At 35.4% G+C, this 1,153,433-nt stretch overlaps 3 protein-coding genes across 3 annotated transcripts in view; 1 reads left to right on the forward strand and 2 right to left on the reverse strand.

Moving 5' to 3' along the window:
• The first annotated feature begins 21,551 nt into the window (after positions 1 to 21,551).
• On the forward strand, positions 21,552 to 484,413 carry Cbp80 (Nuclear cap-binding protein subunit 1). The gene is made up of 25 exons (XM_090406510.1): positions 21,552 to 21,690; positions 33,494 to 33,585; positions 47,606 to 47,709; positions 75,841 to 75,925; positions 112,759 to 112,830; positions 140,255 to 140,362; positions 157,100 to 157,147; positions 157,256 to 157,329; positions 208,811 to 208,880; positions 227,332 to 227,547; positions 237,367 to 237,464; positions 254,048 to 254,111; positions 299,150 to 299,260; positions 306,737 to 306,801; positions 315,374 to 315,511; positions 337,019 to 337,122; positions 348,721 to 348,837; positions 363,576 to 363,675; positions 374,185 to 374,278; positions 379,498 to 379,601; positions 398,139 to 398,241; positions 423,066 to 423,179; positions 430,061 to 430,174; positions 436,017 to 436,135; positions 484,013 to 484,413. Exons 1-24 carry the CDS (start codon positions 21,660 to 21,662, stop codon positions 436,128 to 436,130), a joined length of 2,340 nt encoding a protein of 779 aa, XP_090262636.1. The 5' UTR covers positions 21,552 to 21,659; the 3' UTR covers positions 436,131 to 436,135; positions 484,013 to 484,413.
• Positions 459,519 to 522,360, reverse strand: endos (endosulfine alpha). The gene is made up of 3 exons (XM_090406509.1): positions 522,164 to 522,360; positions 511,087 to 511,197; positions 459,519 to 460,780 (listed from the first exon to the last, which is right to left on the reverse strand). Exons 1-3 carry the CDS (start codon positions 522,227 to 522,229, stop codon positions 460,604 to 460,606), a joined length of 354 nt encoding a protein of 117 aa, XP_090262635.1. The 5' UTR covers positions 522,230 to 522,360; the 3' UTR covers positions 459,519 to 460,603.
• Positions 522,361 to 578,681: 56,321 nt separating this feature from the next.
• ATP8A (ATPase phospholipid transporting 8A1) overlaps positions 578,682 to 1,153,433 on the reverse strand; it is a 1,088,708-nt gene continuing 513,956 nt past the window's right edge. The window contains exons 20-41 of the mRNA XM_090406292.1: positions 1,148,790 to 1,148,874; positions 1,138,491 to 1,138,543; positions 1,114,414 to 1,114,500; positions 1,102,551 to 1,102,598; positions 1,067,610 to 1,067,700; positions 1,052,532 to 1,052,596; positions 1,024,654 to 1,024,743; positions 1,008,509 to 1,008,591; positions 997,369 to 997,474; positions 975,672 to 975,749; positions 956,362 to 956,472; positions 951,843 to 951,917; positions 915,292 to 915,414; positions 893,265 to 893,343; positions 844,380 to 844,441; positions 802,826 to 802,882; positions 778,707 to 778,814; positions 778,481 to 778,569; positions 745,978 to 746,079; positions 668,516 to 668,604; positions 630,873 to 630,916; positions 578,682 to 580,524 (exon numbers count right to left, since the gene is read on the reverse strand). Coding sequence (XP_090262418.1) covers positions 580,471 to 580,524; positions 630,873 to 630,916; positions 668,516 to 668,604; positions 745,978 to 746,079; positions 778,481 to 778,569; positions 778,707 to 778,814; positions 802,826 to 802,882; positions 844,380 to 844,441; positions 893,265 to 893,343; positions 915,292 to 915,414; positions 951,843 to 951,917; positions 956,362 to 956,472; positions 975,672 to 975,749; positions 997,369 to 997,474; positions 1,008,509 to 1,008,591; positions 1,024,654 to 1,024,743; positions 1,052,532 to 1,052,596; positions 1,067,610 to 1,067,700; positions 1,102,551 to 1,102,598; positions 1,114,414 to 1,114,500; positions 1,138,491 to 1,138,543; positions 1,148,790 to 1,148,874 — 1,779 coding nt within the window. The 3' untranslated portion in view covers positions 578,682 to 580,470. The remainder of the gene's footprint in view (positions 580,525 to 630,872; positions 630,917 to 668,515; positions 668,605 to 745,977; positions 746,080 to 778,480; positions 778,570 to 778,706; positions 778,815 to 802,825; positions 802,883 to 844,379; positions 844,442 to 893,264; positions 893,344 to 915,291; positions 915,415 to 951,842; positions 951,918 to 956,361; positions 956,473 to 975,671; positions 975,750 to 997,368; positions 997,475 to 1,008,508; positions 1,008,592 to 1,024,653; positions 1,024,744 to 1,052,531; positions 1,052,597 to 1,067,609; positions 1,067,701 to 1,102,550; positions 1,102,599 to 1,114,413; positions 1,114,501 to 1,138,490; positions 1,138,544 to 1,148,789; positions 1,148,875 to 1,153,433) is intronic.

Genomic DNA, 1,153,433 nt, shown 5'->3' on the forward strand with positions numbered 1-1,153,433 from the left:
CATTAAGGGTAAATATAAAGATTAGTGATCAGAGCTCATGCCACCTTTACCACGAGTTGCCTTGGTCTTGCACTACCTGTAGGATCAGCTAGACTTGCATCACTTGCAGGCGCAAACTTGACTTAATTGTCTGTTTGCTTACTTGGGAAATGGAGTAAAACCAGGTTTAAAAATTGCTTGGTATTCTTAACATTTATTAACCCAAAGTAAACGTCAAATGAGTTAAACGTGATATAATGCATATGCATATACAGGGTGTTCGGGATAAATTTGACATATTTATAATTAATTATATTTTTCCGTAAGTTACATGTATTAACACACACTTCTCTTCATTTAAAAGTTTGGACCCTTCTTCATTCATATACAAGATGTCAGAAAGGATGGATAGCTGGAACCCACCTGAATCATGGAAGAGAATAACTTGTATCATGATGATTCGTGCCCGCCATCAAAATAAGGATATTACGACTGCTGCCTAATGCTCCCTGAATACAGTAAAAACAATCAGGCATGAACTAGAGACTTGCAATGGTGACTACGAGGATGTAGCAAGAAGAAAGATCCCTAGCAGACGATCTGATTGCGTTCGTACAGCAGAATTCCTCGCAAATCTGCAGGAACAGGTGTTGAAGAACCCTGGCATTGGAATTCGGGCTTTGTTCGTGGAGTTGCTAACTGTAGTCAAGCCCTGGATAACAAGGGTAGCCAATGGTAGGCCGTATGTATGGCAGCAGGATTCGGCCCCTTGCCACACCTCTGGGAAAAGTCAAAAATGGTTGTCTGAAAATTTCTATGACTTCACCAGTCCAAATGTTTGGCCTCCAAACTCCCCAGACCTTAACCCCATGGATTATTTTGTATGGGGCGCAGTTGAAAAAGACACCAATCGCACTTCCAGTAATACAAAAGCCCAGTTAATGGATAAAATTAAAACAGTTTTTGCGGCCCTTCCCAGGGAGACTGTAGCATCAGCTTGTTCGAGGTTCCGAAGCAGAATTGAAGCTGTGATCGATGCTAATGGTGGTTATTTTGAGTAAATCTTGTTGATAGTATTGTAATTAACTCTGCCTGTAATGTTTTTTGTCAATTCATTAAATTTAATAGATACAAAGAAGATTTTCTTTTTCCTTACGAAACTGTTATATATATATATATATATATATATATCCCAATGGCTTTAACAGGCCTTTAAGGCCCACAACCTTCCAAGCATGCTTGGATTTCGTAACCGAAATACGAGGATAGAATGGTCACTCCTATGCCTCAAGGTATTCTTGGCTGTATCCCTGTGTGTTCAAGGGCCGGTTTGCCTGCTTGCGGGATGAAAAAACACCAGATAAACTGGCGGAAAAAAACCCTACTTCCCGCGCCCAAGACCGGCTAACTTGGCTATGGCTGAGGAAGATCCTTCAGCTCCTCACGTCTCTGACGGGAATCGAACCTAGGACACTCCTTCCCCAGGCATATGGTTGCGAAGCGCAAAGCCACTAGGCTAACCGCGCGGACATATATATATATATGCATATGCATTATATCACGTTTAACTCATTTGAAAGAGCAACGGATATTCCATTTAAACTACATCTGTTTTCTAACCGTTTTTTTTTTTTTTTTGTATAGGCGAGAAAAAATGAGAAAAAAAAATTGTGGTATAACAGTCGTTCTCATACTTTTATTTCCTTGGATCTCGTCCGCCCAAGGCGCACCGCTGTCAACCCTGAGAGGAGGTTAATAATAATAATGGCTACCACAAAATACTTTTCGTTAACGAAATGAGAATAACACCCTTTATGACAAAGAAAGTATCACCATATAAATATTTAGCAAACTGAATAAAGAATTACAAATAGCTGGTTCTTGTTAATTAAAATTTAATGTAAAAAGTCTTAAATAACTACCTAAGAAAGGGTCAAAAGGCTTCATTTCGGCGATGTAAAATTACATAGGCAAAGTGGATATTAGATTCAACATTATTTCAAAGCCGAATGCTCATAGAAAGTATGAAAGTTTCATAAGTTGACCTGAGAGCTTACAAGAATACAATCCCTGGTCACCCCAGATCACTCTTAACTCGTCCGCGCGGTTAGCCTAGTGGCTATGCGCTTCGCAACCATATGCCTGGGAAAGGAGTGTCCTGGTTTCGATTTCCGTCGCCGACGTGAGGAGCTTAAGGATCTTCCTCAGCCATAGCCAAGTTAGCCGGTCTTGGGCGTGGACAGGGTTTTTTTCCACAGTTTATCTGGGGGTTTTCATCCAGCAAGCAGGCAAATCGGCCCCATGAACACACGGATCTTCATCCATAAATACTTAACCCCCCATGAGGGGGATCAACTCTCCCCAATAGGAACGGGGGGGAAAAGGGAGGACACTCCATATGAATAAATAAATAAAAAAACTCTTAACTCAGCAGTGGCTCTGCCCCGTGACAAGCTCACCCTGCCACTGAGCAGAATCGCTCATATTCAAGGGAAAAGCATCCAATGACACGGCCCTGGATAGAGGCCTGCCGGAAAACACCAATCTCTAGATACTCAAACACTCTGAAGGAACTGTATAAGTAAAGGTTCTCTCTAAAAATTAAGCGATCCAGACCACTCTAAACGAGTGACCGAAGGATCGTCCAACTCAGTGGAGATTCTACTCAGTGACAGGTTCACCCAACTACTGAGCAGAACTGCTCATATTCCAGGGAAAAGTATTCTCCGACACGGCCACGATAGAGGCCACGCCAGAAAACACCTTACCACAGATGCTCAAAATGCTCTCCTAATGTGAAAGTAAAAAGCTTCTATATAAGAAGCTTTTTAGAAAGAAGCTCCTATGAAAATTAGGTGATTCTCCAAACCACTCCCTAAGTGACCGAAGGATCGTCTCTTGTTTAGAGCGGTCTTGAGGGTCGCCTAATTTTTAAAGACGCTCTTTACATTAAGACAGCCTTTTGAGTATCCGGGGGTTTGGTGTTTTCCTGCGTGGCATCTATCGGGACCGTGTCGGGGAATGCTTTTCTCTGGAATATCAGCGGTTCTGCTCAGTGGTAGGGGTGAGCATGTCGCTGAGTGGAACCAACGCTGAGTTGGACAATCCTTCAGTCAGGGAGTGGTCTGGGGGACGGTCGCCTAATTTTTATAGACGCTCTATACTTATACATTAAGAGGACATTTTGAGTATCCCGAGTTTTGGTGTTTTCCGGCGTGGCCTCTATTGTGGCCGTATTGGGGAATGTTTTTCTCTGGAATATGAGGGGTTCTGATCAGTTGTATATAGGGTGAGCCTGTCACTGAGTAGAATCACCGCTTAGTTGGACAATCCTTTGGTCACTCGTTTAGAGTGGTCCGGGAGATTCTCTAATTTTTAGAGCTGCAACTCGGGGACCCAGATCATTATATTCTCGTAAGGTCTGTCAACCTACGAAATTTTCATAATTTCTAAAGCATTAATGAATTTAGCGCTAAAGATCTGATAAGCTGTGTCTTGAATACCTTCATCGATTAAGACTCGTGGATCAATAAGATTATGGTGGTCGAATTTCAGTTGTAATGATTCTTGAAACAGGAGTAATTAGTGAATATTTATAGCATTTGGATTCAAGTCAGTACCAGAACTCTTGACAACGGAACCTGGTGTGTGTGTGTGTGTGTGTGTGTGTGTGTGTGTGTGTGTGTGTGTGTGTGTGTGTGTGTGTGTGTGTGTGTGTGTGTGTGTGTGTGTGTGTGTGTGTGTGTGTGTGCGTGCGTGCGTGCGTGCGTGCGTGCGTGCGTGTGTGAGAATGTAAGACACAAAAGTTGCCTTTCTGCAGTAATTTTATTGTGAATGGATATCAGGTTAGACAATCCAGAAACTCTTTTCTCTGTAGAGGGGCCTATACGGAACTTTTAAATCAGTTCAGGCCTCCTCTAACGAGCAGATTTTCGGGGAGCTACTACTACTACTACTACTACTACGCTGGGATGTAATCCTCTACCACTTAGCATTCACAAATATTTGTGGCATACTGGGACTCGAATGCACACTCTCTAAGTTTTTACAGTGGAGAGACGCTGCCATTGCCAAATATATAAACAATAAAGCAATACCTTGCATAGCGCGGGTTTACTATAGCATGGTTTGTATTGTTTTGCAATTTAAATATTTTTAACAGTAGTGCGGTACTGTACTATGCTGCAGCAAAGTCGTGGTCGCTCTATTAATTATTATTTTTTTTTTTTTTTGACATGCGAATACCCTTTTATACACATTTATAAATTGGAGGCGAGGAAATGTACCGAAGCTTGTGAGCATAACAAACGTAAATGTTTAACACTAGAAAACTCAAAATTATAAAGCGTAACGAAGGATCATCGTATGCTGAAAGAGCACGTGACAAAGGAATGAACGAGTCACCGGTAAGAACGCTAATCAAGAAGAAAGAACAAATGAAAAATCTTTGAATGGCCAAAGAATCTTATACGAGGGTGGTGTGAATGGTTCTCGGCCTCGACCATAGATGGCAAAACTATCGGCAAGATTTTTTTTCTAAGTTGGTACATCTGTCATAAGTATCCATGTGAAATTGCTAGTCAATCTATCAAGTAGTTTGTTTTATATAGCTGTCTGAAGCAAATATTGTCTGTATCCCTTGAAATGAATAAAATTGAGTATCGTACAGTTAAAAAATTCTTTGTAAAAGATGGCTTAACTCCAAAAGAAATTCATTCGAAGTTCATAAAAGTTTATGGGCACTGTTCTCCTTCATTTTCGACAATTAAGAAATGGGCTACCGAGTTTAAACGTGGCGGTACCAGCCTTGAAGATGATCCACGTGAAGGACGACCAAAAAGTGTACCAACACCAGAAATCATTGATGACCGGCGAGATAAAGTGCTTGAAATTGTTGAGTATATAAGCATTTCAAAAGAACGTGTAGGATATACATGAAGAATTGCAAATGAAAAAACGTTGCGTAAGATGGATGCCACACTTGCCCACAGTAGATCAAAAACGCACTCGCATGAAAATCTCTGAACAGTGCTTGGAGCGTTTTAACGAGAATAAAACTGATTTCTTGCGTCGATTTATTACTATGGATGAGACCTGGATTCACCATTACTCACCAGAATCCAAACAGCAGTCAACACAGTGGACAGAAGCCGGTTGTTCAGCACCAAAGAAGACAAAGTCGATTCTATCAGCTGGAAACGCCATGGCATCGGTGTTTCGGGATGCTAATTTTGTTTATTAATTATCTTGAAAAGTGTAAAACAATACTGGGGAATATTATTTCGATCTTTTAAGCAGACTAGACGAAAAAATTCGTGAGAAAATACCCGGTTCGTAGAAGAAAAAAATCATCTTTCATCAACTGCACCTGCCCAAAGGTGTTTTAAATGGCAATGGGAAAATTACGGGATCTGCACTATGAATTGTTGGAACATTCACCCTATTCCCTAGATTTGGCTCCCTCTGACTTCTGTCTCTTCCAAAAACTAAAACTCTTCCTCGCTAGTCAGCGTTTTTCTTCGAATCAAGAGGTGATTGCCGCAGGGGTATTTTGCAGATCTTACTGAGAACCACTATAGGTGGTTCTGAGTAAGATCTGCAATAGTAAGATCCACTATAGATAATGGCACTAGAGCACAGCTGGAATAAATGTATTAGTCTTAAAGGAAATCATGTTGAAAAATAAACATAATTAAAATAAAAAAAATTTGAAATAATAAATAAATATGGTTTTTTCACTGTTAGACTGAGAACTTTTCAGCCCACCCTCGTATGACAAAAGTGGTCGATAAAAAAAGAACGAAGCAAGTTCTGCATGGATTCCAAAATTCCATTCGATGTTACAAAGATATACATCTAGAGAAAATCAAGAATGAAGGAAAAAACTGTGCAAACTACATTGTTTAAATACCGTTTCCTTAGAAAAACTCGTATTCGCTTATTAACAATAAAAATGTTTATTATTTTTCGTTTTATTTTAATACTTTTTCTGTGCGCATTAATCAGTATATCTGACGAGCTTGCAGTAAACAAATGATGAGTAATTTTCTTCCCTCCCCCCCTCACAGAAACTGTAATAGTTTGTTTGGAATGGATTATACTAAATACTGTTTAAAACAGTGCAGTTTTGTCAGCACGGAACTTTTTCAGCACCTGTTAACCACGCTAGGCAAGGTATAGTATCATTGTATATACCGCATTTACATCAATTATTAACATAATTATTATACTTTGTAATTGCTGAGAAGAAAGATGCAGACATTCAGATTTCTCATCATCAACTACAAGTTGTTATTCTTGTATGATTCTGCCGTTTCTGATTATGCGAAAGAAACTTCGACTATAAAGCGAGATTGTCCATTTTGTAAAGTAAAAACCTGACCTTTCTGAATCAAAAAATTTCACATATCCATATGTGATTATCATTTGGAAAGTCTTTATACTAAATTTTGTGAAATACTGCTGAAGAAAGGATCCTCTCCCCATTAAGTCCTCAAAATAATAATAATAATAATAATAATAATAATAATAATAATAATAATAATAATAATAATAATAATAATAATATATATCTAAATATTTATTGATTGCTAAAATATTTATACTTACAATAAACATCTTGTGTGACATTGCATCTTATAATTTTACAGAGTTCAGCACTAAGTGCTGCAATTCCTACATTGGATTTCAATTAAAATTTTTTTAATAATACTTTTTTGCCTTTATATTATGTTTTTACAACACATGTTCTTCTAATATTAACATTGAAGATTATACAGAATTTTTTGTATAATTTTTTTATTTTTTTATTTTATTTTTATTTTATTTTATTATATTATTATTATTTTTTAAGTTTGAGAAAGAATGATTATAAATACAAATTTCTGCATTTTCTTATAAGGATTACTTGTAGATGAGTGAGGCAAGTTAATCGCACCTACTTCGTAGCTTTTATGAAGAGAGTGGGATTTAGCCTTCACTATTTGTGTTGTTGCTACTGTTTATGTATGGGATGTAGGCATTGGATGCTAGTGATTTGTGATGTGTATATTAGTGTTAATGGTTTCTTAACTTTGTTGGTATATTTTCCAGAGTTCGTTTTTTAATGTTCTGTAGTTATCTACGTGTTTTAACTTTCTTGGTAGATTGTTGAGTTTCGTGGGTATCTGATGACCGATCTCACAAAAGAACCGTATGAGTTGTTGAAGGGTGTGGGGATGTAGAAAGTTGTTGTGGGTCATGTTATACGATATGTGTCTCTGTTGTTTCGATAGATGATATTGAAGTAATTCCTTGTTAATGTTATGTAGTGTTTCAGGTTTTTAATGCTCAGAATTCTGTGTGTCGCCATGTGCTTGTCGGATATTGGTTGTTGCGTGTAAGGTGTCCAGATCACTGTTGACACGATTTTCCTGTGTAATGTTTCTAATTTTGTTAAGTGGCTGTTTGATGTATTTGTATAGCTGTTATTCCGTATCTGAGTAGGAATTCACAGATACCGTGATATAGAAGTTTTTTTATGTTGGGTGGAATAATGTCTTTAACTTGGAAGAGTTTTGCTGCGATGATCCGGAGTTTGGTGTGTAGGTATTCTATATGTTTTGTCCATTTCAGGTGGGAATCTATATACAGACCGAGGTATTTTGTGTGTTACAGGTTTGATTTCGGAACATTGGCAGGTATTTTTGTTGTTAATGCAGCGGTATGTATGACAATGTATCGATAGTGATGCAGGGCGTATGATTCTTGGGTTGTGTATTATCAGCATCTGTGTTTTGGTGCCGTTGATTAGAATTGCGTTTTGGGAAGTATGTTGTGATTTCGTTTAGGTCTTGTTGTGCTTTGCAAAGAGCTGTGTTAATGTCTGTGTGGATTGCTAGTAGTGCAGTGTCATCTGCGTATTGAAATATTTGACTTCTTATGGATATGTTATGAACATGGTTAATGTATATGTTGAATAGAGTGGGTGATAATATGGCACCTTGAGGTTCACCGTGTTTATATAATAATAATAATAATAATAATAATAATAATAACAATTTTTTATTTATTTATTTTTTTTTTATTTTTAGATACAACAATAGTTTTATTTACACGTATATATATATATATATACATAATATTTATAATACATTACAATTGTGAATAACAAATACTGGCGAGTTATTAATATTTTTAAATTATAATAATTTTTTTTTTTTAAATAAATAATATTTTTGTTCACTGCTAAAATATTTACACATACATATATACAATAGTTATCTTGAGTATAATAGTAATAATTTTTTTTTTTTTATGTCTCAGATGAATTGCATACATAGTTGCTGTAGTAATTATATATATATATAATATTTATAACGTTATATTTATAATAATAATAATAATAATAATAATAATAATAATAATAATATTTTTTATTTTCTTTCAAATATTTACATATGTACAATGATCATCTATTCAGTATATTATTTTACAAGGTTCAGCACTTCGTGCTACATATAATGAGATTTAAATAGTAATGATGATAACATTTTTTTATATAACAATCATAATAATTATTTACAATTATATTGTTCAGAGTTACATAAGTTGTATAATATTACATGTTGTAGTTTACTATTTTTTTTTTCAAGTTTGAAAAGGTGTGATTATACAACAGTATTTACACATATGCAATCTAAATATTATATTTCCTTATTCTCACAAACATACAGTGTAGACTCATGATTTACATTTAAAAGAATTTTTTTTTTTTACATTGCATACATTTGTTACAGTTATTATATACATTACATACATTTCTTTACATATGATACATTACTTACATTTGTTTACATGTGATATTTACATTACTTACATTTGTTTACATGTGATATTTACATTACGTACATTGGTTTTTACATATAATACATACATTGGTTTACATGTGATACGTACATTTCATCCATTTGGTTACATATGATACATCGTGGATGAGAACTAATTTCTCTGCTTTCATCCTCGAAGCTTATATGTAAGCTTATCTGAGGATGACACCAGTTGGTTATTATTTATTGTTTTTTTTTTTTTTTTGCTGTGTTGGGAAGCTACAAAATCTATGATTGAGAAATTCGCGAGCGCGCACTCACACGTACACGCACGCACGCACGCACGCACGCGCGCGCGCGCACACACACACACTTGGAATGTCTAGATGCATCACTAAACTAGAACCCTGAAAAACGAATATATTTTTCCTGGAAAACTTTTCCTGGAGACTCAAATTTCTCCCTTAAGGTAAAAACCTTAAGAGAGCGAAGTCATATTAACCCACCACCAGTTTCAACCCTTTTTGAGGTCTCATCAGTGAGTAGGTAGACCTGGAATATCAAGGTTTTAAGTGAACCGAACTTACATATATCTCTACTAACGAATTGCTAAAAGGGTGTACTTATATATTATTATTACTACTATAAGAAGCCAAAAGGCTATTTTACCGGCGACATAAGTTAAGTTTAAGGGAGATGGTAAATCCCCTATTATTGTACAGCCGGGTACGAAAGTCGGATCGAAATCGGTCGAATCCTACAGTTTCACGCCGAAAAAACTATCGGCGAGCCCAAGTGTAAGTAATCACTTGGGAAGTACAACACCAGGGCAACTCGCAGCAAAGGTGGAGCAAGCTCCGTCACTGTCCTTAATATTCTCCCATAATGTAAAACGCAGCTCCTAGGAGATGTATTACTGTTTTACATTATGAGAACAGGTCACTACCCAGATCGGTTTCAATCCTTTTTGAGGTCTAATCAGTGAGTAGTAGACCTGGAATATCAAGGTTGCAATTACTTACACTTGGGCTCGCCGATAGTTTTTTTGGCATGAAACTCTAGGATTCGATGGATTTCGATCCGAGTTTCCTACCTGGCTGTACAATAATATGGGATTTACCATTTCCCTTAAACTTAACTTATGTCGCCGGTAAAATAGCCTTTTGGCTTGTTATATGATTTTGTATTATTATGCATAATCTTCTGCATTTTGTCTTTTTTTCAGTATTTTTATTATTTTTTTATAGATTCTGTATTTAATGGAAATATTTTACTTCTCTACAAAAATCCAGTATGCAAGTTACTGAGTACTCTCTTTTTGATATACTGTATTTGTATATCTGTTTTTTCGTTTGGGTGGCATTTCTGCTTTCTTCCTCGAAGCTTCTGCAGAGCTTATCTGAGGATGATAAGATGGTGGTTTCATGGTTTTCTCTCAATACCTGTAGCAAGCCAGGTGTCAATCTAACTATTTATATTTATGTGCTTGGAAACTTATATACGAGGTGGTATCAAAAAGTTTCGAGACTAGTTTTGTAACATGCCAACAGATGACAGCACAAGGCTGCACACACAGTCACAGGGAGCACCGACCTTCATAAGGCAGTGTGCCAAAAGATATCATCCTGTATACATCGGGAGCTGTGCAACTATTCTGACCACGTGCGTTACCACGTCTGCGATTTCATCATGGACAGCAAGTTAGAACAAAGAGCGAATGGGAAATTCTGCATGAAACTGGGCAAATCTACCATAGAGATGTTTGACATGATTCGCCAAGTTTATGGCGATGCTGCAATGAGTCGTTTGAGGTGTTTTGAGTGGCAGCGCGCTTCAAGAGTAGATGAACATCACTGGAAGATGACGAGAGATCAGGAAGACCTTCAACGAGCTCAACCCCCGAAAATGTCGAAACCATTCAGTACGACCCTGAGACGAAGCAACAGTCTTCACAGTGGAAGAGCTCATCATCTCTATGAATTAAAAAGGCGAGGCAGGTCCGCAGCTCAACCAAGTGCATGCTCCTCGTCGTTTTCGACATTAGTGCATTGTGCATCGAGACTACATCCTCAGGGGAAAGACCATCAATAGCGAGTTCTACTGTCAGGTTTTAGGGCATCTGAAGGAGGACATTCGGTGAAAGAAGGTCACCTTTCTCCTTAAATTTCATCCACAATTGTATCTTTTTTGCAGCTCAAGCTTAATGGTGTTATTCATCCATTTAACTCCCACTTGATTCACTCTCTGGACTCCAGATATGCAGTCAGCCATTATCTCCCTCAGAATATGGCATGTTTGTGTCCTCATAATGGTGTTTGAGAGGGGCTTGTTTTAGCTCTCTGTAGCCATATAATTATTATACGTATGTGTTATGTAGTTTGTTGACTGTGGTCTTGTTTTCTGATATGTTGTTCTGGTTACTCTGTAGGTTGGACTGAAGCAGTGGTGGACCCAGTGGGAGGGTAAAGTGCCCTTCCCCCAAAAAAGAAAAAGGAAAAATACACTAGAAACTTTTCCAAAAGCTTTTCTTAATTAAATTCATTTTTTATTTATGTTGTGTCGTGTCTTTTATTTATATACTACTTATGAATTAGCAGTTGCATAAGGTGGGAATACCCTACATCTCTCGGGAATCACTGCCGCTGTGAACGCAAGGCGAACGAAGTAGTGCTCGGGTGGACCGATGCTACTCATTTGCCTAAGCCTACTTCTAGGCTTAGGCAAATGTAGCTTTTATGAAGAGAGTGGGATTTAGCCTTCACTATTTGTGTTGTTGCCACTCTTTATGTATGGGATGTAGGCATTGGATGCTAGTGATTTGTGATGTGTATATTAGTGTTAATGGTTTCTTAACTTTGTTGGTAAATTTTCCAGAGTTCGTTTTTTAATGTTCTGTAGTTATCTACGTGTTTTAACTTTCTTGGTAGGTTGTTGAATTGTGTGGTTATCTGATGCGATCTCACAAAAGAACCGTATGAGTTGTTGAAGGGTGTGGGGATGTAGAGAGTTGTTGTGGGTCATGTTATACGATATGTGTCTCTGGTGTTTCGATAGGTGATGTTGAAGTAATTCCTTGTTAATGCCATGTAGTGTTTCAGGTTTTTAATGCTCAGAATTCTGTGTGTCGCCATGTGCTTGTAGGATATTGGTTGTTGCGTGTAAGGTGTCCAGATCACTGTTGACACGATTTTCCTCTGTAGTGTTTCTAATTTTGTTAGGTAGCTGTTTGATGTATTTGTATAGCTGTTATTCCGTATCTGAGTAGGGATTCGCAGATACCGTGATATAGGAGTTCTTTTATGTTGGGTGGAATAATGTCTTTAACTTGGAAGAGTTTTGCTGCGATGATCCAGAGTTTGGTGTGTAGTTCTATATGTTTTGCCCATTTAAGGTGGGAATCTATGTAGAGATCGAGGTATTTTTTGTGTGTTACAGGTTTGATTTCGGAACATTGGCAGGTATTTTTGTTGTTAATGCAGCGGTATGTGTGACAATGTATCGATAGTGATTCAGGGTGTATGATTCTTGGGTTGTGTATTATCAGCATCTGTGTTTTGGTGCCGTTGATTAGAATTGCGTTTTGGTGGAAGTATGTTGTGATTTCGTTTAGGTCTTGTTGTGCTTTGCAGAGAGCTGTGTTAATGTCTGTGTGGATTGCTAGTAGTGCAGTGTTATCTGCGTATTGAAATATTTGACTTCTTATGGATATGTTGTGAACATCGTTAATGTATATGTTGAATAGAGTGGGGGATAATATGGCACCTTGAGGTACACCGTGTTTTACTTTTATACTCCGACTGTGACATGTACCTATTTTTGTTACTTGTGTTCTATTTGAGAGGTAGTTCTTGCACCATGTATGCAGTGTTCTTCTTATACCTAATGAGTATAGTTTGGTGAGTAGTATGTCATGTTCAAGTGTGTCAAATGCTTTGGTTAGGTCCAGCAGTATAAGGACGGCCTACTTGTTTTTGTTGAGAGCTTTGTTTATTGTGTCGGCGATGTCTTCTAATAAAGTAATGGTGCTTTTGTTTTCTGAAAGCCGTATTGGTTTTGTAAGATGATGTTGTACTTCTGTAAATAGTTCTGTAGTCTGGTGTGTGTTATTTTTTCTAGAATTTTTGAGATGACTGATAGTGTAGCTATTGGTCTGTAGTTCTGAGTATCGTTTCTTTTGCCGTGTTTGTATATTGGCGTAATTACTGCAGTTTTTAGTTGTTGTGGAAGAATGCCCGTGTCGAATATTATGTTCACGAGTTTCAAAAGTATTGGATTTATTTGTTCAAAGTGTGTTATAAGGCGTGTGAGTCTTATTTTGTCTATTCCTGGAGTGGTCTTTGGTTTTAGTTGTAGGATTGCTTCTTTCAGTTCCTGTTTTGTTATGGTTGGAAAATACATCGTTTATTGTTGACTTTGTGTCGGTAGTTTTTTGTTGATCGTTGGTAGTTTGTCTTTTTTGAGTTGTGTGATGTCGTTTGTGAAAGCATAGTTAAATGAGTCTGCTAGTTCCTCTTGGTTTGTGTCCTGACCGAAGTTTTTTTGCAATAAAATCTGGTGCTGAAGTTTTCTTTTTTCGGGTTATTAATTCGTTGAGTGTAGCCCATGTTTGCTTAATGTTGTCGTTATATTCCATGAATTTTTGGAAGTATTAGCGTCTTTTTGCCCTACGAATTTTTGTTGTTAGTTTATTTCTTGTGTTTTTGTATAAGGTTTGTAAATGTGTGTTACTGGGTGACTTTTTAAGTTTTTTCCATAGATTTTCTTTTACAGTAATAGTATTTAGTATGTCGTCATTTATCCACGAATTGTTTGTTTGTCGCCTCGTTTGTGTAGGTTTTGTTGCTTTTTTTGTATATTTCTGTGAACTTTAGTTGAAAATTCTCGTATAATGTTACAGGATCGTTTATTTTAAGTAGGGAATTCTAGTCTGTATTTTTTACTTGGTTATCGACAACGCTCTTTAGTATGGTCGAGTTTTGTCGACTTTTGTGGTGGTAGGAGGGGGGTGGGTAGGAAACGTAATAAAACGAAGTTGAGACAAAGTGGTGATCGGCAATTTTTACGTTAATTACTGACGATGTATATGTATGGATGGGAGCCCGTATGTTGATATGATCAATGCATGATGTGTTAGTGAGTTATTGAGTATTTCTTCTCTTGTTGGGGAGTTAATAGTAGGGTTTATGTTGTACTGACTTATATATCAAGATATGTGTTAGTGGTTGAAGAAGAGTGGTAAAGAGTATTTACGATAATGTCTCCTATTAGGATAAGCCTGTGTGTTGTACGCGGTTCGATGCCGCGTAGCCATGTTTCTAACTCGTAAAGAAAACTGAGTGGATTATTATCTGGGGGTCTGTATATTGTTTGTTTATTGTGTATTTGATACTATTGTGGCTATTTGTGATTTCCAAAATTAGTGCTTCCGCATGTTCGAAATGAGTATGTTTTTCTGCTACATTGTATTTTCTTTGATAAATGCCACAATGCCACCTCCTCTTTTGTTTGGTCTACATAAGTTGTGGGTTTGATAATTATTTATGTTGTATGCGCAAATTCTGTCGTTTATTGCAACTTCGGTCAGTATTAGCGCATCTATGTTTATCATGGTATAACTGAGCTGTGTTATCAATGTAAGCCAGTGCTTTTTTATACTTCTTATGTATAAAATTCTGATATTAATAATGATTAATATCTATTAATAATAATAATAGTAATAATAATAATAATAATCAACTGACGCGTTTTTATTCCCATATAGGGAGTAGGTCAGGCCGTTGAGCCCTATAAAAACAATAATAATAATATATAAAATAAAATAAATAAAGTAAAATAAGGCATATGTGACAATGTGGAAATGACGATTGCTTTCATAGCGATAAATTGCACAAAGAAGGGCCATTCTAAATTCAATTCTAGTCCCCAACTAAAAATTTTTTCTATGCCTTTCTTCAGCCGGTTCAGAGTTAATCAATCCTTTGTTTTGGCAAGACAGTCTTTTCTCCGGAATAGAATACTCGGGTATTTTCTCCCAGTGACTCAAGAAAATCGACGATGGAACCCACAGTATTTCAAATAGATACACACTGAGTTACGGACAATGGCAGTGCTTACTGCCTTTCTTCATTTGATGCTGTTTATAATTTGTGGTAGTCTGGGACCAGCTGTTTCTTATCAGCTACCAGTGGAGATTGAACTATCTCATGTCTCCAAAAGTTAGGACTAAAACGGCTTCTCACTTACTCTGAATAGGGAATAACACCCGTTGCTGGAGTTATTTAAAAATATAAAATACAAAATAAAAATAAAGATAAGGGAAATGAGTTGAGGAACCCGAATATCAAGGGATTTGATCACAATACAGCATTATAGTAACTTATATCATTCTACAGTATAGCATTATTCCTAACAGAACTTCACTTGCCTAAACTGCGTCTCGCATCTTGCACAGCTAAATCTTCCACAAGGTAGCACTTATACATTCATCAGAACAGATATCCTGTGTTAGAATGCTAAACATAGAATTAACCCCGCCCTTTGATCTTCTTTGTCTCAAAATTTGATTACCAAACCACTTCGCCTTTATTTGCTGTTTCCATCGCTTTCAATATTCTGATAACACTCTGATATTTTCGATTGCCTATTGCTGAGGCTCAATTTTGTGCAGCCAAAATATTAAGATAGCGAGGTTATCTTCATTGTGATTTCAACATCCACAACTCAAGCTGGAGTTTCTTCTTTGGTTCCAGTCAATAATCAGTCATGGTTGCGAGGTACTTGCCATCGACAATGGTCTAAAAAAAAAAAGTCAATCCTTCCTATCTGAATACCAAACAACCCTCATCATCTTACCAAAAAACTTTGACCTCTTATTTAACAAAGCCTACTTCCAGATACACTCCAAATATCATTTATCATCTTTTTAATACAACAAAATTATCAAACTTTCCTTCACCCAATAATTCTTAGTCTTGTGTGATATGAGACTCCAGGATCTGACTTCCGAATCCATTTTCCTAATCCGAAATCTTACTAAGACTGGACAATAGAAATAATCCTGACTAGATTGGATCAATCATCCTTCATTTCATCAAAAATTCTGACTCTCTAGATTTTGGTTATCAGAAAGTATGGCAACATGGTTGACACACTTTAAGATAACCAAAACACTTAAAAATGAATGAGTTATTAAATAAAAAAAAATTCAAAATACTGAAAGAGCGGAATTCCAGCATTGTACAGACATTGACTAGTTTGGGAGCTGATAACAACCAGGTTGCTACCAGCTTATACCAAACTAGATTTTGGTATATACTTTTGTATCCCTATTGTAATCGTGTTTCTTAGGGCTTTCTTAGGGAAGCCACTAGGCTGCCCTAAGAAAGACTTCTATATTCCTTTCTAGATGCTGACTAAACCTTTCATTCAACAGTTGCTGAGTTAGCCAATCTGTGGCATGGTAAAGAAGGGTTTATCCCCTCTGACACACTTAAGTTGCAGGATTTTAATCCAACAACTTAAAAAAAATCGACCATAGAACTCATGCTATTATTTCACACAATAACATGAGTGTTAGGATTAAAAGCTATTATTTCATGCCAATTGTTCTGCCATATGCTCATTCCAATTTGGCTCTATATCTGTAAATGCTTGAAAGATAGACACTAGCTGCTGAAGAATAAAAAAAGGTATTAGTGGATTTTTCATTTTTTAATTAGATTTCAAATGGGCTAAATACCATAAATTCACATTTTCAAATGAAAATTTGGATCTTTCACCAACTTGATTGCAACTTTTACTCATTCATGTCTTCACTGCTTTGCCCTCAACATGGTTCTATGCTATAATATAGTATAGTAACATCGTCCAAATACAAGGCTGTTCCACTGGCGTTACCCTTCTTATCTTCCATTACCCAACTTGAGAATGCTGAATTCGGCGTTTAAGACACTGGTTTATTGAAGTTCGTGAGGCTTGAATTTTTTAGTACTATAGAGTTTTTTGAAATGAAGAAGAAGAATAGAGAATACTGCATAAGTAAAGCTATGAGTAGAATTTTAAGAGTTGGAAGAAAAGATTGATACCAAAGATCTGTGTCATATTTGGGGGGGGGGTGTCACCATGGTACCATCAGGATGTTCTAATAAATAAAAATGAGAACTTCAACTTGGAATTTTGATAGATTTTGCCTACTACAATAACACATTGCATTGGATTAGGGACCATGAAATAGTGGCATTTATCGACTACCAGATGCTGTTTAAAATCATTGATAGTTGGCCTATCTCTAACTGGCTAAAGGGGGGTTGAGTGCACCTCAGTCTCCAAATGTAAGACAGGGTTAAAAATGGCCTCACCTACTCCTTTTTCAGATTAAAAGAAACTGTGTCTTTTTTGTTTGTTTTTATTATAAATAGGGTGTGTGAACTTGGTGCTTATATACTGCTAAATGGAGGCAATTTATTTTTCTTAAAATTGCTGAGTAGCAATCAATCGAAGTGCCTGGGCAGTAATGCAGAATTTATATTTATATCCATAGTGCTAGGCTGCCTGAAAAATAGCTATTGTAAGTTTGATTCTACTCTAGAGAAACTTTTTGTAAGTCTTTCTTCGACCAGCTTCCAGTTTAGGTGATCTTTAGAACGGACTTGTAGGGTTTTTTCTTCCGTTCCGAAAACTTTAAATTTTAACTCAGCATCTGAAGAAAAATTGATAGTATCACTCACACTGTTACAGACAGTAATGGTTGTTACGATTCATAATCATGAGGTAATGTCAGCTGTCTCATATCGCCCCTGCCGCTCTTTCTTTCTACTGAAAAGCTAAATTTATTAATATTTGAGCACTATCAGTGAAGTTTGTAGAATGTAAATGTACTTTCAAACACTCTTCCAGAAATAAGTTAGTACTAAAGGAGCTCTCCTTATCCCCTTCGTGGAATAAAATTATATTAGATTGTTTTCTTTTTGTTAATTTTCAGTATAGTAAAATAAATAAATAAAATATAATTCAGCTAACCCTTTTTATTATTTTATGAGTAGACGAGGCCTTTAAACCCTATCTAGCTTTTGGAGATTGAGTGGGTAGTTCGATCTCCATCGGAGAGATATAAGAGATAGCTGGCCCATGTATATCACTAATTATAGGCGACACCGATGAAGAGACCTGCAAACAAGTGTTGCCATCTTTGGTACCTAATCCTAACATGATATGTTACTGTTCTGAAATGTGTTTTATACGATCGATTTTCTTGAGTTCACGGGACGAAAAACCAGAGTTTCATAGAGAAAAAACTGGCTTTCCTATGCCAGAGATCGACTAACTTGGGAACTTGTAGAAGATAGGCTTAGAAAAAGTTTTTCCAGTCGGAGACAAAGGATGCAAGTGTCCCTTCCACTGAGATACCCAGGCCTACAATAAAATAATGATTTTTATACTATTGACGATTTTAACAATAACTATACTACAACATAACAACTTGTAAGGATTATTCAGAAGTAATCAGTAAGAAATTATTTCAATCACAAGTGAAGTAAAGACACGTAATTTACAATAAATGTGCAATTTATTGACATATAATAAAACTCGCATAAGTATTCTATAGTTGACAAGAAATTATATTCCTGTTTTAATCCTTTAAAATTCCTTTACCCAAGTATAAGCAAACAAAGTTTTCATGTGCAGTATCTGCACAACCCGTCTATTGGTATATATTGATATTACATCCATTGCCTCAGTATCCCATAATATGAGGCACACTTCATTTCAGAAGTGTATTGTACACCAGCACTTCGTAGAACCGACCTTGGCAATGTTCCAAGAATAGTCAATTCATGCTGAAGGGGAGAAAGAAATAAAGGATGTACGAATTTGTCACCAACACGCGAAATCACGTGCTTAATACGTAAAATTTCTGTTGTACAAGCAAAATAGTTATAATTTAAGGAACTAGAATTTTCATAAAAGAAAAGCTAACTTTCCAATGTATAATAATAAACAATCATCCAACGAAACGCATTGATTACCCTAATATCGGAATGGATTCTCCTTCTTTTGACATGCGCAGAAGTCTCGAAGGCTCTCGCATCTGTGGGCGTACAGTATATTGCTATGAATCATGGGAAGATTCATCAGTCGGTCTGGTTTCGTTAATTACTGTTATTCCATCAGTGGACATTCACTTTCCATCTCTTCAGTGGGCATCATCCGATACTGTATGACCACTTCTTACCTTGGTGTTGTACCACACCAGTCCTAGCTAGGTGGTCCTGTAGTATTTTCTTCTAGAGACTTTAGCTCTCTGAAGGTCAGTTACTCCAGACACACAATCCAATCACCTCACTGTGAGTCACTCCTCTTTTTTCAGGAATTTTACCTTCTATTACTATTTAGAGAAGTAGTCCCCTTTCGATCCTCCTATTGTGTGCAATGTATTTTAGATTTCATCTGTTGGTATCTATAAAGATACTTAAAATTATATCAATCCTTTCTAACATCCATCCATTTGTATGCATTGCAGTATATGATATCCTCAACAGCCTCAAAAGTAGCTATCCTTTTCCTATTAGAATGTATTTGCTATTCGTTCCAAGTCTGACCCATAAGTCGCTGTTGAAAAACGAGCTGCATCTACAATCCTCATGGTTAATACGGTACAACCTATATTAACCATTCCTAATCCTCTTCTGATGTATTTTGGAAAACAATTCTTCATATTAATAATGAATTTGGAGGTACTCGATTTTTTTGACTACCTTAATTCTTCCTCCATTAAGGTACTGTTTCTCTGAGCTGCCCCATCTATATTTTCTCTGAAAATCATAATCTTCATCCTATTAGGATTGAGTTGAACTCCTCTATTCATGATGATTTCATTAACTTTGTCAAGCATTGTCCTAGTTATTCCTTGTCATTTCAAAGGAGTACCATATCATCAATATCTCTGATTGCTGATCATTCTCTCATGTATCCTAATTTTTGTCATAAGCTCATCCAATGCCACTCTCATGAAGTTTTCATCATAGATACTAAACAGGTGGGAAGGCACATATCCATAGGGAGTCTAAATTCTTTATACTTTACAATGATCTGTTTATTGTAAAGTATAAAGGATCGTCCATGTATGACGATCCTCAATCCTATTTAGAATGATTTTTAAAAAACATCTTGCTTGCATTAGATATTAAACTAAATAGTTCTATAGTTCTTGCAATCCTTCATATCTCCCTTTTCGTGCAGTGTTATGAAAACCTTTTTATTCTATTCTCTAGGCCATGATTTTGTCTCCAACGTAATCAATTTATGGATTGCCCTTGATCATAATTAAAGCTGCTAGGAATCCATCTACATCTGGGACCTTATTGTTGTTAGGCTGTTTAATTTCTTTCTCAACCTAAGTGAATGAGTTTCCAAATTGAAATGTTCGCGATGAGAGGGCTCCTCCAAATTTCGTTATCATCTCTACTCTATAGTTCCTTACAGTACTCTTTCCATCTGTTTTGATTTCCAGTTCTTTCGCTAGTGCTGCTCAATTTCTATCTTTGATTATATTCAGTTTGTCTTTTATAAGTGTGCCTCCTGATCTGAAACTCTATCTCTTCACATTTTTCAGTATGAAAAATTTCATTATCCTGCCTTATGCATTATATTACTTCTCTATGTAGTCTTATGTAATTAAGTCCCTGTGTATCTTTGTTTCCTCAACTGCCTGCTTTTGATCTGATTCCATGTTGAATATAATATTCATGGACCTCTTGATCTAATCAGGAGTAGATATTTCTTGGCTGTATCTTGTGTCCTTGATTCTTTGGTATATCCTTGACCTTGACTCCTTCATAAAGCATTTACTGTGAGTTCACCTCATAGTTTCGAAAAGATCATCCAACCGAGTTGATGTTTCATCTGTGAATCCACTAAGCATTACTCTGATATCCAGTCTGATCAGACTTGCTTGACTTTGTAAGGTTTCGGAGTCTTAGTCTTACTTTGGCTCACACTAGCTTGTGGTCTATATCACATTCTGCTCCAGGACAAGTATCAAATCATAGATGCTTGTCTTCCGCCGTTGAAGAGGCTGGTGGCTTGACCTATAAGTGTTAGATGGACAAGTATAGGTCCGTCGTGGCTATTTCTCGAAGCAGGAATTAGTAGTAACTGATCTGTTAGCATGGGCAAATCTCAAACACCTTTTTCACGGGTTTTATGTGCCAGTCTTGAGAGTGACATGTTCCGTCTGGCACATAAGACCCGTCTAGTACGGGTGTTATGTGTCAGACGGAACATGTCACACTCAAGACTAACTGTCATTTTCCCTAAGAAAAGTAAATCTCTCCTTGGTAGGCAGTCCAACAGAGTGTGTATGTTTTCGTAGAATTTCTCCACCTCTTCATCAGGCCTATCTGTGTGGAGAGCATAAACTACGACGATTGACACTTTAGTAGGATGAGCCTTAGCTCTAATATAAAGTATACTGTCATTAACGAGATTATAACCAAGAGGATTTCTTGGTTGAACTTTCCTCATTACCACAGCTCCCAGGAATATACTAAAGTTGCATAACATCAACAGTTAAAGTCATCAGCCTCTATATCCATATAGACTAGATATTACTACAAAGTTTGTGCAAAGTTTATGTGCTTACACTTGGGTAAAAATCTAAAACAAGAATATGGCTTGATATTATTGGCTTTTTGTGTGCGATTTTTCACATTGATGACTTTCACTGCGATCGTTTTAGCCGGTACTGCTCATTGTTGTCAGTAGAGTGAGTTTCTGTGTTGCTAGTTAAAGATTTGTGATTGTTTTCACTTTGACTCGCTTTATTTCTACTTTTACGCCTTTTAAGCTGTGTTGATAATAAATTTTATAAATAAAATGAGTCGACGAAGAAATTATGAAGACGATGGTAAGTGCAACATTTGGATTCTGTGTTATCTTGATTGAGAATAAGCCAATGCCTAAAATGGTTATTTGAAACTGTGCAGAGTGTTTCCCTAGATTTACACGTTTTCAGCAAGTGTTCCTTTATTTGCAATTGGTTGCAAAATGTAAACGTAATGAATTACATAAGACAGTAACTGTACTTTTAAAGTGAGGGGTACCTCTTCAAAAACTCTCTGTGATCTACAAGGTCAATCTAAATTTCAGTGAGATTTAGTCAGTGACCCAAAATCAGTGAGCGACCCAAAAGGGTGCACGTGGGTTTTGATCCCGTTCTTTCACCTCATAGTTATGAATATTATTATTATTATTATTATTATAAAAACCTCCATGGAGTCAAAGACTCATCGTGGGAGGTCCACTGTTATACACACAGTTTATCATACTGTGCCTTAAATATATTCACTGTCTCTGCACACACCACACTCTCGGGCAAAGCATTCCAGTCACTCACCACTCTCCATGCAAAAAACCTGCTCCTCACTCCCTTGCTCACACCCTCCTTATACAGCTTCCAGGAATGACCTCTTGTTCTCCTGCTATCCTCACCCATTCTGTGCAAAACCTCCCCGATGTTAATCTGGTAATGACCACTCAACAGCTTATATGTCTCAATCATATTCCCCCCCCCTCCTCCTTCTATCCACCAATTTCTGCAAATTGCATTTTGTCAATCTGTCTTCATACTCTACATTCCAGAGACCAGAAACCACCTTAGTCAATCGCCTCTGAACTTTTTCCAATGCAATTTCATCTTTTTGAAAACCAGGTGACCAGATCTGTGCACAGTAATCCATATGTGGCCTGATCAAAGCCTTATACAAAGGAACCATAACATCCTTACTTCTACAAGTCAATGTCCTCCGCATCATTCCCATTATCCGCTGTGTTGTCTTCACTATTTTAGTAACATGTCCCCGAAATTTTAGGTCCTTGTCTACAATCACCCCCAGATCTCTCATTTCCTCTACCTCTTCCAAGATATTCGCACCGATTGTGTACTTTATATCCCATCTCTGCTTCCCAAATTTCAAAACCTTACACTTTGAGACATTGAATTGACATCCCACTTATTTACCCATTCAGACAGTGTATTCAAGTCCTCTTGCAAAGCTACAGCATCCACACTACTCCTGATAGCTCTGCCCAACTTTGCATCATCTGCAAACAACTGCACATCACCATTCAGACCTCTCCAGATATCATTTACATACAAATTAAACAGCAATGGACCCAAAACAGACCCTTGAGGTACACCACTAGTAACTTTCCTCTTCTGGGATATCGCTCCTCCATAGACAACTCGCTGATACCTATCAGACAACCAATCTCCAATCCAGTGAACCAATCTACTGTTCAGCCCCATCCGTTCCAATTTAATTACCAGCTTGTCATGTGGCAATTTATCAAACGCCTTTGCAAAATCTAAATATACTACTGTATATGCAATACCCTTATCCAACGCATTTGTCACTTTATTATAAAAAGATTAGTTGATTAACTTCGAAGAAAAAATGACAAATTTTCGTACACGTGCTGGGGTAATTATCTTAAGGCTTAATAAATAAGAAACCTTACTTTAAGCAGTTCTGCACTTGACGTTATTTATTATTATTACTATATACAATTGAACTTTCAAGGATTCTAAGACTTAGCCAACCTGGTTGGCTGAGTGGTTAGCATATCTGTTCTCTAGCCTTTTTGCGGGAGAGCGTATCCGGGGGTTTGAATCCCGCGATGGGCATGGATGTTTGTGAGTGTCTGTGAAAATACTAGTTGTGGTGGCGGGCAGTAGATGGCGTTGATATAGTTGGGAATTGAGTGGTGGAGACAGAGAGCTGTAGAGTAGGTGACCTCCCTTGATGAGTCTTTCTCCCTGGAGGTGTCACATAATAATAATAATCCACTCAGCATATATAGTACGCTCACAGATACGAGACTCTTTAACACTCTGACCACTCTGCGCATGTTAACAGAAGGAGAATCCATTCTAATAATAGGGTAATCAAACCTTATTGTGGGATGAGTTGTTATTATTACATGTCGGAAAATTAACTTCTCTTTTATGATCATTGTAGTGGTAACTATTTTGCTTGTATAGCAGTTGGAAAATTTTACCTATAAAGCATGTGATTTCGTGTGTTTGCAACCAGCTTGTACATCCTTCATTTCTTTCTCCCCTTCAGCATGAATCCATTATTCTTGGCACAAAGCCAACCGAAGCTCAAGCAAGTGTGGGCATACTATAACATTAATGTTCATCATATTTACACTTAAAATCTAAAACAACAAAAACAACTCTCAACATAATCAGTCACACTTACAAAATTACTTGTCATACAACTCTGTGAACTCATTCTCCAATGTTGCATCTATCACTTTTTCTGACAGCATAATCCATTTGCTTGTTTCTTGTGATGAGAAAAGTCATCTCTTCACTCTCCTGTCACACTCAGTCACACTCACAAAATTATTTGTCATACAACTCCATGAACTCATTCTCCGATGTTGCATATATCACTTTCTCTGACAGCATAATCCAATTACTTGTTTCTTGTGATGAGAAAAGTCAGCTCTTCACTCTCCTGTTCACTGAACTCTTGTCCATCTTCCATGTATGAGCTCTTGTTCTTTTCCTGCCTACCTTGTTTTGAAAAATTTCTCTTGTATCTGCCTTATAAAAATCCCTCACCAATTTCATATTACACTTCCTCTGCCTGTATGACAAATGCAACAACTGTCAGTTACTCAATCTGTTCTCATAGTCAGCATTCTACAGTCCTGAAATCATCTTACATATTTTCTTTTGAACTCTTTCAATGTCTTATATAATGGACTTTGTCACGACTTAATGTCATTTTCATTGTATGTAATTTTACGTGTCCTCTGAACTTCACTCCTCTATCCACAATTGTCTCCAAAACCCTTTCCTTCTTTACCACTTGCAATGCATTTCCACTAATATAGTATACTGCATTCCATCTCCTCTCCCTGAAATGCAAAACCTTAGCACTTGTCAGCATTGAAGATAAGTTCCTACTCTTCTGCCCACAGAACCTGCCCATTGAAATCCTTTTCATGTAAGCTAACAGAGTTATTTTTCATAACTCTTCCCAACATTGCATCATTGCAAAAACTGAATGTGTCCTTTGAAGCCTGATGCTGTGTCATCAGTGTATAAATTAAATAACAGTAACTCTAATGCAGAACCCTCTGGCACCTCACTTGTTACCCTTCATTTCTGGGATACCACCCCTAACATGCTGATATCACTTACTCAGTCTCTAATCCATGCCACCAGTCTTCTATTTGCCAATGTGTTTTCCCAATTTGAGTAAAACGAAACAAAAAAACTTTCGGTATTTAAGATTTTATTTAAATATAAAGCTCTGTATTGTGCCTTGCAGATTAAATATGTATATTGAATGGGGAAAAAAATGATGCATTTAAGTTTTGGAGCATTAGAGTGTTGGATCCTGTTATGGAATCAGAGGACCTGTTCATAACTAAGGCAGCTACATTGCCTCCATTTGGGGAAAGTGATCATGTGGTCATGACTTGGAAGGTAGCAAAATGTGGAAATTCCTCTTAAGAAGGGCTATATGTGGAACTACAAGGGAGATGATTATGATACACTTAGGAATCAGCTTGAAGAGTTCCATGGTATAAAGATCCGCAAAGGAAGGATGTTCACAGTGTAAGGGAAATAGTCAAGGGATGTCTGGAGTAAGCAGTATCACATTGTATAGTAATATCACCCAATTTCAGGAGGGTAAATTGACATGTTTGCCTATGTAGAGAGCACCTAGACTCTATGTCATAATGTTTAGTGAATTTGAAATAATTAAAATGTCAGGGGAAAAACATGGTTTAAGAAGGTCAAGGCTATCTGACCATGTCTGACCTTGCACTCCCTTGTATGTGGGAGTGATATATATTAAAAAATAATAAGAATTTTTAATAAAGGAAAGAGCTGTCCTTCGGTGGAGGGAGAGTTGGTGGGACTGGTTATGCTGTCAACTGTAGGATGCTGAGGCGGAAGGGTATTGGGTTTGTGAATTAGTCTCCTTATCCTCTTGCATATCCTGGAGTGTATAAGGTTCCATGTGCTTGCAACTTTGGACAGGTTAGTAGCTCTGTTAAGATCCCCTTGATGAACTTAATAAACTACATTTGTGCTCATTAAATGGCAAAATCAGAACTGGTAGATTGTACTGTGGGTATTCTTTCATACAGTATTAAATAGAAGACAGATGTGTTGCATAAAAGTCAGTTTTGATCGGAGAGACTGTTTTTAGAATTGGCATCAGCTATGAAATTCTCCCCTAACCTCTAAGTGTGGTGGCTACATTAATTTGCACCAGATCTGGTAGACTGTCATTCTAAGATTACATTTAGCTTGAAATCTCTGAATTGTTTGTTTTTATCTGGCCCCTAGAGGGTGTCTTGATAAGGCATTAGTCCCTTTTAAGTTACAATTAATATAAATATAAAATAATATAAATTGTTTCTGCTACAGTCCGAGTAGAGCATTTTAACGAGAGTTTTAATTTTTTGCGCTGAAGATGCTGGTTTGAAATCCAACAAAATATTACAGACTCTGTAAATTTCTTTCTTCATATGTCATCATCATCAGTTTCCAGATATATACCCCCAAGGAGTATTCAGGTTACTATGACAGCACTACGTGATTAAGTTTACATTATTATTAATCTCTCATCCACAATTTTCCTCCAAGTTTATTATTGCTTGTAAGCACTCTGATATTGTCATGTCTAACATTTCATTCTTCTAAGGCAGTTCTAACTGAATCAATCCAACTAGACCTTGGTCTTCCTCTGGGTCTCTTTCCTGCCATCTTGGCATCAAACAACCTGTTTTGCTAACCTTTCCTCACCGATTCTATTAAAGTGGCCAATACCACCTTAGATTAACTTTGCTCACACATTCTTGAATGCTAATAATGTCAAGTTCCTTTCTAATATCTTCAGTATTAATATGATTCTGCCGTTGATGCCATTGGTTCACTCTCCTAATTTTTCTAAGAACCCTCATATCTGTGGTCTCTAGTCTTTGATCAAGATGTTTCTTCAGATGTTTATACCATAAAACACTATTATGAATTAGAATTTTCACCTAGTATTGAGGCCATCTTCTGTGAACTGGGATCCAATTAAGTCATAGTGGAACATAGTGTGCTTAAATTTAAGTATAACAGTTAGGTACATGATATGATTCCTGTACTCTTTAATAGTTAACTATGTCTAACCTCCAGCAGGTTATTAATAGGTAAAATAGAAAATAATTAAGTAATGTTGGTTGTTTAAGAGAATCGCCTCAAAAAATTGGAAAATCCAAGACAGCCATTCCTATATTTCAATTTAGTTTGTAGAACTGAGGTTAACAGTCCTTTGTAAAATCATAAGTTATTTCCATACCAAAATGACTTATGGAGGGCTGTATTCTCTGTCTGACAAAGATAGCATGTTAAGTAAGACTGGACATTTCAAGTATATGATGCAGTTTTTCATGCAAAGAAATGCTGACCTTTCTGTTTGTTCTATGTAAGAGAAGATCACAAGAGCAAGATTCTTGGAAAACCAATATAAGACAGTGGATCCAGTTTACTTTAAGAGAAAGCAAGATGGAAGGTTGCTTACAAACTGGTTTAATGACTTGCAAGTTTTCAGAGTATACAAGTCATACTGCATTCTCTGAAGAATCTTAAACATAAGGAATAGCAATTCAAGACATCTTGTAGAGATAAATAATGTTTTCTATTATTTTTGCTATGAGATGGATGATCTAACCATTAGAACAAATTGCAGATTTAATAACATTGAATTCTTTTGGTAGAAGCACTTCTGTGGCACAGAGACTGTGAGCAGTGGATTAAGATTTTGAAGATATCAGACTTTTGGACAGAATGGTGATAAGACATTCAATCAGTCTGTCTTTCTGTAGACAGAGAACTGCCATCAGGTTGTCTAAATACAAGAAGTCAGGTTGCTTACAAACTGGTTTAATGACTTGCAAGTTTTCAGAGTATTCAAGTCATACTGCATTCTCTGAAGAATCTTAAACATAAGGAATAGCAATTCAAGACATCTTGTAGAGATAAATAATGTTTTCTATTATTTTTGCTATGAGATGGATGATCTAACCATTAGAACAAATTGCAGATTTAATAACATTGAATTCTTTTGGTAGAAGCACTTCTGTGGCACAGAGACTGTGAGCAGTGGATTAAGATTTTGAAGATATCAGACTTTTGGACAGAATGGTGATAAGACATTCAATCAGTCTGTCTTTCTGTAGACAGAGAACTGCCATCAGGTTGTCTAAATACAAGAAGTCTGAAAAGAAAAGTTAATTATGGATTCCATTTTTATCTTCTGGGAACTAATTCTGTGGTGAAGAGAGTTGATCTTATGCAGAAATATTTGAATTCATGATTGGAAGGAATTCCAGATGGCAAAAATATTGCTTCAACTTCTTTTACAACCTTCAAGTTCCTTTACATCCTTAATTGTATACAATGTTTTTGTCATGTAAAATTCCATATTTTTGTCATCTGGAATTCCATTCAGAACTTCAAGCATATATGTATATCAGCCTCCATCTAACATAGGGTGTAGTTTGTTAGAGTGAAATTCATAATTGTCTTCCCTTTCTAGATTACTTGTGCTTAGACAGCCTGATAGAAGTTTCTATCTACAGAAAGAAAACTGATACATGTAGAAAGAAAGATCAATTATAAGTTTTATAATTTATCTATTCTATTCTGAAGTTGATTACTGTGAAAATTTTAATTTGTTGTGCTTACACCCTTAGTTCCACAGAAGTGTTTTTGCAACAGGTGTTGAATTTGGCTAAATCCACATTTTGTTTTAATGGTTAGGATATTCATTTCATAATTTTTTATGAAAGATTTATTATTATTATTATTTTTTTTAAATAAGAAACTTTGGCACCATTCTCTGCTTCCTTGATTAGATATCTGTATGATTTTTGGTCCATATTTTCAAGGTGTCTTGAGAAGACAGACTTCTTTGCTTTCTAAACTTACTAATTTCTTTTTGCCCATTTTGCAGGTTATTTTCTGTCGTGCATTCTCTTAAGGACAAGTTGGGTCCATTCTCCTGTGTGGGTTTTACTAGGTTCTTATTCTCTTGGTCCTCTTATTTAACACACACACAAAAAAAAGTTAGCATTTACTCACATAGATGAAAACTGAAAGTTCATCAGATACCTAATCTGACAATGATTGGCTTAGGTTTTCTCAGCTATTCAAAGTAATTCTGTTAAACACCCAATCACTGTTTTATTTTATTATTATTTTTTTTTTCTGTGCAAGTCTCTCCCATTAATAAACTTTTAGTATATTAATACGATAGATGGGCAAAAGATTTATTCTTTATAGACACGCACGAACAGTGGCAAGTTTGTCGCCAATACACACCAAAAAAGAAGTATAGGGAAATAAATAAAAACTCTATGTTTATTTTAGTTTGTAAGTATAGTTGTTAAAAACTAATTACTGATTAAGTAATAAAATTATTAAGTTAACATAAATGAATCTTCGAAAAATAAAATTGTGTCTTGCTTGAAAAGTGTTGCCTGGGGCAGACCCCCCCCCCCACTAGCTACGTCACTGAGCATACACCAACCAAGACCTCAACATCTTTTCATTATTTGGCAGAGTTTGAAAAAGCCACTCACGTGTAAGTGTTCTGTTTCGTCCTTTGAATGACACACCCTCACGAATCGCTTCACCGAAATCAGAATCTAGATGTTAAACCACAGATGCAGTTTAACGTATCAGTAAGATCAGTGTGTCAATTTTACTTGGCCAAAGACCAACATCTTTTAAGTCAACAGCTGGAATTTTTTGTTCGTTATACTCCTTATTGCTTGTTGAAGTTGGAGAATCACTTGACTTTCATGATGGTTTGAATTTGGAAACTGCTTCACTACTGAAATGCTGAGGTATTTCAGTAGTGCACCTTCATTCTTTTTTAATTCTTTCTCCCTAGCCTTTTTCTTTTTTCTAAAGGCTGCACCACTTTCTTTTATTCGCTTTGTCATAAGTAAGAATGAAAGAATAATAAGAAAAAAGAAAGATGTTCATAATAACTCATAATTAATTACATAAGGAATAACAAGGATCCTAAAATTCTGTCGATGGCCTTAGTTATACTCAAAATTAGAAGAAAAAAAAACGTTTTCGCAAATGTGTAGTGAGTGTGCAGTGGCGCTGCTGAAATGCAGCTGCAGGCATAAGCAATAAAACAATGCTGTGCCATGCGTTTTATTGTTTTATTTTTAAGAATTTGAATTATAGTATGATAGGGAAATATAACAGTTTTGTTATATTTTATTTATTTTAGTTGTAAGTATAGTTGTTAAAAACTAATTATTAATTAAGTAATAAAAATTACTAAGTTAACATAAATAAAAGAATCGTCGAAAAATAAAATTGTGTCTCACGTGAAAACCCAAAAAAAGTGCTTCCCCGGGGATGGCCGCACTATGCTATGCTACTGACACACACACACATGCTGCTTGGAAAGAAGTCAGTGGACATCTTACATGCAGGGTGCATCATGCCATGTAATGAGTCATGGGTTTATTGCCAGTATAAATTGGAGAAATACGATAGTCCCAAGTCAGTACAATTGTGTCTGGGTGAAATGGCTGCAAGAAGGGAATTGATGGAGTTTGAAAGAGACATTGTGATAAGATGCCATGTTGCAGACCTATCTGCCAAATTGATGACAAATTGGGCCATCCCAGTTCATCAATCAGTGATACCATACTGAGATGGAAATGCAAGAAGTCAACTGTAAGTGCTACCCACAGTGGACGACCTATCATACTCGTTGAATATGATCATAAGGTGCTACAAAGGATGATATGTAAAAAACTGGTGTTTTTTCATCTGACATGTTGAATGTAGAGTTCCATGCATCCACTGGAATTACACAAAAAACATTCAAATCCAAGGCTCACAACATGAATTTCCATGGTAGGATCACAATATGCATGCCCACATTAGTTGAATCAGCCTGCAGTTTTGTCTTCAGTGGTGCAAAGAGCGTGTACACTGGTATGTGGAAGTTGTTGGAAAGCTGTGTTATGGAGTGATCACACACTATATCCTCTACCGAGCAGATAGATGGGTGTGGCAGATGCCAGCGAATGTCTCTTACCAGAATGTGTTATCCTGCCTATGAAATTCGCAGGTGGCGATGTGATGTATGGTCCTGTTTTTCCTGGTTTGGCCTTGGAGTTCTGTTTGTTGTGCCACGAACACTGAATTCGAGGGGTATCTGAACATTCTGAACAGTGCAATGCTTCTTTGTAGTGTTTTTAGGGAACTGACCATTGTCTCTTTCAGCAAGACAGTGCACCATGTTATAAGACTGTTACTGTAACTCCATGTTTTGTGGATGAATGTCACCACACTTGACTAGCCTCCACAGAGCTCTGATCTCAATCCTATTGAACATCTATGGGATGAAATGGAACGTCAGGTGAGATCGAGGTACATCTGCCCCAAAACAATCCAGAAGCTCATTACATGCTTACAGAAAGAACGATCCAAAATTCTCATCGATCACTATCTTACGTTTGTGGTAATTATGCCCCATAGGTTTGCTTCAGTCATTGCAGCAAAAGGAGGGTCCTACATTTTATTCAAGTGGGCTCCATGGCTGTTTGCTCCTCACACTATGGTGTCCATTGACTTGTTTTCAAGCAGTGAGTGTTTGTGTACACACACATACAGTCAAACTGTTGTAAGAGCATGGAAATAACAAGATCACATCTGTAATGATTTTAATTTATGCTTATTCCCATATAATTGCTCACTTTTATGACAGCATGCTACACAGATATACCATACAAATTTTGGTAACTAAACATTCTTAATTGCTTGGGTAGTTCTTGGAATAGACAAAAATGAAAGTAGTGATTTGGCTTTTATGAACATCAGATTACCGGCCAGTTTATAACCTAATCTTGTACTGGGACCATATCCCCCCCCCACTTTATCCAAACACTGTAATAAGTGTAAAATCATTAAAAAACAAATCCTTCTGTTGAAAAATGTCTACTAAAAGAAGGTGTACCTCAGTTTGTAAAAAAGTCAGAATTATTCGTGAGCTAGGACATGGTGTGAAAAATGTTGAAATGTGTAAAATGTTTTCTTTGTCCTTTTGAACAGTATTGACATTGTGGAAGAATAAAGATGCTTACATATCGGCACTGGAAAATAACATAACTGTGGAAAAAAAAAAAAAATTAGAAAGTGAGCTTACAAACGTTGTGAGGTATTGCTTCAGTGGTTCACTACATAATAAAGTGCTGGATTCTCAAATAGACAGTCCGATATTGAAGGCTCAAGAGGAAAAATGTACTAAACAATTTGAATGTACCAATTTTATACGTAATAATGGTTGCCTGGATTGATTTAAAAACTGAAATAATATCATTATGATGGTTTTTAAAAAGATCAACTGACATGTTTATTATTAATTTAATTTATTTTATTTTTTTATGTGGTTGTCACCAATGAAAGGTAATAAACTGTGGCACATTTGTGCCTTGAATGGACAAAGGATTTTTTTTTGTAATTTATTTATTTATTTTTATGTAGTTCGGAAGCCCTGCTCTAGAGATCAAACATTGAACTTTTTCAAGTCACTTCAGACCTCCAGTAAGTAGGGACGGTGGTCTTGTATCAAGCGATGAAATTTGTCTTCCACCTAAAGACAATCACAATCATCCTGGCAGGATTTGAACCCACAGTCTGTTGGTTGGAGAGTGGGTACACTACCCACTCAGTCAACCAGGCCACAAATTAGTATTGATTTTAATTACAGAGAAATAAAATGTTTTAGTATTAAGTCGGATTTTAAAATTATGGACAAATAAAGTGTTTAATATTAAGTGTATTGTAGTTTATATAAGCATATTCATACAAATAATATCTAGGTATGTAATTATGTTTTTTTTTTCTTTAATATTTTTGTTTTTTTTTTAAATTTTTTTATCAAGTCATTAAGAATTATAAAATAAATCTCAGTAAATAGATTTATAAAATAAATCTACCTCCTAAAATAATTTAGGAGTAGATTTCACTGATATAGTGAGTAATAGTTATAATGAAATATTGTTGGTCCTGTGTTGTTTGTTATAACGAAGTTCGACTGTATATATATATATATATAATATTATTTTTTATTTTATTATTTTTACATAATCCTGGAACTTCACTCTTGAGACTAAACATTGAGCTTTTACAAGCCACCTCAGGCATCCAATAATAATAATAATAATAAGAAGATAAGCAATGATCTCACACCAGGTGATGAAATTCATCTCTCACCAAAAATACAACCATAAACACCCATGCCTGTGAGGATTCTTTAGAGATTTTTTTTGAGGATTGCAGAGCAAGTGTACTAACCACTGGACCACCAAGGCCATCAGCTAATCTTTGAATAATCTACTGAATTCTGGTGGCATGTTCAACTTAACTCTGTCTATAATATTGTGTGTTTATGTCTTAGTATTATACTTCAATTTAAACATTCTATTCTGATCAATCTGTTTTTGACTTTCAGATATCGTAGTTGGTGAAAGAGTGAGAGTGGGGTGTACCAATGCACAGTGTCTTTAATATGAAATCCATTTCTGATGCATAATATTTACACATTTTAATGCATTTATATTAACACATTAAATTTATTTCCTTTATATAGATGGCCGAAGTAGGAAAAGAAGGCGAATGAGTGCAGAACCAAAAGAGATTGAAGATCGTCTGGAATCCTTGATTATGCGAGTGGGTGAAAAGGTAGGGCTTTATAAATATATGCAAGGAGAGTTTAAACATTAAAGCTTCATCATCATCATCAAATTCCTGCCATGTACCCCCAAGAGGTGTACAGGATATGATAGTACTACATGAAAAAAATTACATCATTAGTAACTTCCTATCTACAATTTTCCACCAAATCAGTCTGTTACTTGTCAAGACTCCAACGTTTTCAGATCTTATATTTCTATCGTCAAAGGCACTTTGTACCGTATCAATCCACCTATATCTTGGTCTTCCTTTGGGTTGTTTTGCTGCCAACCTGGCAGAGAACATTTATTTTGATAATCTTTCTTCGCCCATTCTGTTTAAGTGACCATACCACCTGAGATTAGCTCTGCTAACGCATTCCTGGATACTGACAATGTCAAGTTCTTTCCTAATATCCTTGTTTTTAATATGATATTGCCATTGATGCCATCTGTTCACACCTATAATCTTTCTCAGAACTCTCATATCTGCAATCTCTAGTCTTTGGTAAAGTGTTTTACTTCTGACCCAGCTCTCAGATCCACAAGTTAAAACTGGTTGAACACTGTCTTGGTCTTGTATACAGCTAATGTAGTGTTCCGACTAATTTCTCTCTTATTCCATATGAATTTATTCAATTGACTTCCCACCATACCAGCTTTGCTGATTCTGCTGTCTATTTCTATATTTAATTTACCATCTTCAGTAAAAATCGTGCCTAAGTAGCTGAAATGTTTTACTTGTTCCACAGGTTCTCCATTCACAACATAGTTGATATTTTCAAGTTATATTCCCATTCTCTTTCTCGACTATTTGTCGTAAAGTGAAGATCTGATCCTGACGGCCTCTATTTGGCCTGAGTCTAGCTTGTTCTTCACCAAGCTTTTCTTCCACAATTCTTCTCAACCGTTTCTCAAGTATACTTTCATATATCTTACCAGGAACACTCAGTAGGGAAATACCTCTGTAATTCTCACATTTAGTTTTATTTCCCTTTTTATATATGGGTACTATTGAGAGCTCTACTCCAATCATCGGGAATTCGTCCCTCCGTCCAGGCTTTCTGAACTATGCAGTGCATTCACTGTAAGACTCTTATACCACCATACTTCTGGATTTCTGGTCGACTATCATCTACTCTGCCTATCCACATTTCAAGCCTTTGATGGCTTTTTCTACTTCAAGTATGGATATGTATTCCTGACTGCATGCCTGGTCAGTGTTTTTTACCACTGTGCTGTCAACACTGCTTGTTTCATTTAGCAGTTTTTCAAAGTAATTACTCAATACTTCAAGGATATCTTTTTCTCCCGTTTTCATGTCACCTTTATCATCTCTAACTCCTTTTACACTCCTACCTCCATTTCTAAGCTTCTTCAACAACCTTCAGAATATTTTCCCACCTTCTTGATATTTATTTTCTATATCCTTGCCAAAGTCCTCCCATGATTTTTGTTTAGCTAGTTTTACACAGTGTTCTTGCATTTGTCTCTGTATTCTCTAAGAGCACAAGCTGACTTATTTGACAGGAACTTTTGATATGCTTCTTTTCCTTCACTGCCTCTTTAACTTCCTGTGTCCACCAGAGAGTTCTGACTTTTTTTATCCTTGCAGACAACCTTACCACATGCCTCTCTGGCAGAATCAATTAATGTTTTTTTCAGAGTTTGCCACTGAATCTCCAAGGTTTGATTCCTGTTCTCAAACTCTTTCATTTTTTCTTCAATAATCTTTGTGTGTATTTTAGTCTACAGTTCACATCTGAGAGCTGCTCAACTTTTATTCGCTTTAAAACTTTCTTACATGTTATTCTTTTCGATATGAAATCCAATTTTATCCTGCTCAAGACTAAATAATGATCAATTCCAATTTCAAATCATCTGTACACTCTGGTGTCCTGCACCAGGGAGAAAACATCACTATCAACAATAACATAGTCAATGAGACTTTTCTTATTCCTTGCCCCTTCTCTCCATTTGAATTTGTGCACATTTTTATGTTGGAACATGGTGTTAGTAATAACCAGTCCGTGTCTTGAGCAGAAATCCATCAGGCATTTGCCATTATTATTAGCTTTGCTCTTTTCTCCAAATTTTCCCAAAATATTTTTGTATGTCTCACAAGCATTTCTTACTTTGTTATTTAGATCACCAACAAGGACCAACTTTTCCTTTTTCGTTGTGTCAGTTGCTTTTTCTAAAGCCTCAAAAAATTTCTCCATTTCTACCTTAGTAGAACCTTCTATGGGACCATAGCCACAAATAAGTCTCATTGTCCAGTTTCCCATTCTTATATTTGCCCACATTACTCTACTTAAGACTGACTGCCATTCAAGGAGATTAGGCTCGTATTTTGTGTTGAATACTATGGCTACTCCTTTTCCTTGATTGTCATTGTCTGAATATAACATTTTGTATTTATTGCTCAGAAAGATCTCACCAGTTTTTGTCTTTTTTGTTGAGTTGGGGTTTGTTTTCAGATTTGTTCCAGTAGCTGACTTTTCGCTGTTCGCCCTGGTTCCCTGGCGAAAACAATGGGGCCTTGTTTAACTGGGCGACGCCCCCCAGCAGGCATGAAATTTTGTCATGTTGTACCACCATTTTTTATTTTGGTTTAACCAATAAGAATACAATTTGGTCGGCTAAATCCCAAATTGTCAGCCCAATCCTTGTTTGTTCAGTATCCAAGTAGATACTCAACAGGGTGCACACTAGAAGGTGAGGATTGGACATTAGGTCAGAATCCCTGGTTAGTCAGTTCTCCGCATTCCTTTAAAGGCTATGTGGAGGTCTTCTCTCAGTTTCAAGAGACATTAATTGGCATTCAAATGTGCTTCTAGATAGCTGAATTTTGTTTTTGCCAAAAATTTTTACTGGTAGTTTTTAAATCATTTCTGCTGATAAGATCATCGATATAAGAATATTCAAAAATCCTCAAATATATGGTCTCTAGTCTTTGATTACCTACTTTATTTGTAACCCACCTCTCAGATCTGTATGTTAAATTTTTTTTTTTGTATTGTTTATTCTATTATCTCGTTTCATATTTAGTTTATCGGCACTAAATATATCTGAATACATTAATCTCTCACTTATATGACCATAACAGGAAATCACTTTGCCTGTCAGGTAATTGGAGTATCTTGTCAGTTAACACACAAATTTATTCAAGAGTTGATTATAGTTAAAGGAATAGGTCTTTGAATGGAAGAAAATTTCAAGATCACTGTAGTTGAAATATTTTTTGTACTATTTTTTATTTTGCAGGTTTAAAATCAACAATACAGTTTGTGTTTTACTGCATTTTTCTAGTTTATCCGATTATTGATGATTTTTAGATCAAATTTGTTATAAATTATCCAGTTTGGTTAATGAGTCGAGGACTTGTAATGGATATGTTTAAGAGGATAACATATACATTAGATGATTATAGGGAGCCCCTAGAGACTAGACAAGATTTCGTATAGCACAATTTGTTGTAGTGAATTGAGGGGGGGGTGGCAGACTGATCCACCTACCTGACTCTTCAGCAAATGAAAGGAAATAGTAGAAAACAGAACACGGAGTGGTGGAAAATTTTACATTGGCAACAGAACACAAAAGATTTCAGAACCCATGCATGAAACATAAAACAACAGCAATGAAAAAGTGTAGTTTCAAACAATGTGTGACACATATAAGAAAGAAGAGAATTAAAAGAGTATTAAATGATAAAAATCCAGAATTAATATTCAAATTTAAAAATGTTATGTTAGCTGAAATTAATGATAGACATTGTCTGTCTAGTTAGAAAGCTGGATTGTTCTTGCCAGCTGTGCCAATCACCCCCCCCCTTTTTTTTTTCTTTCTTTCTTTTTTTTTTTTTAATCAGAGGTGACCAATTATTGACTGCCTAAGTTTTCAGGCTATTTTTGATTTAATGGTACTGGCAGCACGTAATTAGATAACAAAGATTTCTAGATTTTCCTTTTTAAAAATTTATTCGCTTCTAGTTCGCTTTTTTTCTGATTTTCTGCAGTTATACTTGTTCATGTTATCATTTTGTGTGATTTATGTATGATCTCTATCAATCCTTTGTGGCCTTAATCAGTGTAAGATTTTCCTCCAATTTCCTGTTTTTTTTTTTTCTTCTTCATTTTGTTTATAATAAATTTAGTTTAATCCTTTATCCAAGCATAAGCAAACAAAGTTTGCGCCTGAAGTATCTTCAGGACTGAGGCAACTCATGATAAAGGTGGACCAAGCTCTCATCACTCCTTGTCTTAGTATCTCCCATGATGCAAAGCACATCTCCTTGCAGACATGTATAATGCTATGCATTAAGGGAAGGGCCACTATCCAGACCGGTTTCGACCTTTATTGAATGTTCAAGTACAGGTAAAACTCCAAAAACTCGGCATTGTTCCCCTCAGTAAAGTATGCCCACCGTTTGTAGGTCTCTGCTTGGCATTTTGCCAAGAATAGTCGATTCATGCTGAAAGGGACAAAGAAATGAAGGATGTACGAATTGGTCGCCAACATGCGAAATCACGTGCTTTCTTGTCTGTCGCTTTTTTGCATTATTTTTTATTATTAATTTGTATGATGGATTCAGTACAGTCAACAAGTTCTGTTGTTAAACGTTTCAGTAGCTCTTGCAAAAGAATATTGAATAATGTGCTGACATTCTGTGAAAAAGAATCGTTAAAAGGCAGTCTCCTTGTTCTCCTTTCTCAAGTCATAAAACGTTCAAGTGCAATTGCAGGCGTATCGGGGTCGACTGTTAAAAGAATTCGTAGGGAATCAAAAGGTGAAGGTAAGCCAAAATTTAAATCTCCTAAAAAAAAGTGCCAGAGAAAGAAAAATCATCGAAACCGTAGCTTTGAATGATTTTGATGTAGTTTTGATGTTTGACTCTTTTCTCGACCACGAATTTTACGTGGTCGAGAAAAGAGTGCCAACTGTTCCGAAATTTATTCCTGTGCTTAAAGAAAAAATTAATTTTCCTTGCAAAAGAGAAACTTTAAGGAAAATACTTCATGAAATCGGATTTTGTTTTAATGCTATTGCTATATTAATGCTATTGAGTATGTTTGGGCAGAAGTGAAAAGTTTCATTCGCCATCACAACATAACTGGGGATATTGACATGTTGAAACTTTTTAAGCTTTCAGAACAGGCGATTGAAAGTATTACAGTTCAAAACTGGGGAAAATATTGCTCTCATGTCACATCATTGGAAAATATGTATTGGGACAGAGACGGAATTATCGAAGAATTATGTGAATAATTTGGTGATCAGTTTAAGTGATGCCGATTTGGACACCAATTCAGATGACTATGAAGATTAAAAGGATTTGATAATGGTATTTTTTCCAACATTTTTTTGCATGGGTTTGTTAAAAGAGTCACAACAAGTCATAAATAATTAATCGGTTTAGGACATTAAAGTGTCTCAGTTCTCTCAACTGTAAGTTTAGAATATCTAAGTTCATTTGAAAAAATTTCTGTTTTTCTGTATAATTATTTTTATTTTATAGAAAACTTTCTTAGAAATAAATTTCGTTAAATTTTTGTTTTGTGCTATACTTTTTCTTAATATTGTTAATACTCAACATACAATTTTTCAACTGTTATACAAACAAAATAGTTACACTTTAAAAACTACAATGTTCATAAAAGAAGAGCTAAATTTTCTGACCTGTAATCATAAACAAATTCATCCCAGAAGACGGATTGATTACCCTATTATCGGAATGGATTCTCCATTTTCTGACATGCGCAGAAGTGTCGAAAGATCTCAAATCGGTGGGCGAACTATAACAGGCTCACCCTGCAACTGAGAGCTCTCAGCGTTGGCTCTACCCCGTGTTAGGCTCATATTCCACCACTGAGCAGAGCCGCTCATTTGGTCATATGTCATCTGAGGGGTAACAGCAACAGCCGTGCCTCAGTAACTTTATGGGCAACAGTATTGCCATTCATAACCCCCCCCCCCACACACACCCAGGACCTGGGTGACAGCAACAGCCAAGCCTCAGCTCAGTTAAAACTTCATGGGCTACAGCATTGCCATTCATCACCCAAGCTTCCAACCAGTTTCGACCTTTACTGAGGTCTCGTCAGTGGGAGCCAGACCCAGAGGTGGTGATACTAAGGTGGAAGCAATGAGAAGTCATATTTCCCTATACGAGTTTGCCAAAAGGTGTCTCACCTTATTATTAAATTACTCTGGATTTAGAGAAAGATGTTGGAAGTTTTTTTCCCACTTGGTTAGACTATAATAAATTTCCTCTGACCTCTATACCAGTCAGAGGAAAGACCAAAACTTCTGTAGTATTTGGTGATTCCTATTACTACAGAAGCTAAGTCTTCCTAGGTGATTGATGAATTTCATTGCCATCTAGTGTAATACCACCAATTTGATTATTGGAAGCTTGTGGTTTCCAAAACCCATGTTTGGATATTAGAGCAAAGATGCAGTTTATTGTTTCCTCATATTTTATGGCATGCAATGTGAGTGATGTTTCAGAGTTATCTCAGACATGAAGAGACCCAACATTTCTTCTTATAAAGACTAGATAGTATTCTGCACCAAACCTAATGCCAGTGCGTTGGGATACTTATAGTTCAGCTAGTAAATATTCTTGCTGCAACTGTTCTGCTGCTGTGCCTGGAGAGAGAGTCCATTTATGGTATGTGGTATACACTATCAAGGCCAGAATTTGTAGAGATGTTTGAAATTCTGTAGTAGTTGATTCAGCAGATAATTCATTACTGTACATTCCATGTCTTATCCAATTTCATCTCAGCTGAAGGGTAGAAATGAAAAGTCAAGAAAAGAGAAATAGATGGAAAAAGACAAACCTCCAAAACCTTCCAGATTCACTTTGCAAGTGTGGTTCAATGATCATTTCCATCTCCAAACTGCCAAACCATATCAAATTTGCTTACTAGATAATTCAAATTTCATCTTCTTGAATCTCTTCTTAGCTCAGTGTTCCAAGTCACACGCTCTCTCATATGTGGCATTTGTGCATGTTTGCATGATATGCCATTTCAGAGACTTCCCACTTTTTTGGAAGGAAGTGGGAATTTTTTTCTCATCTTTTTGATCTAAATATTCACTTCATTCTATGAAATTTGTTTGTTGTCTCTAATGCACTTCTTATTCCATTAACCATTCTGAATTTTCATTTCCTTTCTTAAAATGGCGATTTTTTTCCACTTGCTACTTTTGCGACAGCATGGAGATTTTAATGTTCACAACTGCAACTGACTTTACTTTTACAGTTGCACTGATCCAGCAGGTAGAGAGAGATGGTGAGCTAAACCATTTGCTGTTACCACTTAACTCAGACAAATTGTTCATATGATTACTTGACAGCCTCTTTTACTATTTATACCACTCTTACTATTTATTACTACTGAGAAAGAATAGTCATTCTTCTTAATATAACATGGATGTTCTTCAGACTATTATCTATTATCAGACTATTATCACTCTTCACATATTGTTTGGCCTTCTTAAGAATGCTAAGTAGGAGAGTCTTCCTGTTTTTTATTCTGTGTTTCCTTGGTTTAATCACTGTTTTCAGTCTTCCATTTGATGACACCATAGTATAAGGAACAAATAGCCATGGCACCCACCTTAATAAGATGCAGGACCTTCTTTCCTTTCGCTGCGATGATTACAGCAATCCTATGGGGCGTGTATTCCACAAGCATAAAAGCGACAGTATGCACATATAAAATACAAAAGTTCCTCATCATCATCATCAAATTCCTGACATGTACCCTCAAGGGGTGTACAGGATATGATAGTACTACATGAAAAATTTACATCATTAATAACTTCCTATCTACAATTTTCCTCCAAATCAGTCTGTTACTTGTCAAGACTCCAATATTATTATTATTATCAGATCTTATATTTCAATCGTTTAAGGCACATTGTAGTATATCAATCCACCTATATCTTGGTCTTCCTCTGGGTTGTTTTCCTGCCAACCTGGCAGAGAACATTTGTTTTGCTAATCTTTCCTCTCCCATTCTGTTTAAGTGACCACACCACCTGAGATTAGCTAATGCATTCCTGGATGCTGACAATGTCAAGTTCTTTCCTAATATCCTCATTTTTAATATGATATTGCCATTGATGCCATCTGTTCACGCCTCTAATCTTTCTCAGGACTCTCATATCTGTGGTCTCTAGTCTTTGGTCAAGTGTTTTAGTTCTGACCCAGCTCTCAGATCCATAAGTTAAAACTGGTTTGAACACTGTCTTGTATACTGCTAATTTAGTGTTCCGACTAATTTCTCTCTCATTCCATATCAATTTATTCAATTGACTTCCTAGCATACCAGCTTTGTAGATTCTGTTGTCTATTTACATTTTTATTGGATTAAATTTTGATGTTGTTGAAGCTTAGCATGTTGTTCCCCTTATACACTGCTTCAAAAGAAGTTTTACCATCTTCAGTAAAAATCGTGCCTAAGTAGACTAAATGTTTTAATTGTTCCACAGGTTCCCCATTCACAACGCAATTGACATTTCAACAATTCTACCTATTTTCATTGTCTTTTTCTTTTTAATGCTGACCTTCATACCATATCTATTACAACAGTTATTCAATTTAGTCAGGGAATCTCGCAAACTTCTAGCGGATTTATTTAGAAGTATAACATCGTCCGCATGAAGCAAAGAGGTGACATTAACATCTCCAATTCTGATATCATGTTTAATACCACTTTCCTTCATAATGTGATCCATATAGATAATGAATAACAGAGGGGATAATGTACATCCTTGTCTCACACCAGATTTAACATTAAACCATCTTATTGTACTTCCTTCAATTCTAACTGCCGATTTACAACTCAAATACAGACTAAGTATTGCTTGATATAATGCCCCATTGATGCCATATAACTGTAATGTATTGAATAGCTTCTCTCTTGGCACCTTGTCATATGCCTTTTCCAGATCGACTAAACTTAAATACAGATCTTTGTTATATTCCCATGCTTTCTCAACTATTTGTCATAAAGTGAAGATTGGATCCTGACAGCCTCTATTTGGCCTTAATCCAGCTTGTTCTTCACCAAGATTTTCTTCCACAATTCTTCTCAACTGTTTCTGAAGTATGCTTCCATAGATCTTGCCAGGAACACTCAGTAGGGAAATAACTCTGTAATTCTCACAGTCAGTTTTATTTCCCTTTTTATATATGGGTACTATAAGAGCTCTACTCCAATCATCGGGAATTCGTCCCTCTCTCCAGGCTTTCTGAACTTTCTGTAAGGCTTTTATACCACCATACTTCAGCATTTCTGGTCGAATATCATCTACTCCTGCTGCCTTTCCACATTTCAAGCCTTTGAAGGCTTTTTCTACTTCAAATATGGATATGTATTCCTGACTGAATGCATGTATTTTCTATGTTCTTGCCCAAGTCCTTCCATGACTTTTGTTTAGCTAGTTTTACACAGTGTTTAGCTTTCCTACATTTGTCTCTGTATTCTCTAAGAGCACAAGCTGACTTATTTGCCAGGAACTTTTGATATGCTTTCTTCTTTTCCTTCACTGCCTCTTTAACTTCCTGTGTTCACCATGGAGTTCTGATTTTTCTATCCTTGCAGACAACCTCACCACATGCCTCTCTGGCTGAATCAATCGGGTTTTCTTCAAGGCTTGCTGCTGAATCTGCAAGGTTTGGTTCCTGTTCTCACACTCTTTCATTTTTTCTTCAATAATGTTTGTGTATTTTAGTCTACAGTTCACATCTGAGAGCTGCTCAACTTTTATTCGCTTTAAAACTTTCTTACATGTTATTCTTTTCAATACGAAATTCAATTTTACCCATCACTGCATCTGGCAATATGGCCAGCCCATCTTCACTTAACCTGTTTAATGTATTTTTTAATCAATATCCATGACACCTGTTTGAGATCTTATCCAGATATTTGTCTTCCTATCTCTTAATGTTATTTTTAGCATACTTCTTTCCATACGATGTTATGTTGTTCTCAGCTTTTTGTTTAGGGCTTCTGTTAAAGTCCATGTTTCTCCTCCATATGTTAGGACAGGAAGTATGCACTGTTCGAAAGCTTTCCTTTTTCAACTCATAGGGATGTCACTTCTGAATATGTCTCTCATTTTCCCATAAGCCATCCATCCAAGGTGAATTCTTCGTTCAATCTCTTTTCTTTGTTACTCCGCAAAGGATAACAATTGGCCCAAATATACATATGAAGTAACTTGTTCTATTTCATGGTTTTCAACTTTGATAGTTTTATGGTTTATGTATTTATTCATCGTTATTTTTGTGTTTTCTCTATTTATTTTTAATCCAATTTCTTTGGAGGCTTCGTTTAGTTGATTTAGCCTTTCGTCCAGATCTTCAAGATTATCTGCTATCAGGACAATATCATCTGCAAATTTCAGATGATGCAGCCTTTCTCCATTTATGTTTATTCCTTTTGTTTCCCAATCGCTTCTAAAGACTTCCTCTAGTGCAGCCATAAATAATTTGGGAGATATGGTGTCTCCTTGCCGGATGCCTTTTTTGTATTGGGAACTTTTCACTGTTTTTACATAATTTAATTACAGAAGTTGCATTATTGTAAATATGTTTTAGTGTTTCAATATATGGTTTCTCAGTTCCCTGGGTTTCAAGTGCTTTTAGTGTTGCAGACGTTTTAACTGAATCAAATGCTTTTTCATGGTTTATATAGGCCAGACATAAGGGTTTATTATATTCAATTGATTTTTCAATGAGCTGCCTTAATGTGTGAATATGGTCCAAAGTATTGTAATTCTTTCTAAATCCAGCTTGTTCACAGGATTGCATTCCCTCTAGTTTAGATTTTATTCTATTATTTATAATTTTTGTGAAAACTTTATATATGGTGGGGAGTAGGCACATAGGTCTGTAGTTTTTAATTCTTCCTTATTGCCCTTTTTAAAAATTAATATTAGAAGTGAATTGTTCCAATTTTTCAGAATTTTTCTCTGTTTTAGGCATTTATTAAAGAGTTTAGTCAGCTGTTTGATGACAGTTCTTCCTCCCAGTTTTAAGAAGTCTACCATAATTCCATCTTCTCCTGGGGCCTTTCCATTCTTCATTTCCACTTCACCTTGTAAGATCTCAGGGGCATCATGTTCTTCCTCACTTGAGTTATCCATAGATGATTTTTGGCTGTTCCAGTCTTTGTCTTCATAGAGTTCAGTATAAAATTCCTGAATTCTTTTGATTATTGCATCTCTATTTTTTATAAGTTCACCATTTTTTCCTCTTACAGCAACTATTTCCTTTGTTCTAACTAATAATGTTCGTCTTAGGACCTTCATATTACTATTGTTTTCTATTGTTTCTTTAATTTTCCTAATATTATACGATCTAAGTTCATGTTTCATCCTTTTACGTATAGTTTTAGAAATTTCTGCATATTCTATTTATTGGTGTCATTCAAATCTCTTTTTATATCTCTTTTCTTCATCAGATCTAAAGTTTCCTGTCTTAGTTTTTCCTCTCCTTGGTGCATTTTTACACCTCCTATTTCTAGTGCACAATTCAATATAGATTTTGTTAATATTTCATTAGCATCATCGATGGTAGTAGTTGTGTTTAACTTTTTTTAATTCATTTTTGAGTGATTCTCTATAACAGCTTTTATTGTGGTAGAGGTTTTGTAGCTCTACTCCAGTCATCTGTAATTCTTATCTCTGTCCATGCTTTCTGAACTATGCAGTGCAGCCACTGCAAGACTTTTTTACCTCTATACTTGAGCATTTCTGGTCAAATATCATCTACTCCAGCTGCCTTTCCACATTTCAGGATTTTGATGGCTTTTTCTACTTCAAGTATGGACATGTATTCCTGATTACATGCCTGTTGAGTGATTTTTTAATACCGTGCTGTTATCACTGCTTGTTTCATTTAGCAATTTTTTGAAGTAATTACTCCATACATCAAGGATATCTTTTTCACCAATTTTCATGTCACCTTTATCATCTCTGATTCCTTTTCCAGCACTTTTCTCCATTTCTGAGCTTTTTCAACAGCTTTCGGAATAGCTTGTCACCTTCTTGATATTATTTTCTGTGTTCTTACCATGACTTTTGTTTAGTTAGTTTTACAGTGTTTAGCTTTCTTACATTTGTCTCTGTATTCTCTAAGACCACAAGCTAACTTATTTGCTAGATATGCTTTCTTCTTTTCCTTCATTGCCTCTTTAACTTCCTGTGGTTCACCATGGAGTTCTGATTTTTCTATCCTTGCAGGCAACCTCATTGACAACATCATATTGATTGATTCAGCCTGTCTGGCTGAATCAATCAATGTTTTCTTCAGGATTTGCCACTGAATGTCCAAAGTTTGGTTTCTGTTCACAAACTCTTTAATATTTTCTTGAATAATGTTTGTGTATTTTAGTCGATAGTTCACATCTGCTTAACTTTTATCTGCTTTAAAACATTCCTATATGTTCTTCTTTTCAATATGAAATTCAATTTTATCGTGCTCAGGACTAAATGGTGATCACTTTTAATTTTAAATCCAGTGTACACTGAGCGTTCTGCACCAGTGAGAAAACATCACTATCAACAATAACATAGTCAATGAGACTTTTCTTATTCCTTGCCTCTTCTATCCATGTGAATTTGCGCACATTTTTATGTTGGAATATTGTGTTAGTAATAACCAGTCCGTGTCCTGAACAGAAACCCAACAGGTATTTGCCATTATTATTAGCTTTGCTTTTTTCTCCGAATTTTCCCAAAATATTTTTGTATGTCTGATAATCATTTGGACTGCTATTTAGATCTTCAACAAGGACCAACTTTTCCTTTTTCATTGTGTCAGTTGCTTTCTCTTAAGCCACAAAAAAATTCCTCCATTTCTACCTTAGTAGAACCTTCTGTGGGACCATAGGCACAAATAAGTCTCATTTTGCAGTTCCCCATTCTGACATTTGCCCATATCACTACTTGATATCGCCTACCATTCAAGGTTTATTCTTGCATTTAGTTTCATCTTTTTTGTTTCAGTCACCTGTATTACACTGATCTGGTACTTATTCAATTCATCTGCTGGTTCCATTTCTTTGCTATTGATGCTTCATATGTTGATAGTACTCATTTTGAACTCTTGTGAGGTTGAGTTGGGATGTGTTTCATGGAAATGCCAAGGGCGATCACATGAATTTCTCCAGACTTTGCAATAGCTTGTGCCTAAGAATAATTAAACTAGATTTGCTGTAGATTGAGTGTTATTATGTATGTTGGTAGCTGTTGAATGCTTGATTAACCTTATTTTTTTTATGAAGCAATTGATTGTTGTTGACCTTCTCTATTGTTTTTGAGATGGGATGATATTTTTATGGTTTACTTTCGAATGAGCTATATTATAAGTTTGTTTTTAGTTTCATGTAATTCTTTGTATGAAGAGCCCACGTAGCTCAGTCAGTATATAGACGAAGCTCTTTGGTCCAAAAGACCTGGGTTCAGTTCCCATCCGTAATGTGAGGAACTTTTATCTGGTCTCTTTCGACTACAGGTGAGTTAGCCGGTCTCATATGGAGATAGAGATTTTTCCCCTCCTGGAAACCTGGGTTTTTCGTCCTTCAGAACAGGCAAACGGCCAGTAGAACACATGCAATTTACAAACAAGAATACTTAGAGGCATAGGGGTAACTGCCTTATCCTTGCATTATGGTAAGGAAATCCAAGGATACTTGGAAGGCTGTGGATGCTTGAGTGCCTGTTAGAGCCACTGATGGATGGATGAATTCTTTGCATAAAGAGGGAATCACATGTATTGTCTGGAGTGGGTGGTAAGGTGGGCACTAACATTGAAGAATAATCAAGGTGAGAGGTTTGATAGGTATTGTATGTAGAATGGAGGAATCCCCTGCAATGAGTTTGACTCCATGTCATTATTAATATAATTCTAATAATAATAAAATAATAATTTTCTTTTATAATTTTAAATTTCTTTTAAAAAGATGTCTTTAGAAGTTTGAATCATATTGGATAATGTTTATTTTTAGAGCACATCCTCCCTTGAAAGTAACTTGGAAGGACTGGCATCAGTATTGGAAGCTGATCTTCACAGTAACAAAACAACAATTTTGAGGACACTATGTGATACTTGGTGATTATATGGTTTTTCATAATTAGTGATACTAGTTTCTGTATTAAGAATCAGTGGTAATTAGAAATAAATCTGTAATATTACAAAATACTTTTTATTCATGGCAGAAATAATTTTTATGGTTTTATTTCAACATGGCTATACTAACACAGCCCATCGGAAGTTCTGAATTTAAAAAACAAAACAAAACAAAAAAACCCCATTAAAACCAAAAATATATATTTTAAAAAAAAAGTATTAATAATCATATCCAGTATTGTATTATAATATCAATTTCACCAATTCAAAAATTAATATTTAATATAAAATATTGAAATATTTAATTTAAACAACACTTATTATTTTTGTATTATTATTATTATGCTTATAACTTAATATTCATTTTCAGAAAAACTGCATTTCTGTGATAGGAACTTGAGTCTCATTGAAATTGTAGAAAGAAAAGTTGTTTCAATTTGAGGTAGTTTTGCAAATGGAATTGAGAACAGTGTGGTTACATTATTTTTATGATCTGGAAATTTATAAGATCTGTGTGTAGCTTTGTGGACATGTTACATTATTCCATAATGCTAGGCAACCAGAAGAAAGTGTGTTACAGCGGCGGTGGCCAAATACTGGCTTGTGAGGCATATGCAGCTCATGAGGCTGTTTGCTGCAATCTCGTTTTATTGTATTTATCATAAAAGACGTGATACATGTATAATCATTTTATCAGGCATTTTTGATATTTAAAAAATTACAAAACTGATATTTACATCACATGAAAATCTTCCAAAAATTTGAGAGAGAGAGAGAAAGGGGGATGATCATTCTGATTCAGGTTAGGTCAGTGTAAAAGGAATGACAACTTTCTTTGAAAAGATGTTCACATTTAAAACTGCCTCTGTGTAGATGAGCTTCATCCCACAAGATACTGTATTTGGTATCAATACTGTGCCTATGCAGACTGGACTTTGGGTTTTGAGTATTCACGGTATTGATGTTATTTGGGTATTTCTGATCATTAATTCTTTTTTTCCACAGAATGGCCTGTTTATCTGAATTATGTTAAATTACATTTCACAAGGGATCTGATAAACACCAACTAAAGATAAAGGTGACAGTTTGTCTTTTGTGGATGGTAACAAATGAGCAAGTTTGTTAATAGGAAAATAAGTGGGATTAAGGTTAAACTTCAAAATTTTACCAGTAGGTTCAAAGATACCAGAAATATAAAGGATTGGAGATCTGTGGTCTAGCAAAGAAACCTTAGGTGTTGGAATGGAGGAGTTAATTATTTATTGGATGTGATGAGGATTGTAGCCATTTAATTCCATTAAAGATTTGAGAGTGAGAAGTTCTTGTTTTGCATTGCACGCCTCTTGTGGCGGAAGCCAATGGTTTCTGCCAGAAAGACATCAGTATGTTATCGTCTTTCTCATGGGATATCTGTTTCTAATCCTGATATCTCACCAGTTGTGTAAAGAGATGTGCTCAACTAATCCCTATTGTTTGTCATCTCTATGCTGTACTATGATCAGCTGGTGTCCACTCCACAGATTGGAAGCGAGACCACACACATTTGACTAAAAAAAAAAAAAAAACCTGAATTATAATGATATCAAGTTTCTTCTTAATATATTAATTTTTTTTATTCAAAACGTTATGGAAACAACTAATGCGTTATAGTAAAACCTTAGTTTAATATAAACCAAAATAATCACTTGACGTTTTCACCTTTATATCAAGGTCATCATCTGGATTATGCACTTATATACAAAGAAACAAGCTACATAACACAACTAGCCTGACCTCTGGCAGGCAAAAAAAAAAAAAAAAACCCTTACTACATCAAAGGTAGAGTCATGTTATTATTATTATCATCATCATCATGATGATCAAATTCCTGCCATGTACCCTCAAAGAGTGTACAGGATATGATAGTACTACATGAAAAATTTACATCATTACTAACTTCCTATCTACAATTTTCCTCCAAATCAGTCTGTTACTTGTCAAGACTCCAACATTACCAGATCTTATATTTCTATCGTCTAAGGCACTTTGTACCGTATCAATCCACCTATATCTTGGTCTTCCTCTGAGTCGTATTCCTGCCAACCTGTCAGAGAACACTTGTTTTGCTAATTTTTCCTCGCCCATTCTGTTTAAGTGACCATGCCACCTGAGATTAGCTCTGCTAATGCATTCCTGGATGCTGACAATGTCAAGTTCTTTCCTAATATTCTCGTTTTTAATATGATATAGCCATTGATGCCATCTGTTCATGCCTCTAATCTTTCTCAGGACTCTCATATCTGTGGTCTCTAGTCTTTGGTCAAGTGTTTTACATCTGACCCAGCTATCAGATCCATAAATTAAAACTGGTTTGAACACGTCTTGTATACAGCTAATTTAGTGTTCTGACTAATTTCTTTCTTATTCCATACGAATTTATTCAATTGACTTCCTACCATACCAGCTTTGTTGATTCTGTTGTCTATTTCCATATTTAATTTGTCATCTTCACTAAAAATCGTGCCTAAGTAGCTGAAATGTTTTACTTGTTCCACAGGTTCTCCATTCAAAACACAGTTGACATTTTCAATGATTCTGCCTATTTTCATTGTCTTTGTCTTTTTATTGCTGACCTTCATACCATATCTATTACAACAGTTATTCAATTTAGTCAGAGAATCTTGCAGACTTGTAGCAGATTTATTTTGAAGTATAACATCGTCCGAATAAAGCAAAGAACTGACATTAACATCTCCAATTTTGATATCATGTTTAATACCACTTTCCTTCATAATGTGATACATATAGATAATGAATAACAGAGGGGATAATGTACATCCTTGCCTCACACCAGATTTAAGATTAAACCATCTTCCTGTACTTCCTTCAATTCTAACTGCTGACTTACAACTCAAATAAAGACTAAGTATTGCTTGATATAATGCCCAGTTGACACCATATAACTGTAGCGTATTGAATAGCTTCTTTCTTGGCACCTTGTCATATGCCATTTCCAAATCGACAAAACTTAAATACAGATCTTTGTTATATTCCCATTATTTCTCCACTATTTGTCGTAAAGTGGAGATCTGATCCTGACAGCTCTATTTTACCTGAATCCAGCTTGTTCTTCACCAAGCTTTTCTTCTACAATTCTTCTCAATCATTTCTCAAGTATACTTGCATATATCTTACCAGGAACACTCAGTAAGGATATACCTCTGTAATTCTCACATTCAGTTTTATTTCCCTTTTTATATATGTGTACTATGAGAGCTCTACTCAAATCATCGGGAATTCGTCCCTCTGTCCATGCTTTCTGAACTATGCAGTGCATCCACTGTAAGACCACTATACTTCAGCATTTCTGGTCGAATATCATCTATTTTCTTGATCATAAATTAGTAAATAATAATATTTTTTGGTTTACCGATCAAGTGTTGATCAATTTTATTAACTGAACCAACTAGTTTCGCCACACTTATCTGTTGGCATCTTCAGGGCTTACATAGAGGTTTAAACAGGCTCACAATTATGCGTAACTGCAAACTGACAAGAATAACTGTAAAAAACTGACTAGAATAATTACAAATAAGATAGTATCGAACGTGAGTGAAACATGTATCATGTGTACAAGATCAGCTAGCTGTTGCTGAGGAACTTTCTGTAGTTTGTATTAAAACTAGTTGGTTCTGTTAATAAAATTGATCAACACTTGATTGGTAAACCAAAAAATATTATTATTTATCATCTACTCCTGCTGCCTTTCCACATTTCAAGCCTTTGATGGCTTTTTCTACTTCAAGTATGGATATGTATTCCTGACTGCATGCCTGGTCAGATTTTTATCACTGTGCTGTCTTCACTGCTTGTTTCATTTAGCAGTTTTTCAAAGTAATTACTCAATACTTCAAGGATATCTTTTTCTCCTGTTTTCATGTCACCTTTATCATCTCACTGCACTCTTTCCTCCATTCCTAAGCTTCTTCAATAACCTGCAGAATATCTTACCACCTTCTTGATATTTATTTTCTATATTCTTGCCAAAGTCCTCCCATGACTTTGTTTAGCTAGTTTTACCCACTGTTTAGCTTTTTTACATTTGTCTCTGTATTCTCTCAGAGCACAAGCTGACTTATTTGACAGGAACTTTTGATATGCTTTCTTCTTTTCCTTCACTGCCTCTTTAACTTCTTGTGTCCACCATGGAGTTCTAATTTTTCTATTCTTGCAGACAACTTCGCTACATGCCTCTCTAGCTGAATCAATCAGGGTTTTCTTCAAGGCTTGCCACTGAATCTCCAAGGTTTGGTTCCTGTTCTCAAACTCTTTAATTTTTCCTTCAATAATCTTTGTGTATTTTAGTCTACAGTTGACATCTGAGAGCTGCTCAACTTTTATTCGCTTTAAAACTTTTTTACATGTCATTCTTTTCAATAAGAAATTCAATTTTATCCTGCTCAAGACTAAATAGTGATCACTCCCAATTTCAAAACCTCTATACACTGGTGTCCTGCAGGGAGAAAACATCACTATCAACAATAACATAGTCAATGAGACTTTTCTTATTCCTAGCCTCTTCTCTCCATGTGAATTTGTGCACATTTTTATGTTGGAACATGGTGTTAGTAATAACCAGTCAATGTCCTGAGCAGAAATCCAACAGATATTTGCCATTATTATTAGCTTTGCTCTTTTTTCCAAATTTTCCCAAAACATTTTTGTTTGTCTGACAATCACTTCCTACTCTGCTATTTAGAACCCCAACAAGGACCAACTTTTCTTTCCAGTACATAAACCAGGTAAAGATCCACACCTGCCTGAAAGCTATCGACCCATCATCCTAATCTCAAACTTAAGCAAAATTGCCGAAAAAAGTATCCTCTCTAAACTCCAAGCCTCAGTAAATGAGTTGAATATCCTTCCCAAAGAACAATTTGGCTTTAGACAACATCACAGTACTACTCAACAAATTCATAGGATAATTGAGTACATCACCACTGGCTACAATTGGCACCAGCACACTGGAGCAGTCTTCCTTGACATAGCGAAAGCTTTTGACAAGATATGGCACTTGGGACTACTACACAAACTCATACCATCAAGAATCGTCCACCTAATTAAATCTTACCTCCATCACAGACGCATACAAGTCAAAATAAATGGTACAGTTTCAAGTCAGTGACAGATCTCTGCAGGAGTTCCCCAAGGTTCCCTACTGGCACCGATCTTATTCTCGATATATATGGCAGACATCCCACACAACCCAATGTCATCCATCTTAGCACTTTATGCGGATGGCACAGCTTTTCTTGCCAGATCTCTATGACCACATCTTGTCACTAAAAAACTGCAAGGAAACCTACTAAAACTAGAACAATAGTTCTCCAAATGGAGATTACAAGTGAATCCCCAAAAGAGTATAGCGATACTTTTCACCAGAAGATTGGCAACTCCCAAGGGGGAGCTTTATCTATTCAACACCAAAATTCCCTGGCAAACAGAAACAAAATATCTTGGGGCAATTCTAGACAAAAGATTAACGTTCAACGCACACATCAAAGCCTTATGCGTGAAAGCATCGAAAACCATTGCACAACTTTACCCTCTGATGAATAGAAAAAGCAAACTAAATACCAGAATCAAAGTACTCCTCTACCTGCTGACGATCCACCCCATAGTGACATATGCATCTCCAGCCTGGAGCCACACATCCAACACCAACATCCTCAGGCTACAGAGAGTGCAAAATAAGTGTTTCTGCATGCTATTGGATGCAACGTGGTTTGTAAGGAACGCCCAATTGCATAGAGATACAAACATCCCTTACATCTACTCCTTCCTACTAACTACAGCGGAAAAATTCTTCTCAAAGATCTCTGCACACCCCAACGATCTAGTTAAACAGGCAGCAAACTATGATGAAACTGACCTCTTCAAATTCAAGAGGCCAAAAGCCATCCTGAATACTTGCGACAATGACTAATCTCCGTGCCACCCCCCCCCCCCCCCCCCAGGGCGAGCTCACAGCTCATAAATCTTTCCTTCAATTCATCCTCCCTATCAGACAACGGGGAATAAAAGCATCTTGCTTCACCCTTCTGGCCAATGATGTTATGTTATGATATGTAACTTTTCCTTTTTCATTGTGTCAGTAGCTTTCTCTAGAGCCTCAAAAAATTCCGTCACATCTACCTTAGTAGAACCTTCTGTAGGACCATAGACACAAATAAGTCTCATTGTCCAGTTCTCCATTTTGATATTTGCCCAAATCACTCTACTTGACACTGCCTGCCATTCAAGAAGATTAGCCTCGTATGTTATGTGGAATACTATGGCTACTCCTTCTTTTCCTTGATTGTCATTGCCTGAATATAACATTTTGTATTTATTGCTCAGAACGATCTCACCAGTTTTTGTCTTTTTTGTTTCAGTCACCCCTATTATGTCGATCTGGTACTTATCTAATTCCTCAGCTAGCTCCATTTCTTTGCCATTCAGGCTTCCTATGTTGATAGTACCAATCTTTAACTCTGGTGATGTTGTGTTGAGGTGTGTTTTCAGATTCGTTCCAGTAGCTGACTTTTCGCTGTTCGCCCTGGTTCCCTGGCGAAAACAACGGGAGCCTTGTTTAACTGGGCGACATCTCAGCCATGAAGTTTTGTTATGTTGTACTATCATTTTGTATTTTGGTTTAACCAATAAGAATACAATTTGGTCAATTAACCTCGTTCATTCAGTATTCAGGTAGATACCCAACAGGGTGCACCACGAGAAGGTGAGGATTGGACATCAGGTCAGAAGCCCTGGTCGATTCTCCGCATTCCTTTAAAGGCTATGTGGAGGTCTCCTCTCAGTTTTACAGTTTTGACCCTTAAGCACCCCGTCATGTTATTATTTATTTGGTTACAAATCACTAAGAGATACAATAAGGTAGATGCAGTATGCTTTTACATAATTACTCACATAAATTAGAACAAAATAGTATAGATGATAGCCAATAGGAGCTGAAATTATTGCTTGGTGTCCTAAAATAAGGGTTTGCTGGAAAAGAACTTAAGTTGGCTGAATGTGTACCATCCAAATTCTTGGGATTTTTATGCCACCATTATTGTTAAGATTAGGATGGTTGAGCAAAATTTCACAGGCTTCTTTAAATTTTCATTCATACCAGGTTTTTGTATGAGGTAAGAAACAGGTACCTTTCCAATCAGTTTGGTGTAGGGTGTTATGAATGTGACCTACATGGCCTGCTTTACCAAAATTGTTAATTTAATTTGTTGTTTGTGTTATTTTTTACGGATTGGAACTGTGCATCCAGTTTCACCAATATAAGGTAAGTTACAGGTGCAATGGATTTGGTATACACCAGTGTGGGGGATCCTTGGAAAAGTTGTTGTTTTTTTTTAATTTTATAGGTGATTTAAAAGTAGCATTAAGATTGTAATGGTGTAGAATTCTATTTATCAGTTAAGCCTTTAATGTATGGGATAGCTATGGTTTCTGTAATCTGTGTTATTTGCATTTTTTGATGAAGTTTTATAAAGAAATTTTTGATGGTATTTTTGCTATAGCCATTGTTTATAAATGTATTGTTAATAATTTGTAATCCCAAAAAATAACAGTATTCAAAACATGGATGAATTTGGGATTTGTATATAGGTAGTTGGTTGGATGTAAAATAGGCTCTTGAATGAAAAAGAATGCAATGTTTCTTGGATGCTGAAGAGGCTATTGATGTGATGTGTTTTGCCAGGAAAGACTGGAGGTAATCTCAGTCTAAGCAGAGAGATCTGATCTCGTCTGGTGATTTATGCATTACTGAGAGTAAGAGTATGTGAATTGGGACTTCTTGCACAAGAAAAGGCATGACTGTTTTGGTGGCATTGAACATAAAAAGGTTATCCTCCCCTCATTGAAGGATAGTATGTAGATCTATGTTTATGTCACTAGTTGTAGATTATATTGTAGCCTGGGATGTCAGGCTACTGCATGGTTTGTCAGATGAGTAAGATGGGTGAAGAGTATTGTCATCTACAAAGCTGTGGATAGAATTAGTGGTTATTGTGAGAGTAGGTCATTTATATGCATGAGAAAGAGATTAGGTGATAGGACAGAGCCTTGAGACACTCCAGCATTGGTGGTGAAGCTCATAGAGATGAAGCTATTGTTACGTTGTTGTTTTCTCTCTATTTTCTAAACTTATATACCTCATTAATCTCTATTATCTTCTCTAATATATAGCCTAACTTGATTCTATCCAGAGATATTCCCTTTTCAGATACTGGCAAAATTGATATTATGCTGCGCCAGCCAGTATCCTATAACAGGAAATAATTCAAGCTCAGGGAAATATTCCTAGACTCATTGGCATACACTCTAATATACACTTCACATACAGTTATATAGATTTCAGTACTTTGCAGTCATGATCTATAATCTATTCTTAAATATATATACCCCAATTCTTCCCACTATGGTTCTAATTTCATAAGTGGTAATTTGATATCTCGAATTCAGGCATGACTCAGGCATATGCAATAAAACATGTTTATTGGAACTAAAAGACAAGTACAACTAAATTGAATCAAAATACTAAAACTTCTAAATCTCATGCTAAGATAGATAAACAATTCAAAATTAATCAAATTCACTTAGACATATCAAAATGTTAATCATACAAGATTAGAGTGGAAAGCAATGACTATATCACATTAATTTAAGATCCTCTCATGCATGCTATTCATATTGTACAACTTGTTGCTTTCTCAATTAAGGTTATCTACCAAATATAATACACTTATAATTTCAGTCATATTCAATTGGAGATTCGTTCCTGACAATTCCTTGTCCAACAGAACTAGCTGTTTCAAATATGAAATCTTATCAAAGTTCTCTAAAGGATTGTCCACGTTACTTAATCAAAACACAAAGATCTCTACATTACCCAGTTCTTTCTGAAGGTCTATTAACTACCATGTGTTGTTCTGGTCATCCTTTGATTGGCTATCTCAGCACCTGGCTTTGTGGCTATGTTGTCCTTTCTACTGCTGCTGGACACAAACTAGTTTCTCCCGCGACTAAAGGCTATCTCCGCTCCTTACAATGGGACATCCAGCTACTCTCACGATTCTGCATAGGCTGACGATTCCAGTATGGCTCCGCATGGAATCTTCTCCAGCATTATCAGGAAAACAGCCCGCTGTCCGACATTGTTGCATCCTGGCTTGTCTTTTCTCCGACCACCAGTCAAGAATCCTTGAGATGAAAATTCGGAAAAAAGTTTTGCAATATGGCGCTCATTGCCTTATATTCTGTGTTCGAGTGCCTTTTTTGCTCTTTTTTTGCTGTATCCTTTTCCGCACAACCCTTTACTTATAATGCCCATAAGTTGATCCTTTACTCTCCCTTTTGCTGTTAGGTGCTGTCTTTGAGGAAAGTGCACTTACGTCACTTTCTGCTTACGCAAAAAGTGCGTAATAATATACCTTTCCATGGTATATGTCCATTGGTGAGAAAAACTACAAGGTCAGCTGTTACGTTATTTTAGATAGCTTAATAGGACACAAATTTAAGCTAATATTTCTTTTACATAGAATCACTAATTTGACATAATTCTCTAATTTAGTCTTCCGTTTGGCAACAAATATTTCTAATACATTAACCATATTAATGCACATTTTCATATACAACAAACAAGGTCTTTCTTACTTACTGCTGGTGTGCAGGTATTATCTTAAATTAGTTAAATTAAATTAGTTAAATTACCATGTTGTTCTGAATGAACAACTTCTTAGAAAATCCTCCATTCAGGATCTAACACTATCTACTATGACTTCTAGAGAATAACCAGAGAGAAAGCTGGCTACCCAGTTACAGAGGATGGCAGGGAGACCAAAGGATGGCAATTTGTTTAGTAGGCCTTGATGCCACACATAGTCAAAGGCTTTGGAAATGTAAAGGGCGACAGCACAAGTTTCTCTGAACCTTTCCATGCTATATATCCATTGGTGAGAAAAGCTACAGGGTCAGCTGTTGATCTTGATGGCTATTGGTAGGTCTTTAAGTAGTGGAGAAGTTGGTTATTGATGACTTTCTCCATTCTTTTGGAGAGGTCAGAGATGATGGCAATTGGTCGGTAGTTTGATAGTTGACTTCTTTTGCCCTTTTTTTTGGAATAGGATGGATATTTGTCTTCCGTTACATCGGTCTTCAGAAAGACGATGTATCAAACTATTGACCAATTAGTATCTCAGGAGTGGTGGTGAAGATTTTAGAAAAATTAGTTAGGGCCGCATTCAGAAATGGGTTGACAGTGAATCTCTACTTTGCAATGAACAACATGGGTTTACCAAGGGAAGATTTTTAGCAACTTGCTCACATTCTATGACAATGTTACCATTGAACTAGACAAGGGGAATGGATACACCATGATACTTTTAGATTTTTCTAAGGCTTTTGACAGAATACAACATGACAGACTGCTGCATAAATTGGAGAAAATGGGTTTGGGTTATACATCAGTAAGCCATCCTCTTATCAATGCTAATGTTGAATAACCCAAACCCATTTTCTCCAATTTATGCAGCAGTCTGTCATGTTGTATTCTGTCAGAAGCCTTAGAAAAATCCAAAAGTATCATGGTGTATCCAGACTCAGATATCAAAAAGTGGTATATGGGGGGATCTTAGTCTGCAAGGTTTAAGGTAACAAGTGGTGTACCACAAGGATCAGTTCTTGGTCCACTGTTATTTAATCTGTACATTAATGATATTGGGAAGGATTTGACAAGCGACATACAGTTATTTGCTGATGATGCAAAGATAGGCAGGGTAATCATGAATGCTGCTGATATGCAGTCCTTGCAGAATGATTTGAATAAGCTGGAATTGTGGGCATGGGAAAATGGGTGTCAGTTCAATGTCAGTAAATGTAAAGTCATTCACTTCGGCATGATTACCTATCCAATGTCATATTATATTGGTGGGATTAGGCTAGAAGAAACTGATGAGGCTAGGGATCTTGGAGTGTTAATAGATAGGAAGTTGAAGTTCAGGGGCCATGTGGCAAAGATTGCAAATACAACTCAAAAGATAATTGCAATGCTCAAACAAACGTTCACATGTAAAGATAAGGATGTTATTTTGCCTCTTTACAAGGCCTTGATAAGACCTCACTTGGACTATTGCATGCAGATCTGGTCTCCTGGTTTCCGATGTGATTCTGATATATTGGAGAGAGTACAAAGGCGAGTGTTAAAAATGATATCAGGATTGTGGAATGCTGATTATGAAGACAGGTTGAGAATTTGTAGATTGCAGACACTAGCAAACAGGAGAAAGAGGGGGTGATATGATTGAGATGTACAAACTGCTGAAAGGGTCATACAGGATTTCGATTGATGGGATTTTTCAATTTATGGAGGGTGGGGAAAGGATGAGAGGGCATCCTTGGAAGCTGAGAATGAAAGCTGCCAAGAAAGGTGTAAGGGCTAGATTTTTCTCTCAGAGGGTGGTGCGTGATTGGAATGGATTGCCATTGGATGTTGTGAGTGCAAGCAGTGTGAATGAATTCAAGAATAAGTATGATAGCTGGTGTGTGTAGTATATGGCCTCCCTTGATGAGTCTCTGACTCCCTGGAGGTGTCTCTTAATATTAATAATAATAATGTGAGATTGCTTCCATGTATTGGGATAAGTACCAGATATGTATAATAAATTATAGAGACGATGCAGGAGGGATGTTAGTTCTGGAGCACAGTGTTTGAGAACATTTGGAGAGATGCTATCAGTAGTTTTAGTAGTAGTTTAGTAATAATATTTAGTAGTTTTCTAATGACTTTTTGTCAATAAATTATAGGGGCATACGGTTCTTGAATTCTGGTATGGTAAGAGATGATTTCCATTGGTTTTCTGTGCTGAAGTTTGAGGAAAAGAGTGATGCCAGGAGGTCAGCTTTATCTTTGGGTGAAGTAACAGTGGTGCCATCAGGATGAAAAAAGAGGTGGAAGTGCAACAGAGCAGAAGTTGCGTCCAACGCAACTCAAAGGCACTCCTATTTGGATTGGAGGCAAGTTTTCTGCTGTTACCCTTTATGAAACTGAATTTGGATTTGGTGATGATTGATTTGCATATGTTGCATGCTTAGTGTAGGCAGTGTATGAAGCTGGAGTTCTAGAATGCGAGCCACATGCAGTAAGCTGAATTTTTTTTCTTTGACTGCTTTGATGCATTTTTGGTTGTACCAGGGCTTGGAAAGCAGATGAGGATTATTGGTTGAGTTGGGGATGGCCTTCATACCAGTGGGAATAAGTTCTGTTAGAGTAATTTCTGTGACTCATTCACAGCAGATGCTAGGGGCAGGTTAGTGGAAGTTAGTGGAATAGTCAAACCAAGGAAAGGAGTAGTAGAAATTCTAGTGGTCATCCAGGTTGACTCCTTTATAGTATCAGAGAATGTGAGGTCAGGAATGGTTGAAGGAGGGTTATTCTGTGAGAGAGGAGAGAGATGTATGCAAGATTGTGGTCCGAGTTGATGCGAGGAGCAGTGACCTCTATGGTGTATCTGGAAGGAGCACCAGTCAAAAAGAGATCCCGAGTATTTGGAGAGTTAAGAAGGTTATCAGCAATTCAAGTGGTTAGATTTATGATTTGTGTTAAGTCATTGCCTATAGGAAAGTTTTTGCTTCTCATCCTGCTTGGTCATTGGTGTTGGAGTAGGGGAGTAGTTGGAATTGTGGATGCTGAGGTCACCTAGGAGGATGGCCTCACTATTTGAATAGCTAGATTGCAGGTGGTCGAGTTTCATGGAAAGAATGTCAAGAGATCTGAGTGGTTATCAGTGTTTGTAGACCAGTAAATGCAGGAAATGAATGTTCCTAAAAGGTGCAAGGAATCTCTGAGACAGAGAAGGCCAGAAGCAGGGATTCTAAATTAACAGTTCTCTGTTAGGCTATGTTAGATTTCACAAAAGCACAGATACCACCCTTTTGGAGAAAATAATTGTGAAGTGTGTAGTTTGGTACAGGAGGTGGACAGTAGTAGATGTAGCTGCGATCTGGGTTTCTGTTAGACAAATTTATGTTCTTGTATTATAGTGTCAGATGTTAGTAAGGTGGGTATCAAAGTGAGTTTTTAGTGAACAGACCTGAGCCACACCCTATCAAAATGTGGACACAGGTACAAGACAGTGACTATCAACATGATTTTATACTCCTTGCCCCCCCCCCCCCCCTCCCTGCATACAATAATGAATAAACAGGTATATAAAGGTTGAAGTAGCCCTTTAAAGTATCCTCCTAAACATATTGTAGTTTTGATGTGTATGTCTTGATATTAATGCAGATTTAGATAATTTGCAGAGTTCATACTGTTGACTCCTGCTTGATGGACAGAACTCCTGGCAGAAGAGCAATAATAATTTGCAAGTGAGGTATTATTGTTATTATTATATGGGCATCTCCATGGAGTCTGAAGACTCATTATGGGAGACCCAATCTATCATACTTTCCCTTGAACCCATTAACAGACAAAGCACTTACAACTGACTGGCAACCCATTCCACTCATTCCCAACTCTCCAAGCAAAAAATCTATTCCTCGCTCCCCTATTAACCACACATTTTATTCAACTTCCAAGGATGATCCCTTATTCTGGTCCCTGTAGCCAAGTGCTGAAACATTTCTTCTGCATCTATCCTATAAAAACCCTTTAAGCAACTTAAATGTTTCTATCATATCCCCTCTTTTTCTCCTATCAACCAACTACTGCAATCCACACATCTTCAATATGTCTTCATAAGGATCATTCCACAGGCCACTCGACTCTGAATCCTCTCCACCGCTTCCTCATCCCTAAGAAACCCAGGGGTCTAGATTTGAGCAAAGTAATTCAAATGTGGACATATTGAAGCCGTATAAAAAGGAATAACTTCCTTATCTCTACTTGTAGTCTTAGAACCTCCCTTATGCAAAGGAATAATTTTGCCCTCTTTCCACTCTCTTGGAACTCTACTAGAGTTGAGACTTAAATTAAACAGCTTAGTCAAAGACATTGCCAGTTCTCTTGCACATTCTTGCAAAACCCTAGCTGATATCCCATCTAATCCCACAGCTGTATTTATGTGGAGATTCTGCAGTATCATAACAACCTCCAATTCATCCAACTCTGTTCCCACATTAGTGTCTGTCACATAGGTTAAAGTAGTAACCTCACTAGAAGATATATGCTTGCAAAGTGATTACTCAGTAACTTAACTATTTTATCTGTTTCCAGCTCCTTGTGACCATCATCACTCATTTTGTTCTAAGATTCATTGCAAATTATAATTTGGACTGTAGTACTCCAAGATCTTAGCCTTAATATAACATACACTTATGTTAAATTATTGATTAGCCCACCACTATTGCTGTATTAAAGATATGAATTTTTTCTCTGACCATGTTATAAAAAAATCAGATATAACTTTGCAGGTTTCATTTTTTCTACTGGAGGCCAGACCAGTAGAATAATGGTTGATCAAATCATGTAGTGTGTGTGTGTGTATACTCCAGATGATGACCTTAATATGAAGGTCAAAACATCGAGAAATGAAAGTAATTATTCTTAACATGGTTATAGTCAGGGCCGGCGGAAGCGGGCATGCGGGCGCCGCTGGGGGGGAGGTGCGCCACTGCCAGGGAACAGTTCATAAGTTAATTTTTTAAGAAACAAAATTTTTATCATAAAAACAAAAAATTCTTAGAATGATCAATATTAAAATAAATAAGGCTGGATACACCGAATAAAAATTTAAAAAAAGTATATTGCCGCCTCTTTGATCAGCCAGCTGTTTACAATTTTGCAGCTGGAGCAGGCTAAATGCTTGCCTGCAGAATGTTGTATCTACTGCAATCTATCTAAAGTGAAACAGTGAACGGTTTTTATGTGCAGAAACGAATTTTTGTACAAAACATTTGTTTCTAGTTAACCAGTCATATGGTATGCATCTCAGTATGCTACTGACAGTAGTGCAGTGCCGACTATTATTTCGTCTCTGTGTCGTGTTGTGTAATAATTTCTTGTGGGTATAAAATAGAAATGGAATCAAAAATTTAAAAAAAAGTTATCCAATGCACAAAATCGTAAGCGTCATGCTGCGAAAGAAGCAGATATTAAGAAACAAATTGGGGCTCTTAATAAATTTGTTAAAATATTAAAATATTCTGATGCAGATTGTAACCAACTCAATGCATCAGAAATCAGAGTTGAAGAACCGTGCACATCATCCAGTTTGCATGAAAGTATTATTGCAACTATTGAACATGATTTAAGTGAAAAATAGTTAAGATTTAGTCAACTACAACAAGATTTAGTTGTAGTTGACCACGAAACTAACACATTGTTAGTGTCTGTAAATTTAGAAGATCCAGGTGAATGGGGAAATATTGATGAAAAATTACGAGTTGGTTTAATTGAAATGGGGCCTGTTCAAAATAAAAATATAATATATCCCAGAGATACATATGGTCGTAAATTTGGCGACACGTATTATAATAGAAAAATGGAAAACGGGTGCTCGTGTCAAGAACATGGCTCATTTATTCTGAAACTTTAAATTCTGTTTTTTGCTTTTGTTGCAAACTTGTCGCACATACTGAATCACCTACTGAGTCTTGTAGAAGATTATAACGATTGGAGAAATGTAAGTACAACTTTACATAGACATGAGACTAGTTTAACTCACATGAAAAATTTCTTAAAATGGAAGGAACTTGATAAAAATTTAAAAAAACAAAACTACTACTGATTTCCAGACTCAAAGCATGTATGAAATACAAAAGAAACAATGATCGAGTGTTTTAGAACGCTTGATTGAAATTATAAAATTCCTTGGTAGTCTAAATTTAGCTTTTCGCAGATCATCTGATAAATTATGTGAAAGGAATAACGGCAATTTTTTAAAATTAGTCGAACTGTTTGCTATGTTTGATCCCATTATGGAAAATCATGTTTAAAGGGCCCTACAAAGAAACAATAGGGTATACTATTTTAGTAAAGACAGTCAAAATGAAATATTGGAAACTTTAAGTAACACAATCAAGTGTACAATTTTATTATCAATTCGAAAGTGTAAATATTATTCCATAATTTTAGACTGGATACCTGATGCAAGTAAAACAGAAGAAATGACCATTATTATTCGTTTTGTTTCTTGTGACAATGGAATTGTCAATATCAGAGAAAACTTTTTAGGTTTTGCAGATATATCAGATTCCACAGGATGTGGTTTATGTGCAACAATAATGGAACAACTGGAAAAATGGAACATTCCCATTGAAGACATGTGAGGTCAAGGGTATGACAATGGGGCAAATATGAAAGGGAAAAAAATATGGGCTCCAAAATTTGCTTTTGAACAAAAATCCTCGAGCTTTTTACGTGTTATGCGCTGCTCATACTCGAAATTTAATCGTTAACGATGCAGCCAAAGTGAATACAGATACAATTAGTTTCTTTGCACTTATTCAAGAAATATAAAATTTCTTTTCATTCTCTTACAAACGTTGGGCAATCCTTGTAAAGTTCTTAAAAAAATTGAAACAGCTCAGAAACGCGACGGGAAAGTAAAATTAATGCAATCCGCCCTCTACGATATCAGTTAGGAGAAATTTATGATGCACTTTTTGAATAATGAATTTTAAATTTTAAATAATGAAAATTTTAATAAAGAAACCCAGCATGGAGCACAAACATTATGTGCTAAAATAAAGGACTACAAATTTATTTGCTCTCTTATAACTGGGCATGATTTACTTAACAGAATAAACCCTGTGAGTAAAATTCTTCAAGACAAAAATATGAACATTACACTTGCCTTAGAATCTATCGAAAAAAATATTCTTACAAGAGTATCGATCAGATACAAATTTTAAAGAAGTTCTAAAAATGGCAAAAGAACTGAGTGAAGAGATGGATGGAGAACAAGAATTTAAAACTGGTACGGAAGTTCGATGACGAAAGAAGACACGACAATTGGACTACGAGCATCATGACGAAATGCCACAATCGCCAGAAGATAAATTTAGAGTGAATGTGTTTTATACACTTCTAGACGTTGCAGTGTGTTCGTTAATAGAACATTTTGAACAACTAAAAACATATTATGATAATTTCAGTTTCTTGTATAGATTATTACAAATTAATAATGAAGATTTACGAAAAAATTGTGACGATTTAAAGATTCTCTTGAAGGACCACGACAATAAAGACGTAAATGCAATAGAACTATATGACGAGTTATGTGCTTTCCGGTATATTTTTTGGAAGGATAATTTAAATATTCAAAACCCTTTTGATATTCTTAATTTTATTGTGTCCAATAATTTATCTATCCCTAACTTTTCAATTGCTTTAAGAATACTATTAACCTCAACTGTTAATGTAACAAGCGGTGAACGTTCCCTTTCCAAGGAACAAGCATGTTACAAAAAAGGCTTGTTAGTTTGGCATTAATAGCTATTGAAAATGATATATGTGCAGAATTAGATGCCATTATTTCTAATTTTGTGAATATGAAATCAAAAACCTTAAAATTTTAATAAAAAAAATTTCCAGTATATTTATGTAATTTAATTTATTTTCTGTTATTCTGTAAAGATGTTATTTTTTGAATACTTATTAAATGTTCTAATTATTTCTGAATTTTTTTCTTATTTTTTCATCTATCTTGAGTTTCTTTTATTTTCCTAAAAGAGAGTTCCACTTATAAAAATTATTAAAAATTTTTACAAGTTACTAAGAATTTAGTAATTTGTAAAATGCAAGAATTGTTTAAACTTTAGTTCAAATAAATTTTACCTTTAATTAAAATTCATTTTAATTTTGTTAGCGATTTGGGTCGGTGAGAAGGCTATAATCCCTGCATCATTATATTCAATGATTAAAGTGAAGTGGCTTTATTAAAATTTGCTTTAACTTTTGAGAATTTTTTGAATACTCGGTTTTTTAACGATTATCCTGCTTAGTCAACACCACCGGTTCATTACATTTAGCGAACCAATGTGTGGCTGTTCTGTCAAAATTTATTTAAGAAATTTCAAATAATTTAAATTTTTATTATCGTAAAAGAACCACACACTCCCAGATCGTTACAGGGGGCCCTTAGATAGAAATTGCATGTGGGCAACAAAGACTGTAGCGCCGGCTCTGGTTATAGTCTCCATAATTTATAAAAACGAATGCTGATCACCTTGTAACATTAAAGGAAAGGATCGATTGAGAGAGTTTGCAGGGTTTTTATCTTGTTCAAAAAGTAAATTATACAAAATTATGACAAAATATAATTTTTGTCAAGTGTAACTTTCTGGCCACACAAAGAAACTTGTGAAAACAGTCTCATCCAATTTTAATGATATGATGATATCTCATTGCCTATGTTATTGTTGATAATGATGTTTTCTCCCTGGTGCTGGACACCAGAGTTTACTACAGGGGATTTGAAATTGGAAGCGATCACTGTTTAGTCTTGAGCAGGATAAAATTGAATTTCATATTGAAAAGAATGACATATAAGAAAGTTTTAAAGCTAATAAAAGTTGAGCAGTTCTCAGATGTTAACTGTAGACTAAAATACACAAAGATTATTGAAGAAAAAATGAAAGAGTTTGAGAACAAGAACCAAAAAACCTTGAAGAAAACCCTGATTGATTCAGCCAGAGAGACATGTGGTGATGGTGAGGTTGTCTGCAAGGATAGAAAAATCAGAACTCCATGGTGGACACAGGAAGTTAAAGAGGCAGTGAAGGAAAAGAAGAAAGCATATCAAAAGTTCCTGGCAAATAAGTCAGCTTCTGCTCTTATAGAATACAGAGACAAATTTAAGAAAGCTAAACACTGTGTAAAACTAGCTAAACAAAAGTCATGAGAGGACTTTGTCAAGAACATAGAAAATAAATATCAAGAAGGTGGTAAGATATTCTGGAGGTTGTTGAAGAAGCTATAGAAATAATAGAGGAAAGAGTGCTGTAAAAGGAGTTAGAGATGATAAAAGTGACATGAAAATGGAAGAAAAAATGTCCTTGAAGTATGGAGTAATTACTTCGAAGAATTGCTAAATGAAACAAGCAGTGATAGCACAGTGTAAAAAACACTCAACAGGCATACAGTCAGGAATACATACCCATATTGAAGTAGAAAAAGCCACCAAAGGCTTGACCTGTGGAAAGGCAGATGATATCAAGTAGATGATATTCGACCAGAACTGCTGAAGTATGGTAATATAAAAGTCTTACAGTGGCTGCACTGCATAGTTCAGAAAGCCTGGACAGAGGGACAAATTCCTGATGATTGGAGTAGAGCTCTAATAGTACCCATATATAAAAAGGGAAATAAAACTGAATGTGAGTATTACAAAGGTATTTCCCTACTGAGTGTTCTGTGCAAGATTTATGGCAGTATACTTGAGAAATGGTTGAGAAGAAAAGAAAAGCTTGCTGAAGAACAAGCTGGATTCAGATCAGATCTTCACTTTATGAAATTAGTTGAGAAAGCATGGGAATATAACAAAGATCTGTATTAAGTTTAGTCGATCTGGAAAAGGCATATGACAAGGTGCCAAGAGAGAAGCTATTCAATATGCTACAATTATATGGTGTCAATGGGGCATTATATCAAGCAATACTTAGTCTGTATTTGAGTTATAAATCGGCAGTTAGAATTGAAGGAAGTACAATAAGATGGTTTAATGTTAAATCTGGTGTGAGACAATATCCCGTCTGTTATTCATTATCTATATGGATCACATTATGAAGGAAAGTGGTATTAAAACACTTTCATACCACAAAGTAGTATGATATCAGAATTGGAGATGTTAATGTCAGCTCTTTGCTTTATGCGGACGATGTGATACTTCTAAATAAATCCGCTACAAGTTTGCGAGATTCGCTGACTAAATTGAATAACTGTTGTAATAGACATGGTATTGAAGGTCAGCAATAAAAAGACAAAGACAATGAAAATATGTAGAATTGTTGAAAATATCAACTGTGTTTTGAATGGGCAACCTGTGGAACAAGTAAAATATTTCGGCTTCTTAGGCATGATTTTTAGTGAAGATGGTAAATTAAATATGGAAATAGACAACAGAATCAACAAAAACTGGTATGGTAGGAAGTCAATTGAATAAATTCATATGGAATAAGAGAGAAATTAGTCGGAACACTAATTTATCTGTATACAAGGCAGTGTTCAAACAAGTTTTAACTTATGGATCTGATAGCTGGGTCAGATGTAAAACACTTGACCAAAGACCAGAGACCACAGATATGAGAGTCCTGAGAAAAATTAGAGGCATGAACAGATGGCATCAATGGCTATATCATATTAAAAACGAGAATATTAGGAAAGAACTTGACATTGTCTTCATCCAGGAATGCATTAGCAGAGCTAATCTCAGGTGGTATGGTCACTTGAACAGAATGGGCGAGGAAAGAGTAGCAAAACAAGTGTTCTCTACCAGGTTGGCAGGAAAACAACCCAGAGGAAGACCAAGATATAGGTGGATTGATACGCTACAAAGTGCTTTAGAAGATAGAAATATAAGATCTGATAATGTTGGAGTCTTGACAAGTAACAGACTGATTTGGAGGAAAATTGTAGATAGGAAGTTAGTAATGATGTAAATTTTTCATGTAGTACTATCATATCCTGTACACCCCTTGAGGGTACATGTCGGGAATTTGATGATGATATACGATTTTGCCACTTATGTATGGAAAACATTATCTTCTTTGATTTAGCACTTGGTATCTATGGGGGATAGCTCTTACTGAGGAAACTTCACTAGAGGTCTAAACTGGTCTGGGTAATGGCACTCCTCATAATGCATAGCAAATGTCTGAAGAAGGATTTGCTAAACGTTAAGTTACTGGGGCTGATATGAAGTCAACATCCTCAATATACAAGTAGCTATTTGTGATGATATTTCAAGTGCACACTTGTTTGTTTACACTTGACATAGAATAAACTCATTATAATTCTTGTAAAGTAGAATTGGCTGTTACTGTGTTTGTTCATGGCAATGCTAGCTCACATGCCGTAGTGATGTTCCAGATATGATGTGAACTCTACATTGTTCTTCATCCAGACCTGTTTTGTCAGACTATCTCTTGCTACTGTAAATCAAAAATGCTTGGATAAGTGATCATTTTGCCTTTCAATGATTGGCAAAATGATCAAAGGAGGTATTTCACATCTGGCTTGCCTCTACAACAAAATCCTATCCCCACAGGTAAAAGGAAAACATGAGCATAGTTAGTTGCAATCAAAATGAAACAGACAAACATGTTGAAAAACATTCCACTTATATTGTTTATAAATACTTTATAGATACTTGTTAATTGTGATCATATCACAATTAACAATTCACTTAATTTTACTGTATTATTTAATTCTTTATTACCATTATGATATGTATGTTTCTCAAATCAACAAACCTAAGGCATTTTTATTTTTTTAGAACTTAAATTGCATTCAATTTTCAGTTGAGGACGAGTGTATATGTGTTATATTCAGTTTCACATATTATACAGTTACTCTAACTTTTCTACCTCACTTCAATATGTAATTTATATTGAAAGTTTAGAATATAATAAATTTAGTTTAATCCTTTATCCAAGTGTGAGCAAACAAAGTTTGCGCCTGAAAGTATCTTCAGGACTGGGGTAAGCTAGTACAACACCGAGCAACTCGTTGCAAAGCTAGAGCAAGCTTACATCACTCCTATCTCAGTATCTCCCATAATGCAAAACACATCTCCTTGCGGATATGTATAATGTTATGCATTAAAGGAAGAGCCACTACCCAGACTAGTTTCGACTTTTATTGAGGTCTCTTCAGTGGGAGCCAGGCCCAGATGTGGAGATACCACACAGAAGCAATAGCACAGTCATCTCTACCTATAGGAGTTGCCAAAAGGTATGCCACCTTTTTTTATTAAATTACTATGGATTTAGAGAAAGATGTTGAAAGTTTATTTTTCACTTGGTTAGACTATAATAAATTTAGTTTAATCCTTTATCCAAGTGTAAGCAAACAAAATTTGAGCCTGAAATTATCTTCAGGACTGGAGTAAGATAGTACAACACTGGGCAACTCGTTGCAAAGCTAGAGCGAGCTTACATCACTCCTATCTCAGTATCTCCCATAATGCAAATCACATCTCCTTGCGGATATGTACAGGGTGTTCGGGATAAATTTGACAGTTTCGTAAGGAAAAAGAAAATCTTCTTTGTATCTATTAAATTTAATGAATTGACAAAAAAACATTACAGGCAGAGTTAATTACAATACTATCAACAAGATTTACTCAAAATAACCACCATTAGCATCGATCACAGCTTCAATTCTGCTTCGGAACCTCGAACAAGCTGATGCTACAGTCTCCCTGGGAAGGGCCGCAAAAACTGTTTTAATTTTATCCATTAACTGGGCTTTTGTATTACTGGAAGTGCGATTGGTGTCTTTTTCAACTGCGCCCCATACAAAATAATCCATGGGGTTAAGGTCTGGGGAGTTTGGAGGCCAAACATTTGGACTGGTGAAGTCGTAGAAATTTTCAGACAACCATTTTTGACTTTTCCCAGAGGTGTGGCAAGGGGCCGAATCCTGCTGCCATACATACGGCCTACCATTGGCTACCCTTGTTATCCAGGGCTTGACTACAGTTAGCAACTCCACGAACAAAGCCCGAATTCCAATGCCAGGGTTCTTCAACACCTGTTCCTGCAGATTTGCGAGGAATTCTGCTGTACGAACGCAATCAGATCGTCTGCTAGGGATCCTTCTTCTTGATACATCCTCGTAGTCACCATTGCAAGTCTCTAGTTCATGCCTGATTGTTTTTACTGTAATCAGGGAGCATTGGGCAGCAGTCGTAATATCCTTATTTTGATGGCGGGCACGAATCATCATGATACAAGTTATTCTCTTCCATGATTCAGGTGGGTTCCAGCTATCCATCCTTTCTGACATCTTGTATATGAATGAAGAAGGGTCCAAACTTTTAAATGAAGAGAAGTGTGTGTTAATACATGTAACTTATAGAAAAATATAATTAATTATAAATATGTCAAATTTATCCCGAACACCCTGTATAATGTTATGCATTAAAGGAAGAGCCACTACCCAGACTAGTTTCGACCTTTATTAAACAGTAAAATGCTGATGTGGCTTAACATGTTGACTGCTATTCGCCTAATGTATAAACTTGCCACTTGTTCCAATAGGTTGTCAGTATTTTCTCTACAGAAGTATATAATTATGATACATTTATCACTGTCACTGTAACTATAAACTTTTCTTTAGTGAAATACTTTTCAGAGCTTGTGTGATTGTATTACTGGTTGAAAGTTTCAAGTCCAGCATGAGGTGGAAGTGGCCAGTTCATTAGAGTGGTGTGCTAACATCTCCATGCAGCTACCATAAGACAGTTATCAGCTTGCTACCACTTCCAAAATATTCATTGCATTTTATTTTCTATAATATGCAATATATTTCTATAAAGGGAGGGGGGGGGTTTCTATAAAGAACCCCCCCTCCATTTTCCTTAGTAAAGGAACAGAAATCAAATTATCTCATATTTGGCTTATGGATAAATACTTCTTTTATATATGCCATCTAAGTGATATCTCACCCTGAGTTGTATGTCAGTCATCATCATCAATATCTTATCTTCCTATCTACAATTTCCCTCCAAATGAATCTGTTACCTGTCAAGACTTCAACATTATCAGATCTTACATTTCTATCTTCTAAGGCACTTTTTACTGTATCAATCCACCTATATCTTGTTCTTCCTCTGGCTCTTTTTCCTGCCGACCTGGCAAAGAACACTTGTTTTATTAATCTTTCCTCTCCCATTCTGTTTAAGTGACCATACCACCTGAGATTAGCTCTGTTAACACATTCCTGGATGCTAACAATATTAATTTCTTTCCCAATATACTCGTTTATAATATGACATTGCCACTGATGCCATCTGTTCACCCCTCTAATCTTTCTCAGGATTCTCATAACTAAGGTCTCTAGTCTTTGGTCAAGTGTTTCATTTCTAGTCCAGCTCTCAGGTCCATAAGTTAAAATTGTAGAAAGTAAAAATTACTTGGTTTCTTTAAGTTAAAATTGGTTTGAACACTGTCTTGTATACAGCTAATTTAGTGTTTTGACTAATTTCTCTCTTTTTCCTTAAAAATTTATTCAGTTGAATTCCTGCCATACCAGCTTTGTTGATTCTGTTGTCTATTTCCACATTTAATTTATCATCTTCATTAAAATTGATGCCGAAGCAGCTGAAATGTTTTACTTGTTCTATAGGTTTTCCATTCACAATGCAGTTGATATTTTCGATGCTTGTGCCTATTTGTATTGTCTTTGTCTTATTATTGCTGACCTTCATACCATATCTATTACAATAGTTATTCAATATAGTCAGGGAATCTTGCAGGCTTGTACTGGATTTATTTAGAAGTATAACATCATCTATATAAAGTAAAGAGCTGAGATTAACTTCTTCAATTTTGATATTGGGTTTAATACCACTTTTCTTCATAATGTGATCCATATAGATAATGAATAACAGAGGGGATACCGTACATCCTTGTCTGACACCAAATTTAATATAAAACCATCTTCCTGTACTTCCCTCAGTTCTAACTGCTGACTTACACTTCAAATAAAGACTAAGTATTGCTTCATATAATGCTCCATTGACACTATACAACTGTAGCACTTTGAACAGCTTCTCTCTCTCACTTGGCACCCTGTCATATGCCTTATTCTTTTCCAGATCTACAAAACTTAAATACAGATCTTTATTATATTTCCACGATTTCTCAGCTATTTGTTGTAACGTGAAAATTTTATCCTGACAGCCTCTATTTGGCCCGAATCCAGCTTGTTCTTCACCAAGCTTCCCTTCCACAATCCTTCTCAACCGTTTCTCAAGTATTCTTGAATAAATCATACCAGGAACACTCAGTAGGGAAATACTTCTGCCATTCTCACATACAGTTTTATTTCCCTTTTTATATATGGATATTATGAGAGAATTACTCCAATCATCTGGATTTCGTCCCTCTGTCCAGGCTTTCTGAACTATGCAGTGCACTGTAAGACTTTTATACCTCGATACTTGTCGAATATTGTCTACTCTCACTATCTTTCAACATTTCAGGCTTTATATGACTTTTTCTACTTCAAGTCTGGGTATGTATTCCTGATTGCATGTCTGTTGAGTGCTTTTTTAGTACTGTGCTGCCATCACTGCTTGTTTCATTTAGCAATTTTTCAAAGTACCGTATTTGCGGGCGTATGAGACACACCGGCCTATAAGACGCACCCCCTTTTTTTTGTACACATTTTTTAGGAAAAAAACTTTATCGCTGAATATAATAATGAATTTACAGTATTTCAAATATAAAGTAATAAGTAGGTCTACTTTCGGCTACTTAATCTAACTAGGAAAGAGTACTTACGTTTTAATCGTCAAAACCCAGAAATTCATCTCCAGAGCTAAATGAAGAGACATTTCAAACCTCTTCTAAATCAGAATCTGAGTCCTCATACAACAGACTGTCATCTGTACCATCCAGTGCATTACTAATGCCAAACTTCTTAAATGATTCAACCACTGTCCCAGTTTCACAGCATCCCATGAAGCTTTGATCCACTCATAAACTTGCAAAATGCCAGGCCTCTTCCTTCTTCATGATGGTGTAACCTCAAAATCTGAAGACTGCATCCAGCTGTTCCACTTCTCCATAAATCCCTTAAATGGTTTATTAACACATACATCTAAAGGTTGAAGCTAACTAGTTAGACTTCCTGGAATTACAGCTAACTGAGTTTTCAATTCCTTGAGTTTATTTTTAACATCTTCTGTTCTGTGAGAACGAAACTGATCCCATACTAGCAGGGCAGGCTTCTTCAACAGTCTGCCAGAGTGCCTAGTACAAATTTTATCCATCCATAACTTCATTCCTCCTCCATCCATCAAGCCTTTTGCGTGAACATGTACAAATACTCCTTTAAGTAGTTTTTCTTTGGGTAGCGTCTTCCTTTTAAAAATCAATAGTGGCGGTAATTTTGTCCAATCAGCACAGCAGAATAAACAGCTGTGTAGTGAGTTTTTTCATGCTCCAAAGTTTTAACAGTAACAACTTTTGTGCCCTTGGAATCTACAGTTTTGTTTGAGGGCACATCAAAAGTCAGCGGCACCTTGTCGATGTTTCCTATTTGCGCAAGTTCAAAATTTTCTCGTTTCCTTGCATTAATGACGAATCAATGAAATTCAATAATTTTTTCTTCATATTCAGCTGACATCTTTTGTGATATTTTTGTTTCAGTTCGCATACATGAATCTGGAACACCATGATGCTGATCCAGTAAAGTTGGCGATCCCGCTGTTAGTGGCTATCTCTTTTGCTTCATGAATAATCATTTTTGTAGATACTTAAAGTCCCACTTTTCTTGGTCAAAAATCCAAGTATTCAGTTCTGCTTCAAGTTCTGGCCATTTTGCAGTTCCATTTCATAGTTTATGTTTACTGTGAGTTGCTTTTTTTAGATCCTCTTCCTGATTCTGCCAAGATCTTATCATTTTTTCAGTTGGGGATGGCCCGAATTGCCTCTCTGCAGCCCTGTTTTCATTTTCTCTAGCATACGCAATCACACGTAGCTTGTATGCAGCATTGTAGCAATGCTGACATTTTTCAGCCATAATTTGCCAAGAAATTTAGAGAAAATTGAACGGCAGAAATTTATCACCATTCATAACAACCGCGACAACATGCGCATCCACTGAACTCTACATAACTGGGATGCTCTCACACACACTGCAAGGAAGCAAGAGAAATCGTGTAACTCAGAACAGAGAAAATTTCCAGAAATGAAAGTAATAAAAAAACTGAGTATCGGCGTATAAGACGCGCCCTGTTTTTCAGACCTATTTTCAAAGGAAAAAAGTGCGTCTTATACACCGGCAAATACGGTAATTACTCCATACATCAAGGATATCTTTTTCACCAGTTTTCATGTCACCTTTATCATCTCTAATTCCTTTTCCAGCACTCTTTCCTCCATTTCTGAGCTTTTTCAACAGCCTCCAGAATATTTTGCCAACTTTCTGATATTTATTTTCTATGTTCTTACCAAAGAGTTCCCATGACTTTTGTTTAGCTAGTTTTATACAGAGTTTAGTTTTCTTACATTTGTCTCTGTATTCTATAAGAGCACAAGCTGACTTATTTGCCAGGAACTTTTGATATGCTTTCTTCTTTTCCTTCACTGCCTCTTTAACTTCCTGTGTCCACCTGTGTTCAGATTTTTCTATCCTTGCACACAACCTCACCACATGCCTCTCTGGCTGAACCAATTCATTTTTTTCTTGAATAATGTTTGTGTATTTTAGTCTACAGTTTACATCTGCTCAACTTTTATTCGCTATAAAACTTTCTTACATGTTCTTGTTTTCAGTATGAAATTCAATTTTATCTTGCTCAAGACTTAATGATGATCACTTCCAATTTCTAATCCTGTGTACACTCAGTGTCTTGCACCTGGGAAAACATCACTATCAACAATAACATAGTCAATGAAACTTTTCTTATTCCTTGCCTCTGTCTGCTTCTAATAAAGCTGGATGCCTTCCTCCTTCCCACAGGTCTAGTAACTTTGAACCAGTAATATAAACACACATATTCCAAAATCATGTTAGTGCAACTCTGGTGTTGCAAATTTTGTATTTATTTTACAAACCTGTTGTGCGATTTCTGTCATTTATTTGCACGTAAAAAAAGTATTTAGTTTGATTTCACTATAGTTACTACATACACTAGTCTTTCCTTTTCTCCCCATTTGAAATACATCCATCAGCAACGAATTATCATGTAGTCTGCAACAATTTTTTTTGGCACAAAAAATTATACGAGACAACTGATATTTTTCATCCTGATATAGACAGCCAACTATGAGTTATCTTGTAAATTGGCTGTCATTTAACTTTAACTTTTAACTTATAAAAATTCTATTGCGTAACTTCCTGATTTATGTATGAGCTTCTTATTCACTTCAAATTTTTAAATTCAATTATATATATTTCAGTGTAAGAAAAATGCCTGAAAAAGTTACCATATACACTACCTTAGTTGGACTTCTAAATGCAAGGAACTACAATTTTATTGGAGAGGTAAGTTTTGTGTGTTGGTTTATATCACATGATTGAAAATAGTTAAATGTGATTGTAATTTACACAAGCCTTTAGAATTGACTGTGTGCATTCTGATATTATTTTAATATTATTTAAAAATAACCAAACTTATTTTGGATGAGATAGCCTAAATGCAAAACCTACTGTACTTTCATTTTTTTTGTACAACTGAGCCTAAAAATGAAAGAACCGAAAAATTGAGAACTTTCTAGTACTAGTATGTGTTGACAGTAAATAGAAATCTCTTAGATAAAATCTTCATCAAATTCCTGCTATGTACCCTCAGTGAATTGTTATCCCATGCATGAGAGGTTGATCAACTTTTAAGCATATCAGTGCCATGTTTGGGGTATTGAAAGAGGAAGAAACTTTTTGACATTTTTCTTGAAGAGTTTGTAGTTATTTGGAGTGCTTCATGAGGAGGGCTGTTCCAGATGACAGAGATAGGTGAAATAAAAGAGCAAGAGGAGAATCAGGTTCAGTGTGCAGTTGCACTGATTTAATACATTTAACAGGTGATGAAATTCTGGGGATCTTCCTACTTTGCACATTTATAGTGACAAAGGATTTGAGGTTTGGAGTGGTTGGAGGAAGGACAATTTGTGAGAGAGGAAATTTGTACAAGATTGTGATATGAGTTACTAAAAGGAGAGATGACTTCTCTGGAGTATTTGCAAGGCAAACCAGTTAAAAAGAGATAAAGAGGGTATCAGAAATTTGTGTATGATTGTGAACCAATTCACTGGAGCAGTGACTGGAACAGACATGCTGTAACATTGCATCTGTGAGGTAGAGGTTGAAGTGAGTCTGTAAGGGAGGGATCATCAGTGAGCCAAATTGTTCTCCTCTGAACAGCATCAACAAAATTTTAGGGAACTTTTAACTGCACCACACTAAATATGTGAGCAGTATACTAAAGATGGGGAGATTTGGAATTTATAGAGAGTTAGTATGGCTGTGTTGGTGAAAAATATCATCTTGAGCCAAAGAGAGCACCTAGTTTTATAGATGCTAAGGAAGCAATTGATGTGATGTGTTTATTCCAGGAGAGGCTGGAGGTAAATTTTAGCCCAAGCATCCTGTCTGGTGATTTGTGTTTTACTGAGGGTAAGGGTAGGTGAGCAGAGATTGGTGGCATTGAAGGCGACAGATTATCCTTGCTCCTGTTGAAGGATGCTATGGAAATCAGTGTTTACGGCACTGGTTAAAGATGATCTTGAAGCTTGGAATGACTAAGCATTGCATGCTTTGTCAAATGAATAGAATAAATGGAGAATACTATAATCAGAAAAGCCAGTGATTAGAATTAGTAGTTATTGTAATTATTGGAAACAAAGGTTGGGTGATGGATCAAAGCACTGAGGAACTCCTGCATTAGTGGTGAAGTTTGAAGAGAAGGCACCATTAATACAACCATAGAGTGCTGACTACTCAGTAACAGAAGGTGGCAATTTTTTTAGCAGGTCTCGATGCCAGGCATTATCAGAAGCATTGGAAATGTCAAGAGTGATAGCTCATGTTTCTCCAAACATCTCCATGGCACATGTCCAGTGGTAGGTGATGTAGGCTAAGAAGTTAGCTGTTCACCTTGAATAGTGTTGCTAATTAACTGATGGGCCTTTAGGTAGCAGAGAAGTTGACTGAATTTCTTCATTATATGAAGAGGGTTGAGGTGATGACAATTGGTCGGTAGATGACTTGAATCCCCCCCCCCTTTTTTTTTTTGTTGTTGAAAAGGTGAGAAAAGGCCACAATGGAATAAGTGCCTTTTAAGTATAGAAGATTGCAAAGATGATAGAGGACAGGTGTTAGCTCCAGAGCACAATGTTTAAGTACATCAGGATAGATGCCATTAGGAAGACTAAAAGACTTTTTAGTGTCTGAATCTTTTAGTATTCTTCTAATGTCTTTTGCTGAAAAACTACAGGAGGCATATTGTGCTCAGAGTCTGGTATGGTAGGAAGCAGTGTTCCTAGGTCATCTATGCAGGAGTTGATGCCAAGAAGTCAGCTTTATCTTGTGTGCTGTGACAGTATTACCATTTTGATGAGAAAGGTGAAAGTACAGATGAGATGAAGTTTTGTCTAATGTCTTTAGCAAGGAACCAGAAGATATGACTTCCATTTGAATAGGAGACAAGTTTCTGCTGTTGGCCTTTATGAAGTCGGATTTATATTTACTGATGATTGTTTTGCATTTGTTGTGTGCTTCAGCATAGGCTGAGGATTTCTGATGCAGGTCACCTATGGAAACTAACTTTATTCCCCTTTGACTGCTTTGTTATGCGCTTTTCTTTTAAATCAGGGCTTGGAAAGTGGATGAGAATTTTGGGTAAAATGCAGAATGCTTTCATGCCAGTGAAGATTATTTTTGTGGGTTGCTCAGAGCAGGTGCTTTGGTCAGTAAGTGTGGAAGTAATAGTCAGACCATGGAAGGAAGAGTAGAAATTCTAGAGATCTTCCTACTTTTCACATGGTTGGAGGAAGGACAATTTGTGAGAGAGGAAACTTGCACAAGATTGTGATATAAGTTACTAAAAGGAGAGATGACTTCTCTGGTGTATTTGCAAGGCAGACCAGATAAAAAAGATTTTGAGAGGATTGAGAGAGAGTAAAGAGGGTTATCAAGAATTTGTGTATGATTTGTGTTAGGTCATTACTTATAGCAAAGACTTCTGCATCTCGTTTTGCTGGTCTGTGGTGTTAAAAAGGGGAGCTAGTTGGATTTGTAGATGTTAAGGTTACCTAAGAATATGATCTAACTATTTATCATCATCATCAAATTCCTGACATGTACCCTCAAGGGGTGTACAGGATATGATAGTACTACATGAAAAATTTACATCATTATTAACTTCCTGTCTACAATTTTCCTCCAAATCAGTCTATTACTTGTCAACATTCCAACATTATCAGATCTTATATTTCTGTCGTCTAAGGCACTTTGTACCGTATCAATCCACCTATATCTTGGTCTTCCTCTGGGTTGTTTTCCTGCCAACCTGGCAGAGAACATTTGTTTTGCTAATCTTTCCTCTCCCATTCTGTTTACGTGACCACACCACCTGAGATTAGCTAATGCATTCCTGGATGCTGACAATGTCAAGTTCTTTCCTAATATCCTCATTTTTAATATGATATTGCCATTGATGCCATCTGTTCACGCCTCTAATCTTTCTCAGAACACTCATATCTGCAGACTCTACTCTTTGGTCAAGTGTTTTACTTCTGACCCAGCTCTCAATCCATAAGTTAAAACTAATTTGAACACTGTCTTGTATACAGCTAACTTAGTGTTCTGACTAATTTCTCTCTTATTCCATATGAATTTATTTATTTGACTTCCTACCATACCAGCTTTGTTGATTCTGTTGTCTATTTCCATATTTAATTTACCATCTTCACTAAAAATCGTGCCTAAGTAGCTGAAAAGTTTTACTTGTTCCACAGGTTCACTGTTCAACACACAGTTGACATTTTCAACGATTCTACCTATTTTCATTGTCTTTATCTTTTTATTGCTGACCATCATACCATATCTATTACAACGGGTATTATTAAGTTTAGTCAGGGAATCTTACAAACTTGTAGCGGATTTATTTAGAAGTACATGAAACCCTCGTATAACGCGGTACTTATACAACACGGTTTCGATATAACGCAGTCTAAAATTGAAGTAACCTTTGTTGAATGCGGTTTCAATATAACGCGGTCTAGAAATTGTAGTAGCCCTTTATCTTTTCATGTTTTTCACCGCGCGACTCAAAAATCAAATTTTATCTTCATTAAATTTGTGTCTGCCTATATCCCGCATGTAATTATAAGTAGTGAATTTATATTAGGGGAAATACCCTTTAGCACGCATATACCTCAATTGTTTACCGTATAAAACATTTATTATTGAAAATTGTCCTCGTTTCTGCCAGGAAAGTGCATTAGAAATCATAAGTGTGTGTTCATCTCAAGCTGAGCACTTTATTTTCTGGTGAGTTACAATACATAATGCTTGCTTTTTTGTGTAAAAAATTATTTTTATAGTAATGGCCACAAACTGCAACAAAAGGGAAAAAACAACATTGAAAACAAAATTAATCTCTCGAAGAAAAAAATTCAAAATCTTGGATCGGTTGAAAAATAGAGAAAAATCAGGAGTTTTTGCAGGAACTTTGTTCGAATTGTTGATTCATTTAAATTCAATCAAACAAAATGAACATACAATCCAAGAAAGTGTTTATTGCTGGGTCAACTATAAGTGCAAAGCGCGTTGCTCGTGTACACGATATTCTAATAGAAAAATGGAGAAATCTCTAATGATTTTGATAGAAGATTGCACCTCAAAAGAAAATTCCTATGGATGGAAATCTTATTAAAAAAAGCTCTGAAAGTTTATAAGCATTTATAGTGCAGACCTATAGTTCAATGTGGATTTGTAGTTCAATGCAGATGAATCCGGGTTATATTGAAAAAAAAAAAAGTAAAAACGCACCTATATTTCGAAAAATGAAAGATCAGTTCCTGGATGCAATAATTAAAGAGGCTTAATGCCTCTGTAATTATTGCATTCAATTTTTAACAAATATAGAATTACTCTACTGTTTTGTAGTAATGCATCAGGTGATTAAATGACAAAACCAATGTTTATTAACCAATCCTTAAATCCTCGTGCTATGAAATATTAAAATATGCACTATTTTATTTTGCCTAAAACATTTATGCATTATGTGCAATGAAGTTTAAGTACAATTTGTAATTTTTATAATTTTATACTATGTATTTGTTTCATAGTTTGTTTTCTTAACTTACACGAATTACCTGAATTAAATAAAAATATATTTTTGTTGGATATGTCATTGTTTATATAATTTAAAAAAAAAAAACGATTTCCGAACATAACCCTACTTTTTCTGTGATCTGAGGCTCGATTAACGCGATTTATATAACGCTGCAATTCTGCGGAACCTAACATCCGGTTAGAGGGTTACCTGTATAACAACGCATAAAGCAAAGAGCTGACATTAACATCTCCAATTCTGATATCATGTTTAATACCACTTTCCTTCATAATGTGATCCATATAGATAATGAATAACAGAGGGGATAATGTACATCCTTGTCTCACACCAGATTTAACATTAAACCATCTTCCTGTACTTCATTTCTAACTGCTGACTTACAACTCAAATAAAGACTAAGTATTGCTTGATATAATGCCCCATTGACACCATATAACTATAGCATATTGAATAGCTTCTCTCTTGGCACCTTGTCATATGCCTTTTCCACATAGCCAAAACTTAAATACAGATCTTTGTTATATTCCCATGCTTTCTCAACTATTTGTCGTAAAATGAAGATCTGATCCTCAGCCTCTATTTGGCCTGAATCCAGTTTGTTCTTCACCCACCTTTTCTTCCACAATTCTTCTCAACCGTTTCTCAAGTATACTTGCATAGATCTTGCCAGGAACACTCAGTAGGGAAATACCTCTAATTCTCACATGTAGCAACTTTGGTTGTACTCCAGTGTCTTTTCTATTAGCTGTCTTAAGGTTCACAGTTGATCAATTGTGCTTCACCCTGGTCTGAAACCTGCTTGTTCTTCTCCTAGTGCAAGTTCTATATATGGCTGAATTTGTTTTTGGAATACTTTCGTAAAAACCTTACTATGAATACTGAAGAGGCTTAATGCCTCTGTAATTATTGCATTCTATTTTATCTCCTTTTTTGTATGTAGGAATTATGACTGATTTGGTCCAATCGGTAGGCACTGCTTCATTTTTGTAGATTCTTTCAAATAATGTTTTTAATGATTCCAAAAGTTGTTCCTTTCCTGCTTTTAAGAATTCTGCATGTATTTGATCAATGCCAGGTGCTTTCCTAGTTTTGAGTTTTTCTATGCTGTGTGCTATTATTTCTTTGGTAAAGATATTTGTTTCCTCTTCTATTTCAGTGGCTGGAATCATAATATCCTGGGAGCTGTTGTTATTATATAAATCTTTGAAGTATTCTTCCCATCTGGCCATTCTTTTTGTTTTACTTTCAATTAGTTGTTCCTCTTTGTTTTTGATCATTATAAATTTTGTTGTCCGTGTCTTATTAATTTGGTCTGTTTGTTTATATAATCCATGCAGGTTATTTTCTTTTGATAGCTTTTCTGCCATTTTGCATTTTTCTTCTAATCAGTTATTCTTGTCTCTTTTAACTAGTTTTCCAATTTCTCTGGTTAATCTATTATATTCATTTCTGTTATAGTTCTGTTTTAGTTTCATGCTTTTCCTTTGATCGCTTAACCTTTTTACTTCATTCAAGATCCAATCCTTTTTACTTTCTCTTTCTGTTTAACCTATTGTTTTTTTCTGACGAATTTAATATTATTTCCTTTAATTTGCACCAATATTCTTCGATGTTTATATTTTGTTTTGGTAGTTCCTTCAGGTTTTTATCTAGTTCTAGTTGATGTTTTCTTAGAATATTGTTGTCTTGTAGTTTTTTTTTCATTGTCTCCTTTTGACTCTAAAAGTACGTCCAGATTTTAACTTTATTCTTAGTTTTGCTAATACTAGCTTATGGTCTGATCCACAATCTGCAGAGAAGGATCTACAATTTGGGATGCTTGATTTCCATCTTTGGTTTACAATAATGTCCATTTTCTTTGGGGTTTTTGGATGTTTAAAGAGAGTGTTGGTTATTGTTAATCTATTTATTGAGCAGAAGTTTAGCAGTCTTTCGCCACGTTCATTGCTTTCTCCATACCCGAACTTTCCGATTACTATCGGCCAGGTATCCCATACTTTGCCTAATTTTGCGTTTAAGTCCCCCATTGCAATTAGGAGATCTTGACTTGATGTCTGCTGTACTGCTTTTTGCAAATCTATATAGAACTCCTCAATGTCTTCTGATGATGTTGAAGTTGCTGAGTACACTTGAATAATAGTTAGTGATCCGATTGATGTTTTGAATCGTGCTTTAATTATCTAGGTGAGATAGGATTGTTCCATCGTCAGGCTAGTCACCTGACATGGAGAACATAATTCGACTAGTAAGCTGACAGAAAAAGATAATCGGATTGAATCTATAGGAAACAACCCTGGAATGGAAAAGGTAAAACAAAAATGGAAATGACAAAATATAATACACATAGCAAACTGGAATGTAAGAGGAATAGCATATAAAGAAATAGAATTTGACTAATTATTAAATGAAAGAAATTTTAAAATCAGCTACAAAACATATATAATAAAATAAATAGAAATGATTACATAATTTTAGCAGGAGACTTAAATGCAAGAATTGGAAACACGAAAATTATTAATAATATAAGAATACATGGAGAACATACTCTAAACAGGATTGGCAAAAAATTGATTGACTTTGTAGTTTATAATAACCTAAAAATAATGAATTCCTTCTATAAACATAAAGATATACATAAATATACTTGGGCAGCAAGAGGATGGAAAGTAATATTAGATTACTTTATGCTAAATGAAAAGACATCAAAATTTTCACTAGATGTTAGAGTTCACAGAGGATATGAAATAAGCAGTGACCACTTCCTTGTTAAAATAAAATTAAGATTACCACCTAAATGGCTACAAGTAACAAGAACAGAAAGAAAAATTGAAACATTTGCTTATAAAACTAGATTATTGAATGACACAAATGTACAATGGCTATATGAACATAGAATTAACCAATATCTAAACAAAATAAAACAAAATGATGAAATAGAAATAGAATGGCTTAATATAAAAACGATGCTAAATGCAGCAGCAAATAAAAGCTTAGGAAAGAACAAAAAATTCAATAAAAGGAAAAAACTGAAGATCTGGGATGATACAATGAAAGAAATAATCAAAAAGGAAAAAAAAGCCTATCACAAATGGTTAAGCAGTAAGAGATTAGAAGATGAAATAGAATATAAAAGAATAAAAGCCATAGCTAAAAGAGAAGTCAGAAAAAGACATAGAGAATCATGGAACAAATCTGTTTCTAATTTAGAACATGATTTATATAACATAAGACCCAATGTATATAAAATTTTGAAACACTTATATGCAGATACCAAAGAAAACAAAATTAAACACTGAATTGAAATTAGAAGAAATTCTAAATTACTACACAGAATTGTGGACAGACAAATATTTTAAAAAAGACAATTGGCAAACAATTAACGAAAATGAAAAGGAAATAACTAAAGAAGAATTAGAAATCAGCCTGAAAGAAACAAGAAATGGAAAATCACCTGGAGAAGATAAACTAGATTCGGAACTATATAAATATGCAGCAACTAGATTCAAAGAAAGACTCTTATTATTTTTAAATAAAATTTATTCAACTGGTATCCCCCCCCCCAATAGAATGGAGAAAAGCAATCATGATTCCTATCTTTAAAAAAAAGTAATAGAGACGACCCTAAAAACTATAGAGGTATCAGTATACTAAATTCCTGTTACAAAATATATAGCAGAATCTTAAATAGCAAACTAATGAAATATTCCGAAAACTTTATTTTAGAAGTACAGAATGGATTTAGAGAAGGACGATCATGTATAGACCCGGCCTTTTGCCTAAAATTAATAATAGAGAAAATAAGAGAATACAATTTAGAAACACATATTGCATTTATTGACTTTGAAAAAGCATTTGACAAAGTTAAAAGAAACATATTATTTAACATATTAAAAGAAAGACAAATACCAAGTAATATCCTAAAAGCTATCACAAGTATATATGAAAATAATCAAATACAAATAAGATTAAATCACGAGCTATCATATATGAGAGAGATAAACTAGGGGGTCCGACAGGGATGACCCCTCTCAGCAACTCTTTTTAATATCTACTTAAATGAAATAATAATAAAATGGAATAAAAATTTACATCAAGGAATTAAACTTTCTCCTACAGTAAACTTAAACACTCTCCTCTTTGCCAATCACCAAATAATAATTACAAATTCTGAAGATAAACTACAGAAAGCTATTTTAGATCTAAATGAGATATCCAGAAATTATGGTATGATAATATCAACAGAAAAATCAAAGACTATGGCCTTTAAAGGACAAGATCCAGCAAGAACAAAAATAGTAATAGATAACGATATCTTAGAACAGGTGAATTCATTTAATTACCTAGGATGGAATTACGTTTTACATTTATATCTTTTATTTAATAATTAATAATTATGTTTTTACGTTTATATCTTTTTCATTTTCAATTATGAAAATGAAAAAGATATAAACGTATAAATTGCAAAATATTTAAAAATAACAGGTGTAGTTAACTCTATATTTAAACCAAACCTAGTTCAAAAACAAACCAGACTAAAAGTATACAATACATTAGCCCTACTAGTCTTAATGTCTGGAACCAAAATCTGGACAATAAAACAAAAAGACAAACAAAGATTAACAACAGCAAAAATGAAGTTTATGAGAAAAACTGCAAAGTATACCATATTTGATTATGATGGATGGATGGAACACATTCAAAGAATGAAAACAGAAAGATTACCAAAACAAGCCTTAAAGTACAAGCCATTAAGGAAAAAGAAAACCAGGATGTCCACTTAAACGAAACACTTAAATGCCTTAGAAGTCAGCGATGACTTCTAAGGCTGGAACAGGCCATGCTAGGCCTAAATCCTTGATATGCGTGATGATGATGAGATAGGATTGTAGGACAGTAGAGAGTTTTGAGCATTTGGTTTTAATATAAGTGCTACTCCTTCTTGGTGTTTGTTGTCCTCCCTGTCTAAAGTTAAGATTTTGTACCGGTGGAGTTCTCCTTTTCCAGTCCATCTGGTTTCACAGAGTCCAATCACTTCTCATTAGTAGTTGTCTAATTCATGCAGTAGTATTTCCAATGCTCCTTCCTGGTGAAGAGTTCTTACATTCCATGTTCCTATGCTTGTTATGTTTTTCCTGTCTATTAGGTGATGTTTTGTTCTAATAGCATGTTTTTTGTCTTAACTGTCTTGGTTCCCTGATAGTGGGCACGACCCTTATTTGACCAGGTGACGGTCAAGCCGGCATGTATCTTTAGGTTGGTTAGAGTTCATTCGGTTTCAGTAGTTAAGTTTTTGTCAAGTGTCAACCACCACTCCTTGACCTGAATTCAGCTGGTTTTTTTAGTAGATACTGGAAACTACAGTTTGAGAGGAAAGAGTCACCCCCTTGCCTTCAAGTTTCTCTAATAGCATTCGGGGGGGAGGAAGAAATAAGAGAGAGGAGGGAAAGAAGAGTAGAAGACCAGTCTCCAGATATGATATACCAAGTGTATATTGTATGAAGTAAGATCAAGTCTAGCTTGGGTAACTCGGGTTTGTCATGCCTGTACTCACCAATGTGAGCCCCTGAGAATAAGCCAATTTTATCCTGCTCAAGACTAAATAGTGATCACTTCCAATTTCAAATCCTCTGTACACTCTGGTGTCCTGCACAAGGTAGAAAACATCACTATCAACAATAACATAGTCAATGAGATTTTTCTTATTCCTTGCCTCTTCTCTCCATGTGAATTTGTGCACATTTTTATGTTGAAACATGGTGTTAGTAATAACCAGTCCATGTCCTGAGCAGAAATCCAACAGGTATTTGCCATTATTATTAGCTTTGCTCTTTTCTACAAATTTTCCCAAAATATTTTTTTATGTCTGACAATCACTTCTTATTCTGCTATTTAGATCCCCAACAAGGACCAACTTTTCCTTTTTCATTGTGTCAGTAGCTTTCTCTAGAGCAGGCATGGGAAACCTTTCCTAGTTCGGGGGCCAAATTATCATTCTGTCTCTGAGTCAAGGGCCAGACCAAATTATGAAATAAAATAAATTAATATTAAATGAATTAAAACAAGTTGCTACTTCATATTTCATTTGAAGAAATATAAATAAAATTTATAAAAACGAAATAAAATTTATAAAAATCTGCCTGAAGCTCAATAAGTTCCATCTGTAAGTTTTCTGGCACATTATTTACATCAGCATCCATCGGACGAGCAAATATAGCCAATGTGGAGTCTTTGTTTTTGAAGTCGGCAAACCTTGTATCAAATTGCTCTGTTAGTGCCTTCAGTTCATCTCCATAACAATTATAAGGAATATTTTTATGAGTTGCTAGAGTAGGAAAATGATAAAAATTTTTAGCTCTTATCTGACTTTCCAACAATCTTAGTTTATTACAAAAAACTTTGACATGTCTATGCAGTTCATGAACCAATTGTCCTTGTTTTTGCAATTTAAGATTCAGTTCGTTTAGGTATCCGGTGATATCTACAAGGAATGCTAAATCACACACCCACCCATCATCTTTTACTTGGTTAATTGTGTTTCCTTTTATGTCCATAAAATCTGCAATGTCTTGTCTCAGATCATAAAATCATTTTAACATTTTACCTTTACTCAACCACCTCACTTCACAATAATAAGACACATCTTCATAATCCGAAAAATTTATTAAGTGCACGTGACTTAATAAAGTTAATACTGGCTTCTACAACTTCCATAACATTTGTGAATTTAATCGATTTTGCACACAGATTTTGTTGGTGGATAATGCAGTGAAAATTTGTTAAATTTTCTGGATGGATCTGTAGTTCTATTGCTCTTTCATGAACTATTCCAATAAATCCCTTCTGTGCACCAACCATTGCAGGGGTTCCATCAGTGCATATGCCAGATAGTGAACTGCATTTAAGCCCAAATCTCTCGAAGACCGTGTTGACTGTTTCAAATATATCTTCACCAGTAGTTGTTCCTTTTAACGGCTGAAGCGCCAATAATTCTTCTGTGATGTTGAAATCCACATCAACTCCTCGAATAAATATTGCTAGTTGTGCTGTATCGGAGGCATTGGTGCTGTCATCCAAAGCAATTGAAAATGCTTCCAATCTAGCAATCTTCTCTTTTAAACTTTTTTTTGATGTCATCAGCCATAATTTCTATCTGTTGGACAACAGTACGTCTCGACAAACGAATATTCTCGAAGTCTTTTTTCTTTTCAGGACATATACTTGCAACATCCAGCAGACATTCTTTGAGAAATTCTCCTTCACCAAATGGACTTAGAATGCTTAGCTATTTTTTCGCTTACCACAAAGCTGGCTTTGGCAATGCTGTGGTGCTGCGTTCTTTGCTTATTGAACATTTGCTGCTGGGTATCCAAGTTCTTCAACTTCTGTATTTCATCTTTTTGTAGTTGTTCATCAATTTTTGAGTGATCCGCATGTCTCGAAGTAAAGTGTTTCTTCAAGTTGTATTCTTTGTTGACGGATATGGATTCGTTGCACAGCAAACATACAGACAAACCTTTATTCAGATTAAAATAATAATCCTCCGTTCAGTTGTCTTGAAATTGACGATTCTCTGCATCTACTTTTCTTTTTTTTTTTGCAATAACCCCTGACATTGTCCCAAATTTATAAGCAATATTCAGAACTGTCAAACAAAACTGTCTTTTATATCACAGGCACTGAACAGAACACAACATCAACGCAAGCACCGAACAGAACATAACATCAGTGCAGGCACTGAACAAAGCACAACACCAACGTAAGTACTGAACTGACACTTTGTAACATGTTCACACACACTGCTAGTCAAAGTGAGAAAGAGACCTTGGTTGGAGAAAACATAGTGTGTTTTGCACAAGTCATATGACAGCGGCTTAATGTGAGTTAGTAGAACACACCATGTTTTCTCCCACCATAAATCAGACAAACTTCGCTGAAATAGATTAGGGCCGGATTCGGCCCGCGAGCTGGGGGTTACCCATATTTGCTCTAGAGCCTCAAAAAATTCCTCTACTTCTACCTTAGTAGAGCCTTCTGTGGGACCATAGGCACAAATAAGTTTCATTGTCCAGTTCCCAATTCTCATATTTGCCCACATCACTCTATTTGAGACTGCCTGCCATTCAAGATGATTAGCCTCGTATTTAGTGTTGAATACTATGGCTACTCCTTCTTTTCCTCAATTTTCATTGCCTGAATATAACATTTTGTATGTAATGCTCAGAAAGATCTCACCAGTTTTTGTCTTTTTTGTTTCAGTCACCCTTATTATGTCAATCTGGTACTTATCTAATTCCTCAGCTGGTTTCATTTCTTTTCCATTCAGGCTTTATGTTGATAGTACCGATCTTTAACTCTGGTGATTTTGAGTTGGGGTGTGATTTCAGATTCGTTCCAGTAGGTGACTTTTCGCTGTTCACCCTGGTTCCCTGGCGAAAACAACGGGGACCTTGTTTAACCGGGCGACACCTCAGCCTGTATGAAATTTTGTCATGTTGTATCATCATTTTTTATATTGGTTTAAGCCAATAAGAATACAATTTGGATAGACTAAATTCCAAATTGCCAGCCCATCCTCGTTCTTTCAGTATCCAGTTAGATACTCAACAGGGTGCACCACGAGAAGGTGAGGATTGGAGATTAGGTCAGAAGCCCTTCGGTTCTCTGCATTCCTTTAAAGGCTATGTGGAGGTCTCCTCTCAGTTATACAGCTTTGATCCTTAAGCACCCCTCTAACTATTTATATATCTGGCTTACAGATGGTTGAGCTTCATGGAGAGGAGGGTGAAGAGGTCAAAGTGTTTTTTGGAGTTAGGAGACCGGAAACTTCAGCAAATGAATATTATAACTGAAGCATAACAATAAAGGAATTAGAATTGGTTAAACAATTAAAAACTAAAAATATTAATATAGTCAAGATGACAGAAACAAAAAAGAAATTAAAGGGAACCAAAGATATAGATGGTTTTACTATGCTGTATAGTGGATTGGACCAACATATCAGAGTTTCTAGTGGTGTGGCCATTTTAATCGATAATAAATGGAAAAATAGAATATGAAAGTAGTTTTGTAAATGATCGAAGAAATATAACAGTTAAATTAAAAACAAATAGAAGCTACTTAAATATCATAGGAGTATATGCCCCTGAAGAAGGTAGGAAAGAGGATTCCGAACAATTTTATGAGGAACTACAAAAACAGTTAAATAAATGTAGTAAAAATGACTATATATTAATAGCAGGAGATCTTAATGCTAGATGCTTTCAGCTTAATGCTGAAATAATCCAATCCCAAACGTCTTAGGAAAGTATGGGAAAATTTGCATGAATAACAATGGTCAAGAACTATTAAACTTCTGTACTTTCAATGATTTTAGAATAACCAATACTTTTCTTTCAAAAAAATAATATAAATAAATATACTTGGAATGACAGAGGAACAAGATCTATAATTGATTATATCATTACTAATAAGAAACTAGATCCACATATGAGAGATGTACATGTTTATAGAGGAAGTGAAAATTTTTCAGATCATTATTTAGTAATATTTTTCGTAAATAGAAATACTATCTAAATGGAGAAAGGAGGTAAATAAGAAAAAACAAAAAATAGAGCAAGTATACAAAGTATATCTATTACAAGAAGAAGCATTACAATGCTATATCAATCACAATTAACAGATTACCTAAAACAATCCGAAATCAATGAAGATATAGAAAAAGAATGGGAAACTTGAATAAAGATAATCCATAAAGCAGCCTCTGAAATACTTGGGAAGAAAAATAAAAGATTTTTTGGACTAATTTATTAATAAAATAGAAGTCAGACAGGGATTAATGAAATTAAACAACAGAGAAAGAGATACAGTACAAATCAACATAATACAAGAGAAACAATGGATAGAACATTAAAGGAATTTATGATATGACCAAATTTAATAACAGAAAATAATAATGAAGAAATCAACACTGATATACAACCAATAAAATTAGAACTAAAAGAAGCAATAAAGGTATAAAATATATAAGATATAAAGAGATATAAAATGAAGCAATAAAGGTAAAGAAGCAAAAAAATAGAAAATCAACTAGATTAGATGGGATAAATACAGAGCATTGGAAATATGACAGAGAATATTTACATCACAGATTCTTAAAATTAATAAATAACTGTTGGAGGAAATGTGAGGTTCCATCAGATTTGAACCTCACATTACAGATTGGTTAAAAGCTAAAGTTGCATCTATATTTAAGAAAGGAGACAGAGATGATTGTGGAAATTATAGAGGAATAAGTTTATTAAATACAGGTTACAAAATTTACAGTAAAATTCTGAATAAGACTTAGAAATATTGCAAACAATTGACTATCATAAGAACAAAATGGTTTCAGACATGGAAGATCAGATATAGACAATATTTATGTGCTGAAACAAATTATTGAAGGACTGCTTAAAGATCAAAGCTGTATAGCTGGGAGGAGACCTCCACTTAGCCTTTTAAGGCATGTGGAGAACCGACCAGGGCTTCTGACCTAATGTCCAGTCCAAACCTACTTGTGGTGCACCTTGTTAGGTATCTACCTGCATACTAAACAAACAAAGATGGGCTGGCAATTTGGGATTTAGCCGACCAAATTGTATTCTTATTGGAATAAACCACAACATAAAATGATGGTACAACATGACAGAATTTCAAGCCAGCTGAGGCATCTCCTGGTTAAACAAGGTCCCTGTTGTTTTTGTCAGAGAACTAGAGTGAAAAGTCAGCTACTGGAACAAATCTTGAAACACACCCCATGTCAAGATCACCAGAGTTCAGGATCGGTACTATCAACATAAGAAGCCTGGATGGCAAAGAAATGGAGCTAGCTGACAAATTGGATAAGTACCAGATCGACATAATAGGGGTGACTGAAACAAAAAAGAAAAAACTGGTGATATTTTTCTGGGCAATAAATACAAAATGTTATTTACAAAGATAACAAGCCGAAAGGCTATTTTACTGGCAATGTATATACATCTCTTAGGAGCTTGGTTTTACATTATGAGAGAATATTAAAGTAAGTGACTGATCTTGCTCCACCTTTGCATGGAGTTGCCCTGGTGTTGTACTACCTAAGTGATCATTTACACTTGGTTCCACCGATAGTTTTTTTCGGCATTGAAACTCTATGGATGTTGATGGATTTCGACCCGAGTTTCGTACCCAGCTTTAAAATAAAACGGGATTTACCATCTCCCTTTCAATTAACAAATTCACCGGTAAAATAGCCTTTCGGCTTATTATCTTTGTAATTAACAATATTTAACAATATATAGTGCACCACTTTGGCAATTCGATAGTAGAGGTATGTAAGTTTTCAGTTCACTTAAAACCTTGATATTCCAGGTCTACCTACTCACTGATGAGACCTCAAAAAAGGTTGAAACCGGTCTGGGTAGTGACATCTTCTCATAATGTAAAACAGTAGATACATCTCTTAGGAGCTGGGTTTTACATTATGAGAGAATATTAAAGTTAGTGACAGAGCTTGCTCCACCTTTGCATGGAGTTGCCCTGGTGTTGTACTACCCAAGTGATCATTTACACTTGGTTCTGCCGATAGTTTTTTTCGGCATTGAAACTCTATGGATTTCGACATGAGTTTCGTACCCGGCTATAAAAGAAAATGGGATTTACCATTTTCCTTTCAATTTACAAAATGTTATATTCAGGCAATGACAATCAAGGAAAAGACTTATTTATGCCTATGGTCCCACAGAAGTTTCTCCTAAGGTAGAAATGGAGGAATTTTTTGAGGCATTAGAGAAAGTAACTGACACAATGAAAAATGAAAAGTTGGTCCTTGTTGAGAATCTAAATAGCAGACCACTAGGATCTAAATGGCAAAAACCGAGCAGAAATCCTGTTGGATTTCTGCTCAAATTATTACTAACACAATGTTCCAACATAAAAATGTGCACAAATTCACATGGAGAAAAGAGAACAAGGAATAGGAAAAGCCTCATTGACTATGTGATTGTTGATCGGGATGTTTTCTCACTGGTGCAGGACACTGGGGTGTACATAGGATTTGAAATTGGAAGTGATCACCATTTAATCTTGAGCAGAATAAAGTTCAATCTCATATTGAAAATAAGAATATGTAAGAAAGTTTTAAGGAGCCTGTGTAGCTCAGTGGATGTGGCGTTTGCCAACCACGGCGCTTGGCCGCACGAAGGAAGACTTGGTTTCGAGTCTAGTCGGCGACTAGAGGAAATTTTTCTAAACCTTTTTTCGACCGGTTCCCGAGTTAGTCGATCTCTGGCACGGGCAAGCAGGTTTTTCCTCCTGTAAACTCAAGAAAATCGACCGTAGAACCCACATTATTTCACACATTAAATATATTGTGTTAGGGTTAGAGACCACGAGATGGCGGCACATTTGAGCCATCTCTCTTCACTGAGTACCGCTTAATTAGTGATAGCCTTGGGCCATCTATCTCTGATTGGTACCAGTGGAGATTGAACTGCCCACTCAGTCTCCAAAAAGTTAGATAGGGCTAAATGGCCTCGCATACTCCCCGTATACGGGAATAAAAAGGCGTTAGCTGATTTTTTTTTTTTTTGAAGAAAGTTTTAAAGCAAATAAAAGTTGAGCAGCTTTCAGATGTGAACTGTAGACTAAAATACACAAACATTATTCAAGAAAAAATGAAAGAGTTTGAGATCGGGAACCAAACCTTGGAGTTTCAGTGGCAAATTTTGAAGAAAAAAATTCATTGATTGATTTATTCAGAGAGGCATGTGGTGAGGTTATCTGCAAGGATAGAAAAATAATAACTCCATGGTGGACACAGGAAGTTAAAGAGTCAGTGAAGGAAAAGGAGAAAGCATATCAAAAATTACTGGCAAATAAGTCAGCTTGTGTTTTTAGAGAATACAGAGACAAATGTAAGAAAGTTAAACACTGTGTAAAACTAGCTAAACAAAAGTCATGGGAGGTCTTTGGTAAGAACATAGAAAATAAATATCAGAAAGTTGGCAAAATATTGTGGATGTTGTTGAAAAAGCTCAGAAATCAATTAAAGAGTGCTGTAAAATTAATTAGAGATGATAAAGGTGACATGAAAACTGTAGAAAAAGTTATCTTTGGTGTATGGAATAATTACTTCAAAAAATTGCTAAATGAAATCATCACTAACTGCACAGTGATAGAAAAAATCTTCAACAGGTATGCAATCAGGAATACATATCCATACTTGAAGTAGAAAAAGCCATCAAAAGTCTGAAAAGTGGAAAGGCAGTCAGGGTAGATGATATTTGACCAGAAATGCTCAAGTATGAAGGTATAAAAGTCTTGAAGTAGCTGCAGTGCATAGTTCTGAAGGCCTGACAGAGGGACGGCTTGCAGATGATTGGAGCAGAGCTCTCATAGTACCAATATATAAAAAAGGAAATAAAACTGAATGTGAGAATTACATTTCCTTACTGAGTGTTCCTGGCAAGATTTATGCAAGTATACTTGAGAAACGGTCGAGAAGAATTGTGGAAGAAAAGCTTGGTGAAGAACGAAGCTGGAGTCGGGCCAAATAGAGGCTGTCAGGATCAGGTTTTCACTTTACAACAAATAGTTGAGAAATCATGGGTATATTACAAAGATTTGTATTTACGTTTTGTAGACCTGCAAAAGGCATATGACAAGTGCCAAAGGGAAAGCTATTCAAGCGCTGCAGTTATATGGCAATGGGTATTATATCAAGCAATACTTATTCTTTATTTGAGTTGTAAGTCAGTGTTTAGAATTGAAGGAAGTACAGGAAGGTGGTTTAATGTTAAATGTGGTGTGAGACAAGGATGTACATTGTCTGGTGTCAGACAATGTACATCCCCTCTGTTATTCATTATCTGTATGGATCACATTATGAAAGAAAGTGGTATTAAACCTGATATCAAATTTGGAGATTTTAATCTCTGCTCTTTACTGTATGCAGATGATGTTATACTTCTGAATAAATCCAATACAAGTCTGCAAGATTCCCTGCCTATATTGAATAACTGTTGTAATAGATATGGTATGGTCAGCAAGAACAAGACAAAGACACTGAAAATAGGCAAAAACTTTGAAATATCAACTGCATCGTGAATGGAAAACCTATAGAACAAGTAAAACATTTCAGCTACTTAGGTTTTGGTGGATGTAGGAATCTTGAGATTTTCTCCATAGGAAGGAAGGCTACTTTTATGTTGTGTTTGTTCATTAATTTGGCTAGCTTGTCTGTAACATTTTTGATATAAGGAAGCGAGATTGCATTTTTTTAATCCTGTTTAGCTAGCCAAATTAATGAACAAACACAACATAAAAGTAGCCTTCCTTCCTATGGAGAAAATCTCAAGATTACTACATCCACCAAAACCACCTCATCATCCTCTTAAAAAACCAGGAGTCTACAAAATCCATTGCTCTTGCGGGATTTGCTACGTAGGACAGACAGGAAGATCTGGAGAAATACGCATGGCTGAACACCAAAAAGACGTACAATACAAAAGAGAACAAAAAAACGGGTCTTGCTTTCCATACCACTTCCACTGGACACGATGTACTCTGGCAAAAAACGACGCTGTCATACATAGAAAACAACAGTTATATAAGAAAATTTAAAGAAGCTGCTAATATGCTAAAAAACCTAACCCAATGCAATAAAAATCAAGGTTTAATTCTCCATCAAGTGTGGTCAGCTCTAATAAAAAATCTACCTCAATCTGAGCTCGGACTGTATGAACGAGAACAAGCACACGTGACATCATCCAGTATTGTTCAACGTGAATAACATTATATATCTGCATTCTGTTATTTGAGTTTTATGAATAGCCAGACGGCTATGATTTGTATTTATTAATTCTCTTTTTTAAACTTTAAGTTATACTATTTACCCCCTGAAGATGTAAATCCTACGATTTATGAAACTTGTCGGGAACTATTATTTCAGTGTTTTATAGGACTGAATAATAAAAAAAATGTGGTGTAATCACCGAAATATGTCTTTTGAACCAATTAGCCACAGAAGTTTACGCCTGCAATTGTACCTTTCATCATGCCATTACCTCCCTCCGCCGTTAATCCCTTTACGGCTATTTAAAGCCATTCGTGGATTAACTGTTAGTACCTGACCAACAGTTTGTGTCACTTGTCTTTACACACACTGTTTTACTTGGAATTTTCTTTACTGTCCTAAAATATTTGACTTTTTTGCCTCTAAAATGATTTATTGTGTTTCTTCCCAAAAATTGAAATGAATTTCACATGTGCGAAAATAATCAATCTTGAAATGACCATCGATCAGCCTTTGCAATGAATCTATTTAGTAGTAGCAAATTTGCTGTATTATAAATTTATTTTTCAAATCACTGCAACGGAACAGTTGCACTGGTTGTTCCAATATAGAAACAACTTTTTTTGCGAATTTTCACATTTGCATTGAACATATTATGTCACATATTTATATTTTTAAATAATATTTATTGAAATAAATATGACCTTTTGCTTTCTTTCCTAGCAAAATACTGTTATACAGATTATCACATTTCAGTTCTAGAAACAATTTTTTTTTTTTTTTTTGTTTTATGAACAAACAATGTTATATTGCATAACTCGGTTTCCGATTGTGAATCGTTTTAGTATCGAAAATTTATATCCAGTGATGTTTTAGCAGGGATTCTTCGCCTTTTTTTTTTTTTTTTCTGTAGGATGCACATTTCTATAATATCCAGTGCATAACCACTGTAGATATGTTGAAAATATAATATGAAGGCTATCATATACAGAATAATTCAAAATTCATGCTCATTTTGAAGATTTGCTAATGCTTACCCCCCCCCCATCCTTATCCTCTCCTGGAATTCAATTACATAACCACTCTACCACTCTAAATTTCTACAGGTTCGAAAACGTTTCCAGACAGTATTCAAAATCTATTACTTAATTTTACCGTTTTGACAAAAGAAATAAGGCAATAATATTGTTGTAGCCTGAAGCTTCTAATTCTGTACTATTTCTTTGCAATCTAAAACCAGCTGTTCTACTGTCTGTTGAAATGATTTGAAATTTTAGAAATACTATGCTATATTTTCACCACATAAAACTGTTTATATGCATACCACACACAAAAAAAAGTTCAGTGGTATTATTTTAGTTTCTTTTTCTTAAAATAATCTAAATATTTTTACTTCTACTTATGCTTCTGGTTGCTATTTCTGAAGTAATCTACGTCTTAGAAATACTTGTAGTAATCCTCTTAGCTGGAGGGAAAGGTAAAGGCTTAGATTACTCTCAGTGCTATTGAGGAAGAAAATTGAGAACACTTAGCTAGAAGGGACACTAAAGTGCCTCAAGCTATAGTGCAAGATACATCAAGAATGTCGTGTTTCCTTTTCAATTGTTGATTAATAAACATCCTAACATAGAAAAAAATACAGACATTTCTTTTACAGGCTGATACAGTATTATGCTGAAATAAGTTCTTAATTTATAATGATCAGTTTCATTTTTATTATCGAAAAAATATAAATTATTTCATATAATTATCTTGAAAAAGAGGACTTGAATTATTTTTAAAAAAAAAGGAGCATATACTTCACATAATCTTATTTTTGGGGGAGGGAAGGAAGGTTATATTGAAGACTTATTCAATTTGCAGATATTTCAGAGAATTTATTTTATAAATCGTTCGCAAGACAACTGTTATGAACATAAATCACTTGGGGAACATGCCCATTCATTTTAGTGTAAATAGTAGCAAAGGTTTAGCTACTTCAATAATGCCACTAATCTAAACTAGAAGAAAATGTCGTTATATCTGCTGATGTTAGAACTCTTACATAAATAATTTTTCTGGCATGAATTCTCTATCAGCTATAATGTAATCAACCTACAGATTTTTGCCCTCTTGTATTCTACCATCTTATGCACAGTGATTTCTTCTTTGTACTACAAGAAAAAAATCAGATAACACAAGAAAAATATGGAGTATTTTCTTTTTCATGGGTGAATTTACAATGTTCTCTCTTTGTGTTTTGAAAAGAAAGTAATGATTTTTTTTTCTTACTATTTTTGCCATTATAACATCTGATACAATTACAAAAGTGGCATTTTATCGTTTTCCTCCCACACGAGAAAAAGAAATATGACAATAATATTGTTGATTCTGTCGAACTTTTGTAATGGAAATTTTTAATACAAAACTTTGTAATTTATTTTGTATTTTGCTTATATCATCGTCATCATCATCAAATTCCTGCCATGTACCCTCAAGGGGTGTACAGGATATGACAGTACTACATGAAAAAATTACATCATTACTAACTTCCTATCTACAATTTTCCTCCAAATCAGTCTGTTACTTGTCAAGACTCCAACATTATCAGATTTATATTTCTATCGTCTAAGGCACTTTTACCGTATCAATCCACCTATATCTTGGTCTTCCTCTGGGTCGTTTTCCTGCCAACCTGGCAGAGAACACTTGTTTTGCTAATCTTTCCTCTCCCATTCTATTTAAGTGACCATACCATCTGAGATTAGCTCTGCTAACGCATTCCTGGATGCTGACAATGTCAAGTTCTTTCCTAATATCCTCATTTTTAATATGATATTGCCATTGATGCCATCTGTTCACGCCTCTAATCTTTCTCAGGACTCTCATATCTGTGGTCTCTGGTCTTTGGTCGAGTGTTTTACTTCTGACCCAGTTCTCAGATCCATAAGTTAAAATTGGTTTGAACACAGTCTTGTATACAGCTAATTTAGTGTTCTGACTAATTTCTTTCTTATTCCATATGAATTTATTCAATTGACTTCCCACGATACCAGCTTTGCTGATTCTGTTGTTTATTTCTATATTTAGTTTACCATCTTCAGTAAAAATTGTGCCTAAGTAGCTGAAATGTTTTACTTGTTCCACAGGTTCTCCATTCACAACACAGTTGACATTTTCAATGATTCTGCCTATTTTCATTGTCTTTGTCTTTTTATTGCTGACCCTCATACCATATCTATTACAACAGCTATTCAATTTAGTCAGAGAATCTTGCAGACTTGTAGTGGATTTATTTAGAAGTATAACATCATCCGCATAAAGCAAAGAGCTGACATTAACATCTCCAATTTTGATATCAGGTTTAATACCACATTCCTTCATAATGTGATCCATATAGATAATGAATAACAGAGGGGTTAATGTACATCCTTGTCTCACACCAGATTTAACATTAAACCATCTTCCTGTACTTCCTTCAATTCTAACTGCTGACTCACAACTCAAAAAAAAGACTAAGTATTGCTTGATATAATGCCCCATTGACACCATATAACTGCAGCGTATTGATTAGCTTCTCTCTTGGCACCTTGTCATATGCCTTTTCCAAATCGACAAAACTTAAATACAGATCTTTGTTATATTCCCATGCTTTCTCGACTATTTGTCGTAAAGTGAAGATCTGATCCTGACAGCCTCTATTTGGCCTGAATCCAGCTTGTTCTTCACCAAGCTTTTCTTCCACAATTCTTCTCAACCGTTTCTCAAGTATACTTGCATAGATCTTGCCAGGAACACTCATTAGGGAAATACCTCTGTAAGTCTCACATTCAGTTTTATTTCCCTTTTTATATATGGGTACTATGAGAGCTCTACTCCAATCATCGGGAATTCGTCCCTCTGTCCAGGCTTTCTGAACTATGCAGTGCAGCCACTGTAAGACTTCTATACCACCATACTTCAGCATTTCTGGTCGAATATCATCTACCCCTGCTGCCTTTCCACATTTCAAGCCTTTGATGGCTTTTTCTACTTTAAGTATGGATATGTATTCCTGACTGCATGCCTGATCAGTGTTTTTTATCACTGTGCTGTCATCACTGCTTGTTTCATTTAGCAGTTTTTCAAAGTAATTACTCCATACTTCAAGGATATCTTTTTCTCCTGTTTTCATTTCACCTTTATCATCTCTAATTCCTTTTACAGCACTCTTTCCTCCATTCCTAAGCTTCTTCAACAACCTCCAGAATATTTTGCCACCTTCTTGATATTTATTTTCTATATTCTTGCCAAAGTCCTCCCATGACTTTTGTTTAGTTAGTTTTACACACTGTTTAGCTTTCTTACATTTGTCTCTGTATTCTGTAAGAGTAAAAGCTGACTTATTTGCCAATAACTTTTGATATGCTTTCTTCTTTTCCTTCACTGCCTCTTTAACTTCCTGTGTCCACCAGGGAGTTCTGATTTTTTTATCCTTGCACACAACCTCACCACATGCCTCTCTGGCAGAATCAATCAATGTTTCCTTCAGAGTTTGCCACTGAATCTCCAAGGTTTGATTCCTGTTCTCAAACTCTTTCATTTTCTTTTCAATAATATTTCTGTATTTTAGTCTACAGTTCACATCTGAGAGCTGCTCAACTTTTATTCGCTTTAAAACTTTCTTACATGTTATTCTTTTCAATATGAGATTCAATTTTATCCTGCTCAAAACTAAATAATGATCAGTTTCATTTTTATTATCGAAAAAATATAAATTATTTCATATAATTATCTTGAAAAAGAGGACTTGAATTATTTTTAAAAAAAAAGGAGCATATACTTCACATAATCTTATTTTTGGGGGAGGGAAGGAAGGTTATATTGAAGACTTATTCAATTTGCAGATATTTCAGAGAATTTATTTTATAAATCGTTCGCAAGACAACTGTTATGAACATAAATCACTTGGGGAACATGCCCATTCATTTTAGTGTAAATAGTAGCAAAGGTTTAGCTACTTCAATAATGCCACTAATCTAAACTAGAAGAAAATGTCGTTATATCTGCTGATGTTAGAACTCTTACATAAATAATTTTTCTGGCATGAATTCTCTATCAGCTATAATGTAATCAACCTACAGATTTTTGCCCTCTTGTATTCTACCATCTTATGCACAGTGATTTCTTCTTTGTACTACAAGAAAAAAATCAGATAACACAAGAAAAATATGGAGTATTTTCTTTTTCATGGGTGAATTTACAATGTTCTCTCTTTGTGTTTTGAAAAGAAAGTAATGATTTTTTTTTCTTACTATTTTTGCCATTATAACATCTGATACAATTACAAAAGTGGCATTTTATCGTTTTCCTCCCACACGAGTCATCATCATCAAATTCCTGCCATGTACCCTCAAGGGGTGTACAGGATATGACAGTACTACATGAAAAAATTACATCATTACTAACTTCCTATCTACAATTTTCCTCCAAATCAGTCTGTTACTTGTCAAGACTCCAACATTATCAGATTTATATTTCTATCGTCTAAGGCACTTTTACCGTATCAATCCACCTATATCTTGGTCTTCCTCTGGGTCGTTTTCCTGCCAACCTGGCAGAGAACACTTGTTTTGCTAATCTTTCCTCTCCCATTCTATTTAAGTGACCATACCATCTGAGATTAGCTCTGCTAACGCATTCCTGGATGCTGACAATGTCAAGTTCTTTCCTAATATCCTCATTTTTTAATATGATATTGCCATTGATGCCATCTGTTCATGCCTCTAATCTTTCTCAGGACTCTCATATCTGTGGTCTCTGGTCTTTGGTCAAGTGTTTTACTTCTGACCCAGCTCTCAGATCCATAAGTTAAAATTGGTTTGAACACAGTCTTGTATACAGCTAATTTAGTGTTCTGACTAATTTCTTTCTTATTCCATATGAATTTATTCAATTGACTTCCCACAATACCAGCTTTGCTGATTCTGTTGTCTATTTCTATATTTAGTTTACCATCTTCAGTAAAAATTGTGCCTAAGTAGCTGAAATGTTTTACTTGTTCCACAGGTTCTCCATTCACAACACAGTTGACATTTTCAATGATTCTGCCTATTTTCATTGTCTTTGTCTTTTTATTGCTGACCCTCATACCATATCTATTACAACAGCTATTCAATTTAGTCAGAGAATCTTGCAGACTTGTAGCGGATTTATTTAGAAGTATAACATCATCCGCATAAAGCAAAGAGCTGACATTAACATCTCCAATTTTGATATCAGGTTTAATACCACATTCCTTCATAATGTGATCCATATAGATAATGAATAACAGAGGGGTTAATGTACATCCTTGTCTCACACCAGATTTAACATTAAACCATCTTCCTGTACTTCCTTCAATTCTAACTGCTGACTTACAACTCAAATAAAGACTAAGTATTGCTTGATATAATGCCCCATTGACACCATATAACTGCAGCGTATTGATTAGCTTCTCTCTTGGCACCTTGTCATATGCCTTTTCCAAATCGACAAAACTTAAATACAGATCTTTGTTATATTCCCATGCTTTCTCGACTATTTGTCGTAAAGTGAAGATCTGATCCTGACAGCCTCTATTTGGCCTGAATCCAGCTTGTTCTTCACCAAGCTTTTCTTCCACAATTCTTCTCAACCGTTTCTCAAGTATACTTGCATAGATCTTGCCAGGAACACTCATTAGGGAAATACCTCTGTAAGTCTCACATTCAGTTTTATTTCCCTTTTTATATATGGGTACTATGAGAGCTCTACTCCAATCATCGGGAATTCGTCCCTCTGTCCAGGCTTTCTGAACTATGCAGTGCAGCCACTGTAAGACTTCTATACCACCATACTTCAGCATTTCTGGTCGAATATCATCTACTCCTGCTGCCTTTCCACATTTCAAGCCTTTGATGGCTTTTTCTACTTTAAGTATGGATATATATTCCTGACTGCATGCCTGATCAGTGTTTTTTATCACTGTGCTGTCATCACTGCTTGTTTCATTTAGCAGTTTTTCAAAGTAATTGAAAATATGTGAATTTATTGTTCTGAACAACGTTTGGATCATATTTGGTTTGCACGCAATTCTACCATAGCTCCTCAGTTCCATGGAAGGACAGCACAACCTCAGTAGCTGTGAATGTACTGGACAAATGGAGAATTTTCCCCATATCCTTTTACATCAGTTTATGTATCCCCTGTTTGTTCCTTGATTTTCTTTTTGCATCACCATTCCGTCTTTTGATGATGTCAATCATTGTTAACATCTGATAATTTAATTGTGCCGCAACTGAGCAAAATACTTGATGAGTGTTATGGAAGCTTAAATAAAACATGCCTCTTTTTACAATATTGCACTACAATCATTCAGCGTGCACCCTTGCACTTCATGTCTTTATTTCCCAAGTTGTTCCTCTCTGGAATGCAGTACTCCAGAAAAATAAATATCAGCTTAATTTTTCCAAAGTCGCCTTATCTTTGTTTATACCTGAAAGGTTCATATTTATCTTTGTGAACATTTCTATACTTTCAGTATGGAAATGTTCTCATAATTCATTTTGAAAACGTCCATGATATATATATATATAAAAAAAGCACACAATTTGAATTGTTTTTATCTGCACTTAAAGGATGCGAATTCGGTGAACAATAAAAAGAAATTTCTCAGTCAGGAGTCAATAAATTATTAGTTAAAATGTGATAAAAAAATTACAGTACGTAACTTACATCAAAAAATCCTCGAACTGAAGTGCCAATTATGAATACATGAGAAACGCGTTTATTGTCTTTAGGGCTTCCTTCTTCACACATGTCATAGTAATCCAGACTAATGACCCCTGCAGACCTCTCGTTGCCTTTACTATTCTGCGCGAAAGACAATGACAAATAATTTAAAAGCTGATTTAGCGAGCTTTAGTTATAAGAAATAAGATCTAAATTCTGAAACAAAAATCAGTTCTTCAAGAATAATCTCACTGTGAACATATATCTAATATCTTCGTAGTAAGATTGTTAGCATGTCCAGAATGTTAATATTCTAAAGATATTTATTGTTGAATTTTTCATTCAAAGTAAGAACTTTGTTCATTCAATTAAAGAAATTTTTTTTTTAATTTTTGGTAGTTCATTATTTTTCACATACTACATTTTATAACGAATATGTTCATCGTTAGCGGGGGGGGTGCTCTTATTTTTGTGGTGGTATTTTCTTCTTAGGCAGTCAGTATTAATGATGTCTTTTGATTGGAAGGAATTTGGGTCGAATCCGGTTCAGAAGACAAAGAACCGGTATAAGCACTTTCCAAGTGAAGTTCAGTTAGCCGATCTCAAGAGGAGGTGGGTTTTTTCTTCCCCAAATCTCTGATTTTTCATCCTCCAAAATAGGAAAACTGACCAGAAGAACACATGCAGCAGTTAACAGCCATACTATGCTGGCTTCATAGTTGTTTCGGTCATAAGCCGGCAGTAGGTATTAGATGTTACATCCACAGAACGAAGTGACTAACAGACTACTACTTGGTGTTTTCTATAAGTAATGGAAACCTGAAGGATCTATTTTATATGTATATATATGTAGAAAGTATTTTACCTTGGGTATAATAAATGTAATAAATAAATAAATATAATAAATTAAAATAGCTTGGTATCTTTAACATATATATATATATATATATATATACAGGGTGTTCGGGATAAATTTGACAGTTTCGTAAGGAAAAAGAAAATCTTTTTTGTATCTATTAAATTTAATGAATTGACAAAAAAACATTACAGGCAGAGTTAATTACAATACTATCAACAAGATTTACTTAAAATAACCACCATTAGCATCGATCACAGCTTCAATTCTGCTTCGGAACCTCGAACAAGCTGATGCTACAGTCTCCCTGGGAAGGGCCGCAAAAACTGTTTTAATTTTATCCATTAACTGGGCTTTTGTATTACTGGAAGTGCGATTGGTGTCTTTTTCAACTGCGCCCCATACAAAATAATCCATGGGGTTAAGGTCTGGGGAGTTTGGAGGCCAAACATTTGGACTGGTGAAGTCGTAGAAATTTTCAGACAACCATTTTTGACTTTTCCCAGAGGTGTGGCAAGGGGCCGAATCCTGCTGCCATACATACGGCCTACCATTGGCTACCCTTGTTATCCAGGGCTTGACTACAGTTAGCAACTCCACGAACAAAGCCCGAATTCCAATGCCAGGGTTCTTCAACACCTGTTCCTGCAGATTTGCGAGGAATTCTGCTGTACGAACGCAATCAGATCGTCTGCTAGGGATCTTTCTTCTTGCTACATCCTCGTAGTCACCATTGCAAGTCTCTAGTTCATGCCTGATTGTTTTTACTGTATTCAGGGAGCATTGGGCAGCAGTCGTAATATCCTTATTTTGATGGCGGGCACGAATCATCATGATACAAGTTATTCTCTTCCATGATTCAGGTGGGTTCCAGCTATCCATCCTTTCTGACATCTTGTATATGAATGAAGAAGGGTCCAAACTTTTAAATGAAGAGAAGTGTGTGTTAATACATGTAACTTACGGAAAAATATAATTAATTATAAATATGTCAAATTTATCCCGAACACCCTGTATATATATATATATATAAGCAAAAGTATTGCTTATTATAAAATTGGAGCATAATATCTGAACTAACAGAAAATATATACATATCAATTTAAATCATAACCGTTAATTTTATTTTGTAATGACCAATTCTACAGGGAAACCAAGAAGGTGAAAGCGCAAAGAACAGTAGATTACAATATAAAGAAAAAAATTTGGTGATATGTTCAAAGAATTTCATTATTCTCTATAAAGCAAAGTCGCTCAAGCAGGTCCTTCAGGAAATCTGTGAAGTATTCTTCGAATCATGATTTTGAACAAAAATATAACATAATCTCAAACGTCGGCAGCCGGTTTTTTAAAATAATATTTCAAATAATTATCGTGAATTAATTTCTTCGAGAACAAAGAAAATATTTTGTGGAGTAAGCGATTAGAAAAAATTAAAAATTAAATTGGTTCTGGAAGGTAACGCAATATTCAAGTGAAGAAATTAGGCAAGGATCTTTATTTTGTCCAGGCATTAAAATTGTATTGTACAATAAAAAGAGAAAATAAAAATAATTTCTATATTTTTAGTTTATCCAATATAACTAAAATTCAGTTACCCAGCATAGATCAAGGAACTGCATTTCTTGTTATGGGTAACTGAGTCACATCTATGAGCCTGAGATAATCTGATTAAGTGCTCTCTTCAGCATGAGGGATTATCACACCTTCTAATGGACATGCTGGCCGAATTGCACTTCTTATCCATGTTCTTTCAACAGATAGCATGCATCATATCCAGATTTTGCTGGACGTCTATAGACGTCCTAGCCGGTTGGGAGGTTCAACTATGGAAAACAACAATAAAACAAGGTATCCAGTTAACCAGAACTGTTATCAATACAATGCTGTATGCAGATGATCAGATTATATTACGAGACAATGAAGATGTTCATCTTTATTTTTAATATAATTGGTTTATGAAGTAAACTAAATAATACAATACAATTTAAAAATTTCACAAAAGAAAGCAAAAGTCATGGCATTAAAGGTCGGGATCACGTTAGATCAATAATAGTTTTATAAATAAAATAATAGAACATATGATGCAGTTTAATTATTTAGGCTGCATAATAGCATATGTAAAAAATAAAGATATAGTTAAAAAAAATAAAGAAATTTCAGAAAATCTGTTGAACATTTAAAAGGACATTGAATAAAAAAATAAGAAGCTGAACTAAAATTTTATAAAGTAATGGCCACTCCCACTCTGTTATATGGTTCAGAAACATGAACTGTTAAAAAGAAAAATGAAAGTAAAATACAAGCTGCAGAGATGAGATTTTTAAGAACAGTAAAATTGGACCATATAAGAAATGAAGACATCAGAAAAGAGCTAGATATTTATAATATAAATGATAAGATCAACAAATATAGAGAGAAATGAAAAGAAAAGGATGGAAAGATATCAAAAGATATCAGCTACCAAAAGAGGTGTGATAGATATAGACCAAAATGGAAAGAGAGAGAGGAAGACCAGCGAAGCTGGAACAGGCAAATGCCTAATCCTTGAAGAGAAGAAGAAGAACTGGGGCAAGGAAACCTTCAGTCAGAGGTCCAAAGCAGGCAATTCTAAATTAGCTATTCTCTGCCAAGCAGTGTGAGATCTCACAAAGACACATGATGCAAACGTATGACTAAAGGAATTGTAAAGTGTGCATGTTGTTTATTATTTTTACGGTATAATAGAACACAGAAACTAAGTAAATAATTAATTTATTAACTAGATGCTGATATTTCGCTGGTATTATAACCAGCATCTTCAGAGCACAAAAACACTGTTTGTCACAATACGTGAGACTAAAACAACATGGTGTACTTCAACAAAACTGTAGCAGCAACACAAAGACTAGAGTCCTGATTTTGGCGCCCTCTATCTGAAAAAAAAACAAAAAAAAAAACGCTATCATATATTACTAGAGTCCTAGAAAAGTGCTAGTTTTTTCTTAATATGACTGTCTCCCAGATCTTCGGCAAGTTAATACAGCCATATTTGTTGAGATTTGGAGTGTGTTTTAGGGCTTCTGTCGCCTCTAAGAACAATCTCTCTGATTTATATGGGTTTCTGTGTAGTACTTTTGCGTTTTTTCCAGTTGATCCTGTGTGCAGGGGTATCCAGAGCATGGTCTGCTAGGCCCGACTTCCCATAATGATATTTCCGGACGTATCATTTATGTTCGCTGATGCGGATATTCACAGTTCTTCCTGTTTGACCGTAGTAGGCTTGATTGCATGAGCAGGGTACTTGGTAGACTCCTGGATGTCATAAAGGAGGAATGCTGTCCTTGGGTGAGCGGATGAGGGTGGCTAATTTGCTACATGGTCTGAATGTAGTGCGTAGTTTATGTTTATTGAGAATTCTTGAGATCTTTTCTGATGTGCCTTTAATGTAAGGGATGGCGACTGTTTTGTTGTAGTTCTCTGTGGTGGATGGTGGCAGGATATTTCACATGGAAAGGGAAAATATACAAACAAATTGATGGGACAGCCATGGGCTTCCCCCTTTCTCCCCCCCTAGCCAACTTTTACATAGAACACCTGGAAAAACAAGCAATCAATACAGCCACTCTCAAACCAACACTTTGGCTACGCTATGTTGATGATGTGCTTGCTATTTGGCCACATGGCTCTGAGACATTGAAAACATTCTTAGCACATTTAAATAGCCAACATCCAAAAATCCACTTTACTATGGAACTGGAAGCCAACAATTGTCTGCCCTTCCTGGATACACTTATCACACGTCTCCCAGATGGTTCCTTATCATTTTCAGTTTTCAGAAAACCCACACATACAGGCAGATACTTACACAAACAATCACACCATCATCCTTCTCAACAATATGGCATATTAAAAACGCTAACCCATAGAGCGAGAGCAATCTGTTCAAATGACAAGGCTCTTATGGCTGAACTGACTCACTTACGCCACACCTTCTTGGCCAACGGCTACAATCCACAAAAAATAAACAAAATACTAAACACTCCTAAGAAACCCCTCCCACCATCCACCACAGAGAACTACAACAAAACAGTCACCATCCCTTACATTAAAGGCACATCCGAAAAGATCTCAAGAATTCTCAATAAACATAAACTACGCACTACATTCAGACCATGTAGCAAATTAGCCACCCTCATCCGCTCACCCAAGGACAGCATTCCTCCTTTATCACATCCAGGAGTCTACCAAGTACCCTGCTCATGCAGTCAAGCCTACTACGGTCAAACAGGAAGAACTGTGAATATCCGCATCAGCGAACATAAATGATACGTCCGGAAATATCATTATGGGAAGTCGGGCCTAGCAGACCATGCTCTGGATACCCCTGCACACAGGATCAACTGGAAAAACGCAAAAGTACTACACAGAAACCCATATAAATCAGAGAGATTGTTCTTAGAGGCGACAGAAGCCTAAAACACACTCCAAATCTCAACAAATATGGCTGTATTAACTTGCCGAAGATCTGGGAGACAGTCATATTAAGAAAAAACTAGCACTTTTCTAGGACTCTAGTAATATATGATAGCGTTTTTTTTTTTGTTTTTTTTTTCAGATAGAGGGCGCCAAAATCAGGACTCTAGTCTTTGTGTTGCTGCTACAGTTTTGTTGAAGTACACCATGTTGTTTTAGTCTCACGTATTGTGACAAACAGTGTTTTTGTGCTCTGAAGATGCTGGTTATAATACCAGCGAAATATCAGCATCTAGTTAATAAATTAATTATTTACTTAGTTTCTGTGTTCTATTATACAGTTAAAATAATAAACAACATGTTCGACGAACACATAAGTCTGTCCACACGTGTAAAGTGTGCAATTTGGGTGTAGCTGCAGTTTAGGTTTCTTTGAAGAGTACGAGATTCTGGGACATAATTTGTATAAATTAAAGATACCAAGAAATTATATTCTTGGTTTAATCCTTTATCCAAATGTAAGCAAAGTTTGCACCGGAACTATTTTCAGGACTGGGGCAACTCATATGAAGAAGCTAATGACTTCACATCCTTCCCATTATACATGTCTGCACGGAGATGCGTTTTGCATTATGGGATACTCAGGCAAGTGATGTGAAGTATTAGCTTCTTTATACGAGTTGTCCCAGTCCTGAAAATAGTTCAGGTGCAAACTTGTTTGCTTACACTTGGGTAAAGGATTAAACCAAGAATTTAATTTCTTGGTATCTTTAATTTATAGTATAAACAAGTCGAAAAACTTGCAACAACTATCTCTAATCCAGAGTATTTTAATAATTTGTATGTTTTACTTTATCAGTTTTTTGGAATTGGATTGGTTTTTAAGGGAGATTTGTCTTAGTCACACTGTCAATGTGTTTGTCTGTTTCATTATTGGTTCATTTAGGATTAGATGGAAGGATAAACTGTGGACATGCAGTGAGGGGAGAGGCTCTTGGGCATGATACCGATAGAGAGAGCAACTAGTCTCCATTCCACAACATGGCCTTGATAGTGCCTCCAACATACCACTGTTCATACTTCCTCTCCAGGCATGATCAGGTAGAATATATGACAGCGGGATTATGCATCAGCTAATTAGGAAACCTGCTGCCCTGTTACTGGTAGGTTTGGGCCTGTCAGCTATCTGGCAGATGGTCTAAAGCACCACCGTTTTTTTTTTTTTTTTTTTTTTAAGTTGATGTATTCTTGAAGTGGAGGTGATTCGGCTCTAAGTATATTTGGCATGCTTAGAGTATTATCTTAAATTGCAGGAAGAAGAAATGGGGGTAGGGAACTGAAACCCATGGATCAGAGTTTACAATATATTGTGATATGTTATTACATACTTAGTTAACATGCATAGAAAAATAGAATTTATTATAATTCCAGTATATTTCATCTAGTGTTGCATAGACTCAGAGAAAAGAGAATGTCAGTTAACTAACATTCAAAACATGAATCACAAGATATGAGTCACATTGCATGCCCTTGCTACCTAATGTCAGTTACATCTGAGTTGACAGCAGAATGCACGTTAGAATTCAAAGGAAGAAATTAAATAGTTTCTGTAACGATAAAGTAAATAACCTGATCAGTATTTAAAAAAAAAAAAAAAAAAAGTTAACAGTTAATGACAATCACTTCCTAGAACTTCAAGATTAACATACCAGACAATTAAGATTCTAACATTGCAATGTTTATCAAGTTTTAAGGAACATCCAGTAAAATTTAAATATTCTGGAATTTAGAATTGTGATTTGATTTCAAAGAACTCTGTAAAACATCAAGAACATATTAAATTTTTAGAATCTCACAAGTGTGGCCTTGCTTTCCATGCCATTAATACTAGACATAGAGTTATTTGGAACCAAGATACTTCATTCCAGTAGATTTAAATTTCATTGGCTCTTCCTTGAAACTTATGAAATCTTATAACAACTTGTAGCTTAACTGCTTTGATTGTATGCCAGTCTCAAAATTCTGGGATGTGATTGCCATTAACTGTTCATAATTAATTTCCTTTTATTATTGTTTAGGCTATTTCATTTTTAAACTATTAATTTTTATTTTTAGCTATAGAAAATATCCAATTTTTTCCTTTGAAATGTAATAGTGCATTCTCCTGTAAACTCATCTGCAAATGAGAACATGAGCTAGCAAGCACATGCAGTGCAACTCATATCTTGTGATGAAGTGATCTCTTCTCTCCTTGATGATGGCCATGTGACATTGGATGAAATGTATCTTAGTTTTAATAAATACTGTTTTTTGTGTATGCTAACTATCAAAATATATAATATATTCACTGTGCAGATTTCTTTAAAATGTCTGATATACTCTAATACTGCTATATGATTAATTTTACATTATTACTAACTTCCCATGAACAGCGTTCCTCCAAGTTCCTCCTTCAAATATCTCTGACAATACTAGAGACATTCGTCATGTTTCTAGTATTGTCAGATCTTAATGTAGATCATGTAAGGCTCTATTGAGTGCATCGATCCACTAAGATCTGGTCTTCCTCAAAACCTCTTTCCTGACATAAACACCTGCTTTCCTTCTCCTATTCTGTTTTGGTGACACTAGCTTAGATTAGTTTTGCTCACACATTTCTTGAATGTTGACATGTCAAATTTCTTCCTCTTATCTTCTGAATGGCAGAATATTAAAAATAATATTCTGCCTTTCATGCAAATATTCACTTCTGTAATTTTTCTCAGATCTCTTATATGTTCTCAAGGCATTGATCATCTGTTGTGTTTCTAACCTAATTCTCAGATCCATAAGTTAAAATCTTTAAACACTGTCATGTATGCTGCTAATTTAGTGTTTTGGCTAATTTCTCTCATAATTATTCCATATAAATTTATTCATCTACCTCCTCACAATACCAGCTTTGCTTATTCTGTTGTTTGTTCCCATATGGACTCGGTTTTATCTGATATATCCTCTTATGGCTTAAGTTGAAATTGGTGCCATAAGAGGACACTTCAGATGAAGTGATCAAGAATAATGGGGTTTCATATTTGCATTTTGATTAATTAACTACAAAATTTTAAGTGCTTGTGTGAGAGCTGCTGTAGAAGTTCTGTGCTTGTAGTATGTGTCTGTGTACATGTTTTGGTTTTGTTCAAAACTGTTTAAAATTAGATCAATGTATACTCATAAGTATCAAGCAAGATGACAGCTGCTTTGTGAGTTAGTTAATTGTACTTATTTGTATTTATAAAGTGGATGGAAGGAGAATATGTGTGATTTTGGTGAATGCAGAGGAGAGTAGTGCAAATGCAAGGAAAAGAAGTGCTCATCTGATAATGAAGAAAGATAAAGTGAAAGCACTGAGTGATAATGAAAAAGTGAGTATGATGAAGCAGATGAGTAATCTTGTACAGGGGTTGAACAATAGTGAATGACATAAGTCATTGGCTAAGCAAATTCATCATGATAGTGGTGAATGACACAGTAGAAACTTATAAGATAGAGGAGGAAGTTAAAGACGGGAGAACTGTGTAGGAACACTCCTGGTATGTCGGAACCTCTTGATTAATGCAATGATGATGCTATTTCTTGGAAATATGGCTTACACTATTTCTTGGAAACGCTGAACAAACTGCTCACAAACATATCATATTCTTGGACCATTTGCTCTATCAACTCTGTATGAATGAAAATAATGCTCAACAATAAAAATCTTTTCTTCCAACATCAACACCATTGCTACAACCAAATGTAATGCCGTAGACTCTACACATGCTTTTCTATTAATGTGCATACAGTTGAAGGCATATCTCATAGCACGTGTACTGAAGGGGATGTCGAAGATCAGCACTTTTTTTTTGCACCATACCATATATAGAATTGAAAGTTACCATTCTAGCTATTATAATCTTTGTTACGTTGAATTAACAGTAGGTTAATAAAAGGTTACTCTCTATTTCTTTTTATCTTCTCCCTTTTTACATCTGTATATTTTTGCTTCTGGTATGCTCAACTTGTTTTAAAATATGTAATATACGATAGTTGCAAAATATAAGATTTAGGAACGATGTTACTTTTTTTTTCTCATTAGAAATGTTCATTATTTCTTTTTTTTTATCGTTAATTGTTTTTTTTTAATGAAAAATGAATGTTTATTTTTTCAGTTTGTTGAATTGCTAACAAAAAATCTTAGAGATGCACTTAAACATTGCCAATTTGAGGAAGCTAGAGCAATGGTAAGTGGACTTTTAAATCACACTATATGTTTTTACCTTTTGTTTCTGTTAGTGCTAAATTATTATTATTTTTATTATCATCATCATAGATTTTCAAGAATCAAGGACTCATTGAGAGAGGCCATATATCACCCACACTAGATCACACACCACTTCTACATGCAAACTGTTTCACTCATTCTCTATTCTGTGAGAGAAAAATCTGACTCTCACCCCTTTCTTAACTGCATACAAACTTAACTTCCAGAGAGGTCCACTTGTCTTCTCCCCAACTTCTATATAACAAAAAATTTCATCAACTGATATTTTATGATGACACCCATTAAGAAGTTTATAGACCTGTCATATCACCTCTCTTTTTCTTGTTAACCTTCTGCTTCTTCTTTCGCTATGCCTTTATCCCTTGTTAAACGGGGTCGGCGTTCCCATCTTTAATCTTCTTCCTCCAGGTTCTCCGGTCCAGGGCATCTTCCCAACTCCATCCTTTCTCCCTAATCTTTTCCTCCTTCCCTCCACCTCCATGCACTCCACTCGCTTACCAACATACTCCTCCTCTCTACATGACCGAACCACCTCATCCTGCTTTCTTGTACCTTCTTACCGATTGGTCCCACTTGACCATCCCTCTGATGTAGTCATTCCTTATCCTGTCCTTCGTCACACCACTCATCCATCTCAACATCCGCATCTCCGCTACCTCCATCTTCCTCTCCTGTGCCTTTGTTATAGGCCACATCTCCTCTCCATGAAGCATCACCGGCCTCACCACCATCTTATACAGCTTTCCTTTCATCTCACAACTCGCTCTCTTGTTGCACAGGACCCCACTGATCTTCCTCCAGTTCATCCAGCCGCATGTTTCCTCCTCCAGGTCTCCATTCCTCTCGACGACCGACCCAAGGTACTTGAATTTCTTTCCTGAAGTTAACCTTTCACCCTGGAGTCGTATAACCATATCCTCAGCAGTCCCTGTTGACCTATATTCGGTCTTCAGCCAGTTAATTCTCATGCCTCTCTCCTCCAATACCTTTTTCCACTCTTCCAGGGTCTTTTCCAGCTTCTCTCAGGATGATTCGCAAAGAACAGTGTTGTCGGCAAACATCATGCTCCATGGTGCCTCATTCTTAATGTCTTCCACTAGTACATCCATGACCAGGTCAAAGAGGTAGGGGCTCAGAACTGATCCCCGGTGGAGCCTGACAACAATGGGGGAACCCCTCTGTCATGCTGACACTACACCTGACCTGAGTTTTCGCTCCCTCATACATCTCCTTCACCAGCCTCACATACTTCTCCGACACTCCCCTTCTTCCTGATACACCTCCATACTTCCTGCATATCCACTCTGTCGTACACCTTTTCCAGGTCTATAAACATCATATGCAGCTCCACCTGTATCTCCCTGTGTTTCTCCATCAGTTGCCTTAGTGCAAATATCGCATCCGTTGTCCCTCTTCCTGGCATAAATCCAAACTACTCCTTGCCAATTTTTTATTCATTCCCATATCTATAGTTGCCACAATCCTGAATATCTCCTTTTCCTTCGTAGATTGGGATGAGAATGCTTTTCCTCCATTCTTCTGGTATCTTTTCCTGTTGGGCTATTTTCCTCATCAGATCCCATAACATGTCTGTGCCCTTGCTGCCCAGACTTCTCCACACTTCCCCAGGTATCTGGTCCACCCCCACAGCCTTCCATTCTTCGTTTTTCTCAGTACCCAAAGCACTTCCTCTCTGCTGATGTCCTGCACCAATCCTTCGATCCTCACACCTCTCTCTCTTGTATTCTCCTCATTTAGCAGATTACGGAAATATTCTTTCCATCTTCCTCTGATTTTGTCCTCCTCTTGTAGTACTACTCCTGAGGCGCCCTTTATCTGCACCACTCATTTTTCTTGTTAACCAAAACCTGCAATCCACATACTTTCATTGTGTCCTCGTAATCTACATTCCATAATTCAGAGATCATCTTTGAAACTTTTCTTTGCACCTTTCTTCAGCTTCTTTATTCCTATAGGATCCAGAGATCAAATCTCTGCAAGGCAGTCCAGATATGGCCATAACAAGGCCTTGTAAAGAGATAAAATGACTTCCTTATCCTTCACTGTCAGTGTTTGTTTCAACATTATAATTATCTTCTGAGTTGTATTTGCACTTTTTTATTATGTGATCTTTGAAATTTAAGTTTGTATCTATCATAATTCCAAGATCCCTAGCCTCATCAGTTTCTCCAAGAATAATCTCACCTATATAAGTCGTTGGAAATCTCATCATTCTAGTGCTTTAGTTTACACTTACTTACATTTACTAACATTGAATTGACAGTTATCATTAGCCCACAGTTCCATCCTATTCCAATCATTCTGTAAGTACTGTTGTTTAGTAGCATGCCTGATTGATTGCCTTGCTTATGTTTACATTATCAGCAAACAGTTGAGCATATGGAGAAAAAGAAAAATGAACAGGAAAATAAGAAACAACAAAGCAAGGAAACAGGTAAGACAGAAAATAATGGAAATCAAGTAAGTGACTTTATTAGTAAAAAGAAAGAAGTTATTTGGTATGGTGACTCTATAATAAAACATGCTATAGACGAGCGAGTTATAACATTGAGTTTTCCTGAAGCGAAAATTAAAAATATAATGCAAGCAATTCAAAAACAGAAAAGAAAAGTAAACAAAATCGTAGTTGTAGTAGGTACAAACAATTTATGAGTGATAAGTTCAGTATGAGAGGAGACATGAAAGGGTTGTTGGAAGAGGCGAGAGTGAAAAAGTGAAAATCGTTAGTATTTTACCTCACTATGATAAAAATGAATTAAAAAGGACTATGATAGCAAATGATTTGATGCATAGGCTATGTAGAAGGAATCGATGCGAGTTTGACAGTAGATTGGATTTGTATAAGAAGGATGGCCTACACCTGAATACGTTTGGTATCAGGAGTTGAGAAAAACTAATAACTGGTATGAGACCTAACACTGAGAGTTCAGGGAAACTAAATTATAAAGGGAGGAATGTTGTGAATGTGAGTGTAAGAGCGACAATGTTATATAACTGTGTTAATGATGGGAATGGGCTTTGTCATGGAAATGTTGACGACGAGAGAATGATTTTGGGTTTGTGTTCGTCCAGTTCGGACCCATCATATAGGTGCAAAGATGTCTATATGTGTAAGGCATTAGAGAATTATGGAGATCTGCAAGTTGTCCAGCTGTCAGGCAGACTGCAGACAAGACAATACAAAAGAATAAACAGGTAGATTATTATGTCTGTACACGAATGCGAGGAGTATCAGAAACAAAGGGATAGAGTTTGTTGCCTTAGTCAATATGTTGTGACCTCAGATTGTAGGTATTAGTGAGACCTGGCTATTAGAATCAGACCTACTAACTGGTATCGATTGTCAAGGGTACAGTATTTTTAGGAAGGATAGAGAGGATAGGAGAGGAGGAGGCATACTGCTAATGATATCATCATCAAATTCCTGCCATGTACCCTCAAGGGGTGCACAGGATATACTTTCATGTAGTACACCCTGTGTACTACATGAAAAATTTACATCATTATTAACTTCCTATGTACAATTTTCCTCCAAATCAGTCTTTTACTTGTCAAGACTCCAACATTATCAGATCTTATATTTCTATCGTCTAAGTCACTTTGTACCGTATCAATCAACCTATATCTTGGTCTTCCTCTGGGTCGTTTTCCTGGCAACCTGGCAGAGAACACTTGTTTTGCTAATCTTCCCTTGCCCATTCTGTTTAAGTGACCATACCACCTGAGATTAGCTCTGCAAATGCATTCCTGGATGCCGACAATGCCAAGTTCTTGCCTAATATGCTCATTTTTAATAAGATATTGCCATTGATGCCATCTGTTCATGCCTCTAATCTTTCTCAGGACTCCCATATCTGCGGTCTCTAGTCTTTGCTCAAGTGTTTTACTTCTGACCCATCTCTCAGATCCATAAGTTAAAACTGGCTTGAACACTGTCTTGTATACAGCTAATTTAGTGTTCCGACTAATTTCTCTCTTATTCCATATTAATTTATTCAATTGCCTTCCTACCATACCAGCTTTGTTGATTCTGTTGTCTATTTCTATATTTAATTTACCATTTTCACATGCCTAAGTAGCTGAAATATTTTACTTGTTCCACAGATTCTCCATTCACAACACAGTTGACATTTTCAATGATTCTGCCTATTTCATTGTTTTTGTCTTTTTATTGCTGACATTCATACCATATCTGTTACAACAGTTATTCAATTTAGTTAGAAAATCTTATAGACTTGTAGCAGATTTATTTAGAAGTATAACATCGTCTGCATAAATCAAAGAGCTGACATTAACATCTCCAATTATGATATCATGTTTAATACCACTTTCCTTCATAATGTGATCCGTATAGATAATGAATAACAGAGAGGATAATGTACATCCTTCTCTCACACCAGATTTAACATGAAACCATCTTTCTGTGCTTCCTTCAATTCTAACTGCTGACTTACAACTCAAATAAAGACTAAGTATTGCTTGATATAATGCCCCATTGACACCATATAACTCTAGTGTATTTAATAGCTTCTCTCTTGGCACCTTGTCATATGCCTTTTCCAAATCGATAAAACTTAAATACAGATCTTTGTTATATTCCCATGATTTCTCGACTTTGTCGTAAAGTGAAGATCTGATCATGACAGCCTCTAGTTGACCTCAATCCAGCTTGTTCTTCACCAAGCTTTTCTTCTACAATTCTTCTCAACCGTTTCTCAAGTGTACTTGCATATATCTTACCAGGAACACTTAGTAGGGATATACCTCTGTGATTCTCACATTCAATTTTATTTCCCTTTTTATATATGGGTACTATGAGAGCTCTACTCCAATTATCGGGAATTCATCCGTCTGTCCAGGCATTCTGAACTATGCAGTGCAGCCACTGTAAGACTTCTATACCACCATACTTCAGCATTTCTGGTCGAATATCATCTACTCCTGCTGCCTTTCCACATTTCAAGCCTTTGATAGCTTTTTCTACTTCAAGTATGGATATGTATTCCTGACTGCATGCCTGGTCAGTGTTTTTTATCACTGTGCTGTCATCACTGCTTGTTTCATTTAGCAGTTTTTCAAAGTAATTACTCAATACTTCAGGGATATCTTTTTCTCCTGTTTTCATATCACCTTTATCATCTCTAACTCCTTTTACTGCACTCTTTCCTCCATTTCTAAGCTTCTTCAACAATCTCCCGAATATCTTACCTCCACCTTCTTGATATTTATTTTCTATGTTCTTGCCAAAGTCCTCCCATGGCTTTTGTTTTGCTAGTTTTACACAGTGTTTAGCATTCTTACATTTGTCTTTGCATTCTCTAAGAGCACAAGCTGACTTATTTGCCAGGAACTTTTGATATGCTTTCTTCTTTTCCTTCACTGCCTCTTTAACTTCCTGTGTCCACCATGGAGTTCTGATTTTTTTATCCTTGCAGACAACTTCGCCACAAGCCTCTCTAGCTGAATCAATCAGGGTTTTCTCCAAGGTTTGGTTCCTGTTCTCAAACTCTTTCATTTTTTTTTCAATAATCTTTGTGTATTTTAGTCTACAGTTCACATCTGAGAGCTGCTCAACTTTTATTCGCTTTAAAACTTTCTTACATGTTATTCTTTTCAATATGAAATTCAATTTTATCCTGTTCAAGACTAAATAGTGATCACTTCCAATTTCAAGTCCTCTGTACACTCTGGCATCCTGAATCAGAAAGAAAACATCACTATCAACAATTACATAGTCAATGATTCTTTTCTTATTGATGTTTCAACATTTTTATGTTGGAACATGGTGTTATTAATAACCAATCCATGTCCTGAGGAGAAATCCAACAGATATTTGTCATTATTATTAGCTTTGCTCTTTTCTCCAAATTTTCCCAAAATATTTTTGTTTGTCTGACAATTATATCCTACTATAGTATTTAGATCCCCAACAAGGACCAGTTTTCATTGTGTCAGTTGTTTTTTCTAAAGCCTCAAAAAATTCCTTCACTTCTACCGTAGTAGAACTTTCTGTGGGATCACAGGCACAAATAAGTTTCATTGTCCAATTCCCCATTCTGATATTAGCTCACATTACTTTACTTGAGACTGCCTGCCATTCAAGAAGATTAGCCTCGTATTTTGTGTTGAATACTATGGCTACTTCTTCTTTTCCTTGATTGTCATTGCCTGAATATAACATTTTGTATTTATTGCTCAGAAAGATCTCACCAGTCTTTGTCTTTTTTGTTTCAGTCACCCCTATTATGTCGATCTGGTACTTATCTAATTCCTCAGCTAGCTCCAGTTCTTTGCCATTCATGCTTCTTATGTTGATAGTACCGATCTTTAATGCTGGTGATGTTGAGTTGGGGTGTGTTTTCAGATTTGTTCCAGTAGCTGACTTTTCAATGTTCGCCCTGGTTCCCTGGCGAAAACAATGGTGGCTTTGTTTAACCAGGCGATGCCCCAGCCGGCATGAAATTTTGTCATGTTGTACCATTATTTTGTATTTTGGTTTAGCCAATAAGAACACAGTTTGGTCGGCTTAATCCCAAATTGTCAGCCCATCCTCATTCGTTCAGTATCCAGGTAGATACCCGACTGGGTGCACCATGAAAAGGTGAGGATTGGACATTAGGTCAGAAGCCCTGGTTGGTTCTTTGCATTCCTTTAATGGCTATGTGGAGGTCTCCTCTCAGTTATACAGCTTTGACCCTTATTTAAATCCAGTTAGAGTTGAGACCTATGATTGTAGTAATACTACTAACAGTATTTCATGTGGCAGTGAGTTTGAATCCATCTGGAGTGAGGTAGAATCTAACAAGACTAATTACATAGTGGGGTGTTGTTACAGACCTGGTGGATTGGTTGCTAATGATGAAGAAATGCATCACGAAATAGAAAAGTTGGGTGTGAAAAGATTAATCATAATGGGAGACTTTAATTATCCAAATATTTATTGAATAGCAGTAGAATCTCATGAGAAGAATGAAATGCATTTATTGAGCTGTTGCAGGACAACTTCCTCAAGCAGCATGTGACAGAAGGAACTGGAAGTGAAAGAGCGTTAGATTTGATTATAGTGTTGGAGGGCGTTTCAGTTAATGACTTAACTATTCTGCCTCCAGTTGGTGACAGTGATCATGCGGTACTTACTTGGGCAGTGACTAAGTTTATGAATGTTCCATTCAGAAAAGGTTACATGCTGATCTACAAAGCAGGAAATTATGACCAACTGAAGAGTATACTGAGTTCAGTGGAATGGGATTGGTTGCTGGATGGAAAGAATATCAGCAATGCATGTTAAGCATTTAAACAATACTTAAATGATGCACCATCAGAATGTGTCCTGAGAGTTCGAAGAATAAATAGAGTAGGAGTCAAATGGATATGTAATCTTATTGAGCAAGAGATTCGTAAGAAAATGATGATGTGGAAGGAATACCGTTTGCATAAGGACGATGCCTGTCATGAATGATATAAACAGCAGGCTAGAATAGTCACAACTGTTGTATGGAAAGCCATGTCTGAGTATGAAAAGAAACTGGCTCTTTGTGCTAAAGACAACCCACAAGAATTCTATCGATATGCTGCAAGTAAAAGAAAGAATCAATGAATAACTTCAAGGGCTCACTTTAGTGAGTACGGGCATGGCAAACCCGAGGTACCAGATGCTGGACCATGCCTTACTTCATGTAATATATATCTGTTATATTATTCTGTAGACTGGTCCCTCCTCTTCTTTCTTTGCTTCTTTCTCCTCTCCTTGCTCCTTCCCCCTGATGCTATTAGAGTATTCGAGGGCTAGGGGTGAGTCTTTCCTATCTTGCTAAGTCATTTCGTCTTATGCAGCCACCGAAGGAGGCAAGCTAGTCTCAATAGGTGCCGGTCCCAAGCCCGGATAAATGCAAGGGTTGATGTCAGGAAGGGCATCCGGTCGGAAAACTTCAATGCCAGCTCAAACTATGATATGAGTCAAAGAGAAAATGAATATGAAAGAATAACTCTTTTAAATCCAGATGGTGTGAGGATTACAGATGCAGAGGAGGTTGTTCAGTTAATGAGTGCCCATTTTGTTAAAGCTATCAACTGGTGAACGCAACATTGTGCTCACTGTTACCTTTTCGCTAGATGAAGAAATGCAGGTTTGTGAGTCTGAGCTATTAGAGCTGTTGAATAAGTTGAACAAATTGAATAAGAATTCAGCAGTAGGGAGTGATGGAATATCAGCATATGTGCTAAAAGAGTGTTCAGCTGAACTGGCCATTCCTTTGACCAGGATGTATAATATGAGTCTCAGAACAGGGAAGATTCCACAGTGTTAATTTAAAGTGAGATTTTTATATAGAAAGGATATTATCATAATATTAATCCTACCATAGAGATGATCTCTGTTTCTAACAATTATTTTTTTAATTCTGAGTGTACTTATATATTATTATATGCACAAGGGTTCACTCCAATTGGTGCAATGACCTATTTTTTACTATTTCTTTCAGAATCCAAATAAACCACTGACTCAAGACCAAAATAAACACATTTAATATAACAAAAACAATATATATACACTTCAAACAAATATTACATAACTACAAATTAATTGGATCCAAGGCCTTTTAAAAATAAACTTACACTTAAGACTAGACTAAACACTTTGTTTGCACAATGACAAAATGTTCATAGTCAGTTTCTCTCTCTCTGTGAAGGCATATGACTTTATTCTTCATTTTCACAGGATCCTTTTTTTATCACTCATGTAGCACACATTAAATCTTCCTGACTCAATTCTGTCTCTTTTTAATAGAAATAATAGTTAGATCCAGCGTCCTTAATACAGATGAAATTTCCTAATCAGAGTTTTCTCGAACATTCCTTTAGAACATAAATAGCAAATTCTTCTTTTATTCACTAAATGCCTATTGACAGTCTTAACTCTTCCAATTAAAAAAAAAATTAGTTCTACGATTCCCTTTTCGGAATCTCCTATAAATCTGCCAATTAGTGTTTCCTCCAATATTCCTTTTAAAACTCCTATAGCAATATTTCCCTTTTATTTATCAATACTTATTCCACTTTGAAACTTAATAGTTCCACGATTCCTTTTTCGGAATATACTATAAATTTTCCTCTGACTGTCACATAAAAAAAAACTCAAGTTCCTCTGAATCTAAATACAGTATTTGCCGGCCTGTGTTCTAAATTCCTTCTGAACGCTATCTTGTTTATAGCCGTTATTCAGATACCGAACGCTTTCCGTGTCAGCTATCAATCACACATCAAACATCTTGGCGAGCATGTGCACTCCTTGAAAATGGCAAGCGAGAAACTAGGTGTAATGGCTGGCACGTTGTCTCCGTTAGTGAGAAGAGAATGTCTTCATAAAACACAACTTTTGATAAATTTAAATTACAAAATTCTTGTAAGTAATACAAATATCAAATCCAGTAAGTACATCAATTTTTTAACTTTACATATGATTTTTGACAAAACAATTTCAATAATGGGCACATCATAAGTGCCGACAATTCGTGTTATGAAACAAAAACTAATAAACAAAATGACATAAACAATACGTAAAAATATTCAGAATTTTAAATTATGATTATTTTTACAACAGGAATGGAAGGAGTGTATGGTAATCCCATTACACAAGGGTGGTGCAAAGACCAATGTATCCAACTTTCAACCAATTTGTATCTCAGGAGTGGTGGTGAAGATTTTGAAAAAATTGGTTTGTGCCCACATTCAGAAATGGGTTGACAGTGAATCTCTATTTTGCAATGAACAACATGGGTTTACTAAGGGGAAGGTCATGTTTCAGCAAATTGCTCACATTCTATAACAATGTTACCATTGAATTAGACAAGGGGAATTGATACACCATGATACTTTTGGATTGTGCTAAGGCTTTTGACAGAATACAGCATGGTAGACTTGCATAAATTGGAGAAAATGGGTTTGAGTTATGCAATATTAGCATGGATAAGAGGATGGCTGACTGACAGGTATCAAAAAGTGGTATACAGGGAACCTAGTCCGCAAGGTTTAAGTTAATAAATGGTGTAGCACAAGGATCAGTGCTTGGTCCACTGTTATTCAGTTTGTACATTAATGATATTGGAAGGATTTGACAAGTGACATACAGCTATTTACTGATGATGCAAAGATAAGTAGGGTAATCAGGAATGCTGCTGATATGCAGTACTTGCAGAATGATTTGTGGAATTGTGGGCATGGGAAAATGGGTGTCAGTAAATGTAAAGTCATACACTTCAGCATGATTAGTTATCCAATGTTGTATTATATTGGTGGGATTAAGCTAGAAGAAACTAATGAGGCTAGGGATCTTGGAGTGTTAATAGATGGGAAGTTGAAGTTCAGGGGCCATGTGGCAAAGATTGCAAATACAGCTCAAAAGATAATTGCAATCTGAAACGAATGTTCACATGTAAATATAAGGATGTTATTTTGCCTAATTACAAGGCCTTGATAAGACCTCAGTTGGACTATTGTGTGCAGACCTGCACACAATAGTCCAATTGAGTCTCCTGGTGATAATCAGGATTGTGGAATACTGATTATGAAGACAGATTGAAATTTGCAGACACTAATGCTTGAGACTTACAAAGTTCTGAAAGGATCATACAGGATTTCAATTGATGGAATTTTTCAATTTATGGAAGGTGGGGAAAGGATGAGAGGTCGTCCTTGGAAGCTGAGAATGAAGGCCTCCAAGAAGGGTGCGAGGGCTAGATTTTTCTCTCAGAGGGTGGTGTGTGATTGGAATAGATTGCCTTTGGATGTTGTGAGTACAAGCAGTGTGAATGAATTCAAGAATAAGTATGATAGCTGGTGTGTGTGTAGTATTTGGCCTCTCTCGATGAGTCTCAGACTCCCTGGAGGTCTCTCTTAATAATAATAATAATGATAATATCTTGTCAGGTCCTTCCATTATCATTAATATATAGATTCAACAACAGTGGTCCCAGGATTGATCCCTGGCAAAACCCAACTGGTCACCTTAAATCCAGCATATTCATGCATCTCATATATATCACTTTCTGATACCTCTGATACCTTTCTGATAGTCAGCCAACTGCTCTTATCCAAGTCAGTAGGTTATATTCTATTTCCATATTCTCGACTTTATCCGTGACCTTTCACATAGTATCCTATCAAATGCCTTAGCAAAATCTAAATAAACTATGAGCCTATTATTCAATCATAACCTTCCTTTAGTAAATTCATGCTGTTCCACACAAAGTATAGCTTATCCTTCAACCCAGTTTTGTATGTTAGTTCTTACCAGTTTCTGTAAAATCTACAGAGATATTGATAGATCAGTAGTCAGACATATCAGTTTTTGCACCATCCTTACACAATTGAACTATCTTATGTTTTTTCCATTCCATTATGTGAGATCTTTTCTTAACTAAGACTCAAACAAACATGTCAAGGGCCTAGCCAACTCTTCTGAACACTACTTTAAAATTGTGCTAATATTCCATCAGTCCCTATTGCTGAATTCTTTCCCAAGTTATGCCACAGCTCTCATATCTCCTGATGCCTGTCTTCATCCAATGTAGGCCACTTTGTGCCATACAAAGTTATGTGCACTAGGTCAATAGATGTTAGCAAAGTGGCACTCATTCAAACGATTGCATCTGCTTCTGACATAAGGATACTGTTTGCATTCATTCAAATTATTCTTTCAGTTATTCTTTCTTTTACTTGTAGCAATAAAAATAAAATTCCTTTTGGTTGTCTTTAACTTGCATAGCCAATTTCTTTTCATGCTTTAACTTGCATAGCCAATTTCTTTTCATGCTTTAACTTAGCTTTTTGTACAATACTTGTAACCTTTCTGGTTTGCATTTTATATATTTCAAAGCTCCTCTCGTCATTATTCTCATGATATTCTTCCCACATCATCTTTTGAGAATCTCATGCTTAATAATCTTGTATATCCATTTCACTCCTGCTCTGTTCATTCGTTAAACTCCAAGGACACATTCAGATGCTGCATAATTTAAGTATCTTTTTAAAGCTTCCCATTCAGTAACTGACACCATCAGATTAAACATAGTATTCTCACGAGTATTTTATAATTTCCAGCTTTGTAATTCAGCAAGTAATAACTTTGACTAAATGGAATAAATGTATACTTTGCTACTTCCTGGTTAAGTATGGCATGATCACTGTCACTATCTGGTGGCAAAACTGTCACAGCATTAACTGACACTATGATCAAATCTAATATTCTTTGACTTCAAGTTCCTTATGTCACATGCAGCTTGAGGGAATTCTACTCATGAGATTTCACTGCTACCCATTCAATGTTTGGATAATTTAAGTCACCCATAATCAGGACTCCAGAAATTCCACTTAAATCTACTAGTCACAAAATATTTTTACTCATCTAGACTGTGAATTCTGGTAAATGGTGTGTGTATATGTTTATTTATACACACATACACCACACCACCATTTCAATTTCAGCAAGAAAGGGAATATCTTTAATAGAATTTAAAACCACATATTCAGATTAGGCACAATAATTTGTAAGATCAGGCATGTTGCTCTTTAATTTTGCTGCTAGATTTTTTTTCTTTTTTTTTTTTCCCCTTCTCAGCTTGGTGATTCACTTTCAAGTGCCTGCTGACCAATTACCATTGTTCGGGCAAGAAAATTTTGTACGTTTCATTCTTTGTTCTATCTAAGTACGCTGCAGCTTAGTTTTGGAGAGGAATCATGTTGATTTTTATCTGTTCATCTCATATAATGGATGGATTTTTTTTTTTTTTTTTTTTCATTTGAAATATCTATAGAAAAATCTAGAGAATGACTCGCTACTGGAGTCTTTGATTTCCTAAACTAATTTTTGTTTAATAACATCAGCAATAACTGAAACAAATGCTTTACTTTTCATGTCATTTTAGTGGTGTCTAAAACAGCCAAATACAAATTAGGTCAATAATTTTACTACTGAGAAGTTTGAAGTTTTTGATAGTTTCTAAATTGGTTTATTAAATTTAGCTTTATAATATGTTGTATTAAAAAGTCACTTTAGCCATTCAAACATTTTAGAATCCATCTTTCTTTGGAAGGCGTGTTGCCAGTGCTGAGTTATGGAAATTATAACAAAGGACTCGTGCATTGTCGAGCAAAAAAAAAAAAAAAAAAACCATATTTCACACAAAAACTTTTATTCATACAGCTTGTGTACAAATTCCAATCAAACAGTATGAGAAGATAATCAACCTCTAAAGGCTATCATTTTTAATAAGTTTCAAAAAAAAGGTATACCTTGAGAGTAGACATATCGATACAAAATTAATAACGCAAAAAACTCACGTACAAAGATTATTTAATAGTATAATTTTCGCCTGTGTGTCACAGGCATCTTCAGTACATTAAGCTCAAATTAAACAATAACTGACAATTCCAAAAAGCACTACCTAAGCAGCTGGTGTAAGATAACTAAAAAGGTCAATAAATTTTCTAAAAATAAAAAATCAATACAATAAAAAGTTAGGAAAGATTAGCTGATTTGTAAAGTACTATCTCCCATAAAGGGGATAGACGTAAGCCGTCTGATCTGTTTAAGTTAGGAGAATGAAGTAAAGTTTCACATGTTTCTTTATAAAGGCATTCCATGAGAAACTGACTTTTGTGAAGAACTCTTGTCTTTCTCCAGTGAACTCTGTGTCTAGTGAAGATGGCATGTTCTGCAAGTCCAGACTTTTCAGGTTTAAAGTATTCGATGTAAGATTGGTGTTCTTCTAGCCAAATAGAGGTAGATCTTCCCGTTTGTCTGAAATAAGATAATCCACAAGAGCATGGAATCTGGTAGACACCTGGATGATTAAGATGTGGAATCTTGTCCTTAGGAGAAGTGAGAAAGGTGGAAATTTTTCTAAACGGTCAAAAGGCAACAAAAATATTCAGTGGTTTTAAAACTTTTGCTATACATTCACTGATGCCTTTAATGTGCGTTATTTCTTCTGTGTTTGAAGGAGGAAGACATATTAAAACTACTCAAAGTTCTTTTAATGAAGAATTCTTATAACCATTAGATAGAAAGGAAGAAGTTATATATTGGTTCTTTCTGTAAAAGATTGTCTGAAGAACAAAAGGAGTGGGCCCGATGAACCAGTGTTTTAATAGTTCCTGCCTTTTGACTGGGATGGTGATGAGATTCTGCATAGATATAACGGCCTGTATGAGTCTTCTTTCTATAAACTGAGAAATGTAGGTTACATCTGGTTGGCAAAGAATTAGAAGATTTAAAAAGGCTAACTGCTTATTTGATTCCATTTCTAGTGTAAACTTGATCCTAGGATGAAATGCGTTTCATTTAGTGAGAATTGTTGAAGTTCATCCGAAGGGCCATTCCATACAGCAAAAATATCATCGACATATCTGAACCAATGAGTAGGTCTGGGAGAAATGTTGTCAAAGATACGTTGTTCAAAATGTTCCATAAAGAAATTGGAGATAGCAGGAGAAAGAAGATTGCCCATTGCTGTTCCTTTAATTTGTTGATACAACTTATTTTTAAAGGAAAAATAACCAGAATGTAATGTATTACAAAATCGAATATGTTTACAATGTCTGCAGGAAATTCCTGTTGTAGTAATTCAATGCTTTCAGAAAGAGGCACATTTGTAAATAAAGAAACAACATCTAAACTGATCATGATATCAGAAATGTCCAAATGAAGATCTGAAATTTTATTTTTAATCCAAAGTATTTTTTATATAAGTATCAGTTCTTCTATTTGAAGAGATGAGTAAATTTGATAAAAATTTTGAGATTTTGTAAGCGGGGCAACCTATAGAATCTATGACTGGTCTTAATGGAATGCCTGGTTTATGAACTTTTGGAAGACCATACAATCTAGGTGGACGACCGAAGAAGGTTTTAAGTTTTTTCTTTTGATCTTCATTCCATGTAGATACATTATCTATAAGAGAATTAAGTCTCTTCAATTGACTCCAGGAATATATATAATATATATATATATTATAGATAATGTATCTACATGGAATGAAGATCAAAAGAAAAAACTTAAAACCTTCTTCGGTCGTCCACTTAGATTGTATGGTCTTCCAAAAGTTCATAAACCAGGCATTCTGTTAAGACCAGTCGTAGATTGCATAGGTTGCCCCACTTACAAAATCTCAAAATTTTTATCAAATTTACTCTCCTCTTCAACTAGAAGAACTGATACTTATATAAAAAATACTTTGGATTAAAAATAAAATTTCAGATCTTCATTTGGACGTTTCTGATATCATGATCAGTTTAGATGTTGTTTCTTTATTTACAAATGTGCCTCTTTCTGAAAGCATTGAATTACTACAACAGGAATTTCCTGCAGACATTGTAAACGTATTCGATTTTGTAATACATTACATTCTGGTTATTTTTCCTTTAAAAATAAGTTGTATCAACAAATTAAAGGAACAGCAATGGGCAATCCTCTTTCTCCTGCTATCTCCAATTTCTTTTTGGAACATTTTGAACAACGTATCTTTGACAACATTTCTCCCAGACCTACTCATTGGTTCAGATATGTCGATGATATTTTCGCTGTATGGAATGGCTCTTCGGATGAACTTCAACAATTCTCACTAAATTAAACGCATTTCATCCTAGGATCAAGTTTACCCTAGAAGTGGAATCAAATAAGCAGTTAGCCTTTTTAAATCTTCTAATTCTTTGCCAACCAGATGGTAACCTACATTTCTCAGTTAATAGAAAGAAGACTCAAGGCCATTATATCCATGTGGAATCTCATCACCATCCCAGTCAAAAGGCAGGAACTATTAAAACACTGGTTCATCGGGCCCACTCCTTTTGTTCTTCAGACGATCTTTTACAGAAAGAACTACAATATATAACTTCTTACTTTCTGTCTAATGGTTATAAGAATTGCTTCATTAAAAGAACTTTGAGTAGTTTTAATATGTCTTCCTCTTCAAACACAGAAGAAATAATGTGCATTACTATCCCTTATGTACAAGGCATCAGTGAACGTATAGCAAAAGTTTTAAAACCACTGAATATTTTTGTTGCCTTTTGACCATTTAGAAAAATCTCCACCTTTCTCACTTCTAAGGACAAGCTTCCACATCTTAATCATCCAGGTGTCTACCAGATTCCGTGCTCTTGTGGATTATCTTATTTCAGACAAACGGGAAGATCTGCCTCTATTCGGGTAGAAGAACACCAATCTTATATTGAATACTTTAAATATGAAAAGTCTGAACTTGCAGAACATGCCATCTTTACTAGATACAGAGTTCATTGGAGAAAGACGAGTTCTTCACAAAAGTCAGTTTCTCATGGAACGCCTTTATAAAGAAACATGTGAAACTCTACCTCATTCTTCTATCTTAAACAGATCCGACGGCTTACGTCTATCTCCTTTATGGGAGATAGTACTTTACAAATCAGCTAATCTTTCCTAACTTTTTATTATATTGATTTTGTATTTATTTTTATTATTTATTTATTTTTTTTTTTTTAGGAAATTTATTGACTTTTTAGTTATCTTACACCAGCTACTTAGGTAGTGCTTTTTTTGGAATTGTCAGTTATTGTTTAATTTGAGCTTAATGTACTGAAGATGCCTGTGACACACAGGCGAAAATTACACTATTAAATAATCTTTGTACGTGAGTTTTTTGCGTTATTAATTTTGTATCGATATCATTTTTAAACAAATATTTCATTATCTACACATGAAATATTTGCACACAATCAACTTTGTTAATTTATCCTACACAAGAAAAACATTTTTTAACTATCTAAATATAATAAGAATGAAATCTTTTATAATCTTTTACAAAACATTTGATTGGCTACTGGTTTCACCATACAATTGTCTACGAGAAGGATAAAGATAGCACATGCGCTCATTTTGTTTTCAAACTTGGGCGCATTCGTTATAGAGGAGTTGGAACAATAATTCCAAATAATCTATACACTGCCGAATAGACTAATTTTTGTTAGGTTACCGTATGAGTTTGTCGCTTAATATGTTTAAAAAATAATTCTGTTTTTAAAAAAATAAAAAAGTAAACAAGAAGAACAAGGTTCTCGCAAATTTGAGAAAAATTTAACAAATGGCTCGTGCGAGCCCCTTATTGCTCACCACTATGCATTTCTCAGGTATTTCTGGCCATGTCTATATCACAGCATTTTTTTGTGAAAATTAAATGCCTCATGAACCCTAAATGTCTCCATTTTGAAAGAGCATAAAAAATTTTGTAGCAGTCTAGAATTTCTTACAGTCCCAGGATATTGTTTACTCATTATACATCATGTTCATAATGTGACCACTTGAATTCCTTGAGCCATTTGTCTTGGATCTTATCAATAACATGATCCATTTTCCAACTTGCCTTTATAAGATAACTGTGTTCCTTAAATAATAGTATTAAAAAGCTTGTTTGTCATGTAAAATGTTTAAGTATGTGATTATGCAAAGCCAATTCATGAAAATAAGCTTTCACTAATACTACATTACAACTACATACCTGCTTAAGGGTTAAAGAATAATATAAATTTGTCTTATTTTGTATTTCAGTTGGCAGTGAAACAAATGAAAATCAATTTTGTTAAATTATTATTATTATTTTTTTGTTGTTGTTGAATAGTATTTCTGATTTTTTATATTTTTATAAGAATGGTGATGACTTATATAAGTAAAAGTTATGTAAGTATGCAAGTTATGTAAAATAAAATATTGTTTTGAAAATTCTTGATTATTTATTTAAAAATTAATTTGCAAATGCATAGTAGGCTTCAGTTTATAACAGAGGGTGAGAGAAGTGCCACTTGTTGTCATAGATCGGAATTACTTCAACTTTTGGAAACAGCATTAAGGCATGTCTTTGAGAATACCTTCATGCAACCTAACTTTTGGCAGGGACAAACAGTCTATGAAGAAATTAACTTATTAATTACATTTGATACCTGTGATCAAATAAAAAACACATCCTTAACATGATAATGAACAAATAAAATGTTTTAAAATGAAGAAGAAAAATCCTAAATTATATAAAGAAAATAAGGCAGTATATTTTGAGCATTCAGAACAAGGCTGAAAATTCACTCGCCACTTGTCTCTGATAACTCACCTGTAGTGAGTGATTTTTGGAGTCCTGCCTCAAATGATTTCATCCTCTTAACCTCCATTTCACACCAGATAGTCTCAAAATGCAAAATAATATGCATTTTACCCTTGATTCAAGTTATATCTGACTCACTGAACCTGGTTTCACTAATGACATTCTTAGGCCACAGCCTATTCACGAAGGCAACAAACTCAACCCCTTTGTTCCTGATGCTCCAGGTATTTGTGTATAGACATAAGTTACCTTCTAGCTTTTTTGTTTATTTATATTCTTTGCTAGACTTACTTGGACAGATTTCTCTTCTCTCATCCATACAAAAAGTCTGAACCCAAAGTGTACAGGTCCACTTCTGCACCAGATTCATTGTTATGCTTACTGACATTCATATCATCATGTATTCATATATATGCATTCTCAACATTCCTACTGTGATGATCTAGTTTCCATGATTCTGTAAATTTTTCTCCAATAAATGAAATTCATCCTGTTTGCCTCCATTCACACTAGATAGCCTCGAACTCACTGCTACATGTAATGTTATTACTATTATTTTTAACTTGAGTTTCAGAAAATTGGTGTTTCTTCTAAAATGTTTCTTCTAAAAGGCAGTTTCACATCCAAGAAAATGTAGTTTTTTTGTAGGCTTTTTCACTGTTTTTCTGAATAACATCCTTAGGGTCTTGGTTACAAAGACATTCTTCAAGACTGTAAGAACATGAGCCACTGCAGTCACTTTCCATGTACTCTCTAGGTTTGTACCTGCTGAGCCAGTTCCTCTTAATCTCTCATTCTATATCTCTCTTTCTTCTTTGAAGCAGTTCCTTTGTTCTGTCTTCTCCATGTAAACACATCCTTTATTCTCTTAAATCTTTTGCCCACTCATGTACTATAGATTTTGCAACCTTTCCTGTGAGAATTTAATATAAAAATTAATAAGTGAATGAAAGAAATTATCAAGAAAGCATTAAAAAAAAAGGTATAAATCTGTTATGCCAAAAGGAATGTTTATAATTTATTAGTAAGTTATGATTTATTAATGAGTTTGATTAGTATAAACCATATAAAATAGTTATATGTGGTTTTTATTGTGGTATGTGAGAACACCCCCCCCCCTCTTCCAACGCACTGCTTTGTAACCGTTATATGCAGTGTGTAGTAATTGTGTCTATCTCAGATAAACATGTTTTATCCTTTATTCTTTAAAATGGGTTGCTTAAGGATCAAAGCCAAATAACCAGGAGGAAACTTCCACATCACATTTAAGGAATGCAAATAACCACCTGGGACTTCTGACCTGATGTCTAAATTTCATCTTCATGTGATGCACCCCATAAGTAGGTATTCGTGGTATGCTGACCAAATGAGTATGGGCTGGCAATTTGTGACTTAGCCAAATAGTACTCTCTATTGGCTTAAACCACAAATATATATTATGGATTTCATTCCAGCTGGAGTGTCACTTGGTTAAACAAGACTCCTCACCCCATCTGCATGCTGCTGTTTTTGCCAAAGAATCCAGGCGAACAGTGAAAAGTCAACTACTATAAAAATTCCAACTTAACATCCAGAATATGAAGAAACCCATCATCAGAAGAACTGAAGATAGGAACCATCAATATAAGGAGTATTAATAGAAAGGGAATGGAACTTGCAGAAGAACTGGAAGAGTATCACTTGGACACATTTGGCATTACTGAGACAAAGAAGACAAAAACAGATGAGATTTTGCTAAATAATAAGTATGGGATGTTATATTCAGGCAATAGCAATCAAGGAATTCAACACCAAACATGAAGATAAACTTCCTGATTGCGAGGCAGTTGCAGGGCAAACTTCAAAATGGGGGAAATGGACAAAGAAACTTATTTGTGCCTATGATCCCATAGAAGGTTCTCTTAAGAAAAAAGTGAAGGAATTATTTGAGTCATTAGAGCAGGTGGATGATGTAAAGCAAATGGAAAAAGTGATATTTGCTGGAGATCTAAATGGCAGAGTAGGAAATGATTCTCACTAGGCATATAGGACCATTTGGGGAAAATTGGAGAAAAGGGCAAAGGTAATAATGACAGTAAGTATATGCTGAATTTCTGCTCAGAAGATGGACAAGTCATTACTAATAACATGGTCCAACATAAAGATGTGCACAAGTTTATGTGGAGAGAAGACAAGAAATAAGAAACACCTCATTGACTATTTTATTGTTGATAGTGATATATTTCTGCTGGTTCAGGATATAAGAATGTGCAGAGGATTTGAATTTGGAAGTGACCATTATTTAGTTTTGACCAGGGTAAAACTGAATATCACATTGAAAAGAACAGTATGTAAAGTTTTTAAAAAGAATTAAAGTTGAGCAGTTTTTACAGGTAAACTGTAGACTGAACTGTACAAACATTATTCATAAGAGAATGAAACAGTTCGAAAATAAGAACCAAATCTCAGTGGCAAACTCTGAAGAAAACATTGATTGATTCAATTAGGGAAGCATATGGTAAAGCTGTCTGCAAGGATAGAAAAATAAGAATGCCATTGTGGACACGAACTTAAAGAAGCCGTCCTGGAAAAGGAAAACATGATACCAAAAGTTTCTAGCAAATAAGTCAGCAGATACCCTAAGAGAATACAGGGGAAATGTAAGAGAGCTAAGCTATATGTGAAATTAACTAAAGAAAAGTCATGAGAAGACTTGGGTAAGAAAATATAGAAATTAAATATCAGGAATGTGGCTATTGAAAAAGCTTATAAATGGAGGAATGAGTACTTTAAAAGTAATCAAAGATAATAAAGGTGACATGAAAACTGAAGATAAGGATATCCTAGAGGTCTGGAGTAATTGCTTTGAAAGACTGTAAAACAAGCAGCAACACAATAGCAGTAGAAAAATTTCAAGAGAAATGCAAACAGAAGTACATATCAATACTTGAGGTAGAAAAAACCATCAAAAACTTGAAGTATAGAAAGGCAGCCAGATTGATCAGAAATGCTCAAGGGTATAAATGTTTTGCAGTGGCTGCACTGCATAATTCTGAAAGTCTCATAATTCCTATCTGTTAAAAAAAAGGGAATAAAGCTGAATGTGAGAATTACAGAAGAATTTTACTACTAAGTGTTCAGGTAAGATTTATGCAAACATATTTGAAAAAAAGCTGTGAAGAAAAATTGTGGAAGAGAAACTTGGAGAAGAATAAGCTGGATTCAGGTCAAATAGATGTTATCAGGATCAGATTTTCACTGAACAATGAATAGTTGAGAAATCATGGGAATATGACAAGGATCTGTACTACTTAAGTTTTGTAGATATGGAAAAATCATTTGACAAGGTGCCCAGAGAAAAGCTTTTCAAAACACTACAATTATATGGAGTAAATGGGATATTGTACAGAGCAATACATAATATACCGTATTTTTCGGACGATAAGATGCACCCCAAATTTATGAGACGATTTTTAGAAAAAAATATTTTATTATATAAAGATATTTACAAATTCTTACTTAATTTTTATTTATTGTTACAATCATTTGTATTAGCAGTATTCAGTTCATCTTCACTCTCAGTACTATCACTCGTCTCGTTAATGTCACCATTCGTATTACTTTCATCTGAACTATTGTTGTCACTCCCTTCAAAAACTGCGTCATCTTCGGTACCATCCATCGCATTACTTATCCTGCATTTCTTAAATGACTTTATAATCGTCTCTTCTTTCACAGTTTCCCATGAATTTTTCACCCAGGTACATACTACTGAAATTGTTGGCCATTTCATAAGTCCTTTTGCTGTAACATCGTGATTTGGCTTTGCCATCCATTTGTTCCACTCTTCCCGCATAAAATTTTTGAAAATGGTTTATTAATAGCTCCATCCAAGGGTTGTAATTGACTTGTAAGGCCTCCAGGAATGACAGCTAATTCTGTATTCATTTCTTTTAGAAGCTTCTTGGTTGATTCTGTTTTATGCGCTCTGAATTGATCCCACACTAACATCGCAAGCTTTTTAAACAATGCACCTGGACATTTTGCCCATATCTTTTGTAATCATAATTTCATTCCTGTTTCGTCCATCCAGCCTCTAATTCTGGCCATTTTTCTTATTTGCAAACAGAATGTTTTCTTGTGTTTACATAGCAATTTTAATTGTTCCTCTTGTTTTCTCCACTTCCGAACATTTTTTCTGTTGGTGGTGGGCCAAAATGTCTTTCTGCTGCTCTGTTTCCATATTGTTTTGCATTATTTATCACATTTAATTTATAACTCAAGTTATATGAAAGTCTTTTTTGTTTTACACTTATTTTTTCTAATTTTAAGATAAAAATTTTAACGACTTATAAAAAATAATTCAAATGATTCAAATAATTCATTTATTTGAATCATTTGAATGATTCAAATAAATGAATAGCTCATATGTTTACACACTAATGACTATTGACGCTCTAAATCGGTGATTCATCCACATGCATCGAGGTAACTTAGGTATCTACCTTCAGTGGCATACTTACTCATTTTATTAACATATTGCGCCAGTAATCGAACTTTGCTAATAGCTTTGGTACAGTGTAAAGATTTGTATTTTAATGTTGCCTTCGGACCATAAGACTCACCCCAATTTTCAGTTGATTTTTCTATGTAAAAAGGTGTGTCTTATGGTCCGAAAAATATGGTATATTTAAGTTGTAAGTCAGCAGTTAGAATACTGAAGGAAATACAGGAAGATGGTTTGATGTGAAATCATGGGTAACACAAGTATGCACATTATCTCCATTCTTATTCATCATCTATATGGATCACATTATGAAAGAAAGTGGCATATGTCTGATATTAGAATTGGAGATGTCAAACTTAGCTATTTGCTTTATGCAGTTAATGATGTACTCCTAAATCTACTGCAAGTCCAGGATTCTCTAACTAAACTGTATAACAGCTGTAATAAATTTGGCATGAAAATCAGCAATTGAAAGACCAAAACTATGAAAATTGGCAGGAATATAGAAAACTTCAGCTGCATTCTGAATGGATAGTCTATAGAACAAGTAAAATATTTCAGCTATTTAGACACAGTTTTTAGTGAAGATGGCAAATTAAATCTAGAAATAGACAACCAAGTAAGCAAAGCTGTTATGGTGAAGAGCCAGCTATATACATTTATATTGAAGAAAAGAGAAATTATCCAAACTGAATAACTTTGACTGTCAAACACTAGCAGTGTTTGACAGTCAAACCAGTTTTAAGTTATGGATCTGAGAGTTGGGTTAGAAATAATGCACTTGATCAAAGATTAGAGACCACAGATATGAGAGTTCTTAGGAAAATTAGGGATCTGAACAGGTAGCATCAATGGCAGAATCATATTAAAAATGAAGACATTGGGAAGGAACTTGACATTGTTTGCGTTCAGGAATGTATGAGAAGGGCTAATCTATGGTGGTATGGTCCATTTAAATAAAATAGGAAAGGTTAAACAAATGGTTGATACCAAGATGACACATAAAAAAAAGACAGAGGAACACCAAGATCTAGGTGGATTCAGCCTTAGTAGACGGAAAAGTTAGATATGACAATATCGGAGTGCTTAAAGTAATTGACTAATTTGGAGAAGAATTGTTGATAGGAGGTTATTAATAATGTAAACTTAACCTCCCTACTGGCTGAGGTGGATTTTAATAGTGAGACCAAATTGCACTTCTTATCCATGTTATTCAATGGGTGTTACAGAATCATATCCAGATTTAGCTGGACATCTATAGACTTCATGGCTGGTTGGGGTGTTAATCATGTAATGCTCTCATAGTAGCTTGAACACTCCTTGAGGATATCTATCAGGAAATTGATGACAATGACGACATTTAACAGATATCATTTGTTATGTTACAATGATGACAATAGAACAACTGTTGGAGGTGAAGATATGATAGGTTAAGCTTTTGATGATTGTTCTTTTTTTTTTTTTTTGTGGTCTTTCATATAGAAAGAAAACCAAAGTTTTGTACCTAGGAGATAAAAGGATGACGGTTTATGTTTATGACGTATGGAGAAAGTTGGCAAGTAAAATTACAAGTATTTTTACGATTCTTTAAAAGTGAACACTGTAGTGTTCTAATTAAGGATTTCGCATCCAGAAGTTTCAGTTCCAACTCTCTGGAATAAAACTTCTTTAATAAATTTGTTGGCAGCCAGCCATGATCAATAACTTGACAGTGAATGAGATGGTGTTTCTTAAAAAAAAAATGAGATGATGTTTTTTTTTATACAAAAAAAACATTTTTGTTGTTTTGTCTACAGCAAGTGGATTGGAGATGAAACAGTGGAAATGAGTTTCGAGAAAAATTAGGAGAGATGTCATCAATTGCAGCAACATATTAACAGTGAAAGAATTGAAAGTTCTTGACATTGTAAGCAGAGCTAATCTAAGGTATTTATTGTCACTTAAACTGAATGTGGGAGGATGTAAGGTTAGTGAAGCAGATGTTTGCTGTTAGGAAGGAGGCCCAGAGAAAGACCAAATATAGGTCAGTTTTGATGCATTTAAAAGTGCATTACAAGACTGAAATATATGATTCGACAGTTGGAATTCTGATATATAATCTCATATTTGTCAGTCACATGATGAGTTTTTCCAAGGAGATAAAAGATCAGTTCACTCAGTTGTAAATACAGGTTTTGTGTACCTATGTTTTGCATCATTGTAACAAAAATAAATGGAAAATGGTGATTGGAATTATATGATCGTGTGACTTCAGATACGATCCTTTTTCAAAACAAACAGATGAATCTTGTGTGAATGGTGAATCTTGTATCCTGAGACCAAGATTAAGCATTCACAATGGGAAAACATCCAACTTACCTCAGCTGAAGAGCATGCTAATTTAAATCCAATGTTAAAGTCCTGTTGTTTGTCTGGAGGGGATTGTGCAGGTGAAGTTCATACCTAGAGACACTATAGTCAACTCTGAATTTTATAAAAGAGTTCTGGAACATTTGCAGAATGATAGGCAGCAAAAAAAAACTGCAGAAGTGGGTGATTGGTTTCATGAGCATCATGACATAGTTCTGTGCCACATATCTTCTATTCGACAGTTTTTGTCAGAGGAAAAAAAAAATTATTGTGTGCCCTCATCTGCCATATTTGTGCAATTTAGCAACCTGTCACTTCTGGTTCTTTCCAAAATTGAAATTGAAGATGAAAGAAAAACATTTTACATCAGTACAAGAAATAGAAGTGTACATGCCTAAAATAACCAAACATGACTTCTTGAATTGTTTTTAAAAGTGACTGGAATATTGGGACAAGTGTGTGGAAAACCAAGGAGACTACTTTGAAGGAGATATTTGTATTTGGGTTAATAAACTTTCTTGAATTCTAAAATTCACTCTACTTTTTGATCTCATCTTGTAAGCTGCAAAATAATGACCTGTAACTAAAACACTTAACCTTCTTTTTGAGTGAGAAATGGCTGAAAAACTTGTTAAATATTTAGCTAAAGGTATTTTTTTTGGAAGAAGACATGCAAAATTTTGAATTATTGCTCCACCTTACTATCATTCATGTCAAATATCCATTGTTATAAGAACTCATCAATCTGCCTAATCTCTTTGTTCCACAGACTTTATTGCAACAAGAAATAGATTTTTAATAACCATGATAACAGTGTTACTTTCATAGACAAATACATGGCTACTATTTTTTCAGCTATACAAGTAGAGATTAACCACGTGAATCTCTTTAGCTTACTTCATGGAGTTAGCAAGATTTCTCCCTCCTGGAAATCTGGGTTTTTCATCCTACATACAGACAAATCAGTCAGAGAACATACACAATTATAGACAACCAGTAGCTTTATATTGGTTTCATAAGATGGTGCCTTATCTATCCATATGGGCCTTCATGGCTGTGGTATCATCATATGCTATATAAATAAAGAATCTCTGAGCACAGAGAAGAAACAGCAGAGCTATTTTTCTTTTCTATGTAGGTACTACAACGGATAAATCTACTCTGTTGGCACTCTACTATGTATTAGACTACTTGCACCACCTTTACTTCGGCAAGAATCAGAGATCTGTAGCTGTTTCTTATGAAGAATATATGAGAAATGCTTAATACTGTAAATTAGAACAATTTAGAACACACACACACACACTTTGCAGAGCATGTGTGTGTGTGTGGTGGGGGGATCTCAAGTCCTACACAAGAAAATATTTTCTTTTGTAAGAAAAGATGTGAAACATACTACATCATCCTAATCTGAATAGATTCAATGGACTACATTTATCTCTTTTATGTGAAGTAGGGTATTGCTTAATGTTAATCGTTTTTTTTTTTTTTTTAAACAGTAAATCTTGTTAGAATTTTAGCTAAAATTGTGTTGCTCTACTATATCTTATGACCTATCTTGCTTGTTGTTCCTTCTGTCATGTAGGCTTGTGCTGCTATTCCACTTTTCAAATCATATTGAGGAAATTAAGATGCATATGACAGAAATTTTATAAATAAGGAAGGTTATTTTTATGAACGTAAATCCATATTTGTTATGTCAATTTTTGTCTCAATAAAAGCACATTTCTCTGTAATGACTGTTGTAATTGCCAGTTTGGTTGACTAAGTGGGTTCACTGTCTGCTCAGTGTACACATAATAGGCTAGGTTCAAATCCTACTTTGACAGATATTTGCGAATGTCTTTAGATGGTGGATGAATTTCATTACTAAGTGTGAGACCTACTCTTCTTATTTGTATACCTTGAAGTAGCTTGAAAAAATGCCATATTTGTTATTCAGAGCATGATTTCCAGATTTTTCTTTTCTTTATCCTACATATAGTATTAATGCACTGTTACATTTGCAAACTTCTGTGTGTAGGATTATCATTTAGGAAAAAACAAAAAAACTATAAAGCAGACATTGCATCTTCATAACTAATGCATTGCAATGCAAATTGTCTGAAATCAAGTTCGAAACACAAAAATTGTTTTAATATATGAAGACTCTTTAGTATTTAAAAATTCATCCCTCGCAAAATTTCAGTAATACAGTAAACACAGAACTACCAATGTGAAAATATTGCACAAATACAATGGGCAAAATTCATCAATTCCTTTTTCTTAGGAACACAAATTTAATCTGCCATTCAGGTTGGGCATTTTTATTTATTATGTAAGATTTTTTATGAATTTTATATGATGTATATTATATTGTGTATCAGATTTAATATTTATTGTAAATATTTAAATGCATGTTTAAGGTAAGGTTTCTGGCTGACCTTGTGAACTGCTATGTCATATCTGCAGGAAATCTAGTTAGCTTACTCCAGAACTTTGCTGAAGTAACATTGGAAGTCGGAATTCCACAGGTATGTTCAAATTCAAAGTTTATTTTATAGATATATTTGTCAGAGTAATGGATGCACAAAAAAACTGAAGCACATCTATCCTAATATTCATATCTCTAATTACAGAAAAATGGATATGAGTATGCAAGATTTGAATCTTGAATAACTTCATTTATTTACGATGAGTACACAGGAAGAGTAACTTTATTTATTCTCCCCCACCCCCTCAAAAAAAGTCAGATATCAGTGGGAAGGAATATCAAGCTGTATAACTGAGAGGAGACCTCCACATAGCCTTTAAAGGAATGCAGAGAACCGACCAGGGCTTCTGACCTAATGTCCAATCCTCACCTTCTCGTGGTGCGCCCTGTTGGGTATCTACTTTGATACTGAACGAACGAGGATGGGCTGGCAATTTGGCATTTAGCCGACCAAATTGTATTCTTATTGGTTAAACCAAAATAAAAAAAATGATGGTACAACATGACAAAATTTCATGCCGGCTGGGGCGTCGCCCGGTTAAACAAGGCCCCCGTTGTTTTCTCCAGGGAACCAGGGCGAACAGCGAAAAGTCAGCTACTGGAACAAATCTGAAAACACAACCCAACTCAACATCACCAGAGTTAAAGATCGGTACTATCAATATAAGAAGCCTGAATGGCAAAGAAATGGCGCTAGCTGAGGAATAGATAAGTACCATCGACATAATAGGGGTGACTGAAACAAAAAAGACCAAAACTGGTGAGATCTTTCTGAGCAATAAATACAAAATGTTATATTCAGGCAATGACAATCAAGGAAAAGAAGGAGTAGCCATAATATTCAACACAAAATACAAGGCTAATCTTCTTGAATGGCAGTCAGTCTCAAGTAGAGTAATGTGGGCAAATATGAGAATGGGGAACTGGACAATGAGACTTATTTGTGCCTATGGTCCCACAGAAGGTTCTACTTAGGTAGAAGTGGAGGAATTTTTTGAAAGTCGCTTTAGAAAAAGCAACTGACACAATGAAAAAGAAAAAGTTGGTCCTTGTTGGGGATCTAAATAGTAGAGTAGGAAATGATTGTGAGACATACAAAAATATTTTGGGAAAATTTGGAGAAAAGAGCAAAGCTATTAATAATGGCAAATATCTGTTGGATTTCTGCTCAGGACATGGACTGGTTATTACTAACACCATGTTCCAACATAAAAATGTGCACAAATTCACATGGAGAGAAGAGGCTAGGAATAAGAAAAGTCTCATTGACTATGTTATTGTTGATAGTGATGTTTTCTCCCTGGTGCAGGACACCAGAGTTTACAGAGGATTTGAAATTGGAAATGATCACTATTTAGTCTTAAGCAGGATAAAATTGAATTTCATATTGAAAAGAATAACATGTAAAAAAGTTTTAAAGCGAATAAAAGTTGAGCAGCTCTCAGATGTGAACTGTAGACTAAAATACACAAAGATTATTGAAGAAAAAATGAAACAGTTTGAGAACAGGAATCAAACCTTTGAGATTCAGTGGCAAACTCTGAAGAAAACATTGATTGATTCTGCCAGAGAGGCATGTGGTGAGGTTGTGTGCAAGGATAAAAAAATCAGAACTCCCTGGTGGACACAGGAAGTTAAAGAGGCAGTGAAGGAAAAGAAAAAAGCATATCAAAAGTTCCTGGCAAATAAGTCAGCTTTTACTCTTACAGAATACAGAAACAAATGTAAGAAAGCTAAACAGTGTGTAAAACTAGCTAAAAAAGTCATTTGAGGACTTTGGCAAGAATATAGAAAATAAATATCAAGAAGGTGACAAAATATTCTGGGGGTTGTTGAAGAAACTTAGGAATGGAGGAAAGAGTGCTGTAAAAGGAGTTAGTTATGATAAAGGTGACATGAAAACAGAAGAAAAAGATATCCTTGAAGTATGGAGTAATTACTTTGAAAAACTGAAACAAGCAGTGATGACAGCACAGTGATAAAAAACACTGACCAGGCATGCAGTCAGGAATACATATCCATACTTGAAGTAGTAAAAGCCATCAAAGGCTTGAAATGTGGAAAGGCCGCAGGAGTAGATGATATACGACCAGAAATGCTGAAGTATGATGGTATAGAAGTCTTACAGTGGCTGCACTGCATAATTCAGAAAGCCTGGACAGAGGGACGAATTCCCGATGATTGGAGTAGAGCTCTCATAGTACCCATATATAAAAAGGGAAATAAAACTGAATGTGAGAATTACAAAGGTATTTCCCTACTGAGTGTTCCTGGTAAGATCTATGCAAGTATACTTGAGAAACGGTTGAGAAGAATTGTGGAAGAAAAGCTTGGTGAAGAACAAGCTGGATTCAGGCCAAATAGAGGCTGTCAGGATCAGATCTTCACTTTACGACAAATAGTCGAGAAAGCATGGGAATATAACAAAGATCTGTATTTAAGTTTTGTCGATTTGGAAAAGGCATATGACAAGGTGCTAAGAGAGAAGCTATTCAATGCACTGCAGTTATATGGTGTCAATGGGGCATTATATCAAGCAATACTTAGTCTTTATTTGAGTTGTAAGTCAGCAGTTAGAATTGAAGGAAGTACAGGAAGATGGTTTAATGTTAAATCTGGTGTGAGACAAGGATGTACATTATCCCCTCTGTTATTCATTATCTATATGGATCACATTATGAAGGAAAGTGGTATTAAACCTGATATCAAAATTGGAGATGTTAATGTCAGCTCTTTGCTTTATGCAGATGATGTTATACTTCTAAATAAGTCCTCTACAAGTCTGCAAGATTCTCTGACTAAATTGAATAGCTGTTGTAATAGATATGGTATGAAGGTCAGCAATAAAAAGACAAAGACAATGAAAATAGGCAGAATCATTGAAAATGTCAACTGTGTTGTGAATGGAGAACCTGTGGAACAAGTAAAACATTTCAGCTACTTAGGCACCATTTTTACTGAAGATGGTAAATTAAATATAGAAATAGACAACAGAATCAGCAAAGCTGGTATGGTGGGAAGTCAACTGAATAAATTCATATGGAATAAGAGAGAAATTAGTCGGAACACTAAATTAGCTGTATACAAGACAGTGTTCAAACCAGTTTTAACTTATGGATCTGAGAGCTGGGTCAGAAGTAAAACACTTGACCAAAGACTAGAGACCGCAGATATGAGAGTCTAGAAAGATTAGAGGCGTGAACAGATGGCATCAATGGCAATATCATATTAAAAATGAGGATATTAGGAAAGAACTTGACATTGTCAGCATCCAGGAATGCATTAGCAGAGCTAATCTCAGGTGGTATGGTCACTTAAATAGAATGGGAGAGGAAAGATTAGCAAAACAAGTGTTCTCTGCCAGGTTGGCAGGAAAACGACCCAGAGGAAGACCAAGATATAGGTGGATTGATACGGTACAAAGTGCCTTAGACGATAGAAATATAAGATTTGATAATGTTGGAGTCTTGACAAGTAACAGCCTGATTTGGAGGAAAATTGTAGATAGGAAGTTAGTAATGATGTAATTTTTTTCATGTAGTACTGTCATATCCTGTACACCCCTTGAGGGTACATATTAGGAATTTGATGATGATGATGATGGTATATCAATATGATCTTTTGTGTAGCAGTGCATGTTGATTTGCACATCAGCCAACCTAGACATCTTTCCAGGTACATGTGTTTGGGTAAGAACAGCCTGAAGAAAGTTTTACCTGAGTTTGTTTTCCAAATGAAGTTTGGAGGTAGCAATAAAATAACTACGTGTAGTAGGTTGGTTGAACTGACGTATACTGGTCCTGAAGTAGTCCTCAGGTAAGTACTCTGATTTGTCATCCAGGTATTTATTCACAGTTGCCAATATAGGTTCTTATTTGTGTTTTCTAATCCTAGGTCAGATTTCCAATATTTTATATTCTGTCTAACCTCAACAGTTCATAGCACAGACCTATGTCCTATATCCCTTAGTCTTTGCAAATTCTTCTAACCATCACTATTCAGGCTCACTGTATATTTGTGTTCTTGTTTGAATTTACTGTATGTTTCAGCCTGGTTTGTTTGTAAGAAGAAAATCTTCCTCTTCATGAGACTGCTAGCTTGGTTTTGATTGAAAGTTCTTTTTATTTTATTTTCTTTCTTTCGTTCATTTTTTCCCCCTCATAGTTAATACTCACAGCATTCATTATGGTAAATTATGGAGTTATGGAGATAACTACCATGTTAGGGTAATAACTAACATAAACAAAGGTTTATGTTATTTTCTGTAGTTTTGACCTTATTATTAAGGTCATCATCTGGAGAGCACACGCGCGCGCGCGCACACACACACACACGACTGCAAAAGCCTATGTCTTCTATCCCTTAGTCTTTGCAGTCCTTGTGTGTATGTATGTGCACGCCAGATGATAGGAACTACTAGAGCTAGACAGAATATAAAATATTGGAAATCTGACCTAGGGTTAGAAAACACAAATAGAATCCTATATTGGGAACTGTGAATAAATACCTGGATGGTAAATTAGAGTAGTTACCTCAGGACTGCTTCAGGGCTATTATACTTCAGTTCAACCCCCCCCTCCCCCTCCCCCACACACAAAGAAATAAGCTACATTATCCACACAGTATGCCAAAGTTTCACTAATATTTGTCAGAGACATTAACACTAATGGCCCGACCTCTGGCGAGAAAAAAAAAATTGGATTCAGGTGTACCAGATCCAGTGCACCTGTGATTTGCTATATATAGGTGAAAAGAATGCATAATTTCATTCCAGAAAAAGAAACACAGATGACATATCAAGTTTAATAATTATGGAAAATCAGACTGACTGATTAGGAAGATATATTTTCCTTATGTTGTACCAACACTTGATATGAATGCAAATTTAAAGAAGCTTGGGAAATACTAATCAACCACCCTTATATCAGAAAAAAATATTATAAATGGCACACATTCAACTCATATAATTTCTGTCTCAAGTTTTTCAGGATTCTAGGTAATAATTGTAGATATTGATAATTTCAGCTCTTATTTTTCAGATATTGATTTAACCACCACTAATGTCATTTTTATGTTTTGATTTAATTATAGTGATAGTGATTTTTAGTCCATATAAATAACAGGACTCTGGCTTTGATGTATTTTTTTTCCCTCACCAGAGATCACTTTAACAGTTGACCAGATTAGTGATACTTGGGCATATTGTGTGGATTGTAATATAGCTTGTCACTTTTATGTATGTGTTTACTTCAGGTGGTGACCTTAATATGAAGGTCAAATTATCGAGCAATTTTCTTGGTTTATATTAAATTAGTTATTACTTTAGCATAGTAATGGGCTCTATAATTTACCATAACGAATCCTTTTATTCTGATATCACACATATCACTGATAACAACCAAATCCAAAACCTTTTGAACTCGAGGTTGCATGTTGTATCATCAATCTAACTGTGGATGCATCAGAGATGTGTACATAATGTAAATTACATCTCATGATCTAATTTAGGTTCTACATTATTTTGGATAATTATGTGCGTGTGTTGTGTTGTGTGGGAGGCCTGGTTCTGGCCCAAATACTTGCTAAAACAAAAACATTTCATGTTGTGTGTAAACACAGTTTGAATAATGTTGAAACGATGTGGTATATTGTTCTAATCTGAACCTACTCTGCAGAATTAGGGCATAGCTGAAATGGTCCTTATAACAAAATGGCCATCATTAACATTGTTGAGTTAAAGTCTTCCTCATTATTTCAATTAGGGAACCAGGACAGACAGTGATAATTCAGGTAGTGGAACAATTCTCAAAAGAATTGAAGATAGACACTATTCATATAAGAAACAGCAATGCAGAAGAATTATACAAATATGCTAACATAATTAATATTACTAAGAATAAGCAACTAAAACAGATGAGATCCTTTGAAGTATGACAATGCATTATTCAGACACTAAGGAGAGACAGAGAAAAAAAGAGAATTTCACTTATCGATATAGACCAATTTCAGAATGGGAAATTGAATAAAGAAACTTGTTTGAGGCTGTGGTCACACCTGAAAGTTATAGAGAAAAGTTTCATCTGTGGAGATGGGCACTAATAAAGGAAAAGCTTGTTCTTGTTGCACACCTGAGCTAAATAGGAAATGAATCCCAGGCATACAGAAATATTTTGGAAAAATTTGAAGAAACAGGAATAATATTGATGGCTAGACACTTTGCTATAAATATAAACTAGTTATTATTAATAACATATTCCATTATAAAAATATTGACCAGTGAGATTGATGAGCAGCTGCCCATGTTTATATATAATTCATAGACAAAGTGAGAAAATGGCAGCAGCCAGTTCAGCAGAGCAGCATTCATGGAATGCTGCTCTGCTCGAGGGGGATTCATGTATTAAACAGATAGCCCTCTTTTGGATACAAACATTCTGAATTTGGGTGGCAGCCATACTGAATGCAAGAACAGTATTTTAAGGTCGTTTGAATTTTGGATTTATGAAGATTTTCGGACTAATGTGCAGAACAGAAAAAAAGAGAACATTATGCCTTTAGGAATCCATTGTTAAAAAATTATGGAAACATTTTACCATGTTCTACTGAAGTAAAACTTCAATTTAATGTAAACTAAAGTAATCGCTCGATGTTTCGACCTTCACATCAAGGTCATCATCTGCATATATGTATATACGTATCATCTGTATATATACAACAAAACAAGCTACATTACAATCTACATGGTATGATAAAGTCACAGTAATTAGGTCAACCGTCAATACCACTGACATGACTTCTGGTGGGGAAAAAGAAAAAAAAAAATCCTAAAAACCTAAAACTTAAAAAAAAAAAAACTACACATCAAAACTAGTCATTATTATTATTATTATTATTATTATTATTATTATCTATTTGGTTACAAATCATAAAGAGATATATTAAGCTAGAGAGCAACATGTGCTCAAATAAATTAGAACAAAACAGTATAGATGGTGGCCAATAAAGGGCTGAAATTATTGCTTAGAGTCCTAAAGTACTTGAACTTAAGTGGGCTGATTGTGTGCCATCCAAATTCTTGTGATTTTTATTCCACCTTCATTGTTAAGATTAGGATGGTTGATTAAAATTTCACAGGCTTCTTTTCACCAGAGGTCAGGCCAGTAGTTTTAACAGGCAGCCAAATTACTATGAGTATTTACTAGCATACCATGTAGATTGTAATGCAGCATATTTCTTTGTATATATGTGTATACCTTGATATGAAAGTCAAAATGTCAAGAGATTATTTTGATTTATATTAAACTGAAGTTTTACTATAACATGGTCATTTCCATAATTTTTTAATAATGAATGCTTGATTGCCATGTAACTATGAAGGAACGAATGTCTTCAGGAAGTTGAAGAGGCCACATACTTGATGTGCTCGGAGCTAGGATAGGCTAGATGTTGATAATCAACCCAAGAGGAGAAAACTGAATTTGGTTGGCAATCAGAATCTTATCAGAATTAAGGAGTGAAGAGATATAAGACAGGATTAAATGTTCATACTATTCATATTCACAGATTATCTTCATTTTACTTGAGAATGGCAAAGAGGTCAGTGTTTAAGGCATTAGTTATAGATTTAGATCTTGATGCACTTGAACATAACAAGATTTCATTAACAAAGAAGAGAAGAGAAGTGTATTGCCATCAGCAGAACTCTAGATAAGATTTGGGGTTCATGAGAAAAAGTCATTGATATATAAATGGAGAAGAATGTGGATGAAAGCATTGAATCCTGGGGCATCCCAGCATTGATAGAAATATTTAATTAGAGGAAATCATCTGGCATGGCATGCAATGAAAATGAGCAGGTTGGCAATCCAGTGTCAAAGGGCAAAAGAAAGACCATAAAATGAAAGTTTGAGGCTTGATTATTCTCAGTTTTTGACTCAAAAACACCAACAGAAGATCTTCTGTTGGTGTTTTTGTAGATTTTTTAACTGGTTTTCTTTCATGATTGGTGTAATATTGGCAACAAATTTCAAAGTTTGTGACATAGATTAGTGCAGCATCAGTGACAAAATTACTTACAAGGTTTTAAAAAAAGATACAACTAAAAGAATATTTTTTAGCATAAGTCTCATTTTCAGAAACACTGTGCTCTGATAGTGTTTACATTAACAGCATTGATAAAGGAAATGTGCAGTTATCATGTTATACTATAAATTTTTGAGGCTGTTTATTCAAAATAACTATTTCACTTCCAGTGCATAAAAAAAATATGATGTACATTATTTTTGGTGTGAGTCTTGCAAGTCATTCAGAGTTGGTCTCTGTAAGGCACCAAAGATTTTGAAATGCTACTTTTAGTCCAGCAGAGCTAATCTCAAGTGGCATGGTCACTTAAACAGAATTGGCGAAGAAAGATTAGCGAAACAAGTGTTCTCTGCCAGGTTGGCAGGAAAACGACCCAGAGGAAGACCAAGATATAGGTGGATTGATACGGTACAAAAGTGCCTTAGACGATAGAAATATAAGATTTGATAATGTTGGAGTCTTGACAAGTAACAGCCTGATTTGGAGGAAAATTGTAGATAGGAAGTTAGTAATGATGTAATTTTTTTCATGTAGTACTATCATATCCTGTACACCCCTTGAGGGTGCATGGCAGGAATTTGATGATGATGATGAAATTCTTGAAAGCCTAAAATCAGTTAGAAATAGTATATATAAATATTTCTTCAGTTGTAAATGTAAGCTGGCTTGCTTGCTTAGTGAAAAATAAGAATATCGTATTCTATGAAATAGCACAGTAGTTAATGTCTTACTTGTCAAGAGGGAAGTTCAGTTTTATCAGGTCCATTCATGAACATATTTTCACCTTGTAATACTTCCTTGAGTATGCAAATCTCTTAAGGAATACATTGAAATATAAATGTGCTTTTATTGAAAACTAGCAATATTTTAACACAATTTAGATATATTAAAACATTCTTTTTGTTTATTTTGACTGTTAATATTTCGTCCTTTTATACTAAATATGAGACATTTTCTTTGGATTTTATTGGACCATGATTCTTTATAAATATATGTATATAATCGTCTACCAGTTTCACCAGCTTGAGTCTGTCTGGCTTCTTCAGGACGAGAATAGTTACACTAACATTAATGCTAAAACAGAAGAATGCAGTAACTACATTAAAATCAAATAAAAAATTGCAAAGAAGTGCGACATTAAGAGCATAGAGCGTGGAGACTTAGTCATTGTAAGTAGATCGTGTTTTATAGTTTTTCGCGAAATTGAGTTCTGCTAAACATAGTGAATTTATAAAACTTTTCCAAATGTCTTTTAATATCATGCCTTGATTTCTATTGAGATTGTCTCCTGTCCGGAGTACCACTGCAGCTTCTTTCAAGTTTCTACATCTGAAATCTTCTTCAATGTACGGCATGGAGCTGTTGTCCAAATTGATGGAATGGTTTGAAATCGAGAAATGGTGGTCTAATAGACAGACTCCTGAGGTGTCTGTTCTGTTGTTGTTGTTGACATCTTCTATATGTACTTTTTTTGGGTTTCTAGGCTTCGTGATGTTTGGCCTATATTGTTCAGTCCACAGGAACAATGAATGTTAGAAGGCGATACAGTCCTTAGGAGATCTTAACATGTGCTGTGTAGTTAAAATAGGTTTGAAGGCAACCCTGATGTTAAAAGACTTCATGCATTTTGCTATTTTCGTTGAGACTGAGCTGGCATAAGGCATGACAATGGACGATGTATACTGCATCATTTGAGGTTGTTGCTGTGAGCTGTTTCTATAGAGAATACTTTTGAATGATATTTTGTGGGTAACCATTTTTGGATAGAGTTTTTGATAAGAGTGACAACTCATCAAGCAGATCTTTTTCTTCCGTGATGATATTTGTTGTTCTGTTTTTGAGCATATGTATGATGCTAAGAAAGGATTAAAACAAATTTTCATACTTCCAATATTTCGTCTCTGTCACAGAGACATCTTCGGGGATTACAAACAGTTTTTGTAATCCCCGAAGAACACACACACACAAATACAATACAAAGTGAAACTTTTGTGTGTGTGTTGTTACAAAAAGTTTTTGAAATCTCCGAAGATGTCTCTGTGACGAAGACGAAATATTGGAAGTATTAAAATTAGTTTTAATCCTTTCTCAGTGTTGTTAATATTTCATTAAACCTCTAACATGAATTCTTCACAGCACTTAAGCCTCAACACACGTATTTAAAGTGAAGATAACGTCCAGTGTCTATAGGTTTGCAGTAGATTGTGAGCTTGATTTGTCCATTATCTTGTTTTTTTTAATAGCACGTCCAAAAAAGGTAATTGATGATTATTTTCCAACTCTAATGTGAACTTAATTTTTTGGTGGAAGGAATTTATTTTTTGAAGGAACTCGTGTAAGGCATTTTCCGTGTCTTTCCAAATGATGAAGATATCGTCCACATATCTCCACCAGACTGATGGTTTTGGATTTATTTTGGATAGGATGTCATTTTCTAATTTTTCCATGAACAGATCCGCACATTGTGGTGACAACGGACTGCCCATGGCTAAACCTTCATGTTGTTGATACAGTATGTTATTTACTTTAAAATAGTTTGATTTTAGACAATGGCGGAAAAGCTGAGAAATGTTGTTTGGAAAGAGATCTATGATCTTAATCACTTCTTTATTCATGAGCGTACTAGTTGAAGAAGTGATTAAGATCATAGAAAATCTCTTTCCAAACGACCTTTCTCAGCTTTTCTGCCATTGTCTAAAATCAAACTGTTTTAAAGTAAGTAATATACTGTATCAATAACTTGAAGGCTTAACCATGAGCAGTCCCTTGTCACCACCGTGTGCAGATCTGTTCATGGAAAAACTAGAAAATGACATCCTATCCAAAATAAATCCGAAACCATCAGTCTGGTGGAGATACGTGGACGATATCTTCATCATCTGGAAAGACACGGAAAATGCCTTACATGAGTTCCTTCAAAAAATAAATTCCTTCCACCAAAAAGTTAAGTTCACATTAGAGTTGGAAAATAACCATCAATTACCTCTTTTGTATGTGCTATTAAAAAAACAAGATAATGGACAAATCAAGCTCACAATCTACTGCAAACCTATAGACACTGGACGTTATCTTCACTTTAAATCTACTTATCACTACGCACAAAAACTTAGCATCATACATATGCTCAAAAACTGTATCCAAAAATGGTTACCCACAAAATATCGTTCAAAAGATTCTCTATAGAAACAGCCCACAGCGACAACCTCAAGTGATGCAATATACATTGTCCATCGTCATGCCTTATGCCAGCTCCGTCTCAACGAAAATAGCAAAAATCATGAAGTCTTTCAACATCAGGGTTGCCTTCAAACCTATTTTAACTACACGGCACATGTTAAGATCTCCTAAGGACTGTATCGCCTTCTACAAGTACGCAGGTGTATATAACATCCCATGTTCCTGTGGACTGAACTATATAGGCCAAACATCATGAAGCCTAGAAACCCGAAAAAAAAAACATACAGGAGATATATCGACAACAACAGAACAGACACCTCAGGATTAGCACACCATTTCTTGATTTTGAACCATTCCATCAATTTGGACAACAGCTCCATGCCATACTTTGAAGAAGATTTCAGATGTAGAAACTTTAAAGAAGCTGCAGTGGTACTCCAGACAGAAGACAATCTCAATAGAAATCAAGGCATGATATTAAAAAACATTTGGAAAAGTTTTGTAAATTCACAATGTTTAGCAGAACTCAAAAAAAAAAAAAAAAAAAAACCTATAAAACACGATCTACTCACAATGACTAAGTCTCCACACTCTATGCTCTTAATGTCACGTGTCTTTTCAATTTTTTTATTTGATTTTAATGTCGTTACTGCATTCTTCTGTTTTAGCATTTGATGTTAGTGTAACCATTCTCGTCCTGAAGTAGCCAGACAGACTCAAGCTGGCGAAACTGGTAGACGATTATATACATATACTAGGGGATTCCCCTGGAGTCTATGTCCCCCCCGTGTTCCAGACTGGTAAGCCAGTTCTCCTTGAATTTCGAAGACCCGAAAGGGGTTTCCACCTCCCCGGTGCCTATTGTGCCTAACCTCCCTAGTTCCTGACTGCTATTCTCCTTGAATTCTGATGACTCGAATTTTGAAAACTCAAAAGGGCGTTCCGCTCCCCCTCAGCACCTACGGTGCTTCCCCCCCCTGAATTCCAGACCGGTGGTGGGCCGGTTCTCCTTGAATTCTGATGACTCAAATTTTTAAAAGTCAAAAGCACCTCCCCCACCCACCCCGAGTTTTGGACCAATAGGCCGGTTTTCCTTGAATTCTGATGACTCGAAAGGGGTTCCCCGTCACCTGCGCCGTCCATCCCCCTAAGTTTTGGACTGGTAGGCCGGTTCTCCCCTGAGTTTCAAAACGTTTCAAATAACTTGAAAAAAACGTGACAGAAAAATGTTACACAAAAAGGCTTATCATTTTATATATATAGGGTAGATTTATGAAGAATCGTGGTCCAATAAGATCCAAAGAAAATGTCTCATATTTATTCTTTTTGTTTCTTAAAAGTATCACACATCACTAAGCTTCTTTAGTTCTTTCCCCTCTCTATATACAATTCTTCAGTAGTATGCTTCGAAATCCAAAGATCTTTAGTAGTATGATTACACCCTAGTCACCTGCATTTCTTCCAACACAATTTTCTTCACCTTGCCACACACACATACAGAGAGAGAGATTTGAAAGATCCCTTCATCTGTTTGTAGTGATGGGACCTTCCAGTGATGTACTGGTCCTTTTCATTCATCCACTTTATCTATACTTCCTGTATTGTTCTTTACTTTGTAACTTATGAGTTTTTTTCGCTCTCCTATATTCCAGATTGCATCACTGGAACCCAGTCCCTTGCTGCCATGTTTACCATAGAGTGCAACCCATGGATATATGGAAAAGGGATCTGGTAGAGTCTTACACTACTTTGTCTCCCTGCTCTGGCAAAATGGATAGTTCTGGATGGCCTGAATAGGATCAGCATTGTTGCAGTAGGTGTTCTACCCCAAGGTCTGGGGATAGTATCCAAAGCTTGCTCTGATGCTGGTATGGCATCCGGGGTAGCCCTGCTGTTATACTTTCAAGTACAGTTATTGCTTGCCAGAGAGTGGGAATCCATGTGTTGCTCTGTGGTGGGTAGAGAGCTATGGTGCTGAGCCAAGCATCCCTTGGTGAATAATTTTTCACCCTCATAATCGGAGCTTTCGCAAGCTCCAACTAAGTATAGATAAAGCATTTGGACATCAATGGAAAACAAGAAACAAAACATCAAAGATAACAACAAATATGCCAACATGCTTAATTATACATTAAACAGGCAAATGTCCACTTGAGAAAATATTTCTTTGCTTCATCCAGAAGGGTTTGGAAGGAATGGAAGGGTCTCCAAAATCTGTTTAAAAAAAAAAAAAAAAAAAAGAAAGAAAGAAAACTCAGTTTAGGAAACATGTTGAAACAGCAACACAATTAGAATAATTCCTTCATGCAACAGCCATTAGAGAAATATCAATCATGTTCTCTCTCTCTCTCTTTCTCCCTTTCCCCCAATATACACACAAAACCTTGAACTTTTTCTCAAGTAGTAATATTGGAGTGGACTATTATAGATGTTTGGTACAAGGATGTTCAGTTCGGAGCATCCCGAACTGAACTAAGAAGTGACAGCCATAAGGAGAAGAATCTTCACACATAAGGTTGGTCACCTGGTTCCAACCAGGAATATGATCTTTACATTCAACACACCAACTCCCCCCCCCCCCTCCCTCCCTTAAAAAAAAAAAAAAAAAACCATCAGTGAAAGCAAGGTGCTGGTCATGGCTCTACCATCTGTGCTCAGTGTGGCAGTTAGGAGCACAAGAACAAGACTGGATGCAAAACACTGAAATGCCCTAATTGAGAGAGAGAGAGATATTCCCCCAGATATTCCTGGCTTCCCTTATCAGGAGGCAAAGATGAAGTATACCATAAAAGTAACAACAACAACTAGTGGTAAATCCTCTTATATCAAGAAGGCAACTGTGAAGGTGTCACAGGGACTCTTAATCCTTATAACTCTCCTGCCCTCTCACAGCATCCCTGAATGGTATGATATGCTTGCTGTGTCTTTAGAGCAAGTCAAAGAGAAAACTCAATATGGATTCACTCCTAATAATACATCAAAAATGGTTTGACTACATGACATTCCATTAGCGGAAAAATGATGGAACATGCACCTCAGAGAATCAAGGACATCCCTTCAGGTCCATTAATAGATGGGATGGATACTTTTGTTACCCAAGTTCTGTAGAACTTGTGCCACTTCCAGTAACAGTCTCTGAGACTGTTCCTAGTTCACAAATTCCAGTTTGAATTGGAGAGACTTCCTGGAAGCAGCACAAACTCTACAAACCTAACTGTAACAGAACTGATGTATGATCTTGCACAGATTTTGGTGCAATGCCCTATCAACTGGCAGCAGTAATAACAGGAATCACCACAGAGAGTGCTACTGTCGCCCTCCATGCACATGACTGTCCTTTTATAAAGTCATTTCGTTTCTGCATCTTTACGGAATGTGTGCTGTTAAAGTTCTGATAATGCTTCAAGGATCAACAATGCTGATCCTTGAAGGAAGCCTGCTAGTCAAATGATCCTGTTCAGATAATGCTAGCAAAACATCAGCTTGTAAATTAAGTCATTAAATTATTTATTTGCATTCCAGTTCCTGTTGTTTTCTGTTCCAGAAACTTCAACATGAATCATAGCAACAGCTACAAAAATTTGAACATGGAAATAGTCACTTCAAATTTGAGAAACATTTTGAGTCCTATATATATCCAGTGACTTTTTTGTTTATTTTTATTTTGTCTTTATTTCTTTTTTGTAATATAACTCAGACATTTTTTTTATGTTTTCAAGATCATTTCAATCCCTGAGTTATACCAATACATCAACAGTTTTATCTTGCTGTTTTTTTTCCTTTTTTTTTCATGAAAATTATTATATATATGACATGTATATGCTATATAATGATGTTATTGTTTTTTTAAATAATGTTTTAAATATATGCATTGTACACCCTCTGTCCAAAAAGAAACTGAACTTTTCGAAAATAGAAGAAACTAGTGGCGCCACCTGTTGTATCTTTTTTGTTGTTGAAAGTGGCAACCTTCATTAATGTTGTGTCAACTGTTTATGATATTTGTTTCATTAGAAGCCAAGTTATAGTGCAAAGAGTGACAGTGTGTTTTGACGAATTTTTTCTCAAACAGAGCTGTGATTGACTTTTGTGTTAAACTTGGTAAAAGTTTTACCAAAACTCATCAAATGCTTCAAAAAGCATACGGTGATGAATGCCCCATACTCAAGTTTACGAGTTGTTCAAGCGATTTCAAAGTGGTCGTGAGACGCTTGAGGACGACGAAAAGCCAAGCCGTCCAAAAACTGGACTGAGCGAAGCATCCAAAGAGCACATGATTTCATCAAAGAAAACCCGAAATCGTCCGTGAGATTGATTGAAGATGAATTGGGATTCCAAAATCAACTGTGCACAACATTTTGACCGAGAGTTTGGGCCTTTGTAAATTGAATTTGCGATTTGTTCCCCACAAGTTGACTGACAACCAAAATTGTATCGAATTGAACACTGCAAGGACCTCATTAAAACCGCTCATAAGGACTCAAACTCCCTTGAAACAATTGTTACTGGTGACGAAACGTGGTGTTTTGAGTATGAGCCCGAAACAAAGTGCCATAGTGCTGAGTGGAGACCACCAAAAGTAAAAACAATGCTGATTTGTTTCTACGATTCCAAGGGCATAATCCACCAAGAATTCTTTCTGCCTGGCCAAATGGTCAATGGTGTGTTTTATCTCGAAGTTTAGAAGCGATTGATAGTGAGAATTCGTTGTGTACGGCATGAATATCTTGACAACTGATTCATCAAAACACACTGTCACTCTTGGCACTATAATTCAGCTTCTAATGAAACAAATGTCATAAACAAACAGTTGACACAACACTAATGAAGGTTGCCGCTTTCGACAACAAAAAGATGCAATAAGTGCCACCACTAGTTTCTTCTATTTTTGAAAAGTTTGGCTTCTTTTTGGACAGAGGGTGTAAACTCCAGATTGTTATTCTCAGTATAAGTTTCAAGGTCCTTGAAGAAATACTTGTAAAAGGATAGCATTGATTAGTAATATTGGGGAACAGCATTCAAACTGTGAACTTTTTTAAACTTGTAAAGATAAGAAATTGCTAGCCCCCCCCCCTCCTTTTTTTTTTTTTTTTTTTTATGTAACATGAATAATAAGAAATTGTGAGTTATCTCTGGAAGTCATTATCACCTAGAAGCCTCATGACATTTAGCAATAATGAGGCATTCAGCTTATGCTGAATGCCTCATTATTGCTAAATGTGTGTGTGTGTGTGTGTGTGTGTGTGTGTGTGTGTGTGTGTGTGTGTGTGTGTGTGTGTGTGTGTGTGTGTGTGTGTTGTCTCATTGTGGCAAGGTGTGGTGCCTATAAAGTCAGCATGGAAATTTACTAAAACACTTGTCAGTGAAAATAATAAGTTGAATTAGGAAGTGTAAACAGTGTTAAAATAAAGTTATTGATATCAAAGGATATATGAACATATAGTGAATGTGGTAAAATAATAGTCCAAAAGCAAGATGGTTTATTTTGTTTTATTGTTTTTTTTTTTTTTTTACATAGGTTCGTTCTGATTGGTATACATATACAGTGCTTTGTGTTTTGCCTTGGGTAAGTTCACAAGATAAATTTATGTTTTAAATATGTTTTAAATGTTTGAATTGATTAGGGAAAGGAAAACAAAAGAGAAAGCTTAATTGTATTTTAATGTGAAACTAGGTTGGAAGAGAATTGTATGAGAAAAAAGATCAAGAATTGGACCATTTGTTACGGACAATTGATGTGTACATAAGGTAATTGTGAATTTTGCCAAATATTGGTATCAGTAAATAAGATGACATCCCCCTCCCTCTTCATATAGCAACTCAAAGTTATTACTTCCTATGTTGTAATATTAGTATAGTAGCTCAAAAACATTTGGATGTGGTAGATATTTTGAATTTATGATGTTGTATACTAGAATAGAACTTCTTTTACATATGACTATTGCATTCTGATCTGTCAGACTCATGAGGTTCATTGTAAAAAAAAAAAAAAAAAAAGTGTTAATCTTTTGCTTTTTGTAAGTCTACTTCTTTATATTTTGTTTCCTTCATACCTGAAGAAGCTTTATTGACTAGGATGAAATTAATTGTTGATCATAATACACTTCGTTTTGTGTTTCCTCTTCTGGCTCCAGTCATATGAACATTTCTATGTGTGTGTGTGTGTGTGTGTGTGTATTAAATACCATCTCTTTGTACATAAAGAAGAGTGAAACTGTAAAATAGAATTCATTTATACACTAATATTGAGGGCTCTGAGGAATTTGATGGAGTTATTATCTGGACTGGCAGCATCATATTAAAAAATGAATATACTAGAAGCAATTTCATTAATAATCAAGAATTATGTCAGAAGTCCTTCGTTTTATTGAGTATTTAAATGGAATGGAATAGTGGATTATTTTCAAACTTCAGGAAGTAAATGGCAAAAGAAAAGGCACAGAAGCGTACATTTATTCATTCATTTGAGGCTGACTTAGAAAGCAGAGAAACTGAACTAATCAAATTGCAGACTACTTAGGTAAAATGCCAGCAATATAATCTTGACTTTATTATAATAATCAGAAACCTATTCCTCCTCTAAGGATGCATTCCAGGAAATATTTTTATAACCTTCATTTGAAACTAACATAGAAATATTGCAGAATTATTTTGAAGAATGCAAATGATATCCTTGTAATGACATCTTCTCTATGGGAAGGTAAAAAATCCTTTGTTTTGGTTTTACAATTCTGCACTTTCAGGGGCATTTAGTTTTTTTTTAATCTTTCACAAACAGAAAATACAAATTAGAATAATGGTTTGCATATCTGGGTGATTACATTTACTCCTTATTAAATAAATTATACTTGCTTAGAAGTTATATTCTTGTTTAATCATTTATCCAAGTGTAAGCAAACAAAGTTTGCACATGAAGCATCTTTATGACTGGGTTACTTGTATATGAAGACTATTGGCTTCAATTGCCTTATTATCCCTCCCATAATGCAAAGTATGCTTCATTTTGGATAGGTACGTTGCTATGTATTATGGGAAGAGTCACTACCCAGACTGGTTTTGACCTTTATTGAGGTCTCATCAGTGATATATAGTTTGAATTAATGCAGAATGAATGAATGAATGAAACAACAGGAAAAAGGCTAAAAGTTCATCATGCTTTTCCTCCAAGACTGTATGATCTTCTTAAATTGCTTAAAGAAAATGTTCCATTCAGACCTATTGCAAACTGTGAATGGGATGTCCAATGTATAAAGTCTCAAAATACCTGTGTTTACTGGAAATTCTGCTTCCTTCAGAAAAAATTCTATAGATTTTAAGAATAAAATTTCCTTACAACCCACAGATCTTTCTAGTAAATTTGATGTAATCTCATTCTTTATCACTCTGTGAAATACGATTCAATTACTTCATGACTTTCCTCCTGATGTTGTATTATTTGACTTTGTCATTAATGTAGGATACTTTAGATGCCAGAATAAATTGAATAAACAGATAGAGAGAACAGCTATGGGGTATCCCCTTTCCCCAACTTTAGCCAGTTACTTTATGGAACATTTTGTACAACATATTCTGGATGTTTCTTCACCTAAACCATCGATTTGGTACAGCTATGTTGATGATGTGTTTGCTGTATGGATAAGGAGGAATTCCATACAGCAAACACATCATCAACATAGCTGTATGTGTTTGCTGTATGTATGGAATTCCATACAGCAAACACATACAGCTATGTTGATGATGCGTTTGCTGTATGGAATTCCTCCTTATCTGATTTCCATGAATTTCTTGAAAAATTAATTCAATAAACTCAAATTTACCCTGGAAGTAGAAGATAACAAATGTTTTCTGGATGTTCTCATTCAGTGTCAGCCAAATGATAGTCTATAGTTCTAAGTGTGTATATATATATATATAAAAACAACTCATAGTGGTAAATACATTGATTCTAACTCACTTCATCACTCTTGTCAGAAATATGGTGTAATCAAATCTTTAGTTGACAAAGCTCATAATGTATGTTCCACAGTTTCTCTTCTAAACAAAGAATTGTTTATTATCAGAACTGTACCTTTATTTCTAATGGTTATAATGCAGAAACTATCGAAAAAAACAATAATTATGGCCATCGTCTTAACCTGTCTCAAGAAGGAATTACTAGAATTTGTATTCCATATATTAAAGGACTCAGAAAAAAGAGCAAGACTACTTTGACACAATCTTTTTGTCTGCTTTGCAAATTTAATACCTTCCTTATCTCACCCAAAGACAAACATCCTCCTGGAGCTTACAGAATTCCCTGCTCTTGTGGCTTATATTATTATGGAAAAATTTGTTGTTCTGCACAAATTTGTCTTGAAGAACACCAGAAGTAGATTTCACTTAAAGAATCCAACAAATCCAGTTTAGCATGCCACGCATTATCTACAAAACACAGGATTCATTAGAACAAAACCAAAGTGTTACACAAAAGTTATTTTCTTCTGGAAAGACCGTACAAGGAAGCTGTGAAGCACACATTTACAACCCAAACCTGAATAACAACAATTGCATAAAAATTTCTCGGTTTTGGGAGCTTATACTGACTAATACTCACATTCATATCCTTTATTTGTAATTAATTTTTTGTTTATATTTAAAAATAATTTATTAACTAAAGTAATTATTTGGACAATAGATCAAGTGTTAACTAATAAATATTTATTAAACCTACTAGTTTCACAAAACTTTATTTGTTGGCATCTTCAGGGTACAAGCACTTAGGTTAAAAAACATTACTCAAATATGAATAACTGTAAAATTCTGATGATTATAGTATTGCGTGTACATGATTAACTGGGTGTTGCTAAGGAACATTCTGTAGTTTGTATTGAAGTTCATTTTCTGTATGTTAAGAGATCTAATTAGGGTTTTCCATATCTCATGTACGTGCGATACATGTATCACTCACGTTCAATGCTATTTTAGTTTGTAACTATAATCGTTAGAATTTTACAGTTATTCATATTTGTGTAATGTTTTTTAACCTAAGTGCTTGTACCATGAAGATGCCAACAGCTAAAGTTTGGTGAAACTAGTAGGTTTAATAAATATTTATTAGTTAACACTTGATCTATTATCCAAATAATTACTTTAGTTAGATGATCAAGAAAATAAACATTCATTATGAATTTATTAACTAAATTATACTGTAACTTATTTTGGATATCTATTAATGCAGATGGAGCTATTCTCCTGCAGCAAATAGTGCACATAATATCATGCATTTTCAATTGAATTGTTCTTTTTTTTTGTGTTTTCCTATAATTGTATTGACAGTGGCTATGAAACTTAGCTGAAAATTTTTCAAATAAAGACATTTAAGTTAAATATAAGTGCTGCTAATAATATTTTATGATAAACATTGTGAATTTCAAAGAAAACATCAGCATTCTTTTGACTCGAGACTTCTGCAACGTTTTGCTGTCTTTGAGATGTCATCATTCCATGTTTTGCCTTTTTTTTTGGGGGGGGGGTCATATTGGAAGTATGATGATTCATCGCCATTCAGAATTTTTTCTAAAATGGTATGATCTTGGTCGACCATTCCAAAAACATTCACTCTGCTCAGGAGTCAAAGAATGTGGTTCAAATTGTGAACAAACCTTTTGTTATTATTATTATGGATACCTCCAAGACTCATCCGAGGGAGGGGACACTACTCTCCAACTCCAAATTTTTACCAGAAAAATTTCACACACTACATTCTTTCTGATATTCAATTTCTTTGCAGTCATTCTAGTGGTGATTCAATGATTGCTATTAATAAGTTCACAAACTTTTTCCACATATTCATTGGTCAAACTGACAGGCATTCCTTGTTTTGGATTGTCTTCTGTTGAATCCCCCACCATTTTGAAATCATGTGAACCACTCACACTATCATACCATTGGAAAGAGCACACTCTAGCATTCATTCAGATATATAAATAAGGTGGCTTGTATATTGAGCAATTTAAAAAAAAAAATTGGATAGAAATTGTGATAATTCAACTTATATTTCATTTCTCCTTTGTTCATAATATAACAGTTTCTGTGTTAATACTCCTGTCTCAAAATTTACTTTATTAATTTCACTTGTCTTCATCTCCACTTTGAGACATTAGAGAAGGCAGCTGACACAACAAAAAAGGAAAAGTTGGTCCTTGTTGGAGATCTAAACATCAAAGTAGGAAAATGATTACCAGACATATAAGAATGTTTTGGGAAAATTTGGAGAAAAGAGCAAACCTGCTAGATTTCTGCTCAGGACATGGACTAGTTATAACTACACCATTTTCCAACATAAAAATGTATTCAAATTCTCATGGTGAGAAGATGCAAGGAATAAGAAAAGTCTCATTGACTTTGTTATTGTCAACAGTGATGTTTTCCCACTGATTCAGGACAGAAGAGTATACAGAGGATTTGACATAGGAAGTGATCACCATTTAATGTCGAGCAAGATGAAATTGAACTTCATATTGAAAAGAAGGGTTTGTAAGAAAGTTTTGAAACGAATCAAAGTTGAACAGCTATCAGATGTGAACTGTAGACTCAAATACACAAATATTATTCAAAAACCAAACTTTGGAGATTTAGTGGCAAATCCTAAAGACTACTTTGACTGATTCAACCAGAAAGGCATCTGGTGAAGTAATCTGCAAGAATAGAAAAATCAGAACTCCATGGTGGACTCAGCAAGTTAAAGGAGCAGTCAAGGAAAAGAAGAAAGCATCTAGAAAGTTCCTGGCAAGTAAATCAGCTTGTGCTGCTCTTAGGAAGATATTTATTTTTTATGTTCTTACTTTGGTAAGAATATAGAAAATAAATATCAGGAAGGTGGTAAAATACTCTGGAGTCTATCGAAAAAGTTCAGAAATGGAGGAAAGAGTAATGTAAAAGGAATTAGAAATAATAAAGGGGACCTGAAAACTGAGGATAAAGATATTCTTGATGTATGGAGTAACTACTTTGAAAGCTTGCTAAATGAAACAAACTGCGACAGCATGGTAGAAGAAAACACTCAGCAGGAATGCCATCTGGAATATATATCAATACTTGAAGTAGAAAAAGCAATCACAAACTTGAAATGTGGAAAGACAGCTGGAGTAGATAATATTTGACCAGAAATGCTAAAATATGAAGGTATAGAAGTTTTGCAGTGGCTACACTGCATAATTCAAAAGGCCTGGTCAGACGGTCAAATTCCAGATGATTGGAGTAGAGTACCCATCTATTAAAAAAAGGGGATTAAAGCTGAATGTGAAAATTACAGCAGAATTTCTCTCTGAGTGTTCCTAGCAAGATTTATGCAAATATTCTTGAGAAACAGCTAATAAAAATTCTTGCACATAAGCTTGGAGAAGAATGAGCTGGGTGTAACTCAAATAGAGGTTGTCAGGGTGAGGTTTTCACTTTAAGACAAATAGTTAAGAAATTATGGGAATATAACAAGGATTTATATTAAGTTTTGTAGATCTAGAAAAGACATATGAAAGTGCCAAGAGGAAAACTGTTCAAAACACTCCAGGTTATATGGTATAAATGGCACATTATGTCAAGCAATACGAAGTCTCTACATGAGTTGAAAATTAGCAGTTAGAATTCAAGGAGATACAGGAAGATAGTTTACTGTTAAGTCAGGTATGCGACAAGAGTGTACATTATCTTCGCTGTTATTTGTCATCTATATGGATCACATTATGAAAGAAAGTAGTATTAAACCTGAAATCAAAATTGGAAATGTTAATGTCAGCTCTTTACTTTATGTATATGATGTTATACTCCTAAATAAATCCTGGACAAGTCTGCAGATTCCCTGATCAAATTGAATTACTGCTATAATAAATTTGGTATGAAAAATGATTTTCATAGACATTGAAAATAAGCAGAAACATTGAAAGCATCAACGGTATCCTGAATGGAGAACCTATAGAACAAGTAAAACATTTCAGCCATTTTGGCACACTTTTCAGTGAAGATGGCCAATTAAATTTAGGAAATAGACAGCAGAATTAGCAAAGCTGGTATGATAGGAAGTCAACTGAATAAATTTATATGGAAAAAGAGAGAGATTAGTCAAAACACTAAATAGCTGTATACAAGACAGTGTTCAAACCAATCTTAACTTATTGATCTGAGAGCTGGGTCAGAAGTAAAACACTTGACCAAAGATTGGAGACCATAGATATGAGAGTCCCAAGAAAGATTAGGGGACTGAACAGATGGCATCAGTGGCAGTATCATTAAAAATGAGGCTATTAGGAAAGAATTTGACATTGTTAGCATTCAGGAATGTGTTAGCGAGTTAATCTCAGGTGGTATGGCCACTTAAACAGAATGGGAGAGGAAAGATTAGCTAAACAAGTGTTCTTTGTCAGGATGGCAGGAAAAATACCCAGACCAAGATGTAGGTGGATTGACACAGTAAAAAGTGTCTCAATAGACAGAAATATTGGAATGTTGATCGGGAGTTTGTAATGATGTAGCTTTTCATGTAGTACTATCATAAGATCTTGTACATCCTCTAAGAGCATATGTCAGGAATTCAATGATGATGATGATCAATATTGTTATTATTAAGACAGTTTCTAACTTTAGTTAATGTTATAAAGTATCTAAATTTGGCAGCATTTTGTAATGGTGATGGAGACAATGCACAGATTTGACAGTTTTTCAAGTTCATTACATTTAGGCCAGCAAATATCAAGGAACTATCATTAGTTTACTTTAATAGACTGAATCTGTATAATAAATTTTTTTCTGACCTGAAGATTTATTTTACACATCATTTCGTCCTACCTGTTAGGAGAGTGCAGTGGACTTATACTAGCAGTTTTGAAGCTGGTGTGCACATGGGTAGATATTGAGGCATCATTGCAGCCAAGCAACAGCTGTTTGTTTCATTGCTTGTTGTGATTGAAATTAGAATTGGGGGGGGGGGGGGAGTTGTACTGTTTAGAGAAGAGAAAGAGTTATAAGAACAAAATTAGAGACCGATATATTTATCAGAAAGTAAATTTCTTCGAATGGTATACATCCACCAGAAGATAAAAATTTAGAAAAAGGCCTCAAATATTGTTTTTATTTTATTGTATTAAATTTTTTTTTTAAGGCTAAACAGTTGTTCAGGTTTGGAAAGAGCCATTTCCATTACGAATTTTGGTCTAGCGTTTGTTTGTTTGTTTGTTCCTGTCAACAGATGAAACTGAAGAAAGAACATTTGTTGCAAAACAGAAAGTTGTATTTTCTTCTAAATTGTGTTCTTCATGGTAGCATACATTATCAGAATAGTGAAGAAAAGAAAAAATAAATAAACTATTATTTAGACAAAGAAAGGAACTGAATTCATAATGAAGAATTGTTTAGAGAACTGTAAAGTCAACAGTTTATTCTGTTTTCTTTTCATGGATAACTTTCTGGAGCAGGGTAATTTTACTGATAATGTTGACTTTGAATTAGTGAGATGGTTTTCATATTGCAAATTGAATAAACGGATTATATTTGTAAGTTAAAGTTGTTAATCCTAAAGGAATTTTACAAAGAAATTTTTTTTTGCTGTTTTCTTTGTTAGAGAGTCTGCACAGTTAGCTGAGTGGCTATGTGCTTTGCAACCATGTGCCTGAGCAGCTTAGGATCTTTCTCAGACATAGCCACGTTAGCTGGTCTTGGGCGTAAACTGCAGGGTTTTTCCTCACACAAGCAGACAAGCAGCCTTGAAAACATAACGCTTCTACAGACATAGGATACATCAGGAAGCATAAGGCCAACCACCTTATTCTTGTTATAATGATTGTGGTTATAAGGAATAGAAACCCTCGATGCTGTAAAGGTAAAAGAAGGAAAGATAAAGAAAGAAAGAAAGTTTGTTAGAGAACTTTTTTTTTTAATTCCTGAAATAAAATTTAAATTTTCTGATATTAATACCAGAATCATGTTTAATATTTTTATTTGTAAACTTTTCGGTCATAACCATTGTCAATAAAGTTATAGGAAGACTCTAAAAGAACAACAATTTAATTGAAAGCCCGTGATATTATGTGCACTATAGGCTTCAGGAGAATAGCTCCATCTGCATTAATAGATATTCAAAATTAATTACAATTAAGGAACACATGAATGATGAGTATTAGTTAATATAACTTCTCAATATTGAGAAAATTTTTGGCAATCTCTTTTGTTCAGGTTCAGGTTGTGAATGTGTGCGTTACAGCTTTCTTTGTAGGATCTTTCCAGAAGGAAGTAACTTTTCTGTAACATTTTGGTTTTGTTGCACTGAATTGGTGTTTTCTACATAAACTTTCTGGAGCAGGGTAATTTTACTGATAATGTTGACTTTGAATTAGTAGGCTTGCTAAACCGGATTTGTTGGGTTCTTTAAGACATATGTATTCTTGATTTCTTCAAGACAAATTTGTGCAGATTGACCAGTTTGTCCATAAGAACATAAGCCACAAAAACAGAGCATTCTGTAAATTCTAGTATAAGATGGAGAAGGATATTTGTCTTTTGATGAAATAAAGAATATATTAAGTTTGTGAACTGGATACAAAGTGCCTTGTACGTTAATCTGTCAAAGTAATCTTACTATTTTTTCTGAAAGTCCCTTAACATATAGAATACAAATTCTGGTAATTTCTTCTTGAGGAAGGTTAGGACGACAGCCATAATTATTGATTTTTTTTTTTTGATAGTTTTTTTCATTTTGACCATTAACAATACAGGTAGTTCTGATAATAAGCAGTTCTTTGTTTAGAAGAGAATTTCCAGAACATATTTATGAGCTCTGTCAACTAAAGATTTGATTACACCATATTTCTGACAAAGGTGATGGTACGAATTAGAATCGATGTATTTACCAGTATAAGTTGGTTTTTTATATATTGAGAACTATAGACTACCATTTGGCTGACATAGAATGAGAACATCCAAAAAAGAAAGACATTTGCTGTCTTCTACTTCCAGGGTAAATTTGATTCTTGGGTTTATTGAATTAATATTTTGACGAAATTGATGGAGATCAGACAAGGAAGAGTTCCATACAGCAAACACATCCTCGGTGTATCTGTACCAAACCGATGATTTGAGTGAAAAAACATCAAGAATATGTTGTCCAAAATGTTCCATAAAGTAATGGCTAGAGTTGAAGAAAAGGGATACCCCATAGCTGTTCCCTCTATCTGTTTATTCAGTTTATTCTGGCATCTAAAGTATCCTACATTAATGACAGTCAAATAATTTTACAATATCAGGAAGAAAGTCTTTATAAAGCAATTCAATATCTGTCAGAGGGATATTTATAAAGAGTGAGATTACATCAAAACTTACTAGAAGATCTGTGGGTTGTAAAGATAATCATGACATTTTATTCTTAAAATATTGAATTATTTATGAAGAAAGCAGAATTTCCAGTAAATGTAAAAAGAAGATTAGATAAATATTTTGAGACTTTATTAAGGGATAACTATCTGAGACAGCATGTAATTGAAAATACTAGGGGTTTGAATGCAGATCACAACAGGTCTTAATGGCACATCTCCTAGATTATATAGCCTTCCTAAATTGCATAAAGAAGATGTGCCTTTTTTTTTGTGATGTTCTTCAAGACAAATTTGTGCAGATTTGACCAGCTTGTCCATAAGAACATAAGCCACAAGAGCAGAGCGTTCTGAAAGTCTTTTCAGAAAAAATAGCAAGATTACTTCGACAGATCAATGTACAAGGCACTTTTTGTCCAGTTCACAAACTTAATACATTTTTTATGTCATCAAAAGACAAATATCCTCCTCTTTCTTATACTGGAGTTTACAGAATCCCGTGCTCTTGTGATTTGTTCTTATGGACAAACTGGTCAATCTGCACAAATTCATCTTGAAGAACATCAAGAATACGTACCTCTTAAAGCAGTGCTTCCCAAACTTATGGATGTAAAGGCCACTTTGGAAAAATTAAAATATTTCATGGCTCCATCGAAAAAAAAAGTTGTAATACAGACATATTATTATTATAATATTTATTGTATTTATGGTCAATACAAAACATACACAATGAATATTGCAAAAATCAAATGCAAATATTACATTTTTAGCATCTTACATACACATTTGACATGGCATACTTTATCTTAAAACATTTTAAATTTGCTTTCATTATTTCGTGCCCCCTCAACAAAACTAACGAACTCTAAGGGGGCTGCAGCTCACAGTTTGGGAAGCACTGTCTTAAAGAACCCAACAAATCTGGTTTAGCAAGCCACACTTTTATCTACAAAATACACAATTCAGTGGAACAAAACCAAAATATGTTACACAAAAGTTACTTTCTTCTGGAAAGACTCCAAAGAAAGCTGTGAAACACATTCACAACCCGAACCTGTACAAAAGCAATTGCCTAACACTTCAGTTTTGGGAAGTTATATTAACTAATACTCACCATTCGCATGTCCCTTAATTGTAATTAAATTTTGCTTATATTTTAAAAATAATTAACTTAATTAATTTATTGTAATTTATTTTGAATATCTATTAATACAGATGAGCTATTCTCCTGCAGCCTATAAGTGCATATAATATCGTGTGCTTTCAGTTAAATTGTTGTTCTTTTTAGAGTTTTCTTATAACTGTATTGACAATGGCTATGAAACTTTGCCGAAAATTTTACAAATAAAAATATTAAATGTAAGTTATTCTGGTATTAATATTTTTTGATGAATTCTTCTGCTTGCATCTCGATTTTTAGACAAATTCTTATTTTATGAGACTGAGATAGCTGACTGTAATATGTTAGATTTTAAATGTTTGTGGAAACCAGAATTGTTTTAAAGTAAATAAATATATTGGAAAAGAATCAGAAATATTTAAATAATATTTATGGTACAAGCCTAACCTTTTTGTAGGTTCAGAGAAATGTACATTACACACTTAAGGAAATATGTAATAATTAAATGCACAAGATAATATATATTTCATTTATTCATTTAATTTTACCAGGTTAAAATGATGTACTATTTTTCCCAATTCTATTTATAGTTTGCCTGTTAAAAAATAAATAAATAAAAATAAAAAACAACTCTCATTATTTGATGGGCACACTATGTATATTGTCGTTAGCATATGGGGGTATTCGGTATAGCATTATTGGCATTTGAATCCGAGACGAGGTATTAGTCAAAAGTTGCTTCTTCCTAGCTCGAAGCCATTTCTGGTTACTATCATTCCCAAAAGTGTTCTCTATCTGTAGAGATCTGTGTGTTCAAGAGGCTGGTTTGCCTGTTTTGAGGAATAAAAACTATCTACATCCATATGAAACAAGTTAACTCATTTTTAGTCAAAAATGCCTGATAAAGGTTCCTCATATAGAATAGAAATGGAATCCAGCTCTTTCTGACCAAAGGGTTTTATCTATACTGACTAAGTTATGTAAGCTCTACTATTTATATGGAAAGTGAGAGAGTGATTATTAGTCATTTGTAAAGATTTGTTGTGTATTTTTAAATAAATAATTTGCTTTTTTCTTGATTTGAATAAATCAAGATTCTTTCATGTTTGTGCATTTGCTAAACCAGATGTGAACCTTATTATGATCATGGGAAAAATCTTCTCTTTTTAATATTGATAGTGAAGGTTATAGAGAAATAATTAACGGATATGAAAATTTGTACAATGCTGCCACTGGTTGCATAAACTCTACAGTTAATGCAGCCATTGATAGGAATGTACAAAATTTTATGCTGAAGCTTGAAATGATGAGGGGGGGGGGAATTACGAAACATAAAAAATTTTACTGAGTCAGCAAATGTCTAAGAGAAAAGAAAAGCCCTAAAATGGAAGGAAGAGAAGAGCATAAAAGGAGTTAAATAATAATGGTAATATCATAATAATATGGATTACATTCTGTTGGAACATTTTTTACCACTGTCAGTCATTACTTATCTCAGTTAATAATCCTAAGTAATCACTCGAATGAATATATTCTAATATCTGAGTAATTGCTTAGGATTATTAATTGAGGTAAGTAGTAACCACACACTGGTAAAAAATTTTCAAACAGAATGTAATCCAGCATACGCATCAGTACTTCAGGTAGAAAATGCCTTTAGAAACTAGATATATGAAAAAGTATTTGGAGTAGATAGTCAACTAGAAATGCTCAAAATATGGAGGTATAAAAGTTTTGCAGTTGCTGCATTGTATAATTTAGGTCAAATTCTGGATGTTTGGTGCATAGACTTCTTAAGTGTGTGCATATCTGTAAAAATGGGAAATAAAATAGTGTGAGAAGATTTGAGAAAAGAAACTTGGGATAGAACATGCTGAGTTCATACTAAACAAAGATTGTTAGGATCAGATTTTTACTTTAAAAAGACAAGTGAGAAATTATGGTAATATAACAAGGATTTGTAAGGATGGAAATATAATAAGGAAAGTTTTGTTGAGTTAAGGGGATAATAAATCCCTCATTATTTTAAAGCGGGATACAAAACTCGGAGATCGAAATCTAAGAGTTTCATGCCGAAGAACTATCAGCGAGTCCAAGCGTAAGTCAACACCTGAGTAGAGGGCAACTCGGAGCAAAGGTGGAGCAAGATCCATCACTATCCTTAATATTTTCTCATAACGTAAAATGCAGCTCCTAGGAGATGTATTACTGTTTTACATTATGAGCAGAGGTCACTACCCAGACCGGTTTTGACCTTTATTGAGGTCTCATCAGTGAGTAGGTGGAACTGGATAATACCAAGGTTTAAGTGAAACAAACCTACATACCCCTACTATACGAATTGCCAGAACAGTGTACCCATATATTATTACTACGATAAAGAGCCAAGAGGCTATTTTTTTTTCCAGCAGCGTAAATTAAGTTAAGGGGATAATAAATCCTTCATTATTTTAAAGCCGGATACGAAACTCTGAGATCAAAATCTAAGAGTTTCATGCCCAAGAACTATTGGCGAGTCCAAGCGTAAGTCAACACCTGGGTAGTACAATACTAGGGCAACTCGGAGCAAAGGCAGAGCAAGCTCCATCACTATCCTTAATATTTTCTCATAATGTAAAACACAGCTCCTAAAGGTCGAAACCAGTCTGGGTAGTGACCTCTCCTCATAATGTAAAACAGTAATACATCTCCTAGGAGCTGCGTTTTACATTATGAGAAAATATTAAGGATAGTGACAGAGCTTGCTCCACCTTTGCTCCGTGTCACCCTAGTGTTGTACTACCTAGGTGTCGACTTACACTTGGACTCGCCGATAGTTCTTCGGCATGAAACTCTTAGATTGCGATCTCCGAGTTTCGTATCCGGCTTTAAAATAATGAGGGATTTATTATCCCCTTAACTTAATTTATGCCACCGGGAAAAAATAGCCTCTTGGCTCTTTATCGAAAGTTTTGTTGGTTCAGAAAAGGTATATGACAGGATGCTAAGCAAAAGGCTTTTCCAAGTGTTCAAAGATAACTGTAGTAGGTCATTATACATTGCAATTACATAGTAGTTATATAAGTCATCAGTTAGAATTAAAGGAGGTATCAGAATATGGTTTGATATAAAATGTGGTGTAAGACAAGGGTACATGCTATTTCACAGATCACATTATGAAGGAATATGACATTAAACCTGATATTAAAATCAAAGATATTCAGCTCATTTTTACTTTATGCAGATAATATAATGATGATAATGATTTAACCCTTCAGTCATGTCCAACTCTTGGTAACTTTGTAGGCACATGTCCTTGCCACAGTATTTCTGGTGACATTTTTACAGGGTAGTTCAACATTGCTTCCCCTTTTCCCCCATTTTATCCAATCTTGGGATGGCATATAGCTGACGAATCAGGCCTAAGGCTGGGTCATAAGTATTCATAGCTGTAAGTCCGGCCCTATGTTTGTTCGTTCGCAGGGCCAGTTTACCTGTTCTGAGGGATGAAGAATCCGAGTTTTCAGGTGAAAAAAATCCTCTACCTTCGTATGAGACCAACTAACTCACCTTTAGTTGAAAGAGACCAGATAATGACCACATCATGGACATGAATCGGACCCAGGTCTTTCCAAAGATGATATAATACTTCTAAATAAATCCAGTAGAAGTCTTTGGAGTTTTTCCACTAAACTAAATAACTGCTGTAAAAAATTTGGCATTAAAATCAGCAATAAAAAGATATGGTGAAAAGCTAGTTGAATAAAATGTATGTAATAAGAGAGAGCTAAGTTTCTCTTCGACAACACTAATTTACAATATAAAAAACAATATTCATCCAAATGATGAATCTGAGAGTTGAGTAAGAAATAAATTAGCTGATCAAAGACTAGAGACCTCAGATATGAGGGCTTTTTTGAGAAAAAATTAGGGGATGTGGACCAAATGCATCACTGGCAGTATCATATAAAACAGGGCTGTCCAAAGCACTGGCTGCATGCAGCCCCTGGTGCGATTTTGTGCGGCCTGTCTGGGGGTTTTGATTTTCACGAGTGAAAAAATAAAATAACAATTTGAACCAAATGCGTATTAGATTACTGAAATAAGAGCCAACAGGCTTTACTTCAGCGAAGTAAAATTATTCAAAATTAAGTGGATATTGAATACCACATTATTTCTTAGCCGAATAAGAAACTCAAAGATAGGAAATCTAATCTAAGAGTTTCATCCTGAAATAGAAAACTATATAAAGATCAGCGAGTCCAAGCGTAAGTTCTATTTCGGCATGAAACTCTTAGATTAGATTCCTATCTTTGAGTTTCTTATTCAGCTAAGAAATAGTGCATATTAGATATTTTAATGCTATCACTAATCGATAATTTCGATGTTGGTAATTTTATTTGGTGTTTTTACATCACTATATATCCATGTGTTTTTCAAATATTTGATGTGTCAAAGAAGCATTCTTACACTGTTTTGTTCCAACGCATATGCTCCAGGAGCCTTTTTTTTTTTTTTTTTTTTTGTGAAAGTCATGAATTTGACAGATCTGTCATGAATAACATTGTGTGTGTGTGTGGTCATTGAATAATAATTTAGTAAGTGTGATTAAAAAAAAAAAAAAGTAACATTCCTGCCTCAGATACTTCGCAAGTTGATATACAAAATATTGATAGAAATCGTATCGTAATTTAAATAATAGCAGTGTATAAGTATAAAGTATAACACATAAGTATAAAATTCTTAAGTTATTTTCAAATTATATTAATAAAATATTAATTTGATATAATAAATAAGGAATGTTTTATCATTTTACAAAAATATGACTTCTATTCTAAATTACAGATAATAAATCAATTTTGCTTCTCCCAAATTTAAGGTACCTACTTAAATTATTAATATTATTGTTGTTGTTATTTTAAAACATGTACACAACCTTAGTTGAAGTTTTATGATTGAATTTTGTTTAACAGTAGTGTGAGATGAACCCATAACATTTGTTAACTCAGGGTTTTATATATATATATATGTGTGTGTGTGTATATGTATGTATGTAACCCAGTAATATATCACTCAGGGTTATTATATATATATATGTAGAAAGTTTTTTACTTTTGGTGTATTATATGTTAAAGTTACCAAGAAATTTTATACTTGGTTTTAATCCTTTTCCCAAGTAAGCAAAACAAAGTTATGCGAGTGAAATATATTCATGTCTGAGCTACTTGTATATAGAGGCTGATGACTTCATATCACTTGCCCCTTTCAGCCATGTATAATGCAATGCCTAATGGGAAGGGCCACTACCCAGACCAGTTTCGACCTTTGTATAAGTCCTTATATAAGGACTGGCTTAAAGGGGCAAAGCAAGAATGCTTTCCATATTCCCTGTTGTCTGTTGAGGACAGTCTAAGGATAAGGTGTTATTGAGCTATAAAGCTCTGATCATGGCAAGAGGGTAACAGCATTAGCTGAGCCTCAGTTAGAACTTCATTGGCCACAGCATTGCCATCCATTACCCTCCCTGGGTACCAATTTTAGTCGCCTTGTTAAACATGCATTAGCTGCATTGGTGCTATACTTATCCCAGCAACCACACGGGGATTTTGACCTTTATTGAGGTCTCTTCAGTTATATATATCTCATATACAAGTAGACAAAAGGTGCTTGACCTTCTTAATAAAAATCTCTGAATGAGAGCAAGATGTAGAAAGTTTTTTACCTTGAGTTTATTATACGTTAAAGATGCAAGAAATTTTATACTTGGTTTTAATCCTGTTCCCAAGTAAGCCAAACAAAGTTTTGCACGTGAAATATGTTCACACCTGAATTTCTTGGTATCTTTAACGTATAATACACCCAAGGTAAAAAACTTTCTACATCTTTCTCTCATCCAGAGATTTTTATTAAGAAGGTCAAGTACCTTTTGTCTACTTGTATTGTATATGAGATATATATATATATATATATATATAACTTCTGCATTACTTCAACCATGGTATTTCTCCCAGGTAGTGGCCCTTCCCATTATGCATTGCATTATACATGCCTGAAAGGGAGTGTGCTTTGCATTATGGGATACATACTGAGGCAAGTGATATGAAGTCAGCAGCCTGTATGCACAAGTAGCGTAGACGTGAATATATTTCACTCACTTAACTTTGTTTTGCTTACTTTGGAAAAGGATTTGGAAAAAGATGACACCTTTTGTATTATATATATATATATATATATATATATATATGACTTCTGCATTACTTCAACCTTGGTATTTCTCCCAGGTAGTGGCCCTTCCCATTATGCATTGCATTATACATGCCTGAAAGGGGAGTGTGCTTTGCATTATGGGATACATACTGAGGCAAGCAAGTGATATGAATTCATCAGCCTGTATGTACAAGTAGTCCAGACGTGAATATATTTCACTCACTTAACTTTGTTTTGCTTACTTTGGAAAAGGATTAAAACCAAACATAAAATTTCTTAGTATCTTTAACATATATATATATATATATATATATATATATATTACACCGTCTTGTTTAGACTTCTCACATCACCTTAATGATCTTATATTGTGAATGCCTCAGCCCATACTTATTACAGGTGACTTTAATGGACACAACACTGTGGGGTATGTCAAAATGAATGGCTGCATCATTGAGTATGCTTGAAAATAACCTCTCTCTAAATAATTAATGCAATACTTTCTTTCATATGCCTACCCATTTGTATTCTGCAATACATTTTATAATCTGCTCTCCTGCTGTTCTTCCAGTATATATATGTATATATATTGGAAAAATCATCACTTCCAATATATATTGGAATTGATGATTTTTCTGTGATTTGCACTATATTATCCTCACAGGAATCATGTTCTCCTACATGAGAAAAATCAATGAGAGTGACTGGGAATACTTTTTCCTATCTTGCAAAATTTAATGATGATATCAGTGAAGCTGTGGTGTATCATCTGCAGTTTCAAAATCATCTCAATTTCCAAAACCAATGTAGAACCCTGAGTGCCAAGCGGCCAAAAACAGTTAAGACAGAGCATGGAGTATATTTCGCAGATACATTACCACATCAAATCTCATCATCATCATCAAATTCCTGATATGTACCCTCAAGGGATGTTTAGGAAATGATAGTACGACATGAAAAATTTACATCATTACTAACTTCCTATCTATAATTTTCCTCCAAATCAATCTATTACCTATCAAGACTCCAACATTATCAGATCTTATATTTCTAATTTCTAAGGCACTTTTTATTGTATCAATCGACCTATATCTTGGTCTTCCTCTGGGTTTTTTACCTGCCAACCTGGCAGAGAACAGTTGTTTTGCTAATCTTTCCTTTCCTCCTACTGTTAAAGTGACCATACTACCTCAGATTAGCTTTGCTAACACATTCCTGATGCTAACAATGTTAAGTTCATTCCTAATTTTCTGATCCTCGTTTTTAATTTGATATTGTTACTCACTGATGCCTTATTTTCATGCCGCTAATCTTTCTCAGGACTCTCATACTTTTGTTCTCAATTCTTTGGTCAAATGTTTTATTTCTAATCCAGCTCTCAGATCCATAAGTTGAAATTGGTTTGAACACTGTCTTGTATGCAGCTAATTTAGTGTTCTGACTTTCTCTCTTATTTCATATAAATTTATTCAGTTGACTTCCTACCATACCAGCTTTATTGATTCTGTTGTCTATATCCATATTTAATTTACCATCTTCAATAAAAATTTGATATAATGCCCAAATAGCTGAAATGTTTTACTTGTTCTATAAGTTCTCCATTCACGATGCCATTGATATTTTCAGTGCTTCTGCCTATTTTTATTGTCTTTGTCTTGTTATTGCTGACCTTCATATCAAATCTATTACAACAGTTATTCAATTTAGTCAGGGAATCTGCATAAAGTAAAGAACTGAGATTAACATCTCCAATTTTGATATTAGGTTTAATACCACTTTCCTTCATAATGTGATCCATATAGATAATGAATAACAAGGGAATAACGTACATACTTGTCTGACACCAGATTTAACATTAAACCATCATCCTGTACTTTCTTCAATTCTAACTGCTGACTTGCAACTCAAATAAAGACTAAGTATTGCTTGATTTAATGCCCCATTGACACCATATAACTGTAGCGTTTTGAATTGCTTTTCTCTTGGCACCTTGTCATATACCTTTCCAGATCTACAAAACTTAAATGCAGATCTTTGTTATATTTCCATGATTTCTGAACTATTTGTCATAAAGTGAAAATCTGACCCTGACAGCCTCTATTTTACCTGAATCCAGCTTGTTCTTCACCAAGCTTCTCTTCCACAATCCTCAACTGTTTTTCAAGTATACTTGCATAAATCTTACCAGGAACACTCAATAGGGAAATATTTCTGTAATTCTCACATTTAGTTTTATTTCTCTTTTTATATATAGGTACTATGAGAGCACTACTCCAATCATCTGGAATTTGTCCCTCTGTCCAGGGTTTCTGAACTATGCACTGCGCCACTGCAAGACTTTTCTACCTCCATAATTGAGCATTTCTGGTTAAAATATCATCTAGCCTGTTCACATTTCAGGCTTTTTTATGGATTTTTCTACTTAAAATATGATTATGTATTCCTGATTGCATGCCTGTTTTTGTTTTTTTAGTACTGTGCTGTCATCGCTGCTTGTTTCATTTAGCAATTTTTCGAAATAATTACTAATACATCAAGGATATCTTTTTCACCATTTATCATGTTACCTTTATGATCTCTAATTCCTTTTACAGCACTCTTTCCTCAATTTCTGGGCTTTTTAAACAACCTTCATAACATCTTGCCACTGTCTTGATATTTATTTTTTATGTTCTTACCAAAGACTTCCCATGACTTTTGTTTAGCTAGTTTTAGATAGTGTTTAGCTTTCTTACATTTGTCTCTGTATTCTCTGAGCAAAAGCTGACTTATTTGCCAGGAACTTTTGATATGCTTTCTTCTTCTCTTCATTGTCTCTTTAACTTCCTATCCCCACCATAGATTTGTGATTTTTCTATCCTTGCAGACAACATCACCACATGCATCTCTGGCTCAGTCAATCAATGTTTTTTTTTTTTCAGGGCTCACCACTGAACCTCCAAGGTTTGGTTCCTGATCTCGAACAGTTCACATCTGAAAGCCGTTCAATTTTTATTCACTTTAAAACTTTCTTACATATTCTTATTTTCAGTATGAAATTCAACTTTGTTCTGCTCAAGATTAAATGGTGATCACTTCCAATTTAAAATCTTCTGTTCAACTCTAGTGTCCTGTAGAAGAAAGACAACGACAATGAGACTTTTCTTATTCCTTGTGCTTCTTTCATTCTTATCAACTGACACCATACAACTATAGCACTTTGAACACCTCTCTTGGCACCCTGTCATATGCCTTTTCAAGATCTACAAAACTTAAATACAGATATTTGTTATATTCCAACGATTTCTCAACTATTTGTCGTAACGTGAAAATTTGATCCTGACAGCCTCTATTTGGCTCAAATCCAGCTTGTCCTTCACCTATCTTCACTTCCACAATCCTTCTCAACCATTTCTCAAGTATACTTGAATAAATGAGCACTCAGTAGAGAAATGCCTCTGTAATTCTTGCATTCAGTTTACTTTCCCTTTTTATACATGGATACTATGAGAGTTCTACTCCAACCATCTGGAATTCGTCCCTCTGTCCAGGCCTTCTGAACTATGCATTGCAGCCACTGTAAGACTTTTCTACCTCCATACTTGAAAATTTCTGATCGAATATCATCTGGTACTGCTGCCTTTCCACATTTCATGCTTTTGATGTATTCTACTTCAAGTATGGGTATGTATTCCTGATTGCATGCCTGTTCAATGTTTTTTTAGTACTGTGCTGTCATCATTGCTAGTTTCGGTTAACAATTTTTCGAAGTAATTACTCCATACATGAAGTATATCTTTTTCACCAGTTTTCATGTATAATCTCTAATTCCTTTTACACCATTCTTCCTTCCATTTCTGAGCTTTTTCTCAACAGCCTTCAGAATATTTTGCCACCTTTTTGATTTTTGTTTTTACCAAAGTCTTCTGATGACTTTTTTTTTTTTTTTTTTTTTTTTTTTTTTTTTTGTTTAGCTAGGTTTTACACAGAGTTTAGCTTTCTCACATCTGTCTCTGTTTTCTCTAAAAGCACAAGCTGACTTATTTGCCAGGAACTTTTGATATGCTTTCTTCTTTTCCTTCACTGCCTCTTTAACTTCCTATGTCCACCATGGGGTTCTGATTTTTCTATCCTTGCAGACAACCTCACCACATGCCTCTCTGGCTGAATCAATCAATGTTTTCTCCAGGATTTACCCCTGACTCTCCAAGGTTTGGTTCCTGTTCTCAAACTGTTTCATTTTTTCTAGAATAATGTTTGTGTATTTTAGTCTACAGTTTGCATCTGAGAGCTGCTTAACTTTTATTCGCTTTAAAACTTTCTTACATGTTCTTCTTTTCAGTATGAAATTCAATTTTATCCTACTGAAGACTAAATGGTGATCACTTCCAATTTCACATCCTGTGTACACTCAGTGTCCTGCACCAGTGGGAAAACATCACTATCAACAATAACATAGTCAATGAGACTTTTCTTATTCCTTGACTCTTCTCTCCATGTGAATTTGTGCACATTTTTATGTTGGAACATGGTGTTAGTAATAACCAGTCCATGTCCTGAGCAGAAACCCAACAGGTATTTGCCATTATTATTAGCTTTGCTCTTTTATGTCTGACAATCATTTCGTACTCTGTTATTTAGATCTCCAACAAGCACCAACTTTTCCTTTTTCATTGTGTCAGTTGCCTTCTCTAAAGTCTCAAAAAATTCCTCCACTTCTACCTTAGTAGAACCTTCTGTGTGACCATAGGCACAAATAAGTCTCAATGTCCAATTCCCCATTCTGATATTTACCTACATCACTCTACTTGAGACTGCCTGCCATTCAAGAAGATTAGCCTCGTATTTTGTGTTCAATACCATAACTACTTCTTTTCCGTGATTGTCATTGCCTGAATATAACATTTTGTTTCTTAAATATAAAGTGCCAATCGGCTTCATTTCGGCGATATAAACATTATTTAAATTAAGGGGATATTAAATCCCACATTGTTTTAAAAGCGAATAAGAAACTCAAAGATTGGAATCAGAGCGTTTCATGTCGAATATAGTATAATAAACTATAAAATATCGGCGACTACTACCGTGAGCAAATGCATGTAGTCCTAGTACGTAGTACAAACTCTGGTAGCTCGTAGCAAAGGTGGCCAAGTTCTGATTGCTGTTCTTGGTATTTTCCATAATGTAAAAACACATTTCCTAGGAAATGTATGCTGTTATTACATTATGGTGGGAGGTCACTACCCAGACCAGTTTCAGCCTTTATTGAGGCTTCATCAGTGAGTAGCTAGACCAGATTAATACCAGAGGGTATAGCGAAAATAAACAATGTGGGATTTAATATCCCCTTAATTTAAATAATGTTTATGAAGCCAATTGACTCTTTATATTTAAGTAACTTAACGGGTGCACCTTTTTGACAACTCGTATAGCAGAGTATATAAGTTCTTTTCGCTATACCCTTTGGTATTAATTTGGTCTAGCTATTCATTGATGAAGCCTTAATAAAGGCTGAAACCGGTCTGGGTAGTGACCTCCCACTATAATGTAATAACAGCATATATTTCCTAGGAAATGTGTTTTTACATTATGGAAAATACCAAGAATTGCAATCAGAACTTGGTCACCTTTGCTACGAGCTGCCTGAGTTTGTACTACGTACTAGGACTACATGCATTTGCTCATGCTAGTAGTCACAATATTTTATAGTTTATTATACTATATTCGGCATGAAACTCTCTGATGCCAATCTTTGAATTTCTTATTCGGTTTTAAAACAATGTGGGATTTAATATCCCCTTAATTTAAATAATGTTTATATCGCCGAAATGAAGCTGATCGGCTCTTTATATTTAAGTAACTTAATGGGTGCGCCTTAATAAAGGCTGAAACCGGTCTGGGTAGTGACCTCCCACCATAATGTAATAACAGCATATATTTCCTAGGAAATGTGTTTTTACATTATGGAAAATACCAAGAATTGTAATCAGAACTTGGTCACCTTTGCTACGAGCTGCCTGAGTTTGTACTACGTACTAGGACTACATGCATTTGCTCATGCTAGTAGTCACAATATTTTATAGTTTATTATACTATATTCGGCATGAAACTCTCTGATGCCAATCTTTGAATTTCTTATTCGGTTTTAAAACAATGTGGGATTTAATATCCCCTTAATTTAAATAATGTTTATATCGCCGAAATGAAGCCGATCGGCTCTTTATATTTAAGTAACTTAATGGGTGCACCTTTTTGACAACTCGTATAGCAGAGTATATAAGTTCTTTTCGCTATCCCTTTGGTATTAATTTGTCTAGCTACTCACTGATGAAGCCTCAATAAAGGCTGAAACCGGTCTGGGTAGTGACCTCCCACCATAATGTAATAACAGCATACATTTCCTGGGAAATGTGTTTTTACATTATGGAAAATACCAAGAGTAGCGATCAGAACTAGCTGCCCGAGTTTGTACTAAGTACTAGGACTATGTGCATTTGCTCACGCTAGTAGTCGCCGATATTTTATAGTTTATTATACTATATTTGGCATGAAACTCGCTGATTCCAATCCTCGAGTTTCTTATTCGGTTTTAAAACAATGTGGGATTTAATATCCCCTTAATTTAAATAACATTTTGTTTCAGTCATCTCTGTTATGTCGATCTGGTACTTATCCAATTTCTCACCTAGCTCCATTTCAACATAAGATGCCTGAATTGCCATTCAGGCTTGTTATATTGATAGTATATATCTAAAACACTGGTGATGTTGAGTTGGGGTGTGTTTCAGGATTTGTTTCAGTAGCTGATTTTTTGCTGTTCACCCTGGTTCTCTGGTGAAAACAATGGGTGTCCTTGTTTAACTGGGCAATGCTCCAGCCAACATAAAATCCTCTCATGTTGTATCATCATTTTATATTCTGGTTTAAGCCAGTAAGAATACAATGAGGTGAACTAAATCCCAAATTGCCATTCCATCTTTCTTCATTCAGTATCCAGGTAGATACCTAACAGGGTGCATCATGAGAAGGTGAGGATTGGATTGGACATTAGATCAGAAGCCCTGTTTGTTTCTCTGCAATCCTTTAAAGGCTATATGGAAATTTCCTCCCAGTTACACAGTTCAACCATAGCTTTTAAATAATGTGCTTGGGCCAAAGCACATTATGTTAGACAGAGTCATTAACAGTCTTGGATCAAGTGTACATTATCTACCAATTATGCATCCAGTGTAAAAATTGTGTGCGGTAAGTCTGTAAAGATCTGTAAAATGAACAGTTGCTGGCACTTTAGAGGAAAACTTTGATAGAATCTATGCAACAGCTTTGTATCCTACTGAAATTTTGATATTGAAAGAACTAAGAGAAACAGTGGCTCAACTTTTCTTCTAAGAGACTGGAGCTGTATTATCAGTCATGGAGGAACTAAAAAGAGCAATTATATTCTCTCTCATGTCAGTACAGTTAGGGGCTGATGGCATCCATGTTGAGATGATTAAACATCTTCAGTCATCTTCACTGGAGCTTCTTCTCTTACTATACAACAGAATACTTAATGAAAAGGAGTTTCTGAATTGATGGATTTTGGAAACTCCTCATTGCCATCCCAAAATCAGGAAATGATCCAACAAGGAACCAGTTACCAACCTATTGCTCTGATCAGCTGTCTAAGGAAATATTAGTACCAGACTTCTTTTATATTTTTATAGGTAATAAACAGGTTTTAACTCATATACAATTGTTTATTTATACTAGATGTATGAGACTTCCTTTACATGTGTTGCTGTCTATATGACTAACAGCATCATTGGGATTTCTTAACATAAATAAAAAATGGTACAAAAATTTAAACTTTTTCCAACAGCAGTTAATATCTGTAGTTGAAAAGACTGGAATGATAGTGTAATCACGAGTATTATTACGCATGTTATATACAGTCTCATCATTGTTGTGTTAATCTGTATGTGATTTGGCATAGGACGGGTCTTTAATTTAGACATCTTAATTAATGACTTCCAGATGTCATGAAGGATCATGCTTTGATTTCTATTCAGTGTGCCTTTTGAGCAAATGACCTTCCAAGGAGTCCTCCAGGACTCATTGAACAAATTGGACTTACCTGTGTATGAGGGTGGTCTGAAAGGTTCTCAGCCTAACAATGAAAAAATGAATTTATCATCATCATCATCATCATCAAATTCCTGGCATATGTAATACTATCATATCCTGTACACCCTCAAGGGGTGTACAGGATATGATAGTATTGCATGAAAAATTTACATCATTACTAACTTCCTATCTACAATTTTCCTCCAAATCAGTCTGTTACTTGCTAATTTTTCCTTGGCCATTCTGTTTAAGTGACCATACCACCTGAGATTAGCTCAGCTAACGTATTCCTGGATGTTGACGATGTCAAATTCTTTACTAATATCCTCATTTTTAATATGCTATTGCCATTGACGCCATCTGTTCATGCCTCTAATCTTTCTCATGACTCTCATATCTGTGGTCTCTAGTCTTTAGTGAAGTGTTTTACTTCTGACTCAGATCTATAAGTTAAAACTGGCTTGAACACTGTCTTGTATACAGCTAATTTAGTGTTCTGACTAATTTCGCTCTTATTCCATATGAATTTATTCAATTGACTTCTTCCTACCATATCAGCTTTGTTGATTCTGTTGTCTATTTCCAAATTTAATTTACCATCTTCACTAAAAGTCGTGCCAAAGTAGCTGAAATGTTTTACTTGTTCCACAGGTTCCCCATTCACAACACAGTTGACATTTTCAATGATCCTGCCTATTTTCATTGTCTTTGTCTTTTTATTGCTGACCTTCATACCATATCTATTACAACAGTCATTCAATTTAGTCAGGGAATCTTGAAAACTTGTAGCGGATTTGTTTAGAAGTATAACATCATCCGCATAAAGCAAAGAACTGACATTAACATCTCCAATTCTGATATCATGTTTAACACCACTTTCCTTCATAATGTGATCCATATAGATAATGAATAACAGAGGGAATAATGTATATCCTTGTCTCACACCAGATTTAACATTAAACCATCTTCCTGTACTTCCTTCAATTTTAACTGCTGACTTACAACTCAAATAAAGACTAAGTACTGCTTGATATAATGCCCCATTGACACCATATAACTATAGTGTATTGAATAGCTTCTCTCTTGGCACCTTGTCATTCCAAATCGACAAAACTTAAATACAGATCTTTGTTATATTCCCATGCTTTCTCAACTATTTGCCGTAAAGTGAAGATCTGATTCTGACAGTCTCTATTTGACCTGAATCCAGCTTGTTCTTCACCAAGGTTTTCTTCCACAATTCTTCTCAACCGTTTCTCAAGTATACTTGCATATATCTTACCAGAAACACTCAGTAGGGAAATACCTCTGTAATTCTCACATTCAGTTTTATTTCCCTTTTTATATATGGGTACTATTAGAGCTCTACTCCAATCATCGGGAATTCATCCCTCTGTTCAGGCTTTCTGAACTATGCAGTGCAGCCACTGTAAGACTTTTATACCACCATACTTCAGCATTTCTGGTCGAATATCATCTACTCCTGCTGCCTTTCCACATTTCAAGCCTTTGATATCTTTTTCTACTTCAAGTATGGATATGTATTCCTGTTGAGTGTTTTTTAGTACTGTGCTATCACTGCTTGTTTCATTTAGCAATTTTTCGAAGTAATTACTCCATACTTCAAGTATATCTGTTTCTCCCGTTTTTATGTCACCTTTATCATCTCTAGCTCCTTTTACAGCACTCCTTCCTCCATTTCTAAGCTTCTTCAACAACCTCCAGAATATCTTGCCACCTTTGTGATATTTATTTTCCATGTTCTTACCAAAGTCCTCCCATGACTTTTGTTTTGCTATTTTTCACAGTGTTTCGCTTTCTTAAATTTGTCTCTGTATTCTCTAAGAGCAAAAGCTGACTTTTTTGCTAGGAACTTTAACGAATTTATAATTTCGAAATTATTTTTATTTTTCAAAATAATCTCCCTTAAGACTAATACATTTATTCCAGCTATGCTCCAGCACCATTATCCTGTTCCTGTAGTGGTTCTCAGTAAGATCTTCAAAATACCCCTCTACAGCCTGCAATCACCTCTTGATTCAAAGAAAAACACTGACCAGTGAGGAAGAGTTTTAGTTTTGTGCAGAGATAGAAGTCAGAGGCAGCCAAATCTGGGGAATAGGGTTGATAGTTCCAACAATTCATAGTGCAGATCCCTTAATTTTCCCATTGCCAAAGCACCTTTGTGGGCAGGTGCATTGTCCTTAGAAGATGATTTTTTTCTTCTGCACACTGGGTCTTTTCTTATGAATTTTTCATCTAGTCTGGTTAAAAGATCGGAATAATATTCCCTGTTATTGTTTTACCCTTTTCAAGATAATTAATAAAGAAAATGCCTTTAGCATCCCAAAACATCAATGCCATGACCTTTCCTGCTGATGGAACCGACTTTGTCTTCTTTGGCACTGAACAGCCAGCTTCTGTCCACTCTTTTGACTGCTGTTTGGATTCTGGTGTGTAATGGTGAATCCAAGTCTCATCCATAGTAATAAATCGACGCACAAAATCAGTTTTATTCTTGTTAAAACACTCCAAGCACCGTTCAGAGATTTTCATGCAAGTGCATTTTTGATCTACTGTGAGCAAGCAATAGCACCCATCTTGCGCAAAGCTTTTTCATTTGCAATTCTTCATGCAAAATATATCCTACATGTTCTTTTGAAATGCTTATAGTCTTAGCAATTTCATGGACTTTGACTTGCCAGTCATCCAATAACATATCGTGCACTTGATCAATGATTTCTGGTGGTGTTACACTTTTTGAATGTCCTTCACGTGGATCATCTTCAAGGCTGATACGACCATGTTTAAACTCAGCAGTCCATTTCTTAATTGTTGAAAACAAAGGAGAAGAGTGCCCATAAACCTTTATGAATTTCTAATATTCTAATTCTAATTTCTAATAAATTAAAAACGAGGATATTAGGAAAGAACTTGACATTGTCAGCATCCATGAATATGCTAGCAGAGCTAATCTCAGGTGGTATGGTCACCTAAACAGAATGGGCAAGGAAAGATTAGCAAAACAAGTGTTCTCTCGGCCAGGTTGACAGCAAAACGACCCAGAGGAAGACCAAGATATAGGTGGATTGATACAGTACAAAGTGCCTCAGACGATAGAAATATAAGATCTGATAATGTTGGAGTCTTGACAAGTAACAGACTGATTTGGAGGAAAATTGTAGATAGGAAGTTAGTAATGATATAATTTTTTCATGTAGTACTATCATATCCTGTACACCTCCTTGTGGGTACATGGCAGGAATTTGATGATGATGATGATGTTGACTATTTCTTTTGGTGTTAAACCTTCTTTTACAAAGAATTTTATAACTGCATGATGCTCAATTTTATCATTTCAAGACACTTTTGCTTCAGACAGCTGTATAAAACAAACTTCTTGATAGAATGACTTGGAATATCACATGGATGCTTGTGACAGATGTACCAACTTAGAGAGAAAAAAAAAATCATTCCGATGGTATTGCCATCTGTGGTCGAGGCCAATAACTTTTCAGACCACCTTCGTATATATTTTCACAAGATTATGGAATTTTAAATTTATATTTAAATTTTTTTCTGTCTTTTATTTATGTTAAGTAACCTCTCAATGATGCTGTTAGTCATGTAGACAGTGAAATACATACATACATACATACATACATCTTCAAGGCCCACTCTTCCTAATTGGGTTATGGGGGCAACAGCTGCAAGAGGAACTTTTAATGGTCACAATCCTCTGCCACCAAGCTCAGGTGTTCTGGTGGGATTCCCAAACGTTTCCACCCAAGGTTTTGGATATAATCTATCCAGCGAGCCCTTGGCCTTCCACGTGGCCTCCAACCCTCTGGCTTGGCAAAGAGGGCCTGCTGAGGGAGCCTCTCTTGTGGCATTCTGACCAGGTGCCCGTACCAACGTAACTGTGATCTCTCAACACGGAGAAGCAGCGGTTGAGTATTGAGGGTTTCCCAAATTGCAGAGCTTCTGACTCTGTCGAGTTTTGTCAGCCCCGCAACCCCTCGAAGGAACCTCATTTCAGCCGCTTGGATTCGTGTCCGCATTCTTTCGGTCATTACCCAACTTTCATGGCCATAGGTGAGGATGGGGACATAGACTGTATTGAAGACAGCCAGCTTTGCCTTCTGGCTTAACTCCCGCTTCAATACTACCGAATGGCCAAGCTTCCCCAATATTGAGCTTGCTAAGCCAATTCGAGTATCTAGCTCTACGTCCCATTTTCCATCATTCGTGAATATGGACCCAAGGTATTTAAACTTCTCCACCTGCCTCATTGGGACTCCACTTACATTTAGAGTGCACTGGGATGGTTGTCTTGAGACCACAAATGTTTCAGTTTTGGCCACACTGATCTTCATTCCGGCATCTGCACAAACAGCTACAAACCTATCCAGGGTCCGCTGGAGGTCATCTGTGGAAGAGCTAAGCAGAACTAGGTCATCTGTAAAAAGCAGACGTCCAATGCTACATTTTCCAATTCTGACACACTCACTGCCTCGGCTGTGCCTATCAATCCAATCCATAAATATTATGAAAAGGAGGAGTGACAGAACACACCCTTGGTGGAGGCCAACGGAGACGGTGAAAGGTTCAGACTTTGTGCTGTTTACCCTGACACAAAACTCTGGGCATTCATACAGGGACTTGATGGCAGCTAATAGTTGACCACCCACTCCATACTCCTGTACTACTTGCCAAAGCTTATCCTGAGGAACTCGGTCATATACCTTCTCCAAGTCCACAAAACGTGTAGACATTCTTGGCATATTCCCAAGATTTCTCAAAGACTTGCCTTAAAGTTAAGATTTGGTCAGTTGTGCTTCTACCAGGAGGAAAGCCACATTGTTCTTCCTGGAACTTTGACTCAACTATGCCCCTGCACCGTCTTTCCAAGCACTTAGCATACACTTTCCCAGGCAGGCTGAGCAGAGAGATGCCACGATAGTTACTGCAATCCTTCTGGTCTCCCTTCTTAAAGACTGGTATTATTATGCCTGTCTGCCATTGCTTTGGTGCTCGCCCAGATATCCAAGCAGCCTGACACGCTCAAGTCAGCCAGAGAACACCGTCTCGATTTAAGGCTTTTAGCATTTCGGGCTGAATTTCATCATTGCCCCAATCTGCACCTCTTGGATGTCCACAACTGCTGGGCCATCCGGGTTAAGAAGGCTCTCAAAGTATTCCCTCCATCTATGGAGGATATCCTTCTCCGTTGTTAAAAGTGCACCATCAGAGGCCTTAAATGCCCTTGCTGTGTACGATTTCCTCCCTCGAAGGCGGCAGATGGTCTGCCAGAATACTTTGCTTGCATTTGCATAGGATGAGTCTAATCTTTCTCCAAAGGATTCCCAAGCCTTTTGCTTTGCTGTCTTTACTACCCTAGCAGCAGCTTTTCGTACCTCAGCATACTGCAAACGCATCTCAGGTGAGACTCTAAGCCATGTTAGGTAGGACTCCTTTTTTGCCCGGACAGTTTTTCGGACTTCTTGGTTCCACCAAGGTGTCCTTTTCTCACTGCCCATTGCCACGCTGAGCCGCTTTCTGCCACACCATGAGAGTGCAGAGGCAGTGACAGCTGTTCTGAACAACTTCCATTCCTCCTCAACATCTGCAGTATGCTTGGGAATCTCTTTGAACCTGGAGGAAATGTCACCTGCAAAATTCTTCCTCACGGTCTCATTTTTCAATGTCTCCCATTTCACGCAGTATAGCTGCTTAGGCCTACCAGCGTTGATGGTAGCATCCGGTTTCTGAAGCCGTAGAGTGCACACAACAAGATGGTGGTCAGTTGACAGTTCTGCCCCTCTTCTCACACGAACATCCAACACTGAGGAAAATAGGTCTGCTGAGACTATAAAGAAGTCAATCAGAGACCTTTGTTCTAGTATCCCTGTACCAGGTATACTTATGGACTTCTCGGTGCTGGAAGAAGGTATTCATTATGGACAAGCTGTTAGTACAGCAGAAGTTCAATAATTTCAGCCCATTCACGTTAAGGTCAGGGGCACCTTTCCTCCCAACCACACCCCCTCCATGTCTGGTCATCTGTTCCAACACGTGCATTGAAGTCACCCATTAGCAGGACTGATTCCATGTCTGCCACCCTGTCAAAAGCACATCCACTTCCTCTAGGAAGGCAGAGTATTCTGACTCCAGATTAGGTGCATAGGCTTGCACCACAGCCAAATCATGGTTTTTCATCTGAAGCCTTAACACACATGCCCGTCCCCCCAATGGGATCCACTCAGCAACACAGTCTTACAGCGGGGGGCTTGTGAGTATCCCCACACCCGCCTGAGCAGACATTGTCAGGCTCACACCAGAGTAGTAGAGCTTCCACCCCTTATCCAGGTCGACAGTTCCAGAGCCTCTCCTCTTGGTTGAAGAAAGCCTGACTAAGTCTAGCCGCATGCACTTGGCTTCCTCAACCAGTTCCAACTCCTTTCCTGTCAGAGAGAAGATGTTCCAGTTGCCTAAAGCCATAGTCTGGTGCCGTTGTCATTGCCATTTCCGTCCTTTTGCAGAACCATTTCTTTGCGCTGCCCCTAAACACCTCCCCAAATGGGTAGCGGGCCCATTGATGAAGTTTCCAGCAGAGTGCTGAGGAGTGGTGTCTAAGGGCGACTGTAACATATTTTTCGAATGGGTCCCTCTGCCTAAAACCCGAACGCATCCCTTGGTAACCCACGCGACGGACGATGCGGTATGAACATTTTTTGATGGCCTGATCATGTTACAGTGTTTGATAATGTCCTGTTAGCACAAGACGAAATGACAGAAAAATAGGAAAGATTCCCCTTGAATACTCTAATAGCATTCGGGGGAAGGAGCAAGAAGAGAAGAAAGAAAGAAGCAAGGGAGGAAAAGGAGGGACCAGTCTACAGATAATATAACAGATCTATATTACATGAAGTAAGGCATGGTCCAGCATCAGGTACCTCGGGTTTGCCACACCCGTACTCACTAAAGTGAGCCTCTGAGAAATATGACAGTGAAATATGTAGAGGAAATACATCTAGTATTTTCTCTACAAATCCTCTAAGTTAAAAACCAGGTTATTATCAATCAAACAAATCTACATGTAGTGAATCTCAAAAATTCTCTTATATTTGGAAAGGAGTGATCCTTTCTCTAATGCACAATTTGGCTTTCTTATGCACTGTTTGACATTTCACCTTTTAATCTTTTTGGAAACATGTAGAAGAGATGCATTCCTAAAATGAGAACATCTGGTTTCAGTTTTCTTTGATGTGAATCACAGCCTGTAGATATAGCGTACTAAAAGACCTCTGTAATTTAGGTCTTAGGAAGCATGTTCCTGTTATTAAAAATGTTCTTTCCTGAGTAGTCTTTCCAGGGCTGTTTTAAGTGTGACACTCATTGCTGTCAAAGTAAACTCACTCACTGCACAACTTTTTTTCCACAGTAGGCAATGCTCTATATGTTGATGACTTCACAATTTACTGTCTTTTTTGTAACAGAAGTGTCATTGAAAGGTAACTTCACTAATCAATCAATTATATGTGTTCATTAGCACTTAGTAAGGGTTCATGTTTTCAACAGAAAAAGTGTCTTTGTGCACTTCTGCTAAAAATGCACTCTTCAACCAGACTCAGAGTTAAGTATTTACTTATCAACAGAAATGATTATCCCAGTAGCAACAGAAGCTTGGGTCTTATCACTTTTAAAGCTTACTTTCCTTATTTGTCAACTAAGAAAAGACATCATTTGTCGACTAACAGAAAAGTGCAAATAAGCATTGAATGTTCTTTGCTATCTTATATAGTTTGGAGTGCAGATCAATTTTCCTTGCTTAACCTTTATTGTGCTATTGTTTAATCCAAGCTTGATCGTTGATTTCCAAGTTTACTATTTTACAAGATTGGTTGAATCTCATCCATCATCTGGGAATACGAATAGCTGCTGCTGCTGCATTTTATATGCCACGTATTTTGAGTTTTCTGTTAAAACTAATGGATTTGATCTGTCATTTTGATGCATATAGTTGTCCCTTGATTATGCTATAAAAATAGTCTCTTCCTAAATATTGTATGTGGACTAGTTTTTTGCATTGGGAAGTTCAGTATTACACAAGTCAGACTGCTATTTGCCTGTTTGGTATGCAAGTGAAAGAACTTTATACACGTTATTGGTGTGAATGCTAACACCATTGCCTGCACTGCACATAATAGCATTCCTCCATAGTAGGTTTACAGTCATGCAGCTTCTTGAGAAGACTCATACTTCATCATTAATCTGCTTGAGTGTTTAATGCACATAGAACATTGAAAGCTCTGTTGGTTGTTATGTTTCCTGACCACATTATATCCAGTCAGATCCCACTTGAATACAGCAATTGTGCTACTGAGCCGCATGCCATTTAATTTAACTTGCACTTGTATATCTAGTCTAGCCATAAATACTTACAACTTAAACTGTGCATGAACCTTTAATCTATCAATGAATTATTTACAGCTTTCAACGCATACAAAACACATGTATAACATGCAGATATGAAGGCAGAAGGTGTACATGCATAATGTACACCTTCTGCCTTCATGCACACCCAAAGTCTGTGTGGCCACATATCGATGACAGGCACGCACAACATCCAACAGCAGTAGAAAGCAGGCTGCCTTTGAGCATGATAAATATTCAGATCTTCCCTTGTTGATGCATATAGTAATGGAATTACTAGACCTCTTACTGAGGAAAAGTTACTGAGTTACAGTGGATAACTATTATATGTGTCCTGAACTTGCTGATTTGCTTTAACAGCATCATACAGCCATTTTGCAAAAACCTTCCATAAATGCCAAAAAAACGCGAGCCATGCTCCAGATCTGTCATCATGAAAACTGTCGAAAGGATAAATCCGAGCTTCCATGGAGAAGCATGGCTTCAAGAAACACAAGTCTATTGCTGTATGTGCATACAACAACACTATGGGTGGAGTCTATGGGTATGATCAGTAACTATCATTTTATTCTGTAATGAGCAAACAACATAAAAAATAATAAACATATATTGGATTTTATTATTTGGAACAGTTTCCTCCTGTACAGGCAGAAATGTATGTTTACCATAGCATATCTAGATTACAGAGTAGAAATCATAAAAGCATTTGCTACAAGTTTATGCTCCTTCTTCAGCAAGTAGGAAAACAGGCAATCCTTCAAAACTTCTATGGTTGAGTGTTGCTAACTCTAACCATTTCCTGAAAGCTTTACCACCCACAGCTTGCATGGGTGTAGGTGGCACTGAAGTGTTATGTCTGCTCAAAAAAAATCAGAAAAGGGACAATCTGGTGTTCTGAAAGTAAAATTGCTTTGCGCATTCACTCTTGTTTTAGGATGTTCCATACATCAAGATAAATTTTGGACAGTATGAAAACAGTTCCCTTTCAGGGCCATCAAAACAGTCCTTTTCTGGATTACAGGTAATGATTGAGAGATGCTTGACTGTACTTATTCCATTTTCTCCTGAAGAGGAGTTTGTTTAAGCTATTTTTATAACACACACAGAATATATTGTTCCTCTCAAAGTGGTTAATAGTACCTTTTTTTGAGAGAGAATAAAATATAAACAAGGGAGGACCATTAGGACATATGCCCTCTAGGTGCAAACACTTTTTTTCCTTTTTTTAATACCCACAACTGCAAAAGTTTGGAAAGTGATAATATTTTAATGCTATATATAGAAAGAGATAAAACTAAACATGTTTTTTTAAGCCTCCAGTGAAGTGGGTGATTATTGCCTTGTACTATACTATTTACAGAACCAAATTCATCTACCACCTAAATATTTTCATAAGCATTCGTGCCAGTATTGAGGCTTCTAATCTGCAACCACTTAGTAAAAAAGCAGCCACCCTCGCCAGTTGGCTACCCAAACTTATTGTCTCAATCAGGAAAATGATTGAGTCAACTAAGGCTGTGAGTTGACTCAGTCTCAGATTGAGATTGAGTCAATTAAGACTCAATCTTAGTTGAGACTCAAATGACTTCCTGGTAGGGAAAAATCATCATCTCAGTGTAGTGTGAGACTATCTTATTTTTAGTTGAAAAGCGTTGATGGAGATTCTTACAGTACTACATAGCTTTCGAACTCAGGTTTTCTAACCGAAGAAAACTGTGGACTACATTTCTCATATCTGAATTGCATGTTCGCAGGCTGATTTGTTTCATATAGGGAAGAGCCCTAATGTCTAAAAAAGGAATGAAATCGGGATAATTTTTGTATTGTTTTAGAAACGGCATTTATATAAACAAAAATCTCATGGTCACAGTTCTTACAGAACAAGATTTTCTGGATGAGCTGTGAATTTGCATAACAGAGTTCCATCGGGTATTCTGTCAAATGGCATTGCAAAACTAGCAGTATCATCATCTAGAAATTCCCTTTATCCAACTCACCTGTAACTCTGTTATAAGAAGTTATTAAATGACTAGGGCATGACATCTTTAACAAAGCCATGCTGTCCCTTATTGTGTATATTTTTATCCACCTATTCCTGAATTCTCTCTTTGACCAACTTTTCCTGTTACGTTATTGCCACTTCTGAGATACTGATTGGTCTATAATTTGCTACTGCAGTCTTAGAATCTCCTTTATGGAAGTGAATTATTTTGCCCTCTTTCTACTCCCTTGGGTCTGCCATAGCTGAGACTTAAAGAGCCTACCCAGAGGAATTGTCAGTTCCCTATAGAATTAGATGGAATTCCATAGGAATGATCTAATTCCATATGTTGGAATTAGATGGAAACAAATTAGATGTCAGTTTCCCCATAGAATTAGATGGAATATGCCTGTAAAACATGGGCATATTCCATCTAATTTCATGGTGTATTTTCATTGAGATTCTGCAATATGGGTGTCATCACAAACACTCCCTGCATCATCCTAACTACTTTAGTTTTCCTGACTTTGCACTTCTGTACACTCTCTTTGTAGACACATAACTCCAAATTCATTTAAATGCAATCTATTGTTATATAAATCCTTCTGTCTGTCAAATTCAGACCATAGGTCTACAAACTACATCATTTCTTTGCTATCAGTGCCCTCCTCCTCCTCAGTTTGACTCTTCCAATAACTCCACATCCTTCTCCGTAGAATACTTCTCACCCCTAAGGACATTAATTATTATCCCCAAAACAATTTTTCACATTTTTTAGATCCTAACACCATCAATATTAGTGATGCCTAATAGCATCACTAATATTAATTTTTGCACCAAGGAATTGAGATTTTATCACACTTTCATTAAGTATATTCCTCTAATCACAGAATCTCTATGCAAAATTTTCTCCTTGCCTTGTTTCTCTCATTTATTGATATGATCGTTTCTTCCTTTGGACTCCTGCTTTTTAATCTCAGCTCTGCTAATCTCTTGACATTTCTGCAACTTTTCAGTTTCTTGCTTGAAATGCAATTATACCCTTATAATCCACTAAATATATAGAGAAAAAACACTGGTAAATGCACTAAAAGTCCTCAGTTACATCACAAATCTAATAATAAGAAAGGACATGTGCAAGAAAATTAATTTGCTGCAGTTAATGATATTAATGTAATAGTGGAGTGTGGCGCCTTAAAAGCAAATGATGATCATTATTATCGCTGTTGACTTGAATATAGTATATAACTCATGCATTAACCGGACCACGTCAGAGACATCAAATGAATTACATAATCATAACCATATCTGTTATATCTTATTTTGGCATACCATATGGATTGATTCAGTATTTACTTTGAACTCGACACTGAAAAAAATTAACCCTTCATATGGGTTCTTATTTGATTTCGGTAAAGTATTACACAGTTTTAACAAATAATGCTGACATTTTTGTCAGTGTATCAATTAGCATTTCCAAGTTTTCTGTTAATACTGTAATAGTAATTGTAGAAATATGAAGTAACTGTAAAGGTAATTGTAGAAATTGTAAAAAAAAGGCATGTTCCCGATAGTATTCCATTCTTGTATAATGACATCATGAACCTAGAGTAGTTTTTGGCAGTATGTGCTGCAGGCATACTTTTGATTTATTAATTTTGCTTTACTTAAATTGCTAAACAAATTTTAAGAGTGGTCATAAATCTTAAATTTCTTTAAACATCCATTAGGCAGGGGAAGACTTATCATTTTCATGGTGAAACAATCTTCAAACCAATATTTGAATGTAGGACAAAAAAATTACTGCAATGCAGCATATCCATATAATCAGATATAGCTGAGCTAGTAGATTTTTTAAATGTTTACAATATGGTAGAGTTTGAAAAGTCGATTTTTGATTGTTGATATTTTAAGTTTTTTTGAAAGAATTATCATGATGCCCAACGTGAATTTTTGTCCTTCAAAGAGAGCTTGAGTTTGTAAAAATGGTACTTCGTGTTTGAAGCATCCATTTTGGCTTATGCACTCTTTTTTTTTTTTATTATTATAAAAAAAAAGAAATATTTGCCACTAGCTATGGTGGTACAGTTAAAGCCAAAATTGAAATAATTAACCTAACAAACTTTAATTAGTCCTAAGTGGTGAATTTCGTCAAATTTCAACCATCTAGTTTGAATTATTATTCAGTTGAAATAATTTTTGTCATAAAAATGATTCAACTGAAACCAAAATTAAACTGCATAGACACTACTGTGTATATTGTAATTATGATTAAATCCCATCCAAACAGATTGGAGTTATTGCAGTTTGAAACATATTGCTTATGCAGTTGTCGTATTGAAACAAAAACTGGAAATACTTAATAAATTTTAGTACGAATTCCAAATACCAAATTTCACCCCCAGAAAGCAAGAATAACTTCTGTATGGATGATGGCTTTAAACAAATATAGATGCTTACACATCTTAGCATCTAAAAAAAAAAAAAAAAATTAAATATATGTATTGTCGGATTTTATCTCCAAGCAAAAGCATGAAACAATTACCAGGTAATTTTTTTACCTAAATAACAAACAAATGACTAGCAGAGAACAGGAAAGAATCTTATATACTGCAAATGGCTTCAAGTTGTGGGGAGAGGTATATGACACAAGAATGTGTTTTGCTAGCATATAAGCTGGAGAAACATATTCTCGAACAACTAGACAAACTGGAACAATAGTGACATCATTTCTGTGAAGCACTGAGCAAAAGAAAAAAGAACTGCTTATTTTCATAGCTTTTACAAAGTGTAGTTCAAATGTTTTGGGAATTTATAAACCATTTCATTCATATAACTGGAACTGTTCACTGACTCCTATCAAGGTATCATCTCATTGTTGAAAATGTGAATCCATTTTCTGGATTTCATTTTTTTTTTTTTATATGGTGCAAAGGCATTTTTTTTTTATATGATGCAAAGGTCATACTGCGCCAGGACACTGGTTGCAGCAGTACATATGATAAACATTTAGTAAGAAAATCAGAAACATCCATGCCCTTGTGGGATTCGAATCCGCATCCTCTTCGATGGAGAGTGGATATTCTAACCACTTGGCCAACCAGGCTGACCCATTTTTCTGGACACATAGAAGTCTGATTAAGAGATATCATTTGGTACTACCATTAATTCTTCTATCATTACAATGATCTCATTTAATTGTTTTCTGAAAAACAATTCAGGTGTGATAGAGTACACAAACAGTGGGGGTGGAGAGATTGTCACAGGTGAAAAAACTTTCAGTGCTGCTTTTCCATTTCTACAGTTTTAATATCTCATGTTCTCTGGCAGCTCTCAAAATCTCTAGCAAAAGTGTATTTATAAAATGTTGAGTTAACAGTTTGGCATTACAGCAAAAATTTCTTCAGAACAATTCTCTTTCACATTTGAAAAAAGATGAGCATGTTTTGAACTTTTTACATCATGAGCTTTCTTTGTTTTGGATAATGAGAGTTCTACCATATGCATCAATGTTTGTCAATAACACTAAGCCCAGAATTCACCAACAGCAATGAGAATTTTGACAAAATAGAACTTGTCACGTTCTGCCTTCTTGATTCATTCCTCTGCATCAGTTATGTTTGTAACTTGTTAACTATACAGTTCGTGACATGAATATGTTGTGAACAGAATTGATACACCTGAATGGATTGAAAAGTCAGAAAGTTGCAAGAACTCTAAAATCTTTTGAATTTGAAAACAGCTGATGACATGGCATTCATGATGACTGCTGCAAACTAGCTTGTCTTTTATAGCAATAAGAGTTGATACGATAGATTTAGAGTTCTGAAATACAAGTCTGTCAGGTGTTGCCGATGTAAAATATTGCTATTTAGTTTATAAATTTAGGAACATCCTGATAGGTGTTAGTGGGAGAGAACATGAGATTTTTTTTCACGAAACCTGCATAAGCAGCTATTGAAAAAATTTGTACATAAAGCAATTTTTAATTGAATGCAAATTTGACTTCATATTTTGAAGGGAATTCCCCCCCCCGATCATTGGCTTCATAATGACTTAAAGTTGTGATATGATCAATCTTATCTGCATAGGCTGCTGTGTCTCACTTGTATGTAATCTCCAGCCAATTTGCCCATTTTGTAGGAGGAAAAGATTCTTCATGTCCTACATGGGATTCAGACTCATGAATGTCTACCCATAGGTAATCTTCTTTAATAATTGAGTACAAGGACTCGGTTATAACTATTAATTATGCATTTCTGTTAATAAAGAAAATATGTGGCTGAAAATATTGACATAATAGTTTATTCATTTTCTGCCATAAAGGTTTCTTAACTCTGAACCTGTCACTTCTTTGATAATAACACTACAAAGAAAATTAGCATAATTGCTCTGAATGTCTGCTGTTCAGGTTTTATAATCTTGTATTTTTATTATTATTATTTCGTGACACCTCCAAGAAGTCAGAACACTCATCGAGGGAGGACACCCATTCTACAGCTTTTTGTCTTCACCACTATGCTGAACCTCTACTACCATCATCATCTACATCAACGTCATCTACTGCCCACCACCACTGGTACTTTTTGTCTGTAAATTGTGTGATCTGTATGCGGGATGAAATCCCTGCATACAGATACCTGCATATTTTGTTTCATTTAAGTAAACAATATTTCACTGAAGATAGCCAAGTAATACTGTATATATTGAACTGCCTCTCCCTGGTAGGAGGAGGAGTAGTAAATGGTATGATATTCACATGTTTATACTTAACCATCCATGTTGTTCCCAGAATAATATGATAAACTGAAGATCACAAAAATGCCATGGTGTCCTCAGGGGCTAATGTACATTTATTAAAGTCCGCATGGTTAGCCTAGTGGCGCTTCGCAACCATATGCCTGGGAAAGGAGTGTCCCAGGTTTGATTCCCGTTGCTGATGTGAGGAGCTTAAGGATCTTTCTCAGACATAACCAAGTTAGCCGGATGTGGACAGCAGGATTTTTCTCCCCAGTTTATCTGAGTTTTTTCCTCCTGCAAGCAGGCAAACTAGACCCTTGAACACACGAGATACAGCCATAGGATATACCGGGAGGCATAGGCTAGTCACCTTATCCTTGGGATGGGTACGACTTTGAAGAGCTCAAGTTAGCTCTGTAACAGACCAGTAGGCCTAATATGTAGTAGGAGAGAGATTTATTTTGAAAAGTGCACTGACTAACTCGCAATGTTTGCATTTTCAGTACACTTAACATGTTCTATGTCGCATGAGTCACCGATGACCCATAATGGACTTTCCATTCAGGACGTTTGTGATTTGCACTATTAAAAGAAATATCATGTGATATTGGGTCACCGATGATCCATGTGGCATGTTAGTTTGTTTCCACTTTGGCAGTGCTATCTGTTTTTGGTGTTCAACTATTTCTGAAGGTTCTTTTGTTCATACTTTGCATGTTGAGCCATTTGTTCGTTATATTGAGGCATCAACCTACCAGATATATCAATGCAGTATATGATTTATTGTCTATAAATTATTTATGGAAAGTGTCCTTGTAATAACAAATATGGCATTACAAGAAAAACATTTCGTAATTAGTGTTATATCTGATTAAATAGTTTTGCTATATAAAGTGAAATGTCATCTGATCTCACAGATCACGTCTGAAGAAGGATCTTGAAGCAGTACATCAAACGAAATATATGTATTCCCTCCTACTAAACAGTGTCAAATTTTATCCAGTTCTGAAGTGACAGTGAAGATGACAGAAACAATGACAGTAGTAATGATGGAAATATTGATTTTGAAAAAAAAATGAATGATCAGATCCAGTTGGATACCAGTCTTGTTTTCACAGGTACCTCTGGTTTCAAATTATTAGATGCTGATTATTTAAAAAAATTATTCAAATGGTTATCAACACACTTGATGGAGTAAATCTCTACCACTAAATGAGATCGAAACTTTTTAGCCTTATTGTATAGTTGGGATTAGTAAAGCTTCCTGCAGTACCTCTTTAGCAGTCCAAAGACATTATGTTCTGCACCTGGAATTTGTGCACAAACTTTTATGCACACTGTTATGTTTCAAAATTGTTTGAAATTATTTTGCTGGTTCTGCATTTTACAAGGAACTAAAAAGTTCGACCAGTCGTTTATATAAAATCAGAATTCTCATTTATGACATATTATGATCCAGTTGAGATTCTTTGCATTGATGACTCATCGATACCAGTTTGTATTCATGTCATCTTTAGACAATATATAAAACAAAAATTACTTAAATATGGGATCAAGCTATTCAAATTATGTTCTGCACCTAGAATTTGTGCAGCAAAGGACAGCCCAAACATTGTCATGTTGCTCTGTGAAAATGTATCAGGAAAAGGACACACACATTATGTATTGTTAATTGGTAAACGAGCTTGGATTTAGCAAGAAAGATAATTTGTGCACATAACTACCATATTTTCTGGTGTATAAGACTCGCCCAAGAAATTTAATACATTTCTGGAAAAAACCTAAACTTTAAAGTATGATTTTAAAAAAAATGGATAAAATAATAGGTAATTTTTAATAGTTAACTGACCTTTCAGAAACCTGCAAAACCCATGTCATTGTCATCTGACTCTTCTCTATCATCATTAATTTCTTCTTCCTCTTGTTCTTCATCATCATCATCATCTTCTTCATATAAGAAATGATCTTCACTTCCATCAAGGGCGTTGCTAATTCCACATTTCAAGAAAGATTTAACAATAGTTTGTTCATTCATTTTCGACCAAGATTTTCTTGCACCCATTTTTGAAATGGATGCATGAAAATACAAGACTCCGGTCTCTAGTTCTGCCCACTTCGCAATTTTTCCATGTTCCATGCACTTTTCATTACGTAAATTGTACAAAATCTCCTTCTGACCACGCCAAGTTCTAATCATTTTTTCTGTAGGCGGAGGTCCAAAATGTCTTTCAGCTTCCCTATTCCTGTGTTCTTCCGCATATTTTACAACCTGCAATTTGTAACTTGAAGTATATGAATGTCGCCTGTTTTTTTCCATCACTAAAATCTATGGGGAAATATCATACTGAACACAAAATATCTCAACATGTCAACTCAATACTGATAAACATCGGTAACTGATTACTCAGATAAGATATGATATTATGAAACTTGAATAGGGACTCCCTGTTCTTAGCCAATGACGTGCTAGAAGTCACATGAAGGTCACGCATCAATTTGATTGCACCATTAACCGCCTACAAAGATCTTGGAACATAAAAGGGAGTGCATATGACTTTGAAAAGAGGAAACAATCTTTACCTTCATTATATAAGACGTACCCCATTTTTAAGATGAATTTTTAAGGTAAAAGTGCATCTTATACATCGGAAAATATGGTATCTACTTGAACACTTCACAATAAGTCATCATGGAATTTCAAAAAGAAGTAGTTTCAAAAAAATTGAATTGAGGGAACTTTGTATAAAAAGATCAAGTTTATAAGTTTTGAAATGGAAATGTAATGTGTGAGGGCTTCTTGTTATCCACCAAACATTCAATTTTGAAATCGTTATTATTGTTACCAAAAAAAAAAAAAATCCTAATCCAAAAATCATTGTGTATTATCATGAAGATAAATCTTATGCTGCTATATCAGATCAAATGACAGCATACAGCAGTCTGGTCCAGTCCATTATGCTAAATCATCATTTGATACAAAAAACTAGGCATTTGAGCTTCCTGAATACATGTGATAAATACATGGATAATGTTTAACATTAAAAAAAGATATATTTCAGTTGTTGAATCTAAAAAGCTGCTGTGCAGTTTAATGCAATACCTAGATAAAGACTGTGAAGATATTGATTTATCTTTGAAAATTACGAAAAGGAAATCAACATGAACTGCAAAAGAAAGAAGGCAAACTATTGACCATAAGTGATATTGTCAGGTCTTATATACACACACACACACACACAGACATATATATATAAATTTAAAAATTTGGTACCTAAATTACATGAAACTTTACTATAAATAAGTAGCAACATTCTGCAAAGATTGGTCTTACAAACCTTATGTTTACTATGTTTTAATGCAATACAGCACAATATGTATTAATTACAAATTATTTAAATATAAGTATTCATTTTGTTGCATAACACATTTTGAATGTTATATCTACTTCTTGATACTAATATTTGCAATATTCATAAAAATATGATATACATTACAAATGTTTATAGTAACTTCTGCAGTTTTTCCACTTGGTTATACTATAATAAATTAAAGATGCCTAGAAATCATATTCTTGGTTTAATCCTTTATACAAGTATAAGCAAACAAAGTTTGTGCCTGAAGTAAGTTTAGGACTGAACAACTCGTATATAGAAGCTAATGACTTCACATCACTTGCCTTAGTATCCCATAATGTCACTACCCAAATGGGTAGTGACCCTTCCCATAATGCATAGCATTATACATGTCCTAAGGATATGTGCTTTGGAATATGAGATACTAAGGCAATTGATGTGAAGTCATTAGCCTCTATATACGAGTGGAGTCTGAAAAGTTCTCGGCCTAACAATGAAAAAACGAATTTATAATTTCAAAATTATTTTTATTTTTCAACATAATCTCCCTTAAGACTAATACATTTATTCCGGCTATGCCCCACCACCATTATTCTGTCCCTGTAGTGGTTCTCAATAAGATCTGCAAAATACCCCTCTACAGCCTGCAATCACCTTTTGATTCGAAGAACAACACTGACCAGCAAGGAAGAGTTTTAGTTTTGTGAAGAGATAGAAGTCAGAGGCAGCCAAATATGGGGAATACGATGGATGTTCCAACAATTCATAACACAGATCCCTTAATTTTCCTATTGCCCAAACACCTTTGTGGGCAGATGCATTGTCTTGATGAAAGATGATTTTTTTCTTCTGCACACTGGTTCTTTTCTCACGAATTTTTTTGTCTAGTCTGGTTAAAATATCAGAATAATATTCCCCAGTTATTGTTTTACTCTTTTCAAGATAATAAACAAATTGCCTTTAGCATCCCAAAATACCGATGGCATGACCTTTCCTACTGATGGAACCGACTTTGTCTTCTTTGGCACTGAACAACCGGCTTCTGACCACTGTTTTGTGATTGCTGTTTGGATTCTGGTGTGTAATGATGAACTCAAGTCTCATCCATAGTAATAAATTGACAGACAAAATCAGTTTTATTCTTGTTAAAACGCTTCAAACACTGTTCAGTTGTTCTTTTCATGCTAGTGCATTTTTGATCTGCTGTGAGCAAGTGCAGCACCCATCTTGCGCAAAGCTTTTTCATTTGCAATTCGTCATGCAAAATATATCCTACACATTCTTTTGAAATGCCTATAGTCTCAGCAATTTCATGCACTTTGACTCGCTGGTCATCCAGTACCATATCGCGCACTTGATCAATGATTTCTGGTGGTGTTACATCTTTTGGATATCTTTCACATGAATCATCTTCAAGGCTGGTAAGGCCGTTTAAACTCTGCAGCCCATTTTTGAATCGTTGAAAAAGAAGGAGAAGAGTGCTCATAAACTTTTATGAACTTCAAATGAATTATGGGATACTATTACTTTTAGTGTTAAACCTTCTTTTACAAAGAATTTTATAACCGCATGATACTCAATTTTATCCATTTCAAGGGATACAGACAACGCTTTTGCTTCAGACAGCTGTATAAAGCAAACTATTTGATAGAATGACTTGCAATTTCACATGGATGCTTATGACAGATGTACCAACTTAGGAAAAAAAAAATCTTGCCGATAGTGTTGCCATCTATGGTCGAGGCCAAGAACTTTTCAGACCACTCCTCGTACGAGTTGCCCAGTCCTGAACTTACTTCAGGTGCAAACTTTGTTTGCTTACACTTGGATAAAGAATTAAACCAAGAATATAGTTTCTTGCCATCTTTAATTGATAACTCTGTAGACTGGGTCATTTATGATAAACATGGAGTGAATGGACAGTGACCTGAAAATACTGCATCATGGAACTTGTTAAAAGTATAATGAATTTTATAACCCCTTTGACAGAAAAAAAAAAAAAAAAAAGAAAATATTTGTTATCAGGACAGGTATGATCATTATATTCTGGTTATGGAACGTGAAGATATAATGTTTTGTAGGTTATGTAATCAAGCAGGTCTGCTGCCTGTTTGGCCAAGTGGCTAACATAGTTGTACTCCATGCAGCAGGCTGCATATTTGAATCCCACTGTGGACATGGATGTTTGTGTATGTCTATAGAAAATGAAATTCATTCCCTGTAGTGTCTTGAAAAAGTTCCATGTTTTGTCTTTAGATTAGGGTTTTGGATTAAAAAAAAAATTAAATGTATAAAAATAAAAAAGTCTTTGCTCATCTAGTATACTCTAGGGACATAACATTTGTGGGTATGAGTCACAAAAATAAATAAATAAAATTTGATTTTTAAAAGATAGTTTGGCAACTGACTTGTTTGAAAGTGCTTTTCATAGTTTATAATGATGAAATATTTTCAAATTCTGTTAGAGAAGTTAGTTGAGCCACAATTAGGTGCTACATACACAGCTTGGAAAGAAGTTAACAGACACCATAGTGTGAAGAACAAACAGCCATCGCACCTTGGCGCCTACTTTAATAAGTTGCAGAACCTCCTTTTGCTGAGATGAATGCAGCAATCCTATGGGGCTTACTTTCCACAAGTGTATAATAGTGATCATGGGGAATTTTGGACCACTCTTTCTATAGACATATAATGAGGTCCTGGACTGTTGACCTTACCCGATGCTCCAGTTAATCCCACAGATATTCGCTATGGTTGAGATCAGGGCTCTGTAGAGTCCAAATAAGTTCATGTCCACAAGCCACAGAGTTATAGCAGCATCCTTATGACATGGTGCATTTCTTGCTGAAATAGACAATGGTCAGTTCAATAGAAATGCCACAAAGTAGGAAGCATTGCATTGCCCAGAATGTTCAGATACTCACAGTTGTGGTTTGGGTAATGTGTGTGTGTGGGGGGGGGGGACTTGCATATTGCAGTCCTACCATGGAAACTTATGTTGTGAACCTTGGTTCTGAATGTTTTTTGTGCAGATTCATGTTCCAGTCGATGCCTAGAACTCCGCATTCAACATGTCAGCTGATGAATGGCAGCTTTTACATATTTTCATTCGCAGCACCCTACAGTCACATTCGGTGAGTGTGGTGGGTTGTTTACTGCAGGTAGCACTTGCAGTTGACTCTATGCACTTCCATCTGAGTATAGTATCACTGGTTGCTGATATAGGATCATATTCTTCCAGTTTTTACCAGTTACAAACACGTGACTTGTTACATGGTACAAGTTATACGTTACCTTGCTCATGGGGTAGGGGGTGTCCGTTGACTTCTTTCCAAACAGTATATTTTCTCCCAGACAGCCAGATTGATCTCAATTATCCCTTCAGTCCTCATTCTTTAGCATGAGGACTGAGATGATCTTTGTCATTAGATTCCTGTTTGGCTTAAAGATGAATACTTTTGTTCTGCTATAAAATGGGATTTTTTTTTCTCTCAATCTTCCATGTTCCATAAATGGCAAATATTGGTTACAACATGTTATTAATTATTTTGTGCAGTTACACTTGCTGATTAATGTTTATAAAGAAAGAATATGCAAATGACAGTTCTGCTATATGGAGCAGAAACCTGGACAATATCAAAATATTGTGAAAATAAACTAAAAGCCTTTGAGATGTGGATCCTCAGAAGAATCCTTAGAAATATTAGAGATGATTGGAGAAGATAGGACTCTGTTGAAAACCATTACGAAAGGAAAACCATGGTCACATACTAAGGCATGGATCTCTACAAAAAACATTCCTTATATCATTTCTCCTAGAAAAATTCCAGGAGGAATGATATAAGGGAAAAGAAGAAGAAGACAAAGAACAGATTGAATGGGAAATATTAAGGACTGGACCTTTTTTGTCTTATGAAGAATGTAAAAGAGAAGCACAAAACTGTACATGGTGGAATAGTCAACCTCCTGGAAAAAGATGACATTTGACTAGACAAGATTGCAGAAATCAACATTGTTCTCAATTTCTTAATTGTTATGAATACAACACGTTAGGGGGGGGGAAAGAAGTATTTTATTGATAACTTCATTATTTCCACATAATCCTGAAGGAAAAGTGAGAAAAATGTTTTTATTTATTCTTCTTCTTCCTTTCCAGTAATAGGACTAGTTGCCTGTTAACGTCTCTTCCCATCTTTTCAAAGGCCATCCTCTATTCCTTCTCCCTTCAGGACAATATCTCTATATCTATCTGGGGGGGGGTCTTCCTTCACTCATTCTTTTTGTATGTTGTCTCCATCTCACTCTAGAAAGATTGATGTAGTCTAAAACAGAAATCACTCAAGTTCCTTTAAGATAGCTATTACTTTTGAAGTCTAGCTATTATATCCAGCTGTTTTGTGTATGAAGCTAATTTCAGAGCTTGTCAATCTTTTCCTATCTGTTCAAGTTATTGTTCAGGCTTCTGAACCATATGTTAGTATGGGTCTTGCTATTGAGTTATGGATTCTTATTCTTGTTTATTAAATTTAGATTGAATATATGATCAATAATTTTTGTTATTCTTATATAACTGTTTATTTTATGTTACATGTCTTTCTATTTTATAAGATAAGTGGTAGCCTAGTTATTTGAATGTATTAACCTGTTGTATAATATCATCATTGATGCAAATTTTGCTTCTAATTGGGTTTCAGCCTTTAAATGCCATGACTTTAGTTTTGGAAGTGGCGATTTCCATATTGTATATTTTTGTTATTTCATTTAATGAAAAGGCTGCTTGCTGTAGTGAATCTTTGTTATCTTCAATTAGAACCTGATCGTCTGCAAATAAAATTGTATTGATGTTATCATTTATATGAAATCCATTACTGGTTGTTTCCCTCAACTTGCTAATAATAATATTAATATAGCTATTAAAGAAGAGTGGCGATAGACTACATCTTTGTCGGACACCTGCATTTATGTTCTGTGATTCAGATTTTTATGTGGCTATCTTTATTGTAATTTGGTTATTGTTATATAAATATATATATTCACAGACATTGAAAATTGCTTTAATTAACTAGTTAGGAATGTTGTCATCTCTTAAAGTTTCCAGTAGCTTATTATGATTAACTTTATCAAAAGCCTTTTTATAATCGGTGAATAATATATAGTCTCTAGATTGAATTCTCTTCTCTATCAGGAGCTTGAAAAAGGCATCAGTGCAGGATCTGCCTTTACAGAAACTGTTTTGTTCCTCTTCAAAAATATTTTCATAATATTTGGTTAATTTAGTCTTTAAGAGACTTGAATATATTTTATATCCTGTACTCAAAAGGCTAATGCCTCTATAGTTTTGACATTCATTAATATTGCCTTTTTTGAAGATGGGGATGATCATAGCATTTTGCCAGTTTTCTGATGGTAATTGGCCATTTAGAATCTTATTCATGAATTCTAGTAGTTTGTATCTGAAATTGTCTCCAGAGAATTTGAAAATTTGAGAATTTATTTATTTTTTCTTTTGAGTTGTCATTTGTTTTAATGTTTTTTAATTATATGTTTACTCCATGTTGTGCTGCACTTTAGTATACATCTAGAGATAAGAAAAATAAAAAATTGTAAAATTCAAAAAGTTTATTGTAATAATGTTCAAGTTTGACTGTGAGCACTCATATTTTAGTATTGAGATTCACATATTCAGTATATATGATGGTTGCTGCTTCAGGAATGGTATATGGGGAAGCACTGTTAAGGGTAGGTTCAGGGTTATCTAAAGATGCCAAGCTAGTTTTTATTTAAACGTGACATCTCTTTTAACTATGCTTGAGTTAGGATAATGTTCTTGATCTTTAGTTGCTCTCCTGTTTTCTGTTTAAATACAGTTAGGAAAATTACATCACAAATTGTGATTGTTAACTTCATAGTCTTAATGAATAGTTAATTATTAATTTCATAGTCTTCGTTCTGTAAAGAAATTATGCTCCAAGAGATAATGCAAAATGAAATTAAAAAAGCTGGAAGTACTTTAACTATGTAGCCACATTCTCTTTTCCTCTGTCTAAATGTCAATGAAATTGATAATTCAGACTGTAATATATTATAATATTAATGGGTTTTATATCCTCCTGTTCCAGAATAATGTATTCTCTGGAAATTATGGATGTTCTAACATAATTGGTTCATGAATGCAATATTCTGGAACATAAAATCTCACTTTGTGCATGCTTATAAGTTTTGGGACTTGTGTGGGTGGGGAGTGATATCAAAAAGTTAATCAGTGAATCATAAGAAACAAAAATCAGATGCACTAAAAATAAAATGGTCTTAGTGGTAGATTGCTCAGTGAAAGCCAATGGTATTATGATAACTTTGATGATATGATATCTGTTTGGAGGGTTAAAACTATATCAGTATGTGCATTAAAAAAAAGCAAAAAAATTTTGTTTTCATTTATGAAATTGATATTTTATACTTCTCTGCTCTGAAGTCAATGTGCCATACATTATGGTTGATAAATAACATGTATTTTAAGTCATCTTTTTTTTTGAAGGATGTTACCATAATATGATTACATGTGATTACTCTTTTTGGAAAGAAAAATCAGATTTGCTATAGAAATACAAAATGTTATTCAATTAAAAATTAAATTAATATAATATTTCATATAAAAGGTCTAAATTAATTTAATGCTGATATTTTAGATCACCATTTTTATTGTGTGAATGATGTATGTTTAAAAACTTACTCTTTTTTTTTTTTTTTTAATATATGCATACTTCTCATGGAAACATAAATAAAAATATTTTAGGATTGAAGTGAGGAGATGTGCATCATCATCATTGTAAGAACCATCACTGAGAAACAAATGGAACACGAACAAGAATTATACCGTGTCAACATACTTGGTGTCACCAGCTTTAGTCTTATTACTTTCAGTAATAAGACTAAACTGGTGACATCTTTTTAAGTATGGAATGATTTATTCAGATACTGACTGGAAAAAGGAAGAGCAGCATTCAACGTGAAACCTGAGGACAAAATATTTGAATAGGAGTCACTTTCATTTACAGTGATATTAGCAAATATGAATATGGAAAAAGTGAACTGTTACCTATAATTCCACAGTAAAGAAGGAAATGAATATAAATATAAAATATTTCAGGAAATGGAGAAATGAACAAAGCTAATAATAATGAAAACAAATAGTGAAGTGAGAAACAAGATAAAAGAAAAATAAGAACTGATGAAATGGGACACCTAACAAATAACGGGTGAATTTGGAAGTTGCTGATAGACTATTAACGATGTTGAATTCTGAAATACAGTTGAAACTGACTATAGCAAAAATTATTATAATGAACTAGTTCACTATAACGAACTAGCGAAAAGTCCTAGCAAAAGCTCTAGAGGTGCAGTGCTGTAATAAAAGAAAAATAAATTATACTAAAAAGTGAAGTGATACAGTTATTATTTTAGAACAGCTGCAAATTGACTCTCACTATAGGAAACATATCTTTAACAAGCTTCTGTAAAATCTCAACCAGATCACAGCACTAAATGTAAGATGTAAGATCACAGCACTATATTAAAAGGAAATTCATTATAACAAACTGTACAGTCTACCATAGTAGCAGTACTAAATAGTCATGATTGTCATGCCTGATGGCATGATCCTCGCTAGTTTTGATTTTTCATTCTGACTTTCTGATATCTTATTACTTACTGTGGTGATTATTGTATAGAATATAACCCCCCCCCCCCCTTCCCTTCAGTTTGTGCATCAGTCCAAAGGCTTTTCAGTCTTTTCAGTGTTCACACCTCTAGAGCTAGAGTCTCTAGCTCTAGAAGTGTGAACACTGCATTATGGTCTTAGTTGTTTAAGATGATGTTGTGCTAGTGTATTTTTTATTTATATATATTTTTTTTAATTTCCAAAACTAAATTGTATCATTTGATCTGGGGATTCTAGTCCTTAAGTTGAAATTTTATATGAAAATTTTTCTTTCAGCAAGCGTACAAAAATCTATCATCCTGCTTTAAAAGTATGGCAGGCACCAGCCCCACATCTCCAAGAAGAGGTAATAGTGTATATATTTATATATTTGTTTTAATATGTATTCATTTATAAACAAGTACTTGAGACAGTAATTTTTGTGACTTGACTATTGATTAGGAACTAAAATTCCTTGACTATTACTGCAGCAGTTCCACTGATATTATATATTATTTCTGAAGTTTGCCATTTCACGTATCTGGTATGCTTGCTTGCTTTACTGGTTTACTTAGTCACTGCTCTACCTGGAGGTATACAGATAATTTTCAAAGAATTTTCAAGAGATTTTATTCATCCTGTTTTGGGTCATTCCCTTAGCCTGTTTCCAGTCCATTCCTCTTACTCATACTTTCTCCTTCCCATTGTCTAGCCATTTTATTCTGTTCATTCCCTGAGCCTGGTTCCTTTGCATCTTGCTTTCCATGCGTGATGTGATATGCTCCTTACATCCATTCTATTGAACTATCCATCTCACCCAAACTGAAATTTAGCATTGGTAGTTGATGTAGAAACATCAACTACCAATTGTTGATGTACCAATAGTTGATGTAGAAACAAAAGAGAGGAAGTGCTTCTTCCTTGCACCATTATACAAGAAAATTCATCTCATCAGACTTGAGCTAACCCAAGCACAATCTCTCTTATGGGATTCATTTTTAGTTCATCATCATCATCATCAAATTCCTGACATATATCCTTGGGGGGGGGGGGGGTACAGGATAATATTATATATTATCCTGTACACGCAACAATTTTCCTTTAGAATAGCCTGTTATCTGTCAATATTTCAATATTATTAGATATTATATTTTTGTCTTCTAAGGCACTTTTTAATGTATCAATCCACCTACATCTAGGTCTTCTTCTCTGTCTTTTTTTCTCCTGCCATCCAGGCAAATAACAATTATGTAGCTAATCTTTCCTCTCCCTGTCTGTTTAAGTGTGGCCATACCACCTAAGATCTGCTAGCACATTCTTGAATGCTAACAATGCCAAGTTCTTTCTTAATGTCCTCATTTTTAATATGATACTGCGACTGGTGCCATCTGTTCAGTCTGCTAATCTTTCTCAGGACTCTCATATTTGTGGTCTCCAGTCTTTGATCAAGAGTTTTATTTCTAACTCAGCTCTCAGATCTATAAGCCAAAATAGGTTTGAACACTGTCTTCTATACAGATATTTAGTGTTTTGGCTAATCTATCTCTTTTTTTCATACAAATTTATTCAGTTGACTTCCTACCATACCAGCTTTGCTAATTCTGTTGTCTATTTCCAAATTTTATTTTTGCTAAAATTTGTACCTAAATAGCTGAAATGTTTTGCTTGTTCTATAGGTCCTTCATTCAGGATGCAGTTTTTATGATGTTTTCAATGTTTCTGCCCATTTTCATTGTCTTTTTAATGCTGATTTTCATGCCAAATTTATTACAGCAGTTATTCAAATTAGTCAGGGAATCCTGCAGACTTGTCCTAGATTTATTTAGGAGTATAACATCATCTGCATAAAGTAAAGAGCTGAGACCAGTATCTCCAATCTTGATATCAGATTTAATATCACTTTCCTTCATAATGCGATCCATGTAGATAATGAATAACAGTCGAGATAATGTGCACCCTTGTTGCACACCAGATTTAACATTAAACCATCTTCCTGTACTTCCTTCAATTCTAAACACTGACTTACAACTCAAATAGAGACTATATATTGCTAACCACTTGGCTAGCCAGGCTGGCTGAGTTGTTAGCTTATCCGCTCTCCAGCCAAAAGACTGCGGGTTCGAATCCTGCTGTGGACATGGATGTTTGTGATTGTCTGTGGAAATACTAGTGGTGGTGGTGGTGGTGGTCTGCGGTAGATGGCATTGGTATGGTTGCAATCAGTTGGTGGATTGAGTGGTGGAGAGAGAGTTGTAGAGCAGGTGCCCTCCCTCGATGAGTCTTTGGGCTCCCTAGAGGTGTCAAATAATAATAATATTAATAATGTTCCAATTACACCTTAAACTGGAGTGTTTTGAACACCTTTGCTTTCGACACTTTGTCATTTGCCTTTTCCAGATCTATGAAACTTAAATACAGTTCCTTGTGATAGTCATTGTCAGTTTCCTACTTTATATTTTAACAAGGTTTGTTAAAATTTCTTGCAGCTTCTCATTAGACATTGTAACTTAATTTCAACAGCATTTATAGTTAGTCTTCCTGGTTGCTGATTAGATAGTATAACTTCTTTGCAAACAACAAACTGTTGGTCCAAATACTACAAATATCTGGCCATGGATGTTTGTGAATGTTGTTTAGTAAGTACATGAATTTCATCACTGAGTGTGACCACTGGACCTCTTTGATGAAGCCTGAAGTCGCTTGAAAAAATTTCACCTTTGATCCCTTGCCTAGAGTTTATGGAATATCTAACATTTAGTCCACATATTATACTGATGTGCTATAAGTTTAAACCTCTTGTGGATGTCTCGTCTTGTCAGATGTCATCTCCTTCCAGGAGGTTGACTACCATGAGCTTCCATCATGTACGGTTTTGTACTTCTCTTTTGCATTCTTCATAGGACAAAAAAGGTCCAGTCCTTAATATTTCCCATCCAATCTGTTCTTTGTCTTCCTCTTTTTCTTTTTCTTTGTATCATTCCTTCTAGAAGTGTTTTTTTTGTAGGGATTCATGCCTTAGTATGTGACTAAGGTAGGTGGTTTTCCTTTTCTTAATGGTTTTCAACAGATTCCTATCTTCTCCAATCATCTCTAATATTTCTAAATTAGTTTTTTTGACAGTTCATGGGACTCTAAGAATTCTTCTGAGGATCCATATTTTAAAGGCTTTTACTTTATTTTCACAATATTTTGATATTGTCCAGGTTTCTGCTCCATATAGCAGTTTGACCATACATAGCATTTGGACAGCCTAATCCTTATTTTTGTGTGAATTTCCCTTGAGGTCAGAATGTTTTTCATTCTAATGAAGGTTGATCTAGCAATTTCTATTCTTAATTATGATCTTTTTCTTGCCTACTAGTATTAATAAATTAAAGACTTAATTCTGTATGTTAGTCAAGTAAATATTAGTTTAATATCCAACATTTCACTGACTGATATCTGTCAGCATTTTCAAAGGAATACACTGGTAAGCAACAGAAAGTAACAAAAACTAGGAAACTAACCGACAATTCTAAAAATTATATAAAGTTATCACTGTGCATGATACAATGATATAATACGCGTGTTGCAAGCACAACGTTTTATTTGTTGAGATATTTAATGTAATTTTCATGAAAGTTCATTTCTTTTTGGTTAAATGATCTGATTAGAGTTTACCATATATCTGGTAAGATTAGGCCTTGATTCTTATTTAAGTTACCTGTTGAACGGGCGACTGTATCAGCTTCTTTAAATGTTCTGGAATGGTAGTTGTCCTCTATGTAGGGCATATGACTCATATCCTATTCAATATTATGGTTGGTAGAGGCAAAGTGTGACCTGATGTATCCTGTCTGTTATTCCTTACATAGCCTTTCTTTCTTTCTTGTATCAAAACTTCTAGATGTCTATCCGATGTAATTAATACCACAAGAACAAGGTATGCTATAAACTCCAGAGTATTTGTAGAAAGGATGGCTATTTTTCGGTGATCTTATAAACTTTTGAATGGTCTCAATAGGTTTGAAGGTTACTCTGATATTATCTGGTTTTAGAAGAAGAGCTAATTTTCTGGATATGGCACTAACAAATGGAATTGTTATAGAGCTGATATATTGGGTTTCATCTCGTCTTTGTGGTATGTCACTAAAAAGAATCTTGTTGATGATTCTTGTAGAGTAGCCATTTAGGGATAGATCTTTAGATATTTTCATTAATTCTTCTTGTAGGTCACCAGGGTCTGTGATATACTGTATAGCTCTTTTTTTGAGCATATGGATAATGCTGAGTTTCTACAGATCCTGGCGACCTACAAGAAGAATTAATGAAAATATCCAAAGATCTATCCCTAAATGGCTACCCTACAAGAATCATCAACAAGATTCTCTTTAGTGAATGATTGGGCTTAGTATTGTTTGTTATTTGTTTATATGTTACATTAGTTTTTTTGTAATCCCTGAAGATGTCTCATTTACTGAGACGAAATATATAGGAAGTATTAAATTCTGTTTTAATCCTTTCTGAGTGCTGTATACAATCCATTAAGCCTCCAATATGATGTCCTCACAGTACTTAAGCCTCTACACACAGGTAGACAATTAATATTCTCAACTTATTTTTGCCAGTTAGTTTAATATTGCCATTTCATTTGTAAATTTCCACTAGAAGAACAAAATGGTTTCCAAAAAGGCTGATCCCTGCATAGATCCAATTTTTACTTTAAAATTATTAATAGAAAAGAGAAGAGAATTTCAAAAAGAAACACGTGACCTTTATTAATTATGAAAAAGCCTTTGACAAAATTAGTAGACAAAAATTGTTTAAAATATTAACTGATTTAAACATTCCAAACCAACTTTTACAGTCCATTCAAGAAATATATACAGGAAATAAAATAGCAGTTAAATTAGATAACATCTCAAAATGGAAAGATATATCAAGAGGAGTACGACAAGGATGTAACCTCTCACCTCTGCTTTTCAGTATATATATATATATATAAATAAAATTATAACAATCTGGAAACAGTATAACCCATTTGGAATACAAATAACCCACAAATGAAGATAGATACATTACTATTTGCAGATGATCAAATAGTATTAGCTACATCAGAAGATGATTTACAACGATCATTAAAATCATTAAATGATATCTCAAAACCATATAATATGACAATATCTAAAGAAAAAACAAAAATAATGGCATTCAAAGGAGAAAACCCAATAAGAAGTAAAATAGTGATAGATAATAAAATATTAGAACAAGCAAATACTTTCAGATATTTGGGATGTGATTTATCATACGAAGAAGAAAAAGACATAGACACTAAAATATCAAGCTTTGTCAAAGTAAATGGCATGATAAATAATATATTTAAGCCATCTCCAGTATAAAAGCACACTAGAATCAGACTATATAATGTCTTGTCAAAACCAACCCTACTATATGGAACCGAAACATGGACCATATAAAGGAAAGATGAAAAACAAATGCAAACAACAGAAATGAAGTTTCTCAGAAAAACAGCTGGATATACCAAGTGGGACCATAAAATAAATGAAGAAATTTTACAATCCTTGAAAATAAAACCAATTAATTACTACATAAGACAGTATAAAAGAAAATGGCTAGAACATTTAAATCAAATGGACAACAGCAGACTACCAAAAATATTATACAGATACAAAATAAGTGGAAAAAGAAGAATCGGAAGACCAAGAAAGAGATGGTATTAGACCGGAACAGGCCACTTGGCCTAAAATCCATGTTAGGAAGAAGAAGAAGAAGAAGAAGAATTTTTTCTGTTTATGCTCATTCTAGATAAGGCATCCAACTCCTACTCTTGCCCTCTCTGAGGGAAAGATACTACTGTAGAGAAACATGTAAGTATGTTCTAGGATCTCACACCCTAACCTTTTTCTTCATTTTTATTAACTGTAGAAACTACAGTTTTGTCCTCTTTATCTCTTTTACAAGTTTCATTTACTTTCCTTTCTGATTTCTCATCTTATGGTCTGTAAATCCTTAATCTTCCAATATGAAGCCCCGAGATACGATATAGTTTTTCTTTTTTGACTTTGAGTCTGATTATTTTCAAGTATGCAGGAGATGATTAACCCACAGTTTTCTAGTGTTTGAGGAGGATTCTTCTTAAGGCTGCCATGCCAACTTCCACTGCTTCAACTCTGTGATGTTTTTGTACTTTGCTTATTGAGATATGGCCCTTTGCATTGAAGCAGACACCTCTTCCTTCCTTAGCTAGACTTAGAATTCATGTTAGTGGAATTATCTTATATGCAAATGTTTATATATATATATATATATATATATATATATATATATATATATATATATATATGAGGGGGGGGCTGAAAAGTTCTGATAAACACCAACAACAAAAATGATATTAAAGCAACTGATATAATCACAAGAAAGGAGATATCTTAAAACCCTTTAACCCCATGTTTCATCAAATTGTAATAATTTGTTCTTTTTCTTTTAAGATATATAAGAAGATATGTCAGAGGTTTGAAGAAATTCGATGACACAGAGGTGCAGGCCATCCTCAAGTTTTTCCGTTTTAAAAGAATAGTCCACAACTGAGATTGATCAAACTTTGTGTAAAGACTTTAGGGGATGTATCCCAGCATATCCAACAGTCGCCAGATGGGTGGCCAAGTTTTAAACTGCATCCTGAAAACAGGTACTCCCAGTCAGGAAGAACTTGAGGAGGAGGATTCTTAAAGAGAATTCTTCTAATTCTTACACAGTGATCACACCTGAAAACATGAATGCAGTGCATACCATGATCCTTGATGATAGATGAATACCAGCCAAAAACATTGCAAAGACTCTGAGGATATCAAGGGAATGAGTTGAGATCATTATCCACCGACATCTGGACATGCAGAAGCTCTCAGCAAAGTGGGTCCCCAAATGTTTGAATGCCAACCAAAAGAGAGAACATGTGATGTCATCTCAAGGGATTTTGTGTTGTTTTGAGAAATCAGATTCAAATTTTTTGGCTCATAGTGTGATTGTTGATGAAGCAGTGCTTCATCACTGTGACCTGGAGAACAGTCAGTGGAATGGAGATACAAAGGTTCTGCATGGCCAAAGAAGTTCTGAATCCAAAAGTCATTATGGAAGGCAAAAGACAATGGTTCATGCCATTGTCTTTTAGGATATTGATGGTGTCCTTACCATGTACCTCAAAAAAAGGCGAAATTGTTACAGCAGCAGTTTATTCAACAGCTCTGAAGGAAAAACACCATGGGAAACTGAGCAGAGGCATGTTGCTTTTACAAGACAACGCATCTGCTCATACTGCTCAAGAAACCATAAACAATACACAACTTGGGTTTTCAGTGTCTGCCTTACCCACCCTATTTGTCAGACCTGGCCCATCTGACTATTTCCTATTCCCAAATTTAAAGAAACACTTGAAAGGAACAAAATTTACCACAGGTGAAGTCATAGCTGCAGCTGAGGACTGGTTTGTGCAACAAGGAAAGACTTTTCTCAGAGGATTGCAAATGATGTAGCAGCATTGTAACAAGTGTATAGCACTTCACGGGAAATATGTCGAATAACTTCATTCATTTCTACTTCATTTCCTTCATGGTGATTATCATAACTTTTCATCACACCCTCATATATATAAACTCCATGCATCCTATTTCAATAAGAAAATTTAAACAGGATATTTTGCAAAAATAACTTTATTGCCATTTATAAAGGTATAATACACTATATTCACAAATCTCAAGCAATTAATACCATATCCTTCGGTTTCAGTTTGAACTTAAAGTATATAAAAAATGATTAGATTGTTTCAGCCAGGCAGATGTATCTATAAAGAGATCTATGCAAAAAGAAAGTCCAAAAAATTGCTTTGCTTAAAGCCAATAATTCTGCAGTGTTTTGATTAATTATTGTTTCTTTTAAGTTGTGATCCATTTAGTTAGTGATACTGAATACCATGAATGATGGTAAGGAATTTTTTTTAGAGAAAGATCTTTGTAAATTTACTCCAGTATACTTTAATTTGAAATCATTAATACTATTTGTCATATTCGGCAGCTATAAATTCAGCTTTGTTTATTAAGTCTCTTTTACTGAGTAAATACTTCAGGTATTATGAGAGTGCACTGATTGCATTATTTCAGAGTTCGCAGTGGTTGATATCTTGCTTGTCTTTATCACTAAAATAAAACCATTAATAAAGAAGTGTTTTATCTATGATTTAGTGGTTCATGCTATCTAATTTAGAGAAAGAGGTAGTTATAGTTTACATGGAAGAGGAATTGAAGGGTAGGGTGAAGCATAGGTAGAAATGATTGGTGGATGAGAGCTATATATTAATAAGTGAAATTACTGTTGGGGGAAAGTTGGTAAGGAGGACTACATCCCTTTGTTTTGTAATATTGCCAGATTTGGGACTAAAGCAACGGGCAGATTTGGACCATTCCCTGTAACCTTGAAAACAGATGGAGTGGGGTAGAGGGAAATGATGGTGGTTAGTGTTCTTGCTGTTTTGAACATTGGTGAACTGTTGTTTTTGGATTTAGCATTTTGTTGCTGGCTATGTAATTTCATGGTTAATTTGTCATGAAGATGTGCCCATAATAGGCTTATGCCTATTATTGTAACCACTTCAGTGTTTCAGTTTTTGATTTGGCGTGTGCCTAAGTTTGATTACCTCTCACATTGCACCCTTTCTTCTCATATACAATGCAGGTGATGGCCTTGTTGGGCATATTCAACACACTCATTAATAATTAGGATACATACCTTGATCCATACATACCAGGGGTGCTTAAGGGTCAAAGCTGTATAACTGAGAGGAGACCTCCACATAGCCTTTAAAGGAATGCGGAGAACCGACCAGGGCTTCTGACCTAATGTCCAATCCTCACCTTCTCGTGGTGCACCCTGTTGGGTATCTACTTTGATACTGAACGAACGAGGATGGGCTGGCAATTTGGGATTTAGCCGACCAAATTGTATTCTTATTGGTTAAACCAAAATAAAAAATGATGGTACAACATGACAAAATTTCATGCCGGCTGGGGCGTCGCCCGGTTAAACAAGGCCCCCGTTGTTTTCGCCAGGGAACCAGGGCGAACAGCGAAAAGTCAGCTACTGGAACAAATCTGAAAACAAACCCCAACTCAACATCACCAGAGTTAAAGATTGGTACTATCAACGTAAGAAGCCTGAATGGCAAAGAAATGGAGCTAGCTGAGGAATTAGATAAGTACCAGATCGACATAATAGGGGTGACTGAAACAAAAAAGACCAAAACTGGTGAGATCTTTCTGAGCAATAAATACAAAATGTTATATTCAGGCAATGACAATCAAGGAAAAGAAGGAGTAGCCATAGTATTCAACACAAAATACGAAGCTAATCTTCTTGAATGGCAGTCAGTCTCAAGTAGAGTAATGTGGGCAAATATGAGAATGGGGAACTGGACAATGAGACTTATTTGTGCCTATGGTCCCACAGAAGGTTCTACTAAGGTAGAAGTGGAGGAATTTTTTGAGGCTTTAGAAAAAGCAACTGACACAATGAAAAAGGAAAAGTTGGTCCTTGTTGGGGATCTAAATAGTAGAGTAGGAAATGATTGTGAGACATACAAAAATATTTTGGGAAAATTTGGAGAAAAGAGCAAAGCTAATAATAATGGCAAATATCTGTTGGATTTCTGCTCAGGACATGGACTGGTTATTACTAACACCATGTTCCAACATAAAAATGTGCACAAATTCACATGGAGAGAAGAGGCTAGGAATAAGAAAAGTCTCATTGACTATGTTATTGTTGATAGTGATGTTTTCTCCCTGGTGCAGGACACCAGAGTGTACAGAGGATTTGAAATTGGAAGTGATCACTATTTAGTCTTGAGCAGGATAAAATTGAATTTCATATTGAAAAGATTAACATGTAAGAAAGTTTTAAAGCGAATAAAAGTTGAGCAGCTCTCAGATGTGAACTGTAGACTAAAATACAGAAATATTATTGAAAAGAAAATGAAAGAGTTTGAGAACAGGAATCAAACCTTGGAGATTCAGTGGCAAACTCTGAAGGAAACATTGATTGATTCTGCCAGAGAGGCATGTGGTGAGGTTGTGTGCAAGGATAAAAAAATTAGAACTCCCTGGTGGACACAGGAAGTCAAAGAGGCAGTGAAGGAAAAGAAGAAAGCATATCAAAAGTTCCTGGCAAATAAGTCAGCTTTTACTCTTACAGAATACAGAGACAAATGTAAGAAAGCTAAACAGTGTGTAAAACTAGCTAAACAAAAGTCATGGGAGGACTTTGGCAAGAATATAGAAAATAAATATCAAGAAGGTGGCAAAATATTCTGGAGGTTGTTGAAGAAGTTTAGGAATGGAGGAAAGAGTGCTGTAAAAGGAATTAGAAATGATAAAGGTGAAATGAAAACAGGAGAAAAAGATATCCTTGAAGTATGGAGTAATTACTTTGAAAAACTGCTAAATGAAACAAGCAGTGATGACAGCACAGTGGTAAAAAACACTGACCAGGCATGCAGTCAGGAATACATATCCATACTTGAAGTAGAAAAAGCCATCAAAGGCTTGAAATGTGGAAAGGCAGCAGGAGTAGATGATATTCGACCAGAAATGCTGAAGTATGGTGGTATAAGAGTCTTACAGTGGCTGCACTGCATAGTTCAGAAAGCCTGGACAGAGGGACGAATTCCTGATGATTGGAGTAGAGCTCTCATAGTACCCATATATAAAAAGGGAAATAAAACTGAATGTGAGAATTACAGAGGTATTTCCCTACTGAGTGTTCCTGGCAAGATCTATGCAAGTATACTTGAGAAACGGTTGAGAAAAATTGTGGAAGAAAAGCTTGGTGAAGAACAAGCTGGATTCAGGCCAAATAGAGGCTGTCAGGATCAGATCTTCACTTTACGACAAATAGTCGAGAAAGCATGGGAATATAACAAAGATCTGTATTTAAGTTTTGTCGATTTAGAAAAGGCATATGACAAGGTGCCAAGAGAGAAGCTATTCAATACGCTGCAGTTATATGGTGTCAATGGGGCATTATATCAAGCAATACTTAGTCTTTATTTGAGTTGCAAGTCAGCAGTTAGAATTGAAGGAAGTACAGGAAGATGGTTAAATGTTAAATCTGGTGTGAGACAAGGATGTACATTATCCCCTCTGTTATTCATTATCTATATGGATCACATTATGAAGGAATGTGGTATTCAACCTGATATCAAAATTGGAGATGTTAATGTCAGCTCTTTGCTTTATGCGAATGATGTTATACTTCTAAATAAATCCGCTACAAGTCTGCAAGATTCTCTGACTAAATTGAATAGCTGTTGTAATAGATATGGTATGAAGGTCAGCAATAAAAAGACAAAGACAATGAAAATAGGCAGAATCATTGAAAATGTCAACTGTGTTGTGAATGGAGAACCTGTGGAACAAGTAAAACATTTCAGCTACTTAGGCACAATTTTTACTGAAGATGGTAAACTAAATATAGAAATAGACAACAGAATCAGCAAAGCTGGTATCGTGGGAAGTCAATTGAATAAATTCATATGGAATAAGAAAGAAATTAGTCGGAACACTAAATTAGCTGTATACAAGACTGTGTTCAAACCAATTTTAACTTATGGATCTGAGAGCTGGGTCAGAAGTAAAACACTTGACCAAAGACTAGAGACCGCAGATATGAGAGTCCTGAGAAAGATTAGAGGCATGAACAGATGGCATCAATGGCAATATCATATTAAAAATGAGGATATTAGGAAAGAACTTGACATTGTCAGCATCCAGGAATGCGTTAGCAGAGCTAATCTCAGATGGTATGGTCACTTAAATAGAATGGGAGAGGAAAGATTAGCAAAACAAGTGTTCTCTGCCAGGTTGGCAGGAAAACGACCCAGAGGAAGACCAAGATATAGGTGGATTGATACGGTACAAAGTGCCTTAGACGATAGAAATATAAGATCTGATAATGTTGGAGTCTTGACAAGTAACAGACTGATTTGGAGGAAAATTGTAGATAGGAAGTTAGTAATGATGTAATTTTTTTCATGTAGTACTGTCATATCCTGTACACCCCTTGAGGGTACATGACAGGAATTTGATGATGATGACCTTGATCCATGTTATATGAACTGAGACAAAGCCGTTGCTTAATTTCTCCTAACCTTTCCTACCTGAATTAATGCCACATGAATATTGTGTTACATACATTCCTGCTTTCTATAGGATTATTCTATAGGCATATTCAACACACTCATTAACAATTAGGATACATACCTTGATCCATGTTATATGAACTGAGACAAAGCTGTTGCTTAATTTCTCCTAACCTTTCCTACCTGAATTAATGCCACATGAATATTGTGTTACATACATTTCTGCTTTCTATAGGATTAATTAAATGGTTTCAAAGATCTGAGAATGGATGCAGTCCGGAGTAAGAAGTTCCTCCAAGAAGTCAAGAATCATGGAGGGTTGATGCTTCTATCTAACACAGTGCATAAATACTTGTCATATCTTTATGTCGAAATATTCACTGAAGATGCTCTCCCACCCACTACTGGCAGCTCATTCCACACACCATAAGAACATCAACTTTACATGACCACATCCTTACATAAGTTCAGTTTAATTACCATACTAGAGCCATGATGTGTTTACACATAAATAAATACATAGATGCAGTGGCCATTGATATTGAACTAACATTTAAATACTGTTGAAATGAATACGAAGTATGAATTTTTGATGTATTTTATCATTATGGTTATTTGGGTGGTTAATGGAATGAAAACAACATAATGAAAGAATTTAACACAAGTTTATTGGTTCCAATATTTTGTCTCCGTCACAAAAAAAGCAAAGTGGAAAATGTTAGGCTGGGAGCCTAAAGTATTAAGAGGAGTGCTTTCTATGGGCACTAGTAGGCAAGTTTCACACAACCTTATTTCTTAATTCTTAATATTTAACTTTTATAATTCGGCTGCTGGTTCAAAAAAAAAAAGAAAAAAAAGTCCTTCATGTTTGTATTTGTTGTAGTGAAGCATAGTATTTTTTTCTCCATTCGATTCTCTAAAAGGTAAGCACAGCATGGTCATCTAGACTGAGTGACCATAATTGTGGTGGCAGATATATTTCTTGTGTTCTTCAAGGATGTTGGAAGTTATAGTTCTAGATTATCTATAAAAATACAGGGCTGCAAGAACAAGGAAAAAACTTCATCTTACAACCTTACACCTGGAGCTCCCACACCTCTCAATTTCAGGTTTACACAAGGTTCCTTGAATACAGACTCATACTTAATTTCTAGGGATGATCCTAAGTTCTTCTCACCACTCCCCATATCTCGAGCTGTGAAATCTCACTAATGTCTATACTGTAAGATCCCTTTACCAACTTTCTGTCGTCTCCTCTCCCATAATTACCTTCAAATAATACACTGTCTCTAATATCCTCAGTTCTGTACATAAAAAATAAAACATTACAGGAAATGTTCATTCCTATCTGATTGCACAAGCAGCCTTGTGTGAAGATGTACATGCCATACAGTGGCTTCATAACCTTAGTTGCTTTGGGAGTAATCTCAGCCAATCCATCTGACCACATAGGTCTTCAGTTATTGGCACATTGCTGTTTTCGTGAGAACTATTATCTGTGACAAATTCATGTTATTCACAAAGAACTCTGTTGACTAGTAGTGTATGGTCCAACTTTCTTGTTTATATAATTCCTCCTTTTGAGCAGAAATATTATCTACATCTGGGTATTTGCAGTCAAACAACAGACTGTTTCATAAATAATAAGTTTATTTGCTGTTGGTTTCCGTTGCAAAATTGGAAAAATCTCAGTGTTACTGAATTCCTCTTCAAACTTTGCAAACCAAAAGAATGTCCATGGAATTCATTCACATCATATATTCTCATATGGTTATTGGTTAAATAAACTATCATCATCATCAAATTCCTGACATGTACCCTCAAGGAGTGTACAGGATATGATAGTACTACATGAAAAAATTACATCATTACTAACTTCCTATCTACAATTTTCCTCCAAATCAGTCTATTACTTGTCAAGACTCCAACATTATCAGATCATATATTTCTATCATCTAAGACACTTTGTACAATATCAATCCACCTATATCTTGGTCTTCCTCTGGGTCGTTTTGCTGCCAACCTGGCAGAGAACACTTGTTTTGCTAATCTTTCCTCGCCCATTCTGTTCAAGTGACCGTACCAAATGAGATTTAGCTCTGCTAACACATATTTGGATGCTGACAATGTCAAGTTCTTTCCTAATATCCTTGTTTTTAATATGATATTGATATTGATGCCATCTGTTCACGCCTCTCTAATCTTTCTCAGGACTCATATCTGCGGTCTCTAGTCTTTGGTGAAGTGTTTTACTTCTGACCGAGCTCTCAGATCCATAAGTTAAAACTGATTTGAACACTGTCTTGTATACAGCTAGATTAGTGTTCCGACCAATTTCTCTCTTATTCCATAAGAATTTATTCAATTGATTTCTTACCATACCAGCTTTGTTGATTCTATTGTCTATTTCATATTTAATTTACCATCTTCGCTAAAAATCTTGCCAAAGTAGCTGAAATGTTTTACTTGTTCCACAGGTTTCTCATTCAAAACACAGTTGACATTTTCAGTAATTCTACCTATTTTCATTGTTTTTGTCTTTTTATTGCTGACCTTCATACCATATCTATTACAAAATTATTCGATTTAGTCAGGGAATCTTGCAAACTTGTAGCGGATTTGTTTAGAAATATAACATCGTCCGCATAAACCAAAGAGTCGACATTAACATCTTCTATTCTGATGTCATGTTTAATACCACTTTCCTTCATAATGTGATCCATAAAGGATGTACATTATCTGACACCAGATTTAACATTAAACCATTTTCCTGTACTTCCTTCAATTCTAACTGCTGACTTACAACTCAAATAAAGACTAAGTATTGCTTGATATAATGCCCTATTGACACCATATAACTGTAGTGTATTGAATAGCTTCTCTCTTGGCACCTTGTCGTATGCCCTTTCCAGATTGATAAAACTTAAATACAGATCTTTGTTATATTCCCATGCTTTCTCAGCTATTTATCGTAAAGTGAAGATCTGATCCTGACAGCCTCTATTTGGCCTGACTCCAGCTTTGTTCTTCACCAAGCTTTTCTTCCACAATTCTTCTCAACCGTTTCTCAAGTATACTGGCATAAATCTTGCCTGGAACACTCAGTAGGGAAATACCTCTGTAAATAAGTTTTATGTTTTATATATGAGTACTATTTGAGCTCTAGTCCAATCATCAGGAATTCGTCCCTCTGTCCAGGCCTTCTAAACTATGCACTGCAGCCACTGTAAGACTTTTAACCACCATACTTCAGCATTTCTGGTTGAATATCATCTACTCCTGCCGCCTTTCCACATTTCAGACTTTTGATGGCTTTTTCTACTTCAAGTAATGATATGTATTCCTGACTGAATGCCTGGTCAGTGTTTTTTACCACTGTGCTGTCATCACTGCTTCTTTCATTTAGCAATTTTTCGAAGTAATTACTCGATGCCTGAATTAAAGCCTTTTCTCCTGTTTTCATGTCACCTTTATCATCTCTAACTCCTTTTACTGCACTCTTTCCTCCGTTTCTATGCTTCTCCAACAACCACCAGAATATCTTACCACCTGCTTGATATTTATTTTCTATGTTCTTGCCAAAGTCCTCCCATGACTTTTGTTTAGCTAGTTTTACACAGTGTTTAGCTTTCTTACATTTGTCTCTGTATTCTCTAAGAGCACAAGCTGACTTATTTGCCAGGAACTTTTGATATGCTTTCTTATTTTCCTTCACTTTAACTTCCTGTGTCCACCATGGAGTTCTGATTTTTCTATCCTTGCAGACAACCTCACCACATGCGTTTCTGGCTGAATCAATCAGGGTTTTCTTCAAGGTTTTTTGATTCTTGTTCTCAAACTCTTTCATTTTTTCTTCAATAATCTTTGTGTATTTTAGTCTACAGTTCACATCTGAGAGATGCTCAACTTTTATTCGCTTTAAAACTTTCTTACATGTTATTCTTCTTTTCAATATGAAATTCAATTTTATCCTGCTCAAGACTAAATAGTGATTGCTTCCAATTTCAAATCCTGTGTACACTCTAGTGTCCTGCACCAGGGAGAAAACATCACTATCAACAATGACATAGCCAATGGGACTTTTCTTATTCCTTGCCTCTTCTCTCCATGTGAATTTGTGCACATTTCTATGTTGGAACATGGCATTAGTAATAACTGGTCCATGTCCTGAGCAGAAATCCAACAGATATTTGCCATTATTATTAGCTTTGCTCTTTTCTCCAAATTTTCCCAAAACATTTTTGTATGTCTGACAATCATTTCCTACTCTGCTATTTAGATCCCCAACAAGGACCAACTTTTCATTTTTCATTGTGTCAGTTGTTTTTTCTAAAGCCTCAAAAAATTTCTCCACTTCTACCTTAATAGAACCTTCTGTGGGACCATAGGCACAAAGAAGTCTCATTATCCAGTTCCCCATTCTCATATTTGCCCACATTACTTTACTTGAGACTGCCTGCCATTGATTAGCCTCTTATTTTGTGTTGAATACTATGGCTACTCCTTCTTTTCCTTGATTGTCATTGCCTGAATATAACATTTTGCATTTATTGCTCAGAAAGATCTCACCAGTTTTTGTCTTTTTTGTTTCAGTCACCCCTATTATGTCGATCTGGTACTTATATAATTCCTCAGCTAGCTCCATTTCTTTGCCATTCAGGCTTCTCGTGTTAATGGTAACGATCTCTAACTCTGGTGATGTTGAGTTGGGGTGTGTTTTCAGATTTGTTCCAGTAGCTGACTTTTCGATGTTCACCCTGGTTCCCTTGGAAAACAATGGGGACTTTGTTTATCCGGGCGACGCTCCAGCCGGCATTTAATTTTGTCATGTTGTACCATCATTTTGTATTTTGGTTCAACCAATAAGAACACAATTTTGTCGGCTAAATCCCAAATTGCCAGTCCATCCTCATCTGTTCAGTATCAAGGTAGATACCCAACAGGGTGCACCATGAGAAGGTGAGGATTGGACATTAGGTCAGAAGCCCTGGTCGGTTCTCTGCATTTCTTTAAAGGCTATGTGGAGGTCTCCTCTCACAGTTATACAGCTTTGACCCTTAAGCACCCCTAAATAAACTATTATGGTTTTAATTCAAAATGATCAGAATGAAGATCAGTGCTGTATTAGAAGGTGTATACTCGTCTTGGATAAATATACTTTAATTTTAGAATTCACATAAGTAAATTACTTGCTTAACGCAGTTCAGATCTCATTTATAAATCAAAATATTTTTACCATGTTCTTGGTTCCTGATATATTTTGGTATATATCATCCCATGTAACTGTACAAAATACATATATTACGGCATACTAGTATGTATAATTCCTACCAAAATATGAATTATCTCAAGAATGGTGAGGCCATGGTTTAAATTGGTCAGAGCAGGGTAATACTTCTGCTTTGACTCGGAAAATGTACTATTTAGAATATTTTATGATTTCTTGAGTTGTTGCTTTGGTTTAAAGTAATTTAATTGTCTGTGTCCTTTTAATATGTTGAAAGCTTTTTAAATGTTAGAGTTCATATAATAATGTAATCTTCAATTTGTTGACAAAATTACTGTCTAACTACAGATGTGAGACCCTCAGCTGGCAATGTGCCAAGCAGAGTCAGTTCATGTTGAAAGGGAGAAAGGAATAAGGCGATGTTCAAATTTGTTACTAACATGAAATCACATGGTTTATATGTACATTTTCCAATTATTGTACAAGCAAAATAGTTACCACTTTAAAAACTAGAATTTTCATAAAAGAAAAACTAATTTGCAGGCATTCATTTTTTCATTCATTCATCTTCAACCCTCCTTTCACTAACTGGGTTGTGGGGGCAGCACCTGCAAGAGGAACTTTCAATGGTAATGATCCTCTATCACCAAGCTCAGGTGTTCTGGTGGGACTCCCAAATGCGTCCACCCGAGGTTATGGATATAATCTATCCAGCTAGTCCTTGGCTTTCCACGTGGCCTCCCACCCGCTGGCATGGCAAAGAGGGCCTGCTGTGGGAGCCTCTCTCTTGTGGCATTCTGACCAGGTGCCCATACCAACGTAACTGTGATCTCTCAATACAGAGAAGCAATGGTTGAGTATTGAGGGTTTCCCGAATTGCAGAGCTTCTGACTCTGTCAAGTCTTGTCAGCCCCACAACCCCTCGAAGGAACCTCATTTCAGCAACTTGGATTCGTGTCTGCATTCTTTCAGTCATTACCCAACTCTCATGACCATAGTTGAGGAATTTTCAGACATAATAATAATAATAAACATTCATCCCATGAAACGCATTGAATGCCGTATTATCAGAATGTATTTGCCACCTTCTGGCATGCACAAAAGTGTCGAGGGGTGTTGCATCTGTAGTCACAAAGTATGTGATATCGCTTATAAAGATTAATTGGAATGAGGTAATGTTATATATGAAGAAATTATGAAATAATTGTAGTTAATTTAGACTCATTATTTAGGTATTTTATTTTATTTTATTTTTTGCCATGTTTTATTTTAGTAATGCAGTCCCAAATAGCAAATTGTTGGCTGTGTAATTTGACTCTTTACAGTATATTTCATTGTTATATTTAAGAGTAATTTCTTATGAAAATATTTTTTTTTTTACATTAAATTTCTTTCGTTTATATTCAGTATTTAGATTGCCTTTGGGCACAGATATGCAAACTGCGAAGTGATAAATGGGTAGAACATCACATATTAAGGCCCTATCTTGGATTTGATGGAGTTCTTTGTGAAGCATTGCAGCATGATTTACCAGATATAATTCCACCAGCCCACCGAGATGATTGTATTTATCCATTTCCCCAAGTAATCTTTAGATTATTTGATTATACAGATTGCCCCGAGGTAAACTCTGTTCTTGTATCGCAAATAGTAAAACATTGCTAAATTTTAAAAGTCGTGCAAATTAAAGAATATCATCTTTAGATGAATTATATTCTCATTAACAAATGTGCTGAAGAGGATGCATTTTGTTGTTTTTGCAGACTTTGCAATATGCAATTAAATCCCTACAGATTTCTGAACTATTCACAAATAATTTCAGTAATTCATATTTTGATTATTTATTCATTGTTTGGTTGAAACAAAATTCAGTTTGAAATGATCAGATTGTTAGATTTTTTCAAATGTCCTCATGTTGTTTCAGTTTTCAAAATATATAATATATAAAGGGCTTCAGTTATATTTCCCTTCACATGTGCTGATGGTATGCTCATCACACTACGTTTAAACAGGAAGTCATTATCTTCCATTTGAGGGAACAGCAGTAAAGCAGCCTTACTGGCCAGTTGACTCTTAGTTCAGTAGACCAAATCTGATGGTAATAACATGCCAGAAGGCTTTCCAACCAGGCAGTGAATAATCCTGCTTTCATTTATTCTAACAGGTTGTACTTGGAGGAAGCTATTAGAGAACTATCAAAGTCATGTTCCTGAATTACACAAATTGGTAATTGGTATAAACTTGTGTGAAATGTTTTGTTTAGCATAAATGTTTTACCCTACTATCTAGAGCATCTTCAGTATGTCTTTCAAATTAGACAAGTAGAATGGATAATCAGAAAACTCAACATTTATAAAAAATGAGCTACACATACTCCATATGTTCCTAAGCATAGTTATCTTTTAGATAGTTATAGAAGGTTTTTCCCTCTTGGTTGCAAAGTAAATTATGCTTGCCAAGAAATTATATTCTTGTTTAATCCTTTATCCAAGTGCAAGCAATACCAGGCTACTTATATATAGTGACTGTTGACTTCATATCAGTTTCCTTGGTATCCCATAATACAAAGCACACTTCCTTTTGGATGTGTATATTGCTTTGCATTAAGGGAAGATTCACTACCCAGACTGGTTAGTAGTAGTAGTAGTACAGAGGTATATAAAGCTTGATAGTATTTAGGTGAAAGGACAGATGGATAATCAGGTAGTTAGAATAAAAAAAAAAAAGCACCTTTGCTCTTTTACATCATCACATAGTTAATGAGGCTATCTTGCTTCTTTTTCACCAGTCTCATGCAGCTAAACAACCAAATGACCAATTGAAACAAAAATCCAAGAGAGAGATGACTGGTACTCAGGTGGTTAGCCTTATCTAAGTTAACTACCTTCAGCTGGCCTTCTCTGCCTAGGATTGCTTTCCAGTTCATCCTTGCAGCTGACCACAGTAAACTAAGAGGATGAAATCATGCAAAAAACTTCTTGTAATAAAAATGGACAGAATTTTATCTCCCACTCATGAATATTGCATAATGTGACTGGTCTAATGTCATCTAACATTAGACCAGTCACAGAGATACTAAAAAATTTAGTATCTCCTAGAATGCTTCTTTCTAAATATAAAAATTGTCCAGCTGAACAATAATATTTCTGTAATACAATATCATGCTCAGATTTTGTCACCTAGTTTTCATTGTGATATGGAACATTACAGAGGGACCAAAGTGATATCTGGACTGGAGTTTTGGTAATGCATAGCAGTTGAGAGAATGTGGATTACTAAGTTTTTTGGATAGGAGGAAAACAGGAGATATAATAGACTTTCAAGTGGGTTAACAGATTCTACCAGATTAATACAGAAGGAATTATAAAAAAAGAGTGCATGTTAAGATGGGAAGAATGAGAGGCCATCCCTGGAAGTTGTATAAAGATGAAGAAGGGTGTGAGGAGTAGAGGTTTTATGTGGAGAGTTGTTGGTGAGTGGAACACGTTGCCTTATGAATGTAGGGAGTGTAAATAATTTCAAAGTTCAAGTTGGTTTAGTGTGCCTCCCACAATGAGTCTATTGACTCCATGGAGGTTATTGTAATAATAATAATAATAAATATGCAGGGCAAGCAGGCAGTTGTAGAATGCATGTTCTACTGTTTCCAGTCTGTAATAAATGTCACAGATTAAATCTCTGATGTTAAAGTCCCCCTCTATTTGATGGCATTTATTTGTAGCTGAGTAAGTTATTAAACATTGTCATTGTTAGTATAGTTCGCTCACAGTTTATAGATCTCTGCATGGTGACTTGCCAAGAATAGTCGATTCATGCTGAAGGGGAGAAAGAAATAAAGGACATACGAATTAGTCACCGACAAGCGAAATAGCGAGAGATGAAAACCTAGGTAGAAGGTTGCACATGCATGACTGGTCTGCATTATTTTATGGATTTTTGAGGCTATATTGCTTAAATAGCAAAATTTTAATACTGGAAGCCCAAGCCTCCACACTCTTTGATAGCCGAAGAAATTTCTTTTGAACTTCCTGGTATCTGGTGGATCAAAGATGCACAGGTTTACTTATAATTGTTTTTCTTCAGCTTCTGTAATGTCTGTAATATTTATTATTACAGTTGAGCAGGGAAGATTATGGTTGTAAGTACTATTCTTTACAGAAAAAGAAAGTGATCCAGTTTTCCATTCTTCTAGGGTGTTTGCATGCAAGTTCTTGAACTGGTAATATTGGATAGGTGCACAACAGAATTCAAAGTATAGTATCAGTTCAAGAACTTGGAGGTTCTCTGTTAGGTGCTAGTCTAAGGGGAATGCCTCCAAGATCTCATCTTCCAAACACTGATTTTGTGTTGTTGACATTGGCATTTATGTATGAAATGTATCATTATTCATTAAAATTCCTACTGCATTGTCTGCTATTTCTTAGAATGATTCTTACTAAGTGAAATTATCAGACTGAACATTAAAATTGTACTTTATTTTCCACCATAGTTGAGAGAACTGTTATCCCTCAGGTAGCATACAAGTTGTAGATTTACTGGGAGGAAAAAAAAAAAAAAAAAAAAATCAAGAACTAATGCAAAGAGCAAGGGACTAAGAGACAACCTTGCATGACTCCTTTCTGAATTTGACTGGGTCTGATAGGAACCTGTTGATTAGGAGGTAGTTGGTTGTATTGACATAGGCTCCTTTAATAATGCTTTAGCAGCCCAGTTTTGGGGGATGTGGACCAGAAAGAGATTCCAAAAATTATTAAATGCTTATATAAGATCCACTGAGACTACTGCCATTGGTTGCTTTTTTCACATTAATTAGGTGGAGTAGATCACATAGCAGAAACAGATTAAATGCTACTGCTTTTGGGAAAAATTTCATTGAGTGTCTGAAAACTACACTTGTGTACTTTTCATTATGTATCTCATTACTACTTTGAACCTGTTGTTGTTAATGTGAAAAAAAAAAAAAATCTTAGATAGAGAAATAGGCCTCTGGTTGTTAAGGTCATGATTTTATTAGGTTTAGGAATGAGAGTATAGCTTGCTACAGATTTACTTGTTATGTGACATGTAAAGAGAAAAGAATAAAGAGTATAAAACTAGAATGGGAAGAATAAAATCCTGAGCCTTGTGGTAAAGTTCTGTATCTAGACAATCATTCTGTTTCACAAGAAACCACAGAATTGGAACTTGGAATGTTAGAAGTATGAACCAAGGTAAGCTGGAAATAATAAAGATGGAAATGGAGCACAAGAAGCTGGATATATTGGGAATAAGTGAACTTAGATGGATAGGAATGGCCCATTTTCAGTCAGGGGACTATATGGTGTATTACTCAGGACATGAGACAAGTCGTAAAAATGGAGTATCTTTCTTACTCAGGAAAAAGATGGCTAGGTATATATTAGATTATAATCCAGTGAATGACAGAATCATTTCTCTCAGAGTGAGTGGACATCCAATGAATATGACCATCATTCATGTTTTTATGCACGCACTACAGAAGCACCAGAAGAAGAAATTGAAGAATTTTATTGCAAGTTACAAGAAGTGATTGATGCAACACCAAAGCGCGATTTTTGGCTGCTTATCGGAGATTGGAATGTAAAAGTGGAATGAGGAACAAGGAATAACAGGTCGTTTTGGGTTTAAGTATTCGTACAGGGAAGAGACTACTTAAGTTTTGTGCAGAGAATTCTTTGTTTATTGTTAACACCTGCTTTAAACAGCACAAAAGAAGATTGTACACATGGATATCACCTGATGGACAATACAGAAATTGACTATATACTTGTACAAAGAAGATGGAGAAGTGCAATTCAGTCTGTCAAGACTTTTCCAAGTGCAGACTGTGGAACAGACCATAGTTATTAGTGGCTGATACATGTGAAATTACGGAAACTGAAAACAACACAAATGTCGATCAGATATGATCTTGGAAACCTACCAGCTGAATACAATATTAGTATACAGAACAGATTCAACACACTCAATTTGTGTGAAAGAGAACCAGGTGAACTATGGGAAGAGATTAAAGATATAATTAAAACAGAAGCAAAGAAGAATATTCCAACAGTTTGTAAGAAGAAGAAGTTTAAATGGCTGTCAGAACATTCCATCAGGATAGGAGGAAAATGAAGGCCGCAGGAAGAACTGTATTTGAATGTAGAGTTTCAATGACAAGCCAGAAGAGACAAGGAAAAATATTTAACCAGGAATGGCAACAAATAGAAGACCAAAACAAGAAAGGAAAAACAAGAGATCTTTTCAAAAAGATCAGAGAACTAACAGGGAAGTTTAGTGCCAAGGTAACAATATTGAACAGAAGCTGTAGACATCATAGAAAGATGGAAAGAGTATACAGAAGTTCTTTACAGAAAGGACTCCAAAATTACTGAGAAATTTGAAGAGCAGGATTATACACAGGAGCCAGTATCACTGGAGAGTGAAGTGAGGTGGACACTGCAACAGCTATCCAGTAAGAAGCTACCAGGAGGAGATGGAGTACCTATTGAGCTATTCAAAGCCCTGGGAGAAGAGGCAGTTAAAATTTTAACAGCTCTATGTCAGCGAATTTGGATCACAACTAATTGGCCTAGGGAATGGAAAAAATCATTTATTGAAGAAAGGCGATGCAAGCGAGTGCAAAAATTACAGAACTATAGCACTGATTTCTCATGCAAGTAAAGTCTTACTTAAGATCATTCAGAAAAGACTGGAACTATTCATGAAGAGAGAAATGCCAGGTGAAAAGGCAGAGGAACAAGAGATCAAATCGCCAATGTGAGATGGATAATAGAAAGAGCACAGGAATATCAAAAGAATGTCTACCTTTGTTTCCTTGACTATAGCAAGGCTTTTGACTCTGTAGATCATGTGACACTGTGGAATGTGTTAAGAACAATGGGAGTACCAGAGCATTTCATTATCCATCTGAGGAATCTTTATTATGAACAAGAAGCTACTGTCTGAACAGATCTTGGAGAAATTGAGTATTTCACAATAGGTAAATGGGTGCAACAAGAATGTATTTTATCTCCATACCTGTTTAACTTGTACATCGAATACATTTTAAGAATGGCATGGCTGGAGGAGTCTTCAGTTGGAATTAAAATTGGTGGAAGAAATATTAATAATTTGAGGTATGCAGATGATACCACCTTGCTGGTAGAATGCAAAGAAGATTTGGAGGAACTTATCATGAAAGTTAAAGAAGAAAGTGCTAAATATGGTCTTAAACTTAACCTCAAAAAGACAAAAGTTATGGCAACATGTGAACTTAATGATTTTGAAGTAGATGGGGAGAAAATGGAAGCAGTTAACGATTTTTGCTCTTAGGATCCCAAATTGATCAAGATGGTTATTGTACTGAATAAGTTAGAAGATTATTACTCAAGAAAGAAAGCAATGACAAATTTAAGCAAGATCTTTAAAGATAAAGATATTAGCCTCAGAACAAAAATCAGAATCGTGAAAGCAATGGTATTCCCTGTGGAATACCATTGCTTTCACGTGAAAGTTGAGAAAGAGTGAAAGAAGGAAGATGGATGCATTTGAATTATAAGTTTGGAGATGCTTACTAAGAATACCACGGACTGCAAAGCAAACCAATAAATCAGTGATAGACAGAATAAAGCCAGATAGCTCCCTCGAAGCTATGATCATCAAGCAAAAATTGTCATACTGCGGACATATTATGCGAGCAAATGACAGTCTGCAGAAGATGACATTGCTAAAGTTGATGGAAGCAGGAGAAGAGGAAGACTAAGAATTAGATGGGTGGATGGAGTTAAAGAAGCAACTGGAATGCATTTGGAAATTCTGAAAGATATGGCCAGGGACAGATCTGAATGGAGAATGTATGTTCATAGAATCACCAGGAGTCAAAAACGACTCGATGGAACATAACAACAACAACAACAACAATGGGTCACTGCCAAGCCTGTCTTGGATGTGAACAGGAAAGGCATTAATTCCCAGTTATATATTTCCCACAGTACTATTGTCTTCAAACAGATGTTCATAGTGTTTTGGAAGGAAGTTAAGGATATTCTTCACAATCTACACAGATTTGGGTGATAGTCCTTTCTTCACAGAATTTGATGACCTGCTCTATTCTTTTTCTGAAATTTCTTTCTTCCACCTGCTCTTTCTAGCTCTGTTTCTGTGTTGATGTTTCTGAATGTCACTACTTTCTATACCATCATCTTGGTTTATGAACTAGCTTCTCTCTTTATATAGGTCTTTCAACTTTTTCATTTTGAGGAAAGCATGTTCCTTTCCACTTTCAGTCATGTTCAGTTTTACTGCTGCTTTGAATTTCAACCATGTATCCCAGTCCTGGGTAACATAGAATCTGAATGGTTGAAAAGATCAGTGGAAAGTCTGGTAAAAGCACCCATGGTCTAGAACTTATCTCTACTTGTTCTCTGCAGTGGAATTTATAAATAGGACTGGATTTTAATCTGGCACATTGATGTCAAGATGCTTTATCTTGACATCAATATATCTTGTCATTCATTCTGAAGATACTGTGCTAGGCAAAAATTTTATTTATTGGCAAGTACATGTATTTATTTCAGAATAGAGGGGGAGAAGGTGGATCTCAAAAGTGGAAAAGTAAGGAAGGAAGGAAGAAATAAAACCAAAGAGAAATGTCATCCCTTCCATTAAAGTTCTTTTCTTGTTACCAAATAATACTAACACAAATTTTTTCACCTAAAAATAGGAAGGAAAAGAGAAAAACAAAGGGGATTAATATGATGTAAGTTTTCATGCTTGTATTTATTTTAGATCTTTATACCATGTGATTCATGAATGAGACAAACCCAAGATTACTTTATGCCCTTTTATGTTATGCTTGTAACCCTCAAACAGTTCATTGATGCTGTAAATACTCATTGCATGCTTCATAATGCATATAACAACAGATGTGATTAAATCATCGGTATGTTTGTTTTCAATATCTCTCCTACTTGTAGAATATATAGAACAGCTATATATAGGTGAGAAATGATTTTTTTTCCACTGGTGTGAGGCCACCACGTTTTTTTTATTGGAACTGTGAAAAGGCTGGAAAAAGTGATGTTTGATCTCCAGAAAGTGGGATTCTTAGATTATCTAACCATTAGTTCAATCATACTACTATTGTAGTATAGGTTCACTTGGTTTCGTGTGTGGGATTGTCTTTATTAATTGCTATTATTGTTTATATAATAAAAAGCCCACCTATATGTAAACTGAATATTGAATCCTTATATCTTATTTCTTGATATGTCTAATTCAAGAATTCTTTTTAGTATATACCGCTGGTGATGTGAGTCTCCCTAGCTCAATTGGTATAGACGAAGCCCTTTGGTCGGAAGGACCTGAGTTTGATTCCTGTCCATGACATGAGGAATTTATCTGGTCTCTTTTGACTGAAGGTGAGTTAGCCAGTCTCATACGGAGGTAGAGGGTTTTTTCACATGGAAACTTGGGGTTTTCGTCCCTCAGAACAGGCAAACTGGTTCTGCAAACACACTGGGATCTATAGTCATAAAAATATACTTAATCCTTCATTAGGAGGGCTTAACCTGTCCTAAAGTGGGGAGGATAGAGGGGAACCTCATATGAAATAAATAACTGGTGATGTGTGGTAAAATTTTTGTGTATTCTGTATCTTAGTATAGTAATGTGTGCCTTTACACCTCCATGTGTGGTATTTCCCAGTAATGGTGCTTTCATTGTCTGTTTTCTCAAATTATCATGCCACCACCACTTGGATCCAATTCCCTGTTGCTGTGCGATGCAAACCAGGAACAACTTAATGGGGTGGGGGGGTTCTCATAGTCTTACACTATTTTGACAAGTTAGGTGATATCCTGGAAAGCCAGGTGAGGTTCAACTGGCTAGTAGGCTTCCCTTCAAGGATCAGCAGTATTGTAAGTCTCCTTCCCCATGATCTAGGATGTGAGGCTTGCTAGTGTACTCTGAGCATCTAAAGTAAAGTGATATGATGCTCTACTTCCAAGCACATTTAGAGGTGTTAATGTTCTTTAAAGTATCCTTTCATTTCCATCTATTTATATTGGACCCACCAAACTGTATTGTAAACTATAGTACATTTTGTACTGAGTGGGCTAAGGATTTTTTTTCTCATTTTTATCCGTTTTATATATATATATATATATATTTATTCATTTTTGTAATTTTTTATTTATATTTTTTTACATAGTCTGGAAACCCTGTTTTGGAGACGAAACATAGAATTTTTTCAAGCAACTTTAGGACTCTTTTATGAAGCTGATGGTAAGGCATTTACTGTCACCAACCATCTTTCAATTGTTCATATGCCCTCAGAGTTCCAATAGTGCCTGAATACTCTTAATCTCTTCCCTACTTTTGTTCTAAGTATACACTGATTGCTTGGAGGATGTCGTTTTACTCTACATTTACTCTTTTAAAATAGTTTTAATGGAGCATGTGTACTAGATATATTTAAAATCTTTCACAGCTTACTTATCACATGTAAAAAGTATATAAAATTTTATTCAAAAATTCCGATATATTTCATCCAACATTATGTGAATATCATCAGGGAGACAGACCAATAACTACATTAAAAACATAAATCATAAGAATTAGTCATAAAGTATGTGCATATACTAGCTTGTGTCTTGTTCGCAGCTGTAGTATATGATTGCATTATTAGAGTTCAAACAAACAATTAATAGTAATCGCTTCCCAAAACTTAGAGATTGGCATACAGTCTGAGTGGCTAAAGTCCAGATGATTTTGTAGCATTTTAAATGTTTCTCGGAAAAGATCATCAATATATTGAATAAAATTCTCTATATATTTTTTTTGTTATCACTTTTTTTTCTTTATCACTTCCTTTGTTAGATTATTGTTTCTACATTTCTGAGCCAAGCATTTTTATTGAACATAATGAATGGTTTTGGTGTTGATGGTTATGTTTTTTGTTGTTTCTCAGAAGGTGTTCATGTACCATTATTCATTATGGTAGTTTGCTACTGATCTGGATATTCTTAGTCAGCTAATACTTAGCATACCGAAAAATGTGACTGTACCTGCATTTGCCAGTGGCAGAGAATACAGTTGTTTTTTTTTTACATTTATTTGTAACAGGTTACAGAATGTAATGTTAAAACTGGTTTTTCCTCTGTTCTTGCAAATGCAGGTATATTCAATCACTTTGGTTACCACATGTTGGTTCACGTTATACTTCAGCAGCATATGTCAAATTACATTTAAGAATAATAACCTGTAATTTAGAGATGAACAAAATCCAACAATCAGTTGTAAATGAATGTATATATGCATTGATAAAGAATTGTGCATTTAGCAATATATGAACTTAATTTTTAAGCACCCTATGCATAAACATTAATTATAATTGTAATAATAATTATCCTCTTTTACTTCTAAAAATTTTAACATTTCTAGGGACCAGTTCTACCTGGAGCTCATTCAATTGAACGTTTTCTTATTGAAGAGCAGCTAAGGCGCATAATTGATATGTATCACCTTGAAAGAAAAGAATGGTATGTATTAAATAGTATTTATTTCTGCTTATTTTTTCTCATTATTTTCCTAAAGAATGGTGAGTAAAATATGAATAGTTTTAGCGAAGGAGTTATATAGTAGATGTAAACTGTATCAAACTCCAAACTATGTGAAAGCCCAAGTCCTGCCCTAATGCTCATAGAACGAATGATATTTCAAGCTTGCTATTGCAAACAGTGAAAGCTGAAAAGCTTTTGCAATAGCAACCTGAATTCCTAAACTGCAAATTATATCACAATCCATGTCTGGAAATTTCATTCATTGATAAATACATATATTTAAACTTTATCTACTCAGAGCAACAGCAACATGTTTATTGCATTAGCAGTGCAACTGAAGTGAAAGGAAGTCAGTATATCTTAGAGAGAAGAGTAGCTGTGCATAATGTTTATACTGATTCACTGCTAAAAGCATTCAACTCAAAATACACATGTTGAGAGTAATGATGTGGAAAGTACTGCAGAAAATTTATTAGCATATTTGTATTAAAACTAGAAAATTAAAGAAAGGATAAAACTAGATTTTTTTTTTGTTCATCTTATACAATAATTTTATATTTTGTATCATTATTTTAATAAACAGTAACCTGTTATCAACTTCGTTTTGACAAACTAAATCAAATTCATTGTAAAAATTAAAGAATGTAAAAACGTGTATAAAAACAACAGTTTTTTTTTAGCTATAGCAAACAAGAGGAGGGATTAAGGAGTTGAGAGGATAAGTCAAGGTGAGTCAGCATTACAAAATTGTGCATTACCACAATTTTGCAATGCATGCTACTACTTTGGTGGGGGAAAGGGGGAGGCTAATAAAGACCAATAGTTTATAATGATACCTTTTACAAAACAAACAGTTTAACACATCCAATAAATGAAATTAGAATTTCCTTCATATGCGTTAAAGTGTTTTTTAACAGTATCATTATGTTTACCATACATTTCTATAAAATGTCTAGTAACCAATATTTTATACCCAAGGTCACATGATCTAGTACTGAAGAAGGACAAATTTAGAGGAAAAACTGTAGTTGTGGTCAGTAAACAAAAATAACAGGAAACACAACAAAGAAATGATAGAAATGTTTAAATTAACTATAGAACAAAAGGACTTCTAGGAAACATACATAGAGCACCACAAAATAAGAACATGAAAATATACAAAATAAGACAATAATGGAAGACATATGAAATAAGAAAACTAAGCATGAAATTATAAAAATGAAAATACAGAATTAACTTTTAAAACATTACCATGGCTTAAATTAATGTTATTTAGCTTCATAATGAACTGAAGATTGCAGTCTGTACTAAAATCAAAAATAACCTGAAATCAGAAATGCATAATTGGTCATTTCCAGTTATAAAGAGAGAGAGAGAGAGAAAATTTAAATAATGAACTAGCTTGCATTAGTCAGCCTAAAGGTTGAGAGAAAGTGATTGCACAGTAACATGCATCGTATTTGGACAGAAAGCTAACAATGCACAACTTAAGTAAGTTGTTACTGATCTTTTAAAACTGCAAATTAAAGAAATTGGTATTATATAACAGTATTTCTATAATTTAAAGTTTAATTAAAAGCTTAGAAGTTTGTGTAGGGCTCATTTTGTGTTTGAAAAGTTCATTCTTTTATAAGGTAAAAAATTTTCAGTTTTTGTATGTTGATAATATGCAAAATCTAAAAAAAAAAAAACTGTTGGATTTCTGCATGTTCCAACATAAAATTGTGCACAAATTCACATGGAGAGAAGAGGCAAGGAATAAGAAAAGTCTCATTTACTATGTTATTGTCGATAGTGATGTTTTCGCTCTGGTGCAGAACACCAGAGTGTACAGAGGATTTGAAATTGGAAGAAATCGCTATTTAGTCTTGAGCAGGATAAAATTGAATTTCATTTTGAAAATCAGAACATTTAAAAAAGTTTTAAAGCGAATAAAAGTTGAGCATCTCTCAGATGTAAACTGTAGACTAAAATACACAAAGATTATTGAAGAAAAAATGAAAGTGTTTGAGAACAGGAACCAAACCTTGGAAATTCAGTGGCAAGCCTTGAAGAAAACATTGATTGATTCAGCCAGAGAGGCATGTGGTGAGGTTGTCTGCAAGGAGAGAAAAATCAGAACTCCATGGTGGACATAGGAAGTTAAAGAGGCAGTGAAGGAAAAGAAGAAAGCATATTAAAAGTTCCTGGAAAATAAGTCAGCTAGTGCTCTTAGAAAATACAGAGACAAATGTAAGAAAGTTAAACTCTGTGTAAAATTAGCTAAACAAAAGTCATGGAAAGACTTTGGTAAGAACATAGAAAATAAATATCAAGAGGGTGGCAAGATATTCTGGTGGTTGTTGAAGAAGCTCAGAAATGGAGGAAAGAATGTTGTAAAAGCAATTAGAGATGATAAAGGTGACATGGAAACTGGAGAAAAAGATATCCTTGAAGTATGGAGTAATCACTTCGAAAAATTGCTAAATAAAACAAGCAGTGATAGCATTGTGGTAAAAAACACTCAACAGGCATACAATCAGGAATACATATCCATACTCATCATCATTATCACATTCCTGTCATGTACCCTCAAGGGGTATACAGGATATGATAGTACTACATGAAAAATTTACATCATTACTAACTTCCCATCTACAATTTTCTTCCAAAGCAGTCTATTACTTGTCAAGACTCCAACATTACCAGGTCTTGTATTTCTATCATCTAAGGCACTTTGTACCATATCAGTTTACCTATATCTTGGTCTTCCTCTGGGTCGTTTTCCTGCCAATTTGGCAGAGAACACTTGTTTTGCTAATCTTTCCTCGCCCATTCTGTTTAAGTGACCATAACACCTGAGATTAGCTCTGCTAACGCATTCCTGGATGCTGACAATGTCAAGTTCTTTCCTAATATTCTTGTTTTTAATATGATATTGCCATTGATGCCATCTGTTCATGCCTCTAATCTTTCTCAGGACTCTCCATATCTGTGGTCTCTAGTCTTTAGTGAAGTGTTTTACTTCTGACCCAGTTCTCAGATCCATAAGTTAAAACTGGTTTCAACACTTTCTTGTATACAGCTAATTTGGTGTTCCGACTAATTTCACTCTTATTCCATATGAATTTATTCAGTTGACTTCCTACCATACCAGCTTTGTTGATTCTGTTGTCTATTTCCATATTTAATTTACCATCTTCACCAAAAATCATGCCTAAGTAGCTGAAAAGTTTTACTTTTCAGCTACTTAGGCACGATCCACACGAATGTGTGGATCGTGCCTAAGTAATTTTCCACACGTTCTCCATTCACAACACAGTTGACATTTTCAACGATTCTGCCTATTTTCATTGTCTTTGTCTTTTTATTGCTGACCTTCATACCATATCTATTACAACAGTTATTCATTTTAGTCAGAGAATCTTGCAGACTTGTAGCGGATTGATTTAAAAGTATAACATCATCTGCATAAAGTAAAGAGCTGACATTAACATCTCCAATTTTGATATCATGTTTAATACCACTCCTTCATAATGTGATCCATATAGATAATGAATAACAGAGGGGATAATGTACATCCTTGTCTCACACCAGATTTAACATTAAACCGTTTTCCTGTACTTCCTTCAATTCTAACTGCTGACTTACAACTCAAATAAAGACTAAGTATCATCATCATCATCATCATCATCAAATTCCTGCCATATACCCTCAAGGGGTGTACAGGATATGACAGTACTACATGAAAAAATTACATCATTACTAACTTCCTATCTACAATTTTCCTCCAAATCAGTCTGTTACTTGTCAAGACTCCAACATTATCAGATCTTATATTTCTATCGTCTAAGGCACTTTGTACCGTATCAATCCACCTATATCTTGGTCTTCCTCTGGGTCGTTTTCCTGCCAACCTGGCAGAGAACACTTGTTTTGCTAATCTTTCCTCTCCCATTCTATTTAAGTGACCATACCATCTGAGATTAGCTCTGCTAACGCATTCCTGGATGCTGACAATGTCAAGTTATTTCCTAATATCCTCATTTTTAATATGATATTGCCATTGATGCCATCTGTTCACGCCTCTAATCTTTCTCAGGACTCTCATATCTGCGGTCTCTAGTCTTTGGTCAAGTGTTTTACTTCTGACCCAGCTCTCAGATCCATAAGTTAAAATTGGTTTGAACACAGTCTTGTATACAGCTAATTTAGTGTTCCGACTAATTTCTTTCTTATTCCATATGAATTTATTCAATTGACTTCCCACGATACCAGCTTTGCTGATTCTGTTGTCTATTTCTATATTTAGTTTACCATCTTCAGTAAAAATTGTGCCTAAGTAGCTGAAATGTTTTACTTGTTCCACAGGTTCTCCATTCACAACACAGTTGACATTTTCAATGATTCTGCCTATTTTCATTGTCTTTGTCTTTTTATTGCTGACCTTCATACCATATCTATTACAACAGCTATTCAATTTAGTCAGAGAATCTTGCAGACTTGTAGCGGATTTATTTAGAAGTATAACATCATCCGCATAAAGCAAAGAGCTGACATTAACATCTCCAATTTTGATATCAGGTTTAATACCACATTCCTTCATAATGTGATCCATATAGATAATGAATAACAGAGGGGATAATGTACATCCTTATCTCACACCAGATTTAACATTAAACCATCTTCCTGTACTTCCTTCAATTCTAACTGCTGACTCACAACTCAAATAAACACTAAGTATTGCTTGATATAATGCCCCATTGACACCATATAACTGCAGCGTATTGAATAGCTTCTCTCTTGGCACCTTGTCATATGCCTTTTCCAAATCGACAAAACTTAAATACAGATCTTTGTTATATTCCCATGCTTTCTCGACTATTTGTCGTAAAGTGAAGATCTGATCCTGACAGCCTCTATTTGGCCTGAATCCAGCTTGTTCTTCACCAAGCTTTTCTTCCACAATTCTTCTCAACCGTTTCTCAAGTATACTTGCATAGATCTTGCCAGGAACACTCAGTAGGGAAATTCCTCTGTAATTCTCACATTCAGTTTTATTTCCCTTTTTATATATGGGTACTATGAGAGCTCTACTCCAATCATCGGGAATTCGTCCCTCTGTCCAGGCTTTCTGAACTATGCAGTGCAGCCACTGTAAGACTCTTATACCACCATACCTCAGCATTTCTGGTCGAATATCATCTACTCCTGCTGCCTTTCCACATTTCAAGCCTTTGATGGCTTTTTCTACTTCAAGTATGTATATGTATTCCTGACTGCATGCCTGGTCAGTGTTTTTTATCACTGTGCTGTCATCACTGCTTGTTTCATTTAGCAGTTTTTCAAAGTAATTACTCCATACTTCAAGGATATCTTTTTCTCCTGTTTTCATTTCACCTTTATCATCTCTAATTCCTTTTACAGCACTCTTTCCTCCATTCCTAAGCTTCTTCAACAACCTCCAGAATATTTTGCCACCTTCTTGATATTTATTTTCTATATTCTTGCCAAAGTCCTCCCATGACTTTTGCTTAGCTAGTTTTACACACTGTTTAGCTTTCTTACATTTGTCTCTGTATTCTGTAAGAGTAAAAGCTGACTTATTTGCCAGGAACTTTTGATATGCTTTCTTCTTTTACTTCACTGCCTCTTTAACTTCCTGTGTCCACCAGGGAGTTCTGATTTTTTTATCCTTGCACACAACCTCACCACATGCCTCTCTGGCAGAATCAATCAATGTTTCCTTCAGAGTTTGCCACTGAATCTCCAAGGTTTGATTCCTGTTCTCAAACTCTTTCATTTTCTTTTCAATAATATTTCTGTATTTTAGTCTACAGTTCACATCTGAGAGCTGCTCAACTTTTATTCGCTTTAAAACTTTCTTACATGTTATTCTTTTCAATATGAAATTCAATTTTATCCTGCTCAAGACTAAATAGTGATCCCTTCCAATTTCAAATCCTCTGTACACTCTGGTGTCCTGCACCTGGGAGAAAGCATCACTATCAACAATAACATAGTCAATGAGACTTTTCTTATTCCTTGCCTCTTCTCTCCATATGAATTTGTGCACATTCTTATGTTGGAACATTGTGTTAGTAATAACCAGTCCATGTCCTGAGCAGAAATCCAACAGGTATTTGCCATTATTAGCTTTGCTTTTTTCTCCAGATTTTCCCAAAACATTTTTGTATGTCTGACAATCACTTCGTACTCTGCTATTTAGATCACCAACAAGGACCAACTTTTCCTTTTTCATTGTGTCAGTGGCTTTCTCTAGAGCCTCAAAAATTTCCTCCATTCTACCTTTGTAGAGCCTTCTGTGGGACCATAGGCATAAATAAGTCTCATTGTCCAGTTCCCCATTCTGATATTTGCCCAAATCACTCTACTTGACACTGCCTGCCATTCAAGAAGATGAGTCTCGTATTTTGTGTTGAATACTATGGCTACTGCTTCTTTTACTTGATTGTCATTTCCTGAATAAAACATTTTGTATTTATTGCTCAGAAAGATCTCACGATTTTGTCTTTTTTGTTTCAGTCACCTCTATTATGTCAATCTGGTACTTATCTAATTCCTCTGCTAGCTCCATTTCTTTGCCATTCAGGCCATTTCTTTGTCATGTTGTACCATCATTTTGTATTTTGGTTTAACCAATAGGAATAAAATATGGTCAGCTAAATCCCAGATTGCTTCAGTATCCAGGTAGATACCCAACAGGGTGTACCACGAGAAGGTGAGAATTGAACATTAGGTCAGAAGCCCTGGTCGGTTCTTCGCATTCCATTAAAGGAAAAGTTGATCCTTGTTGGTAATCTAAATAGCAGATCCTTAAGCAAATACTTGAAGTAGAAAAAGCCATCAAAGGCTTGAAATGTAGAAAGACATCAGCAGTAGATGATATTCGACCAGAAATGTTCAAGTATGGTATTATAAAAGTCTTACAGTGGCTGCACTGCATAGTTCAGAAGGCCTGGACAGAGGGATGAATTCCCAATGAATGGAGTAGCTCTCATAGTACTCATATATAAAATGGGAAATAAAACTGAATGTGAGAATTACAGAAGTATTTCTTACTGAGTGTTCCTGGTAAGATATATGCAAGTATACTTGAGAAATGATTGAGAAGGATTGTGGAAGAAAAGCTTGGTGAAAAACAAGCTGAATTCAGGCCAAATAGAGGCTGTCGGGATCAGATCTTCGATTTATGTCAAATAGTTGAGAAATCATGGGAATATAACAAAGATCTATATTTAAGTTTTGCAGATCTGGAAAGGTATATGACAAGGTGCCAAGAGAAAAGCAATTCAAAACGCTAACATATGGTGTCAATGGGGCATTATATCAAACAATACTTAGTCTTTATTTAAGTGGTAAGTCAGCAGTTAGAATTGAAAGAAGTACAGGAAGATGGTTTAATGTTAAATCTAGTGTCAGACAAGGATGTACATTACCCCTTTGTTATTCATTATCTATATGGATCACATTATGAAGGAAAGCGGTATTAAACCTGATATCAAAATTGGAGATGTTATTCTCAGCGCTTTGCTTTATGCAGACGATGTTATACTTCTAAATAAATTCTTTATAAGTCTGCAAAATTCCCTCACTAAATTGAATAACTGTTGTAATAGATATGGTAATGAGGTCACCAATAACGAGACAAAGATAATGAAAATAGGCAGAAGTATTCTTTCTTTTTGTCAGTTTATTTGGATTTTACTGCGTGCCATACAATGGTCACTTCCAACGTTGAAGGTGTTTATAACAGAGCAGTCTTGAAAAATGTTTTTCTTATTGCTGAGGATAAAGTCTATTTCACTAGTTTTTCCATTGGAACTTTTCCATGTCCACTTTCTATGTGTTTTTTTTCTTGATAAAGGAATTCATGATATACAGGTTTTCTTTTTCTGCAAATTCTATTAACCTTGCCCCTCTGTCATCTCTCATGCCATATCCAAAATTTCCCATTGAGCTTTCATCTGAATGTTGAATACCAATTCTAGCATTAAAGTCTCCCATTACAATTCTGAAATGATGTTTTCCTTTATTGTAGAGTTGGGATACATCATGATAGAGGCTTCAATTTCTTCGTCAGTATGACTTATTGTTGGTACATAGACTTGGATGATCTTAAGAGTGTATCTTTTCGAGATTTGAACAACAATACTTGCTATTCGATCGGATACACTGTCAAATTCTATTATGTTGTTCTTCAGTTTTTTGTTGATCAAGAATCCAACTCCACTGATTCTTTCCTTATCTTGGCCTCTATAATATAATATGTCTCCATTTTTTAATCAAAGAATTTCTTCACCATTACGTCTTACTTCGCACAGTCCAAGAATGTCCGATTTTAGTCGCTTTAGCTGTTCAGATAGTTCAGTTAGTGATGGTTCACTGCTCAGAGTCCTACAGTTTAATGTTCCAAGGTCTAGTTTCCAATGGCAGCATGATATGGTTACCTGGGGATTCTTAGCACCCTCTGCCTTCATATTTAACTGCCTGCTGCCATAGGCAGTAACAATCTGGTCTCTGGGGAATGAGGGCCATTTTATTTCTGTCGGATTCGTCTTGGAAGGGTAGGCCATAAATTCACCGTGCTGGCCAAGTGTGTGTTGGTGAATGGCAGTATTTTCACATGGGATCGGCAGTCCCAAAACCACTGGTCCACAGCTCTTTATTCAATATATTCAGAGCTGCCCTGATATCCAACGGATGGTAGTCAGGGTTTCCCCCCATCTGCTACCTAGGGGACGTGCTCTGTAGCCAGTGGAAGCCCCGAGAATTTTGATATATATATATAAAGAATGCTTAAGATGAGTATGCACCCATTTTAGACCCTTCATATGTATGCATAAAAGCAAATGAAGAAATTTCTTCTATTAACACATTTTTGAAACTAAAGTTGCACATATGTTATGTTATTTCGAATTTTTAGGAATTGATAATTAAGAAGTTGAATTGATTGAATTTAAAAGTTCAATCAAGTGAATTAATAAATCTAAAGAAATATATAAAGAGCTATCAAAATTCGAAATCAAATTATAACAATGTTGGGCATTAATGTTTTCAACATTTATCGCAATGAAAAAAAAAAAAGTCACAGTAGCTATTTTATCTGTATTTGTTTTGTCACATATATGCACTCAAATATTTTCTCAGATGAATTACATTTTAAATCCATTAAGAAGCAAACTGATGTGTACCAATTCTGAGATTGATTTTTGTAAAAGTTTTCAATTGTGAACTAAATTTAGATATCTTGTGCAAAGATAAACAAAACTAAGGAACTCGTTGAAATTGCTTAAAATAATATTATTTTTCTATTGTTTGATTTTGCATATACATTTTTTAAAATTTTTACATATATTTATCATTATATTATGTTTGTTTTCTAACCCTTTTCTTGACCAGTTCCAGAGTTAGTCGATCTCTGGCACAGGCTAGTTGATTTTTCGTCCCTTAAACCCAAGAAAATCAGCTGTTGAACCCACACTATTTTCAGACATTAAATATATTGTGTTAGGGATCACCAGATGGCAGCACTTTCTAGCCGCCTTCTTCACTGCGAGCTGATTAATTAGTGATAGCCTTGGGCTAGCTATCTCTGATTGGCTATCAATGGAGATTGAACTGCCCACTCAGTCTCCAAAAGTTAGATAGGTTTTAAAAACGACGTTGCCTACTCCCTATATGGGAACAAAAAGGTGCTAGCTGATATTATGTTTGTATTATTTATATACTTTTGTAATCATTTATGTATAAATTTGTAATTTAAATATGTTTATTTTTGTTTCCAATATCAAAATAGTATTTAACAGAGTTTTGTACTATTTTTTTTCATATTCGTGTATAAGAAGAATAAGGATTTTGTTTTTCTGTAATCTTAGTACTTTGTTTATAAACCCTTTTTTTTTTTTTTTTTTTACTATCATCAGCCCCTTCCCCTGTGTGACCTGTGCATTAAGTGATGAACATACAAATTGCAAAATTTGACCTTCAGTGAAAAAAGGTTGCCGACCCCTGCTCTAGCACAAGGTTTTCTGGATTATGTGAAAAATACGTTAAAAAAATAAAAATTCAAAAACATATATGTTTTACCCTTCTGTGGGTGGGAGATGCATTAAAAAACTTACTTGATTAGTTTTATATTATTTATTTTTTTATGCAGCTCCAATCCACAAAAAGCATTTAATAAACCTATAGTATAGTATACATCCATCCTTACCAAGGGTGCGCTAAGATTTTTTTTTCTATTTTTTTTATTAATTATATATATATATATATATATATATATTTAATATGCTTAAGGGTCAAATATGTATAAATAGGGAGAAGCTCACCATGTAGCCTTTTAAAGAATGCAGAGAACTGACCAGGGTTTCTGATCTCATGTCATGTCCTCATCTTCTTGTGGTGCACCCTGTTAGGTATCTACCTGGATACTAAATGAACAAGGATGGGCTGGATATTTGGGATTTAGCCAACCAAAATGTATTATTGGCTTAAATCGTAATGCAAAATGATGGTACAACTTGATCGAGTTTCATGCTGGCTGGGGTGTTGCCTAGTTAAATTAAACAGTGGTCTCCATTGCTTTCATTAGGGAACCAGGACAAAGAGCAAAAAGTCAGCTACTGGAACAAATCATAGAGCGCATCCAAACTCAACATAAGCAGAGTTAAAGATTGGTACTATCAACATTAGAAGAATCATTGGAAAAGAAATGCAACTAGCAGAAGAATTGAATAAGTACTAGGTCGATGTAATAGGTGTGACTGAAACAAAGAAGACAAAAACAGGTGAATCTTTCTAAGCAACAAATACAAAATGTTATATTCATATAATAACAATCAGGGAAAAGAGAATAGCTATAGTATTCAATGCTAAAAGCAAGAATAATCTTGAATGGTAGGCAGTATCAAATAGAGTGATGTGGGCAAATCAGAATGGGGGAACTGGACAGTGAGACTTATTTACATCTATAGTTCCATGAACGATTATGCTAAGAAAGAAGTGGAAGTATTTTTCGAGACATTAGAAAAAGGTAGCAGGCACAACAAAACAAGGAGAAGTTGAGCCTTTTGGGAGATCTAAACAGCAGAGTAGAAAAGTATTACCAGACATAGAAATTGTTTTGGGAAAATTTGGAGAAAAGAGCAAAACTAATAATAATGATAGGTACCTGCTGGATTTTTACTTCCTCTGATTACATGCAGATTAAATGCTAAAAACTTTTATCCCGATGGCATGCATTATGAAAAGAGACTAACAGCAAGCTCTGTCTAAATAAGCCTGAAATCAAACTGTGTCAATGTAGTCTACACAGGGACTGTAAAGAGGAAGTTGTTCTTGCTCAGCACCACATAGGTCAGTCATCTCACACGGCTTCCTATTGAGGGGCAATGACATGGTTATGTGTGAGTTTCTGGTTCCAGTTTATCCATCATTAACATTATTATATAATCATATATAACATATATAGGTATTGTATATAGGTCTGATTTTTTTTTTTTTTAATACCTGGTTTCCTTAAATGTTTTCATATAGTTTTTTTTGTTACACTGTTTTTATACATCATTTCTACATCCTCTTTATGCGCTACTTTCTTCATAGGCCTGACACGTAGAAGGGAGAAGATACTTCCTCCTCCTATCACAAAACTAGGCCACATGACTTGTTTCAGTCTCTCCTAGCATCCTCCATTTTTTTCTATTTCATTAAAAAAGCACATTATTATTATCTAGTCTTTGCATAACCACGTCTTATATATTTCATTTCTTCTGCAATATATTAGGAATTATAGACACATTAACACAAGAATATTTTAATATTTGCCAAATATTTCAGTCTGAAACTAACAGACTATCTTCAGTGGCTACATAGGAATAGTTTTTACCAAGGTGGAATACCGACAATTGATCATTATTATTGATGAAATTTTTCCTCATTAAAGAGGGGAAAAATTTCATCAGAGTGCTAAATTATAGGTATTAATTCACAATTTCATATAATAATCTTAATTTATAAATAACATTAGACTAATGTAGGAATTAAAAGTCTCAGTTAAAAAAAGTAAATAAATAAAAAATATTTTAATGTGCTATCCGGATTAAACTTTCCCATATTTTTGGTAAGGATATACAGTCATTTCGATTCAAGTTAGGGTGTTGAAGTAAAGCCTCAGCACTCTCTTTGAATAGGCGTTCAAATTTATAGTGATATCTGCGTAGAAGGCGAGTCTTGGACCAGAGGATGTTGTGGCTAGTCTCTATTCTGTGCTGAGCCAATCCAGACTTATTGGATTTGTTGTGCAGAATGTATGATTGATGTTCTTGAATTCTTTTTTCTATGGAGTGTCCTGTTTGTCCAAAGTAGGACAGATTGCAGTTACGAGGAACTTGATACACACACACCAGGCAGAGACCTAGTTGAGCGTTTATCTTTAGAAGAGGGGAAATAGGTGGATTGGCTGTTAAATCATATTTCTTTAGAATTCTTGAAATTGGTTCTGAAATCCCGGAAATATATGGAACTGGAACTCGACGTATTGATTCTTTGTTGTTCTGGGTTGGATTGTAGGAATTGAACAGGTGTTGTGTACTTTTTTTTGAGAAGCCATTTAATTTCATGTGATGTTTGAAAGTTCTTTCTGTAATTCATGAGAAGTTGAACAATTAGTTCTAGCTCGACGGATTAAACATTTTATGATTCCTGTTTTTTGATAAGGATGATCAGATTGTTTGAGAATATAAAGTCCAGTGAAAGTGGGTTTTCTGTAAACTGTTGTTGTTAGAATACCTGAAGGTGAGCGGATGAGGAGGATGTCTAAAAAGGATAACTTGTTGTCTTATTCAATCTCCATGGTAAACTTAATACGAGGTTGTAAAGAATTGATTCTGGCTATAAAGGAAGGTAGGAATCTCTGTTATGAGGCCACACTGAAAAGATGTCATCTATATTTGAAAGTTTATTTTTCACTTGGTTAGACTATAATAAATTTAGTTTAATCCTTTATCCAAGTGTGAGAAACAAAGTTTGCAGCTGAAAATATCTTCAGGACTGAGGTAAGGTAGTACAACACCAGGCAACTCGCAGCAAATTACTCTGGATTTAGAGAAAGATGTTTGAAAGTTTATTTTTCACTTGGTTATATTATAATAAATTTAGTTTAATCCTTTATCCAAGTACTACCTTACCAGGCTTGAAGATATTTTCAGGTGCAAACTTTGTTTGCTCACACTTGGATAAAGGATTAAACTAAATTTATTATAGTCTAACAAAGTGAAAAATAAACTTTCAAACATCTTTCTCTAAATCCATAGTAATTTAATAACCAGGTGGTGCACCTTTTGGCAACTTTGATAGGTGAGGATGACCTCTTCTATTGCTTCTGCCTTAGTATCTCCACTCTGGGTCTGGCTCCCACTGACGAGACCTCAATAAAGGTCGAAACCAGTATGGGTAGTGGCCCTTTCCTTAATGCATAGCGGTATACATGTCTGCAAGGAGATGTGCTGTGCATTATGGGAGATACTGAGACAAGAAGTTGAGAGCTTCATCCACCTTTGCTACGAGTTTCCTGGTGTTGTACTACCTTACCTCAGTCCTGAAGATATTTTCAGGTGCAAACTTTGTTTGCGCACACTTGGATAAAGGATTAAACTAAATTTATTATATGCCGTCTATATATTTCACCCAAAAGGATGGTTGAGGGAATATAGATGAAAACAGGACGTCTTCTAGATGTTCCAAATAAGTTGGCTAGAGCAGGTAAGAGTGGACTTCCCGTGGCTGTTCCTTCTACTTGGTTGTAGAATTTGTTTTCACACAAGAAATATCCCGAGTGCATCACGAAATCAAATAATTTTATAATATCTTGTGGGAAGATGTCAGCAAGTAATTGTAAAGTCTCTTTGAGAGGTACATTAGTATATAGAGATTCTACATCGAAGCTCACCATAAGATCGGTAGTTTGTTGAAGAATTTAATTTCTTCAGTTGCCTACTGGTAGTATCGTGATTAAGTTCTTTTGCTTTGGGATCGCTCGACATACCAAGAACCTGATCACGATCCCACCAACAAGCAACTGAAGAAATTAAATTCCTTTCTAGATGAGGTGATAAGTTTGGATGCAGACACGATAGAAAGGCAAAAAAACATTTTATGGTCTGCCTAAAATCCACAAGACAAATATTCCTCTTCTTCCTATACTGGACTGTATTGATTCGCCTACTTTCGCATAGCCAAATATTTAGCGAAATTATTGAAATCACATATAGCAAATCACGCTCTTTTTAGAAAAACCCTTTGGATTTCCTAAATAAATTAAAAAATATCTCATTACGACCTACTGATCTTATGGTGAGCTTCGATGTAGAATCTCTTTATACTAATGTACCTCTCAAAGAGACTTTACAATTATTTGCTGACATCTTCCCACAAGATATTATAAAATTATTTGGTTTCGTGATGCACTCTGGATATTTCTTGTGTGAAAACAAATTCTACAACCAAGTAGAAGGAACAGCCATGAGAAGTCCACGTTCTTGCTCTAGCCATCTTTTATTTGGAACATCTAGAAGACATCCTCTTTTCATCTATATTCCCTCAACCATCCTTTTGGGTGAGATATATTATTATTATTATTATTATTCGTGACACCTCCAAGGAGTCCGAAGACTCATCGCAGGAGGACACCATATACATGACATCTTTTCAGTGTAGCCTCATAACAGAGTTTCCTTGCCTTCCTTTTTAGCCAGAATCAATTCCTTACATCCTCGTATTAAGTTTACCATGGAGATTGAAAAAGACAACAAGTTATCCTTTTTAGATGTCCTACACATCCGTTCATCTTCAGGTATTCTAACAACAACTGTTTACAGAAAACTCACTGGACTTTATATTCTCAAACAATCTGCTCATCATCCTTATCAAAAAACAGGAATCATAAAATGTTTAATCCGACGAGCTAGAACTAATTGTTCAACTTCTCATGAATTACAGAAAGAACTTTCAAACATCACATGAAATTAAATGGCTTCTCAAAAAAAAGTACACAACACTTGTTCAATTCCTACAATCCAACCCAGAACAACAAAGAATCAATACGTCGAGTTCCAGTTCCATATATTTCCGGGATTTCAGAACCAATTTCAAGAATTCTAAAGAAATATGATTTAACAGCCACTTATATACCTATTAACAAAGTATCCACCTATTTCCCCTCTTCTAAAGATAAATGCTCAACTAGGTCTTTGCCTCGTGTGTGTGTGTGTATCAAGTTCCTTGTAACTGCAATCTGTCCTACTTTGGACAAACAGGAAGCTCTACAGAAAAAAGAATTCAAGAACAGCAATCATACATTCTGCACAACAAATCCAATAAGTCTGAATTGGCTCAGCACGGAATAGAAACTAGCCACAACATCCTCTGGTCCAAGACTCGCCTTCTACACAGATGTCGCTATAAATTTGAACGCCTATTCAAAGAAAGTGTTGAGTCTTTACTTCAATGCCCTAACTTGAATCGAAATGACTGTATATCCTTATCAAAAATATGGAAAGTTTGATCTGGATAACACATTAAAATATTTTTTATTTATTTATTTTTTTTAAACTGAGACTTTTAATTCCTACATTAGTCTAATGTTATTTATAAATTAAGATTATTATATGAAATTGTGAATTAATACCTATAATTTTGCACTCTGATGAAAATTTTCCTCTCTTTAATGCTTAGCAATGTAACATTGAGTGGCTCGTTCTACTTTTGAATGATTAATTGTTGGCATTCCACCTTGGTAAAAACTGTTCCTATGTAGCCACTGAAGATAGTCTGTTAGTTTCAGACTGAAATGTTTGGCAAATATTAAAATATTCTTGTGCTAATGTGTCTATAATTCCTAATCATAATGTCACAAATGTCTCTCAAGATTATTTTCTTATCTCTTCTTATTATTGTCCATGCTTTCACTGCCATATAATAATGTTGGTTTAAAATATTATGCTTGTAATCTGCTTTTTTTTGGGAGCAGGGGGTTAACTGTTGTTGGCCTTAATGCTTTGCTTGTTAGTTTATTATTCTTTATGGACTTTATCCATTTATTGTGGAGAATTTGTTAATTTTATTAGAAATGTCTAAATTTTCATGGTAACTTAATTTATAGTCCATGTAATTAAAATTTTTGACTTGATCAATTATTTTGTCTATTACTATTTTAGTTTGGATGGACATTTTTCCTTTGAATGCCATACATTATTGAATAATTACAGAAACAATTACCATGTTATAATAAATTTCAGTTTAATATAAAGCAAATTAATCTGGGTGTGTATACTCCAGATATGACTGATATGAGCATTTCTTATAAAGCAGTCAGCAGGTAGCAGTTCTTATAAAGTGTATCCAAGAACTGCTACCTCCCAGCTTTTCAAGACAAACATCAATAGGTTCCACACCCTTTATCCTTATCTGATATCATCAGCATTATAGTAATAATATAAGTTAATATCGTTATTAATTTTAATGAGATGGCTATATATACAAACTAGATTATTCCTGTATTTTAGTGCTGCACAGTTGCTCAGCTTACCTTTCAAAAACAAGATCCCACTTGAATATATGATTACAGAGGTAAGTTTTATGAATTTCAAAAATATGTTAGTGCAAAATTGATGCAAAATTTAATTATTTGTTAAATTTAACCATATAAAAAGCACTTTCACATTCACTTCACCAGCATCTAGGATATCAATACAAATAATAATCATGCACATCATCACTTACATGCATCAGAACCCAATCTGCTATTCCTAATCAAATCCAGATTTCTATCTTGTACAGTACCATTCATAAAAAGGGAAGAACATGCTTTTGTCAGATCAGCCATTCCTTGCCAAATGTTATCAAACTTGGAATCCCTGCTTTTTGATCTGCTCTGGTTCATGATTTCCTTACCTCACTTTTTATCTTTTATTTGCTGCCTTTACCACTCATTTAATTCTGACAGCCACGTTGCCATCTTTGACTACTTATTTCAAATTTGATTCTATACAGTCTCACTTTGCAAACTGCAAGATTATCTTCCTAGGAGACCGTAACATTCATAATTCCCCCTCCCCTTCTTTAATTTCACAAACTTTAAAAAAATCTGAATCATTTGCAGTATGGTCATGAACTAACACAAATTGTTAACCTGGCAACCAGAACACCAGATAATCATCCTCATCATTCTTCCATTGTAGAAATGTGCTCTCTCCTTGGCAAATCCAACCATAATCTTATCCATGTCGCCTTTACTACAGATCAGTCTTCTCCCAGCCAATCTCAGCCTTATACATTATGCCACTACAGTGATGCCAGTTGGGATAACTTATGGAATTTTTATGTTCTGATTACACTTTTTGCTCTCATGATCCAAACACTTCCTCTGACCATATAGCTGAAATAATCCTTACTGGAATTAGGGCCTTCATTACCTACTCCAATCCACTACAAAGCTCCAGCCTCTATCCAGTCCCTGGTTCTCTAAAAATGTGTCTTTGAAGTCCATGATAAAAATACAGCTTATTAATGGCTTGAATCAAACATTACAGTCCAAAACAAGTGCAAGAAAATTATCAAGACATCCAAAGCAGACTTCGTAAGGACCAAATAAAATAAGATTGCCTCCTGTTCAACTGGCAGTCAAGCTTTCTTGTCTCTTGCTAAAGCTGATGGGCATAACTTCTGTCCTTCCTTATTCCACTCTCACATCCTGATGGTGAGAGTACCATCACCCAAAGATAATGTAAATATCTTGACATCAGTCATTTTCTTCAACTCTTGTATAGACGACCAAGGAAAATCACTACATGTCTCCTGGTCTTTGTTAAAGGACAATACAAAAATCATGTTTAATCTCATTAATAATTCTCCTGTTCCAGACAGTATCCAGTAGTGCTCAAAACTGGTACTTTGGAATAAACACCCATCTAGCACCTGCTTAACAGCATGGAAACAAGACTATCTAGCCTGTCCCTAAAAAGGAAGTTAAAAGTTGGCCATCAAACTAGCTGTCCATTATGCTCACCTTGATACATTTAGAAGTGACTGAGATGGTTATCATCAACCAGTTTTTCCCTACTACTTGAAGACCCATCAGTTAATTATTGATCATAAATATCTATTCTGCAATTCCGTTCTAGAACAGACCTCTTCACTCACTTGACCCACCCATGGACACAGGCCATGGGAAGATTTGGAGGAACTCATGTGGTCCCTCTTGATCGATTATGGCAGCAAGCTATAATGTTATTGTCTCACTCCTGCCCTTTGTGATTGTATTACCAGCTTCCCCTCTGGTCATTCATTGTATGCCATGGTGGATGTTTTACTCTCAGCCATGTTCACTCTCCTGTACATCAGTGACATTTGTTTTTGTTTTACTTCAAATCCTATTCATAGTTTATTTATAACAGTACACTTCATTTGAAAATCTCGTATTATTCAAACTTCCAGATCTTTCATAACCAGTATCTTAAACTTTGATTTCCTCACTAGGGTGAAGATAATCTAGTGAATTTCTATTCTATCAAAACTCATTCCTGTCTTATTACCCCATAAGAAAGATCCTACTTCACTCCTTCAAGAGTTTAATGGACCATTTAGGGCTAATTCTGCCATTACCTAATTTCTCCATCTGTCTCTATAATAGGTGATATCTGGAGGAAGGTTTTCACCCAGGTGTTAAGTCTTTCATTACGGTACACTTTACGTGAACCCAACTAGGAGAAAACCAACTTGTGGTCTCAGGATTACTAATGAAGAGGTGGGAAGAAACAGTGGGTGAACCTTTTGTCAAGTAACACTGTTGCCAAACTGATAATCATATGAGATTCACCATTCCACATATTGAGCTGCTTTTTGGACTCGGTTTGTTTTCTCCAGCTCCTTCATTCTCTCATATCCTTTTTTTTTTATATATTTATTTCATTTAATTTTATGTATTTTTACATACACGTTTATACTTCAGCACATAACGAGGTCCGAGTAAGGATTGAACTGTACATTTTGTAGAATACCAAATATCCTGTGTAGAGAACTGGCCATGACTTCTGAACCAAGATCTGATCCTCATTGTTGTGTGCCCCAATATTAGATCATTAGGTACATGCCGAATAAAGGGGGATTGAGGAGGCAGTATTGGAATTAGCTAGCCAAATTGTATTCTATATTGGCTTAAACCCACAACAAATTCATGGTATAACATGGTGAAATGCCATGCTGCCTCAGACACACTGCTGTTTTAATCAAAAACTAGGCAAAGACCAGATTCTGGAACAAATTCAACATCAGCAAAATTGGTCATAGGCATCATATGGGTATCAAAGAAGGAAAAAAACCCAGCAGGAATTAGCAGAAAAATGGGAGTGTATTACACATGCCTGGTGTGTTACCAAGAATAAAACAGATGAGATACTGTTGAATGATTGTGCATTCAGATAATAGTAATTGGAGATAGAAGGAAATAGCTAAAGTATTCGTCACACTTAACTGTGATAAACTTAAGTGACAGGCAGAGTGATGTAGGCAAATTTCAAAATGGGAAATTGGATGAAAGTTATTTATACTTATGGTTACACAGAATGTTCCACTAAGGAAAGAGTAGGGAAATTTTCCAGTCATCAGAGAAGGCAGCTGACATAATTACAAAAAACAAATAGCTGGTTCTTGTTAGGGATCTGTAGAGTAGGAAATGAATACCAGTCATGTAAAAATGTTTGGGGAAAATTTGGAGACAGATCTCATAATAATAATAATAGCAAATAGCTGTTGTTTCTGTACATTACTAACACCATATTCCAACACAAAGCATACATTCTCATGGAAAGAAGACAAAAAAATAAGTCTTATTGATTGTCATTATTGATACAGATAGGTTCACTAGTTTCTGATATAAGAGTATACAGGGGATTTGAAATAGGGATTCATCTTTTATTGTATGTAGGATAAAAATGAATGTCATATGGAAAAGGAAAACATGCAAGAAAGTTTTAAAATAATCAAATTTGTGCAGCTTTCAGAATTTGAATGTAGACTCAAATATCTCAAATTTGGAGGATATGCAAACATATCCTCCAAACAAATCAGAGAAAAGTCATGAAACATTGATTAGAGAGTCATAAGGTAAAGTTGCTCACAAGGATAGAAAAATTCAAACTTCGTGGTGAACGCAAGTAGTCAGTTCTGGTAAACGAAATGATATTGAAAGTTCCTGGCAATGAAGTCAGTAACTGATCTCCAAACAAAAACTTTAAGAAAGCTGTGTGTAAAGGTAGTAAACAAAAGTCATGGGAAGATTGGTAAAAACATCTTTGTCATCGTCCAATTTCTGATATGTACCGGCAAGGGATACAGGATACCACAATGTTACCTCATAATTATGTTATTACTAATCTGCTCTCAACAGTTTCTTCAAAATTAATCGGTCACTTGTCGGCACTACAGTATGTCAGGTCTTATATTTCTGTCTTCTATGTACCTCTGACTACAACAATCCATCTAGATTTTGGTCTTCTTCTGGGTCTTTCTCCTGCCATCTTGGCATCAAACATCTATTTTACTAACCTTTCTTCTTCCAGTCTGTGTAAGTGAATATCACCACAGATCAGCTCTGCTCACACTTTCTTGAATACTAACAATGTCAAGTTCCTTCCTAACATCTTCATTTGTATTATGATTCTGTCATTGGTGTTGTGTTCATTCCCATAATTTTCTCAGAGCTCTCATATCTTTAGTCTCTGGTCCTGATCAGCTGTTTTATTTCTAACCCAACTCTTAGATCCACATACTAAAACTGGTTTGAATACTTTCATGACAGCTAATTTACGATTATAGTCTATTTCTCTCATTCCATATGAATTAGTTCAAGTTTATCCTATCATACTAGCTTTGTGTTAATAATGTTATCTATTTCCATATTTAATTTGCAATCTTCACTAAAAATTTCACTTTTTCTATTTCTTGCTTGTTTTCTTAGTTTTTTTTGCTACTTTTCGTAGTAAATTTGTTGTAGCTGTTATTCTATTTAGATAAATAACTCTGGAGACTTGCATTGGATTTATTTAGGAGTATGACATTATCTGCATAAAGAAAAGAACTAGGTTTGATATTTCCAATTTAGATAATAAGTTCAATGCTTGCTTTCATATACTCCATATGGATAATGAATAAGAGAGGTGATAACATGCACTCTTTCCTTTTGATTTGACATTAGACCATCCTCTTATACTTTCTGACAGTTGACTTACTGCTTAAATATAGAATATATATTGCTCTGCATGACATTCCATTTATTCTATGTAATTGTAATGTTCATAACAGCTTTTTGTGTGACACCTTATGTGTGTTCTCCAGATGTAAAAAACTTGAGTAACAATTCTTGTTATATTCCCATGATTTCTTGACTATTTGTTAAAGTGAAAAATATAAATCTTGACAACCTTTGGGCTGGACCCAGCTTGATTTTTTCCTCATTTCTTTCCACAATTTTTCTTAGACTCTTCGCAATTATGCTTGTGTAATCTTGAACACTTAGTATAGAAATTGTTCTGTATTTCTCACAATCAGTTTTATTTTCTCACAATCAGTTTTATTTCCCTTTTGGGAACTGTGAGAGTTTTGCTTGAATTACCCAAAATTTGACCTTCTGAATTATGCAGTTGACCACTGCTTTTCTATCTCCATATTTGAGCAATTTTGGTCTAATATTATGTACACTGCTAGCTACCTTTCCACATTTCAGGTTTTTTTTTTTTTTTTTTAACTTTTTCTGCTTCAAGTACTGTTTCTTACTACTGTTCTGTCATGCTTGCTTCATTTAGCACTCTTTCAAAATAATTACTCTTGACATCTAGAATATCTTTTTATTCAGTTTTCCACATATGTACTACTGCTTTTAAAATCTCGGATTCCTTTCACAGTACACTTGCCTCCATTTCTAAGCTTTTTCAGTAGCCTCCAGAATATTTTGCCACCTTCTTGATATTTATTTTCTATAACCCTCTATGATTTTTTTTTTTTCTCGTAGGGTCACTTATTTGCTAAGAACTTTTTATATGCTTTCTTCTTTTTTAGGGCTGCCTTTTTAACTTATTGCATCCACTACGGAGCTCTGAGTTTTCTATCCTTGGACACAAATTCACCACATGCCTCTGTCTGAATCAGTCAGAGCTTTCTTCTGATTCTGTCATTGAGTCCCTGAGGTTTGATACACCTCTCTCCAATATACTGCAGTACTTCTAAGCTTCTTTAATATCATGGAATTCTAATAACCCACATAACTCTTGAAATTGTCTGCCATTTGAGATGCTATATTTGTGTTTGGCCATGACTTCTTTTTCTTTCACTGATCACTGTTGTCTGAATAACTGACATGTATTTCACAGGACCTGAGCTGTTTTAGTGTTCTGCCAGTTCTACTTCTGTTAATACTTCTTATGACAGTGTTGCCTCTCTTCACTTCTGCTGATGAGTTTGATCCATTAGCTGACTTTTCACAGTTTGTTCAGATTTCTTGATAAAAACATTGTGAGCCTTTTTAATTGGGTATACCCCAGATGTTGCCACCAGATCTGTAAGTTAAAATTGGTTTGAACACTGTCCCAAATACTGCCAGTACAGTGTTTTATTCATTTTTCTGTTATTCTATATAAATTTATTTAACTTATGCCCTAACAGAACAGTTTTGCTTATTCTATCATCAGTCTTCAAATTTAATTTAACCATGCTACCAGCCAAGACGTCTATAGATGTCAAAGTTACTATGGATGCAAAGTGCATATTAAAATTGTAATACCATTGATATTACATTGAAATATATGATGGATACGAAGCATATGAGGATGTGTATTTGATCCATAATGGCGTAATGTGGTTAATATCTTCACTAAAATTATGCCTGAATAACTGAAATATCACCGTTGATGCTTCCATGTTCTCCTATTTTCATAGTTTTTGACTTTTTATTGCTACTTCTCATGACAAATTTGATTATTGAGTTTTATTAACAGTTATTCATTTAAGAATCTTGAAACCTTGCATTGGATTTAGAAGTATAATATCATCTGCATAAAGTAAAGAGACAAATATTTCTGATTTTATTTCAGGTTTAGTGCCAGTTTCCTTCATAACATGATACCATATTTAGATAATAACACCAGAGAGAGAGAGAGAGAGAGAGAGCATTTACCCTTTTCTTACCCCTGATTTCACATAAAATCTTCCCGTATGTTCTTCGGTTAAAAGTGTAGACTTAAGTGTAGATGGCAGCATAGTTTGTGAAAAGTAGGTTTTGCTTTATTATTCTGCTGACATTCTATAACAGTAACAGCAAAATTGTATAGGGTAAATGGATATTTACTGCAGTACTTCTGGATTTTGCCAAGGCATTTGACAGGATTCCACATAGGAGGATGTTATGAAATATAAACACGTTAACACAAGAATATTTTAATATTTGCCAAATATTTCAGTCTGAAATTAACAGACTATCCTCAGTGGCTTGATAGGAACAGATTTTACAAGGTGGAATACAAACAATTGATCATTCAAAAGTAGAATGAGCTGCATGATGTTACATTGCTGAGCACTAAAGAGAGGTAAATTTCATCAGAGTGATGAATAAATTATAGGTATTAATTCACAATTTCATATAATAATCTTAATTTATAAATTCAATTAAAGATAACATTAGACTAATGTAGGAATTAGAAGGTCTCAATTAAAAAAAAAAAAAAAAAAAACCTTGTGTTATCCAGATTAAACTTTCCCATATTTTTCACAAGGATAGGTAATCATTTCGATTCAGGTTAGGGCGTTGAAGTAAGGCCTCAGCACTCTCTTTGAATAGGCATTCGAATTTATAGCCACATCTGTGTAGAAGGCAAGTCCTGGACCAGAGAATGTTGTGGCTTTTCTCTATCCCATGCTGCGCTAATCCAGACTTATTGGATTTGTTGTGAAGAATGTACGATTGATGTTCTTCTATTCTTTTTTCTATAGAGCCTTTGGATCCAAAGTACAACAGATTGCAGTTACAAGGAACTTGATATACACAGGGCAGTGACATAGTTGAGCTTTTATCTTTAGAAGATTGGAAATATGTGAACATTTCCCACAATGGAAAGCACATATCCTTGCAGACATGTATAATGCTATGCATTATGGGAAGGGGTCAGTCACTACCCAGACCAGTGTCGGCCTTTATTGAGGTCTCTTCAGTGGGAGCCAGACCCAGAGGTGATACTAAGGTTGAAGTAATGCAGAAGTCATATTTCCATGTATGAGTTGCCATAAGGTGTCACACACCTTATTATTAAATTACTCTGGATTAGAGAAAGGTTGTTGGAAGTTTCTTCACTTCCAACAATGAAGGCAAGTGATGTAAAGTCTTACCACGAGTTGCCCCAGTCCTGAAAATACTTCAGGTGCAAACTTTGTTTGCTTATTCTTTTTGATGTTTAACTGATTGTGAATACTGACATTGGTTCTTTTATCCATCCATGAGACATTCAACATCCTTCTCCAGCACCACATTTCAAAGCTGTCAAGTGTCTCTTTGTCTCTCTTACCAAGTGTCAATGATTCTGCACCATACAGAACAATTGAGAAAACAAGGGTATTCATTAGTTTATATTTGGTAGTGTTAGAAATATTTCTATCTTTCCATACTTTTTATAGTTGTTTTTAGATATTCCTTCCCATTGCATTTCTTATTTTTCGTATGACAACTGCCTTTATTATCCATCAGGGCTCCAAAATATATGAACTGTTCAACTTTTTCTAAGTTTATGTTACGAGTAGATGTTTCTTCTTTTCCTATTGTCATATATTTGGTCTTATTTCTGTTAATTTTAAGTCCATATTTAATGCTCTCCCATTCTACTTTTCCAATAAGTGACATCAGCTCTCTTTCGTTACTGGCTATAGGCACGGTATCATCTACATACCTGAGGTTGTTTATCTTCTTACCTGCAATTGAGATACCACCTTTCTATCTATGAAGAGCTTTTCTCATTATGAATTCACTGTAGAAGTTGAACAGGTTGGGAGATAGGATACATCCCTGCCTACCCCCCCCCCCCCCTTTTTTTTTTTCTATGTTAAAACAATTTTGAGATATTTTGGCCTATCTTCGCTGTTGCTAAGTTTCTGTCATATAGTTGTTTTATTAGGTTGATTAGCTATTATGGAATTCCCATTTCGTTCTGACATTTCCAGAGTATTTCCCAATTGACACAGTCAAATGCCTTGGTATATTCCACAAAACAGAGATACATAATTTAATAGAATTTAAATAGAATAATTTGTATAGTGGATACTTGACTAGAGTGAATTTTCATTATAATAGCATTTTATCTATAGGACTTTATCTGGATTGTTTGAGTACCATATATTATTGCATATAATGCAAAAAATTTATGGTCTAAAGTTAGGGTTTGGCATTATATGTGGATCTTAAAAAATCTTATTAGACTTGCACACACAATATATACTACCTGATGCCTATGCAACCGAATCTACTTGACCCACTTGCATTCAGCGACCGAGCGCACATCGTATCTGCGCATAAAGCCAGTAATGTAAGTAGTGCTAATATCCAGCCCCCTTGCCGGGATATTATCACAGTTATATCGGTTTAACCACAGTTCATTTAAATACTATTAGTTAAACAAACCTAGCTTGAAAATGAGCCAACAGAAACATAAACGTTCATCTTTTGAAGCAGGATTTAAATTGCGTGTCGTGCAGTTTGCAGAAGAACATGATAACAGTGTTGCTATGAAAGAATTTGGTGTAGCAGAGAGTAATATTAGACTTTGGCGTAAGCAAAAAGACAGTCTTGAAAAAATCCTCAAAACAAAACGTGCCCGTCGTGGAGATGTGGCATCCTTTCCAGAACTCGAAGAAGAGCTAAATGAATGGATTTTGATGCAACAACAAGATCGCATTATAGTAACAAGAAATGCAATTCGTTTTCGAGCTCTACAACTCAAGAATGGTAAATTCAAGGACACACCAGGTATTTCATCTTTTCTTGCTTCGCCTGGGTGGTGCAACAGATTTATGGAAAACGCAAAGCATTAACATTACGACACTGAACAAAAATTGCACAGAAGTTACCAAAGCAGCTTGAAGAAAAAGTGGAGTCCTTCCATAAATTTATCATAAAATTACGGAAGTGTCACGGATATGAACTTATAGACAGTATGGATGAGATGCCCATGTACTTTGATATGCCTGGGAATCGAACAGTAAACTCAGTTGGTGAAAAGAGTGTCCTCATAAAAACAATGGGACATGAAAAAACTCATTTTACTGTTGTTCTAGCATGCATGGCAGACGGAACCAAATTAAAGCCGACAGTGATATTTAAAAGGAAGACAATTCCGAAGCATATGAAATTTCCACCAGGTGTCTTTGTTCGTGTCAATCAGAAAGGTTGGATGGATGAAGAAGGTGTACAATTGTAGCTGGATCAAGTATGGAGCATACGTCCAGGCAGCTTGTTACGTCAACAAAGCATGCTAGTCTGGGATATGTTCTGGGCACATTTAACAGAGGCAAGCAAAGAGAAAGCACGTGAGCTACATACAGACCTAGCAGTCATACTGGGTGGTCTAATTTCCGTTTTGCAGCCGCTTGATTAAGCCGTTTAAAGATCACTTACGTGAAAAATGGAGAGAATGGATGTCATCTGGTTTGGTGAAGATGACAAAGGGTGGGAATTTTCAGATGCCTGAGATCACCTTAATCCCAAGCTTCTTTAACCCAGCTGGTGACTGGGTTAAAGAAATGAGCGTTGAACCATCTGAAATGATTCAACGCTCATTTCTTAAATGCAGAGTAAGTAATTCAATGGATGGATCCGAAGATGACGTCATATATGAAAGCGAGGATGACGCACAACAAAATGGAAAGCATGATGACGACAACTGCTACACTGATGATGCAATGCCTACCGATGAATTTATAAATGAAATGTTTGATGTCTCAAAAGACGAAGAAGAATTTAAAAGATTTTGACATTTTGTTTTAAAATAAATGTTAATTCGTATTGTTTTATTTATAATGTTAGGGAACAAGATTAACAGATCACATTATATGTGGACATGGCATTTTAGGGCTAGTTTTCAAACGAAATTTCTAGTTCGCATTATACGTGGATCGCATTATACACGAAACTATACGGTAGTTTGTTATAGTGGGGTGTCAACTATATTAAATTGTAGTATATCTGCTATTTAGTGATACCAGATTATCTTACATTTCTTAAATTTTAGCAATGGCAATTGTTTTTTTTTATAAAGAAAAGAAGAAGAAGAAAAAAAAAAGGGATAAATTTTAGTTTCATTATTGTCTATATTTAAGTTTTATGTCATCAGTTAGAATTGAAGGAAATACAAGAAGATGGTGTAAAATCAAGAGGTAAGATAAGGATGAACATATCTCTTATTATTATCATTTTCATAGATTTGGTATTTGAAAATTTATATCTTTGAAAATTCACAGAAATATAGAAAACTTCAGCTGTATTCTCAGTGGAGAACCTATAGAACAAGCAAAATATTTAGTGAAGATAGCAAATTAAATTTGGAAATAGACAACAGAATAAGCAAAGCTGGGTATGTTGTGGATCCAGTTGAATAAATTTATATGGAATAAGAGAGAAATTAGCCACAACATGAAACAAGCAGTATACAAGACAGTGTTCAAACCAGTTTTAAGTTATGGATTTTGAGAGTTGGGTTAGAAATAAAACTTGATCAAACATTAGGGACCATAGATATGAGTTCTGAGAAAAATTATTCCAGTGAACATATGGCATCAATGGCAGAATCATATTAAAAATGCAGATATTAGCATTGTTAGCATTCAAGAATGTGTAAGCAGAACTAATCTAAGATGGTATGGCCACTTAAAGAGAATGGGTGAGCAAAGGTTAGCAAAACAAGTGTTTGATGTCAAGGTGGCAGGAAAGAGACCTGGAATAAGACCCAGGTCTCTTTCCTTTAATTTAGTCAGAAGTGCCTTAGAAGTAGTGATGTGTTGAAGCACAGATTTCAAACCAAATTTCAAAAGAATATTCATTGTGAAATTTGGCTGAAACATACTGAATTAAATTTTATAAACAAATGTTTTGAAAAATGGCTTAAACCACAATATAAAATGATGGTACAACATGACAGAATTTCAATCCGAATGGGGCATCACCCAGTTAAACAAGGGCCCCCATTGTTTTCGCCACGGAAAAAGGGTTGAACAGTGAAAAGTAAGCTACTGAAACAAATCCTGAAATACATCCCAACTCAACATCACCAGAGTTCCAGATCGGTACTATCAACATAAGAAGCCTAAATGGCAAAGAAATGGAGCTAGCTGAGGAATCGAATAACTACCAGATCGACATAATAGAGGTAACTGAAACAAAACATGCAAAATCTGATGAGTTTTTCTGAGCAATAGATACAAAATGTTATATTCAGCAAAGACAATCACAGAAAAGAAGTTGTAGCTATAGTATTGAACACAAAATATGAGGCTAATCTTATGAGTTTTTCTGAGCAATAAATACAAAATGTTATATTCAGCAAAGACAATCACAGAAAAGAAGTTGTAGCTATAGTATTGAACACAAAATATGAGGCTAATCTTCTTGAATGGCAAGCAATAACAAGTAGAGTGATGTAGGCAAATATCAGAATGGGGAACTGGACAATGAGACTTATTTGTGCCTATGGTCCCACAGAAGGTTCTATAAGATAGAAGTGAAGGAATTTTTTAGGCATTAGAGAAGGCAACTGACACAATGAAAAATGAAAAGTTGGTCCTTGTTGGGGATCTAAATAGCAGAGTAGGAAATAATTGTCAGATATACAAAAATATTTGGGGAAAATTTGGAGAAAAGAGCAAAGCTAATAATAATGGCAAATACCTGTTGGATTTCTGCTCAGGACATGGACCAGTTATTACTAATGCCATGTTCCAACAAAAGAATGTGCACAAATTCACATGGAGAGGATTAGGGGCATGAACAGATGGTATTATTGGCAATATCATATTAAAAATGATGATATCAGGAAAGAACTTGACATGTTAGCATCCAGGAGTGTGTTAGCAGTGCTAATCTCAGGTGGTATGGTCACTTAAACAGAATGGGAGAGGAAAGATTAGAAAAACAAGTGTTCTCTGCCAGGTTGTCAGGAAAAAGACCCAGAAGAAGACCAAGATATAGGTGGATTGATGAAGCAGAAAGTGCCTTAGAAGATCAAAATATGAGATCTGATAATATTGGAGTCTTCACAGGTAACAGATTGATTTGGAAGAAATTTTTGGATAGGAAGTTAGTAATGATGTAAGTTTCATATAGTACTATCATATCCTGTACCCCCCTTCAGGATACATATCAGGAATTTGATGATCTTTTGAAAAGAAAAAAGGAATTTATGATTTCAAAAGTAGTTTTATTTTCCAACATAATTCCCTTAAGACTAATACATTTATCCCAGCGATGCTCCAGCGCTATTATCCCATCCCTGTAGTGCTTCTCGGTAAGATCTATAAAATACCCCTCTACAGCTGCAATCACCTCTTGATTCGAAGAAAAACGCTGACAAACAAGGAAGAGTTTTAATTTTGAGAAGAGATAGAAGTGAGAGGGAGCCAAATCTGGGAAATAGGCTGGATGTTCCAACAATTCATAGTGCAGATCCCTTAATTTTTCCATTGCCAAAACACCTTTGTGGGCATGTGCATTGTACTGATGAAAGATGATTTTTTTTTCTTCTGCAAACCAGTTCTTTTCTCACAAATTTTTTCGTCTAATCTAGTTAAAAGATTGGAATAACATTCACTGGTTATTGTTTTACCCTTTTCAATATAATTAATAAACAAAATGTCTTTAGCATCCTAAAACACCAGTGCTATGTACCAGTACCTTTCCTGCTGATGGAACTGAGTTTGTCTTCTTTGGCACTGAACAACCGGCTTCTGTTTACTGTTCTGGCTGCTGTTTGGATTGTGGTGTGTAATGGTGAATCCAAGTCTCATCCATAGTAATAAATCGACGCACAAAATCAGTTTTATTCTTGTTAAAATTGTTTAGAGATTTTCATGTGAGTGCTTTTTTGATATCCTGTGAGCAAGTGCAGCACCCATCTTGCGCAAAACTTTCTCATTTGCAATTCTTCATGCAAAATATATCCTACACGTTCTATTGAAATTGCCTATAGTCTTAGCAATTTCATGCACTTTGACTCGCTGGTCATCCAATACCATATCGTGCACTTGATCAATGATTTCTGGTGTTGTTACACTTTTTGGACGTCCTTCACATGGATCGTCTACAAAGCTGTGTTTAAACTCGGCAGCCCATTTCTTAATTGTTGAAAATGAAGGAGAAGAGTCCCCATAAAGTTTTATGAACTTCGAATGAATTTCTTTTGGTGTTTAACTTTCTTTTACAAAGAATTTTATAACCGCACGATACTCAATTTTATCAATTTCAAGGGATACAGACACCTTTGCTTCAGACAGCTGTATAAAACAAACTACTTGATAGAATGACGTGCTCACATGGATGCTTATAACAGATGTACCAACTTCGAAAAAAAAAAAAATCTTACCGATAGTGTTGCCATCTATGGTCCAGGCCGAGAACCTTTCAGACCACCCTCGTATAAGCTTAGAAGGTTTCAAAAACTGACCTTAGAGCTTATCAGAATACAATCTTTGTTGTTGAAATTTCCTTAGCTTGCCCTTCTTAAAAGACATGAGGTGTTTGTATATTTGACTGTCGAAAAATACTTCGAGCATTGGCACATAAAGCAAAATCCCACCGAAACATTGACCACACCTTTCCATCTCAACAAAAAAGGAGGCAAACCACCAACTCAACCTAATTTTCTGTGGCACAATCCTCATCCACAAAAACCTGGGAGTGAATCTTATCTACAAAAGTCATATTTGTAAAGTAAAAATTATAATAAAAATGAGAAACAACATCATCTCAAGACTAAGTAGAAGTAGCTGGTGTTGCAGAGCCAAGGTACTTAGGATCTCAGGCCAGGCCCTTGTTTCCTTGCTTCACAGTACTGCGAGCAGTCTGGAAAAGAAATACTCACACAAAAATTATTGACTCCCAACTGAACATAACCATGTACATGATCAGTGGGACCCTGAAATCCATCCCATCTGCCATGGCTACCAGTTCTTTCCAACATAGTCTCACCATATATATGAAGAAGGTAGGCTTTACTGAAAGAACTAGAGAAAATCACAAAACTCCCTGCTCATTCAATCCTTATAAATTTCCCTACAACCCAGCTGAAGTCAAGGTACCCATTTTGGGACATTACTAGAGTCTTCTAGTCCAGCACCTTCAACTCATGACATGTGGAACCAACAATGGGCTATGAACTTGCCAACAAATGATGCTCTTGTGAAAGACCCCTACAGCCATCAGCCTGGCTTAGTCCTTCCAAGAAGGCTATGAACAACTATCAAGGTGAACCCACATAAAGTGCCAAAGGAGGCCCTAGAGTGGCTTTCAACATTGGACATTGAACTATAGCTGAACTCTGCCATAAGAATACATACATTAGTTCTTTTGATTTAGGTTTCACTGGCCTGGAAGCCGTTTTTAATGTTGGTTCTAATTGGAGATTAGATACAAACCTTAAAATGATAAGAATCTACATTCTTGTCATTATCAAACATTATCAACGAAGAGCCTTAAATGTATTCATTTTGTCATTGTAAAATAAACAGATCAATCCATATTTCATGCATTACTTAAGAAACTTGGAAAGTTTTTTAAGTAATATGGTATGGAAAGAAAGGAAAATGCCAAAGGAGTGGGTGAAATCAATGTTAGTGACATTATACAAGAAAGGAAATAAGTTAGAATGTAAAAATTATAGAGCAGTTGTCTTGACAAGTCATCTTGGTAAGGTGGTGATGATGATATTGACAGAAAAATTGAGAACACAATTGGAAGTATACCTTGCAGACAAGCAAGCAGGATATAGGAGAGACAGAACTCCAAATCAACAGATTTTGACAATACGGTTAATAGCAGAGAAAGCTAGAAGAGAAAACAAAAACATATACTTGCTTTGTTGATTTTCAGAAGGCATTTGACAGTATCGACCAGAAAGACATTAGCAGTGCTGAAATCCTATGGAATTGGCAGAAAACTAATAGCTACATTAAAAGATGTTTATAAGAATGCAGTTTCAGCAGTTAGAATAGGTGATGATTTGGGAAAATAGTTTAAAACCAGCATAGGTACTAGACAGGGGACCCAATATCACCAAGCATTTTCATCTCACATTTCGAAAGAGTAATGGATAAAATGAAGGAAGATGCAAAAGGAATATCAGTGCATGGAATGAGAATTAACAATCTGAGATTTGCAGATGACATTGTTATTACTGAAGAAGACAAAAGAGAACTACAAAAAACATTGAAACTGTTAAATGAGGAAGGGAAAGATTTGAACTTGTTATGAACCTGGAAAAAACAAAGACAATGGTATTTGGTGAGAAGAACATGAAACAAGATACAAGTGAATGGAATTGATATAGAAAATGTAGAACAATTCACATATTTGGGAAGTAAAATGAGATATGATTTGGACTGAAAAAAGAAATAAAGATCAGGCTTGCAAAGGGAAGAACAAATTTGAAGGCCATGGGATAATATCTGGAAAAGTAAATTAATCAGCCTGCAAACAAAACTAAGAGTACTGGAAACATGCATCTTTTGCGGTGTACTGTATGGATCTGAAACATTCGGCAAGAAATAAGAAATCAAGAAAAAGAATTTTGGCATTTGAAAGAAATTGTTACAGGAAGATTCTAAGAATTGGATGGGGACAGAAAGTCACAAATGAAGAGCTCTATTGGAAGATACAACCAAAGGAGAATCTAATGCAGAAGATTATAAAACAGAAGCTGCAATCATTTGGACATATCTGTTGAATGAGTGAGGACCGGAAGATAAAGACATTCATGTTTGGTATTATGGATGGTGTGAACATAAGAGGTAGACCATGCAGAGAATGGATAGACGACATAAAGGCCTGGTGTGGAATGGGTGTACAGAAACTGCGACACTGTGCACTGGACAAAGAAAGGTGGAAGAAGATAGTGTAGCAGGCATCGGACACCAACAGGCAGTGAGCCCATGGTTTGTGATACTGATGTTAAGGCAATGCCAATGTCAAGGAATATATTCTCATAAGCCTTCTCTTCTTTATTTGAAATTCTCCAAATGTCTATATATATTCATTTATAAAATAAGCATGTATCTTTAATATCTCCAATTTCTGTTTTGTTTCTATTGCCAAACTGGAGACTTTAGGATCTTCTTTGATATCAAAGGAAAATAAGATGTTGCTTTCTCTACATATAATGACTGTGTAGTTACCACCTACGAAAGGTTATTACTAAACCTATAATGCATTTTATACTGTGGGTGGGCTAAGGATTATTATTATTTTATTTTATTTATTTTTACGTAGTCTGAAAACCTTGCTCTAGAGACCAAACATGGAACTTTTTTCAGCCACTTCAGACCTCCAATAAGCAGGGCAGTGGTCTCACACTGGGTGATAAAATCTTTCCACCTAAAGACAATCACAAATATCCATGTCCACGGTGCATTCAAACCTGCGACCTGTTGGTTGGAGAGCGGGTATACTAACCACTTGGCCAACTAGGCCGACCAGTGCTTCAATTTGAAATAAATAAAGTATTGCAGTTGCAGATATTATGGATCCATCCATATTTGATAGCCAAATGTGAAAAAAAATTTGAAAGTTTAGAAAATTTATCATCATCAATTTCCTGATATATTTCTTCAAGGACTGTTTAGGCTACTATGATAGCACTAACATGATTTAAATTTGCATTATTATTAATCTCCTATCCACAGTTTTCCTTCAGATTAATCTATTACTTGTTAGCAATTAGATATTGTCATATCTAACATTTCATGCTTCTAATGTTACTTCTGAGCGAATCAATCCACCTGGACCTTAATCTTTCTCTAGGTCCCTTTCATGCCATCTTGACATCAAACACCTGTTTTGCTAACCTTTCATCACCCATTCTATTTAAGTGGCCATATACCACCTTAGATTAGCTCTGCTTACACGTTATTGAATGTAACAACATCAAGTTCCTTTCCTAATGTCTTCATTTTTAATACGATTCTGCCATTGATGTCACTGTTCAGGCCCCTAATTTTCCTAATAACTCATACCTGTGGTTTCTGGTCTTTGATCAGGTGCTTTATTTCTAACCCAACTCTGTGAGCCATAACTTAAAACTGATTTGAATGCTGTCCTCTATACTACTAGTTTGATTTAGCTAATTTCTCTCTTATTTCGTATAAATTTATTCAGCTGGTATCTGTAGCATAGTATATTTATTAATAGAACACGTAAAGACCACAGTAATAACTTTTAATTAATAAATATTTCATACTGAATTTTACAGTAGATCTTCAGTGTCATACAAACAGTTAAAAGAATGCAATACAAAGTACAGAACAGTCGGTGGATCACCACATAAAATTGTTGCCACGTGCTAGGAGAATAAAAATAGATACTAAAAATTATTAAATAATCATTTAAAGATAATTAATTTTTATTGCTGGTTGCATAAAATAAAAGTCTCCCAGATTTTTGAGAGAGAGAGACAGTCATTTTGATTTAAATTCGGCCGATGTAAAATAGCTTCCCAACTTTCTTTTAAAAGGCATTCATATTTAAACCTGCATCTATGGAGGAGAAGAGCTTTATCCCACTGGATATTATGAGTAGTGTCAATGCTGTGTTGTTCAAGACCAGACTTCTGAGGTTTCATGTATTCAATATAATATTGATGTTCCTTAATTCTTTTTTCCACAGAACAGAATTTTTCCAAAATAAGATACATTGCTTTCACATGGTATTTGGTAAACGCCAGCCAAGGATAGAGGTGACAGTTTATCTTTTGTAGATGGCAATAAAGAAGATATTTTGTTGATAGGAATATACTTGGGAATCTGATGAATGATACTTCTTCAAAATGCTGCCTGTCGGTTCTGAGATGTCTGGAATGTAAGGGATTGGAACTCTGCGGTCTGTTGTAGAAACCTGAGATATTGGAACATAGGACTCGATTATCTGCTGGATTTGATTGGGGTAGTAACCTTTTGATTCTATTAACTTTTTTCTAGTGGCAAGTTCATGTTGTAAGATTACTGGAGAGGAGCACACTTTATGTGCTCATTAAGGATTTGATAAGGTCAACTTTTTGAGATGTGTGATGAGCAGACTTTTGATGAATGTATCTGCCTGTAAATGTAGGTTTTCGATAAACACTTGTAGATAAAGTACCAGAAGATGTATGTGTAAGGAGGATGTCCAAGAATGGTAAACTATCAGAAATTTATTTTTCCATGGTGAAATTATCAGTTGGGATCCTTATTATGTGGATAAACTACGTACTTATTTTGGAAGAACTCCTCGCTTATATGGCCTCCCAAAAACACATGAAAAAGGTGTTGTGTCGTTATTTATGCAAATTCACTTAAATTGTATCTATCAAACTTACTATGCAGTTGCTCTAAGGATTGGTTGGGAATTTTGGTCCTATCTCCTTTTTAGGCATAAACACATTTATATATTTTTAATGACTGTGCCAGTCTATGCCCTATAATAATAAAATGCACTATTCAGGGAGACAATTCCAATAACCCAAATATCTAAAAACCTGCTAACTCCTTCAGACAGTCGTGGCAAAACCTCTCAACTTAATTTTACCCTCCCATGACAAGTTCGTAATTTTAGAGTGGTGAGTTGATACTCTTAGTCAGGCAATTAATTAAAAATTCATGTTTATCATTAATTAAAAATCATTAATTAAAAATTCATGTTTATTTTATAACTTTAAATACACTATACAATTATATAAGTTCACTCTTGCTAAGATTACAATCGTACATAAAAACTAAGTTAGGAAACTTGATTCTTTCAAGGGCTGCCTAATGCATGCAAAATTTTATATCTAGTAAATTGCTAAACTTAAACTTCATGAACACAATTCACTCATCTAACAATTCCCTCTATAAATCTGGGGGCATTAAGTTAAATTATCATTAATTCATGGCTCATAATTCCTCTCTCTACAATTCTGTTAAACTCATTTAAACAATCTCGATATCTGGTTATAGCCTACTGGAACAATCACTTAAGAGAGTACACCAGTTAATATTGTTCTGACAATTCATACTTCTTGCATCTAAATCTCTTCATACAAACAGGCTCCCAAAACATAAATAACAAACGTGTATTACATTACCTTCACTCGATTACGGAATGGGTCTGCTGGTTAATACAGTTGTGGAAGTACCCGAGTTTCGATTCCTTGTTTAGATCACTAGTGGCGTTAAATTCCAGCTAAGTGGCTATCCTCTATCCGCTCAATGGCTACTTTTGTCATCTGAGGACTTTACGGGAACATCTACGACATAGCACCCGCTTGTAATGAAAGCGTGAGCTGCATCGCGCTGGAATTCTGTCCGTAGTTTTGGACTGCCCTATTCAAACTTCACGCATCCTCGCCTGCTGTTCTGCCTGGAAACCGCTACCTCGATTGGACCTCCTCACGACCTCCAATCCTGGGGGGGGGGGCTTGTTCCTCCTCCTGCAGTCACTTATATTATTCATCACATAACGCTCCCTATCTCCTCCTGAAACCCCTGTGCGGCGCTATGCTAGTCTTGATCTCCGATGATGTCAGCACTTTTTCTGTGGTAGGAATCATGAAACTGTTATTACGCACAGCTATTCCTAGTATTACGCAGCCTCAGGCGCTTACACCAACACATACCAAACCTCTGGACCCACTCTTACACTTTGTTCAGTGGAATATCGAAGTTAATTTCAGCTGCACTGTATAATACTAAATTTTGATTTATAATTCATTAAAAAAAATCTAAATAATACTATAATTCCAATCTATTATACTTCTTCACAAATTTATAAACTGATACATTCTTAGTGTTATATTTCATTATCTTATAATTTCCCACCTTTGACACAATATTATTTGATTTTGACTAAATGCAAGTACTATTAAATATTATACTTTCTACTATTAAATATTCAGTTCACTAAGTTGTGCTTGTTGAAATCTGAATGATTTACTGATACGAAGTAACAAGACCATTCAGAGTTCAACAAAGGCTATCCAGTAAGACCTATCGTGAATTATATTGATTTTCCTACTTATCGAATTGCAAAAGTCTTATCATGTTCCTTAACAGCTCTTACTGGACACTCCAGATCGTACATAAAAAATTCGACAGATTTTCTTGAGAAAATCAAGGATATTCAAATCAAAGAGTCTGAGTTATTAGTCAGTTTTGATATTGTTTCTCTTTTTACCAATATCATATAGTTCGCCCACCGATTAGACGTCCCTTGACACTTCTGCACATGTCAGAAAAAGGAGAATCCATTCCGATAATAGGGTAATCAATCTGTCTTCTGGGATGAATTTGTTTATTATTACAGGTCGGAAAATTTAGCTTTACTTTTACAAACATTGTGGTTTATAAAGTGTAACTATTTTGCTTGTATAACAGTTGGAAAAATGTACGTAGAGTATTAACAAAATTAAAAAAGGTATAGCATAAAACAAAAATTTAACTAAGTTTATTTTTAAGAAAGTTTTCTATAAAATAAAAATAATTATAGAGAAAAACAGAAATTTTTTCAAATGAACTTAGCTATTCTAAACTTACAGTTGAGAGAACTGAGACACTTTAATGTCCTAAACCGATTAATTATTTATGACTTGTTATGACTCTTTTAACAAACCCATGCAAAAAAAGGTTGGAAAAAATACCATTATCAAATCCTTTTAATCTTCATAGTCATCTGAATTGGTGTCTGAATCGCCATCATTTTCACTTAAACTGATCACCAAAAGGTTGCATAATTCTTCGATAATTCCGTCTCTGTCCTAATACAAATTTTCCAATGAGGTGACATGAACGCAAAATTTTCACCAGTTTTGAACTGTAATACTTTCAATCGCCTGTTCTGAAAGCTTAAAAAGTTTCGACATGTCAATATCTCCAGTGACGTTGCGATTGCGAATTAAACTTTTCACTTCTGCCCAAACATACTCAATTGCATTAATATCCTATCCCAATGATATGGTGGTAGCCTCAAAGCTAGAAATCCATGCTGTTTGAGCATCATCGATTTTAAATAGTTTAGTTGTGGGCAAGTTTCTTTTGACCAAATTAAGCAATTCAATTTTTCGCATATCTGGGGAATGAGAAATGTTATTTGCAGAGAGCCAATCCATAAGAACTTGCTCTTATTAGACCAATTTGGAACTTTGTTTAATCGAATAGAGTGATATGAAGCATTATCAATTATAACAACAGCATTTTTAGGAAGGTTTGGAATCAGTTTTTCTTCTGCCCACTTTTCGAAGATAGTAGAATTCATTTGCCTATGGTAATTGGCTTTGTATAGTAAGTTTGAATTCGGTAAAAAACCCATTTCTCCACTCGCACACAAATTATTATGCGCCAAGAGGCATTTCCGGTTTGTAGCCCTCCACATTCTTCTTTAGACTGCCAACATTTTCCATAAGTTAAATTACTATCAATCCAAGTTTCATCTAGATACACAATCGGTCTTTTCTCCTCCCTGAAACGTCTTATTGCTCTCAAATACTGTGTTCTAGATAAAACAATGTCACTTCGCCCCATGATAAGTTTCCTTTTATTCTGGGACTTTTCAAAACAAAATCTGATTTCATTAAGTATTTTCCTTAAAGTTACTCTTTTCCAACGAAACTAATTTTTTCTTTAAGCACAATAATCAATTTCGGAACAGTTGGCACTCTTTTCTCGACCACGTAAAATTCGTGAATAGTTTTTCTTATAATGTCTACATCAAAATCATTGAAAGCTACGGTTTCAACGGTTTTCTTTACTCTGCCACTTTTTTTTAGGAGATTTAAATTTTGGCTTACCTTCACCTTTTGATTCCCTACGAATTCTTTTAACAGTCGACCCCGATATGCCCGCAATTGCACTTGCAAGTTTTATGACTTGAGAAAGGGGAACAAGGAGACGATTCTTTTTTCGCAGAATGTCAGCACATTATTCAATATTCTTTTGCAAGAGCTACTGAAACGTTTAACAACAGAACTTGTTGACTGTACTTGATCCATCATACAAATTAATAATAAAAAAATAATGCCAAAAAGTGACGAAAAAAGCTAGTACTAATACAGCGACAGACAAGAAAGCATGTGATTTTGCATATTGGCGACCAATTCATACATCCTTCATTTCTTTCTCCCCTTCAGCATGAATCGACTATTCTTGGCAAAATGCCAAGGAGAGATCTACAAACGGTGGGCAAACTATACTAGCTGACACTGTCGAATTACTATATGAGGATTACCCTCCAGATATGGCCAAGATTTTCAAATTCGTTATCCATTTAGGCTATTTCAGTTGGAAAAACAAGATGTACAAACAAGTTGAAGGTACTGCCATGCCTCTTTCTCCCCCTTTGGCAAACTATTTTTTGAAACATTTCGAAGATACCATGTTTTCATCCTCAACCCTCTCTTTGGTTTCGTTATGTCAATGATGTTTTAGCTATTTGGCTACATTTTGAAGAAGAACTTTCCACATTTCTACAACAGATAAATAGCCTTCACCCACGTATTCAATTCACCATAGAAAAAGAAAATTCTGGTAGTTTACCATCCACCTTACACATACGTCTTCTGGTACTTTATCTACAAGTGTTTATCGAAAACCTACATTTACTGGCAGATACATTCATCAAAAGTCTGCTCATTACACATCTCAAAAAGTTGACTTTATCAAATCCTTAATTAATACAGCACATAAAGTGTGCTCATCGGCTGAATCTTTCAACATGAACTTTCCACTATAAGAAAGTTAATAGAATCAAAAGGTTACTACCCCAATCAAATCCAGCAGATAATTTAATCCTATGTTCCGATACCTCAGGTTTCTTCAACAGACCACATTGTTCCAATCCCTTACATTCCAGGCATCTCAGAACCGATAAGCAGAATTTTGAAGAAGTATCATCTTATTCCCAACTATATTCCTATCAACAAAATATCTTCTTTATTGCCATCTACAAAAGATAAACTGTCACCTCTATCCTTGGCTGGCATTTACCAAATACCGTGTAAAAGCAGTGTATCTTATTTTGGACAAACAGGTCGTTCTGTTGAAAAAAGAATTAAGGAACATCAATATTATATTGAATGCATGAAACCTCATAAGTCTGGTCTTGCACAACACAGCATTGACGCTACTCATAATATCCAGTGGGATAAAGCTCTTCTCCTCCGTAGATGCAGGTTCAAATATGAATGCCTTTTTAAAGAATATTGCGAAGCTATTTTACATTGGCCGAATTTAGATGGAAATGACTATGTCTTATTCTCTCAAAAATCTGGGAGACTTATTTTATGCAACCAACAATAAAAATTAATTATCTTTAAAGGATTGTTTAATAATTTTTAGTGTTTATTCTCCTAGCATGCAGCAACAATTTTATGTGGTGATCCACCAATTTTTCTGTACTTTGTATTCCATTCTTTTAACTGTTCGTATGACACTGAAGATGTATTGTAAATTTCAGCACGAAATATTTGTACCTTTATTAATTAAAAGTTATTACTGTGGTTTTAAGAGTCAATGGTCAAGTCTTAGGGGTGCTTAAGGGTCAAAGCTATATAACTGAGAGGAGACCTCCACATTGCCTTTAAAGGAATGCGGAGAACCGACCAGGGCTTCTAACCTAATGTCCAATCCTCACCTTCTCGTGATGCACGCTGTTGGATATCTACTTGGATACTGAACGAACAAGGATGGGCTGGCAATTTGGTATTTAGCCGACCAAATTGTATTTTTATTGGTTAAACCAAAATAAAAATGATGGTACAACATGACAAAATTTCATGCCGGCTGGGGCGTCGCCCGGTCAAACAAGACCCCCTTTTGTTTTTGCCAGGGAACCAGGGCGAACAGCGAAAAGTCAGCTACTGGAACAAATCTGAAAACAAACCCCAACTTAACATCACCAGAGTTAAAGATTGGTACTATCACCGTAAGAAGCCTGAATGGCAAAGAAATGGAGCTAGCTGAGGAATTAGATAAGTACCACATCGACATAATAGGGGTGACTGAAACAAAAAAAGACAAAAACTGGTGAGATCTTTCTGAGCAATAAATGCAAAATGTTATATTCAGGCAATGACAATCAAGGAAAAGAAGGCGTAGCCTTAGTATTTAACACAAAATACGAGGCTAATCTTCTTGAATGGCAGTCAGTCTCAAGTAGAGTAATGTGTGGCAAATATGAGAATGGGGAACTGGACAATGAGACTTCTTTGTGCCTATGGTCCCACAGAAGGTTCTAAGGTTGAAGTGGAGGAATTTTTTGAGGCTTTAGAAAAAGCAACTGACACAATGAAAAAGGAAAAGTTGGTCCTTGTTGGGGATCTATATAGCAGAGTAGGAAATGATTGTGAGACATACAAAAAATATTTTGGGAAAATTTGGAGCTAATAATAATGGCAAATATCTGTTGGATTTCTGCTCAGGACATGGACTGGTTATTATTAACACCATGTTCCAACATAAAAATGTGCACAAATTCACATGGAGAGAAGAGGCTGGGAATAAGAAAAGTCTCATTGACTATGTTATTTTTGAAAGTGATGTTTTCTCCCTGGTGCAGGACACCAGAGTGTACAGAGGATTTGAAATTGGAAGTGATCACTATTTAGTCTTGAGCAGGATAAAATTGAATTTCATATTGAAAAGAATAACATGTAAGAAAGTTTTAAAGCGAATAAAAGTTGAGCAGCTCTCAGATGTGAACTGTAGACTAAAATACACAAATATTATTATTAAAAAAATGAAAGAGTTTGAGAACAGGAACCAAACCTTGGAGATTCAGTGGCAAGCCTTGAAGAAAACCCTGATTGATTCAGCTAGAGAGGCATGTGGTGAAGTTGTCTGCAAGGATAGAAAAATTAGAACTCCATGGTGGATACAGGAAGTTAAAGAGGCAGTGAAGGAAAGAAGAAAGCATATCAAAAGTTCCTGGCAAATAAGTCAGCTTGTGCTCTTAGAGAATACAGAGACAAATGTAAGAGAGCTAAACAGTGTGTGAAACTAGCTAAACAAAAGTCATTGGAGGACTTTGGCAAGAACATAGAAAATAAATATCAAGAAGGTGGCAAAATATTCTGGGAGTTGTTGAAGAAGCTTAGGAATGGAGGAAAGAGTGCTGTAAAAGGAGTTCGAGAGGATAAAGGTGAAATGAAAATGGGAGAAAAAGATATCCTTGAAGTATGGAGTAATTACTTTGAAAATTTGCTAAATGAAACAAGCAGTGATGACAGCACAGTGGTAAAAATACACTGACCAGGCATGTAGTCAGGAATACATATCCATACTCGAAGTAAAAAAAGCAATCAAAAGCCTTGAAATGTGGAAAGGCAGCAAGAGTAGATGATATTCGACCAGAAATGCTGAAATATGGTGGTGTAAGAGTCTTACTGTGGCTGCACTGCATAGTTCAGAAAGCCTGGATAGAGGGACGAATTCCCAATGACTGGAGTAGAGCTCTCATAGTACCCATATATAAAAAGGGAAATAAAACTGAATGTGAGAATTACAGAGGTATTTCCCTACTGAGCATTCCTGGCAAGATCTATGCAAGTATACTTGAGAAACGGTTGAGAAAAATTGTGGAAGAAAAGCTTGGTGAAGAACAAGCTGGATTCAGACCAAATAGAGGCTGTCAGGATCAGATCTTCTCTTTACGACAAATAGTCGAGAAAGCATGGGAATATAACAAAGATCTGTATTTAAGTTTTGTCGATTTGGACAAGGTGCCAAGAGAGAAGCTATTCAATACGCTGCAGTTATATGGTGTCAATGGGGTATTATATCAAGCAATACTTTGTCTTTATTTGAGTTTTAAGTCAGCAGTTAGAATTGAAGAAAGTGTTATGATGTTTCCTTATTTTGTTTATATCTCCACTTATTTGTTATAATATGTTTATACTCTAATTGTTTAGATTAACTTCTGTTGTTTTATATCTTTCTTTTATCCTACCAGCTGCGCCATTTATGTTATGACTTTTTCTTATCCTTTTGTCTTTACTATCCTCTCGACTCCGTCATTTATGTTATTACCCCTTTCTTATCTTGTTTGCTATTTCTTTACTTAATTAGTTGTTTACCTTTTATCTACCCTTTCTTAACTAATCCAGTATTCTATCTTTCTTAAATTCAAAGCTCGTCTAACACTGTACCTTATTTATACATAATTATCCCTTATAATTTAAACTCTACAATCAAATATTTTCTCCTTTAGTGCTTTGCCGTCCTATTGGCCTCTCTATGTCCTAAACAAACAATCTGAAGAAGTTCACCCTTTAAGTATTAACACATTTATATTTATGCTGCGCCAGCTAATACCTAGCTAGAAAGGATTCTTGTTCAGGGTGACCCCTTTAGAGAGTTGATGATTATTTGATCAAGCATAAATTTACCCCCCCCCCCCCCCACACACACACTTGTCCTTTTCTTTCTTACAGTCGCAGCTTACTTATTGCATTAGTATTCATGGGTTTATCCCGCTTGGTTCGTTTTTATTTTTATGAGTGGTAGTTTTGAATTCATATAACACAGGCAGATCAGGCAAGTACATGAATGAAACAATTTAATGAGCTTTAAGGTGATACACTATAATACATTTCAAAACAGGATAATATGGTTGCACTTAACTGAAATCAAAAGCTCTAATCAACTTGTACTTATCACATATACTAAATCTTAATAACCTTAAATACAATCATAAAGTAAAATTCATGGATTATCATTAAGCCATTCGGATATACGAGGCTATCAGTGAACACATCAGCACAATTACACTTTTAGTTTAACATAATCTTGTATCTATTCGGCCTCTTGGGCAAACAATTCTTAAACGCTGTCTCGGACACGTATCTAGTTGTAAGCTACTCTTACAGTTCTTTAAGTTCAGTCGAATTTAAACATTCACACAGGAAATTCACTCTCTTCTTACAACTGGAATTAGTATTTCAAAAGTCTACATTACCATTTCTGTCCTTGAATTCTTAAAACTTGTTCCCGCCTTGTCTAATCATCAAGGCCTTCAAATGTAGTCGCTTTGGAGGATATCTTCCGTAGATCTGTGTGAGTAGAATCTCCGAGGGAAATGTGGGAGGTGGTACGGTAACGTCGCCTTGAATGGACGGCTCAATTTAGTCCCTCCATCATACGACAGCATCACAGCTATCCTAGAACACGGACATAGCTTGGCCCAATACGAACGCTACAATGGACGAACTAAGTGCCTTCCGCGACTGGCCAGGCTCTTCCCTCCTACGACGAGCAGGACCACTCCGAGAGGTCAGGAATCCAGGAAGAAAAAAAGAGATTGAATCTTCATGCAAGGTCCTTTTGTTTAATTTTCTCCTCTTGGTAAATCTCGATATTTGCGATATGCGCCAACTCGTTCACATGTGTCCACGTCAATCTCATTAGCTCCCTCTATTATTTTCTCGCACGTGTGTCTGCCTCCTATTCCTGGAAGATGCTTAGGTTTCCCTTTCCAATACTTTCATAATGCAGGACGGTAAAAGTGACCCTTGAACCCTGACTCACAGGCTTTACTATTTCAGTGCAAGAGGCTGGTTTTTACAAATGGATTTTGCCAGCTTATATGGATTTCTATTATCAGGTCCACACTTAATACAGATTATATTTAAACTCTTTATACAATTCCTTAAACTTTATCTTGACTTGTATTCACAAACAACTTATTTTTTCTATTGCCAACGTTCCATGTTCTCTGCCTGAGTAGAATTAATGTTGTGACCTGAATATTTTAATGTAAACCCTTTTAATGCTTATTCAGGACATAACATAGGCCCCCCTTTTTCTAAAAAAATTTTTACCAAAAATTTGTTTTTTTCTTTTACACCTCTGTACTTCTTGTTTCTTATATCTCCCCTCCTGTTGAAGTGTCTACCCCTCCTTTTGTTTTGTTTCATATCTGGTGGAGATGCTCTGTACAGTATTCTTGACCTTCTCATTCTTGGATTTTGAACATTTTTGAATCATTTGTTCCTCGCTCTTTTTTTTTCTTTTTCTCCCATTTTCCTTTGTACTTAGTTTTCTCCTTTTGAGGAAACTTGATTGGGAGTGTTTTACATCTTCACAGTTTACTATCTCAGACCTCATTCTTCCTTTCGTTATGCATTTTGAGGCAACCCTTCTGTTATCGTGTACTAATTTGTCTATTTTGCTAGGGGGTTTCAGAATTCTCTGAATAGGCAGCTACAGTTGATGTAGACGCCCCATGTGCAACGGGCTTAGGGTCCTCATCAGAGTGTTTTCTTTCTCTTGCCCTTTTTGATTCCCACCCTACAAGGGGTTTTCTTGCATTTTCACTTCGTGGTCTTTTCTTGTTTGTTTTTCTTACTTTTCTTTTCCTACCCATAAAACTCATTTCCCTACTACTATAATCGCAAGTGAATTTATACTTCTCCAATAAGTCATTTCCTAGAATCAACCTTGGGTGTGGGGGGGAGAATTTCTAGGCAATACTAGAAATTGGTGCCAGGCATACATATTAAACTCGGGCAGCCATACCTTCACCCTTATAGTACTATTCACATGTACTACCACTGAGGATATCCCAATTAGCCTTATGGATTCCCTGAGGTATTTCTCTTTTCCCTGTGCATGGGATTCCAGCTCTCTCAACAGGCTTTCTGAGATGAAAGACACCTGGGATCCTGTGTCCACCAATGCCTTAAATCTCTTATTACAGATTTGGCCTTCTACGTAGTTACCAGGGAATAATGTCTGACCCTCTTGATCTTTTTTCCAGGTGTCTCTGATGCATATGTGAGACCTATATTCCTTCAGATACTCCTTCCTTGGGTTCCTCTGCTTGACATAACAATTTCGAGCAACGTGCCCCAGTTTGCTGCACCTATAGCACCTTGGGGACTCTGTGCGATTACTCATGTCACGATCTCCAGCCGAGAACAAAGGAGTGTGCGAGTTTTCTCAATTGGACAGTTCTGCCAACTTTTCCACTATATAGTCCAATTTATCTGACAGAGGCTTCTGAAGTTTCTTTACTTCTCTATGAATCATCTCCATTGTTCTCTCATCTTTAGTGAAGCAGTTTTCTTGATGTTTTGTGGAGTTTGTCATTAGTTGACCAATCACACTGTCAAAGCATTCCATCATGGGTTGATGAAGTTTCTCCACTTCATGTTTAACTAACTGGCGAACTTCGCTAAGGTTGGGACTGTTAGCAGTAGCTTCACAAATTGCTTCTGTCTTATTTTCGTCACTTCCTTTTTGTGTCTTCTGTCTCTCTTTCTTTTCATGATTTTCATTTCCGATTCTAGGATCCCTAATGTTATCCCTTTTTTCATGAATCATGTGGAGGGATCCAGTGCTGACTGCTGGACATATATCTCCTATCAGTTGCTCTCTTTCCTTTACAGCAGCATAACACTCCTTTAGACTTGTTATCCCTTTTCCAAAGGCTGTTTCTCTTAATTCCTTCTTCAGGCCCATTCTAAAGTGTTGGAAGACCGTCCATTTAAGGTGGTGTCTGTCTTCACCTAGGATGTTCAAGGTATTTGAGAGAGTGAGAATCCTGTCATGAAATTCAGATACGCTCTCTCTATCTTCTTGTAACATCTTTTGTAGCTTTCATAAATTTGGCCCTACATTTTTGCATTTCGAAATTTGTGAAATTAAGATTTCACAAATTTTTAAACCTATTGTTTAAAAATTCTTTAAACCTATTGTAGTCCAGTGTTTCTTTTAAGGTCGGTGACGAATGAAGATATGTTTTGGCCTTTCCCATTAATTTACTACGTATTAATATAAATTAATATAAACCCTTTTAATGCTTATTCAGGACGCAACAGAAGTACAGGAAGATGGTTTAATGTTAAATCTGGTATGAGACAAGGATGTACATTATCCCCTCTGTTATTCATTATCTATATGGATCACATTATGAAGGAAAGTGGTATTAAACCTGATATCAAAATTGGAGATGTTAATGTCAGTTCTTTGCTTTATGCGGATGATGTTATACTTCTAAATAAATCCGCTACAAGTCTACAAGATTCTCTGACTAAATTGAATAGCTGTTGCAATAGATATGGTATGAAGGTCAGCAATAAAAAGACAAAGACAATGAAAATAGGCAGAATCATTGAAAATGACAACTGTGTTGTGAATGGAGAACCTGTGGAACAAGTAAAACATTTCCGCTACTTAGGCACGATTTTTAGTGAAGATGGTAACTTAAATATAGAAGTAGACAACAGAATCAGCAAAGCTGGTATGGTGGGAAGTCAATTGAATAAATTCATATGGAATAAGAGAGAAATTAATTGGAACACTAAATTAGCTGTGTTCAAGACAGTGTTCAAACCAGTTTTAACTTATGGATCTGAGAGATGGGTCAGAAGTAAAACACTTGATCAAAGACTAGAGGCCAATAGAGATATGAGAGTCCTGAGAAAGATTAGAGGTATGAACAGATGGCATCAATGGCAATATCATATTAAAAATAAGGATATTAGGCAAGAACTTGACATTGTCAGCATCCAGGAATGCGTTAGCAGAGCTATTCTCAGGTGTTATGTTCACTTAAACAGAATGGGCTAGGAAAGATTAGCAAAACAAGTGTTCTCTGCCAGGTTGGCAGCAAAACGACCCAGAGGAAGACCAAGATATAGGTGGATTGATATGGTACAAAGTGCCTTAGATGATAGAAATATATGATCTGATAATGTTGGAGTCTTGACAAGTAATAGACTGATTCGGAGGAAAATTGTAGATAGGAAGTTAGTAATGATGTAATTTTTTCATGTAGTACTATCATATCCTGTACACCCCTTGAGGGTACATGGCAGGAATTTGATGATGATGATGATGATGATACTGTGGTCTTTATGTGTTCTATTAATAAATATACTATGCCACAGGTACCTCTAAAGATTAGTATCATCATCCTTCACAGGGAAGAATTTACTAAAAAATTGGAAAATTAGGAAAGTTATCAGTTTTACAAGGTAAACTTCAGGCAAGGATTGCCTTTTTAAAAAAATGCCTTGATACGAAAGTTATTCCCACGTTTGCTAGATTTAAAGAAACACTTCGCTCTCCCGAAGCCCACGCTATTTACATTCATGCAAGTTTTTCCTTAATACGGAACCAGCTTCGGACAACTAAAAAAGAATTAGCTTCTAATATTAAGTCTATTTTTGATCTCAAAGAAAAAATTTCAGCTGTTCTTAATGACGAATTACTAGATATTATTCTTCGATTGTCAGAACAATCTTTGGCCTGTTCCTATGAAAGAAATTCTTACAAACTTATGCAAAAATATAATTCTTTATATCACAAGCAAAAGAAAAACTTTACCTCTGACAACACTTCTACGAATAAATGGATTGTAAATATTTCTGGACCCCCCCCCCCCCATTATCTGACACTGAAACTAGTGATTTATCTAGAGGCCTTGATTTTGCAGTTATATCTAAAGACATTTCGTATCTTGATTTTTTACATAATATAGAACGTAATCTATCAGGACTTTCTAGCAAAGATGCTAACAAACTACAATTTGAAGTTGCGACTTCTCCTTTTAAAAGCAAATTACCTAACCTATCTAATCCAAAATCAATGGGCTAACTTCTTTAAGAAAAATAAAGATTTATCTATTTCAAAAGCCGATAAGGGAAAAGCTGTTGTGATCATGGATAAAACTGACTATGAGAGAAAAGTATCCAATCTTTTAGAAGATACTTCCACTTACCAAGAAATCATTCATAATGCTACAAATTCACAAATTAAACAATTAAATAAGTTACTTGATAAAGTTATCAGTTGGGATCCTAATTACATGGATAAACTACGTACTTATTTTGGAAGAACTCCTCACTTATATGGTCTCCCAAAAACACATAAAGAAGACTATCCAGTAAGACCTATCGTGAATTGTATTGATTCTGCTGTCTTAAGGATACTTGTGACATAAGACTGAATGATAAATGCAGGTAAACACAAGAAAGATATTTAATTAACCAAATATTTCGGTCTGGAAATAGTAACCATCTTCAGTGGTATTACAAGAACAGTTTTAAAAAATACAAGTTAGAATACTAACAATAGATTGTTAAAAATAGAACACGCTGCGTGATGTTATATCACTAAGTATTAAGTATAAAATGGAACATATTGAAGTAGAGACATGATTGAGAAAAAAAAAAATTAATAAGTAATCTTGATTAGGCTTTCCCAGATTTTTGATATAGATATACAGTCATTACGATTCAGGTTGGGACAATGGAGCAATGCCTCCACACTTTCCTTGTACAAACATTTGAACCTATAACAGGATCTATGTAAGAGGCGAGTCCTGGACCAAAAGATGCTGTGGTCAGTTTCAATCCTGTGTTGAGCCAATCCAGACTTTTCGGGTTTGTTGTGAAGAATGGAGGATTGATGTTCTTGTATTCTTTTTTCAAGAGAACGTCCAGTCTGTCCAAAATAGGAAAGATCACAGTTGCAAGGAATTTGATAAACTCCAGGAAGAGATAAAGTTGAGCGTTTGTCTTTAGGAGAAGGAAAATGAGAAGACAATTTGTTAATAGGTGAATACGTAGTTGTTAAATCATATTTCTTTAAAATTCTTGCGATAGGTTCTGAAATACCAGAGATATAAGGAATAGGCACTCGACGTATTGAAACTTTGTTGTTTTGTGGAGGATTATAAGAATTGAGAAGATGTTGAGTACTTTTTTTAGAAAAGCCATTGAGTTTCATGTGTTGTTGGATAGTAGAAAGTTCTTTCTGTAGATAATCAAAAGTAGAGCAATTAGTTTTGGCTCTTCTGATGAGGCATTTTATAATTCCTGTTTTTTGACAAGGATGATGGGCTGATTCTTTAAGAATATAATGACCTGTGAACGTTGGTTTCCTGTGTACTGTAGTTGTAAGAATATTTGAAGGTGACCAGATGAGGAGAACGTCTAAAAAAGATAACTGGTTGTTTTCTTCTATTTCCATAGTAAACTTTATACAATGATGCAAGGAATTAATTCTGTTTAAAAAAGAAGGTAAAGAGTTTTTGCTGTGAGGAAAAAATAGTAAAGATGTCATCTATATATCTTACCCAAAAGGATGGTTGAGGGAAAATAGATGAGAAGAGGACTTTTTCTAAATGTTCCAAATAAAAGTTGGCTAAAGTAGGAGAAAGAGGACTTCCCATGGCTGTTCCTTCTACTTGGCTGTAAAATTTATTTTGACATACAAAATCGAATAGTTTTATAATGTCTTGAGGAAAGATGTCAGCAAGTAATTTTAAAGTTTCCTTGAGAGGTACATTGGTATATAAAGATTCTATATCAAAGCTAACCATAAGATCTGTAGGTTGTAATGAGACATTTTTTAATTTTTCTAAGAAATCTGAGGAGTTTTTTAAAATAGAATTAGAGTTGCCAATGTAAGATTTCAATAATTTAGCTAGATATTTGGCTATAGTAAGTAGGAGAATCAATACAATCTACTATTGGACGAAGAGGATAGTCAATCTTATGGATTTTTGGAAGGCCATAAAATCTAGGAGGTCTTGCAAAATGAGTTTTAAGTCTTTCAATCGTGTCTTTATCTAAACTGATGACTTCATCTAAGAGAGAATTTAATTTCTTTAGTTGTCTGTTGGTTGGATTATAATCAATTTCTTGATATGTGGAGCGATCTCGAAGCAAAAGAGAAAGTTTTCTTCTGTAATTTGCCGAGTCCATAACTACTGTTGCTTTTCCCTTGTCAGCTTTGGTGATAATAAGGTGCTTATTTTTTCTCAAGGACTGTAAAGATTTCATTTCAGAAGGAGATATGTTGGAAGGAGGAAGTTTGGCCTTAAGTAGAGAAGCGACTTCTAGGCGAAGAGCATTAGCTTCATCACTAGTTAGATGATTGAGATTCCTCTCAATGTTAACTAGGAAATCTAGATATTATGGTGTCTTATTTGGAACAATAGAAAAATCATGTCCATTTGACAGGATGAGGGTTTCGCTTTCAGTCAAAGGACGTCCGGATATATTGACAATCCAATTATCTGGAGTTATGAAGGGCTTGGATTGTCTAGACAAAAGAGCTTCATATTTACAGTTAAGATGTTGACTTAGTTTATTATAAGCACATTGAGTAGAACGTTTAGCCACATTTAGAACTATGTGAGAAAGATGTGGATCCAAATTTGTGGAAATATAGGTGCACAGATCAGAAATGTGATGACTGTGAATAGTAAGGTCATGTTTAGCAGCTTTAAGTTGATTACGGATGAGAGATAAACTAGTGTTCCTGTAAATATTATGAGCTCCAGGAGATTTTATTGTTTCTTTAATCTTAGCGAAATTGGGAATAATCTTGTTGTCGCGGCACTTTTTTAAGAAATTGATCTTTGCTCGTAACCTACCTTGTATAATTGAAAGTTTTCCTAATTTACCGGTTAGTTTGGTAGCATTTTCCCCGTGAAGGATAAGAATTTGCTGTTTTAAGGATACTGGTGACATAAGACTGATAAATGCACGTAAACACAAGAAAGATACTTAATTAACCAAATTGTGTTTACGTGCATTTACATTCTGAAGAAGACCTTTCCACATTTCTACAACAGATAAATAGCCTTCGCCCACGTATTCAATTCACCATAGAAAAAGAAAATTCTGGTAGTTTACCATTCTTTGACATCCTCCTTACAAATACATCTTCTGGTATTTTATCTACAAGTGTTTATCGAAAACCTACATTTACTCGCAGATGCATTCATCAAAAGTCTGCTCATCACACATCTCAAAAATTTGGCTTTATCAAATCCTTAATTAATAGAGTACATAAAGTGTGCTCCTCTCCAGTAATCTTACAACATGAACTTTCCACTAGAAAAAAGTTAATAGAATCAAAAGGTTACTACCCCAATCAAATCCAGCAGATAATCGAGTCCTATGTTCCAATATCTCAGGTTTCTTCAACAGACCACAGAGTTCCAATCCCTTACGTTCCAGACATCTCAGAACCGATAGGCAGCATTTCAAAGAAGTATCATTCATCAGATTCCCAAGTATATTCCTATCAACAAAATATCTTCTTTATTGCCATCTACAAAAGATAAACTGTCACCTCTATCCTTGGCTGACATTTACCAAATACCATGTGAAAGCAATGTATCTTATTTTGGAAAAATTCTGTTCTGTGGAAAAAAGAATTAAGGAACATCAATATTATATTGAATACATGAAACCTCAGAAGTCTGGTCTTGCACAAAACAGCATTGACACTACTCATAATATCCAGTGGGATAAAGCTCTTCTCCTCCATAGATGCAGGTTCAAATATGAACGCATTTTTAAAGAAAGTTGTGAAGCTATTTTACATCGGCCGAATTTAAATCGAAATGACTGTCTCTCTCTCTCTCTCTCAAAAATCTGGGAGACTTTTATTTTATGCAACCAGCAATAAAAATTAATTATCTTTAAATGATTATTTAATAATTTTTAGTATTTATTCTCCTAGCACGTGGCAACAATTTTATGTGGTGATCCATCGACTGTCTGTACTTTGTATTCCATTCTTTTAACTTTTGTATGACACTGAAGATGTACTGTAAAATTCAGTTCGAAATATTTGTACCTTTATTAATTAAAAGTTGTTACTGTGGTCTTTATGTGTTCTATTAATAAACCATCTTCCTGTATTTCCTTCAATTGTGACTGCAGACTGAAACTTAGACTATGTATTACTCTGTATAATAATATTCACCCCATATAATTGTAGCGTTTTGAAATGCTTTTCTCTGGATACTTTGTCATATGCCTTTTGAAGATCTACAAAAAATAAGTGCAGATCCTTATCACATTCCCATGATTTCTCAACTACTTGTTGTAAGGTGAACATCTCATCCTAACAGCCTCTGTTTGGCCAGAATGCAGCTTGTTCTTCTCCAAGTTTCTCTTCCACGTTCTTTTTCAATCTCTTTTCAAGTATGCTTGAAAAATCTTACCTGGAACACTCAGTAGATAAATTCCTCTGTAATTCTCACATTCAGCTTTATTCCCTTTTTTTTTATAAATGAGCACTCCGAGAGTTCTACTTTTATCATTGGGAATTTGACCTTGAAAATGTTTTCATATGCTTCTGGCACTGCTTGTTTCATTTAACAGTCTTTCAAAATAATTACTCCCAATGCCCAGAATATTTATCTTCAGTTTTCATGTCACCTTTATCATCTTTGATTCCTTTTATAGTAGTACTCTTTCCTCCATTTCTAAGTTTTTTCTATAGCCTCCAGAACATATCGTTATATTCCTGATATTTATTTTCAATATTCTTACCAAAGTCTTCCCATGACATTTTTTTAGCTACTTTTACACATAGCTTAGCTCTCTTACATTTTTCTGTGTTGTTCTTTTAGGACATCTGCATACTTATTTGCTAGGAACTTTTGGTGTGCTTTCTTCTTTTCCAGGACTGCTTCTTTAACTTCTTTTGTCCACCATATTTTTCTGTCTTTGCAGTCATCTTCACCATTTCCCTCTCTAGCTGAATCAATCAATCAATGTCTTCTTCCGAGTTTGCCAATGATAGATCAATGTTTGGTTCTTGTTTTCAAATTTTCTTCAATAATCTTTGTATAGTTGAGTCTACAGTTTACCATTAAAAGCTACTCAACTTTACTTCTTTTTAAAACTTTCTTACATACTGTTCTTTTCAATGTGATATCCATTTTGTCCAGCTTACTACTAGGTAATGGTTACTTCCAATTTCAAATCATTTGTACAAAATTAACCATAGAGTTTAAAAGAACATAACCTTCTCTTTGAGAGGGTTATGTTCTCAGTTTTCTAGTAAATTTTAAGAGTAAGAAATTTTTTTTACATTTCTTACTTTTGCTTGTTTCTACATTTTGCTATAGATGAATCTGTGATATTGTATGTTATAATATTTATGCAAAACAAATGTAATCTACTCGGCTGTATACTTTAATATTTATTATGTACCTGTCTTGATACCACTTATGATGAATTTAACTTTCTGATAGCATAATTATAGCATTGAATAAACGATTGTTCCACTTGTAATTTTTTTTTACCTTGATTTTGAAGCCTGATCTTTCAGGCTAGTGAAATTCATGAAAGCATTAAATATATGGATTCTGGGTAGAGTTTATGCTGTTTAAATAGTACCAAGCCAAAGCAATTCCGATTACAGTTTTGTTCTAATAAGCTCGTTGGTAAATTTTCCCAACTTTTTTTCTACATTTGGCTATAAAATATGGATGGATCCATAATATCCTCCATATAATAAAACTATCATTTCATAGAGAACATTGTATTTAAAAAACTGTACAACATAAAAATCAGAAAAAAAAATTGCACTTATTTTTTCAAATAACAAAAATATTGATTGAACCTATTTTAAATTGTGAAATATAAAGAATAATTATGGATTTAATCAAAAAATCAAAACGAATTTGTGATAAATTATTGTGTAGGAAAATGAATTTTTCAGCATTTTTTGGAGTAGTATATGTCTATTTTCTTCATAAATATTTCCAATTAACTGAGAAATTGTACTGTGTAATTATTTACTTATTAGTTTTAAAACTCTTCTATTGGAACAGACATGCAAGATAAGTAGAAAATGATTGGATGTGTTTGTTATGAAGTATTTAATCTTAATTTTTCTGCTTCGGTCGGCTGAATACCGAAGAAAAACCGAATATTAGTGCATCTCTACTTAGAAGCATGAAATGTTAGATATGACAGTATTGGAATGCTGATAAGTAATGGTCAAATTTGGAGGGAAACTGTTTATAGGAGAATAATAATAATGTAAACTTAATCATGTAGTGCACTAGGCAGTATAGTAGCCTGAACACCTGTTGAAGGTACATATCAGGAAATTTATGAAGATTATGACATTTCACTAAACGTATAATTCTTTATTTCTTTTAATTAGAAACTTCTTTAGTAATATTTTCTGTAAAAGAAGTCTTTGTATAGCTTACTGCCTGTCACAAACTGTTTAATTATGATATTTATTGCTACCAAAACTACATAAAGATCTCGCATTGAATTTAATTTTATTTTGTAAGTTGAAAAACTTGACGAAAATATTCAACTTTCTGACTATGTTTTCACACCATTGAAGAACTGTACCCTTGTTTACACAGCAAGGGAGGAGTTTTTATTCTTTCTCACTGTCATGTGATTATACTGCACTAGGCAGCAGTACACTTGTATGAAGTTTGTTCTTCATAGGAATTTTGAAATAGTAAGATTGAAAAAAAAAAAAAATGGTGTTGATTAAAAAAAAAATACGTTCTAAAAGTTGGAAGTTTGCAGGAAGAAATATAGTGTAAAGGAAAGGATGTTTAAAGCCACAAAAGGTAGAAAAGAACATTATGAGAGAAACAAGCAATTTTTCCAAATTAATAGATGCAATTTCTTTCAAAGGAAGCTAAGTTGAAGTGTAGATAAAAGAGAAGAAATATATTCTTACTCAAGAAGTGTGGTGCACAGATTGTTTTTCTTTTCCGAGAAAGAACAGGTATGAGTTAATTAATTACATTTCACTGGTTGCTAATGAGAGAGAGAGAGAAAGAAATTGTGCTTGTTAAGTTTGTAATTAAGGATTTGTTTGTGTTCTTATCAAATCTTCTAATTTTGAAAAGAAGAAATATTGTGTGGTGTTTTTTCTTTATATCTAATGTAAAGTTTGTGAGATCTTTCAAGTTTTATTTATAATGCTGAGCACTTATAAATAAGTGCTTATAAATGAAATTTATAATGAAAATAAGCATTTTACACACCCACAGCTATTTACATTCATGCAGTACCATAATTTACACTAATATTGTTTGTAAATAAAGATTTTATCTTGTTTCTCACTCATTCTCTTCAATATTTATGTTAACTTATTCCTATAATGATATCGCAGGTATGGATCTGTTTTATTAATTGAATATAAATAAATAAGAATGTAATAAGCTATTAAACATACCATTGGAAAAAAAATGGTGCACTCACTGAATAGGATGGTTATAATTAGTTTTAATCTGGTATAAGAAATTCATTAAAAAAATTTTTTTTTAGGTATTGCTTAATTATAATCAGAATTTCAGTGAAGAGTGTAATGAAAATATTGACTATTTTTTGCAAATTGCAGAAAATATCAGATTTGAAATCAGAATTTGAAAATGGTCAGTGATCAGCTGATGCTTGTTGTAAATTCAGAGTTTGCAAAGCAAACTCTTCTAGGCTTAGACCTTATTGCAGTTCAAGAAAACTTAATTGAAGCATAGCTAGAGCTTGGATCTAATCTCTGGAAAGTTCTTGTGTGCAAACTCAGAATGGAAGTGTGTCAGATTTTTATGATAATATAGTCAAGGTGTTGGAGAGATTGATTAGGAATAGAATACACGATTGGGTTGATTGACATAGTATTCTTTATGATGGACAGATTGGATTTGTAAAGGGGTTGTTTTTAACAATTTACTTGCATTTTATGACAAGGTTACAAATGTGTTAGATAAGAGGAAATCATATACAGTGATATTGTTGGACTTACACAGATCAAAGATTGTCTCTGAATGATACCAGCAAGTTGTGAATGATGGAGCAGTGTCTCAGAAAAGGAGGGTAGCCAGTGGCATGCCCCAAGGTTCTGTTCTTTGGCCCTGCTGTTTGACTTGTTTGTAAATGGTATATCATGTGGACTGATGATCTTTAATTGTTGGCTGATGGTGTAAAGTTGGGGAGAATTATAAGTAGCACTGCTAATATTAATTCCCTTTTGACTTGGATAGAGGAGTGGGGTTGTAGTTTTAATATTAATAAGTGCAAGGCTTTGCATTTTGGAGTGCAGAAATATAAGGCTGCATATTATATTGACAGTGCTGTACCACAGGAAGTGGATGAAATTCAAGATTTCGGAGTGATGGTTGACAGTCCAGGCAAGAGAATATCAGGACTCTGGAATGGAGAGAGGATGAAGAAATATGGATTGCAAAATTTGATGGGTATGAGGAAAATAGGTAATATGATAGAGGCGTTTAAGTTAGTGAGGAATTTTATTGGATTAATCAAGAGGGGATTATAAAAAAGTACAAGGTGAGATGGAAAAATTGAGAGTCATTCCTGGAAGTTATGTAAGAGTGTGGTAAAGAGAGGTGAGAGAGTAGATTTTTTACATGGAGAATTGTCAGTGGATGGAATTCATTACCAGGATATGTTTTATTGCAAAGTGTTAAGGATTTTAAGATTCACTATGATAGATTTGTTGTATTGAATGAACCCCCCCCCCCCATGACAAGTCTCTCAACTCCATGGAGGGTGTAATAATAAGAATATGATTAAATTTGTGCATACTTTTAAGATTCAAGAAGGTGATTCTAAAGTTATTGAAAAAATTATAGCTTTTCAATTTTGTAATGTCTTAAACTTGATTTAGAGGAGGGATCACCATTAGACAGTTTTTTGTCAAAAGGTTCCAGTGAGTTCTTCAGTAAAACCACAAAAAACTACAGCACTCCTTACGCCTTTTAAGAGGTCAGTTGTACAATGTTCATTATATTTAAGATCCTACATAGAAAGAGGTCAACATACACCATAGCGTGAAGAACGAACATCCATGTTCGTTCTTCACGCCTTAATAAAATGTAACTTTCACTGTGATGACGCAGCAGTCTTATGGAGCATACTTTTCACAAGCATCTGATAGCTATCAGTGGGAATTTTGGACTATTTTTCCTATAGGCATGTAACAGTCCTGTTACATGCCTATAGTGAGGCGGGACATTCCTTGACCTTGCCCGATTCTCCAGTTCACCCTCACAAATATTCAATAGAGTTAAGATCAGGGCTCTCTGGAAGCCATTCAAGTGCAGTGACATTCATGTCTACAACCATAAAGTTACAGCAGCAGCTTTATGACAATGACACAGTACATTGTCTTGCTTGAAAGTGACATAGTCAGTTCTGTGGAAATGCCATAAAGTAGGAAGCATTGCATTATCCAGAATGTTCGGATATCTCTTGGAGTTTAATGTTTGTGGCACCACAAACAAAAGGCAAAACCCAGGAAAAACAGGATCATACCATCACATTGCTACCCTTGAATTTCATAGTTAGGGTTACACACTCTGGTAAAAGGCATTCACCAGGTATCCATCTGCTCAGTAGAGGGTGTAATGTGATTCGTCACTTCGTAACTTTTCAAGCTTCTACATCCTGCTGTACACACTCCTTCCACCACTGAATATTGGTTCTGGCAATGTGGCACTTGTTTGGCAAATCGTTGACTCCCTGTGCTTCCATCTCAGTGGTATCAGATTGTTGACCTGTGATGGCCCAGTTTGTCAACAATTTGTGAAACTGATAGGCCTGCAACGTGGCATTCCATCACAGTGCCTCTTTCAAACCCCACCAGTTCCCCTTCTTACGGCCATTTCACCCAGAGTTGTACTGACTCGGGAGCATCACGTTCCTCCAATTTAAACCTGTGACTCGTTTACAGGATGTGATGTACCTTGCCCATGTGGGTGTCCATTGACTTCTTTCCAAGCAGTGTGTGTGTATATATCATGAAGGTACTCAGAACTCTTCGCAAAACATGTAACTGAAACCCATTTCTGCTGTGTTTTCTGTGAAGAATGACCTTCCTCCTTTCGCATTTCTTGAGGCTTATTAGTTATTTTTGCCACTCCAGGAAATTGGGGCGATGGGGGAGATAGTGCTTAACAATGCTGCTTTTCTTCATGATTATTTTTATTACATATATTTAGGACATAGTTATAATCAGACTGTGTAGCTTTTTCAAACTCATACCATGTTTTGCAATGTTGATTTTTCTTATTCCAGTTTTGTTCATGCTGAACAAGAAATGATACATGGGCTAAAAATTTATGAATTAGTTTTCATTTCCAGCATAATAATACAGTTAGTTTTCTATATAAATATAAATAATTGGTCTTTGGCAGACATCACCTCTTTTTTCAAGGAATCGCAACATTATAATGTACCATATTTTTCGATAGATAATGTGCACCCCCCCCCCCCCCAACATTTTCATCACTCCTTTTGCTGTATAGATAACGCGAATGTGCCAACTAGTGGTAGAGTTAGGAAGTACAGACAGAGAATGGAGGAATTCTTTAAAAACACGTGCATTGCTAGTAGCAGTGGTTGACATGGAAGACAGAACTTGAACTGCGCTGTGTAGGATTTTCTTGGAGAAAATCCTACACAGCGCAGTTCAAGCTTGGAGTGGTAGAATTAGCAAAGGAAAAAGGGAATCGTGAAGCTGGTAGATTGTTCAGTATTGGAGAAAGTAATGTTTGTGAATGGCGAAAGGCTGAAACAGTCCTGAAATGTTTACATACGAGGTAACGTACTATGAGGTTTAGAAGGTGCAACCATAGGAAAAAAAAAAACTGTTTGATTAGGTTGTTAGTGAAAGAGCTAAAGGTATGAGAATATCTACTGTCTGTGTGCTGCAGGAATTGAATTGCGCAAAATGATAATATAAAGAATTTCAAGGCCTACTGATCTTGGGTTTTTGGATTTATGAAGAGAAACAATTTAAGTGTGCACTCCTCCACTAGTGTTGGACAAAATTTGCCGTGCCACTGGGAAGCAAAAATAGCCAAATTTCGTTTATTTCTGAGAGAAAACTTCTGTGGGGATTGATGTTTGTCACTTTGGGAATATGGATGAGGTTCTCGTAAGTTTTTACATGCCTAGTTCTAGGACTGTGAATCTGAAGGGATCAAAAGAGGTTTCAGTTGCTACGACAGGGCACGGAAGGTCTAACTTTATTGTGGTTATCTGCGTAATTGCAGATGGTTCCAAACTGCCACTGATGGTGATTTTCAAAAGAAAGACTGTTCCAAAAGGTTATGATTCCAAAGATATTATTGTTACTGCTAATGATAAAGGTTGGATAAATTCTGCGGTTATGAAATTTTGGTTAGAGAATGTGTGGCAAAAGAGAAAAATGGCATTTTTCAACCCAAAATCTTTGTTAGTGTTGGATTCGTGTAAGACACACTCGACAGCAGAAGTTAATTGTAAGTATTCCAAATTGGCCATCATTCCAGGTGGTTTAACAAAAAAACTCAAATCCCTTGATCTTGCAGTAAATAAACCATTCAAAGACAATTTGTAGACTAAGTGTAGGTTGGATGATGAATGGCATCCATGAATATAACAAAACAGGGCAGATGAAAAGAACGTCATATAAAGATATAGTTATGTGGATTGTAGAAAGTTGGGCTGCTGTGAGTGAAAACTGTGTTAGAAATGGTTTCATTAAAGCACAAGGGAATGCAGTGGTGTCCGGTGACAATGATTATGAAGCTGAAGAAATACCAAACGAAATTTTTAACTCAATTGATTCTTCCAATATTGAGTCTGATGAAGAATTTTTTGGATTCGAATAGTGTAATGGTCAATAAATATTAAGTAATACTTCTACCTTAGTTTTGTTATTACATTTGATTTATCTCTCATACTTTCAAATGTAAACCGCACATGTTCATTTTTAACAAATTTAGAATTTTTTGTATAGATAATATGCGCATTATCTATAAATACGGTAATTATAGTTGAACATAAATTTTGTGATTATGCACTTAAAACTGTAAACTATTAAGATAATATATTTTTGGTTACTGATAACTAATCTTTCACTATGCGTTATTGCAGCTCCCTATGCAGGGTCCACATGTTACTTAGATGCGACCTTGTTAGTACTACTCCCAACCGACCTGTCGCCTGGTCTGCTGCTGGGGGAGGGGGGTATTTTTTTGACTGTAGAGGCGTATGTTCACGGGGCCGGTTTGCCTGCTTGCAGGATGAAAAATGCCAGATAAACTGGTGGAAAAAACCCTACTGCCCAAGACCGGCTAACTTGGCTATGTCTGAGGAAGATCCTCAAGTCATCATGTCTTCGACGGGAATCGAACCTGGGACACTCCTTCCCCAGGCATATGGTTGTGAAGTGCAAAGCTACTAGGCTAACATGCGGACAGTTACTGATAACTAATATTAACTATGAAATATGGCATATTTCATGAAGAAAATGCTTTTGTACCTACTATATATATATATATGTATATAATGTTAACTGTACTTGTAGTTTATTTCTTTGCTGTCAACTGGTGTGTGAATAAGGAAAATCAATGCCGTAGCAGTAACCTTTACTTGACATGCAGGCACATATAATACATTCATTTCATTACTTCAAAAAGTTATTAGTTGTTTCTGATTTGTACAGGGTTAGTTGAATTTTTATAAAGCTGCATATTTGTTTAAAATTTAAAAATTGATATAAATAAAAACAGCAGCATATTAATGAATTTTGTTAAATGTTCTCAGGCAAGTTTCCTTTTAATTTCCATGCAGGTAATCTTCTCAGAGTTTTTCAAATTACCTACCTCTCCATACCTTGAAATATGTTTTGGATCCTTACTTTTAGAACTAAGCAAGCTTCAGCCAAGCTCCATGCCTCAAGTGGTATCCTTTGGTTTCAAAAAATGACTAACTTTGATGGTATTTTGAATTTAATGCTGTACAGTTTTATTCTGAATAAGGGAATATATAATGTTCTATATTATAGTTGAATTTAATATTTAATCTAAATAAAGATTATTAATAAGGAATAAGGGGGGGGGTTGTAATTGGATTTATGGGTCATATCCAGATAACTGGGAAGAGACTTATGCATAGTCTTTTAAGAAATGGAGAGCATCATCTGACCCAATATCTAGTCATCACCATCTCATGATACCCTCTGATATTGAATGAAAAGGGACAGATTGGTAATTTGGGATTTAGTCAACCAAATTGGATTTTTATTTCCTTAAACCAAATCAGAATGATGATGGAATTTCATGGCAGCTGGAGTGTTGAAAAGTTAACACTCTAGCTAAACAAGTTAAACAAGGCCACCATTGTTTTCATTAGAAAAGCAGGGCTCACAGTTGGCAACTGGAACAAACTACAACTCAACATCAGCAGAATTCAAGAGCACACCAGAGAGTATATCGTACATTATCACTCCTGAGTACAGCCAGTTGTCCTTTGTAGGAATTTCAATTTTCCAGTTTCTTTCTTTTTTCTTCTGCTGTTATTATTTCATTTATAATTCACTTCCATATGGTAGAGAAGATCTTGCCAAGGCTTTAGAAATTCTTATTTTTATATGCTTTTAAACTTGGTTAGGTTTGAAATTTTGATATCAATGTCAGCTTCTTTTGCATATGATTCAGCACATCCAAGGTATTTGAAACAGTTCATTTGTTTTAACATTTAGTTTTCGGTCATAATTTTACTTCTGACTGGAGATGGTCCTTTAAAAGCCATGATCTTTGTTTTGTCTGTTGATATCTGCATTCCATTTTTTTTTTTTAGCAATTATGTTTAAGGAGTATATTGATCTCTGGTGTTAATATTCACTTCTTGCTATGATTTCTTAGTCATCTGTAAACAAAAAGATATCAAATATAGATCCATGATTCAGTTTAGATGCTGGTTTTACATTTTTCTTCCATTTCTTTACTATTTCATCTATATAGATATTAAATAAATGTGGTGACATTAGATATCCTTGACATCCTCTGTTTATTGATTTCCATTCTGTAACTTTTTCATTAATTCTTATAGCTATTTATTATTTTTATACATGTTAGTTATTGCAGCAATAATTTAGAATGTTTAGATTCTTGAGTGTTGTCCACAATTTGTTCCTTAAAACACCATCAGAGACTTTCTGGTAATCTACAAATGCTGTGTGTGTTTCTATGTTGAGTTTGCAATGCTTCATTAATATGTGATTGTCCTTTTCAGAAGTCATTTCATTCTTCACATAGTTTATCTTCTACATATGATTTAAGTTTTGAAGTTAATATTTTTGCATATAACTTAAACGGTAGTTTTTACAGGTTGCACTTATTGTCTTTTTTATATATTGGTATGCTGATTGCCTTATTCCAACTTTCTGGAATTTCTCCTTGCTGCCATTTGTTGTTAAATGATTTTAAAAGTCGTTTGAAGAATATGATGTCTGCATTAGTTCTATATCTTCTCCACAGGATTTTCTTGATTTATTTTGTTGGATTTCTTGTAAGGATATTTCTTGCCCTGGATATTTAGTAGTTAGCGTTATATCTTTTACCTGCTTATTCATATTTCTTAGAATTTTGCATGTATTTGGTCTCTTAACTGTAAGATCTCTTTTCAGTTTAGCCATGAGGTTATCCCATGTTTCTCTATTCTTTTTTCTGGCATGCATTTTTTGCTGTTGCTCTTTTGTAGTTACTCATTATTTATCTGCGTTTTTCTTGTCTTTCATTATTGCTTCACTGTTTTCATACCAGTTTCTTATTCCTTTTAGTGATCCAGGAAAGGAAGAAGTAAGTGTGGTATTCACCACTAAGAATGAAAATAATCTTCTTGAATAATAGGCGTTGTCAAGAGAGTGATGCGGGCAAATATCAAATTGAGGAATTGGACACTGAGATTACTTGTTCCAATGAGACATATATCCCATAAAAGGTTCTACCAAGAAAGAAGTAGACAAATTTTTTGAGTAAGATGATAATAATATTGGAAGTTTGGTAAGAGAAGGCAGCTGACAACAACAAAAACTACAAAAAGGCAAAAGCTGATCTCTATTTGAGGTCTAAATAAGAGAACAGGAAATAAATAATAGACACAGAAATGTTTTGAAAAAATTTGAAGAAAAGGGTAGTTCTAATATTAATGCTAAGTACTTGCATAATTTCTCTTCAGGATGTGGACCACTCTTTACCAATACAATATTAGACCATAATGCTTAAATTTTATATTATTATTATTATTATTATTATTATTTTCGGGCTACTCCAGGGAGTCCTTAGACTCATCGAGGGAGGCCCTAAACATCATGTCCACACAACTATATGACATTCTCACAGTATCTATCATACCTTGCCTTGAACGTGCTCACTGTCATAGCACCCACAACAGACTCTGGCAGCCTATATAGAGAAAAGACACAAGAAATAGAAGAAGAAAAAAGTCTCGTTAGCAGTATTATTGTTGATGGAGACACTTTATGCTGGTTCAGAACACAAGCATACAGAGAATTGGAAATAGGAAATTATCCCCATATAATCTTGAGCAACATAAAATGAAATATCATGTTGAAAAGAAAAGTGCGTAAGATTTTAAAAAGAATTAGTTAAATAGCTTCCAGATGGCAACTGTAGACTCAAATCTGCAAGTATTATTCAAGAAAAAAAAAAAGAGTTTAAAACAAAATCCAACCTTTGTAGAGTCAGCAGTAGATTCTGAACAAAATATTGATTTTGATTCAGCAACAGATGCATGTGGTGAAATTGTCTGCAAGCTAGAAAAATTAGAGCAGTGGTGGTCACGGAAAAAGGCACAAGTGTATGAAAGTTCCTAACAAATAAATCAGCATACAGAGAAAAATATAAGAAAGCAAAGCAATGTGCTAAAATTAACTAAACAAAAGTCCAAGTCATTGGATTTTCGGATCTGTAGAAGATAACTATCAGGAAAGTTGCAAAATTATGGAGACTATAGAAAAAACATATAAATGAAGAAAGAGCAGAGCATGCAAGGAATCAGAGATGATAAAGTTGACCTGAAAACAGAAGACAAAGATTACCTAGATGTCTGGAGTAATGACTTTGAAAGATTGCTAAATAAAACAAGAAGTGACAGAACAGTGATAGATAATATTCAAGATGAATGCAGTCACAAGTAGATATCAGTACTCGTGGTAGAAATAGCCTATAAAAACCTGAAATATGAAAGGCAGCTGGATTAGATGATATTTGACCAGAAATGCTTGACATGGAAGTATAAAATTTTACGTTTGCACCACTACATAATTCAGTAGACATGATTAGAAGTTTGAATTCTGGAAGATTGAAGTTGTTTCCATCTACATAAAGTGAAATAAAACCAAATTACACAGTAATTGTGGTCCAGGTAAGATTTATGTAAGCATTCTTAAGAAGAAGTTAAGAAATATTGCATTACAGAAACAAGCTGGATTCAGGCCAAATAGGGATTGTCAGAATCATATTTCTATGTTAAGATAAATAGTTGATAAAACATGAGAATATTGACAAGAATCTGTTGGTGTTGTATGTCCGGAAAAGTCAAGATGCCAAAAGAACTGCTCAAATTGGTATATGGTATAAATGGAACATTATATTGACTAATACATAGTCTATATTTCAGCTGTGTGTGAGCAGTTATAATTGAAAGAGGTGCAGGAATGTGACCTGATGTTATGTAATATTTTTATGAGCTTGATTTGCTCCAAGTATGTTATTCTCCACTTATATCCAACCTATATATTAAAGTCAGTCGTGAAGTAAGATAACAATATATTTAATTTTATTTTAGTTGGTTAGAATGTTTAAGATTTATATCCATGATGGTGCATTAACTTCAGGATCAACACGTGTTCTAAAGAATGAAGCTTAGTTATAAAAATATTAAAATATTTACTGTAAACATATAATTATATACAACAGATTATATATACAATGAATAATTAAATGGCCATTTTAAGAATTACATAAATGAACTCAATAATATTCTTTCATATTATGACTTTAACAGTTAAATTCAATATTGAGAGATAACATGAAATACTTTACGAAACAAACTGAACATAGCATTCAGCTAAAAGTTCTGTAGTCTCACATGGCCATATGGAAATTTCCTTTGCAGCATTTATTTTATCACAGTTCAATATAACTTCCTGTATTTAATTTTTTTACTCAGTCATTCATTCAGTCTATCTCATAAATTCCTTTAATACAATAGCTAAAGATCTCACTTGCTCAGTATACTTGAATACGAGGGTAGTCTGAAAAATTCTCATCCTCAACCATAGATGGCAACATTATCGGCAAATTTTTTTTTCTAAGTTGGTACATCTGTCATAAGCATCCATGTGAAATTGTAAGTCATTCTATCAAGTTTTATACAGCTGTTTGAAGCAAAAGTGTTGTCTGTATCCCTTGAAATGGATAAAATTGAGCATCATACAGTTATAAAATTCTTTGTAAAAGAAGGTTTAACGCCAAAAGAAATTCATTTGAAGTTAATAAAAGTTTATGGACACTCTTCTCCTTTGTTTTTGACAATTAAGAAATGGGGTGCCGAGTTTAAACGTGGCCGTACCTGCCTTGAAAACGATCCACGTGAAGGATGTCCAAAAAAAAGTGTAACAACACCAGAAATCATTGATCAAGTGCACGATACGGTATTGGATGACCAGCAAGTCAAAGTGCATGAAATTGCTGAGACTATAGGCATTTCAAAAGAGCGTGTAGTATATATTTTGCATGAAGAATTGCAAATGAAAAAGCTTTGCGCAAGATGGGCAGCACTTGCTCATAGCAGATCAAAAACGCACTCGCATGAAAATCTCTGAACAATGCTTTGATCATTTTAACAAGAATAAAACTGATTTTGTGCATCGATTTATTACCATGGGTGAGACTTTGATTACTATGGATTCACTGTTACACACAAGAATCCAAACAGTAGTCAAGACAGTGGACAGAAGCCAGTTGTTCAGCAGGAAAGGTCATGGCATCGGTGTTTTGGGCTGCTAAAGGCATTTTGTTTATTAATTATCTTGAAAAGGGTAAAACAATAACCGGGGAATATTATTCCAATCTTTTAACCAGACTAGATGAAAAAAATTCGTGAGAAAATACCTGGTTTGCTTGCAGAAGGAAAAAAATCATCTTTTATCAGGACAATGCACCTGCCCACAAAGATGTTTTGGCAATGGGAAAATTAAGGGATCTCACTATGAATTGTTGGAACATCCACCCTATTCCCCAGATTTGGCTCCCTCTGACTTCTATCTCTTCCCAAAACTAATACTCTTCCTTGCTAACGTTTATCTTTGAATCAAGAGGTGATTGCAGCTGTAGAGGGGTATTTTGCAGATCTTCCTGAGAACCACTATAGAGGCAGGATAATTATGCTGGAGCTTCGAATAAATGTATTAGTTGTCTTAAGGGTGATTATGTTGAAAACTAAAAATAATTTGGAAATTATAAATTCATTTTTTCATTATTAGGCTGAGAACTTTTCAGACCAGCCTTCGAGTTTCCTTAATGCATCTATCTTTCAATTTTCTGAAGTAGGCATGAAGAATAATTACTCAAACAAATAGGAATACATTAATTGAGCAGTTTCAAATGCATTTTCAGTACAGGAACTTTTATTGCAGATTGTACTTTTTATTGCTACTGTAAAAAACATATATTAATTTATAATATATATATATATAATATAAACATAATAACATTTCTGTGTTATTCCTTAACAATTACAATATATGGTAAGCAGCTTTATTACTTATAACTACCTTTAAATTTCCTTTATTATGCCACTACTTCACCATGGTGGTTCTGTGTATACTAGTGTATATATTTGCATTAATAAATGCGAAAAAAGTATGTATATATATTTTTAGATCATCTTATCATGTAACAAAATGTATTCCTCATTAATTCCACATTATTGAAATTTACACTCAGTATATATAATACTGTAAAAAAACAAACATCAGTAAAACGATTAAAGTTTAAATTTAATGTTTTTTTTAATACATAAATGTTTATTGTTAAAAATTGTCAACAATGGTGTTGTTTCAAGTTTTTTACAGGTAATAGTAATAGATAATGTGGTATTTTGGAGTGGATATGTAATTTCATTGTCCAGTGTTCATGGTTGTGGACTATTAACCCAAGTGCTGTAGTAAGTTAAGTTACTTTCATCTCTATTACAGACATCATTAGGGTCCAAATTTGACTTGAGATATCACTTGAATTTATCAATCTCATACAGCAGAAGTATTCAGTTGGATATAGCCTAATTTGAAACATTAAATCTAATTAATGAAACCAACTAGAATACTTTGCCACAGGTTTTTTTTTTCAATGCATTTACACAAAGTTTAAAATATTATTAAGAGTGCTTCAAGCTCTTTCAAAAATTTTAGTCTATTTGAACTAAAATGGGGGAAGGATGTAATTTTTTTTGAAGACACTTGCATAAATTGCATCATTAAACTCTTTGTGAGCAAATTTGGAGTATATTTGTTTTTAAGATATTAAAGTCCCATGACAGTTTTGGCATAATCCTTCTAAAGAGTGAAGGACAGGAGAAAAAGAAAGTAAAATATTTAAGAATCTGTACAGGTTGCACCTCTCATCAAGTTTATACAAGTTATTCATTGACTGTTTTACTGTTTTCATCTTTAAAAAGTAATTTTCTCATTTTAAAAAACATCTCATAGGTAAAGAAAAACGTGAGAAAAGCAGGAGTTGGTTACTGTTTAGAAGCAGTTGTTTGCTGATATTAAACATTATTTACATATTCTCAGCAATTAATATAATTGTTATTTCTGTCTAAAAGTTCATATATGAAATATATTTTTAACAGCTTCTGTTTTGTACACATAAGTTTCTGTGGGAAGTGTTCCCATATTGTAATATAAATAAGGTGTTTATTAAAAATAAGCATTTTAAAAAATGATAAGTTTTGTGTGTCATATCATCAGGGATAGTGGTATATGAAAGTTTTACACAACAAAGGCCTATTAACAATTAATTAACACATATTAGACGTTTTTGATAACCTCACAACTGTTAAATATTCTGTATTTAAATATTTGTATCCTGGTTTCTCAATTATATTTATGGTTTGATAAATGGTTTATCAATTATAATTAACAGCTGTGAAATTATCAAAAATATCTAATATGTATAATTATTTTTTAATAGGCCTTTGTTGTGTAAAACTTTCACATGCTTGCTTATTTTTAATAAACTTCTTATTTATATTACAATGTGGTCTCAATACCGAAAACTTCCCACCTAGTTTCTGTTTATTTAAAACTTGTATTTTGAAAGTGTTTTCCTGAATATATATTTTTTTAAGCTGGCTCAAGCTGTGGAATTGTTTTATGAAAGACTGGATACTATGAATGTGGATTGCATTGACAGGTGAGTTCTGGCTTTAGTAAAGCAAATAAAAATTAAAACGTCATTTTGGGCACTGCCTCTGAAACTTTATCATCATAGGTGTTCAAAACTATAAGAACTATTTGCAATAATTGTTGAGTAGAAAATATACTCTTACCAAATGTCAGATGATACATGCATATCAAGCTAAGTATATTAAGGAGGATTGGGGTCATTTGAAAAGAAACGTGTGTAGAAAGTTTTGTAGCAAATCAAATTCAGCAGTGAACTGTAGACTGTAAATTGTTTGATATAATGTCCCGTTTACACCCTATAACTGGATCATTTTGAACAGCTTTCCTCTTGGCACCTTTTTCATATGCCTTTTCCAGATCTACAAAATTAAATATAGATCCTTGTTATATTCCCATGATTTTGACAACCTCTATTTAGCCTGAACCCAGCTTGTTCTTCTTATTTATCAATTTTTCTTAGTCATTTCTCAAGAATACTTACATAAATCTTACCAGGCACACTCACTAGATAAATTCGTCTGTACTTTTCACATTCAGTTTTTATTTCCCTTTTTATAGATGGGCACCAAGAGTTCTCTTCACCATCTATTCTAGAGCTCATCCCTCTTACTAGGCCTTCTGAATTAAGCAATGTAGCCACTGTAAAACTTTTATGCCTCCATATTTTAGCAATTCTAGTCAAAAATCATCTACCCAGCTGCCTTTCCACATTTCAGGTTTATAATAGCTTTTTCTACTTCAAGTACAGATGTATATTACAGATGTCATCCGTTTTCAGTGTTTTCTACCACCATGCTGTGAGTTCTGACTTTAATAAAGCAAAAAACAATTAAAACGTCCTTTTGGGCACTGCCCCTGAAACTTGATCATCATAGGTGTTCAAAACTCTATAAGAACTATTTGCAATAATTGTTGAGTAGAAAATACACTCTTATCAAATGTCAGATGATACATGTATATCAAGCCAAGTAGATTAAGGAGGGTTGGGGTCACTACTTGTTTCATTTATCAATCTTTCAAAGTAATTAATTTATACATCATGAATATCTTTATCTTCATTTTTCCTGTCCCCTTTATCATCTCTAATTCCTTTCCCAGTACGATTTATCAATTTTGAGCTATTTCAATAACCTCCAGGTTATTTTACCATCTTCTTTATATGTGTTTTATATGTTCTTACCAAAGTCTTTCCATGACTTCTGTTTAGCCAGTTTACAGAATGCTTTGCTTTCATACTCTGTTTCCTTAAGAGCACACGCTGACTTACTAGCCAGAATCTTTGGACATGCTTGCTTCTTTTCCTTGACTGCCTCTTTAACTTCCTGAGTCCACCAAGGTGTTCTGATTTTGGCTGAATCAGTCAAGGTTTTCTTCAGGGTTTGCCACTGAATTTCCAAGGTTTGGTTCTTGTTTTCAAACTCTTCAGTTTTTCTTGAATAATGTATATGTATTTGAGTCTACAGTTCACATCTAATAGCTGTTCAACTTTGATTCATTTCAAAACTTTCTTACACACCCTTCTTTTCGATATGACGTGCAGTTTTATCCTGCTCAACACTAAATGGTGATCACTTCCTATTTCAAATCATCTGTATACTCTTGTGTCCTGAACCAGTGGGAAAACATCATTGTCGACAATAACAGTTGATGAGACTTTCCTTATTCCCTGCATCTTCTCTCCATGTGAATTGTTCACAGTTTTATGTTGGAACATGGTGCTAGTAATAAATAGTTCACATCCTGAGCAGAAATCCAGCAGGTACTTACCATTATTATTAGCTTTGCTGTTTTCTCCAAATTTTCCCTAAACATTCCTGTATGTCTGATAATCATTTCCCACTTTGCTGTTTAGGTCGCCAACAAGGACCAACTTTTCCTTTTTTTTTGTTGTGCACATTCTCATAGCACAGAGGTTGATATGCCACCCAGTCACACTGCTGTATTCATGCTGATGTTTTTCAATATGCCGAACACCTCCAGTTCATCTACCTCAATTCTCATATCAGGAACTGCAAAATCCCCACTTGGATGATACATGTTTGCAAAGTATCTCATTCAAGTAGAGTTTACATAGTAACATAACTATTTCTTCTACTTCTGTCACCTTCCTGCCATTGGCATTGATTAAAGTTGTCCTTCCATAATCCTTCTTCTTACTCTGCTCATAGTGGAAAAAAATATTTTGGATTTACTTTGGCCTGCTTAGCTAATTTTCTCTCATAATCTAATTTAGCCTTACTTACCATACTAGTTACTCTTCTTGCCTGCACATTGTACTGTTAATAAGCATGCTGATCTCCGTATTCTGTATATTTTCTCCACAATGTTTTTTTTTCCCCCCAGCTCCTGCTTTATAATTCTTCTCATCCACTTTATCCTTACTTGGTTTATCCTCCTAACCCTGGATATGCAGTTTTATATTGCTTCCTGCAAACAATCCCTGACCACTTCCCACTACTAGCATCCTTTGGAAGTTTATTTTCCAGTTGGTTAGACTATAATAAATTTAGTTTAATCCTAATAAATTTAGTTGAATTCCGGCTTACCAGTCTGGAACACTGGGGGGTTGGGCGTTGTAGGCGTCAGGGGGGCTGAGCATCCCCTAGTATATATATATAGAGAGAGAGAGATACATATAATGTATATTTCTGTGATTGATGTCATACATTATTGGAGTTTGTTTGGATTTGTTGCCATAATTCTTTATTGGATATCTTTATTTGGTCATTTTATTTGTAGACTTCTCATCATTACATTCCTGACATGTACCCTCAAGGGATGTATACAATATTACAATAGTATTACATGAAAACTTACATCATAACTTCCTATCAACAGTTTTGCTCCAAATCAATTTGATATCTGTCAAGACTCCAACATTATCAGATCTTATATTTTTCTCTTCTAAGGTACTCTTTGTTGTATCAATCCACCTATATTTTGGTATTCCTCTGTGTCTTTTTTTCCTGCCAACCTGGCAGAGATCTTGTTTTGCTAATCTTTCCTCTCCTATTCTGTTTAAATGAGCATACCAACTGAGATTAGCTCTACTAACATATTCCTGAATGCTAACAAGGTCAGGTTCTTTCCTAATATCCTTGTTTTTAATATGATACTTTTATTGATTCTGTCTGTTCACACCCTTAATCTTTCTCAGGACTCTTATATCTGTGATCTGAAGTCTTTGGTCAGGTGTATTATTTTTACCTGCTCTCAGATCCATAAGTTAAAATCTGTTTGAACACTGTCTTGTATAGAGCTAATTTAGTGTTTTGACTAATTTCTCTCTTCTATTCTATCAGTGGTCCTAACAGGCACTTAAGTGCCCACGACCTTTCCAACTATTCTTGGACTACTGAAACCGTCACTTGAGGATAATGAGTTTAGCCCTATGCCTCCCTGTGTCTGTAGATTCGTGTATTCACGAGCTAGTTTGCCTGTTCTGGGGGGGGGGGAGCCAAGTGTCTGCGTGAAAAAACACCATACTTCCATGTGAGGCTGGCTAAATCATCTTTCATCGAAACAGACTAGATAAAGGTTCCTCGTGCCACTGACTGGAATCGAACCCAGGTCTTTCCAAACAAAAGGGCTTCGTCTATACCGACTGAGCTGTGATGATGCTAATTTCTCTCTTATTCCATATAAATTTATTCAGTTGACTTCCTACCATACAGGCTTTGTTGATTCTGTTGTCTATTTCCATATTTAATTTACTGTCTTCAGGAAAAATTGTGCCTAAGTAGCTGAAATGGCTTACTTTTTCTATAGGTATCTCCATTCATGATGCAGTTGATATTTTCAATGCTTCTGCCTATTTTTATTGTCTTTGTCTTGCTATTACTGACCTTCATACCGAATCTGTTATGACAGTTATTCAGTTTAGTCAGGGAATCTTGCAGTCTTATACCGGATTTATTTAGAAGAATAATGTCATCTGCATACAGGCTTTGTATGCAGATGACATTAACATTTCCAAAGTTGAGTTGAGATTAACATTTCCAAATTTGATATCAAGTTTCTTACCACTTTCCTTCATAATGTGATATATATATATAGATAATGAATAACAGAAGGGATAATGTACATCCTTGTCTGATTTAATATCAAACCATCTTCCTGTACTTCCTTCAATTCTAACTGTTGACTTCCCCATCTGTAGCATTTTGAATAGTTTTTCTCTTGGCACCATTGCCGGCTCGAGGGTATGTGGCGCCTCTCGGCCAGTTTTATCAACGCATTGTAAGATAAGACAGGCATCATAAAATTCTTTATTGTTAAAAGCAGTTTATAGTTACTGCTAAAAAAAAGTGCGTATAGAGCATTTTGGGGGGAGCACTGTTCGTACCACCAATGCTTTGACTCTGTTCCTCTTTAATACTACTACTTTTTTTTACGATGTTGATACCCCCAAAGCCGCCATTGTTCCCCTAGGCTGCTGCTTCTTGTGGTGCCTAAGCCTAGACCCAGCCCTGCTTAGCACCTTATATGCCTTTTGCAGGTCTACAAAACTTAAATACAGATCTTTGTTATATTCCCACAATTTCTCAAGTATTTGTTGTAAAGTGAGGATCTGATCCTGACAGCCTCTATATGGCCTTAATCCAGCTTGTTCTTTACCAAGCTTCCCTTCCACAATCCTTCTCAACCGTTTCTCAAGTATACTTGCATAAATTTCACCAGAAACACTCTACAGGGAAATACCTCTCTAATTTTCACGTTCAGTTTTATTTCCCTTTTTGTATATGGGTGCTATGAGAGCTCTACTCCAATCATCTGGAGTAAATTATGCAGTGCAGCTACTTCAAGACTTTTATACCTCCATATTTGAGCATTTCTTGTCAACTATCATTTACTCCTGCTGCCTTTCCACATTTCAGGCTTTTGATAGCACTTTTTCTACTTCAAGTATGGGTATGTATTCTTGATTGCATGCCTGTTTGATGTTTTTTTACCACTATGCTGTCACTGCTTGTTTCATATAATAATTTTTCGAAGTAATTACTCTATACATCATGGATATCTTTTTCTCCAGTTTTCATATCAGCTTTATCATCTCTTTCCTCTTTTCCTGAGCTTTTTAAACAGCCTCCAGATTATTTTGCCACATTCCTGATATTTATTTTCTATGTTCTTCCCAAAGTCTTCCCATGACTATTCTTTAGCTAGTTTTACACAGTGTTTAACTTGCTTACATTTGTCTCTGTATTCACTAAGAGCACAATCTGACTTATTTGCCAGGAACTTTTGATATGTTTTCTTCATTTTCTTCACTGCCTCTTTAACTTCCTGTGTAAAGCATGTAGTTCTGACTTTTCTATCCTTGCAGACAACCTCACTACATGCCTCTCTGGTTGAATTAATCAATGTTTTCCTCAGGGCTTGTCACTGAATCACTAAAGTTTGGTTCCTGTTCTCAAACTTTGTCATTTTTTTTTCAATAATCATTGTGTATTTTAGTCTACAGTTCACATCTGAGAGCTGTTCAACTTTTATTTGCTTTAAAACTTTCTTATATGTTCATCTTTTCAATATGTAATTCAATTTTATCCTGACCAAGACTAAATGGTGATTACTTCCAATTTCAAATCCTCCGTAGACTCTAGTGTCCTGCACCAGTGAGAAAACATCATTATCAACAATAATATAGTCAATGAGACTTTTCTTATTCCTAGCCTCTTCTCTCCATGTGAATTTGTGCACATTTTTATGTTGGAACATGGTGTTAGTAATAACCAGTCCATGTCCTGAGCAGAAATCCAACAGATATTTGCCATTATTATTAGCTTTGCTCTTTTCTCCAAATTTTCCCAAAATATTTCATTTCCTACTCTGCTATTGAGATGCCCAACAAGAACCAACTTTTCTTTTTTCATTGTGTCAGTTGCCTTCTCTAAAGTCTCAAAAAATTCCTCCACTTCTACCTTAGTAGCTCCTTTGGTAGAACCATAAGCACAAATAAGTTTCATTGTCCAGTTCTCCATTCTTGATATTTTCTCACATCACTCTACTTGATATTGCTTGCCATTCATGATTAGCTTCGTATTTAGTGTTGAATACTATATCTACTCCTTCTTTTCCCTGATTGTTATTGTTTGAATATAAAATTTTGTATTTATTGCTTAGAAAGATCTCGTCAGTTTTTGTGTTTTTTTATTTCAGTCACCCCTATTATGTTGATCTAGTACCTGTCCAATTCCTCAGCCAGCTCCATTTCTTTTCTATTCAGGCATCTTATGTTGATAGTACCGATCTTTAACTTTGGTGATGTTGAGTTGGGATGTGTTTCATGATTTAAGTAACTGACTTTTCTCTGTTAATCCTGGTTTCCTGTCTAAAACAATGGGGTCTTGTTTAATTGGGTGACACCCCAGCTGGAATGAAATTCTGTCATTTTATTTGTGGTTTAAGCCAATAAGGATACAATTTGGTCAGCTAAATCCCAAATTGCCAGCCCATTCTTGTTTGTTCAGTATGCAGGTAGATACATAACAGGGTGTACCACGAAAAAGTGAGGATTGGACATTAGGTCATAAGTCCTGGTTGGTTCTCTGCATTTCTTTAAATGCTATGTGGAGTTCTCCTCTCAGTTGCTAATTGCTTTTGTTGCCCATGTTTCTAATTCATGGAGTAGAACTGATTTAATATTTTTTATTAAATAATCTGATTTTGTTTTTTAAGCCTATTTCCTTTGAACTTCATATTTTCCCTAACATGTTAAAATTTCTTTGTGCTGTCTGGATCTTAGAAGAAGATATAAAATTATTTTTATATCATCTTCTACTCCTCCCTGTTTATTTATTATCAATCCTAGGTAATTAAATTTCTCCACTGTTTCTAAAATTTGAACGTTCAGTACTTTGTCTTCTTTTTGTTTATTTGTTTTCATTTTATTTATTATTGATCCCACTGTCTAAACTTCTTCATTGAGATTTATTTTTTCCCTTCATATGTTGTTATGTATGTATCAGTGAACATATATTATCTGCTAAATCCAGGTCATGTAGCTGTTCTATAAATTCCACTTTATTCCGTTGATGTTTTTTCATGACATCTCTCATAACCCAGTCTACAACAATAAGAAATATTGTTGGGGAGAGGATGCATCCTTCTGAGAGTTCTCCATTGTGTATGAATTTTATTTTTTTTTATTTTACGTAAAGTTTTAATTATGCTGATCATTTTACATGATATGCCATAATATGACATTAATTTCCATATTGCTTCTCTATTTTTATTGTCAAAAGTTTTTTTTGAAATCAGCAAGGTTGATATATAGATTTGACTGTGAATTCTATTGACTGTTCTATTATTATTCTTAGTTGTGCTGCTATTTGATCTATATGTGACCTGTTGGATCTAAATCCTGCTTTTTTTCTCTTAACTTTTGGTCTATTTCTTTTTTTATTGTTTCTAACATTATTCATGTTAGTATTTTACATGCTGTGTTTAATAATGATATTCATCTCCCATTATTGCAATCAGTTAAATCTCCTTTTTTCTTTTTTTTTTCTTTTTTTTGTCATTAACCCAATATTTTATTCATCTGGCCAATTTTCCTGCATCCATATTTGGTTAAGAAATGGATACAGTATATTCACCGTTAATCTATATCTGCTTTTAATAGTCCATTTAGTATACTGTCTAAATGGACAGTATACTAAATTTGTTTTAGTATGCTGTCTATTACAAATTTGTTTTAGTATACTGTCTTTGGTGTCTATTTTTAATATTTTTTCTTTTCTTTCTGGTATTTGATTTTTTTTTTTTTTCAGGTTTTTCTCAATTCATTATCTGTTTGAAGTATTCTACCCATCTTTCTATTTTCTTTTTCTTATTGTTTATTTCCTTTAATAATAGCCCCCTTCTTTTTTGTCTGTCATTGATTTCGTAATATTATATAATGTTTAAGTATCAGTCTATTAACTGCAATTTCTGCCTCTTTCAGTAAACGCTTATCCTTTCTTGCATTTTTCTTAATCTCTTTATGTATTTCTTTATTCTTATCTTGTATGTCTTATCTTATATCTGATGTTATTCTTATCTTGTATTTTTTTTCTTTTCTTTCCTTTTTTCAATTTTAACTTTTGAGTGTAAAAATATCTATTCCTTATCTTTTCTTCTAAGCACTCCTAGTATTTTTTCTGCAGTTTCGTGATATATGTTTTTAATACATGTCCACATTTCTTTAATGCTTCTGAACTTTTCATGTTTGTTCTGTCCAGGTAAGAACTTCACGTCTATTTTTGATCTCTACTGCACATTTCCTTTTAATTTCCATATTTTGCCGTTTGTTTATGTTATGCATTTCTATTTTTCCCATTATTTTTTTTTTTTATTGTCATTAATCTTATTTTAATTTTTCCTATTACTACAAAAATGCTCTGTATAAGCATCTGTACCTTTCATTGATCTCGCATTCAAAAGAGATCCTCTCTATTTTCATATTTCAAAATTGTAGTCATGAGCATAAAACCTTGAGATGCTGTTTAGATGAAATTCACCCATTTTCTCCATCTGCTTATTATTATTGTTACAGATCACTGAGTATTGATATTTACTATTGATATTATTTATTTTAGATTTTCAGGTTGGTTTGCATATCATTTAAGCAATTTTCAATTCCGTTGGAGTTGGGATGATTGGAATGATTGCTTAAGTTTGGATCCCTTACACCCTAAGCCAAAATTTGTGACAGAAACTCTTCACAGATGCCTGAGGTATTTATAAATATGACTTTTCAAAATTTAAGATTTTTAAATTTATTTAACAATAGCAAAAAAAAAAATATATATATATATATGTGAGTAGTTTTTTTTTCTTACGAACTTACTTCTATGACTGTTGTAACAAGAGGATTTTGCATAACTGTAAACTGTAGCTTTTGTGTGTGGGGTGAGGGTAATTGATTGCTTGGAGGAACCAGTCATAAGTAAGGGTCGTAGATACATTAATCATCGTATTGATCTTGATGTGTTTGTGCATCAGTAAATATATATATATATATATATATATATATATATATATATATATTAGTGTGAAGTGTCCATTGAAATAACATGCACTTGAAACATAAATTATTTGATATTTCATCTATATGACTATTTGGGTACTTAATATCATATTATTATTAATAACAGACTGTTGTCTAAAACATTTACTGAGTTTAAAAATAATAATAATAATAAGTTGTGAAACTTTTCTGATTGGTACCATAAATATTTATCAGATGAAGATGTACTGGATGTCATGTCCTAGTATTTGTATCTGTCTATATAATGAGTTTGTCACATTTCTCATGAATAAGACAAAATGAATTATTTCATAAACTGAATAATTGTAAGGATATTGTTAAGTATTCATTTCTGCTGGATCATATATTTTTATTATTTCATCTATCCCAATTTTTTTAATGTTAATATACATACAGATATCGAAATAATAAAGGAACAGTTTATATTTGTTAATGATTAGAGTACTCTATATTCTGACATTTGTCAGTCCATCTGTTTACTAATCATCACCAATACTTTTTTAATATGTGCCCTCAAAATTTATACAAGAGACTGATGGTATTGCATGATTAAGATTACTTTATCATGTGCTTCCAGTTAACACATTCATGCTGAGCATGGACAAATCAATGTGCACTTTACCATTGAAACTAAAGCTATGTAAAGGACAAAACAACGTTTTATTTTCAGCAGATATAATTAACCAATAATTAAGATAATTTTCTAAAAGCACTCCTATTTTAAAACATAAAGGATTCCATTTTGTGGCAATAAATATATAACAACTATTTCAAAATGATTTTTGATGATCTCACATCCTGTCCTGCTAGCCAAAGAAAGGAAGGACTTCCTTTCAGGAAAACCCTTGTTAATATTTTAATATTTTTGTTTGGAAATCACCTGGGCTAAACAACTAGATAAAATAAAACATTGTGAGACTGTATGCAAAGTTCTGTATTTTAAAATCTGTTTATGTGTCCAAGACTTTATTTCATACAGAACTTTCGTAAATGAAATCAAAATTACATGATTAATTTATGAAAGTAATAGTGATTATTGTGTTGTGTTTTTATATGTAGGATTTTGATTGCTGTAGGCAGGGAAATAGGAATCGGACCTCCATCCTTTAGATTAACAATGCATTTACCATCACAACATAAAATAATTTCATGTTATTATTATTATTAAGAGAGACCTCCAGGGAGTCAGAAACTCATCGAGGGAGGACATACTACCTCAACCTTCATTTTGGGTTAGATATATAGATGACATTTTTTGCAGTATGGCCTCACAACAGAGATTTCCTACCTTCCTTTTTGGCCAAAATCAATACTCTATACCCTCACACCAAATTCAGCATGGAAATTGAAAAATACAACAAATTATCCTTTTTAGACATCCTTCTCACTGTTAAATCACCATCAGGTAGTTTAACAACATCAGTCTACAAAAACCCACTTTTACTGAACTTTACATTTTCAAACAATCGGCTCATCATCCTTCTCAAAAGACAGGAATCATCAAATTTTTAATTTGATGAGCTAGAACTAATTGTTCAACTTCCCATCATTTACAGAAAGAACTTTCTAACACAAGGTACATACAAAATTTTTCCTCCTCTTTTATTCTGCTATAATTGCCTTCAATACTCACCCATAATGCCTTAAAATATATATAAAAATTTTTTTGAGTAAAAATAGGCAATTTATTTAAAATAAGGGACACTCCTAAACAAAAACAGGCTATAATAGCCGTAATAATAATAATAGTGTTTAAGAGGAGTAGCATGGGAATTTTCCCAGAAACAATACCTAATATTAAAAATACTTTTCTTGTGCTAATGTGTAGATAATTCTTAGCTATCATACTTATTCTTGAATTTATTCGCACTGCTTGCACTCAAACATCCATTGGCAATCCATTCCAATCATGCACCACACTCTGAGAGAAAAATCTAGCCTTCGTTCTCAGCTTCATTCTAGACTTCATTCGTAGCTTCCAAGGATGCCCTCTTGTCCTTTCCCCGCCCTCCATAAATTGAAAAATTCCATGAATTGAAATCCTGTATACCCTTTCAGAAGTTTGTAAGTCTCAATCACATCATCCCTCTTTCTCCTGTTTGCTAGTGTTATTGATGGATACTTCAAATGTGCATTTTTCTTTCCAAGGAATAAAGCATGATACATCCCTTTCTCCAAACAACTCTTTATTAAATTATTTAAAAAAAAAAAAAAAAATAAAATAAAAAAAAAAAAAAAAAAAATCGGGTACAGAAAATGTGTGTTCACAGCAGTTCAGATTTTTATGAATTTTTGAATTCATCCTCTTGGGGTGGATTTAAAAATTCATCGATTTTTTTTTTTTAAATTGGATGTGTGAAAAATTTTCTCCCAATTTATATGTTATTTATTTGTTAGCTTTGATAAATTACATTTCACTCTTCTAACGCATTACAATTCCATCAATCTACACAGACCGTGGTCTTTCTCTGGGTCTTTTTTCTTGCTATTATAGCAGCAAGCACATGCTTGTTACCCCTTTCTTCTCTCATTGTACTTAAGCAACCATAGTTTTTTTTTTAATTTTCTTCCTTTTTTTTTTTTTAGCCTAACCAAGAAAGGTTTTTGTGAAACCTATAGTGCATCCATTTTGCAGGTGTGTTGAGAATTTTTTTTTCCTATTTTTATTAATTTATATTTTTGTAAATTTATTTTTACATAGCCCAGAAAAAAACCCTGCTCTAGAGACCAAGGAGAACTTTTTCAATCCACTTCAGCCTCCAATAAGCAATGGTCTCACACTGGACGATGAAATTCATCTCACACCTAAAGACAAGCACAAATATCTTTGCCCATGGGGAGATTCAAACCCACAGCCTATTGGTTGGAGAGCAGAAATGCTGGCTGCTTAACCAACCAGTCAAGAAAATGAACAGATTATTAAAAAAAAAAAAAAAAAATTTTAATTATTAATTATGCATTCTGTTATTCATTTCCATGTTTAATTTGCTTTCTTCCTAAAAATTGAGCCAAAATAATAAATGCAGTTTCTTTTTTTTTTTTAATGTTTTTGCCTATTTTCATTGTTTTTTATTGCTGATTTTCATATATTTGTTATAGCATTTATTCAATTTCCATCCTGCAGACAGTCCTGCTTATTTGAAGGCCTTGAAAATCTGGGCTATGCAAAAATATAAATAAAAAATACATAAAATTGATCAAGCCACAGTAGCTCATTCGATATAGGCAAAGCTCTATGGTCGGAAAGACCTGGGTTCAATTCCCGTCAGTGATGCGAGAAACCTTTATCTAGTCTCTTTTGACTAAAGGTGAGTTAGCCAGTCTCATACAGAGGTAAGGGACTTTATCACCTGGAAACTCAGGTTGTTTGTCCCCCAGAACAGGCAAACCAGCACAGTGAACAGATGCATCTACAGACATGGGACATACAGGGAGGAATAGGGTATACTGAAGAGGAAAGAGTAGATTATAGAGGGGATATAGGCCAGAAACAGAAAGACCCCATAACCCTCGAGTACTCTAATAGCATAAGGATCATAAAATAAGAAGATTTGGCTGATAAGGCCTTATAGGAAAGATTAAAGTGAGTGGATCTTCCTCAAAGTAAAGGAAGAAGAGGATAGATCCAGTTAGGAGACCAATGGAGTACCACTTCCTTTACAATCAAGATAATTGCCCCTTATGGCTCTCTTAGTCCAAGAGTCCTTATTCAATATATTCAGACCACCCCACCATATCTGGTGGTCTCCCCTATCCGCCACCCAGGGGATGTGCTCTCTAGAGGTTACATGGCCCCCCGAAAGGCTGGAACAGGTCACTCTAGGCCCAAATCCTTGACAGGCATGATGATGAGGAGGAGGACACATTGGGAGGCATGGGGCTAACCACGTTATCTTCAGGTTACGGTTGCAGTTGCAAGAATACTTATCTCGACACTGTAAAAAGGTAGAAGATGAGGATTAAATAAGAAAGATAAAACTGGAGAAAAAGATCCTTAGTCCACCCATGGAACAAATATATAGTAGGTTTGCAATTAACCTTTTGTGGGGACCACATTAAAAAAAAAGACGCAAAGCAAAAGTATTTATGACTATTTTGATGGAAACCTCTTATTTTGATATTGTGTTTAATGCCATTTTCCTTCATGATGTGATCCATATACAGGGTGTTCGGGATAAATTTGACAGTTTCGTAAGGAAAAAGAAAATCTTCTTTGTATCTATTAAATTTAATGAATTGACAAAAAAACATTACAGGCAGAGTTAATTACAATACTATCAACAAGATTTACTCAAAATAACCACCATTAGCATCGATCACAGCTTCAATTCTGCTTCGGAACCTCGAACAAGCTGATGCTACAGTCTCCCTGGGAAGGGCCGCAAAAACTGTTTTAATTTTATCCATTAACTGGGCTTTTGTATTACTGGAAGTGCGATTGGTGTCTTTTTCAACTGCGCCCCATACAAAATAATCCATGGGGTTAAGGTCTGGGGAGTTTGGAGGCCAAAGATTTGGACTGGTGAAGTCGTAGAAATTTTCAGACAACCATTTTTGACTTTTCCCAGAGGTGTGGCAAGGGGCCGAATCCTGCTGCCATACATACGGCCTACCATTGGCTACCCTTGTTATCCAGGGCTTGACTACAGTTAGCAACTCCACGAACAAAGCCCGAATTCCAATGCCAGGGTTCTTCAACACCTGTTCCTGCAGATTTGCGAGGAATTCTGCTGTACGAACGCAATCAGATCGTCTGCTAGGGATCTTTCTTCTTGCTACATCCTCGTAGTCACCATTGCAAGTCTCTAGTTCATGCCTGATTGTTTTTACTGTATTCAGGGAGCATTGGGCAGCAGTCGTAATATCCTTATTTTGATGGCGGGCACGAATCATCATGATACAAGTTATTCTCTTCCATGATTCAGGTGGGTTCCAGCTATCCATCCTTTCTGACATCTTGTATATGAATGAAGAAGGGTCCAAACTTTTAAATGAAGAGAAGTGTGTGTTAATACATGTAACTTACGGAAAAATATAATTAATTATAAATATGTCAAATTTATCCCGAACACCCTGTAGATGTCAAATGATGAGCATGGTATGCACTGTACCTTTGACTTATAACTGCGTTTGCATCACACCATTTTCCTGTACGTTCTTCAAATCTAATAGCTGACTTATAACTTAAGGTTGCATTGCTTTCACTTAAGATAACATTAATTCTTCCACAATTTTTCTTAGTTGCTTCTTAAGAATGAATACATAAGTATGACCTGTAACAGTCAGTGTGAAAATTCCTCAATTCTCACATCATTTGATTTTTCTTTTTTATCTGTTTCACTAAACATTGTGCCTAAATAGCTGAAATGTTTTACTTGTTCTATAGGTTCTCCATTCAGAGTTTAGTTGAATATTTTTCTCTTTATCTCTTTTCATAGTTTGGTCTTTTTAACGTCATCACCTGATTTTACGTCATCATTTTTCTGTACCTCCCTTTATTCTAACTGCTGGTTTACTACTTAAATGTAGATTGTCACTGAACACAAAGTCCAATTTACACCATATGATTGTAGTGTTTTGAACAACTTTTCTTCTGGCACCTTTTCCAGGGCCACAAAACATATTCTTGTTATATTCCCAAGGCAACTATGTGTTTTAAAGTGAAATCTCATTCTGACAACTCCTGTTTGTCAGAATGAGATTTCACTTTAAGATGTCCTGTTCACCTGTTTGACCCAAATTCAGTTTGTTCTTCTCCAAGTTTCCCTTTCACAATTTTTCTTAGCCTCTTCTCAAGTATGTTTGCATTGATGTTTCTTAGAACATGTGAATTACAAAGGAAAATTCCTTTGTAATTCACATTGGATTATTTCCCTTTTTTATAGATGGTTATATGAGAGCTCTACTCCAGACATCTGGATTTTGACCTTCTGACCAGTTTCTTCTGAATTATGCAATGCAGCCACTGTAAAACTTTTATACCTTCATACTTGAGCATTTCTGGTCGAATATTATCCACTCCAGCTGTCTTTCCATATTTTTGGTTTTTGATAGCTTTTCTACCAGAAGTGTTAATACATATCTCAAGTATTGATACGAATGATGCTGATTGCATTCCTCTTGAATATTTTCTGTCACTTTTTTCATTTAACAATCTATCTCTAGACATTGAATAGCTTCAGTTTGTTTCTGTCATGTAAAGTGAATTATTTCTAATTCATTTTATAGTACTTTTTTCTCCATTTCTAAGCTTTTTCAATAGCCTACAGAACATTAATTTACCACTTTCCTGATATTTTTCTTCTATATTCTTGCCAAAGTCTTCCCAAGATATTTATTTAGCTACCTTTACATGCTGACTTACTTGTTAGGAACTTCAGATATTTTTTCTTCTTTTATGTGACTATATCTTTAACTTCTGGTAGAAAACCAGAATTCCATAGTGGATTTCATGGTGAATCCACCATGGAATTCTGGTTTTTCTATTCTATCAGAGAACTTTGTCTCTGTGTCTGAGACAATCCGTGTTTTCATATTCCTTCATTTTTTCTCCAGTAATATTTGTATAAATAACGTTCACCTGTGAAAGCTACCCAGCTATGATTCTTTTTAACATTTATATATATATTTATTTATTTTCAATATGATATTCAATTTTATTCTACTCAAACCTAATGGAGATTGCTTCCTATTTTAAATCCTCCATATACTTTTCTGTTCTTAACCAGTGTGAAGATTTCACTTTCAGGTATAAAATACTTATTTGTTTTACTTCTTCCTTGCATCTAATTTCCATGTAACATTGTGTACTTTTTATGTTGAAACATAGTGTTAGTGATGACTAGTCCATATCATTGTTAATAGCTTTACCATTTTCTCCAAATTCTCCCAACACACTTCTACCCTGCTTAGAAAGAAGTCAACGAACCCTCCCATGAGCAAAGTGCATCATGCCATGTAACAAGTCACGTGTTTTTAGCCAGTATAAATTGGAGGAAGATGGCGCTCCCAAGTCAGTGCAACTGTGTCTGGGTGAAATGGCTGCAAGAAGGGAACTGACAGAGTTTAAAAGAGTTGTTGTGATAGGATGCTATGTTTACAGCAGGTCAACAATCAATGATATCATACCCAGAAGGAAACGTAGGGAATCAACTGCAAGTGCTACCTGCATCAGACGACCCACCACACTCACTGAATGTGACCATAGGGTGCTACGAAGGATAATATGTAAAAATTGCCATTTGTTATCCAAAACATCCAGAATACAGAATTCTGTTCATCGACTGGAACACAAATCTATACAAAAAAACATTCAGAACCGAGTCTCACAACATGGGTTTCCATGATAGGACTGCAGCATGCAAGGCTGACATTACCTGAACCAAAATGCAGCATCTTCAGTGGTGCAAAGAGTGTGTACAGTGGGATGTGGAAGCATGGAAGCATGTTATGGAGTGACATGCCATACCCTCTACCAAGCAGAAGGATGGGTGTGGTGGATGCCCAGTGAACATCACTTAGCAGAGTGCTTAACTACAGCTCTGAAATTCAGGGGCCGTGGTGGAGTGATGATATAGTAATGTTTTCCCTGGTTTGGCCTCGGACCTCTGTTTGCGGTGCCACAAACATTGAACTCCAAGAGATATCCAAACATTCTGGACAATACAATGCTTCCTAGTTTGTGGTGTTACTATGGAAATGGCCATTTCCATAGTGTCATTTCAATGACCACTGTGTCATAATGCTGCTGCTGTAACTGCACAGTTTGTGGACATGAACACCAACACACTTGAATGGCCTCCACAGAGCCCTGATCTCAACCCAGTTGAACATCTGACCTCCAGTGAGGTCAAGGGACATCTTTCCCCCAGTGGTCCCTCATTACATGCTTACAGGAAGAATGGTCCAAAATTCTCATGGATTTTATTAAGGTGTGCACCATGGCTGTTTGTTCTTCACACTGTGGTGTCTGTTGACTTCTTTCCGAGCAGTGTATATATCTGGTATTCGTTTTCTACTTTGCTGTTTAGATTTCCAACAAATACTAACATTTCCTTTTTCTATGCCTACTTCCTTCTCTAATGACCTATAAAATTACTCTTCTTCTTCCTTATTAGAACCTCCTTTTGGACCAGCTGTAGGCACAAATAAGTCTTATTGTCCAATTACTCATCAAAATGAGTAATTGGATCTTGCCATTCAAGATTTTGTGTTTAGTGGTGAAGACTGTAGCTACTTCTTCCTTTTCCTGATCATTATTGCTTAAACATAACCTAATGAAGTTGGTATTTAGAAGTATCTCACCTGTTTTTGTCTTCTTTATTTCAGTAACAATAATGATGTCATTGTGATACTCCTCTAATTCTTCTTCCAGATTTCCACTGAACCTTCTTATGTTTAGGGTGTTTATCTTGAATTCTGCTGATATTGAGTTTGTGTTTATTATGTTATTCTTTCAAATGGTTATTTTTAGTTTATGGTATTTTATTCTTTAATATGTTTGGTTTAGCTAGCTTTACAAATAACTTACTTTCTTAGCTTTTGTATTCTTTGAATGCACATGTGGATTCATTTACCACAAATATGCTATATCATTTTTTTTCCTTCATGACTGCCTTCCTAATGCTTTGAGCCCACCTATCATTATGTTCTAATATTCTACTTCTTGCAGAACAACTTCACAACATCCTGTCTGAAATTTTTTTTTCATTCTCTCTCTCTCCTCTGAAAGCTGGTTGATTTTATTTCTTATTTACACTTTTTTACATATTTTTCTTTTCAATATGATACTCTGCTCAAAACTAAATGATCACTTCATATTTCATCTCCTCTGTGTACTCTTATATTCTGAACACAGTGTGAAGATATTGCTATCAACAATAACATAGTCAGTAGGATTTTTTTTTTTTTTTTTTTTTTTTGTTCTCTCTATGTGAATTTATACACATCTTTATATTGGAGTGGTGTTAATAATGACTAGTCTTCTGTACCCTGAATAGAAAGCCAAAAGGCATTTATCATTATTATTAGCCTTGCTGCTGTGCTCCCCTCCCCTTAATGTTCCCAAAATATTTTTGTATGTCGAATTTATTTTTTGCTCTGCAGTTGGTCTACCACAAGAATGAGCTTTGTCTTTATAAGCTTCTCTCTCTCATGATTCAAATAATTCCTGATCTCTCTCTCTCTCTGAGAACCTGTCATACCATGGGTATGACAGGTTCTCAGAGAGACAGACTAAATCATCCCACAGAATGTTCTAGTAGAGAAATTGAACTACACACAGACATGATTGTACAACATATACTATCATTTTTGTGTGTGGTTCAAGACAATGCAATTTGGTATAGTCCAAAATTATTATTATTATTTCATGACACCTCCAAGGAGTCCAAAAACTCATCGAGGGAGGGCACCTACTCTATAACTCTCCTTCTCCACCACTCATTCCACCAACTACAGTAAACTGCATCATCTACACCAATGCCATCTACTGCCCACCACCACTAGTATTTTCACAGACAATCACGAACATCCATGCCCACAATGGGATTCGAACCGACAGCCTTTTGGCTGGAGAGCGGATATGCTAACCACTCGGACAATTAGGCTGACACAGCAAATGCTCTACCAATGAGCTACACCCCCATTTGCTATCTGATTGTCCAGTTTTTCATTTTGAAATTTGACCCCCCCCACCACCACCATCATCACCTTATATGAAATTCTCAGTCTTTCAAGAAGTTTTGTGAATTGTTGAATACTGTGGGTGCTTCTTCCTTTTCTTGATCACTGTTGTCTGAGTATATCATATTTTTTATATAATACAGCTCATTTTCATTTTTTTTTTTCAATTTGGTAACTCGTTAATGTCAATGTGTTAGTCCTCTGCTAGCACAACCACTTTTCTTTTGATGCATCTTATGTTGCTGATACCTATTTTCAGTTCTTTCATGTTTAAAGGTGTTTAATAGCTAACTTTTCAATGTTCACTCTAGTTTCATGGTGCAACTAGCAGGATTTTGTTTAGCTGAGTAAACTTCACCCAGCAGGACAGTTATGTTTTTTCAATTTGAGGCAGTACAGATTACTGTTTGTTCAGATAAGTTCCCAGATTAACAGTTCATTCTCTTTTATTCATTATCCATCAGGTGCATCCCTAAGAACATTGTACATCACATGAAAGGAAGGATTGGGCAGCAAGGCAGCCATCCCAGTTGATGCTCTACATTCTACATTTCTTATGATCATGTGTTTTCCTTCCAGTTATCTAGCTTTGGCCCTTAATAACTGCTGTTTACATATAGCCTTAAAAATATTCACTTCTCTACTATTCAAAGTGGCTGTGTCACCTTGAGGGCGAGGGGTCCTTAAAAAGATCTTTACTTTGTAATATACATCCGTACTGCTCTTCCTAGTGTACTTACAGATGTGAGACTCAAGCAATCCATGTTTAATGAATATGATTTCTGTTTCTGATACTATCTGTTGAAATCTTCACCAGATAGTATCTACCAGATAGAGTAGATAAAAAGCAATTTCCAATTTTAGCTAAAGTTGTGTAAAAGCACTAATTTTAAAATCATTTCATGAATACTTACTTTCCTGATTGAGAGAAAAAAAAAATATGCCATTGTGAGAAGAAAGAGATGAAAGGTATTTGACATTCATTATATATTAATCAGAAAACATGGTCATAATAGCATCAAATCCTACTTTAGTGAATTGGCATTACAACTTTTTAAATAAAGCATTTTGAAATCCATAATTACAGTGTCAGCTCTGGTCTGTTTACTGACTTAAACATAAAATTTATCTGTTCCATACTTTTCAAAAAAAAAAAAAAAAGTGAGCGTTGCTTACTCTTCTATAAAACAAAGTTTGGGAATAGAGGAAGTAAATGTGAAAGATCGGTTCCTTAAATAATGTTTTTAATCCTCCCATCTCATTTCTTAATGCCATGTCCACTATAGTGGATTTCCTTTAAACCAGTATGTTTCTGTGTGGCTTTTGCTGGTACTCATCATACTAGTTTAAACAAAGTCACTAGTTTCAGTGAGATTGTTATGGTGAATATTAACTGCATGTGCTATACTTGCTAAATGAGAACTAGCAGTTAACAATTGCTACTTCTCGTTTCATTGCTAATACTGTTTGCACTAATGTAACTTTACTTATAAAGGATTAGCCACAATATTTAATTTAATGTACAGTCGAGTCTCCATATATGCAGAGATTACATGTGAACACTTCCAGTAAAAATGTGAAATTCTGTACTCCAGCATAAATAGCCCTAGATGTTTTCTATATCTGCCTAAACACTTATGCAACCATTTACAGTTAAATACAAGGATGGTCTGAAAAGTTCTTTCCACTACATTGCACGTGCTTTTGTTTGGCATGTTTTCTTAGAAAGCGCTCTAGTTTCTCTTTCTCATAATTTCTCTTCTCTCCCCCCGGTACACGTAACACTGGACGGTCAAAAGGTGACCCTTGGACTATGGTTTACACATTTTGCTATCTTATGACACATAAAATGGGGTTCTTAAATTAATTCAATACATTAAATAATTTCTCTATCAGACCCTTATACATAACAGGTTAGGTCTTACAATTTTCTTTCATTTGTTATATAATTTCTTACTCCTATCTTAGTGTTATATACATATATATATATACATTTCCAGTTTATAGCCAACACACCACATTCTCTGCCTATTTTTCAAAGAGAGTTGTTCCTGAATAAAAAAAATGGTAATTTTTTTTCTTGGTTTATTCAGGACACAACACTAGTGGACAGACTACATTCACAGTGTACTTGGCAGGGCCAGCTCTAGAATTTTGTCGCCCCAGGCAATCCATTACTTGCTGCCCCAGCACCAACCTCAAATTAACTTTTGGAATTTTGAAAATCATTATGTTCAACATTAGTTTCATGACCATTAATTTTAAATGTAGTACCATTAATAATAAGGCACTGATAAAGTGATTAAAATACTGCATATTCATAAAATAAACCATCGACTTCATCAATTGACAATTAAATGAAATGTAGTTATAATTTATTACTTACATATATAGAATGATCTTCACTTGTACAATGGTGAACTGTTGAGTTACACTTAACTATAGAATGTACACGTTATAGTTTTAGCACTATTTTCACATTATTTTAATTAGAATTTATATTGTTTTTAGTATCTACTGATTAAAAATACACTTGCTTTCATATTTGCAAAATCAGAAATTAGGTCTGCATAGTCTAATTTCTGACCAATTTCATGTTCAATTGAAATCATGGCAAGTCCTTCCAGTCTAGTTTCGGCCATTGTTGAGCGTAACTAAGTTTTAATAAGATTCAGTTTTGAGAAACTATGCTCACCAATTGCAACTGTCACAGGTAATGTCAGTAATATTCTTAGGGCGACAGCGACTTTCAGAGCAAAGTTATTTTCAACAATAAAATGAAGAACTTCAATTGGCGGCGTATTTTCTGGTACTAATTTGGACACTACTTTCAGTTCCTCACATAGCTCAATTGCATCGATGTCTCTATTTTCTTCATGTGTTAAAACGGCTTCTAGGTTTTTACAATTGTCTAAGAGCTCATTTGTCATCTCAGATTTTAATTTAGAGATGTTATATAAAAATGAAAAATGTGAACTGTGATGTTCCAATTGCTCAAACCTTTCTTCAATAGAATTAGTTGCAACATCAATAATAAAAAAGAAAAACTCAACTTTGAATTTTGTTTTGGGATCTAAAATAGGTTCATCTCTTGCTTCATAATCACGTTGCTTTTTCTGCTGATGCAATCTGGTACTTTCGAATGTTGGTTTCAAATCGGCTTCGACTTTCTCAGCTAATGTTGTAGCATCGACAAGAAAATTTTGAAATGATTTATCATTTCTGAGATTCTTAAGACTTTTGAAAACATTACCCAATGTTGTTATGGCACTAGACAATTCCATCTTTATGCTTTGCAACAGTTTACTTGCAACATTAATTTCATTTAAAACATAGTGCCATATAACCAGACAACATAAAAATTTAAAGAGTAAGTTTTAGAGCAAGGGTTTCAGCTTCGTGTCTCACCATTTTGTCTACTGACTCATCATCAGCAATTTCTATCAGTGCATAATAAAACTCCTCAATATAGTATCTTCAAGGACGAATAGCGTTGATTCTAGACTCCCAGCGAGTTGTACTTAATGGCTTGGGCGTTGGGGTTGTAATATGTGTCTTAAGGATTCCGCAACACAGCGTTGATGCTGAGAAAAACACATACAATTTCTGAACTGTTTCAAAAAATGAAATCCCTTCTTTAGATGACATTGCAGCATCATTGACCACCAAGTTGAGAGAATGAGAACAGCAAGGGATATAAAAAGCTCTTGGATTCAAGTCCCTAATGTGTTGTTGAACTCCTGAATGCTTTCCTTTCATGTTCGATCCATTGTTATAACCCTGGCCATGCATGTTTTGCGATTGGAATATTCATGTCTGATAATTTTCTTATGATACATTTGGTTAATGCTGAGCCTGTAGTGGCTTCTACAGGAATGAAACCAAGAAAATGCTCGTGAATGTTGAATATCAGTTGGATCCTTATTAACAAATCTTACAATTAGTGTTAATTGTTCAATGTGGCTTACATCGGGAGTACAGTCTGCAACTATGCTGTAATATTTAGCTTTCTCAACCATAGAAATTATTTGTTTTTTATGGTTCCAGAGAGGAGAGCAATCAATTCATTTTGAATATTTTTCGCAAGATAATGTTGGGCCGAACCACAAACTACTCTCGTTAAATGTTCAGACATAGCACTGTCAAATCTGGCAGTCAGTTCAACAAGCTGTAAAAAATTTCCATTGTTAGGGTCATATAAATTATCAGATGTTCCACGAAATGGTAAGCATTGTTGGCCCAAGAAATGGACAACAGCAATTAGGCGTTCTATTATGCTCCTCCAGTGCCGAATTTCTGAATTTAATAACTTTTGTTGCATTGAATCAGTTGTCTGTTCTAATTTAAGCCTGGATGATAATTCAATCCACTTTTTATGGGACTCCAAATGGTTTTTAGATTTTCTGTGCTCATTAAGATACACATATAATGACCCCAATCATTATACCCATCAGTAGTGAATGGCATTATATTACAGGAAAACAACTTACAGCAGAAACAAAATACAGAATCTTTTTCTTTTGAATACACTAACCATGATCAATTAATATGCTCTCCATTGCTTAGTTCCCTGGTGTAAAAATTTGATGAAAATTTCCTACCATTAGAGCTGCGTGGAAAAATGAAATCATTGTTTGGTTTCTCTGGCAGGCCCTTTTTTGCGATTTCCAGTCTTTCGGCATCACTTAAAGAAGGATTTCATCTAGCTGGATCAGTGTACCTATCGAGTTCATCACTTAAATCTCTAGATTCGAAAATTGTCATATCAGTCTCATTTTCAAGATTCCTTGCAATGTCTATGTTACTGGGATCTGAGTTAGAAGTACTTGCCATGAGCTCAGAATCATTGGTTTCTGTACATTTAATTATTTCCTCCTGTCCTACATCAGCTGATTCAGTTTTTAGATATTTAAGTAAAGTCCCGCTATGTTTTTGAATATCACGTTCTTTTTCCAGTTTCTGTTTTTGCGATATTCTGTACCTGATAGTTTTTTCTTTTATCAGGCATTGTTATCTATTTGAATATATCAATTACTTTGTATATGACTCATTTTCTAGTACACGTGTCTTGCCTTAGGCAGTAATTCATATAATCAGATTAAGTTCCAAGTTCCCGTGTTTAGTTCACATGGTATGCATACACAATACTAAGAATTACCATGATTAATACAACTAACAACTACAAGTTTTTATAAATATATTATACAAAATAGTGGCACACAACAGTAGGTAATATTTTAACATTTATTCTGATGAACAAAATTGGCCTTGGGAATGGCAGATTATGTTAATCTCTGAATGAGATACTATTATATTATAATTCTTCTCATTCAGAATTTAACACCAGCTAACAGTGGGAAATTCCATTCATAGTAAGTTAACAAGCACAAGATGGAAATATAATATTGCATATGAACTTTTAAATGCAGTTTTATTGCAGACTCCATTGTTGCATATGAAAGGAATAGAGAGGAGAGGGAAAGAGAGTAAGCGAAGAATGACTCACATAGCTTTGATTACTGAAGAGCATTATGTGAGTATCATTGGTCGACGAATTGTTGGAAATAGAAACAGCATCATGGACATAATAAGTCACTAGTCAACTTATTATAAAAACTGCAATCTTACGCAGTATTATTATTATTATTTATTCCACATCTTCATTTTATTCACTTTCATTTTGGCCGCCCCGTGCAAATGGATTGCACCGTCGGTAGAGCCAGCCCTGGTACTTGGATAGGTCACTAGTGAGGAAGAGGTACAAGGTGTTCGGAGAGTAGTTGGTATTATCTGGTAGGCATGTTTACTATTTGCATAGACGGTCTTTGGTGATGCAAATGTCTAAGCCTCTCTACTTGCTTGATCTGTGCAGTGGGAATAGAGAGGCAGTCAATGTTGTAAACATTGAGATCTACTTTTGAATTGAAGAATATTGACTTTTAAGGAAAGGAAATCAAAAAGTTCAGAGACACACACACATTCAGAGAGAGAGCTCCAGAAATACAACTTAAATCTTCTAGCCACACAAAAAGAAAAAAATTATTCACCAATAGTATTGGCTTACTTTATGGAGTACAGAAATTTTCAGCCACATGGGGGTCAAAAATTGGGAGATTGCAGGTTGACTATTTTTTTGACATGGTATATATTGAAGTGAACATATGTACAAATCCCACCTTTGAAACAAAAGAAATCAAAGAGTGTGTAACTGGAAAGCAGAAGAGCAGTGATTCATGGAATATAAATTTTGGTTTCTCTCAAAAAAAATAGGTGAGGTTTTGCAGATTGCAGATGGAAATGGACATTATTGAGGTTAGAAAGATTATACTTCAGGAATGCAAAATACATAAATGTAGATCCATTCCACATTAGTCAAAGTTGGAAAACAAACACTTCTAATAATCTAATATTATGCTTGCCGATGTGCGTACACAGAGAGAGAGAGAAAAAAACTCCAGAAATAAAATTAAATCTGTTAGCCACAAAAAATAATAATAATACCTATAGTATTAGCCTACTTTATATAAACATACATTATTATAGGTGATGTTTTAAAAACTTAATGCTATGATGACAAAACAGAGTAATTCATTCTTTAATATTCTTACCACACTTGAAGTGTGCAAGATTTATTGCTTTCCAGTAAAGTGCCATAACTATAACATGTAATATCATTTAATTTTTCTTGCTTCACGACTGAAATGAAAAACTGAAAGTGTATATGTAGTGGAGGATACATGCATAAAGTGAAAAGAACCTGTAATACTGCTTTGGAAGAAATGGGTGGGGTTTTTTGGAATTCAATAGGGGATATTTATGAAGTCTTTCACATTGAAAGAAAAACATTTAAAAGTTGTAAATTGTTATGTTACGACAGTGGCGATAGGACAACTGTTGGGAAAGAAGATACAGCAGGCAGAGTTTTTAATGACTGTTCATTTCATCTTAATCTTTCATGTAGAAAGAAAATAAAGCTCTGAACCTTAAAGGGGATAAAATGGAGGAAAGTGAAGAAAACCGGTAACTAAAATTACAAGTGTTTTTGTGATTATTTAAAGATGCTGTAGTGTTTGGATTAAGGATTCCTGTGCATAAATTTTATTTCTAACTCTGGAAATGAAACTATTTTAATAACTTCATTAGCATCTACCTACAGTGAAATGAGATGTTTTAAAATATTTTTTTAAAAAAAGTCAAAACTATGTGAAGAAAACAGTATATTTTGAATGAAGCTGAAAATTCACTCATCACTTATCTGTGATAATTGGCTGTGTTGACTGGAATGCTGGAGCCATATCTATATACAATGAAACTTCAATTTCTTAGCCGGCCTGGTTGGCTGAGTGGTTAGCGTATCCACTCTCCAGCCAAAAGGCTGCGGGTTCGAATCCCGCTGTGGGCATGGATGTTTGTGATTATCGGTGAAAATCTAGTGGTGGTGGTGAGCGGTACATGGCGTTTGTGTAGATGATGATGGTAGTTGCGGTTGGTGGAGCAGAGAATTGTAGAGTAGGTGCCTCCTTTGATGAGTCTTTGGACTCCCTGGAGGTGTCATGTAAATAATAATATTATTATTATTATTTGGGGGGGGGGGAACAAAAAACAATATACACAGGAAAATGATATTACTGGGAAACCATTAAAAATTATAGATAATGTAATGATTTTTATTCACTGAAATACAGTATATGATACATTACAGTATATTTAAAACACTACCTCTTGCTGAAAAAGTCTTTGATTGACATTAGTTTTGTGCAAACGTTATGCTTTAATTCAGTGAACAATTACTGTCACTCTTGCTTTGCTTATAAAAGAAAGCTTTTACTTTCACAGGTGCTTGCTTCATGTGTCTCGGCAAAATTTAGTACAACTTCGCGTTTGGCATCTTCTCCTCCTACTACTTCCCTCTTCACACTCCCAGACACCATGAGGCTCGCACACAGCTCCTGTACTGTCTGTTTCATTGGTTGCCATATTGCAGTCCACAGTCCATCTTTGTTTATGCCACTTTGTTTTTCCCACTCTTGGCTGAAATTGTCATCATTGTCGATCTTCAGGCAACATCACTGTTGCCTGAAGATTGTTCCTGCACATAACCAGCTTTTTGAAAACAATTTTCAATTGTCTGCTGGTTTACTTGTTGCCACAGTGCAGTGTGTTGCATCCAACATGCTATCTTCTGTTTTGTATCTTTGCATGCATGCATGCATTAAGCAAACAGCTGCTTGCACAAGGCATTTCCTAGAAAGCTGTTTATAACACTATTTTCCCTAAATCAAGGGGCTGGAGCAAACTTTTACAATTCGCCAGGTACCATATGACTTTTGCATTTCTTAGAAACAATGTTTCTTTTGGATGTGCAGCACAATTATCCACAAAAAGGAGAATGTTCCATAGCTCACCTATACCTGTGTTTAATGAATGCAGAAATGAAGGGGGGGGGGTCTGAAGTCATTCATGCATTATTCTTCGCATGGTATTTTCTGGATAATTTTTTTTATATTCTTGAAACATTTCAGTTTTTGGAGATTTTCCAATAACGACTGACACTTGTCACTTCCATCACTGTTAACACAAAATAAAACAATCTGTTTTTAGAGTTTTTCCCACAATGACAAAACTCTCCTTTGAGAGGCAAGGTTCTATCAGGAAGCACATTGTAGAACAGCTCCTTCTCATCTGTGTTGTAAATGGCATTCTTTCCAGCCATGCCAGTCCTTGAACCTCATTTTCCAAGTGAGGAAAATTTCACTGTATCCGTATCCGTTGGATACAGTGAAATTTTCTGCACTGCACTGCAGTCATCTTTATCTTTTCACCAAGAATGGTTCCATCAACTGGAATATTCATTGTGGAACCAGCTGACACCCATGCCAGCTGGTACTATGCGAAGAGTACACTTTCCAACTTGGCGAGTGTCGACTCCTTGCCTGTTTTCCTCTTCTTACTGGATCGGAAAGTCCAAGGATAATAAAATATATTGAAGTATCATAATAAAAACAGAAAACAAATTAATTCATAAATGGTTAAACCATGGTAACAGATGAAACTATGAAGCACACAAGAACACACAGAACCATGTGCAATGAAGTAAAGCTCAGAAGTAACATGCTCGTTACCTTCCATGTTGAAGCATTACTCTCGACAACAGTTTTGCTAAGTCTTCACTTAGGCCAAAGAAAGGGATGGAGAGCAAAGAGTACATTGTTTAAATTTTTTTAAAAAAAAGCTATCCATGTGGGAAAATGTTGTGTCAGGACTGTGATTTGTAAATGATTGACATGATAAAACAACAGTTCAAGGTTCATGGAGCCAGGAAAAAATATAGTGTTATACTGGACCAAAAAAAAGGCAGAAGAAATATGTGGGAAAATGAAGGTATGGGAATGATGAATTGAGGTTTCACTGTGTGTGTGTGTGTCTGTGTACATACACAAAAGGAGTGTTATATAAACTTTTGCAATAAACTTAACATTGAAGATAGCTACCATCAACATAAGAAGTTATCAACTGAAAAGAAATCAGATTGGCTGAAGAACTGGAGAATTATCACATTAACGTAATTGCTGTTATTGGGATGAAAAAGAACTGTTACGATCCTACCAAATATATATATATAATATTATATTCTGAATAGCATTTCTGTATGTCTGGTATGCATTTCCTACTCTACTGTTTAGATATCCAACAAAGACTAACTTTTCCTTCTTCTTTTGCCAGCTGTCTTCTCAAATGACTCAAAAAATTCCTTAACTTCTTTAGTAGAACCTTCTCTGAACTAGGTACAAATAAGTCTTATTGCCCAATTCCCTATTTAGGAAAAGTTAGTCTTTGTTGGATATCTAAACAGTAGAGTAGGAAATGCATACCAGACATATATAGAAATGCTTGGGAAAATTTTGGAGAAAAGAATATAGCCAATATAATTTGTGGATTTCTGTTCAAGACATGGACTAGTCATTACTAATACCATGTTCCAACATACAGATTAGCACATATTCGCATGGAGAGAAGATACAAGAAAGAAGAAAAGTGTTATTGTTAGCAGTATCTTCATGCTGCTCAAGACACAAGAGTGTGCAGAGAATTTGAAATGGGATATGATCACTGTTTAGTTTCAAGCAGGATAAAATTGAATACAATATTGAAAAGAAAAGTGTGTAACAGTGTTTTAAAAATAATTAAATTCAAGCAGCTTTTATTTAAAAATTTTTGAACTCAGGTGAACTGAGTTCAAAAACAAGAACCAAACTTTGGAGTTTCATCGACAGACTTTGAAGTTTAAAACATGAGTTCATTTGAGAAAGCATGTGGTGAAGTTGTTTGCACGGAAAAAAAAAAATCATAACTCCATAATGGACTCAAGTGAAAGAGACACTAATGGAAGAGAAGAAGCAAAAGTTCCTAGCAAGTCAGTCAGTCAGTAGATGACCTGAGAGAATATTGAGAAAAATGCAAGAAAGCAAAGTGGCATGTAAAACTAGCTAAACAAAAGTCATGCAAAGACTTTCATGAGAATATAGAAATTAAATATCAGGAGGGTAATAACAAAATGCTCTGGAGTGTATTGAAAAAACTTAGAAATGAGGAAGGAGTACAGTAAAAAGGAATCAGATAATAAAGATGACATGAAATCTATATAAATCTAAAATAATTTTTTATGTGGCTCTCACCAACGAAAGATTTTTTTGTGTGTAAATGTTTAGTATTTGTACTGTGAGTGGGCTGAAGATTTTTCTGTTTTTTATTAATTTTTATATTTTTTTTTGTATTTTGTTTAATCTAATCTGGAAACTGCTCTAGAAACCAAACATGGAACATTTGAATCTACTCAAGGCTTCCAATAAGTGGGGCAGTGGTCTCACATCTTGTAATGAAATTCATCTCACACCTAAATACAGTCACAAACAAACATGCCCATGGCAGGATTCGAACCCATAACCTCTTGGTTGGAGAGTAAATTTGCTAACCATTTTGCCAACCAGGCTATCAAATTACTTTAAAACACTGTTAAATGAAACAAGCAAAGACAAATCAAGTAGAAAATATTCATTTAATGTTGTATCTAAATTTCAAGGCTGGGAATAACATCAGTAGCCTGAACTATGGATTGCATTTAGGAATCATAAAAATATTTGAATTCTAAATAAGAAAGTGCCTGGGACTTGGCTGCTTATCTAAGAACTGCAGTAGTGCTAGTATCATCACTATATAAGAACTTTCCAATCAACCACATGAGTCATTATCATAAGAAAAGTGATTCCTAGACAGCAGAGTGCATTGAATTCTTAATCATTTTCTTTAGAAATGGTTTATTTTAATTTTATATTTCTCATTCTCTTGATGTAGTATGTTATGGAATATTTAGAGTAAATTCTATTTCTATGTTCTTAAAATACATAAATCCGAAAGTGATCCATACTTGAAGCTTATTTTCAAGTTGCTCTGAGTATTAACATTATTCCTAATATGTATAAAGTCATTTGTTAATTTCTAATTTCCTAAGGCTTTCATATCATCATCGAGTTGCAGAAATTCTACCAGAGGCTTTTGCTCCACTGTTGCCAAAAAAACCCGAACCAGAATATAAATTTGCAGCCGAAGGAGCAGGTATTCTTTAAAAGTTTTTTATACTTTTTTTTAATGTATTTTATGAATCCAAAATCTGTATTAATAAAAGAAAGTACTTGTCATTCTCCCATCACTTGAGAATGACTGGACAAATTGAAACCAAACTTTTATTAGTTGTTCATAGCATCTCAGTGATTTTTGATTATTTATTTTTTAAATTTTTATTTTTGTACATTGTCTTTAAACTCAGTCTTAGAAACAACATGGAACTTTTTTTTTTTTTCGTTCCGCTTCAGGCCTCCGGTAAATGGAGAAATAGTCGTAAATTGAGTGATAAAATTCACATCCATGCTTGCAGTGGGGTGATTCAAACACTCAACATGTTGGATGGAGAGTAGGTACATTTACCACTTGTTCAACTAGGCCAGCAATTGACTGAAAAACACGCAATAAATGCAGTTGTCAGTTTCATTCTCGTTTTACTAAATAATACACTTACACTTTCTTTTGTCTCATCTGTGCTCGCTTTGGCCTGATATTTATATTGAGAGTATCCTAGAATTTTCATTTTTTCATCTTCTCTGACTGAAAATCTTGGTCCTTTATTCTGTCAAATAAAATGCTACTGACTATTTTGAACTTTTTTTTAATTGCCTTTCACTACATTTGATTTTTCCTAGTCCATTTTTTTGAATACCAGTCATTTTCCTTGGAACTGTAATGTTCACAACTCTAAGTTTCCCTTTTTAAATGTGCTGATCTGGCAGGGAGAAATGCCAAGTCATTTTGCATTACCAGAATCTCATAAATTGTGCACAAGCCAATATGCCAGATAATTCTAACTGTGATTTTTGTCCAGGGATATTATCATCTAACTGATGATAATCCCTGGACAAGTTTTTTCCATTGGGAAAACTTATACCGGATATCCCATACATCTTTGTGAAGGGCCTATCTTTGTGAAGCAACTGCATAAGTTTTTTAACATCACCAGAGTTTTTTTTTATTATTAGTTATGAAAAACCACATCACATAAATGCCTTCCATTTTTAGCTTCACAAAGATGGGGCCTATCTATGGAATGTTTCACGCTTATGGGCCACCCTGTATAACACAACAGACTATCACATAATGATGTACAGGAACATACGACATATTAATAAATAACATAAAATTGGTTTACCTTATATATATATATATATATATATATTGTAATTAGTATAAAATTTTTGCCCTAGTGTCAAGGGAATCCTCAGTATGACTTTCATGAATTTCAAATCAAACAATATGAACAGAAACTGGTGTATTCAACAGTGATACGCACAATTGCACGTACATGGTGTAGAGCAGCATTTCCCAAACTTTTCCTACGACGGAGGAACACTTCACAAATCCTGAAATTTTCACGGAACACCTTGGTTATTTGTAATGTATTAATTAATAATTAATAGTTAATTTAGCTGATTTTATTATTAATTAATAATTGATCATTAGTTATAAATTGATAATTAATTAAACATAAACATCATTAAATTAATTTGTCTGATTTTCATTGATATATCCCATTCTGATCACCAAGAATTTATAATATAAGTGCTTACGAGTAAATGCAGACTTTTTCTCCCATGTGCTGGTAGTTTTGCCCTCCTTTTGTGCATCCTGGAGATCTCTTTGTAGGCTGGTGGTGGATGACTCACTGTCTGTTGCATCACAAACACCTTCAATAAGAGCTTTTTTAATACCAAAATTAAAGTCCCATGTCTCTTATTCATATTAAAATTTAAATCTGCAAGCCTATTACTTTTAAAAAATCATGGCACTACGGTTTCGAAACTTTCACCCTACAATACGAACTTGCGAAGAAAGTATTCAGTATTACTAGATTTGAGAACTGGATACGGACTACCTTGATCTTCAATTTTAGTGGAAAAATTTTCTTTATACTTCCTTGCTGATTGGTCGCTAACATTTGCAACACAGATGTCATTTCTTTCAGTTTTGAGAACAGAGGATACGCCGTCCATTGTTGTAATCCGCTTTTTTTTTATGATCAATCATAAACAGCAGTATTCCCTTTCCCAAATGTTGAAAGGTTTCGATGTGTGAAAATTAACAATACACAGATGTTATTAGGTGTTCTGGGTCTGAGCTTTTCGACATATTCATGGATATTATTCTCCTCAGAATATTTCCACTATAAAATATTTATTCATGAAAAATGCTTAGAAAACTAAAATGACAAATTCCAGAAAGACTTCTCACGGAGCATTTATTCACCTTCCGTGGAACACAGTTTGGGAAACCCTGGTGTAGAGCATCATGGTCTAATTATATTAAGGATCTAGTAAAAATAACTTCTGCAAGTAACGCAGTCGGGACTTGCAGTGCATGCTATCACCACCAAACACAGAGTACTTTTGGAAGAAAATTAATGTTTTCCACGAAAGTAATTATCTTTTGGAACATTTATATAAAGAGAGTTGTTAGACATTACTACATTAATCAAATCTAAATAGAAATGATGGACTTAAATTATCCATCTTATGGGAAATAGGTCTTCAGAAATTCCAGAATTAACTTATTAATTTAATGTTTGTGTGTGTGTGTGTGTGCATGCATTTTATTTGTTTATTTTATTTTTTATTTTTATTTATTTTTTAATCTTAAGTTATTTAAACTAGAACCTTAATATAATTAGACAATAACACTATACATCGTGTGTGTGTCATTGTTTAATATACTGGTTTCTGTTCTTTATTTTATTTAATTTGAAAGTCTTACTGAAGATTCCCTTGATACCAGGACAAAAATTTTATAATAATTAAAATATAGATGTAAGGCAAATACGTTTTATGTTATTTATTAATTAGACTACCATATTTTATATGGCTGCATATAAAAGAATTCATACAGTTAGAAAATATTGCAGGAATGCCTCTAAATACACACCCACCTTGCCACAGCTGCATTCTGTTATGCAGCTTCTCTGTGGACAAGTAAGTTTGAGAAAGATTCCCCCCCCCCCCCTTCGCTTACTGACAGCTCTTTCAGACACATGCACAGCAAAATACCCTGACATTGGATTTTAGTTTATACTAAACTAAAGTTTTACTCTAACATGGTAGTTCTTTCCATAATTTTCATAATGTAAAATACCCTGACATTTTTACTGATCTACACAACTTCAAACTCAGTTTTTGGTAGAATCTGCTGCCTTGCTAGACAGTCTAATGTGTAATCAATCCCACTGGAATGGGGTAATAATACTGCAGAGCTGCATGCTCGTGAGTTTGCATTACAATTATATAAATATTAAATGCTACTAAAGAGACATTATTTACAGAAATTCATAAGTTCTCTGCAGGCTTTGATAAGTGTAATGTACTGCTCACATTGATTGTTCTCCTGGTTCCAACATCTCTTACATCTAGTTGCATTATTAACATGGGCTCATTAAGTTATTTAAAGACTTTGAGAAGTCTAGTAAACCTCTTTCACCCATTGCACTCTCAAATTCAACCACTTGCATCAGATCTGGAGCTTCATGTTAACGTTCGTCTCAGATTGAATCTTATAAAGATTTAAATGTGAATAAAATGGTTTAAAATATACAATTAAATAAATTAGTATACTGAAGAAATTTAAAAACATTTGGTATATTTCATTAATCTGATAAAATCTGCCTGAGAGTATATGGCCCAGGCAGATTGGTTAAAGTAGTAAAATAATGACTGCACCTATAAAGATAATGAGGACTGTCTATTAAAGTATGGTGAACTACCATATTTTAATAGACTTTAATATACAATTTAATCTTTATATGCAGATTTATATAGAAAAGCTTTAACTACACATACCAGCCAATGAATTAGAAACCTTTATGCAGATACATGTAAATATCACTTGCGCAGAGTGTATTTGTAAAATTCTTAGTCGCATGCATCACCACTTGTTCTAGGCAACTAGGTCAGTCAGTAATCATCAAGAGTGTTGATCACAATAGAAAAAACGAAGAATTTTTCAGATTTCGATAAAGGACTTTTTGTGGGTGCCCATCTAACTGGAGCCACAATTTTGAAAACAGCAAACACACACACAGCAAAGCTGAGCTGATTGGTTTCTCAAAAGGTGAAATATCCCGGGTGTTTAATCAGTGGAAAAATGACCCACATTGCTTGTCTAAGAGGCATAACTGTTCTTCTAAGAAATTCTATCAGGAATGAGATCACTGCCATCTGAGAATGCTTGTATGAACAAACAGAACTTCCCCTGTGTGCAGCAACTGGCTGAAACATTTAACTCCCTATCCATATCTCATCACACTGTTCATAGTGAATTGAAGAGGATCGGTATTGGCAGTCATGTGCCTATACGGAAACCACCAATTTCTGCAAAGCTAATTTAGTGGCTGGTATGTGTAGTTTTCCATTATTATTATTATTATTGCCTGGAACCTCCAGGGAGTCAAGGACTCATCGAGGAAGCCATACATCACCCAAACCAACTGTCATACTTCCCTATAGGCCAATTATTCCACTCACTCTCTCATTGCTCTGTGAGGAAAAAACCTAGCTCTTACCCCTTTCTTGACTGCGAACAAACTTTAACGTCCATGGATGCCCCTTGTTCTCTCCCCACCTCCATATAACGAAAATTTTCATCAGACGATATCCTATAATACCTATAATACAAGTTTATAGACCTCTGTCATATCACCGCTCTTTTTCCTGTTAACCAGAGTCTGTAATCCACATATTCATAACCTAAATCCCATAATAGTCTTTGTAACTCTTCTTTTCACACTTTCCACAGCTTCTTTACCCCCTTGGAACCCAGGAGACCAAATCTGCGCACAACAGAGACGTTTTGAGGAATTTTGGCGCCTATGGCCAGGAAAGAAAATTGTGCAGTTCTAAAAAAAAAACTTAAACAATCTCAATTTTTGCGCCTATGTAAAATTCGTGCCTATGGCCTGAGCCACATTGCCCATAGCCTCACTAAGCCTCTAGCACACAATAATCCAGTCTTAAAGAGGCAAAATGACTTCCTTATCCTTATTCGATGTTTGCTTTAACATCACAATTATCCTCTGAGTTGCATTTGCAACTTTTGCTATGTGACCTTTGAACTTCAAATTCCTATCCACCATTATGCCAAGTTTATATATAATTATACATTATGCTATATACTTTTACCGTGGACATGGTTAGAAGTATATAGCATACTTTGATGTAGCCATCAGTGCTATGCACAAATAAAAATAAACAGAAAAATTTGCTATAAGTAATAACATGTACCATAACATGTTACATCTTGAAAGTTTTTTAACTTGGGTATATTATGTATTAAAGATACCAAGTAATTTTATATAAACTTGGTTTTAATCCTATTTCCCAAGTAAGTCAAGTTTGCTCCTGCACGTAGTGCAAGTCTGAGGCAACTTGTGGTAACGTGGTGCCAGTCTCAGGCAACTGGTGGTAAAGGTGGAGTAAGTTCCAATCACTTTCCTTAGAATTTTTCCCTAATGTATAAAAGTGATTGGAGCTTACTCCACCTTTACCATGAGTTGCCTGAGGCTGGCACTACGTTACCACAAGTTGCCTCAGACTTGCACTATGTGCAGGCACAAACTTGACTGACTCGTCTGTTTGCTTACTTGAGAAATAGGATTAAAACCAAGTTTATATAAAATTACTTGGTATCTTTAATACATAATATACCCATGTTAACACTTTTGCTGCCACACTACTTGGGCATAGTTTGTTACCTTACGCCAAGCATTTTCACTTCTTCAAGGTCAATACGGGTAATCTCGTTGCCAGCGGTAAGTGTCATACAAGTATATTCGTAGTTGGCTTATGAGGCTCATATATCATCTACGAGTATACACACTTTCGGTGCTAGCTCCGCACGCCAAGGATTTTCGCTTCAAGATCAGTATGGGTAATCTCGTTGCTGGCGGTAAGCATCATACGAGTATATTCGTTGTTGGCTTGTGTTGCTCATATACCAACTGCGAATATACTCGTGGTTGGCAGCGAATGTGTTAAAGAAACTTTCTACATCTATCTCTCATTTTGAGATATTATTTAATAAGGGCAAAGCACCTTGTGGCAACTTGTTTAGGTAAAATTCATAAGCTCTGTATTACTTCAACCTTGGCATTTTTAGGTCCGCCTCCCACTGACGAGACCTCAATAAAGGTCGAAACCGGTCTGAGTAGTGACCCTTGCCTTTAATGCATGGCATCATACATCTCTGCAAGGGGATGTGCTTTGCAAGGGGAAAATTCTAAGGAAAGTGATCGGAGCTTACTCCACCTGTACCACGAGTTGCCTGAGACTGGAATTGTGTTACCACAAGTTGCCTCAGACTTGCACTATGTGCAGGCGCAAACTTGACTTACTTGTCTGTTTGCTTACTTTGGAAATAGGATTAAAACCAAGTTTTTATAAAATTACTTGGTATCTTTAATACATGTTACATCTTGTTACACATAACAAAACAACACTAGTAGCTTAGAGATGCTAATTCTATCAGACATACCAGCTTTTCTACAAAGTCAAAAATGTAATAACTGAGGACTTTAGCTGAGGCCTTACCTTTGTTCCTGTTCTTATTATTCTTAAACTATGTTATTTCTTCCAGACTGGCACATTTGTAAATAAAAATAAATTTGTCTAGTAGAAGAGTCTGAGAAAATAAGTATACCACAATCATATAGCCAGCAATAGTTAGATATAGAGTCTGCTTTATGTGTGGTAGGAGGCAAGGGCAAGAAAGAAAGAAATCGGGGGACAAAATTTTAAGAAAGTAGGGAGAGTTAGAGATTAATAAGATTTGGCGAAACTTCATAAATAGCATAAGTTTTACATATGGCACAGCCCGACTGGAGAGCAGATTAGTAATAAAAATATGAAAATCTCTCTCTCTCGGATCTCCTCATGTCTGAGGACTCGTGACTTTCCTGGTGATACTTTGCGATTTCTTTCTTTCTTGCTCCTCTCTTATTGCTTATTCTAGTTTAAGTTCAGTGATTCTTGATATTTGGTCACTCCACCTGTTGGGGGGTTTTCCTCTTTTTCTTTTCCCACACAATTTACCTTGGATGATTACTTTTTCTAGGAAAACCATACATACATAATAAAATAAATAATAATAATGCTAACATAAAATTTTACAATGGCACAGTCGACAGGATAAAAATCCACATAATAATTCCTGAGAAAAGTGGATTGAGATAGTTTTGGCAAAAAGATCAGATTGTTTTATATATTTGGAAAAAATGAATGTAGATGCTAACAATAGTGACTCAAATAGTTTTAGTATGATGGAAGACAAGGAATTCTTAAGTATGTCCTCACCTTGTAGTTCCATCATTTTCAGGAAACTATCATGAGGACATATTCTTATTTCAGGTTTGTAGAAGAACTGAGGAAGGTAGGAGATGGTCTGACTTTCAGTTGTTAATCCTCCTCAGAAACCAACTAATAGGCAAGGATAAGAATTTTCTAAATTCTTCCCCCATATATTTGAAATTCAAGGCTGCTTTAACAGCAGAATATTCCAAGGTCAGGAATGTGAGCCCAAATTCATGGAAACTAAATAAGTGCATGCAAGGAAACAAGGAGAGTGTGACAGAATTTTACAATAGGTTACTGACCTAGCTAGTAGTCTGAGTGTCTCTAATGATGAAAAACCACATTTAGACTGGGCAGTCTTTCACCAATTTAAGTTAGGTTTGAGCGATGAGTTGAGGGAAGTGGCATTTAAGAAAAGGATAAAGGGCTTGGAGGAGTGCTACAATTTAGTTAGAGAAAGTGAGGAGAGAATTGAGAGATAAATGTCACAACTAGTAACATCAAAAATAAAACTAAAGTTGGTACGCCAGAAGTCAGATTCACGAGAAAGGAGGAAGAAAGTAAAACTAATCTAAAGAACCCGGTTCACAGAGAACCTGGGTCAACAGACTTTCTAGATTTATAATCGTTAAAGAAATTTATCAGACAGGAAGTGGAAAGACAACAACAGCCAATTATTAAAAGGCAGGAAGAAATAATTAACTCTTGTAAGAACTAAAACTTAGAAATTCTTATAAGTCATACAACGAGGTTAAGAACAAAGAAGGGACAAGAGAAGAAACCCCCACAAAGGTTGGGCACTTTGAAAGAAACCGTTATAGGCAAAGGAGATACACCTCGAGGAAAATACAGTATGGTTCAGATATCATACTCGCTCGTGGCAGTTCTCAAAGCTTGTCTAGCAAGGAAAAATGTGTTTCTTGTTTTGGTAACACTTGCTCCAAGATGCAGCTATGGTTAAGTACAAAGAATTATCTCCCCCCACCCATCATAATGGAAGGATCTCCTGATAGATGTGAATCTTAACACAAGCTGAAATCTATGAAGGTCTAGGCCTCAAGGTTTGAACCTTCTCTTAAAAGACACAAAGATCACCTTGTTTCAAAAATAATGTATACATTGACTTTTATATATCTGTTCTGCATGATGTGCAATGTGTTTCTTCTTTTCGGTAACATTGGCTTCAAGACATAGCTGTACAAAGTACAAAGAATTATCCTAGGATATCTTTATTAAAATCCAGATATTTCATAAGTTGAAAATATAGAAATGATTTAAAGTTAAGAAATTAATAAGGTATTTTTTAAAAGTAATTAAACATTTGTTTAGTTTTGTATGTTGTAAGCAAGAGTTATTTTTAGGTGATATTTTGTTTTTTATCTACTGAAATCCTGCTTAGAACTTTCAAAAAGTGTTGTAATGTTGGTGCTGTTTGCATGTAGCCAAACATGTTTATAAAATATGTTGTCACTTATGAGAGAAGTAAAAGTTACCACTATAATCACATTGTGAAAACTATGTACATAAACTGTTGTGGTGGAGGATTATTATAAATTCTGGTAGATTCGTGAAAAAATTATAATTAAATAAACTTTTCTGTGCTGTGAAGAAAGAATTTCATTGTTTGAAGTCCAGATATGAAACCAGTAATGATAACACACACAATAGTCAACTGAAGTGGAAGTTGCACTATTATATTTCTGAATTTGCACTGAAATAAAAAAATAATATTATGGAATATTGCTAGACATCCACCTGTTCAGGTTTTGGAAGTAGGAAAGGAACACAGCGGGAGAAAAACTGTGTAGTTTGTCTTCAATATATGAAGACTGGACAGAAATTAGAAGAAAAGGAATGGAAGACTAAGAAAGAATATCCTTGTTATAAAGAGTAAAGTTGTAGTCATTAATCCATATAGGATTTATTTCAGTTAAAGCTGAATGGAACTGTATTAATTTTCAGTTCATGTATATAGAAATGGGTCCAGTAAAGTTTGTTTTATTTGGATTCTCAGTCTGATAAGTGATTGCTAACAGTGGATATGGCCTTGGTTATTTTTTCAGAATCTTTCACATAGAAGGCAAATATGTTCTGAAATTTAAACTATTGATAAAGTTTTAAGAAGAATGTTTAGGCTTTTACATAGAAAGTTAATTCATTCTAAAGTGATATAGTGCTGTGGTTTTTAGTAGTTTATTTAATGGAGTATTGTTACTTTCATATAGAAAGTGTAGTTGTTGAAGTGCAATGGATGAAGACAAGATTATGCATACTTCAGTGTGATTTTAAAGATGCTAGAAGAATTTGACTGTTATGTTGCTGTCATATAGACTGTACTGTACAGAAGTAGTTCTTAACAAAATTGAAATCTGTAATTCTAAGGTTACTTGCTGTCCATTATCCATAGGATATGCTTTTAGCATCAGGAATCATTTGGTAGGATTTTTGTTCTCCAAGGTTACTGGTTTAAAATCTGAAAATTATTAGCAGACTTTATAAATTCATAGACTATTTTGTTCTGATATGGTGTTATGGGGTAATACCATTTAACACGTCCATGTGAGGGCAAGAGAAAGCACTTGTGTCTCATGAACAATGTATTTGTTTTAGGATATATTAGAAACAATAATGAAGGAGAATGGTATATTTGAATTACTCAAAGGTATAAATATGTGAACCATCATTAATAAGCTATGTGAGGATGGAAAATATAAAGGAAAGAACAAGTGTGAGGGTGAGAGAAAACACTTATATCTCACAAAAATTTGATCACTGGGAAATGAATGAATAATAATTAACCTTCGTGATATTATATGTGTCCTGTAAGTTGCTGAGTGAAGTGAATAGCATGTGATCCTATTCTAGACATGCCTAAGTGAAGATGATATGATAGTATAACTTAAAAAAAAAAAAAAACTTATCTAAAAAAAAGAAAGAGATTTGTTTGCAAAGTATAAATAACTAACCAATAATAAGCAGCTGTTGTATACATTTGGTAGTTCAGTAAATAAATATAGGGAGGGCTTATCCAGTGAACTAACAATGTTGATCAGGTGATTCGTTTAGGGTGGCAGGTATACATGTGGGTTGAGAGAGCAAATCATCTTGTAAAATTTGTTGTGCTTATTATGCGTATATTTCGCTTCAATTTCGAAGCGGTTTCTTTTGTTTACTGAGGATCAATATACATTTTATTCGATAATAGGATACAAATATCTGATAATTATTGGAATTATCCACACTTGCGAATCCTACATTCATTACTTTGTCAGTGGCTCTTTTGTCTTATTATTATCTATAATAGATATCTCACATATGCAGGTATTTTGTTGTAAATTAACCATTTCTTATAATACATAGAAGTATTGAGTTTTATTCAGGAAGATAAATTTTTACTACATCTGTTGTTTCCAAAGATGAATAAAAATGTTCCTATACTATGAAAAACATTCCAGCCTCAACAGAAGCTGTACTGCAGAAGCAAGAAAAACAAGTAGCTTGTTTATCATTAAATACGGTACAAAGAAATTTACAGTCTACACACTATATTTAGCAACAATCGGTGTAATTAGTGACAACTGGAATGATGCTCATAATGGAAAAACACTCCTCTCCCACAGATTATGCTGAATTCAAGCAAAACAGATTTATTGTAGCACTAAACATAGCAGCTAACTAAATACATTTTTCCTAACATCCTGTTTCAAATTTCCAGTTCCAGAGAATACGTATAACAATTGTTTATAATGCAGTCATTCAATACACACAATTTATATAAAGTGCAAATATCAATATGAGAATATATATATAACTTGCAATCAGTTTGAATTACATTTGAGATGTTCAGTATCATCAAAACACTTCACAAATGCTAATTTTACAAATAAAACACTGCTGAGAAAGTTGCAACAAACTTGCTGTATAAGCTTTGTGAAAATGTGATCGCTCAACGTGGAAGCTGCACACATATAGTGAAGCTAGTTCCTGCCAGTGGAAACTAGCAGGAACTAGCTTCACCATATGTGTGCCCATTGCAAATGTGTTAAGAACTTATGTGAATTTGTATGTTTATGAGACGTGAAAAAATAAATAAATCAGAAAGCAATTATGTTTCCTTTATAGGAACCTTTTATAGCTGAAATTAAGATTGGGTTCCTCTTCCACAGTATGCTGTTTGTTTGTTATTAGATAATCTCAGTAATTATGTTAATCATACAGAAATGTTTGGCATCTTTAAATGTCTTTTTATTTTATTATTATATTTTTTATTTTTTAGAGTCTTTGCCTGGATGGCAAGCTACCCAGCAGTTAGCAACAATTATTAAAGAAAAGTGTACACCAGAGGAAGCATTACTGGTTATTACTGATCTGCCTAATCCACTGCATGATGATGGTCAGTTCCTTTCAATAAATGTTACAAAAAGAATGAACCTGTAGTACACTTTTGCATAATCGGATATTTCCATTTAGATATTTCACATGATTAACATCACACACACACCCTCTCTCTCACTTTACATGAATCCTCTGTAGCTATAGTATTGATGCCACACCACTTTGGAAAGCCCTGGGTGTGAATCATTTAGGACAGTGGTCTCCAAAGTGTGGTACGTGTACCCCAGGGGGTACGTCAAAAAAAGTTTTATATTGATAGGAAAAAAATTAAGTAATTAATTAAAGATAAAGAATATTACTTTCTTTCATCTTTTAAACATATATCTAATATAGACAAAGACATTATAAAGATCCTGTAAGCTTAAATTTGCGAGTAGCGCACATTGGGCACCTTTGCACACATAATTGTCCGTGGCAAATCTGTCATGTTTTTTAAAACTAGGGAGTAAATCTCTTACTTCTTATCATTGCCATTGTTTGTAGAGCATCCTAGTGTTGACAAGCCCAACTAGAGAAGGAAAATTGCTTAGTTATCCTGCTATCTACAGATGACACCACAGTTGTATTAATTATTTGACTATTAGTAGTAAGCTTAATGATTTTTTTTTTTTTTTTTTTTTTTTTTTTTTTTTTTTGTATATATTGTTTCTGTGCAATTCCAACGCCTTTTTGTGCTTACTTTTATGTTTACACTATAAATGGTGAATTAATATTATCAAAATTGTTTACATTTTTTAAAAGTGTTTGATATTATCAATAGTAAATGAATGATATTTAAATTTTACAAATTAACCCTCACAAAATGAATAAATGGTTTAAAAAATTTCCTCCAAAGAAACCACGAATTGAAGATAATTATGATAGTACTTCTAAATCAGACAAACAACAAGGAAAAGATGGGATTGATTCTTCTATTCAAACAAGTTTGTTATCAGTCAAATTAAGTGATAAAAACATTAATCTGAAACTTAACAAAACCTTGCCCAAGAAAGTTCGAAATTATCAAGAAGACCACTTGAAGTGGGGATTTACATCGATGATAGTCAACAGTGAACCTGGTTGCATAGTCAACAATGAACCTACATGTGTATTGTGTCATGAAATGCTATGTAATGGAAGTATGAAACCATCATTATTAGTAAGACATTTAAAAACTAAACATCCTGAACATGAACACAATTTTACAATTCTTTGAACGATGTTTGAATTTGTTGGATTCTCGATCCAACAACTTAAAGAAATTTACTAAAATTAACGATAAATATTTGGAGGCATCTCTTGAGGTTGCATTTTTAATTGCAAAAGACCAAAAGCCTCACACCATTGGGGAAACACTTGTACTCCCAACCGCCACAAAAATGGTAGAAATAATCCATGGAAAAGAATATGCAAATAAACTATTGGTTTATTTGCATATTGGTAGGCGTATAGAAATCATTGCAGATAATTTAAAGAAGCAATGTATTGCAGCATCAGAAGCCATCAAACCAGAATTTCAAGAAATTATGAAAGAAATGCAAGGCCATTTTTCACATTAAATATTGTAATAAATATGTTTGTAAGCTGTTAATAAAAATAATGTGTAAAAATATCTAGCGTTTTTAATTATTATATGATGATACAAGGCCTATTTCCTCTTTATAATACTTATTACAATAGAGTTTTGCTCAATCAATTGGGGGTACACGCTATTTATTTTTTCTGTCTTGGGGTGTGTGACCAAAAAACAAGTTTGGAGACCACTGATCTAGGAAGTGACAAACCTTTCTAATATCAAATCATACTGTTCATGTCTGAATAGTATAATTTACTTGCAGTCTCAGTAGAGTGAATCAGAGAAAAACAATGATTAAAGCTTTGCTTCTGAAAACAGAAGTGATCCCCCTTTGCAGAAATTTGCAAGTCAGGAAAAATAATGCAACATAATAGACTTCAAAATTTAAGAACATGCCTCCAGACTCATTGAAAGATGGGATGGACACCTCAACTCTAAACTCACTCCCACATGCACACATGCACAAGGAAAATGAAATGAAACTATAAAAATATCCTTTATCCTAGATATTTTTCCTGGAGAGAAAGAGGTGGACAACAGCTGTCTAGAATTCCCTAAAAAAAGGAATAAACCAAGACCAATAAAAACATCATCATGTATCACTGGAAGTCAGGTAAATCCACCAAAAATGAATATACAGAAATGTCAGTGACATCAAGTCCCTCTTTCAGGAGACATGCTTAAAGACTAGTGACGATTCTATATTATGGAATGTTCTCCATCGTCTTGAAGAACTGCGTAGGAGATGGGCCTACCTACCAGAACAATTGGCATCCTTATGAACTCTTGCACTACTTTTGAACAAGTCCCTCTCATTACTAACAGTCAGTTGCCACCTACTTCTCAGTAGGACATTATGCTGCATCTACTTTTCATCCAGTGCAGATATATCCCAGGATAGTCTTGATGACTTCATGTTGCAGTTGCCACCGCTATACTTGTAATGGGGGAGGGGGGAGTTAAACGGCCACAACATTCTGTGGATGGTGAACAAACTAACATCAGAGGGCAAGGGATGGAAGTGGGGGAAGGGATGGGGGTTGTGAAATGTATGCTTGATTAATCTCAGGAAGCAATTGCCTTCTTCCATAAATATACTGCCATTGATTTCATAATCTACTCACCTTTCTCTCTCTCTTTCCCCATATAAGTTATCAGTTTCCACTTTTTAAGTGGAAAACTGATAACTTATATGTGAGTAATTATGTTTCTATGCTATATCGATGAGAAGAGAGAGATTTAAAATATGCTCTGGCTCATAGATCATAGCTGGGATCATCAATCCTTAGAATGATGGGTGGTGGTTTGAAACAATTAATGAAAGTAAAGTGGTTAGGATTGCTATCAAAAAGTTTTATCATATAGTTTTATTTATTATTTTCATTTTTCTAGTACATTTAAACAGAACCTCCCTAGCTTATTTGTGATTATAGTACCATTTGGTTGAAATGACTTTGAATTCCATCTTAAATGCAAATAACTTTTATAAGCACTTATCAGCTTTTCAATGTGTCACCTGGTGGATAACACATTGTATAAAGTACGTGAAAGTAGCTGGGTTTCCAACCTGCAAACTCTCATTTTTCGTGCTGTTGAACAGATAACCAGAGAATAAATGTAATTTACAGATATGGAATGTACAGATAGAAATAACTCTCATATTATATCATTAACTAACTTTTATGGAGTTAAGTTACTTGGCAGTCACTTCTCTGTTTAGAGCACCTGTTCATGGAGGGAGGAGCTTTCCAGTAATGGTGCTGGTCCTTTTCATTCTTTCTCTATTTCTTTACTTTTAATCCTGTATTCACTCTACTTTATTGGAATCCAACACCCTGCAGCCATGTTTGCCATGCAGTACAACCCATGATGGACATCTAGAAAAGAGATTCCTGTTGGCCTGCTTTGCTATAATCCCTGTTTTGGCAAGATGGTCAATCCTGCATGGCCGGGCTAGGATCATATGGCTAGTTGTCTTGTATACAAAGGTTAGAAGTGTTGCATTAAGTCTCCTTCTCCATTGTCCAGGACAAAGCCTAAAGATTTAATGAAAAAAGTATTTTTAAGGCTACTGTAGTTTGGTGTCCTTAATGTACTACATTACTATAATTGTCAAACAAGATGGGAACATTAAGATGAACGAGGTTATCATATTCAGAACATTGCATTGCACCTACCTCGCTTCAAATACCTGAAATGACAGTAATTGTTTAGAGCAAGCACAAATCATTCAAAATAATCTGTTCACAAGAATTTAAATATGAACCAAACCCCAAAATGTTAAAGAACTATGCAGTACATAAGAAATTAATAGGACACATGTAAATTGTGAAGATAAAAATCCAAAATACTGTAGATGTTTTAGAAGTATATTGAATGCTAACTAAAATGAAAGCATTCTACAGAAGATGGATGAGTTAAAATGGCATGCAGGTTTGGATATATATTCAATTATGAAAGAATGTCATACCTCTAAATGGGCTTTTAACCTTTTTTTACCTCATCTATATATATATTCACGATATATTCTATATATGATTATAGAGAAACCTGTGGAGAATTCGTGACTAAAATTAACACACAGTAGTAGGTTTTTTATTACATAAATATTTCGTCCTAGGTATCTTAGGACACCATCAGTACAGTAGAACAATACTAGGAATGACACAAGGGATAGGGGTGCATACATACAATGGAATCCAAATTGCGTGCAGTGGCACGTTGCGGCTGAACTTAAATTAGATTAAATTGAATGAAATTACAGTTGAGTTATTTTTACACAATTTTGTATGACAATTTCCAATACTTTAGGGATGGCAAGAGCATCATTGTGGTTTAGATTTGGTTGGCGAAGTAGGGCTTCAGCACTATCTATATATAAGCGTTCATATTTATATGAAGATCTGTGTAGGAGTTTTGTCTTTTCCCAGTGGATCTTGTGGTTTGGGTTTTTATCGAAAATTATTTTTGCTATTTCAAAACGAAGTTTGTTGACTTCAATACTGGGAAGGTGGCTGATGTTTCTTTCAATGTTGTGTATGAAATCTAGATATGGGAGACATTTAGGGGGAATGGTTTGGGCCATAAGTTTGCCATTCCCCCAAACCTTCAGTTCTAAACATTCCACCTTCAGAATTGAAGGCTCTTACTTCCTTAAAACATAATAAAAACATAATCATCACGAGAGCTGACAAAGGAAATACCACAGTGGTTCTGGATACTGTTGCATATGACCAAAAAATGAATCTATTATTCCGAGACTGAAATACTTATGCAAAACTTGATTATGATCCCACAAAAAGACAGCTGAAGAAACCGAACAAGTTACTTGATGAAACAAAGTCTTTAGATGAAGAAACTTTCAAAAAACTCAAGACATATCATGCTAGACCTCTGAGAATATACGGTTTACCCAAGCTTCACAAGAACAACTTCCCACTCAGGCTTATCATTGATTCAATTAGCAGCCAGACTTACAAGTTATCAAAATTTTTATCCTACCTTCTCCATCCCCACATAGGCCATTCAACCTCTTCAATAAAAAATTCCACAGAATTTCATGCCAAAATAAAAGACTTTCAACAGCTGAAAACTGACTTGCTAATTAGCTTCGACATCATCTCTCTCTTCACCAATAACCCCCCATAAAGAAACTGTAGACCTGTTAAATCAAAAATTTCCATCAGATATTGTTGAACTTTTCAACACTTCCGGTTACTTCACATGGAATGGAAAAATCTATAAGCAAGAGGAGGGAACAGCAATGGGGTTCCCCTTGTCACCCAACTTGGCAAGCTTGTTTATAGAACATCTTGAAGAAAAAATTATTGCGTTTAAACCCAAACCAAAACTCTGGCTTCGACGTGCTGATGATATCTTCGCAGTCTGGAGTCATTCTGAACAAGAGCTACTTCAGTTTTTAGATAAAATCAACCTTCTTCATCCACTCATCAAATTTACATTAGAAAAAGAATTCCCACAGGGCATCCCTTTTCTGGATTTACACATCCAAAAAAAAAAAAAGAAAAGAAGACAGTTCCATCTCCACCTCTGTCTATCGCAAGCCGACATTTTCAGGTTGCTATATTCACCATACTTTTGCTCACCATCCCTCTTAGAAATTTGGCATCATTAAATCATTGGTAACCAGAGTACACAGATTTTACTCCTCCGAGGATTCTCTAAAACAAGAATTGGAAATAATCAAAAGCACAGCCACTCTAAATGGATACAATCTCAAAACAACTCAAAAAATCATCAGCAACTTCTCTACACATCAACCTAGACAAGAACAAGCCCATAGGATTCCCATACCTTATATCAAAGGCATCTCCGAACAGCTCTCGAAAATTATGAAGAAATACAATCTTACTACCACCTAGAAACACATCAACCAGATCCACAACCTGTTACCTTCGTCCATAGACAAACTTTCACCTATGCTACTACCTGGTGTATACAAGGTTCCATGCTCCTGTAAACTCTCTTATTATGGACAGACAGGCAAATCAGTTTTTAAACGCATTTCAGAACATCAAGACCATATCCGCCTCATCAAACCGCAAAAAGCAGGCCTCGTTCAACATGGAGTTGAAAACCCAAACCACAAGATCCACTGGGAAAAGACAAAACTCCTACACAGGTCATCATATAAATATGAACGCTTATATAAAGAAAGTGCTGAAGCTCTACTTCACAGACCAAATCTAAACCGCAATGATGTTCTTGCCATCCCTAAAGTATGGGAAGTTGTCATACAAAACTGCGTAAAAATAACCTAACTGTAATTTAATTTTAATTTAATTTAATCTAATATAAGTTCAGGCTGCAACGTGCCACTGCATGCAATTTGGATTCCATTGTATGTATGTACGCACCCTATGCTTTGTGTCATTCATAGTATTGTTCTACTGTACTGATGATGTCCTAAGATAACTAGGATGAAATATTTACGTAATAAAAAACCTACTACTGTGGTTCACGTGTGTTAAATTTAGTCATATTCTATATATAGAAATATATTCACGTCTGAGCTACTTGTATATAGAGGCTGATGACTTCATATCACTTGCCTTAGTATGTATCCCATATTGCAAAGCACATCCCCTTTCAGCCAGTATAATGCAATTCATAATGGGAAGGGCCACTACCCAGACCAGTTTCGACCTTTATTGACATCTCTTCAGTGGGAGCCAGACCCTGGAGAGATACCAAGGTTGAAGTAATGCAGAAGTCATATATATCTCATATACAAATAGATTAAAGGTGCTTGACCTTCTTAATAAAAATCTCTGGATGAGAGAAAGATGTAGAAAGTTTTTTACCTTGGGTAAAAAAGATACGTTAAAGATACCAAGAAATATAGAGACTGATGACTTCATATCACTTGCTTTAGTATGTATCCCATAATGGAAAGCACACCCCCTTTCAGGCGTGTATAATGCAAGTCCCTTCCCATTATGCATTGCATTATACATGCCCGAAAGGGGGGTGCTATGCATTATGGGATACATAGTAAGGCAAGAGATATTGAAGTCATCGGATTCTATATATACAAGTAGCTCAGACGTGAATATGTTTCATGCACAAAACTTTGTTTTGCTTACTTGAGAAAAGGATTAAAACGAAGTATAAAATTTCTTGGTATCTTTAATGTGCTATACTTCTAAATAAATCCGCTACAAGTCTGCAAGATTCCCTGACTAAATTGAAGAACTGTTATAATAGATCTGGTATGAAGATCAGCAATAACAAGACAAAGACAATGAAAATAGGCAGAAGCACTGCATTGTGAATGGAGAACCTATAGAACAAGTAAAACATTTCAGCTACTTAGGTATGATTTTTAGTGAAGATAGTAAATTAAATATGGAAATGGACAACTGAATCAACTAAGCTGGTATGGTAGAAAGTCAACTGAATAAATATATATGAAATAAGAAAGAAATTAGTAAAAACACTAAATTAGCTGTATGCAAAACAGTGTTCAAACCAATTTTAACTTATGGATCTCAGAGCTAGGTTAGAAATAAAACACTTGACCAGAGACCACAGATATGAAAGTCTTGAGAAAGATTAGGGGCGTGAACAGATACCATCAATGGCAATATCATATTAAAAATGCAGATATTAGGAAAGAACTTGACATTATTATCTTCCAGAAATGTGTTAGCAGAGCTAATCTCAGGTGGTATGATCACTTAAACAGAATAGGAGAGGAAAGATTAGCAAAACAAGTGTTCTCTGCCAGGTTGGCAGGAAAACGACCCATAGGAAGACCAAGATATTGGTGGATTGATATGGTAAAAAGTGCTTAGAAGATAGAAATATAAGATCTGACAGTGTTGAAGCTTTGACAGGTAACAGATTGATTTGGAGGAAAATTTTAGACAGGAAGTTGGTAATGATCTAAATTTTTCATGTAGTAAGTTCATATCCTGTACACTCCCTTGAGGGTAAATGTCAGGAATTTGATGATGATGATGATGACATAATCTCCATTAAGACTAATACATTTATTCCTGCAATGCTCCAGTGCCATTATCCCATCTTTGTAGTGGTTCTCAGTAAGATCTGCAAAATACCACACTACAGCTGCAATCACTTCTTCATTCGAAGAAAAACACTGACCAGTGAGTTTTAGTTTTGGGAAGAGATAGAAGTCAGAGGGAGCCAAATCTGGAGAATATGGTGGATGTTCCAACAATTCATAATGCTGATCCCTTAATTGTACCATTCCCAAAAACATCTTTGTGGGCAGGTGCATTGTCCTCATTAAAGATGATTTTTTTTTCTTATGCACACTGGTTCTTTTCTCACGAATTTTTTCATCTAGTCTGGTTTTAAAGATCGGAATAATATTCCCCAATTATTGTTTTACCCTTTTCAAGATAATTAATAAACAAAATGCCTTTAGCATCCTAAAACACTGATGCCATGACCTTTCCTGCTGATGGAACTGACTTTGTCGTCTTTGGCACTGAACAACCGGCTTCTGTCAACTGTTTTGACTGCTGTTTGGATTGTGGTGTGCAATGGTGAATCCAAGTCTCATCCATAGTAATAAATCGATGCACAAAATCAGTTTTATTCTTGTTAAAATGCTCCAATCACTGTTCAGAGATTTTCATGGATGTTTGTTTTTTGATCTGCTGTGACAAGTGCAGCTACCATCTTGTGCAAAGCTTTTTCATTTGCAATTCTTCACGATAAATACACCCCACACATTCTTTTGAAATGCCTATAGTCTCAGCAATTTCATGCACTTTGACTCGCCGGTCATCCATTACCGTATCGTGCACTTGATCAATGATTTCTGGTGTTGTTAGACATTTTGGACGTCCTTCATGTGGATCGTCTTCAAGGCTAGTACTGCCATGGTTAAACTCAGCAGCCCATTTCTTAATTGTTGAAAACGAAGAGTGCCCGTATGCTTTTATGAACTTCAAATGGATTTCTTTTAGCATTAAACCTTCTTTTACAAAGAACCTTATGATACTATTTTATCCATTTCAAGGGATACAGACAACACTTTTGCTTCAGACAGCTGTATAAAACAGACTACTTGATAGAGTAACTTTCAGTTTCACATGGATGCGTATGACAGATGTACCAACTTAGGAAAAAACAATCTTGCCGATAGTGTTGCCATCTATGGTCGAGGCTGAGAACTTTTCAGACCACCCTCATATTCACTTCCATTATGCATTTATGAGCTCTACTGTTTAATGTGCTGCCTTAACCAGTATGCCACAAACTGCATCCTTTGCACGGTAGTGTTCAATGGCAGAATAGAGCTGGTCCAGATGTTGCGTACATGCTACATTCAGTGCTGGCAAGTTATCAAGATGATCCCAATAAACCCTATCTTTGAGAAATCCCCAGCGCCAGAAATTACAGAGGATCAGATCAGGTGAACGAGGGCCATGCAATGAGAAATGCACATCTGATCACTCTAGCTTTTGTGAAATGTTCTCGAAGAACCTCCTACACGGATCGACCAATATTTTTAGGGATCCCATCTATCTGAAAATGACTGAATCCATTCATAGGTTCTGCTGTAGCTGTGGCACAACAAGATTGTTTATCATATAGTGATATCTCTCAGCAGTAACTGAGCAGGTCACAGGACCTCCCCCTGGTGAATGTTTTCAAAGACGAATGGTCCAGTGATAAATGAAACTGTAAACCTTCACCAGACAGTAAATTTGGGTGAATGCAAAGGAACTTGTTGGATTGCATGCATGTTTTGTGTAGCCTATACCAAGCAATTGTGGGTAATCACATCTCTGTTCAGGTGAGAGTGAGCCTCATCTCTCCCATAAAATCATCCCAAGCATCACAGCATCTAATTCCACTCAAGCAAGGAATGTCAAAACAAGTGTCAGTTGACTCTCAGTCCTATGAACACAACTCTTGTATCAGTGTAAAGCAACTCTTCCTGTGTAAGGCACATCCATGTGTTTTAACGCAGCACGTGCACTGCAGGAACAAATGCTGTTATTCATGATCTCTTCCACAATGGTAATAGCAACTTCGTTCACTTGTAAACTTTTGAGTAGCTTGGAACCCCTGCCAAGTCTAACTCCCAACAATTCCATTTCTTCAGAACAGATAATCATTTGTCGCAGAGTACCTGGAGATAATAGACCTAGTCGACGAAATTTGCTGAGTGCAGCAACAGCATTGCAGTTGTATAGGTTGTACAGCTTCACAAGCAAAGCACATTATGGTTAGTGCTATCACTGTGGATGGTATTAACAACCAGAATGAAAGGTTAAATCTCGTGTCTATTTTTTAAACCTTCCTGGCACCTGCCAAGTTACATGATATGCAAATTTGCATATCATGTGCACTCTCTCAGATATTGCTTCCTCATGGTGTACAATGTATTCCTGCAAAGTTTTGCAGTTGGATGGCATCCACAAAGCTTTAAACAGGATACTTTAAATATGATCACTCTGTATTTACCAGAAACCTTTTCCAGGATTAAATTCGAGAGTTGATTATCAGAATCAAATTCCTTATATTTACCCTCAGGGGTTGTACAGGATATTATGATAGTACTGTATGAAAAAGTTACATCATTACTAACTTCCAGTTGACAGTTTTCTTCAAAATTAATCTGTTTTATCAGATCTTATATTTCTGTCTTCTAAGGCACTTTCCACTGTATCAATCCACCTACATCTTGGTTCTCTTCCGGATCTTTTTCCTGCTAACCTGGCAAAGAACACTTGTTTTGCTAATCTTTCATCTCCCATTCTGTTTAAGTAACCATTTCACCTGAGATTAGCTCTGCTAACAATGGCAAAGTTCTTTGCTAATATCATCATCATCATCATTTTTAATGTGATACTACCATTGATGGCATCTGTGGTAATATCACATTAAAATTCACTCACATATATGTGAACTCTAGTCTTAGATTGAGTGTTTTATTTCTAACCCAGGACACAAATCCATAAGATAAAATTGGTTTGAATACTCTCTTGTAAACAGCAAGTTGGGTGTTTTGACTAGTTTCTCTCTTATAAATTTATTTAACAGGCTTCCTAACCATACCAGCTTTACTAATTCTGTTGCCTATTTTCATATTTAATATACCATTTTGACTAAAAATTGTGTCGCACACCTGATTTAGCATTAAACCATCTTTGATTAGCATTTAGCATTAATCCATTGAGCTCAAATAGAGACTATGTATTGCTCGATATAATGCCCCATTTACACAATATGACTGTGGTGATTTGAACAGCTATCCTCTTGGCACCTTGTCATATTCCTTTTCCAGATGAACAAAATTTAAATACAAATCCTTATATTACAATATTTCTCAGGTGTTTATCTTAAAGTGAAAATCTGATCCTCCCAACCTCTATTTGGCTTGAAAATCCAGTTTGTTTTTCACCAAGCTTCCCTTCCACAATTGTTCTTCGCTTTTTCTCAAGTATACTTGCATAAATCTTACCAGGAACACTCAACAGGGAAACCTCTGTAATTCTCACATTCAGTTTGATTTCCCTTTTTATAGATGGACACTATGAAGATTACTATGCACATATTTGGTCACCAGGTTTTCAAAAGGATGGTGATATGTTGGAGAGGGTCCAGAGATGATTGTCTAAGTTGGTTTCTGGTCTCTCAAATGTGGAATATGAGGACAGATTGAGAGAATGCAAATTTCAAAGCCTAGTGGATAGAAGGAAGAGGGGAAAAATGATTGAGACGTATAAGTTGGTAAGGGGTAATTACCACATTAGCATGGATGGGATTTTTTAGAATATCTGGAGATGGAGAATGAGAGGCCATCCCTGGAAGCTGTATAGCACACGTGTGTGTGTGAGAGAGAGAGAGAGAGTGGGGGGGGGGGGTTGCATGGAGAATGGTGGGTGATTGGAATGCATATAAGTCAACTTATGATAAGATTTGCATGTGAGAGTAGGACCTCCAATGATCAGTCTCTTGACTCCATGGAGGTCTGTTGATGATGATGATGATAATAATAATAATATTATCTGCTCCAGCTGCCTTTCCACATTTCAGGTTTTTGATGTCTCTTTCACTTCAGGTATGGATATGTATTTCTGATTGCATTTTTGTTGAGTGTTTCCTACCGCCGTGCTGACATGGCTTGTTTTATTTAGCAGTCTTTCAAAGTAATTACTTGGCATCTAGAATATCTTTACTTTCAGTTTACATAGCACCTTATCCAGTGGTTAAATTCTAAATGAATAGGCTCTGAGGCCCTTAAAGTAAGGATCATAAATGTGAGGCTATTGATAGATTGTCGCAACATTTTTTTAAAATTTTATTTATTTATTTATTCTGGTAGAGTTAAACCCATCAGGCCTTCTCTTCCATACCACCAGAAACATTAAATACAAATACAAAATTACAAATTATAATACCATATTAAAAGATAATTAAATTTAAGATAACATTAGGTTATATGAGCGATGAAAAAAACAGTAGGCCTATTCATCTTATTATGTAAATGCAGAAAAGAAAAAAAATGGAAATACAATAATGATGAAATAACTCAAATTCCTTAGTAAATTTCTAATTTAACTTATTTAGACTGAAGAAACATTGAACAATTATTGTCTTATTGACATTTGAATGAATATGCTATAAAATGTAAAATAATACTTTTTACATTTTAAAGATAAAGTTAGACAAACTCATATCAGTAAATTAAATTTGAAATATAACTAGTGAAGTGTCCAGGAATGTGCACAAAAATATCAGGGCTTACCCTTAGTTAACAGTTGCAGGAGATCTACAATTGTTTCCACAAGGTTTCCTTTGATTTGTCCATCTCTGCTTCAAGTCTGGGAAATTGGTGGGCCACATCTATTTGCTGTCAGCAAAGATGAGACATTTTCAACCTTGAGTGCATTTCTTGTTGGTGTCACAATATTGTTCATAATGCTGAACCTCTGCTCGAACTCTGCATTTCTCACTGGCATTCTTTCAACACACTTCAGATGTTTCTTCGTGGCGTCTGACATGTGCTTAAAATCCCTATAAGATTGAATGACCTCCCAATAATACAGAGAAAACAAATCGCACAGATCTTTCAATTCTTGTTCACCATAGTCCACGGCATTGTTATCCAGCCAATACTCAGGTAAAACTACTTTCATTATTTCTGAGTGCTTTGTGTCCTTATCTGTCATGCACCAACTTGTCAAATTTGTGATTATACTCTCATAAAATTGTCCTTTATTTATTTCCATTGTGTTGTTCCTACCCCAAATCCTTTCACATACCTCTGTGGCTGAATGACTCAATATACTTTTTAGTTTACAAATGAACTATCAAGGTCTGATTCTTGTTTCCAAACTTTTTTTGAATAGTATTTATATATTTAAGTAGCTGCCTGGCAAGTTATGAATTTTCCATCCTTATAGACATCATCATCACATTCTTTCTTGTCAGTTTTAGTCACAGTTTTCTTCAGATTTAGTCATTGTGGATCTTAGGTTTGGTTCTTATTCTTAAACTCCTTCACTTCTGTGTTGGGGTGGGGAAGCTGGTAAAATATCCAAATTCTAGGAGAATAAACCTTGCCACCTTTTTTGAGACCATATCATTCACCTTCAGTTGAAAATACTCATATTCTTCATGTTCTAGGGGATTTTAATCCACATTTTTTCAAACCAGAGAACTCCCAACTGGGCTATGGAGGTCATTATTCATTTTTATTTTGCTCAAAAGTGATTGCAAATCACTTTATGCATCCAGATCCTTCTTCATGTGATCTTGGATCATCACTAGCAACAGAATCAATTAAGATTTTATTTCTTGCATGTTCTTTCTATGTGAGTTTAGGCATATCTGTATGTTGGAATGCAGTTCTGGTATTGACTAGTCGATATCCTGGAGAGAAATGTATCAATAGTTACTATTATTGTTTGTTTTGCTCTTTCCTCATATTTTCTTGAAACATTTCTTATACGGCTGTTCATTTTCTATTAATTTCTTGCTTTCCTGTTATATCTCCAACAAGCATTTCCTTTTTCTTTATGGCTATGCTCTGTAATTACTCATGCCTCTTTCATCCTTGTTAGAACCTTCTTGTGGGGACCATAGGTACATATCAGTGTCATCATCCATTTCCCATTTTGACGTTTGTTTACATCACTCTTGAAATTGCATGCAATTCAAGAAATTTATCTTTGTGTTTAAGTACTTTTTTAGCTAGTGCTTTTCCTTGATCACTGTTGTCCAAATATGATGATTTATAATCATTAATTAAAAATATCTTCCTGTTTTTGTTTTCGTGTTGGCAGCATCCGTTATCTCTATGTGGTATTTCTCTCTCTCTCTTTTCCCCCAATACTTCTTATGTTGATGGTGCCTAGATTTGAAAATATTCCAATGCATTAATGAAATTTTCTTTCACATGAAATAAGAGCTGACTTGTATAGTGAAACTTCCTTAGACTGTTTCTGCATTGGTTCATTTCCACATTAATTATCAATTTTTTTCTGAATAATTCTAAGAATTTAGAATATAGTTATGAAATTTTCATTGACTTCTGTTGATGATGACAATTTAAACTGGCAGAGTCTGTATTTGATTTGAATATATACATTTGATTTTTTAAAGTAATATTTTATATATGAAACTTGGGTCAGTAGGGTGTATGTAAAATAATCCATTTTTGTTTACAGTGGAACCAACTCATAATCCTCTAAAAATTGATGTATTTGTTCAGACTCTCCTTAATATTGCTAGCAAGTCCTTTTCACATGCATTTGCTGCTGTTGCCAAGTAAGTTTTCCAAATATTTTTGTTGTAAAAGATTTCCTTACATACCAATTTATAGAATTTATGACTTTTCATTATAATATTCATAATATTTGTTGTGAATCTTATATTGAAAATAATGTTTAGACTACAGTTTTGCATTCTTCTTATACTGAATTTCATAATCTGTTAATTTCTGGACACAGCATATCTATGTTAACATGCTAATACTTGGGCAACAAATTCCACTTACAGCTTCTCATTAGAAAAATCTGCTCTTTACTCCCTTGCTAACCACTCTTACATAACATTCAAAAATGACTTGTTCCTGTTCCAGTATTATGGAAATATCAGTTAATCAAGCATATCACATAACCAAATTACAAATTTTCAAACTGCTTAATTATTTTTTGTTGGTTTATGTTGCTTAATTTTTTATCTTTTTTTAACATGATGTGTTTTTTTAGTTCTGTCTCTGTAATAGAAGTGGTCTAATTAAAGGATATTGCAGTAAAGTCAAAGCAACAAAACCCAGTGTGAAATAATTTCTACTTATTACAAGCTGTTGATGTTAAATATGTTATTACTATTCTGCTTTTAGTATAGTAGCATTGTTATTTGAATAAAATATGTCAATCTTTCATTTTCAAAGATTGCCACTTTATGTATAAATTAAGTAACCCTAAAAGTACTTGGAAAAGAGCTAAGTGGCATGATATATATATATATATACACACACACACACCTGTCTTATCAATTGTAAATGATATAGTTTATCTCAATAAAGATGTAATTTACAGCTTTTAATTTTTTTTCAGCACTCTAAAGTGATTAAAAATAGCAAGTTTAAGTTACTTATGTTTATATGTTATCTGCATTTGTTTTTTAACATATAGATTTAAGCACTCTCGTGATATAAAAAAGTGTGTACATAAAAATTATACAAGGAAAATAATGTATAGTTTGTGTAATAAATTAAAAATGCCAAGAAATTATATTCTTGTTTAATCTTCTATCCAAATGTAAGCAAACAAAATTTGTGTGTGAAGCTTCTTCGCAACTGGGCTACTTTTATATAGAGGCTAGTGACTTCGCATTAATTGCTTTGGTATCCCACAAAGCAAAGCCCACATCCTTTCAGGTGTGTATAATGCTACGCATTATGGCAGGGACCACTACCCAGACTGGTTTTGATGTTTATTGAAGTCTCATCAGCAGGAGCCAGAAGAGATACCGGTGGAAGTAATGCAGAAGTCATATGTATGCGATATACAGGTGGAGAAAAGTTGTCACACCTTATTATTGAAATACTCTAGATTAGAGCTAGTTGTAGAAAGGTTTTTTTACTTGACTATAAATTAAATTATAAATATTAAAAATATACAAGCACCTAATCATGAAGAAACGCTGTGCTCAAACTTTGTTTGCTTACACTTGGATAAAGAATATAATTTCTGGACAACTTTAATTTAATTATTAAGTTTTAAAAAAGAGGTATACCTTGAGTAGACATATAGATACAAAATTAATAACAGAAAACTCATGTACATGGATTATTTATTAGTATAATTTTCGCCCGTGTGTCACAGGCATCCTCAGTACATTTTAAGCTCAAAATTAAACAATAAACACCTTTATAAAGAAACATGTGAAACTTTACTTCATTCTCCTAACTTAAACAGATCCGACGGCTTACGTCTATCCCCTTTATGGAAGATAGTACTTTATAAATCAGCTAATCTTTCCTAACTTTTTATTGTATACTTTTTTTTTTTTTTTTTTAAAGGAAATTTATTGACCTTTTTAGTTATCTTACACTAGCTACTTAGGTGGCACTTTTTGGAATTGTCACCTAAGTAGCTGGTGTAAGATAACTAAAAAGGTCAATAATTTCCTTTAAAAAAAAAAAAAAAGTATACAATAAAAAGTTAGGAAAGATTAGCTGATTTATAAAGTACTATCTTCCATAAAGAGGATAGACGTAAGCCGTCGGATCTGTTTAAGTTAGAAGAATGAAGTAAAGTTTCACATGTTTCTTTATAAAGTGTTCCATGAGGAACCAACTTTTGTGAAGGACTCTTGTCTTTCTCCAATGAACTCTATGTCTAGTAAAGATGGCATGTTCTGCAAGTCCAGACTTTTCAGGTTTAAAGTATTCAATATAAGATTGATGTTCTTCTAGTCGAATATAGGCAGATCTTCCTGTTTGTCCGAAATAAGATAATCCACAAGCGCACGGAATCTGGTAGACACCTGAATAATTAAGATGTGGAAGCTTGTCTTTAGGAGAAGTGAGAAATGTGGCGATTTTTCTAAACGGTCGAAAGCAACAAAAATATTCAGTGGTTTTAAAACTTTTGTTATACGTTCACTAATGCCTTGTACATAAGGGATAAGAATGTGTGTTATTTCTTCTGTATTTGAAGAGGAAGACATATTAAAACTACTCAAAGCTCTTTTAATGAAGCAATTCTTATAACCATTAGATAGAAAGGAAGAAGTTATATATTGCAGTTCTTTCTGTAAAAGATCGCCTGAAGAACAAAAGGAGTGGGCCCGATGAACGAGTGTTTTAATAGTTCCTGCCTTTTGACTGGGATGGTGATGAGATTCAGCATGGATATAATGGCCTGTATGAGTCTTCTTTCTATAGACTGAGAAATGTAGGTTACCATCTGGTTGACAAAGAATTAGAAGATCTAAAAAGGCTTATTGCTTATTTGATTCTACTTCTCGGGTAAACTGGATCCTAGGATGAAGTGCATTTAACTTAGTGAGAAACTGTTGAAGTTCATCAGAAGAGCCATTCTATACAGCAAAAATGTCATCAACACCAATGAGTAGGTCTGGGAGAAATGTTGTCAAAGATACGTTGTTCAAAATGTTCCATAAAATAATTGGAGATAGCAGGAGAAAGAGAATTGCCCATTGCTGTTCCTTCAATTTGTTGATACAACTTATTTTTAAAGGAAAAATAACCAGAATGTATTACAAAATCAAATAATTTTACAATGTCTGAAGGAAATTCCTGTTGCAGTAATTCAATGCTTTCAGAAAGAGGCACATTTGTAAATAAAGAAACAACATCTAAACTGATCATGATATCAGAAACGTCCAAATGAAGATCTGAAATTTTATTTTTGAAATCTTAAGTATTTTTTATACAAGTATCAGTTCTTCTAGTTGAAGAGGAAAGTAAATTTGATAAACATTTTGAGGTTTTATAAGTGGGGCAACCTATACAATCTACGACTGGTCTCAACAGAATGCCTGGTTTATGAACTTTCGGAAGACCATACAATCTAGGTGGAAGACCGAAGAAGGTTTTAAGTTTTTTCTTTTGATCTTCATTCCATGTAGATACATTATCTATAAGAGAATTAAGTCTCTTCAATTGACTCCCGGTAGGATCCGATGTAAGAGGCCTATATGTTGAATAGTCGCAAAGTAATAGAGACATTTTTCTCTCATATTCCTTCCTATCTTGAATCACTACAGCTTTCCCTTTGTCAGCTTTCGTAATAATTAAATTATGGCATGTTCTTGCAGAACATGCCATCTTCACTAGACATAGAGTTCATTGGAGAAAGACAGAGTCCTTTACAAAAGTCGGTTCCTCATGGAACGCCTTTATAAAGAAACATGCGAAACTTTACTTCATTCTCCTAACTTAAACAGATCCGATGGCTTACATATATCCGCTTTATGAGAGATAGCACTTTATAAAGCAGCTAATCTTTCCTAACTTTTTATTGTACACTTTTTTGTTAGGAAATTTATTGGCCTTTTTAGTTATCTTACACCAGCTACTTAGGTGGCACTTTTTTGGAATTGTCAGTTATTGTTTAATTTTGAGCTTAAAATGTACTGAAGATGCCTGTGACACACAGGCGAAAATTATACTATTAAGTAATCTTTGTACGTGAGTTTTCCATTATTAATTTTGTATCTAATTTAATTATTATTAGAGAACACTGACAAGCAGGAACTGAGAGGTTATTATCTATCTTTATAAGGCTAGAGAACTGGATACAGATCTGGTGACCTGGATTCCTTAAGAATGAGTAGCAAGCAACAGGATTGTGTCCTGGCAAGTCAAAACAAACCAAGGAATTGCTAATTACAAAAAAGCTGTGGAAAACTTTTTCACTTAATTGTAAATTAAGTTAAAGTTTCCAAGAAATTATATTCTTGTTTAATCCATTTTTCCTAAGTGTCTAAGGCATTATTTATTCTACCACTTCATCCACACTTTCAAAACGCAAGCTGTTGCTAATCAGCAGTTTATTCACTGTCTAATCTTCAGGCCCACTGCATTAACTGCTTGCCTTCTCTTTCATAATTTATCCTCTGGAGGTGAATGGAATGAAAGCTGGGGATTCAAGAAATAGAGGCATAGGTCCCTTGTCTTTATCTCTTATCCAGCACTGTATGTTTTGCAATCTCTCGTGTGATTTTCATTCCAGCCTGGCAAAGAACGCTTGTTTTGCTAATCTTTCCTCTCTCCCATTCTATTTAAGCAAACATACCACCTTCAGATAGGCTCCACTGATGCATTCCTGAATGCTGACAATGGCATGTTCTTTCTTAATAACCTCATTTTTGATGTGATACTACCACTGATGCCATTTGTTCACTCAATTAATCTTTCTCAACAGTCCCCAGTCTTTGAGCAAGTGTTTTTTTTTCTAACCATGCTTTCTTCTTTTCCAGAACTGCTTCTTTAACTTCTTTTTTCCACCATGGGGTTCTTATTTTTCTATCCTTACAGATAATTTCACCACATACTCCCTAGCTGAATCAGTCAATGTCTTCTTCAGAGTTTCCACTGAAACTCCAAGGTTTGGTTCTTGTTTTTAAACTGCTTTAAATTTTCTTCAGTAATGCTTGTGTAGTCAAGTCTACGGTTTACCTGTTAAAGTTCAGCTTTAATTATTTTTAAACTTTCTTGAGTACTTTTTTTTTTTCCCCTAATGTAATATCCATTTTTATGTAACATCTATTTTAGCTTAATGGTCACTTCCAATTTCAAATCATCTGTAAATGCTTGTATCTTGAACCAGCATGAAAATATCTATCAACAAGGATGTAGTCAAAGAGGCTTTTCTAATTTCTTTTCTCTTCATGAACTTGTGCACACCTTTATGTTGTAAAATAGTATTAGTAATGACTAGTCTATATCCTGAGCAGAAAATCAGCCAATACTTACCATTATTATTAGCTTTGTCCTTTTCTCCAAATTTTCGAATAACATTCTTCTACACTTGGTGGGATTCATTTCCAACTCTGCTGTTTAGATCTCCAACAAGGACAACTTTTTCCATTTACTTTAGTTCCTAATGACCAAAAAAATACTTCCATATCTTCCTAGGAAGAACCTTCTGTAGGTCCATAGTACTAAGTTTTATTGCCCATTTTGAAGTGTGCTCACCTCATTCTACTTGAAACTGCTTTCCAACCAAGATGATTATCTTCATGTTTGGTTGATAATTTGCTCTAATGAACCAGCTGTTAAAGAATTATTGCAAATTATTAGGAATATATTTATAAATAATGGCTATAGCAAAAATACCATCAATAAAAATTCTTCATAAAAAATGCATATAATATAGATTACAGTAAAACCATGGTTTGAGATAAAATAAATAGAATTCTACACCACTATAATCTTAATGCTATTTTTAAACTACCTATAAAATTAAAAAACATATTCAACTAGTCTAAGGATCCTCATCCCCCTTATTGGTCCTCCCTGGCGTATATCATATCCTTTGTACCTGTAAGTTAACCTTATATTGGTGAAACTGGACATACAATTCCTATCCATAAAAAAGAACACAAATGACACATTCAATTTAACAATTTTGGCAAAGCAGGCCTCTCAGATCATGCTCTTAATAACCTATGCCAAATTGGGAAAGTACCTGTTCTTTACATCATCAAATTCCTGACATGTACTCTCAAGGGGGTGCACAGGATATGATGGCACTACATGAACCTTACATCATTACTAACTTCCTATCTACAGTTTTCCTCCAAATCAATCTATTACCTGTAAAAACTCCAACATTATCAGCTCTTATATTTCTATCTTCTAAGGCACTTTTTTACTGTATCAATCCACCAATATCTTGGTCTTCCTATGGGTCGTTTTCCTGCCAACCTGGCAGAGAACACTTGTTTTGCTAATATTTCCTCTCCCATTCTGTTTAAGTGACCATACTACCTGAGATTAGCTCTGCTAAGACATTCCTGGATGCTAACAATGTCAAATTCTTTCCTAATATTCTCATTTTTAATATGATATTGCCATTGATGCCATCTGTTCGTGCTTAAAATCTTGCACGATAAGTTATTCCATAATTTACTGAGCTCATATTATAGGGGTCTCAAATCAGAATATTACATAAATTATAATGTAAAGTGATGTAAAATATAAATGAAAAATCAGTTGTATTGTATAATATGTATGATTTAATGTTATTTTTGTAAAACTAATATATTCAAAGCAAAGGAGAAGGATTATTCTTTGAAATGAGTCAGCAGACAAGTTACCCAGACCAGTAGAGAACAAAAGATTCACCCTGAGGGAAAAAGTCGCATAGACTTATGAAAGTTGAAAAAACATCAAGAAAATAGGGCACAAAAGTGACGTCAGCATGCCTCAGGATAGGTGCAAAATTTGAGGAGGAGAAGACAAAAATCACAGAAAGGATATTTAACTGACCTGGTGAGTAGGAGACGATGTTCACTAGTTCACCAGGGGTTCCCATGTTTCTCTGTGACCACCAGCACCTGTGGCCGGGAACTGATGGAAGGGTCTCGAAAGTGAAGTCCAGGTCTCCCCAGCAATTTATTCGTAGGAAAAACAAGTAGTCGTTGACTACAGAGGAAAAGATATCACTTGTTACTCGCATCAAGATGCCATTAAAGACAAATGATTTGCTGCAACATTCAAGTGAGAACAAGAAGCATCCTAATCGAGACAACGGTATGAGATATCCTAACAGAACTTTCGCTTAATATAATGGACTGTTTGTAAAGGAAGATCCGTGAGTAGCTGTAATATATTAATATTCTTGTGTTACGGATATGTACAACTGTGTGAAAGTATGAAATAAGTGTTTGTCTTAATTATGATTAATACTATATTATGTAGAATGTATTGATTGCAATGTATGATAGTGTATGTTATATAATAAAGTGTGATAATCAGGATTTAGGCAAGCTAGGAAGGATAGCCATAACAAATTACTTGTCTTGCATGTGCTTACATTTTTTGTGTTAAAATAAACTACTTGTTAAACAACACGCTGATCTGATTATTGCCAAAGCGTTATCTCGAAAAAAATTACGAACCTGTGTGCTAATAGGATATTGCCACGACTAGCTTAAGAGAAACTTCTGTTATAGTTGCGAGCCATTGCATTGCCAATATTCCAGATTTCATCCCCTCACTCTCGGAAATTCAGTCTGGCTAGCGCAGTCAAAAAACAAATAAATTTTGTCAGGCTGAAGAGCTTAAGGGACTGAATAAGTCGCAGACATATGCTGACAGCAATTGAAATTATAGCTGGTCATATTTAGGATTAAGGCAAGGCAGAAAAAGTGGGAACATAAATTCAGCGTAAGTGAAGAAGAAACATAAAGGAAAAAGCATTAACTCTGTATAGTATATACAATAATTAAGGTAAAAATAAAGTGAAGACAAATTTTATAAATGCCGCAGCCAACACGGATATAAAACATAACCAAAAGTTTATGCCCCTAATCTTTCTCAGGAGGACTCTCATATTTGTGGTCTCTAGTCTTTGGTCAAGTCATACCAGCTTTGTTGATTCTGTTATCTATTTCCATATTTAATTTACCATTCTTCATTAAAAATCGTAACTAAGTAGCTGAAATGTTTTACTTGTTCTATAGGTTATCCGTTCACCATGCAGTTGATATTTTCAATGCTTCTATTGAAATTTTCTTCTCAATAATCAATAGATATGGTAAGAAGATATGTTGTAATAGATATGGTATGAAGGTCAGCAATAACAAGTCTTCGTCTTGTTATTGCTGACCTTCATACCATATCTATTACAACAGTTAATCAATTTAGTCAGGGAATCTTGCAGACTTGTAGCGGATTTATTTAGAAGTATAACATCATCTGCATAAAGTAAAGAACGGAGATTAACATCTCCAATTTTGATATCAGGTTTAATACCACTTTCCTTCATAAGGTGATCCATGTAGATAATGAATAACAGAGGGGATAATGTACATTCTTGACTGACACCAGATTTAACATTAAACCATCTTCCTGTACTTCCTTCAATTCTAACTGTTGACTTACTCAAATAAAGACTAAGTATTGCTTGATATAATGTCCCATTGACATCATACAAGTACCTTGTATCTTGTCATATGCCTTTTCCAGATCTCAAAACTTAAATACAGATCTTTGTTATATTCCCATGACTTCTCAACTGTTTGTCGTAAAGTGAAAATCTGATCCTGACAGCTTCTATTTGGCCTGAATCCAGCTTGTTCTTCACCAAGCTTCCCTTTCAATCATTCTCAGCTGTTTCTCAAGTATACTTGCATAGATCTTGCCAGGAACACTCAGTAGGGAAATACCTCTGTAATTCTCACATTCAGTTTTATTTCCTTTTTTATACTTATTTTTATACTTACTATGAGAGTTCTACTCCAATCATCTGGAATTCGTCCCTCTGTCCAGGCCTTCTGATGCACAGTGCAGCAACTGTAACACTTTTATACCACTATACTTCAGCATTTCTGGTCGAATATCATCTACTCCAGCTGCCTTTCTACATTTTGCTTTTGATGGCTTTTTCTACTTCTAGTATTGATATGTATTTCTGATTGCATGCCTGTTGAGTGTTTTTTTTTTTACTACAGTGCTGTCACTGCTTGTTTCATTTAGCAATTTTTTCGAAGTAATTACTCCATACATTAAGGATATCTTTTTCTCCAGTTTTTGTGTCACCTTTATCATCTCTGATTCCTTTTATAGCACTCTTTCCTCCATTTCTGAGCTTTTTCAGCAGCCTCCAGAATATCTTGCCATCTTCCTGATAATTATTTTCTATGTTCTTACCAAAATCTTCCCATGACTTTTGTTTAGTTGGTTTATTTCGTGAATAATTTTGCAAAGATATGCAATTTATTGGCCATCACATTCCCCAGATCCAACAGTGGGGTTACCTGAAGGAAAACTTGTATGGGAACAAGCCTCAACCCATCAAAAAGGTGAAGGAGAACATACATGCACAAATTAGGGTGCTGCAGTCATACATTAAGAGCTGTCATGGAACATGCCATATAAAGGACCCCATCCTTGTGAAGCCAAAAAAAGGAGGGCATTTATGTGATGTGGTTTTTTTCATAATAACAAAAAATTAATAAATAAAAAATGTATTAAATGTTTAAACCCCTTTTTGACTTGTGGGTCACCTTATACACACACACACATACATCACATACATATGTACACACACTGAAGAGACAAAACATTATGTCCACCTGCCTAATATGACGTTGTTCCTCCATATGTCGCCAAAACAGCTCTTATCCATCAAGGTGTTGACACTGCAAGATTTCTAAAGGTTTCTTGTGGTATCTGGTACTAACATGTAACCATAAAATCCTTTAACTCTTGTAAGTGACGCAGTTGAGCTGCCGCAGAGCAGATGTGCTGTTCAAACACAAACCATAGATGCATGTTTGGGTTGATGTCTGGGGAATTTGGAGGCTAGGGCAATACCTGGAAGTCTTCCTCATTCTTGCACAATACGGGCAGTGTCGCATGGTGCATTATTCTGGTGAAAGAAGGCACAACCAGAGGAGAATACTGTTGCCATGATGGTGTGCTGTGATATTTAGGCAGGTCTTCCATTTCATTGTACATATACATTGAAATTGGTTCTCCATTACAAAATATTACGCACATTAATCCTTATTTCTGGCATCTCAGAATCCATCAGTAAGATTTCTAATTTTCTACCAGTCGGAGAAAATATAGATGAAATTTATTTTTAGTGCTTATTAGGTTCCTTGACTCTGATTTAACATGTTTTGTACCAACTAGTCATTTGTTGTGTGTGTGTGTGTGAAAGATAAGGAGTAAACAGCAGATTGAACTCACAATGTTTGAGAAAAGTTGAGAGGCTTTATCACTCAATTCTAACTTAAATCAGAAGATTACCTCTCAGTCCCAAAAGTATGGGAGTTTCTCATCATTTACAAATATCCAAAAATGAATAACCATTTGATATTACCCTTCTATTTCTCAACTCATTTTATATTTTTTGCACTAATGGTGATTCCAAAAATGGCTGGTATACCCTGTTCAGTTTCATGGGATAGTATGAAATTAGAACAGTATTAAAATAGGCCAGCTTTTAATCAACACACTTGAAAGAAATACCTTTAGTGGAAAATATAACTTAAAAATGCTCTAAAGTGCTCAAATGCATTTTCTTTTTATCTCTTATGCTTATAATTACTATCTATTTCTAGATTTCATTATGTTTTTAAAACCCTTTCTACATCAGAAGAAGCACAGATATGTATTTTGCGAAGCATGTTTGAATTATGGCATTCACATCAACAGGTAAATTCCAAATATTTTAATGTAAATTCTTTACAAAACTTGAAATTAAAGTGCCTGTGTCATAGTGCTTTTTAATACATTAAAGAAATTGTTGCATTTTTTTTTTTTTTTAATTTTTATATACCATCCACAGAAGGTTGTGAAACTTGTCATACATCAGTGTCCTGTGGATGGATTCATCATTATCATGTGTCATCTCTGTTCAGGAGGCTAACTACCGTGATGTGACTCATGGTTGACTACAGGAGTAAGGAGAATGTGGTGAGGACCCAATGTGGGTGGATTAGATACCCTAAAAACTCTGTTCTCAGGAAAAACATTAAAATTTTTCTTCCCTTGAATAAACAAGGGCAGAAATCATTCTCTTCTTTCTGTGCTTAAAAAGCTTTCTTGACAAAGCAAAATTAAACTTGTAGAATGAAGCTGATTTTCTAACATGGAATTTCTAATATATTTTTTTTTAACATAACCAAGATGTGATTATAATAAGTATTATGAAAAAACAAATTATGAGTTACTGGAATTTTCTGTATATCCATATTTACTGTTTTTGAACAGTTGTATACAGTAAAGTAAATAATAATAAAGAAATCAATTCCTTATTTCCTTCAAATTAAACCTCGCATATGATAACACAAAAACTGTTCTTGTGTTAAGGTAGAATAGTAATAAATTGTCATCATTCTAAGGGAAATAGAGATGTCTGGAGAAAGGAATTCACTATGGTGAACTCCTTCTTCCAGATATCTCTATTTCTGGCTTTTCTCTTCAATAGATGATGAGGCTCTAGAGAAAGCTACTGACACAATGAAAAAGGAAAAGTTGGTCCTTGTTAGGGATCTAAATAGCAGAGTAGGAAGTGATTGTCAGACATACAAAAATGTTTTGGGAAAATTTGGAGAAAAGAGCAAAGCTAATAATAATGGCAAATACCCGTTGGATTTCTGCTCAGGACATGGACTGGTTATTACTAACACCATGTTCCAATATAAAAATGTGCACAAATTCACATGGAGAGAAGAGGCAAGGAATAAGAAAAGTCTAATTGAATGAAACAAGTAGTGATGACAGCACAGTGATAAAAAAACACTGACCAGGCATGCAGTCAGGAATACATATCCATACATGAAGTAGAAAAAGCCATCAAAGGCTTGAAATGTGGAAAGGCAGTAGGAGTAGATGATATTCGACCAGAAATGCTGAAGTATGGTGGTATAAAAGTCTTACAGTGGCTGCACTGCATAGTTCAGAATGCCTGGACAGAGGGACAAATTCCAGATGATTGGATTAGAGCTCTGATAGTACCTATATATAAAAAAGGGAAGTAAAACTGAATGTGAGAATTACAGAGGTATATCCCTGTTGAGTGTTCCTGGTAAGATATATGCAAGTATACTTGAGAAACGGTTGAGAAAAATTGTGGAAGAAAAGCTTGGTGAAGAACAAGCTGGATTCAGGGCAAATAGAGGCTGTCAGGATCAGATCTTCACTTTACGACAAATAGTTGAGAAAGCATGGGAATATAACAAAGATTTGTATTTAAGTTTTGTAGATTTGGAAAAGGCATATGACAAGGTGCCAAGAGAGAAGCTATTTAATACGCTACAGTTATATGGCGTCAATGGGGCATTATATCAAACAATACTTAGTCTTTATTTGAGTTGTAAGTCAGCAGTTAAAATTGAAGGAAGTACAGGAAGATGGTTTAATATTAAATCTGGTGTGAGACAAGGATCTACATTATCCCCTCTGTTATTCATTATCTATATGGATCACATTATGAAGGAAAGTGGTATTAAACATGATATCAAAATTGGAGATGTTAATGTCAGCTCTTTGCTTTATACAGATGATGTTATACTTCTAAATCCGCTACAAGTCTGCAAGATTCCCTGACTAAATTGAATAACTGTTGTAATAGATATGGTATGAAAGTTAGCAATACAAAGACAATGAAAATAGGCTGAATCATTGAAAATGTCAACTGCATTGTGAACAGAGAACCTGTGGAACAAGTAAAACATTTCAGCTACTTAGGCACGATTTTTAGTGAAGATGGTAATTTAAATATGGAAATAGACAACAGAATCAACAAAGCTGGTATGGTAGGAAGTCAATTGAATAAATTCATATGGAATAAGAGAGAAATTAGTCGGAACACTAAATTAGCTGTATACAAGACGGTGTTCAAACCAGTTTTAACTTATGGATCTGAAAGCTGGGTCAGAAGTAAAACACTTCACCAAAGACTAGAGACCGCAGATATGGAGTCCTGAGAAAGAGGTGTAAACAGATGGCATCAATATCAATATCATATTAAAAACGAGAATATTAGGAAAGAGCTTGACATTGTCAGCATCCAGGAATGCGTTAGCAGAGCAGAGCTAATCTCAGGTGTTATGGTCACTTAAATAGAATGGGCGAGGAAAGATTAGCAAAACAAGTGTTCTCTGCCAAGTTGGCAGGAAAACGACCCAGAGGAAGACCAAGATATAGGTGTATTGATACGGTACAAAGTGCCTTAGACGATAGAAATATAAGATCTGGTAATGTTGGAGTTTTTACAGGTAATAGATTGATTTGGAGGAAAACTGTAGATAGGAAGTTAGTAATGATGTAAGGTTCATGTAGTGCCATCATATCCTGTGCACCCCCTTGAGAGTACATTACAGGAATTTGATGATGATGATGTTAAATGAAAAAGTGAAAGTTAAAAATGAGTTTTCTTAAATGTGTGGTTCCTACCCTGAAAGGTTATTATAAACTTATAGTAAATTTTGTATTGTGGCTGGGGCTAAGGATTTTTTTGCCATTTTTATCAATTTTATATATTGTTTTGTAATTTTTTATTTATTTTTACATAGTCCTGAAAACCATGCTCTAATGACAATCACAAACGTCCATGCTCACAGCAGAAATCGAACTTGCAACTTGTTGGTTGGAAATCAGGTACACTAACCACTCGTCCAACCAAGCCTACCTTCTGATATATTACAAGAAACCTTCTGAAGTTGCATTGGTAATAGTATATGTGGTGAAATGCAGTGCACTGCAATTAAAGCAAGAGAAATGGAACTGATACTTCATTTACTTGCTGCCTATATATTAAAAAAGAAATTATTCTTTATTTCACCAGACAATTGATACTAGACAGTGTCAATTGTCTCTCTGGTGTTAATTGAGCTTATCGCAGCTTGAGATCACTTTATAGATTCTTACTTTCACATTTTGGAAGTTAATTATTATGATATTTCTAAGGTGTAATGTCTGCATTTATTAAAACAAAGAATTTTGATTAAAAATTCTCAGCACCTCATTGAGTGCAATGAATTTGCATTCCATGATTCTTTCTAATTAATGAACTAAACTGCTGTTTTTTTTATTAACACATTCATGTTAAACTATGTTTTGCACATATTGTGCATCTAGTGGTAACTCTATCTTAATCTTGTAACATGTCCTTTCCACTTCAGGTGAATGGGCATATTTTTACAAATTTATTTAATGATTTGTAAAAATATGTTTCCTACTAGAGTAATTTATTACACCATCTATTATATCACAGTTGTAAATTATTGGATATTTATTTGGCTGTAATAGATATATTTACATTCACACCTATTCTTTTTCCTCAGGTATAACGGTGATTTCTAGAGGGTTCATATCTGATTAATGCAGATTGAAATATAATTCTGTACATCTTAATTATTGATGAATTATATAAGTGAAAAGCTAAAGCTCTTTTCACTTCTAACATGACTAGTTTCTCTAGAATGCACACGTAACAATTCATTGCATGCCCAGGAAATGGCAAACCAAAAGTCCAAGATGATTTCTTGTGTCCTGCCCCCTTGGGCGAGTACTGAACAATACAATTTGTGCCTGACATGAATATGTTAAGATTACATTTTTTACTGAAATGGTGCAAATGCGATTTCAGATGTATGTCCACTAGACATAGAATGGAAATCTCTGGAAGATAATAGGTCATTTGGGGACAACATGCACAGAGGAGATTCATGATGTACAGCATGTTTTACATGCAGATCATTGATGGTGTAGCTGTGTTACAGATATTTTATTGCACCTGCTCTTTTATCCTCTTTTAGGACTTCCATGTCATGAGTTGAACAGCACATGCTTCTTCAGCTGTCCACTTAACAGGTTAATGAACATGAATGCGGGAACTTCATTCCATACTGAGATGATTTCACATGTTCCTCTGAAACCATTGCTGGTGATGACTCATTGCTTCTTGCAATGAAGGCTCTACAACTTTTCATAAAATCCATCTGTTATTTCCACTTGCAGAAGTGTATTGTGGCAAAGAGGTTGGGATCATGAAAAATCTACTGCACTAGACTATATATCCATTTGTGCAACTTCTGTTATAGACAGATATTATCTCCAGTTAATTATAAAAGAAATTAAAAAATTTTCATTCTACATTGATTCATTTTTGAATGGGCTTCAGGCCTCCACTAAGTGGGGTGGTAGTTTCATGGATGATGAAATTCATAGCCAGCCTAAAAACATTCACAAAAACATCCATGCTCATGGTGGGATTTAAACCTGCTGCCTGTTAGATAGAGAACAGGTATGCTATTTCCTTGGCCCAACAGGCCAGCATAACCCTTAATTTGATATCTTTCATTTCAGCTTGCATAAGTGTGCACCATTATTAAAATAATGTAACATTCTTCTGGTAGTCTTAGAAACTGAGACATTATATACAGAAATTTTCTTGAACTTAGTTTCATGTTGCTCATGTAATATTAACAATAATGAAAATAGCAAAGCTTATTGGATGTAGCTCCTCCACCCGATATGTTTTGCGCTTTCCATTATTGAGACAGTATATTATAAACACAGTACTGAAATATCTGGCTGCTTTTTAAATTGTAAATGACACAGATGCAATGGTAGCAAGCTTATCATTTATTAGTATAATCAAGTAAAGTGAAAAACATATATATTCTCCCAACTACAGAAAAGCAGACATATACTCTTGTAATGGTTATGAAATTGATCCGGAAGTAGATCTGTGAAATGCAGAAGAAAGTTACTTTAGATGGAGTTCCTTAGTATTTTATGTCTTTTTTTTTTTTTTTGTTATTATAGATTTAATTTCAGATATTGCCATTTATACATTTGCATGCTATGTAAGCATAATTAGCTGATGCCTGGAATTTGTTTCTTCCGAATTTTCTGTATTTTAGATGATGTGTGTATTAGTGGACAAATTCTTAAAAACCCAAATAGTGGAATGTTCTGCTGTTGCTAATTGGATTTTTTCAAAGGAAATGATACCAGAGTTCATGAAGTAAGTTAATGCTAACTGGCATGAATTAATTTTGCACTTTTATATTCCTGTAGTGTACCAATTTTATTTATAGATGGACCTGTCTTGCAATATGTAATGCCCAAATATTACAATTCTGAACTTTACAGAATTGTAGCTATATCATATGTTAATTGTATAACAACCAACATAAGTATTACATATATATTAGTGAATGCAGTATCTTCATCATAAAAGTTGCCTCATTGTACACATTTTCTCAGAATATCATTTTGTGAATTGGTCATTCTACTTCAATGCCTTATCTCTGGAAGGCAATCTCTTGTTAAGGACTTTTAAGGAATTCTCTGAGGTGATATGATCACACCTTAAACCAGGGTTTCTCAAACTGTGTTCCGCAGAAGGTGAATAGGTGTTCCGTGAGAAGTTCTGAAATTTGTCATTTTAGTTTTCTAAGCATTTTTCATGAATAAATATTTTATAGTAAAAATATTCTGAGGAGAATAATATTAGTGAATATGTTGAAAGGCTCAGACCCAGAACACCTAATGACATCTGTGTATCGTTAATTTTCACACATTGAAACCTTTCAACATTGGGGGAAAGGGAATACCGCTGTTTATGACCGGTCGTAAAAATTGCCTGCAAGCCCATTACAACAATTGGTGTCATATCTTCTGTTCTCAAAACTGAAGGAAATGACATCTGTGTTGCAAATGTCAGTGACCAAGCAGCATATTTTTAAACATGGAAGTATTCATGAATTATTGTTAATTTTCACACATTGAAATCTTTCAACAATTGGGAAAGAGAATACCGCCATTTATGACCGATCATAAAAATTGCCTGCAAGTCAATTACAACAATGGGCGGCATGTTCTCAAAACTGAATGAAATAACTATCTGCGTTGCAAATATCAGTGACCAATCAGCAATCAGGGACAAGGAAGTAAAAAGAAAATTTTTCCACTGAAATTGAAGATCAAGGTAGTCTGTATTCGGTTCTTAAATCTATTACTACTGAATACTTTCTTCGCAAGTTTGTATTGCAGTATGTAAGTGCTTGTTCTGAAACCGGAGTGCCGTGATTTTTTTAAAAGTAATAGGAATATAGAGTTAAAATTAATATGAATAAGAGACAATTTTGGTATTAAGAAATCTCTTATTGAAGGTGTTTGTGACAGGACATATAGTGAGTCATCCACCTCAAGCTTACAAAGATCTCCAGGATGTACAAAAGGAGGAGAAAACTACCAGCACACAGGAGAAAAAGTCTGCATTCACTTGTAAGTACTTATAATAATATTATAAATGTATTTGGTTATCAGAATGGGATATATCAATGAAAATCAGCACAAATTAATTTAATGAAGAAACTACGACATGCTACAACATTTCATTAGTCCAGTGATTGATAACTAATTTAAATGTAATTTATATTTGTCAACATGCCACGCTGTATATATAAGTATACTAATACTCTTTATGATTATTCCATAATTAATTATTAATACTTATGTTAATGTATGAACTTTAAAAAAATTTGGAAAGGTATTTACGAGTAAATTTCTTCGGACCGGGCCCTCGAAAAAAAAAAAAAATCAGCTAATGCCTTTTTATTCCCGTATATAGGGAGTAGGCGAGGCAACTTTTAGAAAAAGAATTCTTCTTACTCTTTTAACTAATTTTATAATTAATATCTGATTTATTTCGAACTGTTTAATGTTTGTTACTGAACATTTTATCAAATCATTCTTATTACAATTGCTTTTACATTATTTGATATGGTTTAGTACTTTTCTTACAAGTATTGTTACAATTCATATTTACTTTTGTGTGTTGCGGTCTTTTTTTACCATTTTGCATTATTCATTTACTTTTATATTATTCGACATTTCTTATTTATAATCTTATTGTTTTTCCATACAACATGGTTACCTTTACAACACAATTCTATTTGTTTTTATTATAGCTCTGACAAATATTGGAATTTGAATATTATTGAAAAAATACCCATGGATTCTTGTTTAAAGACAGGAACTTTAACACAAGGAGGAGCAAGTACTTCTGCTGACACATCTACTCGTATGATTGGAGAAGATATGGAATTGCAAACTGTGGTTTCTTCAAACACTAATATTAAAGAACAAGAGTCATCTAAGAACAGACCAAAACGGAAGTACCATGAAAGTTATTTAAATTATGGATTTACGTGTATTGGCAATACACTTGCTCCTGATGTTTTGTGTAATAAAAGCTAAATTTCGTAGGCACTTCGAAACAAAACACACTGATTACAAAGGAAAAGATATACATTTTTTAAGAGACGACGTGACTCGCTAGAAAAATCTAAACTTCAAATGGCTACAATTGCTTCAACTGAAAATGCAACAGAGGCGTCTTTTCGCGTGAGTTACCGCATTGCACTTCATGGTGAAGCTCATACAATTGGTGAGACGCTCATTAAGCCTTGTGTGAAAGACATTGTATCATGCATGTTAAATGAGCAAGTTGCTAAAAAAATAGATGCAGTACAATTATCAAATGATACTGTTTCACGCCGCATCAAAGATCTTTCTGCTGACATAGAAAAAGAGCTAATTCATCGACTTAGACTTTGCAGTGAATATTCATTGCAAATGGATGAATCTACAGATGTCGCAGGACTCGCTGTATTACTAGTGTTTGTTCATTACATATTTGATAAAAGTATTGAAGAAGATTTACTCATTTTCTTGTACTCATCTACAAGAAAAAACTACCGGAGAAGATATATTGAACTGTATTAATAATTATATTACAGGAAATCGGTTGGGAGAAGTATATTGATATTTGTACAGATGGTGCTCAAGCAATTGTAGGAAAGGTGAAGGGAGTTGTAACACGTATCCTGCAAGTAGCTAAAAGAGCCACCAAAAGTCATTGTGTTTTGCATAGACAAGCAGTAGTAACAAAAAGAATTCGTACATATTTAAAAACTATTTTGGATGAAGCCGTAAAAATGATCAACTATGTAAAATCTCAACCACTTCAATCCAGATTATTTAAAATTTTGTGCCATGAAATGGGTAGTGCACATAATGCACTTTTATTACATACTGAAGTGAGATGGCTATCCAGAGGGAAAGCATTATTGAGGCTTTTTGAACTTCGTAGTCAGTTAATAGTCTTCTTGATGTCACATAATTTAGGACAAAATTTTATTGAATTATTAAGAAATTCTTCATGGTTGATGAGTCTTGCATATCTGGCAGATATTTTTACAAAGTACAATGAAATTAACTTATCATTACAAGGAAAGAATATTACAATTTTTAATACAAGAGATAAAATTGCATCTTTTGATAGGAAGTTGAAATTCTGGATATCTACAGTTGAACAGAATAATTTTGATTGTTTTCCCACCTTGCGTGAATTTTTGACTGAAATAAATTCTAAAGTAAATGAAGAAGTATCTAACGTAATTTTAGAACACTTGCATGACTTGCAATCAACCCTTTTGCAATATTTTCCAAAATCAGTGAGGATAATTCCTTGGTTCTGAATCCATTTACAGTGACAGCTAAGCCACTGTAAATGGATTCAGCGCAAGTGACTATGAAAATCTAATTGACTTAATTAGTGACTCTGATTTAAAACAAAAATACAAGGAACTGCCAATAAATGATTTCTGGACAAATTTAACAGAAAAGTACCCCAGCGTGTCAAAACTAGCTATTCTTGTTTTACTTCCTTTTACAACGACATATTTATGCGAGGCAGGATTTTCATATTATGTTGCAACCAAATCAAAGCCCAGGAACAGATTCAACGCTACACCAAATATGAGAATTCAACTTTCTAATATTGTGCCTGATATCAAACGAATTTGTAATTCAAAGACCCAAAAACATCGGAGTCATTAAGAACTTAATTTGCAATATACATTTTACTATTTTTATGTGTTTTGTTTTTATTAATTAACATTTGACAATAAATTATTTTTTCTTAACGCTTAGATTTACTCATTTATTTTATTTATATTTACCTAACCTACAAAACTAGCGCACAGGAGAAAAAGTCTTCATTCACTCGTAAGTACTTATAATAATACTATAAATTTTTGATCAGAATGGGATACGTCAATGAAAATCAGCACAAATTAATTATTAATTATTAATTAATACATTATAAAATAAGCAAGGTGTTCTGTAAACATTTCAGGATTTGTGAAGTGTTCTGTCATAGAAAAAGTTTGAGAAACCCTGCCTTAAACAATAACTAGGGTCTCATACTATGTGACATTTAGCTGTCTCTTATATGACTGTATAATTTATCAGATTTCCATTATGCCAGTAACCATCAGTAACCTTGCATAACAATGCACAGCTTATGCTTGATTGGTCAAATGAGTTGCAATGCTAACCCACATTATTATGTTATACATTTTAGAATTAACTGCTATCCAATAAGAAAAGTGTGAAGCCAGGATGTTGGCTTTTTCTGTGGGTGATGATGCAATAGAGCCATCTGGGTACAATTGGGGTGGGAATAGTGTTGGGCAGAAGTTATGACCAATTATTTTGGTGAGAGACCAAAAGGCTCAGCTGCTGTTTGTTTCCTGCTTTTTGCTCTTTTGAACTCTGCTTTGAAAGCATTGATTTTTTTTTTTTTTTTTTTTTTTTTTTTTTTTTTTTTTTTTCCAGGCTTGAGTATAAACGCTATAGAAGGATCGAGTTCTTGATTTGAGCCAATTATGGTATGTTTGGTTTTTCATTTGTACAGCCTTGGCACATCTTTTGGAGAACCAGGGTTTAGTTAGGGAATGGCAGTTCAGAATAATGTGGGGGGGGGCAGTGTATGTTTCCATCGGTGAGGATTACTTAGGTGATTAGTTCGGTGCATATGTTTGGGTTGGAAGGCCAGAAGCAATAGTCCAACCATGGGAATAAAGCATAGAAGTCGCAGAGGCTGCCCCCACCTGGCACTGTTTTAATGCTAAACTACTCTTGTATGGAAGTGGCTGTGTAAGCGTTGTTGCATGGGGGAGGAGATGAGCACTAGATTGTGGTTCGAATTACAGGAGGCACGGGGGGGGGGGGCACTATTTCAGATTTCACTGTATTTGGAAAGGTCATTGGTGAGGAAGAGATCTAGGGTGTTTTAGGAGTAGTTCGGGTTATCTGGTTGGCATTGGCTGTCACTACCAACCTTACACAACGTGAACAAGTTGTGTAAGGTCAATAATGACAGCAAATGTTTCAGCATCTCTGCCTGCAAGATCTGTACAACTGGAGGGGGAAAGCCAGTTGGTGTTGTGGACAATAAAATATTCTAGGAGGATGGTTTTGCTGTTAGGAAAATGGGACTGGAGAAACTCAATTTTTAAAGAGAGGAAATTAAAGAGGTCAGAGTGGTGGGTTGCATTAAGGGAGCGATAGAGACAGCAAATGAATTTGACTGAGTGGGAGAGATATATTTTCAACCAGAGGTCAAAGTTAGGCTATTCTAAGTTGGGTGCCCTCTGGCAAGGTATGGCAGAGTGGATGCACATGCAGACACCACTCTTCGGTCAAAAAGGAGTTAAAGAGTGTGTAGTTTCTAAGGTTGAGATGAATAGTGCTAGGGAGAGGTGCGGTTTCAGTTTCTGTCAGAAAAAATAGGTGGGATTTGGTAGGTTGAAGATGGTAATGGACATTATTTATGTTGGTGTGTAGGCCACTGATTTGATGAAGTCGATATGCAAGGTCCTGTGAGGCATATAATTTGACCACAAGGATCTTGCACATTTCCTGTGCAGTACCTGCATCCTGGTCTCCATGGTGGCTACTAGTGGCGTCACTTGATTTTTGCACTAATTTAGCTTGTTTGTAGTCAATGATCCAGTTGTTTTCTTCATTTTCATTTTTCTTCTAGTTGTTTTCGAAGTTGACAACTTTGTTCTTTCTGGGAATTTAAGTATTTTTTAAATGCTTCCCATGCACTGTTAATCGGATGCTGGATCTGATACCATTCCGCTGAACTCTGTATGCTCCTCAGTTGGTCATAATTTCCTGCTTTGTAGTTCATCATCTAACCTTTTCTGAATGGAACATTCATAATCTTAGTCACTTCCCAAGTGAATACTGCATGATCACTGTAACCAACCGGAGGCAGAATAGTTGCGTCTTTAACAGAAACGCCCTTTGACACTATAATCAAATCTAACACTCTTTGACCTCAAGTTCCTTCTGTCACATGCTGCTTGACTAAGTTGTCTTGCAACAGTTCATTAAATTTAGTTTCATTCTTCTCATGAGATTTTACTGCTACCCAATCAATATTTATATATATATATATAAAAAAAAAAAAGTTAGCAACCAATCCACTAGGTTTCTAGTAACACCCCACTATGTAATTGATCTTTTTAGATTCTACCTCACATGAGATGGCATCATATTCACTGACACATCTCAACACTCACTGGATTCAAATCATCCAATATCATTAGCAGCACACCCCTCCTCTCCTGTCCTGTTTATCCTTCCTAAAAATACTGTACCCTTTACACTCAATACCAGTTAATATGTCTGATTATGATAGCCAAGTCTCACTAATGCTTACAATCTTGACCAAGGCAACAAACTAACTCTTTGTTTCTGATACATCCTAGTATTCGTGTATAATTTACCTTAATGTTCTTTTGTGCACTCTTGTCTGCAGTCTGCGACACAGTTGGGCAACTTGCAGATCTCTATTGCTCTCTAGGGTCGAAACCAGACGAACACAAAGTCAAAATCGTTCTCTCCTCGTAATCATTTCTATGATAATGCCTATTCCTGTCATTCGCACAATTATAACATTCTCACTCTTACACTCATATTCTCAGCATTCCTCCCATTATTATTTATTTTTCCTTACTCTCTGTGTTAGGTCTCATACCAGTTATTAGTTTTTCAAGACTGCTGATACCAAAAGTGTTCAGGTGCTGTCCCTCTTATACAAAGCTAAAACTCGTTCCACACATTCAAAAAAAAACTCGCATCCATTCCTTCTACATAGCCTACGAATTAAATCATTTGCCATCATAGCCCATCTTCTTAATTCAATTTTATCATATCGAAGTAATATACTTAGTATTTTCACTTCCTCAATCGTCACTCTTGCCTCTTCCAACAACCCTTTTATGTCCTCTCTCATACTGAACTTATCGCTACTTAAGTTGTTAGTATCTACCACAGTTACGATCTTGTTTTGTTTTCTTTTCTGCTTATGAATTGCTTGCATTATATTTTTAATTTTTGCTCCTGGAAAACTCGAAGTTATAACTCACTCATCAATAGCATGTTTTATGATAAAGTTGCTATACCAATTAACATCCTTCTTTTTACAAACAACGTTACTTACTTGATTTTCGTTATTTATTGACTTATCTGATTCTGTGCTTTGTTGTTTCTTATTTTGCTGCTTAATTTTCCTTTCCTCCCTATGTTCATTCAAATGCCTCTCAACTTTCTGTAATTCCTGCGTCGTCTATCTGTTAATCTACTTTAATTTTGCTGGTTTGGAGGTTAATTCATTTTCAATATCATCATCATCATGTAGCTTCCTCAATACGAGGGTGCATCACCATGTCCTTCCAGTCCTCTCTCTTTGCAGTTCTTCTTTTTGTTTCAGCATAGTCACATTATCCTGTCTATGATCTTCTTCCTCTTGATCCTCTTCCTATAATCTTTCCTTCTAAAACTGTTAGTGTCCTCCCTCCTGCTGATCCCCTCAATACATGTCCTGCCACTCTCATCTTACTCTGGATCATTTCCTGCAATAAAGATTTCTGTTTTCATTCTCTGTAGTACCTCTGCATCTGTCACATGCTCTGACCATGAGATTTTCAGAGCTCTTCTGTAGCACCACATTTCAAAGGCCTCTATCTGGTGTCTTACTGTCTTCTTGAATACCCAGGTCTCACTTCCCTATGTGAAAACTGGCCATACTAATCTTATCTTTCTTTTCCTTGTCTTTATACCCATGGAACTTCTAAGCAGAGCTTTATTTTTCCAGAAAGCATCTTTAGCAATGGTGGTTCTTATTTTTATTTCTTTATCTTGTTTTCCATCTGCAGTAAAGTAAGTATGCAAATATTTGTATTCTATTGTATGCTCAATTTTTATATTGTTTATGAATATTTCTGGCTCAGATCTATTTTCTTTTGAGACTCTCATAAACTTGGTCTTTTTTTGTATTTAAATATAGGCCAAAATGTTTACCTTCTTCAATTAGTAGGGCAAGCCTTCTTGTTCTCAACTTCACTGCTCTTCTTAGCATTATGTTTCTTTTGTATTTTTGGTGTCATTTTAAGCTATATTTATTATTGTGTAATATCTTAACAAATATATGTTATATAACACTAAATACACTAAAATACAAAAATCTACATTAATATACTATAACTAATTTTCTAAGGGAAAAAACACAGTAAAACAGATGAAAATCACCAGTGTTACACGAACTCTAAATTCACCTATATTTTGGATATAGGTGAATTTAGAGTTTGGATATAAGTATATCATAGGTGAATCTTATTGTGACTATTGTCACACAGAAGGTTCTGCTGAGGAAGATGTAGAGAAGTTTTTGGAGTCGCTGAAGTTGTTAAAAAGTTCAAACTGGTACAGCCACGTTTAAACTCAACAGCCCATTTTGTTGTTGAAAACGAAGGAGAATAGTGCCCATAAACTTTTATGAACTTTGAATGGATACTCAAATTTATCCATTTCAAGGGATCCAGACAGCTGTATAAAACAAACTATTTGATAGAATGACTTGCAGTTTTACATGGATGCTTATGATGTACCAACTCAGAAAAAAAAATCTTGCTGATAGTGTTGCCATCTATCATTGTGGCCAAGAACTTTTCAGACCACCCTCATATGTGTATATTGGAACCTGACAAAAAGTTCAGATTAATTTTGAAGAAAATTGTTGATACAAAGTTAGAAAACAAAGCAGTCTTAATCATCTTGTACAATAGTATCTGTACACTCTTTTTCTTTTTACACCAGCAGTTTGTTTTTTTTTCTTCTTCTTCTTTCTCGGCCATTTTCGATCTACTGCTGAATGAAACCTTTCCCCATCATCTTCCAATGTTATTGGTCTTCCACCCATCTCTTTCCAGTCAGTTTTTCTATTTCATCTGCCCATCTTGTTTTTGGGTGTCCTTATCTTTTCTTTCTGGTTAGTATCCATTCTGTTACTTTTCTGGACTATCTCCTTGAGCCAGGTGTCCTGCCCATCTCCATTTGAATGCTTTTACAATTTCTATTGCATCGAGCACTTTTGTCTGTGATCTGAGCCATTCCTTCCTCTTTTTATCCTAGTGTTTTTCCTAGAATGATTCTCTCCATTCTTCTTCTGTCACCAGTATTTGTTTTTCCATTTGTTTAATTAGTGCCGAGGTTTCTGAGCCATAGGTGACTACTGGTAATATGCATTGGTTGGATACTTTGCTTTTTAGGCAGATAGGTAAGTTATTTTTGAAGATGTAGTTCAGTTTCCCAAATGAATAGCAGACTAACTGTATTCTTTTTTTAATTTTGCTTTGTAATGTAATTGCTTTTAATTTTCAATGTCAAAAAGTTGCCCCGAGTACACATAAGAGGAGACTATTTTTATTGGCTCATCATTAAGTTTTATTATTTTTGCTCTTAAGTACCTATTGAACATTGCTTTCTGTGTTCAGTATATTTATCATTTCCTGTAGGTTTTGTGCTGATTCTGAAATTAATACAGTATTATCTGCATATCTTAAATTGGTTAATTTTTCACTCTTTATTGTCATACATTTGGAACTTCAGTTAATTTTTTGAATAATCTCCTGAAGTGCTGCTGTAAAAATTTTAAGTGATATAGAATCTCTTGTTGTCTTATAATTGCTGTTCATTTTTGTATATTTCTTTTAACAGTTCCACATATTCACTTGCTACGGATTGATTTTCTAGAGTTTCTATTATTGCAGTTTTGATGCCGTCAAAGGCTTTTTAATCTATACATGCTAAACAGGCTTTTGATATTCTGTTTTTTCCATGATTTGCTTCAATATATGATTAATTGTATTATATCCTTTTCAGAATCCAACCTGCTCTACTGGTTGTTTTAAATCCAGAATAGGTGTTTATATCCTTTTTACATCAGCAGGTTTACTTTTACAAATTCATCAATATTTATGAGGTATTTTTCATCTTAAAGAAGTGTTTTTGAACAAACTTAATTAAGCAATTTCACAGAACATTGTCACAGAAGCAATGTGACACACACATCGAAAATAAAGAAAAAAGAAACTAAGTGCTTCACTTGAAAAATATTATGCACTGTAAAAATCATTTGGTTTAGGCAGGATAATCCGTGTACCTGCAGGACTAGTTTTAAATAGTATATTGCATGATCATTAAATGCCACAAGGTAAATATAAAAACATAAGTAACCATTTCTTATAAAGCCACTGTATGCTTGATTTTAACCTGAGAGCTGTAATATTTGTTTTCTTATCCCCAATATTTTCCATGCTTCACTGATAATACAATGAAACACACAAAATATTACAAAAACAACATAGTCTTATCTAATTACTTTTTAAAAAAATAAACAGATATAGTCTTTGGATTCATATATCTAAGTAAATTAACTCTCTTATATGAAATTTTACAATTTTGCATCAGTTAAAGTCATTGTATATGAGGAAATTTAGAAATTCAGATACTGCATAAAACATTGCCATTTCTTAATTTTCTTTTTACTCTAGGTGATTTCCAAAAGTAATATTAGCAAGGATTTTTTTTAGAATAGATCCCAATGTCCTTTCTTTCAAGAATCAGGAAAAATATATAAAAATAGAAATAGATGACATTTTAATGTTGTGTGTGTGTGTGTGTGTGTTTAGAGAATAGACAAACGTTAAACCATTGCTTCCAAAATAAAAAATAATGGTACACCATGACAGCATTTCATGCTGGCTGGGGCGTCGCCCAGTCAAACAAGGGGCCCCCATTGTTTTTGCCAGGGCAAACAGCGAAAAGACAGCTACTGGAACAACTTCCCCCCCCCCCCCCAACTCAACATCGCCGGAGTTCAGAATCGGTACTATCAGCATAAGAGCGTGAATGGCAAAGAAATGGAGCTAGCTGAGGAATTGGATAAGTACCAGATCGACATAATAGAGGTGACTGAAACAAAAAGGGCAAAAACTGGTGAGATCTTTCTGGGCAATAAATACAAAATACTATATTCAGGCAATGACAATCAAGGAAAAGAAGCAATAGCCATAGTATTCAACACTAAATACGAGGCTAATCTTCTTGAATGGCAGGCAATCTCAAGCAGGGTGATGTGGGCAAATATGAGAATCGGGAACTGGACAATGAGACTTATTTGTGCGTATAGTCCCACAGAAGGTTCTACTAAGGTACAAATGGAGAAATTTTTTGAGACTTTAGAGAAAGCAACTGACACAATGAAAAAGGAAAACTTGGTCCCTGTTGGGAATCTAAATAGCAGAGTAGGAAATGATTGTCAGACATACAAAAATATATTGGGAAAATTTGGAGAAAAGATCAAAGCTAATAATAATGGCAAATACCTGTTGGATTTCTGCTCAGGACATGGACTGGTTATTACTAACACCACGTTACAACATAAAACTGTGCACAAATTCACATGGAGAACAGAGGCAAGGAATAAGAAAAATCTTATTGGCTACACTATTGTTAATAGTGGTGTTTTCTCCCTGGTGTGTACAGAGGATTTGAAATTGGAACTGATCAACATTTAATCTTGAGCAGGATAAAATTGAATTTCATGTTGAAAAGAATAACATGTAAGAAAGTTTTAAAGTGAATTAAAGTTGAGCAGCTCTCATATGTCAACTGTAAACTAAAATACAGGAACATGATTGAATAAAAAATGAAAGAGTTTGAGAACAACAACCTAACCTTGGAGATTCAGTGGCAAGCCCTGAAGAAAACACTGATTGATTCAGCCAGAGAGAGGCATATGGTAAGGTTGTCTGTAAAGATAGAAAAATAAAACTCCATGGTGGACACAGGAAGTTAAAGAGGCAGTGAAAGAAAAGAAGAAAGCATAGCAAAAGTTCCTGGCAAATAAGTCAGCTTGTGCTCTTAGAAAATGCAGAGACAAATGTAAGAAAGCTAAACACTGTGTAAAACTACCTAAACAAAATGCATGGGAGGACTTTGGTAAGAACATAGAAAATACATATCAAGAAGGTGGCAAGATATTCTGGAGGTTGTTGAAGAAGCTCAGAAAATGGAGAAAAGAATGCTGTAAAAGGAATTAGAGATGATAAAGGTGACATGAAAACAGGAGAAAAAGCTTTCCTTCAGGCATTGAGTAATTACTTCGAAAAATTGCTAAATGAAAGAAGCAGTGATGACAGCACAGTGGTAAAAAACACTGACCAGGCATGCAGTCAGGAATACATATCCATACTTGCAGTAGAAAAAGCGATCAAAAGTCTGAAATGTGGAAAGACAGCAGGAGTAGATAATATTTGACCAGAAATGGTCAAGTATGGAGGTATAAATGTCTTGCAGTGGCTGCACTGCATAGTTCACAAGGCCTGGACAGAGGGACGAATTCCCAATGATTTTGAGTAGAGCTCTCATAGTACCCATATATAAAAAGGGAAATAAAACAATGTGAGAATTACAGAGGTATTTCCTTACTAAGTGGTAAGATTTATGCAAGTATACTTGAGAAACGGTTGAGAAGAATTATGGAAGGAAAGCTTGGTGAAGAACAAGCTGGATTCAAGCCAAATAGAGGTTGTCAGGATCAGATCTTCATTTTACGACAAATAGTCGAGAAATCATGGGAATATAACAAAGATCTGTATTTAAGTTTTGTAGATCTGGAAAAGGCATATGACAAGGTGCAAAAGAGAGAAGCTATTCGAAATGCTACAGTTATATGATGTCAATGGGGCATTATATCAAGCAATACTTAGTCTTTATTTGAGTTGTAAGTCAGCAGTAGGTGGTTTAATATTAAATCTGGTGTGAGACAAGGATGTATTCCCTCTGTTATTCATTATCTATATTTATCACATTATGAAGTCAAGTGGTGGTATTAAACCAATATCAAAATTGGAGATGTTAATCCCAGTTCTTTGCTTTATGCAGATGATGTTATACTTCTAAATAAATCCACTACAAGTCTGCAAGATTCCCTGACTGAAACATTGAAAATATCAACTGCATTGTGAATGGGGAACCCTATAGAACAAGTAAAACATTTCATCTGCCTACGGACGATTTTTAGTGAAGACAGTAAATTAAATATGGAAATAAACAACAAAATCAAAAGCTAGTATGGTGGAAAGTGAACTGAATAAATTTATACGGAATAATAGAGAAATTAGCTGTATACAAGACAGTATTCAAGCCAATTTTAACTTATGGAACTGAGAGCTGGGTCAGAAGCAAAAAAACACTAGAATAGAGACTGCAGATATGATGGTCCTGAGAAAGATTATAGGCATGAACAAATGGCATCAATGGCAATATCATATTAAAAACGAGGATATTAGGAAAGAACTTGACATTGTCAGCATCCAGGAATGCGTTAGCAGAGCTAATCTCTGGTGGTATGGTCACTTAAACAGAATGGGAAAGGAAAAATTAGCAAAACAAGTGTTCTCTGCCAGGTTTGCAGGAAAATGACCCAGAGGAAGACCAAGGTATAGGTATATTGATAAGGTAAAAAATGCCTTAGAAGATAGAAATATAAGATCTGATAATGTTGGAGTCTTGACAGGTAACAGACTGATTTGGAGGAAAATTGTAGATAGGAAGTCAGTAATGATGTAAATTTTTCATGTAGTACTATCATATCCTGTACACCCTTGAGGGTATATATCAGGAATTTAATGATGATAAACCATTGTTTCTTGCATGTTAGCACTGCTTACAAACCAATCAACCAAAACTAGGTAGCTTATCGAATTTTCCTAAAATTAGCAGTCTTTTACAAAAATACCTGTAGAAAATTTATTGTTCTTGCAGAACATTTCATATTGGCCACAATAGAAGAAATTATGATTTTAGGTAAGGTGAACTGATGATCAACATAAAAGAAAACAAAGATATAACCATGAAATATGTATATTATTTTATTTCTTCTAATAGCTGTTCAGGACAGCACTGTATTACAGAGAAAAGGTTAGCTTGTGCTATATTTATGTCTTAATTTGGCCCTTTTCACACATTTCACCTTTATCCATGTTTCTATCCTCCAATTTATGATAGTACAAAATCAGGTATTGTGACCATTGTTTATATGTTTGGTTGTTAGGCATGCTGTTCAGACCTGCATTCAGTGTTGCAGTTCATCTCAAAGGCATTGTGTTGAGTTTGGTGTTCTGTGCAGGCAAGTATAGAGAAAGTTTTCTACATTTTCTTCCATCTATGTTACAGTAGCATCTGATCTAGTACATTGTCCTTCTGTGAAAGAAACTTGAGTTTGCTCTTCTGAACTTCCACGGAAGAATTAAATAATCCAAAAGTGTGGCATATCTGTCAGCATTCATCCTTTTAAGCACTTAAACCGACAATCTATCTCTGCCAGGAGAAACAATTTCAGATTATATATATCTTTGCCATTGAATTCATAATTCAAATGAGTCACTTAAACATAGTGTTTCCCCAGCCATTCACTACATCTAAATTCCTCATGTAATCAAGAAGCATAGCATGTCACCCCATATCATGGATTTCCAGCAATCCACACACATCAATTCTATGACCTATCTTTATCTTGTATGCATTTACCCTTCTGAGTAAGCTAAAACGTGCAAGTCTTTTCATAGCTCATATCAATAACCAGTCCAGTGTGCAACATTGGACTGCAGAGATTTCACATGCATTGGTGTTAACTTTCAGTGCCTATCTTGCCTAAGCAAAACCCTAACATTTCTTTTTGACAGCTGTGCTGGTAAAATTTCCTGCAGTTGACTTTAGGATATTTGTATAAAAGATTTAGTTTTTTAATTTAATTTTTTATTTTTTCAATCTCTCTCTCTCTTTTTTTTTTTATTTTATACATATATATATATATATATATATATAAAGAAGCGAGCCCAGCAGGTGGAGAGGATGTTGCGAGTGGGAACACTGAATGTTGGAAGCATGACTGGAAGGGGAAGAGAGGTGGCAGACATGATGAGGAAGAGGAAGTTGGACATTTTATGTGTGCAGGAGACAAGGTGGAAAGGGGGAAAGGCAAAGGAACTGGGAGATGAATATAAATTGTTCTACTCTGGAGCGAATAACGAGGGAAGAAATGGTGTAGGAATTGTGGTGTGTGGCAGAATGAAGGGTGAAGTACTGGACGTGGGTAGAAGGAACGACAGGATCATGCGAATGAAATTGGGTCTTGGAGAAGAGCGGGTGGTCATATTATGTGTATATGCCCCGCAAGTTGGTTGTACAGCAGAGGAAAAAGATGAGTTCTGGAACATGTTAGATGAAGAAATGAGGGAATTGGAAGAAAATGAGATGGTGATTGTCGGAGGAGACTTGAACGGGCACATAGGAAGACAGAATAGAGACTGTGAAAGGGTGCATGGTGGCCACGGAGTGGGAATGATGAACCAGGAAGGAGAGAGGGTTGTGGACTTTGCAGTAGCGTTTGATCTGGCAATTGTGAACTCGTTTTTCTTCAAGAGGGAAGAACATTTGATAACATTTAGAAGTGGTAACAACAGCTCACAAATTAACTACATTTTGACTAGAAGAAAACATCTTAAGGTTGTGACAAATTGTAAAGTAATTCCAACAGATCAAGTAGCACAACAACACCGACTGCTGTGCGCAGACTTTCAAATAAGATCGAAGATAAGAACTTCTGGTTACTATGGGATGAAGACAATTAAGTGGTTTCGCTTAAAAGAGGAGAGTGTGAGGAATCGTTTTAGGAGAGAGTGTTAGAGAAGATTTCGGATGGACTGGAAAGTGTACAAGATTGGTGGAAACATAATTCAAAAGTAATCCTGAGCTGTGCAATCGAGGTGCTTGGTGAGACATCTGGAAAGATTAGAGAGCAGAAGGAGGGTTGGTGGTGGAATAATGATGTACAAGTGGCAGTGACAGCTAAGAGGAAGACAAAGCAGAAGTGGGATGAGTCAAGAGTGGAAGAGGACAGAGAGGTGTACAAAGAGAGAAAGCAAGAAGCCAAGAGAGTTGTGGCACAGGCGAAGGCCATGGCATATCAAGATCTGTATGATCAATTAGAAACAAAGGAAGGACAGAGAAAAATTTACCAACTAGCGAAATGTAGAAATAAAGCAGCTAAGGACATCTTACATGTGAGGCAGATCAAAGATGCTGAAGGAAGAGTATTATGGAGGGATGTGGACATAAGAAACAGATGGAAAATATACTTTGAGGGACTTTTGAATGAGGAAAATGCAAGGACTCACAGAGGAGATTGCAGCCTTCTGAGGGGATGGTGCAGAACATCAGTAGAATGGAAGTGACGGAGGCCATGAAGAGGATGAGGAATGGAAAAGCGGTGGGCCCCGACAGAATTCCAGTGGAGGCATGGAAGGGGGAAGAGGGAATTGACCTGCTGTGGGACCTGTTCATGAAAGTTTGCCAACAGGAAAATATACCCGAAGAATGGAGGGAGAGTACTCTTGTTCCCATCTACAAGGGTAAAGGGGGATGCACAAGACTGTAAAAATTACAGAGGAATAAAGTTGATGTCCCACACAATGAAGATCCTAGAAAGGGTTCTTGATGGTAGATTGAGGAAGGAGGTGGAGATTGCAAAGGAACAATTTGGCTTCATGCCTGGTAGATCAACAACAGATGCTATCTTTGGGTTACGACAGATGATGGAAAAATATCGAGAGAAACAAAGGGAGCTACATCTGGTATTTATTGATCTGGAGAAAGCATACGATGGAGTGCCAAGGCAAGAAGTCTGGAGGTGTCTGAGGGAGAAGAAGGTGCCGGAGAAATATGTCAGGTTGGTGCGGGAAATGTACAGAAATGTGAAGACAAGTGTTCGGACCTGTTTGGAACAGACAGAAAGTTTTCAAGTAACAGTTGGCTTGCATCAAGGGTCAGCATTAAGTCCGTTTCTGTTTAATATTGTGGTGGAGGTGGTAACAGAGGAGGTGAGAGAAGATGCACCTTGGACAATGTTGTATGCAGATGACATCTTGCTGTGTGTAGATTCAAGATACGAGGCGGAAACTAAACTGGAAAGATGGAGAAAAGTACTGGAAGAGAGAGGTATGAGACTGAGCAGAAGTAAGACAGAGTATATGTGTTGTGCAGTGGGCGGTGGCCAGGAGACAGATCTGGAGCTGGAAGGAAATGTCATCAAGAAGGTGAGAGACTTTAGATACTTAGGTTCAACAGTGGAAGAAGATGGAGGAGCTGAGAAGGAAGTGGGATGCAGGATACAAGCGGGTTGGAGGAACTGGAGGGAGATGGCTGGAGTGTTATGCGATAAGAGGGTGCCGATCAATCTGAAAGGCAAAATTTATAGGACAGTAGTGAGGCCAGCTATGACATATGCTATAGAAACTGTGGCCCTGAGGAAAAATAACATCAGCAGGATGGAAGTAGCAGAGATGAGAATGCTTAGGTGGATATGCGGTGTGACCAGAAAGGATCATCTGAGAAATGACTATGTCAGGGGAACAGTGAAAGTTACGAACTTAGGAGCGAAAATACAGGAGGTAAGGTTGAGATGGTTTGGTCATGTGATGAGGAGGGAGGATGAATATGTGGGAAGAAGGGTCATGCAGATGGATGTGCAAGGAAGGTGGAAGCGTGGGCGGCCAAAGAAGAGATGGAGGGAGCTGGTAGAAGAGGACTTGAAGATGAAGAACTTGGATGTGGTGACAGCCCAAGACAGGAAGGTGTGGAGGAGACTCATAACAAACAGTGACCCCACTTAAGTGGGAGAAGCTGTAGAAGAAGAAGATATATATATATTTATATATAAAGTTCCATTTCTAGCTTAACACTTCCATTGCCAACCACGCGATGTCGTGTGATGCGAGTTCTCACCGGGCGGCCGATCACGTGTTATCGCGTGGACATCGCTATCAAGTAAAAAAAAAAATTTGGCCACCACACGAAATTCCAATTTTCAGCTTGGCAATGAACGTGTTAAAGTAACATTGTACATGCATGTGTTATTTGTGACTATAGATTAGTGGCTCACATTTTCCATCCTGTAGTAAATTTCCTGTAGTGTTTTTTTACTTGAGCAAATATGTGTCTTTCTTTTATAACTTATCTTTTCCAACTATATCTACCACTCTAGCAGATGTAATTCACTCCACAGTAGTAATTTAATTATCTCCCAAATATAGAAAATCTCTTAAATATTGATTGCTTATATATTCTGAAACCAGTAAGTTCTTTTCCTTCTATATAACTTGGGTTTCAATGGAAAGATTGTATCTCATGTCCCTACCTAGCATGAACATATTAAATAAAGATTTAAACAAATATGCTAAATAAAGATTTAGATTCATCTTTCACCTGTTCTTATAAATTTTGTTCTTAGGTCATATATATGGAATATTCTTCATTTAACCATTAGGAAAATGATAAGACATGTTCAGAAGTTGCAGAAAGAATTAGAAGAGTCACAAGATAAAATTCAAAGGGTAATATCATTGTTGCTTTTTTTATTTTCTGGTGTGATAACATAGTATTTTAAAAATTAAAGGTAAGCCATACATGAATATATGTGCATGCATATATATGTATGTGTGCCACTAGGTTAGGGTGCCTATAATTTTAAAACTTGGAAGGCATCAACTTTTTTATTATTTTTTTTTTATGTTCAATGACCTAAAATTCACTATTTTGACTATGCAAATTGGAAAAAAAATAGGTATTTTATTATTTTTATGTAAATTAAAATAAACTGTTTGTAGTAGCTAATTAAGAGGTAAAATGATAAATAGTAATCACAGAATTAAACTTGCATTAAGTTTTTTCATAACAAGAAAGTTAAATCAAAATATATATAAGTAGTAATTTAATTTATTACTTATACCCAAGAACTTACCTACTTGTCACACCTGAGGTCCTAGTAATTTGTTTCTTGGAATTTTGCTGTAGTGGCTGATTCAGAACGTGTGTTCTTGTTTCTTATATACTTTTCAGAACAATTTTTTTTTTAATTTACTCATTGTAAATTATTTCCTCATTTCATAATAAATTCAGTAAAGAAAACTTTTTTTACTGAAATGGTGGAACTGGGCAGTGTCAAAATAAAGTCAACAGTGGCTTTCATATACTCAAAAAGAGCATTTTCATTATGAAAGTTGGAAATTTTGCATTTTTTCCCCCTTTAGTATTCATTAAATAAATTATTAAACAAACCATCATTGCCTTTTCTTTTAAGCAAATAAAGAATACAGTTTGATCAGCTAAACCTCAAAGAAGAAATATGTTGTGTTTTTTGAACTATTGGAGGTTGTAGTCCTTTGCACGTTTGCTATCTCACTCCTCGGGCATAGTTTGTTCCTGCACGCCAAGCGCTTTCGTGTCTTCAAGGTCACTACGAGTAATCTCATAGCCAGCTTATCAGACAGAATTTTGTTTCATACACCAACTACGAGTAATCTCATATCACCCCACCCATATATTACATGCACTGACGAATGTGCTTATTGTATCTACTCTCTAAAAACCTCGAGTTTCGCCATGACCAGTAAAAGAAAACTTACTGATAAAGAATTAGAAGTTTACGCTAATATGAGTGATGATGAATTTAATGAATTCATCATCGCAAATGGAAGGATAAGAGGGAAGTTCTTTTCATTTCAGATATGCACAGATTTTAAATGGTTGAAGCAAATAATCGGAATAGTAAAATTCAATTAAAACCAAATATCGTTAGGGACTATAATTTGGGTATGTCAGGCATCGATCTTTCTGATCAAATGCTTTCTTATTATTCCCTCTTATGAAAGACAATTAGATGGCCAAAGAAATTGGCAATACGCATTCTTGATATATATATTTAAAATGCGCATAAATTTTATAATATAATTACTGGAAACGCAATGAATGCGTTAAAATTTGAGATCAATTTATCTCAGTTTTTTGTTGGAATGGATAAGCTTACAGCATCAGATTATCAGCAGGATTCAGGATCTTCATTATTTGGAAATTTTACTACCTACATAAAAAAATATTCACCGACAAAGCCATGCCGAGTATGTACACGAAACAAACAGCAATGTGAAACTTGTTATTATTGTCCTGTTTGCCAGGAAAAACCACCATTGTACGTGGAAAATTGTTTTAAAGTGTATCATTCGTAATTTGAATAAATTGGTTTTTATTTTATTGATTTCATTTTAGTTGTTTTCGCCAGGGAACCAGGGCAAACAGCGAAAAGTCAGCTACTGGAACAAATCTGAAAACAAACCCCAACTCAACATCACCAGAGTTAAAGATCGGTACTATCAACGTAAGAAGCCTGAATGGCAAAGAAATGGAGCTAGCTGAGGAATTAGATAAGTACCAGATCGACATAATAGGGGTGACTGAAACAAAAAAGACCAAAACTGGTGAGATCTTTCTGAGCAATAAATACAAAATGTTATATTCAGGCAATGACAATCAAGGAAAAGAAGGAGTAGCCATAGTATTCAACACAAAATACGAGGCTAATCTTCTTGAATGGCAGTCATTCTCAAGTAGAGTAATGTGGGCAAATATGAGAATGGGGAACTGGACAATGAGACTTATTTGTGCCTATGGTCCCACAGAAGGTTCTACTAAGGTAGAAGTGGAGGAATGTTTTGAGGCTTTAGAAAAAGCAACTGACACAATGAAAAAGGAAAAATTGGTCCTTGTTGGGGATCTAAATAGTAGAGTAGGAAATGATTGTGAGACATACAAAAATATTTTGGGAAAATTTGGAGAAAAGAGCAAAGCTAATAATAATGGCAAATATCTGTTGGATTTCTGCTCAGGACATGGACTGGTTATTACTAACACCATGTTCCAACATAAAAATGTGCACAAATTCACATGGAGAGAAGAGGCTAGGAATAAGAAAAGTCTCATTGACTATGTTATTGTTGATAGTGATGTTTTCACATTGTCAGCATCCAGGAATGCGTTAGCAGAGCTAATCTCTGGTGGTATGGTCACTTAAACAGAATGGGAAAGGAAAAATTAGCAAAACAAGTGTTCTCTGCCAGGTTTGCAGGAAAATGACCCAGAGGGAAGACCAAGATATAGGTATATTGATAAGGTAAAAAATGCCTTAGAAGATAGAAATATAAGATCTGATAATGTTGGAGTCTTGACAGGTAACAGACTGATTTGGAGGAAAATTGTAGATAGGAAGTTAGTAATTGATGTAAATTTTTCATGTAGTACTATCATATCCTGTACACCTTTGAGGGTATATATCAGGAATTTAATGATGATAAACCATTGTTTCTTGCATGTTAGCACTGCTTACAAACCAATCAACCAAAACTAGGTAGCTTATCGAATTTTCCTAAAATTAGCAGTCTTTTACAAAAATACCTGTAGAAAATTTATTGTTCTTGCAGAACATTTCATATTGGCCACAATAGAAGAAATTATGATTTTAGGTAAGGTGAACTGATGATCAACATAAAAGAAAACAAAGATATAACCATGAAATATGTATATTATTTTATTTCTTCTAATAGCTGTTCAGGACAGCACTGTATTACAGAGAAAAGGTTAGCTTGTGCTATATTTATGTCTTAATTTGGCCCTTTTCAACACATTTCACCTTTATCCATGTTTCTATCCTCCAATTTATGATAGTACAAAATCAGGTATTGTGACCATTGTTTATATGTTTGGTTGTTAGGCATACTGTTCAGACCTGCATTCAGTGTTGCAGTTCATCTCAAAGGCATTCGTGTTGAGTTTGGTGTTTCTGTGCAGGCAAGTATAGAGAAAGTTTTCTACATTTTCTTCCATCTATGTTACAGTAGCATCTGATCTAGTACATTGTCCTTCTGTGAAAGAAACTTGAGTTTGCTCTTCTGAACTTCCACGGAAGAATTAAATAATCCAAAAGTGTGACATATCTGTCAGCATTCATCCTTTTAAGCACTTAAACCGACAATCTATCTCTGCCAGGAGAAACAATTTCAGATTATATATATCTTTGCCATTGAATTCATAATTCAAATGAGTCACTTAAACATAGTGTTTCCCCAGCCATTCACTACATCTAAATTCCTCATGTAATCAAGAAGCATAGCATGTCACCCCCATATCATGGATTTCCAGCAATCCACACACATCAATTCTATGACCTAGTCTTTATCTTGTATGCATTTACCCTTCTGAGTAAGCTAAAACGTGCAGGTCTTTTCATAGCTCATATCAATAACCAGTCCAGTGTGCAACATTGGACTGCAGAGATTTTCACATGCATTGGTGTTAACTTTCAGTGCCTATCTTGCCTAAGCAAAACCCTAACATTTCTTTTTGACAGCTGCTGTGCTGGTAAAATTTCCTGCAGTTGACTTTAGGATATTTGTATAAAAGATTTAGTTTTTTTAATTTAATTTTTTATTTTTTCAATCTCTCTCTCTCTTTTTTTTTTTTTATTTTATACATATATATATATAATATATATATAAAGAAGCGAGCCCAGCAGGTGGAGAGGATTTGCGAGTGGGAACACTGAATGTTGGAAGCATGACTGGAAGGGGAAGAGAGGTGGCAGACATGATGAGGAAGAGGAAGTTGGACATTTTATGTGTGCAGGAGACAAGGTGGAAAGGGGGAAAGGCAAAGGAACTGGGAGATGGATATAAATTGTTCTACTCTGGAGCGAATAACGAGGGAAGGAAATGGTGTAGGAATTGTGGTGTGTGGCAGAATGATGGGTGAAGTACTGGACGTGGGTAGAAGGAACGACAGGATCATGCGAATGAAATTGGGTCTTGGAGAAGAGCGGGTGGTCATATTATGTGTATATGCCCCGCAAGTTGGTTGTACAGCAGAGGAAAAAGATGAGTTCTGGAACATGTTAGATGAAGAAATGAGGGAATTGGAAGAAAAATGAGATGGTGATTGTCGGAGGAGACTTGAACGGGCACATAGGAAGACAGAATAGAGACTGTGAAAGGGTGCATGGTGGCCACGGAGTGGGAATGATGAACCAGGAAGGAGAGAGGGTTGTGGACTTTGCAGTAGCGTTTGATCTGGCAATTGTGAACTCGTTTTTCTTCAAGAGGGAAGAACATTTGATAACATTTAGAAGTGGTAACAACAGCTCACAAATTGACTACATTTTGACTAGAAGAAAACATCTTAAGGTTGTGACAAATTGTAAAGTAATTCCAACAGATCAAGTAGCACAACAACACCGACTGCTGTGCACAGACTTTCAAATAAGATCGAAGATAAGAACTTCTGGTTGCTATGGGATGAAGACAATTAAGTGGTTTCGCTTAAAAGAGGAGAGTGTGAGGAATCGTTTTAGGAGAGAGTGTTAGAGAAGATTTCGGATGGACTGGAAAGTGTACAAGATTAGTGGAAACATAATTCAAAAGTAATCCTGAGCTGTGCAATCGAGGTGCTTGGTGAGACATCTGGAAAGATTAGAGAGCAGAAGGAGGGTTGGTGGTGGAATAATGATGTACAAGTGGCAGTGACAGCTAAGAGGAAGACAAAGCAGAAGTGGGATGAGTCAAGAGTGGAAGAGGACAGAGAGGTGTACAAAGAGAGAAAGCAAGAAGCCAAGAGAGTTGTGGCACAGGCGAAGGCCATGGCATATCAAGATCTGTATGATCAATTAGAAACAAAGGAAGGACAGAGAAAAATTTACCAACTAGCGAAATGTAGAAATAAAGCAGCTAAGGACATCTTACATGTGAGGCAGATCAAAGATGCTGAAGGAAGAGTATTATGGAGGGATGTGGACATAAGAAACAGATGGAAAATATACTTTGAGGGACTTTTGAATGAGGAAAATGCAAGGACTCACAGAGGAGATTGCAGCCTTCTGAGGGGATGGTGCAGAACATCAGTAGAATGGAAGTGACGGAGGCCATGAAGAGGATGAGGAATGGAAAAGCGGTGGGCCCCGACAGAATTCCAGTGGAGGCATGGAAGGGGGAAGAGGGAATTGACCTGCTGTGGGACCTGTTCATGAAAGTTTGCCAACAGGAAAATATACCCGAGGAATGGAGGGAGAGTACTCTTGTTCCCATCTACAAGGGTAAAGGGGGATGCACAAGACTGTAAAAATTACAGAGGAATAAAGTTGATGTCCCACACAATGAAGATCCTAGAAAGGGTTCTTGATGGTAGATTGAGGAAGGAGGTGGAGATTGCAAAGGAACAATTTGGCTTCATGCCTGGTAGATCAACAACAGATGCTATCTTTGGGTTACGACAGATGATGGAAAAATATCGAGAGAAACAAAGGGAGCTACATCTGGTATTTATTGATCTGGAGAAAGCATACGATGGAGTGCCAAGGCAAGAAGTCTGGAGGTGTCTGAGGGAGAAGAAGGTGCCGGAGAAATATGTCAGGTTGGTGCGGGAAATGTACAGAAATGTGAAGACAAGTGTTCGGACCTGTTTGGAACAGACAGAAAGTTTTCAAGTAACAGTTGGCTTGCATCAAGGGTCAGCATTAAGTCCGTTTCTGTTTAATATTGTGGTGGAGGTGGTAACAGAGGAGGTGAGAGAAGATGCACCTTGGACAATGTTGTATGCAGATGACATCTTGCTGTGTGTAGATTCAAGATACGAGGCGGAAACTAAACTGGAAAGATGGAGAAAAGTACTGGAAGAGAGAGGTATGAGACTGAGCAGAAGTAAGACAGAGTATATGTGTTGCGCAGTGGGCGGTGGCCAGGAGACAGATCTGGAGCTGGAAGGAAATGTCATCAAGAAGGTGAGAGGACTTTAGATACTTAGGTTCAACAGTGGAAGAAGATGGAGGAGCTGAGAAGGAAGTGGGATGCAGGATACAAGCGGGTTGGAGGAACTGGAGGGAGATGGCTGGAGTGTTATGCGATAAGAGGGGTGCCGATCAATCTGAAAGGCAAAATTTATAGGACAGTAGTGAGGCCAGCTATGACATATGCTATAGAAACTGTGGCCCTGAGGAAAAATAACATCAGCAGGATGGAAGTAGCAGAGATGAGAATGCTTAGGTGGATATGCGGTGTGACCAGAAAGGATCATCTGAGAAATGACTATGTCAGGGGAACAGTGAAAGTTACGAACTTAGGAGCGAAAATACAGGAGGTAAGGTTGAGATGGTTTGGTCATGTGATGAGGAGGGAGGATGAATATGTGGGAAGAAGGGTCATGCAGATGGATGTGCAAGGAAGGTGGAAGCGTGGGCAGCCAAAGAAGAGATGGAGGGAGCTGGTAGAAGAGGACTTGAAGATGAAGAACTTGGATGTGGTGACAGCCCAAGACAGGAAGGTGTGGAGGAGACTCATAACAAACAGTGACCCCACTTAAGTGGGAGAAGCTGTAGAAGAAGAAGATATATATATATTTATATATAAAGTTCCATTTCTAGCTTAACACTTCCATTGCCAACCACGCGATATCGTGTGATGCGAGTTCTCACCGGGCGGCCGATCACGTGTTATCGCGTGGACATCGCTATCAAGTAAAAAAAAAAAAATTTGGCCACCACACGAAATTCCAATTTTCAGCTTGGCAATGAACGTGTTAAAGTAACATTGTACATGCATGTGTTATTTGTGACTATAGATTAGTGGCTCACATTTTCCATCCTGTAGTAAATTTCCTGTAGTGTTTTTTTACTTGAGCAAATATGTGTCTTTCTTTTATAACTTACCTTTTCCAACTATATCTACCACTCTAGCAGATGTAATTCACTCCACAGTAGTAATTTAATTATCTCCCAAATATAGAAAATCTCTTAAATATTGATTGCTTATATATTCTGAAACCAGTAAGTTCTTTTCCTTCTATATAACTTGGGTTTCAATGGAAAGATTGTATCTCATGTCCCTACCTAGCATGAACATATTAAATAAAGATTTAAACAAATATGCTAAATAAAGATTTAGATTCATCTTTCACCTGTTCTTATAAATTTTGTTCTTAGGTCATATATATGGAATATTCTTCATTTAACCATTAGGAAAATGATAAGACATGTTCAGAAGTTGCAGAAAGAATTAGAAGAGTCACAAGATAAAATTCAAAGGGTAATATCATTGTTGCTTTTTTTATTTTCTGGTGTGATAACATAGTATTTTAAAAATTAAAGGTAAGCCATACATGAATATATGTGCATGCATATATATGTATGTGTGCCACTAGGTTAGGGTGCCTATAATTTTAAAACTTGGAAGGCATCGACTTTTTTATTATTTTTTTTTTATGTTCAATGACCTAAAATTCACTATTTTGACTATGCAAATTGGAAAAAAAATAGGTATTTTATTATTTTTATGTAAATTAAAATAAACTGTTTGTAGTAGCTAATTAAGAGGTAAAATGATAAATAGTAATCACAGAATTAAACTTGCATTAAGTTTTTTCATAACAAGAAAGTTAAATCAAAATATATAAGTAGTAATTTAATTTATTACTTATACCCAAGAACTTACCTACTTGTCACACCTGAGGTCCTAGTAATTTGTTTCTTGGAATTTTGCTGTAGTGGCTGATTCAGAACGTGTGTTCTTGTTTCTTATATACTTTTCAGAACAATTTTTTTTTTAATTTACTCATTGTAAATTATTTCCTCATTTCATAATAAATTCAGTAAAGAAAACTTTTTTTACTGAAATGGTGGAACTGGGCAGTGTCAAAATAAAGTCAACAGTGGCTTTCATATACTCAAAAAGAGCATTTTCATTATGAAAGTTGGAAATTTTGCATTTTTCAACTTTCATTGGGAAAAATTGCATTTTTTCCCCCTTTAGTATTCATTAAATAAATTATTAAACAAACCATCATTGCCTTTTCTTTTAAGCAAATAAAGAATACAGTTTGATCAGCTAAACCTCAAAGAAGAAATATGTTGTGTTTTTTGAACTATTGGAGGTTGTAGTCCTTTGCACGTTTGCTATCTCACTCCTCGGGCATAGTTTGTTCCTGCACGCCAAGCGCTTTCGTGTCTTCAAGGTCACTACGAGTAATCTCATAGCCAGCTTATCAGACAGAATTTTGTTTCATACACCAACTACGAGTAATCTTATCACCCCACCCATATATTACATGCACTGACGAATGTGCTTATTGTATCTACTCTCTAAAAACCTCGAGTTTCGCCATGACCAGTAAAAGAAAACTTACTGATAAAGAATTAGAAGTTTACGCTAATATGAGTGATGATGAATTTAATGAATTCATCATCGCAAATGGAAGGATAAGAGGGAAGTTCTTTTCATTTCAGATATGCACAGATTTTAAATGGTTGAAGCAAATAATCGGAATAGTAAAATTCAATTAAAACCAAATATCGTTAGGGACTATAATTTGGGTATGTCAGGCATCGATCTTTCTGATCAAATGCTTTCTTACTATTCCCTCTTATGAAAGACAATTAGATGGGCAAAGAAATTGGCAATACGCATTCTTGATATATATATTTAAAATGCGCATAAATTTTATAATATAATTACTGGAAACGCAATGACTGCGTTAAAATTTGAGATCAATTTATCTCAGTTTTTTGTTGGAATGGATAAGCTTACAGCATCAGATTATCAGCAGGATTCAGGATCTTCATTATTTGGAAATTTTACTACCTACATAAAAAAATATTCACCGACAAAGCCATGCCGAGTATGTACACGAAACAAACAGCAATGTGAAACTTGTTATTATTGTCCTGTTTGCCAGGAAAAACCACCATTGTACGTGGAAAATTGTTTTAAAGTGTATCATTCGTAATTTGAATAAATTGGTTTTTATTTTATTGATTTCATTTTAGTTGTTTTCGCCAGGGAACCAGGGCAAACAGCGAAAAGTCAGCTACTGGAACAAATCTGAAAACAAACCCCAACTCAACATCACCAGAGTTAAAGATCGGTACTATCAACGTAAGAAGCCTGAATGGCAAAGAAATGGAGCTAGCTGAGGAATTAGATAAGTACCAGATCGACATAATAGGGGTGACTGAAACAAAAAAGACCAAAACTGGTGAGATCTTTCTGAGCAATAAATACAAAATGTTATATTCAGGCAATGACAATCAAGGAAAAGAAGGAGTAGCCATAGTATTCAACACAAAATACGAGGCTAATCTTCTTGAATGGCAGTCATTCTCAAGTAGAGTAATGTGGGCAAATATGAGAATGGGGAACTGGACAATGAGACTTATTTGTGCCTATGGTCCCACAGAAAGTTCTACTAAGGTAGAAGTGGAGGAATTTTTTGAGGCTTTAGAAAAAGCAACTGACACAATGAAAAAGGAAAAATTGGTCCTTGTTGGGGATCTAAATAGTAGAGTAGGAAATGATTGTGAGACATACAAAAATATTTTGGGAAAATTTGGAGAAAAGAGCAAAGCTAATAATAATGGCAAATATCTGTTGGATTTCTGCTCAGGACATGGACTGGTTATTACTAACACCATGTTCCAACATAAAAATGTGCACAAATTCACATGGAGAGAAGAGGCTAGGAATAAGAAAAGTCTCATTGACTATGTTATTGTTGATAGTGATGTTTTCTCCCTGGTGCAGGACACCAGAGTGTACAGAGGATTTGAAATTGGAAGTGATCACTATTTAGTCTTGAGCAGGATAAAATTGAATTTCATATTGAAAAGAATAACATGTAAGAAAGTTTTAAAGCGAATAAAAGTTGAGCAGCTCTCAGATGTGAACTGTAGACTAAAATACAGAAATATTATTGAAAAGAAACTGAAAGAGTTTGAGAACAGGAATCAAACCTTGGAGATTCAGTGGCAAACTCTGAAGGAAACATTGATTGATTCTGCCAGAGAGGCATGTGGTGAGGTTGTGTGCAAGGATAAAAAAATCAGAACTCCCTGGTGGACACAGGAAGTTAAAGAGGCAGTGAAGGAAAAGAAGAAAGCATATCAAAAGTTCCTGGCAAATAAGTCAGCTTTTACTCTTACAGAATACAGAGACAAATGTAAGAAAGCTAAACAGTGTGTAAAACTAGCTAAACAAAAGTCATGGGAGGACTTTGGCAAGAATATAGAAAATAAATATCAAGAAGGTGGCAAAATATTCTGGAGGTTGTTGAAGAAGCTTAGGAATGGAGGAAAGAGTGCTGTAAAAGGAATTAGTGATGATAAAGGTGAAATGAAAACAGGAGAAAAAGATATCCTTGAAGTATGGAGTAATTACTTTAAAAAACTGCTAAATGAAACAAGCAGTGATGACAGCACAGTGATAAAAAAACACTGACCAGGCATGCAGTCAGGAATACATATCCATACTTCAAGTAGAAAAAGCCATCAAAGGCTTGAAATGTGGAAAGGCAGCAGGAGTAGATGATATTCAACCAGAAATGCTGAAGTATGGTGGTATAAGAGTCTTACAGTGGCTGCACTGCATAGTTCAGAAAGCCTGGACAGAGGGACGAATTCCCGATGATTGGAGTAGAGCTCTCATAGTACCCATATATAAAAAGGGAAATAAAACTGAATGTGAGAATTACAGAGGTATTTCCCTACTGAGTGTTCCTGGCAAGATCTATGCAAGTATACTTGAGAAACGGTTGAGAAGAATTGTGGAAGAAAAGCTTGGTGAAGAACAAGCTGGATTCAGGCCAAATAGAGGCTGTCAGGATCAGATCTTCACTTTACGGCAAATAGTAGAGAAAGCATGGGAATATAACAAAGATCTGTATTTAAGTTTTGTCGATTTGGAAAAGGCATATGACAAGGTGCCAAGAGAGAAGCTATTCAATACGCTGCAGTTATATGGTGTCAATGGGGCATTATATCAAGCAATACTTAGTCTGTATTTGAGTTGTGAGTCAGCAGTTAGAATTGAAGGAAGTACAGGAAGATGGTTTAATGTTAAATCTGGTGTGAGACAAGGATGTACATTATCCCCTCTGTTATTCATTATCTATATGGATCACATTATGAAGGAATGTGGTATTAAACCTGATATCAAAATTGGAGATGTTAATGTCAGCTCTTTGCTTTATGCAGATGATGTTATACTTCTAAATAAATCCGCTACAAGTCTGCAAGATTCTCTGACTAAATTGAATAGCTGTTGTAATAGATATGGTATGAAGGTCAGCAATAAAAAGACAAAGACAATGAAAATAGGCAGAATCATTGAAAATGTCAACTGTGTTGTGAATGGAGAACCTGTGGAACAAGTAAAACATTTCAGCTACTTAGGCACAATTTTTACTGAAGATGGTAAACTAAATATAGAAATAGACCACAGAATCAGCAAAGCTGGTATGGTGGGAAGTCAATTGAATAAATTCATATGGAATAAGAAAGAAATTAGTCGGAACACTAAATTAGCTGTATACAAGACAGTGTTCAAACCAAGTTTAACTTATGGATCTGAGAGCTGGGTCAGAAGTAAAACACTTGACCAAAGACTAGAGACCGCAGATATGAGAGTCCTGAGAAAGATTAGAGGCGTGAACAGATGGCATCAATGGCAATATCATATTAAAAATGAGGATATTAGGAAAGAACTTGACATTGTCAGCATCCAGGAATGCGTTAGCAGAGCTAATCTCAGATGGTATGGTCACTTAAATAGAATGGGAGAGGAAAGATTAGCAAAACAAGTGTTCTCTGCCAGATTGGCAGGAAAACGACCCAGAGGAAGACCAAGATATAGGTGGATTGATACGGTACAAAGTGCCTTAGACGATAGAAATATAAGATCTGATAATGTTGGAGTTTTGACAAGTAACAGACTGATTTGGAGGAAAATTGTAGATAGGAAGTTAGTAATGATGTAATTTTTCATGTAGTACTGTCATATCCTGTACACCCCTTGAGGGTACATGGCAGGAATTTGATGATGATGATGATGATGATGATGATTTCATTTTATTATTTTTATTGATTTTTATCAGTTTTAAATTGATTTACAAATTACGTGTTATACTACCGATTAGCTCGCGCTTGTCATAGGAGGTTGGTAATCAACATATGAGTATATTCATAGTTGGCTTCTGAGGCACATACATAATATACTATATTTTAGTTGAAATTATTTCCCTTCTATCAAGCCTCCAGACGTGCTCTCCACTTTATTCAGAATCCAAGGGTCCAAATTAAGGTAATTATACTAAGGGTTAACTCGTATTTGGCATAGAAGGTTGGTAAATCGACATACGAGTATACTCGTAGTTGGCTTGTGAAGCTCATATACGAACTATGAGTATACTTGTAGTTGGCAGCGAACGTGTTAAGGAAAACTGTGTAGGGAAGACTTGTCCATAGCAAAGAGGTAGAAGTGAAAGAAAATATTTGGTATATGTTTAAAACTGAAAATGAGTAGATGCTGAACTGCAGCTGCTTGTACGTTCCTGTGCTTGAGGAAAAGATAAGAATGCTGTTAGTGAGTTCACTGAAGCAGCACCTATGAAAATTCCTGTAGAACAGGTGTTAAGAAAAATGTTCAGGCATAAGGTGGAAATGGTAAGTATGAGATGTTGAACATAATGAGTTTGTGACAGATGGAATGCCCTCTTCTGGACAGCATAGAGCAGTTTTAGAGAGGTGCTTGGTCTGCCAACCCTGTGTGAGAACATTAGTCTAAGATGGGACAGATTTGGACTTTATGCAGTATTAAAAGTTGTACAAGTGAAAAATGTCTTTAGTGGAAAAGGAAGTAGAGAAAGCTATGGGTTTGATTTATTTATGCCAGGAGAGGTTAGAGATGTAAGGTAGTATTATCAAAGGTGAGGGGAGGTGAAATGTGGACTTCACATTCCCTTAATGCCACCAAAGCATAATCCTTCTTCATAAAGTGAAGCAGGTATTGCATTGATGTAGACAACATTGTACTCTCTCCCTGAAATGTGACAAATAGATCAGTGTTTAAGGCACTGATTGTACAAGATCTTGTAGCTTGGAATATTTGTTGAAAGGTCTTCTACTTAGTTATACTATAAATTAAAGATGCCAAGACGTTATATTCTTGGTTTCATCTTTTATCCAAGTGTAAGCAAACAGTGTTTGCACGTGAAGTAACTTCACGACTGGGCTACTTAAATACAGAGGAAGTGACTAAGTTTATGAATGTTCCACTCAGTAAAGATTACATGCTGAACTACAAAGCAGGAAATTATGACCAACTGAGTTCAATGGAATGGGATCAGTTGCTGGATGGAAAGAATATCAACAGTGCATGGAAAGCATTTAAACAGTACTTATGATGTGATATCAGAATGTGTTCCAAGAGTTTGAAGAATAAATAGAGTAGGAAGCAAATGGATGTGCAATCTTATTAAGCAAGAGATTTAAGAAAAGGACGATGTGGAAAGATTACCATTTGCATAAGGATGACATCCGTTATGATCGTTATAAGCAGCAGGCTAGAATAGTCACAACTGTTGTACAGAAAGCAAAGTCTGAGTATGAAAAGAAACTGGTTCTGCATGCTAAAGACAACCCCCAAGAATTCTATCGATATGCTGCAAGTAAAAGAAGGAATGAATATGAAAGAATAATTCTTCTAAATCCAGATGGCATGAGGGTTACAGATTCAGAAGAGGTTGTTCAGCTAATGCTAATGAGTGCCCATTTTGTTAAAAGCTATCAACCTGGTGTATGCAACATTGAGCTCACTGCTACCTCTTCACTGGATGAAGAAACGCAGGTGTATGAGGATGAGGTATTAGAGCTGTTGCACAAATTGAATAAGAATTCCCAATAGGGACTGATGGGATATCAGCACGTGTGCTAAAAGAGTGTTTAGCTGAACTGGCTATTCCTTTGACCAGGCTGTTTAATATAAGTCTCAGAACAGAGAAGATTCCGCAGCGCAGAAGGTATGATAATTCCATTGCACAAGGGTGGTTCAAAGACCGACATATCCAACTATCGACCAATTAGTATCTCAGGAGCAGTGATAAAGATTAGAGTTATAGAATATTAGCATTGATAAGAGGATGGCCAACTGACAGATATCAAAAAGTGGTATACTGGGGATGCAAGATTTAAGGAGTATAGAGGATCACCCTGGCGAACACCCTGCACTGCGGGATAGAAGTCACACAGGACCCTGTAGTGATAGTGATGGAGTTACCCAAGTATAGCTCCATAACATGGGAAAGAAAGGGTTCTCAGAACAGGTGAGCTGTTTAATATGCGTCTATACTGAGACTCATTTAAACAGCCTGGTCAAAGGAATAGCCAGTTCAGCTAAACACTCTTTTAGCACACTTGCTGATATCCCATCAGTCCCTATTGGGAATTCTTATTCAATTTGTGCAACAGCTCTAATACCTCGTCCTCATACACCTGTGTTTCTTCATCCATACCTACACGCTTCAAGAACTATCTTCATTCCGAAGAAAGAAACTTCAAGCCAGGCATCAGACTTTAGACCTGTTACCATCTCCCCCTGTGATACTTACTATCATAAAATCTTAGTCAAATGACATCAGCAACATATATCAAAAAGTGGTATACATGATTATAGACAGAGAACTTTTGTCCCCTTCAGACGGCTGAGCTGAGAATATATATCTTCTTTCTTCTCTTCTCTCTGATTCCCGACGCCATCTTAAGCCTCTATATATATGGCGTCGCTGGACCACCTTTTATAGTGTCTCCTTTCCTGCTTGCTCTCCTTCGAGCGCTGTCTATTGCTGGATGCCTAGAACCCTTTCTTTCCTATGTTATGGAGCTGTATTTGGGTAGCTCCATCACTACAGGGTCCCGTGCAACTTCTATTCCTGCAGTGAGGGGTGTTTGCCAGAGTGATCCTCTATCTCCTCTTTTCTTTAACTGCATCATAGATGAGTTTCTGCACTCTCTTCCTAGCCATATAGGCTATTCTCTAGGCACTTCTTCCTTTAATGCTATGGCCTTTGTGGATGATCTTATTCTCGTAGCCTCTACTAAGGTAGGCTTGCAGGAACTCCTTGACCAGGCAGTTGACGTTTTCTCTATTCGAGGTCTTTCTCTTAATGTGGAGAAGTTCTGCTCTTTAGCTCTTTTCCCCTCTGGTCATGACAAGAAGCTTAAGGTCGAGACTATAGAATTTTCCCTGCACAGGAGGCTGTTTCATGTTTTGACCATCCTGAAAGAGTGGAGATACCTCGGTATCATATGCACCCCAAAGGGAAGGTCTTCTGTCCCCATCTTAGACTAACATTCTCACACATGGTTGGCAGACCAAGCACCTCTCTAAAACTGCTCTATGCTGTCCAGAAGAGGGGCAATCCTTCTATCACAAACTTGTTATTTTCAATATCTCATACCTACCATTTCTACCTTATGCCTCAACGACCTGTTCTACAGGAATTTTCATAGGTGCTGCTTCAGTAAACTCACGAGTTGGTGCTTGGTAGGACTTATATCTCGGTACTGTCCTGAATGGGCAGGGCTAGCCGTTCAGCTGTGAGATCATGGCTCCGACTGCTGTCTGACCCCCCCCCCCACTGCATATTTCTATGTGAGGGTAAAGGACGGTGGGCTCGGGGTTCCGTCACTTAGATGGTTGATCCCATGCCTGCGGCTGTCCAGAATCGCAAAGTTAGAACTGTCTTCTTCCCCCTTTCTATAGCCCATTAATACAAGACTTTAGGTGGGCTAAAGGCTGGTCCCATTATCAAGGTACCTTAATTGAGTCAGCACCTGCAGAACACAAGAGATGGGCATATTTGCTGCGCTGTTCTGTAGATGGTGCTCCTTTAAAAGAGTCATATCTGGTGCCTCCCCAGAATGATTGGGTAATGGATGGCACCAGACTCCTCCCTGGGTTGGAGTATATTGACCTTATCAGGACAAGTATCACTGCCTTGTGCAGCTCGATGGGTTAGTAGTGCCACTACAGTGAGACATTGTCTGATATAGCCCAATGTTGCTTCCAGACCCATGGGGTCTGCGTGTGGAGGCATGGCACTGTGGTCTCCATTCTGAACAACCGCTTTAAGAACAAATGTTGGGAGACCACAGTGGGACCTCCGCGGGTTTGCTTAAGCCAGACTTAGTGATTGATTAAAAGAGATGGTAATGTTTGGGTAGTTGATGCCCAGGTGGTGGGAACAGGGTGCCCACTAGCCTGTAGCCATAATAATAAGGTAAACTATTATAAGAATAACCAAGATCTAGTTAGTAAGATATAGGAGGAGCATGGGGCAACTCCGAGGTTTACCAGCACCAACATATCTTTACATGGCGTATGGAGTGCAGATAGCTATAAGAAATTAAAACAGCTTGGGCAGAAGGATATAAAAGTTCTTTCCTTGAGTGCCCTACAGGGCACACTGGTGGCATGGCATTGCCATCAGAGAATGACTACAATGATAACTAGAACAGGCATAGGGTAAAACACTTGTAAAGGCTTAGGCCTATATCAAGTTTGGACGTGATGTAAGGGTAGTACTGCGCATAACCAGTACAAAGATCAATAAATAAAAAAAAGAGTGGTGTACCACAAGGGTCAATGCTTGGTCCACTGTTATTCAATCTGTACATTAATGATATTAGGAAGATTTGACAAGTGACATACATCTATTTGCCAATGATGCAAAGATAGGTAGAGTAATCGGGAATGCTGCTGATATGCAGTACTTGAGAATAATTTGTGGAATCGTGGGCATGGGAAAATGGATGTCAGTTCAATGTCAGTAAATGTAAAGTCATTCACTTTGGCATGATTAGATATCCAATGTTATATTATATATTGGTGGGATTATACTAGAGGCAACTGATGAGGCTAGGGATCTGGAAGTGTTAGTAGATAGGAAATTAAAGTTCAGGTGCCGTGTGGCAAAGATTGCAAATACAACTCAAAAGATAATTGCAATGCTGAAACGAATGTTCAGATGTAAAGATAAGGATGTTATTTTGCCTCTTTACAAGGCCTTGATAAGACCTCACTTGGTCTATTGTGTGCAGGTCTGGTTTCCGTTGTGATTCGGATATATTGGAGATAGCACAAAGGTGAGTGCTGAAAATATCAGGGTTGTGGAGTACTGATTATGAAGACAGATTGAGAATTTGTAGACTGTAGACACTAGCAAACAGGAGAACAAGGGATTGATATGATTGAGACTTACAAACTTCTGAAAGGACCATACAGGATTTCAATTCATGGAAATTTTCAATTTATGGAGGGAGGTGAAAGAATAAGAGGGCATCCTTGGAAGCTGAGAATGAATGCTCCTAAGAAGGGAGGTTAGGGCTGGAATTTTCTCTCAGAGGGGGTGGTGCGTGATTGGAATGGATTGCCATTGGATATTGTGAGTGCAAGCAGTGCGAATAATTCAAGAATAAGTATGATAGCTGGTATGTGGCCTCCCTGGAGGTCTCTTAATAATAATAATAATAATGCAACACATATCTTTATGGACATGTATAATGCTATGCATTATGGAAAAGACCAAATAGCCAAACTGGTCTCAACCTTGATTGCAGGGAATGACCTGACCTGAATCACTCCAGAACAGGAAACTCAGCAGTGGTTCCACTCAGTTACAGGCAAAAACCCACCACTGAGTAGACCCTCTCTACTTCCCAGGAAGCATACAAACCCAATGATGTATTAATACATGTCATTAGTGGGAGCCAGATGCAGAAGTGATATGAAGTCCTTATAGTCCTTATAAGGACTGGCTTAAAGGGGCGAAGCAAGAATGCTTTTCATCTTCCCCGTTATCTGTAGAGGACAGTGTAGGGATAAGGTGTTATTGAGCTATTAAAGCTCTGATCATGGCAGGAGGGTAACAGCAATAGCCGAGCCTCAGTTAAAACTTCATTAACTACAGCATTGCCATCCATTACCCTCCAAGGGTATTGGATTTCCAAGTGATATGAATGTTGAAGTAATGCAGAAGTCATATTTCCATATACAAGTAGACAAAAGGTGTCACACCTTATTACTAAAATACTCTGGATTAGAGATAAATGTTGAACATTTTTCCATTTGGTTATACTATAAATTAAATATGCCAAGTGTAAGCAGACAATTTTGTGCGTGAAGTAACTTCTTGACTGGGCTACTTGTATATAGAGGCTAATGACTTTACATCAATTGTTTCAAGTGTCTGTCTTATGTATAACACTCTTTGTTATCAAAGTTAACTCAATCACTGAATGGTTTCCTCCCACTGCATGCAATGCTCTATATGTTGGTGACGTCACAATTTACTGTCACTCTTGTAACATGAGAGTAACTGAACAACAACCTCAGCAATCAGTGGATTATATCTCTCTATGGCAGGAGTGTTCAGCTGGTCGATCGCGAGTGATTTTTGGTTGATCTCTTGTGTATTCCTCCTTACAAATTTAATTAAAACTGAAAACATAATATTTTATTTATCATTATTTTGTATTATTTTTAATTCACTTTAAGTGTATTGTTTATTTATTTTTCGTTAAAATTGTCAAATCAGTAATTTTGTTATAAGTCTGGGTAAATGAATTAATTTGGATCATTGGAAGTCAAACAGCGAGCCCGAGTGAATACAATTATAAGCAAAGTGTAAAAACTCGATTGTAGCTTAAATATTAAATATTCCAAGGCACATTACATCAATTTTTTACTTAGGTTAAGTCCCATGTGAATATTGTAGAAAAATAAACTTTGTTTGTCTCGGTATAGTTTGTATTAGATGTTTTTGTAAATAACTCTTTTGAAACTAATATACAGTATATACTGTATATACTGCTTTAATAAGAATATGTTAGAGTGTTAAAAACAAAGGCAATGTTTTTATTGCCGAAGCTGTACATGGCGGTTAGAAAGATTGTTATTGAAACTTGTATGTATGAGAAAGGCTTGCAGTCTCTTAAGTGTAAACATCTCTGAAGTCAGTCAGAAAGTGTTCAAACAACTTTCTGATGGCCGGCAACTTACAATCAAAAGAAAGCAGAGGAGAATAAAAGGCGTGCCAACTTGAAACTTGAGATGAAAGACTCGTACATTCTTTGGGGGTTGCCAAACTTCATGCGAGGTCTCAGAGGAGGCCTAATAAAAAGGGATTGAAGCAAGCAGAAGGGGTCACAGTTCCAGAACTGCTGTCAGAGAGGAGGCCGCCCGGTCAAGAGTTTCCTCACTTCCAGAAAGGAGCATCTCAGTTCGAGACGTCACTAGAGAGAGAGAGAGACTACTTCTAGGCTGCAGACAAGGTTTCAAATTGCCGGAGAAAAGTTTCCAGGCCAGGTTAATGTCAGACATTCACCAGTGTGTTGCGTTTTCATTACAATTTTATGAATCAAACGACTTCACTGATATTGTTCAGTTAATGGTATTTATTTGCATGGTATTTCAAGATTATTCAAGTAAAGAATTTTTGAAAATGATACCATTATTGGGAAGGACTAGGGAAGAAGACATTTTTTCAGCATTTGATGAATTTGTGAAACAACACAAACTTCCGCTTTTTAAACTTGTGTCTATTATTACTGATGGTGCTCCTGCATTGATAGGTAATAAATCAGGCTTCATTTCATTATGTAAAAATGATGACAGATATCCAGATTTTTTAACGTACCACTGTATTATTCACCAACAAGTACTGTGTAGTAAAAGATTAAACACAAAAGATGTTTTGGATATTACATTTAAAATTGTAAATTCTGTTCGAGGCAAAGCCCTGCAACAGCAGTTATTTAAATTACAGGCAGATGATGATAGGGAACTTCTGTTGTACAATAATGTTCGCTGGCTCAGCAGAAGTCAATTTTTAGGAAGATTTCTTGTATTAATTAATGATATAAAAAATTTTCTTGATGAAAAAGGAGATATTTATCCACAATTGAGTGATAAAAGATGGTTGTTACACTTATCATTTTTTGTAGATTTCTGTACAAAATTAAGCAATTTAAATTTATAGTTACAAGGTAGAGATAAAAATATAAATGACTGCGAATTTAGACATCTCCCATATTTATTAAAATTTTTTGAACAAAATCAGGAAATGCTTCGCTATGATTTAAAATAATTTATTCATGAAATAGAATTAGTCAAGGAAGAAATAAATTCAAGATTTAAAGATTTTAATAAAATTGAAATGATTCGTCTCTCTTATTTTGTATACATTTATTTCACTGGATCTACACCATATCATTTCTTATTTTGGTATCTATTTCCATATTTAATTTGTTTTCTTTACCAAACTACAACGAGAACGCAGTTGATACTTTCCATTCTCTGCCTGTTTTTATGGTTGATTTTCATAATAAATTTAATATTTCTGATTTGATATCAGGTTTAATGTCAGTGTCCTTTGTAATATGACGGATATATTCGATGTATATAAATGTGTGCATCTTTGTCATATACCTGATTTTACATTAGCTGTCTTCTTCTGTTTTCTTCCATTCTAGCTATAACACTAATGGCACTCTTTCTTAATTCTTATGAAGCATTCTCCAAAACAACATCTTAACACTTGTGATATTTATCTTCATCTCAAATTTTTCACATGACTTTTTAGCTACCTTAAGTACATGTGTTTTATTAGCCAGTAATCACTATCAGATGTTTTATGTTGGGCCCATGTACAAGAGGTTGGCTGGTCAACCTATAGTATGTTAATACCGTATATGGGTAGTGGGTTGGGAAGGCAAAAACTTGATTACATTTGATTTGAAAGCCTGTATGTTGTATTCCTTGGGAAATACGTCAGACTGTTCCACAGTACAGCAGTAGCAGGGATGAAGGAGGAGGAAAAGAAACTTGTTCTGTGGGTTTCAAGGTGTACTGTGAAAGGATGTTGGGCAGCAGCTGTACGTGTTCCAATGGGCTTAATACAGAGTGGGGGGAATTATTGATGCTGTTTCAGATGAACATTTCCCATGGAAATGTTCATCTAATGTATATTTATAGAATATACAAATTGCAGAGACCAAACGTCTATGTGAGAGTGAAGGGAGTGAGTTAGTAAGAAATGGGTCATTTATCATTCTAATTGCTCTCGTGTGTATTGAGTCAAGCATTTTGAGTGAGCTTTTAGGAGCCCACTCCAAATGTGAGAGCAATATTCAATAGCTGAGCAGATTTGTGATTTGTATAAGGTTAACAGCTGTTTAGAGGTGAAGTAACATCTTGAGCGAAAGAGAAAACCTAGTTTTTTGGAGGCTGAGGATGCAATGGTTGTGATGTGTTCATGCCAGGAGAGGCTTGATGTCAGGGTAATTCCGAGAAGAGAAATCTCATCTTGTCTGGGAATTTGAATGTTGGGGGAAAATGGTTATTTTTTGTGAGAAATAAGACAGAACTGGGTTTTACTGGTGTTGAAGTTGACAAGGTTATCTGAGCCCAATTGGAGGATGGCTTGGAGGTCAGAATTAAGGGCAGTGGTGGTTGATGCTCTGTGTGTTGAAGTGACATAGAGTAGAGTTTGTCAAATGAAAGGGAGGAGTGCAATTTACTGTCATCTGCAAAACTATGTATTGGTTGGAGATCAACTGAAGTAGGTCATTGATATACAGAAGGAAGAGAATCGGTGAGAGAACGGAACCTTGTTGGACCCCAGCATTAGTTGGATGGTGGGAGGATATGGAGCCGTCTACCATCTGCAGAAGTCCTGAGACAGTCCAAATGATGGAAGTTTGCTTATAAAGCCTTTGTACCACACCCAGTCAAAGGCTTTAGAGATATCGAGTGCAACTACTTGGGATTTGCCAAATTTCTCTATGGTATTTGTCCAGCAATTGGTGATGTATGAGAGTAGATCTCCTGTTGATCGGCATCGATGGAATCCATACTGGTGGTAGCTTAATATCTGGGTACCTTCAAGGTAGAAAAGGAGCTGAGAGTTGATGGTTTTCTCCATCACTTTGGATAGGACTGAAGTGAGTGAGATAGGGTGGTAGTTAGATGGCAGTGATTTGTCACCCTTTTTAGGAATGGGTTGAATATAACCCAGTTTCCAGGCTTTGGGATATATACCAGAAAGAGAGTATGTACAGACAGCATAGGATAGGTGTCAGGTCTAGTGCACAGACCTTCAGGATAATTGGAGGAATGCCATCAGGCCAGGAGACTTTTTTGTGTCTAATTTACACAACAGGTTTATGATCTCTTTTTGGCAAAAGGATATAGGGGCATTTGGAATGGCTGGAGTGCATTTGCCATTGTCAGTTATGTGTGCATTAGAGGCAAAGTGTGAAGCCAAGAGGTAAGCTTTTTCTGTAGGTGATGTTGCAATTGAGCCATCTGGGTATGATGGGGTGGGAATAGTGTAGGGCAAAAGTTATGACCAATTGCCTTGCCGAGAGACTAAAAGGTGTGGCTTCCATTTGGACAGGCTGCAAGCTTCCTGCTTTTTGCCTGTTCAAATTCTGTTTTAGAAGCATCGATAATTTTCTTGCATCTGTTTCGGGCTTCAGTATAGGCATTAAAGGAGGATGGGGTTCTTGATTTGAGCCAGTTGTGGTATGCCTGGTTTTTGATTTGTACAACCTTGGCACATTTTTTGGAGAACCAGGGTTTGGATAGGGGACGGCAGTTCAGAGTAGTGTGGGGAATGTATGTTTTCATGCCAGTGCGGATTACTTTGGTGATACGTTTAGTGCATATTTTTGGACTGGAAGACCAGAAACAATAATCCAACCATGGTAATGAAGCATAGTAGTCTTGGAGACTGTCCCAATTGGCACTGTTATAATGCCAAACTACTCTTGTGTGGGAGTGACTGTGTAAGCGTTGTTGCATGGGAAAGGAGATGAGCACTTACATATATGAGAGTACAGTTTGCATCTAAGCATTAAAAAGAAAAAAAAGCTTTATGAACTCAAGGAGCTATACAAGCTCATCCAGCACAGGCTTTTACAAACATCAGTGCCTGCAGTGGGATTTAATTCCATGACCCATTATTTAGAGAGCAGGTGTGCAATACACTCCGCTAACCAGGCTGGCAATTGTTTAACTTAATTTTAGAACTTTACTACACGTTTTTTTTTCAATAGTAATGTAATCAATAACTTTTGTTGTTATTTAATGTATATCCCTTAACATGAATTTGAACATGGGACATGTGTTAGCATAACTAGTCTGTATCCTGAAATCCATTTTTATTGTTAGTGCTGTCCTTTTATCTATATTTTCTATAACATTTCTCTAAGTCTTGATTTATTTTCTACTTTGCTATTTAGTATCTAGTAAACAGCAGCTTTTTTCTTTCAAACCCAGATGCTCTTTAAAATGATTCAGATTCCTCTGCTTCTTCCTAGACTAAAAACTTCATTTGGACACTGAACTGATAAATCTCGGCATCCAGTTTTTTTGTTTTAAAAATTGTTCAGATCTCTACTTGAGATGAACTCCCCTTCAGGAAGTTATGTTCATGTTTTCATCTATATTTTTTACCCTATATTTAACAAACAAAAGTTTGCATGTGAAGTATTTTCACAACTAAGCCACTTGTATATAGAACAGTTGACTTTTCATCGATCTATATTCATGATGCAGTGAATATTATTATTACTGTATCTTTCTTTTTCTGATTGCATCATGACATGAATAATTTTATACTTCGAAGAATATGTCTGTTTTTATAATCTTTTGTCTCTGTAAAATAGTTATGGTGGCACGGTATTACACCAGTTCTTGTGATAATTTCCATTCTATTGTTCTAGCAGCTTTTTTTGTGTGTGTGTGTGTTTTCCCTAATTACTTCATAAAAATAGCAGTAACTTTTAACATGATATTATGGTTGCATGTTATGCTGTAAATATTATTGTTGCAGCAAGCCTTCCTTATGATAATACAAAGGACATGAGACCAAGAGCAGCAAGGTATAACATGTTTCATAGAAAAGGAAATTAGACATCGTAATGGTCTGAATTACCAACGGGTGAGCTAACAGCATATTTGGAGGAACTAAAGGGGAAAGGGCAGGGAAAAATAAGTCTTGGGAGGATAAAGAGAATTATCTGGTTTTCTAGTGGAGGATTAACAGTTTGTGTTAGATCATTGCTAAAAGCAAATGCCTTGACACTTATTCTAGCTTTATCAGCAGCACTGAAGAAGGAAAAACGTTTTAGTGATGAATGGTGAAATCCTCAAGGAAGATAGGGTATTTGAAGTGAAGATCAAACATCAGAAATAATCAGAATGGTTATCAGAATTAGGAGAGTGATGAAGAGAGCAAATGTATATAGAAAAATATGGCAAAGAATTTTTTTGCCAGAACAGGTTAAAAAAATTATCATTGTTTCCAGAATCTTACATATTTTAATATTTAGTCAGAGAACAGGAATGTTTTATGTGTTTATAATGAGATAGATACATTATGTGGCATCTTTTAAGTATACTTTGTAGCTTTTTTTTTTATTCCTGTTGTGAAACTATTTATATTTAAAAATTTTTAGGGAGAAGAACTAGATGAAAAAGAGCAGCCCACAGAGGAAATTATTGAAAGGATGGAAGAGCGATTAGAGACAGCACAGAGTGATCAAAAAAATTTATTTCTTATCATTTTTCAAGTAAGCATCCCAAGTTTTACATCTGAAATATTTTAATTAAATGCTGATTTTTCTAATTTCAAGACTAGTATTTCTGTGCAGTAAAGTATTTTTTGTTGCATTTTTTTTTTTTCTGTCATCATCATCATCATCATCAAATTCTTGACATGTACTCCCAAGGGATGATATTATGATAGTACATGAAGAACTTACATCATTACTAACTTCCTATCAACAGTTTTCCTCCAAATCAATCTGTTATCTGTCAAGACTCAAACATTATCAGATCTTATATTTCTGTCTTCTAAGGCACTTTTTACTTTTACTGTATCAATCCCCATATTTGTCTTCCTCTGGGTCTTTTTCTTGGCAACCTGGCAGAGAACACTTGTTTTGCTAATCTTACCTATCCCATTCTGTTTAAGTGACCATACCACCTTAGATTAGCTCTGCTAACACATTCCTGGATGCTAACAATGTCAAGTTCTTTCCTAATATCCTCGTTTTTAATATGATATTGCCATTGATGCCATCTGTTCACATCCCTAATCTTTCTCAGGACTCATATCTGGTCTCTAGTCTTTGGTCAAGTGTTTTATTTCTAACCCAGCTCTCAGATTCATAAGTTAAAATTGGTTTGAACACTGTCTTTAATTTAATTTAATTAAACATTTAGTGATTAGAAATTAGTCAAAACATTAATCTAATTTAATGTTTTGACTAATTTCTCTCTTATTCCATATAAATTTATTCAGTTGGCTTCCTACCATACCATACTGGATTTGTTAATTCTGTTGTCTATTTCCATATTTAATTTACCATCATCATCAAATTCCTGCCATGTACCCACATGGGGTGTACAGGATATGATAGTACTACATGAAAAAATTATATCATTACTAACTTCCTATCTACAATTTTCCTCCAAATCAATCTGTTACTTGTCAAGACTCCAACATTATGAGATCTTATATTTCTATCGTCTAAGGCAGTGCTTCCCAAACTTTTGGATGTCAGGGCCCCCTTTGCAAAAATTAAAATATTTCACAGCCCCCCTCGAGAAAAAATTGCAATAGAGAGATATATTATTATAATATTTATTGTATTTATATTCAATACAAAACATACACAGCGAATATTGCAAAAATCAAATGCATATATTACATTTTTTGCCTCTTACCGTTTGGTTCTGAAGACGATACGGTCTGTTCTGGTAAAATATGAAATACTGTCCTTTTTTTTTTTTAGTCTGTTTCTGCTGATTGTTCGCAGGATTTTTTTTTTTTTTTTTTTTTATCAACCACTTATCCATCTCAGGGCTAAATTTTTTAACGTAGAATAGATCAAATAATATCACCACTTACCAATACTGGCACACCACAGACTGATAACATGAAATTAGTGAATATTACCTGAATAAGGGAATCCCCCAGACCAGGAACATTTTTCACTTTTGTGACTTTTCTCCTTTTACGGTAATTAAGCCTAACGCGAAACAGACAGCAAAGGCAGTCTGTTTATTAAAACGTGCATATGATTGGTGCGGTATTAACAAAAGATCGCGCAACCGAAAGATAAAAGCATAGCTGACAATTGAGTTGAAATGCTAACTCTCTTCAACCGAATTCCATATGTGAAACTGCCATAACATTCATTATATATATATATATTACTTAGTTTTAACACTTCTACGAATTTTAACACATTCGGTTGAATTTTATTGCTGCCTTGGGAAATCGAAATCACATACATCTAATTAATAACAATAGTTTTTAGTTAGATACTGTGTTTGCCCATGCAACATATGGTTTTGTTTCAGTCTATACAGCATAGTTTCTGTATGAGGGGACATGTGATTCATTAATTAGTGTGTTTTTATCGCAGTTGTCTCTAATTGCACTATTTATTGAGAAATATATTACACAGACTCCTCATACCTTATTCACTGGCATAATAAAAGTACTTATTTTTATTGCCTCTGCAGTATAGTGGCTCTTAGGGAGGGCATGTTGTTTACCACTGCAAGCGAGTTACTATATCCCCACATGAACTTGTTTAAGCTTTTTTTTTCATGTGTGAAGTATATGCGAAACTTTTATTGGTAACAGAAAACTAGCTCAGATGACAGTGATAATATAAAACGAGTTTTGATATATATATAAAGTCAATATCAACAGTCCCTGATTACGAACGCGTTATGAAAGGGACAGAAAGATTTGGAACTTCCCTGGAGAACATTCGAAGTAAATACAATTAACCACTGCTTTGAAATGAAACATATGAATAAGCAATATTTACTAATATTCGTTAAGCGCCGAAATACGCAGGAAGCAAAGTTTGTGAACCAACACCGATGTGTGAATTTTTCCATTAAAATATAAAAAATAACAAAAAAGAAATAATAAAAGTCAAATACGTTTGTTTTCAAATAAAAAAAATCTGCTTAGTCTTAAAACATTTTAAATTTGTTTTCATTATTTCATGGGCCCCCTCAACAAAACTTACGGCCCCCAGTTTGGGAAGCGCTGGTCTAAGGCACTTTGTACCGTATCAATCCACCTATATCTTGGTCTTCCTCTGGGTCGTTTTGCTGCCAACCTGGCAGAGAACACTTGTTTTGCTAATCTTTCCTAGCCCATTCTGTTTAAGTGACCATACCACCTGAGATTTGCTCTGCTAACGCATTCCTGGATGCTGACAATATCAAGTTCTTTCCTAATATCCTCATTTTTAATATGATATTGCCATTGTTGCCATCTGTTCACGCCTATAATCTTTCTCAGGACTCTCATATCTGCAGTCTCTAGTCTTTGGTCAAGTGTTTTACTTCTGACCCAGCTCTCAGATCCATAAGTTAAAATTGGTTTGAACACAGTCTTGTATACAGCTAATTTAGTGTTCCGACTAATTTCTTTCTTATTCCATATGAATTTATTCAGTTGACTTCCTACCATACCAGCTTTGTTGATTCTGTTGTCTATTTCCATATTTAAATTACCATCTTCACTAAAAATCGTGCCTAAGTAGGCTGAAATGTTTTACTTGTTCCACAGGCTCTCCGTTCACAACGCAGTTGACATTTTCAATGATTCTCCCTATTTTCATTGTCTTTTTATTGCTGACCTTCATACCATATCTATTATCTATTACAACAGTTATTCAATTTAGTCAGGGAATCTTGCAGACTTGTAGAGGATTTATTTAGCAGTATAACATTGTCTGCATAAAGCAAAGAGCCGACATCAACATCTACAATTTTGATATTATGTTTAGCACATTTGCTGCCACGCTCCTCAGGCCTAGTTTGTTCCCGCACGCCAAGCCCTTTTTGCGTTTTGAAGGTCACTACGAGTAATCTCATAGCTGGCTTATCAGACAGAATTTTTTTTCATACGCCAACTACGAGTAATCTCGTATTGATGAATCAATGGTGTTGTGGCGTGATAGACTGGCGTCACACGAACGAATCGAATGGCTTGGTGATAAAAATAAAAATTTATACAGGAAAATCAGAATCCTCTTTAGCAAAAATGGGTCACGCATATGATATTGTATTCCACTTGATGGAAGAATATTTAGACAGGGATTATGTATTGCATATGGACAATTTTTATAATTCTGTAGCTCTGATGGAATCGCTTACCGACAGAAAATCGTGTGTGGAATGGTGATAAATAACAGGAAAAGCAATCCACCAGATGTTATTCAGAAGAAACTACAGAAAGGGACCTCTTCTTTGTCTGGCAAAGAAGAGATCCTATTGTAGTCAGCAAATGGAAGGATAAGAGGGAAGTTCTTTCCATTTCAAATATGCACAAATTTGAAATGGTTGAAATGCAAAATCGGAATGGTAAATTTCAATTAAAACCAAACATCATTAGGGATTATAATTTGGCGATGTCAGGCACTGTTCTTTCTGATCAAATGCTTTCTTACTATTCCAACTTACAAAAGACAATTAGATTGGCAATACGCATTTTTGAGGTATACATTCAAAATGCGCATAAATTTTATAACATGATTACTGGAAATGCAATGACTGCGTTAAAATTTAGAGATCAATATCTCAGTTTTTGTTGGAATGGATGAGCTTACAGCATCAGAGAATATCAGGATGTTCATTATTTGGAAATTTTACCACCAATAGAAAAAAATAATCGCCCAACAAAGCCATGCTGTGTGTGTACACAAACAAACGAACACGTTATTATTGTTCTGTTTGCCAGGGAAAAACTACCATTGTGCGTGGAAAATTGATTTAAAATGTACCATTCTGAATTGTTTTTTTATTTTGTTGATTGGTTTTTGTTTTTACTGATTTTATTAGTTTTAAATTGATTTGCAAATTGCATGTTATACTATGGATTAGCTCGCGCTTGGCATAGGAGGTTGGTAATCGACATACGAGTATATTCATAGTTGGCTTCTGAGGCACACATATAATATACAATATTTTAGTTGAAATTATTTCCCTTCTACCAAGACATGTTCTCGGCTTTATTCCGAATCCAAGGGTCCAAATTAAGGTAAATATATTAAGGCTTAACTCGTTTGACATAGGAAGTCGGTAAATCGACATACGAGTATACTCATAGTTGGCTTGTGAAGCTCATATACAAACTACGAGTATACTCGTAGTTGGCAGCGAACGTGTTAATATACCACTTTCCTTCATAATGTGATCCATATAGATAATGGATAACAGAGGGGGATAATGACATCTTTGTCTCACACAGATTTAACATTAAACCATCTTCCTGTACTTCAGTTCTAACTGCTGACTTACAACTCAAATAAAGACTAAGTTTTGCTTGATATAATGCCCCATTGACGCCATATAACTGCAGCATATTGAATAGCTTCTCTCTTGGCACCTTGTCATATGCCTTTTCCAAATCAACAAAACTTAAATACAGATCTTTGTTATATTCCCATGCTTTATCGACTATTTGTCGTAAAGTGAAGATCTGATCCTGACAGCCTCTATTTGGCCTGAATCCAGCGTGTTCTTCACCAAGCTTTTCTTCCACAATTTTTCTCAACCGTTTCTCAAGTATACTTGCATAGATCTTGCCAGGAACGCTCAGTAGGGAAATACCTCTGTAATTCTCACATTCAGTTTTATTTCCCTTTTTATTTTATGTATGGGTACTATGAGAGCTTTACTCCAATCATCTGGAATTCGTCCCTCTGTCCAGGCATCCTGAACTATGCACTGCAGCCACTGTAAGACTTTTATACTACCATACTTCAGCATTTCTGGTCGAATATCATCTACTCCTGCTGCCTTTCCACATTTCAAGCCTTTGATGACTTTTTCTACTTCAAGTATGGATATGTATTCCTGACTGTATGTCTGTTGAGTGTTTTTTACCACTGTGCTATCACTGCTTGTTTCATTTAGCAATTTTTCGAAGTAATTACTCCATAATTCAAGGATATGTTTTTCTCCCGTTTTCATGTCACCTTTATCATCTCTAACTCCTTTTACAGCACTCTTTCCTCCATTTCTAAGCTTCTTCAACAACCTCCAGAATATTTTGCCACTTCTTGATATTTATTTTCTATGTTCTTGCCAAAGTCCCCCCATGCATTTTGTTTAGCTAGTTTTACATAGTGTTTAGCTTTCTTACATTTGCCTCTGTATTCTTTAAGAGCAAAAATTGACTTATTTTCCAGGAATTTTTGATATGCTTTATTTTCCTTCACTGCCCCTTTAACTTATGTGTCCACCATGGAGTTCTGATTTTTCTATCCTTGCACACAACCTCACCACATGCCTCTCTGGCTGAATCAATCAGGGTTTTCTCCAAGGTTTGGTTCCTTTTCTCAAACCCTTCATATTTTCCTGATGGCATCTCCGTTGTTTCCCACTCTTTTCCAGATGCATACAAAACTTGGTATTCAGAATTAACCTTGTATATTTTAGCACCACCTTACTTATAGGCAGTAATAATGACACCATTTAGTTAAAATAACCTGAATTAGGTTCTTGTTGCAGTGTGTGTGTTTTCTTCAATAATCTGTGTGTATTTTAGTCTACAGTTCACATCTAAGAGCTGCTCAACTTTTATTCACTTTAAAGTTTCTTACATGTAGTTCTTTTCAATACGAAATTCAATTTTATCCTGCTCAAGACTAAATAGTGATCACTTCCAATTTCAAATCCTCTGTACACTCTGGTGTCCTGCACCAGGGAGAAAACATCACTATCAACAATAACATAGTAAATGAGACTTTTCTTATTCCTTGCCTCTTCTGTCCATATGAATTTGTGCACATTTTTATGTTGGAACATGGTGTTAGTAATAACCAGTCCATGTGCTGAGCAGAAATCCAACAGGTATTCGCCATTATTATTAGCTTTGCTCTTTTCTCCAAATTTTCCCAAAATATTTTTGTATGTCTGACAGTCATTTCCTACTCTGCTATTTAGATCTCCAACAAGGATCAACTTTTCCTTTTTCATTGTGTCAGTTGCTTTCTCTAAAGCATCAAAAAATTCCTCCACTTCTACCTTAGTAGAACCTTTTGTGTGAACATAGGCACAAATAAGTCTCATTGTCCAATTCCCCATTCTTATATTTGCCCACATTACTCTACTTGAGACTGCCTGCCATTCAAGAAGATTTGCATGGCTACTCCTTTTCCTTACTTGTTATTGCCTGAATATAACATTTTGTATTTATTGCTCAGAAAGATCTCACCAGTTTCAGTCACCCTTATTATGTCGATCTGGTACTTATCTAATTCCTCAGCTAGCTCCATTTGTTTGCCATTCAGTCTTCTTATGTTGATAGTACCAATCATTAACTCTGGTGATGTTGAAATTATTGGAATAATTTGACTCAGATTATGTGATTAACAGACTGCAACCTCTAGTTCTTACTTTTCTGTTTCAGAGATTCATCATGATTTTAACAGAGCATATTGCTCGTTGTGAAGGAGAAGGAACCGACTTCAATAATTGGTGGTTTAAGTGGACAATTGGGAGGCTTCAAGAAATATTCTTTCAGGTTTGTAATCATATTACTTTTATTTATTTATTATTTATTCACATCCAAACTATGAGTTCATAGTTTGGATGTGAATAAACAGCAGCTGGTTGGAAATTAACTATTAAACTCTGTTAAGTTTAATATGCTTATAAAAATAAATTATGTATTATGCCTTCAGAAGAACGAGGTTACATTGTATAGATTTAAAAAAAAAAAAAATAGAGAGAGAGAGAGAGCCTCTGTAGCTCAGTCAGTATAGACAAAGCCCTTTGGTCGGAAAGACCTGGGTTCGATTCCTGTCAGTAACGTGAGGAACCTTATCTGGTCTCTTTCGACTAAAAGTGAGTTAGCTGATATCATATGAAGGTAGGAGGTTTTTTCACTCAGAAACTCTGGGTGAAAAAACTCAGAATTTCCCTCCAGAACAGGCAAACTGGCTTGTGATGCTTCACAGGATACATTGGGAGGCATAGGCTAACCACCTTATCCTCCATACGGTAGCAGTTAAGTGAATAGAAATCCTCGACACTGCAAGGTAAAAGAAGGAAGGAAGGAATAATAAGAAGATATATATATGTGTGTGTGCATTTCTCATTATAGATTTTGGTAGAGCTTGATACTCTATAGCTTGTTCCTGTGTGCACATACTATCATAACCAACTGTTAGTTATTAGCAGACATTCAAAGAAAGATAGATGTATATTATATATTTATTAGTAAAACATGTACTTTTGTAATTAGCAGAATATGGGAGACCTCTTTCATTTGCATGAAAGCTGCCACTTGCCCAAGGATGTGAAATACTTCAAAAACTTTTGTTAGTAGATTATGGGCAAGTATTCTTTTATATTGAATACTAGAAACAGTATGGCAGGAATTTTTTTCATTGTAAAGACCAAAGATTGAATCTTTGGTTCTAGCGCATTTTAGATGCTTTCAAATCACTTTTCATTGTTATTTGAAAGCAGTTTAGAAACTGGACAATACAAAAAAAGGTACAAGCTTTACTAATTATTTAAACTGGATTTTTCATATAAATGATTATTAATAGTTCCTTGTTTTTCCCAACAAATAATATAATTCTGGAAAAAGAAATGTAGCAGCGCATGAAAAGAAACAAAAAATGCACGGATTATGAAGTAGTCCAATAAATCTGTAATTTTAAATGTAAGGTGAAACTGGAAATATATCATTTCCATCTATCTGTAATGAGGAAAATATATTTATTTGAAGATGATGTTAAAATTCTTTGCATAGCCATGATGCTTTTAGAGAGGCCTTTAAAACTCAGTGGAAATCTGTTTTCATTTACGTGTCTTTTTCAATTCTGAGTAAAGGACATTTTTACAGTAAGGATAGAAAGTGGACTGGATGCCAGCATGGAGTTATGGATATAAACAGTTTAGATCAAAGGAAGGAATTAGACCTACACATACATTTCATCATCTCATCTGCTTGATAACGAGTTGAGTCCACTAAGAAGAAAGGTTCTCCACTTATCGCGATCTTAATCATGACTCTATAGCTAGGTAGATGGGAATGTTCTTTCAGCAACTTGATCCAAGTACTTCTTGGTCTGTTTCTAGGTCTTTTTCTTCCTATATATCCATTCAGAGCTAAATATGGGAGTCTATGAGGGGCCATTCTCTGAATATGACCAAACCATCTCAGTTGATGTTTAATGATTGTGTCTATTATATTATCTGGGAAGTTTAAATCTGTTCTGACTTGATCATTAGTCTTGTGTTGCATCCAGTGGATGTTATTAATTTTTCTAAGGCATTTCATTTCAAATGCTTGAAGTTTCTTGATTGGTTGTTGAGTTAATCTCCAGGCTTCTGAAGCATAAGCAGCCATTGGGATAATTGTTTTATATAATTTTAATTTTAGACCCGTTGAGATTTTTTTATTTTTCCATATTTTGTTTAGTTTATTCATGTTGGTCCAACCTAGGATTAGCCTGTGTTTTACTGTTTCCATATTGTTGAGGTTACTAGATATAAGACTGCCAAGATAAACATATTTATTAACTTGTTCCAGCAGGTGATTTTCAAGATTTATAGAAATATTTTCTTCTTCTCTACCTATCGTCATTATTTTTGTTTTATGAAGATTTATTTTCATACCATAAGTTCTACAAGAGTCATTTAAAATATTAATAGTTTTTTCTAGCTGTGGTTTAGAATCTGCTAAAATAATGATATCATCCGCATATTTTATGTGATTAATGTTGGCACCATTGATTTTTACACCTGGTTCATCAGCTATGGCTTTACAGACTTCTTCTAGGAAGGTGAGAGAGGGCAACCCTGCATTACACCTTTCTCGACTCTGAAATCCCTGGTTTTAATGTTGTTCGTTTTAACAAAAGCTTTGGTGTCTCCATAATAATTTGTAATAAATGTTAAAATATCAGAATCCATTTTTATGTTTTTTTAGGATAGTGATCAATTTGTTTCTATTAAGTGAATCAAAAACTTGCTTAAAATTTATAAAACAACAGTAAATGGGCAGGTTGTATTCCCAATATTTTTCTGCTATATTATTAATGGTGAAGATATGGTCTATAGTGGATCGAAGTGGCCTGAATCCTGCTTGCTTTTCCTCTATGATTTTTTCTATAACCACCTGTGTTCTCTTTTGTATAATTCGAATAGTTTATAACTATGACTTACAATTAGAAAACCTATAGCACATCCGTGCAGCAAATAGGCAAAATGGTTAAAGAAAATGAAGGAAACCTGAGTTCGAGGGTGTAGTTCGTGGACAAAACTATGGTGAGGAACTGTAATAAAGTGTACTATTACTTCTTGCTATTTATAAAGCATGCTTGGTTACTGCACCTTTGAAATACCGTTATTTCTAATTAGCAGTGCGCGCTTTCTCTCTCGTAACCTTTCTTGTTTGTACTATTGCGTACTATATTTATCTACCTTTCGCACTACGAGTCTTATTCCTGTGGATACTAGAAAATTTATTTTTATTGAAACTGCGCCACTAATATCTTCTAATTGGCATAAAACTCAGTAATACGGCCGGTTGATTTCTCTCTTTCTCTAACACAAATTCCTTCAATAAAACTTTACACAAACAGCTGTGGTCTATTTGCACTTAACTATACACTTTGGCTATCTCACTTGGTTTCCCGCTCACAAGTCCTAAATTTTTTTAGGAACAGTGCATTGTAAAATTAACAATTAGTAATGTACATTAAATAAGCGATAGAGAGGTTACTCTTCTCTACCTATCCTTTATGCCTTTGTTATATAGAAACAAACTTTCACCTTTTCAAATTTAAATGACTATACAATATATATAATTACTCTGTTACTTCTCTGCTTAAAAAAAATAAATTGCCAAAACAATTTACTCATAAAATGATTAGCTAGCAATGACAAGTTATCTTACAATTAATATTCCAGTTAACAACACTTCAGAGGACTCTCTTATAGATATTTCTTATTACTATTTCTTATCAGTCCATCTATGACATAACTCCTAGATTACAAAAAGAATGTACATTAGAGATTGGACACACTTATGGAGGCCCTTTTTCATGATACTCCATAGGTCCTTCATCAAAATCACTATGGTTTTTCTATCATCACAGGCCTTAGGTTTCCGTCCGGAGAGTCTTGTTTCAGGGGGAACTTCGTCGGAATATTTGGCAGGGCTTGGACTGCAATCTTCTTGGTGCTCAAACATTCAGGCTTGAAGATCGTTCTGCAGTTTTTGGCCTCCGTTGACTTCCTGCAGCACTAGGACATCCGACCGGTACTTGGCATCAGCTATTCTCCCAATTTTTCTCTGGCTCTCTTCGGTAACAGCACTTTGCCTCTGCTCTCTCGGCAACTAGATCTCGGCTCTCCTCTGTCAGCAACTGGACTCTCCTTTTGGTAACTGGGCCTCGCCTTTCCTCGTTCTCTGCCGCCTCTGCTGTGGTTCCAACTGCCTCTCCTGGTTAGTAACTGGGGCCAGAATTCCACACGTGTTCTTGAAAAAATCAAGGATATTCAAAAAAAAAGTCAGGTGTTTTAGTCAGTTTTGACATTGTTTCTCGATTTTCCAACCTTCTGGTTCTGTCCACTGCTTGACGAAGGTCTCCCCAATGATTTTCCAGATCACTCGGTTTTCTGCTTCTCCCATCCATCTCACTCCTGCAGTTTGTTCCAGTTCATCTCTCCACCTTCTTCTCGGTCTCCTCTTTGTCTTGCTCCATCAATCGATATCCAATTTGTTGTTTTTCTAGTCCATCTCCCGTCACTGCATCTGGCAATATGGCTAGCCCATCTCCACTCAGCCTGTTTAATGTATTACAAGACTTGCATATATCTGTGCCACAATGGGAATCAAACCTGTTGGTTTGAGAAAAGAGATAATGTCCATCCTGCAACCTGGCCAGCAGTGATCACTTTCTTTTATAGTGGCTTGTAATCTTGCCTCTTAGATCGGGCTATATATCACTCTCAGTAACAACTTAATCTTTAAGACTTTCCTTGTGTTATATGTATTCATAACATAAATTAATGTGCCTTTTTAGGTTGCATTGATTGTAGAAATGTGGCTAATTTAGCAGATATTTTTATTATTAGTTTTGTTCTTTTCTTTAATATTTTCACATAACATATTATTTGTCTGAGATTCATTTCCCTCTCTGCTGTTTAGGTCTCCAATTCTCGAGAACTATATTTTCCTTTTTTGTCTGCTCTCTATAATGACTCAAATTCCTCTACTTCTGAGCAGTATGCCATAGAGTTTGCACTAAAATACATATGATTGAATTGTTACAAAAGCTCCATAAATTTACTTAGACTCATGAAGTTGTCTAGAGCTACAGAAATATGGTTCCCCAAAATCCAACATCCCATCTCTCTCTCTCTCTCTCTCAGTTAAAGGAGCTATACTTGGATGTATACTTCTGTTGAATTCCAACCATGTTGGGATCAAGAGAAACGAGGCTTCAGATACTGGAGCTATGTCAGCTTTTTTCTCAGGCCTCCATTATCTGCCTGTCCCACACACTATATTCGCATATATTCATGTGCGTGTATATACATTATCTGCCTGTCCCACACACTATATTCGCATATATTCATGTGCGTGTATATATATACGATATCATATATATTCGCATATATTCATGTGCGTGTGTATATATATATATGATATCATATATATATATACACGCACATGAATAATGTGCAAAGAGAACCTTTTTCTAGCATAGGGTTTACTTTAGTACATGGTGTGATATGTTAATTCAAGTGCCCGACCCTGGGTTGACTAACGTCTCCTGGTGTAAGATTGAAATAAGTAATACATACTATTTGAAAAGGAATTAATCACCTGAGAAAATTTAATTACTTTTACAATAACTTATCCTGTTTCAAACATCAAGAATTTGAATCCTCATTCATGGGCCATTGTTTGGCCAAATTGACCAATGAAATTAAAATGCCATTGAAATAACACGGATACACAGTTTAGCATGGTTGATAACATTTTGTTCACCTTAGTTGGTTGGATGGTTAAATGTAATTAAGGATGCTAACCTATTAGACAAAGTTTCAAAGGAATATCTCTCCATTCTACCTGCTGCCAAGTTTTCAGTTTCATATAGGACTGCACCTAAATCCTGGCCCAGTCCAAAACTGATATCAGGGTAAGCACTGCATTGGAGCACCTTGTCTGCAAGGGGTACTGTGAACATATTCCAGTTCAAAATTAAAAACTAATATGATTATCCTTCATATTATTCAGCAGAGGAAATATTTTTTATTTGTGCATGCATAAGAAAAAAATTAGATTTAGGCATGGATTATTAATATTTGAGAGAAAATCATCCACTTTTTTATTACAGCATCATGAACAAGTATACAGATATGTGGATACATTAGAATCGTTACTTTTCACCAGTGATATCGACCCTCACATTTTGGCAGTTTTTCATCAGTTTTGTGGACTTCGAACTTAATGATTGTAAGATTTCAGTGACAAATATTAAAAATAAATTTAAAATTAAAATGTTTTTGAAAAGATCTGCAGTAACTTATTTGGAAACTTTATGTTCTTATAATATATATAAATTTCTGTTTATAACACCAAGGCAAATCTCTAAATAACCAACATGTATTTTTATGACTTATTGCCTGGAAAGAAGAAAGCAAGTGGAGAGATTTTTATTTCAGAAATTTGCTGAAAGTATGATATAAAAGGTCTCCCTGCATAACTTCATGTTTGGACATCTATGGCATAGAGAATTTATTTATTTAATAAAGTTAAGTTGATTGCTGGCAAGTTTATACAGTTGGGGTACACTGCACATTATTGAATCTTCTCTTATCAGAACCACAAAAATGAATCTGGTTAATTTTTCTTAATGAAGTGCTGAGCAATACCAGAATAAGATTTTGAGCAGGAACTAGTTAGTTATGAGCTTGCAGAGTGATTATAGTGTAACCAGTTTTGAAATATGCTATTACATGTTTAATAGACACAGTATAATTTTTTAAATAATGGCTTCACGTACGAGAAAACTAAATAGATTATAATATAATAAATTTAGTTTAATCCTTCAAGTGTATGTAAACAAAGTTTGATTAATGATTAACTGAAATCCACAGCTGCTATTTCTATGCTCTCTTCTCAAAACCAGGAATATCCTAATTTTGTAAATGTTTTCAAAATAACAGTTTTCTTATAATTTATACATTTTTGTGTTTACATGGTTATATAATCTACAAAAGTATGTAGATTTATTAGGGCAACTCGTAGCAAAGGGGGATAAAGTATAAAGTTCTGATCACTATTCTTAGTATTTCCCATGATGTATGATGTTAGGGTGGAGGTCACTACCCAGACTGGTTTCGACCTTTTTTGAGGTCTCATCAGAGAGTAGGTAGACCTAGATAATACTGAGATTATGGTGAAGAGAACTTATATACTTTGCTTATATACTCAGTGATGTAAAATTATTTAAATTAAGGGGATATTAAATCCCACATGAGACCTCAAAAAAGGTCAAAACTTGTCTGTGACCTCCACCATAATGTATAACATCATACATCTCCTAGGAGATGTGTTTTATGTTATGGGAAATACTAAGAATAGTGATCAGAACTTTACCCATCTTTGCTACGAGTTGCCCTAGTATTGAATCGTGTTTTATCTTACTCTACAATACGCTGATAATGTGGGATTTAATATCCCCTTAATTTAAATAATTTTACATCGCCGAAGTGAAGCCTTTTGGCTCTTTATTTTAGACACCCAATGATACCAAATGCAATGCTACACAACACATGGTTCATTAATTTAAAGAGACAGGCAGTTAGTTCTAATCCAACCAGGAAGAGGGTGTAAATAAACGTGAAATTCCCCAAATGACTGAAGATGTAACTGCAGTTGAGTCAAACGAGAACACTGTACATTCCTGCAATTCATGTACTGAAACAAGGCAATCAGATTTGTCGTACACAACAGTATAGAGAACTTTATTTACATAAAGTGTTGCAGTGTTACCCATATAAACTCAGCCACAGCCAAGAGTTGCAGTAAGTATGCCAGCATCCGAGAAATGTTTGCATTGACATTCCTTCCACCATCCGCACATGAAGGTGGACGAGAATTAGCCATGGCTCATCCTAGAGTGATGAAGCAAAACATTTGGGTTAAAAATAATCCCTGTGCATTTCAACAAGTTCCCTTAGATCACAGCAGGTGATTAAGGAATCCAAGCTCTCTTAGATTACACTGTCTACTACTATGACCTTTTGGCTTAGCATAATATGGCTGAGTTGGCCTTGTACCAATATAAACCAACCAAATCCTACTATTTTTAAATGAAATTTATAACTGTCTACAAATCTGTGGTACCTTCGTCTTGGATTTAACCCTCCTACCGGCCGAGGTGGATGAAATAGAAAGACCACCTCAGAATTTTTCATGGATCAAAACTTCATCGCCATTCTATCTTTTATTAAGTATTTACCCTCCTCTGCTGTTAATCCCTTAATGGCGATTTTGAGCCATTAGAGGATTAACTGTGGTCGAGCAACTTTTGAGTTACTTGAGATATCAAGAAAGTGGCAAAATATTCTGCAGGTTGTTGAAGAAGCTTAAGAATGGAGGAAAGAGTGCTATAAAAGGAATTAGAGATGATAAAGGTGACATGAAAACGGGAGAAAAAGATATCCTTGAAGTATGGAGTAATTACTTTGAAAAACTGCTAAATGAAACAAGCAGTGATGAGAGCACCGTGGTAAAAAACACTGACCAGGCATGCAGTCAGGAATACATATCCATACTTGAAGTAGAAAAAGCCATCAAAGGCTTGAAATGTGGAAAGGCAGCAGGAGTATATGATATTCGACCAGAAATGCTGAAGTATGGTGGTATAAGAATCTTACAGTGGCTGCATTGTATAGTTCAGAAAGCCTGGACAGAGGGACGAATTCCCGATGATTGGAGTAGAGCTCTCATAGTACCCATATATAAAAAGGGAAATAAAACTGTATGTGAGAATTACAGAGGTATTTCCCTACTGAGTGTTCCTGGCAAGATCTATGCAAGTATACTTGAGAAACGGTTGAGAGGAATTGTGGAAGAAAAGCTTGGTGAAGAACAAGCTGGATTCAGGCCAAATAGAGGCTGTCAGGATCAGATCTTCACTTTACGACAAATAGTCGAGAAAGCATGGGAATATAACAAAGATCTGTATTTAAGTTTTGTCGATCTGGAAAAGGCATATGACAAGGTGCCACCAGAGAAGCTATTCAATACGCTGCAGTTATATGGTGTCAATGGGGCATTATATCAAGCAATACTTAGTCTTTATTTGAGTTGTAAGTCAGCAGTTAGAATTGAAGTACAGGAAAATGGTTTAATATTAAATCTGGTGTGAGACAAGGATGTACATTATCCCCTTTGTTATTCATTATCTATATGGATCACATTATGAAGGAAAGTGGTATTAAACATGATATCAAAATTGGAGATGTTAATATCAGTTCTTTGCTTTATGCGGATGATGTTATACTTCTAAATAAATCCGCTACAAGTCTGCAAGCTTCTCTGACTAAATTGAATAGCTGTTGTAATAGATATGGTATGAAGGTCAGCAATAAAAAGACAAAGATAATGAAAATAGGCAGAATCATTGAAAATGTCAACTGTGTTGTGAATGGAGAACCTGTGGAACAAGTAAAACATTTCAGCTATTTAGGCACAATTTTTACTGAAGATGGTAAATTAAATATAGAAATAGACAACAGAATCAATAAAGCTGGTATGGTAGGAAGTCAACTGAATAAATTCATATGGAATACGAGAGAAATTAGTCAGAACACTAAATTAGCTGTATACAAGACAGTGTTCAGACCAGTTTTAACTTATGGATCTGAGAGCTGGGTCAGAAGTAAAACACTTGACCAAAGACTAGAGACCACAGATATTAGAGTCCTGAGAAAGATTATAGGCGTGAACAGATGGCATCAATGGCAGTATCATATTAAAAACGAGGATATTAGGAAAGAACTTGACATTGTCAGCATTCAGGAATGCGTTAGCAGAGCTAATCTTAGGTGGTATGGTCACTTAAACAGAATGGGCGAGGTAAGATTAGCAAAACAAGTGTTCTCTGCCAAGTTGGCAGCAAAACGACCCAGAGGAAGACCAAGATATAGGTGGATTGATACGGTTCAAAGTGCTTTAGACGATAGAAATATAAGATCTGATAATGTTGGAGTGTTGACAAGTAACAGAATGATTTGGAGGAAAATTGTAGATAGGAAATTAATGATGTAATTTTTTTCATGTAGTACTATCATATCCTGTACACCCCTTGAGGGTACATGGCAGGAATTTGATGACCGGCCGAGGTGGATGAAATAGAAAGACCACCTCAGAATTTTTCATGGATCAAAACTTCATCGCCATTCTATCTTTTATTAAGTATTTACCCTCCTCTGCTGTTAATCCCTTAATGGCGATTTTGAGCCATTAGAGGATTAACTGTGGTCGAGCGACTTTTGAGTTACTTGTCTTTACATGCCCTGTGTTACTTGGAATTTTCTTCACTGTACTAGTATGTTTGATCGTTTTTTTTTTTGCTGCACAATTTATTGTGCCTCTTTCGAAAAATATTAGTTTCACATCTGCCAAAATAAATAATCAATCCTGAAATGACCACAGATCAGCCTTTGCAATGAATATATTTTAGCAATAATAAATTTCCTTCACTTTACTGTCAATATAGATTCTTTTTCATGAATTTTAAATATTTTTTAAATAATATTTGGTGAAATTGATGACATTTTGCTTTCTTTCTTTGCAAAATACTTTTATATGATATTGTCACATTTCAATTTTAGAAACAAATTATTTTTTTATGAACAAATGATTATAAACTGCATTACTCGGTATCTGATATTATCAAAAATTTATACCTGATGGTATATTTTATCAGAGACTCTTCACCTTATATTTGCTTAAAATTGCAATAGATTTTTTGTAGGATGCACATTACTATAATATCCAGTGCTTAACCACTGTAGATATGTTGAAAATATAATAGGAAGGATATCCAGTATGGAATGATTCAAAATTTATGCTCATTTTTAGGATTTTTTTTTACTGCAATCCCTCCATCCTGTCCTGGAACTCAGTTACATAACTGCTTTGAAAGCTTTCAGACAGTATTCAAAATCTCTTATTTCAGTTTACCGTTTTGACAAAAGAAATAAAGCAATAATATTGTTGTATATTCGAAGCTTCTACTTCTGTACTCTTTCTTTGCATCTGAAATCAGCTGTTCAGCATTCTGCTGAAATTATTCTAAGATTTAGAAATACTATGCTATATTTTCAATATGTAAAACGGTATACCACACAAAGAAAGTTCAGTTGTGTTATTTTTGTTTCTTTAAAAAATAAAAAATCTAAATAAATATTACTACTTCTATTGCTGCTGGTTGCTATTTCTGAAATACGTCTTAGAAATGCTGGAGGAAAAGCTAAAAGTCTTAGATTACTCTTTTGAGAAACACGAAAGAGAAAATTTTCCCAGAAGTCGTACTAAATTGCCTCAAACAAGAATGTCTTGTTTCGTTTTCACTTGTTCAGACATCCTAACACAGGAAAACTGACATTTCTTTTATAGGCTGATGAAGTATTTATTGCCAAAAATTATTTCTTTCTTTATAAAAGTGATCAGTTTCACTTTTATCATCGAAAAATTCTAAATTATTTGATACAATTATCTTGGAAAAAAGGATTTGAATTTTTGAAGAGAAAAGGCACATATCTGTTATATAATTATTTTTTTAGTTGAGGGGGGAGGGGTAGACCTATTCAATCTGCAGGCGTTACAAACGTAAATCACTTCGGGAACATGCTCATGCAGTTTATGTAAAATAGTGGCAAAAGTTTTACTTCGATAATGTCACGTTTCTAAACTAGAAGAAAATGTCGTTATATCTGCTGATGTTAGAACTCTTGCATAAATATTTTTTCTGGCATGAATTCTCTATCAGCTATAATGTAATCAACTGACAGATTTTTGCACTCTTGTATTTACAAAAGAAATATGTACAGTAATTTCTTCTTTCTACTACAAGAAAAAACCAAATAATAGAAGAAAAATATATAGTATTTTCTTTTTCATTGGTGAAGTTATGTTCTGTTTTGAATGAAAGTGCAAATGATTATTTTCTTACCATTTTTGCCAACAGAAAATCTGCTATAATTATACGAGTGACATTTACCTGTTTTTCTCCCACAGGAGAAAAGAAATAATCCAATAATATTGTTCAATCTGTCGAACTTTATTGTAGTGCAAATATTTATTATCAAACTTTGCTGTTTTGTAATAAAAAAAATATTCATGCTACTTTGAAAATTTCTAATCTGTGGTACACATTGATATGAAAATTTAATAGACAAAGTTTCGCCAAAACGTATTCTTATTTACAAAAACACAGTCTTGTAATTGGCATATTTGAAAAAAAGTTGTTGTATTAGGTGAGATTGGGGTACACAGACTGTTTCAAAAATTAAGAAATAAAACATCTCAGAGAATCATTTACCCTACTATTCAGAATTGTTTGAAATATAATTAAGGTATTATATATATATCTCCCACACAAAAAATTTGGAACTTATATCACATCAATGCTGTGTGTGGTAGTGTGTTGGCAAGAGATGTTAATGTTATTATTTATAGATTTTAAAATTATTTTATTTATTTATTTTTTTTTTTTTTTTTGGTGAAATAATTTACTTGAAAGATGAAATGGAAACAGTACAGTCAGGCATCTATCAATATTTGTAGTCCTGAAAAGGACTGCTTTGATGGCCCTGAAAAAAAACATTTTTGATTTTACTGGTGAAAATTTATGCATGTTGAACACTATGAAACCCTAAAACAAGGGCACCTGCTTTTTTAGTGATATTTTATTCCTTCAAAAATATACTATTAGACATTTTGAAAGAATAATATATCATTGTGTTATAAAAAATTACCTAAAAAATTTGCCTTCAAGATGAAATGGAAACAGTACAAACAGTCATCTCTCTCTCTATCAATATGTGTAGTCCTGAAAAGGATTGTCTTGATGGCCCGGAAAACAAACATTTTTGTTTTCATACTGTTCAGAATTTAAAAATCTTGAACAGTATGGAATACCCTAAAGAAAGAGTAAACACATAAAGCAGTTTTACATTCAGGGCACCAGATTGTCTCCCTTCAGATAGTTTTTTTTTTTTTGCATACATAGCATTTGCATTGAGGTTTTTTTTAATTAGCTGTGGCTGGTAGATTCTCAGGATAATGGTTGGAGTTAGCAGCGTTCAACCTCAGAAGTCTCGAACGATTGCCTGCTTGCTGAAGGCGGCGCATATGCATGTAGCAATGCTTTCATATTTCTATTCTGTAATCTAGATATGTTATGGTAGACAAACATTTGTTTTTGTGCAGGAGGAAACTGTTCCAAATAACAAAATCCAATATATGTCCAAACACTTATTTTATTACTGGGAACCAGATCAAAAGAACATGCCCAGCAGGCAGCACACTAAAGTGCCTCTTGCAATAACTGAATATTTTACAGGCAGAAATTCCTTGTTTTGTTAAATCTTTCTGATTGATTAGCAGACATACGAAACATTATTCTGATATTGCATTTGCAGGATGACAGTGTTTTTAAATATTAATTTCCCCTATTACCTAATGTCACATAACTTCCTGATTTGAAATAATGTGTATTTATAATTATAATAATCAAAACTTAGTTTCTGTGTCGAAAAATTAAACGTTAAGTGGAACAATTACTATGGAAAAATAACAAATTAAATAAAAACTTCACCTATGTTTCATAACAGTTTTCGAGAGGGGGGTGTAAAACTATCGAAGTCGAAATAAAGTTCATTTCTATTGTGAAAATATGAAATTTCACATTTGATGCATACATATTTTGTATCGGAGAATATACGCAAAAGTATCTCTTACTTTAAAATTGGAGAAAAATATATAAACTAGCAGAAAATATATACATATCAATCACTTTAAATAAAGCCCAATTATACAGGGAAACCAAAAAATGGTGAAAGTGCAAAGAACAGTAGATTACGATATTTTGAAAAACTTAGTGATATGATATGACAAAATTACACAAAAACATTAATTCTCCAAGGTAATATATTTAAGTGAAGAAAGTATGCAAGGAGTTATATTTTGTCCTGGAATTATAAACTGTACAATAAAAAGAGAAAATAAAAATAATTTCTATATTTTTAGTCTGTCTAATATAACTAAGTTTCCCAGCAAGGAACTGCATTTCTTGTTATGGAGAACTGAGACTCAGCTTCGTGAGATAATCTGTGTAAGTGTTCTCTAAAGCGTGAAGGATTATCGCACCTCCTAAAGGACAGAACAGCCAAATTGCACTTCTTATATATGTTCTTTTAACAGGTGTATTGCATCGTATCCAGATTTGGCTGGTTGGGAGGTTAAAGCATAAATTAACAAAATCAAGTTCACACATCTTGGAAATAATGCAAAATAGTTTCAAAATTAGGCATTAACTATTAGTGTGGTTGCAACTTGATTATGGGGAAGTTTACCTCCTAGATCTGTTATCATTTAAAAACATAGCAATTTTTCCAACTTCTTTTATAATTTATTTTTATAAAGTTGGAAAAACTGCTATGCCAAAGCACAGTAACTTGTAAAATGTGCTTTTCCAAATTTCTTAATGCATTAATAGAATGCAATGCTTCTAAATATATTAGTGTAGTTGCAACTTTATTTATTGTGGGGCATTTCACCTTTCTAGCTCTGTATGCAATTGTCTAACAATCATAACAATTTTTCCAATTTGTGAACTTTTTAATTAATTTTTGCTGAAACCATTGTTTTGACCAGCAAATGCATCTAATAAAATGTGCGTGCTGTCGTGTAGTTTTCCTTTTAATTTAATTACTTAAAATTTAGAATGAAAGTGTTTTACACACACTAAACCAGCTACAGTACTGCATATTTTCATAACAAAAGCAAAAATATATTTCATTCCCATACACATTGCAACTCACATTTGAAAAAAATGTTGCATTCAAGAAATTTACATTCCATTTATACAATATTTCAAACCTTAAATATAAAACTTAAAATGAGTTAAATGGAACTGCATTTCTTGAAATGCATTGTATACTGGAATGTCTGATTGCCATGGAGAAATATTTTATTGGTCAGTTAAGTGACATTCACAATCTTAGCCTGACACGCTAAGGTTTGGTATTTGAAGGTCAGATAACAGAGATATCACTGCACTAAAATGTCAAATAACCATATTAATCAGTAAGCATGTTTTCTCACAAACAGAACAGCTATAAAGTCATGTAAGTAGCATTCATCTTTGCAATTGCAGATAAATCCTGTTCTATTTACATATACAGTCATACCCCAAGTTACGCAGTTTCTTATATATACGTATTCCCATCCCACTTCACGCCTCACCACTAGTCGTATCTTTCCGGCGCCGGCTGCATTCGCCAGTGTCACACATGCTGTGAACAAGCACTGACGTGTTTTACGCGGTCTCCATTCATACACGATTTTTATAGTCTACAAACCTTGCGATTATTTAATGTCATGTTCTTGATAAAAAATTTTATCACATAAAAAATAATAATGTTGTCCAAAAGAATCAAGTCCGATTCTTCTACAGCTAGCAAGAAAAGAAAAACATTGACTTTGGAAATAAAACTCAACATTATTAAGGATTTTGAAGGTGGAATGAAAATTTGTGAGCTAGCAAAGAAGTTCGATCTACAGGAATCCACAGTAAGAACAATCATAAAATAAAGGTTTACAGACTTTGGAGGACATAGATTCTAACAAGGAACGAATTGTAGCCACAAGGCAAGGAATAAAAAAAATCATTAGCTTGCATGACAAGAAAAACATATCATGCCGTCAGACGAATCTATTAGATGATATGAAACCATCGACATAACTTTATGTACGAAAAACTACAATTCTGATTATTATTATTCTTATATTACAATTCTTTAAAAATAGCCGTTTTTGTAAACCTTTGGTTCCAATTGTATGTTTGTATATATAAATTCATGCAAAATTATACCCCAAGTTACGCGAATTCGACTCGCGCGCTTTTTGTAGGTCACTACCGCGTAGCTTTGGGGTATAACTGTATAAAATTTCTCCAAGATAGTGGTAGTTTTTCCCCCTTGGGGGGGGTATGGATACAATATCTAAGTCAGGGGTCAGCAACCTTTTTCAGACCTGTGGGCCACATTTAAGTTTTATTTTAAATAATCGGGCCACGAGTGAGTGAAAAAAATACTTAAATTATAAATTTTTATTATATCAATCTTAAAAAACGCAGACATATTTAAAGTACGACATTCTCATAGTGACGTCTGATATCACTTTCATAACAGCAACACTTTTATGACAAATAAGACAAAGGGGCTTACCTCCATTTTCAATACTTGCTGTTCCATTTATCATTAAACATTCTTCCTTCATCTGCAATTTTACATTTTCTTGAACCCATTTTTTAAATTATTTTTTACAAATATATATCCTTTGAAAATAATAGTTGATGTTATTGAATTATATTAAAAGGACCAGGGAACGCGACTGCAAAAAGTGCTCTAAAATCTCGATTGTTGTCGGATGAAGTCGCCTTTGTTATCCCCACTCATGAGTGGGGATAATGTGCAACTTGGCTCGATTGACTCAGGCCAAGTTGCATGGCGATATCAAGAAGCATAGGTATAAAATTATTTTTAATTTATTATTCCTATTATAAAATGTATTATTTAAATAATTCAGCATGCAGGCCACATGGCATGTAAGTATGGTCAACCTTTTATGGGCCACCAAAAATGCATGTTTGGATCACATGTGGGCTGTCGGTTACTGACCCCTGATCTAAGCCATTGGCTGACATCTATCTGATACAACGGATTTAAGTTAATCAGGCCTCTCAAAATGCTTCCATGACATCAAAAGACAATATTTACTGAATAGCAATTTGTAGCAGAAGCAACTGACCAGGAAAATTTTCTTTGTTTTAAAATTTTTGGTAACATTATCTAAAATGTAGACAGCATAAGTAGATTCTGACAGGTACTTAATAATCATTAAGCAGCAGATACTCTGCAAGAGTACCTGCTACTTCATAGTGTGAATGGTGATTTATATCCAGACAATAATTCAGATTTTAATATAGATCTTAACTACAAAATTTTTATATTTCATTCAGCAATTTTGTAACTTCTTTGCCAAAATTTTCCAATAAAAGTGAGCAACCAAATCTTGAAGTTTACAAATTCAACTAAGTCATTACAATATATGATTTCAACACGTTCCTTTGTTGAACTGAAAACTGCAATCATTGTATAGAATTTATGGAGACAAAAACACTTGTATTAGAGCAATTATTTTACTTACAATTAAAAATAACACTCAACATTTCAACTTCTATATTGAGGTCATCATCAGGAAAATATATGCGCAACACACAAGCTACATGACACTACACAAAAGTAAATAAATCTAAATGCTTTGTTAATCATTTACACTACTAGCTGACCTCTGGTGAAAAAAATAGAAAAAAAAAGTTATATAAGAAAATAATTCACAAATAAAATCATTATATTTATGTTAAGTAACTTTTTATTTTTTTTTATATATTTCCACCAGATGTCAGGCTAGTGTAAATGATTAACAAAGCATTTAGATTTAGCTTGTTTTTGCATAGTGTCATGTAGCTTATGTCCTGTGCACGTGTTTTTCTGATGATGACCTCGATATATAAAGGTTAAAACATCAAGTGTTATTTTCTTAAATTGTAAGGAAAGCAATTAATCAAACACAAGTATTTGTCTCCATAAATTCTACATTGGAATGAAAACTGTAATGCTTCAAAATCACAAACATGCCTCAGATTTCAACACTTGGGTACTACAAAACAAATACGTTGTTTCCCAATCTCTTTTTGATATCAGTTTCCTAAGTATATATAGTTAAATTCTGTAATTGATGCATATATTATTGTTTTTTGAGTAAGTGGCTGCTCTTTCATTCCGTTTTTATTTTTTCGAACTAAAATTAAGATATGACTTAAGCAAACAATCTACACTGTGCCCCAAGGAATTATTCTGCACTGTTAGATTCATCGGTACCTTAATTAAAAACACAATTACTCTTAAAAAAAAAAAGGATTCAAATATTTCACTGCATTCTTTCAAAAGGACTTCATATACAAACCTGTGTGCTGTCACCAACTTCTTTAACAGAGATTGTCAGCTAAACTTTGAATTCATATGGCTCCAATCCTGGTTCTGATGAAAATGATTTAATTTTTTCAACATATTTAATTGATGTATACCAACTTAATGTCAATAAAAAAAAATAAAATAAAAGCAGGATGTGTCTGGTGATTTGAAACCATAAAATTTAATAGACAAGACATAACAGAAGGCAGCAGTTATATTGCTTAATTTCTCTGCCATAACTAGTACAAATTACCATTACCACAGTTCAGTTTAACAGTAAAGCTGTGTGTTGCCTACAAAGATTAGCCATGAAGATGAACTAATCTTAAACTAAGAATACTATACATGTGTGATTTGCAGTTTACTAATAAGATTCTGAAAAAAAAAAATAATAATAATAATCCACTAACATCTTTTATTCTTATAAGGGAGTATTGTGAGGCCATTTAGCCCTAACAATTTGAAGATTAGTGGGTAGCTAGCCTCCATCCTTAGTCATGTGCCTGCCCTTCTGTGATTGATATCAGTGATATTAATTGGCACCCAGGAAGAAGAGTGTGACAAGCGATTGCCACCATCTCATGGTCCTAACACTATATATTATCTGAAATAATGTGAGTTATACAGTCAGTTTTCTTCCAGGAGTAAAAAAAAAATCTTATTCGTGCCACAGATAGATTAACATGGGAACTGATCAAAAAAAATGGGTGTTGAAAAAATTCATTAGTTGGCAAACTTAGTCTTTCTTCGTGCAGCCTAGTACTGGATGTAAATGCCATTTCCACATGGACAATAAAAGCCTTTGAATGTAATTCTCTCAGAATATAATAATACAATATTAATTCAGTTTTAAAAAAAATCATTTATAAAGATTTTCAAATTGTGTTCCACTACTGTTTCTTTCTGATTATACAAGGGAAAACCAAAAATAACCAGAATTATATTTTTAAAGTTAATAATACTATATTCTAGTCTCCTTCAAAGTACTCTCTATGTGAATCAGTGCACTTGTTGTAACATTTTTTTCAGTTCTGGAACTATTCAATGCAGTACTGTTAATGGCCTCCGACTTTCTTTTCTTTCCCACATCAATGAATTGCTGCCCTTTCATGATTTTCTTTATCTGTGGGAATAAAAAAAGTCACATGGAAAGAGATCAGATGAGTAGGGAGGGTGGGAAAGAACTGGACAGACAAGGCAGTGTGGGATGGGGTATACACACTCCATGAAAAATTCGTCTCTTCACAAACTTTCAACGATCTTCATTGATTGTCTGGCAAGCCTTTGATGTTTTCATCATTTCTGATTGGCCAGATCATGGTTCGTCTTCAACTGACATGTCCCCATTTTTAAAATGGCTAAACCACTTGTAGACCTGCATTTTACCCCTAAAGCATCGTCCTTAAAAGCTTACCAAAGCATAATAGTTTCAGCTGCAGTTTTACCCAAAAGAAAAAAAAAAATTCAGGCACACACTATTCCTTGTGGTCAGCCATCACAAAATAACCAAACTTGCTTGTAAACACTAACAAAAGCAGCCAGATCAATGTACCAATTCACACAAGATGATGCCACTTGCCAGACTGGTGCAAAAAACTGGACATTCACAATGCCTAGCAGCATCATCTGTAACTAGAAAATTTGAGCGTGCTAAGTTCAGATTCCAGTTATTTTTGAGTACCTCCTTGTACAGTGATGGTGAACCTATGACAAGCATGTCAGCACTGACACACTTGAGGGTTTCAGGTGACACACCTTGGATATTGAAAGATATTGGTATTCTGATGAAAAAACTGCGATAAATCATGTAAGATCGCTCTCAGTTAAGGCAAAGGTAGGTTTCGGTTCATTGAAAGAATTATATTTTATAGTTAGCCTATTTCTATTTTATTTTGTAACTAGCCTATAAACAACAAGTGTTTTAAGTTTACATTTTCTTTCTTAATCATTATTAACCACAGTAGCGACAGTGGTATAGTGTAGCATAGCTGCCTTCCAAGCAGTTGACCCGGGTTCGATTCCTGGCCGTCGCAGTGTTTTTTTCATTGATTGGAAGGAGGAGAGGACACATGGGAGGAAGGAATTGGATTTTATGCGGTTATTAAGGGATAACTATCTGCAACAGCATGTAATGGAAAATACTAGGAGTCAGAAAGTGCTTGACCTAGTAATTGCATCTGAGAATTTGGCTGTAACGAATATGACCACATTGCCACCAATTGGTGAGAGTGATCATAGGGTCTTAACTTGAGAGGTGGCTAAAGGTGTGGAATTTACAATTAAGACAGGGTACATGTGGGATTATCAGGCTGGTAAGTATGACAGGCTTAGGAGTTTGATTGGTTCGGTGCCATGGCATGTAAAACTGCAAAGGCTGGATGCGGATAGTGCATGGGAGGCGATTAAGTGTTTGCATGAGGCAATGGCTGACTGTATACCCAGATTCCAAATAATAAATCAAGTAGAGGTTAAATGGATGAGTAACACCATTAAGCTTGAGTTGCAAAAAAAGAAATAACTGTGGAGGGAGTTTAAGGAGAAAGGTGACCAGTAGGCACATGAACAGTATAAAGCGCAGGCCAGAAGGGTAAGAAAAGCAAAAGCGGATTATTAAAGAACATTAGCCATGCAGGCTAAAAAGAATCCCAAACAGTTTTTATGTTGCAAGTAAAAGAAAAAATGTATATGGCAGAATCATTTTAAAGAATGCCGATGGTAGGGAGGTAACCGAATCAGTTGATATAGTTGAATTACTGAGTGAGCACTTTACAATTACAGAATGAACTTATATGGGAATTGTGGTGAATGAAGTGGAGGTGAATAGTCTGTTACAAAACCTCAATGTCAATACATCTGTGGGATTGGATGGTATACCAGCTCGTGTCGTACGTGAAGCGGCTAAAGAATTGTCAGTGCCCTTGACCATTTTCTTTAATTTGAGTCTAGGGTCTGGGTTAGTCCTGAGGGGGTGGAAAAAGGGGAAAATAGTTCCACTGCATAAAGGAGGTTCCAAGACTGCTGTTGTAAATTACTGACCGATCAGCATATCAGGAATCGTTGTCAAGGTCTTGAAGAAAATAGTCAAGAGAAAAATATAAGATTGGATAGATGAAAATGGGATACTGTATGGGGGACAGCATGGTTTTGTGAAGGGTAGATCATGCTTAAGTAACTTGTTCACGTTTTATAACACAGTGACGGCTGAACTGGATAAGGGTAATGGGTTTACAGTGATTCTACTGGACCTTGCTAAGGCATCTGACAGGATACCACATGGAATTCTAATCAGTAAACTGCAGCATATGGGGATGGATAGGAGGGTGGTTGATGGAGAGATATCAGAGAGTGGTTTATTCAATAGTAGAGTCCAAAAGACAGCCTGTGACTAGTGGTGTGCTGCAGGGTTCTGTTCTTGGACCACTACTTTTCAATTTGTTCATAAATGATATAGGAAAGGATCTGAGAGGAACTGCTCATTTGTTTGCTGATGATGCAAAGTTGGATAGAGGAATAGTGAGTGCACAGGATATCAAAATTTTGCAAGATGATTTGGAGGACTGGGCTAAGGAGAATGGATGTCAATTTAATGTGGCAAAGTGTAAGGTTATACATTTTGGGGCGAAAAGATCAGCAGCAATACTCCAGGAGATTGACGAGGCCAGGGATTTGAAGTTTAGGGGGCACATCACAAAAGTGGCTAAATCAGCTTATCGAATCACTTGGTTGCTGAAAAATACTTTAACAAGCAGAGACAAACAGGTTATTGTTCCTCTGTATCGAGCCTTGATAAGACTCCATCTAGACTACTGTGCCCAGATTTGGGCACCAGGGTTTCTTCTTGATGGGGAGGAGATGGAGAGGCTCCACAGACAAGTGATTAGTTGATAGGCAGAAAAGGGTGATATGATTGAGAGATTCAAATTACTGAAGGATTTCTATAAGATTAATTCAGAAGATATTTTTGAGAATAGGACCGGTGGTGGAAGGACTAGGGGCCATACATGGAAGCTGGGCAATGTTACAGCTAGGTTTTTTTTTACTTGGAGAGTGGTGAATGAGTGGAATTGGGTGCCATGACTGTGAATGAGTTCAAGGCGAGGTATGACAGATACTGTGTGAATGTCGAATAGTTGTTCCTGACATGATGTTAGGGCCTCCCTCAATGAGTATAAGGACTCCTTGGAGTTGCCCGTAATAATAATAATTTCTGCATAGTCATATGATATTATAAAAATATTATCAATATTATATGATACAAACTTATAAAAATTATTATCAATATTATACGATACAAACTTATGTGTGCTTTATATATTATAACCTTATTAGTTTTCATTTGACTTCTGTGTAAAATCATTCATGCAATTCAAAGTCTCTTGACTGAGTAATACAAGTTCTAAACATATTTAAAACCACTTTAATGGAAAATATAATTTTCAGCATTAAATATTGAATTAATCTGAGTAAATAATGAAAACATTTTTATAGTTGCAATAAATTCAGTAAATTTTGTTAAATAATGCAAATAGTAACAACTTACGATGATGTTGCAACAAAACCTACTAAATAGCTGCTATTTAGTAGCATGATAGAAAGTAAAACATAAGAAGGTTGCCACAAATGTATCAGTAATAAATCTGGCAACCCTGCTGAAAGAAGTAGTGGTAGTCTTGCATGGTCTGCCACTTAAGTAATTTCAGCTGCTGGTGTATAATTCGTTTCCAGTAATTGTTAGTTATTATTACTGCTTAATTACTGCTGTATATAATTGTGCTCTTTTTTAATTTGTGAACCATTTTACAATGGCAGCCAGCACTAATAAAAAACTAAAATTATCACAAAGTGAAAGAAATTTCCAAGATGCCTGGACTGAACAATATGGTGTTATTGATAGGGCGATAAAGTTCTCTGTAAATTGTGTGGTGAGCTATCTGTGAGTAGAACTTGGAATGTAAGAAGACATTTTGAAACTAAGCACAAATGGCTCCTAGAAAAAACTTTTGAAGAATGCAAACAATACATATCACAACATCTAAAACTGGCAGAATCACAATCAGGGACTTTAAATTTTTTCAGGATCTTCAAATTTAGTAGCCACAAGTTACAGTATTTCACATACTATTTTTGAACATGGGAAACCACTTAGTGATGGTGATTATATTAAAGAAGCTTTTATAAAGTGTGCACCATTTTTAGTTGAGGACTTTCAAGAGAGAAATTAGTCAGAACACTAAATTAGCTGTATACAAGACAGTGTTCAAACCAGTTTTAACTTACAGATCTGAGAGCTGGGTCAGAAGTAAAACACTTGACCAAAGACTAGAGACCACAGATATGAGAGTCCTGAGAAAGATTAGAGGCGTGAACAGATGGCATCAATGACAATATCATATTAAAAACGAGGATATTAGGAAAGAACTTGACATTGTCAGCATCCAGGAATGCATTAGCAAAGCTAATCTCAGGTGGTATGGTCACTTAAATAGAATGGGGGAGGAAAGATTAGCAAAACAAGTGTTCTCTGCCAGGTTGGCAGGAAAACGACCCAGAGGAAGACCAAGATATAGGTGGATTGATATGGTACAGTGTGCCTTAGATGATAGAAATATAAGATCTGATAATGATAATATTGGAGTCTTGAGAGGATGAAAATTGTAGATAGGAAGTTAGTAATGATGTAAATTTTTAATGTAGTACTATCATATCCTGTACACCCCTTGAGGGTACATGTCAGGAATTTGATGATGACTTTCATAATAAGGAAGCTATTGTAAAGTGCATGAAAGAGTTACCATTAAGTAGGAATACTATTAAAGACAGAGTTATATCAATGAATGCTAGTATAGAAAATCAAATACAACAGGACTTGAACCCATGCCATTGTTTTTCCATTTGTCTCGACGAAACTACAGATATTACGTCATCAGCTCGATTGGCTATTATTGCGAGGTATGTTCATGGTGATTCTATGCACAAGGAATTGATAAAGTTACCTCAAAACACGACAAGTAAAGACATATGCGACTGTATTGTTAAAGTGTTCCGTGAGAAACAGATAATTTATCGAAAATATTTTCGATTACAACTGATGGCGTGCCTAATATGGTTGGCCATAACGTCGGTTTTATCAAACAATTTACAGAATATGTTGGTCATCCCCTGGTTTGTTACTATTGTATTATACATCAGGAGACACTGTGTGTGAAATCAGGCTTCAAGGATTTGGATGATGTGATGAGAATTGTGACAAAGATAACTAATTTTATTGCTGCCAGGGCTTTAAACGAACAAGAATTTAATTTACTTTTAAGTGAAGTTGAATTAGTGTACAATGGTCTATTAATGTACAATAATATTCGATGGTTGAGTTGTGGCCAAGTACTTGAACGGTTTGTTGAATGTTTAAATGAAATTAAATTATATTTAAATACGAAGGGCATGGAGCACGAATTTTCTCAGTTGAATGATTCTGCTTAGCTCAGTAAGCTGATGTTTTTCACAGATTTTTCCTTGCATCTGAATGAACTTAATATACAATTGCAAGGTTTCGGAAAATCTGTAGGTGTTATGTTTGGCACGTCAAGAGCTTTGAGAATAAACTCAAAATATTTCAATGTGATTTAGAAAGTAACAATTTTAAGTATTTCCCAAGAGTGAAAATTTTTTTAACGAAACCAGCCCCAAAAATCATTAACATATCAACCAATCTATCGAAGTTCTAAAGTCAGTAACTGAGCAGTTTTCTTCTAGATTTGAGCAATTTCAAATGTTGGAACAAACAATCCAATTCATAAAGTATCCTGATGAAACAGAATTCATGGATCTTAAATTAGATGGATTTAAGTGGTTGGATTTAAAAGATCTAGAAATGCAACTAGCCGACTTCAAGTGTAATCCTATCTGGAAAAGAAAGTTTATTGCTCTTAGAAATGAATTAGAAGAACTTGAGTGGGAACGTCTGCATGATACTGCATGTAAAATTTCACACTGTGAAATTCTAAGCGTGTGGAATAGCCTTCCCGAAAACTTTCATGCTCTTAAAATCTTTGCTAAAGCTCTAACACTTTTCTCTTCTACATACGCTTGTGAAACTATTTTCTGCCTTAAATAATATCAAATCAAAAGGGAGAAACAGATTGAGCAATGATTTGAGCGCTGCCTGTGTAGCATTAAAATGTACACAGTATAGCCCTTCTACAACTTTCTACCAGTACTCAGCAACAGAAAAGTCATTAAATGTAATGTAAGTTTGTAATTTCACTTTATTAAATTAATTGTATAATATGAATTCATAGATTTTATATCAGTCCTATTAAATAAATAGCCTAATAGGATATGTATAAGTCACCATCTATGATTATGTAGTTAAATTTATAATGCATGTATGCAAGTGGCACATCATCAACAATGTCAATATTTAAAAAAAAAAAAAAAAAAAAAGATGTTTGACACACCTGGATAAAAAGGTACGCCATCACTGTCCTTGCACATCAGACATAGCTTTCTACCTCCACAAGTATCCTCAAAGGCATATTACAATTATGAGATTGTGCTAGAAGAAATGTGTCAGGCTAGGGATCTTGATGTTTTATTAGATAGGAAGTTCAGGGGTTATACTGCAAAGCTAAAACAAACATTGTCATGTGTAAGGAAAAGGAAGTCATTTTACCTCTTTACGAGGTTTTGATACCACTTTCTCTTGGCATAGATCTGATCTCCTATTTTCTGCAGGGATGAAAAAGCTCTAGAGAGAATGTGCAAAGAATTACAAAAATATTAGGATCATGGAATATAGATTATGAAGATAGATTGAGAATTTGTGGGATACGAACACTAGAAGGGAGAGAGAGGTGATATGACAGACTACTGAAAGGATCATATAAGATACCAGTAGTTATTTTATTAAGGATGGGAAGAGGGCATCCATGGAAGTTGAGAATTAATGCAGTCAGAAAAGGGGTGAGAGCTAGATTTTTCTGCAAAAGAGCTGTGCGCAATTGGCATGGCTTACTTTTTGCAGTGAATGAATTCAAGGAAAGTTATGACAAGCTGGTGGTGATATGTGGTTTCTCATGAGCTCCTGCCTCCTTGTTGGGTCTGATGATAATCAAGCAAAGACAGTATGCTACTAGCCCTCAGTATAAATACAGGTCTAATTTCATGCTTTCTCTTTGTTATTGTATAATGTAACCCTGAATATTTTCGATTTTTTTCTGTAATTATCAAAAGAAATTATCGTATTTACTCTAATATAACTCTCCCTTGCATATACCTCACACCCCTGATTTTACTTTACAAAAAAAGAAATTAAAGTTTCGCATATAGTTAACACATGAAAAAAATTTAGGAAATAGATAGTGAATGTTGTTATGGCAGTTCAAATATTTTGGAATTCGGTTGAAGAGAATCAGCATTTCAACTCAACAATCATCAGCTTGCCTTTGTTGTTCAGTCGCGCGATCTTTTGTTAATACCGCACCAATCATATGCATAGAAATGGAAGCAACCAGTAGAGGAAATGGGGGAGTGATGGCATTGACTTCTTCTCAATCTTGGATTGCATGTGGGTGGATTAAGAGACTATCATTAGAACTGTTGTGCAACTGGATTTTGAGAGTTTGAGACATGATTTCGCCAGAAATAATTAATTTAATTACAAAAGCATTGTCTCTAAAAGATTCAAATATATCGCATGTTGAAGGTGAGCAGTTGATCACATAAATAATGTTGATAATTAACATTTAAATTCATTCATTTTATAAATGTGAGCAATTACAAATTATAATGAATACTGAAGATTTAATTATAAACAATTTATTTTTTCCTGAATTTTTTAACTTTAATTTTGGGTAAAAAAGTGCAAGTTATATTTGAGTAAATACGGTAATGACATCCTAAAGAAAGTGTCCATTCGATGTCTCAAGAGAAATAGGGGAAGCATTATACTTTTATGTTAAAGATTTTAAACTGAATGTAAAATTATTCTCAGCAATTTAAGGGAGGGGGAGTAGTTTTGTACATTTTTAAAAATGTAACATAAATAATAAAACTGACAACTTAGAAGTAATGCAGTAAATAACAGATGATGTCGTATTCTACATAATTCTGTTATTAATGTGCATTATGTCTATAGTGCTATCATTTTAAACTTAAAAACAAATATTACCAATATTATTAATAATATTACCAAGATATATTAATGTTAATATATCTATGTTTTGTATTAACACATTGCTTTGTTTTAAGACATCCCCCCCCCCACACACACACACAGAAATAAACTGAATATATGTACTTGTATGAAATACCATTAAAATAGTTGTCTAATTTAAAATAATGTTAAGATGCTGGTTATTTGATACCGCACATTTCACAAACTCAAAGTTACACAGAAATTTTGTTGGCCATAAAATTTTTTTCCTCTCTCTATCATCCTCTTCTGAAAATTATTTCAAAAACGGTTTGAAAATAATATAAAATTAATTTCTGCATTGTTTGCAGTAAAAACACAGAGCATGAATAAAACATCTTATTCCACTGATGAAAAATATTTCAGCAACTGGAAAAATAAGACTGCAATTATTTCTAGGATTGATCTGAAAGTTTATTTTTCACTTGGTCAGATTATAATAAATTTAGTTTAATCCTTTATCCAAGTGTGTGCAAACAAAGTTTGCACCTGAAAGTATCTTCAGGACTGGGGGGTAAAGTGGTACAACACCAGGCAACTCCTTGCAAAGGTGGAGCAAGCTACCAACACTCCTATCTCAGTATCTCCCATAATGCAAAACACATCTCCTTGCAGATATGTATAATGTTATGCATTAAGGGAAGGGCCACTACCCAGACTAGTTTCGACCTTTATTGAGGTCTCTTCAGTGGGAGCCAGGCCCAAGTGGAGATACCAGCCAGAAGCATTAGCAAGGTTGCTAATGCTTCTGCCATTAACACACACTTGGATAAAGGATTAAACTTAATTTATTATATTCTAACCGAGTGAAAAATAAACTTTCAACATCTTTCTCTAAATCCAGAGTAATTTATTAAAAAGGTGGCACACCATTTGGCAACTCCTATAGGTAGAGATGACCTTGCTAATGCTTCTGGCTGGTATCTCCACTTGAGCCTGGCTCCCACTGAAGAGACCTCAATAAAGGTCGAAACTAGTCTGGGTAGTGGCCCTTCCCTTAATGCATAACAGTATACATATCCGCAAGGAGATGTGTTTTGCATTATGGGAGATACTGAGATAGGAGTGTTGGTAGCTTGCTCCACCTTTGCAAGGAGTTACCTGGTGTTGTACCACTTTACCCCCAGTCCTGATGATACTTTCAGGCGCAAACTTTGTTTGCACACACTTGGATAAAGGATTAAACTAAATTTATTATAGAATTGATCTGATGTGATACTTTTGATATAGATATAATTTAACTATTTTTTTTTCCACTTATGCTTCCAAAATAATTCATCTCTTATTAACAAATAAAATGTACAGAAAAAAAACTTAGAATTTCCTGCATTAGAAATCTTCCAAGTTAAAACAGTTTGTCAAGTGGCCTCAAAAGGTTGCAATACCTTCACAGTTAATTTATTAATAGCCTACATCATAAAGGGATTATAAGTTTGGTATGCTAATTGCATGATAAAAGACAGAAAACTGCCATTGATGTTATCCTTGAAACATCAGAAGTCTGCATATTTCATTCAGTTAGATGTTAAGGAAATTATCTCCAGAGATGCCCATGGGACTTGGAGTAAAGTCACATGTATTAAAAAAATATGCATTACATATCACATACTTAAAAATGAACATGTTTTTATTAATTAATTTAGCAGTAAAGCACATCTAAAATCATCTTCATGAGACTAAGATCACTCCACACAGCATATTTCTTTGTTTGTTTATGGTGATCACTAGCATTAAGTTTTTAAAAGTTATTAGGTGCATACATTTTTATAATCCCATAGAAGCACACTAGAGCTGTAATGATGTAGTTCATATAACGGTAGCTGATATTTTCTCATTTTTGAGAATCAGCCCAATTATCTTATATGAATCCACCATTGTAGAGTTGCATCACTTGTTTACAAATTCAGTTTTCTTTGTAATCTTAAGCAAAAATTAGATAATTGCTTGTTTCATATAAATACCTTTTTCACAGGGATCAATTTGATCTCAATCTGATGAAATTACCATATAATTCATTTTTCGGTGAATGTTCAGTGGATGGCTTATAGTCTAATTTTCTTTGAGGAACTGTCTTTCAATGAATTGCTATTTCAGTTAACTATTGAGTTGTTCTTTGCTTAATTTTCATTTAATTCTTTTTTTGGTAAAAAAAAAACCAAACTGGTGAATTGGCATTAAATGAGTTCTTTCATTTCTATGAACCTCTTTACTGAATTTTCTGCATAACTACAAATTCTTAAATTTGTAAAACTTGGGTCGATGCATCAGATGTATAGAAGAAAAGAAACAAATTACATGCAAATTATGTGTGTATTTTTTAACATACATTTATTAATTATATAAAATAATTACAAAAGAAATGGAACAATTATAAAAAATTTAATAAAGAAACTTTAAAAGTTGATAGCACAATAAATACTTGCAAGCTGTGCGTTTGATAGGCATAGATATAATTCATTAGTCAATCAGGCAAAATTTATCCCTATGTGCTATTTAATAATAATATTCCAAATCAAATTTAGAGTAGGGCATGGATGATTTACTAGGCTTCTTGCGGATTCTGTAAGAACGAAATCAATTTTATGGGAAATAGAACATACTGAAGAATGAGTAATTTTTGATTTGATAAATCAATGTGAAAGCCAAAGAAAGTAACTCAGACCTAGATGGACAGGTTGTTGCAGCATGGACAAACACAAACAACTCTTGTCTGTTAAACATGGCCTTTATTTACAAGTAAACATACCCCCCCCCTTTTTTTTTTAATCACTTCCCTACAGAACCCAGCAACCACTTCAAGTCTTATACAAAATATATCTATACACAACAGCAAGTCATAAATTTTACTAGACATAACAGAATGTGTAATGCAGCTAATAACATTAATGTCAAAAAGATAAGATTTTACAGGCTGGGCTACCAGATGCCAGCAGTAGTACTATAAGCTGGTACCAAGGGGAAAAAAATTAATGTAAAATTAGAATTTTTGCATAATTTTGAAAATTTGTAATATAAACTTAGTAAATCGTTAAAAATCGAAAATATAAATGCATTACACATTTTCCTATAATTTTTGATAATCAATCTCCTGCAAAAAAGTTCATGTTTAATTAGCTTTGCCTCCTTCCTTTCAAAAATGACATTTTACATAAATGAAATAAAAACTGGCCAAATCATAAAATATTATAAAAATTTTACATTTAAGAGAATTAAAAGTGTACAATGTTCCTTAAAAATAGCACATTATACACAACTTAATTTCCTATATTAACATAATTAAAATTCAAAACCACTAAAAATATTTAATACTTTTTTTTTTCAAGTGCACTGCAGGAAACGTATTCAAAATTACAAATCACTTTTGGAGACTGCATGGGAATATAATTAGCCCATAACTAGAGTCTGAATTGGCTGAACAGCAATTTTAAGCATTTGCTGAAGCTAGTTATTGAACTTTTAGGACAAACCTGTAGCTAATTTACTCTGAACAATCGATGTCTTCCTTGTTGGTAGAGTATCTGGGGTAGGGATAGCATCTCCAGTTGGCTGCTGAGACATTATTGGAAGAGTTGTACGTGGCTTTTGGCCTTTAGCTCTTGCCATATTGTAATCACCAGAGTCAAAATACTTTTGCTGAAAAATTAGAAAATAATTATCCATTATTTTTACACGAAAAGAAATTCTCTTTAAAAAAAATGCTCCATGCTGAGATGCTGCTTTTGCTAAGCAACATTTCCCTTACTGAAAATTAAGACAAATGGCAAATTAATAATAACAGAAGAGAAGAAATTAACATATCATAAGATATTCTTTTAAATTGAATATAGCAGTCAAGCCAGTGATTCTATCATATTACAAAATGCCTCCTTTTGAACAATGTTCAAAAAGGTATCTCTAATTAAAAATTAAAAGATATTTATCCCAACCACCTGTTGTTTGCCAAGTAGATGGCAAACAACAGGTGGTTGGGATAAATCCCACTTTAAAAGTTATAGATGATCTCCACTGTTAAAAAGGAGCCTGATCCCCCCCCCCTCCCACACACACACACGGGAAAGGTATAAAAAAAACACAGACTAGTGTTATGTTACCCCCCCCCATCCTGTACTTCTAGTTAACAACCTGTATATGTAGATTCAAAGATGCCTCAAGTAGATAATATCATTTATCCAGATAGATGACATCCTGAGCAAGTTTACCACCAAAACAGAAAAGGAGTCAACCTGCTATGGGGTTCAAACCTGTGCACTTGTCAGATATCATGCCATCATCTTAGAGATTCAAGGTTTGGCATTCTCTATTTTTTAATATGTGCACTGGCTGAAAATTTTCATTACTGCATTTATTTGGATTATGTATATACATTCATAATCCAAATTTTGATAACCACCTAAATTTTTGCATCATTTGTTCTTTAAGACTGATTTTATGTAGTCAAAACAGCTGGATAGTCTTCCTTAGAAACTTGCTCAAACTGTCCTCCAGTGAACTAACTGTTAGAGATGCTAATATGTTTGCCTTGTACAATCTATCACACATTGTCTACCTGCCTAGAATACCAGATAATTCTCTATCTTTTCAATTCCCTGGATATTTTCTCAACCATTTTGCCTTCCAAATATTATATGGATGTCTGCTCTCATCTTTGCAACTTAGGCCATAACTTCATTCGAGTTCTACAAAACATCTTTCATCCAGCCAATCTGTCTCACATCCTTTGGCACTATGATGATACAGAATGGTATGAGATCTATTCTCCTACCACTCCTTCCTTGGGCCTGCAATTTTTGCTCTTCTGATAAAAATACCTGCTCCCACTAAATAACTGATAATTCTTACTGGAATGAAGGCCTTCAAACCCCCAGACCATTTATCCTAACCTTGGTCTTATGAGTGCCAAGGAAGTCAAAGAAAAAAAAAATTGGCATGTCATCACAGGCAATGCAAAGCTAGAACTGCAGGTTTCCACTCAGCCTGCACTGCAGCACAAAACAACTGCAAAACGACCAGTAGCAAACACAAATCACAGAAAAGATACCTCCTGGTCAAATGACAAGTCTTCTGGACCCTCATCATGTCCACTAGATGCATCTTATACCCATCCACATTTTGCCCTGAACACAAAGTTGATCCTCTTGGCAGCATCCGTTCTCCTCCTCCAACAGAGAAAAGGCAAAGCTCACCTTTCTCCACCAAGAAGTGCTATAATACTATTCTGGTCTTTAAGACTTCCAAGTCCTGAGTATTCCTCTCCTCCAAGCTGTTCTGTGTGTGTGTATGTGTGTGTGTCATGTTTTAATTACATTTCTAAGTACTGAGTGGCACCACCTTTGGCCTGAATGATGACAGCAACTACCGTTCTGGGCATGCTTTCAACCAATTTCTGATTCATCACAACAGGAATATTCTTCCATTGCTCGAACAAAGCTACTCCATTACTGGTGAATGCTGCTGTGGACTGGAGCGAATTCAGAATTCTAATATGTCCCAAAGATCTTCAATGGGGTTGAGATCTGGACTATGAGCTGGCCAATCATACACTTCAATGTTGTTTTGTGGAAACCAGTCTCTGACATGCAGTACAGTATGACATGAAGCATTGTCGTGATGAAACAAGGATCACTATCGAAGTGCTTACACCCAGCACTAGAAGCATGAAGTTGTTCAGGTTGTCCATGTAGCCATCAGACATCATGGTTTTGGGCACGTGCACCAAGAGACCAAGCCCCATCCAACTTAACCACCCATATATCATTACTGAGCCTTCACCAAACTTGACAGTTGGAATTATGCAGACCTGACAGAAATGTTCCCCAGGTAATCTCCAGATCCAAACAACCATCAGAGTAAAACATTTGAAAGTGTGATTTGTTGCTCCACAAAACCCTTTTCCAATTATCTACAGTCCAGGAACAGTGTGAAAGACACTAGTCCAAACATCGTCATTTGGCATTGAGAGGAGGGGATTATGTGTGGCTTGTTCACAGTGGCTCTACCATGGTAACCTAAGCTATGCTATGCTCTGAAGGTAGGTAGGTCTAGTGCTGACAGGCGTCCCTGTAGCATTTTCCAGGTTGACTCAATGGTCTGCTGCTGATGACTTGTAGGATGCTCAAACATTTTGAGAAAGAGCTTGGCCAGTGGCCTCCCAGGACATTTTCCTGCTGTGGCTACACAATCAACTTTCCATCTATGAATGACATATGGAACAATGGATTTCAGTATACTGAGATGGGTAGCAATGTCACAAAGAGAAAGACCATTGATGTCACATGCCACTACCATCCCATGTTGAAAGTCTGTCAGTTCACCTGAGTGTGACATCTTGACATCGAGTACAGTGCAAAACATGCAACACACACCACCTTTTATTTCCAGATCCATGCACACACTCCCTGATTATCTGCATTTGATTAGATCCAAAATTTCCATGGCATGTAAGGTGTCTAGATAATTTTGTCAACATTGTATGTGTGTGTGTGTGTTTTGATAATAAGGAATTTACTCTGCTGTACGACAAAGAAATTTAATGATTACTAGATACCAAAATAGAAAAAAAAAATTTATTTGAACACACAAATATTTTGTCTTCTTAGAAGACTTCAATGGGTGCTTAACATGAAAAGAGAAATACCAAATATACATTACAAGAGAACAACAGCTAAAAAATAACTTGAAAATGTATTGTTGACATCTGAAGGTGTTCTTGATGCCAACGGTATTCTTGAGCATATTCACGCAGGCATGATCTCATATACGCCAAAGTTGAATAGCCAAAGAGACACAGTGAGATAGATTATAGTTAAGGTTAGTGTTAAGATGGACTGGACTGAAGACAATCCAGTTCATCTGAAGAATTCCAAAATTCTTCTCTCCAGCTGATCATATCATCTAAAAATGTTTTTTAAATTGTTCCAGATCACTGGATGAATGACAGAATCAAAAACATGATTATATACGAGAGTGGTATGAAAAGTTCTCGGCCTCGACCATGGAAGGCAGCATAATCGGCACGATTTTTTTTTTTTTTTTTTTTTTTTTATAAGTTGGTATATCTGTCATAAGAATTCATGTGAAATTGCAAGTCATTCTATCATGCAGTTTGTTTTGCAGCTGTCTGAATCAAAAGTGTTGTCTGTTTTCCTTGAAATGAATAAAACTGAGTATTGTGTGGTTATAAAATTCTTTGTAAAAGAAGATTTAATGCCAAAAGAAATTCATTCGAAGTTCATAAAAGTTTATGGGCATTCTTCTCCTCCGTTTTTGACAATTAAGAAATGGGCTGCCAAGTTTAAATGTGGCCATACCAGCTTTGAAAATGATCCACGTGAAGGACGTCCAAAAAGTGTAACAACACCAGAAATCGTTGATCAAGTGCACAATATGGTATTGGATGACTGGCGAGTTAAAGTGCGTGAAATTGCTGAGACTATAGGCATTTCAAAATAACATGTAGGATATATTTTGCACGAAAAAGCTTTGCGCAAGATGGGTGCCTGCTTGCTCACAGCAGATCAAAAACGCACTTGCATGAAAATCTCTGAACTGTGATTGGACCGTTTTAACAAGAATAAAACTGATTTTGTGCATCGATTTATTACTATGGATGAGACTTGGATTCACCAGAATCCAAACAGAAGTCAAAAGAGTGGACAGAAGCTGGTAGTTCACCACCAAAGAAGACAAAGTCAGTTCCATCAGCAGGAAAAGTTATAGCATCGTTGTTTTGGGATGCAAAAGGCATTTTGTTAATTATTTTGTTTACAATAATTATTTATAAAATAATTATTTTATTAATTAAAACAATAACCGGGAATATTATTCCAATCTTTTAACCAGAGTAGACAAAAAAATTCATGAGAAATGACCCGGTTTGCAGAAGAATAAAATCATCTTTCATCAGGACAATGCACCTACCCACAAAGGTGTTTTGGCAATGGGAAAATTAAAGGATCTACTTATGAATTGTTGGAACATCCACCCTATTTCCAGATTTGGATCCCTCTGACTTCTATCTCTACCTAAAACTCTTCCTCCCTGGTCAGTGTTTTTCTTCGAATCAAGAGGTGATTGCAGCTGTACAGGGATATTTTGCAGATCTCACCGAGAACCACTGCAGGGACAGCATAATGACGCGGGAGCATCGCTGGAATAAACGTATTAGTCTTAAGGGAAATTATGTTGAAAAATAAAAATAATTTTGAAATTATAAATTCGTTTTGTCATCGTTAGGTCTAGAACTTTTCAGACCACCCTTGTAGTATGTTGGTCCTAGCTCTGCATAGGTGACATCTATCACGTTCTTCCATATGAAACTGAATGGATTTCTCTATCTGACCAAAATAGGACACACTGCAGTTACACCAAAGATGGTTAATTCTTGGATACTTTTGGCTATCATATTTTGTTTTAGGTGTACTAAGAAAGGAACAGAGTTTGGGTGGAGGAGTAAAATAAGTTCATATTTTAAATTTCTTGAGAATTTCAGCTAACTTTGGTGAAACTGAGCTGATATACAGTAGAGATATAAAGCCTTTTACATCAGTATTATCTTCAGTATGGTGAGCAGGTGATTAAAAAAAGGAGCTTGCGCACAGTCTGTTTACACTAACTGTTTTTCTGAAAGGTTGTAAGGAGAAACTAGTTCCTTGGTGGTCTCTTCTTCACTGAGGAGGAAGCAAGGATATTTACCTAATGTACAAATGAGGTCTAGCTTTTGGGGCAGATAGCGATGAGATTGCACATTGCTGTATCTGTTGGTATATGTGGATTTTCTCTAGAGATCTTCAGTTTTTCTGACACATAAGTGAGTTTGACGTCGAAGAACAAGAGAACCATTAACTCCAATTCCGGGGTAAATTATACATATTCTATGGGTATTTGTTGTGATGGTTCAGGAACTTCTTTAAAGAATCTGATCCATCACTTTAAATTAAGAAAACACTGTCATTATGACCTTTATGATGAGGCAACCTACAAAAATATCAGATTTACACAGAAAATTGGATAAACATCAATTTATTTCTCAAACATTGTAAATTCTATGATCTTGTTCCTAAATTCATTTCTTTTAAAGAAATCTCAAACTCACATGTCAATTCCACCATATCTGAACTTTACGATCGTGACTGCTTCTCTGTTCTCAACACAATCTCGCGATGTATGGCCCTACTTCAAAAATATTCTCATTCACTGAAAGTCACTTGAACAAACCCAATGATCCTGACACATCGAAAGATGTATTGGATATTTTTCAGAGGAGATAGACACTGGTCATCCATATCTCCCAAAATCTAATGAGAAATATAAGCCCAACAAGGGTAAGCCATCAGACAAGCCTGCAAAGCCTAAATAGGAAAATTTTTCAATGGAATTGTCGTGAGTTTTGACAGAATATCAGTGATATCAAGCACCTGCTCCAGAAACAAACCTTTTTGTTTCAATCTGCATGAAACATTTAAAACTCAGTCAGTACTCTACCTTCAGGAATATCTTGCTTGTACAAAAGGACAGAACTACAGATGTTTCTGATCATGATGTAGTAGCTATTCTTGTGGGCAGTCATACTCCATTCCATTATGTTCAGCCCTACTGCTGCTCTGGAAGCAGTAGTAATCTGCCTATCTGTGGGGTTTCTAAGCATACTGTGATTAATACTCAATATATTTCCACCAAGTTCTGAATTAAATGAAATGGAACTCGATAATCTCTTATTGCAACTGCCTCAGCCCATACTCCTAATGAGTGATTTTAATGGGCATAACACACTCTGTAGGGTAGTACCCACATGACTATAAGAGGTCATATCATTGAGTGAATGCTCGACAACTATGACCTCTCCCTTATTAATAATAGAGTAGATATGCCTTCTTCCACATGCCTATCCACTCTTATTCAGCAATCTATCTTACAATCTGCTCTCCTGCCTTTTTTCCACTGCTCACATGGGATGTTGATGAAACCATATATGGAAGTGACAATTTTCTTCTTATCAGCACAATGTCTTCATAGGAACCATGTCCTACACAGATGCCCATGTGGAAAATGAACCAGACTGATTGGAATACATTTTCCATTCTTGCAAAATTTAATACTGAAAAGGCAACCAAATACCTAATGATGAAGCAGTGAAGTACGTCACAGACTGTATTGTCTATGCAGCCACCACAGCAATTCCAAAAACATCATTCCAATTTCCACTCCATCCGTAGCCTTGGTGGATGGAAACAAGTATCAAGCAGCCAAGATAGAGCAAAGCATGGGATATATTTCATAGATAATCCTACCACAACAAACAATAGCATTTAAACATGCTCAAGCCAAAGCATTAAATTTACATCATTTAATGCTCCGCAACCAGTGCAAAATCTGGAAGATGAAAGGTAGTACAGAACCCATCATTTTGTCTACTTTGGAACATAATAGATGTAATGATCCCAAAGCTATTACAGAAACATAGAGAGTAAACTTTGCCAGGATCTCAGCAACAGTTTTGTTTCTCCTGATTTTTTTTTTTTAATTTTGGAAGAACAACAACGGCTATACTTTTGTACCAAAGGAATTGAGCTGTATAATCAGGCATTTGTTAAGGAGCTAAAAGAGGACTTTCTCCTCTTGCCCTAGTGCAGTTGGCCCTGATGACATACATTATGAGATGATAAAGCACTTATCCTCATCTTCTATGGATCTCCTTCTCTTACTATACAACAGAATATTTACAGAGGCAGTTTCTGGACTACTGGCATAAGTCGATTGTGATTATTATCCCAAAGCCAGGCAAGGACCCAGCCCAGGCCAACATTTATTGTTCCATTGCTCTGACTAGCTGTCTTTGTAAGGTCTTGGAAAAAAAATGGTAAATACAAGGCTTCTCTGGTATTTAGAAAGCAAACTTCTTTCCAACACAATGTAGTTTTCATAAACACTGATCAGCCTTCTCCATTTGGTCCATTTAGAAACATGTATAAGAGACACTTTCCTGAAATAAGAACATATGGTTTCAGTGTTCTTCTTCTGCAGCTTGTTCCACTTAAGTAGGGTCATTGTTTGTAGTGAGTCTCCTCCACAACCTCCTGTCTTGGGCTGTAGCCACATCTAAGTTCTTCATCCTCAGGTCCTCCTCCACCATCTCTCTCTCCATCTCTTCTTTGGCTGCCTGTGCTTCCTCCTCCCCTGCACATCTATCTGCATGACCTTTCTTCCCACATACTCATCACATGACCAAACCATGTCAACCTTGCCTCCTATATCTTTGCTCTTAAGTTCGCTACTTTCACCGTTCCCCTTACATAGTCATTTCTCAGACGATCCTTTCTGGTCACACCGCACATCCACCTAAGCATTCTCATCTCCGCTACCTCCATCCTGCTGATGTTATTTTTCCTCAGGGCCACAGTTTCCATAGCATACATCATAGCTGGTCTCACTACTGTGTAGATTTTGCCTTTTAGATTGATCAGCACCCTCTTATCGCATAGCACTACAGCCATCTCTTTCTCTCTCTCTCTCTCTAGTTCCTCCATCCTGCTTGTATCCTGCATCCTACTTCCTTCTCAGCCTCACCATCCTCTTTCAATGTTGAACCTAAGTATCTAAAGTCACTAACCTTCCTCCTGATGACATTTCCTTCCAGCTCTGTCTCCTGGCTGCCATCCACTTTGCAACACACATGCTCTGTCTTACTTCTGCTCAGTCTCATACCTCTCTCTTCCAGTACTTTTCTCCAACTTTCCAGTTTAGCTGCCACTTCTTCTCTTGATTCTGCACAGATCACAATGTCCTCTGCATACAACATAGTCCAAGGCACATCTTCTCTCGCCTCCTCCATCATAACAGTAAACAGGAAAGGACTTAACGCTGACACTTGATGCAAGCCAACTGTCACTGGAAAACTTTCTGTCTCTCCTAGGCAGGTCCGAACTCTTGTCTTCACATTTCTGTACATCTCCTGCACCAGCCTGACATATTTCTCCGGTACCTTCTTCTCCCTCAGACACCTCTAGACTTCTTGCCTTGGCAGTCTATCATATGCTTTCTCCAGATCAATAAATACCAGATGTAGCTCCCGTTGCTTCTCTCGAAACTTTTCCACCATCTGCCGTAACCCAAAGATAGCATCTGTCGTCCATCGACCAGGCATGAAGCCAAATTGCTCCTTTGCAATCTTCACTTCCTTCCTCAGCCTTCCATCAAGAACCCTCTCTAGGATTTTCATTGTGTGGGACATCAACTTTATTCTTCTGTAATTCTTAGTCTTGTGCATCCCCTTTACTCTTGTAGGTGGGGACAAGAGTACTTTCCCTCTATTCCTCGGGTATATTTTCCTGTTGACAAACTTTTATTAACAGGTCCCACAGCAGGTCAATTCCCTCATCTCCCAGTGCCCTCCATGCCTCCACTGGGATCCTGTCATGGCCCACCGATTTTCCATTCTTCATCCTCTTTATGGCCTCCTTCACTTCCACTCTACTAATGTTCTGCACCATCCCCTCATAAGGCTCCCATCTTCTCTGTGAGTCCTTGCATTTTCTTCATTCAAAATCTCTTCAAAGTATATTCTACATCTGTTTCTTATATCCACATCCCTCCTTAATACCCTTCCTCCAGTCTTTGATCTACCTCACATGTACGATGTCCTTTGATGCCTTATTTCCACATTTTGCCAATCAATAATTGTCTAGTTTATCCAAAATGTATTGGAATGTTCTCGCGAGAGTGGTCTGAAAAGTTCTTGGCCTTGACTATAAACGACAACACTATCAGCAAGATTTTTTTTTTCTAAGTTAGTACATCTGTCATAAACATCCATGTGAAATTGCAAGTCATTCTATCAAGTACAGTGGAATCTCAGTTGTCGAACGACCCTCATCTGGAACAAATCGGTTCCCGAACAGGCAAACTGGCAACCATGTGCTGAGATGTAAAGAGGGAGAATGCCAGTTAGGTGGCAGTCTCCACTCAGTGCATATACTGCTCGAATTTGCAGTGCTTTTTCTTGATTTTCTTTGTGTTTTGTTGTTTTTTCATGAATTATTATTAAATAAGCCACCATGGGGCTGAAGAAGGATAGTGATAGCAGCAAAGTGAAAAGAAAACTTGTTAGAACCACGATAGAGGTGAAAAAAAGAAATTATATCCAAACATGAAAATGGCGTTAGTGTCTCGGATCTTGCTATGGCAAAATCTGTACAATACTCAAAAATAAAGAGATGATCAAGGGAGCTGATGTTGCCAGAGGAGTGAAAGTTCTTACTAAACAAAGATCAAAGACGGCAGAGGTGGAAAAATTATTGCTGATTTGGATAAACGAGAAATAGCTGGTGATAGTGTTTCTGAGGCTATAATTTGTGAAAAAGCGAGGCAATTACATGATGACCTGTTAAAGAAAAACCCTGGTACGAGTGCTGATACTGATGCATTCAAAGTAGAGGGTGGTTCGAAATATTTAAGAGGAGAAGTGGCATACATAGTGTGGTTAGGCATAGGGAGGCTCCTGAGAAATACGTGCAAGAATTTAGTGACTATGTAAAGGCTGAGGGTTTTCTTCTCCAACAAGTGTTCAACAGTGATGAAACTGGCCTATTTTGGAAAAAGCTGCCAAAGAGGACCTACATCAGTCAGGAGGAAAAAGCATTGCCAGGACACAAACCAACGAAGGATTGGCTGACTCTTCTGCTATGTGTTCCGCAAGTGGGGGACTTCAAGGTCAAGCCACTGCTTGTGTACCACTCTGAGAATCTGAGGCCGTTTAAGAAAAATAATGTGATGAAAAGTAAATTGTCTGTTATGTGGAGGGCTAATAGTAAGGCTTGGGTAACCAAGCAATTTTTAATTGAGTGGATCCATGAAGTCTTTGCCCAAGTATGAGAAAATACCTCCGAGAAAAAAATTTGCCAATTAAATGCCTTCTTGTGATAGACAATGCTCCTGCTCACACTCCAGGCTTGGAGGACAAGTTATTGGAGGAGTTTGATTTTATCACAATGAAGTTTCTGCCCCCTAACACAACTTCTCTAATCCACCCCTTGGACCAGCAGGTCATTTCGAACTTTAAGAAACTCTACACCAAAGCACTGTTTCAAAGGTGTTTTGAAGTGACCTCTGACACAGAACTAACACTCAGAGAATTCTGGAAAAATCACTTCAACATTCTCCATTGCTTAAGTATCCTTAACAAAGCCTGGGCGCAAGTGACTTACAGGACCATGAACTCGGCCTGGAGGAAATTGTGGCCAGACTGTGTAGCAGACAGAGACATTCAGGGCTTTGAGGCAGAGTATTTTGCTGTTGTCAATAATATTGCATCTCTGGGCAAAAGCATGGGCTTGGAAGTTGACAATGCTGCTGTGGAGGAGTTACAGGAGGACCACAGGAATGAGCTCACTATGGAAGAACTGGAACACCTTCAGAAGGACAAGCAAAAGACGGTGGTGGAGGAAATGTCTTCAGAGACAGAGGAAGGAAGGGATGATGTTCTTAGTTCTTTGATCAATGAAATGTGTGAAATGGGGTGAGTGCAAAGTTTTGTGGAAAGATATCACTCTGACAAAGCTGTAGCAAATCACATCATAAACCTTTTCAATAACAGTGCCATGTCTCACTTCAGAAACATTTTAAAACGCAGGCAAAAACAAACAAATCTCAGTGGACAGGTTTTTAGTGAGACAGAGGCCCAGTGTGTCTCAAGCAGAGTCAAGTGGTGCCAAGAGACAGAAAAGAGAAAAAAAACCCAGAAGGACAAATAACTGTCCTTCTGGGTTTTTTTTTTTTTTTGATGTTTTATGGAAGGGGACTCCTTCCACTTATGTCATCAAGTCTCCACTGTATAGTTCAAGTGAAATTAAATTTTCTTCCATATTTTATCTACCGTATTTTCCAGTGTATAAGACGCTCCCTATGTATAAGACGCACCCAAGAAATTTAATACAATTTTCTGGAAAAAACCTAAAAAAAACTTTTTCTGTAGGCGAAGGTCCAAAATGTCTTTCAGCTTCCCTATTCTCAGGTTCTTCTGCATATTTTACCACCTGCAATTTGTAACTTGAAGTATATGAATGTCGCCTGTTTTTTTCCATCACTAAAATCTATGGGGAAATATCAAACTGAACACAAAATATCTCACCACATCAACTCAATACTGATAAACATTGGTAATTGATTACTCGGATAAGATATTATGAAACTTGAATAGGGACTCCCCGTTCTTAGCCAATGACGCGCTAGAAGTCACGTGAAGGTCAAGCATCAATTTGATTCCACCATTAACTGCCTACAAAGATCTTGGAACATAAAAGGGGGCGTATGACTTTGAAAAGAGGAAACAATCTTTACCTTCATTATATAAGATGCACCCCATTTTTAAGATGAATTTTTAAGGTAAAAAAGTGCATATTATACACCGGAAAATACAGTATTTATTGCATTTATTCTTTTTGTGTAAGATTTTATGCATGAAGTACTGGTATAAAGGTTTAAATAAGCAATCATCTGGAGTTCAGGAACGAATTAATCCATTTTACATTAATTCGTAGGGGAAATGGTTTCAGTTTTCAAAGAAATTGGTTCCCGAACAGCTTTAGGAATGAATTATGTTTGACAACCGAGGTTCCGCTGTGGTTTGTTTTATACAGCTGTCTGAAACAAAAGTGTTGTCTGTATCCCTTGAAATTAATAAAATTGAGTATTGTGCAATTATAAAATTCTTTGTAGAAGGTTTAACGCCAAAAGAAATTCATTCGAAGTTCATAAAAGTATATGTGCACTCTTCTCGTTCATTTTGAACAATTAAGAAATGGCTGCCGAGTTTAAACATGGCCATACCAGCCTTGAAGATAATCCACATGAAGGATATTAAAAAAGTGCAACAACAGAAATCATTGATCAAGTGCACGATATAGTATTGGATGACCGGCGAGTCAAAGTGTGTGAAATTGCTGAGACTATAGGTATTTCAAAAGAACGTGTAGGATATATTTTGCACGAAGAATTGCAAATGAAAAAGCTTCGTGCAAGATTGGTGCCACGCTTGCTAACAGCAGATCAAAATCACATTCGCATGAAAATCTCTAAACAGTGCTTGGAGCATTTTAACAAGAATAAAACTGATTCTGTGCATTGATTTATTACTATGGATGAGACTTGGATTCACCATTAAACACCAGAATCCAAACAGTAGTCAAAACAGTGGACAGAAACAGGTTGTTCAGCACCAAAGAAGACAAAGTCGGTTCCATCAGCAGGAAAGGTTATGGCATCGGTGTTTTTGGATGCTAAAGGCATTTTGTTTATTAATTATCTTGAAAAGGGTAAAACAATAATTGGGGAATATTATTCCGATCTTTTAACCAGACTAGATGAAAAAATTCGTGAGAAAAGAACCAGTGTGCATAAGAAAAAAAATCATCTTTAATGAGGACAATGCACCTACCCACAAAGATGTTTTTGGGAATGGGAAAATTAAGGGACTTCCACTGTGAATTGTTGAAACATCCACCCTATTCCCCAGATTTGGCTGTCTCTAACTTTTATCTCTTCCCAAAACTAAAATTGTTCCTCACTGGTCAGCGTTTTTCTTCAAATCTATCTAAAAATAATTTTGAAATTATACATTTTTCATTATTAGGCCAAGAACTTTTCAGACCACCCTCATATGTAGCATGTTTTGAAGACAGCGATCACACTCTGGTCTAGTGGTTGTATTAGGTAGCAGAAAACAAAATTCCACATTCGGGTGTTCTAAAACAGGATGGTTAGGCGCATTACGTCCAGATTTTTTTCCCCATCAAATAGCATTTAACTTCTGGAACAAAACACTGATTCTGGAAACAATCATTAAAAATTTCTTTTGCAACCCAACCTTTTTTTGTTTGCCTTCCAGTGCACTTGTAACATGTTAAAACCCACACCTTTCATTGCCTGCAGTCTTAGGGATCGATTAATGAGTAATGATTTTAATATACAATCTCCTGAAGAGGCGCTGCAAAATAAGTCACACAATCCTTAGCTGCTTTAAAGCCACCGACACTTTTTTTGTGATTCCACTATATAAGTTCTACTTGGCATTTTTTTTTTTTTTTGAAAAAAAGGCCAATCTCATTTGCATTCCAAACTTTATCAGAAGTGTATCCACCACTTTCAATAATTTTGGACAGATTTGAAAGAAATTCCTTAGCTGCTAGCTAATCTGCAAATGCAACTTCTTTTATTTTTATATTATGAAGCGTGTATCTTTTGAGAAAGTTTGTAAGCCAACCTGTGCTCACAGAAAACTCACAATTGTTGTTTGATGTTGTTGGCACCTTTTCCTGAATCTGTTTGTACAACTGTAATGCTTTCTGTTTAATGGCATTTCCATCTAAAGCTATTTCTTTTTGTGAGCAATCTTCTATCCACATCACTAGGCCTCCTTTTTCATCTTCACTTTTATAAATGTCTCTTGTATACAATGACAACTTGGCACCTAATTTTGTTCCATAAAGAACAGATTTTCTAATGGCCTCTTCATTTTTCTTAATCATTCTCACGGTAGCTTTGTTCAATCCAAAATATTTCTCTAAGGATGTTGAACCTTCTCCAGCTGCTAAACGATCTAAAATTTGGATCTTAGTTTCTAGAGAAAGAGCTTTTCTTTTCTTCTGTCTAACTGAATTATCTGACATCATGATCATCATCAAAATATCTGAAAATAATCAATAATTAATTTTACTAATTTAACATGCGTGCAAAACTTCGAAATTTAATACATACCTGTATAACTATTGCATGAACAAAACACAAAACGTGTAAACATTTCGAATTGTAAAGAAGAAATGATTGTTTTGCAAACAGCTTAACTGCTTCCGAGCAGCTTTATGTAGGCGGGTCTCCCGTAACAGAGTTAACTTTGAGGAATCGCATAGCACCCTTCTGCTTCCAGGAACCAATGGCAAGTGAATATAATGGATCAGCTGTTGGCTTAACTTCGGGAAATCGTAATTACAAAAATTTAATTTTTTTGTTGTTGCCACAATTGTCTACATTCTTCTGTAGTGTAGAGTAATCCCTGATATTTAAAACATCGAGGGGATTCCCCAAAATTCAAGTACATATGTACCATTCTAGGAAATGATAATTATAATGGAAATACCCTTTTTAACAGAACTGAATTCAAACAGAAATTTTAAAAATAAACGCCATTTGTACCATATTAAATCAAAATATACCATGTAAAAATAGAATTGCTTGTTTTCTAAACTGTGCTATCTCAAAATCATGTAAAAAAAAAAAGCCATCTAAAAAGAGAATCAGCTGTACAGGAATACCTCGATTATCAAATCCACGATAATTGGGATAAATAATGCATGTAAAATGGGTGATCAATGCCAAGGATTTTTCAAATCTATTAATTAAATTTTATATATCAAGTAAAAAAGAAATGTGCTAAACGTGTTAAGTAAAAAATGAAGGCTCATTAAGAAAAACAAGATTATACAGTACATAAAATTATTCTTTCTTGGATAAAAATTGGTGTAGAATTGTCTGGTGGAATTTTTTCTTTCTTTTTTCTTCGTATAACACTCGGTAGCCATGGATGGAATTTTCAATTTCCTGATGAACTTTCAGTGATCGCTTGAGATTAGGATCACCGTTCAAGATTTTTTTTCTTTAAAATTTTCAGCAATTCTAAACATTTCGTCCATTTCTTTGAGGGTAAATACCTTTGGTGCCAAGTCAATTTGTTCGTCATTATCATCGATTTGAGCATCGTAAGCACATTCTCTCTCAAGGTTAATTAGGTCATCATCATCCAGCTCCTTATCATGTGACCGAAGCAGGTCCTCAACATCACCTTTTTCAATTTCTTTTAGTCCTAGATCGAAGCCAAGCTCAGTTATGTCATTGATAACACTGGCTACTTCATTTTCAAATCCTTTAAAATCATTTGCACAATGAGGAATAATCTTTTGCCACGCCACTCTCAGGTTGCTAGACGTTACTTCATTCCATGCTTCCTTGACATTCTCAATGCAATTTTTGATATTGAATGCCTTCCAGAATTCTGTCAAAGTCATAGCTTCATCTCCTGTAGTCTTTTCTATTGCTTGTGAAAAAGCTCTTCATAGGTAATATGCCTTAAAGGATGCGATTACACCTTGATCCATTAGCTAGATGATGGAAGTGGTATTAGGTGATAAATAAATAACTTTTACATTTTCACACAAATCATTCAGTGCTGTTGGATGACTAGGTGCATAATCTATTAACAACAAGATTTTAAAATCAAGATTTAATCACTTACAGTACCTTTCAGCTTCAGGACAAAAACAGTTTTTAAACCAATCCTCAAAAATAGTTTTTGTCATCCAAGCTTTTCTATTGGATCTCCAATGAATAGGGAGAAAATTTTTATCTAAACTTCTAAGCGGGCGAGGATTTTGTGAACGATAAATAAAGAGAGGCTTCATCTTGTAATCTCCAGAAGCATTGCCACATAGTAAAAGTATTACACGCTCCTTCGAAACCTTGTAGCCGGGCTGTGATTTTTCATTTTTTGCTAAAAGTGTTTTAGTGGGCATTTTTTTCCATAATAAGCCTGTTTTGTCAGCATTAAATATCTGATCATCAGTATAATTTCCTTCTTCAATGATCTGTTGCAATTCACCAGGAAAACTAGTTGCTGCTTTTTCATCAGCACTTGCAATTTCACCTTGTACACGAACACTATGAATGCTCCATCGCTTTTTGAACTGATCAAACCACCCTGAACTTGCAGAGAAAGTTTCTTCCACTACTGATGCCGAATCATCTTTGCTTTCTAATTGTTTTCTTTTTAAAGTTTCAAACAAATTCGATGCTTTTGTTTTTATAGTCATTTGACTAAGAGGAATTCTCTTTTGGTTACAATCTTCTATCCACACTGACAATAGCGTTTCCATTTCAATCATAAGATGGCTTCTGTTTCTCGTAGTTTGGGACACAGACGAGGTCGATGCACTTTGTCCTAGTTGCTTATAGTTTGCAGCGTGGTCTAAAACATGGCGAACAGTTGATTCATTTAGACCGTACTCTCTTACAATTTTGGCTTTGGTTATGCCTGCTTCATACTTATTTATCATATGCAACTTATCTCCTAAGCTGATCACTCTACGTTTCTTCTTGATAGCGGTAGACTTGAAATCATCCTCATTTCTTTTAGCATTCATTGTAGGGGTAAATAACAAGAGAAATAAATATCCACATGTACTTCAGGCAAGAGCGGATAGTTACTGGCAAGTGGTGAGAAGGTGCCGTCGGATAAAAACGAAACGCTACAAGAGAGCAATACCTGGAGAGTGACAACTCGAACTGGTTGCATATGTAGTGGGCTACATCTCACGGCCGCGATAATTCGAATTTGGAGTGCAATAATTGAAATTTTGGTATCAAATTATAAACCGCGATAATCGAGGTATTCCTGTACTTCAACGCATTCTAGTTTTACTCATGTTCTTTCCTCCGATTTATAAATAACTTTCTCTAACTTCAAATCTTAATCACAGAATGACAAAAATGCAGTATTCTTCTTTTCAACTAAAGACCATGGTGCTCAAAAAAGACCAAGCTATACAATATTCAAGAATCAACGTGTTAGACATCCATCTCTTTGCATGTGTCAATTTCAATGCTACCAAAACACAATCCTGTCTTATTTATTATTATTATTATTCAGGCCTCCATGGAGTCAAAAGACTCATCGTGGGAGGTCCTTCCTAAGAAACACAAAGTCTAACAAGACTCATCGAGGCCCCCCCCCCCAAGAAACACAAAGTCTATGATACCGCTCCTTGACCGTTCTCGCTCTCACCATTCCATCAGGCAATGCATTCCATGGTTCAACCACCCTCCATGCAAAGGTGAGACACCATGAACAGGTGTCTCACATAGGGGAGGGGTACATATTCTGAAAATTCTAAAAATCTTTAATCTACCCAACCTTACCATATTGCTCTCATGTTTGGGGTAGTGCACCTAAAACATTAAAAATTCTTGATACTGTTCATAAAAGGGTGGTTTGATTGATAAATGACACCGCTCTCATAGACTCTGTTCAGCCACTGTCTCATAGAAGAAAAATTTCTGCACTGTTCCACCATGAACAGGTGCCTCACATGGGAGGGGGGGGGATGCTTACTCTGTAAGAATCTCAAATCTACCCAACCATGGCATCCTGCTCTCATGTTTTGGAGTAGTGCACCTAAAACATTAAAAATTCTTGACACCGTTCAGAAAAGAGTAGTTAGATTGATTAATGACACCTCTCTCACACACACTCTTCAGCCACTGTCTCATAGATCAGTTTCTGCATTGATTATATTTTTTCTAGAGATCCATGGTTGTTCTGCAGAATTGGAATCCATTATGCCTCTTATTTCTAATAGATCTACAGAAACTTGAGCAACAGTTACCCAACATCACTTTGCAGTCAAAATGCATACTCTCCAAACTTGCTACTCAAAGTCATCTTACATTACACTTATCTCAGTTGTGGAACAGCCACCCTCAAGAAGTATTTCCAAAAGACAACCTCCAACTATTTATGAATATCAACAAATTACTTTGCTTCTCACACCTGCCTCCCATGTGTGGGAGTGATTTACATATGGTCTTGCCATTAATAATGTTACAACTTCTGCACATACCCTTGCTGCCCACAGAACAGAATGAACCTGGTTCTCTCAGTGGTACTGTGCACAGCCAACATTTACATATTTATCAGTAGAGATAGTTGTCTAGATGTATGCATTAACATGCAGTGGGGAGATTATGAGAACTGCATAGCTATAATAGCACTTCACAGTTGGAATGCAGGCACCTGTTATTTTAAACAAGCTATAAACAATTTGGATCAGTAGGATGTTTGTTTATCAGACTATTAACCATTATAACAATACAGAAGATGTATCGGACTGCCAAAGAACAGGTCAACCATGCTGTTAGGATGCAATCCTGTGAGAATGCAGAAAGTGATGTTTTGAGAGATGAATGTTTCACAGAGAATGATGTCACGTGTACTAACTGATGACCTGGGAGTGAGAACCTATCGTTCTACTGGACACCTCCTAACACCACAACTTATACAATAGATGGTGATAAAATCATAAGGCACTTCTCCATTGCTACATGAAAAACAGACACAGAAATATCCTCCTCACAGATGAGAAGATTTTCACCATTGAAGAGTCATTTAAGAGCCAAAACAATCAGATATATACCCCAGATGGTCACACAGCAGCACCTATGATTCAGAGACGTCATCATCCCATGTCAGTGATGGGTTTTTTTTTTGGGGGGGGGTGGCATTTATGTGAGAAAGAGTTCAAAACCTCTACCAAAGTATCAAGACACCATCCTGTAACCTGTAGTACGACCCCTGAAGAACATCTTGTTTCACAGTAGGCAATGGACCTTCCAACAGGACTCAGCCCCTGCACACAAGGTGAGGACCACACAGCAGTGGTTGGAGGCGAATGTACCCTATCACATCACTATGTAATTGGCTGTCTGCAAGTCCCAATCTGAATCCATTGGATTTCAAATTGTGGTTGAAGCTTGAGAGAATAGTGTGCAAGAAATGACAATCCATCATTGCCAACCTGAAGGTGGATTTCCATTGGATGTTGTGTGTGCCGCAATCAATGTGTGGCCTCACAGACTTTGGGTATGCATGAAGGCAAATAGGGGGGATATTTTGAATATTGAGTGCTGTTTATTATATATTATCTAAAACCTAATTATAGCTAGCTGATGCTGGCTATGTGTATGTCTCTTTTCAGTACAAGAAGCAGAAATCATAATACTATGATAGAAAACACAAATGCTGTTGTGATGACAACTCTCAAGAAGTAAATGTGTAACGCATTAATAAAACAAGTAAACTAATGTTAGATAATTTCTACTTGAGAACAGTAGGCTCAGTTAATACAGTGCTTTCTCAATTCTCTGACTTTCAAATGAATGAATCTTCAATTAACCAATTAGCAAATAGGTTAGGGTCCCAAATGACTTCTAGTACAGTATCCATATCTTCAAGTTACCTTATCAACCCTTCAATTTGCTCTTTTTGTGGCTGCATAATTGATCTCTCTCTCTCTCTCTCTTTCTCTCTCTGTGTGTGTACACGTGCACTGTATATATGACTTCCTTCCAATATGCAGGGTGGTAGTGCTGCATTACATGATGGGAATCATCTACTAGCAAAAAATATTTGCAAACATCCATGTCAAAGCAGGATTCAAATCTCGTGGTACATAGGATGGGAAGAAGCTACTAGGAACACCAAGCCATGATACTGAAATAAGAAAAAAAAAATTTAAGAACCTCTTCCTACAACTGCAGCTTAATCAATATCAAAACTAGTATTCAAATAAATACTGTTTGCATATATATGAAGAGCTAAACAGTATGACTTCTGCATTAATTCAACTTTGGTATCTCTTCCAGTGATCGAATCCCAAATAAAGATTGAAACTGGTCTGGGTAGTGACCCTTCCCATAATGCATAGCAATATATACTTCTGAAAGGAAGTGTTGCATTATGAGACACTAAGGCAACTGATGTGAAGTCATTAGCCTTTATATACAAGTAGCCTAATCATTAAGATACTTCATGTGCAAACTTTGTTTGCTTACACATAGATGAAGGATTAAATGAGAATGGGATTTCTTGGCAAGTTTAATTTATTTTATAACCAAGTGAAAAAATTTTCTTGCAGAAGTGGCAAGAAAGATTAGTAGGGCTGAGAAGAGAAAGAAGCAGATGATCTGAAGTGATACTAAAGACCAAGCGAACAAACAAGAAAAAAAAATTAACAAAATTATGTACGGAGACTCAATGATCAGTGGAGTACTTAATGAAAGTGAAACAAAATCGTTTCACTTTCATTAAGTTCAATAAAATTCACAATATTAGTCATGTCATCCAGATGCAAAAAGGCAAAAGAAACAATTGTCTTGGTTAGTACAGATGATCTGAGAGGTGAGAAGTATTCTACAGGGGGGGGGGGGTATTAGAAGCAAAAATGAAGAGCGAGGTGAAGATTGTAAGTCTCCTGCCACACTATGATTAAAGACAAACTGAGGAAGAGGGTTGGTAGCAAATGAATCAATATGTAGGTGCAATGATATAGAGTTTGTGGATCTGTGGTCTGTGTTTGACGGAAAGAAGGATTTGTATAATGCTGATGGACTGCAACTAATTGGTTTTATCATTAGGTGTCTAGAAAGGACTTTGTTCACTGAGCATGCTGAAGTGCAAATTCAGGAAAACTTAAGCAATTAGGGTGGAAGCATGTGAGTGTGTGTGTGACGGTACCCATGAGGCAAGTGAGTGTGAGGATGACCAAGTGCAGAATCTATTCTCTCAAGCAAAAATATTGAAGAGTTTAGTATTTTCAGGGAATACAGAGAAGATACTGAGGAGAGAGGTACTGCTGATGAGAGCAGAAGAATTGCAGCCAAAAGAATAGGAGATAGGCAGGAGGATGACTGTTCATTTGAAGCAGTGTCTGGTGTGAGATAAGGCCAGTAAGAAAATATACAGCTGGTTGTTGCTATAGGCCGGGGGGAGGGTTTTCCCGGATGATCTGGAAAGCATTCATTAGCAAATTAGTACAATGAGTGCAGGTCGAGTGATTATTATGGGGGACATCAACTATGGAGATATAGACTGGAAGGAAGAAAGATCACATGAAATGGAATTTATACACCTACTGAGAAATAATTACTTCAGGCAGCATGGACAGAGGGGACTAGGGGTGTGAGAGTATTAGATCATGGGATCAGAAGAGCTATCCGTAACCTTGCCTCCCACTGGCAAAAGTGAGCATGTAGTCTTGCCTTGGAGATTGTAAAAGATGAGGAATATTCTGTCAAGAAAGGGTATATGTGAAACTACAAGGCAGGTGATTATGACAAGCTTAAATCTGTGCCATAGCATAAAACACTGCAAGAGAAAGATGTTAATAGTGTATGGGAGATAGTTAAGGGCCATGTAGAGGAAGCAATATTAAGTTGTATACCTAAGAAGGGTTAATCAGGTAGGAGTTAGATGGATCAGTAATCTCATGCTTAATGATATTAAGCATGAGATTAATATCACTGATTTCATATTAAGCAAAAGAAGAAAATGCTGTGCAGGGTATATAAGGAGAAAGGTGACCAGAAAACTCATGAACAGTACAAGGCTCAGGCAAAAGGAAATCCCTTTCATTAGAGTACTACATGGAACTCTGTTATGCAAATTAGAACAAATGGGGGTGGATATGATGTGACAACACTAGTTATGTCGATAAGAGGGTGGCTGCTGGACAGCTATCAAAAAGTGGTATATGGAGGGGAAGAATCAAGGCACCAGGTGCCTAGTGGTGCGCAGCAAGGTTCAGTTATGGAACCAGCACTATTTAATTTGTATATAAAGGATATAGAAAAAACCTTAAAAGGAAATATTTAGTTGTTTACTGAGTATGCAAAATAAGGTAGAACAATAGTTAATCAAGGTGATGTGGAGAGCTTGCAGACAATTTAAAAGGTTGTCAGTATGAGCAAAAGATAACGGGTGTCAGTTTAATGTGAAGAAATGTAAAGTTAGTCATTTTGGGATAAATAGATTACAAGCTGTGTACCACACTGATGGAACTGTACTCCAGGAAATAGAGGCTAGAGATTTAGGGGTGGTGGTAGACAGAGAGTTCAAGTTTAGAGGACATATTGCTAAGGTAGCCCATAAGATTACTTGGCTATTGAAGAACACACTAACAAGTAGAGATAATGAATTTGTTATCCACTTTATAAGGCCTCAATACATCCACATCTGGATTACTGTGTTCAGGTTTGGTCTCCTGGGTTTTTCTTGGGGATGAGGAAGCAGTGAAGAAGATTCAGAAGTGAACGACCAAGATGTTCTGTGGAATGTTCCCTATGAGAATAGATTGAGGGTGTGTGGATTGCCAAAGTTGGTTGATAAGAGAGAAAGAGGGAATATGATAGAAACATTTAAGTTGCTTAAAGGAATTTATAGGAATGATGCAGGGGAAATACTTCAGCACCTGGCTAGATTAGCCGGAACAAGAGGTCATCCCTAGAAGATGAATAAAGGTGTGGTTAATTGGGATGTGAAAACTATCTTTTTTTGCTTGGAGAGTTATGAGTGGAATGGGTTGCCAGAGTCAGTTGTGAGTGCTTTGTCTATTAATGGGCTCAAGAAGAGGAATGATAGATTATGTAGATAGTTTGGGTGATAAGTGAGGGGGGGGTACATCGGACTCCATGCAGGTGCCTTTACAATAATAATAAGATTTCAGGCCTTAAAACTTGAGCAGTGGCAGCAGGTGAAAATTAAGTGGGGGTGCTGCATATACAAAATAAGAAAAATAATTCATTTTTTTCAGTAACCTAATCAGTAACCAATTTATTAATAAGTACATTTACATATTAAAAAATTGCTTTATTAAAAATATTTTACCCTCACCGCGAACACACACACCAATAATAAAAGTTTCATACACGGAAATAACGCGAGCAAGCATACAATTTATCTGGCGACCCTGCTCATTGAGCAGTATCGGATTCACTTGTTACATGCAGTAACAAGTGCAAACAAATATAGGCGATTCTAGCCACAACTAACCGAATGTGATAATTCCGACATGCATTAGATCACAGTTCATTTGTTTTGTGTAATGATAATTTTTCATGCGACGATAATTGAGAAAATATAATTCTTTTCATATTTTAAACAGTGACACTCATAATTTAGCTTTGTATCTATAATAAATAAATAATTATATGTTATTTTAACAGAATAAAATAAGATTTACGAAATATAATAAATTTATTTTTTCTTTCTTTTAGGGTTACACGGTGATCAGCACTCATATTTGTAGATTTAGGGACTCAAACAGACAAGACGAACACAAACGACACATTAAATACCTCCACTTCGGTAAAACAGGCCTTTCTGGCCATGCACTCCAAAGATACCATAGAATTGACTGGAAAAATACCAAGTCCCTACACCGCACCAAAACCTGGTTTGAGAGAAAATTTAAAGAGTCTTGTGAAATGCTAAAATACAATCTAAATCTCAACAAAAATGATGGCCTCACCATTTCAAGAATGTGGAGGACCCATCTACAACCTGTATAACATCCTAAACTAGCATTAGAAAAATTCCCACTACAAGAAGACAACTTGGTGAAGTGTTTAGAACATTCAATAGCAACTGAAAGAAATCATTTTGTAACTATCCAGAATATTAATACATGAGGACTCTAACAGTTTATTGTAGTTGCATTTATCTATTTATAATGTATATATATATATATATATATATATTTTTTTTTTTTTTTTTTAATTTATTTAGTTATTTATTTTTTTAATTTATTTAGTTATTTATTATTATTTTTTTTTTTATTCATTTGTTTTTCTTTTCTATCACTAGAGGTCAGGCTAGAAAAAAGATTTATTAACTACGTAGATTTAGTTTACTGGTATAGAAAGCATGAGCATGTAGCTTGGTTCTGCATACAGTTGTATTCTTCCGATTATGACCTCGATATAGAGGTCGAAACGTCAAGTTTTATTTTATTTGTAATTAATAAAATAATCTGTTCAACACGTGTGTTTTTGAGTCCCTAAATCTACAAATATGAGTATAATAAATTTAGTTTAATCCTTTATCCAAGAAAACAAAGTTTGCACCTGAAAATATCTTCAGGACTGAGGTAAGATGGTGCAACACCAGGCAACTCCAAGCAAAGGTGGACCAGGCTCTCATCACTCCTTGTCTCAGTATCTCCCATAATGTAAAGCACATTTCCTTGTGGACATGTATACTGCTATGCATTAAGGGAAGGGCCACTACCCAGACCAGTTTCGATCTTTATTGAGGTCCCGTCAGTGGGAGGCAGACCCAAACGTGAAGATACTAAGGCAGAAGCAATAGGAGAGGTCATATTTACCTATACAAGTTGCCAACAGGTGTGATGAGGGCTTGGTCCACCTTTGCTCAGAATTATCTGGTGTTGCACCACCTTACCTCAGTCCTGAAGATATTTTCAGGCGCAAACTTTGTTTGCTTACACTTGAATAAAGGATTAAACTAAATTTATTATTGTCTAACCAAGTGCAAAATAAACTTCCAAATTTACCAAATATATTTCACCCTCACCATGAACACACACCAATAATAAGTTTTGTATCTTGCAGAAATAACGGGCGCAAACATATAATTTATCTGTAGCGATACTGCTCATTGAGCAGTGTCAGATTCACTTGTTACGTGCAGTGACAAGTGCAAATGAATATCGGTGAGTCTAGCCACAACTGACCGAATGTGATAATTCTGACACTACATTAGACGCAGTGCATTTGCTTTGTAATCTAAAGCCAATCAATGTTGAAACACAAGCTGTAACCTTTACATGTTGTATTGCATTTATATAATGTAAGCATTGTTAATATTTATAAACACAAACAAAATTTAAGTTTTTTTGCTTTTTCCTTCGGGGTGTTGCAGTATCGCAGTGCTTATGTACAAGCTGCCACTGAACTTGAGTATAGCAAACATGCAATTAAGAAAATAGAAATGGTGGAAACTTCCAGAATTATGGGAACAGAAATAATAGTGAAATAATACAAGGCTATTTACAGTGGGTGTCCACTCACCGTGATTAATTGGGAGCAAAAAATAAGCAAATTTCATTAACAGCCAATAATGGAGGTTTTTTTTTTTTTTTTTAAATAAAAGTATCTAGATTGTTTCTTTGTTACTCTTATAAAGATATATATACATGGTGTTTAATACGAAAAAAAAAAGTTTGATTTTCTTTTTCAAGGAAAGCCAACAAAAGTGTAAATTACACTTTAACAAGAATGAAATGTATTTTAAGCCTACTTAAGAAAAAACAATTACACATTAAAAAACATTACTATCCACTACACCAGAGTTCCCAACCCTATGCCTGCCGCTGTTCAACCGTGTGCCGTATAGTTTGAAATAATCACTCAGCAATTCATGGCATGCTATATGATGCATGCGCTAATGACACATGACGAGTATTAAACGCATACAATGTAAAGTAGATGCACATTTGAAGTTGTTCATTCCAGTTTAAGAACTGGAATATCATCATATTCTCCTAATTATGAAGCACTGGCCAATGAAATGCAATGCAGAAGATCACACTAACTTACATATATATATTTAAATTTTTATATAACGTAAACTTTTAAGTAATAAATCATTTGATTATAATGTAAACTTTGTATATATTCATTTAACAAAAGAATTCAAAAAATTTGCTTGAAAAAATAGATGGTGTCCGTTGCCCTATCGGTATTTTAGAATGTGCTCTAGGAAACAAAAAGGTTGGGAACTCCTGCACTACACTATAATTTTTTTTTAAAAAATACTTCAAAATTTTAACAAAAAAAAAAAAAAAAAATGTTAAACAGGCATACAAAAATAGCTACACAATCAATGACATGAAGTTTTGTATTCAAATCCAAACTGTTTAGATTCCCTTGTTTTTCTTGTGTTTGAAACAAGTTCAGTAGCATTGCTTTTCCCTGTTTTTGTGGGTGCACAATAGCTTTATTTATTATTATTATTTTGTTTTTGATAATTATCACACTCCCATGAAAGGTCAGTGCCATGTGTAAATAAGTGATAAAGAAAAAAGAAATCATCTTTCATAAACAGTTAGGGATTGTACTTCGAAAAAGAGTACAGATTGTTCCAAAGAATAGAAGTGGATGGATCAGAACATTTGCCATTAGACATAAGAAGTGTTGACCAGTGGCTACTCTAGTTCTTACACGATTAAAAGAATGCCAAGGAATGATAATGGCTAGTTAAGCAGTGCAGTGGGTCATGAAAGTGACTGAAGGGAATCTGTGAGAGAGGATCCTCTCTCACAGATTCCCACACAATAAATAGGACTTGAAGGCAGAGAAAGATAGAAGCTGACTGATGTAAAGGAGAAAGAGCATGGATGATACTGAACCCTGGGATGCTCCACCATTCATAAAGAAATCTGAGAGGAAGTTGGCAATCCAATCACAAACTATATAAACAATTCATCAATTCAAAAAAATTACACTGTGTCCCTAAAATTTTCTTTTATCATCATCATCAATTCATCTCCAAGAAGCCTAAGAACCCTTCATCAGTGGACTCTTTTAATCACTCATGCATAAATATCATATCTTTGTTTGAATTCAGAAAATCTGACAGTAGTCCATTACCGACTCACCACATGCCAACAGAAGAACTTGGAACCTGCATGCTTTCTGAAACAGCAGCAGCTAGCCTCCAGGATTCTATTCCGAGTTGTACTCCCACCTGCAATAAGTTGCAAAATCTCACTTCTATCACAATAATAAATGTGGTCTGCTTTTATATCTCTTCTCTTCCATCTATTTCTCGAACTCTGAAGGCCATGTTCCTTTAATTTGTACTCATGTGCAATTCTTCCTTATGTACATTTTTCCTGATTTCTTTATGTGCAATTGTTATCTATTATAGTTATCCTACATGATGCCTTAATTCTAACTTCAATGACTACCTGCAGCAAATTGCAGCATTAATATAATAATCAGCTTGCAACATCCTCAGTCCAAACCTTGCCCTCAGAAACATTAAACTGACACTTGTTAAAATTTATCCACAAAATGAATTTGTTCAAGTCAGCCTGCAAGGATCCTCTATCAGATTAGATGTGTCCCTTCCCACTCGCTCTAACTTAAAATCATCAGCAAATAACTAAGAAATCTAGACCAAACCCTAAAATATAGTAGTGATAAACTAAAAAATTCATTCTAACAAACTATCCACTATAACAAACTGGTACAAGTTAAATGACAATGACCCAAGTACTAAATCCTGTAGTACACTACTGGTCATTCTTCATCTTTGACTCCTCTATATCCATGTGACAATTCTATTTTGCATACTTTTGAATTTTCATAACAGCCTCACATGTGGAATCCTGTCCGATGCTATTAAAAAATCCAGTAGTATCATGATATATCCACTCTCCTTATTCAACTCTGCTATCACCATTATAGTACAGTCAACTCTAACTATAGCAAACTCATAACAATTGCAATACTTTTGTTATAATGAATTCTTTTAGAACAATATCATACTTCGATAAAAAGCCAAACGGCTATTTTTTCTTGCGAAGTTAATTAAATTAAGGGGGAAAAAATCCCTTATTATTTTGCAGCCAGTATGTGAAACTCTGAGATTGAAAACTACGATCTAAGAGTTTAATGCCGAAGAACTATCAGCGAATCCAAGCGTAAATGAACACCTGGTAATACAACACCAAGGCAACTCGAAGCAAAGGTGGAGCAAGCTCCCTCACTATCCTTGATATTTTCTCATAATGTAAAACACAGCTCCTAGGAGATGTAATACTGCCTTACATTATGAGGAGAGGTCACTACCCAGACCGATTTCAAACTTTTTTGAGGTCTCATAAGTGAGTAGGTAGACCTGGATGATATCAAAGTTTAAGTAAAAAGAACTTGCATACCTTCACTATACGAATGCCAGAAAGGTGTGCCCATATATTATAACTTCTCAAAAAGTTTTGTACTCTAGTTCTGTAATTTCAAGGTACTGTCCACATGGTATTCTGTTTGTTATTTTATCATTATTTCCCCTTAATTTAATATCATACTTCACTAAAACACACGTAATAACCACAGTAATGACTATTTAATTCTTAAATATTTCATCCCAAGTATCTTGGGACATCATCATAGAAATAATACAGTTAGGGCGCATGATTACAATGGAATATCAATATGCATGCAGTAATGTGTTATAGAAGTAAATTAAATAACTGAAAAAAAAAAAAAATAAATAAAAAATAAAAAAAATATATATATATATATATTTTTTTTTTTTTTTTTATTTATATATATATATATATATATATAAATAAAAATTAAAAACATTAAAAAAAATATATATATACATATATATAAAGATTATTTTGTATGACAATTTCCCATACTTTAGGAATAGTAAGAACATCATTGCAGTTTAAATTTGGTCTGTGTAGTAGGGCTTCAGCACTTTCTTTATATAAACGTCATATTTATATAAAGATCTGTGTAAAAGTTTCGACTTCTCCCAATGAATCCTATGGTTTGGATTTTCAACTCCGTGTTGGAAGAGACCAGATTTCTGTGGTTTGAAAAGACAAATGTAGTCCTGATGTTCCGAGACGCGTTTCTGAACAGACCTACCTGTCTGACCAAAGTAAGACAATTTGCAGGAGCATGGGATCTATTTACGAATTAAATAGTCATTACAGTGGTTATTACATGTTTTTAGTGATGAATTCACTACAGGTTTCGTTATATAAAAAATATCATACTTATGGGAAGGGCTTTCGTTATATAAAAAATATCATACTTATGGGAAGGGCTCCAGAAATACAACTTCAATCTACTGGCCACAAAAACTATTATTTTTATGGTTATTTTATCGCTCAGTCTGCTTCTATAGGTGATATTTATAAAAAAAAAACTAAATGTTATGGGCAATGACAAAAAGTAATTATATAGAAATATCTTTTCTTTTAATGTAAGTTTAAAGTGTATGCCAAACATAGCTCATTTACATAATGGCTTCATGTGGCCTCCAGTGTCTTTTCATGGTTGCAAAATACCAGTAAACAATTGACTTATCTGAAACAAAATTTTGCAAAGAATAGTAATTCATATATGCATCATCAATAAGCCATGTAGGGCGGAAGGATTCGGCGATAACTTCAACTTCCCTTTTATTAGATTATTCATTTGGCTAAAACCTTGTTCACACAGTGACAGTTGCTGGTATAATGGCTACAATTCCAAGCAGTTAAGAGAAATAGAAACCTTTCCTCGTTATTCATTTTTCTTTCAAAAAGGTCTGGTATGTTCAAACACTTCTCTAAAACTATGAACTCATACCACTCTTTCACTAAATTTGCTGAAACTAGTCTTTCTTCATTATCTTCAAAACATTTCCTGATATATCAAATATTGAGATAGTTTGAACAATTTCTGATTCATTTTCACTAAATATTTTTATCAAATATATTATACGCCATCATCTATTAGTATTTTTCATTCCACGTTCGAAAATCTCTCTACATGCATTATCTGAATACCATTATATACACCTACACTATTTATGTAATCTAAAAATTTCCTCTCAAAAAGATTGTGGAGCTTCTCTCATTTCTTTCAGTCCATTCAAGGTACTGTTCACATGGTATTCTGTTTGTCTTGTTAGTAATTTTTCCCTTTGAAAAATCATTGGCAGTTCTTTGAATAAAGTGCAAAAATCTAAAATAAATGGATTCTTATTGCAAATTAGTAGATTTTATTTACTTTGAACAGGCCTTTTGATGTAGCAACATCTCCTTTTCTGCCTATTTCCTCCAAATGCATTACCATTGTAGAGTAGTTATTAAAATATGAAATCAGTACTCACTGATTTCACGTTCACCTTGAATGCAGATAACTGAATGTCAGAATTCTTGTTTGTAACATGACTACTAATTTTACCAGTTCTTTGTCTTTTTGGTGAATTCTGGTAAAAGGGATATTTTTTAACTACTGTTTCAATGTCAAAAACAAAGAGAACATCTTTAATAGAATTTAAATAACCAGATTTAAATTATGTGCACTACAATGTGTTGATATAAGATCTGGCACATCTCTCTTTAATTTTGCTATTAGCCCCGCTCCCTCCTTTTAGCATGTTTCCTACTCCATCTGTTCAAATGCCAAATAACCAATTACCATCTTTCCATGGCAAGAATAACTTATTCATTTCACTCTCTAATATATCAAAATACCTGCGAACTGTTGAGTTTTGAAGAGGAATTATGGTCAAAAATGCCTCTTTCACTGATTTTTATCTATCTCACATAAAGAACAAGTTCCTCCTCATATGAAATATCTGTAGAAGCATCTAAAAGAAGGCTCATTCTACTGGAGTCTGATACCGTATATCCAGCGTATAAGTAGACTTTTCAGCATTGAAAAAAGCACTAAATTTTTTAGGTCGACTTATACGGCAGGTCAAAAACTGATTGCTTTCCAAGAAAAAACTAGTACATATCATACATTAAATTTATTAGCAATATACAAAAAGAGTAAATAAGTAAAAACATTTCAACTTATTATTATTATTATTTGACACCTCCAGGGAGTCCAAAGACTCATTGAGGGAGAGTGTGCCAACAGCATCGAACGATTGGTCTCCTTCCAACTACTAACCGTGCTCAAACTTACTTAACTGAGCCATTAGTAGCAGAGGCTCTACCAATCGACCAACCTTTGCCAGCATATCAAATTTATTTACAGAAAAAATGATTTACATGTTATATAATTATTTATTTACAAAAGAAAATAGGTAGGTAACTACATAATTAAAATTTAATTTTCACTGTCTGAATGTATGAAAAGTTCATTGTAGAAATTACAGAACTGTGTAATTTCTACAATCTGGTTCTGTAATTTCTTCCAGTATGTCATCATATAAATTGTATTCGTTTTCTCCATCAGATTTAGCATCAATTTCGTCATCATTGTAAACAAAATCATCTTCCGAACCATCTAATTTGTTAGATATAGCACATTTTTAAAAAGATTTTATTACTGTATCTGGTTTTATTTAACCCATGCTTTCGCTACCCATTCACACACAGTTACCAAAGACACAAGTCGCATTTGTCCGCCTCTTGTGTAACTTTTCTCTCCTTCTTGCATCCATGCATTCCACTGTTTTCGTAAACTGTCTTTAAATGGCTTGTTCATACAAACATCCAACAGTTGTACTAATGAAGTTAACCCACTTGGAATCACTGTCATATTGGTATTATTTTCTCTTAATAAAGATTTTGTGCTCTCCGTTAAATGGGATTTGAACATGCCCCACACTAAAAGACTGTTTGAAGTTTTTAATGCACCTTGTCGTGTATTCCAAATATTTTTTATCCACAGCTTAACTCCTGCTTCGTCCATCCAACCATTCTCATGAACATGGACAAAAACGTTTCTTGAAATTTTGATCATTGGCAATGTTTTTCTTTTAAAATTTATCATAGGTTTTAATTTAGTACCATCAGCCATACAAGCAAGTACAACTGTGAAACGGCTTTTTTCATGTCCAGTTGTTTTTAAAGAAATAGATTTACTTCCTTTCAATTCTACTGTTCTATTCCCGATCATGTCAAACATAATTGGAGTTTCATCCATATTTCCGATTTGAGACAATAAATAATTTTTTTGCTTTCTTTTAGCAATTATAAATCTTTGAAAACTTAATAACTTATCATCCAAGTCCTTTGGCAGCTTCTGTGCGATTTTTGTTTTTAGTCAACGCACCAAATTTTTCCTTTTCGTGAACCGGCTACACCAATTCACTGTAGCTTTGAAGTTTTCGCTGTCCTTTTTATTTGCTTTGCCCCACTTCAAAGCAAATAAACGAATATTATTTCTCGTTATAATGAGTCCATTTTGGCGATTTTCTCGAACCCAATCCGCAACATTATTTTCCAGAATAGGCCACTTACAAATTCCTTTCCATAATGTGCACTTATTTTTTGGCATTTTCATTATTAAAGTTTAATTTTTTCTCCAATTGCAAACTAGTTTTTCGTTTACTCCGAATTGATGTGTTTAAAACAAAGCGATTAAATTTCCAAATTTAATCGCTTTGTATTTAAAACTCGTGTCATATTTCATTCTTTTAAAAGGAGCCATTGCACTTTAGTTCACTATTGGTCAACTGGTCAATATGAAATAAAATTTCTTTTGTCAACTAGGTATTTTATATCTTTTGCTAAAACAAAGAATGAAAGGACTAAAAAGGCAGTTATGATCCTAGTGGTTGATGCTTGTATAAAAATTTTACTTAAAAACTATCATAATTTTTATTTTTAAAGAAATTTTTCAAGTCGACTTATACAACGAGTATACTATAAAAACTCAAATAAACTCAAAAAATTCCAATATCAACTTATACGCCAGGTCGACTTGTACGTCGGAATATACGGTATTTTCGTAACCAATTCTTGTTTAATGACATCAGCAATAACATACAAAAATTCTTTACATTTCATGACATTATGGTGCTGCTCCTGGACCTACCGTATTTTCTGGTGTATAAGACGCATCCAAGAAATTTAATACAATTTTCTGGAAAAAAACCTCACAGGCTACTTTGATTGCATGTGTACGAATCATTTTTGTTGAAATGGCAATGCAATTTTGCCGATTTTCTTGCACCCATTTCAAAACTTCGGTCTCTAGTTCTGGCCACTTTGCAATTTTTCCACGTTCCGTGCAATTTTCATTACGCAAATTGTACAAAATCACCTTCTGACCACGCCAAGTTCTAATAATTTTTTCTGTAGGCGGAGCGCCAAAATGTCTTTCAGCTTCCCTATTCCCATGTTCTTCCGCATATTTTACAACCTGCAATTTGTAACTTGAAGTATATGAATGTCGCCTGTTTTTTTCCATCACTAAAATCTACAGGAAATATCAAACTGAACACAAAATATCTCAACACGTCAACTCAATGCTGATAAACATAGGTAACTGATTACTCAGATAAGATATTATGAAACTTGAATAGGGACTCCCCGTTCTTAGCCAATAACGCGCTAGAAGTCACGTGAAGGTCACACATCAATTTGATTGCACCATTAACCGCCTACAAAGATCTTGGAACATAAAAGGGAGTGCGTATGACTTTGAAAAGAGGAAACAATCTTTACCTTCATTATATAAGACACGCCCCATTTTTAAGATGAATTTTTAAGGTAAAAAAGTGCGTCTTATACACCAGAAAATACAGTATATCAATATCATGTGCTTGTTTAGCAAAGATTATTATGTTCTGAGATCAGTAATTGATTTATTGGATTTAGCTATATAATTACCTTGATGGACCTGTGATTTCAGTCAGAAATTCTGACTGAAATCACAAGTCACAGACCTGTGATTTCAGTCAGAATTTCTCCATGACTGCCGGTCATAAAAAGTCGTTAGTCCTGGACTTCTTATGACCTGTCTTGAGCCTTTCTTCTCCATTTTCTTCCAGGTTTCCTTTTGCCATCTCTTAGATACCAATTTGTTATTCTGACTGGCCATCTGTTGTCTCTCATTCTGGCAAGATGTCCTGCCTATCTACTCTTGCTGTTGTAGATCGCTTTTATTACATCTTTGAGTCCAGACGTCCTGATTTCTGTGTGTGTCTTACGTGGTCTATTTTATTTATGTTGCACATTCTTCTTTCTAATGCACCTTGAGTTGTTATTAAGCTTTGTTCTTCTTTTAAAGTTGTGTTCCATGTTTCACTGCCATAATTTAATCCTGATAGGATGTGACTATTGAAAAAATGGGCTCTTATTTCTATGTTTTTGTTCATAATTGTTGAAGACAATCCAAGCAGCTCTTTTTCCCTTGCTATTTCATTTGATATGTCATTATTCATTTTTATGGACTGTCCGATGTAGATGTAATCTAACTTTTTTTTGATGGGGCGGGATTCTAGAGTGATTGTATAATCTTTACAGTATTCATTTTTCATCTATCTTGTTTTGTCCAGACGTATTTCCAATTGATTTTTTTGGCAGTTTTGGCTTACGTCATTCAGCATTGATTCTAAGAGTTCGGGGGAGTGAGATATTAATACCACATCATCGGCGAATAACAGAATATATAACATTTCACCAATGTTATTCCACCATGTCAGTTTTTCAAATGATGCTGTCCAGAGTAGATGTGAAGAGATTTAGGTGATAAGACATCAACCTGATGCATTCCTTTAATTAAGTTCATTTTAATCGGGTGATTGAAAAGAGTGATATTTGTTGTGCCTTCTTTATAAATATCTTTTATGAGATGGATATATACTATTTTTACTCCTTGTTCTATTAAAGTGTGGAATGCTGCGTTATGTTCAACATTGTTGAATGCCTTTTTAAAATCTATAAAAAGAAAACCAAGTGGCAGCTGGTATTCGCTGCATCTTTCTGCTAGTTGAGTAACAGTTTGAATGTTGTGTATTGTCGAAAAGCCTTTTATGAAACCGGCCTCTTCTTTGCAGCTATTTTTGTTGATGGAGGTTCGTATTCTGTTTAGAATGACTCTGGTGAATATTTTATATGTATGTGCTAATATATGGGTCTATAATTACTGATATCTTCTTTATTATCTTTTTTATGCAGAATTATGGTCTTTGATTTTTCCATTCAGTAGGTCATCATCATCATCATCATCATCAAATTCCTGCCATGTACCCTCAAGGGGTGTACAGGATATGACAGTACTACATGAAAAAATTACATCATTACTAACTTCCTATCTACAATTTTCCTCCAAATCAGTCTGTTACTTGTCAAGACTCCAACATTATCAGATCTTATATTTCTATCGCCTAAGGCACTTTGTACCGTATCAATCCACCTATATCTTGGTCTTCCTCTGGGTCGTTTCCCTGCCAACCTGGCAGAGAACACTTGTTTTGCTAATCTTTCCTCTCCCATTCTATTTAAGTGACCATACCATCTGAGATTAGCTCTGCTAACGCATTCCTGGATGCTGACAATGTCAAGTTCTTTTCTAATATCCTCATTTTTAATATGATATTGCCATTGATGCCATCTGTTCATGCCTCTAATCTTTCTCAGGACTCTCATATCTGCAGTCTCTAGTCTTTGGTCAAGTGTTTTATTTCCGACCCAGCTCTCAGATCCATAAGTTAAAATTGGTTTGAACACAGTCTTGTATACAGCTAATTTAGTGTTCCGACTAATTTCTTTCTTATTCCATATGAATTTATTCAATTGACTTCCCACGATACCAGCTTTGCTGATTCTGTTGTCTATTTCTATATTTAGTTTACCATCTTCAGTAAAAATTGTGCCTAAGTAGCTGAAATGTTTTACTTGTTCCACAGGTTCTCCATTCACAACACAGTTGACATTTTCAATGATTCTGCCTATTTTCATTGTCTTTGTCTTTTTATTGCTGACCTTCATACCATATCTATTACAACAGCTATTCAATTTAGTCAGAGAATCTTGCAGACTTGTAGTGGATTTATTTAGAAGTATAACATCATCCGCATAAAGCAAAGAGCTGACATTAACATCTCCAATTTTGATATCAGGTTTAATACCACATTCCTTCATAATGTGATCCATATAGATAATGAATAACAGAGGGGATAATGTACATCCTTGTCTCACACCAGATTTAACATTAAACCATCTTCCTGTACTTCCTTCAATTCTAACTGCTGACTCACAACTCAAATAAAGACTAAGTATTGCTTGATATAATGCCCCATTGACACCATATAACTGCAGCGTATTGAATAGCTTCTCTCTTGGCACCTTGTCATATGCCTTTTCCAAATCGACAAAACTTAAATACAGATCTTTGTTATATTCCCATGCTTTCTCGACTATTTGTCGTAAAGTGAAGATCTGATCCTGACAGCCTCTATTTGGCCTGAATCCAGCTTGTTCTTCACCAAGCTTTTCTTCCACAATTCTTCTCAACCGTTTCTCAAGTATACTTGCATAGATCTTGCCAGGAACACTCAGTAGGGAAATACCTCTGTAATTCTCACATTCAGTTTTATTTCCCTTTTTATATATGGGTACTATGAGAGCTCTACTCCAATCATCGGGAATTCGTCCCTCTGTCCAGGCTTTCTGAACTATGCAGTGCAGCCACTGTAAGACTCTTATACCACCATACTTCAGCATTTCTGGTCGAATATCATCTACTCCTGCTGCCTTTCCACATTTCAAGCCTTTGATGGCTTTTTCTACTTCAAGTATGGATATGTATTCCTGACTGCATGCCTGGTCAGTGTTTTTTACCACTGTGCTATCATCACTGCTTGTTTCATTTAGCAGTTTTTCAAAGTAATTACTCCATACTTCAAGGATATCTTTTTCTCCTGTTTTCATTTCACCTTTATCATCTCTAATTCCTTTTACAGCACTCTTTCCTCCATTCCTAAGCTTCTTCAACAACCTCCAGAATATTTTGCCACCTTCTTGATATTTATTTTCTATATTCTTGCCAAAGTCCTCCCATGACTTTTGTTTAGCTAGTTTTACACACTGTTTAGCTTTCTTACATTTGTCTCTGTATTCTGTAAGAGTAAAAGCTGACTTATTTGCCAGGAACTTTTGATATGCTTTCTTCTTTTCCTTCACTGCCTCTTTAACTTCCTGTGTCCACCAGGGAGTTCTGATTTTTTTATCTTTGCACACAACCTCACCACATGCCTCTCTGGCAGAATCAATCAATGTTTCCTTCAGAGTTTGCCACTGAATCTCCAAGGTTTGATTCCTGTTCTCAAACTCTTTCATTTTCTTTTCAATAATCTTTCTGTATTTTAGTCTACAGTTTACATCTGAGAGCTGCTCAACTTTTATTCGCTTTAAAACTTTCTTACATGTTATTCTTTTCAATATGAAATTCAATTTTATCCTGCTCAAGACTAAATAGTGATCACTTCCAATTTCAAATCCTCTGTACACTCTGGTGTCCTGCACCAGGGAGAAAACATCACTATCAACAATAACATAGTCAATGAGACTTTTCTTATTCCTAGCCTCTTCTCTCCATGTGAATTTGTGCACATTTTTATGTTGGAACATGGTGTTAGTAATAACCAGTCCATGTCCTGAGCAGAAATCCAACAGATATTTCCCATTATTATTAGCTTTGCTCTTTTCTCCAAATTTTCCCAAAATATTTTTGTATGTCTCACAATCATTTCCTACTCTACTATTTAGATCCCCAACAAGGACCAACTTTTCCTTTTTCATTGTGTCAGTTGCTTTTTCTAAAGCCTCAAAAAATTCCTCCACTTCTACCTTAGTAGAACCTTCTGTGGGACCATAGGCACAAATAAGTCTCATTGTCCAGTTCCCCATTCTCATATTTGCCCACATTACTCTACTTGAGACTGACTGCCATTCAAGAAGATTAGCCTCGTATTTTGTGTTGAATACTATGGCTACTCCTTCTTTTCCTTGATTGTTATTGCCTGAATATAACATTTTGTATTTATTGCTCAGAAAGATCTCACCAGTTTTGGTCTTTTTTGTTTCAGTCACCCCTATTATGTCGATCTGGTACTTATCTAATTCCTCAGCTAGCTCCATTTCTTTGCCATTCAGGCTTCTTACGTTGATAGTACCGATCTTTAACTCTGGTGATGTTGAGTTGGGGTTTGTTTTCAGATTTGTTCCAGTAGCTGACTTTTCGCTGTTCGCCCTGGTTCCCTGGCGAAAACAACGGGGGCCTTGTTTAACCGGGCGACGCCCCAGCCGGCATGAAATTTCGTCATGTTGTACCATCATTTTTTATTTTGGTTTAACCAATAAGAATACAATTTGGTCGGCTAAATCCCAAATTGCCAGCCCATCCTCGTTCGTTCAGTATCAAAGTAGATACCCAACAGGGTGCACCACGAGAAGGTGAGGATTGGACATTAGGTCAGAAGCCCTGGTCGGTTCTCTGCATTCCTTTAAAGGCTATGTGGAGGTCTCCTCTCAGTTATACAGCTTTGACCCTTAAGCACCCCCATTCAGTAGGTACTTTCCCTAATTGTATATATAGCGTAAATCTTTCTGCTAGAGCTTTAAAGAGTATTTGTTCATCCATTTTTAATTCAATGGGTTTTATACCATCAATTCCGATCAGTTTTCATATGGTTGATATCTATTATATTATCTATCCTACCTTCTTCAGGTAGGATAGATGGTATTTCCAAATTTTCATCTAGTACTGGAGCGGTGACTAGTTTAAATGAGTAAAGGTTCTCATAAAATTTTATTATTTTTTCCATTTCACCTCTGTTTGTATGTCTGTTTCCTTGATTGTCTATGAAAACTGATGGTGTGATTGCTTTATTTCTTTTTCTCCTTTTTTTAGGCTACTGTGGAGCCTAGCTGCTTCTGCCAATGTTTTCATTCTAAATATATTAGTCATCTTTGATATTCTGCTTTAGCTGTTTACAGATAATTTTATATTCTAAACAGTCTTTTCTTGTATCTTTCAGTTTTCTTTTCTTCAATAGTTCTTGCTGATAAGCATTCCCTGGTCTTAGGGAGCTCGTAATTTGCAATTCAATAAATGATTATTAAAGTTTGTTAACTCTTCGTTGGCTTACTGGTTTATGATGGTTTATTTATTTTCAGTTACAATCTAGAAATTATTGAACAAAGAAATATAAAGAATAAAAATTCAGCCAATTGTTGCAATGTAAACCAGCTGGATATAAGAGGCCTATAAAAATACTTTCAATTCTGTTTTGTCTATTCGTTTAGCATCTCTTTCTCTTGAATACCGGTTCGAAATAGAATCAATATATTTATTTGTATATAATAAGATTAGATCCAAAATATCATCTGTGAAAAAGTAATTCTAAGTTTCAAGTTCTGTCTTGCCATTTTTTGCGTTTGGCTGAACTAACAAAAGTTGACACAAAATATTCTGCAGCTGTCTTCTAATTTGTCTTCTTATTGGATTTTTCCTCCATTTTGATTCTTTATCCTTTCCAAGAAAAAACTCTTCATTCGTGTCTAATTCATCTTCGCTAGAAATATCTTGTTCAGTATCCAAATCTTCTGAATGAACTTTCACATAATCATCATCTTCTAAATCACTTTGATCTTTGCATTCGACTCTATCATTCTCATTATCAGACTCGAGTAACATTCGCTGAATCTCTTCAACATCTGATGGATAATCCAATCGATATATTTTTTCAATGGTAAATAAAAATAAACAACACCTAAACCATCTCTCAGATGCAATTTACTATCAAATATCACACACCTTTACATAACACGTGTTAAACCAAACTGACGGCAGGAACAGTGCAGAATATCACACGTTACATACACATGAGAAACTAGTCATGACCTCTAAGCTATACACTAGATATGTGTAACAATATTTATATTATGATGGTTTATTTATTTTCAGTTACAATCTAGAAATTATTGAACAAAGAAATATAAAGAATAAAAATTCAGCCAATTGTTGCAATGTAAACCAGCTGGATATAAGAGGCCTATAAAAATACTTTCAATTCTGTTTTGTCTATTCGTTTAGCATCTCTTTCTCTTGAATACCGGTTCGAAATAGAATCAATATATTTATTTGTATATAATAAGATTAGATCCAAAATATCATCTGTGAAAAAGTAATTCCAAGTTTCAAGTTCTTTTTTTTTTTCTTTCATTTTTTTGCTGCTGATCTGTCAGATCAGCCACAACCCCTGCAGATTAAGGTGTTCAAACACTTTAGAATCGCTTTTCTTTTTGGCAAGCAGCTAGAGATATGTTTTCTGGGTGATTTATGGTCAAATCTGTCACAGCATCTTTTGTGCGAATTGGATACTTCACAAAACCTAAATGTCTCCATTTTGAAAGGTCCTCAAAAACCCTGTAGCAATCTAGAGTTACTGTCAGCACTCCCATGTTTGTTTGTTTTTTTTTACAGGTATTACAAAATGCAACATGGTCTTTATAGCACAACCACATGAATTCCTTACGCCATTTGGCTTGGAAAGTATGTCTCACTTAATTGTTTTTATTTGATGTTACAACAGAATTCTACCCTCCAGTGTTTTTAACACTTTTTAGACCTGCAATTCTAGACCCTTCAGTTTTATATCATTTCACAAAACTTAGTTTGTTTTCTTTCATTTATTGTTCATAATGAAGGGTGAATTTATATAAATCATGCATAAACAACAATTTATTAGAAAAGATAAATAATCAAATTCACAAAAACAACAAGATGGTAGCATTTGCTGTAAAGTTAGACTCTCTTTTCATGATGTACTCAGTTACATGATCCAATCTTTGACCTGTCTTTGCAAATTAATTGTATTTTTTAAATAAGTGTTAAAAAGCTTGGTCATCGTCATCATCAAATACCTGTCATATAATTGCAAGGGGTGTACAGGATATGATAATATTACATGAAAAATTTACATCATTACTAACTTCCTATCTACAATTTTCCTCAAAATCAGTCTGTTACTTGTCAAGAACTCCAACATTATCAGATCTTATAATTCTATTGTCTAAGGCACTTTGAACCGTATCAATCAACCTATATCTTAGTCTTCCTCTGGGTCGTTTTCCTGACAACCTGGCAGAGAACACTTGTTTTGCTAATCTTTCCTTGACCATTCTGTTTAATGTGACCATACCACCTGAGATTAGCTCTGTTAACGCATTCCAGGATGCTTACAATGCCAAGTTCTGTCCTAATATCCTCGTTTTTAATATGATATTGCCATTGATGCCATCTGTTTGTGCTCCTGATCTTTCTCAGGACTCCCATATCTGCAGTCACCAGTCTTTGGTCAAGTGTTTTAATTCTGACCCATCTCTCTCTCTCTCTCTCATCCATAAGTTAAAACTAGTTTGAACAGTGTCTTGTGCACTGGCTATTTTTTCTAACAAAGTTAATTAAATTAAGGGGATAAAAATCCCTTATTATTTTACAGCCAGTATGCGAAACTCTGAGATCAAAAACTAATATCTAAGAGTTTCATGCCGAAGAACTATTGGCGAATCCAAGCTACCTATTCAGGTCTACCTACTCACTTATGAGACCTCAAAAAAGGTTGAAATTGGTCTGGGTAGTGACCTCTCCTCATAATGTAAAGCAGTATTACATCTCCTAGGAGCTGTGTTTTACATTATGAGAAAATATCAAGAATAGTGAGGGATCTTGCTCCACCTTTGCTTCAAGTTGCCTTGGTGTTGTACTACCAAGTGTCACTTACGCTTGGATTCGCCAATAGTTCTTCGGCATGAAACTCTTAGATCGGAGTTTTCGATCTCAGAGTTTCACATACCGGCTGTAAAATAATAAGGGATTTTTATCTCCTTAATTTAATTAACTTTGCCAGAAAAAATAGCCGTCTGGCTTTTTATTTTACAAAGTTATTTTTAATGGCATACTACATTACTTCCATGTACACTATGTATTCTATGATCCAAATTTTTACCATCAAAATTTATGTCGTCTGCTAATTATATAGCATTTTCCTGATCATATCTTGTACCTCCTTTCCCTTACATTTTCCATACTTTTCTTCTTTTTTTTTTTAAGTATTTTCCCAACCTTTCATCATGAGTAAAAGAATTAGTGAGCAAAAAAGTGAAAGTGTGAAAATTATTCGAAAAGTGATCTCGTTGGAAAAAAAACTTGAAATAATAAAGAAAGTGAACAAGGCGAGTCCAGAGCAAAGATAAGACAAGAACACAAAAATGGGTGAATCAACTATAAGAGCAATTTTAAGCAAAGCTACTGAATACAAAGTATTATAATGATTGAATTAGGGAGACTTCTTTGTACGCGGATCGAAGATTGTAATCAAAAACGGATCTTGCTAAGAACTGACCTTATTAAATCAAAAGCATTAAGTCTCTTTGCACCCTTGAAAGAAAGGGGCTATCAATGATGGAAAAGAAGAACTCCACATTAGTGCTGGGTGGTTTGAGAAATAGCCTATATAATGTTCTAATCACAGGCGAAGCTGCAAGTGCCGATAAAGAGGTGATCCCAAATTATCCAGATTTGAAGAAAATAGTATAAGAAGGGGACTATTGTGACCAACAAATATTTAATATCGATGAAACAGGCCTTTTTTTTGGAAGCCAATGCCTTCCAAGACTTTTCTAGCTAAATCAGAGAAATCTCAGCCTGGTTATAAAGTCGCAAAGTCAAATGAAATTACTGCTAGCAACATGCAATCCATTTGGAAGCACATTCTTCCACATTGTGCAAATGATTTTAGAGGCTTTTCAAATGAATCTAAGTTAATTAAATCTCATTCTCAGAAACTGAGTGATTCCGACTTGCTAAATTTAGATGCACAGCAGGAAGATCCTGAAGAATATGAAGAAAATTTAATCACTGACAAGCCCAAGAGATTTCACAGAAACAAATTTAAAATATTTTTCATGCAACCAAAACTTTTAAGTAGCAATGTATAGAGACTGGCCCTTGTGAAGAGAGAAGCAGAAGAGGCAGTTGTATAAAAAAAAGATACAAAATGCCCACCAGAATAATAGATTTATATTTTGAATATGTTTTATTGTCTTTCAGCTTCATAGTTTTCCTTTAACTAGGCCGCCCTGAGACATACCCTAATTCTTTTATATATATATAAAAAAAAAAAAAAAAAAAAAAAAGGGTAAAAAAAGAAATTTGAGGAACGAATTATACTTTTTTCCCCCGTAGGTTATTATACTCGATTAGTGCGTTTTCGATTAATGTGCCTGTTTTAAAGAATGCATTAGGAGCACTAATCAAGGGATTGCTGTATTAATAAATGTGGCAACAGAATGCCTCGAAACAATCATCAATAATTCAAAGACAAGAAAGGAATCATAAACAGTGGAAAAAAATAAAGTTACTAGAAGCAAAAATCAATTCTTCCTTGAGTACCCTCTTCTATCGGAGGTCCTTGGCAAATTTCGAGCAATCTTCAACCACTCTGAATAGTCCTTCAGAGCTCATGCCAGTCCACTGTCTGATGTCTGCAAGCCAAGATTTTCTTAGTCTTCTTTGTCCTCTTCTTCCATTTATCTTCCCTTTTATAATCAATTGAGGTATCTTATACTTTTCATTACAAAGTAAGTGACCAAGATATGCAGTGTTTCTTCTTTTTATGGTATCTAAAAGTTCACGTGATTTCCCACTTGTTCCAGTACTTCTTGATTGGACGCTTTTGCTGTCCATGAGATTTTTAACATTCGTCTGTATAACCACATCTCAAAGGCTTCAAGTTTTTTTGTTTTATTAATGATGTCCTCAAGGTCCAAGTTTCTGCACTGTACAGCAGTACAGACCATACATAGCATTTAACCATGCATACTCAAAGCTCTAACAGTGTTGATTTCATCAGGAGAATTTTTTTTTTCTTGCGATTTCAATTCTAACTTTTATTTCCATTTCTGGATTGCATTCTTCATTTAACCAGATATTTAAATTTTGTCACTTTTTCTATTTGTTTCCCATTTAAAGAAAGTGCTGAATTAAGAATTAATCCCATTTCTCACTCTCTTTGTTCACTAGTTCGAGAAGATTTTGAAGATCCCGAATATTGTCAGCCAGGAGAGCGGTGTCATCAGCATATCGGATGCTAAGGATGATTTCACCTTTACATTAATCCCTTCCTCTCCTCCTTTAAGATTTTTTTGAAATATGACATTTGAGTATATGTTAAAAAGGAGAGCCGACAGCACACATCCTTGTCTTACCCCTTGTTTGATGTTAATGGAGTCTGTAATAATGCTATCAACTTGAATAGATGCCTTTTGGTTCCAGTATAAGTTTTCAATGATCCCGATGTCTTTACCATCTAATCCAGTGGTTCTTAACCTTTTTTTTTGCCTGGCACCCCATTTCAACTATCTGTATGGCCTGGCACCCCCTGTTCATTTTTAAACTATGTTAATGACTCAATGAGATAATTCTAATATATCATTAGGCAAACCTAAATTATCAGCAACATATTTGAACTGATAATTAAAAATGAATGGCTTTGATACAAATTAATTTTTACTCAAAAAAGATGTAAACGTACTGTATTTAATAAGCCAATCATTAATAGCTACCCTGAGCCTGAATTTTCAATATTTTGAAATCTCAATTCTCCTCTTTCACTTATTTACAATCTATTTTGCTGCTTAGCTAACAATTGCAATATGATGCTGAATCCATTCTCAACCAAGTATGAAGAAGGAATAGCAATGAGCTGTGATTTTATTTCTTGCGAAAGCTGAGGATACTTGCATTGCATGTTTGGCCAGAATCTTCCATAACGACACTGTTGAAATTGTACTTGAGCTTCAAATTTTTTTAAGTCAATAAATTCTTCACACATTTGGATGAACAGAAGTGGATTTATGATCAATATCTGCCAATATATTTTTACATTTTTCTTTCATAACTAAATAAGTTCCATAAATTCCTAAGGTCATTCCTAATTTACTCTCATTCTCTCCCCCACTCCATTCTTCATTACACTAATAATTACAACTTAATTTAATGCACATATCCATGTTTCATTAAACCTGCAGGTATATCTAATTTCCCTGCCTGCTTGCATTCACTCTTTCACTGAATAATAATTTCTCAAAGCACCAAATACCAAATCCATTCAAATGTAATCCATCATGCATTCACAAATCCTTTCAACTATCAAAATCACCACACTTATCAGCATGCTGCACACCATTTCTTCTATACAATCTCCTCACTGAATCATTTGCAATATTATCAAAGAGTTTGACTAGCTTACCTATAGTTTTGGTCACATCATGAATCATTGCTCCTGGAAAAAATGCCTTTCACATTGCTTGTTCATGTAGCATAACCAACCCTAATCATAGAAATCACCATATCTTTTGGTTCTTATTTGATTTCTTGTACCTTCATTTTCTTCTTCACAAGTTTCATTTCCTTTTTTGCCTCTCCTATCTGCCAAGCACTTTTTGAAGATTTGAAATTTCTGCCATTGTACCGAGATCCTCTTCTTTTTCGTCTGCTTTCATGTCCTTTCAAAAAACTTGCTTCTTTCACACCCTTATGCTCACATTCCTTGTAGCATGTCACTACCTGCCATACTTTATTTGCTCCAGCATTTAAAATTCTGTTCACATTCAATAACTCATGATCCTCAATCTGCCTGGTGAACACACATCTCTGGCATAATCTGCCACCATGTATCCCCCCCCCCACACACAAAAAAAAAATCATTCACCAATAGCTACAGTCTATGCATAGCAAGTTTTTCATATTATATTCAATTATATTCAAACTATTGGGAACCGAACCTGACATTTTTTTTTTTTTTTTTTTTTTTTTACCTCCTAGCTAATATGTGCAAACTGAAAGGAAACTGTAACAGGAAGAAACAAAGCAGACCTTTTCAGAAATGATCCAAAACTGACCAAAAAATAAGGGAAACTGAATTCACCCTATGGATACTGCAAATTAATATAGAGGGTGCCTCCCGAGCCAAAAGTGAACTACTTGGAAAAATCTGCAGGACAAACAACATTGAGGTAATCTCTGTCCAGGAACTACATATCAGCAAAGAAGATAAAATTACCACAAGAATTAATATCGCTGGCTACAGGTCACTGGGCTACATCCTGTCACCAATATATGGCTCTGCTATATATATGCGAGAGAATATGGAAAACTACAAAATACTATCCTTTTCTAATCATAATAACATCGAGATCATCACAGCAAAGGCAGCTAGCACAACCATAGCATCAGTTTACAAACCACCAAAACAAACTTGGTCTATCTCAGCTGTTTCTGTTCACCAACATCCAGCAGTCTACACAGGAAATTTTAATAGTCAATGTTACTCCTGGGGGTATTGTAGAAATGATATTAACGGTACTAAACTGATGGAATGAGCTGAAAGCCTTGGGCTATCAATGGTTTTTGATATAAAAGACTTTGGAACTTTTAAATCAGGTAGATAGAAGGAAGATTCAAACCATGACCTCTGCTTTGTCACTTCTAACACTGAGGATAATCTTTTACCCACTGATAGGAGGATCTCAACATAGACCTGTTATAGTCACTATAGGAACAAACACAAATCCCGATTATACAATCTGTAGAAACACCAAGATGGAATTTTTACAAAGCTAACTGGGAACAGTACTCTAAACAAATTGAATTTATTATCTGTTGGGTCCAACCTGAAGTTGAAAATTACAAACGTTTTGTAGGAGTACTAATAGGTGCTGTAAAACAATGTATACTAAGAGGTTTCTGGAAACAGTACACTAATGCTGGTCTCTTGAAACTGAGGAACTATTCAAAAAATACCAAAAGATCCAGATCCTGAAAGTGGAAAAAGAATCTTAGAAATGTTTATTGAACAACGATGCCAACATTGGAAAACCACAACCGAAAATTTAAACTTCACCAACTCTAGCCGCAAGACTTGGGCCTTGCTACGAAAACTCGGAACTGCAAGTTTCTAAGCAGAAAGTCATGGAGATCACTCCCAAAGACATAGCAACTAGAATCCAGAAAACATCTAACAATGTAAAGATTAGTGCATCCTATTCTAAAGAAATTAGGACCAAATATATCCATGTTTATTATTCGTGACACCTCCAAGGAGTCCAAAGACTCATCGCGGGAGGACACCTAGTGTACAGCTCTCCGTCTCCACCACTGCCGAACTTCAACTACATCAGCACCATCCATCGCCCACCACCACCATTACGACAAGTATCTTTTGTCTGTAAAGATTCTCAGATTCCCCCACCAATGCAGGAGTACCCCAGGGGTCTGTTCTTTCACCCACTCTCTTCCTCTTGGGTATAAATGACCTGCTCTCTCAGACTTCCAATCCTATTCATAGTTTTGCCGATGATAGTACACTCCATTTCTCCTTTTCATTTGACAAACCTTGTAGTGCTCAAGTATTAGAATCCTCAAGATCTACCACAAGTGACGTGAACTCAAATCTCCTAGCTATATCTCAGTGGGGCAATGACAACCTTGTAAACTTCAGTGCCACCAAAATTCAGTCCTGTCTGATCTCTTGCAAAAAAGAGCTTGCATGCCTCCCCATTACCTTCAATAATACTGAGATATCTAAGCACAATCAGCTTTCTCTTCTTGGACTGACCTGCACCTCAGATCTTTCCTGCCATAACCACATTTCAACTATAGCTTCTTCAGCCCCCAAAAAACTTGGTGTACTTTTTTTCACAAGACACTACTTCACAGCTGCTAACTCTATACAAAGCCCAAATCCACCCAGCCATGGAATATTGTTCCCATATTTGGGGTGGTGCACCAAAATCCTATCTAAGATTGTTCAATTCTATTCAGAAGAGGACAATCCAGCTAATTAATGATCCCTCTGTCTCTCATACCCACTTCAATCACATCCTCCCCCTCTCTCTCTCAGATACTTTCATGGATAGTGCTCTGCTGAATTGGCCACTATCATTTCCCCACTTTCCTACAAAACCAATAAAACAAGAGCCACTTGCTAGCCAACACCTTTTTACTGTCCATCTTGAAACTCACCAAACCAACTTCAGTGCCTCCTCTTTCATCCCATCTACATCTGTCCTTTGTAACAGCCCCCCCCCCACTCTCCCTTCCCCAAAGATTACAACCCTCAGCTGTTCAAGCAAAATGTGATCCGATATCTTCTTCTATTCCTCTTACCCACACATGGCACTAATGTGCTATAGGTCATGTGGCCTTTTGTGTGCAGATCAGATATTAAAAAAAAAAAAATCAGATGATAACGGCAACATGAAAACAGTGGTATGAAAATGAAGATAAGGATATCCTAGATGTCTGGAGTAATTACTTGGAAAGACTTAAATGGAACAGGCAGCAACACAACCATACTAGAACATTTTCAAGAGGAATGCAAAGAGAAGTACATATCATTACTTGAGGTACAAAAAGCCATCAAAAACTCGAAATGTGGAAAGGCAGCTGGAGTATATGATATTCGACCAGAAATGTTTAAGTATGGAGGTATAAAATTTTGCAGTAGCTACACTGCATAATTCAGAGGGCCCAGTCAGAAAGTCGAATTCCAGATGATTGAAGCAGAGCTCTAATAATTCCCATCTATAAAAAAGGGAATAAAGCTGAATGTGAGAATTACAGAAGAATTTCCATACTGAGTGTTCCAGGTAAGATTCTTTTCAAGTATGCTTTTCAAGCATACTTGAAAAGAGGTTGAGAAAGAGTATGGGAGAGAGACTAAGAAAAGAACAAGCTGGATTCAAGCCAAATAGAGGTTGCCAGGATCAGATTTCCACTTTACAACAAGTAGTTGAGAAATCATGGGAATATGACAAGGATCTGTTTTGTACATCTGGATAAGGTCAATACATGACCATATATGGAAGTTTGAAGAAACACGTGCATGCATATACAACAAAGTCTGGGCCTTTATAAGGCGAGTCATCAAGAAAGACTTGATCTGACGGTTTTCACCTTCTCATACCTGGGTCCCCTGCCACATGAGGTCTGCTGTCAGTAATCTAAAAAGAAGCTTCACAGGTTTCTGAGTCTTCTACCTGGGTCCACCTCCACGTGAGGTCCAATTTTGGGAATCAAAAGGAAAGATCTGCCCATTGCCGCCAAGGAATAATTAACGACTTGGACAAGGAAGAAATTTGCTGGGAAATCAAGAACGAGCCAGCAGAAGGAAAGAAAGAAGAGAGGGAGCATTTGTGTTTGAACAGAAGAAGATTTGTGAAAAGGAAGTGCTGAACAAGAATTGTAAGTAGTTATATATGTGATAATTCAAAAATGTACATCAAGTGTGTCTGTTTATGGGTATAATGAGATAATGTAAACTGATATCGAATTAGGATTACTCAAGGTATGCTTTATTGTTGTCAGTTTGTGTATATGACTGGCAGGATATTCTAGACTGTGATGTAGCTTTAAAGGAAGAAAATTAGAACTAAGTTTGAATTAGGAAGAATTGAAAATGACAAAACAATTGTAATGCAATTGTGTGTGTGTGTGTGTGTGTGTGTGTGTGTGTGTGTGTGTGTGTGTGTGTGTGTGTGTGTGTGTGTGTGTGTGTGTGTGTGTGTGTGTGTGTGTGTGTGTATGAATATATATACACAATTAACACACACACATTAACGTGAACTGTACATATTTCTTTTTGATTTAATTAAATGGTTTTTGAATAACACATTAGACTGATTCTGTCAATGCACTATCCTGAAAATTTTGAACCTGCATGAGATAAAGCCAAACCAGGACTAATTAAAGGTAAAGATTAATATAAAAGCAGGAGAATGCCAACAATATTTGATTTGTCTTTAAGTTAGGATCTCACACTCAATACATAATCTAACTGGCGCAGTCATAAAACAAATAAATTTGTTAGACTATAGAGCACAAGAGTATAAAGATCTAGTAGAAATAGATAAATGGCACAGTCGATAGTTAAGGCAGTCGACTATTCATGACAATTAACAAATATTAAGTAAAGAAAATAAAGACAAAGCAGGGTAAAAGAAAAACAGAATATTTATAACACAGTCACCTATTAAGCAGATCACCCTCCTATCAAGTGGACAACCACAAATGTGAAAATATTCCAAGGAATCAAATCTGAAACTTATAGTGTTAGAAGTTGAGCAGGCTAGTGATGTGATATGTTTGTGCAGGATAAGATGGATGTGACAGACAGCCTAAGAGGAGAAAACCGATCTTGAAAGGATATTGGCATGTTATCAAAATGTAAGCAGGATCTTTCTTGCAGGTAATAGGACAGGCCTGATATTTAAATAGCATTGAATTTCATTAAGTCATTATCCATTTGAGAATGGAGAGTTCAGTATTTAAGTCGAATGATATGACCGAATGATCCTGGGGGCTTCAATCATTTGACCATTAGTATTTCTCGAATGAAGAGAAATGGAAAGTACTATCATCTGCAAAACTATGAGTAGGATTTGAAGTCAGAGAGAGAGGAGTCGTTGATGTAAAGGAGAAAGAGCATGGGCAAGAGTACAGAAGTGAGTAAAAACGATAAAGAAAAATAATTCAATGTAATTTATCGATAGAACCTTTTGCAAAAGAATTTTAAAGACTAATTACATATCCATAAATGGCATGGTCTCACAGGTCATGGTATATCCAAGATAGACTATTTACAGCAAAATGATAATGTAAATAATGAACTAAAAGGTAGGAAGTAAATCAGTCTTCATAAACTAATTAAAAGGATAATAGTTAGCTTAGCACTAACCAAGAAAGGGAGGGAGCAAGAGAGATTTAGTATAAAACAGCAGACTTACTCCTTTTTGTAATCTCTTCTGAAGAAAAGAAGATCCTCCAGGTCTCAATACTTGTGGATACTTTGCCTTTAATTTTGCCTCTTCCTCCTTTTCTGCTTGTTTCAAACTTATCTAAAAAATTTAGTGGTGATTTATATACCTGATTTTAGGATGTAGATTACAGGAAAAATTCCTGTTTAACTGATCTAAATTATAAAATGAGAATCATATAATAGAAATGCAAATTCACATATCGTAGAAAATATACAACAATATACAACCAAAGTCTAAAATTCAGAAGTTCAAAAACTGAAATTATCCAATACCTGAAATTATCCAAAACTTTGCACTCGTTCAGGCAGTTTTTTCAAATGCAAAGTAACATGAACTTTTTTGTGCATGTTTCTAAAACTGTATTTTACTATTTAAAAATCATTAATCATTTTCTGCTACTTCTAAGAATATGAAATACAGAGAATACACATGCATGTGTATTCTCATGGCATGCTATTCCTAACCAATCTTTACAATACTTTAAAAAACAAATACAGGTATACACAGGCCAGTATATAATTGGAACACCCTCAGCACCACATTTTGTGCAGTGGTATTATTTTGCCTTTTCCCACTTTTGAGTCCCTGTCATTGTAAGATCCTCATTAAACAAGTAGGTCAACAGTATAAAAAAACTATACAACTGTTTTGCACAATATATGGATATTTATTGTTCAATCTAAGCCTTACTAACATCTAACTCCTCAACAACTCATGCACCTCTAGTTCATTCAGTTCTACTCCATTACAGTATTTGCTTCTCTTCTGAACATTACATAGTATTATCCATACTAGCATGTAATATTATTCACTGAATAATGAATGCTTTGTCAATAAGCACTACATCCTCATGAATAAACAGTGTAATTAGACAAGCAAGGTGTGAAAAGAAGTTGGAGGAGATAAGATACAGTAATTCCTAAATTATCTAACCACAATGGGAGATCAATTTGCTAGTCAAATAATCGAGATATATTGGGTTGGCAAATAAGTTCGTTCGATTTTTCAGAGTGGAATGAAACACATTTTATTTAATATATATAATACATACTAGTCAGTTATATATTGACCCTCTTTATCAATAACCTCTTGCTATCTGCCCACCAACTTCATTATGCTGCGTTCATAAAACTCCTGAGGTTTACTGGCGAAAAACTGTCTTTTGACAGCCTCCTCATTAGCGAAGGTTTTCCCGTTTTCAGAGAATTCTGCAACGATCGGAATAAGTGGTAATCGGAAGGTGCGAGGTCCGGTAAATACGGAGGATGCAGCAAAACATCCCAGCCAAGACATAACAATTTACTCTGGGTTGTTAACGATGTGTGGGGTCTGGCATTATTGTGGTGAAAGACAACTCCTTTCCAATTTGCCAATTCAGGACGTTTTGTGCTAATTGCACGGGCCAGTCGCCTGTGAGCAATAGACAGTTGAATCAATTGTTTTGCCTGACGGTAACACCTCGTAGTGGATAATACCTTTATAATCCCCACCACACAGAGAGAGCATGATCTTCTTTGGGTGCAATCCCGCTTTTGAGGTTGTTTGTGGCGGTTCGCTTTTGTGCCCCCATGATCTTTTACGTACTACGTTATCACACACAACCCATTTTTCATCTCAATCATAATCATCCGCTTCAAAAATGAGTCATGGGTTGTTTTCTTTGTGACGCCACAGCGAATTACAGATGGATATGTGAGCAGTCGTATTGGCCTCAGTCAATTCATGCGGCACCCAAACATTGAGTTTTGAAACATATCCTAGCTTGTGCAAATGGTTTCCAATGCTTGTATGGGATATGCTCAGTACTGCAGCAATCTCCTGCACTGTTTGTGACAGATTTTTGTCGGCGATATCCTTCACAACACTTGAATCAACCACAGTCGGGCAACTGGCGCGAGGCGCATCACTGACGTTGAAATCTTCAGAATGGAATTTGGCAAACCACTTTTGGCATACGTGTTCTGTTAAGGCACCATCCCCATATACGATGCATATTTTTTTATGGGCCTCTGCAGCTCATTTGCCTTTTTTGAAATAAAAAAGCAAAATATGCCGGTAATGTACATTATTTCCTTCCATCCATTTCTAAAAATATGTTACACACACGCAACTGAAGTAGGCTGAACAAAAATTCACTGAAAGGTTATGTGAAATGTCGCCTTTCAACTGCGCAATAGCGTTGCTTGGTAGCGTGACAATACCGACAGGCGAAGCGGCGTAAACTTGTACTAAAGCATAAACTGAATGAACTTATTTGCCAACCCAATAGTTATATGCTACTGTACCAGAAGTTTGTTGACACACTAGTCCATTCAATGGTTAACTGAAAGTGAGATAATTGAGATATCATTGTAGGCAACGTTCTGACAAATAAGGAATATAAAATATAAGCTAGTAAATTGATGAGCATGGCAAGAAAGAAAAAGTGCAATATGATAGGACCTGATCTGACTAGACAAGAAGAAATTCAAGAGAATTCTTTGCAGTGAGGCAAGCAAGATAACTGCAGAAAGTTGACACTTGTAGAATGGTCACATTGATAGAGATTTGCATAACCATCCACCTTACAGTCTTATACATATCCCCTTCTTGACCACTTCCAAAATCAGTTCCTCATGACCACTCTCACCACTAGATGAATATCAATAATCTCATTTACAACTACATCTTGTGAGTATTGCAAAAAACAGGAATATAAGCAGACGTAATGCAATAATAACAATGGAAGACATATGCGAGATATTTTATAGAAGTTTTGCCCAAGTAATCAAAGGTCATCATCAGTATAAAATTAAAATTTAACAAGTTCAATCTTGACAGGTAACCAATCAGAGATACCTGGCCAAGACTACCACTAATTATACATGGCATCCAGTGAAGAGAGGCAATTGACAAGTGGTACCATCTCATGGTTCCTAATACTATATCTGTGGTCTGAAATACTATAGGTGCTATTGTTAATTTTCTTAAGTTTACAGGAAGAAAAAACCTGTCTGCCCATGCCAGAGATCAACTAACTTGGGAAGAAAGGTTTAAGAAAAGTTCCTCTAGTCAGTGACTAGAATCAAACTTAGAATGCACTTTCTTCAGGTGGCCCTATGGATGCACATGCAACTTCCACTGAGAACTGCTCCCCCCCCCTCAGTTTTGAAAAGTTTCAGAAGGCTAAAATGGCCTCACCTACTCCTTACGGGAATAAAATACATTAGTTGATTTTTTTTTAATCATAAGTAACAAAGACCCAACAATGAGAATGTATGAGCCAGAAGTAAAGGATAGATGCACAGTCTTGAGTACTTTTTTTGTCCTAGTTTCTTTTTTTTTTTTATACTGTATAAGGGCAGGATATATGAAGAACAATTTTGGTTCACTGTCTCTATTCACAATTTGGCAATGATGTAAAGCTTTACAGCTTTCGGGGTTGTATAATCATACTAAAAGAAAATGTATTTTGTGTAAGACCTTAGTCATCTTCCGAAGCATCTGATGTTCAAAATCATCTGACTCCAACAAGTGAGGTGTTCTTGTACTGGGCAATGAAATTCCTCTCCCACCTAAAAACAAATGCCCACAGTAGGATTCAAACCAGCAGTTACAGATAAGCTAATTACTTGGTCAACAATCTTTGGGCAGAAACTTTTCATGCTTCCAACATAATGCTACAAAGTACCATTTTTAATATATTGTAGATTATTAAAGGAAGGAAAGGAGGAAAAAAAAAACTTTCATATATATACTTCCAGTAGAATATCTATTAATATAGCATGTTAAAAATTGAAGTTTTTGCTTTTCATACAACATAACTAAAATATTTAACGCATTCTTTAAACTATAATTTCCTTTAAAATATTCTTTAACCTGGTGTTAGTAAGGTAGGAAAATGTAACAACACTAAACTTGCTTGCGTGCAACAGCCTGTCGTCTATGGCATCAAGTAGCGGGTTATGGGAGGGGAAGCTATACTGAGGCATGACTCACTGCCACGTGTTGTTAAAAATTTAGTCAATTTAAAATCTTTGGGGTCTGTGACATCCCACCTTACTAATGCCGGGTTAAGATATGATTTAATATAACCTATAGGTTATTTAAGTTAGAAAGATTAGGCCTTTTGAATTACAGCTGAAGCAACTAAGGCTACAAAAAGTCACGTATTGTGTGTTAATTGTATGCATCCTTCCTGCCAGTTTGCATGTTTTGTGCATGAAAAACATGAATTTTCCAACAAGAAAAAAAACCTTCCAGTTTTCACACAAGACTGGCTACTCACCTTCTGTTGAAAAGCCCTCATAATGGTTCTTCATCCTCTAATAGGATTTGAACCTAGGTATTTCCTAAGGGTACTACCATTACCAACTGTGTCACAGATGCTCTGTTATAGCAAAAGAACAATGATTTCTATGAAGAAATTACAATCAGAAAATGAAAAATTATTTTCTTGAGACTGCTGAGGTACTGAAATTTCCCAATAATAATAATTATTATTATTATACGGGCAACTACATGGAGTCTGAAGACTCAACGTGTGAGACAAACATTATGACAAGCACTATTTCGCACAATATCTATTGTACTTTGCTTTGAACTCATTCACAGTCATGGCACCCACAACAACTTATTCCACTCATTCACCACTCTTTAAGCAAAAAAAAAATCTAGTCACCACACATCCTTGCTCAATTTCCAAGGATGACCTCTAGTTCTCTACCCATCAAATCTATTCTGAAAAATTTCCGCTGTATTAATCTTATAAAAACCCTTCAGTAATTTATATGTCTCAAATCATATCATTCCTTTTCTGCCTATCAACTGATTTCTGTAACTCACCAATATTCAACCTATCCTCATAAGGTGCATTCCATAAACCTGCCACCAACCCAAGTAACCAGATCTGTGCACAGTAGTTAAGATGTGGCATTACTGAAGCCCTATAAAGAGGTATAATAGCCTGCCATATCTCTGCATGTCATGGTGTTCTCCAATACCCAAGGAATTTAATGAGCTGCTCTAGTCACTTTTGTAATATGCCGTCTAAACTTCAACTCCCTATCTACTAATACCCTCAAATCCCTGGTCAATAGCGAGTTTTATCTCCAAGTTTTGAAGTGATTGATAGCAAGAATTCATCGCGATGGCATGAATATCATGATGCAGGCAGCTGGTCACTTTTGCACGATAATGCACCATCTCACCGTTAGAACATTGTGAGACAGTTTTTGAGCAAAAACCAAGTTTGTGTGTTGGATCACTCGCCGTATTCACCTGATTTAGCACCCTGTGACTTCTTTCTCTTTCCCCGACTTCATTTGCCGATGAAAGGAAAGCAATACGACACCACTGAAAATGTTCAAGTGGCAGTAATCATGACCCTCAACAGTATCCCAAAAACTGATATAAAAAACTCATTTAACGAATTAATTGACAGTGCCAAACGCTGTATCGAAGCTGAGGGAGAGTATATTGATCGAAATAAAGTATTTGAATAATTATAATTGGCCTGCATTTTATTTTCTATCAAAAGTTCGGTTTCTTTTTTGGACAGAGGGTGTAGATCTCTTAAGATGGTAACCTACAATTCACAGTCTATAGGAAAGAGACTCATGCAGGCCATTACATCTATGCTGAAGCACATCATCATTCCCAGTCAAAAGGCAGGTACTATAAAAACACTGGTTCATCGAGCCCACTCCTTTTGTTCTTCAGAAGAACTATTACAGAAAGAATTGCAATATATTAATTCCTTCTCCTTATCCAATGGATATAAGAATTCCTTCATAAAAAAAGCGTTGAGTAGTCGTGTTTCAGCATCCTCTTCAAATACAGAAGAAATAACACATATACCTATCCTCCATGTGCAAGGCGTTAGCAAATGCATAGTTAAAGTGTTAAAACCACTAAATATTTGTGTTGCCTTTCTACCCATCAGAAAAATCTCCACATTCCTTATATTTCCAAAGGACAAGCTCCCACATCTCAGCTATCCAGGTGTCTACCAGATTCCCTGCTCTTGTGGATTATCATATTTCGGACAAACAGGAAGATCCGCACTTATCTGGTTAGAAGAACACAAGTCGTATATTCAGTACCTTGAACCTGAACAGTCTGGACTTGCAGAGCATGCCATCAACACTAGACAGAGTTCATTGGAACAAGACAAAAGTCATTCACAAAAGTCGGTTCCTCATGGAATGCTTTACAAAGAAATACGTGAAACGTTACTTCACTCCCCTAACTTAAACAGATCCGATGGCTTATGTGTATCCCCTTTGTGGAAGATAGTACTCTATAAAATCAGCTAATCTTTCCTAACTTTTGTAATTGTATACACACACATATATATATATAGTTTGTGTTTTTAAATAACTTAGGAAATTTAAGGGCTGTTTTTAGTTATCTTACTTTAGCTACTTAGGTGGCACCTTGTGAATATGTCGGTTATTATTTAATTGGCCTTTGTACTTGTACTGATGATGCCTGTGATACTCAGGTGAAAATTCTACTAATAAAGAATATTTTATGTGAGTTAATTCCATTATTATAATTGTAAGTAATATGTCTACTCATGGTATTTCCTTACTGAAATTTGTTATTTTGAGTAATCAGTCACAAGATATTTGAAGGCGGCGGCACTTTTGAATGTCAAGTTATAATGGTAAACTGATCATTTTCTGCATACATTTATATATTCACTTTTATCCTGGTTGATTTGTAATCCTTGTTCTCGGCAGCAATTTTGAGTTTTTTAAATGTTGTTGTAATGTTTTCAGCATTTTCTCCAACCAGGCACATACCATCTGCATATATACTAATCTGTTTATGTTATCTTTTACAGTTTCTCAAATACATTCTTCTAATGTGCTAAATTAAAAAGGGTGGGCAAAAGAGCATCTCCTTGCTTCAATCCTGTTTTGATATCAAAAAGGTTCAGATCTAATTCCATTAGCTAATACCAAGCTTCGGCTGTTAGTGGTACAAATTTTGATTAAACATATTATCAATAGAAATATTCCGGTTTTGTGACCGCATGTTTATTAGAGAACTGTTTTTAAAAAACTAAACAAGTACTCAAAAATAACCCGGCAAGTTTTGTTAGTCGTAAGACTAACATCTTCAGGGGTAAAGATAACAAACAGTTGAAAGCAGAAACTATAAGAAATTACGAAAAACAAGTTCATTTGTTGGTATTATGAACATCAAAAAAGTTCGTTAAAAAAAACCGAATACCAGATCTATACAACCATTAATGCATGTTAGTTGGAGACAATGCTATTTGTTGTTGCATTCTGTGGTTCACGCTCACTCTGTCCGAGGTCTGAAGTGGGTCAATTTTTAATAAACGATGATCAAACTTGATTTAAAATCAAACCTTGGTTTTTGTTGCATTGCGTAGGAATTTTAATCATATTTGCTGCCTCTCTGAATTTTCTTGTGAAACAATTCTTATCAATATAGGACATGTTTGTTCTTTCCCAGAGTACATCATGACCGTTAGAAGCTGTGTGATATGCTAAGCCAGATTTATGTTCTCTCTTCTTTTGTACGTCCTTTTGATGTTTGCTCATGTGGATTTCCCCGATCTCCCTGTCTGTCCCACGTAGCAGATACCGCAGGGAGTCGGGGGAAATACGCATGAGGAAACATCAAAAGGACATACAAAAGAAGAGAGAACATAAATCTGTGGCATCTGCTACGTGGGCCAGACAGGGAGATCAGGTTTTTTTTTGCATACTTGTTTAGTTTTTAAAAACAATTCTCTAATAAATATGTGGTCACAAAACCGGAATATTGACTTAAATTAAGGGGATATTAAATCCCACATAGTTTTAAAACCGAATAAGAAACTCAAAGATTGGAATCAGAGAGTTTCTTGCCGAATATAGTAAACTATAAAGTATCGGCGAACACTTAGCGTGAGCTAATGCAAGTGACCCTAATACGTACGTAGGCTATTAGGTCTAGCTACTGACTGATGAAGCCTCAAAAAAGGCTGAAACCGGTCTGGGTAGTGATCTCCCTCCATAATGTAATAACAGCATACATTTCCTAGGAAATGTGTTTTTACATTATGGAAAATACCTAAGAATAGCGATCTGAACTTTCCCCACCTTTGCAACGAGTCGTCCGGTATTGTACTACGTACTAGGGTCACTTGCATTAGCTCACGCTAAGTGTTTGCCGATACTTTATAGTTTACTATAGTCAGCAAGAAACTCTCTGATTCCAATCTTTGAGTTTCTTATTCGGTTTTAAAACTATGTGGGATAAAATATCCCCATAATTTAAGTAATGTTTTCATTGCCAAAATGAAGCTTATTAGCTCTTTATACTTAAGTAACCGGAATATTGATATTGAACTTCTTAACCACAGAAACTTACGCATAAACATATTATCTTATGAGGTATTCCTAGTTCATCTAATACTCCCCAAAGGCCTTTTCTATAAATGATATCATATTATTCAAATTAAATGGATATTGAATCCAACATTATTTCAAAGCCAAACAGAGAAACTACAAGAGTTTCATGCCGAATATAGAAACTATAAAAGTTCCTGCGGATACAAGTATAAGCCAACCTTTCACGACAGGGGCAACTCGTAGTAAAGGTAGAGTAAGCTCCGATCACTATCCTTAGTATTTTCCCATAATGTAAAACACATCTCCCAGTGGACATCTATGATATTATACATTATGGGGGGGGGGGGGTCACTACCCATATCGGTTTCGACCTTTGTTGAGGTCTCGTCAGTGGGAGCCAGACCCAGATGTAAATGTAAATACTCAGGTTGTCAAAAAATCAGGGGTGCGAGTTATACGCGAGGGCAAGTTATATTCGAGTAAATACAGTAAGCATTTCACCGACAAGTTGACATCTTGCTGCATTCCCTGCTCAGCTGACTTCTATGGTGAGTTATGATGCATAAATATTTTTCTCACTACCGTTTTTTTTTTTTTTCAAACCAACATCATAAAATCAATTTAATAATACAATAATCAATTTTACACTGAATAATATAAATTTATATATAAATATTATGGATAAAATAAAATATTATTTAAAAAATTTATAATTATTTATATAATATTATAAATTAATTAATTAATATTCTATTAATTTTTCCCCTACTAAAAACTGCCTGGCACATCAGCAGCTTGATTTGTAAATTTTTGGCACGCACCAGCATGACAGCAACTCAGATTGTAAACTTTTGGCATGCGCACATAAAAAGGTTCGCCACCACTGGCATATGATATTATATGCTTTTCTAAAGTCTATAAATAAAATATGGTCCTGCAGATTATATAATTCCCATTTTTTTTCTACATCTGTAAGTGTAGAAATTTGGTCAACTGTTGATCCATTTCTTCACCTATATTTTCTTCATCATAAGGCAAGATTATTTTTAGTATAATACTGCACAAAATTTTGTAGACTGCTGACAGTAGCAATTTTTAATTTTTACATTCAATTTTGTTTCCCTTTTTATATACTGGAATGATAAGCAATTTTCCATTCTGCTGGTATCTCTTCTTGTTCCCATATTAAATTTACCAGCTTATGTATATGAATGGTTAATTCACTTCCCCGATATTTAAATATTTCTGGGTGACAAGTATGATACGTATTATATTTAAAAGACTCAACAGGTTTTCATCACAATTTAGGAGTTTTTGTTAAAGTACTCTCTCCACTTGTTTACTATTTCATCTCTAGTGGCTAGTGTTTGTCCATTGCTGCTTTCATATGTAGGGCTGTTTTTTTGGTTTTCTGGATACTCCCAAATGCAATCCATTCTCGTAAATATTTTATTTCCTGATTATTTTATTAGCTTCCTTGCTGCCTCTTTCTGTATCTCTGAGAGGCATGTATATCAGTGTGTAATTAAGCCAAATGCTTCTATCTTTCTTTACTGCCAGTTCACCATTCTTCATTCAACCATTTTTGTGCTGTATTTTACTTTGAATCCCAAATGAGTGTTCTGCTGCTACTTTTATGCTATCTTTGATACGATTCCAGCTATTTAAAATATTTTCATTATCTTCCAGCTGTATATTTTTCAATTTCTGTTTTAATTCACACTCATATTTTCTTCTCTCCTCAGTTTTAACTGTTTTGTTAATATTATTATATCTCAGTTAATTTGCATGTGTTGCGAACTATAGCAGAACTTAACAGTTTTCTGTTAAGTTCTGCTATAGTTCAGAACTCAACAGTTTTCTGCAGTGATATAATGAAGATCCTTCCTTTCATGGTAAAATGACATGAATGTGGGAGGCATATGCATACTTCGAGTTCCCATACATGGCAGATAACAGATTATTTAACGAAGTCAAGCATGTTATTAATTGCATAAATGGTAAATACAATAAACGTAATGTAACGATTGTGAACAGAAAGTGTCCTGAATTGTTACATAAAAGCATCACATAAATTGTGAGTCAAATCCGCTGTCATTTTTTTTTATTATTATTTATTTTTTTATAGCACATACATAACTGTTTGGAACAACTGTTCCAAACTAAGAATAAATGAAAAAAAAAAAAAAAAAAAAGTCCGTTAACCCTGATATATTATAGCTATTTCAGTACAGCTGTATTAATAAATATAAAAAGTGGATTCCACTGTTTATCCTTAAAGAATGCAATAATAATATACGCTCTGTAAAATTTCAGTATTAACATATTTTTAAGTGACTCAAGTCCTCGGAAAGATGGCAATTATAGTGCTTATGGAATATAATTCCACAAGTATAGCATGTAATAAGTTCCAAACAAAAGATGGAGAGGTCGTTGATAACAGATTTCTCAATTAGCAAAACTATACAAATACTATGCGACTTGCGTAAACTGGCCAGTGCAAAACTACTAAAAGCTTTTTATTTTCAAAAAAAAAAAAAAGGGAGGGGGATGGTGTAGGAAAGAATATATAAAAAAAAAAAAAAAAACGTTTAACAAAGGAAACTAATTACGGGGGAGGAAGATACGAAGGGGAAAGAAATATACCATTTATTATCAAAATATTATAATTATGCTATTTATTAACATACTTCTTCCTCTTGTCCAACTTTTACCGTTTCCCCCTCCTCACTCTGCTTGAATTCTTCTGCTGACATTATTACAGAAATACGGAAAAAACAGTAAGATATTTATCTAAATAATATAAGTAGTAAATTTTAATTCGTATCCTCACACTATACTACTCACAATGGTGAATTTTTTTTTGCCGCACATTCAGTGACAACAAATGCGCCTGTAGCGATACCTACCACCACTGAGTATCTATGAAAGCGAAAAAAACAACATTTTAGATATGATACGGCGTAATTTTGTCAAAATTAATGAATATTATAGAAAATATTCTATGCAAAACTGAAAATACTCAAGATGATTTCTGCATGCAGTAAGATTTCTGTTTATCTCTGTAACTGCAAAATTAAAGAACTAGAAGATCAACTGTTTCTTTTCATTTGTGAATGTTTAAAATACTTTTGAACAGGTTGTACAAATGCAGATATTCTACCTATGAAAAGTTGAGGGAACTAGGAAAGTTTAGGGACCCGCAAGAATGTGGGTGGTCTGAAAAGTTCTCGGCCTAACAATGAAAAACGAATTTATAATTTCAAAATTATTTTTATTTTTCAACATAATCTCCCTTAAGACTAATACATTTATTCCAGGGATGTTCAAGCACAATTATCCCGCCCTTGCACTGTTTCTCAGTAAGCTCTACAAAATACCCCTCTACAGCTGCAATCACAAAAACGCTGACCAGAGAGGAAGATTTTTAGTTTTGGGGAAAGATAGAAGTCACAGGGAGCTAAATCTGGGGAATAGGGTGGATGTTCCAACAATTCATAGTGCAGATCCCTTAATTTTCCGATTGCCAAAACACCTTTCTGGGCAGGTGCATTGTACTGATGAAAGGTGATTTTTTCTTCTGCAAACCAGGTCTTTTCTCACGAATTTTTTCGTCTAGTCTGGTTAAAAGATCGGAATAATAAAACCCGGTTATTGTTTTACCCTTTTCAGGATAATTAATAATCAAAATGCCTTTATCATCCCAAAACACCAATGACATGATCTTGTTTTCTTTCGCACTGAACTACTGGCTTCTGTCCACTTTTTTGGCTGCTGTTTGGATTCTGGTGTGTACTGGTGAATCCAAGTCTCATCCATAGTAATAAGTCGAAGCACAAAATCAGTTTTATTCTTGTTAAAACGCTCCAAGCACTGATCAGAGATTTTCATGCGAGTGCGTTTTTGATCTGTGCGACACCCATCTTGCGCAAAGCTTTTTCATTTGCAGTCCTTCATGCAAAATGTATCCTACACGTTCTTTTGAAAGGCCTATAGTCTCAGCAATTTTACGCACTTTGATTCGCCGGTCATCCAATACTATATCATGCACTGTTCAATGATTTCTGGTATTGTTACACTTTTTGGACGTCCTTCACGTGGATCATCTTCAAAGCTGGTACGGCCGCGTTTAAACTCGGTAGCCCAATTCTAAATTGTCAAAAAGGAAGGAGAAGAGTGCGCATAAACTTTTCTGAACTTGGAATGAATTTCTTTTGGCGTTAAACCTTCTTTTACAAAGAATTTTACAAAATTTTTAGAAAGTGACCATTACTTAGCATTAAGCACGCTAAAAATGGATATCATATTAAAAAGAATAGTATGTAAGAAAGTTTTAAAAAGAATTAAAGTTGAGTAGCTTTTACAAGCAAATTGTAGACTCAACTATGCAATTGAAAATAATAAACAAACAAACAATAAATTTCGAACTGCAGCTTGAAAACAATAAACAAACTTTGGAGTCTTTGACAAGCTCTGAAGAAGACATTAATTGGTCCAGCTAGGGAGAAATGTGGTGATATTGTCTGCAAGCATAGAAAAATAAGAACACCATGGTGAACACAAGTAGATAAAGAACCAGTCCTTTGAAAAGAAGAAAACACCAAACGTTCCTAGCAAATAAGTCGACAGATGCCCTAAAAGAATACAGAGAAAATGTAAACAAGCTGAGCAATGTACAAAAGTAGCTAAACCAAAGTCATGGGAAGACGTTAGTAAGAGTATGGAAAATTAATATCAGGAATGTGGAAAAACGTTCTGGAGGCTATTGAAGAAGCATATGGAGGAAGGAGTACTGAAAAAGGAATTAAAGGTGATAAAGGTCACATGAAAACCGAAGATTAGGATATCCTAGATTAGGAGTAATTTCTTTGAAAGACTGTTAAATGAACCAAGCAGTAAAAGAACCGTATTAGAAATTTTAATAGGAATGGAAAGAAAATTGCATATCAATACTTGAGGTAGAAAAAGCTGTAAAAAACGTGAAATGTGGAAAGGCAGTTGGAGTTGATGATATTTGAGCAGAAACGTTAACGTATGGAGGTATAAATGTTTTTCAATGGCTAAACTGCATAATTCAGATGGCCTGGATCGAAGGTCGAAATCCAAATTTTGAATAGAGCTCTTAGAGTATCCACATATAAAAAGGGGAATAAAGCTGAATCTGAGAATTATAGAGGAATTTCTTTACTGATTGTCCAGGTAAGATTTATTCAATCATACTCGATAGGAGTTTGAGAAAGATTTTGGAAGAGAAACTTGGAGAAGAAAAAGTTGGGTTCAGGCCAAATAGAGATAGTCAAGATCACCTTTTCACTTTAAGACAAATTTGAGAAATGGGAATATGACAATGATCTGTAATTTTAGGAATTTAAAATATTCGACGGTTAAACATTATTTTTTTAAATACATCACTACATTATATTGTGCATACTGAGAAAACTCAAAGAGTAGCGAGATTTTTCTAAGATCGAATATAGGCATGTGCCTTTTCAGGGGAAAACAAAATAATGGTCCTCATTTTTGTGCACGGAGAGAAACGTGTCCAGCCTTAAAGAGACGAATTTTTTTGTCTATGTAATATCTGCTTATTTTTGTAAGAATTCAGTAGGAACTATTTATATGAAAGAATGTATCCAATGTATTGAAAGAGAAAGCAAACTCTGTTGTGGAAATTCTGTATAATTCGAACTCAGTTTATAGCATCCAAAGGAACGTGGGACTCAAAGCCTTCTGCCATTGAAAGTTTATAAAGATATGGCTTAAAAGCGTCCAGGATATCTGGATACGTGGCTGATACACATGATAAAATTTCCTACACATATCGGTAACTGAATTAGAAACCTGTATGCAGATGTACGTAAACGTCACTTACACAGCGTGTATGCAGAATACTTGATCAAGTGTATCACCATATGATCTAGGCACCTATTTAAGAATGCTGCTGATCAATAGTCGTCAAAAGGATTGACGATTGAGAATGAAGTTTTTGGCTTGATTTTTGATATGACAGGCGTTATTTTAGTCTGTACCTGATTGAATTTATACAAAGTTTTTCGGGAAACTTACATTTCACTGGAGCTAAGTTTCAGACAGTGGCAGCGGTGAAAATTTTAAGTGGGGGTGCTGCACATATACAAAATTAAAAAATATATATATGCATTTCTCCCCCTAATGAGTACCCAGTTTTACCCTCACGGCGAACAAAGACCAATAATAAAAGTTTCATATCTCACAGAAATAACGCCGCATGCATACAATTTATCTGTAAGCGACACTGCCCAAACGAGCAGTGTTCGTAAGGCTCTAAATAGCCTTGCAAACTTTAGAGTCTTAGGAATCACTTGTAACGTGCAATGAAAAGCGTAAACTAGCTGCAATTGGCGCGATAATTCTCCCACTGCGTAAGATCGCAGTGCATTTGTCTCGTATAACGATAATTTTAAAAAATAAATAAATAAAAAATCACCTAATGCCTTTTATTTCCTTTTAGGGAGTAGGCCAAACCTTTAACCCTATCTAGCTTTTGGAGACTGAATGGGAAGTTCAAAGTGCTGCCATCTCTTGGTACCTAACCCTAACAAGATATGTTACTGTCTGGAATAATGTGGGTATATACTACAGTCGATTTCTTGAGTTTACTGGCCAGCCTGGCTAGCCGAGTGGTTAGCGCATCCGTTCTCCAGCCAAAAGGATGCGGGTTCTAATCCTGCAGTGGGCATGGATGTTTGTGATTGTCTCTGAAAATACTAGTGGGTGATCGTCGGTAGATGGCGTTGGTGTATTTGCGGTCAGATGGTGGATTGAGCGGTAGAGACAGAGCTGCAGAGCAGGTGTCCTCCCTCGATGAGTCTTTGGACTCCCTGGAGGTGTCAAATAATATTAATAATAAAACCCCGAGTTTCCAGGAGGAAAAACCCGCTTGCCCGTGCCAGAGAGCGACTAACCCTGGAATCGGTCGAAGAAAGGCTTAGAAAAAGTTCCTCCAGTCGGCGACTAGACTTGAACTTAAGTCTGACTTTGAGCGATCAAGCGCAGAGGATGCAAGTGCCACTTTCACTGAGCTACACTTTATAATTCTTTTCATATTTTCAACAGTGACACTCGTCATAATTCAGCCTTGTATCTATAATAAATAAATAATTATATGTTATTTTAACAAAATAAAATAAGATTTGCAAAAAATAGTTCACCCTCACCACGAACATTCACCAATGTGATAATTCCGACCGAATGTGATAATTCCAACACTGCGTTAGATCGCGGTGCATTTGTTTCATAATCTAAAGCGTTAATCGAACAATTCCAATTATTAACTACTCAATCAATGTCAAAACATAAGCAGTAACCTTCAACATGTTATATTGCATTTATGTAATGTTGTAAGCATTGTTATTATTTATAAACACAAACAAAATTTAATTTTTTCATTTTTTCCTTCGGGGTGCTTATATACGAGCCGCCACAGGTTTGAGACCTACTGTCTCCCTCTCTGCACGAAACATGCAGGAGGTCTGATGGCCGTGTAGGCTCCACCCGAAAAGAGGACCAGTGGTGCATGTATGGTTTTTTAGGGAGGTAGATTTCACGCTGTGGCCAAGTGAGTTCTTGACACTCCTTTTCCGATTTATTAGGATACGATAAAACTAAAAGTGCGGCTTCTTCGAGTGTTTTTCCAACGCTTGATTTTGCTGGCAGTCTTTTACAGCTGGGGGATTCTCGTTGCAGGTAAACCACTGATTGGATCTACAGGACATCTATGCAGACTCAAGGACCCACGATCTTAAGCAGTGATTTCGCACTTTGTTCTCCCGATATGAGTGGGATTCACGCCGACGCCATGGTGGAATCACTGGACAGAGGACAAGCCATAAATATACTAAAAGAGATTCTCAAAAAATTTGAGCTAACTTATATTTTACTATGTCGTGAAATGATGATGAGGAAGACGGCAGTGCTCTGGCGGACGAGAGACGGAACTTGGTGATCTCCTCCCCCTCAGACTTCACGGAGGGCCGCGCTCATAAGAAATGCAAAACCACAGCCTCTGAACCTCCAAAGGAGGATAGATGGAGGAAGACAGTCCTGGTTTGGCATCCTCTACATCCACTAGAGAAAAGATACCTCTAATTATTTTGCGCGAAAAACAAAAATGGATGTCTCTAAGGTCTACCATGTCCAATCTACAGATCTCTTACAACTATGCAAAAAATGTCACTGACAGCATAAAGATTCAGTACACCATAGTGATGGACTATCGTAAAATTTCAGGTCAAATGAATGCTAGAGGCATTCAGTATCACACCTCACTTGGTTCAAAGAAAAATCAGAAGGTAGTGCTCAGAGAAGTATCTGAAGCTGTATCCACAGAAGAAGTGGCTGCTGATTTAAACCAGCAAGACTTAACACCCATTAAGATCAGCAGAATGATCAAAAAAAAGACAAGACTCCTATGCCACTAGTATTAGATCAGTCAAGCTTAGAAACTCATTTATGACCTTACGCCCATCTGTGGACTGAAAATCAACCTAAAACCCTTAAGGAAAAGGGCTTCAACAGGACAGTGCCACAGATGCCAAATATTTGGCAATACCCAGAAGGTGTGTAAGGCTGCATTTAAATGTCTAAAATGTGGGGACAGCCACCCAACCAAATTGGCACAAAGCCAAAAAACCACCCCGGTTAAATGTGCCAACTGCAGGGGCCTTCACACAGCCAACTATAGAGTATGCATTCAAAACCCAAAAAAAACAGATGATCAGAGACAGATAGACACTCTTCCTTCCCTAGTAGATTTATGTCAGAGGCCTTAGCTTCACAACCTCTCAAAGGTCAGCAAAAATGGAAAGAAGCACATCTGCTGCAGCTAGAGGTCTTCAAAAGAACAACTCAACGACGACATGGACAGGATCAACCAGCACCACGCATAAACTTGACAAATATTATCATCTCTTCTCTGGTAAATATGCTCCTAGACTTTAGCAGATCCAACCCCTCACCATCCCCTACTAACAGATTCCTAAAGGATACACAAACCATCATCACAGCGCTCACTCATGAACAAGAATAAATTAAATCCAGAATCATTACAGATCATCGCGTGGAACGCGAACGGCCACAGGAATAAAATCCTGGAGCTCCAAGAGATCAGCCGGATGTACTCTTGCTAAATGAAACGCATCTGAGACCATCGGACAGCCCATAATCAGCTGTACAGAACAGACTGACCCACAGAGGTGGCGGCACTACCATTTCCATCAAGAATTACATCAGTCATCACTCTGTAAATAACTACTACTAATCTAGAGGTTTCTGGCATAGAATTTCTCACGAGCTCAGCTGGTAGACTAAAAATCTTCGCAGAATACTATCCTCCACTAAAAACATTACCGTCCTCCTATTTGGACATCAGGGAATCTGTCATCATTGTCAGTGATTTAAACGCTAAGCATCCCGCATGGAACAGTCGAACTACCAAGAAAAACGGACACATACTTGCCAACTATACGGGATCCAACAACGTGGTTGCGGCAGGTCCGACTGAACTTTTCCGAAGAGACACTGTACACTTTGTTCTTTACTAATGGCAGGCAGAGAGTTTGGCGGGAGCCCCAGATGAAGCAGTGAACCAGGAGTGCCTTCTAAGCACAGCTCAAGGTCCTGAGGTGGTGCGGGACATATTCCATTGGTACATAACTTGTTCCTTAATATTGCCGGAAGGCGAGTGTCTTCAAGGGAATATCCGAATATTGTTGCCGATCAAGTCCATCCCGGAATGTTGACTTTTTATCCAGCAGGGTTGCGATAATTTCATAGACGACAATGCTACTATTCATCATGTAATATTGTTAAGCAATGGTACAGAGAGTATACCAGCGACTTCTGCCATTTTTTTCTGGCCAATATAATGCCTGCGATCTGAATGCACATTCAGAATGTTTGGGCTTTCCAACAATTACAAAATGATTTGTATAGGCAATAGGCAAGACATTTTTTCAGCACACGAAAATGGCTCAGTTTAATGTTAGTAAGTGTAAAGACGTTTTGCATTTTGGCATGACTAGATGACATCGGAATATTGTATAAGCGGTGCTTTGTTACAAGAAACTGATGAGGCTAGGGATCTTAGCATAATGGCGGATAGGAATATGAAGTTCAAAGGTCTCATAGCAAATATTAAAAAGTTGCAAATACAACTGAGAAAATAATTGCAGTGTTGAAGCAAACCTTAATATGTAAGGATGAAAAAGTCATTATTATTATTACATAACACCTCCAGGGAGTCCAAGGACTCGAGGGAGAGCACACACCATATATACCTGTCTCCACCACTCTACTAACCGCAACCACCTTCATAATCTACACCAGCGCCATCTACCGCCGATCACCACTACTATTTTGATAGATAATCACAAACATACATGCCCATGGTGGGATTCGAACTCGCGTTTTGGCTGGAGAGCAGATATGCTAACCACTTGGCCAATCATCTCTTTTGTCACTTTATAAGGCCTTGAGAAGACCGTACCTGGGAAGTTGTGAAAGATTTAGCCACCCATGTTCCAAGGTGATAAAGAAGATGAGGAAATGGTGCAAAGAAGAATTAAAAATATATCTGGATTATGGGATTTAGATTATGATGACAGATTGCGAATACAGATTGATTACAGACTCTGATTAATAGGAGAAAGAAGGGTGGTATGATAGAGGTCTATAAACTTCAGAATGGATATTATATAATATCTTCTAATGAAATTTTTCATTATATGGATGGTTGAGAGAGAACACGGTCCATCCATAGAAGGCAAGTTTGTTTCCATCAAAGAAAAGGATAAAAGCTATTTCTCTCACAGAGCAGAGAGTGAATGAAATAGCTTGTTTTTAGAAGTGATTGCATCTAGTGTGAATGAATTTAAGAGAAGGTATATAACATCAGGTTTTGCTGATTTATAGTCTCTCTCTCTGAATGAAGTCTGAGATCCTCAGGAAATTTGTAGCTTTTGCCAAAACCAAGTTACTATTTAATTTGTGCAAAATTTATAACACATTTTGGTGTGATATCATTTATTAGTATGCTGGTAATAAATTTATGTCCATATTAGACAGCCTGTGTAGCTCAGTGCATGTGGCGTTTACACACCACGGTGCTTGACCCCACTTAGGAAAAGTTGTTTCGAATCTAGTTGGTGACTAGACGAAATTTTTCTAAGCTTTTTTCAAACAGTTCCCAAGTTAGTTGATCTCTGGCAAGGGCAAGTGGATTTTTTCTCCCGGAAACTCAGGTTTTTCGTCCCATAAACTCGAGAAAAAATTGAACATAGAATCCACACTATTTCAGACATTAAATATATTGTGTTAAGGACCATGAGTTGGCTGCACTTGTTGAGCTGTCTCTTCACTGCTTTCCATTTAATTAGATAGCCTTAGGCAAGCTATCTCTAATTGGCTAACAGTGGCGATTGAACTGCCCACTGTCTCTAAAAGTTACATAGGGCTAAAACGGCCTCGCCTACTCCCTATAAGGGAACAAAAATGAGTTAGCTGATTTTTTTTTTTAAATATGTTAGAAAAAGAGATTCATGGGCAAAGTTCTCTTCGTTATATGAGGTAAACGACTTCTGACAAAGACCTGGTATGTTATTATTATATGGTCACCTCCATAGTGTCTGAAGACTTATTGCAGGAGACAATCTATCATACCTCACCTTGAACGCATTACCAAAGTACTTGCAACTGACTTTGGCAACCCATTCCACTCATTCACAACTCACCAACCAAAAAATCTACTAGTCCTGATATCCCTAATAACCACTTATTCAACTTCCAGGGATGAACCCTTGTTCTGGTCCCTCTAGTCAAGTGCTGAAACATTTCCCTGCATCCATCCTATAAAATCCTTCAAGAAACATCAACGTTTCTATTATATCCCCTCTTGTTCTCCTATCACTCAACTTCTGCAATCCATGCACCTTCAATCTATCCTCATAGATTTTACAGACCACTCACCATCTTGGACAAGACATTAATCCAGATGTCAGCATGTTAAGACCTTATAAAGAGGAATAACAACTTCCTTATCTCTAGATAAGGAAGTTACAGGCTGCCTTTGCAGTATGTCCTCTCAAGTTTAACGCTGTGTCTATCACCACTCCTAAATCTCTAATTTCATCTATTTCGTGTACATTTTCATAATGTACACGAAATGTGATACACAGCATATAATCTGTTTATCCCAAAATGCATTACTTTATATTTCTACACATTAAACTGATACCCATTATCTTTTGCTCATACTGATAGCCTGTTTAAATCATCCTGTAAGCTCTCCACATTGCCTTCATTAACTATTACTCTACCTAATTTTGCATCATCAGTAAACAAATAATTATTTCAAGTTGTAGACGATGATGCAAACCAACACTGTAAGAAATCTATGCCAAACTGCATATGTTCTGTAATTCGGGCTAAAGAAGGTCCAACAGGGTGTTAACTAAAAGTTTCTAATTCAGTGGTCGGTATATGTCGTTTCTCTTGAATAATCCTTAATAAAATGGCGTACTTAGTTGAAACTATGCCGATTTTGAATATATCCTTTCTTTCCCTTTGTACTAAAAAAAAATATATGGTGTATTTAATCTGATAAATTGCTAAATAACCTTACATGTCTATAAGTACCACCTCTCTGCCATTTATTCGCAAAATTTGAAATTAGCACTCGTTAAATTTATTACATTCAAAATTAATAGTTCTCAGATTATTGTAATTTTCTGCTACTGCAGTCTGGTTAGAGAGCATATGCACCAAATTAAAATTTCTAGGCATTGAAACTTCAGTTACCAAGCCTATGAACAAATATTCAATGTTTTATAAAAAGAATATGATTCACTTATTCCTTCATCTCAGATTCTTGTGGACATTTTTTTTTTGATTTATCCATACAATCTTTGAAGGATATCATTAAACCTTTAGTCTATAATGCAAAACTTTACATTTCGAAACAATCGTGTAATTCGATTTCATGTGCCTGCATCAGTATACCACAGGAAATTATACGCAACAATAAACTGATTGGTCTTTTGGCTAAAATTCCTGGAAGAGATCTCCCACACCTGTAGGAGATAGCCTAAAACAGCAATTTATCAGTCTCCTTAAAGGCATTACAAGACAAAGATTACATCTTTGCACACATCAGAGGAAGATATTACATCTTCCTCAGATCAGAAGAAGGTCAATATCAGAACATGCCTACTGAATCTTGAACACCTAAGATCCAGAACATGTACTAAACATTTGGGTTTTGTTAATCTATCTTAATCAAAATACACAACAAATCCATGAAAACATGGTGGCACAACTTAAAATATTCCTTGAAATTTTCTTTATTAAAGGAAAACAGTCGCACAAATATGTAGTTATCAGACAAGTCAAATGAGGAACAAGAGCAGCTGGTAACTCATGCTCCCTGAAGAAACACCTCCAAACTATACAAACACAATTAGAATTGTCTGCCCAGGGGCTCCTTAGATCATGGCACACAAATATAAGCTTGTCAGATTGCCTCCCCCCCCTTTCCACAAAGCAAGGCCATTTTATTGGGGAATAAAGGGGATCAGTAAGCAAGGCCATTTTAGCTATATGTAACTTTTAGAGATTGAAGGGCAGTCAATCTACATCCTTAACCAATCAGCAACAGCTGGCACAAACTGTCAATGATATGGCATTTTGATGATGATTTTGTTGAATTTTGAGATCAAAATTCCAAGTTTTGCACAGGAAAAACCCTAATTGCCCATGCCCTAGATCGACTAACTTGGGTAATGGTTTAAGAATGGCTTAGAAAAATGTCTTCGTTAGAATCAAACTTTGAACATTTCTTTGAACAGCCTAGTGCTATGAATGCACGAGTGTAGCATAATGCACACAAGCACATTAAAAAAAAAAAAACTAGGCAATAGCTTGCATCACTGACATTACAGTATAGGTTGTCAGTATTACAGCTGTTTATTTCTATTTGGTTAAAATATACAATCTGGTTATGCAAAGAAATCAGACTATCTTCATTTAAAATGAAGTATATTTCTAAGAACAGATATTACATATACAGTATATACAAATTACGTATTTAAAAAAAAAAAAAATCAGCTAAAGCCTTTTTCAGTGCTTTTCCTTATGAAGTTCAAAGTAGATTTTCATCTATAAGAATGTTCACGATGTCTATAGATTTTATCCTTATCTCTGGTTGCAATTCTAGAGGAATAGTCCTGTGTAGGCTCCACAGACATGAATGATGATGATCAGTTTTTTTCCTTTGTTTCAGATGAAAATTATAAATGATAGCTTTTGTAGCAAAGAAGAGGTAATTGCATATTCTATTTCTCTTGAGATGAACCCACAGTTAGACACCAGTACATCCTAAGCACTGTTAAATTACCAGACATATAATAAATGAGATGAACAAATGAGGCAGAGTACTCCCAATGATGTCAAAGATATAGATAAATTCCCCTTTCCTGAACTAAGTGGAATTAATTTGATTTATTCTTTTTTTTTTTTTTTTTTTAAACTGGATATTAGCCTTCATTACTGTGGTTGTTTTATATAATGTTCATGTTATATATGGTGATAATAATTATAATTATTCAGGCCTCCATGGAGTCAAAAGACTCAACGTGGGAGGTTCTTTCTAAGAAACACAAGTCTATCGAGACACATCGAGGGAGGTCCCTCCTAGGAAACACAGAGTCTATCATACCACTCCTTAAATGCATTGACCATTCTTGATCTCACCACTCCATCAGGCAATGTATTCCATGGTTCAACCACCCTCCATGTAAAGAAACCACTCCTCACCCTCTTGCTCACAGTTTCCTTTCATAACTTCAAAGGATGGCCCCTTGTCATGACTCCTTCCTGCTGTTCAACCAAGCGAAGGAACTCCCCAGTGTCAACACTGTAACCACCTCTCAACAGTTTAAAAGTCTCTATCATATCGCCTCTCCTTCTTCTATCCACCAAACTCTGCAGTCCACACTCTCTCAGTCGATCCTTATAACTAACATTATACAGTCCTGACACCATCTTTATTATCCTCCTTTGTACTCTTTCCCCAGTTAATTTATCCCCTTCAAATCCTGGGGACCAAATCTGAGAACAATAGTCTAAGAGTGGTCTGATCAGAGTCTTATACAACGGAATGATAACCATTTTATCTCTGCAGGTCAGTGTCCATCTCATTATTGCAGCAATCCTCTGTGTTACCTTCACTACCTTTGCAATATGTCCCCTAAATTTCAGTTTTCTATCAATCACCAACCGCAGATCTCGTCTCCCCTACATCCTCCAGGTTTAACTCCTCCCATAGAGTATGCAGCGTCCCATCGTTGTGTCCCAAACCTCAAGACCTTACATTTTGCTGCATTAAACTGACACCTCCATTCATTTGCCCATCTGTCTAGCTTATTCAAATCCACTTGCAGGGCGCCACCACATCTGCACTATTACTAATAACCCTTCCCAGCTTCGCATCATCCGCAAACAACTGAATATCCCCTTGCAATCCACAGACAATTTCATTGATATAAAGGTTAAACAATATGGGTCCCAGCACTGAGCCCTGTGGAACACCACTTGTAACCTTTTGCCTCTTTGATACTGCTCCACCATACAACTCTCTGATACCTATCAGACAGCCAATCCTGAATCCAGTTGACCAATCTGACATCCAGACCCATGTGCTGCAACTTGAATATCAGCTTATCATGTCGAACCCTGTCAAATGCCTTCGCTAAATCCAAGAAAATGGCAGTATAACCCATTTCCTCGTCTACTGCTTTTGTAACTTTATTATAAAAGGCTAGCATATTACTAAAAAAAGAGCACCCCTTCACAAATCCATGTGGACTTTTACAGACAACATTACTATCATCTGCCCAATGCTGTATACAGTCCCTCACTAATTTCTCCAAGATCTTAATTACTGATGACACACAAACTAGCCTATAATTAGACACTTCCAGTCTGCTACCACCCATATGAAATGGCACTATCTTACCATTCTTCCATTCCCATAGCCAGACTTTCATTGAAAAGCCAAGTCAAAGGAACTGTCAGTTCTTTAGCACATTCTCTCAAAACTCGTAGTGAAATACCATCCAGTCCCACAGCTTTACTGACATCCAGAGTACTCAGCATCTGGAACACATTCTCCTCCTGCACATCTAAACCTCGAATCCCCTATCACTTTAGTATTAAAATTTACTCCTCTAGAATGAAATACTCCAATAAAGTGTTCGTTGAACAATTCCATTGTCCTCTGCATCAGTCACTCTATTCCCGTTTTTATCCCACAATGTCAATCTTCCACAGTCATTTCTCCTTCTACTGGCCACAAAGCTAAAAAATTCCCTAGGATTTTCTTTGGATCTTAGGGCCAATCTCTTCTCATATTTCAGTTTCTCCTTCAGTTTACTTCAAATTGTGTCCTCTTCTTCACTCATGGAATACAGATTACTATTGCTGCTAACAAATATTCCTTCACAATTTCCAAAGCATTAATGATATCCCGGCCTTCTACTTCCTCCCTCCATGAAACTTCCCCAAGTTGACGTCTAAGACTATTATAATCACCTGCCTTATAATTCTGCATATGTTCCAGTCTCTTTGATACTCCTACATGTCTATTCATCTTCCAAGTCAAAACCACATGGTCACTCTCTCCAAGTGGTGGGAGAGATGCCATCTCAGTTATTATCAACTCTTCTGATGCTATGACCAAATCCAAAACTCTTGAACCTCTTGTTCTCTCTATTACATGTTGCCTAAGATATCTGTCCCTCAAGAATTCTAGAAAGTCCATTCCCTTATTGCTACATGCATCTTCCTCTCCCATTTATACGGCTGTAGTCAAAATCTCCCATAACAATCATTCTTCTTGCACTTGCCAAGCTCAACTGTCTAAACATCTCCTGGTCCCCATCCTCTGTGCTCCTGGGTCTGTAGGAATACCCCACTAAATATCATGTGCTTCCCACCTCTACCTCACACCATATGCTTTCAAAATCCTTAGTGTCACTGCCTTCCAAAGCTTGCACTCTTAGAGGATATAAGTTGTCACTTATCATAAGCAGTACTCCACCACAACACTTTCCCTTCCTATCCTGCCAAAAAATGCTGTACCCTGCTACTTCTATTCCTGTTATTATATCCTCTTCTGTCAACCACGTCTCAGTTATCCCAATAATCTTTGGCCAGGCTGATGCTATCAGCGCCATCAATTCCTCTCCTTTATTCCGGATACTCCTGGCATTGGTGTAAAGCATAAAAATGCCATTGTTTCTATACCCAGCATTATCCCCTCTAGACTCTACTGGGCTCAACATTACCTGATGTCATCCCCCTTCTCCCAAGTACCCATTCCCACAAGAGGCCACCCCTGCTTGAACGAGTCGGTGCATCCCAGGGTGGGATGCACCGACTCATTCAGAACAGCAATCTCTCCAGATGCCTACGTCCATCCTTATTCAAATGCAAGCGGTCTCTCGCATACAATTCCTCTGTGTCCTCAAACACCCTCCAAGCATCCACATATTCCAATCCTCTCTTCTGACACATTCTAGCTATTATGTTATTCAATATTACTGCACTTCTGCTCAGCTCTTCGCTATCATACCTAGGCAACACACACACACACACACTATCTTTCCTCTCTGTGTCTTCTTTCGCACAACCTCAAGCAAGAATCTCATATCTCTCGCTGCCCCCAATTTACATTACCTGTCAAGTCATTTGTTCCTGCCTACCATCACAATCACCTCATCAACCCTTTCACCTTTCTTAATTGCCATAGCCACACTTTCTATCATTCCTCCAGGCAAACACTCCTCATGCATCCTATCTTGAACACCACGGATCATTGAGTCCCCCATACATTACACCTCTCACCACCCTGTTCCTCGATTGCTCACATGCATCCCTCACTCTCTCTCTACTCTAACACTTTCTCTCTGTGTTCCCCTACTTACCTACCTTCCTAACATCACTCTAACCCTGGTTCCAGAGCTCGCCTACTGTTTCCATTCTCTCCTCTTCATTCCCTGTCTTCCACTGTTCCCATTCTCTCCTCTTCTACCATTCCCATAACTCTCTCATTCCCTCTCTTCTACTACTCCTATTCTCTCCTCTTCTAGCATTCCGATAACTCTCTCTCATTCCTACTCTGATTTGCCTTGCATAAATAAGATAAAGGGAATGATTACATGATAATATTACTAAATTTTTCAAAGCAGTTTGACTGCATATCAGATGAAACACTATTACGCAAATTGGAACAAATCAGATTGAGTATTAAGCTGAGTGATCGGGATGAAAGGGTGGCAGAATAAAACCGAAAGCAGGTGACCCAAAGGCACTGTATTATTATTATTATTATTATATAACACCTTCAGTGAGTCCAAAGACTCATCAAGGGAGGGCACCTACTCTACAACTCTCTGTCTTCACCACTCCACCAACTGCAACTACTTTCATCATCTACACCAATGGTGCTTAACGTTTTCAAAGTTACAGAACACTTTTGATTATAAGAAAAATTTGGGGAACACCAAAAGCATTAGAATCATAAAACTAACTATAAAATATGCATGGACTTGCCTTTTATAAAAATGGAACTTATTTTAACCACCTTACCGACCATTATGGATCAAATACGCATCCTCATACACTTCGTATCCATCATATATTTCCATGTAATGTCAATGGTATTACAATTTTAATAGGCACTTCACATGCATGGTAACTTGGATGTATATATATATACGTCCTGGCTGGTAGCGTGGTTAATGCAATACTTGAAAGCTCGTCAGCTTTTGCAGATTTCAGCAATATCAGATCTAATATATGTCATATAGCTACCCTCATCTCTTTGTCTATATTAGTAAGTCTTTCACGCTTTTTAGTTTTTATATTGGTTAATATTAAGAAACTGAGCTCACAGAAATATGATGTTGAAAACTGTAACAAAATTTTCAGTGCCTTTGTGACGAGAGCTGGGTATTCGGCTTGGGCAAAAATCCAAAATTCCTTGAGAGTTATTTCAGAGAATTTCATTTTTAGAGTACGATCTGTTGACAAGATAACTAATTGTTCTTCTTCTTCTAACAAAAATTCACAACTCGTATTAACTGTGCCAAATGGATTTCGTATCCAGTCATAATTGTCTGTATTTAAGGGAGGAAAGTAACTTGGAATCTTTTCTTCTAATGTTGTTAATTGTTCTGTTATAACGGGAATAATTCACTCGACATTTTAACTGAGAGTAGCCAATTACACTCAGAACTGTGTCATGTGACATCTTTCAATGGCGGAACACAAGTGCTCCGGGGAACACCGGTTAAGAACCACTGATCTACACCAATGCCATCTACTGTCGACCACCATCCCTATTATTTTCACACACAATCACAAACATACATACCTACTGCGGGATTCGAATCCACAGTCTTTTGGTTGGAGAGCGGATATGCTAACCACTCGGCCAACCAGGTCGGCATATGGTATATGGACCACTGCTGTTTAATTCATACTTAATGCATTCATACATAATGATACAGGAAATGAAATTAAACAAAGGGAAATATTGTTTGCTGGAAATATTGCTCATGCAAAATTGGGTGGTGTAATATCAAGGCAATCAAGAGAAAATCTAGGATGATTTAAATAAACTAACATTGTGGGCAAAAGTTAATGGGTGTCAATTTAATGTGGCAAAATGTCAAGTGATACATTTTTGAACGAAAAGATTACAAGCTGTGTACCACATTGGAACTGCACTCCAGAAAAATTATGAAGCTATTGTTTTGAGGAAGAGGAAATTGTTGGCAAATAGGGACTTGAAGTTCGGAGGCAATGCTACAAAGGTGGCTAATGTAACTCATAAGATTACTTAGTTATTGAGGAACAAATTAACAAACAGAGATAAGGAAGTTATCATTCCTGTTTATAAAGACACATCTAAATGACTATGCTTAGGTCTGGAAACCTGGGTTTCTTAGAAATGAGGAAGTGATGGAGAGGATCCCCAAAGCAAGTGACCGAGATGGTCAGTGGTTTGTAGAATTATTATTATTAACATCTGACCTCCATGGAGTCAGAGACTCATCATGGGAAGTACACACGATTGCACACAATGCTCATCCAGCTGTGCCTTAAAGTGATTTAATGTGTCTACATTCACAATACACTCAGGCAATGCATTCCACTCACCAGCCACTCTCCATAAAAAGAATCTGCTCCTCACTCCTCTGCTCTTCATACAGTTTCCAGATGATGGCCTCTTGTTTTATCCCACCTCCACCTCTCATTCTATGAAAAATCTTTCATGTCAAGCTATAATAACCCCTGACTAGCTTATATGTCTCAAACATATCTCCCTCCATTCTCCTATTCACAAGGCTTTGCAATTTATATTATCTGAATCTGTCCTCAGCCAGCCTGGTTGGCCGAGTGGTTAGTGTGTCTGCTCTCCAGCCAAGAGGCCGTGGGTCCAAATCCCGCCATGGGCACGGATGTTTGTGATTGTCCTACAAACTTTGTGTGGAAAGGGAATCTGCGACCCCTACCTCTTATTCTAGCAGAAGACATCCTTGCCAAAACCATGTGAGGTACAGCAGTGACCATACAGCATCTACGGACGTAAAACGTGAAAATTTAAATTTTTAATCTGTCTTTGTACTCCACATTCCAAAGACCGCTAATCACCTTTGTAAATCTTCTCTGGACCCTTTCCAACATCATCATCACCATGAAAACCCAGTGACCAAATCTGTGCACAGTAACCCATATGAGACCTTGATCAGGCCTCATATGGATTACTGTGCACAGGTACAATGGCATCATAACCTCTTTATTTCTGTATGCAAGGATCCTCCACATCATTGCTATTATCTGATGTGATGTCTTCACAATTTCAGGTCCTTGTCCACCACCACTCCCAGTTCTCTCATTTTCTCTACCTCCTTTAAAGTTTCTCCACCAAGCGTATATTTTGCATCCCATGATTGTTTACCAAATTTCAAAACCTTATACTTTGCAACATTGAACTGACAGTTCCACTTACCTGCCCATTCATGCAATCTATTCAAGTCCTCCTGCAATGCTCCTGATAATAATAGATTTAGGATTTGTGGGCTACAGAAGTTGGCTGATACGTGGAAAAGAGGAATTACTGAAGCATTTAAGTTACTAAGAAAGTTATATGATTGATTCAGAAATATTTTTCAATAGTTTTTCTTGGCTAAAGTGAGAAAAAGATGGGGGTCTTCCCAGGAAAGTAAATAAGAGTGTTGTTAGCAAAGGTGTGCGAGGAAAATATTTTTCACTAGAGGAGTGGTGAATGAATGGATTGCCAGAATCTATTTTAAGTGCTCAGTTGGTCAATGGAATCAAGGAGAGGTATGATAAATGTGTGAATTTCCTGCAAGAAGTTTTCCAACTTGTAATCCTTATAATAGTAATTTAAACTTTTTCTATAAATAAATAAAACAACAGCACTAATATTAATTATACACCAGTAACAGAAAATATTTTTAGTCATCTTGTGGAAAGTAATTTTATGCTTTGTACCTATTTAATGGAACACTGCGATTAACTATACTAATATGTCAAGCACTTGTTAAATTTTCGTGTTTAGGGAAACGTAAATTTTAATTGTAGGAATTTTGTATTGAATTGTTGTTTACCCTTCTTTTCTAATAAAATGATAAATGAATTGCTGGCAACAGTTTCCAATCTTAAAATTTTATTGTTTAGCCACTTCGTAACAGTTATATCAAAATGTAATTAGGGAAAAAAAAGTTTTACAACTGGATTAACAACATCTAGTATATTACAGCAATAATCGTGAAAACTATCGCAATGGGATAAAAATATAATAAAAAATAAATAATAAATAAATAAAAAGAGAGAACTGCTTTATTTTAAAGACTGGTCAGGAAGCAATGAACCACATGGATGTTTATTTGAAAAATATTTATATCCACTTTAACCTGAAATGTAACAGTGGTCCTATTAAATGATGAAAATGCCACCATGACTTATCAGTGAAGCACACGTGGACTGGCAGATATTGCTAATTTAGTTATACATTCATTCTTAAATACTGTATTTCAATTAAACACCAAATCACTAACATGTAAAATGGACAGTGAGTTTAACAGCATATGAAAAGGGTACAAACATATGAGAATTGCATAAATATCTCTTCAGCATAAACATTTTACTCAATTTAAAAGTGGATGAATAAGATGGAAGTATTGTTTGTTTAATTTTTACCTTATTTATGGTAAATTATTCTTTAATAGAGCAAAATGAATTTCTGTACATATCTTCCATTATTGCAATCAAGAATCCTAATTCTTAATTTCAAAAAGATTTCAAACATGAAGCACCAATTTCATAAGTTTGCTTTTATAAGTTTGGAAGAAACTTAAATAATGAATTCATTGCTGTCATAATTAAAATAGAATAGCAGAATAAATAGTTCATTCTAATTTACAAAATGAAAACATTTAAATGCAGGATTTTTTAAGTGATAAGATTCTAATTTAATACTGTAAACTTTATATAAAACTGGCATTATAATGCTTATGGAGACACCATGTATAACTGAAATAAAACATTAATATATTACTTACACTGGCATTTTTATATTAGCACCGTCTTTTGAGTTACCTATATCACTAAATAACTTAACAGTTTGCATTCGTTAATAAGAGATAGAAAGATAGAGAGATTCTGAGCTCTGCATCATTAAGGAATGATTCATACAATTAATTATTGCTAAAAAAACTGAACTATGCTGGATTCGATGAGCTAATCTGTACAGTTTTTCTTTGATAATAAGAAAGTTGGAGCAGGTATTTCTTATTTTGAAAGAGAGAGAGATAACAAAAACTTAATACAGCAGTTAAAGTACATACTATACTGCTATATTAGACTTTTGAACAGTTCTGCAGAACTGATATTCCTCTGTCTATTGTAAAGGTGTAGGGCAAACTCAAAATCCTACATAAGGTACTCTTGCTGATCAGTGATTTCTCATCAACCAAAAATGTAAATTAAAAGCAGAAGATGAGGTGTGTGTGTGTGTGTGTGTATATGTGAGGGGGAAATAGAGCTGATGGCTAAGGTGGTGGTGGTGAAGGTCAAGAGTGATTATCTAGATGGGCCAGCCATCTCCAAGAGGAATGAAATGTATTACCTATGGAGATGATAAACTTGAATTATGTTAACAGGTAACCTGTGGCAAATATAGTGCAACTGTCCAAATCTTTAATACCTTTAGGTATCATTCTTGTTTAAGTTGAATGAGTTTCTGATTTTGGCAATCAGAAACTCACTGTTGCCACTTCTTTGAAGCATCTTTCACTAGTTTTATTTTTATTATTATTATTTTTTTTTGTAGTGCTAATGTGCTTCTAATCCATTTTGTGAAATTACCCAGATTACAGAATAGACCAGAATCTGGAATACCAATGAACAATACTAATAGACGTGAAGTATTTCCTAGAAAAAATGATCAACAATACTCTAGCAAGGAACTACAGGGCTGAAGTTCATTACATCACAGCATGTTCTTTCTCTTTTACACGAACAAATGTTGCTAGTCTACAAATAAATAACCTGCACCAACCTATCCAATTAAAGAAGCTGTAGCATACAAGGCTCACGATCAACAACAATTAAGCAGTAATCACTATAAGTAGTAATTATTTCAGATGAATCTCTCTCAAAGTTTAACATAGAGGTACAGGCATACCCTGGATCATACAACATTAGGTTCAAGACCACTGTCATATTATTATTTCTAGGCCTACTGCGTATTTCATCGTATAGCAAATCACTGCTTTTTTTTTTTTTTCACTTGCAGATGCATATAATGATTTAATGTTTTTAAGCAGTCATATATGTAAATGACGTAAATATATCATTTACATCAGATAAGCAAATGAAAAATTTAGAAACATTTTTGCAAATGAAAAAGTTTGTAACAGCTTGATTTAAGGAAATATGCAAACTAGTTTGATCATCAATCCACACCATTAAAAGTTTTTCAATTTTGGCAATGGCACATTTATGGATAACTGTAGAATTAATTAGTGTAGCATCTTTCACTTCACTTAGAACTTTGCATTTAAGAATTGTAAGAGTGGTATGATAAGTGTAACTGCGGCCTTTCTCAGTGTTCAATACACCATTGTCATTAAATTTGATAATTTTAATATTAGCATGTATTGATAGGTTTATGTGCCTTCCTTTTCATTAAAAGCAACAGCACTCTTGCTATGAATTTTATCTTGCCATTATTATTATTCGTGACACTTCCATGGAGTCTGAAGACTCATCGCGGGAGGACACCTACAACTGTCTCAACCATTATTAACAGCAATAAAATAATGGTTAAATGGTTTATAATTTACAGTGAAACACTAAAACACACACATAGCAAGCAACAAAGTCATGAATAAACAAAATTCACAAATACTGTGCATAGGATGAATGATTTGTGGCAGCATCATGTAGCTAAAACTGTCATATGAGTGAATGCAGCATTGTATAAATAGACAGTGGTCATAACTGAAAAGTGTTGTATGAGCAGATCATCGCAAAAAGGGCTATTATTGTTCCATGTTTGGTAAGGTAAAATGTTTGGTAAGGTATGCAATCTATGTTATCCTATGTGAACTATTTTATATTTAATGATATGTGACCCACAAGATGATGCTAATGTAAGCAATATCTTATATTATCATATTTATTATATCAGCATATAAGCTACACAGCAAAAATGAAGAAACATATTTACCTAATGAAGTAAAAATGATAATACAAGCTTTTAACATATATGTAAGGTTTTAATTTAACATATATGTAAGGTTTTTTAACATATAACCTAAGGTTTTTTTAACATATATGTAAGGTTCACTATACATCTGCATTAAGACACTTATACATACATGCATGCAAGTGCACGTATATGTTTATAATTAATAAAGTTGGGGAAAGGAAAAAAAAAAGAAAATTTTGTATTGCATTATTGTGACACTTTTATATCCAAAAATTTTATGATTTGACTAATGTTCATTTGGCAGGAAAAAGCTTCTCTGAATACATTTATGATACAAAAATTGTTAGTGAAACAGGCGATTTGCATCAACTTTCTATTGATGGTCACTGCATTTTAACACTGCTGTATGATACAAAAATTGTTAGTGAAACAGATGAATTATATTTGTGGCAACTTTCTTTTGATGGTCGTTGCATTTTAACACTGCTGCATATTTAGAAACATTTCACTAGCAAACATGCATGTTTATACATTTGTTCATATTAAGCCTGTCTTCTGGTCCTAGATGTGTGTATATACATTTACAAAATTGTGGGTAATCAAATGGGTTATCTACGATATAGCAATATGATAAGGAGTTCTTTTTAGAGTTGTATATATATTGGAGTTCATTTGGCTTCTTTTTTGTACAGTTTAAATATCTTTATCTTTAAACTGTGCAAAGACAAAGGATTAAACAGGTGTGAAGAAAATGGTATCAATGAGGTTGCCAGGATCAAAGAAGTGGAAAAGAGGAGTGAGAAAGTAAATATTGTGAGTCTGTTATACTATGGTATGATAGAGGAAGAGAGCCATAATAAATGAGTCAATGTTTAAGTTGAATGGTGTAAGTTTTCTTTTCTCTCTCTTTTTTTTAATTTTTTTTTTAGGTAGCTCCCACTCACCCAGTGGATGGGCTACGGATTTATTTCGTTATTTTTTAAATTATATATATATGTATTTCAGGGCTTCCTCAGACTACTGCATATACCCTAGGTGGTGGATGGGGTGGGGGAACTCTGACTACCACCCGTTGGATATCAGGGCAGCTCTGAATATATTTATATATATTGTAATTTTTATTTATTTTTTACAAAGTATTGAAATCCTGCTCTAGAAATCAAACATGGAATTTTTTCAAGCTACTTCAGTCCTCCCATAAGTGGGCTTGTGGACATATGTAGAATAAATTTGACTGATAGAAGGACTTATATATATGAGATGAAGTGCACTTGAATATTTAAAGTTAGGTGTATGAAGAGTGTTGTTTAGAGAGAGAGAGAGAATGGAAGTGCAAAATCAGGTAAACTAGAGCTGTTCGGGAGGGGATGACAAGCTTGAAGACACCATTTTTCATTCTCACACTTTTAGCAAGCAAGTGTGAGAATGACAAAAAAGCTGAATAGAGTTTCTCAAGTAATGAGATGGATGCTATTGACTTCCAATAGCATCCATAATTCAATTGGAATTATTGACTTCCAATTAGTGCTAAGCCTCATGTTGGAAGCTTAATGGATTTTTTACAACACTCAAAAAGAATTAAAATAGAATTTAATACTTCCTATATTTCGTCCTAGTCACTAGGACATCTACGAGAATTACAAAAACAATTAATGTAACATGCACACACAAATCTTACAATACTAAGCCCAACCACGTGGGTGACACTAAAGTCTTATCTAGGTGGAGCGCCCTCTAAGGGCGGTAGTAGGTGGCCTGGAATGTAAGGTGGGACCTCTGGTGATGAGTGTTTCCCAAATCTTCGGAAGCTTAATGCAACCATATTTATTAAGATTTGGTTGGTTTCTGAGAGCTGCTGCTGCTTCTAAGAAAAGTATCTCTTTCTTGAATTTGCTGTAGTGGAGCATGGTGGTTTTCTTCCATGATACTCTGTGGGTGGTGTCCAAAACATGGTCAGCCAAGCCTGAATGGCCATAGTTGTGTTTACAGAGAAAACCACCATGCTCCACCACATCAAATTCAAGAAAGAGAGACTTTTCTTAGAAGCAGCAGCAGCTCTCAGAAACCAACCAAATCTTAATAACTACGGTTGCATTAAGCTTCCGAAGATTTGGGAAACACTCATCACCAGAGGTCCCACCTTACATTCCAGGCCACCTACTACCGCCCTTAGAGGGAGCTCCACCTAGATAGGACTTTAGTGTCACCCACGTGGTTGGGCTTAGTATTGTAATATTTGTGTGTGCATGTTACATTAATTGTTTTTGTAATCCCCATAGATGTCCTAGTGACTAGGACGAAATATAGGAAGTATTAAATTCTATTTTAATTCTTTTTGAGTGTTGTAAAAAATCCATTAAGCCTCCAACATGATGTTCTCACAGCACTTAAGCCTCTACACACGTACATCTGCCACCCAACATCCTTTCACAGTACACCTTGAAACCCAAGGAACAAGTTTCTTTTCCTCCTCCTTCATCCCTGTTACTGCTGTACTGTGGAACAGTCTTCCCCCCGATGTATTTCCCAAGGAATACAATATACAGGCTTTTAAATCAAATGTAAACAAGTTTCTCCATTCCCCCACTACCCATTATACAGCACTATGTACTATAGATAGATCGACCAACCTCTTGTGTATGGGCTCAACATAAAAGACTGTAAAACCATGAACTATGCTTTACAAATCCATGCTTACCATTGTAAAAAATCACATGTCAATCAGGCCAATATTTAATCAACTTTTCCAATACACAACCCACAATTGTAGATGCATGGACTAGTTGGCAGATTGTCTCAGGATCATCCTGTGCAGTAGCACCATGCCCTCCTCCCACTCATCGGGATCCCTAGGAGTGGAGAGATTATTACTGAAATTATAATAATTTCAGCATATATGTTTTGTAAAAATTTAATGTATATGGAAAGTTTCCTTTTTTTGTTTTTTAATGCTGAAGTAACTATGGATGCCAATGAATATGCTCTAGAGAGCTCTAGGATACCATTTATTTTAAACAGACAAATCTGATTTCTTTTCTGAAGGAAAAGAAATCACATTTGATTCTTAATCAAAGGAAGAGTGGGTGAAAGAATATTTTTTGTTAACAGGTACGGTAATTGAATTTTCAAGTTCACTGAAGCAAATAAATTTTCTTCATCTGCAGAATGATGTGTCATCATCATCATCATCATACCATTTTCAGAAGACTAAGTGTGAGGTTGCCCTACATAATATCTATCAACTACACCTTAAATTCCTTCACTTATGAATGCACAAATGAAATACATTCCATAGATGCAAAAAAATTGTTGCTTCCTTATGCATCTTCTGGGAATAGAACCCTATAAGATGAATAAGAAAGTGGGAAATATTTGGAAAAACCCCAAAATGTCTCTCTGATAAACCTCAGTTTATATATCTGAATCATGTTGCATTTTTTTTTTTTTTTCAGTGTCACTTCAATCTCTGTGAATTCCATTCAGAGCCACACACAGCAGCCCAGATCCCTTTATATTATGTCTTCTGGTGAACATACCTAAGCTACAGGTATGTTCACCAGCAGACATATCCTCTGAGATATTAGAATTTTGATGACCTTTCTTTCTAGTATCCAATTTCTGTCTTTTTGCATGTCTAATTGCATGCAGAGTTTGTATATGAATTCCAGCTTAACTGCCCTTGTCGTCTAGTTGCTTCAGCTGTAATCCCGACCAATCTCAGTTTAAAACTTATAGCTACTTCTGTTAATAATGATATTCCCACTAATCTATGTTAAAAACTAGTATAATAACATCCTTCATGAAATTCTTCCATACACCATTTCTAAGAATTCTTTCCAACTTTGTATAATCAAAAATTTGATGATCTCACTCTGGTCTGTTTATACCCATGGAATGGAAGGAAGGTAAGATAGTGCCATTGCATAAGGGCAGTAGCAGACTGGAAGTGTCTAATTATAGGCCAGTTTGTGTTTGTGTGTCATCAGTAGTTAGTAAGCTCTTGGAGAAAGTAGTGAAGGACCATATACAGCATTGGGCAGATAAGTTAATGTTATCTGTGAGAGTCAACATGGATTTGTGAAGGGGTGCTCTTGTTTTAGCAATATGCTAGTCTTTTATGATAAAGTTACAAGAGCATTAGATGAGGGAAAGGCATATACTGCCATTTTCCTAGACTTAGCAAAGGCATTTGACAGGGTGCCACATGATAAGCTGATATTTAAGTTGCAACACATGGGTCTGGATTTCAGATTGGCCAACTAGATTCAGGATTAGCTGTCTGATAGGTATCAGAGAGTTGTGTATGGTGCAGCAGTTTCAAGGAAGTAGAGGGTTACAAGTGTGGTCCCACAGGGCTCAGTACCGGGACCTATATTGTTTAACCTTTATATCAATGACATTGTCAGTGATTACAAGGGGATATTCAGTTGTTTGTGGATGATGCGAAGCTGGGAGAGATTATTAGCAATAGTGCAGAGATGTGGCAACCCAGCAAGAGGATTTGAATAAGCGAGACAGATGGGCAAATGAATGGGGGTTGTTGGTTTAATGCAGCAAAATGTAAGGTCTTAAGGTTTGGGAAACATCAATGGGACACTGCATACTCTATGGGAGGAGTTATACTGGAGGAAGTAGGATAGACAAGACATCCAGGGTTGATTATTGATAGAAACCTGAAATTTAGGGGACATATTGCAAAGGTGGTGAAGGTAACACAGAGGATTGCTGCAATAATGAGAAGGACGCTGACCTGCAGAGATAAAACAGTTATCATTCCATTGTATAAGATCCTGATCAGATTTGAAGAGAATAAATTAACTGTGGAAAGGGCACAAAGGCACAAATGATAGCTAAAACCTCAATAACAATGATAGTTATGAGGATCAGCTGAGGGAATGTGGACTGCAGAGTATGGTGGATAGAAGGAGAGGTGATATGATTGAGACTTCTAAACTGTTGAGAGGTGGTTACAGGGTTGACACTAGGGAGTTCTTTCGCTTGGTTGAACAGCGGGAAGGAGTGATGACAAGAGGCCATCCCTGGAAGTTACGAAAGGAATCTGTGAGCAAGAGGGTGAGGAGTGGTTTCTTTGCATGAAGGGTAGTTGAACCATGGAATGCATTGCATGATGGAGTGATGAGAGCGAGAACGGTCAATGAGTTTAAGGAGTGGTATGATAGACTTTGTGTTTCTTGGGGGAACCTCCCCTCGATGAGTCTTAATAAAGTTTGTGTTTCTTAGGAAGGACTTCCCACGATGAGTCGTTTGATTCCATGGAGGCCTGAATAATAATAATAATAACAAAGACCAAATAGACAGAGCCTATTGAAAGTCGCACTAATTGCCCTGCTTTTAGCCACTGTATTTCTAACTTTTTATTTATTTGTCTGTATTATTAAATAATGAAATGCCAATCCAATCTCCTAAGTGATTATCCAAAGATATGCATTTTAATTTGAATACCAAATTGCATATGGCTAACTCTTAAATGCTTTTGCAAAATCTAAGAAAATCAGTTTAAAGATTGCCATTCAAGAAACGTTTGCACACATTTTTGTGGTGTAATTGCTTATGCACTGAAAATTGTTTGGATTGTTTATGAGATGAGAAATGCATTGGACTGTCAAGTTTTAAGTTGACATTTTCACTGAAAATGCTTCCCATAATTTTGAATCAAAGATGACTGATGTAGGAAGAAAAGTGTAAGCAAAAGAACAGTTTCTTAACATAGTTCAGCATTTACAGAAAAAAATAGGAGAAAAAGTTGTTCACTGCCACATTAAAAGGAATTTATAACATCAATGAATTATTCTATGATTACACTGTCACCTCTAATATCGAATATATATACAATTTCTTGGTCATTTATTTTTCAGTATTAGAAGCTAATATCTTTTTTAGCTCAATTATATGTCATCTCCTAATTCCAAGAGGATAGAATATTATATAACTCACTGTTTTTAATATGGAATGAAGAGATTCTTCAATGGTGAGAATGTAGTAAAAGTTTCAGAAGCAAGGTTTTTACTTTTCAGATCTTGATCCGTTTGCAGAGAACAGAACAGAGCTATTTATTAATAATTTCATTAGGTATTTCATGCTGACAAAAATGGATCTATGAGGAAGAGAACTGATGAAGAATTAAAACTGGAAATAGCTGGACCATCAAGTTTTTATTTTATTTTTTTAATGTAAAATAATCCATGATAGGTTGTAAACATATAGTACATTAGTACCATGGGTGAGTAACATGTTCAGATAATCTGGAAAACCAGCTCGGACCAAACCTAGAATTTTATCAAGCCACTTTATGCCTTCAATAAATAAGGTGGTGATCTCACACTGGGTAACTAAAATTCATTTACTACCTAAACACATTCATAAATATCATGTGCACAGTGGAATTTAAACTCGCACATTAGTAAGTGCTCATAAATATCAAAGCAGAGAGCTAGATGAGATTCCACTACACACTTTCCAAATAATTAATGGCATTTTGGACTAGCTCGTTTAATGGGTCTTGCAGTAAAGTCTTAAATGTTTAAGGGGTATGTAAATACAAAAGGCAGTGCCAAATGGAGGCAAAAAATTGCATGCCATTGTGCAGTTCTACAATAGCCAAGATTTTAAAAAAGTTAATTAGGACCAGGATATGCAACTAGGCAAATGAGGCTAACTCTTTGTAGAGATCAGCATGGATTTGTTACATGACAATCTTGTTTTTGTAAACTAGCTATTTATTTTAATGTTGTTCCAGATAGTGTATGTAATTTTACTAGGATTTTGGAATGGCTTTGATAAATCATGTTGAAAATATGTAAGTACAAGATTTCAGAATGCAGTGATAAAGAACTGTGAACTTATATGGGCAGGAGTGCACTGCAGAAAGTACAAAATGATCTGGTGGAAGGTGGGGATAGGACGTTCTGGTCATGCACAGCAAAATTGGTGAAGATGCTGACAATTGCTTGAATAGTGAAAAGAACATTAAAAAAATAGAAACGGAGAAATGATAATTCCACTGTTTCGGTTAGATCTCATCTGGACTACTACACACAAACTTGAATGCCTAGTTTTTGAAAAAATGAAGAATCTATGAACAGAGATCAGAGAAAGCTTAATAAAGGTACTTTGGAATGTGTAGAATTACAAAAATGTATGAGGATGATTGAAAGAAGGGAATTTAATGTGTAAAGCTTGATAACTAAATGGATTCAGTGTTTAGTTGATTTGGATTTACAGCTGAAGCAATTGAGGCTATATAGCCAGTGTGTATTATGCCTGTAAATTGCATGTGAATGTTATATTCAGACAATAACAATCATGGAAAAGAAGAGTAGCTATACTATTCAACACTAAATATGAGAATAATCTTCTTGAATGGCATACAAAATCAAGCAGAGTGATTTGGACAAATATCAGAATGTGGAACTGGACGATGTGAACCTGATTTGTGCCTATGGTCCCACAGATGATTCTACTAAGGTAGAAGTGGAGGAATTTTTTGAGGCTTTAGAGCAAATGACACAATGAAAAAGGAAAAGTTGGTCCTGGTGGGAGATCTAAATAGCAGAGTAGAAAATGATTGTCAGAATACAAAAATATTTTGGGAAAATTTGGAGAAAACAGAAAAGCTAATAATAATGGGAAATACCTGTAGGATTTCTACTTAGCACATGGACTGGTTATTACTAACACAATGCTCCAACATAAAAATGAACATAAATTCACATAAAGAGAAGATGCAAGGAATAGGAAGAATAAGAATAACTTAGTCTCATTGACTAAGTTATTTTTGATAGTAATATTTTTTCACTGGTGCAGGACACTAGAGTGTACAGAGGATTTGAAATTGGAAGTGATTACCATTTAGTCTTGGGCAAGATAAAATTGAATTTCATTTTGAAAAGAAGAACATTATTATTACGAGCAACTCCAAGGAATCCTTAGACTCATTGAGGACATGTAAGAAAGGTTTAAAGTGAATAAAAGTTAAGCAGCTCTCAGATGTGAAATGTAGACTAAAATACACAAACGTTATTCAAGAAAAAATGAAAAAGTTTGAGAACAGGAACCAAACCTTGGAGATCCAGTGGAAAGAAAACTCAAGAAAACTATGATTGATTCAGCCAGAGAGGCATGTGGTGAGGTTCTCTGCAAGGATAGAAAAATCAGAACTCCATGGTAGTTAAAGAGGCAGTGAAGGAAAAGAAGAAAGCATATCAAAAGTTCCTGGGGAATAAGTGTGATCTTAGAAAATACAGAGACAAATGTAAGAAATCTAAACACTGTGTAAAACTTGCTAAATGAAAGAACATAGAAAATAGGAAGATGGCAAGATATTCTGAAGGCTGTTGAAAAAGGTCAGAAATGGAGGAAAGAATGCTATAAAAGGAATTAGAGATGATAAAGGTGACATGAAAACTGGAGAAAAAGATATCCTTGATGCATGGAGTAATTACTTAGAAAAATTGCTAAATGAAAAAAGCAGTGACAGCACAGTGGTAAAAAATACTGACCAGGCATGCAATCAGGAATACATATCCATACTTGAAGTAGAAAAAGCCATCAAAAGCCTGAAATGTAGAAAGCCAGCAGCAGATGATATTCGACAAGCAATGCTCAAGTATGGAGGTATAGAAGTCTTGCAGTGGCTACACTGCATAGTTCAGAAGGCCTGGAGAAAGGGACAAATTCCAGATGATTGGAATAGAGCTCTCATAGTACCCATAATATACAAAAAGGGAAATAAAACTGAGTGCAAGAATTACAGAGGTATTTTCCTACTGAGTGTTCCTGGTAAGATTTATGCAAGAATACTTGAAAAACAGTTGAGAAGGATTGTGGAAGGGAAGCTTGGAAGAAAAAGCTAGATTCAGGCCAAACAGAGACTCTCAAGATCACTTTACATATAACAAATAGTTGAGTAAATAATATATATATAACAAATAGTTGAGAAATTGTGGGAATATAACAAAGATCTGTATTTAAGTTCTGTAGACCAGCAAAAAGGCATATGACAAGGTGCCCAGAGAAAAGCTATTCAAAACACTACTGTTGTATGGTGTCAATGGGGCATTATATCCGGCAATACTTAGTCTTTATTTGAGTTGTAAGTCAGCAGTTAAAATTGAAAAATATTTTGCTGTTCAAACTGATGCTAGACAAGGATGTACACTATCCCCCTCTGTTATTTATTATCTATATGTATCACATTATGAAAGAAAGTGGTATTAAATCTGATATCAAAATTGGAGATGTTAATCTCAGCTCTTTGTTTTATGCAGATGATGTTATACTTCTAAATAAATCCGCTACAAGTCTGCAAGATTACCTGAATAAATTGAATAACTGTTGTAATAGATATACAAAGGTCAGCATTAAAAAGACAAAGATAATGAAAATAGGCAGAAACATTGAAAATATCAACTGCATTGTGAATGGAAAACCTATAGAATAAATAAAACATTTCAGCTACTTAGGCCCAATTTTTTGGTACACGGCAACTGGGCGATAGTCAGGTGGGGCGACAGAAACTTACAAATTTTTGCATGCTTAGCAGGCATATGATTTGGCAGATTTATTTATTTATTTATTTATTTTTGTAAATATTGGTAATATATATATATATATATAAATATGGTTAAGAATTATGAGGAATGAGTTATAAGTTATGAACTATGAGTTGTGTTATTTCCACATAATTGAACAAAAAAAAAAAAAAAGACTAAAAATAATCCAGAGCTAACGACGTAATCTGACCTAAGCATACCTGCATGAATTTGCCTCCAATATTCTAATTTTTGATAAACTTAAAAAAAATTACTTTTTCAAAGAATTGATCATTCGAAAAACTTACTTTGAAGGATTCGTTTTCGAAGAGATGGTTAAAAAGAGTGGTCCGAAAATAATTTAGAAATGAAAAGGTATAATCGCACAATATTAAAATAAAGAAAAAATACAGTTTTTTAATTCATCTATTAATATTATTTTGTAATGAACAAACATATTTACACATGTTACATGACAGCAGATGACATCACAGTGGTAAAAACACTGAGTAGGCATGCAGTCAGGAATACATATCCATACTTGAAGTAGAAAAAGCCATCAAAAGCCTGAAACGTGGAAAGGCAGGAGGAGTAGATGATATTTGACCAGAAATGCTCAAGAATTGAGGTACAAAAGTCTTACAGTAGCTGCATAGTTCAGAAGGCCTGGACAGATGGACGAATTCCAGACGATTGGAGTAGAGCTCTCATAGTAAAAATGGAAATAAAACTGAATATGAGAATTACAGAGGTATTTCATTACTGAGTGTTCTTGGCAGGATATATGCAAGTATACATGAGATATGGCTGAGAAAGATTGTGGAAGAGAAGCTTGCTTAAGAATAAGGTGGATTCAGGCCAAACAGAGGCTGTCAAAATCAAATTTTCACTTTGTGACAGATAGTTGAGAAATTATGGGAATATAACAAGGATCTGTATTTGAGTTTTGTAGATCTAGAAAAGTCATATGACAAGGTACCAAGAGAAAAGCTATTCTAAACACTATAGTTATACATCAATAGGACATTAGATCAAGCAATACTTAGTCTTTATTTGAGTTGTAAGTCAGTAGTTAGAATTGAAGGAAGTATAGGGAGGTGTTTTAATGTTAAATCTGGTGTCAGACAAGGATGTACATTATGAAGAAGAGTGGTATTAAAGCTGATATTAAAACTGGAGATGTTAATCTCAGCTCTTTGCTTTATGTGAATGATGGTATACTTCTAAATAAATCTGCTACAAGTCTGCAAGATTCCCTGACTAAATTGAATAACTGTTGTAATAGATATGGTATGGAGGTCAGCATTAAAAAGACAAAGACAATGAAAATAGGCAGAAACATTGAAAATATCAATTGCACATTGTGAATGGAGAACCAATAGAACAAGCAAAACATTTCAGCTACTTAGGCACAATTTTTAATAAAGATGGTAAATTATTAAATATGGAAATAGACAACAGAATCGACAAAGCTGGTATGGTAGGAAGTCAACTGAATAAATTTGTATGGAATAAAAAAGAAATTAGCCAAAACACTAAATTAGCTGTATACAAGACAATGTTGAAACCAATTTTAACTTATGAGTCTGAGAGATGGGTTAGAAATAAAACAGTTGAACAAAAACTAGAGACCACAGATATGAGAGTCCTGAGAAAGATTAGGGGCATGAATAGATGGCATCATATTAAAACGAGGATATTAAGAAAGAACTTGACATTGTCAGCATCCAGGAATGTGTTAGCAGAGCTAATTTCAGGTGGTATGGTCACTTAAACAGAATGAGAGAGAGGAAAGATTAGAAAAACAAGTGTTCTTTGCCAGGAAAAAGATCCAGAGGAATGATACGGTACAAAGTGCCTTAGAAGATAGAAAAATATGATCCAATAATGTTGGAGTCTTGACAAGTAGACTGATTTGGAGGAAAATTGTAGATAGGAAGTTAGTAATGATGTAAATTTTTCATGTAGTATTGTCATATCCTGTACACCCTTTGAGAGTATATACCAGGAATTTGATGATAATGATGATTCTAGTTATATTGCATACCACATAAATATTCTGTTATATTTTCCCTATCGTAATTTATAACTTTTTTTCAAAATATATTTTTCATCATAAGGTCAGCTTCATCATACCATCTACATTTGTGTTGATGTTGAAAACCTGCTTCTGCTCTTTCAAAATCAACATCACATGATTTTTGAATTTTTTGTAGTCTATTTATAAGAATCCATAAATTTGGATGACTTGTGCTTCTGTCAAAGCTCAATTGCAATTTTTGATGACAGCCTTTCGCAAAATTATGGAGCCTTGGTTCTATTATTCCTTAGAAGACCTATGTATGTGTTCGTAAACCATTACAATATTGGTTCAAATTCATCGGATAAATGATTCTCAAGTTCAGAAATAGTGTAAATTATATCTTGTTCTGGAACGAAAGCAAGTGAAGTGATCATTTTTGAATTTAAAGGGAATTACACATCAAAATTGTATCTGGTTAAAAGTTTGCATGAAGCTAAATGCTTACAAAGATTTTGTACGAGATGAAACACGTAAACATTTATGTTAGCTTGCAGAAATACTATACATAAAGCTTGATGAATGGCAATTTCATAATCAACATTTATATTTTCGGGATCTAGTAATGGCACATTTCATGTATCATATAAATAATTTTGTGTATGTTTCAAGAGTCTTATTAGGTAGTAAACAATATAAAACACAGAAAACAGGACCTCCTATTTCTAGCCAAAGTAATAAAAATCTGAGCAAAAGAGAGGGGGGGAAAGTAAAGATGTGCAATCCACAAATAATTCGTTCATTCTCTGGCATGATTTTATTCTATTTTTCTTTTCTATTCATTATTCTATTCTATTATTATTATTATTCTATTAATTAGATTTTATTCTTCATTCTATTGCATGATTTTCACGACCAAAAATTAATATATTGTCATCATGATATCAACAAAATCTATTTATGATATAAACAAAAGCTATTTATTAATTAGCTGACTCATTTTTTGCAATGGAAATTCAATATAACTTCTATACAATTTTGTAATTCTACACAATAAAAATAAACTTAATTATATGCGAGTTTTTTTCAAATTTTATGTTTATACCATTCTTTTAACTCGTTTCTCAAAATAATTATTTAAATTTACTGGGTAGTAGATCAATAGAATAGCAAGGCATATTATTTAAGTAATAGTTGTGCTGAGGCTACTGCTACTACTGAATGTGAGAAATCCTCAGAGACTTGGAAGGAATATAGTATCTTGCATAGTACAATGAAAAATATATGTTCATACATTCACATGATTTGACAAAGGTGAAGTCTTAAAAGAGATTGATGACAAGATCTGGAATTGAGGCTGGAAATGAAGATATAAAGCAGTAGTGGAAGAACTAACTCTCAAAGGAAGACCTTACAGCTAGAAGTGCAGAAAACGGCAGAAAAAGAAGAGAGACAGAAAAAAAAAAGCAGAATGAGAAGAATAACCAAACTTTTATTAACAAAGGCATTTGCATCTGCTAATAAGGCATTTCATTTTGAAGAAATGGACCACAACAGATGTGGCAAAGTAGTCAGAATGATGCAGGTTGCCATTCCTTGCCACAGGAAAATTTATGCAGAAAGAAAAGACAAACTGTGCAGACTAAGTTAGATGTCATATAAATTTACACAGGAGTCAACTTCTGATAATACTTCACCTGCTAAAGGTGAGCCTAGGCCTTCTAAGTCATGCCTCTAGTGAGCCATACTAGGAATGCTTTGTTGCAATTTGTTAATTTGAAGAATTTATTCTTGATGATCTAGCCTCTCTTTGCCTCCTCCATTGGATCATCCAATTAATAAAGCAGCAGCTTTGAAGATTTACTTTTGCTCCATGTGTTTCCAGCTGATTATTTTACTGGGAAGTGCACTTATTATTTATTGCAGTACGGTATTGTATACAATAATTTTATGTTATTATTTGTATATTGTATCATTTCACTATAAACAAAGAGTGAAAGTATTTAAAACAGTTTATATTATAATTATTTAAAATAGTTTATATAGTGATTTCCAACTTATGCCCATTTCAACTTGCAACGGAACCCCATCATGAGTTGAGGACTGACTGTATTTTGTCCTCTGGAGTACTATCTCACATTAGATAGCCTCAAACATGCTCCCATGATCCTTGACTCCTTTCAGACAAAATGCTCTTCTTAAATAAAGAAGTAGCTTTGAAGATTGTAGGTTCAAGATCTTGTAGGATGAAATTCTTCAATTTTTCAGCTACCATCTCCAGCAGGTAGAAAGGCTTATGTGTTGGCAGTTCATGATTAGTTTATGAATGGTTTTAATTCACAACACAAGAATAAGAAAATAATTAATATTTATTTACTTATTTGCTAATATTTTGCTTGTGTTATACCCAGCATCTTCAGAGCACAAAATAGTTTGTCAGAGTATGAAAACAGCAACAATTATTAATAGTGAGAGCAGTTTAAAATTGTAATGTCCAAAGCACAAAAGTCTTAATTGGCACCACCTACTGTTGGATAAAAAGAAAGAGAAAAAATATTAATTTGATCTTAAAATGACAATCTCCTAGATTTTTTGTAAATTGATACAGCCATACTTGTTGAGGTTTGGGAAATGTTCTAAAAGCTGCTACTGATTCCAAAAATAGTCTCTCTGACTTATGATTTCTGTGTTGCACTTCTGTTTGTCTCCATCTGATCCATGGCATGGTCTACAGGTCATGACTTGCCATAATAATGGTGCTGAACATATTTTGTATGTACTCTGAGGTGAATCTTAATAGATCTTCCTGTTGGCCAATAGTAAGATGGGTCATGAGTACAGTGCATTTCATATATTCTTGGATGTGATAAAGGAGAGAGGTTGTCATTAGGCGAATATACGAGGGTTGCCTGATGAGGAGCTGATATTTATTAAGCACTCTGGATATCTTTTCAGATGTGTCCAGAATGTATGGGATAGTAATAGTTTTGTTGTGGTCTAGTGTATTGAGCTAATTAAGAGATCTAACGTGGGGGTGGGGCATCTAGTATAATTTCTATTTTTTGGGAATTATAACTTTTGCAGTGTTATAATCTGAGATTTCTGGCATCCTCAGTCTCCTGGAGTTAAAGTTTCTCCAATATAATAAAGTACATTCCATCTTCTCTGGAATGTTTTCTCTGGAAAGTTAAATGACATTAAACTAGCAGTGTTGAAATGTCATCCCCATTTTTCAACCCAAAGCACCAACCTATTAAAATTCTGTCATAACAATGTCGCATCAGATTTTTCTGACAATGCACTTTGGAATTTAGCATCATCATCATCAGTAAACTACTCAACATCTTCTCTCAAATTCTTGAACTATATCATCAGAATATAATTTAAACTTCAGTGGTCTTAGAACAGACCTTGCAGCCTTTTCTTTTGGCACACTGCATCCCCTTGCACATTTGGCTAGCTCTTTAATAAATTTAGTTTAATCCTTTATCCAAGTGTGAACAAACAAATTTTTCACCTGAAAGTATCTTCAGGACTGGGGTAAGGTGATACAACTCTTCTTCTAAGGTGGCTAGCTCTTCTCAGTCACCCTTCCAGTAACCAAGGCTACCCAATGACTTTCCATATGCATCCTGCTCAATTTCAACAATCATTTGCCATGTCATTCCTATCAAACAATTTACCAAGTCTACAAAAATCACCGTATGAGCATCTCCTCTATCCACTACACTAGTCACCATATAATAAAATGTAAACAAGTTACTGAAGCAATGTCTCTGCTTAAATCCCCCTTTTTAATTTAAAACAGCTGGGGGTCAAGAGATACATTCAGATCCAAGGGTACTCTTGTAAAAATAAAAGCTTTGCTTTTCTCTTTTTTAATTACCACAATAATTGCCAAATATACAACAAAGGTAGGCAATAATACCTACCTATGTGATTATTTCATTAATTTTTTAATTTTAAATAAAGAACTGCAGTCAAAAGACACATTCTGGTCCATGGGTGCTCCAATACTTTTCACTTTAGATTTTAAAATATGGTTTTTTAATATACTTTTTAGGCGAATAGAATTTTTTTTTTTTTTTTTTATAAATGAGGAAGAATTACCTAGGAAGGCTAGTAATTTAGCTAAATGTTTGGCAAGTTTGTATGTAGAAATGTTTATACTATGAACAATTGTGTGTTTTGATACCTTACATGAAAAGGCTTGAGTTTGTTAAGAGTTTTTTTAGGCCAGGAAGTGACTTTCTTTAATAATTTGCAAACTACATTCTTTTGTGTATTAATGAGAACACAAGCTATGATTCTGTATGTAGAATGACTGTACAATCAAACAGAAAACAAAACATATTCATTCTCTTACAAGATCATTCTACATACAAATCATAGATTGTGTTCCTACTAATAAGATTTGTACTAAAAGAATAAAGTTCAAAAATTATTGAAGAAAGTCACTCTTCCTGGCCTAAATAAATGATTAACAAACTCAGGCGTTGTGGTTAAGTTGTTGGAGAAGCTTGTGAGAACCAGGATCCAGAGTTGAGTCGACACAATGGTATTATCTTTGATGGACAGCATGGATTTGCTAAAGGGAGGTCATGTTTTAGTAATCTACTTACTTATTACAATAAAGTGACTGCTTCCTTGGACAGAGGAGAAGGATACACAGTAATATACTTGGATTTCACAAAGGCTTTTGATAGAGTACCTCATGATAAGTTGACAGTCAAACTAGAGCAAATGGGGTTGGATATTAGATTAGTGGATTGGAGACTGGCTATCTGATAGGTATCAACAAGTTGTGTATGGGGGGGTGCGATATCTAGGAAAAGGAAAGTCACTAGTGGAGTGCCTCAGGGGTCTGTTTTAGGGCCATTACTGTTTAACTTGTATATTAATGATATTGGCGAAGATTTGGATGGAGATATTCAGCTGTTTGCAGATGATGCAAAGTTGGGATGAACCATAAAGAGTAGTGAAGATGTTGTGGTTACAAGAAGCCTTGAATAAATTGAGTGATTGGGCACGGAAATGGGGATGCGAGTTCAATGTTGCAAAATGTAAAGTTTTAAAATTTGGAAAACAAAGATGGGATGCAGAATTTATTGTTGGAGGTAGAGGAAATAAGAGATCTGGGGGTGATAGTAGATAAGGATCTAAAATTTAGGGGACACATCGTCAAAATTGTGAAGACAACACAAAGGCTTCTGGGAATAATGCGGAGGACACTGACGTGTAGATGTAGTGGATTCTTGTTCCGTTGTATAAGGCTTTGATTAGGCCACACATGGACTATTGTGCCCAGATTTGGTCACCAGGTTTTCAGAAGGATGAAGAGATGTTGGAAAGGGTCCAAAGGCGACTGACTAAGGTGGTTTCTGACCTCTGGAATGTTGAGTATGAGGAAAGATTGAGATGTAATTTGCAGAGTCTGGTGGACAGGAGGAAGGGAGGGGATATAATAGAGACCTATAAGTTGGTAAGGGCTTGTTATAGGATCAATGGTGGAGAAGTTCTACAGAGAATAGTGGGAGATCAGGGGAGAACCCGAGGACATCCCTGGAAACTGTATAAAGAGGGTGTGAGTAGGGGAGTGAGAGGCAGGTTTTTTCGTGCAGAATTGTGAATGATTGGAATGTCTTGCCTGAGAGTGTAGTGTCTGCAAGGAGTTTGAGTGTGTTTAAGACACGGTATGATGAGATGTGTGTGTGTGTGATAAAAGGACCTCCCAGATGAGTCTTTGACTACATGAGGTCTTGGGGTAATAATAATAATGTAAAGCTAAGTATACAGTGATTACCAAAAATATACCAATAACTAAGTATACCAAAAATTCACCAATAAGATACCCTTATACCAAATTATTGATAATATAAACAGTTCTACACAAAACCATCCTAAACAATTGGTTAAATTACAGGTGGTAATTCTTATTCACTGTAAAAAAAGTTCTATGCACCTAAAAAATATAATTAAAACCATGTTTTTTAAAACGTTTAGACATAATGATTAGTTTTGATATTCACTAATGTACCATTACCCATGATTTTTTAGAGTTTACATGCTGTTCTCATAGTCCCATAAGACTATGGGACTGTGAAAACATTTATCATTATTATTACATTACATTATTATTTATGCAATCTCCATGGAGTCCAAAGTCTCATCATGCAAGGCCCACAATTAATTAAGCTGTAACATTAAGCTTTCTTAAAATTCTAAGCACTATTCATTCATGGACCACCAATCTTCCGTCCTCCTTCCTATTGTTATTCAGCATTGTTTCCCCCCCCCCCCACAACATGAAACACACTAACAAAATATTCATTGAACATTTCTAATATATCTTATAACACTATGCCAACAGTCCTGTTGGGATGGTGAAATCTTTCATTTTTTTTCTTTGCATTTTAATAGCATCTTTAAATCTTTGTTCTTGTGGGAGGAAAAAAAATACAATTTTGTCACATTTACAACAAGCATATACTCCACAGAGGAATCACTGTATACTATACTATATGCTTTCTTTCCTTTTCATACTTTTTTTTTTTTTTTTTTTTTTACACCTTGCTATATTTTCTCTGCCATACCATTAAGAAATAGACAATCTGTAAATGGTATGACTGCTTAAACTCACAGATTGTCTATTTTTTACATCACTTTTATGTTGTTAGCCTTTTCATTCTCCACTGCTTAATTCATATCTTCCCACATGCTGGCCTGGTTGGCCGAGTGGTTAGCGTATCTACTCTCCAGCCAAAGGGCTGCGGGTTTGAATCCTGCCATGGGCATGGATGCTTGTGATTGTCTGTAAAAATACTAGCGGTGGTTGTGGTGGGCAGTAGATGGTGTAGATGATGTAGTTTGCTGTAGCTGGTGGATCAAGTGGTGGAGACAGAGAGTTGCAGATAGGTGCCCTCTCTCGATGAGTCTTTGGACTCCTTGGAGGTGTCACATAATAATAATTATAATGATACTCACTTCCATCAGCCTTCATCATGCTTTTTGACACTTGCACTTTTGCCACTGCCATTTAAAAGAATGCTACTTACTTTTGATATGATACTCGTTTTTGATACACACTCTTTTGGAACTTTTAAGACATTTTCAGTATTTTTTCACAATCCTTTGTTCATCCCACAAACTTGGGACATTTATAGAAGGAATCAGCAAAATTAAATTCTCATCATTTGCTACTGTGAAAAATGCATACATGGAATAAATAAAAACCTACTAATTATTTTTAACTTTGTGCTTATATTTCACCTTAATGTTATAAAGTATCATCAGAGCAACTAAAAATGAACAGTAACAGTGCAGGTGGGGAGACAAAGGTTAAATATGCAATGCTGAGTTATTTGATAAATGCAAAAATAAGAATCCAATAATAATAATAATAGTAATTTAAAAAGAACAATTAAAAATTTTGTCAAATATTATTTGTTGTAAACCTAATCTCATGTTCTGCTGCTTCTACCAAAGAGTTCAACATTTGTCTGGCTTATTCTGGACTTAAGCAGATTAAGTGTAATAATGACGGTTTTATTAATTAATTCATTTACACTGTTGCAGGAATGAGCTTGGAAATACAATCATATACTGTACAGAGATGTATATAAATCCATTAGACCCATTCTTTGAGAAAATTAACTAAAACAGACTCCCAAAGCCTTCATAACAACATGCAATTATTTTTGTTGAAATGTGATTTTTGTAGAAGTGTTTGACATAATTTCCTCAACAGTTTTGCACAGTAGTATTAGGTAACATGTAAGACTTTGCTATATTCCTCTATCTGATTTGATGTTCAGCACTAATGGCATGGCTGATTATGCTCAACTTCAGTGACTGTACTTTACATGTATCTTTGCAGATCAGCTGATCTGTTGGTAACAGGAGTCTAACAAATGCTGCCTCAGCCTCTTTACTGCATGGATTGCATTTTATACATAGCCTAACACAGTAGTTTTTCAACTTTTTAAAAAGTTCCCTCTTTTTTGCCAAAAAATTCTTGTGGCCCCTCACTTTTCATAAAACAATATTGACCTATAGTTTGCTTAGCACATAGTTTATTCTAGTAAAATTAAGCTGTTCTTACAGTTTTTTGATACACAATTATATTTCAAACCAAACTGAAAGCAAAGTAGCATATATAACTTAGTAGATTAATGACAATCAAAATATGTAATAAAAGTAAACAATAATAGTGATTCCTTGGAGGTGTATCACTTAATAATAATAATATTGACTTTTGTTTTCCCTCCAGGAAGAGGCACATCTCACAGTTTGAAAACCACTGGTTTTACACCTTCAGGAAAACTTAGTTCTTTATTTGAAAATACCAATAAATTATGTGTGGATTAAATTTAGTTCCAAGGGAGGAAGTAAAAGACATTCATCTGCTCTACTTAGATCATTATTTGCAAACCAGATGATGAATTTGTTTTTCAAAAAACAAAGTATATATATATATACACAAACAGAATCTCAATATCAATCACAGGGAGTGTTTAATTCTTCGATCCAAATCCATTTATTCTGCAGTCATTGTTGTGGTCATTATTTACTATTATTATTACATGGGCTCATAGAGGTAAGAGCTCTTTCTAGGCCATGCTATAACTGGATATGTATCATAGCTCTCTTTGAATGTATTCACCAAAGATGCACACTTACTTTGCACAGGCAGCTGACCTGAATCTATAAGTCCCTTATGCCTATATCATAGGATCCACTTAGTAATTTGTATGTTCCTATTATTATTATTATTACCCAAGATCCCATGGAGTCAAAGACTCATCTGGTAGATCCTTTTATGACACAAACAGCTCATCATACTGTGTCTTAAACACACTCAAACTTCTCACAGACACCACACTCTCAGGCAAGGCATTCCAATCATTTACAACTCTGCACAAAAAAAAAAACTGCTTCTCACTCCCCTAATCACACCTTCTTTATATTCATCCATTTCACACCTACCTTATTTAACCTTCCAAGCTGCATTGATCTTTTCCAGCTAACTCCTCATTCCATGCTACACCTGCAAGCTGTATCCTGAGCTCTTCATACTGCCTCAAAACCACTGACAGTATTTCCCTCTTGCATCTCTACTTTGTATGAACATAACTTTTTCTCTATCATCAATAGCACTCCCCCTCCCTTTTTACCCCTTCTATCCTCACGAAACACATCTCCATTCATCCCTTCCATCTCTATTCCTGTCTACGTTAATGGTACTAATACGTACAAAATAATTATAGAAAACTATATTCCAAACATTAGAAAACAAATAAAAAAAACTTATACATCAGCTAAGAGAAGAAGAAGATGACAAAATAGATAAATACTGCTAAAAACTATCATGACTCGTACCAACTATTGTCTCTATTTTTTGACAAGTAAAGATAAACTAGACTATCTCATATATATCAATAATTTCATACAAACATATCTTCTTCCCCTTCCATTGAAATCATCATCAAAATCATCATCTAACGCCTTTTTATTCCCATATGCGGGGAGTAGGCGAGGCCATTTAGCCCTATCTAACTTTTGGAGACTGAGTAGGCAGTTCAATCTCCACTGGTACCAATTAGAGATAGATGGCCCAAGGCTATCACTAATTAAGCGGTACTCAGTGAAGAGAGACGGCTCAAATGTGCCGCCATCTCGTGGTCCCTAACCCTAACACATTATATTTAATGTCTGAAATAATGTGGGTTCTACGGTCGATTTTCTTGAGTTTACAGGACGAAAAACCCGAGTTTCCGGGAGGAAAAACCTGCTTGCCCGTGCCAGAGATCGACTAACTCGGGAACCGGTCAAAAAAAGGCTTAGAAAAATTTCCTCTAGTCGCCGACTAGACTCGAAACCAAGTCTTCCTTCGTGCGGCCAAGCGCCGTGGTTGGCAAACGCCACATCCACTGAGCTACACAGGCTCTTTCCATTGAAATTTATCTCACAAATAATAAAATCATTACTAAAAACTTTAAATATTTTATTAACAATACCAAAAAACTCTTTAAACACATTATACAAGCCACCATTGCCTGACAATATTCTCTCTTCTTTCAATGCATGCCTCTTCTCTACAAATGGCACCTAATAGAATGAAAAATTATTTCCTTCAGATAACCTTTACTAATTAAGATAATAATCTGAGCAAATTTCTTTAAATACAATTACAATATTTCTAAAAAAAAATTTTGGTCTCCCCATGAGTAAAAACATTAGTGGTCAACTTGAACTTTTTTCTTGTCCATACACTATTTCTATTCCCCTCTTTTCTCATTGGCATCTCTTACAACATACTGGCAATAAAAACAAAAATTCCTCTACTGAAACACCATTACAAGCAATACGATCAAAACACACTCCTGAAATTAGAATGTCATCATTACTGATTTCCAAGAAAATGAAACCAAAACTTGTTCTGAATCCCTAGTGATATAAACAACCATTACAAAACAGACATGAAAAGAATCCATCTAATTTCATCCTCATTAAAATGAACAAAACAAACCACTCCCCAATCCTCTTAAACCAGTTTAGTTGCTCTTATATATTATTATTATTAACATTTAACCTTTATGATGTCAGACATTCATTGTGGGAGATACACACTATTGCATACACAATGTTTATCCAACCGTTCCTTAAAGTGATTCAATGTGTCTACATTCACAATACACTCAGGCAACGCATTCCACTCACCAACCACTCTCCATGCAAAGAAACTGCTTCTCACTCTGCTCACAGAATTCTTATAGTTTCCAGCAATGGCCTCTTGTTCTACCCCCTCTCCCATTTTATGAAAAATCTCTTCCATGTCAACCTGATAACAACCCCTGACTAGCTTATATGTCTCAATCATATCCCCCTTCTCTTCCTCCTATTCATGAGGTTTTGCAATTTACATTCTCTCAATTTGTCCTCATACTCCACATTCCAAAGACCACTAACTACCTTTGAATCTTCTCTGGACCCTTTCCAACATATTCTCATCACCATGAAACCCCTGAACTAAATCTGTGAAATCCATATGAGGCCAGATCAAGTCCTTATACAATGATATCATAACCTCTTGATTTCTGAATGTCAGGGTCCTCCACATCATTTCACAAAATCACTCGGTAAATCCATAGTTTTCTCTGTCCTGAATCATATGATTTAAACAAAATGGCCAGAAAAACATCACATTGCTGGCATGCAATGTATATAACAGTTTTTTTTTTTTTTGTTTGTTTGTTTGTTTGTTTGTTTTCATTCTTTATTTTTTAGTTCTAAACATTGTGACTTAATAGTTTACTTGATTCATTTTAATTTTTTTTCATGCTTTTTTTTGCTATTTGATCAATATTTCTATGCTCACTTATTTGTTCTTCACCTTCAACTTATTTCCAAATTATTTATTATCTCTGCTCATTAAAGTCCTATAGCAAGCAGTATATCATCTTTCACTTCATAAAATACATACATAAGTATGTCAAATTAATAATTTTTTAATATAATAAATCTCATTTAATTAAAATTTAATTTTAGCCTAGGCTAGATTTACAGGGAAACTAAAAGCTTTGCTTTTCCAGTTTATAAAAAACATTTATTTTATTGAATTATTCAATTGAATTGAAGTAGAAGGCACAGCGTGAATTCATGTGCTTTCTTTAAATGCAATTATCCAATTGTTTTGTTAATTATATACACATAGCCTTTATTCACATTATTCAGATGGCATTAAGGAAAAATATAAGTATACAATTGTCAATAAACTAGTTTTTTTGTTTTCTTTATTTAAATGCAATTGTGTTTAATTATATAAGCATAGCATTTGTTCAAGTTATTCTGATGACAATAAGGAAAAATATAAGTAGACAATTGCCAATAAACTAGTTTTTTAGTTTTCTTTATTTTAAATGCAATTGTGTTTAATTATATAACCATAGCATTTGTTCAAGTTATTCTGATGACATTAAGGAAAAATATAAGTAGACAATTACCAATAAATAATAGGTTTTTAAAAACTATTCCTTATTGTTAGCCAGTACCAAATAACTTATAGCATTCTTAGAAAATGCCAGCCATACTGCTAAGCTCAATCTTACTTATGAGGTCCACTGTCCTGTAAGTTACTATATTTCACTCTGAGTGAAGATATACTTTGGTCAGTATAGCTATTAAAATAAAAAATAATAATAAATAAATAAAAAAGAAAAGTCTTTTTTTTTTTTTTAGTCTAATAAACATGAAGTAATTGACCAAGCCTTATGTGTAATACAAAGAAAGTATAAATTATACTTGTTTCATGGTTGAGAAGAAACTTAAATACTTAGGCAAGGATCTCTCCTATCTCCAATATTGTTTGGAATGAATATATATATATTCATTCTCTTACATTCTTTGATTATTTCATTCATATATATATGAATGAAATAATCAAAGAATAGAGGATAAAGAATAAATCCAAGAGAAAAATGATTTTATTTTCAACACCATACTCTTTATAAATGACCAAGAATTATTTAGGATAATTGATGATAATTAAATTTAATAATAAAACAATATAACATGCCAGTTTCATAAGAAAAAACAACAACTAAAAACCATAGCATTCAAAGGACACCAACACATTTGAACTAAAACACTTCCAGACAAGAAAGTCAATTGTAATTCTTATGTTTCTTTATAAAAATGCCAGGAATATCTGGAATAAAGATGAACTGATGGCAGTGATAGCCTCAGCTTGTCCAAAGATTATTTGGGATTAGTGATCAGATGATATACTGACAGGAATATAAGCGGCAGGGTATAGCATTTTTCAGCAGAATAGGAAGGGCAAAACACAGTGGTGGAGTATTACTTATAAGTGATGAGTTGTATCCTCTCAGAGTGGAGGATTTGAAGAGCAATGGCACTAATGCTTTTGAGAGCATATAGTGTGAGGTGGACAGGAGAGGATATTTAGTGAGATGTTGCTATATGCCAAGGAGCACAGAGGGTGAAGAAAACATGTTTAGGCAGTTGATCTTGGCAAGTGCAAAAACGATGATTGTTATGGGAGATTTTAACAACAGCAGTATAAACTGGGAACAGGAAACTGCATGTAATAGTAAGTTAATGGGAATCTTGAGGAAATGTCTTAAACAATATGTAGTAGTGGAATGCGTATATGGAGATATGACTTCTCCATTACTTCCACCTTAGTATCACCACCTCTGGGTCTGGCTCCCACTGATGAGACCTCAATAAAGGTTGAAATCAGTCTGGGTAGTGACCCTTCCCTTAATGCATAGCATTATACATGTCCACAAGGAGATGTGCTTTGCATTATGGGATACTAAGGCAAGTAATGGGAAGTTATACCACCTTTGCCACGAGCTGCCCCAGTCCTGAAAATACTTCAAGTGCAAACTTTGTTTACACTTGGATAAAAGATTAAACCAAATATATAACTGGATGTAGTAGTGAAAGGAACAAAGGGTTCAAGTGTTTTAGATTTGGTCATGGCATCAGAGGATCTGAATATAACAGAGATAACATCCCTGCTCCCAGTTGGAGAGAAGAGTGACCATGTGGCTTTGACTTGGAGGATAAATAGATAGACACACGCAAGTATCAAGGAGAAATGAATTTATGTGGAATTATAAAGCAGGTCATTATAATAATCTTAGAAATTAGCCTGGGGAAAGTTCCATGGATGGAGGAATCGGAAGAGTGGGATATCATCAGTATATGGGAACTGCAGTTGACTCTCGAACAACGAGGGTTTGAAATGCACAGATCCATTTATATGTGGATTTTTTTCAATAAATATATTGGAAAATTTTCTGGAGATCTGCAACAATTTGAAAAAACTTGCAGATGAACCTTGTAGCCTAAAATATTGAAAAAATTAAGAAAGAGTTAAGTATCTCATGAATGCATAAAATATATGTAGATACTAATCTATTTTATCATTTACTACTATAAAATATGCACAAATCTATTGTAAAAAGTTAAAATTTATCAAATCTTGTGCATACAAACACTTACAGACCATACATGGTGGCATTTGCAGTCGAAAGAATGTAAAACAAACGTAAAGATGCAGTATTAAATCATCACTGCATAAAATTAACTGTTATTAATTCGTTAAATTTAATTAATTAGAATAAAATAAAAATTTTATAACAATTCATTCATTAGTGTATAAGCTATACTACCATGAAGCAATCGTTCGATTACACTAGGCTACCATAAAGCAATCATATTGCTGCTGCTCCTTCGTTATCAATGCATGAATCGTTATATCTGTAAATAAATATGAATTTCTTTTTCACATTATCTTTTCATTCTTGATGCCTAGCATTAGTAATATGTATAACATCTACAGTTTTGTATCTATTAACACAATACTGATGTGGGTACTAAGAGAGAGAAGATTTATCTTGTAAACAGATGACATAAACTTAATGGTATTGATAAATACAGTACTATAAATGTATTTTCTCTTCCTTATGATTTTCTTTTCTCTAGCTTACTTTATTGTAAGAATATAGTATATAATATATATACATATAATATATAAAATATGTGTTAATTGATTGTTTATGTTATTAGTAAGGCTTCCACTCAACAGTAGGCTATCGGTAGTCAAGTTTTTGGGGAGTCAAAAGTTATATGCAGATTTTTGAACAATGGGGGGGGCATTCAGCATCCCTAACCCCTGCATTGTTCAAGGATCAACTGTGGTTAAGAAATAATTATTAGCAGAAGTAACAAGTTGTATACTTTGAATGAAAAAGAACACGATTTGGTGTAAAGTTGACAAATGATATCAAATGGGAACTGCAGGTGAAAAAAAAGTTATGGAAGAGATATAAGGATATGGATGGAAAGCCGATGCATGAAGAATATAATTAAGGCTAAGAGTGACTAGCATGGTAAGAAAGCAATACTTGAATATGAGAAGAGAATGGCCCTGAGGATCCAAAGCAAACCCAAAGGAATTCTTTTGTTATATGTCCAATAAGAGGAGAAGGAATGATTGTGGAAGAATCACATTGTTAGATGAAGATGGAAGCAGAGTGACTGATGCAGAGAATATGGAGTTGCCTAATGATCACTTTATTAGGGTATTTCATCCTGGAGCAGTAAATTTTAATACCAGAGATGGGGAGGATTTGCGATTTAGAAGTGCAAGAGAAGAGTGTTTCAAATACTCTTGATGTCAATAAAGCAATGGAAATGGATGGGATTTTGCCATAGGTTTTGAGAGAATATGCCAAAGAACTGAGAGAGAGTTCCATTGACTTGGCTTCTGAGGGTTTGGCCACAGGAAAGACTTTCATTAAAGTTAATTATTGTGGTTATTGCATAATTTATTGTTCACAGGAAAGATGTCCATGGAGTGGAAGGAGGGTAAGTGCTATTGCATAAGGGTGGTAATAAAATGGAAGTGTCAAACTACAGAACAGTTTGTATTTCTTCAGTAGTTTTTGGAAAAACTAGTGAGAGATCATATATAGCATTAGACAGATGAGGGTAATGTTACCTGTGAGACTCAGAATGGATTTGTTAAGGAGCACTCATGTTTTAGTAATCTGATTGCCTTTTATAATAAAAATAACACAGTGGTTATTGAGGGAAAGGCTGCCATTTTTTTTTTTTTTTTTGATTTTACAAAGGCAATTTGACAGGATGCTACATGATAAGCTGATGTTTATTAAGTTGCAGCGTGGATTTAGATGTCAGGTTTGGAAACTGGATTGGCTGTCTGATAGATATTAGAGAGCAGTATCAAGAAAGCTCAGTACTGCAACCTGTATTGTTTGATCTGTATATCAATAACATTAACAATGGACTGCAGGGAATTTGAATGACTGGATAGGTGAACAAATGAAGGGGTGTTAGTTTAATTCAACTAAATGTAAAGCCTTTAAGTTTGAGATCCATTGATGGGAGGATGCATATTCTGTTAGAGGAACTGTGCCTGGAAGATGTGGAGGAGGCAAGGGATCTTGGGGTGATGATTGATAAAAAGTTGAGGTTCGGGTAACATATTGCAAAAGTAGTGAAGGTCCCCCAGAGGATAATTACAATAATTAGAAGGATGCTGATCAACAAACACGGAAGAGTTGCGATTCCATTGTATAGAGCCCTGAACAGGCCACATCTGGAATGCTGTACTCAGATTATGCCACCAGGATTTGAAGGGGATAAAATTAACTTTGGAAAGAGTGCAGAGGCAGATAATAAAAATGATATTGATGACTGTAGAATATTAGTTATGAGGATAGACTGAGGAATGTGGACTGCAAAGTTTGGTAAATAGGAAAGGTGATATGATTGAGACATTTAAACTGTTTAGAGGTAGTTACAGGTTTGACACTAGGGAGTTCTTTTGAATGGTAGAAGAAGGGGAAGGAGCAAGGACAAGGGACCATGCCTGGAAGTTGCAGCCAAGAGGGTGAGGAGTGGTTTCTTTGCATGGAGGATGGTTGAACCATGGAATATATTGCCTGATAGGGTGGTAATGCACGAATGGTGAATGATTTTAAGGAGAGGTATGATAGACTTTGTATTGTGTAGGATGTAGTTCTTGAATAATAATAATAATTAAAATGTTATTAACAAACCTGGGGACAACAAGTTGAATTCAGTTAAGAAAAGCATTATCGTGACAATTTTTAATTAAAGATAAACTAAAATCATGAGGAGCAGTATAAAATGGATCTGTATTTACATTTTGCAGATCTGGATACTCAAGACATGATATTACAGTTCAGTCCTCTACTGTTACACATACTATATTACTTGCCAATTTTTGTTACTGTCCACATTAGGAAACAACTCCATGTAGTTTAGAACACTGCTGTAAGTATCATTTCCTTCCACAGTGTTCTATCCTAAAGCAATTCTAGTTCACTCTGGGATTCCCTTTTTAGCTAAATCTTTTTGGATATTATTCTCTCAGCATTGTTGTGGTTTTCCTCTAGGTTGTCTTCTGCCAGGTCTCATCTTGAATTCCTTTTAATCACTCTCCTGTCATTCTTTCCAAACATTCAAAACATCTGTCTGCAAAGCTCCAATTTTATCAGTTGGTAATGAGGATCTGTATACTTGATGTAGTTTAATGTTTTCTCCATTCTCCTGTTTAATTCTTACATATTCAATGACTTTTCTAGGGATTTTATATTGACAGATCTACATGGCTTTTTCATTTTGATCTGTTATGCTCCATATAAAACAATTGGTGTAGTGATTGCCTTGTGTATTTCTATTTTGTTCAAGAGAATTTGCAAAAAGTTAATGCCAATGAATGATAAGAGCTATTTGATGCATGTATACTGATTTTATTATCTCAAGTAATTAACATTCCACAATATTTGAAGGAAGTGGCATTTTTAAATTTCTGATCATCACTGACAAACTGGTTATTTCCTCTTGGGTGTGGTTTCTACATACTATTAAATATTTGGTTTTATCCTGGTTGATTTTTAAACCTAGTTTCTCAGAAACAGTTTTGAGTTTTCTGATGCTATTTTACTGTCTTTGGCATTTGTTCCAAACAAGGCAAATATCATCACATCCTAATATTGCTGTTGTGTTTGTCTAATACAGTTTTCTGAAGTAAATTAGAGAGAGTGGATGAAAGTGCATCACCTTGTTTCAGTCCTGTCTTAATAGTGAAAAGCTGAAATTATATTAGCTAATACTATGCTTCAGCTATCAGTAGGGCAAATTTTGATTAAAGTTATTATCTGATGAGATATATTCAGAATTCATTAAATACTCTCCAGAGGCATGGCTATGAATGTTATTATACGATAAAATTTTATATTTCCATTTTTACTAAAATTTGTTTTAATGTACAAAGGTTGTCAACTGTGGACTTATTTCTCAGGAATCCTGCTTGATATTTCTCATGTTTCTTCAAAAAATGGTAAGATTCTTTTTAGCATAATAGATCAGTTTGTAGCTGATTGAGAAGCAATAATATCTCAAAATTAATGAAGCATCAGATAAACTGTTTATCACATTTTAATATTCCATTTTATTAAATGTTAATGAATAATTATGTAGAATATATAAGTTATGTAAAAAATGTTAACATTAATCAATTAGAAAAATGGTACCTTTTTCTACAAAAATTTTTTCCAAAATATGAAGCAAATTTATATCCCTGACATTTGTAGCAAAATTTGAATATTTCTGTCAATTAGCCAAGTGAAATTCATTTTCTCAATGCTGATTTCATTGTACACAGCTGATATTTGTAGCATGCAGGAGATGAATTTCATCAGTGAGGTGATAAAAGTCATGCTCACAGATTGCCTTACTTAAATATGCAAGAAAACTTTCTACACATCATATATTAAAATAAAGAGACTTGCAAATATGTGAACTAAAATAATTATTTTATATGCAGATTAATGAGTTAGGCTTAAATCATCCCACAGTCAGGAAAATATATTGGAAGTCTGGATGTGGCCCACAGTCTGCCATCTGTGGAAATCTTTATACTGTATTAGTTAGGGACTTGAGAAAAAAAATTCTAAGACTCTGAATTCTGGAGTGAGTGAAGAAAAATCAATACTATCTGAAGAATAACATGGTCTTTTTCAGAGAATGATATATCTTAGTAATTTGTTCTCATATTAGGGTAAAGTATGACTGAGTTACATAAGGGAAGTGGACAGAATGTATCAGACTAAATAATACTACACAACAGGTTCCTATATAAAGGAGTGTTTGAGGGAGATAATGGCAGACTGCATACCTAGAGTCATGAGAGTAAATGAAATAGGAGTTCAATGGATGAATAACACCATTAAACTGGAGCTCCGAAAAAAAAAGAAACAACAGTGGAGGGAATTTAAGGAGAAAGGTGCCCTGCAGGTACATGAACAGTACAAGGCACAGGTCAGAAGGGTAACTAGTGTGGTAAGAAAGGCTAAAGCAAATTCTGAAAGGAAGTTAGCAATTGAGGTTAAAGAGTATCCCAAACAGTTCTTTTGATATGCTGCAAGTAAAAGAAAGAATGCATACAGCAGAATGATTTTAAGGAATGCTGATGGTAGTGAGGTAACTTAATCAGTTGAAATAGTAGAATTACTAAGTGAACACTTTGCAAGAGTAGATCATTGGGTATGGTGATATTGTAGGATAAGCATATTACAAAACATTAATGTGAATACAGCTGTGGGACTGGATGGTATACCAGCTTGAGTTTTATGTGAAGCGGCAAAGGAATTGTCAGTGTCCTTGATCATATTGTTTAATCTAAGTCTCAGCTCTGGGTTAGTCCCGAGGGAGAGGAAAGAGGGGAAAATAGTTCCATTGCATAAAGGAGGCTCCAAGACCGCTGTTGCAAATTACCAACCAATCAGCATATCTGGAATCGTTGTCAAAGTATTGGAGAATACAGGAATAGATAGATGGAAATGGGATACTGTATGGGGGGGGGGAAGCATGGTTTTGTGAAGGGTAGATCATGCCTCAGTAACTTGCTCACATTTTATAATACAGTGATGGCTGAGTTGGATAAAGGTAATAGGTTTATAGTGATACTGCTGGACTATGCAAAGCCTTTGACAGGATACCACATGGAATTCTAATCAGTAAACTGCAGCACATGGGGATCGATATAGGGTTGGTGAGATGGATAGGAGGGTGGTTGATGGACAGATATCAGAGAGTAGTTTATTCAGAAATAGAGTTCAAAAGAAGGCCTGTAACTAGTGGCGTGAGGCAGGGTTCTGTTCTTGGACCTCTGTTATTTAATTTGTTCATTAACGATATAGGAAAGGATCTGAGAGGAACTGTTCAGTTATTTGTCAATGATACAAAGTTGTGTAGAGCAATAGTTAATACAGATGATGTCAAAATTTTGAAGGATGACAGATTGGCAGATTGGGCAAAGGAGAATGGATGTCAGTTTAATGTGGCAAAGTGTAAGGTTATGCATTTTGGGATGAAAAGCTTATCAGTGGTATACCACATTAGTGGAACTCTACTCCAGGAAATTGACGAGGCCAGAGACTTGGGAGTGTTAGTGGATAGGGAGTTAAAGTTTAAGGGACACATACCAGAAGTGGCTAAAGCAGCTCATCAGATAATTTGGTTACTGAAGAATACTTTGACAAGCAGAGACAAGAAGGTTATCGTTCCTCTTTATCAAGCCTTCATAAGCCCCATCTTGACTACTGCACACAGATCTGGGCACCAGGGTTTCTTGGTGATGAAAAGAAGGTAGAAAGGATTCAAAGGTGGGTGACCAAGATGGTAGCAGGCCTATGGAATGAACCTTACGAGAACAGGTTGAAGATTTGTGGGTTACAGAAACTGGTTGATAGGTGGAAAAGGGATGATATGGGTGAGACATTCAAATTACTGAGGGATTTTTACACGATTAATTCAGAGGAAATTTTTCGGAACAGGTGTGGTGGTGGGAGAACTAGAGGCCATCCATGGAAATTGAGTAAGAGTGTAGTTAGCAAGGATATTAGAACTATGTTTTTTTCTTGGAGAGTGGTGAATGAGTGGAATGGGTTGCTGGAGTCTGTTGTGGGTGCCATGACTGAATGAGTTTAAGGCCAAGTTTAATAGATACTGTGCAAATGCTGATGTTTAGGGACTCCCTTGATGAGTCTAAGGACTCCTTAGAGTTGACCGTAATAATAATAATATAAACTGAGCAAATGGGAATGAAGAATAAACTAAGAAAATGGCTAACCAATAAGTAAGAGAATGTGTATGGCGGTGCAGCGTCTAAGACATTGATGGTTTGCTTGACAAATGGTGTATTTGTCCTTGAAGCATTAGAGTTTAATGCAATGGTTCAAGGACATTAAATGGGTGATATAAACAAATGATACTGGTTGCAAATTCATGTTGCCAAGTATCATTTGTTTATACCACCCATTTAATCTTGCCAATCTAATTTGTCATCTGGAATTGAAGAAATTCCAGATGACAAATTAGATTGGCAAGATTTAGCTCCAGGAAACTAAAAATGCCAAGGATGGATCTCAAAAGTGACAGTGGGCAGTAGATTAAAGTTTTTACCAAAAGTGGTAAAAACGACAAAAGGAAAACAAGTACTGACAAAAAATCACAATCCAGTATTTTTTACAAGGTCAGTAGTATGACTCGATCTGAATTACCATGATCTTTAGGATCTGAGGAAAAAGTAAACATTAGAGATATTTTGGTGAGTAATAACTAAGCAGGGGACTGTGGAATGTTGAGTGCGAGGAAACATTCAAGAACTGTGGACTAGATAACACACCATGATGAATAAGTGGAGGTAAGAGGTGATAAGACATAGTGCAAAAGTTGATAAATATGTAAAGTGATTTCTTGGAGTAAATGCTAGAAAAATCTTTTTATCGTGTTTATTCTAAGAACTGTTTTTCTTGATATCTAATGTGGATATATGGGAGGTAGATTTTTTTTTTTGTGTGCATTATTATTATTATTATTCGTGACACCTCCAAGGGGTCCGAAAACTCATCGCAGGATTACACCTACTATACAACTGTTACCACCACTATCATCTCCATCAACACCATCTACCGCCCACCACCACCACTAGTATTTTTTGTCTGTAAATTGCATGTGTTCTGAAGGGCCGATTTGTCTGTATGCGGGATGAAAAACCCGAGTTTCCGGGAGAAAAACCCTGCTACCTCCATATGAGATCGGCTAACTCACCTTCGATTGAAAAAGTCCACATAAAGATTCCTCCCGTCATAATGAGAATCGAACTTAGGCCTTTTTTAGCATATTGTCAAAGAGTGGTATAATAAATTTGCAATTTGAATGTATTGAATGTATATATATATATAAAACAAGCATGATACTCATCCTTAGCTCAGTTAGTATTGATAATGCCCATCAGCTGGAAAGATTTAGATTCAAATATCATTTGTTCATGAAGAACCTTTATCAGGGCTTTTCAAATGAAGGTCAGGATGGAAATGGAAGATTCCCCCCCAAGGAAACTCTGGTTTTCCATTCTATAAAATATGCAAACTCGCTAGAAGAACATGCAATTTAGACATGCAGATAGAATTAAGTGCTCTATTGTAAACATTAACAGATTTTTAAGAAGCCAAGTTACTTGTTCATGGCAGGCCAATGAGCCTAACATGAAAAGGAAGACCGGATGAAACATTATATAAAAAAGCATTAGTGTAATATATTTTAACTGCATAAACTTTTAATTGTATTTTCAAGGATTTAAATTTGTTTCATATGCATTTAATGTATAAATTTGTTAATTTTATTTATTTTTCTAAAAGCATATTTTAAAAATATTTTAGCAACAGTATGGGGAATAAAAAAAACAAAAAAAAAAAAAACACTATACAAAACAAAACTATAACATCACAATTCATGATATATTCCATATATTTATAACAATGGTATGTTGATTATTAATGTATATAGAACATAATTGGATTTTTAAAAAAAATTTTTGTGGTATTTTTTTGGATGTTCTAAATGATTCATTCAGCTCATTCATTCATAATGGAATGTCTTACAATGATTCTAAAGACAATACAGTGCAAAAGTGTGCAATGCACTGACAGCAGATAAAATACAATAGCAATCTGCAAAAGCTAATAAACGTTCTGTATATCCCTCCCTTTCTCCCAACAACACAGCAAGACAGAAACTTTGAAAAATATGATCTGACTAAAAGAAAAAATAAACATGACTGTAAGAATGTTATACATACATTAGCTTAAAAATTTATAAACCAAAAACAAATAAGAAACCGAAGTTATTAAGGTATATAATGAAATTTTAAAAATCGGACCTTAAATTTTATTCCCATTACTTTTTATTACTGGGTCTACATATATGGTAGTTAGATGATAATTAATAAAAAAATATTTATTATCATATAATTGCTTAATACATAAAAAACATAGCTTTGCATTATTTCTGTGAAATAAATGCAAGTGATGGCATATACAAATATAATACAGAACATTATTATTATTTTTTTTTTTTTTGGAAAAAGAAAAGTATTAAAAAATATTACAGAAGATTCAATAATATATTGGCTCTTCAAGCACAAAGAGAGACATGATAGCAATCACAAATATTAGAAAAGCAAAAAAAAAAAAAAATGTATAAATGCTGTAACAAATGCCATTTATAAAACCATATCATCTACATCTAGAGACTGTAAAGCAAATTATCCATTGCATTCCAGAATGACTAGAAATATTTTACATGAACAAAAGATAATGTTTCTTGGGGTTTCCAACCTAAAATCTCAGTGTCATCTGCAAAAGTACAACATCCTGGCCTAAGCAGTCATTATATAATTTTGTTTATGTTACCATGTCAACTTACCCAATCTGTATATGCACTCAAACACACTTGTGAATATCTTTGTTCATTGTTTTTAGAGAGGGGATACAATGATTGAGAACTTCTTTTATTTGCCTAGATACTAATAAAATAAGTCAAGAATATTCAAACAGCAGTTCTCTACCTGAACCTAGGTAATTTGGTAATCCTGATATTCTAATATAAATGAAAAGTCTTCAGAAGTTCGATGCTACAATACAAATCAAAAACAAGTTTCTCACTAATTTCAGTCATTTCATTTGGTGAAAACTTATTTATGCATAATTTCTCACATGACCATTCAATTGAAAAAAGGCTGGAAACCCTTCTTTTTAGTTATAGTGTGATCAATAAATAATTTGTATACATTTTTTATGACATATTCACAAATGAGTTAGGATGACGACTAGATGTGTTTATGTCATATATTGAAAACAGTCATTTATCAAGAAACTATAATGAGTGTATATTCAAAAAAAGTTGTCAAACAAATATAAAATTAAAATAGAGGTACAGACACCAAATGCAATTGAAGTCAACCTGCACATACATACTTATATACATAAATAACAGGAAGACACACATACACACCAGGCAGGACTACAAATGACTCCCTGTAATGAATTGGACTCCATAAAAGTCCCTTCTAAAGATAAAATACTAAGTTCTAAAGGAAAACCTATGTAATTATATCATATGAAGTAAATAATTACATATTTTTAACCATTAAAATATTTCATAAACTAAGTGCTTTTAATATTACTTACATAATAATTTTTTAAACATTTTTTTCTTCCACATACAGAATTTTTTCAGTTTTGATTTAAAGTAACTCAACATATGTTCAGATAATAAATCAAAAGGTTCTGACACAATTGTGTAGTATATAGCAACTTTTCCAAAAGTCCCAGAAAACTGTCTCTACTATATAATACCTTAAGAACAAAGTTATCACAGAATAGAGATTTTCACTGATGTGATATTTCACTGACTGATTACTGGTAAGGTCAACATCATCGTATCCAAATATGTAACACTGTACAGCAAACTGTCAATAAATTAGATGATTTCCAGCTACCATTGACACATTTCCAACACCATAAACATCAACAATGAGAGGTGGCAACATCAAACCACTTAGAAAATGAAATGCATAAAAAAACTTCTCTGCCATTCAACACATATGTATCCTTAACTTTTAATATATTACAATATTATTATTTTTTTTTTTTTCTGTCACACTCCCTGGGGCTTGCTTTTAGTTGTGTCATAGGCACGAATCACTTCAGACTAGAGAGAGAGAGAGAGAGCAAAAAAAAAAAAAAAAAGATTTAATATTTGTCATCATTTTCTAAATTATTCAAGAAAAGCATTATGCAGCTATATTAAACCTTAATAATCATCTTAAATTATACACAGGAGAACAGTAAATATATGTGAAAATTCAAATATTGAAGATGTTTTTATGTAATAAACATTAGTTGTGAAAATTTCAGAATTTCAGAAAATGATTCCAATCTTCTCTTTGTCTGTGTGCACATGTATATACATGTTACGCGCAGATTATGAAATCGTACAATTCACGGAATGAGCAACATTTTTGCTCATTCCATGAGCTGTATAACATGCTCGTACAGTTCGTGGAATGTGTAGAATTTTGCACAATTCATGAAATGAGCATTATGTTTTCTTGGGTGACATACGTTACGCACAGATTATGAAATCGCACAATTCACAGAATGGCAACATTTTTGCTCATTCCATGAACTGTATAACGCGCTTGTACAGTTCATGGAATCCTAAAATATCACTTTATTAAATTAATAGTGATGAATCATCACATATTATGTGAGCCACAGGTCCTGCAACTCACGCCAATGAGAAACTAACCTTACTAAATACGACCAATGGAATTCTGATGTAATGTTGTACAAATTTACTGTCATTAAAACCTAATTGTCACATATTATATAAGCCGCGGGTCCTGCAACTCACGCCAATGAGAAACTAACCTTACTAAATACGACGAAAGGAATTCTGATGTAATATTGTACAAATTTACTGTAACACTTGACTAATACTATTACTAAAAAAATTCTTAAAACACAGCAACAACCAATAAGAAATGTTCTTCACCAGTTTATCGCTAGTTTCCATACATCATGCATTGTCTGTTACTATGCACCCAATTCATGAAATGAGCAGAAAACGTAATACTCATTTCATGAATTGTGCAAAATTCTACACATTCCACGAACTGTACAAGCACATTATACAGTTCATGGATTGTGTGATTTCATAATTTGAGTGTAACATATATATGAAAAAAAAAAAAGTTTTACTCTTTTTTTGTATATTTAAAGACAACTTGTTTTAAGTGCATCTGAAAATAAATATAGTAACATAAATGAAAGAACAATTTTATAACACTAAATGATATAATTTCTTCATATTCATGCTAAAAATGCAATCTTTATGTGTTTTTTTTTTCACTTGCCGCTACTCCATGAGAAACTATGAACTGAGAAAAGACACTTCACATATCTCCTCAGTTATGAGTCTCTCATACATTTTCTTAGTTACTTGTTTACTGCTTACAGTCATGTATCATTGATAAAATATGAGTTTTTTCCTTCATGTCTCATAGATTGAGACATCAACAAAAGCTTATAAACTGATCATGTGACTATGACACATGATTTTCCTATGACACACATAGGAAAATCGGCCAAAAAAAAACACTCATATACACACAATAAAAAGACAAAAATACTTCAGTGTAATGTAGTGTAGAGAAGTGTTTCCTAGACTTTTTGAGATCGCAGAACCCTAATATTAAAATTTCTTTATTGTTGAGCCCCTATGAAAATTTTCATTAAAAATTATTGGAAAGGCCAATGAACAGTAACATGCAAAATACTGTAATAAAAAAAATAATACATAATATCACAAATAATAAAGTACCATAACTCCTCTGGAAATAATAAATGTAGTTTAATCCTTTATCCCAGTGTAAGCAAACAAAGTTTGCACCTGAAGTATCTTCAGGACTGAGACAATTTGCGGTAAAGGTGGACCAAGCTCTCATCACTCCTTGTCTCAGTATCTCCCATAATGCAAAGCAATCTCCTTGCATACATGTATAATGCTATGCATTAAGGGAAAGGCCACTACCCAGACCGGTTTCAACCTTTATTGAGGTCTCGTCAGTGGGAGCCAGACCCAGAAGCAGTGATACTAAGTCCTTATAAGGACTGGCTTGAAGGGGCGAAGCAAGAATGCTTTTCATCTTCCCCATTATCTGTAGAGGACAGTGTAGGGATAAGGTGTTACTGAGCTATTAAAGCTCTGATCATAGCAGGATGGTAACAGCAATAGCCGAGCCTCAGTTAGAACTTCATTGGCTACAGCATTGCCATTACCCTCCAAGGGTATTAATCATTCTAACCCACCTGGTGATACTAAGGCAGAAGCAATGGAGAAGTCATATTTACCTATATGAGTTGCCAAAAGGCGTACTACCTTATTATTAAATTACTCTGGATTTAGAGAAAGATGTTGGAAGTTTTTTCCCACTTGGTTAGACTAAAAAAAAAAAATTATTATAGTCTAACCAAGTGGGAAAAAACTTCCAACATCCTCTGGAAATAATTTAATAAAAAATGTTAAATCACTAAATGCATAAATCTCAATGAAAGATAGAAGTTTGCATCGAACAATTTTAAGTTATCAATGTTTGATGTAATGTATGTTAAAGATGATCTTAATTAAGGAGATGCCAAATTCAGCTTATTTCGATATTTCCTTAGGGCTGCCATGACTTCTGAGAATCCAATTTTGCATAAATACATTGAAGGAAAATGGAATAGGATCACAAATGCTTTCTCATTTCACAGCGCTACTCCTTATGAATTTTTATCCAAGTTTATCAAATAACAAATGATATTTATCAATAGTTCTTAAAAATTTTTAATGCTATGCCTATGGAAAGACTGCCAACACTTTTTCTTCATTCATAGATAGATTTGTTGTACTGTTGAAATTGAATGGATCCAATTCCCCCTCCACCCCACAAAAAAAATCCTCCTTTCTGGTCCTTGCTTGAAGGAACATAGTAATCATATCTAAGAAACAACATTTTTCAAGTCAATTCTATTTTACTTACTTAGAGCCCTTACTTTCATTCCTCTTTTCTGCCTTATTCATTTGATTCATTAAAGCATGAACATAGCTAAGAAGTTATTTTCAATTTTTTGGATCCAAAGTTTCTTTTTTTTGTCCTTCTATTTTTAGTATAACTGTTGAAAACTATTTTTTGTGTTCCTTGAAGAGATAAACTCTTTCAAAAGTTGGACATATCTGAAAGATAACATGTGTTCATGGGCGAGTGATTAGTGTATCTGCTCTCCAGCCAAAAGGCTGCGGGTTCGAATCTCATTGTGGGCATGGATGTTTGCGATTGTCTGTGAAAGTACTAGTGGTGATGGTCGGCAGTAGATGGCATTGGTGTAGATGATGGAGGTAGTTGTGATTGGTTGAGAAAGGTGCCCTCCCTCGATGAGCCTTTGGACTCCCTGGAGGTGTTACGTAATAATAATAATAATAATAATAATGAGAAGAGCATGTGTCATCATATGTTATTGTACACAGTCTTGAAGTAGTTGGACTTTAAAAAATTTAACAGCTGATGTTAATATCTGATATTCAACTCAGCACTTGAAACATTTTACTTGCTAATATTTCTCTGTGTATCATACAATGTGTGCTTTCTATATTTGGCACTACTTGTTAAATTTTTGTGACTAATCCTGTTTGTTTATTGAACATATTAGCTGAACCATCAGTACAAGCTAAAACCTAGTTTGTCATTTTTAAATCAGCACTTAAGAAACAACCCAACAATGCCAAAAAAATTCCATTAACATACAAGTTAAACAGTAATGGCCTTAAAACAGACCCCTGAGGAAAACCACTAGTAAATTTCCTCTTCTGGGATATTGCTTCTCCATACACAACTTGCTGATACTTATCAGATAGCCAGTCTCTGATCCAATGCACTAATCTAATATCCAACCCTATTTGCTCTAGTTTGACTATCAGCTTATTATGCAGTAATCTATCAAAAGCTTTTGTGAAATATAAGTATACTACTGTGTATCCCTCTCCTCTGTCCAAGGAAGGTGACGGCTGTCCATCAAAGATAATACCATTGTTGTCAACCCAATTCTGGATCCTAGTTCTCACCAGCTTCTCCAACAACTTAACCAGATACCTGACACACAGATAGGCCTATAATTTGATGCTTGAGTTCTATCACCTCCCTTATTAAGAAGTATATTCAGTTTTGTGGGTGATTTGTTTCCAAAATGTCTTTTAATTTTTTTTTAATGGAACCATAGCACTATCAAGACAAAACCTCTGGATGTTTTTTAACACACTGTGGACAATCATTGTTATACATGAATGTAAATTCTGTGTATGCTGAATGGTATTTGCTATTCTTTATGTATAAATTAATCTTAGGTGATTCCTTTGCACTTTTAGCTGCAGTAGTTACATTTATACATAGATCATGTGTTAAGTTGTATCTCCATCAGCAATGTCAGTAGTAGTAGTTCCATATTATTTGCATTAAAAAACTAGCACGCTGCTTACTCATATCATTATGCTAACATTTAAACAAGTTAAAAATTTCTCTATGCTTTGGAGAAACCCTACAAGTTTTTGCAGAACTCTTGACCTCTAGTCCATTCTAAGAAAACATGATAATAAATCGCAAACAAAATAGTGCTTTTTATTATTATGATTCAGGACTTGGGCTATGCCCAAGCATCTGTACATTCGATTCCTATTGGTCCATTTTGATAAGGTTTCACTGGCCTGACAGCTGTTTCAAACTGGTTGGTTTTCATATGAAAAATACACTTCTCTGCCGTTTCAAGTTTCTTAGTACTGAAAGAAAGTTTTTGCTCTCTTAAGGTTTTTGCCTGGTCTCTGATGAAAACCAAACAGTTTCAAACAGCTGCCAGGCCAGTGAAATCTTATCAAAATGGACCAAAAGGATGTGAATATACGGACACTTGGGCATAGCGATCGTGTCTCCTATAAGGTCCGGCTAGGGAAACTCGGCAGAGAAGTGTATTTATATTTATATATATATATGCAAGTTATATCCATCTTATGTTTATTAAATAAAAATTGGAACATATTGCAGACCCGAAAGCATATCAGGGACACAAGGACAATGGGAAATGAGAATGTCCCATTTAAAACAGGATGGATGGTCAACCTAAGGTACACAGAACTGTTCCAGGGTGAAGTCAGATGACATATTAATCCATTCAGCGACTGGTTGAGTGAGGGGTGGTTTGGTTATATGAAGTTCAGATAATTAAGAGATCATTGTATATCAAAATATATCAAATGCACATATTATATCTCAAAATGAGTCTCATTCTGCTCTTAGCTAACACTTTGAAAAGTAAACCTAAGTCCACAAAGGTATTCATCATCATCATCACGAATCATGAGGCTCACTGTCTGTTGGTGTCCGATGCCTCCTTCACTATTTCTTCCACCTTTCTTAGTCCAGGTCACACTGTCGCAGTTTCTGTACACCCATTCCACACCAGTCATTTATGATGTCTATCATTCTCTGCATGGTCTATCTCTTCTGTTTACTCCATTCATAATAACAAACATGAATGTCTTTATCTTCAGGGTCCTCACTCATTCTGCAGATGTGCCCAAATAATTGCAGCTTTCGTTTAATAATCTTCTGCATTAGATTCTCTTTTGGTTGTATCTTCTTCTGATAAAGCTCTGTCATTTGTGATTTTTTGTACCCATCCTATTCTTAGAATCTTCATGTAACAAGTTCTTTCAAATGCCAGAATTCTTTTTTCTTGATTCCTTATTATTACCCACATTTCAGATCCATACAGTACACTGCTAAAGATGCATGTTTCCAGCACTCTTAGTTTTGTTTGTAGGCTGATCACTTTACTTTTCCAGATGTTATCCATGGCCTTCAGATTTGTTCTCCTGCAATTCCGATCTTTATTTCTTTTTTATAGTCCAAATCATATGTCATTTTACTTCCCAAATATGTGAATTGTTCTACATTTTCTATATCGATTTCATACACTTGTATCTTTTGTTTCATGGTCTTCTCACCAAATACTATTGTCTTTTTTTTTTTCCAAGTTCATAACAAGTCCAAATCTTTTCCCTTCCTCATTTAACATTTTCAGTGTTTTTTGTAGTTCTCTTTCGCTTTCTTCAATAATAACAATGTCATCTGCAAATCCGGATAATACCTCTGCTCGTTTTAAACCATTTTCCCACACCTATTCTAACTGCTGCAACTGCATTCTTATGAACATCTTTTAATATAGTTATTAGTTTTCTGTCAATTCCATAGGATTCTAGTACTGCTAATATCACTTTCTGGTCGATACTGTCAAATACCTTCTGAAAATCAACAAAGTATATATCTTTTTGTTTTTTCTCCTAGCTTTCTCTGCTATTAACCACACTGTTAAATTCTGTTGAAATGTAGTTCTATCTTTCCTAAATCTTGCTTGCTCATCTGTAAGGTATGCTTCCAATTGTGTTCTCAATCTTTCTGTCAATATCATCATCATCATCACCTTACCAAGATGATTTGTCAAGGCAATTGTTCTATAATTTTTACATTCTAGCTTATTCCCTTTATTGTATAATGATACCGATATCAATTTCATCCACTCCACTGGCATTTTTCCTTCTTTTCATACCATATTACATAGTTGGTGCATTTCTGGTACCATACTTTCACCACCATATTTAATGATTTCTCCAGTGATGTTATCATTACCAGGACTCTTGTTGTGTTTTAGCTGTCCTATTACTTTTTCTACCTCTCCTCTTAATATGTCCATATCATACTCATTACATGGTGGTGATATCTGCTTCAATTCTTCAGTCAGTTTTCAAATGCTATCTAAATCTAGTTTTTCTTTATATAACTCACTACAGTATCTTGTCCACTGCTGTTCAATTTTATCTTTACTCATCAATACTTTGCTTTTTTCATCTTTAATTGTGGTCTGTTTTGGTTGCCACCTTCTATTAATGGTTGTAATCATTTTGTACACCTCCCTAGTTTTATGCTCTCCATAGTGCTGTTCTATATTATTGCACTGGGCTTCTAACCATTTCATCTTATCCATTCTGAGTGCTTTTTTCACCTCATTACACTTTCCTCTATATTGCTGCTCTATTTGTTCTGATGTATCCCTTCTTATCTTCAACATTCTTTTCTCCTGTACTAACTTCAGTGTTTCTTGTCTAATCCACTTCTTCTTGATCTTTTCTTCTGGTACTGTTTCTTCAACTGCATCTCCTATCGCCTTCATTACTCCTTTCACTCTTAAATTTGAATTTTTTTTCTTTGTCCACACTTTTAAGTTTCTCTTCTAACACTGTTCTGTACCTTCTTCCTATTTCTGCTTCTCTTATTCTTGCTGAATCTCTTCGTTTCTGATGATGGGGTTTATATTTTCTTTTTAATTTCAACTTGATGTTTGCAATCACTAAAATATGATCCGAGTCTATATCTGCTCCTTGAAAAATTCAACACTGCTGTACTGATGTTATCCATCTTCTTTTAATTGTAATCACATCGATCGTGTTTTCCTATCATTTGATCGCCACGTCCATTTTCTACAGTTGTGTTACAGATGCATCATCTCGTGGTCCACAGCAAATTCTAACATTTTTTCACCTCGCTCATTTCATTCTCTGAAACCATATTTTCCCATGATGCTTTCCCAACCATCATTATCTATTCCAACTTTGGCATTCCAATCTCCTTCAATAATTAGTGCATCTTGCTTTGGTATTGTTTCTATTGTATCTGTCAGATCTTATAACTATGAGGATATAGACTTTATGAAATAAGTCTATATCCTCATCTGTGCTGCCAGATGTGGGTGCATATATCTGGACTAGTGATATATTAAATGGTTTTGCTTGAAATTGTGCCACTATGATTCGTTCATTGACTGGTTTATAGCCTAACAGTGCCTCTCTAGCTCTTCTGTTAAGAAGTAAGCCAAATCAGCCAATATGATAAGCTGGTTATTGCTTTAATCTTGATGCAAGACTATCCTCAATGTATTAAGTGAGCCTCATTGCTAAGTTAATTCATTAAATCAGCCTAATCTAATGATTAGTATGAATGGTTCAAATTATTTAGTGCTCTTGCTATTTTATTTTTATTTTATTTATTTTTCAATATGTTGACCCCCCATATGAAAGGTCACAAGATCTATCAGACACAATGGGGGGGGGGTGATCATGTGTGAGCAACTGATTAAGACAGAAGAGGTAATCTATTAACATGTGTCATGAAAAGGTGTGGATTGTACTCAAATGGGGAAAGCTGTTCCAAAGAACAGAGGTATATGGAATGAACGAAGATGATGAGATTGGTTTTATATGTTTAGAATTGGACTATGTATGGATATTGACCAGTGGCTGCTCCAGTTCATACATGATTAAGGAAAAGTGGAGGAAAGGTAGGAGCCAGTTCAGCAGAGTAACACAAACTTCTAATAGAAAATACCTATAAAAAGGCATAAAAGAAAGAGTGCCAATGGAAAGTTGACTAGATGGAGTTTGCATGAGAGGGGGCTACTTATTAGGCAGACCACCACCTTCTTCTTCTGTATGCATATTCTCTTCTGTAAATATCCTTGCAAATTCCCACTCTGAATGAGAACAATATTCTAAAGGCTGATCAGATTTGGGATTTATAAAGTGTTAGGAGTTGGGAAGCAGAGAAGTAGCATTTTGAATGAAAAAGTTTTTAGAGGCTGAGGAAGCTATGGGTGTAATATGTTTATGCCAAAATAAGCTGTATGTGTAAGGCAGTGAAGGAAGGGGAAACTGATCTTGAAAGGATGATTATCAAAAAAGTAAGGAGTGAAGTAGGATCTTCCTTGCAGGTAATGAAACATTTGCATTTCAAGAATACTGAAAACTGAAGTCTTCTTCATTCCACTTGAAGCAAAGAAATCTGTGTTTAAGACATTCATTATGGAAGATCTTGAGGTTTCAATCACTTGAGTATAACAGGATTTCTCAAATGATGAAGAGGAATGGAAAGTATTGGCATCAGCAAAACTATGAATAAGATTTGAAGTAAAAGAGAGGTCATTGATGTAAAGGAGGAAGAGCATGGGTGAGAGTACAGATCCAGAGTACTTCAAAACGGATAAAGAAATGTTGTGCGAGAAAGCTATTTGGATGACATGCAAGGAACAACCAGAGAGGAAGTTGGAAATCCATTTCATAAAAGTCAAGAGGGAGACCATAAGAAGGTAGCTATTTTAGATTCAGACTAAATAAAGGTTTGCTTCCATGCTGTGACAGGTTATACAGGAGGGGGGGGGGTAATTCTAAGGGAACAAGTCTGGAGCACAACTGGAGGGATATATCTGAACAACAGGAAACTTATTAGTATCAAGACCAATGAGCATTTTTCTGACATCCTTCTGGCAAAAGATTAGAGGAGACACATGGTCAACAGTTTATGGTACTGCAGGAGGTGATTTGCCTTGACTGACTAAAGAAGAGTTTGAGAAAAAAGGCTGACTGAAGCTACCTTATCCTTGGGTGATGTTACCAAGGTAATATCAGATGTGAGAGGTGGAAACAAAGAAGAGCAGAAGAAAAGCTTTGGCAAGGAACCAGAAGGCTCAAGTGCCAGATGAGCTTTAGGCAGGTAAGTTGACTGCATTTTGCCATGGATCAAGTTTGATCCATGGCAAATGGCTAGACAATGATGCCAGTGTTAGTGAAAAGAATTGCTGAATTTAGTGACAATGTAATTTTCTTGAAAAAGACATGAGAAAATAAATAATGCAAATGTAAATAGGTTAAATGTAATACAGACTGAAAGACTAGATAAACTGACTGGGTAAGTAAAAAGACAGTTATCTTAATGGAGGTTTTAATTATAGGAATATGCAATGGAAAGAGGTAGTATGTGGATGATGTAATAATAGCATATGATAGAAGCAACCCTAGGATTTAGTGTATTGGATTGGTGACAGCCCAGAGAGGAGGTAATTATCACCTGGCTATCAAACACTACTGTCAGTTGGTGATCATACGATGTAACCTGGACAGTGGGCATGGGCAAGCAGGAAAAGAGTTCCTTCAGATGAAAAAAAAAGAGATATTGTGGACTATAAGGTGAGTAATGAGGGAACAGCAATGATTAAAACCGCCGAAAAATGTATAACTGAATATTAAGAGCTAGACACGTACATAATGTAGGAGTGAAACTGAACAAATGTTGTGGAAAGGTGTTTTTATGGTCATAGCAAGCAGTGACCAGATATATGAGAAATCCACTGCTTGGAAAGAAGTCAACAGACATCCCCCCCAAAGGCAAGGTACATCGTGCAATATAACAAGTCACGTGTTTGTGGCTGGTATAAATTGGAGGAATATGATGCTCCCCAGTCAGTGCAACTGTGTCCGGTTAAATGGCAGCTAGAAGAGAACTGATGGAGTTTGAAAAAGGAGTTGTGATAGAATGCTATATTGTAGGCCTATCTGTTCAGCAAACTGTTGACAAATTGGGCCATCCTAGGTAAACTATCATTGATATCACACTGAGATGAAAGGGCAGGGAGTCAACTGGAAGTGCTACCCTGCAGTGAACCATCCATCACACTCACTTAATGTGACAGTAGGGTGCTATGAAGGATAATATGTAAAAACCACCATTTATTGGTTGATATGTTGAATATGGGGTTTCAGGCATTGAGTGTAACATGAATCAGCACAAAACATTTGGAACCAATCTCACATCATGCATTTCCATAGTAAGACTGCACCCACATTATCTGAAACAACATACAACATCATCTGCAGTGGTGCAAAAAAGCATGTACAGTAGGATGTGGAAGCTTGGAATTATTATTATTATGTGACATCGCCAGGAGTCCAAGGAATCATTGCAGGAGGCCTATGTACTCTACTTCATTACCATACATGTCACCATCTCCATTACAACTTACTTCTCCTACCATGACGCTACTATCATCAATGCTGTCTACCACCCATCATCGCCAAAAACAGTATTTTTTTTTTTGTCAGTAAACTGCGTGTGTTCTCTGAAGGCTGATTTGTCTGTATGTGGGATGAAAAACCTAAGTTTCTAGGAGGAAAAATCCCTGCTACCTCTGTATGAGATCAGCTAACTCTCCTTCAATTGAAAAAGACCATATAATGATTTTCCTCGTCATGACGAGAATCGAACCCAGGTCTTTTCCAAGTGTTATGGAGTGACAAATCACACTGCACCCTCTACCAAGTAGATGGACAGGTGTGGACATGGCAGATGGCTGGTGATTGTCTCTTACCAGAGTGCATAACCCCAACTATGAAATTCGAAGGTGGTGGTAGTATGATGGTATGGTCCTGTTTTTCCTGGTTTGGCCTTGGACCTCTGTTTGTAGTGCCCCAAACACTGAATTCCAAGAGTCATCTGAACATTCTGGATAATGCAATGCTTCTTATTTTGTGATGTTTCTATGGAACTGAAGCTACTATGTCTTTCAGCAAGACAATGCTCTGTGTCATAAGGCTGCTGCTGTAACTGCATGGTTTGTGGACATCATCTTCATCACACTTGACTGGCCTCCACAGAGCCGTGATCTCAACCCTGCTGAACATCTATGGGATGAACTGGAGTGTTGGGAGAAGTCAAGGGTTGTCCGTCCCACAACAGTCCAGGATATCATTACATGTCATCATGAAGAATGGTCCAAAATTCCCGTTGATCACTATCATATGCTTGTGGAAAGTATACCCCATAAGGATGTTGCAGTCACGGCAGTGAAAGGACATCCTACATCTTATTAAGGCGGGTGTCATGGCTGTTTGTTCCTTGCACTATGGTGTCTGTTGACTTCTTTCCAAGTAGTGTATATGGCAGAGAAGTGACAAGAATGGTGAGGAGAAAAAAACACTAAAATATGAGAAGAGATTGATCAGTAAGGCTAAAGAATGTAACTGAGTGCTTCTGCTATACAGTAAACAAAGAATAGCTACAGGTGAGTAACACTGGTGGATGGTGATCTGGCAAAGTGACCATTGAGAGTACAAACTAGAATTATGAGCACTTAAGGTTGGTCGATTGGTAGAGCCTCTGCTACTAATGGATCATGCAAAAAGTTAAGCAAGTTTGAGCGTGGTTAGTAGTTGGAAGGGGTTCAATTGTTCGATGCTGTTGGAACACACTCCCTCAATGAGTCTTTGGACTCCCTGGAGGTGTCAAATAATAATTATTATTATTTGACACCTCCTCCAGGGAGTCCAAAAGGCTCATCGAGGGAGGACACCTGCTCTACAACTGTCTCCACCACTCAATCCACCAACTGACCGCACTACACCAACAGCATTAACCGCCGACCACCACCACTAATATTTCCACAAACAATCACAAACATCCATGCCCACAGTGGGATTCAAACCCATAGCCTTTTGGCTGGAGAGCGGATACACTAACCACTCAGTTTTATACACTTTCTACAGTTTTATACTGTAGAAAGTGAAAAGTGTTGTAATTTCTCTGGTTTTGCTGTGCAAAAACCAGGAAGGAGTGCTATTAGAAGTGAAACAACAGGTGAATGGGCTAGGTGTTAATAAAGGCTGTTCAAGTTGTTTAATATAGTGTCATGTATATTTAGAGAAAGCATGCATATTTCATAAAAACATTTTTTTTTTTTTAGACTTAGTTGTTACATGAATCTTGCAATAGCAGGTTCCTAAAGAAGGAGGGCAAAATAGTGCCACTGCACAAGAGCAATGCAATATGAAGACAGAGGTTTCCAATTATTGACCAGTCTGTATATTTGCAGCTACAGTCAAGATATAGAGACAGTGGGTATTATTTAAGGATTACGAACTGGTTCAATTTGCAGAGAATTCCCTGTGACGGTCAGCAAAGGTGTGTTGTCTGTTCAAGAGAAGAAACAAGCATATCACAACTGACTTTCATTAAAATTACAATCTTCCTTTATGTCAGAAGATGGAGATTTACATACTTCTTTAATCAAAACACAAAACAGATGTAAAGAAATTATCAACACATGCTATTTCCCTGCTAAAGCTATTGGTTTCTTACTTTTATTCCAGTTCTTTCGCTAATGATCATGGTAAATAACTTACCAATCAAAACCTGCAACATTCAATGTCCCCTTTAATTTTTGTCATAAAGAGATCAAGAGAATGTTATAACTTGATATCAAAAATGACTCCTGGTCCAATGGGATTTCTTTGAATTGTTCTGAAGTCAATTTATGCTTTAGAATTGATTCCTATTTGGTGATACCTTTTTTATACTCCACCAATTCTAAAGAAGGGTGATAAAGCTTCATGATTAAATTATCATCCAAGGAGAAAACCATTTAACACTCAGCCTTCTAAGCTTCCTTGAAGCTGCTCAAGTGATAAATAATCCCCAGTATGGATTCCTTCAATGTCAATCAAAAGAGGATTTTCTTTCCTATGTCACCCACATTTGAACAAAATGCCATGGAGAAATTTTGGGGAATGTGGTTGCTGTTGAAACACAATCTGTCTTCTAACTTCAGAAAGGTTTGCCAGCTTTCTGCTTGAACATTCATCGTATACAATGATGGAAGGACTTTTATACTCTACTTTGCATCTACTATTGACATTCCACAAGGCTCTGTTCCTTAACTTACTCTCTTCCTTCTATATATATATCAATGACATGACTTTTTTGCAGTTGATTACAAACCCATTTCCAGGTTTTGCTGATCACAGTACATTGCAATCTTTCTCATTGCAATTCTCCCACTTTTAGAATCCTAAATTCTGATTTCCACACTATTTTTCAATGGGGTTCTGATAAATCCGTTAAATTCAATGTTGGTAAAATTCAATTCTGTCTGATTCCTTGCAGAAACTTTTTTTTTTTTATCCCCAATTTCACTTTTAGCAACATCCAAATCCCTCAGCACGATGAATGTAATGGTGCTAACCTTTCTTCAATCTTTCTTGGAATGCCAGAATGCACTGTGAACATTGCAAATAATTTTACAATTCAATATAATAAACATGTTGCCAGTTATGCGGCCTTCCCACAATGAGTCTGCTGACTCTATGGAGGTTACTGTAATAATAATGAACATATACTGGTAAAAACTGGGACATAAGAAGAAGATATAAAGTAAAAAATTATGGAATAACTTAAATTGAGAAAATTTATTTATTACCAGAAGAATTTTCATGTGCATTTCATGATCATTCTCAATGCAAATAGGAAAAGAGATAAAATGAATTAGAGTACCAATTAAAATTAAAGTGCGTGTTACAATGCATTATATTGATTGCAGGAGAGCTCCATCTATAAAGTACTTGAATTCATGGGAACAAAAACGAATAATAGACAAAAAAAAAAAAAAGTACGTCACTTAACACAAAATTAAGGAGTATTACTAAGGATCTTCTTCTTCTTCTGTTCACTGGACATCCACAAATGCCATATGGTCACTCCAATGCTCAGTGATGTGCCACACCAGTCCTCACCATGTAGTCCTGTTGTATGCATTTTTTTGAGGCTTCAACTCTCTGAAGATCAGTCACTCTACACACACACACACACACCATCCATCTCATTGATAGTCTGTCCCTTCCTCTTTTTTCAGGAACTTTACCCTCTATTACTGTTCTGAGAAGTCCTCTTTCCATCCTTTCAATGTGTCCAAAATACTTTAACTTTATTCTGTCAGTATCCTTAAGGGGCCTTAAAGGTCTACTGATCTTTTCTAACACCCAATTAATTGTATACCTTTCAGCATATGATATCCTCAACAGCCTTCTGTAACACCACATCTCAAAAGTTCCAAGTCTCACATCCATAAGTTGCTGTTGGAAAAACAACTGCATATAAAATCCTCAACTTTGTTCCCATGGCGATAGATCCATCCTTACAGATTATAGACACGTCTCTGACTGTTGTTTTAGTCATTCCTAATCTTCTTCTGATGTCTTCTTAACATTAATTCTTCACATTAATAATGAATCCCAGATACTCGAGCTTGCTGACTTCAATTCTTTCTCTATTAAAGTACACTTGTTTCTCAAGAGCTTTCCTGTTTGTATTTCCTTTGAGAACAGTAATCTTTGTATTGCTAGGATTGAGTTGAAGGTCCTCTGTTATTACTTATCTTGTAAACTTTATCAAGAATTTCTCCTAGTTCTTCCTTGTCATTACAGAGGAGTACAGTATCATCAGCATACCTCAGATTACTGATCAATCTACCACTTATTCTAATTCCTGTCTTCAGCTCATCAAATGCTTCAGGCATGATACATATATATATATATATATTATATATAATAAAATTATATTATATTATTATATAAAATAAAATTATATATATATACAGGGTGTTCGGGATAAATTTGACATATTTATAATTAATTATATTTTTCCGTAAGTTACATGTATTAACACACACTTCTCTTCATTTAAAAGGTTGGACCCTTCTTCATTCATATACAAGATGTCAGAAAGGATGGATAGCTGGAACCCACCTGAATCATGGAAGAGAATAACTTGTATCATGATGATTCGTGCCGGCCATCAAAATAAGGATATTTCGACTGCTGCCCAATGCTCCCTGAATACAGTAAAAACAATCAGGCATGAACTAGAGACTTGCAATGGTGACTACGAGGATGTAGCAAGAAGAAAGATCCCTAGCAGACGATCTGATTGCGTTCGTACAGCAGAATTCCTCGTAAATCTGCAGGAACAGGTGTTGAAGAACCCTGGCATTGGAATTCGGGCTTTGTCACGTGAAATGAATGTTGCAGCCTCTACTATGAAGCTTGCACTCAATGAAGACCTCCGCTACTACTCATACAAGCGCCGCAAAGGTCAGCTGCTTACAGAAAAGGCCCGTGAAAAACGTTTGATAAATGCGAAGAAACTTCTAAGCAGAGTGAAACATCCTGCGGAACCACAAACAATCTGGTTCTTTTCCGATGAGAAAAACTTTTGCCAGGATCAAAAACACAACACGCAGAATAACAGATGGCTTGCATACAGTACAAAGGACATTCCTCGTGTAATGCAGACTAAATTTCCCCAAACTGTGATGGTTTTCGGATGTGTATCCTCTGAAGGCAATGTGATGCCTCCGCATTTTTTCCAAGAGGGCCTCAGGTTGACTTCAGATGGCTACGTGGAGTTGCTAAACACTGTAGTCAAGCCCTGGATAACAAGGGTAGCCAATGGTAGGCCGTATGTATGGCAGCAGGATTCGGCCCCTTGCCACACCTCTGGGAAAAGTCAAAAATGGTTGTCTGAAAATTTCTACGACTTCACCAGTCCAAATGTTTGGCCTCCAAACTCCCCAGACCTTAACCCCATGGATTATTTTGTATGGGGCGCAGTTGAAAAAGACACCAATCGCACTTCCAGTAATACAAAAGCCCAGTTAATGGATAAAATTAAAACAGTTTTTGCGGCCCTTCCCAGGGAGACTGTAGCATCAGCTTGTTCGAGGTTCCGAAGCAGGATTGAAGCTGTGATCGATGCTAATGGTGGTTATTTTGAGTAAATCTTGTTGATAGTATTGTAATTAACTCTGCCTGTAATGTTTTTTGTCAATTCATTAAATTTAATAGATACAAAGAAGATTTTCTTTTTCCTTACGAAACTGTCAAATTTATCCCGAACACCCTGTATATATATATATATATAGTCCTCAGCATATATATAATAACCAAGTGAGGAGAAAGTAAAAAACCTTCCTTAACTCCCTTTCCAACCTGAAGCCAATCAGTTAATCCAACATCTGTTCTTACTGCAGCTTCTTGCTTTCCCCCTGTACAAGTTGGCTATCAACCTGATGGTATGTTGAGGAAAACCCATTATTTTCATTACTCCCATGAGGAATACAGTCAAAAGCTCCTCTAGAGTAGTCTAAGAAACACATTACCAGAAGGAGGAGTCTAAATTCTTTATATTTTTCTATGATCTGTCTAAGGCAAGGAATCTGATCTCTGGTGCCCTTACCTTTCCTAAAACCTGCTTATTCCTCAGGCATCTCTGTCTCAACTTTGACCTCAATCCTATTTAGCATGATCTTCAAGTAAAATCTTGCTAGCATGAGATATTAAACTAAGTTCTATCATGGAAGTTTATTTTGCACTTGGTTAGACCATAATAAATTTAGTTTAATCCTTTATCCAAGTGTAAGCAAACAAAGTTTGCACCAGAAAATATTTTCAGGACTGAGGTAAGGTGGTACATCCCTTGGCAACTCGCAGCAAAGGTGGATCAAGCCCTCATCACTCCGCATCTCAGTATCTCCCATAATGCAAAGCACATCTTCCCTTGATGCACAGCAGTATACATGTAAAGAAACGGGAAGTGATGAGGGCTTGATCCACCTTTGCTGTGAGTTGCCAAGGAATGTACCACCTTACCTCAGTCCTGAAGATATTTTCAGGAGCAAACTTTGTTTGCTTACACTTGGATAAAGGATTAAACTAAATTTATTATAATAACTATAACACTTTTTTTGAATGTTAGTCAAGTGAGTTTTAATTTATCGTCCTATATGTTTCACCGATTTTTGCTATCAGCATCTTCAGGGAATACAATTGGTAAGCTATATGAAGGTAACAGACTAGGTTTTAACTGACAGTTCTAATTCATACAAAATTAGTATTGTGCGAGACAATGCGCGTGTCTCGCACAATACTAATTTCAACCAATAACAGTTTCAACCTGTCTGTGTATAGCATATGACTCTTATCCCACTCAATGAGATAGTTGGTAGAGGCAAAGTAGCAAGAAAGGCCTGAAATATCTTGTCTGTTGTTTCTGACATATCCTATGTGTTCTTTCTGTCTCGTTTCGAAGCTTCTAGAGGTCTGACCAATGTAACTAACACCACAGGAGCAAGGTATATTATATACTCCAGAGTACTTGTAGAATGGATGAGGGTTTTTCGGTGATCTTAAAAATTTCCAAATAGTATTGACCGGCTTGAATGTTACTTTAATATTGTGTGGTTTTAGAAGGATAGCCAATTTTTTGGAAATACTGCTTACAAATGGAATAGTTATAGTACTGATGTATTGGGTGTCATCACGTTGTGTTTGTGGTATATCCGAAAAGAGGATATTGTTGCAGAGTCTTTTAGGATAACCGTTTAAGGATAGCTCTCTGGATATTGTAGTTAATTCTTTTTGAAAGTCATCTTGGTCTGTTGTGTAATGTATAGCTCTTTTCTTAAGCATATGGATAATGCTAAGTTTCTGGGATATATGATGTGACGAGTTGAAATGGAGGTAATGTCCAGTATTTGTAGGTTTTCTATACACAGACAGGTTGAAACTGTTATTGGTTTGTTTTTTTATTAGGATGTCTACGAATGGAAGTTTTTCATCTTTTTCAATTTCTAATGTGAATTTGATGGTATGGTGGAAACTATTGATTTGAGATAATCCATTAGTTCTTCTTTTGTATGATTCCAAATGATAAAGATGTCATCAACATATCTCCAAGTTTTCGGTTTTGGGGTAATTTGAGATAAGATTTTATCTTCTAGGTCTTCCATGAATAAGTCAGCACAAGAAGGAGAGAGGGGGCTACCCATGGCTAATCCGGTAAGTTGTTTGTAGACTGTTTTTTGCCAAATGAAATAGTTCGAAGTTAAACAATGATTGAAGAAAGTAGTGATGTTTCTTGGGAACAAGTTGTCTAAGATGTTGATGACTTCCACAACTGGAATGTTTGTAAACAGAGATGTGACATCAAGGCTTGCTAGTATATCATCTTCAGATATAGGGATGTTTTTCAATTTTTCAATAAAATGTTGCGAGTTTTTAATATAAGTATCCGAGTTGTGAATGTGTTGTTGTAAAATCTTGGCTAGATATTTAGACAGTTGGTAAGTAGGAGAATAGATTCCATCAACTATTGGACGTAATGGTATACCTTCTTTATGTATTTTAGGAATGCCATACAATCTTGGAGTCAAATTCTTATTAAGTCTATAGGCCAGTTAGTCATTCTACGTAATAACTGGTCTTTCGACTTTTACATAAGTGGATGAGTTTCCAAATGAGGATTTTCCTGGTGAGAAAGCTCCTCCAAATTTTCTTTATCCACTCTGTTGTACAGTTCTTCACACAATTACTTCCATCTGTTTTTGATTTCCAATTCTTCTGTTATCCAAGGGAGTCTAAAAGTCTTCTGTTAGTAATGCTCCATTATTGTCTTTGATGATATTCAATTTGGACGTAAATTTGTGCTTTAGGTCATGAACTAAATAAAACACCCTTTTATAATTGTGCCTCCTCATCTAGAACTCTATCTCTTCACATTTATTAGTATAAAACTTTTCCTTGTCCATCCTGATTGATGGCTCTTCTGACTTCTCTATGTAATCTCTTATATTCTTCAGTTCCTGTGTCTCTCTGTTTTTCCAACTGCTTTCTTTTGATTAGTTCCCATGTTGAATCTGATATCCATGGGTCTCTTGGTCTTCTTATTGGGCTGGGATACTTCTTAGCAGTAACCTGTATTATCACCTTGACTCCTTCCCAAACATATCTGGTGAGTTCTCCTCATTGGTCTCCAAAAAATCATCCAACCGAGTTGATTATTCTTCTGTGAATCCACTAGTGGGATGTGCCTGACTTGGAAATTTTTGGAGTCTTAGTCTTACTTTGGCTCTTACTAGCTGATGGTCTGTACCACAATCTGCTCCAGGACAAGTATGCACATCAGAGATGCTTGTCTTCTGGCTGGAGAGCCAGGATGTAATCAATCTGGTGGCTTGACCTATCAATGTTAGATATCCAAGTACAGGTCAGTCAGAGATGTTTCTGGACAAACTCTCAAAATTGGAAAAACCTCATACAGTAATTTTTTTTAAGGTTCGGCCAATAGATATGGGCTTGACATATTTCTTATAGAGTCTTTATAATAAGAAATAATTTTTGAAAAAAGCTGAAGTTTAGTGAAAAACATCAGCCTTATCCCAGTGAATTCTGTATCTAGTAGATATAGCATTACTGAGTAGACTTGACCTATCAGATTCACAGAGCAGAAAATAATATTCATATTCCTATAAATGAATCAACCAGTTTGCCAATAATATGAAAGACTACATGAGCACAGAATTCTATAAACTCCAGAATAGGAAAGTAGAGGATAATCATCTTTCAGGAGAGTCTAAAAACAAATTTAATTTCTGAACTGGACAGAAAGAAACTTGAAGTTTAATCTAGCAAAATAGTCTCACTAGCATTTCTGACATACCCTGAGATATACAGAATGAAAATTCTAGAAGTATCCATACCATTCTTCCCTAATGAATAAAAAAAAAAAAAAACCCAAAGTCTTCAAAAAACATTAACAGATGCCTGCTTTCTCTCTAATCACTTACCCATGCATAGCACTCTTGTTACAATTATACTTGTCAAGAAATTATATTCTTGTTTAATTGTTTTTCCAAGTGCAAGCAAACAAAGTTTGCATCTGGAAGTATCTTCATGGCCAAGTGAAAAAACTTTCTACTATTATTATAGGTTTTGTGGCTTATGGGTGTGTTTGCATGGGGTGTGTGTGTGTGTGTGTGTGTGTTTGTGTGTGTGTGTGCATGTAATATATGCATATATATCTTGCTCAAGCAGCAAATCCACTGATTGAATAGAAGGAAAATGCATGTATCTATGCATCAATATTACAACATTTCTTGAAGGAGTCTCCAAGTGTCTCAGATCTGATCTACACGAAATATAAAATCACTAATTAATATTCTGCAATGAACAAATTTTTAAAATTTTTCAAAGGCACCACCTCACAGGTAATTGATAATTTCATCCAACTACTTCCACTGAGTAAAAAAATACCTCACTGTGGGAGGTCATTACTAACAAACACAGTGCTCAGCAAACTTTTGCACTTGCCATACTCTCAAGGAATGCATTTCAGTCATCTAGTATTCCTCAAGTAAGCAACTGCTCCTTACTCTTCCAAAATGTCTTCATTCAGGGTCTACACAGAATAGTAAAACAAATGTTGGGCCTGATCAGGCCTTCTTAGAGTGGAACCTTAACTTCTTTATTACAACATCCCCCCCCACCATTGTTGCCATAATGTATTGTCGTTATTTTCATGTTTCTCATATAGCACCAATTTCAGGTCCATGTTCAACACTGACTGATATCCCTATCACTTCTACTTACTACACATTATATCCCCCCCTCCCTCCCACACACACACACACATCATCTCAATCTTGCTTTCCAAATTTCAAAAGTTTTATGCTTTACAACACTGGACTGATATCAGTTTCACTTTTTATAGCTGAGGTTGTCTACATATGCTACAAAGCATATGTAGACAACCTCATATATCCCGAGAGTTTTAGATCTGATCATTTCATCAGAGGATGAAATTGTGAATGGGGGTTTCACACTTTCCTACAGTTGGTGAGAGCGATCATGAAGTGATCACCTGGGTTGTGGCTAACCATATGCAGACTTCCGTGAGAAAAGGATATATGTGGAATTATAAGGCTAGTGATTACGACAAGCTGAGGAGACAGCCTAGAACTATAGCATGGAATGAGGAGTTAAGCGGTGAAGAAATAAATGTAGCTTGTGAACTGACAAAAAAAATACATACAGCATCAATGTGTGAATGTATTCCAAAGGTAAAAGGTGGAATAACACAGGAGTAAAATGGATGAATGAGGGGCTTATGTATGAAATCTGGAAGAAAAAAGTACTTTGGAGACAGTATATAGGATGAATAATGATAATAATAATAATCAGTTACATGAAGAGTATAAAGAACAGCCAGGAGAGTGTCTCAGTTAGTAAGGAAAACAAAATTGGAGTATGAGCAGAAATTGGCAAATCAGGCAAAGAAAAACTCTAGAGAGTTTTTTAGATATATGGCAAATAGAAGAAAGAATGATCATGGTAAGATGATGTTAATGGATGAAAATGGTAGAATTGCAACATGTTGTTGAGGATTCAGTGATCAATTTATAAGGGTGGAATCATGAGGAACTTAAGTGTAGAGGACATAGGAGAGGATGGCTTAATTGTGAGTGAGCAGGAGATAGTTGAGGAAATAACCTTGATGTCAATATGGTGATACGATTTGATGACATATCACCATGCATATCAAGAGAATGTTCCAGGGAATTAGCAGCAGCATTGGTATGCCTGTTTAATAAGTCTTACAACAGCACTGGTGTCAAGAGAGTGGAAAGAAGGTAAAATTGTTCCAATTCATAAAGGTGGTGATAAGGTTGTGGTTTCAAATTATAGGCCAATCTGTATATCTGGAGTAGTGGTGAAGGTAGTAGAGAGATTGGTGAGAAGTAGGATACAGAAATGGGTTGCTAACAATAGTATTCTCTGTGGTTATTAGCATGGATTTGTTAAAGGGAGATCATATTTTACTAACTTACTTAAGTACTATAACAAGGTGACAAATACCTTGGACAGGGAAGATGATATACAGTGATGCATTTTGGATTTTGCAAAAGCTTTTGATAGATTGCCACACAACAAGCTGTTAAATAAACTGAAACAGATGGGATTGGATAACAGACTTCTGAGTTGGACCAGTTGCTGTCAGATAGGTATCAGAAAGTTATATATGGTGGTGCAGTATCCCAAAAGAGGAAGGTCACTAGTGGTGTAATGGATGGGTCAGTATTGGGACCACTGTTGTTCAATTTGTATATTAATGATATTGGGATGGGATTACTTAGTGATCTGCAGCTGTTTGCAGTTGATGTAAAATTGGGGAGAGCAATGCAGAGTAAAGTATATGTTATGGTCTTACAGGAGGACTTGAACAGATTGCATGAATAGGCAGGTAAGTGGAACTATCAGTTCAATGTTGCAAAGACTGAGGTTTGATATTTGGTAAGCAACAATGGGATGCAAATTATACACTTGGCAGGGAAACTTTAAAGGAAGTAGAGGAGATGAGAAATCTGGTAGTTGTGGAGGACAAGGATCTGAAATTCAGGGGCCACATTGGATAATGGCAATGATGCAGAGGACCATGCAGAAATAAAGAGGCTATGATACCATTGCATAAGTCTTTCATCAGGCCTCATTATCGATTATTATGCACAGATTTGGTTGCTGGGTTTTCATGGTGATGAGGATATGTTGGAAAGGGTCCAGAGACGATTCAAAGGTAGTTAGTGGTCTTTGGAATGTGGAGTATGAGGACAGATCGAGAGAATGTAAATTGCAGAACCTCGTGAATAGGAGGAAGAGGGAGGGGATATGATTGAGCCATATAAGCTAGTCAGGGGTTGTTATCAGGTTGACATGGAAGAGATTTTTCATAAAATGGGAGAGGGGGTAGAACAAGAGGCCATTGCTGGAAACTATAAGAATTATGTGAGCAGAGTGAGAAGTAGGTTCTTTGCATGGAAAGTGGTTGGTGAATGGAATACATTGCCTGAGTGTGTTGTGAATGTAGACACATTGAATCAGTTTAAGGAATGGTTAGAAGAGCATTGTGTGCAATAGTGTGTACCTCCCGTGATGAGTCTCCGACTCCATAGAGGTCAGAAAAGTTTAAACGTTTCCTAATTAACATACAAGTAAAACAAATCTTAAAGTATGTTAAAACAACTGGTGAAACCAAAAGTACAAAATACTTGTGTGACTCCTTGCTTCATGTTGATACCATCCCAAGAATTTATTGCATAAATGTGAAGTAACAATTTCCATGTCAAGTTGGCTGATCTAAGAGAAAGCAAAAGCCTTTCGAAAAATTAAAAGTAAGAAAATGTCTATGAACTTTATTGATAATCATGCTTTTTTGAAGCAATCCACTTGAAAACACCTTAACAACAACAAAAAAGTACTGATGAGTAAAGAATTGTTCTCATAACATTACTTTGGTTACAGTTAACTTTTTTTTTGTCAGTCTCACTTAAAAGATCAAACATGGAACTTTGTCAAGCCATTTAGGCCTCTAGGTGATGGAAATCACCAATCATATAAAGACTCAAAATATTTGTGTGAAAGTGGGATTCCAATGAGGGCTTGTTGGTTGAAGAGCACAGATGCTATCCATTTAGTCAACCAGGTTGATATTGTATTTTATATAATATACTCTAGTTCTTCTTCTTCTTCCTATCATGGAATATAAGCCATGTGGCCTGTTCCGGTCTCATGCCATCTCTTTCTTGGTCTTCCGATTCTTCTTTTTCCACTTATTTTGTATCTGTATAATATTTTTGGTAGTCTGCTGCTGTCCATTCGATTTAAATGTTCTAGCCATTTTTGTTTATACTGTCTTATGTAGTAATTAATTGGTTTGATTTTTAGGGATTGTAAGATTTCTTCATTTGTTTTGTGGTCCCACTTGGTATATCCAGCTGTTTTTCTGAGGAACTTCATTTCTGCTGTTTGAATTCGTTTTTCATCTTTCCTTTTCATGGTCCATGTTTCGCTTCCGTATAGTAGAGTTGGTTTTGACAAGACATTATATAGTCTGATTCTAGTGTGTTTTTGTACGAGGGATGGCTTAAATATACTGTTTATTATGCCATTTACTTTGACAAAGTTTGATATTTTAGTGTCTATGTCTTTTTCTTCTTCGTATGATAGATCACATCCCAAATATCTGAAAGTGTTTACTTGTTCTAGTATTTTATTATCTATCACTATTTTACTTCTTATTGGGTTTTCTCCTTTGAATGCCATTATTTTTGTTTTTTCTTTGGATATTGTCATATTATATTGCTTTGAGATATCATTTAATGATTTTAATGATCTTTGTATCATCTTCTGATGTAGCTAATACTATTTGATCATCTGCAAATAGTAGTGTATCTATCTTCATTTGTATACCAAATGGGTTATGCTGTTTCCAGATTGTTAATATTTCATTTATATATATATTGAAAAGCAGAGGTGAGAGGGTACATCCTTGTCATACTCCTCTTGATATATCTTTCCATTCTGAGGTGTGTTCTAATTTAACTGCTATTTTATTTCCTGTATATATTTCTTGAATAGATTGTAAAAGTTGGTTTGGTATGTTTAAACTGGTTAATATTTTAAACAATTTTTGTCGACTAATTTTGTCAAAAGCTTTTTCATAATAACGCCACATGTGTTTCTTTTTGAAATTCTCTTCTCTTTTCTATTAATAATTTTAAAGTAAAAATTGGATCTATGCAGGATCGGCCTTTTCGGAAGCCATTTTGTTCTTCTAGTAATTTGTTTTCTACAATGCTGCTTAGTTTCTCTTTTAATATTCCTGCATATATTTTATATCCTGTATTCAGCAGGCTAATTCCCCTATAATTATTGCAATTGTCTTTATTTCCTTTTTTATAGATTGGGATGACCAGTACTTTTTTCCAAGAGTTAGGGGTTTTTCCGGACATCCAAACCATATTAAAAAATTTCAAGTCTTTCATTAAATTTTTCACCTGCATTTTTGTAGAGTTCTATATTTATATTGTCTTCTCCTGGCGTTTTCCTATTTTTCATCTTCTTTATTATATTTTTCAGTTCTAACATTGTGATATTTTCTATTAGGTCATTCTTTGTCTTATAAAATTTTAATTCATTGTTCTCATCTGTCCAGAGATTTTGGAAATAGGTCACCCATTTTTCTAAATCTATTGTTTGGATATTTATCTTTTCTTTTATTTCTTTATTCATGTATTTATTACTTTATAGGTTTTGGGTTGTGGCTTAAATAAATCCTTTTCTAGTTCTGTTACGAAATTGTTCCATCTTTCTCTATGTTTTTTCCTTACTTCTCGTTTTGCAATTGCACTATTTCTTTTATACTCTATTTCTGCTTCTATTGTTTTGGAATTTAGCCATTTCTGGTAACTGTCCTTTTTGGTTTTTATTATATTTTCTATTTCTTTGTTCCAGTCTCGTAGTCCTCTTTTTCTAATCCATTTGTGCTTTATTCCTAAGGTTTCTGTTGCTACTTTTGTGAGAATTTGTTTCAAATTTTCCCATTCATCTTCTATGTCACTTGATTCATGTGTGGTTTCTGTTTTTAAGTTTGTGCATTTTTGATATTGTAGTCTAACTTGAGGATCCTGTAATGAAGAAATTTTGTAGCTCAGCTGGTAAGAATTTTCAATTCTATGTGTTTTTAGCCACTTTGGTTTAAAACGAATTTTTGCTGATACCATATAATGATCAGAGTTTAATTCAAAGCCTCGATATGCTCTTACGTCTAAAATTAACTACGCTAATTTAAAATTTGTGATAACGTAGTCAATTACTGATTTGTATCCTCTGGCTGACCAAGTATATTTATGTATTTCCTTGTGTTTAAACATTGAATTCATTATTCTCATATTATTATAAATGACAAAATCGCGCAATCTGCGACCATTTTGATTACATGTATCTTCGCCAAATTTACCTATGTTTGTTTTGTATTTTTTGTTTCCTATTCTGGCATTTAAATCTCCTGCTAGCAGTAAATAGTCAGTTTTGTTTGTTTTATCTATGGCATTCTGTAATTCTTTATAAAATATATTACTGTCTTCTTCTTTTCCCTCTTCTGGTGCATATGCACCAATTATTGTTATGTGGCCTCTTAATGTCTTAAGTCTAATTTCTATTAGTCTTTCATTCAAATAGTTGTAATATACAATATTGTTCTTTAGGGATTTATGTACCATAATCATTATACCTGCTTTTGCTCTTTCTTCTTTTTTTACCCCACTGTATATTTGTATATAGTTGTTTGTTTCTTTTGTACCTTTTTATTAAATAAATACATTAAAAAAAAAAAACATGCAGACATTAAACAATTATTTAAAATAGTGATACAGAAGCTTTTTATAATATAATAAATATGGCTCCTGACCAGAATGGAATGGAATGGCAAAAATTGGCTACAAAGATTTCTGTAGGCATGCAGAAAGGACAACTCTCATGCTTGTTTACTAATACTAGAAGCATCAGGAATGAGAGAGAGAGAGACATTTTTGGAATTAGAAACCTGAGAAATAGGATTGGGTCATGATAGGATATGAGAGCTGCTACAGTCTTTTCAGGAGGTGGTGGTGGAGGAGGAGTGTTGTTAATGAGAGCAGAACTGTAACCAATATGAGTGTATTAAGACAACAGCAGGTTGTAGAAAGTTTTATTCACTTGATTATAAATTAAATTAAAAATCCCAAGAAATTATATTCCTTTTTAATCTTTTTTTTTATTTAAGTGTAAGCAGACAAGGTTTGCTCATGAGGTTTTTCATGACTAGGCTACTTGAATATAGAAGCTAATGATTTTACAATAATTGCCTTGGTATCACATAATGCAATGGGAAAAACAAAGGATCTTTCAGAGTTTGATAAAGGCCTTATTGTGGGTGCCGTCTGGCTTTAACCATGATTTTCGAAACAGTAGAGCTAAATGGTTTCTCAAAAGGTGACATAACCCAGGTGTTTAATCAATGGAAAAATAATCCATATTGCTTGTTTAAGAGGCATAACTGCCTAAGAAGTCTTGAATGAGATCAGCATTGTATGAGAAGGCTTGTATGGACAAACAGAACTTCCCGTGTGTGGCAATCAACAGAAGCATTTAATGAAGACTGTTCCTGATCCATTTCTCACTGAACTATGTGCAGGGAATGGAAGAGGATTAGTATTGGCAGTTGCATGTCTTCTGGGGAACCACTGATTTCTGCAAAGAACCATATATGCTGCAATTTGGGCTGAAGGATGTCCAACACAGTATTAAATAAGTTTCTAATTCTGTGGCCAGTATGTGTAAATGAGTTCTGCATTACTTCTACCTTGGAATCTCTTCTGGATTTGGCTTCCACTGATGAGACCTGAATAAAGGTTGAAACTGGCCTAGGTAGTGGCCCTCCCCATAGTGCATGGCATTATATATACCTGAAAGGATGCATGCTTTGCATTACGGGATACCAATACAATTAATATAAAGTCATTAGCTTTTATATACAAGTAGCCTAGTCGTGAAGAAACTTCACATGCAAACTTTGTGTGCTCACATTTGATAAAAAGGATTAAGCAAGAATACAATTTCTTGGCATTTTTAACAACAGCAGATTCTGCAATGCATCTAAGGCTATGCATGTGAAATGGAAGCCAACAAAATATATAACTTATTGTTTTAACTTTGGAGGTGAAGAGGAAGATCAAATGAATTGGCAAATTAGCTTAGTGACTGGAGCATAAATAATCATTATTGGGGATGTTAACTATGGGATACAAACTAGAAAGAGGAGAAGGAATGTGGATAGATGAAAGGAAGTTTTCTGGAATTACTGAGGAACAATAACTTGAAATACTGTGTGATGGAGAGAACCAGGGATTTAAGAGTGCTAAACCTAGCACTCTTAGATCCCTGTATTGGCAGCGATTTAAGAACCTTAAATCGATGCCAATACGAGGAGCTGACCTGTTGAAGCAACAAACAAAAAAAATCTTACAGACACGTAGAAAAGCTACTTCAATATTCTCATGATGAACAGAGATTACTAAGAGCAAAGTGTAAAATATTGAAATTAACCACTGAGCGACATTTCAACTGAGGGTTCTGTTCACTTGAAAGGTACGAGGGTGGTCTGAAAAGTTCTTGGCCTCAACCATAGATGGCAACACTATCAGCAAAATTTTTTTTTTTCTAAGTTGGTACATCTGTCATAAGCATCTATGTGAAATTGCAAGTCATTTTATCAAGTAGTTTGTTTTATACAACTGTCTGAAGCAAAAGTGTTGTCTGTATCCATTGAAATGGATAAAATCGAGTATCGTGCAGTTATAAAATTCTTTGTAAAAGAAGGTTTAACGGCAAAAGAAATTCATTCGTAGTTCATAAAAGTTTATGGACACTCATCCCTTTTGTTTTCGAAAATTAAGAAATAGGCTGCTGAGTTTAAACATGGCCGTACCAGCCTTGAAGATGATCCACGTGAAGTACATCCAAAAAGTGTAACAACACCAGAAATCACTGATCAAGTGGATGATATGGTATTGGATGACCAGCGAGTCAAAGTGTGTGAAATTGCTGAGACTATAGGCATTTCAAAAGAACGTATAGGATATATTTTGCATGAAGAATTGCAAATGAAAAAGCTTTGTGTAAGATGGGTACTGCGTTTCCTCACAGCAGATCAAAAACACACACGCATGGAAATCTCTGAAGAGTGCTTGGACCGTTTTAACAAGAATAAAACTGATTTTGTGCATTGAGTTATTACTATGGATGAGACTTGGATTTGCCATTACACAGCAGAATCCAAACAACAGAAGTCAAAACAGTGGACAGAAGCCAGTTGTTCAGTGCCAAAGAAGAAAAAGTCGGTTCCATCAGCAAGAAAGGTCAAGACATCGTTTTCAAGATAATTAATAAACAAACTTGAAAAAGGTAAAACAATAACCAGGGAATATTATTCCACTCTTTTAACCAGACTAGGCTAAAAAATTTGTGAGAAAAGACCTGGTTTGCAGAAGAAAAAAATCATCTTTCATCAGGACAATAAACCTGCCCACAAAAATGATGTGGTGATGGGAAAATTAAGGGATCTGCACTATGAATTGTTGGAACATCCACCCTATTCCCCAGATATGGCTCCCTCTGACTTCTATCTCTTTCCAAAACACTTCCTCGCTGGTCAGTGTTTTTCTTTGAATCAAAGGTGATTGCAGTTGCAGATCTGCAAAATACCTCATCAGGGGTAGTTTGCAGATCTTACTGAGAACCACTACAGGGATGGGATAATGGCAGCGGAGCATTGCTAATTTTGAAATTATAAATTCGTTTTTTCATTGTTAGGCCGAGAACTGCCAACCTGGTTGGCCGAGTGGTTAGCATATCCGCTCTCCAGCCAAAAGGCTGCGGGTTTGAATCCAGCCAAGGGCATGGATGTTTGTAACTGTCTGTGAAAATACTAGTGTTGGTGGTCAGCAGTAGATGACATTGGTGTAGATGATGAAAATAGTTGCAGTTCGTTGTAGTTGGTGGATTGAGTGGTGGAGACGGAGAGTTGTGGAGTAGGTGCCCTCCCTCAATGTCTTTGGACTCCCTGGAGGTGTCATATAATAATAATAAGGAAGACTTAAGCAAAAAAGGACTGCTCATGTACACCTGCTTCTAAATAATAATAATAAAAACTTTTCAGACCACCCTCGTATTTATAGAATTCTTTCAGACTTCCCAAAACTTCTGAGTTGCTGATTTTGAATATAAACAAACATGTACCACAATATTAACTGATGTAATATGTGATACAAGCAACTAATTCATGGCATTCAAAACTCTGTCTAGTTAGTAACGTGAGTATGAGTGACATCAGTGGCTGTGTGCAGCAATGAGATTGCACATGATGCAACTACATGTGGTTTAGAAAGTGGCCATAGACAATACACAAAGGAACAGTTGTGTCTGTTTCACATTAATGCTACTTTAATTTACATTAATGGATACTGATGATACCTCGGGGAAAGCATACGTACAGGGCTGTACTTATGCTTTCCCCAAGGCAGGAAGGGCCTGGGGTGCTAGAGTGCTCAGGGCCTTCTTATTGTCTGGGCCCTTAATTTGGCCCTACTTTTTTGGGGGGGGAGGGGTCTCCAGTAATACTCTCATGCACAAGTATGACCCTTCTGAAACATAAATTTCATAATTCTGTCATGAAAATAATTCTTAGCTCTCAGGCCATAAAATAATAGGTGGTAGGCCAGATCAGTTCCATGGACAGTTTGCTGATCCCTGCTCTTGAATATAAGGGGATTAAGTATGTTTGTGATATGTTTAGATACACCATTGACATAAGAGGATATATCATTGGCTTCTTCCTGAGAGGATGAAAGCAGAGCTCTGTAGCTGTTTATGGCTTGGTTGATGAAAGATGTGCTGAAAATATTAGATAAGAAAGAAGACTTAATGTTTTTTATGTAGACTTAATATGTGATTATGTAATAAGGCTTCAGTGAAGCACAATGAAAAAAGATTCTCAGAACACTCAATTTTTGACACATACAATGGTGAGACTGAGTATGGATATAACCTCTTTTTTTTTTTTTTTTTTTTGCAGTTAAAAAATAGATTACCCTATAGATCTGACAAGGAATAAAGAGATTAAAAGGAGACATAAAATGGCTATCATCCATTTTCAAAGTAAACTGCATTCTAGGATAGATGATATTAATCTTAGTAATAAATGTGTGTATTTGCATTTTAGATACAGAACAATTCCAAATAGCAAAAGATATCTATAAACTAAGGCTTAGTATGAATACTATGGAGGAGATTCTATTCAAAGTGCTCAATAAAATAATTAACCAGCATTAGGAAAAAAGGACTGCCCATATACACCTTTTTTGCTTGTAAAATTATTTTTGCAAGTAAAATAGCCAAAAAAACATAGTTGGACAAGATTGGGAAATTCTCATCTGAGTAAATCCACTGTTTCTTCTAAAGTATGTTTACCAACAACTTCTGGAACATGCCATTACCTCCGAACACAGAGTTCTTTGGGGAAACGTGAAGTCTCGCACAAGAGCAGATTCCATACAGAATGATTATACAAGGAGAGTTATGAGGCACTGTTACAGTATCTTAATCTCTTAAGGTTACATTTATTTCCTTATGGGAAGTGGTGTTCCTTTATGCTGCTCATCGCAGTAATAACAGTTTTAAATATTGCTTACACTTACCATAATGCAGTTTTATCTGACTTCTCTTGCCTTACTGTATCTCATGATCTGATAATGCACTGATATTGTTGAATATTCTGTTTATGTGGGAATGTGTTTATTTTCCAATAAGTTCATTACTCAAGATGCCTAAGAAACACAAGCAAAAATTTTATAATATTAAGTAATTATTACTTTTTCACATAAGTTATTCGTGTGTCAATTATTTTCCTAATACTGCATCTCGGATCACACATAAGTGTCAATACATATGCAGAAAGTATGAGTGACAATAACAGATGTGATTGGCATAGGAGAATTTCAGTTATTTTACTGCAGATTACATTGTAGGACTGTTTCCATTATTTCTTTTTGATGGTATCCTCTGGCTTCCTATGATTAGTGATTTTGTTTTCATTAGTCATGGATTTTTTCTTCTTTAAGAATTGTGGAAAGCCGGTATCCATCATTTCTTATTATTCTTCTGAAAAAATATCCAAGGCATCATCAAATTCCACTCCTTCTAGAGCACTCAGTATACTGACAGTTTTATCCTCCTAAGGGGGAGCAGATGTATCCATGCTATCTAATAAAGGGTCTGGAGCCATATGTTTGATCCTCCGTGGTGTACATTCCAATATTTTTTTTAATAAGAGGATTCTCATCTAGTGGGACTAATTGTGGCATGTCCTCAGGAATGAGTCCATGTCAGTTTTTCTCTTTAATTCGCTCTAAGGAGATATTGAACAAGTCATATCTTTCAGGGATGCTGTTGGTATGAGAAAGTGGGATTGAGATGTGTCAATGTCCCTAGTGATACTTTGTTTACAGTTTCCTCCTCAGCATAAGAAGGTTTATAGCAAATGTTGCTACTTTTCTGGTATATACTGGTTCTTTGCCACCTGATAATTGAAGTATTGTTCTATTTTTTGGATCTTTTGTTCTTCTACTTTTGGCATGCTTAGGTATATGCTGCATGGTATCCCTCACAGCTAGAGCATTTTGTTTTTTTTTGTTCTTACAGCTGTTATTCTCATGATCATTACTGCCACATTAGGCACAGATAGCAGAACCATGAAGGCAGTTTGAGAATGGCCACATTTCTGATATTTAAAGCATCACAAAGGGTTCGAGGTACAGAGCCTTACTGGACAGATGAATTAATATGTTCTGACAGATTTTGGGTGACTTGGGTGTGTTGAACATCATCCTTACCTTATGGTTGTCTCCCCCCCACCTTCCTTGGTTCTTCAGTTCAGAGCAGATCTCCTCATCATGAACATCAAAGAAGTCCCCACTCTAATATTATGCATCAAGAAAAGTTAAAGGTTTTGAGGGAGATTACCATAATTGGTATTCCCCAACAGATGTTGCACAAAATAATTTTTCTGACTGTGTGACTGTTGCTGTTTTAATAAGAATATCTCAAGAATGAAGTTTCTGTATAGATTTTGGAGATCCTAACTACCCTTCCAAACCCTTCTGGATGAAGAAGAGTGACAATTGTAGGATCAAGAAAAGTGGCATTTTGTTGCAGCTTCTGATGTTTTTTGTTTCTTGCTTGGGCTTTCTGTTGATGATTCTCGGATTTCTGAACCTGGTTAGAGCTTGTTGAGGATCCCTGATAAACAAGAGAATGAAAAATTATTCATTCTCATGATGTGTTTCATTCGGCACAAAAGTTCACCACCCACCACAAGAGCCACAAATGGATGCCCACTCTCTAACAAGCAATGAGTGTGCTTGGGAGTGGAACTCTGTGGGTTATCCTGGATGCTATACCTGCACCACAGAAAGCCTTGGGCCCTATTCCTAGACTATAGGGAAGGAGATTACTGCCCCGTTAACCCTTTCAGGTAAACACACTAGCCAAATGATCCTGATCATGCCATTCAAGACTGCACGTTTTGCCGAAGCAGAGGCCAAAGTATTGTAAGATCACCACCATAAACCATTTCCAGATGACAATGGGTCACTCTGCATGCATAGCAAATACATACAGCAAGGCATTAGATCCCAGTGATGGTGAGCTGGAAGATAGGATATAAAGATGCAGAAGTAGAGCAAAGAATATGGGAAGAAAAGCATAGAAAAAGAATAAGAACCATAAGGGCCAGTAACATCACTGGAAGTGATGGTACTGTCCTTGCTCCACCACCACCCACCATGAATAGGTGTTTCACATGGAGGGGAGTAGACATGGCAGACATTTATAAGATAATTCTGCTTGATTTCTACTGGGGTATCACAATTTCTCTCTTTGTTCTTTAATTTATGGAAACCAGGAAGTACTTCACACCAGGAGCAGTGAGCTAAATTTCAGATGACACACTGCAGAAGTTGGAAAGATTCTCCAGAAAAACTAATGATATGATGCAACTGACAAGCAGGGATAAGGAAATGATAGTTCCACTCTAATAAGACATTAATCGCACAATATATTTACTGACTAATACTGTCTCAGGAATATGGAATGGTAACTGTGAGAACTGATGAAGGGAATGTGCTCAGAAGAGTAGATCAGAGAGGAGAAAAAGTGGAGATGTAATTGAGACAAACTGGTGAGGCACAAGTTAGTTCATTAAATTTCTGACGTGCTGATGTGGTGTACAGGATACTTTTGAGAGTACTACATGATGAATTTACATTATTAATTTACTACTGACATTTAATGGCAAATTAGTCTGTTATTTTTCATGACTCCAATATCGTTAGATCTTATATTTTAGTTTCTAAGACACTTCTAACATTAGAACCTTTTTGTTTCAGTCATTCATATCCTTTGGTTGGAAATACTTGGGTTTGAATCCCATCTAGTATGCAAAAAAAACCTTTACAAGGATATTTAAAACTGAACATGAGTTTGCCAGTCTCATACATAGGCAGCAGATTTTTCCTCCTGGAAACCTGGTTTTTTCTTTATCCTTCAAAACACACTTATTTACATACATAACAAATTGGCTTCATAGCCTTAGTTGCTTCAGCCATAAATCCAAAACAACCAACCAACTGAATCAATCCACAAAGACCATTGTCTTTCTCTGGGTTTTTTCCTGCTATCCTGACCAAACACCTGTTTTGCTAACCTTTCATCTCCCATTCTGTTTAAGTGACCATAGCACCTGAGATTAACTCTGCTCAACATTTTTGAATACTAATGTCAAGTTCCTTACTAATCTTCATTTTTAATACTAAACCTTATATAATGCCATTTGTTTCATTTCCTAATTTTTCTTGGAATGCTCATATCTGTGGACTAGTTTTTGATGAACTGTTTTATTTCAGTTGACTTCATGTAATACCACCTTTGGTATTACTGTTATCTATTTCCATATTTAGTTTGCCATCTTCATTACAAATTGTGCCTAAATAGTTGAAATGCTTTACTTGCTCTATAAGTTACCAATTCTTGATGCAGCTAGCATTTTCAATGTTCCTGCCTATTTCAAAGTTTTTATCTTTTCACTGCCGATTTTCATACCAAATTTGTTACAGGAGTTATTCAATTTAGTTAGGAAATCCTAGACTTGTACTGGATTTATTTAAGAGTGGTAACATCTGCATAAAGTGAAGAACTGAATTAAATATCCTGAATTTTTGCTAACAGGTTTAAAAGTGCTTTTCTTTAATTATATAATTCACATGGATGAGATAACAGTAGCGATAACCCTGACTGCCAACTGATTTTGCATCAAGCATCTTCCTGCACTTACCTGAATTGTAGGTGCAGACTTACAAAATAGATTATATATTGTCCACCAAAATGAGTAACTCTTGAATTATTATTATTATTATTACCATTATGTGATCCCTCCAGGGAGTCCAAAGACTCATCAAGGGAGGGCACCTATTCTACAGCTCTCTGTCTCCACCACTCAATCCATCAACTAACACAAACGCCATCTAATGGGATTCGAACCCGCAGTCTTTTGGCTGGAGAGCAGATATGCTAACTGCTTGGCCAATCAGGCTGGCAAATTTTGCCAGCCTGTTTCTATTTTCATTTAACAATGTTTCAAAGTAATTACTTCAGATATCTGGAACATATTTTACTTATTTTTTCCTAACTGATTCCTTTTATAGTACTCTTCCCTCCATTAATAAGTGTCCAAAACACTTTGCTGCTTTGTTGATATTTATCTTCCATATTCTTACCAGTGTTCCTGTTACTTTTGTTTAGCTACATTTTTTGGTGTATTCTTTTGGTGCATGTACCGATTCACTTGGTAGGAAATATGCTTTCTTCTTTTCCAGGACTGAATTACATGCTGTAATATTTCTATATATGGGAGATAATGCATAAAGTAATAGGTGATGAGAAAATAAATGGAACAAGAATCATGCGAATAAGGAATTGAAAAGATATTTTTGAATGGTGAGTCTACTAATGGACAAATGGAATGTCCTAACATGGGGAGATAAATGTGCTAATGATGAATATTTTCAAGGCAAGGTATGATGGCATAATACTAACACTCTTCTCTCCACGTGACCTTCCTTTCTTTCATTCTATTTTCCTGGATGAAGTTCTCCATAATAAGGATATTTCCTGTACTCAATGTGATAACTTTTCTGATACATATATCTATATCCTTCGAGGTATTACTTTCTCTCCCCATCCTCTCCTTGCAAGCACATAACTATATATTTAGTCTTGTTGGCCTCTATCTCTCACTTTGCCCTTCTGCTGAACTTTCACTTTAAAAAAAAAAAAAAAATTAGAATGATCTTGCAGAAATTCATGTTACTATCATTAGAAAAACTTCTTCCTCATCGTCCTGTTCTTCTTCTTCTACTTGAAAATACTACACCCATTGCCTTCTATTCCTATATTAACCTCTTACTAATGCCTGAATTTGTGGCTAAGATGAACTAACCAATGTCAAAAACTTCTTCCTCTTATTCTAGATTCTACTGGCATGAATATACATAAATTGTATATTACACTTAAGAAGAAATGTACTTAACTATGAAAGCTAGATAACCAGAAGGAGACTTCTTTATAGTCCTTTAAGGAACCGACTGAGATTTCCTGACCTAATGACTAATCTCACCTTCTGATGCAAATTCTCTAGCAGGTATCTACTGAATGAACAAGAATGTGCTGGCAATTTGAGACTTGACCAAATTGTATTCTTTGTTGTCTTAAACTAAAAAGCAAAGATGGTACAACCAAATGAAAAGTCATGGGCTTCACCATCATGCAGCTTACCATGGGTTTAATGCTTTCTGCAGGAAACCAGAGAGAAACAGCGGAAGCTACCAGAACAAACTGAAACTTGACAATGTCAGAATTCCAGATAATCACCATAAACAGAGAAGCATCAAAGGAAAAAAAATTGAAATTGGTAGAAGAATTATAGAAGAATGTACTTCCGGTAGTAGTACATCGACACAAGTCATGTTACTGAAACAGAAAAAGCAAAAACAGGTTGAGAACTGAAACAGGTTGAAGCCGAACAAGGTTGAGATTCTTTTAAATAAATGTGGTGTAATAATTAGGAAACAAAGGAGAAGATTTAACACCAAACACGAGAAAATCTTCTGGAATAGCAGAAAATATCAGGTAGAGTGATGTAGAGTAAAGAAAAAGGAAATGCTGGTCCCTGTTAGAATTCTAAATAGCAGGGCAGAAAATGAATAAACATGTTGGAGAAATTTAGTGAAAAGGACAAAGCTGACAATAATGGTAATTACTTGCTTGATTTCTGTTCCAGATATCATTATTATTAACAACTGACCACCATGAGTCAGAGACTCACTGTGGGAGGTACACACTATAACACACAAAGCTCATCCAACCTTAAACTGATTCAATAGGTCCACATTCATAACATACTCAGGCAATTCATTCCACTTGCCAACCACTCTTAATGCTAAGAACCTTTTCCTCACTTCACTACCTAGACCTTCCTTATACAGTTTCCATGGACGGAAACTCTTGTTCTACGCCCCTATCCTATTCTATGAAAAATTTCTCTCATGACAACCTGATAACAATCTCTGACTAATTTATATGCATCAATCATATCCCCCCTGCCTCTTCCTCCTCTTATGCATGAGGCTTGACAATTTATGTACTTTCAATCTGTTTTCACACTCCACATTTCAAAGACCACTGACTACCTTTGTTAATCTCCTCTGCACTCTTTCTAACATATTCTCATCATCATCATGAAAATCTGATAACCAAAGTTGTGCACAATAATCCATATGAGGCTTGATCGAGGTCTTATACAATGGATATAATTCTGCACATCAAGATCCTCTGCATCATTCCCATTATCTGATGTGATGACTTCACAACCTGTGCAAATGTGGCCTCTGAATTTCAGGTCATTATCCACCACCACTCCCAGATCTCTCATCTCCTCTGAAGTTTCCCCACCAAGTATATACTTTGTATCCCATTGTTGCTTACTAAATTTCAAAACTGTACACTTTGCAACACTGAACTGATAAGGTTGTAATGAAAAGGCTTGTAAGGCCATAATATCTGCTGACTCTGCACTGCTCTCCCCAATTTTACATCATCTGCAAACAGCTGCATATCACCAGTTAAATCCATCCCAATATCATTAATATACAAAATGAACAACAATGGTCCCAATATGGCACACCACTAATAACTTTCCTCTTTCGGAATGCTGCAACCCCCCCCCCCCCCCACACACACACACAACTTTTTGATACCGATCTGACAGTCAGTCACTGATCCAACTCACTAGTCTGTTATTCAATGCCATCTGTTTCAGTTTATTTAACAGCTTGTCTGGCAGTCTATCAAAAGCTTTTGAAAATCTAAGTATACCACTGTATATGCATCTCTCTTGTCTGAGGCATTTGTCACCTTGTTATAGTATATAAGTTAGTAAACATGATCTTCCTTTAACAAACCCATGCTGACAAGCACAGAGAATACTGCTGTTATCAACCATTTCGGTATCCTAATCCACACCAATCTCTCCAGTACCTTAACCACAACTCCATATATGCAGATTACCTTATAATTTGTAGCCACAGTCATATCACCACCTTTATGCAGTGGAATAATTTTACCTTCTTTCCACTCTTTTGGAATCTGTACTGTTTGAAGACTCTTATTAAACAGGCAGACCAATGCAACTGCTAATTCACTGGAACATTCCCTTGAAAAATCCTATTGCCTTACTGACATCAAGCTTATTTATTTTCTGATATACCTCCTGCTCACTCACAATTATGCCATCCATTCCTATGTCCTCTACATTTGATTTTTCGTGATTTCACCCAAATTTGTTCACTGAATACCTCAATGGTGTCTTCCACAGCAGTTACCACTCTATCATTTAAATTCATTAACATCGTCTTACCGCAGTCATTCTTCATTCTGCTTGCTACATATCTGAAAAACTTGGGTTTTTACTTGGCCTGATTTGTTAATTTCTGCTCACACTGTAGTTTTTCTACCAACTGAGTCACCTTCTTGGCCTGCTCTGAATACTCCTCAACATGCAATTGATTGCTACATTTATTCATCCTGTACTGCCTGGAGAGTATCCTCTTCTTTCACATTTCATGCTTAATCCCTTTAAAGAGCCAAGAGGCTATTATTTTTTTTTTCTGGAGGCATAAATTAAGTTAAGGGGATAATAAATCCCTCATTATTTTAAACCCGGATATGAAACTCGGAGATCGAAATCTAAGAGTTTCATGCCGAAGAACTATCGGCGAGTCCAAATGTAAGTCATCACTTGGGTAGTACAACACTAGGGCAACTCGTGTCAAAGGTGGAGCAAGCTCCATCACTATCTTTAATACTTACTCATAATGTAAAATGCAGCTCCTAGGAGATGTATTACTGTTTTACATTATGAAGAGAGGTCACTACCCAGACCAGTTTCGACCTTTATTGAGGTCTCATCAGTGAGTAGGTAGACATGGCAATACCAAGGTTTAAGGTACTTACATATACCCTTACTATATGAATTACCAGACAGGTGTACCCATATATTATTATTACTACGATAAACAGCCTATTTTTTTTTTTCCAGCAGTGTAAATTAAGTTAAGGGGATAATAAATCCTTCATTATTTTAAACCCTGATACGAAACTCGGAGATCGAAATTTAAGAGTTTCATGCCGAAGAACTATTGACGAGTCCAAGCATAAGTCATCACTTGGGTAGTACAACACTAGAGCAACTCGTGTCAAAGGTGGAGCAAGCTCCGTCACTATCCTTAATATTTTCTCATAATGTAAAACACAGTTCCTAGGAGATGTATTACTGTTTTACATTATGAAAAAATATTAAGGATAGTGACGGAGCTTGCTCCACCTTTGACACGAGTTGCCCTAGTATTGTACTACCCAAGTGATGACTTATGCTTGGACTCGCCAATAGTTCTTTGGCATGAAACTCTTAGATTTTGATCTCCGAGTTTTGTATTCGGGTTTAAAATAATGAGGGATTTAATATTCCCTTAACTTAATTTACGCCGCCGAAAAAACAACAAAAAAAAAAAAAAAACAGCCTCTTGGCTCTTTATCGTAGTAATAATAATATATGGGTACACTGGTCTGGCAATTCGTATAGTAAGGGTATATGTAAGTTCAGTTCACTTAAACCTTGGTATTTCCAGGTCTACCTACTCACTGGTGAGACCTCAATAAAGGTCGAAACCGGTCTGGGTAGTGACCTCTTCTCATAATGTAAAACAGCAATACATCTCCTAGGAGCTGTGTTTTACATTATGAGAAAATATTAAGGATAGTGACGGAACTTGCTCCACCTTTGACACGAGTTGCCCTAGTGTTGTACTACCGAAGTGATGACTTATGCTTGGACTCGCCGATAGTTCTTCGGCATGAAACTCTTAGATTTCGATCTCCGAGTTTCATATCCGGGTTTAAAATAATGAGGGATTTATTATCCCCTTAACTTAGCTTAATCCCTTTATTCATACATTTGATTCCTATTTTATTGACCTTTGGAACACATTCACACTTTTTGACCTTTGGAATACATTCACACTACTACCTTGATGTTGTTAAATATGTTTTGGTCAATTCCAACATAGCATTTATCTCCCTCCCACTTAACACCTCATGCCATGCTATAGCTCTCTCCTAAGCTTTTCATAATCACCAGCCTTGTAATTCAAAATATATCCTTTGATCACTGAAATCTTCATATGGCTACAACCCAGGTAATCACTTCATGGTCATTTTCACCAACTGGAGGGAAGTGCAAAACCCCACTCACAATCAAGTCATATCCTCTGATTAAAATGATCAGATCTACAACTTTTGATCCTCATGTGCCCTCCTATACATACTGCCTAAGATAAGTGTCTCTCAAGAACTCAAAAAGTTAATTTTCCTTATTCCCAAATACTATTTCTTCATTCCAATCTATTCTGTCATAATTAAAATCATCATAATAATCACCCTTCCCTTGTTCACTAACCAAACTTGCTCATACATTTCTTCATCACCACCCTTCACATTCCCTGGCCTACAACAGCATCCGACTAAATATCTTTTTCTGTCAACCTTCATGTCACACCATACTGACTCAAAACCATTGCCACTATTTGCATCTCCACTTTGTGCATACATAATTTGCCTGGAATCATCAATGGTAAACAGCATCCCCCTCCCTTCTTTTCCTTTCCATCCTCACAGAAAATATCATACCCTTCTATTTCTATTCCTGTCAGGATACCATCCTTATCCAACCATGTTTCACTTATTCCAACAAATGTTGGGCAAATAAATTGAATCAGCAAAACCATTTCATCTTCCTTAATTCTGATGCTCCTAGTATTTGTAAACAAACCCAGCAATATTCTTTTAGGTCTATAACCAGTCCTGCACATGCTGCTTGTAGACTGTGATTTCTCCAAAAATTGAAAATGAAACTATAAATAAATAATAAAACATTCAAGTAGCACAGATCATTGTGCTTTATTTTTTGTACCCCACGTCCAGCATTAGGTATTGATGCCTCTGATAAAAAGACAAATACTGAAAATAGGCAGAAACATTAATTGCCTCCTGAATGGAAAACCTATTGAACACGTAAAGGATTTCAGCTGTTTAGGCACAGTTTTTAGCAAAAATGGCAAACTAACTAGAAACACATCAAAATTAGCTGATATGATAGGGAGTCTACTGAATAAATTCACATGAATTACGAGAGAAATCAGAGCACTAAATTATCAGTATACAAGACATCAGTGGCATCAGTGGCAGAATGAAGATATTAAGAAGGAACTTGCTGTTGTAAGCATTCAGGAGTGTGTTAGTAAATCTCAGGTGGTACGGTCATTAAACAGAATGAAAGAGATTCGCAAACACGTTTGATACCAAGGTGGCAGATAAAAGAACAAGATACATGTGGATTGATGTAGTTAGAACTGCTTCAGAAGCAGACCTGTAGAGAAGGAGTCAGAGTCAGTAAAAATATACTGAATCTGATTCCTAATGAATTTAAAATGTAATATAAATAATATGTTAAAATTTAAAAGACTGAAATATAAGATGTGACAATATTGAAGTCCTATAAAATAAGAGACTAATTTGGAGGAAGACTGTTAGTAGGAAGTTAATAACTATCACAATATCCTGTATATGTCAGGAATTTGATGAAGTGAAATTATATTCTTGTTTTAAGTCTTTACCTATGCATAATCTAAGTTTCCACATTAAGTAAATGACTAGTCTACTTATAAATAGAGGTAGCTGTTAACTTCATATCAATTGTTTCAGTATCCCAGACTGTTTCAACCTTCATCAAAGGTTGTCAGTGGGCACTGAACAAGGAAGATATTAAAGTTAAATCAATGCAGAAGTCATTATATTTTCAATGTACAAGAAGTAAAACAGTGTATCGCCATATTATTAATAACTCTGGAATTGGCAATGGTTGTAGATGGTTTTATCACTCGACAAGAAATTATATCTTCATTATCATCATCAAATTCCTGCCATGTACCCCGAAGGGGTGTACAGGAAATGACAGTACTACATGAAAAATTTACATCATTACTAACTTCCTATCTACAATTTTCCTCCAAATCAGTCTGTTACTTGTTAAGACTCCAACATTATCAGATCTTATATTTCTATCTTGTAAGGCACTTTAAACCGTATCAATCCACCTATATCTTGGTCTTCCTATGGGTCGTTTTCCTGCTAACATGGCAGAGATCACTTGTTTTGCTAATCTTTTCTCCATTCTGTTTAAGTTACCATACCACCTGAGATTAGCTGTGCTAACGTGCTTCTGGATGCTGACAATCAAGTTCTTTCCTAATATCCTTGTTTTTAACATGATATTGCCACTGATACCATCTAATCATGCCCCTAATCTTTCCCAGGCCTCTCATATCTGCAGTCTCTAGTCTTTGGTCAAGTATTTTACTTGTGACCCAGCTCTCAGATCCATAAATTAAAACTGGTTTGAACACTGTCTTGTATAGCTAATTTAGTGTTCCAACTAATTTCTCTCTTATTCCATATGAATTTATTCAATTGACTTCCTACCATACCAGCTTAGTTGATTCTATTGTCTATTTCCATATTTAATTTACCATCTCCACTAAAAATCGTACCTAAGAAGCTGATATGTTTTACTTGTTCCACAGGTTCTCTGTTCACAACATAGTTGACATTTGCAACGATTCTGCCTATTTGCACTGTCTTTGTCTTTTTATTGCTGACCTTCATACCATATCTATTAAAACAGTTATTCAATTTAGTCAGGGAATCTTGCAAACTTGTAGCAGATTTATTTAGAAGTATAACATTGTCTGCATAAAGCAAAGAGTATATATTAACGTTTCAATTCTGATATCATGTTTAATACCACTTTCCTTCATAATGTGATCCATATAGATAACGAATAGGAGAGGGGATAATGTACATCCTTGTCTGACACCAGATTTAACATTAAACCATCTTCCTGTGCTTCCTTCAATTCTAACTGCTGACTTACATCTCAAATAAAGACTAAGTATTGCTTGATATAATGCCCCATTACCACCATATAACTGTATGGTTTTAAATAGCTTCTCTCTTGGCACCTTGTCATATGCCTTTTCCAGATCGACAAAACTTAAATACAGATCTTTGTTATATTCCCATGATTTCTTAACTATTTGTCATAAAGTGAAGATCTCATCCTGATAGCCTCCATTTGGCCTGAATCCAGCTTGTTCTTCACCATTATAATTCTTCTCAACTGTTTCTCAAGTATACTTGCATAAATCTTATGAGGAACATTTAGCAGGGAAATACATCTGTAATTCTCACATTCAGTTTTATTTCCCTTTTTATGTATATGGGTACTATGAGAGCTCTACTCCAATCATCCGGAATTCATCCCTCAGTCCAGGCCTTCTGAACTATGCAGCGTAGCCACTGTAAGACTTTTATACCTCCATACTTCAGCATTTCTGGTCGAATATTATCTACTCCTGCTGCCTTTTCACATTTCATGCTTTTGATGGCTTTTTCTAGATGAAGTATTGATATGTATTCTTGACTGCATGCCTGCCGAGTGTTTTTTACCATTGTGCTACCACTGCTTGTTTCATTTAGCAATTTTTCGAAGTAATTACTCCATGCATCAAGGATATCTTTTTCTCCTGTTTTCATGTCACCTTTATCATCTCTAATTCTTTTACAGCACTCTTTCCTCCATTTCTAAGCTTCTTCAACAACCACCAGAATATTTTGCCACCTTCTTGATATTTATTTTCTATGTTCTTGCATTTTCTATGTTCTTTACCATGACTTTTGTTTAGCTAGTTTTACACAGTGTTTAGCTTTCTTACATTTGTCTCTGTATTCTCTAAGAGCACAAGCTGACTTATTTGACAGAAACTTTTGATATGCTTTCTTCTTTTCTGTCACTGTCTCTTTAACTAACTGTGTCCACCATGGAGTTCTGATTTTTCTATTCTTGCAGACAACCTCACCACATGCCTCTCTCGCTGAATCAATCAGGATTTCTTCAAGGCTTGCCACCGAATCCCCAAGGTTTAGTTCCTGTTCTCAAACTCATTAATATTTGATTCAATAATATTTGTGTATTTTAGTCTACAGTTCACATCTGAGAGCTGCTCAACTTTTATTTGCTTTAAAACTTTCTTATGTTTTTCTTTTCAAAATGAAATTCAATTTTATCCTGCTCAAGACTAAATAGCGAACACTTCTAATTTCAAATCTTCTGTACATTCTGGTGTCCTGCACCAGAGAGAAAACATCACTATCGACAATAATGTAGCCAATGAGAATTTTCTTTTTCCTTGTCTCTTCTCTCCATGTGAATTTGTGCACATTTTTATGTTGGAACATGGTGTTAGTAATAACCAGTCCATGTCCTGAGCAGAAATCCCACAGGTAGTTGCCATTATTATTAACTTTGCTCTTTTTTCCAAATTTTCCTCAAATATTTTTGTATGTCTGAAATCATTTCCTACTCTGCTATTTACATCCCTAACAAGGACCAACTTTTCCTTTTCATGGTGTCAGTTGCTTTCTCTAAACACTCAAAACATTCCTCCACTTCTACCTTAGTAGAACCTTCTGTGGGACCATAGGCATAAATAAGTCTCATTGTCCAGTTCCCCATTCTGATATTTGTCCACATCATTCTACTTGAGACAGCCTGCCTTTCAAGAAGATTAGCCTCCTATTTGGTGTTGAATACTATGGCTATTCCTTCTTTTCCTTGATTGTCATTGCTTGAATATAACATTTTGTATTTATTGCTCAGAAAGATCTGACCAGTTTTTGTCTTTTTTGTTTCAGTCACCCCCTATTATGTCGATCTGGTACTTATCTAATTCCTCAGCTAGCTCCATTTCTTTGCCATTCAGGCTTCTTACGTTGATAGTACCAATCTTTAACTCTGGTGATGTTGAGTTGGGGTGTGCTTTCAGATTTGTTCCAGTAGCTGCCTTTTCGCTGTTCGCCCTGGTTCCCTGGCGAAAACAATGAGGGCCTTGTTTAACTGGGTGACGCCCCAGCCGGCATGAAATTCTGTAATGTTGTGCCATCATTTTGTATTTTGGTTGAAGCCAAAAAGAATACCATTTGGTTGGCTAAATCCCAAACTGCCAGCCCATTCTCATTTGTTCAGTATCTAGGTAGATACCCAACAGGGTACACCACGAGAAGGTGAGGATTGGACATTAGGTCAGAAGCAAGGTAAGTTCTCCGCATCCCTTTAAAGACTATGTGGAAGTCTCCTCTCAGTTATACAGCTTCGACCTTTAAGCACAAGAAATTATATTCTTGTTTTAAACCTTTACTGAAGCATAAGCAAGTTTGTAATCCAGCAGTAAAACTTTCTATCTTTGTTCTAGAGTAGTTACATACAAAAACATATGACTTCTGCATTGATTTAACCTTGGTACTTTCTTATTTTCAACTTGGTATTTTCAACTCCCAATGGTGAGACTTCAAATAAAGGTTGAAAAAGGTCTAGGTGGTGGCTCTTCCCATGTTTTTGCATTATGGTATATTGAGGTATCTGATGTGAAGGCAACATCCTCTACATAAGTAGACTAGTTATGATGAGACTTCATGCATCAACTTTGCTTATGCTTGAGTAAAGGATATATACTTTGCATAATATGCTCTGTAATCCAGCAGTAAAGCATTCTACAATACATAGATTACAGTATCCCCATGGGCCTGCAACCACTCTTGCACTGTGTATTAACTATCTCACTTAATTTCTGAACCTGAGAAACTGCATTCAAAGTTTATTGATCATTCTCCCTCTCACGTGCTTGACAATCGCCTTAAAATCTTTTATAGTTTCATGTATAAAATACTAATGGATGTTTATTACCCTTTCTCTCTCTTAATAATAGTTATATGAACAAGTATTCTGGGAAATTTTTAACAACCAGCTTGCTATAAAAATGCACCAGACTGTCTCACTTTGTAAGAATTATACCCCCCCCCCCAAAAGTATAACTTTATTATATCATTATTTTGACAGTATTTATAAATGAATTGCATTATTATTATTATTGCATAGCATCTTTAAGGAGTCCAAAGACTCATCATGGGAGACTCAACTAGCCAAAAAATATCTTTCGTACCTTTCCTTGAATTCATTAAAAGCACTCACAAATGACTTTGCAAACCATTCCATTCACTACTTTCTAAGTGAAAAATCTAGTCCTCATGCTCTTGTTAACTACACTCTTACCCAATTTCCAGGGATGATCTATTTTCCTGTCCCACTAGCCAAGTGCTAAAATATTTCCTCTGTATAACTCCTATAAACTACTTTAAGTAATTTAAATGTTTTTATCATAACTTTTTTTTTTTTTTGCCTATCAACCAACTTGTGCAATCCACAAACTCTTGATCTATCCTCACAGCATTCCACAGACTACTCCCATCTTGGTCACTCGCCTCTGGATCCCCTTCACCACTTCCTCATCCCCAAGAAATCCAGGTAGCCTGAACATGGTAATCCAGATGTGGTCACATCAAAGCTTTATAAAAAGCACTGATGACTCTCTTATCTCTGCTTGTTAGTGTGTTCTTTGATAACTAAGTAATCCTATGAGCTGCCCTGGCTACTTCAGTAATATGCCTTCTAAACTTCAACTCACTTTCTGCTATGTCTCCCTCCCCCAAATTCCAAGCATAACCAATTTCCTGGAGTACAGTGTGGTACATAGCATGTAACCTTTGTATCCCTAACTTTACACTTTTCCACATTAAATTTACATCCATTGCATTTTGCCCATACTTTACAGCCTATTTAAAACATCTTGCAAGCCCTCTACATCACCTTGATTAACTATTACCCTATCCAACTTTGCTTCATCAGAAAACAACTGAATATTTCCCTTCAAATTATTTCTTATATCATTTATGTACAAATTAAAGAGCAGTGGTCCAAACACAGAGACCTGTGGCACACCACTAGTCATCTGCTTTCTCATGGATTCTGCTCCTCTATATACTACTTTTTTGGTATCTGTCCACCAGCCACCCTTTTATCCATGTCACCAGTTTCATATCCATCCTTATTTGTTGCAGTTTGCATAACAGAATTACATGTGGTATCTTGTCAAACACCTTTACAAAATACAGCAGTATCATGCAGCCATTCCCTTTATCCAACTGAGCTGTCACTCTATTATAAAAAGTTAGTAGATTACTAGGGCATGACCGACCTTTCACAAAGCTGTGTTCCCCTCAATAGAATATCATATTCTTGTCCACCAATTCCTGAATTCTCTTTTTTGATCAACTTTTCCAGTACTTTACCACCACTCCTGAGATGCTGATTTGTATATAATTTGCTACCACAGACTTAGATCCACCTTTATGCAAAGGAATTATTTTGTCATCCTTCCACTCCCTTGGAACTTTTCCACCGAGACTTAAATTAAACAGCCTATAGTGAAAGGCAGTGCCAGTTTCCCTGCACATTCTCTTAAAATGAGAGCCGATATGCAATCTAATTCCAAAGATGTGCATTCAGATTCTGCAATATCCCAGGCACCTCCAATTCATCAATCTATGTTCTCGCATCAGTCCCTGTCACCTCTCTACTATCAGCAAGTATTAAAGCTATCTTTCATAGTTATTCTTCCTCCTACTTGCCACAAAACAAAAGACTTTGGGATTACCTTTGACCTGCTCAGCTAATTTCTTCTTCTCATAATATTATTTGCCTTTCTTATCATGCCAGCCACCTTTCTAATCTGACCCTTGTATGTTCATGAGCTTTATGGTCACCTTTCTCCTTTATATACCCTCCACAACATTTTTTTTTTTTTTTGAAGCTCATGCTTAATAATACTACTCATCCATCTAACTCTTACCTGATTTACACTCCTGACCTTGAGTATACTGTCTGATATTGCTTCCTCCGGATATCCCTTGATTATCCTCCATGTGCTGTGAACATCCTTTCCCTGCAGATTTATATGCTACTGATCAAGCTGCCTCCTAAGCTTATTCTAATCACCTGCCCTGAAAACCAAAAACCTGCCCCCGTTTTGCTATTTCCCAATTCAAGACTGCTGCATGATCACTCTTCCCAATTGAAGGTAATGAAGTCACCTTAGTTATGGACAGGTCTTCTGATCCTATTATCAGTAATTATTTCAGTAAGTGTATATATTCCATTATTAATTTTTATGGCTATTTTGCCTATTTTGTTTAGGAGTACCCCTTTTATGATGTCATTTGGCTTTTTACTCAATTTTTAGAGCATTACTGATGTTTTAAAGATATAGATATATGAAGAATATAAGGAAGGAATAATTTTGGACATACCTTTGTAGGATGTTCCAGGTTGCCATCTTATTGAGCAGCATATGGCAATATTACTGAAGTATGACTGAAAGGAAGGAGGGGATTGGAAATGTGGGGATAGAGAGATGTGGGAGAATTGCAAGTAAGACACAAGGTATGTGAAAGTTAAAAACCCGGGTTTTAAGGGTGGGCGATGACTTCTTTGAGAAGGTGAAAGACAGAAATTTTATGGGGAAAGGAGAAAATTTTCCAGAAATAATATCTGTATATATTTAATTTCTTTCCTGCCATGTGATTTTTTCTCCTTCCAGTCTATGTGTCCAAAGTTGAAGTTCCCCATAATAATTATTCAACCTGCACTCCTTGTACTATTCTGCTGATGCATGCCTTCCACATCATCTCTGGCTTCTAACAGCAACCAATTTTATGGTTTGTCTTATTCGTCCCAATTTCATACCATACTGCCTCTATATAACTGCAATCTTACCAAATGACTACTCTTGGCTGCAATCCATTTGCTATCATCAGCAGTACCTCACCCCCTGTCCTGTCTACTTTATCTTCCCTGAAAATACTAAATCCATCACATTTTATCCCTGTAACTACATCATCTGTTAGCAAAGTCTCCCTGATGCCTATAACTTTTGGTGATGAGGTTTGCACTAACCAATGCATAAAACTCTTCCCTTTTATTCCTGATACTTCTAACATTTATATGGAAACTGCAGCATCACCTTAGGCCACAACCACCTTTACTTCATGAACTGACTATCCCATTTGATGATGTTACCTGAAAGACTAGATTCCACATTGTTTGTTCACTCATATACTCTCATTCACCTCATGGGTGCCTTCTCACACACACGCAGTTGCCTGCATCCTCCCTAATTCCTTTAGTTTTCCTGACTTTGTGGTTCCATACTCTCAGTAATTAAATTCAGCTAAATTTTGCAAGAGTCCCTTCTTAAGATAATTACCTTATTAGCTTTGCAATAATTCTAGAAACATGGCATCTTTGAGGTTCCATCTAATAGATAAGCTTATGTGTTGAATGTTATTCATAACTTAATTTTAACAGCAATTACAACACCAAACAAACTAAAATTATAAAATAGATGTTTATTAACTGGTTTATATTAATAAACTAAAGAAAACTAAAAGGTAAACTAGAGAAATTAGGGTGGATGCAGGCGAGTATGTGTGTATGAAGGCACCCATGTGGTGAATGAACATAAATTAAAATAATATACTTTTTTTTTCATAATTTAGTCCATTTAGTACAATTATTAATACAATTAATAGTGTTGTAATACTGTTAAAAATAACTTACAAATCTGAGTTTCCATTTCACCATTTATGAACAAGCTTATGACCAAATGCTGCAAACCACTGTGGATTGAACTGCACGCTACTATACAGTTTATAGCCACTGTTGATTTAACAAGCGGCTCACAAAAGTTTTGAAAATTTAACAAATGCTTGAGTAAGCCAGCTCCAGCTTGCTCATTACATGGTTCATTTATGTATTAGCAGATTATTATAACTATATTAATATATTACATAAAATACAGTTTTTTTTTTTTTACCTGGCGGACAACCCCATGTTCCTCTTGAGAAAAAGCAAATCCATCTGAATGCAACAATTAAAAAAAAAATTACATAATGATTTTAAAACTTGAATATACATGAAGTATAAATTTCAATTTTCAAACATGATGTGTATACACATAATATCGTTTACTAATCCAAGGCTAATTTTGAATGTTTTAAATCTTAAAATATACAAAATATAAAGTTTTAAAATATGCAGTTTAAAACCAAAGTAATTTACCAATTATATATTTGGTTTAATCCTTTCTCTAAGTGTAAGCAAACAAAGTTTGCACCTGAAGTATTTTCAGGACTGGAGCAACTTGTGGCAAAGGTGGTATAAGTTCTCATCACTTGCCTTAGTATCCCATAATGCACAGCACATCTCCTTGCAGACATGTATAATGCTATGTATTAAGGGAAGGGTCACTACCCAGACCCAGAGGTGGTGATACTGAGGTGAAAGTAATGGAGAAGTCATATTTCCATATACCAGTTGCCAAAAGGTGTCACACCTTATTATTAAAATTCTCTGGATTGGAGATAAGTTGATGGAAGTTTTTTCCCACTCGGCTATGCTACCAATTATATATTTGAATAAATCCTTTCTCCAAGTGTAGGCAAACAAAGTTTGCACCTGAAGTATTTTCAGGACTGGGGCAACTTGTGGCAAAGGTGGTATAAGTTCTCATCACTTGTCTTAGTATCCCACAATGCACATCACATCTCCTTGCAGACATGTATAATGCTATGCCTTAAGGGAAGGGTCACTACCCAGACCAGGATACTAAGGCAAATGTAGTATGGGATACTAAGACAAGTGATGAGAACTTATACCACCTTTGCCACGAGTTACCCCAGTTCTGAAAATTACCTCAGGTGCAAACTTCGTTTGCTTACACTTGGAGAAAGGATTAAACCAAATATATAATTGGTAGCATAGTCAAGTGAAAAAAAACTTCCATCAACTTATCTCCAATCCAGAAAATTTTAATAATAAGGTGTGACACCTTTTGACAACTGGTATATGGAAATATGACTTCTCCATTACTTTCACCTTAGTACCACCACCTCTGGTTCTGGCTCCCACTGAGGAGACCTCAATAAAGGTCGAAACCAGTTGGAAGCTTGGGTGATGAATGGCAATGGTGTAGCCAATGAAGTTTTAACTGAAGCTTGGCTGTTGTTCTCACCCAGGTCCTGGGTGGTGGTGGTGGTGGTGGTGTGTGTGTCGGGGGTAATGAATGGCAATGCTGTAGCCCATGAAGTTAACTGAGGCACAGCTGTTGCTGTTACCCTTCAGATGACATATGAGCAGCTCTGCTCGGTGAGGTGAGCCTGCCACAAGGTAGAGCCAATGCTGAGAGTTCTTCTCAGTGGCAGGGTAAGTCTGTTACTGAGGGGAACGATGCTGAGTTTTTGGAGTTTGACCTGTACTTGAACATTCAATGAAGGTCGAAACCGATCTGGGTAGTGGCCCTTTCCTTAATGCATAGCATTATACATGTCCACAAGGAGATATGCTGTGCATTATTGGATACTAAGGCAAGTGATAAGAACTTATACCATCTTTGCCACGAGTTGCCCCAGTCCTGAAAATACTTCAGGCACAAACTTTGTTTGCTTACACTTGGAGAAAGGATTAAACCAAATATATAATTGGTAGCATAGCCAAGTGAAAAAACTTCTATCAAAGTAATTTAAACTAAAAATTCTAGAGCATTAATTCATTTAGCACTAAGAAGATAATTCCTAATGCTCACAATTTAATTATTATAAACTACACTCATTTTAAAAATTTTATGGAATTTACAACCGTGTTAAAAAAACTTTTTTTTATTATCCCGACGTTTCGATCTTCACATCAAGATCATCATCTGGAGCGTACATAAATATACAGGACAAGCTGAGTAAGCTAGAGAAACAATGATTTGATCACGTGTTATTCTACTGGCGTGACCTCTGGTGAAAAAAAAAAAAAATTACATCAAGCTAAATTCTATTTTACAATGACAGGAATAAACATTCTTTTAAGTGGTTTTCTTTCAGAAACAATTGGTGTCCTATTTTTAGTATTACAATTCTTATTTTTGATTTACAATACTGGATTTTCTACAGTCTGTTTATAGTTGTTCTTGGTGAGGAAGGTCGAATATATACCTTCCATATGTTTGGGATTTTTAGACCTTGCGGTGGTTGATAATAATCTCACAAGCCTCCTTGAATTTCCGTTCATACCATGTTCTAGTGGTTTTCCAGTCAATTTTGTGTAAGGTATTCAAGGGCATGATCAGAAAGGCCAGCTTCACCATAATTATTATATTTAATGTGTCGTTTATGTTCTTTTTGTCTAATAGGAATAGTGCATCCTGTTTCTCCTATATATGGTATGTTGCAGGTACAATAAATCCGGTATACTTCAGGGTGAGCTAGTGGAGGGAGTGGGTCTTTGGATGAGTTGAGTAAGCTTTTTAATTTTGCAGGAGGTTTAAAGGTGGCTTTGAGGTTGTACTTTTGTAGTACTCTGTTTATTTTGTCTGATATTTCTTTAATGTAGGGAATGGTTATAGATTTACTGTAGTCTGGTTTGTCTTTGTTTTTTATTGTGGTTTTGTAGAGAATTTTGTTAATAGTGCTTTGGCTGTATCTGTTTTTTTTTGTAAGTTATTACTGATAATTTTAAATTCGTCTTTCAGTGCCTGTTCACTGGAACAGATCATCTGAGTTCTGTTTTTAGCATGTTGATGACACCTAGTTTTTGTGTTGGGTGGTGGTAGGAGTTTATGTGTATATATTGTCCCGTATGTGTCGGTTTTCGGTAAACAGTGAAGGAAAGATTGCCTGAGGGAAGACGTGTGACAAGTGTATCTAGAAACGGACGTGTGTTGTGTTTTTTCAATTTCAGTTGTGAACTGTATGTATTTGTGTTGTTTGTTTAGGTGGCTAAGGAATGTGTCTAATGTCTAGTGGCCATGGGACCAGATCGCAAAAACATCGTCAATGTATCTAAGCCAGACTTTGGGTTTTAGAGGGGAGGAATCTAGGGCAAGTTGCTCAAAATGTTCCATGTAAAATTTAGCAATAGGGAGGGATAATGGCGAGCCCATAGCTGTGCCTTCTTTTTGTAAGTAGAAGGCGTTTTGCCATACAAAACGCCTTCTACTTACACGGAAACATTGGGATAATAATAAAAAAAGTTTTTTTAACACGGTTGTAAATTCCATAAAATTTTTAAAATGAATGCTGATCACCATGTAACCCTAAAAGAAAGGATTATAAACTATACAATAATCAGAGTATCTAGCTTCCTACAATGAACTGTTCCAATTTATCAGCATTCTGCTAATTCAGCTTAGTCACCAAAAGTGTCAATGATTATTGATATCTGTAATTTGGTGTTTACAACTATTCAAGTTGTAAACTTGAATAGAAAAAGAAAAAAAAAAGGAACATGCAGATACTGCCAAATAAATCATAAATGTTTTATTTTTAATTGTGAATCAATATGCACATACACTTTTTAAGTTTGATAAGCAATGAGATTCGAATGACCTGTCCACAAAAGCAGCAAAGCTATGAACTGTAACAATTCAAGTGTAATAACCATTTTAATAGGTAAACACATCTATTTTGGGGAGACATGGTGGGGATATTTATTAAACTTATTTGTTTAAACTTACAAATACTTCAGGGATTCAGTAGCTACATTCCAGCCACCATTATTAGTAGGTGACTGGAATGTAAAATGTCAATTACTAGAAATGAAAGAAACAGATAACTTATGTTCAATTAATTTTAATGGTAGAAATTTTGCCAATGCATCTAAGGCAGGAACCAAATGGAATAAAATAATATACAATTAATAGAAATATTCTTTATTATTAACACCAGACCAGCCATGATGAGTCTTTTGACACTATTACACAAAACAAATCAAACTACTCTACTTTAAACTCATCCAATGTGTCTGCATTCACCACCACAATGTCAGGCAATGCATTCTACTGACCAATCACCATCCATGCAAAGAACCTTTTCCTTATGTCCCTCCTCACACTCACCCTATACAACTTCTAGGCATGTCCCCTTTGTTATATCCCCTCCTTCCATTTTACAAAAAATTTCTTCCACATTAACCTGGTAACAATCCTTTACCAACTTAAATGTCTCAATCATATCCCCTATCTTCCTACCATTCACAAGGCTTTGCAAACTGCATTCCTTCAATCTGCCCTCATATCTGACACCTCAAAAACAAGTTACAACCTTAGTCAGTCTTCTCTGGATCCTTTCCAACATATCCTCATCACAGTGAAAACCAGGGGACCAAATCTGTGTGCAATAACCCATATGAGGCCTGACCAAAGCCTTATACAATTCTGCATCTATTTCTGCATGCCAGGATCCTCTGCATCATTGCCATTATCTGATGTGATGTATTCACAACTTGTACAATGTGACCTCTGAACTATAGATCCTTGTCCACCACCACTCCAATATCTTATCTCCTCAACTATCTAAAATATTTCCTGTCGATTGTATACTTTGTATCCTGTTGTTGCCTAGCAAATTTCAAAACCTTACACTTGCAAACACTGAATTGAATTCTGTACTGTTGCCCACTCATGCAATCTATTCAAGTCTTCCTTTAAGGATACAACATCTGCTTGATTTCTCATCACTCTCCTCCATTTTGCATCATCTGCAAACAGTTGCAAATTATTATTAAGAGAGTTAAGTTCCTCACTCCTGGGAGTGAGGAACTTATCGAGGGAGGCCATCCTATTCGCACCAACTGCCATACCTGTTCTTGAATTCATTCACATTACTTGCACACACAACATCCAATAGCAATCCATTCCAATCGTGCACTACTCTATGATAGAAAAATCTAGCTCTATCCCCTTCTTGATAGCATTCATTCTCAACTTCCATGGATGTCCTCGCATCCTTTCCCAACAACCCACAAAATAAAAAATTCTATCTACTGAAATTCTGTATAACCCTTTCAGAATTTTGTAAGTCTCAATTATATCACCCCTCTTTCTCCTGTTTGCTAGTGTTTGCAGTCTACAAATTCTCAATCTATCTTCATAATCTGTATTCCACAATCCTGATATCAATTTTTAACTCTCCTTTGCATTCTCTCTCCACTGTATCAGAATCACAATGGAAACCAGGAGACCAGACCTGTGCAAGGCCTTGAAAAGAGGCAAAATGACTTCCTTTCTATTACATATCAAGGTTCATTTCAGCAAAGGTTCATTTCAGTCATTTAAGCGATACAATATCATTGTGTCACTTAAATGATACACTGATATTGTATCATTTAAGTATTGTTTTAATGAATTCATTCACGTCCCATATATGTCAATAACTGATACCATGGCACAGAACCCAGCATACCTCTCAGGTGGTCATAATTTCCTGCTTTGTAGTTCAGCATGTAACCTTTTCTGAATGGAACATTCATAAACTTAGCCACTCCTCAAGTGAGTGCCCATGATCACTGTCACCAACTAGAGGTAGAATGGTTAAGTCTTTAACTGAAACCCCTCTGATACTATAATCAGATCTAACATGCTTTGATCTCAATTTCCTGCTGTCACATGCTGCTTGAGGAAGTAGTCTTGCAATAGCTCAATAAATTCGGTTTCATTCTTCTCATACTATTTCATAGCTACCCAATCAATGTCCAGATAATTAAAGTCGCTCATTATGATTACTCTTTTCACACACATTGTATTTATTTAATGATGCACTTCTTCATCACTAGCAACCAATCCACCAGGTCTGTAACAACACATCACTATGTATAAATCTTGCTAGCCTCCACCTTAGACCAGATGGCTTCAAACTCATTGCCACATGAAAAACACTTACTAGTATTGCAGTCATTGGTTTGAACTCTAACTGGATTCAAGACATTTGATATCATTAGTAGCATATCCCCACCTTTCCTATTCTGTCTATCTTTCCTAAAAATTCTGTACTCTTTGCACTCAATACCAGTTAGTACGTCTGCTTCTAATAGCCAAGTCTCACTAATGCAAGTCTCACATGTTGCAATTAATATATTGCAACATGAGGTTGCAATATATTAACAAAGCAACAAACTCTACTTCTTTGTTTCTGATACTCCTAGCATCTGTGCGGACATAATAAATTACCTACATTCTCTTCTAGGGGCAGCTCGTGCATAGGCACTGAGGAACTACAGCACCCCCAATTTTTCTCGATATATAAATATATTTATTAATTTATTGATATTTGCTTGTAATATTTAATTTTATCATCAACAATCCTATAGAATTCTCTAATTTTGTATAAAAAATAATAAAAATCCATCGTGTAGCACTTAGGAAGGCGAAGGAAGCTAGCAGCACTGTGTTTACCAGTATCATATTGCTACGTGCACAGTTCTACTGTTGTTTATATGCAGTTTGCGCCAGTAGTAGAACATTCGTAGTGCTTATCGTGTTTGCTTCATCTTACTTATTTTAACTATTTTTAATTTACTTATTTAACAAGGATAAATTAGCTAATTTTAAGAATAAATTGCCTACAGAAGAAATAAAATTGACCACTATAGCATATCCCATGATCAACAAAGAAAAACTTGAAACTGAACTTCGAGTATTCTACAGTAGACCCGACATGCATGATTACTGTAAATTAATTGACTTGTTAAAATTTATAAGAGAAAATAATTTAGTTGTGTTCTTAGTGAAATTACTGTATTGATAATAATTCTCTGGACAATTCCTATGAATACATCAGAGCCTGAATGCTGTTTTTCAATTAAAGAGAATAAAAACATTTCTGAGGAGCACTATGAATCATGATAGGTTAAATGTACTTGTGATGATTTCAATGGAGAAAAAATTGATACAAAATAAATAACGGAAAAAACTCACATAGAAAGATTATTTAATAGTATAATTTTCGCCAGTGTGTCACAGGCATTTTCAGTACATTAAGCTCAAAAGAACTTTGAGTAGTTTTAATATGTCTTCCTCTTCAAACACAGAGGAAATAACGCGCATTACTATCCCTTATGTACAAGGCATCAGTGAACGTAAAGCAAAAGTTTTAAAACCACTGAATATTTTTATTGCCTTTCGACCGTTCAGAAAAATCTCCACCTTTCTCACTTCTCCTAAGGACAAGTGAGAAAGGTGGAGATTTTTCATCTTCCACATCTTAATCATCCAGGTGTCTACCAGATTCCATGCTCTTGTAGATTATCTTATTTCGGACAAACGGGAAGATCTGCCTCTATTCGGCTAGAAGAACACCAATCTTATATTGAATACTTTAAACCTGAAAAGTCTGGACTTTCTGAACATGCCATCTTCACTAGACACAGAGTTCATTGGAGAAAGACAAGAGTTCTTCACAAAAGTCAGTTTCTCATGGAATGCCTTTATAAAGAAACATGTGAAACTCTACTTCATTCTCCTAACTTAAACAGATCTGACGGCTTACGTCTATCCCCTTTATGGGAGATAGTACTTTACAAATCAGCTAATCTTTCCTAACTTGTTATTGTATTAATTTTTTTTTTTTTTTTAGGAAAGTTATTGACCTTTTTAGTTATCTTACACCAGCTACTTAGGTAGCACTTTTTGGAATTGTCAGTTAGTGTTTAATTTTGAGCTTAATGTACTGAAGATGCCTGTGACACACAGGCGAAAATTATACTATTAAATAATCTTTCTACGTGAGTTTTTTCCGTTATTTATTTTGTATCGATATGTCTACTCATGGTATACCTCTTTTAAAACTTATTGAAGAAAAAATTCTTCAACAGTCACACCAACATCAAGGAAAAAGTTAGACCTTTTCGCTCGAAACAAAACAAGTAGTATGGATTTTATTTTTAACTAATTTTGAATTATAATTTTATCGATAATAACAATATTTTTTCATGTTAAATTTTTTTTTTACCATAAATTTGATATTTTATCCAAACACACATACACTGTAAGTACGTGTGTATGTATATTTCGAAAGTTGCAGCACCCCCACGATTTCAAGCCACGAGTCGCCACTCTTTTCTTTCGCATTCACATGTCTGTTGTCTGCATGACACAGATGCAGATCTCTGTTCGTATCTAGTTCCTTACTTATGCAGACATTGTTACACATGCATGATAGGTTCGAACCAGATGAACACAGAATCATTCTCTCTTCATAATCATTTCCATAATAATAACTGTTTCCATCATTAATACAGTTATCTAACATTGTCGGTCTTACATATTCTCATAATTCTTCTCATCAGAATACAGTTTCTCTGAATCTCTGTGTTAGGTCTTATATCAACTAATAATTTTTCACGACTCCTGATGCCAAATACATTCAAGTGTGTAATCATTTGCCAACATAGCCCTCACTTCTTAATTCATTTTTATCACATCAAGGTAATATACTTAATATTTTCATTTTCCCACTCTTCACTGTTGTCTCTTCCAACAAACCTTTTATGTCCTCTCTCATACTGAACTTATCGCTAGTTAAGTCATTAGCACCTAATGCAATTACAATTTCATTTACTTTTCTTTTCTGTTTTTGAATTGCTTGCTTTATATTTTTACTTTTTGCACTGGGGAAACTTAACGTTATAACCCGCTCATCAATCGGCATGTTTCATGATAGTTACCATACCAAATAACATCCTTCTTTTTGTAATCGACTTTACTTACCAGATTTTTGTTATTACATACTAACTTATATGATTCTGTGCTTTGTTTTCCATTTTGTTGCTGAACTTTTTTATTCTTCCTGTGTTCCTCTAAATGCTGCTTGACTTTCTGTAGTTCCCTCATTGCCTGTCACTAATAATCTGCTTTAGCCTATCAATTTTGGAGGTTAAATTATTTTCAATATCCTCTTTAATATCTTCTTTAGTGGAAAATACCTTCTTGTATATTACTTCACTGATCATGTTAGTATTCTGTATCGGTGCCATTATTATATCGGTGCCACATAGTATTGGTGCCATTTCACACATGTATTTAATATTAAAATATTACAATAAAAATATGCTATAAACACACTAAATACTCAAAAAACATGAAAATCTAGTCTAATATACTATAAAATTATAATTTTCTCATGAAAAAACAATAAAACAGATAAAAATCGCCAATTTTACACTAGCACTAAATTACACCAACTGCTCACAATATAACCTCAAACCAATATCACCAGTTAAACCTATCCCAATATCATTAATATACAAATTGTAATAATAGTTCCAAAACTAACCCCGTGTGACACAACACTAGTAACTTTCCTCTTTTCAGACAGTGCCTCCCCCCCGCCCATACACAACTTGCTGATACCTATCTGATAGCCATTCACCTCTCCAACTTACTAGTATATCATTCAATCCCATCTGTTTCAGTTTAGTGACCAATTTATGGTGTGGAAATCTATCAATAGCCTTTGCAGAATCAAAGTATACCACTGTATATGCATCTCCCTTGTCCAAAAAATTGTCACGTTGTTATAGTACATACGTTGGATTGTAAAACATGACCTACATTTAACAAACCCATGCTGACAAGCACAAAGAATATCACTGTTATCAACTCACTATTATATCCTATCTCTCACCAATATCTATAAAACCTGAACTACAACTCCAGATAAAAGATTGACCCTATAATTTGTTGCAATAGCCAGTAATCAGCTATAAGGGGCTGCGTGAGTCCTTTGTTAAATTTTTCTCAAACTTGCGAGCTCCTTGTTCTTCTTGTTTAATAATCATGTAGAACTAAAAAATACCACTGTAGAATGTACACATGCTACCATAATTGTTACTTTAAATTCATATGGATTTTCTGATAACTATATAAAAAATCATTTCATTGCATTTTGTCCTGATGGAGCTTGTATAATGTTAGGAAACAAATCAATTGTTGCAATCGAACTTGTAGAAAAATTTCCCAAGTGATTTGGCATTGCATCGTTTACATTTAGCATTAGACGAATTCGATAAAAAACATTCAAGAAATAAATCATTTTGAAACAGAGTAGGAAATGATTGTCAGACATACAAAAATATTTTCGGAAAATTTGGAGAAAAGAGCAAAGCTAATAATAACGGAAAATACCTGTTGGATTTCTGCTAAGGACATGGACTGGTTATTACTAACACCATGTTCCAATATAAAAATGTGCACAAATTTACATGGAGAGAAGAGGCAAGAAATAAGAAAAGTCTCATTGACTATGTTATTGTTGATAGTGATGTTTTCTCCCTGGTGCAGGACACCAGAGTGTACAGAGGATTTGAAATTGGAAGTGATCACTATTTAGTCTTGAGCAGGATAAAATTGAATTTCATATTAAAAAGAATAACATGTAAGAAAGTTTTAAAGCAAATAAAAATTTAGCAGCTCTCAGATGTGAACTGCAGACTAAAATACACAAAGATTATTGAAGAAAAAAATGAAAAAGTTTGAAAACAGGAACCAAACCTTGGAGATTCAGTAGCATGCCTTGAAGAAAACTCTGATTGATTCAGAGAGGCATTGGTGAGGTTGTCTGCAAGGATAGAAAAATCAGAACTCTACGGTGGAAACAGGAAGAGGTATTGAAGGAAAAGAAGAAATCTTATCAAAAGTTCCTGGCAAATAAGTCAGCTTGTGCTTTTAGAGAATACAGAGACAAATGTAAGAAAGCTAAACACTCTGTAAAACAAGCTAAACAAAAGTCATGGGAGGACTTTGGCAAGAACATAAAAAATAAATATCAAGAAGGTGGTAAGATATTCTGGAAGTTGTTGAAGAAGCTTAGAAACGGAGGAAAGAGCTGTAAAAGGAGTTAGAGATGATAAAGGTGACATGAAAACAGGAGAAAAAGATATCCTTGAAGTATGGAGTAATTACTTCGAAAAATTGCTAAATGAAACAAGCAGTGATAGCACAGTGGTAAACAGCACTCAACAGGCATACAGTCAGGAATACATATCCATACTTGAAGAAGCCATCAAAGGCTTGAAATGTGGAAAGGCAGCAGGAGTAGATAATATTCAACCAGAAATGCTGAAGTATGGTGGTATAAAAGTCTTACAGTGGCTGCACTGCATAGTTCAGAAGGCTTGGACAGAGGGACGAATTCTTGATGATTGGATTACAGCTCTAATAGTACCCATATATAAAAAGAGAAATAAAACTGAATGTGAGAATTACAGAGGTATTTCCTTACTGAGTGTTCTGGCACGGTTGAGAAGAATGGTGGAAGAAAAGCTTGGTGAAGAACAAGCTGGATTCAGGCCAAATAGAGGCTGTCAGGATCAGATCTTCCCTTTACGACAAATAGTTGAGAAATCATGGGAATATAACAAAGATCTGTATTTAAGTTTTGTCGATCTGGAAAAGGCCTATGACAAGCTGCCAAGAGAGAAGCTATTTAAAACGCTACAGTTATATGGTGGTAATGGGGCATTATATCAAGCAATACTTAGTCTTTATTTGAGTTACAAGTCAGCAGTTTGAAATGAAGGAAGCACAGGAAGATGGTTTAATGTTAAATCTGGTGTCAGACAAGGATGTACATTATCCCCTCTCTTATTCATTATCTATATGGATCACATTATGAAGGAAAGTGGTATTAAACATGATATCAGAATTGGAAACATTAATATATACTCTTTGCTTTATGCGGACGATGTTATACTTCTAAATAAATCTGCTACAAGTTTGCAAGATTCCCTGACTAAACTGAATAACTGTTGTAATAGATATGGTATGAAGGTCAGCAATAAAAAGACAAAGACAATGAAAATAGGTAGAATCGTTGAAAATGTCAACTGTGTTGTGAACGGAGAACCTGTGGAACAAGTAAAACATTTCAGCTACTTAGGCACGATTTTTAGTGAAAATGGTAAATTAAATATGGAAATAGACAACAGAATCAACAAAGCTGGTATGGTGGGAAGTCAATTGAATAAATTCATACGAAATAAACGAGAAATTAGTCAGAACACTAAATTAGCTGTATATAAGATAGTGTTCAAACCAGTTTTAACTTATGGATCTGAGAGGTGGGTCAGAAGTAAAATACTTGACCAAAGACTAGAGACTGCAGATATGAGAGTTCTGAGAAAGATTAGGGGTGTGAACAGATGGCATCAATGGCAATATCATATTAAAAAACAACTATATTAGGAAAGAACTAGACATTGTCAGCATCCAGGAATGCGTTAGCAGAGCTAATCTCAGGTGGTATTGGTCATTTAAACAGAATTGGCAAGGAAAGAATAGCAAAATAAGTGTTCTCTTCCAGGTTGGCAGGAAAACGACCGAGAGGAAGACCAAGATATAGGTGCATTGATACAGTACAAAGTGCCTAAGAGGATAGAAATGTAAGATCTGATAATGTTGGAGTCTTGACAAATAACAGACTGATTTGGAGGAAAATTGTAGATAGGAAGTTAGTAATGATGTATATTTTTCATGCAGTACTATCATATCCTGTACACCCCTTGAGGGTACATATCTGAATTTGATGATGATGATCATTTTGAAATATTTATGGATAAATTATATGCTTTTCATCATCAATCACCAAAAAATCAACGAGAATTAAACACAATTGCAAAGGACCTTGGTATCGAAATTTTAAAGATCGGCTGTGTGTTTGGACCATGATGGGCAGCTTGCGGTTTACGAATAGCTCTTGCTTTGTGAAGAAATTATCCAGCTTTATGCAAGCATTTTGCATCGAACGATAAATATAAGAGCTTTTTAAACTGACTTCTCAATTTGGAATTTTAGAAGATCTAGCATTATGATTGATATCCTACAGGAATTATTATATCTGTAAGGAGTTCTACAAAGTAGCAATATAAGTATTATAAGGGCTAAGTTAGGACTTTTTTTTTTCTAGTTTTTTTTTTTTTTTTTTTTTGTTTGACGATGCCAGCCCTTTGTTAAAATTTTCATAACTCACTACTGGCCATAGCCTTATCACCACCTTTGTAAAGTGGAACAATTTTGTCTTATTTCCACTCCTTTGGGACTTGTGCTGCTGCAAGACTCTTGTTAAACAGATAGGCAAAGACTGACGCTAACTTCTTGGAGCATTCCCTTAAGACACGTGGTGATATGTCATCAAGTACTGTTGCATTGTTGACATCTACTTATTTAATTCCTCGTTTCATAAATTAAAGATGCCAAGAAATTATATTCTTGCTTTAATCCTTTATCCGAATTTAAGCAAACAAAGTTTGCACTTGAAGTATTTTCATATATAGAGGCTAATGACGTCACATCACTAGCCTTAGTATCCCATAATCTAAAGCACATATCCTTATAGACTTGTATAATGCTATGCATTATGGGAAGGATCACTACCAAGACAGGTTTCGACCTTTAATGAGGTCTCATCAGTGGGAGCCAGGCTCAGAAGTGATACCAAGGTTGAAGTAATGCAGAAGTCATATTTGCATATATAAGTAGCCAAAAGGTATTACCCCTTCCAACAACTATCTCTAATCCAGAGTATTTAACTAATCATGTGCGGTGCCTATTGGCTACTTGTATATGGAAGTATGACTTCTGCATTACTTCAATCTTGGTATCACTTCTGGATCTGTTTCCCACTGATGAGACCTCAATAAAGGTCGAAACCAGTGTGGATAGTGACCCTTCCCATAATGCATAGCATTATACATGTCTGTAAGGATATGTGCTTTGCATTATGGGATACTAAGGCAAGAGACATGAAGTCATTAGCCTCTATATACGTGTTACACTGTCCAGAAAATAGAAAATAGTTCAACTGCAAACTTTGTTTCCTCACACTAGGATAAAGAATTAAACGAAGAGCACCGGGGGGGGGGGCTCCTGAAAATGAAAAAGGAAAGAAACACTAGAAAATTTTCCAAAAATCTTTTCCTAATTAAAATTAATATTTTTATTTATGTTGTGTTTAGTCTTCTATTTCTATACTACTTATGAATTAGCGGTCACATAAGGTGGGTATACCCTATAGCTATCAGGAATCATGGGCGCTGTAAACACAAGGCAAATGAGGTAGTGCTTGGCTGGACTGAGTGCTACTTTGTTTGCCCTAGATGGGCTAGAGGAGATCACGGGTTTCATGTATTGGCGATCACTGCAGATGCTCAGTCATAGGTTGTATGCAATGCATGGTGTCTATTCTCAAATCATGAGAAAATTATTTTCATTTTTCAACATAATCTCGTTGAATGAAACACTGCTCATTGAACACCTCGACTATGTCCTCTCCAGCATTCACCAATCTCCCACTTTCATCCATTAACAGTATCCTACCACAATCATTCTTCTTTCTACTTGCCACATATGCTCTTCATGCTTCATTACACATCTTGTGCTGCCTGCCTCCAAAGTGCCTTCTTAATCCAGATTTCAATGAATAATGCCATTATTCATCCATTTTATGATGGTGGTCTGAAAAGTTCTCGGACTAACAATGAAAAAATAAATTTATAATTTCAAAATTATTTTCATTTTTCAGCATAATCTCGCTTAAGACTATTTATTCCAGCGATGCTCCAGTGCCTTATCCCACCCCTGTAGTGGTTCTCAGTAAGATCTGCAAAATACCTCTCTACAGCTGCAATCACATCTTGATTCGAAGAAAAATGCTGACCAGTGAAGAAGAGTTTTAGTTTTGGGAAGAGATAGAAGTCAGAGGGAGCCAAATCTGGGGAATAGGGTGAATGTTCAAACAATTCATAACATGCAGATCCCTTAATTTTCCCATTGCCAAAACACCTCTGTGGGCAGGTGCATTGTTCTGATGAAAGATGATTCTTTTTCTTCTCCAAACCAAGTCTTTTCACACAAATGTTTTCGTCTAGTCTAGTCTAGTTAAAAGATCGGTATAATACTCCACGATTATTGTTTTACCGTTTTCAAGATAATTAATAAACAAAATGCATTTAGCATCCCAAAACACTGATGCCATGACCTTTCCTGCTGATGGAACCAACTTTGTCTTCTTTGGTGCTGAATAACTGGCTTCTGTCCACTGTTTTGACTACTGTTTGGATTCTGGTGTGTAATGGTGAATCCAAGTCTCACCCATAGTAATAAATCGATGCACAAAATCAGTTTTATTCTTGTTAAAATGCTCCAAGCACTGTTCAGAGATTTTCATGCAAGTGCATTTTTGATCTGCTGTGAGCAAGCGCAGTACCCATCTTGCGCAAAGCTTTCATTTGCAATTCTTCATGAATAATAATATCGTACATGTTCTTTTAAAATGTCTATAGTCTCAGCAATTTCATGCACTTTGACTCGCCCATCATCCAATACCATATCCTGCATTTGATCAATGATTTCTGGTGTTGTTACACTTTTTCGATGTCCTTCACATGGATTATCTTCAAGGCTGGTAGGGCCACGTTTAAACTTGGCGGCCCATTTCTTAATTGTCGAAAACGAAGGAGAAGAGCGCCCATATACTATTATGAACTTCAAATGGATTTCTTTTGGCATTAAACCTTCTTTTACAGAGAATTTTATAACTGCACGATACTCAATTTTATCCATTTCAAGGCCAGTAAAGGTTGGTCGATTGATAGAGCCTCTGCTACCAATGGCTCATGCAAAAAGTTAAGCAAGTTTGAGAACGGTTAGTAGTTGGAAGGCGTCCAATCGTTCGATGCTGTTGGCACACTCTCCCTCGATGAATCTTTGGACTCCCTGGAGGTGTCACATAATAATAATAATAATATCACGTGGATGCTTATGACAGATGTACCAACTTAGAAAAAAAAATCTTGCTCACAGTGTTGCCAACTATGGTCGAGGCCAAGAACTTTTCAGACCACCCCACCCTCGTACAAGTACCTTATTCAGCCTTTTCACCTTCAGAATTTATGCTGTTCTGAGTTCAAGGCAAGGTATGATAGACACTGTGAGAATGTCGTATAGTTGTGTGGCCATGATGTTTAGGGCCTCCCTCGATGAGTCTAAGGACTCCCTGGAGTCACCCACAATAATAATAATATTTGTCAGCTCCATGCAGCTATTATTTCCTTATTGCTCAATTCCTCATTCCATGCTATAGCTCCAAGCTTGGCATAATCAACAGCCCTGTAGTTCCACATATATCCTTTCCTCACAGAAGTCTGCATATGGCTAGCCACAATCCAGTTGATCACTTCATGATCACTGTCACCAACTGGAGGAAAGTGTGAAACCCCCATTCACAATTACATCCCCTAGTGTAACGATCAGATATAAAACTCTTGATCCTCATGTGCCCTCCTTTACATACTGCCTAAGATAGTTGCCTCTCAATAACTCAAGAAATTCATTTTCCTTATTCCCAAATACTATATGTTTTTATTCTACTATATCAGCATTTCTCAACCTGTAGTCTGCGATGATGGGACAGGTGGTCCACAGGTAGAGTTAAATAAATAAATATATATTTTTTAATTATCCAAACAAGACAAATTGAAATTGAATAAGTAAAAATTATTGAAATAAAATGGATACTTAAAAAATACCAACAAATATGGTGGAGAATGTTCATTCCATTTATATTCTGCCTTCAATATCTTCGCTACAATAATTTGTAGAGGCAGAATAACGAGTAATGAAAGACGCGTGAAGTGAACAACAATATGGTTTTATTGCTTCCGCCTTCCCTTGTTATTTTGTCAGATTTAAGATATAAGTAAACATGTGTTATCCACATTTTAACAAATTGCTTGTTGTTTATTGATTTTTATTATTGAAGGTTTCCTCCTTCAACCAAGGCTCGGTATATTTTATGAAGTGCTAAGTGATATTTGGACAAAGTGTGTCGTGAGTCAACCTCAGTATTTATATATTCAGCTGGACTTGCAGGCACAAACTTGACTTGTTTGTGTGTTTGGTTAATTGGGAAATGGAGTAAAACCAGGTTAAAATAGCTTGGTATCTTTAACATTTATTATACCCACAGTAAAATACTCTCTACATTTATATCTCCTCCTGAGATTTTTATTTAATAAGGTTAAAACACCTTATGGTAACTTGTTCTGGTAAAATACTTATAAGCTCTGTATTACTAAAATCGTGATATTTCTAGCCTGGCTCCCACTGATGAGACCTCAATAAAGGTCGAAAACGGTCTGGGTAGTGGGCCCCCTTGCCTTTAATACAAAACATCATACATCTCCTCCAGGAGATGTGCTTTGCATTAAGGGTAAATATTAAGATTAGTGATCAGAGCTTATTCTACTTTTACCATGAGTTGCCTTGGTCTTGCACTACGTGTAGGATCAGCTAGAGACTTGCAACACTTGCAAGCGCAAACTTGGCTTGTTTGTCTGTTTGCTTACTTGGGAAATGGAGTAAAACTAGGTTAAAATAGCTTGGTATCTTTAACATTTATTATACCCAAGGTAAAATACTTTCTACATTTATAAGCCAATTGAATTTTTTCAGTGACGCTTAGGGATATTAAGTCATGGGAAAGATGTAGTTAGTTTCAGCAATGGGTTAGATTAATAGCAAGGCACTGGAAGCATCCTATCTCTTAAGTTAGTGCATAGCAAAACAGGGAAAATTAGTGCACAGGGAAACCTCTTTCTATCGGGGAAAATTTACTACTTCCAGACTATAAAAGATGTCATAAAAACTATGTTTGCAACAAGTAACTAAAATATGTTGATTTGATTCCTCTTTCAAATGATACTGTTGGTTGCAGAATTAACGATATGCCAGGTAAAGCAGAATCGCAGTTAATCGATAGAGTTAAGAAGAGCCTTTATTATGCGTTACAAATAGACAACACTACTGATTTTACAAATGATGTGCAGTTAATATACTATGTAAGATATGTGCATGATAACAACATTCATGACGATATTCTGTTTTGTAGAACTTTGTCATCCTGAACAACTGGAGAAGAAATATTTCACACTCTCAATAATTACATACTACACAAAGGGAGCCAGTGTGGGAAAAATGTATGGGCTTCTGTTTGGATGAAGCTCACGCCCTCATAGGCAAGCATAGTGGGGTTGTTTCTAAGGTCATGGAAGTAGCTCTAGATATGAATTTGGTATATTGTTTCATACATAGGGAAGTGTTAGCTTCCAAAGGAATGCCACCAAAATTTAAAACTGTGCTATACAATGCAGTAAAAGTTAATTTTATTAAGGCTCGACCATTAAATAACAAGTTATTATAAGTATTCTGCGATGAAAATGGGCAGTGAATATATACAACTTTTGTTTCATTCTGCAAATCACTACTTTTCCAGGGGCAAAGTACTAAGAAGGTTATTTCAATTAAGGCATGAAGTTTTATTGTTTGTAAATGAATGTAATTCTGATTTTGCATCACTTCTTGCTTCATCAACAAGGAGTGATTTTGCATCACTCCTTGTTGATGAAGCATGGTTATCAACACTATCTTATCTTTCAGAAATATTTTCGAAATTAAATAAACTAAATCTCTCCCGTCAGGGAAATTCTTTAACTGTTCTTCATGCTTACGACAAAATAAAGGCATTCAACAAAAAACCGGTGTTATGGATTAATTATATAAAAGACAGACAGTCTACACCTTTTCCAACATTGGAATCCTTTTTAATGGAAAATGATATTTTCGTTGATTCTGAATTTATGGAAAGAGTTTGTGACCACCTAAAAACTCTGAAACAGAAATTTGAAACATAATCTCTGAATAATGTAAGGTTTTAAAATTTGGAAAACAAAGATGGGATGCAGAATTTATGCTTGGTGAGAATATATTGTTGGAAGTAGAGGAAATAAGAGATCTGGGAGTGATAGTGGATAAGGATCTAAAATTTAGGGGACACATCGCCAAAATTGTGAAGACAACACAAAGACTTCTGGGAATGATGAGGAGGACACTGACGTGTAGAAGTAGGGAGATTCTTGTTCCATTGTATAAGGCTTTGATTAGGCCACACATGGACTATTGTGCCCAGATTTGGTCACCTGGTTTTCAGAAGGATGAAGAGATGTTGGAAAGGGTCCAAAGGCGACTGACTAAGGTAGTTTCTGACCTCTGGAATGTCGAGTATGAGGAAAGATTGCAAAGATGTAATTTGCAGAGTCTAGTGGAGAGAAGGAAGAGGGGAGATATGATAGAGACCTACAAGTTGGTAAGGGGTTGTTATAGGATCAATGGTGGAGAAGTTCTACAGAGAATAGTGGGAGATTAGGGGAGAACCAGAGGTCATACCTGGAAACTGTATAAAGAGGGTGGGAGTAGGGGAGTGAGAGGCAGGTTTTTTTTCGTGCAGAGTTGTGAATGATTGGAATGCCTTGCCTGAGAGTGTGGTGTCTGCAAGGAGTTTGAATGTGTTTAAGACCCGGTATGATGAGATGTGTGTGAGATAAAAGGACCTCCTAGATGAGTCTTTGACTCCATGAGGTCTTGTTTAATAATAATAATAATAATAATAACTTTTATAAGAAATTTCTGTGGGTTCGCGATCCATTTCATGCTTACAGACACAAGAACGACCTTTCGTTATTGAAAAGTTAATTGAGCTTTCTGACAGTGGGCTTAACATGCAATTCTTTGATTTTGGTTTGGCTCGATTCTAGATCTTCCTTCATTGAGAAGTGAATTTCCCGAATTATCTGAAGAAGTATTGAAAATCGTCATTCAGTTTTCTACAACTATCTATGTGAGAAAGGATTTTCATCAATCCCTCAAATAAAAACAAAATACAGAAATCATGTTAGTGTGTGTGTGCTGATTTTCAACTGAAGTTAACTAATATTAAGCCAGATATCCAGAAGATATCCAGATATCCAGACTGAGAAGCTCGACCAACTCATTAAAAGTAAATAGTAACATAATTAAGGGGATAGCCTGTGTAGCTCAGTAAAAGTGGCGTTTGCACTCAACAGCACTTGACCGCACAAAGAAAGGATTTGGTGGTTCAAATCTAGTCGCCGACTAGAGGAAATTTTAGTGGATGAGATGATTGTGATGGTAGGAACAAATGACTTCAGTGGTAATGTAAGTCGGGCAGCGAGAGATATGAGATTTTTGCTTGAGATTGTACGGAAGAAGACAGAGAGAGGAAAAATAGTGTGCGTGTTGCCAAGGTATGATAATGATGAGCTGAGAAGTAGAGCAGTGATATTGAATGGCATAATAGCGAGAATGTGTGACAAAAGAGGACTGGTATATGTGAATGCTTGGAGTGCATTTGAGGAAAGAGAGGAATTGTATGCGAGAGACCGTTTACATTTGAATGAGGAAGGACGTAGGCATCTGGAGAGATTGATGTTCTGAACGAGTCAGTGTGTCCCAGAGAGGATGATAGTAGGGGTGGCCTCTTGCGGGAATGGATACTTGGGAGAAGGGAGACGATGTCAGGTAACACTGAGCCCAGTGGAGTCTAGAAGGGATAATGCTGGGTATAGAAACAATGGCATTTATATGCTTTATACTAATGCCAGGAGTATCCGGAATAAGGGAGAGGATTGGTGGTGCAGATAGCATCAGAATGGCCAAAAATTATTGCGATCACTGAGATGTCGCTGGGTATAGCATTTTTCGTCAGGATAGGAGGGGAAAGCATGGTGGTGTTGTACTGCTTATGATAAGTGATGGCCTATGTCCTCTAAGAGTGGAGGCTTTGGAAGGAAGTGAGACAAATGATTTTGAGAGCGTATGGTGTGAGGTAGAGGTAGGCAAGACAGGATATTTAGTGGGGTGTTGCTACAGACCCAGGAGCACAGAGGATGGGGACCAGGAGATGTTTAGACAGCTAAGTTTGGCAAGTGCAAGAAGAATGATTGTTATGGGAGATTTTAACTACAGTAGTATAAATTGGAGAGATGAAGATGCATGTAGCAATAGGGGAATGGAATTTCTAGAATTCTTGAGGGACAAATGTCTTAGTCAACATGTAACAGAGGGAACAAGAGGTTCAAGAGTTTTGGATTTGATTATAGCATCAGAAGAGTTGATAATACCTGAGTTGACATCTCTCCCACCAGTTGGAGAGAGTGACCATATGGTTTTGACTTGGAAAATGAATAGACATGCAGGAGTATCAAAGAGACGGGAACTTATGTGGAATTATAAGGCAAGTGATTATAATAGTCTTAGACATCAGCTTCGGGAAGTTTCATGGAGGTAGGAATTGGAAGGCTGGGATATCATTAGTGCATGGAAAATTGTGAAAGAATATTTGTTAGCAGCAATGGTAAGTTGTATACCACGATTGAAGAAGAGGACACAATTTAGAGTAAAGTGGATGACAAACAATATTAAACAGGAATAGCATGTGAAAAAGAGGCTATGGAAGAGATATAAGGAGACAGGTGAAGAGAAGATGTATGAAGAATATAAGACACAGGCCAGAAGAGTGACTAGTGTGGTAAGGAAAGCGAAACTGGAATATGAGAGGAGATTGGCGTTAAGATCCAAAGAAAATCCTAGGGAATTTTTTAGCTATGTGGCCAGTAGGAGGAGAAATGACTGTGGAAGAATGATATTGTGGGATAAAAATGGGAATAGAGTGACTGATGCAGAGGACATAGTGGAATTGTTCAATGAACACTTTATTGGAGTATTTCATCCTAGAGGAGTCAGTTTTAATGCTAGAGGGATAGGGCTGGTTGGAGGTTTAGAGGTATAGGAGGAGAGTGTGTTTCAGATACTGAGTACTCTGGATGTCAGTAAAGCTGTGGGACTGGATGGTATTTCACCACGAGTTTTGAGAGAATGTGCTAGGGAACTGACGGTGCCTTTAACCTGGCTTTTCAATGAAAGTCTGGCCTCAGCAAAGATGCCCAGGGAATGGAAGGAAGGTAAGATAGTGCCATTGCATAAGGGTGGTAACAGACTGGAAGTGTCTAATTATAGGCCAGTCTGCGTGTCATCAGTAGTTGTTAAGAACTTGGAGAAAGTAGTGAGCGACCGTATACAGCATTGGGCAGATGAGGGTAATGTTATCTGTGAGAGTCAACATGGATTTGTGAAAGGGTGTTCTTGTTTTAGCAATATGCTAGCCTTTTATAATAAAGTTACAAGAACATTAGATGAGGGAAAGGTATATACTGCAATTTTTTGGACTTAGCGAAGGCATTTGACAGGGGTGCCACATGATAAGCTGATATTTAAGTTGCAGCACATGGGTCTGGATGTCAGATTGGTCAACTGGATTCAGGATTGGCTGTCTGATAGGTATCAGAGAGTTGTGTATGGTGGAGCAGTTTCAAGGAAACAGAGGGTTACAAGTGGGGTCCCACAGGGCTCAGTATTAGGACCTATATTGTTTAACTTTTATATCAATGGCATTGCCAGTGGATTGCAAGGGGATATTCAGTTGTTTGCGGATGATGCGAAGCTGGGAAGGATTATTAGCAATAGTGCAGAGATGCAGCAACCCAGCAAGAGGATTTGAATAAGCTAGACAGATGGGCAAATGAATGGGGGTATCAGTTTAATGCACAAAATGTAAGGTCTTGAGGTTTGGGAAACATCGATGGGACACTGCATACTCTATGGGAGGAGTTATGTTGGAGGAAGTACGATAGACAAGACATCCAGGGTTGATTATTGATAGAAAACTGAAATTTAGGGGACATATTGCAGAGGTGGTGAAGGTAACACAGAGGATTGCCACAATTATGAGAAGGACACTGACCTGCAGAGATAAAGCAGTTATCATTCCATTGTATAAGTCTCTGATCAGACCACACGTGGACTATTGTTCTCAGATTTGGTCCCCAGGATTTATTTTTATTATTATTATTAAACAAGACCTCATGGAGTCAAAGACTCATCTAGGAGGTCCTTTTATCTCACACACATCTCATCATACCAGGTCTTAAACACATTCAAACTCCTTGCAGACACCACACTCTCAGGCAAGGCATTCCAATCATTCACAACTCTGCACGAAAAAAATCTGCCTCTCACTCCCCTACTCACACCCTCTTTATACAGTTTCCAGGTATGACCTCTGGTTCTCCCCTGATCTCCCACTATTCTCTGTAGAACTTCTCCACCATTGATCCTATAACAACCCCTTACCAACTTGTAGGTCTCTATCATATCTCCCCTCTTCCTTCTCTCCACTAGACTCTGCAAATTACATCTTTGCAATCTTTCCTCATACTCGACATTCCAGAGGTCAGAAACTACCTTAGTCAGTCGCCTTTGGACCCTTTCCAACATCTCTTCATCCTTCTGAAAACCAGGTGACCAAATCTGGGCACAATAGTCCATGTGTGGCCTAATCAAAGCCTTATACAATGGAACAAGAATCTCCCTACTTCTACACGTCAGTGTCCTCCTCATCATTCCCAGAAGTCTTTGTGTTGTCTTCACAATTTTGGCGATGTGTCCCCTAAATTTTAGATCCTTATCCACTATCACTCCCAGATCTCTTATTTCCTCTACTTCCAACAATATATTCTCACCAAGCATAAATTCTGCATCCCATCTTTGTTTTCCAAATTTTAAAACCTTACATTTTGCAACATTGAACTCACATCCCCATTTGCTTGCCCAATCACTCAATTTATTCAAGTCTTCTTGCAAGGCCACAACATCTTCACTACTCTTTATGGTTCGTCCCAACTTTGCATCATCTGCAAACAACTGAATATCTCCATCCAAATCTTCGCCAATATCATTAATATACAAGTTAAATAGTAATGGCCCTAAAACAGATCCCTGAGGCACTCCACTAGTGACTTTCCTTTTCCTGGATATTGCACCCCCATACACAACTTGTTGATACCTATCAGATAGCCAGTCTCCAATCCAATGCACTAATCTAATATCCAACCCCATCTGCTCTAGTTTGACTGTCAACTTATCATGAGGTACTCTATCAAAAGCTTTTGCAAAATCCAAGTATATTACTGTGTATCCTTCTCCTCTGTCCAAGGAAGCAGTCACTTTATTGTAATAAGTAAGTAGATTACTAAAACACGACCTCCCTTTAGCAAATCCATGCTGTCCATCAAAGATTATACCATTGTTTCAACCCAACTCTGGATCCTAGTTCTCACAAGCTTCTCCAACAACTTAACCACAACACCTGACACACAGATAGGCCTATAGTTTGATGCTTGAGTTCGATCACCTCCTTTATGAAGTGGCACAATCTTGCCCTCCTTCCACTCTTTAGGGACTTGACCAAGTGCAAGACTCGTATTAAAAAAATATGTCAAGGCAGGTGTCAACTCTCTGGCACATTCCTTCAGAATACGCGGTGATATATTATCAAGTCCCACAGCCTTATTTACATCTAGTTTACTCAACTCCCCAAACACCTCTTGCTCACTTACAGTCAGTCTCTCCTCCCCATCATCAACTGCTCTTAATCTCTCCATGAAGTCACATTCACAAGATTGAAAGATCTTTATGAACTGCTCATTAAGTATCTCCACCACACATTCTGCAACAGCTGTCTTTATACCATTTCCTCCAATCAATGTCATCCTTCCATAATCATTCTTTCTTTTGCTGGCTACATATCGAAAGAACTCCCTAGGATTCTTTTTAGCTTCATTAGCTAACTGCTGTTCATACCTCTCTTTAGCTACTCTCACCAACCAAGTCACTCTCCTTGCCTGGTCTTTGTAGAACTCGAAGGGGATTGGAATTATAAGGAATTGGAATTATTGGAATTATAAGATCGAAGAGGATGTAGAATTTGAAGGGGATAAATTAACTGGGGAAAGGATACAAAGACGGATGACAAAGATGGTTTCAGGACTGTACAAGCATAGTTATGAGGATCAGCTGAGAGGATGTGGACTGCAGAGTTTGGTGGATAGAAGGAGAGGTGATATGATTGAGACTTTTAAACTGTTGAGAGGTGGTTACAGGGTTGACACTGGGGAGTTCTTTCGCTTGGTTGAACAGCGGGAAGGAGTGATGAAAAGAGGCCATCCCTGGAAGTTACGAAAGGAAACTGTGAGCAAGAGGGTAAGGAGTGGTTTCTTTGTGTGGAGGGTGGTTGAACCGTGGAATGCATTGCCTAATGGAGTGGTGGGAGAGAGAACGGTCAATGAGTTTAAAGAGTGGTATGATAGACTTTGTGTTTCTTAGGGGGCACCTCCCCTCGATGAGTCTTGACAGACTTTATGTTCTTAGGAAGGACCTCCCATGACGAGTCTTTTGACTCCATGGAGGCCTGAATAATAATAATAATAATTTATTTGTTTAATAAAAATTAAAACTTTGTTCAATGATGACACACTTTTAATCGTGTACTTCCAATTTAATTATGTTTACATATTTATTCTAAACATGCTTTTAGATTTATTATGTTATAAATGGCACAGTTTTTTCAAAATGTTTGTAATCCCCACATAGGTTTTTAAAAAATTACATAACTTAGTGGTCCATAGAATCATTTTAGGCATTTTACTGGTCCTTGGGCTTAGAAAGGTTGAGAAATGCTACACTATATTAAAGCACTATAATTACAATCACCTGTAATAATCACCCTTTTCCTTATACATTTCTTCATCACCACCCTCCACATTTGCTGGCCCATAACAACATCCAACTAAATATCTGTTCCTGTCAACCTCCACCTCACACCACAGTGCCTCAAAACCACTGCCAGTATTTCCTTCTTTTACATCTACCTTATGCACACATAATTCCCCTCCTATCATCAGCACTTTCCTGCCCCCCCCCTTGTCTTTTCTATCCTCACAAAAAAAAAAAAAAAAAGACACTGTACCCTTCCATTTCTATTTTGCTTAGGATATCATCCTAATTCAACTATGTTTCACTTATTCCAATGATTTTGAGGTGAATAAACTCAATCAGTGAATCAATTTGATCTCCCTTATTCCTGATACTCATAGCAAATGTAAATAAACATAGCAGTTCGTTTTTAGGTCTATAATCAGTCCTACCCAAGACACATCTTTTGCAATTTTCCCACCACACTTACTCATGCTCAATCATCTTTATTACAGCTTACTACATATATCTGCTCAGACTAGATGTTTCATAATTTTTGTTATAAAGCAGTTCCGTTAAGAATCTGCTTAATGTTTTCAACTTATTCCACAGGACTCTTGTATTTAATAGAGATGACATATTCAGCAAGGCTAGATTGTTCAGTTTCAAGATACCTGATATGAGATTTATGTACCTTATGACCAAGGTAGATCTTACATATTGTCCAAAATAAGATGTACCACTAGAGCAAGGAATCTGGTTTTCACTTCTGGTGAAGAAAGAAAGGTGGAAATTTTTCTTCTGACAGGACAAAATTCCACATAGATCTTGAGAGGCTTTAAAATTTTTGCGAATTTTAGATATTCCTTTAACATACTGAGTGAAATACAAGTAATTTCTTCTTGAGAAGGAAATGCAGTAATCTTACAGTTGTCAAAGGCTTCACTGAAACCATTTTCAAGATAGTTGATCTGATTGTCGTCTTTTTTTTTTTTTTTAATTTTTTTTTTTACTCTGGAGTTAATTCCAAAACACTGAGAAATTAAGTCTTCTTCCATCTGGTTGTCAAAGAAATAGAAGATATTGAGAAAAAGAAGAAAAAAAAACTAATTAGTTCTCTTCTTCTTTTGGAAAATAAACCTTAAATTAAGTATCATGAACCTGAACAGTCTGGCCTTGTCCTCTGATATAAAACAAAAATCTTAGATAAGAGCAGATTTCTTATGAAGACTTCATAAGGAACCTTGTGAAATGTTACTACATTGTCCAAACTTAAAAAGATCTTATGGCCTTTGTTTATCTCCCTTATGGGAAATAGTACTTTTTCGATCTGCTAATCTTCCCTAATTTAATTAATTATTTTATTATTTTCTTTTTTAAATTAGGAACTGGATAAACATTTGTTACCTTATTGAAGCTATTTTTAGAATCTTTATGTTGTATATTATGCTGCTTCATTTTTTATTTATTTTTTTAAGTTGTACTTCAATGCCTTAGATACAAAGATGAAAAGCCTATGAATAAAAATTAATTTATTTAACATGTTATGTTTCTTTTATTTCTAGTATTATGCTTATTTAGGTTCTTTCAATTCCAAGATGGATACATCAGCTTAATGGAGACCATCCCTCAAAAAAATGAGACATATATATATATATATGGTAAACATTTAGTTAAAAACAGATAAATGTATTAACCAATTTATTTAACTAAAAAAGATGTAACCTAGGTGATTTCTACCTGTTGTAAAATTAAAGAAGTTTTTCAGTCAATCAGGTCTTGTTGGAGTTAAGGGCTAGTATCATTATCATCAAATTCCTGACATATACCATCAGAGGGTGTGTACAGGATCTAATGATAGTACTACATGAAAAGTTATATCATTATTAACTTCTTATCAACAATTTTTCTCCAGGTTAGACTGTTATCTGTCAACACTCCAATATTATCAGATCTTATATTTCTTTCTTTTTACTGTATCAATCCACCTACATCTTGATTTCCTCTGGGTCATTTTCCTGCCATCCAGGCAAAGAACTTGTTTAGCTAATCTTTCCTCTCCTACTTTGTTTTAGCAGCCATAGCACCCAAGATTAATTCTGCTAACAATGCCAAATTCTTTCCTAATAGCCTTATTTTTAATATGCTACTGATGCCATCTGTTCAGTCTCTTAATCATTCTCAGGACTTATATCTGTGGTCTCCAGTCTTTGATCAAGAGTTCTTTTTCTAACCCAGCTCTCAGATTCATAAGTTCAAGTTAGTTTGAACACTGTCTTGTATACACCTACTTGAGTGTTTAGACTAATCTCTCTCTTATTTCATATAAATTTATTCAGTTGAATTCCTACCATACCAGCTCTGTTATTTTGCTGACTCTTTCCAAATTTAATTTTCCCTAAAACTTGTACCTAAATAGCTGAAATATTTTACTTGTTCTACAGGTTCTCCATTCAGGATGCAGTTGATGATTTCAATGTTTTGCCTATTGTCTTTGTCTTTTTAATGCTGATTTTCATTCCAAACTTATTACAGCAGTTATTCAATTTGGTCAGGGAATCCTGTAGACTTGTTCTGGATTTATTTAGGAGTAAAAGCATAAAGGATTTATTTAGGAAAAAAGCATATCACCTGCATAAAGAGATGAGATCAACATCCCCAATATTGATATCAGGTTTAATACGGTTTTCCTTCATAATGTGATCAATATAGATCATGAATAACAGTGGATATAATGTACACCCTTCTTGAATACCTGATTTAACATCAAACCATCTTCTTTCATCTCCTTCAATTCTAACTGCTGATTTACAACTCAAATATCGAATATGTATTGATTGATATAACGTCCCATTTACACCATATAACTGAAGCATTTTCAACAGCTTTCCTCTTGGCACCTAGTCATATGCCTTTTCCAGATATACAAAATGTAAATAGAGATCTTTGCTATATTCCCACAATTTCTCAACTATTTGTCGCAAAGTGAAAATCTGATCCTGACAACCTCTGTTTGGCCTGAACCCAACTTTTCTTCTCCTCCACAATTTTTCTTAGCCATTTCTGAAGAATATATCTTACCAGGAACAACTGAATAGAGAATTTCTTCTGTAATTCAGCTTTATTCCCTTTTATTATAGATGGCTACTATGTGTGCTCTACTCCAATCATCTGGAATTCAACCCTCTGATTAGGTTTTCTGAATTATGTAGTGTAGCCACTATAAAACTTTTAGACCTCTATATCTGAGCATTTCTGGTCGAATATGTGATAGCTTTTTTTTTCTATTTCAAGTACAGATATGCAGATGACATTCTTGTTCAATGTTTTCCAACACCATGCTGTCACTGTTTGTTTCATTTAGCAATCTGACCAAGTAATTACTCCATACACCAAGAATATCTTTATCTTCAGTTTTCATGTCTCCTTTATCATTTCTAATTTCTTTCACAATACTCTTTCCTCCATTTAAGAGCTTTTTCAATAGCCTCCAGAATATTTTACCACCTTTCTTATATGTATTTTCTATGTTCTTCCCATGACTATGTTCTTTCCAAAGTCTTCCCATGACTTTTGTTTAGCTAATTTTACACAATACATTACTTTCTTACATTTTTCTCTGCATTCCATAAGAGCACAAATGACTTACTTGCCAGGAGCTTTCGATATGCTTTCTTCTTTTCCTTGACTGATTCTTTAACTTCCTGAATCCACCATGGAGTTCTGATTTTTCTATACTTGTAGATTATCACACCACATGCCTCTATGGCTGAATCAACAAAAGTTTTTAGGGTTTGCCACTGAACTCTCCAAGGTTTGGTTCTTGTTTTCAAACTCTTTCAGTTTTTCTTGAATAATGTTTGTGTATTTGAGTCTACAGTTCACATCTGTTAGCTGTTCAATCAGACTTTTCTTATTCCTTGCATCTTCTCTCCATACAAATTTGTGCACATTTAACTAGTCCATGATCTGAGAGAAATTCAGCAGGTACTTACCATCATTATTAACTCCACATTACATTTTGGGGAATGCTGGGAAATATATCAGGGCTTCTGACTTGATGTCCAGTCCTCACCTTCTTATGGTGCACCCAGTTGGGGGTATCTACCTAGATACTGAATGAACTAGGATAGGCTGGCAATTTGGGATTTAGCCAACCAAAATGTATTCTTATAGGCTTAAACCAAAACTCAAAATGATGGTACAACATGATGGAATTTCATGTTGGATCGGGATGCCACCTGGTTAAAAAAGGGCCTCATTGTTTTTGACAGGGAACCAGGGAGAACAGTGAAAAATCAGCTACTGGAAGAATCCAAACTCCAACTCAGCATCAGCAGAGATCAAGATTGGCATCATCAACTTAAGCATCAAGGGAAAAGAAATGGAACTAGCAGAAGAAATGGATAAGTACCAGATCGACATAATACCAAAACAAACAAGACAAAATCAGGTGAGATCTTTCTAAGCAACAAACATAAGATGTTATATTTAGGAAATAACAATCAGGGAAAAGAACAACTAGCTATAATATTAAACAATAAATATGAGAATAATCTTCTTGAATGGTAGGCAATATCAAACAATATAAATGAATTCAAGAACAAGTATGACAGCTGGTGTGTGTAGTATGTGGCCTCCCTTGATGAGTCCCTGACTCCTTGGAGATCTTTCTTAATAATAGTAATAATAATTATTATTATTAATTCTATGGGTAGAGGAAATGTAATTGGCACAGATGGTATGAATAAGTCACTTTCCTAACTGGACACACCTAATGATGGAGATTTGGCATAAGTTGATGGTGTTTTCTTAAAACTAATGACAATCACACAGACTTTAATTCCTTTCCTAATGAAAATGAAATGTTAGACATATAATTCTGAAAGAAAGAACAAGTGGTTAGTTCATCCACTTTCCAACCAACAGGGTGAGAAGTTCGAATCCCACTGTGGGCATGGATATTTGCAATTGCCTTTAGGTGGGGAATTCAATTTTATCGTCTGGTGTGAAAAAGTTCCATGTATGGTATGTAGAACAGGGTTCTGGACTATGTAAAAAATAAATAAAGAAGTACAAATAAATAAATGGATAAATAAAATTCATAAAAATGTAAAAAAATCCTAAGCCCATCCACGGTTTGAATGTACCAAAGATTTATAGAAACCTTTTATGGATGGAAGCCACATAAAAAAAACTGCAGGTAAACTACAATGCAAACTACAATGAAAAAAAAAATTCAGTAACTTAAAATGGCAGGATTAATAGTAAATGATACTAGAATAAACATTTTATTATTATTCTGTATCTCCATGGAGTCACAAGATTCATCATGGTAAATCAGCCTTAGACAACACAAAGTTTATCACACTTCTCCTTAAACTCATTTACTGTTTACACTCTCACAACCCTCTCATGCAATTCATTCATTATTTCCATCACTCTTCATGCAGATAACTTCCTCCTACTTCCTTCTGCAACTTCTAGTGATGGCCGCACCTATCCTTGTTCTTCCTCTTGCTGTACCATATGTAAAATTTCTCAACAGCTTAAATGTCTCAATCATAACCCCTTTCATTTTTTATCCACCAACCTCTGTAGTTTGTATGTCCCTGGTGTCAATCCTTGTAACCAACATTATTCAGTCATGATATCATTTTAGTTACCTGTTTCTGCACTTCTCTAAGATTATTTCAACTCCTTCAATTTCCACTGATCAGATCTGAGAACAGTAACTGATATGTGGTCTGACCAGGGCCACAATGAAATCACTTCCCCTTTTATCTCTGCTGGTCAATGTCCTCCTTAATATTACCACAGTACTTTAGGCTGTCTTTATAACCTATGCAATATGGCCATTGAACTTGAACTTCAAATTTTTGTCTTAAAGCACCCCCAAGATAACTAGCTTCCTCCACTAGTGCCAGCAAGTAAAGCATCCCATCTAACCTCAAATTTCAAAATCTTAATTTAGCTACATTAAACTGATACCCTCATTCATTAAACCCACTTCTCTAGCATATTCAAACCCTCTTGAAGAGTCACATCAACATCATTATCTTTGTTGGCTAATGAAGAACACATTAATAAGTAGAGATAAGGAAGTTCTTATTCATCTTTATAAGGTCTTGAAACATACATCTGAATTATTATGCTCAAATCTAGTCTCCTGGGGGATGAAGAAGTGATGGAGAAGATTCAGAGGTGAGTGGTCTGTTGAATGTTCCCTATGAAGATAGATTGAGGGTGTGTGGATGCAGAAGTTGGTTGATAGGGAAAAAAAAGGGGATATGATAGTAGCATTTAAGTTGCTTAAAGGGTTTTATAGGATTGATGCATGGGAAATATTTCAGCACTTGCCTGGAGGGACCAGAACAAGGGGTCACCTCTGAAAGTTGAATAAAGGTGTGGTTAGTAGAGGTGTGAGGACTAGATTTTTTGCTTGGAGAGTTGTGAATGAGTGGAATGTGCTGCCAGAGTCCATTGTAAATATGATAAATTGTATGATGCATGATAAATTGTGTGGATAGTCTAGGTCTCCTGTGATGAGTCTTCGGACTCCATGGAGGTGCTTATATAATAATAATAATATCACTAATAACTTTTCCAAGCTTTAAATCATCTGCAAACAACTGAATATCTCTCTGTAATCCAATAATATCACTGACATAGAGACTGAATATTAATGGCTCCATTACTGGACCTTGGGGAACTGCAATGCCAAGCTCCCTATGCCCTGATATTACACCCTTATACACTGCTTGGAAGTCAACCAAGAGCACTAAGTCAACTGACACTATAGTATGAGGAGCAAACAGCTATAACACCCACCTTAATAAAATCTTCTTCCTTTTGATGTGATGACTTCAGCAATCCTGCGGTGCATACTTTTCCACAAGCATATGATAGTGATCAATGGGAATTTTGGACCATTCTCCTTTAGACAGGCATGTAACGAGGTCCTGGTCTGTTATGGGGCAGACATCCCTTGACTTCACTTGATGCTACAGTTCACTCCACAGATGTTCAATAAGGTTGAGATCAGGGCACTGTGGAGGCTAGTCAAGTGTGGAGAAATTCATGTCCACAAATCACACAGTTAGAGCAACAGCCTTATGACATGGTACAGTCTGAAAAAGATAATGATCACTTCTATAGAAATGCTACAAAGTAGGAAGCATTGCACTGTCCAGAATGTTCAGATACCTCTTGGAGTTCAATGTCTGTGGCACCACAAACAAAGGCCCGAGGCCAAATCAGGAAAAACAGGACTATATCATCACAATGTCACCCCATATTTTCATAGTTGGGATTACGCAGTCTGGTAAGTGTTGCTCACCAGGCTTCTGCCACACCCACACATTGCTCCACAACAGCTTTTCAAGCTTCCATGCTCCACTTCAGTGATGCAAAGAGTGTGCACACTCTTTGCACCACTGTACACTGAAGACAACACTACATGTTGGTTTGGGTAATGTGGAGCTTGCATATTGTGGTCCTACCATGTTGTGAGCCTCGGTTCTGAATGTTTTTGTACAGATTTCAGTCGCTGCCTGGAACTCTGAATTTAACATGTCAGCGAATGAATGACATTTCTTATACTGTCCTTTATAGTACCTAAGGCCACATTCGTGAGTCGGTGGTGTTCAATGAGAGTAGCACTTGCAGTTGAATCCCTCTGCTTTCATCTCAGTATGGTATCACTGATTGTTAATCTGTGATGGCCCAGTTTGTCAACAATTTGTTAAACAGATAGGCTTGCAACATGGCATCCTATCGCAACACCTCTTTCAAACTCTGTCAGTTCCTTTTCACAGCCATTTCACCCAATCATATCATATTTCTCCAATTTATACTGGCTACAAACACGTGACTCATCACATGGCACAATGCACCTTGCTTATGGGGGGGGGTGTTCATTGTATACATTTTTTTCTAAAGAGTGTGTATACAACTTTCTGATATCTATCAGAAAGACAATTTCTAATCCATTAACCAGATATCCAAGTGTCTCTTCCTCTCCATATGGGGAGGAAGAGACACTTGTTTTAATAATCTGCTTACCTTTTCATAATGGACCAGTGGATGAGGATATGGTTAGTAGTTAGAAGGGGATCAGTCATTCAATGCTGTTGGCACACTCTCTCTCGATGAGTCTATGGACTCCCTGGAGGTGTGACATAATAACAATAATAATAATAGCATGGCATATACTGTCTGTTTTTGCAAAGGCATTCGATGAGGTACCATATGGGTCTGGATATCTGGTTAATGGATTACATTTTTTTTCTTCTTGTTCTCTTTCTTGCTTGCTCACTTTCATGGCCTTCTCTCACAGCTATGCTCATTCTCCTTGCACTAGCTAACTTTTCAGTCTCAATCTCTTCCCAATTAGTCATCATGGCTTCCATTTCCTTTCTCATCAATTCCATTTTTCTCTTTCACATATCCTGCTTTGAACAGACATTCAAAATCATGGCAATCTAGCAACTTCTTTCACACTGTCTATAATCAAATCCAATTATCTAAATTTTAGACTCACCTGTTTCTGACTCAGTACCTCACTCAGTTCTTCTCACTGCTTGCATTTAATACATGCATGCACATTCCAATTCTTCACATTTTTAATCGATGGGATGAGCACATGCCACAAAATCCTCCACTCATTAATGCAGTCCCTAAAGAGACTATAGTATAGGGTCAAGGCTGGACAACTGGGAGGAGACATCCATATGGCCTTTAGGGGAATGTGGAGAACCGATCAGGGCTTCTGACAAGATGTCCAATCCTCACCTTCTCATGGTGCACTGTTGGGTATCTACCTGGATACTGAACAAAAGAGGCTGGCAATTTGGGATTGAGCTGAAGAAATTGTATTTTTATTGGCTTAAACCATAACTCAAAATGATGGTACAACAAGATGGAATTTCATGCTGGCTGGGGCACCAGGCAAACATTGAAAAGCTAGCTACTGGAACAACCCAAACCTCAAATCGAGATTGGCATCTCCAACATAAGAAGCACCAATGGAAAAGAAATGGAGCTAGAAAAAGAATTGATAAGTACTAAATTGACAAAATAGGTGACACCAAAACAAACAAAAACAGTTCAGATCTTTCTAAGCAACAAATACAAGATGTTATATTAAGGGAATAACAATCAGGGAAAAGAACAATCAGCTATAATATTAAACACTAAATATGAGGATAATCTTGAATGGCAGGGAATATCAAGTAGAGTGATGTAGGTTAATATAAAAATGGGGGGACTGGACAATAACACTTATTTGTGCTTATGATAACACAGAGGGTTCTACTAAGGAATAAGTGGAGGAGTTTTTCGAATAATTGGAGAAGGCAGCTGACACAACCAAAAAGGAAAAGTTGGTCCTTGTTGAAGATCTAAATAGCAGAGTAAGAAATGATTACTAGGAATGGTGTGAGAAAATTTGAAGATAAGAGCAAAGCTAATAGTAATGGTAAGAATCTGTTGGATTTCTGTTCAGGCCATGGACTAGTTATTACTAACACCATGTTCCAACATATAAAACTGTGCACAAATTCAAATGGCGAGAGAAGATGCAGGGAACAGGAAAAGTCTAATTGATTATGTGTTTGATGACAATGATGTTTTCAAACTGATTCAGGACACAAGAGTATACTAAGGATTTAATACAGAAAGTGATCACTATTTAGTGTTGAACAGAATAAAACTGAACTTCATATTGAAAAGAAGGGCATGTAAGAAAGTTTTGAAATGAATCAAAGTTGAACAGCTATCAGATGTGAACTGTAGAATGAAATACACAAACATTCAAGAAAAAAATGAAAGAGTTTGAAAACAAGAAACAAATCTTTGAGAATAAGTGGCAAACCCTAAAGAAAACTTTGACCAACTCAGCCAGAGAGGCATGTGGTATATGGTAATCTGCAAGGATAGAAAAATCAGAACTCCATGGTGGACTCAGGAAGTTAAAAAGACAGTCAAGGAAAAGAAGAAAGTATATCCAAAGTTCCTGGCAAGTAGGTCAGCTTGTGCTCTTACGGAGAAAAATGGAAGAAAGTAAAATGTAAAGCATTGTGTAAAATTAGCTAAACAAAAGTCATGGGAAGACTTATAAGTAAGGTGGTAAAATATTCTGGAGGCTATTGAAAAAGCTCAGAAACAGAGGAAACAGTATTGTGAAAGGAATTAAAGAAAGGAACATGAAAACTGAAGATAAATATATTCTTGATGTATGGAGTAATTACTTTGACAGATTATTATTATTATGTGACACCTCCAGGGAGTCCAAAGACTCATCGAGGGAGAGTGTGCCAACAGCACTGAACGATTTAACAGTTTCCAACTACTAACCGCGTCAAACTTGCTTAACTTTTTGTGTGAGCCATTAGTAGCAGAGACTCTACCAATCGACCAACAAGCAGTGACAGCAAGGTGGTAGAAAACATTCAACAGGAATGCCATCTGGAATATATATCTGTACTTGAAGTAGAAAATGCTACCATAAACTTTAAATGTGGAAAGGCAGTTGGAATAGATTCTATTTGACCAGAAATGCTCAAATATGGAGGTTTAAAAGTTTTTAAAGTGGCTACATTGCATAATTCAGAAGATCTGGTCAGCAGTTCAAATACCAGATGATTGGAGTAGGGGGCCCACATAGTACCCATCTATAAAAAAAGGGAATAAAGCTGAATAGAGAATTACAGACGAATTCCTCTACTCAACTTTTTGGAGATCAGACATAAAATCAATACATATACAAAAATTATTGTTTATAAAAAATAAGGATGAAACTTTCCTTTTTGATAGGAAAACTTACTACAAACTAGTAAAATAATTTCTAACACTAAGCTTAATTTTTTGGTTATTTTTAGTATTTTTTAATATGGGAGGCATGTAGCATGACCATACAAATTCTATTCACTTTGAAACCTTAAAAAAAAATCTCATTCTTAAAGACTCAGACAATATGGTCAAGTTTTTACATTGCATTTACTAAAAAAAATAAATAAGCTAACACCTTTTTATTCCCGTATAGGGAGTAGGCGAGGCCATTTTATCCCTAACTTTTTGGAGATTGAGTGGGCAGTTCAATCTCTACTAGCCAATCAGAGATAACTGAACCAAAGCTATCACTAATTAGGCATCACGCGGTGAAGAGGTGGCTCGACGAGTGCTGCCATCTTGTGATCCCTCACACAATATATTTAATGTCTGAAATAGTGTGGGTTCTACGGTCAATTTTCTTGAGTTTCTGGGATGAAAAACACGAGTTTCCAGGAGGAAAAACCCACTTGCCTGTGCCAGAGATCGACTAACACAGGAACCGGTCAAAAAAAGGCTTAGAAAAATTTCCTCTAGTTACTGACTAGATACGAAACGAAATCTTTCTTCATGTGGTCAAGTGCCGTGGTGTGCAAACGCCACATCCGCTGAGCTACACAGGCTCCTCATGTACCTTCAACATAGCCTCTTGACTTATAAAGCCACTTTCCCCCTCAGATTTTTGAATTATTCAGGTTATTTTTCATGGAAGGGAAAAATATACATACAGCTAGATGGAATTGCAGTGGGTTTTCCTATTTCCCCTTTTATAGCCAAATTCTATATAGAATGTCTGAAAAAACAAAGCACTCAACACATCACACATGATCTTAATATGAAGGTCGAAACGTCAGGAAATTAAAATAAAACAAGGTTGTAGAGTCCATCATTTGTGTAAAATGATTGCTGATCGCCATGTAATATTAAAGGAAAGCAAAAGTTTGAAAGAATATTTTTAGAATCAGCAAAGAAACACTTCCCCTAACCTCAAGAAGTATGGTTACAATAATTTACCAAAGATTCAGAAGACATTCTAATACCACATTTAGCCTGACTGACTTTGCTGAATTAACTTAATTACTATCCTGCCCTTAAAGGAAGATCTGTTAGGAGATGCAACAATATAATGAGTTTTCTGTGTGTTGATCACAGTTGTAATTGGGCACTGATGATGCTGGTTAGAAAACTAGAGGAATATCAATAAGTTAAATAAATTAAATAATGATTTTTTTCTTATGGCTTGTTTATACAGTGAAGCACTTTTATGAATAGACAAAAACACCCAAGCCGTATTATATGCATAATAAAGAATACTAAAAGAGAAAAGTTGTAAACTACTAATGCAGTTATATGTACATATAAATACTTACGTTGCAGTTCCATTTCAAGAGGCACAGTTGAAACATGTGTTGAGGGTCTTCTAAAAACATTTTTTAACAGTCTAGCTGTTTCTGTTAACCTAAAGTCAAATGTCACATTTTATGGTGCATTTTATATATATTACTAATACATTTATATATGCTATATATTTCATTTTTATATAATTTAGTTTATATTGCTAAAGAATTTTAAAGAATCATCATCATTATATATTAATATGCTTAGTCTGAGAAAAATACATGGATGTCGTGTCCGAAAAATTACTGCTAAGCAAATAACATAAATATTTCATTATTTATTTATATTTCCACTATAAAACTAATAGGTTATTATTTTAAGTGTCATAAGTGGTTATCTGTGAGAGTCAACATGGATTTGTGAAGAGGCACTCTTGTTTTAGTAATATACTAGCCTTTTATAATAAAGTTACAAGAGCAGTAGATGAGGGAAAGGCATCTACTGCCATTTTCTTGGATTCAGCAAAGGCATCTGTCAGGTGCCACATGATAAGCTGATATTTAAGTTACAGCACATGGGTTTGGATGTCAGGTTGGTCAACTGGATTCAGGATTGGCTGTCCGATAGGTATCAGAGAGTTGTGTATGGTGGAGCAGTTTCAAAGAGACAGAGGGTTACAAGTGAGGTTCCACAGGGCTCAGTACTAGGACCTATATTGTTTAACTTTTATATCAATGACATTGCCAGTGGATTGCAAGGGGATATTCAGTTGTTTGCGGATGATGCGAAGCTGGGAAGGATTATTAGCAATAGTGCAGAGATGCAGCAACCCAGCAAGAGGATTTGAATAAGCTAGACAGATGGGCAAATGAATGGGGGTATCAGTTTAATGCACAAAATGTAAGGTCTTGAGGTTTGGGAAACATCGATGGGACACTGCATACTCTATGGGAGGAGTTATACCAGGATTTGAAGGGGATAAATTAACTGTGGAAAGGATACAAAGGCAGATAACAAAGATGGTTTCAGGATTGTACAATGCTAGTTATGAGGATCGGCTGAGAGAATGTGGACTGTAGAGTTTGGTGGATAGAAGGAGCAGACCCGACTTAAAAAGCATGTTATACTTTTCAAGCTTAGAAAATGGATGTATTTCTCAAGAGATACTTTTTAAATAAAAATCCCATGCAGAGGACCATGCACATGTAGTGAGAGAAAACTAAAAATCTGTTCACAGCATAGGTTACTGAAGTAGAAAACAAAAAACAACCTATAATCTAATCTACATAACAGCACAAGAGAAGCTAACATGTGCTATTAATCAAATAATAACTTTCTTCTCTTATCAATAATCTAAATTACTAATAAGAGATGAAATGATTACAGTAATCATTATATTCATCATTATATTATGGTAATCATTATAATTTTGATTAACCTTCCTAATCTTAACAACAATGGTGGCATAAAAATCCCAAGAATTTGGTTAGCCCACATTCAGTCCACTTCAAGTTTTCCAGCAAACCCTGAGTTTAGGACACTAAGCAATTTTTTAGCTTTTATTGACCCCCATCCATACTGATTTGTTTTAATTTATATGTATAACTTTTTTGTGTGAACATGTTACAATATGCTAGCCTTTTATGATAAAGTTACAAGAGCATTAGATGAGGGAAAGGCATTTGACAGGGTGCCACATGATAAGCTGATATTTAAGTTGCAGCACATGGGTCTGGATATCAGATTGGTCAACTGGATTCGGATTGGCTGTCCGATAGGTATCAGAGAGTTGTGTATGGTGGGGCAGTTTCAAGGAAGTAGAGGGTTACAAGTGGGGTCCCACAGGGCTCAGTGCTGGGACCTATATTGTTTAACCTTTATATCAATTAAATTGTCAGTGGATTGCAGGGAGATGTTCAGTTGTTTGCAGATGACGTGAAGCTGGAAAGGGTTATTAGTAATAGTGCAGATGCGGCAGCCCTGCAAGAGGATTTGAATAAGCTAGACAGATGGGCAAATGAATGGAGGTCTGTTTAATGTAGCAAAATGTAAGGTCTTGAGGTTTGGAAAACATCGATGGGACACTGCAAACTCTATGGGAGGAGTTATACTGGAGGAAGTAGGGGAGACAAGAGATCTGGGATTGATGGTTGATGGAAACCTGAAATTTAGGGGACATATTGCAAAGGTGGTGAAGGTAACACAGAGGATTGCTGCAATAATGAGAAGGACACTGACCTGCAGAGATAAAGCAGTTATCATTCCATTGTATAAGTCTCTGATCAGACCACACTTGGACTATTGTTCTCAGATTTGGTCCTCAGGATTTGAAGGGGATAAATTAACTGTGGAAAGGGTACAAAGGCAGATAACAAAGATGGTTTCAGGACTGTACAATGATAGTTATGAGGATCAGCTGAGAGAACGTGGACTGCAGAATTTGGTGGATAAAGAAGGAGAGGTGATATGATTGAGACTTTTAAACTGTTGAGAGGTGGTTACAGGGTTGACACTGGGGAGTTCTTTTGCTTGGTTGAACAGTGGGAAGGAGTGATGACAAGAGGTCATCCCTGGAAGTTACAAAAGGAAAATGTGAGCAAGAGGGTGAGAAGTGGTTTCTTTGCATGGAGGGTGGTTGAACCATGGAATGCATTGCCTGATGGAGTGGTGAGAACAAGAACGGTCAATGAGTTCATGGAGTGGTATGATAGACTTTGTGTTTCTTAGGGAGGGGGGACCTCCCCTCGATGAGTCTTGATAGACTTTGTGTTTCTTAGGAAGGATCTCCCACGATGAGTCTTTTGACTCCACAGAGGCCTGAATAATAATAATAATGTTACTCTCTAGTTTAATTTAATTTTGTAACTTAATAGATGATAATAATAATAATAACAACAGGACTCTAGTTCTGATGTAGTAAGTTTTTTATTCTTTTCTTTTTTTTTTTAACCAGAGGTCAGACCAATAGTTTTAACAGTTAACCAGTAACTTTAGCATACCATGTAGATTGTAGTGCAGCTTATACAAAGAAATAGGCTGCTGGTAAACTGTTAAAACTAAAGTTACTGGTCAACTGCTAAAAATATTGGCCTGACCTCATGTATATGCTCAAGATGACCTTAATGTGAAGGTCAAAACGTTGGATGATCATTTTGGTTTATATTAACTGAAGTTTTACTCTAACATGGTTGATTGTTTCCATAATTTTTAAGATTTATTCTGATCCCCATGTAAGCATGAAGGAAAGGATTCTAATAAACATATATCATAATCTTATTAAATTCATGTCTTTGAAAATTTTAAAAACATACAGTGTATTAGTCAAGTCAGATAAAATATGCTTGAATGTATAATGCTCAGATAAATTACTAAAACTAGTGAAATAACATCTAAAATATCTAGGTTATGTTTTATCACCTTAGGTGATCCTTCATATGCCACCCCTAAGTGCAAAATTAAGCAGGAGGAAAATTAGGATAGGAATGTGATATATTGTGAATTATTCCAAAAAGTGAGTAGTGTAAAGTTCTGAATTATTTATTCAAGGAATTAAGTTCGTATAAAAAAATACACAATATATCAATGTGAAGAATGGCACTACTTTCTTACAGATACTAGTAAATGTGTCAGGTTCCAAGCTGGAGATATACAGCATTTGACAAAATATTATGTTTGTTATTATATTGAAATTCAATAAATTATGCAAAAAAATTCTTAATACGATTTTTAATATATCATACTCTAACCTAGTATAACGCGGTACTTATACAACGCAGTTTCGATATAACACCCTGTACAAATTGTAGTAACCCTTTATCTCTTCATATATTTTTCACCGTGCGACTTAACAATCAAATTTTATCTTTGTTAAAAATGTGTCCGCGCGTATCACGGATGTAGTTATAAGTAGCAAATTTATATTAGGGAAAATACCCTTTAGCATGCATTTACATCAATTGTGTACTGTATAAAGTGTTTATTGTTGAAAATTGTCTTCGTTTTCTGCCAGGAAAGCACATTAAAAATCATTAGTGTGTTAATCTCAAGCTGAGCACTTTATTTTCTGGCGTTACATACATAATTAATATGTAATGTTTTTTTTATGTAAAAAAATTATTTTTATAGTAATGGCCACAAGCTGCATCGAAAGGGAAAAAATCAATATTGAAAAGAAAATTTGTCTCAAAGAAAAAAAAAATCATGGATCGGTTGAAAAATGGAGAAAAACCAATTGTTGCAAGAACTTTGAATTTAAATGAATCAACAATTCGAACAATCAAACACAATGAACATAAAATCCGAGAACGTGTTTATTGTTGGATCAATGGTAAGTGCAAAGCACGTGCTCGTGTGCTCAATATTCTAATGAGAAAAATGGAGAAATCTCTAATGATTTGGATAGAAGATTGCACTCAAAAGAAAATTACTTTGGTTGGAAATCTTATTAAAAAAAAAAACTCTCAAAGTTTATAAATATTTATAATGAAGACCAGGTGTTCAATGCAGATGAATTCAGGTTAAATTGGAAAAATATGCCAAAACGCACCTATATTTCGAAAAATGAAAGATTAGCTCCTGGATTCAAAGTTTCCAAAAATAGAATTACTCTACTATTTTGTAGTAATGTATCAGGTGATTACATGACAAAACCATTTTTATTAACCGATCCTCAAATCCTCGTGCTATGAAAGATTAAAATATGCACTTTATTTTATTTTGTCTAAAACATTTATGCATTATGTGCAATGAAGCTTAATTACAATTTGTAATTTTTATAATTTTATACTATGTATTTGTGTCATAGTTTACATGTTTTCTTAACTTGCATGAATTATCTGAATTAAATAAAAATATATTTTTTGTTGGATATGTCATTGTTGTTTACATAATTAAAAAAAAAAATTTAGGAACATAATCCTAATTTTTGTATGTGATATGAGTCTCGCATAACACGATTTATATAACGTGGCATTTCTATGGAACCTAACATCTGCATTATACGAGGGTTACCTGTGTGTGTGTGTGTGTGTATATATATTAATAAAATTCTCTCACAGCTCACCTGGAATACTAAACTGTCCACTAGCGGGTCGGTCATGGACCACACTGTATGGTCGAATGACATACCAGAAGAGGAATGTCACTAGTAATGATATAATCACATAATCACAAGAAAGATATTTATTTAACCAAATATTTTGGTCTGGAAATAGCAGACCATCTTCAGTGGTATTACAAGAACAGTTTAAAAAATACAAGCTAGAATACTAACAATAGATCGTTAAAATTAGAACACGGCACATGATGTTATATCACTAAGTATGAAATGGAATATTTTGAAGTAGAAACATGATTGAATTTGCTATTTAAAAAAATAAATAAATAAATAAATAAATTAACAAGTAATCTTGATTAGACTTTCCCAGATTTTTGATATAGATATACAGTCATTACGATTCAAGTTGGGGCGATGGAACAAGGCCTCCACACTTTCCTTGAACAAACGTTCGAAACCATAATGGGATCTATGTAAGAGGTGAGTCCTGGACCAAAGGATACTGTGGTCAGTTTCAATCCCATGTTGAGCCAATCCAGACTTTTCAGGTTTGTTGTGAAGAATGGATGATTGATGTTCTTGGATTCTTTTTTCAAGAGAACGTCCAGTCTGTCCAAAATAAGAGAGATCACAGTTGCACGGAATTTGATAAACTCCAGGAAGAGATAAAGTTGAGCGTTTGTCTTTAGGAGAAGGAAAATGAGAAGACAATTTGTTAATAGGCGAATACGTAGAGGTTAAATCATATTTTTTCAAAATTCTTGTGATAGGTTCTGAAATACCGGAGATATAAGGAATAGGCATGCGACGTATTGAAACTTTGTTGTTTTGTGGAGGATTATAAGAATTGAGAAAGAAAATACAGAAAAGAAAGAAATACAGAAAGAACTTTCTACTATCCAACAACACACGAAACTCAATGGCTTTTCTGAAAAAAGTACTCAATGTCTTCTCAATTCTTATAATCCTCCACAAAACAACAAAGTTTCAATATGTCGAGTGCCTATTCCTTATATCTCCGGTATTTCAGAACCTATCGCAAGAATTTTAAAGAAATATGATTTAACAACTACGTATTCACCTATTAACAAATTGTCTTCTCATTTTCCTTCTCCTAAAGACAAACGCTCAACTTTATCTCTTCCTGGAGTTTATCAAATTCCATGCAACTGTGATCTCTCTTATTCTGGACAGACTGGACGTTCTCTTGAAAAAAGAATCCAAGAACATCAATCATCCATTCTTCACAACAAACCTGAAAAGTCTGGATTGGCTCAACACGGGATTGAAACTGACCACAGCATCCTTTGGTCCAGGTCTCGCCTCTTACATAGATCCCGTTATAGGTTCGAATGTTTGTTCAAGGAAAGTGTGGAGGCCTTGCTCCATCGCCCCAACCTGAATCATAATGACTGTATATCTATATCAAAAATCTGGGAAAGTCTAATCAAGATTACTCATTAATTTTTTTTTTTTTTTTTTAAATAGCAAATTCAATCATGTTTCTGCTTCAAAATATTCCATTTCATACTTAGTGATATAACATCATGCGCCGTGTTCTAATTTTAACGATCTATTGTTAGTATTCTAGCTTGTATTTTTTAAACTGTTCTTGTAATACCACAAAATATGGTCTGCTATTTCCAGACCGAAATATTTGGTTAAATAAATATCTTTCTTGTGATTACGTAATTATATCATTCAGTCTTATGTCGCAAGTATCCTTGAAACAACAAAGTCACTAGTAGCATTCCTCAGGGGTCTGTTTTGGGGACATTGTTGTTTAATTTGTATGTAAATGACACAGAAAAGAGTTTAAATGATGATGTACAGTTGTTTACAGATGATGCAAAGTTGGGGAGAGTTATGAGAAGTAGAGTAGATATTATAGGCTTTGCAAGAGGACCAAAATAGACTGTCTGAATAGGCAAGTGTGTAAGGATATCAATTTAATATTACAAAGTGTAAGGTTTTAAATTTGATAACCAAAGATGAGATGCAGAGTACAGGATTGGTAGGGATATTTTGAAGGAGGTGGAGGAGATGAATGATTTGGGGATTGCACTGGATAGGAACTTGAAATTTCGTGTACATTTTACTAAAATTGTGAGGACAACACAACAGATTATGGATATGATGCGGAGAACACTGACGTGTAGAAATAAGGATGTTTTGATTCCATTGTACAAGGCATGTCGACCAAATCTGTGCACAGTAATGCACAGATTTGGTCAACAGGTTTCAACAAGATGTTGGAGACGGTCCAGAGATGACCAGGTTGGTTTCTGGTCCCTGGAATGTGGAATATGAGGAGAGACTGAGAGAATACAAATTACAGAGCCTAGTGGATAGAAGGAAGGGGAGGAGACATGATGGATACATATAAGTTGGTAAGGGGTAATTATCAGATTAGCATGAGTGAGATTTTTCATAGAATATCTGAAGACAGGGAAAATGAGAGGCCATCCATGGAAGCTGTATAAGGTGAGTGTGATAAAGGGGTAAGGAATAGATTTTTTGCATGGAGAGTGGTGAATACAGGGAAAGTGAATGCATTCGAGTCGAGGTAAAATGAGCTGTGTGTGTGTGAGAGCAGAACTTCCCACGATGAGTCTCTTGACTCCGTGGAGGTCTTGTGATGATAATAATAATAATCAAAATATAGGCAGTGCTCATTAAAATAATGAGGACAGTCAATTAAGATATGATGAATGGTTAGAGCACATAAATAATATCCACACACACTCATATCACCCCTCAACAGAAGGAACATGTGATATGAGTATGAAATGGAGCTGAGCAAGAACCTATTCCTCTTTACGAATCCTGTGCAGATTGGATGGCCACAGTTTAATTTTAAACTTAATAAAATATTTATTCTATCATTTAAGGAGGATCCATCTGAATATTTGTCTGTGGTGAATCAAGAAACTGTAGCTAGGTTACCTTGTTCTCTAATGCCGAAATCTACGCACTCGTGGTGAGTAGGTTTTGGCAGCTGACAAGTGCTGCAGACTGCAAAAAATAGATTTTTTTTTTTTTAATTTAATAAAAATAACTTTCTAAACAAAATCATAAAAAATACATAATATACAGCGGCATTCTAGAAACAAAAAATTAATGAAATAATTATATTTTTCAAACAATCAGTGTTGTTTTAACTTTCTTCTTTTTCTTATTATTTTTAACTTTTTCTTGGAATAGTTTGTAAAATGTTCTCCACACAATGACACATCACTAATCACTTTATGGAACACTCCAACTGACTTCCTTGGATATATCATTAGAAAAAAAAAAAAAATTGTGCAGAGATTTTGGATGAGTACATTTTTTTCGTGGCAAGTAGGATTTTGAAAAATTTGTCAAGCCTTGGTGCACAAGGAACTGGTCAGAGCAACTGGACAGTGATTTGTTGGTATTTCTGAAACCTTACCTTGCTTCAGAAAAGAAATAACTGTCTTCTTCCAGGATTCTGGAAATTTACTCACAGAAAATTCTGTTGAATAAATAGAGCAGTTAATCTGTGAAGGACAGTGACAGATGTTTAATCATCTCCTAATGGATGTTATCTGGTCCTACAGAACTCGTTGAAGCAAAGCAACTTTCAACTTGAACAGCCTGTTCCAATCTTTTAAACCATTTGAACAGAATATGATGTTTTTCTGCTTTGCTTTTTAGGGTCAGGAATTTGGAGGCATAAGAGTATTGCACATCTGTTCTGTTCCAGGACTGAAGACTGGTGGTGGAATATCAGTCCATGTTCCAGATTTTGTCTCAGATGTATTTAGTGTTTTTTGATACACTAATATAAGATATGAATTGGATATGTGATTTCTTTTGACTCTAATGGTGAATATATTGTTCTCAGGTACAAGCTTGTTTGAAAGTAATTAAGTTTCATGTGGTTTGATAGCTTTGAAAGAAACTCCAAGCTTTGTTTTGGGTTTTCCTAGTTACTGTACATTCTGATGTGTCCACCATGGTTTGAGGAAAGGCAGAAACTGGCTTGATGTTTTGGGTACTGCAGTTATGGTGGCTTGTATTATACACTCTGTAATATGACTCACTACTACATTAAAAAGGAGAGGAACTGACTGTTGCAGAAGAAAATTCTGCTGGGGATGAGAAGATATTCCAGACAGTGATATTCACATTGCCCATGTAAAAAAGTGGTGATCACTCCCACTGACTTTATCTTCTGCTTCTCATTTAAACAGTGAGAAGAATAATAGTGAACAGATGATTATGTTGACAGTAGTGGATGTTCACATCACCTTGATATCATCTCATCTCCTAAACATCAAAGGTTACTTTGATGTTTAGGAGAGAAAAGTTATTGCTGTCAGGTGGGCATGTACTCCACAACTCTTCCTCTGATGTTAGTTTGTGCACTATCCAACAGAGTATTCTGGCAATTTAAATTCTGCACTAAGGATATAGTCAGGGGTTGAAACTCCAACGGGAAGTCAAGGTTATCCTGGGAAACATATGCACTGGGTGGTAGATAGATGGAGCATACTATAATAAAAGATCTTGTGAGAGGCAATGACAACTTCTTCTATGCTAGTATTAAGTGAATTCATTGAAAAGGAATATGGCTGTCCACAAGGATAGTGACTCTTTCAGATTCAACCCCTATCCTGTCCTTGCAGATAAGAGGTACAGCAAGGCAGGATCATCATTAGGTTTTAAATGAATCTTCTGCAGTATACTGGCTTATGTTTCTGCAGGATCACCTTGATATCATCTAAGTTTAGGTAGCTCCATCTGGTTTCATGAGGATTTGCTTTTATCAATTGATTTTTCCTTTTTTTAGGAATTGCTGTTGGCAGTATCTATCTCTTAATCTTCAGGAAAAAATATCAAAGATGTCAAATTCTACTCTATCTAGTACAGCAGGGATTTTTAAGGTTTTTTCCCTGCAAGCAGGCAGAAGTATCCATACCATCTATTAATAGATTTGGAGGCATGTCCATTATTCTTTGGGGTGCACATTCCATTATTTTTCTAACTATTGGGTTTTGATTAGTGGAATCATTTTCATATTCATACTCATTCTCAAAAGAACCATATTCATTTTTTTCTTCTCTGATCTACTGAAACTGTCAGTAAATCATACTATCAGAAATCCATGTTAATGTCTCTTTTTTTTTTTTTTTTTATACCTTCTCAGCATAAGGGGGTTTTCTATAGATGCTCTTCTGGTTGTGTTGGTATTCCTTTTTTGTCCACTGATAGGGTAGGTTCTGCTCAGTTTTGATCTTTTGACTCCCCTTTTAATACTTCCACCTTTGGCGTACTTGGGAGCAGGCTGGATGTTTTCCATTGCAATTAGCACATTTTAGTGTTTTGAACTTAGTCTTTATTCCATCTCATTACTGCCACATCAGAGTCATGACAGGCATTCTGAGTATGAATGCATTTCTGACATTTAAGCAGTGGCAAGTGTTTGGAATATAGAGCATAACAGGGCAATTAAGATACCCTTCTTCCAATGTTAGGGGTTTCAGAGGGTTAAATGTAAGGATGATATTCCTGGTCAGTACAAGGATGCCATCTCCCTACATATGAGAATTCTTCTTATAACTGTTATTCCTTGAACTTTTAATTCATAAAAAATATCCTTGACAGACAATATCAAGTAGATCCTACTCTGATATTATTACTTCTTGAGAAAAGTTCAGGGTTTTGTAGAGGGTTACCATGATTGGTATTCATCGAATGATATCATACACAAGGAAGTTCTCTGACTGTTTTTAACTTTTTTTTTTTGTTACAAAATTTGGAGATTTACCAATCCTTCTAAACCCTTCTGGATGAAAGTGATCTTTGTATTATTTGATGGTGAACATCAAATAATACAAAGATCACAATAATACAAACAGATTCCAGGTCCTCAACAAGCCCTAACCAAGTATAATACTTGGTTAGGGCTTGTTGAGGACCGCTGATAGGACGAGGATGAAAGGACTCACCTTCAAATGGAGGGAGAATTCAGCACCATAGCTCCCCACCCACCATAGAGCTATACACAGATGCCCACTATGCAGCAAAGCAATGAGTGCACTCAGAAGTGAGATGCCAGTGCTACCCTGGATACTAACACGAGCACAGCAAGCCTTGGCTTTGTCCCAATAGCATGATAAATGATCTCATTCAGGCAATCTGTCTTGCCTAAGCAGGGAGCCCTAACAGTATAAGATTACTGTTTTCATATGCCTACAGGTCTTATCACATGGCAATGGATCCCAGTGATGGAATCTGGAACACAGAACGCTAAAAAAGTCTCAAGTGAAATAGAGTGAAGAATATAAGAACAAAAGAATACACAAAGATGAAGTATGAAAGAGTCAGTATCACCACTGAGAAGTTCCCTATATTATGAACTGATGCCTACAGGTCTATACAGAGGTGTGAACATAAATTTAGAAATATCTTAAAATATTTTAACTGCCATCAGAAATTATTCAAAGTATATTATTACATACAATCCAAGAAGTCCTTAGACTCATCAAGGGAGGCCCTAAACATCATGTCAGAAACTATTCAGCATTTGCACAGTATCTATCATATTGGCCTTAACTCATTCAGTCATGGCACCCACAACAGATTCCAGCAACCCATTCCACTCATTCACCACTCTCCAAGCAAAAAAACGTAGTTCTAATATCCTTGCTAACTACATTCTTACTCAGTTTCCATGGATGGCTTCTAGTTCTCCAATGACCACACCTGTTCTGAAAAATTTCCTCTGAATTAATCTTGTAAAAATCCCTCAGTAAGTTGAATGTCTCAACTATATCACCCCTTTTCCACCTATCAACCAGTTTCTGTAACCCGCAAATCTTCAACCTGTTCTCGTAAGATTCATTCCATGCTACCATCTTGGTCACTCACTTCTGGATCCTCTCTACCTCATTTCCATCACCAAGAAACACCCTGGTGCCCAGATCTAAGCGCAGTAGTCAGGATGGGGTCTTATCAAGGCTTGATAAAGAGGAACAATAACCTTCTTGTCTCTGCTCGTCAAAGTATTATTCAGTAACACCAAATAATCTGATGAGCTGCTTTAGCCAATTCTGCTATGTGCCCCCTAAACTTTAACTCTCTATCCAATAATACTCCCAAGTTTCTGCCCTCGTCAAATTCCTGGAGTACAGTTCCACTAATGTCGTATACCGCTGATAATCTTTTCATCCCAAAATGCATAACCTTACACTTTTCCACATTAAACTGACATCCATACTCTTTTGCCCAGTCTGCCAATCTGTCCAAATCATCCTGAAAAATTTTGACATCATCTGTATTAACTATTGCTCTACCCAACTTTGCATCATTGGCAAATAACCGAACAGTTCCTCTCAGTTCCTTTCCTATATCGTTAATGGACAAAATAAATAGCAGCGGTTCAAACCCTGCCTCATGCCACCAGTTACAGGCCTTCTTTTGGACTCTACTTCTGAATAAACTACTCTCTGATATCTCTCCATCAACCCCTCTTATCCATCTCACCAACCCTATATCCATTCTCCATGTGCTGCAGTTTATTTACTGATTAGAATTCCATGTGGTATCCTGTAAAAAGCCTTTGAATAGTGCAGCAGTATCACTGTAAATCCATTACCTTTATCCAATTCAGTTGGCACTGTATTATAAAACATGAGCAAGTTACTGAGGCATGATCTACCCTTCAAAAAACCATGCTCCCCCCCCCCCACACACACACCCTATATAGTATCCCATTTCCATCTATCCATTCCTGTATTTTGCTCCTCCTTTTTGAAAGGATTATTCTCTCTGGGATTTCTCAAAAAAATAGAAGATATCTTACCCAACAATGAACAGACTGGGATTAGACTTGGCAGAAGCTGCTGCAACCAGATCCTGGCCCCCATAACTCACAAAAATGGATACAAAAAAGGCTTAAAAACAGGTACCACCTTCATAAACCTAATGTCAGCCTATGATTCATATGGAAGAAAGGCTTGCTGTATGAAACAACCAAAATAGTAGACCATCACAAACTTAAACTACTAGAGCAAATGCTTTCCAATAAGAATATAAAGGTCCATTTGAATTCACAAAAAAACAGAACATTTATTCTTCAGAACGGATTGCTGCAAGAATCTGTTTTCTCCCCAGTTCAGTTTAATTGTAGACAAGTGACATCCCTCCAATCAAAAGTTTATCTTTTGCTGATCACACAGCAAAGAGGAAACACTGACCTCATTGCAAAAGCAGTTTGAAAGCTGAGGGCTATCCACTAAGCAGCAAAACTGTTATCTCAGCTTTCCACCTAAATAAGCACGAAGCTCACAGAAAATTAAAAATAAACTTCTGCAACAGGACTTTAATTCAAGAAAATAAACCTTGCTTCCTTGGTGTTACATTTGATCAGAGCCTCACATAATGATAACATTTGGAAAAAAATAAGTTAAAGATATTTGCCAGGAACAACAACATAAAATTGCTCACAAGCACAACTGGGAGTTGTAATGCTCTGATTCCTAGAACAGTAGCCCTGGCTTCAGTCTTCCCAGTGGCAGAGTATTGCTTGCTAGTTTGAAGCTGAAGTCAACACGACTCTAGCAGACACACAGCTCAACATACCAGTGAGAATCATCTCTGGTACCCTAAGACTTATTCCTCTCCCATCATTACATGTTCTTTCCCACATCACTCTTCCATGTTTCAGAAGAGAAGAAGCTACCATGAAAGAAATAAAGAAAATCAGAAATAACATGTACCTTCCTATACAATAAGTTATCTTTTCACCTCAGATCTCACATGTGGCTTGTGGAAATACCAGATCATGGTCCCCAGGACAGGTGAAGACTCTGGAATGAACAGGTATGCTCAAATGTCAAACCTCCAGGATTCAATCTACCGCAAAGTAAACAGATTTAGGACCAGACAAAGCTGCTGTAGCCACTTACTACATCTGTGGTGAATTTCAAATTCACCTTTTTGTGTGTGTGGTGCTATTCAGACTATGCATCATATCACTGAGGACTGCCACATACACTCCTTCCCTGGAAGCCTCAGGAATTTGTATTTACTCCCAAGACAATGCCATTGATTGGTTAACTGAATTGTCAATCTACATAAAGTTTTGCTTATTAATTTCTTGTACTTTTACCAATATGCTAAGTAAATAAATTAAACTACAAAACTAACAACATTTCAATCACCACTAAACACAGGAAATATCAATAGTTTGCTTTCCCTAATTAGACAAAACCTGTAAGAAGCAGTCCGAAAACAGCAACATATCAATTGCCTTTAAAACGCTATGTCTCTGCACCTCTTGATAAAATTTTTATTGTATTCCTTAATTAATTTTATGGAAGGTCTTGATCTATATATTATTCTATTATTCCATAACATGAATTTCCCACTCCTTTCTCTGTCCTGTCTAACAGCTGCTATTAGGTTGTTCTTGTTGCTTGTCAATGTATGTTGTGTGAATTCACAGGATTTGCACTTATCACATATGGGATTTTCAATTCTATACTTGACATGTTGCTGTCAACATATGCCTTTCTTAGAGATTGATAACTTCAAAATCTAAAACAAATTTTTTAAAATCTTTTTAAATATTTTCTAGTGCATTGTCCAAAATCTTTTCTGCATAATAAATGAACTCACTTTCAGTTTTGAAATTGCTTTGCTGCGATGTAAATAGTAGTAAGTATTAACAACAAGTTTCATAGATTGCTCTAAATATTAGATTCAATTCCTGGTCACTTTAATATTCTGAACATTTAATAATGCACTGTATGTATTACAGTAAAATATTTCATTTTATTCATTTTTTTATGAATAATTAATTCAAGCAAAGTGTATTTTACTTGAATAAATATTCCAGAAATATGCAGTATGATGTGCTAAAAAAATAAAAGTTAAAAACTTGGAAGAGCAAAATATAAACCAATCAAACAATAAATTTTTGAGATAAATATAAGAATGTATATTTATCTCAAAGACCAGGAAAGAAAAACCTATAAAGGTTTTGGTGAACCACCCCCATATGTGAGAACAATAGTCTAATGCAGAATGGATTTGGGATTTATACCACATAAAGAGTGGTACAATTGAGAAGGTGAAGTGCAGTCTTTCTTGTGCGAAATGAGGGCAATATGTTTTGGTGGCATTGAAATTGACAACGCTGTCCTCACTTCACTAAAATATAACAAGGAGTTCAGTGTTTAAGGCACTGATAATGGAATATCTTGTACTTGGGATATGTGAGCAGTGTATGGTTTACCAGATAAAAAAAGATGGAGTGTAATGTCATGACCTCTGAAACTGTGATTAGTGGCAGGTCATTTATGAACAGGAGAAATAATGTGGACAAAAGAAGTACACTGATCTGAGGTGCTCCACCATCAGTGGTGGTGGTGGTGGAAAAATATAAAGAAAGCCATCCACCACAACTTGCAATGAGCACCAGAGAGGAAAATGGCAATCTAGTTGAACAGGGTGGACAGTAGACCATATAATGGTGATTTGCTAACTAGGCTTTTGTGTCAGACTAATCAAATATCTCATAAATATCTAGAGCGACTACTGGATTTCACCCAACCTAGCTTTCATCCACAGATAAGCAACACTGGCAATGAGATATGCTGAATAAGAAAGGTAGCAGAATGCACATTGATGATCACTGATTAACTGGAAGGCTTCTAGGTAGTAAAGGAAATGATTATTAATGACTTCCTCGCATTATTTTTGGTAGGACTGAGGCAATGCAATGGCTTATTTCCATGTTGAAGAACAGATGTCATGAGTTTAAAAGATTGTAAAGACAAAATAGGATGGTGTTGATTTAGGAGCCCCATCAATATATGGCTAGTGAGGTCCTGACTTCATCAGGTTAGTTTCCAAGATATTCAAGGAGTCTTCTGATATATTTCTGATAAAAGACTAGAGGAGGAAGCAAAAAGTGAGCAGTTCTTGGGTAAAGTGGAAGGCGAGTACATTATGTTGATCATCATGACAGGAGACCAGAAAGTTCAACTGCCTTTTGAGTAGGAGGTAATTTTTTAATTTTTTTTTTTTGGCACTTAAGTCACTCAAAGTCAGATCTGAATTATTACTGATTGGTTTCAAGCTACTTGCAATAAGCACAATTCTTTACATTAACTGATTTGGCACACTTGTTGTTTAAAAATAAGGGCAAGAATGGTCTGGGTTTTGGGGTGGAATCGAGAGATGAAGGCCATTATTCCAGTAAGAATTATTTCAATTATTTGGTTGGAGTAAGCAAAGAAGAAGTAATCAGGTTGTTCCTTCTGGCACTGCTGTAGTGCCAAAGGACATGAAACTTGGAGTTGTTGGGTTAGATCATTTTGCAGGAAAGGTCACTGGGATGAGGTTATGGTCTGAATTACCAAGAAGAGTGCTAATATCTAAAGTATATTTATCAGGAGAATTGGTTAAGAAGGGATCAAGGGTAAGTAATGAGGGTTATTGAGTATTCTGGTTGGCAGGTATACAATTTGTGAAGGATTGTTACTGACAGTGATTATCTCTATCTCGATTCTTAGAACTTCAATGCTAAAGTTCTTAAGAAAGACAATCTCTTCTTATAGATATATATATGGACTGCAGGTAATTCAAGTGCTCAAACAGATTAGAGGAAAAGGTTAGCATGGTAATCAGAATTTGGAGAATAATATAGACAACAAATGAACATAACTGAGGGCAAGGAAATTTTGAGCCACAGTAGTAAAGCAGGGATTCAAGATTTGCCCTTCTCTGGTATGGAATGTCAGGTTTCACTATTGTTTCTCTCTTATAATGGAAGGAACTGTGTGGAGTGTAATTAAGATAGTGGATCAAGTGTAGATGTCTGGTAGTGCACATTGTGGAAACTGGTGTTTAAACTATAAATGTTGGTGAAGTAAATAAATCTGTTTATGTCGCATTTTACATTTTTTAGGGTTTTTTTTTTCTAGATTTCTGTAGTTTTATTATAATTCTGTTATTGTTTTACAAGTTTTTTTTTAATTTTTTTTTTTATGTACAGTGCTAACAAAGTTTTTGTGTTGACTTTCATTACTGTTGAATGTTAATGTGAAGTTAAAAAGTAGTGACATGTAGTAAAGGTGAGGGCCCACAGGCATACTTTTACGCAAAGAAAACATTTAGTTCAAGTGCATGACTATGACAGATTCCCCCCTACACAACTTTATATTCGGATTACCTCCAGGCACAAAGCAAGTGCTGAAGTCACTTGACATTGGCCAAATCTAAATTGTAATGATTTGCTTTTCTATTCTAAAAGGGGTGTATTCCTAGTTCGCTTCCACGTGGTGCACCCTGGGTAATGCTAAATGAACTAGAGTGACTGCTGGCAGCCAGACCTATCTTAATAATCTCCTGGCAATAGACACATGAAATTGCAAGCTATATAATCACCAAATGGTCCTTTTCAGGACCACAAGAAAAGAAAACTGGGTGCTAATTTCTGGATTTGCCAACTCAACATTAAAGGAACAGCTTTGCTAAAAGTCAATATCTCTCAAAAATCCTTCGAGAAAATGATATAGACATAGCTGTCATTCAAGAGATGCACACAGATAATGAACAACAATTGAAATCTAGAGGAAAAATTGCAGGGTACGATACACTAGGAGCTAAACATCACCAAGCTCATGGCTGTGCAACTTACATACACAAGAATATAGCGAATGCCCACTTAATATCAGCACATATTAATCAGAATATACACACTATCATAACCAAAATTGAAGATCTCACATCTATAAGCCTCCTCTGGAAGAATGGCCACCTGAAGTAATTCCCATATTTTCACATCCCACTATTTACATAGGAGATTTTAACAGCCATCATACCAGGTGGAATTACAATAATAATGATGAAAATGGTGAAGCATTAACAAACTGGGCTGAGCAAAACAATCTTAGCTTAATATTTGATGCAAAGAACAAAGGGACTTGTAAAGCTGCAGCATGGAAGAGGGAATACAACCCAGACCTCTGCTTTGTTACCCAAAATTTGCAAAATCAGCTGATAAACACAAGATAAGTCCTTGAAGATTCTCCACACAGTCAACATCGCCCAGTATTGGTAGAAGTAGGAATACAAATACCAATAATACAGTCCATTCCACGACCAAGATGGAATTTTAGCAAAGTGAACTGGCAGGATTTTTCACAAGAACTGGATAAAATAGTAAGATGAATACCTCCTGTGAGTGAAAACTACAACAGATTCATTGGAGCAATCATATCAACAGCGAAGAAGTATATTCCAAGGGTTTTCCAAAAGGGATACATACCTGGCTGGAATAAAGACTGTGACGAGCTATACCAAGTCTATTTAGAATCTGGCGACTGTGACATAGCAGACAAATTACTCCAGAAGCTTGATAACGAGCACAGAGAAAAATGGATAAAAACTGCAGAGGACTTAGACTTTAAAAAATCAAGTAGAAAAGCATGGGACCTATTACAGAAGTTAGGTCGAAGTAACCCAATCACTCGTAAAGATCCAGATCAAAATGCCTGTCAAATAACTTTGCTGTCTAGAGCTCCTCGAGATCATCAACACACATGGGAGGTTAAACGAACACTCAGAAACTTACGACAGAGTGCAGCTGATAGTTCCCAATTTTCAAGAGAATTTACTGCAGATGAAATAACTGAGGCTTTAAAGGAGGTGAAAACTGGCAAAGCATCAGGCTTTGATGGAATTCACTCTGAATTCTTGGTTAACTGTGGAAAAAATGCTCATCAATGACTAACAAGATTCTTTTCTCACATTTTAAGGATGGGAAACCTTCCAACGGCCTTTAAGAGAACCAAAATAATAGCCATATTAAAACCCAACAAGCTTCAAAATCAAGCAGAGAGCTATCGCTCAATTATGCTCCTCAGTTGATGTTATAAGCTCCTCGAGAGACTCCTCCTTAACAGAATTGGGCCAAAAATATCTGAAGTTATCCCTGCTGAGCAAGCAGGTTTTAGGACTCAACATAGTTGTACGGACCAAGTACTAAGTCCCATATCGAAGCAGGCTTTCAGAGATGTTTGAAAACCTCTGTTGTGTTTGTTGACCTTACTGCTGCATACAACACGGTATGGAAAGAGGGGGTTGCTATACAAGCTGATACAGGTCATACCATGCCAATCTATCATACGACTCATTGGTAGCATGCTTTCTGACAGGTTCTTTCATGTAGTACTACTGGGAAACAAAATGAGCAAACTGAGAAATCTGAACAATGGGCCCCCCCACAGGGCTCAGTATTAGCACCAATCTTATTCAACTTATATACATCTGATCTACTGACAACTAGGTCAAAAAAAAATTGCTTATGCTGATGTTATAGTCCTCACCACCCAACACAAGAGCATTGAAGATATTCTCACAAATGACCTTAGAATCATTGGGGAATACTTTCATAAATGGAGACTAACACCAAACCTCAATAAGACCAAGGTTAGCTCTTTTCACCTAAACATCAAATTGGAAAATAGGAAACTTCAGGTCAGCTTTAACAACATAATGTTGCCACCAAGATTTCTCTAAATATCTGGATGTTACCTTGGATAGAACACTATCTTTCAAAAGACATCTAGAGAATCTCTCTTTAAAGATCAGAACCCATAATAATATCATACAAAAACTGTGTTGTTCTACATGGGGTTCTTCTGCTATTACACTGTGATACCCTATGTTGTCCTTAGTCTACTCTACAGCAGAATATTGTTCACCAGTATGGCTAAACAGTCCTCATATCAAGAAAATCGACATGCAAATAAATGCAACAATGAGGACAATAACAGGTTGTGTCAAGTCCACTCCCCTCTACTGGCTTCCAGCAATATTGCACCACCGAACTTGCGTAGACAAGATGCTCTAGTAAAAGAGTACACAAAAATAAATAGCAATTCCCTGTTGCCAATACACGAAGACCTCCCATATATATAAATATGATTCGCCTTAAATCCAGAAGGCCTCCACTAATACTGATTGAAGAACTAGTAAATAGCAATTTCAATGTTAATTCAAAATGGCTAGAAACAGGGAAAGAAAAATCGCCACCAGACTTAAACAAGTATATCCTTCCCAACCAAAATCCGAAAGGGATTGAGCTTCCACATCATCTATGGAAAAGCCTAAATAGGATATGCAAAGCACAGGACATGGTATCTGCGCAGGACATCTTACACAAGTGGGGAAGATCTCCTACACCCCAATGCAACTGTGAGGCCATAAACCAAACCATCTGGCACATTGTGGAGGACTGCAACATAAGAGCCTACCCTGGTGACCTGAGAGACTTTTTTGAGGCAGATCCTTCAGCTCTTGATTGGCTATCTGAACTTGTATATGTGCATTACTTGACTCATTTTTACTGTCTGCACAAATATTTATTTATATATTCTGATGTCATGTGTCTTTATTATTTATAAATAAACAAATCTAATCTAAAAGGCTGGAAAATTGTTATCCTTAACTGTATGATTTAAGATTTAAATATCCAAGCAATTTGTAACCAGATATGTCAGAAATATTCCCTTATAATGCATGTGTTTCACTGTTTATTGCAGGGGCTCCCAAACCTTTTACCATCACATCTCCCTTTAGTGTAATCTTAATGTGTACACTTCTAAAAATCCAAACACTAAAATGAACACAAATGAACAATGAAAACAAAACAATGAACTTTATTTTTATTAAAGATATAAAAAATAAAAATGTTCAAAAAAGGGAAAAACAAATTTATCCTAAACATTTATAAAATAATTATATAATTCTTCATAACTGCTTTAATGAGATGGATGTTGCTGCTTTCAACCAGTTAGGGCAGAAAATTGAGGAACAGTCTCTGACAGTGTTAGACAAATATCATGCTTGGCATCCAATTCCAATCTATTTCTAAACTTTGTCTATGCACTGATTAATGTTGAACATTCAGATTTGTATAGACAGGTTGTAGCAAATGGGATTAACACGTTCGCTGCCACGCTACTTCAGCATAGTTCGTTCCCATACGCCAAGCAATTTCACTTCTTCAAGGTAAGTACGGGTAATCTCGTTGCCAGCGGTAAGCGTCATACGAGTATACTCGTAGCTGGCTTGTGCAGAGCATATACCATCTATGAGTATAAACAGTTCTGCTGCTAGCTCCACAAGCCAAGCATTTTCACTTCTTCAAGGTCATTACGGGTAATCTCGTTGCTGGCAGTAAGCGTCATACGAGTATACTCGTAGCTGGCTTGTGTGGCTCATATACCAACTACAAGTATACTCGTAGTTGGCAGCGAATGTGTTAAGCCTAAAAGAGCATTACTTACCAAAATTGGGTACGTAGCCAATTGAGAACACTAGTATTCAAGATTTTGATTAACTAAATTTTGCCTTAGCAAAGATTTCTTCTGAAGTTTGATGAGATCATCCTTCTTCTTAGAAGCTCATCCATCAAATCCAAACTGATCTGATTTGTAGGTGTATGACTTTGACAAGCTGGCTGTAAGCAAAAGTAGTGTTTGTGGTTGCTCTACCACTACCATGTTACTCATTTGAAATTAGTATTTTGGGAAAGGTGGATTTACTGTAACAATGTACAACTAAAAGGTCCTTCCCAAAGGCAATGGACCTCTATCTGCACTTCCCAAAGGGAGGTACACCTCACAGTTTGAGAAACCATGGTTTATTTGTATTCAAATTTCTATTAGTGTTGTTCTTCAACCCACACTGAAGTTGTTTCACAAGATGTAAAACAAAAATGTAGTGAATGCTCTGAATAGTTAATAATATTATTTACTGTCGTTTGACTTGATATTACTGTAGGATTATCAAGAATTTGATGACAGCAAAAGTGAACCTTCTGTACCTTTAAATTATGTGTGACACGAAATTATATTCTTGTTTAATCCTATATCTAAGTATAAACAAACAAAGTATGCATGTAATGACTAGCAACTTACATATGGAAGCTGCTGGCTTCACATCAATTACCTCAGTGTCCTATAATGCACATCATTGAATATGTGTATTGCTATAAGATGATATAAACAGGATTTAATAGGTCAGAGATTTTTGATACAGAATGTTAGCCTACTAGTTTCACCATCTGACTGGTGGCTTCGTCTGGACAAGATAACTCTATACAAAACAGCTTAAAGAACAAAAACAAGCTTAAATTACAACTAATACATAATCAAAGGATGAAAAATATCAAATTCATATGAACCGTTACATGAACGCATGGCAAAATAAAGACCCAGGAATATATGAAGTTGAATCAATGAGTAAAGTGGTGTATTACCATAGTATTAAAATACTGTGAATCAGAGAAAGATGTAAAAAGTATTGTAGTATTTCATTTAAATTAAGAGAACAAGCAGCTTATATAAACACATGTGAATGTTCCTTGAATATGTTAACTCTTCCTATTAAATGAATGAGAGAGAGAGAGAGAGAAATAAGAATAACATATAGGGTGCTGATATACTCTAATTATTTTCTATGTTCTAAACTCCCCTCCAACTAAAAGAATCTCAAACAGAAGGGATTGTTTGAATGTTTGTTCTGGAGGTTGTTGACTTCACATCAAATTGTCTCAGTATTCCATAATGCACAGCACATTCCCTTTCAGATGTGTATTGCCAAGCATTACAAAAAGAGTTACCACTCAAACCAGTTTTGACTTTTACTATGAAAAAGGGGAATAAGCCTACAGTAGAACAAGGATGCAAGAAATCCCAGATAGTATGGAGAAAGAAAAGACAGATGGATAATGAGAGAAAAAGATAGAGTGAAAGGACTCAGCTCCTTTCTTATGGGGCTATCAAAAGACCAACTGGAACACCAAACTCCAAAGAGCTAATGAACATTAATTTAGCTCTCAGTATCTCTGCAGATCTACTTCTCACTAACAAAATTTTAATAAAGAGAGATGCTAGTTCATAGCAAACCAACACAATAGTATAGAATGTAGTGACTTCATCAGCGTTATCAACAGAGGGAGAGAACAGAAAAGTCAAAAACAAGCACAAAGGAATTTTGAAATAAGAATACAACACTTAGTAGATGTCCCATCAACTGCATTCTTCAACAGATAATTCACAAAATTCCACAAAGAAATGACAGGACTAACCAAAATCTGTGTGAATAAAGAAGATATGCCCATCATGCATAACATTCTCAAATCCTTTCCAAAATACCATGAATGTCTGTTTGAAGACTACAGCAGTATTGAAAATGATGATTCCTGAAACATTAATGCCTTTCCTGTTCATATCCAAGATGGACTCAACAGACCCATTATGACAGCTGAAGTTATCATAGTCTATTATGTTGGAGGCTTAATGGATTGTATACAGCATTCAGAAAGGATTAAAACAGAATTTAATACTTCCTATATTTCGTCTCAATCACTGAGGCATCTTCAGGGATTAAAAAAAACTAATGTAACATATACACAAATTAATATGGAAGATTTTGAAGAAGCTGAGCCGTAGACTCAGCCCCCTCTCAAACCTTCTATCTAGCTAAGATATGTAGATGATGTGTTCTCTATTTGGCTTCATGGTCCAGACACAGTAGATTCCTTCCTCAGTCACCTCAACAGCCTACATCCAAGAATCCAGTTTACGATGGCAAAGGAAAAGAACAATTGTTTACCATTCCTAGACACTTTAGTTACAAGCCTTCCTAACAGTATACTTTCCTTCACTGTATATAGAAAACCTACACACACAGGCAGATACATTCACAAACTCTCCCACCACCACCCTGCTCAACAATATGGCATTATTAAAACTCTAACCAAGAGAGCCCACAATCTTTGTTCCAGTGGAACAGCCCTTACAACTGAGCTTGTCCACATACACAACACTTTGCAAAATTTTTGTAAAGTGTTATGTATGTGGACTCCAATGGCTGCAGTGATCACAGTATTAAAAAAAATAATCAGTTCCTCCAACATTCCCTGGACTTCTCTTCAGAAAAAGTTTAGAAATGCACCATACCCTACATCCGTGGCACATCGGAAAAAACTGAAAAGATTTTAAAAAAGTACAACCTACGCACAGCATTTAAGCCACACCACAAACTTGCTACCCTTATCCGTTCTACAAAAGATCAGCTCCCTCCTCTCTCAGTGCTTGGAGTTTATAAAGTAGCCTGTTCCTGTAAGCTGGCATACTTTGAACAGAGAGGCAGATCAGCAACCATCCACCTGGAGGAACACAAGTCATGCATCTGCAACCATGACTATGGTCAGTCAGGCCTGGCTGACCATGTCTTGGATACAACCCACAGGATCTCATGGAAAAAAACCACCATGCTCCACCACAGCAAATTCAAAAAAGAGAGACTATTTTTAGAATCAGCAGCTCTTAGAAATCAACCAAATCTTAATAAATACGGCTGCATTAAGCTTCCTAAGATTTGGGAAACACTTATCATCAGAGATCTCACCTTACATTCCAGGCCACCTACACCGCCCTCAGAGGGTGCTCCACCTAGATAGGACTTTAGAGTCACCCACGTGGTTGGGCTTAGTATTGTGTGGTATTTGTATGTGTTACATTAGTTTTTTTTTTTTGTAATCCCTGAAGATGTTTCAGTGACTGAGATGAAATATAGGAAGTATTAAATTCTGTTTTAATCCTTTCGGAGTACTATATACAATCCATTAAGCCTCCAACATATCCTCACAGCACTTAAGCCTCTACACCTGTATCACAGTCTATAAAGAATGCAAGACAAGGACCACATAGTTTCTAGGTCATATACCAGAATAATATGTAGCCAGCCATACTGTCCTCACTCAAAAACCAAATAGACCATATTTCAATCAACAACTGGTAGCCTAGTACTCCATTTAATACTGATTAAAAAATAATTTTTTTTTTTTTTTTTTGTATTAGCAACAACAGGCTCAAAGCAGGAATGACATATATACTAGGGGGGGGGCTATGCCCCCCTGGCGCCTACAGTGCCCAACCTCCCATGTTCCGGACTGGTAGGCTAGTTCTCCTTGAATTCTGATGACTCAAATTTTGAAGACTCAAAAGGGGCGGGGTTCCCCCTGCGCCTATGGTGCCCAACCCACCTAGTTCCGGATTGGTAGGCCGGTTCTCCTTGAATTCTGATTACTCGAAAGGGGTTCCCGCTCCTGAGTTCTGGTAGGCCAGTTATCCTTGAATTCTGAAGACTTGAAAGGGGCTCCCCCCCCCAGTATTAAAACTTATTGTTTTAATACTGACCATATGTAATGCGTACAAACATCTTACATTCTCTGCCTACCAGCTTCGCTAGCAAACTGTCTAGCTTTTTCAAGGCTTTGATGGAAAAGCATAAAAAGACTAGTAAATGCAAATTGAAAGGAACATAAAAAAAAAACATTGTAAACAATCTAGTAGCTAAGGTTACACGTTCGCGTGACAGGGACTGGGAGGACTTATTGTTCTTATACATTATCACGCATGCGTGTTTGTTGTAAATGCGTAATGTGATTACTGGCTAGCCGTAGTTCAGATGGATTTAGAGAGAGGATCAGGATTTTCCACAAACTGTTTAGAATAGTACCCTGATTTCTATTGAGGTTTCCGCCGGTTATTAACACTATTGTGGCTTCCTTGAATAAACGATGTCTGCAGTCATCATCCAAATATGGCATGGAGCTGTTTTGTCACTGTATCATGTGGTTAGATGCACAGAAATGATGTGCTAAGCCGGGAGAAATACTTCTGTTGTGGTTTACATCACCAACATGTTCCTTTTGTCTGATCTCTAAACTCCATGAAGTTTGTCCGATGTAGGCAAGACCACAGGAGCAAGGAATGTAATATACTCCTGGATATTTGTAGAATGGCACCTTATCTTTTGGGGATCCCGCTGGTGGTTGGTTTGAAGACTACTCTGATGTTGTAGGCTCTTAGTATTCTGGCAATTTGATAAGAAATTGACCTGATGAAAGCGATCACTACAGTAGAAATGTGCTGGGAGCTTGATTCTTCTTGTCTGGGGTTGTCACCGTATAGATATTTTTTGATGAATGTTCAGAGGATATCCATTTTGTAATAATGTGTTGGCTATTAGTGAGAGTTCAGTCTGTGTATCCTCCTCTTCTAATATAAACTGTCGGGTTCTATTTTTCAACATGTGGATAATGCTCAGTTTGTGTGTCCTGTGATGGTTTGAAGTATAATGAAGATATCTTCCAGTGTCTGTAGGCTTTCTGTAAATAGATAATTTGACACTATTTGATTGTCTCTTTATCAAGATGTCTAAAAAATGCAGTTGGCTGTTATTTTCTACTTCCAGAGTGAATTTTATCTTGTTATGTATTGAGTTGATTTTATTCAACTCACAAACGATTTTAGGTTTTCTAAGCTGACTTGCCATATAATGAAAATATCATCTACATATCTCCACCATATAAATGGTCTAGGGGAGATTGTGGAGAGAATTTCTCTTTCAAGTTTTTCCATGAAAAGGTCAGCACAAGATGGTGATAGCGGGCTTCCCATTGCTAGGACTTCTAATTGTTGGTATATAGTGTTGTTAACCTTGAAGAAATTAGAATGAAAGCAGTGTTTAAACATCTGTGTGATGTATAGAGGAAAGAGGTCTTGAACGATGTTTATTACCTCTTCTACTGGTACATTGGTGAAAAAGGATACAACATCTAGACTGGCTAGCATGTCTATTTATGCAATCTTAATGGCTTGGAGTTTATTTACAAAGTGCTGAGTATTCTTGATATAGGATTCTGTTGATCTTATTTTATTATTTAATAAGTTTGCAAGATGCTTGGCCAAAAGATAAGTCGGGGATGACTTTCCATCAACGATTGGACGAAGAGGTATATCCTTTTTATGTATTTTAGGTGTCCCATATAGTCTGGGAGTGATGATGGGATGTGAGGATTTTTAGTGTTCTTTTCACTTCTTTCACATCCCATCACTCCCAGACTATATGGGACACTTAAAATTATAAAAACATAAAAATATTTTTATGCTTTTCCGTCAACGCCTTGAAAAAGTTAGAAAGTTCGCTAGCGAAACTGGTAGGCAAAGAATGTAAGATGTTTGTATTCATTACATATGGTCAGTATTAAATCAATAAGTTTGTATGTTTAAACATTGTGATGTGAAAAACAAGCAAATTGAAAAAAAAAAAAAAAAAAAAAAAAAAAAATTTAATGATGCACAGTCAATATGCTACGTAAGATATTTGCATGGTAACAACATTCATGACGATATTCTCTTTTGTAGAACTTTGTCATCCCAAACAACTGAAGAAGAAATATTTCAAACTCTCAATAATTACATAATACACAAAGGGATCCAGTGGGAAAAATGTATGGGCTTCTGTTTGGATGGAGCTTGTGCCCTTACAGTCAGGCATAGTAGGTAATTTCTAAGATCAAGGAAGTAGCTCGGGATATGAATTGGGTACATTGTTTCATACATAGGGAAGCTATAGCCTCCAAAGGAATGCCACTAGAATTTAAAATTGTTCTACACAATGCTGTAAAGCTAGTTAATTTTATTAAGGTTTGACCGCTAAATAACAATTTATTTTCAGTATTCTGTGATGAAATGGACAGTGAATATACAACTTTTGCTTCATTCTGAAATTCGCTGGATTTCCAGGGGCAAAGTACCAACAAGCTTATTTCAATTAAGGCACGAAGTTTTATTATTTGTAAATGAACGTAATTCTAATTTTGCATCATTCTTTGTTGATGAAGCAGATATTTTTTCGAATTTAAATGAACTAAATCTCTCCCCGTTCAGGGAAATTCTTTAACTGTTCTTGATACCTTATGACAAAATAAAGGCATTCCAGTAAAAAAAAACACTGGTGTTGTGCATTAGTCGTGTGAAAGACAGATAATTTGCACCTTTTCCGACATTAGAATCCTCTTTAGTGGAAAATGATCTTTTTGTTGATTTTGAGTTTCTGGAAAGGGTTTGTGATCACATCAAAACACTGAAACACAATTTTGAAACAAATTTTCCGAATAACTTTTATAAGAAATTTCTGTGGGTTTGAGATCTATTTCAGGCTTATAGTCACGAGAACGATTTTTCAGTATCGAAACAAGAACAGTTAATTGAGCTATCAAGTGACGGTGGTTAAAATACAATTTCGTGATCTTGGTTTGGTTTGATTCTGGATCTCTCCTTCAGTGAGAAGTGAATTTCCCAAATTATCTGAAGCAGCACTGAAAATCATCATGCAGTTTTCTACAACCTATCTTTGTGAGAAAGGATTTTCATCGCTCCTTCAAATAAAAACAAAATACAGAAATCGTTTTAATGTGTGTGCTGATCATCGACTGAAGTTGAGCAATACTGAGCCAGATACCCAGCAACTCTGCAAAGGCTGAGAAGCTGAACGATCTCATTAAAAGTAAGTAGTAACATAATTATATTATATTATTTATTTGGATTACAGTTTCAGATTATTGTCATTACTGGTTTTGGAATTAATCCATTTCCAAAATCGGGGAAGAAACGAAAGTGACGTCACTGTGAAGGTCAGCTCTGCTGGCGAGGAGGATAGCTGCTTAGGTCCCATTTAGTGAAGTTCCGTATCTCGTACGGTCACTTGCAGAAATATGCGGCTGAGCACACCGAAACCATCACATGCAGACAACATCCATACGGTCATGGATTGTACAGAAACACACATCACACTGTAACAAATACAAGCAGCACAGAGGACAGATATAAATAAAACCACCACACGATTAATGAATCTGCCACATTTATGATGACCACTGTTGTGCCTCTGGATAAAACAGGACAGATATAATTAAAACCACCATCATAACACGATTAGTACAAATCACATGCGTACAGTATATACGACATATGGTTGCTGGGAGGAAAATGCGCCCGATCGCGTGGATGGCACTTTGTGACTGATATCATGTCGCAACACACACCACACACACTTCCGGTGATTCATATCAGCTGGAAGTGAGTGTGTGTGGATGGGGGAACATCAATGGCTTTGGAATGTTCTGAGTGAAATTTTTGGGTATATGCAGGACAGGGGTGTCACCAGATTAGGTTGCATCCTGAGACAAACAATCAAATATCGTCCCTGATGGATTAGAAGACATAAATATAAGCATATCTTCCAATTGCTATTTTGTTTTTATTACAAGAGAAACATTAATACAAAACAATTACATAATATTAATTAAATGTTTGCTCTACGGGGATATCGCACAATAAAACTGTTTTTTTTAAGCCCTTCTAAATTCAAATTATAAGCAATGTCCACCTCTATTGACATAGTTGTTAGACCAATCTTTCTTGGGTCATTGCTGTTTGCAAATAATTTTTAATCAGTTTAAGCTTGGAAAAATTTCTTTCCGCACTTGCTACGCTAACAGGAATTGTTAACAATATCCTTATGGCAGTGGTTAGTTACGTTGGGATAAATTTCTCTAAGATTTTGGTTATATATATATATATATATATATATATATATATATATGATTTACATATATAGAATTTGGTGAGGAACCACTTTTCTCTTGTATTATTTTTGAGAGAATTTTTAATTCTTCCAATAAATCTATTGCATCTACATCAGACGTAAAATATCTTGTTGCTGTAATATGGCTGAACAAGCACCCTTATTAAGCGCCGCTGTGAGGCAGGCTGCCTCTATGCTACACCTTGTTGATGGTACTGAATACAAAGTATAACAGTTGGTGGATTACCAATTAAAAACTGATGCCATGTGCTAGAAATTAATATTAATAAAATATTATTAAATAATTCTAAAACACTATTTCTTTGATGGTTACATAAGATAAGACTCTTCCAAACATTTGGGAGAGAGACAATCATTTAGATTCAGTTGGGATCAAAATACAATGGACAAGTTATGCACTAATTTTGGAAGATCTCCTCCTTTATATGGCCTCCCAAAAATTCACAAAGAAGGTTATCCAGTAAGACCCATCGTGAATTGTATTGACTCTCCCACTTATAGAATTCCTAAATTTCTGTCATGTTTATTACCTGCCCATACTGGACAATCCAGATCTTTCATTAAAATTCCACACATTTTCTTGGACAAATAATCAAGGATGTTCAAATACAAGAGTCGGACTTGTTAGGCAGCTTTGATTGTTTTCCCTCTTTACAAATATTTCATTATCTGACACTGTTAATTTACTATATGATGATTACCCTCCTGATATTGCAAAGATTTTTTAATTTGTTATACATTCAGGATATTTCAGCTGGAAAAGCAAGATCTATAAACAAGTTGAAGGTACTGCCACGGCCCTCTGTCTCCACCTTTGGCAAACCATTTTTTGAGCCATCTGGAAGACACCTTGTTCTCATCTATTTAACTCCAATCCTCTCTTTAGTTTCATTATGTTGATGATGTCTTTGCTATTTGGCTGTGTTCCGAAGTGGAACTTACTACTTCCTACAACAGATCAATAGCCTTCACCCACGCATTCAGTTCGCTATGGAAAAAGAAAAGGCTGGTAGTTTACCATTCTGGACATCCTTCTTACACGCACAGCCTCTGTTAATTTATCAACGAGTGTTTATTGAACACCTATCTTTACTGGTGGATACATTCATCAAAAGTCTGCTCATCACACCTCTCAAAAAACTGGTGTCATCAAGTCCTTAATTAATAGAGCATAAAGTGTGCTCCTCTCCCTCAAGTTTACAACAAGAACTTTTCACTATCAAAAGGTTAATGGAATTTAATGGTTACAACCCTAATCAAATCCAGCAGATAATTGATTCCTATGTTCCAACACCTCAGGATTCTTCAACAGACCACAGGGTTCCAATTCCTTATATTTCTGGTATCTCAGAACTGATTGGCAGAATTTTGAAGAAGTATCACCTATCTAACAGATAAGCTTAGGTGTTGATGGTTATTCATGACATATTTTTCACGGTATTAACAACACCACAAACACTTTTATCAACAAAGATGTTTTATTAACGCTTATATTTCACTGATTTTCAACTCAGCATCATCAGAGCACAACACACTTGTAAACGCGACAGTGAGTGAGTGAAACAGTATAATTGCAAAACACAAAAGATCTAAAGTCCTATTTTTTGGCGCCCTCGCCAAAAAATAGGACTTTAGATCAATCACATCATCAACGAAAAAAAAAAAAACTCCTGGATAACTTTGGGCCAAAGAAATCATCAGGAAAATAAAACCAATTCATGTTAAACCACTCTGTATTTATGGATTACCAAAAATCCACAAAACTAATATTCCCCTACGCCCCATAGTTGATAGCATAGATAGTCCCACATATAAACTGGCCCGGCATCTAGCCAAGTCGCTTGCCCCCCCCACTGGCAACTCCTCTACTTTTGTAAAAAATTCAATCCATTTCAAAACACTGGTTAAAAATCTAATCCTAAAAGATTCAGACATAATGGTTAGTTTCGATGTCACCTCCTTATTTACCAATGTACCACTTATAGACACTTTTGATTTAATCAAGAGTAAATTTCCCCCAGATATTTTTGAATTATTTCAATTTACAATGAATGCAGGTTACTTTACATGGGGGGGGGGGGGAATTCTACAAGCAGATTAATGGTACTGCTATGGGTTCCCCCCGTTAGCAAATTTTTACATGGAATACTTTGAAAACAAAGTACTTACCACAGCTACATACAAGCCACAAGTGTGGTTACGCTATGTAGATGATGTGTTTGCCATCTGTCCCCATGGACAAGACACTTTGGATGCTTTTGTCACCTACCTAAACAGCCAACACCCCAAAATTCACTTCACAGTACAAAAAGAATCAAATAACTGTTTACCATTTCTTGACACATTAGTCACCCGCCTTTCAGATGGATCACTATCTTTTTCTATTTACAGAAAGCCTACACACACACACACACACAGGAAGATACCTATATAAACAATCACATCATCTTCATCCAGTCCAACAGTACAGCATTTTAAAAACACTTACACACAGAGCCAGAGCCATTTGTTTTAACGATACAGCTCTGACCACTGAACTCCAATACCTGCGCCATACGTTCTTAGTCAACGGCTACAATCCCTACAAAATAGATAAAATACTACATAGGCCCATTACTCTGCCCTCCCCTAATACACAAGAATACAACATGACCATTTCTATTCCCTATATCAGAGGTACATCGGAAAAGATAGCCAAAGTATTGTTGAAACATGGCCTTCGCACCACTTTCAAACCTCATGTCAAGCTGGCAACTCTGATCTGCTTGCCTAAGGATAAACTTCACCCTTTAGCACACCCAGGAGTGTATGAAGTTCCGTGTGACTGTGACTTGGCCTATTATGGGCAAACAGGAAGATCAGTGAACATCTGCCTGGAAGAACATGAAAGATACATTCACTACTATTACTATGGTAAGTCAGGACTGGCAGACCACGCTTTGGACACTCCTTCACACAGGATTAGATGGAGGAAAACGAATGTGCTATTTAGGAGTCGTTATAGATCTGAAAGATTAATTTTTGAGTCAGCAATGGCTTTGAAGAAGTCTCCCAACCTTAACAAATATGGCTGCATTAATTTGCCAAAAATTTGGGAGATGGTTATCCTAAGAAAAACTCCTGGATAACTGCTGTTTTTTTTTTTTTTTTTTTTTTTTTTTTTTTTGCCATTAGAGGGTGCCAAAAAATAGGACTTTAGATCTTTTGTCTTTTGCAATTTTGTTTCACTCACTCACTGTCGTGTTTACAAGTGTGTTGTGCTCTGATGATGCTGAGTTGAAAATCAGTGAAATATAAGCATTAATAAAACATCTTTGTTGATAAAAGTGTTTGTGGTGTTGTTAATACCGTGAAAAATAAGTCATGAAGTATCACCTAATTCCCACATATTTTCCTATCAACAAAATTTCTCACCTGTTGCCATCTACAAAAGACAAACTGGCACCTCTATCATTAGCTGGCATTTACCAGATACTGTGTGAATGTAATTTAACATACTTTAGACAAAAATGCCGTTCTGTGGAAAAAAAGAACGAATGAACATCGATATAATATCAGATACATGAAATCTCAAAAGAGTAAATATAATAACCAGCGGGAAAAACTCATCTTCTCCATGGATGCAAGTTTAAATATGAATGTCTTTTCAAAGAAAGTTGCGAAGTCCTTTTACATCGGCGAAATCTGAATTGAAATGATTGTCTCTCTCTCTCTCCCAAAAGTTTGGGAGATTCTTATCTTATGTAACCATCAAAGAAATAGTTTTTAAGAATTATTAAATAATATTTTATTAATATTAATTTCTAGCACACGGCAACAGTTTTTAATTGGTAATCCACCGACTGTCACGTACTTTGTATTCCATTCCTTTGAATTTCTTGTTGTAAATATTTCAGTACGAAATATTTGTACCTTTATTTCATTAAAGTTAATTACTGTGGTAAGTGTGTAATTTATTATTTATAGTTATGCCACAAGTACCTTTAAAGATTAAACTTATTTTTCTTGCTAGTAGATCTAAGTTGAATTTATGGAGTCCTGCCTGTACCACCCACCCCCAAACATTCTAGTTTCCCTGACTTTGTACTTCCAAACTCTCACTGAATAACACTTTCTCATTACTCCTGACACCAAATCCATTTAGATGCAAACCATCCACTCCATATCACTCCTTCCTTTCATCAAATTTACTCCACAAAGTCCACATGATTCCTACTGTGCAATCTATGCACTGACTCACTCGTGATCAGAACTTTTTGTCTCAGCTCACCTCTATTACATCGTGGAAAACACTCGCAACTTTTACTTTCTCACTCTTCTTTTTCACATGTACTAGTAACTCTTTCATGTCTTCTTGCATACCACACTTGTCACCTACTGAATCATTCATACCAGCCAAAATAAACACCTCTTTCACCTTAACTCTCTACATCCTTATAGCATCACTGACATCCTTAATCTCAGCTCCAGAAAAACACGATTTCGTCACATTCTCCTCAAAGACTACCCATATCAATGAATTACCATACAAAATCAGATCTTTATTTTTGCACTTGTGCTCTTTCATGCTCTGCTTTCTCTCCCCTTTCTTTCACTTCTGTGTCATTTATACCATTTGGCAGGTGTTTCTCCAACCATTCAATTTCACATTTTGTTCCATGAAGAACCCCATGTAAGTGCATTATCCTTTCCATTACCATCTGATCATTCTTTTCATTTTCCACTGTGCCACTTCTACAGTCAGCCATACCTGCAACACTAACTACGCCAATCACATTATCCTGTATTTCATTTTTAAGTCAATGCTATCACTCTTCTTACTCTCTTCACACTTATTACATTCGCTCATGAAACATTTTTGATAAATACGTTTCCCAGTTTCATTCTCTTTCCAAAAATCTCACAAGCCCCTTTCTTCAAAATTCCAAAACGACTAGCTTTTCTTTTACTTTTTTCATTTGCTTTCTGAAAGAATTCAAAAAAATTTCTCCACTTCTCTGCTAGAAAACCTTCCATGAGACTAGAGGTACAATTAGGTTTCACTGTTCAATTTCCCATATCACTCTGCTTGAAATGGTCTGCCACTCAAACCTTCATGTTTAGTATACAGCTTACACATTTAGAAAAAAATGCAGAATTTTATTAAAAAAAATACTCCAATATATTTCATCCAATGTAACATGGACATCATTAAAGGAGAAAGACTACTAACTACGTTCAAAACATGAATCATAACAATGAGTCATGTAGCATGTGCTTACTACCTTGTGTCTCGGTTGAGAGTTAAAAGGAACAATTTAAGTTTGATCAGATTAAAAAAAAACAAGCAAACAAACAAACAAAAAAACATTATACAAGTTAATAATAATTACTTACCAAACATGTCAGGGCAGTTAATGTTTAGACAATTTTGTAGCATTTCATATTTCAAGGAAAATACGATCAAATCTGAATCTACTATACTGAAGAATCATTATCTGGTTCTAAAGAATTCTGTATCTAGCATGAGAATCAAGGTTGGACTTGTCAGATTCCAAAAATGTTCTTTGGACTAACCCCTAAGGGGGGGGGGAGTGAGGAGAGAGCCTCTCACCATATTTGGAATTCCTTTCTTCATCTGTCCAATATTAGCAATTCAAGAACATATTCACAAAAACGTTGAAACTTCAGAAAACTGTGTGAGGGTTTTATTTTGTGAGGACATTATTCCATCCTATTAGTTCACTATGGTCTTAGAGTCAACTGAAAGGATGACTGGAGAGCAATATCCCAGGCAGAAAAGGCCAATTCAAAGTGATCACTTACATAAGGTTTCACTTGAGTACCGGTCATCTCTGGATTTTAGTTTCAATTAGCTCGTGGTTGTTCAGCTGCATGAGCCTGCTGAATAAAGGAAAAGAGATAGGCTACATAATTATGTAAAGGCACTGAGGCCCCTTTCCACCTATCCTATTATCCATCTACCTCTTCTTTCTCCTAAACCATTTGATTCTCTTGTACCTCTATAGGCCTATGATGAACATCCCATTACTTTTTCACCTCAATAAAGGTTGAAATCAGTCTGGGTAGTGACCCTACCTTCATGCATAACATTATGCACATCCAAAAAGGTGCTTGGCATTATGGAATACTAAAGCAGCTGATGTGAAGTCATTAGCCTATGAATGCAAGTAGCCCAAATTATGAAGATATTTCATGCATAAACTTTATTTGCTCACATTTGGATAAAGGATTAAACAAGAATATACTTTCTTGGAAAGTATAATTTAATAAACTGAAGATAGAGAATGGAAAGGTTTCAAGGAGATGCATCCCCAAGAAGGCTCAAAACAGAGGAAATTCATGAATGAATGAAAGTATATTAAACCTGTTCAACAAAAGAAAACTATCATCTTTAAACAAGATGATAAGGAAAGCATGCAGAGAGAATAAAGAAAACATGGCTTAATAATAAGTGCAAGGAAACAGATCTAGAAATAAACAAGCTTGAGCACCAGAAAATAAAAGAAATGAGGAAAAAGAAAGTGAATGATCCACAGCACTTTTCGATCATGATGACAAAGTGTTATTTGAAACAGAAGAAGTTAAGAAAGAATGAGTTAAATACATTTCAGAGCTTTTCAGAGATGAGGAGAGAGAAACAATACCAGAGTTTAACAATCTTGAAGACAATCCTCCACTATTATAATATATATAAATATATTATAAATTAGTTTAAATGACTGATACCGAGAAATAAAGAGGTGACATGGTTTATTTAAAAAGATACTACTAGTTTACTAGTTTCGTTGAATGGATCAACTTCTTCAGGTATCACAATCAAAGAAATATACAAAAAATAACAGAGACTTAAAAATTGAATTAACAGTACTAGCACAAAACTAGTACTGTTGACTACGTGCTGTCATGAGTGTGCCAGTATTGAACAGAGGCAATGTGTGCATCAATACTGTGCACTCGTGACAGCACATAGTCAACTTTTATTTGGAACTCAAGCTCGCATTACTGTTTTCAAAATGTACTACTGTCTTTTGTACTAGTATTGTTAATGCAATTTTTAAGTCTCTGTTATTTTTTGTATATTTCTTTGATTGTGATACCTGAAGAAGTTGATCCATTCAACGAAGCTAGTAAACTAGTACAGGAATATCTTGTATAGCGCGGTTTTGAACAATGCAGGTTTTATTATTACATACATACACTAACATTGTCAACACTGACCGGCGACTCCCGGGCACCGCAAGTGACAGTCGAGAGCCACGTTTATGCAGTAGTTATTCGATTGGTTCTCACGTAGGCACGTTCTTTCCCCGGCATTTTATTATTTACGTTAATATTAGTATTTAATATTTTTTTATTATTTAAGTATGAGTGAAAAGAGACGAAACAAACAAGACACTGTTGGAGTAACAAAAAAAAAACGCAAGTGGTTGACATTAGAGAAGAAACTTGAAATTATAAAACGAAGATGTTTTATAATTTCAAGTCACGAAAATGGTGCTTCATTTGCTAAAATAGCACGTGAGAATTCAATGAATGAGTCATCTGTATGAACAATTATTCAGAGCAAAGAAAAGATTAAACAACATGGAATGAGCACCGCTTCTTATATGTCAAAAGTGATCACGAGAACTCGATCTTCTACAATGGAAAATATGGAACGCCTTCTAATGATCTGGATTGAAGATTGTAATAAGAAAAAGATTCGTTTGAGTCAAATGATAATCCAGGAAAAAGCAACAAGTCTATATGACAAAATAAAAGAAAATGAAAGCGAAAATGAAGGCGGTACAACCAGTGCAACTTTTATAGCAAGTCGCGGGTGGTTCTACAGTTTCAAAAAGTGTATGGGACTCCATAAGAATCCAAGGTGAAAGCGCAAGTGCTGACACTAAAACTGCAGAATTATTTCCCAATGAATTGAAGGAGCTTATTGAGAAGGAAGGCTATACAGATGATCAAATTTTTAATGCTGACGAGACTGGCTTGTTCTGGAAAAGAATGCCATCGTGCACATTTCTAGCAGAGAAGGAAAAAACACAAGCTGGGTATAAAGTCAAAAGACCGATTGACACTTTTACTAGGAGGTAATGCATCAGGTGATTTAAAATTGAAGCCACTGCTAGTGTACAGAGCAGAAAACCCAAGAGCTCTTAAGGGCTTTACAAAGAACAATTTACCTGTTCATTGGCGTTCGAATAAAAAAGCGTGGGTGACTCGTTCATTTTTCAAAGACTGGTTTAAAACTTGTTTTTGCCCTGAAGTTAAAAGCTATTGTAAAAAGAATTCCTTTTAAAAATTTTCTTTTATTAGACAATGCCAGGCCATCCAACTCTATTGACTGCCTTAGATGAAAATGTCAAGATTCATTTTTTCCCTCCAAACATCAATTCTGCAGCCGATGGATCAAGGCGTTATCTCCACTTGCAAGGCTTACTATTTAAGATGAACTTTTGCTCAAGCTATTAAAGCTGCAGCAGAAGAAGATTCTTGGAGTGAATTTTGGAAGAAATTTAACATAAAAGATGCCATTCAAAATATTTATGAATCTTGGCAAGATGTAACTCAAAGCACCACGAGAGCTGTGTGGCATAATATCTTGCCGCATTGTTCAAAGGACTTTGTTGCTTTTGTGACACAGAAATCTCAACAGAAATTGTGCAGATGGACAAAGATCTTGGTTTTACAAGTTTCGATTGTAACAATGTGAACAAATGTATTGATTCTCATTCAAATAATCTGGATGATGAAACCCCTTTTGGAGTTGTAACAACAACGAGCCTATGAAGTAGAAGAAGATGAAGATGACCCCCACTGATGTCATGGTTGATGAATTTTCCTTTGCTGACCTTTCAACTTTTGTGAGAAAAATCGACGAAGCTTCCGACTTTCTCATAAATGCCGACCCAAATTTGAAAAGAAGAATCAAAGTGAGACAAAGTCTCAATAATGCCATCAAATGCTAAGATCTAGTACTTGAAGAGACAAAGAAGACAAGGATGGTTCAACGAACACTAAAAGACTACTTTAGTAAAAAGTAAATTATTGCACGGTAAAACTAAAGCAATATTTGTTTTGTTTTCTATAACTTTTATATCAGATTAAAAGGATTTTATTTGTTATTCAGTTAATAAAAATAACGTTTTTTTTTTTCATTTTTAAAGATTTTTATTATCCTAAATTTTTGTAATAAACAAATTCAATCGAAAACCTTTATAAATAGACCTTGAACAACGCAGTTTTGCATAGCGCGGACTCTTCTTGGAACCAATTAACCGCACTATACAAGGTATTCCTGTGGTATCTTTTTAAATAAACCATGTCACCTCTTGATCTCTCGGTATCAGTCATTTAAACTAATTTATAATATTTTCTACTGAGTAAAAATGAACAATCACAATATATATATGTGTGGATATGTTCCTAATGAACTCAGGAACTACTTTCAACAGTTGTTGAAAGTTTTTTCACTTGGTTGTAATTTAAATTAAATTTGCCAAGAAATTATACTATTCTTGTTCAGTCCTTTATCCAAGTTTAAGCAAGTTTTTTAGCTTTATAAATATCCCCAAAAAAAGCTGGACAGCAGTTAAATGTAAAATTACAGACTATTAAGCCTAATGAGCAATGTAACAGAAAATTGCTATTATATTGGAAAAAATAAAATAAACATGAAAAATAAATATGAAATGAAACAAAAATGTGGATTTATGATAAACAGGAACATGAGAGAGTATCTTCAATATCAGAATGATAAAGCATTTGATAGTGTTTACCATAAGAAATTCAAGGAAACATTAATAAAGAAAAGGATAGACAGGAATGACATATTCTTGTTTAATTCTTTATCCAAGTGTAAGCAAACAAAGTTTGCATGCAAGTATCTTTTCAACTTAGTTCCTTGTATATAGAGTCTACTGACTTCACATTATACCAAGGCAATTAATGTGAAGTCAGTAGCCTCTATATACAAGTAACCTGGTTGTGAAGATACTTCCACATGCAAACTTTGTTTGCTTAAACTTGGATAAAGGACTGAACAAGAATAGTATAATTTCTTGGCAAATGTAATTTAAATTATAACCAAGTGAAAAAACTTTCAACAACTGTTGAAAGTAGATAACAGTTTTTTTGTCATGACCCTGTGTTTTTGGAAAAGTCTTTGGATATTAAGCTAAGGTCTTTTACAGAAAAGTTCTTTAGATTTCAATACTCTTGTTCTTACTAGGCAATACTAGTTTTGTCAAACATTATTTGGAGTTTCTAGTTTTATTAATTATGATGAATTTAATAAAAAAAACAATTCCCCTCCCCATGTGATGAGACTATTACAGTGAATGGTTGACCAAATTAGCAATACTTTGGTATACTAGTGTGTATTGTAATGTAGCTTTTTTGGTGTGTGTGTATGCATGCCTGCATATACCTTAATGCAAGCAGTCACCATAATGAATGCTAATTACTGTGTAGCAATGAAAAGAAGCAAAATGGAATGCTGAGAACAAACTGCCTCCAGCCTCAATCAAGTCTCTACTGAAGTTACATATATTTAAATAGAGATCACATGACAGTATCTAATGCAATCAAAATGTTTTTCCTCATAAACCATTTATAGAAAAGAATACCATTTATTAGCCAAAGCTTCTCTTATCTCATTACTTAATTTTCAAAGTTTAGTTTATAAAATCAAAGAGAAAAGTTTGGTTATACTGTATTATAATAAAACACAGAAAATTAGAAAACTACAGCAGAGTTGTAAACACAAATCAGTAAAAAAAAAATATATATATATAAAAAAAATACATATTAAATTGATTTGCTAAGGTAAACGTAATTAGAAAACATTAAGAAAAGAGAGCCATGTGCAATGCACATTGTGTAGAGCAAGACAGCAGCTACTTAAGAGACTCAAATTTAGAATTTCTGGGAGACCATTACTGTATGAATTTTGTATTATTATCTACATTAGAATGAAATAATATAAAATTAAATACCACAGTTAAATGAGGTTCCTTTAAACAAATAGAAGAAAACTACATTCAAGTTACAAAATAAGTTGCTGGAGCAGAATATAAAACAAAATTGCTGAAAGTTATAGGCAGATGACGAACAGCATGGCTGTGAAGAATGGTTCAGAAGATATGGCAGCTTGAATTAACTGAAGTATGGAGGAAAGGTATCATAACCTTTGTCTGGAAAAAGAAAGGAAATTCAAAGGATGTGATTTATACTATCAAACTACATTTCAACATATTATCCAAAGGAAAAAAAAAAAAAAAGAGTATACAAACTTTATGAAACTACAGGCAGTCCTTGACAACCAACAATTTGATTTTCAAAGATTCACCAACTTAATGCTCCATAATTTTCATAATTAATACCATTAAAATCATTCATAACAACCTATTTATCCAATGCTGGAACATATTTACTGAAGACTTGCCAATGAAACCATTATGTTTCTCACCATGATGCTGTGTGTTAAGCAAATAAGCCATTCCCAAGTCTGATGCTATGATAACAAGTTACATTACTTCTTTTTAAGGAGGGAGGGGGGGGGGATTTTTGGCATTTCAAGCTAAATTTCCTCTTCATCATGTCTGAAAAAAAAGACACCAATGATGTTTCTGTCTGGATGTTCTCAGCTGCTCTCAGTCAAGTGCAAACATAATGGCACAAACAATTAGAATTACAATGGACACAGAAAATCTTTCCATAATATCAGGATAGAAGTTAAAATCAGTGTTATATGCCTTATATGGCTAATTAAAATCCAGGTCAAAATGTTTTTCAGGTCTTTTCAATGACATTAAGAAACTATAATGAGGGGACTATGGGATAAATCATTTTAATGCTAACACTGGTTGTTTTATATGGTTTTCAAGTAGGGAGTAAATTTCAGAATTTAAAGCAACAATTATGTATCAGACCCTGGTCAAGAACTCTAACACAATTTATAGTTTATTAATCTATGATTTGTTATCTGATCCTTAAATGGAGAATGCACTATGTTGGATAACTGAGGACTGCCTGTATACTGATATGTTAAAACATACAAAAACATGCACGCACGCACGCACGCACGCACGCACAGAGAGAAAGAGAGAGATGCAGAACAGTATTTCAATATTTGGGATACTTCTCTGAAATTTTCTTAATTGAAAAAATTATAAATTATTACTTTCTATTAAATCTGTAGGTTCAGTTTTATAGATTTACTGACTTTCTAGGTGTAAACTATAAACTAATATTCCAAAATAATGGATTTTGAAATGTCAAGGTGCCTTCAATATGGTGGTAGGGTTTCTTCCTGAGACTTCCCAGGAGCATTCATAATTTTAAAATTCGATTCCAGGAATACTATAAATATTTCCTGAGAAATTCAAAAAAAATTTTTTTAATAATATTGGGGAGAGAAAAAAATTAACATTTTTTAAAAAATAATCTTGGTAAAAAAAAAAACCTAAGAATGTTTTCAATAATCTCATTTGATTATAAAAAAAATCTCTACCGAGTTCACTTTATAACCTTTGTTCCTTCATGCATGTCTACTCATACGAAGAGTGAAATAAAGGTTAGTAAAAAAAGAAGTATTTGTTAATAATCATATAATTATTAATAATTATTTTTGAATAAAAACTAACTTCACTGTAGCTTAACAGTGAATGAAACAAATGAGGGATGTTAGTCGTATTTAAAAAACATTCCAAAAATCAGACTGTTGTCAAATGTGTTCTGAAGCAGTGCAATGCAAAGTATCATCATCAACAAATGGACTTCATTGTCATTTTGAACAAATTCATGGCAGGAAAAGAATGAAAAGCAGTGAAGATGATCAAACACCATCCACTAAAGCCAGAAGTGCATGAATCAGTTGCTAAGTTGCTAAACTGGAAAGTTCAGCAGAGGGTCAGGTTATAGTCAGATGTGTTATGAGGTAGCAGTGAAAACAAAAAAAGAAAAAAGTTTGTGTTATTATTTATTACAGTTTTTACTTTAAATGACAGGGAATCTAAGCTAGATACAACATATAGTCGGTGGGTAGTTTGCAGTTGGGAAATTTGTACTTAAACATAATATTTCAGTATAGTTGTAGTATTCTTTGTGAGCTTTTAAATAATAGCAGCAGCCACAACTAAATTTGTCAGTGGCTTATCACCAAGTCTACCTCCATTTATGGAATACATTTTGCACAGCATACTAAGAGATTTTGTGTTATGCAGCACTTGTGGCATGCATGCATCTCCACTGTTAAAAATGTGGCAGGTGAGAGATTGGAGAGAGAGCACGTCTGTGCAAAATGTAGAAAATGTAAAGAACTTTGTGATTTAGAAATTAGCATAAAGGACATTAGCAGTGTCTGAGGAGAGAAAGCAACAATATGCAAGAGATTATTTGCATTTGAACGAGAAAGGATGATGATATTTTGTCCATCTAGAGAGAATGTTGTTCTATGAAAGTCAGTGTATAAATGCAGAGAATGGAATTATCAGGGTGGATGGCATTTGTGGCATGAGTTGGCATCTTGTGGGAATAGTAACTTGAGAGAAGGGAGGAATGCATTGTGTAATGCTGAATTCAGTGAAGCCTCAAGTAGATAATAATAGATATAGAAACAGAGGCAATGCTTTGATTCTTTATATGGAATTAAAGGGGATGAATTGGTGGTGCTGATAGCATCAACCTATCCAAAGGCGATCGGGAGCTCCGAGACATGGTTGACGGAAGATGTTATACTGACATAGGAATAGAAGTAGAAGGGTATAGCATTTTTTGATAGAATAGCAAGGGCAAATACAATGGTGAAGTACTGCTTATGATAAGTGATGAGTTATGTCCTCTCAGAGTGGACGATTTGGAGAGCAATGGCACTAATGTTTTTTGAAAGCATATGGTATGAGGTAAAGAGGGGAAGGACAGGATATTTAGTGAGATGTTGCTATAAGCCAGGGAACATATAGGGTGAAGATCAGGAGATATTTAGGTAGATGAGACTGAAAAGTGAAAAGGGAAAGAGAAAATCTTGTTTTTAGAGAAATTTGTGCCATAATTCTATACAATATATAAAATGTTTACTTAAAAACAAAAGGTAAAAGTATTATTTATTAAATATATGCCATATATTTCAATCGGAAATTAACAGACCATTTTCAGTGGCTTAAAAATAGTTGGTACAAGGCAGAATGAAAACAACTGATTTATTCGAAATAGAATAAGTAGTGTGATGTTAAATTGCCAATAGTGCTATGCTTTAACTGAAGAAAAGGTTAATCAAAACATTGTTAAAATAAATTGCATGTATATATAAAACTTATAATATCACTCAACAGATCATCAGATACAGGTAACATCTAGTTGGTTTCTTAAGACACCATTCTTGGTTTTAATAGTAAGTGAAAAAAAAAAAAAATTAATGATGTGTTATTCTAATTAAATTTTCCCATATTTTTGATAAGGATAGGCAGTCATTCCGATTCAAGTTAGGGTAGTGAGCATGGCTTCAGCCCTCTCCTTAAATAATCATTCAAATTTGTGCCGGCATCTATGTAGAAGGCGTGTTTCAGACCAAAGAATGTTGTGGTCTCTCTATTCTGTATTGAGCTAATCCAGATTTATTGGATTTTTTGTGGAAAATAAATAACTAATGTTCTTGTATTCTTTTTCTATTGAGCATCCAGATTGTCTAAAGTAGGAAAGATGGCAGTCACATGGAACTTGGAATACACCTGGAAGAGATATTAGGAGAGCATTTATCTTTAGAAGAGGTGAAATTAATTTAGCATTTATTAATAGGAATAAAAGTTGCTACTAAATCATATTTCTTCAGAATTCTTGAAATCAGTTCTGAAATGCTGGAGAAGTATGGGATTGGAACTCAATGTACTGATTCCTTGTTGTTTGGGTTAGGTTTTGTAGGAGTCAAACAGATGTTGTGTAATCCTTTCTGAGAAGCTATTTAATTTCATATATTGTTTGATATTTGAGAATTTTTCCTGTAAATGATGGGGAGTTAAACAATTAGTCTTAACTTGTTGAATTAAACATTTTATGATTTCCTATCTCCTCCAAAAGCACCTCTATAGCGCAATTGGAAGAAAGACAGTATGTCTTTCTTCCAATATCGATTAGAAAAGGCCTAAGTTCGATTCTCGTCATGAAGGGAGGAATCTTTCTATGGACTTTTTCAATTGAAAGTGAGTTAGCCGATCTCATATGGAGGTAGCAGGGTTTTTTCTCCTGGAAACTCGGGTTTTTCATCCCGCATTACAAACAAATTGGTCCTTCAGAACACGTAATTTACAGAGAAAAAATAATTGTTGTGGTGGTGGTGGGCAGTAGATGGCGCTGATGTAGTTGATTGGTAGTAGAGGTGGAGATAGAGAGGTGTACAGTAGGTGTCCTCCTACAATGTCTTCGGACTCCTTGGAGGTGTCACGAATAATAATAATAAATAATAATCTTTTGAGAAGGATGATGTGCAGATTTCTGAAGAATGTGTAATGTCCAGTGAAAATGGGTTTTCTATACTGATATTGCTAGATTACTAGATGGTAAGCAGATGAGAAGAATGTCTTCTTCCTTTTCCCCTTGCGGTATCGAGGGTTTTCTATTCATTTAACTGCAACCATACACAAGGATAAGGTGGTTAGCCCTATGCCTCCAGGAGTATCCTATGCTTGTAGAAGCGTTCTGTTCTCAAGGCCAGTTTGCCTGCTTGCAGGATGAAAACCCTCAGATAAACTAAGGTGAAAAATCCTGCAGTCCATGCCCAAGATCAACTAACTTGGCTATGTCTGAGAAAGATCCAAAGCTCCTCACGTCAGTGATGGGAATTGAACCCAGGACACTCCTTTCCCAGGCATATGGCTGCGAAGCGCATAGACTGCATTGATTCACCTACGTATTGCATTGTTAAATATTTAGCAAACCTACTGAAATCACATGTAGGCAAGTCTCGCTCTTTTTTTAAAAAAACTTAAAATTTGTCTCAGATTTCTTAGACAAATTAAAAAAAGGTCTCCATACAACTATATGGTGAACTTTGATGTAGAATCAAGAAGAATGTCTTAAAAATGATAATTTGTTGTCTCTTTCAATTTCCATAGTGAATTTGATATGAGGATGTAAAGAATATATAGTAGCTAAAAATGTTGGCAAGATATCTATATTGTGATGCCCCACTCCAAAAATGTTGTCTATATATCTAACCCAAAATGAAGGTTGAGGGTGTATAAATGAAAAAAGGATGTCTTCTAAATGCTCTAAATAAAAGCTGGCTAAAGCAGGAAAGAGTGGACTTCCCATGGCAATTCCTTCTACTTGGTTGTAGAATTTGTATTAAAAAACAAAGTATCCAGAATGCATCATGAATTCAAACAGTTTTACTATATATCTTGTGGGAATATTTCAGAAAGTAGTTGTAAAGTCTCTTTGAGAGATACATTTGTAAATAGGGATTCTACATCAAAGCTCACCATAAGATCAGAAGGTTGTAAGGAGACATTTTTTAATTTGTCTAAGAAATCTGAAGACTTTTTAAAAAAAAGAGTGAGACTTTCCCATATGTGATTTCAGTAGGTTTACTAAATATGTGGCAACGCAATACGTAGGTGAATCAATGCAGTCTACAATCGGACGGAGAGGAATGTCTTTCTTATGGATCTTTGGTAGACCATAGAACCTCGGTGTTCTTGCAAAATACATTTTTAACCTTTCTAATGGTGTCTGCACATAAACTTATAAATTGCAGGCCAACAAATTATCATTTTTAGACATTCTTCTCATCCACTCACAATCAGATAATTTAGCAACATCAGCTAAATTTCCCACTTTCACTGGACATTACATTTTTCAACAATCTGACCATCATCATCCTTCTCAAAAGACAGGAATCATCATCTTCTTCTTCTTCTAACATGGATTTTAAGCCAGGTAGCCTGTTCCAGTCTCATGCTATCTCTTTCTTGGTTTTCTGATTCTTCTTTTTCAACTGATTTTATATCTGTATAATATTTTTGGTAGTTACTGTTGTCCATTCAATATAAATGTTCCATCCATTTTTGTTTATACTGTCTTATGCAGTAATTAATTGGTTTATATTCAGGGATTGTAAATTTTTTCATTTGTTTTATGGCACTTGGTAAATCCAGCTGTTTTTCTGAGAAATTTCATTTCTGCTGTTTGAATTTGTTTTTCATCTTTCCTTTTTATGGTCCACGTTTCGCTCCCATATAGTAGAGTTGGTTTTGACAAGACATTATATAGTCTGATTCTAGTGTGTTTTTGTACTAGGGATGGCTTAAATACATTATTTATTATGCCATTTACTTTGATAGTTTGATATTTTAATGCCTACGTCTTTTTCTTCTTTGTATGATAAATCACATCCCAAGTATTTGAAAGTATTTACTTGCTCTAACATTTTATTATCTATCACTATTTTACTTCCTATTGGGTTTTCTCTTTTGAATGCCATTATTTTTGCTTTTTCTTGAGATACAGTCATATTATATATTGTTTTGAGATATCATTTAATGATCTTTGTAAATCATCTTCTGATGTAGCTCATACTATTTGATCATCTGCAAATAGTAGTGTATCTATCTTCATTTGTGGGGTTATTTGTATATCAAATGGATTATACTGTTTCCAGAATGTTATAATTTTATTTATATATATATATAATGAAAAGCAGAGGTGAGAAGGTACATCCTTGTTGTACTCCTCTTGATATATCGTTCCATTCCGAGATGTGTTCTAATTTAACTGCTATTTTATTTCCTGTATATATTTCTTGAATGGATTGTAAAAGTAAGTTTGTTTGGTAGATTTAAATCGTTTAGTATTTTAAACAATTCTTGTCTACTAATTTTGTCAAAGACTTTTTCATAATCAATGAAGGCCATGTATTTCTTTTTGAAATTCTCTTTTCTATTAATAATTTTAGAGTAAAAATTGGATCTATGCAAGATCGGCCTTTTCTGAAACCATTTTGTTTCTTCTAGTAGTTTGTCCTCTACTAGCTATTTAGCTTCTCTTTTAATATTCCTCCATATATTTTATATCCTGTATTTAGCAGACTAATTCCCCTATAGTTATTGCAATTGTCTTTATTTCCTTTTTTATAGATTGGAATAACCAGTCTTTTTTTCCCAAGAGTTAGGAGTTTTTCCAGACATCCAAAAGAATATTAAAAAATTTCAGAAGTCTTTCGTTATATTTTTTACCTGCAATTTTGTAAAGCTCTATATTAATTTATATTGTCTTCTTTTGGTGTTTTCCTAATTTTCATCTTCTTTATTGTATTTTTCAGTTCTAACATTGCGATATTTTCTGTTAGGTCATTCTTTGTTTTGGAAAATTTTATTTCATTGTTCTCATCTGTCTAGAGATTTTGGAAATAGGTCACCCATTCCTAAATCTATTGTTTGTAATTTTATCTTTTCTTTTATTTCTTTATTCATGTATTTTGTTACTTATAGGTTTTTGGTTGCAGCTTAAATATATCATTTTCTAGTACTGTTATGAAATTGTTCAATCTCTATCTTTCTCTCTGTTTTTTCCTTACTTCTCGTTTTACAATTGTGTTGTTTCTTTTATACCCTATTTCTACTTCTATTGTTTTGAAATTTACCGATTACTGGTAACTGTCCTTTTTTGTTTTTATTATATTTTCTATTTCTTTGTTCCAGTTTTGTAGTCTTCTTTTTCTAATCCATTTGAGCTTTATTCCTAAGCTTTCTTTCTTTATTCAATGAACTAAGACTAACTGTTCAACTTCTCATCACTTACAGGAATAACTCTCAAATATCAAACAATATATGAAATTAAATGGCTTCTCAGAAAGGACTACACAACATCTGTTTGACTCCTACAAACCTAACTCAAACAACAAGAAATCAATATGTCAAGTTCCAATCCCATACATCTCTGGCATTTCAGAACTGATTTCAAAAATCCTGAAGATATATGATTTAGTAGCGACTTTTATTCCTATTAATAAACTCTCAACATATTTACCCTCTTCCAAAGATAAACGCTCTTCTATGCCTCTTCCAGGAGTATACCAAGTTATATATGACTGCCATCTTTCCTACTTCGGAAAAAATGGATGCTCAATAGAAAAAAGAATACCAGAGCATCAATCATATGGTTTCCACAAAAAATCCCAAAAATATGGATTTGTTCAATACAGAATACAGATGCACCACAACATTTTTTGGTCTGAAATATGCCTTCTACATAGATGCCGGAAAAATTTGAATGATTATTTAAGGAGAGTGCTGAAGCCATGCTCACTACCCTAACTTGAATCGGAATGACTGCCTATCCTTATCAATAATATGGGAAAATTTAATTAGAATAACACATCATTAATTTTTTTTTCACTTACTATTAAAACCAAGAATGGTATTTTATAACCACATAAGGTCTTAAGAAACGAACTAGATGTTACCTGTATCTGATGATCTGTTGAGTATGATATAAGTTTTATAATTATTATTATATATATATGCAATTTATTTTAACACTGGTTTGATTAACCTTTACTTCAGTTAAAGCATAGTGCTATTAGCGATTTAACATCACACAGCTCATTCTATTTTGAATAAATCAATGCTTTGCATTATACCTTGTAGTAACTGTTTTTTTTTTTTAAGCCACTGACAATGTTCTGGTAATTTCAGAATGAAATATATGGTAATATATTAATAAATAATACTTTAACCTTGTGTTTTTGAGTATATATATTGTATGGGAATAGGAAACTACACACGAGGGTGGTCTGAAAAGCTCTCAGCCTCACAATGAAAAAACGAATTTATAATTTCAAAATCAGATTTATTTTTCAACATAATCTCCCTTAAGACTAATACATTTATTCCAGTGATGCTCCAGTGCCATTCTCCCATCCCTGTAGTGGTTCTCAGCAAGATCTGCAAAATACCCCTGTACAGCTGCAATCACCTCTTGATTCGAAGAAAAAAGCTGACCAGCGAGGAAAAGTTTTAGTTTTGGGAAGAGATAGCAGTCAGAGGGAGCCAAATCTGGGGAATAGGGTGATGTTCCAACAATTCATAGTGCAGATCCCTTAATTTTCCCATTTGCCAAAACACCTTTGTGGGCAAGTGCATTGTCCTGATGAAAGATCATTTTTTTCTTCTGAAACCAGGTCTTTTCTCAAGAATTTTTTCGTCTAGTCTGGTTAAAAGATCAGAATAATATTGCCTGGCTATTGTTTTACCTTTTCAAGATAATTAATAAACAAATAAACTTTAGCACCCCAAAACACCGATGCCATGACCTTTCCTGCTGAAGGAACCGACTTTGTCCTCTTTGGCGCTGAACAACCGGCTTCTGTCCACTGTTATGACTGCTGTTTGAATTCTGGTGTCAAGTGCATCAATTTATTACTATGGACAAAGTCTCGTCCATAGTAATAAATTGATGCACAAAATCAGTTTTATTCTTGTTAAAATGCTCCAAGCAATGTTCAGAGATTTTCATGCGAGTGCATTTTTGATCTACTGTGAGCACGTGGGGCACTCATCTAGCATAAAGCTTTTTCATTTGCAATTCTTCATGCAAAATATATCCTACATGTTCTTTTGAAATGTCTATAGTCTCATAAATTTCACGCACTTTGACTCACCGGTTATCCAATACCATATCCTACACTTGATCAATGATTTCTGGTGGTGTTCACTTTTTGGACATCCTTCTTCATGTGGATCATCTTCAAGGCTGGTACAGCCATGTTTAAACTCGGCAGTCCATTTCTTAATTGTCAAAAACAAAGGAGAAGAGTGCCCATAAACTTTTATTAACTTTGAATGAATTTCTTTTGGCATTAAACCTTCTTTCACAAAGAATTTTATAACCGCACGATACTCAATTTTATCCATTTCAAGGGATACACACAACACTTTTGCTTCAGACAACTGTATAAAACAACAAACTACTTGATAGAATGACTTGCAATTTCACATGGATGCCTATGACAGATGTACCAACTTAGGAAAAAAAAAAATCTTGCCAATAGTGTTGCCATCTATGGTCGAGGCCAAGAACTTTTCAGACCACCCTTGTATAGTAGTAAGGGAATGGAATTTCTGGAATTCTTGAGGGACAAATGTCTTAGGCAACATGTAGTAGAAGGAACACAAAGTTCAAGAGTTCTGATTATAACCGAGATAGTATCTCTTTCTCGAAGTGGAGAGAGTGACCATGTGGTTTTGACCTGGAAGATGAATAGACATGCAGGAGTATCAAAGAGAAAGGAATGTATGTGGAATTATAAGGCAGGTAATTATAACAGTTTAAGATATCAGCTTGAGACAGTTCCACAGATGGAGGAACGGGAAGGGCAAGATATCATCAGTACTTGGGAACTTATTAAGGAATATTTATTAGCAGCAATAGAAAGTTGTATACTATGCATGAAGATGAGAACACAATTTGGCGTAAAGTAGGTGACAAACAATATCAAATGAGAACTGAAGGTAAAAAGAGGTTATGACTAGTATGGTAAATAAGTTAAAACTGGAATAGGAGAAAATATTGGCCCAGAGATCCAAAGAAAATTCTAAGGAATTCTTTCTATATGTGGCCAGTAAGAGGAGAAATGATTGTGGAAAAATGACAATGTTAGATAAAATGGGAATAGAGTGACTGATGCAAAGGACATAGTGGAGTTGTTCAATGAACACTTTATTATGGATATTTCATCCCGGAGAAGTAGGTTTTAATACTGGAGGGATAGGGAAGGTTCGAGATTTAGAAGTGCAAGAGAGCGTGTTTCAAATACTGAGTCCTCTGGACAGGGCCAGCGGCAGATTAGATTGCACCCTGAGGCAAACAAATATTGCTCCTGATGGATTATAAGACAAAAATATAGGAAAATCTCAAATTGCTATTTTGTTTTTATTACAAGAGAAAACATTAATGCAAAATGATTACATAATAATATTAATTAAATGTTTGTTCTATGGGGATATCGCACAATAAAACTGTTCATAAGCTCTTCTAAATTTAAATTATAAGCTATGTCCATCTGTATCTGTATAGTTGCTAGACCAACCAATCTTTCTTGGGTTATTCCCAGTGGCCTAGCTAGGGGGAGCGGAGGGGGCGGTCTGCCCCGGGCAGCACTTTAAACCATTTTGAACTTTTGCAGTTAATTCTAAAATACAGTCTCGAGAATTCATCCAAATATTGTAATGCAACTGCTGTAAGTGTTGCTAGTTTATTATTATTATTATTATTATTATTACCCCAAGCCCTCATGGAGTCAAAGACTCATCTGAGAGGTACCTTTATCACACACACATCTCATCATACCGTGCCATAAACACACTCAAACTCCTTGCAGACACCACACTCTCAAGACAAGGCATTCCAATCATCCAATCATTCACAACTCTGCACTAAAAAAACCTGCCTCTCACTCCCCTACTCACACCCTCTTTATACAGTTTCCAGGGATGACCTCTGGTTCTTCCCTGATCTCCCACTATTCTCTGTACAACTTCTCCACCACTGATCTTATAACAACCCCTTACCAACTTGTAAGTTTCTATCATATCTCCCCTCTTCCTCTCTCCACCAGACTCTGCAAATTACATCTTCTCAATCTGTCCTCATACTCAACATTCCAGAGGTCAGAAACTATCTTAGTCAGTCGTCTTTGGACCCTTTCAAACATCTCTTCATTATTCTGAAAACCCGGTGACCAAATCTGGGCATAATAGTCCATGTGTGGCCTAATCAAAGCCTTATACAACGGAACAAGAATCTCCCTACTTCTACGTGTCAATGTCCTCCGCATCATTCCCAGAAGCTTTTGTGTTGTCTTCACAATTCTGACGATGTGTCCCCTAAATTTTAGATCCTTATCCACTATCACCCCCAGATCTCTTATTTCCTCTACCTCCAACAATATATTCTCACCAAGCATAAATTCTGCATCCCATCTTTGTTTTCCAAATTTTAAAACCTTACATTTTGCAGCATTGAACTCACATCTCCATTTCCGTGCTCAATCACTCAATTTATTCAAATCTTCTTGCAAGGCCACAACATCTTCGCTACTCTTTATGGTTCGTCCCAACTTTGCATCATCTGCAAACAACTGAATATCTCCATCCAAATCTTCGCCAATATCATTAATATACAAGTTAAACAGTAATGGCCCTAAAACAGACCATTTGTGAGAGGAGTTTTTTTTAAAGTAAATTTCATTAAGAATTACCTACATTACAATGAAATAGACTTATGAAATGTCATCGATGAATCTGCTAACAGAAAAGCAAGAAAAATAACATTTTAAAATGTTGAAATTAAAGTTTTACTTCAAAAATAAACATAGTGTTTTAATTTATTTCCCTATATACCTCATTTTGACTTTTTGTAGTATTTCTATGTGTATTGAGAGGGGCGGCAAACTCAGGGACCGCCCCAGGCAGCAACTGCTCTAGCTATGCCACTGGTCATTGCTGTTTGCAAACCATTTTTAATCAGTTTAAGCTTGGAAAAACTCCTTTCTGCACTTGCTACAATTCCTGTTAGCGTAGTGATGACGCCAACTGGAATGTGCTAAAGAACTGATGGCTCTGTTGACCTGGCTTTTGTATTTCATTAGGAGTTGTTAAGATCTTCAAAAAATTAGTAAGGGATCATTCCCAGCGTTGGGGAGATGAGGGCAATGTTATCCGTGAGAGTCAGCATAGATTTTTTAAGGGGCGCTCTTGTTTTAGTAATATGATTGCCGTTTATAAAAAAACTGACAACAGCAGTTGACAAGGGAAAGGCATATTAAAACTGCCAATCCCCTCAAAACTCATAACTTCAGCTTGGCCTTTAAGACTGTTCTTATTATATGCAGCCTTCTTTGTTCTGCAGACATCAGTTACTCTGCCAAGAAATACCTAAGGAACACAGAGTTCCCCATTCTTGTGTTTTTTTATCTACACAGGTCAAATAGAAGATTTGAAATAAGAAAGAACTTCTTAGCAATATGAAACAGATTCAGAGAAACTGGCACCATCATTCCTTCACACAGTTCTCTCAACAAAACACAAGGACTTATCCTAAATGATATCTTCTTGAAATTACTGATTAGATTGCTTAATATACTTGAATTCAATGTTTCAGTTAATCACCACCACTAAACTGCGCTAGAAAACAGATGACGAATGCTACATTTCACTGACTTTTCATGATTGAATCTTTATACTATAACAGTTTTTCTCAGTTTTGTATTTGAAGCTACATTTGTGGTGAAACCGGTTGATGCTTTTTTCTTAACAACCAATTAAAACTATTAATGGTTGGGCACCTCCATTGAGTCCGAAGACTCATCACGGGAGAACCAATCTATCATGCCTCCTTATACCCATTAACAGATAAAGCACTCACAACTGACTGTGGCAACCCATTCCAGTCATTCACAACTCTTGAAGCAAAAGATCTAGTCCTCACACTCCTACTAACCACACCTTTATTCAACTTACAGGGATGACCCCGTGTGCTGGTACCTCTAGCCAAGTGCTGAAACATTTCAATCGGATTTATCCACATCGATTTGGAGGAAAATTGTAGATAGGAAGTTAGTGGCGATGTATGTTTTTCATGTAGTACTATCATATCCTGTATACCCCTTGAGAGTACATATCAGGAATTTGATGATGATAATCATTTATGTACAAATTAAACAGCAATGGACCCACGACTGAACCTTGAGGCACACCACTAGTCACCTGTTTTCACCTTGATTCTGTCCCTGCACTTTTTGATATCTGTCTTAGCCACTGTCTTATCCACTTAACCAGTGTCATATCCATCCCCATTTGTTCTAATTTGAGTAACAGAGTTCCATATGGTATCTGTCAAATGTCTTTGCAAAATCCAGCAAAATCATTGTGTAACCATTTCCTTTATCCAATTCAGCTGTTACTCTATTATAAAAAATTAGTAAATTACTAAAGCATCACTGACCTTTCACAAAGCCACTTGACCCTGAATACAGTATCATATTTTTATTTACCCATTCTTGAATTCTTTTTTACCAATTTTTCTAGTACTTTTACCATTACACATGAGATACTGATTGGTCTATAATTTGCTACTGCAGTCTTAGAACCTCCCTTATGCAAGGGATTTATTTTGCCCTCTTTCCATTCCCTTGGAACTCAACCAGGGCTGAGACTTAAATCAAAGAGACTAGTCAAAGGCATCGCCAGTTCCCTCGCATAATCCTATCAACAATACTTGTCAAATTGAAAATTTGACAATTTTTTTTTTTTTTTTTACCTTACAATTCTATCTATGAAAGGTTACAAGTCTATATATAGATTGAGTGATTCAAAAATCACATAGCTATTGGGGATACAATAATTTAGACTGCAAAGGTACTTTTTCAAATCATTAGATGTCAATCATTTTTTTTCCAAAAGATGAAAATCACTGTTCCCAAAACATTTACAGGTATTTACGTCAAAGAGGAATTCAAATATGCAAATACCAGAATAGCTAACCACAATTCAAAATACAAGGGAAAAAAAAAAAAAATATATATATATATATATATATATATATATATATTTTTTTTTTTTTTTTTTTTTGCTCGTCTGTAATCATCAAGGTGAGGAGGAAAATGAATAAGACAAAAATGCATTTTCAAACGGGGGGGGAGTGAAGAAGACCATTACAAGATTTTTGCAATGCTCATAGGAAGTTTTCTTCATTTGGTTATAATTTAAATTAAACTTGCTACAAAATTATATTCTTGCTTAATCTTTTATCCGAGTAATAAGCAAACAAAGTGCACATGAAGTATCTTCTTAGTAATTGCCTTAGTATCTTATAATGCAAGGCACACATCCTTCTGGATGTCTGCATCGAAGTAGCCTAGTCATGAACAGAGCTGCATTTACCATTAGGCACATGAGGTGCAAGCTGGGGGCCTCACTCTCTATGGGGCCACATTTTAAACGTTACTCCTCACAAAGAACAATCAAAAACAGCATAGTTATAGTTGCAAAATAAAATATTTATTTTTAAATATTAAATTCATAATATAAAAACTAGAGGCAGCTGAAAAATTTGTTAGGCCTCCCGCTTCCATTTGAAATACATTGTTTTTTCCTTAGAATATGCAACTAATAGGAACTCCTGTATTCCATAAAAATCATGTATGTAAGCGTACCATTTCTTTCATCATCATCATCATCACGAACCATGGGCTCACTGCCTGTTGATGTCCGATGCCTGCTACACTATCTTCTTCCACCTTTCTTTGTCCAGTGCACAGTGTCGCAGTTTTTGTATACGCATTCCACACCAGTCTTTTATATCGTCTATCCATTCTCTGTCTCTGTATGGTCTACCTCTTCTGTTTAAACCATCCAAAATACCAAACATAAATGTCTTTATCTTCCGGTCCTCACTCATTCTACAGATGTGTCCAAATAATTGCAGCTTCCGTTTTATAATCTTCTGCATTAGATTCTCTTTTGGTTGTATCTTCTGATAGAGCTCTTCAGGTGATTTTCTGTACTAATCCTATTCTTAGAATCTTCCTGTAACAAGTTCTTTCAAATGCCAAAATTCTTTTTCTTGATTCCTTATTTATTATCCACGTTTCAGATCCATACAGTATACCGCTGAAGATGCATGTTTCCAGTACTCTTAGGTTCGTTTGCAGACTGATCACTTTACTTTTCTAGATGTTATCCATGGCCTTCAGATTTGTTCTTCCCTTTGCAATCCTGATCTTTATTTCTTTTTTACAGTCCAAGTCATATGTCAGTTTACTTCTCAAATATGTGAATTGTTCTACATTTTCTATATCAGTTCCATCCACTTGTATCTTTTGTTTCATGTTCTTCTCACCAAATACCATTGTCTTTGTTTTTTCCAAGTTCATAACAAGTCCAAATCTCTTCCCTTCCTCATTTAACAGTTTCAGTGTTTTTTGTAGTTCTCTTTCGTCTTCTTCATAATAACAATGCCATCTGCAAATCTCAGATTGTTAATTCTCATTCTGTGTACAGATATTCCTTTGGCATCTTCCTTCAGTTCATCCATTGCTCTCTTTCTAAATGAGCAATGAAAATGCTTGGTGATATTGGGTCTCCCTGTCTAGTACCTCTGCTTGTTTTAAACCATTTCTCCAAATCATCACTTATTCTAACTGCTGCAACTGCATTCTGACAAACCATTTCTTTGCTGGACATATATACATGTCAAGCAAACCTGGATAATATTCTGTCCACCTGTTGAAAGAACATGGATAAGAAGTGCAGTTTGACTGTCATATCCATTAGAAGGGACAATAATCCTTCACGCTGAAAAGAACACTTAACTAGATTACCTGGGATACATAGTAGCTACGTTCAGTTGCCTACAACAAGAAACGTAGTTGTTTGCTGTTTGTTCGGTAACCGGAATCTAAGTTATATCAGACTAAATGCCTATGAGTTATATTCATTTTTTGCTGCTTGTTTTTATCGTATAATTATAGTTTTTAATGCCAGCACAAAATAAGAAATCCTTTCATACTTTCTTCACCTCATATTGTATCAATTTGGAAGATCAATGTCACTATTAATTTTTTGCTAATTATTTTAATCCCCGATACATTTTAAAATTCTCCAAGAACTTGATTGAAGATAATTATTTTTGTCAAACGATTATTTTATAAATTCATGAAAATCTGAATCTAAAAATGGATATAGTCTCCATCTGTTCCAAATTAAGTTTTCTTTTTTTATTCATAATCTTAGTTCGAAGGTTAGTTCACAGATTGCACAAAGGTTCGCACTTTTAAATTTTGCTTTACAGAGAATCATACGTAAATCTTGATTCATATCATGTAATGCATAATTTTTATAATGTAATCTGTAGGTTTTTGCATTTCAACTTTCTTGGTTTAACCCTAATCACTCACTACAAATCGAATTAAACGGCAGTTATGAAGTCAACTGTTATGTACATATTTTCGGCTAATTTCGATATTATGTGGCAGTTTTGAAGTAGCGATATTTTCCCTACAATTTACCTTTTAAAACATGTGTAGGTGCATGCATCAAAATGAAATTTATTTCTAAAATTTTTATAACTTAATTCGCCTTTAATGGCTAACTCCCCCCATCCCAAAATTATCACCACACACACACACAAAATACTGCTAGATAACATATGTGCATTTTCTTTTTGTTTGAATTCGTTATTTTTCCAAAGTAATTGTACCACAGAACTTTTAATATTCCAATACCGGAAAAATTATGATCATTATAAATTAGCGAATTTTGTATATTTTTTCATTTATATTATTTCCTGATAAGTATAAATCATTAAATTATGTAATATTGAGGAAATTAATGTTTAAAAAAACAGTTTCATCCTACAAAAGCAATATCAGAATAAAATATTTTGAACATCTGTAAAGCAATCAAAAAGGTGAAAAATATAATAATAAAATAAAATAAATTTCTGTGTATTCGGCTATTTGTTAGGGACTTTTTAGTGTGCTTACTAGACATGTTCGTATCTCACTTTCTCCATAATTTTCGTTAGCTTACGAACTGTTACTCGAGCAGAAAGGAATAGGTCTATAACTCTCTCTCTCCCCACCCCCCCAAAAAACATACATGATTATGTAATACATATGCACCTATTCTTTTAAATAATTCAAATCTTTTTTTTTCAAGATAATTGTATCAAATAATTTATTATTTTTCGATAATAAAAATGAAACCGATCACTATAAATTAAGAAATCATTTTGGTATAACTGTTGTATCAACCTGTAAAAGATATGTCAGTATTTCTATGTTAGGATGTTTGTAATCAACAATAGAAAACGAAACAAGATATTCTTGATGTATTCTGCATTACAGCTAAGCAATTTAGTGTGATTTCTGGGGAAACTTTCTCTCTTGTCTTTCTTCATAGCAGTGAGAGTAATAAAGTTTAGCTTTTCCTCCAGCTAAGAGGATTATTATGGAGTATTTTGAAGACGTAGTAATATTTAGAATTAAAAAAATAAATAAATAACAAAAATAACGCTACTGAAATTTCAGCGGACTGCTGAACAACTGACTTCAGATTGTAAAGAAATAGTACTGAATTATAAGCTTCGACAGCACAACAATATTATTATTTTATTTGATTTTATTATTTTATTTTTTTGTCAAAACAGTAAACTGAAATAACAGATTTTGAATACTGTCTGAAAACTTTCAAACCAGTAGAAATTTAAAGTAGTTATGTAATCAAGTTCCAGGAGAGGAGAAGGGAGGTAGATGCAGTAGAAAATCTTCGAAACGACATAAATTTTGAATTATTTTGAATACTGTCTGAAAATTTTCAAACCAGTAGAAATTTAAAGTAGTTATGTAATTGAGTTACAGGAGAGGAGACAGGAGGTAGATGTAGAAAATCTTCAAAACGATATAAATTTTGAATTATTTCGTATAGGATATCCTTCATGTTATATTTTCAGCATATCTACAGTGGTTACACTGGATATTACAGTAATGCAGATCCTAAAAAAAAAAAAAAAATCTGTTGCAGTTTTAAGCAAAACACAAAAGCAAAGAGTCTCTGATAAAATACCATTGGATATATATTTTTGATATTAAAAAGACACAATCGAAAACCCAGAGTAATGCAGTTTAACATTTGTTGTTCACCAAAAAAAAAAAAAAAATCGTTCCTAAAATTGAAATGTTGCGATCCATGTAACGGTATTTTGCAAGGAAAGAAAGCAAACTGTCATATTTATTTCAATAAATGCTATTTAAAAAATATAAATATTTGACATAATAATAATTTAAATGAAACAAACATTTGAAAATTTGCGAAAAACAAATTGTTCTATATTGTCAGTAAAGTGAAAGAACACAAAGTTGTCTTGTTCCGTGACACTGATTTGAAGAATAAAAGGCAGCAAATTTACTATTACTAAATAGATTCATTGCAAAGGCTGATCTCTGGTCATTTCAGGATTGATTATTTTCGCACAAGTGAAATTAGTTTTTATTTTTAGGAAAAGATACAATAATTGTGCAGGAAAACAAAACAAAATGAAATATCGTAAGACAGAAAAGAAATTCCAAGCAACACAGTTAATCCATAAACGGCTATAAAATCAACGTTCAGGGATGGCGAAGAGGGTAATTGTATGATAAAAACTAGAATGCAGATGAAGTTTTGATCCATTAAAATTAAACTGGCAACTATGCCACGGAATCTTGTCCGGAAGCAGTGCAATATTTCTGTTTTATTCAAAACGTATGTAATTACTTTTCATCTTCAACAAGAAGATAAAGTATACTCTCTAAACATTTAGGGAAAAAAAAAAATCTTAGTTAAAACAGTTAAAAGATTGATTGAAACGAGGTGGTCCACAAGAGCTGACACTATTGCTTTGAAACCATGGATATAAACAAATTAAAGAGGCATTACTTGAAGTATCCGTTTCTCTTTAAATTAAACATATTTAGTCATTTGATAATTAAACATACAAATTTATTGTTTTAATACTGACCATACTGTAATGTGTACAAACATCTTACATTCTTTGCCAACCAGTTTCGCTAGCAAACTGTCTAGCTTTATCAAGGTGTTGACGGAAAAGCATAAAAAAATAGTAAATGCAAATTAAAAGGAACATAAAAAATGTTGTGAATAATCTAGTAGCTAACACGTTCACATAACAGAGACTGAAAGGACTTATTGTTCTTATTCGTTATCATGCATGCGTGTTTGTTGTAAACGCGTAATGTGATTACTGGCTAGCTGTAGTTCAGATGGATTTAGAGAGAGGATCAGGTTTTTCCATGAACTGTTTAGAATAGTACCCTGATTTCTGCTGAGGTTTCTGCCAGCTATTAACACTATTGTGGCTTCCTTGAATAAAAGATCTGTAGTCGTCATCCAAATATGGCATGGAGCTGTTTTGCCACGTACAGATGTACAGAAATTATTATTATTATTATTATTTGACACCTCCAGGGAGTCCAAAGACTCATCAAGGGAGAGTGTGCCAACAGCATCGAACGATTGGTCCCCTTCCAACTACTAACTGCACTCAAACTTACTTAACTGAGCCATTAATAGCAGAGGCTCTAATGATGTGCTAAGCTGGAAGAAATATTTCTGTTGTGGTTTACATCATCAACATGTTCCTTTTGTCTGATCTCTAAACTCCATGAAGTTTGTCAGATGTAGGCAAGACCATAGGAGCAAGGAATGTAACATACTCCTGGATATTTGTAGAATGGTACCCAATCATTTGTTACCCAATCATACTAAGAGCCTACAGCATCAGAGTGGTCTTCAAACCAACCACCAGCATCAGACAGGTGTTAGGATCTCCAAAAGATGGGGCACCATTCAACAAATATCCAGGAGTATATTACATTCCTTGCTCCTGTGGTCTTGCCTACATTGGACCAACTTCACGGAATTTAGAGACCAGACAAAAAGAACATGTTGGGGATGTAAACCACAACAGAAGTATTTCTTCCAGCTTAGTACATCATTTCTGTACGTCTAACCACACGATAGAGTGGCAAAACAGCTCCATGCCATATTTGGTTGACGATTACAGACATCATTTATTCAAGGAAGCCACAATAGTGTTAATAACCGGCGGAAACCTCAACAGAAATCAGAGCACTGTTCTAAACAGTTTGTGGAAAAACCTGATCCTCTCTCTCTAAATCCATCTGAACTACAGCTAGCCAGTAATCACATTACGCGTTTAAAACAAACATGCATGCATGATAATGAATAAGAACAGTAAGTCCTTTCAGTCTCTGTCACGTGAACGTGTAACTTTAGCTACTAGATTGTTCACAACGTTTTTTATGTTCCTTTCAATTTGCATTTACTATTTTTTTATGCTTTTCTGTCAACGCCTTCATAAAGCTTGTTTGTACACATTACAATATGGTCAGTATTAAAACAATAAGTTTGTATGTTTAAGTATCCATTTCTCCTCATGAAAAAACTATTTCTAAATTAGAGCTCATCATTGACTGATCATTTTGACAATTCAGAAACAGCAATTTTAACAGTTGTGTGGGACAAAATTTTACAACGAATAAATGCTACTAGTAAATCTCTACAAGATCTTGATATGGATTTGTTTTTAGCTAATAATTTGTTAGTTTTTAATTGGTGTTATTTTAGATAAAAGAAATAGTTTTTGCTGCTTTTAATGAAGAAGCGAATTTGTTAACAGATGAGACAAAATTTAAAGCTGAGAAGGAAAGAGTGACAAAAACGAAAAAAAAAATGTGTTTCGAAATTTCACAATCTAATGATGAGATTACTCATATATTACATGAGAAAGAAAATCTCATTGTTAATACTTTTAATGTCTTTGCGATAAGCTGATTTTGGAAATTAATGAAAGAGCAAAAAGTTATTTAGACAGATATTTTTGGCATTTTTTTGAAGAAAGATATAGCTGAAGACAAGTACAAGACTAGTATTAACAAAATATTACACTCTTATGGTCCGTGTGGTTAGCCTAGTAGCTTTGCGCTTCACAACCACATGACTGGGGAAGGAATGTCCCAAGTTCGATTCCCGTCGAAGACGTTAGAATTTGAGGATCTTCCTCGGCCATAGCCAAGTTAGCCAGTCTTGGTCACGGGCAGTTGGTTTTTTCCGCCAGTTTACCTGTCGTTTTTCATCCTGCAAGCAGGCAAACTGGCCCCGTGAACACACAGGCTACAGTCATAGGATATAGTACGGCAAGGAAAGCAACGGGAAACCACCTTGCTCTGGTTTACATCATCAACATGTTCCTTTTGTCTGATTTGTAGGTATATATGCCACCTAGATGGTGGCATATATACCTACCCCCAGACAGCCGTAAGGATTGATAGTATTTATTTAGCAATTTTTAATAACGATAAAAGAAGAAAATTTTTCAATTAAATTATATACAAATTTATAAACGATGGGTTAAGGTCTACTTTCCGAACGTAGAAACAAGTCTAAAAATATTTTTGAGGATGCCTATTTCAAATGCAAGTGCGGAATGCTCATTTTCAGTGTTGAAACGAATAATTAATTTAAGAAGCAACTTACACCAAAATAAAACAAGTGACTTGTTGTTATTATGCATTGAATCAGATGTAATAGACTCGATTAATTATGATATCATTTTAGATATATTTGCTAAAACAAAAGCCAGAAAAAAAAACTTTTAGTTATTATTTTTTCTCTTTTTTAATTTAAATTTGTACTGATATATATATATATATATACACACCAATGTTGTGTTATTTTTAGTTTATTAAAATGAGTTATTATGGAAATGTCAACTTTTATTTTCAATTAACTAAAAAAAAAATTTTTTTTAAAAATGTATGAATTTGATTAACTGAAACAGACTTGTTCTTTTGGGGCCTCATTATGATGTTGCGCCTAGGGCCTCCAAAAGTATAAATGTGGCCCTGGTCATGAAGATACTTCATAGACAATTTTTGTTTGCTTACACTTGGATAAAAGATTAAACAAGAATATAATTACTTGGCAAGTTTAATTTTACTTTCTGATACAATAAGAAAACTATCATCATCCTAAATTTATTGATAAATTGACAATTTATGCTCTAAATATTAACAGATTTGTCTTATTTTAAATGCATAACTGAATGAATATACTATCAAAAACAGAAGTTAAAAACATTTATAAGAATGAAAATTAATTACATCTAAAAGTGAAAGGAACAGATGCTCATTAAATATGACAAGTACAGTTTATTCTTATTTATTTATACTTATACTATATTTATAATTTATTCATTATTAATATGGAAGTGGAGGGTTCCCCCACCATCCCCCTGGAAACTGGTTTTTCATCTCTTAAATTAGGCCAAAAGCCCCCCCCCCCCATGACTACACATATCTCCAGACATAAAATGCTCATGGTTGCCTTTTAGGGAGGAGGATACACCAGAGAAGTGGTAAGAGGGCTGTATTAATTCTCTAAAACACCCAATTAGGGGATTCATCTCATGTTGGATGGAGAAGAGCTGTATGGATGAATAGATACTTCATTTAAATGAAAATAACCTATATGCACCTTCTTACAAGTCTTCCTTGAAGGGCTAGGGAGAGATGTAAGAAGGTACGATTAAAATCTAATGCCAAACAACAAGTGAAAAGACCCATACCAGCTTGGTCATTGCCCTGTGAAACAGGTCAGCATCCCCAATTGAGCGATCAGGGTTTGATCAAAAAATCAGCTAATGAAAACAAAGACAAAGAAATTAAACTCAAGCCTATAAGAAATGTCTGCACACTATGGGCAACTAGAAAACTGCAGTTGCTTCAAGAAGAAATACATCCTGGGTATTTTAGAAACGAGATGGACACTGTCAGGAGAAACAAATGGTGGAAGAGTTCTCTGGTCAGGAAACGGAAGTAAGCAGGATGCAGGAGTAGGTTTCCTGCTAAGTAACAAGGCCTGTCCAGCAATAATAGGATACAAACCAATTGTTGAAAGGATAATGGTTGAAAGATTCAGTGCCCAATCATTTAATATCATTTAAATGTACAACAGAAAAGAGAACTGAAACTTAAAAGAGATAATTCACAGAAGATGAGTTATACCATCAAAAATGCAATGAAGTATAGAAAGCAGCAAGATCTGATAAAGAAAATGGTTGGAGGACCAATGTAAAGACATTGACCAGTACTATGGAGAACACAAAACTAGAGATGTCTATAAATTTAAAAGAAATGTCAACTAAAAACAACCTCTAAAAACAATATAAAAAGAACTAAAAGCAATCTCTCTACCAGCAGAGATCTTTGAAAATGACATCTTGGAATAGAAGGTGAGTAAGGCTATAAAACATCTCAAAAACAACAAGAGTCCTGGAAATTATAACATAATAGGTGAGATGCTAAATATGGGAAAGAACTGGTTGTAAAAGAAATGCATAAGCTATGTAATGAAATATGGAGATCAGGGTAAGTATGCCCATGAAGAGTGGAAAAAATCGGTCGTTTTGCTTGTTCTTCATAAGAAAAGGAATGCTTTAGAATGCACCAGTTACAGAACTATTGCACGAATGAGTTATCTTGGCAAAGTGTTGATGAAAATACTTACAGAAAGCCTGAAAGGTCATATGGAGGCACATCTTCCTATCAGCAAGTCAGATTTCGAAAAGATTGAAGCACAGTGCAACAAATACTTGCACTAATAGCAGAGAAAGCTCAACGAAAGAAGAAAAAGATAAACTGCTTACGATATTTTTAGACTTCCAAAAAGACTTTGATAATATTGACCAAAATACAACATGGGCAGTCTTGAAATCCTATGGCATGGACAATAAATTGATCCACCTGTTGAAAGATATAAACAGCCAAGCACAAGCAACAGCCAGGATAGCAGGTGTAACTAGAAATTGTTTTGCCACTAGTCAAGGCATAAGACAACAGGACCCAATATCACCAATCATCTTCATCACACTAGATAAGATTAAAAAAGAAGGTGGAGGTATTTCAATAAATGACAAGAGAATAAACTACCACTACTTTGCAGATGACATTGTCCTGATTGAAGAAGATGAAGCTAGGCTGGAACAGACACTGCAAACACTATATGCAGAAGAGAAAAGATACGGACTAAATGCCAACTTTGAAAAAACTAAAACAATGATATTTGGACAACAGGAGTTACTGAATAAAGTTACCATAGAAGAATTTAAACTGGAAAAGGTGGAACATTTCAAATATCTTGGATGCCACATGATGCATGACTTGGACTCAAAAAAAGGTAAAAATTAGAATAGCCAGAGCAACAGCTATCTTAAAAGTCATGGAGAAAATATGGAAGAGCCATATTAGAAACCTGTATCTTCAGCAGCATGTTCTATGGATGTGAGGCCTAGGTACTCTTGAGAAAATCTGAAAGGATGATATTAGCATTTGAGAGGAAGTGCTATAGAAAGATCTTGAGAATAAGTGGAACAATGAGGAAATATATAGATCAATACAACCAAAAGAAAACTTGATCCAGAAAATAATGCACAGAAAATTACCTCCCAGAAAACAATGCACAAGGCTTGTTTTCTGGGAGGTAAAATTAATACAGTGATTAAAGTGTTGGATATGGGGAGTAAGCAAGCAAAAGAGTTGATAGTTGTAGTAGGAACAAATGGCTTGACTGGGAACAAGGAAAATGTAAAACTAATTATCAGGAGTCTTGTTGAGAGGCTTATACGCTGGTTAGACATGATAACTAATATTTAAGGAATTGACAGCGTATACTAGAAATATAGATTAAATAAACTTTAATATATACATTCCGATATTTCGGCGAACGTCACGTTGCCATCTTCTTGGGAACTTACTAAAAGACACGTGTACACAAGTACTAATAACAGCAAATGAGACTGAAGCTAGGAAGCTAGCGTTTCCTAAAGTCCTGATGGTGCCCCCTGGTGGGCTATATTGGTAGTTCTTGGCCTTTGGGCTGAAGTTCTTCTGATAAAAGTTTCCCAAATTTGGGAAAACTTGATAAAACGTTCATACTTGAACGTTCAAGTATGAAAGTCTATTCATGGAATCAGCCTCGGCCCTTAGGAACATGCCAAACCTCAACAAATTTGGATGCATGAAACTGCCCCAAATTTGGGAAACTTTTATCAGAAGAACTTCAGCCCAAAGGCCAAGAACTACCAATATAGCCCACCAGGTGGCACCATCAGGACTTTAGGAAACGCTAGCTTCCTAGCTTCAGTCTCATTTGCTGTTATTAGTACTTGTGTGTACGTGTCTTTTAGTAAGTTCCCAAGAAGATGGCAACGTGACGTTCGCCGAAATATCGGAATGTATATATTAAAGTTTATTTAATCTATATTTCTAGTATACGCTGTCAATTCCTTAAATATTAGTTATCATAATTATCAGGAGGTTGTTGAGAAGGATAAAAAGATAATAGTATGATAGAAAAGGTAGTCGATATGTTGCCCAGGTATGACAGTGATGAGATGAGACAGAGGGCAAGAATTATGAATGACATGTTAATGGAATTGTACAAAGAGAAAGAAATGCAATTTATTAATGTATGGAATGAGTTTGAAGGACAAATTGGTATAAGAACAATGGACTGCATTTGAATGGTTTTGTGAGTCATTTGGAGAGACTGCTGCTGCTGGAAGGGAGAATAATGAGTGCAGAATGAATATCAGCAAGTAAGAAGCAATGTGAAGAGCATAAGGGTAAAGAGGTGGGGAACATGAAGTGGTGCTTATGAATGGAGACACATGCAGGATGAGTATAGAGAGAACAAGTGTGTAAGACAAACAAGGAGACACTCAGGGTGAACACAGTATGAGAAAAGCTGATGCTCCAAGAGCATGTATAGACAAAAAGAGAGGGAATGAACTGGGATGTAGGGAAAAACAATTGGATTCGAAGAAGACTCTGGGATGAGTAAGGAGAAAAATAAATGGCTCGAGGAAGGAATGGAGAAATCATATCTAATAAGTGGTATCAGTGAAACTTGTTATAGATCCAGGAATCAGCTGCTATGTTTGTATAGAAATACTAGAAGTATCAGAAACAAGGGAAATGAAATGGTTACAGTGAGTTTGTTCATCCTAAAATTATTAGAATAAGTGAGGTATGGTTAAATGAGGATAACATCATCCTGACAAAAATATAGATGGAAGGGTATGGTGTTTTTCATGAAGACAGAAAGGGTAAAAAGGAAAATGGAGTTCTATTAATGATAGAAAAGGAGGTATATCCATACAAGATAGAGATTCAAGGGGGAAATAGTTGCATTGGTTTTGAGGCAGTATGGTGTAAAATAGAGATGAATAGAATGAAATGCTTAGTTGGATAATGCTATAGACCTGGTAATCACTTGAATCAAATTAGCCAAGCAAACAGGAAAAAGGTGACAATTAATGGTGATTTTAATTATGGCAATATAGATTGAAATGATGAGATAGCAACTGGAAGTAAAGAAAATGAATTGCTTGAAATTTTGAGGGACAACCACCTCACACAATATGTAACAAAGGACACACGAGGTTTGAGGGCCTCAGATTTGATAATTTCATCAGAGGATGTCATTATAAATAAGGGGACAAATCTCTGTTCAGTTTGTGAGAGTGACTGAAGTGATTACCTGGGTTCAAGTGATTACTTGAGCAGTGTTCCAGCCATGTGAGGACTTCCATGAGGAGAGAGCATATATGTGGAACTACAAGGTTGGTGACTATCAGAAGCTCAGGAGACAGCTTGCAGCTGTAGCATGGAATGAGGAGTTGGGTGAAAAGTATATCAATACTGCGTGGGTGCTAATCAAGAACTATCTAATAGCAGCAATGTTTAAATGTATTCCAAGAGTCCCAAGGTTAAATAAGGTAGGTGTGACATGGATGAATGATGAGATCAAACAAGCCATAGAGAAAGAGATGGCATAATGCCTTCTTTAACAGAACATAAGATAAGGTAATAATCAATTCCATGAGCAGTACAAAGAACAAACAAGCAGCAGTTTACTACTAAAAAAAAAAAAAACGCTGTTTTTTGTTTCGATAAGTAGTTTGCAAAATAAGATTATGGTAGGACAATATTAATTGAGAAAATGGTACAAGGATAACTGCTGCCTTGTGAATGTGACCTCATGGAGAGTTTGAGAGCAGTGGATGATGATGATGAGGTGGAGAGACTGACTGTGAATGAACAAGAGGTATATGGGTAATTGATTAACCTTGATGTTGATAAGGCTGTGGGACTTGATAACATATCACCTTGTTTTGAGAGAATGTGTCAAGGAATTGACTTCTGCCTTGGCATATTTGTTTAATGAGAGTATTACACTGAGTAATGCCAAAAAGCCAATGTTGTGAAAGTTAAGGTTTTAAAATTTGGAAAACGAAGATGGGGTGTAGAATTTATGCTTGGTGGGAATATATTGTTGGAGGTGGAGAAATTCTTGGGGTGATGGTTCCATTATATATAGTATTGATTAGGCCAGCGTTTCTCAACCTTTTTAAGCCCAAGGAATGTAAAATGCCTAAAACAATTCTACGGACCACTAAGTTATGTAATTTATTTTTAAATGTATGTGGGAATTACCAACATTTACATACATAAACATTTACAAATACATATGGAAACATAATTAAGTTGAAAATAAATGATTAAAAGTGTGTCATTACTGAACAAAGTTTTAATTTTTATTAAACAAATAAAGGTATCCATGTTAGAGGTTTAATGGAATATTAAGAGCACTGAGAAAGAATTAAAACTAATTTTAATACTTCCAATATTTTTTCTCCATCACAGAGACACCTTCGGGGATTACAGAAACTTTTTGTAACAACACACACACAAATGCAATACAAAACTTTGTGCCTTAATGAAATAAGCTTGTTAGTATTTACACCTGGAAATCCAGAGAATTTCAGAATGAAGCAAAAGTTGTATATTATTCAACTATTATTTTCAGTATTCTGCCCATTTCATTGCAGAATACTGAAAATAACCAGTTTTTTAGGGGTCGAGCCTTAATAAAATTAACTAGCTTTACAGCATTGTATAGCAGTTTTAAATTCTGATGGCATTCCTTTGGAGGCCAACCTTGCCCTATGTATAAAGCAATATACCTGATTCCTTTCTTTTGGGCTTACACTGAGATCCTAATGCATTTTGGAAAATTATGGAAGACAACCACTGTGTTTGAATAAAAACTTTAGTTTAATACAACTAAAATCTACATTCGACATTTATGTCAAGGTCATCTTCTGGAGCATACAACTATACACAGGAAACAAGATATACTACAATCAAACTGGTTTGTTAAAGACAATGACCAACCGCTACAACAATTGTTGGCCTGACCTCTGGTGAAAAAAAAAAATAAAAATAAATAAATAAATAAATAAAATAAAATAAAAATAAAAAACTCGTATTTTGGAAACTATTTTGGAAACGTATTTTGAAAACTGCGATACGTTTGGAAACTCATATCGCAGAGTATATATGTTCTTTTCGCTATACACTTTGGTATTAGGTCTAGTTACTCACTGATGAAGCCTCAAAAAAGGCTGAAACCAGTCTGGGTAGTGACCTCCCTACCATAATGTAATAACAGCATACATTTCCTAGGAAATGTGTTTTTACATTATGGAAAATACCTAAGAATAGCGATCAGAATTTACCGACTTTGCTGCGAGTCTTCCGGTATTGCACTACGTGCTTGGGTCACTTGCATTTGCTCACGCCAGTGGTCGCCGATACTTTATAGTTTACTATATTCGGCTAAAAACATACTGATTCCAATCTTTGAGTTTCTTATTCGGTTTTAAAACTATGTGGGATTTAGTATCCCCTTAATTTAAATAATAAAAATAAAAAATTATACATCAACGCTACTCCTATTATTAGTGTTGTCTACTATATACATATATTAACATCATTCCAGCCCGCTGGTACCCAATATACCCGATTCATATCTGGGGCCACTTCCTTGACCATAGAAACAAACCCACTATGCCTGACTGTAAGGGCACGAGCTCAATCCACACAGAAGCCCATACATTTTTCCCCACTGGATCCCTTTATGTATTATGTAATTATTGAGTGTGAAATATTTCTTCTTCAGTTGTTCGGGATGACAAAGTTCTACAAAACAGAATATCGTCATGAATGTTGTTATCATGCAAATATCTTACTTAGCATATTGACTGCGCATAATTTGTAACACGAGTAGTCTCGTCTATTTCTAACGCATAATAAGGGCTCTTCTTAACTCTTTCGATTAACTGAGATTCTACATCACCTGCCATATCATTAATTCTGTGATCCACAGTGTCATTGAAAGAGGAGTCAAATCAACACCTTTTAGTAACTTGTTGCCACATCTTTTATAGCTGGAAGTAGTAAATTTTCCCTGATAGATGCTTCCGGTGTCTTGCTATTAACTGAACCCATGTCCGAAACTACATCTTTCCCGTAATTTAATATTGCTAAGCATCGCTGAAATTTTTTTTTGTTTTGTTTTTTAATTTGCTTATTTTTCAGATCACAATGTTTAGTTTCTAAATGTCAGAGTTTCGCAAGTTTCATGCACTTGTTCGACAACACTTCATAATACAAAACTCAGTGAGGTTTCACAGTTCATTTTTACCAATTATATATTTGGTTTAATCCTTCATCCAAGTGTAGGCAAACAAAGTTTGTGCCTGAAGTATTTTCAGGACTGGGGCAACTCGTGGTAAAGGAAGTTCTGATCAATTGCCTTAGTATCCCATAATGCAAAGAACATATCCTTATGGGTATGTATAATTATTATTACAGGCAACTCCAAGGAGTCCATAGACTCATCGAGGGAGGCCCTAAAACCTAGCTCTAACACCCTTGCTAACCACATTCTTGCCCAGCTTCCATGTATGGCCCCTAGTCCTCCCACCACCAGTCCTATTTCTGCAACCCACAAATGTTCAACCTGTTCTCATAAGATTCATTCCATAGACCTGCTATCATCTTGGTCACTCGTCTCTGGATTCTCTCCACCTCCTGCCATCAAGAAGGCGCCCATATCTGGGTACAGTAGTCTAGATGGGGTTTTATCAAGGCTCGATACAGAGGAATAATAACCTGTTTGTCTCTGCTTGTTAAAGTATTTTTCAGCAACCAAGTGATTTGATGAGCTGATTTAGCCACTTTTGCGATGTGCCCCTAAATTTCAACTCCCTATCCACCAACACTCCCAAATCCCTGGCCTCATCAATCTCCTGGAGTACAGTTCCACCAATGTGATATACTGCTGCTAATCTTTTCACCACAAAATGCATAACCTTACATTTTGCCACATTAAATTGACATGCATTCTCCTTAGCCCAGTCCTCTAAACTATCCAAATCATCCTGCAAAATTTTGACATCCTGTGTACTCACAATTGCTCTACCAACTTTGCATCATCAGAAAACAAATGAGCAGTTCATCTCAGATCCTTTTCTATATCATTAATGAACAAATTGAACAGTAGTGGTCCAAGAACAGAACCCTGCGGCACACCACTAGTCACAAGCTGTCTTTTGGACTCTACTCCTGAATAAACCACTCTCTGATATCTCTCCATCAACCACCCTCCTATCAATCTCACCAACCCTATATCCATCCTCATATGCTGCGGTTTAATGATTAGAATTCCTTGTGGTATCCTGTCAAAGGCCTTAGCAAGGTCCAATAGAATAACTGTAAACCCATTACCCTTATCCAGCCGTCAGTGTGTTATAAAACGTGAGCAGGCATGATCTACCCTTCACAAAACCATGCTGTCCCCCACACAGTATCCCATTTTCATCTATCCAATCCTGTATTTTCTGCTTGACTAATTTCTCCAAGACCTTGACAACGATTCCTGATATGCTGATCATTGGTAATTTACAACAGCAGTCTTGGAGCCTCCTTTATGCAGTGGAACTATTTTCCCCTTTTTCCACCCCCTTGGGACTAAGCCAGACCTGAGACTCAAATTATACAAAATGGTCAAGGGCAAAGTTCTACAAAACAGAATATAGTCATGAATATCGTCATGACAATTCTTTAGCCGCTTCAAGTACGACACGAGCTGGTATACCATCCAATCCCACAGATGCATTGACATTTAGGTTTATAATAGACTATTCACCTCCACTTCATTCACGCCAATTCCTGTATAAGCTGTTGGTTCTTTCATTCCTGTAATATCACCACCTGGATGATATACTCATGCAAAGTGCTCACTGAGTAATTCCAGTATATCAACTGATTCAGTTACCTCCCTACCATTGGCATTGTTTAAAATCATTCTGCCGTATACATTTTTTCTTTTACTTGCAATATATCGAAAAAACTGTTTGGGATTCTCTTTACCCTGCATGGCTAATGTTCTTTCATAATCCGCTTTTGCTTTTCTTACCACACTCGTTACCCTTCTGGCCTGTGCTTTATACCATTCAAGTGCCTGCTGGTGACCTTTCTCCTTAAATTCCCTCCACAGTTGTTTCTTTTTTTTGCAGCTCAAGCTTAATGGCTGTTAGATCTTGAATGGGGACGTTTTCAACAAAAGTCATTCATTCAAGATTTAACAAGAAACACAATTCTGAGGTAGAAATACTTGTACTATTAGTACTATTAGAAAGCAAAATATAAAAGAAAACCTGTTACAATTACCTTAGAAAGAAGTAAAGTTGAGGAGAAAATTGTATGTCTAAGTAGAATTATATTGTTAAGGTTATTGATGTCAAAAATTATATTCTGTGTAAGAATGTAAATCTAAGTGCAAACAAAGGTTTAAAGGTTACTAGCTAGCTGCCTACAATGACGCAACACCTGCAACAGAAGCATTCGTGGAAGGCGAACTGAACTAGTGTTCGGCGAAATGAGCACTCTTCAAGGAGCAGAAGTGTGATGCAATCGCATAGGGGCAAATAGGAGAGCACAATAAGAGATCCTCCAATACAAAAAGAGGGCGCTACAAAGAAGAATAAAAAGCGAGTTCACTCGGGTTTGAACCCCCAGTTTTTTCTGTTCCTGTTTTTTCATGTGGTCAAGTAGGATACTGACCGATCGACAGCGCCGGAAGTAATCTCCTTCCTGGTTGCTATCTGAAGGAGTCGGGCAAGCTATACACTAGCTGACGGCAGACACCAACTAGGGCCATCGGTAAAAGTTTACCGATGTGAGACAGCGGAAAAGTTCCCCAAAAGGTCAGCCAAGATGATGATATCGATCCGGTAGACGAGCGTTTGTGTGGCAAAGTGCAAGGAATGGCGATTTGCATCGATCAGCGTGACCTCCACATGGACGCGACTCGATAAAGCAGAATGACATCTGACTACAAAGGACAGACGAAAGAAGCACGATATCCTCTCAGGATACTGGTAATGTCCAGTAAATTCCTTATTCTTGTAACAATATTGGGGCAAAGAGAGAAGAACAGATTTCTAATTGAGAAGAAAGAGAACTTTTAAGTGACTTTTGTGCTCAGTAACGTGTTAATCATATTGAACTAGTAGTCTGAAAGTCTGAGAGTATGCAACACTTAGTTGAATGTGAACTGATCTTTGTTAGCAAGTTTTACTTAGAACTTTGAACTAGTGTTTTATGATGAATGTGTATTATTTAACCTAGAGATGTAAAATAGAGTATTTGATAATTAGAATGTTCCCTATTGCTTAGCTAGTGAATTAGAATTTTGATATGACATACCTTTGATGTGTGGAAGTTTATTGTATGTAATTTGATAATTAATAAACATGTTTTTTCTATGTAACTCTGAGTATGAGACTGATTTTACCACTCGCTAAAGTTCAAACCTGTGAATAAGGGGAAATTAAAGAAAGTTATAGGCCATGACTGCAATGTTGAAGTTTCTATAGGCACTTAATACTTTAACAAGATTAGGTAATACTTGAACTCTGGGAAGGTTTCTTTGTACAAGAATCTTCTGTACTAGGACTCTGGCTGGCACAGCTATATCAAACAAATTTTGTCACAGTTCCAAAAGGAGAAGTGGCCCCAGAGAGATAGGTTAGAGATTTCAGACTTAGTAGGTATGACAGGAATTAAGGATAGAGAAATAACAGAAAAGTGATGACATAACATGGTGTCATTCATCCATTTAATCCCTACTTGATTTATTATTCGGACTCTAGGCATACAGTCAGCCATTGCCTCCTGCAAACACTTCTTAACCACCTCCCATGCACTATTAACATCCAGCCCTTGCAGTTTTACATGCCATGGCACTGAACCAATCAAACTCCTAAGCTTGTCATACTTACCAGCCCGATAAGTCCACATGTACCCTGTCTTAATTGTAAATTCCACACCTTTAGCCACCTCCCAAGTCAAGACCCTATGATCACTCTCTCACCAATTGATGGCAATGATCACATTAGTTACAGCCAAATTCTCAGATGCAATTACTAGGTCAAGCACTCTCTGACCTCTAGTATTTTCCATTACATGCTGTTGCAGATAGTTATCCCTTAATAACCAAATAAAATCCAATTCCTTCCTCCCATGTGTCCTCTCCTCCTTCCAATCAATGTTACCATAGTCTAAATCTCCCATAATAATAATTACCCTCCTTCCACTCATTTCTTCTATTTGCTTATACATACAATCTCCACCATCTATTCCGTCATCTGGTTTATAGTAGCACCCTATTGTATATTTTGTTCTGCTAGCCTCAACCTCACACCAAATAGCCTCAAATGTGCTCTTTTCTCTATCCTGAAGTTCAACTTCTATTCTCCTTGGCTGCAGCCCATCAACTATCGTCAAGAACACTCCTGCTCCAATTTTATTCTTCCTGAACACACTATACTCCTCATAATCCATCCCACTTGCTATATCATCTTCTGTCAGCCATGTTTCACTAATGCCAATAACCTGTGGCCTGGAAGTGCCAACCAAGGCCAAAAATTATTCCTTCTTGTTCCTAATACTTCTGGCATTAGTATACATAAATTGCAGAAGCCCATTTGTCCCATCTCTATTTTGATGCCTTATACTAACTATCCCATTCTGATTTGTTGTCCTTCGTACTTGCTCGGGCATATTACACACATTCATACACTCAACTGTCTCCCTAAAGTCTGCATATCTACCACCCTCCCACCCCTTAATAACTCTAGTTTTCCTGATTCTGCACATCCACTTCCTTCCACTTCATTCAACAACACCTTTTCAAGTCTCCGTACACCAAATCCATTCAAATGCAAACCATCCATCTTATATAAATCCTTTCACCTATCGAACTCACTCCACATGTCAATAAATTCAATACTACTCCTCCTGCATAATCTGTGCATAAAGTCATTGGCAATTATGGCCCTCCTTCTATACTCTTCACTGTCATACCGTGGCAACAGACTCACCATCCTAACTCTCTCACTCTTCTATTTTGCTACCTCAAGTAATTCCTTCAAGTCCTCTCCCATAGCCATTTTGCCTCCTTTCAAATCATTCGTTCACCCTCTGCTTTTGCATTCTGATAGACTCGCTTACATCCTTAATGTTCGCGCCAGGTTGGTTAGATTTTGTCAAATTCTCATCTATCACACCTCTTACTAAAGAATCTCCGTATGACGATACTCATTCTATCATTTTGTTTACACTCATGCTCATACTCTTATTTTTCTTATCATACTTTTGCTGTTTATTAGTCGGTATGCTTGGTAACATTTTTGCAAATGCTCCAGCTGCTGATTCGCCCTATGTATCGCTCTGTGCAACCATGCAATCTCACTCATTGCATCTATCTCATCATTTTTATTATCCGTTAAACCATAAATTCATTCTCTGTATTTGTACCTTCATTCTCACTTTCAACGCTGCTCTCACAGCTATCTGGTACTACCTTGCAAATGTCACTATTCGTACCTCTCATATCACTATTTTCTACATGCTAACTTTCAACAACGATATCACTCTAACGACCTGAAACACACTTTACATCCTCATTTTCCTTACACTTTCTGCACACATTCACTCCACTATCAGAACTTATAGTGTAGTGAATGTATCAGGCAAGTGATCAGAACTTATACCACCTTTACCACGAGTTGCCCAAGTTCTGAAAATACTTCAGGTGAAAACTTTGTTTGCTTACATTTGGATAAAGGTTTAAACCAATTATATAATTCATAGCATAGCCAAGCAAAAAAAACTTCCATATACTGTATTTTTTCTTAACTGCTTGTTTCTTCTATTTAATAGCATCACCTGTTTCATTTGCTCTTCTTGTTTAAACCTTTTCCATTATTAAAAAACGTTTCCAATAAATATATAAATACTGGGGGTTAACTCACGACACACTTTGTCCAAGTATCATTTAGCACTTCTAAAGGTATACTGAGCCTTGGTTGAAGGAGGAAAACCTTCAGTAATAAAAATCAATAAACAAGAGGCAATTGGTTGAAATGTGGATAACACATGTTCACTTCAAATCTGACAAAATAGCAAGGGAAGGTGGAAGCAATAAAACTATATTGTTGTTCACTTCACCCATCTTATTATTTGTCATTCTGTCACTACAAATTATTGTAGTGCCAGAATGACGAGTAATAAAAGAGGGGTGAAGTGAACAACAGTATAGTTTTATTGCTTCTGCCCTTGAATATTCTGACGCTATTTGTTTGTTTTTTTTTAAATCTCCATTTGATTTCAATAATTTTTACTTACTTATTCAATTTTAATTTGTTTGGATAATTATAAAATATATATTTATTAAATTAATTTAAGTCTGCCTGGAGACCACTTGTCCCATTGTCGCAGACCACAGGTTGAGAAGCACTGGATTAGGCCACATATAGACTACTGTGCAAGGATTTGGTCACCTGGTTTTCATAAGGATGAAGAGGTTTTGAAAAGTCCCGAGGTGATTGACTAAAGTAGTTTCTGGTCTTTGGAATGTTGAGTATGAAGAAAGGTTGAGAAGATGCCATTTACAGTTCTAGTGGATAGGAGGAAGATGGTTGATACGACAGAGACATCTATCCTGTTAATCCTGTAATGGGCTGTTACATGTTTAACGTTGAAGAAGTTTTTCATAAAATGGGGGGGGGGACAAAAGGTCATCCCTGGAAGGAGGGTGTGAGCAAGAGAGTCAGAAAGTTTTTTTGCATAGAGAGTCGTGAATGATCGAAATGCATTACCCGAGAGTGAATGTCTGCAGAGAATTTTAATGTATTTAAGGCATCGTATGATGAGCTGTGTGTATAGCAAAGGGCTTTCCCGCAATGAGTCCTTAACTCAATGGGTGTGTGTGGGAGGGGGCCCTTTTAGGAAAATAGTTAAGATACCTTGAGCTTTCATAGGTTGCCATTTTTAAAAATATAATAAAATTATCTTTATATCTAGTAGTGAATAAATATTACCTCTGTTTTGTGGCATGTAAAATAACTTTTGCTGGATCTGAATTGGCTATTTCACTTTCCCTGACTGCTTCTGCGAGGTCCTTAAATGCTGTTCTTCGTATGCTAAAGACAACATATATGCTATCAGAAATGATTTAGTCACATACACCTCTTTCAGAAACACTAATGATGTTAAGCAGTACTTTTGAAAATAATATCAGTTGAAAATATGAATTATAGCAGCTGATGAACAACAGGTCTGTCAATATATAAAGCAAGTCAGTTAATAATAATAAAAAAACACCATTATTTTGAACTTTCCCCTACCCTTTTACCAACCCCTGTTGTGCAAGAGATGAAGCTTGATTCAGTTTCGTGGTTTGCAATTCTCTGCTTCCACACTTGAACTTCAATTTGATATCACATAATCCCCCATGGGTTTATGAGAGATAGAGTGAGAGAGAGAGAGTGTTGCCATCTTTTACTGGGGATCTACTAATTTCTAGTAGAATAGAATGTTTATGGACATTCCAAGGCTTTGCTTTCTAGGAATTTGATTAGAATTCAAATAAATACAAAAATTCTTCATATGAAAAATTCACAAATTATAATTTTCTAAAGAAACTAATATCAATAGTCAGACTGATATCTCACTATTAGACTATGCATTTTCTGAGTTTTTTTAAGCAGAGTAATTAAATAAGCATGCTTAAACAATAAATCTTGGCAATTTGAGAAAAAATGAAACCATTGTATCATATTCTAATTTTAATATTTTAATAAACTAGTAATTTTATATAAGTGTTAAACATCAATCTGATGACTATACATTCTACATTTATGTACAAATTTTTCACATTTAACATGTATTATTATTATTAATATTTTAAATTCACAATATAATTATATTTTTTCCTTTCTTTTAAGCTGATCCGAGTACATTTTTGAAAATTATGAAGACAACTACCGTGTTTGAGTAAAACTTTAGTTTAATATAACTAAACTCTACATTCGACGTTTTGACCTTTATATCAAGGTCATCTTCTGGAGCATATGCACTATATACAGAGAACAAGCTACACTATAATCTATCTGGTTTGTTAAAGTTACTGACCAACCGTTACAACAATTGTTGGCCTGACCTCTAGTGAAAAAAAAAAAAAAAATAAAAATAAAATAAATAAATAAAATAGAATATACATTAATGCTAGAGTCCTATTATTAATATTATCTGTTGGTTGTAGAATTACAATGGGCACAACAACAAGTCTATGTGTATATATATATGTATACAATTGTTTGCATACTTGGGATTAGGAGTTAAATAATCAAGCTTATAAAATTACTTGATAACCCTAATATACAGTATCCCCAAGTTAAAAAATTAATTACATCTATATCTCCTCCAGAGATTCTTATTAAAAATAAAAACACCTTGTAGCAACTTCTATAGGTAAAGTTGATAAGGCTCTGTGTTACTAAAGCTTGGTATTTAGGGTCTAGCTACTCACTGAAGAGACCTCAAAGAAGATTGAAACCGGTCTGGATAGTGACCCCACCCTATTATGTATTGCAGTATACATCTTTTAGTGAGATGTGCTTTATATTATGGGAAAATACTAAGAATAGTGATCAGAGCTTTACCCACCTTTACAATGTGTTGCCCTGGTGTTGTACCATCTTTAGACTTGAACTATGTTTCAGGCGCAAACTTAATTATTTGCATACTTGGGATTAGGAGTTAAATAACGAAGGTTATAAAATTACTTGGTAACCCTAATATACAGTATCCCCAAGTTAAAAAATTAATTACATATATATATACATACATATATTTACAATATGATTAAAAAAAAGTTGGTATGGAATGGTTTCTAATACTAGCTAGAAGTTGGCTAGAGTCCTGACTTATGCTGGATCGTATGTATTAGGTAGGCTGAATGTGTGCCATCCAGATTCTTGGAATGTTCATGCCTCCATTGTTGTTGATATTTGGGTGGTTTATCAGAATTTTGCAGGCTTCTTTAAATTTCCTTTCATACCAGGTTTTTGTATGGTGTAAAGATTGTATTTCAAACATCTAAATGGATTACGTTATGAAGGGAAGTAGTATTAAACTTATCTTCATTTTAGATGTTAATTTTAGCTTTTTACATTATGCAGATGATGTTATACATCCAAACAAATCCAGTACTAGTCTGCAAGATTCCCCGACTAAACTGAATAGCTGTTGTGATAAATTTGATATGAAAATCAACAATATGACTGAAATATAACAAGTGAAAGTGATCTTTCTGGAGGGAAAGCTGAGACTTGTAGAGTAGCCAATATTTTCATCAGAATGTGAGTATTAGGAAATATCTCTCTTTTGTAGCATTTTAAATAATATGTTGCTGATTTAGGAAGGATGTTTCTAAAACTTTAAACTTTTGCTTCTTATAAAGTAGCAATGTTATGGCCGTCCAAATGCACCTGTGAAGTAGCTGTATTATAGTTCTCCAAATCTACAGCATATTTTTAAAATAAAATCTTTATTCTGGATCCACATTTGATGTCTTCATTGTGACCAGGAATTAAAATACTAATGACTGAATAATTTCTTTATTTTTAGTTAAATCTTTCTTGTACGTGAATACAGCAGTCTAATATTGGTGTCAATATCATTTTTATGATAAACTTCAGCTAGCTATGTTTTATTATCAAATCAATGTATTGGTGATTTAATAATTAAGGGATTGTGATTTTATGGTTACCCTCAAGCAAATCTTGCAGAACTGATTTAGCTCTTATATGGATGTCAGAGAATATTTTGTCAGTTCAATATTTTGTTTTTTAAAATTCTTCAGGAGTATACTTAGTAATTGCAATTCTTTAAGTGTCAGCCCCTAGAAGGAGGTTGGCAACCATGTCAGGGAACTTTTTTTCTTTCTTTTGCTGCTCTGGAACATTTGTGGTAATTCAATACGCGTGGATAGGGTTATGTGTTCGTCAGACATGTTGTAATAGATTTCACGGTATGATAAGAACACAGATGGTTAAGAAAATAACTATTTATTAACTTAAAAGCTAATATTTCGCTGGTATTATATCCAGCATCTTCAGAGCACACAACACAAAGTTTGTTACAAATGCAAGACAACCACAATCCGGTGTAACAGTGACTCTACAGCCAATAAAGAATTTGCTAAAGTTAAAAATCGACACCTGAAAAAATTTGAAATCCTCCAGCAACGCAATGTTATACAGCGGCCGCAATTTCATCAAGATGGCATCGTTGTGAACCTATCATCGACAACCTTATCCAAAGAGGCCACGAGTGCATTAAGTCTTAGATACAATTTTGCCGTTACTCCAAAAGATGTGCCTAAAACCAAAATAATGGCTTCCGTTGAACGTGGGATTTACCACTTGCCTCCAGCCATAGCCAATAATATTAGGTTAGACGTAGCCAATATCCTTATCCATTCTAAGCCTCCCAAAAATAATATCCCACATAAAGAAATAATAGCTCTAAAAGAACTACGCAATAATAACCACATTACAATAACCAAATCAGACAAAGGAAACGCCACTGTAGTAATGGATACAACAGAATATGAAAGCAAAATGCATGCACTGCTCCGAGACCGGTCTACATATCAAATCATAGATCGAGATCCTACCAACTCACAAAAGAATAAGGTGTGCAAGTTACTGAACAAAATCACTTCCTGGCCTAAAGAAATTGTCAAAAAACTCAAACCCATGCACGCTAAAGCACCCAGAATATATGGTGCTCCTAAAATACACAAACAAGGCACACCTTTGCGTCCTATTGTAGATAGTATAAACAGTCCTACATATAAACTAGCTAAACATTTAGCAAAATTACTAACCACTTACACAAACAATTCTCCCTCTTTTGTTAAAAATTCTACCCACCTAAAAAGTATTTTAGAAAACCACACCTTAAATAGTTCAGACCTAATGGTGAGTTTTGATATCACCTCATTATTCACTAATGTGCCACTGATTGAAACACTTAACTTACTAAATTCACAATTTCCCCCAGATATATTTCAGCTATTTAAATTCACAGTACAGGCAGGTTATTTTGCATGGAAAGGGAAAATATACAAACAATTATATGGGACAGCTATGGGTTCCCCCCTTTCTCCCCCCTTAGCCAACTTCTACATAGAACATCTGGAAAAATTAGCTATCAATACAGCCACTCTCAAACCTAGTCTCTGGCTACGCTATGTTGACGATGTGCTTGCTATTTGGCCACATGGCCCAGACACAATGAATACATTTTTAGTGCATCTAAATAGCCAGCACCCTAAAATCCACTTTACAATGGAACTAGAAGCCAATGACTGCCTGCCCTTCTTAGACACACTGATCACACGTCTTCCAGAAGGTTCCTTATCATTTTCGGTTTATAGAAAACCCACACATACAGGGAGATACTTACACAAACAATCACACCATCACCCTTCTCAACAATATGGTATCTTAAAAACACTAACCCATAGAGCTAGAGCAATCTGTTTCAATGACATTGCTCTCACTGCTGAACTTTCTCACCTACGTCAAACTTTCTTAATCAATGGTTACAATCCCCATAAAATAGATAACATACTAAATGCTACCCATAAATCCCCTCTATCTACCACAGAAGACTACAACAAACCCATCACCATCCCATACATTAAAGGCACATCTGAAAAGATATCGAGGGTGCTTAACAAACACCAACTATGCACAGTATTTAAACCTTATTCACCTAAGGACAAATGCACTCCTTTATCACATCCAGGTGTCTATGAAGTGCCCTGTTCTTGTCATCAAGCCTACTACGGACAGACAGGAAGAAATGTGGACATCTGCCTCAGTGAACACAAAAAATATATCCGACACTTTCGCTATGGTAAGTCGGGTCTGGCAGACCATGCTTTGGATACCCCTGCACACAGGATCAATTGGAAAGAAACAAAAGTAATGCAAAAATGCTTCTACAAGTCAGAGAGGTTGTTCCTGAAAGCAACAGAAGCCTTAAAACATACTCCAAACCTTAACAAGTATGGCTGTATAAATCTACCAAAGATTTGGGAGACAGTCATCCTAAGACCAAATTAATATTTATTACTTTTATTTTTTAATTTATATTTTTTCAAACTTTCTAAGACCATCATTTGGACTACTATTTCAAAACTTGAAATTTTTTTTTTTTTTTTTTTTACCTAGATGGCGCCATATTATGACTTTAGTCTTGTGTTGCACGCTGCAATCACTTATACTAGCCCCACTGTTATATCGGATTGTGGTTGTCTTGGATTTGTAACAAACTTTGTGTTGTGTGCTCTGAAGATGCTGGATATAATACCAGCGAAATATTAGCTTTTAAGTTAATAAATAGTTATTTTCTTAACCATCTGTGTTCTTATCATACCGTGAAACCTATTACAACGTGGTAATTCAAGCTGGTCCAGTCCTTAATGTCTTCAAACCACATTCTCCTGGGATTACCTCTCCCTCTTTTTCCATCCAGTTTTCCTTCTAATATTAATTTCTGAATGCCTTCTTGTCTAGTTAGATGTCCAAAATATTTAAGTTTTCATTCTTTAATGATTTTCATTAATGTTCTTTTCACTTTGGCTTTCCTTAAAACATCTTCATTTATTCATTTTCTCTGTCCATATTTTCAACATTCTTCTGATGGTCCACATTTCAAAAGCCTCTAATTTTTTCTCTGCTTCTTTATTTAAAGTCTAAGTTTCACTATTTCAGAGAAGGCTTGACCAGATACAGCAATTCTTGTGTCTATGTTAATGTCTCTAGATGTTAGAACAGTTTTAATATCAATAAAGGCTTTTTCTATTCTTCTTTTCATTTCTTCAAGGGAATTTCCTCCTTCTGTAAACATTTGTTGCAAATATATAAAAGATTTAACCTGTTCAATTTTCTTTTGGTCAACAGTTATATTTAGTTTCTTTTGATATAATCATGCACTTTGTTTTCTTCAGATTAATAATTAATCCCATGTCTAAGCTTCTGTGACTAAGTTTTGAAGATCTTCAGATTCAGCACTATGGACCGTATCATCTGCATATCCGAAGTTGTTGAAGTTCCTACCCTTGACTTTTATACCCTTCAATTCTGCTATATCTTTAAAAATTTATTATTATTATTATGCGACACCCCCAGGGAGTCCAAAGACTCATTGAGGGAGAGTGTGTCAACAGCATCGAACGATTTAATCCCATCCAACTACTAACTACGCTCAAACTTGCTTAACGTTTTGCATGAGCCATTAATAGCAGAGGCTTTACCAATCGACCAACCTTTCACTATATATATTATACCATAAAGGTGATAAGATATATCCTTGTCTTACTCCTTTTTTGATTTCAAAGCTGCTAGAATATGCATTTTTGTATCTTATTGAGGCCATTTGATTCCAGTATATATTTGTATTTATACATAGATCTTTTCCTTGTAGACCATTATTCTGTAGGATATGTATTAAATTCTTATGATCTATTGAATCTAATGCTTTGGTGTAACCAATAAAACAAAGATATATGCTTTTCTGGTTATCGAGCCTTCTTTTGCATAATGTTTTTGGATTGAAAATTCCTTCTCTTGTACCTTTGTCTTTTTGAAATCCTGATTGAGTGTCTTCCATTTCTATTGACAAAGTGCCTTCTTTCTAGGATTATTCTCAGTAATAATTTCATAACTTAAATTTAAGTTTAACATTAGTTAAACTTAAATTTAACTAATTAGTCTATATTCTGAACATCTAAAAGTTCTTGGAATTTTGGGGTAGTGACAAAGATGGATTTTCTTAGATCATCAGAGATGTATCCTGTATTATATATATTATTAAAAATAATCTTTAGATCATTAATAATGTTATTTAATTTCTTCAACAATTCGATAGGGATCTGATCAGGGCCTGGTGTTTTACCAGTTTTCATTTGACTTATGGTGCATTCTATTTCTTCGTATGTAATTAGTTCACCATACATATTTTGTATAGCTGGTGTGTCTGTGAGATCAGAGTCAAACAGTTATTTTCCATATTCTTTCCATCTTTTTATGATATCTATCATTTCTACTAGTATTTTTCCATTTTGATCTTTTACACAAAGATTATGGTTGAAAGTCTTCTTTTTATTTGTCAGAGCTTGGATTGACTAATGCATTTCTTTACTATTGTGTTTGTTGTCCAATTCTTCTATTTCTTTAAATTTTTCATTTAGCCACTTGTCTTTAGCCTTCCTGAATTCATTTTTTATCATTTTACTGAGTATTTTATATACTGTGGTGCAATTTTCTTTTTTTCGTCTTTCATAACTTCTAATATTGATTCTGTCATCCAGTTGTTTTTTTCCCCTTGGACAAAGAATTTCTTTGTCCAAGGATCCGATTGTTTCTAATGATACTAACAATAGCTTAGACAATTCAATCATGATTGCCACAGACTGATGCCTTCCAAGGCATGTATGTAGGACATTTTTTTTTTAAACAGGACATATTCATTTGAAGTATATGAGCATAAATTATTCTATATTTTGTTAAATGATGTCGCATTTTAGTGTCTTCAGAAAATAATATAGGTTTCAATCAAAGCAATACAACTTCTCATTTGTCTTATTTGGCAAATATCTGATTGAAGGATTAAGGAAATGTGAGGCATAACATGTACTCCTCCATTCAAAAGTGTCTGATTAATTTTAATTTCCCTATTCCAAATGCCAATTTTGATCAGAGAAAAGAAATAATCCTAACTAATAAAGGCTTTCTTCCATTTCACTCAAAATCCCCAAAACATTGCCTAGCATTTACTCTCCAGCAGATGTGCTTAGGAGACAGTGCTGGGGAGCAAAATGAGAGCAGGGGTAGTCTGTGTATGTACATGTAATGCACATTTTTCCACTTCAGCCCTCCAATAACCAGACTGGTAATCTGACTCCAAATAATGAAAATCGCCTACCACTTAAAGACAATCAGTAACACACAGTAGAATTTGAATCAACAACCTGTTTACTGGAGAGAAAGTACATTAATCACATGGTCAACCAGATCAGCACATTTAATATAATTTAATATTGGTTTCAATGGATTACTGTTATTTGTAAAGCAATTAAAACTGATATTAATAATTCTACACTGAATGAATGGATGTTAAAAAAATTTGGTATTTAGTATCTCTTGACATATGCTGAGTCATTTCAGTTTTGGTTTCACTTGTTTCATAACTGCATGGTTATCAGCATTCATCATGATAAATTATGGAGATAACTACGGTGTTAAAGTACTAACTTTAATATAAACCTACATTTACCTGGATTCCTTGGATGAGGAGGTTGTGGAGAGGGTTCAGAGGAGAGTGACTAAGTTGGTAAGTGATGCAAAAAATGCACCCTACATTGATAGATTGAGAGCTTGTGGATAGCAGAGGTTGGTTGATAGGCAGAGAAGAGGGGATATGATAGAAACATTTAAATTACTAAAAGGTTTTTATAAGAATGTAATAAATTTAGTTTAATCCTTTATCCAAGTGTGTGTAAACAAAGTTTGCGCCTGAAAGTATCTTGAGGACTGGTACAACACCAAAAATTTATCTTCAGAAAGTGGTACAACACCGAGCGACTCCTTGCAAAGGTGGAGCAAGATACCAACACTCCTATCTCAGTATCTCCCATAATGCAAAACACATCTCCTTGCGGATATGTATAATGTTATGCATTAAGGGAAGGACTCCTACCCAGACTAGTTTCGACCTTTATTGAGGTCTCTTCAGTGGGAGCCAGGCCCAAGTGGAGATACCAAGGCAGAAGCATTAGCAAGGTCATCTCCTCCTATAGGAGCTGCTAAACGGTGTGCCACCTTTTAATGAAAGTTTATTTTTCACTTGGTCAGACTATAATAAATTTAGTTTAATCCTTTATCCAAGTATAAAGGATTAAGCCTTGGATAAAGGATTAAACTAAATTTATTATAGTCTGAAGAAGTGAAAAATAAACTTTTATAAGAACGATGTAAGAAATATTTCAGCTGTGTGATAGTGATGGAAGAACAAGAGGTCATCCCTGGAAATTAAGGAAAAGTGTGGTTAACAAGGGTGTGAGAACTAGATTTTTTGCTTGGAGGGTGGTGAATGAGTGGAATGCATTGCCTGACTCAGTTGCGAGTTCTTCGTTTGCAAATGAATTAAGAAGAGGCATGACAGATATTGTTTTGATAGTTTGGATCTCCTGTGTTGAGTCTACTGAATCCAACTGAATATGTAATAATAATAATTTTGACTATGATATTAAGTTCATCATTTGGAACACACACTGAGGTAAGCTACATAACAGGCCACACAGTATGCCGAAGTGTCACTAATTTTTCAACTATTAATGCTATCTGCCTGACTGGTGGGGAAAAAAAATACTACTACCAAGCTAAAAGAGTCCTGAGAAATCTATACGGTTATAGATCACTAACAGTTTAATAAAACAAAAAATGGCATTGGAATTATCTGTTGCAGAAATGGTTGATAGGAGAAAAAGAGGGGATATAATAGAAACATTTAAGTTGCTTAAAGGGTTTTATACGATAGATGCAGGGGAAATATTTCAGCACTTGACTAGAGGGACCAGAACAAGGGGTCATCCCTGGAAGTTGAATAAAGGTGTAATTGGTAGGGATGCGAGGACTAGATTTTTTGCTTGGCGAGTTGTGAATGAGTGGAATGGGTTGCGACAGTCAGTTGTGAGCGCTTTGTCTGTTAATGTGTTCAAGGAAAGGTGTGATAGATTGTGTGGATAGATTGGGTCTCCCATGATGAGTCTTTGGACTCCATGGAGTTGGTGTGCGTATAATAATAATAATCTTTAGCATTGTGAAATTTTGGTTTCTATTAAATTAAAGTTATTACTATTAACTCATAATTTGTTTCCATAATTAAAAGAATGATTGGTTTCAGTTGGACAATTTATAGTGGTAGATTTAGAAAATAGTTAAAACATAAAATATACGTGCAGATACTGCACGTATATTTTAGTTAATGTATCTGCTCTCCAGCCAAAAGGCTGCGGGTTTGAATCCCGCCGTGGGCATGGATGTTTGTGATTTTCTGTGAAAATACTAGTGGTGGTGGTCAGCGGTAGATGGCGTTGATGTAGTTGTGGTCAGTTGGTGGATTGAGTGGTGTAGACAGAGTTGTAGAGCAGGTGCCCTTGATGAGTCTTTAGACTCCCTGGAGGCGTTAAGTAATAATAATAGTAATAGAAAACAAAATTATATATATCTAGAGTAGAGAAGTCAAAAACATGTAAACCATTTGTAAACTTGCTGAAATTTTTTATACTCCCCCCCCCCCCCCCCCGGATGTTTACCATTCAGGAATGCTCTTTGATACCATAAATTTGTTATAAACATAATTGTTCTTACAGAAATGTTGAAAATATAGACAAAATCAAAATTCAGACTGAACAATTTTGAACTGTATTATATGTAAATGTTTATGTCTGTTATGTCTATAATAATCTGTATAATATACAAGCATCTAGGTAGTGCAACTGGAAGAACAATGGCACATTGCACCCTTCAATTGGAAAAGACCTGATTTTGATTCTTGTTCCAATGAGAGGAATCTTTATGTGGGCTTTTTCAACAGAAGGTGTGTTAGCCCATCCCATAAAAAGGATTTTTCCCCTAGGAAACTCAAGTTTTTCATCCCACATACAGGCAAATTGGGCATGAAAATATGCAATTTATAGACAAAAAGTTATTGTTGTTGTTGTTGTTGGTGGTGGGGGAGGTAGACAGTAGATGCCACTGTGTATAGTTGGAGAATTAAGTAGTAGCAGAAACAGTGAGATGTGTATAGTGAAGTAGAATAGTGTCCTTCCATCCCCTTTGAATGAAGCTTTGGACCCAGATGTCACAAAATAATAATAATAATTAATTAGTCATGTGGATATGCTGGTGTACAGTAATTTTTATGCATCAGCCTATGTTAAAGACTGACTAATCAAAGTTATTTTGCTATAACTTTCTATAATTACCATTTTTATTGGCTGAATGATTTTCAAAATGCTAATAATAATTCTTTCCTGACTTGATGGAATTAAACTTTGATTTTTTGGGTTACAATTAAAATTTATTGATCATTTCAGTTGGACTATTTTTATTGCAAAATTATGCAAAACAAAATCACATATACAGTACATACTCTAAAAACAAATCCTGAGTCAACTGTGTTAACGAATGTTCTCACAAGCATACTTGCACGACTTTATCGGTATCTGCAATCATTTCCTTGAGTAATTCTTTGACACCTTCTCTTAGATTAACGAATGTTCTTACAAGCATACATGCACAACTCTATTGGTATCTGCAATCACTTCCTTGAGTAATTCTTGGATATTTTGTATACTTCCTTATTGGAATCTTCAGTGGTACAAATAATCTCAGTCAGTTTGCCTCTACTTTATTTGAAAATGACTTCCATTCAAGGTTATGTTTAATGCCAAATAATACTATTCTAGCAATAACTACTCTCTGTTGAATGAATAAACCATCTTACTCTTATTATTTAGAAGGATCTCTTCTAAATATTGGTTAACTTCTTCCTACTAATACCAGCTATGTTGTCATGGTATTTATTGTAATTCTTCTGTTAGCTATACCTACTTTGGGTTCATTAATTTGCAATGCAAATAATAATGCAACATTGAAGTATCAATGCTTACCATCGATTTCTGACATATGTGTACTACAGAACTTAAAAAAAAATATCCTGTTTCTTATATCCTCTTTCATTCCTGTAAACTTCCTATGAGAAATTTGTATTTACAATTACTTTGTAAATCCCTAGGCTGCATATATTTTTTAAAACACTTGGAAATGAAACATTTTTTCCAGAAATGATTTACTCATCATTTGGTGCCATAAATAAACACAAATGTGGAGAGCACTTAGCTTTTGGTTTCGAAATCATTTTGCTAGATGCATACAATGCTGTTAATCAGCATATATCTTGATTTGTAATTAAATTCCTTTCCTGGTCACTTTTACAGGGTGTTCGGGATAAATTTGACAGTTTCGTAAGGAAAAAGAAAATCTTCTTTGTATCTATTAAATTTAATGAATTGACAAAAAAACATTACAGGCAGAGTTAATTACAATACTATCAACAAGATTTACTCAAAATAACCACCATTAGCATCGATCACAGCTTCAATTCTGCTTCGGAACCTCGAACAAGCTGATGCTACAGTCTCCCTGGGAAGGGCCGCAAAAACTGTTTTAATTTTATCCATTAACTGGGCTTTTGTATTACTGGAAGTGCGATTGGTGTCTTTTTCAACTGCGCCCCATACAAAATAATCCATGGGGTTAAGGTCTGGGGAGTTTGGAGGCCAAACATTTGGACTGGTGAAGTCGTAGAAATTTTCAGACAACCATTTTTGACTTTTCCCAGAGGTGTGGCAAGGGGCCGAATCCTGCTGCCATACATACGGCCTACCATTGGCTACCCTTGTTATCCAGGGCTTGACTACAGTTAGCAACTCCACGAACAAAGCCCGAATTCCAATGCCAGGGTTCTTCAACACCTGTTCCTGCAGATTTGCGAGGAATTCTGCTGTACGAACGCAATCAGATCGTCTGCTAGGGATCTTTCTTCTTGCTACATCCTCGTAGTCACCATTGCAAGTCTCTAGTTCATGCCTGATTGTTTTTACTGTATTCAGGGAGCATTGGGCAGCAGTCGTAATATCCTTATTTTGATGGCGGGCACGAATCATCATGATACAAGTTATTCTCTTCCATGATTCAGGTGGGTTCCAGCTATCCATCCTTTCTGACATCTTGTATATGAATGAAGAAGGGTCCAAACTTTTAAATGAAGAGAAGTGTGTGTTAATACATGTAACTTACGGAAAAATATAATTAATTATAAATATGTCAAATTTATCCCGAACACCCTGTATGTTATCAGGCATTTAATAATACAATAATGTATTGTACACTATTACAATAAAATATGTCATAAACATTTGTACACTAAAATTATTTCATTTAAGAATTAGTTTATTATTATTAATAATTCTAGCATGGATAATCATTTAGCAGAATTATGTAATTTTATTTGAAAGCTGAATAATATAGGTTTTATGAAAAATTAATTAAGACAGTGTGCATTTTACTTGTATAAATATTCAAGAAATACAGTACCCAGAAGAGAGTAGTCTGGTTTTACAAATACAAAGTTATACATGAAACCATTTTACTCACTGCAAATTTTTAGTGTATACATTTGCCTCTTTAACAATCAGAAATTAGTATTATTTGTTTTTAGAGGAATAAAATTGCTAATTCAATCATTTGAAATGAATTAGTGTGGATGTTTAGAAATTTCTTAACAGAATTGGAGGATTTCCATCATAACTAATCTAACTCATGACAGTGTTCTCATACCTGCCTTGTCGGGAATAACATCTTAGTTGAAATGCAAGTATACAGGAATATTTACATATGTTTCATAGACTATCAGAAGGCTTTTGACTGGGTAAAACATAATAAAATGTTCAATATATATTAGATAAATCAGATGTAGAAGATCATGTGCTTAAGATTATAAAAATGATTTACACCAAACAGAAAATGCAGCTGTTTAACTCTGAGGCTTCTGTAGTGAAAATAAAAAAAGGAGTTAGACAAGGTTGTATCTTTCACCAAATTTATTCAATATGTATAGTGGGACAGTGATGAAAAAGACTGAAAAACAAAAAATAGGAATTAGTATGAATGATATAATATACAACAATCTTAGATATGCTGCTGATACCATTCTAATAGCAGAAAACAGAAACAAATTAATCAAATTACTGCAGCTACTAATTGAAGAAGGTAAAGAATTTGAATTAGATATAAATACAACAAAGACCAAATTTATGAAAATCTCAAAAGAAAGCAGATCCAAGCCAGAAATATTCATAAACAATATGAAAATTGAACATACAATAGAATACAAATATTTAGGCACCTACTTTACTACAGATGGAAAGCAAGATAAAGAAATAGAAATAAGAACAGCCATAGCTAAAGATGCACTCTGGTAAAATAAAGATCTGCTCAGAAGTTCTATGAGTATCGAGACAAAGAAAAGAGTGATTAGTGTGGCCAATTTTCACATATGGAAGTGAGACCTGGATATTCAAGAAGAGAATAAGGCAACAGATAATGACCTTTGAAATGTGGTGCTATAGGAGAGCTCTGAAAATCTCATGGACAGAACATGTGACAAATACAGATGTCCTACAGAGAATGAGAACACAGAGATTTTTATTACAGGAAACGATCAAGAGAAAGACTGGTTTGGAAGGACATGTACTGAGAGGTTCAGCAGGACAGAGGATACTAACAGTTTTAGAAGGAAAAAAATCAGGAGACAAAAAATGAAGGACATGACTTGAAGATATAAGATCATGGACAGGATCATGTGGCTATGCAGAAACAAAAAGGAAAGCCACCAACAGAGAGAACCGAAAAGGCATAGTGCTGTGCCCTCTCACTGAGGAAGCTACACGAAGAAGAAGAAATGACGGAAAGTGAAATGTTCATTGCTAATAACTTTAAACAAAAGGAATGAACACCTCTAATTCTGTTTACACTTATTCACCCCCCCCATACATACACACACACACACACACACACACACACACACACACCACACAAGTGCATATGGTCTCTGTCTGAAAAACAATAAACATAAGCTGCACAATAGCTTCAATACAAATTATACAGTTTAGGCATCTTGTTTTAGTTGACATCCTTTACTTTTTACTTGATGTCCATGCTAGAATTATTAATAATAAACTAATTCTTAAATGAAATAATTTTAAATTACAATTTGCAGTACCATAACAAATATTTTCATTTCATTAATCAAAACATTTGTGCAGAATTTCTATGCATTAATATATTAGAAAAAAATTAATTTTATACAATACAATTGCGAAATTATTGCAATACAGAAGAAACACCAAAGAATAAACCATGGGAGATAATATACATCTCAGTATAATAATAAATGTTTCCTTTATGGCCATTTATTCATAAATTAACTGCGACCAAATTCATATGTTAATGTAATCAATTAATTTAAGGTCTTTAAAAAAATTGGTCACGTTTGAAATAGCTGCTCTGGCTAAATATTTATATACTTGTGACCATGCCTTATTTCATTTGTGTTAATTTTGCATCTGAAATAATGTGCTTAAATTAGTTATTATTTAATAGTGAGCACAAAATAACTTGGAAATTTTCAAGTAGGTCTGGCTGGGGAAAAAAACAGTTTGGCACACTACAAACATGCAGGCAAGTTTCCATGAGATATAGGATCATACACACAAATTTCTTTATTATTTTAAAAATACCTCCTAGAATCAAATGCTAATTATTCAGTACCATTTTTTTTTCAAATATTTTAATAATAACTTCTTACATAGAAGAATGCTAAATTAAAATGACACATGATGTGTAATGTAACAGATGAAAAATCATTAATTTGCAGATTTGCAGAAAAAAAAACAAAAAAAAAACTACATCTTCTTTCTCTACTTCTGAATAACATTAATTACATACAGTTATATGGCAATCAACAATAACACATTTCACAAAAAAAATGTTTTTTGTGAAATGAACCCAAATTTACTTCTCGTTACAGTATTTCTTTAAAATTTAAACGCAAGCACAAACACCGAGTTTGGCAGAGGTAACTGTGAAATTATCATAATCAAATTCCTGATGTGTAACCTCAAAGGGTGTACAGGATATGATAGTAGTATATGAAAAATTTACATCATTACTAACTTCTAATCTACAATTTTCCTCCAAATCAATCTGTTACTTGTCAAGACTCCAATATTATCAGATCTTATATTTCTATCATCTAAAGCACTTTTTACCGTATCAGTCAACCTATATCTTGGTCTTCCTCTGGATCTTTTTCCTGGCAACCTGGCACAGAACAAATATCCTCGTTTTTAATATTATATTGCTATTGATGCTATCTGTTCATGCCCTTAATCTTTCTCAGGACTCTCATATCTGTGTTTCTCTATTCTTTGGTCAAGTGTTTTACTTCTAAACCAGCACTCAGATCCATAAGTTAAAATTGGTTTGAACACTGTCTTGTATACTGCTAATTTAGTGTTTTGACTAATTTCTCTCTTATTCTATATAAATTTATTTGGTTTACTTCTTACCATACCAGCTTTGTTGATTCTGTTGTCTATTTCCATATTTAAATTACCATCTTCGCTAAAAATCATGACTTCGCAAAAGTCTTCCCATGACATTTGTTTAGCTAGTTTTACACAGTGTTTAGCTTTTTTACATTTGTCTCTGTATTCTCTAAGAGCACAAGCTGACTTATTTGCCAGGAACTTTTGATATGCTTTCTTCTTTTTTTTCACTGCCTCTTTAACTTCCTGTGTCCACCATGGAGTTCAGTCCCCCATTCTGATGTTTGCCCACATCACTCTACTTGAGACTGCCCGCTAATCAAGATTAGCCTCATATTTAATGTTGAATACTATGGCTACTCCTCCTTTTCCTTGATTGTCATTGCCTGAATAAAACATTTTGTATTTATTGCTCAGAATGATCTCACCAGTTTTTGTCTTTTTTGTTTCAGTCACCCCTATTATATCAATCTGGTACTTATCCAATTCCTAAGCTAGCTCCATTTCTTTGCTATTCAGGCTTTTTGTGTTGACAATACTGATCTTAAACTCTGGTGATATTGAGTTGGGATGTGTTTTAGGATTTGCTCCAGTAGCTGACTTTTCACTGCTCGCCTCGGTTCCCTGGTGAAAACAATAGGGGACCTTGTTTAACTAGGGCAATGCACCCAGCTGGCATGAAATTCCATTATGTTGTACCATCACTTTATATTGTGGTTTAAGCCAATAAGAATACAATTTGGTTGGCTAAATCCTAAATTGCCAGCCCATCCTCATTCATTCGGTATCCAAGTAGATACCTAACAGGGTGCACCATGAGAAGTTGAGATTGCACACATTTAAGTGTGAAATAACTGGCTTCAGAAATGTACTGTGGCAATGGATGAAATTTTCCTACACGCTGTGCCAACATTAGTTACAGTTCACTCATATCAAATTCAGCCTACTAAGTGAAAACCCTATCCATTCCAACACTTTCAGTCAAGTGACAAATTATATATTATGTAAGAGATCAGTTTGGCACACTTAATTTTCTCCACCACTACCACCAGTATACTTCTATTTTTATTTCCATATAAACAACCCCCTTATCAACAATCTGCTTCTAACTCATTTCTGAACTACAACTGCCCTTCTAGGAAAGAAACAATGTGCACTGCACTTTGCTTTTATGGACTGCCAAGTGAGTAAAAAATAGTTTATTCTCATGCCAGTAGATGTGGCATTATACTGTGTTTTTGAGGTCAATAAGGTATATGTGCTGCTATGATCAACTTTAAAGTTGTTCAATTAAATATTTCTAGTTACATAAGCTGAATGTATGTATTCATATTTATCTGTATTGCAGTTTTTGCTTTCTTGAAAATAATTCTTTTACTCCTGATTAGGTTCCTTTTTTTTAGAAAGAAGAAAATGCCACCCTAGCACGACTAGATGCACAACAGCACATTGAGTCCTTCAACTGGAAAAGGCCCCCAAGTATGATTCTTGTTATGATGAGAGGAATCTTTATATGGCATTTTTTTTTTTTTTTTTCAATTGTAGTTAATTTAGCTGATCTCATACATAGGTAGCAAGGTTTTTCCTCCCGAATAAAAAAACCCGAGAAACTTGGGTTTTTTTCATTCTGCATGCAGAAGTGAGCCATGAGAACATACGCAATTTACGTACAAAAGCACTAGTGGTGGTGGTGTGTGTGTGTGGTGGATTAAGTGGTGAGATGGAGAAATGTAGAGGCATCACATAACAATGATAATTTCTTCATTGTTTAACACAAAACATCAAGAATGATGTCCCAATTTTGTCCAATTGCATGGAATTAGAAAGAAAAAAATTCAAATATTTTGCAGTAACATATGTTACTGCAAATCTTAATCTATGTAATTTGTGACCCAAATTTTTTAAGATGTATTCCAAGTGGCACAGAATGCTTCAGCACTGGGGTATTAGCCAAGGATGATAAAAGGCTAGATACGTTGTTGGGTATTCCACACTCAAATCTTCCAATCTAGCAACAATAGGAATGATTCAGAATGAGTAGTAATCACAGCTGTGTTGTGTATTGTAATTAATGATGTGAAGAGAATGGAAGGTGGGTTATGTAGTGGTTAGCAGTTTGCTTGCTTAACTTTTCAGCCAGTAAACAGTAAATGAGAAAAGCTGTTGCTTACATAAAAAATAAGAGGAAAAAAAAATCTGGCCTACAAATTTTGATCAAGTTGTTCTGATTAACAAGAATGTATCTAACTGTGAACATGATGACAAGGCATACTGATCATTTCAGCTACACAGAAAAAATGACACTGTCTGGTTCTCCTGAGTAATCTGCTACATCCATTGGCATGCATTTGAGATGCATTACCTTGATGGACCTGTGATTTCAGTCAGGATTTCTTCATGACTGCAGGTTGTAAAGAGTCCAGCTATTCCAGTCTTGGGCCTTTCTTCTCCGTTTTCTTCCAACCTACTTAAAAACCAGCAACTTTTTTTTCCCCCCATCGGTTGTGATACATAGAGATTATACAAATTAACATATTTTAGAAACAAAGTACATATTGATAGTAGCACAGCTTGGTTACAGGTGCTCTTCTTACTTTCAATAAAATATCATGTCACTGGCACCAACCATGCATTCCTACTTCTGCATATTGATACATCCTAGTCTTGATGGAAAATGATTCTATTATAACATTCGAAGTTTCTTTCTCATAATATTGTGTGTGTTGTCACAGAAGTTAACAAAATAATTTAGGAAGGATAAACATTGATTTGTTTACCAAGTAACTTTCATTTGCAGTTGCTTGACTTAACAGGTATGCATACACACAATTAAACTGCACACTACATAAATAATAACATTATAATTATTATTATAACATTATTAAAGTGGAATGCTCAATAACAAAAATGTCTGTCTGTATGGGGAGTTTGGGAAAGAGAGAGAGAAAAAATCCACAACTAATTGCTTGATGTGATAGCAAAAACAAGAAACTATGGGGGGGGGGGGGAGTGAACAGGAAATAATGGAGCTCTAACCTAACTACATGCAGGGATACACCTATAATTCATTGACCATAATTCATTATTTTGATTATTTAAAATAATTCGTATGCTTTTATTATTTTGTCCTCTGTAAATCTTTAGAGGCTAGCAGCTGAGTTTAGTGAAATTTTCATAGCAGACTGGACACTATTATCATCTTACTGTAAGTTTATTTTATTTATTTTTTATTTTTTTGGATGAAGGGGAGTTATAATTCTCTATTTAATCGAAATCAAGTAAGTTGTAAACAGTTCAGGAAAACAGCACTTTCCATTAGAAACAGACAAAATACAGCAAGTGAAACTACTGTTTATGTTTACAGTTTGTTATGATAACTCTTTCTCCCTGCTTCAAGAATCATCTAATTGCTACCTTTTCTTGTTTGCATTCAAGAAAAACCATCATGCCAAAAATGTCATTTATTACTTCTTTTTTTTCCCCTCAAACTGATGAAACCAAAAAGCTTCAGTGATTATATTTTAATTTAACAATAACATAAAAAGCATGCATATGTCCTCAAGAGTAGCGTTTCCCCACAGCTCATGAAGCATACCTTCAAGTTAATGATCCTTCAAAAAAAAAAAAAAAAAAAAAAAAAAAAAAATCGCTTTCCAAAATGAGGTCAGATAAATGATAGATTACTGTATATATTCACTCCAAGCTATGCCATGTCATTCAGTTATTTTATTATCTAATTTTGCTGTTTTATTGTATTTCAAAGTTAACTTATTTTAATGTTAGTTTTAATACTAACAGTATATAAGACAATGTTCATGCCAGTTTTAAATTATGGATCTGAGAGATGGATCAGACTTGAACAGGTGGCATAATCATATTAAAATTGAAAACATTAGGAAGGAACTTGACATTGTTTGCATTCTTAAATGCAAACAATGTCAAACATACCACTTTAAATGAGCAGGGCTGATCTAAGGTGCTATGATCACTTAAACAGAATGGGAGAAGAAAGGTTGGCAAAACAGATGTTTGATAGCAAGAAAAGGACTAAGGTCTAGGTGAATATTTATTTAGTCGGCAGTGGCTTAGAAGAACAAAATGTCAGATATGACAGTATTGGAGTGCTGACGACAAGTAACAGACTAATTTGGAGGAAAATTGTTGATAGCAGATTAATAATAAAGTAAACTTAATCATGTAGTGCTGTCATAGTAGCTGAACAACTGTTGAGAGTACATATCAGGAAAGTTATGATGATAAAATTAATATTCTTTATTCTAGTGAAAAAAAGTGTTGTTTTTTTTCCCAGAAAGTTGGGTTTTTCATCCTGGAAATGCAAGAAAATCGGCCATCGAACTCACACTATTTGCAGACATTAAAAATATCGTGTTAGTGCTAGGGACCACAAGATGGCAACACTTGTTAGCCGTCTTCTTCACTGCATACCAATTAATTAGTGATAGCCATGGGCCAGCTAACTCTAATTGGCTACTAGTGGAGATTGAACTGCCCACTCAGTCTCCAAAAGTTAGATAGGGCTAAAACGGCCTCGCCTGCGAGAACAAAAAGGTGTTAGCTGATTTTTTTTTCTTTTTCTAGTGAATTTTCAGATAAACTAATTGTTTGCAAGATACCTGCCACCTACTTTAGGTTCCAAGTGCTCTTTTTGCCTGTTTCTACTCTGCCCTGCAGGCCTTAGGTTGAATCCACAAGTCTGATGTTTTGCATGTTTCATTTATACATGTAATCTAATATATATGACTTTGAATGAAGCCTTTCTTCTATGAAAAAAAGAAGAAATAACCTCTCTGAAAGGCAAGAAAGATTATTTTTATTATGTAGATTATTATTTATAAAATTACTAATACTATTATTTTACTGTAAAGGTTGGAAAGATTATTTTTAGGGTCAGTTAAAGATCATTTAGAGATTATTTTACTGGTCAGAAAAATTGCTTTTAGAGTTGGCAATGGCTATGAAGCATTTTCTTAACCTTAACAAGCATGGCTGCATTAATTTGCCAAAAATCTGGGAGACTGTTAATCTAAAGATCAACTCCTACATAATTGTAATACTTTTTTTTTTTTTTTTTTACAACATTACAGGACACCAAATTAGGACTTCATATCTTTTGTTTATTACAATTTGAATTGTTTCATTTACTCACTGTCATGGGTAAACTGTAACATGTTGTTGCTCTGAAGATGCTTGTTTGAATTCCAGCAAAATATATGCTGGTTAATAAAAATCTTTTTATAATTTAGTTCATTTGGTGTTGTAATACTGCTAAAAATAAGTTATGAATAAAGTCTAACACCCAAGCTTGTTTATTAGACACAAAAATGATTGTTTATTGACAGAGTGGCATGTTTTTATAATTATCATTATTAGTTTTGCCACATCATATGATGTGGCAAAACATTTTCATATTTTATTCAGCCCATGTGATGGTGTAACTACGAAACAGCTGTTCACAAAAGCAAGCTTGTAAAGGCCTATTAAAAACCAGATATTGTCATTGCAAACCATGCTTGACTTCTGTTCTTGCCGAACTACTGGTATAAAATTCTATTTTGTATCTAGTGAAACCACTGAACACAAAGGCAAACCTGCTTTCATGTACAATACACAACTATGTGGATATACTAAATTTAATAAGCTGAAAAAAAAAAGAAAGAAAGAAAAGCAAAAATAGAAAAAAACTGCAGTTTATTTCATTTATCAAAGCCTGACTAGGCTGAAGGATGAAAATAACAGAAATGGGCAAAATGCTTTATAGCAGCCTATGAACTATATCATTCATAAATATTTTAAATGTTTACGTGGATTCCCATAACTCTTTTGGGCTTCAAAGTGAGCAATCTTTAATATTTTTTAAACATATGTGGAATTATAAGGCAGGTGATTATAATAGTCTTAGACATCAACTTGGGGAAGTTTCATGGAGGGAGGAAGTAGAAGGCCGGGATATCATTAAAGCTTTGGAAATTGTGAAGGAATATTTGTTAGCAGCAATAGTAAGCTGTATTCCACAAGTGTGAAGAAGAGGACACAATTTGGTATAAAGCGGATGACAAACAACATTAAACAGGGAACTGCATGTGAAAAAGAGGCTATGGAAGCGATATAAAGAGACAGGTAAAGAGCAGATGCATGAAGATTATAAGACACAGGCCAGGAAAGTGACTAGTATGGTAAGGAAGGCGAAACTGGAATATGAGAAGAGATTGGCCCTAAGATCCAAAGAAAATCCTAGGGATTTTTTAGCTATGTGGCCAATAGGAGGAGAAATGATTGTGGAAGAATGACATTGTGGAATAAAAATAGAAATAGAGTGACTGATGCAGAGGATATAGTGGAATTGTTCAATGAACACTTTATTGGTGTATTTCATCCTGAAGGAGTAAATTTTAATACTAAAGGGATAGGGCAGGTTCGAGGTTTAGAGGTGCAGGAGGAGAACATGTTCCAAATACTGAGTACTCTGGATGTCAGTAAAGCTGTGGGACTGGATGGTATTTCACCATGAGTTTTGAGAGAATGTGCTATGGAACTGACAGCTCCTTTGACTTGGCTTTTCAATGAAAGTCTAGCTAAGGGAAAGGTAACTAGGGAATGGAAGGAAGGTAAGACAGTGCCATTGCATAAGGGCAGTAACAGACTGGAAGTGTCTAATTATAGGCCAGTTCATGTGTCATCAGTAGATGCATTTGAGGAGTAATAGATGAACTGGGATTACCTCATAAAATAATACCATTAATCATAAGGGATAGTAGCTGAACTCACCAATTATTCCAAGAAAAGAAAAAATAAACATTGAAAAAAGAAATAAAATTAATGTGAATGAAAATTAATGAAATTTAAAGGGATATTGCTCCTGGCTACAAAATATTATCTAATATTATACAAAAAATAATCTTAACTCATGTGGAAGAATTGGATATATATGATAGATATGTTAGTTGGAGAAAATGCTGAAGATATTAGAATAATATTATCTAATATTATACTAAAAAGATAGTATCTAATATTATACTAAAAAGAATCTTAACTCATGTGAAAGAAATGGATATATATGTATGATATGTTATTTGGAGAAAATGTTGAAGATATTAGAAGAATATTAAGAACACTCAAAACTTCTGCTGATAAACTCAGACTGAACCTTAAATGTATGTAGAAATCAAAATCAAGGGGAAAATAACCAGTTCATCATCATCATCAAATTCCTGCCATGTACCCTCAAGGGGTGTACAGGATATGATAGTACTACATGAAAAAATTACATCATTATTAATTTCCTATCTACAATTCTCCTAGAAATCAGTCTGTTACTTGTCAAGACTCCAACATTATCAGATCTTATATTTCTATCGTCTAAAGCACTTTGTACCGTATCAATCCACCTATATCTTGGTCTTTCTCTGGGTCATTTTGCTGCCAACCTGGCAGAGAACACTTGTTTTGCTAATCTTTCCTTGCCCATTCTGTTTAAGTGACCATACCACCTGAGATTAGCTCTGCTAACGCATTCCCAGATGCTGACAATGTCAAGTTCTTTCCTAATATCCTCATTTTTAATATGATATTGCCATTGATGCCATCTGTTCATGCCTATAATCTTTCTCAGGACTCTCATATCTGTGGTCTCTAGTCTTTGGTCAAGTGTTTTACTTCTGACCCAACTCTCAGATCCATAAGTTAAAACTGGTTTGAACACTGTCTTGTATACAGCTAATTTAGTGTTGCGACTAATTTCTCTCTTATTCCATATGAATTTATTCAATTGACTTCCCACCATACCAGCTTTGCTGATTCTGTTGTCTATTTCTATATTTAATTTACCATCTTCAGTAAAAATCGTGCCTAAATAGCTGAAATGTTTTACTTGTTCCACAGGTTCTCCATTAACAATACAGTTGACATTTTCAATGATTCTGCCTATTTTCATTGTCTTTGTCTTTTTATTGCTGACTTTCATACCATATCTATTACAACAGCTATTCAATTTAGTCAGAGAATCTTGCAGACTTGTAGCGGATTTATTTAGAATTATAACATCATCCACATAAAGTAAAGAGCTGACATTAACATCTCCAATTTTGATATCATGTTTAATACCACTTTCCTTCATAATGTGATCCATATAGATAATGAATAACAGAGGGGATAATGTACATCCTTGTCTCACACCAGATTTAACATTAAACCATCTTCCTGTACTTCCTTCAATTCTAACTGCTGACTTACAACTCAAATAAAGAGTAAGTATTGCTTGATATAATGCCCCATTGACACCATATAACTGCAGCGTATTGAATAGCTTCTCTCTTGGCACCTTGTCATATGCCTTTTCCAAATCGACAAAACTTAAATAAAGATCTTTGTTATATTCCCATGCTTTCTCAACTATTTGTCGTAAAGTGAAGATCTGATCCTGACAGCCTCTATTTGGCCTGACTCCAGCTTGTTCTTCACCAAGCTTTTCTTCTACAATTCTTCTCAACCGTTTCTCAAGTATACTTGCATAGATCTTGCTAGGAACACTCAGTAGGGAAATACCTCTGTAATTCTCACATGCAGTTTTATTTCCCTTTTTATATATGGGTACTATGAGAGCTTTACTCCAATCATCAGGAATTATTCCCTCTGTCCAGGCTTTCTGAACTATGCAGTGCAGCCACTGTAAGACACTTATACTTCACCATACTTCAGCATTTCTGGTCGAATATCCTCTACCCCTGCTGCCTTTCCACATTTCAAGCCTTTTGATGGCTTTTTCTACTTCAAGTATGGATATGTATTCCTGACTGCATGCCTGGTCAGTGTTTTTTGCCACTGTGCTGTCATCACTGCTTGTTTCATTTAGCAGTTTTTCAAAGTAATTACTCCATACTTCAAGGATATCTTTTTCTCCCATTTTCATGTCACCTTTATCATCTTTAATTCCTTTTACAGCACTCTTTCCTCCATTCCTAAGCTTCTTCAACAACCTCCAGAATATTTTGCCACCTTCTTGATATTTATTTTCTATATTCTTGCCAAAGTCCTCCCATGACTTTTGTTTAGCTAGTTTTACACAGTGTTTAGCATTCCTGCATTTGTCTCTGTATTCTCTAAGAGCACAAGCTGACTTATTTGACAGGAACTTTTGGTATGCTTTCTTCTTTTCCTTCACTGCCTCTTTAACTTCCTGTGTCCACCAGGGAGTTCTGATTTTTTTATCCTTACAGACAACCTCACCACATGCCTTTCTGGCAGAATCAATCAATGTTTTCTTCAGAGTTTGCCACTGAATCTCCAAGGTTTGATTCCTGTTCTCAAACTCTTTCATTTTTTCTTCAATAATCTTTATGTATTTTAGTCTACAGTTCACATCTGAGAGCTGCTCAACTTTTATTCACTTCAAAACTTTCTTACATGTTATTCTTTTCAATATGAAATTCAATTTTATCCTGCTCAAGACTAAATAGTGATCACTTCCAATTTCAAATCCTCTGTACACTCTGGTGTCCTGCACCAGGGAGAAAACATCACTATCAACAATAACATAGTCAATGAGACTTTTCTTATTCCTAGCCTCTTCTCTCCATGTGAATTTGTGCACATTTTTATGTTGGAACATTGTGTTAGTAATAACCAGTCCATGTCCTGAGCAGAAATCCAACAGATATTTGCCATTATTATTAGCTTTGCTCTTTTCTCCAAATTTTCCGAAAATATTTTTGTATGTCTCACAATCATTTCCTACTCTGCTATTTAGATCCCCAACAAGGACCAACTTTTCATTTTTCAAAAAATTCCTCCACTTCTACCTTCTGTGGGACCATAGGCACAATTAAGTCTCATTGTCCAGTTCCCCATTCTCATATTTGCCCACATTACTCTACTTGAGACTGACTGCCATTCAAGAAGATTAGCCTCGTATTTTGTGTTGAATACTATGGCTACTCCTTCTTTTCCTTGATTGTCATTGCCTGAATATAACATTTTGTATTTATTGCTCAGAAAGATCTCACCAGTTTTGGTCTTTTTTGTTTCAGTCACCCCCTATTATGTCGATCTGGTACTTATCTAATTCCTCAGCTAGCTCCATTTCTTTGCCATTCAGGCTTCTTACGTTGATAGTACCGATCTTTAACTCTGATAATGTTGAGTTGGGTGTGTTTTCAGATTTGTTCCAGTAGCTGACTTTTTGCTGTCTGCCCTGGTTCCCTGGCGAAAACAACGGGGGCCTTGTTTAACCGGGCGACGCCCCAGTCAGCATGAAATTTTGTCATGTTGTACCATCATTTTTTTTTTTTGGTTTAACCAATAAGAATACAATTTGGTCGGCTAAATCCCAAATGACCAGTTTACCATCAATAATCTCAAATTTAAAAATGCTACTTCCTTCAAATATCTTGGAATATTGATTACTCAAGATAATAAAATCAATACAGAAATACAAGCTAGAATACATGCTTTCAATAGATCTTATCATTTGCTACATCACTTACTACCATCTGTCAAGATAGTAAATAAAAATAAAATTCTGTCAGGCAGAAAAAAACAAAAATATACAAAACAATCATAAGACCTACTGTTTTATATGAAGCAGAAACCTGGAGCATAATAGACCAAGATGCAAGATCTTTGCAGATCTTTGAGAAACAAATCCTTAAGTCTCTGGACCATTAAATGATAGCAGAACAGGTGAATGGAGAGGAAAATCAAGAACTATATGAACTATACAGATCTTCACACATATATGTGATAAAATCAGACCTTGCAGACTGAGTTGGATTGGATATGCAGAAAGAATGGGTGAGGAGAAAATGGCTAAACATGTTCAAGATGAGGCCTGATGGAAAGCAACCAAGGTAAAAACTAAAGCAGCGCCAAAAGGATAATATCTAAAAACAATTAGCTGAGATAGGACCTCTGGAATGTACTGGAAAAGTTCAAGATAGAAATAAATGGAAAAAGTTGGTACTTGCAGAAAACAGCCTTAGAGCTTCAGCAAGCTAAGGAAGAAGGTTAGAAGTCTGTCAACATATGAAAAAGTCCTAAAGAGGAATCATTTACATAATTTAGATTTCATAGCTTAAATTTAAATTTTTCATATTTCAATTTAAATATGAAATGTTTTAGCATTTCAAAGTTATATCTAGTTAGTTATATACATTTAATGTAAGGATTGTCTCTTAAAATTATGCAGCCTTCATTCATAGAAAAGACCCCTAAGTTAAATAATAAAGGAAGACCTGTAAGTTAAGACTGAAGTCTGATGCTTCTGTAGAAATTAAAGTAATTAATTTTAATAAGTTGTTCTTATATTACCTTACTTATATATATATATATATATATACATATATATTTAAAAAAAAATAGATTTAATGACTTAAAAAACCGAGATAACTTATAAAGATTTTAATGAGAATAATACAACTAGTTTCAGCTTATAACAGCCTTCATCAGGTATTCGTAAAGGATAGAGAATAGTAATAAACATTGAAGTATCTAAAAAAACTGGAAATTACAGGTAAAAATTGCCACACATAATTGATACAAAAAAAATTTTGTATTTTTTCAATTGTTCTAACAGGCGTGCCATTGTTTATTGCAAGTGTGCGTGCAGGCTCATGTGAATGCCAATAATGAATAACTGCAGCATGGCTATCCGGGATGTTATAACTCAAATTGTTGTTTAAGCGGACAGGATTCAGTAGGATTTGCCTTGATTCTACAATTTTTCTCTCAAACTCATCATCACAGCGAAAAATATTTTCTGATCTATCCCAGCAAACGGAGTGGCTTTGTTGATCATCATCATTAGGATTGTTTGAAAAAAGAACATGACTGGATAACGCAGTTGCATGTGATCTTTTATAAGAGCTGTCTCTCTTATGCTCTTCTATACATTGTTCGATAGATTTGTTAGTTTGTCCAAAATAAGGGATATTGCAATCGCACCATAATTTATATAGACCTGGATATTTTAGGTTGTGATGAGTAGGCTTTGGATGGCTGATTAGAGAATGGATTTTAGGAAGTGTGGTGAAGAACATCCTGATGTTGTATTTTTTAAGGACTTCAGCTAATTTGTTAGAGACTGTGCTAATGTATGGGATGGAGATGATACCTTTAAAATTAATAGTTTCTGTTGTGCACTGCCTAGGAGGATCCAGAAGAAATTTCTTAATTGTTTTCTCAGAGTATCCATTTTGTTTAAAGATAAGGGAGAGGTGATTTAATTCTTTCTGTAGTTCATCTGGTTCATTCAAGAGAGAGCATGCTCTGTGACCTAAGGTAGATATAGTTCCAAGTTTTTGTGGTGGAAAATGATGAGAAAGATTATGCAGATATCTATTGGTATGAGTAGGTTTTCTGTATATAGAGATTTTTAATCTTTCAGAGCATCGTGTAAGCATGACATCCAGGAAAGGTAAGGAGTTATTATTTTCTAGATCAGCAGTAAATTTTATATTAGGCTGTTGGATGTTAAGATTATGAAGAAAATCTATGAGAGATGTGTGCCCATGATTCCAAATAATGAAAATATCATCAACATATCATTTCCAAACTTTTGGTTTAAATGAGAAGGAAGATATGGCTTTCGTTTCAAAATCTTCAAGAAAGATATTAGCTAGAACTGGGGACAAAGGATTGCCCATTGCCAGGCCTTGTTTTTGTTGGTAAATGGAGTCCTGATATCTGAAGTAACCAGAATGAATGCAATGTTTTAATAAAGCAAACATTTTGGTGTGTGTCTATATATATATATATAGACACACACCACAGAACCACAATGCTTAATTGCATAGTGATTTTCAAATAAAATATGTAATTATCTGAAGAGATCCATTTTAAGATTTAATGGAATAAATCAAGTGGAATAACTATTTAAATAAAAAAAAAAAAAAATAAAATAAAAAAAAATAATTGTAATAAATTATTTATTAGGAGGAGTGGAAGCTGTTCAGAACAGCTGTCACTGCCTCTGCACTCTCATGCTGTGGCAGAAAGCGGCTCAGCGTGGCAACGGGCAGTGAGAAAAGGACACCTTGGTGGAACCAAGAAGTCCAAAAAAACTGTCCGGGCAAAAAAGGAGTCCTACCTAACATGGCTTAGGGTCAGGTCACCTGAGATGCATTTGCGGTATGCTGAGGCACGAAAAGCTGCTACTGAGGCAGTAAAGACAGCAAAGCAGAAGGCTTGGGAATTCTTTGGAGAAAGATTAGACTCATCCTATGCAAATGCAAACAAAGTATTCTGGCAGATCATGCGCTGCCTTCGAGGGGGGAAATCGAGCACAGCAAGGGCAATTAAGGCCTCTGATGGTGCACTTTTAACAACCGAGAAGGATATCCTCCACAGATGGAGGGAATACTTTGAGAGCCTTCTTAACCCGGGTGGCCCAGCTTGTGGACGTCCAAGTGGCACAGATCGGGGCAATGACTAGTCTCACAGCAGAAGAGGTCCATTTAGCAATAAAATCGCTAAAACCGGGCTGGTGATGATGAAATTCGGCCCAAAATGCTAAAAGCCTTAAATCAAGACGGTGTTCTCTGGCTAACTCGAGTGTGTCAGGCTGCTTGGATATCTGGGCAAGCACCAAAGCAATGACAGACAGGCATAATAATACCAGTCTTCAAGAAAGGAGACCAGAAGAATTGAGTCAAAGTTCCAGGAAGAACAATGTGGCTCACTTGTAACCTTCTGCTTCCTTGATACTGCTCCCTCCTACACAACTCTCTGATCCTCATCAGATAAGCCAATCCTGAATACAGTTAACTAACCTGACATATAAACCCATGTGCTGCAACTTAAATATTAGCTTATCGTGTGGGGCCCTGTCAAATGTCTTTGCAAAATAAAAAAAAATCGCAGAATATGCTTCCTCCTCATCGACCACTCTTGTCATGTTATTATAAAAGGCAATCACATTACTAAAGCAAGAGAGCCCCTTAACACATCCATGTTGACTCTCACAGGTAACATTACCCTCATGTGCCCAACGCTGTATATGGTCCTTCACTAATTTCTCCAAGATCTAAACAACTATCGATGAAACACAAACTGGTCTAGATGTAGGGGAATTGTTTCATCACTTGGCTAGAGAGATCAGAACAAGGGGTCATCCCTGAAAGTTGAATAAAGGTGGGGTTAGTAGGAGTGTGAGAACTAGTTTTTTTGCTTAGAGATTTGTGAATGAGTGGAATGGGTTGCCACAGTCAGTTGTGAGTGCTTTGTCTGTTAATGGGTTTGAGGAGAGGTATGGATAGATTGTGTGGATAGTTTGGGTCTCCTGCAATGAGTATTTCGATTCCATGGAGGTGTCCATATAATAATAATAATAGCAAAATTCCCCCTTGCTTTACCAAGAACTGCTCACTCCATGTCATATATAGCCTTCCACCAGAAAGAAATTTGAAAAATCCTTAATAATCTGAACATAAACAAGACGTGTTGCTGATGGTATCTCACCTATTGTGTTAAAAACTTGTACCCCAGAACTAACACCTATCCTGTATTTCCGCTTCAATCTATCCTATTCAACTGGTGTCTGCCTACAGGATGAAAACACAATCTAACTCATTCCAAAGAAAGGATATAAAATTAGCAAAGTACTGTATCATTTTTGTTCTATCTCTAAAACTATGGAGAAGGTTATCAACAACTAACTGCCGCACCACCTGGAGATCCACCAACTAATTAGTGACCAGCAATAGATTCTGCAACTCATGATTCACAGCTGATCTTGTAGCCGTTACCATCCACCTCCAGACTCAAGCCATGAAGAAATTCTAAGAAACTTGTGGTTACTCTCGACATCTCAAAAGCATTTCATTCGGTTTTGCACAGGAGCCTACCTAGCAACCTGTCATTCTATGGTTGGCCTTCCATCCTCTGTAAATAGATCACCAACATGCTCACTACAAGTCATGAGAGATGGTTTCCTCTCTTCAGATTTCCCCACCAATGCTGGAGTACCTGAGGGTTCTGTACTTTCACTCACTCTCCTCCTTCTGTACATAAATGTCCCGTTCTACAGACTTCATATCCTATCCATAGCTTCGTAGATGAGAGTATACCCTATTCTTCCTTTTCATTTGACAAATCTTATAATGCCCAATTGCTAGAAACCATCAAGACCTTCAAATGATCAATGTTCTAAATTCCAATCTCCTAGCTATATTCCATATTTATATACTTCTTTGATTGTGATACCTGAAGATGTTGATCAATTCAATGAAACTAGTAAAACTAGTAGTATCTTTTCATCTCTCGGTATTAATCATTAAAGGTTTTTGATATTAGGAAAGAACTTGACATTGTCAGCATCCAGGAATGCGTTAGCAGAGCTAATCTCAGATGGTATGGTCACTTAAATAGAATGGGAGAGGAAAGATTAGCAAAACAAGTGTTCTCTGCCAGGTTGGCAGGAAAACGACCCAGAGGAAGACCAAGATATAGGTGGATTGATACGGTACAAAGTGCCTTAGACGATAGAAATATAAGATCTGATAATGTTGGAGTCTTGACAAGTAACAGACTGATTTGGAGGAAAATTGTAGATAGGAAGTTAGTAATGATGTAATTTTTTCATGTAGTACTGTCATATCCTGTACACCCCTTGAGGGTAAATGGCAGGAATTTGATGATGATGATGAGGTTTTTCATGTGTGTGTGTGTGTGTGTGTGTGTAGAAGGGAAACTGCTAAAGGACTGATTATGTAGTTTATATTTTTTTAGATGTCTAAAATGTTAACAGGACTTGAAACATTTACAGTGGAAGAAACCATTACACTAATTCTTTCTTCTTCTAAGGTTAAAAAGTTCTCAAAATCTTATACATTTCACATCTGAGAGCCCTCTGAATTCCACTTAGTCCATCTTATGGATACCCTCCCAATTTCTCTAACTCCTGCCCATTTATCCTTTTGAACACACTAATTAAATTGGCTTCATTTCTGTGATGTGTCAGCTCAAGCTCCTCATGCACTGGGAACAGCAATCACATAAACTTTGCAACCTCTTGAAGCAAGTACTGATCACTACCTCCCACACTACCATCATTGTTTCTTTTTTATTTCTATTAAAATATAGGCAACTGATTTTAGCAAGGCAGATTCATCATTTTAAGAAGACACTTATGACAATAAATTTATTTAACATTGCTGAGATGTATTAAAGTTGATATATTTCAGCAACTACTTCACAATAAATGATATGGAACAGAAGAACCCTGTTAAAATTCTTCTGTTCCAGAAGAATAAAGAAAGAATAAATAAAGAAAAACTTACACTTTATATGTAAAATCTCCCAAAAGGGTAACAAGTGGAATAATAAAGAGTCCCATCCAAAAGACACCTGAACCTAATACCATATTGTCCTATAAATATGCATAACATAAATTGTGAAAAAAATTCATAATTATAGTTAATATAACAGAAGACAATAAAATAAAATTTTTTAAGATAAAAATTGTTTACAAATTCATTAATTCAGAGGAAATGTGTTGATACATACCATTCCCACCATATCAGGAGCTACAGGCAAAGCTGGCCAAAAGTTACTATAAGCCCACAAAAATAAAAACCAACTAGCAATACTTCCCCAAATGGCAAGGTGTGTCAGCTGGAGAGAAAAAAGAAAAAACTGAACGCAACAGTCAAACTGTAACTACAACGATTTAGAAATTTTGTGTTTTCTAATAGCTATGGAGCATATATTCTCAATATTGATTCACATATTTTTTAGATTATTTAGACAGCAATAATTATGTACCCTCAAAATCAATTAAACAATGCTATAAATATGGTTATCCAAATGTGGTCTGCAAACAACTGGTAGTCCATGAGGCTCCTGCAAGCAGCTTGTTTAAAATGCAAGACTGATATGTAACAACCAAAGCTATTGCAGAAGTCCAAGTCATACATGAGAATATATATATATATCAATATCTATACAGGTTCAAAATTCCATGTACAAACTTTGAGAGGAGGTAGAAAACATCAAAATCAACCATATTCACATAGGAAAGCATGACCGGAAACGCTATCACTTTTGGGTGGAAGCTCCAATTGTGGAAGCCCCAATTGCTCACTCCAGGTGAGCAAATTGGGGCTTCCTCATTCAAGCTTTCGACGTCGTACAAAGAACATGCATTGTTTTACGAATGCTGAGATGGCAGACATGCCTTGTTTACCATATTATGTATCCAACTACTATTAAACTGTTCAGTTATGCCTAATAAAGTTTTTTACACTACTTATTGCCTTGTGTTATTTCTGTATTTTTGTGTCTCTGTTAGTACCTTCCAGTGGTGTTTCTGGTCATGCTTTCCTATGTGAATATGGTTGATTTTGATGTTCTCTACCTCCCCTCAAAGTTTGTATGTGGAATTTTGAACCACCCTGTTGTATAATGTGAAAAAATCTAAATTTTTGTTTCTGGTGAAATGAGAATTTACTTAACATTACTTAACAATTTACTTTATTTAGTCAATGTTAAAAAAATAAATGCATATAAATTATGTTTAGTAGAAAAAAAATCTTTTCTACTAAATGGATGTCTGCATAAGTGAAGCATTAGATACAAACAGGAATCTGTTAAAATAGGGTTTCAGAAAAAAGATGTGACCGTTCTGCCTCCAGCTGGAGACAGTGATTGTATTGTACTGATGTGGGAAGTAGCTAAGTACATAGATATTACATTTAGAAAAAGTTACATGATGAAGTTCAAAGCAGGAAATCATGACCAACTGAATAGAATGCTAGGTTTGATCCCATGGTATCGGTAGCTAAATGGGAAGGATATCGACACTGCATCAGAGGTATTTAAAATATACATCAATTATGCAACATTGGAATATATTTCTAGAGGGGGGGGGGAAATCATGTGCAATCTTTTTATACAAGAGATTTTTACAAAAAAGAGTATGTGAAAAGAATACCATATGCATAAAGATGATGTCAGTACACAATAAATAACGGAAAAAACTCACGTAGAAAGATTATTTATTAGTATAATTTTCGCCTGTGTGTCACAGGCATCTTCAGTACATTAAGCTCAAAATTAAACAATAACTGACAATTCCAAAAAGCGCCACCTAAGTAGCTGGTGTAAGATAACTAAAAAAGGTCAATAACTTTCCTAAAAAAAATTAATACAATAAAAAGTTAGGAAAGATTAGCTGATTTGTAAAGTACTATCTCCCATAAAGGGGATAGACGTAAGCCGTCGGATCTGTTTAAGTTAGGAGAATGAAGTAGAGTTTCACATGTTTCTTTATAAAGGCGTTCCATGAGAAACTGACTTTTGTGAAGAACTCTTGTCTTTCTCCAATGAACTCTGTGTCTAGTGAAGATGGCATGTTCAGAAAGTCCAGACTTTTCAGGTTTAAAGTATTCAATATAAGATTGGTGTTCTTCTAGCTGAATAGAGGCAGATCTTCCCGTTTGTCCGAAATAAGATAATCCACAAGAGCACGGAATCTGGTAGACACCTGGATGATTAAGATGTGAAAGCTTGTCCTTAGGAGAAGTGAGAAACTAGACACAGAGTTCATTGGAGAAAGACAAGAGTTCTTCACAAAAGTCAGTTTCTCATGGAACGCCTTTATAAAGAAACGTGAAACTCTACTTCATTCTCCTAACTTAAACAGATCCGACGGCTTACGTCTATCCCCTTTATGGGAGATAGTACTTTACAAATCAGCTAATCTTTCCTAACTTTTTATTGTACTAATTTTTTTTTTTTATTTTAGGAAAGTTATTGACCTTTTTTTAGTTATCTTACACCAGCAACTTAGGTGGCACTTTTTGGAATTGTCAGTTAGTGTTTAATTTTGAGCTTAATGTACTGAAGATGCCTGTGACACACAGGCGAAAATTATACTAATAAATAATCTTTCTACGTGAGTTTTTTCCGTTATTTATTGTGTACCGATATGTCTACTCACGGTTTACCTCTTTTAAAAGATGATGTCAGCTATGAAAATAATAAGGTGCAGGCCAGAAGAGTTACAACTATTGTAAGGAAAGCAAAGTGTGAGTATGAAAAGAAACCAGCTCTGTAAGCTAAAGATAATCTAAAAGACTTCTATCATTATGATGCAGGTAAAAGTAAGAATGAACCTGAAACAAAAACTCTTGTCAATGTCGATGGTATGCATGTGGCAGATGCAGAAGAGATCACTCAACTAATGAGTGACCATTTTGCTAAAGATAATCAAACTGGTGTATGCAACTTTGAGCTCAACACTTTTCTTACTTATGAAAACAAAATCTGTGTAGAAAAACAAATGTAAAAGAAGAGTAAAAAAACAGATGTAAAAAAGTATAAAAAATATGAGATTTTTTAAAAACATATTTACAATAACTTAAACTAAAAAGTATATACTTTATATAAAGTGGTAAATATTAGTACTCTGTAAAAACTTGAAAATCAGGATGATACTTGATGAGACTAATAAAATCTGCCTAAGTGTAGAGGGCTCAGGAAGATTATAAAAGTGGCTAAAATAATGACTGTGCTCATTGGCAAAATGAGGACAGTCGATTAAAATACGAGTGATGGATAGTCCAGATTCACAAAGCTCACACATAGCCATGTCATCATCCCTAAAGAAGGAGTGGGTGAGATGACTATGATCTATGTGGAGCCGAGCAAGAACAACTTTCCCTGTTCGAACCCTGTGCAAGTTAGACTTGCATAATTTAATTTCAGACTTAATTTGGTAGAGCTTACTATTATTATTCTCTCTGTTCCAAGACAGGTCTCTTCAGTGGGAGCCAGACCCAGATGCTTCAAACCTTGGCATCACCTCTGGGTCTGGCTCCCACTTAAGAGACCTCAATAAAGGTCGAAACCGATCTGGGTAGTGATCCTTCCTATAATGCATAGCATTATACATGTCCGAAGGAGATGTGCTTTGCATTATGGGATACTAAGGAAAGTGATGAGAACTCAGTCCACCTTTGCCACGAGTTGCCCCACTCCTGAAGATACTTCAGGCGCAAACTTTGTTTGCTTACACTTGGTTAGAGGATTAAACTAAATATATATAATTGAAAGAAAAGCTGCATGCTGGTATGCATGATTGCCACAGTGGAAGCTAGTGTGGTGGTGGTGGTGTCTGAGCTATGATGTCTATCTCTATTTCAAGAGCTTGTAGGAGAGCTTTTATCTGCAAACCAGAGGATTTTATGGAAGACTGTCGAGTGTTGCAGAGATTCTCCCATTGTGGCCAAAAAATAATTGGATACATGGGTGATCTGGCAGGAATTATGTTTTAGTTATATATATAGCAAAGACAGCTATTGGCATCAAAGAGACAAAGATGGTTTGTTTGCTTTGATGTACAGACTAGGAATAGGTGACATACAAAATGCTCCAGTTGCAATTCTAATGGATTTCTGGTGAGTGGGGTCTAGCCACTGCAGCGCACTTTCCCTGGCAGAAGCATAGGCTTGGGACTCATAGTCAAGGTTTGATATTATCAATGCCCTGTACAAACAAAGAAAAGAACATCTGTCAGAATCTCAGAGGGTGGAAGATATACATGGAATGTTCATTGCATTATTGTACTTGTCTCATAACTGACATATTTGAGGGAGGAAACTGAGTTTGCTGGCAAATACCAGTCCCAAAAACTTGTTTCCAATACAACTGGGATTGTCCTAGTCAGACATATATGCCAAAAATGCACACAAACTGTCTTCTGCTGTGAAAATACAAGTGCCCATTTTGAGAGATGGGCAATGGTTTGTTGCAGCTGTCTTTCTATGACTCTCATATTACATGAGTGACAGAAGATGCTAGTTATCCACATATAGTGCATTACTTACTGTTGGAAGAAGATGTTCTGTTATCAAGTTGACCTTGATTGCAAAAAAGTGTAACACTTAAAACAGAACCTTGTGGGACTCTCTCTTCTTGGTTATAGGGGTGGAAGAGGGCAGTTACCACATGGACTTGGAAATTTGATTAGATAAGAAGTTTTTGACAAAAAGAAGGAAATTTCCTCTAAGACCAAAATTATGCAAGTCTTTCAGTATTCCCAATCTCCAAACAATGTCACACGCTTTTTCCATATTGAAGAAAATTAATGCTAGACACTCGCATTTTAGAAAGACATCTTCAATGGATGCCTCCAGCTGGATAAGATGATCAGAGATTTTCAGAAGCCAGATTGTATTCTGGAGAAAAGGTTGTTTCTCTCCAGGAACCATAAAAGATGAGAGTTAACTATTTTTTTTCCAGAATCTTGCACAAGCAGCTGGTCAGAGCAATTATAATCACCTTTTACCAAGTATGCAGAACTGCACACTCACAGAATATTCTGTTGCAAACATGCAACAGTTGAAAGATGTTTTGTAATGGATATTACCTGGTCCAACAGCAGTTTGACAAAATTTAAGTAAAGCAGCTTTCATTTCTTTTTTGGCAAACGGTCTGTTGTATTCTTCTATGCCATTTGAAGAAAATCGGACTTGTTGCTTTCTGATTTGCTTTTGGCAAGGAACTTGAAGGGATAAGAATATTTTGCCAATGTTTTTGCAAAAATCTTCTTGAACGTGCAATTGCTGTTGGATCAGCAACTGTGTAGCCATTGTACTACAGCAGCGTTTCTCAACCTTTCTAAGCCCAAAGACCAGTAAACTGCCTAAAACAATTCTACGGACTACTAAGTTATGCAATTTTTTTAAAAACCTATGTAGAGATTATCAACATTTGGGAAAAACTGTGCCATTCATAACATAATAAAGCTAAAGGCATGTTCTGAATACATGTGGAAACATAATCAATTAAATTGGAAGTAAATGATTAAAAATGTATCATCATGGAACGAAGTTTTAATTTTTATTAAACAAATAAATAATATGATATAATTATTTTACTGCTTACTTTTAATGAGATGATTGAGCTTCTCGGCCCATGCAGAGTTGCTGGATATCTGGCTCAATATTGGTCAACTGTAGTCGAAGATCAGCAAACACACTAAGATGATTTCTGTATTTTGTTTTCATTTGAAGGAGCGATGAAAATCCTTTCTCACAAAGACAGAGTGTAGAAAACTGCATGATGATTTTCAATGCTTCTTCAGATAATTCAGGAAATTCACCTCTCACTGAAGGAGAGATCCAGAATCGAGCCAAACCAAAATCACGGAATTGCATTTTAAGTCCACAGTCACTTAAAAGCTCAATTGACTGTTCTTTTTTCGATAACGAATGGTAGTTTTTGACTGTAAGCCTGAAATGGATCATGAACCCACAGAAATTTCTTATAAAAGTTATTCCGAAAATATGTTTCAAAATTCTGTTTCAGAGATTTTAGGTGGTCACAAACCTTTTCCAGAAACTCAGAATCAACAAAAATATCTTTTCCACTAAAAAGGATTCCAGTGTTGGGAAAGGTGCAAATTGTCTGTCTTTGACATAACTAATCCATAACATCAATTTTTTCTCGAATGCCTTTATTTTGTCAGAGGCATCAAGAAGAATTGAAGAATTTCCCTGAAGGGAGAGATTTGGTTCATTTAATTTAAAAAAAAAATGTCTGAAAGATAGGATAGTGTTGATAACTATGCTTCGTCAACAAGGAGTGATGCAAAATCAGAATTACATTCATTTATAAACAATAAAACTTCATGCTTTAATTGAAATAACCTTGTTAGTACTTTGCCCCTGGAAAGCCAACGAATTTCAGAGTGAAGTAAAAGCTGTATATATTCACTGCCCATTTCATTGCAGAGTACTGAAAATAACCTGTTATTTAATAGTCAAACCTTAATAAAATTAACTTTTACTCATTGTATAGCACAGTTTTAAATTCTGGTGGCATTCCTTTGGAAGCTAATGCTTCCCTATGTATGAAACAATATACCAAATTCATATCTGGAGCCTTCCTTGACCTTAGAAACAACCCCACTATGCTTGCCTATAAGGGCATGAGCTCCATCCGAACAGAAGCCCACACATTTTTCCTACTGGCTTGTGTATTATGTAATTATTGAGAGTGTGAAATATTTCTTCTCCAGTTGTTCAGGATGATAAAATTCTACAAAACAGAATATTGCCATGAATGTTGTTAATATGCTATGTAAGATATGTGCATGATAATAACATTCATGACGAAAGTCTCGTCTATTTGTAACGCATAATAAGGGATCTTCTTAACTCTTTCGATTAACTGAGATTCTATCTCACCTGCCATATCATTAATTCTGCAACTGACAGTGTCATTTGAAAGAGGAATCAAATCAACATCTTTTAGTAACTTGTTGCCAAACATAGTTTTTACAGCATCTTTTATAGCTGGAAGTAGTAAATTTTGCCTGACAGAATGAGGTTTCCCTGTTTTCGCTATGCGCAAACTTAAGTAGGATGCTTCCAGTGCCTTGCTATTAATCGAACTCATGGGCGAAACTACATCTTTCCCATGCTTAATATACCTAAGCATCGCTGAAAAAATTCAATTGACTTATTTTTCACATCACCACGTTTAGTTTCTAAATGTCATCAGAGTTTCGCAGGTTTCATGCACTCGTTCGACAACACTTCATAACAAAAATCACATTGAGGTTTCTGTTCACTTTCATTTCCACACCAAGTAAATCCAAATTCCAAATATGAACTGTCATATTTCCTACTGTATTTTTTCTTTGAACTGCTTGTTTCTTCTACTTTAATAGTATCACATTTACTTGCCGTTACAATATGTGCATCACAATTAGGGTTAGCATCACCTGTTTCATTTGTTTTTCTTTTCAAAGTCATAGTTCTAAGCCATTTTTATTAAAAACGTGTCCGAAAATATATAAATACAGAAGTTAACTCACGACAAACTTTGTCCAAGCATCACTTAGCACTTCTGAAGATATAGTGAGCCTTGGTTGAAGGAGGAAAACCTTCGATAATAAAAAGCAATAAACAACAAGCAATTGGTTGAAATGTGGATAACGCGTTTACTTCAAATCTGACAAAACAGCAAGGGAAGGAGAAAGCAATAAAACCATTTTGTTTGTCACTTCACCCCCCTCTTTTATTCTTCATTCTGCTGCTATTTGTTGATTTTTTTAAGTATCCGCTTTATTTCAATAATTTTTGCTTACTTATTCAATTTTAATTTGTTTTGTTTGGATTATTAAAATTTATTTATTTAAGTCTGCCTGCAGACCACAGGTTGAGAAACACTGTACTAGAGAATACTGTACTAGAGCTAGTGGGTGGTATATCTATCTATTTTCATTTTCCAGATTTTTTTTCACATATTCTTTGTTACTGATGAATCTTGATATATAAGAAGCAAATTGTATCCAGGATTCTTTTTGGCTCTGAATGGGAAAGTGAACACACTCAAATAGGTTGTCATCAGTTCCCCACTTAAACAGTGGGAAAAGGGAGGGCAAGCAGATAGTTAAGACATTGGCAGTGAATTTTCAGGTAAGCATATGGAAGATGGTATTATTTTCAGTGTTGTCATGTTGTCAAGTGGCCCTAGAGAGCGTTATTTCCATTAAATTATTATTATTCCTGACACCTCCAAGGAGTCCGAAGCCTCATCGCGGGAGGACACCCACTATTACAACTGTCTCAACCACTACACCGAACCTCTACTACGAATCATCTCCATCAACACCATCTACCACCCACCTCCACCATCATCACAACTAGTATTTTTTGTCTGTAAATTGCGTGTGTTCTGAAGGGCCGATTTGTCTGTATGCAGGATGAAAAACCCAAGTTTCCAGGAGAAAAACCCTGCTATCAAAAAATCCCCCATTAAAAGGAGGATGGTAACTGCAATATGACATCATCAAGCTCATATTAAGAAAAATCGGGGGTATGAGGGAGGTAGAGTAGATGTTATTATATTTAGATACTGTAATATTTCCAACCGAGAGTATTGTAGTGACTGCTTCTATCCTGGCATGTCCATTTGGATCTGTTAGAAGGGGGTATGGTTGTCAGCAAGGATGGCAATTCATCCATGGGCAAGTCCATCCCCTGTCCTGTCCTTATGAATAATGGCAATATTATGTAGAGCCAGATCATCACTTGGTTTCAGGTATGTTTCCTGCAAGCAGAAACATATTGGTTTATACTTCTGCAAAAGAGCTTTAATGTTGTCTATGTTTTGTTGGAATCCATGACAATTCCATTGTAGGAATGTTTCTATTATTTCTTTTCGATGGCATCATTTTGCTTCCTGTGATTGCTTTTGTTTTCATTAGTCATTAAATTTTTTCTTCTTTGAAAATCATGGAAAGCCAGTATCTATTTCTTCTTCTTGTGGAAAAAATATCGAAGACATCAAAATTCCACTCCCTCTACTCTAGGGCACTCGATATATATTGATTGTTTCATCTTCCTGGGGGGGGGGTAGAGGTATCCATGTTATCTGATGATGGACCATCTAATGAAGGATCTGGAGACATATGTTTGATCCTTTGTGGCACACAATCCGATATATATTTTTTTTAATAAGATGATTCTTATCTAGTGGGATCCCTTTTAGGCATATCTTCAAAAGTGAGTCCATAATGATTTCTCTCTTTCTTTCACTCAAAAGAGACAGTGAGCAAATCATATCTTTCAGGGATGTTGTAGTTGTGAGAAGGTGGGATTGATGTCCTTGTCAATGTCGCAACGGAAACTTTCTTTATAGTTGCTGTTTTGGCATAAGATGGTTTGGCAGATATTTCTCCTATTGTGGTATGCTGCCTTTTCACCTCCTGGTTTGTGATGCAATGCTCTGTTTTTAACTTTTGTATCTCCTTTTCATTCTACCACCTTTGGCATGCTTATAAGTATGTCAGGCAGTCTCTGGCTACAGTTATTTTGATGTTTTGCTCTTACAGTCTTCATTTTCATGCTCTCTACTGCTGCATTAGGCACAGATGGCAGAACCACAACAAGTATGGGATATAGAGGGATATTTGGTATATCAACTGTCCATACTGGACAGTTGATATACCAAATCGTTTTAGTTTGTCAGGGGAACCAGATACCCATCTTATGTACCATTATTCTTCTCGTCGCTGTCACTCCTTGGTCCCTGAGTTTGAAACATATCGCTTGATCAGGAACATCATAGATGTCCCATTTGTATATTACACCTCTAGAAATTTTAAAGTTTGTGAAGAGGATTTTGGAGATCCTGCCAACCACTCTGGATGAAGAGAAGCGATAGTTTTCCAATTGGATGTTAACTTGTTGAGTGTATGATTAGGGACAGTGGCATATTTGTTGCAGGTTCTGATGTTTTTTTTATTTCTTACTTTGCTTTTCTTTTGATGATTCTATGGTTTCTGCACTTGGCTAAGGCTTGTGAGGGTCCCCTCATAAACAAGAGCACGAAGAACTATTCATTCTCAGGAAAAGTTGGATTCAGCACCAGAGCTCCCTTACCATCAGGGAGCCATAAATGGATGACTGCACTCAGGAGTGAAATGCCAGGGCTATCCTGGACACTATATGAGCATCACAGCAAGCCTTGGTCATGTCCCCAGACCATGGGGAAGAAGACTTACTGCAACACCCTTCACTTGCAGGAAAGCCACTAGTTGATTGATCGTGGCCAGCCCATCTTGCCAAAGCAGAGGCCAAAATTGTGCAAGATTACAAGGATCCCCCTTCTCTGGATATTCATGGGTTACATCACACGGTAGCAAGGCATCAGGTCCCGATGATAATGGTTTGAAGATAATAGCAAAAAAGACTCAGGAGAAGTAGGTGTGAAGAATACAGGAAGAAAAGAGTAAATGCAGCACTTGCAGAATGATTTGAATAAGTTGCAATTGTGGAGATTGATTTGAATAAGTAAGTTGGAATTGTAGACATGTGAAAAAATGGCTGTTAATTCAATAGTTAAAAGACTCAGGAGAAATAGTGCAAAGAATATAAGAAAGAAAGAAAAAAAGAAGAAAAAGAAAATAATATACAAAGAATAAGAATGAAAAAGACCAGTACCATCATCACTGTGAGGTCCCCTCCACCATGAGCAGGTACCACATATGGAGGTATGCATGGTGGTGAAGATTTTGCAAAAATTGGCATGAGATCACATCTAGAAATGGATACAAGAGAATCTATAATTTGCAATGAATAGAATGGGCAAACTATGAGAAGATCATGTGTGAATAGCCAGCTCACATTTTAAAATAATGATCACAGTTGAGTTAGACAAGGGGAATGGTTATACCATGATACTTTTGGATTTTGCTAAAGTTTTTGGCAGGATTCAGCATGAAAGGCTGTTGCATAAGTTGAGGACATGGGATTGGATTATAAATTACCAGTTTGGATAAGTGGATGGCTGAGTGACAGATATTAAAAAAGGATGCACTTGGGGTGTGAGTCTAGAAGATTTAAGGTGATCAGTAGTGCAGCCCAAGGTCTTTGGCCTAATGTTATTAAGATTTTTTACATTAGTGATATTTGGAAGGATTTAACAGGTGATATACAGATGTTTGCTGATGATGCAAAATAGGCGGGGTAATCAAGAAAGCAACTGACATGCAATACTTGCAGAATGATTTGAATAAGTTGGAACTGTGGACATTAATGGCTGTTAATTCAATGTTAGTAAATGTAACGAATGCACTTTGGTGTAATGAGATATCTAGTGGCATATTATACTGATGGGATTATGGAAGAAACCGACCAGGCTGAGGATCTTGGTGTTTTATTAGACAGGAAGTCAAAGTTCAGGGATCACATTGCAAAAACAACTCAGAAGATAATTGCAATGCTGAAATGAACAAGGACATGTAAGAATAAGAAAGTCATCTTGCTTCATTACAAGGCTTTGATACAACCACATCTGGACTACTGTGCACAGATCTAGTTTCCTGGTTTTTGAAGTGATACAGATGCAAAGAGTGTTAAAGATGATATTAGGTTTGTGGAATGTAAATTATAAAGAGAGAGAAAGAGAATTTGTAAATTGCAGGTGCTAGCAAAGGGGGGTGATACGAATGTTAGAGACCAACAAACTTTTGAAAGGATCATACAGGATACCTGTCAATGGAATTTTTCATTTTATGGAAGGTAAGGAGAGGATGAGCGGGCATCCATGGATGTGAGAATGAATGCAGTCAAGAAAAGGGTGAGAGTTAGATTTTTCTCTTATAGAGCAGCCTGACTGGGTTTTGACTTCTTTTTGTTGCTAGTGTGGGTAGCATGAATGAATTGAATGAAGAGAAGGTATATGAAAGTTGTGTGACAGGATATGTGGCCTCCTTCAATAAGTTCCTAACTCCCTTGAGGTCTCTTGTAATAACAACAACAAAAGAGCAAAAACGACATAAAAATGAAGTTTAACATCTGAAATGTAAAAATTTCATTAAACACTTGAAAACAAGATTTTGCTGCAGTGGAAATTAAGAAGATTCCAACTCTCATTATGTTAGAAATGCCTTCCAAGATAAAACACTATTCTGAATTCAAATAAAAACAATATAATGGAAACCCATTTGATTTTTTAAAGACAACTGAAAAAAGATTGAAAATAAGAACACTATTCATTTTACTGCGCCTTATACTACAGAAATGCTAAAGCTACAGAGTATTCATACAAGGTATCACTGATGATAGCAAAGTTAATGGCAAATATCATGCTGGGGTGGAAGAAATCCAAAGAATGCCACTAACAAGATACCCATCCAGCAATGAATAACATCTGTGGCTGAAAATATGGAACACTAGTTTCTAGCTTATGTCAGATATTCAGGAGATATGTTTGTTCAAATGTTTGTTCTGCAGTTCTCTATCTGTCAGCAAAACAGGAGAAGACATTTTTGCATTAGTGAACACTTCTGTTATGAATAATAAGGTTTAGACATGTGTTATTAATAATGAAAGTGGTTACTCAATGATAGTAGCATAAGGGTCTTAAGTACATGTCCATGTAGTTGCAATTCATGCATGCTAAGATATAGCAGAACCTCTGCAATTCTACACAGCTTCAGAAATAAGAATGCATGTATCACAGTAAGAGAATTGAAAATTTATCTAAAAACTCGGGATATTTCACCTGCAAGAATAAAGTTTATAAAGAAATTGATGGAAATGATAGGCAGTCCACCATTTTTTATTCCTTCCCATTATTCTGTATTTGGAACATACAGAAGAAACAAAGACATTCTGTTAATCCATCCTAAAATAACTTTTTGAGCTAGATAAGTGACAACTGGAAACACTATTATCAACCTTCTTCATCTCAGGATCAAGTTCATCCTCTTGGAAAACAGTTACAAGAGGTAATCTTTCCTTGATAGTTGTATTCATTGCAATGTAGGTGGATCACTATATTATTATGTAACAGCTCCAAGGAATCCAAAGACTCATCGAGGGAAGGCACCTACTCTACAACTCTCTTCTCCACCACTCAATCCACTATATATTTTCATATATTGTAAATTTAGAATCTCTGAATACTATATACATGAATCCTCTACACATCATCCTTCCCAAAAATATGGAATGCTAAAGCCTTTTAATTAGAGCTTATACCATCCATTTTTCTAAACCAAAAAGAAATCTTAAATATAAACAATGACCTTACATGCTACAGTTTGAAGCAACTCAAAAATGTATTCACTTTTCCACATCTGCTAAATCAAGCAGCTGTAAATGTTTAGAATTGTGACTGAAGTAACAAAGGCTATGAGGCCAATGTATTATGTATGTAAACTGAATGGGTTCTTGCCTGTTTGCAAGAGCCAAATCAAGATATAGACTCCCCAACTCCTTATGTGAAAAGTACTTTATAACATATTTTCAGAATTATCAAAGAGTCTCGGGTGACTTTCATTTTTAAGCCTATGAAACTGAGAAGATGATATAGACAAGTTGGCCATAAAACATGCACCCTATTAACAGACAAAAATACTATTAGTGGGTGGTCAATGACATAGTGAGGATGGTAGATTATATGGTGTTTAGATGTGGATTAAGTAGTGTAGGTGATGGGTTATGTGATGTTAGAGGACCCCTCCTGCAATGAGTCCTTGGAGGCACTGTGTAATAATAATGCCTATCAACAAAATCTATCAATTACTATTATTTTTTTATTTTATTTTATTTTTTTTAAATGGTCAGTTGGTCAACCTGATGTATGTTAGTAGCATGGATGGGAAATTACTGTCCTCAGTTAAAGATAAACTTGTCTTCTGAAGTTTTTGTTGTCATAGAATAAACATTGAACCCACTGTTCAGTAATGCAAGAGTAAATTATTGTATTCACACTTCCATTGTTAATTCTAAGTTATAGTGACACCTTCCTTGTTAAGAACTTTTGATCTCATGGAATGATGTCATCTTCACTTTGTATGTTGATTAATTTTACAATACACCTCTTGAGGGAACATGTCAGGAATTTGATAATGATGATGAGTGAACAACAACTGCACAGATAATTACAAAAGTTCTTTTAGTTGTTATTATGCACCTATATAGTTGTCCATCATTCAGCTGCCTTTCAATTACACTGTACTGTAATGATCTGTTACAATGTAAAAACAAATGTTCTATTCCTATAGAAATTTTGGATAAATTGTGAATTTTTCCACTATTTCATTCTTTTATTAAACTAAATAATAAATTATACGATAACCACAGTAATTAACTTTAAGGAAATTAAAGTACAGATATTTCATACTAAAAATAACAGTACATTATCAGTGTAGAAACAAGCAATCAACTGCTTGTTAATCAAATACAAGAGTCGGATTTATTAGAAGGCTTTGACATTGTTTCCCTCTATACCAACATTCCATTATCTAACACTGTCAATTTACTATATGATGATTACCCTCCTGATATTGCAAAGATTTTTGAATTTGTTATACGATCAGGATATTTCAGCTGGAAAAACAAGATCTATAGACAAGTTGAAGGTATACTGCCATGGGTAGCCCTCTGTCAAACCATTTTTTGAACCATTTAGAACTTACCTAGTTCTCATCCATTCATTACCAATCCTCTCATTGGTTTTGTTATGTTGATGATGTCTTTGCTATTGGAGCCTCATTCTGAAAATGAACTTACCACTTTCCTACAACAGATCAATAGCTTTCACCCACACATTCAGTTCATCATGGAAAAAGAACAGGATGGTAGTTTACCATTCTTGGACGTCTGCCTAACATGCACAGCTTCGGGTAATTTATCAAAAACCTACCTTCAATGGCAGATACATCAAAAGTTTGCTCATCACACCTCTGAAAAAATTGGTGTTATCAAGTCCTTAATTAATAGAGCACATAAGGTGTACTCCTCTCCCTCAAGCTTATAAAAAGAGCTTCTCACTATCAAAAGGTTAATGGAATTTAATGGTTACAACCCTAATCAAATCCAGCAGATAATGGACTCCTAAGTTCCAACACCTCAGGATTCTTCAACAGACAGCAAGGTTCCAATCCCTTATATTTCTGGCATCTAGGAACTGATTGGTAGAATTCTGAAGAAGTTTCATCTCATTCCCAGATATTTTCCGATCAACAAAATTTCTCATCTGTTGGCATCTACAAAAGACAAACTGGCACCTCTATCATTAGCTGGAGTTTACCAGATACCGTGTGAATGTAATCTAATATATTTTGGACAAATAGGCCGTTCTATAGAAAAAAGAGCATCAATATTATATCAAATACATGAAACTCAAAAGTCTGGTCTGGCACAACATAGCATTGACACTAAACACAATATCCAGTAGGATGAAGCTTGTCTTCTCCATAGATGCAGGTTTAAATATGAATGCCTTTTCAAAGAAAGTTGTGAAGCCCTTTTACATTGGCCAAATCTGAATCGGAACTATTCTCTCTCTCTCTCTCTCTCCCCTAAAAGTTTGGGAGATTCTTATCTTATGTAACCATCAAAAATGGTTGTTTAATAATATTTTTAATAATATTATTTATTAATACTAATTTCTAGCATGCAGCAACAGTTTTTAATTGGTAAGCCACCGACTGCTGTATGTACTTTGTAATCCGGTTCCTTTGATTACTTGTTTCTACACACTGATGATGTACTGTTATTTTCAGTACGAAATATCTGTACTTTCATTTCATTAAAGTTAATTACTGTGTTTATCGTGTAATTTATTATTTATAATCATGCCACAGGTACCTTTTAATGATTTTATTAAAATAATCTATCTAGACTATATATATATATAAATGTTAAAGATATCAAGCTATTTCATATATAAAACTTGATTTTAATCCTATTTCCCAAGTAAGCAAACAGACAAGAAAGTCAAGTTTGCGCCTGCAAGTAGTGCAAGTCTGGGCAACTCAGCACGTAGTGCAAGTCTGAGGCAACTTGTGGTAAAGGTGCAATAAGCTCTGATCACTATTCTTAGTATTTATCCCTAATGCAAAGCACATCTCCTTGCAGAGATATATGATGCTATGTATTAAAGGCAAGGGCCACTACCCAGACCAGTTTTGACCTTTATTGAGGTCTCATCATCATCAGTGGGAGCCAGGCTTAGAATACCAAGATTTAAGTAATACAGAACTTATAAATTTTACCAAAACAAGTTGCCATAGGATGCTTTGACTTTACTAAGTAAAAATCTCAGGATGAGAGATAGATGTAGAAAGTTTTTTTTTTACCTTGGGAATAATATACGTTAAAGATACCAAGTTTTTATATATATAAAATAGCTTGGTATCTTTAACGTATATTATTCCCATGGTATAAAAACTTTATATATATATAAAACAATGAGCTCCACTATTAACACCATTTTGAAAAAATACTCTCTAGCACTTGAAATTCTGAAGTCCAGGCACTGGAAAGTGAAAGTGACTATTTTGGTATTACAAGTTTCAAATATTTTCCATATATTTTTTCTAAAAAAATATATTTTCTGTGTGCTAAAACAGGCTCATTAAATTTCAAGCATAGAAAATGACATTTATGATTAACATCTTTAGCTACCAGATAATAAATATACATCTTTCACAAATGAAATGGCAATCCTGAAACCAATACTAGATAAATATGCCTTAAAATAGCTTTCCTTCACTACTTCTCTGAAGATTGCAGGCAGGGTATTATATTAATGGAAATTTGTTGCAAGTGGTCACTGTGTTGCAAGTGGTCACTGTAGCTAGAGACTAGGTTCTGACAGCAGACAAACAGTTGAAGTTTAAGAGGACTACATGGCTAAGAGTGATTAAGTCATCACATCAGACTGCAACATGAATGAGAACACACACTTGTAGGAATGGGGAAATTATTTTACTGCTTTATGGGCTTTGCTAAGGCCATCTCTAGGCCATGCTTAGATACGGTCAGCTGGTTTCTTGAAACGATTAGTGGAGAGTAACTGACACGATATCTGGCTCATGGAATTGTACATATGAGAACTAAAGCAATGTGATCATCCAAATTTGAGAAATGGATCAGAGATATAATAGCTGGCTTGTATGGAAAGGGTGATAACCACTAACTACTTTACTATGTGGAAGTTCACCAATTAATTACTGATCACCGATATGAATTCTGCCACTCTCACTCAACAGCAGACCTCTCGGTTAACTTTATTCTTGATATTTCCAAGGCATTGGATCAAGGCATCACAGCTGCTTTCCAAGCTGCCATCTTATGGTCTCCCTCCTACCCTTTGTGAATACATAGCCAGCTTCCTTTCTTGTCATTCATTACATGCCATGGTAGATGGTTTTCTCCATCAGATATTGCCATCAATGCTGTTATCACTTGTGTTTCATCTACACTCCCCCTTCTATAGATCATTGATATTCTCTCGCTAATGTGCATTCTATTCATAGCTTTGTTGCTCAAATGACTCACAATTCAAGATTTTCAGCATTTAATGCCTTAAACCTTGTTTCCCTTGCTATTCTCAAGTGGTGTGAAGTAATCTATTGGATTTCAATGCTAACAAAACAAATCCTGTCTTATTTCCTGGAAAAAGACCATGCCTCATTCTCCCTTGTTTCTGATTGTTGTTCTCCTACACAAGGCTTTAATAAGGCCAAATCTGGTTCACTATGGTGTCCAGATCTGTGCCAGATCTGGACACCATACCAAATTGTATGGGTGAAGGAAAGTGGAGAGGATCCAGAAGTAAGTGACAAAGATTATGGTGTTTATGGAATACTTCCTATGAGAATAGAATGATGGTTTGTGGGCTTTAAAATTTTCATCTTTTTTTTGCCTGATAGGCAAAAAAAGATGAAAGAAGCTTATGAGTTGTTAAAGGGGTTCATAGGATTGACACTGAAGACTTTTCAATACATGGCAGGAAGGGAGAGGGTGAGGGGTCACTCATCAAAACTGTGTAGTTAGCGATGGTGTTAGGAGGATGGTGATTGGATTGAATGAGTTACCAGAGGTAGTTGTGAGTGTTTTGTCAGTGAGTTTAAGGATAGATATGATAGAAATATTACTGTGCAAATAATGGATCTCATGTGATGGATTTTCTAACTCCACCCTGCATAATAATAATATATACAAGTAAACAAATACCAATAAAATGGAATACGAGAAAAATGCTAATTACATGGAAAGTAGTTTGCTGAGTACATACTACAAAATATATAGTAATATAATTATTGAAACAGTGAAAAAATTATTAGAATGTCAAAATTGATTCAGAAATGACCACTCTTACAATGGATGAAGCAAATCTGTTTAAAATTATTTAAAGAGAAAAGAATTTGCTAAAGTAAAAAAATGTGTATTGTTTGATATTTAAAAAAAAACAAAGAATAACTATACCTCATATTTTATTATAGGCAATATTGAATATATATATATAATCAGGAGATTGGAAAAATTACTTTATGAGACCTAATGCAGAGAGTCAGGAAAACTAGATAATCAAGAAAAAATGGGAAAAATGTGTTAAAGATCAGATATGGTATTCAAATATGATAAAGATATGAATGGCTTCAAAAATAGTTATATACCTGGCTAATTGGTGGAAAAATATGCTTTAAGTTCAGACCTTTTGAGTATGTCTGAGGAGGGAAAGAGAAAGTTCTATAACAAGGCCAAAATAGATTGCATATCTAATTATAAGAATAGCCTAGGTGGTAATTTGCTATGTCTATACACAAATGCCAGGAGCATCAAAAACAAAGGGGCTGAGTTTGTTGCTTTATTGAATACAATGTGGCCTAAGATTGTTGGAATAAGTGAAAACCGACTATCAGAATCAGATATGGTAACTGGGATTGAGTGTCATGGGTATACTATTTTTAGGAATGACAGAAGAGATAGGACAGAAGGAGAAGTACTATTAATGATATCAGATGACTTAAGTCAAGTGAGTGTAGAAATGCAAGAAAACAATATCGTGGAGGCTAACAAAAGGAAATATACAGTAGGGTGTTGCCACAGACCTGGCAGCTCAGTTGCAGGAGACAAAGAAATGCATTGCCAATTTAGCCTTATGGATAATAAAACAAGTGATCATTATGGAATGACTTTAATTTTTCAAACATTGATTGGGTAGAAGAATAATCTCATGATAAGAAAAAAGAAGAATTTATTGAATTGTTGTGAGACAACTTTATCAAGCAACACATGAAAGAAGGAACTCAAAGTCAAAGAGTGTTAGATTTCTTCATAGCATCAGAAGGGATCTCTGTTAAAATATGGCTATTTTGTTAACACCTTGCAACAGTTATCATACTGTTCTTTCTTGAAAAGTATTTAATTATATTGATTTTCCTATTAGAATAGGTAACATGCTGAACTACAAAGCCGGAAATTATGAACTTAGGAGACTACTATCATTAGTCTCATGGTATCAGTTACTGAATAGGAAATATGTCAGCAATTCATGGGAATTTTTGAAAAGGTACTTAAATGAAGAGATACCTGAGTGTATCCCTAGTGTTCGAAGAATAAAAATGTAGAGAGTGAAATAGATGTGCAATCTTATTAGAGATCCACAAGAAGATGATGCAGAAAGAATATTGCGAGAATAAGAGTGTGAGGAGTTATGAAATATATATAAAGCTCAGGCCAGAATAGTAACGACTATTGTGTGGAGAGCTAAATCGGAATATGAAAAGAAATTGAATATGCAATCTAAAGGAATTTTAATTGTTATGTTGCAAGCAAAAGAATGAATGAATATGGAAGAATAACTTTATTGAATGCAGATAGCACTCTAGTATTAGAAGCTAATGAGATTGTTCAATTAATGAGTGCTCACTTTGCTAAGATATATCAACAAGGTGTATGTAACAGAGTTCCCAGTGCTACTGCTACGTTGGAGGAAGAGTTAGAGGTGCATAAAAATGAGGTTGAAGAGCTGTTGCATAAATTGGATAAGAATTTGTCAATAGGGACAGAAGGAATATCAGCATATTTGCTAAACAAATGTTCAGTTGTGTTCTCTAGGCTTTTCACGTGTTTGTGTAACTTGAGTCTCAAGCTCAGGGATGATACCACAGGAATGGAAGGAATGTATTATAGTTCCACTGCACAAGGGTGGTGAAAAAATTTATATGCCTAACTACCCAAACTATCAATATCTCTGGTGTGTAGTAAAGATTTTAAAGAAGTTGGCAAGAACTTGTATACACGAATGGGTGGACGAACAAGATATATTCTGAAAATAGCAGCATAGGTTTACTAAAGGAAGGTCATGTTTTAGCAATTTGGTCTTATTGCATAACAATGTTAAGGCCAAGTTAGATAACGGGAATGTATACATATGATAATTTTGGAATTTGCTAAGGCATTCAATAGGATACCACACGAAAGGCTGTTGCATAAACTGGAGAACATGGAATTGGAATATAAACACTTGACTTAGATCACTGGATAGTTGACAGACAGATATCAAAAAGTGGTATATGGTGACCAGTGATGTACCTCAGGGTTAGTTCTTGGGACATTGTTGTTCAATCAATATATTAATGACATTAGGAAGGGTCTAACAGGAGATGCACAATTGTTTGCCGATAACACAAAGATGGGTAGGGCAATCAGGAATGCTACCAATATCCAGCACTTACAAAATTATTATTATTATTTATGCCTCCAGGGAGTCAAAAAACTCATTGTGGGAGGTCCTTCCTAGGAAACACAAGTCTATCAAGACTCCTTGTGGGAGGTCCCTCCTAGGAAACACTAAGTATATCATACCACTCCTTAAACTCATTGACTGTTCTCGCTTTACCCACTCTATCAGGCAATGCATTCCATGGTTCAACCACCCTCCATGCAAAGAAACCACTCCTCACCACTCACTCTTGCTCACAGTTTCCTTAAGTAACTTCCAGGGATGGCCCCTTGTCATCACTCCTTCTGGCTGTCCAACCAAGCGAAAGAACTCTCCAGTGTCAATCCTGTAACCACCTCTGAACAGTTTAAAAGTCTCAATCATATCACCTCTCCTTCTATCCACCAAGCTCTGCAGTCCACATTCCCTCAGCCAATACTCATAACTAACATTGTACAGTGCTGAAACCATCTTTGTTATCTACCTTTGTATCCTTTCCACAGTTAATTTATCCCCTTCAAATCCTGGGCACCAAATCTGAGAACAATAGTCTAAGTGTGGTCTGATCAGGGTCTTATACAACAGAATGATAACTCTTTTATCTCTGCAGGTCAGCGTCCTCCTCATTATTGCAGCAATCCTCTGTGTTACCTTCACCACCTTTGCAATATGTCCCTTGAATTTCAGGTTTCTATCAATCATCAACCCCAGATCTCTTGTCTCCCCTACTTCCTCCAGTATATTTTCTTCAATAGAGTATGCAGCGTCCCCATCGATGTGTCCAAAACCTCAAGTCCTTACATTTTGTTGCATTAAACTGATACCCCATTCATTTGCCCATCTGTCTAGCTTATTCAAATCCTCTTGCAGGGCTACCACATCTGCACTATTACTAATAACCCTTCCCAGCGTCACATCATCTGCAAACAACTGAATATCCCGCTGCAATCCACTAACAATGTCATTGATATAAAGGTTAAACAATATAGGTCCCAGTACTGAGCCTGTGGGACCCCCACTTCTCTCTGCCTCCTTGAAACTGCCCCACCATACACAACTCTCAGATACCTATCAGACAGTCAATCCTGAATCCAGTTGACCAACCTGACATCCAAACACATGTGCTGCAACTTAAATATCAGCTTATCATGTGGCACCTTGTCAAATGCTTTTGCTAAATACAAGAAAATGGCAGTACAGCAATCCCTCGATTAGTGCGCCTAACACGTTCTTTAAAACAGGCGCATTAATCAAAAACGCACGAATCGAGTATAATAACCTATGGAAAAAGTATAATTCATTCCTCAAATTTCTTTTTTAACCTCATTTTTTTTATAAAAGAATTAGGGTATGTCTCAGGGCCTAGCTAAAGGAAAACTATGAAGCTGAAAGACAATAAAACTCATGCAAAATATAAATTTATTATTCTGGCTGGCAGGCATTACGTTTCTTTTTTTTTATACAACTGCCTCTTCGGCAAATTCTCCTGCTTCTCTCTTCACAAGGGCCAGTCTCCAAGCATTGCTACTTAAAAGTTTCAGTTGCATGGAAAATATTTTAAATTTGTTTCTGTGAAATCTCTTTGGGCTTGTCAGTGATTAAATTTTCTCCATATTCTTCAGGATCTTCTGGTTGTGGATCTAAATTTAGCAGGTCAGAATAACTCAATTTCTGAGAATGAGATTTAATTAACTTAGATTCATTTGAAAAGACTCTAAAATCATTTGTGCAATGTGCTTCCAAATAGATCACATATTGCTAGCAGTAATTTCATTTGACTTAGCGACTTCTCTGATTTAGCCAGAAAAGTCTTGGAAGGCATTGGCTTTAAAAAAAAAGACAGGCCAGTTTCATCGACATTAAACATTTGTTGGTTACAATAGCCCCCTTCTTATACTATTTTCTTCAAATCTCTGAATAATTTGCGACCACCTCCTTATCGGCACTTGCAGGTTCACCTGTGATTAGAACATTATGTAGGCTATTTCTCAAACCACCCAGCGCTAACGTGGAATTCTTCTTTTCCATTATTGATAGCCCTTTCTTTCAAGGATGCAAAGAGACTTAATGCTTTTGATTTAATAAGGTCAGTTCTTAGCAGGATCCGTTTTTGGTTACAATCTTCGATCCATGTACAAATAAGTCTATCTAATTCAATCATAATACTTTGTATTCAGCAGCTTTGCTTTAAATTTCTCTTATAGTTGATTCACCAATTTTTGTGTCCTTGTCTTATCTTTGCTCTGGACTCACCTTGTTCACTTTCTTTATTATTTCAAGTTTTTCTTCCAATGAGATTACTTTTAGAATCATTTTCACACTTTCACTTTTATGTTCACTAATTCTTTTACTCATGATGAAAGGTTGGGAAAATGCTTTAAAATTAAAAAAAAAAAAATGTAAGGAAAATAATTGCAAAGGAGGTAGGAGATATGAGCAGGAAAATGCTATGTAATTAGAAAAAATTTTATATTTTAAAAATTTTCTATCTATCCATAAAAAAATGTATAGATAGAAAATTTTTAAAATATAACATTTATTTTTAAGATATATACAGGTACACTAATCGAATTTCAGTATAAAAAAATGATGATGCACTAATCAGTGGCGCATTAATCGACGGATTACTGTATATATGTGTTTCCCTCATCTACTGCTCTTGTAACTTTATTATAAAAGGTTAGCATATTACTAAAACAAGAGCCCCCTCACAAATCGATGTTGACCTTCACAGATAACATTACCCTCATCTGCCCAATGTTGTATATGGTCCCTAACTAATTTCTCCAAGATCTTAACAACTACTGATGATACACAAACTGGCCTATAATTAGACACTTCCAGTCTGCTACCACCCTTATGCAACGCCACTATCTTACATTCCTTCCATTCCCTGGGCACTTTTCCGTAGTAGCCAGACTGTCATTGAAAAGTCGGGTCAAAGAAGCTGTCAGTTCCTTAGCACATTCTCTCAAAATCGTGGTGAAATACCATCTGGTCCGACAGCTCTGTCCTGTCTTTTCCTTTTTAGCTATATTATGGAACATTGCAGTAGCACCCAATATGGTAAATTCCTTGGTATTTTTATCATGTTTGTTTCTATGATTACAGCAGAGATCACAGTTTAACGAGAGAAGTCAAGTTGGTTCTAATTTCCAGGAATGAGTACCAATGCATTCGAAGGAAGAAACAGTCTTTGATGCCTTCAGTTTTGGTGAGATGGTAGAGAGAGGTTAGTGTGGCTTTTCTATATATGTTCCTATACTGTATAAATGTTAGAAAATGCACACTAGTGAAAAGGGGCTTCCCACTGCCAAGTCAGAATTCTGTTTGTATATATATTCCTTAATTAGTAAAAATTTCAACAGAAAATAAACAAATCATATCTAATTTGGAATAACTGAATATGATAATTCAGATATTTCATCATTCCTTCTCTTAATAAATTATAATTATAGTGAAATCTGGTATCACACTTCTTACCTCACTTTCAGTGTGGAACATGTTCAGTGACTGAACATGTTTTATATCACTGGGCAATTTTAAACAATGTTAATGAAATATTTCATTAAAAAAAAGTAAATAAAATTATGATAAAAGCAAAATTCATTTAAAAATGAATTTACAGTTTCATGACTTACCCATGTCCAGGCATTCATTTCTAAACCTGCTTTGAGGCAAACAGTTACTACAACATGCTGTATATATACAAAGAGAAAACAGCTGTACATTATATTTGACTAAAATAAATTTTGCAAACAAATTTGAAATGTAATTTCTGAGATATCAACATTTTCTCAATAATAAGGATTTTTAAAGTTATAAAATATCTAAAAAATACTTATCCTATTAGTGTCAGCTCTCACTATAACAAATCTGGTATCACACTTGGAACTCCAAGAATAGTTTATTTGACTGGATAATCTCTTATAATGAGCTTCTTTTAGGATTAGCATTATGCCTAATGGGACTTTGGCCAGGACTTTTTTGGTGGTTTATAACAGTGAGAGTTGACTATATATTGAATATTAATGAACACTTTTCACTGTCTAGCAAAGAGGAATGGCAGACCTTGGATTATGCACAAGATGCATATTACTCTTTTATTAATAATATATATATAACAAAAAAGTTTAACTTCTTATATCAGAAATATAACATGATTGTATAACACCAAATCATTATTTAGCAAACTTTGCAATACCTAAACAAACCTTTAGTGCACCTGCTTCTGCATCCTTAAAATGATTTCCACTTGTTCCTCACATTAATAGGGCTGTAATGGAGCTCTGATAACCTTAATAATCTTGAATGTTAGCAAAAACTATATCCTGTCTTATTTTTTTGAAAGCTTTCTTCTTTGGTGCTTTCCAACCAAGACAAAAATTTCTCTTTTCTGGTTACCTCCATTCTTTTTTTTTTTTTGGCATAAACAAAGAAACTAGATTTTATCTATTACCCTAAGCATTATTACTTTACTTCTGAACAACTACTAATACTGTATAAGCTGTATATTGGTTTTCAACAATCCAATGCTATTCTGAGATCTGAGGTTCTGTCCCAGTGGGCTTCACAAAAATTTTGGTACATGAGAAAAAATTAGATTCATTCAATCATTTCTCACTGATTCACACAGATATTCAGTTTCTGTACTTGTATTTTTACTGTATTTTCCATAATCACTGTTGATTAGAACAGGATACAGTCATTTGCCAATTCTCCTACAACTCTTTAAGACAAATGCAGTACCACAATTTTCAGCTTCTTTCTCTGATGTCAGAGAGCAATTCCCCCCCCCCCCCCCTCAGTTGCTATCCTTTGGACTCTCCAAGCTAGTATATTTCTTATAAAAGGCACAGGTTTTTATATGTAACATTACCAAGTTCTCGTTCTCAGTACCAGCTTGTTCCATGATAGTTACTATGGATGTACGGCCCACTTTTTGCTCATTCACAGTATTAAAGGTAGTTTGGATCTGCCATTAATTAAAAAAAAATTCTAAACATTACGTTAACTACAACTGGTAAATTCTAATTCTAACTGGCCTCAATGAGCAATTCTATAAAACTGACAAGGAAGAATGGGTGCAATTTTAGACACAATTATAACTTATCACTTAAAACTACCATCAGTTAAACTAAAACAGATTATTATTTTTCCCACACTTTTTTTTTTAATCTATATGTTTTATGTTAAAACTACAAAAAAGGACTGAGGATGAACATTACGAATTTCAAAATCAAAATGCATGAAATTAAGACCTACATGTTTGCAGAATTCAACAAGAATCTCACTGTATCTTCACTGTGATGAGAAAAAGACAAAACAGTTTATTTCAGAAAAAAACTGATGCTGGTGGAATTAAAAACCTTTTATTTGTAGAAGTTTGTTTGCTCTTATATTTGAACTATATTAAAAAAGAAGTTATTAATTAAAATTCTCTAATTAGACTAGTTACATTTGTGTAAAAATAAAAGTACAGAATATGGTGGGCTATAAAATATAATGCCTGTTCAAGTATCTCTTAATTTCTGAAAATAAATAAATCACTAAGTGTGATTGTAGGTCATAAAGGAGAAGTAGGGATAGTAGAAAGTATTTTTAACTTGGGTATAGTTATGTTAAAGATACCAAGCAATTTTAAACCTGGTTTTACTCCATTTTTTCCAAGTAAGCAAACAGACAAAATGTCAAGTTTGCGCCTGTAATTTATGCAAGACTAGCTGATCCCACAGGTAGTGCAAGACTAAGGCAACTCGTGGTAAAGGTGGAGCAAGCTCTGATCACTAATCTTAATATTTACCCTTAATGCCAAAACACATCTCCAAGAAGGGGATGTATGATGTTTTGTATTAAAGGCAAAGGGCCACTACCCAGACCGGTTTCGACCTTTATTGAGGTCTCATCAGTGGGAGCCAGTGGCCCCTTGCCTTTAATACAAAACATCATACATCCCCTTCTTGGAGATGTGTTTTGGCATTAAGGGTAAATATTAAGATTAGTGATCAGAGCTTGCTCCACCTTTACCACGAGTTGCCTTGGTCTTGCACTACCTGTGGGATCAGCTAGTCTTGCATAAATTGCAGGCGCAAACTTGACATTTTGTCTGTTTGCTTACTTGGAAAAAATGGAGTAAAACCAGGTTTAAAATTGCTTGGTATCTTTAACATAAGTAGGGATAATTCATTCTACATAAAACTTCAATGTAACACTACCTTATTACAATATACCCTTTTCAGAAGTACAAACTCTTTACTCCCTACACCAAAACACTAATATTGTCATCACAAAGACTGACAAAGGTAATAATGTGGTATTCATGACATGTTGTCATGAATATCACAAAGCATAATCATAAAATTAATATCTTATTAAGAGATAGGTCAACCTACAAGAATCCAATAAGAAATCAAATCAGTAAATTAAATAAATTACATAAATTACAATGATCGGATGCCACTACTGTTGAGAGGTTACAAATTCATCATTCCTGGACGTCTCATCTCTATGAGCTGCCTAAAATATATAATGATGACAACTGACTACACCCAATAGTGGACTGTTTTGAGACAATAAAGATGAGATAATGATTTGAAATCATTTTCTCTTTAGCATACTGTGTGCAATGTAATTTAGCTTAGCTTGTCTCTGTATATATATATATATGTGTGTGTGTGTGTGTGTGTGTGTATATACTCCAGATGATGACCTTAATATGAAGGTTGAAATATTGGGAAATTAAAATAATTATTTATAAAACAGTTGTAGAGTATAATTGGTGTAAAATGAAAGCTAATTGTATTCTTCCCCTTATGAGGTCATCCAGGGATTTGTGGATGTTTATTTATTTTTATTACCTTGTTTCAGGCTGCAGTGTAAACTGAACGAGAAACTGGTATTTTTGATTATGGCTGCTGAACATAAGCTGTATTTTTTTTTTTTTTTTTTAATCCTAGACTGCAGTATTTTTTTTTTAGAAAACCAGGGCTTCTATAGTGGCTAGTGGTTTGCAGCTGGATGGGAACTGAAAGTCTTCATTCCAATAAAGAATTATCTTGGTCATTAGTTCAGAACAGGTGCTTGAATCAGGAAAGTGGAACAGTAATCTGACCATGGAAAAAAATTCAGAAATTCTGGAGGTCATTCCAACTGGCACCACTGCAGTGCCATAGGGTGCAAGGATAAGATTGACTGGGAGGAGACTAATCTGTAGAAAAAGAGACAGGTAGATTATGATTAAGTTATATTTATGAGACGTTGCTAAGGGAAGAGCAATTATTTACAGCATATTGGGGGGGGGGGGCTGATTAAGAAAATGTTCAGTGTTGAATAAACGATGAGGACTGTCTGGTATTCTGGTTGGTTAACTATTTGTGTTAACCTACCAACTAAATCATGGCTAGCAACAAATGATTCAGCTTCTCTTCTGGAATTAGAGAAGGGGAGCCGGTCTGTGTTATGATTAGTGAAGTCTCATAGAAACAATCTGGGTAATTACAATGTATGAAGTCAACTTTCACACAGTCGACTTAAAGATAAGCAGTCAAAAAGGGCAGCGTGGCTGTCTGAATTAGGAGAGCAATCAATAAAGTAATGTAATCTAAACCCAGAGTAGATCAATAAAGCAGAAACTTAAGGTTGACATAATTTGCAGAACATATAATGCAAGATATAGCTGGGACAGCTAAGGTATATTATAGTAGAGGATGATGACAGTGTAGTTAGGAATAGCAGATCAGGTTTTGATCATGTAAAAAGTGTATATCACTGTTGTGGTGATGCTCCAGAGCGTGAAACTGATATAGAAGTGTTTTTTATTGGATGCAATTTTGGTGTAATATTGAGAACATGACTGTACAATCATTAAGCATCAACTGAGATGGTTTGGTCACATATAGAGAATGGCCCCTCATAGACTGCCATATTTAGCTCTGAATGGATATATAGGAAGTAAAAGACCTAGAGGCAGACCAAGAAGTACTTGGATAAAGTTGCTGAAAGAACATTCCCATCTGCACAGCTATAGAGTCATGACTGAGATGGCTAAAGATCACGATAAGTGGAGAACCTTTCTTCTTAGTGGACTCAACCCATTATCAATATATTTATCATATCTCTTCTTGAATTCATTTACAGATGAAGAACTCACAACTGAGTCAGGCAATGCATTCCACTCATTCAAAACACTCCAGGTGAAAAATCTCATTCTCACACCCTTGTTAACCACACTTTTCCTTAATTTCCAGGGATGACCACTTGTTCTTCCATCACTATCACACAGCTGAAACATTTCCCCTGCATCAATCTTATAAAAACCTTTTAGTAATTTATCATATCCCCCTCTTCTCCAACCTCTGCAATCCACAACCTCTCAATCTATCAATGTAGGGAGCATTTTTTACATCACTCACTAACTTAGTCACTCTCCTCTGAATCCTCTCCACAACCTCCTCATCTCCAAGGAATCCAGGTGACCAGACCAGAGCACAGTAATCCAAATGTGGAGGTATCAACGCCTTATGAAGGGGAATAATAAGCTCTTTATCTCTGGATGTTAGTGTGTTCCTCAATAACCAAGTAATCCTATGTGCAATCTTGGACACCTTAGAAATGTGTCTCCTGAACTTCATCTCCCTATCTACCTACACCCCCAAGTCTCATCAATCTCATGGAGTACCATTCCATCAATGTAGTACACAGCTGGTAATCTTTTAATCCCAAAATGCAGAACTTTACATTTTTCCATAGTGAACTGATATCCATTACCTTTTGCCCATTTTACCAGCTTATTTAAATCATCCTGCAAGCTCTCAACATCAATTTGATTTTTTATTGTGCTACCCAACTTTGCATCATTAGCAAACAACTGAATATCTTCCTTTAAGCCATTTCCTATATCATTTATGTACAAATTAAACAACAATGGCCCAAACATAGGGCCCTGAGGCATACCACTGATCACCTGCCTCATTCTGGACTCTGCTCCTCCATACACCACCTTCTGGTATCTCTCCCTGAGTCATTCTCCTGTCCATATCACCAGTTTAGTATCCATCCCCATCTGCTCAACAGTATTCCATGGGGTATCCTGTCAAAAACCTTTAGCAAAATCCAGAAGTACCACTGTGTAGTCATTTCCTTTGTCCAACTCAGATGCCATTCTATTATAAAAAGCTAATAAATTCCTAAGGCAGGATCGATCTTTAACAAAACCATCTTGGTCCCTATAGAGTATCATATCCCGATCCACCCATTCTTGAATTTTGTCTTTAAACAACTTTTCCAATACTTTTACCACCACTCCCGAGATGGTGATTGGTCTGTAATTAACTACCACAGTTTTAGAGCCACCTTTATGCAAAGGAACTACTTTGGCTTCCTTTCACTCCCTAGGGACCATACCAGAGTTCAAACATAAGTTAAATAACCAAGTAAGGGGCGTTGACAATTCCTTTGCACATTCACGCAACACCCGAGTTGTTATTCCATCTAAACCTACAGTAGTGTTTGCATTTAAATTTTGCAATATACTAAGTACCTCTGATTTCTTAACTTGAATTCTCACATTAGTTATTGCTAGAGGTATACAGAGATATCCTCACTTGGGTGATAGACTTTTGAAAAGTGATCACTCAAGCAATGTTCCTTCTAAGCTGTGTGCATGTGTGCCTGCACACGTTTTACAACTAGCGCACAAAGCAAAAAATACGTGCACACTAGATTTTCAAGATGAAATTAAAATTTATTAATTAAAGAAGTTCCACCTAAACATTAACCTGTTGAAAGTTTATTTTTCACTTGGTTAGAGTATAATAAATTTAGTTTAATCCTTTATCCAAGTGTGAGCAAACAAAGTTTGCGCCTGAAAGTATCTTCAGGACTGAGGTAAGGTGGTACACACCAGGGCAACTCGTTGCAAAGGTGAAGCAAGCTACCAATACTCCTGTCTCAGTATCTCCTATAATGCAAAACACATCTCCTTACGGATATGTCTAATGTTCTGCATTAAGGGAAGGGCCACTACCCAGACTAGTTTCGACCTTTATTGAGGTCTCTTCAGTGGGAGCCAGGCCCAAGCTGAGATACCAGGCAGAAGCATTCGCAGGTCATCTCTACCTATAAGAGTTGCCAAATGGTGTGCCACCCATTTTTTATAAATTACTCTGGATTTAGAGAAAGATGTTGAAAGTTTATTTTTCACTTGGTTAGAGTATAATAAATTTAGTTTAATCCTTTATCCAAGTGTGAGCAAACAAAGTTTGCGCCTGAAAGTATCTTCAGGACTGAGGTAAGGTGGTACACACCAGGGCAACTCGTTGCAAAGGTGAAGCAAAAAGGGGTGGCACACCATTTGGCAACTCTTATAGGTAGAGATGACCTGCGAATGCTTCTGCCTGGTATCTCAGCTTGGGCCTGGCTCCCACTGAAGAGACCTCAATAAAGGTCGAAACTAGTCTGGGTAGTGGCCCTTCCCTTAATGCAGAACATTAGACATATCCGTAAGGAGATGTGTTTTGCATTATAGGAGATACTGAGACAGGAGTATTGGTAGCTTGCTTCACCATTGCAACGAGTTGCCCTGGTGTGTACCACCTTACCTCAGTCCTGAAGATACTTTCAGGCGCAAACTTTGTTTGCTCACACTTGGATAAAGGATTAAACTAAATTTATTATAAACATTAACTTATATATTCTTTAAAAAACATGGTAACTCGGCAACGCTCAAGCCTATAACCTCGCATTTTTTATTACATTCTCAAAGTTGCACAAAATTTATAAATTATTAACAGTAACCCTATTTGAGGCTAGCAATTTGATGCCAAAGTGAAAGGGGTGTGGTTTAAATATGTAATTTTTAAGTAGCATATAGAATGCACACGGTTTGTTTACATTTCAGGCCTGACTCATGGAAAATTTCCAAACATGATTGGCTGATCAAAATAGTTCAAGATCATGATGAATTAAAACAATGGTTTCATAATTTTAATAAAAATAATTAAATATTTTTAAAAACTTAAATGCAAAATGATATCAAATTTTACACAAATGGTTGTAAAAACTGCTCTTCAAAATGATCAGTTTTGTGATTTGGCAAAGTTGATGGATATTGGAGGAACCCTCCTTGCATCTAGTGCAGACTGTGAGCGAGGTTTTAGTCTAATGAATCAAATAAAAAACCAGCTTAGAAACCGTTTAGGAGAATGTCATTTGTATATGCTAATGAGAGTGAAAAGTTACCAATTATATGGAAATTCAATTAATTTAGATAGTGTGTATAAGGAGTGGGTGAATGCCAAAGACAGAAGAGAGAAAAAATAAAGAGATAGAAGTTAATATTAAACAAGATGAGAATTAGTAATGGAAATATTTTATTATGTATGTTTAGAGTTATTTGCAAAGTTAGAAAATTTAATTAAAGGCAATCAGTAACTAGTATTATCTTTTTTTTTACTTTATTTCTTACTTCTAATCAGATCAATATTAAATACATATAAAATATTTATGTTAGCTCTGTGATTGATGTCACACAACTTACTTGGTGATGGTAATAATACACACACTTAGAATCCTACCTAGTACAGTTGGTATCGTGTTGGCCTCGCATGCGCGAAGTCCCCAGATCGAGTCCTGTGAATCGTGATTTCCGACTGTTTACTGGGGAGGCTACTGCCATGTGTGGGAACACGGTGGGGAGTTTGGAAACCTGGCTGATGTCCCATTGACACCAGAAGGTAAAGAGTGAACTAAAATCTTTTAACTTTTTTGCTTAAATGATCAGTATGGTGACTCGTACTGGTGCACAGATACTTTTCAAAAGAAGGCAAATTTTGCACACACGCAAATTTCTGCACGCACGCACACAGCAAAAAATTAAAGGGAACATTGCACTCAAGTAACTCTACTATTACATCTCAATCGGTCACCTCGATACCATCAGTACCCACTAAGGTTATCCTTCCGAAGTCATTCTTCCTTTTACTTGCCACATAGCAGAACTCTTTGGGATTACCCTTTATCTCCTTGGCTAAAGTCTTCTCATAATCTGATTTAGCTTTTCTTACTATGCTGGTAACCTTCCTAGCTTGAGCCTTGTACTGCTCATGGGTGTACTGATCGCCTTTCTCCTTGTAATTCTCCATAACATTTTCTTTTATTGCAGATCAAGCTTGATACTACTGCTCATCCATCTAACACCTACCTTGTTTGTCTTCCTGACCATGGAGACACAATTTGATATTGCCTTTCTCAGATACCAGCTGATTTTATCCCTTGCAATGCTAACATCTTTCCCCTGCAATATGTTCTGCCATGGGACTGCTGCAAGCTCACTCCGAAGCTTGTTATAATTGCCTAACCTGTAATTCCATATATACCCCTTGTTAAGAGAGAAATCCTGTGAATTCTGCAACCTCCCAAGATTGCAAATGCACATGATTGCTCTCACCAATTGGAGGTAATGAGGACACCTTACTTATGCATATATCATCTGAACCAATGACCAGGTTCAACACTCTCACACCATGTGTCCTATTATGTGCTGTTTCAAGTAATTATCTCGTAGAAGATGTATGAATTCCATTTCCTTTTTGCCATGTGATATTTCCTTCTTCCAGTTGATATCACCATAATTAAAATCCCCCTTAATAATCACTAACCCTGCACTCATTGCACTAATTTGCTGATGCATGAATTCAATATCATCCCTATGCTCCTCTGGTCTATAGCAGCAACCAACTGTATATTGGTTGCGTTGGTCACTATTTCACACCAGACAGCCTCAAATGTACTATTATTCACATGTCAATCATCTTGATATATACTACTTTCTTTGGCTGCAATTCCTCCCTCCGTTCTATCTTCTCCATCCTCCTTGAAAATACCGTACCCATCACATTAAATTCCAGTGACCACATCTTCTGCTGACAGCCACATTTCACTAATGCCTACAACTTTTGGCGAGACTGCACTGACTAATGCCAAAAGTTCTTCCCTCTTATTATTATTATTATACAGGTACATCCACGGAGTCCAAAGACTCATCGTTGGAGACCCAATCTATCATACCACTCCTTGAACTCATTAACAGAAAAGCACCCACAACTGATTCTGGAAACCCATTTCACTCATTCACCACTCATCAAGCAAAAAATCCAGTCCTCAAACCCCCACCGACCACACCCCTATTCAACTTTCAGGGATGACCCTTAGTTCTGGTCCCCCTAGCCAAATGCTGAAACATTTCCCCTGCATTTATCCTATAAAATCCTTTAACCGTCTTACCGCCCATTATGGATCAAATACGCATCCTCATACTCTTCGTATAAATGATATATTTCAACGATATTACAATTTTAATATGCACTTCGCATCCATGGAAACTTGGACGTATATATACGTCCTGACCGATAGCATGGTTAAGAAACTTAAATGTTTCTATCATATCCTTCCTTTTCTCCTATCGACTAACCTCTGCAATCCACACACCTTCAATCCATCCTCATAAGGCACATTCCACAGGCCATTCACTATCCTGGTCACCCGCCTCTGAATCCCCTCCAATTATTTCGAATGCTTTTTGCATTTGTATACAAAAATTGCAGATTCCCTTTAGTTCTTGTAGCAGATTTAGAACTGATATACATGTCACTAATTTCAGTAGTCCCATGCTGATTTTTATCCCCTCTATTCTGCAAATTATTCCGCAAATAAGGATCAACAATTATACAATCACTGCTTACATTCTCCCTCTTACACTCAACTTTTTCAATTTTAGTTTCCCTGCTCAATTACTTCAACTCGTTCAGAAAACAGCAACTTCTTCAATCGCTTATGACCTTCCATGTTCAGATGCAACCCATCTCTTGCATACAGCTGTCTTTTGCCTTCAAACACATTCCAGACTGCTTTTTTTGCACATTATTGCAATCATATCATTCATTATCATCACTTGTCTACTTAACTCATAATTGTCAAAACAAGGTAGCACACACACTATCCTCCCATTGACACTTTTCTTCTTCACGATATCTAACAATGTTCTTAAATCTTTTGCTACCCGATTTATACTAACACTCAGGTCATTTGTACCTACCATAACTATCATCTTTTCTGCATCATGCCCTCTCTTTATTGCTAAAGCTACACTCTCTATTGTTCCACCAGCCAAGCACTCCCCAGGCATACTGCTCTCCATATCTTTAATCATAGAATCACCATATATATTTTACCACTCATAACTTCATTCAAGTCCAAACAAGAGTCACTCACGGCCTCATGTTCTACGCTATTCAGGATGACTCTCCCAGTTTCATTACTCAATGCTCTTTTACTTACTCTCTCACTCTCACGACATCTTGTTTCTTCTAGACCTCTTGTGCTTTCATTCTGTTGCCTACCAATCACTCCCATACTATTTATTTCTTCATCAATCACCAAAGACTCTCCCATACTTAATATGTTCTAATTACTTCAGCTAGAGTAATCCTAATTTCTCTATCAACCCATTTAACTCAGTTTTAATTTCCAGAACCCCCTTACTGAGCACTTCCAATTCCTCTTGTAAAAGATGAAGGTCACTTTTCATTTTCCCGAACACTCCTGCCGAAATTCATCTGCTACGGTCCCGACGTCTGCTTCCACAGATCTATCACATTCCTCAGTGCATACATATAACAGTTTCCGAAATGCATCAACTGCGAAAAATCCAATGCAGAGCCAGACTTTCATATAGAAGTCCTCTGAGCTGACATACATCTCTTGTTGGATTTTCTTTCTGTTATTATCTTTAGTCGCTGAAGTAGTGAAGCAAACAGCAGCGTAAACACAATATATACAACACAGTTACAAACAATAACACCACTGAAAGACACTTGTATCCAACTGAAGCACAATTTGAGACAAAAAGGCACACCATACATTAATTTAAAAACGCGTTTTCCAGCAGAACTCAACACGTTCACTAATGACACTAGTGCCCTTCTATTTCTACATTTTGTTTTATTTAATCTAAATACTGGTTAACTCTTTGTTCATATGGGTATTGTATATTTGTGTCATTTAATAATCTAGTTTTATAAACAAATGCTTTAAATTTTCTTTCTGTTATTATTTGTAGTCATTTAGGCGATAATCTTAATTTTATTTTAACGAGGAAGTAGTCACGACTTATTTCATATCCTCTGTGAACTCTAACATCTAAAGAGAACTTGGATGTCTTTTTCTCCAATAAAGTCAATTTTTTGTGTGCCATATCTGATATTTATTTATACAGGAATTAATATCCAGGATTAAATATATCAGTGGAGCAACTGTACAAAAACAACAGATATTTAAACATGTTAAGCCAAATTTTCTAAAACAAGTGCCACTGACTATATTAATTTAAAATTTTATGGAGATCTAAATGCAAATGAAAGATTCTCTAACAATGGGTAGAAAGGCTTAAATTGAAGTTGTTATTTATCTTTATTTTGTCCACTCCCTTAATTAGTTGTAACTTTTTTTATTAAGAACATCAAAATAGGAAAACATAAACTGAATCCCTCAAGTAGCATGCAGCCTGTTAATAAAGGACTGTTTTGTCACCAATTTATTATCAACAGAGCTAACAGAATCTGTATATCACAATTATGAACCTCACTGAGGTTCATGATCAACAATGTTCATTTACCTAGGGTTGTCACCTTAAACAGGCCAAGACTTACAAAAATTAAAATCTACACAGTGAAACTGTAATAATACTTAAACATCTATACAATGCAGTACATACTGTAGTTATATTATATCTACAGTACATACTGTAGATATAATGCTACAGTCATACCGAATTATAAAGCCTATGCTAGAAAAATGTACAAATTTTAAGAGATCACATGCTAATATAACGGACAATGATCCCGCCTACAAAAGTAAAAGTTATACAGAATTACTAGAGAAGGTACTTCTTAATCCAAGGTAATTAGTAAGAAGTTAATATCATATCTGTATTTGAAGTAGCCACTGAAGCATAGATCAGAAAAAAGATTTATTCATAACATCATCTTAATATAGAGTCACGGAAACAGGTCATGCTGAGAGGAGGTGTAGTAGCATGTAGGGAATGAATAATCCTTGTTGGAATTAGAGCCTTTGTTCCTCACTCCATTCAAAACCCCTGACCATTTGTCTAAGATAAAAATTCAGAATACTTTCAACTGCTCAAACTAAAAATCCCAGCTTCTCATCCATGTTATGCTACAGTTTGCAACAAACTGTAAAAAGAGGTTGCAAGTTTATACTTTAGTATTGAGTGGAGTAAAAATAGTTTTCCAGTGTAAATAATGGAGTAAAAACTATTGCAGAGATGCTTTTTTTTTTTTTTTTTTTTTTTTTTTACTCTATTAAGCTTTTAATATGATTATAAAGCAGTCACAAGTTTTCTGCAACACTTGTATAGCTCACCAAGATCTCTTCCCATTATGTTATGAATTATTTTTTTTTTAAATATACAAGACCTATAGCACATTAGTGCCATATGTGGACAAGAGAAATAGAAGAAAGAAGGAATCTGTTCACATTTTGTTTTAACAGCTGAGGGTTGTAATCTTTGGGGAATGCAGAGTGGGGGAGACTGTTCCAAAGGACAGAAGTAGATGGGATGAAAGAGGAGGCAGTGAAGTTAGTCTAGTGAGTTTCAAGATGAACTGTAAAAGGGTGTTGGTTAGCAGTGGCTCTTGTTTTAATGATTTTGGAAGAGAGTGGAAGAATGATAGTGGCCAATTCAGCAGAGCACTGAATACTTATACCTCTTCTACAGACATGGAAGTATCTGTAGAAGAGGTACAAGGCAGAAACTGAACATCTATAAGAGAGGGATTGAAGTGGGTATGTGAGAGGGAAGGAATCATTAATTAGCCAGATTGTCCTCTTCTGGACAGAATCTAGCAATCTTAGAGAGAATTTTATACTCCAGCCCCCCAAATATGGGAGCAATATTCCACGTCTGGGCAGATTTGGGCTTTGTAAAGAGTTAGCAGCTGTGAAGTAGTGTCTTTTGCAAAAAAGTACAAAAGTTTATTGGCAGCTGTGAAAGCTATAGTGGAAATATAGTTGTGCCAGGAAAGATTGGAGATGTAGGTTAGTCCGAGCAGAGAAATCTGATCATGTTTGGATATCTCAGTATTACTGAATGGATGCGAGCTCTTTCTTGTGAGAGATCAGACAGCACTGAGTTTTGGGTGGAATTGAAGTTTTCAAGGTTGTCCTCACCCCACTGGGATATAGCTAGGAGATCTGATTTCAGATCATGGTTTGTCGAATGAAAAGGAAGAATGGAGTGTACTGTCATCGGCAAAACTGTGGATAGGATTGGAAGTCTGAGAGAGCAGGTAATTTATATACAAGAGGAAAGAACAGAACTCTGGGTACTCTTGCATGCTTCATTTCCCATATTTTGATAATATTCATATCACCAGTGAAGATCACTCCCTTTGTGTGTGTGTGTGTGTGTGTGTGTGTGTGTTGAGCTTTCATACATTGTTGTTCAAAACACTATTTCCAGCAAAAACTTCCAACTCTTTATAAATAACAAATCCATCTGACCTCAGTACAAAATCTCGTGAATGCAAAAATTATCCAGAAGAGGGAAACTTGCTTCACAGATGATCCTTCTCATACTCTCTCTTGCTCTAGCTTTGTCACAGATGCTCTATTTCTGCATTGTCTTTTTTTATAGTTATTTTCATGAGCACTTCTTCATTACATTAACCACCACTATTTCTCTACTTTCCTTTAATCATATAGGAACATGACCATATGCTGGGACAGTTAATTATATACAGATAGTTCTCACTTTATGAATTCCCACTTTACAAATTTTTATTTTAAATGGTACGTGGCAAAGGTGATTAGCGGCATGTACAGGGAATTATGCAGTATGTAATGACCAGTTAGAATGAGTCTCAGTCACTCACGAGCATTGGCAACACAAGTGTGTTATTCGTAGTTTTCTTTAATTACACCTGATTTTTTATTTTGTTTACTTTTTAATTATAACCCTTTCACTTTTCCAACAATGTCAAAAAGAAGCAATAGTGCAAAATCTGAAACTGAGCAAAAGAAACAAAGAAAAGCAATTATGTTAGAGAAAAAATACGAAATTATTACCAGCCATTAAGCAAGTAGCACTGTTAAAGCTCTATCTGAGAAATTTTCTCTTATTACTTCTACAGTTTGCACCATTTTAAAGGATAAAGAAAAATATTTGAAAGAAGTAAAAAATGTGCAATGCAGTCTACATGGTTGCATAATAAAGAAACAGGCAGTATATTCCTCATATGGAAAACTGTTAACTGCTTGGATAGGCACCAAACTCAACGATTAAACCTGCCTATTACCTACACAATAATTTTGTACTAAAGCATTAGCTATTTTTAAAATGCTGAAAGACCAAACAGGGAATGACTGCAAAAAGAGACTTTTGCTGCAAAAGTCTTTGGGTAGTTTGACAACTATAAAAAGCAAACTGGTTGGAATAACATTAAAGTAGAAAGTGAAGCTGCAAAATCTTATCCAGAAAAATTAGAAGAAATAATTAAAGAACGAAATTACATGCCATCACAGATTTTTAATGTCAATGAGATGGGCCTTTTATGGAAACGGATGACTGCAAGAACTTACATCGCAAAAGAATCCTCAATGACAGGTTTTAAAGCATCAAAAGATCACATCACTCTACTATTAGGAGGAAATACTGCTGGCGATTGCAAGTTAAAACCCTTATTTGATCAGAAAATCCAAGAAGCTTAAAAGGAATTTCAAGAAGAGCTATGACAGATATTGTTTTGCTAGTTTGGGTCTCCCACGATGAGTCTACTGACTCCATGGAGATACCCATCATAATAATAATAATAATAATAATAATTAATAAAGATACTCTCCCAGCAATATGAAAGGCTTGGTTCACAGGTCCCCTATTCGAAGACTGGCTTATGCATCACTTTGTTCCTGAAGTGAAACTTTATTGTGAGAAAAAACAAATTCCATTTAAAGTGCTTCTGATAAACAACAATGCACCTAGCCATCCCTCATCAGTAGCTTACATTTGCTGTAATGTAAAAACAGTCTTTTTATCTCCAAATACAACTTCTCTTTTACAACCAATGGATCAGGGAGAGATTGCAATGTTTAAAGCACATTATCTCAAAGAAACTTTTGAAATGTTAATAGAAGCAACTGATAAAGATGGAAACTTTTCTATCAAAGATAGAAACCTATAGAGCTAGAGCAATTTGTTCCCATCTGAGAAAGTTCAGCTCTCACTGCTGAACTTTCTCACCAAAGTCACACCTTCCTGACCAATGGCTATAATCCCCATTAGATAGATAAAATACTAAATGCTCCCCAGAAACCCAGAAATTTAAAATTATTCTTATGTTATTTTTTAAATATGTAAATCTTTAAGTAAAGTACTTTCATATCATTTAATAATCATTTTATATTTTTATATTGGGTTGGCAAATAAATGCATTTGGTTTATGCGTTAGTACAAGTCAGTATAACGTTGTGCTACCGCGCAACGTTATTGCGCAGTTGAAAGGCGACATTTCACATAACCTTTCAGTGAATTTTCGTTCAGCCTACTTCAGTTGCATGTGTGTAACATATTTTTAGAAATGGAAGGAAATAACGCACATTACCAGCATATTTTGCTTTTTTATTTCAAAAAAGGGAAACGAGCTGCAGAGGCCCATAAAAAAATATGCAGTGTATATGGGGATGGTGCCTTAACAGAACGCATATGCCAAAAGTGGTTTGCCAAATTCCATTCTGGAGATTTCAATGTCAGTGATGCACCTTGTGCCGGTCGCCCGATCGAGGTTGATTTGAGTACTGTGAAGGATATTGTCAACAAAAATCCGTCACAAACAGTGCACGAGATTGCTGCAGTACTGAACATATCTCATACAAGTGTTGAAAACCATTTGCACAAGCTGGAATATGTTTCAAAACTCAATGTTTGGGTGCCGCATGAATTGATTGAGGCCAACATGACTGCTCACATATCCATCTGTGATTCACTGCGACGTCACCAAGAAAACGACCCATTTTTGAAACAGATGATTACGGAAGATGAAAAATGGGTCGTGTACGATAACTCTCTGAACGGGAAAACCTTCGCTAATGTGGGGGCTGTCAAAAGACACCTGGATCAGTTTTTGGCCAGAAAACCTCAGCAGTTTTATGAATGCAGCATAATGAAGTTGGTGGACAGATGGCAAGAGCTCATTGATAAAGAGGGTCAATATATAATTGACTAGTATGTATTATATATATTAAATAAAATGTGTTTCATTCGATTTTGAAAAACAGAACGAAACTTATTTGCTACCCCAATATATTCCTCCTTATGAACATAACTCTCACTTACATATTATTACATTATTTCTGAGGCAAATAAACTCCCAAATGAATGGTTGCCAGCAATCAATTAATTTGTAAAGGTGGGAACTACCTGTATACTTACTAAACCATTATTTTTTCTCTTCACTGCATCTGCCTCTGTTCTAAGGAACAGACTTTCTCATACTATTTTCCCACTGAACAGAATCCCCAGCTCTTAAAAAAAAACATTAACAGATTCCTTCCTCCTGCTTTCTTTCTAACCACCTGTCCATGCATGGTACTGTTCTATTAAAGATTATTCTTTTAACCTCCTATGTGTGAGTTGCTATATTAAAGAAAAGAAATTACTCCTGAACCAGATCTTATGAAAAGCTAAAAACCTGGACCTGTAGGAAACCAACCAGCATAAATAGAGTCATAATGATGATCTGTATCGTTATAATCTTCAGAAATAAGGCATCATTTCAACTTTCGAAGCACTATACATAACTGTCTTATTAATGTTGAGGATGCATCAGCCAGAGAATGAACTCCAGTTTCTTGCAAATAGCTTCATACAAACTAGGTATGACAATGAGTAAAGACATTTGAATTTGTTTAAACATGTTTACATGATTTTGTCTAGTGAAAATCTTTATTGTTAGATCTGTTATTAAATTATGTGACACCTCCAAGAAGTCGAAAGATTCCTTGAGGGAGGACACCTACTCTACAATTTTCTGTTTCCACCACTTAATCCAACTACAGCGAACTGCCACTAACATCATCATCTACACCAATGCCATCTGCTGCCCACCACCACTAGTATTTTTTTGGCATTTTTTGTCAGTAAATTAGAACAAAAGCTGCATATAAACATCGTATTAATTGGATTTTAAGTTGTCCATCAGACTGGCAATCCACTGTAAGAAGAATGAAGCAATACTTGTAGTTTCATTACCAATAGAAGGCCATTAAGACTAACTGCACCTCAGAGTTAAAGTTATGGATGAACACAATATTTCATTTAGCAATTAGCAAGATATGCATGCTATCTTACGTTGTTGGAATTAAAATTCCTCTATATGCATTTTTCCAGGTTATATCAAATAGGCATTAAGCGAAAAATAATTTTTTTTTTCTTGATTGTACCACAGTTAAATGTATCTTGTCTATCAATGCTAAATTACTCTTTGCTGTTTGTGATACCTGGTTGTTGTGATATTGTTCATGGAGTTGCAATACACTGAGAATACAGAATATGTTGTTTTGGGGGTTTTGTGTTGTAAAATTGCTCATGATATGTTACTATGTAACTTATCATGTTCATTTTTACATGTTTTTCTAAGGAGATTGCATTTAAAGAAATATCAACTTTGTATGTAATAATCTTGCATTTGTAATAATTTAACCATGAGCCTTTGTTAAAATAATGTGGCACATGATATCATTATGTAACGCTGTTAACTCATATCCATATATGACAATTTCAAAAGATGTACAAAGTTGATGTCATCATGGTCGAAGGTCAATACATGATCATATATGGAAATTTTCAAGAGACTCACGAATGCAGAAATCCGGGCATCTATAGAGTAGCTGAAGGTGAAACATTGAAAAGGACTTTGTCTTAGGTGTCTCAATCTTCTCTTACCTGGGTACACCGCCACGTGAGGTCCGTTGTCGATAATCGAAAGAGAAGGGTCATAAGTCTTAGGTTTCTGAGTCTTCTATGGGTCCACCGCCATGTGAGGTCGGTTGTTGGTAATCGAAAGAGAAGCATTTGAAGTTACAGGTTTCTCAGTCTTCTCTCAACTGGGTCCACAAACAATGAAAAGTTGGTTTCGATTACCGACATCGGTCTGATGTCGGTAATCGAAAGAGTCTCCTACCAATGAGAAGTATTATGTCAATTATCAGGACGTCTCACTAGGAAGGATGCTGCATACTGCCGCAATATTAAGGGTCCTAAAGGGCATAGAATAACTGACTCGGACAAAGAAGAAATTTGGCGTGAAATCAAAAACGAACAGAAGGAAAAAAGGAGGCATTTTGGTGTGAACAATAGATTCATGTAAAAGGCAGTGCTGAACAAGAATGTACATCAAGTGCATCTATTTATGGGTACAGTGAGTTAATGTAATTTAATAAGAATTAAGTTTGCCTAAGGTATGCCTTATTTCCAGTTTGTGTATGTATGACTAGAGGGATATTCTAGATTGTGATTTAACTTTAAGGGAAGAAACATAAAACTAAATCTGAATCAGGAAGAATTGAAATTGACAAAGACTTCTAATGCAATTGTATATGCATGTGCATCAATGTGGATCATACTGTGTAAATAGTTTTTTTGTTTTGTTTAATTCAATCGTTTGTGAACAACACACTGGACTGATTCTGTCGATACACTATCCTAAAAATTTCAAACCAGCATAAGATAAAATTTAAGTGATAAATAATCAAGCCATGAATAATTAAAGGATAAAGATTAACATAAGGGGAAAGTTAACAATATCTGCTTTGTCTTCAATTTAAAAAACCTATAATCTACTATAAATCCTATATAATTAAGGGGTGAATAAGAGTCAAAGCTGGAAAACTGAGAGGAGACCACTACATAGCATTTAAAGGAATGCAGAGAACCGAACAGGGCTTCTGACTTAATGTCCAATTCTCCCTTCTCATGGTGCACCCTTTTAGGTATCTACCTGGATACTGAATGAATGGGGATGGGCTGGCAATTTGGGATTTAGCCAACCAAATTGTATTCTTATTGGCTTAAACCAAAATACAAAATGATGGTACAACATGACAGAATTTCATAGCAAGGGCATTGCCCAGTTAAACAAGGTATTCATTGTTTTCGCCAGGGAACAAGGGCAAACAGCAAAAAAGTCAGCTACTAGAACAAATCTTAAAACACAACCCCAAATCAAAATCACTAGAGGTCAAGATTGGTACCATCAACATAAGAAGCCTGAATGGCAAAGAAATGGAGCTAGCTGAGGAATTAGAAAAGTACCAGATCGATATAACAGCGGTGACAACAAAAAAAAGACAAAAACTGGTGAGATCTTTCTGAGCAATAAATAAAAAATGTTAGATTCAGACAATGACAATCAAGGAAAAGAGGGAGTAGCCATAGTATTCAACACTAAATACAAGGCTAATCTTCTTGATTGGCAGGCGGTTGCAATTAGAGTAATGTGGGCAAATATGAGAATGGAGGAACTAGACAATGAGACTTATTTGTGCCTATGGTCGCACAGAAGGTTCTATTAAGGTAGAATTGGAGGAATTTTTAGAAGCTTCAGAGAAAGCAGCTGAAACAATGAAAAGTGTGTCCTCATTGGGGATCTAAATAGCAGAGTAGGAAATGATTGCCAAACATCTAAAAATATTTTCGGAAAATTTGGAGAAAAGAGCAAAGCTAATAATAATGGCAAATACCTGTTCGATTTCTGCTGCTCAGGACATGGACTGGTTATTACTAATACAATGTTCCAACATAAAAATGTGCAAAAATTCACATGGAGAGAAGAGACAAGGAATAAGAAAAGTCTCATTGACTATATTATTGTTGATAGTGATGTTTTCTCTCTGGTGAAGAACACCAGAGTGTACAGAGGATTTGAAATTGGAAACGATCACTATATAGTCTCGAGCAGGATAAAATTAAATTTCAAATTGAAAAGAATAACATGTAAGAAAGCTTTAAAGAGAATAAAAGTTGAGCAGCTCTCAGATGTGAACTAAAGACTAAAATACACAAACATCATTCAAGAAAAAATGAAACAGTTTGAGAACAGGAACCAAACTTTAAAGATTCAGTGGCAAGCCTTGAAGAAAACACTGATTGATTCAGCCAGAGAGGCATGTGGTGAGGTTGTCTGTAAAAACAAAAAAATCAGAAATCCATGGTGGACACAGGAAGTTAAAGAGGCAGAGAAGGAAAAGAAGAAAGCATATGAAAAGTTCCTGGCAAAAAAAGTCAGCTTGTGATAAAAAACACCGACCAGGCATGCAATCAGGAATATATAACTGATTGCATGCTAAATCTGATATTAAATCTGGTGTCAGAAAAGGATGTACGTTATCCCCCCCTGTTATTCATTATCTATATGGATCACATTATGAAGGAAAGTGGTATTAAACTTGATATCAAAATTGGAGATGTTAATGTACGCTCTTTGCTTTATGTGGACGATGTCATACTGCTAAATAAATCTGCTACAAGTTTCCCTGACTAAATGGTATGGAGATTAGCATTAAAAAGACAAAGACCATGAAAATAGGCAGAAACATTGAAAATATCAACTGCATTGTGAATAGAGAACCTATACAACAAGTGAAACATTTCAGCTACTTACGTATGATTTTTAGTGAAGATGGTAAATAAAATATGGAAATAGACAATAGAATCAACAAACCTGGCATGGCATGAAGTGAACTGAATAAATTTATATGGAATAAGAGAGAAATTAGTCAAAACACTAAATTAGCTGTATGTAAGAAAGTGTTCAAACCACTTTTAACTTATGGATCTCAGAGCTGAGTCAGAAGTAAAGCACTTGACCATAGACTAGAGACTGCAGATATGAGAGTCCTGAGAAAGATTATAGGCATGAACAGATGGCATCAATGGCAATATCATATTAAAAACGAGGATATTAGGAAAGAACTTGACACTGTCAGCATCCAGGAATGTATTAGCAGAGCTAATCTCAGGTGGTATGGTTACTTAAACAGAATTGGAGAGGAAAGATTAGCAAAACAAGTGTTTTCTGCCAGGTTGGCAGGAAAAAGACTCAGAGGAAGACCAAGATATAGGTGGATTGATATGGTATGACTTAGAAGACAGAAATATTATATCTGATAAATTTGGAGTCTTGACAGATAATAGACTGATTTGGAGAAAATTGTAGATAGGAAGTTACTAATGATGCAAAATTTTCATGGCAGGAATTTGATGATGATGATAATCTCACACTCAATACATAATCTGACTAGTGCAGCCATAAAATAAATAAATTTGTTAGACTATAGAGAGTGAGAATATAAGATCTAGTAAAAATAAATAAATCACAGCAGTTGATAGTTAAGGTAGCCAACCATTTACATGAAGTCTAAGTAAAGAACAAAAAGAAAACAAAACATGGTCAAAGAATACCAAAATGAATATAACAACATTAGAAGAACAGCTACTGGACACGTGTAGAAGAATATATGTATGTGTTTGTTTGTGTGTGCATGTGCTGAATACATGAATGGATAATACAAAAGGGAAAGGATAGTTATGAAAGATTCTCTTAGGAAGAAAAAAATAATAGTTTTCTGTGTTTTCATTATTACTAAAACTTCCTATGGATATAATTTAGCTTTACTGGTAATTGTACTGTGAAGTTTTGCTGTGATTGAAGACTAAAAAGAAAACTATACAAGAAATAGTCTGAATGGAACATGCATACTTGATTTGATCAATAACTACTGATCAAATCACTGTCTCTTTAGCATACTGTGTGAAATGTAATATAGCTTGTCTCTGTATATATACGTGTATACTCCAGATGACGACCATCATATGAAGTTCAAAACGTCGGGAAATTAAAAATTATTTATAACATGGCTGTAGTGTCAATAGTTTGTAAATAATAATTTTTAATTTCTGATTTATAATTTTTGAGAACCGAAAATTTTAATGTGATATACAGTGGAGTTGACAGAGACCAAAGAGCACTAGCAGGAGTCATGATTTGGATTCATAACTCCCTTTCAAAACAGTTAAAAAACATTATAAATTGTGGAATGAAAGAATAATAGAAGCTAGAATAAAAATAGAGGTTATTTAATAATAACTGGTTTATATGCCCCAGAAGAAGGAAGACAACAGGATATTGAATTTTATAATCAGCTACAAAATATATATAATAAAATGATTAAAAATGATTATGTAATTTTAGCAGGAGACTTAAATGCAAGAATTGGAAACACGAAAATTAATAATAATATAGGAATACATGAAGAACACACTCTAAACAGAAATGGTAAAAAATTGATTGACTTTGTAGTTTATAATAACCTAAAAATAATGAATTCCTTCTATAAACATAAAGACATACATAAATATACTTGGCCAGCAAGAGGATGGAAATCAATATTAGATTATTTTATCTTAAATGAAAAGACAAAGTTTTTGTTAGATGCTTGAGTTCACAGAGGATATGAAATAAGCAGTGACCACTTCCTTGTTAAAATAAAATTAAGATTACCACCTAAATGGCTACAAGTAACAAGAACAGAAAGAAAATTTAAAACATTTGTTTAGAAAACTAGACTATTGAATGACACAAATGTACAATGGCTATATGAACAAAGAATTAACCAATATCTAGATAAAATAAAACAAAATGAAGAAATAGAATGGCTTAATATAAAAACGATACTAAATGCAGCAGCAAATGAAAGCTTAGGAAAGACCAAAAAAATTCAATAAAAGGAAAAAAACTGAAGAAATGGGATGATACAATCAAAGAAATAATCAAAATGAAAAAAGAAGCCTATCATAAATGGTTAAGCAGTAAAAGATTAGAAGATGAAATAGAATATAAAAGAATAAGATCCACTAAAAGAGAAGTCAGAAAAAGAAAGAGAATCATGGAACAAATTTGTTTTTAATTTAGAACATGATTTATATAAAATAAGACCCAATGTACATAAGATTTTGAAACACTTAAATGCAGATACTAAAGAAAACATAAAATTAAACACCAAATTGAAATTAGAGGAATTTCTAAATTTCTACACAGAACTGTGGACAGACAAATATTTTAAAAAAGACAACTGCCAAATATAATTCAATAGCAAACTAATGAAATACTCCAAAAACTTTATGTTAGAGGTACAGAATTGATTTAGAAAAGTGCGATCATGTATAGACCTGGCCCCCTATTATTAATTTTAGACTTTGCCTAAAATTAATATTAGAAAAAAGAAGAGAATACAATTTAGAAACACATATTGCATTTATTGATTTAAAAAAGCATTTGACAAAGTTAAAAGAAGCATTTTATTTAACATATTAAAAGAAAGACAAATACCAAATAATATCCTAAAAGCTATCATAAGTATATATGAAAATAATCAAATACAAATAAGATTAAATCATGTCCACAGGGATGTCCCCTCTCAGCAACTCTTTTTAATATTTACCCAAATGAAATAATAATAAACTGGAATAAAAATTCACATCAACATATAAAACTTTCTCCTACCGTGAACTTAAACACTCTCCTTTTTGCCGACGACCAAATAATAATTACAAATTCTGAAGAAAACTTACAGAAAGCTATTTTAGATCTAAATGAGATAGCCAAAGATAACGGAATATAATATCAACAGAAAAATCAAAAACTATGGCTTTTAGAGGACAAGATCCAGCAAGAACTAAGATAGTAATAGATAGCAAGATCTTAGAACAGGTGAATTCATTTAACTATCTAGGATGTATGATCACATATGAAAATGAAAAAAAGATATAAACGTAAAAATTGCAAAATATTTAAAAATAACAGGTGTAATTAACTCTATATTTAAACCAAACCTAGTTCAAAAACAAACCAGACTAAAAGTATACAATACATTAGCCCCAGAGGCGTAGCTAGGCAGGGGTGGAGGGGGTGGTCTGCCCTGGGCGACACTTTGAACCTTTTTTGAACTTTTACAGTTAACTGCGAATTTTCCTCACAACTGCTGTAAGTGTTGCTAATTATGAGAAGAATTTTTCTAAATTAAAATTGATTATGAATTACCCACATCACTATGAAATAGACTTTTAAAATGTTATCGACGATTTTACTAACAGAAAAGCAAGAAAAATAACATTTTAGATTGGTGAAATTAAGGTTTTACTTCAAAAATAAACCTAGTGTTTTAGTTTATTTCCCTATACGTGGTTTGACTTTTTGTAGTATTTTTGGTGTGTATTGAGAGGGGCGGCAAACTCAGGGACTGCCCCGGGCAGCAAAAGCTCTAGCTACACCACTGATTAGCCCTACCAATCTTATTGTATGGAAATGAAATCTGGACAATAAAACAAAAAGACAAAGATTAATAACAGCAGAAATGAAGTTTATGAGAAAAACTGCAAAGTATACTCAACTTGATCACAAAAAAAAACAAACAAAAAAAAACGAAGAAATTATGAAATAATTAAACCAAGAATCAGTAATAGAAAAAAATAAAATAAACTGATGGAACACATTCAGAAAATAAAAATAGAAAGATTACCAAAACAAGCCTTAAAGTACAAGCCATTAGGAAAAAGAAAACCAGGACATCCTCTTAAATGATGACTTCTAAGGCCGGAACAGGCCAAGCTAGGCCTAAATCCTTGATATGCATGATGATGAATTTTTAATTTCCCGACATTTTGAACTTCATATTAAGGTCATCATCTGGAGTATACACATATATATACAGAGACAAGCTAAATTACATTTCACACAGTATGTTAAAGAGACAATGATTTGATCAATAGCTATTCTACTGGCCTGACTTCTAGTGAAAATAAAAAAAAAAATAAAAATAACTAAATGAAATAAAATAAAATAACTACATTAAAGCTATATTATTCTATTTAAGACAACATTAGAGAAACATTCTTTCATATAGATAGTTTTATTAGAGTAAAAACAATGTCCTAATTTAACATGACAATTGTTATATTAGACTTAGGATTCTTATTCAGGATGTGATTAGATAGGTTGACTATGTGACTGTTCGCTGAAAGCAGTTGGTGGCTTCTGTTGTGCCTTGCTTCTGTGGTTGGTTGTTGTTATCACTGGCTTGTGGTTGGCTGTTTTCATTTATAGGGCTCTGAACATCTGTTCCAATGAACAAGCACTTAAAGATGAATTAAAAGTTATCAGCAACACCTTTTAAAATATTGGTTACAGCCACAATACTATCAACAAAATTCTTTACAAGACCTCACTTAAAAACAAAAATAAACTAGACTACAATAAAACTGTAACCATTCCATACGTTAAAGCATTGGTTCCCAGCCGGGAGTAAGTGCTGGGCCATTCAGGAGTACACGAAAAATAATCAGTAATGGCAGTAAAACAAGTAAGGTAAACAAAATACAAAATATTATTATTATTATTATTCAGGCCTTAAAGGAGTCAAAAGACTCTCGAGGGAGGTCCTTCCTAAGAACATAAAGTCTGTCAAGACTCATCGAGGGGAGGTCCACCCCCCCTGAGAAACACAAAGTCTATCATACCACTCTTTAAACTCACTGACTGTTCTCGCTCCCACCACTCCATCAGGCAATGCATTCCACGGCTCAACCACCCTCCACACAAAGAAACCACTCCTTACCCTCTTGCTCACAGTTTCCTTTCGTAACTTCCAGGGATGGCCTCTTGTCATCACTCCTTCCCGCTGTTCAACCCAGCGAAAGAACTCCCCAGTGTTAACCCTGTAACCACCTCTCAACAGTTTAAAAAAGTCTCAATCATATCACCTCTCCTTCTTCTATCCACCAAACTCTGCAGTCAACATTCTCTCAGCCAATCCTCGTAACTATCCTTGTACAGTCCTGAAACCATCTTTGTCATCCGTCTTTGTATCCTTTCCACAGTTAATTTATTCCCTTCAAATCCTGGAGACCAAATCTGAAAACAATAGTCCAAGTGTGGTCTGATCAGAGACTTATACAATGGAATAATAACCGTCTTATCTCTGCAGGTCAGTGTCCTTCTCATAATAGCAGCAATCCTCTGTGTTACCTTCACCACCTTTGCAATATGTCCCCTAAACTTCAGGTTTCTATCAATCATCAACCCCAGATCTCGTCTCCCCTACTTCCTCCAGTATAACTCTTCCCATAGAGTATGCAGCATCCCATCGATGTTTCCCAAACCTCAAGACCTTACATTTTGCTGCATTAAACTGACACTCCCATTCATTTGCCCATCTATCTAGCTTATTTAAATCCTCTTGCAGGGCTACCACATCTGCAATATTACTAACAATCCTTCCCAGCTTTGCATCATCCGCAAAGCTAACTGAATATCCCCTTGCAATCCACTGGCAATGTCATTGATATAAAGGTTAAACAATATAGGTCCTAGTACTGAGCCCTGTGGGACCCCACTTGCAACCCTCTGCCTCCTGGAAACTGCTCCACCATACACAACTCTGATACCTATCAGACAGCCAATCCTGAATCCAGTTGACCAATCTGACATCCAGACCCATGTGCTGCAACTTAAATATCAGCTTATCATGTGGCACCCTGTCAAATGCCTTCGCCAAGTCTATGAAAATTGCAGTATATGCCTTTCCCTCATCTAATGTTCTTGTAACTTTATTATAAAAGGCTAGCATATTGCTAAAACAAGAGCGTCCTTTCACAAATCTATGTTGATTCTCACAGATAACATTACCCTCATCTGCCCAATGCTGTATACGGTCCCTCACTACTTTCTCCAAGATCTTAACAACTACTGATGACACACAGACTGACCTATAATTACACACTTCCAGTCTGTTACCACCCTTATGCAATGGCACTATCTTACCTTCCTTCCATTCCCTGGGCACCTTTGCCAAAGCCAGACTTTCAGTGAAAAGCCACGTTAAAGGCACTGTCAATTCCCAAGCACATTCTCTCAAAACTCGTGGTGAAATACCATCCAGTCCCACAGCTTTACTGACATCCAGAGTACTCAGTATCTGAAACACACTCTCCTCCTGTACCTCCAGATCTCGAAATAGTCCTATCCCTCTAGCATTAAAACTGACTCCTCTAGGATGAAATTCTCCAATAAAGTGTTCATTGAACAATTCCACTATATCCTCTGCATCAGTCACTCTATTCTTATTTTTATTCCACAATGTCATTCTTCCACAATCATTTCTCCTCCTACTGGCGACATAGCTAAAAAATTCCCTAGGGTTTTTTTTGGATCTTAGGGCCAATCTCCTCTCATATTCCACTTTCGCTTTCCTTACCACACTAGTCACTCTTCTGGCCTGTGTCTTATATTCCTCATGCATCTCTTTACCTGTCTCCTTATATCTCTTCCATAGCCTCTTTTTCGCATGCAATTCCTGTTTAATATTGTTTGTAATCCACTTTACTCCAAATTGCGTCCTCTTCTTCACTCGTGGTATACAACTTACCATTGCTGATAACAAATATTCTTTCACAATTTCCCACGCACTAGTGATATCCCGGCCTTCCAATTCCTCCCTCCATGAAACTTCCCGAAGTTGACGTCTAAGACTATTATAATCACCTGCCTTATAATTCCACATAAGTTCCCGTCTCTTTGATACTCCTGCATGTCTATTCATTTTCCAAGTCAACACCATATGGTCACTCTCTCCAACTGGTGGGAGGGATGTCAACTCAGTTATTATCAACTCTTCTGATGCTATAACCAAATCCAAAACTTTTGAACCTCTTGTTCCCTCTGTTACATGTTGCCTAAGACATTTGTCCTTCAAGAATTCTAGAAATTCCATTCCCCTATTGCTACATGCATCTTCTTCTCTCCAATTTATACTATTGTGGTTAAAATCCTTCATAACAATCATTCTTCTTGCACTTGCCAAACTTTGCTGTCTAAACATCTCCTGGTCCCCATCCTCTGTGCTCCTGGGTTTGTAGCAACACCCCACTCAATATCCTGTCTTGCGTACCTCTACCTCACACCATACGCTCTCAAAATCATTTGTCTCACTTCCTTCCAAATTCTCCACTCTTAGAGGATATAGGTCATCACTTATCATAAGCAGTACCCCACCACCACGCTTTCCCCTCTTATGCTGACGAAAAATGCTATACCCAGCGACTTCTATTCCTGTTGTTATATCCCCTTCTGTCAGCCACGTCTCAGTGATCGCAATAATTTTTGGCCAGGCTGATGCTATCTGCGCCACCAATTCCTCTCCCTTATTCCGGATACTCCTGGCATTAGTATAAAGCATATAAATGCCATTGTTTCTATACCCAGCATTATCCCTTCTAGACTCCACTGGGCTCAGTGTTACCTGACATCGTCTCCCTTCTCCCAAGTATCCATTCCCGCAAGAGGCCACCCCTGCTATCATCCTCCCTGGGACACACTGACTCGTTCAGAACAGCAATCTCTCCAGATGCCTACGCCCTTCCTCATTCAAATGTAAATGGTCTCTCGCATACAATTCCTCTCTTTCCTCAAACGCACTCCAAGCATCCACACATACCAGTCCTCTCTTGTCACACATTCTCGCTATTATGTCATTCAATATCACCGCCGCTCTTCTGCTCAGCTCATCATTATCATACCTAGGCAACATGCACACTATTTTTCCTCTCTCTGTCTTCTTCCGTACAGTCTCAAGCAAAAATCTCATATCTCTCGCTGCCCGACTTACATTACCACTCAAGTCATTCTTTCCTACCATCACAATCATCTCATCCACTCTTTCACCTCTCTTAATTGCCATAGCCACCCTTTCTATTGTTCCTCCTGGCAAACACTCCTCACGCATCCTATCTTGAACACCACGGATCATTGAGTCGCCATACATTATACTTCTTACCATTCCCTCGCTCCTATTGTTTCCATTCTCTCCTCTTCTTTCATTCCCATACCTCTCTCTTCTACTGTTTCCATTCTCTCCTCTTCTAGCACTCCCATACAATCTCTCTCATTCCCTCTCTCCTACTGTTTCCATTTTCTCCACTTCTAGCACTTCCATATCCCTCTCTCATTCTGTCTCTCCTACTACTGTTTCCATCCTCTCGTCTTCTAGCATTCCCATACCTCTCTCTCATTCCATCTCTCCTACCATTTCCATTCTCTCCTCTTCTAGCACCCCCATACCTCTCTCTCCTACTCTGATTCGCCTTGCATTTATCTCTTCCATTCTCCTAATCTTATCTTTCATACTTCTGCTCTCATTCACAAGACATTCCACCTCCTCTTTCAACTCATCTATCTCCCTCTGCAGGTCAGTCACTCTTAATCTAAATTCACTCTCCCAAGCAAAACCATCTCCTAAACTTTCACAGTCACTCACACATTCCACACTATCAACTATTATTTTCTCATTCTCTCCTATCACACTACTTGTCTTCCTACATTCATTTCCCGTTCCTGGAGCAACAAAGTCGGATATCAATATATCTAATGTACTTATTTCCTCCAACTGCCTGCATTTTGTGCACATACGCTCTCCACTCTCTTTAACAAGCCACATATGTAATTCCCGAGACGCATACGTGCCGCAAGTACTGCATGCCACAAAGTCCCTTATGATATTGCTAATAATTGAGTTCTTAAATGGCGGAGGACCTGGCGTTACGCCACTTGCGACTGCTGCTGAATCCACCATCATTCCTTACTGCCAAGTAGCGTAATCTTTAATAATTATTCAATTAATAAATAAGAGGGAAAAAAAGTACAAACATAAGAACATTTAAGTACTATATATAATTAAATAAAATGAAATATAACTAAATACAGTAACTTAGCTTCGTTTTGTCTTCCACCGTTACGCATTCGATTCCGACGGTACCAAAATATATTATATCGCAACAGCAACTAACTTCCAAAAAACAACCACTGAAGTACACTCGTATTCAGAGAAACAATTTAGCACTCAAAAACGTAGAAAAACAGGGAAAAAAGTGGACTATTCACCGATTAAAAATCACTTTCTTCTGCACAGCTCAAATTCAAATGTGAGAATTTAAAAACAGCTATTTTAAAAACAAGGGGTACAATTTATAGAAATGAGTTTAAAAGGGGTATACAAGTGGAAAAATTTGGGAACCACTGCATCAAAGGGATATCAGATAAAATAAACAGAATACTACAGAAATACAACCTTAAAGACACCTTTAAACCTCCTGCAAAATCAAAGAACTTACTCAACTCACCCAAGGATCCACTCCCTCTGCTGGCCCACCATGGATTATGCCATATTCATTGCAACTGTAATTTGCCCTATATAGGGAAACAGAATGCACAATTCCTATCAGAAAAAAGGAACATAAACGACATATTAAATATAATAACTATGGTCAAGCTGGCCTTTCTGATCATGTCCTGAACACTTTACATAGAATTGACTGGAAAAACACCTGTTGTTTATATCACACCAAAACATAGTATGAATGTAAATTTAAGAAGGCATGGGAGATTCTTATCAACCACCCTAATCTTAACAGTAATGAGCGTCTCAAAGTCCCAAGAATATAAAAGACATATATTCTACCCACTTAACCTTTCTCCCTAAGAGTTAATTATAAATAGGACCATAGATAATCCATGATCTTAAATCTAATATAACATTGTCATGTTAAATTAGGACATCACATTTTCTATAATAAAACTATCTATATAAAAGAATGTTTCCTTTTTCCCTCCTTTTTTGAGATACTGCTCCATCATATACAACTTGCTGGTAATGTTCAGATAGTCAATCACCAATCCATCTAATTTCCATCCTTGACAGCTTGTTCACCAAATTATCATGTGGCAATCTATCAAACGATTTTGCAAAGTCCAAGAACATCATTCTATATGATATTCCCTTATTTATGTATTTCTATTGTTTGAGTGATTATTCTTCATGTCTACTTTCAGCAAAAATGAAAGAAAGATGTGTGCGAGGAAAACTTGCTTACTGAAAGAAGGCATATGCAAGTACATTAGTTAAGTGTGTGGCCAAGTGAAACTACAGAGCTTTCAGCTGAATGCTGCATTCAATTTATTTTAGAAAGTATTCGATGTTATATATATCTCAGAACTATGTTTAACTGTGGGTCAGAGAGTTTGATATAAATTTTATTGAGCTCACAGTGATCTTAAAATGGCCATTTAATTATTCTGTGCATGTATTAATAAGTTACTTTAATTAATTTACTACTTTTAATTCTATAAAGAATATGAAATCAAATCTCTTTAGAGAGAGAAAGAAGTTAGTATACAGAATTGGTATCTATTGTATATATCTATATGTTTACAGTAAATAGTTAATTTATTTATTATTTTTAATAGTTGAGGTTCATTCTTTGAATATACACATGCTGATCTTTGAAGTCAATGCACCACACCATGGATACAAAACTGAAACATTCTAACCAAGTAAAACAAAAATTATACATAATAATAAATACATTGTTATCTCACTCCAAGACTGACTGTAAATATATATGTTGAATATAGGTGGGGAATAACATAACTGGAGCAATCAAGTTACAAATATACAGTAACATCCCATGAAGGCTGCTGTGAATTAATGGAAATATCTGAGAGGGGGATAAGATCATAGATAATGAATGAGTTAGAGTGGTATAATAGATTTGGTGGCATCCAAAGCTAACCTTCATTGATGAATTTCACAACTAAAGATTTGTCAACAATAAGAATATGAATTTTACAGTACCTCAAGAAACAATTTTGTTATGAACTTGGAAAAAACAAAGACTATGGACAAAAACAATGGTATTTGGTGAGAAGAACATGAAACAAAAGATACAAGTGGATGGAACTGATATAGAAAATGTAGAACAATTTACATATTTGGGAAGTAAACTAACATATGTCTTGGACTGTAAAAAAGAAATAAAGATCAGGATTGCAAAGGGAAGAACAAATCTGAAGGCCATGGATAACACCTGGAAAAGTAAAGTGATCAGTCTGCAAACAAACCTAAGAGTACTGGAAACATGCATATTCAGCGGTGTACTGTACGGATCTGAAACGTGGGTAATAAATAAGGAATCAAGAAAAAGAATTTTGGCATTTGAAAGAACTTGTTACAGGAAGATTCTAAGAATAGGATGGGCACAGAAAATCACCAATGAAGAGCTCTATCAAAAGATACAACCAAAACAGAATCTAATGCAGAAGATTATAAAACAGAAGCTGCAATTATTTGGACACATCTGTAGAATCAGTGAGGACTGGAAGATAAAGACATTTATGTTTGGTATTTTGGATGGTTTAAACAGAAGAGGTAGACCATATAGAGAATGGATAAACGATATAAAAAACTAGTGTGGAATGGGTGTACAAAAACTGTGACACTGTGCACTGGACAAAGAAAGGTGGAAGAAGATAGTGAATCAGACATCAGGCAGCAGCAGTGAGCCCATGGTTCGTGATGATGATGATGAAGAAACAACTACAAATAAATTCAACAGTTTAAAGAGAGAGAAAAAAAAAGAAACCTTTCCAACTTCGAAATCTTTTTTGTTTCAATATGTAATTTTTTTTATATGCAGCAATCCCTCGATTAACGCACCTCGAGTAGTGTGGTTTCGATTAGTGAGTATGTTTTTTTCTATACCAAAATTCAATTAGTACGCCTCTAAAATTCTATTAGTGCACCTATATACATTGTAAAAATAGATGTTACAGATTTAAAAAATTTTTAACTATACATTTTTTATAGCTAAGTATTTTAAAAAATTACTCCAGGATGAAATAATTTAGTTACTGATTTAAAACAATTTACAATGTTTAATGGCATGCAGTACTACACTATTTACAGGTACACTATGTTCCAAATTTACTGCCAAAATTTATGTCGTCTGCTAATTACATAGCATTTTTCTGATCATATCTCATGACTCCTTTGCAAATGTTTTCCTTAATTTTTTTTATTTTAAGTATTTTCCCAGCCTTTCATCATGAGTAAAAGAATTAGTGAGCAAAAAAGTGGAAGTGCAAAAATGATTCAAAAAGTAATCTCACTGAAAGAAAAACTTGAAATAATAAAGAAAAATGAACAAGGCGAGTCCAGACCAAATATAGTACAAGAACACAAAATAAGTGAATCAACTATAAGAGCAATTTTAAGCAAAGCTGATGAATACAAAGAAAAAGGTAAGACTGCTTCAAGTTCATCATGCATGCACTCGAAATCAAAGTACAGTCATCCCTCGACTTATGTCCGGGTTCCATTCCATTCGGCAGGACATAAGTCGAATCGGACGTAAGTCGATACATTAAATCAACAGAGTTATAGGGTTTAGGAACTTAACTGTAATAATTATACTGTCATTTTTATTTTTAAACCTTATTATAAAACTGTACTGTGTTACTGTCACTAGAAAACAGGAGAATAATCACCGAAAACTTCCTCTACAATCACATCTTTGTTATCTTCCCTGTGTGAATGATCAGACTGTGGCTCCTCCTAACCTTTTTTTTTTTTTTTGATGAAAATGTCCAATGTGCTTTGTTTATTCCTCTTCTTCTTTTCATCATAAATTTGTATATAGCAAGGAAACGCATCATGTACTTTCTTTCTACTAATAAGTAGCATTCAACATTGGGGGTCCATGTCTTCAAACATTTTGAGAACATTGCTAACTGCAAAGAACATTTCTACAAAACCCTTCACTGTAAATTATTTAACTACCTCTTCCTGTTTCTCTTTTCCCTCTCCCTTTTCCCGATTTTCCTCTTCTGCAACAGTGTTCCTCCAGTTTGACCAATTCATCGTTGGTCAACTCTTCAGGGGAACCTTCTATGAGCTGAATTATGTCGTCATCATTCAGTTTGAGATTCAGATTGTTGCTGGGCCCATCATTACAAACTTCAAAAATTATGCACAAACCTTTTTAATGTCTTTTTCCATATGCCACCAATACATTGAGAGGTCACTTCGTCCCAAGCCACAGCAATATTTTTAATAGCATGATAAATATTGAATGTTTTCCAGAATTGCATGAGAGTCTGGTCATTTCCTTCAGAAAATGAAAGAGTTTGAGAACAGGAATCAAACCTTGGAGATTCAGTGGCAAACTCTGAAGAAAACATTGATTGATTCTGCCAGAGAGGCATGTGGTGAGGTTTGTCTGTAAGGATAAAAAAATCAGAACTCCCTGGTGGACACAGGAAGTTAAAGAGGCAGTGAAGGAAAAGAAGAAAGCATACCAAAAGTTCCTGTCAAATAAGTCAGCTTGTACTCTTAGAGAATACAGAGACAAATGCAGGAATGCTAAACACTGTGTAAAACTAGCTAAACAAAAGTCATGGGAGGACTTTGGCAAGAATATAGAAAATAAATATCAAGAAGGTGGCAAAATATTCTGGAGGTTGTTGAAGAAGCTTAGGAATGGAGGAAAGAGTGCTGTAAAAGGAATTAGAGATGGTAAAGGTGACATGAAAACGGGAGAAAAAGATATCCTTGAAGTATGGAGTAATTACTTTGAAAAACTGCTAAATGAAACAAGCAATGATGACAGCACAGTGGTAAAAAGCCATCAAAGGCTTGAAATGTGGAAAGGCAGCAGGAGTAGATGATATTCGACCAGAAATGCTGAAGTATGGTGGTATAAGAGTCTTACAGGCCTGGACAGAGGGGACGAATTCCCGATGATTGGAGTAGAGTTCTCATAGTACCCATATATAAAAAGGGAAATAAAACCACATGTGAGAATTACAGAGGTATTTCCCTACTGAGTGTTCCTGGCAAGATATATGCAAGTATACTTGAGAAACAGTTGAGAAGAATTATGGAAGAAAAGCTTGGTGAAGAACAAGCTGGATTCAGGCCAAATAGAGGCTGTCAGGATCAGATCTTCACTTTACGACAAATAGTCGAGAAAGCATGGGAATATAACACAGATCTGTATTTAAGTTTTGTCGATCTGGAAAAGGCATATGACAAGGTGCCAAGAGAGAAGCTATTCAATACGCTGCAGTTATATGGTGTCAATGGGGCAGTATATCAAGCAATACTTAGTCTTTATTTGAGTTGTAAGTCAGCAGTTAGAATTGAAGGAAGTACAGGAAGATGGTTTAATGTTAAATCTGGTGTGAGACAAGGATGTACATTAACCCCTCTGTTATTCATCATCTATATGGATCGCATTATGAAGGAAAGTGGTATTAAACATGATATCGAAATTGGAGATGTTAATGTCAGCTCTTTGCTTTATGCGGATGATGTTATACTTCTAAATAAATCCGCTACAAGTCTGCAAGATTCTCTGACTAAATTGAATAGCTCTTGTAATAGATATGGTATGAAGGTCAGCAATAAAAAGACAATGAAAATAGGCAGAATCATTGAAAATGTCAACTGTGTTGTGAATGGAGAACCTGTGGAACAAGTAAAACATTTCAGCTATTTAGGCACGATTTTTACTGAAGATGGTAAATTAAATATAGAAATAGACAACAGAATCAGCAAAGCTGGTATGGTGGGAAATCAATTGAATAAATTCATATAGAATAAGAGAGAAATTAGTCGCAACACTAAATTAGCTGTATACAAGACAGTGTTCAAACCAGTTTTAACTTATGGATCTGAGAGCTGGGTCAGAAGTAAAACACTTGACCAAAGACTAGAGACCACAGATATGAGAGTCCTGAGAAAGATTATAGGCATGAACAGATGGCATCAATGGCAGTATCATATTAAAAACGAGGATATCAGGAAAGAACTTGACATTGTCAGAATCCAGGAATGCGTTAGCAGAGCTAATCTCAGGTGGTATGGTCACTTAAACAGAAGGGTGAGGAAAGATTAGCAAAACAAGTGTTCTCTGCCAGGTTGGCAGCAAAACGACCCAGAGGAAGACCAAGATATAGGCGGATTGATACGGTACAAAGTGCTTTAGACGATAGAAATATAAGATCTGATAATGTTGGAGTCTTGACAAGTAACAGACTAATTTGGAGGAAAATTGTAGATAGGAAATTAATAATAATGTAATTTTTTTCATGTAGTACTATCATATCCTGTACACCCCTTGAGGGTACATGGCAGGAATTTGATGATGATGAGATCCTTTCACAGCCTCTACGATTTTATCATTATTTTTCAAAATGGTTGTCACTGTAGAAAGAGACTATCCGAAGTCATGTGCGATCACATTGACGGGTTCACCAGCTTCATGTTGCTTTATAACTTGCAACTTCGTTTCAAGATCAATTGCTCGTCTCTTTTTCTGTGATTCTTCACTAAGTTTTTTGATTGTGCGTGTAGGAGCCATGTTGCACAAAACATCGTGAAATAGTTAACGATTAATACACAAATAACCCATTTTTCAAACACAAATCAACAATTCAAGAGGAACTGTTGAACACACATACTGAGTGCTGAGGGAGGTTGTCACTGAAAGCGCTGTTTTCACTGTGCTTGCTTTACCTTACACTCGCTTGCATCTTGTTCAAAAGTATAGCCGAAAATGTTACTTATTCCCTTATGGGATCATGGATGTATCTTTCAAAAGACGTAACTCGAACGGACGTAAGTCGAGGGATGAATGTATTATAATGACTGAATTAGAGTGACTTCTTTCTACATGGATCGAAGATTGTAACCAAAAACGGATCCCACTAAGCACTAACCTTATTAAATCAAAAGCATTGTCTATTTGCAACCTTGAAAGAAAGCTATCAATGATTGAAAAGAAGAATTAGGAATTATAGACAGGTTAACACAAGAATATTTTAATATTTCAGTCTGAAACTAACAGACTATCTTCAGTGGCTACATAGGAACAGTTTTTAACAAGGTGGAATACCAACAATTGATCATTCAAAAAAGTAGAACGAGCCATGTGATGTTACACTGCTAAGCATTAAAGAGATGATTAAATTATAGTTATTAATTCACAATCTCATATAATAATCTTAATTTATAAATAACATTAGACTAATGTAAGAATTAAAAGTCTCAATTAAAAAAAATTAATGTGTTATCCTGATTAAACTTTCCCATATTTTTGATAAGAATCATTTCGATTCAAGTTAGGGCGTTGAAGTAAGGCCTCAGCACTCTCTTTGAATAGGCATTCAAATTTATAGCAACATCTATGTAGAAGGTGAGTTGGACCAGAGGATATTGTGACTTGTCTCTATCCCGTGCTGAGCCAATCCAGACTTATCGGATTTGTTGTGCAGTATGTATGATTGATGTTCTTGAATTCTTTTTTCTATAGAGCATCCAAAGTAGGATGGATTGCAATTACAAGGAACTTGATATATACCAGGAAGAGACTTAGTTGACCGTTTATCTTTAGAAGAAAGGAAATAGGTGGATATTTTATTAATAGGGATATAAGTGGCTGTTAAATCATATTTCTTCAAAATTCTTGAAATTGGTTCTAAAATTCTGGAAATATATGGAATTGGAACTCGATGTATTGATTCTTTGTTGTTCTGGATTGGATTGTAGGAATCAAACAGATGTTGTGTACTTTTTTTCAGAGAAGCGATTTAATTTCATGTGATGTTTGATAGTTGAAAGTTCTTTCTGTAATTCATTAGGAGTTGAACAATTAGTTCTAGCTCGTCGGATTAAACATTTTATGATTCCTGTTTTTTGATAAGGTTGATGAGCAGATTGTTTGAGAATATAACGTCCATGAAAGTGGGTTTTCTGTAAACTATTGTTGTAATACCTAAAGGTGAACAGATGAGGAGGATGTCTAAAAAGGATAACTTGTTGTCTTTTCAATCTCCATGGTAAACTTAATACGAGGATGTAACGAATTGATTCTGGCTAAAAAGAAAGTAAGGAATTTCTGTTATGAGGCCACACTGAAAAGATGTCGTCTATATATCTCATCCAAAAGGATGGTTGAGGGAATATAAATGAAAACAGGACGTCTTCTAGATGTTCCAAATAAAAGTTGGCTAGAGCAGGTGAAAGTGGACCTCCCACGGTCGTTTCTTCCACTTGGTTGTAGAATTTGTTTTGACACAAGAAACATCCAGAGTGCATCATGAAATCAAATAATTTTATAATATCTTGTGGGAAGATGTCAGCAAGTAATTGTAAAGTCTCTTTGAGAGTTACATTAGTATATAGAGCTTCTACATCGAAGCTCACCATAAGATCAGCAGGTTGCAATGAGATATTTTTTTAATTTATTTAGGAAATCAGAAGTTTTTCAAAAAAGAGCGTGATTTGCCTATATGTGATTTCAATAATTTCACTAAATATTTGGCTATGCGATAAGTAGGTGAATCAATACAGTCCACTATAGGATGAAGAGGAATATCTGTCTTGTGGATTTTAGGTAGGCCATAAACTCTAGGAGGTCTTGTGAAATGCATTTTTAGCCTTTCCATCGTGTCTGCATCCGAACTTATCACCTCATCTAGAAGAGAATTTAATTTTTCAGTTGCCTGTTGGTGAGATTGTGCTCAAGATCTTGGTATGTTGAGCAATCTCGAAGTAAAAGAGAATTTTTTCTTTGATAGTTTGAAGAATCCATAATTACTGTCACTTTTCCTTGTCTGCTTTAGTGATAACAAAGTGACTGTTGCTTCTTAAGGAATGTAATGCTTTCTTTTCCGAAGGAGATATGTTGGAAGGAGGAAGCTTGGCTTTAAGTAGCATAGAAGCAACTTCTAGGCGGAGGGAATTAGCCTTTTCACTAGAGAGATGACTAAGGTTCGTTCGATGTTAAGCAGGAAATCTAGATACGGAATCTTTTTAGGGACTATAGCAAAATTAAGTCCTTTTGAGAGGATGAGTGTTTCACTATTCGTTAAAGGGCGACCGGATACGTTGACGACCCAATTATCTGGAGCTTGGAAAGGCTTGATTGTCTAGAAACAAGAACATCAAATTTGCGGTTTAGATGTTGATTCTGTTTTTTATAAGAATGTTGTATAGAGCGTTTAGCCACATTAAGAACTATGTCAGAAAGATGGGGGTCTAAGTTTGTGGAGATAAAGGTACAGAGATCAGAAAGTTGATGAATGTTAATAGCAAGATCATGTTTGGCTGCTCTGAGTTAATTACGGATTAAAGCTAAACTGGTTTTTCCTCTAGATATTATGAGCTCCAGGAGATTTGATGATTTCTTTTAGCTTAGCGAAATTACGAATAATCTTATTGTCGTGGCATTTTTTCAGAAAGATGATCCTCGCTCGTAACTTACCTTGATAGAGACAAGCCACAACATCCTCTAGTCCAAGACTCGCCTTCTACACAGATGTCACTATAAATTTGAACGCCTATTCAAAGAGAGTGCTGAGGCCTTACTTCAATGCCCTAACTTGAATCAAAATGACTGTATATCCTTATCAAAAATATGGGAAAGTTTAATCAGGATAACATTAATTTTTTTTTAATTGAGACTTTTAATTCCTACATTAGTCTAATGTTATTTATAAATTAAGATTATTATATGAGATTGTGAATTAATAACTATAATTTAATCATCACTCTGATGAAATTTTTCCTCTCTTTAATGCTTAGCAATGTAACATAACACGGCTCGTTCTACTTTTGAATGATCAATTGTTGGTATTCCACCTTGTTAAAAACAGTTCCTATGTTGCCACTGAAGACTGTTAGTTTCAGACTGAAATATTTCGCAAATATTAAAATATTCTTTGGTTAACGTATCTATAATTCCTAATCATAATGGCACAAGTGTCACTCAAGAGTAATATTCTATTCCTTCACGGGAAAAACTTTACCAAAACGGTAAATTATCAGTAATACAAGGTAAGTTACGAGCGAGGATCATCTTTCTGAAAAAGTGCCGCGACAATAAGATTATTCCTAATTTCCATAATTATTTTATTTTCTTCATATTCTTCCTGCTGTTAGGAATGTCTATTTTAGGAATGGCAAAGTCTATTTTTCATAGTAATGTAGGTAATTCTTAATCAATTTTATTTACAAAAACTGCTCTCACAATTCGCAACACTTACAGCAATTGTGAGGAAAATTCGCAGTAGTATTACAATATTTGAAAATGAGTTCTCGAGACTGTATTTTAGAATTAACTGCAAAAGTTCAAAAAGGTTCAAAGTGCACCTGGACCGCCCCCCTCCATCCTCCCCTAGCTACGCCTCTGCCCTCATCTGCCCAACGCTGTATATAGTTTCTCACTAATTTCTCCAAGACCTTATCAACTATTGATGACACAAAAACTGGCTTATACTTAGATGAAATAAAGTGCTCATTGAACAACTATACTATGTCCTCTGCATCAGTCACTCTATTCCCATTTTTATCCCACAATGTCATTCTTCCACAATCATTTCTCCTCCTACTGGACACATAGCTAAAAAATTCCATAAGATTTTCTTTGGATCTTAGTGCCAATATCTTCTCATATTCCAGTTTTGCCTTCCTCACCATACTGATCACTCTCCTGGACTGCATCTTATACTATTCGTGTATCTGCCCTTCACCCCTCTCCTACATCTCATATCTCTTCCATAATCTCTTTTTCACATGCAGTTGCTGTTTGATATTATTTGTCATCCACTTTCCACCAAATTGTATCTGCTTCTTCACTCATGGAATACAGCTTACTATAGCTGCTAACAAATATTCCTTCACAATTTCCCAAGCACTAATGATATCCTGGCCTTCCAATTCTGTCCTCCATGGAACTGCCCCTAGTTGACACCTATGACTATTATAATCACTTGCCTTATAATTCTACATATGTTCCCTTTTCTTTGATACACCTGCATGTCTATTCATCTTCCAAGTCAAAACTACATGGTCACTCTCTCCAACTGGTGGGAGAGATGTCATCTCAGTTATAATCAACTCTTCTGATGCTATGATCAAATCCAAAACTCTTGAACCTCTTCTTCCCTCTATTACATGTTGCCTAAAACATTTGTCCCTCAAAAATTCTAGAAATTCCACCCCCTTATTACTATTACATGCATTTTTCCCAGCTTATACTGCTGTAGTAAAATCTCATATCTAGTTTACGTCAGCATTTTCTACAAAATTAGAAGCTAGGACATTTTCTAATATTAATGAATTACTTATGCAATAGTTCAAATTTTTAATATCAGATTAGACCTAAATTTAACTTACAGTATACACCATATTACCAAAAACAAGATATCCTCCATCACGGCCATTGATCCAAGCTATATCTGGTCAATTAAAAAGGGAAAGTTCATAAATAACAATCACTAGTCATGAATAATTATCTATTTAAGCAAAATCAGCATATTATCCAACATTAAAAATATTAAATATTTTAATAATATTAAAAATATGAAAAGAGAACTTTTCAGAAAGCAAATCCTATAACAAAAACCAAATTTAAACAAAATTATGAATAGGTATATAAAACTTTTTATATGCCTATTAACTGCCATAGAAATAATTATCCAACAATCTGAGAAAGAAGAAAGCATTTATTTGTGTTAATTATAATTAACATTTTAAAAACAATCAAATGAGACAGAGGAATGACATTAATATTAAACAAAAAATCACACCATATTAACTTTTAATCAGTTTCATATCTCTCAGCACTTTGGTGGCATTCTTAATTTTATCATAAAATTGTCTGCATGATACATTTTTGTAATTATATGTTACAGTTACCTCCTGAATGGTATCTCCACCTTGACATAGTAAGGAGGCTTGCATACACCAATGATCTCAAGGGCTATGCCAGGGATAGTAGGGCCTCCTTAGCTGGACAGGTTGAGAGGTAGGGGCCAGATTAAGAGAGATACCCTGATCCTCCAGGTTGGGGATTTTGGTAACCAGTCTTACCTTACCAAGTAAAACATATCTATAACTCAGATGCTAGAACTTGGAAATTCATTAGACCGAAATAACGGAAAACAACCAAGAACAAAGGTAAACAATTAGGAATCTCAGATATTTTAAAAGTAGCAACATGGAATGGCTGAAGCATAACAACAAAAGAATTAGAATTGATAAAACAACTAAAAATATTAATATAGCAATGATAACAGAAACCAAAAAGAAATTAAAAGAAACAAAATTCATCGGACCGAAACAATGGAAAACGACCAAGAACTAAATGATTAGGAATCTTGGACATTTTAAAAATAGTCAAGTGGAATGTGCAGAGCATAAAAACAAAGGAATTAGAATTGGTAAAACAACTAAAAACTAAAATTATAATATAGCCGTGATAACAGAAATGAAAAAGAAATTAAAGGGAATCATGTTGGAGGCTTAATGGATTTTTTACAACACTCAAAAAGGATTAAAATAGAAGTTAATACTTCCTATATTTCGTCCTAGTCACTAGGACATCTACGGGGATTACAAAAACAACTAATGTAACATGCACACAAATATCATACAATACTAAGCCCAACCACGTGGGTGACACTAAAGTCCTATCTAGGTGTAGCACCCTCTAAGGGCAGTAGTAGGTGGCCTGGAATGTAAGGTGGGACCTCTGGTGATGAGTGTTTCCCAAATCTTCGGAAGCTTAATGCAACCGTATTTATTAAGATTTGGTTGGTTTCTGAGAGCTGCTGCTGCTTCTAAGAAAAGTCTCTCCTGCTGTGGTGGAGTATGGTGGTTTTCTTCCATGATACCCTGTGGGTGGTGTCCAAAACATGGTCAGCCAAGCCTGAATGACCATAGTTGTGTTTACAGATGTAAGACTTGTGTTCCTCCAGGCAGATGGATGCTGATCTGCCTGTCTGTCCAAAGTACGCCAGCTTACAGGAATAGGGTATTTTGTAAACTCCAGGCAGAGAGAGAGAGAGAGAGAGGAGGGAGCTGATCTTTCATAGAACGGATATGTCATGGATGGCACATCCAATCTGTATACAGAAAACCCACACACACAGGCAGATACATTCACAAACTCTCCCACCACCACCCCTCTCAATAATATGGCATTATTAAAACTCTTACAAAGAGAGCCCACAATCTTTGTTCCAGTGGAACCACCCTCACTACTGAGCTTAACCACATACAGCACTTTCCTCTCCAATGGCTACAGCGATAACAGTATCAAAAAAATAATCAGTTCCTCCCCCATTCCCCTTCCTTCTCGTCAACAAGATTTTAAAAATGCCATCACCATACCCTACATCCGTGGCACATTGGAAAAAATCTCCATGATTCTAAAAAAGTACAACCCACACACAGCATATAAGCCCCACTGCAAACTTGCTACCCTTATCCGTTCTATGAAAGATCAGCTCCCTCCTCTCTCTCTCTCTCTCTGCCTGGAGTTTACAAAGTACCCTGTTCCTGTAAGCTGGCATACTTTGGACAGACAGGCAGATCAGCATCCATCCGCCTGGGGGAACACAAGTCTTACATCTGTAAACAGAACTATGGTCATTCAGGCTTGGCTGGCCACGTTTTGGACACCACCCACAGGGTATAATGGAAGAAAACCACCATGCTCCACCACAGCAAATTCAAGAAAGAGAGACTTTTCTTAGAAGCAGCAGCAGCTCTCAGAAACCAACCAAATCTTAATAAATACAGTTGCATTAAGCTTCCGAAGATTTGGGAAACACTCATCACCAAAGGTCCCAACTTACATTCCAGGCCACCTACTACCGCCCATAGAGGGCGCTCCACTTAGATAGGACTTTAGTGTCACCCATGTGGTTGGGCTTAGTATTGTATGATATTTGTGTGCATGTTACATTAGTTGTTTTTGTAATCCCCGTAGATGTCCTAGTGACTAGGACGAAATGTAGGAAGTATTAAATTCTATTTTAATCCTTTTTGAGTATTGTAAAAAATCCATTAAGCCTCCAACATGATGTCCTCACAGCACTTAAGCCTCTACACACGAAGAAATTAAAGGGAACAAAAGATATTGATAGTTTTTACTATGCTATATAATGGATTGGAACAACATATCAGAGCTTCTAGTGCTGTGGCTATTTTAATTGATAATAAATGGAAAAGTAGAATATGAAAGTGCAATTTTGAAATGATCAAATTATAACCGTTAAATTAAAAACAAATAGAACAAATACTTAAATATCACAGTAGTATATACCCCTGCAGAAAGTAGGAAAGAGGATTCCAAATCATTTTATGAATACTACAAAAACAGATAAATAAATGTAATAAAAATGACTATATATTAATAGCAAGAGATCTTAATGCAAGAGTTGGAAATATCCAATTCCAAATGTCTTAGGAAAATATGAAGAAAATTGCATGAATAACAATGGTCAAGAACTATTAGACTTTTGTACTTGCAATAATTTTAAAATAATCAAAACTTTTTGAAAAAAAAAATTTTTTTTCAAAAAAAAAGATTATAAATAAATATACTTGGAATGGCAGAGGCACAAGATCTATAATTGATTATATCATTACTAATCAGAAACTAGCTCAATGTGACAGAGAGATGTACGTGTTTTTATAGAGGAAGTGAAATTTTTTCAGATCATTATTTAGTAGTCTCTAAAATAAAAATACTAGCAAAATGGAGACAGAAAGTAAATAAGGAAATACAAGAAAGCATTAGAATGCTATATCAATCACAATTAACAGATAATTTAAAACAAGCCCAAATCAGTGAAGATACAGAAGATGAAAACTTTAATGAAGATAATCCATAAAGCAGCCAATGAATTACTTGGAAAGAAAAATGAATTATTAAAAAGAAAAACATCAAAAATATGGAACACAGATATAGAAAACACAATAAAAGAAAAACAAATGACATACAAATCACCCCTTCAAAAACATACAAAGGAAACAGAAGAAATATACAAAAATAAAAGAAATATAGCTACAACCATAGCAAAAAAAGCTCACCAAGATTCATCATCATCAATTTCCTGACATGTACCCTCAAGGGGTGTACAGGATATGATAGTACTACATGAAAATTTACATCTTTACTAACTTTCTATCTACAATTTTCTGCCAAACCAACCTGTTACCTGTCAAGACTCCAACATTATCAGATCTTATATTTCTATTGTCTAAGGCACTTTTTACCATATCAATCTACCTATATCTTGGTCTTCCTTTGGGTCTTTTTCTTGCAAGCCTGGATGAACACTTGTTTTGCTAATCTTTGGTCTCCCTTTGGTAGACCAAAGATTAGCATCATCATCATCAAATTCCTGCCATGTAGCCTCAAGGGGTGTACAGGATATGATAGTACTACATGAAAAAAAATTACATCATTATTAATTTCCTATCTACAATTTTCCTCCAAATCAGTCTGTTACTTGTCAACACTCCAATATTATCAGCTCTTATATTTCTATCGTCTAAAGCACTTTGTACCGTATCAATCCGCCTATATCTTGGTCTTCCTCTGGGTCGTTTTCCTGCCAACCTGGCAGAGAACACTTGTTTTGCTAATCTTTCCTCACCCATTCTGTTCAAGTGACCATACCACCTGAGATTAGCTCTGCTAACGCATTCCTGGATGCTGACAATGTCAAGTTCTTTCCTAATATCCTCGTTATTAATATGATACTGCCATTGATGCCACCTGTTCACGCCTATAATCTTTCTCAGGACTCTCATATCTGAAGTCTCTAGTCTTTGGTCAAGTGTTTTACTTCTGACCCAGCTCTCAGATCCATAAGTTAAAACTGGTTTGAACACTGTCTTGTATACAGCTAATTTAGTGTTGCGACTAATTTCTCTCTTATTCCATATGAATTTATTCAATTGATTTCCCACCATACCAGCTTTGCTGATTCTGTTGTCTATTTCTATATTTAATTTACCATCTTCAGTAAAAATCGTGCCTAAATAGCTGAAATGTTTTACTTGTTCCACAGGTTCTCCATTCACAACACAGTTGACATTTTCAATGATTCTGCCTATTTTCATTGTCTTTTTATTGCTGACCTTCATACCATATCTATTACAAGAGCTATTCAATTTATTCAGAGAATCTTGCAGACTTGTAGCGGATTTATTTAGAAGTATAACATCATCCGCATAAAGCAAAGAGCTGACATTAACATCTCCAATTTCGATATCATGTTTAATACCACTTTCCTTCATAATGCGATCCATATAGATAATGAATAACAGAGGGGATAATGTACATCCTTGTCTCACACCAGATTTAACATTAAACCATCTTCCTGTACTTCCTTCAATTCTAACTGCTGACTTACAACTCAAATAAAGACTAAGTATTGCTTGATATAATGTCCCATTGACACCATATAACTGCAGCGTATTGAATAGCTTCTCTCTCGGCACCTTGTCATATGCCTTTTCCAGATCGACAAAACTTAAATACAGATCTTTATTATATTCCCATGCTTTCTCGACTATTTGTCGTAAAGTGAAGATCTGATCCTGACAGCCTCTATTTGGCCTGAATCCAGCTTGTTCTTCACCAAGCTTTTCTTCCACAATTCTTCTCAACCGTTTCTCAAGTATACTTGCATAGATCTTGCCAGGAACACTCAGTAGGGAAATTACTCTGTAATTCTCACATTCAGTTTTATTTCCCTTTTTATATATTGGTACTATGAGAGCTCTACTCCAGTCATCGGGAATTCGTCCCTCTGTCCATGCTTTCTGAACTATGCAGTGCGGCCACTGTAAGACTTTTATACCACCATACTTCAGCATTTCTGGTCGAATATCATCTACTCCTGCTGCCTTTCCACATTTCAAGCCTTTGATGGCTTTTTCTACTTCAAGTATGGATATGTATTCCTGACTGCATGCCTGGTCAGTGTTTTTTACCACTGTGCTATCACTGCTTGTTTCATTTAGCAGTTTTTCAAAGTAATTACTCCATACTTCAAGGATATCTTTTTCTCCCGTTTTCATGTCACCTTTATCATCTCTAATTCCTTTTATAGCTCTTTCCTCCATTCTTAAGCTTCTTCAACAACCTACAGAATATTTTGCAACCTTCTTGATATTTATTTTCTATATTCTTGCCAAAGTCCTCCCATGACTTTTGTTTAGCTAGTTTCACACAGTGTTTAGCATTCTTGCATTTGTCTCTATATTCTCTAAGAGCACAAGCTGACTTATTTGACAGGAACTTTTGGTATGCTTTCTTCTTTTCCTTCACTGCCTCTTTAACCTCCTGTGTCCACCAGGGAGTTCTGATTTTTTTATCCTTACAAACAACCTCACCACATGCCTCTCTGGCAGAATCAATCAATGTTTTCTTCAGAGTTTGCCAATGAATCTCCAAGGTTTGATTCCTGTTTTCAAACTCTTTCATTTTTCCTTCAATAATCTTTGTGTATTTTAGTCTACAGCTCACATCTGAGAGCTGCTCAACTTTTATTCACTTTAAAACTTTCTTACATGTTATTCTTTTCAATATGAAATTCAATTTTATCCTGCTCAAGACTAAATAGTGATCACTTCCAATTTCAAATCCTCTGTACACTCTGGTGTCCTGCACCAGGGAGAAAACATCACTATCAACAATAACATAGTCAATGAGACTTTTCTTATTCCTAGCCTCTTCTCTCCATGTAAATTTGTGCACATTTTTATGTTGGAACATGGTGTTAGTAATAACCAGTCCATGTCCTGAGCAGAAATCCAACAGATATTTGCCATTATTATTAGCTTTGCTCTTTTCTCCAAATTTTCCCAAAATATTTTTGTATGTCTCACAATCATTTCCTACTCTGCTATTTAGATCCCCAACAAGGACCAAGTTTTCCTTTTTCATTGTGTCAGTTGCTTTTTCTAAAGCCTCAAAAAATTCCTCCACTTCTACCTTAGTAGAACCTTCTGTGGGACCATAGGCACAAATAAGTCTCATTGTCCAGTTCCCCATTCTCATATTTGCCCACATTACTCTACTTGAGACTGACTGCCATTCAAGAAGATTAGCCTCGTATTTTGTGTTGAATACTATGGCTACTCCTTCTTTTCCTTGATTGTCATTGCCTGAATATAACATTTTGTATTTATTGCTCAGAAAGATCTCACCAGTTTTGGTCTTTTTTGTTTCAGTCACCCCTATTATGTCGATCTGGTACTTATCTAATTCCTCAGCTAGCTCCATTTCTTTGCCATTCAGGCTTCTTACGTTGATAGTACCGATCTTTAACTCTGGTGATGTTGAGTTGGGGTTTATTTTCAGATTTGTACCAGTAGCTGACTTTTCGCTGTTCACCCTGGTTCCCTGGCGAAAACAACGGGGGCCTTGTTTAACCGGGCGACGCCCCAGCCGGCATGAAATTTTGTCATGTTGTACCATCATTCTATATTTTGGTTTAACCAATAAGAATACAATTTGGTCGGCTAAATCCCAAATTGCCAGCCCATCCTCGTCCGTTCAGTATCCAAGTAGATACCCAACAGGGTGCACCACGAGAAGGTGAGGATTGCACATTAGGTCAGAAGCCCTGGTCGGTTCTCCGCATTCCTTTAAAGGCTATGTGGAGGTCTCCTCTTAGTTATACGGTTTTGACCCTTAAGCACCCCCTTCGGTAGACCAAAGATTAGCAAAACATGCTAATCTTTGGTCTACCAAAGAACTTGACATTGGTAGCATCCAGGAACATGTTAGCTCTGCTAACATGTTTCTGGATGCTACCAATGTCAAGTTCCTTCCTAATATCCTCATTTTTAATATGATATTGCCATTGATTCCATCTGATCATGCCCCCTAACCTTTCTCTGGACTCTCATATCTAAGGTCTAGTCTTTGATCAAGTGTTTTATTTCTAACCCAGCTATCAGATCAATAAGTCAAAACTGCCTGGAACAGTGTGTTGCATACAGCTAATTTAGTGTTTTCATTAATTTCTCTCTTATTCCATATAAATTTATTCATTTGACTTCTAACCATACCAGCTTTGTTGATTCTGTTGTCTATTTCCACATTTAATTTACCATCTTCACAAAAAATGTGCCTAAGTAGCTGAAATGTTTCACTTGTACAATAGGTTCTCCATACACAATACAGTTGATATTTTCAATATCTCTGCCAATTTGCATATTTTTGTCTTGTTATTACTAATTTTCATACCAAATTTATTACAAAAGTTATTCAATTTAGTCAGAGAATCTTACAGACTTGTATTGGATTTATTTAGAAGTATACCATCATCTGCGTAAAGAAAAGAGTTGAGATTAGCACTCTGATTTTGATATCAAGTTTAATACCACTTCAAGATTAACACTCTAATTTTGATATCAAGTTTAATACCACTTTATTTCATAATGTGATCCATATAGATAATGAATAACAGAGAGGGTAAGGTATATCCTTGTCTGACACTAGAATTAGTTAAACCATGTTCCTGTCCTTCCTTCAATTTGAAATGCTGATTTACAACTCAAATAAAGACAAAGTATTGCTTGATATAATGTCCCATTGACAACATACTATTGTAGTGTTTTGAATAGCTTTTCTCTTTGTCATATGCTTTTTCCAGATCTACAAAACTTAAATATATAGATCATTGTTATATTCCCATGATTTCTCAACTATTTGTCGTAAAGTGAAAATCTGATCCTGAGAGCCTCTATTTGGCCTGAATCCAGCATGTTCTTCACCAAGCTTTCCTTCCACAACCCTTCTCAATCATAACTCTTACAGGAACACTCAGTAGAGAAATACCTCTGTAATTCTCATATTCAGTTTTATTTCCCTTTTTATTTATGGGTGCTATGTGAACTCTCCTCCAATCATCTGGAATTCATCCCTCTGTTCAGGCCTTCTGAACTGCAGTGCAGAAACTGTAAGACTTCTACAACTCCATACTTGAGCATTTCTGGTTGAACATCATCTACCCCTACTGCCTTTCCATATTTCAGGCTTTTGATGGCTTTTTTTCTACTTCAACTATGGATATGTATTCCTGATTGCATGTCTGGTCAGTGTTTTTTTACCACTGTGCTGTCACTGCTTGTTTCATTTAGCAATTTTCCAAAGTAATTACTCCATATATCATGGATATCTTTTTTTCTTCAGTTTTAATGTCACCATTATCATCTCTAATTCCTTTTTACAGCACTCTTTCCTCCATTTCTGAGCTTCTTCAACACCCTCCAGAATATCTTGCCACCTTCTTTTTATTTATTTTCTATGTTTTTATCAAAGTCCTCCCATGACTTTTGTTTAGCTAGTTTTACACAGTGTTCAGATTTCTTACATTTGTTTCTGAATTCTCTAAGAGCACAAGTTGACTTATTTGCCAGGAACTTTTGATATGCTTTCTTCTTTTCCTTCGCTGCCTCTTTAACTTCCAGTACCCATCATGGAGTTTTGATTTTTCTATTTTTACAGACAACCTCACCACATGCCTCTCTGGCTGAATCAATCAGTGTTTCCTTTAGATATTCAGGGCTTGCCACTGAATATCTAAAGTGTGGTTCCTGTTCTCAAACTCATTTCATTTTTTCTTGAATGATGTTTGTGTATTTTAGTCTACAGTTCATATCTGACAGCTGCTCAACTTTTATTCGTTTTAAAACTCTCTTACATGTTCTTCTTTTCAATATGAAATTCGATTTTATCCTGCTCAAGACTAAATGGTGATCACTTCCAATTTCAAATCCTATGTACACCCTGCACCAGAGAGAGAAAAAAATATCAACAATAACATAGTCAATGATACTTTTCTTATTCCTTGCCTCTTCTCTCCATGTGAATTTTTGCACATTTTATATGTTGAAACATGGTGCTAATAATAACCAATTCATGTCCTGAGCAGAAATCCAACAGGTATTTGCCAGTATTATTAGCTTGGCTCTTTTCTCCAAATTTTCCACAAATATTTTTGCATGTCTGACAATCATTTCATACTCTGCTATTTAGATCCCCAACAAGGACCAACTTTTCATTTTTCACTGGTCAGTTCCATTCTCTAAAGCCTCAAAAAATTCCTCTACTTCTACCTTAGTAGAACCTTCTGTGGGACAATAGGCAAAAATAAGTGTCATTGTCCAGTTCCCCATTGACATTTGTCCACATCATTCTATTTGATATTGTTTGCCATTCAAGGAGATCAACTTCGTATATAGTGTTGAATACTATAGCTACTCCTTCTTTTCCTTGATTGTCAATGCCTGAATATAACATTTTGTATTTACTGCTCAAAAATATATCACAAGTTTTTGTCTTGTTTGTTTCAGTCACCCCTATTATGTCGATCTGGTACCTATGCAAATTCCTCAGCCAGCTTCATTTCTTTTCCTTTCAGGTATCTTATGTTGATAGCACCAATCTTGAACTCTGGTGATGTTGAGTTGGGGTGTATTTCAGGATTTGTTCCAGTAGCTGACTTTTTGCTGTTCACCCTGGTTCCCTGGTGAAAACAAGTCCCCGGATAAACAAGTCCCCCTGGTTCCCTGGGGGACTTGTTTATCCGGGCGACACCCTAGCCGGCATGAAATTCTGTTATGTTGTACCATCATTTTATTTGTGGTTTAAGCCAATAAGAATACAATTTATTTATGTTTATTGTTTAAGAAATTGTTTATGTTAGTACATTATTAGTTTTGGTTTTATAATACGTATTGTCGGCACTTGCGATGTACACGTTATTGATGTTATTTTGTCAAAATGAAATGTAAGGCAATTAAAAATTTATGTACTTAGTGTATTTTGAGAGCTGTTACTTTCAGAAATTTAATTCTAGTTTAAAATACTAAGTGTTCTGTTTTGTGAAGACATCCTCTTGTCACTAACGAAGACTGTGTGTTAGCTATTTTTATTTAGCTTCTCGCTTTCCACTTTCATGGAGTGCGCATGCTCGCCGAGGAGTTTGATGGGCGATTGACAGCTGACAAGAGATCGTTCTGTATCGAGGTAAAGGAAGTAAACAAGAGAGCGTTCGGGAAAAAAAGAAGAATGCAGGTCAGCAGATTTTTGGGGTTAGGAGGAACTTAAGTTTTTATGTGACAGTGGGAGGAAAATTAATAGTAGATTCCGAAAAGGAATCATGGATTAGTAGATTCCGAAAAGGGAATCGCAGAGTTAGGAGTTTTTAAATATTTAAGACTGTCAGTAAGTAATAGGTAATTAAAAGAAACTATTGCAATTGACGTTCTAAAGGAATGTTCGAAGAAATGCTGATTGGAAGATTAATAACAGATTCCAAAAAGGGAATTGTAGAACTGAGTTTTAAGGTGGAAGACTGTCAATAAGTATTCATAAATAAAAGAAGATATTGTTAACAGAGTGGTAGTGAGGTTTTGGCCAATGTGGCCCCCGACCATAGGCGCAAAAATTGAGATTTTTAAAGTTTTTTCTTTAGAATGCCGCAATTTTCTTTCCTGGCCATAGGCACCAAAATTCCTCATGACGTCTCTGATTGTTAATGACGTTCTAAAGAAATGTTCGAAGAAATGCTGATTGGAAAGAAACTGAATGAAGTGAAAGCGTTTATACTTAAGTGAATTCAGAATATCTACACTTTAGTGTCAGGAAGAATTAATGTGTGCTAAATGAGGCCTTAACAGAGAAACTAGCTATGTACATTTTGTTATTGTGTAAACAAAATTTGTTTAATTTAAAAAAGTTTAAAAATTTTAAAGTTTAAAAAAAATTAAAAAAGTGTTTAGTCTAGTAAAATGAGATGAAGTATATGTTAAACAAATCAGCAATAGATTGAGTCAGAGAATAGCTGATCTCTTAACTAAGCTTATTTAAAAGTGCTTTGGATCCAATTAATTGGTAATTAATTATGTAACTTTATTTGAAGTTTATATATTGTTTTTGTTTTATTAAATGTGTTTATTTTGTATTTAGTCTTGAGTCAGAGATTTTTTTGATTCTGAAAGAAAGAGTTAAAGTCATTGCACCAACTGGAGTGAACCCTTGTGTATACATAGGTACACTCGGAAATAAAATAAATAATTGTCAGAAACAGAGATTACATAATACAATTAATCTCATAACAAATAACAATTGGACATTAGGTCAGAAGCCCTAGTTAGTACTCTGCATTCCTTTAAAGGTAATGTGTCATGTCCTCTCAGTTATACAGCTTAATTGGGACAGATTTATTAATGAAATTGAAGAAGACATACATGGAAGAAAAGACATGGCCTACAAAATATCAAGGAAATTAATCAAGGAATAAAGAGATACAGTACAAATCAATATGCGAAAAAGAGGCTATCGAAGAGATATAAGGAGACAGGTGAAGAAAAGATGCATGAAGAGTATAAGACACAGGCCAGAAGAGTGACTAGTATAAGGAAGACGAAACTGGAATATGACAGGAGATTGGCCCTAAAATCCAAAGAAAATCTTAGGGATTTTTTAGCTATGTGGCCAGTAGGAGGAGAAATGACTGTGGAAGAATGATATTGTGGGATAAAAATGGGAATAGAGTGATTGATGCAGAGGACATAGTAGAATTGTTCAATGAACACTTTATTGGAGTATTTCATCCTGGAGGAGTCAGTTTTAATGCTAGAGGGATAGGGCAGGTTCAAGGTTTAGAGGTAGAGGAGGAGAGTGTGTTTCAAATACTGAGTACTCTGGATGTCAGTAAAGCTGTGGGACTGGATGGTATTTGACCACGAGTTTGGAGAGAATGTGCTAGGGAACTGACAGTGCCTTTGACCTGGCTTTTCAATGAAAGTCTGGATGCGAGAAAGGTGCCCATGGAATGGAAGGTAAGACAGTGCCATTGCATAAGGGCGGTAGCAGACTGGAAGTGTCTAATTATAGGGCAGTTTGTGTGTAATCAGAAGTTAGTAAGATCTTGGAAAAAGCAGTGAAGGACCGTATACAGTATTGGGTAGATGAGGGTAACGTTATCTGTGAGAGTCAACATGGATTTGTGAAGGGGCGCTCTTGTTTTAGCAATATGCTAGCCTTTTATGATAAAGTTACAAGAGCATTAGATGAGGGAAAGGCATATACTGCCATTTTCTTAGACTTAGCGAAGGCATATGAAAGGGTGCCACATGATAAGCTGATATTTAATTTGCAGCACATGGGTCTGGATGTCAGATTGGTCAATTGGATTCAGGATTAGCTGTCCAATAGGTATCAGAGAGTTGTGTATGGTGGGACGGTTTCAAGTGGGGTCCCAGAGGGCTCAGTACTGGGACCTATATTGTTTAATCTTTATATCAATGATATTGTAAATGGATTGCAAGGGGATATTCAGTTGTTTGCAGATGATGGTAAGCTGGGAAGGGTTATTAGTAACAGTGCAGATCTGGTAGCCCTGCAAGAGGATTTGAATAAGCTAAACAGATGGCAAATGAATGGGGGTGTCGATTTAATGCAACAAAATGTAAGGTCTTGAGGTTTGGGAAACATCGATGGGACACTGCATACTCTATGGGAGGAGTTATACTGGAGGAAGTACGATAGACAAGACATCCAGGGTTGATTATTGATAGAAACCTGAAATTTAGGGGACATATTGCAGAGGTGGTGAAGGTAACACAGAGGAGTGATGCAATAATGAGAAGGACACTGACCTGCAGAGATAAAAGAGTTATCATTCCATTGTATAAGACCCTGATCAGACCAGACTTGGACTATTGTTCTCAGATTTGGTCCCCAGGATTTGAACGAGATAAATTAACTGTGGAAAGAGTACATAGGCGGATAACAAAGATGATTTCATGACTGTACAATGATTGTTATGAGGATTGGCTGAGAGAATGTGGACTGCAAAGTTTGGTGGATAGAAGGAGGGGTGATATGATTGAGAATTTTAAACTGTTGAGAAGTGGTTACAGGGTTGACACTGGGGAGTTCTTTTGCTTGGTTGAACAGTGGGAAGGAGTGATGACAAGAGGCCATCCCTGGAAGTTACGAAAGGAAACTGTGAGCAAGAGGGTGAGGAGTGGTTTCTTTGCATGGAGGGTGGTTGAACCATGGAATGCATTGCCTGATGGAGTGGTGAGAGCGAGAACGGTCAATGAGTTTAAGGAGTGGTATGATAGACTTTGTGTTTCTTAGGGGGAGCCTCCCCTCAATGAGTCTTGATAGACTGCGTTTCTTAGGAAGGACCTCTCGCAATGAGCCTTTTGACTCCATGGAGGCCTGAATAATAATACAAGAGAAACAATGGATAGACCATTTTAAGAATTTATGGTATGACTCATAAATTCATATGGGATAAGAGAGAAATTAGTCGGAACACTAAATGAGCTGTATACAAGACAGTGTTCAAACCAGTTTTAACTTATGGATCTGAGAGCTGGGTCAGAAGTAAAACACTTGACCAAAGACTAGATCCCGCAGATATGAGAGTCCTCAGAAAGATTATAGGCGTGAAAAGATGGCATCAATGGCAATATCATATTAAAAATGAGGATATTAGGAAAGAACTTGACATTGTCAGCATCCAGAAATGCGTTAGCAGAGCTAATCTCAGGTGGTATGGTCACCTAAACAGAATGGGCGAGGAAAGATTAGCAAAACAAGTGTTCTCTGCCAGGTTGGCAGCAAAACGACCCAGAGGAAGACAAGATATAGGTGGATTGATATGGTACAAAGTGCCTTAGACCAGTGCTTCCCAAACTTCTGGATGTCATGGCCCCCTTTGCAAAAATTAAAATATTTCACGGCCCCCCTCTCGAAAAAATCATAATAGAGATATATTATTATAATATTTATTGTATTTATATTCAATTAGCAAAACAAGTGTTCTCTGCCAGGTTGGCAGCAAAACGACCCAGAGATAGACCAAGATATAGGTGGATTGATATGGTACAAAGTGCTTTAGATGATAGAAATATAAGATCTGATAATGTTGGAGTATTGACAAGTAACAGGCTGATTTGGAGGAAAATTGTAGATAGGAAATTAATAATGATGTAATTTTTTTCATGTAGTACTATCATATCCTGTACACCCCTTGAGGGTACATGGCAGGAATTTGATGATGATGATGATATTCAATACAAAACATACACAGCGAATATTGCAAAAATCAAATGCAAATATTACATTTTTTGCCTCTTACCGTTTGGTTCTGAAGACGATGCGGGCTGTTCTGGTTAAATATGTCTTTTTTTTTTTTTTTTTTGAGTCTGTTTCTGCTTCTTCTGATTGTTCGCAGGATTTTTCTTTTATTTTATATCAGCCACTTAATGGCTGATAAAAAATAAACACAGGATTAAATTTTTTAACGTAGAATAGATCAAATAATATCACCACTTACCGATACTGGCACACCACAGACTGATAACATGAAATTAGTGAATATTACCTGAATAAGGGAATCCCTGGACCAGAAACATATTTCTCTTTTGTGACTTTTCTCCCTTTACAATAATTAAGCCTAACACGAAACAGACAGCAAAGGCAGGTTATTAAAACGTGCATATGATTGGTGCGGTATTAACAAAAGATCGCGCAACCGAAAGATAAAAGCATAGCTGACAATTGAGTTGAAATGCTAACTCTCTTCAACCGAATTCCATATGTGAAACTGCCATAACATTCATTATATATACATATATTACTTAGTTTTAACATTTTTACGAATTTTAACACGTTCGGCTGAATTTTATTGCTGCCTTGGGAAATCGAACTCACACATATCTAACAATAGTTTGTAGTTAGATACTGTGTTTGCCCATGCAACACATGGTTTTGTTTCAGTCTATACAGCATAGTTTCTGTATGAAGGGACATGTGCTTCATTAATTAGTGTATTTTTATCTCAGTTGTCTCTAATTGCACTATTTGTTGAGAAATATATTACACAGACTCCTCATACCTTATTCACTGGTATAATATAAGTACTTGTTTTTATTGCCTCTGCAGTATAGTGGCTGTTAGGGAGGGCTGTGTTGTTTACCACTGCAAGCAAATTACTATCTCCCCCCACATGAACTTAAGCTTTTTTTCATGTGTGAAGTATATGCAAAACTTTTATTGGTAACAGAAAACTAGCTCGGATGAGAGATAATATAAAACGAGTTTTGATATGTATATAAAGTCAATATCAACATCCCTGATTAAGAAGAATGGGTGATGAAAGGGACAGGAAGATTTGGAGCTTCCCTGGAGAGCATTCCAAGTAAATAGAATTAACCACTGCTTTGAAATGAAACATACGAATAAGCAATATTTACTGATATTCATTAAGTGCCGAAATACGCAGGAAGCAAAGTTTGTGAACCAACACCAATGTGTGAATTTTTCCATTAAAATATAAAAAATAACAAAAAAATAATAATAAATAATAAAAGTGAAATACGTTTCTTTTAAAATAAAAAAAATCTACTCTTTTTTAAAACATTTTAAATTTGTTTTCATTATTTCACGCCCCCCCCCTCAACAAAACCTATGGCCCCCAAGGGGGTCGCAGCCCACAGTTTGGGAAGTGCTGCCTTAGATGATAGAAATATAAGATTTGATAATGTTGGAGTCTTGACAAGTAACAGACTGATTTGGAGAAAAATTGTAGATAGGAAGTTAGTAATGATATAATTTTTTCATGTAGTACTATCATATCCTGTACACCCCCTTGTGGGTACATGGCAGGAATTTGAAGATGATGATGAAAAAAAAATAGAAAATCAACCAGATTAGATGGCATAAATACAGATCTTTGGAAATATGGTGGAGAATATTTACATCACACATTTTTAAAATTAATAAATAATATTGGAGGTATTGTGAGGTTCCATCAGATTGGTTAAATCCTCAAGTTATATCTATATTTATGAAAGGAGACAGACATAATTGTTGAAATTACAGAGGAATAAGTTTATTACATACAGGTTACAAAATTTATAGTAAAATCCTGAATAAAAGACATAGAAATATTGCAAAACAAAATGGTTTCAGACATGGAAGATCATGTATAGATATTATTTAAATTAAGGGGATATTAAATCCTACATTGTTTTAAAACCGAATAAGAAACTCAAAGATCGGAATCAAAGAGTTTAATGCCGAATATAGTAACTATAAACGTATCAGCGACTACTAGTGTAAGCTAAAGCACATAGTTCAAGTAGATATTACAAACTAGGGCAACTCGTTGCAAAGGTGATCACTATTTTTAGTATTTTCCATAATGTAAAGCCAATCTCCCAGGAGATGTATGATGTTCACTGATGAGATCTCAATAAAAATCGAAACCGGTCTGGGTAGTGACCTTCCACCATAATGTATAACATCATACATCTCCTAGGAGATGGGTTTTACATTATGGAAAATACTAAGAATAGCGATCAGAACTTTATCCACCTTTGCAACGAGTTGCCCTAGTTTGTACTACGTACTTGAACTAAATGCTTTAGCTTATGCTAGTAGTCGCCGATACGTTTATACTTACTATACTCGACATGAAACTCTTTGATTCCGATCTTTAAGTTTCTTATTCGGCTTTAAAACATTGTGGGATTTAATATCCCCTTAATTTAAATAATGTTTTACATTGCCGAAATGAAGCCTATTGGCTCTTTACTTTAAATCATGTATAGATAATATTTATTTGCTATAACACATTACTGAAAAATGATGGAGAATTTGATTTAGAGACTCATGTGGACTTTATAGATTGCAAGAAAGCTTTTGATAAAATAAGCAGAGGAAAATCTATGGAATATAATGAAAAAACAAGGATATCCATTACATTTGGTGTAAGCTATATAAAGTTTATATAAAGATACAAAAATACATTTACAGTTAGATAATAAATTAACATAAGAGATTAAAATAAGTCAGGGTGTCAGGCAAGGCTATAGCTTATCTCCACCTCTAAATTATATATTTAGTTTAATCCTTTATCCAAGTGTCAGCCAACAAAGTTTGCACCTGAAGTATCTTCAGGATGGGGGCAACTCGTGGTAAAGGTGGTATAAATTCTAATCACTTGCCTCGGTAATGCAAAAATTTCCCATAATGCAAAGCACATCTCCTTGCAGACATGTATAATGCTATGCATTGAGGGAAGGGCCACTACCCAGACCGGTTTTAACCTTTATTGAGGTCTTGTAAGTGGGAGTGAGACCCAGAGGTGATGATACCAAGGTGGAAGTAATGGAGAAGTCATATTTATCTATACAAGTTGCCAAAAAGTGTCACGCCTTATTATTAAATTACTCTGGATTAGAGAAAGATGTAAGTTTTTTCACTTGGTTAGACTATGAATTATATATTTAGTTTAATCCCTTAGAAGGCCTGTAGCTCAGTGGAAGTGACACTTGCGTCCTCTGTGCCTGGTCACTTGAAATTTGCCTTAAGTTCAAGTCTAGTCGCCGACTGGAGGAACTTTTTCTAAGCCTTTCTTCGACCGGTTCCCGAGTTAGTCGATCTCTGGTACGGGCAAGCAGGTTTTTCCTCCCGGAAACTTGGTTTTTTTAATCCGGTAAATTTAAGAAAATCAACCGTAGTGCCCACATTATTTCAGAAGTGACATATATTGTTAGGATTAGGTACCAAGAGATGGCAGCACTTGTTTGCCGGCCTCTTCATCGGTTGCTGCTATAATTAGTGATAGACACGGGCAAGCTATCTCTGATTGTCTACCGGTGGAGGAATTTTATAAAGTAATGGCCACTTCCACTCTGAACCATAGTTCAGAAACATGGACTGATAAAAATAAAGTTGAAAGTAAAATACAAGCTGCAGAGAGGAGATTTTTTTAAGAACAATTGAAGGATGCACAAAATTGAACCATATAAGAAATGAAGATATCAGATGAGAACTAGATATTTATAACATAAATACCAAATTTAAATATAAATGTTGTATTAGTCACCGTTGTGTGAGCACGCTCTGTAGTTTTGAGGAATTCCACAGATCGCTCAGTTTGCCAAAATTTAATTTTGGCAAGCTGAGCAATCTTATTAAGGTTTTCCATATGTCAGCTATTATAATTCCCTGGTTTCTGTTAAAATTTTCTCCACAAACCAGGGAATGATAATAGCTGACATGGAAAACCGTAATAAGATCGCTCAGTTTGCCAGAATTTCATTTTGCTCAAAACTACAGAGTGTGCTCATACAACAGTGGCTAATACAATACGCTCCAGGCGTGTAATGTTACGAGTCTGTTTTAGTTTTTAATTTATATGATAGTGTTACTCCATTTTCTCTGTACCACTTTGAGTTTTCTCTTACCATTATAAGCCCTGAAGAAGTCGAACAGCTCTGTTGGCAAAACTTGTTGGCGTTATATGTTTTATAAATCACTAGTCAATTAAAAAATCAATATATATTTCAGTTTAAATAATGTAATTGAGTGACCAAATATAGCTTAACAATAAAGATTTACTGTTAAGTTAAGGGAATAATAAATCCCTCATTACGAAACTCAGAGATCAAAAACTAAGAGTTTCATGCCGAAGAACTATGGCAATTCCAAGCGTAAGTCAACACCTGGGTAGTACAACACTAGGGCAACTCGGAGCAAAGGTGGAGCAAGCTCCGTCACTATCCTTAATATTTTCTCATAATGTAAAAATGCAGCTCCTAGGAGATGTATTACTGTTTCACATTATGAGGAGAGATCACTACCCAGACCGGTTTCGACCTTTATTGAGGTCTCATCAGTGAGTAGGCAGACCTGGAATACCAAGGTTTAAGTAAGCCGAAATATATCCCCACTAATGAATTGCCAGAGTGGTGTACCCATATATTATTATTACTACGATAAAGAGCCAAGAGGCTATTTTTCCGGCAACGTAAATTAAGTTAAGGGGATAATAAATCCCTCATTATTTTAAAGCCGGATACGAAACCCAGAGATCGAAATCTAAGAGTTTCATGCCGAAGAACTATCGCCGAGTCCAAGTGTAAGTACGTAAGTACCTGGGTAGTACGTTAGTCATTAGTGGGGGTATATGTAAGTTCGGCTCACTTAAACCTTGGAATTCCAAATCTACCTACTCACTGATGAGACCTCAATTAAGGTCGAAACTGGTCTGGGTAGTGACCTCTCCTCATAATGTAAAACAGTAATACATCTCCTAAGAGCTGCGTTTTACATTATGAGAAAATATTAAGGACAGTTACGGAGCTTGCTCCACCTTTGCTCAGAGTTGCCCTAGTGTTGTACTACCCAGGTGCTGACTTATGCTTGGACTCACCGATAGTTCTTCGGCATGAAACGATCTGATGTTAGTGAATTTGATGGTGCAGAAGTTTTTTATAAGAATTTTTTTGGGGGATTTTAAAATTATATTTTATGAGGGAGTTTTTTAACCACAGTGGAACTGTATCTATTTGAGTTTGCCATTGATATGTTAAATATTTTTTAGGTGAAGGGAAAAAGAGTAGGGGGAACATTCAGTGAGAGGGGATAGACTATTAGATGCGTAACCTATACAGACCATCCAGGTATGAGGTCATTGCCAAAACATGACTTTAACAGTGCTCTCTGTACATTACTATGCTGCCTCTCTCCAAGCACATAATCCAGGCATGATATACATGGAAATGGGATTATGTATTGTCTAATCAGGAAGCTTCCTAAATGCATTTAATATAATAAATTTAGTTTAATCCTTTATCCAAGTGTAAGCAAACAAAGTTTGCGCCTGAAAATATCTTCAGGACTGGGGTAAGGTAGTGCAACTCCGAGCAAAGGTGGACCAAGCTCTCATCACTCCTTGTCTCAGTATCTCCCATAATGCAAAGCACATCTCCTTGCAGACAAGTATACTGCTATGCATTAAGGGAAGAGACCTTGGATAATCCTTGGATAAAGGATTAAACTAAATTTATTATATTATAGTCTGACCAAGTGAAAAATAAACTTCCAAAAACCTAAATGCATTTGTTCCCATACACTGTCTGGTGGCCACCTTTGAAATGCTTTACTGCAATACCTTTGAAGTTGGTGAGGTTATGAATGTCTTGTATGCTTGGCATCTCTCTGAAAGGCATCACTCTTAACATTGTTAGAACCTCTGCTCCAGAATTAAGCATAACATCAGCCATTTCAGGGCTCCAGTAAGCATGATGGTGGTACTGTTTACCAATTGCGCCAGGAACACTCACTGATAGCACTGCCAGAATCCATTTGGTGGACATAGTTCACACCCTGAAAAGATGGAGCTGACTTAACTCCATCTTAAAAGGCTGTGTATTGCACGTTACTGGATCATTTGTTGCTTTATAATGGTCATTAAAATGTTAGCACTCTTAATAGTTAAGTAAAATGAGATTTTCAAAGATTGGTACTAAGCAAACAGCTGTAGGTGATATATTTGTATATTTATGGTCCTCCCCTGCCAAAAAAAAAAAATCATCAGACAGTATGAGGTCATTGCCTAAGCACTCTTTTCCCCTCTATGATGATAATGATTTGCTGCTGCTATTAGAATGGTTCCTATCTTCAAACTGTCAGGTGGCTGCTGAAGGCAAACTGTGCATGATAAGCATGTAGTTTGTCTTCATTTACAGTTACATGATATGATCACTAACATAAGCTTATGGTACTGAGACACAGGACAGTATCAGTCACAAAGTTGGTCTGGAATATCTATATAAAAATTGCAGAATATTCTGCTAAGTTAAAATGGGCTGTGATTGTCTTGATATTGCCCACCATATATTTTTGCTTTTGTATTTAGAAGCCAATTAGTTCATTTGAGAATTTTCCATATGTAATAAAATTTGTTATATTAGTTGAACATTCAAATAGGATACAAGCACACACAAAAACAAAGGAATAATTCATGATATAGCAGATATAGTCAGTCCTCAACTTATAACATACATGACTCACAACCACCCATACTTCATCCAGCCATTCCATTAATATTGTCTTGGGTGTTATTACTTCCCTCAAGACATTATTTAAGAAATTCTCTTGCTCTGACTTTTGCTGCTAGTGAGGAAAGGAAAACACTTGGAAACTTTTGGGAGGAATTATATCTGGTATTGTGTAAATAACATAGATGCAACATGGAGTGATATGACAGCAGAATGTATTGTTGTGTCAGAAATAACTGGCCCACTATAAGACGGTCATTGGTTTCAGACACAACATGAGAGAATAGTATCTTAACATAAAGACATGCTTAAACTCTCAAGAGCAGATGCAGAGAGGTAATAAATAACTTGTAAATGAAAAGTGTATTATTGTAATTGATAATATTATTGTAATATAATTCAAATACTGTTTTAGAATAATACCCAATACAGGGAAAATTATGTTAACCAATCAGCAGAAGGCCTGATCATTACGCAATAGTCCATGACACAGCAGAAAACCTGAAAAGTAATCCGGTAAACCCTACAGTAACAGTTCCGTCGAGAAGACCACCGAGAAAAGAACATGACCTCATCGTTATCTGACGAATCAAAGACGGCTGAGTGAGTGAGTGACGTAGACAGAGAGTGAGGGCGCTCGCTGCTGAGATGTAAGGAGCAGAGTGCACGTCAAAAGCTCTCTTGTTTTCTGCACCTTTCTGTGTTCCCGTGACAAGGCCGTGAGGGCTGAGGAAGCTTGTCGCCGGTGTCCAGCAACCTTCCACGTTGCTGTGGGACCTGATGTGTACAGGACGTCCAACTGAACAACAGGGAACCAGCAGACAGGGCCATTGGTGAGTTTGCTGCCAATGTGACGATAGCGAAGAACCCAACACTTCGAAAGGTATGAATAAAGAAAGACAGCAGAGTGACAAGGAAGTCTTGCCATGTCCGAGGAAGGATCAGACTTAAAACAAAGGAACCACTTTGCTAAGAATATTAACCGGTAAGGTATATATCTCTTACCCTATATGTATATCAAGTGCTGTAAAACCAGAGAGAACAAGGAAAAAGGGGAGAACCTTAAGCATAGCCCTGCTTGACCCGACTAGAAGATCCATTTTTGGACTGAACGTCTTGATAGGACCTTCCTGTTGTAATTTGTGTTTGAGTGAACTTTTAATGGAACAGTTAAGAGATGAATTATTATATGAGATACAATGAATGAAGGTATTGCTCTGTACAATAAGCCTGTGACTTGCATAAGTCTTATAGGAAGGAGTCTCCTGTTTACAAAATTTGTAATTGATAAGATTGAGGGAACATATCATGTGTAATTTGATTAACCTTGTATTGCCAAAACTTGCATAACAACTGGAGTATCATTTAATCTTAACACAAACCACGGAAGTAACAGTGATTAACCAGTGCTCCTGGATTATAATTGTATGAGCATGCATATTAAGAAGTATGTGAGAGAGATTCAGTGAACTTATTGCAGTTGCGTGGGCATTTGTGCATCGACTTATTTCCTTTTTGTTATTATTATTACATGATTACCTGTATATAAATTTTAGCTGTATTAAAATGCATTATTTTAAATCAAAGTTTGTATGTTTCTGTTGTTTGAGACTGACCTACTACTTATAAACAATTCGAACCTGTGTAAGTGGGTGGGAGACATTTGACGAAGCATAAAGAGGGGAGCCGCGACTGCACACCACGTGTTCCCAAAGCTAAGTAATATTGTTGAGATAGTTATTAAAGTAAGCTTAAGTAACAGGAACTGGTCACCGGCTGGCGCAGTCAATCTAAGATAAATAAATTTGTTGGAGGCTAACTTCTGGTACGAGTAAGACATAAGTTGTAAAATACATACACTAAACAGAGTAAAAGTAACGAGATATAACAGTATGCATGGTGTTTGGAAAAAACTGCAGAAAAATATGTGTTCATATATACATTCACAAGATTCAAAAAGATATAAAGCTTACAGGAGGTTGGTGACAAGATAGTGCTGCTAGCTAAAGATTTGGAGATTATTGATAAAGATAAAGAGGTTCCTCCATAGTGCAACTGGAAGAAAAGCGGAACATCGTGCCTTTCTGTTGGAAAAGACTTGGGTTTGATTCTCGACGTGACGAGGAAGTGGGGGGTATCCTTGTATAGCCTTTTTTTCAGTTGAAGGTTAGCCTATCTCATATGGAGGTAGCAGGGTTTTTTTCTTGGAAACTGTGGTTCTTCATCCTGCATACAGACAAATCAGCCTTCAGAACACACAATTTACAGAAAAAAAAATACTGTTGTTGGTGATTATGGGTGTAGATGGCATTGGTAGTAGTTGTGTCTTAGCAGGAGAATGAAGTAGTAGTGGAGAGGGTTGAGATGTATTTAGTACAGTAGAATGAGTCCTTGGATTCCCTGGAGGTGTCACATAATAATAATAATGTAGAGCAGTTAATGGAACCATGGCTTGCAAATGAAGACCTTTAAAACTGGAAGCAGAGAAAGTTGCAGAAGGCGACGAGAGAACAAAGCAAAAGAATGTGAAGAAGCTGAAAAAGTTTACAGTGTGGGTGACTTACATGAGGTATTTGCATCTGTTAACAAGGCAGTTCAGTTGTTTTGAGGAAATGGACATCATGTTTCATGACATCAGCATTACTGTGTACAGTAATTTTATGTTATAATTTGTATATTGTTTTATTTTACTACAAACAGAGAGTAAAATCAGTTTAAAATATCACAAAACAGACCTACACATTTAGGAATATGTGATTTGCGATTTTTTGTATTTATAAGATATTGAAGCTTAAGTAATGTATAGAGTCCTTTCTTTTCCTTTCTTTTAGGGTTACACGGTGATCAGCATTCATTTTAAAAATTTTATGGAATTTACAACTGTGTTAAAAAAAACTTTTTTTTATTATCCCGACGTTTAGATCTTCACATCAAGATCATCATCTGGAGCGTACATAAATATACAGGACAAGCTGAGTTACATCATTAACTGTAAGTCAGAGAAACAATGATTTGATCACATGTTATTCTACTGGCGTGACCTCTGGTGGAAAAAAAATATATAAAATTAAAAATAAATAAAAAATAATAATGATAAAATAATATAAAAAATAAATTTTTACATCAAGCTAAATTCTATTTTTACAATGACAGGAATGAACATTCTTTTAGAAGGTTTTCTTTCAGAAACAATTGGTGTCCTATTTTTAGTATTACAATTCTTATTTTTGATTTACACTACTGGATTTTCTGCAGTCCAGTTTATAGTTGTTCTTGGTTGAGGAAGGTTGAATATATACCTTCCATATGTTTGGGATTTTTAAACCATCATTGTTGTTCAGATTGGGGTGGTTGCTGATAATCTCACAGGCTTCCCTGAATTTCGGTTCATACCATGTTCTAGTGTGATGTAGACAGCTGGTGGTTTTCCAGTCAATTCTGTGTAAGGTATTCAGGGCATGATCAGAAAGGCCAGCTTCACCATAATTATTATATTTAATGTGTCGTTTATGTTCTTTTTGTCTAATTGGAACTGTGCATCCTGTTTCTCCTATATATGGTATGTTACAAGTACAATAAATCCGGTATACTCCAGGGTGAGCTAATGGAGGGAGTGGGTCTTTGGATGAGTTGAGTAAGCTTTTTAATTTTGCAGGAGGTTTAAAGGTGGCTTTGAGGTTGTACTTTTGTAGTACTCTATTTATTTTGTCTGATATTCCTTTAATGTAGGGAATGGTTATAGTTTTACTGTAGTCTGGTTTGTCTTTGTTTTTTATTGTGGTTTTGTAGAGAATTTTGTTTATAGTGTTTTGGCTGTATCCGTTTTTTTGTAAGTTATTACTGATAATTTTAAATTCGTCTTTCGGTGCCTGTTCACTGGAACAAATTGTCTGAGCTCTGTTTTTTAGCATGTTGATGACACCTAGTTTTTGTGTTGGGTGGTGGTAGGAGTTCTTAGCCAAAGTAGGAGCTAGGAGTCACTTAGCCAAAAAATTAGCGGCAACACTCAAGGAGTTGGTAGGTCATACCCCCTCCTATACCAAAAACACACAATACTTCATAAACATCATCAAAGACATTACATTAGAAAAAGATGATTTATTAGTCTGTTTTGACATCTCTGCCCTCTTTACGAATGTCCCAATCAACGACACAATCCTTCTCCTACAGAACAAATTCCCTCCAGATATCGTGGCGCTTTTTGCGCATGTATTATGGTCGAGTTATTTTGTAAGGCAAAACGCCTTCTACTTATAAAAAGAAGGCACAGCCATGGGCTCGCCATTATCCCCCCCCCCCTATTGCTAACTTTTACACGGAACATTTTGAGCAACTTGCCCTAGATTCCTCCCCTCTAAAACCCAACGTCTGACTTAGATATGTTGACGATGTTTTCGCGATCTACCCATGGCCGCCAGACATTAGACACATTCCTTAGCCACCTAAACAAACAACACAAACGCATACAGTTCACAATTGAAATTGAAAAACACAACACACTTCTGTTTCTAGATACACTTGTCACACATCTTCCCTCAGGCAATCTTTCCTTTACTGTTTACCGAAAACCAACACATATGAGACAATATATACACACAAATTCAACCTTCCTCACCAAGAACAACTATAATATAAACAGGACTGTAGAAAATCCAGTATTGTAAATCAAAAATAAGAATTTTAATACTAAAAATAGGACACCAATTGTTTCTGAAAGAAAACCTTCTAAAAAAATGTTCATTCCTGTCATTGTAAAAATAGAATTCAGCTTGATGTAAAAAAAAATATTTTTTATTTTATTTTATTATTATTTAAAAAAAATTTTTTTTTTTAGTTTATATTTTTTTCCACTAGAGGTCACACCAGTAGAATAACATGTGATCAAATCATTGTTTCTCTGGCTTACAGTTAATGATGTAACTCAGCTTGTCCTGTATATTTATGTACACTCCAGATGATGATCTTGATGTGAAGATCGAAACGTTGGGATAATAAAAAAAGTTTTTTTAACACGGTTGTAAATTCCATAAAATTTTTAAAATGAATGTATAGAGCCCACTTTATGGCCACTCACTGTACATTTCACCAGTTTTACAACCCTATAAATTCTGTTACGACTGAAATTCTCCACATAAGCAAGACACTCCGAATGCATATCCACTTACAATAGGATACTGCTGACTGATGCTACAGCTCATGGCTAAAAATGAAACTTAACTAATATGAATGATATTTCTCATAACTGAATCAGTATAGCTTATTTTTTATTCAATAACTAAAATTTACAGCACAGAATATTTTACACATATTTGCCATTTAAAAAAAAAAATCACTATGAGACGTGTATAGATCACATCACATAAATTTCTCCAAGAGAGAAATTTATCGAGTTCATAAAAAAAACTATAGCACGTTTAACAACCTACAACCTTTAACCTCCCTATCCATCGAGATGGATGAAATGGTGAGACCAAATTGCACTTCTTATCCATGTTATTCAACAGGTGTTACAGAATCCTATCCAGATTTAGCTGGACATCTGTAGACGTCATGGCCGGTTGGGGGGTTAAAACAAAACTTTGCTCTTTGATAAAGAGCAAAGAGGCTATTTTTACGGCGGCGTAAATTAAGTTAAGGGGATAATAAATCCCTCATTATTTTAAAGCCAGATACAAAACACACAAACAGCAATTTGAATGAAACGAGGTTTTGGATGACCTACAGACATCCAAAACCTCAAATTACTGCCAAAACAATTAGTCCACCCTACCTGTCCAAATTACCCTTTGTGTGAATCCTTCTGACACCCTTGTGCTAGATGATTTTAAGTGAATCACACTGTGTGATTCCTTTTGCCAAAAATAATATGTAGATTTGTGTGATGAAATGGTCCTTGCAGGAGATTTCTTTATCCTACTAAGTATCATTTATCTGTTGACTCTACTGCACCAATTCTCAAAATCAATTTAACATCTTTGACTTCTTTTCCTTGAAGCTTGATTCCCTGCAATTCAATTATCCTTAAAGTGAAGTCATCCTCCTTGGTGACTTTAATGTCCACAACTACAACTGACTCTCTTTTTCTAATTCTAATGACCAAGCTGGAAGAGAGAGAGAGAGAAAAGGGGGGGGGGTGAAGTACTGGTTCTAAGCTATAACCTAAAGCAAACTGTACATCTACCAATCAGAATACCCAACAATCCACTCTACACTCAACACTCCAGATCTTATACACTGTTGAGGTTAACTTTCCTCTTGGTAATTCAAATAATCTCATGCAAGTCTCAACTCAATATAAACAATTTCCACCTTAGCCATTTACGCCTCAATACTTTGGCACTTGAATAACATTCAGTGGGAAGATCATCAAGACTTTTACCCCTCTTTACCACAGTCGGGCTACTGTTTCCACTGCAGACTTATTACTACGATTGTGTTATAGAAATTATAAATATCAGAACGAGTGTCTTCATTCCCCACTCAGTTCAGATATTCGTCCATTACCAAACATCAGTTTTCCATGAAGTGTGCAAAGGCGCTAAAAAATAAATAAAATAAAAAAAAGGGGGTAAGTTGCCTGAGACAACCACTAAGCTTCATTCGCAGCCTACAACAACTGAAAAACAATCATTAATAAAGCTAAGTCTGACTTTGAATGAACTAAACATAGGAAAAAACTCATCTCTTGCACAAATGGAAATTGTGCTTGTGCTTTCTGACCCCCCCCCCACATGCACAAAGACCAGGGGATTTAATTTTTGTCCATCAGTATTCCTAAGTAATTTGCTTACTTTTGATAATAAAGTGACAATATAGTTAGATAACAGAAAAGGCTACTCTGTGATACTGCTAGACTTTGCAAAGGCATCTAACAGGATTCCACATACACCTGTTGCATAAATTCAGCAAATGAAAATGGATATGAATCTGGTGATTTGGATTAGAGGATGGCTGATGGACAGATAACAAAGACTGGTTTATGAAGGAATTGATTCCACGAGAAGACAAATGCCCAGTGGTGTGCCACACAGTTCAGTACTTGGTTCTCTGTTTAATTTGTAAATCAATGATACAGGAAATGATCTGATGAGAAACATTCAATTGTAAGTTATTGTACTCCCTAAGGACTACTTTACATGGATCCGGACACCCAGATTCTGTATGAATGAAGTTATTAAATTGGTTTTATAGGAATGACATTGAAGACTTTTTTCAGAACATGACAGGAAGGGAGAGAAGAAATGGGTACCCATGGAAATTATGTAAGAGTATAGTTAACAAGGTGTTAGGATTAGATTTTTTTGCTTGGAAGGTGGTGAATGGGTTAGGTTAGGTTAGTGCTCTGTCAGCGAATGAGTTAAAGAGAAGTGCGATGGGTATATTGTGTGCATGGTAGTTCTCCCATGATGAGTCTTCCGACTCCATGGAAATATCTCTATAATAATAATAATCTCTCACTCAGATGTCACCACTGTAGCATCATTTACAGATAAAACTAATCTCTTGGAATCATTCTTTTCAGATAACTTCTGCATGGATGATGAAGACAAATTACCTACATGTGGAACTGGAACGGCACACTATATATGTCTCCACAAGGAAAACAGAATCTTGCACAGGCTGGATACGAGAAATGTTTCCAATTTCGATATTATTACATCAGTTGAGCTCAAGAGATGTATACTCTTAAATTAACACCTGTTCTTCATCATCTCTACACTATACTGCAATCAGATAGCATCTACCCCACAGCACAGAAGTAAGCCCATATTCAGCTGATTCAAAAAAAAAAAAAAGTAGATAAGTGTCTACCATTAAGTGTTAAACCCAATATTGAAGGTCATCAGCAGTCATCTTCCTTAACACCTAGAGTGGACAAAACAGTAACCACCGATATGAATTGTGAGAGTTTGGAAGCGCAACCTTAGGAAAACTATACATTGTAGTTTGGGGGGGGGGGGGATATGCAATCAAGCATGTGTACCTCCCCAGGAATGAATGAGTGAAAGAGCAGGAATGACTATGAACACCTGGGTGCAATATCCCAGGTTTTGAATCTGAATGGGCTGGCATCTAAATATGACATTATAAAAGGTAACTGTGGCTCAAGGGGATATTGAAGTGCACATTAATACCCGAAGTATCAAAAATAAAGAAGAGGAGTTTTTGGCATTAGTCAGCCTGACTTGATCAAAAATTATCAGCATCTGCAAGATCTTGTTGATAGCGAATGATGTAGTTACATATAATAAGAATATAAGGGACATTGTATTTTCAGAGAAGATAGAAGAAGATCAGGAGGAGAAGGAGTATTATTAAATAGCAAAAGAACTACAACCAAGAAACATTGAAGTTCAGAAGGATTGTAAATTGAGAGAGATTGTTCATTCGAGGCTGTCTAGTGTGAGATAGAGGCAAACAGGAAAAAATATATTGCTGGTAGCTGCTGTAGACTAGGAGGTCCATACGAAGATTTAGATGCCATGCATCAGAAGATTAGCACAATGCTTGCAGGCCAAGCAATTATCATGGGAGACTTTAATTATGAGAATATAGATTGAAAGGAGGAAATTGCACGTGGCAAGATGGAAATGGAATTTATAAAGTGACTAAGGGAAAATTACCTAAAACAGCATGTTGATGGAAGGGACCAGGGATTTAAGAGTGTTAAATCTGGTAATGGCATCGGATCCATCTATTTATAACTCCAGTAGCAACTCTATTCCTGATTGAGGAACGTGACTGTACAGTTCTGTTCTGGAAGGTTGCTCAAATGCGGAATTCTTAGTCAAGAAAATGTTTATGTGGAACTAAAAAATTAGCAATTATGACAATCTCAGATGACATCTTGGAGCAGTGCCATGGCATAAGAAGTGACAAGGAATGAACATCTGTAGTGCATGAGAAGTGGTCAGGGATTGTTTGAGAGGCAGTATTGCACTGCAAACCCAGGGTCAGGAGGATAAACCAAGTAGAGATTAAGTGGATGGGTGACAATATAAAGAAGGAGCTGCAAAAAAAGAAAACACTGAGGAAGGAATATATCATCAAAAAGATGGTCATCATGCTCAAGAGCAATACAAAGGGCAGGCAAGAAGTGCACCTAGTATAATAAAGAAGGCTAAATCACATTTTGGGAGAAAATCAGCTAAGAGAATGAGCTCAACTTGCTACTTAGTGGAAAAGAGTTTTTCCACTAAGTAGCAAGTAAGAGAAAGAATGATAATAGAAAGAAATCTTTACTCAGTGCTGATGGTAGGAAAGTGACAGAAGCAGAAGAAATAACTCACTCACCAAGTGATCAATTTGCAAGGTTATATCATCCACGTGGCAAATTTGCAGTTACTGAGGTGACAGAGATTGTTGTGAGCATTGAGATAGATGAACTGGAAGTGCACAGTACACTGAAAAATTTCAATGTGAATACAGAAATGGGTCTGAACAGTACGAGGGTGGTCTGAAAGGTTCTTGGCCATGACCATAGATGGCAACACTATCGGCAATTTGTTTTTTTTTCCCCAAGTTGGTACATCTGTTATAAGCATCTATGTGAAATTGCAAGTCATTCTATCAAGTAGCTTTTTGCAAAAGATTTGTCTGTATCCCTTGAAATGGATAAAAATTGAGTATCGTGCAGTTATAAAATTATTTTTAAAAGAAGGTTTAATGACAAAAGAAATTCATTTGAAGTTCATAAAAATTTATGGGCACTCTTCTCCTTCGTTTTCGACAATTAAGAAATTGGCTGCCGAGTTTAAATGTGGCTGTACCAGCCTTGAAGATGATCCATGTTAAGTAAGTCCAAAAAAATGTAACAACACCAGAAATCATTGATCAAGTGCACGATATGGTATTGGATGACAGGCGACTCAAAGTGCATGAAATTACTAAGCCTATAGGCATTTCAAAAGGACGTGCAGGATATATTTTGCAAGAAGAATTGCAAATGAAAAAGCTTTCAGCAATGGGTGCTGCGCTTGCTCACACACAGATCAAAAATGCACTTGCATTTTTGATCTGTGCGTAAAATCTCTGAAACAGTGCTTGGAGCATTTTAACAAGAATAAAACTGATTTTGTGCATCGATTTATTACTATGGATGAGACTTGGATTCACCATTACACACCAGAATCCAAACAGCAATCAAGACGGTGGACAGAAGCTGGTTTTTCAGCGGCAAAGAAGACAAAGTCAGTTCCAACAGCAGGGAAGGTCATAGCATCAGTGTTTTAGGATGCTAAAGGCATTTTGTTTATTAATTATCTTGAAAAGGGTAAAACAATAATCGTGGAGTATTATACCGATCTTTTAACTAGACTGGACGAAAAAATTCATGTGAAAAGACTTGGTTTGGAGAAGAAAAAGATTCATCTTTCATCAGATCAATGCACCTGCCCACAGAGGTGATTTGGTAATGGAAAAATTAAGGGATCTGCACTATGAATTGTTGGAACATAAATCCTATTTCCCAGATTTGGCTTCCTCTGACTTCTATCTCTTCTCAAAACTAAAACTCTTCCTCGCTGGTCAGTGTTTTTCTTTGAATCAAGAGGTGATTGCAGATCTTAATGAGAACCACTACATGGATGGGATAATGGCACTGGAATAAATGTATTAGTCTTATGGGAGGTTATGTTGAAAAATAAAAATAATTTTGAAATTATAAATTCATCTTTTCATTGTTAGGCCAAGAACTTTTCAGACCACCCTCGTATGTCAGTTTGTTTGCTATGAGAATGCGCAATAGAACTGGCAGTGCCTCTGACGAAGTTGTTTAATCTAAGTCTCAGCTCTGGCAAGGTTCCAAAGGAGCGGAAAGAGGGTAAGATAGTTTCATTACATAAAGGTGGCTGCAAACAAAATCACACACCAATTAGTATCTCTGGTGGTGGTTAAAATATCGGAAAAGTTGGTTAAAGGCAAAATCCAAAATTGAGCAGATAGGGATAAGAAACTCTATAGTGGCAGCATAGCTTTGTAGAGTGTAGGTTCTGTTTAATGACAGTATACAATTGCATAAAGAAAATAGCTATTATCATGATACTGCTGGACTTTGCAAAAGCATTTGACAGAATATCATATGGTAAACTATTACAAATAGTTGGCACAAATAGGAATGGTGAGGTTGCTGATATGGATGAAGGGTGGCTGAGAGACAGACAGGCATGTCTCTCAGCACAATGTCTGTCTGTCTGTCTGTCTATTGGTAGTGGAATCAAGGTAAATGATGTTGAATAATGGAGTGCCCCAGGGATCTGTACTAGGGCCACTACACTTAAATTTGTATATTGTTTGCTGATGATGCAAAACTGAGGAGGGTAATAGTTGATAAAGGTGATGAGATCTCCTGCAGGATGACTTAAATAAATTGGCAGTGTGGGCAAAGGATAATGGTTATCAATTTACTATTGCAAAATGTAAGGTAATGCACATTGAGATGAAAAGATCACATTTTATATTTGATCACAATATATTTTGCCAACTTTTCCAATGATCACATTATATTGGAAAAGTTGGCAAAATAGCTCAAAGGATGGCACGTGGGTTTCTTGGAGATACGGAGGTGGTGGAGAGTATTCAGAGACAAGTAACCAAGCTGGTGACCATCTGTAAAATTCTCCCTATGAGGAAAGACTGAAGATCTGTAGGTTGCAGGGGGACGTGATAGCAACTTAAGTTACTAAAGGGACTCTATATGACTGACAGAAAAGAAATTTTTCAATACATGAGGGAGGAGAACAAGGGGTCATTGTGTAAGAGTGTGGTTTGTAAAGTTGTGAGGGCTGGGTTCTTTGTTTCGAGAGTTGTGAATAAGTAGAATGGATTTCTGGAGGTGACTGTGAGTACTCAAACTGTGAATAAGCTTAAGGAGGGATACGATAAGTTTTGTATGAATAATGATTAGTGTGGTCCTCCAGCAATGAGTCTTTTGACTGCATAGATACTTGTATAATAATAATATACATGAACAACATTCTCTCCCTGACCTGAAACCTTATTGATAGTTGTGCTGATAACATCAATCTCCATTCTTCATACTCATATGACAAGCCTTTCAGTGCAGAAACATCAGGTTTTTCAAGATCGTTTTGATCGTCTAGAGCAGTGGTTCTCAAACTGGGTGCCACAAGTATGCCACATCAGGTTTTTCAAGATCGTTTTGATCGTCTAGAGCAGTGGTTCTCAAACTGGGTGCCACAAGGGTGGCATGAAATTTTGAATCGTTTATTTGAAAAAAAGCAAAATATTCAATTGCCACAAACAACTAAATCAAAAACAAAAAAATTACATATTTTGATTTTAATGGATGAAGCGTATATAAAAATTATCATTTTTTGTATCACTCTTATATTATATCCTGGGATTTCATTAGATCACCATGTATCGTAGTAACTAGATATGTGACGGAACATAAATACTGGGGAAAATGAACTAATGAATGGTTAGTTATCCTGCTGTCTGTTTTAGTATTTCTCTGTTCAGTGTGACAAGTATTATACATGAGCATTTCCCCTAAACAAAAATGATGAGTCTTTTGTCATCGGTGAGAATAAACAAAGTACGATATTAAAGTCATTAAATTTAGTGAGTAGAGGTTTTTCTTATTGTCATATATTCCAACTATGACGAGAGACATTGTAAACAAATGTTTTTCCTTTTTCCATCTGGAAAAAAAATTATTTACTTAAAATAAATTTTAAAATAAAATATTAAAGTTACATATGCCCTTCAAAATCATGAATAATTTTTTCCTTAAAAAAAGAAGTGAAATCAAGAAATGTCTACTTGTAGCAAAGCTAACGAATCAATTTGCACTAATAAATTATCAAAAACTGATATTTGAATTAATGAAGATTTGACTATTTTTAACGTTCAGCAACAAAAAAGCACTAATGAAACAACAGAAACAGAAAGATAATAATAATAATTTTCAACAGAAACAGAAAGAATAAGCTCATGTAAAAAGGGAACAATGAAAAAGAATGTAAAAACTCGTTTATATCAAGAGAGCTATCTAAAAATGGGATTTATGTGGTGTGGTGATAAATTAATTCCCAGACCTAAGTGTATTTTGTGTGGTTTGGTTCTATCAAATGAGGCTATGGTTCCTAGCATATTATTGTGACATTTCTCCACCAAACATGATAACTTGTCGAATAAAAATCCTGAATATTTCAAAGAGTTAATAAGATTACAAGAAAAACAAAGTAAAAGTTTTGCAAGAAAGTTTACAATTTCCGACCGAGTTCAAGAAGCGAGTTATTTAGTTGCTGAAATAACTGCGAAGGAAATGAAGCCTCATACTATCGGCGAAACCTTGATTCATCTGGCCTGTTCAGCAATTGTGAGAACAATTTTTGGTACTGAGGCAGAAAAAGAAATAAAGAAGGTTCCATTATCAAATGATACGAGTAGACATATTAATGATCTGTCAGTCGATATTGAAAAGTCAGTTATAATCAAAATAATCGAATAATCAAATAATAGAAAATAATAATAGGGGTGCAGTGAAATTTATTTATTGATTTTAGTGTGCCACCAGACAAAAAAGTTTGAGAGCCACTGGTCAAGAGGCATTACCCTAAGCACTGATCCCTATAGCATCCTTCAATGGAGTGATGAAAATCAAATCATCTTTAATGCTTTTAGACTTATTCACTTTTTTTATTTTTTCTTGCAAAAATCCCCCCTAAGTTCTTCTCCCCTAGCTTTGATAATGCTCGAATTTAATAATTAAGACCAGTTCTCTCATCTCAATCTGATAATTATCAGATTGAGATGCCTAGCAGCAATTATAATTGCTGCTAGGCCTCCTGGCATTACACACACACACACAATTTCTGTAGCAGCATAGTTAGCTTTCAAAAGACCTGGCATCCTTTCTTTGCAAAGATGTTACTCTTCACCAGACAGGCTTTCTAACCCATAAAAATACCAAATCCACCTGACCTTTTAACATTGATCTCAACTTTAGGATGGTGTACCAAAAAACCTAAACCTGCAATAAGCCAGCAAATCTGCTACTTTCATTCATTATTCATTCCACATGTCTGTTTTCTGGAACAACCTTCCCATGATATCTTTATTCTCTGAAGACTACAACCTTCAACACTTCAAAGAAATTATCAACAGGTTACTTTTCTCTTGACCTATGCTCAAATCACTGATTTGCTATAAGGTTTGTAACTTCTCGTGCGAGAGTAATAAATAAAATTGTGTCCTAAAAGAGGATAAATTATTTACAATATTTATTAATAAACATGTCCCCCCCCCCCTCTCCACTCATCCACCATTTTTCATGTATAGAATTCAAGTGTAAAAGAATATAAGTTCTGGTATAAAAATTCATGGAGTGATTTCTTAATAAAGAAAAAAGGTCAAAGAGGCTTAAACTTGGTATTTAATTTCATTAAAGAAAGAATATCAAATATACATCATTATTTTCTATCTAGTAATAACGAAATGCATGCATCTGTAATTTTAAAAGTTTCTGAAGCGAATATTCTTTGCCCACATCGCATGCATTCTGTTGGATATAATTTTTTCTTTTCTCTTGAAAAAAAAGACCATGGTTTTTCATCCAGTAAGACTGTGTCTGTCTTACAGGTCCATGGAGCCCAAACACTCATCACGAGAATCTCAAAGTAACCATTATTCACACAATATCCATCATACTCCCTCTGAATTCATTTCATGACAAAGAATTCATGATCAACTGTGGCAACCATTCCACTCATTCTTTACTCTCTGTGTCCATGTTGATCACATTCTTACACAATTTTCAGGGGTGACCACTTATTCTCTCCCTTCTTGTTGTGTATTAAGAAAAAATTCCTTTTCATCAATCCTATAAAATCCCTTGGGAAACTTATGTTTCTGTTATCTCCCCAATTTCCCACCTATCAACTAAACTTTGAAATCCACACCTCCAGTTTATCCTCATACAGACTGCAGAGAAGTGACCAGCCACTATTTTGGTCACTTGTCCCTGGATCTAATCCTCTCCAACACTTCCATATCTCCAAGTAAGTGATTAAATCTGTACCCAATCGTACATATGTGATAATACCAAAGCCTTAGCAAATGGGATAACTTTCTTATTGTCAGTGCGTTCAACAGCCAATGATCCTTTAAGCTATTTTGCTCACTTTTGCAATATGAACTCTGCACTTTCAAATCTCCATTCACAATCAGTTCCAAATCACTTGACTCAACAATATCCTGGAGTCCAGTTCCATCAATGTAATATACAGGTTTTGATAACAAAGTGTGCACAACATTACACTTTACAACATTAAACTAAAAACCATTATCATTTATCACACTGCCATTCTGTTTAAATCATCTTGCAGGATGGTATATCACCTTCATTAATTACTGCCATCCCCAGTTTTTCATAAAGCAGGGCAAGAAAACAGCCCTGTGTCAATCATGTCTTCTCCTGAATTCTAATCCAACAACTTTTTGATAATATCTATCCATCAGTCATTATCTTATCCATATCACTGGCTTCATCATATCCATTTATAACTCAACTGTCACTTTATTATAAAAAAGTAGAATATTAAGGCAGTACCTAAACCCTTCAGGAAACCATTTTGCTCCTTGAAGTGTAGTGCTTTGCTATCCAAGAATTCTAAATTCTACCTCTGAATTTAGAATTCTTGGATAGCAACATCACCAATACCTTAACGACTCCTCCTGAGATAATGTTCTATAATTTTTCATCTCTGTGATGGAGACACCTTTATATAATTGAAATATTTTACTCTCTTTCACCTGAACCCTATCAGAACTTGGATATAAATTAAACAGCCTAGTCAGAAGCACTGCCAATTCTGTTAACCATTCCTGCAACACATGAGCTGATATCCCATCCAACCCCTTGACAGTATACACATTAAGAGTTTGTAATATCCTAAACAGTTGCAGTTTATTTACCTCTATTCTCACATTGGTGTCTGTCACAACCGTTACTGCAATATTTCCACTTGGATGTGATGAAGTGAAGTGATCACTCAATAACTCAACTATTTCTTTTACTTCAGTAACCTTCTTACCATCATTCATTAAAGTTATCTTTCTATAATCAATCTTCCTTTTACTCATCACACGATAAAAGAACTGTAGAGATTCACTTTTCCTGCTTGGTTACATTCCTCTCAATCTGATTTTGACTTCCTCACTAAGCTGGCTGAAAAGTGAAGACAATCCCACTGTCATTAGAGATTCGAAGGCAGTCATTGGAAAAGGAAAAGTTGGTAAAGAGACGAGAAAATACAGCATTGAATGCTAAAATGAAAAGAGGAGATAGGCCTCTAGAGTTCTGCAACCAATTTAAACTGATAATTACCAACACCTAGTTTGAGGTACCAAAAAGAAGAAGGTATAGTTGAAAAATGCCAAGAGATGTAGAAAGGTATGAAACAGATTATATTATTATAAGAAAAGGTTCAAAAATCAAGTAAAATCATGCAAGTTACCCTGGAGCTGATGCAGATAGTGACCATGATTTTGTTTTTATTGAAATGCAATTTGAAATTCAAAAAGCTGTTAGAACCAAGGAAAAGGAACAAATGGAATACAGATAACCTGAAAATAAAGGGAAACCACAGAATCTATAAAGAGAAGACCAATGAAAGCATTAAAATCAGAAGCAGAAAGAAAAAACACAAAATCAAAGTGCACTCGTTCTAAGGACATAATCAAGGCAGCCAGTGGCTGCACAAGATTAAAGACCAGGTCAATAAAAAAGCCATAAATCACTCAAGACATTCAAAACTTAGTAGATGAAAGAAGAAAATGCAAAACAACCTTTCCAAATGAAGAAAGTAAAGAAAAGCACAAACTAAAGAATATGGGGGAAAAAAAAGTAAAGATGTAAAAGAACAATGGTGTGTTGAGAAGTGCAAGAAATAGAAGATTTAACCAAGACTAGGAGAATCGATAAGGCACATAACATTATGAAAGGAATGACCTAACAAAACAAAAAGCACAATTAGCAAAAACAAACATGGGAGCATTCTTATAGATAAGGAACAAATTTCTGAATGATGGAAGGAATATTTGGAAAAAATTTATAATGGAAAAGATCTAAACAATGAGACCACAGAAAATGAAGCGAGACAAGGCTTGATGCTGAAGAAATTGACACAACCATATTACAAGATGAATAATTTTAATAAATATTAATGACCTGCCTTCTAGCAAGGCAACATTTGTTGATAACATTTCCTCAGAATTAATAAAATATTCAGGAAATATAACTAAGTGATGCCTATTGAAGATCATAAGGGATATATAATTTTTATTATTTTGGTAAACTCTGTGGAATCAACAGACTCATCGTGGGAGTCTGTTGCATTCCACTCACTAACGACTCTTCGTGTAAAAAATCTACTCCTTGCATCCTTCTTCACCACATCTTTATACAACTTCCAGGGATGGCCTCTCATTCTTCCCATCTTAACATCCATTCTTTTTATAATTCCTTTTCTATTAATCTGGTAGAATCCTTTAACTAACTTGAAGGTCTCTATCATATCTCCTCTTTTCCTCCTATCCACCAACCCCTGTAATTCATATTCCCTCCAACGCTCTTCATTCCAACAGTCCTGATATCACTTTGGTCATTTGGCTTTAGATCATTGCTAGTGTTCCCAAATCACAATGAAAACAAGGTAATCAAATCTGAACACTAGTCCATATGTGGTATGACCAATGCCATATATAGAAGCATCACCACCTCCTTATTCCCTATACCAATGTACTTTTTATTGTAGCAGCAATATTATTATTATTGTTATTATTCGTGACACCTCCAAGGAGTCTGAAGACTCATTGCGGGAGGACACCCACTGTACAACTCCCCGTCTCCACTACTATACCGAACTTCTACTACCAAGCATCTACCACCCACAACTACCACCACAGCTAGAATTTTTTGTCTGTAAATTGCATGTGTTCTGAAAGGTCGATTTGTCTGTATGTGGGATGAAAAATCCAAGTTTCCGGGAGAAAAAACCCTGCTACCTCTGTATGAGAATGGCTAACTCACCTTCAATTGAAAAAGACCATATAAAGATTTCTCCCGTCATGACGGGAATCGAATTTAGGCCTTTTCTAATTGAAGGCGCAATGTACCATCGCTCTTCCAATTGTGCTACGGAGGCACTGTAAGTGAAGTCTATATGAAGTGAAGTCTTTGCAACACCTGCAATGTGCCTTGGAAACTTCAGTCCACTGTCTACTATCACTCAAAGATCCCAAATCCCATCCACATCCTGAAGTACAGCTCCATCAACACATAGCCTTATATCTCTGTATCCCAAAGTGTAATGCCTTGCATTTATTAATGTTAAAACTGCAACCCCACTCATTTGTACAAGCTAAAATTCTATTCAAATCTGCCTGTAGAGAATTAACATTAGCACTACAACTGATAATTCATCCTAACTTTGCATCATCGGCAAATATTTGAAGATCCCTAGGACAGGATGTTATGATCCACTGATACTGCTAACTCAAAAAGACTAAGCTGGCTATCCTTCTTTCTTTTTTTGAAGCCCCTGCTTAATGATGCTCCTGTCCTGTCAGGTGTCTTCTCCTCCAGGAGATTGACTACCATGTGTCTCCACCATGTCCTATTCTGCACCTCTCTGCTGCATTCCTCGTATGAGAGATAGGTCCAGTCTTCTATATTTTTCATCAACTCCAGTCTTTGTCTTCCTCTTTCCCTCAATAGTTCCTTCGAGAAGTGTCCTCTGTAGGCAGTTATGTCTCAGAATATGTCCAAAATAGCTGACTTTTCTCTTTTTGATTTATTTCATCAGGCTCCTGTTTACACCTACCATCTCTAGTAACTCTTCATTTGTCTTTTGGTCTTTCCATGATATCTTCATAATTCTTCGCAGCATCCACATTTCAAAGGCCTCCAGTTTTTTCACACTCAGATTGGAGAGTGTCCATGTCTCTACTCCATATAATAATGTAGACCATATGTAGCATTTGGGGATTCTTAGTCTTGTTTTCAGATTTAATTCTCTAGATGTTAGTAGATATTTCATACTGCTGAAAGTTGCCCTTGCAATTTCAATCCTTTTTCTAATTTCATCTTCTGTCCTGCCACTGTCTGTGATCAAGTGTCCAAGGTATATGTATGTTTGCACCTGTTCTAATTTATTTTCTTTTATATCGATGCATATTTTTGGTATTTCCTTTTCTCTTGAAATTATCATGATTTTTGCCTTTTTAAAGTTGAAACTGAGGCCATACTGTTCGCTGTACTTGAGGGTTTCAACTATAAGAGTTTTGAAGTCATATTTGTTTTCATCTAGAAGAACCGTGCCATCTGCATATCTTAGGTTATTAATATTTCTGCCCCTTATAGTGATTCCTTTGAGGTTACTAATTTTATTAAATATTTCTTCTGTGTACAGGTTAAAGAGAATCGGAGAAAAGACACAGCCTTGTCTCACACCTTTCTGAACTGGGAATTCTTCTGAGGTCTCTCTATTTATTCTCAAAGATGCAGTCTGTTCCCAGTAAAGATTAGTTAACAGCTTAATGTCTTTTCCATCCATGCCTATTTTTGAAAGGATTTCAATTAATTGTTCATGTTGGACATTGTTGAATACCTTTTTGTAATCTATGAAGCAGAGGTACACATCTTTTGTTTTTCTAGATATCTTTCTATGGTGGTTCTGATTTTGAAAATACCTTCTCTTGTACCTACATTTTCCTTGAAGTCACTTTGTGTATCATTTATTTCTATGTTTATTTTTCTTTTATTTCTTTCAAGAATAACGTATGAGGACTTTTGATACTTGACTGATGAGGCTGATTGTCCTGAACTCTTCACATCTTGTAGCTTTTGTTTTTTTTGGGAATTGGAACAAAAATTGAGTGATTAGTGATTAATATCTTTGGGTAGAAATCCAGTCTCGTATATTTTATTGCATAATTTTGTTAGAAATTTCGGTTCTCCTTCATCGAGAGCCCTCAACCATTCTATCAAGATGTTATCTATTCCTGCAGCTTTATGTGGTTTTAGTTTTCTGATGGCATTTTCAACTTCACAGAGTAAAATGGATGGTCCTTCTAAAGCAGTGTTGTTGAGGAATAGCATTTCTTTGTGTATTCAATCCATCTTTCCACAATTTCTTTTTTATCCATTAGAATATGGTCTCTTGAGTCTCTAATTAGACTTGCATGATTTGCTGTATTTGTCCTACTTGTCATTTCTCTGATCTTTTCATACATTTCTCTACTTCTGTGTTTTCTATCAAGGTTTTCTATATCTATATATTTATTCATAATGTATTCATACATCTATACATAATGATGCTACTCATTCATTTAACTCTCACAGCATTTATCCTCCTAATCCTAGGTATTTCACTTCATGCTACTTTCTTCCAACATCCCTAGACCATCATCTGTCAATAACTAGCTCTGTAATTCCATACATACCCCTCCCCCCCCCCACACACATTTCTAAACTGAAAATTGTATGTGCTTGGACACCTTTCAGATCAATACTGTCTGATCACTGTTTCCATTTGAAGGAAAGGTAGCTAGCTACCTTGACAGACAAAATAGATGACAAGCTAGAGAAGATGAAACAAGGCTTGATGTGGAAGAAATTGACCCAGCCATATTAAAAGAAGAATTTGAATGGGTGCCAAATGGACTGTCTGATAACAATGTAATTATCTGTTAGTGCATAAATACTGCTTACTTTCCCATACATCCTTATAGTAAAAGTCCCTCAATAATTACTTAATGATATATTATCAGTAATCCATGAGATATGCAATCAATCTATATCTCTCTCTCTCTGATACTATTATTATTTATGTGGTATTTATGCTCTGATGCACTTTTGAGAATAGCAGCCAACATATAATCCTATTGATATGTAGATCAACAGAGCAACATGTATAATTAGTTGGTAGCTGCAATTCTCAACAGTGCATCAGAGCATAAATAACACCAGAGGAAAATAAATAATTTATTGATCTTATTGATATGGTAGACATATTACTATTATTATTAAGAGAGACCTCCATGGAGTCAGGGACTCATTGAGGGAGGCCACATACTGCTACAAGCACAAACTATCATACTTATTATTGAATTCATTCACACTGCCTGCACATCCAATGGTAATCCATTCCAATCTCGTATCACCCTATGAGAGAAAAATCTAGCTCTCACCCCCTTCTTAATGGCATTCATTCTCAGTTTCAAAGGATGCTCTCTTGTCCTTTCCCACCCTCCATAAATTGAAAAATTCCATCAATTGAAATCCTGTATGACCCTTTCAGAAGTTTGTAAGTCTCAATCATATCACCCCTCTTTCTCCTGTTTGCTAGTGTCTGCAGTCTAAAAACTATCAAATTGCCTTCATAATCAGTATTTCACAATCCTGATATTATTTTTTAACACTCTCCATTGCACTCTCTCTCTCTCTCTCTCTCCACGGTAACAGAATCACAACAGAAACTAGGACAGCAGACCTTCGCACAATAGTCTGAAGTTTTATCAAGGCCTTGTAAAGAGGCAAAATTATATCCTTATCTTTACAAGAGAACGTACATTCAGCATTGCAATTATCTTTTGAGTTGTATTGCAATCTTTGCTATATGGCCCCTGAACTTCGACTTCCTATCTACTAACAGTGAAAGATCCTTAACCTTATCAGTTTCTTCTAGCATAATTCCACTAATGTAATACGACACTGGATGTCTAATCACGGCAAAGTAAATGACTTTAGATTTACTGACATCCATTTTCCAATGCCCACAATTCCAGCCTATTCAAATGATTCTGCAAGCATTGCATATCAGCAGTATTCCTGATTACCCTACCTATCTTTGTGTGATCAGCAAATAGCTGTATGTTGCTTGTCAAATCCTTTCCAATATCATTAATGTGCAGATTGAGTAATAGTGGACCAAACACTGATCCTTGTGGTACACCACTGGTTACCTTAAATCTTGCAGACTTGCATCCCTCATATACCACTTTCTGTTATCTGTCAGTCAGCCATCCTCTTATTCATGCTAATATTCTATAATACAAACCCATATTCTCCAACTTATGCAACAGTCTACCATGCTTTATTCTGTCATAAGCCTTAGCAAAATCCTAAAGTATCATGGTGTATCAATTTCCCATGTCTAGTTTAATAGTAACATTGTTATAGAATGTGAGCAAATTGCTAAAATATGACCTCCCCTTAGTAAACCCATTTCTGAAGAGCCCTAACCAATTTTTCCAAAATCTTCACCACCATTCCTGAGTTACTAATTTGTTGATAGTTGGATACATTGGTCTTTGCACCACCCTTGTGCAATGGAATTACCATATATTCTTCCCAATTCCTGCAGAATCTTCCCTGTTCTGAGACTATTATTCAACAGACTGGTCAAAGAGGAATAGCAAGTTCAGTTGAACACTCTTTTCACACAAATGCTAATATCCCATCAGTCCCTATTTATGTTAAAGATACCAAGAAATTTTATACTTGGTTTTAATCCTTTCCCTAAGTAAGTAGAACAAAGTTTTGCACGTGAAATATATTCACATCTGAGCTATTTGTATACAGAGGCGGCTAATGACTTCATATCATTTGCCTTAGTATGTATCCCATAATGCAAAGCACCCCACAACCCCACTTTCAGGCATGTATAATGCAATGCATAATGACAAGGGTCACTACCCAGACCAGTTTTAGTTTCGACCTTTATTGAGGTCTCATCAATGGGAGCCAGATCTGGGAGAGATACCAAGGTTGAAGGAATGCAGAAGTCATATATATCTCATATATAAATAGACAAAAGGTGCTTGACCTTATTAATAAAAATCTCTGGATGAGAGAAAGATGTAGAAAGTTTCTTACCTTGGGTGTATTGTACGTAAAAGATACCAAGAAATTTTATAATTGGTTTTAATCCTTTTCCCAAGTAAGCAAAACAAAGTTTTGTGCGTGAAAAATATTCACTTCTTAGCTACTTGTATATAGAGGCTAATGACTTCATATCACTTGCCTTAGTATGTATCCTATAATGCAAAACACAGCCCCTTTTGGGTGTGTATAATGCAAAGTTGGTGTCATAATTTCCTGCTTTGAAGTTCAGCATGTAACCTTTTCTGAATGGAAAATTCATAAACTCAGTCACTTCCCAAGTGAGTACCGCATGATCAATGTCATCAACTGTAGGCAGAATAGTTACATCTTTAACTGAAATGCCCTCTGACACTATACATCAAATCTAACATTCTTTGACCTTGAGTTCTTTCTGTCACATGCTGCTTGAGGAAGTTGTCCCACAATAGCTCAATAAATTCATTTTCATTCTTCCCATAAGATCCTACTGCTACCCAATCAACATTTGGATAAATAAAGTCTCCCATTTTGATTACTCTTTTAGTGCTCTTCTTTTCTATTTGGTGATGCATTTCTTCATCACTGGCAACCAATCCAGCAGGTCTGTAACAACACTCCACTATGTAATTGATCTTGCTACATTTCACCTCACACAAGATGGCTTCAAACTCACTGCCATGAAATACTGTTAGTAGTTGTACTACAATCACAGGTCTCAACTCTAACTGCATTCAAGTTATCCGATATCATTAGCAGCATGCCTCCTCCTCTCCTTTCTATCCTTCCTAAAAATACGGTACCCTTTAGACTCAATATGAGTTAGCATGTCTGATAGGTTGGTCTTACTAATGCCTACAATCTGAGATGCCAACATATTGACCAAGGCAACAAACTCTAATAGGAGGTAGAGACAATTCAAATTTTAATTGAAAAAGAACTATGTCCTAACACGGTGTCCCTCCCGTGACCAGATACTGAGTTAATTCAGAATGGTCTGGCAAAATGCAGTTTTAGAATAATGGTCTTTTTATGTTCTTCAACAGACCCCAAATGTCCTAGAGCAGAGGTAATGCAGTGCCCACAGGTGCCATGGCACCCGCAGTGAATTTTTAGTGTGCCCTCAGAGAAATTATTGTAAACTGCTTCTGAGCTCGCAGCGGTAATTTTGCAGCATAGATCGCAGTATATCTTAGATACAATCATTACTAGTATGTGCTAAAATGCAAGAAAACATAAAAAAATAACACTGCAAATATAATACACACTGTACAAATGTGTGTTATATTTGATGGTACAAATTAAGTGAATATTGAATCCAAATTATTTCATAGCTGAATATAGAAACTACAAGAGTTTCGTGCCAAATATATAGAAACTAAACGTTTTGGTGGATGCAAGCCTAAGTAGTGCCTTATGGGCAACTCGTAGTAAAGGTGGAGCAAGCTCCAGACCTCTTTGCTTAGTATTTTCCATAAATGTAAAGCACGTCTTGCAGATGTCAGCAACCTTTTTAATATGAAGAGCGCAATATAAAATTTGAAAATTACGGAGGGCTCATGACATTTTCTCTCATTTCAGACTTAGAAATTCTATGATTAGTTGTTTTTAAGAAAAATGAGATTTCAAATTTTAACATCATTTTATTTACCTCGCTTTTACAACATATTTTTGTCATATATGAATGAATATAAAATACCATAAAAAATAAAAATAAATGAATGCAAAAAATATAAACTCAATAGGATTTAATGAGAAACCTCACCTTGTACATCATATGCAAATTTTTTATAATCAAGCATATAATTTGAAGTACCTGCTCTTAAACAATTATCCAAATGTGAGTCTGTTTGAGATCGATATATTGATTTCGAATATGCCATATTTGAAAACAGGGTCTTGCAATTGTATGTAGTTGCACAACATGAAAACATTTTTAGTGAGCATTTTCTCAGAATAGGAAAAGTATTTCTATCTACTAACTTCCAGAACATTTTGTCATCATGATGAGCTTTTAAAATTATGTTGTTTTGTAAATTAATTATTTCCATTTCCAATTTTCTGTATTAATTAATTCGATGTAATTGGAAATTTTAACATCTCCAGTAACGTTAAACGGATTTAGGAAAAATCTAACAACAGGTTCTATAGTCACAAAATCTTGAAAGCAGGAAGAAACTCTTCTAATGGTGTGCTGCTGATTTTTATATACGATGCAGTGCTAAATGCTTCATTATTCAAATAATGAAACATTTAGCACTCCAAATGTAAAACATATTAATGAAACTTTCATTAATATGTTTTACATTTGGAAAATGTGACAACAAATTTTTCATCAGATGGGATTTCAAAAGTTCTAACTTACCCTTGAAAGCATTGACTGCATTAATCATATCAGCAATATGGGAATTCTTCCCTTGTAATTGTAGATTAAAATCGTTAAACTTTGCCATTATGTTTGTTAGAAATCCAAGATCCATTAACCAATTTTTATTTTCTAATTCTTCGTAAAAATCGCCCCTTGATGTAATAAATTCTTTTATTTGTGGCAAAAGAATAATAAATCGCTCAAGTATTGTACCTCTGCTCAACCACTTCACTTCAGTATGTAATAGTAGGTTGTCAATTTCATCGTTTCATCTTACAAAAGTAATTTAAATAACCTGTGCTGAGTTGCTTTTGATTTTATCGAATTAATTTTTGTTACAATTGACATGACGTTTAAAATTGACAGTTTTAACGTATAACATTTCCTGATGAATAAGACAATGATATGCAATAAATTTAGGAAATAAAGGGTCCTGTCTGCACAAGCCAATAATTCCATTTGCCTTACCAGTCATTTCTAGTCTGCCCTCTAGAAATCCTCTCCTCTAGTGCACCCCTTAAAATTGTAGAAATTCTTTTGTAGAAAAATCCTCAAATACCATTTTCACTGAAATTGCCAATTGTGATGTATCTGTTATGTCTATTGATTCATCCAGCTGTAGCGAAAAGAAAACACATTTTTCCATATCATTAGCTAATTCTGATTCTAAATAAACTGCAATTGATTCAATTCTTCTAGTTACAGTTCTTGCTGATAACTGCAACGTATTTATAGCCGAAACTATTTCGGGTTTATTTTTGAAATCTTCAAAAAGTGAATCTGCAGCTTCTAACATAGTTTCTTTAATTAAATCTCCCTCTGTAAACGTTTTTTTCTTCTTAGCTAGCAAATGCGAAATTTTAAAAGATGCGACTGTTGCTGCTTTTGACTGCTGCAACGGTTTAGTAAAAAAACTTTACTGTTTAGTAATGGATGATTTCAAAGATAAAATTTTTTTTTATCTTTTTTCTTTTTCATCTTTTTTTTATCATTTTCACTGGATAGCCAAAATTAAAATTGGCATGGATGGTTTTGAGATGTCTTTCTATATTACTTTTATTAGAAATAGCCACACTATTATTACATAATAAGCAAATACACTTGCCATTAAGATTGATAAAGCAATACTCATCCTCCCAATCCTCATTAAAATAGTACTTTCTTTTCCTTTCACGTTTATCCATTATAAAGGGTTAGAAATATCTTTGTAAACCAAAGTATTTGCACTGATAGCAGGACTGATTTAACAAACACATATACTAAAAAACAAAGGGTTCTAACAACATTTAGAAATGGTGTGAAGGGTAGTGAGAGTGGTCGCATTGATAACTAGATGACATCAACAACTCAAACTACTTATGATCAGAAGTCTCTCGTCCACTCGGGCACTAGCATCTGATCTGACAGATACATGCTAATTGTTAACATGAATATTCTTTAACCGTTAAAGAATATTCATGTTAATAATTAGCATGTATCTGTCAGATTAGATTCAAGTGCCTTGCTTTATCAATCATAATGGCAAATGTATTTGTATATTATGCAATAATAGTGTGGCTATTTCTAAAAAAAGTAATATAGAAAGACATTTCAAAATCATTCATGCCAATTGTAATTTTAAATTTAATTATTTAAATCAGGAGGAATTGGCAATGCAGAGACTGCGAGCGTCATGATGTCCACAATATTGCGCCCTTCATATTAAAAAGGTTACTGACCACTGTCCTAGAGGATGAAGGTGATCCAATAAAGGTTATTATTTCTCATTCCACTCAAAATCAAAGACCACTCTTCAGACTTTGAATTTCCAACACAGGCACATGAGGTGTACCAAAACCATTACATGTTGCTAAACTTCTGAACAGTTTTATCAAGGTCAAAAAATAATAATACAAATTAAAAAAAAAAAAAAATAGATAACAAAAGTTACCATTATTACAATAACAGCCAAAGTACTGCAGTACTTACTTCGCAGTTGGCATTCATTTACCAATACTGTTACAATAAAAAGAACTTGGGAAAAAAAAAAAAAAACGTTTTCTGAGAATAATTTAGTTAAATCATCATTGCAAACATTCCGGCTGAAAGCAAAACTAAGTATCCTTCTTACCTTGTTCCATGCTGAGAAATGTTAACCAGAAAAGCAATATTGAATGAATAATAGCATTTGTGATCCACACCCAAAATACCTGAAGGTGGTGGGAGGGAAAAAAAGAAAAAACATTAATGTGATTTTTAATTAAATTTCAACATAGAATATATTTATTATTGTTAATAGTTAATTGGCTGTCACTACAGCAACACAGTATAGATGTATAAGCACAATATATATATATATATATATATATAATAATTAGTATTATTATTATCACACTCTACATGGAGTCATCCAACTCATCGTGGGAGGTCCATAGCTAATTTACACTTGTACGTTGGTAAATTTCAGTTAAACCTCCCTATATATCAAAACATGCTTTGAAGAAACAAAACAAAACTAAAAACATGAATTTATGCAACAAATGTATGTTAAAAGCAGGTAAGTTTTTTTTGGATAAGTTTACATATTATTTTAAAACAATTGTATTTTTTTTTGCAAAAAACTAAGTTATAGACAACTCAATTGTATTTGAGTCTTTTTTTATATTATTTTTTATCCTGAAGACATACTAGGAGGGCTCAACCAGTCCTAAGGGATGGTCGAGGAATGGGGGGGAACCCGACATGAATAAATAAATAAAAACTGCCATGCATTATGGGTCAATACCTACTCTACCTGCTAATCATCTCATCTGAGTCTACAAGATAGCTGGTAATGTAGTTTATATCTACATTACAGGATTTCATTTGATTATATCATGGCTGTAATTTCAGAATAGCTCAGTTACAGCATTTGCTGATGGTATAGAATTATTTCTATATCATGGTGTTTTTTGCTTTCAGTGGTAAGACAATGATTTCTCTTTCCTCTCACCTTATCATTAAATGGAAGTTTTTTAGTTTGCAAAAAACCTCTAGATTTTGAATGAATTTTATGAGATCTTCCTTGAAGGAGCAGTTGCACATCCTGCTTCTTGCAAATTTTTGTTTGACTGTTTGAAATTAGTACCCATTATTTCAATTTCATGGCTGTCTTTTGTTTATCCTCATTTTTCTTTTTATTTCAAGATATCTTTGTAATGTTTTACTTGATTTCAGTCAGAGAACTTGTCTATAAGGTTTATAAATGTACATGCACCATCGACCAGAATCTAATTATCACCAGAACTAAGTGATAATTAGTTCAGTAACTGTAACCATACACATATGTTGCACTACATCATAGCAGCAAGAGACTGAAATTGAATTAAAAATTCTAAATTAGACAAGAGATGACCTTAGAAGGAAAAAGGCAGGATATGTATAATTAGAAGTATGTTTTGATGATCAACTAGCAGATATATATAGAGGACTCACAACCCTAATCTTAAGGCTTATACTTACAGGAGTCAAGATAATGGTTCCTGGATTATATCTCCTCTTCTATTATAAAAAGAATAATTATCTTGACACCACATGTTAGTGTGATTAGATAAGAATTAAGCAGGACTGGATTAATGCACAGAACAAGCAGAGATCAGTTATGGACCAAGAAGACTTCTGCCAAATTTTACACCAATATTTTCAAATAAGCTCCACATTCTCTGTTTGAAATGAAATAATGTTACCTAGGGTTTGAAAATTCAAAAAAAAGCAACAAAACAATAAAACTAATTGGGGGAAAGAACACAATTTCTCAAAGACCTGTATAAAAAGAGAAGTAGTTCAAAGCAAAATGACACAATGGTACAGAAGTCAGTGACATCACCAGAAACATCAATCAGAGATTGAACTGAAAAGTAGAAACAAGTGGAATAAAGGAATTTTGAAATAAGAATACAGCAGAACTTAGCAGACAGCCCATCAGCTGCATTCTTCACTGACAATCACGAAATTTCACAAAGAAAGGACTCTCAGCCAAATCTGCATTGCTGGTGAAGACAAGTTCATCATGCAATGTGGGAAATTATAACTCTTGGAACATTAATGCCTTTCTTGTTGGCATTCCAGATGGGCTTGAAAGGCTCATTACAGCAGATGAAGTTACTACAGCCTGTAAAGAATGTCAAAGAAGGAAATCACCAGGACTAGAAGATGGTATAGGAAGAGAACTTTATTGTGAGACCTGGCATTTAATTATTCTTATATTAGTTATATTTTAATTCCATTCTCTCTCTCTCTCTCTACAGGTCATATACCAAGTGAATTTGTAGCCAACCCAACATTCTCATTCACTGAAAAACTATTGCTTTATCTCAGTGGTTCCCAAAGCTCTCTCTCTCTCTACAGGTCATACATATACCAAGTGAATTTGTAGCCAACCGAACATTCTCATTCCAAAATTAAAAAGAGCTTATAAGTTAATCAACAACTGAAAGACTATTGCTTTATCTCAGTGGTTCCTAAAGTGTGTGCTGCAGCGCCCTGGGGAGCCGCAATTACAAAATTTTCATAATTTTATTTCCATTTTCAATTTAATGTGATAGGACGTGACATCTAGCGGACCTGGTGCAAACCAGAAACTCACTTAGTAATAACTGTTTGCAGAAGCCTCTACAAATGGTTACTAGATGGTGCGCTACAATAATTACGTTTCTCGATTGGTTTAGCAGTTTCTTGAACTTTTTCGGTACTCTGTGTTCATATATAAATAGCTGTCGGTTTTGCGCAGTCTTAGTGTTGAATTAGTTTTCGGAGATTATATCAACTGAATATTGTTGCGATTTAGTCAAGTAAAGTTTTTGAAGTATTTCTTCTCGTATGTATTTTTAAAAATGGATCGGTTTTTACTAAACAGTAATAAGTGTTGTGAGAGAGAAAGTAAAGAGGGCACACTGCCAAATAGTGGCCAGAGTTTGAAGAAACGTAAATATCGAAAATATGATGACAGTTATTTGGACTTTGGTTTTACGTTGACAGAAGTCAATGGTGAAGGGAGGTCGCAGTGTGTACTGTGTATGACAGTTTTGGCACCAGAGTGCATGCCAATAAGTTAAAAACCATTTAGAAACCAATCATCCCAGCATGGTTAGTACATCTCGTGACTACTTCCCCAGAAAGATAAAAGAGTTAAATCAACAAAAATAGTTTTTATAAGCAGGCATCAATACTAAGCAATGCTTTGCTAGCATCTTACAAGGTGGCACATAGAATTGCAAAATATAATAAGAAGCCCCATACTATTGCAGAAGAACTCATTCTACTAGCTGCTGTAGATATGGTGAATATTATGATCGGTGAGTCTGCTAGGAAGCTGCTTTCAAAAGTGCCTTTGTCCAATAACACCATCAGTCGCAGAATACAGCACATAGCGGAGGACCTCAATGATCAATTAATTGAAAAAATAAAAGGGAAGGAATTTGGGTTGCAGCTGGATGAAGCCACAGATAATAATAATGATGGTCACTTGATTTGTTATGTACGGTTTATAGATGGTAATAACATTGTAGAAGACCTTCTCTTTTTAAAAGTATCACTGCTGGTGCTAAGGCTCAAGACTTGTTCGAAATTCTTGATACTTTTATATCCAAAAATAATTTGAAGTGAACTAAGTGCGTTGGTGTCTGTACTGATGGTGCTCGTTCTATGTCTGGCTGTTATGTAGGATTGCAGGCACTTATTCGAAGCAAAGCCTTGATGCACTGTGGACCTATTGCGTTAATCACAGGGAAGCACTCGTATCAAAATATCTGAGTCCTACATTGAACCAGGTCTTAGAATATGTAGTGAATGTAGTAAACTTTATAAAAACTCGGCTGTTGAAGGCAAGGTTTTTCAAAAACTATGCGAGGATATGGGATCTGAGCACACATCTTTGTTGTACTACAGCACTTTGGGATGGCTCTCTCGTAGTAATGTTTTGTCTTGTACGTTTGAGCTGCGACAGGAAATTTATATTTTTCTTAAACAGGAAGACCACAAGTATACCAAAAATTTTATGAATGAAGATTTTTTGGTAAAACTAGCATACTTATGTGATATTTTTGAAAAGATGAATGCTCTGAATCTCTCCCTGCAGGGATGCAACATGAACCTTTTAAAGGTGAATGAGAAAATTTTAGCTTTTATAAAAAAACTAAAACTATGGAAAAGAAAAATGAATGAAGACGGAGGCAAAGAATGTTTCCCCTTGTTGCAACAGTTTTTGACCTCCAATGGAGTTGATTTCTCTCGAGGTATGAAATCCATTTTTGAAAAACACTTATCACAGCTTATCACCTGGTTTGAGAAATATTTTCAAAATAATAATATCGATAAATTTGCATGGTAAATTTATCGCCAGTGCTCCAACTGAATTTACTGCTGCAGAAGAAGAGAATCTTATCAAGTTGTCTTGCGACAATACGTTGAAAACAAAATTTAGCAGCATGGAATTAAATGAATTTTGGATATCAGTAAAAGATGAATATCTCCTTCTGAGTGAAAAAGCTCAGAGAATTTTAATTCCATTTGCAACTTCTTCTTTGTGCAAAGCTGGATTTTCAGTGGTCGCTGTGATAAAAACTAAGTATCGTGCGAAAATCAATGGAGAAGGAAATGAGGTTGGCTGTGTCCAGTTTGTTTCCAAGATTTCAAAAAATGTGCGGTGATCAACAGGCTCATCCATCCCACTAATGATAATTAGTTGAATTTGTTCATTTATTTTTTTTAAATTTTTTTATTTTATTTTTAACTAACCCTTTAATTAAAAAAAAAAATTCGCTATTTCGTAAAGTGTACTTGTTAGAATTTGACACAGACACCTTGGGAAAACCTGGATTCAGCAAGGGTGCTGAGATTTGAAAAAGTTTGGGAACCACTGCTTTATCTAATACTAACTACAAAATCATTTTTTTATGTTATCAACTTCAAAGCAAGAATAACATACATAAACAAAAGCACATGAGTGTATGCAGTTTCAGGTCAAACAACAGAATTTATCCAGTTAATATGAAAAATATCCAATGGCAGTACTCTCAGTGGATATGCCTCAAGTGATTGACAATGTCTGGCATCCCTTCTGTTCTGCATTCTCCACATAGCGAGGTAGGCAAAAATTGCTCATCCTTGAAGAAGCCTAAGTTAATACAACTATCCACCTCCTATTCAATGGGCTCCTATCACACCTAGCCAAAATTTAAAAAAAAATACAAGTAAGGGCCTCCTATTCAATGGGCTCCTATCACACCTAGCCAAAATTTAAAAAAAAAATACAAGTAAGGGTGCCCTCCTTGCTCTTTATAATGGTTCTGGAATATATTTTTTTTACAAGAAGTCAACAATTCATATACTGTGTGAGGGATAGCATTTTTTCCCATCTATGAAGGAAAATAAAGTATTACCATATGTAGGTGATGTGGTAAGCATTTTGAGGAATATTCATTCCATATACATCTTTTTTGGCATTTTAGAAAAAATTTAAGTCAGTAAACAAGTTGACAAAATGAAAGTAAAAGTTTTTGAAAGATGTGATCTTAAAGGCATTCCCTTTAAACTAATTCCTAGGAAAGAACCTCTCACCATACTCAGAATTCCCTTTTCGTCTTATCTAATACTAACAGTTCAAGAAATACAAAAGCATTGAAAAAAACTCTTAGAAGACAGTTATATCATGCCACCTTCCTTTTCTTCTAAAGCCACAACTATTTCAAATCATAATCTCATCTGCTCAACTATAAAGCATAAATATTACAGACATTCCAAAGACATAGGAAAGCAATAATATAGTAAACATGTGCAAATTTTGGTCCAGCAAATAAAAATAAGTTAAAGAGGAATTCCTTCGACTATTAAAGAAGAATGAATGCCTAGGGATTCCAGTATTAAAATGTTATTAAACACAATACAGACACAAAAATTCACAAAATATTACATGCCAATCACACACATGCAGATCTTTCTGGTACTACCTAGGTTTTCATCTCCCATTATTTGGAATAAATGAATACATGGCCAAAGTGATGAGATTATTTCTGAATATTACAGCATTCTGTGCTTAACTCCGAGACTGCTATGTCATTTCAGCACTAACATTCTTTCCTTTAATAAAAAAAAGAAACTGAAAGAAATATTTAACCTTCTGCCATGAAGTTTCACAGTTCAGTACTAACAATAACTTAACTAAAAAGTTAAGTTCCAAGAATATCCACTAACAGGGAAGGGAGGAGATCTTAATGAGGAAAATTATATATGGTCTCCTTCCAATAATGACATTAAATGAGGTTTTCCCATTATTAATTGATTAATGAGAGTAAGTAAAATTGTGGAAGGGAAGCCTAGAGACAAACAAGTTGGGTTCAGGCCAAATAGGGATTGTTAGGATCAGATTTTCACTTTAAGACAAATAACTGTGGGCAAATATCAGAATGGGGAACTGGACAATGAGACTTATTTGTGCCTATGGTCCAACAGAAGGTTCTACTAAGGTAGAAGTGGAGGAATTTTTTGAGGCTTTAGAGAAAGCAACTGACAAAATGAGAAAGGAAAAGTTGGCCATTGTTGGGAATCTAAATAGCAGAGTAGGAAAGGATTGTCAGACATACAAAAATGTTTTGGGAAAATTTGAAGAAAAGAGCAAAGTTAATAATAATGGCAAATACCTGTTGGATTTCTGCTCAGAACATGAACTGGTTATTACTAACACCATGTTCCAACATAAAAATGTGCACAAATTCACATAGAGAGAGAGAAGAGACAAGGAATAAGAAAAGTCTCATTGACTATGTTGTTGTCAATATTGATGTTTTCTCCCTGGTGCAGGACACCAGAGTGTACAGAGGATTTGAAATTGGAAGTGATCACTATTTAGTCTTGAGCAGGATAAAATTGAATTTCATATTGAAAAGAATAACATGTAAGAAAGTTTTAAAGCGAATAAAAGTTGAGCAGCTCTCAGATATGAACTGTAGACTAAAATACACAAAGATTATTGAAGAAAAAATGAAGGAATTTAAGAACAGTAACCAAACCTTGAAGAAAACCCTGATTGATTCAGCCAGGGAGGCATGTGGTGAGGATGTCTGCAAGGATAGAAAAATCAGAACTCCATGGTGGACACAGGAAGTTAAAGTGGCAGTGAAGGAAAAGAAGAAAGCATATCAAAAGTTCCTGGCAAATAAGTCAGCTTGTACTCTTAGAGAATACAGAGAGAAATATAAGAAAGCTAAAAACTGTAAAATTAGCTAAACAAAAGTCATGGGAAGACTTTAGTAAGAACATCTTCTTCTTCTTCTTCCATAGTCCTAAATGAACTGTTGGGACATTCACGGCTGGTAGGTGATACTCCTTGCTAGCCTCCTCCAGTCGTCTCGGTCTCTTGTTCTTGATGTCAGTTGAGAAAGGGAGGAATTTGTCCATTTTTTGATGTTACCAGACTATTTGAATCGAGGTCAGCCCCTAACCCTTGATCCTAGAACGATTCCTTCTAGGGTTTGCTTTGGAATGCCATTAGCTCTCTCCACATGTCCGAACCATTTCATCTATCTTCTTCTGATGACTGTCAGAATATCTTCCCTTTTTCTCCCATCTATTGAGTCAATCAGTTTTCGGACATTTTCAATGGTTTCGTGAGCAACATAGGGAATTCTCAAAAGTCTTCTGTAAGTTTTCATCATGAATGTGGCAAGATATTCTGGAGGTTGTTGAAGAAGCTCAGAATTGGAGGAAAGAGTGTTGCAAAAGGAATTAGAGATGATAAAGGTGACATGAAAACTGGAGAAAAAGATATCATTAAAGTATGGAGTAATTAGCTTGAAATATTGCTAAATGAAACAAGCAGTGATAGCACAGTGGTAAAAAAACACTCAACAGGCATACAATCAGGAACACATATCCATACTTCAAGTAGAAACAGACATCAAAGGCTTGAAATGTGGAAATGCAGCAGGAATAGATGATATTCGACCAGAAATGCTCAAGTATGGAGGTATAAATGTCTTACAGTGGATGCACTGCATAGTTCAGAAGGCCTGGACAGAGGAACAAATTCCCAATGATTGGAGTGGAGCTCTCATAGTACCCATATATAAAAAGTGAAATAAAACTGAATGTGAGAATTACAGAGGTATTTCCCTACTGAGTGTTCCTGGCAAGATCTATGCAAGTATACTTGAGAAACAGCTGAGAAGAATTGTGGAAGAAAAGCTTGGTGAAGAACAAGCTGGATTTAGGCCAAATAGAGGCTGTCAGGATCAGATCTTTACTTTACAACAAATAGTGGAGAAATCGGAATATAACAAAGATCTGTATTTAAGTTTTTGTAGATCTGGAAAAGGCATATAACAAGGTGCCAAGAGAGAAGCTATTCAAAATGCTACAGTTATATGGTGTCGATTGGGCATTATATCAAGCAACACTTAGTCTTTATTTGGGGTGTAAGTCAGCAGTTAGAATTGAAGGAAGTGCAGGAAGGTGGTTTAATGTTAAATCTGGTGTCAGACAAGGATGAACATTATCCCCTCTGTTATTCATTATCTATATGGATCACATTATGAAAGAAAGTGGTATTAAACCTAATATCAAGATTGGAGATGTTAATATCGGTTCTTTGCTTTATGAGGACGATGTTAAACTTATAAATAAATCCACTACAGGTCTGCAGGATTCCCTTAAATTGAGTAACTGTTGTGATAGATATGGTATGAAGGTCAGCAATAACAAGATAATGACAATGAAATAAGCAGAATCACCGAGATTGTCAACTGTGCTGTGAATGGAGAACCTGTGAAACAATAAGTTTTAAAAGAGGTATACCGTGAGTAGACATATCTATACAAAATTAATAACAGAAAAAACTCACGTACAAAGATTATTTAATACTATAATTTTCGCCTGTGTGTCACAGGGATCTTCAGTACATATTAAGCTCAACTTAAAAAATAACTGACAATTCCAAAAAAGCACCATCTAAGTAGCTGGTGTAAGATAACTAAAAAGGTCAATACATTTCCTTTAAAATTAAAAAAAAAAAAAAAAAGTTAGGAAAGATTAGCTGATTTGTAAAGTACTATCTCCCATAAAGGGGATAGACATAAGCCGTTGGATCTGTTTAAGTTAGGAGAATGAAGTAGAGTTTCGCATGTTTCTTTATAAAGGCCATGAGGAACTGACTTTTGTGAAGAACTCTTGTCTTTTTCCAATGAACTTTATGTCTACTGAAGATGGCATGTTCTGCAAGTCCAGACTTTTCAGGTTTAAAGTTTTCAATATAAGATTGGTGTTCTAGTCGAATATAGGCAGATCTTCCCGTTCGTCCGAAATAAGATAATCCACAAGAGCACGGAATCTGATAGACACCTGGATGATTAAGATCTGGAAGCTTGCTCTTAGGAGAAGTGAGAAAGGTGGAAATTTTTCTAAACGGTCGAAAGGCAACAAAAATATTCAGTGGTTTTAAAACTTTTGCTGTACGTTAACTGATGCCTTGTACATAAGGGATAGGAACGAGCATTATTTCTTCTGTGTTTGAAGAGGAAGACACATTAAAACTACTCAAAGCTCTTTTAATGAAGCAATTCTTATAACCAATAGATAGAAAGGAAGAAATTATATGTTGCGGTTCTTTCTGTAAAAGATCGTCAGAAGAACAAAAGGAGTGGGCCCGATGAACCAGTGTTTTAATAGTTCCTGCCTTTTGACTAGGATGGTGATGAGATTCCCCACGGATAAATTGGCCTATGAGTCTTCTTTCTATAAACTGAGAAATGTAGGTTATCATCTGGTTGGCAAAGAATTAGAAGATCTAAAAAGGACTGCTCATTTGATTCTACTTCTAGGGTAAACTTGATCCTAGGATGAAGTGCATTTAACTTATGAAGTGAGAAATTGTTGAAGTTCATCTGAAGAGCCATTCCATACAGCAATTTTGTCAAAGATACGTTGTTCAAAATGTTCCATAAAGAAATTGGAGATAGTAGGAGAAAGAGGATTGCCCATTGCTGTTCCTTTAATTTGTTGATACAACTTATTTTTAAAGGAAAAATAACCAGAATGTAATGTATTACAAAATCAAATAAGTTTACAATGTCTAAAGGAAATTCCTGTTGCAGTAATTCAATGCTTTCAGAAAGAGGCACATTTGTAAATAAAGAAACAACATCTAAACTGATCATGATATCAGAAACGTCCAAATGAAGATCTGAAATTTTATTTTTGAAATACGAAGGATTTTTTATATAACTATCAGTTCTTCTAGTTGAAGAGGAGAGTAAATTTGATAAAAATTTTGAGATTTTGTAAGTGGGGCAACCTATACAATCTATGAAACATAATGCCTGGTTTATGAACTTTTGGAAGACCATACAATCTAGGTGGACGACCGAAGAAGGTTTTAAGTTTTTTCTTTTGATCTTCATTCCATGTAGATACATTATCTATAAGAGAATTAAGTCTCCTCAATTGACTCCCAGTAGGATCCGATGTAAGAGGCCTATAAGTCGAACAGTCATGAAGTAATAGAGATATTTTTCTCTCATATTCCTTCCTATCTTGAATCACTACAGCCTTCCCCTTGCCAGCTATCGTAATAATTAAATTATTGTTATTTTTCAGTGATTTCAATGCTTTAAACTCAAAGTAAGAAAGATTAGGACGAGGAGGCTTTGCATTAAAAAGAATTTTTGCACATTCAAAACGTAACCTGTTGGATGTTTTTTGGGATAAGGATCAAATAAATGTTTTACTGTGAAACAAGTAAAACATTTCAGCTATTTAGGCACAGTTTTTAGTGAAGATGGTAAATTAAGTATGGAAATAGACAACAGAATCAACAAAGCTGGTTAAAGTAGGAAGTCAATTGCAGAAATTCATGTGGAAGAAGAGAGAAATTAGTCGAAACATTAAATTAGCTGTATACAAGACAGTGTTCAAATCAGTTTTAACTTATGGATCTGAGAGTTGGTTGAGAAGTAAACACTTGACCAAAGACTAGACACCACAGATATAAGAGTCCTGAGAAAGATTAGGGGCACAAACAGATGGCATTAATGGCAATATCATATTAAAAATGAGGATATTAGGAAGAACTTGACATTGTCAGCATCCAGGAATGTGTCAGCAGAGCTAATCTCAGGTGGTATGGTCACTTAAACAGAATGGACGAGGAAAGACTAGCAAAACAAGTTTTCTCTGCCAGGTTAGCAGGAAAAAAGACCAAGATATAGGTGGATTGATACGGTAAAAAGTGCCTTAGATGATAGAAATGTAAGATCTGATAATGTTGGAGTCTTGACAAGTAACAGACTCATTTGGAGGAAAATTGTAGATAGGAAGTTAGTAATGATGTAAATTTTTCATGTATTACTATCAAATCCTGTACACCCCTTGTGGGTAAATGGCAGGAATTCGATGATGACATATAATTAAGAAATCTTGGGAATATAATCAAGATCTATTTTATTGTAGTTTATTATAGTATAGATAGTTTTGTAGATCTGGAAAAGTTTTTGATAAGGTGCCAAGAGAAAAGCTGTTCAAAATTCTTTAATTATATGGTGCAAATGGAATATTATATCAGGCAATACATAGTTTATATTTCAGCTGTAAATCAGCAATTAGAACTGAAGGAAAGACGAGAAGTGGGTTTGATGTTATATCAGGTATGAAACAAGAGTGCATCTTATCTCCAGTGTTATTAGCCATCAGTATAGATCATATTATACAGGAAAGTAACATCAAACATGGCATCAAAAGCGGAGATGTAAATCTGAGCTCTTTACCTTATGCAGATGCTCAACTGATTTGGATTGAGCATTTTCCTGTAAAAATGCATATATTATGGAAGAATGGTCTAGAATATATGCATCATTACAGGAAAATGCTCAATTGGTTTTATCATCTTCTTTATTATTTCATCATCCAAAAATATGAAAGAGAATGGACATAAATCGATCTTCGAAATATTTGCGCTAAGGAAAGACTAAGGCTTCAAAAGAGAATAAATAAAATGAAGCTGAACATTGAGATATGCTCATTAATGAAAAAACGATGTTATACATCTAAATAAATTCAGTAAAAGTCTGCAGGATTTCTTGAAGAAATTGAATAACTGTTGTAATGAATTTGGTATGAAAATCAGCAATAAAAATACAAAGAAAATGAAAATAAGTGAAAACAATGAAAACGTCAATTGAATGGAGAAAACAACCTGTATGAAGAATCTATAGAACAAGTAAAATATTTCAGCTATTTAGGCACAATTTTTTGTGAAGATGGCAACTTCAATTAAAAAACTTATATGATATAAAAGAGAAATAATTCAACACAATGAATCATTAATTTTAAAAACAAAGATATTAGGAAAGAACTTGACATAGTTTAGAAATGTGTTAGCATAGCTAACACATTTCTAAATGCAACTTTCAGCTAGTCAACAGAAACTCTATTGTACCATAAACCCATCCACTGTTTACTCTTTTGCCACCCTCTCAAGAAAATGCATTTCATGCTCTTATCACTACTCATGCAAAACTTATTTCTTACCCTTATAGTCACTACTTTTTTTTTACAACTTCCAGGGATGGCCCCCTTATCCTTATTCCATCCCTTCATCCTATATGATTAAATTTAACCAGTTTCAATCCAATAATAATCATTCAACAGTAATTAAAAAATAACTAACACTGGGTTTATGGGTCATAAAGATTTAATAAACCAACTAGTTTCACCACATAAGCTAGTGGCTTCATCTGGGTTGGGAAGAACATACAAATATGCAACAAGCATTAAATATAAATCAATACATCACTAAAAAAACAGCGAACGTGTAGGAACCGTAACACAAGAATACAAGTACAACAGAAACAAATGGAATGTGGATACTGGCACATGGTCAGTCATTGTTCACCAGGTGCATCCGATAGTTTGCAGAAAAATTAAAATCTGATGTTTTTAAAGATCTAATGAGTGTCTTCCAAATGGTGCACAAAATCATCCTTGGTTTCTGTTTAGAGTACCTTGTGAGTAGATTACCAATGCAGCCTCTTTGATGTTGCGAGAGTTGAAGTTATCATCTATGTATGACATGGAGCTCTTATCCCATTCAATGTTGTAGTGAGTGTGGGAGAAATGGAATGCCAGGCCTGAGCTGTCTTCTCTGTTGTTACTGACGTCTCCAGCATGCTCCTTTTGTCTTATTTTTAAACTTCTCAATGTTTGCCCTATATAATTAAGGCCACAAGAACAAGGAATATTCACCGCCTTTCACAAAACACTCGCAAAAACAGAGCAATAACAATTTGTACTAATGAGCAAACCTTAAGCATGAATTACAAATTATACAAACAATGGCCATCGCAAAAATACCATCGAATGCAGCACAATTCTTAATGCTATCTTTAAACTACTACTAAATGGAAAAAGATATTCAACACCTCCAAGGATTACTTCTTTGAAATGACTGGCAAGTCAAAGTGCATGAAATTGCCGAGACTATAGGCATTTCAAAAGAACGTTTTGGATATATTTTGCATGAAGAATTGCAAATGAAAAAGCTTTGCACAAGCGGGTGCCACACAGATCAAAAACGCACTAGCATAAAAATCTCTGAAACAGTGCTTGGAGCATTTTAATAAGAATAAAACTGATTTTATGCATTGATTTATTACTATGGATGAGACTTGGATTCACCATTACACACCAGAATCCAAAGCAGTCAAAACAATGGCCAGAAACTGGTTGTTCAGCGCCAAAGAAGACAAAGTCAGTTCCATCAGTAGGAAAGGTCATGGCATCGGTGTTTCGAGATGCTAAAGGCATTTTGTTTATTAATTATCTTGAAAAGGGTAAAACAATAACCAGGGAATTATTCCGATCTTTTAACCAGACTAGATGAAAAAATTTGTGAGAAAAGACCTGGTTTGCAGAGGAAAAAAATCATCTTTCATTAGAACAATGCACCTGCTCACAAAGGTGTTTTGGCAATGGGAAAAATAAGGGATCTGCACTATGAATTGTTGGAACATCCACCCTATTCCCAGATTTGGCTCCCTCTTACTTCTATCTCTTATTTCTACCCCAAAACTAAAACTCTTCCTCGTTGGTTAGCGTTTTTTCTTAGATTCAAGAGGTGATTGCGGCTGTAGAGGGCTATCCTGCAGATCTTACCTTACTGAAAACCACTACAGGGATGGGATAATGGCGCTAGAGCATCACTGGAATAAATATATTAGTCTTAAGGGAGATTATGTTGAAAAATAAAAATAATTTTGAAATTATAAATTTGTCCTTTCATTGTTAGGCTGAGAACTTTTCAGACCATCCTTGTATATATATGTCCGCGTAGTTAGCCGAGTGGCTATGCACTTTTCAACCATATGCCTGGGAAAGGAGTGTCCTGGGTTAGGGATTTTCTCCCTAATTTATCTGGTTTTTTTATCCTGCTAGCAGGCAAACCAGCCTTGAGAACTGAACGCTTCTACAGACATAGGATACAATGGGAGGCATAGGGCTAACCACCTTATCCTTGTGTACGGTTGTGGTTAAATGAATAGAAAACTCTCGACACCGGAAGGTAAGAGAGGGAAAGAAGAAGATATATAAATATATATGATGTTACAGAAACAGAATCATTTAGTTATGGGTCATTCCAAGTGAAATAATCAGGAGGCTGAAGTTTACATAATTTGATTTTGATGAGCGTGAATTAATTTGATTTCTTATTTGCATTTTCAAACAAGCAATTTTTTTTTGAGATAGTGACCACCAGTATGAGATGTTTGGAGTTGCTTTTTTCCTCCATTTTGTAGACCCTAGTTCTGATGTTCTGATATTTGAGTCTTTTTGTGTGTGTGTGTGTGTGTGTGTGTTTTATGTATAGAAATAGGGGAATAGGCCTGCCCAAATTACCTTGATTGAAATCTTTATTCTATGAAAAAAATTTGTAAAAAAATTAACCCCCCCCCCCAGAGTTGTGTATGGGGAGAAGAGACATAAAAAATTGGCAATCATTCATAGGCTTCTGTGAAATGAGGATATGCTAAAACTGTTATGCTGGTATTCTTCCCACATGAAAGAAACAGAAGGAATATAATAATTTACTGACTACTCAAATGGTTTTGTGAAAATTCTTTTATTTCACATGATCAAGAGAAATATGTGAATAAACTAAATAAACTAAAAGTCCGCACGGTTAGCCTAGTGGCTATGCGCTTCGCAACCATATGCCTGGGGAAGGAGTGTCCTAGGTTGTTCGATTCCCGTCGGTGACGTGAGGAGCTGAAGGATCTTCCTCAGCCATAGCCAAGTTAGCCAGTCTTGGGTGTGGACAGCAGGGTTTTTTCCCCAGTTTATTCTGGGGTTTTTCATCCTGCAAAGCAGGCAACCTGACCTTGAGAACTCAACACTACAGGCCATAGGATACACCAGGGCATAAGGCTCACCACCTTATCCTGTAAACGGAGTGAGGTCCGATGATCAATGGACCCTCGACACCGCAAGGTAAAAGAGGGTATAAGGAAGATGATGATGAACTAAAAAACGGGTTACAACAAGTAACGTACATAATGAAATATTTGAAAACAGAATTAAAATTGGAAAGTGTGCATTTGCTATAAAGTTGTTTGCTGATTTGTGGTCTGCTGGAAACTACAGGTAATCATACACATGTAAAATAATCCTTTTGCTTTTGTTGCAGTGTTGAGGATGTTTGATCATTTCAGCTGACTCCTTGAATACCCTTGAGAAAAATCTGTAATCTGTGTAGAGCATTTTGGTTTGTTGCCACAATACCTGATGTTTGGTTTCTGTAGTAGGCACTGCCAGTCCTGATTTATGTTTCCTTTTGTTGATGTGTTCATATTGGCATACTTCTGTGTAGCAAACATCGCATGTGCAGTTGATCATGTTTTCTGAGCAGTGAATGGGAAGGTTTTGAAGGTTTCTGGAGATTAGAGATCTTGTTTGGGGGAAGTAAAAGGCTACTTTTATTTTTGTTGACACTAGTATCTTTGAAAGAAAGTTTTTATCTGCGACTCCTCTAAAGTCTTATTTTTCATGTTCAGCTGACATTCTAGAGGTTGACATGTTCTATTATAACTATTCTTTGGTAGGATGGTACTGAGGAAGCCAAGCTCTTGGTTTATTTTATCTATATTAGTATAGATTCTGTAAGCTGTATCACATAAGGACTGAATAATGCCTATTTTTTATGCTGGACAACAGGACCACCTGCGAGAACTGGTGTGGCTTACCACTGAACATCAGCATCACCATATGACATCTGATGATGTCCAGTGAACAAATAGATAGATAGATATGAGAATGGATGGTGACGGAATGAGGAATGCAAGCATCGTCCAGCATTTGTTCGCTTCCTGTACACTGAGAAATTGAGTATGTTCTGCATGGATACATCTATAAGAGGTAAAGACTTATTTTACCTCCATTTCAACAGTGAATTTAATGCGAAGGTAATGTTACTCAGGTATGTTAGAAATTCTTCAAATTGGGTAACAGAGATGGGCAAAATGATGAATATGTTGTCAACATATCTGAGCAAAACTTCAGGTTGTGCTCCATGGTACTGAGTAGCTTTCTCTTCATACCACTCAATGAACAAATTTGCTAACAAGAAAGAAAGAATCCATTGTTGACCCTTCATTCTGTTCAAACTATTCTTCTTGGAATTTGAAGCAGGTGCTATTAACCATGCTACCGGCCAAGACGCTATAGATGTCAAGGTTATCATGGATGCGAAGTGCATATTAAAATTGTAATACTATTGATATTACATTGAAATATATGATGGATAAGAAGCATATGAGGATGATGCGCATTTGACCCATAATGGCCGGCAAAGTGGTTAATGCAATGTTTGGAAAGATCTGTGGGGTCTAGTGGAAATAGCTGTTCTGCCAATGTGAGATAGCAATGAAGCTAGAGAATACCTTGTATCAACAATGGGTCTCAGTGGCAAATTCTGTGTACCTTTGGAATTCTATAAATTCTTGGTGCATGGGGGCAGGGGTGGTCTGGACATGAGACATTTTTTGGTGCCTTCAGACAAGTTCAGAATGCTTTATTTTTTTTCAAATCATTATAGGAGATATTATGAAAATGACACATTGGGTCGTAATCTAGTTTTTATACTTGTTTGTATTATTCAGTAGAGATTCCATTTCTTTCTATGAAATTCTTCAAAACTGCTGTTACCTTTGTCAGCTTTCAATACTATGATGCTCTTATCCTGTTTAATATTTTTAGAGCTAATCGATCCATTTTTGTAATATTATTACTAGGAGATAATAACATTACAAACATTATATTGCTTGTAGAAGTACAGAGGTTGTTTGGAGAAAAAGAATAACTGCCACAATTATAGGAACTCTCTGAAGGCTTTTTTCCACATCAGCCATGATATCTAATTTTGGAATCATACTTGGTGATATCACAAAGTTGAAACCTTTGTGCAAGAATGCAGACTTCAAAATCAGATACGTGAGACCTTGTTTACAGCTATTTTATTATTTGGTCAATGAGATTGCTTTTTTTAATGATTTTCTTTCGTAGTTGTGGATATGAATGTGAATATGTATGCCAATTTTTTGTAGGTAAGTTTATCTAAGGGTCAAAGCTCTATAACTGAGAGGAGACCTCCACATAGCCTTTAAAGGAATGTGGAGAACCGATCAGGGCTTCTGACCTAATGTCCAATCCTCACCTTCTCATGGTGCAGCCTGTTGGATATCTACCTGGATACTGAACAAACGAGGATGGGCTGGCAATTTGGGATTTAGCTGACCAAATTGTACTCTTATGGCTTAAACCAATATAGAAAATGATAGTACAACAGGACAAAATTTCATGCCGGCTGGGGTGTCACCCACTTACACAAGGCCCCTGCTGTTTTTGCCAGGGAATCAAAGCAAACTGCAAAAAGTCAGTTACTGGAACAAATCTGAAAGCATACCCCAACTCAACATCACCAGAGTTAAAGATCGGTATCAACATAAGAAGCCTGAATGGCAAAGGGAGCTAGCTGAAGAATTAGATAAGTACCAGATCGACATAATAGGGGTAACTGAAACAAAAAAAGACAAAAACTGGTGAGATCTTTCTGAGCAATAAATACAAAATGTTATATTCAGGAAATGACAATCAAGAAAAAGAAGGAGTAGCCATAATATTCAACACAAAATATGAAGAGAATCTTCTCGAATGGCAGGCAGTCTCAAGCAGAGTGATGTGGGCAAATCTCTGAATAGGGAATTGGACAATGAGACTTATTTGTGCCTATGGTCACACAGAAGGTTCTACTAAGGTAGAAGTGGAGGAATTTTTTGATGCTATAGAGAAAGCAACTGACAAAATGAAAAAGGAAAAGTCAGTCCTTGTTGGGGATCTAAATAGCAGAGTAGAAAATGATTGTCAGACATACAAAAATATTTTGGAAAAATTTGGAGAAAAGAGCAAAGCTAATAATAATGGCAAATACCTGTTGGATTTCTGCTCAGGACATGGACTAGTTATTACTAACACCATGATGCAACATAAAAATGTGCACAAATTCACATGGAGAGAGAAGAGATAAGGAATAAGAAAAGTCTCATTGACTATGTTGTTGTCGATATTGATGTTTTCTCCCTGATGCAGGACACCAGAGTGTACAGAGGATTTGAAATTGGAAGTGATCACTATTAAGTCTTGAGCAGGATAAAATTGAATTTCATATTGAAAAGAATAACATGTAACAAAGTTTTAAAGAGAATAAAAGTTGAGCAGCTCTCAGATGTGAACTGTAGACTAAAATAAACAAAGATTATTGGAGATTCAGTGGCAAGCCTTGAAGAAAACCCTGATTGATTCGGCCAGAGAGGCATGTGGTGAGTTTGTCTGCATGGATAGAAAAATCATAACTCCATGGTGGGCACAGGAAGTTAAAGAAGAATGCATATCAAAAGTTCCTAGCAAACAAGTCAGCTTGTGCTCTTAGAGAATTCAGAAACAAATGTAAGATATCTAAATATTGTGTAAAACTAGCTAAACAAAAGTCATGAGAAGACTTTGGCAAGAATATGGAAAATAAATATCAAGAAGATGGTAAGATATTCTGAGGTTGTTGAAGAAGCTTAGAAATGGAGGAAAGAGTGCTGTAAAAGGAGTTAGAGATGATAAGGTGACATGAAAACAGGAGAAAAAGTTATCTTTTAAGTATGGAGTAATTACTTCAAAAAATTGCTAAATTAAATAAGCAGTGATAGCACAGTGGTAAAATACACTCAACAGGCATACAGTCAGGAATACATATCCATACTTGAAGTAGAAAAGCCATCAAAGGCTTCAAATGTGGAAAGGCAGCAGGAATAGATGATATTTGACCAGAAATGCAGAAGTATGGTGGTATAAAAGATTAACATTTACATATGCAGTGCAGCCACTGTAAACATTTACAGTGGCTGCACTGCATAGTTCAGAAGGCATGGACAGAGGGACGAATTCCGGGTGATTGGAGTAGAGCTCCCATAGCATCCATATATAAAAAGGGAAATAAAACTGCATGCGAGAATTACAGAAGTATTTCCCTACTGAGTGTTCCTGGCAAGGTTTATGCAAGTATACTTGAGAAACGGTTGAGAAGAATTGTTGAAGAAAAGCTTGGTGAAGAACAAGCTGGATTCAGGCCTAGAGGCTGTCAGGATCAGATCTTCGCTTTATGACAAAAAGTCGAGAAAGCATGGGAATATAACAAAGATCCGTATTTAAGTTTTGTCGATCTGGAAAAGGCATATCACAAGGTGCCAAGAGAGAAGCTATTCAATACGCTACAGTTATATGGTGTCAATGAGGCATTATATCAAGCAATACTTAGTCTTTATTTGAGTTACAAGTCAGCAGTTACAATTGAAGGAAGTAGAGGAAGATGGTTTAATATTAAATCTGGTGTGAGACAAGGATGTACAATATCCCCTCTGTTATTCATTATCTATATGGATCACATTATGAAGGAAAGTGGTATTAAACATGATATCAGAATTGCAGGTGTTAATATATGCTCTTTGTTTTATGTGGATGATGTTATACTTCTAAATAAATCCGCTACAAGTCTGCAAGATTCCTGACTAAATTGAATAATTGTTGTAATAGATATGGTATGAAGGTCAGCAATAAAAAGACAAAGACAATGAAAATAGGCAGAATCGTTGAAAATGTCAACTGCGTTGTGAATGAAGAACCTGTGGAACAAGTAAAACATTTCAGCTACTTAGTAACGATTTTTAGTGAAGATGGTAAATTAAATATGGAAATAGACAACAGAATCAACAAAGCTGGTATGGTTGGAAGTCAATTGAATAAATTCATATGGAATAAGAGAGAAATTAGTCGGAACATTAAATTAGCTGTATACAAGACAGTGTTCAAACCAGTTTTAACTTATGGATCTGAGAGCTGGGTCAGAAGTAAAACACTTGATCAAAGACTAGAGACTGCAGATATGAGAGTCCTGAGAAAGATTAGAGGCGTGAACATAATGGCATCAATGGTAATATCATATTAAAAACGAGGAAAGAACTTGACATTGTCAGCATCCAGGAATGCGTTAGCAGAGCTAATCTCAGGTGGTATGGTCACTTAAACAGAATGGGTGAGGAAAAATTAGCAAAGCAAGTGTTCTCTGCCAGGTTGGCAGGAAAACTACCCAGAGGAAGACCAAGATATAGGTGGACTGATACGGTACAAAAGTGCCTTAGACAATAGAAATATAAGATCTGATAATGTAGGAGCCTGACAAGTAACAGACTGATTTGGAGGAATATTGTAGATAGAAGTTAGTAATGATGTAAATTTTTCATGTAGTACTATGATATCCTGTACACCCCCTTGAGAGTACATGTCAGGAATTGGATGATGAAGTTTATCTAAACAGTTCCAAATGTTAATGGGAAGGATGGAAGATAATTCTGAGTGAAGCATGTATGGCTGACTATTAGTTTCAGAAAGCTGCAACCTTGCATGATTTATGCATTCTTTTAGTAAGGAAACCTCTGTCCAATGGAAAAATTTTAAAGCCCACTTAATGGTGAACTTTCAGTGTAACCTTAAAAATCAAGGAATAAAACTACTATCCCTGCATCATAAAAGAAATGTTAACCTCTCATCATCATTATTATTATTACTGCATGACTCAGGCAACCAGTTTCATTCATTCACCACTCTCTAAGCAAAAAATCTAGTACTCACACACTTGCCAACTACTCTCTTACCCAGCTTCCAGGGATCCTGTTTTCAAGTTCAATCCTATAAAATCTTTTAAGTAACTTAAATGTTTCTATTATATCTCCCCTTTTTTTGTCTATCAACAAACTTTTGTAATCCACAAACCTTCAATGTATCCTTTTAGGGAAGCATCCCACAGACAACTCACCACTAGTTCCTCTCTACTACAGTAACAAACAAATTAATTCAAATAAGCTGAATTTTAGTCTGAATTTTGAAGGTTTTAGTTTGGTTTCTGATTCAGTTTGAAATAATTTTGGATTTAGTTCATTACTTTGGTTGAGAGCTGTGTGTTTTAACTGTCTCTACAATGTTTATTAAGAGTGTTGTGCATTTTTAATAGTGTAAACAAGTTGACATTCTTAGTGTTTTATTCATTATGTGTAGCTATGAAATGGATTAATCTCCAAGGAAGTGTTCAAAAATATGTACTCTTTCTCAGCACACATACATGACACAAAGACAACTCTCTCCAATTAGTGTGATGTTGGTTTGGGTACTGTTAATGAGATTTTAAAGAGGTACAGATATTCCATTACCTGTTGTATAGATGAAACACAAAAAACTAGTCGATTCAACCTAGAGCCTGTAGGTTCAAGTGCACTCCTTTAAAGTAAAATATCTGACTAATTAAACTTCAGTTAATTTAGTTTACTATGTGTTATTAATTATGAAATTTACAATGTTGATTAGGAAACTCTTGTGCTTTATTTCCAGACTTAATAAACTCTAGTGGTAAAAGAAAATTTTTTTTTTTTTTCTTATTTTAATATTATTTGATTATTTTGATTTTTGCAGTGATATAATATATCAAACATTATTGCCATATTATGTAAATTTTTTCTTTTCAATGCAATTTGATAAAACAGTTATACCTTAACATTAAAAAACTGAGAACTCTGAGAAGGTTTGTAGAGGGCAGGAAATTTAAGCATGGTTTCGGCACTGCAAGTTCGGTCAAAAAGTCCCATTGCTAGTGGAGGAGCAGCAGTAAAAATCTGAAGTAAATAAATTAATGTTATTTGTTTTAATGTATCTTTCTTATAAAAATTGAACTAAATTAATTTGAAATAATGATTATATAGACTTATTCATATAATTTAAAAAACCTATGAACATATTTCATCTAAATATTTAATTGTATATCACATAAATTAAACGGAAGATTTTTAATTCTCCCAAAAAATGTCACATGTGTTTTTAATCATAATCTTTAATGTTCTCATTAGCAGTTTTAATAAGTTTGCAACAACAACAACAGAATTATTTAAGATTATTAACTTCATTTTATTTGTAACATAATATTCTTAGAGTAGGTTTATTATCTGGAATACAGATGAAAGTTTGACAAATACATAACACTGAAAGTAAATAACTAAATTTCTTCTTAAACAATGAATGTTAAATCGATGAAGCCTGACATCTAGTAATGTAAATCCAGTCCTAGAGGATGTTATGATATAAGATTACACTGCTTGGAAAGAAGTCAACAAACACCATAGCATGGGGAACAAACAGCCGTGGCACCCACCTTAATAAAATGTAGGACCTCCTTTCGCTGCAATGACTGCGGCAATACTTTTTTAATGGAATTTTGGACCATTCTTCCTGTATGCATGTAATGAGGTCCTGGACTGTTGTGGAACAGACGTCCTTTGACATCACCTGATATTCCAGTCTATCCCACAGAGGTTCAATAGAGTTGAGATCAGGGCTCTGTGGAGGCCAGTCAAGTGTGGTGACATTATTGTCCACAACATTTCAGCAACAGCCTTATAGCACAGTGCACTGTCTTGTTTATAATCTAATATCTTATCATAACATCCTCTAGGACTGGATTTAAAGCAGTTTCCATTAAACTGAAGATGGCATTAAAATGAACATTCCCAAATTTTAGTAAATTAATGCAACCATCACTTGAGATTTAGGGATTGCTTCATTTTCAATGCCAACTCCAAAAATATTATTATTTATTATGATGTGACACCTCCAGGGAGTCCAAAGACTCATCTAGGGAGGGCACCTACTCTACCTCTCTGTCTCCACCACTCATTCCACCAACTACAACTCATCACAACCACACCAACAGCATCTACCTCCCACCACAACTAGTATTTCTGCAGATAATTACAAACATCCATGCCCACAGTGGGATTCGAACCCGCAGCTTTTGGCTAGAGAGCAGATACACTAACCACTCTGCCAACAAGGCCAGCAACATGGAGTACTTTCACCAGTTGGTAAGATTCATCACTTCATGACCACTCTCACCAAAGTCAAAAACTTACAATTCTGATTTTAGAACTGATGAAATGATCAGATCTAAAACTCGATCTTCATGTGCCATCCTTTACATACTGCCTAAGATAAATGTAAACATATATAGGATATTCATGCTCTATCTCATCATGATTCATATTAAAATGGCAAAATAAGGATTTGTCTATTCAGCTCACTGCCTTTGATCCATAGCTCTGGTTACAACAATAAACAGAACACAACTGTTTTTCTAACTCAGGGTTTTAATGATACTACTGTATCATCAAAAAAAGTGATAAACAAATCCATTAGCTACATCAAATCCATTAGCTACTGTTCAAGTAGAAATTAACTGTGGCAAGGTAATCTGAGCACATCATCAAGATGCTTAGAAATTTTGACCATAAAGTTGCATTTCTCAAGTTGGAGGTTTAATGGAATATTTTTATCAGTGGGAAAGGATTAAAACTAATTGTAATGTTTCCAATATTTCATCACAGTCAGTGAGACATCTTCAAGGATTAAAAATAACTTTTGTAACAACATACTCAAATACAATACAAAAAAAAATGCTAAAAAGCTTTTTATTTTACTTTGAGAGGGGATAAAATTATTCCTAGTAATGAAAAATTATCATGTTGCATGTCTGATTTAAAATCAGACCTCAGGGAAAAGATCAGTTAATAACATTTACAAAATTCCGTAAAATATAGACATTTTCCCCCCAAAAAAGAAGTATTTTATTTCAACACAAGCATAAAAAATATCAAACTAATAGGCAGCTCTGTACATTTTTGCAATGGTTTTTAATGAGACTTTATACTTTTTAGACTGTATAAATATTTGAGTTGTTAAAATAATATTTTAATTTCAGTTTAATTTGATTTTTTATTGTAAATATTAATATAATAAAAAATATGCCTTTTTTTTGAGTTGTCATAATCATTATACATTAGAAAATCTCAAAAAAGAAATGGACTAAGGAAAAATTGATATCATAGGACTCTGTGAAGTCAGATGGGAAGGAATAGGTGATTTTTATAGTGATGAAGTTAGAGTAATTTACTCAGGTGGAGATAAAAGGGGAAAAAGGAGTTGCACTAGTTTTTAATAAAAGAATAGCAAAGAGCATCATTAGCATAAACTGTCTGAATGACAGGATCATGGCAGTAAAATTGAAGGCTGAACCAGTGGACATAACAATAATGCAGGTATATATGCCAACAAGTGACCATTCAGATGAGGAAATGTACGAACGGTTACAAGAACTAATTAAAGAAGAAAAAAGAAAATACTATATGATTATAATGGGAGATTAGAATGGAGTTGTAGGAGAAGAAGAAGATGGAAGTGTAGTAGGAAGATACGGACTAGGTAATAGAAATGAGAGAGGTGACAGGTTAGTGGAATTCTGTAAAGAAAATAAGCTAATTATTACAAATACTTGGTTTAAAAAATCTAAGAGAAGACTATACACATGGAAAAAACCAGGAGATATGGAAAGGTATCAAATCGATTACATTATAGTAAAGCAAAGATACAAGAATAGTGCAAAAATGCATGCACATATCCAGGAGCTGATATTTACTCTGACCACAACCTACTATTCATAGAAATAAATGTAAAACTAAAGAAAATAAAAGAAGCTATGAAACGGAAAAAATTGAACTTAGAGAAATTAAAAAATACTAAGGAATTTGGAAATAGATTGGAGAAAGAATTAGAGGAAACAAGTATTGTCAAAACTGAAGATCCAGAAAAGAAATGGGAACAAGTTAAAGAGAAAATAAAGATTGCAGAAGAAGAAATTGGATATGTAAGAGCTAAAAGAATAAAAAAACCTTGGATAACTAATTAGATGATTTCTCTAATGGAAGAAAGAAGAAAACAGAAAAATAAAGATACCCCAGAAGGGAAAATACAATATAGAACCCGGAATGACAGATTCAGAAGGGAAGCAGAGAGAAGTAAAGAAGATTGGCTTAAAAAACAATGTGAAGAAATGGAAAATTATGACAGATTGGGAAGGTATGATCTTTTATATGAAAAAGCAAGAAGCATGAATCACAAGAGAAAAGGAATTCGTGCTAGAGGAATAGAAAATAAGAATGGAGAAATCATAACTGAAGAAGATAAAATCCTAATGAGATGGAAGGAATACATTGAAGATCTATATGACAAGGAAAATATAAAAAATGAGTTGCCATTAGAAGATATTAATTGCTAATGACTTTATGCGTGAATAATGTTTGATGTGGAATTTGTAGATGTGTGGAATGAGTTCGATGGGCAAAAGGATTTATATAAAATGGATGGTTTACATTTGAATGGATTTGGTGTGCGGAGACTTGAAAAGATGTTGTCGAATGTGGTGGAAGTGAATGTACAGAACCAGGGAAACTACAGTTATTAAAGGGGGGGGAGTAGATATGCAGATTTTAGGGAGACAGTTGAGTGTATGAATGTGCGTAAAATGCCCAAGCGAGTACGAAAGACTACGAATCTGAATGGGATAGTTAGTATAAGGCATCAAAATAGGGATGGGACAAATTGGTTTCTTCAGTTCATGTATACAAATGCCAGAAGTATTAGGAACAAGAAGGAAGAATTTTTGGCCTTGGTTGGCACTTCCAGACCACAGGTTATTTGGCATTAGTGAAACATGGCTGAAAGAAGATGACACAGCTAGTGGGATTGAATGTGAGGGGTATGGTGTGTTCAGGAGAGACAGGGAGAATAAAATAGGGGGAGGTGTGTTATTGATGATAGTGGATGAGCTACAGCAAAGAAGAATAGAAGTGGAACTGTAGGATAGAGATAAGAGCACATTTGAGGCTATTTGGTGTGAGATTGAAACTAGCAGAACAAAATATACAGTTGGGTGCTGCTATAGACCAGGTGATGGAATAGATGGTGGAGATAGTATGCATAAGCAAATAGAAGAAATGAGTGGAAGGAGGGTAATTATTATTATGGGAGACTTCGACATTGATTGGTAACATTGATTGGAAGGAGGAGACAACACATGGGAGGAAGGAATTGGATTTTATTGGGTTATTAAGGGATAACTATCTGCGACAGCATGTACTGGAAAATACTAGGGGTCAGAGAGTGCTAGACCTAGTAATTGCATCTGAGAATTTGGCTGTAACGAATGTGACCACGTTGCCATCAATTGGTGAGAGTGATCATAGGGTCTTGACTTGGGAGGTGGCTAAAGGTGTGGAATTTACAATTAAGACAGGGTACATGTGGAATTATCAGGCTGGTAAGTATGACAAGCTTAGGATATTGATTGGTACAGTGCCATGGCATGTAAAACTGCAAGGGCTAGAAGATGACAGTGCATGAGAGGCGGTTAAGAAGTGTTTGCATGAAGCAATGGCTGACTGTATACCTAGAGTCCAAATAATAAATCAAGTAGGAGTTAAATGGATGAATAACACCATTAAGCTTGAGCTGCAAAAAAAGAAACAACTATGGAGGGAATTTAAGGAGAAAGGTGACCGGCAGGCACATGAACAGTATAAAGCCCAGGCCAGAAGTAACGAGTGTGGTAAGAAAAGCAAAAAAGGATTACGAAAGAACATTGGCCATGCAGGCTAAAGACAATCCTAAACAGTTTTTTCGATATGTTGCAAGTAGAAGAAAAAATGTATATGGCAGAATGATTTTAAAGAATGCCGATGGTAGGGAGGTAACTGAATCAGCTGATATAGTTGAATTACTGAGCGAGCACTTTGCAAGAGTATATCATCCAGGTGGTGACATTGCAGAAATGAATGAACCAAAAGTTTATACGGGAATTGTGGTGAATGAAGTGGAGGTGAGTAGTCTATTATAAAACCTCAATGTCAATACATCTGTGGGATTGGATGGTATACCAGCTCGTGTCGTACGTGAAGCGGCTAAAGAATTGTCAGTACCCTTGACCATTCTGTTTAATCTGAGTCTCAGGTCTGGGTTAGTCCCGAGGGGGGTGGAAAGAGGGAAAAATAGTTCCACTGCATAAAGGAGGTTCCAAGACTGCTGTTGTAAATTACCGACCGATTAGCATATCAGGAATCATTATCAAGGTCTTGGAGAAACTAGTCAACAGAAGAATACAGGATTGGATAGATGAAAATGGGATGCTGTATGGGGGACAACATGGTTTTGTGAAGGGTAGATCATGCCTCAGTAATTTGCTCACTTTTTATAACACAGTAACGTCTGAACTGGATAAGGGTAATGGGTTTTTAGTGATTCTACTGGACCTTGCCAAGGCCTTTGATAGGATACCACATGGAACTCTAATCAGTAAACTGGAGCAGATGGGGATGGATATAGGGTAAGTGAGATGGATAGCAGGGTGGTTGATGGAGAGATACCAGAGAGTAGTTTATTCAGGAGTGGAGTCCAAAAGAAGGCTTGTGACTAGTGGTGTGCCGCAGGGTTCTGTTCTTGGACCACTACTTTTCAATTTGTTCATTAACGATATAGAAAAGGATCTGAGAGGAAGTGTTCACTTGTTTGCTGATGATGCAAAGTTGGGTAGAGCAATTGTGAGTGCACAGGATGTCAAAATTTTGCAGGATGATTTGGATAGTTTGGAGGACTGGGCTAAGGAAAATGGATGTCAATTTAATGTGGCAAAGTGTAAGATTATGCATTTTAGAGTGAAAAGATTAGCAGCAATATATCACATTGGTGGAACCGTACCCGAGGAGATTGATGAGGCCAGGGATTTGGGAGTGTTGGTGGATAGGGAGTTGAAGTTTAGGGGGCACGTTGCAAAAGTGGCTAAAACAGCTCATCAAATCACTTGGTTACTGAAAAATACTTTAACGAGCAGAGACAAACAAGTTATTGTTCCTCTATATCGAGCCCTGATAAGACCCCATCTGGATTACTGTGCCCAGATATGGGCACCAGGGTTTCTTCTTGATGGGGAGGAGGTGGAAAGGATCCAGAGATGAGTGACCAAGAATGTAGCAGGTCTGTGGAATGAACCTTATGAGAACAGATTGAAGATTTGTGGGTTGCAAAAATTGGTTGATAGGTGGAAAAGGGGTGATATGATTGAGACATTCAAATTACTGAAGGGTTTTTATAAGATTGATCCAGAAGATATTTTTGAGAATAGGGCTGGTGGTGGGAGGACTAGGGGCCATACATGGAAGCTGGGCAAAAATGTGGTTAACAGGGGTGTCAGAGCTAGGTTCTTTACTTGGAGAGTGGTAAATGAGTGGAATAAGCTGCCAGAGTCTGTTGTGGGTGCTATGACTGTGAATGAGTTTAAGGCAAGGTATGATAGATACTGCGTGAAGACAAATAGTTGTTCTTGACATAATGTTAGGGCCTCCCTCGATGAGTCTGTCGACTCCTTGGAGTTGCCGGAATAGTAATAATAATAATAAAATATAAAGAAGGTAAATGAAGATGATATAGGCCCAGAGATTTTGAAGACAGAAGTAAAAATTACCATTAAAGAACTAAAATGTGGAAAGGCAGAAGGAATAGATAAAATACCTGCAGAATTCCTGAAACAACTTCAGAAGAAAGGAACTGAAGAAATAACCAAAATAATAAATTTAATTTATAACAAAGGAGAACTACCACCAAAAGATTTTATGACTTTATTATTTATACCTGTACCAAAGAAAAGTAATGCAGTGAACTGTAAGGATTTTAGAACAATAAGCCTCATTTCCCATATATCAAAAATACTTATGAGAATCTTAACACGAAGAATTGCATCTAAAGTGATAAAATTTCTAGGAGTAGATCAGTTTGGTTTCAGGAAGCATAGGGGAACAACAGATGCGATTGGACTGTTAAGAATAGTAAGTGAAAGACGTCAAGAAGTGAATAAAGAAGTTAACACCTGTTATATAGATTTCGAGAAAGCTTTTGACTATGTAAAATGGGATAAGATGGTGGAAGTTATGGAAAAGATTGGTATAGATTGGAAAGACAGAAGGCTAATTATCTCACTATATATAGGACAAACTGCCATGGTGAGAGACATATATGGTACAGCAGAACCAGGTATCATTGGACGAGGAGTAAGACGAGGCTGTTCTCTGTCACCAATTTTGTTCAACATGTATTCCAAAGCAATGCTAAATGAAGCACTGGAGAATTCGGAAGAAGGAATAAAATGGGAAGTAGATAGATATTTGCAATAAGACACGCAGATGATAAGGTATTACTATCAAACACGAAACAGGACTACTCTGTTGAACAGATTACTGGAACCCTGTATCAATTATGGAATAAAAATCAACATCAGAAAAACAAAGGTGATGAAAATAGCATGGAAAGAGGCAAATATGGATATCAGAATAAATTAGGAAAAACTGAATCAAGTAAAGATATTTAAATATCTAGGAAGTGTTATTAGCAGTGATGGAAGATGTAAATGTGACATAAAAGCAAGAACAGCGATGGGAAGAGATGCCTTGAATAGAAAACGGAATTTATTCATAAGTAAAATGGATGGAAACCTAAAGAAAAGACTAATAAAATGCTATGTGTGGAGTGCTGCCCTCTATGCAGCTGAAACTTGGACATTGAAGAAAGTAGAAATTAAGAGTTTGGAAAGCTCTGAGATGTGGATTTGGAGAAGGATGGAAAAATTCAAATGAACAGATAAAATAACTAATGAAGAGGTCTTAAAAAGAGTAGAAGAAGAAAGAAGTCTGTTAAGGAGGATAAAAAGAAGCAAGGAAAACTGGATCAGACATATTCTGAGAGGGAATGGAATCATCAGAGATGCCATCGAAGGAAAAATAGACAGAAAAAGACCCAGAGAAAGTAAGAAAAACAATGCTAGATGACATGCTGAAATGTCATGTACACAACATGAAAGAGAAGGCTCAGAAAAGAAGAGTATGGAAGGAAAGTTTCTGCTACTAAAAGAAGAATGTGCTCAATTATAGAATACTAAAGAAGAAGAATCATTATACTATTATTTCAAATATATAAGGGTGGCCTGAAAAGTTCTTAGCCTAACAATAAAAAAACGAATTTATAATTTCAAAATTATTTTTATTTTTCAACATAAACTCCATTAAGACTAATACATTTATACCAGCGATGCTCCAGCGCCATTATCCTGTCCCTGTAGTGGTTCTCAGTAAGATCTGCAAAATACCCTTCTACAGCTGCAAAATACACCTCTTGATTCGAAGAAAAACGCTGGCCAGCGATGAAGAGTTTTAGAAAGAGATAGAAGTCAGAGGGAGCCAAATCTGGAGAATAGGGTAGATGTTCCAACAATTCATAGTGCAGATCCCTTAATTTTTCCATTGCCAAAACACCTTTGTGGGCAGGTGCATTGGACTGATGAAAGATATTTTTTCTTCTGCAAACTAGGTCTTTTCTTAAGAATTTTTTTGTCTAGTCTGGTTAAAAGATCAGAATAATATTCCAAGGTTATTGTTTTACCCTTCTCAAGATAATTAATAAACAAAATGCCTTTCGCATCCCAAAACACTGATTCCATGACCTTTTCTACTGATGGAACTGACTCTGTCTTCTTTGGCGCTGAACAACTGGCTTCTGTCCACTCTTTTGACTGCTGTTTGGATTCTGATGTGTAATGGTGAATGAAAGTCTTATCCATAACTGGTAATTAGTTTACGGAATTAACAACATATATAAAGTATATTAATTAAAGGTAACTTTAATAAATAACTTCTATATTTCGGCAACGTCACGTTGCCATCTTCAGGAACATAAAGATATGGTATGTGCAAGCAGGCAATAACAAAAGCAAATGAGGAAGAAAGCAAGAAACTAATATTGTTCCTACAGTCCTAATGGTGCCCTCTGGTGGGCTAATTTGGTTGACTTGGCAGTTGGGATGAAGATCTCAAAATGTAAGTCTCCCAAATTTGGGGTAGTTTCATGCACCCAAATTTGTTGAGGTTAGGAACGTTTTTTTAGAGCTGATTAAGATTCCTTGAATAATCTTTCGTATTTAAACTTGCTGCGGTGCATTATTTTTGTTTTCTTCCAACAAATTCTATGGTGGGTATCTAAGGCATGGTCTGCCAGCTCAGAGCGGCTGTACTGGTGAAACCGGATGTACATCCGGTTTCACCAGTACAGTTGTATTCAGTTTGACAAGAATACAACAAAATCAGTTGTATTCTTGTCAAAACTCTCCAAGCACTGTTCAGAGATTTTCGTGCAAGTGCGTTTTTGATCTGCTGCAAGCAAGCACGTCACCCATCTTTTACAAAGCTTTTTCATTTGCAATTCTTCATGCAAAATATAACCTACACATTCTTTTGAAATGCCTACAGTCTCAGCAATTTCACGTACTTTGACTCGCCGGTCATCCAATGCCATATCGTGCACTCGATCAACGATTTATGGTGTTGTTACACTTTTTGGACATCCTTCACGTGGATCATCTTTAAGGCTGGTATGGCCACATTTAAACTCGGCAGCCCATTTCTTAATTGTCAAAAACGAAGGAGAAGAGTGCCCATAAACTTTTATGAATTTCTTTTGGCATTAAACTTTCTCTTACAAAGAATTTTATAACTGCAAGATACTCAATTTTAGCCATTTCAAGGGATACAGACATCACTTTTGTTTCAGACAGCTGTATAAAACAAACTACTTGATAGAATGACTTGCAATTTCACATGGATGGTTATGACAGATGTACCAACTTAGGGGAAAAAAAAATCTTACTGATAGTGTTGCCATCTATGGTCGAGGCCGAGAACTTTTCAGACCCCCCCCCCCCAGTATTATAATGACTTAGAATAAATTAAATTTTCATTATTAATTTTCCAGTTTATTCATACTCATTCTTTCACTTCCCTTTGATTCTAATTAATGCAGCTTTTTTAGTAGAAAATTTTTTTGCAGACCACTTCAGATACTCTTTTATGGCAAATGGCTTGAGGTCGAATTAAGTTTCACTCTCCTACCTTAAGGGGATCTAAATCAATAACCTGTAAACCACAGAGTAAAATGTAGCTGAAAGCTGAAGTATTGATGTCTGGAGATCTGTAGTGGAAATCTCAGTATGGTGTGTGTGTGTGTGTGTGTGTGTGTGTGTGTGTGTGTGTGTGTGTGTGAGTGAGAGAAGAAAATAATGTAGAATGTAAAAGAACATCATTTTGGGGATTTTGTGGTCATTTGGTCTGTTGAAGTTAAGCTAGCTGATTAAGTTTCACATTTATTCTGATGGGATTAGTAGATAAACTGGAGGAACAAACAGAAAAGCTTAGTATCTTAGTGTGTAGCTTTCAGAACAAAACAAGAGAATGGGAAGTTCCTCTGTTGTGTCGTACTTTCTACTCATATATATCTATCCTTTAGTCTTTGGGTCAAATCCCCCGTTAAAACTCTCATTTGTACATCACGTGGTACATCTGGGGAACAAAGGAATTGCCTTGAGATCGAGCCAATACCAGAGTATCAGATTGTCTGAGATCAACTCCTCGTAAAACACTAAGAAATGTATATTTCACTGCACCACTTAGCACTTTTAGATTAAACAATATTGTCAATCAAGAGGTGATCTCAAGACAGTACTCAAGTGATACCATGTAATTATGCAGACGTAGTCAAAATCTATTCTTATTCTAGTCTCCTGCCTAGGTTTGTAGTACTTTTTTTTTTATAAGCAGTGCATCGGATTCCAGAAATCACAGATAGTCTTAGTTGGGTACAAAAACAAGGTTTATTAGATATCATAAATATGTACATACAATAGAATAAGCTTAATTCCCACCTTAAGGGAGTTCCTGACAGTCAGGATAGAATTAGAATAATACAATAATATAAGTATACTCAAACTGATTAAACTGTAAATCTCTGAAGTAAGATTTCTTATATTTTCCCTTAAATACCTTAATCATGCATGATTAGTAGTTCAATCAAACCACACAAGATAGCATTTATATCTTTTACAATCCCTTCATTGATAGCAATTCCTTACTTTAAACATATTCTTAACCTCCTAGAACATATTATGTAACTCTATCACAATAGGAGACAGTAAGATTTTAAGGTAACCCTCTCTAGATCACTGCGGTTCAGTCCTAATTATTATCATTAATGTTCCTTCCTCTGGTTTAACAACGTGGCACAAATCATTTATTCACAATCAACAAAATACAAATAAAGTCTACTTATCTATCCTTGGTTCTGCATCACATTAAGGCCTACTGAAATCTGCTTCTCCTTAGACGAAATGTCCATGTGCTCCAATCTGGCTTTCTATGGACGGCCAGGCTTATTCCTTCCACGGAGATACTACGTCTAGTTTCGCCGCTGCCTCTATCGATACCCTCCGTAATGGAGGCACTGCCACCCTTCACCTGCTCACGACACCGCGAGACGAACACCAGGAGATCCAGGAACAAAAAGCCCTTTTTCAGGGGTGCTAAACCCTTATATTTTCACCTTTCTTTCTCGGTGATTCTCGCATTCTGCAATGTCCACCCAACACACTCACATGAGCTCACGTCATGGCGTCCAGCTCCTTCACATTGCTGCTTCGTGACCTTTGGACCCCCCCCCCATCTTGAACTTATGCTAACATTCTATATCTCTTAGTACACAATGCTCTATTAAACTTTGCTACAGGTCTACTCTTCCATTATTATTTAACTAATTTGTGAGTGGTACAAAATGCATACTTATTTGTTTTCTCATAGTATGAAATATTTGATATATTTACAATGCATTATTTTAATACTCAGAGGCAATCACAGTATAACGTTTCTTATTGTGTGTTTGCTCTGTTATACAATGATGAGATGAAATATTTTTTATGTTCCAACTTATCAGGGTATAACACCTCCCAAACAAGTCAAATCCTGTTTAGAAAACAGTGAAATCTGGAGGGTGGTAAAATTGCTTTATGTTAACTACCAATTCATGGCAGTCCAGAAAAACTGGTAACAGATATCTGCTATAGCCAAAATACTAATTGCCGATACATGGAAGTCTGTATTGAATATTTTGATAAGCTTTAGTTTAAAAGGCACGAGGCATGGTTCAAAAGGCCTCCTTTCCTATCATGAATGATAGTGGCATAAATGCTATATTAGATTCATCTGTCATGATATACTAACTATATCTGATCATGCCTTTTACAAACATTTCACAGACAGAATAATAATATCTATAAAATGAAAGATATTATTATTAAATCATACCGGATCCTAGTCATATTGGCATGGCTAACCAAGTAGTTAACATGCTTGTTCTCCAACACAGGCTGTGGATTTGAATCCTGCCATGGGCCAGGATTGTTGTGATTGGCTTTAGGTGAGAGATGAATTTCACTGCCTGATGTGAGACCATTGCCTTATTTACTGGAGGCCTGAGGTGACTTGAAAAACTTCAATGTTTTGTCATGAGGGTAGGGTTTCTGAATGATGTAAATATATAAAAAAAAAAGAATAAAAAAAGGAATATGCATTTTTATGTTGTGTTATTTATTTTTTAAATTTCCCTTTTTATTTTTTTTGATTTGTGATAACTAAAATATGAAACAGACCTGCGATTGCAAATTATGTATTCTCTGCTGGAAAACTGCATCTATAGAAGTACTACTTCTCGTCACTACTATAGCAGGATCAACGTTCATAGTGAAGTTGAACTTCACTATTTTAGAAACTCATCAAGGGCCTATGAATTAGGATCAGAGAATCAACATTGAAATTGCCATTTATAATCATTGGTATTTGATTGGTAATAATATTTCTTTGAAAGCACAGCACCATCACTAGTATACGGCAGAAGAATGACGTGAATAAAATCCACAATATCTTCAATTGATTTGTTTGGTGAAACATAACTGCATTGAGAATAGTTTGTCTGTTAGGCAGAGGACATTCAGTTGTACAACCACGGCTTGACACCTAAACACATTTCTCATTGTTTGTTCGTTTTGATATACTGCAACTCCACCTGTTCGGAAACACTCGTTTCATTTGCATGCACATTAATGTGCTCGTCATTTTTAGCTAAGTTTAAGAGGGGATTAATATTTAGAAATGCTGAGTAACTGCATCCATGAGATCATTTCAATGAGTTGGAAAGACTGATGATTAAGAGAAAGGATAGATGAGTTTGTCTTTGACAAACGTGAGTAAAGTGTCTCGTATGGTTTTTCAATGGATTCACTAACCTTTCAAGCTCCCCACATTTGGAGAGACACCGTCAATTGTGCACTTCCCAATGTGTGGTGAAAGGACTTATCACTGATAGGTTAACTCAGTTACTCTGGATAAGGTGACATAAACCAACTGCTTGTGGTTCTTTTTGTATTTATATACAAACAAATAAAAAAATTCCTCCTTGAGATTACTGAATGGTTATGGAGTAAGTCGGAATCAGATGAAGTGATTCCAATGACATAATTTAATTCTTAATAGCAACCGATTAGAGTAAGGGCATCACCAATGTTATGTGATCGAGCATACTGGTTACCTCCTTTCTTGGTTAGGGAAAAATTTAATTCAAAATTTAATCCAAAGTCATTTTGATGTTGAATGTGCATTCTTCAAGTTCAATGCTTGCCAAATGATCGAAAGCTCCATTCACAATCCATTAGAAACATCTGTATTCATGGTGATGAGATATGGTTTGCCAATGTGAACCTCCATTTAAAACAGACATTTCATGTAGCTTCCATCTTACGTGGCTTCTTGCTATGCGTTATGTGCCTGATGAATGTCTTGAGCAACTAAAATCAGCTCTTTTTTTGATGACTTAAACACTCAGTTATTATAACAATTGATGGAATGAATGCAAAGGAACTGTTGGGGCAAAGCATCAGTTATTTAAGTCAAGAAACATGATTCAGTCAGTTCTAAATCTTCTTTGTTTTAGAGGCATTTAACCGAGCCAAGTAAGCTTTCTTACCTTTCACTGCCAGATTTTGCCATGATATTTTAAATGATGTTTTATTTTTTGTTCACAAATCAAAACTTGAAGCTTTTCTTACTCAGAAAGAAAATCACTACATTTGGAATTTTTCAAAAAACTCTCCAGTTTTCACAAAACAAAGTAACACCAAAGTCTAAGCAGTACCAGACAGACAGAGAATAATACCACATGCATATTTTTCTTTTTATATTTCCTTCACAATTTCTCTAAATGGTGACAATATTTATCTAGGTTGTGTGTGTGTGGGGGGGGAGCTAGAGATAAGGAATTGTCTCTGTTCATTGATTGGATGGCACACAGAACAGACTGCTATAATATAGCGTGCTTTTCTTGTGTGATCTTTTTTTCATGCATTAATTATACAGTAGGACAAACAACTGTGGACCATTTATGGTGCATTGTGAATTATTAATTGAAAGTAAAAATGATTTGTAATTTTGCTTTTCATTTTGCTGAGATATTTGTAGTAATTGCAATATATCCATGTTTTACCAGTAATTGTGTTATAATTGTTATGTGTAAATGCTCATTAAATTTACAGGAAGAAATTTGGATGTTTATGTAGAAGTATGTTTATGTTTGTCTGTTTTGCTTTGTATTATATAACCTATACTGCATTTATTTTTCTTTCATGCTTTCTCTTAATACTATTTTCTTTTTAATTGTTTTTTGTTTTGCTATGTATTGTATAATGTTTTGCATTTTTTTTTTAAGCTTGGTTTTTCCACCTTGAAATTTTCTGTTTCATTATGTTCATAGTGTTTTGTCTGCTTAGTATGGTGTCAAGTTGCCGAAGTCAATGGATGTAATGTTAGTCATATGATTGTTAAAGCAGGTCATGTGGTTTTCTGGAAAACCATTTTTTTGGAGAGGAGCCTGGACAGGTATCACAGACACTGTTAGTTACTTCTGGGCAGATGTAACTAACAGTGTCTGTGATACCTGTCCAGGCTGATTAGTGATGTAGTTACTTCCATCAGGAATTTTGTGACATTCATCTTCTAAGTTTACTCCTATGCTCAAAGATGTTTCACATCAAAAATCCCTTAGCTAACTCATGCTACTAATGAATTATAGGTTTACAATTACATGTAGGTAGGAGTCACAAAATAAATAAACAAACATATACAGTACACACATGAAAGATCATGTGGTTTTCTGCAATTCTATTTTATTGGAGAAGAGCCTCTCTCAGAGAAAACAACAGGTATTACAGACACTGTTGTTTTCTTCTGGGCAGTGATGTAGTTACTTCCATCAGGAATTTTGTGACATCTTCCAAATTTACTCCTATGCTAAGATGTTTCACATCAAAAATCCCTTAGCTTACTCATGCTACTAATGCATTATAGGTTTACAACCACACGTAAGTGCAAGTCACAAAATAAATAAATAAATAAACATATACAGCACACATATGAAAGATGAATACATTTAGATGTAAACTATGGACTCAAGTATGTAAAAAATATTATTATAGAAAAAAAGTGAGAGTTTGAAAGGAGAACCATACTTGAACATGTGAATGAAAAGAACACACGAACTGAGCTAATGAAGCATTCATATGATTCCATATGTGAGAGGTAGTCAACCCAGAGTGTTAGTGCTATGGATGGGCAGAAAGCTGAGGAGAAAGAAGGAACTTATTCCTTTGATTTGAAGACCTACGGATTCCTTGGAGAACACATAACATGGATTGTTCCAGAGGGCAACAGTAGAAGGAATGAGGAAACAGGAAGCAAAATTTGTTCTGTGAGCATGGGTTGAACGGTAACGAAGTACTGGATAGCTGCTGCAAGCATTTCAAAGGAAAGAGAGGAAAGTAGGGAATTATTGATGCCAAATACTGTAGAAGATGAAGCCTGAATACCATGGTGAAAGTGCTTTTATGTGACTTCCATGCATGAAAGGTTAAAAACCCATAATATATTAGTACAATGGATGGACTAAATGGATTTTTAATTTTTTATTATTATTATTATTTTTTTCCATAATCCAGATACCTAAAGACCAAACATGGGAATTTTCCCAATCTGCTTTCAGGTCCCTAAAAAGTGGAAAGGGTCTCATCACACCACACAAGAATTCATAAAAAAAATTCATAAAGAAAATCATCCATGCCTATGGCAGGTTTCAAAACTAACTGGCTGTTAGTTTTGAAGGAAAGTGAATATGCTGACTACTCAATCATGTTTATTACTCATTAATAAGTCAGACTACTCTTTACCACATTTAAGTATTATTAAAGAGTTCTTAAGGATGCTACTACCTGGTATTACACCTGTTATTTTTAAATATTTTACGATTTTTAGGGTTATATATTTTTCATTTTCATATGTAATCATACATCCTAGGTAGTTAAATGAATTCACCTGTTCAAAAATCTTGTTTATTACTTTGTTTTGTTTTTTTTATTTAATGGTGCAAGGACATCTATGGTTATGCAGCACCAAAACACAATAAATAAGTGATACATAGGTCTAAAATCTATATATAAAAATAAAAATAATAATAATGAATAAATGAAACATTTCTAAGAAGGATGCAAGGTAATAAATATGAAAAATGGCATAAAAATAACAATTAGTAGAGAAAAGCAGAAGTAAATGAAGGGTATAAAGCATATGTAAAAAGAATTATAAAGAAAAGTATTAAAATTCAGACAATAGGACTGGTTGGGCTAACGTATTGTATACTTTTAGTCTAGTTTGTATTTGAACTAGGTTAGGTTTAAATATAGTTAATTACCTGTTATTTTTAAATATTTTGCAATTTTTATGTTTATATCTTTTTCATATGTGATCATACATCCTAGGTAGTTAAATGAATTCACCTGTTCAAAAATCTTGTTATTTATTACTATTTTAGTTCTTTCTAGATCTTGTCCTTTAAAGGCCATCATTTTTGATTTTTCTGTTGATATTATCATTCCATAAACTTTGGCTATCTCATTTAAATTTAAAATATCTTTCTTTAAGTTATCTTCAGAATTTGTAATTATTATTTGGTCATGAGCCAAAAGGAGAGTGTTTAAGTTCACAGTAGGAGAAAGTTTAATACCTTGATGGAAATTTTTATTCCTTTTTATTGTTATTTCATTTAGGTAAATATTAAAAAGTGTTGCTGAAAGGGGACATCCCTGTCGGACTACTTGGTTTATCTCTCTCGTACATGATAGTTCATAATTTAATCTTCTTTGTATTTGATTATTTTCATATATACTTATGATAGCTTTTGGGGTGTAAAGTATGGTAGTAGGGGTAGCACCTCTGCCTGCTCAGCAATTGCATCAAAATATTTGGTGTCTGGATGGAATTGGTCCCCACAGCTCATACAACTTTCACTTATGGCTCCAAGTAGCTAGTAGAGTGCACCAGTGGCCACACCCTGGGACTGTGCCTCGACTGGCATGCAAAACTAAGTGGTGGTGGTGGTGGTGGGGGGGGGGAATCAGCATTTTATGCTGTAGTGAAGGAGAGTGTCTCCTCCTTGTTGCACTTGAAGAATGGAATGGCTGAGTTAACAGATGACCAAAATTTAATTTGACAATGGTAATGAAGGCATGATAGCAAACTATGTGATATAGTCCGGGCACACTCCGAGACAAAACAGAGATGGGGTCAGTCACAGCGGAAGAGACAGGAACCTCACTACGTAACCTTGTGTAGTAAACCATGAAACAGAGAACCATGTCGGATTTAAGCAATAGAGACAAGGTTGGACCCTCTGCAACTTTTGTCTGTTGGAAACATTACAGGGAAGAAGAGAAGGAAACTCGGGAACGTAAGATGGATACTATGAAAATGGCATATGATGAAGATACCTTAAACCCTCCAGGGAGGGTATCTTCTGATCCTTCATGTCTGAAAACCAAGAATCTTCTCTTAAAGCTTGCAACTTGGAATGTAAGGACCTTATATGAAGCTTCAAGTTCTTGTATAACCTTATACAAGAACCTGAAGCAATGAAATTTGACATTGCTGGTATCAGTGAAGTCAAATGGACTAATAGTAGAAAAATAAACAGAAAGAGCTATTCAATTATATACTCATGAGGAGACAGTCACAGGAATGGAGTAGCATTTGTACTAAAAAATAAGATTGTGCAATCCTTACTTGGATTTTGGCCCATAAGTGACAGGATAATTGCATTAAAAATTGCAGCTCAACCTTTTAATATTTTATTGTCCAAATATATGCACCTACTTCTGATTACCCAGATGAAGATGTAGAATGTTTCTATGAACACATTCAAAATGCACTAAACAACGCTAAATCAGATGACATAACTATCATTATAGGAGATCTAAATGCTAAAGTAGGTTCAGAAAAGATTTCTTCCTGCATGGGAAACCAGGGCCTGGGAAATCCAAGAGGAGAAAGATTAATACAGTTCTGTGAAGAAAACAATCTGGTAATAGCAAATACTTTATTTAGCCGCCCTCCTAGAAGACTTGACACATGGAAAAGTCACAGAGAGTAGGAACTAGATTGACTATATAATGATTAAAAAAAAATTCCGGAATAACATCTTACAAGCCAAAACATACCCAGCAGCTGATATTGGATCAGACCACAACCGTGTGGTCATTAAATCAGCAATAAAATGAAAGAAAACAATGAAACCTCTAAACATAGAAAAATATGATCTTGGCTCCCTTAAAAATCAAGAAATACAAGATAAATTTTTAAAGGAACTGGCACAATCCACTGCTGTCAATGTTTCTGATCCCACCAAGTATCCTTTCCCTAAAGATGAGATTGAGCATAGATGGCAGAAATTTAAAGAGGGCATAAAAAAGGCAGCAAAACAAACAATTCCCAAATTTGAGAAGAAAATGAATAAACCCTGGATGAATGATAAAATACTGAAAATGATGAAGGAAAGAAAAAAACACAAAAATCGTCCAATCGTCCTAATCATGGTGGAGATCAGAAAAGAATGCAGGATTGCAAAAGAACTATAGTTCAACAACAAATGCAAGGAAATTGAACTTCTGGACAAAAAGCACAAAACCAGAGAACTTCATGAAAAAGTTAGGGAGCTAACTAACAAATCTTGCAAAAGGGTAGGCTCATTGCATTGAAGATACCAGTGGAAACATCCTAATGGAGAAAGATTAAGGGATAGATGGGTAGAGTATTCAAAGGAATCTACAATCATGATAGAATAGATAAGCCAATGCAAGAACATTTGGAGGGCCTACTATTCTTACCTGGGAAGTAACAAATACCATTAGGAAACTGAAACCAGGAAAAGCTCCAGGAATGGATGGAATTATGGCAGAAAATCTAAAGGCTTTAGATCAGGGGTCGCCAAACTTCTTTGACTGTCGACCCTTTCAAGAGTTTCTTGACGTCTTATCGACCCCCTCTATTTTACTATTACGTAATTTTAATATTACCTAATATGTATGTTGATGAATTTTAGAACATTAACGCTCACTTGTAAGTCGATGCGCAAAAATGAGACTGGGTTCGAATACATGTAAGTATAAGTAAATAAGCAACCGCGCACGTGTTGCAATCTTGCTCCTGCCGCGCCGGCCGGGCGGGAAACACAAACATCCATTTATTGGTAAATACGTAATTTTGTCCTACTTGACTGGCTTCCGTAACTATTTTCACGACCTTGCTGCATCTTACAGGTCTTATTCATGTCACTGTATCCACGATTCACTCTTAACTGTGTTGTCATTCAGGATGGAGATAATCCAAATTAACTGAATTAAATATTACCTGTACAATGATGTCTTATATTTTTCTATAGATCCCCAATTGACCCCTGAGCCCGATATCGACCACTTTGGCGACCACTGCTTTAGATGATAAGGCTATAAGATCACTGACTGACATATTTAACAAAATATACAAAACTGGACACCTGCCAAAAGATTTTAAGCATTCAATGTTCCTACCAATACCTAAAAAATCGAAGACAATCAAATGTGAAGAATACAGAACAATCAGTCTGTTCAGTCAGATAGCAAAAGTTATGTTATAGATCATCCAAGAAAGAAATAAACATAAAATCAAAATGGAAATTAATGAAACACAATCTGGTTTCAAAGGAAAATAAAGGAACTAGAGAAGAACTCTTCAACATTAGAACTATTATAGAAAGATAATAATAAATTTAGTTTAATCCTTTATCCAAGTGTGAGCAAACAAAGTTTGTTCCTGAAAATATCTTCAGGTCTGAATATGGCGTTGTACTACCTTACTGAGGTGAGGTACTGGTGTTGTACTACCTTACCCCAGTAAGATAGTACAACACCTTTATCCAAGTGTGAGCAAACTTTGTTTGCTCACACTTGGATAAAGGATTAAACTAAATTTATTATAGTCTAACCAAGTGAAAAATAAACTTTCAACATCTTTCTCTAAATCCAGAGTAATTTAATAAAAAAGGTGGCACACCTTTTGGCAACTCCTATAGGTAAAGATGACCTCGGTGGTGCTTCTGCCTGGTATCTCCACCACTGGGCCTGGCTCCCACTGAAGAGACCTCAATAAAGGCTGGAACTAGTCAGGGTAGTGCCAATCCCTTAATGCATAACATTATACATATCCGCAAGGAGATGTGTTTTGCATTATGGGAGATACTGGGATAGGAGTGATGTAAGCTTGGTCCACCTTTGCTACGAGTTACCCGGTGTTGTACTACCTTACTCCAGTAAGGTAGTACAACACCTACCTTACCCCAGTAAGGAAGTACAACACCATATTCAGTCCTGAAGATATTTTCAGGCGCAAACTTTGTTTGCTCACACTTGGATAAAGGATTAAATTAATTTATTATAGTCTAACCAAGTGAAAAATAAACTTTCAATATTATAGAAAGATATCTGGAGAAGCAGAAAGAAGTCTACTTATGTTTTATTGACTACACAAAAGCCTTCGACAATACAGTAATCTCTCGATTAGTGCGTTTTCGTTCAGTGCGTCATTTTTTTTTCGATACCAAATTCGATTTGTGCGCCTATATACATCTTAAAAATAAATGATTTTAAAAATTTTCTATCTATATATTTTTATGGCTAACTATTTTAAAAAAATCACTCACCAGAATGAAATAAATTAGTTACCGATTTAAAACATTTTACAAAGTTATTTTTAATGGCATACTACACTACTTTTATTGGGATGAGTTGTTTATTATTACACGTCGGAAAATTAACTTTTCTTTTATGATCATTGTAGTTTTTAAAGTGGTAAATATTTTGCTTCTATAACAGTTAGGAAATTTTATCTATAAAGAATGATTTTGCGTGTTGGCGACCAATTCGTACATCCTTTATTTTTTTCTCCCTTTCAATGACAATGTCCAAGAGTTAATTAAATCTCATTCTCAAGAACTGAGTGATTCCGACCTACTAATTTAGATGCACAGCGGGAAGATCCCGAAGAATATGAAGAAAATTTAACAACTGATAGTCAGCCAAAAGAGATTTCACAGAAACAATTTGAAAATATTTTTCGTACAATTGAGTTTTTAAGCTGCAATGCATAGCGGCCGACCCTGATGAAGAGAGAAGTAGTAAAATTTGCAGAAGAGTAGAAGAGGCAACAGGGTCATACCATCAGTTGTATGAAAAAAAGAAACAAAATGCCCACCAAACTACATTAGCTCAATCCTTTGTTAAGTAGAATAACAAAATTTATATTCTGAATATGTTTTATTGTCGTTCAGCTTCATGGTTTTCCTTTAACTAGGCCCTGAGACATACCTTAATTCTTTTATAAAAAATTTAATGTTCAAAAAAGAAATTTGAGGAACGAATTATACATTTCCCCATAGGTTATTATATTAGATTAGTGCACTTTCGATTAATGCACCTGTTTTAAAGAAGGCATTAGGTGCACTAATCGAGGGATGCTGTAAAGAAACATGAATAACTAATCAAATGCACCAGAAATTTAGGAGTAGATGGTAAAGATACCAGATTACTGATAAATCTATATTGGAAGCAAACTACCTCAATAAAAAATATCAGGAAAAATCTTGGAGGAATTCCCAGTAAAGAAGGGTTTCAGACAAGGCTATGTTCTTTCTCCAATATTGTTTAACCTCTATGCTGAAAATATCTTCCAGCAATTAGAAGAATTTAAAGGAGCCAGCATAGGAGGAAGGAATATAAACAATTTAAGATATGCAGATGATACAGTACTGCTAGCTGAAAATAAAAAAGATCTTCAAAACCTACTAGAACAGACGCCGAAGCTAAGTGAAAAATATGGACTTAATTTCAACTTCAAAAAAAACCAAAATCATGCTGGTAACAAGAGAAAAGGGGAAAATACCCGATATAAATATTAAGATCAGAAGTAATACTTTAGATCAAGTAGAGGGTTATATATATTTGGGTCAACTAATTACAGAGAATGGAAAGTGTGATTAAGGAAATATTATGAAGAATAGAAATTGCTAGATCAACCTTCATTAGCATGAAAAACATTCTGACCTCAAGTGAATTTCACACAAAAACAATAATTAGGCTGTCCAAATGCTATGTATGGTCAACACTGCTATATGGAGCAGAAACCTGGACGATATCAAAATATTGTGAAAATAAAGTAAAAGCCTTGGAGATGTGGATCCTCAGAAGAATTCTTAGAGTCCCATGGACTGCCAACAAAACTAATTTAGAAATATTAGAGATGATTGGAGAAGATAGGAATCTGTTGAAAACCATCAAGAAAAGGAAAGCCACCTACCTTGGTCACATACTAAGGCATGAATCACAACAAAAACACACTTCTAGAAGGAATGATATAAGGAAAAAGAAGAAGAAGACAACAAAGAACAGATTGGATGGGAAATATTAAGGACTGGACCTTTTTGTCCTATGAAGAATGCAAAAGAGAAGCACAAAACCATACATGGTGAAAGCTTATGGTTGTCAACCTCCTGGAAAGAGATGACATCTGACAAGTATGATAGCTTTAAGAATATTATTTGGTATTTGTCTCTCTTTTAATATGTTAAATAAAATACGTCTTTTAACTTTGTCAAATGCTTTTTCAAAGTCAATAAATGTAATATGTGTTTCTAAATTGTATTCTCTTCTTTTCTCTATTATTAATTTTAGGCAAAAGACTGGGTCTACACATGATCGTCCTTTTCTGAATCCATTTTGTACTTCTGAAATAAAGTTTTCAGAATATTTTATTAGTTTGTTATTTAAAATTCTGCTATATATTTTGTAACAGGAATTTAGAATTCTTATACCTCTATAATTTTTACGGTCATCTCTACAACCTTTTTTAAAGATAGGGATCACAATTGCTTTTTCCATTCTATTGGTGGGTTGCTTGTTGAATAGATTTTATTTAAAAATAATAGGAGTCTTTCTTTGAACCTTGTTCCTACATATTTATATAATTTTGAACCTAACTTATCTTCTCCAGGTGATTTTCCATTTCTTGTTTCTTTCAGGCTGATTTCTAATTCTTCTTTAGTTATTTCCTTTTCATTTTCATTAAATGTTTGCCAGTTATCTTTTTTAAAACATTTATCCGCCCACAATTCTGTACAGAAATTTAGAAATTCTTCTAATTTCAATTTGGTATTTAATTTAACATTTTCTTTAGTATCTGTACTTAAATGTTTCAGAATCTTATATCCCTTGGGTCTTATTTTATATAAATCATGTTCTAAATTAGAAACAAATTTGTTCCATGATTCTTTATATCTTTTTCTGACTTCTCTTTTAGCTATGGCTCTTATTCTTTTATATTCTATTTCATCTTCTACTCCTATTGTATGGAAGCAAAATCTGAACAATAAAACAAAAGACAAACAAAGATTAATAACATTAATAACTTTTTCTGACTTCTCTTTTAGCTATGGCTCCTATTCTTTTATATTCTATTTCATCTTCTACTCCTATTGTATGGAAGCAAAATCTGAACAATAAAACAAAAGACAAACAAAGATTAATAACAGCTGAAATGAAGACATCATTAAAAAATTAAACCAGGAATCAGTAATAGAAAAAATAAAACAATATAAACATAAATAGATGGAACACGCTGAAAAAATGAAAACAGAAAGATTACCAAAACAAGCATTGAATTATAAACCATAGGAAAAAGAAAATCAGGACGTCCTCTTATCTTAAGAGATTCAACAATGATTGATACGGTACAAAGTGCCTTAGACAATAGAAATATAAGATCTGATAATGTTGGAGTCTTGACAAGTAACAAACTGATTTGGAAGAAAATTGTAGATAGGAAGTTAGTAATGATGTAATTTTTTCATGTAGTACTGTCATATCCTGTACACCCCTTGAGGGTACATGACAGGAATTTGATGATGATGATGATGATGATGACAATGACTTCTAAGGACAGAACAGGCCACTCTAGGCCTAAATCCTTGACAAGCCTGATGATGATTAAAATTCATAAAAAACTGGTTTTTAGAAACATATGTACGATAAGGTAAACTAAAACTATACATATGGTAAGCATTAATATTCTGTAAAAATTTTAAAACCAGGGTGGCACTCAATAAGTCTGATAAATTCTGCCTCAGTGAATACGACTAAGACAGATAATGAAAGCCACTCAAATAATGACTGCACTCATTGACAAACTGAGGACCGTCGATTAAAATATGAATGATGGATAGTCTGGCATGAATAATCTCACACATAGGTAAGTCATAGCTCCTCAATAGGAAGGAGTATGTAAGATGACTATGATTTATGTGCAGCCAAGTGAGAATAACTTCTGTTCAAACCCTGCACAGACTGGACTACCATAATTTAATTTCAAGCTTAATTTGGTACAGCTGATTATTAGTCTCTCTACTCCATGATTACTGCCACTAGGATAGAAGTTTTTCTCTGATAATCTGTCAGAAATCTGTTAATGGAAAAGGCAGATGGTGGATGCCTGAGAAATGAGCTGTCCTAGCTACCGTATTCGCTGTGTTTTTTTCTCTTAATGCCAATGTGGCTTGGAATTCAACAGAGGTGTACATCTTAGAGTCGCTTCTATAACTGAGAAAGAAGGTGTTAGGTTCAAGACAACCATGGATGTTTCTGTAGTTCTAGACTTTTTATTGCTTGTAGAGAACTTTATGAGTCTAAATATATTATGCACCTCTGGTAGTGATGCAGTCTGATGTATTTTAGGGCATGCTCTATCACATACAGATCAGCTGTAAAGTTGTTACACCCCAGTAGGATTTGTGAAGTTATAATGTTGCCTGAAAAGATGGCCACAGATCCATTAGGTGTTCCAATTTTTTACAGTTTGTGTAGAAAGGCACAAAATCAGAGTATTCAATTCTATTAGCTTCAAAGAGCTGGTGGTAGATATCATGAGGGTTTGAACATTTTGGTAAAATGCAGAAAGAAAAACTACATATTGGTATATATGAGTGCCACAGTGGAAGTAATGTGTCTGGTGGCATCTGGACTAAGTTGTCTAAAGGGTTTTAATGGTAGTCTGTTGAGTGATAAACAGATTCTCTCATTGTGGATGAAAAATAGTTTGCTACGCGAGGTCATCTTGAAGAAATTTTATTTTCATTGCATATAACAGAGACAGTCGTTAACATCATCTGCCTTGACATACAGACTAGGAATAAGTGATGTTCAAAATGCACCTGTTGCAATTATGATGGTTTCATGGTGAAATAAGTCTAGTTATTGCAGGGTGTTTTCTCTGGTAAAAGGCCTTAGGACCCATCCCATAATCAAGAATGACTTTATCAGTGCCCTATACAAACAAACGAATCAAAGAGCATTAGTTTTCAGAACTTTTCAGCTGCTGACAATTTTTCATCTGTCAGCAGCATTTCTCAGTATATTAGAAAAAAACCCATAGTGAACTTTACATTCATGATCTTTCACACCATCATACTTGTCAAATTAGCAAGGTGTACTGAAATGAAGCTTCTCTCAAAAAATTAATCACATCAAGTCTGCCTTCAATGCTAATGGCTTTACTGAATGCTATGCATTAAAATCATTGAAAGTTATAGTTTTGTTGTCATCTACCTCTCATCGTGGTAGTGATATGTAGGTGGCCCATCCTGTTACCATTTCTTATGTTAAAGGTGCAGTCAAACTATTCACATCTGTTGGAATACAAGTGTGCTTTTGCCCTATTAGCAGGATTTCCACTTTTCTAGGTTATGCAAAAGATAAACTTCACCTTTTCAGCTGGATGATCATACCATCATCCAACTCAAAAATATGGTATCTGTAAAAATAATCAAAATTAAAATTCTGAATATTTTTACGAATTGTTTATGTTAAAATGTTTATTAGTTTTAGTTTCATAACACGCATTGTCGGCACTTGCGATGTGCCCGTTATTGAAATTGTTTTGTTAAAAGTGATATGCAAAGAAGTTAAAAAATTGATGAACTTACTGGATTTGATATTTGTATTACTTACAGGAATTTTATTGTAATTGAAATATTAAGTTTTGTGTTTTATGAAGACATTCTCTTGTCGCTAACGGAAACAACCGTGTCAGCCATTATACACCTAATTTCTCGCTTGTCATTTTCAAGGAGTGCGCATGCTCGCCGAGAAGTTTGATGTGTGATTGACAGCTGACAAGAAAGCATTCGGTATCGGAGTAACAGCTGTAAACAAGAGAGCGTTCGGAAGGAATTTAGAACACAGGCCAGCAGATATTTAGGTTTGGAGGAACTTGAGTTTTTTTTATGTGACAGTCGGAAGAAAATTAATAGTATGTTCCGAAAAGGGAATCGTGGTACTATTAAGTTTTTAATGTGGAATAAGTATGTGGATAAATAAAAGAAAATATTGCTATACGTGTTTTAAACGGAATATTGGAGGAAACACTAATTGAAAGATTTATAGTACATTCCGAAAAGGGAATCTTAGAACTGTAAGTTTTTTTAATTGGAAGAATAAGACTGTCAATAAGCATTTAGTGAATAAAAGAAGAATTTGCTATTTATGTTCTAAAGGAATGTTCGAGAAAATTCTGATTAGGAAGTTTCATCTGTATTAAGGATGCCGGATCTGACTATTATTTGTACTGAAGAAAAGAGATGGAATTAAGTTCAGAAGAATTAATGTGTGTTACATAAGTGATGAGAAAAGATCCTGTAAAAATGAAGAATGGAGTTATATATCTTCAGAAAAGGGCCTTGACAGAGAAAGAAACTGGCTATGAACATTTTGTGATTGTGCAAACAAAGTATTTAGTCTAGTCTTAAGTGCAAGTTTATTTTAAAAAGGCCTTGGATCCAATTAATTTTGTAATTAGTTATGTAATATTTGTGTGAAGTGTATATATAATGTTTTTGTTATATTAAATGTTTTTATTTTGTATTTTGGTCTTGAGTCAGTGATTATTTGGATTCTGAAAGAGTTAAGGTCATTGCATCAATTGGTGTGAACCCTTGTGTATATACTAACATTAGGTACACTCGGAATTTAAAAAAAATAATTGTTAGAAACAGAGATCATCTCTATGGTAGGATTAATAATATGATAATATTATGAGAATATTCTCTATATAAAAATCCACCAATTATTAACAGCAAAAGATAAACTTCACCTTTTCAGCTGGATGATCATACCATCATCCAACTCAAAAATATGGTATCCTCAAAACATTAACTCACAAAGCAGAGCCATCTGTTCCCATGCCAATGCTCTTACTACTGAACTAACTTACTTGAATCACACTTTTTTTAGCCAATGGCTATAATCCACAAAGAATAGAAAAAAAAAATACTAAATATTCTGCAAAAAAAAAAAAAAAAATCCTTCATTACCCAATACACAAGATTACAGCAAAACTATTACCATTCCATATATTCATTTAGGATTCCAAAAGAATCTAGAGTGCTTAATAAATATCAGCTCTCCACCACATTTAAACCATATGTCAAATTGGCACATGACATAAAAAATACACTTGCCACCATTGTTATGGCAAGTCAGATTAGCAGACCATGCCTTGGATAACCCTTCACACATACCATCAGTGTATTTAAATCGTCCTGCAAAATCTCCAACATCACTGTAATTAACTATTACTCTACCCAACTTTGCATCATCAGCAAATAACTGAATATCTCCCTTCATATCAGGCCGCAAGCAAAAGAAATAATGAATGTAGAACAATAACTTTATTGAATGCAGATAGTACATGAGTGTCAAAAGCTAAGGAGATTGTTCAGTTAAGGAGTGCTAGGGGCCCAGTACTACTACTACGTTGGATGAAGAGTTAGAGGTTCATGAAAATGAGGTTGAAGAGCTCTTGCATAATCTGGATAAGAATTTGTCAATAGGGACAGATGGAATATCAGCCTGTTTGCTAAAGGAATGTTCAGTTTAATTGGCTAGGCTTTTCACACATTTCTATAACTTGAGTCTCAATTCAAGAATGATACCACAGGAATGGAGGGAATGTATGACAGTTCCATTGCATAAGGGTGGTGCAAAAACTGATGCATCTAACTATCGACCTATTAGTTCCTATGGTGTGGTAGTGAAGATTTTAGAGAGGTTGGTAAGAACTCGCATTCAGAAATGGGTAGACAAGCATTCTGTACTCTGCAGGGAACAGCATGAGTTTACTAAAGGAAGGTCACGTTTTAGCAATTTGCTCATATTTTATAACAATGTTACAGCCGAGTTGGATAAAGGGAATGGATACACTATGATAATGTTGGATTTTTCTAAGGCATTTGATAGGATATCGCACGATAGGCTGTTGCGTAAACTGAAGAATATGGGATTGGAATACAAACTATTGCCTTGAATCAGAGGATGGCTGACAGACAGATATCAAAAAGTGGTATACAGCAGGTGGGAATCTGTCAGATTTAAGGTAACCAGTGGTGTACCTCAGGGTTCAGTCCTTGGGCCATTATTGTTCAATCTATACGTTAATGACATCAAGATCAGGGTCTATCATCAGATTTGCAACTGTTTGCTGATGATGCAAAGATAGGCAGAGAAATCAGGGATCATACTGAGATTCAGCAATTACAAAATGATTTAAATAGACTGGAAATCTGGGCAAACCAAAATGGCTATCAGTTTAATGTTATTAGTGTAAAGTTATGCACTTTGGCGTGTTTAGACCAGCGGCATATTATATTAGTGGGGTTATGCTACAAGAAACTGAAGGGGGCAAGGGATCTTGGTGTATTGGTGGATAAGAATTTAAAGTTCAAAGGTCACATAGCAAAAATTGCAAATACAACTCAGAGGATCATTTGCTATGTTGAAGTGAACCTTGACATGCAAGGATAAGGAAGAAATTTTGTCTCTTTACAAAGCTTTGCTAAGACCACACCTGGATTACTGTGCACAGATTTGGTCTTCCAGGTTCCAAGGGGATAAAGTAGTGGAAAGGGTGCAAAGAACAGTTACAAAGATTATATCAGGATTATGGATTTAGATTATGAGGACAGATTGCGAGTATGTGGATTGCAGACTCTGGTTAATAGGAGAAAGAGGGATGATATGATAGAGGTCTATAAATTTCTGAATGGGTATTATAGCATTTCAGATGATGAAATTTTTCATTATATGGAAGGCATGGAGAGAACATGTGGACGTCCACAGAAGTTAAGGTTGTTCTCAGTCAAGAAAGGGGTAAGAGCTAGATTTTTCTCCCAGAGAGCAGTGAGTGAGTGGAATAATTTGCCTTTACGGGTAGTGAGTGCATCTAGTGTAAATGAATTTAAGGGAAGGCATGATAGCTGGGTTGGGTAATTTACAGCCTCCCTTGATGAGTCCTTGACTCCCTGGGGGTCTCAGATGATGATGATAATAATAATAATAATAATATTATTATTATTATTATTTCTTATATCATTTATGTATAAATTAAATATCAGTGGTCCAAGCATAGGGCCCTCTGGCACACCTAGTCACCTGCCTTCTCTCGATTCTGCCACTCCATATACTACTTTTTTGATATCTTTCAAGCCACCCTAACTGCAACAAATAGGGATGCCATATGCATTCCTATTTGCAGCAGTTAGCATAGCAGAGTTCCATGTGGTATTCTGTCAAACAGCTTTACAAAATAATACAGCAGTATCATCGTACAGCCATTCCCTTTATCCAACTCACCTGTCACTCTATTATAAAAAGTTAGTAGATTACTAAGGCATGACTGACTTTTCACAAAGCCATGCTCTCCTCATAGAGTATCATATTCTAATCCATCCATTCCTGAATTCTCTTTATGACCAACTTTTCCAGCTTCCACTCATGAGATACTGATAGGGCTATAATTTGCTGGCATAGATTCTCCTTTATGCAAAGGAATTATTTTGCCTTTCTTCCACTCTCTTGGGACTTTGCCAGAGCTGAGAAAAATTAAACAACCTAGTCAAAAGCATCAACATTTCCCTTGTACATTCTCTTAAAATGCAAGCAAATATCCCATCCAATCCCACAGCTGTATGATTGCTGTGGGATATTTGCAATATCCTAAGTACTGCAATTCACAAACTTCTGTTCTCACATCAGTCCCTGTCACTTCTGCAATAACAATATCTTCAATTGGATGTTATATCCTTATAAAATGGTCACTGAGCAGCTCAATAATTTCATCTGCCTCTATTACCTCTCTACCATCTGCGCTCATTAAAGTTATTATTATTATTACCTCCAGGGAGTCTAAAGACTCATCGAGGGAGGGCATCTACTCTATAACTGTCTCTACCAGGAACTGCAACTACACTAATGTCAACTACCACCTGCCATCACCAGTAGTATTTTCACAAACACAAACATCCATGCCCACAGCAGGATTTAAACCCGCAGCTTTTTGGCTGGAGAGCGGAGATAAGCTAACCACTCAGCCAACCAGGCTGACAAGGTTATCTTATCAGTCATTCTTTCTACTACTTCCCACATATATATATATATAAAAAAAAAAAACTAAAAAAAAAAAAAAAAAAAAAACTCTGTGATTTTCTTTCACCTGCTTGGCTGATTTCTTCTCAATCTGATTTACCTTTCTTACCATGCTGGTCACCTTCCTTACCTGTTCATGAGTTAGCTGGTCACCTGGGGACTAAGTGAATTAGTAGATATAAAAAGCAAGAGCTGCAAAAATCAGAAAACACTGTGGAGGAAATATAAAGAAAAAGATTACCATCATACTTATGAGTAGTACAAAGTGCAAGCAAGGAGAGTGACTAGTATGGTAAGAAAGGCCAAATCAGATTATGTGAGAAAATAAGTTAAGAAGGCCAGGGTAAATCAAAAGTGTTTTGTTATGTAGCTAGTAAGAGTAAAAATGAAGGTAGGAAGGTGACCAAGGCAAAAGAAATACTTGAATCACTGAGTGATCATTTTGCAAAGGTGTATCATCCAGGTGGAGATTTTGTAGTTGATGTGACAGAGACACATGTCAAAATTGGTGTGGAAGAACAGGAGGTATTCTGATTCTGCATATTAAAAAATATCAATGTGGATACAGCTGTGAGACTGGATGGTATGTCAGCCCATTTATTACGTGAATGTATAAAGAGAAATGGTATTGTCTATGATGAAGATGTTCATTTTAAGTCTCAGCCATGGTAAGGTTCTAAGGGCGTTACATTAGTTCCACTACATAAAGATGGCTCCAAGACAGAAGTAGCAAACTACAGACCAAATAAAATAGCAAGAGTAGTGTTAAAGTATTGAAAAAGTTGGTTAAAATTAAAATTCGACAGTGAGTGGATAAGAAACTCTATAGTGGGCAGCATGGCTTTGTAAAGGGTAGGTCCTATCTTGGTAATTTTTATTCACATTTTATAATAAAGTGACACTGGAATTCGATAAAGGAAATAGCTACATCATGATGCTGCTGGATTTTGCAAAGGCATTTGAGTGAATACAATAAGGAAAACTATCAAAAAAGTTATAGCAAATGAAAATAAAGCTAGTAACAAGGATGGAGTGGAGGAACTAGCTGACAGACAGATACCAGAGAGTAGTATATGGTGGAGTAAAGTCTAGGAAAATAACTAGTTGAGTACCTTGGATTTAGAGAAAGATGTTGAAAGTTTATTTTTTACTTGGTTAGACTATAATAAATTTAGTTTAATCCTTTATCCAAGTGTGAGCAAACAAAGTTTGCACCTTAAAGTATCTTCAGGACTGGGGTAAGGTGGTATAACACCGGGTAGTGGCCCTTCCCTTAATGCATAACATTATACATATCTGCTAGGAGATGTGTTTTGCATTATGGGAAATAGGAGTGATGTTATCTTCTTGCTCCACCTTTGCAACAAGTTGCCCGGTGTTGTACCACCTTACCCCAGTCCTGAAGATACTTTAAGGTGCAAACTTTGTTTGCTCACACTTGGATAAAGGATTAAACTAAATTTATTATAGTTGAGCACCTCATGGTTTTGTACTAGGGCAACTACTGTTTAATTTGTATATGGTATATAGGGTATATACTATATACATCAATGATACAGGAAAAGATTTAAGAGATGATATTCAGCTTTTGTTGATGGTGTGGAAAGAGTGTTCGTCATATATGTTGAATGAATTTTAACGGTATAGATGCGAACACAGATTGATAAGAAAATAACCATTTATTGACTTAATTGCTAATATTTCGCTGGTATTCTATCCAGCATCTGTTACAGTTGCAAGAAATCCGGTATAATAATGGGACTAGTATGAGCAATTGTAGCGTGCAACAAAAAGACTGAAGTCTTAATTAGTCTAAGTTGGAAAAAAAAAAAAATGATAGAGAGAAAGCAGGTATTAATTTGGTATTAGAATGACTGGTAGATTTATACAGCCATACTTGTTGAGGTTTGGAGTATGTTTCAAGGCTTCTGTTGATTCCAGGAATAACCTCGGGTTTTACAACCTGACTTGCAAAAGCTTTGGTGCAGCACTTTTGTTTGATTCAATCAATCCTGTGTGCAGGGGTATGCAAACCATGGACTGCTAGACCCGACTTGCCGTAGCGAAAGTACCAAATATATTTTTTGTGTTCACTGAGGTGGATGTCCACAGTTCTTGTTGTCTGTGAATAGTAGGCTCAATGACATGAACAGGGCACTTCACAGACTCCTGGATGTGATAAAGGAGAGAATCTCTCCTTGGGTGAATGGATGAGAGTTGCCAATTTCACATAAAGTTTAAATGCAGTGAATAGTTGGTGTGTGTTAAGCACTCTAGATATCTTTTCAGATGTGTAAGGGGGATCCCATAGATGTCCCACCTAATTGTTTGTATATTTTCCCTTTCCATGTAAAATAACCCATCTGTACTGTGAATTTAAATAGTTGAAATATATCAGGGGGAAATTGTGAATTTAGTAAATTAAGGGTTTCAGTTAATGGTACATTTGTGAATAGTGAGGTGATATCAAAACTCACTATTAAGTCTGAACTTTTTAAGGTGTGGTTTTCTAAAATACTTTTTAGGCAGGTAGAATTTTTTTTTTAACAAAAGAGGGAGAATTGTTTGTAAAAGTGGCTAGTAGTTTGGCTAAATGTTTAGCAAGTTTATATATAGGACTGTTTATACTATCTGCAATAGAGCATAAAGGTGTACCTTGTTTGTGAATTTTAGGAGCTCCATATATCCTGGGTGTTTTAATGTGGAAGGGCTTGAGTTTGTTGACTGTTTCTTTAGGCCAGGAAGTGACTCTGGACAGATTCACCTAAGGACAGATTCTCTCCTTTATCACATCCAGGAGTCTATGAAGTGTTCTGTTCATGTCATCAAGCCTACTATGGACAGACAGGAAGAACTGTGGACATCCGCCTTAGTAAACACAAAAAATATATCTGGCACTTTCGCTATTGCAAGTCGTTTCTAGCAGACCATGCTTTGGATACCCTCCCCCTACAGACACACAGGATCGATTGGAAAAAAACAAAAGTGCTGTACCGAAGCTTTTACAAGTCAGAGAGGTTGTTCCTGGAATCAACAGAAGCTTTGAAACATACTCCCAACCTCAACAAGTATGGCTGTATAAATCTACCAAAAATTTAGGAGACAGTCATCCTAAGACCAAATTAATATCTGCTTTCTCTCTCTCTTTTTTTTCCCAACTTAGATGGTGCCTAATTAGGACTTTAGTCTTTATGTTGCATGCTACAATTCCTCATACTAGTCACACTGTTATACCAGATTGTGGTTATCTCGCTACTGTAACAAACTTTGTTTGTGTGCTCTGAAGATGCTGGATAGAATACCAGTGAAATATTAGCAATTAAGTCAATAAATAGTTATTTTCTTATCAATCTGTGTTCGCATCTATACTGTTAAAATTCAATCAACAGTTGATAAAGGTGATATAGGATGCAGGATGATTTAAATAAATTGGCATTGTGGGGAAAGGATAATGTTTGTCAATTTAATGTTGCAAAATGCAAGGTTATGCACTTCAGATTGAAAAGGTTACATACTGTGTATCACATTGATGGTAGTACTGGATTTCAGGAAACTGATCAGGCTAGGGAACTGAGGATAATTGTGGACAGAGAGTTGAAGTTCAGAGAGCATACTGCAAAAGTTAGTAAAATAGTTCAAAGAATTACTTGGATGTTGAAAAACACACTAACAAGTAAAGATAGGAAGTTATTATCCCTCCTTCATAAGGCTATGATTTGGCCACATCTTGCCTACTGTGTACTGATTTCATCATCTAGATGTCTTACAGATCAGGTGGTGGTAGAGAGCATTCAGAGATGAGCGACCAAGCTAGTGACAGGTTTGTGGAATGCTCCCTATGAGTATAGGTTGAAGGTGTGTGTGTGAGAGTTTACAAAGTTTAGTTGACGGGGTGGGGGGGGAAGAGGGAACATGATAGAAACTTATAAGATATTAAAGGGGTTTTATAAAATTGACACAAAGGAATTTTTCAATGTATGACAAATAGAGAACTAGAAATAATCCATGGAAGTTGTGTGAGATTAGATTAAAGGTGTGCAGATTAGGTTTTTTGAATGGAGGGTGATAAATGAGTGGAATGGATTGCTAAAATTAGTTGTGTGTCCTGGCATTGAACAAGTTTAAGGTGAGGTATAATAGGTTTTAGGTGTATAAAAGTTAGTGGGTCTTCCAAGTACTGCTCTGCTTGTTTTATTTGAATTACTTGTTTTCCAGGTAATCTCTGCTGAGTTATTACTAAAAGACACAATAATTATGGAGTAGTTGTTTTCATCACTATTTCTCCTCTCCCCCCAAAAAAGAAAGCTTCCATACAAAATTACAGAATACCTGAAGTCTATACTGTTTACTGATCCCATTGACTCTCACATATTCATAATAGAAAATATTACAAAAATTAAACATTTCAACTAATTTTAACTTAGTCCCCCCCCCCTTCCATTCAACAAATAGTGCTATATAATTTATGTTCACAAATTGCCATATCATACGAAAAGCCAATACAAAGAAAGTTGAATAGATTGAATGGAAATTCATAGGTATATTACAGATTAGTGTGTATGCACAGAAAGAGGCAAGAGGTCTTATCACACTTTTAAGCTTTAACGTGCTACTAACATTAAACTATTCTTCGTCACTGGAAATGGAATGTTAATGATACACTACACAGGAATTCGAAATAAGAAGGAAATTGTCCATCTTGCCTTTTCATCTTATGCTTGTCATGGCAAAGTAACTGCTTCTATGAAAACCTGTTTATCCTATCTGCATTATCTACTATGTCTTTAAATTGTGTATTCTAACCAGTTTGCCTATTTCAAGGGATGAAACATCTGAGCTTCTGGGAGGGAAAACTCTGCCATTTCCATATGATACTGGCTAACTCACATTTGATTATAAAGCCCTTATAAATATTCTTTGGATTGTAGACAGGATTTGCAGTCTTTCCAACAGAAGGGCACCATGGATACTGAGTGAGCTAGGGACTCTTTGCAAAAAATTTAACGGGAGCATAAAAAAAAGTGTATTTCATATTTATATTAACATGAACTTATGTTAAAATATATTTTTAATATATTGATATTAAAAGTATGCACTTTTTTTTTTTTTACAAATGCAGTGTAACTACTGCTTTACAGTGATCTCTTAATTATTCAACCTTCAATGAACTGGCCCTTGAATGGGTTGGTGTGTCAAATGACTTCTGATACATCACCATGTAACTGTATCTTCACTTATCCAACTGGTAAACTGCACTCTCACTGTAGTCAGATAATTAAGAAATTACTGCATTAAAAGCAGTAAATAGTATTGGGAAGGGAATAATAATTATTATACTTTCATCAAAAATTTTCATATACAACTTACTACATTGTATAAACCTATAGTCCATCTTTCAAACAATGTCTGTCCCGACCATCCGCTCATCATTGCAAACCACAGCTGAAAGAATAATAAGAAAACAATATTATGTTCATTATTTATATGACTTGAAAGGCTATTATTATTTTTACACAATAAGAAAAAAAATGAGACAAGTATTGAAATTTAAATTAGCTGGTATGATCTTACTAGGAAACTAATAATAATGTTTCATTTGAAAATGCACTATATATTTGTGTACACACACACACATATTTATTGACTATTCAGAATTAATTTAAGAATTATGATAGTGAAAAAAAACGGCACAAAAATAGTATTTCTTTATTGTTACTATTAATAAGGGAAAAAAATATTAATAATTTAAATTTATTGAACTAAAATACAAAATGTAAATAAAAGAAAAGTTTTATTTATAGATAACATGTAATCAATGCATGTGTGTGTGTGTATGCGCCCGTGCATTCAAGCGCTAGCGCAGATATCCTCCAATTGGTGTTGGGGGATATCTGCAGAAGATACTCCAAGCTTTCTTCTGAGCTTCCTTGGCTGGAGTGCAATCAGTGTTCTACAAGGGCTTAGGGAAAAGTGAAAATTGATTATATGTTTTAGAAATTGCAGTTATGGTAGCCTGTGCAATACACTTTGCCATATGATTCACTTCATCATTCACAGGGGATCAGTTGACTGTCACAGAATCAAATTCTGCAATGTCAGAGAAGGTGAGCCAGTCAGATTGATTGATTTTTCCATCGTGATATGCATGATGTAGTACATGGGGAAATGATTGCTCCCAAATGACTTGTCATCAGTTTCTGACTTCAACAGTGGAATGAAGAGGATGAGAAGACAGTAAGTCAATGGCAGTGAATATTCAGGTAAGCATGTGGAAGAAGGTGCTGCTTACTGTGTTCAAGAGGAAGAGAGTATTGTTGTTTGAGAATACTTTCTACTACTCTTCCTCCAATGTTAGTTTGGGCACTACTCCACAGTCTTGTGTTCATTTAAATCCCCAATTAAAAGTAAAGGAGATGAAAACAGCAAGATGATGTCATCAAGGTTATCATGAGACATATGTAAAAGGAGGTAAGCAGATGTAGCATTCTACGATAAGCCATTCAAATAACTTGGATGGCTTATTAGAAACATTAGAGGATTTACAACTTGATGATGGTACTTTAGTGATATACTGTCATTATGCCTTCTAATATACTGCCATTTTGTCTTCTCTTATTAGAAGGCAAAATTCTTCATTAGATTGAAGACAGTTTTTGAAGAGAACTGTTGCCAAAGACAATATATCGATAAAAGATTTTGAACCAGAAAATGGTAAGTCAATCCTCACGTCTATGAAATTTCAGCATTAACAACTGAAGGTTCAGTTAATGATAATAATGGCTTCTGTTAAACTGAATACTTGCAGAGTTAACTGTAGCAGTACACTACAAAACATTCCTGCAAAAGATATTTTGTGCTCAAAAATTCACAGAAGTCCTGACACATTTGTGACTGAAACTTCCATTTTGCATAACAAAGCGGGGCCACATGCTTCACATGAAGTATTTGTTCATACAGAGAAGTATGAATGGTAAGTTTAACTCTCCCAAGTACACCAACCCTAATATGAGCCCTCCAGATTTCAATCTGCTTCTTGAGTTGAAAGAACCACCTCATTATGAGAAATACATCACCCCTAATGAAGAGGTTTCTGCCAAAGCAACTGAACTTATCAACAAAAATGGTTTACTGATGAATTTTAGTCCAAAATGGTCTTAAGTTCATATCCTAAATGAGCCATATAAAATTTTTTGAACCTCTATAGTGCAGCTGGAAGGATAATAGGATATATGCCCTTCATATGGAAAAGACCCAAGTTCAATTCTTATGAACATGAGAATATTTATATACAGAATTTTTCTACTGAAGGTGAGTTAGCCAGTGTCATGGGAAGGGGGTTACAGAAATAGGTCAGAAAATACATGCAATTAACAGACAAAAATATTATGTAGTGGGCTGGATATCACATAGTGAACACAGTGAATTGTGCTGTGTCATAGTGTGTCATCCAGCAATAGTGGTTGGGGAAGTACTATGTAGCACTGAGTAGCCTCCTGCAAGCATAAACTAGCCTCCTAAATATATTATTCTATTATGCAAGTCCTTGAAGGTGTCATGTAATATAATTAATTGACAGCAGTGATAAGGCAGAACAGAGATTATACTGAAGGTGGTAAATGGATTTTGTTCAACAGCATCTAGTAGTGAATATTTAGACTTATGTGCTAATTTGAACTCATTATTGGGTTTAATAGAATAAATACAACACACATGAATAATTAAACAACACGTTTAGTCACTCCTATATATTGCATCTCATTCACTGAGACATCATCAGGGAAACAATATTAAAACTGCAAAAAACACACAAACACTAAGTGGAAAAGATCAGACTGAAAGCCTTCACTATGCAGTTTGATTTTGCTGCTGATTCTAAAAAGTCATTCAAATATGTATTTTTTGTGGTGCCGCATAGTAATTTTTTTTCTCCATTTGATTCTGTGCAAACTATCCGAGGCATGGTCAGCAAGCCCTGACTAACCATACTTAAGGCAGCAGAGATATTTTTTGTTCTTCTACACAGATGTTAGCAGATCTCTCAGTTTGACTATAATAAGACAAGTTATAAGAACAAGGAACTTTGTAAAAAAATGGAACAAATAGAGGAGGTAGAGGATCATTGGGAGAGCAGATGAGAGTAGCCAGCTTTAAGATAAAGTTTGAAAGATATGCAGAGATTGTATTTTTTTAGAGTTCTAACATTTTTTATTTTATTTTTACTTTTTGAGATGCCCTAGATATAAGAAACTATGATAGCATTACTATAGTCAACATGGTGAGAGGGATGAGAAAAACAATTAATTTTTTGACCTTTTTTTGGCATTGTAACCCTTGGACAGGAAAGTCTGCTGAATAAAGGAGAGTTCAGCAGTAAGATCAGCCTTGGAAGAACAGAGATTGGAGGCTCTAATAATAAGGATTTGGATAATGCCATATTGTTAAGAGAGGGTGGGGACGGGAAAGCCTGTGTATGTATCTACCTCTACCAAATTCATGCAGGGGTTTATTGTGAACTGAGAAAGAAATATACCATTGGGAAGATGTGTAATTAGAGTATCTAGAAAAAGGCAGGCTATTATTATTTTATTTTTCTATATTGAACTGGATTCTGGAGTGCTGTCTGTTGAGATGGAAGAGGAAAGATTCTAACATATCTGAGCTGTGTGGCCAAATAGAGAACACACCATCAATGTATCTTAATCAGATAGAAAGGTTTGAGACTAGCAGTATCAACAGCGAGTTTTTCAAAATGCTCCATATAATAATTAACTAGAGGGGGAGAGCAGATAGCTGTACCCTCGATCTGTTTATAAATGGTATTTTTCCAAGCCAGAATGAATGGAAAAATTAAAAAGATCAATGATATCTCGGGGGAGATATAATTTTTTAGTAAATTTAAAATTTCAATAAGAGGGATATTGGTAAAACATTAAATTAATTAAAAATTTAAATGAGTGGAATTTTTAATATAGGAAGAAGAAGAATCTAAAATTGGGGTTAAGGATTTAGCTAATTGTTAGGCTAACTTAAAAGAGAGAGGGTCAGTAGCATCTACTGGATGAAGAGGGTTACTGGGATCATGAATTTTGGCAAATCCATATATATGAGGGAGGGGAACTAAACAGTTTGAATTTAACTATTTCAGGAGACCAATATGTGACATTTTTAAGAAGCTATTTTAATGTTTTCTTTTGAGAATCAGTGGGATCATAATCTAGTGGTGATGACCACAGTAGAATTACCATTGTCAGCTCTAGAGATTATTATGCCACTTCTTTGAGTAATTTATGGAGAAAGAGGTGTTGGCTGTTGAGAGATTTCCCACCATAAGTATGGTCAGCCAGGGTTTGCTGACAATGCCCTGGATTGTTTAAACAGAATCAAATGAAAAAAAAAACTACTATACTTCACCATAAAAAATACAAATTTGAAAGACTTTTTTTAAAATCAGAATTAATCTCTTACTCAGCAACAGCTAAGAATAGCCAACAGTGCCCATAGAGGGCACCCCTGATAGGACTTCAGGCTTTCAGTCAAATCTTTTCTACTTAATGTTTCTGCAAATTTGTATGTGTTTTTGTAATTTTAATATTGTTTCTCTGATGATGTCTAAGTAACTGAGATGAAATATAGGAGTGATTACATGTGTTGTTTAATTATTTATATGTGTTGTAATTATTCCATTAAACCCCATAATGAGCCTCTAGTATAACAACAATTGTACAATATGCAGAACTTTTAAAGTGATCCCAATGATCATTAAAACAGAAAAATTTGACAAGTAGATCAATATCACACTTGCTATCATTTTTTTACAAAATTATAATTTGCAAAAACTGTCACAAGAACATCTAGAAATCACTTTTTGAAAAACACACAGCCTTACCTCAATAACATATAAACATATATTTTTGTGAAATGAATAGAGGATGAGTTTACACATACGAGCATGGCTCCAAGCACCATGAACAAAAAGAAGTCTGGTTAAATAGCGAAACTATAAAAGAAAGAAATTCCAAAATATAATATAATACATAGCAATACATAAATAAAATTACTATATTCTTATGAATATATGCATATAATAAACACAAAATATATAATAATAATAACAATAATACATAATTGGCATCAGATGAATTTCAATTTCACTGTACTACTCCTTAGAAGCTTGGAAAGTTTAATGTTCTAGAGAGTGCATTATATATATAAAAAATATAATAAATTTAGTTTAATCCTTTATCCAAGTGTAAGTAAACAAAGTTTGCACCTGAAAATATCTTCAGGACTAAGGTAAGGTGGTACATCCCTTGGCAACTCGTAGCAAAGGTGAATCAAGATCTCATCACTCCTTGTCTCGGTATCTCCCATAAAGCAAAGCACATCTCCTTGCAGACATGTATTGTACTATGCATTAAGGGAAGGGCCATTACCCAGATTGGTTTCGACCTTTATTGAGGTCTCGTCAGTGGGAGGCAGACCCAGAATGGTGATACTAAGCCAGAAGCAATAGAGAGGTCATATTTACCTATACGAGTTAACAACTGGTGTACCACCTTATTATTAAATTACTCTGGATTTAGAGAAAAATGTTGGAAGTTTATTTTGCACGTGGTTACACTATAATAAATTTAGTTTAATCCTTTATCCAAGTGTAAGAAAACAAAGTTTGCACCTGAAAATATGAAGGGTAGTGGCCCTTCCCTGATTGCATGCATGTATACATGTCTGCAAGGAGATGTGCTTTGCATTATGGGAGATACTGAGACAAGGAGTGATGAGAACTTGACCCACCTTTGCTACGAGTTGCCAAGGGCTGTATCACCTTAACTCAGTCTTGAAGATATTTTCAGGTGCAAACCTTGTTTGCTTACACTTGGATAAAGGATTAAACTAAATTTATTATAGTCTAACCAAGTGCAAAATAAACTTCCAACATCTTTCTCTAAATCCAGAGTAATTTAATAATAAGGTAATACACTGGTTGTTAACTCGTATAGGTAAATATGACCTCTCTATTACTTCTGGCTTAGTATCACCACTCTGGGTCTGCCTCCCACTGACGAGACCTCAATAAAGGTCGAAACCGGTCTGCGTAGTGGACCTTCCCTTATGCATAGCAGTATACATGTCTGCAAGGAGATGTGCTTTGCATTATGGGAGATACTGAGACAAGGAGTGATGAGAGCTTGATCCACCTTTGCTATGAGTTGCCAAGGGATGTACCACCTTATTTCAGTCCTAAAGATACTTTCAGGCCCAAACTTTGTTTGCTTACACTTGGATAAAGGATTAAACTAAATTTATTATAGTCTAACCAAGTGTAAAATAAATTTCCAATATAAAAAATAAATAAATACAGGGGATAAAATATTAGCTTATCCACTGTTATAATACATTAATACTTTGGTATTAATGTATTATAACAGTTTTATATATTAATTACATTATTAATATATTAATTATATATTAATAATGTATAGTATGTACCAATATTAGAATATTTTATTTCATAAATGCTTTAAAGATAAGTAAAAAACATATATTTTGAAACTTTACATTTATAGCTTTTAAATGGTGCCAGCCAAAAAGGATGTTAATCTGGATTTTATTATCGTATTTGGTTGGTAAAACATGTTTCGACATTTTATGGACTGTGTTGTTGCTGCCAAAATTAGTTCCAAAAGTGACTAAACAGTGCATTACCCACCGCCTCTGTTGCCTGGACTCTGGATCATCACTCTTCATGCAGTACACGAGTTATGCACTTGTGGTGGTAGCGGAACATAACTAGTGAATTTTAGTGTAGATAAGTACTTTTTCTGATTAATAAATAATTATGATTGATTTTAGTGAAGGTTATAAAACCCTTGTTTAAAATGACTAAGCAATAGAAGACTATAAAACAGAAATACGAACAACTGAAACAATACAAAGGAAACTTAGAAACACTTTAGAATAATTTTGAGAATAGGTTTGAGAAATTAAAAAAAGTTAAAGCCATGTTTTGAATTTCTTGTGAATCCTTTTGTGATTGATGTCATCAATGATGGATATCCTGTTATTGCACCTTTTACCATGGATGTTGCTTCAATAGAGATAGAGCTTACTGAACTGCAGGGAGATGTGGGTTTGAAGCTAGTACATAAAAGCTCATCTGTAACTGACTTTTGGAAACAAATCCTAGAGGCAAAGTATCCCAATCTTCAAAAAACTGGCTTCCGACTGCTCTCTGTTTTTGGGACAACTTACTGCTGTGAATCTCTCTTCTCTGTAATGAAATTTGTCAAGTCAAAACATCGTGCTACCCTCACTAACAGCCACCTCACCGAGCTTCTTAGAACAGCTTTGACATCCTACCAGCCAGATTTTAAACTATTAACTGCAAAAATGAAGAATCAATCAAAGCCATCAATGAGTAGAGATTAAACATATTCTTCTTTGGTAAGTAGGACTACTACATAGTTGTATTTTTTATTATTTATAAGTACAATTTTAAAATAATATTTTCTGCAGGCTTTGAACATTCAAAAATGTATTATATGCAGCTCTTATTACCGAAGAACTTGCCCACCCCTGTATTGTAACTTTAAAACCTTTTATTGATACAAGTCAGATAAATATATTTTTATATATAATTATTCTGATGATATTCAACAGTTAAAGACAGGGGTGGGAGAGTATGTTGTGCATGGAAGTCTTTCTTTCTTGTCTTACTTCTTTGAAAGTTGTGAACAAGTCTCTGGACTGAACAGCTTCAATAGTGCTCCTGCTTTACTGCTATAACATGAAGGGGATTTTGGGTCTCTATAGTACTGGGACTGCTCTGAAGACAGCTGCTTCAGGGACTCAATAAGAAGATGATGTTTCAACCAAGTCACTGATGACAGATCATCTACATGTAGGTCTGTTTGGAATTTCTAACTAGGGATGGTATGCTTTAATGGCAACATAATGGCTAATTAACTTATTCTTTGAAATGGCAGCGACAACTGCTTGTGATGTAATTTCTTTTATGTCTTTCTTTCAGACTTCTATAGAAGGATGACAGATGTATGCGAATATTCAACAGCATTTCTCCTCAGCCAGAAACTAACATAATTTTTTTATATATATTTTTTTAAATGGTAGGTCCTGCTTGATCTTGCTTTAAAAGCCAACTACTCCAATGAAAGCATCTCTGGAAAGTTCTTGAATCACTGTATCCAAAAAACCAATACAAGATTCACCACAACGTGTATACATACATATATATATATATGCACACATGGTTGGTTTGTGGATATTTGCATATCTTTTACTTCGTATTTTTTCAAATTCTTTTTTTCTTTTGCATACATAATTATAAAAAAAAAAACATATAATAACAACAATACTGACATATTCAATAGTGCTATATTAGATAATCACGACAATTAATTCTTTTTTCAAGTTAGATAAACTCACTGCTTCTGCTCTGAAGGTCATTCTTCATATTTTCAACTCTAATAGTAAAAATAAACTTGCCACATTTGTTCAAACTCTCTTCTTTACTATCTTTTTATGTCTTTTAACAGAACCTGATATAACCAAGTACAGTATACCTCTGATGGTATCTTATATACCCTTGAATCAACTAATATACCTAAATTAAATGTCCTCTCCATCTCCAACAAATTGACATGATTCTTATAACTATCATGACACAATTGTTCCATGCAACTATTATATTTTTTAACGATACTTGTGACATAATGATTAAAAATATATACACGTGTTAACACAAGAATAATGTTTAATTTGCCAAATATTTTGGTCTGAATATTACAGACCATTTTCAGTGGCTACATAGGAACTGTTTTAAAAAACAAAGTGGAATACGAACAATTGATCATTCACACATAGAATGAGCCGCGTGATGTCATATCGCTAAGTATTAGAAGAGTAAACATTTTTAAAGTCATAATTAAAGATATTAATTCAGAAATTCATAATAATCTTAAATAAAATTAGACTAATATAAGAAATTTACAAAAAAAAAAAAAAAATTAATGTGTTATCCTGATTAAACTTTCCCAAATTTTTGATATAGATATACAGTCATTACGATTCAAGTTAGGATGTTGAAGTAAGGCCTCCACACTTTGTTTAAATAAACGTTCAAATTTGTAGCGACATCTCTGTAGCAGAGTCTTGGACCAAAGGATGTTGTGGCTTGTTTCTAATCCATGCTGAGCTAATCCAGATTTCTCAGGTTTGTTGTGTTGAATTGATGACTGATGCTCTTGAATTCTTTTTTCTATAGAAATATTTGGCAAATTAAAAAATTAATATTCTTGTGTTAACGTGCATATATTTCTAATGCAACTATTATCTTCTATGAATGCCTTCAATTCTCTTTACATCCTTTAAAATTCAGGGTCAGTAAACTTGTGAGATACTCAATTATCCAGGGGCTTGCATAAAAGAATCATAATTTCCTTTCTGACACAAGTGAAGCATATTTTAATTAAACCTGCAATTTACTGAGCTTAACTACTTGTATTGTCAATACAATTCCCTATCAACCAAAATACCGCAATCCTTTATATTCATAAATTGTTTCTAAGGCCTGTCCATTCAATTAATGTCTGTTGAATACCACTTTCTTCCCAAATTACACGTAACTTGTATTTATTCTGAAATCCTAGTTCCTTGAAGATTTTAAGAATATTCTGTAAAGAATAGACATCTGAACAAATGACTATGCTACTCAGCTTCTTGACATCAGCCAAAACAGAATTTTACTCTTAACATTTATTTTCTTAAAAATAATATTGACTTATGCACAATTCCAAAGGAACAAAATATATGTAATAATTCATTAAGCTCTGATTTACTGATTTTCCCTTTCAGTTGTTTCTGACCATAGGTGACTTTGTAGGCATTGCCCACAAAGTATTCCTGGTGAGATTTTTACAGGGTAGTTCACCATTGCTTTCCCCAACCCCCCAATTTTATCTGGGCTCCAGGTGACCCCCTCCCCCCAATATGAGACCAGCTAACTCAATTAGTCGAAAGAAATCAGATAACGATAAAGATTCCTGGGTTCAATTCCCATCACGTAACTGATGGGAATCGAACCCAGGTCTTTCCGACTAAAGGGCTTCATCTATAATGACTGAGCTACGGAGGCTCTGAAGCTCTTGCTATGTGATCAGTTTCAAACAAGCATCAATAGAGAACAAGGAAGAACCCGTGACAAAAGACAGGCCATTCACAATCAAGAAATGTGGAAAAAAAAAAAATTCAAACCTAAAAACATTAACAGGTAAAAAAATTAACATTCGATGAAGACACTGTCTAGTTCATCTAAGAAATTTACAGAGAAATTATACTCTCAATATGTGAACTTACATAATATATTAAATGACTAAGTCCTAACACTGACCTTAAAAAAACGCTCTAAATGCTATTTGTAATGTCTCTGTCAGCTAATTTTCTCTCTCTCTGTCTCTTACTGGATATTAATATCATTCTTATTCATTTTAATCAACATGTTCTTATGCAGAATGCTATCAAAGGTTTTGCTGAAATCCAAATAAATCACAATTATTTTAGACTTATTCCCTCATCTTCAAGAAACGTAAGCAGGCATGTCACATATTATTTCACCTTGGTCACTCTATTTGACAAACAATTCTATTAAGGCTATCTTTTATATGATTCCTCATTATTTTTCCATTACCTTGTCCATAACTTTGTTACTGACTTACAGAATTCTGAATTTCAGCAAATAACTGAAGATGATTTAAAGCACACTAAGTAATCTTGCCTATGGCTTACCACCATTTCTATCTACAAGCTTATCACAATCATGAAATAATTCAAGATATCAGTTTATTCTTGCTGAATATGTCATTAGGCAAAAATAGGCAATCCAGCAGTTTTTTTAACCACAGAAGAATTAGCTGGCCAGACGACTGACCAGTAACAAGATACTTATTAAATTCTTTTGCGACTTCAGCTGTATTATTCAAATTATTCATAAGAAAATAGTTGTGATTAATGTCTATTATCCATATGCCATTTCAGATGCATTTTTTTAAAATCAGTAAACACCTATTAGATTTGTTTTGTCTTTCCATTTGAATAGAATTTATTCTACAATGTGGAGAGAATAAATTCCACTAGTTTATTCTGGATGAAGTTTATTCCGGGATAGATTTTATTAATATTTAGCATTTGGAATTTTTTGTTGAATTATTTCAATTTTTGCTTCACTAATTACACAGGCCTATGATGGAAAAGTCTGAGAACTAATAATTGATACTTATAGATTTTTAGGTGCTGAGTTCAGAATAAATAGTAAAAAAATTCCATCACCCATCAATTTTACCCAATTTCCAATTTTATGATTTTTATTAATAGTATTTGGATTTAAATTCAGCGCATTGGTATTTATTTTCATTCTCCTTTATTTGCAGCTAATTAGTTGTATAAGAGCTTTATTGAAGTGCCTTTTTATGGTAAATAAAGAAATTTCCATCAAACTTCTCATTCTTAAGATAGGAGAGGGAGGCGAAATACAGATAAAAGTGCAGGTGGCTACTTTGAATCTGATTCACTGAGATAACGGATGACTTTCCTGTTGTCACACACACATTTTCTTATGCAATTCTTTAGTTGAACTTTAGTCGTTGACTACTAAGGTTATCATATTTCTGAAAGGTGGCATATTTTCTAAGTTAGTGTGAAGATTTAATTAAATATGTTTGCGGTTTTTAAATGTTTTACAATGATCATGGATGGACAATTTACAGTGATCTTAAATTCATATCTATGAATCAAGAGCAACATTGGATCAAGAAGGAATGGCCAGAAAGAGTCATATTAGAACCTGGAAGTAAAAATGTGTTACACGAAACTTTACTTGTTCGGGAAAAAATCCTTTCATCCCCGCTTCACATAAAGCTGGGACTGATGAAGCAATTTGTCAAGGCTTTGTCGAAAGAAGGAGAGTGTTTTAAATACATCTGTGCAAAATTTCCAGGATTATCTACAGTAAAATTGAAAGAAGATATTTTTATTAGTCTGGACATCAGAAAACTTATGAAGGATAAACTGTTTTAAGAAAAAATGGCAACTGTTGAAAAAGAAGCGTGGAAAGCTTTGAAAGAGGTGGTGACCAAATTTTTAGGAAATCACAAGGTCCCCAACTATAAAATGATTGTGGAAGACATGCTACAGAAATTCAAGGATTTGGGATGATCCATGAGCTTTAAAGCACACTTTCTCAACTCTCATTTAGACTACTTTCCTGAGAATCTGTCAGCGAAGAGCAAGGAGAGAGCGATTCCACCAAGACATCAAGGATATGGAAAGAAGGTATCAGGGCAGGTGGACTGTCAATATGATGGCGGACTATTGCTGGATGTTACACAGAGACGACACGGGAAAAGAATTTCACAGAAAAAATTCAAAAAGAAGCTTTGAAGGAAAAGTAAAAAGGCACCACAATGAAATATAATGTACTAAAGATTAATCTTTAATTACTTTAATTAAAAAAAAATTTTAATACTTTCATTCCAAAATTGTTTATGGAAAATTTTAAATACTGTTATTTTAATTAATATAATGCAATTTAAAGCTATTTTACTGTAATATTGAGATCCATTTTATGAAAAATCCTTACCTGATAGAGAAAAATAGAAGAGATATTTGAAATCAGCAGTCAAAAATAAATCAGGAACAGTTAATAGTTTCCAGACAACTTTTCATGACTCGAATTTTTCAGGTCTGTGTAATTTGAAGATTTAGTCATCACAAGATGAGTCTTGTGACTCTATGAAGTCACAAGACTCATCTTGGAAAGTCAACAACAGTAAATACAAAGTTTACTATACTACTCCTTAAACTCATCTACCATTTGCACTTTCACTACCCTCAAGACAATGCATTCCACACTCCTAAAACTTTAATGCAAAAAACTTCTCACCATTTCACTCTCTACTTCCTTTTATAATTTCCAGGGATGGTCATTTGTCCTTGTTCCTCCTCTCATTCTACCATAGAAAAAATCTCACTGTTAATATGATGACTCTTCAACAGTTTAAATGTCTCAATCATACCCTGACTCCCCTTTTGTCTTCTATCCACCAAATTCTTCGGTCTTCCTGCACTCAGTCTATCCTCATAATCACCATCGTACAATTCTCATATCATTTTTATTATCCATCTCTGTACCCTTTCCAATGATATTTTATCCTCTTCAAATCCTAGTGACCAGATCTGAGCACAGAAATCCAGATGTGGTCTAATCAAAACTTAGTAAAATGAGACCACGACATTTTTATCTCTCGTGGCCTCAACATTGCAGCAATTATCTGAGATGTCTTCATAACCTTTGCAATATGTTCTCTACACTTCAAAATCCCTATCTACCCAGGATTCCTTGCTTCCTTCACATCTTCCAGTATAACTCCACCAAGTGAGTATCAAGCATCCTATCTGTGATTTCCAAATTTTAAAAATTTACAAATGGGTCTGAAAAACACCTAGAACAAAAAAAAAAAAAAAAAAAAAAAAAAAAAAAAAAAAAAAAAAAACACCGCAAGAAAGAACATATGTTAAAACCATTAATTCTAACTCTTCTAAATGAGGTGGCATTCAACTAATGAGTGTCCATTTTGTTAAAAGCTATCAACCTGGTGTACACAACATTTAGCTCACTACTACTTCTTCACTGGATGAAGAAGCACCTCTGTAGATCAGTTGGTATAGGCGAAGCCCTCTGATTGGAAAGACCTGGGTTAGATTTAAGCACTTTTTCAAAGATTCTCATGCATTACTGACATTTTTTCCATTCAGAAACTGATACCATAAATGAAAGATACCAAGATATTATATACTTACTTAGTCGTTTATCCAAGTATAAGCAAAGAAGTTTGTGTCTGAACTATTTTCAGGACTAAGGCAACTAGCTATTATATAGAAGCTTATGACTTCACATCACTTGCCTTAGTATCCTATAATGCAAAGCAACCAGTTTCAACCTTTACTGAGATCTCATCTGGTCTGGATAGTGACCCTTCCCAGAATGCATAGCATTATACATACCCGTAAGGATATGTGCTTTGCATTTTAGGATACTATGTGAAGTCATAAGCGTCTATATATGAGTTGCTCCAGTCCTGAAAATAGTTCAGGTGCAAACTTGTTTGCTGACACTTGGATAAAGGATTAAATCAAGTATATAATTTCTTGGAATATTTAATTTATAGTATAACCAAGCGGAAAAACTTTCAACAGTAACTGATACCATGGGACCAACGATAGTATTTCTCCTAAGTTGATCATAATTTCCAGCTTTGTAGTTCAGCATGTAACCTGTTTTAATCAGAGCATCAATAAAATTAGATACTTACCAAGAAAGTACAGCATGATCACTGTCACCAATTGCTGGTAAAACAGTGATATTCTTGATATCGCTATTTTACCTGACGATATGAGCAAATCAAACACTCTTTGACCTTGAGTTCCTTCTTTCACGTGCTGCTTGAGAAAGTTGGCTCACAACAATTCAATAAATTCCTCTTCTTTCTTATGAAATTTCTCTTCTACCCAATCAATGTTTGGAAAATTAAAGTCACCCATAATGATCATTTGTTTGGTACCCATGAGGCTAAATTGGTGATGTATTTCTTCGTCCCCTACAACTGAGCTGCCAGGTCTGTAGCAACACCCACCATATATTTCATTCTGTTAACCTCCACACTAGATACTCAAACTCACCACCACTACATGGGACATTTTTATCATCATTGTTTTCTTGTTTCTACTCTAACTGGATTTAAGTCATCCAATATCATAAGTAGCACTCCTCCTCCTCTACTATCTCTTCTGTCATTCCTAAAAATAATATACCCATTACACTCGATCCCACTTACCATATCTGATTCTGATAGCGAGGTTTCACTAATGCCAACAATCGCAGGCCACATCATATTCAATAAAGCAACGAACTCAATCCTCTTTGTTTCTAATGCTCCTGGCATTTGTGTATAGACATAATAAATTACCACCTAGCCTATTCTTTAATTAGATATTCAATCTATTTGGTCTTGTTCTAGAATTTTCTCTTTTCCCTCCCCAGACATACTTATAAGGTCTGAACCCAAAGCATATTTTTCCACCCCTTCACCACATATATAACCATGTTCTAAGACATTCATATGTTTATCACATTTGCATACCACTGCTGAACTTTCACACATTTTCCTCATTCCTCCCTTGATGATCTAGCTTCCCTGACTCTCTGCATTAGGTCTGATACTAAGAAGTAATTTCTCCAGGCTTTTGATGCCAAATGTATTCAACTGCAGCCCATTCTTCTTATACAAGTCTTTTCTGCCATCAAACACACATCTAAAAACTCGCATTCATATCTTCTACACAGTTTGCGCCTACCATCTCTTTTACTTTTCTTTTTTGGTTTTCAATTAAGTTTGTCATTTTTTTAAATTTTTGCTCTCAGGAAACTAGAAGTGGTGACTCCCTTGGCAAGCGCAAATTTTAAAATTGAGTCGCCGTCACTATACTATAATTGTAGTGTTTTGAAAAGCTTTTCTCTGGGCACTTTGTCACATATGCCTTTTCCAGATCTACAAAACTTAATAACTACATAGCCTTCATATTCCCATGATTTCTCAACTATTTGTCTTAAAGTGAAAATCTGATCTTAACACTCCTTTGGCTCAAACCCAGCTTATTCTTCTGCAAGTTTCTCTTCCACTATCTTTCTCAACCTCTTTTCAAGTATGCTTACATAAATCTTACTTAGAACACTTAGTAGAGAAATTCCTCTGTAATTCTCACATTCAGTTTTATTATCTTTTTTATAAATGACTATGAGAGCTTTACTCCAATTATTGGGAATTTGACCTGCTGACCTGACCCCCTGAATGATGGCAGTGTAGTGAATGCAAAACTTTTATACATCCATACTCAGGCATTGCTGGTCAAACATCATTTCAAGTATGCTTTTCAAGTACACCTGTGTTAATAATGACCAGCCTGTGTCCTGAGCAGAAGTCCAGTAAATACTTACCATTATTATTAGCTTTGTCCTTTTCTCCAAATTTTCCCAAAATGTTCCTATATGCTTGGTGAGATTCATTTCCTACTCTACTGTTCAGATCTCCAACAAGGACCACTTTTTGCATTTTGTTTATGTCAGCTGTCTGTTCTAATGACAAAAAATTCCTCCATTTCTTCCTTGGAAGAACGTTCTGTGAGACCATAAGCACAAACAAGTTTTATTGTCCATGTCCCCATTTTAAAGTTATTATTATTATTATTATTATTCCTGTTACCGCCAAGCAGTCTGAAGACTCATCGCGGGAGGACACCTATAACTGTCTCAACCACTACATCAAACCTCTACTACGAATCATCTCCATCAACGCCATCTACTGTCCACCTCCACTACCATCACAACCAGTATTTTTTGTCTGGAAATTGCGTGTGTTCTGAAGGGCCGAATTGTCTGTATGCGGGATGAAAAACCCGACTTTCCGGGAGAAAAACCCTGCTACCTCCGTATGAGATCGGTTAACTCACCTTCAATTGAAATCGTCCAGATAAAGATTCCTCCCGTCGCGACAAGAATCGAACATTCTTCCAATTGCGCTATGAAGGTGCTTAGTTCGCCCACATAATTATACTTGAAACTGCCATCCAATCATGAAGTTTATCTTCATGTTTGGTATTGTATACTATCACTACTCCTTCCTTTCCTTGATCATTATTGCATGAAAATAACATCCTATAACTATTTAGTAAGATCTCACCTGTTTTTATCTTCTTTGTCTGAGTAATGCCAATTATGTCCACCTGGTTCTTTTCCAATTCTTCTGCAAGTTTGCTTTTCTTTACATTAATGCTTCTTATACTGATAGTTCCTATTTTCAGGTCTTCTGATGTTGGGTTTATTCCAGTATAAGAAGCATTAATGTAAAGAAAAGCAAACTTGCAGAAGAATTGGAAAAGAACCTGTTGAGTTGAAGTTTGTTCCAGTAGTCGACTTTTTAATGTGCACCCTGGTTCCCTGACAAAAACAGCGGGCGCCTTGTTTAACCAGACATTGCACATCCTTTACCTCGCAAAACTCAGCCATTTTTCCAATCATCTCATCAACTTGCTATTATCATATGTGGGTAACATGCTAACAATGCTTTATCCTTTGTCTTCCATAACTTCTTCTTCTGAGTTTTTCCCACTTAAGTAGGGTCACTGTTTGTAGTGAGTCTCCTCCACAACATCCTGTCTTGGGCTGTAGCCACATGCAAGTTCTTCATCCTCAAGTCCTACTCCACCATCTCCCTCGATCTCTTTAAAATTTCTTCTAATGGATTTATGTCTCACATAAGCAGGCTGTATTGCTAACCAATTTTTGATGGTTTCATGTGGCAATTTTGCATGTTTCTGTAAAGCATTGATCCTTCCAAAACTACCCACTGTATTAGGATTATAGTAATCTGCTAACTTTTCCATCACTAACAATACGAATTTCTTTTTTGCAGGTGAAAATCAAGAATCATCGCTAAAGCGTCAGCTTATTTTATTTTATTTTTTTTATTTATTTTTAATGTTGAGCTCATACACAGGAGGTTGATTGGTCTACCTATAGTACAGTAGTACCATGTATGGGTAGTGGGTTGGGAAAGGAGGAATTTGTTTACATTTGATTTAAACGACTTTAAATTGTATTCCTTGAGAAACACAGCATGTGGGAGACTGTTCCACAGTGCAGCAGTAGCAGAGATGAAGGAAGAGGAAAAGAAACTTTTCCTGTTTGTTTCTAATGTAGTGAAGGAATGTTGTGAAGTAGCTGCATGTGTTTCAATGAGCTTAGTACTGAGCAGAGGAATTACTGATGTTATTTCAGATGAGCATTTTCCATGGAAATATCTGTAGAATATACATGCTGCACAGACAATATGTCTGTGTGAAAGTGCGGGGAGAGTGTTAGTAAGGGATGGATCATTGATAAGTCTAATTGCTCTCCTCAGTATTGAGTCGAGCACTTTGAGAAAGCTTTTTGGGGCCCCACCCCATATGTGGGAGCAGTATTCAATAGCCGGGTGGATTTGTGATTTGTATAATGTTAATAGCTGTTCAAGGGTGAAGTAACGTCTTGGGTGAAAGAGAAATCTTAGTTTTTTTGAGGCTGAGGATGCAATGGTTGTGATATGTTTATTATTGTATAATGTTAATAGCTGTTCGGGGGTGAAGTAACGCCTTGGGCGAAAGAGAAATCCTAGTTTTTTTGAGGCTGAGGATGCAATGGTTGGGATATGTTTATGCCAGGAGAGGTTTGATGTGAGGATAATTCCAAGAAGAGAGATCTCCAACTGTCTGGAAATTTAGGTATTGTCAAAAAGGATACTGGGAAAAAATGGTTCTTTTTTTATGGGAAATAATACAGAACTGAGTTTTATTGGCATTGAAATTTATGAGATTATCCGAACCCTATTGTATGATGTTTTGGAGATCAGAGTTGAGGGTGGTGATGTTCTGTAGGTTGAGGTGAGTTGTGTAGGGTAAGGCTTATCAAATGCAAGCAAGGAGTGTAGTGTGATGTCGTCTGCAAAACTGTGTATTGGGTTGGACGTCAATTGCAGTAGGTCATTGATATATAGCAGGAAGAGGGTTGGTGAAAGGACAGAACCTTGTGGGACCCCAGCATTAATTGAGTGATGAGATGATAGGGAGCCATCCACCATCACACACAGTGAGCGTCCAGACAGAAAACTGGCAATCCAACTACAGAGGTCCTAGGTCAGACCGAATGATGGTAGTTTGCCTAGTAGGCCTTTGTGCCAGACCCGGGCAAAGGCTCTGGAGATATCTAGTGCAATCATTTGAGATTTGCCAAACCTCTCCATAGCATTTGTCCAGAGATGGGTGACGTATGTGCGTAGATCTCCTGTTGATCGGCAGTGGCGGAATCCATACTGGCGGTCATTTATTTGGTGAATGTCTTCAAGATAGTGGAGGAGTTGGGAATTGATGATTTTTTCCATTACTTTTGACACAAAGAAAGAAAGAAAGAAAGTTAAAAAACCCTAAAGAAAAAGTTAAAAAAAAACACTAGAAAATTTTCCAAAGTATTTTTCCCAATTAAGATTCATTTTTTATTTATGTTGTATCTTGTCTTCTATTTCTATACTATTTTTGAATTAGGGGTCACATAAGGTGAGAGAACCCTAGAGCAGTGTTTCTCAACCTATGGTCCGCAGACCACAGGTGATTCGTGACGATGGGACAGGTGGTCCACAGGCTTAAATTAACCAAATAAATCTATATATTTCAATTATCCAAACAAAACAAACTAAAATTGAATAAGTAAAAATTATTAAAATAAAATGAATAATTAAAAAAAAAAAATAGCAGCAGAATGTTCATGGAATGAACATTCTGCCACTATTTTAATTTGTAGCGGCAAAATGACGAGTAATAAAAAAAAAAGGGATGAAGTGAAAAACCATATGGTTTTATTGTTTCCACCTTCCCTTGCTGTTTTGTCAGATTTGAAGTGAACATGTATTATCCACATGACCACATTTCAACCAATTGCTTGTTGTTTATTGATTTTTATTGTTGAAGGTTTTCCTCCTTCAACCAAGGCTCAATATATCTTCAGAAGTGCTAAGTAATACTTAGACAAAATGTGTTGTGAGTTAACAACAGTATTTATATATTTTTCGGAAATTGCATGAAAAGCAAGCTGACAGTTGAGTTGAATGCTAACTCTCTTCAACCAAATTCCAATAATATGTGAAACTGCCATAACAGCATTCACTATATATTAAAAAATATAGATTTAATGACTTCAAAATCCGAGATAACTTATAAAGATTTTAACGAGAATAATACTACTAGTTTCAGCTTATAACCTTCCTCAGGTATTCATAAAGGAAAAGATATATATGTAGAAAGTATTTTACCTTGGGTATAATAAATGTTAAAGATACCAAGTTATTTTAAAAATGGTTTTACTCCATTTCCCAAGTAAGCAAACAGACAAACAAGTCAAGTTTGTGCTTGCAAGTGTTGCAAGTCTAGCTAACTCTGCACGTGCAGGGTCAGCTAGACTTGCAACAAGGAGGGTGTGTTGTTTATTGCCCTGCTCTGAACGTGTTTCAGCTTTTTTTTTATTTGCGAGATATATGTGGAACTTCTTAATTTCTTTTTACAAAAATAAAATCAGGGGTGAGAGTTATATGCAAGTAAGTACGGTATTTCTATTTTGGATAAGTACATTGGTACCTTCTTTAAATGGAAAAATATCTCGGATGAGAGTGATAATGTGAAACGAGTTTGTAATGACAGTTTGTGTGTAGTTTCTGAAGAGAAAGAGGTCTGCAATGAATCCATAGAAACACAGAATTCCCATCAGTTGCAATGCGATAATATTAATACATCGCTTAACGAAAGGAAAGATTTGCTGACTTGCTGGATACTTGACCAGCGGATTGCATTCAAAAGGTAAATACAATTGGTTAGTTTGAGGAAACATTTTTCTGCTTTCTGTGAGAAAAGAGAAACATTTTTCTCTTTTCTCACTCATTATTTCTATTCAGTTATCACAGAGTCGAAATAGTCACTGTAAAAAATTCACTTTATACCCATTTTCTTAATTTTTTTCAAAAATACGATGTAACTGTGGTGGCATGAGACTATTACAAATTATACCTTAATTATTTGTCATATGGGTGGATAAGGGTCAAAGCTGAGAGGAGACCTCCACACAGCCTTTAAAGGAATGCAGAGAACCGACCAGGGCTTCTGACCTAATGTCCAATCCTCACCTTCTCATGATGCACCCTGTTGGGTATCTACTTGGATACTGAACGAACGAGGATGGGCTGAGAATTTGGGATTTAGCCGACCGAATTGTATTCTTATTGGTTAAACCAAAATCAAAAATGATGGTACAACATGACAAAATTTCAAGATGGCTGGAGCATCGCCCGGTTAAACAAGGCCCCAGTTGTTTTCGGCAGGGAACCAGGGTGAACAGCGAAAATTCAGCCACTGGAACAAATCTGAAAATACACCCTAACTCAACATCACCAGAGTTAAAGATCGGCACTATCAACATAAGAAGCCTGAATGGCAAAGAAATGGAGCTAGCTGAGGAATTAGATAAGTACCAGATAGACATTATAGGATGACTGAAACAGAAAAGACCAAAACTGGTGAGATCTTTCTGAGCAATAAATACAAAATGTCATATTCAGGCAATGACAATCAAGGAAAAGAAGGAGTAGCCATTGTATTCAACACAAAATACGAGGCTAATCTTCTTGAATGGCAGTCAGTCTCAAGTAGAGTAATGTGGGCCAATATGAGAATGGGGAACTGGACAATGAGACTTATTTGTGTCTATGGTCCCACAGAAGGTTCTACTAAGGTAGAAGTGGAGGAATTTTTTGAGGCTTTAGAAAAAGCAACTGACACAATGAAAAAGGAAAAGTTGGTCCTTGTTGGGGATCTAAATAGCAGAGTAGGAAATGATTGTCAGACATGCAAAAATATTTTGGGAAAATTTGGAGAAAAGAGCAAAGCTAATAATAATGGCAAATATCTGTTAGATTTCTGCTGAGGACATGGACTGGTTATTACTAACACCATATTCCAACATAAAAATGTGCATACATTCACATGGAGAGAAGAGGCAAGGAATAAGAAAAGTCTCACTGACTATGTTATTGTTGATAGTGATGTTTACTTCCTGGTGCAGGACACCAGAGTGTACAGAGGATTTGAAATTGGAAGTGATCACTATTTAGTCTTGAGCAGGATAAAATTGAATTCCATATTGAAAAGAATGATATGTAAGAAAGTTTTAAAGTGAATAAAAGTTTATCAGCTCTCATATGTGAACTGTAGACTAAAATACACAAAGATTATTGAAGAAAAAATGAAAGAGTTTGAGAACAGGAATCAAATCTTGGAGATTCAGTGGCAAGCCTTGAAGAAAGCCCTGATTGATTCAGCTAGAAAGGCATGTGGTGAAGTTGTCTGCAAGGATAGAAAAATCAGAACTCCATGGTGGACATAGGAAGTTAAAGAGGCAGTGAAGGAAAAAAAGAAGGCATATCAAACGTTCCTGGCAAATAAGTCACCTTGTGCTATTAGAGAATACAGAGACAAATGCAAGAATGCTAAACAGTGTGTAAAACTAGCTAAACAAAAGTCATGGGAGGACTTTGGCAAGAACACAGAAAATAAATATCAAGAAGGTGGTAAGATATTCAGGAGGTTGTTGAAGAAGCTTAGAAATGGAGGAAAGAGTGCTGTAAAAGGAGTTAGAGATGATAAAGGTGACATGAAAACAGGAGAAAAAGATATCGTTAAAGTATGGAGTAATTAGCTTGAAATATTGCTAAATGAAACAAGCAGTGATAGCACAGTGGTAAGAAACACTCCACAGGTAATTAGGAATACATATCCATACTTGAAGTAGAAAAAGCCATCAAAGGCTTAAAATGTGGAAAGGAAGCAGGAGTAGATGATATTCGACCAGAAATGCTGAAGTATGGTGGTATAAAAGTCTTACAGTGGCCGCACTGCATAGTTCAGAAAGCATGGACAGAGGGACGAATTCCCGATGACTGGAGTAGAGCTCTCATAGTACCAATATATAAAAAGGGAAATAAAACTGAATGTGAGAATTACAGAGTAATTTCCCTACTGAGTGTTCCTGGCAAGATCTATGCAAGTATACTTGAGAAACGGTTGAGAAGAATTGTGGAAGAAAAGCTTGGTGAAGAATGAGCTGGATTCAGGCCAAATAGAGGCTGTCAGGACCAGATCTTCACTTTATGACAAATAGTCGAGAAAGCATGGGAATATAACAAAGATCTGTATTTGAGTTTTGTCAATTTGGAAAAGGCATATGACAAGGTACCAAGAGAGAAGCTATTCAGTACGCTACAGTTATATTGGTGTCAATGGGGCATTATATCAAGCAATACTTAGTCTTTATTTGAGTTGTACATCAGCAGTTAGAATTGAAGGAAGTACAGGAAGGTGGTTTAATGTTAAATCTGGTGTGAGACAAGGATGAACATTATCCTCTCTGTTATTCATTATTTATATAGATCACATTATGAAGGAAAGTGGTATTAAACATATCAAAATTGGAGATGTTAATGTCAGCTCTTTGCTTTATGCGGATCATGTTATACTTCTAAATAAATCCGCTACTAGTCTGCAAGATTCTCCGACTAAATTGAATAACTGTTGTAATAGATATGGTATGAAGGTCAGCAATAAAAAGATAAAGACAATGAAAATAGGCAGAATCCTTGAAAATATCAACTGTGTTGTGAATGGAGAACCTGTAAAAAATTCCTATAAAACAAGTAAAACATTTCAGCTACTTAGGCACAATTTTTAGTGGAGATGGTAAATTAAATATAGAAACAGACAACAGAATCAGGAAAGCTGGTATGGTGGGAAGTCAATTGAATAAATTCATATGGAATAAGAAAGAAATTAGTCGGAACACTAAATTAGCTCTATACAAGACAGTGTTCAAACCAGTTTTAACTTGTGGATCTGAGAGCTGGGTCAGAAGTAAAACACTTGACCAAAAACTAGAGACTGCAGATATGAGAGTCCTGAGAAAGATTAGAGGCGTGAACAGATGGCATCAATGGCAATATCATATTAAAAACGAGGATATTAGGAAAGAACTTGACATTGTCAGCATCCAGAAATGCGTTAGCAGAGCTAATCTCAGGTGGTATGATCACTTAAACAGAATGGATGAAGAAAGATTAGCAAAACAAGTGTTCTCTGCCAGGTTGGCAGGAAAACGACCCAGAGGAAGACCAAGATATAGGTGGATTGATACAGTACAAAGTGCCTTAGACGACAGAAATATAAGATCTGATAATATTGGAGAGTCTTGACAAGTAACAGACTGATTTGTAGGAAAATTGTAGATGGGAAGTTTGTAATGATGTAAAATTTTTTTCATGTAGTACTATCATATCCTGTACACCCCTTGAGGGTACATTGCAGGAATTTGATGATGATTATTTGTCATACATATACTGAAGTGGACACCATTTCCAATATATATGCATTTAATTTCCATTATATCACTGAATACTGAATGAACATTATCATTATAGAGTTTCAAGGAAGAGTGAAGCATACCTGAGCAATGGAGTAATCTGAAGCACAAGCTGCCTGAAGTCCTTCTACACCACTTATTCCTATACCAACATGAGCAGACTAGAAAAGGGGAAAAAATTATTATATTTAATTCAAGTTGCAAATAAAGGTAAAATAAGAGAAATTTAAATCCATAAAGGTATTATATATATATAATATATATATATTTCTACTGATAATATATATATATATATATATATTATCAGTATATATAATATATATATTTCTATATATATTATATATCCCCTATATATATTTCTACTGATAATGGCCCTATTAAGCCACTTTCTCTATAACAAACACCATTATAAAAAAACTTTCATCATAACAGACTATGGAGAAGTTCTACCCAAAACTCAAAGGCATAATTCTATACTAAAGAAAATTCACTGTAAGTAAATTATTTCTGTGGAACATATATATTTGCTATAGATTCATAAGCAACTTGATTTTAAATTGGTTTCAATATCTGATAAATTAACTATCCCCTTTACTTCATTAGAAATAATTTATGATATATTGAAATTTCTTTAAAATCAACTCTCACTATAGCAAACACTCTCTATAATAAATTACCGAAAAGTCACAACCAAACTCCAAAGATGCAATGCTATTTTCAGGAAATTTTCTAAAGCAAAGTATTCTGGAAGTTTTTCCCCACTTGGTCAGACTGTAATAAATTTAGTTTAATCCTTTATTCAAGTGTAAGCATACAAAGTTTGTGCCTGAAGTATCTTCAGGACTGAGGCAACTAGTGATAAAGGTGAACCAAGCTCTCATCACTACTTGTCTCAGTATCTCCCATAATGCAAAGCACATCTTCTTGCGAAGATGTATAATGCTATGAATTAAGGGAAAAGCCACTACCCAGACCAGTTTCGACCTTTATTGAGGTCTCGTCAGTGGGAGCCAGACCCAGAAATGGTGCTACTAAGGCAGAAGCAATGGAGAAGTCATATTTACTTATATGAGTTGCCAAAAAATGTACCACCTTATTAAATTACTCTGGATTTAGAGAAAGATGTTGGAAGTTTTTTCCCACTTGGTTAGACTATAATAAATTTAGTTTAATCCTTTATCCAAGTGTAAGCAAACAAAGTTTGCGCCTGAAGTATCTTCAGGATGTGCTTTGCATTATGGGAGACTTTTGTCTCCCATAATTTCATATAAGTTGCATTTGGCAATTTATAAAGTTTGCACCTGAAGTATCTTCAGGACTGAGGCAACTTGTAGTAAAGGTTGACCAAGCTCTCATCACTCCTTGTCTCAGTATCTCCCATAATGCAAAGCACATCTTCTTGCGAACATGTATAATGCTATGAATTAAGGGAAAGGCCACTACCCAGACCAGTTTCGACCTTTATTGAGGTCTCGTCAGTGGGAGCCAGACCCAGAAATGGTGCTACTAAGGCAGAAGCAATGGAGAAGTCATATTTACTTATATGAGTTGCCAAAAATTGTACCACCTTATTATTAAATTACTCTGGATTTAGAGAAAGATGTTGGAAGTTTTTTCCTACTTGGTTAGACTATAATAAATTTAGTTTAATCCTTTATCCAAGTGTAAGCAAATAAAGTTTGTGCCTGAAGTATCTTCAGGATGTGCTTTGCATTATGGGAGACTTTTGTCTCCCATAATTTCATATAAGTTGCATTTGGCAACTTATAAAGTTTGCACCTGAAGTATCTTCAGGACTGAGGCAACTTGTAGTAAAGGTTGACCAAGCTCTCATCACTCCTTGTCTCAGTATCTCCCATAATGCAAAGCACATCTCCTTGCAGACATGAATAATGCTATGCATTAAGGGAAGGGCCACTACCCAGACCAGTTTTCATCTTTATTGAGGTCTCATCAGTGGGAGCCAGACATATAAGTACTCATATTTGTAGATTTAGGGACTCAAAAACACACGTGTTGAACAGATTATTTTATTAATTACAAATAAAATAAAACTTGACGTTTCGACCTCTATATCGAGGTCATCATCAGAAGAATACAACTGTATATAGAACCAAGCTCATGCTTTCTATACCAGTAAACTAAATCTACGTAGTTAATAAATCTTTTTTCTAGCCTGACCTCTAGTGATAGAAAAGAAAAACAAAAATAAATAAATAAATAAATAAAATTATATAAAAAAAATATAGAAAAAATAAATAAAAAAATAAAAAAATTTATTTATATACATAAAAAAAAAAAAAAATAGATAAATGCAACTACAATAAACTGTTAGAGTCCTTATGTATTAATATTCTGGATAGTTACAAAATGATTTCTTTCAGTTGCTACTGAATGTTCTAAACACTTCACCAGGTTGTCTTCTTGAAGTGGGAATTTATTATTTTTTTTCCCCTAATGCTAGTTTAGGATGTTATACAGGTTGTAGATGGGTCCTCCACATTCTTGAAATGGTGAGGCCATCATTTTTGTTGAGATTTGGGTTGTGTTTAAGCATTTCACAAGACTCTTTAAATTTTCTCTCAAACCAGGTTTTGGTGCGGTGTAGGGACTTGGTATTTTTCCAGTCAATTCTATGGTATGTTTGGAGTGCATGGTCAGAAAGGCCTGTTTTACTGAAGTGCAGGTATTTAATGTGTCGTTTGTGTTCGTCTTGTCTGATTGGGATAGTTCGCCCTGTTTCCCCTATGTATGGTATGTTACATGTGCAGTGTATTTTGGATACCCCTGGGTGTGCTAGGTGTGGAAGAGGATCTTTAGAGGAACTGAGTAGGTGTCTTAGCTTATTTGGGGGTTTAAAGGTGGTTTTAATGTTGTATTTGCGAAGTGTTCTGTCTATTTTTTCAGAAATGCCTCTAACATACGGAATGGCAATAGCATTCTTGAAATCTTTTTTGTTCTTACTGGTATCTTTATGGAGGATCTTGTGAATAGTTTTTTTATTGTATCCATTTTTGATAAATGTTTGGTTGATGATTTTGTATTCTTGGTTTAGAGCCTGTTCATTCGAACAAATAGTTAGGGCTCTGTGTTTAAGGGTGCTTATGACACCTAATTTTTGTGTTGGGTGGTGGTAAGAATTTTTGTGTATGTATTGGCCTGTGTGTGTAGGTTTGCGGTAAACTGAGAAGGAGAGACAGCCAGAGGGAAGATGTGTGACAAGTGTGTCTAGGAAAGGAAGAGAGTCTTTTTTTTTCCATTTCAATGGTGAATTGGATATGTTTGTGTTGTTTGTTTAGGTGGCTAAGGAATGTATTTAGAGCTTCGCGGCTGTGGGGCCAAATGGCGAAAATATCGTCGACGTATCTGAGCCAAATTTTGGGCTTTAGACATGCTGTCTCTAGAGCACGTTGCTCAAAGTCTTCCATATAAAAGTTAGCTATTGGGGGAGAAAGTGGTGAGCCCATGGCTGTACCTTCTTTTTTGAAGGTAAAAATTGTTTTGCCATACGAAATATCCGGAGCGGAGTACGTGGGCAAAAAGGGCCGTGATGTCATGTGGGAATATGTTCTGTAGGAGCAAGATCGTGTCATTGATTGGGACATTGGTGAAAAGGGAAGTTATGTCAAAGCTGACTAAGAAATCTTGGTCGGTGAGTGTAATGTTTTTGATTTTACTGATGAAATGTTGTGTATTTTTTATGTAGGAAGGGGACTGACCTACCAATTCCTTGAGTGTGGCAGCTAATTTTTTTTTCTAGGTGATAATTTGGGATGTCAATTCCTTCAATGATCGGGTGAAGTGGTGTGCCAGATTTCTGTATTTTTGGCAGGCCATCAATTCTGGGCGCACAGGCATACTGAGGTATTAATTTTTTTGTCGTTTCTTCGGGCCATGTGTGGACGGATTTGATTAATTCAGTTGTTTTCTTTTTATTACGTTTTGTGGGGTTGTAGTTAACCTTTTGGTAGGTGTTATGGTCCGATATTAACTGGTTCATTTTTTCAATGTATGTCGTACGGTCTAACAGGACAGTGGAATTGCCTTTATCGGCTTTCGTTATTATAATATCTTGGTTATTTTTTAAGGATTTAAGGGCTAGATTTTCAGTTTTGTTTATGTTGGTGTTTAGTTTTTTTAGTTTTGATAGGCTCAGTTATCAACCTATCAAACCATATTCTCACCGAAGGTGAACTCTCGCTGCTAAAGAAAGGTTTGAACTACGCCATTGCTCCAAGGTCAGTAAACAAGCTTGATATCGTGTATCATATTGAGAGAGGTTTAAGATCCCTCCCCACCATTCTGGCTGATAAAATACGAATGGAAACATCGTGTATACTAAATTCTAACAAAAAACTAAACACCAACATAAACAAAACCGAAAATCTAGCCCTTAAATCCTTAAAAAATAACCAAGATATTATAATAACGAAAGCCGATAAAGGCAATTCCACTGTCCTGTTAGACCGTACGACATACATTGAAAAAATGAACCAGTTAATATCAGACCATAACATCTACCAAAAGGTTAACTACAACCTGAGTGGATGGTGAACGTGCTGACTGTGGATGATTTTAAGAAGTGGTATGATATACTTTGTGTTGCCTTGTATTGATCTCCCATGATGAGTCTTGTGACTCTATGGTGGTCAGGAAAATAGTAATAATATATCTGACACCCACTCAAAAAAAAGGTTACAAGACATGATTCTCGTGGATAGGCTTAGACGTTGGTTATGCATTTTCACTATATAATTTAAGGAAATTACAACGTACTAGGATATACATTAAAATAAATTTTAATATATTTCAATATTTCGGCACTGTGACGTTGCCATTTTCAAGAACTTAAGCACAAGACACGTGCACACAGGCACAACAAAACAGTAAGTGAGGAAGAAGTAGGAAGCTATTATTTCTCCTAAAGTCCTAATTGTGTCCAGAAAAACAAGAAAATAATAATCACCAAAGCTGACAAAGGGAATGCCACAGTATTGCTTAACCAAAAAGATTACACAGGTAAGCTGAAATCTCTATTGTTAGATCGGGCCACTTACCTCCCTATCGAGTACAATCCCACCAACTCACAAATTAGAAAACTCCACAGGCTCCTTAAGAAGGTCACTTCTTGGCCTGTGGAAATCACTAACAAATTAAAACCATATAACTCCATACCCCCCCCCCCATATTTAATTTATGGACTCCCAAAAATTCACAAGGAAAATGTGCCATTATGTCCCATAGTGGATGGCACTGATTCCCCCACATACAAACTAGCTAAACATCTGGCCAAAGCTCTCTCACACTATACTGGCAACACACCTTCATGCATAAAATACTCAGCCAACTTCAAAGCCAGCATAGAAAACCTTACACTCAAACACACTGACATAATGGTCAGTTTTGATGTCTCCTCCTTATTCACAAATGTCCCACTCAAAGAATCCTTAGAGCTAATCCAAGCTAAATTTCCTCCCGATATCACAGCCCTATTTCAGTTCACAATGAACTCAGGCTATTTTGTTTGGCAAGGAAAATCCTACAAACAAATACAGGGAACAGCCATGGGTTCTCCACTTTCCCAACCCTTGGCCAACTTTTATATGGAGACTTTTGAAGAGAAAGCCTTAAACTCTGCCCCACAAAAACCAACCATTTGGCTTCGCTATGTAGATGATCTATTCGCTATTTGGCCACATGGCTCGATGCACTCCTCTCCTTCTTAACACACTTAAACAACCAACACCCTAGAATCAACTTCACCCTGGAAGAAGAAAAAAACAACTGCATTCCTTTCTTAGACACACTAGTCACCCGCCAGCCTGATGGAACCTTGGTTTTCTCAGTATATATAGAAAACCCACCCATACAGGCAGATATATTCACCAACAATCCCACCACCCCTCCTCACAAAAATATGGAGTCATTAAGACACTACACAACAGGGCTAAACTTATCTGCTCGAATGACAGTGCAGTGCCCTAACCACAGAACTAAACCACATTCTCAACACTTTCTCATCCAATGGCTACTCCCCTCTCCCCAAAAAAATACTGAAACCAGTAAACCACAACTTCTCTCCCCCCCATAACAAGGTTACTCTAAATCCATCACCATACCCTACATTCGAGGCACCTCGGAAAAAATCACAAAAATCTTAAAAAAGCATATCTCAACTTGTTGTTACAGACCATATAAAAAATTGTCATCCGTTATTAGCTCTACTAAAGACCCCCCCCCCCCCCCAAGACCTACCTGGTGTATACCAGGTCCCTTGCAGCTGTAAGCTGTCCTACTTTGGCTAAACAGGCAGGACAGCAAATATCAGAATTTCAGAACACAAGGACTACATCCATTTTCACCAATACAGTCACTCTGGTCTTGCTGACCATGCGCTGGATACCTGCCATAGAATACGGTGGAAGAAAGCCAGGATAATACACCGTAGCAAATACAGATATGAAAGGCTTTTCATGAAATCAGCTTCAGCCCTAAGAAACGATCCATACCTCAACAAATTTGGCTGCATGAGACTTCCTCAAATTTAAGAAACCTACATCAGAAGACCTTCAGCCCAATCGCCCAAGAATACCAACATTGCCCGCTAGAGGGTACAATCAGGACTTTAGGAGAAATAATAGATTCCTACTTCTTCCTCACTTACTGTTTTGTTGTGCCTGTGGGCATGTGTTTTGTACTTAAGTTCTTGAAAATGGACAACGTGACGTTGCCGAAATATTGAAATATATTAAAATTTATTTTAACGCATATCCTAGTACGTTGTAATTTCCTTAAATTATATAGTGAAAATACATGACTTATAGTACATTTGTGCCATTTGTGAGCAGGAAAGTAAGAAGAAAGAAGGAATCTGTTGACTTCTTTTTTGATTAGTTGAAGGATGTAGTGTTTAAGGAAGATGGAATGAGGGAGGCTATTCCAAAGAACACAGGTAAATAGAATGAAAAAGGAGGCACAGAAGTTGGTTTGGCAAGCTTGGAGCTGGACTATAAATGGGTATTGACCAGCATCTTCTCTTGTTCTTACAGTTATGGAAGAAAGTGAGCAAATGATGGTGGCTAGTTCAGTAAAGCACTGTTGAAAGTACTGGCAGAACAGGTTTATGGCAGAAACTGAACATCTATGTGAGTGAGAGAGAGAGAGAAATTACAGGTGACCTGTGAGAGTGGAATCATCAATCAACTGGATTTCCCTCTTCTTAGTAGCATCAAGTAATCTTAGAGATCATTTCAGTGCACCACCAAATGCATGAGCAGTATTCCGTGATTAGGCAAATTTAGGATTTGTACTGTGTTAGCAGCTAGTGCCTTGAACAGAGAAGTATACTGGGTTTATGTGGAGATAATTGATTGGCTGCAAAAACTATTGCTGAAGTGTGTTAATGATGACAGGAAACACCTTAGGTATAGTTCTTGTGAGAGATTAGACATAATTTAATTTTGGTTTTGGTAGTATTTAAGTCTATAAGGTTATCCTCACCTCATTGAAATATATCAAGAAGATTAGAGTTTAGAACACTGATTATGGGATGTTGAGATTTTTAATAATTAAACACAAGGTTTCTCAAAAGGAAGAATAGATTGTACTATTATCAACAAAGCCATGAATAGGATTTGAAGTCATTGGGAGCAAGTTATTTATATAAAGAAGGAAGAGTGTCCATGAAAGCACAGATCTCTTGGCTACTCCTGCAGTTTTGGAGAAATGTCAGAAAAGGAAACCATCCACCATGACCTGCAGTGAGTGACCAGAAAGAAAGCTGGTGACAGAGTTGCAGAGGGTGGAAGGCAGACCACAGGATGGTAATTTGATGAGTGGGCCTGTGCACCATATCTGATCAAAATGCCTTAGAAATGTCAAGAACAACCACATTAGTTTCTCTAAATTCTTCAATGGTTTCAGTCCATGGGTTGGTTGTGAATGCTAGAGGATCAGTTGTGGATAAAGAGTAGCATGATCCATATTGCTGGTAACTCGATTAGCTGGGTCCTTCAGATGGTATAAAGTTGATTTTCTTTTCTTTTCTTTTTTTCATGTGGTTCCCACCCACAAAAGGTTATTTGCAAATCTGTAGTATATTTGTATTGTGAGTGGAACAAGGAATTTTTTTCTATTTTTTTTTATTAATTTTATATATTTTCTGAATTTTATTTATTTTTACATAGTCTGGAAACTCTGCTCTAGCGACCAAACATTGAATTTTTCAAGCCACTTCAGGCCTTCAATATGCAAGGCAGTAGTCTCACACTAGGCGATGAAATTCATCTACCACTTAAAGATGATCACAAACATCTGTACCCACAGTGGGATTTGAACCTGCAACCTGTTGGTTGGAGAGCAGGTACACTAACCACTTGGCCATCCAGGCTGGCACTGACTTCTGCCATAGCTTTATGACAAAACTGAAGTGAGCAATTGGATGGTAGTTGTTGGCTAACTTTTATCACCTTTCTTTGCAATTGTGTAGAATATGTGCCTATTTCCATGCCTTAAGGTAGATATCAGTTAAACAAGATAGATTGAAAAAGCAATATAGTATAGGTGTTAATTCTGGAACACAAGTTTTTAACATAATAAGCAGGATACCATTGGGACCAGATACATTCTTCGTGTCTAAATTATTGAGAATTTTTCTGATTTCTTTCTGGTAGGAGACCAAGGGATGGCACTGAGAAAGCAGTTTCTTGTTGGAACTGCAGAACTTTTTCTTGTTAAGTAATCAGTACAGGAATTGTAAGAGAAGGATGATGCCAGCAAGTTAGCCCTATTTTTAAGTGATTTTACTATAGTACCATCTGGATGTTGAGAGTGGTAGAAAAACCTGAATAGACAAAAGTTGTGCCCATTAACCTTGGCAAGAGACCAGAAGGCTTGACTACTATTTGAAAAGGCAGTGAATTTGTAGCATTGGTCCTTTAAAAATCTGATTTTTTACAGAGAGAGAGGCCTAACGTTGCAATACTTGGATAGTGTACGCAGCTAGAGGTTTTATCTTGAGCTCTCCTCATATGCTGAATATTTTTCTTGCACTGTGTTGGCACACTTGTTAGAGAACAAGTCTTGGATAATGGTTGAGAATTTGGGGTGGAGTGAGGGGTTAAGGCCATTTCTTATGGAGGCAGTTTCTGTTCATTCTGAGCAGGTGTTTGGATTATAGAAGCATTGGTCTGACCATGAAAAGGAGGCATAGAAGTCACTGAGATCATTCCATTTGGCATCTTGTAGTGCAAGATGCCTTGTAAAACACAAATCTGAGAAATGGTGTGTGGAAGGTTGTTCTATGGGCAAGAAAACTGATATGAGGTTGTGGTTTGAGTTACAAGAGGAGAACACTCCTCTTGTAACTTTGTAAAACATCCACAGTGTATATGGAATGGATGCTTGTTAAGAAGAGATGAAGGATTTCACAGGTTGATGAGGGTTGTCTGGTATTCTCGTGTGTATGTGTGTGTGGTGTGGATTGACTCTTTGTTAGGTCATTGTTAATATAAATACCTCATCATCCTGTCCTGTTTGATAAGTAGAACTGGAGAAGAGAAGCCAATTTGAGTTTGTAGACATGGAAATTTCCAAAAATTACTTCCAAAGTGATCTCAATATTAGGGTATTTTGACTATAGAAAACTGGTTTTAGAGACAAGCAGAGGTCAGAGTGGTTATTGGAATTTGGAGAAAGTGATAGAGACAGCAAATATGTGTGTGTGGTGTGGATTGACTATCTTTGTTAGGTCATTGTTAATATAAATACCTCATCATCCTGCCTGATAAGTAGAACTGGAGAAGGGAAGCCAATTTGAGTTTGTAGACATGGAAATTTCCAAAAATGACCTCCAAAGTGATCTCAATATTAGGGTATTTTGACTATAGAGACAAGCAGAGGTCAGAGTGGTTATTGGATTTGGAGAAAGTGATAGCGACAGCAAATGAACGTGACAAGATGAGCTGATAAAAGAAAGGAATTTGAGCCAATGCAGATCAAGCATAGTGGATTTTGCAATCTCTGAGATAGGATGTCATTTCTTATGAATGCACAAGTGCTACCCTTGTGGCAGAACTAACTGTATAACATGTAGTGTGGACAGTAGTTATTTAATTTGCTAGCTGAGGCTCTTTTAGGTTTAATAAATCCAGCTTTTATAATTGTAGTTGATGTTGAAAATCTTTTTTTTTTTTTTAATTGCTGTTGAGGCCATGAATGTTGAAGTGGATATGGAAACTCTAAAACTAAGTATTAATATTTATTGCTTTTTTAGTTGGGTTTTTGTTGCTTTTAATGTTTTGTCTATATTTTTAATTTTTATTGTTTGGATTTTTTTGGAACTGTTTTTTGTAGGAGATTTTTTTATGATCCAGAATAAAATGATGTTTCCTGTAACTATAATTCATAATATTGTCTTAATGGATGACTTGAATTATGATAATATATATTGTGGAATGATGAGACTGCATATGGGGATGAATAGAATGAATTTCTGGAGATTTTGTCTTAAGCAGTACATAACAGAGGGTGCATGAGTATCAAAGTTATTGGATTTCATCATCTTATCAGATGATGTTATTATAAATGAGGTGTCAAATCTTCCACCAATTGGTGAGAGTGACCATGAGGTGATCATTTTTCAGGTGGTCAGCCATGTGAAGACTTCTGTTAGAAAGGGATATATGTGGAATTATAAGGCTGGTGATTATGAGAAGCTCAGTAGACAGCTTGCAGCAATAACTTTGAATGGGGAACTGGATGTCAGTGTACTGCTTGGGCCCTAATCTAGAACTAACTGGTTGAGGCAACATCAAAAGTATTCCAAAGGTCAAAAGGTAAAGTATGGAATCAGGAAGAAGCACAAGATGAGTGGTAATAATAACAAGTTCCATGAGGAGTACAAAGAGATGGCAACTTACTTGATAAGGGTAACAAAAGTGCTGTACAAGCAACACTTAGCTAATGAGGCAAAAAAAAAAAAAAAAAAAAATCTAGAGTTTTTCAATATATGACACTGATTAGTGAAAATGGTTCAGTGATAACTGCTGCAGAGGATATAGTTGAGGTATTTAATGAGCAACTCAAAAAGTCATTTCATTTTTGTGAATATGACATCATGCAAAACTTGAATGCAATGGGAACAGAAGAGGAGGAGGGACTATTAGTAAGTGAGCAGGATGTATATGAGGAATTGAAACACTTGATGTTAATAAGGCCGTTGGCTTGATGAGATTTCACCATGTGTTTTGAGGGAATGTTCCAGGGAGTAAACAACAGTTTTTACATTTCTTCTTAAGATGAATCTTGCACTGGGCCAAGTTCCAAAGGAGTGGAAAGAGGGAAAAATTGTTCTGATTCAAAAGAGATTTGATAAGACTACTGCTTTGAATTATTGCCCTAGTCTGTATGTCTGGAATTGTGGTTAAAGTGCTAGAGAGGTTAGTTAAGACCAAGACTCAGAATTGGGTTGACAATAGAAAAATACTCTTTAATTGGCAGCATGTGTTTTAGCAATCTGCTTGCTTATAATAACAAGGCGACAAATGCATTGGATAAGGGTGATGCATACACAGTGGTATATTTTGATTTTGCAAAGACCTTTGATAAATTGCAAATGACAACCTGGTAATTAAATTTTGTTTATTTTTTAATGGTAATATATTAGAACACAGAAAAATAAGTAAATAATTAATTTATTAACTTATTGCTGATATTTCGCTGGTGTTATAACCAGCATCTTCAGAGCACAAAAACACAGTTTGTCACAATACATGAGGCTATAACAACATGGTGTAATCAACAGACTAGTTACACAAAATTGTAGCAGCAACACAAAGACTAGAGTCCTAAACAGAGAAAAAAACCAGTACTAGTTTTTTCTTAAGATGACTGTCTCCCAGATTTTAGGCAAATTTATACAGCCATATTTGTTGAGATTTGGAGTGTGGTTTCAGGGCTTCTGTTGCCTCTAAGAACAATCTCTCCGATTTGTAAGAGCTTCTGTGCAGTACTTTTGTGTTCTTCCAGTTGATCTTGTGTGCAGGGGTATCCAGAGCATGGTCTGCTAGGCCCGACTTGCCATATGGTAATTAAATTGGAAAGATGAAGATAGAACAGTAGAAGTGAACAGAATGAAATACTTGTTACTGTAGAATCTGGTAACGTGGAGAGTAGTAGTAGTCATGAAATGTATAAGGAAATTAGCCGAGGAAATAGGACAAGGGTGATTTTAATTATGGTGATATATGTGGGTGGTCTGAAAAGTTCCCAGGATAACAATAAAAAAGCGAATTTATAATTTCAAAATTATTTTTATTTTTGAACATAATCTTCCTTAAGGCTAATACATTTATTCCAGCAATGCTCCAGCACCATTATCCCTTCCCTGCAGCGGTTCTCAGTAAGATGTGCAAAATACTCCTCTACAACTGCAAGCGCCTCTTGATTCGAAGAAAAACGCTGACCAGCGAGGAAGATTTTTAGTTTTGGGAAGAGATAGAAGTCAGAGGGAGCCAAATCTGAGGAATAGGGTGGATGTTCCAACAATTCATAGTGCAGATCCCTTAATTTTCCCATTGCCAAAACACCTTTGTGGGCAGGTGCATTGTCCCGATGAAAGATGGTTTTTTTTCTTCTGCAAACCAGGTCTTTTCTCACAAATTTTTTTTGTCTAGTCTGGTTAAAAGATCGGAATAATATTCCCCAGTAACTGTTTTACCCTTTTCAAGATAATTAATAAACAAAATGCCTTTAGCATCCAAAAACACTGACGCAATGACCTTGTCTTCTCTGGCACTGAACATGCGAAATTGCAACCGGCTTCTGTCCACTGTTTTGACTGCTGTTTGGATTCTGGTGTGTAATGGTGAATCCAAGTCTCATCCACAATAATAAATCGATGCACAAAATCAGTTTTATTCTTGTTAAAAATGCTCCAAACACTGTTCAGAGATTTTCATGCGAGTGAGCTTTTGATCAGCGTGGCACCCATCTTGCACAAAGCTTTTTCATTTGCAATTCTTCATGCAAAATATATCCTACATATTCTTTTGAAATGCCTATTGTCTCGGCAATTTCACGCACTTCAATTCGCCAGTCACCCAATACCATATTGCACTAATTAATGATTGGTGTTGCTACACTTTTTGGATGTCCTTCACGTGGATCATCTTCAAGGCTGGTACGGCCACGTTTAAACTCGGCAGCCCATTTCTTAATTGTCAAAAACGAAGGAGAAGAGTGCCCATAAACTTTTATGAACTTCAAATGAATTTCTTTTGGAGTTAAACCTTCTTTTACAAAGAATTTTATAACCACACACGATACTCAATTTCATCCATTTCAAGGGATACAGACAACACTCTGGCTTCCGACAGCTGTATAAAAAAAACTACTTGATAGAATGACTTGCAATTTCACATGGATGCTTATAATAGATGTACCAACTTAGGGGAAAAAAATCTTGATGATAGTTTTGCCATTTATGGTCGGGGCTGAGACGTTTCAGACAACCCATGTAGATTGGAATGAGATAACTATTTAAAAAACAAATTTCTCAGGTTTTTGAGGAACAGTACCTCAGGCAGTATCAACAAAGGACAAGTGAGGATCAAGGGTCTTGGATTTGATCATCTCATCAGTGGATGTCATTATAAATGAGATGTCAAATCTTTATGTGGTTAGTGTAAGTGATCACGAAGTGATTACCTGGGTAGTTGTCATCCATGTGAGGACTTCTGTAAGGAAAGGATATGTGGAGCTACAAGGCTGATGATTATGAAAAGTTCAGGAGATAGTTCGCACTGCTGTAGGAATGAAGAGTTGGATGGAAAGGAGATCAGTTCTGCCTAGGTGCTTTTCAACAACTATCTAGTAGAAGCAATGTCTAAATGCATTCCAAGGGTCTGAAGGTTAAATCACAGAAGTGTGAAATGGATGAATGCAGAGATCAAGTATGCAATATAGAGGAAGAATGCATTATGGAGGTGACATAAGATGAGTGGCCATAATCATTTCCATGAATATTACGAAATACAGGCAAGGAGGGTGAATTGGTTGGTAAATTCCAGTATGAGCAGCAGTTAGTTAATGAAACTCAAAAGAACCATAGGGAGTTCTTTTGATGAAGAATGGTAGGAAATATTTAAGCAGAATGCAATTAGGAATACATATCAATACTTGAGGTAGAAAAGGCTATCATAAAAATGAAATATGGAAAGGCAGTTGGTGTGGATCCCATATGACCAGGAATACTCAAATATGTAGGTATAAGAGTTTTATAGTCTCTAGCTGCATGATTCGGAAGAGACTGGTCAGAAGATTGAATTCCAGATGAATGGAGGAGGGGTTTCATAATTCCCATCTATAAAATAAAAAGGGATATAAAGCAATGTGAGAATTATAGAGGAAATTCCTTACTATGTATTTCAGGTAAAATTTATAAGCATAGGTTAAGTAAAACTGTGGAAAACAAATTTGAAGAAAAAACTGTACTCAGGGCAAAATGAGTTGCCAATGTTGGATTTCACTTTATGACAAACAGTTGAGAAATGTAGTGATGTACAGCCTACATTTAATTACTAATGTATAGAGCCAAAAGGCTTTGACATACAGGAATACCTCGATTATCGCGGTTATTGTTGCGTCGAAAAATACCGCAATAAACAAATACGCGATAATCAGGATAAATAATGCATTTAAAATGGGTGATCATTGCCAAGCATTTTTAAAATCTATTAATTAAATATTATATATGAAGTAAAAAAGAAATATGTTAAATGTGTTAAGTAAAAAATAAAGGTTCATTTAGAAAAACAAGATTCTTTAATCTTTATTTATATATAAGGAGTACATACAGTACTGTAATGTCACTGTGCCATTGTTACGTCACTGGTTTCTCTTTATTTAGTTTTTCCCTTTTCTATGTTCTGTTATTTTCTTCTTTCTTACTATACTTCAGTTTTATATCATAAGTCACGTGTAGCAGAAATCAGTTCCTGACAAAATTTTAGGATCGACTGCGCCAGCCAGTAACTAGTTTCTGATACTAAGGCTTACACTATTAATTATCTCGACAATTTAATTGAGCATAGGGATCACGTGGTGTGCATTCGTGGCTCCCCTTACTACCTCGCATAAAATGTTCCCCCACTTACACAGGTCCGAACTTTTCTAAGTGGTAATTCAGTCTCTAACAATAGAACTCACAAGCTTTGATTTAAAAGATTACATTTAATTGAACTAAAAATCATATACAGAAATCATGTAATAACAATATAAATAAACAAGTTCATGTACAAATACTCATGCTACTGTAATAAACTCACTCAGTTATTCTAAGCATTAATATCACTGTCACGTATTTATCACACAGGCACATATGATTATATTCCAAGAGCATCAGTTAATCAATCTTAATTCTGTACTTTGCATTAGTATTAAATGATACTCTAGTGGTTATGCAAATTTTGGTAATACAACGTTAGTTAGATACACATGATATGTTCACTCAATTTATCAATTACTATCTTAGTTAAAAAACTCTTTGCTGTAAAATTTATACAAGTTATAGGCTTAATATAAAGGGCTATGTCTTCACACATTCATCACATATAATGAATCATCTCATAACTGTCCTACTATAGTGTCTCTCTTACACAAAAGTTTACGCTATCACTGGAAGGTCCTATCATGGACGATTAGTCCAAAAATGGATCACTTAGTTGGGTCGAGCAGAGTTTTGCTTAAAGTTCTCCTTCTTTTCATTTCTTCTGGTTCTACAATATTTGATATATATAAGGTAAAAGATATGCACCTTACTGGCTATTTTCCTTAGTGAAGTGGTTCCTCAACTTCAGTTCTGGGTTTTCATCGGACGTGACAAGATTCCCTTGTCGCTCCGCTGTCTATCTCTTTCCTTTCTTCTCGAAGGGGATCCTTCGAGAAGAAGGAACACATTGGTGGCAGATTCACCAATGGCTCTGTCTGTTGGTCTCCTGATGTTCTGTCGGATGTCTTGTACACATCAGGTCCCACAGCAACGTGGAAAGTTGCTGGATACCAGGGACAAGCTTCCTCATCCCTCATAGCCTTTGAACAGGAAAAAACAGGACAAATGCAGGAACAAGAGTGCGTTTAAAGTGCGCGCTGCTCCTTATATCTCATCTGCGAGTGCTCTCTCTGTCTACCTTCGTCACTCACTTAGCTATCTCTGATTAGTCAGGTATCGATGATGTCATGTTCTTTCCTCGACACTTCTCTTGATGGAACTGTCATGGCATGGGTTACCGGATGACTATACGGGTTTTCTGCTGTGTCACTGTGGACTATTACGTAGTGATCTGACCTTCCGTTGATTGGTTAACATACAATTCTGATTTGTTTCGCATAATTTTCCCATATTGGGCATGATTTTAGAATACATTTGGATTACTTTACAACAATATTATTAATTAGGTTGATATACCTTTTGATTACAATTTATTTATTACTTCTTTACCCCTGCTCTTGAGAGTATAAGCATGTTTTTATAGTAAGTCACTATTTTCTCATATTGGGTCTGAAACAAATAGCCGACTGATAGTGGGACAGTTATTTCTGACACAACAGTACATACAATTATTCTTTCTTGGATAAAAATTGGTGTAGAGTTGTCTGGTGGAAATTTTTCTTTCTTTTTTCTTCGTATAAAACTCGGTAGCAATGGATGGAATTTTCAATTTCCAGACGAACTTTCATTGATTGCTCAAATTCCTGCATCTTTCAATAATGGCATATGGAAGCAAGGCTATAACCTTGACCTCATATTTGTTAGCTCAAAAATATCCAACATCCGTGTTAAAAAGGTTTTAAATCCAATTCCACATACTCAACATAAACCTATAATACTTCAATTCATCCCAGCAATTATGCCTAACACCGTCCCTTACAGACGACAATTTAATTTCCAAAAAGCTAATTGGAAGGGTTTCATGGAAGATCTTGACAGATCCACAGAAGAAGTCTCTCCAAACCTTCAAAAGTATCCTGAATTCATAAAAATACTGAGGAAAATCTCTACCAAACACATCCCCTGAGCCGCACAAAGTACATTCCAGGCCTTTCCAGTGACATACAAGCCCAGTATGCGCTATAGGCCGGTTTGTGGTCATCAGTAGTTGTTAAGATCTTGGAGAAATTAGTTAGGGACCATATACAACATTGGGCAGATGAGGGTAATGTTATCTGTGAGAATCAACATGGATTTGTGAAGGGGTGCTCTTGTTTTAGTAATATGCTAGCCTTTTATAATAAAGTTACAAGAGCAGTAGATGAGGGAAACGCATATACTGCCATTTTCTTGGATTTATCGAAGGCATTTGACAGGGTTCCACAAGATAAGCTGATATTTAAGTTGCAACACATGAGTTAGGATGTCAGGTTGGTCAACTCGATTCAGGATTAGCTGTCCGATAGGTATATCAGAGAGTTGTGTATGGTGGGACAGTTTCAGAGGGTTACAAGTGAGGTCTCACAGGGACCAGTACGGGGACCTATATTGTTTAACCTTTGTCAGTGGATTGCAGTAGATATTCAGTTGTTTGCGGATGATGCAAAGCTGCGAACCAATAAAATGTTCATTGAGCAATTCCACCATGTCCTCTGCATCAGTCACTCTATTCCCATTTTTATCACATCATTCTTCCGCAATCATTTCTTCTCATTTCGCCACATAAGCTAAAAAATTCCCTAAGATTTTCTTTTGATCTTAGGGCCAATCTCTTCTCATATTCCAGTTTCGCATTCCTTACTATACTAGTCACTCTCCTGGCCTGTGTCTTATATTCTTCATGCATCTGCTCTTCTCCTGTCTCCTTATATCTCTTCCATAGCCTCTTTTTCACATGCAGTTTCTGTTTAATATTGTTTGTCATCCACTTTACACTAAATAGTGTCCTCTTCTTCACTTGTGGAATACAGCTTACTATAGCTGCTAACAAATATTCCTTCGCAATTTCCCAAGCACTAATGATATCCTGGCATTCCAGTTATTAGTAATAGTGCAGATGTGGTAGCCCTGCAAGAGGATTTGAATAAACTAGACAGATGGGCAAATGAATGGGGGCATCGATTTAATGCAACAAAATGTAAGGACTTGAGGTTTGGGACACATTGATGAGACTCTGCATACTCTATTGGAGGAACTATACTGGAGGAAGTAGGGGAGACAAGAGATCTGGGGTTGATGATTGATAGAAAACCTGAAATTCAGGGGACATATTGCAAAGGTGGTGAAGGTAACACAGAGGATAGCTGCAATAATGAGAAGGACGCTGACCTGCAGAGATAAAAGAGTTATCATTCCATTGTATAAGACCCTGATCAGACCACACTTAGACTATTGTTCTCAGATTTGGTCTCCAGGATTTGAAGGGGATAAATTAACTGTGGAAATTAACAAAAGCAAATAACAAAGACAGTTTCAAGACTGTACAATGTTAGTTATGAGTATTGGCTGAGGGAATGTGGACTGCAGAATTTGGTGGACAGAAAAAGGAGAGGTGATATGATTGAGAATTTTAAATTGTTGAGAGGTGGTTGCAGGGTTGACACTGGGGAGTTCTTTCGCTTGGTTGAACAAAGTTGTGATGACAAGGGACCATCCCTGGAAGTATGAAAGGAAACTGTGAGCATGAGGGTGAGGAGTGATTTCTTTGCGTGGAGGGTGGTTGAATCGTGGAATGCATTGCCTGATAGAGTGGTCAGAGCAAGAACGGTCAATGAGTTTAAGGAGTGGTATGATAGACTTTGTGTTTCCTAGGAGGGACCTCCCACAATGAGTCTTTTGACTCCATGGAGGCCTAAATAATAATAATAAATAATTAAAAAAAAAAAAGACAGGAGGATTTGAATAAGCTAGACAAATGGGCAAATGAATGGTAGTATCGGTTTAATTAATCTTCAATTAACCTACCCTTACATATCAATGGACTTCTGTTAGAGCATCATCTAATCAACTATCACATTGGCTATGTCAAAAACAACAGACAGGACATTTCTGGCCTATCGTCTCATTTCTCTACAACTAACCATGTCATCGAGTGGGACAAAAGCTGTTCCCCTTACATAGAGGAAGATTACCATTCAAGAATTTTCAAAGAAGCAGCCACAGTCACCCGTTCTACTGTCAACCTTAACAGAAATCAAGGCCTAATACTCCCAGAGATATGGAAAACCCTAATCAAAATCTTAAAGATGGAAGAAATGAACTTTAATACAAATTACAGAAAGTTCCTCAGCAACAGCTAGCTGATCTTGTACATGCGATATGTGTTTCACTCACGTTCGATACTATTTTATTTGTAATTAATCTAGTCATAACTGGTAATTAATTTAAGGAATTAACAATGCATATAAAGTATATTAATTAAAGATAACTTTAATGAATCACTTCTATATTTCGGCAATGTCACATTGCCATCTTCAGGAACATAAAGATATGGTATGTGCACTAAGGAACTAACAAAGCAAATGAGGAAGAAAGTAAGAAACTAATTTTGTTCCTAAAGTCCTAATGGTGCCCTCTTGCGGGCTAATTTGGTAGTCTTGGCAGTTGGGCTGAAGTTCTCATAATGAAAGTCTCCCAAATTTGGGGCAGTTTCATGCACCCAAATTTGTTGAGGTTAGGAACGTTTTTTAGAGCTGCTGAAGATTCTTTGAATAATCTTTCATATTTAAACTTGCTGCGATGGATTATTTTTGTTTTCTTCCAACGAATTTTATGGTGGGTATCTAAGCCATGGTCTGCCAGCCCAGAGCGGCTGTACTGGTGAAACCGGATGTAGTCTTGGTGTTCTGAAATCCTGATATTTGTTGTTCTGCCTGTTTGGCCAAAGTAGGACAATTTGCAGCTGCAAGGGACCTGGTATACACCAGGTAGGTCTAGGGGAAGTGGTTGGTCTTTGGTAGAGCAGATAAGGGATGCCAACTTTTTATATGGTCTGTAACAGGAAGTAAGGTCATATTTTTTGAGGATATTAGTTATTTTTTCAGAGGTGCCTTGGATGTAGGGGATAGTGATAGACTTGGTGTAGTCTTTATTGTGGAGGGGGGGGGGGGTTGTGGTTTACAGGTTTTAGTATTTTTTGGATTTTTTTGGGGTTATAGCCATTGGCTAAGAAAGTGTTGAGGATGTGGTTTAGTTCCATAATCAGGGCCTTGTCATCTGAGCAGATTAATTTTGCCCTGTTATATAGTGTTTTTATCACCCCATATTGTTGTGAGGGGAGGTGGTGGGATTGCTGGTGAATGCATACATTCACCAACAAACACACGATATTCTAGTCAGTTTTGCAGTTACGCATAATTGTGAGATTGTTTAAACCTATATGTGAGTGCCCTGAAGATGCCAACAGATAAGTATGGCGAAATTAGTTGGTTCAGTTAATAAAATTGATCAATACTTGATTGGTAAACCAAATATTATTATTTACTAATTTATGATCAAGAAAATAGCCTTCATGATGATATCAGAACTTGCTTTTCTGATAATTGAAGGGTAGGATAAACAGTAGATTACTGTGTTTGTGTGCATGTGTTTTATATGTTCTTTATTATTTCCATTTTAGTGCCTGTAATCACCTTCATTCCTCTTTTTTTATCCATGAGATATGGTGGGACAGTTTTGCTGATATCTCAAAAGTGTCAGTCATTTTAATATGTTTCTTGTTTATTATCCATGTTTCTGCTGTAAAGAGAAAAAAGGAGATAAAATAAAGCATTTAGTAATTCTTCATCAGTTTTTTTTTATATTTTTTAATTTCTTTTGAAATATGGTTTTTCATTTCGTTAAAGGTTGATTTTTGCAATTTCAATTCTTCTTTTTTCTCTCTTTCTCTCTTTTGCATGTGACCTTCTCTAATTAAATATCCTGATTAGTGATTAGTCTTAAATGTAAAGCTCCATAAAAAAAACCTAATTTTCTTGAATGTCATTTCTTTTATTTTTTGTTATACCTATCAAGTGTTATTTCTAGGTCTTTTATTTCCTTGCATTTAAGCTAAGTTTCTTGATCTTCCTGCATACTTTCCATATTCTGTTAAAAGATTTATATGCTGATTTATTATTTTTTTTTATTGTCTCCATTTGCTGAACAGATTTATTATACTTTCATCCACAGCATCCTTCGTTTTCTTAAATTTTTTGGAACAGTCACAGGACCATCTCTTTGAAATTTTCCAAAAGTAACAAATTGAAGATAGATAAAAAAATTTAAATTTGTCATTAGTTTCTAGCTCATATTCTAAATGAAACATCTGAATCACTAAGAAGAAATTTTACTTTCTCCACAACTTCTAGTAATAGAAGAACTAGGAAATTTCCCAAACTCTGCTTTTATAATAAATGTATCTATTTCCAAATGCAGTCCTGGTGAGGTTTATGTTTCCTGAAGTCTGTACATATATTTAAAAATTATCATGTACTTAAAAATTATCATGTAAGACATTTTCATCAAGGATCTGAAGAATATTTTAAGAAAGAATTTTCCAAAATGATCATAATTTTTGATAAATCATAGTATAATGAAAATATTGTGATTTTCTTTCCATTCCCTGGAAGTACAAAAGGCTCAAAATATAAAAAATATGAATTACAGGAGTATTAGTTTCACCATATTTAAACCAACTCTGCTAGAGTTTTGTCTCTTTGATTAATGAATAAAATATGAAAATACTGAATTATTATAACAAATATAAATTGATTCAACAAATATTGAGTAAAATATAAAATTTTCTCCAATACCTGTATCATCGCTACATCATTAGCGCCATCTCCTATTGCTAATGTTACAGAATTTGTGGAGACTTTTACCATTTCTGCTACTTCAGCTTTCTGTATAGGTGATACTCTAAAGCAAAAATAAGTAATCTAGTTTTTAATGAGATCTATGGATGGACCATACTGAAATAATTATAAATAGCTTACGTAATAGATGAATGAATTAAAAATATTTCACAGTATGCACCACAATTAGCTAAGTAGTAATTGAATGAATTTCAAATATTTTATATGTACAGTAATTAGCTTACTGAAATAACAACGCATATAAAGGATATTAATTAAAGGCAACTTTAATGAATAACTTCAATATTTTGGCAACGTCACATTGCCATCTTCAGGAACATAAAAATATGGTATGTGCACGCAGGCACCAACAAAAAGCAAATGAGGAAGAAGGCAAGAAACTAATATTGTTCCTAAAGTCCTAATGGTGCCCCCATGGCAGGCTAATTTGGTTGTCTTGGCCGCTGGGCTGAAGTTATCATAATGTAAGTCTCCCAAATTTGGGGTAGTTTCACCAAAGTGGATAAGGGAAATGCCACTGTGGTGCTCAATCAAAAGGACTACAAAGGTAAGCTTAATGCTTTAGTACTAGACTGTAGCTACCTCCCTATTGAATATAATCCTACCAGCTCTCAGATTAGAACTCTCTACAGACTCCTTAAGAAAGTCACTTCTTGGCCTGTGGAAGTTACTAACAAACTAAAACCTTATAACTCTAGACCCCCCCCCCCGATTATATGGAATCCCAAAAATACATAAACAAAATGTGCCATTACATCCCACAGTGGATGGCATTGATTTCCCCCACTTACAAACTAGCTAAATATTGAACCAAACCACTCTCACACTATGCTGGCAACATACCATCACACAAAAAAAAAACTTAGCCCACTTCAAAGCCGATATAGAAAACCTTACACTCCAACATAATGACATAATGGTCAGTTTTGACGTCTCCTCCCTATTCACTAATGTCCCACTCAAAGAAACCCTAGAGCTCATCCAAGTCAAGTTTCCTCCCGATATCTCAGCCCTATTTCAGTTCACAATAAACTCAGGCTATTTCGTTTGGCAAGGAAAAGTCTACAAACAGATAAAGGGGACGTCCATGGGTTCACTGCTTTCCCCACCCTTAGCCAATTTCTTTATGGAGACCTTTGAAAAGAAAGCCTTAAACTCCGCCCCACAAAAACCCACTATTTGGCTTCGATACGTGGATAATGTGTTCGCTATTTGGCCACATGGCTCACCTACACTCCACTCCTTCCTAATACACTTAAACAACCAACACCCCAGAGTCCAGTTCACCTTAGAAAAAGAGGAAAAGAACACTCTCCCCTTCCTAGACACTTTAATCACTTGCCAGCTTGATGGATCTTCGGTTTTCTCTGTTTACAGAAAACTCACCCATACAAGCAGATACATTCACCAGCAATTCCCCACCCCCTCACAACAATATGGGGTTATAAAAACACTATATAACAGGGCAAAATTAATCTGCTCAGATGACGATGCCCTAACCACTGAACTAAACCAACAACTTCAACACTTTCTTAGCCAATGGCTATAACCCCCAAAAAATACTAAAACCAGTAAACCACAACCTCCCCCCCCCCTCCACAATAAAGATTACACCAAATCCATCACCATCCCCCTGCATCCAGGGCACCTCTGAGAAAATAACCAATATCCTCAAAAAATATGACCTGATTTTTTGTTATAGACCATAAAAAAAGTTGGCATCCCTTATCTGCTATACCAAAGACCAACCACTTCCCCTAGACCTACCTGGTGTATACCAGGTCCCTTGCAGCTGCAAATTGTCCTACTTTTGCCAAACAGGCAGGACAGCAAATATCAGGAGTTCAGAACACAAAGACTACATCCAGTTTCACCAGTACAGCCACTCTGGACTGGCATACCATGCCTTAAATACCCACCATAGAATTCGTTGGAAGAAAACTAAAATAATACACCGCAGCAAGTTTAAGTACGAAAGATTATTCAAGGAATCATCAGCTGCTCTAAAAAACGTTCCAAACCTCAACAAATTTGGGTGCATGAAACTATCCCAAATTTGGGAGACTTACATTATGAGAACTTCAGCCCAATGGCCAAGACAACCAAATTAGCCTGCCAGAGGGCACTATCAGGACTTTAGGAACAATATTAGTTTCTTGCCTTCTTCCTCATTTGCTTTTGTTAGTGCCTGTATGCACATACCATATTTGTATATTCCTGGAGATGGCAACGTGATGTTGCCGGAATATTGAAGTTATTCATTAAAGTTGCCTTTAATTAATATCTTTTATATGCGTTGTTAATTCCGTAAGCTCATTACCAGTTATGTATGAGCAACACAAAAGCCTTGCTACTAGAACATGATCTCCATATTAAGTAAAATGGAGAGCACCAGATGGAAAAATGTACAACAAAAAATCAAAATGAGAGATGTAGTATTTTGACTAAGTGAATTGGCAATAATTTAATGGTACTGGGTGTAATTCACTAATAGGATTTTTTAAAGGGATAGTCAAAAGTCCTTCTAAAGTCAAACCCAGACAATCTCGTCATTGGGTGGAGACAACAGAGAGGTGAGGAAATGCCTGCAAGGGGGTAAAAATATGGTAGAATTAATTTTTATTATTATATAGGGCATCTTCATGGAGTCAAATACTCACTGTAGGAGACCCACAATAACCATTATTCACACAATACCTATCAAACACCTCTCCATATTCACCACTAGGGCACTCACAACTACCTCTGGAAATCCATTCCACTCATTCACCACTCTCCAAGCATAGAATGTAGTCTGCACACCCTTACTAACTGCACTCTTACACAATCAGGGATGACCCCTTGTTCTCCCCTACTCCTCATGTATTGAAAAATTTCTTTTATGTTAATCTGATAGAATCCCATTAGTTTCTATCATGTCCCTTCTCTGCCGGTCATCTAAACTGTGCAACCCACACATTTTCAATATGACCTCATAGGGAACATTCCACAGAGGTGTCACTAGCTTGCTTACTCATCTTGGAATTTTTCCATCTCCTCATCCTAGAAACACAGGTGATCAAATCTGTGCACAATAGTCAACATTCAGCTGAATCATAGCATTATAAAATGGGATAATAGGTTCCATATTTTTGCTTGTCAATGTATTCTTCAGCATCAGAAATAATCATTGGAGATATTTTGCCAACTTTTGCAATATGTCCTCTGAACTTCAAAACCTCTTTCCACCATCACCCCCTAGCCTCATTAGTTTCCAGTAATACAGTACTATCAATAAGCCAGCCATGATGCAGCTATGCAACATCATTGTAGAAATGAATTACCTATTCTCATCTATTTACCCAAGCCAGGATAAAATGGTGAAAGTTGAGCAAAGGGCTAGCAATCCATAATCCATCCTCATAAAAAAAAAAGTTTGCTATGGAAGCCAGGACCACAGAAAAATCTGATCGAAATACAATACTAAATGAAGACAAACTGTTGAGAATGACATCCGTAGCAAAAGCTCTTGTGGAAAAACTAGAGAATAGAGGAATACAACAGGAAATTAGGATGAGACACAAAAAGCCAAAAGAGATACGAATTATTTGAAGTAAAAAAAAAAAAAAAAAAAAATTGGATATTGGAATGTGAGGACTATGTATGAAATATCAAAAGCAGCCAATATAGCCAAAGAAATGAAAAAGTATGAAACTAAAACAGTGAGAATAAGCAAGACAAGATGGAATGGACAAGGATTGATCCACTTGAGTTCAGAAGAAACAATAATATATGCCGGAAACAAAGATGATTGCGCATGCAAAAGAGTGGCAATTATGATGTCCAGTAAAGCCAGAGCTGACTTTAACTCAAGATTCTATAAAGTCACAATTATAAATGTATATGCACCAACACACAATGCAGATTAAAAAAAGAACTCAAAATTTTATGATATATTACAAAAAACATTATGATATATGATACAAATCCTAGAAAAATATATATTTACAGTAATGGGGATCTAAATACTAAATAGGAAATGTCATACAGGCAGAGAAATGATAATGGGAAAAGAAAGTACAGGAAATATAAATAAAAATGGAGAGACGTCATGGAATTCCTGCATGGAGAATGAATTAGCAATAGGAGGATCCATACATTAAGTAAAATGGAGAACACCAGATGGAAAAAATATATAATAAAATTAATCATATAATGATAAAAAGAAAATGAAGAGGATTACTTTTGTACATGAGATCAATGAGAGGAACAGTTGCTTACAGGGGCAATTTTTTTTGGTAACTTTGAGTCCTATCGATATAAATATATATCGATGGAAACCCAGTAGGTCTAGGACTCAAAGTGTTGTCCATAACAAAGGTAATAGGCAAAAATAAAATGTACAATATATAATAATAATAAAATAATAATAATAATAAAACAAATGGACTAAAAAGTATAGAAACAAAAATATGCAGCAGTTTAAAAACTGATCTGACAGAATGAACATGAAGAATTCAGAAGCACTGAAGAAATATGAACAGATATTAAAAACATATACCATAAAGCCACAGAAAAATACTAGGAGTGCATAGAAGAAAATACAAAGAATGGATATCTTCACACAAAAAACTCAAAAGTGAAAGACAAGAAATAAAGAAAAAAATAGTACAAGATAAAAATAACATTAACTTACAAGAGAAATATAAAGAAAAATGCAAGAAAAGATAAGAGACTTTATAGATAACCCACTAAATGAGGCACAAATTGTAGCTAATAAAGATTTTTTTTATATGGGGAAACTCATTCATGAGAAGTTGGTCAATCGGTAATGCAACTAAATGAGCAAGAAAGAACCTGAATAGCTGTGGATTGTTCCAGACAGCAGTAGAAGGGATTAAGAAAATGAGGAGAAATTTGTTTAATGAGTTTGAGGGAGTGTTGATAACTTCTTGCATGCATTTGAGTCATGTTTTCTATGTTCCTGTAGATTTTTATTTTTGATATTTTTATAAAAGATCTTCATAAATTTGTTACAGCAGTTATTCAATTGCATTAATGAATCCTGGAGACCTGCAATGGATTTATTTAAGGGTATAACTATACATGATGAATAACAGCTGAGACAGCGTGCACCCTTGTCTTATACACGATGTCACATTAATCTATCTTCCTGTACTTCCTTTTGAACTGCTTACCAAAATAAAGACTAAAAAACATAGACTATGTGTTGATCTGTATAACATTCTATTTACCACATATAATTGTAATGTTTTGAAAAGCTGTTCTTTTGGCACCTCATTGTATCCTTTTTTTTTCTTTACCACATACAAACTATTATATTCCTACTATTTCTCAAGAATTTGCCATAAAGTGAAAATCTGACCTGACAATCCCTATTTGGCATAAACCCAGTTTGTGTTAATCCAAGTTTCTCTTCCACAACTTTTCAAAGCCTCTCCTAAAGTATGCTTGTGTAAATTTTATTCAGAACATTTAGAAGAGAAATTTCTCTGTAATTCTCATATTCAGTTATATCCCTTTTGGGACTATGAAAGTTCTACTTAAATCATCTGGAATTTGACTTTCTGAGGAAGTCATCTGATTTTCACACAGCCACTATAAAATATTTCTATCTCCATATCTGAGTATCTCTAGTCAAATGTAATCTGAATTTCACATTTTAAGTTTCTGATGGTCATTTTTACCTAAGTAACTGATTCTTCTTAAATATTTTCTACCACTGATCTGTCACTTATTATTTCATTTAACAATCTTTCAAAGTAATTGAAAGTATTGAGAATATTTTATCTTTAGTTTTTATACTACTTTTATCACCTCTGATTTCTTTCACTGAACCCATTCTTCCATTTTGAAGCTTCTTAAAAAGAATTTAGACTATTTCCCAACTTCATGTTTGTCTTCCATATTCTTCCCATGGCTTCTGTTTAGCTACTTTTAGTCACAGTTTGGCTCTCTTACATTCTATATACACACCCTAAGGGAATATGTCAAATTACTTGCTAGAAACTTTCAATATACTTTCTTCTTTACCACAACTGCTTCTTTAATTGTTTGTGTCAACAAGGGAGAAATAATATCTGAAAAGGATGACAAAATACAAGAATGGGTAAAATATATAGAAGAACTGTTTACTGATAACAGACAGAACCCAGAAAATGCTTATGAACATATGGAAGGTTCATGCATTCTAAGATCACAGGTAGAATGTGCACTAAACTCAGCTAAAAATGGTAAAGCCTTAGGCCCAGATAGAATACCAGCAGAAATAATAAAGTTATTAGAAGGTGACAACATTAATATATTAGTAAAGCTATTTAATAAGATCTATGATACAGGCATAATCCATCAAGACTGGTTACAGTCGACCTTCATCATGCTACCTAAAAAAGCAAATGCGAAAACTTGTAATGACTATAGAATGATCAGCCTAATGAGACACATTCTCAAAATGTTTCTGTAAATAATTCAAAAAAGAATATACAGAAAATGTGAAGACACTATCAGTGATACCCAATTCGGATTTAGAAATGGTTTGGGAATAAGAGAGACTCTTTTCTGTTCTCAGACCTTATTCCAAAAATATATTGACCAAAACAAGAAAATATTCATTTGCTTCATCGATTTCGAGAAAGCATTTGACTAAGTCCAACATGCTAAAATGATTGCACTATTAAAAAGAATTGGATTAGATGGTAAAGACACCAGGATCATTGAAAACTTATACTTGAACCAAAAGGCACCTGTTCAAGTTGATGACATTATTACAGACTCCATTAACATCAAATGAGGAGTAAGGCAAGAATGTGTACTGTCACCTCTTCTTTTTAACATGTACTCAAAAGTCATATTTCGAAAAGTCTTGAAGAAGGGATTAGTGTAAAGGGTGAAATCATTAGTAACATCCGATATGCTGATGACACAGCTCTCCTGGCTGACAGTATTCAGGATCTACAAAATCTTCTGGAAACTAGTGAATGAAGAGTGAAAAAACTGGATTAAAAATAAATATCACCAAAACTAAATTCATGGTCATAAACAAGAAACCAATTCTTGATTCACCACTTTCATTAAATGGAAAACAAATAGAAAGAGTGGCAAAGTTTAAATATCTCGGATGCTGCTTAAACAAAGATTGCAATCCAGAAATGGAAATAAAAGTTAGGAATTGAAATAGCAAGAAAAAATTTTCTCTTGATAAAATCAACACTATGTAACTGCAGTTTTAATTTAGAGCTTAGAGTGCACATGGTTAAATGCTATGTATGGTCTGTACTGCTGTATGGTGCAGAAACTTGGACCTTGAGAACAACATCAATAAAAAGACTTAAAGCCTTTGAGATGTGGTAATACAGACGAATGTTAAAAATCCCATGGACAGCAAAAACATCCAATCAGGAAGTACTGGAACAAATGGGGAAAACACGTGAACTTTTCGATACCATAAAAAGAAGGAAAACTGCATATCTTGGTCATCTACTCCATAATGAAAAATATAAGATACTTGAATTTATTATAAAAGGGAAGATAAATGGAAGAATAGGATAAGGAAGACGAAAAAATCTTTGCTGGCAGTGAACTGGCATGAACTCTGAGAGACTGCTCAGAGTGGCTGAGAATCGCTCAAAATTTGCCAAGGTGGTCGCCAACCTCTGATAGGAGATGGCACTCAAAGAGAAAAAGAGCATAAGTCAAATTACTTGCTAGAAACTTTGAATATGCTTTCTTCTTTACCACAACTGCATCTTTAACTGTTTGTGTCCATCATTAAGTTTTCTCTCCTTGCAGTTAATTTCATCATATGGTTCTCTGAATTAATGATTTTTTCTGAATTTTCCACTCACCAAGGACAAGTTTTTGTTTTCAAAACTCATTTCTATTTGAATAATATTTGTACAGTTCACCTTTAAAAGCTGCTCAATCCTTTTTAAAGTTTTCTACATATTTTTCTGGTGAGATCTTTCTGAGCAATAAACACAAAATGTTATATTCCGGCAATGACAATCAAGGAAAAGAAGGAGTACCATAGTATTCGAAACTAAATACGAGGCTAATCTTCTTGAATGGCAGGAAGTCTAAAGTAGAGTGATGTGGGCTAATATAAGAATGGGGAATTGGACAATGAGACTAATTTGTGCCTATGGTCCAACAGAAGGTTCTACTAAGGTAGAAGTGGAGGAATTTTTTGAGGCTTTAGAGAAAGTAACGGACACAATGAAAAAGGGAAAGTTGGTCCTTGTTAGGGATCTAAATAGCAGGGTAGGAAATGATAATCATACATACAAAAATATATTGGAAAAATTTGGAGAAAAGAGCAAAGCTAATAATAATGGCAAATACCTGTTGGATTTCTGCTCAGAACATGGACTGGTTATTACTAACACCATTTTCCAACAAAAAAATGTGCACAAATTCACATGATGAGAAGAGGTAAGGAATAAGAAAAGTCTCATTGACTATGTTATTGTTGATAGTGATGTTTTCTCCCTGGTGGTGGACACCAGAGTTTACAGAGTATTTGAAATTGGAAGTGATCACTATTTAGTCTTGAGCAGGATAAAATTGAATGAAATTCAATTTTATCCTGAGTAGAATAACATGTAAGAAAGTTTTAAAGTGAATAAAAGTTGAGCAGCTCTCAGAAATGAACTGTAGACTAAAATATACAAACATCATTCAAGAAAAAATGAAACAGTTTGAGAACAGGAACCAACCCTTGGAGATTCAATGCAACCTCTGAAGAAAACACTGATTGATTCAGCTACAGAGGCATGTGGTGAGGTTGTCTGCAAGGATAGAAAAATCAAAACTCCATGGTGGACACAGGACGTTAAAGAGGCAGTGAAGGAAAAGAAGAAAGCATATCAAAAGTTCATGGCAAATAAGTCAGCTTGTGATCTTAGAGAATATAGAGACAAATGTAAGAAAGCTAAACACTGTGTAAAACTAGCTAAACAAAAGTAATGGAGGACTTTGGTAAGAACATAGAAAATAAATATCATGGTGGCGGCAAAATATTCTGGAGGTTGTTGAACAAGCTTAGAAATGGAGGAAAGAGTGCTGTAAAAGGAGTTAGAGATGATAAAGGTGACAGGAAAACAGGAGAAAAAGATATCCTTGAAGTATGGAGTAATTACTTCGAAAAATTGCTAAATGAAACAAGCAATGATAGCACAGTGGTAAAAAACACTCAACAGACATACAGTCATCAATACATATCCATACTTGAAGTAGAAAAAGCAATCAAAGGCTTGATATGTGGAAAGGCAGCAGAAGTAGATGATATTCAACCAGAAATGCTGAAGTATGGTGGTATAAAAGTCTTACAGTGGCTGCACTGCATAGTTCAGAAAGTCTGGACAGAGGGACAAATTCCCGATGATTGGAGTAGAGCTCTCATAGTACCCATATATAAAAAGGGAAATAAAACTGAATGTGAGAATTACAGAGGTATTTCCCTACTGAGTGTTCCTGGCAAGATCTATGCAAGTATACTTGAGAAACTGTTGAGAAGAATTGTGGAAGGACAAGCTGGATTCTGGCAAAATAGAGGCTGTCAGGGTCAGATCTTCACTTTAAGACAGATAGTTGAGAAATCATGGGAATATAACAGAGATCTGTATTTAAGTTTTGTAGATCTGGAAAAGGCATATGATAAGGTGCCAAGAAAGAAGCTATTCAAAACGCTACAGTTATATGGTGTCAATGGAGCATTATATCAAGCAATACTTAGTCTTTATTTGAGTTGTAAGTCAGCAGTTAAAATTAAAGGAAGTACAAGAAGATGGTTTAATGTTAAATCTGGTGTGAGACAGGGATGTACATTATCCCCTCTGTTATTCATTATCTATATGGATCACATTATGAAGGAAAGTGGTATTAAACATGATATCAAAATTGGAGATGTTAATTTCAGCTCTTTGCTTTATGCAGACGATGTTATACTTCTAAATAAATTTGCTACAGATCTGCAATATTCCCTGACTAAATTGAATAACTGTTGTTATAGATATGCTATGGTCAGCAATAAAAAGACAAAGACAATGAAAATAGGCAGAATCATTGAAAATGTCAACTGTGAATGGAGAACCTGTGGAACAAGTAAAACATTTCAGCTACTTAGGAATGATTTTTAGTGAAGATGGGTAAACTAAATACGGAAATAGACAACAGAATCAACAAAGCTGGTATGGTAGGAAGTCAATTGAATAAATTTATGTGGAATAAGAGGGAAATTAGTCGGAACACTAAATTAGCTGTATACAAGAGAGTGTTCAAACCAGTTTTAACTTATGGATCTGAGAGCTGGGTCAGAAGTAAAACACTTGACCAAAAACTAGAGACTGCAGATATGAGAGTCCTGAGAAAGATTAGAGGCGTGAACAGATGGCATCAATGGCAATATCATATTAAAAATGAGGATATTAGGAAAGAACTTGACATTGTCAGCATCCAGGAATGCGTTACCAGAGCTAATCTCAGGTGGTATGGTCACTTAAACAGAATGGCCGAGGAAAGATTAACAAAGCAAGTGTTCTTTGCCAGGTTGGTAGGAAAACGACCCAGAGGAAGACCAAGATATAGGTGGATTGATACGGTACAAAGTGCCTTAGACGATAGAAATATAAGATCTGATAATGTTGGAGTCTTGACAAGTAACAGACTGATTTGGAGGAAAATTGTAGATAGGAAGTTAGTAATGATGTAAATTTTTCATAGTACTATCATATCCTGTACACCCCTTGATGGTACATGGCAGGAATTTGATGATGATGACATATTTTTCTTTTTCATGAGTTTTTTTTTTTATCATGTTTAAAACTAAGTGATAATCACTTAATTTTATTCCTGACATAAAAGATAAATGACATTAAGTAAATAAAACTGATGATTAAATTGAAACTTCTTCTCTGATTTTTTTCCCTCATCAATTCAAAATTCACACACGACAGAGAAGCACTTATATTCAATGCTGTAAATAATTAACTCTAAGAATTAAATTTTTCATAACATCAATTTTATTAATCTCTCTCTCCTATATAAATGCATGACAAACATTATTAAATAAAATAATTACCTGCAGCATATTACAGATTTGCAGGATAAAGCAATATCAACAAAATCTCTTCTAACATCAGATGTTAAGGCATATTTTAGAGTCTGAAAAAAAAAATCGTTTGTGATAAATAGTTCAATGAAATATTTCTGCATTTCTGAACATTTTTAGAATCCTTAACATGAAAATAAATGTATACTTCAAAATAGCTCTGCTACTTTTCCAATATAATCTATAATGAAATCTAGAATATGGTATAAAAGTCATTTTAATAAACTCTTTCAAGACAAACGAACTCATATAGTATCAACATTTTGATAACTTTTTTCTATTGATAGAAAAAATTTTCAAAAACGTGATTAAATCAAAAATAAAATCACTAAATAGGTCTCATTCTGTTAGTTTTTGCATTTTATACAATGCCTTGATATGTTATATCATAATGCTACACTGTATAAAACAATAAGTTGTAACAATCAGTTGTTTTATGCAACCTATATCTGTAGTTTAACCTATTATAGGATATTTACAACTTTTTATTTTTATTTTTTTATTATTATTATTATTTTGTGACGCTTCCAAGGAGTCCAAAGACTCATCAAGGGAGGGCACCTACTCTATAAATCTTCGTCTCCATCTGCCACTTAATTCACCATCTGCTACTACCATCATCTACACTAACGTTATCTATCGCCCACCACTAGTATTTTTTGTCTGTAAATTGCATGTGTCCTGAAGGCTGATTTGTCTGTTATGCAGGATGAGAAACCCTGTTTTTCCAGGAGAAAAAACTCTGCTACTTCCATATGAGATCAGCTAACTCACCTTCAATTGAAAAAAAAATGTATAAAGATTCTTCCTTTCACAATGAGAATCGAATTTAGGCCTTTTCCAATCGGGTGCCACAATGTATTGTCATTCTCCCAATTGCACTGTTTTATTTTCCTACATTTTAGGTATTCTAATTTTTAGTTAATAAAACCATTATGTACAGACCAGTGGAAAAAAAAGAAGGTAAAAATATATCATTCATATACTTTAAAATTATGATATTATTCATCATTATGGTGGTGATGATAACACAACAAAGGTCACAAGAATGGATTATCCAAATTACTGCAGAGCAGAGAAAAAGGAAAAACAAAATTTTAAATAAGAACAGGCAAAGAGTTAGAGGTAGTGATAAGATAATGTAAGCCTTCTTTCATGATCTTTCAATGATGAGTGATATCTAAACTAAAGCTTTGGTAGGAAACTTATTTAAAGGCCAGTATATGAAGGATAAAGAGAACAACATAACAAGCAAATGAAATACAACTAAAAATAGAACTGAAAATTAAAGTAAGCAAAGAATATGATTGAAGTTGGAATGAAGATTTTTTTTTTTTTTTTTTTAGTTTTTTTCCCTTTTCTTGCTCAAAATCAATAAACTAAATAACTCAAACTTTGCATCTCACTTTCTAATGCTTCACATTATTAATAATACTTTCAAAACGTAACCAAAAGCCTACACATTCCTCACTGTGATTTTATCTATTCTGTGACAAATAAATGTGCATCCAGTCATAGGACATGCACAGACACAACCAACAAAAATCCATAACAATGTCCTATCTTCACTGTACTAACTGATTTAATGCACTGAAGTAGTAAGCTCAATGCACAATAGAAATTATTGGTACTGCTATGAATGCTTGGATGTTAATTATTACTAATGTTTAGTGGTGAAAGCAGACATCTAAAGCTAATAATTAACTAAATTTATTTAACTAATTAGATTATGAAGCCAATATTTTGCCTTGGACACCATGGCATCTTAATGGACACAGGGAAATATATTGAGCATGTGCATGCAGACACACTGTTAAGGCAAACACAGAGCAAGTTGTAAAAGGTAGGCTCTTACAGTCCTAACTGGTGCCCGCTATGGGTGCAGTAATTGACTCTTGCTGAAGGTCTCAAAATGATGGTCTCTCAGACTTTTTTGGCAATGTGATGCAGCCAAATATTTTTAGGCCTGGGGAAAAAGTTGTAGTACTGTGGCTGAATCCAGAAATACTGAGCTACATCTGTTTTGGTATATAAGGGAATTTACTGCCCCCCCCCCCCACACACACATTGGATCCAGTGGTCTGCCACCTCAGAACAACTGTGGTGAAGATGAAGGACATATTTCCTGTGTTCTTCTAGACAGATGTTGGAAGTTCAAGTTCTTCCTGTTTGTCTGAAGTATTTAAGCTTGCAGGAGCAAGGGATACTGTAGATCCCATGATTGTCCAGATGGTATAGAGCAGTGCTTCCCAAACTTATGGATGTAAAGGTCCCTTTGGAAAAATGAAAATATTCCAAGGCCCCATCGAAAAACAAAACTCATAATAAAGACATCTATTATTATAATATTTATTATATTTATATTCAATACAAAACACACACGGCGAATAACGTAGAACAGATCAAATAATAAGCACCACATACCAATACCAGCACACCACAGACTAACAAGATGAAATTAGTGAATTACGTGAATAAGGGAATCCTGGATGTTTATAATTCTGATGCATGTGATCTGTGCTATCAGCGTGCACTCCAAGCGTATTTCTTCCCTGCACATCATCCGCACCTGTGTACACTAGCAATGAAACATTAATTTAAAGTGTGAAAAACTTGGCCATTTTAAATGAGTGCAAGATTTTGCATTTGTAAGCTTTTCTTGTGCTTCTTATCAATACATTTGAAATGAAACTTATACGAACAAGCATATATTTACTAATATTCGTTAAGTGCTGAAATACGCAGGAAGCAAAATTTGTGAACCAACACACCGACGTGTGATTTTTTTCCATTAAAATATAAAAAATAACAAAAAAGAAATAATAAAAATTAAATACGTTTCTTTTAAGATAAAAAAAAATCTACTTACTCTTAAAACATTTTAAATTTGTTTTCATTATTTCACAGCCCCCTCAACAAAACTAACAGTCCCCGAGAGGGCAGTGGCCCACAGTTTGGTAAGTGCTGGTATAGAGAATCTTTTATGAGCAGATAAGATTAGCTAATTTTTGATAACAGCACTTACTGTTATCAAAAATTAGTGTAATATGCAGACCACTTTGTCTGAATATTACACTTTTTAAGAATGTGTGCAATTTTTTCTGATGTGTCCCAAATGTAAGGGATGGTAATGAACTTTTTGTGTTCTTGATTTTGGGACAAGTTGGGGTGTGGGATAGGGAGAGAGCTCTGCTGATTTTGTTTGGCTAAAATGTGTCCTGAATTTGATTGATTACATTAAAATAAACCGACACACACATGCACACACTCACAAACTCCTCTGACAGGAGAATGAGTTCCTGAATATCTGTTGTGGCTCAACATTTGAGTAGTTTAAATCATTCCCAGCTTATAAAACCATCATAGTTACAATGAGCATACAAATATCTATTTGAGTTCACAATTTTCACCCTAATAGATTTTTTTCTTTTATATTTTTTATTAAATGAATATACCCAAATGGAATGGTGATTTCTTTCAGTGAATCGAACTATATGGAACTGCAATGACAGTCCATGAAGTGTAAAAGCTTTGGAGGACATACTCTAGCATTACCGAAATGTCACTTCAGTAACAGATTAAAATGTCGGCTTTAACACCCTTTGCATGTGTGTGCAGTACTTAAATACTTATCACACCTCTCCTTAAAAACCGTTATTGGTGATGCACTCACAATGACCACATGCTGACTCAGCTTCAAGCATGTCACATGTGTAAAATTCCAAAGGACAGATGCTCCTTTTTTCAGGACATAACTTTTATTCTGTTCTCTTACTTGCTTTATCATCATCATGATAATATCGATCACTCACCTTAATACGTGAATTCAAGCTCTTCTGCATCCATCTCACAATATCTAGTTCCCCTGATATTTCACTGAATAATAGTTTGTCAGACTTCTTACACTAAATCCATTCAAATGCAATCCATTCTGCAAGTAAATAACCTTCCAGGCGAGAAACCCCCCCCCCCTCTGCAATCAATATATTGCACATCATTTCTAATGCTGATTTACTCACTGAATTATTCACAATCATAAAACTCGGAATAGAGAAAATTCCCAGAAATGAAAGTAATAAAAAACTGAGTATCAGCATATAAGATACACCCTATTTTTCAGACCTATTTTCAAAAGGAAAAAAGTGCGTCTTATACACCAGTAAATACAGTAACATTCTAGTATACGTTGTATTTGCCTAAAATCTCACAGTTATGTATTATCAAAGTATAAGTTTATCTACAAGAATAAATGACCATATATGCATAAAATGTTTACTGAATGGTACTGGATTCTATGCAGTGATAAAATAAACCACAAAAGTCAGAAGAATTCATAAGGATATCTGTTGCTTCATTATCAGAGCATTAATCAATATATCATGTCAAGGCAGGCTATAATAGTACTGTTTGTGACTGTGTAATTTTTGTAATTAATTTTCATATGAGGTCACTTTTTTTTTTTTTTTTTTAAAAATAAAGATCGGCAGTACACAAGGTGAATTATGGGATCAGGAGATAACTGGACTTAGTTTTAACAGCTTTTCTGTTCTAATCACTGATTTGCAAACTGGTAACTGTCTAATTTTCAAGATGATTCTGATGCTCGGATCTATAAGTGTGTCAGTCACTGAACAGTGCAGTCATGCTCTGATAAGACTATACTATATCCAAGGCTAATATGGCTAATAAAGGAAATCACCATCATTTTATTTAAATTCTCCAGGACTCTACTGTACTTGCAAAGTGAAAGTAACAGAAATGAAAGCAAGAGGATTACTACCATTTGTACCTGTGCTTCTTTTGACACTGAGTAGTAAAAACAGGATACACCTAATCTTGGTCTTTCAATTAAAATTAATACAATATTAATAGAAGATTTACATGAGAGAAAGATTTTAAAGGATTTTTTTGATGCTGCCCAAGTATCATGGTCATCATCAATATAAAATTTAAATCAAACATGAACAGGTAACTAAACAAAGATCCAACAATGAGAATGTGCAAGCTACAAGTAAATGCAGAGAAAGTCTCAATCACTTTTCTGGTCCCAATGACAATTTTTTTTAAACAATATATATGTATCTATACCGATGTCCAAAAGCTAAGGACAAACTACGTTTTTACCTATATATGAAACATTTTCATGATTATAGCCAAATGGGGATATAAATGTATTGCCAGCATACTGATAAATTATATTACACAAAAAATGATGTGTTATAAATTTCGTACAAAAACTCCATGTTTTTGGCAAAAGTTACAAATTTCCTAAGGACGTAGTTAAGGAATTAATGTACAGTACTTAAGAAAACTATGCAGAGAGAGAGCCAATTTAGTATAGAATATGTCCACTCCAAACTGCGATATAGCTCTCACAGCATTGTACCATGCTCAGCATCAAGCGATTCAGGAGTTCTTGAGGCAAACTGGCACATTCCTCCTTCAGAAAAAGGATAAAGCTTGTTTGTTTTCTGGAGGGGAATTTTGAGCAGCAATGTGTCTCATCATTGTCTCAAACGTGTTCTATGGGTTGAGATCTGGGGAGCACGTTGGCCTCTCAATTCAATTAATATCCTTGGTCTCCAGAAGTATCTCCACTGCTCGTGCACAATGTGGTGTCACACTGTCATCCATAAAAATTAATTCTTCACCTACGACACTATGGAACAATCAAACATGACATTGAAGGACTTCATTGCAATATAGTTCACCAGCCATAATATATTTTTCCAGCTCTTATAGCTCAGTGTGCATCCATTAAGCATGATGCCTCCCCACACCATCACCTCAGCTCCGCCATATCTATCCCCTTCAAGAACATTCTTGCGATGGTAAGCAGTATCACTTCCATGCCAGATCAAGTATCGCCTAGAATCGGAAGAAAGACAAAAATGACATCTGTAAAAAGTACGTTGCCCATTGGCTTGTTCAATTTTTATGGATACAACATCACTGAAAACATGCTCTACAATTAGTTGTGGATAAATGGATGCAGACTGCAGGCATTTGGGTATATGGGCCTACTTTGACATGCATCTTGCCACAGTTTGAGAGTGAATGGAGTGAAATGCCTGTGAGTGAATGGAGCTGACTTGCAAGCTGACATGGTGCACTGATTACACTGTGCTGTTATAACTAAACTTCTATCTTCATGCTCTGTGATAGAGCAAGGGCAACCTCTCAGCAAATGTCATGAACATGTGTCTTGGTTTGAAACACTGCCAAGAGCCTGGATACAATGCTATGCGAGATTGCAAACTCTTTGGCAAACTCACAGAATTACTGGCAATCAGTAATTCTGTGGCCTTCTTCAAGCTTTCTAATAATTCTTCCCCATGTGAAATCATCTAGATGATGCATTCAAGTTTGCAACTTTATTCCTTCACGAAAAGAGCTTCCTTGAAACTCACTTAGCACAATTCTATTGAGTGCTACCACATGATCCCTTCGTGTGTGATTTGAAAATTTGAATGTGTACTGGCTTTCTACTTGTAATCAGTTATACAAATTGCCACAAGTTAATTCATCTGAATTTGCAGTTATAAATCTTCAAAAATAGTGTTAGTCCTTAGGTTTTGAACAACTGTTATATATTAAAATAAAAAAATATACTTTTTTTATTTTAATATATATAAATAAAATAAAAATAAGACATGTTTATTTTTAATAGATAAAATATTTATACAGACATAAATAAATTAATAAAATATATTTTTACTTTTAAAATATGAAAACATAAATATTTATTTTTATTTATATATAAATAAATTTTTTATATTTTTTTATTAAATTATTATTAAGTTTCATTAAATTTTTAAATTAAACTTTAGCTTGGGAACAGAGAATGGGAGGGGGAGAGATAAAGAGATGGTTATAGAACATGTCCTAACCTGTCACTGTGATACAAGGCTCAACTCCATCGCTTTACTCAGTACGAGTGGACACATCTTCAGATATAGACTTATTCTTACCCTCAGATGATCGCCCAGGCTGCCCACACACAGCAATTACTGATGACAACATTAAAAAAAAGTGCGAGATGTGATTCGAAAAGACAGAAGTTTGGGTGTTCGAGCTGTAGCTGAGAAAGTTCATTTCGACAGGGAAAGTGTTTGATGCATTTTAATGGAAAAATTGAACATGAAAAAGGTTTGTGCAAAAACGGTTCCAAAAATGTTGTCAGATGAACAAAAAGAATGTTGCAAGGAACTGTGTTTGGACCTTTTGCAGCGCATTAAGGATGAACCAGATTTGTTGAATTTGGTAATTACTTGTAATGAAACCTGGATATTTACATATGATCCGGAAACCAGCATCAATCAATGCAGTGGAAGTCAGCAACATCTCCAAAACCAGAAAAGCACATGTGAGTTTTTCAAAGTTCAAGGGGCCATGTTGATTGTCTTCTTTGATATCCAGAGTAATGTAATGGCAGAGTCAGCTCCCAGCAGCCAGATGGTAAATCAGCAGTATTACCTTGAAGTTGTGAGAATGCGTGAGAAGGAAATGACCAGAATGGTAGAGAACAAGTTGGATTTTGCACCAAGACAACATGTCAGCGCATAATGTTTTGTCTGTGAAACAGTTTTTAGCTAATTACAACATTACTGTGCTTGAGCACCCATTCTATTCACCAGACCTAGCTCCCTGCAACTTCTACCTCTTCCTAAAGATCAAGTTGGTGCTCAAAGGAACCCATCTTTCGTCATAATTTCGGTGTATAGTGTTGCACTACGTGCAGCTGCAAACTTGACTTACTTGTCTGTTTGCTTACTTGGGAAAAAGGATTAAAAAACCTAGCTTATAAAATTGCTTGGTATCTTTAACATAATATATACCCAAGGCAAAAAACTTTGAGGTCAAATCACCTTATGGCAACATGTTTAGGTAAAATATTTATAAGCTCTGTATTACTTCACCCTTGGCATTTTTTAGGTCTGGCTCCCACTGACGAGACCTCAATAAAAGTCGAAACTGATATGGGTAGTGACCATTACCTTAATGCATAGCATCATACATTTCTGCAAGGAAATGTATGATGCTATGCATTAAGATCTGATCACTAAGGAAAGTGATCAGAGCTTGCTCCACCTTTATCACGAGTTGCACTATGTGCAGTCGCAAACTGACTTACTTGTTTGTTTGCGAAAAAGGATTAAAAAACATAGCTTATAAAATTGCTTGGTATCTTTAACATATAAAAGTTCATTACATAAAAGGCACAACCTGCTTTCTAAGTCTCCTTTTTTTTTTTAAATATAAAGCAAAAGTAACTTGTCATAATTAAGCCAGGGACAATTATTATCCTGCTGCACCAAGTATGACAAGGCTGCATGTTCTTACAACACTTCACAACGTAAAAGTAGCTGTATCCGAGGTTTAAGTAGAGAGCAGTCGTGTCTTGTGTGAGAAAACTTGATCCATTAGAGGAGGCCCATTTCATGTATCATCATCTTCTAACATGAGGAGGAGTTCTGCTGATACTATGACAAGGACTATGAGAGTAACTATGAGAATAACGTCTTTGTGGTGAGATGGGACCGTGATCTTCTGTTTCCTCCATAACCACCGCCACCACACCAACTGCAAGTATGGTGGTGGTCCAGGCTGGAAAGCCAATTCAAGGTCTCATCCGTCACCTTGTGGATGTCCTGTGGGCCACCACCGTGAAATTGGCACCTTGGGCAGTCGTACAGAATATGAGTAATCGTCTGAGCCATGGGAGAACAATCACAATAAGGGTGATCTGACAGCTCCCATTTATGTAGACGATAGCCGCACCTACCCTGACTAGTTCTGATCCTGTTTATGGATGATCAAATCTTCCTAGGAAGATCAAACCAGGCTGCAGAGCACAGGGATCTCCTACCAGGAAGCCATTTGTTGGGAGATTGTTAGACCAGTATTCTCTCCATATGTCAGATATTGATGGCAGCGCAGCTGAAGAGAGTCCGTCCATGGACCAGAGAGGCTTTCTAGATTTGAAGGGAAGACTAGGTGGGTTTATGAGAGTTTGGTGTATGGGTAGGAGTGGGTTGCTCATTGCTTTATTAAATTCCTTAATCGAGACTTTTCTTCTCCGTATGTGTGGTGGGGCAATGTTAGATAGAACAGGCAGCCAGGAGAGAGAGGAGTGCTTCTCACTGTCCCACTAATTGTGCTCATGGTAGAGTTTAGCTGGGTGTCTATAATGCTAGTGTGTGTACTTCTTTCGCAGACAGGGGCACAATATTCTGCTGCAGAGAATGCGAGGGCTAGTGCAGACGACCTTAGGACTTCTGCACCACAATCCTGGGTTGTTTCAGCAAGCCTTGAAATGATGTTATTTCTGGTTTTAATTTTATTGGAGAGGTTGATGATGTGCCTATTATAGGTTAGGCTTCTGTCCAGGCTCACTCCAAGGTATTTTTGGTGAGGTTCATGTTCTACCATTTTTCCACAGAAGGAAAGGTCGAGTTGTCGATTCACCTCTGCATTGTACAGGTGAAATACTGAGGACACTGTTTTTGTTGGATTTGGCTTCAAGTACCACTGCTTGAAGTACTCTTCCAGGATGTTCAGGTCTGTATTCAAGGTTGGTAAAGGAGGTGGATTGATGTAAGATCGCTAGGTCATCATACATATACTTGCTTGATCTGATATGAGGTAGATCATACACATAGATGTTGAAAAGTATAGGGGATAACACAGAGCCCTGAGGAAGACAGTTGTGAAGGAATCTGGGCCTCCTCTTTTTTCCGTCAATATGAGCCCGGATCTTTCTCTTGGAGAGAATAGATTCAAAAAGTTGTAAAGTTTTTTTACACTTTATAATATTTCCTAGTTTTAGGAGGAGGCCCCTGATCCAGACAGTGTCATAAGCAGATGTTAGGTCAATGAAAGTGGCTCCAGATTTAAGTTTCTTCTGGAAGCCTGCTTCAATTTGAGTTGTCAGTGCCAGGACCTGGTCACAGCAAATTCTTCCTGGCCTGAAGCCAGCTTGTTCAGTCGGGAGTGCTCTTTCAATGAGTGGCAAAATTCTTTTAAGGAGAATTCTTTCAAAGAGCTTAAAGGTGGTGCAAAGCAAGGAGATAGGTCGTAGGTTTTTCGCTTCACTTGGATCTTTCCCTGGTTTGGGCACGGCAATTATTTTGGCTTCCTGCCACAGCTTTGGTAATTTACCAGACATGATGATTTCTAAGAAAAGGGCAACCAGCCATGTTTGGCCATGTTGACCAAGATGTTTTAGGAATTCAGGGAGTACACCATCCACTCATGCAGCTTTGCCATTCTTGGTAAGTTTTAAGGCTATTTGTACCTCTTCCCGAGATATTGGGTGTACGAGTTCAGGAAGCTCGTGTTCTGTCTTCAGGAAAATTGATGGAAGCTTGTATGACAATTTTCCTGGTAGAGCTGGGATGAATCTTGGTGGTTTCCAATAAATGGTTAGCCATTTGATCAGGAGTTATCTCTGTTGTTTTGTGTGTGTCATTGGCTATGCTCCACCTAATTTTCTCAAAAGCGACCAGCTTCTCTAACTAGATGTGACAAAATTGAGTTCATCGTGGTTGAGATCCATCTTTCCTTTCTGTATTTATCCAGGGTTGATATGAGCTCCTTAGCAATAGCTGGATCTTCAGTTTCCTCATATTTGGCTAGGAGTTCCTCACTTTCTCTACTCCAACATGGGATATATTGTTCTCTGTAGCCTCTAGGGATAGAGGCTTTTGCTGCATATTTGAGTAGTTTAACAAATCTAGGATAGCAATTAGGAGTGGGTGGAATTGCTCTAATGGTTTGCTCGATTTGTTTCTGAAATGCAAACCAATTGGACCCGCAGAGATTCCATCTAACGATTGGTGTTCTGCTAATGACTGGGATTGATGTTCCTATCTCTATTAATGTAGGATGATGTTGACTATTAGGGAATCTGTTAAGGATGGTTCTGATTGATGGAAGAGGGTGGTCTTCGGAGTCTTTAGTGACTATGCACAGATCTGGGGTGTAGGTTCTGTTTCATCTGGCTGAGTAAAGAGTGCCATCCTGCTTGGCATCATAATTCAAATACAGATTATATGTATCCATCCAGTTTGCTAGATTATTACCATCCCGGTTGCTAGAGGAATAGCCCCACATGGTGTGATGGGAATTGAAGTCACCAACATAGATAGCAGGGTGAGAAGGTCGGTCGGTCCATCTGATCAGGCCAGGATTGCGATGGAGGTTTGTAGACATTATAGATGGTGATATTCTGAACTTTAATACCTATGGAGTATTCTGTATCAGGAACACTTTGGATTATATCCTTGAGACCAGGCCGGATATAGGTTGCTAGGCCACGTTTGAGGTGGCAGTTATAAGACAGGAGAATGAGTCCTGGGATCTTTAGTCTATTGAGGGCGGTGTCAGGCACATGGGTTTCCTGGAGAGTCAAGACATCAAATGCTTTATCTTTGGCTATTTTGCCGATGACTTCGGCTTTGGATTTAGATATCCCTTCTATGTTTAGGGAACATATCTTGAGGTAGTGTCGATTAGGAGGACTGTAACATATTTTTCGAAGCTTGCCCTCCGCCTAAACAGGCAACGCGATCCTTGTTTTTCCGGGCGATGATCGAGCCAGCATGGAACTTTTTAGGTTTTTTTGTACTCATCATAATTGTAAGTAGTCCAGGAGGCTTGGGAAACCTTTGGACGCTTTGTTTGAGACATTAGTTTCGTGTTAGGAGAAAAGATAACTGCTTCCTAAACCTCTTTAAAATCAGATTAACAGTACCCAAATCAACACCACACTCACTGGCAATTTGACGTTGAGCCATGGATGTGTGCTAACAAAGAGTACATATTTTTGAATGCCTTCTTGGAGATTCACAGCTACAAAAAATGAATAAAACCCTATGAATGTCAACTTGGTTATGCTATTAAAAACACACAACAGTTTTAATAATCATCTCTACGATAGTTAAAACACGCAGCACTCAACCACCGAAAATAGTAAAATAAAACCAAAATTATTGTGAACTGAAACAAAAACCAAACTAAAATCAACAACTTGACGGAAATTCGGCTTTTGCAGATTAATTTATTCACTACTGTGTGTGTATATACACACACACACACACACACACACACACACACACACACACACACACACACACACACACACACACACAAATATCTTCTTAGCCAAAGAACATGTGTAATTGGAAAATGTAGAAACTGATTCATTTTCTGTTTAACATACTGTTAATGTAAAGAATTTGCAGAATAAAGATGAAAAAAGGAAATCACCAAAGTTAGAACTGAGAATATGCACTTATATGGATTTGGATGGGGGGGGAGGGGGTTTGCCCAATCATGCATGCATGCAATGTATTCCCCCACCCCTTCCTCTTTTTTTTTTGTATAAGTTGAATTTAAAAGAAATATGGAATAAAGAATGAGGAATTATTTTCCAAGCCTAACAACTGGAGAAAATACACACAATTTCCTGATTTATACACCTTTGCTTTGTCAGATTACTGTTCATGGCAACCAGAATTAAACCTATGTGTAGAAAGACTCACTGAAATAATTATCAGAATGGAAATATTTATTCCCCACTTCACCCTTTTCTGAGCCCTCCTACAGGTGTGTTAAAGGTTGTTTAGGTTTAGTCAGTTGTATGCTTGAAGAGTCAAGCATACCTAAACTGACTTGCATCCAAAATCGCATCTTCCTATACTGCTTATACCACAGTTCAGAATATCTGCAAGAAAACTATCAATACATCTAAAATTAACTTTGAGAGAGTTAAAAGCAGGAAATCTGCATCCTGGCCAAAGCTGTGGGCCAGAACTTCTGCCTGCCTGGCACCAATCCCAACACTATTATACCCAGACACAATTGCAACATAACCAACAGAAAAAGCTAACCTCCTGGTTTCCTACTTCCACTCCAATTCTTGTGTGGATGAGCATAGTTATTGTCCCCCCCCCCCCCCACACAACCATTCCAAATGCTCAATGCCTTGTTTGACCTTTTTCCAGAAAGAGATAAAAAAAATCCTGTTCAAATTGGATACTAAAAAGTCTCCTGGCTGACAGCATTCTTCCGATTGTTCTAAAGGTTTGTGCTCCAGAGTTGATTCCCAATCTGTCCTTTTTATATGAAATTTCATATTCCACTGGTATTTATCCTTCTGTCTGGAAATTAGTCCAGATACAACTTCAGCCTCTGCCCAATTTCCCTCACCTCAATTGTTTCTAAAATAATCAAAAGAACCATCAACATCTAGAAGACTCTCAACTAATAAACGACTATGCATTCTGTCACTGCTGATCAACAGGGAATCTACTAACCTATGTCAGACATGTCTGGACAAACATCATGGAAAAATTTGGTAAATTTCAAGTAAATGTCCATTATACCTCCAAAGCTTTTGGCCAGGTTTAGCAATTAGGTAGTCAACTTTTTGACTGGATGTTCACTTCAAGTGATGGCAGATGGCTCCTTATCTTCTAACTACACAAGTAATGCTGGGATACCACAAGGCTCCGTTCTCTTGCCCAGCCTCTTCCTTTTAGATATAGATTGCCTATTCCAGCTAACTACCAACCCGATACATAGTTTTGTTGATAACTGCACGCCTCCCTTTCATTTGACAAATCCGGCAATGGAGAAATCATGACAATCTCAAGAGCCTTAACCACTACCACCTTAAATACAAATCTCAAAAATATTCATCATTGTAGTGTGGATAATCTTGTCAGTTTCGATGCTAACAAACCACAGCTCTGCCTTATCCGCCCCCCCCCACACACAAACAACTTCTCTTCCAGCCTTACAACACACAAATCCCTATGCACAATGAGATCTATCTTCTTGGGATAATATTATCCTGAAATATCTCTTGGCACAAACATATTACAAATATTGCCTCATGTGCTTCCAAATAATTATGTTCATTTGTTATGTTATTTTGCTAGAGATGTTAACTCTAAACAGCTAACTCTATACAAATCTGCCTGACCACTGAATAGTGCTCTCACAGCTTAGGTTGTGGCCCTAAAAATCCTGGTTTCTATACAGAAAAGGGCAGTTATTGACTCGCGACTCCTCTCTCACTAATACACTCCATTTACTTTCAGACAGTTGTTCAATGTCTGCACCCTACATCTTATCTATAAATATTTTATGACCACAGTTTACCAGAATTAGCATCAATAATATCCTATCATTCTCTGTGAAACAGACTCAAATGCATGTAACAAATAATCGAAACTCCCTCACAATGCATCTCCGTACTCACAGAACAAATGTCTGCTTCTCTTCTTCCACTAGGTGTGTTTTTCAAGGAATACGATCCACACCTTTTCAAATCAAATGTGAACAAGTTCCTTATTGCCCATCCACAGTATTAGTGTACTTATAGGTTGACAGTCTCTTCAGGAATTCTCCATTAAAAACTTGGCACTGTGTCCCAAATAACACTACTTATATTTCATCCTAGCAGAATAGTAACATCAAAATTATTTCCTAGAATGTCCCTGAAAAGTAACTAACCTATCATCATTAAGTTCAGTATGGGATACTACTCACTGGTGATAGATTGGGATACTACTCAGTGATTTGTGCATACAATAACCAATAATGATTTTTAAGTTGAATTTGCAACAATAAGTGTGTGCGCACGTGTGAATGCTTACTTGCATTAGAAGTATTTCTTCTTCTTCCAATCATGGATTTTAGGATAACTGGCCTGTTCCACTTATCCTAATTCTCATGCCATCGATTTCTTGGTTTTTTTCTTCTTTTTCCATTTAGATATCTTTGAACATTTCTTTCATACTGAATGGCTGATAAATAAGAAAAAAGAAAACTGGGACTTATGGTTCTTGCTGCTTACCATTACACTAGGATAACTATGGTAAATAGGCATTTTTAGGTTATTCTTGTTCCCCCCCCCCCACAACTCCTGTCCATTTTTCCTCCTTTTTCTCTGTAGTTCTTATAAAACTTGTAAATGGGCACATAAATTGCAGAAGTACTTTTATCTCAGTTTCCAAGTACAGAGATAAGTTAGCAGTGTCAGTCTGATAAGTAGGCTCACTGGCCAAACAAAAACCATGCACCCATCTGAAATCAGATTTTTGTGAACCCTTGTTTTGGGCTAGTGAAAGCGTTATCAGCAAGATAAAACAAAGAAGGATTGACATAGTCAGTATGCGCAGACAGCCCATCACACAGTAGGCTGTGTGCACATATACTGGACCCCAAGGGGTGATGATATGGAGTTCAATGTGTTGCTGCAATAAAAAATGAGGCTGAACCCACTATTGTATTATTATTAAAAAGATGGCATCAATCTTCATTATCTACTTTGTGAATGTTCAGATTCATAATCAGACCCCTTCAGTCTTCAACATGTACAATACAAAGAAGCATTGGTATTTGAGTCATGAATGCTATCTATACATTTTATTTTTAATTTGAATTTGTTTGAATTAGAGTTGACATAACCAAAAATTGTGTGCGGCCCATGTATCTATTAAATGAGTGTATTCTCTGGCTAGATTGCTTATTTTTCGGGTCGGAAAAACTTTGCAACCTCTGCATGAGGCTTACTAATTAATGTTCGACTGAAAAGATCTTATGCATTTTCAGATGCTGTGACTAAAGAATTAAAACAGGTATTGGCACAAAGATTGTATTGACCCAAAATATCCACTGCCATAATGACAACAGATATTCTGACCAGAATCAGCAGACTAATGGCCATCCTTGTTTAACACACTACATATCTATGGTATAACATATTCTTGCATTTTTGGCTGGCTTTTAGCCACTCGATTACCAAGCAATCAATGAAGTGAATATATTTCCATTGACATGCATGGCAATGAACTCATAGAACCCGAACAAAGAACTTGTTAGTAAAGTATTCATACTATAGGCTTTTGCTATAGAAGAGCCAGTGACTTGAAAATTGTAGTACTGGAAGAATAAAACACAGGTAACCTACCTCTGCTTTTCAATATTATTCACTACAGTAAAGCCAAAATTGCCTCAGAATCTTCAGATCTCAAGTGTGTGTAGTAGCCAGATACTAACTATCTATATTTAACTTTTACAGAACTAATAGAAGTTTAACTCACTTTCCCATCTGTTATTAGGGCAACATCATTCTCTCTTCTCAGTAAATCACCAAAGTCTTGAGCATGACGCCGTATGGCTTCTCGTGTATTCTGTTCAAAAAAAAAAAAAACCTTTGAAACTCTACAATTATAATTATATAATGATTTATGAAACATTAACGGATATATACACTCAGCACCTAGCATATAATTGAAGTGGTGTTAATGCAAAGACTGATATGACACTGATGTGAGAACAGAGGAAGAACTGGAGGTGTTTACAACAAGAAATCTTAATGTGAATAGATTCCTGGGGTGAATGAGATAGCAGCTCTTGTATTATTGTAAGCTGCAAGAGAAATGGCAAGACTCTCTAACCTGGTTATTTAATGAATCTTAGTACAGTTGCTGAGTCCCAAGAGGGTGCAAAGATGGTTGGTTGGTTGATTTATGAGTTATTGGCACAAGGAAAACAAAGGTCAAATGCATCATATCAAAAGTTATAGCAGTACACAAGGCACAGCATGGTGAAAAAAAAATACTGAATAACTACAATGATACATGTTATGGAATAAATGGGTGTTGAAGTTCAGTACTGTTTTTTTTTTTTTTTTTTTTTTTTTTTTGCATCATACCATATTAATAAATAGTCATAAAGAGAGAAATTAGTAAATAACATGTACAAAAAAATTTAATTAAAAATGAGGTTAAACAATGCGGTATCTACATATAAACAGAATTTATAATCAAATGTTATTGTATAAATTATTTTTTTTTAAAAAGTTAAAAACTTCATGTTTTTAACTTTTTTTCTGAGTCTGCTAATATCTGCCTGAGTGTATATGGCTCAGCAAGATTAATAAAAAATTTCATTCCTCTCTCTCTCGTGAAATACTGGCACTGCACTAGAATGTGACAAATGGTGAGATGTGTGTTGCATTTTTAACACATAGGTGGGTCATCAGCCTTCACTAAATAAGAATGTGTAAGATGACTGTGACCTATGCAAAAAGCCTATGTTGACTGCTAATGCTTAATTTTGTATAATTGGGTTGGGAAGCTGTAAATAAAGTCTTTGGAAGAGACTATTTTCAGGGCACAGTGAAGAAACAACTGTTTCAATCTAAGTGATAGAGCTTGTTCATTTGTTTCAACATAAAGACTGAGTGGATGATATGTGAATTGCACAGTAGCTATCCGGATAGGGTCTGACCATCAGAGTATGTTCTTTCTCTTTTAAAGAGCTGTAAATCTGAGACACATAATCAAGCTTTCAACATATAAGTACAAGATACAGATGAAGTAATGAAGATTTATCCACACCCCATTCAGTACAGGATAGAATGTGCGTAAGGAATGTAAGTTTTCTGTCAAAGATGAATCCCAAGAACTTAGCTTCTGTTGCTACTGGAATAACAGTTTGTCCCATTCTCTGGGATAGACTATTACCCCATTCTCTGAAAATACACTCTGGATGAAGAGTGTAATTTTGGCAGAAGCGCACACAGTTTTTTCTGCTGAAAACCTGAACCCGTTACTAAGAGCCCATGAACAGACACAGTCGACTGCATGTTGAAGTTGTCTTTCAATTATCCCATGTTACAAGAGTAACAGTAAATTGTGAAGTCATCATTATATAGAGTATTGTCTAGAGTGGGAGGAAGCTGTTTAGTGATTAACTTTGATAGGAAAAAGTGTCACACTTAAGACAGAGCATTGGAGAACACCCTGTTCTTGATGATATGACTGAGAGTGTACTTCCCTCTCTGATTGGAAGACTAAGCTATACAGAAAGTGATTAATAAATACAGGAAGGCATCCTCTAAGACCTAGGTTACAGAGGTCTTTTAATATGCTTTATCACCAAGCTGTGTCAGAAGCTTTTTCCACAACAAAGAACACTGAAACTAATGTTCTTGATTCAGGAATGCATCTCTCATACACGTTTCTAAATGGACCAAATGGTCCAAAGTTGAACGATGTCTACAAAAGCCACACTATGTATTGGAGAGAAGAGTGCTTTTTAAATACCAGAGAAGTCTGGCATTAACCATTTTCTCTAATATTTTACAATGACAACTGCTCAGAGCAATAGGTTGACAACTGTCTGCTTATGTTGGATCTTTTCTTGGTTTTGGGATAGCAGTGACAACTGACTTATGCCAAGAACCCAGAAATTCTTCCAATGCAAGTCTTCTGTTGTGTATTAACAGAAGGAAATCTACAGAAGATGATGGAAGATGTTTTATCTCATAATGGATATAATGAGGACATACTGTGTTGGGGTGAGATAATAAAAGAGCTCTTTTTAGTCCTTAACAAATGGCTGATTATACAGTTCAGGTCCACTGGCAGAAAAGCTTAGCTGCTGTTTTTCTTGATTCTCTTTCAAAATTAAAAATTCAGGAGGATATGAAGCTGTTATTAAGATTCTGGCAAAATTTTCTCTCAAAGTTCTACAATAGCTTTTGGATCAGCAGCAACAACACGTCTATCATGGTCCAGGATAGACAAATGGTGTATACTGTATCTACCTTTCATTTTTCATATTTTATTCCATACAGAATTTTTGCACTTTTTGTTTGATTAATCGAGGATATAAATTGGATTCAAGATTGTTTTTGAATCAGACATCTCACATAACATGCTTTGGCCAGATCACATTTAAAAGCTATAAGTTTGATGCAGTGGGGTATCTACAAAATACACCCCCTGCCCTGTCTTGATCTTTTTTTGGCTGCCTGGTACCCTGAATCCCACCAAGGCTTTGGAAAGAGTGGAAATCAAGATAATGTTTTTGAAATTGAAGCTGTTGCTGCCTGGACAACAAAATCTGTTGCATGCTTTGCTTAAATGATATGTAACTGACTGCTTCAGCATTAAATTTTGCATGACTGGAAAAAGTATTCCGGTCAGATCTGTCCATTTTCTACATAGGCATCCATGTAGGAGAACATGGTTCCTTTGAAGACATAGTGCAAATAACAGGAAAATGATTGCTTCTGTGTATGTTCTTTTCGGCATTCCATGTGAGCAGTGGAAAAATGGCAGGGGAGCAGATTGTGAGATAATTTGCAGAATATGAGTGGGTAGGCATATGAGAGAAGGTCTATCCTGGTCTATTATTCAAAAGGGAAAGATAATTATTGTCCAGCATTCATTTAATGATATGACCACATCCATTTGTGTTGGCACTACCACACAGTGTTGTGCCTATTAAAGTCACCCATAAGAAGTATGGGAATAAGCAGTTGCAAGATAAGACTGGTGGTAAATAAATGGAACATACTGTAATAAGAAATCCCACAAATCACTACTGCTTCCAGAGCAGTATTAAGCTGGATGTGATTGAAAGGAGCATGAGTAGGATAGCTACTCCATTGTGAGCAGGCGCATCACCAGTTCTTCTGTTCTTATAAACAACGGTGAAATTCTGTAAGGTGAGATCCTCACTGGGTTTTAAAATGTTTTTACAGAGAGAAAAGAAGGGCTTGTTCATGTTTTCAGAAGAATCTTGATATCATCAATATTTTAGCAAAACCCATAATGGTTCCACTGTAAACATTTTTGCATTGTTTTGGTTTTTTTGTGTAGACTTCTGATTTTCAAGAGGCTGAGGGCTTACCTTTATCAAGTTTATATTTATCAGTTGATAAATATAAACCTGAAGTATGGATGACCAGAGTCCATTTCTTCCTCTGGAAAATATTTAATATCTCATCTGATGTGCAAAAATCACCTAATAAATTCAATTTACTTACAGTGCAGAGGAGACTGAAGTATCCTTTTTTTTTTTTTTATGGAGCATCTGGTGGTTTATCTTTCAGCCATCATCCCTTTTATAAGTGGGTTCTCATTGAATGAAACTATTTTACAGTTGTTTACATAGTGAGACCATAGATTGTTCGACTGGTGCATTTTCCACAGAGAAGCAGTCATAATCATAAAGTTCAGGTATGGTGAAATTATCAGATGGTAGTAGAGCCATACGAGTTTGAGATGCTTTTAATATTTTCTTAAATGCCACCATCTCAGCATAAGAGGATTTCAGGATGGGTGTGGAGGTGGCTAACTTCCTTTTTTGCATCCTGATGCAATATATTAGCCGGTCTGGTTGGCCAAGTGGTTAGCATATCCACTCTCCAGCCAAAAGGATGCAGGTTCGAATCCAGGAATGGGCATGGATGTCTGTGATTGTCTGTAAATATATTAGTGGTCATGGTGGTAGATGGCACTGGTATAGGTGCGGTTTGTTGTAGTTGGTGGAGACAGAGTTGTAGAGCAAGTGACCTCTCTCGATGAGTCGTGGACTCCCTGAAGGTGTCACGTAATAATAATAATAATTTGCTCTGTTTAGACTATTCATATTTGGTCTTTATATACTGTAATAAACATAAAACTTATTCTGATTATAAGACCATCGGTTTAATACACATATGTACAAGAACGCTGACTAGTTTCGCTAGCATACTGTTTAGCTTTGTCAAGAATAAAGAAGGTGAAAAAATAATAAATGCAAAAAAATGAAAGAATACAGAACCGTTCACAATGGTTAGGCAACCAAATTTGACAGCTCGTGTGACAATGTGTGCATGTAGCGAGATGCTTCAGTCATTATTCATTCATGTGAGCTGTCAAATTTGGTTGCCTAGCCATTGTAAACGGTTCTGTATTCTTTCGTTTTTTTGCATTTATTATTCTTTCACCTTCTTTAGTCTTGACAAAGCTAGACAATATACTAGCGAAACTAGTCGGCGTTCTTTTACATATGTGTATTAAACCGATGGTCTTATAATCAGAATAAGTTTTTGTGTTTAATAATTTGCTCCGCTTTTATCTTTATTTCTTTCACATCCTTCCACTGCTGATATGTATGGAAGTAGCCTGAACATTCTCCCTGACAGATGACACATTAGCTTTCTTGGCAGAGCAAGATTTATTATCATGTTTTTTGCTGCCACCTCGAAAAGAGGCAGTAGAGCCACAACAAGCAGTTTGGGCATGTTCATATTTCTGATATTTAAAACATCTCAGGGGATTATGTTTAGGAGGGACAGAGCGAATAAAATGGGGGGAGGGCTGTTATTGGCGATAGCTGATGAACTGCAGCCAAGGAGAATTGAAGTTGTATCGCAGGATAGTGAAAGGAGCTCATTTGAGGCTATTTGGTGTGAGAATGAGACTGGCAGAATAAAATATACAGTTAGGTGCTGCTATAGACCAGGTGATGGAATAGATGGTGGAGATAGTATGCATAAACAAATTGATGAAATAAGTGGAAGGAGGGTAATTATTATGGGGGAATTCAACTATGGTAACAATGATTGGAAGGAGGAGAGGACACATGTGAGGAAGGAAATGGATTTTATTCAATTATTAGGGGATAACTATCTGAGACAGCATGTAATTGAAAATACTACGGGTGTGAGAGTGCTTGACCTGGTAATAGCATCTGAGAATTTGACTGTAATAAATATGACCATGTTGCCACCTATTGGTGAGCGTGATCATAAGGTCTTGATCTAGGAAGTGGCTAAAGGAGTGGAATTTTCGATTAAGACAGGGTATATGTGAAATTACCATGCTGGCAAGTATGACACACTTAGGAGATTGCTTGGATCAGTGCCATGGCATGTACAACTGCAAGGGCTGGACGTCGATAGAGCATGGGAAGTGGTCAAGGAGCATTTACAGTAGGTTATGGCTGATTGTATACCTAGGGTCCGAATAGTAAAACAAGTAGGGGTTAAATGGATGAATAACACCATTAAGCTTGAGCTGCAAAAAAAGAAACAACTGTGAAGGGAATTTAAAGAAAGAGGTGACCTGCAGGCACACAAACGGTATAAAGTGCAGGCCAGAAGGGAAACAACTGTGGTAAAAAAAGCAAAAGCAGATTATGAAAGGAAACTAGCTATGCAAGCAAAAGAGAATCCCAAACAGTTCTTTCAATATGCCGCAAGCAAGGAAAAAACTGTACACGGCAAAATGATTTTAAATAATGCCGATGGTAACGAGGTCACTGAATCAGTCGATACAGTGGAGTTACTGAGCACGCACTTTGCAAAAGTATATCATCCCAGGTGGTGACTATGAAAAAATGAAGGAACCATTAGTTTATACAGGAATTGTGATGAATGAAGTGGAGGTGAATAGTCTATTACAGAACCTTAATGTGAATACATCTGTGGGATTGGATGGTATACTGGCACGGGTCTTCCGTAAAGTGGCTAAGGAATTATCAGTGCCCTTGACCATGTTGTTTAATCTGAGTCTCAGGTCTGGCTTAGTCCCGAAGGTGTGGAAAGAGGGGAAAATAGTTTCACTGCATAAAGGAGGATCCAAGACTATGGTTGCAAATTATTGACCGATCAGCATATCAAGAGTTGTCGTCAAGGTCTTGGAGAAAGTAGTCAAGGGAAAAATACAGGAATGGACTGATGAAAATGAGATACTGTACAGGGGACATCATGCCTCAGTAACTTGCTCAAGTTTTATAACAAGGTGAAAGCTTAACTGGATAAGGGAAATGGGTTTACAGTGATACTGCTGGACCTGGCAAAGGCATTTGACAGGATACCACATGGAATTCTAATCCGTAAACTACAACATATGGGAATGGATATAGGGTTGGTGAGATGGATAGGTGGGTGGTTGATGGAGAGATATCAAAGAGTAGTTTATTCAGGAGTAGAGACCAAAAGACGGCCTATGACTAGTGGTGTGCCGCAGGGTTCTGTTCTTGGACCACTGCTGTTTAACTTGTTCGTTAACGATATAGGGAAGAATCTAAGAGGAACAGTTCATCTGTTCACTGATAATGCAAAGTTGGGTAGGGCAATAGTGAATGCAGATGATGTCAAAATCTTGCAGGATGACTTGGATAGATTGGAGTTCTAGGCTAAGGAGAATGGATGTCAATTTAATGTGACAAAATGTAAGGTTATGCATTTTGGGATGAAAAGATTAGCAGCAGTATACCACATTGGTGGAATTGCACTCCAGGAGATTGATGAGGCCAGGGACTTGGAAGTGTTGGTGGATAGGGAGATGAAGTTTAGGGGACACATTGCAAAAGTAGTTAAATCAACTCATCAACTCGGTTGTTGAAAGATACCTTGACGAGCGGAGGTACAATAACAAGCAAGTTATTGTACCTCTGTACCGAGCCTTGATAAGACCTCATCTCTACTACTGTGCCCAGATTTGGTCACCTCGGTTCCTTCTTGATGGGGAGGAGGTGGAGAGGATCCAGAGGCGAGTGACTTAGATGATAGCAGGTCTATGGAATGAGCCATATGAGAACAAGTTGAAGATTTGTGGGTTGCAGAAACTAGTTGATAGGCAGAAAAGGGGAGATATGATTGAGACATTAAAATTGCTAAAGGGATTCTATAGGATTAATTCAGAGGATATTTTTGAGATCAGGACTGGTGGTGGGAGAACTAGGGGACACCTATGGAAGCTGGGCAAAAGTGTGGTTAGCAGGGGTGTTAGAGCTGGGTTCTTTACTTTTAGAGTGGTAAATGAGTGGAATAGGCTGCTGGAGTCTGTTGTGGGTACTATGACGGTGAGCGAGTTCAAGGCAAGGTATGATAGACACTGTGAGAATGTCATCTAGTTGTGTGGACATGATGTTTAGGGCCTCCCTCGATGAGTCTAAGAACTCACTGGAGTTGCCCGAAATAATAATAATAATTATGGATGTATAACCTAACAGGGAAGCTAGCCATGATGTGGCAAAGCCACATCATGTCAGTCCCAAACTTGGGTAAATAGGTGAGGGTTGAGCAAAGGGCTAGTAATCCATCCTTGTAAAAAAGTGCTTTGCTGTGGAAACCAGAAGCAGAGAAAAATCAGATCTGTGGTCGAGGCCCTTTGCTCTCAATGGAGTAAAGAGGAATAAATAAGTAAGTTCAAAGGGCAGTTCAGATGCCCTGCTCTTACAGATGTTGGAGGTTTAGGTGTATCAAAAGTGAGGATGATATTACTGGGAGGAACCAGGCAGCCATCCCTATACAGCTCATACCTGTCACTCCTCTACTTTTAAGCTGTGAAAATATTTCCTCATCAGGAATATCAAGGATTCCATTCTGCTATCACTTCTCCACAAGAATTAATTGTTTTATGAGGTGCTACTGTGACTGGTATTCCATCCATTGATGTTTCCACCAAAACATAGTTTCTTAACTGTTTTGGGAGAACCTGATAGCTCTTCTAAGCTTTCTTGAATAAAAAAGAATTACATTTTCTCTGTCAATAAACATAAAGTAGGAACCAGGTTATTAGCTTTGCAGTGTCATACAGATGATAAGAAAAACTGGTACATTTATACTGGTATCACATCTTTTGATGTATCAATACTTGGTTGGTATCTTGTTAGGATACATGAAACATTTTAGGATAAAGAGTTCATACTGAAGAGATTTTTTGTTCAATACCAGAACTCTCCACCCACCATAGACCCACACATGGATACCCACTGACCATCAAGCAACGACCATGCTTGGGAGCAGAATGGCAGGGCTACCCTCGATGCTATATCAAAACCACAGCAGCAAGCATTGAGCCTTATCCCCAGACCATGGGGTAGGAGAATGACTGTGGCACTGCTGAATGTTGCAAGCAGACCTACTAGTCGACTGATCCTGCCTGAGCCATCCAGAACCAACCATCTTGCAAAAGCTGTGAAAGACTTACAAGTTCCCCCCTTTCCAGATCCACAGGTTGCATCGCATGGCAAACAAGGCAGCAGGGCAGTGGATCCCAGTGGTGGTATTTTGGAAGGAAGATTAGTAAAAAAGACTCAGAAGAATTAGAGTGAAGAAGAAAAGCCAGAAAACGAGGACGAATGAAAAAGGTCAGTATCATAATTGGGAGGCACCTTTCCACTATGAAGGTGCTCGTGGGGAGCGTGGAAAGAAAACAATATAGTCCCATTGCATAAAGAAGTCTGCAAGGCACAAATAACAAATTATTCATAGCAATACTTTATGGTACAAAAAAACCAGAGGAACAAATTAATATATTAAGATGCAAATATTTTGTTGGATTTCTACCTAGCATTGCCAGACCACAAATTATGTGGTCTGGCAATGCTGGACCACATAATTTGTAATCAACAGCAACAACCTAGTTGAGTAAAATATATTTTACTCAACTAGATTGTTGCAGGAACAATTTAAATTTTAACTGAAATGGAACTAACATTGTAATATAGCACAATACACAAGCCAGATAAAAGGAACGTAATTCAGAGAAGTGATGCTAAGTATGATTTTAGAATGAATACCTCCCAGGTGTTCAGCAAATTAATGGCCATACTTACCGAGGTTGGGAGAGTGTTTCATAGCTCATGCTGATACTAAAAGTACTCTCACACTTGTGGTGACTTCTATGCAGAAAGGCATCTTCTAGTTGATGCTTGGTGAAAGGGATATCCACATGATTTGCATCCTGTTTTGGCATATTGATGATAGTGAGTGTCATTTTTAGAAAGTGACATTGGTTACTTGAAGAAAAGACTAATATTAACAGATCTACCTATCTTTTCAAATTACGCTAAGATGCAGGAACATGGATCTTTATGTACTCCAAGATTACAAGAAAATGATGCTGTTTCTTCAGAGAAATGGATGAAGAAGGATGCTAGATGAATGTGTGATTTGAAAGTGTTAGCATGGAAATTATATTCATGAAGAACTTTAGCTGCCTTGTTAAATGTACACTCCTAGATATAGAGGGATGGGAATGATTTTTTTGTGATTTTATGTGTCACAAAACATGCAGTGAGTGTTTTCTGAATATTGTACACATTTGTTATAAAAAGTGTTATAAGGATGAGTTCTTTGGAAGGGCTGTGTTTTTCAACAAACAGCCCCAGCTCTGTGCGTAAGCGTTTTGAGGATGCTGTAATACTGCGATGAATGATGGCATGATTACTAGTATGAGAGAAGTGACAATTTGCCCATTAATGTCAGTGCTGTCACCTATCAAGAGGCTTGCAACCATGGTTTTCCATATATTTCTATCTTGTGCATCTCTAAAGGTCTTGATGGTACTTTTTTTTTTCTGTTCTATGTTCCATGTACTTCATATAGTGATGTCTTAGTTAGCCTAAGATTTTCATATTTTTGTTCTCAATTTTTTTCATCGAGTTTTCTTCCCCCCCCCCAAGTACTTGTTCCCAACGTTTTCTATCCAGTGCAACCAATCTCCATCACCCTTCTTAGTAAACACATCTCCACAGCCATTGCATTTCTTTTCCAACAGACCATGTTTCAGAGGAGTACATCTTGATGTAAATCATAGTCAGTCCCATTCTTGTATTTTGACTGATTGTTGTATGATATGTTTCATGTTACAAAGGTTGTTTTAGCTATTTGTATTCTTTTAATTTCTTGTTCACATTTTCCATCATACATGATTAGACTGTTACATCAAATATGAAACAAGGGTGCACCTTATCTTCACTGTTCTCAGCCATCTATGCAGATCATATTATGCAGGAAAGTAGCATTAAACCCGACATCAAAAGTAGGGATGTAAAGCTTAGTTCTTTATGTTAGGCAGATGATGAGTAAAAGTCTGAAGGATTTCTTAAATAAATAGGTGGAAACAATGAAAACATCAATTGAATGGAGAAAACAACCTGTATTTATAGAACAAGTAAAATATTTCAGCTATTTAGGCACAATTTTTAATGAAGATGGCAACTTCATATTTGGATTCTAGTAGCAAGGCTTATACATTGGTCAGACATAACTGGTAATTAGTTTACGGAATTAATAACGCATATAAAGTATATTAATTAAAGGTAACTTTAATGAATAACTTGTATATTTCGGCAACGTCACATTGCCATCTTCAGGAACATAAAGATATGGTATGTGCACGGATATTGTCCTACTTTGGCCAAACAGGCAGAACAGCAAATATCAGGATTTCAGAACACCCAGACTACATCCGGTTTCACCAGTACAGCCGCTCTGGGCTGGCAGACCATGCCTTAGATACCCACCATAAAATTCGGTGGAAGAAAACAAAAATAATTCATCGTAGCAAGTTTAAATACGAAAGATTATTCAAAGAATCTTCAGCAGCTCTAAAAAACGTTCCTAACCTCAACAAATTTGGGTGCATGAAACTACCCCAAATTTGGGAGACTTACATTATGAGAACTTCAGGCCAACTGCCAAGACTACCAAATTAGCCCACAAGAGGGCACCATTAGGACTTTAGGAACAATATTAGTTTCTTGCTTTCTTCCTCATTTGCTTTGTGTTAGTGCCTGCATGCACATATCATATCTTTATGTTCCTGAAGATGGCAATGTGACGTTGCCGAAATATAGAAGTTATTCATTAAAGTTACCTTTAATTAATATACTTCATATTTGGAAACAGCAAGAAAATTAGCAAACTGATATAGTATGGTAGGAAGTCAAATCAATTAAAAAACTTAGATGAAATAAAAGAGAAACTATTCAACACAATGAATCATTAATTTTAAAAGCAAGGATATCAGGAAAGAACTTGACATCGTTTGCATTCAGAAATGTGTTAGCAGAGCTAAACTCAGCTAGTCAACAGAAACTCTATTGCACCATAAACTCATTCACTGTTTACACTTTTGCCACCCTCTCAGTAAATGCATTTCATGTTCATATCACTCCCCATGCAAAAAATTTATTTCTTATCCTTATACTCACTACTTCTTTTTACAACTTCCAGGGATGGCCCCTTATCCTATCCCTTCATCCTACCATATGATTAAATTTAACCAATTTCAATCCAATAATAATCATTCAACAGTAATTAAAAAATAACACTGGGTTTATGGGTCATAAAGATTTAATAAATCTACTAGTTTCACCACATAAGCTAGTGGGTTCATCTGGTTGGGATGAACATACAAATATGCAACAAGTGTTAAATATGAATCAATACATCACTAAAAACATCGAATATGTAGAAACCGTTACACAAGAATACAAGCAAAACAGAAACATGCGAGAGTGGATGTTGGCACATGGTCAGTCATTGTTCAAGAGGTGTGAACGGATTCTTTGCAGAAAAATTAAAGTCTGATCTGTTTAAAGATCTAATGAGTGACTTCCAAATGTCGCACAAAATCGTCCCTTGGTTTCAAAGCTGGATAACTGGACCTCCACATAGCCTTTAAAAGAATGCGGAGAACCGACTAGAGCTTCTGACCTAATGTCCAATCCTCACCTTATCATGGTGCACCCTGTTGAGTATCAACCTGGATACCGAACGAACAAGGATGGCTGGCAATATGGATATAGCCGACCAATTTATATTCTTATTGGCTTAAACCAATATACAAAATTATGGTACAATATGACAAAATTTCATGCCGGCTGGGGCATCACCTGGTTAAACAAGGCCCCTGTTGTTTTCGCCAGGGAACCAGGGCGAACAGCGAAAAGTCAGCTACTGGAACAAATCTGAAAGCACACCCCAACTTTAAAGATCAATACTATCAACATAAGAAGCCTGAATGGCAAAGAAATGGAGCTAGCTGAGGAATTAGATAAGTACCAGATCGACATAATAGGGGTGACTGAAAAAAAAAAGACAAACTGGTGAGATCTTTCTGAGCAATAAATACAAAATGTTATATTCAGGAAATGACAATCAAGGAAAAGAAGGAGTAGCCATAGAATTCAAAACAAAATACGAGACTAATCTTCTTGAATGGCAGGCAGTCTCAAGAAGAGCAATGTGGGCCAATATAAGAATGAGGAATTGGACAATGAGACTAATTTGTGCCTATGGTCCAACAGAAGGTTCTACTAAGATAGAAGTGGAGGAATTTTTTGAGGCTTTAGAGAAAGCAACTGACACAATGAAAAAGGGAAAGTTGGTCCTTGTTGGGGATCTAAATAGCAGGGTAGGAAATGATAATCATATATACAAAAATATATTGGGAAAATTTGGAGAAAAGAGCAAAGCTAATAATAATGGCAAATACCTGTTGGATTTCTGCTCAGGACATGGACTGGTTATTAACTAACACCATTTTCCAACATAAAAATGTGCACAGATTCACATGATGAGAAGAGGTAAGGAATAAGAAAAGTCTCATTGACTATGTTATTGTTGATAGTGATGTTTTCTCCCTGGTGGAGGACACCAGAGTTTACAGAGTATTTGAAATCAGAAGTAATCACTATTTAGTCTTGAACAGGATAAAATTGAATTTCATATTGAAAAGAATAACATGTAAGAAAGTTTTACAGCGAATAAAAGTTGAGCAGCTCTCAGATGTGAACTGTAGACTAAAATACAGAAACATCATTCAAGAAAAAATGAAAGAGTTTGAGAACAGGAACCAAACCTTGGAGATTAAGTGGCAAGCCTTGAAAAAAAACCTGATTGATTCAGCCAGAGAGGCATATGGTGAGGTAGTCTGCAAGGATAGAAAAATCAGAACTGCATGGCGGACACAGGAAGTTAAAGAGGCATGAAGGAAAAGAAGAAAGCATATCAAAAGTTACTGGCAAATAAGTCAACTTTTGCTCTTAAAGAATACAGAGACAAATGTAAGAAAGCGAAACACTGTGTAAAACTAGCTAAACAAAAGTCATGGGAGGATGTTGGCAAGAACATAGAAAATAAATATCAAGAAGGTGGTAAGATATTCTGGAGGTTGTTGAAGAAGCTTAGAAATGGAGGAAAGAGTGAAGTAGAAGGAGTTAGAGATGATAAAGGTGACATGAAAACGGGAGAAAAAGATATCCTTGAAGTATGATGTAATTACTTCGAAAATTTGCTAAATGAAACAAGCAGTGATAGCACAATGGTAAAAAATACTCAACAGGCATACGGTCAGGAATATATATACATCCATACTTGAAGCAGAAAAAGCCATCAAAGGCTTGAAATGTGGAAAGGCAACAGGAGTAGATGATATTTGACCAGAAATGCTGAAGTATGGTGGTATAAAAGTCTTACAGTGGCTGCACTGCATACTTCAGAAAGTCTGGACAGAGGGACGAATTCCTGATGATTGGAGTGGAGCTCTAATAGTGCCCATATATAAAAAGGGAAATAAAACTGAATGTGAGAATTACAGAGGTATTTCCCTACTGAGTGTTCCTGGCAAGATCTATGCAAGTATACTTGAGAAACGGTTGAGAAGAATTGTGGAAGAAAAGCTTGGTGAAGAACAAGCTGGATTCAGGTCAAATAGAGGCTCAGGATCAGATCTTCACTTTACGACAAATAGTTGAGAAAGCATGGGAACATAACAAAGATCTGTATTTAGGTTTGTCGATCTAGAAAAGGCATATCACAAGGTGCCAAGAGAGAAGCTATTCAATACGTTACAGTTATATGGTGTCAATGCAGCATTATATCAAGCAATACTTAGTCTTTATTTGAGTTGTAAGTCAGCAGTTAGAATTGAAGGAAGTACAGGAAGATGGTTTAATTTTAAATTTGGTATGAGACAAGGATGCACATTATCCCCTCTCTTATTCATTATCTATATAATGAATAAGAGAGGGGATCACATTATGAAGTGGTAATAAACAGTATATCAGAAATGGAGATGTTAATGTCAGCTGTTTGCTTTATGCAGATGTTATACTTCTAAATAAATCCACTGCAAGTTTGCAAGATATCCTGACTAAATTGAATAACCTGTTGTAATAGATATGGTATGAAGGTCAGCATTAAAAAGACAAAGACAATGAAAATAGGTAGAACTGTCAAAAATGTCAACTGCGTTTTGAACGGGAACCTGGAAGAAGTAAAACATTTCAGCTACTTTGGCACGATTTTTAGTGAAGATGGTAAATTAAATATGGAAATAGACAACAAAATCAACAAAGCTGGTATGGTAGGAAGTCAATTGAATAAATTCATATGGAATAAGAGAGAAATTAGTTGGAACACTAAATTAGCTGTATACAAGAAAGTGTTCAAACCAGTTTTAACTTGTGGATCTGAGAGCTGGGTCAGAAGTAAAACATTTGACCTAAGACTGGAGACCACAAATATGAGAGTCCTGAGAAAGATTAGAGGCGTGAATAGATGGCATCAATGGCAATATCATAGTAAAAATGAGGATATTAGGAAAGAATTTGACATTGTCAGCATCCAGGAATGCGTTAGCAGAGCTAATCTCAGGTGGTATGGTCACTTAAACACGAGGAAAGATTAGCAAAACAAGTGTTCTTTGCCAGGTTGGCAGGAAAACGACCCAGAGGAAGACCAAGATATAGGTGGATTGATACGGTACAAAGTGCCTTAGACGATAGAAATATAAGATCTGATAATGTTGGCATCTTGACAAGTAACAGACTGATTTGGAGGAAAATTGTAGATAGGAAGTTAGTAATAATGTAAATTTTTCATGTAGAACTATCATATCCTGTACACCCCTTGAGGGTACATGTCAGGAATTTGATGATGATGGTGGTTTCTTAGAGTACCTTGTGAGTGGATTACCATTGCAGCCTCTGATGTTGCAGGAGTTGAAGTTATCTGCTATGTATGGCATGGAGCTCTTATCCCATTCAATGTTGTAGTGAGTGTGTGAGAAATGGAATGCCAGGTCTGAGCTGTCTTTTCTGTTGTTATTGACGTCTCTAATATGCTCCTTTTGCCTTATTTCTAAACTTCTCAATGTTTGCAGTATATAATTAAGGTCACAAGAACATGGAATATTGTAAACTCTAGGATGCTTATTGAAAGGGTTGTGGTCCTTGGGTGAGCGTAACAGATCTCTTACCATCATAATGGGTTTGAAGGCCACTCTAATGTCATAGATTTCAGGAGATTTGGTAATTTTTTGTGAAAGTGTTCGGCAATAAAAGAGATGGAAATTGAGGCTCTGTAATGAATGTCATGGATCTGTTGTGGAGAGGATTAGAGAGTAGTAGTCTTTGTGCTATTTTTTCATCAGTGGGAGCCAGACCAAGACCTCAATAAAGGTCGAAAGCAGTTTGGGTAGTGACCCTTCCCATAATGCAAGTGATGTGGAATCATTAGTCTCTGTATACAAGGTTCCTAGTCGTGAAGTTATTTTGCATGCAAACGTTGTGTACTTACACTTGGATAGGGGGATTGAACCAAGAATATGATTTCTTGGCATCTTTAATTTATTTTAAAAGATGATACTATTAAAATCAAATGAAGTGTGTGCACATGAAATAGAAACTTACATAATTAAATAATATAGTTCTGAATAATAATTTCCCGATTTTAATATGGAGAGTCCATCATTAACAATAAGATTTATATGATGTGGAAGTATTTTGGAACTTTCTTTAAAGAGACACTTATATTTATGAGAACATCTGTGTCAGTGGCTGCTGGTACATAAGCACTGCGACACTGCAGCACTCCCAAGGAAAAAATGGAAAAATTAAATTTTGTTTGTGTTTATAAATAATAACAATGCTTACAACATTATATAAATGCAATACAACATGTTAAAGGTTACAGCTCATGTTTCGACTGATTGAATAGTTAATAATTGGAAGTGTTCGATTAATGCTTTAGATTACGAAACAAATGCACTGAGATATAATGCAGTGTTGGAATTATCACGTTAGGTCAGTTATGACTAGACTCGTCGATATTCATTTGGACTTGTCACTGAACACAAGTGAATCCGACACTACTCAACGAGCAGTGTCGGATTTGGTTTGTGAAAAAAAAATATTATTAAAAATTTCATTAATATTAAATTTAATATATAATATTAAAAATATTATTTTTAAATAATATTTTTAATAAAGCAAATTTTTTAATATGTAAATTTACTTATTAATAAATTCGTTACTGATTAGGAAAGAATGAATTATTTTTCTTATTTTGGACATGCAGCACCCCCACTTAAAATTTTCACTGGCTGCCACTGATCTGTGTAGTAATTTGGTTTAGTTTCAAAGTATCCTTTGGCCAGCATTAGTAATCCCATATTCTGCTACACCTGATTTGTTGCATTTCTTAGCAGTAATGTAGGGCTGATGTTCTGAAAGGCATATAAAAGCAGATTGGCCTTTGCCCAAAGTAGAATAACTTCCAGTTGCATGGGACTGAATAGACTTTGGGTAGCAGAAGAGGTGGAATTTTATCTTTTGGAGATGGTATCATAATGTTAACTGAATTACTAGGCTTGAAAATATTAAACTCATTAACGTGCAAGAAATGTACTCCGTAATCGTTGTTAACTTTTATGAAGAACTATAAGAAAAAATTCCAAAACCTTTGATAAGGCTTCACTATAAGGATGCTATTTTTTCTGTTTGGAATAATTCATGTGAACAACTAGAAATCTTAAAAAAATCAGTAACTTTCATCACAGAATTAATTTCACAACAGACTGGGAAAAAAAAAGAATTAGAAGGTTCCTTATTAAGATCCGTTTTTTCCAAATCTTTCTTCTTTGGTCAGTATATCCATCATGCTTCAAGTCACCATCCCTTAGAATATGGCATTATTAAATGCCTTCTTTCAAGAGTTCAAATTATCTGTTCTTCAACTGATCTACTTCAAAAAAAAAAATTTCTATAATCAAATACTTACATAAGTTTATTTCAAAATGTGCACACACACTTTATTTGATCTATCAGGTTTTTAACCAGCTATCTTGCAGTTGCACATAAGAAGAGATTCAATTTTCCATAAACATTCATTGTTGTTTAGTTTTTTTAATTTCAAACTGTATTACACTGATGATGATTCTTAATATGTGAATTGAAATATTTTCTTTCAACTACATCTATGTGCAACTTAGATAATGAATAATTGTTAAGCATTCCTTGGCATTGTGAAGCTAACATATTAGTAAGTATTAACTAGCTTGCAAATAAAGGTACGCTGCTTGGAAAGAAGTCAATGAGGAACAAACAGCCATGGCACCCATCTTAATAAGATGTAGGACCTCCTTTCATTGCGATGACTGCTGCAATCCTACAGACATATTTTCCACAAGCATATAATAGCAATCATACAGTTTGATATAGGAATTTGGCCTATTTTTCCTGCAGGTATGTAGTGAGGTCCTGGACTGATGTGGAGTGGATGCCCCCTTGACATCATCTAATGCTCCAGTTCAACCTGCAGATGTTCAATAGGGTTGAGATCAAGGCTTTGTGGAGGCCAGTCAAGTGTGATGACGTTGATGTCCACAAACCACTCAGTTACAGCAGCAGCCTTATGACATAGTGCACTGGCTTGCTGAAAGAGACAATGGTCACTTCCATAAAAATATTGCAAAGTAAGAAGCATGGCATTGTCCAGAAAGTTCAGATACCTCTTCGAGTTCAATATTATTCATGACACTAAACAGAGGTCTGAGGGCAAACCAGGAAAATAGGACCATACCATCACACCCGCCACCTCTGAATTTTTATAGTTGGGGATATGCACTCTGTTAAGAGATGTTCACCAGGCATTCTCCATACCTGTTCATCTGCTTGGTAGAAAGTGAAGCATGATTCATTGCTCCATAACACAGCTTTCCAGCTTCCACAACTGGCTGTACATTGCACTTTGCACCACTGAAGAAGACATTGTATGTTGGTTTGAGTAATGTTGGGCTTGCATATTGCCGTCACAACATAGAAACCCATGTTTTGAACTGCAGTTCTGAATGTTCTTGTACAGATTCGTGTTCCATCCGATGCTCGCAACTCTGCATTCAATATGTCAGCTGAAAAATGGCAGTTTTTATATATCCTTTGTAGCACCCTACAGTCATGTTTGGTGAGTGTGGTGGGTTGTCCACTGCAGGTAGCCTTTGCAGTTGACTCCCTGTGCTTGCATTTCAGTATGGCCCAATTTGTCAACAATATGCCAATCAGAGATAGGCCTGCATCATGGCATCCTATCACAACACCTTTTTCAAAATCTGTCGGTTTCCTTCTTGCAGCTATTTCACCTAGACATGATTGCACTGACTTGGGAGCATCATATTCCTCCAATTTATACCAGCAACAAAGACATGACTAGTTACATGGCACAATGCACCTTGCCCATGGGGATGTCTGTTGACTTCTTTCCAAGCAGTGTAGTTGGCTTACTGAAACATTTCTTTAGTATTAGAGCAAGTAGGGATTGCTTTTGCTATTCTATGTATACACTTCGTCTCTACTAATTACTTCAAAACTGTGACACTTTTGAAAAACAGATTTTCCATAATACTTGGAAATTTGCTTCTTAATTAAATTTGGAATATAAGTTGTTATATCAATGAATAATAATAACAACAGATTAACTACATAAAAAGCTTTTTATTCATAAAAGCTTTGCTAGGTATTCTGTATTTGTAGGCATCTTTGATAAGAAAATAGGTCTTTTGTTATATTATTATTATTACTTTTTTGGTGTGATTTCCATCCATGAATGGTTGTACAACTATAGTACCATTTCATGCCTCCAATAAACAAGGTTGTGGTCTCACACTGGTGAATGAAATGTATTTCCTATCTTAAGACATTCATAAACATTCATTCATACATTGGATTTGAATATGCAGACTATTTTTTGGCTCTCAAGTATGCTAATAATTCAGCCAACCAGAAGGTCTATTTGAAAAAACATAGATAAGCAGTATTAACAAGCACTATTTTCCACAATAAACACAATCTATTGAATATGTCTAAATTCAGACAATGTAGTAATGCTCAATATGTAATAATAATAACCATAATAATAACTCAATAATAATCAAAATTCCCAGATGTCATTGAACAGCACACGTAACCTATTTGTAAAATTAAAGAAGTTTTTGGGTCTACTAAACAGCCTCAAATTATGGAAGTCATTAAACCCATGCTAATAAGTCAATAGCACTAAAAATGTTATTATTATTATTACCCCAAGACCCTATGAAGTCAAAGACACATCTGGGAGGTCCTTTTATCACACACACAGCTCATCATACCGTGCCTTGAACATATTCAAACTCCTTGCAGACACCACACTCTCAGGCAAGGCATTCCAATCATTCACAACTCTGCATGACAAAAACCTGCCACTCACTCCCCTACTCACACCCTCTTTATACAGTTTCCAGGGATGACCTCTGGTTCTCCTCTGATCTCCCACTATTTTCTGTAGAACTTCTCCAGCATTGATCCTATAACAACCCCTTACCAACTTGTAGGTCTCTATCATATCTCCCCTCTTCCTCCTGTCCACCAGACTCTGCAAATTACATCTTCTCAATCTTTCCTCATACTCAACATTTTCCAGAGGTCAGAAACTACCTTAGTCATATGCCATTGTGCAACAAAATTGCACAAAACAAGTAGAAAAGATTAGACAAAGCCTAAAGTTCAATGAGGGGTGTGCCCTCTATGGGTGCTGTTGGCTAGCCTTAGTTGTGCTGGGTTGGAGGCCTATGAATTAAAGTTTCTCTAATCTTGGGAAGTTTAATACAATCATATTTATTAAGATTAGGCTGGTTGATTCAGGTCTATCTGACCATGTCGTGGATACCTTACAAAATTAAAGGGAAGAAAGCTACTATACTTCACCATGACAAATACAAATTTGGAAGACTTTTTTTTTAGAATCAGTAGAAGATTTAAAAAACCAACCTCAATTTAATAAATATGGTTGTATTAAACATCTCAAAATTTGGGAAACTTTAATTCTTAAGCCTTTCACCAACACAACTATGCCTAGCCAACAGTACCACAGAAGGTACCTTAGCAACATTCACTCTTGGATTAAATTCACTGTTGAGTTGGAGATAAACAGTCCTTACTATTTTTGGATATACTGTATTTGCCAGCATATAAGATGCACTTTTTTTCTTTGAAAATAGTTTTTATTACTTTCATTTCTGGAATTTTTCTCTGTTCCAAATTACGCGATTTCTTTCTTGCTTCCTTGTGGTGTGTGAGAGCATTCTGGTTACGTAGAAAATCTGGAATTTTATTGTCTAAAAAAATGATTATTCATCAAGTGAAAGCGATAGCCGCTAACAGAGGGATCGCCAACTTTACTGGATCAATATCATGGTGTTCAAGATTCATGAAGAGAAACCAGCTATGTATGCAGATTAAAACAAAAATATTACAAAAAATGCCAGCTGAATATGAAGAAAAAATTATTGAATTTCATCGATTCGTGATTAACGCAAAGAAATGAGAAACTTTTGAACTTGCGCAAATAGGAAACATGGACGAGGATCCATTGACTTTTGATGTGCCCTTAAACAAATCTGTAGATTCCAAGGGCACAAAAACTGTTACTGTTAAAACTTTGGGTCATGAAAAAAACTCACTACATGGTTAGATTAGGTATTTGTTGAAAGTAGACCTACTTATTACTGTATATTTGAAATACTGTAAATTGATTATAATATTCAGTGATAAAGTTTCTTTCCTAAAAACTTTGTACAAAAAAGGGGGTGCATCTTATATGCCAGCAAATATGGTACTTGTTGAAGTATCTAATTCCATTTATAGGAAGCCGACAAACACCAGATGTTACTTTCATGCTACATCCCATCAGCACTCAGTGCAGAAAATAGACATTATTCATTCCCAATGCGACAGAGCTTACAAAATTTCCACTAATATAGACAAAAGAAACCAAGATTAGACTGCTTGAGTTCCATGCTATCAGGTAAATAAAAAAGTTTTGCAATTTTTCACTTGTCTTAGTATCTCCCATAATGCAAAGCACATCTCCTTTTGGACATGTATAATGCTATGCATTAAGGGAATGGCCACTACCCAGAACAGTTTCGACCTTTACTGAGGTCTCATCAGTGGGAGCCAGATAGTAAGGCAAGTGATGAGAACTTATACTACCTTTACGACGAGTTGCAGCAATCCTGAAAGTACTTCAGGAGCAAACTTTGTTTGCTAACACTTGGATAAAGGATAAAACCCAATATATATAATTTTGTAACATCCAATATATATAATTAGTAGCATAGCCAAGTGAAAAAACTTCCATAAACTTATTCTCTAATCCAGAGAATTTATAATAGGGTGTGACACCCTTTGGCAACTCATATAAGTAAATATGACTTCTCCATTAATTCCACCTTAGTATCACCACCTATGGGTCTGGCTCCCACTGATGAGACCTCAATAAATGTCGAAACTGGTCTAGGTAGTGGCCCTTCCTTAATGCATAGCATCATACATGTCCACAAGGAGATCTGCTTTGCATTATGCGAGATAGTAAGGCAAGTGATGAGAACTTATACCACCTTTACCACAAGTTACTCCAGTCCTGAAAGTACTTTAGGCACAAACTTTGTTTACTAATACTTGGATAAAGGATAAAACCCAATATATAATGAATTTAAATTTGTAAAGCAAACAAGTCTGAATTATACCAAGTTCAACGGACATTTTAAAATGGTTCAAAAGTCACAGAAAAAGAGTACACACTAAGTTTAGAGCACACAGATTGAATGACGAATATCTGTGCTTTATGATGCACATAAAAAGATTGTGCTATACAAACCACTAGAAAATAAAACAAGTCATTGCAGTGAACTCTACCAAAAACTAACTTACTAACTTTCTTTTTGGTTACCTGATACCAAAGAATGGTTACAATAGAACATTAATTAACAAAATTCTCAAAGAAACCTGGATGAACATGAAAACCAAGGCTTTACAGTGATTCTATTTCATACACAATAAGTCACAGATAAAATAGCAAGGATACTGCATCATCAAAATATAAAAGTTGCCTTCTATCCCATCAACAAAATCTCTAATCCCCTGAAACCTCCAAAACCTCTACATCTACCTCTTAAAAAACCCAAGTGGCTACAAGATCAGCTACACTGTATTTTACAGTACATAGGACGGGTAGGCAGGTCAAGAGAGGTATGACAATCTGAACACATCAAGGACGTTGAGAATGAAAGAAAACAAATCAGGACTAGCAGCACAAACAACTGAAACCAAACATCAAGCATTATAGCAACAAAAAAAAATGCCCCACATAGATTACAGATTTTCTCAGGAGCATTCAAAGAATCAGCTGAAATGATAATACATCAACATTGCAACAAAAAAGGGATGATTTTACATCAGGTCTGGCAGGTAGTATGACAAGGTTCAATCACAAGGATTTTAAGAATTCACCACTAAAATTAATGCAATTTACCTAAGGATATGGTTCATGTTCAGAATTGAAAGTAATCCTTCTACCTTTATTAACCTCCTCCTTTTTTTTTCAATAAGATGGAGACTTTGGTATGCAGTTTTTAGAAAAAGATACATGATGAGAATGATATTTATACTCAGCATTTCTACCATTCACATCAAAAATAAAGGAAGAACAGTCATCCATCAAACTCTCTCTCTTTTTCTATCCCCCCCCCCTCATACAACAGAATGAGAACATAAAATCCGCCTTTTTTTAAATATCTGAATGGTTTCAGTGGATAATTTCATCAACAAGTGGCTGTTCTCTATGTTCAAGACATGCATCTTTTACACCTGAGTATATAATCTAAGGAATTTCATCACATGGCAATCCATGGTGTTTATCAAATCTCTTACTCCTGTGGTCTATTCTGCTTTGCAGCTGGTTGTCATATCATATACCATTAGCCAGAAAACAATTTTCTCTGGAAGAAGAGTGAAGTCTGTAACAAGGAAAGCTCATCATCATCAAATTCCTGCCATGTACGCTTAAGGGGTGTACAGGATATGATAGTACTACATGAAAAATTTACATCACTACTAACTTCCTATCTACAATTTTCCTCAAAATCAGTCTGTTATCTATCAAGACTCCAACATTATCAGATCTCATATTTCTTCTTCTAAGGAACCTTTTACAGTATCAATCCACCTATATCTTGGGCTTCCTATGGGTCTTTTTCCTGCTAACCTGGCAGACAAAGCTTGTTTTGATAATCTTTCCTCTTCAATTCGGTTTAAGTGACCATACTACCTAAGATTACTTCTGCTAACGCATTCTTGGATGCTGACAATGTCAAGTTCTTTCCTAATATCCTTGTTTTTAATATGATATTGCCATTGATGCCATCTATTCATGCCCCGTAAGCTTTCTCAGGACTCTCATATTCTGTAGTCTCTAGTCTTTGGTCAAGTGTTTACTTCTGACCCAGCTCTCAGATACATAAGTTAAAACTGGTTTGAACACCATCTTGTATACAGCTAATTTAGTGTTTTCACTAATTTCTCTCTTCTTCCATATAAATTTATTCAATTGACTTCCTACCATATCAGTTTTGTTGATTCTTTGTCTATTTCCATATTTAATTTACTACTTCTACTTACCAATTTTCTACTTCAAGTATAGATGTGTATTCCTGATTGCATGCGTGGTCAGTGTTTTTCACAACTGTGCTATCACTGCTTGTTTCATTTAGCAACGTTTCAAAGTAATTACTCCATACTTCAAGGATATCTTTTTCTCCTCAGTTTTCATGTCACCTTTATCATTTCTAATTCCTTTTAAAGCACGCTTTCCTCCATTTCTGAGCTTCTTCAACAACCTCCATTTTCTTGATATTTATTTTCTATGTTCTTACCAAAGGCTTCTCATGACTTTTGTTTAGCTAGTTTTACACAGTCTTTAGCTTTCTTACATTTGTCTCTGTATTCTCAAAGAGCACAAGCTGACTTATTTGCCAGGAACTTTTGATATGCTTTCTTCTTTTCCTTCCCTGCTTCTTCAACTTCCTGTGTCTTCCATGTAGTTATAAAAAAAATAACCAGTTATCATTTTTAGATGTTCTCCTCATCCGGTCACCTTCAAATACTCTTACAACTACAGTTTACAGGAAACCAACATTCACAGGTCGTTATATTCTTAAAGAATCTGCCCATCATCCTTGTAAAAAAACAGGAATCATAAAATGTCTAATCAAAAGAGTCAAAACTAATTGTTCTACTTCTAATTTTCTACAGAAAGAACTTTCTACTATCCAACAGCACATGAAACTCGATGGCTTTTCCAAAAAGAGTACACAACATCTTCTTGATTCTTATAATCCACCACTAAACAACAAAAATTCAATACGTCGAGTTCCAATTCCATACATCTCTGGGATTTCAGAATCTATTTCAAGAATTCTGAAGAAATATGAGTTAACAGCTACTTATTCACCTATTAACAAATTATCTTCCCATGTTCCTTCTTCTACAGACAAATGCTCAACTATGTCTCTTCCTGGAGTTAATCAAATTCCCTGCAACTGTGATCTCTTCTATTTTGGACAAACTGGACGCTCTCTAGAAAAAAGAATCCAAGAACATCAATCCTCCATTCATCACAACAAACCCGAAAAATCTGGATTGGCTCAACATGGAATAGAAACTAACCACAACATCCTTTGGTCAAAACTTGCCTCTTACATAGATCCCGCTATAAATTTGAACATTTATTCAAAGAAAGCGTAGAGGCCTTACTCCATCATCCTAACCTGAATCGGAATGACTATATATCTGTATCAAAAATCTGGGAAAGTCTAATCAGGATAACTTATATTAATTCATATTAATTTTATGTTATTTAAAATCATTGAAATTATTAATTAATATCTTTAATTCAATCATGTCTCTGTTTAAAAATATTTCTCTTTAATACTTAGTGATATAACATCACACGGCTTGTTCTATTTATAAATGATCTATTATTAGTATTCCACCTTGTATTTTTTAAAACTGCTCTTGTACTGCTACTGAAGATGGTCTGCAATTTTCAGACCGAAATATTTGGCTAATTAAATATCTTTTTTGTGTGCGTGCTTATATTATACACTGTGTAAGGTATGATGATGGCAATACGTACTGTGTCACCAGAGGTTGTTGCTGGGGGGGGGGGGGTTGTTTCTATAGAGGATCTTTTGAATTATATTTTGTGGATAACCATTTTTGGATAGAGTTTTTGATATAAGTGAGAGCTCATCAAGTACATCTTTTTCTTCTGTGATGATATTTATTGCTCTGTTTTTTAGCATATGTATGATGCTAAGTGCATAATGATGATTAGATGTAAAAGGAAGATAACGTCTGGTGTCTGTAGGTTTGAGATAGATTGTGAGCCTGATTTGGCCATTATCTTGTTTTTTAACTAGTACATCCAAAAAAGGTAATTGATGGTTGTTTTCTAATTCTAATGTGAATTTAATTTTATGATGGAAAGAATTTATTTTCTGGAGGAACTCATGTAAGGTACCTTCCGTGTCTTTCCAAATGATAAACACATTGTCAACATATCTCCATCAGACTGATGGTTTCGGAGTTATTTTTGCTAGGATGTCATTTTCTAGTTTTTCCATTAACAGATCCCCGCAGGGTGGTGACAGGGGACTGCCCATGGCTAAGCTTTCCAGTTGTTGATATACTGTGTTTTTCACTTTAAAATAAAATAGTATATCAAATAGTATATCAACAACTGGAAGGCTTAGCCATGGGCAGTTCCCTCACCACGATTATGTATATATGTTTATCAAAATCATGATCCAATAAATCAAATATAATGTATCATATTTAGTGAAAAGGACCAAATATTAACTATCAAATTCACCCTTATTATGTCAATCTGGTACTTATCCATTCCTCAGCTAGCTCCTTTTCTTTGCCATTCTGGTGAAAGCTAAGAAGCATTTATTCCTGGATATGGGAAGTAATAATGCTGCTTAGCTTTCCTTTTTTGATCTGCTGTACTAAAACTGAAAATTTAGATAGATGCTGAGTTCCTTCTCCTAGGTGACTTAATTTTTAAATGAACTCACTTGAGAAGAAAAATTTAAGATGATGATGTTTGAATTTATGGCCAAAGCAGCGAAATCTATTATGTCTGTATACTGTGTACTTCTAGCCTGTTTTTCAGGATGAAAGCACTGCCATCTCCATGTGAGTTAGTTGGTCTCACATTAAAGAGTAAGTAAGTAAAGAACCTAACACTCCCAGAGACTCAAGATCAAATTACAAAAAACTTTCATCTATGTGGCAGTTGTCATATTCTAGGTTAAAATGAACTTATTGAAAACTATGTCCATGAAACAAATAAAAATTAGTACATTAAAAAAGAAAAAAGTACCACAAAAATTAACAATGGACATGAGTATTGTCCTTGTGCATATCCAGAAAAATAAACTACAAAATCACTGATGATGATGATGAAACAGTATCCTTGATAGGAATATTGGCACAAGAAGACTACAGCCTTATCTGGGCCTACATAAGAATAAAACAGGAAAGAAACAATGAATATATATGCTGAGTATATATGCTGCTAATCAGATATGCGATTATTGGGATTTCTGCAATAGTCAGTGTAATTTGCTATATATTGGTGCCTATAAATTTATATAAATCTTTTTTTTAAAGTTCCAAAAGTATTACAATTATCTTAAAATCATGTGGCAATCTAATATTATATATTTATTTCTAACCTTCCACCAAATGTTTTAAGTTAGGGATGAAAAGCTTTTTGAGTGACACAGGCCCGTAAATCTGGAATCAGTAACGAATGTTGTAAAGATAAGAAGATGTGGATAAATTTGAATGGTAAATATATGTAGCATAAAACAACAAATGGCATTTACAAGTGCTGAAACAAATTTCGATTGGGACGAAGAATATTATTTCAACAAGTGAACATAAATATAAAAACATTGATATTATGATGTTACATAACATAACAGGTAGATGATTAGAGTTCTACTGAATTTCTATTGAGACACTAATTCTTACTATTTTAATATTTTTTTAATAGACAAATAAACCTTGATAGCATGATGATATATCATAGAAAAGGAAGAAGCAGAACTCTACTACAGCTGAAAAGCCCTTATTACTATTGAGTGATATGTAAAAATCTTTCATCTTTAAAAATCTAGAAAGATGTAAAAAACAATTATTGCAAATAATTGTCAAAATTTCATTTACTCACATCTAAACTGTCTTCATTTATCATTAAAAGAGGCATTCCTTGTGCAAGAAATTTACATGAATAGCCTATAATGAAATAAAATGTGAAAATCAGCATGATAAAACTCATACGATGAATATATATGCTGCTAAAGAAATTTAATGGTAATTCACAACATAGAACACAAAGTAATTTGAATAAAAAATACACAGAATATCAAGTAGTCATTCAATTATTTTCATAATGCTCTATGGGCTGAGTCATAGGTGGTTTTTTGTTGTTGTTGATTTAGATCCAGAATTACAGAAAACAGATTCTTGATTTTTTTTTTCTTTCCAACCATATTTATTTTGGTTGAGTATTCTAAAAAACATAAGCAGATTTCTGGAATATTCTGTCACTTTTGAATTATAGTCTTCTTAAAGAAATAGTCCATCTACCTGCATGTAGGGTATAAAAAACGAGGTCTGCAATTACATTTTGTTCATATTGGTTCAATACTATATATGAGGGTGGTAAGAAAAGTTCTCAGCCTCGTCCATAGACACCATTGTCATGATTTTTTTTTTCTAAGTTGGTACATCTGTGATAAGCATCCATGTGAAATTGCAAGTCATTCTATCAAGTAGTTTGTTTTATACAGCTGTCTGAAACAAAAGTGATGTCTGTATCCCTTGAAATGGATAAAATTGAGTATCGTGCAGTTATAGCATTCTTTCTAAAAGAAGGTTTGATAACTAAATACTTAAGGAATTGCCAGTGTACACTAGAAATATAAATTAAATCAACTTTAATATATACTTTCCGATATTTCAGCAACGTCACATTGCCATCTTCATGGGAACTTAAGTTAAAGACACGTTAACACAAGTACTACATAACAGCAAATGAGAAACAAAGCAAGGAAGCTACCGTTTTCCTAAAGTCCTGATGGTGTCCCCATTATTAGGTGTTCTTGGCCTTTGGGCTGAAGTTCTTCTGATATATGTTTTCCAAATTTGGGGCAGTCTCATGCATCCAAATTTGTTGAGGTTTAGATGTTCCTAAGGGCTGAGGTTGATTCCATGAATAGTCTTTCATATTTGAACTTGCTGCGGTGTACTACTGTGGCGAGTATCCATGGTCTGCAAGCTCAGAATGGCTGTACTGGTGAAATCGGATGTAGTCCTTGTGTTCTGAGATTCTAATATTCGATGTCCTGCCTGTTTGGCCAAAGTAGGAAAATTTACAGCTGCAAGGGATCTGGTATACAGGTCCCTTGCAGCTTCCTCTAGACCTGGTATACAGGTCTAGGTGAAGTGGATAAGGGATGCCAATTTTCTATATGGTCTGTAACAAAAGGTCAAGTCATGTTTTTTTAGGATTCTGTTGATTTTTTCGAAGGTGCCTTGGATGTAGGTAATGGATTTAGAATAATCTTTTTTGTGAAGGGAGGGAGGTGGGTTGTGGATAACTGGTTTAGTATTTTTTGGATTTTTTTTTTTTTTTTTTTGAGGGGGGGGGTAGCCTTTGGCTGAGTAAGTGTTAAGGATGTGATTTAGTTCAGTAGTTAGGGCTTGGTCATTTGAACAGACCAGTTTTGCCCTGTTAAATAGTGTCTTAATAACTCCATATTGTTGTGAGGGGAGGGAATTGTTGGTGAATGTATCTGCCTGCATGGGTGTGTTTTCTAGAAACTGAGAAAACCAAGGTTCCATCAGGTTGGCGGGTGACTAGTGTGTGTCTAGGAAAGGGAGGCCATTTTTCTCTTTTTCCAGGGTGAACTTGATTCTAGGGTGTTGGCTGTTTAAGTGTGCTAAGAAGGAGAGGAGTGAATCCGGGCCATGTGGCCAAATAGCGAACACATCATCAACGTAGCGAAGCCATATGGTAGGTTTTGTGGGGCAGAGTTAAGACTTTCTCTTCAAAAGTCTCCATAAAGAAGTTGGCCGAAGGTGGGGGAGAGTGGTGAACCCATGGCTGTCCCCTCTACCTGTTTGTTGAATTTTTCCTGCCAAACGAAATAGCCTGAGTTCATTGTGAACTGAAATAGGGCTGAGATATATGGAGGAAATTTAGTTTGGATTAGCTCTAATGTTTCTTTGAGAGGGACATTTGTGAATAAGGAGGAGACGTCAAAACTGACCATCAATGTTATTATGTTGGAGTGTAAGGTTTTCTATACTGGCTTTGAAGTGGGCTGAGTTTTTTTGTGTGTGATGGTGTGTTGCCAGTATAGTGTGATAGCACTTTGGCTAAATATTTAGCTAGTTTGTAAGTGGGGGAATGAATGCCATCCTATGGGATGTAATGGCACATTTTCTTTATGTATTTTTGGGAGCTCATATATATACGGGGGTAGGTCTAGAGTTATATGGTTTTAGTCTGTTAGCAATCTCCACAGGCCAAGAAGTGACCTTCTTAAGGAGTCTATGGAGTTTTCTAATTTGTGAATTGGTGGGATTGTATTCAATGGGGAGGTAAGTAGCTCGATCTAACAGTAAAGCTTTAAGCCTACCTGTGTAGTCATTATGATTGAGTACCACAGTGGCGTTCCCCTTATCCGCTTTGGTGATAACTATTTCTTCGTTTTTCTTCAATTCCCGTAGAGACTTGTATTCACTAATGGATATGTTGGTTTTTGGTGGTTTTGCTTTTGTGAGAACACATCCAATCCAATATTGTTGGCAATGTGGTTTGGAAGGTGGCGAATCCCACGTTCAATCTGGATCATTAATTCCTCGGCAGGTAATTTCCTAGGCGCGATGGCGAAGTTGTGACCACGTGACAGAGCGTTGAGTGCTTCAGGCTTCAAGATGACTGAAGAAAGGTTAACTACAGTGTTGGTCTGTAGTTTTGGTTTGGACGTCGAGTTCTTTTTTAATTTATAAAATGTGTTGATATGTCGACTCTGCATTCCTTCGAATTCTTTGTTTGCCGCAGTGCACGAGACGTCATGCAGAACTGACCAAATTTCGTGATTTAGAGTATTTGAAAGCTCCTGTGCTAAAATAGCTCTGTTTACGTCAGCTAGGGACCCGCATGTAGCATTAATTTGCTCCTGAAGTAAAGCCTGGCTTGCCCGGTTGTAGTTATGGAGCGCTTTCTGTGAAACGAAACGGTGCTTAAATTTTACACAATTTGGGATTATCTGATTATCCCGGCAGTGTTTTAGGAAGGTCAGACGATTCAGTTGTCTAGATAACTTCAGCTTAAGTTTGCCATAATGGCAGGGCTTGCGTGTGATGGAATCTCCATGGATGATAGTAATTCTTGGAGAAAGGCTTATATGCTGGTTACACATGATAACTAAATATTTAAGGAATTGACAGCATACACCAGAAATATAAATTAAATAAACTTTAATTTATACTTTCCGATATTTTGGAAACGTCACGTTACCATCTTCATGGGAACTTAAGATAAAGACATGTGCACGGAAGTACTGCATAACAGCAAATGAGAAATGAAGTGAGGAAGCTACCGTTTTCCTAAAATCCTGATGGTGCACTCTGGTAGGCTATATTAGGTGTTCTTGGCCTTTGGGCTGAAGTTCTTCTGATATATGTTTCCCAAATTTGGCTTCACTTCTTGACCTGTGGAGATTACTAACAAACTAATACCATATAACTCTAGGCCCCCCCCCCATATATATGGGCTCCCAAAAATACATAAAGAAAATGTGCCATTACTTCCCATAGTGGATGGCATTGATTTCCCCACTTACAAACTAGCTAAATATTTAGCCAAAGCACTCTCACACTATACTGGCAACATACCATCACACACAAAAAACTCAGCTCACTTCAAAGCCAGTATAGAAAACCTTACACTCCAACATAATGACATAATGGTCAGTTTTGACATCTCCTCCATATTCACAAATGTCCCTCTCAAAGAAACATTAGAGCTAATCCAAACTAAATTTCCTCCCAATATCTGAGCCCTATTTCAGTTAACAATGAACTCAGGCTATTTCGTTTGGCAGGAAAAATTCAACAAACAGATAGAGGGGTCAACCATGGGTTCACCACTTTCCCCACCATTGGCCAACTTCTTTATGGAGACTTTTGAAGAGAAAGCCTTAAACTCTGCCCCACAAAAACCTACCATATGGCTTTGCTACATTGATGATGTGTCCGCAATTTGGCCACATGGCCCAGATACACTCCTCTCCTCCTTAACACACTTAAACAACCAACACCCTAGAATCAAGTTCACCCTGGAAAAAGAGAAAAACAATAGCCTCCCCTTCCTAGACACACTAGTCACCTGCCAACCTGATGGAACCTTGGTTTTCTCAGTTTATAGAAAACCCACACATGCAGGCAGATACATTTCACCAACAATTCCCCCCCCCTCCTCCTCACAACAATATGGAGTTATTAAGACACCATTCAACAGGGCAAAACTGGTCTGTTCAAATGATCAAGCCCTAACTACTGAACTAAATCACATCCTTAACACTTACTCAGCCAAAGGCTACCCCCCCCCCCCCGAAAAAAAAAAATATCCAAAAAATACTAAACCAGTTATCCACAACCCACCTCCCTCCCTTCACAAAAAAGATTACTCTAAATCTATCACCATTCCCTACATCCGAGGCACCTTGGAAAAAATCGACAGAATTCTTAAAAAAAAAAACGACTTGACTTCTTGTTACCGACCATATAGAAAATCATCCCTTATTCGCTCCACTTCTCGTAGACCTACCTAGAGTATACCAGGTCCGTTGCAGCTGTAAATTGTCCTACTTTGACCAAACAGACAGGACAACAAATATCAGAATCTCAGAACACGAGTACTACATCTGATTTCGCCAGTACAGCCACTCTGGGCTTGCAGACCATGCTCTGGATACTCGCTACAGAATAAGGTGGAAGAAAGCCACATTAATAAACCACAGCAAGTTCAAATATGAAAGACTATGCATGGAATCAGCCTCAGCCCTTAGGAACATGCCAAACCTCAACAAATATTGATGCGTGAAACTGCCCCAAATTTGAGAAACATTTTTCAGAAGATCTTCAGCCCAAAGGCCAAGAACACCTAATATAGTCCACCAGGGGCACCATCAGGACTTTAGGAAAACAGTAGCTTCCTTGCTTCATTTCTTATTTGCTGTTATGTAGTACTTGCGTGCATGTGTCTTTATCTTAAGTTCCCATGAAGATGGCAACGTGACGTTGCTGAAATATTGGAAAGTATATATTAAAGTTGATTTAATTTATATTTCTAGTGTACACTGTCAACTCCTTAAGTATACAGTTATCATGTCTAACAAGCTTAGCCTTTCTACAAGAAGGAATAAAAGAAGGTTTAACGGCAAAAGAAATTCATTCGAAGTTCATATAAGTTTATGGGCATTTTTCTCCTTTATTTTCGACAATTAAGAAATGGGCTGCCGAGTTCAAATGTAGCCATACCAGCCTTGAAGATGATCCATGTGAAGGATGTCCAAAAAGTGTAACGACACCAAAAATCATTCCTCGAGTGCACGATATGGTATTGGATGACCAGCGAGTCAAAGCGTGTGAAATTGCTGAGACTAGAAGCATTTCAAAAAATGTGTAGGATATATTTTGCATGAAGAATTGCAAATGAAAAAAGCTTTGCGCAAGATGGGTGCTGTGCTTGCTCATAGCAGTTCAAAAATTTTAACTCGCATGAAAATCTCTGAACGGTGCTTGGAGCATTTTAACAAAAATAAAACTGACTTTATGTGTCAATTCATTACTATGGATGAAACTTGGATTCACCATTACACACCAAAATCCAAACAGCAGGCAAAACGGTGGACAGAAGTCGGTTGTTCAGCACCAAAGAAGACAAAGTCGGTTCCATCAGCAGGAAAGGTCATGGCATCAGTGTTTTGGGATACTAATGGCATTTTATTTATTAATTATCTTGAAAAGGATAAAACAATAACCTTGGAATATTATTCCGATCTTTTAACCAGACTAGATGAAAATCGTCAGAAAAGACCCGATGGCAGAAGAAAAAAAATCATCTTTCATCAGGACAATACACCTGCCCACAAAGGTGTTTTGGCAATGAGAAAATTAAGGGATGTGCACTATGAATTGTTGGAACATCCACCTCATTACCCAGATTTGGTTCCCTCTGACTTCTATCTCTTCCCAAAACTAAAACTCTTCCTCACTGGTCAGCATTTCTATTCGAATCAAGAGGTATTACAGCTGTAGAGGGGTATTTTTCAGATCTTACTGAGAACCACTACATGGATGGGATAATGGCACTGGAGCATCGCTGGAATAAATGTATTAGTCTTAAGTGAAATTATGTTGAAAAATAAAAAAATAATTTTGAAATTATAAATTCGTTTTTTCATTGTTAATGCCAAGAACTTTTCAGACCACCCTCATAATTCAGGTGTTCTCTTCTTTCAAGCTGAAAATTTGCTAAAATGTCAATATTCAGTGAGTGTATACCAACAATGTGTTCTATATACTCTAGTACTGATAAAGGATGGACTTCATCTTTTGGAGAATAAGGGAAGTTCGTTTTAATATTGGTTTATAGGAAGTCTATACATAGTATTTACTGAATACTTTAAAAAAAAAATCTTTTCAGATATCCCTACTGTTCAATAAAAATCTACGCTGCTTTTGAATGCTCTATTATTATTATTATTATTATTATTATAGAGCTATCTCCACTGAGTCAGAAAACTAATCATGGGAGATCCATTTATTCACACACTAGCCATCATTTACAATATCTATCATACTTCTTAAACTCATTCACTGATGAAGAACCCACAACCACCCCTGGAAACCCACTCTACACATTCACCATCCTCCAAGCAAAAAACCTATTCCTAACACCTTTGTTAACCACACTCACACACCTTCTATTGATGATCCTTTGTTCTCTCCCTTCTTGCAATGTAAAAGACTTTTTATTCAAAGACTGTAAAAAAAGTCTTTGAATAAAAATACGTAGAACATCAAGTAGGCATTCAATGCATCTGTCATGTCTGCTGTTTTTCAGCTAATTTGTGGAAGCCTACAGGCTATCACTCTATTCTCATAAGGAGTATTTTACAGACCTGCCAAATCATTGTCACTTGCTCTGGATCCTCTCTACAACTTCATCACCAAGGAATTCAGCAGTCCAGATGTGGCTTTATTAAAACCTTATATAGGGGAACTATCCCTGCTTGTTAGCGTATTCTTTAACAACTATGCAATGTGATGTGTTCTTTTGGTTACCTTTGCAATATGTCCATATGTCCTTTAAACTTCAACTCCCTGTCACAATCACATCCAAGTCCCTGACTTCATCAGTTTCCTGCAGTTCAGTTCCAGAATATGGTATACAGCTGCTGATCTCTTCCCAAAGTGCATCATCTTACACTTGGCCACATTAAACTGGCAGCCACTTACTTTTGCATATACTGCTAGTGTGTTTAAATCTTCCTGCAGAATCTGTGTATCACTTTCATTTACCATTGCTCTTCCCAGTTAGCATAGTCAGTTCTTATATTATTTATATACAAATTAAACAACAGAGGACCAAGTACTAAGCCCCCTGTGGTATACCACTGGTCAGTTGTCTTCTCCTGGACTTAACTCCTCCATAAATCACTCTTTGATATCTATCCATCAGCCGCCCTCTAATCCAAATCACCAGATTCATATCCATCCCCATTTGCTCTAATTTATGTAATAGAATTCTATGCGAAATCTTGTCAAATGCTTTTGCAAAGTCTTGCATTATCGCTGAGAGTCATTTCCCTTATCCAACTCCATTGTCACTTCATAAAAAGTAAACAAATTACTGAAGGGCAAGACCTGCCCTTCACAAAACCATGTTGTCCCTTATAGAGTATCATATTCCTATCCACCCAGCCCTGAATTTCTGTCTTTGAAGATCTGACTGGCCTATAATTTGCTACTTGTGTCTTGAGGCCTCCTTTATGCAACGAGACTATTTTGCCCTCCTGCCACCCCACTGGCACCTTAAACAACTTGGTCTGAGGAGCTGATAATTCTCTTACACCTTCTCATAATACATGGGCCAATATGCCATCTAATCCCATGGCTGTGTTTATACTGAGGTTCTCAAATATTTTTTAAGCATCACCATTCTCCTATCAGTTAATGGCACATCTAGCATTGCAATATCACCACCTAGATGGTACACTCCTGCTGCAAAATGCTCACTCAGTAATTCAACTATTTGGTTTGGTTCTGTTACCCCTCTCCATCTCTCTCCACCATCAGCACTTTTCAAAGTCATCCTTCTATAGTTTTTGTCTTTTCCTTGCCACACATCGCTGTGTGGCAAGGAAAAGCAAAAGAAACCCTAACTCCATAGAGTTTCTTTTGACCTCATATTCTAGCTTTTCTTCATAATCAGCTTTGGCTTTCCTTACCACACCACTCACTCTTCTTGCTTGCACCGTATGCTGATCACCTGTTTTTTTTATAATCCCTTCACAACCTTTTCTTTGTGTGCAACTTCTGCAACTTCTAACTCTTGAACTCTTGATTTACCCTTCTGATTCTATGCATACATTCCGATACTGCTTTCTTCAAGCATCCCTTGACCACCTCCCATATGCCAACTTCTCTCCCCTCCAAATTCTTATGCCACTGGTTTCTGAAAGTTGTCTTCTCAGCTTGTCATGATCACCTGCCACCCCCCCCATATATATATATATATATATATATATATATATATATATATATCCCTCCTTAAAAGAAAATTCTGCATGTCCAGCAATCTCGCAGTCCAAGCTTCTCTTATCATTGAAAAGGTTTTTACCTAAATAGAACTAATTTAATGAGGAAATATGATCTGTACCACCAACAAAAAATGAAAATAAAAATTTCTATGCAAACAAATAAGTGTAGTTAACTTATCCTCAGTATCTTTAACCAAGACGGCTATCTATTCAGGTCCATAATAAAGGATTTAACTTTGTGATACTGCAAAGAGAAATTCTGAAAATGATACTGACAGTGATAATCAAGGCATATGGGATTTACCTAATAATGCAGCTAATAACATTCACCTTGATGTATCTCATATTCTAACTACAGTTAAGCCATTCAGAAGTAATCTTACCATCAAAGAATACAAACACTATATAAATCTCCAAAAAATATGAAAATAATAATTTAAAACTGATAACAAACATCCCACTGAATTATTGGATACCTCCAAATATAAAAAAAATAAGTTAAAACATTAAGAGCCCATAACATTTATCAAGTTACTGATAGAAACTCTCATACAAATGCCCAAAAATAAAACTGGTAAAACCTATATCCACATCATCTTTGTATCTCTAGTATCCATGCCTTCTAAAATATATGAAACTAGCATCCTTCTATGGTATGTGGTTAATAACAGAGATATCCTATGTATATTTGAACTAAATATTTAATGAATCCTTAACACACAGGACATCTGTCATCATATAAGTAAAATTCTAATCATTTCAAATCACTGAAAAACTAAAAGAATTCAACCTCTTAGTCAGTGTGATGCGATGTCTCTTATCACAAACATCCCACTTAAGGAAGAGTTAAATTAAAACATTCCTCCTGATATTATCACCATTTTGTTTTGCAATGCATTCATGTTATTTCATTTGGAATAATAAAATTTAGCTCCAAATCCAAGGAATGATGATGGGCACCATCTTTTGCCACTGCTTGCAAATTTCTTCAAGGGACCTTTTGAAGAAACAGCAACAGCAATAAACTCCTTCACACTAAAATCCACCCTCTGGTTGTGTTATGTTCATGGTGTTTGCTATTTGGTGGCACAGCTATGGCTCTTTAAAACAATAGTTGTTTTGCCATCTAATAACTGTCTATTGCCAATTCTAGACAGTTATTAGATGGTGAAACAACTAAGACAATATTTGTAGGAAAGTGGGAGAGAGAGAATGGACAGTGGATGAAAGATAGCATGAGTTATTGGAAAGGGCAATAAATTGTATGAATCACAGAATGAAAGCAAGCAGGACTGTAAAAGTGATACAAACAAATCAGAAAACAAAAGCATGAAAGAATGAGGAAACAAAGCAAGTGAGATAAAGTAGAAATGAGGAAAAGAAAGAAAGTTAGAGTGGAAGTGAAAGAAAATGACAAAACAAGAGGGAGTGAGACTATAAGAGCAACAGACATGGAAATTGTCAGGTTGCCAGATTTGAAAAATGAGTTCATCGAAAGAGAAATCAAATGAAGAATATGCACAGTGAGATTAGATAGTTGGTGAAAAGAAATGAAAGGGTGCAAATGGACAGAATGAAGGAAAATAGAGGTGAAGAATAACTCAAGAAACGATGAATGGAGATTCCATTATTAAAGGTAAAGAAGAGGGTCTCAAAGGTTTGTTTTTCTAGGAGGGAGAATGAGCAAGATAAGATGATGCAAGATGGTGGTGCTAGCGTCATCCTTAGAAGCAGATGCAGTACAGTTGTTGCTCATCTGAGTCATTACTTTTTCAGTAGATATTAGCAAAATTGTTATATATATTTGATAGTATTTTGTTTATTTTTCACTGTGTAGTTAAGTCATGTTATTTAGTCAACTATTATGAAGCGATATTATTTTCAGAATCGTTTTTCAATATCAATGTGCGAGATTTAGTGCAATGTAGTGTGTGTTTAATGTATTGTTCGATGCTGAGATTGGCTTGTGGTATGAGAGCAAGAATGGAGAAAATATTTGTCGGAAATATTTTGCAAGTGAATATAAGAAATGCGAGACTTGAAAGAATGAAGTGACTGACAATAAGGATATAAGGCAGGATTGCCAAGGTGTTCTGTAAAATGTAGCAAAAGCAGTGAGTGATAGTGCACAAAATATGAATAAGAATTTAAAGGAAGTGGTTTAAAGTAACATGGAAGATGGGGTGCAATTCTAGCTCACCTCCTCATGGTGCACCCTGGATAATGCTAAAGAGCTAAGAGTGACTTGGCAACCAGACTATCTTCTCAATCTCCTAGTTACAGCACACATGACTCAATCACATCAATTAGCTCTCTTAAGGGCAAGATGACTAGAAATATTGGACCTGTTGTCTGAATCTGCCAAATTAATATTGAGGGTATCTTCTTCTCATTGAGGGTATATGTAGAGCAAAACGTGAATACCTCTCAAAGATTTTATGACTACAATGTGGACGTTGTTCTTGTTCAAGAGACTCACTGTAAGGATGAGGATCAGCTCTACCACAGGGGCCGAATTCCTAGTTACATTATCATTGGATTACCACTTACCACATGTCCTTGCCACCTATGTATGTAGTACCCTACAAGATTCCAACCTCATTCCAACCAGCATTGTTGGTTGTAATGAGGTTGGAAAAATCGAAACTATTATGAAGTGATATTATTTTCAGAATCATTTTTCGATATCAATGTGTGAGATTTAGTGCAATGTAGTGTGTGTTTAATGTATTTTTCCATGCAAAAATCGAAATCATTAGATTTTTGAATTTTTCGATAATTCGATTCAAAGGCGTGCATCTGATAACAACTATGATAGGGAACATAATCATTACCAACGTGTATAAAATCCCCTGCCCCTCTTGTGGCCTCCACAAGTTCTACCAGTGTACAACAACCTGGCGATGCATATAGGTGACACTCTTCAAATAAAAAGAGAACTTACATATTTGAAAAATAACATACAACCAGACCCTTTATATTCGTGACCTTTCACTCTTGAAGATATTAACACTGTTCTAATGGATATGAAACCAGACAAGGCTCCAGGTTTTGATGGAATTCATCCTGATTTCCTGTTGAAGGCAGGCCAAAAAGCTCGACAGTAGTTGGCTTGCTTTTTCTCTGAACAAACCAGTAAATTACGGACCAATCGCCCTGCTTAGCACCTGTCATAAGCTCCTAGAAAGGCTCATCCTCAACATAATTGTCCCTAAGATAAAAAAACAAGTCTCAGTCGAACAGGCCAGATTCAGATATAAATGAAGCTGCTGTGATCAGGTTCTGTCACTCACCAAACATACACAGGCAGGCTACCAACAATCCCTGAAAACAGCTGTAGCTTTTGTAGATCTTACAGTAACTTATGATACAGTCTGGAGGCATGGCGCAATCTGCAAGTTGCTCCATGCAATCCCATGTAGAACAATAGTAAAACTAAGTATAGTTTCTGGGAAATTCCCATGTTACTTCTCTTAAACACTATTAATATAATTAATGACTATTGTAGCCTGTTTTTGTTTAGGAGTGTCCCTTATTTTATGCGAACTATACGGCAAAATCCCGTCTTAACAATAATACAACAAAAACAGACTTCCCGACACATATGGTCATCAAATTGCCATACATCGAAAACACATACAAAGCTTACAAATACATTTTCAAAAACGCAGACTAAGCTAGTATTCACCACAAACCAAAAATTAGCAACTCTCCTAAAACCTACTAAATATCTCACTCACAAAGAAATATTCGAACACCACAACGTAGTCTACAAATTTCCTTGTCAAAAAGACTGTGACGTAACCTTGCATTAAATGTTTTGTTTTAATGATTTCAATTTGTTGTTAGCCTGATTCTTTTCCACTGCACAGTTCATAAAATTATCAGCCCTAGAGGGAACCTTAAATGTTAATGTAAGATTCGACCTATATATAAACATTAGACTGCTAAAGTTAATTAATATTTGATTACACTAATTTGCATAGACTAATCTGAATATAGGGTGGTGCAGTATAACAGAAATTTCCCTATATTTGGATTAGTAATCAACATACAATTAATTAACCTTAATAAGAACAACGTTAAAACAAGATGGCAGATCGAAAGAAAGGAAGGACGATCCAACAATACTAAACAGTATCCCGTGTGATGAAGCTCATCTTTTCCATAGAGAAAATGAGGTTTGTTCTGAACCTAAGCTAGGTTCAGAACTATATAAATACGCAGGAACAAGATTCAAAGGAAGACTCTTATTATTTTTAAATAAAATTTACTCAACTGGTATCCCCCCCAATAGAATGGAAAAAAGCAATTGTGATTCCTATCTTAAAGAAAGGTAATAGAGATGACCCTAAAAACTACAGAGGTATCTGTATACTAAATTCATGTTACAAAATATACAGCAGAATCTTAAATAACAAACTAATGAAATATTCCGAAAACTTTATTCTAGAGGTACAAAATGGATTTAGAAAAGGACGATCATGTATAGACCCAGCCTTCTGCCTAAAATTAATAATAGAGAAAAGAAGAGAATATAATTTAGAAACACATATTGCATTTATTGACGAAAAAGCATTTGACAAAGTTAAAAGAAACATATTATTTAACATATTAAAAGAAAGACATATACCAAATAATATCCTAAAAGCTGTCACAAGTATATATGAAAATAACCAAATACAAATAAGATTAAATCATGAGCTATCATATACAAGAGAGATAAACCAAGGGGTCCGACAGGGATGTCCCCTCTCAGCAACTCTTTTTAATATCTACTTAAATGAAATAATAATAAAATGGAGTAAAATTTACATCAAGGAATTAAACTTTCACCTACAGTTAACTTAAACACTCTCCTCTTTGCAGATGACCAAATAATAATTACAAATTCTGAAGATAACTTACAGAAAGCTATTTTAAATCTAAATGAGATATCCAAAGATTATGGTATGATAATATCAACGGAAAAATCAAAAACTATGGCCTTTAAAGGACAAGATCCAGCAAGAACTAAAATAGTATTAGATAACAAGATCTTAGAACAGGTGAATTCATTTAACTACCTAGGATGTATGATCACTTATGAAAATGAAAAGGATATAAACATAAAAATTGCAAAATATTTAAAAATAACAGGAGTAATTAACTCTATATTTAAACCAAACCTAGTTCAAAAACAAACCAGGCTAAAAGTATACAATACATTAGCCCTACCGGTCTTAATGTATGGAAGCGAAATCTCGACAATAAAACAAAAAGACAAACAAAAATTAACAACAGCAGAAATGAAGTTTATGAGAAAAACTGCAAAGTATACCCTATTTGATCACAAAAGAAACGAAGATATTATGAAAGAATTAAACCAAGAACCAGTAATTGAAAAAATTAAAAAATATAAACATAGATGGATGGAACACGTTCAAAGAACGTACAAGCCATTAGGAAAAAGAAAAGCAGGACGTCCTCTTAAACGATTCAACGATGACTTCTAAGGCCGGAACAGGCAATACTAGGCCTAAATCCTTGATACGTATGATGATGATGATGATGATTAAAGTTTATTATTGTGATTTTTTTTTTTTTTTTTGCTATTAGTTAATTTATAATTTTAAATCATGTTTTATCATTTGCCATTTGCTAAAAAAAAATTAAGAATCAGAAACCAGTTATTGAAGATAATTAACCCATAATTTGTTAGAAGGAAATTCAAATTAAAAAAAAAAAAAAAGTCAATTGGTTGAAGTTATGCCCAATTTTGATATCATAGTATACATGTGTGCAAGTATTTCCCACTATTCTCATAATGACTGCACTAACAAAACCCCTATTACTGACTAATTTTAGTTAATTAAGCTGTTTAATTCTTTTCATGTGCTTCCTCCTCAAGTTATAGAAAATTCACAGGTTCTGAATATGCAGTATGCTACCATTTATTTGACCACATTAGGAAGGCAATTTGCCATTCTGATAACTGAAGTGGAATTACTTGGTGCACTCCATTATGATTATTATATTATTTATTCGTTTTTTAATACAATGTATTTTTTATTTAAAGCAGAGTGGTGATCTCTAGATGTTTTCTCAAGAAAACTAGCAACTGGAAAACTATATATCTCAAACAAAAGGTAAGCCATCCAATAATAACTTTTCATTAAAATTAAGTAAACTTAATGATCAATAATTAATGGGAAAATCTGTCACCATTATAGAAATTGTTTTAATTTTAAGTTTGAATTTTGAATTACTGTAATGTTTTAAGTTAGTTCATACACTAAGGTAAAATAAATAAATAAAAACAGAATTTAGAGTGAAAAATGAACTAGTTAGGGAAGATGACATTCACATAAAAAGTGGAAAAACTGAAATGGAAGTAATTTTTCCTAAGTATAATTATTTTTACTTACCAATATTAATCGCAGTTTCCTGTTTATCACCTGTTAATACCCAAAATTTTATCTCTGCTTTGAGCAAGTCAGCAATAGCTTGTGGAACTCCCTGGTTAAAGAAATGAAATTAATTTGATGAGCAACTTTTATTCTTCAACACTGTCTTAATTTTTAACTAATCAGAAGAAAAATTAAACAACGAGAAAATGAATTATGAGAAGCATATGAATAATGACATTTTTATATAGTTCATCATCACTGGACTTCCATCTAAACACAACACCATTAATTGTTGAAGATTAAACAACACATCCCTAAATTATGCCCAGGCAGAACTGAACTTATCCTCCTGGGCAAATCCTCTCTAAGATGCAAAAAAAACTTTATATCAATTTTTTAATTAAAGTCAATCACCAGATATGTCAAGTTCTTCCTCCCAAAAAACTCAAGTTCCTTGTAAAACATAAAAACTGAACTGTGTGTTAACACCATACATAAACAGACATAAAAACACCTGCCTCAGATCCTTAGATACTTTAGCATGAACCAGTCAGCTCACAACTACAAAAACTTGATTCTCATCATCTTTCATATTCTTCTCAACTGTCATGGATAGTGTTTTTCTCATCATGTCAGAAAAAAAAAAAATCTTTGTCTGAGAGAAATATCTTTAGCAAATGTCGAGTGTTAAGATATGACAAAAAGACAATATAATCATGGTTACCTCTGTTCAACTTCATCTGCTCTTTTGCAATTTTAAGTTCATGGAACCAAACTGGCTTAGTACATCAACTTCTCTGAGCAAAACCTAACAGAAAATTTTCCTGCTTGTACAGTGGGACGTGCAAAAAGAATGTCCCACTGTACATGCTCTTTGCATCACTGAAGACGATGCTGCATGTTTCTTTGGGAAATGTGGGACTTGCATATTGTGGTCCTACCTGGAAACCCATGTTGTAAGCCTTAGTTCTGAATATTTTTGTGCAGATTCATTCAATGCCCGGAACTCTGCATTGAATATGTCGGCTGAAGAATGGCAGTTTTTGCATATTATCCTTCACAGCACCCTATGGTCATGTTTGAAAAGTGGAAAAACTCAAATGGAAGTAATTTTTCTTAAGTATAATTATTTTTACTTACCAATATTAATCGCAGTTTCCTGTTAATCACCTGTTAACACTGTCATCCACTGCAAGTGGCATTTGCAGTTGAATTCCTGTACTTCCATCTCAGTATGGTATCACTGACTGTTCACCTGGGATGGTCCAATTTGTCAACAATTTTCAAAACAGATATCCTTGCAAAATGGCATTCTATCACAATACCTCTTTCAAACTTCACTTAAATTCCTCTACATGGAACAAGTAGAGACCAGTTCCTGACCATGGAGACTTCCACCAAATTTCCCATTGATTTTTTTCAATCAAGCTCCAGACCTTCCGTTCAAATTGGAATAATGTTACTTGGAACTGAGATATGTGGTGAAACAAACAAGAAAACAGAATACGATTTAATTGTCCAAGGAACATGCTTTTCTCAAAAGAAAAACGGTTGAAAGACCTGTATAAAGATAAATGATGGTTCATAGCAAACCTATGCAATGGTATAGAATGCAACAATATTAGAAACATCAACATGGACAGAACCAACAGCCAGTCAGCTGTATTCTTCAATAGACAGTTCACCAAATCATGGAAAGAAAGGACTATTGTCTGACTCTGCTTGGAGAGTGATGACATGCCCACCACACAGGACTTCAATACTTTCAAGAACTTCGAAGTTAAAAAGGAATTCCTTCAACTATCAAAGAAGCATTGAGGCTTTGGGCTTCCAGTATTAAAATTCTGCAATCTAAGCAATATAGCTTCAAAAATCCATAAAATATTGCAGACCTTCTACCTGGATTTTCATCTAATGCTATTTGAAATAAATGATTATAATGATTCGAGAGCTGTTCCTGAACACTACAACATTCTGTGCTCATCTTCAAGATGCTACCACATTCTGGCATTGATATTCTTTCCATTCATAACAGCAAAAGTTGGTATACGGAAATCTTTAACCTCTTCTACGACAAACTTGCACAGTAAGGTACTAACAATAACACTTTGTTTAATAACTTACTGAAATACCAACCATGGACACCATAACAGGAGGGTTATTGCTTGGAGTATTGCATATGGTTGCCATCCAGTAAATGCCATCAAATGGAAATAATTTAACATTGGAGATCCAATCTGTAACATCTATTATAGATTGCAAACAGTAGAACATGTATGATTTATTTTTAAAGGTATTAACAACACTAAAGGTATTAAGAACAAGCAGAAGCACAATTGATCAACTATCACCTTAAGACAGCTAATAGAAAAGACACTGGAGTACAACCAAAGTTGCATAAATTTCATAGACTTTTGTCAGGCATTTGATTCAATCTGTCGAAGAGAACTATGGAAAACTATGGAAGAATTTGGAATTACCAACGAAACCATAAGAATAATAAAGAATCTGTATGAGATATCTGAAAGTGCAGTACGAATGGAGGACATCTTAACCAACTGGTTCCACACAGAGAGCGGAGTAAGACAGGGATGCAATCTGTCACCAGACCTGTTCAATCTTACACTGGAAGAAGCAACCAATAAGGCCTTAAACAATGAAGACTCCGGAATCAAAACAAATTTAAAATTTGCAGACGACATTGCATTACTTGCAAGCACAGAAGAAAATCTACAGCAAATTTCTGATAAAATAAAGGAGGAGTGTATAAAATCTGGATTAAACATAAATATAGACAAAATAAAAATTATGCAAATAGGAAAAAAAAGCACCAATCTGAAAATTGAGATTGATAGTAAGAATCTAGAGCAGGTAGAAAACTTCACCTACCTTGGAGGAGTTATGAGTACAATGGTGAAATTACAGAAGATATAAACAGATGAATCAGTCAAGCATCCCAAACTTTTGGATGACTTAATAAAATATGGAAGTCAAGAGACATCGAACAAGTAACAAAAGTAAGAATCTATGAAACAATGGTCATCACAATACTCCTCTACAGAAGTGAATGCTGGAATCTCAAAACGGCTGAAGAGAAAAAATTATTAGTTACTGAAATGGGTTGGCTAAGAAGATTACTTGGAGCATCTTTGCTGGATCGACAAAGAAACGAAGACATAAGGAAACGCTAAAACAAGAAATAACAATAATAGACAAAATCCGAGAAAGAAGACAGCAATGGTTTGGCCATGTGACCAGAATGGGAACAGAAAGACTACCATCTAAAACCCTGAATACAACGATGGAAGGTAAAAGATCCAAAGGACAGCCCAGAATTAGATGGATAGACAAAATAAAAGAGGACCTGAAAACCAAATCCCAACAAGTGACACCAAACTGGACAGAATTGTTCAGACTCTCCCGGGACAGACAGAAGTGGAAAGAGTTCATTCGGCCTCATCATCATCCACATAGATGATGGAAGAGAGAAGAAGATTAAAAACACTAAATAAAATATTTTTAAAAAACATGTTTTATTAACTTGTTTATATTTTTCTAAATTTACACAGCATGTATAAGCGACAGTGAGTAAGTGAAACAACACAACTGTAATGGACAAAAGATCTAAAGTCCTAATTTGGCACCCTGTAATGTCGTAAAAAAGTAATACAGCTAACTGGGAGTTGGTCTTAAGATAATAGTCTCCCAAATTTTTGGCAAATTAATGCCACCATATTTGTTCAGATGAGGAGAATTATTTTTCTACTATGAATCCACTTCACAGTAGAAAAAGAATCTAATAACTGTTTATCTTTTCTTGACACATTAGTCACCTGCCTTTCAGATGAATCATTATCTTTTTCCATTTGCAGAAAGCCAACATGCACAGGAAGATATCTACATAAACAATCATGGCCAACTCAAAAAATAATCTTTCAAATCTGTAAGACTTCTAAATAGCACATTAGTTTTCCTCTATCTAATCCTGTGTGAAAGGGGTGTCCAAAGCTTGGTCTGCATAGCCACACTATGGGCCTGTATATAGCTGGTAATTATTTACATACTATATACTATGCAAACGATTCAATGCATAAGCTGTGTAGAATAAACAAATGCGAGTATTCGGATGTGTGGAGTGAGTTTGAGGGAAGATTGGATTTGTATATGAGAGACAGCCTACACCTGAATGCATTTGATATCAGGCGTCTAGAAAAACTAATAACTGGTATGAGACCAAACACAGAGTCAGGGAAACTAAATTATAAAGGGAGGATTGGTGTGAATGTGAGTGTAAGAGTGAGAATGTTATATAACTGTGTTAATGATGGGAATGGGCTTTGTAATGGAAATGTTGATGAGGAGAGAAAGATTCTGGGTTTGTGTTAATTCGGTTCGGACCCATCAAATGTGTGCAAAGATGTCTATATGTGCAAGGCATTAGAGAAGAATAGAGATTTGCAAGTTGTCCAACTGTGTCAGGCAGACTGCAAACAATATAAAAGAAAAAACAGGTAGATTATTATGTGTGTACATGAATGCTAAGAGTATCAGAAATAAAGGCGTAGAGTTTGTTGCCTTAGTCAATATGTTGTGACCTCAGATTGTAGGTATCAGTGAGGCCTGGCTATCAGAATCAAACATACTAACTGGTATTGAGTGTAAAGCATACAGTATTTTTAGGAAGAATAGAAAGGAGAGGAGGAGCATGCTGCTGATGATATCGGATGACTTGAATGCAGTTAGAGTTGAGACCTATGATTGTAATACTATTACAAACAATATTTCACGTGGCAGTGAGTTTGAAGCCATCTGGTGTGAGGTGGAATCTAACAAGATCAATTACATAGTGGGGTGTTGTTACAGACCTGGTGGATCTGTTGCTAGTGATGAAGAAATGCATCACCAAATAGAAAAGATGAGCACTAAAAGAGTAATCATAATGGGAGACTTTAATTATCCAAATATTGATTGGGTAGCTGTAGAATCTCATGAGAAGAATGCAAATTCATTTATTGAGCTGTTGCGAGACAACTTCCTTAAGCAACATGTGACAGAAGGAACTGAAGGTCAAAGAGTGTTAGATTTGATCATAGCGTCAGAGGGCGTTTCAGTTAAAGATGTAACTATTTTGCCTCCGGTACTCACTTGGGACGTGACTAAGTTGATGAATTTTTAATTCAGAAAATGTTACATGCTGAACTACAAAGCAGGAAATTATGACCAACTGGGGAGTATACTGAGTTTGGTGGAATGGGATCGATTGTTGGATTGGAAGAATATCAACAGTGCATGGGAGGCATTTAAATAATACTTAAACGATAGATATCAGAATGTGTCCCAATAGTTCAAAGAATAAATAGGGTTGGAGTCAAATGGATGTGTAATCTTATTAAGCAAGAGATTCATAAGAAAAGGAAAAATTATAAGCAGCAGGCTAGAATATTCACAACTTTACAGAAAGTAAAGTCTGAGTATGAAAAGAAACTGGCTCTGCATGCTAAACACAACCCATAAGAATTCTATCAATATGCTGCAAGTAAAGAAAGAATGAATAAAAGAAGAACTCTTCTAAATGCAGATGGCATGAGGGTTACAGATGCAGAACAGGTTATTTAACTAATGAGCACCCATTTTGTTAAAAGCTATCAACCTGGTGTATGCGACATTGAGCTCACTGCTACGTCTTCACTGGATGAAGAAACTCAGGTGTATGAGGACAAGGTATTAGAGCTGTTGCACAAACTGAATAAGAATTCATATCAGCACATGTACTAAAAGAGTGTTCAGCTGAACTGTGGCTATTCTTTTGAACAGGCTGTTTAACATGGGTCTCAGAACAGGAAAGATTCCACAGGAATGGAAAGAATGTATTGCAATTCCATTGCACTAGGGTGGTGCGAAGACTGATGTATTGAACTACTGACCAATTAGTATATCAGGAGTGGTGGTGAAGATTTGGGAAAAATTGGTTAGGGCTCGCATTCAGAAATGGGTTGACAATGAATCTCTACTTTGCAATGAACAACATAGGTTTACTAAGGGAAGGTCATGTTTTAGCAACTTGCTCACATTCTATAACATGTTACCATTGAACTAGACAAGGGGAATGGATAGACCATGATACTTTTGAATTTTGCTAAGGCTTTTGACAGAATACAGCATGGCAGACTGCTACATAAATGGGAGAAAATGGGTTTGGGTTATAGAATATTAGCATGGATAAGAGGATGGCTGACTAACAGATATCAAAAAGGGGTATATGGAGGATGTGAGTCTGCAAGATTTAAGGTGACCAACCAGTGGTATACCACAAGGATCAGTGCTTGGTCCACTGTTATTCAATCTGTACATTAATGATATTCGGAAAGATTTGACAAGCGACATACAGTTATTTGCTGATGATGCAAAGATAGGTAGGGTAATCAGGAATGCTGCTGATATGCAGTACTTGCAGAATGATTTGTGGAATTGTGGGCATGGGAAAATGGGTGTCAGTTCAATGTCAGTAAATGTAAAGTCATTCACTTTGGCATGATTAGATATCCAATGTTGTATTATACTGGTGGGATTAGGTTAGAAGAAACTGATGAGGGATCTTGGAGTGTTAATAGATAGGAAGTTGAAGTTCAGAGGCCAAGTGGCAAAGATTGCAAATACAACTCAAAAGATAATTGCAACGTGGAAACCAGTACAGTAACGAGGGTATGAAGCGCCTGTGGCAAGTGTCTAACTTGTGCCCCCCAACCAAAAAATGACAAAAATTTTGAAAAATTTAAATGTAACAAGTTAAATTTTACTAAATGCAATATGTTAAATACTTACTATTAACCCCATCAAAATGAGTTGCACGATGTTGCAGAATTTGTGTCTAAAGCGGCGTACTGCCGAAATTTAAAAATACAATATAAAATAGCAGACTTTTATATCTATTTATTTATATTTATTTTTTACATTTTTTACGCTTTGCGTCCCAAACCTAGTTGTGTCCATGGCAGGTGCCTCTTTTGCCACACCCTCGTTACAGCACTGGTGGAAACGAACATTCGCATGTAAAGATGAGGATGTTATTTTGCCTCTTTAAAAGACCTTGATAAGACCTTGTTTGGACTATTGTGTACAGGTCTGTTCTCCTAGTTTCCATTGTGATTCTGATATATTGGAGAGAGTACAAAGGAGTGTGTTAAAAATGATATCAGGATTGTGGGATACTGATTATGAAGACGGATTGAGAATTTGTAGACTGCAGACACTAGCAAACAGGAGAAAGAGGGGAGATATGATTGAGACAAACTTCTGAAAGGGTCATCTAGGATTTCAATTGATGGAATTTTTCAATTTATGGAGGGCGGGGAAAGGACGATAGGGCATCCTTGGAAGCTGAGAATAAAGGCCGCTAAGAAGGGATGAGGGCTAGATTTTTCTCTCAGAGGGTGGTGCATGATTGGAATGGATTGCCATTGGATGTTGTGAGTGCAAGCAGTGTGAATGAATTCAAGAATAAGTATGATAGTTGGTGTGTGTAGCATGTGGCCTCATTTGATGAATCCCTGACTCTCTGGAGGTCTCTCTTAATAATAATAATAATAATAATATAAGTATATCCATACAAGTCCCTAGTGTGGTTACGCTCTGTTGATGATGTGTCTCCCATTTGGCTCCATGGACAGGACACTTTGGATGCTTTTGTCACCTATCTAAACAGCCAACACTCCCAAAATTCACCTCACAATAGAAAAAGTATCTAATAACTGTTTACCTTTTCTTGACATATTAATCACTTGCCTTTCAGATGAATCATTATCTTTTTCCATTTACAGAAAGTAAACAATGATATCTACATAGACATAGGAAGATATCTACATAAATAATCATATGCATCATCCAGCCAACAAGTATGGTATTTTAAGAACACTTACACACACATAACCAGTCATTTGTTCTAATGATAGAGCACTGCCCACAGAACTCAAATACCTGTGCCATACTTTCTTGGCCATTGGCTACAATTCCTACAAAATGTTACATAACCCAATTACTTCTTCCTCCTCTAATACACAGGAATATAACATTACCATTCCTATAGCCAAAGCACCAGTAAAACATAGTCTTGGGCAAATGAATGGGGTGTCGGTTCAATGCAGCAAAATGTAAAGCCTTGAGGTTTGGGATCCATCAATGGGAGGAGCTGTACTGGAGGAGGTAGAGGAGACAAGAGATTTGGGGGTGATGATTGATAGAAAACTGAAATTCAGGGAGCATATTGCAAAGGTTGTGAGGGCAATTCAGAGGACTGCTGCAATACTGAGAAGGATGCTGACCTGAAGAGATAAAAGAGTTATCATTCTGTTGTATAAGACCCTGATCAGACCACACTTAGACTATTGTTCTCACATTTGGTCACCAGGATTTGAAGGGGATAAATTGATTGTTGAAAGGGTACAGAAGGGGATAACAAAGATGGTTTCAGGACTGTACAATACGAGTTATGAGGATCAACTGAGGGAACGTGGACTGCAGAGTTTGGTGGATAGAAGGAGAGGTGATATGATCAAGACTTTTAAACTGTTGAGAGGCAGTTACAGGGTAGACATTGGAGAGTTCTTTCACTTGTTGGAATGGCGGAAAGGAGCGATGACAAGGGGACATCCCTGGAAGTTACGAAAGGAGGCTGTGCACAAGAGGGATGAGGAGTGGTTTCCTTTGCATGGAGGGTGGTTGAACCTTGGAATGCATTGCCAGAGAGAGTGGTTGGAGCAGGAACAGTCAATGGATTCAAGGAGTGGTATGATAAACTTTGTGTATCATAAAAAAAAAGACCTCCCACGATGAGTCTTTTGACTCCATGAAGGCCTGGATAATAATAATAATATTCAAACCTCATGTTAAATTAGCATACTGTGGATTTCATGAAGTTCCTTGTGAAATGACTTGGCTTACTATGGGCAGATAAGAAGATCTGTTAACATTTGTCTGGAAGAACCTAAAAAGTACATTCACTACTGCCATTATTATGGCAAGTCAGGACTAGCAGATCATGCTTTGGACACCCCTTTTCACAAAGGATTAGATGGAAGAAAACTAATGTGCTATTTAGAGGTTATTACAGATCTGGAAGATTATTTTTTTGACTCGGCCATGGCTGTGAAGAATTCTCCTAACCTGAACAAATATGGTTGTATTAATTTGCCAAAAATTTGGGAGACTTATCTTAAATATTACACAGTTATATATATATATATATATATATATATATATATATATATATATATATATTTTTTTTTTTCTACAACATTAAAGGGCACCAAATTAGGACTTTGCATCTTTTGTCTGTTACAATTGCGTTGTTTCACTTACTCACTGTTGTGTATAACATGCTGTGTGGTGCTCTGAAGATGCTGATTTGAAATTCAGTGAAATAAGCGAATGAATAAAACATAATTTTTATAAAATAGTTCGTTTGATGTTGTTAATACCATTAAAAATAAGTCATGAATAACCTTCAACACCTAAGCTTATCGGTTAGTAGAACATGCATTTTCTATAGTTACCCCTTTTCCTTGGATATTTGGAACAGATTATGTAATGTGTTGAGCATTCCATTACTTACAACAGAACATCTTTTTTTTTTTTACAATATCCCAAACTTACCATCAATTAGAAAAAAATTTTCATCTTTATAATTAATTACTTAAAATATCATTTATGGAAAGTTAGGAAAAAACTTGGATTTGAAAACCAGCAATGTGACATAGAAATGCTTTTTAATAATGCATTATGGAAATTTTATTGTTCAGTTTGATTTTTGTATTTAAGAGAAGTATTCAGGAGAGACCAAATTTTTTGGCTAGGCAGTGTAGATCATTCTCATTATGCAATACCAGGAGGAAATAAAATTCTGTCCATTTTTTTTTTTTTTTTTTTTTAATTAAGAGAGATTTTTTAAAAGGTTCACTGTGGTCTTATGGTCAACTGCAGAAATGACTGGAAAGCAAACTCAGCAGAAAGGCCAAATCAAAAGCAGTTAACTTAGATAAGGCTAACAACCTGGGTACCAGTCATCTATGGATTTTAGTTTCAATTGGTCTTTTGGTTGTTTAGCAGCATAGAGACTAGCGAAAAAGGATAGCTTTTGGCTACATGATATAAAATGGCTGAGGTTTTTTTCAATCTCTTATACTATCTATCTTTTCTTTCTCCTAATACTGTCACAAGTTCTTTTCCACCCCTATATTAACTATTCCAGACCTATAATGACCATCCCATTACTTTTTCTCACCTCTTTCACACTATGGTATAAGTGCTCTGAGTAGTGACTCCTTTCTCAATACATAGCATAATGCACATCCAAAAGGAAGTATGCATTATGTGATACGAAGACAAAAGGCATAAAGCCATCAGCCTCTATATATAAGTAGCCTGGTCATGATGATACTTCCCAAGCAAACCATTTGCTTATACTTGAATAAAGGGCTGAACTAGAATATAATTTCTTGGCAAGTATAATTTACCAAATTTCTAATTAAGTTGAAAAAATGTTCTAAAAAAGTAGACAACTCCATTTGGAAAGGGGGGGGGGGAAGGGTATGCCTGCTTTGCACTTTATAAGCAAGAAATAGAATTTTTAAACCTGATACTAACTACACTCTGCTGTACAAGCATTCAGCCATGAGTTATTTTCTAAATACCTATTTAAGTGTGTCAAATAATTCTGAAAAACCATGTTATTTTTGGTGATTTGAATTTTTATGGTATATTAGCAACTGAGACTTATGCAACCAAGTCAAACTTTAGGAAGCATTAAAATGGAACTATTCATAATATATAAAAATATTTGATTAAAATATGATGAATGGTTAGAGTGGATGAACAATAAGTATACCATTACCCCACAACAACAAAGAGCATGAGTGAGATGAGCATGTCCTATGTAGATCCAAGCAAGAACAATTTCTTCTCTAAGAGCCCTATGGAGAGTGAAGGGCCAATGTTTAATTTCAGGCCTAATATGGGATGTTCTCGCTTTGTTTCATGATGTTTGCCAAAGGAATATTAATTTTTGTCTGTAGACTGTCTGTAATCTGCACAGGAGAAAGACAGATGATGGTATATTAGGAAATGCGATAACTTAACTGGAGTGTCTGAAGCCTCATTTCCCCTAATCAGAACATGGATTGGAATTCAGCACAGACAAATGTCCAGATAAAGCCTCCTTATCTGATTGAACAAATGTATGATCCAGGAAAGAAGTGGATGTTGTTAGTGTACCTTTTGAAGTATTTTTCAATTTTATGTAACTTAATTCTAGCTCTCTTGCATACTGCTCAGCACTATGGTTGATACATATTAGAAGGATCTGATTACATATACATACTATGCATTCTGGGAAGACAACTGCAGATCCTACTAGGGGCTGATTTTGAACTGCCACATAATTATTAAGTGCAAAATCAGAGTATTCTGCTCTGAATTTTTGAAAGAGATGCTGGTGCTGGTAGAGAGAGAAGTAGAATTTAAAAATAATCTGCACAAGTAGAAGCTGCAAGATAAAGAATGCGTATGTGCCACGGCAGTGGTTTTGTATTTACTGGCATCCGTGTATTTTTGTATAACCTGATGTCCACAGTTTGTAGTAATGATTTTATTCAACAACCAAAAGGTATCTATAGCAGTCTGACAGGAACTTACAAATTTTTCCCACCATGGACAAAAAATAACTAGCCACACTAAATAGTCTGGCAGAGATTTTGTCACACATAATAAAAACAGCTGATGGCATCAGTGATAAAGCTGATTCATTTGCTTCAACATGATATCAAGGAATAGCTTCAGATGCAGTTTGGATAGCCTGAAGGTACAACAGATTCAACAATTGAAGTGTGAAGTGAACTGTCTCTAGAAGAAGCTTGAAGGTGAATCTCATAATTGAGTCTTGATCTAAGAACTGCTTGATATAAGTTGAGTGATGAACATATGTTTACATCGTAAGAAATGGATGCTAGGGTGCAAAGCACTTTATTTATTTATTTTAGTAAGTTATTTATTTTTTGAGCACTTATCTCACAAATGATGTGAGATATTCAGTTAGATATTGGGACATAAAGGTCAGTTGTTTTCTGGAATAAAAGTCGTCCCAAGAACTTTGCTTCTATTGAAGCTGGAATTATCATTTCTCATAGTCTTTAGTTCTGAGTTGGGATGGAAACGATATCTGCTGACAAAAAACCCTCCCAGGTTTTTTGGTAGACCATAAAACCTGGGAGGCCTTGCAAAATGAGTTTTTTGTTTTTCAATAGTGTCTACATTCCTCTTCGCCCTATAGTGGATTGTATTGATTCTCCTACTTATCGCATAGCCAAATATCTATCTAAATTATTGAAATCACACATTGGCAACTCACACTCTTTTTTGAAAAACTCTTCTGATTTCTTAAATAAATTGAAAAACATCACTTTACAACCTACAGATCTTATGGTTATCTTTGATATAGAATCTTTATATACAAATGTACCTCTCAAAGAGACTTTAGAATTACTTGCTGACATCTTCCCACAAGATATTATAAAGTTATTTGATTTCGTAAAGCACTCTGGATATTTCTTATGTCAAAACAAATTTTACAACCGAGTGGAAGGAACAGCTATGGGAAGTCCACTCTCTCCTGCTCTTGTCAACTTTTATTTAGAACATCTAGAAGAAGTCCTGTTCTCATCTATATTCCCTCACCCACCCTTTTGGGTTAGATATATAGATGACATCTTTACTGTATCACCTCATAACAGAGACTCCTTACCTTCCTTTTTAAGCAGTATCAATTCCTTACATCCTCGTATAAAGTTTACCATGGAGATTGAAAAAGACAACAAGTTATCTTTTTTAGACGTCCTTCTCATCCGTTCACCTTCTGGTATTCTTACAACAACAGTTTACAGAAAACCAACTTTCACAGGTCATTATATTCTCAAAGAATCTGGTCATCATACTTGTCAAAAAACAGGAATCATAAAATGTTTAATCCAACGAGCCAAAACTAACTGTTCAACTTCTCATTTATTACAGAAAGAACTTTTGACTATCAAACATTACATGAAACTAAATGGCTTCTCCAAAAAGAGTACACAACATCTTTTTGATTCTTACAATCCAACACAGAACAGCAAAGATTCAATACGTCGAGTTCAAATTCCTTACATTTCCAGGCTTTCAGAACAAATTTCAAGAATTCTGAAGAAATATAATTTAACAGCCACTTATTCACCTATTAACAAATTATGCACCCATTTCCCTTCATCTAAAGATAAACGCTCAGCCTTGTGTGTATCAAGTTCCTTGTAATTGTAATCTTTCCTACTTTGGACAAACTGGACGTTCTATAGAAAAAAGAATTCAAGAGCATCAGTTATCAATTCAACACAACAAACCTGAGAAATTGGATTATCTCAGCATGGATTAGAAACAAACCACAACATCCTTTGGTCCAAGACTCTCCTCCTACACAGATGTCGCTACAAATTTGAACGTTTATTTAAAGAAAGTGTGGAGGGCTTCCTTCAATGTCCTAACTAACTTGAATCGTAATGACTGTATATCTATATCAAAAATTTGGGAAAGTTTAATCAGGATAACACATTAATTATTATTATTATTTTAATTTTTTTTTGTAAATTTCCTATATTAGTCTAATGTCATTTAAGATTATTATATGAATTTCTGAATTAATATCTTTAATTATGACTTTAAAAATGTTTACTCTTCTAATACTTAGCGATATGACATCACGCGGCTTGTTCTATGTGTGAATGATCAATTATCCGTATTCCACTTTGTTTTTTTAAACTATTCCTATGTAGCCACTGAAGATGGTCTGTAATATTCAGACCAAAATATTTGGCAAATTAAACATTATTCTTGTGCAAATGTGTATATATTTCTAATCATTATGTCACAAATGTCATTAAAAATCATCTTTTACTTCATTTAAACAGTGGGAAGAAGGATGGTAAACAAACTGTTAGGTCAATAGCAGAGAATGTTCAGGTATGCAAGTAAAAGAAGTCGTTACTTCCAGGGTCTAGGAGGAATAGGTTATTGTTGTCAAGCATGTGTGTAACAACTCTTCCTCTGCTATTAGTTTGTGCACTAGCCCACAGTATATCATTTAAATTCCTCATAAGTGAAGAGGGGCAAGTAAATGCAACGCAAAGTCGTTCTAGGAAATACCCGCACTTGGTAGTAGATAATCATGTACTTTCACTTAGGTGTTGGTTAAAAGTCATGATGAATGTTTAATGGCATGAAAATAGAACAAGGAATGAATTAAACAAGCTTTAAATGTTTCATCTCTGTCACAGAAACATCTTTGGAGGAGGGGTACAACATAAATTTTAACATCCATGTACACAAGCAACACTAAGTGAAACTTTGCAGACTAAAGCCTAGCATCTTAGCTAAGAAGGACATTCTCTATTGGCAAGAATAGGAAGCATAGGTTGTAACTTGGTATGTCTAAGAATTGCTGTTATCGTTTTTTGGGAAATTTAACACATCCACACTTGATTAAATTAAGTTCCTTTAATAGACTAAATTAATTTAAATCAAGATTAATTGCAAATTGTACAAAAATGCTCACATTTGAACTTAATTGTGTATGGGAGTTCCAAATGGCCTGTTAGAACTGACACTCCGTAGACATGATTACATGTGCATTTTTATGTTCTTCCAAGCAGATGTTGGCTGAACTTTATCTACCCAAAGAATGACAACTCATAGGAACACTATACACACCAGAAAATAAGAGAAGAAGAAGTTAGTTCATAGGAGAACAGACAGGTGAAGCCAGTTTCAAGTAGTGCTTGAAGACAATGAAGAGATTGCACCCCCCTCCCCCAAATTCTGGCTATTTTTTTCTCATGAATTCCACACAATTGCATTACCATAATCTGTATGTAGAGAAGGCTACAGATCAGGTGAAAAATTAAGTATTCTGTTAATTCAGTTTTTTTAATTGCAGCTGTTAGAAAAGAAGTTGTAATGGTTAAGTTCAACAGTGTTAATCTCATTTTCATGGTAAAACAGATTTTGGATGATGATTGTTGGGGGGGGGGGGAGATGAGGAATGTGTCTAGGCCATGATGCCAATTTGAGAGGTATTGGATTATATGAAGTAAGGCTGAACCAATTAAGGCAATGAGGATAGTGTATCATGTCTATTATCATGTATGTTCTTCTGGCTAGTTTGTTTAGATGGATGAAAAACTTAAGTTTCCAGGAGGAAAACAACCTTTCACCTCAGCATGACTGACTAATTCACCTTCAGCCAAAATGTCCTTATAAAGGTTCTTTGCATCATACACAGGATTCGAATCCAGGTATTCTTCATCTTTCCAATGAAAGATGAAGAATAAAAATAATATTAAATTACATACACTTACCTTTTAAAAATGTATTTTTTTGTTTCACTATAAATTTACAATTCACACTTCACTCTGTAACTCATTAGACAAAGAGGGTAAACTCACTGTTCACAAATCAGAAAAGATGAACCAAAAACAGGAACACGTTTTATTACTGCAATAAAACACATGTTCTATGGCTACCTCACTGTGGGCCAGGCCAAACAGGCTAACCCATAATAAAATTTTAAGACAGAAAGCGTTCCCAGGTTGAGGGTGTAAGATTACATATCTCAATCAATTTTACGATTATAATTCGTGGAATTTTTTAATCGATCCCAGGGGGAAGTACCCCCACCCCCATTGCAGACGACCATGACTGTGTGATTGCATTTTATTGATGTATGAAAGTTTTGAGAGGGCATAGCATATCAGAGCTCATCTTAATTGGTCCAATGCAATTAATTGCAGGATAACTTTGAATATTAAGGTGTAGAGTGGGGGAACAATCTGTTTAGGATTTATTAGAAAACAACAATGAAGGAGAATGCTATATTTGGTTGGTATATCTGAAATATTCAAACATGAAAATATGTGAACTATCATTTATAAGACATGTGAGAATAGGAAAGAATAAGTGTGAGTGGAAACACTTTCATTAATGGTAGAGAATAATTAATAATTATCATTTGTGATGTGTGTGTCCTATAAGTTGCTGGGTAGAGCGAATAGCACGATCCGATAAATTCTAAACATGAATAAGGGAATTTATGTTGGTATAATTTAAAAAAAAAAAAAGAAGCTTATGAAGCAAGATCGAGAGAAAGAGAGAGTACTGCAGGAATAAATATGGTTTGATGGAGCTGCAAATCCTCTCCTAAAATTTGATGTACATGTTATGTGTATTTCTATAGTTTGTGTGTATATTTCGCTCCGTTTTCCAAGAATTTTATTTTTTTTACTGAGACTCAGTATACATAACATCCGATCATCATTGGAATTATTCACACTTTTGGGAATCCTAAATTCATAAGGTTTTTTTTTTTTTGTATCAGCGGTTCTTCTGTCTTATCAATCTCACATATGCTGGTATTTTGTTGTAGATCAACGATGTCTTATAAAACACAGAATATTCATTTTTATTGAGGAATAGATATTTTTTACTCCCTGTTCTTTCCAAAGACTAGAATAAAAATGTCTCTATATACCGTTAAAAAACTTTGCAACATCAACAGATGCTATACTGCACAAGAAAATGAAAAAAAAAATTAGCATTTTTCTCCTAACATCCATTTTCAAATTTTCAGTTCCAGAAAACATGCATAACAACTGTTTGCAATATACATCGGATACGAAAAGTGCTCAACTCATGACAAGTGACAACGTTCAATTGGATTGGTTGACACAATAACCAATCACAGATGCTAGGTGCTGAGTGAGCTCAAAATTTTAGCTCACCTGGCACCGCCTTCTCAGTGGTTTAAAAATACTACAACGCTAAGAATTTGACCTGCTGTCCCTCTTTACATCTTTTGGAATGGCTCAAATGTGTATGCATTTCAAAAGCACACCTGAGATATTAATGCCAATGTGACGCAATGTTTACGTGGCGAAAAGCGCCTTCTTCATGAAGCACTAATGCTTTATTACCCTCCTGAAGAGGACAATGAAGCATTAGTATATTGTATTCAATTTTAGGAATCACGGAAAGCCTGCAAACAATTAGGGGGGGGGGGGGGGATCTTTAAAGGGAATAAATGCAAAAATATAATATGAGTGATATTGATATTTCATGGATGAGCACCGCACACCTAGAATATTTGCCCCCTGCTATTCATGATCATCATCATCAACTTCCTGATATATATATATATGTGTGTGTGTGTGTGTATATATATATATATATATATACACACACACCCTCAAGAGGTGTACAGGATATCATAGTACTACATGAAAAATTTACATCATTACTAACTTCCTATCTACAATTTTCTTCCAAATCAGTCTGTTACCTGTCTAGACTCCAACATTATATCTTATATTTTTATTAGGTATAGTTTCTGGGAAAATTCCCATGCTACTCCTCTTAAACACTATTATTATAATAACGCCTATTATAGCCTGTTTTCGTTTAGGAGTGTCCCTTATTTTAAATACATTGGCTATTATTACTCAAAAAAGGAGTATATATATATATATATATATATAAATATTAGGGCATTATGGGTGAATTTTTATTCTGCTAAAAGGCAATTATAGCAGAATGAAAGAGGTGGAAAAATTTTGTACATACCTTGTTTTGATTCCAGGATGTCTTCCAATTTCATGATCCTGCTTAAGGTTGTTTATAAAGAGGGGCGGAGGAAGGAGGAAGGGAGCATGGGGGATATGTTTTGATGTGAAAAAATAAATTTGAAAACCCGGGTTATGTATTAATAATATATATATATATATATATATATATATATTATTGTGTTTAGGGGCACATTTTGTGGGGGGGAGAGAAGGGGAAGGGTTTACCTATGTGGAAACTGGGGCAGAGAAGGAGGTTAAAGGGGTGCGGACCGTTTTGGTCGACTGACCATCATCGGAACTTTTTCGAATGAGTGTAGGGCTATGTCAAGACTATAAGTTGAATCTGCCAAATAAGGGCATTTGTTGTCGCTAAATGGCCGGAGGAGAGTGGCTTAATTTGTAAGTTCTGGATCGTCCAACATTCGGAAATTAGGTAGGGGCGGTAGACGTTGATTGAATTTTCATCGCATTTCATGGCGATAGTTTTGGATACTCTAAGCATTGTGTCGTTGTCTTGTTTGTCTATGATTATGGCCTTGTCAATTTGGGGGATATGTTTCAGTTCAAGAGCGTGAGCTGCAATTTCTCTCTTCTTTGTACTCTGTGTTTTATTTTTCTTTTTGATGTTGAGATGTTTTTTTGAGTTCAGATATTCCGGAATGGGAACATTGCAATCCCTGAAGTGCTCTTATAGTCTAGTCCATCAGGACCTAATTGTAGAGCCAGTGTAGGTGACGTCACAGTCTTTTTGACAAGGAAATTTGTAGATTACGTTGTGGTGTTCGAATATTTCTTTGTGTGTGAAAGATTTAGTGGGTTTTAGGAGAGTTGTTAATTTTCGGTTCGTGGTGAATACTAGCTTATAGTCCATGTTTTGGAAAATGCATTTGTAGGCTTTGTGTGTGTTTTGGATCTATGGCAATTTGATGACCATATGTGTAGGGAAGTCTGTTTTGGTTATATTACTGTTATGACGGGATTTTGCCATACTGTTTGCGTAACTTATTAGATGTGTGGGATAATTGCGATCTTTTAAAACCTGTGTTAAATACTTTAATTCCGTGTTAAGATAATTGCTGTTGGTTGAGAATTTGTAAGCACTGATAAATTGTGATAGGATGAGTGATTTTTTAACGGAATATGGGTGGTATGAATTGAAGTGGAGGTAGTTTCCGATATGTGTGGGTTTGTGGAATATCTTAGTAGCTATCTTGTTATTGCTTCTGATTAATGTCAGGTTTAAGGAATTGATGGATTTATTCTGTTCAGTTTCCATGGTGAATTGTAGTCTGTTGCTATAATCGTTGAGGGATGTTTGTAAGGCAGAGATGTGTGAGGGTTTACGAATGCATAGAATATCGTCTACGTATCTGCCATAAAAGGTGATGCCAGGGGAGAGGGAAAGGTGGTGTAGAAGTGATTCGATGCTTGCCAGGAATAATTCTGCTAGATGTCCACTGATGTTTTGGCCCATTGGGAGACTGAAAATTTGAACATATAAGGAGTTGTTGAACTTAAAGAAGTTGGCAGATATTGCGAGTTTGATCAAGCTAATGATGTCGTTTGGTGTTAATTTTGTGCGTGTGTGTAGGGTGTGGTCCTCTATGAGTAGTGTGTGTGTGTGTATACGATGTCTAATGCTCTGGGGACATCCACGTTGGTGTATAATGAAGTTGCATCTAATGAGGTGAGGATGTCATCATGGCTTGGAGTAGTGTTATTTATTTTCCAGAATAGGTCGTCCGTATTTTTGATCATACAGATAGACGTTAGTAGTGGTTTGATGAGTTTGGCAACAAATTTTGATAAAGGAGCTGTGGTGGTGTTCTTGTAGGAGACTATGGGTTGTATCGAATAACCGTCTTTGTGGGTTTTGATGTTCCCGAACATATATGGGGTGGGGTGGTGCAGGGTGGTTGTGTGTCTCATTGTGGTTTTATCTATTTTGTTTTGACTTTTTAAGGTGTGTAGGGTGCTGTTGATTTGTTTTATGAGATCGGGGGTAGGATCATTGTGGATTTTTTGGTAGGTGTGTTGGTCATTTAAGACGGCCGTTATTTTGTTGTGGTAATCGGTTTTGTTGATGATGATGATAGTATCTCCTTTGTCAGCTTTTGTGGTCATGATATCTGGGTTCTTTATTAAAGATAATAGGGCTCTTTGCAAGTTGGGCATAATGTTGGGTTTCATTATTGGCTTTCTACTCGATACTGTTAAACTGTGAATGAAACTATGTTGTGTATTTTGTCTTTTTCATTCACATTTGACATTGTTTATTATATATTAATCATGACTTGTATAAAAGTATTTATTAATCCTTATTTAAGAATTATTATTTAAGTGTTTATTCTGAATTTTATCAGCTATTAATTAATTAAACAATAATATATGTATAAATTATTGTGACTTATATAAATATTGTAACGCGAATATTATTATAGTTATCTGTATACGAAATGAAAGAATTGATTAAGTAGCTGTAATGTTCTATTTATTGTATTTTTATTAACTCAATGTAGTGGTATAGCCTTATGTAACATTAACGAAAATGTTTACGTTTATTTGTTGTCATGGAAACGCATGAAGTAAACGAGCGCGAGTGGAACAGAGCGTGAGCTGGGAGAAAGATAATAAAAAAAAAAAAAAATAAGAAGAAAAGAGAAGAGTTGGAACGGAAATTTTGAAGCGAAAGGAAACAAGGGTAAAAACTAGAGAGGTGGAAGTAAATGAAAGGTTCTCAAGGGCAGAAGTTAAAAGGGATAATATTTATAAGCGAGCAAAGACGAAGTGAATCTTATAGTTAGCTGAAGGCGAAGTCAGCAATAATAATAACAAGAAATTAATGCCGTAATCGGATAATATAAAAGACTGGACGTTCAGTGAAGAATTCTGAATAAACCCAGTTAGTCTAGAATTGCGACTTATTTCTAATTTGCCCTAAGGAGAACTGCACAGTGTTTAATTAGTTAATGAGTGGTAACAAGGATAATTGAAGTACCCTACAGTTGATATCTAGAATTGTGAAGCGTGAACAATAGTGTTTTAGTTATAACTGTGGAGAAGTCTTATAGATGTGTTCTTAAGAGTAATAAATATATTTTGGAAGTATACTCACAACGTGATTGATGTACTAGGAACTGTTTCTGGTAAGGACTGTCATATTGATTTATTTCAATGCATGAAGAATTGAGTGTTAGTTACGCTACGTTTAACCTAACTTTAACTGTGGCAATTCTTCGAGATTGGGAATTAAAAATAAAAAATTGCTCGAGAGATATTTACAGCAATTAGTGCCTGTGTTGTTCTTAAGCGTATGGCATGGTTGAGAATTGCGTAAAAACTGATTAGATAGGAAGTTCTATTATATTTAATTAAGTGTAGGAACTTTGTGACTCAGAAACTGAGAAAGTGTATGTGAAGGTTTGGAAGATTGAACTAATATGATTGACTTGACCTAATGTTTAACTTGATTTTATTGTTTAAAATTTGAAGTAGAATTTATGTATGTGTTATATAGCTTATATTAAATGTTTTATTTTGTTAATCTAATTATTGTGTTTGCCTGAATTCCTTTTCATTGCACCGTTCACAAAAATTCGAATCTTGCGGGAATCCCAAGTGGAAAACAATTACTTCGGCCAAAATGAATAAGGGGACTGCTAACTAACTATGAATTGATCCTGCTATTTTATATAGACTAATCTAAGAATAGAGTGGCGCAGTATAATAGAAATTTCTCTACCCTTGGATTGGTGATCAATTTACAATTAGTTGTTTTTTTTTTATGAAAGTGACTTATAACAAGATGGCGGATTCGAACATGAAGAGAATGTCACGACAATACCACCCCCCTTCTTCCCCCTCTGTCACACAAAATACACTTTAATAATACGATCGTTGTAGCACACCCCAAACACTAAGCTATGTCATGGGCTCACGTCATATATTCAAGGAATGTATAACCCTCAGAAAAGTAACCTACCAGAGAACCATCCTCACATACACCACGCAAAAAATACACATAACATTCCTCAAGAATTGCCTACATCACAATGTCACACCAAACTTTGCTACAGTACGCAGTAGCCGCTCCATTCCCAGGAATAAAAAAATTTGCTACCAAGAATCATGCACACTCATAAAACAGGCCACACGTGACAGAAAGAAAAATCAAGCATATTCATACATCCACAATACAAAACATAGATTGAAAACCTTAATGACCCCAAAAGAATGGGTGGTTTTATCTGAAAGTACCCAAACACACATCAACAACTACGTGCTGTTAATTGAAGCTCAACACACAAAAAACTGGTATGCCTTAAAAGGCACAAAATACACAACACATATTGTTCCTAATCCTTCAGACACCATTGCCTCACGACCCACACATGACAACTCCATCAAAAATCTGTCACACCACATCCTCACACCCGACGAAATCACCATCCTAAACAAAGGACTTAACTTCGCGATACCCCCCCCCTAAATATGTACCAAAAAAATACATCATTATTGAAGTCCAAGCGAAACTTGGAAATGACCCAAACAGAGACACAATATTCCAAAAAATAAACAACATTATAAATAACAAAATTACGCCCAACTTACAAAGAGCCCTATTATCTTTAAGAAAGAACCCAGATATCATGATCACAAAAGCTGATAAAGGAGGTACTGTAGTCATCATTAACAAAACCAATTACCACAACAAAATAACAGTCATCTTAAATGACCAACACACCTACCAAAAAATCCACAATGATCCTACCCCAGACCTCATGAAACAAATCAACAGCACCCTACACACCTTAAAAAGTCAAAACAAAATAGATAAAAACCACAATGAGACACACAACCACCCTGCACTACACCACCCCCTATATGTTCGAGAACATCAAAACCCACAAAGACGGTTATTCGATACAACCCATAGTCTCCTACAAGAACACCACCACAGCTCCTTTATCAAAATTTGTTGCCAAATTCATCAAACCACTACTAACAGCATCTAACTATATGATCAAAAATACGGACGACCTATTCTGGAAAATAAATAACACTACTCCATTCCCATGATGACATCCTCACCTACATGCAACTTCATTATACACCAACGTGGATGTCCCCAGAACATTAGACATTGCACACACCCTACACACACACACACACACACACACACACACACACACACACACACACACACACAAAAAAAAAATTAACACCAAATGACATCATTAGCTTGATCAAACTCACAATATCTGCCAACTTCTTTAAGTTCAACAACTCCTTATATGTTCAAATTTTCAGTCTCCCAATGGGCCAAAACATCAGTGGACATCTAGCAGAATTATTCCTGGCACGCATTGAATCACTTTTACACCACCTTTCCCTCTCCCCTGGCATCACCTTTTATGGCAGATACGTAGGCGATATTCTATGCATTCGTAAACCCTCACACATCTCCGCCTTACAAACATCCCTCAACGATTATAGCAACAGACTACAATTCACCATGGAAACTGAAGAGAACAAATCCATCAATTTCTTAAACCTGACATTAATCAGAAGCAATAACAAGATAGCTACTAAGATATTCCACAAACCCACACATATCGGAAACTACCTCCATTTCAATTCATACGACCCATATTCCGTTAAAAAATCACTCATCATATCACAATTTATCAATGCTTACAAATTCTCAACCAACAGCAATTATCTTAACATGGAATTAAAGTATTTAACACAGGTTTTAAAAGATCAACAATTATCACCACACATCTAATAAGTTACGCGAACAGTATGGCAAAATCCCGTCATAACAATAATACAACTAAAACAGACTTCCCTACACGTATGGTCATCAAATTGCCATATATCCAAAACACATAAAGTCTACAAATGCATTTTCCAAAACATGGACTGTAAGCTAGTATTCACCACGAACCGAAAATTAACAACTCTCCTAAAACCCACTAAATCTTTCACACACAAAGAAATATTCGAACACCACAACATATTCTACAAATTTCCTTGATAAAAAGACTGTGACGTCACCTACACTGGCTCTACAATTAGGTCCTTATGGACTAGACTACAAGAGCTTCAGGGATTGCAATATTCCCATTCCGGAATATCTGAACACAAAAAAACATCGCAACATCAAAAAGAAAAATAAAACACGGAGTACAAGGAAGACAAAAATTGCAGCTCACGACCTTGAACTGAAACATATCCTCCAAATCGACAAGGCCATAATCATAGACAAACAAGACAACGAAACAATGCATAGAATATCCAAAACTATCACCATAAAATGCGATGAAAATTCAATCAACGTCTACCACCCTACCTAATTTCCGAATGTTGGACGATCCAGAACTTAAAAATTAAGCCATGCCTCTGGCCATTTAGAGACAACAAATGCCCTTATTTGGCAGATTCAACTTACAGTCTTGACATAAACCTACACTCATTCCAAAAAAGTTCCGATGATGGTCAGTCGACCAAAACGGTCCGCACCCCTTTAACCCCCTCCCCTGCCCCAGTTTACACATAAGTAAACCCTTCCCCTTGTCTTCTCACCCCCCCCCCCCCCACAACATGCACCCCTAAACACAATAATATATATATATATATATTTATATATATATTATTAATACATAACTCGGGTTGCCAAATTTATTTTCCCACGCTCCCTTCCTCCTTTCTCCCCCCGCCCCTTTATACACAACTTTAAGCAGAATCATGAAATTGGAAGACATCCTGGAATCAAAACAAGGTATGTACAAAATTTTTCCACCTCTTTTATTCCTATAATTGCCTTCTAAACTCACCCATAATGCCCTAAAATATATATACCCCTTTTTTGAGTAATAATAATAGCCAATGTATTTAAAATAAGGGACACTTCTAAACAAAAATAGGCTATAAGGTATTATAATAATTATATTTTTATATTTCTTATTTCTTCAGATCTTATATTTCTATCTTATAAGGCACTTTTTACTGTATCAATCCACCTATACCTTGGTCGTCCAAGGTCTTTTTCCTGTCAACATGGAAGAGATCTTTCCTCTCCCATTTTGTTTAAGTGACCATCTCACCTGAGATTAGCTCTGCTAACACATTCCTGGATGCTGACAGTGGCAGGTTCTTTCCTGATATCCTCATTTCAAATATATTGCTAATGATGACATCTGTTCATGCCCCTAAGCTTTCTCAGGACTCTCATATTCTGCAGTCTCTAGTCTTTGGTCAAGTGTTTTACTTCTGACCAAGCTCTCAGATCCATAAATGAAAATTGACTTGAATATTGTCTTGTATACAGCTAATTTAGTGTTTTGACTAATTTCTCTCTTATTCCATAAAAATTTATTCAGTTGACTGCCTACCATACCAGCTTTGTTGATTCTGTTGTCTATTTCCATATTTAATTTACCATCTTCACTAAAAATCATGCCTAAGTAGCTGAAATGTTTTACTTGTTCTATAGGTTCTCCATTCACAATGCTGTTGATATTTTCAATGTTTCTGCCTATTTTCATTGTCTTTGTCTTTTTAATACTGACCTTCATACCATATCTACTGCAACAGTTATTCAATTTAGTCAGGATATCTTGCAAATTTGTATCGGATTTATTTAGAAGTATAACATCATCCGCATAAAGCAAAGAGCCTGAGATTAACATCTCCAATTTTGATATTAGGTTTAATACCACTTTCTTTCATAATGTAATCCATATAGATAATGAATAACAGAGGGGATAAAGTACATCCTTGTCTGACACCAGATTTCACATTAAACCACCTTCCTGTACTTCCTTCAATTCTAACTGCTGACTTACATTCAAATAAAGACTAAGTATGGCTTTATATAATGCCCCAGTGACACCATACAACTATAGTGTTTTGAATAGCTTCTCTCTTGGCACCTTGTCATATGTCTTTTTCCATATCTACAAAACTTAAAATACAGATCTCTGATATATTCCCATGATTTCTCACCTATCTGTCGTAAAGTGAAAATCTCATAATAACAACCTCTAATTGGCCTGAATCCAGCTTGTTCTTCACCAAGCTTCTTTTCCACAATCCTTCTCAATCGTTTCTCAAGCATACTGGTATATATATATCTTACTAGGAACACTCAGTAGAGAAACACCTCTGTAATTCTCACATTCACTTTTATTTCCCTTTTTATATATGGGTACCATGAGAGCTCTACTCCAATCATCTGAAAATCGCCCCTCTGTCCAGGCTTTCTGAACTATGCAGTGCAGTCACTGTAAGACTTTTATACCTCCATACTTGAGCATTTCTGGTCAAATATCATCTACTCCTGCTGCCTTTCCACATTTTAGGCTTTTGATGGCTTTTTCTACTTCAAGTATGGATATGTATTCCTGACTGCATTCCTGGTCAGTGTTTTTTTACCACTGTGCTGTCATCACTGCTTCTTTCATTTAGCAATTTTTCGAAGTAATTACTCCATACTTCAAGGATATCTTTTTCTCCTGTTTTCATGTCACCTTTATCATCTCTAATTCCTTTTACAGCACTCCTTCCTCCATTTCTGAACTTCTTCAACAGCATCCAGAATATCTTGCCACCTTCTTGATATTTATTTTCTATGTTCTTACCAAAGTTTTCCCATGACTTTTGTTTATCTAGTTTTACACAGAACTTAGCTTTCTTACATTTTCCTACATTTGTCTCTGTATTTTCTAAGAGCACAAGCGGATTTATTTGAAGATAAATGAAGTTAAAGAGGCAGTCACTGCCTCTTTAACTTCATTTGTCCACCATGGAGAACTGATTTTTCTATTCTTACAGTCAGTGTTTTCTTCAGGGTTGCCGCTGAATTTCCAAGGTTTGATTCTTGTTCTCAAACTCTTTCATTTTTTCTTCAATTATGTGTGTGTATTTTAGTCTACAGTTCACATCTGAGAGCTGCTCAACTTTTATTCACTTTAAAACTTTTCTTCTTCCTTGCCTCTTCTCTCCATGTGAATTTGATTCTCTTAATGTTCCAACATAAAAATGCACATTTTTATGTTGGAACATTGTGTTAGTAATCACTAGTCCATGTCCTGAGCAGAAATCCAACACATATTTGCCATTATTATTAGCTTTGCTCTTTTCTCCAAATTTTTCCAAAATATTTTTGTATGTCTGACAATCCCAACAAGGACCGACTTTTCATTTTTCATTTTGTCAGTTGCTTTCTCTAAAGCCTCAAAAAATTCCTCCACTTCTACCATAGTAGAACCTTCTGTGGAACCATAGGCACAAATAAGTCTAGTTCCATATTTGCCCACATTACTCTACTTGAGATTGCCTGCCATTCAAGAAGATTAGCCTCGTATTTAGTGTTGAATACTATGGCTACTCCTTCTTTTCCTTGATTGTCATTTGCCTGCATATATAACATTTTGTATTTATTGCTCAGAAAGATATCACCAGTTTTTGCCCTTTTTGTTTCAGTCACCTCTATTATGGCAATTTGGTATTTATCCAATTCTTCAACTAGCTTCATTTCTTTGCCATTCAGGCTGCTGATGTTGATAGCACCGATCTTGAACTCATGATACTGTGTTGGGGTGGGTTTCTGGATTTGTTCCAGTAGCTGACTTTTCACTTTTTTGCCCTGGTTTCCTAGAGAAAACAACAGGCCTTGTTTAACTGGGCGACGCTCCAGCCAACATGAAATTCTGTTATGTTGTTTTTCATTTTTTTTTCATTTTTCATCATTTTTTATTTTGGTTTTAAGCCAATAAGAATACAATTTGGTCAGTGAAATCCCAAATTGCCAGCCCATCCTCATTCGTTCAGTATCCAGCACCTAACAGGGTGCACCATAAAAAGGTGAGGATTGGACATTAGGTCAGAAGCTCTGATCGGCTCTTCATATACTTTTAAAGGCTATGTGGAGGTCTCCTCTCAGTTATACAGCTTTGACCCCTATTCTTTTAAGATTAAATAGCAGGAATTCTCTAAATTGACTTTATAGTTATCTTAGCCAATAAGAATACAATTTGGTCAGCGAAATCCCAAATTGCCAGCCCATCCTCGTTCGTTCAGTATCCAGCACCTAACAGGGTGCACCATAAAAAGGTGAGGAATGGACATTAGGTCAGAAGCTCTGATCGGTTCTTCATATACTTTTAAAGGCTATGTGGAAGTCTCCTCTCAGTTATACAGCTTTGATCCTTATTCTTTTAAGATTAAATAGCAGGAATTCTCTAAATTGACTTTATAGTTATCTTATCCATAGAGGGTGCCATGTAAGGACATTAGGTTTATGTTACAATTTAAATTGTTTCTACAATTACTTAGTTTAGTGCTGTGTGTCTGTCACAGTTATCATTCTGCTCTGATAACACTGAATAGAAAAACCAGTGAAATATTATTGAGTTTAAGAAATGTATATTTTTTTCTCTCTTTTTGTTGTTTATACCGTTAAGCATTATTATGAATCCATTTTTATGGTTACATTCACTGGTGCTGAGGACTACAGTAGTAGCATTATCTTTGATCATTATAGTGATGACAATATTTTTGTTTTCCTGTAGAACATATTTGACTGTAAGAGAGAATACTTAAGAGAACACTTTTTTCCCTCCCTTTTTATTTTGGAGGAAGGGGTTCAGTTTAAAGCATATACAAGAATTTGGGACCCAGACTAAGAATGCTGACAGCTGATATAGTTGCATAGATAACACAGTCCAACACAATTTTTGTTGACTTTTATATGAGACTTGTTTTTTACTAATTTGGGTGCGCTGATTTCAAATATCAAACCCATTTTTCTCTGTCACATAAGTTTTTTCCTCTATGGCATTTTCTTTATGCTAATTTGTAAGTTTCTGATAGTTTTAAGGAGACAGTACTATTTAGAGGATCAAAAAAATCGATTTTTTAATATTATTTTCTGAAAGTATGTACTTTTAAAAATCTGTTCCTAACTTTTTATCAAGAAATTCGAAAAATTCAATAAGATATAGCCTATTATTCAAAGCGGTGCATAGATCAGAATCGGAGTGCTCACCGCTCTCGCTTGTTAGTAAACAAATAAATGCGTAAGAACCTGCAACGGTACGTACTGGCACTTTGAATGCGAGAGAGGCCGAAAATTAGATACATAACTACTTAACAATATTCATTAAAAATTAAAAGAATATTTATAAAAAAATAATAATTTTACTTACACATGAGTTTCAGGGAATAAATTTTTGTTTGTAGCAATTTCTGCTGTGTGTTCTGTTTTGGCAATCCCTTTGAATACTCCAACAGTAGTCGGCCATCATATGAGAATCCCATCTTCCTTGGTACCGATCTTCCATAGTTTTTAAGTCTTGATGAAATCTTTCGCCTTGTTCATCGCTTATAGCACCTAAATTCTCGGGAAATCTATCAAGATGACTATATAGGAAATGAAGTTTTATGCTCATGTTACAACCTAGGCGCTGGAAATTTTCAAGCATTGTTTCCACTAGATCTTTGTAATTGCACGCTTTTTTGTTTCCAAGAAAATTATTCGTAACCATCGTAAATGAAGTCCAGACCTCTTTCTCAATTTCGTTCATAGAGTTGATGAAATTTGGGTCTCTCATTAAAGTTATAATTTGCGGACCATCAAATACACCGGCTTTAATTTTTTCATAACTAAGTCGTGGAAATTTTTCACATATTTATTGGAAACAGTCACCTTGTAAATCTAAAGCTTTAATATACTGCTTCATAAGACCTAGTTTGATGTGTAGAGGTGGAAAAATGATTTTTTCTCTGTCGATTAAAGGTTAATTTATAACATTCTGTTCTCCAACATTTAAGGATATTCTAAGAGGCCGATGTTTTGACTCCAGTGTTGGTTTCTAGCTCGACTATCCCAGAAGCATAGAAAACACGGAAACTTTGTATATCCTCTTTGAAAGCCAAGTAAAAAGTTCACCATTTTAAGATCCACACAGATGATCCAGTTATGGGCTGTATATTTTAATAACTTCAGAACCTTTTTAATGTCCTCATATGCTTCCTTTAAGTGGACTAAATAGCCAATAGGAATTGAGCCATATACATTCCCATGTGTAGTAAGACACACTTGAGACTTCTGCTTGAACTGTCGATAAATAAACGCCACTCATTTGGATGATATTGTACAACACTCATTTCAGTTAGTAAACCTGACACATTGTTACAGTAAACAAACCCACACTCGTGTTTAAAATATTGTACAAGATTACTTTCCCTGCTACAATAAAAAGTTATCTTCGTATCTTGCTCCAGTAAGTTTTTTCCATTTAATCTTGAAGCTAACAATTCCGATGACTCCTTTGATAGGCCCAATTCTCTTACTAAGTCATTCAATTAAGCCTGAGTAAAACGTTGCAGTCCAGAACTAGAAATTAAATTTTCATTGTCTAAATCAACATCTGGGTCTTGCTCCTCAAGAACATCTGGCATATCCCAATCATGCTCATTCTCAAGTAAAGGAAGTCCTTTATAAATTGGCACGGCTATTTCATTGGAATGAGCAACTGGCCGAATTGCTGAGTCGAGATTTGGATGCACAATTTTTTTCTTATTCTTCTTATTATAACCAGAAGTCTGAACTAAACAAAAATAGCAATCATCTACGTGATTTTTCGGTTCATGCCAAATCATTGGAATGCCAAAAGCTAATTTTTGGCGTTTTCCCTTGCTCCACCGTCGTAAATTTTCTACACATGACTTACACACTTTATTTGGAGCCCATGAATTGTCCTGATCTGCAAGTTTTACGTCAAAGTATGCAAAGTACACTTTCTTAACGAAATCAATGATATCTGTCCTTTGACTGGGAACAGTAAAGCTGCCACAAATGTAGCAGAAGGAATCTACACTATTGACACATTTTCGAGTAGTAGACGTGATGTATTTTCTTCACTGCCGACTAACATGCAATTAACAAGACAGAAAAAAACCAGAGACTTTATTGAAACACTATAAGCGCTCATCATACTTTCACGATCGATTAACGATCGACTGATTTTGATCGTTCTTTGTCCACTATGATGCATATAGCATTCATTTGTTTTAGGCAGTTGTCATTGCCTACTTTTCATCACCTAAAAGTATTAGGTTGGTTATCGGCCTCTCTTGCATTCAAAGCATCAGTACGTGCTGTTGCAGGTTCTTATGCATTTATTCATTTACTAACAAGCGAGAGCGGTGAGCGCTCCGATTCTGATCTGTGCACCGCTTTGAATAATAGGCTATATCTTCTTGAATTTTTTGAATTTCTTGATAAAAAGTTAGGAACAGATTTTTAAAAGTACATACTTTCAGAAAATAATATTAAAAAATCGATTTTTTTGATCCTCTAAATAGTACTGTCTCCTTAAAACTATCAAAAACTTACAAATTAGCAAAAAGAAAATGCCATAGAGGAAAAACCTGATGTGATAGAGAAAAATAAGTTTGATATTTGAAATCAGCGCACCCAAATTAGAAAAAAACAAGTGTCAGATCATAATCAGCAGAAAAAAAAATTTTCTTTTGTTGGCCAGTGTAATTAAAGTTTCCACTGACCATACTCGTCTAATCTGCTTTATATTTCACCATGCATAATAAATAATATTTGTATAAGTTTAATTGGCAGTTAGAACTTATGTTGAATGTTTAATGGGAGGAAAACAGCACAAGAAATGGATTAACCAACAGTTTAATACTTCCAATATTAAAATGGGAAATGTAACAAAAATGGAACATAGAATAACTTAGTAGACTGATGTCTAGAATCCTGGCCAGGAAGGGCATCCACTACAGGTGCTAGTAGGAAGTCAAAGACATCATACTTATCTAAATTAGGTTGGTTTTCAAAAATAACTGCAGATATAAAAAAATGCTGTCATATCTGAAATGAATGGGTTAAGCATAGTAGCCCCCCCCCCACCCATTTGATTCTGTATGTGGTCCAAGGAATGGGCTTTTACAATTAATGTTGTACCCACTGAAGATGTCTCTATGAGTGATGAAATACTGGCAGCATTAAGATGTTGTTTAATTCATTCCATTAAATGTTCAACTTGAGTGGTGGATGGAGGAGAGTGAGATAGATAGATAGTGCAGCATACATTAATAACAGATCCTACTGAGAGGATAATGGCAGCTCCTTCTATTTCAGTGGTACTTCGTTGCAAGGTTTGTGAAAAGAAAGCTCCCGATTCAGATAATTTTTTTTGATTAATTAATTGTAAATAAGTGCGTATTTATGAGTTTAAGAGTTGTGGTAGAAGCTGTGCACTTGGAGTGTTTGTAGTGTGTAGGCATGTTTAAGTTGTTTAAAAAATTGTTAAACTTAGAGCAGCATATAATAACTGATGAACAAAAGATGAAAGTGGCTTTGTCTTTACAAGAGATAAATATTGATGTTAGTCATTTCGTGAAATGTGAGGTGTGTTGTATGTATTCATTACATTATATCGATAAACGGTGGATATTTAAGGAATGAGTGTGTGCATGAAGTGTGATCTGATTGTGAACTTGATTGGCAGTAATGTATCAGTAACTGAAGGTGATAATAGCGACAATGTCAAGAGAAGGATGAATGCTCATCTGATAGTAAGGGGAGACCGTAAAAGAGCAGAAAAACAGTAGTCCAAAAAAGTTTTGAAAAAGTGACTGAGTGATATGCTGAACGAAACAATCGATGGTAGTAAGAATGATGAAAATGATACAAATGTAGTGGAAGTTGAAAAACAGAATGCAATTAAAGGTAAGATATAACTGTCAGATTTTAGGAAAAGACAACTTATACTAGAATATTAATTAAAAACTTTACTTATATATTTCGGTAATGTTACATTACCATCCTCAGGAAACAAAGGCGACCCACTAGTAGGCACCTTTAGGACTCTAGGACTGACTTCAGTTGTTTTCTTCAGCCATATTTGTTTAGTGTTAGCGCCTGTGTGCACATATCATTATTTTTATGTTCCCTAAAGATGGTAATATAACATTACTGAAATATAGGAAGTATCAATTAAAGTTTTTAATTAATATTCTAGTATACGTTGTCTTTCCCTAAAGGGAAGCTGGTGAGCAGCACTGAAAGCAAACAAACATGTGTGACTGGAGATAAAATACAGAGAGTAAATGACAAAAAAAAAAGATGCCACATTTGAAAGCTGAATTGGTGAAGATGAGACAAGAGATGTCTCATCTTCACCAAGAGAATTGCAGATATGTATGGAAGAGTGAAGAAGATGAAAACAAATTATGTTGGTATGAAAGAGGTAACGAAAGACTCAAGTGCCATTGTATGGGAATTCGATTATTAGGGGTACGGTAAATGAGAAGATGCACAAGGTTTGTTTTCCCGGAGGTAAAAATGAATAGAGTGATTAAGGTGTTGTATATGAGGAGTAAGTGAGCAAAAAAGTTGGTAGTGGTAATAGGGACAAATGACTTGACTGGGAACAAGGAAAATGTAGGATTGGATATCAGGAGGTTGTTGAGAGTAGGAACAGAAAGGGTAAAAAGAGAGGCGGATTGCTATTGATGATAGAAAAGAGTCATGTCCATACCAGCTAGAGATGTGAATGGGGAAATAGTGGTAGTGGTTTTGAGGCAGTATGGTGTGAGATATAGATAAACAGAATGAAATACTTAGTCGAATGTTACTATGGAACTGGTAATGTAGATGGTAATGACAATGAAACTAGCCTTGCAAATAAGAAATGGGTGATTGTTATGTTGATTTTAATTATGGCAATAGAGACTGACAGATGATGAAATAGCAACTGGAAGTAAAGAAAACGAGTTTTACAATTTTTCAGAAGAACAACTACATCAGGCAGCATGCAACAGATGCCACACAAGGATTGAGAGTCTTGGATCATATCATCAGATGATGTTATTATAAGAGGTGTAAAACCACCTTCCAGTTGCTGAGAGTGACCATGAAGAGATTACCTGGGTTGTTACCAACAGTGTGAGGATTTCAATGTAGAAAGGATATATGTGGAACTACAAGGCTAGTGATTATGAGAAGGTCAGGAGACAGCTTACAGGTGTAGCATAGAATGAGGAGTTGAGTGGAAAGGAGATTAATGCTGCTTGGATGATATTCAAGAACTATCTAGTAGAAGCAATGTCTAAATGTATTCCAAGGTTCAGAAGGTTAAATAAGGTAGGTGTGAAAGGGATGAAGAGATTAAGCATGCAATATAGAGAAAAAAGGAATTATGGAGGCAACATAAGATGAGTGTTACCCTGACTGGTGTCAATCAGGTGCCAGGCAATTGTAAACTGTCCTACTATGGCCAAACAGGTAGTATAGCAATGTAAGAATGGTGCCAAACACAAAGACTACATCTGGTTCAATCATTATGCCCATGGACTTGCTGACCATGCCATGGATACAAAAATAAGATATGATGGAAAAAGGCCACCTTACCCCAAAGGAGCAAATTTAAATATGAGACTTTTCCTAGAATTTACCTCAGCCTTAAGGAACTACCCAAACCTAAACAAATATGGTTAAGTATGACTACTTCTAATTTAGAAGTAGTCAAACTTAACCAAATTCTAAGCACTCTTCCTTAGAACTTTAGTCCAACAGTCAAGAACACCCAAACTAGCACATTAGGAGTACTGTTTAGGAGTTGTTCTGCTTCAGTCACTTTATGTAGTTGCCATATGCACACATCAATTTGTGCATTGTTCTCTGATGATAGCAGTTTAACTCTGCTGAAATACTGGAAACAGTAATTAAAAGTTCTAATTAATACATAGTTTACATTGTAACTTCCTTATATAATATTATGAATAATCATTGTATAAGTCTTGCAGTTGGTGAGAAGCTTTATGGAGTTACACAGTCTTCTTATTGACCTTTTTCAAAATTCATTTTTAATTTTGGAAAACTAAGGAAGTTTATTTTGAATGCCATACTGAATCATATATGATATGTTACATAATATTTTTTGTTATTTACTACTTTCAGTTTTGCTTGACAGAAAAGCTAAGTAGTTATAATTCTTAAAAAGTATTTTATAAGAAAGCTAATTAATTCCATTTCACAGGAATATTTTTCAGAATTCAGCTTAAAATCTTATGCTTGGTTAAATATGAGAAGAATGACAGCTACTATAATATGCTCATAAGAATCAACCATTTGGAGAAAAATTTTAACTATTTTAGACTTTTTGGTAGAAATATTATGCAAAATAAAAAAATTGTGGTTTAAGTACCTCAAAACTTAAAAAAAATCTGAATAACTTACTTCTTGAAGTTTGTCTTCAATTGCAGTTGCACCTAGAAGTGTTAAATTCTGCAAGGAATTATATTATTATATTATTCAAAAGATTGAATTTCATAATATGATCACATATTTTAATATCAACATTTTATTTAGACTAAAGAAACATAATTCTCTTAATCAGGTACTTGCCATTAGCTAGAATCAGGACAACATGCATATAGCCAGTAGAAAAACAAACGAAATGGCATGATTCATAACAAATGAGGATAGTCATGATACCATTCACACAATGGTTGTGAGTGGCAAATCACACCTTCTCTACTACATTGTCATGAGTATTACTAATTTATAACGAAATGAAATGCAATTAATCTTCTCCATATGTCTATTGCTAATTTAAAGTGACTTTTTTTTTAAATTCATATCCTTTTAATATATAACAAGCCAATAAATTAACCAACCTTAAAAATATGTTTGATGAGATAATAAAGCAGACTATGACTATTATTCAAAGGTTTGTGAATATTCCAGACTAGAACTTTCACAACTTCAGTATTTAATATACATTTAATATACATTAATTATGAGCATAATGATATACAACAATCCCTCAATTAATGCGCCTCTGATTAAGTGCATCATTTTTTTCTATACCCAAATTTGATTATTGCACCTCTAAAATTTGATTAGTGTGCCTATATACATCTTAAAAATAAATATTACAGTAAAGAAAGCCACTTTAATATTGTCATGAAGCAGCATTGCCACTTTTTTAACATTCTTGATGTAAAGTAGTGTGAGTGCATTCTTAAAATCTTGTTTTAAGAATGCACTCACACTCAATGTTTCAAAATAAGTAAAGGAGCTATATCAAGAATTTTATTGATCATTTTTGGGTTCATAACCAATGGGGACAAGGTTATCCCTCAAGTAATGCAGTTCTTCATTTCTGTTAATGTACTGGACCTATTGTATGTTCAATCTCGTAATGTTTTAACCATGCCCATCTTTTGTAATGGATGATGGTGGGAAGCGGAATGTAAAAATCTTCCAGTCGCAGTAGGTTTTTTGTATACTGAAAATGTCAATATTTTTTCTTCTTCATTTATTTCAACAAAAGTATATTAAGGAACAGTAATTTTTTTTGCAATCTTCCAGTTCATGAGTGAATTTTATATTGGGATGCAAGCTGTTCAAGATAATCTTTGAAATTAATTAAGTCATTTGCTGTTCCTGGACAAACAATGAAAATATCATCAATATAATTCAACTAAGTTTTTGGCTTCTTATTTTTTTAATAGTGTTTATTTCAAAATTTGCAATAAGAAGTTGGCTGGAAATAATGGGAACACATGGCAAGTCCTACTCTCCCCCCTGCCTCCCCCATATTTGTACTGAAATATGGGAGAAGAAAAAAAAAAAAGGTGTTTTCCATACAGTGAATAGTCGGTGTCCAGTGGGAAAAGGTTTACAAACAGAAAATACTGACTACATTTAAACTTCCCTGGGATGTCTGAAGGCTTTATAATTAAATCTCTTAAATTTTCAATAAAATGTAAACTATTCCTCACATATGATTCTGTCTTTCCTATGTGTGGAGCTACCAGGTTCGACAGATACTATGCCAAGTTTGAGGTCAGGGAATCTCTTATCTACAATGGCCACAACAGAATATCTTTTTTGTGTATTTTTGGTGCTTCATAAATTCTCAGGACTAATGGATGTTTTGATAATAAAGTTTTTTTTTTTTTTTTCCCAAAAACTATTCCTTTGACCAGGCTATATAATCTGAGTCTCAGAACAGGGAAGATTCCACAGGAGTGAAAGAATATATGGTAATTCCATTGCACAAGGTTGGTGCAAAGATGGATATATCCAACTATCAACAAATCAGAATCTCGGGAGTGGTGGTGGTGAAGATTTTGGAAAAATTGATTAGGGCTCACACTCAGAAATGGGTTGACAGTGAATCTCTACTTTGCAGTACACAAAATAAATGGCAGTCATTTTAATGTGGTCAAGGTGATGCATTTTGGGAAGAGATCACAAGTGTACCAAAATGATTCAGCAGAACTGCTGGAAAATGAACACCTTTTTGAGACTGATTGTGGATAGGGAGTTCAAGTTTAAAAGCAGCCAAAACAGCATATCAAGATTATTTTGTTGACAAAGAACACACTGACAAGCAAGGAGAGGTAGGTTATTATTATTCCATGTTAATAAGGCCACACCTGTACTACTGCATACAGATCTGGCCAGCCAGATTCCATGAGAATAAAGAAGTGGTGGAGTGGATTCAGAGGCAAGTGTAAATTATGGTAGGTCTATGGAATGCTCCATATGAGAATAGATTTTGAACATTTACAGGGATCAATAAACTGACTGAGAAGGAAAAAAAAAGGGGAACAAGATAGAAGCATCTAAGTTATTTATATATATATATATATATATATTTTTTTTTACAAGGGACGTCCAGAAAGTAAGTTCCATTTTTAAATATTTTCACTACAGTACTGCGATCGCAATGGTGTGGATGCATGCTGAGTTTGTTGATTCATTATCAAGGCGTTGGTGCCGTTTTCAGACATTCTCGCAGCATGTACACTTCTTGGTGTGTGTTTATAATGTCTAAGAAAATCTAATTGCCCGCCACATGTAAAATAGAATCTTTTTAATGAAGGAAGGACAGGTGTGCGGAGTGGGCGACCATCTTTAGTGACTGACGATTTGGACTAACGTCTGATGCCCACCCACACATGGCCGGCATAACACAACAACTTCTCGCCACCTTTGGCTGGGAACAATTCCATCATCCCCCATATAGTCCTGACCGAGCATCCTGCCAAGCGACTTTTACCTGTTCAAACATCTGAAATCTTTCCCTGGTGGCTAGCAGTTTCAAGACAATGATGAGGTCAAAAATGCAGTCAATACGTGGTTTGCATCACAGGCAGCAACCTTCTACGATGAAAGTATACAACTCTTTGTGCCCCGTTATGATAAGTGCCTGAACAATGGCGGAAATTATGCAGAAAAGTAGTGAAAGATGTCTACTTTAATTTCCAATAAAGGTTTTTTTTTATAAGTATATTTTTTGTGTAAATCTGTAGTGCATTAGTGGGTGGACTAAGATTTTTGTCTATTTTTATTAATTTTATATTTTTCACATTTTTTAAATTAATTTTTTATAATCGTCTCGAAACCCAGCTCTAGAAACCAAACACAGAATTTTTTCAAGCAAGTAATGAAATTCATTTATCACCAAAGATATTAAAAGTGATTGACAATGATGACTTTTTTCAGTAAATGGCAGAAAGGAGGAAGACAAGGAATAATCCTCCCTTATCCCTCAAAAACATTTCAATAGAATAGTTAGAAATGATGTTAAGACTAGGTTTTTTGCTTAGAGGGTTACAAATGGATAGATTGAGTTGCCTGAGCGCTTTGTCAGTGAATGAGTTTAAAGTAAGATAATTATTGCATAAATAGTGAGTCTTCTGACACCATGGAAATACTTGCATAATAATTTTTTCCCCCTTAATCAATCAGTTTTATTATCTCTCAAGTAAATTACATTTCTATCATCATCAATGCTCAATACAGACCAAGGGGTGTTGTTCAGGCTACTGTAGCAGTAGATGAATAAAGTTACACTATTAATAAGTTGGAGCACCTGCAAAACTCTTTCCAGAGTGCCTTGGCTAACGGAAATAAACAAGTGTTTGAAAGGGAAAATAAGTGTAAGAGTGGGAGAGTTTCAGAAATGAAGGAAACAGTGTTGTACGGTGACTCGTTATTAAGAGGTGTGATAGATGGGAGTTTAACTAAATCGTACTTACTGGGTGCGAAATTTAAGGATGTAAGTGAGAGTATTAGAGTGCAAAAACAGAGGGCGAAAGAATTGATAGTTGTGGCAGGTATGAATGAATTGAAAGGAGATATATTTTTTATGAGAGAGGACTTGAAAGTATTGTTAAAGGTAGCAAAAGAAAAGAGTGACAGAGTTAGGATGGTGAGTCTGTTGCCACGGTACGACAGAGAGGAGTTTATAAGGGGGAACATAATCGCAAATGACTTTATGTGCAGGTTATGCAGACGGTGTGGTGTGGAATCCGTGGACTTGTGGAATGAGTTTGATGGGCGAAAGGATTTATACAAGAACGATGGCCTGCATTTGAAAGGATTTGGTGTGCAGAGACTGGAAAAAGTGTTGCTGAATGAAGTGAAAATGGATGTGCAGAACCAGGGACACTACAACTACCGGGGGGGGAGTGAATATGCAGACATCGGCGAGACAGTTGAGTGTAGGAAGGTATATAATGTACCCGAGCCAGTACTAAGGACAAGTAATCGAAATGGGATACTTAGACTAATGCATCAAGATAGGGGTGGGACAAAGGGACCTCTGCATTCACATGTATACTAATGCCAGGAGTATTAGGAACAAGAAGGAAGAATTTTTGGCCTTGGTTGGTTCTTCCTGGCCACAGGTTATTTGCATTAGTGAAACATGGCTGACGGAAGATGATATAGTTAGTGGGATAGAACGTGTAGGTTAGAAGTGTTTAGAAGGGACAGAGAAAATAAAATGGGGGGAGCAGAGTTATTGATGATAGCAGATGAACTGCAGATAAGGAGAATTGAAGTTGTATTGCAGGATGGTGAAAAGAGCTCATTTGAGGCTATTTGGTGTGAGATTGAGACTGGCAGAATAAAATACAGTTGGGTGCTGCTATAGACCAGGTGATGGAATAGATGATGGAGATAGTATGCATAAACAAATTGATGAAATGAGTGGAAGGAGGATAATTATTATGGGGGATTTCAACTATGGTAACATTGATTAGAAGGAGGAGAGGACACATGAGGAAGGAACTGGATTTTATTCAATCATTAAGGGATAACTATCTGAGACAGCATATATTGAAAATACTAGGGGTTTGAGAGTGATTGACCAGGTAATAGCATCTGAGAATTTGACTAATGAAAATGACCATGTTGCCACCTATTGGAGAGAGTGATCATAGGTGGCTAAAGGTGCGGAATTTTCGATTAAGACAGGGTATATGTGGAATTACCATGCTGGAAAGTATGACCAGCTTAGGAGATTGCTTAGTTCAGTGCCATGGCATGTAAAACTGCAAGGGCTGGATGTCGATAGAGCATGGGAAGTGGTCAAGGAGCATTTGCAGGAGGTTATGGCTGATTGTATACCTAGGATCCAAATAGTAAAACAAGTAGGGGTTAAATGGATGAATAACACCATTAAGCTTGAGCTGCAAAAAAAGAAACAACTGTGAAGGGAATTTAAAGAAAGAGGTGACCTCCAGGCACACGAACAGTATAAAGTGCAGGCCAGAAGGGAAACAACTGTGGTAAAAAAAGCAAAAGCAGATTATGAGAGGAAACTAGCCATGCAAGCTAAAGAGAATCCCAAACAGTTCTTTCAATATGCTGCAAGCAAAAAAAAACTGTACACGGCAGAATGATTTTAAGGAATGCCGATGGTAAGGAGGTCACTGAATCAGTCAATATAGTGGAATTACTGAGCGAGCACGTTGCAAGAGTATATCATCAATGTCACCACCTGGATGATATACTCTTGCACGTTGCAAGAGTATATCATCCAGGTGGTGACATTGAAAGAATGAAGGAACCATTAGTTTATATGGGAATTATGATGAATGAAGTGGAGGTGAATAGTCTATTACAGAACCTTAATGTGATTGGATTGTATACCGGCACAGGTCTTACATAAAGCGGCTAAAGAATTATCAGTGCCCTTGACCATGTTGTTTAATCTGAGTCTCGGGTCTGGTTTAGTCCCGAAGGTGTGGAAATAGGGGAAAATAGTTCCACTGCATAAAGGAGGATCCAAGACTACTGTTGCAAATTACCGACCGATCAGCATATCAGGAGTCGTTGTCAAGGTCTTGGAGAAAGTAGTCAAGGGAAAAATACAGGAGTGGATTGATGAAAATGAGATACTGACCGGGGGACAGCATGGCTTTGTGAAGGGTAGATCATGCCTCAGTAACTTGCTCAAGTTGGGTAGGGCAATAGGGCAAGTTTTATAATACAGTGACGGCTGAACTGGATAAGGGTAATGGGTTTACAGTGATACTACTGGACCTGGCTAAGGCCGTTGACAGGATACCACATGGAATTCTAATCTGTAAACTGCAACATATGGGAATGCATATAGGGTTGGGGAAATGGATAGGTGGGTGGTTGATGGCGAGATATCTGAGAGTAGTTTATTCAGGAGTAGACTCCAAAAGACAGCCTGTGACTAGTGGTGTGCCGCAGGGTTCTGTTCTTGGACCACTGCTGTTTAACTTGTTCATTAACGATATAGGGAAGAATCTAAGAGGAACAGTTCATCTGTTCACTGATAATGCAAAGTTGGGTAGGGCAATAGTGAATGCAGATGATGTCAAAATCTTGCAGGATGATTTGGATAGATTGTAGTTCTGGGCTAAGGAGAATGGATGTCAATTTAATGTGACAAAATGTAAGGTTATGCATTTTGGGGTGAAAAGATTAGCAGCAGTATATCACATTGGTGGAACTGTACTCCAGGAGATCGATGAGGCCAGGGACTTGGGAGTGTTGGTGGATAGGGAGATGAAGTTTAAGGGGCACATTGCAAAAGTGTCTAAATCAGCTCATCAACTTACCTGGTTGTTGAAAAATACTTTGACGAGCAGAGACAAGCAAGTTATTGTTCCTTTGTACTGAGCTTTGATAAGACCTCCTCTCGACTACTGTGCCCAGATTTGGTCACCTAGGTTTCTTCTTGATGAGGAGGAGGTGGAGAGGATCCAGAGACGAATGACCAAGATGATAGCAGGCCTATGGAATGAACCTTATGAGAACAGGTTGAAGATTTGTGGGTTGCAGAAATTGGTTGATAAGCAAAAAAGGGGAGATATGATTGAGACATTCAAATTGTTGAAGGGTTTCTATAGGATTAATTCAGAGGATATTTTTGAGATCAGGACTGGTGGTGGGAGAACTAGGGGACATCTATAGCAGCTGATCAAGAGTGTGGTTAGCAAGGGTGTTAGAGCTGGGTCTTTACTTTTAGAGTGGTAAAAGAGTGGAATAAGCTGCCAGAGTCAGAGTCTGTTATGGGTGCTATGACAGTTAGCGAGTTCAAGACAAGGTATGATAGATACTGTGAGAATGTCGAATAGTTGTGTACATGATGTTTATGTCCTCTGTCGATGAGTCTAAGGACTCCCAGGAGTCGCCTGTAGTAATAATAATAATAATCCCTCAATAATTTTCCTCCAAATTAGTCTATTAGTTATCAGCACTCCACTATTTTCACATCTAACATTTCATTTTCTTCTAAAGCCAAATCAATGAACCTACCAGACCTTGGTTTTCCTCTATGTCTTTTCTCTGCCATCTTGGCATCAAACAGCTGTTTGGCTAACCTTAACTCTTAAATTCTGTTTAAGAGATCAAAACGATCTTAGATTATCTGACATATTCTTGAATGCAAACAATGTCAAGTTCCTTCCTAAAGTATTCATTTTTCATAAATTCTACCACTGATACCATCTGTTCACTCTCCTAATTTTTCTCAGAACTCTCATATCAGAAATCTCATATCTCAATCTGTGGTCTCTAATCTTTGCTCAAATGCTTTATTTCTAACCCAATTCTCAGATCCATAACTTAAAACTGTTTAGAACGCCATGTTGTATATTAGTGTTTTAGCTAATCTCTCTCTTATTCCATATAAATTTATTCAACTGGGAATCCCACCATATTAGCTTTGCTTACTTTATCTTCGATTTTCAAATTTAATTTGCCATCTTCATTAAAAACTGTGCCTAAATAACTGAAATATTTTACTTGTTACATGGGCTTTCCATTCAGAATGTGGCTGAAGTTTTCTATGTTATACCTATTTTCGTAGTTTTGTTCTTTTTATTGCTGATTTTCATGCCAAATTTGTTACAGCTGTTACTCAATTTAGTTAAAGAATTCTGGAGACTTTGACTACATTGTTCAGGAGTACATTATCATCTGCATACAGTTCATTATCATCAACCTCCTCCCCTCTTGATGGGGAGGAAGTTCAGAGGATCCAGAGGAGAGTGACCAAGATAGATGATAGCAGGTCTATGGAATGAACCTTATGAAAACAGGTTGAAGATCTGTGGGTTGCAAAAATTGGTTGATAGGTGGAAAAGGGGGGATATGATTGAGACATTCAAATTGCTGAAGGGTTTCTATAGGATTAATTCAGAGGATATTTTTGAGAACAGGACTGGTGGCAGGAGGACTAGGGGATATCCATGGAAGCTGGGAAAGAGTGTGGTTAGTAAGGGTGTTAGAGCTGGATTTTTTACTTTTAGAGTGGTGAATGAGTGGAATAAGCTGCCAGAGTCTGTTGTGGGTGCTATGATAGTGAATGAGTTCAAGGCAAAGCTAGATACTGTGTGAATAGAATGTTGAATAGTTGCGATGGACATGATGTTTAGGGCATCCCTCGATGAGTCTAAGGACTCCTTGAAGTCGCACGTAATAATAATACAATACTTGTAACTTTTCTGGCCTAAGCTTTATGTATTTAATAACTCCTCTCACCCTTATGCTCATGATGTTCCTTCCACATCATCTGCTTCTTATATATATCTTGTTTAATGAGACTGCACACCCATTTCATTCCCATTCTATTTGTTCTTTGAACTCTAGAGATACAGCACTTAAGGATGTTTTCAAAGCTTCCCATGTACTGCTGATATCCTTCCCATTCAACATGATACAGTAGAACCAAGATAGTATTCTTCTGAGTTTGTCATAATTTCCAGATTTGTAGTTCAGCATATAACCTGTTCCTGATTGGAACATCCACATAGTTGGTTAATTTCCAGGTCAGTATGGCATGATCACTGTCACCAACTGGTGGCAAAATAGCCACATCCTTAACTGAGACATCTTCTGATGCTATGATCAAATCTAACACTCTTTGTCCTCTAGTTGCTTCTTTCATATGCTGCTTAAGAAATAAAAGAAAAAAAAGAAATAAAAGCATCGTTGACTGTGTTATTGTTGATAATGATATCTTTATGCTGGTTTTCAGGATACAAAAGTGAACAGTGGATTTGAAATTAGAAGTAACAATCGCTTAGTTTTAAGTAGGATAAAAATCAATATCACATCTAAAAGAGCAATATTTAAAAAGTTTTTAAAAAATTAAAGTTGAGCAGTTTTTACCTTTAGGCTAAAGGCAACCCAAAAGAATTTCATTGTTATGCTACAAGCCAGTGGCGCACTCAGGATTTAATTTTGGGGGGAGCCGAGCATTCAAGATTTAATCTTGGGGTGGGGGGTGGGGGTAAGTTAAGCTTACGATTTGAGAATACACACTACGTATTGCATACGACCTATGACTGAGGATCTGCAGTGATCGCCAATACATCATACCCATGCTTCATTCGCCTCGCATTCAACAGTGGCAAGTGGGTGGACAGATGGGATATCAGCACATCAACTAAAGGAATGTTCAGTCAAACTGGCTAAGCCCTGGACATGTTTGTATAATTTGAGTCTTTGCTCAGGAATGGAAAGAATGCATGATAATCCCATTGCACAAAACTGGTGCAAAGACAATGTATCTAACTACTGACCTATCAGTAATTCTGGAGTAATTGTTCAGATTTTAAAGAAGTTCACAAGAACTCATATACAGAAATGGGTAGAAAAACAGGATACACTTTGCAAGGAGCAGCTTGGGTTCACTAGAGGGAGGTCATGTCTGAGCAATTTGCTCATATTTTATAATAATATTACAGAAGAGTGGATAAAGAGAATGGATACACTAAAATACTGTTGGATTTTGCTAAGTCATTTGATAGAATGCCACATGAAAGGCTGTTGCATTAAGTAAAAAATATGGGATTGGAATATAAACTATTAGCTTGGATAAGTGGCTGATGGACAGATATCAGAAGTGGCATATAAGGGATGTGAATCTGTCAGATTTAAGGTGACCAGAGCATTGGAGCATTGTTGTTTAATCTATACATTAATGATATTGGAAAGGGGTTGACAGATCTTCAGTAGTTTGCTGATGATGCTAAGATAGGAAGGGCAATCAGAGATAATACCGATATACAACATTTACAGGGTGATTTGAATAGGGTAGAGGTGTGGGAAAAAAAATAATGGCTATCAATTCAGTGTCAGCAAATGTGTAAAGTTATGTACTTTGAAATGATGCAATATTCAACACCATATTTTATTGGTAGTATTATGCTTGGGGTAACTGACAAGGCTAAGAGATCTTCAAGCCATGATTGATAGAGAGTTGAAATTCACATAGCAAAAACTGCAAATACAACTCAGAGGATAATTGTGAAATTGAAACAAACACTGACATGTAAAGGAATATAAAAGTTATTTTGCCTCCTTACAAGGTTTTGATATGACCACACCTGCACTTGTGCATTGATTTGGTCTTATGGGTTAAAGCGATATAATGAAGAGTTACAAAGATGACATCAGGATTATGGAACATAAACTATGAGGAGAGTTTGAAAGTATTTAACAGCAGACACTGATAAACAGAAGAAAGAGGGTGATATGATAGCAATCCATCAACTTTTGATAGTGTGTTATAGGATACTGGTTGATAACATTTTTTGTTATATGGAAGATGGGGAAAGGATAGGGCTCATTTGTGGAAGTTGCGTACAGTTAAGAAGGGGTGAGAGGTAGATTTTCCTCTCATAGAACCACGAGTGGAACAGTTCACCTGGTGTGGATGTATGGCCTGCATCGATGAATCTTAACTTCCTGACAGTCTAATAATAATAGTCTTTTTAGTGATTGTGTTGTAAGGATATTCTGTTTTATTTTGCTGTTATGTAGTCTCACTAAGACTTCAATAATTTTTTAACACTTTTATTTTTAAAGACCTCCCCCCGGTCATCTTCCTGACACTTCATAAATTTACATGACTTTAGAATACTGTTTGGAGTGGTGCATCTAGAATCTCCCACAGAATACATGATTGTATTCAGAAGAGAACAATTTACTTAATTGGTGACTTCTCTGTCAATGACTCCTTCCAGTTGCTTTCCCAGCAGCTCTGTTGCTGCATTATGTCTTTTCTATAGGAAATTCCATGTATACTGCCCCACTGAATTGGCCACTACCATCTTCCATTTTCTTTAAATCATAAAGGAACAAGAGCAGCTGCTGATCAACACACACACACACACACACAGTTCAGCTCCAACTATGTCAAACCAATTTCTCATCCTCCTCCTTTATTCTCTACATCTGTTCTTTGGAGCAGTCTTTCTCATACTGTTTTCAACAATCACTACAGTTCTCACATCTTCAAGAAACAAATTCCTTTCTTTTCCCTCTCCCTAACCATTTGCTCACATGTCATGGGACCACTTGTGTGTGTGTGTGTGTGTGGTAGAGGATGATATAAAAAACATTGTAGAGTTCCAAATTTTCGGAGAAAATATAAACATTTTATACTACTTTTTAAATAATTTCTTGCATTAATATTAATTATATTACCATCTGCTTTATGTTCAGAACAAGGAGCACTCTTGTATACTCCAAGAAACAAACCCACATCTCATTTTTTAAACAAACGTTTTATATATTGAACATGTACAAGCATGCATGTATGTCCTGATATATATAAACAGCTGTATAACAAGTAGCTATACAAGCTCGTCCAATGCAGGCTTTTACAAATATCCTTCTCCACAGCCAATCAAAGTGGAAAATTTTAATTAATGGATTTGCAAACCAATGATTATTTTCCATTATATGAAAGATTTTTATCAATATTGTAACAGTTGCTACATCACGTAATTTAATCATTTTTTGTTCTTACTGTTTCAATTAATTGAGCAGCATCATCAAGCTTCCGTTCTCTATACTGAAGAGCTGTGCTGGCTTTATAATAAGTATTCTTCCAATCCTATAGATAACATTAAATGCATATGAAACATAAATAAGAGATTCATCTGGAAATAGAAATGAGTACAGTAAAGAGTTTTATAAATTCATTTCTTTATTTATTTGTGGGATATCTGAATATATACAGATATCATACAACTGCAAATCAAATCCTAAATCTGACATATAATCATGTAATAATTATATTACTAAGAAAATTTACAAGTTCTCTCACAAATTGAAAGGTGGTCTTAAAGAATATTCACTAAAAGTATTCTGGTATTTATAAGAAATCTCAGCATTATTTTTGCCATTATTCGTTATAATAAATTATGGAGACAACTACTGTGTTAGAGTAATAACTTCAATATTATATAAACCGAATTATTCCCTGACATTTTGACCTTTACATCGAGGTCATCATCTAGTGTATATGTATATAAAAATAGACAAGATGCTTAAAATACACACACATGCTGTGCTAAAGTAACAGCAATTTGGTCAACTATTAGAACTATTGGCCTAACCCCTGGCGATGAAAAAAAAATACTTATCCCAATGCATGGAAGCAATCTCATATCCATTCAATTCCTAAAAAGGGCAATAGAAGACTATCGTCAAACTGCCGACCAACTGCCATCACCTCAGTCCTCTCCAAAATAATGGATTTTTGATTTGATTTGATTTTTAACATGCAAAGACATTAAAGGTCATATTATGCTAGAACACAGATTACAGCAGTACATGTGGTAAACAACTAATATGACAATCACAAACTTCTATGCCCTTAGGGGATTTGAACTCGCAACCTCTTAGTTGGACAGTAGGTATCCAAACCACTCGGCCAACCAAAATAATGGAGGAAGTCATCAACAGCTAACTTCCCCACTACTTAGAGGCCACCAATTAATCAGTGACCACCAATAAAGATTCTGCCATGGAAAGGTTTGGAGAAACTTGTGTTGTCACCATGACTTACTTAACAAACTGCCATCCTTTGGTCTCCTTGCCACCCTCTGTAATTGGGTAACAAGCTTTCTTTCTGGTCATTTTCTGCCAGTCATGATAGACAGGTCTCTCTCTCTTTAGGCTTTACCATCAATGCTGTAGTGCCTTAAGGCTCTGTCCTATTACCCACTCTCTTTCTCCTGCTCATAAATGACTTACAATCACCACTAATCCTATCCATAGCTTTACAGATGACAGTATTCTCCACTCACCCTACTCATCCCAGGCTACAAGATACTATCCTTCAATATCCTCCTACAAATCACCAAACAAGATCACATCTCTCTGCTTCAACTAAAATTTACATAAATTAAAGATACTAAGAAATTATATACTTGATTTAATCCTTTATCCAAGTGTAAGCAAACAAAGTTTGCACCTGAAGTATTTTCAGGATTGGGACAACCCATATACAGAAGCTAACGACTTCACATCACTTGCCTTAGTATCCCATAATGTGAAGAACATATCCTTATGGACATATATAATGCACTGTGCATTATGGGAAGGGTAAGTACTCAGACTAGTTTCAACCTTTGAGATCTCATCAGTGGGAGCCATACTAGAGGTTAAACTAAAATCTACACGTTAGCACAAGAAAAGTATATTTAATATACTGCCAGATATTTCAGTTTGAAAATAACAAACTATCATCAGTGGTTTGACAGAAAAGTTTTTTATAAGGTAGAATACAAACAATTTATCATTCAAAATTATAACGAACCGCATGATGTTACACGGCTAATCACAATATCATTTCACTGAAGAAAGGTAAACATAAGAGTGCAGAATAAATTACATGTATAAATTTACAATGTCACATGAAAAACTTAATTTATAAAATCATACTAAAGATATCATTAGACAGATGTAGTATCTAGATTCTAGAAGGTCTTAATTTTAAAAAAAATTTATAACAATTAAGTGGATATTAAATCCAGCATGATTTCAAAGTTAAATACAGAAACTATAAAAGTTTCATATGATATTTGACCCGAGAGCTTATGGGAATACACTCGCCGGCATTTACGCATTGCCCTAGCCAGACCTAATAGGTGACATGACCGCTATCAAGCGTCCGTATATTTGCCTCCTATTTCGTGAGAACTATGTGAGACCAAATAGAAAACACATCATCCACATATCTTAACCAGATAGAAGGTTTGGAAGAGTCTATCTCAAGGGCATGTTCTTCAAAATCGTCCATGAAAAAATTGCTTTGGGGGGGGGGGGGTATTTTGCTCTTCCAAGACAAGTAACCAGAAATGATAGCAAAGGAAAAGAGGTCTATGATACAAGAGAAAAAACTTTTTTAAAAAACAATAAGGTGTTATTTGAAGGAATATTGGTGAACAATGAGGTGATGTCAAAGCTCACTAGGATATCAGCATCATTAGCAATCAGATTTTCCATAGAACTTTTAAAATGGTAAGTTTTTTTTTTTTTATATATGATGTGGTATGACCAGTGGGAGGAAGGGAGGAGACAAGAGATTTCACTTACTGTGTGGATAATTTATAGCAGGTCTTAGGGGGGGAAATAGGGTTTATGAATTTTAGGCAAGCTGTATATCTCGGGGGACAGCAATAAAAGATTTAAGTTTTTCTGTGATGTAAGAAGGCCAGGAAGAAACGTTTTTGACTGGACTTTTTAATTTTTATTATTATTATTATTATTCCGGGCAACTCCAAGGAGTCGACAGACTCATCGAGGGAGGCCCTAACATCATGTCAAGAACAACTATTCGACATTCACACAGTATCTATCATACCTTGCCTTGAACTCATTCACGGTCGTAGCAAACACAACAGACTCTGGCAGCTTATTCCACTCATTCACCACTCTCCAAGTAAAAAACCTAGCTCTAACACCCTTGTTAACCACATTCTTGCCCAGCTTCCATGCATGGCCCCTAGTCCTCCCACCACCAGTCCTATTTTTAAAAATATCTTCTGGATTAATCTTATAGAAACCCTTCAGTAATTTGAATGTCTCAATCATATCACCCCTTTAACGCCTATTGACCAATTTTTGCAACCCACAAATCTTCAACATATTTTCGTAAGGTTCATTCCTCAGACCTGCTATCATCTTGGTCACTCGTCTCTGGATCCCCTCCACTTCCTCCCCATCATGAAAAAACCCTGGCGCCCATAACTGGGCACAGTAGTCCAGATGAGGGTCTTATAAAGGCTCGATAAAGAGGAACAATAACTTGTTTGTCTTTGCATGTTAAAGTATTTTTCAGAAGCCAAGTGATTTGATGAGCTGATTTAGCCACTTTTGCAACGTGCCCCCCCCTAAACTTCAATTCCCTATCCACCAACACTCCCAAATCCCTGACCTCATCAATCTCCTGGAGTATGGTTCCGCCAATGTGGTATACTGCTGCTAATTGTTTCACTCCAAAATGCAAAACCTTACACTTTGGCACATTAAATTGACATCCATTTTCCCTGGCCCAGTCCTCCAAACTATCCAAATCATCCTGTAAAATTTGACGTCCTGTGCACTCACAATTGCTCTACCCAACTTTGCATCATCAGCAAAAAAGTGAACACTTCCTCTCAGATCCTTTTCTATATCATTGATGAACAAATTGAAAAGTAGTGGTCCAAGAACAGAGCCCTGCGGCACACCATAGTCACAAGCCGTCTTTTGAACTCAACTCCTGAATAAACACCACTCTCTGGTATCTCTCCATCAACCACTCTCCTATCCATCTCACCAACCCTATATCCATCCCCATCTGCTCCAGTTTAGTGATTAGGGTTCCATGTGGTATCCTGTCAAAGGCCTTGGCAAGGTCCAGTAGAATCACTGTAAACCCATTACCCTTATCCAGTTCAGCCGTCGCTGTGTTATAGAACGTGAGCAAGTTACTGAGGCATGATCTACCCTTCACAAAACCATGTTGTCCCCCCATACAATATCCCATTTCATCTATCCAATCCTGTATTCTTTTCTTGACTAATTTCTCTAAGACCTTGACAACGATTCTTGATATGCTAATCGGTCGGTAATTTACAGCAGCAGTCTTGGAACCACCTTTATGCAGTGGAACTATTTTCCCCTCCTTCCACCCCCTCAGGGCTAACCCAGACCCGAGACTCAAATTAAATAAAATGGGCAAGGGTACTGACAATTCTTTAGCCACTTCTCGTATGACACGAGCTGGTATACCATCCAATTCCACAGAAACATGCTGGCCACTCAAATCAATTAATATCCTCAGTCTGCAGAAATATCTCAACTGCTCGTGTACAGTGGGATTTGGCACTGTCATCCATAAAAATGAATTCTTCACTTACAGCACCAAGAAACAATTGAACATCATGTCAAAGAACTTCATTGCAATATCGGTCAACAGTCATTGTCTCTTTTTCCAGTGCTTGTGGTTCAGTGCGTCCATTAAGCATAATGCCACTCTACATTGTGATCCCAGCACTGCCATATCTAATGCTTAAAACATTCTTTCGATGATATGCAGTACCACTTTCACACCAGATCAAGTGTCATCCAGAATCAGAGGAAAGACTAAAATGACTCATCCGCAAAGAGTACATTAGCCCATTAGTATCTTGTCCAATTTTTATAGATACAACACTACTGAAAATATGCTCTACGATGAACTGTGGATAAAGGGATGCAGACCACAGGCCTTCAGACATATACGCTTACTTGTCATAGACGTGTTTGCTAGAGTTTGTTGATATATCTGCATACCTGTGCTTGAATGGAGCCGACTTGCAAACTGCCCTGTTGTGATGCATCAATTACATTCTGCTTCTATAACCAAAAATCTGTCCATGCCCAATGGTAGAGTGAGAGTGACCTGTTAACAAATACCTGGAACACATTCTCCTGGTTGGAAACACTACCCAGAGCCTGGACCTGGATACAACACTATGTGAGATTCTGTACTCTCTCTGATATCAGTATTTCTGCAGCCTTCTTCAAGCTTTCCAATAATTCTTCCCCAAGTGAAATCATCTAGATTATGTCTTTGAGACATTACAAGACATCCAAGTTTGCAACTTTATTCTTCCAGGAAAAGAGCTTCCTTCAAACACAATATGCTTAGCACAGCCTTTTGCCTTTTATATTGTTGAGTACTACCATTTGACTCCTTTTGCATACAATTCGAAAATTTGAATGTGTACCTACTTTCTACTCAAAATCTTTAGTTATACAATTTGCCACAAGCTGAATTTGTGGTTGTAGTCTTCAAAAATAGTGTTTGTCCTTAGGTTTTAAACACCAGTGTACTTTTGTGCTCTTGGAATAAGCCATAGCTCAAAAGATAATAATGCTAAGTTTGGCCTAAACCTAGTTAATTCACCAATTTTTTTCTTAGTCTTATCTGAAATGTGCTTTCATGGAACACTCAATGTGATTATTTCTTTATAATTGCTACATGGCTTTATTTCCATTTTTATATATTATTGTGATGAGAATCCTCCTAATCCAATCATCAAGGTCATCAGTGCCAATCATGAATTTTTTGAATATGATGTAGGAAAAATTTCAAAATGGGAAATGGATCAATGTGACCATTCATGGCTATTGTCAGTGAAGGTGCATAAGAAAGAAACATATCAGAATTTTAAGTTATTAACAAATAGTAGTGGAATAAAAATAAGAAATGAGTAAAGAAACTGGAAATATCTTTGGAAAGCTTGGAAAAAAGTGCAAGGCTAATCATTCATAACTTATTTTAACAATACCAAGAAAACCAAACCACAATCTTCAGAGCACAAAGCAGCATGCTGCAGTTTAAAGTGAAGGGTTTTTTTACAGTTTAATAGAAACAATTAAAATTGGTGCCCACTAATGTTGCAGAAATATTACAGCTATGTAGGAGTTGATCTTAAGATAAGTCTCCCAAATTTTTGGCAAATTAATGCAACCATACTTGTTCAGGTTACTAGAATTCTTCATAGCCATGGCTGACTTCAAAAATTATCTTTCTGCCCTGTAAAAACTTCAAAATAGCACATTAGTTTTCTTCCATTTGCATGAAGGGATGTCCAAAACCATTATTAGGGCAAGTCAAGTCTGGTAGACCCGACTTGCCCTAATAATGGTACCAAATGTATTTTTTTATGTTCTCCAAGGCAGATTTTAACAGACCTTCATGTTTGCCAATAGGCGGCCAAGTCACAGTCACAAGGAACTACCTACACTCCAGGATATGCCAGAGGATGGAGTTTATCCTTAGGATAGCAGATCATAGTTGCTAATATAACATCTGGTTTGAATGTGATGAGAAGGCCAGGTTTTATTAGTAGTTTGGCTATCTTTTCTGATATACTCCTGATATAAGGAATGGTAATAGTGATGTTTTGTTCTTGTGTTAGAGGGAGAAGTAATGGGGCTAAGTATTATTTTATCTATTTTCTAAGAAGTGTAGCCAATGGCAACAATTCCTACAAAATTCCTATTAAGTTCTGAGGAAAGAGCTGTATCATTAGAACAAATCATTCTAGCTCTGTGTGTAAGTGTTTTTAGAATACATGCTGTTGAGATGGATGAAGATATGATTGTTTATGGAGATACCTTCCTGTGTGTGTGTGTGTGTGTGTGTGTGTGTGTGTGTGTTGGTTTTCCCTAAATGGAAAAAGATAGTCATCCATCTGAAAAGCAGGTTCTTTCATTTAGAAGTAGATTCTTTTGTACTGTGAAGTCAACTTTGGAGTGTTGGATGTTTATCCAGGTGACAAAAGCATCCAAAGTGTCTTGCCATTGAACCAAATGGCAAACACATGATCAACAAAGTGTAACCTCACCAGGAGATTATATGTAGATGTGGCAAGTATTTTTTCAGTGTTTCATGTAAGAGTTATCTGGGGAAAGGGGAAACCCATAGCAATACTATTAATCTGTTTGTAGATTTTTCGTTCCCATGTAAAACAACCTACATACATTGTGAATTTGAATAATTCAAAGATATCAGGGGGAAATTTAGACTGTATTAAATTATGAGTGTTTATTACAGGTACATTAGCAAATAAAGAGGTGACATCAAAACTAACCACTGTCTGAATTTTTAAGGATATGATTTTTAACTAATGATCTGAAATGGATTTATTTTTTTTTTTACAGAAGTAGAGGAGTTGCCCGTATGGGAGGAGGAGAGACTTAGTTAACTGTTGGACAGGGTTATAAGTAGGAATATCTATGCCATCAACTATAGGGGTGGGGGAATATTGGATTTGTGGATTTTAGGTACTTCATAAATAGGTGTGGTTTAACACTAACCAGTTTTATTTTATTGATGATTTCTCTGAGCCAAGAAGTCACTTTTTTCAATAATTTGCAGATTTTTTTCACTTTGAGACATAGTGGGATCTTGATCTATAAGTTGGTAAATAGAACTGTCACATAGGAAAGCTTGCATTTTTTTGTTGTTGTTGTTGTAATTCTCTTGATTCATGCTAACTGTTGCATTACCCTAATCAGCTTTAGCTAATAATATCTTTATATATAACCTTTTTAAGGCAGCTATTTCATTCTGGTATATTATTATTATTATTCGTGACACTGGTGGTTTAACCATGTTTAGGATGCCTGCTATGTCTAAACACACATTATTAACCACTGAAGGTTGAAGATTGTAGATGCTCTATTCAACATTCATCAAGATTTCTAGTTTTGTAACTTGTTTGGATGTAATGGCAAAGTTATGACCCAGACTGAAAGAGTTCTTAGCTTCTTCTGTAAGCACTTGTGATGATAAATTTATTACCACATGATCTCTTCGAAGTGGCAGTTGGAATGTAGTACGTTGGCACTGTTGTTGGATTTCAAATTTCTTCAAGTGCCTGCTTTTAACTTTGCTGCTTTGTACTCTGAAGATACTGGTTTGAAATCCAGCAAAATATAAGTCAGTTAATAAACACCTTTTTTTATAGAATAGTTTGTTTGGTGTTCTAAATACCGTTAAAATGTGTTATGAATAATGTTCAACACCTAAGCTGGTCTGTAAGAGGGTTAATCAGCAAATCATTACTAACATTCATGTTCCACATTGAAGGATACACATATTTATAGAGAGAAGCATACAAGAAAAGAAAAGTCTTGATTACACTGTTGTGGATAGTAATATCTTTACATTTATCAAGGGAGTCTGAAGTAAGAAGGAATGATTTATTTTTATCGACATCTGCCAGAATAAAACTTTGTATCAACACTGAAAACACATTTTACAGGGAATCAAAGTTCAAAAACATTAGGGTGTGTGGTGCAGGCTGCAATTACACAAATGTTATCGCAGAAAAACTGAGTTGAAACATCAATTTCAAAATCTGAAGAACATTCCTTTATACAGTCTAATCAGCATATAAAAAGCATCTATTTAAGGTGAGCTTACAGTAAAATGAGGACTCTTCAAGTCTAATAAACATCTTTATTTCAACAATACAATGCTTAGGAACTGCATCATCCTTGGGAATTTGTAAAATGGTTTCACGAAAATTCATAAAAACAATGATTCAAAAGATGGTTTATAAAATGGCAATTCATCAAAAATCCATTTCATTCAATAAATGCATTTTTGAAAATTATGGAGACAACTACCGTGTTTGAATAAAAACTTTAGTTTAATATAACTAAAATCTACAATTCGACGTTTCGACCTTTATGTCAAGGTCATCTTCTGGAGCGTACAAATATACACAAGAAACAAGCTATACTACAATCAAACTGATTCGTTAAAGACACTGACCAACCGTTACCACAATTGTTGGTCTGACCTTTGGTGGAAAAAAAAATTAAAAGAAAAAAATTTTAAAAATAAAAAATTATACATCAATGCTAGAGTCCTATTCTTTGTGTTGTCTACTATATACATATATTACCATCATTCCAGCCAGTTGGAGTGGGATGGTTTCTAATACTAGCAGATTGGCTAGAGTCCTGACTTATGTTGAATCTTTCATATTAGGAAGGCTGAATGTGTGCCATCCAGATCCTTGGAATTTTCATGCCATCTTTGTTATTGATATTTGGGTGGTTTATCAGGATTTCGCAGGATTCCTTAAATTTTCTTTCGTACCAGGTTTTTGTGCGGTGTAAGGAGCAGGTGCTTTTCCAGTTGATTTGGTGTAAGGTGTTAAGTGCGTGGTCTGAGAGGCCTGCTTCACCATAATGGTTATATTTAATGTGTCTAATGTGTTCTTTCTTGCATATAGGGATTGTCCGTCCTGTTTCACCAATGTACGGTAAGTTACAGGTGCAGTGGATGCAATAGACTCCAGGATGTGCTAATGGGAGGAGAGGATCCTTAGAGAAGCTGAATATGGTTTTAAGTTTAGTGGGTTTAGTACATGGGCAAAGAGGGCCATTATGTCGGGCGGAAATTTGTTTTGTAGTAGGAGAATTGTGTCATTGATGGGGACATTAGTGAAAAGGGGAGAAACGTCAAAACTGACTAATAAGTCGTCTTTGTCGAGTGTTATGTTTTTGATTTTGTTTATAAAGTGTTGTGTGTTTTTTATGTAGGAGCAGGAATGACCTACCAACTCCTTGAGTGTTGTCACTAATTTCTTGGCTAGGTGGTAATTGGGACTGTCTATTCCTTCCACAATTGGTCGAAGGGACACATTTTGTTTGTGTATTTTGTATTAAAATGTTTGTGTATTAAAAGGATAAAGGATAGAACAGAAAAACTACTCAAGTCCGTCACTTCTTGGCCACCAGACACGGTTAAAAAACTCAAACCCCACTACGGCCACCCACCCCCCCACTTTATATGGGGTTCCAAAAATACACAAACAAAACGTGCACCTTCGACCAATCGTGGAAGGAATAGACAGTCCCAATTACCACCTAGCCAAGAAATTCGCGGCAACACTCAAGGAGTTGGTAGGTCATCCCCCCCCCCCCCCCTTCATAAAAAACACACAACACTTTATAAACAAAATCAAAAACATAACACTCGACAAAGATGACTTATTAGTCAGTTTTGACATTTCTGCCCTTTTCACTAATGCCCCCATCAATGACACAATTCTTCTACTACAGAACAAATTTCCACCCAACATAATGGCCCTCTTTGCCCATGTACTAAAGTCCGGTTTCTTCGTGTGGCAAAACAAATTCTACCTACAAAAAGAAGGTACAGCCATGGGCTCACCACTATCCCTCCCCCCCCCTCAATCGCTAACTTCTACATGGAAACCTTTGAGCAAAGGGCTCTTGATTCTGCCATGCTACAACCGACAGTCTGGCTCAGATACGTTGACGTGTTCGCGATCTGGCCGCACGGGCGACAAACGCTAAACACATTCCTCAGCCACCTAAACAAACAACACGAACGCACACAATTTACCATCGAAATCGAAAACCAAAATTCGCTCCCATTCCTAGATACACTAGTTACACGTCTTCCTTCAGGCAGTCTATCCTTCACGGTCTACCGAAAACCGACACACACTGGCCAATACATACATGCGAATTCATACCACCACCCATCACAAAAATATGGAGTCATTAACACCCTTAAAAACAGAGCCACAACTATTTGCTCTAACGAGCAGGCCCTGAAACAAGAACTAAAAATCATTAGTGACACATTCATAAATAATGGCTATAACAAAAATACTGTCAATAAAATACTCTATAAAACTACAACAAAAACGAATCTAGATTACAGTAAAACCATAGCCATCCCATACATTAAAGGGTTATCAGAAAAAATCAACAGAATCCTACAACATTATAACCTCAATGCCACCTTTAAACCACCCACTAAACTTAAAACCATATTCAGCTTCTCTAAGGATCCTCTCCTCCCATTAGCACATCCTGGAGTCTATTGCATCCGCTGCACCTGTAACTTACCGTATATTGGTGAAACAGGATGGACAATCCCTATATGCAAGAAAGAACACATTAGACACATTAAATATAACCATTATGGTGAAGCAGGCCTCTCAGACCATGCACTTAACACCTTACACCAAATCAACTGGAAAAGCACCTGCTCCTTACACCGCACAAAAACCTGGTACGAAAGAAAATTTAAGGAATCCTGCGAAATCCCGATAAACCACCCAAATATCAATAACAAAGATGGCATGAAAATTCCAAGGATCTGGATGGCACACATTCAGCCTTCCTAATATGAAAGATTCAACATAAGTCAGGACTCTAGCCAATCCGCTAGTATTAGAAACCATCCCACTCCAACTGCCTGGAATGATGGTAATATATGTATATAGTAGACAACACAAAGAATAGGACTCTAGCATTGATGTATAATTTTTTATTTTTAAAATTTTTTTCTTTTAATTTTTTTTTTCCACCAAAGGTCAGGCCAACAATTGTGGTAACGGTTGGTCAGTGTCTTTAACGAACCAGTTTGATTGTAGTATAGCTTGTTTCTTGTGTATATTTGTACACTCCAGAAAATGACCTTGACATAAAGGTCGAAACTTCGAATTGTAGATTTTAGTTATATTAAACTAAAGTTTTTATTCAAACATGGTAGTTGTCTCCATAATTTTCAAAAATGCATTCGGATCACCGTGCAAGCCTAAAAGAAAGGATTCATTCAATAAACATTTAAATGAACAACAGTTCATCATACAACGTCATTGTAAAAACAGTTAATCTAAAAATAATTCGTCAATAATTTTTCGATGAATTCCTTTCATAGTTCATCAAAAGAGTAATTTTCTTACAAAATATTATTTGTGTTTTCGATAACAATACCTAACAATTACCCAAGATTCAGATAACTTAAGTGGTCATTGAGACTCGCAATAATTATTTTGTTGTATTTTATGATATTCTGTACTTGTACCTACTACTTAATAATGATTTATCGCTAGACAAAATACTAATGACGATTTATCGCTAGACAAAATACTAAATGACGATTTATCGCTAGACAAAAAAAATTTCATTCTGTTTAATTTTTTCAGAACATAAATGGTCAGACTGAATCAAAACTGGTATTTTTAATATAGATCTTAACCCCAAAATTTCTTTAAATTTCATCCAGCCAAAATAGAATTATTAACATCATTTCAAAACTTCATTCCAATAAAAATCCAGTTGTTTCTAAAAACTGAATTGTGCAGGCAACTGCAAGTATGTTTCCTAAATCATAAAGTTTATCAAATTCCATGAAGTTAAAGAGTTATTGAAATGTATACACAGCCTTACCAAATACCGTTACAACTACTGCACTGCCCACAGAATGGCACAAGCCTAGTTCCATTAGTGGCACTGAGCACAGCCAAAACTTGCATGTTTATCAATAGAGAGAGTTGTCTAGCTGTATGGATTAACATGCAGTGATGAGATTACGAGACCGAAGTAGCTGTAATAGGACTTTGAAAGGTTGGAATTTAGCCACCTGCTATTTTAAAATCTCTAAAAACACTTGGGATCAGTAAGATGTTTGTGTACTGGACTATTAACCATTATCATGATACAGAAGATGTACCTGACCACCAAAGAACAGGTTGAACACACTATGTTAGGACATTACAGCTTGTGAGGGCTGTGAAGGCAGGCCTCTGTTGTAATCCTGTGAGAACATTGAAAGTGATGTCACAAGAGATGACATTTACTAACTGATGATCTGGGGAGTGACAGCCTATCATTGTTCTACTGGACACTTTCTAGCGCCACAACTTATGTGGCAGAGGATGATAAAATAAAAGGCACTTCTCTAGCAGTATGCAAACAACAGACACAGAGATATCCTTTTCACAGATGAGAAGATTTTCAGCATTGAAGAGTCATTTAACCCGATCAGGTATATGCCTCAAATGGTCACAGAGCACAAGCCATAGCACCCAGGATTCACAGAGGTCATCACCCTACATTAGTAATGGTTGGGTGGTGGTGACATATCAGTGGGTATCCATGTTGCATTTCTGCAAGAAAGGGGTAAAAACATCTGCCAAAGTGCATCAAGATACTGTGCTGGAACCTCTGATATGACCCCTGAACAACACCTTGTTTCATGGTAGGTAGTGAACCTTCCAATAGGACTCAGCCCCTGCACACTAGGCGAAGACCACACAGCAGTGGTAGTAGGCAAATGTGCCCAACTACATATCATCATTTAAGTGGCTGTCTGGAAGTCCCAATCCTAATCCATTGGAGTTCAAATTGTGGTTGGAGCTTGAGATAGTAGCCTGCAAGAAACGATATCACCAGACTGAAGGTGGATTTGAAGCAAGCAGTGGCAGCATTCCCATTGGATGTGCATGCCGCAATCGATATGTGGCATCACAGACCTTGGGCATGCATGAAGGCAAAAGGACAACATTTAGAACAACGAGTGCTGCATATACATGTTATACATGTGGTTTGTACGTGCTGAAAGCTGTAAATGGTTTACTGATGGATTAAAGGTTTATGTGCTGTTCAAGTTTTAACAGTATTAATGGCTAGACTAGGTATAATTTTGACACATATCCCTTTGTGTCACTGAATACAGTTGAACTGAAAACCAAATGTTCAACAAATTTTTGTAAGGGTTTCGAATCTCAAATCTGAGTAAAATTCATCCCATAGTAACTGGTTTATAGACATCACTTAATAACAATAATATTATAATAATTATTATAATTATATAATAAAAAATAGTGCAGTTAAATCACAATAAATTATTTCCATATTAGTTTGCTATAGTTAAATACAGCCATGGTTAAATTTTGCACTTTATATCATATCAGGCCTATATACAGGGATAACAAAGAATTTGCTATCCATACTTCTTCATAGAGATCACATAACTCCCGTGAAATGCGACCACATAATGTTGGTCAAAATGAGTATTCTGGCTATGATGATATTTGACCTTAGTCAGGTTCTTCCTTCATTCTGAATTCACATTTTACTGAACAGGAACATCAGAAACAGAAAATGCGCACATGATATTTTCACCCAGAGTCTGGCATAGAACTGATATGAAAGTATGAAAATATTACATCATGTTATCCATACATGAGCATGTGCAGAACTTTTGAAACAACCTTCACAGAAGATCTATAGAACATGGGCAAAACAAAAAGGTGTGAAAATATACTTACCTTATACTTAGTAACATTTTTCTCTGAGTAGAAATTCATGGAACAATCTGTCAAGAGATCACTTAAAGATCGAGGTTATATAACTGGAAGGAGACCTCCACATAATCTGAAGGGAATATTGATACCTGACCACATTCCTTTCAGATTATGTGGTTTATTATCTGGGCATTTGGTTGGATACAAAATGAACAAACAGGGGTGTCAATTTCAGACTGAGCTGAATCAAGTGTATTTTGTATCAGCCTTAAACCACAAGCAAATATGATAGTACATGATCATAAGTCAGATTGGTTTGAGCATTTTCTGTTACTGTAGCTAGTTCAAACTCAAACTTGAAGATAAGCACAACAGGAATATCAATAGAAAAGAAGTACAGTTAAGAGAGGAACTACAGAAATACCATGTCGACTTAACTGGTGTTACAGATGAAGAAGACATACAAGCAAAATATTTCTATAGTATAAGTTATTATATCTGAGAAATAATGATCAAGAAAAGGATGAAGTAGTACATTAAGATCAAAGACAAAATCCAAGTGTAAGTAAACAAAGTTTGCACCTGATGTATTTTCAGGACTGGGGCAACTCATGGCAAAGGTGGTATAACTTCTCATCACTTGCCTTAGTATCCCATAATGCTATGCATTAAGGGAAGGGTCACTACCCAGACCAGTTTCGACCTTCATTGAGGTCTCATTAGTGGGAGCTAGACCCAGAGGTGGTGATACTAAGGTGGAAGTGATGGAGAAGTCATATTTCCATATACCAGTTGCCAAAAGGTGTCACACCTTATTATTAAAATTCTATGGATTAGAGATAAGTTGATGGAAGTTTTTTCACTTGGTAAGCATTTCATTTAACAAAAGTTACTATTCATCCATTTTGATTATGCACCATATACATGCAGGCTTTAAAAAAAAAAAAGGCATGAATAGAATAAAAGCAATGGAAATGAAAGCTTTAAGGACAATGTTAACAAAAAGAAGGAAATACTGAATAAGAAATGTGAACATCATTAAAAATAATTTAGGGCTAAAAAGTGTTGAGAAATGCATATGAACAGTCTCTCTTCAAGTGATTTGGACAACTGATGAGAATGAGTTTAAAAAGAATATCAAGAAGTATGAAATGAAATCTGACGGGAAGAGACCAAAAGGAAGACCACAGAAAAGGTTGAGAGAACAGGTAAGAGAAGATCAAGAAAAGAGAAACCTGAAATGGCAGTGTTCATGAAGGAAGAATTTGAGAGGATAGAAAGAAATGTAGAGGTTTTACCCACCTAACCTGATGTTTCTGTTGGAACAGGTATTGCTAAAGAACAACCAACCTCTTGTGTATGTGTGAGCAATATAAAAAATGTGAGGAAGAACAAGTGCCTTGAGAAACCTTAAATGTGGAAAGTCTAATGGAGTAGATGATATCCAATGAGAAATACTCAAATATAGAAAAGCTTTAGTGGCCACTGAATAATCATGAAGGCCTGGTCAGAAGTTGAAATTCCAAATTCCAAATCTACATTAGCATGGATGGGCTAAGGATTTTTTCCCTTCTATTTTTATTAATTTCATACACCTTTTTGTATTTTTATTTCAGTTTTTCATATAATTGAAAAAACAAGGATCTTTTTGAAGCAACTTCAGGCCTCCAAAAAGTTGGGTGGTGGTTTCATATCAGACAGTACTGATATAAAAATGGGATATTAAAACAATATGGAAATCACCATTATCATCACCACCAAATTCTTGATATGCATCCCAAAGCATGTATGATATAAACTATGATAGCATCCCATCAAAGTATCCTATAAATTAAGTTTGCATTATTAATTTTTTCCTATCAACAATTTTTTTCCAATTTGATCTGTTACTTACAGTGTAAATGATTGTTGGACTAATCAACTTATCCACTCCACTAATTAACTGCTTTTTCCTCTTAAGAAAAAAATAAATCACCGTTTTTCAGAATATCGGTGTGACTTTAGTTATACTGTGGAACAAACAGAATGACCTTCATGCACATCAGATCCAACATAAATTAATAGAGAAATCATCTGAATTCATAACCTTTATTATTCCAGTAAATTTCAAAACTTAAATTTTAGTCTTCTGTAGTACTAATAACTGCACCTATCTGTCTATGTCTTGGGGAGAACAAGCTAAGATCTGACCTTATATATGTATATATACAGGTTGTTAGAATTAGATATTTACTTCATCAGAAATAAATAAAATTTAAAAAAATCATGAGGATAATGAGGGTCAGTATTTATGGTATGAAGATTTGCAAAGAAAAAGCAGCATATGATAAGGTGCTAAGAGAAAAATGTTTAAAGCACTACAATTATATGGTTAAGTAGGGTATTATAGAGAGCAATATATCCATATATATATATTTTTTAATTTTTTTATGCGACTTTCACCCACAAAAGATATAAATGTATAGCACATTAGTATGGATGGGCTAAGGAATTTTTTTTCTTCTATTTTTATCAATTTAATAATTTTTTTTGTATTTTTATTTCATTTTTTATATAATCCAAAAAAAGCCACATGGATCTTTTTTTCCAGTCACTTCAGGTCTCCAAAAAGTGGGATGGTGGTTTCACATCAGGCAATGTGATTCATCTTGCACTTAAAGATGAACTGCTAAGATATTGTTTATTTTATTTCATCTCTATAAAGAGATTTTTACTCCGAGTGTTTAGTATTTACACAAGAGTTCAATGGTGCAATGACTTTGAACTATTTCTTTTATAATCCGGAAAATCTGTGACTCAAGACAAAATAAAAAATTATATACATTTAATGAAACTAAAACATTATATACACAAAATATTATAAATGCTTACAAGTTTTCAACTAACCGTAATTATCTCAACACAGAAATAAAGAAACTAACACAGATTTTTAAAAATCGAAGCTATCCTACACAACTAATAAATTATGCAAACAGGACAAAAACCCATCAAAACAACCCAACAACCAAAACTAACTTCAACACAAAAAGTTATCAAACTGCCATACATCCAGAACACATACAAAAGTCTACAAATACATTTTCAAACATACTGACTATAAGCTGGTATTTACCACAAACCAAAAATTGGTAACACTTCTAAAACCCACTAAATCTCACACATACAAACAAATATTAAAACACCACAACATAGTCTACAAATTTCCTTGCCAAAAAGACTGATGTCACCTACACAGGTTCTACTATCAGGTATTTATGGGAAAGATATAAGAACACTTCCGTCACTGTAACATCCCTATTCCAGAACACTTAAACACTAGAAAATGCAACAACAAAAAGAAAAACAGAATACACAGTACAGGGGAAACAGAAATAGCAGTTCACGCCCTTGAACAGAAACATATCCCACAAATCGACAAGGCCATAATAATAGACAGACAAGACAATGAAACAATGCTTAGCATATCGGAAACGGTATGCCATAAAATGTGACGAAAACTCAATCAATGTCCACTGACCCTACATAATCTCCAAATGTTAGACGCTCCATAACATAAAAATCAGGTCACAACTCCGACCAAAATATAACATAAGCACTTCAAAAGGAAGAAACACCAAGCTGACATGACATGACATCCACTTCCCCCATGAGTTCTGACGACGACGACGGATGGTCAAAACGGCTCGGACCATGTTAACCACCTACCCTGACCCCTTCTCCCATAAACCCTTCCTCAAAAAAAAGAATTTCTATTTTCAGACCCTTTTTTCATCTCTTCCCCTCCTCCAAAAAAGTGTTCCACCCACCCTTAATAATAATATTATATTATAAAAAGAACAGGTTTTTTCAAATTAATTCTCCCACATTGCCTCAACCCCCCCTCTCCACTTTTTCCAAAAAAAAAAAAAAAAAAAAAAAAAAAAAACCCTTCCTTTTAACAGCCTAACAGCAGAAATATGCACATCGCAGAAAGAAGACAGCCAACAAAATCAAAAGGTATGTGGGAATTTTCTTCCTGTATTATTCTGCATATATTTGTCTCTATAATACATCTGTAATGCCCTAAGAATTCTTGAGTAAAAAGCCAATGACATTAAAAAAAGGGGCACTCCTAAACGAAAGCAGGAAAAATAACCGTAAAAATAATAAACATTATATACACTTTAAATAAAATTACATAACTATAAAAATAACTGGATCCAAGGCTTCTAAAATAAATCTACGCTTTAGAGATTTTCTTATCCAAATATATTAAAATCATTCATTCTCCGATTCATTCTATTATTGGATTGTTTGACACATACTTAATCACGTCTATCAGATAAAAAAAAAAACCTTGTTTTCACAACAACAACAAAAATGTTCCTCAGAATCAGTGTCTTTGTTAGGCCCTTTAAAAAAATATAAAAATTTTCTTCTTCTTTTCCATGGGATCCTTTCTTATCACCCATATGTAGCACACAATATTATTCCTCATCCTTAACTGAAGTATAAATACTCTTATCTCTTGCAGTTCAATTTGATGCACAATTTACTCATTTTTGTACGAGAGAAAGAAGTTTCTTCTACTACTTCATAAACAACAGATCTAAGTAGAGCTGTTTATGTTAAACCACTTTTACAGTTTCAAATATCACCAATTGCTTTTTCCATAGTAATCCAGTGTCCTTAAGACAGAAGATGAAACTTTCCATTCAGCATTTCCTCGAACATTCAATTAAAACGTCAATTGCAATATCTTCTTTTATTTACTAAATACTTGTTGACAGTCTTAACCCCTTCAGTTTAAAGACTCACAGTTCTACGATTCCTTTTTCAGAATCTTCTATTAATATTCTCCCGAATGTCACATAAAACTTAAAAACTTCCTAAGAACAAAATTTTTCCAGTCTGCATTCTTAAACTTCCATTAGCTCTCTCCTTGTTTTTCTCATTACCCCGATACTGAATGCTCTCCTTGTCAGCTCTCAATCACCCATCAATCTCCTTGGTGAGCATGCACACATCATGTAAATGGCAAGTGAGAATGCCTTTACAAAGCACAATAAATATCTCAACATTTAATAATTTTAAATTACAATAAAACGGATTAAAAGTAACACATAAGTATAAAAACTAGGTAAGTATATCAATTTCGCATGGTTTACATTTCATTTTGGCAATAATAATATTAATAATGGGCATATCGCAAGTGCTGATATATGTGTTATAAAACCAAAACTAATAATACATTAACATAAACAATTTGTAAAATTGTTGATTAATTTTAACAGTATAGATGAGAACACAGACTGATAAGAAAATATCTATTTATTAACTTATTGTTGATATTTCACTGGTATTCTATCCAGCATCTTCAGAGCACAAAAAACAGTTTGTCACAGTTCGTGAGACAACAATCCAGTATAACAATGGGACTGGTCTGAACAATTGTAATGTACAACACAAAGGCTAAAGTCCTAATTAAGTGCCATCTATGTTGGGGGAGGGGGGAGAAGATATTAATTTGGTCTTAAGATGACTGCCTCCCAAATCTTTGGCAAATTGATCCTTTGTGCAGGGATATCTAAAGCATGGTCTGCTAGACCTGACTTGCCATGGCAATAGTGCTGGATGTATTTTTTATGTTCATTGAGGGCGGATGTCCACAGTAAGCTCAATCACACGAACAGGGCACTTCATTGACTCCTGGATTTGATAAAGGAGAGATTCTGTCCTTGGGTGAATAGATGAGAACTGCCAATTTCACATACAATTTAAATACAATGTGTAGTTGATGTTTATTAAGCACTCTTAGATATCTTTTCAGATGTGCCTTTAATGTATGGGATGGTGACAGTTTTGTTGTAGTCTTCTGTGGAGTATTTTGTCTATTTTATAGGGATTATAGCCATTGGCCAAGAAGGTGTGACATAAGTGAGTGAGTTCAGCAGCAAGAGCAATGTCATTGGAACAAATTGCTCTAGCTCTGTGGGTTATTGTTTTTTGGATACCATATTGTTGAGATGGATGATGGCGTGAATGTTTGTGTAAATGTTTCAAACTAGTCCCATTGTTATAGCAGATTGTTGTCTCTCATACTGTGACAAACTGTTTTTTGTGCTCTGAAGTGGCAGATAGAATACCAGTGAAATATCCACGATAAGTTAATAAACTGTTATTTTCTTATCCGTCTGTGTTCTTATCTATACCATTAAAATTAATCAACATGTACGACAAAACCTTCCTGCATGCAACACATGCACAAAGACTTATGAAAACATCCATGTGCATAGCAGGATTCAAACTGGCAGCCTCCTGGCTAGAGAGCAGATACACTAACTATTTAAGTCTGCCAGAGATTGGGCTGACAAACTTAAGCTGCAAGTCAGAAATGAACCATGTACACGAAGATGGTTTGATGTAAAATCATGTGTAAGACAATGGTCCTCATTAATAAAAGTAGTAATTAGACAGACTTAACTCAATTCTTTACTTTATGAAGAAGATCTTATACACCTAAATAAATCCAGCATACCTTCAGGACTCATAACTTGAATAACTGCCATAACAATTTGGTACAAAACTCAGCAATAAAAAAGACAAAAGCTATGAAAACAGGCAGGAACATGAAAAACCTCAACTTCTCATTCTTGATGGAATACTTATAGAAGAAAGTTAAAATTACAGCTATTTAGGTGCAATTTTAAGTGAATATTAAGCAAAGCTGGCATGGTGGGGAGCTAGCTTAATAACTTTATGTCAAATAAGGGAGAAATTAACAGCCAAAACACTAAACTTCTGTTTTGGGGAACACGAACAGGTTTCCCAAAACACTGTATACCATATATATTTGAACATTGTATACCATGCAGTGTTCAAACTAACTTATGTTAGTTTGAACACTGTTTGATTAAAAACAAGATGAGTAATCAAAAATTAGAGAATGGTTTGACAGTTCTGAGAAAAATTTAGGAGCCAAACTGCCATCTATGGCAAAATAATATTAAAATAAAGATATTGTTAGTATTCAATAATGTGTAAGCAGTACTAATTTAATGTGGTATATGATCACTTAACATTTATCATATATAAGAATTAAAATAATTGAGTGCTTTGTTCATGTTTGAAAAACAGATGACCAGCCACTCAAACAAATGCTTACAAATAAAACTGACAAATCAAGACCTATAAGAAGACTTCGACCTTGATGGATGTGATAATGACCCAGGATGGCTGATTGAACACTCCAAATCAAATGCAGCCTGTGACACACACACACACATGGAGAAATCTAGTGATGGCATCATTAGGAGGATGTGATCACTTGAACAGAATGAGAAAGGTAAGGTTAGAAAAGTTATTTGATGATGGGATGGCAGAAAACAGACTCAAATAAAGAGCAAGATTTAAGTCAGTTGATACAAATAGTCATGCAGATGAAGTAAACTGTTGATAAGAAGCTAGTGATAATATAAATTTAATCTCTCAGTTATCTGACAATTCATCTTACCTGCCAATTCAGTTATCTGGTATTCTATGTTTTTGAGGCACAATGATGTAACATTTAGAAAGTTTTTTACCTTGGGTATATATTATGTTAAAGATACCAAGCAAGTTTATAAGCTAGGTTTTTTAATCCTTTTTTCCAAGTAAGCAATAAGTCAAGTTTGTGGCTGCATGTAGTGCAACACTAGGCAACTCGTGGTAAAGGTGGAGCAAGCTCTGATCACTTTCCTTAGAATTTTCCCCTAATGCAAAGCACATTTCTGCAAGGAAATGTATGATGCTATGCATTAAGGTAATGGTCACTACCTATACCGGTTTCGACCTTTACTGAGGTTTCGTCATTGGCATTTTTTTAGGTCTGGCTCCCACTGACGAGACCGCAATAAAGGTCGAAACCAGTATGGATAGTGACCATTACCTTAATGCATAGCATCATACATTTCCACAAGGAAATGTGCTTTGCATTATGAGAAAATTCTAAGGAAAGTGATCAGATCTTGCTCCACCTTTACCACCAGTTGCACTACGTGTAGCCGCAAACTTGACTTACTTGTCTGTTTGCTTACTTGAAAAAAGGATTAAAAAACCTAGCTTATAAACTTGCTTGGTATCTTTAACAATGTAACATTTATTTTATTTTCATTTACGTATTTATTTTGATTTTACCACTGTACCGTGTGGTCATCCCATCCACTGAATTAGATGACTGAGTCAGCCATATAAATGAATGATATATGGATGTCAGATAATCACAAGATTACTATAGCAATTTATCTTACTGAAACTGATTTATTTCAATGAAGTGAATAAATTAATTTCAACAGCAGTTGTAGTTTGGTTTTATATTCAATTTTCTGTCTATTATATTTCTGGAACAGTTAATCTTCATACTATCTAGTTTACTGGCTAACTACTAGAACACAAACATTCTTTTCATATAAAATGTAAAAAATGTTTCATTGGTGAAAGCCCATATAGTTCCTATTACAAAAAATTCATATGCAAAATATTCAAATTCACAGCAACTGAATAAGGTTTTGTTATAAGAAAGACTTTTTTTTTGCCATATATGCATATATTTAAACCTTAAGCATTTATCAACTGATCGCTATAACACAAACACACTTACCCATGCTAAGTAGATTTTGCTAGCTGGAAAGAAGGTACAGATTGGAGTATGGAGCTCCTACTGACTTATTAAAATACTGATATTATTTTAAAAAAATAAAAAAGGAAGGAGTGTCTTAGGCGAATATTTATTTATTTTTTTGCATGCTGAGTAGGGTTTTGTATAATTTTTTGAGCCCTGTGTACGAGCACAAATATTTCGGATTTATGCAAACAAGATGCATTCGTTGAATAAGGCTTTATTGCAAGAAAGTTTTCTCTCTCTCCCTTTAATGTTCTTTTTTCTTTCATGTTATTGAGGGAAAAAAATAAATAAATCAAAAAATAAAAAATGAAATATTACAATGGCAAGCAAGTGTCCAAAAGACACACCCAATCTATCAGAAGAGAATTATTTTGATTGTGACTTAAATTTCAAAACAAATATAGAATTTGTAAATAAGAATATAGAAAATTAGTAAAATTAATGTGTCTGAACAAGTAACAGAGAGTTAGAGAAGTGATGAATGGCTAAATAACAGATTGCCAGAAAAGCAAAATGAATTTTTTTTTCTTTATGTATAAACAAAGAAATGGAAAAAAAAAAAAAAAAAAAAGCTTTTCAAGAACATCAAATGAAAGTAGTCATTATATGCATATTTTTTTACAGCATTTCCATTAAGACAATGCTGTATTCATAACCCCAAATTTATTATCAAAATGTAGCAACAGAAATTCAGTATATTTGAGAGACGGCATTTAAAATGCATGCACTGACATTTCCTTTTCTCGTTTCTTTCAATGTTACATGGTGATCAGCATTCATTATAAAAAATTATGAACACAACTATCACTTTGGAGTAAATAATAACTTGAAATTAAAATAACTAATCTACATTTAAAAAGTCATCTCAACAATATGCAGAAAGAGGCATGAGCTGCATAATCACTGATTACAGTGGGCTACAGTATTACTGTTTAAGTAAACTGTTGACCATAGCAGGTTTCTATGTCCAATATCTGGTTAGTTTGTGCTTGGCTTTTGGTAATGATCTACAAACTTGTTCTTTTATAATCCTTGCTGCCAGATGTTAGGCGAGTTTCAGGTGGGTCATCCATATCCCTGGGGCTCTTAGGCTATCATTCATGTTGAGGCTGGGGTGATGGATTAGTATCTCAAATCTGGATAAGAATGAATTTTTCATATTCAAGTTTTTTTTTTTTTTTTTAATGATGTAATGTATTTGAAAATTACATGTTACTTTATCAAAGATAAAATTATTAATTAAAAAATTACCTCAGATTTTAAGCACCAACCAACATTCTTTCAAAAGCATTTATAACAAAGTAACTAAATGTGTGATTTATAAAAAGTTACCTCATAGCATTCTTTTGAAATTTCAGCAACAGCACAACATAATGTTCGTAAACCTAAAAATCAAAACGTTTATAATTTTAGAGATGTTCATAAATATTAAATAGGTGTTAAAACAACTCTTCAACATTTAGAAAGAGTTAAACCACATTACTTTAAGGGATGTGCAACATGGGGCCTAAGGGTAAATTTGGATGACTGAAAATTTTCACGTAGCTCAAAAAGCTGCACAATATTTTATTTTTCCATAATTTTCTCAGAAAAAATGGTTTGCTTTGCCAAAAAAACTTACGAGAAGCTATAAATCCAATATCACATTAGTGCTTGTGGTGGAGGGGAACGCAATTAAGAAAAAAGGAATGATTCAATGTTTTTCTGACACAGGTTGAGACCGTAATCCTCAAGAAACATTATGTAAAAAGGGATGCTCCAGAGATGCAAATAAAATGAAGGTGGGGAATCTAGGTCTACAGATTTGAAGCTAGACTACAAATAGATGCTGACCAGCAGCTATTTGCATTTTCGCATTCTTATAGGAAGCAAAAAGAATTGAAGTCAGTTTCGTAAAAATATTTATTATATATATATATATATATATATATATATATTTCAAAAAATAGATTTAATGACTCCAAGACCGAGATAACATATAAAGATTTTAATGATAAATACTACTAGTTTCGGCATATAGCAGCCTTCTTCAGGTATTTATAAAGGAAAGGAATACTAATAAACATTGAATTATTTAAACAAACTGGAAATTACAGGTACAAATTGCCTCACATAATCGATACATAAAAACGTTGTATTTTTCAAGTTGTTCCAACTGGCGTGCCGTTGTTTGTTGCAATTGTGCGTGCAAGTTCACGTGAACGCCAATATTGAATAACTGCAGCATGGCTATCTGGGATGTTATAACTTAAATTATTATTTAAGTGGACCGGGTTCAGTAGGATTTCCCTTGATTCTACGATTTTTATGGGATATTGATTGCAATATCCCATACTTTGGTCAAACTAACAAATCTATTGACCAACACATAGAAGAGCATAAGAGAGACATCTCATACAAAAGATCTCATGCAACTGCATTATCCAGTCATGTTCTTTTTTCAAATAATCCTAATGATGACCAACAAAGCCACTCTGTATGCTGGAATAGATCAGAAAATATTTTTCGCTGTGAAGATGAGTTTGAAAGAAAAATCGTAGAATCAAGGGAAATCCTACTGAACCCGGTCCACTTAAATAATAATTTAAGTTATAACATCCCAGATAGCCATGCTGCAGTTATTCAATATTGGCGTTCACGTGAACTTGCACGCACAATTGCAACAAACAATGGCACGCCAGTTGGAACAACTTGAAAAATACAACGTTTTTATGTATCGATTATGTGAGGCAATTTGTACCTGTAATTTCCAGTTTGTTTAAATAATTCAATGTTTATTAGAATTCCTTTCCTTTATAAATACCTGAAGAAGGCTGCTATATGCTGAAACTAGTAGTATTTATCATTAAAATCTTTATATGTTATCTCGGTCTTGGAGTCATGAAATCTATTTTTTGAAATGTATAACAACCGAGTAAAAACTAATCGCCACATATATATATATATATATATATATATATATATATATATATAAATTTAAGAGGGAGCTAAATTAACCAGACTTCCCACTTATGGATAACATCAAGAAGTTGTAACTTCTTAGAATTAAATTTGGGTAGGACAGAATTTAATATCATATTCAAAAGACAATTGAAAGAAAGTGTTAAACATAATCAAAGTTCAGTAGCTTTCAGAGATGAAATATAAATGAAAACACAAGTATTATTTGACAAAAAAATTAAAACAGTTTGAACACAAGAACCAAACCTTGAATATTCAGTAGCACACCCTGGAGAAAACATTAATGTAATCAACCAGAGAGACATTGTGGTGAGGTTGCAAGGATAAAAAAAAATCAGAACTCAATGGTGGGCAAAGGAAATTAATGAATCCAACATGGAAAAGAAGAAAGCATGTTGAAAGTTCCTGGCATGCAAGTCGGCTTGTGCTATGTGGAATACGGACAAAAATCCAACAAAGTGAAGCAATGTGTACAACTAGACAAATAAAACTCACGGGAAGACTTTAGAAAGAAAATAAATATTAGGAAGGTGGAAAAATATTCTGGAGGCTATTGAATAGGATTAGAAATGGAAGGAAGTGTAAAAGGAATCAGAGATGAAAGATTATATGAAACTGATGAAGATATTCTAGATGTCTAGAGTGCTACCTGAAATAAACAGTGAGACCAACTGTATTGGTAAATACAGATAAAAAACATTCAAGAGGAATGCAATCACAAGTACCAACAACTGAAGTAGAAAATGCCATCAGAAACCTGAAATGTAGAAAGGAAACTAGAGTAAATGATATCTGACTAGAAACAATCAAATATGAAGGTATAAAAAGTTTTAAAGTAGCTTTGCAGGCATTCTGAACTATGCAGTGTAGCTGCATAGTTCACAAGGCCTGGCCAGAGGGCTGAATTCTAGACGATTGGAGTAGAGCTCTAATAATACCCATCTAAAAAAGGAAATAAAACTGAATGTGAGACTTCATAAAGGAATTTTCCTACCGAGTGCAAGATTTATGCAAGTATTCATGAGAAAAGGTTAAGGCATGTTAAGGAAAGGAAGCTTGGAGTAGAATAAGTTGGGTTCAGGCCAAATAGAGGTTGTTTATTTAATGCAAACAGTTCAGAAAATATGAGAATATAGCAATGACCTCATTTCTGTGGATCTGGAAAAAGGCATGTGACAAGGTGCCAAGATAAAAGCTGTTCAAATCGCTCCAGCACTAGGGTGTAAATTGGATATTATATTGAGCAATGCATAGTCTATATTTGAGTTGTAAGTCAAGTTAGAATTGGAGGTAAAAGAAGATGGTTTGATGTTAAAGTAAGAATAAGACAGCAGCATAAATCATCTTCACTTTTATCCGTCATTTTTATTAATTACCTTATGAAGGAAAGTAACATTAAATCTGATTGCAAAATTGGAGATGTTAATCTTATTTCTTGACTTCATGCAGATGATGTTATATTCCAAAATAAATACAACAGTCTCCAGTATTCCTTAACTAAACTGAATAACTAATGCAACAAATCCAGTATGAAAATCAGTAATAAAAAGAAGAACATGAAATAGGCAGAAACAGTGAAAACATCAACTGCATCTGATTGCAAAATTGGAGATGTTAATCTTATTTCTTGATTTCATGCAGATGATGTTATATTCCAAAATGAATCCAACAGTCTCCAGTATTCCTTAACTAAACTGAATAACTAATGCAACAAATCCAGTATGAAAATCAGTAATAAAAAGAAGAACATGAAATAGGCAGAAACAGTGAAAATCAACTGCATCTTCAATGGAGAATTTATAGAACAAGTAAAGCATTTTGCTAAGTAGGTAGCTTTAGTGAAGATGGCAAATTAAACATGAAAACAGACAATAGAATTAGCAAGGATGGTACAGAAGGAAGTCAACAGAAAAAGAAAAAAAAAAAAAAAAAAAAAATATATATATATATATATATATATAGAATAAGAAAGAAATTACTCAAAACACTAAATCAACTGTATTGGTTTCGACACTGTTGAAACCAATTTTAACGTAAGATCTAAGAGATGGGTTAGAAGTAAAACACTTAATCAAAGACTGGAGACCACAGATACGAGAATTCTGAGAAAGATTACAGAAATGAATAGAAGGCATAAATGGCCGCATCGTATTAAAAATAAGGATGTTAGGAAAGAACTAGACGTAGTAAGCATTCAGGAATATGTTAGCAGAGCCAATCTCAGATGGTATGGTCACTTAAACTGAATGGAAGAGGAAAGGTTAGTAAGAGAAGTATTCTTAGAAGACAGTAATATGAGATTTGATAATATTGGAGTCTTGACAGATAACAGTTTAATTTGGAGGAAACTGTAGATATGGAGTTAGTAATTATGTAACTTTTTCATGTCACACTATTACAATATCCTGTAAACTTTCTGAAGGTACATTTGATGATGTTTTTATGAGTACCACTGCAATGTTTAGAATAAGCAACTATACAGGTGAGGGATGATATTTTAAGAATAAAAAAGGACACCAAGGTTTTGAAATCTGAGAGGGAAAAGCTAGGGATCTGTGTCAGCACAAAAAGAAATATCTAATCTTGTCTAAATATCAGAGAACTGATATTTAAAGCATTTCTTTCTTTCTTTCTCCCTGGAGAAAAATTAGAAATGCTTTGAAAGCAGTGATGTTGTGATCATCCCAGTGAAGAATAGTAAGATCAATGTTTAAGTAATGCAAGGATCTCTGAAGAGAAGGAATGGAGTTTACCAGGATCAGCAAAACACTGAATAGAGAATATAATTTATGTACTTGAGGAAGAGAATGGGGAAAAGTACAGATTCCAGGAATAACCAGTACTGGTAAGGAAATCTGAAGAGATGAAGCTATTCACCATGGCATGCAAAGAACAACTGAAGATAAAGCAGGTTTATCTTCAGTCATTTATCCTTCACTGAAACGGGGGGGGGTCAGCACCTCAGCACCAAATCCGATGTGGCTTGGAAATGTGAAATGCTGCCATATGAATATCTTTCTCTAAAAATTAATTCTGGTGGTTGTTTTTTTTTTTCCTCTCTCTCTCTCTGTGTTGTGTGTTACTATTTTCTTCATCATACCATTGATATGGCATGTTCAATGGAGTTCCTATTCACAGTAAGTATTTATTTTCCTCCTAGGAACATGTATATATATTTTGAGGATAATATTAATGAAACAGTGGGATCTAAATCCATCCTGTAGCAAACAACTATCCATTTGACACCAAATCCAGTGGTAATTAAGACAAGCAATAACTGAAAATTAAAAGATAGAATGAAATTAATCATACTATTTGAAAAGCAATTACAGTGTGCTTTTAATAAAATGTTGCTATAGTGCAAGCAGTTAACAATGATGATGTAATTATTATATACCTCTTCAATAATTTGGAAAACAGAAAGACCAAAAAGTATGTAGAAAATAATGCCAAATTTTCTTCAATAACGTACAGTCATACCCCGACTTATGCTACCCTGACTTACGCGAATCCGGAGTTACGCGGCTTCTTTTATGTATGTATTTCTGTCCCACTTCACGCCTCACCACTAGTCGTATCTTTCCAGCGCCTGCCGCATTCGCCAGTGTCGCACATGCTGTGAACAGCATGTGCGACACTGGCATGGTCTCCATTCATACACAATTTTTATAGTCTACAAACCTTGCAATTGTTTAATGTTGTGTTCTTGATAAAAATTTTATCACATAAAAAATAATAATGTCATCCAAAAGAAGCAAGTCCGATTCTTCCACAGCTAGCAAGAAAAGAAAAACATTCACTTTGGAAACAAAACTGAACATTAAGGATTTTGAAGGCAGGATGAAAATTTGTGAGCTAGCAAAGAAGTTCGATCTACAGAAATCCACAGTAAGAACAATCATATAAAAGAAAGGTTTACAGATTTTGGAGGACATAGATTCTAACGAGGAACAAATTGTAGCCACAAGGCAAGGAATAAAAAAATCACTGGCTTGCTATGAAGAAATTTTGTGTGACAAGAAAAAGACATCATGCCGTCAGACGAATCTATTAGATTTTATGAAACCAATGACACCGAAATAACTTTCTTTTTTTTTTATGTACGAAAAACTACAATTATGATTATATTTCTTAAAAAATATAAGTGTTTTTGAAAACCTCTGGTCTCCCAATTAACTAATATTTTGTATGTTTGTATACATAAATTACATGCCAAATTATAACCCGAGTTATGTGAATTCAAGTTACGCGCTTTTTGTTGGTCCCACCTATCGCGTAACTTCGGGGTATGACTGTATTACAAAACACTATGTGGAAGTTCTACAAGTAGGCGAATCTTTTATTTAATGTAAATAAATCAACAAAAGTATAGATTAATACTTTTGCTGATTAATATATCTGCCAAACCTTAGAATACTGTTTTCTTAGTAGCAAAGAAGTTCCATGGATGGAAAGAACTGGGTGCATATTACATGGTTTTATGTGAGAAATCTTTTTACGTTTTAAAATTGAAGGTGAGTTGACAGCACTCATATGGAGGCGGGCTTTCCATATCCATTGATATGGAAAACTCACCTTCAATTTTTCAACTGCAAAGTATGCAAACAAAAAATTGTTTCAAAAGTAATACTGCCACTGTATATGTTGATATATATCACTATTCTTTTTTTGAGTAGTTATGACTTTCAAATGAGAAATCATAGCTAGCAAGAGTACAATGGCATGCTTTGTCTTCCTCCTTTTGTAAATGAATTGCCAGCTTTCTTTCCAGTTGTTAACCATGTGCAATGGAGAAAGGTGTTCTCTCTTAATATTTTCCTGTTAATGCAGGTGTTCCTCAGAGTACTGTCCGACCACATAAGAGAGAACTGTCGTTGGCAGACTGCCAAGAAGAGTCTCATGTTGAAGGGGAGAAAGGCGATGCATGAATTGGTCGCCAACACGCAAAATCACATGCTTTATACGTAAAATTTTCCAACTGTTATACAAGCAAAACAGTTACCACTTTAAAAACTACAATGATCATAAAAGAGAAGTTAATTTTCCGACGTGTAATAATAAACAACTCATCCCACAATATGGATTGATTACCCTACTAGCGGAATGGATTCTCCTGCTTCTGACATGCGCAGAAGTGTCAAAGGGTCTCGCATTTGTGAGCATACATTAACACTGTTATTTCACCCATGCGCTCTTTATATATATATGTATGCATAAATGACTTGCTCTCACTGACCTTAAATCTTATTCATTGCTTTACTGATGACAGTACTCTTCACTCATCATATTCATATGACAAACCTTGAAGAGTTCAGACATCTCAAGCTTCATTATATAATGAAACCTGTGGAGTATTCATAACTATACATTCACTTGTATACCACAGTAATTAAATAATACGTAGATATTTCATCTTAAGTATGATAAGACATCACCAGTACAGTTATTAAAAACAATACTAGGAATTACATTCAAAGGAACAGTTAGTGCAAATGCTTACATTGGAATCCCTCTATACATAGAGCAGTGTGTTTGAGGAACCCCCCCCCCCCCAAAAAAATGGCTGTAATTAAAATTAAATTAAATCTGATAAACTTATTTTACAATTGAGGATAATGATTTCCCAGACTTTTGGAATAGTGAGACAGTCATTATGATTCAGATTGGGTCTGTGACGTAGGGCTTTCTTGATATAATCGCTCATGATTAAACATGAGCACTCTGAACCATAATGACCGTCTCACTATCCCAAAAGTCGGGGAAATCATTATCCTCAATTGTATAAAATAATTTATTAGATATATTTTAATTTAATTTTAATTACAGCCGAATTAAGTTCCCTACCCCCCCCCCCCTTAAACATGCTACTGTAAGCATAGAGGGATTCCAATGTAAGCATGTGCACTAACTGTTCCTTTGAACGTAATTCCTAGTATTGTTTGTAATAACTGTACTGATGATGTCTTAAAATACTTAAGACGAAATATCTACATATTATTAAAATTTAATTACTGTGGTATACGTGTGAATGTATGGTTATCTCAAGCTTCAAGATTATCTATGATAAGTGCCCTTGATTTCCAAACCATCCTTCATCAGGGCGACAACAACCTAGTCACCTTCAATGCCTTCTTAACAGTTTGCCAGGTTTCTTGCAAAAAAAGAACTTAGTTCTTCTCAGAGATCTTGCTTCTTCAACTGAATCTTACTCCTAGCCTTTCCTGGAATAATGAGATAACTTCTATAACATATTCCAAAAAACATGGCATTCTCTTTCACTTGAAATGCGACTTCCCTTCTATCCAGTTGCTTGCTCTCTACAAATCTGCAATGTGCTCAATCTAAGAATACTGATCTCAGATTTGGTACAATGCACTAACACTTCTCTAAAAATTCTTGAGTCATCAGTTCAGAAGAGAGTGATTCAACTGACTGATGAACTCTCTCTCTCTCTCTCCAGCCACTCTCTCATAGATTGTCTGTTTCTGCATTTTGTCTCTTCTGTAAACATTTCCATGGGCGTGATGTTTCTGCTACACATACAGGAATATGAGCAAAAGCTGCCCAACATCCTTTTACAGTTGAACTACCGACTCATCAAACCTGCCACTCCCAGTCATCTTTTATTTCATCTACCTCAGTTCTGTGGAATGCCCTTCTCCATGAAGCATTTCCAAAAGATTATGACCTCTAGCTCTTTAAGAAGAATATCAACAGATTTCTTTGCTCATGATCCCAGCTATCACACACTATTTTATACAAGCCATGTGGCCTCTCGCATGTGGGAATGATAAAAACTTTCATAGATGTCGATTTTAACTGACCACTGCCATTCCTCTGTTTTCTTCTAATCAGGTAAGGACTACAGCAACAACAGTTCAAAATCTATACCGGGGTGACCAAATATTCATCCTTTTGGAGTCAAAATACTTCCATTAAGACTTAGAAGAGCCGCAACCTTTGACCGATGTGATGGGAGTAAGTGAGCGTGCACATGGCGAGGTTGTAAGAACTGCTTTGACTAATTACACACCTAATTTTAAGGAGGGAGCTTACTAAGAAAATACATACAAGGAAGGCCTCTACTAGTAAATAAGTAACTAAAATGATTGTGTTTCGACTTTAAAATTATTCTAATAGTTCAAAGTAAACTTCATTTAACATTAATTTAATTTGAAACATTGTTTCAAATTAAACTTTTTTTTTATTCTAGCAATTTTTATTAACCCTGTTTTTCTCTCTCTGTTTTTTCATTTTATTCCTCTTTTTTGTCTCCTCTTCTCTATATGTTTATTTTTTCCTGGTTAATCGTGAAGAGTCACGTTGTCGTTACCCCTGATCTATACAGTATAATTTCAAACATATCGAACCTATGTGTATATTTTGGTTCTTTCAAGCATCCCCCCCCCAATACTGTTTATCCCCAATGAGCACAATCCAGTTTTTCAAAAAGCACATGTTAAGAGAGTGCTTTACCACTTTCCCCTTAATCACTTGGGAACACAATGACCCTGCTGTGTTATAAGCCTTGTGATTTCATATGAGTGGGACAGTATTAACCAAAAAAAGAGTGTCTCTAACTCAGTTGGTACTGATGATGCCTTTTGGTTGGAAACACTTGGGTGTTTCCAACCAAAATGCAAAGAACCTTCATCAGAGCTTTTCAAGTGAAGATGAGTTTTCCAGTCTTATACAACGGTGGCAGAGTTTGCTTCCTGCTCTCCCCCACAAAAAAAAAAAAAAAAAAGAAAGTTTTTCAACCCACTAAACAGTTAACTCTGCCAGAATAAAACATACAATTTACAGACACAATAGACAACGCAGATGATTAAACACTCTATCATAAGCAGTAACCAGGGTTCTAAGACACCAAGTTAACTGTGACAGGCTATTGAGCCTCACACAAAAAAGGAAGACAGGATGAGAATGTAACTAAACTACATTTTTGGTTTAAACATGGTTAGAGATGGAATTTGAAATAGTTTATTAATTACTCAACCAGTTTTGATCCATGTTTCACATTATTAGGAGAAATAAATGAATAAATTAGACAATCAAAAAATAAAAATTCGATTAATTATTATTATTATTTGACACCTCCAGGGAGTCCAAGGACTCATCGAGGGAGAGCACCAGCTCTACAACTCTGTCTCCATTATTCAATTACCAACTGACTGCAACTACACCAACGCCATCTACCAACCACCACCACTGGTTTTCAACAGACAATCACAAACATCCATGCCCACGGCGAGATTCGAACCCACAGCCTTTTGGCTGGAGAGCAGAAACTCTATCCACTCGGCCAACCAGACCGGCTCATTTACATACAGATAATATTCACAATGAAATTCACAAAACTAGTTGAGTAATTAATAAACTATTTCAAATTCCAGCTGTTTTATGCAGTGTGAATACCAGCAAACACCATTATATCGTAGTCAATTTTCTACACACCAGAAACAGAAAAAAAAGACAATAACAAGAGACAGCAACCACAGTGGTAAAAATAATAAATACGAGGTATGTTAGAAACTGCCCTGAGATAACTCATGCTATACTACTTCTGCTTTATTAGAAATAAGTAACTTTGTTGATTACACAATAATACTTCACTTGTTAGGAATAAACTAACTTTTTTAAAAAATTAACTTAAATTTCATTACATACCACTACTTGCAAATTCTTTTAAATGACTTAATGTTATATCTTTATACTGTTGATGTTCACCAAGTCTTTCATAGATGACAGAGTCCTATAAGAAATATATTGTAAATATTATACTGAAGAAAGTTAAATGAAACTGCAGTTGAGTGCACACATACAAAATATCGATCAATTGACAATTTTTTAATTGTTTAGAAGAGATCATTTTAAGATGTTCATCTTAAGAGGTTCACAGATGACTATGACAACTCAAAACGATTAAGTTTATCACTATGGGTATCTTAAGGGCATCGCTAGAACACCAGAAGTGATCCCCACTTCTGGTTTTCTGCATTCTTGGCTGAAACTAAACCAATAATTAAAAATAAAAATAAAAAAAGTACAAGAAAAATCAGATCTAGAAATTATTACATACAATCATTAAAAGTGTTCATTAATTTTAATGGTATAGATGAGAACACAGACTAATAAGAAAATAATTATTTATTTACTTATTGTTGATATTTCGCTGGTATTCTATCCAGCATCTGTAGAACACAAAAAACATATGCGAGACAACAATGGGACCAGTTAGAACAACTTTATCATCCCGTATCCATTCAAGAAATAAAATCAGCTTTCCCTGCAAATTCATCTGCCCCTGGACTAGGCAGTTTCTCAGCATCAAGACTTCGTAGAGTGCTTTTCCCTGTCCTACAGTTCTTAATAGATCTTCTTCTCTACAAGAGTGATTACACCATATTTTTGTGCCTCAAGAACTATTTTTATTCCCAAGAAGAAAACCTCTACACATCCTTCAGATTATAGGCCTATTACTATATTACCAGTAATTCTCAGACTTTTCCATAACTTATTGGTCAGACGACTACAGCAATATGTACAGCACGACTACCGGCAGAGAGCCTTTATCCCTTTGGATGGCTGTCTGAGAACATCTATCTCCTTTCCTCTCTTCTTTCAGATTCCTTATGCCACCTTAAACGTCTACACATGGTGTCCCTGGACCTCCAAAAGGACTTTGATAGCGTCTCCCGTCCTGCTATCCTTAGAGCGCTATCTGTTGCCGAATGCCCAGAACATTTTCTTAATTATTTTAGGGAGCTCTATATAGGTGGCTCCATCTCTATCACAATAGGGGCCCATGTGACCAAAATACCCACAATGTGGGGTATTTGTCAGGGCAACGCTCTATCTCCTTTATCTTCACTTGCATCATGAGTTTCTTTGTCCTCTTCCTAACCATATTGGTTACTCTCTAGTGCCTCTTTCTTCAATGCTATGGCCTTTGATGATGACCTTTTTTCTCATATCCTCCACAAAGATGGGCTTGCAGGAACTCTTTGACCAGGCAGTTGACCTCTTTCATATTAGAGGCCTGAATATTAACGTTGAGAAGTCCTGTTCATTAGCTCTTGTCCCTTCAGGTCACAACAAAAAGCTCAAGGTCGAGAGTGTAGAGTTTTTCCCTACATGCAAGACCATTGTATGCTTTGACCATCCTAGAGGAGTGGAGATATCTTGGTGTTATGTTCACTCCAAAGAGGAGGTCTTCTGTCCCTTCTGCCTCTATGCTTACAGTTTTGAGGTGGGCTCCTCTTAAGCCGCAGCAAAGGCTCTTTATTCTGTCCTATTATCTCCTACCTCGATTTTACCCAAGTTAGTTCTTGGTAGGATGTATATCTCGGTACTGTCCCAAATGGATAGGACTGTTTGTGTTGCCATTAGATCATGGCTCTGATTATGGCCAGACACCCAAATTGCATATTTCCATGCTCGGGTGAAGGACGGCGGGCTCTGGGTCCCATCACTAAGGTGGTTGATTCCACAGCTCCACTTATCTAGAATAGAAAAACTTGCAGCTTCATCCTCTCCTATCTGTAGAGAGGCTTTCATAGCCCTAGTATCCAAGAGGACTTTAGATGTGTGAAGGGGTAGACCCAGTATCAGGATGCTCAGATTGAGACAGCAAGAGATGAGTATAAGAGATGGGCGTCTTTGCTTTACAGTTTTGTAGATGGCACCTCCTTAGTAGGGTCACACTCGGTACTCCCACAAGATCAGTGGGTACGTGACAGGACTAGTTTACTTCCAGTTTTGAGTTTATTGATTTAATAAGGACTAGAATAAATGCCCTAACTAACTAGGCCCAGCACAGCCCGATGGGACAGTGAAGACATTAGCTGTAGGACTGGCTGCCGTTACAGCAAGACTTTGTCTCATATTTCCCAATGCTGTTTCCAGACACATGGTGTCCATGTGCAGAGACATGATGCTGTGGTCTCCATATTGGCTAACTGTTTTAAGAACAAAGGTTGGGAGACCACAGTTGAACCACACTATAGAACAACTTCTGGTGTTAGAAAGCCAGATATAGTAATGATGAGAGATGGTAACGGTGTTTGGGGGTGATTGATGTTCAGGTAGTGGGTACTGGGAGCTCACTTACCTACTACCATAACAGTGAGGTTCAGTACTACGAGCGAAATGCTGACCTTGCCAGGCAAATAGAAGAGGAGTTTGGGGTGGCTCGTCGTTTTACCAGAGCCACTGTCTCTATGAACAGCATGTGGAGCGCCACTAACTATAGAGACTTGTCTTTACTTGGTTTATCCAAGAGTGATGTTAGTTATTTCTTTGAGGGCCCTGCAGGCCTGGAGTTACCATCAGCGCATGACAAATAGGATACCAAGGGCTGGCGTCGGTTGATACCCTTGTAATCTTTCTTTTTATGTAAAAGTTTTGGCCTATTGTAAAGGCTTTGGACTTCTTAATTCCTTTTGGACGTTATATAAGAGTAGTACTGCTCTATCAGTATGAAGTGTAATAAAATAAAATAAAAATAAAATACAACACAAAAACCAAAGTCCTAATTAGGCATCATTTATGTTGAAACACACACACACACACACACACACAGAGAGAAAGCAGGTATTAATTAGTGTTTGATCCTACGTTCTACTCCGTTACACATTCTAGCTATTGACTGACTTCACATTCGAACACAGAGAAAATTTATTTTTACCTGCGCCACTCTATGTTCTAATTCGCACAAGCAACGTTGTGAAATCAGCCATCAGTTAGTACCATATAGTTATCAACTTAATTCAGGCCGAAATTCTCCTTATTAAATATAGGGTTCCCGCTAAGATTCGAACTATTTTAATGAGCGGTGCAATGAAAGAAATCAAGCAAACACAAGATTCAACTCAAATAAAAATATTTAATGCTTTAACACATAAATTTACATTAAAACAAGAATCTCTAGTAGGGATAATACAGTTAAGAATGAATAAGTTCTCATTAATACATTAGCAAATGACTCAGCTGACTATATCATTTACGATTAGAATTTATGCACATAAATTCCACTCTTCTTATTATCAAAGATTCCAAACACAATTTCACTCTAAACAAAGCTATCGTTTAATGCACTTTAAATATTGACTCAGTTTAACTATTCAGGACAATCACAAAGTACAAGTCGTCAGTCGTTCATTTAGAAACTTCCAAGTTTTATCAATTTAATACAATAGTCCTCAGAAAAATCCTGTTATGTGAAGCCTGTTATGTGAGAACGCAATGTAAAATTGAATTCTCGCATAACAGGCTTCACTATATCACACATTCAAATATGAACTATTAATCCAGAAATACTTCATATATTGCATTCACAAGGAAATGTTTCTATATCACACATTCAATGTTGAACTGTTAATTTCAGCATTATGAACTATATCATGTTCTCCATGAAACAAGCTTCGCTGCTTCACATGAGGCATAGAAAAGATATCCTTACCGGTATAAACAGTATAGCTTCCTCGTTATCGAGAATCCTAGAAACACTCCTTGGTTCTTGAATAGTTTCACTTTGAGAGCGCACAAATATTATAGAATCCTGGGTTTCAGTGACTGATTAGTTAACTCGGGAGAATTTATCTTCTTGCTTGTAATTGCCTAACTTTCAAACTCATTCTTATTATCCTTTCTTCCTACGCCATCCTTCTGTGAGGCGATAGGAATTTATAAAAGAATAAGAGCTCGAAGAAAGATAAGTCAAAATACAGAGCGGTTCCCAGTCCTTCCTACTCCGTTCAACCCCAGGTTATTTCTCCCTGCTTATTACATCCCCCCCCCACCCATTACATTCAGTAATACTGAGATATCCCAATATGATCACATTTCTCTACTTGGACTGACCTACATCTCCAATCTTTCCTGGCACAACCACATTTCAACTATAGATGCCAAAACTTGGTATACTTTTTCACACAAGACACAACTTCACAGATGCTAACTCTATACAAAACCTAAATCTGCCCAGTCATGGAATATTGCTCCCATATTTGGGGTGGAGCATCAAAATCCTCTCTAAGATTGCTCGATTCAATCCAGAGGAGAGCAATCCAACTAATTAATGATACCACTGTCACATACACATTTCAATCCCTCTCTCACAGATGCTCAGTTTCTGCCTTGTGTCTCTTCTATAGATACTTTCATGGACAGTGCTCTACTGAATTGGCCACTATTATTCCTCCAATCTCCTCCAAAACTATTAAAACAAGAGTCACTGCTAACTAACACCCTTTTATAGTCCATCTTTAAACTTACCAAACCAAATTCACTGCCTCCTCATTCCACCCATCT

The sequence above is a fragment of the Typopeltis vanoorti genome, chromosome 16 (assembly GCF_054136105.1).
Source record: "Typopeltis vanoorti isolate ZY-2024b chromosome 16, IOZ_Tvanoo_1.0, whole genome shotgun sequence".
NCBI classification, from domain to species: Eukaryota; Metazoa; Arthropoda; class Arachnida; order Uropygi; family Thelyphonidae; genus Typopeltis; species Typopeltis vanoorti.

Bases quoted from the DNA above. Each gene is read 5' to 3' on its own strand.
- Cbp80 (XM_090406510.1), top strand. From the start codon at position 21,660: ATGAGTCGACGAAGAAATTATGAAGACGATG. The intron at 306,802-315,373 runs GTGAGTTCTGGC...TATTTATTTTAG, and splicing joins AATGTGGATTGCATTGACAG to ATTTTCAGGTTGGTTTGCAT. The intron at 398,242-423,065 runs GTAATATCATTG...AAAAATTTTTAG, and splicing joins CACAAGATAAAATTCAAAGG to GGAGAAGAACTAGATGAAAA.
- endos (XM_090406509.1), bottom strand. From the start codon at position 522,229: ATGTCAGCAGAAGAATTCAAGCAGAGTGAGGAGGGGGAAACGGTAAAA. The intron at 511,198-522,163 runs GTATGTTAATAA...TAAATTTTTTAG, and splicing joins AAGTTGGACAAGAGGAAGAA to ATAAGTTTGAAACAAGCAGA. The intron at 460,781-511,086 runs GTAAGTCTGCTG...CTAATTTTTCAG, and splicing joins AGAAGAGATTACAAAAAGGA to CAAAAGTATTTTGACTCTGG.